This window comes from Kogia breviceps, chromosome 15, assembly GCF_026419965.1.
Source record: "Kogia breviceps isolate mKogBre1 chromosome 15, mKogBre1 haplotype 1, whole genome shotgun sequence".
Classification (NCBI taxonomy): domain Eukaryota; kingdom Metazoa; phylum Chordata; class Mammalia; order Artiodactyla; family Physeteridae; genus Kogia; species Kogia breviceps.
The window spans coordinates 39,454,792-40,608,224 of record NC_081324.1 but is presented as its reverse complement, the minus strand read 5'-3'; the positions used below and the strand labels follow the sequence as shown (position 1 = coordinate 40,608,224).

At 41.9% G+C, this 1,153,433-nt stretch overlaps 7 protein-coding genes and 1 non-coding gene across 27 annotated transcripts; 6 read left to right on the top strand and 2 right to left on the bottom strand.

The window, feature by feature from the left end:
* Positions 1-30,894: 30,894 nt before the first annotated feature.
* Positions 30,895-154,362, top strand: GALNT1 (polypeptide N-acetylgalactosaminyltransferase 1). Of its 5 annotated transcripts, XM_067016019.1 has the most exons (14): positions 31,803-31,860; positions 72,248-72,302; positions 75,316-75,356; positions 84,893-85,138; positions 95,450-95,624; positions 116,617-116,783; positions 122,192-122,399; positions 126,836-127,006; positions 129,115-129,232; positions 130,710-130,890; positions 131,763-131,902; positions 146,362-146,460; positions 146,938-147,072; positions 152,191-154,362. In XM_067016019.1, the coding sequence occupies exons 4-14, from the start codon at positions 85,000-85,002 to the stop codon at positions 152,335-152,337; spliced, it is 1,680 nt and encodes a 559-aa protein (XP_066872120.1). In that variant the 5' UTR covers positions 31,803-31,860; positions 72,248-72,302; positions 75,316-75,356; positions 84,893-84,999; the 3' UTR covers positions 152,338-154,362. The 5 variants fall into 5 exon arrangements, with proteins under 5 accessions (XP_066872123.1, XP_066872121.1, XP_066872122.1 ...); XM_067016020.1 differs by lacking the exons at positions 31,803-31,860; positions 75,316-75,356 and adding an exon at positions 30,968-31,087; XM_059041364.2 differs by lacking the exon at positions 75,316-75,356.
* Positions 154,363-353,938: 199,576 nt separating this feature from the next.
* Positions 353,939-361,414, top strand: C15H18orf21 (chromosome 15 C18orf21 homolog). Of its 2 annotated transcripts, none has more exons than XM_059041402.2 (5): positions 353,939-354,130; positions 354,215-354,237; positions 356,506-356,705; positions 358,309-358,508; positions 360,838-361,414. In XM_059041402.2, exons 1-5 carry the CDS (start codon positions 354,054-354,056, stop codon positions 360,989-360,991), a joined length of 654 nt encoding a protein of 217 aa, XP_058897385.1. In that variant the 5' UTR covers positions 353,939-354,053; the 3' UTR covers positions 360,992-361,414. The 2 variants fall into 2 exon arrangements, with proteins under 2 accessions (XP_058897385.1, XP_066872124.1); XM_067016023.1 differs by having other exon boundaries at positions 353,967-354,130; positions 360,843-361,414.
* Positions 361,415-381,819: 20,405 nt separating this feature from the next.
* Positions 381,820-459,566, bottom strand: RPRD1A (regulation of nuclear pre-mRNA domain containing 1A). 3 transcript variants are annotated; one of them, XM_067014716.1, is made up of 8 exons: positions 459,226-459,532; positions 425,848-426,002; positions 421,721-421,850; positions 418,669-418,775; positions 418,492-418,589; positions 415,463-415,589; positions 415,177-415,352; positions 381,820-385,325 (listed from the first exon to the last, which is right to left on the bottom strand). In XM_067014716.1, exons 2-8 carry the CDS (start codon positions 425,945-425,947, stop codon positions 385,176-385,178), a joined length of 888 nt encoding a protein of 295 aa, XP_066870817.1. In that variant the 5' UTR covers positions 425,948-426,002; positions 459,226-459,532; the 3' UTR covers positions 381,820-385,175. The 3 variants fall into 3 exon arrangements, with proteins under 3 accessions (XP_066870817.1, XP_058897380.1, XP_058897381.1); XM_059041397.2 differs by lacking the exon at positions 425,848-426,002 and having other exon boundaries at positions 459,226-459,566; XM_059041398.2 differs by lacking the exons at positions 381,820-385,325; positions 425,848-426,002 and adding an exon at positions 413,170-413,823 and having other exon boundaries at positions 459,226-459,565.
* A 27,160-nt stretch (positions 459,567-486,726) lies between these two features.
* SLC39A6 (solute carrier family 39 member 6) lies at positions 486,727-512,981 on the bottom strand. Its single transcript, XM_059041349.2, has 10 exons — positions 512,157-512,981; positions 509,773-510,504; positions 508,112-508,295; positions 506,790-506,959; positions 505,819-506,037; positions 494,658-494,763; positions 491,589-491,966; positions 490,421-490,501; positions 488,588-488,778; positions 486,727-487,820 (listed from the first exon to the last, which is right to left on the bottom strand). The coding sequence occupies exons 2-10, from the start codon at positions 510,493-510,495 to the stop codon at positions 487,668-487,670; spliced, it is 2,205 nt and encodes a 734-aa protein (XP_058897332.1). The 5' UTR covers positions 510,496-510,504; positions 512,157-512,981; the 3' UTR covers positions 486,727-487,667.
* Positions 511,649-558,006, top strand: ELP2 (elongator acetyltransferase complex subunit 2). 2 transcript variants are annotated; one of them, XM_059041324.2, is made up of 22 exons: positions 511,649-513,147; positions 516,331-516,409; positions 519,529-519,599; positions 523,348-523,504; positions 523,896-523,973; positions 525,412-525,476; positions 526,226-526,292; positions 526,998-527,138; positions 528,412-528,507; positions 529,567-529,667; positions 529,853-529,984; positions 533,671-533,820; positions 537,115-537,303; positions 539,445-539,514; positions 540,045-540,140; positions 540,301-540,358; positions 540,974-541,046; positions 550,183-550,375; positions 551,945-552,066; positions 553,596-553,729; positions 554,449-554,562; positions 557,444-558,006. In XM_059041324.2, the coding sequence occupies exons 1-22, from the start codon at positions 513,010-513,012 to the stop codon at positions 557,598-557,600; spliced, it is 2,481 nt and encodes an 826-aa protein (XP_058897307.1). In that variant the 5' UTR covers positions 511,649-513,009; the 3' UTR covers positions 557,601-558,006. The 2 variants fall into 2 exon arrangements, 1 of the variants encoding a protein (XP_058897307.1); XR_010836965.1 differs by lacking the exon at positions 553,596-553,729.
* A 9,991-nt stretch (positions 558,007-567,997) lies between these two features.
* Positions 567,998-624,079, top strand: MOCOS (molybdenum cofactor sulfurase). Of its 6 annotated transcripts, XR_010837084.1 has the most exons (16): positions 568,053-568,243; positions 574,183-574,272; positions 575,451-575,517; positions 576,641-577,285; positions 580,231-580,307; positions 583,470-583,669; positions 590,011-590,127; positions 592,111-592,572; positions 597,016-597,178; positions 603,157-603,235; positions 606,586-606,710; positions 611,435-611,540; positions 612,492-612,648; positions 614,965-615,103; positions 619,696-619,800; positions 623,113-623,300. XR_010837084.1 is itself a non-coding variant. In XM_059041322.2 (15 exons), exons 1-15 carry the CDS (start codon positions 568,102-568,104, stop codon positions 623,263-623,265), a joined length of 2,670 nt encoding a protein of 889 aa, XP_058897305.1. In that variant the 5' UTR covers positions 567,998-568,101; the 3' UTR covers positions 623,266-623,305. The 6 variants fall into 6 exon arrangements, 5 of the variants coding, with proteins under 5 accessions (XP_058897305.1, XP_066872130.1, XP_066872134.1 ...); XM_059041322.2 differs by lacking the exon at positions 612,492-612,648 and having other exon boundaries at positions 567,998-568,243; positions 623,113-623,305; XM_067016030.1 differs by lacking the exon at positions 612,492-612,648 and having other exon boundaries at positions 568,071-569,168; positions 623,113-623,305.
* On the top strand, positions 582,086-582,215 carry LOC131743009 (small nucleolar RNA SNORA20). Its single transcript, XR_009331669.1, has one exon. It is a non-coding gene; the product is annotated as a small nucleolar RNA SNORA20 (small nucleolar RNA).
* Positions 624,080-644,453: 20,374 nt separating the features above from the next.
* Positions 644,454-1,152,408, top strand: FHOD3 (formin homology 2 domain containing 3). Of its 7 annotated transcripts, none has more exons than XM_059041316.2 (28): positions 644,454-644,770; positions 705,100-705,206; positions 718,420-718,484; positions 855,062-855,129; positions 861,886-861,991; positions 937,310-937,404; positions 956,714-956,825; positions 964,363-964,457; positions 971,656-971,799; positions 982,894-983,132; positions 1,009,515-1,009,868; positions 1,010,284-1,010,358; positions 1,014,008-1,014,121; positions 1,036,735-1,036,869; positions 1,041,161-1,041,211; positions 1,047,155-1,047,369; positions 1,070,052-1,070,348; positions 1,078,244-1,079,124; positions 1,097,035-1,097,193; positions 1,107,038-1,107,220; positions 1,108,886-1,109,005; positions 1,109,737-1,109,898; positions 1,115,592-1,115,782; positions 1,121,503-1,121,695; positions 1,131,177-1,131,200; positions 1,132,565-1,132,739; positions 1,139,717-1,139,878; positions 1,151,805-1,152,408. In XM_059041316.2, exons 1-28 carry the CDS (start codon positions 644,606-644,608, stop codon positions 1,151,885-1,151,887), a joined length of 4,770 nt encoding a protein of 1,589 aa, XP_058897299.1. In that variant the 5' UTR covers positions 644,454-644,605; the 3' UTR covers positions 1,151,888-1,152,408. The 7 variants fall into 7 exon arrangements, with proteins under 7 accessions (XP_058897299.1, XP_066872112.1, XP_066872111.1 ...); XM_067016010.1 differs by having other exon boundaries at positions 644,466-644,770; positions 1,036,771-1,036,869; XM_067016011.1 differs by lacking the exon at positions 1,131,177-1,131,200 and having other exon boundaries at positions 644,455-644,770; positions 1,036,771-1,036,869.
* Positions 1,152,409-1,153,433: the final 1,025 nt, after the last annotated feature.

The following is a 1,153,433-nucleotide window of genomic DNA, read 5'->3' as shown; positions in this document are numbered from 1 at the left end:
GTGGGCTTTTGCTTCACTGGGTCCTCTTTCTGTCCCTCTCAGCCTCTTCTTTGGTAATCTTTTTTTTAACTGATTTATAACATACACACAGAACAAGCATATACCATAAGTGTATAGCTTGATGAGTTCTCACAAAGTAAACACAGACATATAACCAGCACTGCCCCCCAAAAACAAAAATCCCAGAACCTCAGAATCTCCCTTCATCCTCCTTCCATTTACTTTTCCCAAGGGCGGAGCTATCCTAAAGCTAACCCATCTAGTTTTCTGTTTATTCCTTGCACATTTAAAATTCTTCTTAATTCAGGACTTTGGCACATGATGTTCTCCCTGCCTGGATCATTCACAAGTCCACCTCCAGACTCATCTATTCTTCACATAACCACTTCTCTTAATCTCCTCTTAAAAGTCACCTCCTCCAGTGGGCTTCCCTTGACATCTCCAGATAAAGGGGCCCTCCCCCACCCTCACTCTGTCACCTCTCAGCCTATTCATTCCCTTCTTAGTATTTATCATGAGTCAAATTCATCTGATTTATCTATTATGTTTATTTGTTTATTTTCTCTCTCAAAGGTAAGTTCACTCTAAAATATTAAGGGGAAAAAAGACCAATAACCTTGTAGAAACGATTGGCCTGAGATATGAAGGCAGTTCACAGAAAGAAAAATGCTTTCAGTGCTTAACGTCTTTAAATATTTGAAAAGATGTTCAGTCTTACATAACAGAATTACCAATTAAAAACATGATAACTTTTCTCCGTGTCAGATTTCTTTATGTCAAAAAATCCAAATAATGGAAAAGATACTCTGTTGACAAGGCAATGAAAGAACTGACACATTCATACATTGCTGGCTGGAATGGAAAGAAAGGTATAACCCCATGCAAGGGTTTGGGAGTTTGGAATATCTAGCAAAAGTACATATACAATTACCCTTTGAGACAGCAACCCCTCTTCTAAGAATCTTGCCACACAGATATAGTGACAAAAATATGAAATATCATATGCATAAAGCTATTAACTATGGCTCTGTTTGTAATAAATAAAACAGCCCAATTTTCTATCAAGTGAACTAGAATGAATAAAATATTGTACATCCATGCTGTGAAACACTGTGGAGCTATAAAAAGGAATGAGGAGGCTCTTTATAAAATGTTCTAGAGTGATCACCAGGATATATTGTTAAGTGAACAAAACAGTGTTTGTGTATGTGTGTGCATGTTCCAAAGTCAAAACCATAAGACAAGACACTTTCAATCAAGTCTAATTTCCATCCCTGTCTCTCTATGTCCTGTTTTCTCCCTTGACAATAACTATAATTTCAACAGATTTTAATTTATTATTTACTTTAAAAATGGTAAGGATATATATGTGTATGCATATACACATGCTTATAATTTGCTATGCACACACATTGAGTTTCCTATTACTGCTGTAATAAATTGCCACAAAGTTAGTGGTTTAAAACTAGATACATTTATTCTCTTATGAGTCTAGAGGCAAGAATTCTGAAAGGAGCCTTGTGGGGCTAAAATCAAGGTGCTGGCAGGGCTGGTTCCTTCTGGAGGCTCTGAGGGGAAAATCCATTTCCTTGCCTTTTTCAGCTTTTAGTGGCTGCTGTATTCCTTGGCTTGTGACCCCTTCCTCCATCTTCAAAGTGCATCATTTCAATCTCTGCTTTCATCAGCAGATCACCTTCTTTTCTGTGTGTATCAAATTTCTCTGTCTCTCTGTTATAAGGATACTTGTGATTATATTTAGGGCCCACCCAGATGATAATTTAGAATACTCTTCCCATCTCAAAATCCCTAACTTAATCACATTTACAGTGTTCCTTTTGCCATATGAGATAATATTCACAGGTTGTATATATATATTCATTTTTGCTTAAACTTTAAAAAAAATGATAAATTAAAATCTCTTGAAAATTATTACTTATAAGAGAGGGAGGAAATAGATAGGAATGGAAACTAGATATGACTGAATGTATCTTGTTTTATGGCTTTTGACTTTGGAATAATATAAATGTTTTGTGTAACTATAAAACAAAATGAAAAAAGTCAATAAAAGTTAAAAAAACCAAAATAGAACAAATAAATCTAACTATATATCTGACTGATGGTTTAACCATATAATCTAACAGGTAATACTGTAACTTCAAAACATAGATAATCAACAAGGACTTACTGTATAGTACAGGGAACTCTAATCTATATTCTGTAATAACCTGTATGGGAAAAGAACCTGAAAAAGAATGGATCTGTCTATACATATAACGGAATCACTTTGCTGTACATCTGAAATTAACACAACATTGTAAATCAACTATACTCCAATATAAAAATCAAATTAAATAGAAAAAATAAAAATAAAACTGTCCCAAGCCTTAAAAACAAACATACCAAAAACCTCACAGTAGTTTGTATCTGCCTGGTGAGGTAGATTGTAAAGTCAAAGAATTGCATGCCCACACACAAAATTGCACAGTATTCAATAATTATACTTTTAGTAATGGTATTGTTAGTGTTGTTTTTAAACTATTATGTACATATAGTACAATAAAAACAAATAGATAAATATGTTAATATTGGTAAGAACAAAGATTTTTAGCACACACACACAAAAAGAGACAAACATAAAATCAAAGAAGTTGAATACAATTTCTGTGATCTTAAATTTGGAAATAACAGTATGAAATCATTTTACTCTTAAAAATATTTCCCAGTTCTGTCCACCAAAAAGTGTAAAAGCAATAAGCAACTCAGTAGCAATGAACATTTCTAACACTCGGACTGGAGTCTCTAAAGACTATTTCTCACTAAAGGGAACTAGGTCCCCATGGAGAAATGGCTGATTTAAGATATGAGATGTGACATGTACAAGATGAACCCAAAAGATCTTTCATAACAGAAAACAAGAGCTGCTGGGTCCTGTGAAAGGACTCAGGAGACAACTCAAAGGATTTCACTGGCCAAAGATGGGCAATTTGCACTTCAAAAAGAATAATGCCTGCAGTACATTGTAATATATAAAAATATTAAAATCCACATGCTTATAATAATACTTTTTGAAAACCCCATTGATCACCTTTGGAGGATGCTAGGGCATTAACTCATTCTAAAAATTGGTAAATAAATGGAAAAAATCAGCTTTTCCTGTATGAAATGTATTTCAAGGTAACCAGATAGTTAAGGAGAGAAATTTCTCCTTTATAAAATAATTCAAGACATTAAATGTAAAATAAATGATACAATTAGAATATTACCATTTTGCAAGATTTGATGAAATAATGCACCTGATTACTAACAGCTGCTAAAAGCCACTAGGTAAAAGGCCAGTGGGGAACTCTTAGGTTTTTAATATTCATCTTTACTAATTTTGTCCTGGTTGTACATATGAGGCTTTTTTTGGTTTATTTGTTTTTATTATTTTTTTAACATCTTTATTGGAGTATAATTGCTTTACAATGTTGTGTTAGTTTCTGCTGTATAACAAAGTGAATCAGCTATATGCATACATATATCCCCAGATCCCCTCCCTCTTGCATCTCCATCCCCCTCTCCCTATCCTTGAGGACACGGGAAGGGGAAGGGTAAGCTGGGACAAAGTGAGAGAGTAACATATGAGGTTTTTTAAATTTTTATTTAATTTATTTATTTTTGGCTGTGTTGGATCTTTGTTGCTGTGTACAGGCTTTCTCTAGTTGTGGCGAGTAGGGGCTACTCTTTGCTGCAGTGTGCAGGCTTCTCATTGCCGTGGCTTCTCTTGCTGCAGAGCACCAGCTCTAGGTGCACAGGCTTCAGCAGTTGTGGCATTCGGTCTCAATAGTTGTGGCACACGGGCTTAGTTGCTCTGCAGCATGTGGGATCTTCCCAGACCAGGGATCAAACCTGTGTCCCCTGCATTGGCAGGCAGATTCTTAACCACTGCGCCACCAGGGAAGCCCATACATGAGTTTTTAGTTCAGAGGCAGGTTTCTTTTTATACTCATAGCAAGCTCAGCAGCTAGAGTAACATTGCAACATTGTTTCCTCATGCTCAGCACTCCCCCCCCCGCCACACACACAGAGGGTCATGTGAGAGCCAGAGGAGAGAAAATGCTGTATACCATTGGTGGGTTCACTCTGTAGGTGAGATACAGAAAAATATGGGTTTCCTCTGTTTGTGAAGGATAAAGACACCACTTTCCTCCCATCACCTTCTGAAAGTGTCCTTGGAAATCAGATGGAAGAGATCCTTACCCTAACCCTTTGGTATGAAAATAAATCTCTGAGGGAAAAGATAAGCCAGTGTGTTCAGTTTTACAAGTCAGAGATGTTTCCAAGGCACTGGGCCTCACTATCTGTTCAGTCAAAAATTGACTTTGGGGCTTCCCTGGTGGCAAGTAGTTGAGAGTCCGCCTGCCGATGCAGGGGACACGGGTTCATGCCCTGGTCTGGGAAGATCCCACATGCCGCGGAGCGGCTAGGCCCGTGAGCCATGGCCGCTGAGCCTGCTGTGTCTGGAGCCTGTGCTCCACAATGGGAGAGGCCACAACAGTGAGAAGCCCGTGTACCGCGAAAAAAAAAAAAAAAATTGACTTCAAAGTTGGATGTCAGGTAACAAAACAAATTTCAGTGAAATTTGTTCAGAAAGCCCCAACTGTGCAGAAACATATTTTCCTCTACAGTGTCATAAAAATTTTAGAATAATGGATCAGGATAATACCATCTAAACCACTGATTACTTATATCACCAAAAACCTAGATAACCAGACATTATACTATATGTGATATAATAGAAAACTCACAGTACCTCCTTTGAAGTATTCTTGTCAAATAATCGACCTGCATCTAATCAAGCCTCTAGAACCAGCTACCAGTTTATAAGAGATAAGGAACAGAAGAACATGTTAGACAACGCCACAGGGATGTAATCAGCCAAATCCAGAATCTGGGAAATTCTACAGGATAAATGATGTGGTTTCTACAATAAGTAAATAGCAAGGAAAAAGGGGGCAGGAGAGGAGAGATTTAGAAATTTAAAATGCTGTAAAAGAGGTAGCTACGGGCACTCCTCTGGTGGTGTAGCGGTTAAGAATCTGCCTGCGAACGCCGGGGACATGGGTTCGATCCCTGGTCCAGGAAGATCCCACGTGCCTTGGAGCAACTAAGCCTGTGTGCCACAACTACTGAAGCCCACGCACCTAGAGCCTGTGCTCTGCAACAGGAAAAGCCACCTCAAGAAGACTGCACACTGCCACGAAGGGTAGCCCCTGCTCTCCGCAACTAGAGAAAGCCTGCACGCAGCAGTGAAGACCCAATGCAGCCAAAAATAAACAAATAAATAAATTTATTAAAAAGAAAGACCTAGCAACCAACCAATTTGTGTAGATAGAATTTTTTTAGATCCTGGTTTCAATATATCAACTGAAAAAAAACTATTTGTGGACTATCAGAGAAATATGCACACTGAATATTAGATGATATTAATGAATTAATGTTAAAGGTATGATAATGATATTGTTCTGTTTTTAAAATAGAGTTTTTCTCACTTAGGCAAACATTTGGGAATATTTACAGATGAACTGATACGATAATTGCGATTTGCTTTAAAATAATGGATGGAGATCCAGAGGGAATGGGGAAGTAGAGAAGAAAGAAGAATGGCCATGTGCTGATAACTGTTGAAGCTGGGCCATGTGTACTTTGGGGTCCATTATACTATTCTCTCCACTTTCGTGTAGGATGAAGCTGTCCATAATAGAAAGAGTTTTGTTTTCTTTCTTTCTTTCTTTTTTTGGCCAAGCCACACGGCTTGCAGGATCCTAGTTCCCTGACCAAGGATTGAACCCAGGCCCTTGGCAGTGAAAGTGCCAAGTCCTAACCACTGGACTGCCAGGGAATTCCCAGGGTTTTATTTTCTGTATTTTTCTTAAGTGAGTTCCAAGAAGATAGGACCTTGCCTCTTCCTCCTTCTGTACTAGTTTCTCTAGAGGTGCCATAACAAAGGACCAGAAACTTGGAGTTTTAACAGTAGAAATGTATTTTCTCCCTGTTCTGGAGGCTGAAAGTCCAACGTCAAGGGGTCAGCAGGTTTGGTTCCTTCTAAGGGCCATGAGGGGAAGATCTGTTCCAGGCCTCTCCTTGGTTCATCGATGGTTATCTTCTCCCAGTGTCTTCACATCACCTTCCCTTGGTGTTAATGTCTGTATCCAAATCTTCCTTTTCTTGTAAGCACACCAGTCACATGGGGTGGGGGCCCACCCTAATGACCTCTTTTAACTTAATTATCTCTGTAAAGTGATTTTGACTCTAAACACAGTCACATTCTGAGGCACTGAGAGTTAGAACTTTGATACATGAATGGGGGGGGCTGGTGACACAATTCAGCCCATAACACTGAACTAACCCCAGCACCTGGCACAGTGCCTGGAAAATAGAGGGGCTCTAATAACAGTTTTTCGAATGAATCAGTGATGTTAGAAGATGGTAGCTGGGCAGCAAGACCCTGCTGCCTGAATTCTCCCCTTTCCACAATGTCTTCTTGCTGTAGTTTTAATGATGAGGGGTCCTTTCCATCTAGTCTGGGGGCCTGAGTTTGTTGCTGTCAGGGCATAGTTAGCAGGAAAACAATGCAAGGCAGATCAGCACAGGATTGGATTACTGCCACCGCAGTTTTGCGAAGCTCCATTGTAGGCGATTTATTGTGAACATGGTTTTAGTAGCAAGACAGTCAGACAAGACCGAGTACATCACCACGGGCAAGGTCCAACGGGGCCTGACGATTGCCTGCATTCCCAGACTTGGTGCTTTCTCCAATCATAATCGCCCACTTAACCTCAAATGAATGAGTACTCAGAGCCTGTGCCTTCAAATGTGATGGCGAGACACAGACTATCATTAACAGATGGGAGTTGCACTGAAGTGTTTAAAAGCCAATAAGGTCTCTTTAATTCAGCTGTGCACGTTAATAGCCAAAATGAAACAAGAACATATCTGCAATAAAAAGGTACAATAAAATCCTTTCAGTCTCAAATACATTTAACTACTTAACTATAGATCCATTTATTCCTTTGATTTTTGCCTATGATGTAAAAGAATAAGAGAAAATTAACTAATTCAAAGTCATTGAATATATGACCTATTTTAAAATTATGTTTAAAACCTCAAAATCAGGCAATTACAGCAATATTAAAGCATTTAGGATAAATGCTGTTTTGCCAGCTATTTCTTTCCTTTCCTTTTCATTTCTGGCTTGCAAATTTTAAGAAAGACACTTCAATTCTGTAAGATAATTTTTTTCCAATTATAAATTCTTCATGTTCACTGAAGAAAATTTTGAAGACACGGAAAAGCATGAAGAAGACATTTAATCCCAACCCCAGAGAGACCTATGCTTAAACTTTCAGTATTTTCTTCCAGTTGTTCATTTAAACATTTATTCTCTATGTCATATTTTCATCCCAATTTGGCATTTTGCCAAGTCTTTTCCCCATGCCATTTCTTGTAAATATCATTTTTTTCTCTTTACTTCTTTATTGAGGTATTTCTTATATTCAACAAGTACACAAATTATAGGTGTACAGATTGATGAACTTTGACATATGTATAGACCCACATAACCATCATTCCAGATCTCTACTATATAAAATATTTCCAACACTTCAAAGCTCCTTTATGCCCCTTCCAATTTTGTCTATTCTTTTTTTTAATTGAAGATTTCTTGGTTTACAGTGTTGTGTTAGTTTAAGGTGTACAGCAAAGAGATTCAGTTATGTATATATGTATATATATAATATATATTTATGTTCTTCTTCATATTCAATTTTGCCTATTCTTTTTAAAAAATATTTTATTTTTTTTTTTTTTGGTTGTGACACGTGGCTTGGGGGATCTTAGTTCCCCGACCTGTGCCCCCTGCAGTGGAAGCACGGAGTCTTAACTACTGGACCACCAGGGAATTCCCTTGACTATTCTTGATCTTGATATAAGTGGAGCCGTATCTCAAGTACTCTTATGTAGTTTCTTTCACTAAATGTTAGCTCTATGAGATTTATCCGTGTTTCCGAATATGCCAGTAGTTTATTTATTTTTTCTAACTGCTGTACAGAATCCCATGGTTTGAAAATGTCAACTTTTACTTATTCATTTTTTTATGGATGGACATCTGTGTTTTTTCCAGTTTAGGGTTATTATGAGTAAAGCTGCTATGAACATTCTTGTGCCTGTCTCTTTCTGGACATAGGCACCTATCTCTCTTGGGTACACATCCAGTAGAATTGCTACATCCTATGATAAATGTATGTTTTAGCTTTGGCATATATTGCCCACTATTTGTAAAGCAGTATACCGATTCACCCTCCCACCAGCATTGTATGAGATTCCAGTTATTCCCATTCTCACCAGCACTTGGTATTGTCAGGCTTTTAAATGTTGGTCATTCTCCTGGGTGTCTAGTGGTTTCTCACTGTGGTTTTAATTTGCATTTTCCTAGTAACTAAGGGTGTTGAGCACCTTTTCAATTGGGATATCTTTTTTGTGAATTGCCTGTTCAGATATTTGGCTATTTTTCTATTTGTTTGCCTGAGATTTTCTTATTTATTTGTAGGAATTCTTTAAGTATCTGGTGATCTTGACTTGAAGGGGTTACTTATATTTAAGAACTAACTAAAACTTCAGAGAGCATGGGTTTTATTATAGAGTGATGGGGGTTTTCTGGAGGTTACTCTCAAAGGTTTCTGGAAGATTCTAGAAGCCTTTTCTTTGGATCATTCAGACTCCTCAGAAGAGACTTCATCAATGAAGGAGGAGCTGTGTTGATGAACCCAACCAAGAAATGGATGAAAGGAATGGGGAAAATGGGCAGTCAAGGGATTACTGGAATCAAAGAACATGGTGAGGTAAATGGTGAGGGTTGAGAATTCCTTCAACCCAAATAAGGTAATAAAAGGTGGGAAAAGTTAGGAGAAGAATTAGGGTAAGAGGTGTGTTAAATGTATGGTTTCTTGTGTTGGGGAGCCAGGGCAGCGGAGAGGGTGACGGTTCTTACAGTTCAGTGTTTGCTGTTCACTTGATTTCACCTGTTGCCAGGCCTGTGGGTGACCTCCAGCCACCCCTGCACCCTGCACCCCTACATGTGGGCCTCAGCGGTTCACAGGACCAACCACGTAATTTATGGGGCCCAGCGCAAAATTAAAATGCAGAGCCCTTTGTTCAAAATGTATTCAGAATTCCATGGGGGAAATGGGGAGATGTTGGTTAAAGGGTACAGAGTTCAGTTATAAGATGACCATGTTGCTGAGATCTAAGGTACAGCCTGGTGACTGTAGTTAACAATATTGAATCACACACTTGAGAGTTGCTGTGAGAGTAGAGCTTTAATGTTCTCACCGTAACAACAACAAGAAAATGGCAATTATGTGGGGTGAAGGGTGTGTAAACTAACCTTCCTGCGGTATGCATTTTGTAATATATAATGTATATATATATGTGTATCAAGTCATCATATTGTACACCTTAAATGTACACAGTGTTGTATGTCAATTATATCTCCACAAAGCTGAAAAAAAAAGTAGCTGTGGTGGGAATAATGAACCAAATCATATAAAGGTTGATGTGGTAATAACATCAAATCTGATCTTTAAACCTTTATATCCAAATTCCTACTGGCAAGAAACATAGTCACCAAAAGGCCAGGCTTTAAAAAGTATTTAAAATGTCCAGGCAAGGGAGAAAGTTTTATGTCTGGGCTTAACAGAGTGAGTGAACATTTTCTTCGAATCCATTGAATGAGGGGATTTACTCAACATAAAAAAAAAAGAAAAAAAAAGAATTTCAACATAGGAAGAGCAGAGCATTCATCCACAAGCTGCAGGAACATGAAGCAGACCCTTGCGGACCCTTGTACAATTTCTCAAAAGAATAACCTCCCCTTGCCCGTTTGAGGGAGGTGGTGTAGGATGGAGATATTTAAGAGAAGAATCAACCTGGTGGTCCCTCTGGCCTGGAGGCAGTTCCCCCATCCCCTCACCCTTGGTTTTGAGGCCACCTAAGAGGTGCCTGCTGGGGTTCTGGGCAAGCCCTCCCTCCTCTCAGCAGCCTCTCTCTGAACTTCCTTAAATCAATTCTCTCTCCTTCCTCTTTCTGTTCATCTTTTTTAAAAAATGGATTCAAATTTCTCATCCATTGTTGTCTTTAATGTTCTATGTCCTCATGGGTGAACATATTCCTCATTTATTTACTATAATTTAGTGGGATTTTAGGGGGAGCGGAGTTCAGTGCCTGAGATTGGTCTGCCACTTAGGGCCTTGAAGAGCAATCCACCAAGAGGGGACAATAGCAAGCTCATAAGGGGCTTATGGTGATGTGTTGAATCTCTCTGCTGGGCCAGCTGTGGAGCCAGGCTGCAGGGCTCCTATCCCAGCTCTCCAGTCAGCAGGCGCATGACCTGCACATGTTACTGCTTCCTTTATGCCTTAGTTTTCTTACCGATGCAACAGGGGTATTATAATAGTACTACTGATGCTGAAAGCTTGGCCTTTGTGCACGGGTGCTGAATCGAGTCTTGGAGACAGTTTTAGGTGAAGTAGAAAAGAAGAGCTTTATTGCTTTGCCAGGCAAACGCAGATGTAGCAGGCTTGCGCCTCTCAAAATTGTGTGCCCCCAACCTGGGAGAATTTGATGAGGAGGCTTATAGCAACGGTTCAAGGGTGGAGTTGCTGATAAGATTAGGGTGTGTGCAGGGACTGGATGCCTCTAATCTCTCATGTGAATCTTCTTGATGAGCTTCTCTGGTTCCTTTAATCTGGCCTCAGGTGGTTTCTTGGCTGCTCCTCCCTTGATTAGCAAACTGTTTGAATCTGCCCTTTAGAACTCAGGAAGGTTATGGAGGCTGGAGTCTGTCGCCTACAAACAAGAAACAGGGGACAGAAAGACTTCCATGCCCTGGAGTCCCACAGGGTACTGCTTGGTTTCACTACCTCATAGTGTTGTTAATACAACACTACGAGTTAGTGTCTGAAAACCCAAAAATGTTTCTTTCTTTTTTTTTTTTTTTTTGTGGTACGCGGGCTTCTCACTGCTGTGGCCTCTCCCGTTGCGGAGCACAGGCTCCGGACGCGCAGGCTCAGCGGCCATGGCTCACGGGCCCAGCGGCTCCGCGGCATGTGGGATCTTCCTGGACTGGGGCACGAACCCGTGTTCCCTGCATCGGCAGGCAGACTCTCAACCACTGCGCCACCAGGGAAGCCCCCAAAAATGTTTCTTATTGAGATGAAGAGGGGAAGGTGAGTCTCTGATGACTGGAGCAGACAACACCTCTGGGGGGTACTTCCCCCAGAAATGGGAACAGTCAGTGGGCTTTGAAAAGAGGGGTGAGGGTCTGCTTACAGCTTGGGAACACTTCTCATTTTGCTTTTTGTAGATTTTGATCACTTGATGTCTGGTCAGGCCACTCAAGGTGGCTATTCTCTTGCTCTCTGTACATCCCCTGCCGGACCAGTGCCTGCTTCACCTGCACCCTCCTCACCTGACTGACCTTCCTGCATACTTGCCCCGGGCCCCAGCTGCTGATTGTTCTTATCAGACGGGTCCCCCCTGCTAGTCTCTCTGGTAACTGATGAGCCAACCTGACGTCAATTCCCCTGTAACTGGCAATCTGCCCTTCCCCCCGGGAGTGAAGACTGCTGCCATGTTCTGCCCATCTTCTGCCACACATGGTGGGGCGTCTCTGCAGAACCTTCCTTCCCCCTTCCATTAATCTACTGATGTCTCCTTTGCTGACTCTGGGCTCTTTCTTCCATCTTGAAGCTGGGCAAGCACAGTCCTTGCAGGTCTGCAGGATGCAGCCCAACACTTGGTTTACCAGGTTGACCTTGGCCCAGAATGTGGAAGAACAAGCCACTACTTCCTCATGTGAACTGTTTGTGGAACCACCCTCTTCCCTCTCCCCACTTCCGTTTGGGCTTCTGGTTCAGGTCTGCAGGTCTGGAGGGTCCAGATCTGACCCCACCTTTCCAGAAGTTCAGTTACTGACAAAGGTTGTCAGCGACTGGGATCCCACTGGTATGAGGGGCACGTGCGCTGACCAAGGCTCTTTTGGTTACTAGTGACAGAAACCCAGATATTATAAGGTAAATTAAGAAAGTTTTGGCTAAAGTAAATAATCCATGATGAGACAGGGTGGAGCAGGCCTCAGAGACAACAGCAACTCATTCTCTTTGCATTCATATCTCGGCTTCTGCCTATGTGTGACTCATTCTCTCACTCTAGTGTGTACAACAGGGGCCACGGCCACTAGAGCTTCAGGATTCCAGGGAGGCAGCTGCTCTACTATCTTCTACAAGGTTGTGCTTATGGCTTTGTGAAGTTACAGCGTTAACAGACCTAGAAGCGCATGCATGCATGGGGGCTAGGGTTTCATTTTAAAAGATAAAGGGTGACTCTGTAACACATCTGAGAGCGTTCTTATCTCCTTGGACCTTGAGTGACAATAAGCAAAAAATGAATGACAGGGAAAATCAGAGTACAGCAGAACACCATCTGCATGGACTTTTTCTCTTAGTCCACTTGGGCTGGCTTTGAAATGAGCTGCGTAACTCACGAGCATTGGAAAAATTCTGGAGCAGCGGCGATTTTCTGTACTGCACCTGAATAAGCAAAGGTTCATGAGGTTGTGTCTTCATTTCCCCTTCATCAAAAGTCGATCCCCTTCTTAAAAGGGATACTCATATTTCTAAATTCATATTTTCCCTAACACAAGAGCAAATTAATATTATTCTGATGCCACCTGAGAGAAGACGTAAAATTCCTAGATCATTGGAAGAAATAATATACACTCCAGAAAGAAAAGAAACCAGGAAATGGAAGGTTCTGAGGAAATGAATGGAAAAAAAAACTAGAGTCAAAATATTGTTTACTAGAACAAAAAGGTAGCAGAGAAGAAAGAAAGTGAAGAACCAGGGTAGTACGTGAAAAACACAACTGAATGAGAATCTAAAAGATCTCCTGGGAAACAAACACGGGATAGATGGTAGATAGATAGATAGATAGATATGGATTAATGGATCCAGGCATGACCAAGGTGGCTTCCTAGATGTCATAGAGTTGAGTAAATGTTATCTCAGACCCACTCACAGATGTCCACCCCTGCTGACTTACAGAAAGACAAGTGGCCCAGCTTAAAAGAGACCAGAAAGAATTTTTATTTTAGTTTAGTTTAGTTTAGTCTATTTTATTTTATTTTTTGGCCGCACCATGCAGCATGAAGGATCCTAGCTCCCCAACCAGGGATCGGATCGAACCTATGCACCCTGCAGTGGTAACATGGATTCTTAACAACTAGACTGCCAGGGAAGTCCCCAGAAAGAATTTTTAATATTTGTAAATTATTAGGCAGGAGACTGAAGGCCTAAGGAATATGCATGGTATTGTTACTACTTCTTGCAAGCTGTCTATGGGACTTTGGGAGAGAAATTGAGGGCAGGAATTATTTTCTACCAGATGGTATGAGGGCATTTGGCATTCTGGACTTTCACATAATGGGCTAGAATCAGGTATTTCTAACTAGAGGGGAAGTGGATCCCACAAAGATAGGAAAGAACAGGCTTGCTCAGAGACTAGCTGACCTGCTCAGGAGGATTCTAAAGTAAAGTGTATTAATTTTTTTTCAAATAAAGAGATGTACAAAGATGAAAACAAAAATGACTCAGAGGTCTACTGTGCAGAATAAACCTTAATATTAAACAACAAATAGATAACATAACCTGTGCACTTGTGAGAAAAGTTCAAATAGTACCTGAGAGTTTTTTATACAAAATATGCATGAGGATGGAGGAGGAAAAAAAACCAAGTATGACATGGTGGGCAATAAGTGGGCAAGAGGTTCCCAATGATTCTCATGAAGAAAGTGGTTGAGAAACAAGATGCTTTTGGCCTCAGTTTCCCTGATGTGCAGAGGATGGCCAATAAGGTAAATTCACAGTTTTAATTAACTAAGACCAGTATGCTGAAATTCAAAAGTAGGATATGATGTAAGAGCTTTCTTTATTCAAAAGAAATATATGTTAGGTAGCATACCATGAATATGTGCAGCAACCTTCATGAAGTCAATATATTTATCAAGCACACATAATCTGCCAGGAATTTTTCTAGATATTGGAATCCAATACCTGCTCTCAAGGAGCTTATAGTCTATGATCTCAAGTTGCTTTTTGAATTCAGCCAGGTATAAATAACCCCAAATTGTTCTAGTGAGTAAATAAGGACACAACTGCAAGAAAGCTGTGTTCATTCTCGGAAGGATTTGAGATGTGATCAGTCATTTTTGAAAACACACACACAGAAGAGGGAAAGAAGGGCGCAGAACCAAAGATGACTTTGCACGGTTAGACAGATATGTAAAAATGGAATCAGGAAGATTAAAGTCCAACAGGAGATGGGACTTGATTTTTTTCTAAGTAAACATTATTGAATGACCCCATATATACCCCAAAGCACAGCAATCACAATTATATCACTCGTTCATTTTCACAAATTGAACACACACATGTAACCAGCATCCAGATCAAAAAAACAGAACACAGCCAGCATCTCCAGAAACTTTCTTATGGCTTCTTCTAATCATCACACACCCCATCCCGCGCCCTTGGCTACGGCTAACTGCTATTTTGACTTCTAACACTATACCTTACTTTTGCCAAAAGTAGTTCATTTTCTTAAAACTACTTTGCTCAGGTATAACCTGCACATATTTAAGTGTGAAATTAAGCACCACCCAGTCAAGGTACTGAACGTTTATTTCCATCATGCCTAAAATTTTCCTATGTTTCTTTGTAATCCATCCCTCCTACTACTCCTGTCCTTAGGTGACCTCTGATCTGTTTCTGTCACTATGTTAGTTTGCATTTATTAGAATTTTATACAAATGGGATCCTACAATAAATGGGATCATATACCCTTTCTTTTTTTTTTTAAGTCTGCCTTCTTTTACTCAATGTAGTGATTTTGAGATTCATCCATTTCGTTTCATAAGTCAATGGTTTGTTCCTTTGTATGGATGAGTAGTATCTTATTGTATGGCTATAATGGAATTTGTTTATCCATTCACCAGCTGACAGACATTTGGGTTATTTACAGGCTTATAGTTATTACAAATAAAGTGGCTGTAAACATTCATGATCAAGTCTTTGAAGAAATATAAGCTTTCATTTTTCTTGGGCAAATACCTAGAAGTGGAATAGCTGGGTCATATTGTAGGTGTGTGTTTAACTTTTCAAGATGCGGCCAAACTGCCTTCCAAAGTGATGTATGAGAGGGCCAGTTGTGCCCCATTCTCACCACTACTTGCTATTATCAGTCTTTTTAAAGTTTAGTTATTCTACTGGATGTATAGTGGGGTCTCATTGGGGGTTTAGATTGCATTTTCCTGATTACTAGTGATGTGAAGCATCTATTCATGCCCTTCTTGGCCATTTTAATATATTCTTTTGTGAATTGTCTGAGTGACTTTTTTTAATGCCAAGATCAGCAAAAGGGACTTATGCAAATGTTCAGAGGCAAGAGAAGGGAGAGTGGACCATAGATGCAGTGTTGCTGGATAATAAGGACAATGCAGACTCTTATCTTGCTTTAGTTTTCTATTTCAGGGGGAAAATCTTCAACCAAAAAGGAGGAATGGCAGCCTGCATATAGGAGGAAATAGCAGATCCATAAAATGAATTGGAGGGTAATCATTTCCCCCTTCTTTCTTTAGAATCTCCAAGTTTTAGTTCGATATAGGGTGACCAGCCTCTCTTTTTGCCCAGGACTGAGATTCCTAGGATGCAGGACTTTCTAGAAAAGACTTAGGTAAACCTAGGGAGAAAAACTTAGGTAAACCTAGGGAGGTCCTTGCCTATCCAAAATGGAGATGATTATCTCCCAGGCTCCCTTTCAGCTAGATGTGGCCATGCAATTAAGTTATGACCAGTGAATAAAAGCAAAAGTGATGTCTGAACTTTCTGGGGTGTTCACAGAAAGAGCATGCCCTCCCCTTCTTTCCTTTCTGTCTTCCCACTGGCTCAAATGAAGAAGTGAGAACAGGAGCAGGCATGCCCATCCTAATCTGTGAGAGAGAAGCTGCTGGTTAAGAATGCCAGAGCAGGGGCTTCCCTGGTGGCGCAGTGGTTGAGAGTCTGCCTGCCGATGCAGGGGACACGGGTTCGTGCCCCGGTCTGGGAAGATCCCACATGCCACGGAGTGGCTGGGCCCGTGAGCCACGGCCTCTGAGCCTGCGCGTCCGGAGCCTGTGCTCCGCAACGGGAGAGGCCACAACAGTGAGAGGCCCGCGTACCAAAAAAAAAAAAAAAAAATGCTAGAGCAACAGGAGAGAAGGACACAGAGCCCCTGATTATTATGACACTGCGAGAACAACCAGAGGTGCCTACCCAGCTTTTACGTAAGAGAGAAGTAAACTTCGATTTTGTTTAAGCTCTTTATTTTAGACCTTCTTACAGCTGCCTACACAGTATAGTATACAAGAGCTAAAGTAGGTAGGCTAAATGATTTCTTCAATGGATATAAATGTTTTCAATCTTCAGAAAGAAGGCATAAACAAACGCCAAACTGGTGAGTTTGATGACAGTATTGGATTATTTTTCTAGAGTGGATCAATAAAAGGATGTTGTGAGTCACTTAAAAAGGCAGCAGAGATTGCTATGCTCGAACATTGTTGCACCAAAAATTAGTCTTGTTGAACTTGTCTCAGTTTCACTCTTTTGAGATGGTTGTTATACTGGTAGGTCAGCAAAATGTGTGCTTGTAATAAGGCTACTGACAAGAACACACATGGCATTCATGCAGACTGGTTCTGGGTAGAAGAACAACTAGGTGGATGAAAAACCAGTCGAACAATCATACCCAGAGGGTATTGAGTAGGCATCAACATCAGCTTGGAAGGAAATTTCAAGAGGAAGCTTTGATCTAGCTAAATATTTTATCAGTGATTCGGATGACTAGATAGTGAAGTACTCATCCTATTGGCAGAAGACAATACAGTAAATACTAATGAAGACAGAATCAGGACGAAAAGCTCTTGCTGGCTAGAAGGGCAGAATGAAACTAACAAAGTGAAGTGATAAATGTGTGTTCATGCATTCAGATTGAAAAAAAACCATTCAATAAGATGAGAAATGGGGGAGATATGAATTAGTATTAAGTATTTTAGGTGACGTCTCAAAATGAGTCAACAGGACAAAGCTGGAGCAGTCCTGGCTGACTCTGTTAACAGGGTGACAGCGTCTGCCATGGGGGGTATGGATCTGCTAGCAATGTTCAAAGTGGTAGTTCTCATGCCACGATTTGAAAGATACAGAGGCAGAGCTTGAAGGAGTGGAGGAGACATGAGACTAATCACAAATACTGGCGGGCTAACCTATGGATTTCTAACTCTACACAGCCATGGCCCTGGTCCCTCACTCTGACGTTCACACTTCACTCACATTTGTCTGACTATCTACCTGCTCCTGACCTTCAGCTTGCCACTCTATTCCTGTTGCTTATCTTCACATATAGGTTCATCCTGCTGCTCTCAGCTTTGGGAACATTGTCTTTCTGACCTGAGCCCTTGATGTCAAGGAGATTGGGTGGACACAAGAGTGGAGAAGCTAAGTGTGAGCAGTGGTAATGGTCATGCCCCAAGCACTTCCTCTTAAAGCAGTGTCTTTTCAGATTGTGAGATGCATCAAGAAGGTAGTCAAAAGTAGCAACTTTTTTTTTTGGCTTCGCCACATGGCTTGTGGGATCTTAGTTCTGTAACCAGGGATTGAACCTGTGCCCTCAGCAGTGAAAGCACAGAGTCCTAACCCCGGGACCACCAGGGAATTCCCAAAAGTAGCAACTTTTTTTTCTTTAAATAAATTTATTTTATTTATTTATTTTTGTCTGTGTTGGGTCTTGCTGAGCACGGGCTTTCTCTAGTTGAGGTGAGCTGAGTCTACTCCTCCTTGCGGTGTGCAGGCTTCTCATTGCATGGCTTCTCTTGTTGCAGAGCTCGGGCTCTAGGCATGCGGGCTTCAGTAGTTGTGGCAATGTAGGCTCAGTAGTTGTGGCTCACGGGCTCTAGAGCACAGGCTCAGTAGTTGTGGTGCACGGGCTTAGTTGCTCCACAGCATGTGGGATCTTCCCAGACCAGGGCTCCAACCTGTGTCCCCTGCATTGGCAGGCAGATTCTTAACCACCGCGCCACCAGGGAAGCCCAGTAGCAACTTTTTAATATGCTCTTTTCTCTGAATTGTAGAAATTGCTGTGCTTCTGAGGCTTAATGGGGAATATGGGGCAGTATAATGAACTACATACCTTAAATAGCCCTCCCAAAGAAACAAATAAAACTGCTGAATAAAATTTTAAAATATGTGTATTTAAAAATGCATCACTGAGCGTGCAGGAAAAAGGCCTCACAAGCCAAAAATGAAACGAAATTTAAATCCAGAGAGGAAAGATAGCCCTGAGGTTGGCTTTCACCTTGAGACCATCAGCCCAACCCTGGTGACCCTGAGCTTTCACTAGGTAGCCCTTCAGGATAGAAAAACAGAAGCTAAACTCTGCGGCCTGCCCAAGTGTAGAATCTAAAAGGATATCCTGCATAACGTTGGGAACCCCAAGGAACATAGCATTGACGTAATGATAAATTACAAAGAAATTCACCCTAATGAAAAAGACAACAAGGAAATTTATCTTGACTTTGGCATTGGGTAGAGGGAGAAAAGTCTGTCCGGGTAAGGTGTAATCCTCAGCAGGCCTCATATGAGTTTTGGCTTATATTCAACTATCTACAAGGTTCTAAAAAACCTCAGTCTAAAAAGTTAAAGTAATCTCAGGTCCCTAAAGAAGCAAGCCAAATCTTTTATGAGAGAATATAGCTTAAATTCAGACCTTAAAGAATTTCCACAAAGTTCCAAAGAACAAGAGCTCACCATCAAGTATTACAGAATATGCAGGAAAACAAGGCAACCTGAGTGAGAGTTAGCAGACAGCAGACTCAATCTATAAAAGCTTGTATTAATTGGAATTATCAAATACTAAATATAAAATAAATTTGCTTAATTTGTACATAGAAATAAAAAAGAGGAGTGAAATATGACTAGAGAAAAAGAGCAATTAAAAATTACCAAGCATAATTTTAAAAGACCAAAAATAAGTTCTAGAAATGAAAAATATAATAAAGTTTCAAGAACAAGGCAAAAGATCAGTAAAAAAGCAGATACTTTAAATAATGCTATAAACCAACTAGACCTAGTTAATAGTCGTGTGTATAACATTCCATCCAATAACAGCAGAATATATATTCTTCTCAAGTGCACATGGAATATTCTCCAGAAGAGAATATATGCTAGGGCATAAAACGAGCCCCAATAATAGAAATCAATATTGAAATCACACAAAATATATTAACCAAACACAGTGGAATGAAATTAGAAATCAATAACAGAAGAAATGTAGGATATTTACAAATATGTTAAAATTTTAAAATATACTCCTAAATAACCAAAGGGTCAAAGAAGAAATCACAAGAGACATTAGAAAACACTTTGAGATGAATGAAAATGAAACACAGGCAAGGGTAGAGGGAAATTTATACCTGCAAATGCCTATATTTAAAAAAAAGAAAAGAAAATATCCCGTATCAAGAGCCTAATCTTCTACCTTAAGAAATTAGAAAAAGAAGAGCAAACTTAACCCAAAACAAGCAGAAGGAACAAAATCATGGAGACTAAAGAGAAAATAAATAAATAGAAAAACAAAAGAGAAAATCAACGAAACCAAAAGTTTTATTGATATGAAATGTCAAAAAATTGACAAAACTTGAGCTAGACTAACAAGGAAAAAAGAGAAGATTCAAATTGCTAAAATCAGGAATAAAAGTAGAGATATCACTTATAACCTTTCAGAAATAAAACAGGCTTATAAGGGAATATAATGCTGTATGTTCCATCACTTAAGTCCAGGCATTCAGTAAAACAATAAAATTAAAACACAAACAAACAATTAAAAGAAACAAAGTAGATAAACTAAATAAAATGAACAAAGTACTAGAAAGACACAAACTACCAAAACTGATTCTAAAAGAAAGAGAAAATCTGAATAGAACTATAAGAAGTAAAGAGATGAAATTATCAGTAAAACAAAAACAAAAAAGAAAACCAAACAAACAAACAAAAAATTTGCACAAAGAAAAACCGAGTCTCACATGACTTCACTAGTGAATTGTACCAACTTTTAAGGAAGAATTAACACCAATTCTTAATGAACTCTTCCAAAAATTAGAAGAGATGGTACACATCTCAACTCATTCTACAAGGACAGCATTACCTTGATACTAACATAAAGCAAAGATATCACAAGAAAACTACAGACCAAAATCCCTTGTGAATATAGACTCAAATATCCTCATCAAAATACTAGCAAACTGAATTCAGCAGCATATAAAAAGGATTGTACACCATGACCAACTGGGATCTTTCATAGGGTTGCAAGTTTGGCTTAAGATATGAAAAACAATGTAAAACACCATATTAATAGAATAAAGGACAAAAAACACACAATCATCTCAATGGATGTAGATAAACTTTTGACAAAATCTAACAGCATTTCATTAAAAACCACCAAACAAACTAGAGATAAAAGAGAAAGTCCTCAATTTATTAAAGGCCATCTATGAAAACTACATAGCTAACAACATCTTCAATGGTGAAACACTGGATGTTTTCCCCCAAGATCAGGAACAAGTCACTGCTATTCGACATTATACTGGAGGTTCTAGCCAGGTCAATTAAGTAAGAAAAAGAAATAAAAGGCATCCACATTGGAAAGGAAGAAGTAAAACTCTCTCTATTCACAGATGACATGACCTTACATATAGAAAATCCCAAGACATTCACACACACACACACAAATATTAAAACTAATAAATACATTCATCAAAATTTCAGGATATAGTTTCACCATACATAAACTCTATTTCTGTAAATAAGCAATAAATAATCAAAAATAAAATTAAGAAAAAAGTACATTTACAATAACAATAAAAAGAATAAAATATTTAGAAATAAATTTAACAAAAGAAGACTTGGACACTCAGAACTACAAAATATTACTAAAAGAAATTAAAGAAGACCTAAATAACTGGAAAGACATCCCTTGATCATCACATTAGAGGTTAGGATTTCAACATATGAATTTGGAGACACAAATATTTAATTCATAACAGGCACCAAGACAATCCAATAGGAGAAAGGATAATCTCTTCAGAAAATGGGTCTGGGATAATTGGATATCCAAATGCAAAAGAATGAAGTTGGACTCTTATGCCATATTAAAAAATTAACTCATGGATTTAAGACCTAAATGTAAAAGTTGAAAATATAAAATTCTTAGAAGAAAACAGGAGAAAGTCTTTGTGACCTTGGATTAGGCAATGTTTTCTTAGATATGACGTGAAAAGCACATGTGACAATAGAAAAAGCAGATAAATTAGAATTCATCAAAACTTTTTAAAAAATGTGCTTCAATGGACCATCCTGAAAGTGAGAAGACAACTCACAGAATGGAAGAAAATATTTATAAATCATATAGCTTATATGGACTTGTATCTAGAGTATATAAAAATCTCTTATAATAAATAATAAAAAGGGAAATAACCCATTTTTTTAAATTGGGTAAAGGATTTGACTAGAGTTTTCTCAAAGAGAGATACATCAGTGAAAGTACCAAAACATAGTTAGTGAATCTAAATATTGTTAGACTTTCTAGAAGAAATAGAAATATTATATACAATCTCCAAATTACTAGATGGGTAAAAATAAAGTGAAAGGAGAAAAGCAGAATGAATTTTTAAGACAAAAAAGACACCAGAAACAAAACCAGAAAAATAGGAAAGTATAAAATAAAAGTAGGAATAGATTCAAATATAATTCTAAATAGAATAAACTCAGTCTTAAAGACAATGTTTACTGCAGAGACTTGTAAAATCTAGTTATATGCCATTTTCAAAAGACATACCTAAACATAAGGCACAGAAAGTTAAAAATGAAAGGATAGAAAAAATACCCAGAACACAAAAATAGGTGGTATAACTGTATCAATGTCAGACAAAATAGATGTTAAGGTGATACTAAAGGACACAGATTTCCTGTCAATATAAGGAAGAAATTTCTAAGGGACCTATAAGAAAAGTGGAATGAGTGACCTCTGGAGTCATTGAATTCTCCATATTTTGAGAAACAAATCTGAGATGATGACCACTTGTAAGTGTGTTAGGGAGGACATTAAACCATCACAGAAAGGTTGGGATTTAATGACCATACAGTTTCTCTGTATCCTGAAATCCTAATATGTTATCTCATTTCCCAGTTGTCTTTCAAATTATTTCATTTTCTCATGTCTACAAGATTTTCTGATTAGCCACATATTAGAAGGAAGTTCTGACATTCCTTTCTCATATGAACCTTCATCTCTAAAGTATAGTCTGTGGCACATATTTGTATACGTAAGAGTGTGATTTATGTGTATGTTAGACTGTATGTGTACACACATGTCTGTTGTTAGGACTTCAATTTCCTCTGCTTTAAGATTTGTCTTCTAACAATTTTGTCTGAAAGGGAGGTTGAGAAAACTCCCAGAGGAAAATATTAATGTCTTATCTTATCTAACAGACAACAACAGTTAGTTGTCTGAGTTACTAACAGATATGCAAAGAGAGAAAAACATTGCAAAGCCTTCAGAACACACAACACATTTTGAGGGTGTGGGCTGGGTGGCAGCTGTTTGGCAATAGCGTTCAGCTGTTCTTTTGCAATACAGATCCTCAGGTTTTAAACTGCCAGATCAAGATCCATCCAAAAAATTCTCAAAAAATTTCCTGGAAGATGTCTGGGGCTGGGAGTGGATAGAGCCTGCTCTACCTGCTCCAAGATACTCCCAGGGTGGGGCCCAGAGAATAGGGTCCCACCCTGGGACCCTAAAAATAGGTGGGATCCTATTTTTAACAAGCATCTCTAGAGGATTCTGAATCACACTAAAGATTGAGAAACATGAATTTAAGTTATCTCAAGATTTTAATAGAAAAGAGGTAAGCTCTTTTTCCATGCTTTTAAATACCAATTTCTTTAAAATATTCCTTGATTGTCTTTTTTTTTTTTTAATTGGTGACACAGATTATAAAGACATTTGGAGGTAGTATTCTCACTTTATTTTTTGGTGAAACCATCTTGGGTCTTTTTTTCCAATCATATTTCATTTATTCTCATCAACTTTAAAAGGAGATCATGTCATTACTCACTGTGATGGCAGGAATCTGGCCTTCGTGGTCTAAATGATCTAGGAGTATACCTACAGGAAAAGGACAAAAATGGTCATGGTTTTATTTTCTTTGCTGGTATAGATACCTAGGTTAGGGGATGTGAGTTCTATGATCCTAAAAGAAAGTAAAACAGTAGTCTCAATAAGACAAACCAAGCCAGCAAGAAGCTCATTGTAAATGGGATCAAGGTGCAGGAGAAGCCAAAAAGAATAAATTTCAACTTCCATAATCATTTACTAAATAAATAATTTGAAATATTTATTCAAAAGTTATTTTTAAATGACAGTAATGGACAATGATTAGTACAAAGGTAACTTTAGGCTAGAAAAAAGTAATTTTCAGCAAAAAGAGGCAATAGAGCAAAGGAAAGGATGACTTTGTTTCCTCCTCACAAAGTCACAGAGTTTAATTTTTTTTTTTAACCAGAGGTGAAAAAATAAATAGCTTTTACCTTACACAGTCTCATCAGACACAAAATAAGTGATTGAACGCAATCTGGCTTACTAAGAATTCATTACGGGGCTTCCCTGGTGGCACAGTGGTTAAGAATCCTCCTGTCAGTGCAAGGGACCTGGGTTCGAGCCCTGGGCCAGGAAGATCCCACATGCCATGGAGCAACAAATCCTGTGCACCACAACTACTGAGCCTGTGCTCTAGAGCCTGCGAGCCACAACTACTGAGGCCTGCGTGCCACAACTACTGAAGCCTGCATGCCTAGAGCTGGTGCTCTGCAACAAGAAAAGCCACTGCAATGAAAAGCCTGTGTACCACAACGAAGAGTAGCCCCCGCTGGTCGCAACTAGAGAGAAAGCCTGTGTACAGCAGCGAGGACCCAACACAGCCAAAAATAAATTAAAAAAAAAAAAAAGATTCCATTACGTAAGAGCCATTTAAGATGTATTCTTTAGCCTGACCACAAATGTCCTCTTATAGATTGAAGCTCTCTGAGAAATAACTGTGTTCCTCTTGTATGTACCCCACATGTCTTCAACACTGTTGATCATGTAACAGGATATCAAAAATATCCTGGTTGGTTAAATAGTTGACTGCTTTTTGAACAGCACTCATTGTGAACTTACATATCCTTATGAAATTTCACTATACTAAGTTAAAGAGAAAACTCTAAAAGCTTCTTGAGAGCAAAAACAACTCATTGGGAAAAGGATGAGAATCATATTGGCTTTCAGATTTTCTACCTTTAGGCTGGACTAGCATAGAACAATGCCTTCAAAATACTAACAGAAAATTGTTTGGAACATAGAATTCTATATCTAGCCAATTTACCAGTCTGCAAATCACATTGAAAGAATTCAACATTTACCTCCCTTTATGGAAAAAAAAATCACTTGAGTATATGCTTTAAGAAAATGAAAATTGAAATAAAAAGAGATGAAGATATAAAATCCAAAAATTAATGGCCGCAACTCAGAATAGCAATAAAAAGAATCCCTAGGCTGTTGGTTGGGCAGCAGGTATAAAGGCAATTGGTTCAAAGTGAAATACATAGTTAGAAGACTTGCAGACAAATGTATTTGATAGGAAAATGAATTCACCTCAACAAATAAGTATTATTTTAAAAGTTATATGAACTTAGTGATAGAGTGAGGGTGATTGTTTCTTCTGTCAATAAGAAAAAAGTAAGGCAAACAAACTCTCTGAAAAATAAAAAGCTCTATAGCAAAATCACAGCCTATATAAAACAAAGTAAATGTAACATGATTCTGAATAGCTTATGGAGTGTAATGAAGGATAAAACATTCTGTCTTGGTTTTTGAAATATTATTTTTGAATCTATACATATTTAGGAAAAACCTAAGTACATTTCCTTGTCCACAAGTCTACCTACATTTCTTGATTCTGCAGAAAATAATATGTACACAATTTTAGTATTTCAAGCACCCTTTATTGGATTTTACTTTTTTGAATCAACTTATATACAAAGCATAGAAGACCTAATTATAGTTCCAAAACAGAAGGAAATGTTATAAACCTTTATAATGTATCAGTTACGAGGTGGAAAGGGAAGAGAGGATGTAAAAGTGTGAGGGTATACATATCCTCATTTTTTATAATGAAGACTTGAGAGATACTACCTAAAGTTGAGTGGCCAAGAAAGTACTTTTTTTATAATTTAAGGTTATAAAGTAAGCCAATAGAAGAAGTACTTATAATACAACTAACAAAATATTGAAAATAGGAGGGAGACAGAGGTGGTGTTAATGAGCCCAATTCCTATTCTTTGATATGTGGAAATCAATAAAAAAACTTGTGTGTGGTAGATATTATTGTTCCCAACTTTTTGCTCCTTCTATGTAGTAGATTATACATCCACTCTTTCTGTCATATGATTTTGCCATACCTCCTGATAGGGCATAGATAGTTTCATGCCTATCCCCATCATCTCTGGGCTTGGCCATATGAATTATTTTGAACAATGAAATGTGGGTGGAAGTGACACTGGTTAGCTCTGAACAGAGGCTTTCAGAAGTATCATGTGTTTCAGTTACTTCTCTTCAGCTGTGGCCCTCTGCCATGGGAAAAGCATATCCCAAATAATAATGGACACTCCTTCAGCCCAAGACCCAAGATAAAAAGACACATAGAGCCAAGCCAAACCAAGTCCAGCATGGTGGCAGCCAATGATTTGTGAGCTTGCAATAAGTGTTTGTTGTAAACAATGACTTGGGGATTGTTTGTATGGCCACAAAAATTGACACACACTGTCTAAAGTTGATAAATCAAGAATTGGAACTATACTATTTAGAATTAGGGGAGATATCCTTCAGAGAGGTGGGGTGGCAACCACCAAAAAGAATTAGTTAAAGGTAGTTACCTTTGAGGATGCTATTGGGTGGAAAAAATTTAAGCCTTTGTTTCATTTCTTCCTATCCTATTTGAATTTTTATCATATGTATGTACTTTATATATGTATTACTTTTATATTTAAAATGTGCAAAGTACAGTGCATACCATCTAGGAGGTGATATAAGCCATAGACACATAAAACATTATAGCTATCATATCATGAGGCAGCCAATTTGTGTGGGGGAAAAAAATGCCCCAGATGATGAAATTATAGGAATTCAAAAAAAAAAGGAGAGAGAGAGAGAGATCAACCCAACTGAAGAGGTGGTAGATGGTAAAGAAAATTGCACTGCAAAAGAATCCATAGGGATTAAGATAGGTGGAGGAAAGTAGGCAAGGAAGAAATAAACACCATAATAAATGTGGAGAGAGGGAACACTGAAGTAGGTGTGATATGACTGGACCAGAGAATTCTTATGGGGGAGCTGTGAGCAAGAGGGCTGGGGCTGGTGAGAATGGGACAAGATTGTGAAGGGCTTGTATGGCTTGAGTAATGTGTGTATAGACAGAATGGCTTCATGAACTTGGTGTTTCAGGAAGGCCAACATGGCAGGGCAGTGTAAGACAGACTGTATTCAGAATCCTCAGAGCTGGTAGAAACTGTCTCAAGGGTCACTTAGCCAGGTGGTGTGGCATATGTGAGGGTATTGCTCTGAGTCACATAGCTTCTGTTACCACATCTTCCTTTGGGCCTAAAGCTATAAAAGCAGTGCCTCACTCCTTTGCTAGAAATGTGTAAATAATTATTCAGATAGACTGGTGCCCTGTGGGACTGGGAAGCTATGACTAGGGGAAAGAAGGGGCCACAGAAAGGTATTTTATAAATCTCTCAAAACCACTCTTAGCTGGAAAAGACCTGCAGTCTTCTCCTCCACCCTGTGCTGCTTACCAAGTCTTTTTCACTGAGTCTTCCTAAATGCCATCTAATAATACCCTGAATTCACATGTGTTAAAACTCAGGTTGGGACTTCCCCAGTGGTCCAGTGGTTAAGACTCTGCCTTCCAGTGCAGGGGGCATGGGTTCCATCCATGGTCAGGGAACTAAGAACCCACATGCTGCCAGGGTATGGCCAAACAAACAAACAAACAAACCCTCTGGCTGTCTTACTCCGCAGTACCTCTTTTGAATTGAGAACCCAACATCTCTTCCATTTCTCTTCATTTCAGGTTCATTCCATTTGATTTCCTTTTAAGTGATGACTGCCCACCCAAATCTACTGCCCACTAAGACTTGCTTCCCTTGCCCTTGATGATTTTTGTACCTGACTTAGGTTTTAGCTGCTATTCTGACTCCTGCTTTCCTTAACCTTACAAAAAATTCATACTGGTGTCTGGTCTGACTGTATTATTTTCAGTTTCTTAGGTTCATTTCTGTCACTGCCTTCTTCGCCTTCATTGGCTATGTGCCCAAATGGCATATGCTGAGCCTTCTCAGTGCAAGGCCTATTCCACCTGCAGAACCTCAGGCTTGTTTTTCTCACCAGCTGTCTCAACTTTTCCACTCCTCCATGCTTGCTGACCTCGGACTCCATTGAGTCTCTGATCTAGCAGTTCCCAGGATTTCACCTATTTTTTTTCCTGTATGATAATATAGCCCACATAAGTCTCCAGAGTATATGTGTGGAATTCCCAATAAACCAGCAATAAATCTTCCCTTTCCTTTCTGACTCATAAAAGCCTATTGGAATGCAAGAAACTGGGAGTGACTTTTTTATAGGAATAATCTGCATTCTGCTTTATGTTTTAAAACTTTATTCTCAACTTCTTGTTCCTGCCCAAGGTGGAATAGTGTGGATGGAGTACATTTCTCACTAAGAACAGTTAAAAGCACTGGATATTGTATATGAAACAAACAAGAGAAAACTGAAAGGCAGAGAGAAGAAGACAACTGACTAACCTTGGGATCTGAGGAATGACAGGACAATGAGTTCTCTGTGTTGTTTTTTTGTTTGTGTGTTTGTTTGTTTGTCTTGCCTCATATATCTTAGGCTAGAGAAGCTGGCAACCTAGAAACACCACAGGAACAAATTTTTTTAAAACCCCAAGAAATGCCTGCTCTCACTAGCTAAAGGACTGGGAAAGGGGAAATGTAGAAAACTTTTAGACCAGTAACTACCCTATTCTAGCCAAACCCTGCAGAAAAAAAAAAAAAAAAATGTGACCTCACCCCTGCCCCAGTCAGCAAAGGCTGAATAGAGGGACTCCCACCTTCACCCTTTTGTTAGAAGGCATCACTCATGACTCCTCTAACCCCTGCTGGGGTGATGTCAGAGAAGACCAAGTGGAGAGCCAGCACTTTCATCCCGGCCCAGTTGACAGGTGACTAGCAAAAACAAAACAAACAAAACAACCCAACAATATGGAAGTGTATTATGCCAGGTTAAAAAAAAAAAAAGCCAGTCTCAAAAGGTCGTATATGGTATGCTTCCATTATATAACATCCTTGAATAACAAAACTATAGAGATGGAAAACAGATAGTGGTTGCCAGGGGTTAGAGATAGTGGAGATGGGGGAGGGGTAGGTGTGACTATGAAGGAAGTTCATGAGGGAGATCTTTGTGGTAATGGAATAGTTCTGTATCTTGATGCTGGTGATAGTTATGGGAAACTGCACATGCGATAAAGTGGCACAGAACTAAACACTCATATTGTACCAATGCCAATTTCCTGGTTTTGATATTGAACTATAGTTACAAGTTTATAGCTTTTTTATAAGTTACAGTTATAAGATGTAACCATTGGGGGGAAATGGGTGAAGGGTACAAAGGACTTTTCTGTACAGTTTTTACAACTTCCTATGAATTTATAATTATTTCAAAATAAAAAGTTATCCTCCAATTTTGATACTTGTGATAGTCATTAACGTTATAATCCAAATTTTTGCAGCTCTCTGCCTTCTGGGGACAATGCTGGGATTTATTGCATTTCCTTGCTTCTTTGAAAGTTAGATATGGCAGGTCGTTTGATTTGGCCAATGAAATGCATGCATAAAAGTGACACTTGGTGAGGAAGTGTTAGGAGACTATGTACAATATGCCACGTATCCTTCTACTGTTTCTGCCAAGGAGGAACCATGTGCTGCTCTGGATTCTTCTTCAGCCTGGGATGGACCCCACCCCACCCCCACCCCATCCCCCTTCCTCAAAGGACATGACTTGTGGGCCAGAAAGGACCTGTGTAGTTTTAAGCTCCCAGGATTTGGGGCTTTTGGATATAGACATCCAGTGCAGTAATACAACAATTAGTCACCATTACCTGCTTATGCCCCTTACAAATGCCTAAAATGTACTGCTCTTATCACCAGATCCAAAGCAAGGGACCCTCCTGACTGCTTATGATCCACACTTACCACACTCAGGACTGCCCTCACCATGCTGACATATGCCTATTGCCTGACCTAACCCATGATCACCACCCATCTGGCTATTTTCACTTGGTTTAATGTTTTTGAGGTTCCTCTATATTGTATCTTCCACATATCTTCTATGTATCTTTCATTGTTTTATTGCTGAATAGCATTCATTGTATGGACATACCACATTTTGTTTATCCATTCACCAGTTGCTGGATATCTGAATTGTTTCTACTTTTCAGGTATTATGAATAATGCTCCTATGAATATTTATATACAACCTGCTATATGAACGTGCTTTCAGTTTTGGGGGGTATATACCTAGGAGTGGAATCATTGGGTCATATGGTACTCTTACGTATAACTTTTGAAGCTCCTTTTTAACCAACTTCCAAAGTGGCTGTACCATTTCACATATCCATCAGAAATGCAGGTTAGGGTTCTAATCTCTCTAATCGCCTCAGCAACACTTGCTATCATCAGTCGTTTTGATTACAGCCATTGTAGTGGGTGTGAAGAGCTTTCTCATTGTGGTTCTGATTTTCATTTCCCTAGTCACTAAGGCTGTTGAACATCTTTTCATGCTATTCTTGACCATGTAAATATTTTCTTTGGTAAAATGCTTATTCCATTCTTTTGTCCATTTAAAATTCAATTATTAGTCTTATTAAGTTATGAGTTCTTTATATATTCTGAATACAAGTCCTTTATCAGATATACGATTTGCAAATCTTTTTTTCCCCAAGATACAAAAAAATCTTTTTTTTCCCTTAACACGGTTATTTTTTAAAAAGATACAAACTTCAAAGTGAAGTTCCCTTATGGTCCATTAACAGGCCAATCATGATTCACTTTGTTTCAAAATATTATGTAAGTACTTTTAAAAGCAACTTTTAACTTTTATTTAGAATACTTGGAAAATGTAGATAAGCACACAATAGGATGGTAAAATTCCACAGATAATCTTCAGTAACATCATTTCCTTCCAGCCTTTTGGTTCTTTCTGCGAACATACCTTTATTTAAAATATAAAAATGGGACCATTTAAATATTATAAACATTAGTGTCATCGTTGGCAAGCAAGACACAAAAACCTCTGAATGATTCAAGTAGAAAATTTATTAAAAGAACAGTTGGTCATGCCTAGTGAGTGACAGAGGACCAGGCTGCGTCTTCTCTTCAGGTTAAGGTACGGCTAGGTACTGGAATTAGTGCCAAGGAAGAGTGTTTCCCAAGGGGGCACAGTGGAAGGGCCCCTCTCAGAACTACGCGGGAGACACTGCCCTAAACAGCCCCCCATCCTGCGGGGGCCGGGGTTGTTTTTGTCCCCCAAGGCCTGGTTGCCTCTTCCGGCTTCGCCGGTCCGTGGCCTCCCCTCTCGCCGCCCACCCTGGGTCCTGGACCTCCTGCATCCCGGTTGCCGGGCGCAGCGCTCAGCTCGGCCAGACCAAGGGGCCGCTGACCGTCCTCCAGCTCCGAGTCCTCGTCTGCCGCTCGCGGGTCAGGAACAGCCCTGGCCTCGGCCCCGGGATCGATCCGAAGATCTCGTCGGCGCGGTGAGGGCACATCCCTTTCCTCCCAACCCCGCGACCTGCTCGACGTGAAACGGCCCGAGCTGTACTTCACTTGCGGCGGCAGCCCCTTTGTCCGTGCACAGGTTCAGGTGGAGACCACCCGGCCCGGACCTCACGGCTGAGCCCTTCGAAGACCCAGGCTCCCGCCCGGGACAGAACCGGCAGCGCCGCCCGGAGGCTCTCGCTCCGGCGCCCGGGTTCCGCGCCTCCCCGCGTGTGGGACAGGTAGAGGTAGAGGCGCCGAGAAGCCGGAACCTTCACGGCCCCGAGGGAAGCGCCGCGGCCCCGAGGTGGGCTCGCCGCAGGGGCGGGGGCGCCGCATCCGGGTGAATGCGCGGCGCCCCCGCCTCCCCCGCGCAGCCGCACGGGCCGCCGCCGCCGCCAGCACGCCGCGAGCGGGGAGGACCGCGCCCAAGCGGCCTGCGTGGGCGGCCTTGCGGCCCCGGACCGCCGCGCTGAGGCGGTCCCGAGAGAGCGGCAGCGGCGGCGGCAGCAGCATGCGGGGTGGCCCGGAGTAGCGCGCCAAGCCCGCGAGGCCCCGCGCGGAGGAGGGGGCAGGCGCGGCGGAGGCGGGGCCCGAGTCGGGCCCGCCCGCCCGCCGGGGGAGCCGCCGGCAGTGGTCGAGGAGGCGGCGCGGCGGACGGCGGCCCGAGAGTAGCGCCCGCGCTGCGGCCCGCGGGACCGCGCCGCGACCGCCCGGGCCGGCCCCGAGGAGCGCCCGCCGCCGGCGCCGCCGCCGCCGCGCGCGGACCGAGGTGAGTGTCCTCCCGCGCCCGGGCCGTCCCGGAGCCGCGGCCGCTGACGCGGGGCCGGGGGAGGAGGAGGGGGAGGAGGCCCGGCCGCGTCCGCGTCTCCCGTCCCTTTGTGGCCGGCGCGGGCACGCTGGGCGCGGGGTCCGGGTCGGGGACTCGGGGGCTGCTGGACACGCGGCGTCTCTGGTTGGCTGCTGCGGCGAGAAGCGAGTTTCCGTCCTAGTTTGACATTGAGTTAGAACCGTTTTTCTTTAGAAGACGGAAGTTTGTTTTATTGACCAAAATATAGCTAAATATGGCTCCTGGGTTCGGTCCGGCGGTGTGGTACTTGGAGCCGCGGTGCCAGGCTGACCCCCGCCCGGCCGGCGCGACGCGGGAGGGGAGGACACGCGGGCGGCCCGGGTTGGGGTATTCCGGCCCACTACCCGCGAAGAGGACCCGGCCCTGAATTAGCAGACGTCTGTTGATGGGAAGTAGCGGGCATTAGGTAATGTAGTAAAGCTTCCTGGAAGAATGAATGAATGAAATGTCATTTACTCATCCATAATCAATGCAATGCCCATTTAAAGATTTGCCAGGAATTGTGATGATTTGCAATGTCATTGCCTCTCTTACCTGGTCAGCCTTGCTAAGTGAAGGTCCCCCTCCTCCGAACTTGTGACCTTGGCCTCATTCGTAGAGCCACTAAGCTAACCGGACGGGCTTGGCATTTTCTGGCAAGTGAGGGCAATGGTCAGAGTAGTCTTTGTCATTGTGAACTGTTTCTGGAGGGCAGAGATCATACCTATGGTTAATATCAACACATTGATCTATAATAATTCTTGTCAAGAACTCTGAGAGGGTGGGGTGGGATGGGTGGGTATTTTGTCCTCATTTCACAAATGAAGTTGAGGCCCTAAGAAGTTGTAATTTTACAGGGCGCAAGCTAAGTAGCAGAGTTGGGATTCACACCTAGGTCTTATTAATCCAGTGCTCTTTACATTACATCTGTGTCTGGACTTGGGTTGTCCACTGTGGTAGCCACTAACCACACGTGGCTATTTAACTTAATTAAAATTAAAGTTTTGAAAATTCAGTAGCCACATTACAAGTGTTCAGTAGCCAAATGTGACCGGTGGTTACTATTGGTTACTATTAGTACTTGTCTAGACCATATATCCATTGGCGTATTCAGTATTTGTTGAGTGCCATATGTCTATGAGGCATAGTTTTCAGTCCTGGGTATAGTATGGTGAATAGGAGAGGCAAAATATCCTTGGTTTCATGGAGCTTGCATTTTACATGATAGTTTAAGGGATGTTTCCGTGGTACCTTCAGTGCTTTGCTAATGCAAAGTGGTTCGTGAACCAGCGGCAGCATCTCTGTCACCTGGGAGTTTGGAAGAAACGCAGAATCTCAGGTCCCAAGCCACATCAACTGAATGAGTATCTGTTAAAGTGATTTAACAGGTCACAGGTGATAGATCTCAGATCTCAAGTGATTTGTTTTCATACTGAAGGCCTTATTCAGAACACCAGTGATAACTGGGTTTAACAAATGTCCTGATGGATTGTTTGGTAGGGCTCTTAAGCCAACTTTGAATGCCTTGGGAACACTCATCATTTACACAAATACTTGTTAAATGCCTGGCTTCTGTAGTAGAGTGTCAGCTTTATGAGAGCAGAGATTGTGTCTTCCTTTTCCAGCCATGTATCTTCAAAGACTGCACAGTGCCTGGTAAGCAGTAGGCACTCAGTAAATGCTTCTTGAATATATTAATGAGCCTGTTCAGAAGTCAAAACTAGTTAATCCCAAGCAATTCAGGCAAGGTAATATTCAGGGCAGAGGGTAAGAACATAGGACCAGAATCAAAATGAAGGTAGATCTGTGTGTAGCTTTTCAGCTCTAAACCCCAGCTACCCTGGCCTGAGTTTCATTTCCTGGTTCCCTTGCATGCCCTATCTCTTTCTCTTTTTAATAATATAAAATAATATTTATAAATTTGAATCTTAATCATATCTTAGTGCCATATACATATGTATATGTGTATATATATTTTTTAAAAACTAAATTCCAGACTTTATTAGGATTTCACCAATTTTCTCATTAATATCCACTTTCTGTTCCAGAATCCTGTCCAGGGTACCACATTGCACCGCATTGCATTTAGTCATCATGTCTCCTTAGTCTTTGGTCTGTGGCAGTTTCTCAGTTTTCCTTGTTTTGTGTAACTTTGGTAGCCTTGAGAAGTACTGTCCTGGCTGTCTTCAGTGGGCAGCTTTGCATAGACCAGATAGGATCATCTAATACTGGGAAAAGGCTCTCATATTCAGGAAAGTAAGGCCCTGACAGGAATAGCTATTTCTGCTGATATTTGTCTGTTTATGTAATATATACATCTATTATGCTTCTGTAACAACTTACAACTGTAGTACTTTGTTTTCAGTAACAGATTCTTGGGATACAGTTCTTAATTGGTTGAGATTCAGAAGAGTGTTACAACATTGCAAATGTGAACCACTATTTTAAAATATACTGAGTTTTTATTTTATGATGGGTTAGAGCTGGGCTGAGGTGGAGGAGCTAGGAAAAAGGAGAGATTAGCTAAAAGAGGCAGTGGGTCAGAGAGGGACCATGGCGCACGGAGTGGCAGATAATGCAGGAAAGAAGACTGGGGCAACTGCATAGAAGGGAACTAGAAGTGAATACTTGCTGTTCGTTCATTGACTCAGTTAATATTTATTGGGCGCTTATTGTCTGCCAGTCCAGTGCTAGATACTCAAGATAACTGGGGTTGGACAGCATTAGATAAACATGCAGGTAAGTACATAATAATTAAACTTGTGATGAGTGCTAGAAAGAAAAGGTAAAGGGTGCTGGAGAGACTGTGTTTGTGTGGTGGTGGGGAGCTGCTTGCTTTTGGTTGGCTGGGTTAGTAAGGAAGTCTTCTCTCATCTGCATTCCACCCTACAGCTTTTGCGGACCTTCCATTGTTACCCTCACACTGCTTATTCCATCTTTTTGTTATTTCACAACACACACACCCCTTTCTTCATAGGCACTGTGTTTATTTTAGCTCCGAGTCTTTACATATGCTTTCTTCTTCCCAAGACATCCCATCTCCACTTCCACTTGTGGAAGTGCTACCTCTTGTTCAAGGATTTGCTCAAATCTCATCTCCTTTATGAAGGCTTTCACTGTTGATTGATGCCTGTGTTTGTCACTCTACTTAAGTTTATGGTGTTTGAGGGTACGGATAATATTTTACATTTATATCTATGTGTCCACAGTCCACCACAAAGCCAAAATTAATAAAGAGTTGTTAAGAAGGTAGATCTTTTCTGAAGTGTTAACATTTGGGTGATGAATCTTAGAGTAGTGAGTGAAGGTCCAGTTTTGGGCTTTTTTTGGTGTGTGTGTGATGAAAGAAAGTGCAGCATTTATTTCAGGGCACCAAGCAAGGAGTTAGGGACAGCTAGTGCTCAAAAAGCCCAAACTCTGGGCTTTTTTAAATTAAACTTTTTTTGGTGGCATAATTGTAGATCCACATGCAGTTAGAAGAAATAATTCTGAAAGAGCCCATGTACCCTTTACCCAGTTGCTCCCAGTGGTATCATGTAAAACTGTAGTGCAGTGTCAGACCCATGAGAGTGTCATTGATATAGTCGAGATACAGAACATTTCCATCAGCACAGGGTTTCTGCATGTTGTTCTGTTATAGCCATACCCTCTTCCCTCCCAGTTCCGTCCACTCCTTAAGTCCTGACAATCACTAATCTGTTCTCTATTTCTATAATTTTGTCCTTTCAAGAATGTTTTATACATGGAGTCATATAGTAAGTACCTTTTGGAATTGGCTTTTGCTCCCCACGCCCCTCCCCCCCAGCATAATTCTCTGGAGACTCATCGAGGTATGGGGTGTATCAATAGTTGCTTCCTTTTTATTGCTGAGTAGTATTTCATAGTATGGATGTACTTTTATGGTTCTTTTAACCATTTACCTGTTGAAGGACATTTGTTTCCAGTTTTGGCTATTACAGCACCATAGGTTGAAAAGGCAACATTGTTTCCTCCATTGAATTGCTTTTATGTCTGTAAAAAAAAAATCGGTTGGGTATACTTGTATGTGTTTATTTTGGGGTTCTGTGTTCTGTTCCATTGATCTATGTGTCCCTCCAGCAGTATTGTACAGTCTTGGTTACTGTGCAATATAATAAGTCTTAAGTAAGTGTAGAATGATTCCTCCCACTCCATTCTTTTTCAGAATTGTATTAGCTGTTCTTTCCTTTGCTTATCCATATAAATTGTAGAATAATTTTGTTTATATTTATAAAAAATCTTACTGGAATTTTGATAGGAATTGCATTAGACCTGTATATCCATTTGGGGAGAATTCATGTCTTACTATGTTGTTTCTTCCAGTCTATGAACATGGTATGTCTCTCCATTTATTTAGATCTTCTTTGATTTCTTTCATTAGCGTTGTGTAGTTTTATCATACAAGTTCATGTTTTGTTAGATTTTGTTAGGTTTTTGTTAGATTTACATGTAAGTATTTGTATTTTGAACAATTGAAAATGGCATTGTATTTTACAAGCAGCTCATGCAGCTCAATATCAAAAAAACAAACAACCCAATCCAAAAATAGGCAGAAGACCTAAATAGACATTTCTCCAAAGAAGATATACAGATTGCCAATAAACACATGAAAGGATGCTCAACACCACTAATCATTAGAGAAATGCAAATCAAAACTACGATGAGGTATCACCTCACACCAATCAGAATGGCCATCATCAAAAAATCTACAAACAAATGCTGGAGTGGGTGTGGAGAAAAGGGAACCCTCTTGCACTGTTGGTGGGAATGTAAATTGAGACAGCCACTATGGAGAACAGTATGGAGGTTCCTTAAAAAACTAAAAATAGAACTCCCATACGACCCAGCAATCCCACTACTGGACATATACCCTGAGAAAACCATAATTCAAAAAGAGTCATGAACCACAATGTTCACTGCAGCACTATTTATAATAGCCAGGACATGGAAGCAACCTAAGTGTCCATCAAGAGATGAATGGATAAAGAAGATGTGGCACATATATACAATGGAATATTACTCAGCCGTAAAAAGAAATGAAATTGAGTTATTTGTAGTGAGGTGGATGGACCTAGAGTCTGTCATACAGAGTGAAGTAAGTCAGAAAGAGAAAAACAAATACCATATGCTAACACATATATATGAAATCTAAAAAAAAAAAGGTACTGAAGAAGCTAGGGGCAGGACAGGAATAAAGACACAGACATAGAGAATGGACTTGAGGACACGGAGAGGGGGAAGGGTAAACTGGGACAAAGTGAGAGAGAGTAGCATTGACATATACACACTACCAAATGTAAAATAGATAGCTAGTGGGAAGCAGCCGCATAGCAAAGCACCGAGATCAGCTTGGTGCTTTGTGACCACCTAGAGGGGTGAGTTAGGGAGGGTGGGAGGTGGACACAAGAGGTTGGGGATATGGAGATATATGTACATGTATAGCTGATTCACTTTGTTATAAAAAAGAAACTAACAACATTGTAAAGCAATTATACTCCAGTAAAGATGTTAAAAAAAATAGTATTGTATTTTAAATTTTGGTGTCCATATATTTATTGCTAGTAGAGAGAAGTTTATGTTGATCTTGTATCCTGCAGTCTTGCGGAACCCATTTTTTAGTTCTAGGAGTTTTTCTGTAGATTCCTTGAGACTTTCTAAGTAGACAACCATGTCTTGTCTACATAGGGGCAGTTTTATTTCTTCCTTTTCAGTCTGCATGCTGTTTACTTCCTCTTCTTGCCTTATTGCACTGGCAAAAACTTCTAGTACTATGTTTAATAAGAATAATAAGAGAGGACGTTTTTGCCTTGTTTCTGATCTTAGGGAGAAAGCATTCAGTCTTTCACTATGTTTTGGGTCAGTCTCTGCCAATCCATAGTGATGCTATTGGCTAGAAATGACTGGCACTCAGCTGGGCCTGTGGTGAGGCCCCGCACAGACATTTCCCCTTCTGGTGCCAGTTTTGTGTCTGGACTGGCCCTTGTGCTCTTACAGTGATTGTAAGACACACCTCTGCAACAACCATAAGGGAAGTTTGAAAATAAAAGGTTTATTACTTACAGGTCCTGGAGGAGGGTACATGGCATGCCTGAGGCCACACAACGAGGTTGTGGGTAAAGAGTGCAGACCTGGGTTTCTGCTTTTTTGGGGGTTGATGGTGAAGGGCCTAGGGTTTTGTGGGTTCTCTCTTTATTGGTGAATGTAAGACATAAGAGCAGGAATTAGGGCACAGGAAGGGAAAAGCAGGCTGTCAAATGGTCAGTTATCTAATGACTAGAGCTTTCTTAAAGAAAAAACAAAAAACCCAAAAAACGTAACTTTATGGGTGGGGTGCCATGGCTCTTTATCTAGCTGTGTAGCTGGCAATGTGTTTATTCAAGATGGATGTCTTTGAACTGGATGCCTGGGAAATCAAAAGCTTAATGTCAGGCATTTACATTGTACAATCAAAAAAGCTAATGTCAGGTACTTATACTACAGACTGTTAAGTATAGTGTTAACTGTAGGGTTTTTCTAGATGCTCTTCATCAAACTGAGGATGTTCCCTTCTGTTCCTGTCTCTCTGAAACTTTTTGTCATGAATGGGTGTTGAATTTCATTAAGTGCTTTTTGCACATTGATCTTTATATGGTCATGTAATTTTTTTCATTAGCCTATTGATATGGATTATTTTGATTGATTTTTAATTGAGCCAGCCTTGCATTCCTGGAATAAACCCCACTTGGTCATGGTGTATTATCCCTTTTATATTTTGCTGAATTCTATTTACTAATATTTTGTTGAGGACTTTTTGCATTTACATTCATGGGGGCATTTAGCAGTATAAAGTTTCCTCTAAGCACTGTTTTAGCTCTGTCCCACAAATTCTGTTTTATTTTTATTTTCACTCAGTTTAATATATGTTTTTATTTCCCAGAGACTTCTTTGAGCCATGGATTACTTAGAAGTGTGTTGTCTGGTTTCCAGGTGTTTGGAGATTTCCCTGTTATCTTTCTGTTTTTGGTTTTTTGATTCTGTTGTGGTTGGAGAATACAATCTGTATGTTTCAGTTCTTTTAAATGTGTTTAGGCTTGTTTTATGGCTTAACATATAGTCTGTCTTGGTATATGTTCTGTGGACACTTGATTAGAATGTGTTTTCTGCTGTTGAGTGGAGTGTTTTATAAATGTTTCATATATGTTGATTAGATTCTGTTGGTTGATAGTGTTGTTGAGTTCTTCTATACCCTTGCTGGTTTTCTACCTAGGTATTCTGTCAGCTCTTGAGAGAGGGATGTTGAAGTCTCAACTATATTTGTGGATTAGTCTGTTTCTCCTTTTAGGTTATATCAGTTTTTAGCTTTACATATTTTTCAGCTCTCTGCTGCATACACATTTAGGGTTGCTGTGTTTTCGTGGTGGGTTGAAACTTTCTGTCACTACATAATGTCCTTCTCTGTCTCTAGTAATTCTCTTTGCTCTGAATTCTACTTTTATCTGATATTAACATAGCTGCTACTTTTCTTTTTTCTTTGATTGCTTTCCTTTAATTGTTTGGCTGTTATATCCTTTTCCATTCTTTTACTTTCAACCTGCCTAAACTGTTATGTTTGAATTAAGTGTCTTGTAGACAGCATATACTTGGATCAAGTTTTTTAGTTGATTCTAGCAATCTGTCTTTTTCATTGATCCATTTAGACCATTTACAATGATTGTCATTATTGATCTGTTAGAGCTTAAGTCTACCATTTAATTTTTTGTTTATTCCCTCTGTTTTTTGTTTCTCTGGGTATTCCTCCACTGCTCCTTCTCCCAGCTTCCTGTGGGTTACTTGAGCATTTTTTTTTTTACAATTCCATTTTAATTTATACTGTTTTTGAGTATTTCTTTGTATAGTTTTTTTTAATTAAAAATATTTTTACTGGTTGATTTAGGTATTACATTATATATACCTGGCTAATCATTGTCTAGTGGTGTCATCCTTTTTCCTGTTCAGATGAAGCGCAGAAACCTTACTTCCCTATACATCCCTTTACCCGCCCACATTTTAATACAATTGTATTTATTTCTTTTAAAAACATTTACAAGTACACTAGACACTGTGTCATAGTTTTTGTTTTCACAAACATAAATGAGTAAACTCAAGGGGAGAAGGAAAGCCTATTTGTCTATTTTTGCTTACTGTGTTTTCTCTTGATGTGTGAGGATTCCTTCTCTTATCATTTCTTTTTTGTTTTTAAGAACTTCCTTTAGCCATTCTTAAGGGTATGTCTGCTTGCCACAGATTTTCTTTGTTTTCCTTCATTTGGGGATGACTTGATTTGCTCTTCATTCCTGAAGGATATTTTCTTTGGGTATAGGATTCTGTGTTGATCTTTTCTTTTAGCACTTGAAAAATGTTGTACCACATACCTCTGGCCTCCGTGGTTTCTGATGAGAAATCCACTGTCTGAATAGTTTTTCCTCTGTAGTTAAGGTGTCTTTTATCTCTCACTGTCCTCAGGATTTTTTCTTTATTTTTAGTTTTTAGAAATTTAATTGTGATAAATGTTGGTTTGGATTTCTTTAGGTTTATCCTGTTTGCATTCACTCAGCTTCTTGAACCTGTAGGTTTGTGTCTCCGAATTTGGGAAGTTTTCACCATTATTTCCTGAGTGCAAGTGCTTTTTCAGCAAACTCTCTTTCTTTCTTTTCAAGACTCTGATGACTTGAATGTTAGATCTTTTGTTATGGTCCCACAGGTTCCTAAGGCTGTCAGTTCTTGTTTAGTTTATTTCTTTCTGTTGTTCAGTTTGAGTAATTTCCGATTTTGTATCTTCCAGTTTCTTTGTCCCTTCCATTTTGCTGTTGAGTTCATCAACTTAGCTTTTTATTTCAGTATTTTTCAGCTCTAAAATTTCCATTTTGTTCTTATTTGTATCTTCTGTTTCTTTGTTGAGGTTATTTGTTTTATTTATTTATTTTGAAATTTCTTGTTGAAGCATTTGTGTCACAGCTGCATTATAATCATTCTCAGATAATTCTGACATCTCTGTCATTTTGGTGCTGGTATTTATTAATGTCTTTTTCGTTTAGTTTGAGGTCATCCTGGCTTTTGGTATGGTGAGTGTCTTTTTGGTTTTTTTAATTAAAACCTGGAAATTTTCATATTCTATGAAATTCCGGATCTTATTTAAGCCTTTGTTTTAGCTGGCTTTTTTTTCGACACCACTCCAGCAGGGGTAGGGGTGGCATGTGGTGCTACCTTGTTATTGCTAGGAGGAATTAGAAGTACAGCCTCCCCACTTGGCCTCCCTTGATTGACCCAAGAAGTAGAGTGTTTTGTTACTGTCAGATGGGGTTAGAGGTTCAGGATTCTCAGGGGACATGATATGGAAGGGTCCCTTGTTAGCAGCTGACATGGGTGAAAGCCTGGGCTCCCTACTTGGCCTCCTTAGCACCAGTCTAGTGTGGATGGGGTTGGGGTGCCTTGTTACAGCCTGGTGAGTATATGGAAATTTAAGCTACGTACCTGACCTTTGCTGGCCTGGGTGGGCCACAGTTTTTTCTGTGGTTTTTGTCTGAAGTAGAGTCATTTTTTTCCCTTAGCGTTTTCTGTCTTGCTGAGATGTCCCTTCTTTGGTCCTTTGGCTAGAGAGAGCAGGCTTTTATTGGGCTTTTTTTTTGGTCTGTGCCTGTTGGCGTTTCCAGTTGGCCAGCTTCTTCACTTCCAAGTTTGGGGTATATGAGGCAAAAATAAAACCCAGGGTAGTCACCATTGTGTTGTTCCTCAGGGCCTGAGGTCTTGCCATTCTGCCTTCTTCTCCCTACATTTAAGAGTCTTCTTATGTTTGTTTCATATGCACTGTCCAGAATTTTTAGTTGTAGTTAGTGGGAGGAATAAGGAAAGTTACATCTACTCCATCTTCCCGGAAGCAAATGTCCCTGAAGGACCAGTTTTTTTAACATTTTCCCTTTGTCACAGGCTGATTCTTTTCTAACATATGTGAAGTATAAATTATAAGAAAAAGGAAATTAAAAGCCTACAATGTATAACTTAAAATCTTTTATTGTTAGATTCAGTAGATGTAAAAGTTCTGTAACATTGCCGTCAAAGTTTCTAAGTGCTTACTGTCAATCTCAGTACTTACTCTTCATGGAGTAGGTGCAAGCAGTTTGCTGTCTAAGGACCACACTTTGACTAGCACTGCCTAGGGTATGACTACTTGATTCTTTTTGAAACTAGAAGTCAGTGATTAGCCATTCAGTTTAGTTTCTCCTCTGCTATTTTCCTTGTATTTTTGTAGGGATGTCTTCAATGTGAAACCCTTTTAATCCTTAAGGAGAAGGAATGTTTTAGGGCAGCTGTTACATTGGCGATCAGAGTTCAGAGTGCACCTTTGATTTTATGTGACTTATTTCTCCTTTAATTTTTAGAGTTCTTATAAAATGGTATAAGTTACAGAACAAATTCCTACAAATGTTTATAAGAATCCTTTACAGTCATTGTAATTATAACTTCTAATGTTACATAGAGAATATATGGTGGTTTTTGGTTCTGTAAAGATGTGTAAATATAGGTTTCTGGTATGTAATCTTTTGGTTGGTGACCTTAGCTATGGGATAAACACTAAGAGAGACTAGATAAACCCTTTTGGGGAGCCTTGAGGTGAATTGAAGGTAGTTCTTTAGTTTAGATGTCATGGTTTTTGCTAGATCTTTGTGTCCTTGGTAGTTACGACTTCCTTCTCATTAAAAAAAAATTTTAAGTATCAGTTCAGTTATAAAAAGGAGTCGAATTTGCATTTGTTGGTAAAGCCACATGCTGAGTTATTGGATTGGTCTTTGGAAATTGCACATTGCAGTTTATATTTATTGTTTCTCTTAAGGTTAAAGAGTGAGTGAAATTTTCTGGGAATGTTGTAACTCTCATTTTTCCATCTCTAGGGATTCGTGAGTTGTCAATAAACACTCTTCTAGTATTTACCAGTCCCTGTGTGTGGCAGGGGTTGTAGAGGGTAAGTGAGGCCTGACTGCTTCAGAGAGAAGTCCATATTCTGCTCATAGTCAAGCCACAGAATTAGTTTTAATTATTTTAAGTGTTTCCATGCACAGAGAGCACTACCTGATGAAATAGGACTGTTGTAGGGAGAGCAGCCATGAGAGTTTCAACTTCTACCCAGAAATAGGGGCATAAGAGAACTAAAACAGTTTTGCCACTCGGTGTGGAGAATGGTGGTAAGATGGTCTCTGATCTGAAACTTGGGAGAGGAGTGAGAAAGTAGAGGGAAGAAGAGGATGGTTAATTGTAGACTAGGAGTCTCTGAATAGGGCTGGAAATCCTATGATGAGCAGCCTCTGGGGCATTTCAGTGCATGAGCTATAAGGACATTCCTGGAGAGAAAGGAGCTTTGTGGTAGAAGCTTTCGACTGGAGATGTCCTTGAGTTAGAGGAAGAGGTGTAATACTGGCAGCTTATCAGCCATTGTTTATCAGCTGATGGTGTGGGCTTTTACCTCGGAAGGGGAAGTTTGAGGAGTATTAGAGAAACAAGGAGTTGGTTCAGATAGACTGGGATGTAAGCTATTGACAGTTGGAGATGGTGCTGCAAAACACAAATAAGACAACGTGTGTAGTGCTGATCAGTGACAGGCACTATTCCAAGTGTTCTACATATACTAGTTCATTTAATCGTTACAACAGTCCTTGTAACTACTCTTATCATTACCACCATTGTTTAGATGAAGGATGGAGGAACTGTAGCCCAGGGAAGTGAAGTGGTGAAGCTGGGATGTGCACCTTCCCTGTGTCTGTGCATTTAACATGGCAGTCTGGCTCCAGAGTTTATGGTCTTAACCACTAAGCTAGATTGCCTGGTTAGAATAGTGTGGACAAGATTAATAGGGTCTTTGAATACCAAGCAGAAGAATATGGACATTATTTGGAGGACAGTAGGGAGACATGGAAGGATTTTGATGGGACTATTGATTAACATCAGAATTGAACTTTAAAATATATGTAGGTGGGTGATTTTATTTTAAGACTAGAAGTAGGACGTGAGACTAATGCACCAGTCTAGTTGACCATGTATACAGGAACATATAGCTGCATTTTTAGAGATGGAATCAGATGTTCTTGTCAGTGGATGAAGGAAAGAGAGAAGTCAGTCACTTGACCTCTAGGAGAATATCACCATTAACAGAAATGGAACAAAACAGGAGAGTTTGTTTGAGGATAGTTACTGAGTGTGTCTTGAGACATGTCCAGTTGTAGGTGCCAGAGAGGGACTCCAGGTGGAACTGTCCTGTGGCCATCGTAATTGTGGAACTTGATCTTGGCAGGAGAGGTCGGTTCTGGAGGTACAGATAAGCATGAGCAGCACGGAGATGGTGATAATAGGGAGTGGTGGAGAGGGCCAAGAAATGAATCCAAGGGGATGCTTACATTTGGGACTGCAGAGAAGGAAAGAGTCTTTTACATCGCCATTGAGCAAATATTTATTGAGTGTCTGCTGTGGGCCAGGTTATGTGAATACACAGTGAACAAAACAGACGTGGTTCCTGTGCTTGTTGATCATATAATCTAATGGGGTAGACAAAAATAGAGACAATTAAGTGAATAATGGGAGTTTTCACAACAAACAAACAAAATAAATAATGGGGAAATGATGTTTCAGCTGAGACCCAGAGGTCAGAAAATATTTTAGTATAGAGAGTGGGGCAAGAAGATTCCAGGTAAAAAGAATGGTACATGCAAAAGCCATGTAGCAGAAGAGGACTCACTCTGTTTAAGGAACTGAAAGATCACTGTGGCTGAAGGGCCACTGGTGCAGTGGAAAGTGAGGTGAGACGCAGGGAGAGAAATTGGCAGGGATGATGGGACGGGTGATGCAGGACCTTAATCCCAGTGCTGTTGGAAGGCTCTGAGCAGGAGAGAGCCCTGTCTCAAATTTTAGGCAGATCACCCTGCTGCAGTGTGGAGAATGGATTCATGCAGCAGGTAGGATGGGTGGAAGAGAAGCGTGGAGACCAGCGAGGAGACTTGCAGGAGGCCTGGACTACAGTGGTGGCAGTGGGTGTGTGTGAGGCTGAGGACGGCTCTAGTGTCTCTCTCAGTAAACTGCTCGGGCCCTCCCTGTCCTTCCCCCTCAGTGGTGCTTTTTCCTCTATCACATCATGTATCATGTTGATGCTCAGTTTATCCATCTGTGTTCCTTCTGGGCTGTGACTTCCTTAGGCAAAAGTAGGGACCTTCACTTACTGGTCTCGTAAGCACAGGTGCTTTCCAGCTGAGAAGTGAGCGGTAATGTTGAATAATAAATCAGCATGCGTACCTTTCGAGGTGCAAGAATGTGGTCAGGTTTAGACTGAGTCTTTTTCCTGTTTTTTTTTTCCTTGAGAGAAACTCCAAGACCTGGGCTGGCTGGTGGCAGTGTTACAGGGGAGAGCGTGCTGACTATGGGGCCTGTGTGGCCTTCAGAGGTGTTTTCAGGTGCCTGGCCATTGGAAGGTCAGGAGGAGAATTAGAAGAGAACTGAGTCAGGAAAGTCTTGACTTTGGGGGAGGAGGCCTTGTGAGGAATGACGGGCACTTCTGTCCGGTGCTGCTGGGCAGGCCGGAGTGTGGAGATACTTGCTCTGCTCCCTGCAGTTCCAGCAGCGAGGTGATGGCAGAAATCGTATTACAAGGTGATCAATGGTGATGGCAGGTGGAGCTAGTTCCCTAAGGAGCTGGAGAGGAGGAGGAGGGCGGGGCTTGATCGGGGCAATCGAGGCGGGTGACTTCTAGGACAGGAGGAGCGGAGCCATTGCCTGTAAGCAGTGGGAGTGGCCTGTGAGAGCAGGGGCCCAGCTCCGGGCTGACTGGACAAGGAAGGAGGGTTGTGGTCGGAGGGGACAAATGCCCCCGCTGGAGGGGGTGGCCCCCCATCGGCTCCGAGGACTTTGCTCTTGGCATGTGCTCCCTCCCTGGGGGCAGAGGGTTCTGTTTTCCCAGAGAAGCCAGGAATCCTGATTTTGTTTTGAGTGCCAAGTCCTAATGTTTAAATGTTGGCAGTTCATTTTTAAGTATCTGGTTTTGTGGGGAAAGGAGAGAGAAAACCCTCATCTCTGACAGTTATCTCAGGAGAAAGGGCTGGTGAGTGTGAGAGGCGGGAGGAAAGCGTGTGTGGAACAAGGCTTCCGAGGCTGTGGGAAGGGATGCGACTAAGTGTGCAAGTGGAGGGCACCGTCCTTGGGGAGAGGGAAGGGCTCTGAGAAAACAGAGGGCGCGTGAGGTGCGAGTGAAGTGCGAGTGAAGTGGAAGGAGTGCGGGTCTGAGGAGGAGAGACTTCATGGAGCTGGGGCCAGGACCGCGTGGTGTGCACACGTGGTTGGCTGGGCTGTGAGGTGGGTTTCCGGTGGACCCAGTCAGCCTGGTGTCCGGACTTTCTCTGTGATGTTAATATCCTGGAAGTCAAAGTAGAACAAAACAGTGAGACTTGCCTAGGGTTAGGACTGAAAGGCCAAAAGGTCCAGTGGGTGAGGGAATTTTTGTGTGTCAGGAGGGTGAAATAACAAAGGTTGTGTGACTTCTTGGTTGGTAGCTGAGTACGTGGAAGGTGGGGTAGGGGAAGAGGAAGTGGCTCAGGGGCAAATGGAGAAGGGCAGGTTTGGTGGGGTGAGGATTGTGTGCGCCAGATGGTGGGGGGACTGTGGCCAGGTGTGGTCTGTGTCTGGGTTTGGTGTGGGCCGAGGTATCCGTGTGAGGTGTGGACAGGCAGGTTGGTGTTGGGCCCTGAGACAGAAGACAGAGCACCAGGATCCGGGCCACTGAGGATGACAGTGTTAGAAGTTAGCTTGAGTGTTGCAGCCGATGGAGGATGGAGGGGATTGGAAGTGAGGAAGAAGGTGGTCGGTCCAGTGCTGACATCAATCCATTGGGGAAGGTTGGGTGGTGTCTTGAAGATCAGTCTCAGAATATAAGGTTACATATTTTGGGGGTGGGGCCTAAATGAAGTAGCAGATTTTGACTAATCCACAGTTCACACTTAACTATTACAATACTCTTTTAATATTATGGTAAATGTCCTATGTAGAATACCCTCATATATAACAAAAATGTAGTAAAATAATATGTAAGAAGATTGTGACTGATCCATTTTTTTAGGGCAGACAAAGTGGGGTCCACCTGCAGTTCACTTTACTCACACCCACAGCGATGCTTGATTGCCAATCCTGATCTGTTCTGTTTTCATTTACTAGCAGCTCCAGACTTGTGAGAAGTGGCAGTGACTAACCCAGTCATGCCATCACCTGGGCCCCTAGAAGTCCTTGCCAGTATCACTTTCTGAGGGGTCAGGGGCTCCACAAAGGTCTTCAGATTTCCCTTAAACTTTCAGCAGTGGAAGACCATTGGCTTTGTTTAGTAACCAGACTGTAAGCCTATGGCAGCAAGCTGCTGCCTGTTTACTTGCCACCTTCCAAACAAAACTAAACAAAAATGATTTATGAATTTAGGGATGCTTTCTTCTCTCCATATGATGTCCACATGTTTCTGCATAAAAATACTACTGGGAGAGTAAGGAGACTAAGGCCATTTTTTTGCATTATTAAGTAATGGGAATTTTTTAAAAATAGAAGTTAACATTTACATGGTAAAATAGCCTGACAGTACCAAAAGTTATACAGTCAAAAGTAATTCTTCCACCCCAGTATTTTTTAAAAATTTTTTGTGGTACGCGGGCCTCTCACTGTTGTGGCCTCTCCCGTTGCGGAGCACAGGCTCTGGACGCGCAGGCTCAGCGGCCATGGCTCATGGGCCTAGCCGCTCCACAGCATGTGGGATCTTCCTGGACCAGGGCACGAACCCATATCCCCTGCGTCGGCAGGTGGACTCTCAACCACTGCGCCACCAGGGAAGCCCCCAGTATTTTTTTTAAAATTTGCAGATGGAAGTCATAGATATTTCTGGGCCAGATGAGAGTTGCCTTAATTTTTTTTTTGTAAATTAGAATATTATGAAGAGATATAATAACTAGGCTAGAGGGGAAAGAAACCACCAGTTAGATGCGATTTTCCGGTAGGCATTTTTTAAAAGTTAAATTTGGGGTACATTTTGAGAAATGGAAGAAGGTAGGACCAGGGAAAACAGGAGAGCTTGGGGAAAGAACTTAGGACACTGGGTGTTAGATATAGAAGTTAGGATAGATTATGTCAGAGCAGAAAGAAGCATGAAGTCACTTAGCACGGGTTTATCTGAGCCCTGAAATGGAAAAACTTTTCTCCAGACACTCAAAATGGGAACTAAAGACAGTAGCTAGATTCAGATTGGGCAGGAAGGTGGAAATAAGACAAATCAAAGTAGACAGGGATCTAGTGATGTAGGCTAGGATAGTAAAAATAGAATTCCAGGAAAAAATTGTTGAGGACTTTAAACCTGAACCAAGCCAGCTGGATAACTTATACTGTTCTCTCACCTCTGAATAATCTCTGCCCTTACATATTATTGAGGTATAATAGAGTTTCGTTATGAACATGAACCTTTTACATGCTAAAGTGTGCTGAGCTAGGGAAAAAGGATTTTCACCAGAGACAGGGAAAGTCTCTCTCTTTATATTTGTATAGATTGCAGCAGTGAACCTGAGTAGACATATGGTTATACAGTCTCTGCAAGATTATACAAGGCAGGGAGAGGTGATTCTCCAAAAGGAAATTAGGATGGATGCTAGGCAGCTGAAAAGAAATGTCTCCTTTTCAATATTAAAGATTTTCATGATTCTTAAAGGGAACCCTCCTACACTTTTAGTAAGAATGTAAATTGGTGCAGACACTATGGATCCAGTATGGGGAATCCTCAAAAAGTTAAGAATAGAACTACCATATGATCCACTATCCCACTTCTGGGTGTTTATCCAAGAATAAAAAACACTAATTCGAAAAGATATATGCACCCCTATGTTCATTGCAGCATTATTTACAATAGCCAAAATATGAAAACAACTTAAGTGCCCATCAACAGATGAGTGGATAAAGATGTGGTATATTGAATACATACACAATGGAATACTACTAAGTCATAAAGAAGATGAAATCTTGCTATTTGCAATAACATAGAGGGACCTTGAGGGTATTATGCTAAGTGAAATAAGTCAGAGGAAGACTAAGTACCATATGATTTCACTCATATGTGGAATCTGTAAAAAACAGAAAACCAAAATAAATGAACAAACCAGCCAAAACATATATGTGTGGAGAACAGAGTAGTGGTTACCAGAGGGGAAGAGGTAGGAGGAGGGTGAAATGGATAAAGGGGATCAACGGTATGGTGAGAGATGGAAACTAAATTTTTGGTGGTGAGCACCCTGTAGGGTATATAGAAGTAGAAATATAATGTTGTACACGTGAAACTTATATAATGTTACAAACCGATGTTACCTCAATTAAAAATTTTTTGTAATTCTTCACACTGTAGTAACTTACTTGTATAAGACAAATAATAGCTAGAACTTATTTAGTGCTTTGCTCAATACAATTTATACTGTGTCTGATATCAGCCCTTTACATGCTGCTTATTTAATCATCACAACAATCTTTTAATGTGGGTAACCACTTGTGTGAACTTACCTGATAATAGGTGTGAAAGCCAGGTGCAAACCTAGGTAGTGTGTGCTGCATTGCCTCTATGCTGTTTAAAAAATTATTATGAATTAGTTAATGCTTTTAAATAAAATTGAATTTTATTAATTTTAGTGTATGTGCATATTTTTAAATGGTAGTACCATGTATTTCTTTCTCTCTCACTCACACACAAATGATGTAATTTATTCAGAAGGATAGTGAGGCAGTTCTTCAACTTCCCGAGGCTTCTTGGCTGTAGATTAGGAATCACTGGCTATCCTTGTGTTGATGTGCAGTTCTCTCCCAGTCATGGCTTCTCTTCTCCCCACTGTGTGGCCATCAGTGGTGGCCCTGAGTAATCTAAGGCAATCATGCTAGTCCCATCCCCCTTGCTAGGGATTGATTCAGAAATAGGCATGTTACAGTTTTAGGCTGAGGAAAATCTGCTGAAGCTTATGGGAAAGACTTTTATCCTTGTCCAAGGCATGGGGAAGTGGCCACTCTCTTTGTGTAGACGTTGTCAGATTTGACTGTGAGGCTCTGAGCTGCTGCAGCAATCTTGTTAAACTCAAGGAGGAAACCAGCTCCAGAAGGTGGCTGCAAGTATTGCAGAGGGATGGAGCGAGAGTTTCTCGGCTGACAACTCTGAATTCCACCCTACCCCTGGACTGACAGTTATGTGAGCCAGTAAATTCCCTTATGTTTAAGCAGTTTGAGGTGTGATTTCTGTTCACTTACAGCTAACGGCATCTCAGCAGATGTCATGATGCAGAATTGCACTGGAAAGAGATAACGAGATTCCTTTTGCTGGATGTTCAAAGTAAAGTCATCAACATACTGTTAAATAGGCTGGTCCCCTAACCTGGAAAGGTAGAAACTGCATGAATTAGACTTAGAGGACCTGGATTATAGTTTCTAGTTTGCCATTAAGAACCTATGTCACAGACCTAAATTTCCCTATTAGCAATAACAAGAAGGTTGCCCTGAATAAGCTGTAATGTACTTTTCATCTCAAATATCCTCTATTTTGGAGCCCACAACAAATATCTAGTGAAACTTAATTAGGAATTAGGATTTTTTTTTTTTTTTTTGAAAAACAGTGAGCCATCTCAGATGTTTATTATAATTTAGTAGCCCCAAGGCAGTCTCTTTCTACAGCTTGTATGTAAGTAGCAGTAGTAAAGTTTTTAACAGTGTTTTTAAAACTCCCCCCCGCCACCCACGAGGACTTAAAACCAGTAGCTTATTTATTTATTTACTTAAAATTTTTTTTTTTGGTTTCTTTAAGATTCTTCAGATGGTTCATATGCTCTCTCTTTACTGTGGAAATTTTCAAATGTATATGGAAGTAGAATAGTATAATGAATCCCCATATATTTATCTTCTTACCTCAGGAATTATCAACATTTCGACAGTCTTAAAACCAGTAGCTTTTAAGTGCTTATATAGTTGGCTCTTCTAGCAGAGACTTTTTTCCCTGGTAAACTTTGGAGCTAACTTAGGTCTCCCTTGCTTTAAGGTTTCAGTTGTCTGCGTATGTTTATTTAATACTGTTTTTTTTTTTTTTAGCATCAAAAGCAGTTACAACACTGTGAAAAAGAAGTCTTTATATTAGCAATTGTGCTCAAACAATTATGCATATTTAGGCATTTATATTTGTACACATCACGGTAGTATGAGTTATGCTGTACTAGCATGCAACCCTCAAATCTCAGTGGCTTATATACTGGTTGGCTGGGGACTCTGCTCTGCCTCATCCCCCTCTGGGACCCAAGCTGAGGGAGCAGTTACCGTCTTAAATGTTGCCAGCACTGGCACAGAGGGAAAGAGAGCAGGGCAAATTGTGCACTGTTTCTTAAAGCTTCTTTGTGTCATTTTTTGTTCACATATCAGGGGCCAAAGCAAGTCATATGCATAACCCATATTTTAAGGGGATGGAAAATCGCAAATCTACCATGTGCCTGCCAGGAGAACCAGAAATATTTGATGGACAGCATTAATGATTATCACAGTATCATGACAAATATAAAATCTCTTCTGCCTTTCAACTTTATATGTAACAGCCAAGGCTTTAAATCTTGTTTACACTCATGGAACAAGTATAGTATATGTCATGGTATTAAAATTAGCCTAATTGTTTTATTAGCGCTTGTTTATTTAAAAGGCACTTTCAGCCTAGTTATTTAGAAAAAGTCTTCAAGAGAGGAAATACCAGTTTTGAGATTGTATCCCTGACTTTTTCTGGAAACAGACTTTTCACTTCTCTCAGGTGATGCAGTAGACCAGGGAAGGGGCAGGATAATTGGAGCTGCTTCACTTTCCATTAGAGGCATCTTTGCCCTGCATCTTTTAAAAAGTAGCATTTTGGATTTGCATTCTGACATGGATAAAATCCTGGGTCAGACCCCTGGAATATTTCAAGTGGGGTTCAGGATTCGATATCAGATCTCTGTTTATATCTTTTGCTTTTGGAGGCTGGGATTTAAACAACAGATTCTGACTATCCTGTGTGAGTTATGTCAGTCATAGCACTGGCCATATTTATATGACCTTCTGCAGGAAAATGTTACTCCCCCCCCCCCCCCCCCCCCCCGTCTCTGCTCAAAGGTGCTCTTGGCTGGTCATAATTTTAAAGCCCTCAGAAACGTGCACCAGACCAAGGCAAGACAGCCAGGCCAGTAGCAGCTACTGTGATAAGACCTGGCTTGAAAAGATAAGTGAGGCCAGCTAGCTCCTTTCTCATGCAGAGAATTTAACTTCCAAGACCGAGAGGCTCCTGAACCTGTGAGGAAGCCATGAGAGAGTAAAAAAGCCATGATCAATTCTGGCTGCTGGGGGCCTTTGCATTTCTGCTTCCCTCTGTGAGCCCCAGCCCTGTGGTCACTTCTGCCCAGCTTGGCTTGGGATTCCTGGGTTCCTTGCATGTTCTGTAGGATAGGATTAGTTGGGAGTACTTGTTCCAGAGACCCAGAACAAGGGTAGCTGAGGCAAGAAGAGCTACTTCTCTTTCGTGTCCAAGTCAGAGCAAAGACAGCTCATTGCTGGGGTGGCAGCTCCATGGCTCTCTGGGATCTTGGTGGCTCCAGCTCTGTTCTCTGCCATCCCAGGGTCTAGTCTTCATCCTCGTGGCCTGAGCTGTCACATTCTCGTTCCATGCAGCAGGATGGAGGAAGAGTAGAAGAGAAGGCATGCTCCGTCTGGTCCTTTTTGGACACCTCTAGAAGTTGTACACAAGACTTCTCTCATATCAGTTAGATCTTCACTGACGGGGAGACTGGGAAATACATTCTTTGACTAGCTGTCCATGTGCCTTGCAAAAATTGGGGATTCTGTAACTGCAGAAGAGGGCACAAACAGTAGACACCTCACAATCTGCTTTGTGTATCTTGAAAGTAAACTCTGTTGCTTGAGGCTGTCTCCGTGCCTTGGTATGAAAGTCATCTAAGTCACCTCTCAGAATGTCCTTCTTTCATTTCATGCCTGTTTGTACGTACTCCACTAATTGTTTTGGCCAAACTAAACAAAGATTCATTTGTTCATTTACTAAAATGTTCTTTTGTTAGTGTCCGTTATGCACTTCAAGTACAGTCCTGGGTATTGAGAAGACACAGAAATGAACTAATATGAGGTCTCTGCCCTCAAGGAGCTCACAGTTTGGCAGAGAGAGATGTGTGAGTAAATAGTCGCGCTGTTGTGTGATAAATGCAGTAAAGAAGATCCTCATGGAAGATACAAAGTATACCCGCTAGGATGGCATAGAAGCATGCTGGCTGCATCTTCCCCCTTTCTTTCTTCAAGACGCAGGAAATGAAGGCTCACACCCTGGCCCTAACTAAGCACTAGCCATGGTAGGGGCACTGTCAGTCCAAATTCAGATACTCTTTCCTATAAGAACCTCCCAGTACCTCCTCCCAGTTACTCCGTGGACAGAGTAAAAGCTTTCTAACGGCAAATCCTTGAATCTACCACAGGAAAGAGCAATATATATACACAGTATATAATACACATATAACTGTATGTACAGTGCTTTATGTCATATAACATTCTTCTCACCACAAACCCTATTTATCCAGAAATCCAGTTACCTAGTTTTATCAAAACTGATATTTCTTTTGGACATTTTTTACATGACAGTCTTTGTTGACTGACTTACCAGTGATTTTATTTTATTTTAAATCTTATCCCCATTTACTTTTTGTCTGCATCTGTCTATAGAAAGCTGATCGTTGATTGGCATTAGTGGTGCTTTAGGGAATACACAGTAATCTTAGGTTGAAATGGAATTTTTATACAAAAAAATTCAGATCAGTTAAAGCGCTGTCAGCTTATCAGAATATGGGAGATAAAATAAGATTAATACAGCATTGCTCCTGTGACCTATCTCTTGGCATGTGGAAGTAGCTGTTTTTCAGACCTCTCCTCTGAAATGGTATTTTCTCTTTGATGATCTTACCTAGAGCCCGTTGCTACCATTGAACTCTTCTCTGTTTGCTCTGTTAGATTGTGTTAAGTTTATGAGTTGAAAGCACTGCTATGCATCATAGTTTATTTAGATTAATTATAACTCTAAATTTTGTTTTAATTCTTGCCATCATAGGTACTACTGGGACTGTTAAGAATTTTTTCCTGTAAGAGAATTATTTTTTAATAGGGAAGGTGGGAAAGACAGATATGGTCAGAAGCATTTGGGAGAGAGCAGTGGCTGAGACAAAGTGAATTCATTTTTTTATATTGATTATAATCAGCTGCTTGCTCTTTGCTTAGTATTAATCCCTTTAGATTCTCTTTTTGAAGGCATACGTTGTAATAATGACATCTCAAATAATACTAAATATTATTTATATATAAAAGTGAAATGAATCCCTAGCATTTGAATGATCTTCAGTGTACATTTGATTCTTTTTGATAGAGGTAGAAAATTGTTCTGAAAGTCATTATACTGAAACTTATGGAACATAGGTAACTTCAGTTGTTTTTTTTTTGTTTTTAATATGCATTGTGTCTGGAACCGTGGATGTGTCATTCTGTGGGATCATAGAGCGTTACAATTTCAAGGAATAGGACCAGCTATATAATGTGAGTGAGTCCAGTGCAAAATGAAAATGTGGGGCCCCTTATTAAAAACCATTAAGAATTTCAAGACCGTGAGAGCAGAGCATTAAACCAAAATGTGGAGCCCTTCTAAGCGTGGGGCCCTGTGTGACTGCACAGGTGCATGAAGCCTGCCCTACCAGGAAATCTTAGCATGCATTTAGTGTAGGCCCCTTCATTAATAGATGAGGATGTGTAGTATTTATATGAAATTAGATGCTGATAAATTATTACTGTACAGCAAGCCCAAAACCTCAACCTTTGAAAACGGTGCTTCTGAAGGTTTCTGTAGGCATATTTAGTCAGTGTAATTTAAAACTACCATCAGGTAGTCCCAGTGGTCATAAAAATAATGGCATGGGTAGTTGAAATAAATAATCCCACAGAATTTTATCCTAAATTGTTTCCCAACTCTCCATCCAACAGGATTTCTTTTGTCTTTTTTAAGATCTTTGTCATAGTTTCTGTCCTGCTGCAAATTTTATTAGCTTAGATTTAGATTTCTTTATTCTCCTGTAAATGCTCTGAGAGTTCTAATGAGCCTTGAAGGGGACCCACAGGAAAGGGACTGAAGAGAAGCAGAGGGCATTTATAATCTACAGTGTAGATAAGGAGCCCTTACAACTGAGAACAGTGCTTCTGTAAGTGTGGTGGATAGTCTATTGATGCAGGACACATGGAAGACTTAAGTAGCATGTGTTTGTTATTGAAAGTCTGCTGTATACACCCCTGTCACTATAGGTTTTTTTATTAAATTACTTTTATAAACTAGTAATCAAATAGTTTTTGTTTTGTTTTTGCAGAATCACATTAATTATGACTGTTGTTAGAAATAAATGGAAGCAGCTAGCTCCTTGAGCATGATTCATGGTAACAGCACTTTAAAACTTAAATGTTGATCTTCTGATAGCTACTTTGGGGGTCATTTTTGTACCTTGTTTCATTAGCTTTACCCAATTTTATATGGTGTGTTTAAAAAAAAAAAATCATTTATTTATTTATTTATTTTTGGCTGCGTTGGGTCTCCGTTGCTGTGTGTGGGCTTTCTCTAGTTGCGGCGAGCGGGGGCTACTCTTTGTTGCAGTGCACGGGCTTCTCACTGTGGTGGCTTCTTTTGTCCTGGAGTATGGGCTCTAGGTGCATGGGCTTCAGTAGTTGTGGCGTGCAGGCTCAGTATTTGTGGCTCACAGGCTGTAGAGCACAGGCTCAGTAGTTGAGGCGCACGGGCTTAGTTGCTCCGCGGCTTGTGGGGTTTTCTCGGACCAGGGATTGAACCTGTGTCCTCTGCATTGGCAGGCGGATTCTTAACCACTGTGCCACCGGGGAATTCCTATATGGTGTTTTAATAAAACTCACAGATGGTATAATGTGAATTAGACCTGCCCTTCTAGCATGGTAAAATACATTGGATAGCCAACAGAAGAGAACTATTTAAAAAATTTATGAACAAACCAACTGCTCATGGCACAGGAAAATTAGGACATCATGGAGTTAAGGGAGTTTGTAATGCAAACAGCTACCAGGTCGTAGAGCTGCCTCTCAGCTCCCATAACAGAAATCAACTCAGTTGATCAGAAACAATAAGAACTAACGCCCTTCTACATTGAATAATTTGGGGTCATGTTTTACTGTTTTGATTGCTGTGTGCAATTGCCAGCTGCAATGCTGAATCCACTTTACTTAACTTTCAGTTTTTAGCTGACTTTTATTACAGTGTGGTGTCTAACAAGGAGCTTTTGCTTCTCTTAAATGCTGACCCAGGAGCTGAGACCTGTGATGTGGATACCAGCCACCTCTTGCACCATTAGGGGAGAAACAGAATAGAGGATATGCCTGTTTGACAGCGTTGCCCTTTACAGAATGGCTCTGAAGTTTATAACATGCTTTACAGATGAAATTCAGTAATATGATGAACATTTATGGAGTGTGTGTGATGTATAAGGCCCAGCGTTCTACTCAGTGGGTGATAGAAAGATAAGACTTTCTATCTTAATTCCTGCTATAGTTAAAGGTAAGACATAAAAATAGGTATAGTTAGAATAAAAGTCGATTCAGTGGTTTAGTCATTTGTCTCATAGTTATTAAGCACCTGCTGCTATGAATCAGACACTGCTCGGCACTGTGAATTCAAAAATGCCTTCCAGGACCCACAGTCAAATGGGTGGACTTGGCATACAAAAATACACCTGCATGATGACGTCAGTAGAGGTGTGTGGAGGGAGAGGTCTGAGGAGGCGAGGAGCGGTTCCTTGAATCCCAGCAACATGTCAGCAGGCACAGCCCTGGGTCCTGGGAATACAAAGGCTCTGCCTTCACGGAACTTCGGGCTGAGTGTTATATGAATCTGGCAGGTGGACAAGCAGAGGCCATTTCAGACAGAGGAGTCAACACATGTGGAGACATGGAAGCCAGAGACAGCATGGCACACTGGAGCCTGGGCGTGGTTAGCAGGGCAGGGCCCCTGAAGGGAGGTGTGGAGTGGAAGCGGGGATGTGTGGCCGGCTCATTCTGGGCATTGTCTCCAAGGCTCTGTCGGGGATGCTCTTCCACGGGCTCTTCTGTGGCTTCCTGTCTCCTCAGCAACACTGCCTCAGAAAAGGCTTTCCTGATCACCTGGCAGAGAGGAACGGCCCAGGCCCTTGCTAACACAGCACCTGTCCTTTTAATTTATTTACGGAGCGCTCCTTACTAGCTGACACTTTTTTGTTTATTTTTGTTTATTGTCTGTGTCCCAGCACTTGGCTACAGTTCCATGAGAGCAGGAACCCGGTCTGTCCTGTTTATTGCTGTATCCCTAGCACCTAGAAGGTTCTGTAGGTTCTGTTCTTTGGGAGTTTTATCCGATAGACAAAATAAAATGACCATGTTGGAACATTAATCCATTACCGTCATCATTACCTGTATCATTAAAAAGAGAGATGGGGGGGCTTCCCTGGTGGCGCAGTGGTTGGGAGTCCACCTGCCGATGCAGGGGACGCGGGTTCGTGCCCCAGTCCGGGAAGATCCCACATGCCGCGGAGCGGCTGGGCCCATGAGCCATGGCCGCTGAGCCTGTGCATCCAGAGCCTATGCTCGCTATAGGAGAGGCCACAGCAGTGAGAGGCCCGCGTACTGCCAAAAAAAAAAAAAAAAAAAAAAAAAAAAAAAGAGAGAGAGAGATCATCGGTTGTGTATAATCATAACACAATGTTTATATAGAATACAAACTCTATTTTCTGCCTTTTAAGAGGTGGAAGGGAAAATTGAGGGATACCAAGAAAAGCAATGAAAATAATTACAGGACTGAAAAGTACAGTCTTGGTTTTGGAGTTAAATGTTTTAAGGTGTGATTTAGTTACTAACTCAACTTCATACATGATTCTTCTTATGAAAAGAGAAAAATCTGTTTTAAGGAGTTATAAATAGGGCACATCTCCATAAAAGATAGAATGAGATATAATTGGGCAAATTACCTTCTAAATTAGGTTTAACATTCAAAAGAACTGCCTAATAGTGATACCAATAAATTCCTAATTATCTTTGGAAATATGAAGGATGATTCTCATTTAACCATTCTCTCAGTAAATAGTCAAGTCTCTATTTTGATCGTATCATAAGTTTATTTTAAAATTTCATTTATTTTAATTTTTTGAATAGGTAGCATCATAACTTTTTGAGCAGCGTCTCCAATTATTAATATTAAAGTGCGCCTGTGTTTCTTTGAAGTGGATGGAGTCATATAGTATTAACATCTGTAGGCTGCTCATCCTCCTCCTTCACATCAAGAGAAGAGGAAAATACTCATAATTTCTTATAATTATATGTCTAATAAAAATTAATTGGTGGTATGTGGGGGAAATAATGTTTTAGTAATAGCTCCCTTGTTTAAGCTCGCAGTCCCTTCACCTTACTCTTGATCCTTCTACTTCAAGGATCCCTAGTTCTTCTTTCCATTGCTCTTACTACGTTCTGTGATACAATTCACTTTACTTAGTTTATTGTTTGCTATCTGTACCTCTCTTCCCACATAGGGTTTTTTTTTTGTTTTTGGTTATAATTTCTCATATTTTTTATTTTTAAAACATTTTTATTGGAGTATACTGGCTTTTTATTGGAGTATACACACAATGGTGTGTTAGTTTCTGCTTTATAACAAAGTGAATCAGCTATACATATACATATATCCCCATATTTCCTCTCTCTGGCGTCTCCCTCCCATCCTCCCTACCCCACCCCTCTAGGTGGTCACAAAGCACTGAGCTGATCACCCTGTGCTCTGCAGCTGCTTCCCACTGACTATCTGTTTTACATTTGGTAGTGTATATATGTCCATGCCACTCTCTCATTTCGTCCCAGCTTACCCTTCCCCCTCCCCATGTCCTCAAGTCCATTCTCTACGTCTGCGTCTTTATTCCTGTCCTGCCCCTAGGTTCTTCAGAATCACTTTTTTATTTTTTAGATTCCATATATGTGTGTTAGCATACAGTATTTGTATTTCTCTTTTTGACTTACTTCACTCTGTATGACAGACTCTAGGTCCATCCACCTCACTACAAATAACTCAATTTCGTTTCTTTTTACGGCTGAGTAATATTCCATTGTATATATGTGTCACATCTTCTTTATCCATTCATTTGTCAGTGGACACTTAGGTTGCTTCCATGCCGTAGCTATTGTAAATAGAGCTGCAATGAAGATTGTGGTACATGACTCTTTGAATTATGGTTTTCTCAGGGTATATGCCCAGTAGTGGGATTGCTGGGTCGTATGGGAGTTCTATTTTTAGTTTTTTAAGGAACCTCCATACTGTTCTCCATAGTGGCTGTATCAATTTACATTCCCACCAACAGTGCAAGAGTGTTCCTTTTTCTCCACACCCTCTCCAGCAATTATCATTTATAGATTTTTAGATGATGGCCATTCTGACTGGTGTGAGGTGATATCTCATTGTAGTTTTGATTTACATTCCTCTAATGATTAGTGATGGTGAGCATCCTTTCATGTGTTTGTTGGCCATCTGTACCACATAGGGTTTTTGAATGCGTTAATCTTTGTGTAGTTTAGTGATACATGCTAAGTGCGTAGAACAGTGTTTGGTACATATTTGTTAATCAAATGAATCGTTTTTTTCTTTGGCTTTTAGAAGTAGGGGTACATTTCTTCTGGGGAAAAATACTCAGCAAACTATTCAAAGCATTTAGAGGCTTCAGTTTCTGGCAGTGTGGCAAATTAGAGAGTGGGGAAAAAAAAAGTCTCCACTTATTAAACATCACAAATACTGGGCCAGCTATTCATACCTTTTAAACCCATAGTTGAGCTGACAAGCAAGTAAGGAAACGCCTCAGCGGTCAAAAGCAAGAACTCTTGAATCCAGGGAGGTAAGGTAATGGTGATATGGCTACTATGCTGGGGGTGCCGGTATCTGTAGATCCCTCGAGGCCTAGAGCTTTGGATTTTGCAGGGTGACCATGGGGTACTAGGCAGTCTTGGGACCAAGCAAGGTGAAAGGTCCAGAGACTCTGGTAGAAAGCTGAAACTGCCTGAAAGGTGTTGGTAAATAAACTAGGAAAAAATTTAAAAACTTGTCCCACAGTGCAGGGGTGGGGGACAATAGGAGTGTGGTAAGGAGGATTGCCTGTCTCAGCTTGTCTTTCATTGGAAAGGTGAACGGTCTTCCCTGAGAAATGATAACTATGAGTCCACTCTTCACTGGGTTTGGGATTGGAGCTCATGCTACCTGAATGGCACAAAGCAAACAAACAAACAGAAAAACAAGCCAAGAAATTAGTGAAAGGTGATCTCAGGTTGTTAGAACTGAGAAGCAAAGCAGATCCTCTCTGGAGGACTATAGGAACACCTACTTCAGAGAATTGATACAGTAAGTTTCTACGAACATGAGCTCAGAGTTGAAAAAAAAAAATCAAAAGCTTTTCATATGAGCCATGATAAGTTAATCAGTGGAACTAGGAAACCATATAGTCAGGCATCAGAAACTGCAGATATTCTAGTTGTTAGATACAGAATATAAAATAAATGTTTACTGTGTTGAGAGAGTATAAACATATAGCTAAGGAGCAAGAGGCTATCAAAAATAATTAGACAAGCTGAATTCAGCAGTGCATAAAGGAAATACTACATATTGAACAAAGAGTTTATTCCAGGAAGACAAGTTTGGTTCTGTGTTAGAAACTCTGTTAATGTAATTATCCACATGAACAGTTTAAAGCTTTAAAAAAACAAAAACATATTCTAAAAGATACAGAAAAAGCATTTAATAATATTCAACATTCTTTTAGGATACAAACTTATTCCAAAATAAGGATAGGAGAGAAATTCCATAACCTGACAAAGGGCATCTACAAAAAACCTGCAGCTGACATCATACTTGATAGAGAAACATTAAAATTATTCCTTTAAAAATCAGCAACAATGTAAGGATGTCCTTTGTTACCTCATTTCTGCAGCATTGCACTGGAGCTGCTAGTCAGTAAGGCAAGAAAGGTTATAAGCTTTAAGGAATGAACAGAATGGTCACCCTTAGAGTCAATATGAATATTCTCATAGAAAATTCACCAGTCCACAGATAAATTTTTAGGATTTATAATAGTTAGCAAGTCGCTGAATATAAGATCAATGTAGTAAAATCAGTTCTGTTACTCTAAACTAGCAGCTCACAATAAAAATGTAATTAAAAATTTTCACATCAACTATACTCCAATAAAAATTTTTAAAAATTTCCCAATAGTGAAGAAAAAAAAGCTCCATAGGAATAAATATAAAAAGAGGTAACAAGGGCTTCCCTGGTGGCGCAGTGGTTGAGAGTCCGCCTGCCAATGTAGGGGACACGGGTTCGTGCCCCGGTCCGGGAAGATCCCACATGCCGCGGGGCGGCTGGGCCCGTGAGCCATGGCCGCTGAGCCTGTGCGTCCGGAGCTTGTGCTCCACAGCGGGAGAGGCCCGTGTACAGCAAAAAAAAAAAGAGGTAACAAGATCTTTATATATAGAAAGTTTAAAAAATGTATTGAAAGATGTCAAAGAAGACCTAAATAAATGTGGGGACACACTATGTTCATAGGGAGAAAGACTGTTTTTTGTAAATATATCAATTAACCTGTCATTGATATATAAATTCAAAAACCCTGTAGGGGGGCTTCCCTGGTGGCGCAGTGATTGAGAATCTGCCCGCTAATGCAGGGGACACGGGTTAGAGCCCTGGTCTGGGAGGATCTCACATGCCACGGAGCACCTAGGCCCATGGGCCACAACTACTGAGCCTGCGCGTCTGGAGCCGGTGCTCCGCAATAAGGGAGGCCGTGACAGTGAGAGGCCTGCGCACTGCAATGAATAGTGGCCCCTGCTTGCCACAACTAGAGAAAGCCCTCACACAGAAACGAAGACCCAACACAACAAAAACAAATAAATTAATTAATAAACTCCTACCCCTAACATCTTAAAAAAAACAAACCTTGTAGGGTATGGTTTTGTTTGTTTTTGTGAAACTTGACAAGTTAATTTAAAAATTTATCTTGGAAAGGAAATGTCTAAGAATAGCCAAGATATTTCTGAAGAGTGCTTGTCCTACCAGATTTTAAGACTTAATGTAAAGCTTTAATAATTGAGTTAGTGTAGTATTAGGGCCAGGATACACAAATAGATACTGGAAAAAAAATTGAGGCAAAAAAACAAAACAGAACTCTACGTACATGGAAATATGACAGAGCTAGTGTTACATATCAAATAAGGAGATGGAATCCTCTGTAAACAGTGTTGGGATTTATTGTTAGAAGGCAGGAGAGAGGATGGTTTCTTACCTCACACCATATTAAAAAAAATTCCAGATGGATTAAAAATTTGTGAAAGACAAAATTTAAGCCTTCAGAATAAAAGATTAGAGGGTATTTTATAATTTCAGGCTTTCTTAACTAGTTGCCAAAAGCACAGCTGTTGAAGGAAAAGGTCAATAAATTTGTGTATATTAAAACTGAGATCTTTTGTTTCTTGTTTGAAACAGAAAGAGCGTGTAAAGACAAGTCACAAGTATTCAAATAGAAGATATTTCTAACATATACAGCTGACAAAGATTTTTTAAATCACAGTAATATATACACATATGTATATATGTCCATGAACATACATATGTCAATGTGAAAAGATAAACGGGCAATAGAGAGGAAAAGCTTTTCATAGAAAAAAATGAATAGCCACTAAATATTTGTCAACAGGGAAATGCAAATTAAAACTACATTGACAAAATTATAAAAGCTGAATAATACCCAGCATACTCCTGTAATGCTCTGTGGCCAAGGTCAGCAAACCTTCTGTTTTAGGCTTTGCAGGCTGTACAGTCTCTGTTGTAATTACTCAGCTTTGCTACTGTAGAGCAAAAGTAGCCATAAACCATACATAAACAAATAGAATGGGTGTGGCTATGTTGCCATAAAATTTTATTTATAAAAACCCCTGCTCTGTGTCACCAAAGATAATGATATTAATACATAAACATGGACAAATCTTACAAACTGGACTACAAAGGTAGCAAAAAATACATTATAGTATGATTCCATGAATGTACATTCCAAAGGTAGACTATAAAGAATACAGATTTATCGTTTTACCGTGTTTACTGGAACTTGACAGACTGTCAAGGCCAGAACTCAAAATCGATGTTGGCCAAATTACCTAACTTTTTAAAGCATCAGTTTTCTTATCTGTAAGATGATGGGCATAGGCATAATAGTACCTATAGCTCATTGGTTTGTTGGGAAGATTATGTTACATAGTGCCCCTGATAGTGCTTAGCACAAAGTTAAAATTTCAGTATTTGTTGCTATGCCTTTGTTCTCCTTTTGAAATTTACGTTCCTATTAAAAGAAAGGATAACTTTTCTTGTTTTGGGAACTCTAGGTATTTTTTATCCAGCCTTGCACTGCATGTAGTTAATGTGACTGATAGTAAGGCTTGAAATATCCTCACCCTGAAGTCTTGAATAAGGTTTAATTTCTTTTAATTAGCACAGTGTTTGGGACCCTCTGATGTTTTAGTGTCGTGTTTAGATCACCAAACTCCATGTAGCTTGCTAAATACCTGACAAAAACAGTTTCCAGTGTCACTTAACCTTCCTCTATAGCATTTAGCATGTGCCACACTCCAGATTCTTTTCTGACCTCTTAGACCTTTCAGTTCTCTAAATGCTGCCCACCACTAAAATCATGACTTATCAGCTTTTTCAGCTGAAAAATGAAGATAAAACCCATTCAGACAATTTTCCCCTGAATCTTCTGTGTGTGGCTTCTGTTCTGTATAACTTTCTGTCATACCACCCTGATCACAGATGTTCATACCGACTGTCTCCTCCCTAAGGATAGTGACATTGTCTAACTCATCTTTGTTCTCCTAGGGTCTGGCACCATGCTTGGCATATAGTACATAGGTGCTGATTATATTGAAGTTAAGTGAATAAATGTATTCATGCCTTGATTTTGTTCATAAAACACCAGTGTTTGCAATATTTGGCCTGCCAAAATAGGATGTTAAATCTGTTTGTAACCCTAAATTAGCTTTTAGCTAGCTGAAACAAATTTAAAAGTTATTTCTTTATACTCAGAAAATTCCAACATACATAAAAGTAGAGGAAATACTAAAATGAACCCCCTGAAACCTGTTTCCATCTTCCAGATTCAGCAGAGGTTAAGATTTGCCACATGTGCTTCACTTCTCAATCCTTCCCACCACCTTCCTGCCAACCCCAAGTATCTTTTTTAAAAATTTTTATTGGAGTGTAGTTGATTTACATTGTCGTGTTAGGAGCCCAAGTATCTTAAAGCAATATGAGACACCATGCTATTTTACCTCTAAAATTCTTGAGTGTGGATCTTTTAAAAGTGAGAACGTTTTCAAATCTAGCCATAATGATGTTATCATTCCTAAAAAAACTAACAATAATTCCTTAGTATCATCTTCTACCCAGTCCATAGTCATATTTTCCCAGTGGTCCCTATAGTGTCTGTTTGAGTTGGTTTGTTGATTCAAAAGTCAAACAAATCCACACATTACATTTGGTTTTCATGAAAAAACTGTTCTTATGAAGAAATAAAGCAATACCTAGTTTTTATTATTCCCCCCCCCTTCTTTTTCTTTTTTTTAAATACTCTCCCTCAAGATTAGGGTTCTTTATAATAAAACCAGAGACTGCAATTTTAGGTAAAGGTTTCATCTCCCTTGAGACTGCTTTGCTGTTCTTTTTTGTTAATCAAGCACTGTAACGTGAGTAGGACAGTACTGTACTTAACAGCACAGCACAATGGGAGACTGAAGGTTGTTAAATTTAACTGTTCTCTGCAGTACTGTTAGGACTTTTCATTAAGGCTTTAAAATTATTTTATGTTCATTAAAATGTATATGCTCTTTGATAACATTTAAACATATCTTAAATATTTTAAGTTATTTTTCTTGAATTTATGGTTGTAAGGAGGAAGCTAAATTTAGGCTGTAACACAGTATGTGTATTTGGAAAAATCTGCTCACAGATGAACTTAATTCTTACATACTCTAAGGCTGAAATGGAGAAATGTCATCTGCAAAAAATTTATCTTTTAGTTATGGTATTTTTGTCGGTAATAAAGTAAAACATGTGTAACTGTTCAGTGTGTAATAAGGGAAGATAACCCAAGTGTTTAGAGGTTTTAGTAGAATGCAATTTTGAGAATTAAGTGGAATTTTAAAAAATAGTGCAGAAGTAATGTTTTGAGTTATTGATGTGGATTAAATAACAGGATTATTTCAGGGACTTTTTCAACAGTTTTCCTGTTAGCTTTCTATTATATTGTTAAGTGAATAACATCCTAATTGCAGTGGTTTTGAGGGTTTCTGAGAGCAGAAAGCAAATCCTGTGTCTACTCCCAAAGAGCTGAAAAAAATTCCAGGAAAAGGCACTTAGGATGTTATCTCCTAGCATGGACCTTAGCTAGTGTCAGTGCAGAAGTCCTTAACTAGTAACAGAATCCATGTGAAACTAGGAGAAAACTAAATTGAGGCAGTGAGGTAGAGAATAGCTATTCACAAAAACAAAAGGCAAGTGGCCAGAAGGTTGAGTAAAAACAACAAGAGAGAATGCAGAAACAATATAAGCTAAGAAAAGAAGTTAAGTGGCGTTAGAGAGTAACCAAATTAGGAGGGAAAAACCCCACGGAAACCAAAACCGGTGTACCAGATTGCTGACTACTTAAGGGAAGAAGATGAAGAGTGTGTTTTGTAGTGTGTGGTACCTGTGATAAATTTATGAAGTAGAATTCATGACTAACTAGAGTACCATCTTCCTGTAACACGCTAATAAATGAACAAAGGGGTTTTTTTTTTTTAATGGTAACTAAATATTTCAGACCATTTTCTTGGACCAAAATCTGATATCTGCCCCCATCCCAAATTTCTGTTTTCATTTGGTCTGTTGAGCAAATTTAAAACTTTTTCGATCCCAAAAGTTCACTTAAGTGAACTTTTCCCAAGTAACTTAAGACAGTGTTTTAAGTGAAGTAGTTCTCAAAAGACCCTTCATGTTTGCAATTGTAAAAGACAACCAAATTTCATTTGAGGGCACTATCGTCCTTTGATATTTTTTCTTCCTTCTCTCTTCCCAGATGATTCAGTGGAGGAGGAGGAAAAGTATGGCACTGAGCTCTGGGGGAATGCATGGGAGAAGGAAAAATAGGGAAAAGGGAATGACAACAGAGATTTCCATTTAGTCTGCAAATTGTTTTTGGTTTTTCTCATCCCAAGCCCAGCGCCAAGAGACTGTGGGATCTTACAGTCTTGTTTGTTATCCAAACTGGCGGTAGCAGTGCTGGTGGTAATAGCATAGTACTGTCTGCATTCTCAGTGTGGTTGGCCAGTTTCTAGTGGATTCTTTATCCACTCTGGTTGGCCAGCTCATAGCACATACACGTTGCCTGTGCATTTTGGCTTGATTTGTGGGCCAGCAGCCATCTGTGGGTAACATTTGAGAATCTCTGTTTAAAATCTGCGAAGTAAAATATATTTTTTAAATAAAAGATTTTAAACATATAGTAAAGTAGCAGAAGACCAGGAACGGTCATGAACTCACCTTTCCCGTGTGTCTTATCTTTACATTTTTCTCTACTTGATTCTCTTCAGTTAGTATTAGGTTTGGCTGCATCTAAAAGATACCTGTTTCCCTTCTTCCCCCCTCAAAAAAGGTGCATTTAAAGAGAGTTTTTTCTTCCCAGGACATGGCAGCTGTGTGGTCATCAAGCACCCTACTCCTCTTACCTTTCTGCTTTTCAGTCCTTAGCCTGTGGCTTGCTTTCTCAAGGTCTTCTCATGGTTGCAAAGAATGTCCTTGTAGCTCCATCCTTCGTGTTCATGTTCGGGCAGTGAAGTCAGTTCCCTTTCAATACCTTTCCCATACCCCACCCAGTGATTTCTGGTTTGATCGTACTGGCTACCTTAATCTGCGTGGCAGGCCAGGATATGTAAATTGCCACTTATTAATACAGCAGTTTGATTTGTAAGAAAGAAGAGGAAAGTAGATATTCAATGAGGAACTAACAACCTGCCACAATTTAGGTCTTTTATATATATAAAAAAAGTTCCATTATAGTTGAAGCCCTTTCCTTCCTCCTCAGAGTTAACCATATGTGAATTTGGTATATTATTCTCATGCATATTATTTTACCTTTACAGTACATATTTATGTCCATGAAGTATCTTATTTTAATATATTTTGAAACTATATAAATGGAACATACTGTGCATATCCTGCAGATTGCTTTTTTCTTCATTCAGCATTGTTTACCCAGATAGATGCACATAGTTCTAGTTTAATTTTAGCTACTATGTATTTACAGTTCATGTATCCTCTTGATGCACATTTATGTTGTTACCTTTTTTCCCCCCGTCATAAACAATGCTGCAGTCTTTGTACATTTCTCCTTATAAGTACGCAGCAGAGTTTCTTCCGGGTGTATGTCTAGAAGTGGAATTACTGAGTGATAGGGTAGTGCTTTCTTCAGCTTTACTAGATATTGTCAGATTGCTCTCTGAAGTGGCTGTGCCAGATTACACTTATAACAACATTGTAGGAGTGGCTTTTTATTCCTTACTGACACTTGTATTGCTGCTCATCTGTTGAGGTCAAACTCATTTCCCTGAATACTGCTGAGGTTGAGTATATTTTCATATGTTCATTGGCTGTTTATGGTTCCTTGTCTGTGATTTGCCTGTTTATACCTTTTGGCTATTTTTCACTTGTGTGGTGTTGTTTGTTTTGATTTGGAGGAGTTTTTAATACATTCTAATACTAATCTTTTGCTGATTATTTCTGTTGTGGATATTTTCCCCTAGTCTCTGGCTTATCATTTAAATGTCTATGATGTCGTTGGTTATATTTAAATTTTTAATTTTCATGTAGTAATTATTTTTTCTTTTATGGTTTGTGCTTTTTGAGTATTCTTTAAGAAATTCTTCTGTAACCAAGGACATAAAGATATTTGCCTATATTTTCTTTTAAAGTTTTAGAGATTTGTATCCTTAAATCTTTAATCCACCTGGAATTGGTTTTTTGTATGGTGTGAGGTAGAATTTTATATTTACATATGAACGAACATTTATTAAATAACCCATCCCTTTCATACTGATTTGTAGTGCCACCTGTGTCATGTGTTGTTTTTATGTTCATGTAGGTCTGATCCTGGACTCTATTCTGTTTCAATGGTCTTTTAATCTGTCTCTGCCCATGATTCACACTGACTTAATTACTGTAGCTTGATTGATCTATGGTAGACGAGTTCCCTCACCTTGTTGTTCAAAATCTTATTGGTTTTCATGGTTTTGCTCTTCAGTATGATTTTAGGATCTGATTTTAAAGTTCTATAAAAGACTACATTGAGATTTTGATTGGAACTGTAGTAAGTATATAGATTAATATGAAGAGAATTTACTTCTTTACTATCATAAATCTTCCATGTATAAGCATGCTATGTCTTCTTTTTTTTTTGCGGTACGCGAGCCTCTCACTGTTGTGGCCTCTTCCATTGTGGAGCACAGGCTCTGGACGCGCAGACTCAGTGGCCATGGCTCATGGGCCCAGCCGCTCCGCGGCATGTGAGATCTTCCCAGACCGGGGCACGAACCTGTGTCCCCTGCATCGGCAGGCGGACTCTCAACCACTGTGCCACAAGGGAAGCCCTGTCTTCATTTTTAAAAAGGTCTTTCTAAGCATTTTTCTAGTTATTATTGGCAAAAGAATTCATTGAATTTTGTTTTAAAATTTTTTTAAAAAATTATTTATTTATTTATTTTTGGCTGCATTGGGTCTTTGTTGCTGTGTGCGGGCTTTCTCTAGTTGCGGCGAGCGGGGTCTACTCTTCGTTGTGGTGCATGGACTGCTCATTGCAGTGGCTTGTTGCAGAGCACGGCCTCTAGACGCACGGGCTTAAGTAGTTGTAGCATGCGGGCTCGGTAGTTGTGGCTCACGAGCTCTAGAGCACAGGCTCAGTACTTGTGCACAGGTTTAGTTGCTCTGTGGCACATGGAATCCTCCTGGACCAGGGCTTGAACCTCTGTCTCCTGCATTGGCCGGCGGATTCTTAACCACTGCGCCACCAGGGAAACTCAAGAATTCATTGAGTTTTGGATGTTGATTTTGAATCCAGCAACCTTGCTAAAAGTTCTCATTAGTTCTAATTGCCTTTATATTTTTGGATTTGCTATCATTTCTTTTGTTGTTGTTCTATTTTCGTCTTTCCAATTCTTAAATCTTTTGTTTCTTTTTCTTGTTTTACTGTTCTGGATAGGAATTCTAGTACATTGTTGGAAGGGAAGAGTGATAGAAAGCATTTTTGTCCTTTTCCTAACTTCAAAGGGAATGCTTACAACACTTCATCAATAAGTATTTTGTTTACTGTAGATTTAGGGCAGATATCCTCTATCAGGTTAACAAAATTCATTCTATTTCTAGTTTCTTAGCTTTCTTTTGTTTTTGTTTTAAATATCATGAATAGGTGCTAGGTTGTATTATTTCACATGAAATGTTAAGTCCCTTGCAACCATATGGTTAAACTTCCTCCCACCTCTGTTCTTTGCTCTAATTTTGTCATATATTGTGTCTTCATATTAATAAATTGTACAATATGAAGTTATAAATTTTGTTTTAATCATCCATGTCTTTTAAGAAATCAGGAAGGAAAAAAACAGGCTTTGGTATTTACTGACATTTACCATTGCTGATGTTCCTCATTTCTCCTTACAGATCTGAGTTTACATCTGGTGTCATTTTCCTTCTGCCTGAAGAACTTATGTTAGCATTTCTTGTAGTGCAGGTCTATGAGGCATGAGTTGTTTTGGCTTTTTCTTTATCTGAAAATGTCTTTGTTTCATATAATGAGAAGTAATCCATTTTTTTTCTCTGTATTTAGTATGTCTTTTTTCTCTCTCTGCTGCTTTCAAGATTTTTGCTGAATCTTTAGTTTTCAGCAGTTTGAATATGATGTGCTCTAGTGATTTTCTTTGTATTTATATTGCTTAGGGTTCACTGAACTTAGATTTGCAATTTTATGTATTCTACCAACTGTGGACATTTTCAGCTCTTATTTTTATGTATACTTTTCTGCATAATTTTCTCTGTGCCCTACTTTTTGGCACTCCAGTTTCACCTATGTTAAACTTCATGGTTTTGTACCTCTGCTCAGTGAGCTCACTGTGGCACTTTGTTTGTTAAAATATTTTTCTTTCCACTCAGATCTTCAGATTAGGTTATTGTTTTTTTTAATCTGTCTTTATGGTGACTGACCCTGTATTCTGTTGTCACTAATTTGCTTTAAACCTGCCAAGTAAATTTTTCATTTCAGACTGTATCTTTGTGTTCTACATGGTTCTGTATGGTTCCTTTTTTGTAGTTTTCATTTGTCTGATGAGAGTTCCCTCTCTTTATTATTAAGTTCCTGAACATATTTATAGTAGCCACTTTATAGTATTTATAGTAGTCCTCATCAGCTAATTCCAACGTCTGAGTAATCTTGCGTTTGGTGTGTATTGACTGCTTTTTTTTCTTGACTGTGGGTCACACTTTTCTGTTTATTCTCATGTCTAGTAAGTTTTTATTGTATACTGGGTATTGTGGATATGATTTTGTGACCTGCAATTCTGATTATTGACTCTCTGTTGCTCTAGCAGGCAGTCAGCTGACTAGACGTAAACTCCAAGCTCTGTTTCCCCTGCATTGGGCAATAGCTGATTTTTTTGTTCAGTTCTTACAGCTGTCTGGCTGTTGCTTTCATTTTGGACCTCTGGAGTCTCTTCCGTGTTGTACGGTCCAGGGCTTACCTAAGGATTGTGGTGGAGGTTATATATGTATTTTGGGGTTCCCTCTTATCTAGGATATCTCCCCTCACTTTCCTCTTGCTGTTTTAGCTCCAGACTTCATATTTTGATGCTATGAACCAATATGATTGTGAATTCCTTCTTGCACTTCAGCTTCTCTACACAGTGTTGGCTGGTATCTGCCCTCAGGCATGCACTTGTATAAAGGCAAATCTCACCTGGCATAGTTCCCCTCTTTCAAGGGTTGGCTTCTGTCTAGTTTTTGCCTTTTGATTGCTCTCCAGTGCATTTAATTGTTTTTATCTTTCGGCCAGAGTTTATCGTTGTTGTTTGTGGGAGGGTTAGTCTACCAGTATAAGCCATTCAACCTTTATGTGTGTAAATCTTCTGTGCTTTCAATTTTTTTTAAAAAAGCCTTTATTTTGAAAGCAATTTTAGGTTTACCATAAAATTGAGAGGAAAGTACAGAGATTTCAGTCCGTATGCCCCCTGCCCCCACAAACGCATAACCTCCTCATTATCAGCATCACTCACCAGAATGGTGCATTTGTTTTTGTTTTTTAACCAAGGATAAACCTACATTGACACATTATAATCAGTCAAAGTACATAGATTACCTAAGGGTTCACTCTTGGAGATGTGTATATTCTTTGAGTTTGGACCAATATATAAAGGCACATATCAATCATTATAATATCATACAGAGTATTTTCACTGCCCCCTAAATCCTATCCTCTATTTATTCTGACCTCCAGCCCCCATCCCTGGCAACCACTGATTTTTTTTTTTTTTTTTTTTTTCTCCATTATTTTGCCTTTTCTAAAATGTCTTATAGTTGGAATCATACAGTATGTAGCCTTTTCAGATTGGCTTTTTTCACAGTAATGTGCATTTAAGGTTCCTTCATGGCTTTTCATAGCTTGATAGCTCATTTGTTTTTAACACTGACTAATATTCCATTGTCTGGATGAAAAACATGGGGTGGGAGATAAGGAACAAACAGTATCTGCCACAGGTGCTGTCTGTGTGTCCTTGGTCTTCTCACCGGGGAAGTTAATATCCTCATAGATTTCTAAGAGGAGGGGAGATACTTTTTACAGTATTTCCACTGAGCTTGGTGTTGGATCTCAGAAATACTTTATTCATTGATTCACTTATTCATGTAATAAACATTAACTGAACACATATTTTGTGCCAGGTATTGTGCTCAGCATTGGGGAAGTAGCTGGTAAGACTTGGTCCTTGTCCTCAGGTGGTGGCTGGTGTATAGTCCAGTGGAATAGGGTGGCTGAGGTAATGGGGGGAGGAGAGAGTTATTCTATAATAAACTGATTTTAGGAAATTTATTTTTCAACAGGAGATGTGGGACATGTGGATTTGGGATATGAATTCATTTGAAAAACCACTTTGGGGTAAGTTGATAGCTGGGAGTAAATGACTTGAGGGTTGTACTTCTCTTTACATTGGGATTTGCTCTTACTGTGATGTAGGTTCAAACTTATGTTCATTGGACTTTATGCCTCATATACACACAAGAAAATGGCTTGTACTAAAATCCTAGTGTAGTAATTTGAGAAATATAACCATCAAGCATAGCCACAGTACTAATTAATATTCCACTTCTCATTCAGGAGGTCAATTTGAAGACTAAATGAAGACCAGGTTTAGAAATAGAAAGATACTTATTATATACGGTTTGACCTGCTTGCGCTCAACCAATAATCCTGTCATGTGGACTGGAAAGCACTCGTAGCACCAGTGTTATGGAGATGGAGGGTTAAAGTTTGTCTCTGAGCTTCTCTTTGCAGTACTCCAAATGGCCGTTTGAATTCTCATTGCATTAGTACAAATATAAAAGGTTCCTGATTTTTCATTTCATCTAAGAAAGAGCCTCTAGAAATACTATTTAATATTTACTGAATGTTTACTATGAGTGTGCTGTGCATTACTTCATTTAATTCAGGGACTATAAGGTGGGTATGTTTTTCTCATTCAGAGGAATAAAAAGGCCCAGATTTATGCAAATAAAGTACAATTATTAGGATCAGATAACTAATACGTTTTGGAATTGAAATTTGAATTTCAGCATTTGGCCTAATAGACGCTCATTTCTGTTTTAAAATGCTGATTGTGTTGGGTGTCCCCAAGACCAACCGCACATTTAGTGACTGGCTAGGAGGGCTCATAGGATTCAGCATTACGATCATAATGATGGCTAAGATTTATTACAGTGAAAGGATACACAGCAATATTAGCAAAGGGAAAAAGTGCATGGGGTGAAGTCTGGAGGAAACTAGTCACTAGCTTCCAAGAGTCCTCTCCCAGTAGAGTCCCACAGGATGAGCTTAATTCCTCCAGCAATGAATTTTTTTTTTTTTTTTTTTTTTTTTTTTTTTTTTGCGGTATGCGGGCCTCTCACTGTTGTGGCCTCTCCCGTTGCGGAGCACAGGCTCCAGACGCGCAGGCCCAGCGGCCATGGCTCACAGGCTTAGTTGCTCCACAGTATGTGGGATCTTCCCGGACTGGGGCACGAACCCGTGTCTCCTGCATCGGCAGGCGGATTCTCAACCACTGCGCCACCAGGGAAGCCCTCCAGCAATGAATTTTGACAACGCATGTGAAGTGCTGTCAACCAGGGAAACTCATTGGACTCTGTGCCAATGTTTTCATTGGACCTGGTAATGGAGGCACCTTCCGCCTAGCATGTACCAAAATTTCAGGCTCCCAGAAGGAAAACAGATGTTTTGCATAAACCATAATGTTTGTATAAACAGTTTAGGCACAGTGAGACCCACTTATCATTTAAGGTAAGTTTTATGTCATTGTAGGGAACTGTTTATCTTTCAAGTTCCCAGACACCAGCCAAGGGCTAACCTTGCAACCAAGCCTTTCTAAGGACGGTAATCTCAGTCTTACATCTTAGCTTTTATCCTGTACACTGATTTATTCATTTAAGGATATTGTTCTTATGATCATTTAGCTTCTGAAAAGTAATGAGAGAAGTAGGTATTATGGCAAACGAAATTCTTTAGTGGTGTTTGTCTTGAGGGTCCCATGACTGCCCACTATTTGATTTGCTGGAAAGACTGACACAACTCAACATAATGTTGTACTCATGGCTGTTTTTATTACGGCAAAGGTTACAGTGCAAGAACAGCAGGAAAAAGATATATATATGATTGCTAGAGAGATCAGGCACGGACGTCTAAATCTTCCCTCTTGAGGATCACAGGGACACGATTTCCCCTCTAGCTGTGAGTGATAGAGACACTTAAAAGATGTGTCGGACAGGGAAGCCCATGAGTATTCCAGTCCAGAGTTCTTATAAGAAGCTGGTTACTTGGGCATACTACTGCCATGTGGCCAGCCAAGGCAACTGAAACTTAGGGCTCCAGACCAGATACCAGGTGCACATCATAAATCTTGATGATTACTTTAAACAATGCTGACAGCCTGGTACATCCTGACTCATCACCTCTAACATCCTTAACCAGTGACTGTGAACATTCCAGGAGTTTAGTTCTCAGAGTTTGGCCAGGGGTCATTGCCATGGCTGTAGGCATCCCCCAGGGTTTAGCAAGGACTGGGTGGGACTCTTTGTTAACTCTTTCCTCTCAGACTCCTACATGAAATAATGCTGCATTTGCTGAATACAAAATTTAATGATTTTTTTTTTTTTTTTTTTTTGCGCGGTACACGGGCCTCTCACTGTTGTGGCCTCTCCCGTTGCGGAGCATAGGCTCCAGACACGCAGGCTCAGCGGCCATGGCTCACGGGCCCAGCCGCTCTGCGGCATGTGGGATCTTCCCGGACCGGGGCACGAACCCGTGTCCCCTGCATCGGCAGGCGGACTCTCAACCACTGCGCCACCATGGAAGCCCTGATGATATGGTTTTATAATATGATACTCTATACTTAGAAAAAATAATTGATAGTAGAAATAGTTTACAAATTTCACTTACCTGAGGGAAGGTTTGTAGATTCTTTTCTTTCAGATATTTATATAATGGTGACTTTTGGATTTCCCATTTTTGTCCACAATTATTTGTATTATATACAGGTATATGTTATGTTAAAGAACAATACAGAAATATGAACTTAAATTAGTTGAATCAAGATATTACAAAATTAACCTTCTCTCTCTCTGAAGGTCTGCCTCGTGAGAAGCTTTTAAACACAATGGGATCTCTTTTTTATGCAATTTGCAGATTCACAGAAATAACAGTTTTGCAGAAAGAAAATAACCCATAATTTAAAAATTGCCTAGTTCCAGGATTTGGAACCAATCTTTACTAGTTTATTTATTGCTCTTTGAAACCTGGTTTGTGTTATGCAAAAAAGAAAGACAAAGTAGATGGGGGAGGTTCCATGCTTGAATATGAGAAGTTCTGAGTTAACAAACTTACATAGCTTTCCTTATTGCAGGACTTCACAGAACCTTGGTGCAGTGATGTACAGCGAATGGAGTATGTAACATTTCCCTAACTTATTTGACCATGGAATTTCTTAAGTGCAGACTCTCCCTATGGTCTTACAAACAGTGTTCTTTAAAACAAAATAACAGGACATCGGGAGGCCCTTAAAGGGATTTAGCTAAAGAAGAGACAGAAACAAAACAACTATAGAAAAAATTTAAAGAAAACCTTGTTGCAGAGAAGTTTAGTATCTTACACTGCCTGATAAAGCCTATTTAGAAACTTCCCTATCTGGATGTCTTTTTCCTGCCAGGTTTCCTGAGTTGATGTTTCTCTTTTGTAATGTGAATGGCGTGTCTCTTACCCTGGTATTTAATAGTGTGATAAGAGCTTCTGTGGTGCGGATCACTGCCTTCATGCTCGTACCATCTACAGTGTCTGACATGGTAGCAAGACGTAGTTGGCTAAGACTCAATAAATATCCAGACAGTATGGAATGATTGTGATTCTAAAATACTGAAGACCTTTTTTTTTTAAGGAATAACAATATAGTAGACGTAAAGGTTAGGTGCTGTGCATTTATTTTAATAGTACTGTTATTTTGAAAAACACTTTTAGAACTTTCTTTTTAGACTTCTCTTGAATTCCTCTTTTCATCTCCAGCTTCTTTTTTTATGACCTTTATGAATTTGTAATTGGTTTATTTTTTCAGAACAGTAGAATTGTTCTACCATAGACATGTAAGCACTTTTAACTACTAGATTTCTTTTGCAGTGGATGGAATATCATTTTAAGTAATTAAATGGTTGTCATAGCTAAGGAAGGCCAGTGGGTCAGAAGTAGCCAAGGCCCTCCTCAAGTAGTGATAGGTGAGAATACTTGCTTTATTGTGTATCAAAAATTATTATAAAGCTGTAATAATTAAAGACAGCCATGTGGTGTAGGGATAGACAGACCAATGGAACAGAACATAGAACCTCAAAAACCTGGTTTATGACAAAGTTGGCATTGCACACTTCTAGGGAGAGGATGAACTTTTCCATAAATAGTACTGGGACAGTTGGTTATCCACATGGAAGAAGATGACATTGAATCTTTACTTAAACTGGAAAGGTAAAACTTAAAAATTTTTAGACATTAAAACATTATTTTTAATGATCTCTAGATAGAGAAGAGTTTCTTAAGACACAGAAAATGTGAACTATAAAAGGCACCTCTTGGGAATTCCCTGGCAGTCCAATGGACTAAAACTTCAGTAGGTACATTAGAGAAGAGGAAATGGAATGACCAGTAATGTCAGAGATGGTGGGAAAATGCAGATTAAAACTACATTAAGATAACAACTACACACTTACCAGATAGTCAAAAAATAAAATAGTTTGACATCAATAACTGTTGCCAAGGATATAACACATCCAGAGCTCTCATTTTTCTTTCTAATTTGTTGCAAACACCTGGGAAAACAAATTTGCCATATTAGTCATATTGAAAATATGTATACCCTATGACCTAATTCCCCTAGGTATGTACTCTAGATCAGGGTTGGTGTGACAACTCATGAATTAAGAAAGGTTTTTAACATCTTTAAATGGTTAAAAAAATAAAAATAATATTTCATAATTTGTAATATGAAAATTACATGAGATTCAAATTTCAGTGTCCATAAATAAAGTTCTATTGGAATACTGGCACACTTACTTGGTTACATATCACTTTTGGCTGCTTTTGTGATACAACACCAGATTTGAGTGGTTGCAATAGAGATCTTATGTCCCGCAAAACCTAAAATGTTTACAATCTGGCCCTTTGCAGAAGAAGTTTGCTGATCCCTGGCACGTTTGTTCCAGGAAACATGTTCAGGAATATTCATAGCATTACTGCTTGTAATAACAGAAACCTAGAAATAACCACGTGTTTATTAAGGGTAGAAGGGATAAACTGTGGTAAGCCTCATAGTGTATAAATTATATAAGCCAATTGAATATTAGACAGTAGTGAAAATGAACTGACTGCAACTACATGCAACAAGTGGATGGTTCTCAGGAACGTAGTGTTAGAAGAAAAGCAGGTCTCAGATTCTTCCGTTTATAAGCAGTTCAGAAACAGAAAATGTAAACAAGGCATTTTTAAGGATAACAGTGAGGCAAAACTATCAGGAAAAGAAAGAATGTTAAGTTCAGAATAGAGGTGGTCTTTGAGGAGCTAGGGAAGAGATGGTATTGGAGAGGGAACTTTAAAGGTGATGTTCTTATTCTTAAACTGAGTGGTGGATACATGTGTATGTTGTGTTGTGATCCTTTATATCTGTGATTTGTTTTATACCTACTTTTGATACTTGATATGTTTTTGTGATTTGAGGCATTAAAAAGTATCTTTTCAAATAGTGTAGTCTGCCTCATAATGTATAATTGTTTATGACTAGTAGAGGGGAACCTCACCAGTGGACCAGAACCTGTTTAATTTTTACCTGTAGGTCTCCTCTGTCCCCTACCCCCCATCCCCCCCAGTGGCCATCCCAGATGTGTGTTAGGAACCCAATTCAAACTGTCATAAACAGAAAAGGGGATTAATAGAAGGATTCCTGGGTGTTCACAAAAGCCAAAGTAGAGTCAGGGACTCCGTCACCTTTGCCTCTCGTCCTGTGTGCCTCTGGGCTCATCCTCTTGGACTGCAGGTCACCTTTCTCTACATGTTGGGCAGTGTAGCTGACTGCAGTGCTAGATTAGCACAGGCTTCCAGCTCTGTGACTCAGGAAGCGAAGGGGTGAGGTCCTGTGGTTGGCCTGGCCAGGTCATTTGGCTATCCTGTGGCCAGGGGGCTAGGTCTGTTACCAGAAGAAACCCCTGGGGGAGGGTGGGGAGAGCACAAGTCAGAATCATGAGCCAGGAAGCCACCTCGGTTTGTGTCTATTTTATGTCTGTTCTTTAAGTATAAAACAATATATGTCATTTTGACATAGCTTAGTGGATATCAGGGCTATTTTGAAGTGGCCATTAAGACATTTGTTGCCTAAGACAGGATACTCAGTGGTTGGGGTGGAAAGAGAGGTTAGAAATGTCTGTTGAGCGTATTACTGCAATTTTTAAAAATCACAGCATCACCACAAAGGTCTCTCCTGCTACCCCTTTATAGTCACAGCCATTCCATTCTTTTCCCCCTCATAGTGATATTTAAGACATTACAATGTTTGAGTCAAAATAGACATTACAAACTTGCTTTAAAATGACATATCTATGAACTATTCTGAAAGACTGGGAGGGCACTTATCCCACTGGTAATAGTGTTTAACTGGGATGGGGGTTTATAGATGGCTTTGTATCTTTTATTTTACTTCTCTGTGTTTGCCAAGTTCTTTGTATTGAGCATATATTACTTTGTAGCTAGGAAAAATATTCACTTTTAAAGGTATTGCTAGGAGCTAAGTCTGTTTATCACCTTGGAAACTGACATTCCACTTAAGTTACCAAACACAGAATGCTCTAAATTAAAACATTTCAGCCAGTAAATTTTATAGGAGTTATTATCTATTCATAGATTTACTTTTGTTATTGGTATATCTTAGGATCTAAATTTATTTTTTACCATTTGGAAAGCTATTTGTTCCTTTATCAGTTTTCTGCTCTGATTTATAGTAGCACCTTTCCAATTTTCCACACATGTTTAGGTTTGTTTTGGGGTACCACATGGCTGTAGATACTTCTGCTTTATAATAAATCCAGTCCCTAAAGGTTTCATTTGTGTTTTGATTAGAATTAAATTAATTTAGGGAAGAAGTTGCTTGTTTGTTTTCCTGAACATGGTACATCTGTCCATTAGTCAGATGTTCTTTTATGTCCTTCGACAAAGCTCCACAATTTTCTCCATGTCTTGCGCATATTTTGTTAAGTTTATTTCCAGATACCTTAGGGTTTTTATAGCTGCTTTGAATGTGATTTGTTTTCCTTTATATATTCTAATTAGTTATTATCATGAAGAAGCATAATTGATGTTCTGTGTTCACCTTGTATTCAGCAACCTTGATGAAATAATGAATTAGCTCTAATGGTTTATTTATTGATTTCTTTTAGAGTTTCTATATAGAAGGCATGCTATCTGCAGATAATTTTGTCTCTTTTTAATCCCCTAATTCTTATTCCTTTTCTTGTCTTATTGTTTAGACCTCCAGTACAATATCAGATTGAAGTGAGGATGCATAACTTTTCTTATTTACAATGTTACAGAAATGCATTGGGAATCCCATCATTAAATATGTTTGCTATACGTTAAAGAATTTCCTTTCTAGTCCTTGTTTTCTGTTGAAGTTCTCTATTGATGAGTAATGAACTACCTAACTGCCTCAAAACTTAATGGCTTTAAACAATAAACATTTATTATCTCATATTTTCTTTGGGTCAGGAATGCAGGAGTAGCTTAACAAGGTGTTATTGACTCAGGATCTTATATGATGTTGCAGTCAAGATGAAGGCTTGTCTGAGTCTGCTTCCAAAGTGGTTCACTTCCATGCCTCACAAGAGAGTACTCTTTGTTGGCAGGAGGTTTCAGTTTCTCAGCACATGGATCTCTTTATAGGGATGCTTGAGTGTCCTTCTGACATGGTGCTGGCTTTCCCCAGAGTGTGTGATCTGAGAGAGAGCTGGGAAGAACTGAACTTTATGACTAGCCTTGAAATCACACATCATTACTTCCACCATATTCTGTTGGTTAGAAGCAAGTCCCTAAGTCCAGCCCACACTTTGGGAGGGAAATTACACTCCACAAAAATTACTTCATGTATTGATTTTTTTTTAGTCTGTCTGCCCCTACAAAGTTGCACAAGAGCAGGGGCTTCTATCTGTATATCTTTACAGAGATATACAGAGAACCCCACTTGGAGCCTCAAACTGTTGTGTCCTCAGCTGTGGTTAACATCTCTTTGAGGGTATCAGAGGTACCTCGTACTCAGCATGTCCAAAGTCAAACTTATACTTCTTCCCATCTTTTCCTCCTTTCCAAAAATTGGTCCTCTTTTACTGGTCCCTGTTTCTATGACTGGCAACACTCTGCATCCACTTGTATAGGCCAGGAGTTCCTCCTCTTTACCCCCACCTGCCTCATCCTTAAATCCCATTGAGTTTGTCCCTTAATACCTCTTGAATCTGCCCACTTTTATCCAGCTCCAGCTTTGTCGCAATCACAGTTTTCACCTCTTTTGTCTTTGATCCACTGGCCTTTGAGTGTTGGGCTCCTTCCTGCTATAGAATCCTTCCTCAGGGAAGCCTTTTTGACAGTCAGATCTCTTTGACAGATGTGTGTAGTGCTGTGTACCTCCCTCCATAGCAGTTATCACGACTGAAATTTCACGTTTATGTGAGTGTTCGACTAATGCCTGCTTTCCTGAAGCCAACTTTAAACTTTGTAAGGGAAGGAATATTTTGTTCATGTTTGTATTCCTTGCATTTGACACATTCCCTACATTTACTGAATTTGTGTGTTTTGAATGTATGAAATAATAATAAGTGAATGAATAGGTTTCATTATAGTTCTGAGAAATAGAGCAAATAGAATATATAATTAGTAAATAAAATAATCTTGTTTCTCTTTACAGTGTTAGAGGATAAATATCATTTTTTTAAGTCTTTTAGTTTTTCTGGCAGAAATTACAGCTACAAATTAAATGAATAGATCTATTGAAGGTTCTCATATCTCATACCTCTGCCTGGTCAGTACAGTGCAAAATTAGTGATTCTAGGTGTAGGTGCCTGAGAATTCAGTGTTCTTGGGAGAGGGGAGATAAGCACCTTAACGTACTCAGAAGACTGAAGTTTTAGGTCCAAGAGAATGATGCTTCTATTTTCTCCAAAGCTGCTTTTGAGCTGAGACTCTCTTTTTAGGCTTGAAATTTCTGGAGAGCCTTAGCTAGAAGTATATGGAGTAAGAGAAAATAATTATTTAGCCCTAGAAAATACTGATCGACCTTTGGAAGAACTTGGCATATGACACGTAGGATAGAATCAGAAGTTTACTGATATAATTGATCACTGTACTTTGACATTAATTCAGATTTTATACCTTCTAAAATAATTAAGGAGTTAAATGCATTTCACATGGAAGGTTTTAATCTATTGTGGTTGAGACAAAAACTCTGAGCTTTTAATAATTTCCAAGATAAATTCTGGTATGTATTACCTGAAGAAATACACAACAGTTTTTCTCCTAAAATTGGAATTGTTTCTTTGAAGGATCCTCACCTCTCCTGTATTTATCTATGTACAGTAAAATTCACCCTTTTGGGTGTAGTTGTACCAGTTTAGAGAAAATGACCACCGCCACCACAAGCAAGAGATGGAATGTTTTCATTATCACAAACAAGTTCCTTCACGGCCCTTTGAGAGCAGTCCTCTACTTTTCCACAGCCCCTGGCAACCACTGATCTAATTTGTCTCATATAAATGGAATCATACAGTATATAGTATGCAGCCTTTTGTGACTGACCACTTTCACTTAGCATAAAGCTTTTGAGATTCATCAGTATTATTGCATATATATCAAGAATTCTTTTTGATTGCTGGATTTCTGGGTAGTAGTATTTCACTGTTTGGTGTACCACAGTTTGTTTATCCATTCACCAGGTGATGGACATTTGGATTGTTTCCAGATTTTGATGATTATGGTTAAGCTGCTATAAAGATTTGTGTACAAGCCTTTGTGTAGATGTACGTTTTCCTTTCTCTTAAGTAAATAGCTAGGAATGGAATTGCAGATTCTTGTGGGAAGAAACTGCCAAACTGTTTTCCAGAGAGACTGTACCATCGTGCATTCCACTGGCAATGTATTAGAGGTCCAGTTGCAGCAGTTCCTTGATAGTACTTGGTAGTTTTCTTTTTTCTTTTCACTATATATATTGGTGCATAGAGGTGTTTCATTGTGGTCTTAACTTGCAGTTCCCTAATAGCTAATGATGGTGAACATCTTTTCTTGTGCTCTTTTGCCACCTGTATCGCTGTTTTGGTAAAGCAACAGTTCAAACCTTTTGCCCATTGTATTGGATTAGAATTTTTAAAAATTGTATTTGGAGAGTTCTTTATATGGTCTGGATACAAGTAATTATCAGATATGTAATTTGTAAATATTTTCTCCCAATATGTGACTTGTTTTTTATTTTTTTAACTGTCTTTTGAAGAGCAGATTTTAATTATAAAGTTCAACTTATCAATCTTTTTAAATGATTTGTGCATTTTATTGTTACCATGTAAGGAATCTCTACATAACTCAAGGTCTCAAAGATGTTTGCCTCTCCTTTATCCTCCTTTCTCCCTACACCTCCTGCTTTCTCTGTACTGCTCTCCCAAATACACACACACCCACTGCATTTCATCTTCAGTTTTAGAATCTAATTGTGCTGCCTTGGAAAAATTAAATAGGAATGAGTACAGTTATAAAGATTTACATTTAAGTGTTCTGGGCTGTAAGCATTGAAAAAATTAACAATCAGCAGATTTGTGTGTGTGTGTGTGTGTGTGTCAATATAAAAGTATTTAATATTGGTATTTTCTTTTTTTTTTAACATCTTTATTTGAGTATAACTGTTTTACAATAGTGTGTTAGTTTCTCCTTTACAACAAAGTGAATCAGTTATACATATACATATGTTCCCATATCTCTTCCCTCTTGCATCACCCTCCCTCCCACCCTCCCTATCCCACCCCTCTAGGTGGTCACAAAGCACAGAGGTGAACTCTCTGTGCTATGCGGCTGCTTCCCACTAGCTATCTAATTTACATTTGGTAGTGTTTATATGTCCATGCCACTCTCTCACATCGTCACCGCTTACCCTTCCCCCTCCCCATATCCTCAAGTCCATGCTCTAGTAGGTCTGTGTTTTATTCCCGTCCTACCACTAATCTCTTCATGACATTTTTTTTCTTAGATTCCATGTATATGTGTTAGCATACGGTATTTGTTTTTCTCCTTCTGACTTACTTCACTCAATCAGCAGATTTTAGAGAACACAAAACTACATTTGAATCCCGGCTGTTGCACTGGCAGTTAGACTGCTTGCTTTGCCAGTGACCAAAAGAGTTAGCCTTTCATGTAAAGTGGCTTGAAATATATACATGTATAATATGTATCTAGCTTCTCTGGAGAGAACTGTTGTTCCATGACACTGTGCGTTATAATGCTTTCGCTCTTCCCCTCACCCTGGTCACTGCAGATGTCAGTTGTTGCTCACTGCATGTGACAGATATTGAGTAAGTATGATTTTGAGGCAAGAATATGACAGTAGCATCCCTGTTCTCACTGTGCAGTCAGGAAGTGTTGGTTTGATGAAAGGAGGCCAATAGGCAAGAGATCAAAGTCCCCAGAGAGATGAACAGAAATAATGCTTTACATTTATAAGTATTACTTGGTATTTTGGGGTGCTTTTCAGGTTGCTGTTTAGCCACCTGGTGAAATAGGAAAGAACTATTGTATCTTTTTCATAAATACACTCTCTGGCCTGCCCTGGATTGTTCAGCTAGCGACATCTCTACTGCCCACCATGGAACGTGCTACATAAAACTTCCCTTGTAAGAAGCTGCTATGCTGCCCATCAGCCCAGCCCTTCAGAGCATCTGCTCATTGGTTTTCACCTGTGCCAAGTGTGTGTTTCCTCCATCCACTCCCGTGAATGCACTTGGCTCATCTCTCTCCTGATCAGCAGTGACACAGACCTTTGAGCCTCGGTGTCAGCGGCTCGGTGGGATGACTTCTTACCTCTCTGAGGTCCCTCGGACTGCTCCAGAGCTCCCACAGATGAGTGCCGTATGTGCCAGAAGTGTTTCTGGTCTAGCTATCCCAAAGGACAGTTCCTCCAGTCATTTTCTCATGATATTTTAACAGATTGGTGGGGTGGGGGGATGGTGGATAGAAACTAAACATCAGGGAAGTCTGTAAAATTACTGTCAGAGCCAGGACTAGGGCTCAGATCTTTCAATACCCTTTTCTTTTCTGTTATACTCTCCATGAGTCTTGTTTTTGAACGACTGGTGACTAACATTTTTAGAATGGGATTCAGTGGGACAGAGGGAAAAGAATAATTCCAATTAAACTGCTCCAGAAAAGCTACTAGGAGAACTCATATAAATCCTTGGACCCTGGGAACTGAATGTGAGTGGTTAAAATGGACAGGGAATTACTGGTTTCTTAAACTCCTGTGGCAGTTAATGGCTTAGCTTTTGCTTTAGTGTTTAATACAGCAATTGAATAGAAGGCAGTTAAGCCCCATGTGTTTGATGGATATAAGATAGTAGCTCACTGTTTTAATATGAATTTTCCTCATTGTAATGAATCGAGCACCTTTTCACTTGTTTATTGGCTATTCAGGTTTCCTTTGCAAAGTGCTTGTTTCCATCCTTTACCCATTTTTCTATTAGATTGTGTATATTGATTTGTAGGAGTTATTTGCATGTTCTTGTTACTATTTTTATATATTTTACAAGTATTCTTTCAAGTCTGATTTTAAAACTTATTCTCCATAGTAAAATTTCATATTCATATTGAATCAATCCATTGGTTCTTTTTTAGGTTCTGAATTTTTACGTTAATCTTTTTTCTTTTTCTTTCTATAGGTTATGAACGTGATTTCTGATGAAACTGGATTGGAATAATTTTCATGATCTTTGTATATTTATATATATATATATATTTTAAAATTTTGCATTTGACTTAAAGTGCCATGAGAAAATTTGCATATTGCAAGGTGGTCCTAGCCACCTCCTTGATTTGGGTACTCTTGGATATGTTCCTGCTGCTTTACTTCAGTGAATGCAACAAATGTGATGAAAAAAAAGAGAGAGGACTTCCTGCTGGGGATGGTGAGTGACATTTTATAGTAGTGGACCTTTTTTGATATATATGTCACTTGTTTGTACTAACTAATTTGTAAACTATAAAATTTTAACATTTTTAGATTAATAGTAATCCCTGGCTTCCTATATATGATGATCATATTTCCATCAGTTCTCCAGTGGGTTCTTCTAACAGTTAAAATTATTAAAGTATCCTGTATAGAATTTCTAAATTCAACTTGTGTGTTCAGTGTTAAATGTAGTTAATTTTCTGGAAGTTATATTACCAAATACTGTAGGGAATCTCATAGCTGGAACTACCTCAATTGTACAGGAGATTAGTCTAGTGTCATAATGCTAAGTGGAGCGTTAAAATTGCATTATCAAGTATGAGAGAGAGTTCTCCAGCCTTCCCATCTCAGTCCTAAGGGAAGAAGTCATTTTAGGTAGATGTGGTCTGGTGAGTTTGTTTTGTTAATGCTGTAGATAGCTCCAGTTAGCACTTTTAGGGAACGCTTATGGAAAGATCAGGCTATAAAATCTGGGCTGCAGTGAGAACAGTGCAGTATCTGATATGGAAAAGGAAGGAAACACAAATGTGAAGGACCTAGTTTGGAAGACTGACATTTTTGACAGAGGACACCTGAAAAATTCAGTTTTAGACTCTGTGTTTAAACCAAAAAACAAATGCTGCCTTTTATTTTTTTTTTAAACAAAATGAAAATGACTTTGCATTGTGAATCAGTAATTCAGCTATTCTGTGCTCTGAACTCTCTGTGATTAGTTGTAGAATATCTGGCTAAACAGTAATTCTATTTTTAGGAATTATATGTAAATGATTACTGTTTTATTTGAATATGTAGCCACATTTAAATATCTTGCACTTTTATAATGAAAGCACCTGGTCTCTTAAAATTTAGAATCTAAAATTATTTATTTGTATTGGTAAGTATGCCTACTTATTGTAATTTTTACAGATGGGATTGTGTAACCAGTTCTGTTTACTTCATGGGAAATCTGCCTAAAATTAGGCTCAGTTGCTAACACTGGACTTTAGTAATACCTAGGCTAACCCCTGACTTTTTAATTTTCACCTTCCCCATAATTTTTTTGACTATTAATTTGTTGACTTTCCTGGTTTCCTTTATGGCCCTGCTGTTTAGTAAGTTTGTCGGGTGACAAGACACTACCTCCTTAACTGTTGTTAGAGCTATAACTCTGTAAACATTTAAATCAAATCAAAGGTATTGCCATTCACCAGTAAGAAACTAGCATAATTCTTTTCCCAAATGGAACAGATTAACTTTCCCCTCACTCCACCTTAATTCATTGCCATTTATAGTGGGAGCTCATGGTGTTCTGTCTTAAATGCAAAGGCATGAAAAGTAAGAAAGACTGGGACCTCTGTAGTAGGTGAAGACACACTTAGTGAATGTTTTTTAAACTCTGATATGTGCTGTGCAGTGTGCTACGTGATAGTGACATACACTTCAACAATACAAAAAAGCTCCTCCTCCCTTTGGGGAAATCCCAATCCAACAGGAGAGAAAGAATATGGTAAAATAGTGATATGATAGATAGCATACTAGAGATGTGCATGAGAGCAGGGGGAAGGAACACCGTGGGGCATCTGAGAAGGTGCAGCAAGGAAGCGTAATGCTCAAGCTGTAGTATCAGGGTGAACGGGTGTTTGTTAGGTTTGATGGGTGAGGGGAATACCTTCCAGGCAAAGGAGAGAAGCATGTGCAAGATAAGCAAGTGAGAGACAGAGTTAGTTGATGGATAGGAGAATGTGAGGAAAGAGCACGGGAAGAAGCTGGGAGGTTAGTAGAGGCCACATCACAGGAAGCCTTTTATGTCATGCTAAGGGTTTTGGACTGAATCCTGTAGGTGAGGCATGACACTGAAGGATTTTTTTGGCTGCGTCAGGTCTTAGTTGCGGCACACGGGCTGTTTGTTGCGGCGCACGGGCTTCTCTCTGGTTGTGGTGCCCAGGCTCCAAGGCACGTGGGCTCTGTAGTTTGTGGCATGCAGGCTCTCTAGTTGAGGCCTGTGAGCTCAGTAGTTGTGGCGTGCATGCTTAGTTGCCTTGCAGCAGGTGGGATCTTAGTTCCCTGACCAGGGATCGAACCCTTGTCGCCTGCATTGTAAGGCAGATTGTTTACCACTGGACCACCAGGGAAGTCCCATTGAAGGATTTTAAACAGGGAATCAGTAACCTGATGGGATCCAGACTTTCAGAAGGAAGTTTGGTGGTCACGTGGCTGATATATTGGCTTGATGTTTAAAAGCCGAAGTTCCTTTGGTTTTTAAATAAAAATAAAAGACACATTTTTCATTTTCACCAAGAACTTTATTGAACAACATATTCACAGTTTTGTACCACTACCTTCTGCCATTTTTCAGGCAACTTCATAATTCCATCTTCCCAAAACTTTTTATCTTTTTGAGCAAAGAACTGTTTTCAGGTGACTTTTACAGTCTTCCAGGGGATTGAAATTTTTTAAAGACCGAAATAAATGGAAATCTGAAGGTGCAGTGTCTGGTGAAAATGGCAGATGAATCAGAACTTCCCAGCCAAGCTGTAACAGTTTTTGCCTGGTCATCAAAGAAGCATATGGTTTTGCATTAATCCTGATGGAAAATTATGCATTTTTTTTTGACTAATTCTGGACCCTTTTTGTCAAGTGCTGCTTTCAGTTGGTCTAATTGGGAGCACTACTTGTTGGAATTAATCATTTGGTTTCTGGAAGGGGCTCATAATAGAGGACTCCCTTCCAATCCCACCATATACACAACATCACCTTCTTTGTATGAAGACCAGCCTTCAGTGTGATTGGTGGTGGTTCATTCACTTGCCCCACGATCTCTTCCATTCCACATTATTGTACGGTGTCCACTTTTCATCGCCTGTCACAATTTATTTTAAAAACGGAACGTTTCGTTACGTTTCAGCAGAGAATCTCATGTGGAAATATGGTCAAGGTTTTTTTCCACTTAATTTACGTGGAACCCAAACATCAAAGCGATTTACAGAACCAAGCTGGTGCAAATGATTTCAGCGCTTGATTTGGATATTTTGAGTATGTTGGCTGTCTCCCATGTGATATAACATTGATTGTTCTCAAGTAATGTCTCGATTTGATCCTTATCAACTTCAACTGGTCTCCCCTACCTTGGAGCATTGTCCAGCAAAAAAATCCCCAGCACAAAACTTCACAGACCACTTTTGCCATGTTCAGCCACAGCACCTTCTCCATACACTACACAAATATTTTTTTGTGTTTCAATTGCATTTTTACCTTTCTTGTAATAAAAAAGCATAATATGTCGAAAATGTTGCTTTTTTTCTTTCCGTCTTCAATATTAAAATGGCTACACAAAAATTCACAGATTCTCATTTTTTTTCAATGCATGCTGATATGACAGCTGTCAAAATACAATCTAAAAAAAATGTTTCAAATGAAGTTAAAGACAACTAAGCACTACTAGAGCCATCGTATGGGAAAAACCAAACACTTTGGCCAACCCAATACTAGCAGGGAATGAGATGGCAGAGACTGGTTGTGAGGCCGCTGGGAAGGTTTGGAGAAGTTCTTGGGGCCTACACTAAAATGACACTGGAGATGGAGAGGAAATAAAACTTATGATAAGTTTGTAAATAGTGGCGTTTACATAGCATGGGGAGTCACTGAATGTAGGTAATAACGGAAAGTGAAAAGTCTAAGATGACTCTCAGGCTTTCCTCTTTGGATGAATTGATACGAGGTGGGGCCCCCAGAGGCGAAGTGGCTTTGGTGGGAAGGCAGAAGGATGAGTTGCGTTTGGAGCGTTTAACGTTGGGGTGTTGGGAGGGATGTTCTGCAGCAGAGGGTGGCTGGGGTAGAGCACATGGGTGGCAGTGTGGGCTCCAGCAGTGTGTGAATGTTGGAAGAGCAAGTCTGTGTTACAGAGGATCATGGAGGATCAGCAAAGGGAAGTAAGACTTCTGGAAGTCAGAGTAGGGGGAGAAGCCAAGGGGAGTGGGGTCATGGAAATCCAGGAGTGATGTTTGTTCAGAGATTTTACCTGAGATGAAGCAGTGGTTCTGATGTGTTTCCCAACAGGGGGTTTCTTGTGACCCTAGCAAGTGCCATTTCAGTGCCAGTGGATTTGATATTACTGATGTGTAGCTTATCCTTTTAGGAGGCTTCCACACAAAGAGATAGATAGTACAGTAGTTTGAAAGAAAGGAATGGAGCCAAAGTTGGTTTTCTCTGAATGTATGTATTTTTAATGTATGTTGAGGGAGAGGTTTAAAATATAAAGTAATGAAGTAATACTTGAAAGAGCCAATTCTCAGCAGATGAGACAGTGTGATATCAACCATAAGAAAAGGATTATCCTTGAAGAGGATTCTAAGGTTAATACAGTTTTGGAAAACCACTATTAGCATGAGCATCAAGGAAAAGGAGTAGCTTTTATACAATGTACAGAAGTACAAAGTAAAGGAGAAATGGTCTGAAAGTAACAATGTGGAGCTATGAGAGAGCATCGTTACCTCCTGGGAGACGGAGAATGAAAGTTGTTGAGGGTTGTGAGGTTAGTGGGCTCTGGGGAAGAGCCGGATTTAAGTCTGGTAGATGGGGCCCCTGTTGAGATAAGACAATGTATTCATAGAATCTCCTGGGGGCATCAGGGTGTTGAGTGGGACAGGCTGAGAAGGCCCGTGAGCAGCGGAAGGATGAGAGAAGCACTGAGCAGTGAGCCAAGAGGTGAGTTAATAGCTGAAGGGAGAGACTTGGAGAGGCCAGCGGTTCCAGATGGGGCCCTAGAGCATCCATTTTTTCAAACTGTGTTCCATGTAGCCTTAAGGGATTGAAGGGAAAGAGTGAGGAAAAGATTTAGGGAAGGGGGACAATTGATGCTAAGCAAGAACAGTTTGAAAAATCTGCTCTGATGTGAAGTTTCAGTGCAGTGGGCGCTGAGAGGTCTCAAGTAGCATCAGAGGCCTAAGGTCGTTCAGGCTCACAACATACGGCTGCTGAGGAATTGTGGTGCCACTGAAGAGATCTTTCACTAAAATTGTTGGGAGAGGGTTGATAGGTGATGGGACCAAGGATGTGGACCTTCTTAGTGGAATTAGCAAGTACAGTCAGTGACCTAGAGGAATGTAGGTCTCTTTTGATAGAACACATAAGGTCTCCAGGATATTCATTTTCTATGTCATTTGAAAAACCAAATCAAAACAAAAAAGCAAAAAAACAATGAGCAGATACAACACTCCAGAGCAATTGTCTCAGTATTGTAAAGACCTCATTTCTGAACTTCTTTGAACTGCTTTAGAGTGCCAATTTGGTGAAATTTACCAAATTCTGTTCTTTATACTATTGTTTGCAAAAAGGTATCCTATTTATAAGCAGAATGGATTCATTATCCTTATGATAATGCTTATAAGATTATCATTGATATATTTAGTTTTCTAGGATTCTTATATTTGCTTGTTACTTGCCTGTGTCAGGTAACAACAGGCCAGTCTTTGGTGTTTCAGAGGGTTGGTTTTGTTTTGTTTTATTTTATTTTCCTGAGCAGTTCTCTCTCATAGTTTTATTCTTATATTTTATACCCCAGACTATCTGAGAATAGCAAAATTCTTCTGTTGCTAGAGAATTAGATTAGATTTCCTTTAAAAAACAGGGTTAGTGTGGGTTATGTCTTGGGAATATTTTTGCAACTCTTCTGCTTTTTAGAATTAACTCATTCATTCAGTTTATGGATTTGGATGTTGCATAGACTATTCAGTATTTTTACAGATGCAATTTCAAGTAGGAATTAATCCTTTGTGCCAGCACTGTACTTGATTTTCAGATTATTAAAATGGTGATTATTTAAGTTTTCATGGACTTCTGCTAGAATTATTTCAGTTGTCAAACAGTAGGAAAAATTTGAGAACATATTTTATAGAAGAAACTTCTGATGATTAAAAACTTAAAAATATTGTTAGTAAAGGCTTTCAGAAACTATTACAGACTTTTAGTGTGCTTAGAGTTTTATTTGAACACATTACAAATGAATTGAAAATAAAATTGGAATGAGGGTTGAAACTGACAGGTGTTGAGGTAGCAGAGTTATCAATGAATTTTGTTATATGCAATAATATTTTGATGTTAAAAAAATCAGGTAATTTGCTTTGTTTATAGAATACATATTATATACACTAAGAAAGCAAAAACATTTCAGTTATCATTGTAAGCCACATCCCAATCTCAGAGATGTTAAAATATGGGAAAAAATATTTTGGAATAAGTGAAATATAGTGCATAAAAACAGTAAAGATAGTTGTATAATAAGGTAAGAAAATTGTTTGGGAGAAATGATTTTAGCCTTTTATCTTCCCCATCTTCCCCAAATGGGTATCATGTAACTTTATACCTCCTTATTCCACTTCCCTGAGAAAAATACAAATTAGAAATTTGTAAGATTTTAAAAAACACATTCATAGGTATGTCATGTGGTTTGTATATGTGAATCTTATTTGGCAGCATTCAGAGTGAACCTGTAGTTTTTTCGAAAATTAAATTTTCTAAAACATGAAACTTCTTTACATTGTCATGTAAATGAAATTTAACTAAAGTGTATAATAAAATGTTTGTTCTCACATAATACTTTGGAATAACACCGTAGTCACCCCCTTGTCAAAGTTGATTTGATTTTTAGAAATGATCTGCCTATAAAATTTTATGGCAACAAAAGTTTGCTTTTCAGTTCGGGAAATGATAATATCCAAACCCATTTCATTTGCTTTCAAACAAGTTTCACTGAACTCTCTTTTAATTTACATGAAAGACTGGTAAGTAGAATACAAGGAAAGTTAATGCTTACTGTCTTCTTGGTTAGTTGCTTCTTAGTACTGCAAGTGCATTAGTAGTAAAAATATTCACTAGCTAGTTGCATTTTATCCTGGCATCTTTGCCAAAGAAAATTAGTTTACTGGTTGGTGTAATTCTTCAGATATTATAATTTCTAAATTAGAGTATTGTGGTGGATTCTGTAAGTCATGCAGTAGTCATATAACTTTTGATTAATGGTCATTTTAAAAGCTGCTCTGAGATCTCATGTGTATCAGTAAGTTAAAGTATATAATGTGGGTATTATACCAGATATTTAGATTGTTAGTAAGTACCAGGTAACCAAATTTGTAAAATTGCAGCCAGGAGGATTTTATATGTTGTAAAGTTTTGCCCAATTCTTTAAGACCTCAAGGCTAGAGTTTTACTTCACTGTGATGGGGCGGGATTTTAACTTTCTGGTCATACAGTCTCTTAGGCTGTAAGCAATCAAATTTATACTTACTGGTTCTTACAGTAATAATTTCTTGAGTGCTCCTTCATGCTCCCCCAATCCTCATGGAACATTTTCAAACATAAACAAAAGTAGAGAAAAATGGAAAATTGATCTCCCACATACCCATCATCTGGCTTCAACAGTTAACAACTCAAAGCTAGTCTTGTGGCATAGAGACATGGATACCTCTTTCTTTTTGTCCTCCCCAACCCCTGTTTTTGGTTGTTGTTGAAGAAGAAGAAATTGCTTTCTTTGTTTTCTCCAGTTTCCCACAGTCAGGATTTGCATCCCTTTAATGTTTTTTTATCATTTCCTCTGTCCCCTGTATTTCCTGTGAATTGGTAAGTAAGTCCAGAGGCTTGATCAGATTCAGGATCTACCCCACCCTGCCCCCAGCAAAAATATGTTATAGATGGTGTTCTGTATAACTTAATACTCAATTAAAAAACTGAGTAGTGTGAAAATGTTTCCATTTTAACTTTTCTTTAAAGCATCATCTTATGATAAAATAGGGCACAGGTAACTAAAGGATATTTGTAATCAGGGCCACTAGATGTCTCCCACCTACTCTTCAGGTTATCTGTGCCATGCAGATAAAATAACTGTTACCTCTAGAACTCCGCTGCTTTATACTGACCCCTGAATGTCCCAACCCCCAAATCTGTTAATTACTCTTTATTTTCTGAGAGAGGTAAGTAAGAATTGACTCAGAGTTTTATAATTTATGATTTTTAAAGTTTTAAAAGCTTAGATGGGCATTATACTTCTGTACTTACAGTTTTTAATTACACTTGGCATTGAAAATTTTTGTCACTGAGAATTTTTTAATTCTTATGTTTAAAGAGCTTACTTGACAAAAATTAGGTGGGATTTGTATTTAAAAATTGTATTATAAGAGTTTCCTATAATTTATTTCCTAATATTTTAACTTTCTTCCTGGAATCACAGTTCATTCTGAGAATGGGGAAAGTTATTATCCACCATTTTTTTCCTTGATAGTCCTCTAGAATAGATTTTATATTCTAGACAGAGTTTTTGAAGACACAGTGAATAATATTCTGCAGCTCTGGTATTGGTAGGTTGCTTTGTACCTCATCTGAACAGTCATCCTGTAGGTCAGCTTTACCAGCTAGAGCTGTTCTTGGGCAGATGAAGCTTGGCTGAAATGAGCTGGTTTGTCTACTGCCTTGATGTCTTCATTTTTGTCCAGAGACTTTCGGGGATGCCTAAAAAACAAACTGTAGGAGAATAAAACTTGCAGCTTTAAAAATAAACAAGTAATGTACAAAACAGATATTTTCATCCCATTCTTATCCTCACCTCATTTTCTACCCATCCCTCTTAGATGGGAAATTTAACAATTTTTTTTCAAATTTAATATATTCTAGAACATATTTTTCTTGGAACACTTTTCAACATCTCAAAAGCATATAGCAAGGAACAAGATTTGGGAATTGCTGATCAGGAATATTATTCTTTTTACTAATATAGCTGGTCCTTCGTATCCGTGGGTTATACAGAGGCCTGAGCATACCACACCTTTTTATATAAGGGACTTGTGTGTCTGTGGATTTTGATATCCACAGGGCGGGGTGAGGGGGGTGTCTTGGAACCAGTGCCCCATGGATACTGAGGGACAACTGTATATTACGAGATAACATTACTTCTGATTAGAATTATATTTCTTTTTTTCATTAATAAGGTTATTTACTAGATATATTTCAAATATGTAATCTACATATATGGAATACATAATTTTAACACATTCCACTTAGCACTTTAAAAAATGAAGCATTTTTCTAGCCCACAAAGGAAACGTTAATACCTTTCAAAAGGCAGGAAGTTTAAGCCACATGAGGGTAGAGAACATGTCATGTCTTGTCTGCACTGATCCTCAGTGCCTGGCACAGTGGCTGCTATGATGTAGGTGCTCATTAAATATTTATTGTTGGAAGGCTGTATTTTCTCACTTAAGTGCAATAAAATAAAAAAGTTTACAAATGAATGTTTCAACAAATAAAAAGCTCAAAGCATAAAAGAAATTCAAAATAAAAGAAATTCTCAAGAATTATATTTCTTGATGCTCCACCTTGCATATGCTTATTATAATGTCTACTATTGTCAATTCTAGGATTTCATTTTGACTTATTTTGAATAACACTTTTACTCACATATTAATTTAGCATATAGTTATAAAATGTCTATAAAACACTGCTAAATTCCACAGAAGGTACATGAATGAACAAAAAACTCCAGCTAAAAAAGAGATCATAATCTAGCTAGGGGAGGGTGTCATAGGCAGGTTTAGCGATAATAATAAGAGAGAACTATTGATTAGAGACATAGAGCACTGGACAAAATGATATAGTAGTCAAGAGTAGTAAATGATCACTCTAGAGAGATGCAGAGAAGCTGCAGGAAAGAAGCTGTTTTATCTGGGCCTTGAAGGACAAGTGTGAGTTTGGTATTACAGAGGTAGAGGTAGGAAGGAGATGCCAAGGGAGGGGCCAGTGTGAGCAAAGGCACCAATGCAAGAAGACATGAGGCACATGGAGGAAAGTAGTGGGTGCTGTTTGACTGGAGGATGAGGATCTGGGGGGTGGGCGGTGGAGACCCCAGCAAGTGGTGGGTTTGGGAAGTTAGATTAAATTTCCTATTAAAGAGATTGGCCTCTAGGAGACCGTGAGAATAACACAATGAAGGCTATGCTTCATTGGAGATTAAATCTCTAATGATCTTCAAGGGAGATTAATGTGGTAACGATATCAGAGATGGGAGTTCCAAGGCCATGAAGTGATTCAGGTGAGTGGTGCAAAGTGAGGAGGTCTTGAGTCAGGACGAGGCGTGGAAGCGGAGGACAAGGCAGCCCCTAGGCCGTGTCTCGGACTGGGAGAGGATGGGCTCAGAAATGGCCCTGGTTGTTGAGGGCATAGTTTAAACTCAAATGTTATTAAACAGAAACATGAATCAATTGTTATACAATTAATGTTAGTTAAGTTTCCTCCTTATTCTTAGTTCTAGAGCCAGTACAAAAGCCTCATGAAGGTCCTGGAGAAATGGGGAAACCAGTCGTCATTCCTAAAGAGGATCAAGAAAAGATGAAAGAGATGTTTAAAATCAATCAGTTCAATTTAATGGCAAGTGAGATGATTGCACTCAACAGATCTTTACCAGATGTTAGGTTAGAAGGGTAAGTACCTAGTGTGGTCCTAATAGTAGTATTTAATATGAATGAAAAGTATGTTATGAATTCCCAATAAATTGCACTTTAGTGTTGACTATTCTTAAAGTGATTGTTACATCACTAAGTTACTACTTACCCCCCCCACTTAAATAATTAAATGCTGATAAAATAATACCTCAAGTTCTAGTGATCATTTTAGGCTTTGGAAGATAATTGTTTATCTTGATAGATTAGTAGGGATTTTAAACTTCATTATTAACAAAACATTTATATAATTAAGTTTTTTGATTTGAATTTTATTTTATTTTATTTTTATACAGCAGGTTCTTATTAGTTATCTGTTTTATACATATTAGTGTATACATGTCAGTCCCAATCTCCCAATTCATCCCCCCCCCACCCCCCACCCCTCACCCTGCTTTCCCCCTTTGGTGTATATAATTAATTTTTTAATTTTTTACAAGATTCTTTTAAGTTGTGTGTAACTTAAAATGGTGAAGTAGACAGTCATAAGCATACAGATTACTGAATTTTTACATATGTATGTACCTGTCTAACCATCATCCAAATCAAGTTATAGAACATTTCCATCACCCCTGAAAGTTCTCTTGTGTTCCTTTCCAGTCAATACTCCCACCCCCAGGGGCAGCCACTGTTTTGATCTCTAAACATAGATTAGCTTTGTCTTTATTTGAACTGTTTATAAATGGACCCATACTGTTTATATTCTTTGGTGTCTCTGAGATCCATGTTGTTGCATATATCAGAAACTTATTCTTGTCCATTGCAGTGTTGTGGTTTGTTATGTGAATATACCAGGGTTTATTTACATGTTGATAGATATTTGTGTTGTTTTCACTTATTGACTGTTGTGAATAAAGGCTATGGTGACATTTCTGTGCACATTTTAGGAAGACTTAAGCACTCATTTCTATTTGGCATATGTATTGGAGAAAGAAATAGGGTATACACTTAAGTAGCTTTAGCACATGCTGCCAAACATTTTTCCAAGATGGTTGTACCAACTTACACTCCTACCAGCAATATAAGGCCCAGTTGTGCCATATGAAGAAGGTAATACAAGGTATCTGGACTAGAGGACAACAGGCCCAGTTAAAAGCAAGGGAACTGTACAGAGAAAGGTAGATCAAGTGAACATATACATTCTAGCTGTTGAGATACCCTAGCCACCTTGTTTTTCTGTGGCTCCCATTAATGCCAGCAGCCAGGCTTTATCCCTCTAGGCAGGAGATTGGAGGATCTTTTTCAGCAGAATTGGACTAGCCCTAGAGAAAAGCAAAACAACTGCAAACACTGACATCAGAGATTCTCCAACTTTAATAGCATAGCCTGATCACTCCAGTGGAGGATACTCATAGTCACTAAGCCTCACTTAAATATATTCAGAGCTTATATTCAGTTTTTTGGCCTTCCATTTTTAGTAATAGATGACCAAGGAATACTAGACATCACAGGAAACCCTCAAACATGTAGAGTATAATTCAAAACTTTAAGCAACTTGGAGGAAGCAAAGACTGACTATTCAGGAGGAAGAAAACTTAAAAAGAAATAATTAGTAATCCCAATGAAATAAGAAAACATATTACAACCATAAAACAAGAATAGGATACCATTCAAAAAATAGACTGAGAGAACCAAGAGCTTTTGGGAATTAAAACAAAACTCAACAGCAGGTTGGGAGGAAATCTTCCATAAAAATAGATCAAAGAGATGGACAATAGTAAAAGCATAGAAATTGAATTGACTATCAATGAGAGGACCAATATTTGATTAATAGGAGTCTCAAAGAGAACAACAAAAAAAGTGAGGAGAGGGATAGGCAGGTGGGAAGGAGAAAATTTATCCACCAGATTTTCCAGAACTGGACTGTACAGGTTTTGGATTGAAAGACCATTAAGTTTTCAGGACAATAGATGAAAACAGACTGCAACCCCAAGGCATTGTGACTTAGAACACTGGCAATCATTCCCTGAAAAAGACCTCTTATAAGTTTCTCTTGAGAAGAAAACGGATCACAATCAAAGGATTATTTATCAGAATATCTTCAAACTTCTCAGCAGCAACTCTGGAAACAAAGGAGCAAAATTCTAAAGGAAAATAACTTCCAACCTAGAATTCTGTATGCATCCAAATTAACAATAAAGTGCACAGGTTAAATAAGGACATTTGGGGAATGCAAGGTCTCAAAACATTGAACTGCCGCCACATATCTTTTCTTGGGAAGTTACTGGCTTGTGCTCCACCAAAAGAGGACTTAAATCAAGGAAAAGGTTAACGTAGAAGACGGGAGATCTGATGTGCGAGAGATAGTGGGAATCTCTGGAAGATGGTGTAAGGACAGCCACGGGTGAGAGTTTTGCAGGCAGAGAAGCAGCCAGCCCAGGTGGGAGCAGCTCAGAAAATGCTCGCCAGGAGAGACTTCAAGGAGATGTCGTTGAAGTCATACCTGATAAGGCTGAATGTCTTGGAGAGATGTAGACGATTGAATTAGTAATAAGTACATAAAAAACCATCACAAGAAAAAAATTAAACAATCATTAAATCCAGGGAAAATTTTTTAAAGTTGTTCAGAGAAGGCAAAGGTAATCATAGTTTATTATATGGCACAGCTATGAATAAGTCATAATAAGGTAACCATTGAATATTGTGCATGTAAAAATTAAACTGAGGGGATATAGAGTATTCATCCAGCAAATTGGTTAAGTGGACATCAGTCAAGAGAAGCTTCATTGTAAACTTAGATTTTCACAAACTGTGTACTTTCCTGAGTAATTTAAGAATTATTGAAGAAAGCTAGACTCCTCAGGGAAGTCTCAGTTAAATTCAGTGATGTCTGCATTAAAAAGAACCTTAACTATTATTGTTTATAGTAGAGTTGTTTTTGCGCTTTTAATAATTCCCCTAAATACATCACCACTCTCAACACGTTTTATTAAGTGTTTATTTTTAAAAATCTTTTACATGGTTCTTGAAGATACTTTTATTAATGAGTAGCTTATAAGTATATTAAATATAAACACTAGTTTTTGCACAGTGAACAACTTCATGATATAAAGATCAGTGTTTAAATGGTGTGATACGTATGCTTGTGCACCAAATTTGGGGCTTGATGAGGACTTCTCAGACTTGAAAAAGTCCTGCTTTGTGCTGGATTGCTAGTCCAGCTGCTAATACGCAGTCCTTCTGGCCAACCATTGGGTCTCTGTGGGACAGGGCTACTTCATGGCGTGGCACAAAGTCACTACTACCACTGAATAGCCATTATTTGCCTTCTTGTTCTATTTCTGTGCTTTTATCCTTTTTTAAAAAAAAAGTTTTGAAAAACTTTATTATGGAAATTTTCAAATATATACAAAAATAGAGATGATAGTCTGAACCCTAATGTATCTATCACCTTGTTTCAGCAGTTCCTAAAAGTTCTCTTTTATACCCTCTAAGATGTCCTGCAACAATCTCCTTCTCCTGGTATTTACACTTCTGTGTGGTCTCTTCCTATGTTGTGCTAGGGTTGGTCTGTATGACCAGCAGTACAAGTGATGGAGTGTCATTTTCAGGATTGGGTTATAAAATACACTATGGTTTCCAATTTGGTCTTTTATTCTCACTTGGATCATTGACTCTGAGGTAAGCCAGCTGACATGACAGGAATGGCCCTGTGGAGAAGCCCACATGGTTTGTGGATTTGGGGGATCAACCAGGTGAGTGAGATTAGAAGCAGATTCCCCAACCTCAGGCAAAGACCTACCATTTGCAAATATTACAATATTTGTCTCTGAAAGATAGGACTCATACATGGAACAAAAAAAAAAAGGAAAGGGAGAAATCATGCTACCATTTTTCATACCTAAATAAAGTCTTAACAGTGATTCCTTGATAACGTGAAATATCCAGTTAAATTTCCCTAGTTATGTCATATATTTTCCTTTTTTAAGAGTGTTTGTATTGGGATGCAAACAAGGTACACACATTGCAACTGGTAGATATCTATCTCAAGTGTCTCTTAGTCTGTAGGTTCCATCTTCTTTTTTCCCATACAGTTTATTATTTGAATATGAGGTAGAGCGTCTTGTATCTTTCCTGAGTCTGCATTTTGCTGATTGCTGGTGCCATTGATTGTTCTTCTGTTTCCTCTCTTCCCTGTAGATTGGTAGGTTAAAGGCGTTTTGTACCAATATCCTTGAAGTCAAGTAAGTTGTGACCTATTAGGCCTATTATATGTCCCATCAGTCTGTTTCCTACCATTGAAACTCCTATTAGCCAGACTTTGGACTGCTTGCATTGATTCTCTTAGTCCCTTTGATTTTTATCTTTTCTTGTCTTTCTGTTCTACTTCCAGGGAGAAATGCTAGGCTACCTTTCAGCTATTCTCTTGAATTTTTTATTTGTTAAATTTTTAATTACTATGTCGTTGCTGTTGTTTTCTGACTTAAAGATACAGGCACAAAACCCTGCAACTTAACTTTTTTATTCACAGAAATATTTGTGAGATGTTTAGTATGTAGCATTTTAATCTTTCTATTTTTTTTTTTTTTTTTTTTGTGGTACACGGGCCTCTCACTGTTGTGGCCTCTCCCCTTGCAGAGCACAGGCTCCAGACGCGCAGGCTCAGCGGCCATGGCTCACAGGCCCAGCCGCTCTGCGGCATGTGGGATCTTCCCGGACCGGGGCACAAACCCGTGTCCCCTGCATCGGCAGGCGGATTCTCAACCACTGCGCCACCAGGGAATCCCTCTTTCTAGTTTTTAAAGTAATTTTAACTTTGGTTTAAAAAATTATCAGTCCCATGAAGCAGGCTGCTAAGTGCCTCAGAGAGATTTCTGTAGCCCAGGACAACTGAATCAGGTTTGAATCCAGGACTTCTGACTTTTAATTCCCTTCTTTCTCTGCCTAATTGCTAAAGGTTATTTTTTCTCATTTTCTTAACTATTACTTTTAATGTTAGATGAAATTCTGGAAACAGATTAAAATCATGTATTTAGTAGAATTCTGTTTATTTTCACATGTTAGATAAGCTTCTCTAGATGATTTGGATAAACTTCTGGGAGTTGCTCTGCTTATAATTTTTAAGACTTATGGTTTTATAATCTTTTAGGTGTTTTCAGTAACGTTGTTATAATTCTGTAAATAGTAAGTGGTAGTTCTAAGGCTAATACGTATTTTGTTTCCGTTAAATACAATTTTGAAAACAATATTCTAACATAAATTTTACTCTTTGTATCTGTATTTATCCTCTTATAGTATGATTTCTACCTGCTTCATGAAATGTAAATTTTTGTTATACAAGTTTAGTGAGTTCCCTGATTTTTTGTTTTATCTGTTGCCTCAAAGACAGACGTGGTAATTAGTAGTTTAAAAATATGCCTTAAAATATTTATCTTGAAGTATTTTTTCTTTTGTGGTTTTTTTTTTTGGCTGCTTCGGTTGCTGTGCGCGGGCTTTCTTTAGTTGTGGCTGGCGGGGGCTACTCTTCATCATGGTGCGCAGCCTTTTCATTGCAGTGGCTTCTCTTGTTGCAGAGCATGGGCTCTAAGCATGCGGGCTCAGTAGTTGTGGCACGTGGGCTTAGTTGCTCTGCGGCATGTGGGATCTTCCCAGACCGGGGATCGAACCCATTTTGCCCTGCATTGGCAGGCGGATTCTTAACTACTGCGCCACTGGGGAAGCCAAGCCCTCTTTTGCATTTTCCATCTTTCACTAGTGATCTCTCAGAAATTTTATTCTTTGGAAAACGTAGCTTTCTCTTTCCTTATTTTAGCTATTAATTTTTTTTGAATGAAATAGTCTAAACATTCAGAAAGCTATAGGAGATAACAAAGCTTTGTATCAACCACTAACTTTATTGAATTTTAACAAGTTGCCATATTATCTTCATATTTTGTTTTTAAAATAAAACTTTACAGCTACTGTTGAAACCATTTGTGTACCCCTCCCCAGTTGTATTCCATTCCTCTCTAACCATAGGTCTGATTTTTTGCATTTATCATTACTGTGCATGTTTATCTATCTATCTATTATCTATCTACCTAAATAATATGTAGTTTCATATTTTTATAACAGATTCTAGCATAGCATATGCACATATTCTTCAGCAACTTTAAAATTGTTCAAGCATTGATTTTGAAATTTGGCCATGTCATTACATGTAGTTCTAGGTCATTCATTTTAACTGCTTTGTAGAAGTCCATTGTGGGAATATACACCATAATTTATCTATTTTGCTTTTGCTTAGATGTATATACTTTACAGTTACAGAATGTCTATAAATATCCTGTTTAAACAAGCATGTATTCTCTTGTACAGATGTAACAGTTTTCTGTGGAACAGTGCTTCCCAAATTGTAGGTCATGACCCCTTAGTCATTAATGGATCATGAGATCAATTTAGAAGACCTTAGGCCCCAGGTTTTTTTTTTTATGGTATTTCATACACAATGTGAATACATGTTAGCATTTTAATTAGTGACATAGAAGATATCAGAGTGTATCTCATGTAATAAAAGTTTTTTTTCATTAATCATTGTTTCAGAATGTATGTTTTAGGGCGATGTAAAATGTGTTTGTTACCATGTGTTATGGTCAGTTACACAGAGATGTGAAATAATTGTGTTGAGAGGAATGCACTTTTTAATTTCATTTGATGTTTTTAAAAATTGCTCCCACTGTTGTTTCACCAGTTTACATTTTCCAGCTGCAGTGGATGAGAGATTACATTGCTCTGCATTTTTACGCAGAGGATAGTAGTGGCATGAGTGAGATTTATAATAGTGGCATGGACGAGGCTGGTACAGGTGAAGAAGTTTTCAAATTCTGATTGTATGTTTAAGATGGAAGCTGTCAGAATGCTGACAGGTTGGATGTGGAGTAAAAGAAAAAAGGAAAAGTTAAGAATTTAGGCTTGATTAGCTCTCTGAATTAAAGTGATACTTGCCAAGATGGAAAGGAGAGTAGAAATATGGGAATAGAAATCAAGAATTGTTAGCACATATTTATAAAATCCTGGAGTTCAGGGGAGGGGTTGAAGCTGGAGTCATTAAGGGATAAGAGAATTTAAAGTCATGTGACTGGCTGACAGCCACTGGAGTGGATGAGGTGAAAAAGGGGTTAGGGAGCTAATGTTCCAGCCTTTGAAGATTGAGAACAGGAGGGAGATCTAGCAAGAGGCTGAGGAGAGGTGAGGTGCTGTTTCAAGGAGGAAGTGGCCAGCTGTGTTAAATGCTGCTGAGAGGTTAAGTTGAGATCTCTAAACTGACCGACGGTTTCAGTGTGTGGAGAGGCTGTTGGACCAGGATTGTTTCTGTGGAGTGATAGGCAATGAAACCGTGGTTTAAAAGAATGGGGAGACTTTCCATTTCTGTAGCGGTGGCCTTGGTGATCTGGACCAACTCTCCAGATGAGAACATCTAGAGAGTTAGAAAAATCATTCTCTTGAAAACATCCAGAGGTTAGAAAGCACAGCTTAGAAGGTAGTGAAAAATTACAGAGCCAACATCTGGGAGAAGATGGAAACCCAGAGAAATGAGCATAGAATTTGGAGGCTACTTTTTATCTAGAGGCATCTGCTGAATCCAAAAGGTATATACTGAGAAACTAAATAGTGCTTTTGAGAGGAAAGAAAAGATATTGGGAGCAAGAGGGACTTAATGAGGTGCTGGCCGTGTTCTATTTCTTCACCTGAGTCATGATTACATGAGCATTTGCTTATGATATCTCATTCGCTCTAAATTTATGTTTCTTGCACTCTGTTATGCTTCCCATAAAATCAACTTGAAAAAAGAGTGGGAGAAACAAAGTGGGAGGGAAGCAGTGGAGACAGCAAGTATAGCAGTGCTTTTGAGGTGTAATTGTTGGAAAAAGAGAAATGGGGCAGTTAGCTGAGGAGATTGTGCAATCAAGGGAGACATTTTCTTTTTCTTCTGTAATACGGCATATAGTACAATATGGTATATGCCATGTTGTATGTTGATAGAAATGATCCCATTGAGGGAAAGTTTGAGAGGGGAGAATTATAGCAAGAGCATTCAACTTGAGTAGGTGAGAAGGAATGTATGTAGTTGGCTTCAGACAGGAACACGGATAACACAGACATTGTATAATGGGGAAAAGGCACAATGTTTATGACCACAGATGTCTACAGGATGGTCAGTGTGTTGATGGGAGTATGGAAATCCTCATCTGATGGCTTTTTTTCAGTGAAATTAGAAACAAGGTTAACACCTGTGAGTGAGGAGGGTAGGAAAGGCATTGGGAACCTCAGGAGGTGTGGAACAGTTTGCAGGGGTTAACTAGGAAATGTAGTGAGAATACTGGATAGTGCTGAGAGCCTCCTTGAGGTTTGTGTTTGTAAATTAAAAATGAGACCATTCAGCATGCTCATATGTTTTCTTTAGCCATATTCAGCAGCCCTAGTGCAGATGCAGAATCAGCTGAAAGTTGGATTTAGCTATTGGGATATTGCCAAGCGAGTGAGGTAGAATAGGGAGATACAAGACAGTGATTATAATAAAGAGTCCTGGAAAACATGAAGAGGGTCACAGAAAGTAAAAGGATGGAAGGGTCTGGATTTGAGATCCCAATGAAGGAAGATAAGGATCTGAGATTATTGGAGTAACTGAGTTGGAACAAGCCAGGATGTCAGGGGGAGGGAGTGGGGATGGGAGGTGGAAGGAGCAATGGTGACCAGAGATTGGGATGTTTAAAATGGAGATTATGAGTAATGATGTGGTCTAAGGGTATAGCATGAAAGGAAGTGGATGAGATATGGTGGAGGAGAGCAGAGCAGAGCAAAGATCTGAGAGGCCAAGTATTGATAAATCGACTGCATGGAAACTAAAATGACTGTTAATGTGATGACAAGACTAGTGATGGAATTGGTAGGGAAGGTGACAGATGACTGTACCAAGGATGGGTTGGCAACTTCTGATAGCACCTTCTGTAAAGGACCTGAGGCTTCTTAGGGAAGAGGGAGAAACATAAGTCTTGAAATAGTGATGAGGAACAAGGGAGATACTTGCCCCCACTTCCAGACTCAGTGGTTCAAGGGATGTTGAAGAAAAGCTAGCCTTCTCTTGAAAGACCACTCAGGAGGCAGTATTCTTGGTGATATTTTAATTAGCGTAGAATATGAAGGGAATATTCAGAGAAGAGATTGTGAATATTTGGGAACTTTGCTAATGACAGTAACCATGAATTCCAGAGAGCACAGTGGAAAGGTTTAGAGATTATGAGCTTTAGTTAGCCAAATCGCAATTAGAATTTGGGTAATTCACGATGACCTGTGAGGATAAAGTGGGATAATGCATATAAAACTGTTAATGCCATTTCACTCCCTAAAAGGGTTAGGATACGTACAGTGGGACTTTAACTGTTGAAAAATCATAGAAATAATAATTATCAAGGGAATTCTGTTGTTCTGTATTCCTGAATTTTTAGGTATTTGTGTGGATTGATTCTCTGGTAAGTCTAGTCTTGCTGAGTTGAACACTGTCCTAAGCAAATTTATTAATGTCTTTATTTCCTGAAACACTGCTGAGTCACTCAGGCAGGCACTCAAGCTAACTCTCAGACCACATAGTGAATTTCATGCATTAGAGTTTTTTCAGTAATCCTCTCACTAGCTTATAAAATGAGTACTCATTATGGATATCTTTTAATTAGTATTGTATATAGGGACATAAATGAAACCACTCGTGTTTTCGCTCATTGTTTAAAAATTATAAAAATGGGATTTTCAATCTACTCTAGTATATAACTCACTCCCATTAATAGCATTAGCCCACTATGGAAGTGATGGTGTAGTCTGAAACACCTGCCATCTCCCCTCATCCTTTCTCAGTCTGTGCTCTCTGCCAAAACAAAGGAGTAAACTAAGAGAAAGACATGCTGTATAGAAGAGAGGAAATCCAGTGTGCAGAGAGAGAACAGAATCCCGGGTGGGGCTGGGGGGCAGGCGGCGAAGGGAGAGCCCCAGATGACAGTGGTGCAAGCATGGAGGGAGGCAGCCCAGAAAACCTCAGGAGAGATTGATTTAAGAAGATTCCACTGATATTATATTGATAGTTGGTGCTTCTGAACACCTTAAGAGACTTTTAGACAGTCTGTAGAGAGTGTGGGTTTGAATTAGTGACAAATACATAGAAAACTAAGGAAGAGTGGGGGGATAATCGATGACGAAGTGGAGGGGAATGTTGTGCAGAAAGAGGAAAATTATTCATAATATATGACTCAGCTATGAATAACATTTAAAAAAAATTATCTTTGGCTGCATTGGGTCTTTGTTGCTGCGCGTGCTTTCTCTGGTTGCAGTGAGCAGGGGCTACTCTTCGTTGCGGTGTGCGGGCTTCTCATTGCAGTGGCTTCTCTTGTTGTGGAGCACAGGCTCTAGGCGCGCGGGCTTCAGTAGTTGTGACACACAGGCTCAGTAGTTGTGGCTCGTGGGCTCTAGAGCGCAGGCTCAGTAGTTGTGGCGCATGGGCTTAGTTGCTCCGTGGCCTGTGGGATCTTCCCGGACCAGGGCTCGAACTTGTGTCCCCTGCATTGGCAGGTGGATTCTTAACCACTGCGCCACCAGGGAAGCCCTATGAATAGCATTTTACATGGCTCTAATATACATTCAGTAGTGATGTATCCAAATTTATAATATAATTTTGGGAGACTGAGAGACTAGCAAGTGTATGTGTTGGGGGAGATAGGAGTGAGATAAATCCTCATATTCTGTAGTAAGAAGTGAATACATAATATCTACAACTAGGGTAAAATCAAGTAAAAATGCAGATATAGTACTTAGAATTATGTCTGCTCTGTAAGAAGGGAGAAGTGGCAAAGAGGTGAGGGAACAGCCTTTTTTAAAATAGATCTTTATTGGAGTATAATTGCTTCACAATACTGTGTTAGTTTCTGTTGTACAGCCTTTTTAAACAGGCTTTTGACAGCTTATTTTTTAAGCGTGTCCTTTGATCAAAATAAAACCTAAATAAAGATGCTCAGCTAATTCTGATCTCTGCAGATGACATCCCACCTCCCAGAGACTCATTACTCCAATCTAGTGCTTCTCAAACTCAAACTAGCTAGGGTAGGAGAGGAGGGAGAAAGAAAAATAAGGCTGGGAATGTGGATGTGGAATTAAATCTATCTCTGACCTTTGGTCACCCCTTACTAGTTTCCCAGACCAGAAGGAGAGAGCTTATCTTGGGACTCTTTCTTTGTGCTTCTAGTATATGCTTCCAGTTGTGGAACCACCTTTGAGTGCAGCCTGACTAATGCCAGAGGGGGAGAAATGGAAAACTCACCACTGGTTAGATGGAACTTCAAATTCTAGTCTCCTTCACCAGTTGACCTGCTACCATTTACATTTCAGTGTCCCCTCAGACAGCTGCTCCATTTATTCTGTCCAGGAGTTATGGTTCCACCCACTGGGAGTAACAGAGTGGAGTGCACTTACTCCATCTTTCCTGGAGCCAGAAAATGCATCCATTTAAAGTGAATAATTCAGTGATTTTGAGTAAATTTGCAGTTACGCAAGTATCACCACTTGTAGAAAATTTCCATCACCCCAAAAAGGTCTGTGGTGTGCATTTGTAGTCACTCTCCATTCCCACTCTCAGCCGTAGGATTAAGTTATCACTAATGTACTCTGTGTATATAGATTTGCCTTATCTGGACATTTCATATAAGTGGAATCATATAATATGAAGTCTTTTGTGTCTGGGTTCTTTGATGGCGGATAATGTTTCTGAGATTCTCCTGTGTTGTAGCGTGTATCCTTTGTTCCTTTTTATTGCCCAGTGTTATTCAGCTGTATGGATAAAACACACTTATTTTTCCTGTCACCAGTTGATGAACATTTGAATTGTTCCCCTTTTCTGGCTATTATGAATAATGTTGCTAAGAACGTTTGTGTTACAGGTGTTTGTGTGGATATATAGTTTCGTTTTTCTTGGGAAAATTCCTGATTGCTGGGTCACATGATAACTTTAACTATTTAAGAAATTGCCAAACTGTTTTCCAGAGTGGCTGCACCATTTACGTTCCCACCAGCAATGTATGAGGGTTCTAGTTTCTCTACATCCTCACCAACACTTCTTTTTGACTGTCTTTTTTACTATAGCCATTCTACTAGGTATGAACTGGTGTCTCATTGTGATTTTAATTTGTGTTTCTCTAATGATTAATGATATTGGGTATCTTTTCATGTACTTATCAGCCATTCTTATATCTTTAATGAAATGTTTCTTCAAATATGTTTCCCATTTTAAATTGGATTATTTGTCTTCTTGTTACTGAGTTGTAAGTGTTCTTTATGTATTCTGGATACAAATCTTTATCAGACATAATTTCCAAATATTATCTCAGTTTGTGGCTTGTGTTTTCCATTTCCTTAATGGTAACTTTAGGCACAGAATATGCTTAATGGCACACAAAAAGTTAATTTTAATGAAGTCATATTTATCAGTTGTTTCTTTTATGGGTTATGCTTCTAATGTTATCACACTTCATGGTACAAGACTGGAATCTTCCCCCCTAAGATCAGAAATAAGGAAAGGATGTCTACTTTCCACTTCTATTTAAAATTGTACCAGTCCAAAACTTGCACCTATGTTGTGGGTACAGAAGGAGAGCCCCAGAAGCAGCCCTCTCTGGGCTGGGATACAAGAAGAGGGTCTCTTAAGGGTTAGAGGGTGGAATAAAACCCTTATTTCTCCCCTAACCCATCTCTTAAAAAAATTTTTTTTTTACCTGCCCCACAATCTCAGCCCCTAGGCTGTATTGCCAGGCAGCACAGCCATGAGCAGTGGCCAGGGAAGCAACTAAACACCTGAGGGGAATTGTCTCTGACTAGAACAACTCTGGTGTCCGGAGCATGGGTAGAATTCCCACTGCTTTTCTTTTTCTGTCTCCAACAGTGTGACCTGAAACACAGGACAGTCTTGGGAAGTATGCAGCAGAGGGAGGAAACTAAAGCTTCTGCTTTCTAGCTATGTTGGAAGACTCATAAAAGATGTCAGTTCTCCCCAATAGATGTTTGGTGAAATTCCATTCAAAATCCCAGTAAGGGATTTAAATTTTTATTTGAAAAGGCAAGGGAAATAGAATAGATAAAATAATTTTGAAAAAGATGAATAAAGTTGGAGGAAGTACAGTACCCAATTTAAAGACTTTCTATAAAGCTGCAGTAATCAAGACATTGTGGTGTTGGCAGAAAACTAGATATATAGATTAGTGGAACAGGACAGAAAACTCAGAAATAGACCCATATAAATATGGCTATATTTTAAAATTGAAGTATAGTTGATTTACAATGTGTTAGTTTCAGTTGTACAGCAAAGTGATTCACTTTTATATACTCTTATTCTTTTCCATTATGGTTTATTATAAGACACTGAATATAGTTCCCTGTGCTGTACAGTAAGAGCTTGTTATCTGTTTTATGTATAGTAGTTTGTATCTGCTAATCCCAAACTCCTAATAATACCCCTCTCCCAGCCCCTTTCCCCTTTGGTGACCATAAGTTTGTTTTCTATGTCTGTGAGTCTGTTTTTATTTTGTAAATAAGTTCATTTGTATCATATTTTAGATTCCACGTATAAGTGATACCATATGGTATTTGTCTTTCTCTTTCTGACTTACTTCACTTAGTATGATAATCTCTAGTTCCATCCATGTTGGTGCAAATGGCATTATTTCATTCTTTTTTATGGCTGAATAATATTCCATTATATACATATACATACACAAATACATATATATGTATGTATTTATGTATATACTGCATCTTCTTTATCCATTCAGCTGTCAGTGGACATTTAGGTTGCTTCCATATCTTGGCTATTGTAAATAGTGCTGCTGTGAACATTGGGGTGCATGTATCTTTCTGAATTAGAGTTTTCTCCAGATATATGCCCAGGAGTGGGATTAGGCTATTTGATTTTTGACAAAGGTAAAAAGCCATTCAATAGAGAAAAGATTTTCTCTTCAACAAATGGTGTTGGAACAGTTAGAAATTCATATGCAAAAACATGACTCTCAACCTGAATCTCATGTATTACATGAAAATTAACTTAAATTGGATCATAGATCTAAATCTAAAACCTAAAATATTATAATTTTTAGGGCCAGTATTCAGGAACTTACATTAGGCAGAGAGTATTTAGACATGACATCAAAAGCATGATTTCATCAAGGAATAAAATGATAAATTGGACTTCATCAAATTTTAAAATTTTCACTCTGTTAAAAACACTGTTAAGAGAATCAAATGACAAGCAACAGACTGGGAGGAAATATTTATAAACTGGATATCCAACAAAGGGCTTGTGTCTAGAATACACAAAGGACTCTCAAACATTCAACCCTTACTCCAATGAAGATGTTAAAAAATAAAAACAAAATTTTTAATTAAAAAAAATTCAACCCAATTAAAAAAAATTGAATGCAATAAAAAGTTGTCAAAAGATTTGACACTTCACCCAAGATGCTATATGAATAGCAAATGAGCACATGAAAAGACACCAACCATTGGGGAAATGCCAGTTAAAACCATAATTAGATACCACTCTATACCTATTTAAATGGCTAAAATAAAAAATACCGACAGCATCAAGTACTGACAAAGATGCAGAACAATTGGAACTCTCATATATTTCTGGTGGGAATGCATAAATGATACAGTCTCTCTGGAAAAGTTTGGCAGTTTAAAAGTTATACTTACACTGTTACACGTACCATGTAACCCAGCTAGCGCATTACTGAATATTTACTCTAGAGAAATGAGAACATGTTCACACGAAAAGTTTTTTTTTTTAGTGGAGTATAATTGCTTTACAATGTTGTGTTAATTTCTGCTGCATAGTGAAGTGAATCAGCCATATGCATACACACATCCCCGCCCTCTTGGACCTCCCTCCCCCCACCCCAACATCCCACCCAGCTAGACCATCACATAGCACTGAGCTCAGCTCCCTGTGCTATACAGCAGGTTCCTGCTAGCTATCTATTTTGCACATGGTAGTGTATTTATGTCAAACCTAATCTCAACACAAAAGACCCCGAACAGCCAAAGCAATCTTGAGAAAGAAAAACGGAGCTGGAAGAATCAGGCTCTCTGACTTCAGACTATACTACAAAGCTACAGTAATCAATACAGTATGGTGCTGGCACAAAAACAGAAATATAGATCAATGGAACAGGATAGAGAGCCCAGAGATAAACCCCACACACCTATGGTCACCTAATCTATGATAAAGGAGGCAAGAATATACAATGGAGAAAAGACAGCCTCTTCAATAAATGGTGCTGGGAAAACTGGACAGCTACATGTAAAAGAGTGAAATTAGAACACTCCCTAACACCATACACAAAAATAAACTCAAAATGGATTCAAGACCTAAATGTAAGACCGGACACTATAAAGTTAGAGGAAAAACACTCTTTGACATAAATCACAGCAAGATATTTTTTGACCCACCTCCTAGAGTAATGAAAATAAAAGCACACGGAAATTTGTACATGAATATTTATAGCAACCCTATTCATAATGGCCAAAAAAGCTGGAAAGAACAGGTGAATGAAGAAACAAACGAATATATCAGAATGGAGTACTATTCAGCAATAAAAAATAACAAACTTCCGGTACAACAACTTAAAAGAATCTCAGAGATATTGTCCTGGGTGAAAGAAAGATTATACACCTCATTCATGACATTTGTGAAAAGACAAAACTATAGTAATGGAGAACAGATGTTGGTTGCTGGGGGTGTTAGGTGTATGGGGAGGGTGTGAGTATAAAAGGATAGCACAAAGGGGTTCTTTGGGGAGATGGAACTGTTCTGTTTTCTGATTTTGGTGATAGTTTTATGAATCTATACACGTGCTAAAACTCATAGAACTTTTCACTACCACCCCAAAAAAAGGTCATTAAAAAAATGACACAATACCAAGTGTTGGTGAGTATGTGGAACAATTGGAACTCTAACAGACTGATGGTGAGAGTGAAAATTATTACACACTCTTTGGAAACCTGTTTCACAGTATTTACTAAAGCTGAGCTTATATATCCTTTATTGCCCAACAATACAGAAATGTATACATGTAGTCACCAAAAGACATACACATGAATATTATCACAGCACTATTCATTATAGCCCAGACTAGAAAGTAGTCTAATGTCCATCAATGGTGAATGGAAAAAGAAGTTATGATTATGTTATGATTATATATTCATATAATGGAATACTGTGCGGCAGTATAAATAAACTATTGCATACAACAATATGGATGATACATAACCACACTGTTGAATGAAAGAATTCAGACATAAAAGGATGCTCTGTATCGATAGCTCCCAAAGTGTAGTCCAGAGACTTCTGGGGTCCTTGAAGTCCTTTCAAGAAGTCTGCAAGGTCAAAACAGTTTTCATAATATTACTAAGGTATTATTTGCCCTTTCTGCTCTTAATCAACTAGTGTGCAGTGGAGTTTGTGTGGATCAGGGTCCAGGTGGGAGTCAGAAATCACACAATAATTTGAACAGAGAAAGTTTAATATAAATAATTACTAACTATAATGGAATTAACTATAAGGGAGTAAAGATAGTAGTAAAGGAAGGAAAATTATCAAGGAAGGAAAACCTTTGGAAGGGTGAGACCCCTCCATAAGGCTGAGATTCAGACCTAATTGGAGAAGTTTCAGTAGATGGTAGAGAACTTTGCTAGTTACCCCTGGCCAGACCTGGTGCACAGTGCCCTCCAGAGTGGGGACTGGTAAGGCAGGGTAACAAGCATAAAATACACTTCAGAGCGCATTTGGGCAGGAAATCAGAGCCAGAACTGCCAAACAGCAACCACCCCTCCTGGCTTTAGGCAACCAACTCTGGGAAGCCAACTGCTGGGGTACCTGGGAGACTTACTGAGAGTCTGCCTGTGGGCTGCTACTGAAACTCATGTGTTCAGGTGTCTTCCACACACTCCAGTAGCAGCCACCCTATAAGAAGAAGAAAACAAATGGAGGCATGCTAGAACCAAGAAGGGAGGTTTCTTCCTCCGGCAGTGTCCCTCCAACACCCTCGACTGTCAAAGCTTATGTATGCATCTTGCCAACTGCGAAGGAGAAATGCTTACAGGAGCCAGTTACACTATCACAGAGCAGGCAGTGAAGGATATATTTGGAGATAAGAGGCAATAAATTCTTAGTGGGTTACTATATGAAAGTGATAAATCATCTCTCTGATAGCTAACGTAATATGTGTTTGTAGATTCTTTATTTTAAAATTTTGTTTTAATTTATAATGTAAATATTAATAGCTATAACCCATAGACAGAAGAACATTGGGATCCTCAATTTTTAAATGTGTAAAGGGATTTTGAGTCAAAAAGTTTGAGAACCACTGCTCTATATTATTCCTTTTAAATAAGCATTTAAAAAAAGAGGTAACATTAATCTGTAGTGCAAGAGGTCCAGAGGAGTGGTTACCTTGGGAAGGGGCAGAAAGGAAGCCTCAGGGGTGTTGGTAATGGTCTGTTTCTTAATCTTGGTGCTGACTCCTTGATGCAGTCACTTTGTGGAAACTCACTCACCTGTATACTTATGGTTGTCAACTTGTTTGAATGTATATTATATTTCAGTAAAAAGTTAAGACTCTTCTTTTCCCTCTCTTCATAACCCACACCCTGTTGTTAAATCTGTGTGTGGTGTTTTTGCTTTGTTTTGTTTGTTTTTAAAGTAGCACAACCTTACACTGGCTAATTTTCATCCCTGAGGATGAAAGCCTCAGTTGGGACAGGGTGGAAGAAAACTGCTTCATAGTACTGCCTGTGCTTATCCTCAGCTCTGTGCTCCCTACCCCCAGAGGGATCCCTCACCTCCAGCCCCACAAGGACAGGTGGTCCCCTCCCTGGGAGAAGCTTAGCTAGAATGCTGAAAGCATCTCTGGTCTTCTCAAGTGCTTTATGGCTTTCTCAGGTAGAGGGGAGTATGTGTGTGTTTACCTGTTTGAGATCAGTTATGAAGATTTTCCCATTTTTTCTCTATATTTTCTGTTTTGCATTGAGAGAATATTTATGAATTTATATGTTCTCTGAATGATTAAATTCAATTGTTTGATTTAGGAAATTGTTTTCCTTTTTGTCACCTGTTCTTCTGGGTCCCAATAATTTGCTTTGCTTTCTGATTCTTCCATCCTGCTGCGAATGATTTCCATTTTAGTCTTCTTTATTTCCAGTGTTCCTATAGCCTTGCTTCCTTTACATACAACTTCAGAATTTAATTCTTTTGTTTTTGTTTTGCGTTACGCGGGCCTCTCACTGTTGTGGCCTCTCCCGTTGCGGAGCGCAGGCTCCGGACGCACAGGCTCAGCGGCCATGGCTCACGGGCCCAGCCGCTCCGCGGCATGTGGGATCTTCCTGGACTGGGGCACAAACCTGTGTCCCCTGCATCGGCAGGCAGATTCTTAACCACTGCGCCACCAGGGAAGCCCAGAATTTAATTCTTTAATGTATCATCCTAGTAATAAATCTGGCTTATCACTCCTCTTCTGCAGACCCTGCCATCTCAAGTTTTCCATCGTCTTCCTGTTTGCTTCCTAGCCATGCACATGGCTAGCAGTACTGTTGGTACATGGCAAATTTGCCTAATCATCTTCTGTGTCTCACTTGATTTTGTTCTTTTTGTTGTTTCAGTAAGCTAGCAGCTTTACAGTCACCATGACTGTTTTCTGTTTCCCAATTCTCCTATAATAATAAGTAGGATTAATTTGTGAAAAAGGATTATATATGACTTAATATGATTCAGTTAAATAATATTAGAAAGTCTTTTTCTGAACGCCCCTTACCCATACACAAGCTATTCCTGACTTCACAGTCCTGCTCCAGTAGTCTGTGAGTCAGATATACTACATGCACCTTCCCATGGAAACATGAGTGTCTTGGCTTGCTCACCTACAAGGTACCTGCAGCATAGTACTAATGAGATATCTATAATTTGGCCACCATTTATAACAGAGTTTTGATAAATACTGTCCAAAAGTAATACTATTTGATATAATACTATTATATCAATACTATCTGAAAATAATAATAAATAATAAAATGGTACTATTTTCAGATAGTATTATTTGGAATGCCAAGAACCTTCCCATAGTTTTCCTTCCCGTAGCCTAGGCAGCAAGTCTTTTGGACTTCACCTCTAGCCCAGACCTGGAGGGAGGTGATTGTAGAGAGGGTGGCAGGCTGTGTGGTAGCCTTCTAGTGGATCTTGGTGTGAACACAAGGTGAGCGGGGAGTGGACTGTGACGTGGACATGGGCTGTGGTCTCAGGCGTCGGTGGATAGACAGTGAGGTTACTGGCGAGAGGAGAGGGAGACGTGCCGGGAAAGGGAGTCTTGGAAACGGTGAAGGGGTGGGAGGGGTTGAAATGGGATTTAATGAAGAAGGACAATGGAAGCTGTTTGTTTCCCCTTTTCTCCTGGGAGGGAGGAGGGACCAGTGCTGATGGGGCTCCCTAGTGAACTCTCCTTCGTTTCTCCTTCTTTCAACCCCTTTATTTTTTTACCTTGCCATCTTTTTCCTCTTCTATTTTCCTTTTCTTCCAGCTGCCAATCAGCAGCCCTAGGGTGCCACATTTAGTAAGTAGGGTTATTGTCGCAGCTTCAGAAGAGGGCTTTTGTTGGTATTTTTTCTCAATTCTTCCCCCTTCTCACCTTTCTCTGCTCCCACTGACAGGTAATAATAGACAAGATTGGAGAGACCACACAAGGTTTGAGGAGTTTATGAGAGCAAGAAAAAAAGGTGGATATAGAGGCTGGAACAACTCTTAAAATTTGGGGGTCCCTAAGAAAGAGTAATACATGCACTCTTTAGGAGAGGTTTTGTCCTAAAACAGATGCCTTGATGTCTGGTTACTTAGTGCTGTTGTTGCCCTCGGTTAGTCTGTTTCTAGCGGTTTCATCTAGCTAACAACATTGAAAGAAGAGACCGGGCTTCCCTGGTGGTGCAGTGGTTGAGAATCCGCCTGCCAGTGCTGGGGATACGGGTTCGAGCCCTGGTCTGGGAGGATCCCACATGCCACAGAGCAACTGGGCCCGTGAGCCCCAACTACTGAGCCTGCGCATCTGGAGCCTGTGCTCCGCAACAAGAGAGGCCACGATAGTGACAGGCCCACGCACCGCGATGAAGAGTGGCCCCCGCTTGCCACAACTAGAGAAAGCCCTCGCACAGAAACGAAGACCTAACACAGCAAAAATAAATAAATAAATTAATAAACTCCTACCCTCAACATCTTCTTTAAAAAAAAAAGAGAGAGGCCATGTAGAATTAGTATATTGATTCTGTGTGCAGATATTTTGGGTGTGTTTGGTCTTTCTGATGGTTACATTTCTAAAGATAGTCTGTACTAAACAAGATGCATGTGGAAATCTCATTGTGGAGGGGGCAGCATCAAGACTGTGGAGCTCCCAGTCAGGCCCTGCCACTCCCTCCCTTGGTCCATCCTCTGCTTCTCATCTGTGAAATGTGGCTTCAGATACCTCATAGAACTATTAGGAAGCTTCAGTGACCAGTACATAATAGATACTCAGGAAATATTAGTTTCCTTCCTTTGTGGAAGGTAATCCTTTGCTTAGATTATTAAACTGTTAGACTGTAGTGGTTCTGACTTTTTGTTCAATGGGATTCTTGAGATACGTTCACTTTGGAATTAATATAGCCTTAGTACATTATCCATTAAAACGAATCAACAGAAAACATGTCAGGAAAGAGGTGCCTGATTTTAAGAATATAATTAACATCTTTGAAATAGTTTTAATCTAACCATATAACTTTAAGTAGGTACTATTTTATTAAACATGCAACATTAACCAAAACTTAAATAAATGAAGTACTGAGAGTTGCACCACTAGAGCCACCTGTCTTATTCTTCTATTACCCCTTCTAGTCTGAGTTACTTGATTATGCTATTGTAACAGTTTTACAAAGGCATTTGCTTTGTCTCTAGGTGTAAAACAAAGGTGTATCCAGATAATCTTCCTACAACAAGTGTGGTGATTGTTTTCCATAATGAGGCTTGGAGCACACTTCTGCGAACTGTCCATAGTGTCATTAATCGCTCACCAAGACACATGCTGGAAGAAATTGTTCTAGTAGATGATGCCAGTGAAAGAGGTAAATTTTAGATTTTAATGCCAATAATAAGCTACGCCTTTTGTCATTAATGGTTAAAAAACTAGTTGCTATCAATTTAACCTAATAATTTTATACAAATTTCTAATTTATCCTAAAAGTTATTTATGATGTTGGACTCATTTCACATATGCAAAAAATTTACACTCTTGTGAAACTTAAAATATTACTTTAATTAGCATTTAGTTTGTGTCACATCTTAATCTTGTTTTAAAAAGAAATCTATACAAATTTATGCAGAACAGTGAGAAATAAACCACGTAATTTTGTCAGGATTTTCTCTGTGGGAAGCTGCAACCCTGAGTCAGTGGAGAAAGATTGGCTCCTACTGAGAGCCATGAATAGAGAGATTTAGTTCCATGTACAGTGGGAAGCATCCCTGACAGCAAAACAGAGCCTGAGCTGGGTGAGCCTTAGTTCTCCAGATTCTTCTTAGGTTTTCCGTTTTCTCTATTCCTAAGTTCAGGAATAATCTATAGCTAGGTACATAAAGGGTGACGAAGGAATTTATGAAAAAGTGGTATATGTTTCTGATCTCATGATGAATCTCTACAGTGGCTCTTGCCCAGACATTCTTCCAAGAATCTCAGAATTTTTCACAGGCTTTTTTTTTCACAGCACAGCTGTTCAGGATCATTGGTGTCATGTGTTTCCCCCAATATTCCTGTACTCACATGAGAAAAATTTGGAGGGAACTATGGAAAATGGCTCTTCCTTCCTTCCTTAAGCAGCCTTAAACTTCATGACCCATCTTTTCAACCTTTTTTGTTATTATCTTCAACTTTCTCACCTATCTCTCATTGCATCTGCTAAAATAGTTTAGTCAAGTATTATACCTTCTCCTCCCCGTGCCCACACTAAATATATACATTTAACCGTGATGAATTTAATCATTTCCTATCTTAATTATTGGGAGTAATTTACTCATTGATAAATCTTCTTACTTTGCCAGGTTGTAGAGGTGCAAATGAAGAATAAGTTACAGCCCTGCTCTTTCAAGGGCCTTGTAGCTTACTTCCTTAATCTAATCAAGGAGATAGTTTATAATTACATAAAACATTTAATAATAATATATAACGTAATTAATGTCAAAATGAATGAGAGCTGTTATAAATTAAGAATACAACACTTAAATAATTACTGTTGACAGAAGTATAAACCCCACGTGGATAATTGTTAGCTAGGAGTTAATCCCTTTTTAAGAAAATTAGCTGAAGTTAATTTTAGCAGTGATTCATACAGACATCTATCCTGCAAGTGACTTTTACTTATATGTTGATATTTATTAAATGTTCCTCAAGAAGAGATATTTTTCCTCAGATGAAATGATTTATTTTTCCAGTCCCCCCTTTGTTTTCTCCATTATTTTTTGAGTGCCTGAGAAGGCTGTGAAATTGTAAGTTTTTGTAGGATGTGGCCTAACCAGCAAGACTTACATGTCTGCAACCTGAAGTGACAAAAGATAGTCACGTATCCCGGTTATCTTTTACCTCCCTCGTGTAGGCCCTTGTGAATCACTCCAGCCTTTGTAAACCTGTAATTGGAAACGTGTGGGCAGGTGTCTGCCTCCCTGCCCTGTTGGGCTTAGTCACTAAGCAGGACCCTGAGCGTCACCCCACAGCCCTGATTAGGGACTTGGCTCTTCTATGTCTTCCTGCCTGGAAAGTCTCAGGCATCTGGGTCACCACTTCTGATACTTGGGAACCCCTGGGCATTGTGTTTTTGTGGTTATAACTGCAGTCTTGCTATCCAGATTGAGAATTATCTAATCTAACTTTCTTGTTTAGGTGGTAACTTTGGGCCCAGAAACCAGAGCCAGCTCTCTAAGTCCGCTCTTTGCTATTCATGAGGCACAGCCATGGCACCGTCATTTCTCACCTGGCCGATGAAGTAGACTAATTAGTCTCCCCACAGACACTCTCACCCCATCCTGTCTGTTCATGCTGCGTGCAGAGGGAGCTTTTAAACGTGCAGACCTGACCGTGTCACTTCTCTGATTAAAACCTTTCCTCTAAACAAGGACCTACTGTATAGCACAGGGAACTATAGTCAGTATCCTGTAATAACCTATAATGGAAAAGAATCTGAAGAAAATATATATGTATATATAACTGAATCACGTTGCTGTACACCTGAAACATTGTAAATCAACTATACTTCAATTAAAAGAAAAAGAAGCCATCCCTCTCAGGCCTGCAGGACTTGGCCTCTGCCTGCATCTCCAGTCATACCTCAGATCATTCCCTGCCCACCCCAGCCCCTAGTTCCACTCCTATGTTTCCTCAGAATCAAGTTGCACTTAGAGAGGCTTTCCTGACCTCCTGTGACCGGGTCATGTCTCTCTGAGCACCTCTCAGAACACTATACTCCCACAGCTCTCCCCAGAGATTTACCTGTTTACTTGTCTATTTAATGACTGTCTCCCCCTACCCTGCCCCCCAGACAGGCACTGTGACTCCCTCAGGACTATGTGCTCAGCATTAGCTCCTCGGTGTCCACAGCGCCTATCACACAGTAGACAGTACAGAATATATTCAGTGAATGAAGGAAAGAAGAATCTACCAGTCAGTTGATCCTTATTTCTACTCCTTGTCTGCACAGACTTCCTAACTAGGTTGAGTAGTGTGCATAGTCTGGCCTCAGGGTATCGGATTTCACGGTGAACCTGCTGAGTTGTCAGTAGCTCCATTTATTAAGTATGAAGTAGGTGCTATAATTAGCCCTATTTTATTGATTGAGCTAAATAAGACTTCGCATAAACCTAGGGCTTAACCTCTTAACTGCTATGGAGTCATGTCTGTCATAACTTTACTGTTAAGGGGTCTGTAATGAAGATGGAGTCTGGATGAATCCCTAGTTCATGTTCGAAGTTATGCAGTTGTCATCTCAGAAGGTTGTGTTAAGATTTAGAATTGATATAATGTTCTTAATCTGAGGTGACTATTGTTTTTCTCATTTTACACAAAAGGAAACAGAGGTTCTTATTTAAGTAGGGATTAGGAGTCAGATTTATTACACTCTAAATTCTTTGCTCTTTCTACTGCTCTTTAGAGTTCTGGCTAAGATTTCTCAGATGTTGCTGGGAGCAGTGAAATTCTCCCTGACATTCACTCTCTGACAGCCTCACAACTCCCTGATGCAGAGATGCCTAGGGATCCATTTATAGACTAATAGCTGTAAAGATACTCTAATAAAATAAGATTCTCTCTTATTTTTAGATGACATAGTACCTTCTAATCATAATCACTTAACACCCCCTCCATGGCTTCATTTTTATAAAATGAGGTTTGAATAAATAGTTCCTAATCCCCCACCTAGCCCTGAGTCCATAATTCTATATCAGGTGTTAGGAAGATACCTGTTTCTTAGCCATATTGCCTGAAAGCCACAAAGACATCAAACAAAGATGCCAAGAAAATTTGTTGAATAGCAACTTTTTTCAACTACCAGACCAGAGAATCATACATTTTTCATTTTAGTTATAGACAGGAGAGAATATTATAACTTTCAAAGATACGGGATTCAGGGATTAGGTTGCTTTGATTCTTAATAAGCACTTTAAACTGTAATATTTGGGGGAAGACTTATTGGGTGACACAGTGTTTGTGACACAGCCAAATTTGACTGGTCTAAGGTACTAGAATATATCTCACACCTTATCACATGAGATTCTGTCAAACTCTGGACATAAAGCAATTTAAATTTGGATCAGGTTGGGTGAATCCACAGTCTTGAATTGTTCTCTCAGTTCCCTTCTAGGATTTCTTGCTGTGGGTGAAAAGAGGGGCTTTGAAGTCAGGCAGACCTGGTTTGAATCTTGGATCTACCTCTTAATAAGCTGTGTCATCTTGACCAGTTCATTTAATATTCTGAGCCTTAGAGTTTCATGTCTAAAATATGTTTCATGACATCTCATAGGGTTGTTATGAGGATTAAATGAAATAAAATATGTAAAGAACCTGGCATTGTACTAAATAGACATAAAATGGTAAAATGTTGTTTTTCATTGGGGTTGGCAGCACCCTCACCTTTTTTTACTCAGAATCAAGTAATGTATGTTTCTGACCCTAACATCTGGTTCATAAAAATCATGGTGATCAGATAGGAGTTCTCCACATATTTTTCAGATTCCCTTTTTAGCCCAGATATTTTAGGAAGTGTATTAGCAGACATGGAAATGATTGGTGTTCTGGTGTAGTGGGACACAGAGGCCTTTTTTTCTTTCACAGTTTTCATAGTCCTGATTATTCCATTATTGAATCAGTCAGGTCTTAACCAGTTCCAATGGACCAGAACCATTCCACTACTATTTGTCTTTCCTTCTCCGCTATGTAGGGAGCCCTTTGGATTCCCACATTTAGTATTTAAAGAGCCCCTTAATACTTAAAACCTGACCTCCGTTACTGGGGTCCCAGGACAGAGCTAGTCATAGGAGTCCTAGTAGCTCCATGTCAAGTTTTTCCTTCCCTAGAGAGACTGTCCTTGTACCTGTTGTATGGGGACAAATTGGAAAGACATTTGATCACCATCCGTCACTTCTCTGGCATAAGCACCATGAACTAACCTGATCTGAAAAGTTTCCTGTCTTTGGTTTGAGGAAGTGGAACCTTTTCTGCTTTAAAAAATCAATTATGTAAAAAAAAAAATCAATTATGTATTTTGGAGGCAGGAAATCCTTGGCTTAGGAGCATAACCTCTATCTGATCTCTCTAGGATAGCTGCTGATTTCATCACCCATTCACTCTCCCTTTCTCTTTTCCTCTTCAATTGCCTGCCCTTCCCTCTGGAAACCTTTTTTACTTAGACCGACCTGTCTGGTTAGGGTTCTGTTTGGTCTTGCAGCTCCAGTCCAGCATTCTCATCTAGCTTGACCTCATTTCCCACCTTCTGAAAAAGAACTACATAGTCAGAGACTGTGATAATCTATAGGACAATTTGTTTCTGCCTTTGAAGAAACCCCACAATTTTCCAAACTCTAACAGCTATTGCGTATTGTGTTCTTTCTCTCTATTGAGGTCTGGATTTAATTCTCTTGAACTGCCTTCTTTCTGTTTCTGATCCTTAAGCATGATTAGAGAAAAGGAGAATTGAGCCTGATGGAGAGCTGCTTAGAGAAGTGTGGTAACGTGCCTTTGACTGAGCCTGAGCCCAGAGGCTCTCCCCTAATTCTTCGTGTAACAAAGGAGAGGCAGTTCTGGTACATTCTCTCAGGAAATAAAAAGGCTTCCTAAGTGAAACGGGTTTGTGAGTCAGGGAGCCTCACTGAAAGTGCTCAGTAGGTATGTGTTGAATGAATATTGCAAACCAAAATTGCCTTCCATCTGGATAATGCCAGCTCACAATTTTTTCATGTTATTTTTTAAATTTCGTTTTGTTTTATTAATTTTCAGACTTTTTGAAAAGACCTCTAGAGAGTTATGTGAAAAAATTAAAAGTACCAGTTCACGTAATTCGAATGGAGCAACGTTCTGGATTGATCAGAGCTAGGTTAAAAGGAGCTGCAGTGTCTAAAGGCCAAGTGATCACCTTTTTAGATGCTCACTGTGAATGTACAGTGGGGTGGCTGGAGCCGCTCTTAGCCAGGATCAAACATGACAGGTAATTTTCTGGAGTCTATAAATTGTTTTCAGTGCATTTGTCCTAAACTATGGTAAGTTGCAAAATTCCATGCTTTTAAATAAATATAAAAATACATTCCTTTAAAATACCCATGAAGAGTACTCTAAACTAAATATGAATAAGACCATGTTCTAAAGTCTGGAAGGAATGTTTGCAGACTGTGTTGGTAATGAGGATGGATTAGGAAACATGTTAGGATGTATACTATATGCTCTTTTTACTAAACGGGAGCAGAACAGATAGACACGGATCTCAGGGAAGGTAGGATAAAGCCCTTTACTTGTCCCTGCTCTCTAAGGCTGAGACTGGGGCGCGAGCATGTCATCTCCTCTCTGTCCGCATCCTTACTGGGACTGTATCTTCAGCCTGTAGCACAAAGTAGAGGGGAGGTACACACTGTCTCCTGAAATGCTTGACTGTATATGGAAAAGGACTGTAATCTTGGATAATACAGGTAGAACCATTGGGAGCAGGGCAAGCTCATGGTTGTAGTCTTTCATGATGCATAATTTTCAAAGAATTACCTACTGCTGGGCTTGGCCTTAGCTCCTAGATATGAGGAGACAACCTAACTTCAGTCTGCAAGACCTATGTTAGTTGAATTTCTGCTTGTCCATGAAGTTTGAACCAGAGGCTATCTGTGTCAACTTAACATTAAGGTTTAGATTTCAGCAGGGTAAACTTTTACTAGTCACATAGAGCATAGTGGGAGCCAAAGTCATTGCATCTATTCTGTTTGTAAGCAAATGCTGGACCTACATCTCCGCCCACCCCCCACCCCCCACCCCCATTTTTTTTTTGGGCCGTGCCACCCGGCATGTGGGATCTTAGTTCCCTGACCTGGGATTGAACCTATGCCCCCTGCATTAGGAGCATGGAGTCTTAACCACTGGACCGCCAAGGAAGTCCCCATCTCTCCCCTTTCAAAGATGAATTGCCTGGGCAATGAGAAGATACAGTAGCTTTACGAAGAAGAACACTGCCTGAAGAAGAACACTGCCTGAAGAAGAACACTGCCTGAAGAAGAAATAGGATATTTCTGTAAATTGTTTTCTATATGTAACAGATGACTGATTTAGGAAGTGTTTGCTTGTGTAAAGACAATGTGTAACCTTTATGAAGCAGGAGCCTGGACCCATGAGAAAGCAATGTGAGATGATGACAGAAATATGAAAGGGAAATTGGCTGAAATAACAACCACAACATCTTCCATTTGGGCTTGTGTGGTAGATTAGGTATCCTGAATAATGTTTCCAACTGAAAAAGCTAAGTGCTGGATAAATACAAAACACATTTTTTTAAAAAGATTTATTTATTATTTATTTCATTTATTTTTGGCTGCGTCGGGTCTTAGTTGTAGCACGCAGGATCTTCATCGAGGCACGCAGGATTTTTCATTGCGGCTCATGGCCTTCTCTCTAGTTGTGGCATGCAGGTTTTTCTCTCTGTAGTTGTGGCGCACGGGCTCCAGAGCACGTGTGCTCTGTAGTTTGCGGCATGTAGTCTCTCTAGTAGAGGCGCGAGAGCTCAGTATTTGTGGCATGCGGGCTTAGTTGCCCTGCAGCATGTGGGGTCTTAGTTCCCTGACCAGGGTTCAAACCTATGTCCCCTGCATTGTAAGGTGGATTCTTCACCACTGGACCACCAGGGAAGTCCCAAAAAAAACATTTTTAAATGCATCACCAAGTTGGCAGCAAAGTAAGAAATTTTGCAGATCTCAGAACAAAGTGCGAACAAGTAAAGCAGTCTGGGCACTAAAGCCAGCTTTCACTTATAGGGTTTCTGCTGAACTTAGGGGCACTGAGCTTCTGCCTTGAAAGACAAACAGGTGGGAGGATGGGAGCCAAGGCCTGGGCCCTGCCTGCAGTGGGAAGACGAATAGCAAACACTTGTATAAAGCTAGGCTCCTGACGTCTGTACTTCTGTGTTAGAATGAGAAATGAATCCCACCACACCAAAGACAACTTGGCTGTTTCAACCTTGGTATGGGGTGGAGGAGGGGTCAGATCTCCCCTAAGAATTTGTAAGCAGAACAGAGAAAAGGGGTACCAATTCAGCTCTTTTTATGAGACTAGTATAACCTTGATATGAAACCAGAAGAGATGTGGAAAATTACTCAAACCCACTCATGAACGCTAATACGAAAATCTCACAGACAAGCAAACTGAATCCAACTGAGATTTATTACTATATCAACATATATATATATTTATATATATATAAGTAAAACACATAACATCAATATATGTAACATATCATTACTACTTGGTTTAGTGTAATATTACAAAACCAATTCATATACTATACTAACATATTTCTGACACTTTGATTAAAACTGTAATCACTTTAGTAGATACAGAAAAAAGTGTTCATTTATGATTAAAATGAACATTGATTTATGATTAAAAATACTTAGTAAACTTATAGAATGGAAATTTACGAATTTAAGAAGCTAAACTAATTTAATTTAACTACACACACACACCCCCCCTTAACTAGCAAACATCATAAAAATAGAGAAATGCAGAAAGTATTTTTGGAAGATATTGCACAAGATAAGAATGCCCTGAATTATTACTGTTACTCAGTATTATTAGAAGCCTTAGATTTTCCAATAATATAAGAAATAAATAAAGGGTATAAGAATTAGAAAGGAAAAAAACAAGTGCTGTCAATTGAAAAGGATGTGTTTTTTACAAAGAAAAGTAAACTATACACAAAGTAGTAGAAATAATATGAATTTAGCAGTGTAGCCAAACATAAGATCACCATAGAAAAGTCAGTTGCCTTCTCCATACCAGCAGGAAGAGTTAGAAAATACAATGTAAAAAGAAGAAAAGAAATGAAACCATTTATAATAGCAATGGAAATCATAGGCTATAATTAGGAATGTGTTTAACAAATGATGCATGAAATAGAAAACTGTTGAAATTCATTGGAAAATAATCTGAGCAGAGAGAAGGATAATGTTCATGGATAGAAAAGTCAATATAAAAATGTCATTTCTCTCCACATTGATCTATATAAATTCAATGTGTTTCTAATTGAAAATCTCAACAGAATTTTCTTGGAGAAACTGGCTGATTCTAACATTTATCTGGAAATACACATTTTTAAAAATAGCTAAAATACCCCTGAAAAAGAGGAGTCAGGTACAACTGGGCCTGCCCTACTAGACATCAAGACTTAATTTTAAAGCTGCTTTAATTGTGGCAGTGACGTATTGATGCAGGAATTCACAAGTAGACTAGTGAAACAGAGCCACTCCATGTTTCTATGAAAACTTGATTTATGACAGAGCAGCCACTTATGATTACAGCAGAAGAAAAAAAAAGACCATTAGATAAATAGTGCTAGAAAAATTGGTCATCCATAAGGAAAATAATCGAAGTTGGATACTTACTGCATGTAATACCCAAAATCAATTTCATAAGGATTAAAGATAAATATGAAAGGCAAAAATATAATTCTTTTTGAAGATAACATGGGAGAATATCTTTATGATTTGGGAGTAAGGAAAGATTTCTCAAATAAGACACCAGTAAGATGGGGAGGATATCACATACTCTAAAATGTGGCTCCCAAGGGCTCTGAGCAGAGGGCACTGTTTCTTAGAAGGGGCTGTGGGCATGTGTGTTTTCTCAAGTTTATAAAAATCACAATACCAAAAGAAAAATATTTCAGAGTGCGTGTTCAGACAATTTGTATGAAGAAATACAAACTGCAGGAAAAATACTCTCTCTAATCATTAGAAAAGATAAATTTTTAAAATCCAGAGATACTATGTAACATTATTATAGTAACAGAATTGCAAGAAAATAGCATCCAAAGTTGATAGTATTATAAGGAATCTGTATATACATATATATATAACACTTTTGGAAAGAAGTTATGAGTAGTGCCACAAAAAGTTCTTTCCTTTAAATTCACTTATCTCACTCCTGGAAGTTCACTCTTAAAGCAAAAGTGAAATATTGTGTATATGAACATGGTCACTTAGTATCTTAATAGCAAAAATCTATAAGAAACACAAATGTCCAGAAGTCATTTATTAAGAAAGTCATTAGCTTAAAATTATTAAATATGTAGTCATTAGAATTATTAAATATAGTCATTAAAAGTTATTTTTGAATACTATAGAAATATTTGAAGTACTTTTACATGTGGCAAATATATAAAAGTATGAATGGAAGAGGGATGGAAGGTTATTTTCAATAAGTTATAAATAAATATGATAAATAATTATGATGCTAGCTTGGTAGGATATAGCAGGGAATTTTTTCACCATTGTCCTTAACATAATAGAATGTATTTTTATTTTTAAAACACTTAGTATACACTTGTTATATAGTTGTTACGATAGCCCTCAAAAAAGAAGGTTTTAAAAGGTTTTTAATTTGCTTTTATGATTTTAGGAAGACAGTGGTCTGTCCTATCATTGATGTGATCAGTGATGATACTTTTGAGTACATGGCAGGTTCTGACATGACCTATGGTGGATTCAACTGGAAGCTCAATTTTCGCTGGTATCCTGTTCCCCAAAGAGAAATGGACAGAAGGAAAGGTGATCGAACTCTTCCTGTGAGGTAAGTGATTTGTCAAACATTTTCCCTAATGTGTTATTGGCAGGGGATTGTGAAGCTTTGGGGATCATATTAGAAGGATTATACGTGTATTTTGAAAGACATGAAGGATTTGTGCACCATATATATAGTTAAGAGCCATCTTTCATGTATATCATTATTTCAAAGAGGGATTTTTTTCCTCTGATGAATTAATAAAATTCGAATTTTTCATTTCTATAAATCTACTGCCTGTGAGAAATGATGGTGACATGCATATGTTCTTTCATTCCTATGTGAACAACATTTTGCAAATCTATAATTTATGCTTTAATTCAGTTGTTAGGGATAATAATATTTAACTTAAACCATCCCTTAATTAATTATAAGTGCCAATATGTGAAAATAATACCTAAAACTGGGTAGTAAAATGTAAAATGTAAGATTTTAAATTCAGACAGGTAGCATCTGATAAGGTTAGAAAAAGCTTGTTTCAAATATAAAAATAACTAGAATTGACAAAAGTATAAAAAAGGATTTCCATTAATGCATTTCTGCTTTTTCTTTTGTTCTATATTTGGTCTTACATAGATTTTTTTCAGAAAGGGATAAAAACCTTCATGCTATTCAGGACCTTTAGATGGAGACCTTGAGCCTCCTGAGCCATCCTAGGATTCCAGTTGCATCGGCTGCTGCTTCTGTAGTAATTGAGAGTTCCTGCAGCACCAGGCTTTTTAGCCTTCCCCTCTCCCGGGGAGGAGAAGGCTTCCCACATCTGTCTTCCTTTGAATTAAGTCCAGTTCTGACAAAGTTGAAGAGAGGTTTCACTAATTCTATGCTCTTTCTCCCTAGCCAGCCCGAGTCCTTTCCTTAGTAAAGGGACTTTTCCACTGTTTTGGTGACAGTTCTAATCACCATCTAAACCAGGGGTCACTAAACATTCCATACATGATGGACTTCTTTGAAAAATCTGATAAAAGCTTTGAGTCTTCTCTGAAGTGGGACTGGGGGTGGGAGGCAGGGATGCACATGTGCAAACAGAAGGGTTTACATACAAGTCTAGGAAATTTAGAGAGATCCCCAAACCTAGGTCAAGAAACTCCTGCACTAAATGATAATGCTGTCAGCCTATTTCCTTTGACTCCTAGGATATTAGACTTTCTCATTCTTTTTTCTCTTCTAAAATCAAAGTAAGTCCTAACTTCTTTGTGGAAACAACTATTTCTACTGGAAAAGCAAATGCTGCCACCCTTACCAGTGCATATGGAATGAGTGTGTTTAGGGCTACATAGGTAGCCAGTTCATCCTAAAATATGATCCCCATAGTGGTCTCTGTCCCTGGAACTTAACTATGGTCTCCTAGTTGGAACCCAATTTTTCCCCATATTCATTCTTCAAGGAAACCAATATTTGGTATTCATTTATTTAAATCCTCCTTCATTATAATTTCTCTGCTTAATTCTACCTATTCCCACCCACTCTACATACCTAGGCCATGTTTTGAGGCAGAGAATTTACCATACTTGGTCAGGATGATGATCTCCTTACTTAGGAGGAGTATGTTGATTTTATTCTGTACTTCATCTCCTTCCTTAAAGGTTGAGGTAAAGGGCTGCATTGCTTTCGTCCTGTTTAGTCTTACATCTTTGCAATATTTGCCACCCCTTAGAACCTGGCGTGTTAGAGCTGCTAACATGAGTGTAGTTGGTTAATGTGGTCAACTGCATTTATGGTTGCTTGGAACTATAGAGTAGATACACAGTCAGATGGAGAGGATTATGACAAATAGCTTCAGTTTAAGGAGTTTGGGATAGAAGCTCAGTCAGGACCTGAGGATCAAGAAAGGTACTGAAGACAGTAAGAGCCCTTGGGACTGGGCAGGGAAGGGTGTCCAGGCATAGAAGGGTGTCTAGGCAGAGAAGGATGTCCAGGTAGGAGCTGTGACAGCACGACTGGGGTGCAGGTCCAGCATAAAAACAAAGAAAGCCCTGGGAGCCTGTGAAAGTTTCTGAGGAGTGTGAGAATAAGCATTATTCTGTAGTTACAGTTATAAAACTACTTTTAAAAACAAAAACTGATAATAAATTTTAAATTGTTACAATTAACGGTATAGTATTATGATTGAATTTCAGAACACCTACAATGGCAGGAGGCCTTTTTTCAATAGACAGAGATTACTTTCAGGAAATTGGAACATATGATGCTGGAATGGATATTTGGGGAGGAGAAAACCTAGAAATTTCCTTTAGGGTAAGTTCCCTTTGAAAAAAGTAAATCTGTATAACCTCAAATATGGATATGCTTTAAATATTTATGTTATCTCTAAATAAAAATTAAAAAGTGAATTTAATACAAGTTTAATCAGACTTCACAGCCTTCAGCCCATAAAAAGTTTGGTGATACTATTAAAGGTTCATTATAAACTATTTTAAGCAAATAATTCAGTTATATTACTAGTCCACCTGTAAAACTTATATAAGATTCCCCTGTTGTCTTTGTTACTTTCAAGGAAGTAATTCAAACTCTAAAAATAAACAAAAATAACACATAGTTTGTAGATGCTAGTTTGTTACTTAACTGCCAAAAACATAATTTCACTTTCTTTAATATGCTTTGTCCTGGTTTGAAAATTGTTTTCTCTTATTTAAACCTGGTCACTTTACCAGCTTTATATTTTTCCCCATAAAAAGAAAAAGGCAAAAGAATTCTGAAATTATTCTAAATTAATGTAACCCAATCAACCTTAAGTCTTATGCATTTCCTGTTCACAAAAAACAACATATTTTTAAAATGACATGGTGTATTTCTGAAAATAATGAACTTTAGACACATGGCCTATAGTGGAAATCACACTGAACTGCACTGAAGTCTAACCCAGCTAGCTTGCTGTGTTCCTGGTAGATAGCTTTGCTCTTTATAAAAGGAGAGGTTTGAACTCCAGATCATCTTGGAGATCCTACTTAGCTGTATCACTTTATGATCCTGTGAAAATGTTAAGGTAGGCACACAGAATATTTAACAAAATCAAAATTTTTCAAAATGTATTTAATTGAAAATAGATTTTTTGACTTACTGAAAAATGTATTTTGAAAGGATAATTTCGTTAAGGATGTGAAACCACAGTTAATGATCTTTCTTTTACCCCTTTTTTGTTTTTATTCTCACAAACACCATAGAGTGTGCTCTCACTGTCCACTGAATAACTCACAAGTAATGAAGTTTAGATTCCTAGGTTCTGTTTAATGTACAGGTTGTGACAGGTTTGGAGAAGGAGGAACAGATAGGACTCTGGCTGAATACTTCATGGTCCAAGTTTTTTGACCACGAACCATATTAATAAATATACACACAACCCATAATATAAACATTTCATGAAACAGTATGTCCTTGTTAGTACTGGTTGCAATTAATCAAATTTGAATTTTATGACCCTTGTAAGAGTGACGGCCTGCAGTTAGAGATATACTGCTGTGGACCTCAAGTCTTTTCTGTATTTTGCATTTACCTATCTTTCTGAATTTAACCTTCAGCTTCTGGTTTGATCAGAACCAAATATTGAGGAAGCTCTGGCTTTGGGACCATATAGCAGGAGCTCCACTGTACGCCCTTGATTCTGTGAAATTCCAGCTATGAAACTCAATAGATGTGAACCGTTTTTTTTTTTTTTTTTTTTTTTTTTTAATAATTATCAGTGTTTAAAACTGGTCTTCTTTGCTGTTGTTTTCAGATTTGGCAGTGTGGAGGAACTTTGGAGATTGTTACTTGCTCACATGTTGGACATGTGTTTCGGAAAGCTACACCCTACACGTTTCCAGGAGGCACAGGGCAGATTATCAATAAAAATAACAGACGACTTGCAGAAGTGTGGATGGATGAATTCAAGAATTTCTTCTATATAATTTCTCCAGGTTAGCATTATTATGCATTAGAAATACAAAACTAACTTTCTTGGTCTGATCCTAATGCATTCTGAAGAGATATAAGAAGGAGTGGAAGAGAACCTCTGAGCAGAAGCAAGACACCTACCTCATAGGTTGTTGTAAGGAGTAAAGGAAGTCACATACAGTATAGAAGTTGCTTAGCAGAATGGCTGGTGTGTGTCATTAACAATAACAATACATGATCCAGTCTTGCAGAAGGCACTATTGGTCCAGGTGCTTTCCATGTTCTTTTTTTTTTTTAAACCTAACTGCAACATTTAACATGTATATGAAAGCGTCAAGTATTTCAAGGCCAGTGCAGAGCCCTGTAACATGCCTCCAGGAACTTCTCTCCAGGAGTTTTTCTCTGCTCTTCTGAGTTTTGTGGCAACAGCTGTTCCATCAGCTATAAATCTGCCTGGCATTGTTACCATTCCATCCTCTTCCAATCACCACAAGACTGTGCAGTGGCAGCACACACAATTCATTGAGCTGTGAGAGAGAAACCTGACTGGAAACAATTGCTCTGTTTAACCTCTGTTTCATATTTGGGCAAAATTGGTCTTTATTTTTGTTTTTGCCTTAACAAATATTAAACTTTTCTGACCCCATATAACTTACATTTGTGTGTAATATTATTAGCATGTATATCGTTCTCAGATAAATTTAATTTTTCTTTGAAAAACACATATATTTCCTTGTTTTATACTTTGGGAGGTGTATTTATGGTATGTCACTTGTGTAGTCACACATCACCAAAATGATACTACTTTTCCTGTTTGGCTTTTTAGATGCAATATATAAATGGAAATGTGTTACCTAATGGAACATTAATAATTCAGTCACATTTCTTTTAACAGGTGTTACAAAGGTAGATTATGGAGATATATCATCAAGACTTGGTCTAAGACACAAACTCCAATGCAGACCTTTCTCTTGGTACCTAGAGAATATTTATCCTGATTCTCAGATTCCACGTCACTATTTCTCTTTGGGAGAGGTAAAAAAAAAAAAAAAAAATATATATATATATATATATATATATATATATATATTCTGTGTGGTTATTATGTTCTCACTGATTTATAAAAAAGAATAGAGGTTAAACTTCTAACAAGGGAGTACCTTCGTATTAAAGTTACCTCAAATGTGAGAAAGTTCTTGTTGAAGCAGTCTACCTTATTAATTTTTTATCATGTTGTATTTTTAAAAATAAGAATGCTCTACCTCTCACCTTTCACAGTTGGACTTTTGTTACAGTATATTAGTGTCTTTGATAGACTTCTTATTTTAACAAACTGGCCCATTTAGTTGAAACCATATATTCCTAAAGCTAATGTCCTAGCATTAATTAGCCCAAATCAAAGTGTGAGGAACTTCAAAGTAAAGATAAATTGTAAAGAAGTGACAAGGAAACTTGAAAGACAATTTATAATAAGTTGTATTTTTAACACCCATTTATTTTCCCTTGGGAGTCCAAAATCTCAGTGTGGGCATGGAGGCTGGAAAGACTGTTGGTTAGCATGCTTACCTCTGATGATGCCTTTAGTCATTGCTTTTAGAATTCAGCAGCAGATCTTCTTGAAACTGAAATAATTTACTTATTAGTGCTTATAATTAGCCAACACAATTAGTTGTGCTTCGGAGTTTGGCCTTTTTAATCTTTGTGGGCGCCCATCGTATAGGGTCTGGTGTGAGAGAGTCTTGCCTTCTTACCTTCTGGTATAACTACCAGGATGGTCACAAGGAAGTATTTCTTGTACCCTGTCCCACTGTTTTCCTAGAATGTCGATAGCCATTCTTTCTGGTTCCTAGCCAAAGTTGTGCTCTGTGTGTAGGAAATCTAAATGGGTCCTTCTCTTTAGTCCAGGGGTCTGATCAAGTCAGGGGTTTTAGTAGTTTTATAGGGCTGTCATAATAAAATACCACTTCTGGCTTAAACACAGAAATGTATTGTCTCACAGTTCTAAAGACTAGAAATCCAAGATCAAAGTGTGGGCAGGTTTGGTTCCTTCTGAGGTCTGTGAAGAAGAATCTGTTCTCTGCCTCTTTCTAGCTTCTAGTGGTTTGCCGACAATCTTCGGTGTTCCTTGGCATGTAGAAGCGTCACCCTGATCTCTGCCTTCATCTTCACATGGCATTCTCCTGTGTATGTGTCTGTCTCCAAATTTGCCCTCTTTATAAGGACACCAGTCATATTGGATTAAGGCCTACCCTAATGACCTCGTTTTAACTTGATTACCTCTGTAAGGAACCTATCTCCAAATAATGTCACATTCTGAGGTACTGGGGGTTAGGACTCCAACATGTGAATTTGGAGGGGGGACACAGTTCAATCCATAACAAAGATTGAGCTAGGTGGGGCTGGGTTGCAGTTTTAGGGAAGACTTAGTTCACTTCTGGCTCATGTATGCTTCTTGGAGGGGTCTCTGTCTCCTCAACCCTGGAAGTTTTGCCTTTCTGAGGTTTTGAGATTAGTATACTTTAGCCTCCCACCTTGTTCAGTATGATAATCTCTATCCATGTCCATCCATGTTGCTGCAAATGGCATTATTTCATTCTTTTTTATGGCTGAGTAAGTATTCCATTGTATATATGTACCATATCTTCTTTATCCATTCATCTGTCGATGGACATTTAGGTTGCTTCCATGTCTTGGCTATTGTAAATAGTGCTGCAGTGAACACTGGGGTGCATGTATCTTTTCAAATTATAGTTTTCTCCAGATATATGACCAGTTGTGGGATTGCAAGATCATATGGCAACTCTGTTTTTAGTTTTTTGAGGAACCTCCATACTGTTTTCCATAGTGACTGCACCAATTTACATTCCCACCAACAGTGTAGGAGGGTTCCCTTTTCTCCACATCCTCTCCAGCATTTGTTATTTGTAGACTTTTTAATGATGGCCATTCTGACCAGTGTTAGGTGATACCTCACTGTAGTTTTGATTTGCATTTCTCTAATAATTAGCTATGTTGATCATCTTTTCGTGTGCCTGTTGGCCATCTGTATGTATTATTTGGAGAAATATTTATTTAGGTCTTCTGCTCATTTTTTTTTTTTTTAACATCTTTATTGGAGTATAATTGTTTTACAATAGTGTGTTAGTTTTCCCTCTACAACAAACTAAATCAGTTATACATACACACATGCTCCCACATCTCCTCCCTCTTGCATCACCCTCTCTCCCACCCTCCCTATCCCACCCCCCCAGGCGGTCACACAGCACAGAGGTGATCTCCCTGTGCTATGCAGCAGCTTCCCACCAGCTATCTAATTTACATTTGATAGTGTATATATGTCCCTGCCACTCCCCCACTTCGTCACAGCCCACCCCTCCCCCTCCCCATATCCTCAAGTCCATGCTCGAGTGAGTCTGTGTTTTATTCCCGTCCTACCACTAACCTCTTCATGACATTTTTTTCCCTTAGAGTCCATATATATGTGTTAGCATACGGTATTTGTTTTTCTCCTTCTGACTTACTTCACTCTGTATGACAGACTCCAGGTCCATCCACCTCATTATAAATAACTCAGTTTCATTTCTTTTTATGGCTGAGTAATATTCCATTGTATATATGTGCCACATCTTCTTTAAACATTCATCTGTTGATGGACACTTGGGTTGCTTCCATGTCCTGGCTATCGTAAATAGAGCTGCAATGAACATTTTGGTACATGAGTCTTTCTGAATTATAGTTTTCTCAGGGTATATTCCCAGTAGTGGGATTGCTGGGTCGTATGGTAGTTCTATTTGTAGTTTTTTAAGGAACCTCCATACTGTTCTCCATAGCGGCTGTATCAATTTACATTCCCACCAGCAGTGCAAGAGGGTTCCCTTTTCTCCACACCCTCTCCAGCATTTATTGTTTCTAGAGTTTTTGATGATGGCCAATCTGACCGGTGTGAGATGATATCTCATTGTAGTTTTGATTTGCATTTCTCTAATGATTAATGAGGTTGAGCATTTTTTCATGTGTTAGTTAGCAATCTGTATATCTTCTTTGGAGAAATGTCTATTTAGTTCTTCTGCCCATTTTTGGATTGGGTTGTTTGTTTTTTTGTTATTGAGCTGCATGAGTTTCTTATAAATTTTGGAAATTAATCCTTTGTCAGTTGCTTCATTTGCAAATATTTTCTCCCATTCTGAGGGTTGTCTTTTGGTCTTGTTTATGGTATCCTTTGCTGTGCAAAAGCTTTTAAGTTTCATTAGGTCCCATTTGTTTATTTGTGTTTTTATTTCCTTTTCTCTAGGAGATGGGTCAAAAAGGATCTTGCTGTGATTTATGTCGTATAGTGTTCTGCCTATGTTTTCCTCTAAGAGTTTGATAGTGTCTGGCCTTACATTTAGGTCTTTAACCCATTTTGAGTTTATTTTTGTGTGTGGTGTTAGGGATTGTTCTAATTTCATACTTTTACATGTAGCTGTCCAGTTTTCCCAGCACCACTTATTGAAGAGGCTGTCTTTTCTCCACTGTATATCCTTCCCTCCTTTATCAAAGATAAGGTGACCATATGTGTGTGGGTTTATCTCTGGGCTCTCTATCCTGTTCCATTGATCTATATTTCTGTTTTTGTGCCAGTACCATATTGTCTTGATTACTGTAGCCTTGTAGTAGAGTCTGAAGTCAGGGAGCCTAATTCCTCCAGCTCCATTTCTCGTTCTCAAGATTGCTTTGGCTATTCGGGGTCTTTTGTGTTTCCATACAAATTGTGAAATTTTTTGTTCTAGTTCTGTAAAAAATGCCAGTGGTAATTTGATAGGGATTGCATTGAATCGGTAGATTGCTTTGGGTAGTATAGTCATTTTCACAATGTTGATTCTTCCAATCCAAGAACATGGTATATTTCTCCACCTATTTGTATCATCTTTAATTTCTTTCATCAGTGTCTTATAGTTTTCTGCATACAAGTCTTTTGTCTCCTTAGGTAGGTATATTCCTAGATATTTTATTCTTTTTGTTGCAATGGTAAATGGGAGCGTTTTCTTAATTTCACTCTCAGATTTTTCATCATTAGTGTATAAGAATGCCAGAGATTTCTGTGCATTAATTTTGTATCCTGCAACTTTACCAAATTCATTGATTAGCTCTAGTAGTTTTCTGGTAGCATCCTTAGGATTCTCTATGTATAGTATCATGTCATCTGCAAACAGTGACAGCTTTACTTCTTCTTTTCCTATTTGGATTCCTTTTATTTCTTTTTCTTCTCTGATTGCTGTGGCTAGAACTTCCAAAACTATGTTGAATAAGAGTGGTGAGAGTGGGCAACCTTGTCTTGTTCCTGATCTTAGTGGAAATGGTTTCAGTTTTTCACCATTGAGAACGATGCTAGCTGTGGGTTTGTCATATATGGCCTTTATTATGTTGAGGAAAGTTCCCTCTATGCCCACTTTCTGCAAGGTTTTTATCATAAATGAGTGTTGAATTTTGTCAAAAGCTTTCTCTGCATCTATTGAGATGATCATATGGTTTTTCTCCTTCAGTTTGTTGATATGGTGTATCACATTGATTGATTTGCGTATATTGAAGAATCCTTGCATTCCTGGGATAAACCCCACTTGATCATGGTGTATGATCCTTTTAATGTGCTGTTGGATTCTGTTTGCTAATATTTTGTTGAGGATTTTTGCATCTATGTTCATCAGTGATATTGGCCTGTAGTTTTCTTTCTTTGTGACATCTTTGTCTGGTTTTGGTATCAGGGTGATGTTGGCCTCATAGAATGAGTTTGGGAGTGTTCCTCCCTCTGCTATCTGTTGGAAGAGTTTGAGAAGGATAGGTGTTAGCTCTTCTCTAAATGTTTGATAGAATTCGCCTGTGAAGCCATCTGGTCCTGGACTTTTGTTTGCTGGAAGATTTTTAATCACAGTTTCAATTTCAGTGCTTGTGATTGGTCTGTTCATATTTTCTATTTCTTCCTGGTTCAGTCTCGGCAGGTTGTGCATTTCTAAGAATTTGTCCATTTCTTTCAGGTTGTCCATTTTATTGGCATACAGTTGCTTGTAGTAATCTCTAATAATCTTTTGTATTTCTGCAGTGTCAGTTGTTATATCTCCTTTTTCATTTCTAATTCTATTGATTTGAGTCTTCTCCCTTTTATTCTTGATGAGTCTGGCTAATGGTTTATCAATTTTATTTATCTTCTCAAAGAACCAGCTTTTAGTTTTATTGATCTTTGCTATTGTTTCCTTCACTTCTTTTTCATTTATTTCTGATCTGATCTTTATGATTTCTTTCCTTCTGCTAAATTTGGGGGTTTTTTGTTCTTCTTTCTCTAATTGCTTTAAGTGCAAAGTTAGGTTGTTTATTCGAGATGTTTCCTGTTTCTTAAGGTATGATTGTATTGCTATAAACTTGCCTCTTAGAACTGCTTTTGCTGTATCCCATAGGTTTTGGGTCGTTGTGTCTCCATTGTCATTTGTTTCTAAGTATTTTTTGATTTCCTCTTTGATTTCTTCAGTGATCACTTCGTTATTAAGTAGTGTATTGTTTAGCCTCCATGTGTTTGTATTTTTTACAGATCTGTTCCTATAATTGATATCTAGTCTCATAGCGTTGTGGTCGGAAAAGATACTTGATACGATTTCAATTTTCTTAAATTTGCCAAGGCTAGATTTGTGACCCAATATATGATCAATCCTGGAGAATGTTCCATGAGCACTTGAGAAAAATGTGTATTCTGTTGTTTTTGGATGGAATGTCCTATAAATATCAATTAAGTCCATCTTGTGTAATGTATCATTTAAAGCTTGTGTTTCCTTAATTATTTTCATTTTGGATGATCTGTCCATTGGTGAAAGTGGGGTGTTAAAGTCCCCCATTATAATTGTGTTGCTGTCGATTTCCCCTTTTAAGGCTGTTAGTATTTGCCTTATGTATTGAGGTGCTCCTATGTTGGGTGCATAAATATTTACAATTGTTATATCTTCTTCATGGATCGATCCCTTGATCATTATGTAGTGTCCTTCTTTGTCTCTTGTAATAGTCTTTATTTTAAAGTCTATTTTGTCTGATATGAGAATTGCTACTCCATCTTTATTTTGATTTCCATTTGCATGGAATATCTTTTTCCATCCCCTTACTTTCAGTCTGTATGTGTCCCTAGGTCTGAAGTGGGTCTCTTGTAGACAGCATATATATGGGTCTTGTTTTTGTATCCATTCAGCCAGTCTGTGTCTTTTGGTGGGAGCATTTAATCCATTTACATTTAAGGTAATTATCGATATGTATGTTCCTATTACCATTTACTTGTTTCGGGTTGTTCTTGTAGGTCTTTTCCTTCTCTTGTGTTTCTTGCCTAGAGAAGTTCCTTTAGGATTTGTTGTAGAGCTGGTTTGGTGGTGCTGAACTCTCTCAGTTTTTGCTTGTCTGTAAATGTTTTAATTTCTCCATCAAATCTGAATGAGATCCTTGCTGGGTAGAGTAATCTTGGTTGTAGGTTTTTTTCCTTCATCACTTTAAATATGTCCTGCCACTCCCTTCTGGCTTGTAGAGTTTCTGCTGAAAGATCAGATGTTAATCTTATGGGGATTCCCTTGTGTGTTATTTGTTGTTTTTCCCTTGCTGCTTTTAATATGTTTTCTTTGTATTTAATTTTTGACAGTTTGATTATTATGTGTCGTGGCGTTCTGCTCATTTTTTGATTGGGTTTTTTTTTTTTTTGCTGTTGTTGTTGTTGTTATTGAGTTGTATGAGCTGTTTGTACAGTTTGGGAAGTCCTTGTCGGTCACATCATTTGCAAATATTTTCTCCCAGTCCATAGATTGTCTTTTCATTTTGTTTAGGTTTCCTTTGCTGTGCAAAAGCTTGTAGGTTTGATTAGGTCCCATTTGTTTATTTTTGTTTTTATTTCTATTGCCTTGAGTGACTTACTTAAAACATTGGTATGATTTATGTCAGAGAATGTTTTGCCTATATTCTCTTCTAAGAGTTTTATGGTGTCATGTCTTATATTTAAGTCTTTAAACCATTTTGAGTTTATTTCTGTGTATGGTATGAGGGTGTGTTCTAATTTCATTGATTTACATGCAGCTGTCTGTCCAACTTTCCCAGTACCACTTGCTGAAGAGACTGTCTCTCTTCTCCATTGTGTATTCTAGACTCCTTTATCAAAGATTAATTGACCATAGGTGTGTAGGTTTATTTCTGGGCTCCCTATTCTGTTCCATTGATCCATATGTCTGTTTTTGTGCCAATACCACACTGTTTTGATTACTGTAGCTTTGTAGAATTGTCTGAAGTCTGGGAGAGTTATGCCTCCTGCTGTGTTCTTTTTCCTCAGGATTGCATTGGCAATTCTGGGTCTTTTATGGTTCCATATAAATTTTAGGATTATTTGTTCTCGTTCTGTGAAAAATGTCATGGGTAATTTCATAGGAATTGCATAAATCTATAGATTGCTTTGGTAGTATGGCTACTTTAACAATATTAATTCTTTCAATCCAAGAGCATAAAATATCTTTCCATTTCTTTGAATCATCTTCAATGTCCTTTATTAATGTTTTGTAGTTCTCGGCATATAAGTCTTTCAGCTCCTTGGTCAGGTTTATTCCTAGGTGTTTTTTTTTTAATGCAGTTTTGAAAGGGATTGCTTTTTTTTTTTTTTTTTTTTTTTTACTTTCCCTTTCTGATATTTCACTGTTAGTGTAAAGAAATGCACCCAATTTCTGTTATGTTAATCTTGTATCCTGCTACCTTGCTGAATTCATTCATCTGTTCTAGTAGTTTTTGTGTGGAGTCTTTAGGGTTTTATATATATATAGTATCATGGCATCTGCATATAATGACAGTTTTCCGTCTTGAGATGTGGAGGATTTCATTCTGCCTTTCTAGCCACAGCTTCCCACCCACTGACAGCACAGCAAATGTCCCATGAGGAGAATGACCTTGTATTTGGGACTCCTCTGATTTTTATTTTGTCATGCTAGCCTTCACATAACCAACATCACTGTGCTCTTTCCTTGAGGAAAAGGCCCTTTTGGGCCACACCCTGTCCTCAGCCTGCACCATCAGCAAATGTCCTTACAGAGGAAAACATCTGGTGATTGTCAGCTCACCCAGGGAGGGCTCTTCCCTTTCTGGGATTACAGTTCACCTCACCCTAATTGCTTCCATTGCTCTCTAATAGACTCAAAAATAGGATATCTGCAATTTAGCTGTTCTTCCCTCTACTTGTTGGAGCAGAGTGTTGGGCTACTATGTGTTACTACTGAGAAAGTGTTTTTCCTCTTCTTTACTACAGTGCAATACCCCAAGCCAGGGGGCCATAAAGATTCTGGTTCTCCTTTCTTAATAATCTTCTAATTCCCCAAGGTCCCTCTTTTTATTAGGTCAAGGCAGTGATTTTCAATTTTCTGATTACAACCCAGAAGTGGTTTATAAATCAATTTAGCTACTTATGGCCAACATTTTTTAATAGCTTAGGAAATACTGTATGAAAGTGCATTACTTATAGTAAAGAAATTTTGTTTTTACTGGGTCTGTCTGCAGTTCATTGCAACTCTTTATAAACCTTTAAATTATAAAATTGACTTTTTGAAAGCGTGTGAATCCAAATAGAAAAAAAGAAAAACCCAACACTTCTGTGACAGGAATTGATAGCAGGGCAAATTTTGCTTTTTAAGTCACAGCAGGGAATGATGATTTGTGTGGACAGGGCCACATCCAGGTCCCACCCCAGGACTGAATCTTCCTGACATTCAGCAAAAGTAGGACCCCCCCGCCCCGATCTGCAGGAGGTTGTCACTTCTTCCTTCCTTTCATTCATTCAACAAATATTTGCATACCTACTATTTGATAGATACTATTTTAAGTACGGGGAATACAGTGAATAAAATAAAGTCTCTGCTCTTGTGGATCTTACAGTCTCTGGAGGAAGACAGTTTTTTTTTTTTTTTTTTTAATATTCACAGTGTCAGGTGGTGGTAAGGAAAAGGGATAGAATGACTTGTGGATGGGAGTGGTGGTGGTCTTTTAATGTGGAGTAGTTGAAAAAATCCTCTCTTATAAGGTGATTTTTGAGCAGAGATCTGAAGGAAGTGAAGGAGCAAGTCAGATGAATTTCTGGGGAAAGAGTGTTCCAGGCACAAGGAAAACAAGTGCAAAGGCCGTAAGACAGGAATGTACTTTGGCACATTCCAGAAGCAGCAGAGAGGCCAGTTGTCTGGGTATAGTGGACAGGGGGAGAGCAGAAGATAAAAGGTCAAGACGTAGTGAGGGCCAAATCATGTAGAGCTTGTAGGCCATAGTAAGGACTTTGGGTTTTGTTCTGAGGTGGGAAGTTGCAGGGAGAGATGAGCAGACTTTCACTGAAAAGGATCAGATTGTTTGCTAAGTTAAAAACTCTGTGGGAACAAGAGTAGAACTGGTGTATTGGTGAAAGGAAAAGAATAGCCAAGGATTATATTAAGATTTTGACTGAGACTCCGGGGCAGAGTTGGCCTTACTGAGATGGGAAGGCCTGTAGAGCAGGTGCAGAGGGCGCTCAGCAGTGCAGTCTGGGACATGTTACATTTGATCCAGGTAGATATTTGCATTAAAAAACCTGCAGCTTGGACAAAAGTTTGGGATGGAGATCTAAAGTTAGGGGTTGGCAGTATATAGGTGGTTTTTAAAACCACAAAACTTCATGAGAGCACCTTGCGGGGGGAGTGAATGTATTGTAGATGGACAAGAGGACTGAGGACAAAGCCATGAAAAACTCCACAATTTAGAAATTGTGAAGGTGAGAAGGAATCAGCCAAAAAGATGGAGAAAGAGAGAGCATTGAAATAGGAAGAGAGGGAATTCCCTGGCAGTCCAGTGGTTAGGACTCTGTGCTTCCACTGCAGGGGGCACGGGTTCCATCCCTGGTCAGGGAACTAAGGTCCCACAAACCACGTGGCATGGCCAAAAAAAAAAAAAAGTTACTATATCTGAAATAGGAAGAGAACCAAGAGAGTGATGCCCCAGTAAGTGAAGGACTTGCTTCAGGAAAGAGGGAAGTGATCCATCGTGTGGAAGAGACAAGTCCTGAGAACTGGCCGTTGGATTGGTGAGGGAGACATTGTCAGGAGGCTCCATCTCACTGTGTCAAGAGGGTTCCGGTGGAGATCAGTAGGGACAGAATCTCTGATGGCTTCACAGGAGATCAGGAGAAGAGGAAGTGGAGATCATGAGTGTGGATAAGAAATTTTGCTGTAAAGCTGAACAGAGAAGTGTGTGGTAGCTGGAGGGGTAAATGGGGTTAAAGAAGGGTTTTTCTGTTTATTTTTGCTAAGATGAAACTGTGCTGATGCCAAGGATACAAAAGAGAAAATGTGAAGATAGAAAAGAGCCACTGCTTGCAGGAGTCCAGGAGTCACGTTCAGTAGGTGGGGGAATGGGCTGTGGTGCACAGTGGAGGTAGAGGCTGGAGGGGGGACAGTTCACCCACGCAGCTGGAAGGAAGGTGGGGCCGGGGCCAAGTCAGGCGAATTGTGGGTTGAGAGCTGGAGGCTGGTAGTTTGAGGTGGGAGTGTGAGGGACATCTCTGGTGAGCTTTGTTTCTTCAGCTGAACACAAGATCGTTGGCTGAGAGTGAAGAGGGGGTTTTTGTGATGGGGGAAAGAGGAGGAGATGTAACATGGAAAAGTAGGATGCGGTAGAGCAGCTAGATCATAGCGGGGAGCTGCACCGTGGTGAGTTAGAAACCGATCGGCCTGGTTGCAGTGTCTCCAGTGCCAGAGCGAGCACAGACTCCTTGTTTGTCCTTGGTAGTTCCTGAGGCTACTTCATGGTTGACCTGAGCTCCCTGCCTCTGAACTTTGTTGTGGTTTAAGGAAGTCACCTCAAACAAGTGAGGGTATGTGGAGTTCCTTGTCTCATTAGTGAGTATCCATTCCCTTTGCTGGAGCCTCATTCCAGTCAAGAAAGGCCCAGCGTGGATGATGCCATGGGAAGATTGATAGCAGTTGCTTGCCTTCAGAATAAAGAATGAGGAGTTTTGTTTTGTTTTGTTTTGTTTTTTAAGAACTGACCCAATTTTGGACAACACCTAGGCATTGTTAGCTAGGTCAGAATATAGGCATATTACATACAAAGAGCCACTTGTTTAATGCACAGTAGATGATTGCCAAGGCAAGCTTGCCTTTTACCTGCCTCTTGCCAGCTGGCTTTCTATATAAGGAGCAGATTTTACCCTCTGTGGCCTGCTTGTTATTACCTTAGTAACTAAGCAGCTAGTCTTAAACATTTATGTCCTTAATAACTAGGCCACACTATCAGGTCGAAGCTCTGATTTTGGGACTGGGGTTGTTCTCGAGCACCAGCCAAAGTGCAGCTAGGGAGCTTGTGCTTGTGATCATAGCTCCATCTCTGTGAGCCTTCCTTTGCTAGGACTGGAATTTAGCCTATCAGGTACCTCTTGTCATGTTACAAGGGCCCAGGGAAACCTGAAGTTATAGGATTTTAGAGCAGAAAGGGAAATCGGAATGTGTACATTTAGCACGTCTGGCTTCACAAAGTATGGCTCTCATAACTCCTGTAGGGACCTGGAACTGAATAAATGTGTTTCATTGTGATATCTAATTATGTTGTTAATCCAAGAGGTGAATTGTCTAAACAGCAGACACAGAAAGCAAATAATCCAGACTCCTACAGTTTAGCCAGGCTTATGGACTGACCATTTACTTTTCCACCCTAAAATTTACTGAGCATGAACTTTATGTCAAGCACCAGTCTGATGCTTTACAAATATTAACTCATTTTGCAACACTCTGAGATAGGTGCTATTTTCCCCCACTTCACGGGTAAGTAAATTAAGGCACAAATAAATGGTTTAAGCAACATGGCTCAGGTCACAACCACAAAATGGAAGAGACAGGATTTGAACACAGGCAGTCTGGCTTGAGAGCTTGTGCTCTTAACGACTAACACTCATACCCTTTCTCATATCTAACCAGTATTACCCTCATGGCAGAGAGTGAAAAAGTAAATCTAGATTCCATAATAGTAGATTCCAAGAATCCTTTAACTGCTTACATTGTCTACTCTTAATGAAGGTGCCAGGATTCTGGAAGAGACTATAGCAGAAATCAAGAAACTTAGGCTCTCATTTCTTGCCTGGTTTCCCAGGAATGAGTGCATTCGCAGTCATCAACTCATAAGGTGGAAAATAATATTTTAGTGACAGCTGTGTACACCTGAGTTAAGGAGAACCAACAGCTATTGTGGGCCTACTAGGTGTCAGTTTCTGCTGGGCCTCTGTATGTGTTACCTCGCTGAGGGATCTCAACAAATGTGAGAGAGAGTGTTATCCCTGTTTTACAGATGAGGAAATGAGGTTTGTACAGCAACATTTCCCACTTACTATGTTCTAAAGAATGCTGGTGTCTGATATCTCTCAAGGTGCCTGTTAGAAAGGCAAGGGATAGGGGAGGAGGGGTGGATTTTATGGCCAAAAATGTTTGGGAAATGCTGCTTTATGAAAAGCAGCACTATATCCTTCTGTACTATCAGTTATGGAAACAGAATAGCCAGAGTTGATTTATTATAAGATAGTTACTGAGTGACAGGAAGTCCAATTACATTTGTGGAGAATTTTCTTTTTTAAATTTTTATTATATTAAGTTTGATAAAAGATAATTATTTAACCAAAAAAAACCATTCCATGTGAGAGGGAGAAGCTGACAAAAATGTTGGTTCTTCCCTAGTCATTTCTGTGACATTTATCACCTTTCTTCAAAAACCTCTACATCTATATTTGAAAGAAAAAAAATGAGGAAAACAAAGGACTGGGGAGTTTGTAACTTTTTCAAAAGTATAAGGAAATAATTGTTTTATATGAATATATGAGATAAAGACTCAACTTGTCAAAATTTGAACTAAATTTTTTGTCAAGTAAGATAGCCGTGATCATCAAGTATTCATTGATTATCCATTGAGGTGCAGAAAGGTGTGTTTTATGTAAAATTGTATCTAACTATAAAACCTTTTATAAAACCTATTTATGAGGTCATAGGTTTCTGCTTTAAAATAATGGATAAAAAGATGATGTGCATTATGTGGTAAAAGAATTCCTGGATACTGATGTGATATGTTACACCCAGGAAAAAAAGGTCTTGGGATTTCCAGCTTGAATAATTTGACAACTTGTGGGATTACTAATAAAACTAGGGGTATCAGGGGAAGAGGGGAATATATGGAGGAATGATGATGGAGGTTTGTTTTAGATAGCAATCCCCGGGGTCAGGGGTGGAGTGGCAGGGGTTATGTTAAAATGTTCGGGTGAAGAAGTATTAGCATTAACGAGTTGGAAAATCCTGTTTTTGCATGAGCTGAGTTTGAGGTTTTGATGGAATAGCCAGATGGAGTTGATTAGCGATAAAGTGGCAGCACAGATTATTACTATTTCTGAGTCCACTACGTGCTAGACTCCGAAGTAGGTATGTGGATGCACTGTCTTACCCAACCTCAACATAGAGCTGACTAGTCTTTCTTAGGAAATTGTCCTCAGAGGATTTGGATCATTTGGACTTAAACCCAGGCCTCTCTTTTTTGCCAAAGCCCCAGTTCTTATTCTGATCCCCTGGGAATAATACTTATTCATACTTATGCTGTTGTATCTTTATAAGAAAAAAATGCATCTGGACTTGTCAGTGCCTTATTAAAAGAGTGGAATAATATGTAGACTGTACATGTTTATAAATGGGTTATTTGTGGTTTTAACTTTCCCCCCAGTTTATCTATCATACACAATTACTCCTTTTCTATCTACATGACATGACAGATATAGTTTGTCCCACTTCTCCTTTCCAGCTTACCTGCTGACAATACCACCCATGACAATAGATTTAGGACTTTACAAATGTCTATTAATTTGCCACATGCTTTTAAACTGTAGTGGTTCAGAGGAAAAAAATATATCATTCCTTAAAATATTCTTTCTAATTCTGATGACTGATTCAACTTTTTTATGTAACTGACAAATACCTAATGGCAGAATGGTGTTTACACTACACACCATGCTTAGGCTTTCCAGTTAAGCCAAGTTCCAGGTTCTTTGCTTAGAAAATACCCACCTTGAGTCTCCTAAGTCATCAAAGTAGTTATCAATAGTAATGCCCCCTTATCTTGGTGGCAAACAGTGTCCACAGGGAGTTGTTAAGTTGCTTTAAATTATTAGGCAAACTAGAGCTTACTGAGTTAAATACAAATCATAGAAGAACAGTTTAGGATGAAAGAAAGAAGAACTTAAAGGATTTCTCCATGAAACACAAAAATTACTTATATAAATAGTTAAGACCTTTCTAGATCACAGAATCTTAGATAGCCAGACAGTGATTTTTTTTTTCCCTCCCAGCTCATAGCCCTTACCTCAGGAGTTAGAGATTTAGTGGGAAGTTTAGATCGATTTTAATGTGTGTGTTAGATATGTATGTGTCTGTCTAGTTAACCTCTCTAACTCATGATATTTTCATTATTCATTGTCCCCCTAGATACGAAATGTGGAAACAAATCAGTGTCTAGATAACATGGCTAGAAAAGAGAATGAAAAAGTTGGAATTTTTAACTGTCATGGTATGGGAGGTAATCAGGTGAGTATTTTAGTAAAGCTTTAAAGGGGTAATTTTTGGATGTTTTAATCTTCTTCCTTTTTTATTTCATGACATCATTCAGGAAATATTTTCCTACCTTTAAAGAGAAAATAATAAAGACCTTTAGGAGAATAGAGCCTTCAATCTAATGATTATTTTTTAAATGAAACATTTGTAAAAGGCCCTGAGAACTGTGTTTACATTGTTGTACATGAGATTTATTCTGCCCTTTTTAGTCAAACAGAGGACAGCCCTTGACAGTACACTCAGTATATACAGAGAACTTAAGATCATTTTTTCCTTCTCTGCAAAAATAGTGGTGTCTCTTCTGAGTCATTTATTCTCCATTACACTAATAAAGTTCAAAAAGCAATGTACCTTGAAATACTTGTCTTTTTCCCTGCCAGATTCTTGGGCATATAAAACGTCAATTTATTTTGCTGTTAAAGCTTATATGTGTGCATTTTTGTTTTTCAGGTTTTCTCTTACACTGCCAACAAAGAAATTAGAACAGATGACCTTTGCTTGGATGTCTCCAAACTTAATGGCCCAGTCACGATGCTCAAATGCCACCACCTAAAAGGCAACCAACTTTGGGAGTATGACCCGGTGGTAAGTTATCCAGTTGAATATAGGAATAAAATTGGGTGTCATTGGGTGTATTGTATAAAATACTTTATCTCTGAAAGAATGAATTCTTGTAGAATCTGCATATGGATCAAATTGTTCTTATACTCCAAGAATTGACAGATAGGAAAAGCAATATAAGTAAAATAAACATGTTTTAATCTCTCCAGTAATTAAATTAGTATTGCCTCCAGTCCCTGGGTCCTTGTTGTTACTATGTAATCACTCTTCCCTCTGTATGTCCTTAAGCTTTGCCAGCCACTGTGGTAGAAATGGAACAGTAAGTAGGCTTTTAAAATTATCGAATTAAACATTGAGGTAAAAGGTGAGATTTAATTAATGAAATTCTCTGGCTCAATGATTTTTCAGTGACATATATAATAAAACTATCTGTCTTTGCTTTCCTCTGGAGCCGCTCCCTCTCCCCACCTGCTATATGTTGTACTCAAATAGAGGTACTTAAAAGCAATCAAAGCATCTTCAGTAAACCTCTCTTCCTTTCCTCATACCTGGCTAACATCCCAACTTATGCTTTTTTGCTCTATGGTTCTGGAACCAGCACCAGCATCTTCAATATATCTTTCTCTGGTTCTTTTTCTTCCGCTTACAAGCACTGGTTTTCTTCATGTTGCGACAGACTTTTGTTCCTGTTTTATTTTCTACATACCATCCTACTTTTCTCCTGTGCTGTATGATGGCAAGTGAATGGCCAGCACTTGTGCCTCTGGTTCTTCAACCTGGCTCCTGCCTTGGTCTGACACTACATAGAAACAGCCCCTGGATGCAAAGCCAGGACATTCTCGTCTCTTTTTCTTAACTTCTCTGTAGCATTTATTATTGCTAAGCAGATGATCTTTTAAAATCCTCTTATCCGTTGGCTTTAGATGCACTACTGTTTAGTTTCTTCTCTTAGCTTTTTCTCTACTTCTTTTGTCTGCTTGGCTCACTCTGCTGCTTCATCCTACCCCCTCAACGGAGATGTCCAAACCAAGTTGTGACTTCGGCTGTCTTTTCTCCGTATACTGCATCACATACAAACCCTGGTCTACTTTTCGTCTTCGACCAGCTATTCCCTGAACATATCCTGTACTTTCCCACTTTACATTTAAGATCATACAGTTCCATCTGCCTAACAAATCCTGCCTGTTCTTGAGAGCCCAGAATTGACATCACTTCCATGGATCCCAGCCAGAAGTTAGCTCTGTCTTAATTACAATTGTCTCTGACCCCTGTAATTCCTGGGTCTCCCTTCACAGTATCAAACTATAGTTTAAAAAAAAAGTGTGTGTGTGTGTGTGTGTGTGTGTGTGTGTGTGTGTGTGTGTGTATGTGTGTGTGTATGGGAGAGAGAGAGTGCAGTAGCTCAGTTAATATGACTGTTGGAAGTGGCCTGAATATTCTGTTGCAGGGTTTTCCATGGTGCATGCTGTTGCCATTTTGGGTGTAGCTGCCCCAGGTCCTGCAGGATACATGGCATCTCTCAGTCCAGACAGTAAATGCCAGTGGCACCCCACAGTCATTGCAAAGCCAAAGTATTTTGAAAACTAAAAAGCCTCCCAATTGTATATGTTCATTGAAAAATGATGGTATATTTCATTAGGTAATATAAACCTATTTATAGTAGCATGAACAAATAGTGGTTTATTTTTTTCTTAAGTCTGGATGTAACTGGCTTCTGGCATGGATTCAGTGACAATGATGTCAGGGATAATATCGCAGCAATAATTCTTGGCTTTTTCTTGTGGCCTCTCGAAGGCTGCTACAGTGCTCACCATCACTCCCAACTCAAGATGGGAAGAAGGGAAGAGGAATGTTGCACTACTGCTTGAATTGCTCTTTATCAGGAAAGCCAAAGCTTTTCCTGGATCCCCCGCAGCAGGCTCTGCTGTGCCCCATGGGCCAGAACTTCATCTCACAGTGATCCCCCAGCTACAAGGGGAGGCTGGGAAAGCAGGCATTTACATTTCCAGTCTTTATGGTGTGATGTGGCCAGGAGACAGGGAGTGGGAATGGCCATTGGCAGACTGTATAAGATATACAGTCTACCACAACAGTTATTCAAAAGTAAATGTTTGCTTAGAAATTAAGGAGCTACAAGTGATTTAGGATATTTTAGGATATTTTGAAAGAACCAGTTATGAGCGTAAAGTTTTAAAACCCCTGGAGCACTCTGCAAGGTGTTTTCCCTGAGATTAAATTCTAGTATTGCAGGCTGGGTTCTCCCAGAAGCAGACTCCACTCCAAGGTCAAGCTTAGTGTTCAGGATGTTTATTAGGGAGCATCCTTTAGATCAACACCTGTGAAAAGGGAGACAGAAGAATTGGCAGAGGGAGGAGTCAAGCTGTGATGTGGGTCCTACAGTCTGAGCTGACTGCACAGGGGGCTCCGGACAGCCCCCAGAGTAGTCCTGCCTCCATCAGTTGAAAACTGCAGTCTGGAAGAATAACACTTACGTCAGTAATGTATAACCTAAGCCTGAAGTCATGAAATCTTAGATTTCAAAGGAACCCTAGAAATAAAATTCAGGACCTTGTTTTTAATACATGTAGACATTGAAGCCCAGAATGGAAGTTAATTGCCCAAGGTCAGAGCAGGTAAATGGTGTTACCAGATCTCAGACAGACCTGGGATTCTTAATCCAGGATTCTTTGCACAATACCATACTATCTTGTATTAAATTTGTATATTATATCTTTAAGTCTTGTTTATAGTATATATTGCAGAGAGTTTATGACACCAGGCTCTTTTGCTTTGACTATTTGTAGCTGTCCTTTCTGGAATGAAAATGTAGATTTTGACACAGTTATATCTAGAGATTAGGGGTAGAGGGCGGCAAATTATTTTTTTCTAGGTTGCAGGTGGACTTTATGCAATGATAACTATAGCTTTCATCCTCCTTTCAGAGGTTACAATTAGCCTGTTGCCTTAGTTACACTCTTTCTGTGTGGAAACTAGTCCGTGCTGATGGATCCTCTGCTGAGTACGGTGACAACAGTCCCCACAGAGTCACGAGCCACAGAATCCTGCCCCTGCTGTAAGCAGCCAGAGAGCTGTGTCTGGAACACGGCTCTTCACCAGAGTCCTGGTGTCCTGAAGGGACGTTAGCTTCCTGTAATTATAGGGATTCTGTCTTAATTTTGAGCAGTTAAATACCCAGCATGTATCAATAACCTCTGTCTTTGTTACAGGTTTATTTTAATGATTCTAAATAAGTGAAATAATATTTTTTTAAATTAGGGTGATAAAGACCAATTTCCCAACTGAGTTTTTTGTTGTGTTTTTTTGTTTTTATTAATACTGACTGGGCCTGATGAAGGTGGCCACTCAGAGAAGCTTTGAAGGGCCTTCTGGAATGTTTGGGGGGTTCTTTTTAAAGTGCTTTGTTTTTTTCTTACAAATGACTATAAAGGCCTTAGCAGCAAGCTGTGTGCTTCCGCTCTCTCAGGGCTGCCAGACTATGTCCGTGGCTACTCAGGATGTTGTAGTGAGTGCCCTCTGAGCTGGGCGGCACTTTCTGTTCATTATCTTAACGTTTCCGCACAACTCAAGAAGTATTCTTGTCCCCGTTTTATAGATGAGGTACCTGGGGCTGAGAGAGGTTTTTGCTCAGGGGCATATTGTTGGCATGTGACAAATCTGGGGTTCACTACAGAAATGTCTGACTGCAAAGTGCATCCCCTCAAGACAAACTACAAAGCATCTGCATAAAAGTAAAAACAGCCCCAGCCATGCTGACTTTTCCCAGTCTTTTTATGTACGTATTATGTACACGTACATGTACATATTGTATGGCTGTATTGGGTCTTTGCGCAGGCTTTCTCTAGTAGCAGAGAGCAGGGTCTACTCTTCATTGCGGTGCGCAGACTTCTCATTGCCGTGGCTTCTCTTGTTGCAGAGCATGGGCTCTAGAGTGCAGGCTCAGTAGTTGTGGCACACGGGCTTAGCTGCTCTGCGGCATGTGGGATCTTACCGGACCAGGACTCGAACCTGTGTCTCCTGCATTGGCAGGCAGATTCTTAACCACTGCACCACCAGGGAAGCCCTTCCCGGTCTTCTTGTTATGCATTTATTTGAACTAAAGTATCTAACACTGACCCTTCGATATTACTGAAGTCGGTGTTGAGAGTAAACTGTGACATCTGCGAATGTGCACTGCCTTTTGCCAGCTTCCACATGGACCATAACACAGAAGTGACTGAAAGCTAAAGTAGCTGTATTGTATACAGTCATTAGGTTTTGCTTTGTTTGAAGTTCAAATAGGTACAAAAGAGGCCTTATGAAAATGAAATGTTCCTTATGAAAATTAAATGAGATAAAAGAATTACATTAAAATAGATCCGTGAGTAAAAATGTGTTAATAAACATATTTCCTTATAGTTACATACTTATTAGGATAACGCTGAATGCAAATTCCTACGTAGCTGCTTTGGAGTTCTTCACTGACCAGGGCTTGGTATGGGATTCATTAGTATAGTCACTATGTGTCTGTTAACTCTCATCTGTCATGTTCTTTTGAAATTATCCTAAAAATCAACATGATAGCATCAAGTCTGGAATGCAGACAAGTAGAGAGGAAGGTATATAGCCACATCTATCAGCCACTTATTAAGGACTTTTATAAATCTGATGATTTCGAGTCTTCAAAAAGACCTGAGTTTCTAAGGACTTGAAGCTTGGAATCACAGAATTAATTTGAACAGCCTTATCATGGGAAAATGAAGCAGTTTTGAGATAGCTTTTTGAAAATAGGTTGAGGATCCTAAATTAGGAATCACTAATCTGATCACTTTTTTAGGAAACTGAAGCACAAGAAAGTAAAATTTCTCACAGTATTACAGAGCTTATGGCAGAATTGGGACTTAGAATTGAGGTCATCTGACTGCAAATCCAGCAGAATGCACTGTACCCCCAGTGCCTTTCTCCCCCGACATAGCTCTTAATGCTGTCTTTACAGATACATTTCTCCATTGTCTTAAAAAATTTATATTTCAAAAACAAAACCCTTTTCTATGGAGGAATTTCATAATCACAAAAAATGATGGTTGAGGTGTTTTGGTTTTGTTTTCCACTTTCATATTAAGACTTCTTTCCTGTCATTTTCAGAAATTAACCCTGCAGCATGTGAACAGTAATCAGTGCCTGGATAAAGCCACAGAAGAGGACAGCCAGGTGCCCAGCATCAGAGACTGCAATGGAAGCCGGTCCCAGCAGTGGCTTCTTCGAAATGTAACCCTTCCAGAAATATTCTGAGACCAAATTTACAAAAAAAAAAAAAGATTGACTGGGCTACCTCAGCATACATTTCTGCCACATTCTTAAGTAGCAAAAAAGGAACAGTGCTTTCCTCCTGCAGGATAGGATGTAAGGTTTATCAGCCATTAAAACTTAAACTGCTCTCTTTCACTTAGCTGTGAACCGGCCTTCCTGTCCAAGGACGTGAAACTACGTAGTAGCGAGATTGTGCACACTGATGTTTACAAGATTAAAAGAGTTTCATCAAGAATCATTGTAAAGAATATTCAGACTGAAAGAATCTACGAAATGTGCTTTCCAGAGAGCTGCACCTTTTATGGTTTGCTTGCACATCAGTAATTTCTGCTGAATGTGCTGTTATAATGAAGAGATGTCCAAGATTTTTTTTCTGATTAGAACTGGTAGCCAGTGTATTAAATATTGATATAAAAATAAATGAAAAAGAACTGGAACCAGATTCAGAATCATGAAAACATTTTTACAACAATTTAAAAAACTATATTAAACAGGGTTTAAAGGAAATTAAAACAGAACTATGAGAAGTACAATTTGTTATAGTATAGTATCAAATTTCTATATAGATTTTATACCTCAGTGGGGGAAAATAACTGATTCCAATGACATTCATTCTGTTTTCATCTGTGATAGTCATGGATGCTTTTTTTTTCCTTGGGGTGCTGAAATTGAGCTGAAAAAGTGGCTCCTTGAACGTAGTTTTAATTGCTTTCTACAGTTTTTTTATTTGGTTTGTGAGCTGTTGGAATTGTAATTTTTAATTGCCTTCAAAAAATGGAGATTTAAAATAATGTCTGGTTTCACTGAACAAGTTTGATATCTCAGTTGCTCTTGGGTCAACTGGCTTATATAGACTTTCTCTCACACACAAATTTCTTATTAGATTTTCAACTTCCTAACTTGATTCAACTGATTATGTTTAATACCCAAGATTCATACTACTGTACTACAGATTTGTTTTCACAGCAATAAATCTTCTGTTCTTTGTTTATGATTCCACTCAACAGACGGCCTGCAGAAGTGATTTATTATTTGGGTATTTGGAGATGATACGTTTGATGGTATTTTGGAAAAACTTTTTTCACTCCATACTCAGATGTGCTTCATTGTCAAGTGCATATTTAGATTAGGTTCTCGAATTGTAATGTTGATCTGCTGCTTTTTTTTTTAAATAAAATTTGACTGAAAATGTTTAATTGGCATTTTTTAATGAGTTAGCTGAAGAAGTGCAGCTATTATTCCATATTATTAGTCCTGCATTTCTTCCCTAAATTCCATTTAGGTTAAATCTGTTTTATTTTTCTGATTTTTAATACAAGATAACCTGAGTATTGATTAAAGTTGACTATCAGATTGTTTTAATCATCGAAAGAAAATCTGATTGTGACATTTTTCCTGATATGTGAAGCAATCCATTGGTAAAAGTGCATATATTTTTCTTCCTATTTGTAAGATTATATTTAATATTTTCTTTGTCAAAGGCTGTCACTGCAGGCAGTGCTATTTCTTGTGCCTAAAAATGTTTCTGAAAGTTGTTGCATCACTAATGATGCTTGCCAAGTTGAGTGTACAGAAAGCTTCTCATATCCTATTCAAGTTAATATCAAGCACATGTGGATGCTTTAGGGTAAGGCTGTAGTACAGAATGCATAAATTTTGTCCCCAGGAAATCTGAGACAAAGGAGGTGCTGGATGGGGTTTTTTTCCTATTCCATGAGCGGTGTTAATTCTTAGGCTTTATGCTTGAATAAACCAGATGTCTAATCAATAAATTATTTTCATGCTCAGAATTTCAGGTTTTTGTACTCTAGTGTAGGTTGGTCTTATTTCTTACTGTAAGAAAACTTAACAGCAATGTGATTTAAGGTTTTGTTGTGTTTTTTAAGAGGGGGATGTGAGTGATTTAATTCATGGGTACTTTTAGAATCTGATAGATAATCCCATTGCCTTTATTTTTCTAATTAAAGAATTCCTAAGTACTTTGAAAATATAAAATATTCCTGAATAGTTTTGCTTTACATTGGTTTTATTTGAAGTTAAAATAGATCCCTGTTCTTTATACCTATTTGTAGATTAGGCAGTGTGCTAAACACTTAAATTGGGAAGAAAGGAATGAATGAAAAAGCAAAGGATGAAAAGATGGGATTATTACTTGACTAGTGAATAATTCGTAAATGTGACAGTTAAAGACAGTTTGAATCTCACCAATCTATTCACCCTACTCCAATCCCAACCCATTTTAAATATGTCTTTCTGTTCTAATTGGGATCTTGAAAAATAGTACTTTGTTCACCATTCTGCAAATAAAAGGCAGCATGTAGGTCATGTCCTCATTTCCCTATTCTACATTCAGCTGAAAAACAAAGGTTCCTCTGTAAAGATTTGGTGCTGTCTCCATTTTTTAAGAACTATACCAAGAACAGATTTAACTCCAGAATTACATATTGTGCAAAGGAGAAGGAAGTCAGAAAGAAGGTAGTATTTCTGAGGTGATAACTGTAAAAAGGTATACAAAGAGTGAATCACTTTTTACTGTTTGGAAAATCAGATGTTTCCAATTATATGACACTGCTCCTATTCTCTGATTTCTTGAAGTGTTTGCTTGATAAATCTACCAGAACTGACAATTTTACAGGATATGAGGCAAAACTCAGTTGTACTGTCTATACACTAGCAACAAACAATTGAGAATTAAATTTTAAATATATAATTTATCATCAAAGAAGGCAAATACCTCAAAAGTAAGGTAACAAGATAGGTGCAAGACTCCTACCCGGAAAACTACAAAACATTGCTGAGAGAAACTGTAGAACACTGCAATCAATATGTTATGTTCATGAATTGAAAGACTACATACTGTTAAGATCTCATTGCCCACAAATTGATCTACAGATTCAATGAAATCAAAATATGAGGCTTTCTTGTAGAAATTGGCAAATATATATGAAATGCCGCAGACCCAAAATAGCCAAGAAAATCTTGAAGAAGAAAAAAAAGTTGGAAAACTTTACACTACTCGATTTTATGACTTGCTTTAAAGCTCCAGAAATTGAGTGTGGTACTAGAGTTAGGACAGACATAGATCAATGGATAGAATAGCGAGTCCTGAAATAGACCCACACATATATAATTACTGACTTTGAACAAAAACAAGCAATTTAGTAAGTTGTTACGGAATGTGTTTTCAGTTAGACTTGGAGTAATGATACCTGTATGAGAAAACACCAAACATTGATGCAATGCGCATTTATTCAAAATGGATCAGAGACCTAAATATGAAGGGCAAAGCAAATCTTTTAGAAGAAAACAGTATCTCCATGACTCTCAGGATAGGCGGGTATTTTAGGACACAAAAGATGTCAACCGTAAAAAATTAAAACTGATAAATTTCACCAAAATTAAACCCTTCTCATCAAGAATATACTATTAAGGTGAAAAGGCAAGCCATGACCAAGGAGAAAACATTTGCAATACATGTAAATGACAAAGCATTCATATGCAGAAAAACAACTTGTAAAAGCCATTTCAAAAGCAACACAATATAAAAATCAATGACTTGAATACACATTTCACAGAAGCTATCCAAATGTGCAACTAACTAGCACAGGAAAAGCCCAACATCAGTCATCAGGGAACGCAAAATGAAACCACAAGGAAATCACACTGCACACCTGCTGAATGGTGAGAATGTGGAGTAACTGGTGCATGTCAACTGGTATTGTCACCTTGGGAAACAGGTTGCCAGTCCCTCATAAAGGTAAACATATGCCTACCCCATGACTCAGTGACTCTACTTCCACAGATAAAACCAAGAGAGACGAGTATATGGGCCCACAGCAAGATTTGTGCAAGAATATTCTTAGTTCCAAACTGGGAACTACCCAAATATCCATCAGCAAGTTAGTGGATAATCAAACTACTAATGGTATATTTATACACTGGGATATTAGCCTGCAATTTTAAAAAGTGAATTCCTGATAGAACAACAAGGGTAAGTCTAAAAAATGTTGAACAAAGAAAGCTAGACATGTTACATTTATATCAAGTTCAAAAACAGGCAAAGCAAATACAGAGTGGTTACCTCTGGGTGAGCATAGGGTGGAAACAAGCATGAGAGAACTTTCTGGAATGGTGGGAGTGTTCTATACGTGATTTAGATGATGGTAACATGCATAAACATTTAAAATTTTCTTGAGCTGTGTACTTAGGATATATGCATTTTATTGTATGTGAATTATACCTCAGTAAAGTACTGGGGGAAATAAGGAAGATAGCAAGATTTTCTCCACTGCTACAAAACACCCAGAGGCTGAATAAATTAAAACAAACATATTTGCTAGTGGTATGCTGAGCTCAGAAGAAAATATAGAAAATCCCTAATGTCTGGGGGAAAAAAGGATACATAAACTTAAGCCACAGATGTAACTGCTAAACATGAAAGCCCTTCCTCTCCAAGGACAAAATATAGTAACCAGAGTTTGGGGAATAGGAGCATAGGCCTGAACAAAGTTGGAGAATTGAAGATCTGCATAAAGCTGGGATAGTCAGAGGAGTTACATCTAAGGATAGGTAAAGAAGTCTGGCACCTTGTGAAGGAAACCAAAAAGTGATTGACTAACTCTGCCCCTCTTTCGAGTGTAAATGGTGATGAGGATGATGCCACCTCTGTAATCATAAGGCCTGCTTTTACATAGATCAAGGGTTTAATGCCACAATCATGAGGTCTGCAGATCAAGAAAAAGTGAGATTTATGGCCTTTGCTGGGAATCATTAGAATACAAGTCTTTTTGAAAAAAATCCAGTACCCTACACCCCACAAATTATGAAATCACTATATAAAAGAGGAAGTGAGTCCCCAGTATGAATGTTAAAAAAAAAAAGTTTGCTGAAGACAAAGATGGTGGAATAGGAGGATGCTGAGCTCACCTCCCCTCACAAACACATCAAAACTACAAATACATAGAGAGCGACTCTCACTGAGGTTGGCGTAGGGACTAACAGAACAGCTCTTCCACAACCAAGGCTGTAAAGAAAGATCCACACAGAGCCTGGTAGGAAGGGAAAAGAAGCAATCTGGTGGAAACCTGCACCCTTAGTGGGGGATACAGAAGAGGAGGGAGAGATCACAGGCTGAAGGATCCTCCCTGGATAGTGAGGGGTTCCAGCCACTTTCTAGGCACGCCAGCCCAGGAATCTGACACCAGGAAGATGAGCCCTTTTAGTTAGTTGGAAAAACCAGTGGGGCTTACCTGAGGGCTATAGGAAACTGAGACCCCATTCTTGAAGGACACATGCATGGACTTGCTTACTTCCCATCACAGTGTGGAGGCAGCAGATTGAAAACTGCCTGGGGCTCTGGCCAGTTTGCCAGGACCACCCTAGCACACTCCCGAGCCTGCACTGGGCTCCTGCTCCAGTCCTTCTTGCTCTGGTGCTGCTTGCCACTAAGGCAGAAGCTGTAGTTTTCAATGAGCATATGCACACTTGGAGAGAACTGAGCCAGCTCAGACCCGGCCCTACCTCTGACCAGCCATTGCCAGCGAGCCCTTTGGTGCACACACACAGGAGGGAGCAAGGCTATCTCCAGGGTGGAGACCATCACGAGAGCACCAGTCCCTGCGCAGACTCAGAAGGGAGTGAAGCTGGCTCCAGGGCAGAGAGGAGCATCACTGGAGCTTTGTATATATGTGGGAGGGGGCTGGGCCAGCTCAGTGGCATGGCATCAACCCCTTCTTTGCCAATCTAGCCTCTTACCAAGGGGTGCACACCAGGGAAAAAGTGAAACCACAGAAGTGTAGCCCCAAGTCCTCAGGCCTCAGCCATATCCCAAACCAAGGTGGAGGCTGCTACCACACCCGGGAGAAACCCAACTCCCTTGCAGCTCCTGCTCCATCCCCTTAGGCCCCAGCCCTGGCCCCAGTAGAGCAGTTACAGCCATTGAGCATAGGAAGGCCCCAGCTTGCACCTGGCTCTGGCTCTAGCCCCTCCAATTCCATTCTTACCTCCCACCAAAGAGGTGGCTCCCGGAACACCCCAGGGAAAGAGGCAGTTCATGCTCTTTTGAGAACCAGCTCTGCACCAAAGCTACTGAGCACACTCAGACTGCATAGAATGCTCCCATACAAGGACACACCTTCAAGACCAGGATAGGTAACTGTTTCACCTAATTTCATAGAGACATGGAAAGTTAAAGTGAGCCTAGAGAGAAATATGTTTCAAACAAAAGATCAAGGGAAAAAAACCTGAAAAAACCCTAATGAAACAGAGATAAATAATTTACCTGAGAAAGAGTTCAAAGCAATAGTAATAAGAATGCTAACTGAACTAGGGGAAAGGACAGAATTGACACTAAGAATTTTAATAAGGAACTAGAAAATATAAAAAGAACCGGTGAGAGCTAATGGATACAATAACTGAAATGAAAAACATACAGAGGAAATTAACAGCAGATTAAGTGATACAGAAGAACTCAGAGCACTCTGGAAGACAGAATAACGGAAATTACTCAATCAGAACAGCAAAAAGAAAAACAAATTTTAAAAGTTGAGAATAGTTTAAGGGACCTCTAGGACATCAAGCATACTAAGATTTGCATTATAGGGGTCCCAGCTGGAGAAGAAAGAGTGAAAGGGGTAGAAAATATATTTCATGAAATGATGGCTGAAAACTTCCTAACCTAAAGAAGGAGATAGATATCCAGGTACAAGAAACACAGAGTGCCAAACAAGATGAACACAAAGACACCTACAACAAGACATATCATAATTAAAATGTCAAAAGTTAAAGAGAATTCTAAAAGCCACAAGAGAAAAACAGAGTCACATATAAGGGAAGCTCCATAAAGCTATCAGCTGACTTTTCAGCAGAAACTTTGTAGGCCAGAAGGGAGTGACATGATATATTTAAAGTGCTGAAAGGAAAACACCTACAAGCTAGGATCATCTACCCAGCAAGGTTATCATTTAGAACTGAAGGAGAGAGAAAGGGCTTCTCACACAAGTAAAAACTAAAAGTTCATCAATACTAAATTAAAGGGTGTTAAAGGGTCTTCTTTAATAAGTAAAAAAGAAAAAGCTACAAGAAATAAATTATAGGAAGTGAAAAATCCCACTGGTAAAGGCAAATATATAGTAAAGTCTGTGGATCAACCACTTAAATATCCTAGTACAAAGGCAAAAACTTTGTAAAATTAACGATAACTACAGTAAACAGTTAATGGCTAAGCATGAAAATGTAAACTATGACATTAAAAACATGAAACAAGGGACTTCCCTAGCGGTCCAGTGGTTAAGACTATGCATTTCCACTGCAGAGGGCGCAGGTTCAATCCCTGGTCGGGGAACAAAGATCCCACATGCCGCATGGCACAGCCGAAACACAGAAGAAGAAAAAAAAAACCCACACAAAACATGAAACAAGGTGGGGGTAGTAAAAAAAATGCAGAGCTTTTAGAATGTGTTTTAACATTTTTAAACAAGTACATCAAGTAGATACAGTTATAGGTCAACATATATGAACTACACACTAACCACAAATCAAAAACTTACAATAGACATAAAAAACCTAGAGAGGAACACAAACATGACATTAAAGAAAATCATCAAACCACAGAGACAAAAAGAACAAAAGACTAGAGAACTACAAAAACAACCAGAAAGTGCATAACAAAATGGCATGCCACAAAAAGAACATACCTATCAAAAATCACTTTAAATATCAATGGACTAGGACTTCCCTGGTGGCACAGTGGTTAAGAACCCACCTGCTGGTGGGAGGGGAGCATCAGATGGCAGAAGAGTAAGACGCGGAGATCACCTTCCTCCCCACAAATACATCAGAAATACAACTGCATGTGGAACTGCTCCTATAGAACACCTACTGAACGCTGGCAGAAGACCTCAGATGTCCCAAAAGGCAAGAAACTCCCCACGTACCTGAGAGGGGATTAAGAGCGCTGCTTAAAGGAGCTCCAGAGACAGGCACGAGCCGCGGCTATCAGCGCAGAGCCCAAAGACGGGCATGAGACGCTAAGGCTGCTGCTGCCGCCATCAAGAAGCCTGTGTGCAAACACAGGTCACTGTCCACACCACCCCGCCCAGGAGCCTGTGCAGCCCGCCACTGCCAGGGTCCCATGATCCAGGGACAACTTCCCTGGGAGAATGCACTGCGCGCCTCAGGCTGGTGCAACGTCACGCTGGCCTCTGCCGCCGCAGGCTTGCCCCGCATCCGTGCCCCTCTGTCCCCGTGGCCTGAGTGAGCCAGAGCCACCAAATCAGCGGCTCCTTTAACCCCGTCCTGTGTGAGCAAAGAACAGATGCCCTCCAGCGACCTACAGGCAGAGGCGGGGCCAAATCCAAAGCTGAACCCCGGGCGCTGGGCAAAAAAAGAAGAAAAAGGGAAATTTCTCCCAGCAGCCTCAGGAGCAGCGGATTAAATCTCCACAATCAACTTGATGTACACTGCATCGGTGGAAAACCTGAATAGACAACGAATCATCCCAAATTGAGGAGGTGGACTTTGAGAGCAAGATATATTATTTTTTCCCCTTTTCCTCTTTTTGTGAGTGTGTATGTGTGTGCTTCTTTGTGAGATTTCATTTGTATAGCTTTGCTTTCACCATTTGTCCTGAGGTTCTGTCCGTCTGTGTTGCTTTTTTTTTAACATCTTTATTGGAGTATAACTGTTTTACAATGGTGTGTTAGTTTCTGCTTTATAACAAAGTCAATTAGTTATACATATACATATGTTCCCATATCTCTTCCCTCTTGGGTCTCCCTCCCTCCCACACTCCCTATCCCACCCCTTTGGGTGGTCACAAACCACCTAGCTGATCTCCCTGTGCCATGCGGCTGCTTCCCACTAGCTATCCACCCTACGTTTGGTAGTGTATATGTATCCATGCCACTCTCTCACTTCGTCACATCTTACCCTTCCCCCTCCCCATATCCTCAAGTCCATGCTCTAGTAGGTCTGTGTTTTATTCCCATCCTACCCCTAGTCTCTTCATGACATTTTTTTTCTTAGATTCCATATATGTGTGTTAGTATATGGTATTTGTTTTTCTCCTTCTGACTTACTTCACAACCCAATCCAAAAATGGGCAGAAGAACTAAATAGACATTTCTCCAAAGAAGATATACAGATTGCCAACAAACACATGAAAGAATGCTCAACATCATTAATCATTAGAGAAATGCAAATCAAAACTACAATGAGATATCATCTCACACCAGTCAGAATGGCCATCATCAAAAACTCTAGAAACAATAAATTCTGGAGAGGGTGTGGAGAAAAGGGAACCCTCTTGCACTGCTGGTGGGAATGTAAATTGATACAGCCACTATGGAGAACAGTATGGAGGTTCCTTAAAAAACTACAAATAGAACTACCATACGACCCAGTAATCCCACTACTGGGCATATACCCTGAGAAAACCATAATTCAAAAAGAGTCATGTACCAAAATGTTCATCGCAGCTCTATTTACAATAGCCAGGACATGGAAGCAACCTAAGTGTCCATCAACAGATGAATGGATAAAGAAGATGTGGCACATATATACAATGGAATATTACTCAGCCATAAAAAGAAATGAAACTGAGTTATTTGGGGTTTTTTTTTGTTTTTTTTGTTTTTTTAATTAGGACGCTGGCCTCTCACTGTTGTGGCCTCTCCCGTTGCGGAGCACAGGCTCCGGACGCGCAGACTCAGCGGCCGTGGCTCATGGGCCCAGCCACTCTGTGGCATGTGGGATCTTCCCGGACCGGGGCACGAACCCGTGTCCCCTGCATCAGCAGGCGGATTCTCAACCACTGCGCCACCAGGGAAGCCCGAAACGGAGTTATTTGTAATGAGGTGGATAGACCTGGAGTCTGTCATACAGAGTGAAGTAAGTCAGAAGGAGAAAAACAAATACCATATTTTTTTATACTTAAAAAAATATTTTTTTCTTAATAACTAATTTTTACTTTAATAACTTTATTTTATTTTATCCTCTCCCTTCCTTCCTTCCTTCCTTCCTCCTTCCTCCTTCCTTTCTTTCCTTTATTCCTTCTTTCTTTCTTTCCTCTTTCCTTTGACACTGGTCCACAAGAGACCTCCCAGCTCCATGTAATCTCACACGGCGAAAATCTCCCAGAGATCTCCATCTCAACACCAACACCCAGCTTCACTCAATGACCAGCAAGCTACAGTGCTCGACACCCTATGACAAACAACTAGCAAGACAGGAACACAACCCCACCCATTAGCAGAGAGGCTGCCTAAAAACATAAGGCCACAGATATCCCAAAACACAGCACCAGACGTGGCCCTGCCCACTAGAAAGACAAGATCCAGCCTCGTCCACAAGAACACAGGCACTAGTCCCCTCCACCAGGAACCCTACACAACCCACTGAACCAACTTTAGCGACTGGGGACGGAAACCAAAAACAACAGGAACAACGAACCTGCAGCCTGCAAAAAGGAGACCCCAAACACAATAAGATAAGCAAAGTGAAAAGACAGAAAAACACACAGCAGATAAAGGAGCAAGAAAAAACCCACCTGTCCTAACATATGAAGAGGAAATTGGCAGTCTACCTGGAAAAGAATTCAGAATAATGAAAGTAAAGATGATCCAAAATCTCGGAAATACAATAGAGAAAATGCAAGAAACATTTAACAAGGACCTAGAAGAACTAAAGAGGAAACAAGCAACAATGAACAACACAATAAATGAAATTAAAAATACTCTAGATGGGATCAATAGCAGAATAACTGAGGCAGAAGGACAGATAAGTGACCTGGAAGATAAAATAGTGGAAATAACTACTGCAGCGCAGAATAAAGAAAAAAGAATGAAAAGAACTGAGGACAGTCTCAGAGACGTCTGGGACAACATTAAACACACCAACATTCGAATTATAGGGGTCCCAGAAGAAGAAGAGAAAAAGAAAGGGACTGAGAAAATATCTGAAGAGATTATAGTTGAAAACTTCCCTAATATGGGAAAGGAAATAGTTAATCAAGTCCAGGAAGCACAGAGAGTCCCATACAGGATAAATCCAAGGAGAAACACACTAAGACACATATTAATCAAACTGTCAAAAATTAAATACAAAGAAAACATATTAAAAGCAGCAAGGGAAAAACAACAAATAACACACAAGGGAATCCCCATAAGGTTAACAGCTGATCTTTCAGCAGACATTCTACAAGCCAGAAGGGAGTGGCAGGACATATTTAAAGTGATGAAGGAGAAAAACGTACAACCAAGATTACTCTACCCAGCAAGGATTTCATTCAGATTTGATGGAGAAATTAAAACCTTTACAGACAAGCAAAAGCTGAAGAGAGTTCAGCGCCACCAAACCAGCTTTTCAACAAATGCTAAAGGAACTTCTCTAAGCAAGAAACACAAGAGAAGGAAAAGACCTACAATAACAAATGCAAAACAATCAAGAAAATGGGAATAGGATCATACATATTGATAATTACCTTAAATGTAAATGGATTAAATTCTCCCATCAAAAGACACAGACTGGCTAAATGGATACAAAAACAAGACCCATATATATGCTGTCTACAAGAGACCCACTTCAGACCTGGGGACACATACAGACTGAAAGTGAGAGGATGGAAAAAGATATTCCATGCAAATGGAAATCAAAATAAAGATGGAGTAGCAATGCTCATGTCAGACAAAATAGACTTTAAAATAAAGACTATTACAAGAGACAAAGAAGGACACTACATAATGATCAAGGGGTCGATCCATGAAGAAGATATAACAATTGTAAATATTTATGCACCCAACATAGGAGCACCTCAAACATAAGGCAAATACTAACAGCCGTAAAAAGGGAAATCGACAGTAACACATTCATAATAGGGGACTTAACACCCCACTTTCACCAATGGACAGATCATCCAAATGAAAATAAATAAGGAAACACAAGCTTTAAATGATACATTAAACAAGATGGACTCAATTGACATTTATAGGACATTCCATCCAAAAACAACAGAATACACGTTTTTCTCAAGTGCTCATGGAACATTCTCCAGGATAGATCATATCATGGGTCACAAATCAAGCCTTGGTAAATTTAAGAAAATTGAAATTGTATCAAGTATCTTTTCTGACCACAATGCTATGAGACTAGATATCAATTATAGGAACAGATCTGTAAAAAATACAAACACATGGAGGCTAAACAATACACTACTTAATAACGAAGTGATCACTGAAGAAATCAAAGAGGAAATCAAAAAATACTTAGAAACAAATGACAATGGAGACACAACGACCCAAAACCTATGGGATACAGCAAAAGCAGTTCTAAGAGGCAAGTTTATAGCAATACAATCATACCTTAAGAAACAGGAAACATCTCGAATAAACAACCTAACTTTGCACTTAAAGCAATTAGAGAAAGAAGAACAAAAAACCCCCAAATTTAGCAGAAGGAAAGAAATCATAAAGATCAGATCAGAAATAAATGAAAAAGAAGTGAAGGAAACAATAGCAAAGATCAATAAAACTAAAAGCTGGTTCTTTGAGAAGATAAATAAAATTGATAAACCATTAGCCAGACTCATCAAGAATAAAAGGGAGAAGACTCAAATCAATAGAATTAGAAATGAAAAAGGAGATATAACAACTGACACTGCAGAAATACAAAAGATTATTAGAGATTACTACAAGCAACTGTATGCCAATAAAATGGACAACCTGAAAGAAATGGACAAATTCTTAGAAATGCACAACCTGCCGAGACTGAACCAGGAAGAAATAGAAAATATGAACAGACCAATCACAAGCACTGAAATTGAAACTGTGATTAAAAATCTTCCAACAAACAAAAGCCCAGGACCAGGTGCCTTCACAGGCGAATTCTATCAAACATTTAGAGACGAGCTAACACCTATCTTCTCAAACTCTTCTAAAAGATAGCAGACGGAGGAACACTCCCAAACTCATTCTACGAGGCCACCATTACTCTGATACCAAAACCAGACAAAGATGCCACAAAGAAAGAAAACTATAGGCCAATATCACTGATGAACATAGATGCAAAAATCCTCAACAAAATACTAGCAAACAGAATCCAACAGCACATTTAAAGGATCATACACCATGATCAAGTGGGGTTTATTCCAGGAATGCAAGGATTCTTCAATATACGCAAATCAATCAACGTGATACACTATATTAACAAATTGAAGGAGAAAAACCATATAATCATCTCAATAGATTCAGAGAAAGCTTTTGACAAAATTCAACACCCATTTATGATAAAAACCCTGCAGGAAGTAGGCACAGAGGGAACTTTCCTCAACATAATAAAGGCCATATATGACAAACCCACAGCCAGCATTGTCCTCAATGGTGAAAAACTGAAACCATTTCCACTAAGATCAGGAAGAAGACAAGGTTGCCCACTCTCACCACTCTTATTCAATATAGTTTTGGAAGTTTTAGCCACAGAAATCAGAGAAAAAAAAGAAATAAAAGGAATCCAAATTGGAAAAGAAGAAGTAAAGCTGTCACTGTTTGCAGATGACATGATACTATACATAGAGAATCCTGAAGATGCTACCAGAAAACTACTAGAGCTAGTCAATGAATTAGCTGGCATTCCTATATACTAATGATGAAAAATCAGAGAGTGAAATTAAGAAAACACTCCCATTTACCACTGCAACAAGAAGAATAAAATATCTAGGAATAAACCTATGTAAGGAGACAAGAGACCTGTATGCAGAAAATTATAAGACACTGATGAAAGAAATTAAAGATGATACAAATAGATGGAGAGATATACCATGTTCTTGGATTGGAAGAATCAACATTGTGAAAATGACTCTACTACCCAAAGCAATCTACAGATTCAATGCAATCCCTATCAAACTACCACTGGCATTTTTCACAGAACTAGAACAAAAAATTACACAATTTGTATGGAAACTCAAAAGACCCCGAATAGCCAAAACAATCTTGAGAACGAAAAATGGAGCTGGAGGAATCAGTTTCCCTGACTTCAGACTATACTACAAAGCTACAGTAATCAAGACAGTATGGTACTGGCACAAAAACAGAAATATAGATCAATGGAACAGGATAGAAAGCCCAGAGATAAACCCATGCACATACGGTCACCTTATCTTTGATAAAGGAGGCAAGATTATCCAGTGGAGAAAAGACAGCCTCTTCAATAAGTGGTGCTGGGAAAACTGGACAGCTACATGTAAAAGTATGAGATTAGAACACTCCCTAACACCATACACAAAAATAAGCTCAAAATGGATTAAAGACCTAAATATAAGGCCAGAAACTATCAAACTCTTAGAGGAAAACATAGGCAGAACACTCTATGACATAAATCACAGCAAGATCCTTTTTGACCCACCTCCTAGAGAAATGGAAATAAAAACAAAAATAAACAAATGGGACCTAATGAAACTTCAAAACTTTTACACAGCAAAGAAAACCATAAACAAGACCAAAAGACAACCCTCAGAATGGGAGAAAATATTGCAAATAAAGCAACTGACAATGGATTAATATCCAAAATTTACAAGCAACTCATGCAGCTCAATATCACAAAAACAAACAACCCAATCCAAAAATGGGCAGAAGACCTAAATAGACATTTCTCCAAAGAAGATATACAGATTGCCAATAAACACATGAAAGAATGCTCAACATCATTAATCATTAGAGAAATGCAAGTCAAAACTACAATGAGATATCATCTCACACCAGACAGAATGGCCATCATCAAAAAATCTAGAAACAATAAATGCTGGAGAGGGTGTGGAGAAAAGGGAACACTCTTGCACTGTTGGTGGGAATGTAAATTGATACAGCCACTATGGAGAACAGTATGGAGGTTCCTTAAAAAACTACAAATAGAACTACCATACCACCCAGCAATCCCACTGCTGGGCATATACCCTAAGAAAACCATAATTCAAAAAGAGTCATGGGGCTTCCCTGGTGGTGCAGTGGTTGAGAATCCGCCTGCCGATGCAGGAGACACGGGTTCGTGCCCTGGTCCGGGAAGATCCCACATGCCGCGGAGCGGCTGGGCCCGTGAGCCGTGGCCGCTAGGCCTGTGCGTCTGGAGCCTGTGCTCCACAACGGGAGAGGCCACAACAGTGAGAGGCCCGCATACCGAAAAAAAAAAAAAAAAAAAAAAAAAAAAAAAAAAAAAAAAAAAAAAAAAAAAGAGTCATGTACCAAAATGTTCATTGCAGCTCTACTTACAATAGCCAGGAGATGGAAGCAACCTAAGTGTCCATCATCAGATGAATGGATAAGGAAGATGTGGCACATATATACAATGGAATATTACTCAGCCATAAAAAGAAACGAAATTGAGTTATTTGCATTGAGGTGGATGGACCTGGAGTCTGTCATACAGAGTGAAATAAGTCAGAAAGAGAAAAACAAATACTGTATGGTAACACATATATATGGAATCTAAGAAAAAAAGAGTCATAAAGAACCTAGGGGTAAGATGGGAATGGAGGCGCAGACCTAGTAGAGAATGGACTTGAGCATGTGGGGAGGAGGAAGGGTAGGCTGTGACAAAGAGAGTGGCATGGACATATATACACTACCAAACATAGAATAGATAGCTAGTGGGAAGCAGCCTCATAGCACAGGGAGATCAGCTCGGTGCTTTGTGACCACCTAGAGGAGTGGGATAGGGAGGGTGTGAGGGAGGGAGACACAAGAGGTAAGAGATATGGGAACATGTGTATATGTGTAACTGATTGACTTTGTTATAAAGCAGAAACTAACACACCATTGTAAAACAGTTATACTCCAATAAAGATGTTAAAAAAATAAAAAATAAGTAAATAAATAAAATCAGAAAAAAAAAAAGAATCCACCTGCCAATGCAGGAGACACAGGTTCGAGCCCTTGTCCCGGAAGATCCCACATGCCACAGAGCAACTAAGCTGGTGTGCCACAACTTCTGAGCCTGCATTCTAGAGCCCACAAGCCACAACTACTGAGCCCACATGCCACAACTACAGAGCCCATGCGCTCTGGATCCTGCACACCACAACTAGAGAGCCTGCGTGCCACAACTAGAGAGAAGCCCACGCACCACAACAAACAGCCCACATGCCGCACTGAAGATACCATGTGCTGCAATTAAGACCTGATGCAGCCAAAAATAATAATTTTTTTAAGTCTATAAAAAAGATAAAGGAAGACTTTATATAAAGGGATCAATACAAGAAAGGGACATAATACTTATAAGCAAATATGCACCTAATATAGGAGCACGTAAACATATAAAGCAGATATTAAGAGACAAAAAGGGAGAAACTGACAATAATATAATAATAGTAGGGGACTTTAGCACCCCACTTACATCAATGGAGAGATCATCACACAGAAAATCAATAAGAAAGCAGTGGCCTCAAATGACACATTGGACCAGTTGGAATTAACAGATACATGATGGAACATTCCATCCAAAAACTGCAGAAAACATATTCTTTTCAAGTGCTCATGAAGCATTCTCCAGGATAGATCACATGTTAAGCCACAATACAAGTCTCAAAAAATTTAAGAGGATAGAAACTATATCAAGCATCTTTTCCAACCACAACGGTATGAATCCAGAAATTAATTACAGGAAGAAAAACGGGGAAAACAAAAACACTAGGAGATTAAACAACATTCTAATAAAAAACTAATGGGTCAGTATAGAAATAAAAGAGGAAGTCAGAAAATACACTGAGACATGAAAATAAAAACACAACTTTCCAAAATCTACAAGATGCAGCAAAAGCAGTTCTAAGAGGAAACTTTATAGTGATGCAGGCATACTTCAAGAAACAAGAAAAATCTCAACCTAACCTACCATTGAAAGGAATTAGAAAAAGAAATACAAACAAAGCCCAGAGCCAGAAGAAGGAAAGAAATAATAAAGATCAGCAAGGAAATAAATAAAATTGAGGTCAAAAAAACAATAGAAAAGATCAATGAAACCCAAACAATCATAAGAGATACATATTAATCAAACTAACAAAAATTAAATTCAAAGACAAAATATTCAAAGCATCAAGGGAAAAGCAACAAATAAGGGAATCCCAACATACAAGGGAATCCCCATAAGGTTATCAGCTGATTTTTCAGCACAAAGTCTGCAGGCCAGAAAGGAGTGGCAGGATATATTTAAAGTCATGAAAGGGAAAAGCCTACAACCAAGATTACTCTACCCGGCAAGGATATCAGATTCGATGGAGAAATCAAAAGCTGTACAGACAAGCAAAAGGTAAAAGAATTCAGCAGCACCAAGTGAGCTTTACAACAAATGCTAAAGGAACTTCTCTAGGAGGGAAACACAAGAGAAGAAAAAGACCTACAAAAACAAACAAAAAACAATTAAGAAAATGGTAATAGGAACATACATATCGATAATTACTGTAAGTGTAAATGGATTAAATGCTCCCACCAAAAGACACAGACTGGCTGAAAGGATACAAAAACAAGACCCATATATATGCTGTCTCCAAGAGACCCACCTCAGACCTAGAGACACATACAGACTGAAAGTGAGGGGATGGAAAAAGATATTCCATGCAAATGGAAATCAAAAGAAAGCTGAAGTAGCAATACTCATACCAGACAAAACAGACTTTAAAATAAAGACTGTGACAAGAGACAAGGAAGGACACTACATGATGATCAGGGACCAATCCAAGAAGAAGATATAACAATTGTAAATATTTATGCACCCAGCATAGGAGAACCTCAATATATAAGGCAAATACTAATAGCCATAAAGGGAGAAACTGACAGTAACACAATAATAGTGGGAGACTTTAACACCCCACTTACCAATGGACAGATCATCCAGACAGAAAATTAATAAGGAAACACAAGCTTTAAATGACACATTACACCAGATAGACTTAATTGATATTTATAGAACATTCCATCCGAAAGCAGCAGAATACATTTTCTTCTCAAGTGCACACAGTACATTCTCCAGGATAGATCACATCTTGGGTCACACATGAAAAGATGCTAAACATTACTAATTATTACAGAAATTCAAGTCAAAACTACCATAAGGTATCATCTCACACCAGTCAGAATGGTCATCATCAAAAAATCTACAAACAATAAATGCTGGACAGGGTGTGGGGAAAAGGGAACCTGCTTAAGAAAAAGGGAACTGTTGCTGGGAATGTAAATTGATACAGCCACTATGGAAAACAGTATGGAGGTTCTTAAGAAAACTAAAAATAGAACTACCATATGACCCAGCAATCCCACTCCTGGGCATATACCCAGAGAAAACATAATTCCAAAAGATACATGTACCCCAATGTTCATTGCAGCACTATGTACAATAGCCAGGACATGGAAGCAACCTAAATGTCCATCAACAGAGGAATGGATAAAGAAGATGTGGGGGCTTCACTGGTGGCGCAGTGGTTGAAAGTCCGCCTGCCGATGCAGGGGACATGGGTTCAAGCCCCGGTCCGGGAAGATCCCACATGCCGTGGAGCGGCTGGGCCCGTGGGCCGTGGCCACTGGGCCTGCGCGTCTGGAGCCTGTGCTCCGCGGCAGGAGAGGCCACAGCAGTGAGAGGCCTGCGTACCGCAAAAAAAAAAAAAAAAAAAAAAAGAAGATGTGGTACATATATACAATGGAATATTACTCAGCCATAAAAAGGAATGAAATTGTGCCATTTGCAGAGACATGGATGGACCTAGAGACTGTCATACAGAGTGAAATATGTCAGAAAGAGCAAAACAAATATCCTATATTAATGCATATCACAGAGAACAAATGTATGGACGCCAAGGTGGGAAGGGGGGATGGGATGAATTGGGTGACTGGGATTGACATATATATGCTACTATGTATAAAACAGATAACTAATGAGAACCTACTATATAGCACAGGGAACTCTACTCAGTGCTCTGTGGTGAGCTAAATGGGAAGGAAATCCAAAAAGGAGGGGATATATGTATACATATAGCTGATTCACTCTGCTGTACAGCAGAAACTAACACAACATAGTAAAGAAACTATACTCCAATAAAACAAAAGAAAATATAATAATTGGTGGCGATTGCCTCTTAAATGTCTTAAAGCCACTACCCTTCTTAAAAAAAAAAAAAAAAAACCACAATGTGCTTTCACCTCACACCTGTCAGAATACCTATCAGTAAAAAGACAACAAATAATAAGTGTTGGCAAGGGTGTGGTGAAAAGGGAACACTATTTCACTATTGGTAGGAATGTAAATTGGTACAGCCACTATGAAAAACAATGGAGGTTCCTCAAAAAATAAAAAATAGAACTACCATATGATCCAGCAGTTCCACTCCTGGGTTTATATTTGAAGAAAACAAGAGCACTAATTAGAAAAGATACATGCACCCAATATTCATAGCAGCATTATTTACAATAGCCAAGACATAGAAACGACCTAAGTGTCCATCAACATATTAATGGATAAAGAAGCCGTGGTACACACACACACACACACACACACACACACACACATACGGAATATTACTCAACCATAAAAAAGAATGAAATTTGCCATGTGCAACAACGTGGATGGACCTGGAGGGTTTACGCTTAGTAAAACAAATCAGAGAAAGGCAAACACTGTTTTCACTTATGTGTGGAATCTAAAAAATAAAGCACATGAATGAATATAACAAAAAGAAACAAACATAGATACAGAGAACTAGTGGTTACCATTGGGGAGAGTGGTGGAGAGAGGAGCAAGATAGGGGAAGGGGACTAAGAAGTACAAACTACTAGATACAAAATAAGTAAGATACAAGGATGTAATGTGTAGCACAGGGAATATAACCAATATTTTATAATAACTTTAAATGGAGTATAATCAATAAAAATATCAAATCACTATGTTGTACACCTGAAACTAATATAACATTGTAAATCAACTACACTTTAATTAACACAAAAAGAATTTTTAAAAAGTTCGGGCAAAGTGAGAATAGCTTGGGTCAGGCTAAACCTCTTCCCAGTTAGTCAATAAGTTAATGACCCTGGACAATTTTTGGTGGTAGTGGGGGGTGGGGGGGCCATGCCACTTGGCTTGTGGGATCTTGTTCCTCAACCAGGGATCAAACCCGGGCCCCCCCTGCAGTGGAAGCACAGAGTCCTAACCACTGGACCACCAGGGAATTCCCCAGGACAATTTTTAAAAAGAAAGTTTGAAGGCCTGGAGAGTGAACAAAAGACAGAAAAGGTAGGGGATTTGATGCTTGTTCAGCAGGACCTTCATTGGATAAAATGACATATATATAGCTTTTCCACAGAGAGGATCCCCAATGCACACAGCTCACTAAAGTAGTGTTCATACAGGCAGTGACTGTTGTCTTATGCTGAGGAGTAAGAGATGTTATTTAGAAGGAAACAGAGTGGCCGGAAATGGAGGGAGGAAATCCCAACAGGAAGGAGACATAGGGGAACCCCCAAATCTGCATACAAAATTTTCCTCAAATCCTTGGCTTATTCAACTAAGTGGGTACAGGATGAGACTCCAGGAAGCCCAGGGGAAAACAGCCAGAAGGCAGAAGATCTGAGCAGAGATCTTAGAGGTTGCTTGGTACCAAGAATACAAAGTTTCAAGTTCACATTCTTCCAATTTCAAGGGGCCTGATAAACACTTTAGACTTTATGTTGAAACCCAATAAGAACCATAGGAATAAAGACCATTTTTCTTAAGGATTTAGAGCTATTCTTAGGGCCAAGAACAAAGTGGGAAAAGACCAGACTTAACAGTGTAAAACCAAGCCTCTGTAACATCAAGTTGATCTGCCAATAATTTAATTGACTTCTTGGACAAAACTCAATAGTCTTCTGAGCAAGATAACAGAATACAGAATCTCTTCAATACATCAGTCACAATGCTCAGAACAAAATGAAAAAGTAATAGATAAAGAGACAAGAAGGTGATCTTTATTTTTTTAAATAGTCAATAAAAGCAGACCCACTGATTAACCTAGATAATGGAATTAGCAGACGAGCTCTTCAAAATAAGTATGTGTTTTTTAAAAATAGATATTGAAAAAATGGCTATAATAAAATTGGGAAATCTCAGAAGATGTAGAAATTAGAAAAGAGAAAATTAGAATCCTAATATTGAAAATTATCAAAGAATTTATTGAATGAGATTAATATCAAATAGGACACAATAGAAAAAGGGTCAGTGACCACAAGTCAATAAAATCTTTTCAAATTGAACCACGGGTAGTGAAGATGAGGAAGAGGAAGACAGTCTGAGAGGCAGAGGCTTGGTCAAAATGGCAGAGCAGGAAGACCCTGGGCTTACCTCCTTCCATGGGCACCCTGGCCCCACTTGCAGCAAACCAGCACCAGCTTTGAGACACCCAGGACCCTGCAGCCAACCATGTCAGGAACTGACCCCACCTGCCAAAAGGTCAATACTAGATCCTGGAAGCCTGGCTCCCAAACCACCCACCCGAGAACCCAGCTCAGCCCACCAGTGGGCCAGCACTAGCCACAGGACCACCACACCACAACGGGGTGTGGCAGCCCACCACCTAATGTCCTGGCCCTGCCAACCAGCAGCCCACATAAAGGGCACCCCTAGAGCATATGGCTCTGGTGATGAGGGTGTAAGGAACTGCTGGGACGCACAGCACATCTACAAAAGGTCACTTCTCCAAGGTTGGGAAAAGTAACCAACCTAACAAATAACACAGAAATAAAAACAGCAGTTAGGCAAAATGAGAAAGGAACATGGTCCAAACAAAGGAGTAAGATAAAACCCCAGAAGAACTAATTGCACTGGAGATAGGCAATCTGATCCAAAGAAAATGAAAACACTAATTTCAAAAAGATACAGGTACTGCAGTATTCATAGCAGCATTATTCACAATAGCCAATATATGGAAGCAAGTGTCCATCAATAGATTAATGGATAAAGAAGCTATGGTGTGCGTGTATACACACACACACACACACACACACACACACATACATACAATGCAATACTACTCAGCCACAAAAAAGAATACAATTTTGCTATTTGCAACAACATGGATGGACATGGAGGGCATTGTGCTTAGTGAACTAAGTCAGACAGAAAAAGACAAATACTGTATGTTATCACTTACAAGTGGAATCTAAAAACAAAATAAACAAATGAATATAATAAACAAAAACAGGCTCACAAATATAGAGAACAAACTAGTGGTTACCAGTTACCTCCCTAGCTACCTCTCCAGTGGGGAGAGGAAAGAGAGGAAGGGCAAGAGAGGGGTAGAAAATTAAGAGGTACAAAGTACTATTATAAAAAAGAAATAAGCTACAAGGATATATTGCACAGCTCAGGGAATACAGCCCATACTTTTCAATACCTTTAAATGAAATATAAGCTATAAAAATTTTGAATCACTATGTTGTACACTCAAAACTAATATAATATTATAAATCAACTATATAATTAAAATGAAATATTTATCAAGTGACATTTTAAATATTTGAAGGTGTTTAAGTTTGTAAATGAAACAAACATCATCCAAAAGCCCCGTAAAAAGACTGCTAAATTTTGATAGACTTATACATAGAAAAATAAAAAGAAAAATTATAAGCTAAATCTTAAAACTTAAGGAGGAACTAGATTTTTATAAAATTTATAACTTTAGTAAATAAAATATTATTTTCAAAAATATTAGTGGCTTCTAATTGTGTTAATAATAAAATGCATCATCTATAGAAAAGCCTATCTCCCTCTTCAACATCATTTTCAGCTTCTTTTCTTTTTGATCATTATGATCCAACTACCACGGTCTTTCAGTTCCTCCAACAAACCAAGCTCTTTTTCACATGAAGGCTTTTACATGTGTTGTGCCTTGATTTTCCTAAAAAGTCCCCCACACACCAGCTATTTTCCATTTATTATTCATACCTTAAATAAATGCCTCTTCCTTATCAAGACCTTCCCTGACTACACAATTCCAAACTGGCACCCCTTTTATTCACTATATAATCTTTTCCTTTGTTGCTCTTAACAAAATGTTTGATCATATAATTATTTGGGGGGTTACCCTATCTTACCACTAAATAATAAGCTGTATAAACAACCAAACCTCATTGATAGAATTTAGTGACAAATATAGTGCTTGGAACACAGATAACACATATAAATTTGTTGAAAGAGTAAACCAATAATTTTTGTTTCTATTGTTCTGTAATAAATATGCACTTTGCAAAAAAAAATTATTTCTTCTTAGTTCTTCATTAAGTAGCACAGTTTAATAAAAGTATGTAATTATAAAAAATTTATATATATCATTCAATAAAATGATATTTTTTAAAAAGAGGAAAAGTCATGATAATCAAGCACATGCATTTGATACTCAGAAGGAGGTAAGACAGAGAATGAAGGCTGAGGGAAAAATTGTGTCATGCCTTTCTCCTCACTTCCATGATTGCTGGCAATCCCTGGCTTGTAGATACATCACTCCCAATTTCTTTCTTTTTCTATACACAGCATTACACTGTGTCTGTATCTCTCCTCTTAAAGGACACTAAATATACTGGACTGAGGACCCATCCTAATCTAATTTGATCTCTTAGCTAACTACATCTGCAATACTGTTATGGGTTGAATTGTGTCCACCCAAGAAAGATATGTTAAAGTCTAACCCTCAATTCCTTAGAATATAAACCTTATTTGGAAATAGCATCTTTACAGAGGTAATCAAATTACAATAAGGTCATTAGGGTGGGCCCTAATCCAATATGCCTTATGTCCTTATAGAAATGGGAAATTTGAACACAGAGAGGGACACAGATAGAGAGAAGATGATGAGAAGACACAGACAGAACATCATCTACAAGCCAAGGAGTGCCTCAGAGTAACAGAACCTAGGAAAAAAGCAAGAAACAGATTATCCCTTACAACCCTCTGAAGCAATCAACTCTGCTAACCCCTTGATTTGGGTCTTCTAGTCTCCAAACTCCAAAACAATGAATTTCTGTTGTTTAAGCCACTCAGTGTGTGGTACTTTGTTATGGCAACTCCAGGAAACTTACACAGACCTTATCAAAATTAGGTACCATTCTGAAGTTCTGAGTAGATGTGAATTTTGGGGAAACACTATTTTAAATCAGAACATCCACTAAACATTTAAAGAAGAATTAACACCAATCCTTCACAAACTGTCCCATAAAAGAAGAGGAAGGAACGCCTCAATTCATTTTATGGGACTAGCATTACCCTGATACCAAATCCAGACAAAGATATCACAAGAAAAGGAAAGGAAAAAAACCTAAAGACAAATATCTCTGATGATTATCGATGAAAATATCTTTAACAAAAGATATTAGTAAACAAAAGATACTAGTAAACCAAGCCCAGCAGTATATTAAAACAATTACACACCATGATGCAGTGGGATTTATTGTAGGAATGCAAGGTTGGTTCAACATATGAAATCCATGTAATACACCATATTAATATAATAAAGGACAAAACCCACATGATCATTTCAACAGATGCAGTAAAGATATTTGATAAAATCCAACACCTTTTCATGATAAAAACAGTCAACAAACTGGGAATAGAAGGGAACTTCCTCTATCTAACAAAGGGCCTCTATGAAAAATCCACAGCTAACATGATACTTAACAGTGAAAGACTCGATGTTTTCCCCCAAAGATCAGGAAAACAAACAATAAGGGTGTTCAATCTTACCATGACTATTCATCATTGTACTGGAGATTCTACCCAAGGCATTTAAGCAAGAAAAAGCATCCAGATTGAAAAGGAAAAAACCAAAACTATCTTTATTTGCAGATGACATGATCTCATATATAGAAAACTCTAATGAGTACACCAAAAAAAAAATTAGAAATAATAAATGAGTTCAGCAAGATTGCAAGACAAGATCAATACTCAAAAATCAGTTGTATTTCTATACCCTAGCAATGAACAATTCAAAAATAAAATTAATAAAACAATTAATTTAAAATAGTATCAAAAAGAAATAAATACTCAAGAATAGATTTAACAAAAAAGTGCAAGACTTATACATTGAAAACTTTTTAAAAAATATCACTGAAAGAGGACCTAAAAAAATCACATGTTCATGAATCAAGACTGAAAATTGTTTAAATGGGGATATTTCCCAAACTGAGCTACAATTTCAATAAGTCCCTATCAAAATCCCAGGTGCCTTTTTGTTGTTGTTGTTGCAGAAATTGACAAGCTTATCCTAAAATTCATATGGAAATTCAAAAGGCCCAGAATAACCAAAGTAATCTTGGAAAGAGGACAAAAGTTAGAGTGTTAAGCTTCTTGATTTTCAGCCTTACTACAAAGCTACAGTAATCAAGACAGTGTGGGGCTTGCATATGGATAGACAAACAGATCAATGGAATAGAATGGTGAGTCCATTAAAAATCTCTTACATTTATGGTCAATTGATTTTTCAACAAGAGTCCCAGGAAAATGTAATGGAAAGAGTAGTTTTTTAAACAAATGGTACTGGGACAACTGGAAGTCTACATGCAAAAGAAGGAAGTTTGACTTGTATATTATACCATATACAAAAATTAACTCAAAATGGATAAAAGACCCAAATGTAAGAGCTAAAATTATAAAACTCTTAAAAGAAAACATAAGCATGATCTTCATTACCTTGGATTAGGCAATGATCTCTTAGATATGAAACTAAAAACACCAGTAAAAAGAGAAAGAAATACAGAAATTGAAATCCATCAAAATGAAAAGTTTTTGTGCTCTCAAAGGTCCCCAACAAGAAAGTGAAAAGACAACCCAGAGAATGGGAAAAAAATATTGGTCAATCATATATTCAATAAGGGACTTTTATCCAGAATATATGAAAAGTGCTTACAACTCAACAATAAAAAGACAAATAATCCAATTAAATAATGGGCAAAAGAATCAAATAGACATTTCTCCTAAGAAGATACACAAATGGCCAATAAGAATATGAAAATATGCTCAACATCAGAGAAATACAAATCAAAACCACAATAAGATACCACTTCACACCCACTAGGATGACTATTAAGAAAAAGACAATAAGTTCTGCTGAGGATATAAAGAAATCAGGACCTTCATACATTGCTGATAAAAGTGTAAAATGGTGCAGGTGCCATGGGAAACATTTGGCAGGTTCCTTAAAAAGTTAAACATAGAGTGATCATAAAACCTAGTAATTTCTTTTTTTTTAACTTTTTATTTTATATTGGAGTACAGTTGATTAACAATGTTGTGTTAGTTTCAGTAGTACAACAAAGTGATTCAGTTATATATAGACATGTATCTATTTTTTTTCAAATTATTTTCCCAGTTAGGTTGTTACAAAATACTGAGCAGAGTTCTCTGTGCTATACGGTAGGTTCTTGTTGGTTATCCATTTTAAATATAGCAGTGTGTACATGTCAATCCCAAACTCCCTAACTATCCCTCCCCCCGCTCCACCCTTCTCCCCTGGAACCATAAATTCATTCTCTAGGTCTGTGAGTCTGTTTCTGTTTTGTAAATAAGTTAATTTGTACCATTTTTGTTACATTCTGCATATAAGAGATATCTTTCTGTTTGTCTGTCTGACTTACTGCACTCAATATGACAATCTCTAAGTCTATCCATGTAGCTGCAAGAGACCTAGTAATTTCACTCCTAGGTTTATACCCAAGAGAACTGAAAACATGTCTACACAAAAATTTGTTCATAAACAGTCATAGCAGCATTACTGATAATAGCCAAAGAGTGGCAATAACCCAGTGTCCATCAACCGATGAATGGATGAATAAAATTTATCTCCATACAATGGAATGTTATTCAGTCACAAAAAAGAATTAACCACTGGAGAGTGACATCAGTAAGATGGTGGACTAGGAAGCTACAGGTCCACCTTCCCCCACAAAGACATTGAGTTAACAACAATATACAGACCAGAGAATCTCTCTGAGAACTCTAGAGACCAACTGAGAAGCTACGGCACCCAGGCTATTGTAAAATCAAGAAGGAACTCCAGCAAAAGGGGTAGGAAAATTCACGTTTGAGGCACCTGTTCATGCCCCTTCCTTTATGTAGCACAGCATAGAGGAAATCCTTGCTCCTCCCTCAGGATAGAAACAAAAGAGTGGACTATGTAGCCAACACTCTGGCTTGCTTGGCAGCAGCCTGAGGGACTGCTTTCTGTCTTGCTGATTCAGAGTGTTTAACAGGATCAGTACCAGAATTTGGGAAGCTGCTGAAATCAGAGGCAAGCAGCATATCAGAGCAGCAGTTTTGCAGGAGGACACCAAGGGGAGCAAGAGATAAAAAATTGAGAAGTGTCTTAGAACCTACAGCTAGGCTGATTGGTGAAGGTCTTCCCTGTGTAAAGCTAGTATGCAAAGATTGGGAGAGGTGGTTACTTTTTCCAAATGCTCAAATCTCAGGAAAAAAATTGTAAGGCATACAAAGACACAGGCAAATGTTGGTCAGTCAAAGGAAAAAAACAAAACTCTAGAAACTAACCCTAAAGAAATGCAGATCTATGAGCTCCCTGACAAAAAATTAAAATAATTGTTATAAAGACAGTGAACTAAAAGAAAACACAAACAACTAAACTAAATTAAGAAAATGATGAATGAACAAAATAAGAATATTAACAAAGAGACAAACTATGTATTTTTAAAAGCAAACAAATTCTGGAGCTGAAAAATACAATAACTGAACAAAAAATTCAATAGAGTGGGGATATCCCAGGTGGTGCAGCGGTTAAGAATCCTCCTGCCAATGCAGGGGACATGGGTTTGAGCCCTAGTCTGGGAAGATCCCATATGCTGTGGAGCAACTAAGCCTGTGCAGCACAACTACTGAGCCTGTGCTCTACAGCCCACAAGCCACAACTACTGAGCCTGTGTGTCACAACTACTGAAGCCCATGTGCCTACAGCCCATGCTCCTCAACAAGAGAAGCCACCACAATAAGAAGCCCACACACCGCAATGAAGAGTAGCCCCTGCTCACTGTGGCTAGAGTAAGCCCACGTGCAGCAACAAAAGCCCAACACAGCCAAAAATAAATAAATAAATTTATTTTTAAAAACATTCAGTAGAGGGGTTCAACAGCTGACTTGACCAAGCTAGCAAAAGTGAAGACAGGTCATTTGAAATTATTGAGTCAGAGAAGCAAATAAGAAAATATTAAAAAAACAAAGATAGCCTAAGGGACTTATGGTATATTCTCAGGGGGACCAATGTACACATTAAAGAAATCCCAGAAGGAGAAGAAAGAGAGAAAGGGGCAAAGAGTTCCTGTGAAGAAATGACAGTCAAAAGCTTCCCAAATCTAAGAAAATAGACATACAGATTTTAAGAAATTTAAAGAACTCCAACTAGAGTAAATCCAAAGAGAATCACATCAAGACACATTACAATCAAATTGTCTAAAGTCAAAGACAGAAGATCCTGAAATCAGTTAGAGGAAAGCAATATATCATTTACAAAGGAGGTTCCATAAGATTATCAGCAGATTTCTCAGCATAACCTTTGAAGGCCAGAAGGGAGTAGTATGATATATTCAAAGTACTAAAAGAAAAGAACTCAACCAAGAATACTGTATGTGGCAAGACTGTCCTTCAAAATGAAGGAGAAATTAAGACCTCCCTAGATAAATAAAAGCTGAGGGATTTCATTAGCACTAGAACTACTCTACAAGGAATGCTAAAAGAGTCCTTCAAGTTGAAGTGAAAAGATGATAGACAGCAACATGAAGCTGTTGCTGAAATTATAAGGCTCTTCAATAAAGGTAAGTGCATGAACAAATATAGTAACCTCGTCTATTGTAATTTTAATGCATAGAATTTAAATGACAAAAATTTAAATAACCATAAATCTATATTACACAGTATTTAAAGATGTAATTGGTGACATCAATAGTACAAAGTGTGTGAGGTGAAGCTGTAAAGGAACAGAGTTGCAACTGAAGCTAAGCTGTTATCAGTTTAAAACAGAAAGCTACAATTTGAAGATTTTAATTGCAATTGTGACCACAGAGAAAATATCTATAGAATATACACAAAAGGAAATGAGAAAGAAATCAAAGCATATCACTACCAAAAAAATGAAACACAAAGTAAGAAAGATAATAAAGCTACAAGACATATAGAAAATGATGAACAAAATGGCAATCGTAAGTCCCTCCCTGTCAATAATTACTTTAAATACATGTAAATGCATTAAACTCCCCAACCAAAAGACATAGATTGGCTTAATGGATTTTAAAAAGTGATCCAACTATATGCTGTCTACAAGAGACTTCAGGTCTAAGGACACACATAAGCTGAAAGTGAAAGGGTGGAAAAAGATATTCCATACAAACAGTAACCAAAAAAGAGCAGGAGTGACCATACTAAAACCAGACAGACTTTAAATCAAAAACTGTTACAAAAGACAAAGAAGGACATTGTACAATAATAAAAGGGTCTATTCACCAAGAAAATTTAAGTTATAAATATTTATGTACCAAACCTCAGAACTCCTAAATATATGAAGCAAACCTTGATAGAATTGAAGGGAGAAATAGACAGAAACACAATACTAGTAAGAGAGTTCAATTCCCCACTTTCAATAATGGATAGAACAATCAGACAGAAAGTCAGCAAGCAAATGGAGGAACTGAACAACACTATAGACCAACTGTACCTAACAGACATATACAGAACATTTTACCCAACTACAGCAGAATGTACATTCTTATCAAGTACACATTGTACATTCTCCAGGATAGACCATATATTAGGCCACAAAACAACTCTTAATAAATTCAAGACTATTGAAATCATACAAAGTATCTTTTTCCATCACAATGGAATGAAACTAGAAATCAACAGCACAAGGAAAACTGGAAAATCCACAAATATGTGGAAATTAAACAATACACTTTTAAACAACCAATGCAACAAAGAATTCACAAGGAAAACTATAAAATACCTGAGACAAGTCAAAATTAAAACATGACATATCAAAACTTATGGGATGCAGTGAAAGCTGTGCTAAGAGGGAAATTTACAGCTATAAATGAGTATATACTAAAGTAGAAAGACCTCAACCCAAATTTACACCTCAAGAAACTAGAAAAAGAAGAAAAAACTTAATCCAAAGAGAGCATAAGGAAGAAAATAATAAGGATTAGAGCAGAGATAAACTAGAGAACAGAAAAATAGAAAACAATCAATGAAACTAAGAGTTGAATTTTAAAAGATCAACAAAATTATCAAACCCTTAGCTAGATTATGAAAAAAGAGAGAAGACTCAAATAACTAAAATTAGAAATGAAAGAGGGCATTACAATGACAGGAAGGAAAGGATTATAGGAGAATACTATGAACAATTGTATACCAAGTCGTACAACAAATTAGTTAACCTAGAAGAAATGAATAAAATCCTAGAAACACTTAAACTGCCAAGACTGAATCATGAAGAAATAGAAAATCTAAACAGACCAGTACTGAGTAAACAGATTGAATCGGGAATCAAAAGCCTCCCAACAAAGAAAAGCCCAGGACCAGATAGATTCACTGGTGAATTCTACCAGACATTTAAAGAAGTAACACCAATTCTCCTGAAACTCTTCAAAAAAAACTTAAGAGGAGGGTACACTTCCAAATTCATTCTATGAAGCTAGCATTATCCTGATACCAAAGCCAGATAAAGACACTACAAAAAAATATAACTATGACCAGTATCCCTGATGACTATTGATGCAAAAATTCTTAACAAAATACTAGCAAAAAGAATTCAACAGAACTTTAAAAGGAGTATACACCATGACCAAGTGGGATTTGTTCCTGGAATGCTTAAATGGCTCAACCTATAAAAATCAATTAATGCAATACACCACAATAACAGAATGAAGGATGAAAAAGGATCAGCTCAATTGATGTGGAAAAGCATATGACAAGGTTCAACACCCTTTCATGATAAAAAAAAATCAGCAAACTAAAAATAGAAAGAATTATTGCAACATAATAAAGCCCATATATGAAAAGTCCACAGCTATCAATCATACTTAAGGGTGAAAGACTGAAAGTTTTCCCTCTGAGATCAGGAACAAGGCAAGGATATCTGCTCTTCCCACTTTTTTTTTTTTCAATATAGTATTGGAAATCCTAGCTAGAGCACTTAGGCACTTAGACCTAAAACTATAAAACTCCTAGAGGAAAACAAAAGGGAAAAGTTTCATGACATTGGACTTGGCAATGATTTCTTGGATATGGCACCAAAATCATAAGCAACAAGAGCAAAAAAATAGACTACATCAAACTTAAAAACTTTTGTGTGTCAAAGGACAAAAATCAATGAAGTGAAAGGCAAACTATGTAATGGGAGAAGATATTTGCAAAAGCACATATCTGAAAAAGGCATTAATATCCAGAATATATAAAGAAATGCTACAAATCAATAAAAAATTAAATAGTCTAACCAAAAAGTGGGCACACATTTTAATAGACATTTCTCCAAAGATGGTATATAAATGGCCAAAAAGCATATGAAAAGATGCTCAACATCACTAACCATCACAGAGATGCAAATCAGAACCACATTAGGTATCACCTCATACCCATTAGTATGGGTAATATCAAAAAGACAGAAAATAACAAGTGTTGGCAGGGATGTGGAGAAGTTGGAACTTGTGCATTGTTGGTGGGATTGTAAAATCGTGCAACCATTATGGAAAACAGTATGGAGGTTCTTCAAAAAATTAAAAATAGAACTACCATACGATACCGCAATCCTATTTATGGGCATATATCCAAAAAAATTGAAAGCAGGGTCTCCAAGAGATACTTGCATACCCATGCTTATAGCACACTATTAACAACAGCCAAGATGTAGAAGCAACACAAATGTGAATGGATAAACAAAATGTGAGATAAATATAGATATAATCACACAGTGGATTATTACTCAGCCTTAAAATGGAAGGAAATCCTGACACATGCTTCAACATGAATGAAACTTGAGGACATTATGCTAAGTGATATATGCCAGTCACAAAAAGACAAATATTGTATGTTTCTGCTTATATGAAATGTCTAAAGTAGTCAAATTCATTGAAATAGAAAGTAGAATTGTGGTTACCAGGGGCTGAGGGGAGGGGGGGAAAAGGGAGTTGCTGTTTAATGGGTATTTTCATAACAGTGTGAATATACTTAACACTAAAGTACAGTTAAAATGGTTAAAATGGTAAATTTTATGTGTTTTTTATCACACGCGCAAAAAGGAATGGGGAATGCAGAATGGTACAGCCACTTTGGAAGACAGTTGGGCAGTTTCTTATAAAACTAAACATATTCTTACCACACCATCCAGTAATCATTCTCCTTGGTATTTATCCAAAGGATTTGGAAACTTTTGTCCACACAAAAACCTCCACACGGATGTTTACAGTAGCTCTATTCATAATTGCCAAAACTTGGAAGCAAACAAGGTGAATGGATAAACCGTGGTACATTACAACAATGGACTATCATTCAGCCCTTAAAAAAAAAGCTACCAAGCCAAAAAAAGGCATGGGGGAACCTTAAATGCACATTACTTGGTGGAAAAAAAGCCAACCTGAAAAAAGCTACCTACTGTAGGATTCCAACTATATGACATTCTGGAAAATCAAAACTATGGAGACAATAAAAATATCTGTAGTTGCCAGGGGAAAGGGTCGGGGGGGAGGAATAAACAGGCAGAGCACAGAGTATACTTAGGGCAGTGAAAATACTCTGTATGATGTTATAATGATGGATACATGTCTTTATATATTTGTCCAAACCCATAGAATTTACACCACCAAGAGTGAACCGTAAGGTAAACTATGGACTTTGAGTGATTATGGTTTGTCAATGTAGGGTCACCCTTGGTAACAAATGTACCACTATGGTGAGTGAAGTTGGAGGCTATACATGTGTGGGAGAAAGGGGGTATATGGGAAATCTCTTTACCTCCCTCTCAATTTTGTTGTGAAACTAAAAACTGCTCTTAAAAATGTTTTTTTAATAAAAGGAATTAAGTACTTATTAAGGCATGTTACAACATGGATGCATTTTGAAAATATGCTGCATGAAAGAAGCCAGATAGAACACATTTTATGATTCCATTTATGTGAAATGTTCAGATTAAGCACCCACAGAGACAGAAAATAGGTTAGTGGTTGGCAGGACCTTGGGGAAGAGGGAATGGCGAATGACTGGAAATGGGTATGTGTTTATTTTTGAGATTATAAAAATGTTCTGGAATTAGATAGTGGATATGGTGCACAACGTTGAAAATATACTAAAACCATTGAATTGTATACTTTAAAAAGTAAGTAAACAAGTAAGCAAAAAATCGAAGGTGAAATAAAGACATTTTCATATAAATGGAAACTGAGAGCCTCTGTGGCCAACAGTCCTGCACTATAAGAAATGCTAAAAGTTCTTCATACTGAAAGGAAATGGTAGCGGGTAGGCATTCAGATCTACAAAAAGGAACAAAGAGAAATAGTAATGATAAATATACCTAACAGCAATAGTGTGGGGTGGGAACTGCCCTCTGAAGCCAGCTCCTAGGTCATGGGTCCCCTTGCCATCTTGCTTCTTCACTCTTAGGAACTAAGGACCTCTCTGCGGGCAGCTCTCACAATACTCTCTCTCTCTGTTATTCAGGTGGTGGAGGAAACCCCAGTAAGTCCACCACCTAAGCAGATGAGCAGGGTGTGCAGGGCCGGTGCCCAGCTCCCCTCAGGCAAACACCCCATTCTACCCTAGTGGGACACACTTGGGAAAGGGAGAGGCTGACATCCCTCAAAAGTCCCCCCCCTTCCCACCTTTGGACTCTGGGGTTGAGCTGCTACAGGTCCGAAGGCAGAAGGGCTGGGTTGTACATAGGAACTTCCCTATAAGCCTGTGCACAGGGGCCACCCTGAAGGCCTCAGCTCCTGCCTCACAGGCCAGGAAGAACCTTCACTTTCTGTCCTCAGCTTTGGGCCTTTGCAAGATTTCAGGACATCAGGCAATATTGTACTGCACATCCTGTCAAGAGAGGGGAGAAGGAGAGGGACGCGGTCTCTACACAATTGTGCCATTTCAGTGGCCAAAGTGAGACAGTCAGTTGTGAAAGGAGACAGTGGCCCTGTGGAAAGAGCACAGGCTTGGAAGTCAGATAATCACAGGTTCAAATCCAAAGTGGGCCATCTGTCAGCTGAGGGACCTTTAGCAAGGCCCTTCATCTCTCCGGGCCTCTGTTTTGTCATGTCTAAACTGCCTGCCTCATTGGGGAGTTATAACACCTTGACAGAGATGGCATTAACAGATGGTTTTTCCCTTCCGCTGCTCTCATCATTTGCTTCTGCTAAGGCTGGTGCCTGTGGTGAGGGCAGCTGCACTGAGCTGTGTGCCAGACCAGACCAAGGACACCATGCACTGGGCCGCTGGAAGGGGATCCAATCCAGAAGGATGGAAATCCAGTCCTCCTCAACCAATGCATGACTTGGTTTGACTTCAGCAAAGAAACATTTAAAACTGCAAAAAGTGAAAAGAAACAAGGTAGTATTTACTCTTCAGCACTTCCACTGTTACTCAGTCCAGCCCACCTGATTCCATCCTGTACCCTGAGTGTGTGGCCTTCCCTGATCCACAGGCCACAGGCAGGTTTAGAGATAAAGAGCTTGACTTGAAACAGTGGACCAAAGAGAGAAAAGTCTTAGCCAGACTCACAGACACAGAGAACAGACTTGTGATTGCCAAGGGGGAGGGGGGTAGGGGAGGGATGGATAGGGAGTTTGGGATTAGCAGAGGCAAACTATTATATATAGAATGGAAAAACAACAAGGTCTTACTGTATAGCGCAGGGAACTACTATATTCAATATCCTGTGATAAACTGTAGTGGAAAAGAATATGAAAAAGAATGTATATGTGTGTGTGTGTGTATATATATATATATATATATATATATATACACACACATATATATATATAACTGAATCACTGTGTTGTACACCAGAAGTTCACACATTGTAAATCAACTATACTTGAATAAAATAAATTTTTAAGAAAGGAAAAGTCTCAGCCAATCTCCCTCATGATTGCAGACTCAAAACTCCTAGACAGAACATAAAAAGAAAGAATTCAACATTAGATTAAAAGAAGTATTCACTTCAACTAAGTTGGGATTGTCTCAAAATTTAACTAAGGTTTAAGAGAAAATCTATGAATGTATTGGGCCAGTAGATGTTTGATAAAACCTTACTAGTAAACACTTGTTGCAAAAGCTGTGTTTAATATGTTTGGGTTTTTTAAAGTACTCTTGTACTTTAACTTATAAGTTTTCAAGCCAAAAGCCAAATTTCTATTTAAGATAAAACCCTAGAGACTTTGTTATTTAAATCAAACAAAAGAAGGATGCCTGCTGTCACCACTACCACTTACCAGTGTTCAGGAAGTTCGACAATACATTAAGATCTGAAACAGAAAGGAGGTTTAAAAACGTCATCAAGAACAACAATGTGTTCTCATTATTTGCAGATGATTGTCATTTATTTGTTTCTTAATTCACCAAATATACACTGAGCGCCTCCTCTATGTCCCACACCATTCAGGGAAACAGAATGCAAACTCCCTGCTTTCACGGAGCTGACAGGAGGCAGGGTTGGAGACAGATCAAAAAACAAGTGAAACAAAATAAAGAATGTGCCTTGAAGAAAACTAAAACAGTTTACAGAGTGACAGGGCAGAAGGAGCCATTCCGTAACAGGTGGTCAGCCTAACTAAAGAAGGGATATTTGACCATAGTCTGAAAGGTACAAAAGAGCAAGCCATGGGGCAAGTGGACAGTGTTCCAGGTTGGGGAGCAGTGAGGGCAAAGGCCCTGGGACAGGAACAAGGCCAGCAAGCTGATTAGCAGGGCAGTGTGGACAGGGAACAGTCAGGTGAAGGGAAAGAACCCAAGATAGGGCCTAAAAGCAGGCAATGGGAGGGCTAATTATAGGCAGAATAATGGCTCCCAAAGATGGCCATGTCCTAATCCCTAGAACCTGTGAATATGTTAGTTTACTTTGCAAAGGAGAATTAAATTTGCAAATAGGTATAAGGTTGCTAATCAGCTGACCCTGAGGTGGGGAAATTAGCCTAGATTATCTGGGTGGTCCCAATGCAATCACAAGTCTCCTTAAATGTAAAAGATGTGATATAAGAAAGACTCAACTGGACATTGCTGGCTTTGAAGATGGAAGGGGGGCATGAGACAAGGATGCAAGCAGCCCCTTGAAGCTAGAAAAGGTGAAAAAACAGATTATCCCTTAAAATCTACAGAAAGGAACATAGCCCTACTGACACCTTGATTTTAAGCCAGTAAAACTCATTTTGGACTTCTGCCCTCTAGAATTGTAAGATAACAAATTTGTGCTTTTACACCACTAGTTTGTGTTGTTATACCAGCAATAAGAAACAAACACAATGGTGTATTACACTATTTTCAAATATTTAATTAGCCCATCCCTGGAATAAACCCCATTTAGTCATAGTGTATAATTCTTTTACAGACTGGTGAATTCTGCTTGCTAATGTCTTAAGAGTTTTTGTATCTATATTCATGAGGGATATTGATCTACAGATTTCCCTTTTTGTGTTATCACTGTGTAGTTTAAGAGTTCTTTGTAAATTTTGGAAAACAGTCCTTTATTAGATTTGTCTTCTGCAAATATTTTCTCCCAGTCTGTGTCTTGTCTTCCCATTTTCTTGACTGTCTTTCACAGAGCAGAAGTTTCTAACTTTAATGAAGTCCAACTTATCAATTATTTCTTTCATGGATCATGTCTTTGTTGTTCTATCTAAGAAAAGGCACCACAATACACAAAGTCATAGGTTTTCTCCTGTGTTATTTTCCAGAAGTTTTATAGTTTTGCATTTTACAGTTAGATCTATGACCCATTTTAAGTTAATTTTTGTGAAGGGTGTAAGGTCTCTGTCTAGGTAGTGGTGTTTTTTTGTATGTAAATGTCCAGTTGTTCCAACATCAACTGCTGAAGAGACTATCTTTGTTCCACTGTATTGCCTTTGCTTCTTTGTCAAAGAGTAGTTGACCATATTTATGGGGCACTATTTCTGGGCTTTTGATTCTGTTCTATTGATTTATCTGTCTGTCTTTTCACCAATACCATACTGTCTTAATTTTTATAATAAGGCTTGAAGTCAGGTAGAATCAGTTGCCCAATATTGTTCTTTTTCAATTTTGTGTTGGCTATTCTTAGTCTTTTGTCTCTCCATATAAACTTTAGAATCAGCTTGTTGATAATCCATAAAATAAATTGCTAGTTTCCCCTGAGGGTAGGTCTTGTTAAGAAGAACAGATTTCTTGGCATATTTCTTTTTTTTTCTTTTTAACATCTTTATTGGAGTACAATTGCTTTACAATGGTATGTTAGTTTCTGCTTTACAACAGTGAATCAGTTATACATATACATATGTTCCCATATCTCTTCCCTCTTGCATCTCCCTCCCTCCCACCCTCCCTATCCCACCCCTCTAGGTGGTCACAAAGCACCGAGCTGATCTCCCTGTGCTATGTGGCTGCTTCCCACTAGCTATCTATTTTACATTTGGTAGTGTATATATGTCCATGCCACTCTCTCACTTCGGCATATTTCAAAATGGTTTCTTTTCCCCTCCCCATGCCAGATGCCCCAAGGTAATTCTTCTCTGATATCTACTGTGGGGGTCTGACTGAGCTTCTGGGGGTAAATCTCACAATATTGTGAGGGTCCCTTTGTGCCTGGGTGCCCTGGAGTTTTTTACTCTCAGATTTGTCCACACTGAGCCTCCAGCCATTATAGTTCAGATTTTCCTACCCTGACTCTGGTTCCTGCAGTGAATTCTGCTCATGAGTCTCCACTCCTCTAGTAAGCTGGGACTCCCTGTATTCGCCTGACTCTTCGATCCCGGGGCAGTGGCTTGCCCTGTGTCCTCCCCTCTTCTATGGATCCAAGAAGAGTTGTTGATTTTTCAGTCTGCCCAGCTTTTTACATGTTGTTAGAATGGATGGCGACTTCCAAGTTCCTTACATGTGGAACTGGAAACCAGAACTCCTTCCTGTAGGTCTTAGACTTCCACTTTTACTTACCTTCTAGAGTTTTATTTTTTAATTTAACTTAATTTTTTACACAGCAGGTTCTTACTAGTTATCTATTTCATACATATTAGTGTATATATGTCAATCCCAATCTCCCAGTTCATGCCACCACCACCACCACCACCCCTGCTTTCCCCCCTTGGTGTCCATACGTTTGTTCTCTACATCTGTGTCTCTATTTCTGCCTTGTAAACCGGTTCATCTGTACCATTTTTCTAGATTCCACATATATGCATTAATATACGATATTTGTTTTTCTCTTTCTGACTTACTTCACTCTGTATGACAGTCTCTAGGTCCATCCACGTCTCTACAAATGATCCAATTTCATTTCTCTTTACGGCTGAGTAATATTCCATTGTATATACGTACCACATCTTCTTTACCCATTTGTCTGTTGATGGGCATTTAGGTTGCTTCCATGACCTGGCTATTGTAAACAGGTGCTGCAATGAACATGGGGGTGCATGTGCCTTTCTGAATAGTTTTTCTTTTTAAGGCACCTCTTTGTTTTGTTTTTTTTTTTTGTGTGTGTGTGTGTGTGTGTGATATGCGGGCCTCTCACTGTTGTGGCCTCTCCCGTTGCGAAGCACAGGCTCCAGACGCACAGGCTCAGCGGCCATGGCTCACAGGCCCACCCGCTCCGCGGCATGTGGGATCTTCCCGGACCGGGGCACGAACCCGTGTCCCCTGCATCGGCAGGCGGATTCTCAACCACTGTGCCACCAGGGAAGCCCCTAAGGCACCTCTTTGTATAGTATTTTTTTCAGCAGTTTGCTCAAGATATTATACTATAAGTATATAACATCAGTCTACTGAGGTCAACATTTTTCAGTCCAAGTGAAGTGTTATGTATTTAGCACTCATCCTCTTTAATTGTGTCCTGAATGTACACATGGGATTTTTAGATCAGGAGTAGATTTCTTATTATTTACCTTACAGAAAATAACAAGCATGTGCTTCTCCCATGTCCTTGGAACAATACAGTGAGAGCCAGGTCAAATACAAAGACACATGCAAAGTCTACATTGTAGGGGCTTCCCTGGTGGCACAGTGGTTGAGAGTCCGCCTGCCGATGCAGGGGACGTGGGTTCGTGCCCCAGTCCGGGAGGATCCCACATGCCATGGAGCGGCTGGGCCCATGAGCCATGGCCACTGAAACTGCACGTCCGGAGCCTGTGCTCCGCAACGGGAGAGGCCCCAACAGTGAGAGGCCCGTGTACCGCTAAAAAAAAAAAAAAAAAAAAAAGTCTATATTGTAAGTGAGAAACACAGAGGAGTGAATTTTCGCCATTTGTATGCAGGGGAAAGAGGCAGATGCTTCTCCCCCCGCTTCTGAAAGAGTCTCCTTGGAAATGTCTTACTTGAACACTTTGAAATAAATATCTCAAGGGTCCAAATAGCCCAATTCTCAGCTTTTACAACGTACAAATATCTGTGTGTCCTGGGTTTCATTCCTTTTGAAATTTCAAAAGTCATTACCTAGAAAAATAATGCTCAAACCTAGATATCTATCCTGAAATGTAACTTTTTTGCTCTTGGGTGGATAAAACAAGGCTAATAGATGGAAGCAATTAGTTCTACTATTAGGTAAACAGATGACTTCAGATCTAGTTTCTGAGCAAAGCGAAAACAAACATTATATTTATTAAACACTGATTCCCAAGTCTCTGGAGTCTGAGACTTTTATAGGAACACTTAGAAATTCACGTGATTTATTTACCAAAAAAACTTTACCTCCCTTTGATTCCTTTTACTCTTCCCCATTTACATTATGACTGTCTTAGCTATTTTCTCTAAATACACTGAGAACTACATCAGAAAATGTAGTAATTTTAGATAATAAAAACTTTAACTAAACATAAAAAGAAATGTAGTAATTTTTGCTTCAACCACCAAACATAATTTAGAAAACTTAAGAGGAAAAGGAAAATCTATTGTATTTACTCATAGTTTTACTCTGTTTTTCTTTCTTCCTTACTGATGTTCCACGAATTCTTTTATTTTTTTGGTAACAGCTTTATTGAGATATAATTCACAGAATGCAATTTACTCATTACAAGTATACAATTCAAAAGTTTTTTAGTATATTAACAGAGTTGTGCAACCATCATCACAATTTCAGCACATTTTTATCACCTCAGAAAGAAACCCCGTACTCTTTAGCCATCACCCCCCAAGTCCTAGGCAACCACTAATCTACTTTTTCTCTCTGTAGATTTACCTATTCTGGAGATTTTATATAAATGGAATATAGTGTTTTCTGATCGGCTTCTTTCATTTACCTTACATTTTCAAGATTCATCCATGTTGTAGCATGTATCAATATTTCATTCCTTTCTATTGCCAAATAATATTCCATTGTGTGGACATACCACACTTGATTTATCCATTCATCAGTTAACAGACATTTGGGTTGTTTCCACTTCTGACTATTTATGAATAATGCAGGTATGAACATTTATGTACAGATTTTTTTGCAGGACATTTTCCTTGGGTATGTACCTAGAAGTGAAATTGCTGGGTCATGTGATAACTCTATGTTTAATTTTCTGAGTACCTGCCAACTGTTTTTCAAAGCAGTTGCACCATTTTACATTCCCACCAGCAATGTATGAGGGATCCAGTTTCTCCACATCATCAAAACTTGTTATTATCTTTTTTTCTTTATTTTTTGGACTGCATTGGGTCTTAGTTGCGGCATGCAGGATCTTCATTGAAGCATGCAGTAACTTTCATTGAGGTGCTCAGTCTCTTTGTTGTGGCACACGGGCTTCTTTCTAGTTGTGGCGTGTGGGTTTCTCTCTAGTGGTGCGCAGGTTTCTCTCTACTTGTGGCGTGCGGGTTTTCTCTTTCTAGTTGTGGCACGCGGGCTCCAGGGCACATGGGCTTTGTAGTTGTGGCACATGGGCTCCAGAGCACATGGGCTCTGTAGTTTGTGGCATGCGGGCTCTCTAATTGAGGTGTGTGAGCTCAGTAGTTGCGGTGCGCAGCATGTGGGAAATATGAACAGACCAATAACAAGTACTGAAGTTGAAACTGTGATTAAAAAAAACCCCAACAGGTTGTGGGAATGTAAATTGACACAGCCACTATGGAGAACAGTTGTGGGAATGTAAATTGACACAGCCACTATGGAGAACAGTATGCAGGTTCCTTAAAAACTAAAAATAGAACTCCCATATGACCCAGCAATCCCACTACTGTGCATATACTCTGAGAAAAGCATAATTCAGAGTCATGTACCACAAATGTTCACTGCAGCACTATTTACAATAGCCAGGATGTGGAAGCAATCTAAGCGTCCATCAACAGATGAATGGATAAAGATGTGGTACATATATACAATGGAATACTACTCAGCCATAAAAAGAAATGAATTATTTGTAGTGAGGTCGATGGACTTAGAGTCCGTCATACAGAGTGAAGTAAGTCAGACAGAGAAAGACAAATACCATATGCTAACACATATATATGGAATCTAAAAAAAAAAAGTCGTTCAGAAGCACCTAGGGGCAGGACAGGAATAAAGACTCAGACGTACAGAATGGACTTGAGGACATGGGGAACGGGAAGGGTAAGCTGGGACAAAGTGAGAGAGTGGCATGGACTTATATATACTACCAAATGTAAAATAGATAGCTAGTGGGAAGCAGCTGCATAGCACAGGGAGATCAGCTCGGTGCTTTGTGATCACCTAGAGGGGTCATCAAAACAGTATGATACTGACACAAAAATAGAAATATAGATCAATGGAACAGGATAGAAAGCCCAGAAATAAACCCATGCACCTATGGTCAATTAATCTACAATAAAGCAGGCAAGACTATAAAATGGAGGAAAGACAGTCTCTTCAATAAACGGTGCTGGGAAAACTAGACAGCTACATGTTAAAAAAATGAAATTAGAACACTAACACCATACAAAAAAATAAACTCAAAATAGACTAAAAACCTACATGTAAGGCCAGACACTATAAAACTCTTAGAGGAAAACACAGGTAGAACACTCTCTGACATAAATCACAGCAATATGTTTTTCAATCTGTCTGCCAGAGTAATGGAAATAAAAACAAAAATAAACAAATGGGACCTAATTAAACTCAAAAGTTTTTGCACAGCAAAGGAAACCATAAACAAAAAGACAACCCATAGAATTGGAGAAAATATTTGCAAATGATGTAAGACAAGAGATTAGTCTCCAAAATTTACAAACAGTTCATGCAGCTTAATATCATAACAATAAACAACCCAATCAAAACATGGGGAGAAGACCTAAATAGATACTTCTCCAAAGAATACATACAGATGGTCAAGAGGCATATTAAAAGATGTTCAACATTGCTAATTATTAGAGAAATGAAAATCAAAACTACAATGAGATATCACCTCACATCAGTCAGGATGGCCATCATCAAAAAAATCCACAAACATTAAATGCTGGAGACAGTGTGGAGAAAAGGGAACCCTCCTACACTGTTGATAGGGATGTAAATTGGTACAGTCACTATGGAGAACAGTATGGAGGTTTCTTAAAAAGCTAAAAATAGAGCTACCATATGATCCTGCAATCCCATTCTGCGCATATATCCAGAGAAAGACATGGTCCGAAAGGATACATGCACCCCAGTGTTCATTGCAGCACTGTTTACAATAGCCAAGAAACCTAATTGGAAGCAACCTCAATGTCCATCAACAGATGAATGGATAAAAAAAGATGTGGTACATATATCCATTGGAATATTACTCAGCCATTAAAAAGAATGAAACAATGTCATTTGCAGCAAAATGGAGATTACCATACTGAGTGAAGTAAGTCAGACAGAGAAAGACAAATAGTGTATGATATCGCTTATATGCAGAATCTAAAAATAATGATACAAGTGAACTTATTTACAAAACAGAAACAGATTCACAGACTTAGAGAACAAACTTATGGTTACCAGAGGGGAAGGGTTGGGGGGAGGGATAGTTAGGGAGTTTGGTATTGACATGTACACACTACTATGCTTAAAATGGATAATCAACAAGGACCTACTGTATAGCACAGGGAACTCTGCTCAATATTATGTAACAACCTAAATGGGAAAAGAATTTGAAAAAGAATGATACATGTATATGGATAACCAAATCACTTTCCTGTACATCTGAAACTACCACAACATTTTTTAATCAACTTATACTCCAATATAAAATAAAAAGTTTAAAAAAACTTCCTTTAGCTATCCTTTTAGAGTAGTTCTACTGCAAACAGATTCTCTTAGTTTTTCTTCATCTGAAAATGTCTTAATTTACCCTTCCTTCCTAAAGGATATTTTCATTGGATATAGAATTGTGAGTTGATGATTCTTTACTTTTAGCACTTGAAAAATGTTATGCTACTTCCTCTGGCCTCTATGATTTCTGATGAGAAATCCACTGTCATTTGAATTATTTTTCCTTTATGGGTAAGATGTCAATTCTCTCTCATTGATAAAGAATTTTTTCTTTATCTTTAGTTTGCAGAATTTTTATCATGATATGTTTTGATTTGGCTTTCTTTGAGCTTATCCTGTTGGGGATTTGCTCAGTTTCTTAAATCTGTAGATGTATATCTTTTGTCATATTTGGGATATTTTCAGCTATTATTTTTTTGAATACCTTTTCAGCCCCATACTTTTTCTCATCTCCTTCTGAGACTCCAGTGACACAAATATTTGATCTGTTTATAATCCTACAGGTCTGTGAAGGTCTGTTATTAATTTTTAACCTGTTTTTTTCTTTATTGTTCACATTAAGTAATTTTCCTATTATCTTTTAATAAATTTATTCATTTATTTAATTTTTGGCTATGTTGGGTCTTCATTGCTGCACACAGGCTTCCTCTAGTTGTGGTGAGCAGGGGCTACTCTTTGTAGCGGTGTGCGGGCTTCTCATTGCGGTCGCTTCTCTTATTGCAGAGCATGGGCTCTAGGCACGCGGGCTTCAGTAGTTGCAGCTCACGGGGTCTAGAGCACAGGCTCAGTAGTTGTGGCGCACGGGCTTAGATGCTCTGCGGCATGTGCGATCTTTCTGGACCAGGGCTCAAACCCGTGTCTCCTGCATTGGCAGGCAGATTCTTAACCACTGTCCCACCAAGGAAACCCAGTTATCCTTTTTCTAACTGCTCACATATTTGTTTACTTTTTACATAGATGTTTGATTTATGGCAGTCTATGTTTATTAAGGTTATATATGTATAAATAAATATTTATACTAATCATTATTACTATAATTGCTATTTGCCTATAAACCTCATCCCACTCGAATAATTAATCTCAGTGTTAGATGCCTACTTGTCCATTTAGGCTTCTGTGTCACCTCGAATCAGGATCCACCACCCTCCCTCTCACCCTCACACTCCCACCTTCACTCACATCTGCTCAATCTCAGGAAACCATGTCAAAGCAATTTTGCCACAATCATATTAACAAGATGACCTCTTGATCTGGTATCTCAAAGCAAGAAGCTAAGTACAGGACAGTGCCAACAGACAACTGGTTGACAAGGCATTTGGGTGCCTCTACCCAGGCTCTTCAGTACAAAGACTGGCTCATGCCACCTATCAGAGTCACACTGCAATGGTGGCTCTTCCCAGGGGCCCAGAAAGGAGGGACCAGGCTTTGCCCCAAAGAAGGTACAAGGGCAGGAATATCTGAGACTCGGTCAGGGGACAGAACTTCACACATGAATACCGGGAGCCTATCACTTTCCAGGAGTCCCAGAGCCCCAGGGACCAAAGCCCAGGATACCAGGACAGGCTCCAGTGGCACAAAGCCTATGTCTGGAAAGGTGAAAGTCTGCAGCAACCTGACACTGTTATATTCTCACATCAGAAAATAAGGAATCTCAGAGCAACTGAATGGGAGCCCGCCTGATAATACCTGGTGTTACCAGCCTTGGCCATCTTCCACTGCACAGCTGCAGCCAATCTCCTTCTTCACAGCACAAACCAGTCCCAAGGGAAAAAATGGCCCTTACTCTCAGAACCCAAGGCATACTAACCAGTACACAGGTTACAGCTGGTCCTAATGCACCTTGGGCTACCCATCCTGAACGCTCTTATCCAGAAAGAACTAGAGCTTAGTCACTTTAGTGCACTTCTCGCAGTAGGTTTTTGGGGAAAAAAAAGAAAAAAGAAACACGTGCAAACACACACACACTCCCTCACTCACAGACATATGCAGAAAAAAAAAAAAAAAATCCCAGGCACTCACCCACATCCTTGGGGCCGGTTGTTCCTGCCAGCAGCTGTGAGGTGTCCAGAATTCGTCCCAGGAGACATCCTTGCCTACTCCTGGAGACTTTCCTGTGCAGAACAGCCTCAACGCATTGATTTCTCTTTGAAACCGGCTCAACTGCCAGCGCCCTGCAATGGGAGAGCTGGCCCCTTCACCCAAGCCCCTCCATCAGGAAATGTTCTCCTCTTTGAACACCATGACGGACACCTGAGGGCCAAGGATAGGGCCTGGGGAGGGAGGGATGGCGTGTGGGGCTTCCCAGGAAGGCAAACAGGAGCCCCAAAGGTGCGCTGTGTGCCTTAGGTTGCGTGGCGGTTAAGGGCCTGATGGAGGAGCGGGCAGAAGATGGGCTGGAAGGCACCGAGGGGCAAAGGAGGCTCAGAGAATGGCGGAACAGGGCCCAACGCCCTGTTCCTTTCACCTCTCTTCCCCTAGAAAGCCTGATCTCGTAGGATCTCGAGAGATCTACCGGGAGAGGGGCGGTCCTGGGACGAAAACACCTGGGTGCCCCAGGGGCCGCAGGCCCTGCCTCCCAGGCTCCTTAAAGAGTCTGGCTCACGCCACCTATCAACCAGACTCCAGTTCTCATCGATGCCTTGTTGTCCAACTCAGAGTCACAGGGAAGGGGTGCGTCGCCTGGCGCTGGCCGGGCTGCCGACACCCCACGCTGACCCCGTGCGCTTGCCTCGCTGTGTCTTGGTCACCGTGTGGCGCCTAGCAAACCCCTAGGCCCACAGTGCGACCCACCCAGGGCGCACTGGGGCCAGTCCTGCTCGCCCGCCGACCCACGCACCCGGCCCCCCTCCAAACACCGGCGAGCCCCGTGGGGGACCCCCTAGCCGGAGAGCCTCCACGGAACGGAGGTGGGTGCAGGGAGCGGGGAGAACACGGCGACCGTCTCTCCACCGGCCCGGGATTCGACGAGCGCTGCTGCTGGGGGTGTAATGCTGGGGGTGGGGTGGGCAGCCCCGAGAGATAGTATAATATTTTACACTGAAATGAACCTGCAAGTGGATCCAAAACTGTCTTTTCCATCCGGGGGTGGGGTCCGGCAGAGAAAAGCTATTTGCATGCCTTCAGACAAGAATCATTTTGCATTGTTATCAGTCATCTACAATTTAGAGTTATGAAATAGCACTTGGGCAATAAAAGGCCAGAATCTGATAATCCCAAAGGATGTGATCTCAACAATTCATAGTTTCTATGAAAGCACACATTTCCCGCTATATGTGAGAACCCCCAGATGAAAGGACCCAGAAGAATTTGGTTGTTCTATAGCCTGGCCCACTGGGGCCACACCCTCAGCGAGGCCCAAGGCTCTTAGTTAACCCTGGAAACCCCGGGCCCATCACCCCTCCGGATGAGCTGGAGAGACTCCAGCAGACCCCCGAGTTGCACGTTGCTTGTCACCTTAACAAGAACCTTGGATTCCCATGGTGAGGATCGTCACGGCTTTGTAGTAACACCTCTGAATGTCTCCAAACCCACTGGAAATAAGAAATTTATTTTATTGAAGCCTGTGAAATAATCTGCTTTTAAAAGAAATGAGTTTGCCAAGGAACACCCGGTTTTAATAACGACAGACATTGCAGATCTTTAGAGCAAATATCTACCAAAATGACTAGAATTGTCTCTAGGTGTGGGGTTTTTACAGCTCTCCACCTATTTTTAGCAGTGAGAAGCGAGGAGTCAGAGCTTCTGGAGGAATCGGCTTTTGTGAAAGATGTCAATTAATCAGGACCTCAGTGAGAGAGAATGGAGTGAGGTGCGTGGGGGGCTGGGGGCAGACCCGAGGACTGCCGTGAACTGTCACCTCTGCTCCCAAGCTCCAAGCCCCACTCCCACCCCATCCCGCGTGTGTCACTCTGTTTGTCCTTTATCCGCCTCGCCCAGACCCCTGCCCTGCGCTGCCTGAGGTGAGAGGTGCTGGAGAATGAGGCCCAGGTGTGGTTAATCTACAGAAAGGGAGAGCCAGAAGGGGGCAATGTCCTTCCTGTATCAATAATGCACTTCCCAAAGCAGTGAGAACTTCTTAGCGCAGAAAATGTGCCCAAAAGTGACCGCTCAGTCAGTGCCTGGCACACAGTAGTTCCTGGAGAAACGTGTTTAACCAATCCCTGCCCTTACGGAAATCGGACTCCCCACTCCCCTCTTTTATCCTGGGGGAGGAGGTTCAACCTTAGCTTAACAATGAGCAGCTGACCTAGGCTGTGCGGAGGCCACAGTGGATCAGGCTCAGCGCAGCCCTTGCACAGGCCCCATGGGAGCATGAGCTTAGGTCGGGAGGGGTCAGAGCCCGGCCCCGAGGGGGATGAGAGGGAAGGACCCAACCCTACAAGCCTAAAATGGAAAAAAGGTCTTCGAAGAGTTTCCCAGTCTAGATTCCATGGCATCGTAAAAGGTGTTCTGTGGAAAATGGACATTCCGGTTACGTAGGTCTGGGGAACTAGGGGTTAAACAAACTTAGGCGAGTCTCTCGGGTTTCGCGGAGTCTTTCTCACCATAGGTGACTCCGGCCAGAGATGCAAGATGAAGGTGCCGGATTCTGTGAGCAGAGCGCCCTCTGGGGGAAATACCGATGGATGCAATAGGGAGGGCTTGTCTATGCCAAACTCCTTTCAATAAGGACCCTGAGGCTCCAGGGAGCTTGAGAGGCTCAACTGGGGCCCTACTGAGCTGTGAAAAAGTCCCTGATTCTGAGAGAGAAGGAGAGGCCTTCTCCCCACCTGCCCGCGGTGTCTCTGGGGATCAGGGACCACGTCCAGGGCCCTTGGAGTTGGAGCTGGGGCTGGTAGGTACAGAGTCCCTGGTGGGGGTCCTCCCCACAGGCTCTACTCCCTGAGACGCATGCAGGAGCCCGCTGTGCACGGGGGGCGGCAGGAGGAGACTGCTTGGGGCGCAGATGGGTGGATTCCTTCGTTCCAAGGCGACAGCGTTGAGGAGGACCAGGGTGTGGAAGGCAGAGGATGATGGAGGAACTGACTGAGGCGGCCTCCCAACCAGATGTCCCTTCCCCAGGGTGGTCCCTGAGGAGCACAAGGGCCCCCTAGAGGTCGGGGAGCTTCAAAGCGGACAGGCCTGGGGTCCCTGTCCTGGCCCCTTCACTCCCCCAGTCGGTAGGTAGCGGAAAAACAACTCTCAAGACTCTCCCGGCTGTAGCCTCATGGGGAGCGCGGTGCTCTGGGCCTGGCCCAGGAGGTGCTCAGCCCCGACAGTTCCCCAGGGGCTGCCGGAAGAGCACCAGGCAGCCTGCAGGAGGTTAACGAACATCATCAGAAGGTCGCATGTTGGGACTCCCTCATCCCCAAGGTCTCAAAACGGTCCAGGCAGTGTCTGCCTCCACTCTAGAGTCCAGCCCTGCCCCTCAGGCCCCGGCTACAGCCTGGTTGGGGCCTCCTTCGGGCTATTATAGCAGATCCTGGCCTGGCCTCTCTGCCACCTGCCACTTCTCCCTTTAAACACACACACACACACACACACACACACACAACCAGAACCACCTTTGGGCAGGCAGTCAGTTAACACTGGGCTCAGCGTTTGTGCTGGCAACAGGCAGGCAAGGTCGACACCTCATCCTTGAGAACACTGGTGCCCAGGACAATGGTGGGCACACAGCAGGTTCTCCCTACAGGTTTGCTGACTGACTGATCAACCTAAGCAATTAATGAGATCTATGTGGATGTTGCCCTCATGTTCCCACAGTCCAGTAGGGGAAACTGGTGTGAACTAAACAACTGCAAATGCTTAATTAACAATTGCCACCATGAGAAGGACCAGGAGGGAAAAGTACAGAATTCTGTGTGATCTATGACCAGGTAGCCCTCCCTGAGGAAATGAGATTTCAGCTGACACCTGAGGATGAGAAAGAGCTGGCTGGCGAAGAGCAGAAGAAGGAACGTTCCAGGAGAAGGCAGCGGCATGTTCGGGGCCTGAAGTGCAGCTCCTGCCTTGGCTGTCTCGGCTTGGTTGCCCTTAGTGGCTCCCCCGTGATGGCTGCCCATCTGGGCTCACAGCACTCGGGCCAAGCCCTTCTGCCAGATTTCTCTCCCTCTGCTCTCCTTCAGGGCTCAGGACCCAGCCTGTCCTGTGTTCCCAGCTCTATGCCTTTGCCCTGGTGCTGGGGCTCCCCTATCTCCACCTGTTCAAAGCTGAACCCTGGGTTCTGGGTGAGATGGAGTAAGCACATTCCACCCTGTCTGTCCCACTCAATACAACTGTACCCCCGGACAGCAGGCATGGAGCAGCTATCTGAAGACTCTGAGAAGTACATAGCAGCAGGGGGATTGGGGAAGGAGAGCAGACTTTGAAGCACCCAAGCACTAGCCGTGAGTTCACTACTTTTGTTCTCCAGTATAGCATACCTTGTTTTATTGCCCTTTGAAGATATTGAAGGGTTTTTTCTTTTATAAATTGAAGGTTTGTGATGACTCTGTGTTATCAGATGATGGTTAACTTTTTTTTTTAACCAATAAAGTATGTTTCAATTAAGGTATGTGCATTGTTTTTTAAACGTAATGCTATTGCACGCTTAATATGTGACAGCATAGAGTCAACATAACTTTTATATGCACTGGGAAACAAAAAAATTCATGTGACTTGCTATATTGCAACATTCACTTTATTGTGGTGGTCTGGAAGGGAACCCACCATATCTCTGAGCCTTGGCCTCAGGCTGCTGGGTATCTGCAAATGGACGCGGGTAGTGATGGCTGTGATTTGGGCAATGAAGGCTTGATCTGCAGTTTGCTTCCAGTGGGTCTCATCAGAGAATCCTTACTGAATACATCTGCATCAGTGGCACCACTGTCCCATCAGCAGTGGCAATATGTTTCCCCGATTTACTGCCCCACAGAGGGGTGTCTGTAATCTGCCAGTCCAGAATCTCCCCAGTAGCAGGCCAGGTGGTGGCCCATCAGCAACTCAGGCTCAGGGGAGGACTGGCCAGTACGATTAGGACTGTGGTGAGCTCTGGTCCTTGAGAGAACAATCGCGGTCACTTTCTCTCTGATGGATATGGTGCCGAGCAGCTGCAACGGTGCTGACACCATCAATTTAGCTAAACCACCAGTGCACCAGGCCCAAGAGTTTAGAGTTTCTTTGTGAAGCCAGGACCCCTTTGGGTCAGTGGCTTTGCTTTAGGGGACATGGCAGGGGATACTGTTTCCTCTAAAGGTGTCAATGCCCCTTTTTATGTGAAGGTGAGATGCCAGGAGGGACAGGCAAACTGGTTCTTGAATATATATGCCATTTCCTTTTGAACAGAGAGATCTTTTGGGCTCTTTCCACCTCGTTAGTCATTGAGTCTGATTTGATAGGCCCCAAAATGGGCATTCAGGCCAAAGAGCCACAAGCCATGCACGGGTCAGACATGCAGTTTCCACAAGAGCTTGGTAATAACTTGCTCAAAAACAAAACCAAAAGGCCACAGGTGGTCCGACAGGTGGCGCTGTTATACCAGGAAATGCCCCGGCATAGTCTGACGGTCATTAAATCTTTAAAACTGATTTCTCCTCTTGCAGGAATTCTGTATTGTTTCTGCCGGACCACCAGCGATGGTTTAGGGAGGAAACGATAGAGGGGAGGTTGCAGTCTACACGTACCGACAGCACTTCTGTACACGCAGCGATCCCGGATGGCTGAATCCCCTCTGTCACTCACCTGACAGGAAGACAGACTAGAACCCTCGGTACTTACCATCCGTTCAGTGGTGGAAACCACAACAGTACAGTGAATGGCCCACAGGACCCAGCCCAAAGGCCCCTTAGGATTTCCTTCCCTTCTGCAAACTTCACCAAAACCCCATCGTTTGAATTCAGGAGCCTTTTTACTCCATGAGAACATGAACCAAGGAGTCTAACATGCACAAGAGTCAGGGACTACAGTGATGTGAGTCCCTAACACCAGAACAACACGTTAACCCCTGGCTGGCAGTTCATGGAGCACAGGGGGCGGTGGAGGCTAGCCCCTGGGGGACAGTGGGAGGAGCAGGAAGGAAACAATGTCAGCTTCTTTTCTCCATTCCTCCAGGGTCTACACCTGAGCATGCCACTTATTGCTACCAGCTTCCGATGCGTGGGCCCAGGGGCTTCTTTCTTCCTCTGCACAGGCCACCACCTTCCGACCTGCATCCTCTGTGCTTTGGGCACCCACGCAGTGCTGAGAAACGGCCCAGGCAAAACAGGGGTCAGGACTTTACAGTCTTGGCACACACAGTAGGAGATGCAGGAGAGCAAGAAGCTCAAAGAGAATTGTCTCTCCCAAAACTGAAAAAAATTATATGAAGAGATAATGTCAAAACCATACTAGATAACTTAAAATGGAATACTAAAAAATTTTTTTAAATAACCTAAACAAAGGTAGGAAAGGGGAAACAGAAGAATGAAAAATAGAGGGAACAAACCGAAAACAAATAATAAAATGGTCTAGATCCAGACATATCAATAATTACATTAAATGTAAATAACATAAACACACCCATTCAAGATAGAGATTGGCAGAATGGATTTTTAAAAAATGACCCAAGCACCTGCTGTCTACAAGAAACTCTCTTCCCATATTATGATATAGGTAGGTTAAATAGAAAGAGTATGAAAAAAACTATACCATGGAAACCCTAACAAACCAAAGCAAGGGTGACTAAATATCAAAGTAAACTTCAGAGCAAAGAAATTAGCAGAGTTAGAGAGAGACATTACACATTGTTAGAAGAATTAATCCACCCATAAATTTCTAAATGTATAAACACCTGAGAATAGGAGCTACAAAATATATGAAGCAAAAATTGTCAGAGCAGAAAAGTAGTAGACATATCCACAATTATACTTGGAAGCTGCAGCACTCCTCTCTATGTAATATATAGAAAAAGTGACAGAAAATTAGCAAGGATAGAACTGAACAACACCATCAACTAGCTTGAATTAACTGATATTTATGGAACACTCCACACATTCTTTTCAAGTGCACATGGAGCATTTACCAAGATAGACTATATTGTGAGTCATAAATCAAACCTTAACAAACTTAAAAGGATTGAAATCATACAAAATATGCTTTCTGGGCTTCCCTGGTGGCTCAGTGGTTGAGAATCTGCCTGCCGATGTAGGGGACATGGGTTCGTGTCCCAGTCCGGGAAGATCCCACATGCCGTGGAGCGGCTGGGCCCCTGAGCCATGGCCACTGAGCCTGCACGTCCGGAGCCTGTGCTCCTCAATGGGAGAGGCCACAACAGTGAGAGGCCCGTGTACCATAAAAAAAAAAAAAGTATATATATGCTTTCTGACTCTAATGAAATTAAACTAGAAATCAGTAACAGAAAGATAATTGAAAATTTTCCAAACACTAACAAAGAAACAGCACACTTTAAAAAAGGAATCTCAAAGGAAATTAGAAAATACATTAAAAAGAAAGGAAATTAATATATAACATATCAAAATTGTGGGATGTAGCTAAAGTGGGAGGGGAATTTATTGCATTAAATGCTTATATTACAAAATAAGAAATGTCTTAAAGCAACCACCTAAGCTTCTCCCATAAGAAATGGGGGGGTGGGAGGTGGGGATGAGGGGGAGCAAAATAAACCCAAAGTGAGTAGGAGGTGGAAATAATAAAGATCAGTTATTAATGAAATTGAAAATAGACAAACAGAAAAAAATCAATGAAACCAAAAGGTGGTTCTTTGAAAGACCAATACAATTGATGTACCTCTAGTCAGACTGACAAACAGAAAAAGAGAGAAAACAGAAATTACTAAATCAAGAATGAAAAAGTGAATTTAACTGTAGACCTCACAGACATTAAAACAATAATATTCCTATGCAAATGAATTGGACAGACTACATGAAATAGGTTAAATCCTCAAAAACCACAAAATATCAAAACTCACCCACAACATAAAGATAACTCAGTCCTATAACAATTTTAAAAATTGAATTTGTAGTTTAAAACTGTACTTTAAAAATCTCCAAGCCCTGCTGTTTTCATTGATAAATTATTTTCTTTTACTATAACAATCTTATTGGGATATAATTAACATAACACACAATTCACCCATTAAAGTGTACAATTCAATAGTTTTTGGTGTATTTAGAGTTGTGTAATCATCACCACAATCAATTTTAGAACATTTCAACACCCCAAAATAAACCCTGAACCCATGAACAATCACTCCACATTTCCTCCCAATTCTTCAGCACTAGGCAACCACTAATGTATTTTCTGTCTCTATGAATTTGCCTATCCTGGACATTTCTTATAAATGGAATCATATAATACATGGTCTTTGTGATTGGTTTCTTTCTCTTACCATATTTTCAAGGTTCATCCATGTTGTAGCATGTATAAGTTCTTTATTTCCTTTTATGGTCAAACAATCTTCCATTATATAGATATATCACATTTGATTGATCCATTCATTAATTGATGGGTACTTGCATTGTTTCTACTTTTTGGCTGCTATGAATAATATAGCTATAAACATTTGTATAAAAGTTTTAATGTGGACATATGTTTTCATTTCTCTTGGGTATATACTTAGGAGTGGAATTTCTGGGTCATATGGTAACTCTATGTTTGTCTTTTTGAGGAACAGCCATACTTTTCCAAAGTAGCCATACCATTACAATTCTCACCAATAGTGTATTAAAGTGCCTTAAAACACATGTTATAATCCGTCTTTTTAAAAAATTCTAGCCATCCTAGTAAGTGTGAAGTAGTATCTCATTATGGTTTTGATTTGCATTTCCCTGATGGTTAATGATATTGACACCTCTTTTCATCTGCTTATTGATCATTTGTATATCTTCTTCAGAGAGATGTCTATTCAGATCCTTCCCCTATTTTTTAATTAGGTTGTCTTTTTGTTATTGAATGATGTGTTCTTTATATATTCTGGATACAAGTCCCTTACCAGATATATGATTTACAAATATTTTCTCCTATTCTGTAAGTTGTCTTTTCACTTTCTTGGTAGTATACTTTGAAGCACAATCGTTTTTAATTTTGATGAAATATGCTTTATCTTTTTTTCTTTTGTTGCTTATACTTTTTGTGTCATATCTAAGAATGCTTGTTCTAATCCAAGGTCATGAATGTTCATGCTTATATTTTTTTCTAACCGTTTTATAGTTTTAGCTCTAACAATAAGGTCTAGCATTCATTTGAGTTAATTTTTATGTATGGTGTGAGGAAGTGATCTTTTACATATAAGTATCCAGTTGTCTCAGTACCATCTATTTAAAAAACTGTTCTTTCCCCATTTAATTCTCTTGGCACCCTTGCTGAAAATCAATGGACTATAAACATGAAAGTTAATTTCTGGGATCTCAAATCTATTTCATTGGTCTATATGCCTATTCTTATGCCAGTACCACACTTTCTTGATACTGTAGCTTTGCAGTAAATTTGGAATGGGTAAGTGTGAGTCCTCCAACTTGGTTCTTCTTTTTCAAGATTGTTTTGGCTATACTGGGTCCCTTGCATTTCCATACTAATTTTAAGATCAGCTTGTCAGTTCTAGCCAAAAAGTCACTTGGAATTTTATAGGGATTGTGTTGGATCTATAGAATAATTAGGGAGTATTGCCATCTTAAAAATATTAATACTTCCAATCCATGAACATGGATTGACTTCATTTATTTAGGTCCTCCTAATTTCTTTCAACAATATTTTACAGTTTTCAATGTTCAGGGTTTGCATTTCTTTAGTTAACTGTATTCTTGTTTTATTTTTTGGTGCTATTATATATGAAATTATTTTCTTAATTTCACTTTGGATTATTCATTGAAAGTATATAAACATACATTTTTAAAACCTCATCCCTATCATGATCTGAATTAAGGCCAGTCTTATTTTCTTTATTGCATTTTAGGGAGAAGTTTGGAGGAGATGACCAATTACTGATGTTTTTACCACACAAGTAATATATTAATGCATACTCCTCATAAAAGGTTCAAACAATGCAGGAATATTCAGAGGGAAACACTGTAACCTCCTTAACCACATGCCCCCATCCTTCTTGCTTCCTGCCACAAGTGCCAAGCACTGTGAACACTGCTTTGCATTCATTCAGTCCATATACATTTTTTATTTTATGTACAATCTATATTTTTTGGTACATTGATCTTGTATTCTGCAAATTTGCTGACCTCGTTTACTAGTTTAATAGTTTTTTAGTACATCCCTGAGGATTTTTCTCAATTCAAGATCATGTCATCTGCAAACAGATAGTTTGAGGGAAGATCGCATAAAATAGTGCATGTATCTGGTGCATGGTGAGCCCTCCCTGGATGACAGTTTGTCTCATGCATTCCTTGTTAGAGTCAACATCCCCTCAAGCTCTTATTGAACCCAAGTTTGTGTGCCTGATGCTCAGTGAGGCCAAACAAACCAAAACTCCAGAGTTTGGAGCAGAGAAAGGTTTATTTCAGGGCCAAGCAAGAACAGGTGGCTTGTGCTCAAAAGACTTGAAGGTTTTGGGGGGGAAGAGTTTTTAAAGGCAAAATTTGGGATGAGGGCTACAGGGTGTGTGACTTTCTTCTGATTCGTTAATGGTGAGGTAACAGGGCGGTGTTTCAGGAATCTTGTGACCAGCCTGACCTTACCATCCTCCACCTGGGTGGGGGCCTTAGTTCCTGTAGAAGAACTCAAGGACATATTGTTATGTATATCCCTTGAGGAGGAGCTAGGACTCTGCTTTATCACTCTACTATTGTTTGACTTTCTCTTTGTTTCTGCATTCCCTCACTTCCATGATTAATAACTGTTTGAATCTGCCCTTTGGAAATCAGGGAAGGTCTATGAAGCTGCAGCCTTTTTCCTACCAATAAGAAACAGAGGACACGGAAAGGCTTTTGTACCAGTAGGGCCTATAGAGTTATGCTCATCTCACTCCCTCCTTTTCTTTAATACTCCTCAATCTTGAGGGGAACAGGTGTTCAACAAGAAAAGGAATAACATTTTGGATAGAGAAGTTAATCATAAACTTGGCAGAGGAACTCAGTTTTACAGCAACTTGGTTTCAATCCCCACTCCTGTTTCAACCTTCCCCAAATCTTTGAGAGAACAGGGCAACAACTGCTCTGGCTACTTCCTGCTGAAATGGGGTGTAGTCCTGCCTCAATTTGAGGAATGGACACCAAATTGGAAATATTCCCGTGTTCTAAGTTTTGGATCCGAGTCTTGTATGATTAAGACTCCTGTTAATGCAATTGACAAAGAAACTTGGTTATAATAACTAGAATAATGATTGATAACATTTTATTAGGACATACCATATTTTTAGGAATTCCATATTGCTTTTAGAATATCTATATTAATAACATTTACCCACACAGTATAACCTGAGAAGGCTTATCATTCATTTGACAATGCTTCCCATGTAATTTAACTTATCAAATAATCCTAGTTAATTTAATCTCTGAGATGCCTCAGAATTCCTCTGAAGCATCCCAGAGTTAGCTGGAGGTAAAAAGAACATCAATTAGAATTTGATATTTGGGAAGTTTGTCAAAAATATGAAAAAGGTTTCAAAACACTTGGTCAAATAGGATCACAGGTTATGTGAAACAGAACTTATTCATTCAACCAAAGTGACAAAAGATTTCAAAAGCAAATACAGATCACTTTAAGGCAAATAACCTCACACAGTTTGTTATCAAAAGCAGCAGTCCAAGAAAACTTTGTTCTCTTAACAGAGAGAGAAACCAATTCCAGTCCTGTATCAGCCTACTCTTTTTTTTTTTTTTTTTTTTTTTTTGCGGTACGCGGGCCTCTCACAGTTGTGGCCTCTCCTGTTGCAGAGCACAGGCTCCAGACGCGCAGGCTCAGCGGCCACGACTCACGGGCCTAGCCGCTCCGCGGCATGTGGGATCTTCCCAGACCGGGGCACGAACCCGCGTCCCCTGCATCGACAGGCAGACCCTCAACCACTGCACCACCAGGGAAGCCCCTCAGCCTACTCTTAATAACAAAATCCATTTACCTAATTAAATTTAATCCAATCTTAGCCAATTCTGACCATGTAAAAAACTCTTTTCTCAGTGTTCCTTTTCCACAAACCTTGTACAACTTTCTGTATCCATATTATTCTGTCCCTTATTTTCTTTTTCATTCAGAAACAACCAGCTCTGGGATAAAATTAGCTTTTTTCCTTTAACAAAATGCATTTCCATTCCTCATACCTTGTTTTACTGAAAACACACATCCTACTTTTTCTGGCATACTGGAATGTTTTCCTCATTATTATTTTTAAAATTATTTTTTAAAGTTTACCTAAAAAACCTGCTTATCTTATTTACATTTAATTTACTCATTTCATCATATCAAGTCATTTTTCTTGTTGACAAATTTTATAACAGAAACAATATGAGCTTGTTGACTTTTAGTAAATACAATAAAAATATAATACTGATGACTTTAAATGCATGTTTATATTAATCAAACCAACAAGCTTCCACTAGCTGTAATACCAGATATCAATTTAATATTGAATATCTCCAAGATCATGTGAACCTAAAATTCATTCTGGCCAGTTTCTTTCATATTTCTGAGAACTTATATAAGTGCTTAATTTCTTTTAAGCCTTTAAAAAATTTTTTAAAATTATTATTATTATTTTTTAATTTAATTTAATTATTATTATTTTTAAGCCTTTTAAACAGAGCTCATCCACAAACCAATCTTGACAATGCCATTTGGAGGCAGAGACACATCATATTTATGATGTAACATAAACATACATACATCTGTATAGACACAGACAGGTAACCCACAGTATTCCTGCTTGAGTTTAAAAAGGCCTCTTTTTTTTTTTTCTTCAGTCTCAGGGATCACAGATGATTAGATAAAAGTTCCTGAGAGCCCAGGTAGATCATTTACATCTCAAAGGCACACGGAGAGAAGTACAAGTTCCTCCTAGAAAGCTACCTTCTACTAACTGCACATGCAAAAAACAGTTTTAGAATGTCAAAAGAGCCCCATCTTGGCCATTTTTAGGGTGAGATTTCCTTCAGTTTTTAAACAGCCAATTCAGTTTAAATCAATAACAGTAATAGACAGTAATACATATCATTCACATGCCTCACTTCCAGAGAAACTTGAACCAGCATTTAAGTTACCAGGACCATCTGACAAAGGTCAATACCAGGAAGAGAAAACAGGATTTGGACTCATGTACTGAGACACTCACACACACCCAAGATAAAAGCCAAAGCAATTCCAAAAGACTCACTTTGTTACAATAGAATAAAAGTGTAAACATAAGGAAGTTCATCCTATTTCCTTTCCCTTTCAGAAAACAGTTCTAGTTGAAAGATGGTGTTATAATTTAGAGAACAATTAGGGGCCATTGTTCTCCAGACCCCAAGGAGTATTGAAGCCAAGCAGTGTTACAATAAAATATCATTTTCTTTCATTCATGGAAGATAGCTGAAGCTCTCCCAGTTTTGCAATATACACCCTGGGGGACTACAAGGTGGAACAGAGCTCTGATCACCCATATTTAATTACTCACTGTTGGTGTTGTCAAATATCAAGCAAACAGCAAACACTGCAATGTAGAACAGTCTCTCAGGGTCACAGTTCCGTAGCCCTAGAAAGGGAAAATTCCCAACCAATGCGCCACTGTAGGTGAAGACAATGCAATAGGGATGAATACTCTGGTGTCATCACACACAATCTCTGTTACCAGAGATGTCTCAACCAGCCAATGCAAGTACTGATATACACACAAAGATACCAACAACAAATACAGTCACACAGACAAAAGATCAGATGAGATAGAGCCCAAATTCCACTTCCATTCCCAGATGGAGGCCTCCAAAGAGATTGGCCCAGCTCCCAAGAGGGAATGGGTCTAGACTGGCTCACAATAAGCCCAGAGTGGCTTAATTCCTGAAAGGGAATGAACCCAGTTGGTGGGGACAGAATTCCCAACCTACACAAGCTGGAGTGACTCACACCAAAACAAAAGTAAAGGTGAACTGTAGATCTGGACATTTCTCAGCTCCAAACAGCCTTGTGCTGTGGTGATTGGTGTCTGTCAGAGAGAGTCCCTCTGAGTTCCCTGAAACAAAATGAGCTTTAGCAGCTGCTGGGGACCCAGGGAAGGGACTGCCCCCAGCCAGGGTTAACCTGTCACAGGCATGGGCTCCTGGCTGGCTCGCCAAAATTGTTGTCAAATGCAAGTTCGTGTACCTAACACGCAGTGAAGCCAAACAAACCAAAACATCAGTTTGGAGCAGATAACGGTTTACTGCAAGGGCCAAGCAAGGAGACTGTGCAGCTGGTTCTCAAAAGACCTGATGTTTTTCGGGGAAGAGTGTTTAAAGGCAAATTTGAGGTGAGGGCTGCAGGGTGTGTGACTTTCTTCTGATTGGTTAGTGGTGAGGTAACAGGGTGGTGTTCTAGGAATCTGGTGTTCAGCCTGAAGTTACCATCCTCTACCTGGATGGAGGCCTTAGTTCCTGCAGAAGAACTCAAAGATAAGGAGTTCCTTGAGGAGGAACTAGGACTCTGTTTTACTGCTGCACTATTGTTTGACTGCCTTTCCTTTGTTTCTGTGTTCCCTCAGTACCCTGATTGGTAAATGTTTGAATCTGCCCTTTGGAACTCAGGGAAGGTCTAGGAAGCTGAAGCCTTTTCCTACAAACAAGAAATGGGGGACATAGAAAGTCTTTTGTACCCAAGAGGGCCCCATAGGGTCCTACTCAGTTTCACTCTTAGAGGTGGGGGCCCCTCTCCTCTGCAGAGTCAGTCCTCTGAAGGCTGTCCCTGCATGGCTGTATTCCCAAGAGATGAGCTTCATGGATACCACCCTTGCCTGAACCAGTTTACTCTAAGAGCCCCTGAGCTCCATCATTTGTCCCTGGCTCCAGCTTCTTCTCCCAGGCAGAAACCAATTGCAGACCCGAAATGTGCCCACCCCCATGGTGTCTCCAAATTAGAGAAAGAAGAAGAGAAGTGGGGTTTTTCACAGCTCTGTGTTCCTTCTTCACAAGGTTGGCCTCCACTTGTGAGTCCTGAGGGAAATGGGTTCTTTGAGGAGGGGGCAGAAAAAATATGGGAGAACAATCTACCTTAGCACAGGGTCTTTCAAACCAAATTCTGCATGACTCCAAATAAACAGAAGTAAAAAGAACTGTATGAAGGCAAGTCTATATTAAGCATCTTAATATCTAGAAATTCAACACCTATACATATTACATAACTATACAGCAGTTTCCAAAAACTCAACACACTTTGATTGCTTACCCACTGGGGCTGGGCCCTGATCCTGGTGCCAGGACCATGGCCTCATTCTGAGGTGCCCCTAGTTCAGCAACAGAGATGAGGTGAGCTGTGCCAGGTGGGCTTTGCCTGCTCCTTAACAAGAGTTCACCTTGAGCCAGGTAGTTCTTAGTTCTGTGGGTTTGGGGGGCTTTCAAGTGCACAGTCTCCTCTTAGTCAAGGGCACGGGCACAAGGGTACCTGTGACCATTGGACATGCTTTGGGTCCCATGGCTGCTCCCAGAGGGGCCCAGGCCTTGATGGGGACAAAGGCCCTCCTGCCTCTGAGAAGCAGATGGTTTCACTCAGCACCATGCTAGATTCCCCATCAAGCTGTGCCCTAGCTGCCTGGTGCCCAGTCCCTTATGTACACAGATGTTGTTGAACCCAAGTTCATGTGCCCATGCACAGTCACAGTGAGGCTAAACAAAGGAAATGCCAGAGTTTGGAGCAAAGAAAGAGTTATTGATCAAGAGGGCACCAACCCAGAAGATGGGAGATGTAGGTTTGCCTCAGATCCATTTTATTGGCTGGTTGGGGTGTAAGGTATTTAAAGGCAACATTTGGAGTGAGGGTTGCAGGGAGGATGACTTTCTTCTGCTTCGTTGGTTGAGAGGTAATAGGATGATGTTTCAGGAATCTTAATCATCAACCTTTTGGGGTCTGGGGTCTACAGTGTTTGTGCTCAGCATGTAGTCACCATCCTCCACCTTAGCTCCTAAAGAACAACTCAAAGATATGTGTCAGGTTGTTATGTATATCCTTTGAGGAGGGACTAGGACTCTGTTTTATCACTGAACTATTGTTTCTTGACTGCTTTTCCTGTTTCTGCATTCCCTCACTTCCCTAATTAGTAACTGCTTGAGTGTGCCCTTTGGAAATCAGGGAAGGCCTAGGAGAGTAAAACCTTTTTCTACAAACAAAAAAATTGCAGCACAGAGGGGCATTTGTATCTAGGAGGGCCCCACAGGGCACATAGGTTTCACAGACAGTGAGGGTCAATTACCTTCCCTCCTCCTTCCTGCACTGAGCAGAAGGGTCCCTGCAGCACTGCCAGGTCGCTTCCTCTGTGTCAGGTGCTGTGTCTGCTTCCTTTTGAACAGAGTCTAATTCAGTCCTTGAGTCTGGGCACCATATACTTCTGCTCACTGGAACACAGAGGTAAGTTTTGGCTCCTCTGGAGCACTATAATCAGGAAGGCCAGGGAGGAAACTCCAGGCAGAGGAAACCCCAGAGCCCAGAGCCCTCAGTCCCACTAGGTGGATGCCATGCCCAGCTTCTGTGCTGCTCAGCCCATCCCAGGAGGCACAGGGGCACATGTGCTGATTCTGCCCCAGAAGAAGTCCCAGATTCCACCTGCACCACCACCAGTCCCTCACCAACCCCAGGTAATCACACCAGCTGCACTCCATTGACACAGGCCTTCTCAAGAGATATTATTCTCTACGATGAAAAAAATAACAACACTATTATGAGCAGAGCCTGATGAAAGAAGGGCTGAGAGCATTTCGAAGATGAATTGCTGGTAGTTGGTTTTATGGCACATTTGCATTTAAATAGATTCTTTAACTCTTTTTCTGAACTTCAAATAAGACAGCCTTAAAAGTGCTGACTAAGAGGGAGGAGTGTTCTTAGTTTTCACTTTAATTTTAACACGGATACATTGTCTTATCATAGCTCCTGCCATCCAGGTGGGAGCAGCATCTCACTGATTTCTCAGGCTTCAGCCCTGCCTAACCTGCCATATCTTCACCTCCTGAGACTCGTGATATCCTTCCTCTCCTCTAGGACCTATGCTGGCTTCCTACTGCCTGCCACAACTCTCCTCAACACCCCTCTCTGGCTCTCAGGGCCCCACACTACTTCAAAGTCTAGTCACCACTTCCTAGAATGAGGCTCAGAGAAGGAGCAAGTAACAAACATCTTTGCACATGTTAGCTGGTAAAAAGAAAAAATAAAAAAGGAACATTTGCCCATTCTGACATCACCAAGGCAAAGTACCCTTTTTATCAAAAAGAGACTCATTGAAATTTCTTAGATGCCAATTCCCCAACCTTTCTGCCCCATGGCCTCCGATGTTGCTCTCACCTCCTCCTGCTCCCTTTCTAAACACTGCCCCTGGGTGGGGCCCACATGAAGGCCACCACCACCTCCCATCCTTTGTACTATATAATACAGCAATCCCACTCCTGACCATATATCTGGAGAAAACCATAGTTTGAAAAGATACATGCTCCCCAATATTCACTGCAACACTGTTTATAATAACCAAGACGTGGAAACAACCTAAATGTCCATTGACAGATAAATGGATAAAGAAGATGTGGTACATATATACAATGGAATATATTAGCCATAAAAAAGAATGAAATAATGCCATTTGCAGCAACATGGACGGACCTAGAGATTATCATACTTAAGTGAAGTCAGACAGAGAAAGACAAATATATGATATCACTTAAATGTGGAATCTAGTAAAAAAAAAATGATACAAATGGACTTATCTACAAAACAGAAACAGACTCAGAAATCTCAAAATCAAACTTATGGTTACCAAAGGGGAAACGTCAGGGGAAGTGACAAATTAAGAGATTGGGATCAACATATGCACACGACCATATAGAAAATAGATAACTAATAAAGACCTACTGTGTAGCACAGGGAACAATACTCAATATTCTGCAATAAGCTATATGGGAAAGGAATATGAAAAAGAAGGGATATATGTATATGCATAACTGATGAAATTTTCTGTACACCTGAAACTAACGCATCATTATAAATCAACCATACTCCAATAAAACAAAAACAAAGGGCCATAAATACATGTGGAATGGGATATTCAAAAGGCAGTTAGGGCAGAGGCACGAGATTTATCAATACAAGCTGCCCTGTTTTCCAGGGTGGGACACAAACCCATGATGCAGGACTACTTCAAAAGCACACCTCGTCCACAGTATAAAAGCCCCAAGATTTGGTATGGGGGAGTCCTCCTTCACCTCAAGTATAGAGAGGGCTTCAGCAGGGCACTTGAAGAGCTTGATTCATGTTCTCTGTGGTTTGGGGGGCAACATGGATGCACCTGCAATGCTGTGCAGGGCAAGAGGTTTTCAGCACAAAGCAGAATAGGGGTGGGGGATGGGACCCTTGTCCCCAGGGTGATGCCAGAGAGGGAGTGAACTGAGTTTTAAAGGGTAGGTTGGATTAAGAAAAGACTAGAGGGAATTCCCTGGTGGTCGAGCAGTTAGGACTCTGCACTTCCACTGCTGAGGGACTGGGTTCGATCCCTGGTCAGGGAACTAAGATCCCGCAAGCCACATGGCCAAAAATAAATAAGTAAAAAATAAATAAAACTTACGGCCACTTGGTCTTTCCAGGACCCCTAATCTCTCTAGACATAATGCCCCCTATGCTGTGACCTATCCCAGTTCATCCTGCATCCCCAGACTCCTCCATTGGCACTGCCTCCCTCACATGCCACTTAGACGTCCAATCAACTTCTCCAATCCAACATATCCAACTCGGAACTCCTGATTTCTCTCTCAAAACCCATTCTCTCGTTTTCCTCGTCTCTGTGAATAACATCACCATTGTAGGGGTTCAGAATGACCCTCCCCCAAAATGTGCCACTTTTGAGCTAAAGGCAATTGAGAGCTTGTGGGCTCAAGAAAAACTACTGCTGCTCCCTTAACCACCTGGAACAATTTAAATTGAGGATGTTTCCCAGAAAAAGAGTTATTACCAAAAATATTTATCTGAGTGTCCCTATCCATATAGCAGGGCAAACATCTAATTATCAAACATCTGCTCTTCTTATTATCTTCCTGTGAATGACCCTCCTGTCCTCGGAAGCCCCAGGCCCCATCCCATTCCTTAGCTCAGGATGTTCATATATACCTCATTTTACCCTTCTTTCTCTGACACTCATGTTTATGGTGTTCCCAAATGTATGAAATTAAACTGATTTTCTCCTTTTAATCTGACTCATGTCAATTTAAACCAGCCAGAAGAACCTAGAAGGGTAAAGGAAAATTTCTGCCTGCCCAACACCATCCTTCTAGCCAGAAGTCAGGGGCCATCCTTGAGTATCCTCTGTCCATATCAGATTTATCACCACTCCTGGTTGACTTCTTCCAGGACTCACTCATCTCCAGTCATTTCTCAACATCCCTAACTCACCATCCCCCCAAATCAAACAGCCACCATCATCTCTTGCCCGGACAACTGGCCTCCAGCTGTCCTCTTTGTCCTTCACAACCAACGGTTTATTCTTTACACAGCAACCAGAGCAATTTTTCTGAAAATGTAGATCAAATCATATTCCTTCAAGACTTAAACCCTCCAATTACTTCCCATAGCATCCAGAATTAAAGAAGCAGCTCTTTACCCTGGCCTAGAAAGCCCTATGTCTGGTTCCTTCTCATGCTCCAGGCCAATCATGTGTCCTCACTATGGCACACCTCTCCTGACCTGAGATTTTGTACATGCTGGTCTTCCCTTCTGAAATACTCTTCCCCAGGTCTCTTCCTTCAGGGCTCAGCTTAAAGCTCTCCTTTTTGTGGACCTCTTCCCTGATTTCTTCCTGCCTCCTTCCACTGAGGTTTCTTCCCTCTACCCCCACCCTTTAGCCACCATTACAGCACTCGTTTTCTTCATAGTATTTTGTATTTAGCTTACTTATTCATTCGTACATTGATCCAGTCGCTAGTACTGAGAGCTGTCCTAGGTGCTGGAGACACAGCCAGGAACAACCCAGACTCACTCTCTTGCCCAGAGCACAATAATAATTTGTTGAGAGAATTCGTTGTTTCATTAATGGATTTGTGAAGGAAGTAGGCTTGAACTGATTAAACACTGTCTTAGCTGTGAAGTCTCATAGAAATGGAATATTTGCAAATCAAATAAACTAACTGGAATTTTGGAGCCCAGAGCAAATCCTTTTTTTGGAGCAAAGAGTTCTTTTGTGATGTAAATGATCCATTGCTTTCTCCCAGCTCTGTGTTGTTCCTGTTCAGGAGCTTTCCTCAGGCTCGTGAACCCTCTAAAATGATATGTAAAATATGTGTCGGTGAGCATTTTGTGCATTTTTCTGAGGCATTCATATCTTCCGTTAGATTCTTGATGGGTCTGTTACTCCAAAAAGCTCAGGAGACGTAGCTTTGGCCTGTCCCTATTTTTCAGGACTGTTCTGATGTGCCCTTTCCTGGTGAATGAATTGCACTGATAATTGTCTATTTTTAGAAAGCAGCTCTTTATAAGCCACAAACTTCCATCTAGCCATCATTAAATGAATCCCCAGTTCCACACACTTGGTGAAAACCCTTATTTGTAAAGCATGAAGGTACTACTCTCTATTACTAAGGTGGAAAAATATTTTTTCATTGTACTTCAAAGAGGCTGAAAGCAACAAGTCTCATAAAAATATGAAACCCTAGGTAAGTTGCTCAAAAGCAGAAGAGCCCTTGGAAATTTCCTGGTAAAGAAAATTTCTGTTTCAAGCTGCCTCTGGGTCTCACAGTGACCTTTAAAATGAAGAATTTCTTCCCCCAAGATAAACATCATTAATGTCAGAGGGAGTTGTTTGAAGTCACAGCCCCTTAAGCAACATGCCTTAGAGAAAACTTGAGCAGCATCTCTTTGCCTCCAAGAGTCAAATCCCACCCCCAACCTCCACGCTGCCAGCAGCTCAGCTGCCACAAACGTAACTGTCCTCTCCTTCCTGGCGCCTCCCACCTGTCACCTGGATCAGTGGAGGGCTCCCTTGCATCAAAGGCAAGCCACCTCTCTACCCTCACCCAGGGCCAAATCTGGCCCCAGAGCTACCGCCTGCATTTGGCCCTTCAGAGCACCCCAGCTAAGCTGCCCAGTAAGGCTTCTTGAAGGATGGAAGGGCCTTGTCTCCGGATACCATGGGCTCACTCAAGGGTGGGAGTAGAGGATGCAGGGAGGAGAGACAGCCCTGTACAACTGTGCTTGGGGCTGCCCTCTTAACCTTCCTGCTTTAGCTCCTCAATAAGATTTATGACATTTTCAGAGAGCTTTCTAAAGCTTTCTTCCTGTGTCTGTAGGCTTTGAGGACCACTGTTCTCTGACACCTTCCTGGCTAGGGACAAAGGGAGGGTCTGAATAAGCTAAGGCATTTTTTCAAGGTTATACTTTAGGAGTTTTTATGTTTTGCTTTTGTTTTTGTTCCCGCTCTATTATGGAAATTTCCAAACATATGCAAAAGGAGACCTAATAGAATGATAAACCTCTTTATACCTCCCACCCAGTTTTGACAATTCCATATCTGCCAGTTCTGGTTCATCTTTACCCCACTTCCCAGATGATTATTTTTAAGCAGAATTCAATGTGTTTCACCTATAAATATTCCCATATGTATTTCTGAATATAAGGAATCTTTTATGTCTTTATAACCACAATACAATTGCCACATCTAGAAACTTTTGATGATAATTCTCTCATATCCTCAAATATGCTGTCAATATTCATCTTTCCTTGGTTGTTTCTGTCAGGGAGGAAGAAAACTTTCCTCTACTTTTCTAGGTTATTCTAGCTGGTCTAAGGATTAAATTGCTATGAGATTAACAGCCAATTTAATTTCATACATATAGGAGCCCCACATACATGAGAAGGTCAGAGACCCTGTTAGAAAACCCAAGTTCATGTGCCCGATACATAGTGAGGCCAAACAAACCAAAATGTTGGAGTTTGGAGCAGAGAGAGGCTTATTGCAGGGCTGAGCAAGGAAAACAGGGCAGTTCATGCTCTAACGACTTGAACTCCCACATGCTTTAGGGGAAAAGAGTTTTTATAGGCAAAACTTAAGTGGGGAGGTCTGCAGAGTGTGTGACTTTCTTCTGATTGGTTGCTGGTTGAATAGCAGGGTGGTGTTCCAGGAATCTCAGTCATCAGCCTCTGGTTCTGACCAATCCGGGGTTCACTCACGTGCTTGTGCTCGGCCTGAAGTTACTATCTTCCACCTGGGTGGGGCCTTAGTTCCTGTAGAACTCAGAGATGTAGACCAGGTGGTTCTGTATATCCCTTGATGAGGAGCTAGGACTCTGCTTTATTGCCACGCTACTGTTTCTTGACTACTTTCCCTTTGTTTCTGCTTCCCTTCACTTCCCTATTAGTAACTGCTTGAATCTGCCCTTTGGAATTCAGGGAAGGTCAAGGAGGCTGAAACCTGTTTCCTACAAACAAGAAGTGGGAGGACTCCCCTGGTGGCGCAGTGGTTAAAAATCCACCTGCCAATGCAGGGCACACAGGTTCGAGCCCTGGTCTGGGAAGATCCCACATGCCACGGAGCAACTAAGTGTGTGCACCACAACTACTGAGCCTGCACTCTAGAGCCCATGAGCCACAACTACTGAGCCCATGTGCCACAACTACTGAGCCTCTGCTCTAGAGCCTGTGAGCCACAACTACTGAGCCCTTGTGCCACAACTACTGAAGCCCACATGCCTAGAGCCCGTGCTCCGCAACAAGAGAAGCCACCGCAATGAGAAGCCCACGCACCACAACTAAGAGTAGCCTTGCCCACAGCAATGAAGACCCAATGCAGCCAAAAATAAATAAATTAATTAATTAACTAATTAATTTTTTTAAAAAAAGAAATAGGGGACACAGAAAGGCTTTTGTACCCAGAAGGGCTCTACAGGGTCCTGCTTGGTTTCAACTACACATACATGAGAGGTTCAGAGACAGAAGGGTAAAATGAGGTATATGTGCCATCCTGAGCTAAGGGATGAGATAGGGCCATGGGGCTTCCAAAGACTGGAAGGTCTTCACAGGCCAATAAGAAGAGCAGATGTTTGGTAATTCGATGTTTCTCTGCCACATAGCTGGGGCCACTTAGATAAAATGTATTGCTGGTAATAACTCTTTTCTGGGAAAATTCCTCAATTTAAATTTTTCCAGGTGCTCAAAGGGAGGGGCAGTAGTTTCTTTTGAACCTGTAGGAGCTTGATTTCCTTTAGCCCAAAATAATCTCATGCAAAAGTGGCACATTTGGGAGAGGCTGGTTCTAAAGTCCTACATTTCATAAATGGCTTTTTTTTTTTAAATGGTGTGTTTGAATCAGAATCCAAGTAAATGCCACACTTTGCTATTGGTTGATAAAGCTCTTAAGTCTCTTTTAATGTTTAATTTCCCTTCCAACTCTTTTTTCCATGTCATTTATTTGTTGAAGAATATGCTTCAGCTTTAGACATTCTATTTTTTGCTTTTTGCCTCTGCCTCCTGTGAGATTCTTGATTTTTCTTTGCTTTGTCTTTTCTGGGAACCAGGTTGGGGAGGAGGTTGGTAGTCTTGCTATGATGTCATTCATTTAATGCCCCATTTGGAGAACCCATCCCTTCTTCCGCAGGGCCTGGTGCTCCCTCAGGCTCAGTCCCCCAGGCTCAGTCTCTCCAGCTGCCTGAAATGGTGTAGGGTGTGGGGTCTGGGGCCTATGGATGTTCATCAGTCAAAGACCACCAGGAGCGCACCTGCAGTCAAACAAAGTTGAGTTTATTGTCTTGTTGAAATGAGAGAGACGGACATTGTGGAGACCTGCGGGCGTCTCTGAAAGAGTGTTATAAAGAACGTAGAATACGATTTGGACTTGAGTTAGGTGATTTGGAAGAGGGCTCAGGGAAGTGTGGTTTGCTCCGGATTGGGTGCTGTCTGGAAATGAGGGGTAATCCTGTGATTGCTTAATGAACCTTATCTAGGAGTCAGGAGGAATGAAGTGTAATCAGTAAAGAAGCCTCAGTCACTTTCTGAGCCAGAAGAAGGGTCTCTGGAACATTCTTCAGGTCTCGGTTGTTCCTGTTCTTCTTGATGCTCAGGCGTGGTTCTGGAATGGTCTCGTTTTTATCTTCATCTGTCACGTCACCGAGTGGCCTTGTCTGATGGAGATGTCCTAGGAAACTGTCTTTGTTCAACAGGAGAATATCATGGCCTCGTTGTGAGGGCCAGGCCAGCTCCCAGCTGTCAGGGGCCGTTTTGTTTTTCTCCAGTCCTAGGTGCCTCTGTGTTTTCAGCTCCCTTATGCCTCTGTTCTGAGCCTTGCCGGCTCTGGGCTCACACGGCTGGCTTCTCAGCTTGCCCCCCTGCCAGCTGTCAGCTCTCAGCTTCCTGTGTTTGCTAGATCAGTGACTACTCAGAGATCTTTTTCCAAATTTTTGTTGCCTTCTCTCTCTGCTCTGATATCTTGGCCTAGTCTCTTTACCTTTTGGGGGCTTATGGCTTTTTTCATCCCTTTACTGTCTTTAGAGGACTTTGGGGACAGAGCAGCTGCAGGTGACCAACCGCATCCCCACAGCATCTGTAACTGGCAGTCGTGTCGGGCTTTTGTCAGAGAAGTGCTCCTTAGTGAAGTCCTTCTGTGCTTAGTGAGGGGATGCTTTGTATTTATTCCAACAAATCCCCTCCTTGATAACATGGTGGAAATGTGTGGACCACAGGCTGATATTGGGATCAAGAAGGTTCCAATTCCCTCACTTAATGAGAACTGCATTTTTTAAAATAATTAATCCCTCATCAAACACTCCCTCCCGTCTTAGCCTTATATTTATTTATTTATATTTATTTTTGGCTGTGTTGGGTTGCTAGGGCTTTTTCTAGTTGCGGCAAGTGGGGGCCACTCTTCATCGTGTTGTGTGGGCCTCTCACTATCGTGGCCTCTGTTGTTGCGGAGCACAGGCTCCAGACGTGCAGGCTCAGTAGTTGTGGCTCACGGGCCCAGTTGCTCCGCGGCATGTGGGATCTTCCCAGACCAGGGCTCGAACCTGTGTCCCCTACATTGGCAGACAGATTCTCAACCACTGCACCACCAGGGAAGCCCGAGAACTGAATTTTTTCTTCAGGCATCCCACTTTATCATCTGATTCTGTACCAAGGGCAGTGTCATCATGGGGGAGTCTCATGGACTCATTTGTTTACCAAAGTGGATTCCCCACGGCTGAGTAACTTTGTTTCCTTACATCTGGAGCAGTAGAAATATCTGCTTCTTAGAAACCGTCAAGGTAGCAAATGCACACTTTAATAAGAACCATACTTCTCATCTGTGAGACCCAGTATCTTTAATTAGCTGGCTGGACAGCTACTTGTCTTCTTTAAGGTATAAATTATTAAAGGCCAAGTGGGGAAATGTCCGTTTAATGCAATGACATGCTTATACCATTCGTCTTGGCAACCTGGCTCTGTTCTGTTGTACTCTGTGGAGAAATAGTGGCAATTTACAAAAGAATCATCACTAGGATGTGATCCCAGGGAGCTGAAAATGTTCCACCATGGTCATAATTACACATCCCATGTAATGGGTTAAAGGTGGAGGAAATATCTTTGTTCCTGTTGCTCAGATGGAAGTCGGCACAGAGGACAGAAAGTCTGATTCCGGTTCTGCAAATCCTCAAACATTTAACGGGGCTCATGGGAGACCCGTCAAGAGGTCAGTGGTGCAGGAGCTGCATGAAACGGTCTGTGGCGAAATCCACTTATAACACCATTTATCTTTAAAACCTTGCTTTTCTATGTATAATTGTATTTTTAAAGAGTCATATTTGTGTGTAGACTGGGATTTGTTGTTGGAAGTGAATATAACCTCTGAATATGAGGAGGGCATGTTATTAGAAAATAACTATTATCATTGATAGTGGGTAAAATTTTGACAATAGCACCACCTGCTGTGATTTATAATATGACCCTTGTATGCCACATACAGCGCATGTCTCATTTTCACAATAGCTCCATTTAGCCAGTGAGGAAAGAAGGCCAGAGAGGTTGACAACGTTACACAGTTAGGGAGCAATGAAGCCTCAGTTCAAACCTGTGACTCAGCTCAGGTCACCTCCTCCAGGAAGCCTTCCCTGACCTCCACACACCCTCCACTATGACACCTGCATCGTACCCCGGATCCTGCTATGTGTCTGCCACAAAAGCAGGCTGGAACTTCTTCCTCATTTATTCCCAGTCCTAGCCCAAAGCAGCCTCTGGATAAATTCATTCAAAATGAACCTGATGTCAAGCCAAGCCCCTCTTTCCTTTGTGACCAGGCACTGCCACTGCCTTGTCCCTGTGTGGTCCTCTGACTCATGCACCCGGGGACCTGGGATGAGAACACTGTGAAAGGGGCCATCTCTTACAGATACAAATAAAGTGTGAAGTCATCAGCACTGGGACTGAGTTTTTTTTCCAAAAAAGGAATAAAACAAAGGAGAAGGGGCAAAGGTTGAGAGATGGCCAGCGGACAGTGAGAACACCCTCTGTATAGAGACCCATTTTGTAACCGAACTCTTGCTGGCAGCTCCCTACACATAGGCAAAGGTAGGAAGTGTTCAGGGAGTCCGTTGTGAATGCTAGAGGTCTGAGGAGTTAGAGAAGTGAAGACAGCCCAGGACAAGGGGCCACAGCCCCAGAAGACTGAGGGGGCAGAGAAAGCCTCATTTTTAACTTAGAACCATACCCATATACATATTTGAGTCTAAGACACGAGGGAGAAAATCACATTCAAAAGAAACAGGTTCCTTGGGTCTAACGGGGAGCGCCAGGTTTAAGCAGATATCAGACATTGTAGCCAAGTACAGGCTCGGAACTGGGGCAGCCCAGGTTTGGATCCCAGCTGTGCCCCATTCCAGTGTGTGACCTTGGACCAGTTGTTAATCTGTCTGTGCCTCAGTTAAACCTTCTGTAAAATGAAGGTAATGATAGTACGAATTTAACTGAGTTGTTTTGAAGATCAAGGTTAATACCCGTGAAGGGCTCAGATCACTCAGCATAGCCAGCATGGGTTGAGCACCTGCTCTGTGCTGTCCCTGTGCTCATTCACAGGATCTCCTTATCACCCCAGTGAGGTCAGTACCCCTATTAGCATCATCCCCATTTTATAGATGCAGGAACTGAAGCACAGATTGCTGACTATCTTTCTCAAGATCATTCAGCTAAGAAGCAGCAAAGCCAGAGGTTGAATCTGGACAACCTGGTGCCAGAATCCCTCTCCCAACTACTTTGCCATGCTGCCTCTCAAAAATACTCTCTTTGTAGTATCAAGGTACCTGTTGTAGGTTGAATTGCTTCCCTAAGAAAGATCTGTTGAATTCTTAACACCTGGGACCTGTTTGTGCTCATTTGGTTGGTCTTTGTTTTCTTCCACACGTGTCTAGATTTGTTAAGAATATTTCACATATACAAGTATTCAGATAACTGGGATGAGACTTAACAAATGAACAGGTCCTCTGTGATAATACCACACGCAGCCTTGGGTGACGGAAGCAAACCCAGTAAATGAAAATTTCACTTCACACTGAAATGAATTCTTTTCTTTTAAGAAGAGTTCATTAAATTCCAGCTCCACTGTGAGCTTTGAAATATTGCTGGCCTCCTCTCCCCTCCCCCACCATCTCTCTCTGCTAGAAGGAGAAATGGTGACAGTAAGGACAGACTGTCCTTGTCACTTCTGTCTGACCAGGAAGCAAGAACTGGTCAGTGATGTGGGAATGGCAGGACCCAGAGGCATGTCCCCTGGAGACAGGGAAGGATGGGGGTACAGGGCACATCGGGAGTGCCCCTAGGTCTGAAGGGACAACTTGAGTCGGCAAGTGTAAGCTCCGCAAGAAACTTCTGCTCTGACAAAGAAGTATTGAGCAGGTAAAAGCTAGACATCTCTACAGCCACTGAAGACCACGTCTGAAAGTAGGAAGGCAGGAAGAGGAGGAGGAGGAGGAAGACAGCACTTTTGTAAAAGAATGGAAGGATGGATACCAACTGCCATATTACAGAGGTTAATTCTGGCAGGGGGGGGCATGGGATCACAGATGGCCTCTGTTTTGTTTTAATTTTATTTTGTTTTATGTTCTTTTGGGGGCTTTCTGTGTGCTCTGCCACAAACACCTATGACTTCTGGAATTAGAAAAGTTATTTTTAAGAATATGAGTGTTGGGGGGAGGGGGCAAGATGGTATATCTTGTAAGACAGCATGATATGATGGCAGAAGAGTCATCATATAAAAGATCACTACTGAAAGGCAAGCTGAAAACGTTTCTACTGTGAGAAAATATTTTGCAACTGATAAGGAATCTTGAAATCTTGGAGAGTGAAGAACTTGTCAATGTTAGAAATCACAGTGAGCATGCTCCTGACTCAGGGCCCTTACACTCACTGTTCCCTCTACCCCAACACTTTTCCCCCAGACTTCTGCCTGGCATCCTTCCTCACTTCAGGCACGTCTCTGCTCCAATGTTTACCAGACGCCCCTGCACAGAAAAGTAGCCCCCATGCCCCAACACATGAACGTCACTTCACCAGAAAGTCATTATCAATGACAGCATGGAAGAGGACTATCCTGGGGCCCAGAACAATAGTGACAACAGGCAATCAGCATAGTATTCCTTGAAGGAAAACATGAAGTCACTTAGATGTTTCAGGGGGTGGTACAAGTGTTATTTTCTGGCCTTAGGTCAGGAGTCCCAGGTCTCTCTCTTCTCGGGGGGCCCCTGAGGATGACATAGACATTGGACTTGCAAAGCAAAGCAATGGCATTAGCCACAAACTCCAACATATTCAGTTCCTGGTGAGTTTTCCATGAGAAAAGAGTTTAAAGAAATTAGACACGTAGAACACAGACTTTGGCCCCAAAATGCCAACCCCCATTAAAATGAACCAGGATTAAATGGCTGATTCCAGATCTTGGGCCAAAAGTGTATAAGTTGAACCTGGGCCATCTGGTCCTGCCTGGAAAAAAGGAGATCTCAAAGGGTCATGGCAAACAAAGACCCAAGAGTCAACTTGAAAAGGCTCCATGGCCCAAACATGACCATTTGAATAATGACAATGTTTTGAAAGACATGAAATATATTAAAATATATGAGTTCATATTAATATTCCCCGAAAACCCCAGAACGAAACAAAACTAATTGATTACCTTAGATAAGGCACAAACTTGTTATTCTGAAAACTGATAAAGCAAGGGAAAGAATTGAGCTTTATCCTGCTTTTCTCTACAACCTATATTTCAAGATAACCAAGTAAAGAAGGAAAATTTCTTTCTTTTGAAAGCCATTCAAGCTAATAAATGAATAAGCAATGAGGTAATTAGAAAATCGCCATTTTGCAAATCTCCAATGAAAAACGGACCTAGGTAGCAATAATTAATGGCTGCTAACCATTCAGTGAAAGTCAATGGAATGTATTAGAATGAATGGATCAGGGTGAAAAACTAAACCCACTGACCAATGTGAGTTAGTGTCACCAAAAGTGGGCAACTTTGCCTCTTGGGGTGATGCAATAGGAAGCACACAGCACTACCTAGGAAGTAATTCTGATGGAAAAAAAAGCCTGAATCTGACCAAGCCCTCGACCATACTCCCAGGAAAGAAAACGATCAGTGATAGAGGAACAGGTTAACAGATTGTTCTAGAAAGCAGTAAGCCAAACTTGGAAATGTAGAAAATTCTACAGGACAAACGACCCAGTTTCTTCAATAAAGATATGGTTTTAAAGAAGAGAAGGCAAATTGTTAGATCAAAGGAGACTTGGGACATCACAATCAAATGCGGTATGTGGCCCTTATTTGCATCCTGATTTGAAAAAACCAACTACAAACATATGTTTTTGAAATAATCAGAGAAAAGTGAATATAAACCAGGTATTGGACACTAATAGGAAGTACTTATTTTGTTGACTGTCATGATATTATAGATAGAGTTTTTAGGTCACTACATTTAGAGATACAAACTGAAATATTTGGACGTGACATTATATGACATGACATTATATGATATGATATGACATTATATGATATATGATATCATTATATGATATCTGCTTTGTTTTTTTAAAAATTTCCAATTTATTGTAGACCAATACTTTTGTAAAATACAATAAAAGTTAATTGCCAATAAAGTTAAATGATAAAAACCCAGACGTACAGCATATAAGTCTAAATTTTTCATTGGGTTCAACACACACACAATTATATTGAAATAAATACAGTCAGAACAAATATACTACATGGAAAGCAAAAATAATTTTTTAAACCATTTTGTGGCTGTTTTTCACTGAATGTGCCTATATAAGCAATGAATATGGAGAATTGCTACTACATTCATAACTTGTCATTCCATAATCATAACTCATCAGAAAGTTATGAGTGAGATAGTGATTCCCCATATTAAATGCCTCTGCACACAGTTTGAACAAAAACCATGCATATCAATATTTAAAGTTTTTAATGTGACAATTGATCTTGCTTCTTGCTTGTTAATTTATCTAAACTAGTTTGGATTGATGATAACACTACTCACAGAGGATAATGTGCCTCTAAACTTTTCTTTGTTTCGTTGTCATGACACTTCTAGTAGAGAAATCAGACTCACAGAGGTGTGAATGGCAGGAGAGAGTTTCAAGTCATTTCAGCAGGCTCAGAATATTCATTTTTAACTTGTATGCAAAGTGAAGCAAATAATGATATATTTTCAATATTCATCTTCAGTCCTTAATCCTAGCCAGTGCCATCAATTTATCCTGTAAAGTTGTACTTCAATTTAAATTATCCATACCTTTTGATGAAAAATTATTCCACAGCCATAGATTTCTTACATGTGCATTGTCTTTTGCTGGAAAATAAAATTCATATTCATAGGTGTATGAGTGTAGAGTAACAGGGCACTACCTACATTCCTGATTGTTGTTGAGACATGTCATAAAAATCATAGAAATCCTAACTTTTGTTTTTGCCTCTTTGATCTTTTGTTGCATTGTTTTTTGGGTGGAAGTTTTAAGATCATTAAAAATATCTAAGAGATCTGGGCTTCCCTGGTGGCGCAGTGGTTGAGAGTCCGCCTGACGATGCAGGGGACACGGGTTCGTGCCCCGGTCTGGGAGGGTCCCACATGCCATGGAGCGACTGGGCCCGTGGGCCATGGCCGCTGGGCCTGCACATCTGGAGCCTGTGCTCTGCAACGGGGGAGGCCACGGCAGTGAGAGGCCTGCACACCGCAAAAAAAAAAAAAAAAAAAAAAAAAAAAAAAACCTAAGAGATCAGACAAATCAGCAAGTCTGGAGCTCTAGTTCACATCTGTAAACATTGGATCAGGGGCATCCCTAGTGGCTCAGTGGTTAAGAATCCGCCTGCCAATGCAGGGGACATGGGTTCGAGCCCTTGTCCAGGAAGATCCCAAATACCGCGGAGCAACTAAGCCCATGCGCCACACTACTGAGCCTGAGCTCTAGAGCCCATGAGCAAAACTACTGAGCCCTCGCCCCCCAACTACTGAAGCTCTCGCACCTACAGCCCATGCTCCACAACAAGAGAAGCCACTGCAATGAGAAGCCCATGCACTGCAACCAAGAGTAGCCCCGGCTCACCACAACTAGAGAAAGCCCATGCGCAGCAACAAAGACCCAACACAGCCAAAAATTAAAAAATAAATAAATTTATAAAAACAAAAAAACACATTGGTTCAAACTGATACCTTACAGAAAAATGATGAATTTGTTCTGCATCGTATTCCAAAAGAATTCTCCCTGCAACAAGCATTGTGCCTCAGCATTCAGTAAGAGATTATTATGCTCCACATCCATACATCACATAAAAGTAGAATGATTTTTTTAATGAAATATAGTTGATTTACATTATTTCGTTCTTTTTTATGGCTGAATAGCATTCCATTGTATATATGTACTGTACCTTCTTTATCCATTCATCCATCAAGGGATATTTAGGTTGTTTCCATGTTAATGCATTTTGCTTCTATGTAATTCACAGATTTTAAATTAATCATTAAATACACTAGTTCACATGATTTTTTATTTGTTTGTTTTGGTAACAAGACTTTCTCAATGAAGGAAGCAGTGCATTAATTCACAAGCTCCTTAATCCAGGTGACTGGTCCAGAATATTCTCCCATCATTGCAACTATGCTATCAGAACACACTGTCCTACACAAAACAAACTCCAAACTACATTTGTTGACAATATATTCTTTTGTAATTTTATATAGTTCAGAGCTAGTTGTATTTATTGGCAATGAAGTTAGAAAGAATACATACCACCATCATGTTTAAATTTCACACTTACTAGAATTATCATATTAACAAATCTGTGCATTCTTTATGCTACAATTAAAAATTCTTTATTGGCTTTATTTGCTCTATGGGTTGGTTTTCTTTATACGAGGCAGTTCCTCCCTGTATCAAGCTATGGTCAATGAAACATGGGGTCAAATAACATAGGGTTAAAAATAAATCATTGGATTGCTATTTTCCTAATTAAGCTAATAATTTGCTAAATTAAAAAGAGACAAGCTTGATTTTAAAAAATAACAAGTTATAAAAATAAATAAATGCTTAGACTAATAGTTTTACAACTTTTAGATTTCAGTTGCCAAATTAAACTGAAAATTGTATATGTTGCAATGTGTATCTGGTACATCAGTCACACCATACACAATTCATCATGTAAGTTTAAAAAATCCAAACTGTTTATCTTGCTTCTTGAGATGAATCCATTGACAGGCACTTGGAAGTCATGGCAATGTCAAATTTCTGTGAAAGTTTCTCAGTGTTTACTCTCAATTTCTGTACTTAATGCCTCATGGATCAGAAACAAACAGACTGTGGGTCCATGGACTATAGTTTGAGTAGCGCTACATAGTACTATTCTCTCCACTTTTGTGTGTGTATCTGTTTTCTATTACTGCATAACAAATTACCACAAACTTAGTGGCTTAAAATAACACAAATTTACTCTCTCACAGTTTTTGTGGGTTAGGAGTCTAGGAATACTTAGTTGGGTCCTCTGCTCAGGGTCTCACAAGGTGACAGTAAAGATGTCATCTGGGCTGCATTCCCATCTAGAAGCTCAACTTGGGAAGAATGAGCTTCCAAGCTCCCTCAGGTTGCTGGAAAATTCAGTTCCTTGCAGTTGTAGGACTGAGGTGTGTGCTCTGATTGGCTGCCACTCTCCTTAGGCAGTTAACAGCATGGCTGTTGACTTCATCAGGGCCAGCAGGAGACAGTCTCTGTTGCTTTGCATTTTTTTAAAGAGTTCATCTGATTAGGTCATGCCCATATAGGTAAATCTCTCTTTCCATTAACTTGAGGTCGGCTCATTAGTTCAAGATGGTGGAGTAGAAGGACGTGCGCTCACTTCTCCTTGCAAGAGAACCAGATCACAACTAACTGCTGAACAATCATTGACAGAAAGACAGTGGAACTCACCAAAAAAGATACCCCACATCCAAAGACAAAGGAGAAGCCACAGTGAGATGGTAGGAGGGGAGCAATCACAATAAAATCAAGTCCCATAACTTCTGGGTGGGTGACTCACAAACTGGAGAACACTTATACCACAGAAGTCCACCCACTGGAGTGAAGGTTCTGAGCCCCACGTCAGGGTTCCCAACCTGGGGGTATAGCAATGGGAGGAGGAACTCCTAGAGAATCAGACTTTGAAGGCTAGAGGGATTTGATTACAGGATTTTGACAGGACTGGGGGGAAACAGAGACTCCACACTTGGAGGGCACACACAAAGTAGTGTGCACATTGGGACCCAGGGGAAGGAGCAGTGACCCCATAGGAGACTGAACCAGACCTCCCTGCTAGGGTTGGAGGGTCTCCTGAAGAGGTGTGGGATGGCTGTGGCTCACTGTGGAGACAAGGACACTGGCAGCAGAAGTTCTGGGAAGTAATCCTTGGCATGAGCCCTCTCAGAGTCCACCATTAGCCCCACCAAAGAGCCAGGTAGGCTCCAGTGCTGGGTCGCCTGAGGCCAAACAACCAACAGGGAGGGAACCCAGCCCCATCCATCAGCAGACAAGCGGATTAAAGTTTTACTGAGCTCTGCCCACCAGAGCAACACTCAGCTCTACCCACCACCAGTCCCTCCCAACAGGAAGCTTGCACAAGTCTCTTAGATAGCCTCATCCACCAGAGGGCAGACAGCAGAAGCAAGAAGAACTACAATCCTGCAGCCTGTGGAACGAAAACCACATTCACAGAAAGACAGACAAAATGAAAAGGTAAAGGACTATGTAACAAATAAAGGAACAAGATAAAACCCCAGCAAAACAATTAAATGAAGTGGAGATAGGCAACCTTCCAGAAAAAGAATTCAGAATAATGATAGTGAAGATGATCCAGGACCTTGGAAAAAGAATGGAGGCAAAGTTCGAGAAGATGCAAGAAATGTTTAACAAAGACCTAGAATTCATTGCCGCAGAACAGAATAAAGAAAAAAGAATGAAAAGAAATGAAGGGGCTTCCCTGGTGGCGCAGTGGTTGAGAGTCCGCCTGCCGAGGCAGGGGACGCGGGTTCGTGCCCCGGTCCGGGAGGATCCCACGTGCCGCAGAGCGGCTGGGCCCGTGAGCCATGGCCGCTGAGCCTGCGCGTCGGAGCCTGTGCTCCGCAGCGGGAGGGGCCACAACAGTGAGAGTCCCGCGTACCACAAAAAAAAAAAGAAAAGAAAAGAAATGAAGACAGCCTAAGAGACCTCTGGGACAACATTAAACGCACCAACATTCACATTATACGGGTCCCAGAAAGAGAAGAGAGAGAGAAAGGACCCAAGAAAATATCTGAAGAGGTTATAAGGACTTCCCTGGTGGCACAGTGGTTAAGAATCCACCTGCCAATGCAGGGGACACAGGTTCGAGCCCTGGTCCGGGAAGATCCCACATGCCATGGAGCAATTAAGCTTGTGCACCACAACTACTGAGCCTGCACTCTAGAGCCCGTGAGCCACAACTACTGAGCCCATGTGCCACAACTACTGAAGCCTGCACTCCTAGAGCCCATGCTCTGCAACAAGAGAAGCCACTGCAATGAGAAGCCCATGCACTGCAACAAAGAGTAGCCACCCCTGCCACAACTAGAGAGAAGGCCCGTGCACAGCAATGAAGACCCAATGCAGCTTAAAAAATAAATAAATAAATAAATTTATAGAGAGAAAAAAAAAAAAGAGAGAGAGAGATTAAAGTTGAAAATTTTCCTAACATGGGAAAGGAAATAGCCACCCAAGTCCAGGAAGTGCAGAAAGTCCCAGGCAGGATAAACCCAAAGAGAAACACGCCAAGACACATACTAATCAAACTGACAAAAGTTGAAGACAAAAAAAAATTATTGAAAGCAACAAGGGAAAAATGACAAATAACATACAAGGGAACTCCTATAAGGTTAAGAGCTGATTTCTCAGCAGAAACTCTACAAGCCAGAAGGGAGTGGCATGATATATTTAAAGTGATGAAAGGGAAGAACCTACAACCAAGACAACTCTACCTGGCAAGGATCTCATTCAGATTTGATGGAGAAATCAAAAGCTTTACAGACAAGCACAAGCTAAGAGAATTCAGCACCACCAAACCAGCTCTACAACAAAAGGAAATTCTCTAAGTGGGAAACACAAGAGAAGAAAAGGACCTACAAAACAAAATCCATAACAATTAAGAAAATCGTAATAGGAACATACATATAGATAATTACCTTAAACATAAATGGATTGAATGCTTCAAACAAAAGACACAGGCTCGCTGAATGGATAAAAAAACAAGACCCATATATACGCTGTCTACAAGACACACACTGCAGACCTAGGGACACATACAGACTGAAAGTGAGGGGATGGAAAAAGATATTCCATGCAAATGGAAATCAAAAGAAAGCTGGAGTAGCGATAGTCATATCAGATAAAATAGACTTTAAAATAAAGAATGTTACAAGAGACAAGGAAGGACACTACATAATGATAAAGGGATCAATCCAAGAAGAAGATATAACAATTATAAATATATATGCACCCAACATAGGAGCACCTCAATACATCAGGTAACTGCTAACAGCTATAAAAGAGGAAATCAACAGTAACACAATAATAGGGAGGGACTTTAACACCTCACTTACACCCATGGACAGATCATCCAGACAGAAAATTAATAAGGAAACAAAAGCTTTAAATGACACAATAGACCAGATAGATTTAATTGATATTTATAGGACATTCCATCCAAAAACAGCAGATTACACTTTCTTCTCAAGTGCACACGGAACATTCTCAAGGACAGAACACATCTTGGGTAAAAAATCAAGCCTCGGTAAATTTAAGAAAACTGAAATCATATCAAGCATCCTTCCAACAACAACGCTATGAGATTAGAAATCAATTACAGGGACAAAAACGTTACAAACACAAACACATGGAGGCTAAACAATACGTTACTAAATAACCAAGAGATCACTGAAGAAATCAAAGGGGAAATAAAAAATACCTAGAGGGCTTCCCTGGTGGCGCAGTGGTTGAGAATCCGCCTGCCGATGCAGGAGACACGGGTTCGTGCCCTGGTCCGGGAAGATCCCACGTGCCGCGGAGCGGCTGGGCCCGTGAGCCATGGCCGCTGAGCCTGTGCGTCCGGAGCCTGTGCTCCGCAACGGGAGAGGCCACAACAGTGAGAGGCCCGCATACCGCAAAAAAAAAAAAAAAAAAAAAAAAAAAAATACCTAGAGACAAATGACAACAAAAACACGACGATCCAAAACCTATGGGATGCAGCAAGAGCAGTTCTAAGGGGGATGTTTATAGTAATACAATCCTACCTCAGGAAACAAGAAAAATGTCAAATAAACAACCTAAGCTTAAACCTAAAGCAACTAAAGCAAGAAGAACAAACAAAACCCAAAGCTAATAGCAGAAAAGAAATCATAAAAATCAGAGCAGAAATAAATGAAATAGAAACAAAGAAAACAATAGCAAAGATCAATAAAACTAAAAGCTGGTTCTTTGAGAAGATAAACAAAATTGATAAACCTTTAGCCACACTCATCAAGAAAAAGAGATAGAGGACTCAAATCAATAACATTAGAAATGAAAAAGGAGAAGTTACAACAGACACCGCAGAAAATACAAAGCATCAAAAGAGACTACTACAAGCAACTCTATACCAATAAAATGTACAACCTGGAAGAAATGGACAAATTCTTAAAAAGCTATACCTTCCAAGACTGAACCAGGAAGCAATAGAAAATATGAACAGACTAATCCCAAGTAATGAATTGAAACTGTGATTAAAAATCTTCCAACAGACAAAAGTCCAGGACCAGATAGCTTCACAGGTGAATTCTATCAATCATTTAGAGAAGAGATAACACCCATCCTTCTCAAACTCTTCCAAAAAATTGCAGAGGAAGGAACAATCCCAAACTCATTCTACGATGCCACCATCACCCTGATACCAAAACCAAACAAAGATATCACGAAAAAAGAAAATTACAGACCAATATCACTGATGAATATAGATGTAAAAATCCTCAACAAAATACTAGCAAGAAGAATCCAAAAACACATCAAAATGATCATACACCATGATCAAGGGGATTTATCTCAGGTATGCAAGGATTCTTCAGTATACTCAAATCAATCAATGTGATACATCATATTAACAAATTGAAGAATAAAAATTATATGATCATCCCAATAGATGCAGAAAAAGCTTTTGACAAAATTCAACACCCATTTACGTTAAAAACTCTTCAGATAGTGGGCATAGAGGGAACCTACCTCAACATAATAAAGGCCATATATGAAAAACCCACAGCAAACATCATTCTCAATGGTGAAAACTGAAAGCATTTCCTCTAAGATCAGGAACAAGACAAGGATTTCAGCTCTTGCCACTATTATTCAACACAGTTTTGGAAGTCCTAGCCATGGCAATCAGAGAAGAAGAAATAAAAGGAATACAAATTGGAAAAGAAGTAAAACTGTCACTGTTTCCAGATGACATGATACTATATATAGAGAATCCTAAAGATGCCACCAGAAAACTACTAGAGCTAATCAATGAATTTGGTAAACTTGCAGGATACAAAATTAATGCTCAGAAGTCTCTTGCATTCCTATACACTAACAATGAAAGATCAGAAAGAGAAATTAAGGAAATGATACCATTCACCATTGCAACAAAAAGAACAAAATACTTAGGAATAAACCTACCTAAGGAGGTAAAAGACCTGTACTCAGAAAACTGTAAGACACTGATGAAAGAGATCAAAGATGACACAAACAGATAGAGAGATACACCATGTTCTTGGATAGGAAGAATCAATATGGTGAAAATGACTATACTACCCAAAGCAATCTATAGATTCAATGCAATCCTTATCAAATTACCAGTGGCATTTTTTATGGAACTAGAACAAAAAATCTTAAAATTTGTATGGAGACACAAAAGACCCCAAATAGCCTAAGCAGTCTTGAGGGAAAAAAACAGAGCTGGAGGAATCAGACTCCCTTACTTCAGACTATATTACAAAGCTAAAGTAATCAAGACAATATGGTACTGGCACAAAAACAGAAATATAGATCAATGGAACAGGATAGAAAGCCCAGAGATAAACCCACGCACCTACGGTCAACTAATCTATGACAAAGGAGGCAAGGATATACAATGGAGAAAAGACAGTCTCTTCAATAAGTGGTGCTGGGAAAAGTGGACAGCTACATGTAAAGGAATGAAATTAGAACACTCCCTAACACCATACACAAAAATAAACTCAAAATGGATTTAAAGACCTAAATGTAAGATCAGACACTATAAAACTCTTAGAGGAAAACATAGGAAAAACACTCTTTGACATAAACCAGGGCAAGATCTTTTTTGACCCAGCTCCTAGAGTAATGGAAATAAAAACAAAAATAAACAAATGAGACCTAATAAAAATTAAAAGCTTTTGCACAGAGAAGGAAACTATAAACAAGACGAAAAGACAACCCTCAGAATGGGAAAAAATATTTGCAAACAAATCAATGGACAAAGGATTTATCTCCAAAATATATAAACAGCTCATGCAGCTCAATATTAAAAAAACAAAAAACCCAATCATAAAATGGGCAGAAGACCTAAATAGTCATCTCCCCAAAGAAGACATACAGATGGCCAAGAGGCACATGAAAAACTGCTCAACATCACTAATTATTAGAGAAATGCAAATCAAAACTACAATCAGGTATCACCTCACATCAGTTAGAATGGGCATCATCAGAAAATCTACAAACAACAAATGCTGGAGAGGGTGTGGAGAAAAGGGAACCCTCTTGCACTGTTGGTGGCAATGTAAACTGATACAGCCACTATGGAGAAGAGTATGGAGGTTCCTTAAAAAATTAAAAATAGAATTACCATATGACCCAGAAATCCCACTACTGGGCATATACCCAGAGAAAACCATAATTCAAAAAGACACATGCACCCCAATGTTTACTGCAGCACTATTTACAATAGCCAGGTCATGGAAGCAAACTAAATGCCCATCGACAGACGAATGGATCAAAAAGATACAGTACATATACACAATGGAATATTACTCATCCATAAAAAGAAAAAAAACTGGGTCATTTGTAGAGACATGGATGGACCTAGAGACTGTCATACAGAGTGAAGTAAGTCAGAAAGAGAAAAACAAATATCGTATATTAACACATGTATGTGGAATCTAGAAAAATGGTACAGATGAATCAATTTGCAGGGCAGAAGTAGAGACACAGATATAGAGAACAAACGTATGGACACCAAGGGGGGAAAGTGGGGGTGTGTGGGGATGGGATGATTTGGGAGATTGGGACTGACATATATACACTAATATGTATTAGATAACTAATAAGAACCTGCTGTATAAAAAATAAATAAATAAAATAAATAATGGCAAAAAAAATCAGCTTACTTTATTGTATAACTACAAAGAAAGAAAATGTTTTCAGCAAATATATTGTTATTTGGATACACAATGATTTTTACCTCCCCCTGATGTATTTCATGTATCCAGGACTAAAATCTTCTCTGGAAAAAGAGAATAAAGGAATAAAATATTTTTTAAAAAAACCACAAAACTTGAGGTCTATTGCTTAGGGACTTTAGCTACATTTGCAAAATACCTTCATTTTTGCCATATATGAAACCCAATCATGGGCATAACATCAGGGGGTGGAGATCATGAAACTGTCTTAGAATTCTGCTTACAAGGTGTGTTTTAAATTTTCTAAATAATAATAATAAAATAAATTATATATATAATATATAATATAGAGAAAATATATAATTAATGAATTATACATAGAAAACCCTAAAGACTCCACCAAAAAACTGTTAGATTTAATAAACAAGATCAAAGTTGCAAGATACCAAATCAATATACAAAAATCAGTTACAATTCTATACAGTAAAAATGAATTATCAGAAAGAGAAAGAAAACAATCCCGGGCTTCCCTGGTGGCACAATGGTTGAGAGTCCGCCTGCTGATGCAGGGGCCATGGGTTCATGCCCCAGTTCAGGAAGATCCCACATGCCACGGAGCGGCTAGGCCCGTGAGCCATGGCTGCTGAGCCTGCACGTCCGGAGCCTGTGCTCCGCAATGGGAGAGGCCACAGCAGTGAGAGGCCCGCATACCACAAAAAAAGAAAAGAAAAGAAAAGAAAAGAAAACAATCCCATTTACAATTGTATTGAAAAGAATAAAATAGCAAGATTAAATTTAACCAAGGAGGTGAAGAATCTGTATGCTGAAAACTATAATACTCTGATGAAAGAAACTGAAGAAGACACAAATAAGTGGAAAAATATTTTATGCCTATAGATTGGATCAATTAATAGTTAAAATGTCCAAATAAAAAATAGTTAAAATGTCCATACTACCCAAAGGGATTTACAGATTCAGAGCAATCCCTATCAAAATACCAATGACATTTTTCACAGAAATAGAACAAACAATCCCCAAATTTGTATACAACCACAAAAGACTCCAAATAGCCAAAGCAATCTTAAAAAAGAAGAACAAAGCTAGAGGCATTGCACTTCCTGATGTTAAAAGAAACAAGCCCCAAATGGAGTCACTTGTGCTAAGATCCACCAAGACTACCTAATGTAACTGCAGTTTCAGCTTCTCCCAAGAATGGAAATTTAAACAAATCAGTCTTGATTTCCTGGTCAGCACTAGTGAGGTAATCTGCCTAAGACCCACCACCTATCCCTAAAGGAAGATAACCTTTCCTGAAGTAATCTACTCTTTTCATTTCCTTGTCCCACTCTCTTTTTACCTATAAAAATCTTCCATTATGTACAACTCCTTGGAGCACCTTTCTGCTTACTATATGGGATGCTGCCCAATTCATGAATCTTTGAATAAAGCCAATTAGATGTTCAAATTTACTCAGTTGAATTTTGTTTTTTAACATTGATTTTCAGACTATATTACAAAGCTATAGTAATGAAAACATTATGGTATTGGCATAAAAACAGACACATAGCTCAAAGGAACAGAATAGAGAGCCCAGAAATAAACCCATGTATATACAGTCAATTAATTTAGGAGCCAAGAATATAGAGTGGGGAAAGGATAGTCTCTTCAATAAATGTTGCTGAGAAAACCAGACAGCCACATGCAACAGAATGAAACTTGACCACTATCTTACACCATACACAAAAGGCAACTCAAAATTGAATAAGACTTAAACATAAGGCCTGAAACCATAAAACTCCTAGAAGAAAATATAGAGGATAAGCTCTTTGACATTGGTCTTGGCAATGATTTTTTTGGATTTGACTCCAAAAGCAAAGGCAATGAAAGCAAAAATAAACAAATGGGACCACATAAAACTAAACAGCTTCTGCACAGCAAAGGAAACTATCAACAAAATGGAAAGGCAGCCTACAGAATGGGAGAAAGTATTTACAAATCAAATATCTGATAGAAGTTAATATGCAAAATATAAAGAACTCATACAACTCAATAACAAAAACAAAACAAAACAAAACCATTCGGTTAAAAATGGGCAGAGGAAGTAAATAGACATTTTTCTGATGACATACAAATGGCTAACAGATAAACAAAAATGTGCTCAACATCACTAATCACCAGGGAAATGCAAATCAAAACCATAATAAGATCTCACCTTATACCTATTAGAATGGCTCTTATCAAAAAGACAAGAGATAACACGTTAGTGAGGATGTGGAGAAAAGGCAACTCTTGTGCACTGTTGGTGGGAATGTAAATTGGTGCAGCCACTATGGAAAACTACTATATGATCCAGTAATCTTACTTCTTGTATTTGTATAAGAAAAATGAAAATATCTTTAAAATGAAAATAAGAAAGAGCCGTCTTTGTGAAATTAGTAGAACAATAGTGTCACATGACCCACCTTCTCATCACTGCCAGTGCTAGAGAGTCCAGAGGCCAGAGGAATGCAGAGAGTCTTTGATGTCACTGTGAAGTCTTTTATGGAATAAAATGATTAACACTCAGGGGCATGATGAGGTTGATAGATGGATTTGCTTCCAGGGAAGCAATGTTCCTGCAGTCTGTTGGTCAATGGTTTTGATGCTATTAGTGGGGCTTCCACTTAGAGCTCTAGGGACCTGTCTCTGTCCTTATCTTGTCAACATTTTTAGCAATAGCTTTGATGGTTATTCCATTTTCTGACAAAACAGAGCAAGGAAGAAGAGATAAAGTGATAGACAACAGAGTGAAGATTGAGAATTATCTTGGGAGTCAGGAATGTCATGTTAACACTAAAAAAGATTAATTTGCACAAAGATGAAGGTCAGACTTTATACAGACATCTTCCTAGTCACTTGTAAATTGTGAGTGTGGGGAGACTTGAAAGAACTGCTGTGAAAAAAAAAAGATCTGGTGATCTCAGTCAATGCCAAGTCCAACGTCAACCAAGAGTTTGATGTGGCAGCTAAAACGATGAGTCCAACCTGGGTTTGCATCAATCCCTTCTGCACTGCCCTCTCCATGGACCACCACATCTGGGTGTTACACTTGAGAGCCTCCTCACTGGGCTCACAGTTGCCCAGCCTCCCTTTTCCCTCTTCCCTGGCCCGCATATCATTGTAGGTGAGGGGACCACTTCCCAACACGCTAAACCTCAGCAACTCCTCATTGCCTACCAAGTCATGCACAAAACCTTGGCCTGTAAGGCAAAGAGCTTCATGTTTTGGCCAGCTCCTCTTTCCAGCCTTCTTCTTCCCACTCTCTCTGACATGATTCAATTGAACTTGAGATCTCACCATTTCCTGAATATATTCCAGTTTCTCCCCACCTCACAGGCTGTCATCTCCCTCCTCAGCCTTTCAGCTGCACCTGCTGAAAGTTCCAATTCTTCCCACACCTTGCCTTACAACTTCTACCTCAACCCCCAATCTCTCACCCAGGAAACTCCATGTTTTTGTTCTCCTTTTATGGGTATATATTTTTTATTATGTCTGCTGTGTGAGTTGTGGGATTTCTGGGTGGGGCTCTGGTGTGCAACTGGTAGAATGAGGCACAGGGTCCCAGGAAAGTCTGTATCATGCTTCTCCTCCCCCCACTCCTTCTCATAGTGGCTCAGGCTGAGGAAGCTGTGTTTAAAGAACAATAGCAGAATGAGAATAAAGTGCCAGAATTTAATGTGAACCAATGCCCTTGTTCTACAAAGTAGAGCCCACTAGGAAAATTCGGTTAGAGTAGGCAGATTTGGTTCAAGGTCAAAGTGGGATACTTACTCTTCCCACTTGCACCTCCAGTGCACAGAGAGGGTCAGATCGATGGAGAGACAGAGAGAGATGGAGGGGGTTCAAGTGGGCAGAGTCCACTTACCAGAGTGGACACAACATAGAAACAGCAGATGGCTGGCCTGTCTCTAGGCTCCAAATCTTGCCTTAGGGAAGATGGACAGGGCACCACAAATAGGTGGTATCTTTTAAGGCTCAGCCACCTGGTCCCCTAGTAAAACAGGACCAGTTACTATCCTGGGATTTACCCAACCACAGGCACAACTTCCCCCTTAGAGGGAGACTGGGGTGGCGTGGAAAGAGAAGCTTGGAGAGAGGTGCAAAATTGGTCTATTCCCAATTGGAAATTACTGGAGGACAGTAAAATTTAGTCAATCTAATTATAGAGGAAATAACTGCATTTTGTTTATTGCGTATTTGGTGTGATTAAAAATTTACCAGAGAAAAATCATCCATGAAACGTATTTTAACATTTTTCTGAATACCTCAATGACCCTTGGTGCAAAACAAACAAAAAAATTTTCTCTTTATAATAACCAGATTTTTAGCATGTACCTGACACAATGCTACTCAATAAATCTGTAGAATTGAATTTGTGACTTACATTTTAAAACTAGTATTGACAAGTTTGATTCAGTCAGGGCTTTGGTATCCAGAATGGAAGGAAGTTGTCTGAAAAACTTATAATATGAGCAAGATTCAGGTCATTTCTAGGGGTGAGAGGGGCTTTTTCTGAATTACAGAAACAAGGCCAAACAAGGTCAAATGATTATGGGACCCTACAGGGACATGGTTTAAGGCTCTAACAACATAAAGGAGATGCTTCCAGCAATGAGCCCTTCAAATAGAAGAAAGGCTGCCTTGAGAGGCTGCCTGCGATTAGAGCAACAAAAAGAAGATTCTGGTTCTGAGTCAGGAATTAGACTCAGCTTCCAAATCTGAGTCTATGAAAACTAACTTCATGTGGGATTTGAGAGAGAGAGAAAAGAATGATTTAGCTAAACATTCGAAAACCAGATTTACATTCTTAATGTCTCATTTAAGGAAAAAAAAAAAGAAATCCCTTTTCTTTTCTCTTTATCCACGCTGCAGATAATGTGTTTCAGAGACACTCCCACCCCCGTGTGTTTAATTATGTTGTATTATCATTGGGTCTTTAGAGTCAAATATAATCAGTCTCTAGGAATACTGGGGTTTTATACCATTATGTCTTGAAATCATTTATATCCAGGCTTAAATGAATTCAAATAAACATACTTTTTCTCTAAAAGTTCAGGGTTATCTAGTACTTTAAAGTTGGTAATTAGCTTTATTTATACGGACATAGCTGACATTTGACTGAAAAAAAATGCTGCAACAGGTTTGGCTATGGGCTTCAGTTAAAGAACAGATATTACTTAAATTTTCATTTTTTTCCTAACAAAGGATTTGTCGCAAAATTAACAAATCTGAAATAGTGCAGGGCAAATGATAGCCTGTATATGCGTAAATATATGAACTAATAAAAGCTATCATCTGAAGGCCAAGAGAAAGCCAGCTATTTGTAAGTTGACAACTGGGTGAGTGCTGTTTTAATTAATGTGATGAACTTGTGAATTTAGTCAATTTAATTATAGAGGAAATAACTGCATTTTGTTTATTGCATATTTGGTGTGATTAAAAATTTACTGGAGAAAAATCATCCATGAAAGGTATTTTAACATTTTTCTGAGTGCCTCAATGACATTTGGTACAAAACAAAAAAAAAATGAACTCTATTTTGTGCATAATATTGAGTTATATTTCTTCATCACAATCTGAGGTAGATTTGGTCAGAATCAGCCTGTTGTAAATCAGCAGCTGCTGCCACAATTCACCAGAATAAAACAAATTATGGAAAGATTGTTTATTAGGTTGAGCCCCATCTTTATTAGTCATTTGTTACAATTTTATAGTCTCATTTTATTCTAATGCTTTCTCTGTCATAAAAATGTTAATAATTGCTCTTAGTATTTCATATTAATTTGTCAAACCAAGCTTACACAATGCCATAAGCCTGTCCTGCAAGAGATTTGGTGGTGGATAGGGAAACCAACTCAATATACCAGTATTATGGGCCAAGGATCAAGTCCAATTTCTAAAAAAAGGTTATTGGACAACTTCTAGCACCTTCTATGTGGCAGGCACCATCCCAGGCTAGCAGTACTGGGTAAACAACATAGACCAGGTTCCTGGCTTTGGGAACTCACAAGTCTGATGGTGGAGATCTCCATGTAAAGAAGCCATTGTGTTACAAAGCAGGGTAGCCATGGTGGGAAAGAAGAGGGACACCAGGGTCACCAGCCAGCCAACCCAAGAAAAAGCACAGCACTGAGGTATCTTTTTAGAGACTTCTTGACTTGGGGGTCCTTCACCAGGTTTAACTAAGTTAAGAGTAGTAGAATACATTTAGATCCCACTTTATTTTGCAATGTGAAATAACATATGTATTGGTTAATTTTATGTATCAACTTAACTGAACCATGGGATGGACAGATATTTGGTTAAATATTATCCTGAGTGTGTCTGTGAGGGTGTTTATGGATTGGATTAAGATTTGAATCAGTAGAATGAGTAAAGCAGATTGCCCTCCCCAGTGTGGGTGGGTCTTATCCAATCAGATTAAGGCCTGAATAGAACAAAAAGGCTGAGTGAGGGATTCACTCTCTCTCTACCTGTCTCTGAGCTGGGACATTGGTCTCCTCTTGCCTTTGGATTCAGACTTGGACTGGAAGTTACACTATCAGCTCTCCTGCTTCAGACTTGGGCTGGAACTTCTTAGCCTCCATAATCATATAAGCCTATTCCTTATAATAAATCTCTTTACATATATATCCTGTTGGTTCTGTTTCTCAGGGGAACCCTGACTAATACACCGTAACATAGTCAACCTGTGAATATCCATTAGTTTCCAGTAGAAATGGTTAGTTCTGCCTCCCTGGAGGGCTTCTCAACTCGATTAAACAAATTGAACCGATATTAAAATACTCCTTTCATTGACCTAAAGTGGGCATGTGTGTTAAGTGGAATGTGCCAATCAATTAAATTTTCCAGTTACATGAGGACTGATCTATGTCACTCCCAAAGACTCCAAAGCATTCTCCTTTCTTCTGTGACTTCCACCTTCAAAAATGAACACTGCAATCAGAAGACAGAACTAAGGTGGCCTCTAGGACAGTGATTCCAAAATGGGATGCTCAGACCACTCAAGGCCCTGTTAAAAGTGTGGATTTCCAGGCCCCCTCTGACATCTCTGGGGAACCCTGTGGGGGTGGCTAAACTCAAGTACCTCACTGCAATTGGAGCACAGTTCAGCGAGAAGGTCTCAGGACATGTCCTCACAGCCATTTTCGTCGTTGCCTTTTACAATTAATTCTAGAAACACATGTTTTCTAAACACACCATTGTTTTGTTTTGTGTGGTCTTTTAAAAAGAACCATCTCGGGCTTCCCTGGTGGCGCAGTGGTTGAGAATCCGCCTGCCGATGCAGGGAACATGGGTTCGTGCCCCAGTCCGGGAAGCTCCCACACGCCGTGGAGCGGATGGGCCCGTGAGCCATGGTCACTGAGCCTGCGCGTCCGGAGCCTGTGCTCCTCAACGGGAGAGGCCACAACAGTGAGAGGCCCACCTACCGCAAAAAAAAAAAACCGTCTCTAGTTTCTGTCACTTCCAATCAATCTTAGCTCTTGCAGCCCTGCCAGTTCTCATAGATACCTGACACTTCCTGCTGTCTGCTGTAGAGTAGCTTTGGGGATAGAGATTATTTCCTTTCCTCCTTCTCCAACCCCACCCTAAGCTTTTTCTGTTTAACTAAGAAAAATCAGAAATTGGTTAAATCTGTATTTTTAGGGAATCTTTTCCTAGTTGTGTTAGGGCCATAGTTGTTGATCTGGTGACAGAAGAAATTCCTGACTGATTAAATGTGCTATGTCTAGATGCTCTGGCAATAAAATTGTGCCCTTGAAGTGAGAGCCTGGCCCCAGATGGGGTCCTGTGGGAAACCCCTCAATGTGGGAGCAAGACTGCTTCAGACTTGGGAGAGGTCCTATGCAGTGGAGCCCTTCATGACTTCCCCCACTCACTATCCCTGCCTCCTGGGACATATGTCCCCTCCTCAACCTGGAGGAGAGAAGGCAGTTTGTAGATTGAGATGTCAAATTGCCCCAGTAAAATGTATAAATGGGCTGGCATGACTTTATTATGTACAGCTCATAACTTAATTCACAGCCTCTCCTCCTTTTGGCTTCAACCCAAATGCCCATCAACTGATGAATGGATAAACAAAATATGGTATATCCATACAATGAGATATTATTTAGCCATAAAAAGGAATGGATGAAGCTGAAAACATTATGATAGATGAAAAAAGTCAGTCACAAAATGTACTAGAAGGGCTCTGCAGAACCAAAGCAAGAGTGCAAATCTGCAGTGAGGGATCTGAGGAGAGAAACTCCGAAGTACAATTTAGCAATCTGGTCCTGGGCTCCAGCCTTGAAATTTACTAGCTTTATGGCCTTAGTCAATATTCAAATTTTTCTAAACTTGAATTTTCTTTTCAGTAAAATTAGGAAAACAGTGCCGTCATTTGTGAGGATTGAATGAGATTGCGTGTGTGTTCAGTGCTATGGTAGTTTATTACAGAAATGGGCCCCCAGTTACTTCTTCCTGTATCTCCACCCTTGGTGGTCTCATCCCACATTGATTCTGGGATTAGCCACATGACTTGCTTTGACTGATGGCACATTCGCAAACATAATTTGAGCAGAGGCTTAACATACTGTGCGTTGGAACTTGCCTTCTTATACCACACAAGTCTACCATGAGAAGATGCCTGAGCTAGCCTGCTGGAGACGTGTGGCTCAGCTGTCAACCAGCCCAGCCACCAGCCATGAGAGTGAGGCCGTCTTAGACCATCCTATCCCAGCTGAGCTGCCAGATGACTGGAGCCATACAAGAGACTCCAGGTGCAGAAGAACCAGCCAGCTGAGCCCAGCCCCAATTGCTGACCTACATGTCAAAGACCACTAGGAACACACTTGTAGTCAAGCAAAGTTAGCTTTACTTTGCGTGCTGCAGCAATGGAGAGTGTACACCAGAGGAACCAGGAAGGGGAAGCCAGGAGGAGCTTATTATAGGATTTGGGTGTCTGTTGGGTGATTCCATAAGGCATTTAGAGAAGTGGGAGCCAGTTTTTGATTGGGTGCTTTCAGAAAATGGGGCCACCTTGGTGACTGGATCTCTTGATAATTTTTATCTATGAGGCAGGAGGATTAAAGTGGGACTACAGTTGTCAGTGGTAACTTATATTAGCTGCAAGGAGGAGATGTTTAGTTATTTTTGAGTTGCAGAATGTCCTTGTCTCTGTATAGTTTCAGGCATGATCACAAAATAGTCTTGTTCTGTCTTATTCCATCATGGTCAAAGAATGGCCTTGTCTGAGTATTGTTTATATGCTGTGAAAACTGTTTGTATACATTCAGGAACACCTCAGCTGCCAGCTGTTGGGGCCACTTTTTACTTTCTTACACAGAATCATAAGCAAATAATTGTCTTAAGCCTCTAGGTTTTGGGGTGGTTTTTAGTTCAGAAATATATAACTAATATGAGCTCTTTGTAATGCCTAAAGTACTGTGCAGCCTTTCTGATCCCTTCTGGTGTTACGTATGTAGAAAGCCCTGACTTCATGGGATCAAAGTAGAGGAAGTAGCAGAATGTGAGGAAGTTAACCAGGACCAGCTGAGGACAAGGGGCAGGTGGGGACCTCAGAGGCCCAAGGTGGCCACATACCTGCAGCAGACAGGGTTGGTTTAATCATCTCCTGCTTGAGTCTGATGCTGCCTATTTCAAATACTGCTTCCCAGGACCAGACCATGATGTTCCATCTTTCCTAGGCCCTCCCCATCCAGGATCCACTCCTGGCTTGAGGGGTAGCAGGGCAAAGGTAGGTTCCCCAGGACCTTTTCTCAGCGAACATCTCTCACAGGCACATGAAAGCCTCTGATGGTCTGTGCATGAACAATCTATTCTGTTCACAGACCCTTCTGTGGGTTCAACCCTCATAAACAATATTGGAGCCTATTTTACTTTTGGTAGAAAGATATACCTGCCCTTGCTCTGGGTACCAGAGGTACTGACCCATTTCAAGGAGGTGTGACAGGGGAGTCATAATTCTTGGTTGTTGTTTCACCTCTTGAATGACCAATAACCCAAGAGTGAACTCTTCTGCTTTTTGACCAGGTACTTTTAGCTTAAATCACTGCCAGTCAGCCTCTGGTCATAAATCTCCTGAGGACAGGTCACGCTTCTTGCAGTTACTTCTTCTCTAGCCAAAACCTTCAGTGAAGTTCAGGGAAGAAAGAAGGACAGTAAATCTTATTTTCCTCTTACAAATACTCTATAGGCTAGTCCCTACTGACAGCTTAAAAACTGACTCAAACTTGATCAACTTCTGGGAGGTACTCTTTCACTCGGCTACAAGAATGTGTTTTTCCATTCACCCTCAAAGCCAGAGGCAGCCACTTTATCTGTCAGAGTCTATCACAGTTGGGTACAGAAAGATCCAGATGACTGAAAAGTAACCATTCATACTGGCTTCACAGAAAGGAAGAAAGTAAATCCCCAGTGGGAACACTGGGACATTTGTCTTGGTTCAGTAGGTCCTTGAAAGAACATGAGAAGCCCTTTCTTCATTTGAGGGTGTTGAATTGCATTTTATATGAGAATTTACCGTTCCAATCACAGGGGACTTTTGAATTTCAGTGAATCCTCCCTTCATTCCTTCTTATTCTTTCAAACCAGCGAAGAGCCAAACGTTGGCTAATTGCAGAGCCAGAGTGTCAACTCAACCACAAAAACCTGGATCATCCACTCTTGGCTGCGCAGTTTGCCAGACAATGTCAATGTTAAGATAGGAAAGGATTCCATACTTTGAAGTCACAATCACTCAGCAATGATTTCACCCACTTCTACCCATGATGAAGGGCCATTGGCCAGATTCCTGGCTCTGTACCCCTCTGGCTGTCACATAATGGTTTTGTATCTCAGTGCCTTTGTTTGTATCAATAGAATGTGTTTCTACCCATCTCACAGGATTGCTAGGAGGAAAGTACAAAATTCCTCTGAGGCGTATAAAATGATAAACTTATGCTCTGTGAAATTTTATACATTTATTTAATGTGTTATTCCACGACATTTCACCATAATTCTATCACAGTAGGATAAATGGCAGCAGCCCAAACACATCCTTCCCACAAATAACAAGAATAGTTTGTGAGCTCCTCAAGGCTAAGAGCCATGTCCACTCATCCGTGTATCCACTGTGACACACATCACCCAAGGAAACATCCCTAGGATAGGTTTGTTGAATAGATAGATGGAACACTGAATGAATGGATGGGTGGGTGGGTGGGTGGGTGGTAAATGAATAGATATGGTGGATGATCGAATGGATGGATGCAGGACCAAGATGGTATGCAACAGCATGGGCATTTGGGTTGTTGAAACATTAAAATACTTCCACATTGGTTGGTAAATATGTCACTCCCTGAGCTCTTCAAGTGCTCCCTGTTGTCCTGACTACCTTGATCCTCCTCCTCCCACAAAGCCCCCAGTCCTTTCCACAATGGCAATTGTAGGGTTATCATCTGGCACAGAATTCCATGCTGATAGGAAATCTAAGTGGTTGATGCCAGTGGCCCCACTTAATTGTGAAATATTTTGAATGTCCCTCTTGCTTGGATGGGTGACCATTTCATTACTGGGCTAGTTTTAGGCCACTGGCCCTAGGACGAGGCTCTTAATAAATCCTATGAATGAGATTTAAATTTGTTGTCAGTATTTCCTAGCTCATAGGATTAAACTCCATCATAACTTGAGGTCCTCTAAGGTTTTAATCTTTGTTGTTGACCTTCTTTTCTTCACCACGCTCCAAAATTTCCAAACAGTGATTTGCCACATGTGGGGCTGGGACTTTTCCCTCAAGTAATTCTTTATTACATTAACTCACTTTCTTAATAGCATGGGTTTGGAGCATTTCCTATTAATTAACTTATTTCCTTTTTTCCCCAGCTTTATTGATATATGATTGACATACAACTTTGTATAAGTTTAAGGTATACAATATGATGATTTAATACATGTATATATTGCAAAATGATTACCACAATAAGGTCAGTTAGCACCTCCACCTCTCACATGATTACGTTTTGTGTGTGTTGTGAGAACATTTAAGATCTATTGGCAACTTTCAAGTATGTAATACAGTACTGTTACTATGGTTACCATGTCGGTACATTAGATCCCCAGGACTTACTCATCTTAAAACTGGAAGTTTGACCATCTCCCATCCTCCCTGATCCTCACCCCTGGCAACCACCATTCTACTCTCCGTTTCTATGTAAATTACTTTCTTAGTAGCACAAGTATGGATGATGTCTATTCCAAATAGTTATTTATTATATTAACTCAGTTTCTTAATAGCATAGGTTTTGGGGAGAAATGCTGGCGAAGTGTCATGACCAATGGGTTCATCTAGAATAGTCCTTCATTAAACCCTGGAAGAACTTGTGACAACTGTGTATTTACCTCTCCAGGCAGAGCTCATGACACGTTTTGAAAGAGATGTTGGTCTCACACAGGCCATGATCCAGCCATGTTGCTGATGCCTTGTTATGTGTCTCTCAGCTCCCCATGGCCTTCAGCTCCTCCACTGGGGACTACCACTTGGAATTTAGGGACTGCTGCCCTCCACCTACACTATGGCCACTATGGCTTTGGTGGGATGGTTCCCCCCTCCCCCCACTCCACTCAGTTCCCTGCAACAATCTTTGGGCAGTAATGCTCACCGCCCCCAACATACACACACTTCCCAATAATGAATAATAATCTCCAGAAGAAAACAGTGTAGCAATAGGAAGGCAGAAAGTGGGCTTCCCTGGTGGTGCAGTGGTTAAGAATCCACCTGCCGATGCAGGGGACACAGGTTTGGGCCCTGGTCTGGGAAGATCCCACATGCCGTGGAGCAACTAAGCCCATGCACCAAAACTACTGAGCCTGTGCTCTAGAGCCCACGAGCCACAACTACTGAGCCTACGCAGCACAACTACTGAAGCCCGCATGCCTAGAGCCTGTGCTCTGCAACAAGAGAGGCCACCGCAATGAGAAGCCCATGCACCGCACTCGCCCCAACTAGAGAAAGCCCATGTGCAGCAATGAAGACCTAATGCAGCCAAAAATAAATTAATTAATTTTTTAAGAAAAAAAGAAAAAAGGAAGGCAGAAAGTGTTTCCCATGGACCTCTTCATTAATGTGCTGAGCACCAGCTGAGCCATTTGGTCCACTCTCTTCTGTCCAGACCATGCCTAGAGTACAAAGGAAGGGGCTCTTTCTCACCCCTTATCAAACAGCTGAGAGATTTAGTTTTCAAACTCTGGGGCAGGGCCTTGAAATATAAGTTCTTTCCCTTGGGCCAGAGTGGAGTTCTTAGGTGGCCCCTCTCACCCCTCCCCTCCTCAAGGAGGCAGAAGGGTTAACCTTCTCAGAGTATTGGTCTCACGGTTAGAGGGCAGGAAAAGGACTTTCCAGTCCTAGTTTTTCTCTGTCTGCTGCACATCACTTCCTTAAAAGTAAAGAATGCACCACCTACTATTTGGAAAAGCTTTATCAAAGGGAAGTTGTTCTAAGAAACATAATAGTTAGCATCTAGAATATGCACTTCACAGCTGGGCCAGGCAATGAAATGGATCAGTGGCTTCTGCATTTTGAAAAGAGAAAAACATAGTGGCTGTCATCCTTCAACAGAGAGTATACTGAATGATATTTTGTAATTAGCTCCCACTCCTCTGAGACAAAGAACAAAAGAACTGGAATAGCTCAGTTCCCTGCATCCGAGCATCAGGAAAGAAGCATTGCAGTAATATCAGGACAGCCACCTTCAACAGTACCTGCCAGATTTTAAGAGGAGATTTTCTTCTGCCAACATCATTCTCCTTTCCCCTACTGCTAGAGAACTGGTTGAATTTCCCCTTCTAATGTAGCATCTTTTTCTGATAAAGTATAACAACTATAGTAACACATTAGAAGAAATAAATATCACACAGAGGAAAGGCTTCAGTGTTTGCTGAAGGTACCAACTGCACGGGTCTCCAGGGTTACTGGGTTGATTTGCATCAGACTCCTGCTTTCTTCCCCACCACCCCATCCCTTCCCTGCTTCCTGGAGACCCTGTGAGACAAAGTCCCCATCCTAGCAAATGGCATTTGCACATTTCTACACAGGACTCACCCCCCCCCCCAACTCACAGCTCTTGCTGCCAGCACCTGGTTTGACGCATCCACGTGTCTCCAGGCAGCTCATGCCCAGTGAACTGAAGCTTTAAGCCATGACCTCAGCAGGAAGGACTTGCAGCCTAGCTCCCTGCCAGGTTGCAGTCATCCGGGAATAAGAACTGTGTTGACTGCAGATGTTCATCTGACCCTCTTGTGCAAGAGGTAAGGTTCTGGGGAAAAAGAGGAGGACAGTCCCACAGGCTGAGTGGAGGGTCGCATTACTGATGCTCAGAGCTTTCCTCACTAACAGGTAACTTCTATAATCGTAACAAATATAGACTTTAAAAAGAAAGAAATGAGCTCTGCCCTCCTCACTTCCAAGTTGGGCAGGGAGGAACAGAGGAACAAGAGCCTCTTCCTTAGTCTAGGCAGTATGGTTCATAAAGCACTTGGTGAGAGCTGGGTCTGCCCAGGAAAACAGAAATCCCTCTAGGTCTTTGAAAGGTCTTTGAAAAGAGGAACTTAATACAGAGGATCAGTTGATGAAGCTACAGGAGCGCAGAGGAATTCAACAGGAAACAGTGGAAAAGCAGAGATTAGCCACAGCAGGGAGCCACAAACACACCAGGGTCCGTGAGACAGTGGGAGCAGAGGGTGGGACCAGGGGCCAAAACCAGGTCTCCTGCAGATACTGAAACTGTGAGATGGTCCCATGGGAGCTGGGACCATAAGGCAGGGGCTGCGTGGCAGAAGCTGGAGCCTTGAAGGGAACACAGGCACTGCTGAGATGCAAGAGCAGAGAGAAAGAGACGGAGTAAAGCAGTAGGGAATTTCCTCCCCTCCCTCCAGTTTTCTATCAGACCTCCCTTGGCATGCCTACCAAGGTCAGTGGTAAAGAAGCCCATGAGACTTCCCTGATGGTGCAGTGGTTAAGAATCCACCTGCCAATGCAGGGGACACAGGTTCGAGCCCTGGTCCGGGAAGATCCCACATGCCGTGGAGCAACTATGCCCGTGCGCCACAACTACTGAGCCTACGCTCTAGAGCCTGCAAGCCACAACTACTGAGCCCATGTGCCACAACTACTGAAGCTTGCATGCCTAGAGCCCGTGCTCCACAGCAAGAGAAGCCACCACACTGAGAAGTCCACGCACTGCAATGAAGAGTAGCCCCCCACTCGCCACAACTAGAGAAAACCCATGCACAGCAATGAAGACCCAGTGCAGCCAAAAATAAATAAATAAATAAATAAAATTTAAAAAAAAAAAAAAAAAAAGAAGAAGCCCCTGAAATGTAGTCCTTACAATCAAAAGAGGAACACAGGAAGGGCTGGGGTGGATCTGAGGCACCTCGGGCACCCAGTCTTTCCTTGCACCCTGGTTACAGACCAGGAAGACTAAGATGAAGAACGAAAGGTTAGATGGTCATCCCACAGTAAACACCAGCTTAGCCCTTCTGGCACCATCACACTCTTCGAAATGAGACAGGAGATATAGCTGGGCCACAGGCTGAGCAGCTAGAGCTTGTCTCCTGCAGACATTTCAAGGGAAAGATAAAGGCAGGAGCAGACAGGAGCTGAGCTCTGCTTGAGTAAAAAGATAAGACGACCACATTTTTCATTCTTGAGGTCAAGGACACCTCCCCGACTACACATGCACAAAAAAAGGTTCCTCAGGAGTCAAAAAATGGAGGGGGTGTTAGCCCATAGTAGGTACTGCCAACCTCCCAGAGCCCTCGCACTAGAATCCATCTTGGCTAAAAGACGTGCGCCCATGTCAGGGAGCGCCCTGAGTCAGACCAGATATGGGCACAAAGCAAGATGAAGCAAGATGACTGGCTAGAGGAAACCCAGAAAACTGCCCCCATATAAACAATTTAAGCCACCCCCAAAGCACGTGACTCTCTGAGCCCCCTCGTGTGTCTTTCCACACGTACTTGTTTTCTAATAAACACTTTACCTGCTTCACTACCTTCTGTCTCCTTGTTGAATTCTTTCTTCAGAGAAGACAAGGACCAAGGTCCTGTTTGAAGCCCGCTGGCCCTTGTGGTCTAGGGGTTAAGAGTCCTGGTTTTCACCCAGGTGGCCCAGATTCAATTTGCAGTCAGGGAACTAAGATCCTGCTTTAAGTGGCTGCACCCGTGGCCTCCATCCCCGCCCCGCCCCACCCGAGCTCAGAAGGAGGAGCAAGAATATGCTCTGAGGTGGGGATGAAAGAAGATCCCACAAAGACTTTGGGAGATCCCAGGGCAAGGGCTGAGAGGGCCACAATGTGAGTTTGCTCAGGCTGGACTCCTAGGATGCGTGGGTTCTGGGGTCTAAGAGTTAGGGTGTCTTGGACAGCAGCAGAAATTTAAACCTTCAAGTTCCATTAGAGGACCTGGGCTAGAGGTGGTCCATGTTACAGCGGAGGGAGAGAAATTAGACCAGGGCTTCCACCTGTGTAAAGGTGCTTTATTTTTTTTTTTTTTTTTTTTTTTTTTTTTTTTTTTTATGCGGTACGCGGGCCTCTCACTGTTGTGGCCTCTCCCATTGCGGAGCACAGGCTCCGGACGCGCAGGCTCAGCAGCCATGGCTCACGGGCCCAGCCGCTCCACGGCATGTGGGATCTTCCCGGACTGGGGCACGAACCCGCATCCCCTGCATCGGCAGGCAGACTCTCAACCACTGTGCCACCAGGGAAGCCCATGGTGCTTTTTTTTTTTAACCCTGTCATGGGCTTGCACTGGACAACCTATTTGTTATCTGAACGCCTGATGCTTTGCACTCTAACGAAATTGTCCCCCCACTTTGTAAGGCTGGTGGTGGGTGTGCTGCTGTGAGCTGAGCTAGCTTACTGCTTATGAGTCCAGGTGGGCCAGGGCCAGAGTCCAACACCACCATCTATAGTCCTGGCCATGGACACCTTATTGAACCGTTCAGGTTCCTCTCCTGGAAGTTGGGGGTGCTGACATCTGCCTTGCAGAGAGCTGTTGTGAGGACTACATGAGACAGTGAACTTGGCAACAAAGCACTTAGCACAGAGCCTGGCTCCTGGAAAGGGCTCAAATAATGGCAGCATTGGTCCACGGGTGAGAGAATGCTCTCACAGCCTTTCCAGGATCACCCACCCATCAGGACCCCTGGATGCTCTGATCCTGGGCTAGGCCAGTGAGAACATACAGCAAAGAACAGGCTCCTTGGCACCTGCCTTCACAGCTGGGCGGTATAGAGTTGAAGGCAGCAAATTGCCTTCCCAGCCTGTGGCTCCTTAGTCACAACAAACAAACAAATCACAGCCTGTCAAGTCCCAGAAGCAAATGAGATCAGAAGAATGCACATTGGCTGGCAAAATTTACCACCTTCAGGTACCCATGGAAGTCTTGTTATGTTGAGAAAGGAAGTCAAAGGCCCTCGCGAAGACGGGGAAACCTGATGACCTTCCCACTGTTGAAGGGTCCGGGCTGGGTACTGTGGGGGATGGGAGGGGTCAAGGAGCAGTCAGTGTGCCTGTGGTAATGGACAGACGCCTCTGAAAGTCGCGGGTCGCCGTCTGACCTCTGTGGGCGGTGCAGGGGCCGGGAGGGCCTCCCTGGACCCGGCGACCACAGGGAGGGCAGAAGCTAACAGAGGGGGTTAGCTACTGGTTATCTCAGGGCCTGGGGGACCAGCACACAGGGATGGCAGAGGCAGGGGAGGGGGAACAGGGCGAGAGGGGCCTGAGCCCTGTGGCAAGACCCAGTGGGTGAGTCGGACAAACAGCAGTGAAGGTCACAGGTACGGGTCAGCCCTTCACTCACCCGAGTGGGTGCCCAAGGCGGCCTGTAAGATACACAATTTCCTCTAAGCCTCCTGCAAACATGAATGGCTCCTGGAGGGACCTGCTCAGCATCGTCTGGGCTTTTCAGCCGTGACTTCAGGACGGGGTTTTCTTTTCTTCGAGTGGATTCACACAACGCCCCATCCCACTCCCCACGCTGTCAGGGTGCAGTCACAGTAGCTCTGCAGTTCTGTGTATTGTCAAGATAATGACCCTTAAAGAAAAAAAAAAAAAGAAACTACCATTCTTGGAGGGATGGAGAAAGAGAGGACAGAGGAGAGAAAGCTCCAGAAACTCTAAGGGGGGCCACGGTCTCTGGCCAGGGTGAGACAGAGCTTCAGCAAAGGGCAGAGGTAGGACCACAGAGCATGTTCTGGAGACAGTAAGTCTTTCTATGTGTCTGGAATGGTGCTCCGGGGAGGTATCTTCTGTCCGCAGGTATATACTGGATTAATGATAACACGTAACACACATAATCCAGGCTTTACCGATATTTGTTCCATTGAATTTGGGGGTAAGAATCTGAGCTTCATCTGACTGAATCAACAGTCAAATGGTGACCCACCAGGCATTCTTGGTGAGGTGGGACCATGGTGGCTCAGCAGCGGGGGCCCTGGACAACAGTCCCTTATCACAGGGTCACAGGGGGTGACAGGCCTTGTGGGCCAGCCTGATTCAGTGCGCACTGACAAAGCTTCTTTGCTTGACCAAACTTTAGTCAGGTTCCCAAACCTTCTCCAAGCTCCTCTCTGCACTTCCTTGTAAAATACAGTTTCAGCAAGCACCAGCTCCCCTAACCTCAATATCTGATCAGGTTCCTTGTCCCCCTCATTTCCCAGGTCTGATCACGCTGGCCTGCCTTCAGCAAGAATCCTGTTAGTCTGGTTTAGCCGGAGTTCCCTCTTACTCCTGATGTTTCCTCGTAGGAATTTTCCACACACTGACTCCCACCCTGATCCTTGGCTACAAATTCCCACTTGCCTGTGCGGTATTCAGAGTTAAGTCCAGTCTCTCTCCCACTTCAGAATCCCATTGCAGTGGTCTCTCTACCAATCGCCATGGTCCTGAATGAAAGCTGCCTTACGATCTTTGATAAACAGCATGAATGATTTTTTCTTTAACAGGCCCACCTGCCTCCCCACTCGTCCCCCACCCGTCACCACCAGCCACAGACATTGATTTCCCTCCCCTCTTGCCACACCCGTGGGTCTGATGGGAGGCCCCCACCTTGGTGCTGCTCTTACTGATGAAGGCACCTCTCCACCTCTGCCCCTGGCACCTGAAAGTTGCCATGGTGGTGCCTTTCCGCAGGTACAATGCCACAAATTGGGCCCTGCCCCTGAAATATATTCTATACCATACAAATACTAAAAGTGGTCACAAAAGTACATTACAATAAAATATAAACAGATGCTTTAACAAACATTTGTTAAGTGAAATTGAATGTTTAATATACAAGCTGCCATAAAAAGTATCTTAGGCAGAGTTTTTGGCCTAGACCAAATTGGCTGACACTGTTCTTTTTTTTTTTTTTTTTAAGTTAACAGGAAATAAAGAAGTTTTCCTGCACTTCTTCTTCCTCATTCCCTTCCTCTCAGTTCAACCTTAAAGCCCTCAGGTAGGGCAGAGCAAGGTGGGAGGAAGTCCTGGTGGCTCAGGGCAGTGTGGGAGAGCCCAGTCGGGGTCTGGAGGATGTCTAGTGAGGGCACAGCACAGCATGGGATTTCTGAGCCCAGGTGACATGAGGAGGGCATCAGAGGGAAGTCTGAGGCAGGAGAATGGCTACATACATACGTGGATATATTAAGGGAAAGGGAAGCCAGGTTTCTCACTGACAGAAAAGAAAGTTACAAATAAGGAAGGAAAAAATCAAATGAATCCTGCAGTGCTGAAACTGACAGTGTCAGTGTGAACTCACGTTGTCATATATATAGGAATAAAGACAGAGAAAAATATAGATGCAAATGTTTGTGTATGTGTAGATAAAAGTACATATTTATATTCCCTAACCCTGGCCATACCTCAAAGCAGTGGTACCACAAAAGCAATGAGCCCACTTAGCTCCCCGATCTTGGCTTTTAAATATCATTCCCAACTGAAAGAAACCAGAGCTCCTTAGAAAAATGGCTGATTCCAGGGCTGGGGCAGGGAACCTACAAGATGAGCTTGGGATATCTTATTGTGCCAGAAAGTAGGAAAGTGCTCAAAGAACAATAGGGATATGTCAAAAGGACTTTGGCCTACAGGTCAAATCTGAGACAATTTTAGCATCAAAATAGATGATGGTGTCAATGCCTATAGTTGAACCAGTTGGGTTTACTACTCATTACAGTGAGGGTGAATGCATACCATAAGTAACCATGGGGTATCTCAATAAGAGGATGTCAGAAAGAAACTATTACAGGATCTGGCTTTTGTTTTGGAGGGTTTGGGGAGAGTCCAAGAACATGGGGTTCACTCTGGATCGCACACTGTCAGGAAGCAGAGACATTTCTATGATTGGTGCCTCAACAAATCTTATCTATAGGGAGGGCAGACTAGAGCGGGGATCAGGCTGTAACAGTCAAGAAGCAGTCACTTGGGCTTCCCTGGTGGCACAGTGGTAGAGAATCCGCCTGCCGATGCAGGGGTCACGGGTTCGTGCCCTGGTCCGGGAAGATCCCACATGCCGCGGAGCAACAAAGCCCGTGAGCCATGGCCGCTAGGCCTGCGCCTCCGGAGCCTGTGCTCCGCAACGGGAGAGGCCACAGCAGTGAGAGGCCCGCATACCGCGAAAAAAAATTAAAAAAAAAATAAATAAATAAATAAAAATAAAAAAAAAAAAGAAGCAGTCACTCATATTAGCCAGGAGAGAGGGATATTGGTATTTTTTTTTTTTTGCGGTATGCGGGCCTCTCACTGTTGTGGCCTCTCCTGTTGCGGAGCACAGGCTCCGGACGCGCAGGCCTAGCGGCCATGGCTCACGGGCTCAGTTGCTCCGCGGCATGTGGGATCTTCCTGGACCAGGGCACGAACCCATGTCTCCCGCATCGGCAGGCGGATTCTCAACCACTGCGCCACCAGGGAAGCCCCGGGATATTGGTATTTTGTGGGTTGTATCTTGTTTTTGTCTATGCCTAGACAAAATTATTAAGTGGCCTTGTTTTGTATCAATTTGTCATGGTCTCAGAGTGGCCTTGTCTGATGTTGGTGCTCTGTGAGATGATTTGTGTCCGACAGAAGAGGATACGTGGCCTAGTTTGAGCACCAGGCCAGCTTTGAACAGTGACACCCAGCTGAAAGCATCACACCAGGTCCTAGATCTCAGGAATGCCTTTTTCTTTATCAATAATAATGATATAACTTATGGGACAAAATAAGACTCTATGAATCCATATAGATATAAAGTAATTGATTAACTAAATTAGGAATATGATGAGAAATTTCTTTAAATTAATAGACTTTGTTTTAGAGCAGTTTTAGGTTTATGGGAAAATTGAACAGAGAATACAGAGTTCCCATATATTTCACACACACACACACACACACACACACACACACACACACACACACACAGTTTCCGCTATCATTAACATCTTGTATTAGTGTGATACATTTGTTACAATTTATGAGGTCATATGATTCATAAACCAAAGTCTATAGTTTATGTTAGAGTTCACTCTTTGTGTTGTACATTCTGTGGGCTTTGATGAATGTGTAATAAATGCATCCACCATTACAGTATTAGCAGAATAGTTTTACTGCCCTAAAATCCCCTGTGCTCCACCTGTTCTTCCCTCATTCTGAACCCTGGCAACCACTGGTCCTTTAACTGTCTCCCTAGTTTTGCCTTTTCCAAAATGTCATATAGTTAGAATCATACAATATGTATTCTTTTCAGATTGGCTTCCTTCACTGAGCAATATGCCTTTAAGTTTCCTCATTGTCTTTTTATGACTTTATAGCTCATTTATTTTTATTGCTGAATAATACTCCATTGTATGGACACACCATTTGCTTATCCATTTACTTATTAAAGGATATCTTGGTTGCTTCCAATTTTTGGCAATTATGAATACAGCTGCTATAAGTATATGCAAGTTTCTGCATGGATATGTTTTCACCTCATTTGGGTAAATACCAAGGAGTACAATCGCTGGATCGTATGGTAAGCCTATGTTCAGTTTTGTAGGAAACTGCCAGACTGTCTCCTAAAGTGGTTGTACTGTCTTGCATCCCCACTAGCAATGAATGAAATGTGATAATTACATGTGTTGTGACATTCTGGATGGGATCTTGGAACAGAAAAAGAACATTAGGCAAAAACCAAGGGAATCTGAATAAAGTGTGGACTTGAGTTAATAATGTATGCCTACTGAGGCACTGGTTGTGACAAATGTACCACAGGAGTGTAAGATGTTAAAATAGAGAAAACTCGGTACAGGGTACACTGAATTCTCACACTATCTTTGAAATTTTTTTGTAAATCAAAAACTATTCTGAAACAAGATGTTTATTTAAATATTTTTAAAAGAAATGGCAGAATATCACCATATACCTCAGGGAATGAACACAGGCATTAAGCATCAGTGACTGCTATGATCACAAAAAGAGAGACAACCAGTTATTATGTGTTTCCTGCTGTCTTGCTAAAAGAATTTAACTTGAATCTGGTCCAATTTCTGGCTCCAGCTGTCAATTTGTAGGAAATGCAGAAGACAGAGGAACATGTTGCTTTGTACCATAACCAACAGAATCCATTATCACCTATCAATAGTGAAAGAAACTTCAAAATTAAAAACTAGGAAAGAGAATGTAGCAACATATGAAAAAACAATACCCCACCATCACCATCTATTTTTAAAGACTAAAAAGAAAGAAGAGGTTAAAAATTAAACAAAAAGCAGACCCAAAATTAATTTCATTTGGAGATGATATAGATGTATACCTGGAAAAACCAAAATAATCAAATGAAAACTATTAGAAATAAGAGAATTTAGCAAACTGGTTAAAAAACTTAGCAAACAAAATGATTGCTTTGCTACATGCAACAATAGCTAGCTAACAAACATAACAGAACAAAAGATTCCACTTCAAAATGACATAAAACAAAGTAAAAATCGCTGAGAATAAGATTATTAAAAATGTACAGTATGTAGAAAAATTTTAAACTCTATTGACAAAACTGAAAGGACAATTAATTAAATGGAAAGATATATCCTGTTCAAGATCAGAAAATCTACCCTATAAAAGTGTCGATTCTCCCTAATTTTATCTACAAGTTTAATGTGATCCCAATAAAAGTAGCCTCAGTTCAACATCCAAATAATAGGAATTTCAGAAAGAACAAAGAAAACAGTCGGAAAAAATTATCAAAGAAAAATACAATTTCTTGAGCAAAACATTCTAGATTGAAAGGGCCTTTTGAATTCTCAATATAATAAATAGAGAAAAAAGACCCACACCAAAGCATATGATTAAGAAATTAAAGAACAACAGTAATAAAAAGGAAGCTCTTAGACACCAACAGAAAGGGAGAAAAATAGATTATAAAAAACCCAGGATCAGGACTCAGAAAAGCATCAGACCTCTCGGAAACCAAACTTACTGTGAGTTAGAAGACTCACAGTGGAGAAACCCCTTCACAATTCTGAGGTAAAAGAACTTCTATCTTATAATTCATATCCAGCTGAGGTATCACTTAAGTCTGGAGAAAAACCTGTGACTTTTTATTATTGTTTTCCTCATTAAAAAACAAAAACAAAAACTATTTATGGTGGAAAAGTGCAAACATTTAAAAGTAGAGAGGACAGTAGTATAATAAACTCCCATCTACTTAACACCCAGATTCAACAATGATCAGATCATGGTCAATCTTGCTTCATCTACACCCTGTTTCCCCCTCTGTTCTATCAATGAGTCTCTCTAAAAGATAAGGACTTCAAAATATAAGAATAATGTCATTATTACACCTAAAATAAAATTGAACAATATCATCAGATATTCAGTGTTCAAATTTCCAATTGCTTCATAAATGTCACACAATTTTTAGAAATACAGTTTGTTTGAATCAGGATCCATATAAGGTCCATGCCTTGTAAACTGTTTGCTTTCTAAATCTTTTAATCTCTCATTTTCTCCTCTTATTTTCTGTACAAACTATTTCCTTGAAAATGCTTTTTTTCCCTCTTGAAATTTATTTGTTGAAGAAGCTGGGTTGTGTGACCTGTAATGTTGCCCATGTTCTAGATTATTTTGCTGACTGCATCCCTATGATATCAGTAATCTCCTCTGTCCTCTCTATTTCCTGAATTTGGAAATATTTGGACCTAGAGGAGAACAAGGACTTCCCTTGGCATGCTTTCCCAGGAAGCCAACGAAGATGTGTTCCACTAAAAACAAAGGTAGACCAAAGACCTGGGATCCAGCTCAAGAGAGAGGCAAGGATGCTCCTCCAAATAACATGGAGGTGAGTCCCCGAAGATGTGGAGGTGAATCTCAGATGACAGCTATGTAACAGATACAAGGAGCAAAGTCCAGGTTAGAGCAGGAGAATACTGAGAGCTCAAAGGAGAATGTCTCCAAGAAGAAAGTGAAATTGTAGTTATATTTGACGTGTTTAATCATGTTGAGAGCAGACTTTCAATTCTATAGCAAGGTTTAGGACTAGTCGTAAAGAAGACTAAGGAATAGAAAAGATATCATTGTACAAGAAAGGAAATATAAGCATAGCTCACTGCTGGTTCAGCCATGAATAATATTTACCCAATCATAATAATACAAATGCTGAATATTGATTTAATTTAAAAGAGCAGTATAACTCTGTTGAGAGGAGGAGAGGAGGGAAGAGGCTTCAAGAAGAGTCTGATGTTACTCTTGCCAGGAGTGCCCACTTCATAGTACTTATTACTGGAATGAGATAGAACTCAGCAAAGATTCTACTCCTATTTTTCATTTTCATTGATGTAAGTACTCTTATTTATACAAATAAGTAGACGGTAATGGGAGGAGATTTGTTACAGCAATTCACTCAATACTTTGAACTCCTTCCAACTTTATGTCAAAACTCACAAAGGAATACATCATCAGATAATTGAAATTTAAAACTTAAAAAAGTTTCCGGTGACAGTAATACTCCAAGTATTTAAATACTTCTTAAATTTAAAAATTTCTGGATTGGATTAAGATTACAATGACTAGTAGTATGTATTTTATCAAAATGATGTATCATTCTATGCATTCTGAATTTTGATAAGCAATTATTAACATAGAAGGATTAAGAAATGCACTTCCAAAATGTTATTTTTAATTATTTGCTTTCAGAAAAATTGAAGCAGTCACTATGGTCACAGGAAAAATTTTTTAAGTTTTTCATTGCAATTATGATACATGTTCTTTATTACAAAGAAGTGCGTTTGGCGATGAATGAAGCTTAAGTATTTTATAATAGGATAAAGTTTTTGAGAAAATAGAAAGGAATGGGGGCACTGACTGCTGGGGGTTAGGAGCTGGGGCTTGGAGCTGGAGACCCAGGATCTAGAAACTGGGGATACTGGGGGCTAAAGGCAGAGGATTCAATGCTGGGGATGGGGGTCCTGGAGTAAACCCTCTCTGCACTGAACTTACCTACCCAGGATCTCAGGTCTCAGTTCCTTCTCAATATACTATTTTTTTTTTAACAGTTCTGCAAAAAAGACATTGTTCTGTTTTTCCATTATTTCATGTCATTTTTTCAGTATGTTCCTATTCTTCCATTATCCCTTCCAAATACTGAGAGCATTTAACCATCACAAGAACCTTCTTGCTCTCCCAATGCGACTTGGGGCAGCCATGCCCTGTGAGGGGACTTTTACACCTGCCTGCCTAAGACCAAAACATAGAGAAGCAAGTATTTTATGAGACCAGGGCCATGTGCCTCCCGGCAGGCCTCCTCCCTTCTCCTTAAGAAAAGGGGCCTGAACAGGGACAACAAGGGCACCTGAGTACCTCACAATCCAGGGTTTCAAAACTGGGCTCTCAGAACCTCAAGGGGAACCTGGAGGTTAGCTTCCCTCTCAGAACCATAAGTGCTTGCCTCCTTCTGGAACATCACAATGAAATGGAAATGTTAGGACTCTGGGAAACAGAAACTGGCCCAAGGGTTTCTTCCACCATTTATTCTCTATAAAAATTCAGAACTAATTAAATAGAGAGCATTTTCTAATAATAACTCAATGTTAGCAATGTGGCTTTAGCAAAATATAATCTATCATGAAATTATTGCTTTTGAGATTTGTTGCTTTTATATTTGAAAATTTATTTTAGTTTTATATAGCCATGGATATATGTTATATGCTTGCACTTAGTATAAAAATAATTTAAATTCACACAGGGGCGTCTGCTTTTTCTTTTCTTTGAACAGGGTCTGTTCTTTGCTCAGACTTGAAAAACACTGCTTTAGTGTATTGTCATGCGAGATTGTGCAGAGCAGCTGTAAAGAGAAAAGGAAAGCAAGACCCTGTTCAGACATGCTCAGTGTCAAGTCTACCTCAGAGAGAGGGGCCAGGAACTGGCACAGAAGGTTCTCTTGGAGCCCTGTGAGTAAAGTATGGGAGGGCAGTTTGGGGAATGTACAAGGGGATAACTGAACCATCACCCTGCAGTACTTGGGGCGCTCAGCTGCTATTGACAAAAATCCCATTCCCAAAGGGAATGTCCTGGCTTCAGGAGGGACCCAGGCCAGCTGGAGTCTCTGAGATGTCCTCAGGACCCTTCCCTCTTGTGCCCCATTGCCCTCTGCATCTTAGCTTCATTCTGGTCAACTGTAGGAGGGATTCCCCCATTGAGGGGATGGAGGTAAAGCCCCAATGTAACATCTTCCCAGCTTGGCAACCTCAACAGAAGATGTCTTCTTTCTGCCACTGTCTGGGTATCAGGCCCAGCATATGTGGACCAGCCTGTGTCCAGGGATTGGCCTAGGCACAAATCCCGTGCCCACCTGTGGCCAAGGAGAAGGGCTGGCACTGTGCTGGCCAAAGGCAATAGCTCCATCCTCCTCCATCCCAGGGTGCCTGCCGGGCAGTGTTGCTATGAGCCCCAGAACTCAGCTATACCAAGTCCTGGTAGAAGGAGTGGTGTCCTGTAGAAGGGTTAAAGGAAAAATTATTCTGATGCTTGTTAAAGCAGTAAGGAAAACTTCACTCAAGACTACTGCAATAAGAGAGAGAGACAGAGATCAGGTTCAACTCTGCATCCATCAAAGACAGTGGGGATTTCTAGCCAAGGGGCAGGGTGAGGGGCCAGTGGACAGAAAATTACTAAAAGGAGATATCAATGGGGGGACTCTTGCTAAACTGACCTAACAGGATTCTTGCTAAAGGCAGGCCAGGGACTTGGGACAGCAAAGTTTGAGGACGAAGAACTTGATCGGATATCAAGGGTAGGGAATTCTCTCTAAACTGACTTAGTGAGGACTCCTCAAGGATGGACTCAGAAGGCCAAGGCTGAGGCCTAGTCGAGAAGAGGGCTTATAGGACCCTGAGTAACATTTGGTAAAGAGGACAGTCATTGTCAGAAGGGCTGCTATATTGGGGCTTGGGGACAAGAAGGCCCAGTGGAGAGGAGCTTCTGGCCTGCATGATTTGAGGCAATATCAGCTGCAAGGACATGTTCCTGGATGAGAACATTGCTATGCAGGTCTTGGGGCTGCCCTGGGGGTGGGGATGTAGGGGAGGAAAAATAATTTTCCCTCTACCTTTCTAGGTGCTATGAGAGACCCCCATGTAATAGAGGACAGATTAACAAGAGAAAAACAAACACAAGTTTAATAAAATGGATACCAACTGCATAATGGGGGATACCCAGGAAAACTGAGCAAAACTCACTGACGTGGCCCAAACCACCACCTTAAATACCATCTTCAGCTACAGACAAAATAAAGATATTGATGGGTGGCAGACAAGTTACGGGAGCTTCTTAGGGAAAACACAGGTAAGGTTGTTTCGCAGATTTAAGTCAGTCACACTGATAAGAGCTTCTTGTGATTTAGTCATTCTCTTCCTGATCCAGAGAAGGGGATATCCTTCAAATGGAGATTCCCCCCATCAGTGTACATTTCCCTTACAAAAGAGTAAATTCTACTCTGTTTTTAGAGCTTTTTCTGTGACTGCTTTTTCTCAAAAATAATTGGTTCCAAATAATCCTTATGCCAAAGACCCATATTTGGGGAGAGCATATTCTGCTACCCATCAGGGACAATCTCTAAAAGTGTGAAGTATTTAAAAGTAAGGCAAAAAAGTGTAAAATAGATAGCTAGTGGGAAGCAGCCACATAGCACAGGGAGATCAGCTCCTTGCTTTGTGACCACCTAGAGGGGTGAGATAGGGAGGGTGGGATGGAGACGCAAGAGGGAGGAGACATGGGGATATATGTATATGTATAGTTGATTCACTTTGTTATAAAGCAGAAACTAACACACCATTGTAGAGCAATTATACTCCAATAAAGATGTTAAAAAAATTTTTTTAATAAAAGTAAGGCAAAAGATGACTGCATGCCCTTTCAAACTCTTATAGGATCATTGTCTGACAAGCCTCAGGGCTTGCTGCTCTAGAGAAGTGTAACCTGGTTTGACACACTATTGGCATTCTGTCGACTATTTTTTTTCTTCTGTCGACTACTGATCACACTGTGACATTAGATACCAACTGATAGATGATTAATATGTCATAAATGGTCTCTGCCTGGTGGTGTTAGGGTTTTCTTGCTCTGGGGACATCAGCCAGTTCTGTACCTAATTCAGCAGTCTCATCTCTGCATCCTTTCTTTCACGGGTTGTATACATTGGTGTCATTTTAAACTACTTCATTGCTTAGGCAACAGACTCAACAAAGTGTTTGTCAACAAGTTAATGCAAATGCTGGAACAAAGCTCTAACAAAGGACAAAGGTCACTCCCTGGAGGATGTGAGCATTCCACTTGTGAAAGAGTTAAAACCCTGGGGGTGATATCTCTCCATCTATTTGTATCATCTTTAATTTCTTTCATCAGTGTCTTATAATTTTCGGCATACAGGTCTTTTGTCTCCTTAGGTAGGTTTATTCCTAGATATTTTATTCTTTTTGTTGCAGTGGTAAATGGGAGTGTTTTCTTAATTTCCCTTTCAGACTTTTCATCATTAGTGTATAGGAATGCCAGAGATTTCTGTGCATTAACTTTGTATCCTGCTACTTTACCAAATTCATTGATTAGCTCTTGTAGTTTTCTGGTAGCATCTTTAGGATTCTCTATGTATAGTATCATATCATCTGCAAACAGTGACAGCTTTACTTCTTCTTTTCCAATTTGGATTCCTTTTATTTCTTTTTCTTCTCTGATTGCTATGGCTAAAACTTTCAAAACTATGTTGAATAATAGTGGTGAGAGTGGGCAACCTTGTCTTGTTCCTGGTCTTAGTGAAAATGGTTTCAGTTTTTCACCATTGAGGATTATGTTGGCTGTGGGTTTGTCATATATGGCCTTTATTATGTTGAGGAAAGTTCCCTCTATGCTTACTTTCTGCAGGGTTTTTATCATAAATGGGTGTTGAATTTTGTCAAAAGCTTTCTCTGCATCTATTGAGATGATCATATGGTTTTTCTCCTTCAGTTTGTTAATATGGTGTATCATGTTGACTGATTTGCATATATTGAAAAATCCTTGCATTCCTGGAATAAACCCCAATTAATCATGGTGTATGATCCTTTAAATGTGTTGTTGGATTCTCTTTGCTAGTATTTTGTTGAGGATTTTTGCATCTATGTTCATCAGTGATATTGGCCTGTAGTTTTCTTTCTTTGTGGCATCTTTGTCTGGTTTTGGTATCAGGGTGATGGTGGACTCGTAGAATGAGTTTGGGAGTGTTCCTCCCTCTGCTATCTTTTGGAAGAGTTTGAGAAGGAAAGGTATTAGCTCTTCTCTAAATGTTTGATAGAATTCGCCGGTGAAGCCATTTGGTCCTGGGCTTGGAAGAATCAACACTGTGAAAATGACTCTACTACCCAAAGCAATCTACAGATTCAATGCAATCCCTATCAAACTACCACTGGCATTTTTCACAGAACTAGAACAAAAAATTTCACAATTTGTATGGAAACACAAAAGACCCCGAATAGCCAAAGCAATCTTGAGAACGAAAAATGGAGCTGGAGGAATCAGGCTCCCTGACTTCAGACTATACTACAAAGCGACAGTAATCAAGACAGTATGGTACTGGCACAAAAATAGATATATGGATCAATGGAACAGGATAGAAAGCCCAGAGATAAACCCACACACATATGGTCACCTTATCTTTGACAAAGGAGGCAAGAATATACAGTGGAGAAAAGACAGCCTCTTCAATAAGTGGTGCTGGGAAAACTGGACAGGTACATGTAAAAGTATGAAATTAGAACACTCCCTAACACCATACACAAAAATAAACTCAAAATGGATTAAAGACCTAAATTTAAGGCCATAAACTATCAAACCCTTAGAGGAAAACATAGGCAGAACATTCCATGACATAAATCACAGCAAGATCCTTTTGACCCATCTCCTTGAGAAATGGAAATAAAAACAAAAATAAACAAATGGGACCTAATGAAACTTAAAAGCTTTTGCACAGCAAAGGATACCATAAAGAAGACCAAAAGATAACCCTCAGAATGGGAGAAAATAGTTGCAAATGGAGCAACTGACAAAGGATTAATATCCAAGATTTACAAGCAGCTCATGAAGCTCAATAACAAACAACCCAATCCAAAAATGGGCAGAAGACCTAAATAGACATTTCTCCAAAGAAGATATACAGATTGCCAACAAACACATGAAAGAATGCTCAACATCATTAATCATTAAAGAAATGCAAATCAAAACTACAATGAGATATCATCTCACACCAGTCAGAATGGCCATCATCAAAAAATCTAGAAACAATAAATGCTGGAGAGGGTGTGGAGAAAAGGGAACACTCTTGCACTGTTGGTGGGAATGCAAATTGATACAGCCACTATGGAGAACAGTACGGAGGTTCCTTAAAAAACTAAAAATAGAACTACCATACGACCCAGTAATACCACTACTGGGCATATACCCTGAGAAAACCATAATTGAAAAAGAGTCATGTACCAATATGTTCATTGCAGCTCTATTTACAATAGCCAGGACATGGAAGCAACCTAAGTGTCCATCAACAGATGATTGGATAAAGAAGATGTGGCACATATATACAATGGAATATTACTCAGCCATAAAAAGAAATGAAACTGAGTTATTTATAATGAGGTGGATGGACCTGGAGTCTGTCATACAGAGTGAAGTAAATCAGAAGGAGAAAAACAAATACCGTATGCTAACACATATATATGGAATCTAAGGGAAAAAAATGTCATGAAGAGATTAGTGGTAGGACAGGAATAAAACACAGACCTACTAGAGCATGGACTTGAGGATATGGGGAGGGGGAAGGGTGGGCTGTGATGAAGTGGGAGAGTGGCAGGTACATAAATACACTACCAAATGTAAATTAGATAGCTAGTGGGAAGCTGCCACATAGCACAGGGAGATCACCTCTGTGCTTTGTGACCACCTAGAGGGGTGGGATAGGGAGGGTGGGAGAGAGGGTGATGCAAGAGGGAAGAGATATGGGAACATATGTATATGTATAACTGATTCACTTTGTTGTAAAGGAAAAACTAACACACTATTGTAAAACAGTTATACTCCAATAAAGATGTTTTAAAAAAAAAAAAAAAGAAATGAAATTGAGATATTTGTAGTGAGGTGGATGGACCTAGAGTCTGTCATACAGAGTGAAGTAAGTCAGAAAGAGAAAAACAAATACTGCATGCTAACACATATATATGGAATCTAAGAAAAAAAAAAAGGTCATGAAGAACCTAGGGGTAAGATGGGAATAAAGACACAGACCTACTAGAGAATGGACTTGAGGATATGGGGAGGGAGAAGGGTAAGCTGTGACAAAGTGAGAGAGTGGCACGGACATATATACACTACCAAACATAAAATAGATAGCTAGTGGGAAGCATCCGCATAGCACAGGGAGATCAGCTTGGTGGTTTGTGACCACTTAGAGGGGTGGGATATGGAGGGTGGGAGGGAGGCGCAAGAGGGAAGAGATATGGGAACATATGTATAACTCATTCACTTTGTTATAAAGCAGAAACTAACACACCATTATAAAGCAATTATACTCCAATAAAGATGTTAAAAACAAACAAACAAAAAACCCTGGGGGCGGGGGACTGCGGGGAATTTTCTGGGTCTCCAAGGGTACTGGTCTCAGCTAGGGCAGAGGGAGCACTCTATTTGCATATCTCACACTTCCTTGGTTTAGAAACTTATTGATTCAAATATGCAAAAAAGCCCAGGGCAGGGACTGAGTAGGTATGAACGACAGCCTGATGGCTCTGCTTAGCATTAATTAGCATTTCAAAACTGTCAAGCTGCTGGAAGACCTTATTTTAATTGCTGCTAATCAGAGGTTCTAGAGGGACCAAGGAGCTCTCCGTGGGTATGAATCCTGTGCAAGAAGAAAGGTATCCAAAGAGAAAATGAGGGGGTGGGTGGCATAGGGGGTGGGCTGGGGCTTCATTCGTAAGCACAAAGGGGCACTTATTTCAGGGGATTTCGGAATCCTTAAAGCTCGATTCTTGAGTTTTCCATTCAGTGGAGCCTGGGTCCCAGGGTGGCCACTTTCCTTTAACATCTGCGTGGGTAATGCAGAGACAATGCCAAACACTAAGAAAAAAAGATGCTTTTCTGTTCCTCTGCTGTCATTTTATTGTGTTCTTTTAAAGGAAATACAGCCCATCACCATAACATCGCTCCCTTTCCATTACTGAGGGTATTTTCCCTTTGAGCAGTCAAGGGTAGGAGGGGCAGGAGCTGAAGAGCTGGACGACTTACCCGGTGTGGAAACTTCCCGAATGAGAACAGACAGAGGCTATTTATTCAGAGCTTGCTATGGCAAGGGAGCCAGGCAGCCACCATCTCTTGTGTTGGCAGAGACTCCAAGGCAGGCAGGGCAAGGGGAAAGCTTTCGAGTGGAAAAAAGGAAGGCTTCAGGTATGCTCTCATTGGGGATTGTCGGCATGGGAAAGCTAGAGACAGGCTAACGAGAAGTGGGGCGTCCTATGGGATTGGTTTGGGGAGCTTATTTGGCTTTTTCAAGTTGGTCCTGAATTGGAGGGCGGGGTGGGGGGTGATTTAAAAAAAAAAAAATAGGAAGCTGCAGTCACTGCCCAAGTGCTGACCTTTCTGCTGCACAGGTTGTAGATCAGAGTTCCATTGTCATATATGGTCTGGTCATTGTCTGTATGTCCAGTCTCTCACCAGGGTTGTACTTATCATAAAAAGTAAGATCAAGCAGAAGAAATGATTATTCTTGGTTCAAGGTAAAAGCTGCAAAATCTGGAGCACAGATGGCAACCAGTTCAGGAGCACCTATTATTATACCTGAAACAGCATTCGGGGAATGCTGGTCTCCCCAGTCCTGTTGTCACCAGGAAAATGTGCTCCTCAGGTTTGCTGCCAGCAGCAGTTAGACAGGCTGGGTTGCTCTGCTGTGGGCCCAAGGATCTGAGGATACACAGCTGCCACAGTGCCTCGCTGGGGCTTCTAGCTCAAAAGGCTTCCAAATGCTTCATTTTAGGGGCCTCTTGATCAAACAGCACATCTGGTAGGAATGCCCTGCTGTGGTCAGAGCCAGGAATGTGCAAGAAGTCTCCGTGGTGAGTCAGGGACAAGGGGTGGGCAACTATGGGGACTGAAAGCTGAGCTGCTCTGGATGGTGTACTAACCTGGCCAAGAGGGAGGAAGAGCTGGAGGAAGGTCCCATGATGAAAGACAGATCAATCAGCAGAAGAAATGAACCAAGGAGAGCTAGAAAACCAGAATAACTGCTGTCACCATAGTTCACTAAGTTGGAACGGAATCTGTTTTGTACTCAGAGCAACATGATGGCAAATGGAAGACATGCTCTCAGCAGTGGCCGGTCACAGATGTCCAGAGAGACAGACTGCCCAAAATGAACCTGGTGTTCTTTGTTATTCTTTCTCCTAGCAGAGAGACACCATTGCTTACATTGTGCTCAAAGCTGGCGTGTTTGGCAGAAATGTCTTTCTCATTTACCTCCTTCCCCAGAGCCCCTGAAGCAGGACACCCAGGCTAGAGAGGAAATGTGAGGGCAGTGGAAGCCGTTCCTGGAAACCCTGACCTGGATAGCTTCTGTCTGCTCTTCAACTGAAGGAAACCTGGCCCTTGAGACTAAGCGGAAAGAACTTTGGATCTGAAATCAGGAGTTGACCTCAATATTGCATGACCGTCACTAAGGCACGTAAACTCTTGGTGTTTATTTTAGGACTTGTCAAAATTAGAGATGTCATCCCTGTCTGAGCCAGGTCACACTCTCATTCATTTCATCACAATGTGATAGAAAGTCAACTCTGGGAGACAGATGGCAGACAACGGGTATCTATCTCTGACTCCCTATGGAAGGCAAGTCCCATAAAATTCACACATTATCTGGTTACAACTTCCTCTGTCTTAATGTGAGATTGTGCAAATGTCCTGGATCTGGCTTGGTTCACTTGTCTTTGGGAACAAAAAAAAAAAACCAGAGAGGGCTATGACTGAGGCTGTGTCTCTACCACCTTTCCTGGGGGCAAGGGATCCTGTCTTATTTCTATCTCTTTCTTCGGGGCAGAAATTCTAGGTTAAAGGTGACATCTAATCACAATGCTCTTCCCTCATGTGGGACACAGTGAGACAGGCTTCCCCCTAGTCTTGACTACAAACGTTTTTCAACAAGCAAGCAAATTTCTAAACAAAGAGGGGAAGTTTGCAAAATTTGCACGTACTTTTCCTTGCTGCAGATACACAGTACATGTCCTGGAAAGGAACGTATTATCCACTGCTTGATCACTTAAGAAAAGGACAATTGTTCTATTCATCCTGTCTGCTGTCAATGAGAAAGAAAAATCTCCAGCACTAAAAAAGAGATTTTCTCCAAGGTTTCCCAAAATAGTGCCAGAGTTTTGCTACCAGTCAATTGCTGCACCAGCATGGCCTGTGTTTGCATTCCAGGGATAGGGCATGACCAAAAAAACAGATCCTATGATGAAAAGAATTCTTCTTTTCCTTGCAGACAGGGGATGTGTGTTGACAGAGAAAAGATCAGGTTCTCGCTTAGGTTTGGGGGAAAGAAGGCCAGGAATAAAAGCCCCAACATTTTCTTCTTACCAAAAGTGAAGCTTTTGATCTTATCAAATGAGAAGGAGCTTGCTGAGGAAGGGAAAGTGGCCCACTGAGTTGCTGTGGAGTTGAGCCTGCAGGGGACAGAATGGTGGAGTGGGGTGTGAGCGAGCTTCTCAGTGTCCTCGCAACATCACCCCACCTCTGCCCAAGAGCTCACACGGTCTCCTCAAAGCTGACCCCAAAGGCCACAGCCAGACAGTTAATGGACTTGCTCAGGTCACTCTGACCCAGAGACTGTGGTAATGGTTCATCTTGGTTTGCATCCTAGATGGTTATTGCAGGAAAGACCATTTGGGGACACATCATTAAAAGAGTTCTGGGGGTTTCCCTGGTGGCGCAGTGGTTAAGAATCTGCCTGCCAATGCAGGAGACATGGGTTCGAGCCCTGGTCCGGGAAGATCCCACATGCCACGGAACAACTAAGCCCATGCACCACAACTACTGAGCCCGCGCTCTAGAGCTCGCAAGCCACAACTACTGAAGACCGGGCACCTAGAGCCCATGCTCCCAACAAGAGAAGCCACCACAATGAGAAGCCTGCACACCGTGACGAAGAGTAGCCTCCTCTCATGGCAACCAGAGAAAAGCCCGCGTGCAGCAACAAAGACCCAATGCAGCCAAAAATAAAATAAATAAAATAAAATAAAATAAATAAATTTATATGCATTAAAAAAAAACAGTTCTGGAGACCGCAGTATGCACAGTTGTCCCCATGTCCCAGAAGCATTTCTAGTGGTCAAGCAAGGCCCCTGCAGGCCAGTATGGGCTGCTGTGTGTGTGACCAGTGATTTGGAAGAAGGCCAACAGGATCTGAGCATCAGCCTGTAGATGCTGCTGCCCAGTCGGAGGGCCAGAGATGTGGCTGCTGTGGAAATACTGATTCCAGAAGCTCTTAACACCCCAACAAATCTGATAAGATGAAATTCAATACGGGAAAATGTGAGGTTCTGTGCATGAGCTCAATGCAATTTTCTGAGAAAGAAAATTAAAAATTTAACTTTTCTTCTACACTTTGATTAGAGTCTTGGTGGATTTATGCAGAAACTTGGGGCTGAGAGAAACATAAGAAATCCTCTAGCCCAACCAGACATAGTAGAGATAAGGACCAAGAGAGACTGTGACCTAATTAAGACCTGAGTTTCAGTGCCATCCTCAACTCGGATGAAAGTGGTACCATCGTGTGTGCATGTGTTTGGTGCCATGTCAGGAGTCAGTATAGAGCAGTGGTTAAGAGTACAAGCTTGGGCTCTAGTTCCGACACGCACAGGCTGTGAAAAAATTTGCACCTGCTATTTAACCTCTCTGTTTCCTCTTCTGAAAATGTGATAAAAAGTCAGTGATGGCTCATGGAAAATTTTCAATAAATGTTAGATATTATTTGCATGCTGTGTTTAGCACTTTCTGGAACCCTTCACATAAATGAATATAGATGTACATTTAGAAATATATATACTTGGGCTTCCCTGGTGGCGCAGTGGTTGCGAGTCCGCCTGCCAATGCAGGGGACATGGGTTCGTGCCTCGGTCCGGGAAGATCCCACATGCGGCGGAGCGGCTGGGCCCGTGAGTCATGGCCACTAAGCCTGCGCATCTGGAGCCTGTGCTCCGCAACGGGAGAGGCCACAACAGTGAGAGGCCCCCGTACCGCAGAAAAAAAAAAACAAAACAAAACCCCAGGACAATAGATGGAAGTTAAAGGGATGAATATTTCACCTCAATATAAGGATGGAATTCTTAGCAATCACAGATATTCACAAAGACACGGTTTTCCATGCTGCAGAGGGTGTGTATTTGAGCAGTAATTAGCTGTTGTAAGTGGTTCCTGCATTTAGTAGTTAGAAATGATAACAGCTACTGCTATTATCTCTAAGTCTTGATAACTCTATAAGGTAAAGCATATTGTCTTCATTTTACAGTTGAGAAAACTGAGGCTCAAAGAGGTTATTGAGCAGGCTCAAAGTCATACATCTAGTAATGGTGAACTGAGATGAAGCAAGATGAACCAAGATTCAAATCCAGATCTGATTCTGAATTGCACATTCTTTTCATTATGCCATGATGTTGACCTTCCAGCTCATTTTTTCCATTTCCACCTGTCCACCTATTTCCACCTAGTTGGTCAGAATTAAATGCAGAGTAACAAATTCCCTCATTGCTTTATCTATCTCTGATCAAAGTAGCTTACAATTTTTTGAAAGAACTCATAGGACCCCTAGAAAGGAAAATGCAAATAAGGAAAAATTCTTAAGAGTCAAATTTCTTGAATGTAAATACAAAGACAGTGCCTTAAATAGAAGACAAAATATATCCCTTAAAAACCGAAATGAACACAGGTCCAGATTGGCAGTGGCCTCTATGGAGTGAAATGAACATACTATCTTGTCTTTTCTTTTTGCAGTTACCATACAGGTGCCTGCTGCTGGCTGCATGGAGCTCTAACTTCTGACTTGGAGGAGAAGCCAGGATTTATGCAAGTGTCACAGAGATGACCAGGAACAGCACATCAAGGGAAACTTCCAGGTCTTCATGGGATGTGAGAACAGAAGTTTCTTAGTGATTGCTAAGAAAATCTCTTTCACTAAGATCACTAAGGAAGGTCTCTTTCCTTCTCATTTTACAGGTGAAAAAACTGAGGCCCAGAGGGGTAGAGTGATTCTCCCTAGGGCCCAGAGTAAATTGGAATCAGAATCTGGGACTAGAACCATGGCCTTTGAACTACAGCAGTGGGAGCTATATTAAAGCTGCAGAGGCCAGATCCCACTCCAGCATCAGTGAACATATATGGACATATTTAATGTTCTACCGAATAAGTTACTGTGCATGAATGATTAAACATTTACACTACAATTGCTTTTTAATCTGTATTTTTGTCAATTTTTCTTTATATTTATCTTTTTGCATTTTTTTTTTTTTTCAGTACGCGGGCCTCTCACTGTTGTGGCCTCTCCGGTTGCGGAGCACAGGCTCCGGACACGCAGGCTCAGCGGCCATGGCTCACGGGCCCAGCCGCTCCGTGGCATGTGGGATCTTCCCAGACCGGGGCACGAACCCGTGTCCCCTGCATCGGCAGGTGGACTCTCAACCACTGCGCCACCAGGGAAGCCCCTTTGCATTTGTTTTTATAAGAAGTTTATTAAACTATAAATCACATACCACAATTCTGTCATTTAAAGTATACACTTCAATAGTTTTTAGTATAATTCAGAATTATGCAACCATGACCACAGTAAATTTTGAGTATTTTCATCATCCCAAACCCCATATTCTGTATTTCCCTTCAACCCCTCCAGCCCTAGGCAACTACTAATCTACCTTTTTACCTCTACAGATTTTCCTGTTCTGGATATTTCACATAAATGGAATCATACAATATGTGGTCTTCTGTCACTGGCTTCTTTCACTTAGCATAATGTTTTCAAGTTTCATCTATGTTGTAGCATGGATCAGTATTCCATTCCTCTTTATTGCCAAATAATATTCAATTATATGGATACACTACCTCTTGTTTATCTTTTCATTAGCTAATGGACATTTGGGTTGTTTCCATTTTGGGGCTCTTATGAATAATGCTGCTATGAACATGCATGTACAAATTTCTGTGTAAACATATGTTTTCATTTCCCTTGTATATATGCCCAGGAGTGAAAGTGTTAGGTCATATGGTAACCTTATATTTAACTTTTTAAGGAACTGCCAGACTGTTTTCCAAAGCAGCTTCACCATTTTACATTCCCACCAGTGTATGAGGGTTCCAACTTCTCTAAATCCTCACCAGCACCTATAATTGTCTTTTCAATTATAGCTATCCCACTGTGTATGAAGTGGTATTGCATTGTGGTTTTGATCTGCATTTTCCTAATCTACCACTTTTAAATTTTATATTTTAAAACTATATCTTTAGACATATAGTATTGTAGGATTATTGCATCTTCTTATTAGAATGTAACTTTTATCAATATGAAAAAACTCCTTTATCCCAGAAAATGCTTTTTGCCTTATATTCTATTTTGTCTGATATTAATATTGCTATGTGTATTTTTTTGTTAACATTTTCCTGGCATATATTTTTCTTTTTTTTTTTTTTTTTTGGTATGCGGGCCTCTCACTGTCGTGGCCTCTCCCGCTGCGGAGGGCAGGCTCCGGACGCGCAGGCTCTGCGGCCACGGCTCACGGGCCCAGCCGCTCCGCGGCACGTGGGATCCTCCCGGACCGGGGCACGAACCCGTGTCCCCTGCATCGGCAGGCGGACTCTCAACCACTGCACCACCAGGGAGGCCCCTGGCATATATTTTTCTATGTCGTTTTGTTTTAAAGAGCCTCATACATAGCACAGAGCCTATTTATTTATTTATTTATTGTAACCACTCTGAATTTTAATAGAATATAGTCCATTTATACTTATTGTGATTACTTAAAGGTTCTACTTTATTCTTTCAAATTTACTATAATTTTTTAGTATTTTTTTCTTCCCTGCCTTTTATAAGATTGATTGAATTTTCCTTATTCCATTTTGTTCTTAGTGGTTTTCCTTTAAAATGTAAAGCACATATTTATACATATATTTCTGTTAATTAGTATCTTTAACTTCTCCCGTGAAAATGAAAAGAAACTTAACAAGCTTCTCTTTCCCTCTTACTCATCCCTGCCACCATGCATGTCACAATTATCTGGGACTTCAGTTCCAATAATAAGAATACTGTTAGTAATAACAAACAAAACTAACATTTATAGAACGACTTACTCTATTCCACAATGTATAAGCATAAATTCTTCTAATCTTACCAACATGTTTATGAGGTATACATATGGTATGTTACTTTCCAAAGATAATACAAGTAATGGTAGAGGTTATATTAATGTTATTCCTCAATATTTATGTAAACTTAACTCAATAAATTTCATTGGTTGTTAAAATGGTCACACTACCCAAAGCAATCTACAGATTTAATGCAATATCTATCAAATTACCTATGACATTTTTCACAGGATGAGAACAAATACTCCTAAAATTTATATGGAACCATAAAAGACCCAGAATTGCCAAAGCAATCCTGAGGAAAAAGACCAAACCAGGAGGCATAACCCTCCCAGACTTCAGACAATACTACAAAGCTACAGTAATCAAAACAGCATGGTATTGGCAAAAACAGACATATGGATCAATGAAACAGAATAGAGAGACCAGAAATAAACCCACACACCTATGGACAAGTAATCTTTGACAAAGGAGGTAAAAATATACAATGGGGAAAAGACAGTCTCTTCAGTAAGTGGTGCTGGAAAAGTTGGACAGCTGCATGTAAATCAATGAAGTTAGAACACACCCTCACACCATACACAAAAATAAACTCAAAATGGCTTAAAGACTTAAATATAAGACATGACACCATAAAACTCCCAGAAGAGAACATAGCCAAAACGTTCTCTGATATAAATTGTACCAATGTTTTCTTAGGTCAGTCTTTCAAGGCAATAGAAATAAAAGCAAAAATAAACAAATGGGACCTAGTCCAACTTAAAAGCTTCTGTAAAGCAAAGGAAACCATAAACAAAACGAAAAGACAGCCTATGGACTGGGAGAAAATATTTACAAATGATGGGACTGACAAGGGATTAACTTCCAAAATACACAAACAGCTCATACAACTCAGTAACAGAAAAACAAAACAACCCAATCAAAATATGGGCAGAAGACCTAAATAGATATTTCTCCAAAGAAGACATACAGATGGCCAATAGGCACATAAAAAGATGCTCATCATCACTAATTATTAGAGAAATGCAAATCAAAACTACAATGAGGTATCACCTCACACCAATCAGAATGGCCATCATTAAAAAGTCTACAGATAACAAATGCTGGAGAGGGTGTAGAGAAAAGGGAACCTTCCTACACTGTTGGTGGGAATGTAAATTAGTGCAGCCACTATGGAAAACAGTATGGACGTTCCTCAAAAAAATAAAGTTAGGTTCCATATGATCCAGCAATCCCACTCCTGGGCATATACCCAGACAAAACTATAACTCAAAAAGATACACGTACCCCCTATGTTCATAGCAGCAGTATTCACAATAGCAAGACATGGAAACAACCTAAACGTCCATCAACAGATGAGTGGATAAAGAAGATGTTGTACATATATACAATGGAATACTACTCAGCCATAAAAAAAGAATGAAATAATGCCATTTGCAACAACATGGATGTAACTAGACATTATCATACTAAGCAAAGTAAGCTAGAAAGAGAAAGACAAATACCATATGATATCACTTACATGTGGAATCTAAAATACGATGCAAATGAACGTGTCTATGAAACAGAAACAGACTCACAGACATAGAGAACAGACTTGTGGTTGCCAAGGGGGAGGAGGGATGGGAAGGAAAGGGTTGGGAGCTTGGGATTAGCAGCTGCAAACTAGTATACACAGGATGAATAAACAACAAGGTCCTACTATATAGCACAGGGGACTATATTCAATATCCTGTGATAAACCAGAATGAAAAAGAATATATATATGTATGTATGTATAACTGAATCACTTTGCTGTACAGTAAAAATTAACACATACTCATACTCAACCATACTCAATAAAGTTTTTTTTAAATGAAAAATAAATAAGTTTCATTGGCTCCTTTGCTTGTATTTACTGGCTCTTTTGGATTTTTTAAACTTATTTGTTTTACTGAAAAAATAATGAGTATTTCTTTCTGAGATAGTTTAAGGGTATTTCTTACATGTTAAACTATGTCTTTATTTTTGCTCTCACACTTATAATACTAGGTTGGCTAGATATAAAATTATGTCTAATATAATTTTCTTCCAGAATTTGGTTTTATTGAGTTAAGCATCCAAGCTGTCTTTGGAAATCCTGAGGCAAATCAGATTCTCATTTCTTTGTAGATATTTTGTTTCTCTCTCTCTCTCTCTCTCTCAGCTGCACATTATTCCATTGTATGGGTGTACCATAGTTTATTCATCCAATCTTCTATATATGGATATCTAAGTTGTTTCCAATATTTCATAATCACAAACAATGCTACAGTATATAACATTACACATATGCATTTTCAAATTATTGAAGGTGTATCTTTAGGGTAAATTTATACAAGTGGGACTTCTGGATACAAAGTAAACTTGTGTAGTTTTGTGAGATATGGCAAAATTCCCCTTCATAAGGGAATTGCATACTTTTGCACTCACACCAGCAATGTATAAGAGTGCCTGTTTGTCCACACCTTTACAAGCACTGTGTTTTTATGTTTTTTAATATTTGCCAATCTGATACATGAGAAATAGTAACTCAATAGTTTTGACTTGAATTTCTATAATTATGAGTGATTTTAAATATTTTTTTTGTGTGTGAACTGTATGTTCATATTTTTAATACATTTTTCTATTGAGTTCTTTGATCACTTTCCTTTAACTAACTCTTTACCCATAATATATGTTGCTAATACTTTCTCCCACTCTTGTCTTTCATTGTTTAACTTAATGGGTTTTTTGTTTGTTTACACCATGCAGTTTGTTTTTTCTTTTTAAATGTAGTTAAATTAATAAATCTTTTCTTCTATTGTACCTATATTTTAAGTGACAGAGAGCTTTTCCCTATATCCAGGTTATAGATACCCATGCTTTCTTCTAATAAATGTATGATTTTGTTTTTAATCTTTATATATTTGATCACTTTGTAGCTTATTCTTATTCAAGAAGGGTTCACTGAATACAGAGTTCTCTGAGTTCTTGAATGTTTTAAACTCTTCTTCTACAGCCTTGATCCTTGAAGGACAGCTTGGCAGGATACAGAATTTCTGGTTCACACATTTCTTTCCTTGAATTTCTTATAAATGCCGTCCTTTTTTTTCTTTGCTTTGTATGTTGCTCTTGAAAAGTCTGATGCTATCCTAATTCTCTTGCCCTTGCAAAGTCATTTAGTCTTTCTGCCTGGAGGCCTGAGGATTTTTTTTTTTTTAATCTTTGAAGTCTAATAGTTTCACTAAGCTATTTCTTGGAGTCAACCATTCTGGGGGAATTTTCCAAGGTACCCAGTTGGATTTATCAATATGTAGACTCAGGCCTTTTTTTTTTTTTCCTAAATATTTTCTTGGATTATAGTTTAAACATTAGTTCTATTATATTGTTTGTTTTTCTGCTTCAGGGACTCTAATTATGTTGGATTTGCTTTGTCTGTCTTCTAATGCAGCCACTTTCCCCATGATCCCTTTTACATCCTCTTGTATCTCATTTTCTTGGTTGTTTTTCTGCCTTTCTTCAATGACCCGTTATTAAATATTCTCCCAAATCACTCTCCACAGAGGATTGCAGTGCCAGCTAGAGAGAGAACTCTGGTGGAATTTAGGTTTATTTTTCTACTGACAGATTATTTGAAGTTTGTCATGTTTTTCTGTCTCCTACTTATCCTAAAGGTATCTGTTTCATGTGGTTTTATTTGTTCCTCTTATTGATCTGTATACTTTTTAGAGCATATATGGAGTGATTTGGATTTATGCACTGCCATTTTTCTTGGGTTACCTAGAATTCTCAATATCATCTTTTAACTCCTTGAAGAGTTATTTTAAATCCCAGACTGATATATTAATTATCTGAGTCTCCTGTGGACCTGTTTCTACTGTCCATTTCTTCTCTTATTTTTGGTCATATGGTCTTGGTTTCTTGTATCCTGTAATTTTTTTAAAGCACTAGACATCATATTTTTAAAAAATCAGGACTTCCTTGGTGGTACAGTGGTTAAGAATCCACCTGCCAATGCAGGGGAAACGGGTTCGATCCCTGTTCCGGGAAGATCCCACATACCATAGAGCAATAAGCCCATGTGCCACAACTACCGAGCCTGCACTCTAGAGCCTGTGAGACACAACTACTGAGCCCGCATGCCACAACTACTGAAGCCCACACACCTAGAGCCTGTGGTCCACAACAAGAGAAGGCACTGCAATGAGAAGCCCACACACCGCAATGAAGAGTAGCCCCTGCTTACTGCAACTAGAGAAAGCCCGCACACAGCAATGAAGACCCGTTGCAGCCTAAAAAACCCACAAATAAATAAATTTATAAAAAAAGAAAAGAAAAGATCCATGAGTCTTAAAAAAAAAAATCAGATATAACTTGAAGCCTGGATATTGGTATCTTTCTCCAGAGAGGATTTACTTTTGCTTCTGGTAGGGAGTTAGAGGCACTGGCAATTCCAGACCATCTTAATCCAATAAGAGATTAATAGAATTTGAAATGGTTTCAATTCATATGCTGACTGATCTATTTCTAATTCATTTTTACTCCCAGGACATAGCTTGAGACAAAGTCTTAGAGTTTAGCAGAATCTCTTTCTGGTAGAACCTGAACTCCCATTTTCATTCCTTCTAGTCAGTGAGTCTGCTGAACTCCAGGTTCCTCCTTCAAATATATACCTTTTCAGGGACTTCTCTGGTGGTCCAGTGGTAAAGAATCCACCTTCCAATGCAGGGAACGTGGGTTTGATCTCTGGTCGGGGAACTAGGATCCCACATGCCACAGGGCAACTAAGCTCGCATGCCACAACTACTGAGCTCACGTGCCACAAACTACAGAGCCTATGTGCTCTAGAGCCTGTGCACCACGACTAGAGAGAGAAAACCTGCATGCCACAACTAGAGAGAAGCCTGCACGATCCCACATGCCTCAACAAAGATCCCATGTGCAGCAACTAAGACCCGACACAGTCAAAAAATATATATATTTATATGTGTGACGTGTATGTATATATATATATATCTTTTCTATTCTGTCCAGTTCTTCTAGTTTGGCCTCAGTGAAAGGGTTGGTAATTTCCTTGTTTCTTCAAGAATCAAAGTAAGACAAACCTCAAATTACATGATAAATAAGTACTATGGATGTAATGTACAGCATGATGACATAGTTAACACTGTTGTGATATATATGAAAGTTGTCAAGAGGGTAAATCCTAAGAGTTCTCAACACAAGGAAAAAAATATTTTTTGCTTTCTCTTTTTATTGTATCTTTATGAGATGATGGATGCTAACTAAATTTATTGAGGTAGTCATTTCACAGTACATTTAAGTCAAACCATTATTCTGTATACTATAAACTTATACAGTGATGTGTGTCAATTATATCTCAATAAAACTGGAAAATATTTAACAACTAAAGAATCAAAGTAAGGCCAGTTTTTAAATTTATCTATCCTGCCTGTCACCCCTCTCATAAATGAACAAAGGACAGCAAGAAATCAAGACACTGCTACCAGCTGCCTCTGAACACTACCCTCATCCTTCCTCTGTCAGTGTAGACATGGCTCCCCTTTAAAATAGCAAAAGAAAATATATTGATTGCATTAGTTTCCTAAGGCTGCTGTAGCAAATTGCCACAAACCAGGTGGCTTAAAACAATAGAAATTTATTTTCTCACAGTTCTGGAGGTAAGAAGTCCCAAATCAAGGTGCTGGCAGGGCTCTAGGGGAGAATCTGTCCTTGTCTCTTCCAGCTTCTGATGGCCCCTGGCAGACCCTGGCTTGTGGCCACATCAGTTCAGTCTCTGTCTTCTTCTCATGACCTTCTTCCCTGTATCTCTGTTTTTTTGTTGGTGGTGGTAGTTTTTTTTTCTCACATCTCCCTCTCCTGTCTCTTGGGAAAACACTGGTTATTGGACTTAGAGTCCACTCTAAATTCAGGATGGTAGCATCTCAAGATTCTTAGTAACATTTGCAAACATTTGCAAACTGCAAACATTTCCATATAAGGTCACATTCACAGGTACTGGGGGGTGGGACTTAGATATATCTTTTGGGGGTCACAATTCAACCTACTACACTGATCACACACTATATGTCAGTCGTGCTGCTGTACCATTTACATGGATTACTCCATTTTGCATTCATAACAACATTAGGAATAGATACTATTCTTTTGCCCATTTACAAATGAGGAAACTGAGGTTACGTTAGAAGCTAAGTAACTTGCTCAAGATATCACATCTAGTAGTTTAAAGATTTGGAATTCAGACCCAGGCAGGCATTACCCTAGATGATGACATTACACCACATCCTTTAGGAACCAGACTTTGTGGAACTGCTACACTCAAGGGGAAAGGTCAGAGGACAGCCAGTTCTTGGAAACCATCGACAAAAGCCTGTAAAAGGGGTCGGACCTGGGGAACCTCTTCCCCATTCCTCCTCCACTTCCTCCATTCTGTTGCCAAACATTTTATGGCTGCTATTGGCCTCCAGGTCCCATACAAGGTGTGCTGTCAACTTTAGGGGCCCACACATACCTTAGTTAGGCTTGTTTTTACTGTGAAGATCTGATAGCTATACAATACTGATCTGTTAAAGCACCTGTTACTTAGGGTATGGTTGGCACATAAGACAATGATCATATGCGAACTTAAGAGCAAATGTGAGGCACAGCTGGGCATCATGGGGATCAGGTAGGAGCCGTCAGGTCCTGAGGCAGCTGAGGAGCTGGTTGTTCCCTGCTTCTCCTTTGTGGGCCTCAGTCTCTCCTCTTTGCTCCACTCATCACTAACCAGCCCCCGTGCTCCCTCATGATTTTAGCTCCCTCTTTGGCTTACACAGTGAAGCTTGCCATGGCCTCACCTCCCTCTGCAGCCCACTACCCTATCCCCTCGTCTTTCTTTGTTCAGGTTGTCGGGAAAGAGAGTCTATGTGACCCAGTTCCTCTCCCTATGTCATATCATACCAGAGTCAGTATGCACATTGGCGGCCCTAAGCTATGTGCCCACCCTGCCTGGGCAGCCATAGCTAGGAGGAGGGACATACAGAGGGTGACATATCACATATGGCCAGTGAAGTAGGTGTCCTTACAGGTGCTATGGGTGTAGGAGTCATTCTAAGGAAGAGCCCTCTCAGTATAGCATATCCACCCCTTACGTTCACCCACACCCCATGCACAAACATAGACCACATTTCACCCATCATGATGCTCCTCCCAGGATGAAGCAAATTTGGGTGAGGGATTTAAACTCCTGCCCTGTGAGTGTCTAAGGACCCCCCAACCTGTCACCCATTGGATTTCTGGCCAAAACCCTAGGCTGACCTGAGTCCCATTGCTGCACACATTACAGCCCAGCCTAACTCAAGTCCACCACTGACTCCTTTTGGTCCTTGCTCTAGTGCTAGTTCCTGTCCTGTGTATAGTTCTGCATGGAGCTTGTATTATTTTTCTATTGCTGCTATAACAAATTATCACAAACTTAGCAGCTTAAAACAATACAAATGTATTATCTTACAATTCCAATTTTAAGGTCAGCAAATTAGCAACCTTAATTCCTTCAACCTTAATTCTCCTTGGCCGTATAATGTAACATATCCACAGCTTCCTGGGATGGGAAAGTGTACATCTTTGGGGGGCCATTATTCTGCCTAACACAGAGTTCAACTAACATTTCATTAGGTCCTACTATATATAAGGGACTGCACTGGGGACTTATTGTGCCCCAAAGTAAGTAAAGATTGACCAGAGAGACCATGGACCACTAGAGGATATATAAATGCATACATCTTTACTTACACAACACACACGCACATACTCATGTACACATACACACACACACACACACACACACACACTAGTAGGTCCGGATATCAATACACAACTTATCCAGAGCACAGGGAGGGAGAGTAAGACTGGCTTTAAGGAGACTGTCTTACCTGGACTTTGTGACCTGGAACTTGGTGACTTTAAAAAAGCAGCTTCAGTAGAGCAATTTTGATGGTAGTAAAATGGAACAGAGATAGGGATTGAAAAGGAGGCAAGAAAACCAAGGCCTGGTGGGCTCCACTTACAGTCCAGAAATTTACCAAAAGAAAGAAAGAAACAAGGCTGTAGCAAGAGCCTCTACCCCGATGGTTTGTTCTTTTTCGACCTTTCCAGGTTCATGGTCCCACAGCATATTTAACCTGGAACTTGGAAAGGCTACTGGAGGAGAGCTTCGCTGGAATCTAAGCATGGCACCTGTCACCTGGCTGCACAGGTGACAAACGACTCTCCCACACACTAACGGTACCTGATGCTTGCCTTCATTGCTTCTGCTGAAAGGCTCTAAGTTGCTGTATGTATAAGCTAGGGTCCCATCAGCTGACAGATGACTGCTCAAAATGAAGAGAATTAAAGAAGGGACTGTTTACGGAGAGGAGGGTTAAGGAAACTGAGAAGCATGGAGAAGAAAAAGGGACATAGAGGGAACTCATTAAACCCCTAAGCCTCAAAGGTCACGGGGAGGGAGCTGTTACCGGAACCCAATGAAAGCCATAGCCACGGAAGAGGGTGGGCTGGATGGAAGCCGAGCTGCGGGCTCGGCCAGGGGCGGAGAATAGATATCTGCACCTCTTTCCCTTATCCTCGGGTCTGCTGCTGGGGCTTCCCCCGCTCCCACCCCCGCCCCGCCCACTCCCCCCCCCACGCTGATCTAATCAGAAGCCAGAGGATAAGATAACACTCAGCCGATGCAGCCTATAGAAGTCAGTCTTTGAGGGCACAGAATGGAAGGGTGGAGCCAACCAAATATCCAGCCCCTACCCACCCCTGGGTTACTCAGTAGTTCTAGAAATAACTGGATTTGGCCAAGCTCTCTCTGAGGAGATAGCAGCCGCAGAAGTTTCTGTCACTGTCACTAAAATCCAGGGCTCCAGGACAGCAGTGGAAGGAAGCTCTAAGAGAAAAGGCAAAGAAAGGCAACAGGAAGAGAGGAAAGGCGGCTTAGAGGTAAGAGAGAAGCAGCGTGGAGGAAGCTCCCGGCTGTCAAACTATCATCGGCTAAGCTCCGAGCCTTTGCTTAAAAATCAGCGCGCAGAGCTATTTACCCACTTTGAGCACTAACCACAGTCCCACATCTGTCGTTATTTTCGATGAGCTCATGCAGCCATCCAAGCTGCTCCTGGGCCCATTCTTAGTGATATTAAAGCACTTTTTAATTGCCACATTCTCTGCGGCAAGAAAGCCTAATCTGAATGTAGCTTTAAAACCAACAGCAGTCAGCAGAGATCCATCAATTAGCATTCGGCATTAAGTAAGGCGGAACATTTGCCAAGGCTCCAAGGGCTTCTCCACCCTGAACGTTCTACAAGGTTCATTCTCTTCTGTTTGAATAATATTCGGAGCTCTTGACTCACAGTCTTGACTGACAGTTTTTCTCAGCTGCCAAAAGAATAACCAATTTTCTGCCATAACTCTTTTCGAACTCAAACGGTACAGCTCCAAAAGAGCTCTTTACCCTGGTACACACATTTTTTTTTTAAGGGAAAAGTATCTGCTTCAAAGCACTAATTATAATTTATTATAACAACACATCCCAGGAAGCAGGGTTCTTACTCTAATTAACTGCTGAGGAGTAGGATGGAGCAACTGTTTACTGAGTTTCAATTGACTTGTTCAGAATCTGTCACCCTCTTGCAACTTAATTCACAATCAGATCTAAATTCAAAATGTTATGGAAGCACTGTCAACTTTATGCTGAATATTTCTTAGTAATTTGCTCTCTTCAGAATTTTCTTTAGGTTATGCCATTTTTCTCTCTTTGAGAGGGAAAGGCTTTATCCTAAAATATATATGTACTTCTTTCCTTTCTGTGAGGGTTAAACATGACAGTGGGCATCAGAGGTAGTTTCCAAATACTGGCTACTCCTGCTGGGTTGTAAGAATTTTGAAATGTGTAGATTTACTGGCATTACTTCAATCGAATATCATACTGAAGAGACCTCTTTTTCGTTTTATCCCGTTGTCACTATCCTGAGGCTTGTACTGACCCTCAGTTTCCTTCTCTGTAAAGTGGGGATGATAATATATAGCCTACAAAACTGTTCTGAAGGTTGAGTGTAATCTAAGTGTTTGACACAGAATTTAGCCTATAGTAAACAGCTCTTTTATTCTTTGCCAGCCAGGAAAACATGGCAATGACTTAAAAGGGTGAGAGAGTAAAGTTTTTTGTTTTATTTTCCGGTACGTGGGCCTCTCACTGTTGTGGCCTCTCCTGTTGCGGAGCACAGGCTCCGGACGCGCAGCCTCAGCAGCCATGGCTCACGCGCCCAGGCGCTGCGCGGCATGTGGGATCTTCCCGGACCGGGGCACGAACCCATGTCCCCTGCATCGGCAGGCGGAGCAGGAGGACTCTCAACCACTGAGCCACCAGGGAAGCCCGAGAGCGTAAAGTATTTTTGCTCATGCCGATCTCTGAGTCCATGATCAGAATTGCCAGCAAATGGACAGTCTCTAAGCGAGCCAGGCTTCTGAAATCCTCAATCCTTAATTCACAACACAGTCACCAGAACTAAATGGTTCTAAATGATTTGAGTTTCAAGTGGCTAGGGTGACAACACTTCTTTCAGCCACCTTCCTATGTAGCTGTTTCTGACTTTCCGAGCATTTGGCACTGGGGACTAAGGTTTTCTTCTTCTAAATGAAGACAGTTGGCTCCTGGCCTTCTCTGGTATAAATTCATGAGACTGTTTATAAAATTCAGATCATTCCTGGCAAGAAAGTTATTTCAAAATGATATGTTTCACCTATAGTTATTGAGATGTCACTTTCGGCAACTCAGAAAGTTGTTACAGAGTCTGAATTTGGTGACATCAAACAATATTAGAAGGACAGCACACAAACATTTCTGATGCATTTCCTTTTTTGCAGAATGGAGTTAGTTTAATTACTTTGTGATGATAAAAGCAATATGTGGTTATTGCAAAATTGAGATGTCACTTTCGGCAACTCAGAAAGTTGTTACAGAGTCTGAATTTGGTGACATCAAACAATATTAGAAGGACAGCACACAAACATTTCTGATGCATTTCCTTTTTTGCAGAATGGAGTTAGTTTAATTACTTTGTGATGATAAAAGCAATATGTGGTTATTGCAAAGCACTAAAAACAAGAAAAGCATTGTGCAATAAAGAGTTAACTCAGCAGGCTTGCAGCTTGCACTGTTCAAACAGGCACCTTCCCAAGATCTTCAGGACTTGACTTTGGCCTAGTTCTTGGAGATGGACCTTTAAGCCTTTGGAATATCCTGCCTGTGAGAGTGTTTTTGTCTGCCTGAAGCCTTGGGCCGCACCAGACAGTTTATGCTAACAATGTGATTATGGTGAAAACTGTTTCTGTAGGCCTGAGGCTTTGGGCCACACTGTTATCAGTCTGACCTCTGGAATGTGGGGTCTGCATGCCTATGTGACTGACCCCTGGACACCAAGGCTCAGTGATATTCCCCAGTTATGAACCTCCCTTGTTGGTAACATGGCATATGTGTTGTCACATCTTGTTGCTGGCAGAATTAAGCACTTTCTGTGTTACTCCACTGTGTGAGAACAATTGGAAACTTGTCCTAGTTTTTCCTGGACTCCATCCTATGTGCCTTTCCCTTTGCTGATTTCAGTATATATTATTTTACTTTAATAAACTCTAACTGTGAGTATAACAGCTTTTCTGAGTCCTGTGAGTCCTACTAGTGAATCATCAAACATAATGTATGGTCTTGGGGATCCTCAATGCAAATATTGAAAAATTAAAGTTAAAATAATTCATTGTCTTACTTCTAAAGATAATATTTTCTTAAAAATACATATATAGGGCTTCCCTGGTGGCACAGTGTTTAAGAATCCTCCTGCCAATGCAGGGGACACGAGTTCGCTCCCTGGTCCAGGAAGATCCCACATGCTGCAGAGCAACTTAGCCCGTGCTCCACAACTACTGAGCCTGCACTCTAGAGCCCGCGAGCCACAACTCCTGAAGCCTAGGTGCCTAGAGCCCGTGCTCTGCAACAAGAGAAGCCACCGTAATGAGAAGCCCATGCACTGCAACCAAGAGTAGCCCCCGCTCACTGCAACTAGAGAAAGCCTGTGCACAGCAACAAAGACCCAACGCAGCCGAAAAAAAAAAAAAAAATATATATATATATATATATACACACACACACAGACTTAGAGACTTTTTTTCCTATATACTCCAATATTTTGTTAATGGACAATGGGTCATATTATATACTATGTTTATTAACCTTTTCTCATTTAACATAGAATGAACACATTTTCCTTTGCCCTTAAATATAGATATATTATTTGTACAGCATTCTGTTGTATAGAATTTATGGTTCATTTATTTAATTGATCATTTATTGATAGTCATTTGGGCTGTTTCCCTTTTTTTGGTATTATAGACAATGGTGCAATAAACATCTTTGTAGATAACCTATTTGCAAGCTTGTCTCCTTATTTGTGATACAAGGACCTGTGATACAAAGATTTAAGAATTGTGGTGAGAATCACTTGAAGTGACTAATGAGATGTGGCAAAACAGACCTCTAACCAGAATATTTTTGATATCTAAAATGACTGGAATTAGGCTAGATTCTGAAGAGATCCTCATTCAATAAATTCATGAAAACCTGTGTCTCCACCATTTTTCAAGTATATCCATATGAGCTCTTAGACCTTAAAATAGGCATTCTTCATTGGTCCTAAGGAGTTAGCTTACTGTTTTCCACTGAGATTTATTATAATCCATTTCCCCCAAAATGAGAATAGATATATATTCTCCTAACACCAAGCAGCTACAAGATCAAGAATATCTGACTCTGCCAGTAATTTAACTGCTTGACAGAATAAAACTTAACAATCTAGATAAAGACAATATAGCCCAGAGCCTTTACAATATATCATTTACAATGTTCAGCATTCAGAAAAAAATTACTAGAAAATGTGATCCATAATCAAGAGGGAAAACAGTAAGTTAAGCAGACAAATTAATGACTGAGATATTTGTATTACTGAATAAGGATCTTAAAAATAACAACTATAAATATGTTAACAAATTTAGAGAAAAATATGTAACATAGGTGAACAGATGGGAAATTCCAAAAGAGAAGCTCTTAAAAAGAACCAGATAATTCTGTATAGAAACTGAAAATGCAATATCTTAATAAAGAATTCATTGGAGGGCTTAGCTGAAGACTGGACACAGAAGAACTAATCAGTGACATCAAAGATAGGTCAATAGAGGGCTTCCCTGGTGGCGCAGTGGTTGAGAGTCCGCCTGCGGATGCAGGGGACACGGGTTCGTGTCCCGGTCCGGGAAGATCCCACATGCCGCGGAGCAGCTGGGCCCGTGAGCCATGGCCGCTGAGCCTGCGCGTCCGGAGCCTGTGCTCCGCAAAGGGAGAGACCACGACAGTGAGAGGCCCTCATACCAACAAAAAAAAAAAAAAAAAAAAGATAGGTCAATAGAAAGGATTCAAAATGAACTACACAGAGAAAATAATAATAATAATAAAAAGCAAGAGCATCTGGGGACATTATCAGTCCAATACATATGTATGGAGTCCCAGAAGAAGACAAGATGTGGAGAAAATATATTTAGAGACAGTAAATGAAATTTTTCAAAAACTGATGAAATATATCAATCTACATACAAGAATCTAAGTGGATCCCAAGCAGGATGAATACAAAGGCACATTGTAATCAAACTTCAGAAAACCAAAGAGAAAGAGAAAAATCTTAAAACAGCCAATGTGGGGAGGGGGACACATTACATTCAGGGAAACAATATCAATAATGACTAACTTCTCATCAGAAGCTATGGAAACCACCAGACAGTAGAACAACATTTTCAAAGTGCTAAAAGAAAATATTAGTCAATTTAGAAGACTATACCCAGTGAAAATATCCTTCAAAAATGAAGACAAAGTAGAGACATTTTTAGACAAATAAAAATAGAATTTATCACCAACAGAACTACATTGCAAAAAAATGCTAAAGGGAAATGATCCTATAAAGACTAGACCTGTAAGAAGAGTCCTGGAAATGGTGAAGATGTGGGTAAACATAAAAGACTATTTTCAATGTTTCTCTTTTAACAAACAATGGAAGACAACCTTATTCTAAAATGTATATGGAAAAGCAAAGGGCCTAGAAGAGCCAGAACAGCTTTGACAAGAAGAATAAAGTGGGAGGAATTTTTAGACTTACTATATACCAACAGTAACCAAGACAGTGTGGTACTGCTGGAGGAATGAACACATACATCAATGACACAGAACAGAGAACCCAGAAATAGATCCATACAAATATGCCCAACATTTTTTGACAAAGGTACAAAATGCAGTTCAATGGAGGAAGGATAGTCTAGTCAGTAAATGGTGCTGGAGCAACTGGCAAAAACAAAACAAAACAAAAACAAAAACAAAAACCTTGATCTAAACCTCAGATCTCATATTAAAAAATTATTTATAATGAACCATAGACTTAAATATAAAACTGTAAGACTTTTGGAAGAAAACACAGGAGAAAATCTTTGGAACCTAGTGCTAAATTCAACATCACTAGTGATTAGCCATGACACCAAAAGTATAATTCCTATTCCTAATTGATAAATTAAACTTCATCAAAATTAAAAACTTTTTTTCTCTATGAAAGATCATAAGAGGATGACAAGGCAAGTCCCAGACTGGAAGGAAATATTTGCAAACTATGTATCTGACAAAGGACTTGTATCTAGAACATATAGAGAACTCACACACTCAACAGTAATAAAGCAAGCGATCCAATGAGAAAATGAGCAAAAAACATTAACAGACATTTCACCGAAAAGGATTTATGGATGGCCAATAAACATAAAAAAAGTTGTTTAACATCATTAGCCATTAGAGAGATGAAAATTAAAACCACAATGAAATATCATGACAAATCTATTAGGATGATTAAAATAAAAATAATAAGTGCTGGTGAGGCTGTGGAGAAACTGCATCTCTCATACATTGCTATTGGGAATGTAAAATGGGACAATCAATCTGGAAAAATAGTTTGGCAATTTCTTATAAAACTAAATATATACTTATTATTTAACCCAGCACTCACACACTTGGACATTTATCCCAGAGAAATGAAAATTTATGCTCACACAAGAACCTGTATATGAATGTTCATAGCAGCTTTATTCATAATAGCTAAAATATGGAAATAGCCCAAATGTCCTTCAATGGGTAAATGGATAAACAAACTATGGTACAGTGGAATACTACTCAGCAATAAAAAAGGAGCAAGGTACTGATATACAGTACATATTACATGGATCTCAGAGCAGAGGCATTGTTTTTATTTTTTTTTTCACACTACTGCCTCTTTATTCTCCTGCTCTGTTGTCTTAAGGTGATCATAGGAGGAAAATACACATCTGTATTTACTCTGTATACTGATTTCTTTACAGATGTAATGCACATGTTTTCAAGTGTTCGATAGTGTTTTTCTTCAGAGGCATTGTTCTGAGTGAAAAAAGCCAATCTAAAAAGATTACATACTGTATGACTCCATTTATACAACATCCTCAAAATGTCAGTATCATAGAAATGGAGAGCAAATTAATGGTTGCCAGAGGACAGAGATTTGGGGAGGGAGGATGGGGTGCTATAAAGGGGTAGCACAAGGGAGTTCCTTGGTATTGATGGGACAGTTTTATCTCTCGATCATGTAGTAAAACAAATCCATACATGTGGAAAAAATGAATAGAACTATATATATACACACACATACTAACTCATCAGTGAAAACTGGTGAAATCTGAATAAGGCACAGTTAACAGTATTGTACCAATATCAATTTCCTGGTTTCGATATTATTTGGGTTAGATATTACCACTTGGGGAATATGGGTAAAGGATACACAAGATTCTCTGTACTACTTTTGCAACTTCCTGTGAGTCTATAACTATTTCAAAAGCGAAAGACTTTGGAAAACTATTGACTGTTTAAAGTAAAAGCAGTAAAAACAATGTATGGAGTATTTATAACAAATATGAAGTAAAATATACAAAAAAAATAGCACAAAGCAAGAAATGGAGTTAAATACAGTTGTAAGATTCTTATATTGTTTGTATACTGGTATGATTGAATTCAGGGTCACTTGTGATAACTTAAGGCTGCATACTATAATCCCTTGAACAGCCACTAAATTAACAATCTATCTATCTATCAAGCAGTATAGCTAAAAAGCAAATAAAAGAGACAAAATGGAATACCAAAAAGTGCTTGATTAATTCAAGAGAAAGCATGAAACAAGGATCAAAGAACAGATGGGACAAATAGAAAATAGGAACAAAATGGCTTAACCCAACCATATCAGTAATTATAGTAACTGTAAATGAACTAGACATTCCAATAAAAAATCATTTGGATTTTTAAAAAAAGATTCAACTATATGTTATTTATTAGAGGTACACATTAAATACAAGGACACAGGTTGAAAGATACATGCTACACAAACGCTAATCAGAACAAAGCTGGTGCAGTTGTGTTAATAAGACAGAAAGTAGACTTCAAGACAAGGATTATCACCAGTGAAAGAGGAATATTTCATAATGATAAAAGGCTCAGTTTTACAGGACATGACAATCTTAAATATATGCACCCAACAAGCTTTCACATACAAATAGCTAAAGCAAAAAAATGATAGAACCAAGCAAATCCTTCATCTTACCTGAATATTTCAACACTCTTCTCTCAGTAATCTTTTCTTTTTCCATCTTTATTGGAGTATAATTGTTTTACAATGTTGTGTTAGTTTCTGCTGTACAACAAAGTGAATCAGCTATATGTATACATATATCCCCATATCCCCTCCCTCCCACCCTCCGTACCCTACCACTCTAGATTGTCACAAAGCATCAAGCTGATCTCCCTCTCAGTAATCTTTAGAATAAACAGATAGAAATATTAGTAAAGATACAAAAAAATATGCACAACACTATCCACCAATTTTTCCTAATTTATAGAACATCCCACCCAACCACAGCAGAATACACATACCTTTCAAGTGCACATATTCACCAATAGAGACTATTTATTGGGCCATTAAACAAGTCAATAAATTTCAAACACTGCAATCATAAAGATATGTTCTCTGACCACAGTGGAATTAAACTAGAAATCAATTTTTTTTAAATAAATAAGTCTTCACCTATATATCAGCAGAGTCTCCCTGCCTCAAATAATCTAGGTAAGTTTTTCGCTGACCCTCATCTTCTATCTATGGAAATCTGATATCCTCTTCTGCATTTGTCAGGGTTCTCCAGAGAAAGAAAACCATAGGATGTGTATACATACATATATAGAGAGAGGGAGATTTTTTTTTAACCGGCTTACATGATTGCAGAGACTTAATAAATCCAAAACCTACAGAGTAGGCTGGCAAACTGAAGACTCAGGTAAGAGCTGCCATTCAAGACCATCCAAAGACAGTCTGCTGGCAGAATTCCTTCTTCCTCAAGAGAAGTCAGTCTTTGTTCTAGTTAGGCTTCAAGGAATGGATGAGGCCCATTCACCCTATGGAGGATAACTGAAGTATGGAGGGTTCACTTGAAGTCCACGCATTTAAATGTTAATCTCAGCCAACAAAACATCCAACAAAAACACTTTCACAGAGACATCCAGAATAATGTTTGACCAAATACCTGGTCACTGCCGCTCAGCCAAGTTGACACATAAAATTAACCATCATGCCTCCCCACCATGATTTCTTAAATTTCTTGAAGGATGAGCCTGCCTATGGTCTCCAAACTAATATTTGTCCTAAATTAATTCAGTTTACAAATCATCACGCCATCTCACATGTGCCATTAATGTGAAGCTCAGCCCCTTCCACCAAGTTCCAACAAAACCAAGAAACTAACAGAACCCCATTCACACAAGGCCTTTGTGAGTGTAACAGACTTTAGTGAACATCAGGGGACACAGGATGGGGTTCTTCTTTACCAACACAAACAACTTAAAAGTGTACAATAACCTCCCCTACCATTTGACCCACTCTCTTTGCTCCCCCTTCCTTTTCTGTCCTCCCCACCTCCAAATTACTGTTCATTTCTACAAAAGGCAATCTAAATGTTTCTGTTGATTCCTTGATGTCTGCCAAACCGCTTTCCATCCCAACTTGTTTTCCTAAATAAGGGCATTGCCTGAGAAGAATTCCAGGACCAGCTGTGAACCATAACTTCATCTTACCCGTCTCGGCAACCTGGTTTCCCCAGCAGTTTCATTTAAGTACAGCCTCTCATTTTATTCCACTGCCCTCTAAATCATTCAAGAGAAGGAAAAACACTGAACCTATTACATTTAAAACCTAGAAAGTTCCTGCTAAAAGAGGAGGCTCTATGAACACCACAAGGCCAGAGAAAAGTGAAGGAATAAATGGATGATTTATACTGAGGACTGGGCAGGTGTGGGAGAAACATACACAGATGGTCGTCAGACGGGAGGTTGATCTGGATCTGGCTGAAAGATGCTACCCTAGGGCAGGTGCTTTGCAGAAATGTGACCCACAGACCCCAGCTGTAAAGGTAGGGGTCACTCCCTGGACCCTGTGTCCCCAGCTCCCACCCCAGTGCTGTGATGGTGAAGGCAGCTTGCCTCTGATGCCTCCCACCTCCAGTTTGAGGGTCCTCTATTGGAGCTTCTTCCCTATTGAAATTCACCATCTGGGGAGGGGGAAGGGTAAGCTGTGACAAAATGAGAGAGTGGCAGGGACATATATACACTACCAAATGTAAAATAGATATCTAGTGGGAAGCAGCCGCATAGCACAGGGATATCAGCTTGGTGCTTTGTGACCACCTAGAGGGGTGGGATAGGGAGGGTGGCAGAGAGATGCCAGAGGGAGGAGATATGGGGATATACATATATGTTTAGCTGATTCACTTTGTTATACAGCAGAAACTAACACACCATCGTAAAGCAATTATACTCCAATAAAGATGTTAAAAAAAAAAAAAAAGAAATTCACCATCTGATTTCATTTCCCTCTCAAGTCCCTGTCATGTAGGAGAGTAACATAATCAATGAAACCCAGCTGATGCCTGCAGTGGTTTAATCTACCACTTTGCAGAAAATACTCACATTTAATAGACAACTGGTAAAAATGCAATGTTTGTTGTCCCGATGGGAACCGCAGGTTTAGCGGTGGGCTTTCCCACCAATGGGAGAGATGTTTGGAGAGCAGCTGCCTTCCTTGATGTCCTTCAAGCCTCACTGTGGAGCTTCGGTCACCTGAGGTGGACTGGGGACGGTGGGGGGGGGGTGCGTGGGGGGCGTGGGGGGGGTGAGGAGCAGAAAGTGGCCTCAAAGCCCAGGTCAAAGCGGGCCGCGCCCCAGGCAGCTGGCACAAGGTACCGGACGCGGACTAGGGGTGAGCGAAGCCCTTCACCGAGACTGATCGCTGACCAAGAAGGGGTCAGGCGGGGGCTGCCCCCAGGCCACTCTGCCGGGAGCTACACCCAACTTCCTTCCTGCCGTCTCCGTGCTGCTGCCACGTCCGGTCCCTGGCGGGAAGCAGGCTCTGCTGCGGACCTGCGTCCCTCCGGCTGCAACACAAGACACGAGGGGTCAAAGCAGCGCCCGGGTCCCGTGTTGTAGCCGGAGGTCTCACACTGTGTCATGGTGAGCCCGGCCTGCGGGCACCTGCCCCGCTTCCTCTTCCAGGTGGGCTGCCCGGCTTAGGCTTGAGGAGTCTGTCTTGCTGTGCATCTGGACGAGCACGCTGTAAAACAGAGGCCACGTAGGGATGGGGCGCTGGGACAGGGGCTGTCCTCGAGGCAGCAGAGGAAAAACCAGTGGCTTTGGTGGAGGGCGGCCGGGAGCCGAGGAGTGTGACTGCCTCTGCCCAAGCCCTGGGGGGGGTGGCGTGAGTGCCCTGTGCTCCAGGTGCACCCCAGCCTGATGGAAATGCTCAGAGAGTAGGTACGCTCACAATATTCAGCTGTCCACATGCCTTTTCCTTCCAAAAATGAATTACCACTGTTTACATGACACTAATTACAGTTTATTACAATACTTCCTAGGAAATAGGGTCTTACTCTAATACTATGATGAGAATTTTGTAAGTGCCAGACTAGTACAATGAATTGCCCTGAATTATAATAAATGTCCGTGCTTTGGAAGTAAGGCAGTAAACACAGCATTATTGCTATCCATTTTCAATGAGCCTATCTAGGATTTATTACTTATTTATGGCTTATTTTTATTCAAAAACTCCTACATATTATTTTTATGTGAATTCTTTTTGGTGAGCCATTTCTGGGTTTTCTTACAAAATAAAATGAGGAAGGTCCAGAATCAAAAAAGTGCCCGTTCAATTTCCCCAGAGGTGACCTACTGAAATTTCTCCGCCAGATTCCCTGTCAGCTAAACTCTTTGAGGAAATCATGGACTGACAGAGGAATAAACTGAGGCATTGCTCACTCTACTTTTGCTCCAATAACGCAGATCATCAGCCTTGTTTAAGAAGGCAATAGGCTTTGAGCACAGATTAGACATTAAAGTGTAGAAATTCAATATGACATGGTTTTCTCCCAATAAAAGAAGACAAGAATTCCACAGACCCACCATGTAGGAGGAAGAGGAATAACAATATCATGCCCACATTTTACACAGAAACTTAAAACTGAACAGTCTCAAAGGAAAAAAAAAAACCTTTTCCTGCCTAAATGATCTAAAAGATTTACAAGGGTTCTTCCCAGATGACCTGAATTCTCACCATTGTCTCTGAGTGTGTGTGCAGTGCCTTGGAGACACACATTCCCCAGATAAGTTACTTTTTTCCAAAGCTCCTTTCACTTTTCTGTCCTATATCTCCTGGAATCATTCACTTTTTAAGACTTTGTTGTGTTCTCGGGGCCCAAGACAGGACCTCTGAGAAAGGAGACCTGTCAGAGAGCCACCAGGCAGTGGCCCGCTGTTGGGAGAACTCCCCACTCCCCAGGACCTCTGCTTAGAAAGTCCAGACTCCTGATGTTAGCTCTGTCTCCAAGCAGCCAGGCCCTAATTAAACTCAGAAGAAACTGAAATTCTGCACATGATGACCTTGCCTTTGAAAAACAGGAGAAATTAGTTTGTGTTAGAGTTCTGTTTTAAGAAAGTGAAGGTTTCCCAGTGCTTATCAGCACATCTGACTGTGAACATGTGTGGCACCCTGTGATGTATTTTGAGAAACTAAGGGACACAGAGGCGAGGACCCTGACAAGAAAGCCCTGTGGCGATACAACGGCGTCGGGTGGGGGGAGGAGGTGGCCTAAAACTCCAGCCCTGCCACACAGCAGCAGGGGGTGAGGCCACTATGTGCCACCCCTAGAAAAAAACCCAAGGCTGCAGGCATGCCCTGCCTATTTGCACGATGCTAGGAGAGCTAGTCCCCAGGAACCAGGAAGCACAGTGCAGGCCAGGCAGAGGCAGAGCCTCAGCCCACGGGAGCCCCTGCGCCTCTCCCAAGGCACATCCTCCGGGTGTTGTTAGGCGGGCCTTCCACCCCTAGTCAGAAGCCTGGCTCACATCGGGGCTCAGCTGGAACAGCAGAGGGGCAGCCCCCTCCCCCACCCCAGGCACAGGGGAGCAGGGAGCCCAACAGGAGGTGGGCCAGTCAGAAGCTCAGGGCCAGGCTGGATGGTGAGTCCAAACAGGAGGTGAGTTCAGAGGAGTCCTGAACAGGGGAGAGGGGTGGTGTTGCAGGAAGATGGGGACAAGACAAGCCTCCTGTCCCCGCTCACTGCCTGGGCCCTTCCGCCCCCCTACCTCACCCCCACTACCCTGGAGGGAACCAGTCGTCTCCTCCACACCCGTTATGAGGCGGGGCTGCCTGGCTTGTCTGCACCAACGAGAGGTCAGAGTGAAGAGAGAATGGGAATCCGAAAAGCCTAGAGCAAGACTCAGAGCCCCCAGAGCCCACCTGCGGGATGGGGGACACTGAAACCAGCACGCTGCGGGTGCAGCAGGCTGAGGACAAAGGAGAACAGGTGCTTCCGTTAAATCAAAGAGCATCTGTAGTAGGTGGAGACTGTTGTAGGTGGAAGGTCAGCGGCCTCCTCCACAACAGTGAAGTCTGGGGTGGGGCGGGACTCAGGGAAACAGCAGAGTTTACCTACTGCGTGGCCTTGGTGAAGTGCTGCTGGAGTTCAGGCCCCGACATGGCTGCACTGAACGTCCTGGCCGCTTCCCCACTGGGCAGGGCTGGGATGTGCAGGCAGGGCAGACCGCGGCCTGCAGTAAGAGGGCAGTGGGCCAAGCATCTGGGGTGCAGGCCCCTGAGTGTCCTCCTCCAGCAGGGGAAGAGCTCATGACGACCCGCCCTGGAGTGGGGGAGGGAAAAGGGCGGTGCCAGAGACCAGGGCACGTGAAGTGAGTGTCTGCAAAGGCCTGGCTTCCCTGGGAGGTGGGCTTCTGGCCCCTCACCACCCCTCCTGGGGCCTGCCCACAGAGTGCCCCCAGCTGTTCACAGATGTCCTAGCAGGTCAGATTCAGTGGCCGGAGCACTAGGAGGGAGCACAGCGCCCATCCCTGCTTGCCTGGCCCAGGGTCTGGCTGTAGGGAAGAACCACAGAACCTTAAGGGAGGTGGTGAAGGAAGGAAAGACGAGGCCAAAGGAGGCACTCCTAGAGCCTTAGAAACCTCTCGAAGACTGGCAAACAAGCAAGAGACTTTAGAGCTACTTGAAAAATGACAAAGTTGGAAATGTTAAAAAATGGCCCTCATTGTGCAGGGAGGTGGGTTTGCAGCAGGAGCACCGGTGAAACAGACCCATTTGCCTTCCATTTTCTGCAGGCTCTATTTGCACTCTATTTTCTTCTATTTATTTTTATACCCTAAAAAAAAAAAAAAAAAAAAGGCCTCTACATTAAATAGTCACCTTTCATCCATTTGTAATTATCTTCCTCTGGGGCACCATACATTTCTTTTGTATTATTATCATATTAGAGAACCTAATACTTTTTCCCCCTTGCCTCCAGAGCATGAGACTCACAGATGCTTCCAGAGCAGGACGGAAGACCACACAAGTCTGCTTTATGGCACTTAATAGGATGGGCCCACTGGTAAAATCTCTGCCCCTGTTTCGGAAAGAATGCTAACGAGAAAAGAAAGACGCTGCACCTTGGCTTCTACCCCATCATTTAGAGGAAGAGGCACACTGATGGAGAAGGGGTATTGAGCAAAAGTTAAACATATAAATAAATAAATAAAGCCTTTTGAATTCTGCACTGTGATGCCCTTACTCTGGGACTTCAGGAAAGTCACTTTAAACTTTCTAAGCCTCAGTTTCCTTCTCTGCAAAATGGGGATATAAAACCTATCCTGGCCTTTGTATAGGGTTGTTTCTACAGGTAGAGCAGGATAGGATCTTCTTTGTTATCCCTGAAATGGCAGTGAGCACTAACAATAAAATGTTATGTTGATGCAAGATATTAGAAGCATTATTATTTAAGGAAATTATGCACTCTTATATTCATTTAACAAACATTTATTGAGCTTTTAGTGTGTGCCTGACCCTGTGCTAAGCACTGGAAGTAAGATGGTGAACCCCACAGCTGTTCCGACCATGGTGGTCAGGTTCTGTTACCTGCAGCCAAATGTGGTCCTATTTCATATTTAAAGGGACAGTAAAGGGGTTAAGTCTGTGGGCTAAGCCATAGCCTAAGCTTTGGAGCCAGAATGCTCTGGGTTCAAATCCAGCTTATGAGCTGTATAACCTGGGGAACATTACATAGTGCCTGTGAAAACAAGTTTCTCCATCTTTAAAATGGGGGTGATAGTGCCACATTCACCAGATGGCCATGAGGAGGATGAGGTGTAATGTGGTAAAGAACTTGTACCTGCCACAGACAGAGCCCCCCATCCCCCCCTTCCCCACGCAGTACCTGCTGTTGCTGTCATATGCACCAGCGATGCTGTTTCATTCATGGTGACACATTTAGACACAATGGCTTATTCCCCAGGCTCCCCACAGAGATGACCCTCAATCCGCTCCTTGCTGGTAATCAGTCCAGATCCCACCCAGCAGGGGAACCTCTACTCTTTCCACCTCTGGAAGGAAGAACTTGCCAGTGAGGAAAACCAGGGGTGCACCACATGCTCCCCAGAGGGGTTCAGAGAAGGGGAAGGTCATCGAGGCTGACAGCCACAGGTATGGCCTGGCTCCTGCACATAGTAGGGCTCAGCATACGCGGCAAGTGAACAAACCGATAAATGAAGGTCTGACCTGAGCTAGGCCTTTCATAGGAGCCACGGTTATAGACTTCTGCATTTTCTGTGTTCATACTGGGTGCCAGGCACACTCTTAGGGTCCTGACCAACTCTAGCGATAGGCTTGGGACTCACCACCAGGTGTCGGTTACCTTCTGGGGAGATTCAAGGCACATCTCATGAAACCATATGGGATCAGTTTTAAATTGCAAAATGTCAACCTGCAGATAAGACAGATTTAGTATAGTAGTTTCAAAGTGTAATAGGGAAGAAGATTTGTATCCTATTACAAGTTAATCACTAAAGGGATGTTGCCTATAAGCTTAAATTATACATAATGGCCCATCTCTGGGAACCCTACCTCCCCAGGTAATGAGCATTAAGCTAAAATACCTTTGTTTAGATCATAGGAAACATGCTGACCAGGCCCACCTGTGAATGACGGCAGGAAGAAATGAACACATGCCCTCAGGAGGCTGATCAGAGCCACGAAATATTTGACTTTACTCCCTCCCCTTTAGTATAAAAGAAGCCTGAATTCTAACTAGCTCAGGCAAGATGGTTCTTCGGGGCATGAGTCCATCATCTTCTCTGTTTGCTGGCTTTCCGAATAAAGTCCCTATTTCTTGCCCCAGCACCTCGTCTCTCATTTATTGGCCTGTTGTGAGGCGAGCAGTACAAGCTTGGACTCGGTAAAAAAAAACAGGGAGGTTGGGGAAGCCCTTTGGAGCAGGAATGCCTTGGAGGCTGTCTCCCTCCCTGCCGAAACCCATACAGCCTTATCAGACATCGGCTCTCTCTATCCCGCTGCCTCTGACCAAAAGTGAGGTTCACCCCCCTCCAGACGTACTTGACATAGTCATGCCAGACTCGCTGAAACTATTTAAAAATTTCCACTTCCTCTTTCCAGGCCTTCTACCTGGACCCCTGTGGTGGCCTTCTAGCTGGATGGAGATCATTCTAATCCATTCTAATCGTCTCCCCATTAATACTACCTCTATTAGTCACTCGACTTCCCAAAGAATAAAGCTTAACTTCTTAGCCTGGCATTTTATTTTATTTTATTTATTTATTTATTTATTTATTTATTTATTTATTTATTTATTTATTTATTTATTTATTTATTTATTTTTTGCGGTACGTGGGCCTCTCACTGTTGTGGCCTCTCCTGTTGCGGAGCACAGGCTCCGGACGCGCAGGCTCAGCGGCCATGGCTCACGGGCCCAGCCGCTCCGGCATTTTAAAACTGCTTTACAGGGGCTTCCCTGGTGGCGCAGTGGTTGAGAGTCCACCTGCTGATGCAGGGGACACGGGTTCGTGCCCCGGTCCTGGAAGATACCACATGCAGCGGAGCGGCTGGGCCCGTGAGCCATGGCCGCTGAGCCTGCGTGTCTGGAGCCTGTGCTCCGCAACAGGAGAGGCCACAACAGTGAGAGGCCCGCGTACCGCAAAAAAGAAAAAAAAAAACTGCTTTACAACCTGGTCTCTCCCCATCTCCAGCTACTCCTCCATCAGTATTTCATAGTCCCGAGAAACTCACTGCTTCCTTGCCCCTGACCCTCACAACTTCGCCCACACCATCCCCTCCACGGGGCATGCCCGTCCCTGTTCCTGTCCACCATTGCACTCCCTGTCCTTTCAGGGCAGCTCAGGGGTCCCTTCTTATTAGACACCCCCACTTCTCACCTCCTCAAGAGCTAAGATTGAGCTTCATTTTTGACACTTCTTTATATGGTAGGACTTTTAAACAATAAACTCCCAAGTTATAAACTCCATTAGATCAGGAACTGAATCATGTATGGCTTTGTGTACCCTTTGGTTGCTAATAAGATATCTCAAACATTGAAGGTACGTAATAGATATTTGTTGGATAAATTAATATTTAATTACTTCATAAAAGTTCCCCTATTTGTCATGGAAATGGCTTTCTTTCTTCCACGGTCACAAAACAATTCAATATCTCCGAAGCTTTTGCTGGTATCATTTTCTCGAGCACAATTATTAATAATTTGTCTTAAAATGTTGGTTGAAGTGCCTAACGTGAAGATAAGAGGTCTGCGTTCCTGGTGATGCTCAACCTCAGCCATAATTATGGGTCATAAGAGGCATGAAGCGGTGTGAAGATGGAAGCTCAAAAGGTCGGATGTGCAACTTCGAAATCCTGAAATGCGGAGCGATCATTAGCAGCCTTGAGGGCCCGGGGGGGCAGGGGGCACAATTAATCGCGTGTGAGGCCATTTGTTCTGCATGTCGTAGAGTTCCATTACCCTCCTCCATCCCATCCCAACACACAAACACAAGCACACAGAGCCGGCCTTCTCCCTGCTGGGAAAGAGTTGCCCAGGTCTGCAGATAACTCAAGTATGCTTGCTTGTTCAAGGACCAGAACTCAAAACACGTGAGGGTCCAGATGGGACCACCCAGTCTTCCCAAGCATGACATTCTCAGCCTAATTCTACCTTCCATTGATCACTCAGCGTCATTATCATGAGCATTATTTACTGTGCTGGGCAGACTGATTTTCTTGGAAGCTCTGTGCCTTTTCCTCTCAATTGCTAAAATATTTAGTTTCTGTACCTGCTTTTCATAATTTTCCAATCTCCCCATGACTGTCAGATTCTCTGTGGTCATTTTACGAGGGGACAGCCTGCAGCAGCAATCCTTCTATTTGCAAAGGCCAGAAAACTAGCTAACCAAGCTGGTCAAGGCTATGTCTGAGCAAGAAGTGTGTTGTTAAAAGGTTAAGAACTAGTGGTCCTTGTTAACATTTATTCCAGAAGGTCTGAGGCCTTTTCCTACCTTCTTCCTGGTTCCCTAGGAAGTTCAAGTTGTAAGCAAAGAAGTCTCACTTCTGAATAAAGATGGTAGGCAAGCCCTGTAGCAGTGTGTGTATAATCTCCACTTTGTGATCAGCAAATTAGTTTCAACACAACAGCATCATTCATTGCATCAAATTAATGGCACTAATTTGAATTTTACTGTTTTTCTAGTTTTTATTATATTCAGTTAGAAATTTGTATATGAGCTTGCATGTGTTTAAATAGCATTATAATAATACAGTCAACCAAATAAGAATTTTTCTCAGTTCTGCCTTGCAAAATCTTTCTCTGATGCTTGGCCTGCTCACTGGGGAGACTTGTCATTGATTCTGTTCGTGTCGAGATGTTACTGGTGCAAAGTGACTGGCAATAAACATTCATTCCAAAGAAAGCACTGATGAGCCATTGGGGAACTAGCTCATAAGGCTGTAAAGGGGTCACTCAGGTCATCCAGAATGTACTGACACTTGTCTTTTTATTACCTCAAAATATTCACATAACTTTTAATTAAACTTCTTTTTTGAGATGATTGTAGATTCACATGAGGTTATAAGAATACTGAGAGATCCCACACCTCCCTCACCCAGTTTCCCCAGGGGTCACATCTTATAAAAACATAGTAAGATCACAGTCAGGACACTGATATTGACAATGTCCTTGACAAAGCGCCAATCTTCATCAGATTCCCCCAGTTTAACATGCACTTACTCATTTGTGTTTATTTTCTGTGTGTTTAGTTCCATGCAATTTTACCTCATGTGCAGTTTCCACCACCACAGTCAAGACATAAACCAGTTCCATCACCACAGGATCCCTAGAGCTACCCTTTTATAACCACACGCATCTCCCCTCTGTACCCACCCCACCCCGCAAGCCCCTGGCAATCATTTATCTGTTCTCCATCTCTAGAGTTTGGTCATTTTGAGAATCTTATATAAATGGAACCATACAGTATGCAACCTTTTAGGATTGGCTTTGTACTCAGTATAATTCCCTTAAGATCCATCCAAAGTGTAGTGTGTATCAAGAGTTTGTTCTTTTTCATTGCTAGCTAGGATTCCATGATCTGGATGCATCACAGTTTGTTTAACCGTTCACCTGTTGAAGGACATCTGGTGTGTTTCAAGTTTGGGCGCTATTTCAAATAAAACTTCCATGAACATTCATATACAAGTTTTTGTGTGAAGATAAATTTTCATTTCTTTGGGATGAAAGCCTACAAGTAAGGGTCATGTGTTGTATGGTAATTATATGTTTAGTTTTATAAGAAAGTGTCACACTTTTCCAGAGTTTTTAGCATTTCACCCAACAAAGCATTTTAAAATTCTCATCAAGGACTTGTGGACTCCAGTTTGCAAAACACTAATTTAGTGACTGACACCAGATAACTAAGATATAAGCAAGGTGTTCTTGAAGATATAAAAAGGGAAGTGACTAGTTCTGGATGAAAAAAAAATTCTTAATGAATAGATACTGGAAAAAACTTTAAAGTTTCAAGTAGTTTTCTGCCTCCCAAATGGTAGAGGCTCTAGTTTTGAGGCAGTGCTCCTTGTTGAAGGAAAAACATTCTAAATGGCCTTTTGGCTATTCAAATGTAAAATAAGTCCCCTTTCTCAGGTCTGGAGGACAGTGTGTACAGTACAGGGACAGTGACTTCAGCCAACCACACCTCTGAAGCTCCAGCTTCAGGGCCCCTCTCTCACCAGGCTGTTTTGCAGACCCTGGAACCATGGTTATGTGTTTCTGAAATTTTTTTTTTTTTTTTGGTCGCGCTGGGTCTTAGTTGTGGCAGGCGTGCTCCTTAGTTGCAACTCCAGGGTTCCTTAGTTGAAGCTCGCTGGCTGCTTAGTTGTGGCATGCATGTGGGATCTAGTTCCCTGACCGGGGATTGAACTCGGGCCCCCTGCATTGGGAGCACAGAGTCTTATCCACTGCACCACTAGGGAAGTCCCTTCTGTAAATTTTTTAAAGATATTTTACCATCGTTGAGTAAGACCACTGCCCATGTCCACTCCAAAGTTCCCTATGTCACACTCTCCTTCAGGCCAGGTGGCAGTGGAATGGCCATGGCATCTGGGGGATACAGCAAGGGAAATAAGGTTGGGGATATATTTAATTTGGGTGACAGGATCCATTTATGCAGTCTCCAGTCACTTCCACACATAGCTAAGTTATTGCTGACTGCCCAATTACAAGAATGTCCCCCATGAAGGGTTCTGCTACCCTCTGGGCAGACTCCCTGGTCTGGCCATGAAGGTTGAGGGCCCAGGGCCATATTATAACATGAACATGTCTCAGGGGACCCAGCATCAGAAGAATATGGGGAGAAAGAGAAGCAAGGTTTAAAATGTACCCAGCCAGAAGCTGGTCTACAGAAAATTCCTTGCAGCACCAGATGTGTAGAATTGTAAGCAGATGATTCAGCTCTCATCAATGCCAATCAGAATGGCCATTCTCTCCTGTCAGGAACAGTCTTGAGAATGAAGTTTATACAATTATAAACATATCATGCTCTTTTCTCTTTTTTGATAAACTTTTATCAGAATCTCTGTGTTCATGGGACATAAACCTGTAAAATACTACCAACACTGAGTTCATCTCTGTGGAAGTCACATGTTTTATGTATCCCAACATGTCAGATCCCATTTAAAAATATCTGACACACCTTGTCCTGATGAAGTCTGTCATTCCAGATGCAGTAAATTTTGATGAATCAGGATCAAGGAAATTATGCTAATTTGAAATTATGCTAATTTGAAATTATGCCAAATAGAACGTATTATCTTTTGATTCTCTGCACTGAGTATGATAGGTGATCAAAGAGCATGCAGCCAAAAAATAGGGAAAAACAGAGATGTGTCAGGCTGTTAATTAACTAAAGTATTAGGTCATTTTCTTGGATTTGGTGCTATTTAAGGCATCTTTCAGCATTTTATTTTTTTAAATAAATTTATTTATTTATTTTTGGCTGCACTGGATCTTCATTGCTGTGCACGGGCTTTCTCTAGATGTGGCGAGCGGGGGCTACTCCGTTGTGGTGCACAGGCTTCTCATTGTGGTGCCTTCTCTTGTTGCAGAGCACAGGCTCTAGGCACGTGGGCTTCAGTAGCTGCAGCATGCGGGCTCAGTAGTTGCAGCATGTGGGCCCTACAGTGCAGGGCCTTCAGTAGATGTGGCTCGCGGGCTCTAGAGTGCAGGCTCAGTAGTTGTGGCACATGGGCTTAGTTGCTCCGTGGCATGTGTGATTTTCCCAGACCAGGGATCAAACCCACGTCCCCTGCATTGGCAGGCAGATTCTTAACCACTGTGCCACCAGGGAAGTCCCAGGAGATGGGCGTTTTAATGCTCTGCATCTCAAAATCCTTAACTTAATCATATCTGAAAAGTCCCGTTTGCCATGAAAGGGAACATAGTCACAGGTTCTGGGGATACGGATGTGGCATCTTCGGAGCCATTATTATGCTTACCACAACCCCCAACTTGCTGTGTGATCCTGACCAAACCATCCACCTCTCTGAGCCTGCCTCATCTTGTGTATCATAAAGAATTGAACTAATTCATGCCTCTTAGCGCTAAGAGTCTATGATTCCATGATCCAGGGCTGACCAGCATACTTTGGTAAGATGGGAGCTCAGGTCAAGTGCAGTATCCCTGGTTATGGGTAAAATGTCCCTGTGGAAGCCAAACAGCACGGGGCTGAGACCAGGGTCTGTGGCTTCTAAATATGTTTCTGTGCACAAATTCACCTAGTGATTTAAATTTTGCTTGAAGAAACCTGGAGCAACATGTGAAAAGTTTTAGGAAGTTAAGTTCTGCTTATTTATCTCACTTTATCTTAAAGTAAGGCTATCTCATGAAGCAAAGGTAATTCTTGGCTGTTTTTCATGGATATAGGTCTGAAAAATTCAGTCTTCAAAACGTTTCTTTTCCCTTAGATGCTTTACTTAGCTAACATAACGCGTTGTTATCTACCATAGCCACTGCCTTCAGTCATACTCAGTGGAATGGCTCTTTTCCCTCCCTCAGTGATATTCTGGTAGGTCTCATACCTTACCCTTAGCTTAGTCCACTTCGCAGCTTCCAGCAAGGCTCCCTCCCCCTCTGTCTGGCCAGGCTCGCTTGAGACACCAGGAATGGGGAGGAGTCTGCTTGGAGCACCTGCTTCCCCTCCCTCCCTGCACTGGGTCTCCACTGGGCAGAGGGTTGTGTAGAAGAATGGGCCAAACAGAGCTGGACAGGTGGCCTCCCATGTCCGGTCAACCCTGCTAGCTGCTGAAGCCCTCTGTGGGGGTTATCCAAATGCTGGCTGTCTTGAAGGGGGGGACAGGCTTCCTCACTATACTCCTCTTTCACCTGGGACCATGGCAGACCTGCCCAACTCAGCCTCTTCCAACCCTACCCCAGCTCCAGACTCCAAGAGTTCCCTCATCACCACATGCCCAGCTCAGTCACCAGTTACATGTGAGCAACTCAGTGACCACTTGACCCAGAGGAACCTCCATCATTTTGGCTACAATGAAGGCCAGGCCTGCAGGCTACTCCACTGTAGGCGGCCCGTCTCTTCACCAAGACAGCTCTCACAGGTTCTTCTCCTCCTGCCCAAGAAGCATAATGTGGATACCCAACCAGAGAAGGACATACCAGTCACCCCTTTTTCCAATCATTCATTCACTCAGCAAACATTTATCAATAACCAGCTATGAGGCAGGCACAGCTCAAGGCACTAGGAATATAGCAAAGACATAAACCCCTATCCTCACGGAACTTACAAATCAGCAAATTATATGTTGGATTGTGTCAGGTAATGGAGATAAAAAGTGCCAGTGGCAAGGGAGAGTGTAAATGGGTTTGTCAGTGAAGGTCTCATGAAGAAGGTGACATTTGATAGAATTACCTACCATATGGTCCAGCAATCCCACTCTTGGGCATATATCCAGAGAAAACTCTAATTCAAAAAGATACATGTGGGCTTCCCTGGTGGCGCAGTGGTTGAGAGTCTGCCTGCTGATGCAGGGGACGCGGGTTCGTGCCCCGGTCCGGGAGGATCCCACATGCCGCAGAGCGGCTGGGCCTGTGGGCCATGGCCGCTGAGCCTGTGCATCTAGAGCCTGTGCTCCGCAATGAGAGAGGCCACAACAGTGAGAGGCTCATGTACCCCCCCCCAAAAAAATAAATTAAAGATACATGCACCCCTATGTTCGTAGCAGCACTACTCACAATAGCCAAGACATGGAAGCAACATAAATGTCCATCAACAGAAGAATGGATAAAGAAGATGTGGTACATATATACAATGGAATAATACTCAGCCATAAAAAAGAATGAAATAATGCCATTTGCAGCAACATGGATGGACGTAGAGATTATCATACTAAATGAAGTAAGTCAGAAAGAGAAAGACGAATACCTTACGGTATCACTTGTATGTGGAATCTAAAATACGACACGAACTTATGTATGAAACAGACTCACTGAGAACAGACTTGTGGTTGCCAGGAGGTGAGGGATGGATTGGGAGTTGGGTTAGCAAACTATTTTTTATATATATATATATATATATATATATATATATATAAAATTATAATATTATATATTATATAATTAAATATAATTATTTTATATATTATATAATTATAATATTATAATTATAACATATATAACTATTATATATATATATATAACTGAATCGCTTTGCTGTACACCAGAAACTAACACAACATTGTAAATCAACTATACATCAATAAAATAAATTTTTTTAAAAAAGGTGACATTTGAGAAAAGCCTTGAAGGAGGTGAGGAAGTAGGCCCTGTGGATCTCTTGGGGAAGAACGTTCCAGGCAGAGGGACTGGTGCCAAGGGCCTGAGGCAGGAGCCTGTGTAGGATGTTCAAAGAACAGGAAGGAGGCCAGGGTGGCTGGAGCAGGGTGAACAAGGAGGAGCAGTGGGAGGTGAAGAGGGAGAGGTGAATGGGTAGTACAAGTGATAAAGGACCATATGGGCTACTATGAGGTCTTTGGAATTTACTCCGAATTCAAAGGAAAGACACTTGAGGGACTCAGGCAAAAGAGTGACATGATCTGACTTTAACAGCTTCCTTCTAGCTGCTCTGTGGATAATAGACTATCAAAAAGCAAGGGAATAAGCAGAGAAACCAGTCAGGAGGCTGTTGCAGTGACCCAGGAAAGGGATGATTGTGGCTTGCAGCAGCATGGTAGCAGGGTAGATGGTAAGAAATGGTTGGATTCTTGATGTATTTTGAAGTAGAAGCAACAGAATTTCCTGACCTATTTGATGAGACATATGAGAGAGTGAAGAGAAGTCAAGATTTTTGACTGGAACAACAGGAAAGATGGAGTTGCCATGGAGATGGGAGGAAAAGCAGATTGGGTAGTGGGGAAGGAGATCATGTTACATTTGGACGTGGTCAGTGTGAGATGTCTGTTAGGCATTGGAGTGGAGATACAGGAGGGCAGTGGATATATATGTCTGAACTTCAGGGGAGAAGTCCAGGCTAGACATATAAATTGAAGAGCCTCAGCAGTGATACTTAAAGTTATGAAACATGGAACAGAATAGAGAGTTCAGAAGTAGGTCCATACAAGTATAGTCAAATGATCTTTGACAAGGAAGCAAAGTCAGTTAAGTGGAGAAAGGATAGTCTTTTCAACAAATTGTGCTAGAACAATTGGATGTCCAGATACAAAAAATAAACTTAGACACAGACTTCCTTACACCTTTCACAAAAATTAACTCAAAATGGATTATAGACTGAAATGTAAAATGCAAAACTATAAAATTGCTAGAATATAGGAGAAAATCTATAATGACCTTGGGTTTAGCGATGAGTTTTTAGATGCAACCCCAAAAGCATGATCCATGAAAGAAAAAAATGATACGCTGGACTTCATTAAAATAAATCTATAAGACTAGATAAGACCACCAAGTGAAGGAGTGCAAAGAAGAGAAGAGGTCCAAGGACAGGGCCCACTGAGCCCTCTCACATTTCTAGCATCCCCATGAACATTTCTCCTGAACTCCCATAGTTTTAGGATGGGAGAGTTGGGAGATACAAATTTGGAAGTCAGGAGCAATATAATATTTAAAGTACCCACTATCCTACATGAGATCACCTGAGGGGGTCCCAGGCCAAGGAGAGAACAGGTGAAGAAACAAGACTTGGGACTCTCCAACACTTAGATATGCTGGAGATATGAAGAGCAGTAGCCTTCAGCAGACTGAATAGGAAGGACCAGCAAGGCACATGAAAAGCCAAGTGACAGAGCTGTTCCAGGGGCCAGAAGAAGAAAGTGCTTCAGGAACGTGAGGATGATCAATGTGTCAATGCAACTGATAAGCTGCACTGAGAGGCTGAGGGTCAACTATGGGATCAGTCATGTGGGGTCACTGGCAACAACACCATGGGCCATTTTGGCGGAGTGGCAGATACAAAGCCCAGCCCAAACTGAGTTCAAGAGGGAATTGAAGAAGAGGTAGGGAGAGCTACCTTAGACAATTCCATCCCAGAATTCTCTGAAAAGGGAATCAAAGATGATGGGCAGTATCTGAAGGGGAAGCCAGGTCAAAGAGAGGGTTTTTGTAAACAGAAAAAAATTGCTGCAGGTGTGCATCCTGATACAAATGGTCCAGTAAAGGGAAGACTCAACAGTACAGGAGAGAAAGGAGAAAACTGCAGGAGGAAAGGGTCTATCAGAGAGAGGAGAGGGAGGGGTCCACACTCAGCCATCTAATCCTACAGGACACATGGCAAGATTCAGATGCAGCTGTGACGTTCTGGATTCCCAGTTCTGAGGAGTTCAAACACTGGGCCAACTTCCTCATGAAATCTGCTTTGTAATAGCAGCTCATACTCTGAGAAGCACCCAAGAATACAAGTTAAATTAACGACATGAATTTCAGATAAAAAGAAAATGGTAACCAAAAAAACCAAATCTAGGCTTGTACCTTACTATCTCTATGGAGTTCTACAATCATCTAGCTATATAAAAGTTTGGACCTTCAAGTCAGCCAACGATTCATAACTGATCTTTCACAGAATATATTCAAAGATGATAAGCAATAGGTTATTGCATCTTTTAACACATTAAAGTTACTGAATTTTTTATTTTTATGAGACTATGCAAAAATTGTCAACTTGTCTGTGTTTTGCTTCATCCCAGGTGCAGGACAGATGCTGTGTTTGCAAAACATCCCCGGTTTCATCCACATATAAAACTGTTCAGACAGAAAGCAGATTAGTGGTTTCCTAGGCCTGGAGGTAAAAATTGGGTGTGAATACAAATGGACAGGAGGTTTCTTTCTGAGGATGATGGAAATGCTCTAAAATTAAATCATCATATATGTACAACTCTTTAAAGGTACTAAATACCATTGGGTTGTATACTTAAAACAGGTGAATTTTATGGTAGGTAAATTATATCTTATAAAACTTTTTTTTAAAGAGAGAGAAAACTGTATGGTGAAGACTTGGGTCCTGTGGGAGGAGCTTGGGAGAGGATGCTTCGACCCTCCAGTTCTGGTTCTTGGAAGCCAGAATTTGCCTTCTTCGCTGTTGGATCTGGAAACACCAAAGTCACCTAGTGAAAGTCCAGGTTCTGTCCAATGAGCAGCCAAGAGCTCCTCAAACAAACAAGGTCTAGCCTCTGGTGTGCTTGTTTAATATATAACTACTTGACCAGCAATCCACAAAGATTTCTATCAGCTGGTAAATAGACCGGTGTCTGGGACTCTTTGGTAAGGAGTAATGGTCCTCAGGGCAAATAGGTGGAGTTCACAAGGAAGAAGCATGGCTGTGCTCATCTGAACAAATTTTTGGCGCTCACTCTGTTCCAATGACATAAGATTCCCATTTTCTCCCTTAAGGTTTAGATCAGTGTTTTTATGGGTTTGCTCCTATCTTAGGATCTTTGAATCTCTCTCCCAATCCCCTGCTCATAAAGTCCTCTATATGATGATAATCCACCCTCCAGACATGCAGCTCAGCATGCATGGTCCCCTCTAGAAACTGCCCTACAACAGTGTAACCCTTCAAATCCCACACCCATGGCTGCCTTTAACAGTAGAGGCTCAGCAACAGCTTGATATGTGGTGCTATTTGGCCAGTAGAAAGCAGATTGTCTAGGTTTTCTAGGTGGTTTCCTCCCCCTCTGGTTGAAGGCTGTAGGTCTCCTGAGCTGGGAACTGGGCCCTGTTGGGTCCCCACCCCTCAGTGGTCTCTCTCTTTTACTGTTCTTGAGGCAGGGTGGGCGGCAAGCTAGGCACTTACAACTGGCCTCCTGTTTACATTTCATGGGGCAGGAAGAAGTGGGCTTCAGGCCGGACACTTAAAACTACTCTCCTGTTTGCATTTCCTGAGACAGGAGATAGATGGGCTCCAGGTTAGACATTTAAAATCAGCCTCCTGTTTGCTCTCCGAAATGGAAGTAACAACAGAAACAAGGTAAATAGCCAGGCTTTGTCTCCTGTGGACACCTTAAGATAACAGTCAAGGCAGGAACAGAGAGAGGCTAAACATTGTCTGGGTAAAGGAGCAAGAGGTCACATATTTCCCATCCTTGGGGCAAGGGAGACATTGCACATGTGCAGAAAAGCTCCTTGGGGGTCAAAAAGGAGGGGGCACCACCCCATAATATGTGATGCTAAGGCCATCCCATAGGCCTCTAGGCTGAAATCCATCTTGGAAAAAAGTTGTGCACGCCTGTTGGGGAGGGCCCTAGGGCAGGTCAGGTAGAAAAAGAAACCAGGTAATTGGCCAAAGGTAAACAAAGACCCAGAAGAACTTCCCTATATAGATCACTTAACTGCCTCTTTGCGGCGCTCCTCCTCATTAGGGAGAATGCCCACATCCTTTCTCTCCGGGTGTACCTCTCTGCCTTGCTTCTATCTTAACTAAACAAACTGTGTGCTCTCCCACTGTTGTGCTGTGTCTCTAATAATAAACTTTGTACCTGCTTTTACAGTTTTTGCCTCCGTGAGAAATGCATTTTCCACTGGGGGCAAGAGCCAAGGGTTCTGGTGTTTAGGATTCCTGGTTTTCATCCAGGCTACCCAGGTTCAATTCCTGGGCAGGGAATGAAGATCTTGCTTCAGGCCACCATTCACTGCTGCCTCTCCGAGATCATTCTCACGCTGCTTACATCGTCCCTCTTCACTTACCTGCTCCCCACCCCATCACCGCATTTCAGATCATTACCATCCACGCAAATCCTTCTCTTTCTGTTTGATCTGAACAGTTGAGAGCAGAGGCACAAATCCTGGTTCCTTCTCTTGATCACTGAGCACCTGGGGCAAGTAACTTCAGCCATCTATGTGTCAGTTTCTTAGTCTGTTTGGAGAATTAAACGGGCTACAAGGAAAGTGTTTTCTAGCACACTCCTGCGCCTGACAGTCAGCACACAGACATTGTGAGCTCTTCCCCGGTCAATGAATGGTTCTGTTGCAGTGCCTTTGGGGGAATCTTCAGGTTTGGGGGATTTTCCAGCTGTCTTCAATATCATTGTTTGTGGCCCAGGAATTGCTGTTTTACTTTCAGAGGTCTTCTCTTCTCTTTTCGTGCCGTTGCCAAAGTTTGCAATTGCTGGGCTGCCAACTCTGGATAACAAACATGCTTTCTGCAGCTATTTACACTTATTCCAAGGCAAGCCGAGCCCAGAGGAGCCTGCCAGGAGTGGTGCAGCTTTCCTCATCCTTGCTCTGTCCCCACTCCTCCTTGGCTCTCAGTTTCTGGACTGAGCAAACATCCACATATGTCACTGCAAAACCCTTGTCCTCTGTAGGGAGTCATTTTCCCATCCCAGCCCTAATTCTTTGCCCTTTTAAACCAGAGCTATTATTACTTCTAATTTGCATTGAATGGTCCCTTAACAACAATCCCACATTGAATGGGATATCAACTTACTTCTAATACTGCTAGATTTACCAAAATCTCAGCTCTACCAGAGTACAACTTAAAATGAAATAAACAGAAATGTAAACAGCTGTCACCACATCCCCATACATAAATATCCTCCTTTACAGAACAGCTGCACAAGAGCCAAGTTGACTAGAAGGCACGTATTGGATGAATCCCATTTTTACTTTGCCGTCAATAAAAAACAATCTCATAAATTTATGTACCCTGGAACATTTTTGGACCCAAAACAGTGCCACTGTTCTTTAGATTTAAAATTATATGCAATATTTAAATAAGATAGATAATTTCATAGTACTTGTAAAACACAATAAAAAATTTTTTAAGTTGAAGTAGAGTTGATTTACGAAATTGTGTTAGTTTCTGGTGTATAACAAAGTGATTCAGTTATATGTATATATTCTTTTTCAGATTCTTTTCCATTATAGTTTACTACAAGATATTGAATTTAGTTCCCTGTGCTATACAGTAGGTCTTTGTCTATTTTATATAGACTACTGTAGTATGTATCTGCTAATACCAAACTCCTAATTTATCCCTCCCCACCTTTCCCCTTTGGTAACCATAAGTTTGTTTTCTGTGTTTGTGAGTCTGTTTCTGTTCTGTAAATAAATTCATTTGTATCATTTTTTTAGACTCCACATATAAGTGATATATTTGTCTTTCTCTGTCTGACTTACTCCACTTAGTATGATAATCTCTAGGTCCTAAAAAACACATTTATTAAAACTTCACCTTTTCTAGATAAGATATAAACAGTAGTATGCTGGTAAACTAGTTCCCTGGGGGTGGGGTGAAGGCCTATTTTGTAGTGTCTGCCTATGTCTGTGGTGTAAATATTCCCACTATGGCTGATTTCAAGCTATAAACTGTTTTAACAGGGGGCTCATAAAATGCCTGAATATTTAACAACTGCAAAGGTTCTAGCACACAACTGGAAGGCAACCTAAAACAGTACATAAAATGCATCAAGGTGAAAAGTAGGTGAAAAGGAAGGAATGAAACAAGCATAAAGGAGTAAAATGGAGCCAGGAATTAGTAAACATGAAAATGTATACTACAAAGCCCTATACACAGTTTGAAAATTCACATTTGGCTTTAAGAAACTTCCAACACTGTGAGAAGCTTACCTGATTCACAGTGTCCTTAAGATAAAAATAAGTCTCATGCTGAGAAGTGCCAGTTTCCTCTTCTTCAAGTAGGTCACATTTCTCCGGAGGGTGCCCATAAACCAAAGACTGTGTCACATAGTGAATTCCCTCATCAACATCAGGGTGGTAGGCTGACCTTGAGACTCCAGTTAGGTGAAAGCAACTCTGCAGGATGCAGGGCACAGTCGGGGTCCAGGACCAGCATTCCCACATTCCCAGTTTAACCCCTGGCAAGTGGAGCTGTGGCTGCATTCCGTAGCCTTTGAGTAATCTTCCAGGCTTTTGCTAAAGACAGAGTGTGCTAAGTTTGAAACTGCTCTCCCAGGCAGATCTCCCTATCCAAGGGTCTTTCTAGAAATTCCAATGTTCATAATATTCATATGATGGGGCTTCTGCTTCAGGGGCCTGATCAACAAGGCCCTGATCTTGGGCTGGGTCCCAAGAACCAGAGCTTCAACAGAGTCAGGTCATGTCCCATCCTGATCAATCCAGAGCTATCTGCAACCCTTGGCACTGTAGTTTGAATGGTTGACCACTCCCTTTGAAGGTGAGCCCTCTACGTGGTCTGGTCTCCAGCCCCGACCTGCCCTTCCCAGTCCTCCCCTTGTCCTCCCTGGCACTCCTTGGCTAAGCTCAAGCAAGCGCCCGCACAAACCTCCACCAACTGGCTCCACTTTAGGGGGGATTTGCCTTTGTTAACATGGGCCCGCAGCAATGTTTCTCAGGGCAAGAAACAGTCCCATTCACTCGGCTATCTTGTGCCATCACCCAAAACACACTGGATTCAACAAATGGCCTTTTCAAGTTCCTCATTTCTGCTTTGTTAGGTAGAAATGAAGATGGGTGGGGAGAGGTGTTAAGCAGCTGACAGTAATTACTGAAGGGATGACAACAACACCTAGAATACACGCAGCGATCCTGTTATATAGAGAGCCCTGGGCCACCTTGGCCTGGTTTTCCTCACTGAGGACAAAGCCACCAAGATTCATACTACATTACAAGCCCCAGTGAGACTCAAGTACCCCGGCCTCACCTGGCAGCGAACAGGCTCTCAGGACATCTGGGTGCAGATATGGCACAGCTTGTCTGCTGGGGCAGGTTCCATCCTCCCCCAGCCAACATGCCCATCCTTCTACCCTGGGTCATTTTACTCTCGAAACCAAAAGTATGTATGCCTGTGCTGTAGCATATTGCCAAGCCACAGCTCTGCAAGGGTACTTGAAAGCCACAGTGCTCATCCAAGAAAAGGCCTTTGACAGGGGCCATTGTCCTACCCTTAGTCCAGCAATGAAAAAGGTGCTGGACGTAAAGGAAACAGTCATTTGTGAGTCAGGGTGTATGTGTACCTGTGTGTGCACTCATGGGGTTTATTCTTCATAAATCCTGATGGTCCTCTATGAAATGCTTATTTCAGACATAAATTATAATTAGATATAGCAAAATATAGGAACTGGGAAAGAAAACAGTTACTCCTAAAATGAAGTGAAATACTCCTTGGTTAATTAAGAGGAAAAGAATCCAGAACCCTTTTAAGCCCTCTTTGCAGAAGTGTATTAATTCCTCTAAGGATTTTTCTCCTATAAAGCAATTGGTGGACACATTGAGCCAAGCACCAGTCTGCTCCCTGGGCACATGGAACCTGCCTCTCCTTCTCTGATGCACTAAACTCACATCTCAAATCTGCTATCAAATGGTTGATGGACCCTACAAAACTGCAAATGTCTGGTAGAGAACTGTTACCTATAAGGAATATAACTGCAGGAAGCTTTCCACCTGCCCCAATCTAGAGGCATCGCAAGACAAATTCTTTCTGGAGGCCAACAAAAGAGTGAGAGAGTTTTGATAGAATTTACAAGACCTGCCAAGGCACAATCTGGCATTGTTCATCCCAAAGAAATGCATATGCACACAGTTTTATAGTAGCGCTCCTCACAGTAGGTCCAAGTCCTTCCCTTGTTCTCTTTTCATTGACCCTGTCAGATGGAGTGAGCAATAAACCTCCCTCTCTCTCTTCCACTCCACCCCACCCTACCATGCAGCCCCCGGGACTTCGTGTAGGGTCGCAGCTGCAGGTAGGACCTGACTAGTCCAGCCCAATCAGAGCACCCCTATTCCTCTGCTGCAGTGTTTGGTTCGGGAATAGTCTCGCACAGAGTGTGGCTCAATCAGAGTAAAGCACTGGGTCCTCATCAGAGGCAGCTGGCAGCCCCTACCCCTATGAATGAAGCCAGCCTCAAGAAAAAGCCAACACAGAGGTGAGCAATCTAGGAAAAACTAAGAGAAATAGATCCATAGGCAGAACACTGATCAAACTATGCCTGAAACCCATCAAGCACTTGGGTCACAAGACTCAGTGAATCTCCTCTAATGTTCAAGCCTGTGAATTAGATGGGATTTTCAGTAACCTGCAACCCAAAACATCCTAACTAAAATGTCATGTGTCTTCTGAATTATTAAACGATTAATAGAATAGAAACTACCACATCTTGTGTAACAGGCTTCAGAAATTCTGGCTTTGAAAGGTGCTATATTCAGGAAGACCAAACAACCAACAGTGACCGTATATTTTAATGGGGGCAATTCTAATAATTCACGCATCACTTTCTACTTATGCACTGCCTCCAGCAGGATTTGAGTCGACTTACAATACAAAGACCTATATATTAGGACAATTAAAATAAGACCTAATATCCAGTGGAAAAGATAGATATATCAGAAAACAACAGTGAAGTATAATTTTTATACTGGAACATATAATTTAACTCAGAGCATCCTAGTAACCAAAGTTAAAAAAAAAAAGTAGCTTAATTTTTACATAACTCTTATTACCTGAAAAAGAAAAACATCCCTGTTTGCCATAAGATATCACAGTTTTTCCTAGCAGAAAGTAAGATCTAGAATGGTTGTAGTCAATTTGGAAAGTTTAGGCCCCTGAAAGCTGACATTATCCGAACCACTTCACCTTATCTGTCTTTAGAAGGTCAACAAAAGTGTCAACACTAATCTAAGTCCTGGAAGTATTAGAATGTTACCAGATTCTGGCAGAGAAACAACTACATCAGCACTTGCAAGAAAGTACAGCCAGTTGCAGTGAATTTTTGAAGAAATTACAATGTGACACCAGCCCCACAGGGGTGCAGCCAGCAGCACAAGGAGGGCATGCTGAGGGCTTGAGCTTTGCAGCCCCTCTGTATCCAGACAACAAAGATGGCAGAAAAGTAGAGAAGTGGAGGGATGGGAAAGGAGAAGGGGGACCATGTGGGAGTCCTTGGAGAGGTAGTTAAGCTGCAAGACCCTGAGGTATGTGGCAGTAGACAGAAGGCGTGCCACAGGTCTCCACATTTCCCCAAGAGAAATATGGAAGCACAGAGAAGTTGTGCTCACCTTGAAAGAGAAAAGGGAACTCTGGACACAATTTAGACTAGGAGACTATTGTTGGATAATGATAGCTAATCTTTATTGAGCACAATACTCCATGAGTTACCATAATAGGGAAGAACAAATCTGACTCCATATTAGATCTGTTCCTTTTAGTTTAACCTTTGTATTCTCACAGCATTTGCTTTGAGTTAAGAATGTTGCCTATAGCCTGAAATATACAGGATAGCCCATTCTCAAGGCTCTGACCTTTAAGGGTATAATAATACTTTTCCATTCATGTAGAGATAAAAGGTTGCAGAACAGAGAATAACATGTCTTGTGGGAGGTTTACAGGAACATCATGACCTGACCTACCTGGACAGCTGCAAGAAAAAGGATTCCTACACCAAGGAGGTAGCAACCAACCACAGCCCTCCCTCACCTTGCCTTTAAAAATGCTTCGCTGAAACACTTGGAGGAGTTCAGGGTTTTCTGGGGCATGAACCACCCATTCTCCTTGCATGGCCCTGCAATGAACCTTTCTTTGCTCCAAACTCCTATGTTTCAGTTTGTTGGGCCTCACTGTGTGTCGGGCACATGAACTTGCTTTCGGTAATGGTACTATTATTATCCCCAAGAGGATAATAATATCTGATGATGAAAGTGATGTTTGGTTTTTTGACCAAGATCTCCCAGCTAATCATCAATGGAGGCAGGGATCTGATCAGAGATGGTCTGGCTGCAAAGCGAGCCACTCACCTCTGGTTACGATGTCCATCACATTCATCTCCCCTAATTGGAGGCGCAGCTGCAGGGGACAGTTTCACGTGAGCTGTGACAGGCCCTCCAGCTTATGCCACACCTTTCCGCTTTCCCTCACCATCCCACTCTACCTGCAGCCTAGAGATGCAAGGCAGGGAAGAGGTCCAGGGGGCCTTCAACCAATGGGCAATAGGAGCCAGTGGAGAAATGCTCTGGGCTCTGGCCCTCAGCAGACAACACTGAGAGGTGTTCAGACAGAACTGAGCCCTCTAACCAGAGAGAGAGCCCCCGCTCCTCTCTGACTCACTCTCTCCTCTCCCAGAATCACCTCCCAAATGAACTGTCTGCAGCAAAGCACCTGTCTCAGGCTCTGCTAGAAAGCAGCCTTAACCAGGAGAAGGCATCAGCATCTAGGACATCAGAGATTGGAAAGGACAATGCATCATATTCTTAGCAGGTTCAGCCTCTCACTGTGAAAGCCATTGGCCACTGCCCTACTCCGGAGAGAGAGGTTTTCAGGGAAAGATCAGCTCAGTGCTCTGTCAAAGGCAAAGATTTCAGTGGACAAGTATGTCTGACTGCACTATATATTTTCTGAAGATTGACTTGTCCAGTTCAAAGTGAGTCATGACAGGAATCATCAGACCATGGAGTTGGTGGACAATGTGAGGCATTCTCAGATAAATGCATGCATTTCAAAGTACTCTTTCTCTTGGGCAGTTGTACAAGGCTGATGAAATGGGTCTTTGTAGTGTCACTTGTCAGTTTCCTCATAAGTGGAGCATGTACCCCTGATTCAAATCAGGGGTACAAATCAGAGTAAAAAAGGACACATTGACTTTTTTGCATATTCTTATGCTACAGGCACCCATTTAAAAGAAAACAAAGAAAGAAAAGAAACTTCGGTGCCTGGGAAGAAATCTAATCTTCTCCAGGTTCTCAAAGGTGCCACATTTTTGCTAGCTGTTTCCGAAGCTTGAACAAATGCACTGAGAAAGTGACCTTTCATGACTGCATTCAGTTTATTCGACTGTATCCAATGGTTACTGCAGAACCAGGTGTTTGCCTGAAGACAGTAAACGAGTCTACTGCTAGACAAGACACGGGGCCCCATGAGCAAGGAAAAAGTCTAAGCTTTTTTCTTTTTTCTATCCATCACTCTTACCTCAGTGATTCAACTTATAGTCCAAGCCATTATTCAGAATATCACTTCATGAGACATTTCATGCCAAAGTTCTCCAGCAAGGGAAGGCAAGTTTCCTCAGACACAAGAGGGCAACAGCTGCTTCCACTGATGCTGGTGTTTCTGAGCTGCTCAGAGAAGGATGAGATCCAGACCTGGGACCCAAAACTCTGAGAAAGGGGCACTGACCAGTTGGTGCTGGTGTCTCTGAGCTTGGATGGAGGTCCAAGTGAGCCTGGAGCCCAGTTCTCTAGGAGGAGACACTGGGTCTCACAGAGGAGCATAATGAGTGTAGCTTTGCAAGTGTTGGAAAAACTACAAACAGGATCCATCAGGATCCAGCTGCCTCTGTGGGAGGAACTGCCACCTCCAGGGTGAACAACCATTGTTGGAATAATGTTCACAGGAGCCACAAGCCAAGAGAAGAGAGGAGCATGTCCCTTCCTCCTGCAGCTTGCCCTTTCCATCTAGCACCCCCTATTGGCAGAGCCTAACTGAGTGTCAGCAGGAAAAGCAAAAATGAGGTTTGCAGAGCCCCTGTACCAGCATCCAACCCAGGATGGGTTTGCAGCTAAGAGGTGACAGCTTAATGACTGGTACAGCACTCTATAAGACTTTCAGCCTCAGAATACTAAAGCCCTAGTTTTCAAATATTTCCTGTGCTTGGAATTCAGTGAAAAAAATAAAATATCGATGAAGCTGTGGAGGAACTGTAGTCTTGTGTTTTGTCGGCAAAAGTGCACTCAGCTGGGAAGGTGAGCTCTGGATAAAACCTGAAGATGGTGAGGGATGTCTCTCCTGCATGTTTTAGCCACTTCAATATGAGTGAGGTAAGCTGAAGAGTTGTGTTGTGTTAGAGGCAAAAACAAGAGACAACGTTTAGGATACCAGTGGAAAATCAAAGGATGTGGATAATGGCAGAGAAAAAGGAAAAGGTAGAGTTTTCTGGCATTTAAGAAAGTGTTGGGCTTCCCTGGTGGCCCAGTGGTTAAGAATCCACCTGCCAATTCAGGGGACACGGGTACGAGCCCTGGTCGGGAAGATCCCACATGCCGTGGAGCAACTAAGCCCGTGCACAACAACTACTGAGCCTGTGCTCTAGAACTTGCAAGCCACAACTACTGAGTCCGCGTGCCACAATTACTGAAGCCTGCACACCTAGAGCCCGTGCTCCTCAACAAGAGAAGCCACCGCAGTGAGAAGCCCGTGCACTGCAATGAAGAGTAGCCCCTGCTCACCGCAACTAGAGAAAGCCCGCACGCAGCAACAAAGACCCAACACAGCTATTAATTAATTAATTAATTAATTAAACGTGTTGCCGGGAATTCCCTGGCTGTCCAGTGGTTAGGACTCCATGCTCTCATTGCCGGGGTCCCAGTTTCAATCCCTGGTCGGGGAACTAGGATCCCACAAGCCACATGGCGCAAGCAAAAAAAAAAAAAAAGTGCATTTTGGGGGAAGACTGCTTCTGCTTGTAACACATTACTTTTTGAAGGAAGAAGCCTCATTAAATTGCCTCCACGTCTGCAGCCCCACACTTGCCTTTGCGCTTCTGTGAGGAGGCAAAGTGGAAAGCAGGCCAACGCTTGGAGCTCTTCTGAGCCCACCTGTTCTCCTTCCCAGGGAATTAACCGACAGCAGTTGCTGGGGTCACTCCCCATCCCCTCAAAACAAAGCAGTCCATTCAGCTGAGTAAGGACAAAACATGTGCTATGTTTCTGGAATGATTTCTGTTCAAAGGCACAGAATACGTGGATGTAAAGGATTGACATTTGGGGCTTTTATGGTGGCGCAGTGGTTGAGAGTCCGCCTGCCAACACAGGGGACACGGGTTTGTGCCCGCTCCGGGAAGATCCCACATGCCGCGGAGCGGCTGGGCCCGTGAGCCATGGCCGCTGAGCCTGCGTGTCCGGAGCCTGTGCTCCACAACGGGAGAGGCCACAACAGTGAGAGGCCCGCGTACCACAGAAAAAAAAAAAAAAAAAAGGTTTGACATTTGTTAATCCAGGGAAGTAGTGTTCAAAAGACCCTGGATAGTCAAGGTGCTACTGACAGTTGAGAAGAGAATGTCAGCAAACCCTAGAGAAATGTGCTCAGTGAGAAAAGTCACGCTCACAGCCAATGCCTGAGAGGGTGAGGACTTTTTGAAAACCTCAGGATGGAAATCAAGGCCCCTCCATGGAGAGAAGGACCCTCCCCCCACCTCGCAGCCTCCTTTCCCAGCCTTGTGGCTGTACCAGACCCAGACTCATTCACGGTCACAAGAGGGGTTCCTGGCCTCTGGTGCAGGTGTCCTGCAAGGTTTTTTCCTATCAAATGATGATAAAGAGGATGTTTAGGTTTAGGACAGGAAAACAGGACAAAAGTATGGAATAAATGTACAAGAATGCCCTGAGGGTAAATGCATTATGCACCTTCTAAGAAGGACCCACAGCTCTAAATGCCTATGATGATAATTCTGCATTCTGTTTGTTTTTGTCAGGTTTAACTCTGGCCACTTACTTCTGTGCAGGGTGGATGTTTTTCAAGTTCAAAGTGAAAACGCTGACTTTTATCTTTCTTATAAGGTTTTTCTAATCCTCACCTGGCATTCATGTGCTCTGGCAACAGACACTTCTATCCCCTGACTCCTTAGGGTTCCACTGTGACTCAAGTCAACTAAGTAAATTTCAATGCTTTGTGGGAGCTTTAATTAGCTTTGAGGGGGAAAAAGTAATTATTAATAGCTCATCATGATCTTTCTGAACTCTGTCTTCAGGGTTCAGCCAGTTCCTTTCAAATGACACATAAGCCAACGGTTGGTCTGCAGACCCATGTTCTCCGGGAGAAATAATCTGGGGAATAATTGGCTTCATCTAACACAACCCTTGACCTCATATACAAAATCCCCTTGAGCTGTGGGTGGGAAGGAGTTCTCAGGAAAGGACAGTGACTCCTACATAAAGTCAGAAAGGGAACAACAGAAAGGGGTCTTAGGGGCAACTGTCTTAGATAGAAGTGGGTAAAAAAGGGGGGTAGGGTCTCTGACCTGTTGGGTACCTCTCATCCATGCCCAGGCTGAGCTTCCTGGCAGTAATCCCTACCCTAAGGCCAGCCCCAATACCTGATATTTATATAAAGATACACACACATACAAACCACCACCACCTTCGCCTACCACCTTCTGAGGCCTGCCAGCTCTTGCAGACACTTTTATTCATTCCATCAGCCAACACTATCCAACAGGCCTGGTTATGTGCCAGGCACTATACTAGGCTTTGGGGATCAAAGTTAAGTAACCACGGAGTCTGAAAAGATGGCAAACAGACAATCACATGGAGGTCATGGTGCAGCCCTGTAAGTGCTATCACCAAAGCAAGACTAGGGTCCTGGCAATGCACAGCTCCAGGGGCACAATCGTGGGAGCCTCTGGGAATCTCACTCCTCCCCCCATTGTCCATTCACCAGGTGAACGTGGCCCCTGGAGTTGTGCTACCCAGCGGCCCTGGATGTGACCCAGGGACACAGAGGTAGGTGGAGGAGGTGCTAATGGTAGGCGTCACCATCCTACTGTGATAATGGCAGCTGCCCAAAGGATGGGAATCTACCCTCTGTCCACCACAGATCTGGTGCCTGCACTGCCTGCTCTGTCCTACTCCAGCCTTTGAAAGGCCACCACATTTAAACTTATTAACCACACGGGCAAAGGATATGAACAACCAACCCACATGCCTATAATGAGCTACCCAGGGCCACTAGCTGTAAAAACAATGCAAATTAAAGCAATACCAGCAGATGGGAAAATGTTTTAAAGACTGCTAACATCCAGAACTGATGAGGATGTGGGGAAATGTACTTCTCATACATTGCTGGTGAGGGAATGAATTTTTACAATCTTTCAGAAGATACTCTGGCAATATCCAATAAAATTAGAAATTCATGCCACCTTTGACCCAAGAGTCCCACTTCAGGGAATTTATCCTATAAGAATAAAAGCACCATCATTGTTTATAAAGGGAAAGGAAAATAAAACTGGAAACATCCTAAATATCCATCCTAAAACTAGAGGAATGGCTAAATTATAATATCCATACCAAGGAATATTGCACAGCCATGAAGAAAAAAGTCACATTTATACATGTTTGGCTAGACATATATCAGTGGTGAATTGTTTAGAGGCAGGGGATAAAATAAAATTATGGAGAAATGTATACAGAAACTTATTCTTGAACAAAAATATAAGGAAGAAGCCCACATACATTTCCATAAACACACACAGGTGCACACACACACAAACACATTTGAGCAGAAAGATGCAGAAGGTTACAAATCAAGCTGTTTAGATCAGTTACCTCAAAGGATACAATTAGAGGCAAAGAGATGATTATTGAGTTTTTCTTAATATCTCTGCTTTGTAACACTTGCTACAATGGACATGATTTTTTCAGTAATTAAAAAAATTCTAGTCAAGAAAATGAGAAGACAAGCCACAGACTGCAAGAAAATATTTGCTAAAGCTATATCTGATATAGAACTGTTAGAGAACACTTAAAACTCAACAATAAGAAAACAAACAACCTGATTTAAAAATAAGCAAAACATGTGGAGAGATAATGCACCAAAAAGTTATTGAGATGGCAATTAAGCTTATGAAAAGATGCTCAACTTCATTTGTTGCTGGGGAATTGCAAATTAAAACAACAGCAATAAGATACCACTACATACTCATTAGAATGGCCAAAATTCAAAACACTGACAACAGCAAATATTGGCAAGGGTGTGGAGCGACAGGAACTCTCGTTCATTGCTTGTGGGAATGCAAAACGATACAGCCACTTTCGAAGACAGTTTGGCAGTTTTCTACAAAACTAAACATACCCTTACCAAATGATGTAGCACTCCTTGGTATTTTACCCAGATGAATTGAAGATTTAAATTGTGTGCTGTTCTGAGCAGCGTGATGAAATCTTGTGCCTTCCTGCTCTGTCCCTCAAGGGACATGAATCATCCCTTGGACCAGTGTATCCATGCTGCATATGCTACCCGTCCATCAGTATTGGAGAAAACAGTATATATAGGGTTTGATACTATTCAAGATTTCAGGTATTCACTGGGGGTCTTGGAACATAACTCCTACAGATAAGGGGAACTGCTGTTTCCTGCAGATAAGGGGAACTGCTGTATATGACATTCTGGAAAAGGCAAAAACTACGAAGACAGTAAAAAGTTCAGTGGTGGCCAGGGATTGGAGGGTGAGGGGAATGACTAGGTCAAGCACAGAGCATTTTTAGGGCAGTGAAACTATTCTGTATGATACTATAGTGGTGGATACATGTCATTATACATTTGTCAAAACCCACAGAATGTACAACACCAAGAATGAACCTTAGTGTAAACTACAAACTTCGGGTGATAATGATGCATCAGTGTAGGTTCATCGATGGTAATAAATGTCCCACTCTGGGCATGTTGATAATGTGGGGGGGTGCAGTGGAGGGGGGCAGGGGTTATAAGGGAAATCTCAGCACTTTCTGCTCAATTTTTCTGTGACTCTAAAACTGCTATAAAAAATAAGGTCTATTAAAAATTGTTTTAATAACCCCTAAAAAATTCTAGTTAAGTATTTAGTTTTAGATACAGCCTATTTGGAAATGGTCATCATATAGCATTGGTCAATCACGGTCCTGCCATTGAAGGGGATACTGAGGAGTCGTTATTAAAGAATGAAACGGTTACTCAGCCATAAAAAGAAATGAAACTGAGTTATTTGTAATGAGGTGGATAGACCTGGAGTGTGTCATACAGAGTGAAGTAAGTCAGAAGGAGAAAAACAAATACCGTATGCTAACACATATATATGGACTCTAAGAAAAAAAAAATGTCATGAAGAGATTAGTGGTAGGACGGGAATAAAACACAGACCTAGAGCATGGACTTGAGGATATGGGGAGGGGGAAGGGTAAACTGTGACGAAGTGAGAGAGTGGCAGGGACATATATACACTACCAAATGTAAATTAGATAGCTAGTAGGAAGCTGCCGCATAGCACAGGGAGATCACCTGGTGCTTTGTGATCACCTAGAGGGGTGGGATAGGGAGGGTGGGAGGGAGGGTGACGCAAGAGGGAAGAGATATGGGAACATATGTATATGTATAACTGATTCACTTTGTTGTAAAGGAAAAACTAACACACTATTGTAAAACAGTTACACTCCAATAAAGATGTTGAAAAAAAAAGAATGAAATGGAGCTATATATGCTGCAATGGAAACACATTCCAGGCTTAGAGATAAGTTAAAAAAAAAAAAGATGTCATAACAATACATACAGCATGACACCATTTGTGTTAAAATAGAAACAAATCACACATGTGTATGTTTGTTAATGCACAGAAAATTGCTAATTGGAGAATGAGAGGCTCAGTGGTTGCCTAGCTATGGGGGATGGGAGGGAGGTCTTATACCCTCCTGAGCTGTCTGAAATTTATAAGAGTAGATTAGTTAGAAACTAATTGTTTTAGGAAAAGTAGTTTTTCTTCTTTGCTTCATATCAATATAGTGCACTAAGATGTGAGTGTATACTCTGCCTGGTTACAGAGCCCATGTCAGCCTCAAGCTCACAAAATCAGTCATCAGTTTCTACCTGTGGTACTACCTGACCCTCAGGTATTATAAAAAGACATGTCATAACCAGGTAAAGGTGTGTCCAGCTCAAAGAATTATAGTGATACTTACATTTATATAGTGCTTCACAATCTAGGAAAGGCAAAAAGTCCTCCGTGAGGAATTTGTCTTTATGGAAGTAATATATAATGCAAGCAGTAAGTTTAAAGGTCTATCACAAGCAGAATGGCAAGCCTGTCCTCACTGTAAACAGCCACAAAAAATATCAAAAAACACATCAACAACCTGTAACATCCCTGCCTATAGCTATTACATAAGCAATTATGAGAAAATTCACTTAACAATATTTTTAAAACCCTCCCCACATGGAAGATCACACTTACCTTTGGTTAAGGCACAGCCTAAAACAAATTCAAAGTGTGTCTTCAAGAGCACCCAGATATGACTGGTTTTTCTCTCAAGCTGCCTTTGTCCCAAAGGAGCAGTCTAAGTCCCACCCAAAAGCAGCACTGGGGGATCATGTAACACGGAACACAGAGGAACAAACACCCCATACTTCCAACCTCCTCACCTACCCCCAACAGAGCAAAACCAGGTACATACATTACGGAGAAACTTTGGGTTACCTTTGGTATATAATTAGATACTGTTCCTCTCAATTCATGATTTTGAAAAAAGTTTTGCAGTATTTTAAAAGAAGCTTTTAAATGTAGTAACAGCATTGATAATAAACTTTTCAGTGGGAAAGGATTCTTGTTTTATGACAGACATCTATGGGAAGATATCATTTGATGAATAGCTAACTTTTCAAGATCATCGATTCCACAAAGGGAGCACACAGTTGCTTATGTAAGTTAAACTAAAATAACAGTAATGGCTGCCATTTATTGAGCACACACTAGTATTCACATGCACTCTCTCTAATTTTCACAGCAACCCTATAAAGTGGGTACCATTGATCCCATTTCACAGATGGGAAAACTGAGACAGAACAATAAAGCCTGCTCAAGATCACACAGCCAGAAAGGCGGTGTAGCCAGGACTTGATCCAGTTCTTCCAGAGCTCAAGGGCCACAGCCCTCTCCTGACAGGGCTGGCTGGATAAACAATAGAGGGATCAGGGGAAGGGATGTGCAGCCAATCCAGAGCACAGCACTGACTGTACAGTAGCCTGGCTGGATGGAGATCTGATTCGATCAGACCTCCTCTCTGAGAACAGGAGCCAGGCAGTCTGACAGTAGTGAGGAGCTGCCAGCTCACAATGGGCACAGAGAGGGGGTTGAGGCAGCCTGAGGTCACACAGGACAGAAGCTTTGGAACACAGGAAGAGGGTTGAGGCCAAACACAGGAGCATGGCCCACATGCCAAAGTCTGAGAGTAATGATCCCATAGGACCTTGCTCCTGAGGTCCCATAGGTGCCTTTTCTGTTTCAAGCTGCCACCAGGTAACTGGCAGCTGTGTACAACTGTTCCCCCCTCCCTAACCCCACCTGGGATAGCCATCCCCTTCCTCTATAATAACAGACTTCTACCACTTCCAATGCAGCCAAGGACCCAACTAATGGACCTCACTTCTTGGCCATCCTGGCATTTGGAGGCAGGGGGCCAACTGATTGTGTTTCAGCACAATTCAGCAATGATTATTATTTTTGACAATTCTGTAGGTTGGCAGGGCTTAGTGGGTGGTTCTTGTGTTCCATGTGGTATCTGCTGGAGCTCAGCTGGTGCTGGTACAACCAAGATGGCTTAATGCACATGATTGATACCTCAGCTGGGGTAGCTGGAATAGCTGGGGACTGGCTGTGCCTCCCTTCAAATGGTTGCTCATTATTAAGTAGTCTAGTCCAAGTCTCTTTACATGGCAGCTAGATCCCAAGAGGGTAAAACAGAAACAACAAGGCCTAGTAAGGCCTTCCAATGCATTCTATTGGTCAAAGCAAGTCACAGGGCCAGCCCCCACACAACGAGAAAAGAAACAGACTCCACTCCTTGATGGGAAAAGTGACATGAGCATACAAGAATTATTGGCAGCCACCTATGTGGACAATATACCACAAAATATATCGAGGCAAGGTACTCATCACTAAATAGTGGAAGTTGTTAAATCTTACTCAGCAGGTGCCCTCTGCCCTTCTACCTTTCTTCTTTGCTCCCACCTAGAATATGGGTGTGATGACTGGAACTTCAGCAGGCACCTTGCAACCATGAGGCAACCTGGAAGATGGAGGCTACACACTGAGGATAACAGAAAGGAAGAAGGTTCCTGGTGAGATACAGGAGCTGCTACACCAGCCAAGGACTGCCTACTTCCAGAGTATTTACACACTTAAAAAAGATAGAGCTCTATCTTACCTAAGCTATGATTATTTGGATTTTCCAGTGGGCAGCAGCTCAAATGTGAACAACCAACAGAAGGAATCACATAGCCCACAACACAACATCTCTTATTAAAATATATATATATGTACATATATGTGTATAACTAATAGCACATATCCTGATTAATCACTAAGTTCCATTAGAGCCATATAAAATATACTAAAGCAAAGGTAAATGTTTAGTGGCAAGTACCTTGTGCCTCTAAGGTACTAGGCATCAGCCCCCGGGGGCTTATGAGAAAATGTTAAGAGGTTCCTTAATACTTCCATGTAAACCCTGCCTGAGAAAAATATTTTTAATGTCTTTCAGCCAAAACGAAGCTTGAGTGCCTATTCTAAACTCCTCCCCATTTAGGAAGAAATAGTATGTAAAGTTCAAATGGAGTCACCATATTCTACCCCAAACCCCTAATTTCTCTTTTCCCATTCAGTCAAATGATCCCTTCTCCAATAATTGAGGCTGATTTATGAGCCTTTCCTCCCCATTCCAAATTTTCTTAAATGTCAAGCAAACAGGCAAGTTTTTAAACAAAAGAATGGGATTTTTTTTTTTTTTAACAGATGTGCATAGGAGGACCCTAGGACCGGTAAATTGAGAAGTGGGAAGGACAGTCAAGTATTGCAGGCCTAACTGGGGCACACAGACAGAATCTGCAATAACAAATAGCCCCCAACACTCAAATACAAAGACAGGGGAAATGGCTGCATTGTATCATAATACATCTCTTCTGAAAAGTAGCTGAACTTGGCTATGTTATTATTTCACTCATTTTCGTGTAGGGTTTGACAAATATTTTATTTGATGTTTGCATATATTTCAAATGATTGGAATACTTTAGATTCCTGTCTATTTAAAACTAGTAATTAGCTACCTTAAAAAAGGACACATTCTTGAAATATTTTTAAAACATAATTAGAGTACTATTGCTGCTACATGCAGTATTATTAAGACCTAGAGTAATAAAAAAATTTGTTGTGCTGTTTTGCAACACTTTAATCCTAAAGTCTAATTATTTATACGAAAGGCTTTTCCAGAGATTCCTCTTTGAATGTTCATCAGTGTGTAGAAAAACAAAGCATCTGGCAATTTAACTCCTAATCCAATTAAATGTGTACATCTTCTCATTTGACCATTTGTCAGAAGAAAACTTGCTGACATGGTGCACACGTTTCTATCCCTATGATAACCTTAAAATACCAGCGATAACCAGTAGGTTCTGAAACAATGACCTCCTTCCTCTGGCTCCAACAATCTGTTTAGGGTCTGGCTCTCGACAGACAGACGTCAACCCGGAGGCACTCCTGCTGCTAACCTGCACGCCTCACCGAGCTGCGGGGTCCACCCGGCTGTTCCCACGCGGTTCCTTTTCTTGCCTTCCCATATCTTTGCTTCTTGTATTTCTTTTTGCTTTTCGTCTCCAATCTCTCTCGCTGCTTCAGCACCCACTGACTTTCCATCTTAAAGATCTCGAAAGTGGTGGCTGTTTCTTTCCAGCCGCAGCTCATCATTTGCCCACGCATTAACTCTGGGGCACAGACCCAGGCTCTACGACTGGTCACCAGATACAGAGTTTAGCCAAGATCCTGGAGGGAATAGTTAACATTCAGCGCTAATAAAATAACCACTCTCCCGCCCCTTCCACACACAGCATCTCAGGAGCATGGTTTATTTTTAAGGCTAATACTGTGAACACACTTGGCAGGATAATGTCCTTTCCAATCTCCTGATCCCCGCCCTGGAAGACACAACTGTGCAGGCCGGTATCTTGAATCACCAGCCGGCTTCGCTGTCCGCTTCAACCCATTTTGCCCTCTGACTGCTTGAGTCCTATGACCCGACTCTGACAGGGACCCTAGAGTCGCTGGACGCAGGCTCACCCGGTCACCGGCGGACACGGGCGTACGCTCAACCTGGCTCCCACTCGGACTCGGGCGTGGGCTTACCTGATCATCCGCGGAGCGGCGCGCGGCCCCACCTGGGTCCCCCTCCTGCCCGCGCCTCTGCGGCCGCTCTGGAGCAGGTTTTGCGCTGCTGCAGCCCTGCACGCAGGGCTGAGAGGTCAGCAGGGAGTTCCAGCCAACTTATCCCGTGTGCCTGGAAAGACAGGGCTGCTGGGACTATGTATATTCTGTTTCGCGGGTCCTTGCGTTCCGAGTGACCGCTCTAGGCCAGTTCCCTCCGTACACTGACCGAGATCTCCCCGGCGCTCTTCCTTTCTTTCCCTTTGGTTAGGAAATTAGCTGCGAGGCGCCGGGATCCATCGGAAACAGAAAACTACCTTTTCCCCCTGCTGGTAACTGTAGGGAACTGCATATGGTGGATTAAACCCGCAAACAAGGTTTGCTAACCTCCTAGCAGTTAAGATTAGGGTTCTTGCCCACCCCCCACGCCTACCATATCAAACTTTTGAAAACTTTCCTTTTTATTCATTTTACTGTATTTTAAGTGCCATATTAAGGGAAGGCAACTCATTTTTAGCCTTCGAATTAATGAGAATTAGAAAAATTAATACATCCTGTGCAATCCATTTTTATTTTCTTTTTTTGTAATTATAGAAAATTGTTGGGCTTCCCTGGTCGCGCAGTGGTTAAGAATCCGCCTGCCAATTCAGGGGACATAGGTTCGAGCCCTGGTGAGGGAAGATCCCACATGCCCAACTAAGGCCCTGCGCCACAACTACTGAAGCCTGCGCACCTAGAGTTTGTACTCTGCAACAAGAGAAGCAATGAGAAGCCCGTGCACCTCAACAGAGAGTAGCCCCCACTTGCCCACAGAAAGCCCACGCACAGCAACGAAGACCCAACGCAGTCAAAAATAAATAAATAAAATAAATTAATTTTTTTAAAAAAGAAAATTGCAAACATAAAAGTATGCAGAAGAGTATAATAGATTCTAGCTTTTGGTAATGGTGGACTAATCTTCATGCAGGTAAAATTTCTAAAATCTGAGCAAAACATTAAAAAAAAGTATTTGAAGGCCTTGGAGATTGACCAAAAGAAGGTAGAAGCTGGAGAGGAAACCATCCTTGAAAGATGAATGGAAATTGTTGAGATTTGTGAGGTTGTGGATTTTTATCTGAGGGCAACCCCCAATCCATGAGCAGCTCCAGCTGAAGAGAGCCACAGCCTGACTGGCTTGAAGGAGACACAAGGCCAGTAGAAGAATGGGAAAGTTAGCAGGAAAATGCACGGAGGAATCTATGGAGAGAATCAACTCCAAAATATGTGTTGTATTAGTTTTCTATTGCTGCCATAACAAATTACCACAAGCTTAGTGACTTAAAAACAACACAGATTTATTATCTTACAGTCCCAGAGGTCAGAAGTCCTGTGCAGGTCTCACTTGACCAAAATCAATGTGTTGACAGGCTACACTCCTTTCTAGAGGATGTAGGGGAGAATCCATTTCTGGGTCATTCAGGTTTTTGACAGAATTCAGTTCCTCGCAGTTGTAGGACTGAGTTTCCTGCCTTGTTGCTGGCTGTCAGCTGAGGGTCATTCCCAGTTACTACAGGCCTCTGCCACATTCCTTGACTTGAGGCCTCCTTCTTCCATCTTCAAAGCCTACAACAGCAGGTTCAATCCCTTTCACACTCTTCACTGTCTCATCTCTCTGACCCAGCCCAGAAAGTTTCTCTGCTTCTGAAGAATCATGTAATTAGATTGGGCACACCCAGATTGTGCAGGATAATCTTCCCCTTTTCAAGGTCAGTAAGCTTAATCTCATCCATGAAATCCCTCTTGCCATGTAAAGTAACATATGGACATGTTCTGGGGATTAGGGAGTGGACATCTTCAAGGGGCCATTATGCTGCCTATGACAGTCTGCCCTCTGATCCCTCAAAGATGTCACATGTTAATATCAATAATTACATTAAATATAAATACATTAGGCTTGCCAATTAAATGACAGAGATTGTAAGACTGGATTAAAAACTAAAGAAGACAAGACCCAATTGTATACTATCTACCAAAAAAAAGGACTTTAACTACAAGGACACAAATAGATTGAAAGTAAAAGGATGGAAAGAGATACAACATGTAAACAGAAAAGAATAAGAAATCTGGGGGCTTCCCTGGTGGCGCAGTGGTTGGGAGTCCACCTGCTGATGCAGGGGACACGGGTTCGTGCCCCGGTCTGGGAAGATCCCACAGGCCGCGGAGAGGCTAGGCCCGTGAGCCATGGCCGCTGAGCCTGCGCGTCCGGAGCCTGTGCTCCACAACGGGAGCGGCCACAACAGTGAGAGGCCTGCGTACCACACACACACACACACACACACACACACACACACACACACACACACAAAGAAATCTGAAGTGGAAAGTAAAAGGATGGAAAGAGATATGCCATGCAAACAGAAAGAATAAGAAATCTGAAGTGGCCAACGAGCACATGCATGAAATGATGCTCAATATCACTAATAATAAGAGAAATGAAAGTCAAAACTGCAATGAGATATCATCTCACATCCATTAAGATGGTCACTATTAAAAAACAAACAGACAATAACAACTGTTAGTAAAGATGTGGAGAAACTGGAACCCTTGCGTACTGTTTGTAGGACTATAAAATGATGCAACTGTATGGAAAACAGTGTGGAGGTAGAGCAAAACATTAAAAAACTTAAAAGTAGAATTACCATATGATCCAGCAATCTCAAAAAACTAAAAGTAGAATTACTATATGATCCAGCAATCTCACTTCTTGGTCTATATCCAAAAGAATTCAAAGCAAGATCTCAAAGAGATATTTGCACACCCATGTTCATTGCAGGATTATTTAAAGTAGCCAAGAGGTGGAAGCAACCCAAGTGTCCATCAACAGACAAATGGTTAAAGAAAACCTGGTATATACATATGGTGGAATATTATGCAGCCTTTAAAAATAAGGAAATCCTGTAACATGCTGTCACATGGATGAAACTCAAGGACATTATGCTAACTGAAATAAGCCAGTCACAAAAGGGCAAAATACTGTATAATTACACTCATACAAAATATCTAAAGCAGTCAAAACCCATAGAAACAGAAAGTAGATAGGTGGTTTCCATGGGCTGAGGAGAGAGGGAGGAAATTAGTGTTTAATGGGTATAGAGTTTCAGTTTTGCAAGATGAAACTGTTCTAGAGATCTGTAGCACAATATGAATATACTTAACACTACTGAACTTAAAAGTTAAGATGATAAAGTTAATGTTATGTGTTTTTACACCCCACACACACAAAAAAGAAATCAGAAGTGACTATATTAATATTTGACAAAATAGACTTTAAGACAGAATATTATTAGAGATAAAAAGGGAAATTTCATAATTGTAAAAGGTCAATCCAGACAAAGACAAATACTGTATGATATCACTTATATGTGGAATCTAAAAAATACCTACTGAATATAACAAAAAATAAACAGATACAGAGAACAAACTAGTAGGGAGAAGGAAGGGGGAGGGGCAATATAGGAAATTAAGAGATAAACAATTATGTATAAAATAAGCTACAAGGATATATCGTACAACACAGGGAATATAGTCAATATTTTATAATAACTATAAATGGAGTATAACCTTTAAAAATTGTGAATCACTATATTGTACACTTGTAACTTATATAATATTGTACATCAACTAAACTTCCATTTTAAAAAGGGGTTAATCCATCAGGAAAACTTAACAATTATAAGTTTTTATGAAGCTAATGTCAGAGCTTCAAAATAACCTTAAGCAAAACTAACAGAACTGAAGGGAGAAATAAGCAAACCCACAATCACAGTGAAAGATTTTAAGACCCTGCTTTTGATAATTGATTGAATTAGACACAAAAACTCAGTAAATATATAGAACAGCTTCAAAACAGTATAGTCCAGGGATTGGTGAACTATGATCTCTCACCAAATCCCATGAATAAAGTTTTATTGGAAAATAGCTACATCCATTTGTTTATGTACGGTTTATGGCTATCTATGGCTGTTTTCATAGAACTGAGCAGATGAAACAGATCCAAATGGTTTGCAAAGCCTAAAAATATTTATTACTACCTAGCCCTTCATGGGAAATTTTGCTGTCTTTCTACTTTTCAAGAGTGTTCTTGTTGCAGCATTTGTATTAAAGATATTTTAAAGTCTTTGTCAGATAATTCCAACATCTGTGTCAATCTCAGCTTTGATGTCAGCTTTTTGGCCATGTGAGTTGATATTTTCCTCTTTTTTTTTAATATACAAAGAAATTTTTTATTGTCTCCTGGAAAATTTTAATACTGTGTAATGCGACTCTAGGTCTTGTTTAAATTCTATGGAGAATGGACACATTTTTGTCTTAGGCAATAGACTTGCTTAGGTTTGGGCTACAAGTTCACTCTGCCTTCTGTGCGTTGTGGGTTCAAATGTAAATTCAGTTTTCAAAGCCCTTGCAGTACCATTTGGATAGATCCTGAACATGTGACACTCAGTCATCTGGAACCTGGTCGATTGTCTGTTAGTTCAGTTTTCAAAATCACAGCTATGCTGATCAGACCCATGTGTGCAGAGCCTAGTGGTGAACCTAGAAATTCATGTACAACTTTATGAGATTTTCCTATAAAATTGAGAAAGAGCACCTCTTTCTACACAATCTCCCCAGTACTGTGCAGTTTTCTACAATTCCCCCTTTGGATCCTATGGCCAGAAAGTTACTTCACTCTGTGTACTCCTGTGACTGCTCCCATCTTTGGCCAAGTGGCAGAAGACAGAAAGAGAGGATAAAGAAGCAATAGGGATTGGTCAAATTGGGGAGGAATGTTCCCCTTCCTCAGAGTTTTGGCTCCTGCCTGTTCTTATTGTGGCCTTTACTGCTTTCACCACCCGAAGGCTTGGGGGCTGGGGCTCCAGAAAATTGGGAGAAGGAAAAAAAGGTGGAGAATTCCACACACACTCTCTCTGAGTGTTAGGAGTTTCCTGATAATCAGCCAGAACTAAAGGGCCTCCCCTGGAGCTCCCTCTACATGCACCCCAGGCTACATTGCATTCAGGCTAGTAAATACGAAAGGAACAAAAATGATAAACTCACATCTAGCTCACTGGTACTTCAAGTTGTCTTCCCATTTAGCCTGCTACTATTCACTTTTCAGTCTTCCTGTAGGTGTCCTATGCATTCTGTCCAGGTTTTACAGTTACATTCAGTGGAGGGACAGAATGGAATGTGCTCACTCAATCCTTACCCAGAACCACAATATCAAAGATTAAAGCGAGGCTATCACTACAGATTTTACAGGCATGAAAAAGATAATAAGTTAGTATTATAAATAATTTTATGCCAATAAAGTTGACAATTTAGATGAAACAAATTGCTTAAAATAAAACTTACCAAAAGTAACACAAAAAGAAATGGAATATCTGAGTACCCTTATATATTTCTTTATTAAAGTATAATTAACTTCCAATATTATATTAGTTTCAGATGTACAACATAGTGATTCGATATTTTTATGCTTACTAAATGATCAACACTATAAGTCTAATTACCATCTGTTACCAAAGTTGTCACAATATTATCAACTATATTCCTTATGCTGTACATTATGTGCCCATGATTTATTTGTTTTATAACTAGAAGTTTGTAACTCTCTTAGAACCCTTGCCCTATTTCACCCATCTCCCCATTCCTTCCCCTCTGGAAACCACCAGTTTGTTCTCTGTATCTATGAGTCTGTTTCTGTTTATCTTTGTTCAATTGTTGTTTTTTAGATTCCATATAAGTGAAATCATAAGGTATTTGTCTTTCTCTGTCTGACTTATTTCATTTAGCATAATACCCTCTAGGTCCATCCATGTTGTCACAAACGGCAAGATTTCATTCTAGTTATGTCTCAGTAATGTTCCACTGTGTGTGTGTGTGTGTGTGTGTGTGTGTGTGTGTGTGTACCACATCTTCTTTATCCATTAATCTATTGATAGACACTTAGTCTGCTTACATATCTTGGCTATTGTAAATAATGCTACAATGAACATTGGGGTGCATTTATTTTTTTCCAATCAGTGTTTTTGTTTTTTTTGGATAAATACCCATAAGTGGAATTGATGGATCAGATAGTAGTTCTATTTTTAATTTTTTGAGGAAACTCCATATTTTTTTCCACAGTGGATGTACCAAATTACACTTCTACCAACAGTGCACAAGGGTTCCCTTTTCTCCACATCCTCACCAACATTTGTTACTTATCTTTTGGATAGTAGCCATTCTGACAGGTGTGAGATGATACCTCACTGTGTTTTTTATTTGCATTTGCCTGATGACTAGTGATATTGAGCCTCTTTTCATATACCTGTTAGCCATCTGTATGTCTCCTTTGGAAATATGTCTATTCAGATCCTCTGCTCATTTTTTTAATTTGCTTGGGGTTTTTTAGGTTGTTGTTGTTGAGTTGAATGAGTTCTTTATATATTTTGGATATTAACCCCTTATCAGACATACCATTTGCAAATATCTTCTCCCATTCAGTAGGTTGTCATAGATTAATATAAGAATGGGTTCACTTTGGGCTCTCTATTCTGTTTCATTGTGTGAAAGACACATCTGTGTCTGTTTTTGTGCCGTACCATACTGTTTTGATTATTGAAGCTTGGCAGAATAGTTTGAAATCAGGGAGCATGATACCTCCAGCTTTGTTCTTCTTTCTCAAAATTGCTTTGGCTATTTGGGGTCTGTTTTGGTTTCATATAAATTTTAGGATTATTTGGTCCAGATCTGTTGAAAAATGCCTTTGGCATTTCGATAGGGATTGCACTGAATCTGTAGATATTACCCAAGTCTACAGATTGGTACAATTGGTACAGATTGTACCAATCTGTAGACTTGGGTAATATGGTCATTTTAACAATATTAATGCTTCCAATGCATTAGCCTGGTATATCTTTCCATCTGTTCGCATCTTCTTCAAATTCTTTCATCAATGTCTTATAGTTTTCTAAGTACACATCTTTACCTCCTTGGGTAGGTATTTTGTTCTTTTTACTGCAATTGTAAATGGGACGGGACTGTTTTCTAACTTCTACTTCTGATATTTTGTTATTAGTGTATAGCAATGTAACATATTTCTGTATGTTAATTTTGTATGCTGCAATTTTACTGAATTAATTTATTATTTCTAATAGTTTTTTGGTGGAGTCTTTAGGGTTTCTATATATAGGATCATCATCTGCAAACAGCGACAATTTTACTTCTTCCTTTCTTATTTGGATGGTTTTTATTTCTTTTTCTTCTCTGATTGCTGTGACCAGGACTTCCAGTCCTATATTGAATAAAAGTGTCAAGAGTGGGCTTCCTTGTCTTGTTCCTGATATCAGAGGAAATTATTTCCATTTTTGACCATTGAGTATAATGTGTGCTGTGATTTTGTCATAAATGGCCTCTATTATTTTGAGATATGTTCCCTCTATGCCCACTTTGTTGAGAGTTTTTACCATAAGTGGATGTTGAATTTTGTCAAATGATTTTTTTGCATCTATTGAAATGATCATATGATTTTTATCATCTTGTTAATGTGGTGTATCACACTGATTTGCAGATACTGAACCATCCTTGCATCCCTAGAATAAATTCCACTTGGTCATGGCGTATGAGCTTTCTAATATATTATTGAATTCAGTTTGCTAATATTTTGCTAAGGATTTTTGCATCTATGTTCATTAGGGATATTGCCCTGTAATTTTCTTTTTTTGTAGTGTCTGTGTCTGGCTTTGGCAATGCTGGCCTTGTAGAGTGAGTTCAGAAGAATTCCTTTCTCTTCAATTTTTTGTAGTAGTTTAAGAAAGATAGGTGTTGACTCTCCTTTAAACGTTTAGTAGAATTCACTTGTGAAGCCATCCTGGGCTTTTTTTTTGTTGGGAGTCTTTGCATTACTGATTCAACTTCATTACTTGTTTTTTGTTTGTTTGGTTTTTGTTTTTAATTTATTTATTTTATTTATTTATTTTTGGCTGCATTTGTTCTTCGTTGCTGGGTGCGGGGTTTCTCTAGTTGCAGAGAGTGGGGGCCACTCTTCATTGTGGTGTGTGGGCTTCTTATTGTGGTGGCTTCTCTTGTTGCAGAGCACAGGCTCTAGGTGCAGGCTTCAGTAGTTGTGGCTCATGGGCTCAGTGGTTGTGGCACATGGGCTCAGTAGTTGTGGCTCGTGGGGTCTACAGTGCAGGCTCAGTAGTTGTGGCGCATGGGCTTACATGCTCAGTGGCATGTGGGATCTTCCATGACCTGGGCTCAAACCCGTGTCCCCTGCATTGACAGGCAGACTCTTAACCACTGAGCCACCAGGTAAGCCTCAATTTCATTACTTGTAATTGGTCTGTTCAGATTTTCAATTTCTTCCTGATTCAGTCTTGGAAGATTGTATGTTTCTAGGAATTTAGCTTTCTTCTGGATTGTCCAATTTGTTGGCATGTAATTGTTATAGTAGTCCCATGATTTTTTGTATTTCTGTGGTATCAGGTGTAATTTCTCCCTTCAGTTCTGAATCTATTTAAGCCCTCTCTCTCTCTCTCTCTCTCTTCTGATAAGTGTGGCTAAAAGTTTATTTTTTTTTATAGAAAATAAGAACAGGGCTTCCCTGGTGGCGCAGTGGTTGAGAATCCGCCTGCCGATGCAGGGGATACGGGTTCGTGCCCCGGTACGGGAAGATCCCACATGCCGCGGAGCGGCTGGGCCCGTGAGCCATGGCCGCTGAGCCTGCGCGTCCGGAGCCTGTGCCCCGCAACGGGAGAGGCCACAACAGTGAGAGGCCCGCGTAACACACACACACAAAAAAAAAAAAAAAAAAAAAAGCACTGAAATTGAAAGTGTGATTAAAAATCTTCCAACAAACAAAAGCCCAGGACCAGATGGCTTCACAGGCGAATTCTATCAAACATTTAGAGAAGAGCTAACACCTATCTTTCTCAAACTCTTCCAAAAGATAGCAGAGGGAGGAACACTCCCAAACTCATTCTACGAGGCCACCATCACCCTGATACCAAAACCAGACAAAGACGTCACAAAGAAAGAAAACTATAGGCCAATATCACTGATGAACATAGATGCAAAAATCCTCAACAAAATACTAGCAAACAGAATCCAACAGCACCTTAAAAGGATCATACACCATGATCAAGTGGGGTTTATTCCAGGAATGCAAGGATTCTTCAATATACGCAAATCAATCAATGTGATACACCATATCAACAAACTGAAGGAGAAAAACCATATGATCATCTCAATAGATGCAGAGAAAGCTTTTGACAAAATTCAACACCCATTTATGATAAAAACCCTGCAGAAAGTAGGCATAGAGGGAACTTTCCTCAACATAATAAAGGCCATATATGACAAACCCACAGCCAACATAATCCTCAATGGTGAAAAACTGAAACCATTTCCACTAAGATCAGGAACAAGACAAGGTTGCCCACTCTCACCACTCTTATTCAACATAGTTTTGGAAGTTCTAGCCACAGCAATCAGAGAAAAAAAAGAAATAAAAGGAATCCAAATAGGAAAAGAAGAAGTAAAGCTGTCACTGTTTGCAGACGACATGATACTATACATAGAGAATCCTAAGGATGCTACCAGAAAACTACTAGAGCTAATCAATGAATTTGTTAAAGTAGCAGGATACAAAATTAATGCACAGAAATCTCTGGAATTCTTATACACTAATGATGAAAAATCTGAAAGGGAAATTAAGAAAACACTCCCATTTACCACTGCAACAAAAAGAATAAACTATCTAGGAATAAACCTACCTAAGGAGACAAAAGACTTGCATGCAGAAAACTATAAGACACTGATGAAAGAAATTAAAGATGATACAAATAGGTGGAGAAATATACCATGTTCTTGGATTGGAAGAATCAACATTGTGAAAAAGACTCTACTACCCAAAGCAATCTACAGATTCAATGCAATCTCTATCAAATTACCACTGGCATTTTTTACAGAACTAGAACAAAAAATTTCACAATTTGTATGGAAACACGAAAGACCCCGAATAGCCAAAGCAATCTTGAGAACGAAAAATGGAGCTGGAGGAATCAGGCTCCCTGACTTCAGACTATACTACAAGGCTACTGTAATCAAGACAGTATGGTACTGGCACAAAAACAGAAATATAGATCAATGGAACAGGATAGAAAGCCCAGAGATAAACCCACACACATATGGTCACCTTATCTTTGATAAAGGAGGGAAGGGTATATAGTGGAGAAAAGGCAGCCTCTTCAATAAGTGGTGCTAGGAAAACTGGACAGCTACCTGTGAAAGTATGAAATTAGAACACTCCCTAACACCACACACAAAAATAAACTCAAAATGGGTTAAAGACCTCAATGTAAGGCCAGACACTATCAAACTCTTAGAGGAAAACATAGGCAGAACACTCTACGACATAAATCACAGCAAGATCCTTTTTGACCCATCTCCTAGAGAAATGGAAATAAAAACAAAAATAAACAAATGGGATCTAATGAAACTTAAAAGCTTTTGCACAGCAAAGGATACCATAAACAAGACCAAAAGACAACCCTCAGAATGGGAGACAATATTTGCAAATGAAGCAACTGACAAAGGATTAATCTCCAAAATTTATAAGCAACTCATGCAGCTCAATAACAAAAAAACAAACAACCCAATCCAAAAATGGGCAGAAGAACTAAACAGACATTTCTCCAAAGAAGATATACAGATTGCCAACAAACACATGAAAGAATGCTCAACATCATTAATCATTAGAGAAACGCAAATCAAAACTACAATGAGCTATCATCTCACACCGGTCAGATTGGCCATCATCAAAAAATCTAGAAACAATAAATGCTGGAGAGGGTGTGGAGAAAAGGGAACACTCTTGCACTGCTGGTGGGAATGTAAATTGATACAGCCACTATGGAGAACAGTATGGAGGTTCCTTAAAAAACTACAAATAGAACTACCATACGATCCTGCAATCCCACTACTGGGCATATACCCTGAGAAGACCATAATTCAAAAAGAGTCATGTACCAAAATGTTCATTGCAGCTCTATTTATGATAGACAGGACATGGAAGCAACCTAAGTGTCCATCAACAGATGAATGGATAAAGAAGATGTGGCACATATATACAATGGAATATTACTCAGCCATAGAAAGAAATGAAACTGAGTTATTTGTAATGAGGTGGATAGACCTGGAGTGTGTCATACAGAGTGAAGTAAGTCAGAAGGAGAAAAACAAATACCGTATGCTAACACATATATATGGACTCTAAGAAAAAAAATGTCATGAAGAGATTAGTGGTAGGACGGGAATAAAACACAGACCTACTAGAGCATGGACTTGAGGATATTGGGAGGGGGAAGGGTAAGCTGTGACGAAGTGAGAGAGTGGCAGGGACATATATACATTACCAAATGTAAATTAGATAGCTAGTGGGAAGCTGCCGCATAGCACAGGGAGATCACCTCTGTGCTTTGTGACCACCTAGAGGGGTGGGATAGGGAGGGTGGCAGGGAGGGTGACACAAGAGGGAAGGGATATGGGAACATATGTATATGTATAACTGATTCACTTTTTGTAAAGCAGAAACTAACACACCATTGTAAAACAGTTATACTCCAATAAAGATGTTAAAAAAATAAATAAATAAAAGTTTATTTTTTAATCTTTTCAAAGAACCAGGTCTTAGTTTCATATATCTTTTCTATTATTTCTTAGTCTCTATTTCTGATCTTTATTATTGCCTTCGTTCTACTAATTTTGCAGCTTTGTTTCTTCTTTTTCTATTCCTTTAGGTGTAAAGTCCAGTTGTTTATTCGAGATTTTTCTTGTTTCTTGAGGTAGGTCTCTATCACTAGGAACTTCCATCTGAGAACTGCTTTTGCTGTGTCCCATAGATTTTGGAAAAGTATGTTTCTACTTTTTTTTATTGCAAGGTTTTTTTTTTCAGTATGCGGGCCTCACACTGCTGTGGCCTCCCCTGCCACAGAGCACAGGCTCCGGACGCCCAGGCTCAGCGGCCATGGCTCATGGGCCCAGCCGCTCCGTGGCACGTGGGATCCTCTCGGACCGGGGCACGAACCCGTGGTCCCCTGCATCGGCAGGCAGACTCCCAACCACTGCTCCACCAGGGAAGCCCGCAAGGTATTTTTTATTTCCCCTTTGATTTCTTCATTGATTCATTGGTTGCTTAGTAGCATGTTATTTAGTCTCCACATATTTGTGGGTTTTACAGTTTTCTTCTTGTAATTGATTTCCAGTTTGATATGATTGTGGTCAGAAAAGATGCTTGATATGATTTCAATCTTCTTAAATTTTTTGAGACTTGTTTTGTGGCCTAACGTGTTCTATCCTGGAGAACATTTCATGTGCACTTGAAAAGAATGTGTATTCAGCAGGTGGGGATGGAATGTCCTGTATATTCCATCTAGTATAATGTGTCATTTAAGGACAATTTTCCTTATTGGATGAGTAGATGATCTCTCCATTGATGTAAGTGGGGTTTTAAAACTCCCCTACTATTATTGTATTATTGTCAATTTCTCTCTTTATGTTTGTTAATATCTGCTGTATATATTTAGGTGTTCCTGTATTAGGTGCATATATTTTTACAAATATTATATACCCTTCTTGTATTGATCCTTTATTATTATATAATGTCCTGCTTTGTCTTTTATTGTAGACTTTGTTTTAAAGTCTACCTTGTCTGAAATGAGTATTGCTACCTCAACTTTCTATTCATTTCCATTTGCATGGAATATCTTTTTCCAACTCCTCACTTTCAGTCTCTGTGTGTCTTTAAATGTGAAGAGAGTTTCTTGTAAGCAGTATATAGATGGGTCTTTTTTAATTCATTCAGCCACCCTACGTCTTTTGATTGGAACATTCAGTCCATTTACATTTAAAGTAATTATTGATAGGCGTGTACTTTTTGCCATCTTGTTAACTGTTTTCTGGTAGTTTTCGTAGTTCTTCCCTGTTATTTTCTTCTCTTGGTCTCTTCCGTTTCTATTTGATGATTTTCTTTATTGTTATTTTTGGGTTCCTGCCTCTTCATTTTTGTGTATCTGTTGTAGGTTTTTGGTTTGTGGTTACCATGAAGTTCCTAAATATTGACTTATACATATAGTTGTTTATTTTAAGCTGATAATCCTTAACTTTGAATACATTCTAAAAGCACCTAAAGTTTTACTCCATCACCGCCACAATGTTTTGTGTTTTTGATGTCTTATTTTATATCTTTTAATTTTGAATATCCCTTAACTACTTACTGTAGTTATAGTTGATTTTAGTACTTTTGTCATTTAACCTTCAAACTAGCTTTTTAAGTGGCTGGTCCATTCCCTTTACTGTATACTTGCCTTTACCAGTGAGATTTTTTCTTTCATATATTTTCTTTTTTTTAACATCTTTATTGGAATATAATTCATATATTTTCTTATTTCTACTTATGGCCTTTTCTTTTTTACTTAAAGAAGACCCTTTAACAAATAGCTTAAAAGTAAAACTTACCAAAACTAATACAAAAAGTAGAATATCTGAGTAACTTTATATTTATTAATGAAATTGAATTTATTACCCAAAACTCTCAGAGAAAACCTAAGCATAAGATGGTTTCACTAGTAAATTCTATCAAACATTTAAGGAAGAAATAATATCAATCTTAAACTTTTTCAGAACACAAAGGATAAAGGCACACTTTCCAACTTGTTTTATGAGATCAGCATAACCCTGATACCAAAGACCTTATAAGATATGAATACAAAAATTATTCACAAAATATCAGTAAATCAAACATAACAATATATAAATCCATCATGAAAAAGTAGGGTTTAATCCTAGGAATACAAAGTTTGTTTAGCATTCAGAGACCAATCAGTGTAACCCACCATACTTAGGTAATAAAGAAAAACATATGACTATCTCAACTGATGCAAAAAAAACATCTGACAAAATTCAATACCTATTCATTATGAAAAAAATGTTATTAACTCTCAGTAAGCTGGGAACAAAAGAGCGTTTGTTTAAGTCGATTGCAGGTATCTGTGAAAAACCTACAACTAATTAATTCTTAATGGTGAAACACTAAACACATTTTCCCTAATAATAGAAAGAAAGTAATGTTTTCTGCTCTTGCCAATTCTATTGTATTGGAGGTCTTTGCCAGTTCAATAAGGGAAGAAAAAGAAACAGAAGGTACGTAGATTAAAAAAGAAGAACTATATATACACCTATTTGCAGGTGGCATGATCATTTGTACAGAAAATCCTAAGGAATCAACTATAGGAACAAACCTTCTAGATCTAATACATGAGTTTAACTAGGTTACTCGTAAACTAATGTGTGAGCTTAACTAAGTCAATATATTAAAATCAATATATGTCTATATTGGGAAGGGGGAATTAAAAAATAATCTTGGGGACTTCCCTGGTGGTCCAGTAGCTAAGATTCTGTGCTCCCAATGCAGGGGGCCTGGGTTCAATCCCTGGTCAGGGAACTAGATCCCACATGCTGCAACTACAGATCTCACATGTTTCAATGAAGATCCCACATGCTACAATGAAGATCCAGCATGCTGCAACGAAGATCCAGCATGCCGCAACTAAGACTCTGTGCAGCCAAATAAATTAGTAAATAAATAAATAAATAATAAATAATAATCTCATTTACAATACCGTCAAAAGCATAAAATATTTGGAATAAATTTCATAAAAAACATGTAAACCCTATACACTGAAAACAACAAAACATTGCAAAGATAAATTAATGAAGACCTAAATAAATGGAGATATATACTACATTTAGGGATTTAAATTCAACATTTTTTAGCTGTCAATTCTCCCCACAGTGGTCTCCCTACAATTCAATGTCAATAAGCTCCTTTTAGAAATTGGCAGGAAAATTCTAAAACACATGTGGAAAGGCAAAGGATCTGGAATAGCCAAAGCAATCTTGGGTAAGTAGAACAAAGCTGGAGCACTTATACTACCTGACTTCAAGGTTTATTACAAAATTATAGTAGTTAAGACAGTATGGTATCTACATAAGGGTAGACAAATAGATCCATACAACAGACTAGAAAGTCTAGAAATACACCCACAGTTAAGTGATCAACTGGTTTTGACAAAGGTGTTACATAAACTCAATGGCGAAAGACTAGTCTTTACAACAAATGTTGCTGGAACTACTAACACCCTGCCCTCACACCACACAAAAATTAATTTGAGATATCTCATTGACCTAAACATAAAAACAAAATTACCAAGCTTTTAGAAGACAATATAGGAGAATATCTTACAATCTCGGGCTAGATGAGCAATAACCATACAAGAAAAATAACAAAAATGAACAAATTAGATTTCATCAAAATTAAAACTTCTGCTCATCAAAAGACACCATTAAGAAAATGGGTAGTCAAGACTTTTATTAAGAATATATAATGGGAAATTCCCTGGTGGTCCAGTGGTTAGGACTCCACACACTCACTGCCAAGGGCCCAGGTTTAATCCCTGGTCAGGGAACTAAGATTCCATAAGCTGCATGGTGCGGCAAAATGAAATGAAATGAAATAAAATAAAATAGCCTCCTACAATTTGATAATAAAAACAAACACAATTTTTTAAATGGGCAAAAGACTTGAATAGACACTTCACAATGGAAATCACACAAATGACCAATAAGCACACAAAAAAGTGCTCAATATCATTATTCACCAGTCAAGTGAATATTGAAACCACAAAGAGATATCACTCCATACCATTACAATAGTTCAAAAGTTAAAAGACTGACAACACCAAATATTAGCAAAAAAGTGGAGCAACTGGAACTCTCATACATTCTTGATGAGAATCCAAAGTGGTCCAAATACCTTGGAAAAATATTTGCCCATTCCTTATAAAGTTAAACATGCTCATTTGACCAAGAAATTCTACTCTTATTTACCCAAGAAAAGTGAAAGTATAGGTTACAAAAAGACTTGTGTAACAATGTTAATCACAGCTCTATTTAAAATAGACAAAAACTGGAAACAGTCCAAATGTTCATCAACAGGTGAATGAATAAACAAAATGTAGTATAACCATAAAATGGAATGCCACCCAGCAATAAAAACAGTAAAAGAAGTACATACTATTTCAATCCATTAATGTGAAGTTCTAGAAAGTCATAACTAATTTTTTTTTTTTTTTTGCAGTACGCAGGCCTCTCACTGTTGTGGCCTCTCCCGTTGCGGAGCACAGGCTCCGGACATGCAGGCTCAGCGGCCACAGCTCACGGGCCCAGCCGCTCCGCGGCATGTGGGATCTTCCCAGACCAGGGCATGAACCTGTGTCCCCTGCATCGGCAAGCGGACTCTCAACCACTGCGCCACCAGGGAAGCCCTGTCATAACTAATTTATGTGAAAAGTGTATATCATATGATTTCACTTGTATGAAATTCTGGACAGGTAAAACTAATATATGATCGAAGAAAAAGAAGAAGAAGAAGAAGGAGAAGGAGGAGGAAGAGGAGGAGGAGGGGAGGAGGAGGAGAGGAAAAGTGGTGCCTCTTTGAGGGGCAGGTGACTGGGAAAGATCATTACAGGGACTTACAGGATGAGGAAAATCTTGATAGAGTGTAGTTCCTCTTCCAGGGGGTTGGACATGTTCTATATCTTGATAGGAGTATACTCACTTTTTAAATTGTACATTTAAGATTTGTACATTTCAACATAGGTACATTTTTCCTGAAAAATGTTTACAATTGTTATTATAATTGAAGGGGAGTAGGGAGAGTTAGAGATGAAACAAGAATCCCAGGATGCTGAGAGTTGCTGTGTGATGTATATATATTATGGTGATTATTTTGTATATGTTTGAGATTTTTCATAATAAAAAGTTTAAAATAAATAAATAACATAACAAACTCACTGCCAACAACTGTCAACTCATGGACAATCTAATTTTATTTTCAACCCCTTCAACTTCCTTTCCTTCCAGTTTGATTTTGCAGCTCCTTATTGAGCCCCTGCTCTGTTGCCAGGCCCTGGGCTGGGGTCCACGTAAAGAGCAACAAAAAGGACAGACCAAGTCCTGCTGCCAAGGCATTCAGGAGGAGAACAGGTAAACCATGAATGAATAAGGCAATTTCAGATAGTGAGGTAACTATGACAACAATAAAAACTAGTTATGGCAGAGAGTGGCTTGGTGGGTGGGCCAGGAGCAGTTCTTTATTGGGTGGTCAAGGAATGCTTCTCTGAGAGACTGATATTTGAGCCAAGATTGAATGAGGAGGAAAGGTAGCCATGGAAAGGATCCTCATTCAAAGCCAAGGCCCTGGGGTGGATCTGAGCAGAATATGTTGAGTGACAGAGAGAAGGCTGGCAAGGCAGGAGCAGTATGAGTATAGGTAGGTGAGACAAGGTGAGGTCTGCAGTGGGGCAGTGAACAGCCACAGGGGGCCCTGGAGAGCAGGGCGAGGAGCTTGTGTTCCAAGTGCAATAAGGAGCTTGCAGAGGACACTCCATGTCCCCCCAAATGATTTACATTTTAAGAATGCCACTTTGTCTGCCCTGTGAAGAATGGACTGGGAGAAAGGAAGCAGGAAAAGAATGTAGGAGCCAAGGTAGGGATACAGGCAAAAGAAGAGAGGATGGCCAAGGTGTGAGGAGAAGTGGGCAGAGTCGTGATTTGCCTCTGATTGGGAGCCCACAGAGCCTGTGGGTGGAGTGGCTACAAGGGGTGGGGAGCAGCAGCAGCAATGGCTCTTCGGTGGGGGAAGCCAAGGGTGCTATCTGGGCCCCACGGCACCTGAGAAGACAAGTTGTGATGCAAGTAGTGGTGCTGACGAGGCATCTGGATACAGGAGTGCAGTGTTCAGAGCAGATAGAAGGAAACAGCTGAAGGAAAGTGTGCTGGGGGCCAGGGGAGTATGTACACATGCGTATACAGTGCGTTTCTCCTCTTCTGCTTTACTGGCTAGTGAAACAGAAAAAAAATCTAGAAGCAGATGCAACTTTATTTTTAAAAAACTTATACAGATAAACTGACATTTCACCTATGCCACAGGGTTATGAGGATGATGTGAATTAATACAAGTAAGACGTTTTAAAAAGTGCCTGGCACATATGCAGTGTTCACTGCATATTTTTTAAACTTCAATTCCAGTAGAAAAAGACTAGTTTAGCTAGAAATGGGTCTTTGCATTATTTTCTGTCCATCTGGAAAAAATTCCAGTTATATGTTCTACCTCATACTTAAGTGAAAATACATTTCATATGGTTTAAAGATGTATGGAAGAGGGACCTCCCTGGTGGCACAGTGGTTGAGAATCCATCTGCCAATGCAGGGTACACGGGTTCAAGCCCTGGTCCGGGAGAATACCACATGTCACGGAGCAACTAAGCCCCACGACTACTGAGCCTGTGCTCTAGAGGCCATGAGCCACAACTACTGAGCCCACGTGCCACAACTACTGAGGCCTGTGCACCTAGGACCCGTGCTCGGCAACAAGAGAAGCCACCACACTGAGAAGACCGCACACTGCAACAAAGAGTAGCCCCTGCTCGCCGCAACTAGAGAAAGCCCACATGCAGTAACGAAGACCCAACGCAGCCAAAAATAAATAAATAAAATAAATAAATTTATTTTTTAAAAAGATGTATATGGAAGAAACCAAACTAGAAAAGTATGAGAAAAACATTTGGATGAATAGTCAGTTGTCTAGCTTCAGCGTAAACGAGGCCCTTTAACACTATACAGAAAACCCAGACCCAATCATGTAGATTTTGACCACATACAAAATCTTGTGTGGCAAAAATGCTATAAACCTTGCCAAGGTTAAGAGTTAAGTAAGGAAACATTGCATCATAAATGACAAGCAGAGGATGAATTTCACCAAAATACAAAGATTCCTAGAAATTGATTAACAACCCAGTGAAGATTTCTTTTCACAAAAGAAAATGCAAACCATCAAGAAATAAATGAAAAGAGGCTTTATCTCACTGGTATTTAAGTAAACTAATGACTTTCGCCTTTTCACTCATCCAGTTTGACCCAACTCTCTCAGATATTGATGCTAGGAGTGTGAATTGCTACAACCTTTTTTGGATGATCTAGCAAATTAAAATATGGGTATCATTCCACTCAGTGATTTCTCTTTTAGGAATTCAGACAAAAGAAAGAAAAAGCATTAGCATATACAAGATATTTCCTGGTATACTAGTTGAACTAGCAAAGCACTGAAAAAAAATTGAATGCTCATCAATAGGAAAATAAATTATGGTTCATTACATTTTGTAATATTGTCAGCTATGAAAAAGTACATGTGAGAACTGTATATACTGGAGAGATGTTTGTGGCCTGTTGTTAAGGAAAAAGGCAAGTTATATCATAAGGACTAACATTCTATTTTTGGTTTTTGTTTTTTGTGTATGTCTTGGTTTTTTGTTGTTGTTGTTGTTTGTGTGGTGATGGCGATTGGGGATATTTATATATTTATACAAGTGCTTACATGTGTAAGGTCATAGAAGGAGAAGAGACCCAACTACTAATGTTGATCACCTCACAGAAGCAGGATGGAAAGGTGGGAAGAGCAGACGTAATAACTTTTCTTCTGAAAAATTAAAATATGTCTATATGGGGTAAATATATAGTTTCTTTTTACAAACTTTTGCATCATTTGACTCCTTCCTGAACTTAAAAATGAAGGATGAATAAGGGTCTAGTATCCAGAATATATTTTTTTTAAACTCTAACAACTCAACAACAAAAGACAAATAATCCAATTTAAACATGGGCAAAGAAGTGGAACAGACATTTCTTCAAATATATACAAATTGCCAACAGCACATAAAAAGATGCTTAACATCATTAGCCATTAGACAAATGCAAATCAAAACCACAAAGAGATGCTACTTCACACTTACTAGGATGGTTAGAATTAAAAAAACAGAAAATGAGTGTTGGTGAGGATGTGGAGAAACTGGAATCCTTGTTAAAAATGGATTTACAGTATGACCCAGCAATTTCACTGCTAGGTATAAATCCAAAAGAATAGAAAACAGATACAGTAGCAAATACATGTTCAAGTTCATAGCAGCACTATTCACAATAGCCAAAAGGTAGAAACAACTCACATGTATATCAATGGATGAATGGATAAACAATACATGGTACATACATACAACGTAATATTACTCAGCCATAAAAAGGAATGAAGTTCTGATATATGCTGAAAAGTGGATGAACCTCAAAAACATTATACTAAATGGAAGAAGCCTCACACAAGAGATTCCATGTATGATTCCATTTATATGATATGTCCAGAATAGGTAAATCCATAGAGACAAAAAGTTGCCAGGGGCTGAGAGGGAGGGAAGAATGGGGAGTAACTGCTAATGGGGTACCGGTAGGCTGACAGAAATGTTTCCAAACTAGTAACAGTGGTGTTTGCACAACATTGCAATTGTACTAAACATCGCTGAGGTGTTCACCTAAAATTGGTTAACGTTATGTCAGGTGAATTTCAGTTGAAGGAAGGGAAGGAAGGAAACTCGAGGCCTCGCTTCTCCCAGCTGCCCCCCTGCGGACCGCGCTTCCGGCCGCCGCGGCCTAAGTCAGTACCCCAGCCCGCAAATTTAGAGGGCGACGGGGGCTTATTAAATGACTACAGGGGTATGGTAAAGGAGGATACCAGACAAAGACGGAGAGGCGGGCGGCACTCTCGGCTCCTGACGCTGCCACCCTTGCTCAGGCAAGCTGCTCCGCCCAGACTATCGTCTGAAGTGATTGCCACCTCGTCCGCGGGGACTGGGCGGGACCCGGGGGCGGGGCCAACGGCGGGGGCAGGGTCGCCTGAGCGCCGGACCGGACGCGAAGGCACCGGAACCCTTCAGACGAGGGCACCTGTTTCCGGAGGGAGCTCTTATCCCGACGTCAAAGTCCGCCACGTTGGGAAGCCGGTTTCCGGAGTCTCTTTTTGTCACCGGGTCTTAGCGGCGTAGAGGTGGCGGTGGCTATGAGGCAGAAGCACTACCTTGAGGCTGCGGCGCGGAAACTACAAGATAGCTGCCCGGGCCAGGCCCGCTATCTCCTGTAAGAGAGGGAGGGAGGGGGAGCGGGAGGCTAACCGCTAGAGGGTGTTTCCTCGTCCCTTATGAGTCTCTTTCTCTTTTGCAGCTGGGCCTACAGTTCGTCACACGGTAGGGAGGATGTCCGTTGGTTGTGGGTCAGGCTGTCGTCGCCCCGCTCGCCTTCATTCCCCACAACGCTCAGGATAATCCAAAAGAATCGGATCGACCCACTGCCATAATAAACCCCCTCTAGAGGCGTCTCAGTTTCGTAAAAAATCCAAATTCCTTAACGTGCCTTATCTTGCCTGACCTATTAGCGGCATTTGACGCATTGATCAGTCTACTCGAAATAGTTTCCTCACTTGGCTTCCGGACCATCACAAAGTTCACCTCCTACCTCTTTAGCGAGTACTTCTGTTTTGCTGGTTTCTTCTAATTTCCCCAACTTACAAATGTTGGAGTGTCCCAGGACATCCCTTGGACGTCTTTGCTAGCTACACTCAATTCCTTGGTGACAGTTTTTCATCCACTCTCATGGCCTTTAAATTCTGCATACTGAGGACTTGCAAATTTATATCCCCAGTCCAGACCACTTCCCCGAATCCTAGACTCATCCAGATACGTTGACAACTTTTTTTGAATATTATGTTAGGCGAAAATTCAAGCTTTATCCCCCAACACAACAACCTGCGTCCTCCAGTTATTCCCATTTCAGTAAATGGTAACCCCATCCTTAAGAATTAGCTCAAAAACCTAGGAGCCACTCTTGACTCACTAACAGCCTTCCTCCCCAAGCCAGTACTCTAGCAAATCCCACTGGCTTTAAAATATATCCAATATCTAGCCACTTCTCTCCACATTCAGCTTAACACCCTGGTCCAAGCCATCAGTTTCTCTCCTAGATTATTGGCAGTAGCTCCCATGCATTTCTACAGTCCAGTCTCAATCCAGCAGCCAACGTGAGCCTAATAGAAACCTAAGCTAGATCATGTCACTTCTCTGCTACCAACTCTGAAATAACTGCCCATCTCAGAGTAAAATCTTTTAAAGGGACTTCATGGCCCTATGTCATAGGTCTGCATTACCTCTCTGACTTGCTCTCCCTTTTGTTCACTGAACTCCAACCACTGCCAGGCCCCCGTGCCGTTTCATGGCCTTTGCACTTGCCCTTCCTTCTACCTGGAAATCTTACCTCACATATCTCCTTGGATTCTTCCTTCCCTCCCTTTGGTCTCTTGCAAATGTCACCCCACAAAGCCTTCCCTGGCTGCCCTATTTAAGATTATAGCAGCTCCATCGCTATGCCCCATTCCCCTTTTCCTGTATTTTTTTTTTCTCCCCAGCACTTAACATTTGGCATTGTTGTATTTATTGTCTCTCTGCATGAATTGTCCTTTGTTCACTGTGGTATTTCCCACACCCAGAACAGTGGTTGGCACTTAACTGTCACTCAGTAAATATGAATGAATTTTACATTTGGCAGAGCTAAGTTACGAACATGGTCTTTAGCTTTTTGTAGTGCTGTCTATCCCTAGCACTTAACACAGGGCTCACCAATAAATATTTATTGAATAACAGATAGTGTGCCCACCTTCCTTTTCAGCATCATCACCTTCACACCTCCCCTTTCCCTAAATAACCATGCTTGCTTTTTCACTGTACTTGTACCAGAAAGCCCATTACCAATAATAGATGCCATTTCCAAATACAGATAAGAGTTTACAGTCACCTGTGATGACTTTTTTCAAGCCTGTTCAAAGTGTTTCTGGCCAGTCTATGCAGAGTTTAATAATCTTCAGGGCATTTTAATCATATTCTGTTGCAGTTTTTACCAGTCTTATCTTTATTTGCTTAGGGCTTCCCAAGAGGTGAGTTCTATAAAGATAGCAACTCCTTTACTTCCATACTTACGTCTCCACAGCCTAGCATGGTAGACGGTCAGTGAATGCTTTCTTGATTGCATAAAGGTCCTGGGACAAGTCTGTTGTCCTGTTACCTTATACTGCAGACAAAGCCCAGCTCACAACCACAAAATTGTACTAATTGTTTAAAAAAGAAAAGTCACAATATAATTTGTTATTTTGTGATAAGTGTGTTTGTAAAATTGATGAGACATACAGCCTTTTTTACTTGGTAGCAAGTAGTGAACAATGTAGAAAAGGGTGGGGACTTACCTATCTGTTGCTAAAAGGAGTGAATGGATAGAATTATAGTGTTTTGTAAAATAAACTATTGCTAATTTATGTTTTTGTAAATTCTCATATTTTGAGTTTGCTTAAGGAAAATGTATATTTGCTTGTATTAAATAATATACTCTTTTGCATTTATAATATTGATAGTTTGCAGTAACAGAATATTCTGTTTGCTGACTTGTGAGTTTCATTTGTATAATTTTAGATGATAAAAGCACTTTTGAAGGAACATGCCCATACTGTTTCCAGTTGCTGGTTCAGGATAAGTCTCGAGTACGTCTCAAACCCAAACCCAAACTGACACCCAAAATACAGAAACTTCTTAATCGAGAAGCAAGAAATTATACACTCAGTTTTAAAGAAGCAAAAATTTTGAAAAAGTACAAAGACTCCAAAAGTGTATTGGTAAGATTTCAATTCCAGTATGTATAAATAAACCAGAATTTTCTTTTCTATCACTTAAGATGAGGTTAAGAATTAGCCTGAATATAACTCAGAGGTTTGTAGTAGTATATTTAGATTGTCAAAATATATACATAGGATTTCTTTCTAGTGATTACTGTTTCATCAAGAGTACAGCTTATTTTTGTTTTTCACAATTACCTAAAACCAAACATCATGAACTCTCAATTGCCCAGATCTTATTGCTGAGCACAGTTATTTTCACAAAGTTGAGAATGTCTTGAGCTCACTGGTGTGACTTCACCTGAACTGCAGTTACCACTAAATTATTTTTTCAGCTAATGGTTCTTTTCTTTGAACAGCAGTATGTATTAGGTATACATAAGGCTCTTGCCTTATGTATTAGGTACCAGTGTTACTTCTTCAGTCACCTCCGTTCCATGTCAGAGTATGTATTTAAGTTTATGCCCAACAAAGGTAAGTGCATCTTATGTTCATTCATCAAACATTTATTGAGGATCTATCTTATGCCAGACAATGCTATGTATTGGGGACGTTAAGTGCAATAAAACAACCAAAAGCAAATTACTCTGGTTTACTATATAGAGACCAGTATCAGATACACTTTATCTGCATGTTTTGTGTTAACATTTATCAACTATTCGAGTGCTTGCTTACTACCAGGCAGTGTGCTGGGCATTCTGGACATTATGACAGATTATGTCTGGCCCAAGACTACAGTCGGTAATAACTTAGATTGGAACTGCCATATTTAGGAGTTTACCATAATTGGACAGGTAAATGAATTTTGCTTTGTCATAAAATTGATTATTTATATGAAGCATAAAGCAACTTAAATAGACCTCTGTAAATGCATTTTTACCTGCTCATGAACATCAGAGTACTTCTCAGCTAAACTAGTTTCTGTTAATTTTGTTGAGGCCTGGGCTGAAATCTGTGCCTTGTGAGTCAGATATGTAGAAGAAAGGCTTAGCTATAAAATGAACCATGTGTTGAAAAATGAATCCTGAAAAGAAAGTCAACCTCTATCGCTAATGAAGTGAAGAAGTATGAGAATGTGAGGATTCATTTGATTGGCTTTATAAATTGCTTTAAACCTGTATTTACAGAATAAAGGTTTGAAGGAGTCAATTAAATTTTCAGTGATATTTTGCCATGTTTTATTGGGAAAAGGCTTGGAGTTTGTCTGCAAAAAAAATGCTAAATTAAAAAAAAAAAAAAGCTAAATGTCTACTATTGTTATAAAGAACAACCTTCCAGATGTTAAAGGGTATCATTCCCAGTCTCCTCCATTCCCCCCCAAACACGGGTTTACATTGAGAAAGTAAAGACTTTATCATCTTTAAAAAGGTGTTTTAAATTATATACAAATGTTTAGCCATTAACTTTTTATAGAAGATTTTCTTTTAAATTTGTGTCTTGTCTGATTCCTGCTGCTAGTTTACAAGCTTGCTGAGGGCAGCCTTTCTTACTCACCCTGTAGTACCTGGTTTAGTCCCTTATGTATATGAATTTAATGAGCATGCAGTTTATTGGATTAAATTATAAGAGAAATCAGACCCACTATTTCTTCTTTTTATGGCAGTTGATTACTTGTAAAACATGCAACAGAACAGTTAAACATCCTGGTAAAAGTAGAAGCTTTCTGTCAACATTGAAGAGCAATCCTACCACTCCTGCGAGTAAACTCGGCCTAAAGACCCCAGAGAGACAGACTCTAAGTTCTGCAAAACTAAATCATGATATGTCTGGTTCCAAAGCCAAGAGCCCAGCATTGATTTTCAGGTATCTTAATCCATTAAGCTATTTAAATTACCAGTGTTAACCCATGAGTTCTAATTTCTCTGTTAATACACTCCCTGAAATTGCCACGCAGTTGAGGAAGTCATCACTGCACTGACTTCCAGGTGTGTTCCTCTACTTCCAGTCTCTCCCTGGGCCTGTTCCCAGCTGCCTATTAAATATATCCACTTCCCACTCCTATATGTGCCCACAGGTAACTACTCAAACCTGCCCATCCTCCTAAGTTCCTTATTCCATAAATGAACATGCCCTTCTAGACATTCTGACCTGAAATGGTGAGTATAGTTGACAATCCTACTCCCTCAGTCCTGGTCCAGTTAGTTGCCAGTTTCTATCCATCCTACTTCCAAGGTGTTTGCAGCTATTCTTTCCTTTTTCTCCCTGCTGCTGCTGTCCAGGTCATTATTCACTCTTTACCAGGACTACTACAATAATTCCCTGAGTCTTCCTGCTCCTAGTTTCAAGCCCTTCTAGTCTGATATATATATATATATATATATTTTAATAAATTTATTTATTTGTTTACTTACCTTTCACTGTGTTGGGTGTTCGTTGCTGCATGCAGGCTTTCTGTAGTTGTGGCGAGCAGGGGCTACTCTTCGTTGTGGTGCGCGGGCTTCTCCTTGCAGTGGCTTCTCTTGTGGAGCATGGGCTCTAGGCTCATGGGGTTCCTTCTCTTGTTGCGGAGCGTGGGTACTGGGCGTGAGGGCTCCAGTACTTGTGGCACATGGGCTTAGTAGTTGTGGCTCATGGGCTGTAGGGTGCAGGCTCAGTAGTTGTGGCATGTGGGCTCAGTAGTCGTGGCATGTGGGCTCTAGAGCGCAGGGTCAGTAGTGTGGCGCACGGGCTTAGTTGCTCCATGGCATGTGGAATCTTCCCAGACCAGGGCACAAACCTGTGACCCCTGCATTGGCAGGTGGATCCTTAACCACTGTGCCACCAGGAAGTCCAAGTCTGATATTTTTTAAAAGCACAGTTCTGATTAGAAGCTTTAGCACCTTACTCTGTAGCATTTGGAACAAATACTCCAGCATGGATTTCCAGCCGCTACTACATGGCACCAATCTGTCTGCCTCTCTTATTTGCCTTAATTCATCTTAAGTGTCAGCAAAACTGAACCACTCACAGTTTACTTTCCTGCTCTAAACCTTTGTTCTTGCTGTTTCCTGTATCAGAAATTCCTGTGGAAATCTAACTGAATAGGGATTTATGAAATGATACTAAGTTAACTGTGTGACTGGGCACATGTTTTATTTTTAGTAATCCTCAATACACTATTCACTATGCTAATCAATAAATTTAACTCCATAGAAACTGTGAAAGGAATTTTTAAACAAACATTTTGTTACAAAAGAGTCTGGTAGTTTCTTGAAAATCAATAACAAAATTCAGCAAGGACTGGATTGTTTGTTTTTACTGAATTGAGGTTTTTTATATTGGGTTTGACATTTAAAATTTCAAGTCTAGTTTTCTCTATATTCCTAGTTATTTTGATGTTTGGTACAATAGGAATTCATCATGGAAGTTTCTACTTTATTGGACATGTGCAGATAAAAGAACATTTGGCATATTTAAAATAATTCAGTTGCATTTAGACCAGACTCCTTCTTAGATATATGCAGGAAAGAGAAAGCTATTTCACATTTATCATGGATGGGGAGTCAGAAGAGGGATGAGACTGACAAACCCCAAATATTGTTTGGGGGGATGAACACAGTTAGAAGGAAGGAAGTAGAACGAGGCATAAATACACACATACCAGATGGGGAATCATCTATTCAGTGGATATTTTTAGAGGGCCTTCTCTGTGCTTGGCACTGTTAAAGAGCACTGGAATATACAGTTAGTCGTACAAAGTGTCTGCCCCATGGTGCTTATATTGTAGGGGGGAAAATACAATGGAATGGTACCTATATGTGTAGGTTGATATTCTTCACTTTTGAGAAAGAAGTGATCTTGAGCTGTGAAGAAAAAATATGTTTTTGAAGTCCTTGCTTAGAACTGTCATGAATCTTGGTGTCAGACTTAGAAGGAATTCAGACCTGATGACACTTTGCCTTTAGCTTTCTCTTTCAGGTGGTGATAGAAGCTTCCAGAACTACCCATTATACCTCCTAAATGTTGCCTGTAGCCTGTTTAGTGAGGAGATTTTTTAATAAAATGGGAAAGACTTTGCTGGGCACAGCCACTGCTCATATATGGCCATAATTACGGAAGAGTAGAAAATAATTCTAGTAGCAGGTATCTAGGCTAAGAAGGAAGAACTATTGTTTGTCAGTATACCTAAGTGTGGCTTTATGTTTCTTTTCAGAACAGCTACATCTGGACAGTCAACACCCATTTGCTCCTCAAAGAATGTGAGCAAAACAAAGAAACACTTCTCTCAACTAAAAATGTTGCTTAGTCAGAGTGAATCTGAAAAGAATCCAAAGGTGGACTTCAGAAATTTCTTATCTTCTTTGTAAAGGATGGACTATGAAAATAAGAAATGTTTATTGTAATTTCTGAAACTAAAGTTAGTCAGCAAACCTGCTTTTTTAAGAACTTATTTATTCTTAAAATACATGGAAACTAGGGTTCAAGAGCAAACTTTTCTTGGCATTCTTCAGTGTTTATGGAGAAAATACCTCATTAGAATGAAAAACTGAAACCTGCCTACCTCACCAGGTGATTGTGAGGATCAAAAATATATGAAAGGTCCTTGTAAGTAGTAAAGATACATATGGAATTGAGTGGTTATATTATTATTTTCTCCTCAAGTTTTCATTATTTATGTCATTTTCTTTCATAAGGAAATTGAAATGTTTATGAGAGGTGTGCTGCTTTCTAGGTGTCTGTAACCTTATTGATAATTCAGAAAAACTATAAAGTATAATGTTCTACCATAAGTGGCATTTCATTTGCTCTGGTGACTTATTTTTAGGTCTAAAATTTACATCATAACATAACATGGGGAGGCAGAGTCAAGATGGCAGAGTAGGAGGACACAGAGTCCGCGTCTCCTCACAACTAGGGCACCTACCAGATGCTGGTGGGGGACCTCGACACCCAAGAGTATGGAAGGAGCCCCCAAAAGACAAGGCAGAACATGGGAGGGGGAGCGAGCGGGGGAGAAGAAGTGGTGGTGGAATGGGACTGGCACCCCTGAGGGGTGGTGGTAGGGGAGGGGTTCCCATGCCTCAAGAGGCCTACTCACTGCGAGGGGATCAACAGGGATGTGGAGAGACCCTCGGGAGTTCAGAGGATCGGAGGGGAGCACAGCTAGCATTTCCCCTGCCCACTTGGGCCCCAGGGAGCCTGCTGGGGTTATGGGCCTGGTCCTCCACCCTCCAGGGCCCCCTCTGGCTGTGTGGGGGCATTGGAGGATGGGGGAGGAAGAGTAGAGATGAATGGGGAGGGACCCACGGGGGTATGAGGATTGGGGGGGAACGTAGCTAGCATTTCCCACACCCACTTGGGCCCTGGCGAGCCTGCTGAGGTCCTGGCCATGATACTCCGCATTCTGAGGCCAGCGGCACTCCAGGGCCCCATCCAGCTGTGCTGAGCCTAAGCTCCACCCCCACTTGGGCCTTTTCTGGCTCTATGGGTCCTGAGCATAGGCCCCAGGCCCCTGCCTAAGCCCCACCCTTGCCTAAGTCCCATGCCCTGCCTAAGCCAAGGCCTTTTCTGACTTTTTTTTTTTTTTTTTTTTTTTTGCTATTGTGGTTCTTTTGTATCTTCCAGTTGTTTCATTTATACTTTTATTGTTTCTAATATATCTGTTAGTTTTCTAATTTTATTTTATTTCTTATTCCTTGTTATTGTCCTGCACCATGTTTTTTGTTTGTTTTGCCACATGGCTTGTGGGATCTTGGTTCACGGGCCAGGGGTCAGGGCTGAGCTCCTGTGGTGGGAGCACTGAGTCCAAACCGCTGGACTAACAGACAACCTCAGACCCCAAGGAATATTCCTCGGAGTCAGGTCTCCCAGAGTTCCTCATCTGTGCACCAAGACCCAGATCTACCCAACTGCCTGCAAACTCCAGTGCTGGAAGCCTCAGGCCAAACAACCAGTAAGACAGGAACACAGTCCCACCCATCAAAAAAAATGAGATGACAAAAAAATATACTACAGATGAAGGAGCAAGGTTAAAAACCTACAAGACCAAATAAATGAAGAGGAAATAGGCAAACTACCTGAAAAAGAATTCAGAGTAATGATAGGAAAGATGATCCAAAATCTCGGAAATAGAATAGAGGCACAGACTGAGAAAATACAAGAAATGTTTAACAAAGACCTAGAAGAACTAAAGAACAAACAAATAGAGATGAACAACACAATAACTGAAATGAAAAACACACTAGAAGGAATCAACAGGATTATAACAGGCAGAAGAACAAATAAGTGAGCTGGAAGATAGAATGGTGGAAATATCTGCCAAGGAGCAGAGTAAAGAAAAAAGAATGAAAATAATTGAAAACAGTCTCAGAGACCTCTGGGACAACACTAAAGTCATCAACATTCAAATAACAGGGGTCCCAGAAGAAGAAGAGAAATAGAAAGGGTCTGAGAAAATATTCAAAGAGATTATAGTCGAAAACTTCCCTAAATTGGGAAAGGAAATAGTCCAGGAAGTCTGAGCTTCCAGGAAATAGTCTTGGAAGTCTGAGCTTCCAAGTCCAGGAAGCTCAGAGAGTTTCATACAGGATAAACCCTAGGAGAAACACACCAAGACACATATTAGTCAAACTAACAAAAATTAAATTCAAAGAAAAAAATATTAAAAGCAGCAAGGGAAAAGCAAAATATAACATATAAGGGAATCCCCATAAGGTTATCATCTGATTTTTCAACAGAAACTCTGCAAGCCAAGAGGGAGGGGCAGGACATATTTAAAGTGATGAAAGGGAAAAACCTACAACCAAGATTAGTCTTCCCAGCAAGGATCTCATTCAGATTCGATAGAGAAATCAGAGAATTCAGCACCACCAAACCAGCTTTACAACAAATGCTAAAGGAACTTCTCTAGGCAGGAAACACAAGAGAAGAAAAAGACCCACAAAAACAAAGCCAAGACAATTAAGAAAATGGTAATAGGAACATACATATTGATAATTACCTCAAATGGAAATGGCTTAAATGCTCCAACCAAAAGACACAGACTGGCTGAATGCATACAAACATAGGACCCATATATATGCTGTGTACAAGAGACCCACTTCAGACGTAGGGACACATACAGACTGAAAGGGGATGGAAAAAGATATTCTATGCAAACGGGAATCACAAGAAAGCTGGAGTATCAATACTCATATCAGATAAAATAGACTTTAAAATAAAGCCTGTTACAAGACATAAGGAAGGACACTACCTAATGATCAAGGGATCAATCCGAAAGAAGATATAACAATTATAAATATTTATGCACCCAAAATAGGAGCACCTCAATACATAAGGAAAGTGCTAACAGCTATAAAAGGGGAAATCGACAGTAACACAGTAATAGTGGGGGACCTTAACATCCCACTTACACCAATAGACAGATCATCCAGACAGAAAATTAATAAGGAAACACAAGCTTGAAATGTCACAATAGACCAGATAGATTTAATTGATATTTGTAAGACATTCCACCCGAAAGTGGCAGAATACACTTTCTTCTCAAGTGCACACAGCACATTCTCCAGGACAGATCACATCTTGGGTCACAAATCAATCCTTGGAAAATTTAAGAAAATTGAAATCGTATCAAGTATCTTTTCTGACCACAATGCTATGAGATTAGAAATCAATTACAGGAAAAAAAACTGTAAAAAACCCACAAACACATGGAGGCTATACAGTGTGCTGCTAAACAACCAAGAGATCACTGAAGAAATCAAAGAGGAAATTAAAAAATACCTAGAAAAAAATAGTGAAAACACGACAACCCAAAACCTACGGCATTGGGCTTTCCTGGTGGCACAGTGGTTGAGAGTCCGCCTGCTGATGCAGGGGACACGGGTTTGTGCCCCAGGCCAGGAGGATCCCACATGCTGCAGAGCGGCTGGGCCCATGAGCCATGGCCGCTGAGCCTGTGTGTCTGGAGCCTGTGCTCTGCAATGGGAGGTGCCACAACAGTCAGAGGCCCGCGTACTGCAAAAAAACAACAGCAACAAAAAAAACCACAAACCTACGGCATGCAGCAAAAGCAGTTCTAAGAGGGAAGTTTATAGCAATTCAATCTCACCTCCAGAAACAAGAAAAATCTCAAACAATCTAATCTTACACCTAAAGCACCTAGAAAAAGAACAAAAACAAAAAACCCCAAAGTCAGTAGAAGGAAAGAAATAATAAAGATCAGAGCAGAAATAAATGAAATAGAAATGGAGAAAAAAATAGCAAAGATCAATAAAACTAAAAGCTGGTTCTTTGAGAACATAAAATTGGTAAACCTTTGCCCAGACTCATCAAGAAAAAACGGAAGAGGATGCAAATCAATAAAATTAGAAATGAGAAAGGAGACATTACAACTGACACTGCAGAAATAGAAAGGATCATAAGAGACTACTACAAGCAACTACATGCCAATAAAATGGACAACCTGGAAGAAACTGACAAATTCTTAGAAAGGTACAACTTTCCAAGACTGAATCAGGAAGAATTAGAAAATATAAACAGACAAATCACAAGTAATGAAATTGAAACTGTGATTAAAAATCTTCCAACAAACAAAAGTCCAGGACCAGATGGCTTTACAGGAGAATTCTATCAAACATTTACAGAAAAACTAACACCTATCCTTCTGAAACTCTTCCCAAAAAACTGCAGAGGGAGGAACACTCCCACTTTCATTTTACGAGGCCACCATCACCCTAATACCAAAACCATACAAAGATATCACAGAAAAAGAAAATTATAGACCAATAACACTGATGAAAATAGACGCAAAAATAATCAACAAAATACTAGCAAACAGGGCTTCCCTGGTGGCGCAGTGGTTGAGAATCCGCCTGCCGATGCAGGGGATACGGGTTTGTGCCCCGGTCCGGGAAGATCCCACATGCCGCGGAGCGGCTGGGCCCGTGAGCCATGGCCGCTGAGCCTGCGCGTCCAGAGCCTGTGCCCCGCAATGGGAGAGGCCACAACAGTGAGAGGCCCGCGTACTACAAAAAAAAAAAAAAAAAAAATACTAGCAAACAGAATCCAACAACACATTAAAAGGATCATACACCATGATCAAGTGGGATTTATCCCAGGGATGCAAGGATTCTTCAATACACACAAATTAATTAATATGATACAGCATATTAACAAATTGAAGAATAAAACCCATATGATCATCTCAATAGATGCAGAAAAAGCTTTTAACAAAATTCAACACCATTTATGATAAAAACTCTCCAGATAGTTGGCATAGAGGGAACCTACCTCAACATAATAAAGGCCATATATGACAAACCCACAGCAAACATCATTCTCAATGGTGAAAAACTGAAAGCATTTCCTCTAAGATCAGGAATAAGACAAGGGTGTCTACCCTCCACTATTAGTCAACATAGTTTTGGAAGTCCTAGACATGGCAATCAGAGAAGAAAAAGAAATAAAAGGAATCCAAATTGGAAAAGAAGTAAAACTCACTGTTTGCAGATGACATGATACTATACATAGAAAATCCTAAAGATGCCACCAGAAAACTACTAGAGCTAATCAATGAATTTGGTAAAGTTGCAGGATACAAAATTAACGCACAGAAAGCTCTTGCATTCCTATACACTAACAATGAAAGATCAGAAAGAGAAATTAAGGAAACAATCTCATTTACCATTGCAACAAAAAGAATAAAATACCTAGAAATAAACCTACCTATGGAGGCAAAAGACCCGTACTCAGAAGACTATATACTGTATAGCACAAGGAACTCTACTCAGTGCTCTGTGGTGACCTAAATGAGAAGGAAAACCAAAAAAGAGGGGATATTTGTATATGTTTAGCTGATTCTCTTTGCTGTACATTATAAACTAACACAATATTGTAAAGCAACTATACTCCAATTTAAAAAAAGAAAATTATAAAATACCAATGAAAGAAGTCAAAGATGACACAAACAGATGGAAAAATATACCATATTCTTGGACTGGAAGAATCAATATTGTGAAAATGACTATACTACCCAAAGCAATCTACAGATTCAGTGCAATTCCTATCAAACTACCCATGGCATTCTTCACAGAATTAGAACAAAAAGTTTTACAATTTGTATGGAGATACAAAAGACCCCAAATAGCTAAAGCAATCTTGAGAAAGAGAAACAGAACTCGAGAAATCAGGCTCCCCAACTGCAAACTATTATACAGAGCTACAGTAATCAAGACAGTATGTACTGGCAAAAAACAGAAATACCGATCAATGGTACAGGATAGAAAGTCCAGAGATAAACCCACATACCTATGGTCACCAAATCTATGACAAAGGAGGCAAGAACATACAATGGAGAAAAGACAGCCTCTTCAGTAAGTGGTGCTGGGAAAACTGGACAGCTACGTGTAAAAGAATGAAATTAGAACACTCCCTAATACCATACACAAAAATAAACTGAAAATGGATTAAAGACCTAAATGTAAGATCAGACACTATAAAACTCTTAGAGGAAAACATAGGAAAAACACTCTGACATAAACCAGGGCAAGATCTTTTTGACCCACCTCCTAGAGTAATGAAAATAAAAACAAAAATAAACAAATGGGACTTAAAAGCTTTTGCACAGCAAAGGAAACCATAAACAAGACGAAAAGACAACCCTCAGAATGGGAGAAAATATTTGCAAAGAAAGCAATGGACAAAGGATTAATCTCCAAAATATACAAACAGCTCATGGACCTCAATATCAAAAAACCCAATCAAAAAATGGGCAGAAGACCTAAATAGACATTTCTCTAAAGAATACATACAGAGGGCCAAGAGGGACATGAAAAGATGCTCAACATCACTAATTATTAGAGAAATGAAATCAAAACTACAACAAGGTATCACCTCACACTGGTCAGAATGGCCATCATCAATATATCTATAAACAATAAATGCTGGAGAGGGTGTGGAGAAAGGGAACCCTCTCACACTCTTGGTGGCAATATAAATTGATACACCCACTGTGGAGAACAGTATGGAGGTTCCTTTAAAAACTAAAAATAGAACTACCATATGACCCAGCAATCCCACTCCAGGGCATATACCCTGATAAAACCATAATTCAAAAGGACATGTGCCCCAGTGTTCACTGCAGCACTATTTACAAGAGCCAGGATATGGAAACAACCTAAATGTCCAATGACAGATGACAGGAAAAAGAAGAGGTGGTACATATATACAATGGAATATTACTCAGCCATAAAAAGGAACGAATTTGGGTCATTTGTAGAGATGTGGATGGACCTAGAGTCTGTCATACAGAGTGAAGTAAGTCAGAAAGAGAAAAACGAGTATCGTATATTAACGCATATATATGGAATCTAGAAAAATGGTACAGATGAACCTATTTCCAGGGCAGGAATAGAGACGCAGATGTAGAGAACAAACACGTGGACACAGTCAGGGAAGGGGAGGGTGGGACCAACTTGGAGATTAGGATTGACATATATACACTACCGTGTGTAAAATAGCTAGCTAGTGGTAACCTGCTGTAAAGCACAGGAAGCTCAGCTCTGTGCTCTGTCATGACCTAGATGGGTGGGATGGGGGGTGGGGTGGGAGGGAGGTCCAAGAGGGAGGTAGGTATACATATAGCTGATTCACTTCATTGTACAGCAGAAATTAACACAACACTGTGAAGCAATTACACTCCAGTATTTTTTTAAAAATAACATAGTTTATCTTAAGTCTTTCCTGGAACACAGATAAACATTTTTTAAATGATAGGCTAGGATTGTATTCAACCTTTTAAAAGCTATTTAAATAAGCAATTTAGATACTTTAAACTATAATACGTTTCCAAGCCTCTTTGCTGCTTAAAAGTTTAAAACTTAAATTTTCTTAAGAACATACAATGAAGAAAGGTTAGTTTCTTCAATAAATGGTGCTAGGAAAACTGGACAACCACATGCAAAAAAATGAAACTACCACTATCACACCATACATAAAAATGAACTCAAAATGGATTAAAGCCTTGAATGTTAAGACCTGAAAACACAAAACTCCTAGAAGAAATCATAGGCAATATGCTCTTTGACATCAGTCTTAGCATAATCTTTCTAGATATGTTTCCTCAGACAAAGGAAACAAAAGCAAAAATAAATGGGATTGCATCAAACTAAGAAGCTTCTACACAGCAAGGGAAACCATCAATAAAATGAAAAAACCTGAATGGGAGAAGATATTTGCAAATGATGTATCTGATAAGGGGTTAATATATAAAGGACTCATATAACTCAACAACAACAGCAAAAATAACCTGTTAAAAAATGGGCAGAGAAGCTGAATAGACATTTTTCCAAAGAAGACATACAGATGGTCAACAGACACATGAAAAGATGTTCAACATCACTACTTATTAGGGAAATACAAATCAAAACCACAATGAGATATCACTTCACACCTGTCAGAACTGTATCAAAAAAGGTAACAAAGTGTTGGCAAGGATGTGGAGAAAAGGAAAGACTTGTACACTGTTTGTTAATAGGAATGTAAATTGGTGTAGACACTGTGGAAGACAGTATAGAGATTTCTCCAAAAATTAAGAATAGAATTACCACAAGATCTACCTATCCCACTTCTTGGTATTTATCCAAAGAATACAAAAACACTGATCTGAAAAGATACCTGTACCTTCCATGTTCATCGCAGCATTATTTACAAGAGCCAAGATATGGAAACAACCTAAGTGCCCATCAACAGATGAAGATAAAAAAGATGTAGTAAAGCTGTTATTTAAAAAATGAAAATTAAAAATTATCTAAAAATATTACAGTGTATGTTGACAGCAATGTAAATTGGTGCAGCCAGTATAGAAAAGGGTAAGTAGGTTCCTTAAAAAACTAAAAACAGAACTACAATATGATCCAGCAATTCCACTCCTGGGTATCTTCTGGAAAAAATGAAAACACTAATTTGAAAAGACACATGCATCCCAATGTTCATAGCAGCACTATTTACAATAGTCAAGACATGGAAGTAACCCAAGTGCCCATCAACAGATGACTGAACTAATAAGACATATATACACATACATATACATACAATGGAATATTAGTCATAAAAAAGAATGAAATACTGCTATTTACAGCAACATGGATAGACCTAGAGAATATTATGCTTTGTAAAATAAGTCACAGAAAGACAAATAATGTATGATATCACTTATATGTAGAATCTAAAAAATAATATAAATGAATGTATATGCAAAACAGACTCACAGATACAGAAAACAAACTTGCGGTTACCAAAGGGGAGAGGAAAGGGGAAAGGGACAAATTAAGGGTATGGGATTAACAGACACAAATTACTCTATATAAAATAGATAAGCAACAAAGATATACTGTATAGCACAGGAAATTATACCATGAATCTTGTAATAACCTATAATGGAGTGCCGCGGAGCAGCTGGGCCTGTGCGCCATGGCCGCTGAGCCTGCGCCGTCCAGAGCCTGTGCTCCACAACAGGAGACACCACAACGGTGAGAGGCCCGCGTAAGGCACACACACACACACACAAAAACCTATAACGGAGTGTAATCTGCAAAAATACTGAATCACTATGCTGTACATCTGAAACTAACACAATATTGTAAATCAAGTATATTTCAATAAAATAATTTTTAAAATATTACAGTGTAGATACTTAAGTGAAAATGATAGTCTTATAAAGAGAAGCAGCATATGTGCAATGTAGGGCTCAGACTGAGCAGTTCTGATTCCTGGACCTCCATCTCGCTGCCATGGCACTTGTTCATATGCTGATGAATCCTCTCAGCTACCGCAGTGCTTCCTGAACACAGCTCGCTTAGCTCTGGGCTACTTGTCTAGTCATGGGATGTGGAGACTGGAACATGTGACCAGAGAACCACTGATCCTGTGGACTGCAGCAAGCCTAACTGGAGGCCCTCACCGGCCAGTGAGGGATGGGGTGGGCAGAACCCTGAGAGGGAAAATCAAACCAACAGGAATGGGTGGGAAAGGGGCAAGGGGAGACAAAGATCTCATATTGCCTCATTTGTGTCCACAAAGAACTTTGGCACCAGATAGTTGACAATCTGTAGACCAAAATCATCTTCAATATACCCTGGTTCCATGCTGTCCACTATTGTCTCCCTCAGCACAGCCCCTGGGCTGCAACTGCGAAAGCACAATGGTGACTTTTAATGTGATCCCTACTCAGATTTTAGGACTCTAAGTAATGTTCCTAGGTGGGTCACCCCTGAGAGGGACAGTGCCAGTGAATTAACTGGGAGTCAAAGTACAATTGCACATTTGAGACATTGCTCTACTTTTAAGCTGAGTTCTCTCACTTTCTCACCAGTGCCTCTCTTGCTTCCCTCCTGTTCCAGAAGAGGCAGCCTTCCTCCTCCCCAGCAAGGCCAGTCTGGCCATCGATCCTGGATTTCGCCCCTTCTCTGACCCAGGGCCGTTGGCCAGTGGAATAGCCCTGCCTTCTTCACCTTCTCCCTCTACCGGATCCTTACTCTCAGCCTTTTACATTTTCTTTTAGTAAGCCATTTATTGATGTATAACACACAGAGAAATGCTCAAAGACCTGATCACAAGCCTTTGCACAGCTCTTCCCACACAGGAGCCTGGTGAGACTTGTACCTGTGTGCCTCCCAGCCTGAGCTGTGAGGGCTGTAAGCCCTGGGTGTAACTCAGATAGAAAGTGTTCAATATGCTTCCATCTGTCCTGGGACCAAACGTACAATTAAATATAAATAGGAATTTTTCTGAATAAAAATCAATTGCATATAATACTAGTCATTTGAAAAGAAAATCCCAATTTTTCTATAGACTACTTCTTTTAATTAAGTATAGTTTCTATTTCATATTTTGATGCTTAAATTGTTACATCTTGGCCAATGAGAGGCCCTTTTAAGCTGACTTTTTTCTTTCAACCCCATCAGAACTTTGAAAGCATCTGCCTTGCTTTCTTGCAAAGAAAAGTTCCAGACTATCTTCATTCTCTCAGTCATAAGATGTGGAAGCAGCCCCGCTCCAAGAAACCCTGCTACTTTTGAGCACAAATTAGTAGTGATGCCAGAAATAGGATGTTGGTGATACTTCTACTGAGGAATAGTAATAGTACCTAGACCACTGTAGAGGCAGAGCTGGAAAAGATAAATTGTTAAAAATCCTGAGTTCTTATACTTAAAATTTAATTCTAGTATTACCAAATGCCTACTTGAATGTTGTAACCCTGCAACCAAATACAAGTATCTTTTCTTTTATAATCTGATAAGCCATATATTGTTCATTTAAATAAAATTAATTCTAAGAATTACTTGTTTGTTCCTAAAAACAAGTATGACCTTCTGGTTAAGACTGTAGTCTTTGTGGTCCTGCCTTGCAGAACCTGGCTGTGCCATTTATTTATTTATTTATTTATTTATTTATTTATTTTTTGTGGTACGCGGGCCTCTCACTGTTGTGGCCTCTCCCGTTGCAGAGCACAGGCTCCAGACGCGCAGGCTCAGCGGCCATGGCTCACGGGCCCAGCCGCTCCGCGGCATGTGGGATCTTCCCGGACCGGGGCACGAACCCGTGTCTCCTGCAACGGCAGGCGGACCCTCAACCACTGCGCCACCAGGGAAGCCCTGTGCCATTTATTAACTGTGTAATCTTTGCCAAATTATTAATTTCTCTGGGTCTGTTTCCTAATATGTAAAATGAGGGTAACGATAGTACTTACCACATAAAGATGCTGTGAGGACTCCATGAGATGGTACGTGAAAAACACCTAAGAGTGGATGGCATGTTGAAAGTGCTCAAGAAATTTGTGGTATTATCATAATTGATCAAAAAAATTGAAAAACTATGAACACCAACAATAAAACCACTAGATGAATAACAAGATCTAGCATTACCCTGTGGTGGTTGTTCTTTGAAAGCATCTCATTAATGATGTAGGCAAATTGTTTTGAGGTATTTGTAAACATTTTTTGGTTTTAATTATATGGACAAAGACCCTTTTCTTGACCAAACTTTAGACAAGCTTCTCTGATCCCTCTTTTTGACTAGGCCTCATCCTTGGGCTTTGTATTTGGCCTGCCTAGCCCAGTTTTAGCAAAAATCCTGCTAAGTCAGTTTAGCAATAATTTCCCCACCCTCTACATCTCCTTTTAGTAACTTTCAATCCACCAATCCTCTTACTCTGCTCCTTGGCCATAAATCCCCAGCTGTCTTTAGCACAGAGCTGAGCTCCAACTTTCTCCCCTATTGTAACAGTCTTGATACCTATCACAAAGGTCCTGAATGAAGTCTTTTAACAAGTGTTAGATTGTTTTTTTCTTTAACAATATCAACACTTGTCTAATATATCTTCAGTCTAAGTTCAGGTTCAATTCAAGGCAATTTGGTGTTCTAACAAGTGACAGATTTACTTCGGTGACTGCTTTCTTGAGGTGGCATGTAGGTAGTGGAGGTTAATGGAAGTCTGACCTATGAATTCATTTCATGAAATGCAGAAAATCCAAGTGGTTCAATCTCCAGAGTTATGTACAAGAGGTCCTTACAGCCTCAACTGGGTCTTCCTGTAATGGCTCTATCCAAAGTTGTAAATACAAGATTTATATACATGTCTCCTTGGAATAATTCCAGATCATCTTTTACTTTTCTCAAGGACAGAAATTGTAGTAACACTTGTGGAATCAACATATTCTTTTATATATTGGACACCCCAAAATGTTGGTTATAAATCTTGAGGTCAATTATCAATTGTCATTAAAGTTAACAGACAAAAGAGAACGCAGTGGTACAGGTGTTTAAAGTATATAGTTTTTGATATATTCAATTCAACTGAAGTCTTTTTAACCTTTTCTTGAAATGAAATATTTAAAATTTATCTTTTTAGAACTATTAGCTTTTGAGAGAATATTTTCTTACTAATTTTAATATGCAATCACACACACATCAAATATACATATAATTTACACTATTTAAAGTAGGTCTTTGAATCCTTAACTTTTAAAAATATAAAATCACCAGTCATAGCATTAGATCTTATTCATTTCAGATTAGTTATTCCAAAATTTCACTCTGAATTTAGGGAAACTTCGCACAAAGATTGGGTAGTGGTCTTAAATATCTGTATTTGGGATTTTCGTTTCAGTATCTTGGAATTACATTTACAGTGTATGGATCTAAATAATTCTCCCTGTATTACTAGCTAGCTATAGTACCAGCTACTTTTTTTCATATACCCTCAGGGGCACACCAGGCAGGATACCTGATATTTAAATATAATTGATAATTATATGATTAATGAAAAGAGACAAAAGTTTTTTAGGTAGGTAAAATTTAACTTTTAAATTTTGTGGCCAAAAGCAGGACTATTTATTTAATAATGACAGTTTCGGGGAGGTTTAAAGCAGTTTTTGTTGCACTCCCAAGTCAATACAGGCAATGCTTCTGAATTTTAAATATCTCTTAAACTTCGGCTGTTGTCTTGATGAAATACATGACTGTTTGACAAATGTAATATAAAGGAGCAGTTGGGTGGCAGTATAGCTGACTTCAAACTTCTGTTTAAAAATCTAACTTGGGGGAGTTCCTGGTGGCCTAGTGGTTGGGATTCCAGGCTTTCACTGCTGTGGCCTGGGTTCAATCTCTGGTCGGGGAACTGGGATCCTGCAAACCATACGGTGTGGCCAAAAAATTAAAAAATAAAAATAAAAATCTAACTTGACTTTTGGGTTTTGGGGAGACCATACTCCACCGCTAAGATTCCAATCAGTGCTGTGTTGCTCCCTCACATCAATTCAGTAAGAATTTCACTATTCCCCTGAACTTCAAGTATCTCTCTCTAAGGTGCAGTATCTTGACTACGATAAAAGTGCTCAGAGAGGGCTTCCCTGGTGGCGCAGTGGTTGAGAGCCCACCTGCCGATGCAGGGGACACGGGTTCGTGCCCCGGTCCGGGAAGATCCCACATGTCGTGGAGTGGCTGGGCCCGTGAGCTATGCCCGCTGAGCCTGCACGTCCAGAGCCTGTGCTCCGCAAGGGAGAGGTCACGACAGTGAGAGGCCCGCGTACTGCAAAAAAAAAAAAAAAAAAAAAGTGCTCAGAGAGAATGGCCTACCTAAACTATTGCTGGCATACCAATTCTATTCTAAAGAATTTACAAACTTTCTAACCACAGTCTTATATACACACATCAAATATGCTAATACTCTCTCTAGGCACTTCCTTGAAAACTATAGTAACTAAATTCTGACAAGAAAAAACACTTACTTACTCAGATCAGTAAGCCTAATGAAACCTGACGTTATGAAACCTGGGGGAGTTTCATAACCTCAATTAAATATGTAAGCCTTTAGGCTCATGCAGGGGAATTATTAATTCAATAAAAGCAAGAAAATATAGTAGATTCCAACAAATCAGTCCTTAGGTTAATCTGTGAACAGAACCCTCACTTGAGTCTTTAACTTAAAGGTCCAGGTCTGAGAGACACAGCCAAAGTTGGGTGAACGATGTTCCTCCAAGAATTCAAATATTTTACCTCAGCAAGTACGTAGTTCTGGCTGTTGCTTCAAATCCTTTACACAGTCAGAAACGGCATTCCTCAAATTATGTAGTTAAACAAACTAGCTGCTGCATTTACCCAAGAGTAAATCTAGCTAGCTAGCAGCAAGAACAAGTGGCATGCTCCTTGGTCTACAGTTCAGACAGATAGCTGCAATCTGTCCCACTCTCCCTGTCAGATAGTCAATCCCAGTCACGACAATATAGTGAAAGAAATCAGACTGCACATCATGTTTCATTTTTATATGCTAGTCTTTATTTTACTGGTCCATACTTTAACAATTGTTGCAATTCAGTTCAGACACAGAGTTGGGTTTTATGAAACTAAACATCATGTTCTATCTATCACAGAATTTCCAACAACATGAATAGAATTAAAAAACTGCATCACCTTTTCAGCCACAGAGAAATGTGTGTGTGTATATATACATACACACATACGTGTACTTACACATAGAGCTGTGGCTTGGGGTAGGGGCTGCGGAGCAAGGAACAATCCTCAAGACAGCTTCTGTCGTTTGGCCCATGCAGCACATGCTTGAAGTCAGGTAACTACGTTCTTCCTTAAAATCTTACCCTTCTTTCCAGTAGACCTACCCTAAACTTAGCCATGTTATTCAACATGAGTAAGATCTAATGCCTTCAGATTTCCACTGAGCAAAAGGTATGTTTATATATACTATTTCATTTAGTTTAATTTTCATTTAATTCATCAGTGTTGTTGTGTTCAGGTACAGAATACATTTTAAAAAATCTTTTTCATTGCTTATTTGACCCATGGTTAGTTGACAGAGATGAATTCAAATGTCCTTCATCTTTTCTATAAAGCTCTAGCCAACAGTTCCCCATAGACATCAACCATTCTTTTCTCAGTGTTCCACATTTTTCATACTACTTGTGTAGAACTTATGACATTATAATATCTTCAGTATCTGTTTCCCACATTAGATTCTGAGTTCTAAGGGCAGAGCTGCATCTTACTCATGTTTGAATTCTCTCAGCTTCTGGTATGGTAACTTCCATATATTACAGGCTCAACACATTCGTTCAAAAACCATAGAAACTACATTTGCTGTATTAAATGGAAAGGAGGCATTTATTTAGACACTATGCATCCCTATTAATTGGGCTTCTGACAACTTAGGTCAATGAAATCTTAAAAAGCTGGACTGGGAATTTTGGACTGGGAAACTACAGTTTTCTTGGGAATCTGCAAACTCTGAGACCACCTTCCTCTTATTAGTCACTACAGTTTAGTTGGCGCCATTTTTGAAACTGTAAAGAACTCATTAAACTTCTTCCTATGGGCTTCCCTGGTGGCGCAGTGGTTGAGAGTCTGCCTGCGGATGCGGGTTCGTGCCCCAGTCTGGAAAGATCCCACATGCCGCAGAGCGGCTGGGCCCGTGAGCCATGGCCGCTGAGTGTCCGCGTCCGGAGCCTGTGCTCCGCAACGGGAGAGGCCACAGCAGTGAGAGGCGTGTACCGCAAAAAAAAAACAAAAAAACCAACTTCTTCCTAGACAGCAAAGAAATGTATTTCAATTGCTGTTCCAACTCCAACTGAATTTTGTTGGCTCTTGATAGTATGTCTTTCGAAATCGAAAGTAAGACTGCTTAATTTTTTTAATCTGAAGACCTCTGCAAACAATTACTGACAGTTTTCATCCTTTTGAAAAGTACACTGTGCATTCTTAGAGGACATAACATACAAATTACAATTTCACTAAGTGGCATACAATGAAACAAGTCTATATATCCTTAATACTATACTTTGACAACAAATGTGATTTCTACTACAGTACCAAGAAATTATAAAATGCCTACAGAATGCTATCATATTCATGTAATGCACTCAGTAATATAACAAAAATGGAAACCAAATCAATGTTCAAAAACAAATATGAAATAGCGGAATATTTTAACCAAATGATGCTTAACACTGCCTCTAACTTTTTATAATGAAAGTAACTGTTTAGAATTTCTAAAATGACAGCAAACAAGCACTTGGGAAATCTCTTCATTATATCTAACCTCATCAAAGTATTCAAAGGTAATTATTAAGCTGCAAAATATATATCTAGTGAACATTTAACTTCATGTATGACTATGATTAAGTAACATCTAAAAATAAAATTGCATACCTATTGCCCTGGGTTATTTGAATTACCAACTGTTACATTGTATAACTACAAGGATTTTTAAACTAATTTAAATAATATGGAGCTTTTTATTTATTTTTTTTTTTCCTTTTGTGGTACGCAGGCCTCTCACTGCTGTGGCCTCTCCCGTTGCGGAGCACAGGCTCCGGACGCGCACGCCCAGCGGCCATGGCTCACGGGCCCAGCCACTCCGCGACATGTGGGATCTTCCCGGACCGGGGCACGAACCCGTGTCCCCTGCATCAGCAGGCGGACTCTCAACCACTGCGCCACCAGGGAAGCCCAATATGGAGCTTTTTAAAAACGCCCTTAAAAACACTTCCACTATATTAAAATAATTAGGTTTTTCTGTTTAAATATTATTTCTAGGTCATGCATTTTGAAAAACATACTAGCCTTTAAAAAAAAAAAGCTCTAAGCCATGTTGCAAAACCTGCTGGTTAAGAAAAAATTATAGTTTAACCAATCAATAAGCTCCATCATTAGTAGTTTGCTTTTCATTGGTTCCTGGTGGGAAAATTACACCAAAATAGAAAAAGAGCTTTATTCTGTTGATGTAAAACTTTACCACAATTGTAATTGCTCTGTCCATCAATGGACATAAAAGCAAGGAAGAAAAGACGAAGGAACTAGAAAGAAGTTAGTCTTTCTTCCTCATGCTAGCCAAGGTAGGGAGAGACTAGCAACTCTAACAGGGAGAATGCTAAGCACTAATGACTAGGATAGGGTATCAAGAGCTATCAATTAGATAAAGGTACAAGGAACTGGACATGGACATGAAGTGTGCCCGAGGTCCTGCAGAGCTCAAAAACCAGCTCAAAAAGAATGAAAACTGAATTTCCTTCTGTTAAGCACACTTCAGCTGCAGTCTAACAGTTCAAATCACAAAACCACAACCAAAACCACAACCACCTTATGGCAGTTATCACTAAATTATGCAAAGACCCTTAAGAATCAAACAGCATTGTGAGCTCTCTGCTAGTAACTTGATCCCATAAAAGTATTACAAGATTTTATAACATAAATATCAAGAGCTGGAAAAAGGAGACACTAAATACTAATGTAATAATGTATTAATATATGATTTAAACCTCTTAGAATTTCTTGTTTAACTTGTATTTCCATAAATAAACATGTTTTATTTAAAAAAATATTTCTTTGTATATTTGAAATATGACTTTAAGACAATCAACCAAACTAAACACTACCAATACAACTGAATTTTTCTAGATACATCTGAATAAGCTAATGGCTCTGCACAATTTCATTTAAATTAATTCAAAATTTCAATTTTTTACTTTTTCCATGATGCATAGAATTCAAATGTGAAATGTGTAATTCTAAAATTCACTTTAGTCATTCCATTTTAGTCAGTGATCCATTTATAAAAAGGGCAGTAAAATACAGTTTTCATTTTTGATGGCATCCAACAAGTTGGAAATAAAATCACAGGGACTTCAGCAAATAAAATGGCTAAACCTGTGGCGGTGTAATTATACCAAGGGCTAATCAGTCTTTTAGATAAGGCAGATGATGGTCAGAGCTCAGACTGCATTACTGTTTCTCCTTCACTCTACCACCCTCAGAAGAATGACAAGAGATGCACTAGACAGAGAAATGAAATAAGAAAATATGGAAAAATTTGCCAGGGTGGACAGAGTGGGGTTCCTAAGAGTAGAAATAAGGCAGATAAAAAGCATTCCTTGGCTTGTCAGGAAAAGCACATTTCTTTACAATTGCTTTTGTTGGACCAAGTCCTTTTATTCCCTCTAAAGTTTTCCCATACTTGAGAATAAAGTGTTAAGGTAAGGTGTTGGAGGCCTAGAACAGTGGTACACAAAACAAACCTGGAACTTGAGTGTGCATTAGAATTACCTAGAGGGCTTGTTTAAAAGATACACTGTTGGTCCCCAATCTTAGATTTTCTAATTCAGTAGGTCTGGAGCCTGAGACTTCAGCACTTCAAAGAAGTTCCCAGCTGAGGCTAATAATGCTGGCCTATGTAACCACTGGCTTCGAAGAAATACGCTAGTTTAAAAATAAAAGCAAGTTTTGGTTAATTCTAAAAATTGTTACTGTATCCATTCCCACTAGATTGTAAATTTTTTGACAGCAGCCGTGCAGTTGAATAATCTCTGTATATCTCACAAGATTTAACATCATGCCATAAACATAGTATTCATTAAAATGTTGTCTAGACTATCCCTATCAATAGTTCATCAAAAGGTGGAAGTCAAAAGGTGGAAGCAATCCAGGGTCCATCAACAGACGAATGGATAAACAAAATATCCATTGGATAAACAAAATATTCCATTCTATAGCTATACAATGGAATACTACTGAGCCTTAAAAAGGGAAATTCAAGAGCTTCCCTGGTGGCGCAGTGGTTAAGAATCCGCCTGCCAATGCAGGGGACACGGGTTCAAGCCCTGGTCCAGGAAGATCCCACATGCCGTGGAGCAACTAAGCCCATGAGTCACAACTACTGAGTCTGCGCTCTAGAGCCCACGTGCCACAACTACTGAGTCCGTGTGCCTCAACTACTGAAGCCCACATGCCTTAGAGCCCGTGCTCCTCAACAAGAGAAGCCACCTCAATGAGAGGCCCACGCACTGCCACGAAGAGTAGCCCCGCCCGATGCAACTAAAGAAAGCCCGAACAGCAACAGACCCAATGAAGCCAAAAATAAATAAATAAATAAAAAATGTCTGTGGTGAGAAAATTAATTTTTTAAGAAAAAGGAAATCCTGACACGATACAACATGAACGAACCTAGAGGAGATTATGCTAAGTTTAATAAGCCAAGCACAAAAGAACAAATATTTTATAATTCCACTTATATGAGGTAGCTGGAGAAGTCAAATTCATAGAGACACAAGTAAAATGATTGCAAGGGGCTGGAGGGATAGGGAGTTATAGTTTAATGGGTAGAGTTTTAAATGGGGAAGATGAAAATGTTCTAAAGATGGATGGTGGTGATGGTTGCACAACAATGTTAATCAACAATGAATTTAATGCCAGAGTACACTTTAAAATGGTGAGTTTTATGTTACATACATTTTACCTCAATAAAAACAACACACAACTGCGTATAATATCTTTTCATAAGCCCCCCTCCTTCACCACACTTCTAGCTAAGATGTTACTTTTTAATTTGAATATTCGCATGTTATAATTTCACTATAACTTCACATGTTATCCAAAATGTGGATATGGTGATGATGGAGCTGCTACACAACATATCAGTGTAACAGGCAGCATTATGTAGTGGTTCAGAAGCACAGGCTCAGAGTCAAACTTGGAGCTGGGTCTGAATCCCAGCTTCACCATTTGACTTGCTCAGGGTCACACAGAATTTACACTGTGTCTTAGCTTCCCCATATGTAAAACTAGAATAATCAGAGTATCTATTGCAAAGGATATGTGAAGTGCTTAGAGCAGCCCTGGTGTACAGTAAGTACTATAAATGCGTGACCTACCATAGACCATAATTTGCTTTGCAGGGCATTGTTTCTCAAAGTGCAGTCAAGAATTACCTGCATCAGAATCATCTTGGTAGCTTGTTTAAAATGCAGATTTCCAAATCTATGCCGAATCTTCTGAAACAGAATCTCTGGATACAGGTCCCACTGTATAAAACCTACTGCTGCAAGAGAGGAAATTTGGAATGGGAACGGGAAAACACCCGGATTCAGATAAAGTGACAAGAGGCCATCCAGGAATGGAGAACCAAGGGCACTAGCCTAAGGACTAGACCTCCCAGACTTTCTAGATAAGAATCACAGAGAATTCCGATTCAGGAGGTATGTGCCCTTTTTGCAAATGTCCCAAGTGAGTCTTATGAAAGGAGTTTGGCAAACACTGCCCTAGAGATTCCCTCAGATTTCTAGTATTTTCCAATTCTGCTTTAAATTCAAGATGTCATGAGAGGACCTGTACTCCAGGGATTTCAAGGTACCAAGTGAATCTGTTCACTCAAAAGCACTAATTCTGTGCAGTAGGTCACAAAACAAGATATGGTCTTGTTCTCTGCCCAAAGGAACCACTATATACAGAACTGTAAAACCCATACTTCATTATCTTATTACTTGGAACTGCCTGAAATTACCTAGAATTTTAAATCACAGTCTTGAAAATTACTCTATAGCAGTGGTTGTCAAAATGTCCCTAAATTCAGTGGCATTAGCATCAAATTGTTAGAAATGTAAACTATCAGGCCTTATCCCAGAACCTCTAGGGGTGGGGCCCAGCAACCTATAGTTTAATAAGCCCTCCAGGTGATTCGGATGTTCGCTCAAGTTTGGCTCCCATTGACCAAGCAAATAGAATCTCCTTTGGCAGTTTCTCCACAGTAACACTGCTGGACACTTCCAGTACTTTGTTACCCTCCCAGTCCATTAATGTCTCCCTCCCCACCCCATATCCAATTAAACAAATTCACAAAAATAATCTACACATCTCAAAAAGAACGTAAAACTTTATTAAGAACATCTTATATTGTCATCAGATACCACCAAAGAAAAAGGGGTAAAGAAATAGGGAAACTGCATCTTCCCGTGTGCTACTGCCACCTCAGAACAGACTCATGTGTGGATGGCTGGAATTACAGATGGCAACAAATGCGCTATATAAATAAATTCAGTAAGTAACACAATGCTCCCTTTCTATACAGAGAAGAATTGGATTTACACTTTAAAAAGCTTTGATACAGTGCAACAAGTATTGAACAAGACTACATCTTAGGAGCTACTTCTTAATAGAATACAAAGCAGTATAGAGCTTTATGTTATTTCATATAATATAAATTTTTTGAATGGAAAATTCAGAAAGGACATTCTAACTTTCCTAATTAATTTTTACTTTTGAGTGTTTTCTTTCTAAAGATTTCTCAGAACCAGTTCAATAATGATAATAGATGAGTTGCTCATCTACAGTGACGACAACCTAGGTTTGTTATTTTAATTTTGCAAATCAAGATGACAAGGTCATCCCAGCTGTTGCTGATCCTGAAGGAGTTTTTACAGAAAAACCCTGATTCAGAGTGCATGTGAGAAGAGGTACCAAAATAGCTGCACCTGGACTGGTTTTCCTAGAACGGGAGGTTGGGTATTAAGCACAGCTCATTTTCTCAGACTCCCGGGTTCCCCCATGTGGTTCTTTTACTTACTGTAATGATAGAAGGAGCAGAGGGAATGCCAGGGAATCTGTTCAAACTGCCACTCCAGACAGCTCTCTGCACTGTTTGTGGAGAAAAGAGTGATGGTATCTATTCAAAGCAAAATACCCCTACTGCAAGTATGGTGACATGCTTTTCTCTTGAGGGGCCAGGCCAAGCTGCACTCAAAAATGCATGATTTGCCTCACGTACACAGTGAAGAAAATGCTCAAGATTCAGAATCTGGTATTATAGTACCCCCAGCTAGTCCCATTTCTTGAGAAAATGTAGTCTCCCTTTTAGAAAGGAAAGCTATTTACTGCTAAGGCTTACCATGTTAATTATCATAAGGCTGAAAGCATAACTTCTAAACCAGACCATATCATTTGTGTTTACAGTCAGTAAATCAACCAACTGAAGGCTTGTGGAGGATTGGTCAGAGGGTGAAATTGGGAGTAGGATTCAGGTTGTGTACTATCACTTATCACAAATCGCATCAAGCTCTTTAAAAAATAATGCATTTTTATCATAAATATTTAGAGCAGATACTGGCATTAAAATCAGTATCTAAGTCAGAAGTCTGTCTTAAATGGCGAAAATATTTCAACAAACTTCTAATAGGTTTCAAATCTTCCCAGGAGTACATAGTTTATAAATTAGTTTTAAATGGAAAAAATGTATTTTGAATAGATAAATCAACAGTTCAGCAGATCATAAATAAGGTCAAGATGCTGAAAATAAATTCATACACAAGTTTTTGCTTTCACTTTAACAAAAATTAACTTATGTGGCATACTTTTACAACAGGTATAACCAGGTTTTAATAATTGTGCATTGGTTACACCCTCCACCACCATGCTGAATCTTTTTCTTATATATCCTACACCTAGGGACAGAAGTACAGAAGGCAGACATACACCCCAATGTGTAAGTCTGGCTGCTACACACCATTTTCTTAGTGACGTTACAAATGTTGGTCAGGATCTACAACCAGTAATTTGTCAACCACATTACAAGTTAAGTACATTCGTGGTTAAGTGGATTAGATTCCTGGGTGAGCTTTCTGTGGTAGTGTTCACAGAGAATCTAATTACTACCGTTCCTGTGAAAAAATGTGCCCCGAGTCCCAAAAGTTGACTAAAAAACTTTGGAATATAAGCCATATGTGGGAACTACTTCTCTGTGTGTCTGTTTCGGAGAGGTCAAACTGTTAAAAGCACTGTTCCCAAAACTACTGGCTACTAAAAATAAATATTTGTCTTCTCCTTCACATATAAATTCATTTTAGCTATAATCTCTAATACTGAGAAAGAGTGAAGCCATTCAGACTAGTGAGACATAACTGGTTTCTGGGATCTAAAAGATGTTTTATTGACTATCTAAGTTGAATCTTCTTACAACGAAAAGAAAAATGTCTAATATGTAAAGTAATGAATGAAAAAAACGTTCATCCTAAATCATCACTGAGTACAAAATCCACAGCTTAACAATGTGATTTAAAGAGAAAGCAGGAGAGCATGCAACTGCTCTAACACACAGGGTTAGAAATAAAAGGTAAAAAAAAAAAGTACATTTGTTTTGGTAATTCTAAATATACAAATATAATATTTACCAGATCTACCCTGTAGTGTAGCACTGCTTAATTTCCAAATATACAGTCATTCAAACACCTTAAGGAAACATTAAAAATGTTCCAGGCTACTTTACTGAACATTAATGAATATTGTGTTCTTGAGATATTAAAGCTAAAAATACTATTGTTTTTAAAGTTAAATGGCTAGGAGAATAATAAAGTATCATTATTTTACACTTCTTTTAATCCCACAGATGGCTTTATGTTAAAGGGATCAATTATGTTAAAAGGAGTCTGATTTGACAACTAGAAATCAGTTCTCGAATCAGAGTTGTTCTCTTGGTACAATGTCAAAATTTATAACATTTCCAGAGCATTTTCATATTAATCTATCCAAATAATAATAAACAGTTTATTCAAGGGGGTCCCTATTTAACACTCCTTTTATTCTACACTGTGGCAGTTAGAATGGAACCCCTACAGTGCTATTGTGGAAAAGTTGTCTAGGTTCTGATCTGACTCTCAAAATGACATCCATGTTTACTGTTAAATTATTAACCTCTAGGAAATAGGAATCAAAGGCATTGAGAGGCACAGAACTGCTATTTTGGTTGGGGAGAAGGGTGAAAATTAATTTGGAACACTTAGTCCCTTCTACAATCAAGTCCTAACTATACCATAATAAATTCTCAACAAACTCCTGATTAGTTCTTACACTTTAGGAATTACATACTATACATGATTAGATACTGAAGAAAATAAAGAAAATCATTTGAAAAGACATGAAGAAATAGAAACATGGAATTTCTCACAAGGCCCTGAATCAAAAAAATTTACAAAAAGATCTTTTGAAAATAATCACTATTTGTGAGCTTATTAATACACAGAGATTCACTTTGTTTAAACTAAGTCATGTTAACTTACCAATAAAATAGTAAACAAACCAACATTTTAAACAATTTTATAAATTACTTTCTTTTTGTTAATGTCACTCTCTCAACAATATACAAAAATAACACTACAGGACTATCCACCTAACCTGTCTCCATCTCTTGCAAAGTCCTGGGCCCTGGAAAGAGACTGGTCATCAATCTTCACTGTAGATGTCCCCTGCAAAGGGCAGGTGCATGTGGCTGCCAGTGACATTGGGCAATCGAGATAAGTCCGGCAGGCTCTGGATCCGGGACCTGAGTTCTTTTCGCACCAGGGAAACTCTGGCTAACTTGCGCTTGTATTCCTGTAACATCAAACCACTCTCATTAGCATTTCTGGGAGTTCAGAGAAGAGCTATCTAGCTTATCTAGCTAATGCTTCTGCATTAAATCTGGTAAAACATTCAGTTTATGCTGAATAACAAGATTATAATGTGAGCTTTAGGATCAAAAGAGGGACTTGGGAAATACTCAAGTAGGTAAACTCATTATTATTATTATTATTATGAAAACCCACAATCGTAAGCTGTTGTTTCACACTTGTAAAAAGAAGACTAAAATATTAATATACTTAACCGCAGCATATAAGATTTTCAGGTATACAGGAGCTCGGATAAGAAAAAGTATGTATTTATTTTCACAAACTTAAACTGAAATTTAGCACTGTTTTCAATTCTGAATGTTGGCAGCAGACCACAGGAGCATTATCAGTATCTGTAAGTTTAATAGAAACCAGTTGCTTCAATATTACTTTACAGTTTTTCACATCTATCTTAAACTACTGTTTACATTTATGACTACTTTGAAATTATTAGACCAACCGCTACATGTAATTTAATATATCAGTAAAGAAGTATATATTACTGTACAAATTTTATTATTTCAATAACTCTACTTCAATATAACTTGTTTCCATTGTAATGCTATGCATTTTATTTTCTACATTTAAAATATTTAACTTGAGAAGGGGGTCCAAGGCTTCGCCAGATCACCAAAGGATTACAATGGCACACAAAAAAGGTTAGGAAACCCTGCAAACAGCAGCCTAAGGAGTCAGAGGCTGGAAAATAATTAAGATCATGTTTGGCTTAGGGGGGAAACAGCCCATTCTCTGTACTGGAAATATCTTTTAACTGAAGTTTCCAGACTTCAACAAAGAGAGAGGAACCTTCTTTACTCCATCACCTAGTAGAGGTGGGATGTGAAGAGGGGAACCTAGAAAGTGGGTATTATTCCCTCTATAAAGCCTACAACCCTCTCCTTCCCTCTGACCAAGGGTGATCTCAAACATACAGACCAGGTGAGTGATTTAGCTTTCATCTGGGGTAGAAGGTCTATCCACAAAGAGCCCTTCTTCTTTAGCTGTTTCTCAACTCTGACTGAATCACCTAGGAAATTTTTGAAGAAACTCAGAATTTTCAAGAGAACTCCAGCCTTCACTATCTATCAATTAAATGAGAATCTCTGGCAGTGGATCCAGAGCTCTCAAATTTTGTAAAAGCTCCCACAAAAGATGCTAATACACAGCCAACTTGTGAGCTACTTCTCTATGGTTTTTCTGTCTAAAATGAAATCAGCAAACTTTGTGTTACTGAGCCTCCTTTTTTAAAGAATAACTACACTTAGGGAAAGGAGTTTGTCAGAATTACTATATCCCAACTGCTCTAAGGGAATGGGGGAAAGGAGAAGATTTCTGAAGCATGGGGAACTGGGCACAATGGCAGACAAAGCAGACAAGGGTGAAAGCTGGATATGTTCTAGGATAGCTTTGGGCACATAAGACAGGGGTCAATCTTTGCCATGTTTGCCTGTTCCTGAATTTCTAATCCATCATGAAGATCAAGGTTGAGTAAAAGAGAGTTTAATTGGGATCTATAACCTCAAGGTAAGATTTTCCTGTTCCCTTTTCCCCTTTGCCAGTGACACACTGGAACACCAGGCAGGTTTCAGCATAACAGCTCAGAGTGGCAAACAAAAGAGAAGCACCAGAGTATTTCTTTCTAGATGCATACTTCTCAGTCGGATCTCCATACACATCTCATTTAGCACACGTGTCTTCCTCAGAACATGCTGATAGGGGGGCAAACACATATGTCCATCTGTCCCACTGTTCTTACTAAATCATTCTTTAATAAGTAACACCTAAAGTACTCTGGGGTCAGCATGACACAGCCAGATGCGGTTCAAACCTGCTCAAAAGTAATTACTCTCTGCTCCTCTCTAGGCTAGATGTTTTGAGAAATGTCTTATGTGCCTTTAGTGGTCATTATTGCTCACCCTAATTTCTAGTTTCTAGCATCCAGATAGGCTGTACTTCAATTATTAAGGTTTATATTAATCCTTTGATTCAAAGGATCTGTGGCAATTATTGATAAAAGCCTTCTACCAATTGGCAACACTGCATACAAAAAAATTGGTAAACATAATCAAAAGCTGCCATTTATTGAATGCCCATAATATGCCAGGCATTAGAATATGAACTCATTTAATCCTCTCAATAATCCTGTGAGAAGAGCGATTATCCTTCATAAGCGAGTACAATCGTGCTTTACTAAATTAGGAACAAAAGTAGTACTCAAAAGCTTTCTGCTACTGTCACAGGCCGACTTTCATCTGAAAGACAAAAGATTTAAGTAGCTCTGGTTAACTATTTGATGTTAGCCTGAAGAAAAAACCAGATGAAACCTGACTAACTACCCAATTCTGATCCAGGCCATAGTCCCAAAACTTTTCAATTGCCTCACTGGTGGTCTAGAAAGAGGCTCCAAGATTCCACAAGTTGGCTTCCTATGGTAACGATGCTTACAATAAGATGTGTATATTGTTTTGATTCTGATGTACAATAATGATAGTAATTCTCTTGGGTCAGAATCATCACACCACCATGAATGCACTCTTCTCTTTCATAGCACCTTTAGAAAAATGTTGTTGACTGTCTATTTACAATCCTCCTCTCTGCCCTACAAGACTGCGAGTGTTGTGATGGCAGTCCCCAGCATATGGCTAGTATATATTTATTAAGCACTGGAGATAACAGTGTTAAACAAAACAGATGAGATCTCTTGCCTTTACAAAGCTAACATTTCAGGGGGAAGGAGGCATAAAAAACCATACATATCAATATTATTTCAAGTATAAATACAATGAAGAAAATAAAATTGGGCAATAGGAGAAAATACAGCAATGTGGGGGGGAAGTCAAGGCTACTTTACAAGTAAACAAAAAAGGAGAGGATTAAGGGTTCAAAATTTTTAAGTTTAAGAGCCTGAGGGCGCCCTTCTTCTGCTCAGCCCCACTCCGTGAAACACAGGCTCTACCTTAGATGCGGAAGCTGAGAATACTGGGGCACGGATAACCCTTGCCCCCGATTCAGGAGATGGTGGTCTTCACAAGAAGAGGCAAGCCAAGAGGAACACAGACTCCTGCACCCCTTCCCTTCACCAACAGCTCAGCTCCTACAGGAGGGGCATCACTTAAAGAAAAGCTTGCCATTGTCCCACTCCTAGTTCCACAGACCTGACTCAAAGATTTTGCATGAGAAAGAAACAGGTAATAAAACAGCGCCCTCCTGGTGTCAGAACAAATATCTAACACTGACCTCAAAACAAAATCAGTGTCTAGAAGAGGTACCTGCACTCCCATGTTCATCGCAGCATTATTCACAACAGCCAAGATATGGAAACAACCCAACTCTTTGTCAACAGGTGAATGGATAAAGACGTGGTACATATACACAGTGGAATATTCAGCTATGAGAATGAAGGAAATTCTGTCATTTGCAACAACCTGGACAAACCTAGAAGACATTACGCTAACTGAAATTAGCCAGACAGAGAAAGACAAATACTATATAATCTCACTTATATGTGGACCCTTAAAAAAAGATGAACTCACAGAAACAGAACAGAATGATGGTGACCAGGGACTGGGGTGGAGGGGGGGGTGGGAGATGGGGAGATACTGGTCAAAAGGTACAAGCCTTCAGTTATAAAATGAATATGCTCTGGGGATCTAATGTACAGAAGGTGATTATAGTTAATAATACTGTGTTGTACACTTGATAATCTGCTAAGAGGGTAGACCTTGTGTTCTCATCACCAAAGTAACCATGTGAAGTGATGAATATATTAATTAACCTGATTGTGGTAATCATTTCACAAATACATGTGTTAAATCATCTCGTCGTAGACTTTATATACAATTTTATGTGCCAATTTACTTCAATAAAGCTGGAGTGGGAGAAAAGAAATATCTCTTTTTATTCTCAGTAAACCAAAAGTTACCCTAAGCATGAAAGAGAAAACACAAACGTGGATCCAGTGGCATGCATGTATCAGGGCAAGTCAAAGGTGTGGTAGTCTAATCTGATAAACGCATCAAGAGGTAAGGCCGCTACATAAGTCCCTTTCAGTTTTCTCATTCTTTTCTAACTAAACCCGCATTTTGCAAAAACAGCTTTCAAAACACTTATTTCGTTTTAACCTAAATAACCTTTCTTTTTCCTAAAAGAATTTAGCTCTGTTCCAGCCCCAAAGAAGGGGAAGGACCTGAATTTTAAATTTTTAAAAAAACTGCTGAAAAGCCAAAGCATTAAAAAATTAAGCCCCTTCCCTCAGCAATAAATACTGAACTACTTTTACTGCAAAGGTATAGTGTTCTGACTATTCTGTGTATTTAAGTCTTTTTAATTTTTATTTTTTAATTGAAGTATAGTTGACTTACAATGTTTCAGATGCACGGCAAAAGTGGTTCAGTTATATATAATATAAAGAATATATCTATATATATTCTTTTAGATTCTTTTCCATTATAGGTTATTACAAGATATTGAATATAGTTCCCTGTGCCATACAGGTCCTTGTTATCTATTTTATATATAGTAGTCTGTATCTGTTAACCTCGAATTCCAAATTTATCCCTCCCACCCTTTGGTCCCCTTTGGTCTCTCTTCTTTTGTTCTCTTCTCCTGTGATCTGATGACTATTTTTAGTATTATGTTTGGATTCCTCCTTCTTTTTTGTGTTTATATCTATTATAGATTTTCTGGTTTGTGGTTACCTTGAGGTTTTGGAATAGCAGTCTATACAGATACGTGATTGCTCTAAGTTGCTGGTCTCTTAATTTCAAATGCATTTAAAATACCCTGCATTTGTACTCTCCCCCCTCACAATTACTGTTTTTGATATTTTACATCTTGTCTTGTGCATCCCTTACCTCCTTATTGTGGACAGATAATTTTACTACTTTTGTCTAACTTCCCTACTAGCTTTGGGTATGGATGATTTCCTACCTTTACTGTATGTTCGCCTTTATCTGTGAGCTTTTTCATTCTGTAATTTTGTTTCTAGTTGTGGCCTTTTCTTTTTCACCCAGAGAAGTTCCATTAATAGCCGTAAAGCTGGTTTGGTGGTGCTGAAATCTTTTACCTGTTACTTGTCTGTAAAGCTTTTGATTTCTCCATCAAATCTGAATGAGAGTCTTGCTGGGTAGAGTATTCTTGGTTGTAGGTTCTTCCCTTTTGTCACTTTAAATGCATCATGCCACTCCTTTCTGGCCTGCAGAATTTCCGCTGAAAGATCAGCTGCCACTTTGGGAACCAATGCTTCACCTCATTTCCTGTTGACTGTTTACATGAGTCATTTTACTTCTCCCTCACTATTCCCCCCTCATTCAACAAGGTCTGTATTTTTGTTCTTAATTTACTTGCTGGTATCACCACCACCACCACCCTAAAACTGCAAACCCTCGTCTGACTATATTTCAACATTAATGAATCAGGAGGTGTTATCTATCTTGTGTGCAGTTAGAGTGGGTTAGAGCTGGGTTGAAATCTGAACCACCACTAGAAATGCTTTTCTTTACAGCTAATGTTGAGTATATAGTGTATCCAAATCTCCATTTTACAAGACCTATTTTAAGACCAAACTTTGCCATAGAAACTTTTCCTACTTTAGTTTCACACTAACTTCCTATGATCTGCTACTATTCAAGTTATTTCTGAACTTAAATACTACTATACTGTTTTCTAGTTTTCATAATTAGGGGAAAACACACTTTGTATCTATATTCCTTACAGTGTTCAGCAGAGCACTGGGTGTGAACAGGTCCCCCAGTCGATTCTCCTGGGCATTAGGTCAAAAGATCTGGATACAAGTACCACCTCCTCAATTTACTACCTGTAATTTTAGGCAAGGGCACCCTACGATTATCTAAGCCTCAGCTGCTTCCTTTGTAAAATATGGGTATCTATTTTATTGGGCTGTGAGGCTTAAATAAGTTAATGTGGAAGTTTTCAAATTATGAAGTGCCATAGAACTGCAGTTATCATTCTGGGATGGTATCAGAACCATCTTGCACCAAAAACAACAGCTAAGAGGATAAATTTCCTAAAATTTGGAGTTCTTATTCATTTTAGGGCTGATCCAGATACAGTTGTTCTAATATTTCAGTTGCTTAAAATAAATAGCTTAACTATTTCTGAATTTTTATATATATATATATATATATATATGGGCTGCCTTTATCTTGCACATGCTACTAATAATTCTGTTCTCTTCTTTCACACATGACTCTGACTTAAAAAAAAAAAACTTGGAGAAATTCAACTGTACCCACATGTGCATCTTTAGTGGCCATTAAGGGCCGTGGTCAACAATTTCAAGTATCATGCCTACCATATTACAGCCCCTTCCTTCCTACCCACTTCCTGAGAGACAGCTGCTGTAGCAGAAAGAGGAATATATCGTTAGGAAGCCCAATCCTGATTCTAGTGAGCAAGCTGTGTAGCTTTTGTAGGAATCAAGTTGAGTGTAATCCAGATTCCAGAATGCTCTGAAAACAAGGCTTCGATAATGCATTCTCTCTCACTTTTCATTTGTGAAATCAATGTTTAGGGTGCCTTTCAAGTATAACAATATGGGCTGCACAACCCCCAGTTTTAAAAGACATATGAGGATATTTTTTTCAGCCAAAAAAACACGGACATCCTAGCATTAAAGACTTTCTCCACAACAGCATTTCTTAAAGATGGAGTGATGTAGTATTTCCATACGATATCTTATTTCCATAGTATTCCACAAGCTGTATCTATGCAAACACCTAAGCAATTTAATTTCTCCCTTTATATCTCACTGTATGTATCCTTAGTCTGAAATCTGGTTGATTCAGTTTTGGTTACTTAAAATTTACCTGTTACATCATCTTTAATCAGTCATCATAGTTAACTACATATTTGAGAATAAAATAAGGTGGTCCTTGAGTCACAAAAGCACAAATTAACATTGAAGGTGGAGCTAGTTATCTTCATTCAAAAGAGTATCAAGACATAATCTTCAGAACATGTTACAGAACCCCTTAGGTTGATGGTAATCTTCATAATCTTGGTTCCTTTTATTTGTTCTTCTGCAGACCCCTAAATGGTTTTGTTCTTTGATATGTATTTCATTACGTCTTCTGCCTCTCTTTAAATGTTAACAAGTCTTTCTTAAGTGATTTTTTTCAATATAACTATTTAGAAGCTCTGATTCTCATTTTTCAGGATCCACCGTAATTTACTTCATTTTGCTCACCTTGGAGTTGGGGCTCTTTGCTAGATTAGACAGGAAAAGTTAATTGAAGTATCAATCAATATTTTTAAAATACCACTTATTTTCTTAAAGGCCAAGAAATTCCATGATTGTCGGGGAGATTAGTCAAGTCTGTTGCCATCTCCAGGTAACAGAGTGTAAAGCAGGTAAAGATCTCTGGTTTGCCCTAACTTGTCTTCTAGAAAACAAATACCCAAACTTAGCTTGGGATCTAGTCCTGCAATTGTTAAAAACTATTGTATATATAATTAAAATATTTTAAAAGTAACATATCAAATCCTTTCTCTTTTCACATTATCCCACACATCTCTGATGGAACCATTTTTCCTTGACCATCTGCAGAAAAGTTACCTTTTAGTGGGAAATACTTTAGTGTAAATAAATGTCATCTAACAGACTGTCTTATATCTTGCAGTTCCTTTGAGGGCTTACTATCATTCTCTTAAATAAGTATTCTACAATAAAAGCAGATTTTACTTCTAAAATATTCTTAAAATAGGTAATTCCCACCTGTCAATAAGTTATAATTCTATTGCCATGAAGGCTCATTAGCCTTCTGGATTAACAAGTAGAAAGAAGATTTAATATTTTCTCAGGGACTTAGTTTTCTGCAAGGAACCTAATGCCTACCTGGTTATCGACTGGGTTTTAAAAAATAAAAAATGCTAAATTGTAATGAGGGTAGATATTGTTATAAATAAGCTTTATACATTTCTAGACTGAGTGTGACCCTAACCAAGATTTTCATGTGCTTACTAAGTGCCAAACGCTGTTCTAAGTGGTCCTTAATCTTCATAGGTAGAGATTCTTATTATCCATGCATTACAGATAATAAAACTAAAGCACAATTAACCACTAATTAAGAAACTTCCTCTTAAGTCAACAGACAGGGTCAAAAAAGCTTGAAACCTAGACAGTCTGGCTTCAGAGTCCTCATGCTTAACCATTATGCTATCCTGCCTCTTGTATACTGGAATTGTTATTGGGATGGGTATTCTTTAGAAGTGTGTTATCCAACTGAAATCTACCTTACATGAAATATAGGATCACCACAGTCACATGACTAACGGTTATGTCCCTAAAACTCAAAATCCAACACGTTTAGGAAACAAACTGTGACTTGTATTAGGTAGTCTAATTCTGCCATCAAAACATTTCTGGAATCCCCAGTAATGGAGAGGAGCTGTTATTTTCTCATGAGTAACAGCATATGGGCCTAGAGACTTTAACAAACAACAACAACAAAAGAAGGACTAATAATAATAGCAGCAACATACAGAAGACACAAGGAAAAAGAAACAAGAAAAGGAAAGGGGCTAGTCCAATGACCAATATTCCAGGAAAGCTGAACCTATCACTAATCATCAGTTTTGACCTTGGAGGGGGAGGGGGAGCTGATAGGCAGCATATAACTGAGGTCATTTATCTGTAAGCAACTTCAAAATCAAGTGGGAAGAAGGAATTTAAGGAAGTGAGATATAACAAATTAATTTTTCTACTTGTCTGTATTTAAATTAGGAAGTACTTAATTATGCTTTCTATAAATTTTCATTTTGTGTGACCTTTTAGCCTAAATTATTTTAATTTTCTGTGTGACCTTTTAGTCTCACTCCCTTGGTATGTATTACCCAGTTACTAAAGAATCACACTATTTCAGGGTCATGGAGGTCAGCCAATTTGATATTTCCCAAATTGGGTGTCCCATGGAACACTGTTACACAAGGCTTTAATAGGCAGGCCATAAATGAGAGGTTCTGGGCTGTTTGGGAGCACACATAGTTTCTCTGCTACATCCCTGCTCCAATCTCCAATGTGCTCATGTCCAGAGTGAAGCTCCAAGAAGGGAATCTGGTTTGTAACATTCCTCAAAAATCTGAAATACATGTTTGCTGAATATATACTACCATCTCCCAGAGCCAGTTGTTTATATATAGAAAAACATTAGACCCAACATTTCTCTTGTCCTTGTCATTCAACCTCTTCTTGACCACCTTCAGTAACAGCAAACACTACTTTATCCTTCACTTTTAAAGAACAGTTTCAATGGATATAGAATTTTAGGTTGGTGTTTTTCCTTCAACACTTTTCACCCCACTCCCTTCTTGCTTGTGTGATTCTACTGAGAAGTGCACTGTAATTCTTAGCCTACAGGTAAGATGTTTTTTCCCTCTGTTTTTTTTCAAGGTTTTCTCTTTGCCTTTCGTTTTCTGCAGTTTGAATATGACATGCCTAAGTGCAAACTAGATTTTTTGATATCCTGTCAGGTGTTTGTTCTGTGTTTCCTGGGTCAGTGGTTTGATGTCTGTCATTAACTCTGGAATTTCTTGGCCATTATTACTTCAAACATTTCTTCTGCTTCATTTGTTCTTCTGGTATTCCAAGCACATGTATGTTACACTTTTCCAAACTGTCCCACAATTCTTGAGTGCTGTGTTTGGTTTTTATTTTGTTTGGGAAGGGAGGTTGTTGCTTGTTGTTGTTCTATTTTCTTTTTGCATTTCAGTTTGGAAAGTTTCTACTATCAAGCTCATTGATTTTTTCCTCAGCAGTGTCCAGTCTACTGAGGTGATCATCAAAGGCACTTTTCATTTGCCAGTGTTTATTTCTAACATTTAAAATTTGCTTTTGATTCTTTCTTAAAAGCATGTTCACCTCTACTTAGATCTGTTCTTGAATGGTGTCTACTTTTCATTAGAGCTGTAAACATATTCATCAGTTATTTTAAATTCCTCAACTGGTGATTCCAGAATTTGTGTCATACAAGAACTTGTTTCTGATCCTTGTTTTGTCTCTTCAGGCTGTTTCTTGCCTTTTGGCATGCTTTGTAAATTTTGCAAAAGCTGAACGTGATTACCAGGCAATAAAAACTGAGGTAAATAAATTTTTATTGTGAGGTTTTACATTAATCTGGCCAGGACTGGGGCTGTATTTAAGGTTTGCTGTAGATGTAGATAGCTGAGGCTGAAACATTTATTAAGTAATCCTTTCACATTAGGACAGTTCTAATTGCCAGAATGGTCTTGCTTGTCACCTGGAACATATCCACTGGTCCTAGGTTCTGCCTTCTTATGTAAACCCAACTCTTCTCTTCTGATAGCTTTCAAAGCATCTGAAGACAGGTAGCACATAAATTATGCCTGTCCTCAAGTGTGATCTCTGATATCCCCATTTGCTCAACTGTCTCCAATGTATTTTGTTTCCATTTCCTTTGCCATCCTGGCCTCTGCCTCTGAATAAACACTGTGTTAATTCCCTTTGCTAACGCAGAATCCAGCCTGAGTTCAAGACATAAATCTGGCTGTTATTTTAACCAGCATCCAATAAAATAGAACGTACTTTCCATATTCTGAACACTTAGTGTAGCTTAACACTATTTACGTTACCACAGCTATATCACCATGCTGACTAACAGCTACATGACCACTGCTTTCTTCCATGAAGTGATGCCAAGCCAGGTCCTGGTCATGTTGATGCAGTTAGCTTAGAGGAATCTAAATGTAGGAACTGACAGTAGAAATTTTTAAGCAGAGAAAAGTGATAATGAAAGCAATGCAAGATTCACATTGATTCCCATTCAATTTGCACTAGTTATGGACCAATGGTTATTAAACTGAGCCAAAGATGCGTATTAGAGGCAGCCCTAATTCAACTGAAGTTGTAAGCAAATTTGTGCACGTGTGCATTTTTCAAACCTGTTGGCAACTCAAAAAAGGTTAAAAAGGGCCATGTTCTCATATTTCTGCAATATTTCTGATGTTTCATGAATACACCTTTTTAATCAAAGAAAACTGAACACATTTAGCTATGGTCCCAAAAGTCAAAAGGTAACTAAAATCTCATTAGGAATTAGAATATAAAGCACATTACTGTAGCATAATGTGTTTAGCATCTAACAAGTTATCAAAATTTATCAAGTTTACTGATAATGACCTGCCTAGTTAATATATGTGTATTTTCGCTGTATGTAAATTATCTCAATTTTAAAATGTACTAAGTTCATTAATCCTAAAAAACACCCAAGACTATTACTTTATATTGGAATAAGATCACTGGATATTAGAAAGATTCCAAAAATGGAACTGGCTTTACTTTGAAGCAGTGCCTTTCTCCATAACCTGATCTAAGCATAACCAGATTTAGTAGGTGCTTTACAAAGAATTTTTGCTTTATGAAGTTATGCCTGACAGAATTCTTTCTGTGAGATTGTTAGTGTGAATGACATAAGGCTCTCCTTAAAATTTTGACTGATTTAACTATCTAAGAGGTTCACATTTTATCAAATCTTATGTGTGTAATGGTATCAAAATTACCAAGATAAATTCTAGTTCTAACATGAACCTTACTTCAAAAGTAAGGAGTGGATAAATTAGAAGGTATAGCTATCAAAAATACCACTCCCCCAATAAATTACAATGGTGTACTGAAGGAATGAACTTGGAGAGGTGATGAGGACTTGTAGTAAATAGATAACTTCCAATATTCTTGATAGTAAATATCCCCCCCCCCAATCTGTCACATGGACCTAGTTCTTTCAGTAAATCCAGTAAGTACAACTTATTTAACCCGATGTGGATAAATGGACCTTTTTTAAAGTTCCACCCGTTTGAAATAAAGGAAACAAAAGATACAATAAATGCTAGCCACCTATAATGTTGTTAAAAAATCACTTTCACAAACATTTTTTAAAAGATGAGACTAAATATACACAATTATTTAAAACAAACAAAAAAACCAGAGTGGAGTGAAATACATTAAAATATTAATAATAAGTGTTTTCAGAGGTTGGTGTAAACTTTTGAGTTGGTTTTTTTTTTCAGTATTTTCCAAATTTTCTATAATAAACATGTATTGTTTTTATGATGGGAAAGTGTTTTAGGAATAAAAGGCAAGGAAAAAAATTTAAATTCTGCATATTGCTTTCAAAAGATGAATTTCTAAAGTACTCAGAAGTTTCTAACTATAAGAAGGGAATAGGGAAAAAGTCAAAAGCACTGAATTTTAGAACTTAAATAGATCTCACAAATCATTAGGTTTGATATCTACATTTTGAAAAAAAGGGCTTGATATTGCACAAGTTTTTCAAGTTCACACAGTAAGTTCTAGAACCCATAATTCTCAGTTCATTATTCTAATCCATACTCCATACTCACTGAAGACTAACCAAGATAAATACCTGAGTTGGATGTAAATTTGTACATACAGTATGGCTACAACTGTTTAACATTTTTTATAATTATGCTTAAAATGATGTTTTTAATCTACGATTTTTATAAGATTAAGGAAATACACTGAAGTGTTATCAGGAGCTACGTGGTTTTAATGTATTCATTTTAATGTAATTAATGTATTTTTCAAATTTCCTTTTGAAGATAATGTTAATACTTCTGTGCCTCAGTGTTCTCATTCATAAGACAGGTATAATAATAGTAATCCACCTCATATAGTCACAAATAAAAATACAATCAGTACATAGAATAGTACCTTCACACACAGAGTAAATGCTAAGTATCAGTTATTATTTTATGATAAAAATTTAAATTATCTCCCTTACAATGGAGTTTAAGTGCAACAGCAGGTATCAGGTTAGGCACTGGTAATTTTTCACCCACATAATGTATGGAAATGTTTCCCTTATGCAGGATTGGGATATTGCATTCAAGAGGCCAAAGAATTCTGGGAATCTAAAAACTAATAATCTCTTAGAGGCTTCAAGAGCAGGGTTTCTTGATGAATAGGAGTTTTTGTTGTTGTTTTCATTATGAGTGTAGACACTCAAATGAAGGAAAATGGTGCTCACTGATGAGACAAGAAGGAGTAACAACATGGGATTGCAGAGAGAATGAAATCTAGCAGGCAGAGCCCGAGGTGACGTCCTAAAAGTCAATCTACCTCACTAGCACTAGTCATCCAGATGCTCCACTCCTTCCTACAGATAAATTCTCGGACAGGTCTAGGTAGTGAGCTGAGGAAAAAGAGTCATCTGGCAATACCAGCTGCTGAATGGGAACCAACATTAAATTCTGGCAGGTGTGAAGAAAGCTGTACTCTTTGCTCCTATCTTCTTTTTCCCAGTTTTCCTTCTTTCTTCCTCTTTCCTTTTTTCTCTCCTCTGTTTTTGTTCCTTTGCCTCATGCTGAGTTCTACTGTCAAAGGAAACTCTTAACTCTGTTATCATTTACAACACAAAGTTCATTTTGTGTGAAATGTATATATACTATATACCAGTATACCTAATACTCACTATGTATATACACTATATACAGATAATCCTAAACAGCTTTTGTGACACCAAATTCAGATTTTCACACATTCGTTAGCAAACAGGTCAAAGCTACCCTATCATGATACTACTGTCAACATTTCAGTTTTGTACAGCAGTCTGAGGAGGTATGTGGGTGCTGAAACTTGTGATAAAAACAAACAAACAAATATACAAGGATAGAAATCAGACATGCTAAGAGTGGCAAATACTTGCCACACAGATACTCCCTGGACTTTGGCTGGCTTGCTGTATGTTCCATGCTAAAAGATGATGAAAACAGAATTTCACTATTCTGAATTGGGATTCAACATCAAAAACTCCAGTAATCCAAAAGTAAAGGGAATTTCACAAATCCAAAGAGAGGACAAAAATGCTTCTTTACATTTCCTAAGAAAGCAAGAGAAGATGGCAAATTGTTACACAACTTTTGCTTGACGGATTGAAGTTGATGAGACTGCTGTCAAAATGTCTAAATCAGCACTGCAATATCCAGTTCAATAAAAACTAAAACCTTCAACTTGAAGATCAGTTCTTCCTGACTATATTATTTTTAAATTGCATTGTCTATATTTAATAATTAAATTATGTCGTTACTAACTTTATATCTCAAATAATACATGGGGGCTTAAAAAACATCAATAACTACAGCAAGGAAGTTTGTAATTTAAAAAAATCTCTCTGGGCAAAAATTGTCCCTCTTAATATATGCTTTTGTTGCTAAAATTTAGTATAATTTATTTTTATTCACATTTTTAGGAAAGCATCATGTGCCAACAATGGAGCACTGACTTATTACACTACGTTTAAACTTCATCAACACAATTTTAGTTTTTCAAAATCTCACAAAGTATCTCACTTGTTCGACTGTTCCACTCTCACCTACTCTCATTTCATAGCCATTGAGGTTTTTATGTCATTGTTTACATTGTTTCCTTGTTTACTTGCCTAGAATTCCCAAACATTCCTTTGTTGATCAGAATAAAACAGTACAGAGCTTTTCATAACATGGCTGTGAGGACATCCTGTTTTCCGATGAATACTAATTAGGGATGGGACAGGATCTTGAGGTGTTTAGGCATTTTCAGTAGTTTACATTACTGTGCTGAATTCTCTATCTACTATTTCCTAGGGGAAAAGTTCTTCCTTCTGAATCTGCTGTCTTACATACTGTCCTTTCAAACATGTTCGATGGTTCCAGTGATGTTACTATCTTTATGTAATTATTAGATTGTATGTACAACCTACTTGGGTTGTCAATAAAGTGGACAAGATCCAACATGAATTATCCCAGGGAATGGTTTTCCAGATACAGATGATCCCCATCACTCCTGGGCTTCACCAGCCTGGAGGAGACACTACCCTTTTCCCCTGTTCCAAGCTCCTACAAAGACACAGACACCTCACCACTGCTACCTGGCCCAGGAAGGGGGGAATGCACAGGAGTCGACCTTCCTGATTGTTTCCACTGCAACACCCTTAGTCACTGTGTGTTGTTCCAACCTCCTTCTTCCCCGTGTTCCACTTCTGAGCATAGAGCATTTGTGTAAATGAGATGCTCCCACCTTTAAGAGAGCACATGCCAGGATGTGGTTTATTTCTTCAATTCAATTCCTGTCAGTAATCCACCTTCTAAGAAGACTGCCGTTTGAGGGAGGGGAGCACCTACAGCATTACTTCTCTTATTATAGTTATTACATACCTCATATGTAATAATTTCCCCATTTTATCTACATCTATCTTTTAAGCAATCTTTATCAATCATTATGAACAGAACTTTCTGTGACAATGGACATGTTCTATATCTGCACTATCCAAAAGAGTAGCCAAGAGCCACATGTGGCTACTAAGCATCTGAAATATGGCTAGTGCTGATAATTTAAATTTTATTTAATTGTAATTAATTTAAATATCACTGTGGCCAGTGGCCACCTACTGAACAGTGCAGCCCCTTATCTCTATATTTCACCTCAACCCTCCCATTTCATCTCTCTCCTTCCATTTCATTTCTCTTCCTGTTTCATCTCCCTCTCATTATATCTTTATATTTATGTAATATATATGTAACATAAGATATATATATCTTTATTATATAATTATATGATAAAGACAGACTACACTAGGTTTTATAATTTCTTTATTTTAATATATATAATCTTTTCTATAAGTTCTAGGAGGTGGGAAAAGCTGCCACTCAGTCTAACATTGTAAAAAGAAATCTATTCTGCTTTTGTTTTCTCTACAGAACACAGTGAAAATCTAAATCAGGCAAGGAAATAATGTGAACACCACACTTTAATTAAGTCCAAGTCTCTTAACAGAATCAATTACATTCCAGAACGCTGGGGTAAAAGGTAAAAAACACTTCAGATCAACTTGATTTCTGAGGCAATTACATCTCAGATGTCATGAAGAACTACCAAGAAGGTACACACCAGCAAATACTGTACCTAATTCTGAAGAGAGGTAGACTCTATAAACAACAGAGAGGTAGGCCTGCTGCAGATTAAGTCAGAATCTTAGAAAATGATTCAACATATTGTTTAAAATAACTTAGGAATCCAGCTGCAATCACTGAGATGCTAAGAATGTAACTAGGAATATAAACACTTCTTGAGAGGACTATAAACATTTTTTGAGAAGACTATAGATATAAAAACATTGCAGACATCTTATACTCTGTTTAGAGTATCCCTATAAATAAAACTTATGTAAACTAGTTAGAAAACCTCCAAGTCTTTTTGTTTGGGGCTGAAACTTCTGAGGTACTACCTATATGCTGGGCAGTTTAGCACCCAACTCATTTAAAGCTCATAACCATATAAAGCAGGTGTAATTATTATCTCTATTTTACAGACAGGGAAACTGAGGTACAGAGAGGTCAAACGCTTTGCCAAATGTCACTGAGCTAGTAAGTGGTGAAGCCAGAATCTAATCTCAGGTAATCCAGTTCCAGAGTCCCTACTCTTCAGCACAAGGCTAAACTGCCTCTCGATGTGTTCACTAATCCAAGACCAGGTCAATTAACAGAGAAAAATTTCTAACCACAGGCATGTCTTTAGCCTTATCTCTCGAACACATAAAAAGATTTTTATCTATAATTTAGAATATATCCTTAAGAAATCTGAAGAAGAAACAAAGACAAGAGAACCAAAACAAGAAATAACAAAAGTCAAGTTTTTAAAACAAACTCTACAGGCTTAAACACTGACTCAATTAATTAATATAGACATTTATATTTCAAAAACTAATTACATAAGAATGTGACAAACAACTCCAAGATTCAGAATGGCTGACGTGGACTTCCCTGGTGGCGCAGTTGGTTAAGAATCCGCCTGCCAATGCAGGGGACACAGGTTCGAGCCCTGGTCCAGGAAGATCCCACATGCCATGGAGCAACTAAGCCTGTGGGCCACAACTACTGAGCCTATGCTCTAGAGCCTGCGAGTCACAACTACTGACATCGTGGGCCACAACTACTGAGGCCCACGTGCCTAGAGCCTGTGCTCCACAACAAGAAAAGCTACCACAATGAGAAACCTATGCACCACAACGAAGAACAGCCCCTGCTCACTGCAACTAGAGAAAGCCGGCTGGCACCCAGCAACAAAGTCCCAATGCAGCCCAAAATAAATAAATATATTTTTTTAATTTAAAAAAAATAAAAAAGAATGGCTGACGTTTAAAAAGTTTGAGGTAGTCCCAAAATTAGCATGAGCAAAAAAATGCCAGTGCTACATTGTCAAAAATATACACCACCAAAAAAAAAAGAAAAAAACCCTCAGAGCCTAGAAAAAAGTTCATATGTAGCCAAAAAAAGCTCTACATTATTTATGTTGTAATAAATATTTTATTTACTGGAAATAAATATTCTTTACTTAAAGAATAAAAAATATAAAGACTCATTATATAATTATTTACTTTGCTTACTGAAATGATCCTTAAGATCCTTTCTCAGAGCCCATTATTTTCACCAACCATATACTTTCAAATACCTCTTTACTTGCACAATTCCTAAACCCATGGATTAGTAAAAGTAAGTAATCTAAAAGCAGGGAGAGATTGACCCACCTCCCAGAATAATGGAAATAAAAACAAAAATAAACAAATGGGACCCAATGAAAATTAAAAGCTTTTGCACAGAAAAGGAAACCATAAACAAGACGAAAACACAACCCTCAGGAGAAAATATTTGCAAACAAATCAATGGACAAAGGATTAATCTCCAAAATATATAAACAGCTCAGGCAGCTCAATATTAAAAAAATAAACAACCCAATCCAAAAATGGGCAGAGACCTAAATAGACATTTCTCCAAAGAAGACATACACATGGCCAAGAAGCACATGAAAAGCTGATCAACATCACTAACTATTAGAGAAATGCAAATCAAAACTACAATCAGGTATCACCTCACACCAGATAGAATGCTCATTGTCAGAAATCTACAAACAACAAATGCTGGAGAGGGTATGGAGAAAAGGGAACCCTCCTGCACTGTTGGTGAGAATGTAAATTGGTACAGCCACTATGGAGAAGAGTATGGAGGTTCCTTAAAAAACTACAAATAGAATTACCATATGACCCAGCAATCCCACTACTGGGCATATACCCAGAGAAAACCGTAATTCAAAAAGACACATGCACCCCAATGTTTATTGTAACCCTGTTTACAATAGCCAGGTCATGAAAGCAACTTAAATGCCCATCGACAGACAAATGGATAAAGAAGATGTGGTACATATATACAATGGAGTATTACTCAGCCATAAAAAGGAATGAAACTGGGTCATTTGTAGAGATGTGGATGGACCTAGAGACTGTCATATGAGTAAAGTAAGTCAGAAAGAGAAAAACAAATATCGTATATTAACACATATACATGGAATCTAGAAAAATGGTACAGATGAACTGGTTTGCAGGGCAGAAATAGAGACACAGATGTAGAGAACAAACATATGGACACCAAAGAGGGAAAGTGAGGGGCCGGTGGTGGTGGGATGAATTGGGAGATTGGGATTGACATATATACAGTACTATGTATAAAATAGATAACTAATAAGAAGCTGCTGTATAAAAAAATAAATAAATAGGGACTCCCCTGGTGGCGCAGTGGTTAAGAATCCACCTGCCAATGCAGGGGACACAGGTTCCAGCCGTGGTCTGGGATGATCCCAGATGCCATGGAGCAACTAAGCCAATGAGCCACTGGTGGCTCAGTGAGCCTACATTCTAGAGGCTGCAAGCCACAGGTACTGAAGCCCACGCACCTAGAGTCCACAACAAGAGAAGCCACCACAATGAGAAGCCTGTGCACCGCAACAAAGAGTAGCCCCCACTCACCGCAACCAGAGAAAGCCTGAGCGCGGCAACGAAGACCCAATGCAGCCAAAAATAAATAAATTTTAAAATAAATAAATAAAATCCAAATAAAAAATGAATTTTGCTACAAAAATAAAAGTAGGGAGAGAAAATGCTTTAAGCACTCATTGCTAGCAATAAAAAATATAAGAGGCTAACCTACAAAGAAACACATATGAAGGTTTATAAAAAGTAGACAGTAGCAAATTAAGCAGTATTTTACTTTTACATTAAATAGGTACAAACACTCCTGTAGACTTCACTAAGCTCTGGAGGCAGGACTATTTTACAGTCGTTACAGATATTTATACTGCAGACTCTCGTATGTGTCACTTTAACAAAGCAACCTGTGCCCGTGGGGACTCTGAGCAGCACACAGGGGGTCCAAGGACCACAATGACTAAAGGAGTATTGGATGGTGTGGCTGGTGGGCTGGCAAAAGAGAGTCAAAGCTCCAGTGAGGTCTGGGCTGACTGGGCAAACTCACAAAACTCTGGCCCTAACATCTCCTCTGACTCTGATTTCCTATGCACTTACCTCAGAGTTGCAGAATCTGTGAACTGGCCAAGTGAAAGTTGTAATAAATCTCTTTTTTTCAATAGAGACCGATAAAAAACTGACAAAACCCTCCACTCCCACCATTAGACAAGCATGCTGCAAGGAAGGACAACTACAACAAAAACAGCAACATCAACAAAAACTCATGGGAAAAACTGAAGGAAAATAACAGAAAGGAGAAAAAATGATGAAAAAAGATAAGCAATGTGGAATAAAGATTAGCAATGTGGAATAAAGATTCAAAAGATTCAATATATATGTAATAGGAATTTAAAGAGAAACTATAAAAAATTAACAAAACAAAAGGCAACATGCATTTTTCCTATAAAAGGGCATATCAATGTCAAGCCAAATTAATGAAAGGCCAATATCCTAGACATATTGATAGTCAAACTGTTAAATGTGTATGAGAAAGGAAAAAATACAGTAATTAGGCCAAAAGAAAAAAAGTGACCCAAGAATTCTATATTCATCCAAGCAGACATTCACAGGTGAGCAGAAAGGAAAGGCACTCTCAGACACACCAGGACTTGCACAATTTTGTTATTCTTCATGACTTCCACATCTCTGTCCTTTATTTTGACATAGTTGACTAGAATAGCTTTTCAAGTAAATTTTTTAATGACTAATATATGAATAATGTAATAAAAGCTAAAAATAAGAAAAATATGATTCTCTACAGACCACTAAAAGGATCTAGGATTCTATAAATAAAACTGGTCGGTAAGGAAGAAAGAGAAGAGAGGGAGAAACTAAAAGAGGGCTACTATTTCAAATTATGCAATTTCAATATCAGTAGTAGGTTGTGGTTTTAACCTACCATTCTGGATTTCTGGTATATTCCACGTTTTCCCCAACGAATAAATGTGAATGTACACACACACACACATATAGGTGAACAAATACTTTTGTGAAATTTCATAAATAAAAGTATATAATAAATTTCTAGCAATCGTCCAGAAAATGGAGAAGACTACTCTCAAAACCGTATGCTCCCTTCACATCAGAAACATTCAAGCAGATAGATTAATCTATCTTTGGGGAAGAAAGATTAATCTATCCTTCAGGAAGTGTGCTAGAATAATTTACAGCACTGGGTAGGTTAGATGATCTCCAAACTATTTTGAGTAACAAATATCAATCTAAGACTATAACCATCACTTTTCAATGAAAAAACAAAACACTCATTTAAAAAATGGACAAACGATTTCTCCAAAGGTGGTAAACAAATGGCCAACAAGTATATGAAAAGATGCTCAATATCACTATTAGGAAAATGCAAAGCAAAACCACAATGAGATACCGCCTCACATCCATTATGATGGTTACTGACCAACAAAAACAGAAACAAGTGTTGGCAAGGATGTGGAGACATTGGAACCCTGTGCATTGTTGATGGGAATCTAAAATAGCTGTCATTATAGATGGTATAGTATGGTAATAACATTTTTCCAGAAAAATGGAAAACAGAATTACCATATGATCCAGCAATCCCACTCTTGGGTATACACCCAAAAGATGTGAAGCAAGGACTCAAAGAGATATCTGCTATGGACCCATGTTCATAGCAGCATTATTCACAATAGTCAAAAGGTGGAAGCTACTCAAGTGTCCACTGATGGATAATTGGGAAAACAAAATGTGGTATTATACATATTATGAAATATTATTCAGCCTTAAAAAAGAAAGTTCTGGCACATGGTATGACATGGATGAACCTAGAGAACATAATGCTAAGTGAAACAAGCCAGTCACAAAAGGACAAATACTGTATGATTCCACGTATATTAGATACCTAGCATAGACAAATTCATAGAGACAGGTAGCCGGGGCAGTAGGGAATGGGGGAGTTGATTAATGGGTATAGATTCAGTTTTGCAACATGAAAAGAGTTCTGGAGACTGGTTACACAAGAACATGAATATACTTAACACAACTGAACTGTACACTTTTAAAAATGGTTAATACGATCAATTGTATGTCTATCTTAACTACAATTTATTTTAATGTAACAGAAAAAAAACCCATCACTTTAAGTGCTCCCAGAATTTGTCCCACTAACTACTTTTAGAGTACTATGCAACTTAAAATGATCTGGTAGAAGGCCAAAAGCAGAAAAAAATCATTATGCAAAATAAGGGCTCTGGTACTTATTGCGAACTGTCCTTCACGTAGAATGGGTGATATACGAATTTATATCAACAATGTAAGACTCCCCACTTCCACCTTCCCTTGTCATCGCAGAGGATGTTCATTTCATTTTCTTAAACTGTAGCTGACTTGAGCATGAAAATCACATCGCTTATTACTTTTTCTTGTTTTCCCCTACTTCTAGGAATTTGAGAAAATTATCACAGATAAGCAAAGATTTTTAGCTAAAAGGTGATTCAAAACAATGTTTTTCAATGGCAAGAAACTGGAAAACACAAATGCTAAACAGGTAGCTGGCTAAATAAATACTTCTTTAAAGCAGAATATGATCTAGCTATTAAAATTAGAATATCTGTAATCATGGGAAAACGTTTACAGTAAATGTGTAAAAAGGACAACGTGTAAAAATGTCATTAGATGCTAACGTAATAACTGATTCCATCTTCCAAATCTTGTCAAGGGTTATTTAAGGGGTAATGAGACTTTAGGGGTTCTCTCTGTGCTTACCAATGGTTTCTAAACCATGAGGAGCACATACTACTTCTACAATGTTTTTTAAAGAACTAAAATTTATTGACCTACTTAAAACCAAAATCATCCTGCCCCCACCCAAACTAGTTCCCTAGTTTAATATCCTCTTAGTCAGTGCCAGAATTATGTGCCCCATCATTTTCAATCTCATTTATCACTGATTCCTCCTACTTCTCAGACCCAATTAACAAATTATGGTGATTCAATTGTTCCCCATACCTGCCCATTCCTTTATTTTCTCACTGCTATCATCAACTATGGTTCAGGCCTTCATTACCCACAGTATAAAATTTTCCAATCAAGTCATATCTTGGTCTCCCTATTGTAAACCTCTTGCCATTCTAATCCACTTAGCAACTATAACCAGGTCTCCAAACACTATTACTACCAGTCCTCTCTGTCCTCTGGACTATTATAACCATCTGCTCGGCCAGACACTCACTGCCCTTCACAATTTGGTTCCAACCTAGTTATCAATCTCATCTCACTACTAGTAATGCTCAGCTGCTACAGCAACAACAAATAATTGTAGTAGCTGTCAGTTATTGAGCACTTACTTTGCCTCACACAGGGTGCTAACTGCTGTATATACATAACTTCCTTAATCACAATGCCTCTCTTGAAGGATATTACTATTATGAGTTCTATTCCTCGAAGGAGTTAACAAGCAGAGAGCAATTAGAGCCTAAGGAACAAACACAGGCTTAAGGACTGATTTCATTTGTAGCTCCAGTTCTTCCACCAGGTAGCACTGTGACGCTTACAAATTCTGCACTTATGGACTCATGAGTACTACTGTTCATTTGTCATTCATGTTTTCTAACATGTTGTTAATGTGTTATTCTACTAAAGGAAAAAAAAGGGCAAACTGGTGAAATAATTTTAAAATTTCAAAATGGTCATTCATTCTTTTGTTCAAAATGCTCAGCTGCAGATCTAGAATTCACAGTCCTTGAACACACAACCACTTTTTTTTTTTTAAGTACTGGGCTATACTAATATGACTGAAAATTAGTTAACCTATTTTGTGCTGGATATAACTTTCTTCAAAAACCTCAAGTATCTTTAATCATTTTATCAAAGCATCATTCTTTTGTAATTTAATTACAAAAGAAATCACCAATTGAAAATATAAACATTACATACTCCTTGCAAACTACATTTGTACTAGCATTCATTCATTCATTCATCATTCGATGGCCAACTATCATTTACTCCCTCAACAAAAACACCTGACGGCCTACCAGGAGAAAAGTACTGCTCCAACCACTTAGGATATAGCAATAAACATGAAAAACAAAACAAAGTTCTTCTTCTCATGGTGCTCACATTCCAGGCAGGTACTGATGATAACTAAGTATACAAAGTTTTAAATTTCAAACAGTGGTAAGTTCCATGAAGAAAAAATTTAAAAAACAAAAAACCCCAAATGGCAATGTAATACAGTGGTAGGGAGCAATGTACTGGCATGAATCAGCAATGTAATACAGGAGAAGAGTAGGTGGAATCAAATGAAATGGATAGAGAAGGGCTCTAAAGAGGTGACAGAAGAACTTAAACCTGAATGAAAAAAGGAACCAGCTAAGTAAAGATTAGGAGAGAGCACTCCAGCCACCTTGTTAGCAATCAGCAAAGCAAAAGCTCTGGTGTGAGAACTTGCTTCATCTGCTTAAAGAGCAAAATGGATGCCTTTGAGATGGTTACAAGATGAGGTTAAATGGAGACTCAAGACTAGTGACCTCATATGCCATATATGGAGTTTAAAATAATATCCAAAAGTGTAATGGGAAGCATTGGAGAGTTTTACAAAGGGGAATGATGAGACCTGTTTTCTTAAAAGATCAATCTGGCTGCAGTGATGTAGACAGTTAAGAGAGGGACTGGGAATATCAGTTGTTAACAATCCAGGCAACAGACAAGAGTAATTTGGCAGGAGTTATGAAACATATTATTAGTTCTATTTAATTAGACACAAAAGGTCTTCCATTTATATAACAAACTGAACTCATGTTTATCTCCACTACGCCCAAAAAGTCACTAAAATAATAAAACAATTTATAAGGGCAGAAACCCACAAAGACAGAGAAGAGGGAACCACAGGACACAAATGTCCTGAAATTTTTGGAAGATGGAAAAAAATGAAACAGGGATAATGACCAAAAATAATGTAATTCATCGTGAGTAATTTTGGATAGTCTCAGGACTTTGGGGCATCAACCTCCTTGAAATGTAACGGTGAGTCTTAAGGTTGACAATGAAGATCAAATAGATATCTTTACATCAATCTGTTAAAACTCATCCCATAGAGCCAAAAAATAAGGGATAAGAAACTAAGCCAAAGATCTGCATTTGGAGATGCAAATCACACAGATAAGAGGTGAGGCACTGTTCTGAATACAGATGCCCTATGTTAGCTACCCAGCATATTTAAAACATTTTCTCTAGAGAAAAGGAATGGCTCAGAAGAGAAGACCTATATAGATAACGATTATCTGGGAATCACTGAAGACAATAATCTAGTATAATCTTATTGAAAGTCTTTAACACGAATGAGCAATTTCATCTTTAGGGATTTATCACAAGAGATGATATAAGTGAGTAAAGGTGGCTTCCCTGGTGGCGCGGTGGTTAAGAATCTGCCTGCCAATGCAAGGCACACGGGTTCAATTCCTGGCCCGGGAAGATCCCACATGCCACGGAGCAAATAAGCCCATGCGCCGTAACTACTGAGCCTGAGCTCTAGAGCCCACAAGCCACAACTACTGAGCCCACGTGCCACAACTACTGAAGCCTGCATGCCTAGAGCCCGTGCTCTGCAACAAGCCACGACAATGAGAAGCCTCCACTCGCCACAACTAGAGAAAGCCCGTGCTCAGCAATGAAGACCCAACACAGCCATAAATAAATAAATAGATAGATAAATAAATTTTTTAAAATAAGTGAGTAAAGGGTTAATAAAAGAGATGTTCACTGGGAATTCCCTGTTGGTTAGGACTCGGTGCTTTCACCACTGAAGGCCTGGGTTCAATGGCCAAAAAAGACAAAAGATGTTCACTGCAATACTGTTTATAATATCAAACCAATGAAACAATTAGTCATAAAGAACCGATAGCTATGATACATCCATACATTAAAAAGGAAAACACTGACATAAGATGAACATAAAATACATGAAAAGGACAATATGCAAAATAATACATGGACCCAACACATGGCGCTAAGCCTTTTGCTTATGTAGTTTTCCTATGATGAAAATAGCTTATTTGCATAATTAATAAAAATAATTAAAAGATTACATGATTCTTGAATAATGGATAAATTAACCATAAAGGTTTTTAGACTTAATATTTTGATCTCGAAAAATTATCTAAGAAAACATTAAGAAACTAGTAACATTTGCTTCTTTAAAAAATCCATTAGCTCTTATCAAATTAACTTTAAATTTAAATGAAATAATGATTTCAATGGAAAAACGAAGTACAATATTAAGAAAAAACTGAACCACAGATGAAAGATTCCATAAGCAGTTCTCCATATTCTTCCTATTATCCTCTTGAATGATATTTGTAATTTGATAAATCAATAACCATCAAAAAAGCTACATGAAAACAACACCTTCAGCAACAGATGTTTAAATTTGCATTTTCAGTGCTATGTATTTCAAACATTCTTATATCCTATATTAGGAGATGTCATTAAGCATTTCTAATCACTAAATGTCTCAGGAAAAACAAAACTGATCTTTAAGCATTTTAAAAAAATGGAAATTGAACTTTTTGGAAAACAAAATTTTATAAAAGCAAGCACTCTTGAAAAGACCAATTAAGAAATGTCTACTTAGCAAAATGTCATTTAAGATATTAATTATGAAGGCAAATATATATAAGTGGGAAGAAAATATAATTCATATGCATAATAATCATGATTAGCTAAAATTATAGACATGAAAAATACCAAAAAGTAATAAAAACAAAAAATCTACCAAGTAGCTAAATGTGGGTAAAACAAATGAGCCAGTAGAATAGAAAACTGACCACATTCATGTATACACATGTATATACAGAAATAAATATGACAGAAATGGCATTTTATAATACAGTAAAATATAGACTGTCATTAATTGACTAATCATTAATCAATAAATGACGGGATATTTACTATCACTTTCAGACAGTTATATCCCTAAATCATATATACCATGAACAAAAAAATCCTAATGGATAAAATTATTAGGAAAAAAACTATAGAAAACTTGTATTTTTGTAGTTATGAATTGAGAAGGTGATCTTAACTATATCCAAAAAACCTAGAATCTATAAAGGCAAAAACAAATATTAATGTCTTAGAAACATAAACTTAGAACCAAACAGAAAAGTAGCCAAAGGATAGAGGAAATTTGCAGCAGAAATAAAGACTAATAAATATTTTTAAATGACCAATCTGAGTAAATAAAAATTTTTTTAACCTATCAGATATGCAAAAATTTTAAAGATCACTGACATTCATTGTTGGGTGAGGTTGTGCAGGAAAAGATGCACTTATACTTCAAGGAGTTTAAAAAGGCAAAACCTTTTGGAGGGCTTGAGTACATTATCAACACCTAAACAGACATTCTTTTTGACCCACCTATTCTATTCTACTTCTGAGAATCAATCCAACAGATATACTAGCATAGCTGTACAAACCTGCATCACCAGGATGTTCTCTCTGGTACTACCTATAATGCACAAAACTTAAAGCAACTCAGTGGATGCAATCTGACACCATGAGAAGGGACTGACTTAAACAAACAACATTCATACAATGATTATGCCCTCATTTTTTAAAAAATGAGGTAAATCTGAATATACTGATGTAAGACTACAAAAGATAAACACTATCCTTTCTGACAGCTTTCCCATCCTGACTTTTAGAACTTGGAACTATGATTTGATGTCTCCTTTTAAGAGCCATCAAACTTTGATTTCCAATTTTCTATGGAAGTCTAAATTGGGATTTTATAAAAGCATGTTTTCTTATACCAATTGTATCATGAAAAGAAGTATTAAAAATTGAGCAACAAAGATGTTATCATGGCGAATGATTCCCATAGCAATCTATGAAATAGATTTTTAAATATAAATTCGGTTTATTAATTAGGTTTATTAGTCTATTTTAAGTTATCTGCTTTAATAACCAGCTAAAGGTAGTTACAAGTTAAAAAATGATTCATAATTTTCAAAAATTTTAAAAACACTTCATGTTTTCATTCATTACAAATGCTTTAACAGTGGCTTTCTTAAGAAATATGAAATAGCCAATTCCTGAACTGATACTTTAAATTTATGTCCTTTTTTTTTTAAGAGCAATTAATGACATGTCAATACCTGGTCAATCACAGATGATGTTCAAAGATGCCTGATAAGTGAAAACTATGTGATGCTATCACAGCTGATATAGTAAGTATAAATCCTGACCTCTCAGTCTCAACTTCAAAGGGATGCCACCTACTTGGTACAAAAAAGTGTCTAAATAACTCAAATCATTTTCACATCTTCTGACACAAGAATCACCTAGTTATAAATGATAATTTACAAAGAGTTCTATGGAATAACTTCCTAGTTTATTAGAAATCTAAATATTTTTTACTTCTAAGAAACATTTGACATAATTTAAGTAGTTGGTTTATAATATGAAAATCCAGTCATGCTAAAAAACAACATAAAAGTTCCTAGAACACTTTATTTTGAGAAAGTAATTACCTCCGAGGAGGGAGGAAACAGAGTTGGAGAGAGAGGGCTTTAGCTGTTGCTGTAATCTTACAGTTAAGCAAAAACTGAAAGCGCAATTGTCATTTTGCAGGCAGACTCCCTAGGTTCTAAACAACTCACTACCTCTTTGTGACCTTTAGAGCAAGTTATTTAATCTCCCAGTACCTCATGAGGTTTCCTTTATCTGTAAAATTCGGATAAATAATAACATTTCCTGCTACATAGGATTAAATGAGTTGATATATGTGAAGTGCTTAGAATAGTACCTGACACATGGTAAATATTACTCCCATTATTATCATCAGCCTCACCACCTATAATTATCAATCATGAAATCTGGCTGAAAGGAACTGGGAAAAGAGGGGGTTAAGGTGGGATGGTATCTGATCTTTTTTCTACATGTTTCAAACATAAATGCTATTTTTGTTAACAAGTGATATATAACCAGTTTAAGTGAGAAAGCAGTATGAAGTAGAATAACAAAGCTTCAGTCTTCAATTTTCAAAAACATGAGACAATTCAGGCTTTGGATTTTGATATTTATTTTTATCAGGAAGAACATGCTAATGATGATGACATCGTTAGAAGATACGCCCATGTCCAATACCTGCAACAGAAGCTCAATAGAAGTTAAAGAAACCATACCAAAGACTAAAGACAAAAATTGTATGACATTACTTACCCTTAATTCTGCTAACAATAAAACAAGTAACAGTATGTTTAGGATTGAAGTTCCATCACAAGATCAAAAACTGGCAAGTTAACTATGAAATGTATTTTTTTGAAAAATTCTATCTTTTCCTTTCTATGTAAAATTGGGCAGCCTCTCTAAAGGTAGAGTACAATGCCAACAACTATGAGTGTGTATATGTGAGCAGAGGAGGGGCAGACTGAAAAGGTGCAATGCTAAACAGTGCTACAATTTGGGGTGGGAGAGCTCTGCTGCTGATACTAATTAATTGCGATCACAGGTAGAGATGACAATCATCTTTGGCACAATTAGAGACTGCTGAAACAAGAATTAAACTCTAATAAATAAAAGCAACTTAACAGAGGCAGCATCATAACATACCTACAAATTTAAAGAGAACTGTCTTAAAAAAGGGATCCAGACATATGAGAAATTCTCCTACATATTATTAGAAAAAGAAATTGCTACAGCAGCAAACAATTTAAACAAGAACTAATCAAATGAAAGATTCTTTTAAATAAAACCAAAACTGGTTCATCCACCCCTGACAATGGCTACTCTGCTCAAAGGAAATTTGAGAGTGTTTCTTTTTTTAACCACTGCACCTTCCCGGGGGTGGGGTGGGGGTGGGGGGTGTCCAGACTTCTCATCAACAGTATCAATCATCATTGAATTTAAAGAAACAATAATAACTTTCTACCTATGGATGTGTCTGAGCCAAGAGTGCGGTAGGAATATGTTAAGCATCAGAATCAGGGATGGGAATAAAGGAGTAACTTGAAGACTACCTTCCCAAACAAAAATGATGTTCAGGAACAGGGAGACTGGGGATACTCATAACAAAAAGTCTTTATTTCATAACTGTATACCCAAAAGACTGCATGTACTCAGAAATTAAATAAGTCCAACGATAATTTACTGTAGTTGACACCAGACTTTATACCAACTGCTATTTTCCCATTATTTTTGTTCTTGAAGATATAGGTTTAAGCTCAGAAGACGAAATACTATTACTGGAATTTCACGTGAATAATTTTAAAATGCAATTTTAAAATTGTGCTAATTCCAAATTTCTAAATTTACTTATGCAGATTGATTTGGTTCAAATAAAAAGAAACCAATTAATGCAAGGAGTAGCTTACCTGGGCCATTGTCTAAAAAGGTCTATGTCCAAAAAATGCAGAATGTTCAGGAATATTAAGCTATTTTTAAATTCCTACCAAAAATAAATTAAACAAATAAGCACTAAATAAGGAAAAGGTTACGCACTTCCAATTTATGCTCTTTCTCTGCAAGGGCTTCCTTTTGACAACGAAGAAAATCTGCTAACATTCGAGTGAGTTGCTTCCTATCATCTATTTCAGCCGCCAATCTGCCATTGTAATCTGCCAGCAACATACAAGCATCCTCTACCATTTTAGAAAGTCTTTCTCCAGATTCTTTATCTAAGAAAAGCACAGAATAACAAAATTATTACACAACAAAAACAATGCCATATGTGGTTTCCTTACTCCAACTCCCAAAAAAGTTCCAGATCACATTTTTCTCTTCTTACCTGTTATTTTATCTAGCAGGGATACTTCTTGAACTTCAACAGGCAAAGAAGCTATCCTTTGATGAACTGCTGCATCACCAGAAGCTGCATTTTCTAGATCTTGTAATGCTCGAACGAGATCTAGAGTCTAAAAAGTTATAGAACTTCAGAACCAAAATTAGTGAAGCTTAAACAAATATAAAAGACTTGAAATTTATTTCATATTCCTTAATCCTTATGGGCTATTTATTAGTTTAAACTGCTGTCAGAGACAGTCCATTTCTTTCATATATTAAGAAAAAAGCTACACTATATTAGGTATTGGAAATATATAAATTGGAAACATAGATATTTCTAGTGGTACAGATAGATAGTGTAAAAATAATTATCTGACTATTAAAATGATGTGATTCATTTATAAACCAAATACATACAGTGGTAAAAGGCAGGCTATAATTTCAACCTGGAGAATACAAGTTTTATGTATGCTATAGTCATTGTATTATCATTATACATAAAAATTTTTTGTATTAAATTGTATATTGGGGGATGGGGGAATCAAATCATCATCTACCACAACATACAAGAGCCCCCCAAATTCCACTTCTCAATAAAGTAGTTAAAGCATAAGAGAAATGTAATTTTAGAATATGTATGTTCAAATATGGCACCTTAACTATTCTATGGTTTGTTACTAAGATCATTAAAATATTACAAAGTTCCATATATCTGGTGACTAATATTTATATAATGCTTAACCAGTATTTTATCATCAGAATATTTTAGTTGCACTGTTTTCATACCAGCTATAATTAGGAGGGAAGGGCAAGTCTCTGCTGATGATTTCACAATTCATAATATATCTAAAGTTATTCCAAAGAAAATGGTGTAAATTTTCTTTTTACTAGTCTCCATTCCCATCCCACCTCACTTTTTCTTTTTTCTTTTTTTCATCTCTAAGCCTAGATCCTAGAACACTAGGAAATTACACACATACATGAAAAATATAGGATATTCAAATTCTGTGTATATATTTAGATGACACTGACAGCCAGTAACTGATTTTTCTTTAAGCTATTCCCTTATAAAAAAATGCTATCACTGGGGTCTAACACATAGCAAATGATCAAACATGATAAGAATGAATGGAACCTAATATGAAATATACCATACCAAGTGTGTTTTTAATTCACCACAGGTTTAAAATCCCAATATTAAAAAAAATAATTTTGTTATATTTCCCCTCTACAATGAAAGTGAGCTTAACAGCAATGACAATTACCGGGAAGCTTGTTTCTCATGGTGCCCCAAATAACTTATATACTTTAATTTTTTAATCAGTCTTAGAAAGTTCCAAAATTTTCTGGAGTTCTAAGAAGAAACCTGGCTTTACAGTTTTGACGATGTATGCATGCTTTAATTACAACCCACTCTCATCACACCTTCACACTCCTACATGAGCTAATTCTCCCAACGCTCAGTCAAGGATCCAGATAAGAAAGCAAAGTTGTCTGAAACAACACTAGCCTAGGACTTCCTGATAGAGGAGAATGAAATGAGTTCAACTACATTCTATAAAGAGAAATTTTAGCCATTCTTATGAAGAATGACATATATAAAATGGTAACTATAAAGCTGAACTACTGGGAATTAAGCAGTACAACTAATCTGAAAATGGTCATTATAAAACAAAACACAATAGCATTTTACACAACAAGTACTACGGAAGAGTCAGGTGGTTACTCAGACACTCCTAGGAAGTACAACTTAGGTTACTCTTTCATGAGGTAGAATAGGAGAGGGTAAGACCTATATTTAGAACTGGGGTAAAATACTGTTCATGGAGTCATTACGGGGCTCTTAGCAAAAAGTGATTCCTTGTCTTGAATTATTACCAAACAGAAAGAAATATAAGCCTTAGTGTTTGGCTGTTCCAAACGTTATGTTCCTATTACATTTCTATTCAAGCTGTTATCCATGATGACCATATGGGCTTCAGCATTCCTGTCATTAAGGCCAACAGGGGCTTGACTCAGGTACTAGCTGAGACCCTCAGTCAAATTATTTCTGCCTCCTGAGTACTAACACTGATATAAATCCACAATTCCAGGCAGTAATTGGTTGTATCTTTATTTCAAGCTCTTTTCATGGCAGAAAGAGCTCCATCCAGCTTCAGATTTCACACAGTGAGTTCTGGTCTAGGTCTCCAACTCATTAAGTTCTTGTTACTCTACAGGATACTAACTTCTGTAAAACCATGTCTGCTTCCAGACAAAAGCGCAGCAGGAACCACACTCTGGCTCACATTTTGAGTTATGTTTCTGTACCATTTGTAGCCCATGGCAATATATACCTTGTTTTAAGAATATGGCTATGTCTTCATTTTCTCCTTTAAAATTTTATCTGTCCCTCCTATATGTTTGAAACATAGAAGCAGGAAGCTTTAAGACTCAATGCCCCATAATTAAGGTAAAAATTCTTTCTGGAATCATCTGATGGTTAGAAAATGCTATACTGTATCAACCTGGGAGGACATGGAGTATTAAGATAATGATTCTGATTCATCTTATTTTATTACCATGGAACTACATGGTTTTATATAGTTACACAGAACTGTATGAATACATACACTCAAACTCTAAAATGCATTTTTACATGTTTAAAAGCAAAAATACTTAAAAGAGTGGTGCTTACCTCTAGGCATAGAACTTTTAGCATACTTAAACAACAAAATAGTCTTAACATATAATGTTGTATTTATTTAAAAGGAAACTGTTTAAATGGTAGATATCTCATCAGACCTAATCATACTTAGCAATCAAATACTCTTTCTACACAAAATGTAAGCGCCTAATATACAATATACAACACACTACGTTAAACATAAGCAATGTATTAATCAGAAAATAAGACTTACTCACATAGCTTCTTTCCTGTACTCAGAATTATAATAAAAGTCAATTTACAGAAGTAAAACATTGAAATTAGTAAAGCTTGATGGCTACATGAAGTACTAGCAATTAAATCCCTTAACAGAGAAAAACCACTACCTGTGGTGGTTCACTTGGAGATCCTAGAGAGGAACAGTTTTCACTCTCATCCACCTTAATCTGTTCATATGTTCGCTTCCTAGGCTTCTTATCGCCATCTGAATTGAAAGAACATTTAAGTTTTAATGAGAGAATACATTTTAATGAAGAGATAATGATAAAAGATTATATACTTACACAGAGCTTGCTTAAGTTGTTCTAATACATCATTTTCATAAACAGACCTTTCTTCCCAAATAGATAACACTCTTCCAAGGTGCTTCTTACAACTTTCATCAGTTTCACTAAAGAAAGATAAAAATATTAACAGTAAAATGCCTAGTGCTATTGCAAAGATAACGGTGATTTTAAATTCAATGACACTCATTCCCTGAAAAAAGCTGCCCAAATGTTTACCAAGTTCTACTATGTGGCCAGCAGTTCAGGGGTGAAGTGACCAAGATAGACATATTCCCTGCTTCCCTTAAAGAGCTTAGAGACATATTATTAAACAAAAAATGATGAAAGTGTTAGTACTGGTGACTAGGGGTTATCAAGAAGGTACCCCTAACCTAATGGGGGAATGAACATAAAGCTAAGGAAGATTTCTAATGGGTAATTTTTAAACTTATTTAACAAATATTTATTGATCAAGGTACTGTCTCTGACACTGGATATACAAATGGAGCTTTATGGCAGCTGTATTTTTATAAGTGCCACAAAAGAGAACAGGGTGTTAAAAACAGGCTTAACAGAGAGACACAGTCCACTTCAAGAGAGATCAGGAAGGGTATGTGAGGAAGTATATTTGAGGAAATGATGTATTTAATCTGAGTTCTAAAGACTGGATATACAGGGGAGTGGGAAACAGACTACTTCCACCACTTCCCACCGCCTTCATCACTACCACTGTAGAATGAGCCACTATTATCTCTTGCCTGGATTTTTTTTTTAAGATTTATTTATTTATGGCTGCATCAGGTCTTAGTCACGGCATGCAGGATCTTCGTTGTTCTTGCCTGGATTTTGGTAACCGTCTTCTCATTGGTCTCCCAGGCTCTACTCCTTCATTCTATTCTCTACTAAAGTAAATCATGCCATACTGCTCTCAGTTCTCTAAGAACCACCAATCATACCAAGAATAAAAGCGAAATTCTTATCCTGGGCCACAATGTGGACATATTCTGCTTCCTGGCTGCCTCTCAGTCCACATTTCCTAAATACAAATCTCCTTGCTGATCCTCAAACATGCCCAGCACATGGCTATCTCACTGTTTCTGCCAAGTTTTTTCTCTACCTAGGATCCTCTCTTCCTAGAGTCAAATGGCTCGTTTCATCCCTCCCTTTAGTCTCTGTTCAAATGCTACCTCCCCAAAACAGTCAATCTTTATCTCATAAAATAAATGAGCACCATCACACTCTGTAGCTCCTTCCCTGCTTTATGTTTCTTCAAAGTACTTATCTTTTGACATTTTAATGTATATTCATTCACTTGTCTATTACTTTGTCATCCACTGAAATGTAAGCTCTACTAGAACAGAACTTTGTCTCTTTCACTACTGTATTCTCACTGACTAGCACATAGTAGGTGGTCAATAAATATTTTATTGAATTCTAGGGAGAAGCAACATATATTAAAAAGCCTAAGGCAGAAAGAACTAAAAGAGATTCAGTTAGCTTAAACTGTACAGTGTATAGAGTGTGTGTGAGAGAGTGTGGTGGTGGGGGGATGGCCACAGGGAATGTGAGAGAGGAGACTGAAGAGGTAGCCTGGGCCATGAAGGAACACCTGAAGTCTTACTCAGGACCTGAGACTTGATCTCTAGGACAAACGAGAACCACTCAAAGGCAAGAGAGTGTTGTATCAGCTCTGCAACTCTGGCTACAGTTTCCTAAATGGATTAAGCAATATTGGAGGCTACTGTAATTATACAGAAATGACATTATGGTAATTGGAATGGAAAGAAATCTAAAGAACCGAGGGAACTATATGTACTATAAGGGATAAGGGGGGGCGTGAAGGAGAAAGGACAGTTGATATATTATAAATAACTATATCACAGAGAGTTCAAGATAACACCTAGTTTCTCACATGGGCATCTGGATAGATGGAGTTGCCATTCATCAACAGAGTGAACCCAGAGAGGAAGCAAGTTTGACAGGGAGGAAGGACATAGTGAGTTCAATAACAGACACAGTGAGTCTGAGATGTTTGGAGGCATACAACTAGAAATCAATAGGCAATTGGATATACAGGACTAAAAGGAAAAACATCTGGACTGAAGCGTAAGATTGCCAGTTTTTAGGGTATGGATAATAACTAAATACATGTAATGTATGAAATCACCCAGAGGGCTAGTAAAGAATATGACACCAGAAGGCAGCCCAGGACTAAACTCTAAGAAACACCAGCACCTGAAAAGATGGTAAGAGTATCTAAACTGAAGGATAAATAATATTAATTTAAGAAAGCAATATACTGCAGTGTTTCACACTCTAATTTTTTTTTCCACACTCTATAATTTTTTTAAAAAATGCATCTACTGTGACTAAACCTGCAGGGCATGTGGTAAGTATATTTTCATCCTTAAATCATTCAACACAGATCATTCACCACTGAATTCTGTAATTTAGATTGATTTAATTGCCTACCCCAATAATGTTTACTCAGTAATCTACCAAATATTTGCATATAATGTTTGGAAATAAGCATTTTAAAAGTACAGATTTCTACCTTCAGAATTTTTCTGTAGCAAAATTTTCAACAGGCTTATGATTATTTTAAATATTCTGTATTTCCAAAGCATTTAAAAATGTTATGACATACACCCACACACTAGAAAACCTTAAAATTATTATAAGCAATATGAGAGAAAGGGGTACTAAGTTTTTCCAGAAATATCAGTTGGAAGATTGATAGTTTTATAAGCACACAAATTTTCAATTCAACACATTCATTCATTCTTAATGAATTTCATTCCAAAATGGCAGTTGCTTTTGGTTACTTAAGGAAAAGGTGAAATTCAAGTACTCCAAATGCCCACCTTAGTAACAGCTCAAAAAATGTTTCCTTCACAGCAAGTATTTATAACACATTTACAAATGCCATTACAAGTAAGTCTTTTCAAGTGAAAACCTCAAAGAAATATATACTTTGTTTTTTTATTTTAATGTCTTAAGGCAAGTTTTAGCAAAAGGACACATTAGGCATTTACAACAGGTTACCTAGTACCCAAAACAATTATCATACCTTGAAACATGCTTAAAAGCCTCCACTATAACTGGTGCAAAATCTTTTGTAAACTCTGGCCCCTTCCTTTTGCTGTTCTGAATGACATCATTAGCTAGGTAGAGAAAAGTAAGCTTCCTGTTTGGTTTGGCTGAAAAAAAAAAAAAAAATTTAACCTAATTAAAATATCCTCACTTAATTTAGACAAACTTTCTCAATACCTGAATTAAGCAGTTTGAGAACTAGACAAACTTACTAACCTTTGTGTATTATGTTCAACCCTAGCTTCTCATTCCACTACCAAACTTAGCAAGTCATTATTCTTTAAAAGATAACTACTCTGGTTTCTGAAGATCACTCATGTGAGGAAAAAAGAGAACTTAAGAGGCAGAGATAGTCAATGAAATATCTGTTTCCTTACAGTTCTAAGTCGCCCAAACCACTTATCCTTGATTAGTCTCTTTTTCCCCAAAACAAAATTATTTATTTACTCCAAATTATTTATTTAATCCAAAATTTGAAAGAACTTGGTGGTAAGGAAATAGACTGTTACATGACACAAGATAAAAAGCCTAATTCTATATTTAAAAAAAAAAAATCAAACCTTAAAAATAAAAATACTACCACCTCGTGTCATGCACATGAGCACCACAGGGCCAGGGACGGACCAGCTGTCAGGTGGGCAGGCGGGCGGGGAGGAAGCCGAGGCCGCAGCTTGAGGGAGGCCCTGGCCCCTCCTCGCCTGTGTCTGGCAGAGCCGGTGTGAAACGAAGAGACTGTTAAGGGAAACACTGACCAAAACCGCCCTCCCTGTCCAGGCAAGATAGTAACCACTTGCATGAGTTATCTTACAAACAGAAGGTCTTGCTTCGGAACGTGGAACTAACAAGTTACCACAAACCAGAAGAATTTGGGAAAGGTCAAAAGAGAGAGGAGATGCCAGTCCATACGTCCTGCCAACCTCCCAGAATCCTTCTCACTGGAATCCATCTTGGCTGAGCGATCCTTGATTGCTAGTCTTAATTATTTCCAAACTAATAGTTTTATACACAGAAATCCTCACATCTGACTATCCTGTACTAAATTTTATTAAAACTATTAAACACTACATGAAATACAGCCACTTAAGATGGTGAATGGTCATGTTATTAAAATGGTACCCTAAATCTTAGCTGAATTTATGACTATTTTAATACCCATGTTGATTTAAAACTCAATATTACTGTCAAACAAAAGAATACAAAATGTAAAATAAGTTGAGAGACATCACTTCAATCAATTACATATTTTTTGTTTATGAAATAAATATTTGCCAAGCGAATAGAGTAAATGTTAGGGAAACCAAATGGACAAAGTTTAGATATTTTCCCCCCTTTGGATTACATGGCCTTAAATAACTGATTCATCTTGACAAAAACATGCCCCTACTCACTATATTCTGTGGTATGGTCATCCTCCTAAAAGAGCAGATAAGATTTCACTAATTGCTGACCAGAATCCATTTTTTACTGTGTTACAATGTTAAGTGGCATAGTAGTATTGAATCTGACTTAAGATTCATATATAAAAGGAAAACCTATTAGTTGAACACAATCTTTTATATTGACTATTTTCATAATACAATTTTATTAGAATTAAAATTGAATCATTCAAAGTTGTACAATTATATTCAGAAACAACATACTTTGTGGCATCCACATCACGATGGTGTAGGGGACTTAAGATCAGTACTGATAATCCAGTGCACTATTCATGTGGGCCAGTTTATTGGATTTAAGACAAATATTTGGGCCAGGTGCATTTGGTCCTCAAGATGTGAGTATTCAATTTAAAATTTAACCCACTTTTGAGTTCACATTTTTCTTTTAGGGGAAACCAGCATCCCACCCTTCTCATAAGAAACTAAAATACTGAGTCACAACTGATCAGACCTTACAAACCTGTGCCACCCACTGCATAACCTGGTTTGCCTGTCTAAAGTTGCAGCCCACCAATTTTCGTGCTTTTCAAAGTTGCTGGCATAGAATAAAGACAAGGGAGAGATGGCAATAACAGAGACCAATTTCTGATTCTTCTGTCTTGTCTGGTTAGTCAAGCCATAGAGTATAACTGGTTAAGATACCAGGACCCTTTCCCATGAAAATGATAATAATGGTAACTTTCCCAGTATTCAACCCTATCTTTTTATTATTTTTTACCTACCCCTGCCTCTGCCCACAAAAAACCACACACAAAGAAAAGGCCTTATTTAATCCAAGTATTAGAAGTATTATTTAATCCAAGTGTTTGCCTTCTTAAGATCAAAATGAGTTTAAATACTCAAATCTGTTCTAAGCAGTTTATATATATATATATATATATAAAACCTAATTTAATCCATATAATGTAAGGTACCATTATTATCTGCATTTGGAAGTTGAATAAAAATAGACATCAAAAAGGTTATCTGCCCACAGTGAAATAGACAGGAAGGGATCAGCCATGATTTGAATCCTAAAAGTCCAACTCCAAAGCATTCCCTCTTTACAACCAGACTATGCCTGCTATCATAAATGAAAGCGGATACTACCTTTAGAGAAGATTTAGTAGCAACTCAACAAAAATATTTTAGAATGTTAGCAGTATTATTCACAACAGCCAAAAAGTGGAAGCAATCCAAGTGTCTGTCAAAAGATGAATGGATAAGCAAAAGGTGGTATATACATACAAATAGAATACTACTCAGCCTTAAAAAGAAAGGACATTCTGACACATGCTACAATGTGAATGAACCCAGAGGACATCAAGTTAAGTGCAACAAGCCAGACACAGAAAGACATATACTGTATGATTCCATTTATATCAGGTGCCTAGAATAGTCAAATTCAAAGAAAAAGTAGAATGGTGATTGCCAGGGGCTAGGGTGAGGGAGATATGGAGAGTTAATGTTTAATAGGTATAGAGTTCCAGTTTTATAAGAGGAAAAGCATTCTGGAGATGGATACTAATGATAGTTGCATAACAGGATAAATGTACTTAATACCATTAAACCTCACACTTAAAAATGATTAAAGGTCAATTTTTTGTTATGTTTATTTTACTACAAACATTTAAAAGTATACATTTTACACTGTTTTTAAAAACTTGTGAGCTACTAATCTCTTGAAAATAATTCAGAATAATTTCTGCAATGTACACTAAAGTAAAAATTTTCAAGATTTCAACATACAGTTCCCAGTATATTCCAAAGAATGAACTCTGTACCAGGAGCACGGCTTTAGTATGGAATCCAAATACCAAAACATCATTTTCATTTCTTTCCTTGTGGAACCCAGGCTATAATGAGAAAAACTAGAAATTGCCATAAATTATACCCTTCTCCAAACTTTCAGGGAAAAAAGTTTACTTCCATTTAAAACTTTATGTAAAGCAAATAATAAACTAATGCAACAAATCACAACAAGCAATTCCAGAAGAAAATCACAAAACTGATTTGCAAATAAATTTTATAAGTTATAAATAACAGAGCCATAAATTGTCACTAAGACGTGCAAAGTTAACAGAAAGGGCAAACAAGCCATTTCATAATTTCTTAAAGAAATAACTCTACTGGCAACAGAATATAAGGCTAAATAATGGGTCTGATGTAATCAACTTCTACGTTTTTACAGTTCACAGGTTCCTTATAAAGACACCTATTTTATCAATCTCCCATTCAATTTAACTAGCGTTTATTTAATGTTTGCTATGTGCCAGGGACCATGCTGGAAACAGACCAAAAATAACCTTTCCTGTTCAATCAGGAGTTTGGAGGGACCCTACAAACTGGCACATGATAGGTCACATGACTAAGTATGTTCTTTTTTAAAAATTCTTTCTCTTCACTAATATATGACACCACCAGAGAAAGCAACCATAAATTCAATATTACATCCCCGTTAGTCTGTGTGTATACTGCTATGTTTGTACCAATATAAGCCAAGTAAGGACTAGTCAACATATTGTGAGAAACCATTTTCTTATATCTCACCTCACTGAACTAAATCTTAAGCTCCTGTAGGTACTAAGTATAGCCCTTTTCCAGGGGCCCTGTATGTGAATAGGTACATCAAAACAAATAATAATAATAATAAAATCTGGCTGGCTAATATAAGAGAACATAGTATTACCTAAAAAGTTGAGGGGCTTCCCTGGTGGCGCAGTGGTTGGGAGTCCGCCTGCCGATGCAGGGGACATGGGTTCATGCCCCAGTACGGGAGGATCCCACATGCCGCGGAGCGGCTGGGCCCGTGAGCCATGGCCGCTGAGCCTGCGCGTCCAGAGCCTGTGCTCCACAATGGGAGAGGCCACAACAGTGAGAGGCCCGCGTACCGCAAAAAAAAAAAAAAAAAAAAAAAGTTGAGCATACTCCCCAAAAAGGGCTATACAAGTTTAGTTCATCACACAAGTAAGAAATGGATACACAATAATTCACAAACAATTCAAATAAGGATCAATTACAAAGCTTCAGAAAGAAGAATCCAGACTAGTTAACAATAGGAAACAAACTTATTCAAAGGATTACAGATATGCCATCTAGTCTCACTAATTCATACTGAGTTCATAATCTAGTTTTACTTCTTCATAATCAGAAAGTGATAGGATCATTACTTATTTTCTTACACTGTTCAGACCATATGCCTACTTGTTTTGATATGATACAGAATATCATAATCTAATTTAATCACTGTTTTTATGTAGATTGAAATTTACAACCACAGTAGATGATAATGCTGATAAATACAACAAATAGCTAAAAAATTTTTATCTGTAAACACAGGAACCTTCTTCCCAAGGGAAGCATTCTATATAGAGAAGCAGCAAAAAAATTTAATATATATATATATATATATACACACACACACACACGCACACACATGCACATACACACACACACCAATGAGCATTACTGCAGTTCTTATAGAAGGACATCAGAAGAAAAGCCATTATCTTGAAACAAAAATCTATTAAGGATTTATTAACAACTGTTGGACAGCCTTATTTATTTATTTCCCTGATAAACTGAATCACAGACTAGAAAACATGTTCATATGGATGGATAGGTGGCTGTAAGGCAGAAACTGCTTTAACTTAGTAATACTCTTTGCCACAGAAAATGCATAATCAACAGATGGTTCTTGAATAGATCCTACCGATTCCAGACAGGACAAACAGTTCAGTCAGACACAGATGGCTGCTTCTTAATGGCTGAGGTGGGTGAAAAATGGATAGAGCTGGCATACTCCTGTATCACTGCCAGGATACCTCACACTTTTGGTAGCCCACCCCACGCTTAAAAATCCTTCAAAGATTTTCTACTGTTCTCCAGATAACATTTTAAATCCTTAACATGAACCAAAGGCCCAAAAAGGTCTGTCTCCACCTCTACACTACTCTCTCTTCATGCCCAACACTACTCCTCCTCCAATTTCCCCAACTCCTACCCATGCTTTACACCTCAGTTAAATGGTTTCCTCTAATTTTTCCCTGACCACCCACTACATATAGGTTAGGCAACCCTGATATGCTCTCATACCACCTCATACTTTTCCTATGGAGCATTTACTCCAACTATAATTGTTTTTATTTAATCTGGTGCTTCCCAACTAAATTCCATCTAAAGCAACAATTGTCACTCTCATCTACCAATCTATGGAATCAAGGCCAGGAGCTGATTCATAATTTGCTCAACATTTACTAAATCAATAAATTTTGGCCTAAACCTATGTCTTTAATTATTTGTTCTACTAACTTAGCTTCTGGTCTTAACCTCACCCAGCAGCTGAAAGGGGAACACATGTAAAATTACACACTACTTTCAGAAACCTCAACTTCAAATTCTGTTTATGGAAGACAAACTTTCTTACAGATCTAGCACTCTTTCTTATTTTCAGTGTATTGAGTTCAAATATTTTCCTTTCCCCTCCTCCATTCTAGAGTTCTCACAAATCATAACTCCACTGAAAAATACGAAGGGAAAGGTCAAAAAGTACAAATGTTAAGCAATTAAAACCAACTATCATTTTCTACCTGTTAGATTGATCAAGATGAACGTCTGACACTAACTAAAGTTGGCAAGAATATGGGTAAGATTATCACCTTTAGATACCTTCAGACATTGTGATTAAAATATAAATTAGTGAGACTTCTTAGAAAAATAATTTGGCAATATCTATGAAAAATGTAAATGCACAAATCCCTTGATCCTGCAAATTTCACTTCTAGGAATTTATCCTATGGGTATCTTCTCATAAATGCACAAAGAAATCACTAAGGATACTAATGATAAAACACAAAAGAGAGAACTAATTAAATCATGGTACATTCATACAATCCAATACTGTATACCTGTTAAAAAATGAGATAGATTTATATACAAATATAGAAAGATATCTAATAGTACTGAATTACACACATCCAAACACACACACACACATAGTAGATAGCTTTACTCTGGGGGAATATCAAGAAAGAATTTGGAAAAAAAAAAAAAAAAGTAAAAGAATTTGAGGGGGATCAAGAGTTACCAACAAAGAAGTCATAACAGGGAAACATATGAGCTATATATTAAAGGATTCACTTGAGCCTCCATGCTGAAAAGGGCTTCTGGGTAGTACTGACTTGGTGTTCCAACTGACTTTGTCCTGCAAGGGCATTTACCCATGATCTCTCCTGTCTCAATGTCTGGTTTAAAAGGAAACTCCACCTAGGCCCAGACAAATGGACATCTTTCCCATTCTAAAAGGCCCAAGGCAATTCTGCTTCCTCAAATTTTAAAAACCTTCATTTTGGTATACACAACAAATGAATTCTTAAAATCTTGAAAAGCACAAACTTCATCCTGGACCATTACACCACTATAAAAGACACTGTGAACTGGAAGAGTTCTAAAGAATACACATCATATTGTATATTCACATTATGCTTATAGAGTGGAACTGAAACTAAAACTTTTTTGGCCTATTAAGAATATCTTTAAGGGCTTCCCTGGTGGCGCAGTGGTTGAGAATCCGCCTGCCAATGCAGGGGACATGGGTTCGTGCCCTGGTCCGGGAGGATCCTGCATGCTGCGAAGCGGCTGGGCCCATGAGCCATGGCCACTGAGCCTGTGCTCCACAACGGGAGAGGCCACAACAGTGAGAGGCCCGCGTACCACAAAAAAAAAAAAAAAAAAAAAGAAAAAAAAAGAAAAAAGAATATCTTTTAAATAATATTGACTAGTTTCTTATGACCTAGGCACTGTTCTAAACGGTTATTACGTATCTCATTTAGTCTTCAAAACAACCCTACAGAATAAGTTATTATCCCCATTTACCAATGAAAGAAGTATTAAAGTAATTAAATGCACCCAAAGAAATGCACTGAAATCAATCAACACATACTATGGTCCCTAAATAACATTTTGTTAATAAAAGCAGGAACTACATAAGATGAGCCTGTAACATCTCGTCGTGATAGAAAGTAAGAAAGCTATTTTAAAAACTACCAAGGTTGTATCCAAAGGACACAAGCAATGCCCCAAGATGCTGCCACTGGCAAAAGAGTATCAAAAAGAACGACTACAATGGTCTGAAACACAAACAGCTAAAAATCCATAAGTTCATTAAAAAAACTTAAAAAAAACAAAGGTTGCTAAAGAACTAATTCAGCTGAAAAGGGGGAAAAAATAAGCCATTTATCCTCCTTTTCCTGGATGAACTGTATTTCAGAGTCAACAATGGCTGATGAAGAAAGTTCTCATGCAACAAATGCTCAAACTGCAGCATGCCTCAGAACCACGTAGAGGGCTTGTTAATACACAGATAACTGGTTCCTACCAATAGTTTCTGATGTAGGTCTGGGACAGGACCCAAGAATTTGCATTTCCAACAAATTCCCAGGTGATACTGATGCTGCAGAGGCCTACACTTTTTAAGAACCACGATTAGAAAAGAATTCTGCATAATAAACACAGAAAGAATAAAAGAACTAGAAATTCATAATTTTGCAACTCCTGATAAAATAAGGAGTCTAACCAACCACCATCAGAAGCTGCTAAAATCACTGGGTGAAAGGTGATGAGGAACTTTATAACAGATTCATAATGATAACAACTGAATCCACTGATCAATCTCATCCCTAAATATAAAACAACTTGACGTTAGGTATCTCTTAATGTGATGCAGCAGGAAGTGCATAACACAGGCAATGCAGTATTCTTTGGGAATGACACCATAAGGGTGGAATTACCCAAATGCCTAAGGAGGGAAATTCTATAGTCCATGTGACACAGTCTCCTCAACAAGTAAACTACAAGAAAAAAATGTGGGGGGAGAGGGGACATAAATTAAAGAGAACTGTTAACCAAATGTCATGAGTGGACCTTTTTGGATTCTACTTTGAACATTAACTATAAAGAGACATTTTTCAAGGAATCTAGGATACTGAACATGGACTAGGTTCAAAAAAAATCAAAGTTAACTTTGTTAGGTGTGACAGAGCTCTTACAATTACATTAAAATTTTAATATAAGGCTTAATTTATCTATTATAAATATATACTGACATATGTGTTTTAAATGAAGTCTGGGTTTTGCTTTAAAAAAAAAAAAAAACAGGGAAAAAAGTAGGTATCAGGGTAGGAAAGATTTAGGTAAATGAAACCAGAAAGGTATAACGTTGGTAACACTGCAGCTGGGTGATGGGCTCATGGAAGTTAAAAATCTTACTGTCTTTACTTACTTTTGTATATAATTTTAAGTCTATCATAAACAGCTAATTTAAAAATTAAATAAAACTTGAGCATAAAAAGTGAAATCTCCTTTCATCTCCACACCCTCACCACAAATGAGTTAATTATTTAGTATGTGTATCCTTTTCATACCATTTAATGTGCCTTTGCAAATACTATATACTTATTCACAGATACACACATACACAGAATTTTTTCTTCAGTAAGATAATGTTAAACATGTTTTACAGTTTTCTTCAATCTTCATATATCCAAAGCATTTTTGTGTTCATAAACAGATCTCTTACAAACTTTAAGAGCCTCATTCCTTTTAATAACTACTTAATCACATGAGATATATATATATAAGTTGTTTCAAATCTTTAATACCTTTCATGTTTGTAAACCTGAGTATTTCTATAGGATAGATTCTGACAAGCAGAGGTGATAGGTTAAAAGGTATGCAGTTTAAATTTTGACAGATATTGTCAAGTTGCCCACCAAAAAGGCCAACTGTTTGAACTCCTTCCACATGAAAATGCTCATTTCCCAACATCAACATAATACTATTAATATTTAAGATCTTTGCCAATCTCTCGGGAGTAAAATGATCCTGTTTTTATTTGCAATTCCCTATATATTATTAAAGCTGATTTCTCAGTCATTTATATTCCTTCTTTTGTAAATTGAAGGAATTCAATTCAAGTTCCCCACTCACATCATTTTCCCCATTTTCCTACTGAGCTGTTTGTTTTTTATCAACTCACAGGAGCATTTTATATGTTATGCATATTAGCTTTTTCCTGTTTTAGGTAGTGCAAATATTTTCCTGTTAAAATTTGATATTTTCTGCATTCACGGCTTTTATAACTTTATGTAGCCAAATCTATTTCCTATATGACTCATGGCCTATATTGTATTTAGAAAGTCCTTTCATGATCCCAAACTAGAAATGATTATAAATATGTATTTTTCTTACATGACTCCATAGTTGATTCTTTTCAATGTTATATCTTTAATTCAACTGGATTAATTTCATATGATATTAGTTAGGAATCTAAGAATCATTTATTAATATTCCATCTCTTATCACATGAGTTTCAAGTGTCTAATTTACCAAATGCCCACGTAAAATAGGTCTTCTCACAAATCTCTACTCTGTTCCTTTCATATATATATTTCTCTTCCTCTACCAACATCTTACTCTTCTAATTTCAATGTCTTTACAGTCTGCGTGGATACCTAAAAGGGCACACTACTTCCATTATTGTTTTCCCTCCAAAACTGTCAAAATTCACAAGACAAAGATTGCCTTGGCTCTTCCTCCACATTCACTTTTCCCAATGATCTACAAAATTAGTTTTACATTTCTTACAGACTGCCCTGAATTTACAGATTAATCTGGGAATATCTGACCTCTCTGCAATCAATTTTTACTTAGCAGTTTTACATACTACTGTACTTTAAAACACATACAACAAATGTATGTTTTAAACCAATAAAAAGTAAAATTTAGTGTCTAGCATACAGTTACATTAAGATAAGCTTGTTAAAATACTAACACCACAGGCAAACCTGAAAATATCCTATAATATCAAAGACAAGGAAATACTGGTAGAAAGCACTAGTCTCAGAGTTCCAAATGATGTGTACCAATTCCAATAGTCCTCCAATTTGTAGAGGACTTCTGCTTCTGAGAAGATAGAGCAGACATACTTTTCCCTATTCCTCCTGCAAAGCACAACTACAAATCCTAGACATTATAAATAAACAAAACATAGGAAAAGAAAAGGCAGCAGACTGGCTAGGGACCTTGGGAGTTCAACACGAGGTGAGTTTCCAGAGTTTTCATTTTGCCTCATATATCTCAGATTCAAAGTTGAAGAGGCCAGCAACACAGAAATCCTAACAGGTGCAGATATAAAAAGTTCCAACAAAAGCCTTCTCACTCTTGTCAAAGGAACAGGAAAAGGGCAGCCTAGCAAGACAGAAAACTTTTAGAAAATACCCTATCTACTCCAACCAAACACACTGCAGAAAGGAAAAGAAAAGAGAAAAAAGAAAAATCTGTGACCCCACTCACATCCACACCAGCAAAGGCTGTAATGTGGAAGCCCAACACCTCTCCAGAGTAGTGTCAGAGAAGGCAAAGGAGGGAGCCTGGACTTCCACCCCACCCAGCAGTAAGGAGGCACACCTCACTGGGGTGGTGTCACAGAAGGCCTAGTGGAAAGTCAGCACCTCCACCGTGGCCCAGCAACTCTGTGGTATCAGTGGAAGTCTCGTGGAGAGCCAGAACTCCCACTCACACCCAACAGTAACAAAGAACACCTCCTTCCCCTGATGGGGTACTGTCAGAGAAACCCAGCTAAAACAGGATTAAGTAAGGTCCAGAGTCTCATAACATAATACCAAAAAAATCTATGGATCAAACAAAATTTCCATCATACCAAGTACCAGGAGGCTCTCAAACTGAACGAAAAAAGTCAGTCAATAGATGCCAGCGCTAAGATGACAGAGATTTGAGAATTATTGACAAAGATTTTAAGGCAGCCATCATAAAAATGCTTCAACTAGCATATGCAAGTATGTTGAAAATACAAAATTTGTGGGATAAAGCTGAAGCAGTGCCGAGAGAAACTTGCACACACTACAAAAGATGAACAAGTCTAAAATCAATCATCTAAGCTCCCACCTCAAAAATCTAGAATAAGAAGAACAAAATAAACACAAGGAAGCATGAGGAAATAATAAAAGTAAAAAAAGGAAAATGAAATTGACACATAAAAATAAAGAAAAAGCTGTTTCCCCCACCCCAGTTTTTTGAGATATAAATGACATACAGCACTATATGAGTTTAAGGTGTACAGCATAACGGTTCGGTTTACATATACTGTGAACTGATTACCACAGTAAGTTAACTATCATCTCATATAGACACAAAAACAAAAAGATAAAAAAAAATTTCTTCTCCTTGTGATGAGACCACTTAGGCTTTATTTTCTTAACACTGTCACACATATCATACATACAACAGTGTTAATTATAGTCATCCTGTTGTACGTTACATCCCTACTACTTATTTACCTTAGAACTGTTAGTTTGTACCTTTTGACCACCTTCTTCTAATTCCCCGTCCTACATCTCGACCTCTGGTAACCACAAATCTGATTTCTTTTTCTGAGTTTGGGTTTGTGGCTTTTTTTTTTTTTAAAGATTCAACATATAAGTGAGATCATACAGTATTTCCTTCTCTGATTTATCTCACATAGAATTATGTCCATAAGGTCCATCCACATTCTTAAAAATGGCAGCATTTCCTCACTTCTTTAAGGCTGAATGATATTCTGCTCTGTGTGTGTGTGTGTGTGTGTGTGTGTATGTGTGTGTATATCTCACAACTTCTTTATCCATTCATCTCTCGATAGACACTCAGGTTGTTTCCATGTCTTGGCTATTATATCAGTTGTATTTCAATATATTAGGAATAAATGAGAAAAATAAAATTAAAAATACAATACCCCTTTAAATCGCTCAAAATACTGAAATACTTAAGTGTAAATAAAACAAAACACGTACAGGACTTGTATGCTGAAAGCTACATAATACTGATAAAAAAAAGTCAAAGAAGTTCTAAATAAATGGAAAAATATACCAAGTTTATGGATTAGAAGATGTTATATAATAAAGAGGTCAATTTTCCCTAAACTGATATGCAGGATTAATGCAACCCTTATTATAATCCCAGCAAAATAATTTTTATTGATATAGACCAGATTACTCTAAAGTCTATAAACAACGGCAAAAGACCCAGAGTAGCTAAAACAATTCTGCAAAGGAATTCAGTGGAAGGAATCAATCTACCCAATTTCAAGACTTATCATATAGCTATCAAGATTACTTGGCATTGGTGGAGGGAGACACACATGGATCAATGGAATAGGACAGAGAACCGAGAAACAGACTCACACAAATACACTCAAGTCAATTGTGACAAAAGAGCAAAGCAATTCAATAAAGGAAAGACAGCCTGCCTTTTCAACAAATGGTGCTGGAGCACTTGAACCCTCACCTAAATTTCACACCTTATATAAAAATTAACTCAAAATAGATCATGGACTTAAATGCAAAACTATAAGTATTTTAGAACAAAACACAGGGAAAAAAATTTTTCGAATCCAGGGCTAAGCAGAGTTCTTAAACTTGACACTAAAAGCGTAACACATAAAAGAAAAATTCAATAAACTGGGGTTAAGTAGGGGTGTGCTGGGATTGAGGTGGATGAGGTTACCAAAAGGCAACATGAGGCTGCCGCCTCTGCCGCCAAGTAGGAGCGAGCGGAGCCAAGATGGCCGTGTGGATTAAAGGCTCTTGGTGCTCCAGCCAGGTGTCAGGGCTGTGCCTGAGGTGGGAGAACCAACTTCAGGACACGGGTCCACAAGAGACCTGCCAGCTCCACGTAATATCAAACGGCGAAAATCTCCCAGAGATCTGCATCTCAACACCAACACTCAGCTTCACTCAATGACCAGCAAGCTACAGTGCTGGGCACCCTATGCCAAACAACTAGCAAGACAGGAACACACCCCATCCATTAGCAGAGAGGCTGCCTAAGATCATAATAAGGTTACAGACAACCCAAAACACACCAACAGATGTGGACCTGCCCACCAGAAAGACAAGATGCAGCCTCATCCACCAGAACATAGGCACTAGTCCCCTCAACCAGGAAACCTACTCAACCTACTGAACCAACCTTAGCCACTGGGGACAGACACCAAAAACAACGGGAAATATGAAGTTGCAGCCTGAGAAAAGGAGACCCCAAACACAATAAGATAAGTAAAATGAAAAGACAGAAAAATACACAGCAGATGAAGGAGCAAGGTAAAAACCCACCAGACCTAACAAATGAAGAGGAAATAGGTAGTCTACCTGAAAAAGAATTCAGAATAATGAGAGTAAAGATGATCCAAAATCTTGGAAATACAATAGAGAAAATGCAAGAAACATTTAACAACGACCTAGAAGAACTAAAGAGGAAGCAAGCAATGATGAACAACACAATAAATGAAACTGAAAATACTCCAGATGGGATTAATAGCAGAATAACTGAGGAGGAAGAACGGATAAGTGACCTGGAAAATAAAATAGTGTAAATTACTGCACAGCAGAATAAAGAAAAAAGAATGAAAAGAACTGAGGATAGTCTCAGAGACCTCTGGGACAACATTAAATACACCAACATTTGAATTATAGGGGTCCCAGAAGAAAAAGAGAAAAAGAAAGGGACTGAGAAAATATTTGAAGAGATTATAGTTGAAAACTTCCCTAATATGGGAAAGGAAATAGTCAATCAAGTCCAGGAAGCACAGAGAGTCCCATACAGGATAAACCCAAGGATAAACACGCCAAGACACATATTAATCAAACTATCCAAAATTAAATACAAAGAAAATATATTAAAAGCAGCAAGGGAAAAACAACAAATAACACACAAGGGAATCCCCATAAGGTTAACAGCTGATCTTTCAGCAGAAACTCTGCAAGCCAGAAGGGAGTGGCAGGACATACTTAAGGTGATGAAAGAGGAAAAACCTACAATCAAGATTACTCTACCCAGCAAGGATCTCATTCAGATTGGATGGAGAAATTAAAACCTTTACAGAGAAGCAAAAGCTGAGAGTTCAGCACCACCAAACCAGCTTTATAACAAATGCTAAAGGAACTTCTCTAGGCAAGAAACACAAGAGAAGGAAAAGACCTACAAGAACAAACCTGAAACAATTAAGTAAATGGTAATAGGAACATACATATCAATAATTACCTTAAATGTAAATGGGTTAAATGCTCCCACCAAAAGACACAGACTGGCTGAATGGATACAAAAACAAGACCCATATATATGCTGTCTACAAGAGACCCACTTCAGACCTAGGGACACATACAGACTGAAAATGAGGGGATGAAAAAAGATATTCCATGCAAATGGAAATCAAAAGAAAACTGGAGCAGCAATTCTCATATCAGACAAAACAGACTTTAAAATAAAAACTATTACAAGAGACAAAGAAGGACACTACATAATGATCAAGGGATCGATCCATGAAGAAGATATAACAATTGTAAACATTTATGCACCCAACATAGGAGCACCTCAATACATAAGGCAAATACTAACAGCCATAAAAGGGGAAATTGGCAGTAACACAATCACAGTAGGGGACTTTAACACCCCACTTTCACCAATGGACAGATCATCCAAAATGAAAATAAATAATGAAACACAAGTTTTAAATGATACATTAAACAAGATGGACTTAATTGATATTTATAGGACATTCCATCCCAAAACAACAGAATACACATTTTTCTCAAGCGCTCATAGAACATTCTCCAGGATAGATCATATCTCGGGTCACAAATCTAGCCTTGGTAAATTTAAGAAAATTGAAATCGTATCAGGTATCTTCTTTTCCGACCACAAGGCTATGAGACTAGATATCAATTACAGGAAAAGATCTGTAAAAAATACAAACACATGGAGGCTAAACAATACACTACTTAAAAACGAAGTGATCACTGAGGAAATCAAAAAATACCTAGAAACAAATGACAATGGAGACACGAGGACCCAAATCCTATGGGATGCAGCAAAAGCAGTTCTAAGAGGGAAGTTTAAATACAATCCTACCTCAAGAAACAGGAAACATCTCGAATAAACAACCTAACCCTGCACCTAAAGCAATTAGAGAAAGAAGAAAAAAAAAAAAAACCCAAAGTTAGCAGAAGGAAAGAAATCATAAAGATCATATCAGAAGTAAATGAAAAAGAAATGAAGGAAACAATGGCAAAGATCAATAAAACTAAAAGCTGGTTCTTTGAGAAGATAAACAAAATTGATAAACCATTAGCCAGACTCATCAAGAAAAAAAGGGAGAAGACTCAAATCAGTAGAATTAGAAATGAAAAAGGAGAAGTAACAACGGACACTGCAGAAATACAAAAGATTATGAGAGATTACTACAAGCAACGCTATGCCAATAAAATGGACAACCTGGAAGAAATGGACAAATTCTTAGAAATGCACAACCTGCCAAGACTGAACTAGGAAGAAATAGAAAATATGAACAGACCAATCACAAGCACTGAAATTGAAACTGTGATTAAAAATCTTCCAACAAACAGGGCTTCCCTGGTGGCGCAGTGGTGAGAGACCCCTGCCGATTCAGGGGATGCAGGTTCATGCTCCGGTCCGGGAAGATCCCATATGCCGTGGAGCGGCTGGGCCCGTGAGCCATGGCCGCTGAGCCTGCATGTCCGGAGCATGTGCTCCACAACGGAAGAGGCCACAAAACTGAGAGGCCCGCGTACCGCAAAACAAAAAACAAAAAACAAGAAAAATCTTCCAACAAACAAAAGCCCAGGACCAGATGGCTTCACAGGTAAATTCTATCAAACATTTAGAGAAGAGCTAACACCTATCCTTCTCAAACTCTTCCAAAAGATAGCAGAGGGAGGAACGCTCCCAAACTCATTCTATGAGGCCACCATCACTCTGATACCAAAACCAGACAAAGATGTCACAAAGAAAGAAAACTACAGGCCAATATCACTGATGAACAGAGATGCAAAAATCCTCAACAAAATGCTAGCAAACAGAATCCAAAAGCACATTAAAAGGATCATACACCATGATCAAGTGGGGTTTATGCCAGGAATGCAAGGATTCTTCAATATACGCAAATCAATCAACGTGATACACCATATCAATAAACTGAAGGAGAAAAACCATATGATCATCTCAATAGATGCAGAGAAAGCTTTTGACAAAATTCAACACCCATTTATGATAAAAACCCTGCAGAAAGTAGGCACAGAGGGAACTTTCCTCAACATAATAAAGGCCATATATGACAAACCCACAGCCAACATCGTCCTCAATGGTGAAAAACTGAAACCATTTCAACTAAGATCAGGAACAAGACGAGGTTGCCCACTCTCACCACTCTTATTCAACATAGTTTTGGAAGTTCTAGCCACAGCAATCAGAGAAGAAAAAGAAATAAAAGGAATCCAAATCGGAAAAGAAGTAAAGCCGTCACTGTTTGCAGATGACATGATACTATACATAGAGAATCCTAAAGACGCTACCAGAAAACTACTAGAGTTAATCAATGAATTTAGTAAAGTAGCAGGATACAAAATGAATGTGCAGAAATCTCTGGCATTCTTATACACTAATGATGAAAAATCTGAGTGAAATTAAGAAAACACTCCCATTTACCACTGCAACAAAAAGAATAAAAAATCTAGGAATAAACCTACCTAAGGAGACAAAAGACCTGTATGCAGAAAATTATAAGATACTGATGAAACAATTAAAGATGATACAATTAAAATTAAAGATGATACAAATAGATGGAGAGATATACCATGTTCTTGGATTGGAAGAATCAACATTGTGAAAAAGACTCTACTACCCAAAGCAATCTACAGATTCAATGCAATCCCTATCAAAATACCACTGGCATTTTTTACAGAACTAGAACAAAAAATTTCACAATTTGTATGGAAACACAAAAAACCCCAAAGAGCCAAAGCAATCTTGAGAACAAAAAATGGAGCCGGAGGAATCAGGCTCCCTGACTTCAGACTTTACTACAGAGCTACAGTAATCAAAACAGTATGGTACTGGCACAAAAACAGAAATATGGATCAACGGAACAGGATAGAAAGCCCAGAGATAAACCCACACACATATGGTCACCTTATCTTTGGTAAAGGAGGCAGGAATGTACAGTGGAGAAAGGACAGCCTCTTCAATAAGTGGTGCTGGGAAAATGGACAGGTACATGTAAAAGTATGAAATTAGAACACTCCCTAACACCACACACAAAAATAAACTCAAAATGGGTTAAAGACCTCAATGTAAGGCCACACACTATCAAACTCTTAGAGGAAAACATAGACAGAACACTCTATGACATAAATCAAAGCAAGATCCTTTTTGACCCACCTCCTAGAGAAATAGAAATAAAACCAAAAATAAACAAATGGTACCTAATGAAACTTAAAAGCTTTTGCACAGTAAAGGATACCATAAACAAGACCAAAAGACAACCCTCAGAATGGGAGAAAATAGTTGCAAATGAAGCAACTGACAAAGGATTTATCTCCACAATTTCCAAGCAACTCATGCCGTTCAACAAATAAAAAACAAACAACCCAATCCAAAAATGGGCAGAAGAACTAAATAGACATTTTTCCAAAGAAGATACACAGATTTCCAACAAACACATGAAAGAATGCTCAACATCATTAATCATTAGAGAAATGCAAGTCAAAACTACAATGAGATATCATCTCACACCGGTCAGAATGGCCATCATTAAAAAATCTAGAAAAAATAATTGCTGGAGAGGGTGTGGAGAAAAGGGAACCCTCTTGCACTGTTGGTGGGAATGTAAATTGATACAGCCACTATGGAGAACAGTATGGAGGTTCCTTAAAAAACTACAAATAGAACTACCATACAACCCCGCAATCCCACTGCTGGGCATATACCCTGAGAAAACCATAATTCAAAAAGAGTCATGTACCAAAATGTTCATTGCAGCTCTATTTATGATAGACAGGACATGGAAGCAACCTAAGTGTCCATCAACAGATGAATGGATAAAGAAGATGTGGCACATATCTACAGTGGAATATTACTCAGCCATAAAAAGAAATGAAACTGAGTTATTTGTACTGAGGTTGATGGACCTGGAGTCTGTCATACAGAGTGCAGTAAGTCAGAAGGAGAAAAACAAATACCGTATGCTAACACATACATATGGAATCTAAGGAAAAAAAATGTCATGAAGAGACCAGGGGTAGGATGGGAATAAAACACAGAACTACTAGAGCATGGACTTGAGGATATGGGGAGGGGGAAGGGTAAGCTGTGATAAAGTGAGAGAGTGGCATGGACATATGTACACTACCAAATGTAGGGTGGATAGCTAGTGGGACGCAGCCACATGGCACAGGGAGATCAGCTAGGTGGTTTGTGACCCACTAGAGGGGTGGGATAGGGAGGGTGGGAGGGAGGGAGACGCAAGAGGGAAGAGATACGGGAACATGTTTATATGCATAACTGATTCACTTTGTTGTAAAGCAGAAACTAACACACCATTGTAAAGCAATTATACTCCAATAAAGATGTTAAAAATTTTAAAAAGGCAACATGAGGGTTCCTGAAGGTTCCTCGTGGTGATGGAAATGTTCCATATTTTGACTGTATCATTGTCAGTATCACAGTTATGATGTTTTGCAATATCTATAATTATAGAAATTTTATTTTAATCTAGTTTTCCATGATGCTATCATTGGGGGAAGCTGGAAATGGGTAAACAGGACCTCTCTGTATTATTTCTTACAACTGAATGTGAATCTGTAGTTATAGAAAAATAAACAGTATTTTCAAAAATTTCATGTTAAGTCCTCTTGTTTTGAAGCTAAAAAATCACTATAAAAGCACTCCCAGAAGAGGGTGGTTGAAACAAAATCCAGTGTTCACTCTACCTATTTATTTATAAACATTAATATCAATTTCAATGACTTAACTCCAAAAGAATCTGAAAGCTAAAGCTTTAAAAACGAAAACAATTACTGCATTAAACTAGGCAAGATAGAGAGGAGCTAAAAGAAAATTAATGCAGAGCACCCATCGTCTCTTGTTAATCTGAGAACAGCTCTCAAACTTTCTGGTTTCAGGACCCCACCATACTCTTACAAATTCTTGAGAACCCCAAAAAACTTCTGTTTATCCACCAATACTTACCTTATTAAAAATTAAAACAGAGGAATTCTTAAGACATGTGCTAGTTCCTTTAAAAACAATTTTTAAAATTATATGTTAACATAAATAACATTTGTTTAAAAAATATATTTCCATCAAAAAAATTTTAAGTGAGAGGAGTCATACTGTTTTACGTTTTTGCAAATCTCCAGTTCAACAGAATACAGCTGGATTCTCATATCTGCTTCCCTATTAAACATACCACAATATATTGTTTTAGTAAAAGTAATGTAAAAAAAAAAAAGCAGACCACATATATAAATAAACTTGGTAAAAAGAAAAGTGTTTTAAACTTGGTATAAATATAAACTTGGTAAGAGAAAAGTGTTTTAACAGTCTTTACAGATAATTGTGGATATTCTTTGAAACTACACCAAAATCCAACAAGTTGTAGTTTTTAAAAATATCCTAAATTGTAATATGGAATCTGAAAACATATCAATGAACTACTAAACCTCTTTTACATTAAAATACTTTCAGCTACCATGCTCTTTGAATGGATCTTTGACTCCTTTATAATTTTGTAACATCATGCATAAGTCTTTTGAAAGATACTGGTTTGCTGAGTTACACAAACATTCCAACTGTTGAAACATTTTATTAGGCAATATAAAAAAATCACATTTGTAAGTATCACTATTCATTTCACTGGAAAAGTGTTTAAAAGCATTGGGAAGTTGTCAGGCTCATGAAGGCACATTTGAGTTTTTCAAAATTTTTGCTTGAAAACGTGTATTTTATAATGGGCAACAAATACTGTCAGTTGTCTTCCTTCATAAAACAGGTGCATCATATTCATTTTTTTGAGAAAACATCTGCCAAATATCCGTGTCTGAATAATCATGGTTTCTCTTGTCATTTTTTCAAGTAAAATGGTGCTCTGTGAAAAAAGCATCTGGTTTAGTTCACAATTCAATCACACAGGCGTATTTCCTCCAGAATATTCAGTATACGGTACTTTATGTAGACTTCTCATTTTGTCACACAGATTATTAAAAAGATACGTAATCACCTCTAATGCAATACTCAATAGTCAAAGACTGACAGCTTTTCCCCTAAGATCAGGAAAAAGAGAAGGATGTTGATTTTTACCACTTTAATTTAACACAGTATGGGAACTTCCAGCCATACCAATTAGGTAAGAAAAAGAAATAAGATATCCAAATTAGAAAGGAAGAAGTAAAATTTTCTCTGTTCACAGATGTTACTTGTATAAAACCCTAATGAGTCCAAAAAAACTGTTAGAGCTAATAAATGAATTCAGCAAAGTTACAGAATACAAAACATTCAAAAATGAATTGCATTTCTATAGATTAACAATGAATGATCCAAAAAAGAAACTAAGAATTCTACTTACCATTATATCAAAAAGAATAAAACATTTAGGAATAAGTTTATCCAAAGAGGTGTAAGATTTGTACACTGAAAACTATAATAAGAAAAAAAAGATACAAATAAATTGAAATACATCCCATTTTCACAGACTAGAAGACTTAATATTGCTAAGATAACACAGCTCAAAGCAACCTACAAATTAAATGCAATCCCTATCAAACTCCCAATGGCATTTTGGTAGAAATCGAAAAACCCATCGTAAAATTCATAGATTCCCAAATGATCCCAAATAGCCAAAACAATATTTAAAAAGAAAATTAAAATGGAAAGACTCATACTTACTGATCTCAATACTTACTAGAAAACTATTGTAATCAAAATAGTGTAGTATAGGCATAAGGACAGACATACAGACCAATAAAATAGAAGAGCGAGCCTAGCAAAAAACTCTTGCATATATGATCATCACTAGTCATTATGGAACCGCAAATTAAAACCACAGATACCACTCCATTACGCTTAGAATGTCTTTTTTCAAAACAAAAAAGAAAAAAACAGAAAATAACAGGCACTGATGAAAACGTGCAGAAATTGGAATCCTGGTGCACCACAAGTAGGAATGTAAAATGGCACAGCTAGTATGGAAAACAATACAGTTGTTCCTCAAAAAATTAAACACAGAGAGCTTTCCTGGTGGCACAGTGGTTAAGAATCTGCCCGCCTATGCAGGGGACATGGGTTCAAGCCGTGCTCCAGGAAGATCCCACATGCCGTAGGGCAACTAAGCCCATGCGCCACAACTACTGAGACTTCCTGCATGCTAGAGCCCGTGCGCCACAACTACTGAGCCCATGTGTAGCAACTACTGAAGCCCCCGCGCCTACAGCCCATGCTCTGCAACAAGAGAAGCCACTGCAAGAGCAGCCCGAGCACCACAAAGAAGAGCAGCCCCCACTCGCTGCAACTAGAGAAAGCCCGCGTGCAGCAATGAAAGACCCAACGCAGCCAAAACTAAATAAGTAAAATAAATTTATATTTTAAAAAATTAACATCGAATTACCATATGATTTACCATCTCCACTTCTCGGTACATACTCAAAAGAAGAAGGGACTCAAACAGATATTTGTACCACCATGTTCATACCAGCATTATTCACAATAGCCAAAAAGTGGAAGCAACCCTAGTGTCATCAACAGACAAATAAATAAAATGTGGTATATACATACAAGAGTATTATTCAGCCTTTTAAAAGTAAAGAAGTTGTGACACATGCTACAGCATGGATGAACCTTGAAGATATAATGCTAAGTTAAATAAGCCAGTCACAAAAGAATAAACTGTATGATTTCACTTAAATGAGGCAACTAGAGTAGCTGAATTCAAACTGACAGGAAGTAGATGGGTGGTTGCCAGGTGCTAGGAGAGGAAAGGCAATTATTGTTTAATGGGAATGGAGTTTCAGTTTGGAAAAATGAAAAAAGTTCTGGAGGTGGACGGTGATGACGGTTGCAAAACAATGTGAAAGGACTTAACTGCACTGTACACTTAAAAAATGGTTAAAATGGTAAATTTATATTATGTATATTTTACCACAATAAAGAAAGTTAAAACGTTAAATTTTATGTTATGTCTATTTTACACAACGAAAAAAGTGCATGCGCACACACACGCACAAAGACACATGCACTCAAGGGTCAAGATTTAACAAAATTAGTAATCTGAGCTACGTTGATGAGCACTGTCAGGTAAGTGATATATTTTTTAAGCTGTGAACGTGTGGTGTGAAAAATACGATGATTACTGGTACAGTCTGGTGACTCTGCCTTGACTAATGATTAGACACTACCAGTTTTCACCCACCTTTGCTTTTACACCACCACAGAACATGCCAACACAGTGAAAAGGGCCAGGGGAGAGAGAACATCTTAGTAGTATTATGAAAACATTTTTTACCTTGTCCCATATGCCTCTTAAAAGGGTCTTGGTGGGGCTTCCCTGGTGGCACAGTGGTTGAGAGTCCGCCTGCCGATGCAGGGGACGCGGGTTCGTGCCCCGGTCCGGGAGGATCCCACATGCCGCGGAGCGGCTGGGCCCGTCAGCCATGGCCGCTGAGCCTGCGCGTCCGGAGCCTGTGCTCCGCAACGGGAGAGGCCACAACAGTGAGAGGCCCGCGTATCGCAAAAAAAAAAAGGGTCTTGGTGATCCACCAAGGGGGATCCAGTCACCACACTTTAAGAACCACTTCTCTAAAGATGGATAAATACAGCAAAAGCAGAACAATATGACAGACTGAAAAAGCTGGAAATTTTTCAAGTCTTTCTCTCAATCAGGTAAATGTTTATAAATGGAGTTCAATATTTGCCTTAAGATGTCAGAAGTTCCAAATTCAGGCACTACTCTTAAAAAAAAAACAGCAAAACATTCTGCAATACTCCTTCTAGCTCTAGAAGTCTCAGATTCTATATACTTTGCAACATTCATTCAGTAACTCACTCAACACATACTTACTGTGTATCTACTGTATGCTACGTTGAGGAAACAAAGGAATAGGCTCAGTCCTCCAGTAATAAGAAACTCAACACAGAACCAATAAAATACTATATGTTAAATGCTATAATAATAGCAGTAAGAAGTACATGGAGGTGACGCCAGAGAAAATGTCAAGAATAAAGAGAACTGGCAAATATGAAGATAAGACCATTGAAATGGAGTCTGGGGAGCAGAAAGAAAAAGAATAAAGGCAAGAGAACAGAGTACAATGGACCTGTGGGACACCAAGCCAACAAACACACATTATAGGAGTCTGAGAAAGAGAAGAGGGTGCAGAAAGAATATCTGGAGAAATAGTGGCCAAAAACTCCTCAAATTTTAAAAAAAGGCATGAATCTACGAATCTAAGAAGCTCAATGAACTCCAGGTAGGAATAACTCAGAGACCCACACTGAGAAACATTATAATCAAACTGTCCAAAGACAAAGAATTTTTGAAAGCAGCAATTAGCGACTCATTGTCATGTAAACACAAGGGAGCCTCAATAAAATTAACAATTTCTCATCAAACTGTGGAGGCCAGAAGGCTATGAGATGCCATATTTAAACCTCTGGGGATGGGGGTGAGGTGGGGAATATCGACCAAGAATTTTAAATCTGGCAAAACTACCCTTCAATACTGAAGAAGAAATTAAGACATTTTAAGGTAAACAAAATCTGAAGGACTTTATTGGTAGTAGATGTCTCCTACAAGAAATGCTAAAGAGAGTCCTTCAGATGGACATGAAAGGACACTAGATCGTAACGAGAAGCCATATAAAGAAATAACGAACATCAGTAAAGCATCTACATAAGTAAATATAAAAGCCAGTATTACTTTATTTTTTTCTTGGTAACTCCTCTTTTGGTTTCCTCTGTGAATTAAAATAGAAATGTATAAAATAATAAGTCTGATGATGGGCACACAACATATATAAGATGTAGTTTGTGGGATTTCCCTGGTGGCCCAGTGGTTAAGACTCCACTCTCCCAATGCAGGGGGCCCAGGTTCAATCTCTGGTCAGGAACTAAGACCCCGCATGCTGCATACCGCACATGGTGCACCGCGCAGCCAAAAAAACACAAAAAAATGTAGTTTGTGACAACAATGTAAAGACACATAAAAGTGCAATGTGTTTATATCACCTTTTTAAATTTTTTTATTTTTAATTTTTATTTATTTATTTTTTTGGCCACACTGTGAGGCTTATGGGATTTTAGTTCCCCAACGAGGGATCGAACCTGTGCCCTTGGCAATGAAAGCCCGGAGTCTCAACCACTGGACCGCTGGGTAATTCCCTATATCATCTTTTTTTTAATTGAGAGAAAGTTCACATTACATTAAATTAACCAAGTTAAAGTGTATAATCCAGGAGCATTTCCCATATGGTTGTGCAACTATCACCTACATCTATTTCCAAAACACTTTTGTCACCCCCAAAGACAACCTCATACCTATTAAACAGTCATTCATTGCCCATTACTCTTCTCCCCCCAGTCTCTGGCAATGACTTTCTCTCTTTGTGGATTCATTTATTCTATTGGTATTCAACAGATATTTCATATAAAATGAAATCCTACAATATGTGACCTTTTGTGTCTGGCTTCTTTCTCTTCATTTTTTCTTTTTTTTTTTGGCTGCTGTTGGGTCTTTGTTGCTGCATGCAGGCTTTCTCTAGTTGCAGCAAGTGGGGGCTACTCTTCTTTGTGGTGCTCAGGCTTCTCGTTGCAGTGGCTTCTCTTGTTGCAGAGCACAGGCTCTAGGCATGCGGGCTTCAGTAGTTGTGGCACGTGGGCTCAGTAGGTGCAGCTCACGGGCTCTAGAGCATGGGCTCTGTAGTTGTGGCGCACTGGCTTAGTTGCCCTGCAGCATATGGGATCTTCCTGGAGCAGGGATTGAACCCATGTCTCCTGCACTGGCAGGAGGATTCTTAACCACTCGACCACCAGGTAAGTCCTCACTTCATATGTTTTTGAGGTTCATCCACATTGTACCATGAATCAGTATTTCATTCCTGTCTATGGCTGAATAATATTCCATTGCACGGATATACCACATAAATCTATTCATCCACTAATGGACGTTCAGGTTGTTTCCACCTTTTGAGTATTGTGAATAACACTGCTATGAGCATTCTTGTATGTATTTGTTTGAATACCTCCTTTCAATCCTTCTGAATATATACCTAGGAGTAGTATTACTGCAAGAGTGCTAGTAAAAGATGAGGAGCTGGGCAGTGGGATGGGATAGCAAAGACAAACAGAATACTGCTAAAATAGCAATTAAAAAGCTGCAGTGAGGCATGTATAAAGAGAGGGGTCAAGATAATCTTGAAGTTCTGAAATTAGGCAACTGGTAGACACTAATCCCTTTCACTCAAATAGGAAATACAGGAAGAGTAACAGGGAAGTGGAACAAGAGTGGGGAAAGATGACAAAGTGTTGCATTGTACATGCTGAGTTTGAGGTGCTCAAGAAATGCAGTGACATTGAGACGGCTAAAAAAAAAAAAAAAAGGAAGAAAGCAAAAATTACACCTAAAGTGTCAATTATAAACATATAAAGTGGGACTTCCCTGGCAGGGCAGTGGTTAAGAATCCACCTGCCAATGCAGGGGACGTGGGTTCAATCCCTGATCCGGGAAGATCCCACATGCTGTAAAGCAACCAAGCCCATGCGCTACAACTACTGAGCCTGTGCGCCACAACTACTGAAGCCCGCGTGCCACAACTACTGAAGCCCACGCGCCTAGAGCCCGTGCTCCTCAACAAGAGAAGCCACTGCAACAAGAAGCCTGTGCACTCCAACGAAGAGTAGCCCCCACTCGCCGCAACTAGAGAAAGCCCACGCGCAGCAATGAACACCTAATGCAGCCAAAAATATAAATAAATTTAAACAATTTTTAAAAATAAAATATATAAAGTGAAATTATTCTTAATCATTAAGCATTTTCTATGTGCTAGTTATAGCACATCAACTGAATTAAAATTCTAATACAATAACTTGGATTAAATCCATGTTAAGTATTAGCTGATTTACTAATTAAATTGTTGTAAATCTGGATTATGTACTACATTACTCAGGGTTTTCCAGAGAAACAGAACTAATAAGGTGTGTGTGCATACACAGAAAGATATTATAAGGAACTGGTTCATGTGTTTATAGAGGCTGTCAAGTCCCAAGATCTGCAGTTAGCAAACTGGAGACCCAGGAGAGCTGATGGCATAGCACTTGTCAGAAAGCAGACTCAAGATCCAGGAAGAGCTCATGTCTCACTTTAAGTCCAAAGGCAGGAAAGAAGGCAGTCAGGCAGGACAAGTTTCCCTCTTACTCACAGAAGCGTCAGCCTTTTTGTTCTATTCCAGCCTTCAACTGACTGAAAGAGGCCCATCAACATTAAGAAGGCCAACCTGCTTTACTCACTCTACAGATTCGAATGTTTTATCTCAGCCAGAAACATCTTCACAGACATACCCAAAATACTGTTTGACCAAATATCTGAAGCCACCTGTGACCCAGTCAATTTGACACATAAAATTAACCATCACAAGTGCTCTTCAAGATAACTCATGATTTTCTACTAAGAAAACTGACTTTTTGATAGTTCAGGAAAAATATGGTCCTTAACTAGCCAAACCTTGTTTAAAAGAATAATCTATAAAATAGAATACAGTACACATTATGATTTATCCCAATACTGACTCACTTAGTTGTAAAGTAGAAACTAACACACCATTGTAAAACAGTTATACTCCAATAAAGATGTTAAAAAAAAAATGAAAACAGCATGCTGAATTAAATAGACAAGGGTTTTTTTTAATTGTCATGTAGTTGATTTGCAATGTTGTGTTAATTTTTGCTATACAGCAAGGTGATTAAGTTATACATATATATACATTCTTTTTTATATTCTTTTCCATTATGGTTTATCACAGGAGAGTGAATAGAGTTCCCTGTGCCATACAGTAGGACCTTGTTGTTTATCCATTCCATATATAATAGTTTGCATCTACTAACCCGAAACTCCCAGGCAATCCCTCCTCCGCCCCCCTTAGCAACCACAAGTCTATTCTCTAGGGCTGTGAGTCTGTTTCTGTTTCATAGATAAGTTCATTTGTGTTGTTTTAGATTCCACATACAAGTGATATCATATGGCATTTGTCATTCTCTTTCTGACTTACTTCACTTAGTATTACAATCTCTAAGTCCATCCATGTTGCTGCAAATGGCATTATTTCATTCTTTTTTATGGCTGAGTACTATTCCACTGCATATATGTACCACATCTTCTTCATCCATTCATAAATAGATAAGGTTTTTAAACCATGCTCTTGAAGAAGAATATTCCTTGAACTGGACCAAAATGTCATCACAAAAATCAACCAATGAAAACCATTTTCCCAATTTACAAAAAAACCAAAAACAAACAAACAAAAACTTAATGAATGTAAATGTTTTCAGTTTTAAGTGCTTTTGCATAACATGACAATCCTCTGACACTTTCTTCTATTAGCCTGTACTAGAATTAAATGAGATACATTTAGTGCAAAGTCATATAGTTATTATAAACTTAAATGTGCATTTTGTGATGGTCTTCACAGGGCTTTACAAGGCATCATGAACTAATACCTGAACAAGTTTGAGAACCACTTACTTAAACAATTACAACAAATACATTTAGAATAAGACTGCACGGTTCTCAGCCTAAGAAGATTAACCATCATAAAGATGTAAATTCTCGGGAATTTCATAGCAGTCCAGTGGTTAAGACTCTGAGCTTCCACTGCAGGGGGCACGGGTTCAATCCCTGGCCAGGGAACTAAGATCCCACATGCCATGCAGAAAGGAAGAAAAAAAAAAAAAAAAAAAGATGTGAATTCTCTGAGCTAATAAAATACCAAAATAATTTTTTTCTTGCAAATGACAAGTTGATTCTAGCATTTATATGGAAAAACAAAACAAGAAGACACAAGAAAACTCTGGAAAAAAAAAAAAGAAGAGCAATTTGCAGGCCGGTGTGGGGTTGGAGCGGGATGTCCTACTAGATGTGAAAACATAATAAAGAGTGTGACAGTGATACATGAGTAGACAGATGAATGAAGCAGAATGACAGTCTACAAATATGCCAAATATATATGAAAACTGAGTGTATGTTAAAGGAGGCATTTCAAATGGGTAGAGGTAAAAAGAACTTAAAAAAATGGTGTGATAAACCAATGCCTACCACTTCTATCAGCTGAAACCATTAAGAAAATAACAAGAATATTTAGTAACATAAATTAATACTTATAAACTCTAAGATAAACTGACACATTCTAAATGTTCATCAATAGAGTAACAGTTATATAAATTTTGGTGCATCCATGAAATGTAATACAGTGCAGTCATTTTTTTAATTGAGGCAACATCATATATATAAATACATCATAATCTGAAAGATATATTAAAAAGAAAAAAAGCAAAAGCACAGAGAAATCTATATAATATCCAACCATTTGTCTAAACATGAGAAAGAAATTGTAACATATGTAGATGACTATATATGCATAGAAAATTCTGGAAGAATAAACTTAACAGATTGATTCTGGGTATGGAAAATGGGGGGGGTAAAAGAGTGGAAAGGAGCCTTTGTGACTTTTCAATTTTGTATTACATGCATGTTATTGCCTACTAAAATATGCTATATTTTTAAAAATATACCTGGAAAGTATATAGAATGGTAATTTTTTTCTTAGTTTCTCAGTTATTATAGATATAAAAGGGACTAAGGAAAAGCTATAAAAAGAAGAACAAGACTAACAGGTACCTGATAAAAGCCAAGAGTAAAGGTAGAGAACCAAAATTGACCAAATAACCTAGATGACTGCAAGGTGACTACATAAATAATTTATTATTATAATCCTCTTCATACATTTTTACAAACAAAAGGATTTTAAAAATCTTAAATCACTTAAAGTTCTTTGCAGACATAAAACATTAAAAGTCTACCTAAAATATTTACTTTATTATCCTGTCTAGTTCCAAAAAGGAGTTGTGAACTGAAATGTTACATTTAAAATGTCAAATAGGGCTTCCCTGGTGGCGCAGTGGTTGAGAATCTGCCTGCCGATGCAGGGGACACGGGTTCGTGCCCCGGTCCGGGAAGATCCCACATGCCGCAGAGCGGCTGGGCCCGTGAGCGATGGCCGCTGCGCCTGCGCGTCCGGAGCCTGTGCTCCGCAACGGGAGAGGCCACAACAGTGAGAGACCCGTGTACCGCCAAAAAAAATAAATAAATAAAATGTCAAGTAACCTTTGACATAAAACCACATTCAAACAATTAAAGCAACAATAAAAACTATGTCTACATACTTTGTACAGCTCCTAGTAAATTCTTTACTTCAAATCTCAAATCAAAGAAGCCTTCCCTGATTGCCTAAACTAAGCTAGTTTCCCAATTATATTGGTATTTCTCTTTTGTATCACTATGAAGTTACTAATTTAGCAGAGTCTGTTGCCCTGACTGATATGTAAGCTATGTCTCCCTAATCCACTGAATCATCCTTGGTCTAGCAACAGAGCAGGCGCTCAATAGGTATTTGCTGAGTAAAGGAAACCAACAGGAGAAACTTTTACATATCAAATGAAAATTTCATTTTATTCAAAAATACACTTGTAAAATTATGAACTATAATTATGTTTGTTTAATGTAGGCACACACCTTTATTTTCATTAGAAATTTAAGGATAATTTCCTTAAATTTTGGAGCCATAAAAACATCAAATCATCCCATTTTTTAAAAAGCTGTATGTTAAAGGAAAGAGAACCTAAAGAAGATTATATTATAACCCAAAGGGAAATTTCATAAATTTGGTTTAAGTTCACACTAAGTAGGAATTAACATTTTGGAGGGAATATGTCTGCTTAAGGCAAAGCAATGTGTGCTAAACTCTTGATCTAACTACCAATAATAGGAAATGGCCTAGCTCTTAGTATCTGGTTTGTGAATTGTTGGCGGGTCCTCAAACCCCTTTCATGGAGTCCATGAACTCAGAACTATTTTCACAATAATACTAAGACATTACTTATCTTTTTCACTCTCATCATCTCACCTGTGTACAGTGGTATATTCCTGAGGTTATGTGATATACATCACAAGAAGACTGAATGCAAAAGTTGACACGAGAATTCAGCTGTCTTTAATTAAGACAAAGATTTGCAAAAATGTAAATCAATCACTCCTTTCTCTAATATTTTAAAGTTATTTTTCATTAAAAATGTCATTTTATGTTAACATAAAATCTATTTTTCAATGTTTCACTTTTTAATATAACTCCCAATAAATATAAACCACATAAATGAAAGATCTGGGGCCTTTAATAATTTTTACAAAAATAAAAGGATCCTCTAATCATACAGTCGATAATCCCTGGTCTAGACCCTGACAATATCTATGGAACAACCAATGTGATTTTTTCAAAGAATAAATTTAAAATAAAAGAGGGAATCCATAGATGTAAAGGAACTTAAATATAATAATCAAATGCATGAAGAAACTTTACTTGCATCCTGATTCAAATAACTGGCTAAAAAAAAAAAGTGAGACAATCAAGGAAACAAATACTAGCTGGATATTTGATGATATTTTAAGAAATTAACTTTTTAAAAGTTGTTAACAAAGAATATAACTGTTACAGCTGGACGATGACTACACTGAGGTGCATAAAAGTCATACAGATTTGAGAAAAACAAATTCTTAGTGTAATTAACAAAATATAAACACTGTCTAACTTACTTGTTTAATTTTAACTACAAGATAGTATAATAGTATTGTCCAAAATAACAGTATTAGACAATATAAAAGCCATTGAATTGTCAATTCAAAAACAGAATCTCTTCGTTTTAAAGATTTATATGGCTACATGTTTTTAAAGAGGATGAAAAATGTTCTTTAACCTTTTGTATTTTTCTAAAACCAAATAGAGCATCTAAGAATATACGGTACTTATTTCAGCACCACTTACAAACCTAAAGCCATATTCATGAATATAAATGTTAATCTGCCATATTTAAGAACCTTTATCAAAGGCAATATGTTGAGATTATGCAGACTAAAACTTGGTAAACAACCACCTATAGGAACCCACTATCTACTTCATAACCAACACATAACCCCCAGTCTATAATACAATATAAAGTGATAATTAGTTCCCTGAAAGATGTCTAATACATTTTATTGATAACAAAGTACTGATTTTAACAAGTGATTACAAATAGAAGGAAAATCTAAACTTTAGGCATTTTAATATTTTTAATTGTTGCCAGTTGGGAAAAAACAGTAACAAGCACTCAAGGGCTGAACATTCCCAGGTTTGGCTCTTTGCATTCCAAGCTATTTCTTGCCTCAGCATCTTCACATATCCCAGTAGCTGAATACCTCCTCCCCACTTATGGCATAGCTGGTTCAGAGAGGTCTTTAATTGAAGGTCACCTTACAGAGATCACTTCTCTCACCATCTAACTGCTTAAGGTTCTCCTCCCTTAAATGCACTTAATACAAAATTTATATTTACAATTTTCTTGTTCATTGTTTGCCCTCCCCATGAGACTACAAATACTATGAGGGCAGGGACCAACTTTCTTTCTTCTTATTTATTTTTTTAATTGAAATATATTTGACATATAAATATATCCCTGCCGGTCCAGTGGTTAGGACCTGGCACTTGCACTGCTGTGGCCCAGGTTCAATTCCTGGTCAGGGAACTAAGATCCTGCAAGCCATGCGGCATGGCCAAAACAAAACAAAACCAGAAAAACATGTTGTTTTATTACTGGAATATATTCAATACTAGACATATATAAGATAATAAATACAGGGTGAATTAACACATTCTAAAGGGCTGAGGCAATTATGATTTTGTTAAGACTCAAATATGAATAACATAATAACAAGAGGCAGTGTAAAGGACTCAATCAACTAGACTACTGAAAGCAGCACCTCTAATCAACTGCAAAGAACTTCCTCCTATATATTCTCTTTCTATAACTCTTGCAGAGATTTGTTGTTCTTGTACTTGCACGTAGGAAAGAGCCTAGTGTTTGCATGTAGGAAAGAGCCTGTCAGTGTTGTTTCATAAATTCTGGTACATTCATGGATGATATTTCTACAGCAATTAATGCAACATATAATTTAATTAGTGGGCTAATTTATAATTTAGCCCACTACTGAGAAGTTCAGAGTTTAAAACAATCACCTTCAAGACAGTATTAAGAAAGTGAAAAGACAATCCAATGAATAGAAGAAAATATTTGCAAGTCATGGATCTGATAACAGACTTGTATGTAAAATACATAAAGATATATGTATATGTATAGCTGGTTCACTTTGTTATAAAGCAGAAACTAACACACCATTGTGAAGCCATTATACTTCAATAAAGATGTAAAAATAAATTTTAAAAAATAAAAATAAATTCAAAAAATAAAATAAAATACATAAAGGACACTTAATAATAAAAGACAACTAATAAGAACCTGCTGTATAAAAATAAAATAAAATTCTAAAATTAAAATAAAAGACAATGCAATTTTTAAATGGGCAAGGATCTGAATAGACAGTTCTCCAAAGATGACATACAAATGGCCAATAAGCAAATGAAAATATGCTCAACATCATTAGTCAGCAGGGAAACACAAATCAAAACCACAAGACACTTCACACCCAACAGGGTGGCTATAATCAAAAAGACAGATAATAAGTGTTGTTAAAGATGTGGAGAAATTGGACCCTCAAACACTGCAGGCAGGAATGTATAATGATGCAGTCACTGTGGAAAACAGTCTGGCAACTCCCCAAAACGTTAAATGTAGAGTTCATATATGACCTAGCAATTCTATTCCTAGGTATATATCTAAGAAAAATTAAAACACGTCCACACAAAAACTTGTACACAAATATTCATAGCAGTATTGTTCATAATAGCCAAAAAGTGGAATCAACCCAGATGTCTATCAACTGATGAATGGATAAATGCATACAATGGATTATTATTTGGCCATAAAAAGGGATGAAGTACTAAATACATGCTACAAGAATGAGCCTAGAGGATATTATCCTAACCAAAGGAAGCCTAGTCACAAAAGACTATATATCATATGATTCAATTTAAAGCAAACCTATAGAAACAAAGTAAATTAGTGCTTGCCTAGAGGTGGGGAAGTGGGAATGATGGCTAAAAGACATGGGTTATGAAATGTTCTAAAATTTATTGTGGTGATGGTTTTACAATATATGATATACTAAAAACCAAATGGGTAAACTGTATGGTATCTTAATTATAACTCAATAGAGCTGTTACAAAACAACAAAATGGTCACTTATGTTTTTGGTTACACTCTATAGCATTTATCAGGGAAATTATAGCTCCTTTGGTCTTCATAAGGGCCATGGGGTATTAGCCCTCCAAAAAGAAATTATCTTTCTTTAAAGGAGACAAAAATAAGAAAAGTAGACAAAGGGGAAATCTTCACAACTGCATGATTACCATATCTGACGTATCATTTTACCTACTCATTCTCATATTTTGAGCAGTAATTTTTTTCTACCAATGTCACATTTTTGTCTTCTTTAAACACTTCAAGAAACTAAAGAATGCCTACCTTAATAACAAAATGTTCAACTAATTTTCCTTAGTTTATTTCTTGACATTTCAAATTTGATCAATTCCTTTCAAAAATACTTACTTTGCAGAGATAATGTGAGGAGTCAAGATACCACAGTAAGATGTCTAAAACAATGCCTTGTACTCAGTAAATTACTGTCACTATCATTATGCTAAAGGAAACAGAGGATCCTAAAGGTGATGAGCAAAACTGCAGAGAATGGGGAGGACATAAGGGCTATACTCTACAAAGGCACAATCATGTGTCAAGGAAAGGAAACCCTTGGCAGAAAAGCCCACAGCACAATGAGAACTACAATGAGAACTACCATGATCATCACCTCCACTACTACTACCATTTCTATCATCACCATCATCACCCAACACTACTCTCCTCCTAAAGCATCTATTTATATGCCTTTAATTCTTTCTATTTATGAAACATTTAAACATATGAAAACATCCCCAAACTCAGCTAATAGAACATCTTATCATTTTCCATTTGTTTCAAAAAATGTTTCATATATATGTACTATAAGCTAACAGAGATCCATTTTCATTCCCTCTCTTCCTTATGGTAGCCACTATCTTGGACTATGGTGTTAATCATTTCTATGCATGTTCTAGCTACAGATATCTGTAAACAATATAGAGTACTGTTAAGCATGTTTGCAAACTTTCACTATATAGCATATTGGTCTGCACCTTGCTTTCTTAGCCCAACATTCATGTCGTTTCATGCAGCTCTAGTTCATTCACAAAAACTGTTGGACAGTATTATATTATATTGTATGAAAGACAAAATACGTTTGTCCATACTCTAACTAATGAGATGTTTCAAGTGTTTATCTAATTTTGTTATTAAGAGGCTACAATAAACATAATTTCTTGAGTTTCCAGGATATATTAATGGAACTGGTAGGCCAAAGGACATATACCTTCAACTTCTTTAGAAGCTGCTAAGTTCATCTCCTTTTTTACACTACAATCAGCAGTGTAAGAGAGTTCTTGTTTCCTGTCATCCTCACCAATCCTTGGTACTGTCACACATTTTTTCTTTTTCTTTTTTTTTTTTTTTTTCGGCTGTACCCCACGGGATCTTACTTCTCCAACCAGAAATCGAACTGGGGCCCCAGGCAGTGAAAACGCCGGGTCCTAACCACTGGACTGGCAGGGCATTTCCTATCATAATTTAAATTTTGCAAACCAAAGGGTCTAAACGGGTACTTCATTGATTTATTTTTTTCTTGATTAGTAAGATTGAGTATCATTTATTGGCCTTTCAGGTTTCCGCTTATGTAAAATGCCTTTAACAGTATGGCCATTTTTCTACTGATTTGTGGTAATTCTTAGGAACAATCTGGGTACCAATCCTTATGCTCTTTCTCCCTTCCCCACCCCACCCTCAAATATAAACCTGTTGCTGATTTTCATATCTAGTAAGGTAGAAAAGCAAAGACAATTCCTGCCTTCTCAAAGTTCACAGCTATTTGCCAGACATTTATATCTGTGTTTCTCAAACTTTTTCGGCCACTCACAGGTGAATTCCTCCATGAGAGCCAATACACATACACTTACATATGAAGTGAAAAACAGGGCTCTACATCAACTTCTTCTAAGGCAGGGGTCCTCAACTGCTGGGCCACAGACCGGTACTGGTCCATGGCATGTTAAGAACTGGGCTGCACAGCAGAAGGTGAGCAGTGGGCAAATGAGCAAAGCTTCATCTGTATTTACAGCCGCTCCGCTCCCCGTCACTCCCATTACCACCTGAGTTCCACCTCCTGTCAGATTAGCAGCAGCATTAGATTCTCATAGGAGCACAAACCCTACTGTAAACTGCCCATGCTAGGGATCTAGGTTGCATGCTCCTTATGAGAATCTACTGCCTGATGATCTGAGGTGGAGCTGAGGTGGTGATGCTAGCGCTGGGGAGTGGCTGCAAATACAGATTATCATTAGCAGAGAGGTTTGACTGCACAGAGCTTGCAGACTCATATCAAAACCCTATCAGTGAGTGGCAAGTGACAATTAAGCTGCAACCTACAGAGTAGACTGGACATAAGCAACACACTTAGGGTATCACTGTCTCCCATCACCCCCAGATGGGACCATCTAGTTGCAGGAAAACAAGCTCAGGGTTCCCACTGATTCTGCATTATAGCGAGTTGTACAATTATTTCATTATGTATTACAACGTAATAATAATAGAAATAAAGTGCACAATAAATGTTAATGCTCTTGAATCATCCCCAAACCATCCCACTCCCCCCCAGGTCCGTGGAAAAACTGTCTTCCATGAAACCAGTCTCTGGTGTCAAAAAGGTTGGGGACCACTGACTGTTCTAAGGGATTAACCACAAGCAAACACACAAGAAAATATACAGAATGTCTCCATTCTATATAGCCAATGCCACATTTTGGCTCTGATATTAATACATAATGTGGCTTTCATATGTATCAGTACACAAGCATCTACTTGATTAATAACGGCTTGTTAAAACAATTAATAAATAACCATCATATCAGGTACATCAGGATGTCTGAAACAACAATTAAGAGTGCCCATTCTCTTTATCCAATGAAATAAGAATTAATGTACAAATTCAGACTAAGCAAATGAAATATTTTAATTTTCAGTCGTACCATCATACAGTCAGTTCTTACAGATAAATCTGCTCTGCAGTAGTGAAATGATTCTTCTAGATATTTTAGTGACAGCAGACTACAACTGAAAAAAAGTTAACTTCATTTACAGGAGCACTATAGAATGCTCTGTAAAATAAAGACACTGCCCTAGAGGCATATAATCATAGAGCCAAGAAAGGATCTTAGATCAACTTAATCTAATTTCCTCATTTTCAGGTGAGGCACTTGCAATCCAGAAATTAAGAAATCTGCCTAATCCATCTCCTTTAAAATCTACAAATTCAGAGTTCTTTCCATTGCATCACGCATCTTCTTATTTTACACTCCCCAGCTCTAAAACTATGATTCCCCTTAATTTTACAAGTTTGAGTTGATGTGTTATAGAAATAATGGAAGTATCTCCCCAAACCAATCTTTCCCCTCCTCTATCCTCCATTATAATGTACCCAACGAATAAACCTGACTGTAATTAGGTGCGGAGTGCTGCGCCCCTGGCTACTATTTCCACGTTAAACCAATAGAAATGTTAATCCTTTATACAATACCTTCTTCAACAACACCTACTAAACGTCGACTTTGCAGGAAGCGCAGTACACGCCGCTCCTCCTGGCCCGCAGACCACCGACGCCAGGGAGCCCGGGGCGCTGGGGAGGTGGGGTGCGGGGCAGCCGGGAGTTGGGGTCGCTAGGGGAGTGGGGCTCCTAAGGAGGGGGGTGGTCCCGGGGATGCCAGGGAACTGGCCGGGTGGCAGGGAGCGGCAGGGAGCGGCGGGGAGAGGCCGAGAAGCGCGGCCGACTCACCTTTCCGCAGCTCCCGCTCCCACACTGTGACGATGGGCCGCGAGTGTTTGCGGTGGTGGATGAGCCACAAGGACAGGGTCTGCACGCTCTGCTGCGAGTTGCTCAACTCCGACAGCTTCTTCTCCAGCGCCGCCTCAGAGAAGGCGGACATCCCTCCGATACCGCGCTCACGCCGTCCCACGCGGTGGGGCTGAGGGGGAGGAGAGTTTTGCCGCCCCCGCCGCGGCCTCGCCCCCTCACCCCACCCTTCCCCACGCCCTCACCACCGCTGCCGCCACATCCAAGATCGGCCGCAAACCAGCAAGATGGCGTCCAGCCGGCAGTGACGTCACGGCCTACCCACGCCCCGCCCACCGAACAGGCTCTGACGAGGCCGAGCGGAAGGGGCGGGGAAGAGACGCGCCCTGGAGAGGTGGTCTAGGGTCGTGCCCCCTGGGTCTGGGCCGGAGGCGGGGCGGAGTTTGCCAGGCTTAGAACCCTCCTCCTGAGAGAAACTATCTTTACCAAGGGGTAATTAAAAATCCCTTAAACGCCAGCGTGTTTGCACAAGGCGCCAAATGCTAGTTGTGTGGTCTAGCTCAGTACTAGTGAAGAGTTGTGACTTTCTTCAAGTAAATGGTTAAATCAATTGTGATACTTCATCTTACAGAATACATGCAGCAGTTTAAAAGATTCATAAATCCAATGGTGGATTGTTTTTTTTTAAGTTGCAACAAAAAAGTACAGTATAACGTTTGTTTTATAAAAGTATATATTTTATAAGAATTCATAAGTATGCAAATAAGAGAGGATAAGAATTGGTGCCCTTAAGCTCTGTCTGAATTGTTTTCATTTTTTACAAGAACATATTCATATATTACATAGTTAAAAATTAATTTCAGAAATCTCATAATTAATTCAGCACATTTGGACATAGCACTTGTCTTAACTATGATAATTCACAAAAGAAACAGAAGACAGAGGCCGTCATATTCTAAATATTAATACAAGAAACTTCAAGAAAAGTGTATAAGAAACCACAGGAATTCCTAAGCCATCTTTTGGGAAACACTGTTCAAGAACTTTGCCTATTTATTTGTTTGTTTGATTATAAGTATAGCTTCTCTTTCCCATTTTTAATGTCACTACAGCTTGAGGTTCAGAGATACCGCAAGAGGTGAGGTAACTCTCCTTCCTCTTCCTCTCACTCCAATATCAATTCCTGTCTCTACATTCTTCTCTTTCCTTCATTTTACATCCTTTTCTTTATCCAATCAGCTTAGTCTAGTTCTAAGCCTTAACTTAGTCCAACTTGAACCTGTCTCCCAAGACCTAACAGTATCTTCAACACTATTCCCTGAGCCCTGAAGCCACAAAAATTGCTTCATATCTTCTCCCAAATTGTCTTCACCTGAGATTCCAACTCTTCCCACTCCCTTCTTTATCTCATCTAGCTTAACTTTATTTTTTTAATTAATTTATTTTATTTTTGGCTGCATTGGGTCTCTGTTGCTGTGTGCGGGCTTTCTCTAGTTGCAGCAAATGGAGGCTACTCTCCGTTGTGGCGTGTGGGCTTCTCACTGTGGTGGCCTCTCTCTGTTTCGGAACACGGGCTCCAGGTGTGTGGGCCCCAGCAGCTGTAGCACGCGGGCTTCAGTAGTTGTGATGCACAGGCTTCAGCAGTTGTGGCACAAGGCTCCGTAGTTGTGGCACATGGGCCCAGCCACTCCGCAGCATGTGGAATCCTCCTGGACCAGGGCTGGAACCCGTGTCCCCTGCAATGGCAAGCGGATTCTTAACCGCTGTGCCACCAGGGAAGCCCCAATTCTACCTTAACTTTAAAGACCACCTTAAATTCTACCTTCTTTTCTTTTCCAACCAGTCCAATACATGTGAGAATTTCCTTTCTAGGTCATTAACTAACTTGAATGACTTATTTAGTACTTACACCATTAGTCTACGTTATTTATAATTATACATATCTACATATATGTCACTGAGAGCAAAATCTAGCTGTGGAGAGAATATATATTGCTGCCAGCCGCGGCGGGTCCTCAAAGTGTAGCAATGATCGACGAGAGGGGGTAGGGAACTGAACGCACCAAGTTATGGGATCAGAAGGGCACAAGCAACTGATGATTGCAAGGCAAGTTTAATAACAAAGCATAGCCATCTATATACCCCTAAAGCAGGGAATTTGCTTAGTCATGCCTTATCGGCATCAGCTGGTTGATTGGCTTCTCGGCTTAGTCACGCCTTATCGGCATCAGCTGGTTGATTGGCTTCTCGGCTTCTCCCTCAAACGCACCAATTTCCCCTCCAGGGTTGCTTTTCCTAGCTTTAGGGAACAACCAGGGACTCCCAGTAACTGAGCAGGTCCCTGGAGCGATTGGCCAAAGGCCATCTCCTTTTTTACATTCATACCATAAAGTCCAGGATGCATACAAAGGAGAGTACAATCGGGCCCTGAGGCTTATGAGGGTCTTAATGGCGCCTTCCTCAGAGGGCAATGCTTGCCACAATATATAATTCGTATGTCCACTTTATTGGGAACGGGCGCCCGGGTGGAGGGCAGCAGGGTAAGGGAACCCAGGAGAACTGCTCTGCCACGTGGCTCACAGTCTCAGGCTTTACGGTAATGGCGTTAGCTTCCGGGTTGTCTCTGGCCAATCATTCTGACTCAGGGTCCTTCCTAATGGTTTGCGCATCACTCAGCCAAGATGGATTCCAGCAAGAAGGATTCTGAGAGGCTGTTAGGACATATGGACTGACGTCTCCTCTCTCCTTTTGACCTTTCCCAAATTCTTCCAGCTGGTGGTAGCTTGTTAGTTCCGCGTTCCTTAGTAGGACCTCCTGCTGTAAGATAACTCATGCAAGTGGTTACTATCAGGCCTGTAAGGTGGGCGGTTTTAGTCAGTGATTCCCCTAACAAGTGTACCATGGCTTTCCACACCATGCAGTTAGATCTGTATTTATTGACATTGTTAATTATTGCTGTGTTTTCAAAATAGTGATTGTAACTGTTTATGCCCTTAGATAATTATGACTTATTTTCATATCTTGGGTCCTCTGACCATATTTCTCAATTTGCCTTCCCAAATACAGGCCTCAAATTTAGAACAATACATTTTTTTCCATAAACTATCTTTGGCTTTCTTGGAATGGCCACCAAGTAACAAGAAGATATACCCTTCAACTTAAAAAAGGAAGACTATCACAAGAAGACACTGTAGACCAATATCACTTATGAATATGTGGTATACAAGGAATACAAAATCCTTAACAAAATACTAGCAAACCAAATCCAGCATCATATTGAAAGATTATACATGAAGACCAAGTGGGATTTATCCCAAGAATGCAAGGGTGGTTCAAATACAAAAATCAATCAATATAATACACCATATAAATAGAATGAAGAAGAAACACATGATCACCTCAATTAGTGGGGAGAAAAAAGCATAGGACAAAATCCAGCATCCTTACATGATAAGAAAAAAAAACCCTCATCAAAGTAGGAATATTTTTATTCTCAACATAATAAAGAACATGTATGGAAAAACCTACAGCTAACACTATATTTAATGGTGAAAGACTGAAAGCTTTCCCCCTAAGATCAGGAAAGACAAGGATATCTACTTTTGCCCCTTCTTTTCAACATTATACTGTAAGTTCTAGCCATAGAAATTAGGCAAGGAAAAAGAAATACAAGGTATCGAAATTGGAAAGGAGGAGGTAAATGTATATCTTTTTGCAGAAGATATGATCTTATATATAGAAAATTGTATATATAAGGAATCCATAAAAAATAATTAGAGCTAATAAATTAGTTCAGCAAAATTACAGGATACCAGATGAACACACAAAAATCAGTTGTATTTCTATACACCAGCAATGAAAAATTTAACAATTAATTTAGGAAAACAGTCCCATTTATAGTAACATCAAAAATAATAAAATACCTAGGAATGCATTTAACCAAGAGGATTTTCAGGTATACACTGAAAACTATAAAATACTGTTGAAAGAAATTAAAGACCTAAATAAGCAGAAAGACAAATCTTATTTATGGATCGGAAGACATATTGTTAATATGGAAATACTACCCAAAGCAATTTTCAGGTTCAGTGCAATTCATTAAAATCCCAATCGTCTTTTGTGCAGAAATAGAAAAGCTGATCCTAAAATTCATATGGAATTGCACGGGACACTGAATGACCAAAACAATCTTGAAAAAGGAAAGCAAATTTGGAGAGCTCACAGTTTCTGATTTCAAAACTTCCTACAAAGCTACAATAATAAAAACAGTGTAGCATGTTATTCAGCCATAAAAGTGAATGAAATAGTAATGCATGCTAGAAGATAGATGAACCTCAAAAACATTATGCTAAGTGAAAGAAGCCAGACACAAAAGATCACATATTTATGATTCCATTTATATGTAAATATCCAGAATAAGTAAATCCAGAGACAGAAAGTGGTTGCTAGGGTGCATGGAGGGTGGGGAATGGGAGTGAGTGTTTAATGTGGATTTTCTTTTGGGGTGATAAAAATGTTTTGGAACTAGACAGAAGTGGTGGCTGCAACACATTGCAGGTGTACTAAATACCATTAAATTGTACATTTTCAAATGGTTAATTCTATGTAATTAAAATGTTAATTCTATGCATCTTATTTCAGTACAAAAAAAAAAGGAAACCTAATAGAAATAATTAAGTTTATTTCACATTCTCCACATTGTAATGGACCCAAAACTGCTATGAGAGCTCTTATGTTTACCAAACTTAGGATAAAAGAAAACTTACAAGCTAAAAAATTTCAGTCTTTCTAAGTTAAACTTTGTGTAAGTTATTGTTTTTACTTTAAAAATTTTTAAATTTTTAAGTATAAGTGATTTACAATATTATATTAGTTTCAGATGTACAGCATAGTGACTCTGCATTTTTGCAGATTATACTCCATTATAAGTTATTAGAAGATGATAGCTATAATTCCCTGTGCTATGTATAAGTAAGTCATTAATATACATGTTTCTTTTAAAAAATATTTATTTATTTATTTATTTTGGCTGCACTGGGTCTCTGTTGCTGCTCACGGGATCTTTGTTGCAACATGCGGGTTTCTTAGTTGTGGCATGCAAACGCTTGGTTGCGGCATGCATACAGGATCTAGTTCCCTGACTAGGGATCAAATCTGGGCACCCTGCATTGGGAGAATGGAGCCTTACCCACTGGACCACCAGGGAAGTCCCTACATATGTTTCAATAATGTATTTCTCAGGTTAAAAAAAAGCACACTAATGTTCATATACAAAGACTGTACTATAACAATCTACAAAAGATTTTACTTACAGATTTCAGGTTTAAATGTTCTTGTCCACTGATAGCGTGTGTAATACATTTTATGAACTAAATTAAAGACTATGGAGTTTTTTTCAATGCTCTCAGGATAATTATGAATTAATCCTCAATAGAGTATACTACTCTCCTCTATTCTGATAACAGTACTAAATATAATAAATTAGGTAGTCTTGCTACCAAAGTGTATGCATGGCCATTGTCCTCACCAGTCACCTAATCAGCTTCTACATAATCTTAGACCAGGAGCTTTTAGATTATGAAGAAGATCAGAGAACAATTTCAATAGAAAGGACCTTAGCAAGTGCTATTATCAAGTTACATGACAGTGAAAATTCCAAGGTACTGATCCCTGGATTCAAGTCTCTCAATTAGATGGACACAAGCCATCATCAATTCATTGTGTTCTGGTTGTCTCTTGGAACATAACAAACCACCCTAAAAGAGCGACTTCAAACAATAACAACCATTTTATTTTGCTAAAAAATCTGGGGAATTGGGCTTCCCTGGCGGCACAGTGGTTAAGAATCCGCCTGCCAGTGCAGGGACCATGGGTTCAAGCCCTGGTCCGGGAAGATCCCACATACCACAAAGCAACGAAGCCCGTGTGCTATAACTACTGAGCCTGCATTCTAGAGTCCGCGAGCCACAACAACTGAGCCTGCACACCACAACTACTGAAGCCTGCGCACCTAGAGCCCGTGCTCTGCAACAAGAGAAGCCAGTGCAATGAGAAGCCCATGCACCGAAATGAAGAGTAGCCACTGCTCGCTGCAACTAGAGGAAGCCCATGCGCAACAGTGAAGACCCAATGCAGCCAAAGATAAATAAATAAAATAAATAAATTTTTAAAAATATCTGGGGAATTAACTGAGCTCAGCTAGGCAGTTAGCATTTAGAGTCTCATATGAGGTCGCAGCCAGATTGTGGCTAGTGTCATCTCAAAGGCTTCTTCACTCATGTTTGGTCCCTGGGCTGGGAAGACTCAAACAACTGGGAGTTGAAAGAGCTAGGACCCTCAGACCCATCTCTTCTCCCATTCCCTTCCCTTCCCTGTCCTCCCCTCCCTTCCCGTTTCTTTCCTTCCCCTCTCATCTCTCCCCCTCCTCCCCCTCCCATTCTTCTTCTCCTTCTTCTTTTTCTTCTTCTTCTTTTTCTCCTCCTCCTCCTCCTTCTTCTTCTTTTCCTCATCTCTCTCTCTCCTCCCCTCCTTCCCTCCCTCTCATCTTCACATGATCTCTCCACATGGCAGCCCCAGGATAAGCAGATCCCTCAGAGAACTGCAGAAGTCTCCTAGAGTGAGTGCCCCAGGGGCAACTGGAAGTCATACAATATTGTTTCTATCTTATTCTATTAGACAAGATAGTCAAAGCCCACCCCAGTTCATAGGTGTAGGGACATAGACTCCACCTCTTGATGGAAGGAGCGCCGACAACTCACAGACATGTTTTGGAACCACCACACTGGAAGACTGTTACAAGCAAAGACCTTCATCTGAGGAGTTTTAGGAATCCGCAGAAGTAGAAAATTCCAGATAGGAGAAACATCCACCCAAGCCCTTCAGATCAAGTTAAAAACTGCATGAAGTAAACAGCTCCTACTCAAAACCCACAGAACTAGACCCAAATACCAAGAACCACAGATTATCATGCTTTAATATGTATGCTCTTGTTCTTTATTTTTCTAGTTATTTTTCTTCTTCTCTTTTGGTTTAAGACTCTGGGTACCTCTTGACCACAATACTTGTAAGGTCCCATTCTTAATATTGTTCTTTTTGTCTTCAGTTAGTCCTTGGTATGAGTCTAATACCTCATGTGATTTAGCTAAAACATATAATAAAACTAACTGTTGGGTTTGTATCCACTTTCCTTTGAGTGCTACCCAGTTCCCTCTAGTATCTTTCCCTTGTAAAAAATCAGTTGATTCCCTGGTTAATTAGATTCAATTACTAACAACTTTTTTTTTTTTTGGCTGTGCCTTGTGGCTTGCAGGATGTAAGTTCCCCAGCGAGGGACTGAACCCATGCCCCATGCAGTGGAAGTGTGGGTCCTAACCACTGGACCACCAGGGAATGCCCCACTAACAACTTTTTATATGGCTTACACCACAACAGTCAAGACATTCAAAAGTCTAAACTCCCTATCATTTCACACCTAGGAAGGGATGTTTCTGTCTCCACCAAAAAGTAGGAGGGGGGATGCTATGTGTTAGGATAGGGAAGTAACAGGAAAGGTAAATGAATACCACCAGTCATAGAACCCCTCTTCCAAAATTTCATGAGCTTGGATAGGCAGTGATCAAAATAGAGTTGCTCTAGATATAATATTGACCCCTCAAGGTGGAATATATGTTATCTTAAAAGAAAAATGTACTTACATTCCTACAGACTTCTCTGGAATCTTTAGTAGTACCAAAATGTTCCAGGAAACAAGAAATTAGGTCAGGTACTTTGGCTGATTTTCCCATATATGTAGATACTGCCATGCAGCCATTGTCACCTCAGATGATTCAACAGCTCATCTTCTAACAAAATATGAAGTACTGACTTTAATTCAACAACAGATAATGTCCTCTAAACAACATTTTGATGAATGGAATCTTGACAGTGGATCTGAATTTCATAGAATAAAATATCCTGCAGGTTGACTCCATCTGCCCTTGATTAAAACAGGGAACTGAGAAAGTAAAAAGATAAACCTGGAAGCTGATAGCTAGTGTTAACCTAAAACTATAAAACATCCAGTTATTTTTAGTGGCAAAATGAGATTATGTGGGAACAGCAAAGAAGTATAATTCAGGACATGCGACTATGGCAAACGACAGGCAAGCCCAGTAAAACAAAAGAGAGAAAACTCTTTTATAGAGGAGAAGGAGAAGTTGGGAGGGGCTGTTAGAAACAAGAAGTGCATTGGAGGAAACTAGGAGTTTGAAGTATAGTGGCTTTTTCATTGGCTGGGCTGTTGCCAGGCAAGGAGAAATTATTTTTTTTCCTCCTGCTGGTGGTAGTAGTATCACTTCTGCTAGAGTGATAGGGTTTGTCTCTTCCTTTGGGGATCTGTATTGAGGTCTAGTGGTAAGTGTGTGAGAGCTCCCCTTTTGACCTCCCGACTCCATTTTAGTGAGCTTTCCCTTTATTAATTTTCACACTAAGCTGTAATGTTCCTAACAAAACATCAGCTAGGCCTCACAAGATATAAACAATAATCAGAAAAGGCTATTCTGAGACTGTTGTGGAACAACAGAGTCAAGGCCACCCTGAAACCATGAAAATGGCTAATATCTTTTTCTTATATTGTAAATACATAAATAATTACAGCTCCTTTACCAGTGATATCTCTAGCCCAATCTTAATCCTTTGGCATTTCAGATAAAAATTACCAAAGATCTACTCAGTCACCAAACTGCCCCTGCTTCCTGCAGCACCCAATCCAGAACAGGATCCTGCTTTCCCTAAAACCTCCTTAAAATCAGCACAAGATCAAATCTTGTAATAATTTTTTTTTTTTTTGGTTGTGCCACGAGGCTTGCAGGATCTTAGTTCCCAAACCAGGGATTGAACCCGGGCCCTATGGCAGTAAAACTGCCAGGGAATTCCCCTCAATTCCTTTTTAATGATCCATCCCCACAGTTTCTCTGGTGTGTTCTCTTCCTTGCTCCAGCAAGCTAAATAAACCTAACTTTAACTTTAGGTGATTCCTGTGGTCTTCAGCTAGTGAGTTTTGATATGCAATATACATCAAACTTTTAATACTGGTTAGCTGTATGGATAAGAAAATAGTGATTTCTTCTTTCTTTCCAATGTTTATATTTCAGTATGGTTTGAATTTTTGACTACAAGCATGTATTAGTCGTATAATGAGAAAAAATAATAAATATAAATATATTTTGATTGGGGCAGGGGAGGGACCTCCACTGATTCTCCCTTGCCTATAAGAAAAATGTCATAGCCTTAGTATGGCATACAAAACTCATATTAACTCAGTTCTAGCTTTCTCAGCAGCCCCATCAGCCACAGTTCCCCTCTCTGTGTTCTTGAGCCCCCAGCAGTGACAAACTTCTCTATTTCCCCAATCCTGTACAATTCCATTTTCCACTGCTTTTTAAAAAAAAATTTATTTATTTTCTTTACTTATTTATTTATTTTTTGGCTGAGTTGGGTCTTAGGTGCAGTATGAGGGATCATCGTTGAGGCATGTGGGATCTTTCACTGCAGCACTCAGTCTTCTCTCTAGCTGTGGCATGTAGGTTTTCTTTCTCTAGTTGTAGTGAGTGGGCTCCAGGGCAAGTGGGCTCTGTAGTTTGCTGCACATGAGCTCAGTAGTTGTGGCATGCAGGCTTAGTTGCCCTGTGGTATGTGGGATCTTAGTTCCCTGACCAGGGATCAAACCTGCATCCCCTGCATTTGGAGGCGGATTCTTTACTACTGGACCACCAGGTAAGTCCCTTCACTGCTTTCTATCCATTTAAACATGCAAACAATATCCTTCCTGCAACCACCTGTCCCCACCTCCCCCAAATAAAGAACTTCTTTTTAAAATTGGTTTGAATCAACAGATGAATGGACAAACAAAATGTAGTATATGCAAACAATGTGATATTGTTCAGCCATAAAAGGGAATGAAATTCTGATACATGTTACAACATGGGTAAACTTTGAAAACACGTTTAGTGGAATAAGCCTGACACAAAAGGACAAATATATTATTTCAACTATATGAAGTACCTAGAATAGGCAAATCCATAGAGACATAAAGGAGAACAGAGATTACTGAAGTTGGGGGGAGATGGGAATGAGGGGTTATTGTTTAATGGGTACAGAATTTCTGTTTGGGATGGTGAGAAAGTTCTGGAAATAGATAGTGGTGATGGTTGTTCAACATTGTGAATGTATTTAATGCTACTGAATTGTACACTTAAAAAAATGGTTCAGGGCTTCCCTGGTGGCGCAGTGGTTGAGAGTCCACCTGCCAATGCAGGGGACACGGGTTCGTGCCCCAGTCTGGGAAGATCCCACGTGCCGCGGAGCGGCTGGGCCCGTGAGCCGTGGCCGCTGGGCCTGTGCGTCCGGAGCCTGTGCTCCGCAGCGGAAGAGGCCACAACGGTGAGAGGCCCGCGTACCACAAAAAAAAAAAAAAAAAAAAATGGTTCAAATGGTAAATTTTATGCTATGTATACTTTACCACAATATAAAAAGAAAAAACTCGATTAGAATTTTTGTTACGGAAAATAAAAAGTGAATAATATTATGAACCTCCACGTATCCATTCACAGTTTCAACAATTATCAACTCCTCTCCAAACTTCGACTCTTTCTCACACCACCCCTACACCCACACTAAATTATTTGCAGTGAATTACGCTTTTTTTTTTTTTTTTCCCAAGCTGCTTGCAGGATCTTTGTTCCCCAACCAGGGATTGAACCCAGGCCCTCAGCAGTGAAAGCGTGGAATCCTAACCACTGGACTGCCAGGGAATTCCCAGACATTGTATCATTTATCAATAAATATTTCAGATTGTTTCTCTAAAATAATTAGGCACTTTCTTTTTAACCAAGGAATTCCTATCCCATCTTCAAAACCCAGCTCAGATATGACCTCCTCTGTAAAACCTTTCCTTATGTTCCCTAGAGCTAGCATGACCCATTCCTCCCTCTATGTATCTTTCACTTTTTTCCCCTCCCTCTAGAACAGGGTTTCTCAACACTGGCACTGTTGACATTCTGAGATGGATGACAGATCCTTTGATGTGGTGCTGACCTGTGCACTGTAGGATGCTTGGTAACATCCATGGCCTCTACCAACTAGATGTAAGTAGTACCGCTCCACCCCCCCCCCCACATTGGTGACAATCAGAAATGTCTCCAGACATTGCCAGATGTCCCATGGGGGGTGAAATTGCCTCCAGTGAGAACTATTCTTCAGAACTGCCCTTAAGAACTACACTGCAGATGTTTGCTTCCATGTCTGTCTCCACTTCTAGACTGTGAAATCCTAAAAGGCCCTAGACAGCTTTTTCTTCATCTAAGTGGAGCCAGTGTCTGATTCTTACTGGGAACTCCATAAGAAGAATGCTGGAAGGCCAAGCAGATTTTGGGAGATCTTCACAGAACTGCACAGAAATCTGAGTCTATTAGTCCAGCCTTCCATTCAGTGTCTTAGTCACATCTATAATATCCCAATCCATTAACTCTCCAGTCACCACTGAGAAGTCAAATCATTGGAATTCATCTTCCTGTTGAGGGGCTCATTTTGTTAAAGCTTTTATGGTGAGTGGAAGCTTGCTCACTCTGTGACTTTTCCCATTGTCCCAACTCTAACCTCTGAATTCTTATAAAATGAGCCTATTCCATGGGACAGCCCTTCAGATATATGAAGACCACCATTATATTTATTCATTAAATCATTAAAAAATATATACTTGAACAAGAGAAAAGCAACTGGGCTTCCCTGGTGGCGCAGTGGTTGAGAGTCTGCCTACCGATGCAGGGGACACAGGTTCGTGCCCCAGTCCGGGAAGATCCCACATGCCGCGGAGCGGCTGGGCCCGTGAGCCTTGGCCACTGAGCCTGCGCGTCCGGAGCCTGTGCTCCGCAACAGGAGAGGCCACAACAGTGAGAGGCCCGTATACTGGAAAAAAAAAAAAAGAGAAAGACAACCACTGACCTTGGGAACTAGCCTGGTCCTATCAGGCAGGTCTAGGTGGTGCTAGCCTCTAGCCTGGCATTCACAGATAGACATGTATTTTCCCTAGTGGACATAAACAATTTCACAGAACACCTACATCAGTCAAGACCACTCTATGACCTTGATAAAGTAGGATAAAACAAAGCAAAAACAAGACCACTTCATAAATCTTATCTAAGCAGAGATAAAAAACAAGGTCACTGTGTAAACCACAAAAATACTGAACATCCCCCTCTCCCCGCTAATATAACTGCTGCTGCTTTACTGACAGATTTTAGCCTTGCACTCTTCCCTCTATCCAGAAAATTCATTAAGATACCCAACCAGAGAATTATTACTGTTTCCTGACAGCATCCAATCCAGAGCAAAGTCCCACTTCCTTGAAACCTCTCCCCAAATCGCCTAATATATGCAAGCCTTACTGCTCTAACTCAGTGCTAACATCTGCTGAGTCGCTCGCGTTCTCCCTCATCGCAACAAGCCAACAACCCAACTGTTCACCGGTGGGTGTGTGACTGGTGGTCTGGCTGGTGGATGTTGACATACTGAACACCTAATATGAGCCAGGCCCTAGGGATACAGCAATGAATAAAGTGGACAAAAATCCCTGCCCCTCATAGAACTTACAGAGAGGTGAAGAATGAATCATGTATGTAAATGTTATATGGTGTTAGGTTAAGTGCCATCGGGAAAAGTAAAGGGCGGGGGTGGGGTGTGATGTGACTTGGAAGTTTTAAATTGGTTAGCCAGGGAAAGCCTCACCAAGATGACACTTTAGAATCTGAAGAAGTCAAGCAGTTATTTCGGGGTGAACCAAGCAGAGGGAAGAGCAAATGCAATGGTCCTAAGACAAGAGTGTGTCTGTTGTGGCTCAAGAAACAGCAAGGAGAACCCCTGTGGCTGGAGTGGGGTGATCAGAGAGGACAGAAATAGGGGACCCAGAGTAAGACGGGCCAGGGAGGGAAGAATAATCATATAGAGCCTTACAGACCACTGCGGGGACTTGGGCTTGCCTTTTACTCTGAGATAGAAAGTTGTTGAGAAGTGTTGAACAGAAAAAGGACATGATCTTATTTACATTTTAACTTAAAAAGCAAACACTCTAGCTGCCATTTTAAGAAAAGATTGAGGGAGCGGGGACGAAGGTGTTAGGAGGGAGACCAGGTACAGGTTTGCCCTGCTCTCCGAAAGCAGAGCGATCCTATGAAACTTTTTCTAAGCCGAAATGGCGGAAGGTGAAAAAGCAATTGCCCTGACACATCTTGCTAACAGATGAACAAAATAAATCGAGATAAAGTGCAGATGCTCACAGACACAGTGCAAAGCTCTGACAGCTTGATGCTGAAATGCTGAGTGTATTTCGGGGTAAGGAGCTTGGCGGTGTCATTCTCCGAGCTTCGGGTGCAGCCTCTATAACCAGCTAGCTGCAAAACAAACCTGAACACTATTTTCGCTTTTGTGTGTGTGTGTGAAAGCGAAAATCCTCTTTGGATTTTTTTCAGTTAGCGAAAATAGGGACTAATGTAGGTTTTTCCAAGAAGTGAAGTGGCAAAACTCAAAGTTTTTGAAAAGCAGAGGAAACCTGTACTTGTGATAATCCAGTAAGAGATGATGGTAATTTGAACTAGGCTGGAAATATCGAAGGTGAGAAGCTGGCAGATTCTGGATATATTTGGCAAGTACAACAGGCCAAATTTACTGGTAAGAAGGCAGGGGTGAAAGAGGAAAGTCAAGGAAGACATTAGGGTTTGTAGCCGGAGCTGAAACTGGAAGGCTGACAGTTGCCATTAACTGTGAGAAGACAGTGGGGAGGGCAGGTTTCTTAGGAGGAAAGAACAGAAATTCATATTAAATTTGCAATTACAAGTGGAGACATTGGGTAAGCAATTGAATAGCTTATAATTCAGAGGAGGGGTCTGGGCTGTAGTTATAATTTTGGAGTTTGGCAATATACAGTATTTAAATCTTGGGACTGGATGAGATCACCAAGCAAGGGAGTGCAGACTGACAGAGAAGGTCTCAGGGCACTACTATGTTTAGAGGTTGGGGAAATGAGAAGAAATAACCTAAAAACAGCCAAAGGATTTTAGCCACTGAGATAGGAGGAAAGCAGCAGTGTGGAATCCTGGAACCCAGAATGCATTTGAAGAAGGGAATGATCAACTATGTCAAATGCTGCTAATTGACCAACATGAGGATGAGAATTGACTAGCAATTTTGTTATGTTGACTAGCAAGATTTAGCAACATTTTCCTTTGGCCTTTTCTTTTCAGGAGAAACATCTGATTCTGTAATCCTTTTTAAAAAAATATCACTTTCCAATGCATGCCATAATTTACCTATTTATCTTATTGTCTGCCTATTCTTACTAGAATGAAAGCTCTATTAGGGCAGGGATTTTTGTCTGTTCTGATACTTAACAAAATATTACATAGAACAGTCATAGTAGGAACTCAGTAAGTATTTGTTGACTGCATGGTTTTCCGATCCATAACTATGTTGGCCTGACATCTATGAACATGCCCATTTGGCAATGTTTCTCTAAAACTATTAGAGTATGTTCTAGCCAAGTCCTGGAATACTAGGATGGTTCCCCTTTGTTCAAAGCCTGGCATTTTATGGTGCAGCCCAGCAAGCTCAGCCTGCTGGGCAGGCAGCCACCCTGCTACATCACGCCTCCCTGTTCAGCATCATATACTTTCTTGTGAACTGGGGAAAATAATCCACAACGAGCCAGCCCTGCAGAGCTCGGGATATGAGCCACATCTCTAATGTGGAACCATGTGTTTCAAAGGAAATGGAGAAAAAGGACATCAGACAACAGATTGGGAAATCCCTTTTAAGGTGGAGTGCCCAATGGGAACTCCCCAGTGTTTCAGCTTTGGTAACGGACAGGACTTTAAGCCCTTTCTGTGGCATGAAGTGGTGCTGAGACTTTTGTCACACCAATGAATTTTACTGAGCTTCATTTTCCTCATCTGCAATATGTAACTAATCAGGTCTATATTGCAGGGTTGTTATGAGGATTGAGAGAATTATGTTCAGGCCTACAACAGACTTTAATAAATGCTATTATTCTTACTTTATAACTCCTTCCCATTTGCTAAACGTTTTCAGCTAAGATAAAGTGGAAGTAAAGAGCTTATTTATTTATTTTTAAAATATTTATTTATTTATTTTTGGCTGCGTTCCATCTTCGTTGCTGCGTGAGGGCTTTCTCTAGTTGCAGCAAGCAGGGGCTACTCTTCGTTGCGGTGCGAAGGCTTTTCATTGCGGTGGCTTCTCTTGTTGCGGAGCACGGGCTCTAGGTGCGCGGGCTTCAGTAGTTGTGGCTCGTGGGCTATAGAGCTCAGGCTCAGTAGTTGTGGCGCATGGGCTGAGTTGCTCCATGGCATATGGGATCTTCCCAGACCAGGGCTCGAACTCGTGTCCCCTGCATTGGCAGATGGATTCTTAACCATTGCACCCTCAGGGAAGCCCAAGAGCTTATTTTGTAATGGTAACTCCATACAATAAAAAAGAACAAATACAATATTTGTCCTTTTGTGCCTGGCTTATTTCACTTTAGCATGTTTTCAAGGTTCATACAAGTTGTAAACAAGTTTATTTTTAAATTGCATTTTTTCTTAAGAGTGACAAGTTTTGCAATATGCAATCTTTTATATGGTAAAAAGCGATGTGAATCTTTTTCCATGACCACTCAATGCATGTGTTTTGTGTATTCCTCCTAGACAAGAACATAAAATACCTTTACATTTATTCAAATACTTGTGTCCATTAACAACACTTTAAGTTATCTTCATATATATATCGCATAGATATGTTAAATAAAACTGGTTCTTTAAATTGACGCTGGAAAAAAACCTAATGGTTGAACACAAGTGGCATCATTTCTAAATTACAGCCATCCTCTCAATTTATAAAATTGGAAGTTGCATTAAAATTCCACAAGGCGGCAGACTGGTTCCATTAAATCAGGTTTACTGCACTGACTTAAATACAGTCTAGATATTTATACTTGGCATCCCCAAGTATAAAAAAACTTTCTAAGTCAACACAAGGAATCTGTGAAGGCATTTTCTCCCAGAAACAACTTTACAAATGATGGTTAATTTTGTAAATCAGTTCACAAATCTTACTTACCATTAAATTAGTTGTAAAACAATCACAGAATTTTACACTTAAACTTAAAAATAATTTAATCAGGGCTTCCCTGGTGGCTCAGTGGTTGAGAGTCCGCCTGCCGATGCAGGGGACACGGGTTCGTGTCCCGGTCCGGGGAAGATCCCACATGCCGCGGAGCAGCTGGGCCCGTGAGCCATGGCCGCTGAGCCTGCGCGTCCGGAGCCTGTGCTCCGCAACCGGAGAGGCCACAAGAGTGAGAGGCCAGCGTACTGCAAAAAAATAATAATAAATTTAATTATATAATTCTTGCCCCAATGCAAATATACTTATTCTTGGCTTAAAAAAAAAAAAAGGCAGTTCTATTGTATAGCACAGGGAACTCTACACAATATTCTGTAATAACCTAAATGGGAAAAGAATCTGAAAAAAGAATAGATATATGTTTATGTATAACTGAATTCCTTTGCTGTACACCTGAAACTAACGCAACATTGTAAATCAACTATACTCCAATATAAAAGTTTTTTAAAAAGGACCCTTAGGGCTTCCCTGGTGGCGCAGTGGTCGAGCGTCCGCCTGCTGATGTAGGGGACACGGGTTCGTGCCCCGGTCTGGGAAGATCCCACATGCCGCGGAGCGGCTGGGCCCGTGAGCCATGGCCGCTGAGCCTGCGCGTCCGGAGCCTGTGCCCCGCAACGGGAGAGGCCACAGCAGTGAGAGGCCCGCATACCGAAAAAAAAAAAAAAAAAAGGACCCTTAGGTTTACCTTTCCTCTAAAAAAAATAATAATAATTAAAAAATCACACAAAGAAACATGGCATTGTTAGTTTAAAATTGTACAGTTTGCTGTGGAAAACGGTATGGTAGGTCCTCAAAATATTAAACATATAATTATGATTCAGCAATTCCACTTCTGGGCATATACCCAAAAAAATGGAAGCAGAGACTCAAACAGATATCAATGTTTGTGCGCCTATGTTCATAGCAGCATTGTTCACAATAGCCAAAGTGTGGAAGCAATCCTACATCACTGGATGAATGGATAAATACAGTATGGTACATAGATACAGTGGATATTATTCAGCCTTAAAAAGGAAGGACATTCTGACACATGCTACAACATGGATGAACCTTAAAATGTTATACTAAGTAAAATAAGCCAGACTCAAAAGGACAGATATTGTATGATTCCATTTATATGGTGTACCTAGAATAGTTAAATACATGGAAACAGAAAGTAGGACCATGGTTTCCAAGGGCTGGGGGTAGGGAGAATAGGGAATTATTCTTTAATGGATACAAGGTTCCCCAGAATAGGATGGTGAAAAGGTTCTGGAGATGGGTGGTGATGATGCTTTCACAACAATATAAATGTATTTAATGCCAGTGAACTAACTGTCCACTTAAAAATGGTTGAACAGTACCGTTTATGAGATGTATATTTTACCACAAAAAAAACAGGCATGGTAAAGAAAATAAAATTCAAGTAGAGAAAATTTATAAAGAATACTAAGTATGGGAGTTCCCTGTGCAGCCAAAAAAAAAAAAAAAAAAAAGAAAAGAATACTAAACTCTCCCACTTTACTGTATATACTTCCAAAATCTATAAGCACACTTCCACACTCTTGCATAAATAAATAACTTGATACTATTCACTGTATAACTAAATCAACAAAATTTTACAGGAAAATTACTTTCTAAATTTTCAATAGGGTTCTATAAGTTTTATTACATGTATAGATTTGTGTAATCATCATCAGAATCAGGATACAGACTGGTTCCATCACCTCAAAAAAATAACTCCGTGTGTTAATACTTTATGGTCACACCCTCCCCACAACACTAACCCTGGGAAACTACTGGCTTGTTCTCCCTCTGTTTTTTTTTTTTTAATTTTTATTTATTTATTTATTTTTGGCTGTGTTTGGTCTTCGTTGCTGCATGCGGGGTTTCTCTAGTTGAGGCAAGCGGGGGTTACTCCTCGTTTTGGTGCGTGGGCTTCTCATTGAGGTGACTTCTCTTGTGGAGCACGGGCTCTAGGCGCATGGGCTTCAGTAGTTGTGGCACACAGGCTCAGTAGTTGTGGCGTGTGGGCTCTAGAGCACAGGCTCAGTAGTTGTGGTGCACGGGCTTAGTTGCTCCGCAGCATGTGGGATCTTCCCAGACAGGGCTCGAACCCATGTCCTCTACATTGGCAGGCTGATTCTTATCAATTGCGCCACAGGGAAGTCCCTACCTCTCATATTATCTCCTCCAGAATGTCGTAAAAATGGAAACATCTAATATGTAACCTTTTGTATCTCTTTTTCCACTTAGCACAATGCCTTTGATATTGATGGAAGTTGCTATACATATCAATTGTCCATTCCTTTTAATACTGAATAGTATTGCATTGAGCAAATATACCAGAGTATGATGTATCCATTCAACTGCTGAGGATATTTGGGTAGTTTCCAGTTTCTGGCAGTTACGTATAGAACTGTTATACAAGTTTTTGTGTAAATGTAAGTTTTAATTAGGGTACATACCCAGAGAGGGATTGCTGGGTCATAATGTAGGTGTATGTTTACTTTTATAAGAAATTGCCAAATAGTTTTTCATAGTGGCTGTACCATTTTGCACAGCTGCCAGCAGTGTATGAAAGTCCCAGTTGTTCTACATCCTTGCCATTAATTGGTATCGTGTTTTTTATTTTAGCCATTCTAGTAGGTGAGTAGTGATATGTTATCTAGGTGAGTAGTGATATCTTATCATGGTTTGAATTCATATTTTCCTAATGGTTAGTGATATTGAACATCTTTTCATGTGCTTATTTACCACCATGTGTCCTATTTGGTGACACATCTATTCAAGTTTTTTGCCCATTAAAAAAATTGGGTTGTTTTATTAGTGTTTGAGTTCTTTATATGTTCTAGATATAAGACCTTTGTTGAACATGTGATTTGCAAATAGTTTTCTTGCAGTCTGTAGCATCTCTTGCATCCTCAAAGAACAAAATTTTTCAATTTTGATGAAGTTCAAATTATCAATTTGTTCTTTTATAGACTGTGTTTTTGGTGTCATATCTAAAAACTCTTTGCCTAACCCCAGGTCCTGAAGATTTTCTCCTGTGTTTTTTTCCTAAAAGTTTTATGGTTTTATACTTATATTTATTATCTGTTTTGGGTAAAATTTTGTACAAGTTGTAAGGTTTAGGTAGATAATGTTCAATTGTCCCTACACCATTTGTTGGAAACTACTGAGTTCTCCATTGAATTGCCTTTTCACATTTGTAAAAAAATAAGTTGGCCAGGACTTCCCTGGTGGTCCAGTGGTTAAGACTCCACACTCCCAATGCAGGGGGCATGGGTTTGATCCCTGGTTGGGGAACTAAGATCCCACATGCAGTGCAGCCAAAAAAAAAAAAAAAAAAAGAATGAATAAGTTGGCCATATTTTTGTATATCTATTTCTGGACTCTGTTCTGCTCCATTTAATTTATATATTAATCCCTTGGCCAATACCACAGATTCTGGATTATAGTAGGTTCATAGTTAGCCTTAAAGTCAGATAGTATGATTCAATCAACTTTACTCATCTTCAAATTTGTTTTGGTTATTCTAGTTCCTTTGCCTTTCTATACAACTTTTATAATCAGTTTTTCTATCTAAAATGATCCTGCTGGGATTTTGATTGAAATGGACATATTTACTATATTGACCTTTCCAATCCATGAACATGGTATGGCTCTCATTTAGCCTTCCTTCCTCCTTCTCTCCCTCCCTCCCTCCCTCCCTTCCTCCCTTCCTTCCTTCCTTCCTTCATTTCTATCAGCATTTTGTAGCTTTCAGCATAAAAATTCTGTACGTTTTGTTAGATTTATACCTAAAGGATGCATTTCGGCGGGAGTTATTGTAAACAGCATTTTATTTTAAAATTTCAGTTTCCAATTCTCCACTGCCAAAAAATAGAATCACGATTGACTTGTGTTGTTGACATACACTGTAACCTTGCTAAAATCACTTATTAGTGCTAGGAGGGTTTTTTTTTGTAGATTCCTTGGGATTTTATATGTAGACAATCATGTCATATATGATTAGGAACAATTTTATATATATTTTTCCAATCTTTATGCATTTTAATTAAGTTTTATCCCCTTATTGTACTGGCTAGGATTTCCAATAAGCTGTTGAAAATGAGTAGTAAGAGTGGAAATCCTTGATTTATATCTGATTTTAGGGGAAAGCATTTGGTCTTTCACCAATAAGTATGATATAAGGCATAGTCTGCTGAATTGTTTTTTCTTAATCATAAATGGCTAATATTTGTCAAATATTTTTTCTGCATCAATTGATATGACCAGGTGATTTTTCTTGTAGTTTTCTTGTACTGACCTGTTGTTGTTGTTTTTTTTTACTTTGGCTGCGCCGCATGGTTTGTGGGATGGTAGTTTCCCAACCAGGGATTGAACCTGGGCCCACAGCACTGAAAGCACTGCGTCCTAACCACTAGACGACTAGGGGATTCCCTGACATGTCTGTTTGATATCAGTAATGTTGGTCTCATAAAATGAGTTGGGAAGTGTTCCCTCCTATTTTCTAAGAGACATCATTTACTTTTGGTATTATTCTTCTTTATATACTGGGTAGAATTCACCAATGAAACCATCTCAGCCTGTAAATCTCTTTTTCAGAGGTGTTTTTTTTGTTTGTTTGTTTGTTTTGTGGTACGCGGGCCTCTCACTGTTGTGGTCTCTCCCGTTGCGGAGCACAGGCTCTGGACATGCAGGCTCAGGAGCCACAGCTCACGGGCCTAGCCGCTCTCCAGCATGTGGGGTCTTCCCGGACTGGGGTATGAACCCGTGTCCCCTGCATCAGCAGGCGGACTCTCAACAACTGCGCCACCAGGGAAGCCCTCATAAGGGTTTTTTTTTTTTTTTTTTTTTTTTTTTTTTTTTTGTGGTACGCGGGCCTCTCACTGTTGTGGCCTCTCCCATTGCGGAGCGCAGGCTCCGGACGCGCAGGCTCAGCGGCCATGGCTCACGGGCCCAGCCGCTCCGCGGCACGTGGGATCTTCCCGGACCGGGGCACGAACCCGTGTCCCCTGCATCGGCAGGCGGATTCTCAACCACTGCGCCACCAGGGAAGCCCCCCTCATAAGGTTTTAACTACAAATTCAATTTCTTTAATCATTACAATACTATTTAGGTGGCTTATTTATCTTGGGTGAGTTTTGGTAACTTGTGGTTTTTGAGGAATTGATCCATTTGATCTAAGTTGCCAAATTTATGTCAGTATGGTATTCTTTTACCCTTTTATTTTTAACTGAAGAAAAATGAAAATGCAATGCATCAAAATTTGTAGGATACAGTTAAAGCAATATCTAGAGGGAAATTTATAGCATTAAATGTTTATATTAGAAAAGAAGAAAGATTTCAAATCAATAATCTAAGCTTCCACTTTAATAAGGTAGGAAACAAAAAACAAAATAAACTGGAAACAAGGAGAATGAAGGAAATAATAAAGTATAGAAATTAATGCAATTGAAAACAGATAAACAATAGAGAAAATCAATGAAACCAAAAGTTTATTTTTTGAGAAAATCACCAAGATTGACAAACCTGTAGTCTGACTGATCAAGAAAAAAGAAGACACACATTACCAATAGTAGGAATGATATCATTACAGACCTACTGTTGTTGTTAAGAGGATAAATGAATACTATAAAAAACTTTATGCCTACAAATATGGCAACTTAGATAAAATGGACCAATTTCTTGAAAGACATAAATAAATTACCAAAACTCATTCAAGATGAAATAGATGACCTGAATATTCCTATATCTATTAAAGGAATTGAATAGATTAAAAACCTTGAAAGAAAACTCTAGGCCCAGATTGCTTCAGTGGTGAGTTCTAACAAAAATTTAAGGAAGAAATAATACCAATTCTATACACAGTCATTTCCAGAAAATAAAAAAGGTGGAAGCACTTCCCTATTCATTTTATGCAGTCAGCATTATTCTGACACTAACATCAGACAAGGGCAGTGCAAAAAGCTGCAGACCAATATCCATCATGAACATAATAGAAACAAAAATACTCAACAAAATATTTGTACACTGAATCCAGCAATATACAAAAAGGATAACATATCATATACAATGAGATTTATCCTTGGAAGGCAAGGTTAGTTCATCATTTGAAAATTATTTAATGTAGTCTACCATATTAGAACCACACAGATCATATTAATTGATACCAAGAAAGCATTTGACAAAATTCAACATTCACTCATGATAAAAATTTTCAGCAAACTATGAGTGGAAGATAATTTCCTCAAGCTGATAAAAGGAATCTACAAATAACTTACAGCTAACATTACCTAATGGTGAAAAACTGACTGCCTCTCCTACTAAGATCAGAACAAAGCAAAGATGTCCACTTTCACCATTCCTATTCAACATCATACAGAAGGTCTTAGCCAGTGTAATAATAAAAGGAAAAGAAAGAAAAGGCACAGAAGACAATACTACATAGAAAATCCCAAACTATCTACAAAAATCTCCTAGGATAAATGAGTTTAGCAAGGTTGTAGGATATAAGGTTACACACAGAAATCAACTGCATTTCTACATACTAAAAAAGAAATTAGAAATTGAAACAAGAATAACTTATAATGGCACCAAAACCACAAAATACTTAAGTATAATTCCAACAAAATGTGTGCAGAATTTGCATTCTGAACACTATACACCAATGAAAGAAAATTGTAAAGAACTAAATAAATGGGCAGATATACTGTTGTTCATTGATCCGAAGAATAAATATTGCTAAGCTGTCAATTCTTCCCAAATTTATCTATATTTTTAACCTAATTCCAGTAAAAATCCAAGCACATTACTTTTGGAGATTGAAATACTGACTCCAAAATTTACATAGGAAAGGAAGGAAACAGTATAGCTTAAACATTTTTGAAGAAAAGTAAGCAAAGTTGAAGAAGTCATAATTTCAAGGTTTACTGATTTCAAGGGTTATTATAAAGCTATAGTAATCAAGACAGAATAGAAACTTCAGTAGAATACTCAAATAAATATGGTCAGAAAGCTATAGTAATCAATAGTCTGACACTGGCCTTAGAACAGATACATAGACCAATGGAATAGAATAGAGAGCCCAGAAATAAACCCTTGCAAATACGGTTAAATGACTTTCAACAAGGGTGCCAAGACAATTCAGTGGAGGAAAGGATAACAACAAATGTTGCTGGGAAAACTGGATCCACATGCAAAAGAATGCAGTTGGACCCTTATGTAATACCATATGCAAAAATTAACTCAAAATGAATCAAAGAGCTAAAACTACAAGGCTCTTAGAAGAAAACATAGGGAAAAATCTTCATGATATTGGATGTGGCAATGATTTCTTAGACATGACACCAAAGGTACAGGCAACTAAAGAAAAAATAGACAAATCGGACTTAATTAAATTTTTTTGTGTACTTAAGGACAGTATGAACAGAGTAACAAAGCAACTCAAAAAATGGGAGAAAATATTTGTAAATTACATACCTCATAAGAGATTAATATTTCAAATATGTAAAGAACTCCTACAACTCACCAACAGAAAACAACTCAGTTTAAGAATGGAGGGGCTTCCCTGGTGGCGCGGTGGTTGAGAGTCCGCCTGCCGATGCAGGAAACGCGGGTTCGTGCCCCGGTCCGGGAGGATCCCACGTGCCGCGGAGCGGCTGGGCCCGTGAGCCGTGGTCGCTGGGCCTGCGTGTCCGGAGCCTGTGCTCCGCGGCGGGGGGGGCCACAACAGTGAGAGGCCCGCATACCGCAAAAAAAAAAAAAAAAAAAAAAGAATGGGCAAAGAATTTGAATAAATTCTCCAAAGAACATATGCAAATGCCAACAAGCACATGAAAATATTCTCAACATCATTAGTCATTATGGAAATGCAAATCAAAACCACAATAAGACATGACTTAACCCCCCCCATAAAGATGGCTATTATCAAAAAGCAACAAAAGAGAAAGCAAATGTTGGTGAGGATGTGGAAAAATTGGAACCCTTGTGCTAGTGGGAATGTGAAATTGTGCAGTCACTGTGGGAAATGGTATGGCGGCTCTTCAAAAAATTAAACATAGAATTACCATATGATCCAGCAATTCCACTTCTGTGTATATACCTCCCAATGAATTGAAAGCAGGGAAACAGATATTTGTACTTATGTTCATAGTAGCGAATCTGCAACAGCCAAAAGATGGAACAACTCAAATGTTCATTGGCAGATGAATGCATCAACAAAATGTGGTACATACACACAATGAAATATTATTCAGCCTTAAAAAGGAAAGAATTTCTGACATATGCTTCAACATGGATGAACCTTGAAGACATTATACTAAGTGAAATAAACCAGACACGTGGACAAATATTGTATGATTCCACTTATATGATGTACCTAGAATAGTCAAATAGTATGTAGAGACAAAAAATAGGACCATGGTTACCAGGGAAGGAAGGTAAGAACCGAGGGAGGAGGGAAGAATGGGGAATTATTGTTTAAAGGGTACAGTTTCAGTATGGGATGATGAAAGAGTTCTGGACATGGATGGTGGCGAGGGTTTCACAATGTATGTATGTAAAGCCACTGAACTACACTTAAAAATGGTTTAAATAGTAAATTTTACGTTATGTATATTTTACCACAATTTTTTTTTTTTTTCCGGTACGCGGGCCTCTCACTATTGTGGCCTCTCCTGTTGCGGAGCACAGGCTCCGGACGCGCAGGCTCAGCGGCCATGGCTCACGGGCCTAGCTGCTCCACGGCATGTGGGATCTTCCCGGACCAGGGCACGAACCCGTGTCTCCTGCATTGGCAGGCGGACTCTCAACCACTGCGCCACCAGGGAAGCCCTACCACAATTTTTAAAAAGGAAAAAATCCATTCTAGCTATCAACGACATAGCTATAGAATTGTGGCAGCCTGCTACTTCCTTCAGTATTCATTATACTTTATATGTAAGCATGCAAGTTAGGAGTTTCAAGCTCCACTCCATCTTTGGAGTTGGAGTTTCTTCCTTTTTGGTCTCCATCAGTTCCTCCCTCTCTTCACATTTCCCCTCCCCACTCCACTGCTACTCTTTCTTAAATCCTTGACTTCACAGGATGGGAATATTCAAGGAGACAAGTTTTTAGACTTCTCAAATTCTAATAATCTTCTTGTTTCTAAAGAAATGTTTTTCTTTAATCCTGAATGAGAATTATAGTAAATAAATTTGATTGTATTTTTCAAGTTCAGACTGTTAACATGGTATATTACAGTTGGGTTTTCTGATGAACCATCTTTGTATTCCTAGGACCACTTACCTGATCATAACATACACTGCTGAGTTTGATTTGTTGTTTCATTTAAGATTCTTATATCTATATTCATTTTTGCTCTCCCTATACTATACTTTCCCTATATGTTATAAAACCCTGTGAGGTTTTATAAGGGTCTGACATTTTATCCAGTTTAGAAGCTAGAAGTTAGCCTGTCTGTTTTGTGGATAGGGGCATAAGACATGGGACTCCTGGACACAAAGGACGTTACTGCTCACAGCATAGCAAGCAGCATGAGCAGCATTTGCATCAGCCCCTCTTGAGCCCCAAGTTTCACAGAAGCGGAGTGAAAGTTCTCAGGCAGATGCCACACATGCTGAGTTTGTGTAGCATTGAGGAAAACTGAGCTTGGGAATCCACCTCTCTTATATAAGGCCTGCTCTTTGTCTCAGACCTCATCTTTCAGGGTTGTTCACTGATAATTAATCGAGGCAAAGAGTGTTCAGGGCCTTATATTCTTGACATAGCTGACATGAATGTGTAGGGAGACTTAGGGTACAAGGCAGATTGCCTTCCCAGCATGGTTTTGTATCAAGATCACACTAACCTCAATCAACATGATGAACACTCTTTTTTTCTTACCCCAGAATCTACTTGGATAAACGTGTTACTTGAAGTTTTGGTAAAACTCACAGCAAAAGGGTGTTATTTTGAGGGAGGTTGGGGACAACTGTGATGTGGTGAGCATTTTCTTTTAATAGTTCCTGAATTCTCAATTTTTCCTTGAGTGGGCATTTATTTTTCCAGAAAAATCCATTAAAATTTCAAATAGTTTAATGATTACTTGAATCTACCATATCTCTATTTATGTCTCCTTTTTCATTCAAGATATTATTTATTTGTGCCTTTTCATTTTCTATCAGTCTGATAAGTTTCTCCCCCTACAAAGGATCAGCCTTTGGTTCATATTCTACAGTTCCTACATTTTCCTCTAATCTCCATTCTCTCCCACAGGGAGCCATGGGAACCAACTACTTAAATCTTCTACATACTCACTAGTGACTTCAAACTGGAGTGGGAACTAAGGCTGCTATCATCCTGTTTTTTGGGCTGGTCCAGCACACCTTCCACCTTCAGAATCTGTGTGAAAGAAGTAGGTACAAGTCAAGTCTGTGTTTCCAAAACTCCTGGAGGAACATTTCCAGTGATTCCAGAACTTTATCTTGCACTGATCCAGCAGTGGCATTAGGGTAGGTCTGTGGGTTTCTGAAGCAGAGTAAATCATTCAGCCCGAGAAGGAGATGCCTCATCTCATCCTTTCAGGCACTCCCCAATCCAAGTAATACTCATTACTCATCCCTTTCACTTGGTTTGGGGAATAGAAATGCTGGTCCAATAGTCTTTCAGTAAGTGGGCTGTATGGTCTTGTCCAGTTTTTGATTCTCTTTAGAATGTAGGGCATTAGTGCGTCTTTTCAAGCTTAGGCTCTGGGGTTTATTTATTTTATTTTAATTTTTTTTTTAAGTTAGGGACAGCTTGGAATAAACTGTGGACCAATATTTTCTGAAGTGCCCTTTGTGATAAACAATTTAAAAATTGAATAAGCCCACCCAATACAATAATATAAATGTGTTGATAAGTATATATAATCTGGATTATACTTAAGAAAATCAGACATCTCAAACTCATAGAAATAGAAAGTAGAATGGTCACCAGTGGTTGTGGGGAGAAGGAAACGAAGAGTTGTTTAGTGGGTATAGTTTCAGTTTTGCAAGGTGGAAAAATTTTGGAGATCAATTGCATAACAATGTGAATACATGTAAAATTATTGAGCTGTATGCTTAAAAATGGTTAAGATGGTAAAAAAAAGAAAAGAAAATCAGATATCTGATATCAAGCTGACACAGGGAATTTATTTTGTAGAAAAGCAACATCTAGAGAATGCCATACAACCCTAGTACATCTAAAGTACTATATATAAAAATGACAATTGCTCATAACAACATTGAAGCACTGAAAGATACCAAAGTACTTTCTGAATCCAAGAAGTCAAATTATAACCAGTATGGTTTTAATGTCCTAATATATATTGAAATTTTAATATGCAAACATGTGGTAAACCAGATAACCAGAACATCCAGTAATGTAACTTGGGTGACACATAAGTTAACCTGGGATATCCAAGTCTTTTGACAATACATAAACTTGCTCATACTCATCTGGTGTACATCCACACAAATATTTTAAAATTCCAATTTCTTGGTCAAGTGATATATTTTGTTTGAGTTTATTAAATACATTTAGATATCTATTATACAAAGTTAAATGTACAACTAAATTAGTAAAAAGTGCTGAGATTTTATGGGAACATTAATACTCGGACAAAAATGTTTATCAGTGTACTCTATACTCAATATTGCTTTTTTTCATTTAAATCTAAATTTTTCCCTTCTGTTTTTAAACCAGTTTTGTGATTTTTAATATGAAACCTATACCATCTCAATTTATATAGTTTCTTCCCTTTTTTCCCTTATTTCTTAGCTTAAATTCAGTTTAAGCTTTATTGGTATCTTAGGCTTCATGTATATTCTTACTCCTAAACACCAGCAGTTCTTCAGAGGCCTAAAATCCAGCATGGGAATTACTATATTAAATTAGTTCTAGAAAAAGCATTAAAGACATTTTTTTCTGAAATATACAGAACATGTCATGCCAAATCTCTTGTTTATACCATAAACCAGTAATATTGGTAAATTGCACATATAGCTTACATTCCCCAAATAGAATAACTTAAATATTAAACGTACCTTTATGTTACCACCATAACTGACCTTATAAGCATAACAAATGGCAATATTCAATACAAAAATCACAAAATCCACTAACCGTAAATGCTACATATCACAGCATACTAACTCATCTCCCTATGACCTATTCAAACTGTAGACAGCAAACTATAGCTTTAAGCTACTCTAGCATTTATACCCTAATTAGAAATTTATACGAAACACAATTTTATGTTCAAATATGGAAATAAGCAACATAATTCCAAATCCCAAAAGTATCCCAGCATTCTGTAAAAAGAAGTATCCCCAGCGGCTACATCCATGGTCACTAGCATCATTGTGCAGCATCTCAGGTACCTTAAAAAAAAAGAGCAATCTTTAAGTTTCCAGAACCACAGATTAGTTTTTAGAAGAATTTGCAGGACAGCTTTATATGTAGCTGGATATATTATGAGTCAATTCTCTAAAACATAACCACATATATATACTGACTAGCTAATAATGTCACACAGCATTTTCTAACAGTTTAATTAACAATGATTATTCATGGTCTGCTCAGCAAATCAAAATTTATATTGGTCCAGTTTGCTCCACTGTAAAACGGAGAGCTACACTGATTACCCTGCTTACTGTCTATATCTGTATATAACATGTGGTTCGCTTGAAATTCAGAGATATGGAAGCCTTACATCATATAAAATATAATTTTAGCAATAAGATTGGCTGAGATTGTTAGGTGGACTTTGATGACAAAAAGATGACTCCTTTGTCCATTAATAAGAAACCTTTAAGCATTCTGAAGTATACACAGTTTGCCAACAGTATGTGGCTTGTGCTAGGTTTCCTACATGTCTATAGACAGTTCAGTGCCTAATTACTGAAACTCTCCTCTCGAAAAGACACATCAGAAGGGGGTAGATACTTTTGTGTATCCTGATACACATTAGGCAGGACAAAGATGTGCTGTGAGCAACAATCCAAAAAGATAAAACCACCAAGAACTTATAGTTTATATGCTACTTTGTCAAGCATAGAATCACTTCTCACTGCAACCATATTTAATCTAAACCCTTTTAAAAATGGTTTCATTGAACATTTTCTCTACTGACTTCTTAAAAACTTACCATATCAACCAGAGCAACATACATGAACAAGCCCGCAGTAAGTGCAAATATCCACATAGAAACATTTTCAGCATAATGACCAATGAAAATTCCTGTTGCCATTCCGAGATACGCCAGCATGGCTGACAGAGCATTATAAAGAACAGCCTGCTTAACAGTCATGCCAGCCTTTAGTAAAACAGCAAAGTCACCTTTAACAGAAAACAAAAAAAAGGAGATAAGGTAATTAAAAAATCATTTTTAAGACACATATGCAAAAAACTTTCCAGATTTAAGAAATTCTCCAGGGCTCCCCTGGTGGCACAGTGGTTGAGAATCTGCCTGCCAACGCAGGGGACACGGGTTTGACCCCTGGTCTGGGAAGATCCCACATGCTGCAGAGCAGCTAAGCCCATGTGCCACAACTACTCAGCCTGTGCTCCAGAGCCTGCAAGCCGCAACTACTGAGCCCGCGTGCCACAACTACTGAGCCCGCGTGCTGCAACTACTGAAGCCCGTGCACCTTGAGCCCATGCTCCACGACAAGAGAAGCCACTGCAATGAGAAGCCTGCACACCACAACGAAGAGTAGCCCCCGCTCACTGTAACTAGAGAAAGCCTGAGCACAGCAACGAAGACCCAACGCAGCCAAAAAAATCAATTAATTAATTAACTTAAAAAAAAAAAAGAATTACTCAGGGCTAACAGTGTTAATCAGTGTAAATCACCCTAACAGCTTTATAAACTAAGATATCTTTTATCCAAAGTATTTCTTAAGGCTTCCACTTTGTCAATGAATGTCAACACTACAAATGTCAGTAAGTACCAACTATTGTGCTCTTGCACTGTCTTCAAGGAGCTTTTAACTGGCCACAAGGAGGCAGAGGGAGTAGAGAACACAAATGAAATGATCAGCAAATGATTAAGGGAATATATAATTAAGAGCTAAAGAGTCTAAGGTTCTGGTTATAAAAGGAGAAAAAAAGAAATTAAGATGAGAATAGCTGAGAGAGGCTTCATGGGGCATGAAGGATCTAGAATGTGGAACATAGGGAATTCCCTAGCGGTCCAGTGGTTAGGACTCTGCATTTCCACTGCAGGGGGCCCAGGTTCGATCACAGGGGGCCCAGGTTTGATCCCTGGTCAGGGAACTAAGCGCCCACAAGCCACGTGGTGTGGCCAAAAATAAAAAAATAAATAAATGAAAATAAAAATAGAATGCACAACACAGACCAGATGTTGAGGATTACAAGCATGGAGCATGAAGATGGGAGGCCTTCTAAATGGCAGAACACATGTCAAGGAACAAAAGTGAAAAGGCGTTACAGGTGTGTGTGAATATGCATCTATATGAAGAAAAACAAGGACACGAACTGGGAACCAGGACAACTCTGGGAAGGTTTTAAGTCCCAGTGACAGAGAAAAAGAATTCAAAACACTATTCATCAACTTCTCATTTCTTTAGCTCTAGTGAGTGAAATACTACTCTTTGTCAACTTCTGTCTGTTAATGGAAGATGATTCTTTCGATTCCTGTGGTCTTATTCATATTGTGCATATGAAGAAAATGATCACTGATGTCACCAGTATGCTGGTATAGGAAGATATCTGGTAGGGGAAGAGGAAAAGAGAGGGGACTCAGGTATCTCTTTGGCAACCCCACACAGGCAATTGTGTAATTGTAATCGCAGGGTTAGAACTCTGGCTGGAAACAAACTTGTCCTCAGTAAGAAAGCCAGCTAGGTTAGTAGACTTAGGAGAAGGCATAAATGAGGAAGCTTGCTGGAAGCTATCATTAGCAAAAGCCATGGACACTTTACCCACCTGGAAAATACCATTTGTAGGGTTCTCTTACCTAATTCATGAGGCAACTCATGACAAAACACAGCAACAGAAGTACTTAAACCACTTGATAAACCTTCAGTAAAAGCAGCACCTGTGTAAAAATCACTGCATTATTTTGTGGGTGTGTATTTTTTAAATCTTAATAGCATACACAATGAGGTAAAAGAAATAAAATATATTCTCGTTGTGAATAAACAGAACTTTCTCAACTGCACTCTGTACCTTCTTCATAAGTAATCTTAGATTACATTCCGTAAGGTTTAAATTTCCCAAAGGAGCACAAGCAGATATGATTGAGAAGGGAAGGTTCCACTATGCCTTAGAGTGATTAAATGATCTTATACAAACCTGAGAAGTAAATTGCTACCACACAGAACACTTACTTAAAAATATGAAACAAACTGATTTAAAAGGTTTAGGAAAAAACCCTCAGCAGTCAAGAGTACAAATATGTTTCCTGGCCTCAGAGGAATTCACTATATAATTAGCCTACCATGTCTGAGCGTTTGCACATCCTCCTTTGTCACTTACGCTGTGCACAGTGCAGAGAAGGAAGAGCACCAAGCTCCCAAGGAGCCAGGCTGGGCGACAAAACAACACTGCCTCCTTGGCAAGTGGTTCACCTTGCCAGGCCTTGGCTACCTAATCTGTACTTATTTCCATGGTTCCTCCCAGCATTAAGTTACTACAATTTTTACTCTTACTTCTCAATTGTAGCACAACAATTTAATAGCAAAAAAACTATAATTCTTCTTTGGGTAGAGATTAGTAATTAAACTTATCAGATATATGAAGATTCCTTTAGCATAAAAGAAAAGATGCTGGAAGTATTTTACTTTAATAAATACTGTTTATATTGCAGATAAGGGAACTCAAATGTATTTGGGGGAAAAAAAAATCCTCACATGTGCTCCAAACACCTTAGAGCCTGAGCCTGAAAATTAAAACAACTTTTGGTAGTTACAATTTAGATAAAGGGCCAAGCACAGTTTCTAGCACTTAAACTAACGTTTATCGAGTACTTCATTGTCAAAGCAGCCAAAAATGAAATAACAGTTTAATAATCTTAGAAGTCAATAGCCTTATCAAACCAACCTATTCCTTGTTAAAATAAGACTGGTACTTTCATGTGACATTTTCAGAGTCAACCAACAAAGGACAGATACATAGATATATACCAATTGCTAGGCCATCGCTGAAATTGTGCAGGCCGTCCCCCATGATCACCATCCACGCCAGTGTGGCAATGCCGGCATCCTTCAGCTCCTCCCGAGAGTAGCGCTGACTGTGACTGTGTGGGTGGTGGTTTTGGTGGTGGTGGTGATGGAGAATGTGATGGTAGTCATGATGGTGGTGAACGAGGTCATCTGACTGGCCTAGTGTATCATGGAAATGCGAATGGCATTTATTCTTGCACCCTCTGGGTACGTATTCATTGTAAACTTCCTGTGGATGAGCATGAGCTATCATGACCTCCTCTTCTTCCAAGATTGCTGGCTGTTGAGAATCAAAGTGGGAGGGCTCTTGTGAGTCAGCTCGCAAATAGCCTTCAGGTCCTAGGTATAAACATAAAGGACATTGGGACAAAGTCAAATGGCTTTGTTAATGTGCATGGACACATTTCAAACATCTCCACTGACAAAGTCAACAAAAGATCTTAAAGCATGGCAACTCTCTCACACAGACCTGGCAGAACTAGACATTACAGTACTGTTGATGAAAAATATCAGTAGTTAAATGATCTCACATACTAAGAATGGATTTTAAATGTTAACCTTCAGTAACTACCCCCAGATCCTCCCTTAATTTCTTCTGCCTCCTTATGTTTTTGTTCTTCTTCTTTTTTTTTTTTTTTGCAGTATGCGGGCCTCTCACTGTTGTGGCCTCTCCCATTGTGGAGATTCGCAGGCTCAGTGGCCATGGTCACGAGCCCAGCTGCTCCACAGCATGTGGGATCTTCCCGGACTGGGACACGAACCCGTGTCCCCTGCATCGGCAGGCAGACTCTCAACCACTGTGCCACCAGGGAAGCCCTTTATGTTTTTAAAGATGATTTTTTTCCAATTATAAAAGAAGCACATACTTACTTTATAAAAATATTTCATTTTTGATATTTAAAATATTTCAGAAAAATATTCCAGAAAAATACTGAAAATTGGAAATAAAAAACATGCACAATTCTGTCATCTGAGTTCCTCTCTTTCAAAATTCAAGGAAAAACAGAAGAGGGGAATTCCCTGGTAATCCAGTGGTTAGAACTCAGTGCTTTCACTGCCGAGGGCCTGGGTTCAATACCTGGTCGGGGAACTAAGATTCCTGCAAGCCGCGTGGCATGGCAAAAAAAAAAAAAAAAAAAGGAAAAACAGAAGAATATAAAATACCATCATCACCAAGAAACATTTGTTATCTATCTGTGTAAAATAAATTGCAACAATAAGTTTTTGTTTTTTTCTTTTTTATACACTGGTATCAATTTTCTTGGGAGCTTTCACGATACCGTGGCCCAATTCTAGAATAGCTGTTTCTTCTCATCATTATAAATTTCACTGGAGCCCATTACAAAGGTTGAAGACAGAATAGATGCAGGAAGACAAATGAGAGTATTCACTTGCTCTTTAGAGAAAAGCAACATGCTGGAAAATAAAGGGTGGACAGGAAATCTTACAAATAACTTGGTAGCAAAAATAAAGTTTTTCCTCCTTAGTCAGCAACTATATATTGAGTATCTGCTCTGGGCCAGGCACCTGCCTAGATACTGGGACAAAGTACGTCAGCACAAAGTCTCTGCCTTCGAGAAGCTTATGTTCTTGTGGGGAGATAGCCACTTAACAAAGAAATACATGTATAAATAAGGTAATCTAAGGCATTGGAACGCATGGGAAGAAAACAGAACAGGGTAACATGAAGGAGAGTGAGTGGGAGACCTTTGTATTCAGGTGATCAGGGAAGACCTCCGAGGACAAGATGTCTGAGTTGAGATTGGAATGATAGGGGGAATTTATATGAAGACCTGGGAGAAGAGTACTCCGAACTGAAGGAACAGTGAGTGCCAGGCCCTGAGACAGACCTGGTGTGCTCACAGGATGAGAAGGAGGCCAGTGAGGCTGGACAGGGCAAACCATCGGGGAGAGTGGAGGGCAGGGCAGGACCTCGAAGGTCGTCGTAAGGCGTTTCATTTAAAATTTTAACTGAGTCTGTCCAACAAGAAATGCCAAGCTAACAAGTTACAGGAAACAGTAACTTTACAGTGGAGAAACATGGTAGACACAGCGTTAGCCAAGTGATCAAAATTAACACCACCTGTGTGCGACAGACAGCATCATGTCAGCTGGCACACCATGCCACTGAAAAGGATGCAGTACCACTTCGCGGTATTCCTGCCCAAACTGATCAACCTAATGTGAAAACATTAGACAAACCCCAAATGAGGGGCAATCAGATGCAACATTTGATCCGGAATTGTACTCTGGATCAGTTCTTTTCCTTTTAGGGGTTGGGGGAGTATAAAGAAATTATTAAGACAATTGGAAAAACACGAAAAAGGTCTATAGACTAGAAAATGGCATTGTAATTATTAAGACAATTGGAAAAACACAAAAAAAGGTCTATAGACTAGAAAATGGTATTGTATCAGCTTTAATTTCCTGATTTAGATCACTGAACTGTGATTACAAGGGAATGAATGTTCTTTTTCTTAGGAAACATAAACTTAAGTATTTTGAGGTAAAGAGGCATCGTGTTTGTAACTTATTCTCAAATGGTTTAGAAAAAAATGTGTATGTATGTATACAGAGAAAAGAGAGAAAGAATGATAAATGTAGGTAAAATAAAACGGGAATATAAGAAAGAGGTACAGGAATTCTTTGTACTATTCTTGGAACTTTTCTCTAAGTCTGAATTTACCTCAAAATAAAAAATTAGAGAAAAAAAGAGATGTAAGTATATATAGAAATAACCAACTCACTGGCAATTAAAACAAAGTATGAGTTTTAAAAAAAAGAGCGGGGGCGTGTGGGGGGGTGGAGGAATTCCCTGGCAGTCCAGTGGTTAGGGTTCGGCGCTTTCACTGCTGGGGCCTAGGTTCGATCCCTAGCCGGGAACTAAGATCCCACAAGCCACGTGGCGCAGCCAAAAAAACGGGGGTGTGGGTGGGGGTGGAATATGGTTCCCCCTCCCAGACAGTCCAGGTTGCCTGCAAATCACAGAGCACTGAATTCCCTCCAGCTCTCAGATTTATAAGGACTTACGATCATCTGAGTCTACTTTCTCCTCATTTGTTGACAGTTGAGATTCATACTGGGACAACTGCTTCTTAATCTCCACATCATCATCATTTTCAGGTTTTTTCTGATTCTACAATAGCAAGGAAAAGCAATACTTTAAAATAGGCGGTTTGCTTATACATACATCTTTAGGTAAATAGTTAAGCAAAAGATTTCATCGAAAAAGACAGCAGAGTAACACATTTCTAATGGAATAAACCCCATCTAAGGGCAGGGCCTGTACTTAACTTGCATAGCACCTAGTAGTTTGTTTTAGGCATAAACTGTTCAGAAAGGTAAAGAATTAATGCTTCAGTAGTATGAAAGAAAAATTACACACTCATCTTTCTGAATGTCCCCCTAGGTCACACAGTCTAAATTTGGTCTTATGCAAACAGCACTGCATCCCCTGGGAGCTTGTTATAAATGCACAGTCTCAGGCTACACCCCAGACCTAATGGATTAGAAGGGGGATTTTAACTAGATCTCCAGGTGACTCATACACACATTAAAGCTGAGCTCTGCCTCAGGCTATTGATTTAGAACCAGCTAGAGGCATGTCCTCCAGGAATTTAGTGATCTGCTAACCAATTGCTTAGTTTCCTCCAGTGCCTCTTTTGGGCACTGAAACCCCATACTTTCCACACTTTTTATAAATTAAAACTATACTGTGATATCGATATGTATTTGTTACAAAACTAAAATACTTTTCGTGTAGTAAAACACCATTAACAAGCTTTTCTCTTTTTAAACAAATCTGTATTAGTTAGCCTTGAATTTATCACTAGGTTTTTTAACCAACTGAATACCATACTTGAGATATTGTCCATATCTCAGAGCCCAAGAATAAAGGTGACTGTTTGAACAACAGTGCCTGTTTATTACTACTTACATAGAATATTCAAGATAATGAAAACTGTCACAAAAATAATAGATTTCTTATTTGCAGTATCTTTTGAATATGACTTAATCATCATCATACCTGAGATTTCATTCTATCTCTAACAGTATATAAAATATCTGTACCTTCTTAGGTTATAAGAGTTTTTAAAGGCAAGCACAGACAAATCTTTATACCTACCTCTAGCAAAATGCCTCAAACACAGAGAAAGTACTTAAATATTTGTGAAAATAAGTGAATTCATGATATTTTAAATTACTTTAGTTGATGCTTTATTTGTTTGCCAATGGTTATCTGTAGAACATATACTTTTTAAGCAATTCTTTCATTCCCTAAGTATTAAGAGCCTGTAATGTTCCCTGCACTGAATGGTGGCAATATATCAATATGTCGTAAAATGAGATACACATAGTCCTTGTTCCCAAGGAAGCTTTTCACCCACAGGGAGGGAGGCTTTACACAGGTAATGATTATACAACTCTTTGATTGAAATTTTTGATATATTTTACAAAGGAAGAATACACAGTGCTATGAGAGCATATATATATATGAGAGCATATAACAATCATTTGAACAAATCCCCCTGCCTGCTCTCCTCTGCATTAGGACAACAAAATAATGTAGACTGGCCAGTTAGGAGGCAACTGCTATTACCCAGGTAAGTCTGGTGTGGACCAGAATGATAGCAAGAGAGATGGAGAGAAATGAAAAATTTCATTTCTGGATACATTTAATAAAACTAGATTGGATATAAGGATGAGGGAGACAGAGATGATTCTCTGGTTTCCAGCATGAGCAAGAAACCTGAGAATCCAGTAGAAAGAAAGTTTGACATGGAACTATTATAACCATCCAACTACACCAAGTATGCAATTTAACCCTAATCTGAATGTAGAGATTTCAGATCCACATATATGGAAGGTAACCTAAAACTATGACATATAGCATTTTCCAGGGGTGCAGGATGGATGTCTTAAGGGGAATCTTAGGTAAAATGTTCTGTTATGGGTCTGAAGAGCTCCCAATACTTGCCATATAATGAATAGTTTTTTTCTTTTTGAGAGAACCAAATGAGATTAAAAGCTGTTATGTAAGTAACACTAAGGTCTGGATGCCCTTGAAAAAAGAGAAACTAAATATTTTCTAAAAAGGAAGAGGGGAGGAAGCAAGATAGCGGAGTAGAAGGACGTGCTCTCACTCCCTCTTGTGAGAACACCAGAATCACAACTAACTGCTGGACAATCATTGACAGGAAGACACTGGAACGCACCAAAAAAGATACGCCACATCCAAAGACAAAGGAGAAGCCACAATGAGATGGTAGGAGGGGCGCAATCACAGTAAAATCAAATCTCATAATTGCTGGGTGGGTGACTCACAGACTGGAGAACACTTATCCCACAGAGGTCCACCCACTAGAGTGAAGGGTCTGAGCCCCACGTCAGGGTTCCCAACCTGGGGGTCCGGCAATGGGAGGAGGAATTCCTAGAGAATCAGACTTTGAAGTCTAGTGGGATTTGATTGCAGGACTTCGACAGGACTGGGGGAAACAGAGACTCCACTCTTGGAGGGCACACACAAAGCAGTGTGTGCATCGGGACCCAGGGGAAGGAGCAGTGACCCCAGGGAAGACTGAACCAGACCTACCTGTTAGTGTTGGAGGGGCTCCTGCAGAGGTGGGCGGTGGCTGTGGCTCACCATGGGGACAAGGACACTGGCAGATGAAGTTCTGGGAAGTACTCCTTGGCGTGAGCCCACCCAGAGTCTGTCATTAGCCCCACCAAAGAGCCCAGGCAGGCTCCAGTGCTGGGTTGCCTCAGGCCAAACAACCAACAGGGAGGGAACCCAGCCCCACCTATCAGCAGTCAAGTGGATTACAGTTTTACTGAGCTCTGCCCAGCAAAGCAACAGTCAACTCTACCCAGCACCGTCCCTCCCATCAGGAAACGTACACAAGCCTCTTCCTGCAGCCTGTGGAACAAAAACCACATTCACAGAAAGATAAACAAGATGAAAAGGCAAAGGGCTATGTACCAGATGAAGGAATAAGATAAAACCACAGAAAACCAACTAAATGGAGTGGAATAGGTAACCTTCCAGAAAAAAAATTCAGAATAATGATAGTGAAGATGATCCAGGACCTCGGGAAAAGAATGGAGGCAAAGATTGAGAAGATGCAAGAAATGTTTAACAAAGACCTAGAAGAATTAAAGAACAAACAAACAGAGATGAACAATACAATAATTGAAATGAAAACTACACTAGAAGGAATCAATAGCAGAATAACTGAGGCAGAAGAACGGATAAGTGACCTGGAAGACAGAATGGTGGAATTCACTGCTATGGGACAGAATAAAGAAAAAAGAATAAAAAGAAATGAAGACAGCCTAAGAGACCTCTGGGACAACATTAAATGCAACATTTGTATTATAGGGGTCCCAGAAGAAGAGAGAGAGAAAGGAACAGAGAAAACATTTGAAGAGATTATAGTCAAAAACTTCCCTAACATGGGAAAGGAAATAGCCACCCGAGTCCAGGAAGTGCAGTGAGTCCCATACAGGATAAACCCAAGGAGAAACATACCAAGACACATAGTAATCAAATTGGCAAAAATGAAAGACAAAGAAAAATTATTGAAAGCAGCAAGGAAAAAATGACAAATAACATATAAGGGAACTCCCATAAGGTTAACAGATGATTTCTCAGCAGAAACTCTACAAGCCAGAAGGGAGTGGCATGATATACTTAAAGTGATGAAATGGATGAACCTACAAGCAAGATTACTCTACCTGGCAAGGATCTCATTCAGATTCGATGGAAAAATCAAAAGCTTTACAGACAAGCAAAAGAAAGAGACTTCAGCACCACCAAACCAGCTCTACAACAAATGCTAAAGGAACTTCTCTAAGTGGGAAACACAAGAGAAGAAAAGGACCTACAAAAACAAAACCGAAATAATTAAGGTAATGGTCATAGGAACATACATATCGATAACTACCTTAAACGTGAATGGAGTAAATGCTCCAACCAAAAGACACAGGCTCGCTGAATGGATACAAAAACAAGACCCATATATATGCTGTCTACAAGAGACCCACTTCAGACCTAGGGACACATACAGACTGAAAGTGAGGGGATGGAAAAAGATATTCCATGCAAATGGAAATCAAGAGAAAGCTGGAGTAGCAATACTCATATTAGATAAAATAGACTTTAAAATAAAGAATGTTACAAGAGACAAGGAAGGACACTACATAATGATCAAGGGATCAATCCAAGGAGAAGATATAACAATTATAAATACATATGCACCCAACATAGGAGCATCTCAATACATAGGGCAACTTCTAACAGCTATAAAAGAGGAAATCAACAGTAATACAATAATAGCGTGGGACTTTCACATCTCACTTACACCAATGGACAGATCATCCAAAATGAAAATAAATAAGGAAACAGAAGCTTTAAATGACACAACAGACCAGACAGATTTAATTGATATTTATAGGACATTCCATCCAAAAACAGCATATTACACTTTCTTCTCAAGTGTGCACGGAACATTCTCCAGGATAGATAACATCTTGGGTCACAAATCAAGCCTCAGTAAACTTAAGAAAACTGAAATCATATCAAGCATCTTTTCTGACCACAACGCTATGAGATTAGAAATGAATTACAAGGAAAAAAACGTAAAAAACACAAACACATGGAGGCTAAACAATACATTACTAAGTAACCAAGAGCTTACTGAAGAAATCAAAGAGGAAATAAAAAAAATACCTAGAGACAAATGACAATGAAAACACAAGGATCCAAAACCTATGGGATGCAGCAAAAACAGTTCTAAGAGGGAAGTTTATAGCTATACAAGCCTACCTCAAGAAACAAGAAAAATCTCAAATAAACAATCTAACCTTACACCTAAAGGAACTAGAGAAAGAAGAACAAACAAAACCCAAACTTAGCAGAAGCAAAGAATCCATAAAGATCAGAGCAGAAATAAATGAAATAGAAACAAAGAAAACAATAGCAAAGATCAATAAAACTAAAAGCTGGTTCTTTGAGAAGACTCATGAAGAAAAAGAAGAGGACTCAAATCAATAAAATTAGATATGAAACAGGAGAAGTTATAATAGACACCGCAGAAATACAAAGCATCCTAAGAGACTACTACAAGCAACTCTATGCCAATTAAATGGACAACCTGGAAGAAATGGACAAATTCCTACAAAGGTATAACCTTCCAAGACTGAACCAGGAAGAAATAGAAAATATGAACAGATCAATCACAAGTAATGAAATTGAAACTGTGATTAAAAATCTTCCAACAAAGAAAAGTCCAGGAGCAGATGCCTTCACAGGTGAATTCTATCAAACATTTAGAGAAGAGGTAACACCCAAACTTCTCAATCTCTTCCAAAACATTGCAGAGGAAGGAACACTCCCAAACTCATTCTATTAGGCCACCATCACTCTGATACCCAAACCAGGCAAAGATATTACATAAAAAGAAAATTACAGACCAATATCACCGATGAACACAGCTGCAAAAATACTCAACAAAATAATAGCAAACAGGGCTTCCCTGATGGCGCAGTGGTTGAGAGTCCGCCTGCCGATGCAGGGGACACGGGTTCGTGCCCCGGCCTGGGAAGATCCCGCATGCCGCAGAGCGGCTAGGCCCGTGAGCCATGTCTGCCGAGCCTGCATGTCCAGAGCCTGTGCTCCGCAACGGGAGAGGCCACAACAGTGAGAGGCCCACATACTGCTAAAAAAAAAAAAAAAAAAGAAAACCTAGCAAACAGAATCCAACAACACATTAAAAGGATCATACACCATGATCAAATGGAATTTATCCCAGGGATGTAAGGATTCTTCAATATACTCAAATCAATCAACATGATAAATCATATTAACAAAATGAAAAATAAAAACCGTATGATCATCTCAATAGATGCAGAAAAAGCTTTTGACAAAATTCAACACCCATTTATGATAAAAACTCTCCAGAAAGTGGGCACAGGGGGAACCTACCTCAACATAATAAAGGCCATATATGACAAACCCACAGCAAACATCATTCTCATGGTGAAAAACTGAAAGCATTTCCTCTAAGATCAGGAACAGACAAGGATGTCCACTCTCACCACTATTATTCAACATAGTTTTGGAAGTCCTAGCCATGGCAATCAGAGAAGAAAAAGACATAAAAGGAATCCAAATTGGAAAAGAAGAAGTAAAACTGTCACTGTTTGCAGATGACATGATACTATACATAGAGAATCCTAAAGATGCCACCAGAAAACTACTAGAGCTAATCAATGAATTTGGTAAACTTGCAGGATACAAAATTAATGCTCAGAAGTCTCTTGCATTCCTATACACTAACAATGAAAGATCAGAAAGAGAAATTAAGGAAATGATCCTGTTCCTCATTGCAACAAAAAGAATAAAATACCTAGGAATAAACCTACCTAGGGAGACAAAAGACCTGTATGCAGAAAACTATAAGACACTGATGAAAGAAATTAAAGATGATACCAACAGATGGAGAGATATACCATGTTCTTGGATTGGAAGAATCAATACTGTGAAAATGACTATACTACCCAAAGCAATCTACAGATTCAATGCAATCCCTATCAAATTACCAATGGCATTTTTTACAGAACTAGAACAAATAATCTTAAAATTTGTATGGAGATACAAAAGACCCCGAATAGCCAAAGCAGTCTTGAGGGGGAAAAAAAAGGAGCTGGAGGAATCAGACTCCCTGACTTCAGACTATACTTCAAAGCTACAGTAACCAAGACATATGGTACTGGCATAAAAACAGAAACACAGATCAATGGAACAAGACAGAAAGCCCAGAGATAAACCCATGCACCTATGGTCAACTAATCTATGACAAAGGAGGCAGGGATATACAATGGAGAAAAGGCAGTCTCTTCAATAAGTGGTCCTGGGAAAACTGGACAGCTACATGTAAAAGAATGAAATTAGAATACTCCCTAACACCATACACAAAAATAAACTCAAAATGGATTCAAGACCTAAATGTAAGACTGGACACTATAAAACTCTTAGAGGAAAACACAGGAAGAACACTTTGACATAAATCACAGCAAGATCTTTTTTGATCCACCTCCTAGAGTAATGGAAATAAAATCAAAAATAAAATGGGACCTAATGAAACTTAAAATCTTTTGCACAGCAAAGGAAACCATAAACAAGACGAAAAGACAGCCCTCAGAATGGGAGAAAATATTTGCAAACGAACAAACAGACAAAGGGTTAATCTCCAAAATCTACAGACAGCTCATACAGCTCAATATTAAAGAAACAAACAACCCAATCCAAATATGGGCAGAGACCTAAATAGACATTTCTCCAAAGAAGACATACACATGGCCAAGAAGCACATGAAAAGCTCATCAACATCACTAATTATCAGAGAAATGCAAATCAAAACTACAATGAGGTATCACCTCACACCAGTTAGAAGGGGCATCATCAGAAAATCTACAAACAACAAATGCTGGAGAGGGTGTGGAGTAAAGGGAACCCTCTTGCACTGTTGGTGGCAATGTAAACTGATACAGCCACTATGGAGAACAGTATGGAGGTTCCTTAAAAAACTAAAAATAGAATTACCATATGATCCAGCAATCCCACCACTGGGCATATACCCAGAGAAAACCATAGTTCAAAAAGACACATTCACCCCAATGTTCACTGCAGCACTATTTACAATAGCCAGGTCATGGAAGCAACATAAATGCCCATCGACAGACGAATGGATAAAGAAGTTGTGGTATATATACAATGGAATATTACTCAGTGATAAAAAGGAACGAAACTGAGTAATTTGTTGAGACATGGATGGATCTAGAGACTGTCATACACAGTGAAGTAAGTCAGAAAGAGAAAAACAAATATCGTATATTAACGCATGTATGTGGAACCTAGATAAATGGTACAGATGAACCGGTTTGCAGGGCAGAAGTTGAGACACAGATGTAGAGAACAAATGTATGGACACAAGGGGGGAAAGCCGCAGGGGGTGGGGATGGTGGTGTGCTGAATTGGGCGATTGGGATTGACATGTATACACTGATGTGTATAAAATTGATGACAAATAAAAACCTGCTGTGGGGCTTCCCTGGTAGCACAGTGGTTGAGAGTCCACCTGCCAATGCAGGGGACGCGGGTTCGTGCCCCGGTCCGGGAAGATCCCACATGCCGCGGAGCGGCTGGGCCTGTGAGCCCTGGCCGCTGAGCCTGCGCGTCCGGATCGTGTGCTCCGCAACGGGAGAGGCCACAGCGGTGAGAGGCCCGCGTACCGCAAAAAAAAAAAAAAAAAAAAAAAAACCTGCTGTGTAAAAAAATAAAATTTTAAAAAATAATAAATAAACATTTTTAAAAATAAAAAGGAAGAGAACATGTAATGTTTACAAAAGTCCCATGGGAAGTCTTTGTCTAGAAATTATGTGTACTTGCCATTTAATGTTTCTTATACATATAACAAATATTTACCAATCATCTAGTATGTGCCAGACACTATTCTAGGCACTGGAGATACAGCAGTAAAGAAGACAGAGAGGTCCTGGCTCTTAAGAACTTACATTATAGTAGAAACTATTTTACAACAGAGATTATCAAACTTTGACTACAGTTCACAGTATTGTATGTAATAAACACAGAGTAATATATGGAATATACTGTAATATCATGGTTGCATTTAAAAACATTGGTCATGGGCTTCCCTGGTGGCACAGTGGTTGAGAGTCCGCCTGCGGATGCAGGGGACACGGGTTCGTGCCCCGGTCCGGGAAGATCCCACATGCCGCGGAGCGGCTGGGCCCGCGAGCCATGGCCGCTGCCCCTGCGCGTCTGGAGCCTGTGCTCCGCAGCGGGAGAGGTCACGACAGTGAGAGGCCCACGTACCGCAAAAAAAAAAAAAAAAACATTGGTCGTGACACAAGATTTATTTCACAATTCACAAATGATTATTAATTTAAGAGTCTACAAAATACTGTTCAGTATTAGACAACAGAGAGCCTACCTCTTAGAGTCCCATGTTAGAGTGCCAGATGAATATAAAGCAATCTTTAGGTAAAACTTGAAAATTAAATTGAAATTAGAATGCTAAATAAATTATGGCATTTGAAATAGAAACACAGTAACACAAATAAGCACAAACAAGCCCTCCCTCAAAAAAACCCTAAAAATGATCTTTTTTTTTTTTTTTTAAGGTGAGAATAATCCCAGAGAATGCAAAGAAGTACGGATATAGTCTCAAACCCATCCAAGTGAAGCAACAGGGACAACAGGAACACAGAAGATGACTTCCTGGATTAAGAACACGTAAGCTATTGTTATTTCACTTCTTCCCTGTAAACTGAGGTTCAGTAAAGGTTTCAAATTTGCAATTTGAGATTTTAGTGAATGTAAAATCCATAAGGGCAAATATTCACAGGATGGAGGAGGCCACTCTTCTCTTCACATAGGCACTTGATGCCCAAAGTGAGCTCTATGCTCAGCAAGAATCAACTATGTTGGTTTTCAAGCGTCTTCATGGCAGCTATACCTGTTATTGCAATTGCACAATTACATATTACTCAAACTAAGAAATGATGGTGAGAATAGTTACTTCCATGATGTTATTGCAATTGCACAATTACATATTACTCAAACTATGAAATGATGGTGAGAATAGTTACTTCCATGAAAACTTAAGTTGAAGGCTTCTGAAAGATTCAAAGGCAAGTTGTTAAAAAAAAAAAGAAAAAAGGCTAGTAAATTACATAAGGCACTAAAAATAGAATTACCATATGACCCAACAATCCTACTCCTGGGCATATACCCAGAGAAAACTGTAATTTAAAAAGACACATGCACCTCAATGTTCACTGCAGCACTTCACAACAGCCAGGTCATGGAAGCAACTTAAATGCCCATTGACAGACGAATGGATAAAGAAGATGTGGTACATATATACAATGGAATATTACTCAGCCATAAAGAGGAACAAAACTGGGTCATTTGTAGAGGTGTGGATGGACCTAGAGACTGTCACACAGAGTGAAGAAAGAAAGAGAAAAACAAATTTCATATATTAATGCATATACGTGGAATCTAGAAAAATGGTACAGATGAACTGGTTAACAAGGCAGAAATAGAGACACAGATGTAGAGAACAAACATATGGACACCAAGGGGGGAAAGAGGGGGTGTGGGGGGGTGGGATGAATTGGGAGATTGGGATTGACATATATACACTAACACGTATAAAATAGATAACTAATGAGAACGTTCTGTACAAGAAAAATAAAATTCAAAAAAAATTACATAAGGCAATCACTGTATAAAATTTTTTATATTTCCAAAAATCTAGATTCTACACTTAAAATAGCTGTACAAGTATGTAACCTCTTGCTCAATTTTAGAGAAACCAAAATTGGAAATTTAGAAGCAGCATGGCTGTAGAGAAAAAAATGATCATACAGAATTACAGCTCAAAGAAAAGTTTGGTCAACATCAAATGAACAGAATATGAGTACACAAACATTCAAGATGTGTATGTGTCATTTTTAAGAGTCCCCATGAGGACAGTCTTTTGACTCATTTGCCCAGTCACATCAGATAGGAAGAGGCAGATAACCATAGGCAACTCCAAAGATATTTTTACCAGAAATAGCCTATTCAGCTTCACACTATCTTCTGGTGGCAATTTGCAAAGGGCAAGTCTGTGAAAATCACATAGTCTTTCAAAGAAACCGTAATATTCAGCTACTGCATGAGTAATTTAAAAGTTAATCCATGATACTTTTTTCTTAAGCCAGTTTATTGAGGTGTAATTGACATATAAAAAGCTGTACGTACTTAATGTATACAACTCGAGTTTCGGGATAAGTATATACCCGTGAAGCCATCGCCACCATCAATGCCATAATCACGATGCTTCTCATCTTCAAGGCCCTGTGTGTGCCTTGTTTGGTGATTCGTATAGATATTTACCCTTGCCTTTCTTATGGTCTTGTGACTTTGAAGGGAGTACTGAAGATAGAGAACTCCAGAGTTATAAAGATACAGAACTGCTCTCCATGAATGCTTCTGGGAACAAAAAGGTACTGAACCCCCTCACAAATGAAGATCATACACCCTGGACAAGCCCAGTTTAGTTCAAGTACTGCTCTAAATAAATGTCCAATGCGCAGTAAGTATTCAGAATACTTTTACCTTTTTCTTCTTATCTTTAAATTGCTTGATCAACGTGAGGACATGTTCAACAAGAAACATGAAATACAAGCCTCCCAGAGCTGTCAGACCTTTCCACGTGGAATCAAAATAGGTACTTTCTTCTATGTTTTGAGAAGAGAGATGGCTGAAAAGCGGTCCTCTCTTCATTTCCATTGCTGGTTCTTCATGGCTGTGACTGTGGTGATGACTTGCATGAGACTAAAGGCAAAATAATATGGATTTTATAAATTCAGTAGTTTCACACATCAGAAAAATTGGCTAAGATAATTAACATCAAATTTGAAATTATTCAGAATTAGGCAATTAATGTGATACTAGGGAATGAGGGGAAGTTTAGAATATTAAAAATAAAATGACCAACAAGCAGCAGTGATCTACAGCTTAAGGTAAGTAATGTACGATGCACTTAGTAGAGTGGATCTGTTCAATGTAAAGACAGACACATTCCCCAATGACCCTCAAAACATACAGGTAGTGGGTATTTCCAATGTTTTCCCATGGCCACATATAAGAGGGAACTGCAAAATTTAATAGGCATATAGTGTCTACTGCTTATACTCCCAGCTGAAAAGCCCCTAACACAGTCATCAGTGTGCTTACAAGAAGCCCAGTCTGGGTAATGGGCCCTGGCAGGTACCCGAGATCCAGGTGCACTGCCCCAGTGGCCTGCAGCTGAGTGCAACAGGAACTTCTGCCACTGCGTGTGAGGGAACCAGGTGTGGTGCACACTAACAGAGGTGAGACGGGGGGGGGGGGGGGGGGGGGGTCACAGGGTATGCCCCACCCACATGCTCTTAGAAACCAAATTTCCAGCCTTTTATACATATCAATACAAAGCACAAACCAAAAGTACACACACACACACACACACACACACACACACACACACACACACATATATTTAATGTTGAATAATAAAATATACTAATGGGATAAATTACTGTACTTACATGTGGAAGAAGGTGTAAAAAAGCATCACCACTCAGTGTCCCAACAGCCAATGCCACAAGGAAACTCAGAAGAAACTTGAAAAACACCCGATTCATGAGAGGCACTAAGATAACACCCAGCAAAGACAGGAAACTGATGACAGAAATGGCTATAAAGCCACCAACCCAGGCTGTCAAACAAAACAGAGAAAAGAAAAAGCATACAATTGATAACCTTTAAAAGAGAGACTGTGGAGCGGCTTAAGGCAACTTGTAAAAGCAGGGGAGCTAAAGAAATACAAACTCAGTGGAATAGGACTGTGGTAACAGAGCAATAACCAAGAAATTCGATCAAATGAACACTGTGACTGAACCCTCCAGGTAAAGGCATAAACCTAGTGGAAAATTCTTCAGCTAGGGGTTAAGGGAGGGGAAGAAACGGTTACCAAGGATGAACTCTAGCTCACTTGGGAACTGAGCTTTCAGACTCCCATAACAGCTAACTTATGAGAGAGAAGAGGGAAAAGTTAGGAAAGGAAGGAAGGAAGGAAGAAAGGAGTAAGGAAAGGAAACTGGGAATTCAATAATTTCCTCAGTGAACAAAGCAATTAATTTTTTTTGAGATGTTGGGGGTAGGAGTTTATTAATTTATTCATTTATTTTTGCTGTGTTGGGTTTTCATTTCTGTGCGAGGGCTTTCTCTAGCTGTGGCAAGTGGGGGCCACTCTTCATTGCAGTGCGCAGGCCTCTCACTATCACGGCCTCTCTTGTTGTGGAGCACAGGCTCCAGACGCGCAGGCTCAGTAGTTGTGGCTCACAGGCCCAGTTGCTCCGCGGAATGTGGGATCCTCCCAGACCAGGGCTCGAACCCGCGTCCCCTGCATCAGCAGGCAGACTCTCAATGACTGTGCCACCAGGGAAGCCCTAATTCTTCATTATAGTTTCTGAGCAATGCAACTTACACTATAGCAGAGTATATCCTGATTTCATCTATTAATAAGAATGTACGAGAATTAGGCTCCTCAACAGCAGAGATTAACTCTGACCATCCTCCAAACAGTAATGACAACATATAAAGATCCCAAATTTTGAATGACCCTGACATATCCTGTGGGAGGACCTCAGAGAAGTTATGATCTAAATTTTATTTTTTCATTTTTTGTTTGTTTTGTTTTAAGGGTAAGGCTAACACACTTGCTTTCTTCACATTCAAGGCAGAGAAAAATTAAAATGATATATTTGGAATTAAGCTGAAAAATGAATAGGTTGATGTAAATATAAGGAAAAGTACAACATAAATGTATCTATTGGAAATGACTTTTACACAAAAAAGGCAATTTTACCTATTTGTAAAGAATATGTCTTTGGAGGGATTTCAGCTTTCTTTTCACTTGTTGTATGAATCAGGCATGATTTAGTATCAATCTGATTGATGATGGCTGGGCAGAGATAGTTGAACTCGGTGGCATTCAGTGGAACCTGGATGCCCATGCCATGAGATGTAAGCAGCTTTGATGCATTGAAACACTGAAGAAAAGGAAACAGTGAAATCACCAAAAGGTACTCCCATAAGAGAATCCCAAAAAGCTGTTTGATGACACAACACCCTTTCTTACTGAAGGTACCTACTTCTTTATTTAAGTTAAGGTAAATCAAAATCAACTTTAGTTTTAAGTACTTTGGAACTTGCCTCAAGCTACTGTCACAGGGGTGATTTCCCATCTCTTCCACCTATTTCTTCTTGGGAGAAGCAGTCATATCACCAGTCACCTTGGGAGAAAGCCTCAAGTGGAAAAAACTTGAGGATAAATGGACATTCACAAGCCTGTTAACTCATTGTATAAACCTATTAAGGAAATGAGCTTTAATTTCAAGAGGTTCACTAGAGACTCTAGGTTCACTAGAGATTGAGAAATATGTTGCTTTAGTACTAACGCTACCTTACCTGGTCTAAACAAGCCCAAGACATATCACTCTTCCAGCAACAACTGTAATTGCAAAACTTAGCTCAGCTCTGTCTACATACTTGGCAAAGTAATGCTCCACAACGAAAGAATACTAAATTATGTCGATTACTCTTGCGGAGCACAAGGCTGGTTAATAAAATAAACCTGTACCGGAGGGCTGTTGTTTCAAAAATTTAATTAGATGACAAGCTTAGTTTGAAGAGAATCTCCTCTGGGGAATGTAAGCTCTCCCTTCTCACCAAAAAAAACTGGTGGTAGCACCTGTTTCTCATCTTCTATAAAGTTATTTTAAACTCCCACAAATCTTGGCCAATACTACTCAGAACAAACTTTATCACTAGTGTCGCTATGGGAATGACCATTAGTAGGATTATCCCCAAATTAGTAAATCATGTGACGGTTTGAATGAAGTACTTAAGTTTTGCCTATTAGTGTATACCAACTAACTCCTTGTTGTTGACGTCTCTCAGCCAAAGCAAATTGTGTACAGTCTGGAAGTCTAGTCTAGGAAGAAAACACATGAACTCAGAAGGTCACTGCCCGGACTTCTCACGTGTCCAGCATATCGCTGCTATGCCAGTCACTCCACAAGGCACTGTGATCCCTCTGCCAAGGAGGCGAAGCTGCTCTTCCCGCACTCTTCAGCCCTTCCAATCACACCTTTTCCTAAAACAGGGATTCTAACTCCTGCTCTTTTGACCTTCCAGTTTCTGTGTTTTAATTAATAGGTTTCTCCTTTAAAGATTTTCTCCAAAAATAATTTTGGTATCTGCTTTCTACACTTACTTTAAATTCTATATTAGAAAGTGGTTTCAGCAGGCAGCACTATTCTTACCAAAGAACTACCCACCCAGGTTTTGTATCAGGGATGTTTACAACATAGTAGGGACATTCTGAGCTGAGAGAGTAGAAATTCCCCTTTCAATGAACTCACCATTTTATTTTTATTTTAATCTCCTTACAACTGAGATAGAATGGCAATGACAGGACAGACAAGCAGGCATATTGATGAAAGTAATGAACAGTACTCATCTTACCTCCTGAGTATTTTCATTTGTGCTTCTGGAATACATAAAGCCTTTTCTGGGCTCACTCACAGATTCATTTGTTTTCCTACTAGCCAGCCAGGTCGCCCAGCTCTTTTCTGTGACACTCGGTAGAGTGGAACTGCTCACACCTTTGGGGAGAAGTTTTCCATGTTTTGGAGTTTCTATGGTCTCTAGAAAGTGAGTTCCTTCAGAGACAGCATTATACACAGTTGAGGTCACTTCACTAGCACCAGCGCCATCCTTGATTAAAACATTCCTTCTACCATTGACATGTTCTGATCGATGAGGTCCTTTCCCCTGGCTGTTTCTAGGCTCTTTACTTGAACTATCAGAGTCATGGTCTGGGCAAAGAGCTTTTCGATTTTTACTGGAAGCAGCATGATTATGGTGAGAGTGATGCTCATGGTCTGAGTGATGCTCGTGGTCATGGTGTATATGGATTCTCTTAATCTTATCTATGCCTATATTCTGAAGCAATTTTCTGAACCCTTCAATTGACAAGGAATTATTTTCTCCATAGCGATGGAAAAGCTGCTGTAGATGATGCTGCCGTGTGGTAACTGCCAAGTCAACATTAATGCCAGATTCCCAATTCGGAATAATTTTCTCAGTGGTCTGAGGGAAAGCAGTGGCTGGTCCTACTTCATGAAGGGGATGTGTGACTGACAGAACGAAGGTCAGGATCAAGATCACTGATAAATTCCTCGCCATTGCACCTTCCTAAAGAAGACAGAAAAAAAAAATCCTTGCCTTCACTTCCAAAACAATTTGAATTAAGAAATCCTATGCTGAAAACTGATGTCTAATCAAATAACCATGTTTTACAGAGCATCATCTAGCGTGATCAGTGTAGTAAAACAAAAGAAAAAAAAGAACTGGAGTCCTAGGCTCTACCCCTGCATTGCTAAAGCATGGGAAACAACTGGAGAGCAGCTGAGTGCTAAGACTCTAATTAGCACTGTAAATGCAACAGTAATTCAGAGACTGGAGGGGTCCAGGTGGCCACAGCCACATTAGCAACTTCTTATTGCTTTGAACAACGATTTAAAACAAAAGAAAACCCAACTAACCACCTCACCACCACCACCGTCATTTCATAGAACAATCTTTCAGTATCAAAAAAAGCAGAAATGGCAATCTCAGAGTAAGTCGCATTTAAAATTTTTTTCTTAAACTATATGCAAATCACTTTGAAGCTTCTCTCCTGAAATCCCAGTCTTCAAGGGCACCCAATTCTGCCAGTTTCTTGTGACTCGCCCATGCATACTCAGGCAGATGTGTGCCTTAACCACACAAACGGGATCTTTTTATCCCCCCCTCAACAAATGACATCTTTCCATGTCAGTACATATAAAGGGATCACATTCTTTTGAATGACTGCAGTTTTTAAGTAAATTATACTTCATAAAAAACTATGTTGCTCTTATATTGCTATAAACCAGTGAAAATTTTGTCAGACTATTATTACCCATCCATACAATAGTGTTTGGAACCAAAAGCCTATGCTCCAAAGAGGAGTTAGGAATCCAGTTGAGCACTGAATTCAGTTAAGGAGAGAAAGGTATAGTCCAGATAAGCGGATAGTCTAATATCTCAGGACCCAGCCAGCAGATGTCCAGCACCAATGATGGGTAGTGATCATGACCAAATTCATCCGCCTCCAGTGAAAGACGCAGATGTCGGACTCTGGAGTGAGACAGAAAGGGCGAGAGAGGCAACCTAGCTCTACCACTTTCAGCTGTTCTTCCTTGGACCCACTGGTAATACCCATTTTATAGAGTGACTGAGAAAACCACATGAATGGATGTATGTGGAAGTGCTCCAAACACTGTCAGCAGTGTTGCACAACTGCTTATCATACTGTGGAAAATGGAAGTACGCACTATCACGAGGCTAGACTCCTGAAAGAACAATCCTTGGGGCCTGAAGTTTTAATAGGCAGAAGAGAACCATTAAGAAATCATTCGCAGAAGAGAGGAGAGGAGCGAGACGCATGGGGACAACACAGACGAACGGCTCAAGAGCAGCTCCGTGCCTTTCTCCACAGAGGATGCTTAGGGCGGTCCCGGACTTGCCGGCGGATCTCCGTCCCCGCAAGTCCGCGGGTGTTGGAGAAAAGAAAGCAGAAGGAAAGGGCCTGGAGAAACGGGTGAGTGGAGAAAACGGGAAAGAGGGCACAAAACTGTTTCTAACAGCTATTTTTAAATACGACAGTACCTTTTTTGAAAATGAGATGAACAGGACAAACCGTTTCCTCACCGCGTTGGACCCCGAAGCCCATCTGTGGGATGGGAAGCCCAACTGGAAGTCTGGCTTCGCCGGCCCGCGGGGTACCCCTCTCCGCCCGCCTCTCCTGGACCTGCGGGACTCACCTCTCCGCGGCCTCGCCGTCCCACGGCCCGGTCCCGCGCGCCGCTTCAGTTCCCGCCGGCGGTCCGGAGGGCTCGGAACCGGCCCGTGCTTCTCTCCCTGAAAACCTCTACACGGCACGGAGAAGCGGCGGTCTCATCGGCCCGGCTGCCCCTCGGTCGGGGTACCGCCGCGCAGACACCGGGAAGCAGCGCCCCACACGCCGTAGCCTCCCGGGAGCAGGAGGACAATTACTAATTACCGCCGAGCATAGCGCGCCGCCGGGAACCACCGCCCCCGCCGGCCATGACTGCGGGGCATGCGCAGTGCGGCTCCACCCCGTCCCCGGCAAGCGAATCCGCGCGTCCGCCGGTTTGCCGGCTCCGAGGGGCTCGCAAGGGCGGGAGGGGTCAGAGACGCGGTCCGGGTGAGCCTGAGCGCCGAGATCAGTCGGGGGCTCTTTCCTCGAGCCCCTCTGTCCCCTCGCCTCTCTGAGGCCGGAGACTCTCTCGCCAAGGCTCCCCACCGAGCCAGCCCCGTCTGCTGCTGGGAGCTTGGCCGTGAGGGGCTGTGGGACGTTCCTACCGCCGCCCCGGCACACGAGACCCTCTTTCTAGAAGGTCCTGAGCTGTTCCGGTCGGGTCTTCCCTCCTGGGACGGAGGCCGTGCTTGTACCCTGGGCCAAGATCCAGGGGACAGGCGCTGGTAGAGGCAACCGGGCACTGAGGACCACTGGCAGGGGAAGGGGGTGGGGTCGCCCCCGGCCGCCTTGGAAACGCGGTGCGGATAACGCCAGCGGGAGACGCGGCGGCCCAGCAGTTCCGCTCCGAGGGCGGAAGTGCGTGCCTAGCTTTCGGCCGTTGACCAGGCAGAAACATGGTGGCACCCGTGTTGGAGACCTCTCACGTGTTTTGCTGCCCGAACCGGGTGCGGGGGGCCCTGAGCTGGAGCTCCGGGCCCGGAGGACTTCTGGCCTTCGGCACGTCCTGTTCCGTGGTGCTCTATGATCCTCAGGTAAGAGAAGTGGCCATACGCCCGACCCCGTGTGCTTCTGTAGCCAAATATGCTGGGTGCGATTGGGGCGGACTGTAGACTCTGCTCCAGAGCGTGGAGACTTGGTGCGCTGTCCTGTCTGCTTCGGGGAGGGTGACTGGGCGAGGAGTCTGGCTCTGGCGAGCGGGACTCGCCCCTCTCCCTCTCGTGCGCTGCGTCAGCCTGGGGTCACCATGTCCTACCAGTAGCCTGTTAGTCCCAGGTAGAATCTCAAATGATGACAGCCTTTTTCGAAGCCGCCTGTGGGAAGTGGTAGTACGGTTAAAGAATCAGTTTGAGCTTTAAAAGATGTGCAATTTAGGTATGGGTTGAAGCCATCACACAGATGCTATCTCATTTCTGTGTTTCCCTTAGTGTTACCAAATAAACTTTTGTTTTCTTGAATTTCAAAGACATATCACTTGTGTTTTAGCTTTGAGAATGGACATTTTCAAGAAAGTGCTATTGGGGTAAAGGTCATAGGGGATGGGGACCCTAAGCACTAGGTGTAAGGCAGGACTTACCCATTCCCTGAACTGCACCCTTGGCCCTTTCCCTATCAAACTTCTCAAGTGACTAGTTTCTGCATTCTTCCCAGAGTTCATCATGACCTCATTCCCCCTGGCTAATTTTGGACAATGCAGTTAGTGTTGCTTCTCAAAAGGAGTCTCAGTATAAAAAGTAAAGTGCTGGAAATTAAAATGCAGTGCAGGAGATAGATATATGTTTTTCTTATCTTACTGCTTTATTAATTTGATTAAAAATTCCATCATCCTAGACATACAGATGGCCACCAGGCACATGAAAAGATGCTCAACATCGCTAATTACTGGAGAAATGCAAATCAAAACTACAATGAGGTTTCTCCTCACACGGGTCAGAATGACCATTATCAAAAAGTCTGCAAACAATAAATGCTGGAGAGGGTGTGGAGAAAAGGGAACCCGCCTCTTACAGTGTTGGGAGAAATGTAAATTGGTGTGGCCTCTATGGAGAACAGTGTAGAGGTTCCTTAAAAACCTAAAAATAGAGTTACCATATGATCCAGCAATCCCACTCCTGGGCATATATCTGGAAAAGACAAAAACTCTAATTTGAAAAGATATGTGCACCCCATTGTTCATAGCAGTGCTGTTTACAGTAGCCAAGACATGGAAGCAATGTAAGTTTCCATCAACAGATGAATGGATAAAGAAGATATGGTATACACACACACACACACACACACACACACACACACACACACACGCAATGGAATATTACTCAACCATAAAAAATGAGGTAATGCCATTTGCAGCAACATGGATGGACCTAGAGATTATCATACTAAGTGAAGTAAAAGACAAATATTGTATGGTATTGCTTATGGGTGGAATCTAAATAATGAACTTATTTACAAAACAGAAATGGACTCACAGACATAGAAAACATACTTATGGTTACCAAAGGGGAAGGGGGGGAGGGATAAATTACGAGTTTGGGATTAACAGATACACAGTACTCTATATAATACTCTATATAAAATAGATAAACAATAAGGATGTACTGTATAGCACAGGGAACTATATTCAATATCTTGTAATAACCTACAATGGAAAAGAATCTGTAAAAGAATCTGTAAAAAATTCTGTCATCCTCATATCCATTGCAGACTTGAACTTATAAATGAAATAATTGTATTCATTTTTCTTATCTTGCGCTTACTCATCTCCTCCCAGTTTTTGTTTTGTTATTACCATGCTGTTAGATGCCACTGTTAACTGTCAAGATAAAGCACTTAAAACCAAGGGTAAACTTTACAGTGGCTGTTAACCAAGGCTTTGGAAGCCTGTCTTTCTGCAGCTGTTTAATGGGTTTGTGCCCCATGCCCTCTGTCACATTTTTATTTTTAATGATAATCCGCTGGCCATGTTAGGGGATTTTAACATTAAAAAAAAAGTGTATGGAGTCTAAAAAGTACTTACTTTGTTAAATATTTGTTGGCTGGGTATTTAATGAAATATAAGAATAAGAACACGTCAGAAGCTAAAGTAAAGTTTTGGGGATGATGTTCATTCAGCAAACTTTTGAAGACCCTTTATGGGCTAACCTTGAACTTAGTGGTGATGACACAAAGATAATGGGTAATAACTCCTGCCCATCAAGAAATTTTGATTCTGGGCTTCCCTGGTGGTGCAGTGGTTGAGAGTCCGCCTGCGGATGCAGGGGACACGGGTTCGTGCCCCGATCCGGGAAGATCCCACGTGCCGCGGAGCTGCTGGGCCCGTGAGCCATGGCCACTGAGCCTGCGCTCCGCAAAGGGAGAGGCCATGACAGTGAGAGGCCCTCATACCACCAAAAAAAAAAAGAAAAAAAGAAATTCTGATTCTAGTGAGAAAGACAATGAAATGCTTTAAATTGTTTCCTAACCTCAACCCATATGTGAAATATGTTAGTTTATGCACATTTACCCCTGTAAACCTTTTTCTCAGCCATGAGAATTACGGTTGACATACAATTAGGTAACAAGCCAGTGCTCTAGGCAATCAGTAGAGAAAGGGGCTATAAAGTGGACGGCTCAGTAGGCATAGAGTCTTCAGCAGGGGGGGAAGAAAAAGAAAGGCCAAGTGTGGAGTGACATTGGTGAAAGCAGCAATCTGAGGGTCTGCAGGGAACCTGGCTGTAGGCCCTGAAGGGATCTGATGTTTGAGGACCTTAGTAGCTGTAACCTGGTGACCTTGGGTCATTAAGGCTGAAGAACCCAACACCAGATCAGCCAAGGTATACAAAGTGAGCCACGAATTTGTATCCATTAATCACGAATTCCTCTCTTAAAGGGTTTTTTTGTCAACCAAATTCTCAAATTGGTGAAAGCATGGTAGAAGTAGCCCCTAAAACATGTGGGAACGCAGGTCCTTATCTGGTCTGGGATTTCATGACAGGCTTCCCAGACAAGAAGAGGACAGAGGTGAGTGAATGTGGAGTGGGGAGAAAGGCAGGAATGAATTAAAAAGTGAATGGATGATTTAAGCCATGGTTAATAGTTCATTAAGGAAGGTGATTCTGTTTGAAGTAATACTGGACTTTTTCTTAGCATCAAAAGCACTGAAATCTGATTTTTATTAATTTATTAATTCCTCTGTAGGATAAATTCTAATTTACTAACAAGTGTTTTCTTCTCTAAAGAAAAGTGTTGTTATTACCAACCTGAACGGTCACACTGCTCGAGTCAACTGCATACAGTGGATTTGTAAACAGGATGGTTGTAAGTATTAATCTGACTTTTCTTAATTTAGCATCAGCCTATCTGATATTATGCAATTGGAAAATAGAATAAAAATGGTATGCCCAGTGAACTATCTGACCTGTACTTTTACTTTATAGCAGTTGAAGCATGGATAATACAGCGGTGCTTAGGATGAAGGTAGAGGCAGCCCATTACTGAGGCAAGACCCCACCATTGCTTTTGATCCAAAGCCTGTAATCAGGGCCTGTGTTGAGGCCCAGGTTGGGATTCAAAAGATTTGGCTTGTAGGTCTCTTTCTACCACAGACAAACTCTTGTTTTTTTAGGCAGGGCATTGCATCTCTCTTGACCCCAGTTTCATCTTAGTAACATATGAAAAGTAAATGTTTGGACTGAATCAGGGGACCCTGAGTGATTCTTGATACCTGTGAGGTCAAAATTATTTTCAGAATAATAATAAGTTATTCCTAGTTTTCATTCTCATTCCGTCACGAGTATGCAGTGCCATTTTCCAGTGGCTGCATGGTGTGGGATATTGCAACAGATTAAATACAGAAGCAGATATGAAAATCCAGCTGTATTCTAATAAAGTCAGACGTTAAAGAGATTTGCTGAAATATAAAACAGTGCCTTCTTATTAATTTTTTGTTTTGGAAAATACAAGGTTCTCCCCATAAAAATGTTATTTATGTTAATGGGGTTCATTGTTTTTAAGTAAACTAATAAACAAGTATTTTTCATATTTCTCAGTTTTAATTTCTAATGTGGTTAATATTGGTACATATAACCTATTATATAAATAAAAGATTGTTGGGGTCCTGAAAAAATTTTAAGAGTGTAAAGGAATCCTGATATCAAAAAGTCTGAGAATTGCTATACTAGATTATCTCCAGGTCTCTTCCATCTCTAAGATTCCATAGCTCCAGAATTTTTAATTAAGAATGCTAACTGATTTACTTTGTTATAAAGCAGAAACTAACACACCATTGTAAAGCAGTTATACTCCAATAAAGATGTTAAAAAAAAAATGTTGCCATTTCCTCCAAAAAAAAAAAAAAAAAAGAATGCTTTTAGGTGGGCTTCTAAAATCCTATAGAATTTCTTCAGGTGTCTTAAATATACCTCCAGTAGTATTCTTATGGATTCTCAATTAATTTTATTTATTATTCCATTTATTAAATATGTATTGAGAGCATTCTGAGCTAGGCACAAATTCAGAATTTCCTGAATTAGTAAGACTTGGCTAGATTTTTATCTGTGACATTAAAAAAAAATGTTTAATAAACTACTTACCTTGGTTGGTGATGCAGGATTAGTCGCAGTAGGTGAGTAAAAACCATTAAATCATAGAAAGAGTGGCTGTTAGTGCAGATACTAAAAGACAATTGTAATTATATTAATTGCTACCAAGTGACATCAAAGACTACTTGTATCTCAGTATAGGGATTTGTTATAAAATATTAATTTGGGCTTGTATATTTTATTTTCCCTTTAAAAGTGAGTTTACATAAAATGAACTGCTTGTGTATCACTATAATCTCTATTATGATTGGTTTTCTCAGATTTGGCTCCACTGTCAGATAACTCATGTATTCTTTCTAACCCATGTATCAGTGACATATAAAATTCTAATAATACCATTTCATATTTTTAAAGTGTCTTGATTTTTAACACATTACTTTCATGTAACTTATAGTAATTATCTAAGTCATGTAGTTAGGTAAATGGCTTAATTTCTGTGACACATGAAGAAATTAAAGTCCAAGATCACAGCTGGCTGGCAGCAGGGTTAGGACATGAACCTGGGACTTCTGAGTATAAATGTAATGTTCTTTAGACAACCCCGCAGCTTCTTAACCTAACTATCTAGACATAAGCCAGAAGAAACAAATGGATGCAAAATCCAAACCAAAATTATGTTAGATTATTTCCCCCTTTCTTGGTTCTTACTCCCTTTTTCTTCTGTCTTCAAAAAAAGTTGTAAATGTTTAAAAGAGCTATTTTGAAATGTTTCTTATCTCAAAAATATGTCATGTACTACTTGATAGCAGCAGCTGACTGTAATGTCTCATATATTATTTCTTCCAAAAGTGTTTAACCTAAATCTTATGAGGAAACAACCAGACATATCCAGATGGAGGGACATTCTGCAAAACAACTGACCTGGACTCTCATTGTCACAAAAAAGGAGGGAAGTGGGACAAGATTAAAGGAGACTAAAAAGATTTGACAACCAAACGCGCAATGTGTGGTCCTTAGATTCTAACTTAAAAAAAAAAAGTCATAAAACACATTACTGGGACAATTTGGGGAAATTTTAATATGGATTATGTATTACATAACAATACTGTATCAGTGTTAAAATTCTTGAATGTGATAACTGTATTGTGGTAATACAGGAGAATGTTCCAGTTTTTGGGAAAAATGGTAAAATATTTAAGGATCAGAGGTCATCATGTCTCCAACTTATTTTTTTTTTTAATAATGTTGAACATCTTTTTGTTTGTTTGTTTGTAAATTTATTTATTTTATCTATTTATTTTTGGCCGCATTGGGTTTTGGTTGTTGCACGCAGGCTTTCTCTAGTTGTGGCGAGGGGGGCTACTCTTCATTGCGGTGCGTGGACTTCTCATCGTGGTGGCTTCTTTTGTTGTGGAGCATGGGCTCCAGGTGCTCGGGCTTCAGTAGCTGTGGCATGCAGGCTTCAGTAGTTGTGGCACGTGGGCTCAGTAGTTGTGGCATGTGGGCTCAGTAGTTGTGGCTTGCAGGCTCTAGAGCACAAGTTCAATAGTTGTGGTGCACTGGCTTAGTTGCTCCATGGCATGTGGGATCTTCCCGGACCAGAACTCGAACCTGCGTCCCCTGCGTTGGCAGGTAGATTCTTAACCACTGCGCCACCAGGGAAGTCCCTCCAACTTATTTTTAAATCGTTTGTCAAAAACAAAGAAGGGTGTGTGTGTGTGTGTGTGTGTGTGTGTACATAGAGCAAGATAATTGAGCAAATATGGCAAAATCTAAACAGTTGGTGAAGCTAGGTAAAGGTATATGAGTTTTCTTTTATCTTTTCTATAGCTTTGAAATTTTTCAGAATAGCTGGAAAAGAATTAAAATGTTTACTGAGGTATGATTTTTTTTCAGCTCCTTCTACTGAATTAATTTCTGGAGGATCTGATAATCAAGTGATTCACTGGGAAATAGAGAATAATCAGGTGGGTAGACATGTTTATGGTTATAAGAAATGACTGTTATATCTACTTTTATTTTCAGTCTTTTCCCTCATTTCTACTGTGTTCTTCCTTTATGAAGTTTCCTCATTCTTGCTTGTCAGTAATCCAGATCCTGTATCTTCCATACTTCACAGGCCTTGTGCCCTTCCCTGTAATCTGCTTCTGTATTCATATGCTGTCAGTCATTTCTGTGAATTTCTCATCATTTGGAATAATTTTCAAACTGCTCTTACAGGGGATGTTTGTCTTGTTTTCATTGGTAGCAAAAATTAATAACTGCTCTGTGCATAGGACAGCAGTTATCACGTGGATATAGATTTACATAATTCTGAGTGATGTTATAATATGCAGTACTGGGTGTGTATGGACCTCTACTGATAGACATTTAGGTTGTTTCTAGTCACAAGCAAAGATTAAAAATGTAAAGTTAGTGCATCAGATGTTTGAACATCTGCCATGCGGAAGGTGTAGTAGATGAGGCAGAATCCTATTCATGAATCATGTACATAGTTTTGAAGGCAAAATGTGCTTGAATAACTGAGTGCAAAGGTGGCTCTGTGGGTGGGTGATTTCACTTGCTGTACCACAACCATGCTGCTGTGGAAGTTCACTAGAGATTTAAGAGGCGGCCTTTGGGTTGGGTCTGATAGTGTGAGATGATTTCCTTAGAAAACATTAAAGTGGTGAGGGTTCCAGGTTGGGAAAATATATGAATCCAAGTGCAGGTAAGAAAGGAGACCATTTGCTCAGAAGTATCCAGTGTTAACCAAAGCCTAAGATGTTTTAAGGGCAGGGCTTTTCAGAGCTTGTTCAGAGAATTATTCATCTCTCAGTTACTGATTGTGGCCAGTCAAGTTTGGGAAACAATGCATAGCATATACTTCTCTTAGAGAATCAAAATGCCTGTGAGCATAGTGAAGACTCTGAAAAGTTCTGATATGGAAAAACCTGCTTATCTTTGTTTAACTAATATTTCCTAAACTTACTTCAAGTCTGATTTTTTTTTTCCCCTTCAGATCTTTTAGTATCCCTTGTAACTTTGAGGAACATAGTTTTGGAAATGTTTCTAGATAACACTTATGGGCTGTAATACTAGAGAAGTAGGAAGGAGAAGATCTCGTGAGAATTTGAATACTTGCTTCAAGAGTTTTTTTATTGGCAGGCATTTGGAAGTCATTGAGGATTTCTAACCAGTGGAGTATGAATACCAAAGACGATGAATCTGACAGGAGTGTGCCAGATGAGGATAGGAAAAAAATATGAAGGAAGAGATATGGGATATATTTTTGAAGGAAAATGATTTTGGCATTGACTAGATAGTTGTCAAAGGAGTAGGGGAAAAAAAAGGAGTAGGGAGCTATTGGGTAGAGGAGTGAGAAATCAAAAAGAGTGGGATTCTGGCTCAGGGCTCTGGAAGAAAGATACTTCTACAAGGCAAAATAGGCTAGTTAGAGGGAAGATGTGGAATTCAGTTGTTAACATGTTACTTGTATTGCCAGCCAGAGACAGTGGGTAGGTGTGGAGGCGGGGATTGTGGAGTCACTTAGACTTGAACAAGAGTTCTAATGGTTGTGTAGCAAAGCAGCTCCTTTTTGGATTTACCTTGGCAGAGGAATCCAGAGAGAGCCATTTGAGTACTCATTTTTGAGACCTTGAATTGAGATTTGCAAGACTCTTTCCTCAGTGCTGCCCTATGCTTCTGTCAGTAGAGAGGATTGCAGGCTGGGTATCTGATGCCAGACAGTGAACTTAGAGATGGACTGGAAAGTAGAACGTGAGGTCAAACAGAGAGGAGGATGAAAGGCATAAAAGGGGGATGAAGGGAATAAGAGGATTTGGGGGAAGAAGTCACATATTATAACCTTAGAGGCTTAAAGGTTCCTTCTGGTATGCATTTCCATGCACACAGGTGTTCACTACATCTTGACTTCTGATAAAAGGAAATAATTCTAAGCTGGTATAATGAGAGATTTGAGTCTCTGAACAGTGGGCATGTTTTTTTTAAAAGCTGGTGAACTTGAGAGATTTGTTTTGTTTGAGCTTTTAAGATTCTCTAATGGTTGAAATACAACCCTGCTTAAAAGATGTGAAGTGACATAGAAAACAAACTTATGGTTACTAAAGGGGAAAGGGGGTGGGAGTGTGGATAAATTAGGAGTTTGGGATTAGCAGATACAAGCTACTATATATAAAATAGATAAACAACAACGTCCTACTGCATAGCGCAGGGAACTATATTCAATATCCTGTAATAAACCATAATGAAAAAGAATATGTGTGTGTGTGTGTGTGTATATATATATATATATATATATATATATATATATATATATATATAAAATTACACCAGAAACTAACACAATGCAACATTGTAAATCAACTATACTTCAATTTTTAAAAAATAAATAAAATAGAAAATAAAAGGATGTGAAGTGAGTTTTTCCATAGATTTAATGTTTCAGGGGGTAATGATACAGACTCATGTAAAGTTTAAATACAGAAAAATAGGAGGAAGGAAAAAGGTACAAAATTTCAACAGTTAACATTCTAATGAACATTGTTCCAGATCTCTGGTTATGTGTGTATAATTGTACATGAAAGTGACTTTATTGTACTTGAGTTTTAAAAAGTGTTTTTTTCAGAGAAGCCAAAGGTTAATGATTACAGGAAGTTAGTGTACAGACCCTTATACGTAACTATCAATTACCTTCTTGAGTGGCAGAGTTCTGCTTAACTAATTGGGAAAATAATTGAGACATTTAAGAGACACCTCTGTTTCAGCAGACAACAGTTTACAGAAGGTACCTCTCAAAGGAAGTGGTAGAATCTCACATATTTGGAACTCTAAAAAAATAGGTCTAAAATAGAAATGATGCTGCAGGGAATAATCTTGCATGGAAAGCTAGAAGACTTGATAAACATTTGGGATTTCCCAGTTCTTTTTGTCATTTTTCCATTTTGTAACTCTGCTTGATACAGGTTAAGTATTCTGAGTGGATGCTAAAAATACTTGGTAAAAGTTTGATGGAAAATAAACTATTTACTCACTCCCAAAGTATAATCTCACATATTACCACCAAAAAAAATTAATTTCATGGTGAAAAAACATGGCAGACACTACCTCTACTAAAATATCAGGGTTAATTTTACTAAAAGTGGGACAAACTGACATTGTGTGCCTCCTGATGTGATGCACTTATGTAGTGGTGATGTCAAAATGTACACCCTGAATCTGTTTGTGGGGAAATATCAGACTAATCCAAGAGGAGGGACAGTCCACAAAGCTGGCCTATATTCTTCAAAAATGTCAATGTCATGCATGTCTTTCCATGGTAATAAGCATGCATTATCCTTTTTGTTGGCTTAGAATATGTGTCTACAATTATTTAGTCAGTTTTCTATTAATACTTATAGGTTGATTGAAGTTTTCCGAAAGGGTGTGTGATGAATGTCCTTTTGCATTTGTCTTTTATTACTTGTTAAACTAGTACTGCTCTCTCAGAGTAGATTCTCAGATGTGAGATTGCTGTGTGAAAGGGTGTACACATTTTGTGTATAGTTAATATGATCAGGCAGGATTCTCACACGTTTACATTCTTCTCAGTTGAGAGGACTTATTTCTGGATCAGGCATTTTAACAGTGCCTTTAATCCTCTGATTCTAGTTAAATGCAGGTGAAACTGATAATTCCTTTTTTATTGTAATGTTTTTGTTATTCTTTGTGATTCAGCTTTTAAAAGCAGTCCACCTCCACGGCCATGAAGGACCTGTTTATGCAGTGCATGCTGTTTACCAGAGGAGGGCATCGGATGTTGCATTACATACACTGATAGTGTCTGCAGCTTCTGATTCTACTATTCGAGTCTGGTCTAAACAGGGTTCTGAAGGTAAGTTGAGAGACATTGTCATCCAAACAAATGAAATTAAGTAATTTAATTATCAGATGAAGGACAACTTAGAATAACATTCATGTAATTTTTTAGTCTTTCAAGCTGTTTTAAAAATGTTAGAATTTTAATCTACATGTTTGTTTCTTTTGCACTTTTCCATAATTCCTCTTTACCAAACTGATAATGTAAATTCCTTCAAAGTCTTTTCATATAAGTCTTTTTGTTCTCTGTAACCTTGTTAGAAACTGGCCATTTAAATTCCCATCATCTCTGGGGGCTCAGGACTGACTTCTGTCATCTCCCTGCTGACATCTGATGATGCTACCCAAACTCTAAGGTTGGCTACACTCAGAGTTAGTTGTTCATAATGTGTTTTATTATTTCTTAGTGACATGCCTTCAGACCTTGGACTTTGGAAATGGATTCACTCTGGCTCTCTGCTTGTCTTTTTTGCCTAATACTGATGGTGAGTATCCTGCTAAGTGTATATTAAAAGAGGAATGTATTTTTATATCCCCATACAACCAAAACCTAAAAGAAACATACTGGATCTCAATTTTGTGTCTAAATGTTTTCAGGAAACAAGTTGAGACATGGATAACACACTTTTGTTCTCAGTATTCAAATGACCTGTGTATAAAACATAAGGTCAAAGGGGGTTAAGGGGGGTGGCTATTAGAAACTTTAGTAGCAGTTAAAAATTTAAGTGACTCAATATGTACTCAAGATTGGTACTGCTATTTATCAAATATACTGTCGATGTATATAGATGTAATTTGGGCAAATTACCTAGTTCTATAGAAGGTGAAGGTCTGGGATAAGTTGAGAAAGTACTGAACATGGATCATATGAGTATTTCTTTCAAGATGACAGCCCGTGCACCTGCATAATGACAGCATCCTTCATAATGACAGCACCCTACGTAATGAGAGGACCCTGCGTAATGACAGTTTGCCTAAGACCACTTAAAATCTCCAAAGAAAAAATTCCCCTTTTGCTGTGAAACCCATCTGTACCTATCTGATTATCCTCCACAAAGATGATGGCCAGTGCAAGTCAGACAGTCTTGTGCCTCCTCAGTTACCTGGAGGACAGACCTGGTGGACAGACCTGGTGGGGAGAGGCCGGGCCTGGAAGCCTCCAGGCTCTTTTGCCCATTGCAGCAGGAGCTGCGACTCTGTGGTCTCACATGACGTTTCACTTTGTGCGAGGGCTCCCCAGGAGGAGGAACTACACATGTTCTGGTTTCATTACATAGAATTTGATTTCTTTGCATCTATGTTGAGGCCAAGTGACTGGAGTTTTTGGCTTTTTTTTTTTTTTTTTAAGTTGATTTAAAGAAAGCTAATTTTACAGTCACATCTTTCATAACTTTTTATCCACATAGTTAATTATATGCTCCTTTATTTTGTTCTTTAATTACTTCATGGATTTTGTTTTACTATCAAATTCTCAAAATGTAGGGTCCTTAAATCTTTGTGCAGTAACATACCCTTAAATCTTTGTGCAGTAACCCTGATGCTGGGCTCATATTAGCTCTCCTGGAAATTTTATTATTCACTTGGGCTAACAATGTTTCCTGTTAGTCTTCTGGCTGATGTAGTTAAATGCTCCCAGCTTGCTCTCGAGCTTCTCTTTTTACTGCTCCTTCTATCATAAATGACACAGAATAAAGGAAAGGATTCTCAGTTAATAGTCATTCTTTGCCGAGTAACCATTTAATGGAACATTTTAGAATATTCATTTTATTCGTAAAGACGTTTATTGAGCACTTTCAATTTATTTGTTCAGTGGTGTGGGAAGCAGAAGTCAGGATTCTTTACTTAGAGCTTAGGATCCAGCATAGGTGATAGTCATAACATATGATGGAATACTTACAGCGATGCCTCTTTTCCCCCCACCAGTACCAATATTAGCATGTGGCGATGATGACTGCAAAATTCACTTATTTGTTCAACAAAATGATCAGGTAATTAATGATGTTTCTTAAGAGGCTAGAATTATGTTCTGCTTAACTACATATCTTAATATAGATTATTTCTAGATTATAGAATTTTGGGGATGTTCCCATCTAAATAATCCAATAGGAGAATCTTTTCTGGCAGTCTTCCGTTAAACAGTTTTTCACTCTCTGAACACCAGGTATACTGCTGCTGCTTTGGCTATCAGGTCCAGAGTCGTTGGGGGAAACAGGTCATTAGGTGGGGAAGAAGAGAAGGAAAATGCTGTAGTAGTGTTTTGTCCTCCCTAGCAGTGGTTATTTGTCCTTCTGAGCTTTACCTATACTTTGAGTGGTTAAACTAGAGGGAAGTTTCAGAAAGAGGGTTGGTTAACTCTAGGCTCGTGTAGTTAATAACAGAGGTATTTGTTTCTTTGCATTTTATAAGAAAGTTAAAAATGACTGTGAATGTTCAACCACCCAGCTTTTTTCTATACTGTGTCCGCAGCGTATGTCATTTACCTTGTGAATGTTTAGTGTATTTGAGAACTACAGATATTATCTGCTCAGGATTGCTCAGTTAAATTTGGATGATTATGAGATTTTTCATTCCCAAATGAGAGCTCTATCTGATGTCTAATCAGATAGTGTTCGCAGTAAAAAAAAAAAAAAAAAAAAAAGCAATGCAGTCAGACTGGCTGAGACCAAATTAAGTCACTGATATACATGAAAATATTAAATTCTTACATCAATTCCTATGATTTTTGTTATCTTACTAGTTTCAGAAAGTGCTTTTTCTATCTGGACATGAAGATTGGATAAGAGGCGTGGAATGGGCAGCCTTTGGTCAGTATGAAATTTTGCTAAAGTACATATAATGGGGACAAGTATGTGTAATTTCAAAGCAGGCTCTTTTTTTTAAAAAAATATATTTATTTATTTATTTATTTGGTGGTACTGGGTCTTAGTTGCAGCAGGTGGGCTCCTTAGTTGTGGCTTGCCGGCTCCTTAGTTGTAGCATGTGAACTCTTAGTTGTGGCATGCATGTGGGATCTTGTTCCCTGACAAGGGATTGAACCTGGGCCCCCTGCGTTGGGAGCATGGAATCTTAACCACTGCACCACCAGGGAAGTCCCCCGTGTATGTTTTAATTAAAAATTTTCTTTGTATGTAACATTTTCCTATTGGCCCAATTAGAAAAGAGGATACTTATCCCTTGTGTTAACTATTATTTGGGTTGGTAGAAGATGAAACAAGTTGATATTTATAAGAGGACACTAGTTGTTACACATGCAGACATTCTTGAGAAGTTCTTTGTAGAAATTAGTAGATTGTATAGGAATACCACATATTATAACCATTTATTAGCATTGTCTGTATATTTGTCGGTGTTATTGAAAATGAATATAGGTTAAATGAATGAAGGATAAGGAAGCAATGTCTAATTTTTTCAAGAAATCTAGAAATGTGTATATTGTAGAAGGAAAACTCTTATACTTAAATTTAAGAATAGAATGTTTTAAAAGTAATAAAATTTGTTTTTTTAATTAGGTAGAGATCTTTTCCTAGCAAGCTGTTCACAAGATTGCCTGATACGCATATGGAGGCTGTATTTAAAATCGACATTTTTAGAAGCTCAGGAAGATGATAATATAAGACTGAAAGAAAATACTTTTACTATAGAAAGTGAAAGTGAGTAATAATGAAATATTTGATTTAACAATACTCAGGTTTCCTAGCTGATTTACTTATGTTTCACTACACATATATGTGAAGGTTAGGTTTTCAAAAGTATCAGATCCCTAGCTGAAACTGATATATGCATTTTTCCTTTTTTATTTTTATGTGAGGGTAAGTCATTTTTCATATATGAAACTTATTTTCTTTCTAAACCATGTTAGTGAGATTTTTTTTTAAGTTGCTGAAAATAATGTTATTTTCTCAATAAATTAGTTTGTAAAATATTACTTAATTTGCAGTTTTAGCATAAGAAGATCTAAAGGGTTAATGTGAATTATTCATACCATTTTTGGAGGATATTCATCAGAGACAACTAAATCCCTATATTTGAGTAGTATATATAATTCTGATTTTCTTACTGTCTGGCATCAGAACAATAACCCTCTATGGTAGATCCTGTTGGAATGTGGTATTTGAAGGAGATATTTTTGGATGTGTATCTAAATTATAAAATTAGTCCTCAGTAAACACTTCATCCAGGAATACTCTTCTTTGTTATTACTCTTCTTGGTTGTAAAGCCCATTGGAGTTGAGATTTGGTAACAGATTTATGGAGAGAACCAAGAAATACTATAATCAGCATACTGTAAGTAGCTATTTCCAAATATGAACATTTTTGTGGTATTTTCATTAATTATTTTGTTTGAAAGGTCACAGTACTGATTTGACTTCCTTTATTTCTGCATTTATCTTAGGTTTTTTTTTTTAATGGTACTTTAGACTATTACACAAAATGAGTGAGGATAGCAAGGAGGCTGGCATGTCTGGTTTTGCTTTTTTTGAGTCTTTTTATTTATTTTTTTGCCGCACTGTGTGGATTGCAGGATCTTAGCTCCCCAACCAAGACCTGAGCCCGGGCCCTTAGCAGTGAAAGTGCGAAGTCCCACTGACTGGACCACCAGGGAATTCCCTGTTTTTGTTTTTTAATTGCAGTGTAAGAGTAACTATCCCTGAAAATTTTAAATAGAACATATTCCTTAATTTTTATTATGACTAGGTAGTGAAAATGTAAAAACAAATTTATATATCTTTAGAACTTTTTTCTCCTGTATTTTTAAACAGTGGGTAAAGTTAATGAAATTTAGAATGAATGCTTTTTGTTGAAAATAAATCATGTTCTGTTCTGATTTTTTTTCTTTGGATGTAATTGTACAACCGAGCTGGTTTTGAAAATGTGCTTTTTAGAAGAGCTTTGTGGAAAGAAGCCTTTTTTTTGTTGTTGCAGGTATTAAAATAGCATTTGCAGTTACTCTGGAGACTGTGCTGGCTGGTCATGAAAACTGGGTAAATGCAGTTCATTGGCAGCCTTCATTTTACAAAGGTAGGAAGAAAAACATACACAAAGCTGTGATTTCAGTACAATCTCACTTACAGAATTTTAAGCTGAACAAATGAAGTAGAGGATAGTTTTTGAGTGTAATTAGGAATCTCAACTATAAGACAGTTTCAAGTTGGCAAAGTGTAATACTGCAGACCTGTTCTGCTAGACACTCAATTCCATCGAAAATTATATTTCTAAGAGGGAAAAGTATGATTCCTGCCATGATGCCAAAACTGCCATATGCCTTTTAACTTTTTTCTTTAAAGTTTTTACCTAGTCCTTATGGGATTTAAGAGAAGTTTACTTTCAAGCCAACTTCACTGGAACCTTTATCCTTGGAAATACAAAGTTGGTGATACCAAGATACATCATTTATGAAAAAGTAAAGACTTTCCACTCTTTCTTTTGCCCTTAACTTCTGTTTATGGAGTGACGACTGATGCTGGGTGTAGAGGTGTGCATGGCAGCAGCCTCATGTTCTTCCCCCAGCCCCTTCCCCAAGACAAGAATAGAGAATAGCAATAATTAATGCTCAGGTAACACCATCCAGCTTTTATTATATTATGCCATATTTGCTGCAGTTAAAAAAAGATAAATTAGATATTATAGATACTGGGTAATCCCTGTATAATTTTTCCTGAACCTTTTCCCCTTCATCCTTCCCTTGAGGCGGAATTCAGTGTATATTATTCCCATGCATATTTTTATACTTTTACTGCACATTTATGTAACCATAAACAGTATTGTTTTACAGCTATTAAAACTTGGTATCAATATGCCTTTGTCCTCTTACATCCTGTCTTTTTAGCTTAATGTGGTTTGGATTCATGTAACTCTAATTTACTTATTTTTATTGCAGTATAATATTTCATTGTCTACATATTACCACAGTTGTTTATCTGGTCTTCTACTGATAGACTTTTGTGTTGTTTCCAGTGTTTTTGCTATTGCAATGCAACAGTGAATGTTCTTATAGTACCCATGTTGTGTTTTTCTGGTAATCTACAAACAGGGTGCTTGTTGATCACCTAAAGGCATTAGTTGTTTTTTTTTCTTTAGATGGTATTCTGCAACAGCCAATGAGATTGTTGTCTGCCTCAATGGATAAAACCATGATTCTTTGGGCTCCAGATGAAGAGTCAGGAGTTTGGCTAGAACAGGTAAAATGTGAATACTTAAGGAACAGAAAACTGGGTTTATTAGACAATAAATCCCAAGTCTGTATTCCTAGAGCTGCAAATATTTGCTCTTTGTATACATTAAATAAGTGAGAACATAATCTCTGGAATGAGTGATTTCTGTTGTGAGAAATTGGTTATGAATTGTTTTCCATCTTGTTGAATAGGTTCGAGTAGGAGAAGTAGGTGGCAATACCCTGGGATTTTATGATTGCCAGTTCAGTGAAGATGGCTCCATGATCATTGCTCATGCTTTCCACGGGGCACTGCACCTTTGGAAACAGAATGCCACTAACCCAGTAAGAAAAATGCTTTTAAATCATTTCTGATAAAGAGAGTGAATCCTACATGAAACCTAGGAAACAGCGTTGTTCTACGTATAACACTCTACAGAAACATAGTAGAGGCATTTAAGTTCAGATGATATCACTTCTTTATGTAGATTTATTCTGTAGTTATATTAGGTAAGAAACTCATGCTTTTCTAAGAATAAAATTCAGTTGTCCAGCATTGTTGAGATATTGAAATTTGCAGGTAGGTAAACTTACATAAGGGAAGTTTAAGCTGTATAAATTTTAAGCTCTCCCTTAAAGCAATATACATTTTGTGGTAGAAGTTTTTCTAAAATGTATAATTTCTTTGTCTTTTTTAAAAAATTAATTTTCTTTTTTCTTTTTTAATTAATTTATTTATTTTTGGCTGCTTTGGGTCTTCATTGCTGTGTGCGGGCTTTCTATAGTTTCTGTGAGTGGGGGCTACTCTTAGTTGCAGTACACGGGCTTCTCATTGCGGTGGCTTCTCTTGTTGTGGAGCACGGGCTCTAGGCGTGCAGGCTTCAGTAGTTGTGGCTCGCGGGCTCCAGTGGTGGCTCGCAGGCTCAGTAGTTGTGGCTCGTGGGCTCTAGAGCGCAGGCTTAGTAGTTGTGGCACACGTGCTTAGTTGCTCCATGGCATGTGGGATCTTCCCGGACCAGGGCTCGAACCCATGTCCCCTGCATTGGCAGGTAGATTCTTAACCACTGCACTACTCGGGAAGTCCCTCTTTGTCTTCTTAAAAATAACATAATTTGATATTTTCTTGTTGGATAGCTAGGTACTCCATTGATAATTATTGAATGAATGACTGACACAAGGGCATTAGAAGCACCAGTTATTTTATCACAGAATATATTAATTCTCTCAGGGGCTCTTGATATGTGTAATTCTAAATGGTCCTCCAAATATTGGGCTCTTCTAGATCTTTCTTATAGTTTTTAGTCTCTTCTCAGAGAGGGGCAATCTTCCTCTGATCATGTAGCTGCCTCTCAGCATTATTCCAATCTCTTCTTTCTAATTCGCTTCTGATCTGCTTTTTTGGGTTTGGGGAAATGAGATAGCAGGAAAAGTGGCTAGGAGCACACGAATCTTGGCCCTAGCACTTACTAGCTGTGTTTTGAGGTCATTACTGAACTTTTGTCTCAGGTTCCTCATCAGTAAAATGTGGACAGTAATAGCACCTACTCAGAGGATTTTTATGATACTAAAATGAATTAATATTGGTATAGTATGAGAAGTAGGGCCTAGTACATACTGGATACTATATATTTAAAATAAATAAAGAAGTCAGAACATAGAGCAAAATGTGAGTTGGCAGATTTTGAATGTGCATCTAATGGCTTCCCTTACAAAGTAAAAATTCATGGAGCCCCAGTGGTGCAATCGGTTAGTGTGTGGTACTTAAGCACAGATTCATGGATTTGCATAACCTTTAGTTTGTGGGCTTTGTAATAGTTGTGTCAGGTAGGAGGATTTGAATTCTCAGTATATGGAGTGATTTACTTTTCCCTTGTATCTTCGATTTGGAGTTGATCTTTAAGATTGTTTTTACTGTTAAATGAACCAGGGAACTATTAGCTATGACACTTGTAAATAAGATATATATATATATATATATATATGTATATATATATATATATATATATATATTTCGTGGTACGCAGGCCTCTCACTGTTGTGGCCCCTCCTGTTGCGGAGTACAGGTTCCAGACGCACAGGCTCAGAAGCCATGGCTCACGGGCCCAGCCGCTCTGCGGCATGTGGGATCTTCCCAAACCGGGGCACAGACCCGTGTCTCCTGCATCGGCCGGCGGACTCTCAACCACTGCGCCACCAGGGAAGCCCTATATAAGATATTTTTTAGGATAAATGTAATTTTGTTCTTTTTTTTTTTTTTTTTAACTGTATTTTTGGCTGTGTTGGGTCTTTGTTGCTGCGTGCGGGCTTTCTCTAGTTGTGGCGAGTGGGGGCTACTCTTCAGTGCGGTGTGCAGGCCTTCTCACTGTGGTGGCTTCTCTTGTTGCAGAACATGGGCCCTAGAGCACAGGCTTCGGTAGTTGTGGCACGCAGGCTCCATAGTTGTGGTGCACGGGCTTAGTTGCTCCGTGGCATTTTGGATCTTCCTGGACCAGAGTTCGAACCCATGTCCCCTGCATTGGTAGGCGGATTCTCAACCACTGCACCACCAGGGAAGTCCCTTAATTTTGTTCAGAGCTCCTTTGAGCTGTATTTCAGCTGGTCTTCAGAGGGCCTTCATAGAAAAAAGCATCAATTGAGTAGGGAGAAACTCAAACCAGAGGACAGAATTTCACTGTACTTTTGCTTATAACTTGACCTCATATTTATAATAGCTATTTACCAAGTATTTAGGGTAATTTTTTTATAGACTTTTATTTGTTTATTTTAAAGATTTTTTGTTTTTGCTTTTTGATGTGGACCGATTTTAAAGTCTTTCATTGAATTTGTTACAATATTGCTACTGTTTTATGGTTTTTTGGCTGAGAGGCATGTGGGATCTTAGCTCCCCGACTGGGGATCAAACCCGCACTCCCTGCATTGGAAGTTGAAGTCTTAACCACTGGACTGTTAGGGAAGTTCCTAGACTTTATTTTTTAGAGAAATTTTAGGTTTACAGAAAAACTGAGCAGAAAATACAGAGTTCCCATTTTCCCCTGCCTCCACCCCCGACATGCACAGCCTCCTCTGTTGTCAGCATCCCACACCAGAGTGGAAATTTATTACAATCAAGGGTGATTTCTAAAAACAAACACTGCCCTTTAGGATTGTACTCATAGTCAAAAGTGCTACACTTTGTTCAGAACTTTTTGGAACCTTCCATTAGTGCTAACTTTAGAATCAATTTTTATGTCACAGAAGAAATTAACAGCATTTCTTTGTTCCAGCCTATTTATGTTTTTGACCAGAAAATAAAATAGCTTAGCTGACCATATTCATCGGACTTGGCTTTGAATGACCTTTTAGCTATTTTTACGAATTTAATTTTCCTCTAAAGTTCAAGTTTTACCACCATTTGAGTTGTTGAAAAAGATGCTCTGTGGACCAGGCATATGACGTTTTCTGTATTTCATTTCACTATTTGTTTATGTGGTTGCTATTGCAGGTTCCCTCAGGAGGTAGACTAAATATGTTTGATTTAACCTCTGTCCTCTATACCTACAGCTCTTTTCACTTAATAAAGAAAGTTGGTCAGGCACATAGACTCACGTTACACAGTGCTCTACAATTAGTTTGACAGATAAATACTCACATAGTATCTAGTATGGGCCAGCCTTGTACAAATATAGATTCATCTAATTCTTGTAACAAACGTGTGATCTAGGTAGCTCTTTTACAGAAAGGTTAATTGAGGCACAAAAAGTTTAGGCAGTGTTCTAGGAGGCAGTCATAAATGATGAATTGAGGGGACTTTTCCAAGGTTACTGCTTTAAGGGACACAATGTATGTTTGAATGTTTAAGTTCTAATATATTGATACTTGACTGGAAAACAGATCCTATTACTTTAAGTTCCCATCTTGTTTACTTAGCTCTTCACCTTGCTTGGGGGCTAAGGTCTTTCCCATATCATACCTGAGGGATGAAAGCATTATCAGGTTTAATTTTGAGTGATGGTCTTTGATTATTTGATGTGTCATGAGCACTTTCATTGCAGAGAGAGTGGACTCCAGAGATTGTTATTTCAGGACACTTTGATGGTGTCCAAGACCTAACATGGGATCCAGAAGGAGAATTTATCATCACTGTTGGTACTGACCAGACAACTCGACTTTTTGCTCCATGGAAGAGAAAAGACCAATCACAGGTAAAATGTCTTCCTACTTGACTGATCCACTTTACAAAACATCCATGAGCACATGAAAAGTGGGGCAGCATTATTAGCCATTAGGGAAATGCAGAATTAAACCATGATGAGGGCTTCCCTGGTGGCCAGTGGTTGAGAGTCCGCCTGCTGATTCAGGGGACACGGGTTCATGCCCTGGTCCGGGAAGATCCCACATGCAGCGGAGCGGCTGGGCCCGTGAGCCATGGCCGCTGAGCCTGCGCGTCCGGAGCCTGTGCTCCGCAACGGGAGAGGCCACAACAGTGAGAGGCCTACGTACCGCAAAAAAAAAAAAAAAACTATGGTGAGTTGCCACTACACACCCTCTAGAATGGCTAAGGTATAAAATACACTAGCAAGTGGTTGTAAGGATGCTTAGTGACCGGATCTTTCTTACATTGCTAATGGGAATGCAAAATGATATAGCCCCTCTGGAAAACAGTTTCATATTTTCTTAAAAACCTGAAGCATTCCAAAGAAGACATACAGATGACCAACAGACCCATGAAAAGATGCTCAGCATCACTAATCATCAGGGAAATACAAATCAAAACCACAATGAGTTACCACCTCACACCTGTCAGAATGGCCATCATCAACGAATAGTAACAAATAATGAATAACAAATAAATAATGAAGATAACAAATAAATAACGATGATAACAAATAATGAATGTTGGCCAGGAGGTGGAGAAGAGGAGCCCTCCTGCACTGTTGGTGGGAATGTAAGTTTGGTGCAGCTACTGTGGAAAATGGTATTGAGGTTCCTCAGAATATTAAAAATAGAACCACCCCATGATCTAGCAGTCTCACTTCTGGGTATTTACTTGAAGAAAACAAAAACACTAATTAGAAAAGATGTATTCACCTCTATGTTTATTGAAGCATTGTTTATAATAGCCAAGATATGGAAGCAGCTAAGTGTCCATTGATGAGTAGATAAAGAAGCTGTGGTATATAGGCAATAGAATATTACTCAGCTGTTAAAAAAATGAAGTCTGAAATATATGCACAACTGAGTCACTTTACTGTACAGCAGAAATTAGCACAACATTGTAGATTAACTATACTTCAATAAAATTTAGAAAAAATTTTTTAAACAGGAAAAAAATGAAGTCTTGCCATTTATCACAACATAGATCTAGAGGATATTGTGCTGAGTGAAATAAGTCAGACAGAGAAAGACAAATACCTTATGATCTCATATGTGGAATCTAAAAAACAAACGAACAAAGTGAAAATAGACTTATAGATACAAAGAAAAAAACGGGTGTTTGCCAGAGGTTTGAAGCCAGGTGAAATAGGTGAAGGGATTAAGAGGCACAAACTTCCAGCTGTAAATGTCACAGGAGTGTGAGATACAGCGTAAGGAATATGGTCAATAATGCTGTAATAACTTTGTATGGGGACAGGTGGTTACTAGACTTACCATGGATGACGATTTTGTAATGTATTTAAATGTCGAGACATTATGTTATACACGTGAAACTAACATAACATTACATTTTATTTCAACTATATTTCAGTTAAAGGAAACTTAAGCATACACATATTCTTTATAATTCAAACAATTAAAATGTTAGCTGTCAAAATGTGTTTACTTCAGTTCCACATAAAATTTCTCATAATACCTTGTAATTTTAGGTTAATTCATTAGGAAACACTAACAAGGGAATTCCCTGATGGTCCAGTGGCTGAGACTATGTTTTTGCTGCTGAGGGCTCGGGTTTGGGTTTGGTCCCTGGTCAAGGAACTAGGATTTCACAGAGCGCGTGGCACAGCCAAAAAAAGAAAGAAACACTATCAAGTCTGTAGTAAAAGCTAATTTCTAACATCATATAGTGTTACATAATAGTGGTTGAGGCCAGTTTTTGTTCAAGAAACTTTTCAGGCATGGCCCTGAACTTTAAAAAACCACAACAAAACTTTACCACTGATAAACCATTGAACTGTATACTCAGAGAAAGTATAGTCAGCTTCAGTTTCTGATAAAAATTAATGGAACTGCCTCTGGGTCAGTCCATGAAGCTAATGAAATTGGCCACGGACATTTCTGCTTCAGCAGCATGTGGTAGAGTAAAATGGATAGAGTTGCGGACATTGGGAGCAATGCTGTACTCAAGTGAAAAACAAGGCAAGTAATTTTGGAGTGGTTTTCTGTGGCTCTTGGTAATTTGTTATCAGTCTAACTCAGTTGTTGTTTATTCATGATCCTTTAAAAAAAATCAATAAATCAGACTTTACCAAAATGTGAAATTCTACTCTTTGAAAGACATTGTCGGGAGAATGAAAAGTCACAAACTGAGAGAAAGTATTTACAAAACACATACCTGATAAAGATTTTTATCTAGAGTATATAAAGAACTTTTCAGAACTCAGTAATAAGAAAACAATCCATTTTTTTTTTTTTTTTTTTTTTTTCTGTGGTACGCGGGCCTCTCACTGTTGTGGCCTCTCCCGTTGTGGAGCACAGGCTCCGGACGCGCAGGCTCAGCGGCCATGGCTCACGGGCCCAGCCGCTCCGTGGCATGTGGGATCTTCCCGGACCAGCGCACGAACCCGCGTCCCCTGCATCGGCAGGCAGACCCTCAATCACTGCGCCACCAGGGAAGCCCCAACAATCCATTTTTTAAAAAAAGGGGGCAAAAGATGTTTATCCAAAGAAGATGTATGGATGGAAAATAAGAAAAGGAAAAGATTCTCAACACCATTAGTCATTGGGGAAATGCAAATTAAAGCTACAGTGAGATACCATGACACCCCTATTAGAATGATTACAGTTGAAAGGCTGACTGCACAGGTGTTGATGAGGGAGGGTGTGGGCAGCTGGATCTCTCATACACTGCTGGTGGGACTGTAAAATGTACAGCCACTTTGGGAAATCATTTGGCAGTTTCTTAAAAATTTAAATATACATCCACATCATCCAGTTATTACACCCATAGGTAGTATTTACCCAAGAGAAATTTATTCACGCAAAGACTTATACACGAAAATTTGTGACTGTTTTTCCAGTAAGACAAAAACTGGAAAACGACTCAAATGTCTGTAAGTAGGTGAATAGATCAACAAGTTGTGGTATAGCCGTACAAGGGGATACTACTCAGCAATAAAAAGTATTGATCTGTTGATAAACAGAACAACATGGATGAATCTGCCCCATGGTCACATTTCCACGGCATAATGAATGATTTTGTGTCTGATATTTTGCTTGTTGAAAAGAATTCAGTTTTTGAAACGTGTGATCATTTTTGTTTATTTTATTTTGATACCCAGGTGACCTGGCATGAAATTGCAAGGCCTCAGATACACGGATATGACCTAAAATGTTTGGCAATGATCAGTAGGTTTCAGTTTGTATCTGGAGCAGATGAAAAAGTTCTTAGAGTATTTTCTGCACCTCGAAATTTTGTGGAAAATTTTTGTGCCATCACGGGCCAATCACTGAATCACGTGCTTTGTAATGTGAGTATTCCTCTAAATGTTTTAACTAGATCTAGCCACTTCATACAAAATTTTAGAAAGTTTCACTTAAGGCTGTAAATGGAGTATATGGGTAGAAGGAAAGTCAAATAATTTTATTATTGGCTTGACAAACTTCTGTGTGCACTGTGTGTGTGGCAGGCAGTAATTTAAATATTAATATATGAAATTTTGTAACAGTTAAACCCAAGAGACTGTAAAGAATTAAAATGTTAAATTAAGGCACGAATACTATGCGTCTTCACTGTGCTTGGTAACTACGATAAAACAAAGCATAATAGATGGGTCATATTTTCAAGGAGATTACCATCTAGATGTAGATTAGGGGTAGTGGACAATGGAACTAATATACCTGTAATTATTAGATGAAACCAGTTAATTGCTAAATCTTGTGGCTAAAGTAATTTTCATAGGAGGAAGTGGTCGCTGTAGTAGAGTAATGAGAAAATGGGGCTTCATTTGAGTTTCGAAAGGGTATGTTTTTATTAATGTTTGTTTATTCCCCCTTTCTACAAAAGATTTGAGGACTTACAAAAATACATAGGTTATAAACATTATAAAATAACCAGTTTTGAAGGAAGGGAAAGTAAGTAGGAAGGTAGTTGTGTTACACAGAAGTGCATGTCATACAGTCCGTTGCAGTACTTAAGAGTTGGGTCATGAATTTGCTTCTGAGCTTGAAAAGGATGAGTACACTTTTGATAGACAGATGGAAGGACAGAGAGCAGTGGGGTGGCCAGAGCTGCTTGAATGAAGAGTATATAGAGGGAAATGGAGGGGCTGGGGGAAAGTCAAATGGTGGAGGACCTTGGGAGGCAGGCATAGTTCAGACTCTGGTACCAGCGGAGGTCCCTAAACAAAGAAAGTGATGAAAAGCACTTTGGGGCGAAGAGTTGTGTGGGAGCAGGATACCTTTGAGCCCAGAGACTTTGAAGGCAGGGACACTAGCACCAGTCTGGGTAAGACTGGAGACGAAAGTAAGAGTCATTTTAAATGAAATGTCCAACTATGTTTCCTGGAGTGTATCATGGGCGCCTCAGGCTACAGGCTCTCTTGATTAGGTAAAGGAGGTGAAAGATTCTCTTATGCTGTTTCTAATGCTAATGGACAGTGGAACAAGATCAAAAGGGAGGCCTCGACTGGTTATTATACCGAGCTAAGCATATGGTGGTGGAGAGCAAGTTGGTTTGAGGATCTGACAATTCTAGGGATTGAAATGGGGTTTTAGGATTCCATAAGAGGCTAGTCCCAGGTGTATATTCAATTCTGTGTCCTAAGATACAGGAATCCTGTAGACTGGAAAGCTTCTTGCTGTTTTTTGGGTTTGTACCCATACTAAATGTTGGGATATATCGGAATGCCTCTTATTGCTCTTTTCCATGGTGTTTTATTTTTCTTGTTTTCTAAAATAAAGCATCCTGTGTTTCAGGTATCTATTCTTGGTGATGGTTTAAATTCCCATTGCTCATATGTTTGTGTTCAGTTCCAGCCCCTGTATTAAAATTTAAATTGTAAGAAATGCTCTTAGCTTATGGACATGTGCCAATTTTGATGGTTAGCATTTGTTTCATATGTAATAATTTAATTGATATTGCAGGATATAAGCAGATTATTGCCACTTCAAAGGGCACTCTGTTACAAGGTTTTAAAATATACAAAATTTTAAATATGTTTAATGAAAATACTATGACTGTGCCTTCCTGGGAAACGTGTGTGTTTGTATGAGCATCACCAGGGATGTGCCTGTGAGACTGTCTTGGAAATAAAGCTCCAGGCCTTCCATTCTCAGCCCATTCTTTGCTAGAAGTCAGCACAGTGCTTTCCTTGTCACACCCTGACACCCATTGAGCTGTCAGGGTTTGATGAGCTCATGGATGAGAGGATGCCCAACTTTATGGATTGGGTGGGGGCTGGGGATTAGCTGGAGCCTCTCTGCTGGACAGTGATTGCTTAGTATTGCATCTCTCAATTCAGGAAATGGAAGTGTGGGCAGATATCTACACAGAATGGTAAAATGGTCTTTATACTGCTTCTCAGCATTTATGAGCATAATACTTTCTTACAGTGCCTGAGGTAACAGTAACTTTTAGCATTTAAAACATGTATCATACTTTTTATTCCAGCAAGATGGTGATCTTCCAGAAGGAGCTACCGTCCCTGCTTTGGGATTATCAAATAAAGCTGTCTTTCAGGGTAAGGCTTTTGTCTCCAAAATTACTGAACCTATAGTGGTGCTTAAAACCTAGTTACACATTTGTATATTATGTACCTAATGTTCGTTACAGGTGATTTATTATTTTTAAAAATCACAATACATGCATCTCTTTTCTATCAGCTGTTTCATGGTAACTACTCTGTGTAAACATGCAGACCCTGAAATAGGTGCTACTTTTACCAAGTGTATTTCGTGGAGCACTCACAACCACAGATGCTAATGTGGATAGCTTGAAAAATGTGTTCCACAGTTTAAAAAGTTTGGGAAACATTAGGTCAAAGGAAAAGGAAGGAATCTTTATGGAATTGACCAGTGCTCTAAGGAGCACATTTAGAAAATACCAGAGTAGTGGAAATACCCTTGGCTCTGCCATCACGCGAATACAGCGTTGAATTACACTGCCTTCAGGTACCACTATTTTCTAACTTGTGGCCTTAATATAGGGACATGTGCAAGAGACATAAAGTTGGTGACTACATTCATGATGTTGATGTTTGTTTTAAACTAGGAGATATAGCTTCTCAGCCTTCTGATGAAGAGGAGCTGTTAACTAGTACTGGTTTCGAATATCACCAGGTGGCCTTTCAACCCTCCATACTTACTGGTAAGAAAAGGCAAAAAGATGGTTTGCTAGAATCATTACATTAGTACAGTACACATAGTATGGGGTCTGTCACCACTGACCTAAATAAGTGCTGCAGAATTCATTTGTTTATCTGCATGAAAGTGGAAAAATTAATTACAGTGCTATAAATTTATTGTAGAACCTCCCACTGAGGATCATCTTCTGCAAAATACTTTGTGGCCTGAAGTTCAAAAACTGTAAGTTAAATTGTACTTAGCTCTTTAGTCTTATTTGATCGTAACTTGTGATCCCCCCTTCCCAACCAATTTGATTTTCTCCTTTGCTTTCCTCTTCCCTACATTTTCCCTGCTGCTGTAAACATCTCTTGATGGCCTTCATAAGGGGTGAAAATCAAACTTCACATAGATATTTATATTGCTATGTATTATATTTACTAGATTTATTGGTCTTGATTTTTAAAGTAAAGAGACATAACACTATTTTTTTTCCTTTTTAAAAAAAGTTTTAAGTTTTGTTATTCTCTTGGTCTTTTTTTTCCTACAGTGTTTCCCTATCAGGACCTTTATATGGTTTGTTATTTATGGTACTGGCTGGCTGGGGGTGAAAACTTGTATTTTATTCTAGTTGTTTGAATAAGTTGTATTACTACTAGGAAGTTGGCATTTTTCTCCAGTCTCTGCTTTTACCCCAAATATTTGCCTAGACAAAAGTACAGTGTTTCTTAAAAGAACTGTGTGTTAGCTGGAGAGATTGATTTCTTCTCTCATTTAAAAATTTTTCAGCACAAGAATAGGTACATTTACTGATTACCTATTTACAGGGGTCATCCATTTTCTCTTTTTAAATTTTAGATACGGACATGGTTATGAAATATTTTGTGTTGCTTGTAGCAATTCAAAGACACTGCTTGCCTCAGCTTGTAAGGTAGGACATTTTACTTTTTTATTCTACTTGGTCACAGGTTATTTGAGTCATCAGGCTCCTGCAAGTTTAGTAGTGATGGAGGCAGAATTTGACATGAAAGGCCACAGGTTCCTGATTCTTCTGAATCTTGCTTTCTCAGTCTCTTTTCCATTCTGTCCCATCAGAAGCTTGCAGTTGCCTTTTAAATGTGTTTCACCTGCACATTTTTGTTCTTAAATACTTGGTTTGAGCCGATTTATGCCCCTACTCTGAAACTGTTTAATCAGATATCTTAAAATGAGAGCTAAAAATGTGGTAACATAAATTTTTAGTAATGGGAGTCCTGGAGACACAGGGGAATGAGAAGGTGAAACCCCGCACCATGTACGCCATCTGACCATCTCTTGAGGACACTGTGGGTGCTGACCTAAGTGAGTAGAGTCCCTTGGCCCTTGCCACGGGTGAGGCAGGGTGGTGGCCAGCTCAGTGAGCCACCAGCACGTGACACTGCAGGATAGTGCATCTCAGACATCTGCCTGGGAGAATGATCTTGAACTTGCTATTCAGTATTTATCTATATACTGTGGAGGATTGTGTGAAAGGGCTGAGACCTACACATTCCCCTAAGTTTCCTAAAATTTATTTACTGGTTTTAACCAAGAAAATTAATTTATTTATCTGTTTTAAGTATGATGATGAGAGCTGCCCACCTGGATGGGCACCTATGGGGTTTTTTTGTTTTGGGGGTTTTTTGGTATGTTTGTTCTTTGTCCCTCCTCTTGCTGTGGTTTCTTGCTACTGGCCTGTATTGAGGGACATCCTAAGAAATAATTGTTGTTCTCCTTCTGCCCCACCCCCCTTGTTTGTTGTCCTCTTTGTGAGGGTGGTACTGAGAGGGTGCTACTTCCTTCTGTTAATTACAAGGGCCTTTGGAAAGAATAGGGCATAAGTAGCAAGAATAACTGTGCTTCTACTGAGCAGCTAATTTGTGTCTTAGGGCACTGTCAATCACATAATTTATTATTTTCTCCTTTTCTAGTTGGCTCACTTGTAGCAAGTATGTGCATTTCTTTTTTAAACTAACATTTTTAGCTGCTTTATTTAGGTGTCATTAGCGTGCTGTCAACTGCATGTTGAAAGTGAACAATTTGATAAATTTTGACATATGTTTATACCTGTGAAATCATAACTACAATCAAGATAGTGAACATACCATCAGCCCCTCAAATTTCCTCTGCCCCATCCCTAGTAAACCACTAATCTGCTTTTTATCATGATAGAGTAGTTTACATTTTCTAAATTTTTGTATAAATGGAGTCATATAGTATGTACTCTTTTTCATCTGGCTTTTTTCATTTAGCATAATAATTTGAGATTAATCCATGTTGTTGCATGTGTCAGTTGCTCATTTGTTTTTCTGAATAGTCTTCCCTTTTACAGATATACAGTTTGTTGATCCATTCACTTATTAATGGACATTTGGGTGATTTCCAGTTTTTGGCTTTTATTAATAAAGCAGTTATGAACATTTGTATACAAGTCTTTGCATGGATATATGCTTTCATTTCTCTTGAGTAAATACATATGAGTGGGATTGCTGGGTATATGGTAGATGTATATTTAAAATTTTAAGAAATTGACAAACTATTTTCCAAAGTGGTTGTACCATTTTGCAATCCCACTAGCAATATATGAGAGATCCAGTTGTGCCACACCCTCACCAGTGCATGGTATTGTCAATCTTTTTAACATTAGCCATTCTGATAGGTTTGTAATATCTCCTTGTGCCTGTAATTTGCATTTCCTTAATGATTAATGATGTTGAACAGCTTTTCATGTGCTAATTTTCCAACTGTATGTCTTCTTTGATGAAGTATCTGTTCAGTTCTTTTGCCCAGTTCTTTATTGTATTGTTTTCTTATTACTGAATTTTGAAAAGTTCTTTATATACACTGGATACTACTTTATCAGATATATGCTATGTAGGCAGTTTTCCCCAGTGACTTTTCCTTCATTTTCCTAACAATGTTTTTCAAAGAGCAGAAGTTGTATGTTATGGTGAAGTCTAATTTATCAATTTTTTTCTGTATTGTGTTTGTGCTTCTAATGTAGTATCTAAGAAATCTTTGCCTGGGACTTCCCTGGTGGTCCAGTGATTAAGACTTCACACTCCCGCTGCAGGGGGCATGGGTTTGATCCCTGGTCAGGGAACTAAGATCCCGCATGCTGTGCAGTGGCCAAAAAAGTAAAAGGAAAGAAAGAAATCTTTGCCTGACTCAAGATCTTCTGCCACATTTTATTCTAGGAGTTTTATAGATTTTAAGTTTTGTGTTTAGACCTATGATACATCTTTTATTAATTCTTCCTGTTGTATGGAGTATATATTACAGTTGATTTTTTTTTGCATGTGGATATCTAATTGTTCCATCATCATTTGTTGAAAAGACTATCCCTTCACCTCATACCTTTTGCATCTTTGTCAAAATTAGCTGTCCATATATGTTTGGGTCTTTTCTAGACTTTATTTTGTCCTACTCATCTTTTTTTTTTTTCTTTCCTGTTTTGATGCCAGTGCCACAGTCTCTTTTAACAACTATAGCTTTCTATACTGTGTCTTGAAACCAGGAAGTAATTGTCTTCTAACTCTCTTCTCACTTTTCAAATGTATTTTGGCTATTCTAGGTTCTTTACTTTTCCACATGAATTTTATAATCAGCTTGACAGTTTCTACAAAAGTATGTGCTGGAATTTTGATGGGGACTGCATTGAATCTATAGATTAATTGTGGAAGAATTTTAACAATATTGAGTCTTGACACATGAATGCAGTATGCCTCTCATTTATTTAGATCTTTAATTTCTCTCAGGGTTTTTTTCTTTTTTTGTAAGCCTTTTATTTTGGAATAATTTTATATTTAACGAAAGTTGCAGAGATAGTACCTAGAATACCATTATACCTCCTACCCAATTTTCCCCAGTGTTAACATCTTAATATTATCAGGAATATTTTGTACTTTTCAGTGTCAGGTTTCACACATATTTTGTCAGATTTATCCTTATTTCATATATTTTATGTCTGATTGTTCATTGCTCACATAAGGAAATGCAGTTGCTTTTTGTATATCAGTCTTTTATCCTGCAACTTGCTAAACTTATTACTTCTTATAGCTTTATTGTAGATAATTGGATTTTCCACATAGATGCTTATGTTGCCTGTGAATAAAGAAAATTTTACCTCTTCCTTTCCCATATGGCTGTCTTAATGTTGACTAGACGTTGTAACATCAGAAGTCCTCACCTTATTCCTCATCTCAGCAACAAAATATTTAGTTTTTGTCCATTAAGGATTATGTTTGCTGTGGATTTTTTTTATGACTCTTCTTTATCAGGTTGCAAAATCTCCCTACGGTTCCTAGTTTGCAGAGAGTTTTTATCGGGAATGGATGTTAGATTTTGTCAAATGTTTTTTCTTTATCTCTTAACATGATCATATGTTTTTCTCATTTTAGTTTATTAATATGGTGAATTACATGGATTGATTTTTCAAATGATGAACCAACTTTGCATTCCTGGAACCAAACCCCAAATGCTTATATTATATATATATATATTTTTTTTCAATTATTTTTATTGAGGTATAACTGACATATATAAGATTATATTAGTTTCAGGTGTACAACATAATGATTCAATATTTGTATACATTGTGAAGTGATTACCACAATAAGTCTAGCTAACATCCACCATCATACATAGTTACAAGAAATATTTTTTCCTTGTGCTGAGGACTTTTAAGATTTCAGCAACTTTCAAATACGCAGTGAAATATTAAATTAACTATAATCACCATGCTGTATATTACATCCCCCTGACTTAGTTATTTATAGCTGGACGTTTGTACGTTTTGACTCCCTTCACCCATTTCACCTACCCCCCAATCTTGACTTCTGGCATCTCCCAATCCATTCTCTGTATGTCTATGAGCTTGGTGGGTTTTTTTTTATTGTTGCTGTTTTTAGATTCTGCTTATAAGTGAGATTGTACAGTATTTGTCTTTGTCTGACTTATTTCACTTAGCATAATGCCCACAAGGTCTATCCATGTTGTCACAAATGGAAATATTTCATTCTTTTTTATGGCTGAATACTCTTCCACCATCGCGTGTGTGTCTGTCTGTTTTCTTTATCCATTGATCCATTTTCTTTATCCATTTGATGGACACTTAGGTTGTTTCCATATGTTGGCTGTGATAAATAATGCTGCAGTGAACATGGGGGTACACATATCTTTTCAATTTAGTGTTTTTATTTTCTTTGGGTAAATACCCAGAAGTGGAATTGCTGGATCATATGTTAATTCCAGTTTTAATTTTTTGAGGAGCCTTCATATGTTTTTCTTAGTGGCTGCACCAGTTTACGTTTCCATCAGCAAGGCACAGGGTTCCCTTTTCCCCATATCCTCTCCAGCACTTATTCCTTGTCTTTTTGGTGATAGCCATTCTAATGGGTGTAAGGTGATAACTCGTTGTGTTTTGATTTGCATTACCTTTATGATTAGTGATGTTGAGCATCTTTTCATGTTTCTGTTGGCCATGTATATGTCTTCTTTGGAAAAATGTCTATTCAGATCCTTTGCCTATTTTTTTAAAATTTAATTTTATATTTTGCTATTCAGATGTATGTGTTCTTTATATAGTTTTTTGTTTTTTTTTTTCTTTTGCGGTATGCGGGCCTCTCACTGTTGTGGCCTCTCCCGTGGCTCCGGACACGTAGGCCCAGTGGCCATGGCTCACGGGCCTAGCTGCTCCGCGGCATGCGGGATCTTCCTGGACCAGGGCACGAACCCGTGCCCCCTGCATCGGCAGGCAGACTCTCAACCACTGCGCCACCAGGGAAGCCCTTTTTTTTTTTTTTTTTTTTTTTTTTTGCAGTTCACGGGCCTCTCTCGTTGCGGAGCACAAGCTCCAGACGCGCAGGCTCGGCGGCCATGGCTCACGGGCCCAGCCGCTTCGCGGCATGTGGGACCTTCCTGGACCGGGGCACGAACCCGCTTCCCCTGAATTGGCAGGCGGACTCTCAACCACTGCGCCACCAGGGAAGCCCTATATATAGTTTTTATATTAACCCCTTATCAGATGATTTACAAACATTTTCTCCCACTCAGTAGGTTGCCTTTTCATTTTGTTGATGATTTCTTATATTTTTATATCTTGTTGGATTCAATTTGCTAAAATTTTGTTTGAAACTTTCATATATAGTATGTGAGAGACATTGCTGTGTAGTTTTCTTTCCTTGTAATGGCTTCATCTGGTTTTGGTATCACAGTAATATTAGCCTCATAGAAATATTTCCTCCTTTGTAATTATCTGGAAGAGGTTGTGAAGAATTGGTATTTCCTTTTTTAAATATTTGGTAGAATTTCCCAGTGAAGCAAATTGACCTTGAGTTATCTTTGTGGGAAAGTTTTTAACTACCTATAATTTTAAAAATAGATACAGAGCTATTTCATTCAAGGTATCTAATTTTTTGTGGGTGTACTTTGATGGTTTGTGTCTTTCAGGAAATTTGTCCCTTTTATCTGATTTGTCATATTTATTGGCATAAAGTTGTTCATAGTATATACCCTTTTGATCCTTTTATTACCTCAAGAATCCCTAGTGATGTTACCTTTCTTATTCCTGCTATTGGCAATTTGTCTCTTCTCTCTCATACCCTCTTATTTTATTTTATTTTTTTTGGTGGGAGAGAATTCTGGGAATTGACCAGGAAATTAATGAGTTTATGACTTTATTAATATTTTCAGAGAACAAGCTTTTGGTTTATTTATTTAATTTATTTTGATTTACTTTTGGCTGCATTGGGTCTTCGTTGCTGTGTGCGGGCTTTCTCTAGTTGTGACAAACGGAAGCTACACTTCATTGTGGTGCGCTGGCTTCTCACTGTCGTGGCTTCTCTTGTTGCGGAGCACAGGCTCTAGGTGCACAGGCTTCAGTTGTTGTGGCATGTGGGCTCAGTATTTGTGGCTCACAGGCTGTAGAGCACAGACTCAGTAGTTGTGGCACACGGGTTTAGTTGCTCCGCAGCATGTGGGATCCTTCCGGACCAGGGCTTGAACTGTGTCCCCTGCATTGGCAGGCAGATTCTTAACCACTGCACTACCAGGGAAGTCCTCATTTCTTTTTCTGTCTCTAATAAGGTTAAAACTGAAGTCATTAATTCTAGATCTTTCTTTCTAATATAGGTGGTAAGTGCTATAAGTTTTCCTCTAAGTATTGCTTTTGAGGCATTCTGCAAATTTTGATACGTTGCGTTTTCATTTTCATTCAATTAAAAACACTTTCTAATTTCCCTTTGATTTTATTTTTTAACTTAGGTTATTTTGAAATGTTTTAGTTTCCATATACTGAGTGTTTTTCAGATATCTTTCTGTTATTGATTCTAATTTAAGTTTATTTTGTTCAGAAAACATAGTATGACTTCAATCCTTTGAAATTTAATCTTGGTAAATTTCCATGTTCTTTTGAGAAAAATTTGGATTCTGTTTCTTTTGGGTTGAGTGTTCTGAAAATATGAATTACATTGGCTGACAGTATTATCTTCTTTATTCCTTTGGTTCTATCGTGAATGGCATTTTGAAATTTCTGACTATAATTGTGGACTTGTCTTTTAATCCTTATAGTTCCTTCAGTTTGTACTTTATGTATTTTGAAGTTCTGTTGTTAGATCCTAAACATTTATGATTGTTATTTTCTCTTGATTAACTGACTAGTTTATTATTATGCAATGAACCTCTTTACTTCTGGTAATATTTTCTGCTCTGAAGTCTACTTTCTCTGATGTTAGTATAGCCACTCCAGGTTTCCTTTGAGTAGTGCTTGAATTATGTATCTTTTTCCATCATTTTATTTTAAGCTGTTTGTTTCCTTTTATTTCAAGTGGGTTTCTTGGAGACAGCATATACTTGGGTCTTGCTGTTTTTCTCATCTTGATAATCTTTCATTTTAATAGGGGTGCTTATTAGATCATTTGCATTTGATGTAATAATTGATATGATAGATTAACTCCTATCATCTTGCTATTTGCTTTCTATTTGATCTATCTGTTCTTTGATCCATTATACTTATTTTGGATTCAGTGATTCCTTTTTATGATTCCATTTTATTTCTTTTGTTTTGTTTAGTAGATATAACTCTGTTATTTTATTGGTTTCACATTTTATACTATATATCTTTAATTTACCACAGTTTACCATCAAGTAATATTGCAGTATTTGTGTATGAGAACATAAGTATACTTTCATTTCCTTCTACTTTGTGGTATTGTTTTTGTACATTTTACTGCTTCACAGAAATCCCACAATATTATTTATGCTTTAACAGTTAATTATCCCTAAAAAGATTTAAATAATAAAAAATTTTTTCCGTCAGATATTATTTTCCTGCTACCTACAGGATGTTCTTAACATTCCTCATAATGCAGTTCTGCTGGTCAGGAATTTTTTCAGCATTTTGCCTGTCTGAAAAGGATCTAACTCTCCTTCATTTTTTAACAGTATTAGTGGTGGCTAAAGAATTGTTGGTTTCCCCTTAGGTACTTTAAAAATGTTGCTCCATTTTCCTCTGACTTCCATTGTTTTGGATGAGAAGCCCACTGTCATTTTTCTTTGTTACTTAGTAATGGGTTTTTTTTCCTCCAACTGCAATTTTATATTTTTCACTGGTTTTAAACAATTTGATTACTGTTGGTATAGTTTTCTTCGTGTTTCTTGTGCTTGGGTTTTATTGAACGTCTTAGATCTGTAGGTTTATTGTTTTCATTGAATTTGGAAATTTTTTGGCCATTATCTTTTTAAGTATTTTTTTCTTATCCTTTTGCAGACCATAGTTATACCTATATTTGGCTGCTTGACATTGTCATAGAGTTCAGTGATTGTTTTTTTTTTTTTTTTTTCTTTTTTTCCTACTCTGTGATTCGTTTTGTCTTTTAGGTATCACTGTTCTTTGTTGCCAGATATCTAATATTTTGGAGTGCCATTATTTCGTGTATTTTGTCTGATCTTATAGTTTTTTTCATACAAGAGAGTAAATCTGGTCCCTGTTACTCCATATTGACCGGAAGTGAAAGTTTCTAAACTACTAATTACACTGTTAATACACAGAAGTATTCTTCTTGTAAAATATTAGAGTAGTATGGAGGTTCCTCAAAAAATTAAAAATAGAACTATACCATATGATCCAGTACTTCTTCTTTTGGCTTTTTATCCAAAGGAAATGAAAACATTAATTTATAAAGATATATGTACCTCTATGTTCATTGTAACATTATTTACAATAGCCAAGGTATGGAAGCAACCTAAGTGCCCATTGATAGAGGAATGGATAAGGAAGGGTTGGGGTGTGTGTGTGTGTGTGTGTGTGTGTGTGTGTGAGAGAGAGAGAGAGAGAGAGAGAGAGATGGAATATTACTCAGCTGTAAAAAAAAAAAAAAAAAAAACAATGAAATCTTGCCATTTGTGGCAACATGGATGGACCTGGAGGGTATTATGCTAAGTGAAATGAGTAAATAAGTTAGAGAAAGACAAACACCAAATTATTTCATTTATATGTGGAATCTAAAAAACAAAACAAATGAACAAACAAAACAGAAACAGATTCATAGGTACAGGGAATAGACAGGGTGTTTTCGGCGGGGTGGAGGGATGACCGAAGTAGGGGTTTGAGAGGTATAAACTTTCAGTTATAAAATAAATAAGTCACAGGGATTAAGGTACCCATAGGGGATATAGTCAATAATATGGTAACAACTTTGTATGATGATGGATAGTAACTAGACTTACTGTGGTAATCATTTCATAATGTATAAAAATATTGAACCACTATGTCATACACCTGAAACTAATACAATATTGTATGTTAAATATAACTCAATTTTTAAAATTCTGATTTCAGTACCAGTCTCTAATTGTTCATCATTTCTAATTCCAGTCTGTCTCTTCTCAGAGCTTACACCTGCTTATAATATTTATAGTATTTTCTCAGAAGTTGTGGTTTTTTTTTACACAGATACATTAAAAACACCATAGAAACAATATATTATTTTGAAAAATGTCTTCAGTTTATTTTACTTTAATTGCTTTATTGTTTCATCTCTGTCCTATAGGCAGCTAAGAAAGAACATGCAGCTATCATTCTTTGGAACACTGCATCTTGGAAACAGGTGCAGAATTTAATTTTCCACAGTTTGACTGTCACGCAGATGGCCTTCTCTCCTGATGACAAGTTCTTACTAGCTGTTTCCAGAGATCGGACCTGGTCACTGTGGAAAAGGCAGGATACAATCTCACCTGAGTTAGGTAAAACAGCTCCTGGTTGAGAAGATTATTAGTGAAACAGTTATGTCCATTTACCTACTTTGAGCAGCTATTGTGTAAAGAGAAACAGAAATGATAACAGGGTGAAAGGCAGAGTCTGGTTGTTGTGAGTCTTTCAAAGTTTTGTGATAACTGAGGAAGACTTGACCTTCCTTGTAAGGATGATATGTATTCAGACATCTCAGTTAAAGAAACATAAAAATCTACATGTAGAAAATTTGGATTTCGCAGATGGTTACAGAATGCCACCATAAAACCAAATGGATGATATATACTGAGGATTTTATGGGAGAGGAATAATGAATATACAGTTAAATTATGAAACTCAGAAGGACCATTGTCTTTACCATTCACCTACCCACCTCTGTCACAGTGATAATTGGGAGGAATGTTTTAGGCATCCATTTGTGAATAACATGACCCCTGGGCAAGATGTTAACACACCAACCTGCATTCTACTTTGGATCTGGCATAAATTGGGAAAAAAAAAAAAAAAGGAAAAGGAAAAAAAAGCTTCGTGTGATTGCAGCAGTAGCCTATTCTTATTCTTCCAGTTTCATTGAGTAGGTAAAATCTACAGAGCGTTTAAAGTACTTTGTGTTGTTTAATCCTGTTTTTAATTTTTCCATTGATAAAACCTACTGCAATTTGATCTTATGATATTTTTAGTCCTTTGGGTTTTTTGTGTTTTAGAGAATACCAGGGACTATGACACATGCTGAGCAGTATTTGTTGTAACAGACTGATTTCGTTTGCAACTAGTGATTTCCTAACATGCAACTTTTACTTTTTTAAAAAAGTTAGGGCTTCCCTGGTGGCGCAGTGGTTGAGAGTCTGCCTGCCGATGCAGGGGACACGGGTTCGTGCCCCGGTCCGGGAGGATCCCACATGCCGCGGAGCGGCTGGGCCCGTGAGCCATGGCCGCTGAGCCTGCGCGTCCGGAGCCTGTGCTCCACCACACAAAAAAAAAGTTAAAGTGATATTATACTAATAACAAATCCTTTAATTTGTTATATCTTTATGAATTGTGGATTAATAGATACATTAGTCTACCCTCCATACACAGTTATGTCTTTTAGGTTTAGTCCCTATGAGGGCTAGAAGTTAGTTACCATACACTTAAAATATTGCAAGGGAAGAGATTTTTTTTAAGTTCGTTTTTTTTTTCTCTTACGTTATTTAAGGGTTCATTAGTCTTTTTTTTCCATAGCTTAATACACAGATCTGGCTACTTTCTGAGTAAGTTTAAATTTCATCAGGCTTCTTCCATAAGCATAAATTGAACTTTTAGTTAAGTGTCCAGAAGATGTTTGTCATCAGTCACTAGAGAGTGACTAGTCAGTATAAAAGCATTTCCTACTAGAAAAATAATTGTATGCACATAGCCTTCTGGTGAGGGATCAGCTGCCTGGCCTTGGTCGGTTGTAAAAGTCTGTGTATATAAATTGATTGTTAAATTACATGTTGTATATGGCATTTAAACATAGCTTTCTAACAGGTAAAAAACAGCTTTCTCCACTTTCTCCACTAGTGCATATGTGTTTCTTTCAGACCCAGTTTTCAGTCTCTTTGCCTTCACTAACAAAATCACTGCTGTGCACAGTAGAATTATTTGGTCTTGTGATTGGAGTCCTGATGGAAAGTATTTCTTCACTGGAAGTCGGGACAAAAAGGTAATTTTTTTTAACTTAATATTTTTTCAAATGTAAAATAATATTACAGGTGTGTTTGGATAAAAAACACATAATCCTAATTTTCTGATACATCTTTAAAAAATCAGTTTATGTATTTCCTTCTCTGTTTTTCATATGCATACATAAAAAGGCTTTTCATACTTGTTAAATTCTATAAATACATGTCTCTGAAATAGCAAATAAGAGAAGTAGGCCCTTCAGACACATGGCTATCAGATGGCCCCAGTAGGAGAAAAGTAGTAAATGAAATGGGTCAAGACTAAGAAAGTAGGAGAGCAGGAGAGGAAGGAGGGACATAGGGAAAGACAGTTTCTGCTTTTCTTTTTTGTACTTTTGTGAATTTAAAATTCTTTCTATAATGAATGATTATTACCTTTTCATTCATCGGAGGAGGCGGGGTGTGTGCCTGTGTGTGTCACGAGCTGTGAAAAAAATCAGAACAAGTTAGCTAGCAGTAGGTTCTTGACCGTGACCCTTGCCCTTGTTCTCTGGGAAATGTTCCCCTGGCCTCTGGTCTTTCCTCTGTTTTTATGCTCTTTAAAGCATCCTTTCCTTTATCTGCACTTCCTGCAGACCAGAGGTGCTGAGGCACTTGAGCGTTTCCTCTCCTCTCCTGCCCTCTCCAGTCACAGTCATGGTACAAGGTACAGAAGCAGAGGACTAACACAGCATGTTGTCACTCAATGAAACACTGAAATGTTAGCCTCTGAAGTGCTTTCTCTCAGACCTTTACTTCTGTCATTTGCCTATTCATTTCTTCCCCAGCATTTGTTTTCCTACTCTGCTAGCTGTTCAGGCAGCAGGACTGCTTCTGCCTTCCACAGTCAGGCCTGGTAGCAGATGGTCCAGCTGTGGCTGTCACACTTAGGTCAAGGCTGAAATGGACAAAGCATCATCTGCCATGCAGTCTCAGAAATGCACTCCTGCTTGCTTGGGCAGAGCCCTCTGCTCAGAATCTTGCTTTGGTCCTGCGTTTTCACTTCCCTCTCCATTTCTTTGTGACCATTCACACCCTTTTGAGGCATGAGCTTCCAGGAAAGCCCCATTTCTTATGTGGTGTATCATCAAGGTTAGGGCCTCCCGAGTGAGCTGAGCTGATTCCATGAGCAGTGGGTGGTGTAGAAGAAGAGCCAGGGACTTGGTTGGTTTCATGCATTTTGTGGTAATTTCTGGGGTGGTGCACGAGCACCTTGAGGACGTGGTGGACAGAATCTCACTGGATCAGAACTGGTTTCCTGAGTGTAAAGAGCAAGCTAAACACCCCTGGTCTCTGGGCGGGGACAGTCATCTTTGGACCAGCACAGTTGGGTAGTTGAGGTCTCAGAGACATGTATCTGCTACATGGTGGTTTCTCTATGATGCTTGAAATGCTCAGGAGTCCTGGAACACAAATGAAAATGATGCATTTTTTAAAATATCAGTGTCCTCTATGCCATTGAAACGCTCTGATGCATTGCTAGAAACCTTGCAAAGAGAAAGTTTTACAGAGTTTGATCTGTCTGTGTTAGGTGGTTGTCTGGGGTGAGTGCGACTCCAGCGATGACTCCATTGAGCACAGCATCGGCCCCTGCTCCTCCGTTCTGGACGTGGGCGGAGCTGTGACTGCCGTCGGTGTCTGCCCAGTACTTAACCTTTCCCAACGGTCAGTCTCTGTGTGGGGCTTCATCTTATGTTTTCTTTAAGAAGACCACTTAGATTCTCAATGTGTAGCTCTCTTATACTTTCATCTTTGGGTTCTCTTAGCTTCCAAGTTAACTATTTTTTTTTAATAATGCTTATGTTTCTCATAGGATTTCTTTTTTGTTTTTAACAGCATTTTATCTTTCTGATCAACCCCTATTTATTTATTTGTTTGTTTAGCTGTGCCGCATGGCTTGTGGGATCCTAGTTCCCAGACCAGGGATCAAACCCAGGCCACCCCACACTGGAAGCTCAGAGCCCCAAACACTGGACCACCAGGGAACTCCCCTCATAAGAATTGCTAAATTGATATAGCTTGATGATATTCAATGTGGTGAAATAGAGATTGGGAGTGTGGCTCAAAGGTTCTTATTTCACCAAATTTAGGACTGTGGTGCTTTGTCTGTAACAAGTATCTTCGGTAGAACAAGGGTCTCTTCTGCCAGCCAGGGAAACCCTGGCTCATGGGCCTTGCCAGCAGAGGGCAGAGGTAAAACTGTGAGCATCCTCGATGGAGAGAAGGCTCTGTGAGCACACAGTAGAGCAGCACACTGGATCCTGGGCCCGAATTTTAAACAGAGTCCTTTGTAAGCCAGAGACAGTTGGGAGCACTGAAGAACTACTGAGATAACAGAAGTTCATGCTAAATTAATCACTGTCTTTCCCTTCCCTTAAAAACAGATACATTGTTGCAGTAGGATTAGAGTGTGGGAAGATTTGTTTATATTCTTGGAAAAAGACTGATCAAGTTCCAGAAATAAATGACTGGAGGCACTGTGTAGAAACAAGTCAAAGGTATTTCCTTCCTATTTTTGCTTCCATCAGATTAGATAGATACCATGGAGTCTTTAGCAGCAAATCTTATGTCACATTTGCATGGAGAGAAACATAAATCTGTTCATGGTGCTTACTGCTAATTTGTACCTCTGTGTTTTGTGACAGTCTCTTGAAATTGACGTTTGTTACTATATTGCACTTGTTTTTTAAAAGTTTATTTGACCAAATTGCTTGTTTGCATGATACTGTGTTTACAGACAGTGCATTGGAGATGAAAGTGATTTTCATAATGATGAGTTTCAGAATTTGACTAAGTAGAATCTTAGTAAAATTTAATTCAAAATGTTGGTGGTTTTTTGGAAATATTGTAGATTGTGTTTGGTAGCCGAATCTCGTGTTTGAACACGAACACTTCAGCTCACATCCTGAAATGGAGTAAACCATCAAGTACCCCTCATACCCCTCAAAGCCCTGTGACCAGCCTTCAGGCAGAGTAAGTGGTCCTGAGCCTTGTGCCCTGGGCGCCTTTGCCACCTGAGCTGGCTCAGAGCACCTGCTGTTTACAGCCTCCTCTTTATCCACCTGCTTAGACAGCAGGGAACACTTTTTAATCTACTTCTTTACCCATTTCATTAATTAAAAATGACTAAACTTTCAAAAAGTCATTAATGTCATTCTGTGTTAGACTTTTTTTAGGATTCTTCAACCTTCATGTATTTAAACTATCCAAAATATAACTTCAAATACAATTCCAAACAACAGCATCACGAGGAAGGTCATTGACTTGATGCCGAGAGACATATTGTACAAGATATACCTTCCAGGGGAGTTTGTCTCCTTACCGGCAAAGCATGTTAATGCTCATGATAATTGTATTTATTTAAATGTATTTAAAATGAGATCTGCTTTATTACTGCTGTCCTCATGGGTTCTCTCCCACCTCTCTGATGCTGGGTTTAGCTGTTGAAACAGTTCATGCTATTGGCTTACTGAAGAGAGAGGTATCCAATGAAATTCCATGTTTCAGGCATTTGAAATTTCCTCTCTTCCTGGCCTCCCCTCTTCTTTTCCCTCCTTTCACTTTGCCCTTCCCATGATGCTTGCTCTGCCTCTGCCTAGTACCCAGACCACTTCTGTGGCCCGAATGTGGAACAGTGGCAAGAAGCCCCTCAGAAAGTATGGGCAGGAGGGGATAGGTACAGAATTTGAGTTTTTCATTAAAAATTTTTTTAGTCATTGTGGTGACTTTGGATTTGCAAGAACTAATTCCTGGCTTACCTTATATTATTTGGATTGCTAATATTACACTTATCAGATTACAAGTACTTTTCAAATGAAAGATTTTGCTGATAATGAAATATAAACGAAGGTAATATAAGCAAACACTGCCTTCTAGGTTGCCTCCCCAAACTCCCAGTCTTCTAAATGTGATCTGTTAACACGCTGGATTTAAAGAACATTACCAAAAAAGAAAAGAAATGAAACATACCATCTTCAAAGCATATATAGCCAAATAAGTGCTGTCCCTAAAAGTAACTCCTCTGGGAAGCAAAGTACTATATATATACTAGTCTATATATATACTTGTTTCAGTGATGTCACTACTTCAAATCATTCTTTTAATGAAACGAGAGAACTTTAATATTAATCCAGAACAAATGAGATCCCAGTGATGTTGCTGTTACTTAAAATATTTTTGGAACTTCTCTTTAGGAACTGTGTTTAAAACTAGCCTACTAGTGATGCAAGAAAACCAATTATGATACCTTTTATATAAAGTTTTCCTCATTTTGACCATTCACTTTTTTTTTTTTTTAGCTTAACCTTCATCTTGTTTGTAAGTTCATATCCAGGTGACTTTTGACTTCTTTCAGTAATCAAATTCATCCTCAAAGGAAGATGAACTCTCATTGAGAATACTCAGGTCGTAGTCTGTGTGGAAGCATTTCCTTTAGGAGAATTTCAGGAAACACTGAGGCACAGCAGCATTGTTGGAAAGTGTGGACCCTTCTAGAGTGGCCACTTGCAAGGGCTCACAGTCATTTGGTGACTTAGGTTCTGGTGTGCTGATTTTTTTAAATGTGTTTCATCACTTCGAGGCTGTACTTCATTCTTTTGATCCTGAGAGTGCGTTGGTGACAGGGCTTCTCAGAGTCTGCAAGTATAATTTGTGAGCTCAGATATTATTTTCAGTGTTTACTGCTTTAAAACTTGCACCTTATTCACCTTACTCCGTTTGGGTTTGGAGGACTAGTTTGCAGGTTAAATTTATAGAAGATATTATATTTCATAGAGATTTATTAATAATCTATGTTTGGTAGCATCCTAGGTCAGCCATGGGGGCAGGGGGGAGTGTGTTAATACGAACATCTTGCCCAGGGTCGTGCAGCTACAGGTCACATTGGAGACCAAGGTTCTTACACTGGGTAGTTTATTAAATCTTTCACTATCTTTCCTTACCCAGCAGTAAATAATGAGAGTAAGTGTCCATTCAAGTTACAGGGATGTCAGAAGATCAAATAATTTAGAATATGTTGCACAGTTGGAATTCTTTAGAAAAGAAACACATTTAGTAATGTTACCTGAAAGACTGATTTTGATAGTTAAAATTGATGGTAAAAGCAAAATTTGACATAAATGCATTGTCTATGTCTTGCTCTTTTTGGTGGTGTCCTTGGTCAGTAAGTAAAATGTTTTCAAGGCTAACATAAAATTGCTAAAATATTAGTGATATTTAAAAATCTGTACATTTAGATGTTCAGGTTTTGACTTCTATTTATGTTAACAACACTAATAGGAAAGAGCATACTAACTGAATTAATATGCAGGTGAGCCCCCAGAAAAATATTTCATAGTCATAACATACATTCATTTCATGATTTCTCTATCTTTGTTTTAGCCAAAGTCATACACTTGCTATCAAAAAATTATGCTGGAAGAACTGTAATGGAAAAACTGAACAGAATGAAGCAGAAGGCACTGAATGGTTACACTTTGCAAGTTGTGGTGAAGATCACACTGTGAAGATACACAGAGTTAACAGATGTGCACTGTAATGGACTTAATGACTGCAAGCATATACTCGCTGGTGTCTTAAAAATATTTATCATGTAAATAGATAACCTTTCTTTACCTCATAATTTCATTGCATTTCATGCTTAAGACCTATGGCAGTAGTCCTTATGTGAGTCTCAGACCCTTTGAAATATGATGAAAACTACAGACTCTTTTCTCAAAATGTTTATATACACACAGTCTCAGAACCTTGCCCATACTTTCAGGGATTCAGACCTGCATCTGTGTGTCCCAGATTGAGAGCCTCTATTCTTTCTTTCTTCATGACCAAATTTGCCTAATTTTGTGTCATTTTGGGCCTTCTCTTTTCAAATGTTTGGGATGTTTCATTATTTACTACCCTCCTCTGAGGGAGAGCCTCGAAAATAAAAAGAGATAAAACCCAGATTACTCAATTTTTATTTTAACAGTTTTTGTAAATACGCAGACCACACAAAGTGTGGTCTTGACCCCTCCCTCCCAGTACACACTAACCATTCGCGGAATTTGGCAGGTTGTGAGTTTGAACTGTAGTCGGTCCCTTCTCTTATTCTTTAAAAGTACATAGATTCTTCCTTCAGAGTTTGACTTAAAGTGCTTAAAGTAACTGAGAGATATAGGGGCTGGAAAGTAGCGTCTGAATCCCCTGAATTTCTGTGAAGTTGCAAGGACGAGTCACAGGAGGAGGGATGAGGTCATGCGCGTGAAGGATGTCCCCCAGGAAGAGGGAGCGGTGGGAGCAGAGGGCAGAAGAGCACACCCGAAGGGCAGTGTTGGGTGTGCCTACTGAGCTGTGGGAGGCTGCCCGCGAGAGCTGAGCACTTGGGGGTTGGGTGGAGAGAGGTTAAGAGAGGGTGTGGGAGAGCCTGCGAAGACTGGTGGGAGAGCCAGGCCTCTGCTGACCCTGTGGGAACATGAGCCACCTGGCAGATTGCCACTTTGCACACTGTACGTAGTAAATAGCTGGAAGGAGGGAGGTGAGGATTTTCCTGGTGGGAGTTTATGCTATTATCTAACATGACATTTTACTTCCAAAGAAGTTAAGTGATACTTAGTCCAAAGAAGTTAAGTGACACTCAGTCTAAATGAAGGTTTTTAGGCCAGAACTGTCCAGTATTTCTAGTCCAACAGAAATATAATGTGAGCTACCCATGTACTTTAAACTTTTCTGGTAGCCACATAAAGTAGAAAGAAAGAGGTGTAATTTATTTTAATGACACATTTGTTCAAACCCAGTATATCCCAAATAGTATCATTTTAATATAGTCAATATAAAAAATTATGGAGGTATTTTACCCTTCTGTATGAAATCTTTGTACACTACAAATTGCATTTTACACGTAGAGCTCATCTCAATTCATACTAGCCACATTTCAAATGCTCACTAGCCACCTGTGGCTAGTGGCTCTATCCATATTTGGACAGTGCAGTTCTAGACCACTGAATCTGTATAAACTTGTCTTATACCCTTAGGGGTGTGTGTGTGCATGTGAGCGTGTATGCACCAAGGCAGTGAGCACCTGAGCTTCTTAACCTCAGAAACCAGGATGCTCTGAAGTATGATTTCTTTGCTTATCTGCTGAAGGATCTGAATCTTCCCATTGGCACACAGCAATTTGTTCAGATCCTGCGCACATGGGATTCCAGAGCAGATTCGGTAGACTAACAGTCCTTTAGAGCCTTTTCCAGCACGGAACTCAACCCCCTAAGGTCTCCTGAAAGCAGGCCTCGTCTTAGAGAGACCAAGTTCATGGTTAGTTGTTGTTTTGCCAGTTGTAAATAGACAGTTTTCCCAAGTTGTCCTGAAGCATCTTCCTCAGTAATCACGTGTGTAATTAATTCAGTTCAGTAATGTTCCCACGACTTGCTGTACATTTGGACAGTATATTGAACTTCATAACATACATTGTACTTTTACCATGATGGTCTTCATCTGCTAAAGGAGAACACTTTGAACCATACTGTAGTAGTTCATAACATCTAAAGCAAAAGGCAGTCTTGCAGCTTTGCTCTGGAGTTGCTGAGGAGTATTTCAGAATCCCTGACCTGCCCTTCCTTGTTTTTCCCTGATAATTTCATTTTTCTGCCTGAGTCACAGCATCAAAGCTCAGACTGATGCCAAGTGCCAACCTAAGCAGTTGCTATCTTCTGACCTACATGACTTTCCTAGATGGAGGAGAGGTGATTGGGTTGTGTTCCCAGCACACGTTTACCTTGGGCAACGAGGAGCCAAATCACTGTCTTCCCAGTAGCCTCAGAGGGGGAGCAGCCGTGGTGATTGGTTCCAAAGACCTGCTGTGGGAATTTGAGGGGAGACTGTGCCAATTCAGGAATAAAATAAAAGCCAGAATCATTCCCTGTCTTAAATTATCCTCGCCACCATAGAAAATCTTGGGTTGTCTGTAAGAAAAATGCAAGGCCTTCTACCCACTTCTGTACAAATCCTATGTACTTCTCAAGGCAGTCTGGGTGAGGGTTGGAACCCTGATGTAAGGAATCAGAAGTGCGTTTGAATCCTGGCTTACACTGGCTATAACTGGGTAAGCTTTCCCCCTCATTTCTGTAAATGGAGATAATATTAATGGATCAGTCTGACCTCGATTCAGCTCTGTGTGAAAGAAAATGCAAAATGTTCTTTCTGGCTTATTGCGAGATAGAAGTTTTCTTTCTCAAAAGCAATCAAGGTAGGCAGACCCAGGTTGGGCAGGGAGCCTTCTCAACATGGTCAGGGGACGCAGGCTCTTTGCTACCATCCTCAGCATGTGGCTTCCTCACTATCCAGGATGGCTGCTTGGCCTCCTGCCATGACCTTGGCATCCCAGCCAGCAGAAAGCAGGAAAGCATAAGAGGCTTGCCCCTAACTTTAAGAAAACCTGGAAGTCCATACAGTTGTGCTTAATCTCTGTGGCCTGAATTTTGTCTTGTAGCCATACCTCAAGAGAGGCTGGGAAATGAAATCTTTATTACAGGTGGTCATGTGCTTAGCTGGAAATTGAAGTGCTTTATTCTGGAAGAAAGAACAAATGTCAGTCTCATTTCATAAAAAGTAACCACTTCATAGGGTGGTTTTGAGGATTAAAGGAGACAGTGCATGAAGAATGCTAGCCCAAGGCCTGGATATAGTAAGACACTAACAATTGATAACTGTTACAATTAAATAAAGCTCAGCTCATGTCACCTCCATAGAGTCTTTATTAATCCCCTCATTTCAAGTATTCTTCCTCTGAATTCATAGTATTTTCTTCTCATTTTCTTTTATGGCATTTGTTACTTCCTGTGTTTTATTAATGTATGTCTTAAGCAGTATCAATTAGATGCTTTCTATGGTAAGAAACATTGTCTCAAAAAGATACAGGGAATTACTAGGTCACATAACTGAAAACAGTACAGTGGTAGGACAAAAGCCCATGTATGGTTTGACCAGGACACTGTTTCCCTTTCTCTAATTCTCTCAGCTCTGCCCTCTCCATGTGTCTGTCTTCTAAGACTGTCCTATCTCATGGCTATGAGATGGATGAAAGCAGCCCCTGAAGTTACATATTCCCTTGCTCATTCATATCAAAAAGAATAAACCTTTGGGAGTTCCCTGGTGGTCCAGTAGTTAGGACTTGGCACTTTCACTGCCATGGGCCCAGATTCAGTCCCTTGTCGAGAAACTTAACATCCTGCAAGCCATGTGGTGAGGCCAAAGTTGACCATCCTGAATTAATCACAGTGGTCAGAGGAAACCACACATTGAGTGGCTGGAGCCTGCCCATGTAGCAAGAGCATGAGATTACCTATTCTGGAGCTGGGGGCAGGGTCAGTCCCATTAAGACCATGTGGTTGCTCTACATGGGGTGGTTTTCCAAAGCAAAATCAGAGGGGCAGTGGGTGCTGGATAGGTAACCAATGAAAGCCAAGCGTACAAGCCTACTAAAGCCTAAACATCAGGGCCTCGGATTTGTTTTCTTGTTTTCTGTAGCATCTAGCACAAATGTAGATGGCCCTGCGTACTGTCAAATATTTGCTGAATTCAAGAATAAGTTTGATCGCACAGATGGCTGGCTGGTGGAGGAAGCATTCTCCAGTGTAATCCACCGGTCAGTAAATAGGAAAATTGGCATCAGATCCTTTCCCTGTCTTGGTGGCATAAAGAAGTAGGCAACAAAGAGCAGGAAGGAGATGTCAACCCAGAAGGGAACAAGAAGGGCGTGGTTTGGCCCAGTCCACCCACCCTTGAATGAACAGGGAGAAGCTGGGCCCCCAGTAAAAGGGCCTCAGCTGTGGGTACACCCACCCTCTCACTGCTGTGGTCTGCCTAGTACTCGGCACGGAGGGCCGGGTGTTGTTTTGAACATGAGTCTGGATATAACGGAGCCTTGTTCCCAAACATGGTGATTTTGAGCTGCCCTTTTAGCTTCTGTTCACAAAAAAGGTCTCCTATCACTCCAGGGCAGGGAGCTTCCTGGGGTTTTCTGATCTTTTTTTTCCACTGCTCTCAAGTTGTTTCTGCCAGAGCTTCCAACCTCCAGGCTCTGGAGAGAAACCTGCTCCACCGCTGTCTCTCTTCCTGCTCTGCAGGCCTTCTTCTGATTTCTCCAGTATCAGGATATCTAGGTCAGCAGCTTCTCATTGTTAGGGAGGTACACATTTCACTTCTGGCAGGAAGCACCAATTTCATTATCCAAACTAAATTCAACCTCCTCTGAAACACCGACCCCATCTCAACTACTTGGCAGAAAATATGATCCATCATAATTGCCAACTCCCAACTACCTCCATGATCAAGAGGCCTCGAGGGTTTTAGCCAGTGGAAAACCTCTACCCTTCCTTACCATTTAAGACTGGACCGTTATAATGGAGCTTCCATCTCCACCAGGATAACAGAAATGCTCACTTAGTTCACTGCATATCACCGAACCAAGCAAGTTGAATAATCTGATCAGACCTTGTCCTAACTGGCTTTTCAGCCTTAGTTACCATCAAGGCGCTGTCCTCTAGCTCTCCTCCCATCTCTCTGACTGTACCTTCTCATTAGTCAGTGGCATGGAGGCAGGTGATCCTTTAATGTCACTGGCCTCAGACACACCTCCTCCCGTCCCTCCTGGACCCCAGCCATGCTCCTCTGCACCGTAGGGTCTGCCCTGCTCTCTTGCCTCAGTCACCATCCCTACCCCTCATCCCCTATCACAGGCTGTGCTCCAGCCTCACTGAAGTTCCTGCTTTGGGAATTTTCTGAGCCTTTTGCACGTCCAGGCCATTGTATGTGGAATGCTACCGCCCCGCCCAGGACCCTCTGGAGTCCTAGGTGGAGGAGGCTCAACCTTTTGAAGAAAGGCCCTTTCTTGGGCTCTGCAGCACGGAGAGGCGACCTGGCTGTAGAGCCATGTTCTTCACTGTCCTGGGGGCCTCTCAGCCCAGAGGCTGCCTTATGGACTGTTGTCTTCCCAGCGCCTACCATGTTCCTAGCAGGGAGCAGCTTCCCAATGAACATTGAATGAGTGTCCCTGCCAAAGCACGTTTTCGTCTGCAGTAATTCAGCCTGGACAGTTCCAAGAAGTTGTAGCTGGTTTCCCTGCCCCCAATTCCACCACCTCATCCAGCCTGGGCACAGTCATTAGACAGTTTGGTCAAAATCACCTCTTGGGGACACTTGCTCAAAAATCTTCGGAATGAAATTCTATTCCCTTAGACTGACTTAAACCTGCCTTTCAAAACCTGCCCCACCTCCTTCCTCAATCCCCACAGACTCTAACTCTGAGAGGCACTCACTGAACTGTTGTCAAGTGAGTGAATGAATAAATAGTACATGAATGAATGTCTCCTGTATTGTGGAGATTCTCAAGAATGGGGTCCATTGCCAGGGAACACATCATCCTGAGTACAGAACCAGGCTGAGTGGGATGGACCAGGGGCAGAGCCTCACCAAGGGGGAAAGATTTTTAAGACAAAATTGGGGCTGTCTACCCAATCTGGCTATAGACATATTTTTCACAGTTCTTGGTTGAGAGAGGGGTGTCCGGAGGAGTTGAAGAGCTGTTTCACTACAAAGCTATGAACTTTGGGTGCAGAGGCTGGCTGCCTGGGACCTCAGCATGGACCACCTCAGGCTATTCCAAGGTCCCAGGGCCAGCAGATGGATCAGGGGAGATGAAGCAGTGGTAGGCCTATAGCACAGGAGTTCACTGAACGATGAACACGTGTAAGACGTTCACTAATGGGGACTGGAGGTTCTGCTTCAGGCAGGGTAAGAGCGAGCAATCCGATTTTTGACAGTCTGTTTCTGGCAGTAGAGGCCCAGGGAATCTTGGTGAAATGCACTTGAAGGTGCCAATTAGAGACCGAGGCTCCCGATGTCCCCACCCACCCTACCCTCCCTTCTTTACTGTGTGGCCCAGATCACAGGCTTCCTCCTTTGGGGTGCCTTCCCCGGACTCCCTGGTCGGAAGGAGCTCCTTTCTCTCTTCTCTCCTGCCATTCTACACGTGCATCCTGAAGCGAAGCAACAGGGCACTCAGCCCCATTGTCTGTGTCATTTCCCTACGTGGATGTAGGCACAACATCTTCACATCCTCCTGAGCACACAGTCCCCTGGGCAGAGCCAAGGGCTTAAAGATACTTCTTGACTAAGTGGTAATTCAGTGGTTTTTAATGACCTTCAGGGTTCTGCACTGTACATCAAAGGACACAGTCAACAGAGTGAAAAGGCAACCTACAGAATGGGAGAAAATATTGCAAATGATAGATCTGATGAAGGGTTAATATCCAGTCTATATAAAGAATTCCTACAACTCAACAATCAAAAAACAACCAAGTTGGGGGCAGAGCAGGGGGGAGCAAAGGACTTGAACAGACAATTCTCCAAAGATGATATATAAATGGCCAATAAGCACGTGAAAAGATACTCAACACCACTAATCATTAGGGAAACGCAAATCCACAACACAATGAGAGGCCACCTCACACCCAGTAGGATGGCTACTGTAACAATAACAAAAACCTAACCAAACAAAACAAAACCAGAAAATACCTATTGGTGAGAATATGGAGGAATTGGAGCCCTTGTGCACCATTGGTGAGAATGTAAAATGGTGTAGCTGCTATGGGCAACACTATGGCAATTCCTCAACACTTAAAAATAGAACTACCATATGATCCAGCAATCCCACTTCTGACTATATATATCCAAAAGAATTGGAAGTAAATTCCCTGACACTCATACACCCATGTTCATAGCATATTTGCAATAGCCAAGAGGTGGAAGTATTCCAAGTGTTCATCAATAGATGAATGGGTCAAAAAATATGGTATATACGTACAGTGAAATATTATTCAGCCTTGAAAAGGAAGGAAATTCTGAACACATGCTGCCACATGGACATTATGCTGAGTGCAATAAGCTAGTTACAGAGAGACAAATACTGTATGATTCCACTTATATGAGGTATTTAGCCAAATTTGTAGATACAGAAAATAGAATGGTGATTGCCAGAGGCTGGGGGAGGGGGAAAGGGGAGTTCTTATTTAATGGGTATAGAGTTTAAGTTCTGCAACATGAAAAGAGCTCTGGAGATTGTTTGCACAACAAGGTGGATATACCTGATATTACTGAACTGTGCACTTAAAAATGGCTAAGAGGGGTAAATTTTATGTTATGTATATCTTAACACAATTAAAAAACAAATTTTTTAAAGGAGTTCTGACTTGGCCCATTCAGATTGTTCCCTAGCAAGTTTGTCCTAAAGTAACACCCTTGTGGATTTGTGATTTATTACTTGGCCACATAACACCTTGAGGAGAGGTACTCCTTACATTCCCAGGGAAGTAACCTAGGCCCTCACTGCTCAGGGTGCAGTCCAAGGACTCTAGTGTCCGCATCGCCCAGGCGAGTCAGAAACACAGAACCTTAACCACCATGCTCCTCAACTTAATCAGAATCTGCATTTTAATAGGCTTCTAGATGATTCTGGCAGGTTAATTCCTGAAAGGGCTGGCCTCAAGGAGATCCTCAGGGAGAAGTAGTGCATTAAAAGGAGGGATGAGGGGAGCACTCCCCCCAACTTAGAGGTGGGGAGGCAGAGGCCCTGAGGACCACCGTGGCTTCCACCGGAGAGACTGTTGAACACATTTAACTGGTTGGGCTCTGGAGACTGACTTCCCAAGCGCTAGCTTGTCCACCTTCTTCTAGCTGTGTGCCCTTGAGCAAGTTACTGTACCTCTCTCTGCCACAGCTACCCCACCTGTAGGAGCCACCTCATAGATCTGTTTATTTAACTGTTGAATAATTAGCACAGATTAAGAGTATACATGTGCCTAGTGCAGTGCCTGCTCCTGTCGGTACTCTGTTGCCAGAAGTCAAATTTAGAGGTTAGAGTGCAAGGGAGCGAGGCCAAGATGCCCAAGGTTCCTGCTCCAAGTATGGCCAAAAGGTATGCTGCAGGGAGGTGGTTGGATGGTGATGCTAAGGAGCAAACTCGGGCATCCATCCATCGATAACGTTCATTCCCTCCAGAGTAAGATGCTGGGGATTCTTTTTTAAAAATATTTACTTATATATTTGGCTGCGCCGGGTCTTAGTTGCCGCATGTGGGATCTTTTTTCATTGCAGCATGCAGAATCGGTGATCTTCAGTTGCAGCATGTGAATTCTTAGTTGTGGCATGCAGGATCTAGTTCCCTGACCAGGGATCAAACCCGGGCCCCTGCATTGGGAGCGCGGAGTCTTAGCCACTGGACCACCAGGGAAGTCCTGATCCTGGGGATTCTGCAGTGAGTGAGACTAGCCAGGGAGGTCTTCAAGCAGGGGCCACCTAGGCAAGGGGAAGCCTGGGCACCGGCTCTAGCACTGCAACCCAGTACCCAATGGCTCTGGCCTGGGCCACAACCTGCCTCCCCCACCCCCAGGGTCTTTCTCAGACCTGGTATTGGGGGCTGAGCCAGGAGGGGCTGGTGGGCCACCAGGCAGCATAACCCTTGCTTTTTATACGAGCAGAGGCTGGACCAGGGAGTCTGTTCCATGCATTGTCACGCATCCCAAGGTGCCTGCAGCGCACACACAGGGTGACTGAGGGCCTGGATGCAGCATAGGCAGTGAACTTGTGGCATGTGTGCCCTTCCCACCTTGTCCCACTGCAGCATGCTTTGAGAGCTGAGACAGAAAGGAAGGGGGCAGAGCACAACCATTAAAGGAATGACACAACCATTAAGAAGAACAGGAAGTGACAAAAACTGGTTAGAACCTACTAGGCCCAAGATGGCAGAAGATTCAACTTCCAGTAGGCCTTGAGCCTCATTATACTCTCATTGTAATACATTAGCATCTGCTAAACGACACACCCGTGCCATGACAGTTCCATAAAAGACCAAAAGTGGGTGCTGCCCCAATTCCTGAAAATCCCTGCCCCTTCTCTAAGATAGCTAGAATATTTCTCCCACTCATTAGCCTATGAAATTACACAGCCCATAAAAACTAAACACCCCATATTTCCCTGGCACGTCTCTCGCATTCTGAGACGAGCCACACTGTATACCGAGTGTGTGTCTGTCTAAATAAACCTTTCACTCTACTATGGCTAGCTCTTGAATTCTTATCTGCACCATCTGCCCCAGGAATATGACTTGGGATATGACCAAGACCATCCTCTCACGCCCCATTTTTCCTACAACAGAGCCAGTGGTCCATTCCTGGGGCCCCACCCTGGGTCCCCAGGGACCCGAATCTGAGTCCTCACTTAAGCCTCCAGACTTTGCCGCCCTCCGATGCGGGCTCTGCACAGCCCTCCCCTCACCTCAGGCACCTTTCCTGGGCCTCCAGTACCTTTCACTCCATCCCCGGAAGCCGGCCCCCACCTGCCCCCCGCTTCCACACTCACACTGGGCCCGGCAATTCCCGCCTGTGGGTTTGGCCCGCCTCTCCACACTTGAGGCAATGGTGTCCTGGGATGCAGGCCCCTGGCGGAGCGGAGGAGGTGCTTTTGCTTGGGTCGCACTGGAGCTACCGGGTCCCGACGGTGCCCACCTGCCGCGACCTTATTAACCAAATTCATCGGTCCCCAATCTTTTTCCTCTTCCACCTTTTGTTCATCCACAGTCTCAGAAACGCCGAGCACACGCCCCACTGGGGAACGGATCGCCAGGTTCCAGGATGCCCAGCAGCAAAAAGCAATTCATTGCATCTTGCATCAGCGTCTCCGTGGTACCGTAAACGAGAACTTTGTGTTCCAAGGGTCTGGGGGTGTCTCCGTGGACTCCGTTGGAAAGCAGTTAAAAGAGTCAACCACGGGCACCCCATCCCCCTCCCCCCAGGTGGGGGAAAAGGGCAGAAAGCAGTGAAACTCCGTGAGTCAGCGCGCCCGGGGCAGGCCCGGCCTGCAGGGAGAGGCGCCGCCCCTCGGCGGGGACGCGGTGCCGCTGGCTGGCCGGGAGACGCGGCCCGGACGCGGCGGGGCGGAGTCGCGGCGGGTGGGCCTCGGCGCTTCCTCGGCGCAGCCCGCTTGGACTGCGCGGCACTCAGGCCTCAGTCATGACCGGCGGGGCCGGGCAGTCGGAGGCCGAGCTGCTGGCCTTTGCGCAGTTCTTGGACTCGAGCCCGCAGCCTCTCGTCTATGGGTACGGCCGGCGCAGCCTGCACGAGCTCCGGGCGCGCGAGTTCGGCCGCTTGGCAGGTGAGACCGGCGGGGGCAGTTGTGCCGGGCCTGCCGGGAGGCCGTGGGGGACACGCGGTTTCTAGAACCGACGTGGAAGGAACTTTTGCTCCCGGCGGGAGCGGCGTTACCTCATTAGGAACCCATTTTGAATCGAAAGACCTGGAGGGATGTGTCCACGAGCTCTCTTCGTGTCTCTTCGTAGACGCGGCTCTCTGAGGTCCCACCTGCAACCCCAAGACTTCTTGCTCCTTAGACTTTCCAGGGATGTAGAACCAAAGTGGTCCTTTGCCACCTGTCTCCGCCCTCAGCGAATAGGGCTGAGGATTCTTTTTGCCTTCGCTTGCCAAGAGACTCCCGGCTCTAAAGTTCCAGCTGGAACCGGGGTTGCAAAATGCCGGAATGCCCGGCGGCCGTGACTGTTCGGGTGATTGCCCGGGGTCGCGAGCGGTGCACGGGCGGCCAGCTCGCGGGGTTGGGACCACGACTCTGCGGGCGCGCGGCTTGAGGACCGAGGGGCTGCAGCCGCCGTTCAGGAGCTTCCCGAGGCTGCGCTCCAGACTCCGCTGGGATGGCTCCCAGCAGTTTGTATTTTCGAAGTCTCATTTTTCTCAACTAGTGTAGGCAGGACAATGCCTCGGAAGTCCAGCTCGCTGGGGGACCTGAAGAATTAGCAAACCGTGCATTTTGAACTTTAAGTACAGGACGAGCCAATACATTGGATGTGGGGGCCGGGATGTTATCGTGCCTTCGAGTTCCGCAAGGCGGAACAGGCAGGTTAAATTGGAAGACAAGCTTGATCTGGCCAGTGGTCCTTCCAGCCCACTGCTGCAGGGCGGGAGGGCGTTCCGCACCGGGGCGGGACTCATCCTTTAACAGCAACCTTCTGTGAGGGGCTTCACCAAGCCTTAGAAGGGCGTGCTGTTTGAACTGGGCGGGGTGCCGGGTAAGTGGGCAGGTCGTGGCGCCGGGCACTGGGCTCTGAGGTGTATTTATTCTGTCGTGGTGAACAGTTGGTGCCGCTTGCCTGCTTGTGGCAGAACAGCAGCCATGATTTATGTTTCAGTTATCAGGTAGCTGACTTCAGCTCTTTGGGTCGTTTTCTCATGTTCCGGAACGTGATTGTTTTTTCCCCCCCTTTGGGAGCTTTAAGGGCTGTGCCCTCCTCCTCGAGTGGCCCCATCTGTACTTAAGTAGGGAAGCTCAAGGGAGGAGACAGGGGCCCTCTGGCGGCCTCTCTTCACTCCCTCCCCGATCCCCGATCTTCCTGGTTGCCCACTCACCTGCTGGAGACAGAGCCCCCTCTGTCTCTCTGTCTCTCTGTCTCTCTCTCTCTCTCCTTTTCTTTCTGAACTGAATGAATACCCACAGGTGCAGAGGACTTGAGAGAAAGTCTCCCCATTCTTTTGAAGCAAATCCCAGAAGCTGTTATCGTACAGTAGGTAATTATTTCAGCATCACTCTCCCTTAATCCCCTAATCCCCTCCAGCTCTGATCCCTCACACCCATCATTGGCTGACCTCTCCCCTCAACACTACCCTGGGAAAGTAGAAAGTAGATCCCTCCTTGTTTCATTCTTGTCTCTCAGAGAACAGCACCCTTTTCCTCAAATTTAAAGTTTAGATGTGATAGCCAGGATCCCAGGCTGGCCTTCAGTGCCCTTTTAACATCTACTGTAATTGTGATAGTGTTCTGTGATTATCTATCTACCTACCTACCTATCTACTATCTATCTATCTATCTAGTACAACTTCCCAGCATTTCCTCTACATTATGGTTGAAGTAGACTTTGTGGATTATAAACTCACCCTTCCCACTGCTGGGAGTCTAGGAACATATCCCCCCCTTTTTTCACACAGAAACAAACGAACCAGAAAGAGGGCAGGGAAAAACAAACCAAACCACAATAATGTAAGATTCACCTCCTCTTCCTATCCCTGACCCCTACCCACCCCCAAAGTTTTCTTGCAGGTTTGAGAATTTGTCTGGTTAAGTGGTTGCTCTGGATAATTAAATGCTTAACCTTTAAGTGCTGAAATATTTTGCATAACCCATTGGATGGGAATGTCCTTGTTTTGGTGAAGGGAGCATATTGATTACACAGTTGTGGTTCAAGTGGTTCTTAAAGCCTCTGGGTGCTGACTGATGGTCACTCACCCTTCATGGAACCAAGAACGGAAGGTGCATGAGCCAGAAGAGACCCTGAATTCCCTTTCTTGAAGACCTAATGCCGATTGGTTTGGGGGTCGTTTGCCGACTTCTAATAGCGACAGGGCACTAATGCTCCCCATAAGCGTCTCCCTAATGCTGGGTGGACAAAAGCCTTTCTTTTGGTGTGGTACCTTTCTATTTATGAATCTTTAGTAAATGAGAACATTATTTTAAAACTAATTTTTTTGGCTAGGTAATACATTTAACATGGTACCAAATTCAAAAGTCAAAAGAGGATGAAGAATGGCCAGGGAGCACCCCCAACTCCAGTTGCCACCACTATGGCCATCCCAGAGTCAACTGCTGCTATTTGTGTCTTGTTTGCCTTTCCAGTGCTTGTCTATATTTATATGTGTGTGTACATGGTTTTTTTTTTTAACATAGTTGAGCCATAACATTTCTTACCACCTGACATAGTTAATATTTATTTGTTTATGGTCTTTCTCTGTCATTATCATACCAGCTTCTATTTTGTCTGCTGTTATGTCCCCAGCACTTAGAACAGTGCCTGGAACAGAGTAAGTGCTCAGTAAATATTTCTTGAATATAAAAACACTCAATAAGCTAGGAATAAAAGGAAATTTAATCAACCTGATAAAGCCATCTACAAAAAAACCACAGCTAACATCATACTTAAAGGTGAAAGAATGAAAATTTTACCATTAAGATAAGGAACAAAGCAAGGATGTCTCTTCTCACCACTTCTATTCAGTATTGTGCTAGAAGTTCTATCCAGGACAATTAGGCAGCAAAATGAAATAAAATACATCCAGATTGGAGAGGAAGAAGTAAAACATCTCTACTTGCTGAGAGTATAATCTTGTATACAAAAGATCCTAAAAAATCCACACACAAAGCTATTAGTACTAAAAAAACAAGTTCAAGAAAGCTGTAGGATAGATGGTCAGTATACAAACATCAATTCAATTTCTATACAGTATCAATGAACACTATGAAAGTGAAATAAAGGAAACAATTCCCAAAGCATCAAAAAGAATAACATACACAGCAATAAATTTATCAAAAGAAGTACAAGACATACACTGAAAACTACAAAATATCATTGAAATAAAAGAAGACCTAAATAAATGGAAAGACATCCTGTATTCATGGATTGGAAGACTTAATATTGTTAAGATGGCAATACTCCCCAAGTTACCTACAGATCCAATACAATTCCTATCAAAATCCCAGACAGTTTTTGACAAATTGATCGTAAAATTCATATAGAAATGCAAAGGATCCAGAATACCCAAAGCAATCTTGAAAAAGAACAAAGTTGAGGGACTTCCCTGGTGGCGCAGTGTTTGGGAATCCGCCTGTCAATGCAGGGGACATGGGTTCGAGCCCTGGTCCAGGAAGATCCTACATGCCATGGAGCAACTAAGCCTGTGTGCCACAACTACTGAGCCCTCATGCTGCAACTTCTGAAGCCTGTGTGCCTAGAGCCCGTGCTCCACAATGAAGAGTAGCCCCTGCTCACCATAACTAGAGAAAGCCCGTGTGCAGCAACGAAGACCCATGCAGCCAAAAAATAAAATAAAATAAAAATTACTGAAAAAAAAGAGAACAAAGTGGAAGGACTTACACTGCCATAAAACTAAAGGTAAGAAAGATTTATATAACGTTATAGTAATCAAAACAATGAACAATGTGGTATTGGCATACGGATAGATACATAGACCAATGGAGTAGAGTTGTAAGACCAGAAATAAACCCATACATCTATGGTCAATTTATTTTCAACAGGATGCCAAGACTATTAAACAGGAGAAAGAATAGTCTCTTAAAGGGTGTATCCACACACCAGAGACTGAAGTTGGACCCCTCTTCAACATTGTATGAAAAAATTAACTCAAAATGGGCCAAAGCCTAAATATAAGAGCTAAAAGAATAAAACTCTTAGAAGAAAGCATAAGTAGAAATCATCAGGACCTTGGATTAGGCAATGGTTTCTTATGACACCAAAATTACAAGCAACAGAAAAATAGACAACTTGGACTTCATCAAAATTAAAAAAAATTTTTTTCAATGGCTATCATAAAGAAAGTGAAAGAACAACCAACCAAATGGGAGAAAACATATGTCCACACAAAAACTTGTACACAAATATTCATAACAGCATTATTTATAATAGGCAAAATTGGAAACAACCAAAATATTCATCAACAGATGAATAGATAAACAAAATATGTGGCATATCCATACAATGGAATACTATTCAGTCACAAGAAAGGAATGAAGTTCTGATACATGCTACAATATGGATGCACTTGAAATTAATATGCTAAGTGAAAGAAGCTAGACACAAAAGACCACATGTTGTATGATTCCATTTATATGCAATGTCCAGAGTAGACAGATCTATAGAGGCAGAAAATAGATTGGTGATTGCCAGGGGCTAGGGCTGGGTGGATCTGGGGAGTGAGTGGTGATGGGTATGGGGTCTCTTTTGGGGATGAATGAAGTGTTCTAAAATTAGATAGTGGCCATGGTTGCACAACTTTAGAATATACTAAAACCACTAAATCATACACTTTAAAAGGGCAAATTTTACGGTATGTGAATTAATCTCAATAAAGCTGTTATAAAATAAATGAAAAATCCATCCTGCACAAGACAAAAAATATTTGTGAAGTGCATGAAAGAATGAAGGAATCTATTCACATTGTATGTTCTTGAAAACATATCTTGGAGTTTGTTCCATGTCAGTACTAGATGGGTGTATTCAAATTCTTTATTTTAAATACATGTTGATAGATATTTAAGTCATTTCCAACCCTTTGCTCTTACAGACAGTGCTGCACTGAATGTCCTCACTGACAGGCCATTTCACAATTTATAAGATGGATTCCGGGAAGACAAATTGCTAGGTCAAGGGAGTTTGCATTTTTAAAGCATGAACGATATTGCTAAATTTCTGTCCATAAAGAAGTTGCACCCATTTACCCTCCTACCAGCCGTGTAACAGCAGGCCTGTTTCCCCACACCGTCACCCATACAGTGAGTTATCCCTTTTGATCTGGGGCAATCTGATTGGTAATGCTTGGTATCTCAGGGTCATCTAAATTTACCTTTCTCTGTTTATGAGAGAGACTGGAAAGACCACAGCCATTCCCAGTCATCTCCGAAGCTGTCACAGCTGTTCTAGGGTTGAGGACTTTGGAACTCACTATGGGAATGTAGAATCAGGGCTTGACAGCCTGGGAAGCTGCGCGGAAACTCCAGAATAGGGTGTGTGTCATAACATGAAATAGCTTTGCCATCCTGAATTGTGAACGTCGGCTGGGCTTCTCCTCTGTGTGGGCTGCTCTTCCAGGTTCAGAAGAGAGCTGGTTCATCAGGAAGGCTCTCAGGGCTCTAAGGGTCATTCGATGTTGAAAGTGCAGTTCTCCCATTGCTCAGGCCTCCACTTGAACTCAGAAGCGCACATCAAGGGGGAGAGGGATGGGGGAGGGAAGGACTGGGAGTTTGGGGTTAGCAGATGTAAACTATTATATAACAAGATCCTACTGCATAGCACAGAGAACTGTATTCAGTATATTGTGATAAACCTTAATGGAAAAGAATAAGAGAAAGAATATTTAAAAAGAGCATGCATATCAAGAGGCTGGGAGAAATCAGTGGCCTGGTGTTATGTCTAAACACATCATATGGGCACTGGTCAGGTTCACACAAACTAGATCTAGGTGAAATGAGTGGAGTACCTCTGAAAAATAATCACAGCTTTATTTTGTGTTTTCTTTCAGGAACTGTCTATCTTGACCATGCAGGAGCCACGTTGTTCCCCCAGAGCCAGCTTACAAGCTTCACTAAAGATCTCATGGAAAATGTTTATGGTAAAGGAAAACACAGCATAACTGATTTTGCACTGAACATTAGCCAACTACATTCAGCTAATATATCTATGCTTAATAAAATGTCATATTAACAGGCGGGGACAGTGCTGAACACACAAAGCTGAGTAAGCCCCGTGAGAGAGGGGGTCAGGCAAGCAAGCACCCAGGGTGGGTCCCTGGAGCACATGTGCTGCTGAGTGGGAGGGACTGCCTCAGGGACATGCAGGTTACTTCCAGAAGAAGAGGTCAGTGGCAGGAAGGGCACGGGGTGCTGTGTTTGGTGGTGGGATGACCCTGTGGGACCAGCCCAGTGCAGAGGGTGGGACAGCAGGAGGAACATTCATTCATTCATTCATTCATTCACTCTGTAAGTGTTTATTAGGCCACTCTGGTGTTGGGGGCATGGTGCTGTAATGGGAACAGAGTAAATACAGTCCCTGCCTTCATGGACTATGGTCTAGTAAAGACAAGACCTCAATCAAGTGATCGCCAAATAAATGTTAAAAAAAAAAAAAAAGAAAAGTAAAGTAGTGTAAAATGTAAATAAAGTAAATTATCAGTTGAGCAAAGGGCTGTGACCAAAAGGCCCCGGGCGCTATGGGGGTCTGTATCTGCAGAGTGACGGTGAGTTGGCAGCGTGAGTGTCACAGAAAGCTTCTACAGGAGTGGGGCGGATGCTAGAGGAGGAGCAGGAATTCACTTGGAAAAGAGGAGAGGGCAGATTAGGCAGAAGGAACAGCATGAACCAAGACCCTGCGGTGGTTTCAGGAACCAGCCCAGAAACAGGGAGGGGAGGAGAGCCGTGGAGACGTGAATGGAGAACTGGGTAGGGGCAGCATACAGTTAACTTCTTCCACCTGGTATGGGTTTTAGTATCTATAAAATAGCTCAAAGGATATGGCCCAGAATATTATCTATAGCCCTTGAGGAGGAACTAAAGGTCCTTGACTTTGTTTAATGGCTAAACCATTATTATTTTGTCTTGCTTGACTTTTCCTTTCTTTCTGCATTTTCTCACTTCCCTGATTAAATTTACTGTTTGGAACTTGAGGAAGGCTGGGTCCTATGATATTTTTTTTTGCTTAAATTTTGAGAAACTGAGGGAGAGGATTTTGGAGGAACACAAAAGGAGAGACTATAAGTAGTGACCCAACGGCTTTGTCTTTGTAACCTGCCAGGTAATCCTCACAGCCAGAACATCAGCAGCAGGCTCACCCATGACACGGTGGAACAGGTGCGCTACAGGTGAGCAGCAGGGGCGCCAACTTGTCTGGGTACCTGTGGGTGGATGGACTTCCTACCACCTGCCCACATCCCACAAAGCTTCTGAGTTGGTTTCAGGAAGATCACGTTCAGCTAAATGGTCACACATGCACGCGGATAACCATCAGGGTCAGAGGACAGGAAGGTGAGCCTGAACAGGTGCAGAGTGGGGCCGACCAGAAGCACAGGTGGGCACCTCTGAGGTGCCCAAGATGTTGTGTGTGGCTCTGGGCTGGTGCCAGAGTTCCTGGGGGCCAGAGTGACAAGGAGTGACCCAGGTTCCTAAGTCTTGTTTTCAGGACGAAAAAAAATGCTTTCTCTGTTTTTTTTTCTTTTCGTATTTCAGATTTAAACATCTTGTTTTTTCTGTTTTCCCCCCTTTACTAATATTGGCACATAACAAATTAATTAGTTTTTGGCAAATAATGTAGGTGGTACCTAAAGATATTTGAATCTATACAATTTCAAATTATTTCCAGTTTGAAAATTATACTCTTTTGCTATAGGGTTGTCCGTATTAAAAGCAATGTTAGGGGCTTCCCTGGTGGTGCAGTGGTTGAGAGTCTGCCTGCCAATGCAGGGGACACGGGTTTGTGCCCCGGTCCGGGAAGATCCCACATGCTGTGGAGCGGCTGGGCCCATGAGCCATGGCTGCTGAGCCTGCGCATCCGGAGCCTTTGCTCCACAACTGAAGAGGCCACAACAGTGAGAGGCCCGCGTACTGCAAAAAAAAAACAAAAAACAAAACAAAAAAACCCCGCAATGTTAAACAAGTTGATGATTGAAAACTTGTTATGATAGAGCCAGACAGTAGACCAAGAAGGGGTGTTTTCAACTGAGTTTAAGGTAGTTGTGGATTTTTGTCTTCTCCATTTGGGGGTGGGGATTTGGGAGGCTGGGTGATTTTGCTGGTTTGCACCCATTTGCCATCTTTTCCCACAACTTCCTCTGCCCCTGCCCTAACTTCACAATGTGGCAAAGCCTGTCTGGCTTTTTCCTACCTCTTAAGGTAGAGAGATGTCGTATTTAGTTGAAATACAACTAGCTCCAAACATTTAACACTGGAGGGAAACTAAGGAGTTCCCTGATGCTGTGCTTCTTCCAGGATCCTGGCACACTTCCACACCTCCCCAGAGGACTACACTGTGATTTTCACGGCCGGGAGCACAGCTGCTCTTAAACTGGTGGCAGAGGCTTTCCCGTGGGCGTCCCCAGGCCCAGAGAGCAGTGGGAGTCGCTTCTGTTACCTCACTGACAGCCACACGTCTGTGGTGGGCATGAGGGAGGTCACCGCGGCCATGAACATCACTTCCATCCCAGTCAGGCCAGAGGACATGTGGCTGGCGGAAGAACAGGATGCTACCGCTGCCAGCGACCCCAACGGCCAGCCTCTGCATCTCTTCTGCTACCCAGCTCAGAGTAACTTTTCCGGGACCAGGTACCCCCTGTCCTGGATAGAAGAGGTCAAGTCTGGGCGGATGCGCCCCGTGGGCGGGCCTGGGAAGTGGTTTGTGCTGCTGGATGCGGCTGCCTACGTGGGCACCTCGCCTCTGGACCTGTCAGTTCACCGGGCCGACTTTGTCCCCCTCTCCTTCTATAAGATCTTTGGCTTTCCCACTGGCCTGGGCGCCCTGCTGGTGAGTAGCCGCTCAGCTCCTCTGCTGAGGAAAACCTACTTTGGAGGAGGCACGGCTGCTGCATACCTTGCAGAAGAACACTTCTATATCCCCAGAGAGTCGGTGGCTGAAAGGTAACCCGGTGATGGGAGGGGCTGCTGGAGCTCAGCAAGGCTGGGGTCTGGCCTATGCCACCTGTAGGATGGTGCAAGGGAGGTGCTGGGTGGCAGGGCCCGGATCCGGGAGTCAGAGGTCAGCTGGAGCTGCCACAGGGGGCTGTGGACTCTGCCCTGTGTGTGGGCTTCTCCACAGCTGTGGGAGGATGAGGGCCTGCAGGGAAGGGCTATGAGCAGAAGAGATGAAGGCCTTCCAGGGAGTAAGGAGGATGGGCCCCAGGCCTTTGCCACAGCACTGACATGAGGGGGCAGCAATTGAAGCAGTGATTTAAAAGGATGGTGCCATTTGGAACAAGTGTGCATACATGTTGACAGCATAGCTGTATTTCAGCAGCTAGTATCAGCTCAGCTTCGTGTCTAGGCAGCAAGAGGGACCAGTTAAATCAGAGGCCACCAGACTCAGGGGCACAGCTAACAGCAGCCTCTGTGAGCCTCCCGGGGGTTACCAAGGAAGTTTGAGGGCAGGCAGCTCCTTGCCTGGGTTTGCTGGTCTATGTGTCATTCTCAGGGTGCAGGGGCAGGCAGTGTGGCTCATGCCCAGGAATGCCCCAGATGCCAGTGGCTGGGGCCTGTAAGGTTGAAGGTATGAGAGGGTGAAAATGGTAGCTTACCCAGGGTTCTGCTGGGTGCAACAGTGGGAGATACCATGAGGTGGGGGCCAGGAGCTGGTCACTCTGCTGGTGCCTGAGAAGGCCCCGGGGCCTGGATGGGAAGGTGGCTTAGATCCCCCGCAGACCCAGGTGCAGACTCAAGGGTCCTGCAGGTAGGGACATGGCCTCGGCAGTAGAGTCATAGTCCAGAGTGTAGGTTCTGGAGCTGGACCGTTGGGGAGTGAATCCTGGCTCCACTGCACGCTGTTTGGGGGAATAGGAGCCTGTGACTTGATCTCTGCACCTCATGTTTTTCCTATAAAGTGCACCTCTAAAAGGATACAATTATTTAGAGCTAATACAGGTGAAGCACCAAGGTTGAGTTGGCATCAGTACGCTATGAGGCTATCTGATGTCTCCTTCACTTAGGATTTTTCCATAGTTGCATGATTCTAAAACAGGAAAGCTAACGTAAAACCTTTTGAATCCAAGTGTGATAACGTAGCATATAATATAACCAGGTGAGAAAAGTATGACTGGCACAACATCGTGTAAATTAAAGGCAGAACAAAATGACAGCCCAAACTTTAGTCAGTAGGGGCACCTGAAGACCTAGAGGAGTGGGGCAGCTCATTACAGGCACGGCATGAGTGGGCTGGGCTGGACCGGACCTCTTGCCTTCAATTTGGGTGAATCGCCTTATAGCAGGTGCTGCACCAAGAGTCCCAGAAAGCTGAATGTATTTATTTACCATTAGAAGCCTCATATATTTCTTGTGAACCTAGGACTAGAGCTTGAGATTTAATACGCAACTCAAATGTTTCTTGAACATGCATCTGTGAGAAACAACCCCTGATGGAAACAAAAAAACCTCCCTTTTCTCCTAAGAGTCTGTTAATTATTGATCAATAATTATTTATTATTGATCAATTAATAACAGAAGCCATTGTTGCCTAATCATGTTTAATTTATTAAGGAGTCATTAGTTACTAACTTATTAATGGTCGATTAATTATCAACTGATTCATTATTACTTCTATATATCTATTAATTACCATTAGTTTTATAAGGATATTAACATTCCGGTAATAATATTTTGAGCAACTCTTATCCCTAGAGTGTTAAAATACAAAACATGGTATTTCCATTGAAAGCTTCAACTTGCATAAGACTGCTGTTTGTCACCACCCTTTATGGGATGCTTGCTGGAAACACCTCGCTGTGTCCCAGGCTTCCCCCCTCGCTAATGAAGCAGCCAGAGGCGCTTTATCAAAACCTAGGCCCCATCTGGTCACTCCTCTCTGCTCAGAGCCCTCCGGCCACTCGTCTCATCCAGGGTGCAGTCCCCTGACTTGCTCTCCTACCACCCTCCACCTTGCTCTCTTGCTCCGGGCCTCACTGACCTCCTTGCTGTTCCGGCTCTACCTGCTCAGGGCCTTTGCTGCACCCTCTCCCTGGAACTCTGTTTCCCTCCAAAACTGTTTCCAAAATGAGCAGTTTCCCTCGCTCCCTTAATTCCACTGGGTCTCTGCTCGAATGATCTCCCTCGGGGGGAAGACTTCCCCTGACCATCTCACCTAAAGCAGCCGCCAGCCCTCCTGCTTAGGCAACTTCATTGCACTTGTCACCCCCTGGCTTGATGCTTATTTGGCTTCCCTGCGTGTTTGCTGTTTGTTACTCCTTGTTTCTGTGCCCTGTGAAGGCAGGGATCCTACCTGTCACGTTAACTGCTGTATCCTTAGCACCTAGAACAGTGCCCGGCATGCAGTACATAGACAATAAAGATTTGATGAGGATTTTATCTAAATGAATAATTATAAAATGCAAATATAATTATAAAGATAATCAGGAAGTTTATTGAGAGCCTTATAATAGCTGTGGTCCTATAGACTTAAGAATCATAGACTCTTGTTAAGAACCTCATGGCTGTACAATATTGATCTGACTGGATTGATGCCCTGTCGGTGGTGCTCTCTTGGGGTCAAGGGCAGCACTTCCAGAGCCCACAACACTTGAGGTTTTGTCAAGTCTGAAGTCTTCCAAGGTGGTGACTGTCTTTCAGGGCCCTTTATCACCACTGCCAGCCCATCCCACGTAAGCTGCAGACCAGATCAGGGCCAGAGGCAGCCCGCATGTCTTGGTGTGCACGGCCCTTGAGGAGGAGAGGGGAGAGCAGCGTTGTATAAGGCAGCAGAGGCAAGGTCTCCATAGACTACGGCCAAGGCTAGAGTCAAAGCCCTGTTGTCACATATACAAAATGCACACGGAGGAGTTAGCCACAACTTGACCTTATCCCCCTCACCACCATTACAGGTTTGAAGATGGCACCATCTCCTTCCTTGACGTGATAGCGCTAAAACATGGATTCGATGTCTTAGAGCGTCTCACAGGTCAGTGGACCTCTTTATCTGTGTGGAATTTGCTTCCTGTTGTCCGTGTCCTCGAGGGAGCCCTGGCCTGGGTGGGATTCAGGTAAGGAGAGAGTCTGTGCAGGTGACTGGCACATGGCAGCTCTGCACTGATGCAGATGAAGCTGATTCTAAAGAACTTCCAGAAATGACTTCTGAGGCAAGAGCAAGAAACTGGACCTTTTTTTGGTCGGTTAAAAGCACATTTTAACAAGTGATAGACATTCCAAATCCAGAGATTAATAACCTCATAGACACAGAGGAGCCCTCCTTGATCCCTGCACTGGGAATGCTTACAGATCCTGAGACCTTATTTAGCTCTTACCTTGCTGGGTCTTCCCACAGGGGAGCTTTATGACGAGCCCACTTTGCCCACGAAGGAGCTTATGCTCAGAGAGGTTGAATGCCTTCCCCAGGACCAGGGAGCTGGAACCTGGGAGGGCTAGGGTTTAAACCCAGGAAATGCTAACGCCTAACCCTGAGCCCCCAAACGCTGTCTCTTCTGCTGGCCTTTGCAATGATACATGTTTTCTTTCCTGACAAGTGCTTGGGGTGTGTGAGCAGGTGGGGGACATTCCCCACAGCCTAACACACAGATGGATGCCACATCCCATCTTATGGGGCTTGGCACAAGGCTGGAAGAACCTCTGTCTGGTGAGCCATGACTCCTCACTCCTGCTGCACTCTGGACGCTCCTTTCAGAGGCTAAGCTTCTAGAACAGGGTGACACTGCTTGTACCATCCACATGGGTATGGGGTTATGGTGAATCAGGGACGCGGCTTAGCAGTTAGGCAGCCCCCCTGCCTCTCTCTCTCGTCGTAATAAGGGGACGCTTAGGTCCTCAGCCTAAGCCTAAAACTGCAGGCAGACAGAATTCAAAGGAGAGCTGTCGTGACAGTAATGCAGGGAGGTGAGTGGGCATCATCCAGACAAAGAGGAGATAATCAAGATAGACACTGAGAAATGAGCACTTTCTCAAGGACAGATACTAGCAAGGTATCCAAACCACAAGTGAGAGGGTCTGACAGAGCCAGGGGCACCTCTGAAGGCAGATTGACAATATCAGCCCCACAGTAAGGCAAACCCTGATTTTTCCTACTTAATTAGGCTCTTTTTTAGAAAAAATTGTGGTGAAATCTATATAACATAAAATGTACCCGTTTAGCCATTTTAAAATATTCAGTTCAGTGGCGTTAAGTATATTCACATCATTGAGCAACCATCGCCACTATCCTTCTCTAGGACTTTCATCATCCCAAACTGAAAAAACAGTAACTCCCCATTTCCCCTCCCCTAACCCCTAGTAACCTCTATTCTCCTTTCTGTTTCTATGAATTTGCCTATTCTAGGCACCTTATATAAGAGGAATAATACAAATTTGTCCTTTTGTGTCTGGCTTATTTCACTTTGCATAATGTTTTCAGGGTTCGTCCATGTTATAGCAAGTATCCTTAACTGCTTTGTATGATATTAAAATGATTTAGGGGACTTCCCTGGCGCTCCAGTGGTTGGGACACTGAGCTTCCACTGCAGGGGGCTCAGGTTTGATCCCTGGTCAGGGAACTAGGATCCCGCATGCTGTGTGGTGTGGCCAAGAAACTAAAAAAAAAAAAAAAAGATTTAAACATTAACAAAAACAAATAGCAACAGCAAAAAAGAGATACATTTAAAGACAAAATTGTACATTTTTGCAATCTGTTACCAAAGGGTCTAAATTATCTGAATCTTTAAGTAACATTTTTTTTTAAAAGGAAGATGACTTCCCATTTATTGGCTGCTATAGTCTTGCAATGATATAAGCAGTTATACGCATGGGATAAAATAATGTTGGGCCATTGTAAATTGAGGTGAAGTAACCATTTCATCTCTTCTCCATGGTCTAGACATTGCTTCCATGTCTAAATGTCCTGTGTAAACAGGATTTCATCAAGGCACTTGGAGTGAATTTCTGCATGGACTTATTAAAGCATTGATTTAAGAATTTCACTGTTTTTAAAATAGCACTAAGGCTCGTACCTCTGCGTCAGTCATCTTACGTGGGGCAAATTCATGTGTGACGGGGTGGAGCACTCTTTACATGATGCTCTTTGTGTAGTGAAGAGTTTTGGAGTCAAACTGTGGCTCCGGGTGAGGGTGCTATAGAAGCAGCCCTTTCCATACACCTCAAAAACTATGCACCAGGGCTTCCCTGGTGGCGCAGTGGTTGAGAGTCCGCCTGCCGATGCAGGGAACACGGGTTCGTGACCCCGTCCGGGAAGATCCCACATGCTGCGGAGCTGCTAGGCCCATGAGCCATGGCCTCTGAGCCTGCGCGTCCGGAGCCTGTGCTCCACAATGGGAGAGGCCACAACAGTGAGAGGCCCGCGTACAGCAAAAAAAAACCCAAAAAACAAAAACAAACAAAAAAAACTACACACCAGCATGGGCTCCCAGGAACAGCTTGCTATTGCCGAGTTTGCAAGATCTCTTCTTGTTATTCCTAATACTCTTGCAGTTCATGCTGCCCAAGACTCCACAGATCTGGTTGCAAAATTAAGAGCTTTTCATAGTGAGGCTCCAGTGTACCCAGAACGTGAAAATCTAAAATGGATTGGCCTTGACTTGGTCAATGGTAAACCCCGAGACAACAAACAAGCAGGGGTGTTTGAACCAACCATAGTTAAAGTTCAGAGTTTGAACGTTGCAACTGAAGCTGCAATCACCATTCTTCAAATTGATGATCTTATTAAATTATACCCAGAAAGCAAAGACGATAAGCATGGAGGTTATGAAGATGCTGTTCACTCTGGAGCCCTTGATGACTGATCTGATTTCTTTGATTTATGACAATGTTAGATGCAGTTTTCTTGTACCTCGAGTATTACACATTAAAGTGCAAAAAACTGGAAAAAAAAAAAAAGGAAGATGACAACAACAATTTCTATGGAAAAATTCCACAGAAGCAGCAGTGGTTAAACTGTCGTTCAGTACCAATGACCTAATCATTTATCATGTGGGCAGTACCATGAAGTATTTACAAGTATTTAAAATCGTTAATATGAGGTCCAAGTTTGCCAGTTATAATGATCTCATTTTCTTAAAAATGAGATAGTGAATTTTACATAAAGTTCATGATCCCCTTTTGTTTTCATAACTGTTTTGAGGTGGAATGGAGAACATCAGGCAGCACACCTTTACCCTGGCTCAGTACACCTACACCGCCTTGTCCACCCTTCGGTACCCCAACGGAGCCCCTGTCGTGCAGATTTACAGTGACTCTGAGTTCAGCAGCCCAGAGGTTCAGGGTCCGGTCATCAGCTTCAACGTGCTCGATGACAATGGGAACATCATTGGTTACTCCCAGGTGGGTTTTCTTTTCACCTTGCTGACCTGTTCACATCAGAATCACTCTTATCTGGAATTCTGAAGCCTTTATGAGCCCTGAAATTTGCAGTCAAGGCCTCTGGGCCCTTTCAATAGCCATGATGAATCCTGTGCACTGTTAGAGAGGCCACTGGTCCTTCCTTAGAGGCTCTTTACTCTTGTTCTAACAAGCATGGCTATTTAGTTCTTCAGCCCTCCTTATTTAGCCACAGATGATCAATTTCAAATGGGACGAGAGAGGCTGAGTCTCTGATGGCAGTGGGTGGTGGGGGGGACAGCTGAAGCTTGCCAGCAAGGGAAGACACCCTAAAATAGTGCAGACAGAACAGCCTGCCTGATGTCGTTGCATGTACAAACAGCTTGGTAGCCCCACTGATACATCAGACCATATCATAGTGTTACACAAAATTCTGGACCTCTTACCACCATTTGTTTGCATGTTGCTTGGAACTCATAACTCTTTTTTTTTTTAATGAAGTAGGAATGATGTCCTTAGTAGCACAAAAGCCCTATGTCTGCCATAGTTCATCCATATTATGAGTTCAAAGGATTTGGTAGATTGGTTATAAAATAGTTTCTATAGATATACCCTTTGTATGTATTTTCCCATGAAAACAATTCAGGTTTGGGAACTGCTTGGATCCTTACCACAGTTGAGTAAGCTGGTCATTGCCCAGTACATTAAAAAATCTAGAGTCACACTGAGCACTCAGACATGGCACTAAGTGGTCAGCAGATGGGCTGTCACACGCTGGGCATGGGGAGCCCAAGGCCCTTCTCAGAGCCCGGGTTTCTAGAACTGCTGTGAGGAGCAGATTTGATCATCACAGAAGTTTGGAAGATAGTACTTGTCTTCCCTTGAAAACCGCTATCTCTGTACACCTTTGTCAAACCCAGAATTTCTCAAACAAAATCCATTTCTCAAGGAATCCTGTCCCCACTTCTGAACAGCCATAAACTTTCTGAGGAACCAACTTGAGAAATATTCTCTGGGGGAAATGTTGGTTCTCACTGGTGTCCAGGGGCTAACACTCTACAACCATAAGCTGTCTCTTGGGTGAGTTGACAGTGAAGACCCCAGCCCACACTGGCCCTCACTTACACAGCCCAGCGCCACTCAGAAGCAGGCAATTTTAACTGCTTCTGAGGGGTGGTGGAACATGCATCGGGGCCAAAGGTTTGCCTTCTCAAATATGTTATTCTAGGTTATTGGTACAATACGTTTCGTTCTCGAACCTAAAATAAGCGTATTTTTTCAGGGGTGTAGAGGAGGGCAGACAAGCGACCATGAAGTGTGCTGTGGCAGGCATGTTACCGAACTCAGGTTGCGCTGCTCACCACTCGAAAGCCAATAATCGGGCTTCCCTGGTGGCGCAGTGGTTGAGAATCCGCCTGCCGATGCAGGGGACACGGGTTCGTGCCCCGGTCTGGGAAGATCCCACATGCCGCGGAGCGGCTGGGCCCGTGAGCCATGGCCGCTGAGCCTGAGCGTCCGGAGCCTGTGCTCCACAACGGGAGAGGCCACAACAGTGAGGCCCGCATACCACAAAAAAAAAAAAAAAAAAAAAAAAAAAAAAAAGCCAATAATCGAGGGGCAAGTTTCAGTAGAAAGGAAAGGTGCTTTATTCTGAAAAACTGGCAATCTGGGGAGAAAGTGGACTCATGTCTGGAGACCAACTCCGAAGATTCTGCTCAGCCATGACAATTTTTAAAGGGAGAAAGGGGAAACAGTCTCAGTTAATCATTAAGGTAGGAGATCAGATTCTTCATCATTTTTCCATTGCGTGCAGACCCACTGACTTCTGATCTTCATTTGGTACTGTCTTGCCCTCATGGTCCACGTGCAATTGGATGTTCTCTTGCCACTGTTGTCCGCCTGCAAATTTGTTAACAGGGAAGCTGTTATTCTTTAGCTACTTAATTAGAGAGTCAGTCATTCTTTAACTACTTAATTCTTCATTCTTACTCCTTTTAATCCAGGAAAGGAATCAACCCGTTAAGCAAGGCATTGTGTACATTCAGTAGAACAGAAGTCTGGAGTTAGGTTAAATGTTACCTAGTGATCTCATTTTTACAATTAAGGTCTGTCTGAGGAAAACAGAAATGAACAAACAGAAAAGGGGCAAAAGAGCTGCTTACAAATCCCCACTATCAGACATCATTACACTTCTATGGGAATAGGAGTGAAGGTCTATCTTCTGTAACTGCTTCATGCTGAGAGAGGGTGTCGAGATCTCAGAGTGAAAGATGTCGACATGGGTCTGTAGCATCTCTTTGCTGACAATTTTAGTTGCCTGCTCACATATGTGGGCAGAGCAAGCTACAGTTATTCCTATGCCCACAAAGATATAGATTATTACGAGCAATAGCATTAATCCCATTCTTTCATCAGACACAGAGTCTGTGACTCTCTTGTCCTAATCATTAACTGCTCAAGCCTTTTCTTTTGTGACTTTGGGACGTCTGGCAGACTTCAGCTTTTCTATAAATAAGAGGCAGCCTTTGTACTTGGCAGGGGGGTGGTGGGCCCACAGGGTTCTGCTTGGTCCAAGCAGCGGTGAAAGAACCCCACCCCCGCATATGCCCAGAGAAGCCTGAAGAGGAAGACTCCCTCTCCCCCTCAGGGAGCCTATCTGGGTGCCTGGCTGACTTCACCAGGACCTTCATTCTCCAAGGCATCACACAGGATGAGTTTCTCCCTCTGTGCCTTTGTAGAGGAAGCTCATCCTATGAGTGGAGGCTGAGGCTGAGGCATGGCCAACTGCGCCGGCCCAGGAGAATCTTGGGTTTTCCTGGGCTCCTTCACATGTGGGAATTCCACAGGGATTTGGGGGGCCTTCGGAAAGATCAGATGGCATCATGGCTGGGTCTGGCTGTCTCTTTTTCAAGGGATGCATGAAAGAATTGAGCCTTCTGTAAGAAGATTTTGCATTCTTGTTTTTGACATCCAGGTCTCCAAATTTCATTCTCCCCTCTGTTGGAAGTTAGTCTACCCAGTGGTTAAGAGGGTGGGTTCAGATTTGGACTGCCTCTTGCTGGCTCTGGGAGCTTGGGTGAGTTAATGTAAGCTCCCCAATTCTCCGTGAAATGAGGGTAACAATGTTCCCTGCTGATAGGTTGTCACAAGGATTAAATGAGTTACAATAAACAGCCCCTTAGCACTGAGCTGGTATGAAGCAAGTGCTCCACTGCACTGTGGTCAGGCCGGTTTCTCACCCTCCCTGAATGCAGCGCTCATCCTGCCCCAACAGCCAACTCCTTCACCTGGCTGGGCACTGGCTGAGCCTGTGTGGGATTCCAAAGGTCTCAGAGTGAGAGGAGATGAGTTGTGATGAGAAATTAGTATGAAGGGTAAGCGTAGCCAAAACAGCCTCTTCCACCCACATGCTCTTCTAGGTGGGGTCCCTGTCTCTTTCCCCTTAGAATCTTGGCAGGTCTGTGGCTCACTCATAAACAACAGAATACTACAGGAGGTGACACTGCTTGGCTTTGGAGGCTGGGTCAGAAAAGGCCACGCAGCATCAGCATTGCTCCCTGGGGCATTCACTTTTGGAGCCTCGAGTTACTGTGTAAGGAGTTTTACACTGAGCGGCCATGCTGTGAGGAAGCCCAAAGCAGGCATGATGGTGACTGTCTGCTTTGAGCCCTTCTGGCTTGGAGGCCAGACACATACATGAGAAGCTGAGTCTCCAGGTGATTCCAGCCCCAGACGTCATGTCGCTCTCAGCCTTCTCGTCTTCCCAGCTCAGACAAGCCATCTCCTCTGGGGCCTTTCTGAATTCCTGACCCCCTGTAGCTGTGAGCACAATAAAATGGTTATTGTTTTAGGCCGCCAAGTTTGGGTGGCTTGTTTTGTGGCTGTGGTAGCTGGAATAGTGGATACGGGGTGGGTGGGGGAGGCTTCTCATTCAGCTTGGTGGGACTTGGGGTCGGGGAGTGAGGGGCTTTCCTAGGGGCTGCCCCTTGAATGGAGACCACCTGATCCTGGAGGTGGAGTAGGCCAGACCCAGTGGTGCCGCCAGGTCTCACCTCAGAGAGCAGGGAACTCCTGGATTTCACCAGCAGAGGTGGCTTCTTTTCACTCTGACCATCCAGGGGAGACGGCTAAAGGCAAGACAGTGTGGTCCCCATAAGGGTGTGTGGGAGGTAACACCGCTGTGCCTGCCTAGCGGGGAGGCCAGGCTGACCACGTGGTGACCTGTGTCTGTGTCCCCCACCTGTACTTCCCAGGGAGAAAAGTTTCAAAGGCTTCTCTGACTGGGCAAGATGTGTTTGTTTCCTTGAATGCATTTAGGGCACTCCCCCAAGTCTAACCTGAGTCACCAGGGCTGAGGACCCTCACTGGGCCTCCAGGCCCTTGGGGGAATGCAGCCCTGGACCCACAAACAGAAGAGCTGGGATAAACATCCCTTGTGCCAGCTCACCTTTGAGCCTTGTGACTACGAATCACCTGTCTAGCTTCCAGGGAACAGGAAAGAGCCTTGAAACTTCTGGATTGAATAGCAGTTAGTTCTGTGATTCAACCCAAAGTCTGAGACATTATGAAAACAAATCGATAACACACAGTGTCAACACGGTAATGTTTGCAGCCTGGGCTGGGAGCTGAGGCAGAGCTGCTCTGACTGGTAGCTCTGCTAAGTCCTGCTCTGGGAATCTACCCGGTAGCAGAGGATGCCAAGAAGCTGGCCCACGTCCCAGCTTCCCTCAGATTTTATTTTTGTGAATCTCCCTTGAAACATGTGGGCTCTTTTTTCAAAGATTAATTTATTAAAAAATTTTTTTAACAATTGAGATATAACTGATGTATAACATTGTATTCATTTTAGGTGTACAGTGCAGTGATTCGATATATATGTATATTGTGAAATGATTACTACAGGTTTAGTTAACACCCATCACCACACATAGTTACAAATGTTTTTTCTTGTGATGACAACTTTCAGTACTTACTCTCTCAGCCACTTTTACATGTGCAATACAGTGTTGTTAACTATAGTCACCATGCTGTACATTATATCCCCAGGACTTATTTATCTTATAACTAGAAGTTTGTATCTTTTGACCACCTTCACGACCCCCATCCCTTGCCTCTGGCAGTCACCAATCTGCTCTCAGTATGTATGAATTTTGATTTGATTCCACATGTAGGTGAGATCATACAGTATTTGTCTTTGATTTATTTCTTAGCAGTTTTCATTATGACTTAGCATATTTCATTATGACTTAGCATAATGCCCTCAAGGTCCATCCATGTTGTCACAGATGGCAGGATTTCCTTTTTTATAGCTGAATAATATTTATAAATCACATATTTTTAATCCATTCATCCTTTGATGGATACTTAAGTTGTTTCCATGTCTTGGCTAGTGCAAATACTGTAATGAACATGGGGGTGCAGATATCTTTTCAAGACAGTGATTTCATTTCCTTCGGATAAATAACCAGAGGTAGAATTGCTGGATCAAAGTTCCAGCAGTTCGTTCTATTTTAAATTTTTTAAGGAACCTCCATACTGTTTTCCATAGTTCCTCACCAGTTTACATTCCCACCAGCAGTGCACGAGGGTTCCCTTTTCTCCACGTTCTCGCCACCTCCTCTTATTTGTTGTCTTTCTGAGAATAGCTGTTCTAACAGGTGTGATATTAGATGCTAGCTATTAGATATTTGAGAGCTGATGTTATTGCGGTTTTGACTTACATTTTCCTAACAATTAGTGATGTTGAGTACCTTTTCATGTACCTGTTGGGCGTTTGTATGTCTTCTTTGGAAAAATGTCTGCTCATTTAAGAAATCAGATTGTTTGTTTTACATGTGAGCTCTTAACTTGGAGTGTGGTGTGAATTTGATATCTCACTTTTCTCAGGCATATGTTTATAACCCAACTGGATAAGATTTAATTATCAGGAACATTTTATAAAATGTGTTTTGTAAACCCATGATAGCTCATGGCACTTTAGAGCAAAATTCCAAACTCAGGGCTTCCCTGGTGGCGCAGTGGTTGGGAATCCGCCTGCCGATGCAGGGGATACGGGTTCGTGCCCCGGTCCGGGAAGATCCCACATGCCGCGGAGCGGCTGGGCCCGTGAGCCATGGCCGCTGGGCCTGCGCGTCCGGGGCCTGTGCCCCGCAGCGGGAGAGGCCACAACAGTGAGAGGCCCGCATACCAAAAAAAAAAAAAAAAAAAAAAAATTCCAAACTCATATTTTCATTTTACTGTTAAGAAAGAGAGGTCCAAGTATGGATCTGAAACTCCTTCCCAGGCAATCAGAGTAAAACTGGACACTCCTAACACTGGTTCCATGTCATATATTAAACCCGCAGGTGGATAAAATGGCCAGTCTTCACAACATCCACATGCGAACCGGCTGCTTCTGTAACACTGGGGCCTGCCAGAGGCACCTGGGGATAAGTGATGAGACGGTCAAGAAGCATCTTCAGGTTGGTACTGGACCGTGTGGTCCAAACGCTGACCAGCAAGCCCCAATGGTGGTGCCTCTAACTTCATTAGAGGCTGGTCCTGTGTCTGGGGTCAGGGCTGGATCTGCAAGCTCATTTCTCTGAGCCCACCCTGTGAATGTGTAAAGAAAAAGGGGTCAACAAAAATAGAAAACACTTCAAGATAGTATCTCCCTGGAAGTCATTTTTTAGTTTGAGGGCAAATATTTAGAGGCAGAAGAGGGGTTTTTTTGTTTGTTTGTTTGTTTGTTTTTTCCAGAAGAGGGCTTTTAACAGGGGGCAAGCAAATGTGAAAATGTGCTTGTACATGCAGAGGGCCCTTAGCTAGTTCAGTCCTGCCAGAGTGAAATCTCCAAGCAGGAGGTAGCTCATGTCTGGGTTGGGTGAGGAGAGGAACTCTTCTATGGGGCATTCTGCATTTCTCGGGTCCCCTCTCTTCCTGCTGCTCCTCTGGGCTGAGGTTTGTCACTTCAAGGTACAGCCTGTTTTGAACCATTTCATAAGAATGGTTTGAGAGGCAAAGAGCCCTTATTTATATCAGAATAGTTTCTAACTTAAGTTTCTTTTGGTTGCCACTAAATATTGAATATATTAAATCCCAACCAACTGTGAACAATGTTTTATTTAAAAAGGAGTGAGGGACTTCCCTGGTGGTCCAGTGGTAAAGAATCCACTTTATAATGCAGGGGACGCAGGTTCGATCCCTGGTCAGGAAACTAAGATCCCACACGCTGTGGGATCACGCTGTGGGGCAACTAAGCCCGCACGCCACAACTACTGAGCTCACACACCTCACCTAGAACCCACGTGCTGCAAACTACAGAGCCCACGTGCAACAACTAGAGAGAGAAAACCCGCACACCACAACTAGAGAGAAGCCCACGCGCCACAATGAAAGATCCCTCATGCCTCAATGAAGATCCTGCATGCCACAACTAAGACCTGACGCAGCCAAAAACAAAAAAAAGATAAATCTTTAAAAAAAAAAGAGAGAGAGAGAGAGAGAAGGGGGAATTCCTTGGCGGTCCAATGGTTAAGACTCGGTGCTTCCCCTGCACGGGGCGTGGGTTTGATGCCTGGTCGGGGAACTAAGATCCCTCATGCCACATGGTGCGGTTAAAAAAATAATAATAATAAAATAAAATAAATAGAAAGAGAGAGAAGGAGTCTCAGAACACAAACGAATGCAGTTCCAGGTGTAATATTGATCCTGTGGAATGCCGTGGCCTCATCTTGGGTGACGGGTTCAGCTCTGGGGGAGGCAGAGGCAGCTGGAGCAGCGACCAACACCAGGCTGCCAGGCTGGGAGAGGCTTGGGAACGTCTTGCCTTTCTTTCACCACCTCCCGACCAGGCACTCATGCTGCCTTTGGCTTTCATCCTGGCCTTGGGCCGGTTATTCATAGGGGCAGCACTTCTGTCTTGCCCTCTTGTCAAAGGGCAGCTGTCAGGGATGCAGACCTCCCTTTGGTTCTGAGAGAGGCTAAAAGGCATGGCCAGCAGGTGCTCTTCTCACTTAAGCCCTAGGTAGACCAAGGAGCTGACCCATCTGTGCTTCTGAAACTTTGGTCTGTCTTTTGATACCTCTGTGGGTGGGCACTGTGTGCGTGTTTCTGGTAAATGCTTTCCATGAATGATTTTTTTTTTTAACTTAAAAAAACAATGATTTATTTATTTATTTTTATTGAAGTTTGGTTGATTTACAATGTTGTATTTTTTAGACTTTTTAGTGGCCCCTCAGATTGGTATAGATCCCAATTCACAGTTGAGCAAAGCGTGACGTCCAGAGAGTGAGTCCCTGTGCTTCTGGACCTATGCCTCAGGCACACGGCTCCTATTAGTGTTGCAGTTCTTTTCTCCTGGGTTAATTTTATCTTATAAAATTTCCAAAACTTGTTTTACAAAATGGTTTCCACTCTATCCATGAGGAATGAGTCACTCTGGCTGACTTATTTCTTTATTCTAGGCCGGTCATGTCTGCGGAGACGATGTGGACCTCATAGATGGGCAGCCAACGGGATCTGTGAGGATTTCGTTCGGATACATGTCTACGCTTGAGGATGCCCAGGCCTTTCTCAGGTTCATCATAGCAACCCGACTGCGCCCGTCTCATGGCCAGCCTCTCCCTCTGGCCACTCCTGGGGAGGCTGGAGCCCTGCCAGCAGAGAGCGAGGCTCAGGACGCCGTGCCTGCCACCAGGGCCAGACGTAGTCCCTCACCTCAGGAAGATGCTTCCCCAGACTCCAGGGTTTGGGACAACTCACCCAGCACTGTGGATGCTGTGAGTTTGCTCCCACCTCTGCTGGAGACCACCAGAACAAAGCAGACCCCTTCGGAGAAAACTGCAGGCATCCCAGATGGGGGCCTTGGGTCACACATCGTCACCAACCTCTTCCTCTACCCAATCAAATCCTGTGCCGCCTTTGAGGTAAGGGTTTTAGTGGCAGCTAAAGAGATTGCTTCTTTGTTTACTTTATAATGTTGTTTGATAAAGCAAAGAAAAAAGTTCAGGAAGTGAAGGAAAGCGTGCAGAAAATCAAAATCAGAGTAGCCACTCTCATTCTGCCTTTCTTGGTTTGTGCTGACTTTTGACCATGGCTCTGCTTATGGGGACCCCTGAGAGGATCCTGTTTCTGGGTGTGACCATCTAGTTACTGTTGATAGTTAAGGATGTAACTTTCACTGAATGCGTGTGTGCTGGCCCCCTGCTGAAGCATCGTACCTGCTTTGTTTCATTTGATCTTCAAAACAATAATATGAGGTGCTGGGTAATATCATCCCCATTTTATAGATATGGAGCCTGGGGGCTATTGAGGTTCAGCACTTTGCCGAGGTCATGATCCCCTAATAAATGATAGAGCAAGGATTTGAATCCAGATATGCTGACTCCTTGGGTCCCTGCTCTCATGCGTCTGTTCCCCTCTTCTCTCCCCGTGGAGGTGAACTACATAACGTCTGTAAACATGCTGGCCTGGTAGTCACCAGAGCTGGGAGCTGGAGACCAAGTCCTAGGGACACACATAGATCATAGAAAGACAGCCTCATAGAAAGTTCCCAGCCTCCTGAGCCTCTGGGATGACAGGCTCCCTGGCTCCTGGTTGGACATACCATGGTCAAGGCTGTTTGTCGCCTGCATTTCGGGCTGGTCACACAGGAGCCTGTCCTCCAATCTGAGACCATAAATAAGCAAGTTCACCTCCACTCCTGAATGGAGGCAGGTGAGGAGTATCAGGACTCTATTTTCACAGATGAGTCATGTCCCATAGAAGAGCCGCATTGCACAGATAGTGTAGCAGGAATTAGTGTTCCATTTTACAGACAAGGACACTGAAACTCAGTAGGTTTCCTTTTTTGCTAAAGGTCTTCTATCCATGTGCTCTTTCAGAAACTACACACTGAACACCTGCTACCTGCTGGGCCCTGGGCCTGCTCTTGCTGTGCAGTGATGAGCAAAATGGAAATGGTTCCTTCTCTCAGGGTGTGCAGTATCTCAGAAGGGAAACAGACACTTTATGACACACACACACACACACACACACACATATCTATGTATCTGTCTATCTGTCATCTATCCATCCATCTCCATCATCTATCCATAGGCCATGATTTCGTACTAATACCTCCAATTCCAATCCAACACCACAAAGTTTATTTAGCCGTCCCCCTTTCTGCACTTGTAAATCCTGTGAGAAACCTGGCTCCCACTGTCCTCAATGAATACTTATTTGCCCAACTCCTTCCGTAACCCAAAGCCCAGCTGCACCAGCTGAAAGCTCACCCCTCACATGCCAACACAGACACACTGGCTGAAAACTTGGCCCAGACAAAGAAGAAGAAGAAGGAAGGAGGAAGCCAGTAAATGATAGACATGTTCCAACAGATGGGTGTGAAGAACCATGAAGGGTCTGAGAAACAGCCTGCCACAGTTTCATGGATGCTGACAGAAGACATGAGATTCCTGGGTCAGAGATAAAGGACTTACAACCCAGCACGCAGCATGAGCTTCATGGTGTGTTGCTTCTCTTTGTCCCCCAGGTCCCAAGACAGGGTCCAGAGGGGCCCAGGTGGATGCTGTGCTCATGTTCAGGAACCTCTAACTCAGGAAACCTGACTCTTTCATAATAGGAAGCCAGCCAACCTGTGCAGTCTTCGATCAGGGAGAAGCCATCACCTTGATAATATTGGACTGTGAGCAAACCTGCCCTCTGCTCCAGAGGGTTGTAGAGCTAGCTGTTCACTATGCAAACATCCTTGAAAAGGTAGTCTGGAACAAAAGGGCAGTTAGTGCTTCTGCTTTGTTAAAACAGGCATGCAGAAATGAGAAATCCATGGAGAAATGCCTCCCGATAATAAGACTGTCTTCTAAAAAGTTATTTGTAATTCAAAACATGTTCTCCTATAGACATAATGATTTAATGGTGGTTTCTGGGCCTAGCTACAATTATATAGACTATAGTATTGCTGAACTTGAGCGCCGTACTAGCAGAAGCTGCCATGGTCTATGGGGAGAGGTCTGATATACAAGACAAGGGCAGAGGTAAAGTGATTAACATCTGTGGATCATCTGATATATTTCAGTTGCTTTACATTTTATATTTTGTTTTAGTTTTCACTCAGTCCTATGAGAAACGGTAATAACGTCCATTTTACACATGACAAAGCCAAGGCTCAGGAAGGTTAGTTTTCCAAAGCTAATAACTAGCTAAGGTGAGATTTAAGCCCAGGTTTCTCAGTCCTCAAAGTACCCTCACCACTCCCACCCCACTGCACCACATTTCTGCGTCTTGGATACAGGGCTTACCTTGCTTGAGGTTCAGTTTGCCTTGACACTGTTTCTTCTTGAGCTCTGCGCCCTCCCCCTGGGGCCCGCAGCTCCTCTCCTTTGCTTTCCCTGATGCCTCAGTCTTTCCTCAGATCCCTCCCAGCAGGACCCACCCCAAAGTGCCCCTAGATTAAAAATTGTTTTCCTTTCTTCACTACCCCCACTTGAAGTTTTCAGAGTCCTTTGAGAAGTTGATTTGAGTGCTCAGAGGAAAATGAAGGGATGAAATTGATTCACAATTAGTGTGCGAATGGTGGTCTCTTAATCATAACACTATTTCAGAAGCATTGCTTGACCCACACCCTTCTTTAACAGACAGCTGGCTCCAGAAGAACCCTCACGGATGGAACTACTACACCTGCCGCGCTGTAAGCGACTTGTGTAACCTGTGGGCAAAACTGCAAAGACCTGGTCCCGTGTTATTGAAACTTCATTAGTTTTCCCCTAATGTTCATTTTCTATTCCAGATCCCATCTAGGACACCATATGACATTTAGTTCTTGTGTCTCCCTAGGCTCCTCTGGGCTGTACCAGTCTCTCAGACTTTCCTTGTTTTATAACCTTGATAGTTTTGAGGAGTATCCGTCAGGTAGTTTTTAGAATATCCATCAGTTTGGGTTTGTCTGATGTCTTTCTGAGGATTAGACTGGGGTTATGGTTTATTTTGGAAGTAGGACCACAGAAGTAAAGGGCTGTTCTCATCATATCATATTAGGGTACTGTCAGCATGACTTAACCACTGTTGACGTTAACCTGGAGCACTGGTATTTGCCAGGTTTCTTCACTGTAAAATTTCCCCTCCACTCTGTTCCCATACTGTTCTCTTTGGAAGCAAGTCACTAAGTGTAGCCCACACTTAAGGGGTAGTGAGATATAGGGAGTTATGCTCCACCTTCTTGAGGAGGGAACCCCTACATCAGTTATTTGGGATTCTTCTGTTTGAGGGATTTGCCTTTTTCTATTTATTTATTTATTTATTTGGACTCATGGGTATTTATTCTATACCTTGGATTATAATTCAGTACTACATTATTATTATTATTACTATTCAATATTTTCCAGTTTTGGCCATTGGGCATGCTTTCAGTTGACTCCTGCATCCCTTTGACATACCCCCATCAGTTTGTTTTTTGAGCACTTCCTTACTTTTCTAGCACTACAGGATGCTCCTGGCTCATCTTGTATATTCCCTGACCCAGCCCTAGAATAAACCATTTCTCCAAGGAGTCCTGGTTCTTTTTATTGGAGAATGGTATTAAATGCAAGATCTGGGCCCTGGGCATAATTCATATTTTAATTTTGTAGAAATATGAAGAATTGAGGAAAACTTACACGCTGAAAGTGGATCAACTCAGGGACCATTCCAGTGTAGCCACAATTTGTGCAATAAGTCTGTAGTACCAGGATATGCCTGTTCAGGCATCCACCACTGTGGGAGGACACACAGAAAACAGGTGCAAGGGAGGCCTGTGGGGAGGGGAGTGGGACACAGGCTGGGGTGGAGACCTACTTTTCAAGTACACTCTTGTGCTCCCAGAATGTTGTACTGTGCACACGCATTACCTACTTAAAAAGCAGGTTGAAGTGGAGAAGGGTGCAAACTGGATCTGGAGGGTGAATGGAAGGTATCTCAATCCCAAAGTCTCCTTTGCTTGTCTTCTTTGTTTTACTTCCTTCTCTTCATCTCTTTTTTCCTTCAAGAGTCTGTGCTGAATTTCTTTTTTTTTTTTTTTTGTGTGTGTGTGTGTGTGTGTTACGCGGGCCTCTCACTGTTGTGGCCTCTCCCGTTGCGGGGCACAGGCTCCGGACGCGCAGGCTCAGCGGCCATGGCTCACGGGCCCAGCCGCTCCGCGGCATGTGGGATCTTCCCGTACCGGGGCACGAACCCGTATCCCCTGCATCGGCAGGCGGATTCTCAACCACTGCGCCACCAGGGAAGCCCTGTGCTGAATTTCTGAAGTCCTCTGCTTTTGTACAGCCACTGTGCAATAAATGCGAAGATGATTTTTGAGGAGCCCTGGCTTAAAATACATTGACCTTTTTGTTCAGGTGACCAGGTGGCCTCTAGGAAATCAAGGGCTGCTGTACGACCGGAGCTGGATGGTTGTGAATCACAACGGTATTTGCCTGAGTCAGAAGCAGGAACCCCGGCTCTGCCTGATCCAGCCCATCATTGACCTGCAGCGAAGGATCATGGTCGTCAAAGCCCAAGGTCTGAAAACTGGGTTCAGTTTTACAAAGCAGCTGTCAAGAGTAGCTTTTTTTTCTCATAGGAAAGTAAAGTCATGGCTTTTCCTTTACCAAATATTAAAATAATCCAAAAGGAAGTGAAATGATGTCTAGAAGAGACAACGGAAAGTTTGTTCCTTTTATGCTTTTGGGATTTCTTTGGGGGCAGAGTGTTGGGAAGAGGTAAAGATCTGACAGTCCAATCAGAAAGTAAAGAGATATAGATATGGAAATTATATGTTGTCCTCTTACTTACATTCCTTTTAATTCCTTCACTCATCATATGATCTCCAAGCTTTGATTCTTCCTTGTGGATTTTTTTTTTTTTGGCGGCTTGGCTTGCAGGGTCTTAGTTCCTAGACCAGAATCGAACCTGGGTCCTCAGCAGTGAAAACGTGGAGTCCTAAACACTGGACTGCCAGGGAATTCCCCCTTGTGGATTTTTATTATGAACTAACACATATAAATTCATAGGCCAGCTCCGTCCAGTGGACCCTTATGTGATGATGGAAATTCAACATCTACATTGTCCAGTTTGGTAGCCGTGGCTACTGAGTGCATGAAATGTGACTAGCAGGACATGAACTACATTTTAATTTTATGTGATTCTAATTAATTTAAATTACCAAGTGTGGCTAGTGGCTACAGTGTTGGACAGCACAAGTATAGAGAATACTATAAAACGTACTTACAGCATCCAGTTTTAACAAACCTTCACATCTGGCCACATTTGCTTCAATTTCTCCTTCTTCTCTCCCTACTCCTCCCCACTTCTCTTACCTCTTACTACCTGCCTCCTTTCTCCCTTCTCCGCTACCTCTTCCTCCTCCTCCTTCTTTTAAGACATAAAAGCATTACAGATATAGCTGAAATTCCCTATGTACTTCTCCTCGGTCTCATTCCTTTTCCTTCCACACCCCACCTACCATTTATAGAATATTCTAATTTCCCTCCTAACGTATAGCTGTGCTTTTGTGATATATCCCATTTCCATATAGTCAATGATTATGTTTCTTGGCTGTGGGTGTTCTATTCTGTTCCAGTGGTTTATTTTTTCTTGAACCAGTAAACCAATGTTAATAACTATAGAATGAATTTTGATATCTGGTAGGGCATGTTCTTCTACCTCATGCTTCCAGATTGTCTTGGCTATTCTTGGCCTTTTGTTCCCTCTATGAATTTTAACACATGCACAGATTTGTGTAGTCACTCCCATCATCAAGGTACAAAACAGTTCCAGCACCCCAGAAAACTCCCTCATGCTATCCCTTTGTAGTTTCTCTTCTTCCCACCCTTAACACCTGGCAATCAGAGATCTGTTCTCTATCACTATAGTTTTATTTTTTTGAGAATGTTATATAAATAGAATATATAATATGTGACCTTGTATTTACCGTACATTTTTGATAGATTTGTTTTACCAAGCTAAAGTAGTTTTTTAAAATTTAACCAAAAGTTTTATCATGACTAATAGTTCTTACTAAATGCTCTTTCTGCATCTGTTGGTTATATTTTTTCCCTATAGTCTATTAGTGTGATAACATTAGTAGATTGTCTAGTACTGAACTATCCTTGCATTCTTGGAGAAAAGAAAAACACTATTTGGCAATGATTTTTTGATACATTGATGGATTTAGTTTGCTAATATTTTATTGGTATTTTTGTACCTATTCTTATTAGTGAGATTGAGAAGTTATCTTCTTTAAAAATTTTTTTTTATTGAAGTATAGTTGATTTACAATGTTGTTAGTTTCTGGTATAAGGAAAATGATTCAGTTATAAATATATATATAGTATAGTATATATATATACTTTTTCAGATTCTTTCCCATTATAGTTTATTACAAGATACTGAATATAGTTCCCTATGCTATGCAGTAGGACCTTGTTGTTTATGTATTTTATATATAATTGTTTGTATCTGCTAATCTCAAACTCCTAATTTATCCCCCCCTTTAACCATAAGTTTGTTTTCTATGTCTGTGAGTCTGTTTCTGTTTTGTAAATAAGTTCATTTGTATCATTATTTAGATTCCACACGTAAGTGATATTGTATGATATTTGTCTTTCTCTGTCTAACTTACTTCACTTAGTATGATAATCTCTAGGTCCATCCATGTTGCTGCAAATAGCATTATATCATTCTTTTTTATGGCTGAGTAATATTCCATTGCATATATATATACCACATCTTCTTTATCCACTCATCTGTTGATGAACATTTAGGTTGCTTCCATGTCTATTGTAAATAGTGCTATTGTAAATAGTGCTGCAGTGAACGTTGGGGTGCATGTATCTTTTTGAATTATTGTTTTTTCTGGATATATGCCCAGAAGTGGGATTGCTGGATCATATGGTAATTCTATTTTTAGTTTTTTAAGGAACCTCCATAGTGACTGCACCAGTTTACATTCCCATCAACAGTGGAGGAGGTTTCCCTTTCCTCCACACCCTCTCCAGCATTTGTTTTTTATAGATTTTTTAGTGATGGCCATTCTGACTGGTGTGAGATGGTACCTCTTTGTAGTTTTGATTTGCAATTCTCTAATAATCAATTGCTGTTGAGCATCTTTTCATGCACCTATTGCTGATCTCTGTGTCTTCTCTAGAGAAATGTCTATTTAGGTCTTCTGCCCATTTTTTGACTGAGTTGTTTGGTTTTTTGTTATTGAGCTATATGAGCTGTTTGTATATTTTGGAAATTAAGCCCTGTTGGTCACATCATTTGCAAATATTTTCTCCCAGTCTGTAGGTAGTTGTTTCATTTTGTTTATGGTTTCCTTTGCTGTGCAAAAGCTTGTAAGTTTGATTGGGTCCCATTTGTTTATTTTTGCTTTTACTTCTATTGCCTTGGGAGACTGACTTATGAAAACATTGGTATGATTTATGTCAGAGAATGTTTTGCCTATGTTCTCTTCTAGGAGTTTTATGGTGTCATGTCTTATGCTTAAGTCTTTAAGCCATTTTGAGTTTATTTTTGTGTATGGTGTGAGGGTGTGTTCTAACATCATTGATTTACATGTGGCTGTCCAGCTTTCCCAACACCACGTGCTGAAGAGACTGTTTTTCTCCATTGTATATTCTTGCCTCCTTTGTTGAAGTTTAATTGACCATAGGTGTGTGGGTTTATTTCTGGCTCTTTATTCTGTTCCATTGATCCATATACCTGTTTTTTGTGTCAATGCCATGCTGTTTTGATTACTGTAGCTTTGTAGTATTGTCTGAAGTCTGGGAGGGTTATGTCTCCGGCTTTGTTCTTTTATTTAAAAATTAATTAATTTATTTATTTTTGGCTGTGTTGGGTCTTTGTTGCTGTGCACAGGCTTTTCTCTAGTCGTAGCGAGCAGGGGCTACTCTTTGTTGCAGTGTGTGGGCCTCTCATTGTGGTGGCTTCTCTTGTTGTGGAGCACAGGCTCTAGGTGTGCGAGCTTCAGTAGTTGTGGCACGCGGACTCAGTAGTAGTGGCTCACAGGCTCCAGAGTGCAGGCTCAGCAGCTGTGGCACATGGGCTCAGTTGCTCTGTGGCATGTGGCATCTTCCCGGACCAAGGATTGGACGCATGTCCCCTGCATTGGCAACGGGATTCCTAACCACTGCATCACAAGGGAAGTCCCTCCAGCTTTGTTCTTTTTCCTCAGGATTTCTTTGGCAATTCTGGGTCTTTTGTGGTTCCATATAAATTTTAGGATTATTTGTTCTAGTTTTGTGAAAAATGTCATGGGTAATATGATAGGGATCGTATTACATCTTTAGATTACTTTGGGTAGTATGGCCATTTTAACAATATTAATTCTTCCAATTCAAGAGCATGGGATATCTTTCCATTTCTTTGAATTGAAATGTTACCCTCTTTTATTATACTTTTCTTGTTTAAGTTTGGATACCCAGGATATTAACATACAAAAAGAGTTGAATGGGTTACTCTTCTTTCTATTCTCTGAAGCATAAAAATGTATATCATGACTAAATAGGATTTATCCCAGAATATAAGGAATAAGAGAGAGAGAAAACAAATACCCAAATATCTTCCACTCCAGATCAGCAGCACTTTGTGAGGGGGTGTGGTATATCAGATGTTCTGCTCACTTGTAGGGACTTCCAGCACTGTGGGTGGAGGAAGGGCATCCTTTGCAGGACACGTATGGTAGGACAAACTTTTGGCCCTAAATAATTAACATTAAAACAAGGCATTATAATTGTTTTATGTAAATGACTTGGCACTCCAAAAGATTTCAGGTTATCTTGAGTCCAGAGGTTGGAATCTTTTATTTCTCTGTATCTCTGAGCTGTACGAGCACAGGGCTTAGTATATCCGGAATGAACTCAATCCCCATGAACATTTTTGGGGGCAGCCCTTGAGCTCAATCCATATGGGGACCCCAGATTAGGTTGCCTGTTTAACAAGAGGCCTGCAATGACCTTTATAAGCCAGCTGAGGACCATATTTATGATTATATATGATTTGTGCAGAGTCTTGGGTAAGGGTAGAAAGAGGCTGAGCGCAGGTCTCCTGCTGGCAGCCCAGGGGTGCATTTCCACCGTGCACTTGTACACGTGCTCTCCCCCTGCTGTGGTTACTTCCTCATAACCAATGTTCCAGGACTCACTTTACCGTTCTCCCCTGTGGATGCACACCTGGTGCAATCCCATCCTTCCATGAACAGCCTTTTGACACAGCAGCATCTCTAATCACTCAGCACAGCACTCTCCAAACTTCTGGAGCTTTCTGGATGAGGTGTCTTCTGGCCTTCGCCACACAGGGACAGGAGTGTGGAACTGGTCGTGCTTGTGTAAGACATGGACAAGCAGGGGACAGAGCTGATGAAATACCTCTTACGCATATTGTTACTTCTCTGTCTTTGTTGTGGTGAAAGGCTTGTTGTGATTGGCATGGGTCTGGGTAGCAGTCATGATCTGAAGTTCGTGAGTAGGAATGGATGTACCCGTTTGCTGTGCTGTGTGTGATGAAACAGGACCAGCATGAGCAGGGATACAGGTGTGCTTGATGTGTGCTTGCTGGGGGCAGGTTGGGTCATGCCGGTAAGCAGTGTGAGTGGCGGCAATGCTGAGAGGGTGCAGGGCACGGGTGGGCCACACAGGAGGAGTCCACAGAGTAGGAGCCACCACAAATTCCACTCAGGTGTCTTGGCTTCATGCAGTTCCCTATATTTTTAATGACTCACGAAGGATGAGAAAGAGTGCAGAGTGGCAGAGGCCCTCAGCCGTTCCAGGCTTTAGTAAAGGTCTTTCACTCATCAGTGGCCATGGATCTGTTTCCTCTAGTTTCTTCCACATATTTTATTCTAAATCTATTGAAAGAATGAATACCACTTGAGCTGAGTACTGGGTATATGAGTGTTTATTATTCTTTAGACCACTATGGATATATATTAAACACTCCTTTGTATATATGATGTATGTAACAATTTTTTAGAAAAGAATGGCTTCCCAACCCCACTGACATAATAACAGTTTTTTGGTTTTTTTTTTCTTGGTGATAATGATGATTGATGCAAGAATCCAATTTGATGCGGATTCCTAGGGGCTACTGAGAATTGACACTATGCTGACATCCTTACAGAGTGAGCCTCCATGTCTGCCTGCCTATTTCTAAAGGATCTAAGGTAGCTTAGTGAGCAATGATGTCACGATGTGGAGTCACGCAGAGGTAGTAAAAGCTTCCAGAGGAATTTGTAGTATTCCAAGGACTGTGGATGTGACTGCCCCAGTGCAGAGTCTTCCATGACAAAGCTGCTCAATGCACACGCTGTTGGTGGTACCGATAATGATGAAGAAAATCTCTGTGTTATAAAGAGATTTCCAAGACTCAGCCACTTACTTGATTCAACCAATTTCCAGGGTCATTAAAATTCTTGTATATTTCAGGATAATGGACTTTTTTGGGACATACTTGTTTTTTTTTCCTTGATGATAAATTTGTCTCTAACCTTTATTCAATAGGGATGGAGCCTATAGCGGTGCCACTTGAGGAGAACAGCAAACCGGCTCAGATTTGCCAAAGCAAGGTCTGTGCGGACAGGTGAGGTTGCAGCAGGTGACACTTGCAGGTCTAGCTGCAGGGCGGCTCAGAGGGGGGAAGAGAGCAATGCCCTGTGCCATCAGTCCTCGGCTGCATCCTCTGTCCGGTCTGCTGCCGCTTCTCCCTCACACACTCCACTCCAACCACCCTGGCTCCTAGCTCTTCTGTCGCTGCCAGCACGACCGAGGGCTCGAATTCAGGCGGCAAGGGGATGAGGAAAAGGTTTAAGAGCAAAGAGTGAGGACGGGAGGGACACCAGGAGCCATTGCAAACAAGTGTCAATTTTATTGTTTATATGCACAGCTTTTATAAAATGCAGTTACAGGGAGTTCAGGGAGTTAAAGCATACTAGGTTCTGTTTAAGATTAGGTTAGTTTCTTTCTCGTGGGAACAGTCTGTCCTTCATCCTGCTAGCTTCTTGATAACAATATTTCTACCGTCTGTGTTTGCACCCAAAGTTTCTGTTATGACTGGGCATATTGTTCTTGACCTTGTGATAAACATTAGCAAAAAGGGGGCTTTCATCTGTCCAGAATGGGCTTCACCTGCACCTGTCATGCACTGATCACCTCGGGGAAAACGTGGGTGGAGAAGTCCCAAGAGCGTTGGCTCAACCTTACTGAGGCATGCATGAATGCCTGCCTCTATTTTGGGAGCCTGTGCTCAATTGGTCACTTTCCTCCAGGCCGAATACCCTTAACGGGCATGGCGCGCTCCACACTCTTCTTCACACCTACTAAGCATGCTTCCTCCTTAGGACTTTGCACTTGCTGTTCCCTCTGCCTGGAATGCTCTTTCCCTGTTTATACCCCCTCAGGGTTCACTTCCTCACCTCCTTCTGGTGTCTGCTGAAAAGCCTCCTTCTCAGAGGGGCCACCTGACCTCCCCTAGGAGCCACCCCTCCCTCTCCACTTGCTCTGGTGAATTCTTCTCCTTCTCATTAATCCTTTCCCCAACATATACCTTCAGTCCCTCCTGCTAGAATGCCGACCCCTAGAGAGCAGGACTGTCTGTGTTGCTTCCTGTAGACCCTGGAACAGTGTGGTGTGGAGGGAGGTGAGGTGAGGCAGGGGACAGTTTGGAGGAGGCATGGTGGAGCTCAGAGGGGTGGCCGCAGGGGAGTGGTGAGTCAAGGGACCTGATTCACAGCTTGAAAAGATTGGCTGGTGGGTGTAGAAAAGTTGGAAGATGGTAAAGTTGCAAGTGGGAAGGCCAGCTGAGCATCTGTGTTAGTAACACAGGTGAGATGAGATGGAGGCTTGGATCAGGGTCAGAGAGAAAGTCAAGTGGGCATCAGATATAATATATTCTGGAGGTAGAATAACCTGAACTCGCCGATGAATTGGATGTGGAAGCTGCGGGGGGTGTCAGGATGTCCCTCAGGTTGTAGAACTTACAGGTGATAGTTCAACAATTATATTCCATATAGTTGTGGATTATTACCTAATCTGAGTTACTGATGATGAATCATCTGCTAAATTCTAGGAAACGTAGAAAATGAGGTTGAGTGTTATAGGATTTCATTTTATTTCTTGATCGTAAATATTTACAAATCAATTTATTGAATACATCAAATTTCTGCATCCCTTTTAACCTAAATCTAATTTCAACCTGAAAACATGTGGAATACAAATTTTCTGATTGTGGGCCCCTATCTGATGGGTTCCCAGAGCATCTAATACCCCAACTAGTTTACCCCCCAAATACTAAAATGGTTAACAGTTCAGTAGGGATTTATCTATAGTAGAAGTCTTTAAAATGCTAATTGCCTATTAGTTAACGCAATAAAGTATTTGGTGGGTATGTCTGCGCTCAGTAGTTGATGATATGCATAGTACTGAGTCAGAGTACATTTCCTTCTGCACTGCAGACAAGTAAGTCATGAAATGATATGTCAAATAAATACTCAAGCTACATCCAAATTGGATTCAAGTTGTTAGTGCCCCAGGTCACGCTGGGGTGATGAAGGGCTACATGCTCAGGAAAGGTGGGAAGGTGATAGCGTGAAGATCATGCTCTATACAATTGAGCATCATGGGCCCTGGCCCATCCTGGAGCCCAAGGGGTGAGCACACTCTGCATCCTCTTGCTAGTTCTTGTGCAGATTTAAACACTCATCATAGCACAGTTTCAATTAGGGCAATGAATTTTGGGTAAACATTTCTGCATGTCACTATAGCAAATCTTCTCATAGAGAGAAATATAGCCATCTAGGGGTACCGGCAATTATTTATCAGGCTCTTCCCTGGTTGTAGATCTCATTTAGCTGCATCTGAGAGGAATGGCGTTTTCTGGTTAATAAAGCTTTTCGATAGCTAGAGGTCAGGCTTCTTATACTCAGAACCACAAGTACTCAATATAATGAAAAATGGACTTAGGTGCATCTCTCAAAGCACCAGAGAGAATGTCTACAAAGCAAGGTTTCAGGGCTTCCCTGGTGGCGCAGTGGTTGAGAGTCCGCCTGCCGATGCAGGGGACACGGGTTCGTGCCCCGGTCCGGGAAGATTCCACATGCCGCGAAGCGGCTGGGCCCGTGAGCCATGGCCACTGAGCCTGCGCGTCCGGAGCCTGTGCTCCGCAACGGGAGAGGCCACAACAGTGAGAGGCCCGCGTACCGCAAAAAAAAAAAAAAAAAAAAAGCAAGGTTTCATTCTTCCCTTTCCCTTCTAGATCCTAAAGGCAGCTATTTTTCTCAGTAAAAATTAAGGATAAGTTTTCAATAATATCTATCTTGTAATCCCAATGTAAGTTATTAGCAATTTTGCATTATTAGTTCTGGTGATGTGTAGATTATAATTTTTAAAAAATTTAAAATTCTATTTAAAAATTTTAGAAGTTTGAAGAGCTTTAAAAAACCAGATAAAAAAATGTACTTATATCGGTGACTTATGGCCATAGTGTTCTTTTCAGAAACCAAACACGTCAGTCCCTACAGTGTGGCCGTGAGAGCAGATATTCCAGTTAGGCCTATAGTAAAAAAAACCAGGACATGGGTCTAGGTTCCAGAGGTTCTTAACGCAAAATAATGCTCTGGGAGCTCTTAAATTCCAAGCTTTGTGGTTCCCTGTGGCTGTAAGTAATATAAACAAAGTCTTTCAAATTTCTAAAGCTTTTAATTTGATCTGAAAGCTTTGCATAAGCTCCAGATCCCAGGCCTTCCCGTGCCTTGGAAATCTCATTGCAACTTCCTAAGCACACTTGTCACTTTAGCTTTCTGTCTTGTTGGGGGCTTTATGTTTTTATATTATATTATATTAATTATATAATATTATATTACATAACTTTTGGCTATTTCAGTTATTTAAAGGAATACTATATAACATCTTTCCCCCCCTTTTTTTTTCTGCCAGGGTAAATACTTATGATTGTGGAGAAAAAATTTCAAGCTGGTTGTCAAAGTTTTTTGGCCGTCCATATCATTTGATCAAACAAAGTTCAGACTTTCAAAGAAATGCAAGGAAGAAACGAGGCAAAGGTATCACATTTTGGATTGCTTCTTAGGGGACAGGCACTTGGGTTTACCCTTGCAGATGCGAAAATCAGCCCACAAAATGGATTGACAGGGCAATGTGCTCATGAACAGAAAGTAGGGGTGGTCAGCCTCTGGCAGAAAGGTGCTGTGGTGGCCCCCAGGTCAGCAGGACCTATGTGTGGTCTCCAGGATGAGCCCGAGGAGGCCGAGGGGGGCTTGCAGCCTCTGCTCAAGCTCTCTGCCTCAGTCCTGCATGTTTAGAAGCACAATTAAGTTTTGTTAAAGAAAAACACTGGTAGCTTGCTGTATACTAAGAAAATCTGGATTTCTAGTCTTGGCCCTGACACCAAGTAGTTGTTGAGACCTTGGCAAATCCTTGAACCTCATGGTGTTGAACTTCTGTAGAACTCGACGGCAGAACATTGTGACGGCATGTCATCTACTTAGATTTAAGGGTTTTGACAGTTTTTCCTGCCATATGCTGTTGTGAGCATAAAATGAGACAGCAGAGAAGAAAGTACTTTGAGCTAACAGTACCATATAGGAAGAGAGAGTTTTCAGGTGTCTGCTCAAATGTCACCTTCTCGGGGGAGCCTTGCCTGGCTGCCCTCCGTAGAACCAGGGCCCCTACATGAACCTCCAGCTCATTCCCTGTTTTATTTTTCTCTGTGGCACTTTTCACATCCTATAGGGCATGCATTTGACTCAGTTATCCTGTTTATGTTCTGTCTTCCCTCTGTTAGATCATAAGCTCTGTGAAGGAGGGATTTTTCTCTGCTTTGTTCAGGGCTTAGAACAGACCTGGCACATAGTAGTTGCTCAGCAAATACCAGATGAATAAATGAATGGACTGGAGAGTTGCCACATTACTGGTTTGTGCAGGAATGACCTGGCTTAGTCATTAGCTCCCTGGGAGACTGGCTTGTAAATCTACACCTGGAGTGAGTCATGGAGGGCTTCAGGGAAGAGGTGAGTTTGGAACTGCATCTTAACAGGAGAGTAGAAGTGTTCCAGGCAGAGAGAGGCAAGAAGATTACTGAGGAACAGCATGGCAGAGCTTGGCATTTCATGGGTTCAGAGAAGGGTTTAGGAGGGTTGGACATGGGTAGGGGAGTGATGGGGCAGAGCTGGGGAGAAGAGATGAATGTGCTGCTGAGGAGTAAGTAAGCACTGTCTTCAGGTTGAAGAATTGAAGAATTCTACCCTGGAGAGTTTCATGATGCAGCTTGCATTAGAAAGACACCCCTGGTGAGGTGTGGAGGCTGCAAGGGAGAGGGAAATGAAGGAAGCAAAGAGGCCAGGCAGGAGGCGGCAGTGACTGTCCTAGTGGGAGATGAGGCCTGGGTAGGCAAAGGTGGGAGCAGAGTGAATCTGTTGGCTGCTCGATACAGGATCAGGAGTGTCAGCTTGTGAATATTATACTTCAAGGATGCCATTTATGGTGGAGAGGTCTCTGATGGTCTAGGTCTAGGCCTTTGAACATTTTTGTGTTGGTACACCTTAGAAGAAATTTTTTAAAGCTACACTACCTCTTTACGTTGTCATCTAAATTGAAAAAAGAAATAGTTGCAAAGGATGCGATTTCCAGCATATTGTAAATATACAGGCTTACTTTGGAGATATTGAGGGTTCGGTTCCAGACCACTACAATAAAACAAGTCACACAAGTTTTTTGGTTTCCCAGTGCATATAAAAGTTATGTTTACACTCTATTGTAATCTATTAAGTATGTAATAGCATTATGTCTAAAAATCAGTGTGCATAACTTAATTAAATATACTTTCTTGCTAAAAAACTCTAACCATCATCTGAGCCTTCAGCAAGTCATAGGAACATCAAAGATCGCTGATCACAGATCACTATAACAAATATAATAATGAAAAAGTTTGAAATATTGTGAGAACTACCAAAATGCAACACAGAGATATGAAGTGAACAAATGCAGTTGGAACAATGGTGCAATAGACTTGCTCAATGCAGGGTTGCCACAAACATTCAATTTGTAAAAAACTTAGTACCTGTGAGGTACTTGCGAGGCACGATAAAGTGAAATGCAATAAAACAATGTATGCCTGTAGTCATTTAAAATTAAAACTTGTACATTGCCCTTTTAAATATAAGCCAGTGAAGTCTCAATACCATAGTGATTTGAGTCTTATGAGTATTAATTTAAAGATACGTGTATAAACAAACTGTTTTTTAATGTACAGAAATTTTCTTTCTTTCATTTTCTTTCTTCAACTTGTATTTCCATTCCACTTCCTTGAAGGAATTTTATCTTAGTGTTATATATTTTATGCTTGAAAATCTTTTCTTGATCACCCTATCATATTTATCTGAAACTAAAATTATTTATAAATTGAAATGTATAACATTTTTAAAAGTTTCCTGTGATTGTAGCATCTCAGTGTTAGGAAATTTTTCCTAGGTTGAGTTCTTATAATAGTTTTTAATAGTGCACAGTTGATCAAAGCAACAAAAGTATATTATAAATTTCAAAAAATAGTTATTAAACATAAAGAGAAAAAAATTGTGGAAAATGAATCTCTTAATGAGATGGCTGGCCACCTGTGATTAATTCCCATGTCCATGAATGACTGTCACCTATGATCAGAATAGCTGGTGTTCAGCACTGGTTCTCTTCTGAAGAATCTTATTTAAGTCAATAAACAGCTGGGGATGAAGGTGTTTGGTTAACATGCTGTCACTCAAACCTTTCTTCTGAGGCACAGGGATCTAACATCAAGATGACTTTAATCATCTGTCACTTGACAACTTAATTAGTTCCAGCAGTTTTGTGGTTAGCAAAGAATTGGAACCCATCTGACCTACAGGAGGATCAGTCACCCAAGCTTGAGAGACTTTTATTTTCTCAGCACAGACCCCAGGGTTTTGAACTGGTCTTTTGTTTTCCACCCTGGAGATTTTTAGCCCCCAGGGGCAATGTGCCATAGGAGAGGTGCAGCCTTTGCCCTGTGAAGGGAGAGAAGGGCCTTTTGTGGAGGAGCCTGGGATTGTACCTCTCTGCTCTGACAGAGCCATTTTAGCAAAGAAGACATGGAAGTAGAGAATCTGTAAGCAATTCTCTTGGAAGTGGCCATTCTCGGGTACTCTGGGGTCCACAGGCCTAGTTCAGAGACAGCTCACTAGGTTTTGGCCCGGCCAGCCTTTATTATCAACATCTTGTATAAAGACAGCTATGGCATGCCCAAAAAGTGGGAGCTGGAAGCTGGGTGATGGGCTGCAGTAGTTCTGGAGGCCCTTGATATTTTCTTCCACTCTTTTTTCTTTTCAGTAGTTTTAAAACTTTTATTATTTATTTCTAAAGTCAATATTACACACTTGCCCAAGGGCAGAACCCAGCTTCTCCCTGACTAGATTCACTGACCAGATTCAGAAGATCTCACTGGGCCTGTGACCCTCATCAAGGCCCTTCTTCTTGCTTGGGAAAGGGCCCCCCCACTGCCACTTCCCCACCTCCGCCCTACAGCCCCATCTCTCCTCCTCTAAGTGTTGCCTCCAAGTTTCCTTTGCTGGAACAATTTAACTTCAGCACTTTATTATTTTTTTCTAGATTATCAACAGAATATTCTAGGAGCTTATGTTCTTTCTGTTTTTGAGAAGTTTGAGCCATGCTTAGACCATTTTTTATTTCCAGGGCACCATTTTCTTCCCTTTAGAAACAGTCGCTAATATTTAAAAATGCAAGTCTTCCATCCAAGTACTAACCAGGCCAGAAATTCTACTCAATATTCTTTAATAACCTATATGGGAAAATAATCTGAAAAAGAATGAATATATGTATATGTATAGCTGAATCACTTTGCTTAGAAACTAACACAACATTGTAAATCAACTACACTCTACTATAAGCTAAAAATTAAATTTAAGAAATGCAAGTCAATGGAAGCATGATTCATTTGCATTCCAAGAAAGCAACTCTTCTAATTTATTTTATCTTAATTTTTAAATTTAGGTATAATTGACATACAACATTATATTAGTTTCAGGCGTACAACATAATAATTTGACATTTGTATATATTGCAAAATGATCATCACGATAAATCCAGTTAATATCCATCATCACACAGTTACAAATTTTTTTCTTATGGTGAGAACTTTCAAATATGCAATACAGTATTATTAACTGTAGTCACCACACTAGATATTACATCCCCAGGACTTATTTATTTTATAAGTGGAAGTTCGTACCTTTTGACCTTCACCCATTTCGCCACCCCCCCCCCCCCCCCCCCCCGCCTCTGGCAACCACCAATTTGTCCTCTGGATCTATGAGCTTGTTTTGTTTTGTTTTAGATTCCATATCTAAGTGAGATTATACAGTATATGTCTTTCTCCGTCTGACTTTTCACTTAGCATAATACCCTCAAGGTCCATCCATGTTGTCGTTAAATGGCAAGATTTTTTTTTTTTTTTTTGCACGGTACGTGAGCCTCTCACTGTTGTGGCCATGGCTCACGGGCCCAGCCGCTCCGTGGCATGTGGGATCTTCCCGGACCAGGGCACAAACCCGTGTCCCCTGCATCGGCAGGCGGACTCTCAACCACTGCACCACCAGGGAAGCCCGAGATTTCATTCTTTTATGGCTGAATAATATTCCACTGTGTATGTATACCACATTTCCTTAACCATTTATCCATCAGTGGACACTTAGGTTGTTTCCCTCTCCAGCAACTCTTCTTTTAAATACTCCATCAATTTTAGATCAGTCTGATTGTACAACAGCCACCCTCTCTCTGGTGAATGAGGCACAGTATCTGCTGATAAACAGATCCAGTGTTTTGGAACTTCAGCAGCAATTAAGCACCAGGTAAGATCCCTGTACTATTTGCTATTTACCTTGGGAATAGCAGACAGGTGTAACTACTTGCCCCTGGGAGTGAGCTGGTCACCTCCCTGGGGAGAAAAGATCTGAGAATCATGAGTCCAGACCCTTCATTGAGAAACTGAGGCCCAGAGAAGTCACAGAACTTTTTAAGCCGGTTTCCCTTAATCTTTTAGAGGGTTCTCTTTTATCTTCCAGTGTCCTTCTTGATGCCCTCAAGATGCTTAGTGGAGAATCCCAACTCTCATTTTTAATCATTTCAATTCTTAAACATTTAGTTGAATGTAACTGCCAGCCTTTGGACCCACTTTTTTTGCCCACTCTCCCACTATTCCCTGGCACCTAGGAGTCTTGCATGACTTCCACAGTCATTTTGAGTGAAAAGAAGAGTGGTTATGAAAGCTTTTAAAGTTGTAATTGTAGATACTATTTGTTTGTATCATCAGACAGAACTAGCACCCTTGCCTGCTCACTCCGACCCAGGGATCTCCCAAGGGTCCTGGAAAGGTCAGCTCTAGAAAGGGTCTTGGTTGGTTCAAGCCTCCTCATTGTCCTTCAGAGGAAATTGAAGTCCCAAGGTAATCAGACAATTGGGGCAAAAAAGAAAAATCACCCAGCTCTTATGCAAGCATTGGGACCAGCAGATCATTCGTGGTCCACACCTGTCAACACCATGAGCCGGGGCTCCTGTGATGCTCACGTGCTCTGTGGTCCTGGGCACATGTGTGCACATGCACAAACATGTACACATATAGCTTAATAAAAACTACAAAAATGGACTGTTTGTAGTAATTCCTGTTTATAGTCATTGGCAAAAACACACAACAGTGTTCCCTTGCCGAGGTCCAGGCTACCCTCTTTAGGAGCTGAAATGTGATGCCTTGGTCCCTGGGCGTTCACTGAGTTTTCCCAGTACTGAGTGACCCCCTTCCTCAGGTACCCTGGGCCCTGGATGGAGCAGGTCTGCAGTTTTCTGGGATCCTTGGTGTGGAAAGAGAGGCGGTGGGGACAGGCTTGCTGCAGCCCTGGTTCCTGCAGTCCTGGTTTAGTGCAGGGCTGACAAGCAGGAGGTAGGAAGGCCAGGTGGTCAAAGGTAAGAGAAACAGCCTGTGGTTAGTACATAGTGAGCGTCCCTGGTTCTGTTTTCAAATTTGATGTATGATATTGTCTCCCTGCTGGCCGTGGTAGCTTTTGGACATAAAACTTGCCCTATTACAAAGCACAAAGGGAGTTTTTGTTTGTTTGTTTGTTTATAACCTGGAGGGTAAATCCAGAATCAAAGGATTTTAGGACTGGAAAGTGCTAACCCTCTCATTTCCCACAAGGACCCTGCAGTCCTCATCGATGGTGGGTGTTGCACATAATTAGTGGCAAAGCTGGACTTGGGTATCCTGGTCCCTGGCTTTTCACATGCCAGGGGCTTTAAGATACAGACATGGGACCCCTTACTCTCCCCCAGCGTCTTTCAGTTCTGTCTCCAGGGCAAATTCCAGTCATGCTTGGATTTCCCTCCCTACAAACTTCAAAAATTTTTATTAAAGTACAACAAAGTGCAAAAATCATAAGTACATAGTTTAGTGAATGTTTACAGATGTATATACCCACGTAACCACCATCCAGATCAAGTAGAGAACATTTCTAGAACCCTAGACCCCTTCCTCATGTCCCTTCTTAGTCAACCCCACTGAAGGTTGCCACTATTATGCCTTCTTTCACCCTAGATAGTTTCACCTTTTCTTAAACTCAATTTAATGGGATGATACAGTGTGTTCCTCTGTTGAAGTTTTCAGATGCTTTTTCAGTGCTTTTTTACCTTAGGGGAGGGGGTGCATGGAGGTGCAGGGAGCTGTTTTATGGTAACTGTGCTAATAAACAAAAATTTTAAGCAAGAATTACAAAAATAGCATATGCTTAGTTAAAACTGCAAACGGGATGGAAGCTAGGAAATAAATTTTTTTTTTTTTTTTTTGCGGTACGCGGGCCTCTCACTGTTGTGGCCTCTCCCGTTGCGGAGCACAGGCTCCGGACGCGCAGGCTCAGCGGCTATGGCTCACGGGCCCAGCCGCTCCGTGGCACGTGGGATCTTCCCGGACCGGGGCACGAACCCGTGTCCCCCGCATCGGCAGGCGGATTCTCCACCACTGCGCCACCAGGGAAGCCCTAAAATTTTTAATCGAGGTACAATTGACATGCAACGTTATATTAGTTTAGGTGTACAACAGGATTCTATATTTGTATGTACTGAGAAATGATCACAGTAAGTCTAGTACACATCTGTCATCACACATAGCTGGAAAATTTTTTTTTAAAGATGGTTTATTTCTTTTTCTTTTTAAAATAAATAAATAAATTTATTTATTTATTTTTGTCTGTGTTGGGTCTTCATTGCTATGCGCAGGCTTTCTCTAGTTGTGGAGAGCGGGGGCTACTCTGTTATGGTACTCAGGCTTCTCTTTGCAGTGACTTGTCTTTGTTGCGGAACATGGGCTCTAGTCACGTGGGCTTCGATAGTTGTGGCATGTGGGCTCAGTAGTTGTGACTCATGGGCTCTAGAGTGCAGGCTCAGTAGTTGTGGCGCATGGGCTTAGTTGCTTCAGGGCATGTGGGATCTTCCCGGACCAGGGATTGAACCCGTTTCCCCTGCGCTGGCAGGTGGATTCTTAACCACTGCACCACCAGGGAAGTCGCGCAAAATTTTTTTCTTCTGATGAGTATTTAAGATTTATTCTCTTGGCACCTTTTAAATATGCAATACAATCGTTTTTCAGACAATACAGTATTATTAACTATAGTTGCCATGCTATACATTACATTCCCATGACTTGTTTATTTTATAACTGGAAGTTTGTACCTTTTGACCCCTTTCACCCATTTTGCCCACCCTTCCCCCTACCCCTGGCAACCACCAATCGTTCCTCTATAGGAAATAAATATTAAAACCTCCCATGTATACTCTATGTTGCTTTATGATGATCTAATATCCAAAAAGAGTGTGAGCTCTTGACACGTTTTAGGTCCTTGATAATTAAGCCTGTGGACAGTCTTTAAATGCCTTATCCTGACTCTGTAGAATTGGCATTTTGTCATAAGTTTATTCACTCGATCCCAGTTCACTTGGTTTCCAAAGTTCTTCATCTCTTCAGCAAAGATCTACTCACCCATTGCACTGCCTCTTGTGGGCTTCTCCATGGAGATGGGACCATATTCCAGGGAGATCATGGAGGTCTGTCCAACAGATGTGTGTCTCTTGGCCTTGCACTCAGGATAAAAGCTTGTTCTGATCATCTAAGTCTCAGGCCAGAGTACAATTGATGAACTCAGGCATCGAGTGGTAGAAATGTTGAATTATTACAATAGTGCAGTTATCCACCCTTCCCCACCTTTTCTCTTTTTGGTACGTCTTAAACAGTGATGAGAATGGAAAGGAAGAATTATTCCCAGTGAACAATCTCATTTCACGTTTCCGTGCCAATATAATTACCAATGGAACAAGAGCTTTTGAAGAAGAGAAATGGGATGAAATTTCAGTTGGTTCCTTGCATTTCCAGGTAAGTTCCCAGAAGTTTATTATCCTTCCTCAAGGGTTGCCAATGGGGATTGACATCAGTCCTAGGCCGGGATGGTAGCAGGTAGCAGGGAATCCCATGCCCCATCACGTGCCGCCCCTCCCCCACCAGGCGTTGACTCTTACCCACAAAATCTCAGCAGGATGGTATGTAACATCTGCATCCTGGGGTGCCCCTTGGAATGATCCATCCCTCCTTCCTTCGAGGAGGGCAGCAGTTTCACGTGGGGAAGAGAGAATGTACAGGTGATGAAGGTACAGACTTTGTCACTGTGTCTAGGCTTCAACTCTGTTTCTTGGAATGCTTGTGTCTATGAGAACGTCCTCCTCCTGAAACTTACTGGATTTTCTCGCTGTCTGGAGCTTGTGGAGGAGGACCCAGATGCCTCATGGTCCTTCAGTGCCCGTGGTGGCTGTACCTTCTCCCCATGCTCTCTCGCTTCTGGTCTCATTGGCAGCTGGGGAGGAGCTTGCAGTTAGAGGCAAAGCCTCCAGGATGCCCTCCCTCCCCAGGTTTTGGGATCCCCAAGCCTGAAGTCTTCAGCTAACATCTACATTCCTCCTTAGGGCAGATAAGGCCCCCGAGACCTGACCCCCCCCCCGGCCTCTCCCATCTCCCTGAGCTCATCACCCCTCCCCCTCTGCCTGTCCTGCAGACCTTCTCTCCATTCCCTAAACAAGCCAAGCTTCCTGCCTTAGCACCTTAGCCCCACCACAAGGTCACACTCTGCACAGTGTCTCCTTATTTCTTCAGAGCATACGAGGGTGGGGACCAAGTCTGTTTAGTCCCTGCTGTTCCTCTGGGGTCTAGGACAGTCCTTACCCAGAATAAGTGCTCCAAACTGCTGATGGAATGAATGGTCAGGAAAGCTATGGAATAGCTGGGGGCAGAAGGATGGGTCATCTGCACAGAATGTGCCCAGTTCTTCAGTGGGGAATGAAATTATCTTAATAACAGTAATTAGCCATTTGTATATAAACTGATTGTAATAGGGCTACTGCACTCAAATGGAACATCACTCTAACTTCCAGGAAAGAAGTAAACAATAATTTAACCCTTAATGAAGGATTTCAGAGGTCTGGGGTTTGGGGTAGGGATAAACTGCGTGGCACCAATAGAAGAAAAAGATGTCCGAAAGATCTTTGTTATCCATTTAACTCTCCAAACTTTCTCTTATCCTGGAAGCTGCTCCCCCTTGAAATAATTATCTCTTTTCTCTTCCACAGACCTCTCTGGCACCAGCCTTCTGTCATTCCACTCATTTCTCCATCCCAGCTGACTCTTCCTCATTTTCTGTTGCTGTGTCCCTGCCATGCTATAAAAGCACCTGCTCTCAGGGTATATGCCCAGTAGTGGGATTGCTGGGTCATATGATAATTCTATTTTTAGTTTTTTAAGGAACTTTCATACTGTTCTCCATAGTGGCTGTATCAATTTGCATTCCCACCAACGGTACAAGAGTGTTCCCTTTTCTCCACACCCTGTCCAGCATTTACTGTTTCTAGATTTTTTGATGATGGTCATTCTGACCGGTGTGAGATGATATCTCATTGTGGTTTTGATTTGCATTTCTCTAATGATTAATGATGTTGAGCATTCTTTCATGTGTTTGTTGGCAATCTGTATATCTTCTTTGGAGAAATGTCTATTTAGGTCTTCTGCCCATTTTTGGATTGGGTTGTTCAAAAAGAGTCATGTACCAAAATGTTCATTGCAGCTCTATTTACAATAGCCAGGACATGGAAGCAACCTAAGTGTCCATCAACAGATGAATGGATAAAGAAAATGTGGCACATATATACAATGGAATATTACTCAGCCATAAAAAGAAACGAAATTGAGTTATTTGTAGTGAGGTAGATGGACCTAGAGTCTGTCATACAGAGTTAAGTAAGTCAGAAAGAGAAAAACAAATACCGTATGCTAACACATATATATGGAATCTAAGAAAAAAAGAAAAAGGTCCTGAAGAACCTAGGGGTAAGACGGGAATAAAGACACAGACCTACTAGAGAATGGATTTGAGGATATGGGGAGGGGGAAGGGTAAGCTGTGACAAAGTGAGAGAGTGGCATGGACATATATACACTACCAAACATAAAACAGATAGCTAGTGGGAAGCAGCCGCATAGCACAGGGAGATCAGCTCAGTGCTTTGTGACCACCTAGAGGGGTGGGATAGGCAGGGAGACGCAAGAGGGAAGAGATATGGGAACATATGTATATGTATAACTGATTCACTTTGTTATAAAGCAGAAACTAACACACCATTGTAAAGCAATTATACTCCAATAAAGATGTTAAAAAAAAAAGCACCTGCTCTTACACATCCTGCCTGGTACAGAGTAGGCACTAAGTTTATGATAGATGGAGAGAGAGAGGGAGTAATAAAGGAAGAAAAGAAGGAAAAGAGAAAGCACTACAACTAGACTAGGATCACTGTCAGAAACTTACCTGTAACAAGTAAGTTGTAAGGTACCTGGGTACATGAATACAAGAAGGACTCTAAAAAAACCTTTCTGAGATGCTTTGCTTTCTTTAGGTCATGAATACTTAATAAACATCAATTAACGGAAGTTAAAATATGCATGCCCTTTGACCCAATAATTTCACTCATAGAAATCTATCCCATAAAAAAATACTCATACAGGGCTTTCCTGGTGGTGCAGTGGTTGAGAGTCCGCCTGCCGATGCAGGGGACACGGGTTCATGCCCTGGTCCGGGAAGATCCCACATGCCGCGGAGCGGCTGGGCCCGTGAGCCATGGCCGCTGAGCCTGTGCATCCGGAGCCTGTGCTCCGCAACGGGAGAGGCCACAACAGTGAGAGGCCCGCGTACCGCAAACAAACAAACAAACAAAACAAAAAACTCTTAAAAATATGTAAAGATATATTACAAAATTACTCATTGCAATACTTTATAAATATGAAAAATTGGAGAACATCCTAAATATCCCTAAAAAGGAAGTTTTATAAAATTAGTTTTTATTGAAGTATAGTTGCTTTACAATATTATGTTAGTTTCTACTGTACAGTAAAATGAATCAGCAGTACATACACATATATCCCCTTTTTTGGATTTCCTTCCCATTTAGGTCACCACGGTGCATTAAGTAGAGTTCCCTGTGCTGTATAGTATGTTCTCATTAGTTATCTATTTTATACATAGTATCAATAATGTATATATGTCAATCCCAAACTCCCAATTCCTCCCACCCGCCCCGCTTTCTCCTTGGTATCCATATGTTTGTTTTCTACATCTGTGTCTCCATAAAAGGGAAGTTGATTAAATGAAGTACACTACATCCATACAATGTCGTCTTGTGCAGGCATTAAAAAGTATAAGCTATAGTTAATACTGTGCCTTTCAAAAAGTAAATGCTAAATTAGGAATCTGGGATTAACAGATACATGCTAATATGTATAAAATAAACAACAAGGACTTACTGTATAGCACAGGGAACTATACTCGATATCTTGCAATAACCTATAATGGAAAAGAATCTGTAAAAAGAATATATTTATATTCTTATTATATTATATATAAATATATAATATAAATATATTTATATAAATTATAAATTTATATAAATATATTTATATTATATAAATATAAATATTATATATATATTTATATAATTTATATTCTTTTTTCAGATCACTTTGCTGTGTACCTGAGACATTGTAAATCAACTATACTCAAATTTAAAAATTTGTTTAAGTAAATGCTTAAGAGATGTTTGTTGGTGATAATAGTGCTGAAGCAGTTGCAATGTGGAAGGATCTAACACATCTCTTTCGGAAAGCAGTTTTTCACTGGATATCATCAAGTCATAAAAGGTTTATACCTGTTGACTTTATAATCTCCTTTTGGGAGATTTAGCCTAAAGAAAAATTCAAACAGGAAAGAGAGTTATGTGAATTAAGACCTTTATTGCAAAATTACTGATTACAGCAAAGCATTAGAAATTAGGCACATGGCTTCAAAGGAGGAGAGCTAAGTGCATCAACCCATGGGAATGCCAGGCCATGGTGAAAACTGCAAAATCCGGGGATGAGGTAGCTGTCTGTGAACGGACACCGAACAATGTCCGTTACGTATTGTGGAGTAATTTAAAAAGAGAAAGAAAGCCAGCAGCTCTCAGCTCTCAGCTAGTGTGTTTCACAGGGGCGCGTGTGATTGCGTGAGATACTTGCTGCAGTCTTGGCAGTCTCGAGCGGTCTGTGGCCACGAAAGCAGCGCAGGATGTGTGGCTGTTCATCTTCTCCCAGTATGCCCTCCAATCAGTTCTTTTCTTCCCTGGAGGAAGCCCAACATTCCCTGGTAACTACCTGTGAGAGTCACAGCCACTCTTCGTTTTCTTCAAAGCCCTGATGCAGTAGCCTTTAAGCTGATAAACGAATGTGGGTGATTCCCTAGCGGGCATTGGGAAGAGATGGCACTTCCTGGCTCCGTGCAGTTTGAGTATTGCTCTGTGAGTCTGAAATTGGCTGTTTACAACGATTCCTCCCTGCAGAGTGTGACAGTCTGGTCACTTTCATGGCAACGCTGTCTTTTCCCTTCTCACCTCCCAGGTTTTGGGACCTTGTCACAGATGCCAGATGATTTGCATCGATCAGCAAACTGGGCAGAGAAACCGAAATGTTTTCCAAAAGCTTTCTGAGAGGCGAGAGAGAAAGGTAAGCATGATTGCTAAAAATGACACCCCATTTTAAGTTCCTGATGCATTGTCTACACCAGAACTAATCCTTAAGAGTGCTGAGTAATTTTTAGAAGTGGGAGAACATTGTAAGGCTGATGGGCTACTATCAAGGTTCAGACCTTATCCGCGACACTGTCTTATTTTTCTTTTCCATTCATTTCCTCACTATTTTTATTACATGTATTTTTGATGCTTTCAAATCTTGTTGAAGAGATATGGAGTATAGATAAGAAATAGTTTTTTTAAAAAGTGGGGGGACTTTCCTGGTAGTTCAGTGCTTAAGACTCTGCTTGCAAAAAAAAAAAAAAAAAGACTCTGCTTGCACTGCAGGGGGCACGGGTTCCACCCCTGGTCTGCAAACTAAGATACCGCATGCTGTACGGTGCGGCCAAGGGAAAAAAAAAGAGAGAAATAGTAAATAAGTAAAGTAATTCTATTGTCTCAATCATTATTTTCTTTGCCATAGAAAGCTCATGAAGAATAAAAATGCCTTATGGTGAATAGGCTAGCTGCATAGAAAATAAATTTCACTATACTAAGTTTGTAAGTCATCTTCTTGAGGGCTAAAATGACCAAGTGTTGTTGTGGATCCCAGATTATAAAAGCTGAACTTCTAAGAGATTGATTCATTAGGAACATCCATTTATTTCCGGGCTTGCACTTTCTGTCAGGACTTTTGGTTTGCAAAGAATTCCAGGAAGCCAAATAAGCAATCAGGCTGCATGGAACAATTCTTGAAAATTAACAGAAATAATGCAAGCATTTCATCTCTTCCCAGTAATAAACTGGCAAGTTAACTCACGGTAAAATGTTCTGCATTGTTTCCTGTGTTTCTCCAAAACCAGAGTTTTGTTTCACAGTATTTGATTGACAAAACTCTCCTTACGGATATGGATAGGTATGGTCTGCAGAGCTGTTGCGCTTGAGTATCATACCAAAAAGTCTGTTTGCTCAGCTCTGGCAGGCAGTGCCAAATGGGGGCGTGGGGACCCGGAGCCTGACCTATGCAGATTGCCAGGAGAGAGGATGTGTGGGCACAGTACTATGGTACATGGAAGTGGTATTTCTCAGCATCACAATAATTCTTGTGCACAAATCTTTTTATTTTTTAAATTTGGAATAATTTTAGATTTACAGAAAAATTGCAAATATAGTACAGAGAGTTCCTGTGTGCTCTTCATCTATATGTACACAAATATTAAGGAATTAATTTATCCCCAGTCGCTAGCTTGGGGCCTGGAACGTGGTGGTGGCCAACTGATGTTATCCCAGATCTGGGAGCACATCACATACTCCAAAGTGTTGTTACTGGCTTGCTTGCACTGATGGCAAACGTTTTTATTTTATTTTATTTTAATTTAACTTTTATTTTATATTGGTGTAGAGTTGACTTACAATGTTGTGTTTGTTTGAGGTGGACAGCAACTTGCTTCAGTTATACATATCCATGTATCTATTCTTTTTCTGATTCTTTCCCCATTTAGGTTATTACAGAGTGCCAAGTAGAGTTCCCTGTACTGTAGAGCAGGTCCTTGTTGATGATCTGTTTTATATATATATTAGTTTGTATATGTTAATCCCAACCTCCTAATTTATCCCTCCCCCCTTCCGGCTTCCCCCACAACCATAAGTTTCTTTTTTAAGTCTGTGAGTCTGTTTCTGTTTTGTCAAGTAGTTCATTTGTATCAATTTTTAGATTCCATCTATAAGTGATGTCCTATGATATTTGGCTTTCCCTGTCTGACTTAGTTCAGTTAGTATGATCATCTCTAGGTGCGTCAGTGTTGCTGCAGATGGCATTATCTCATTCCTTTTTATGGCTGAGTAATACTCCACTGTCTATACGGACCACATCTCCTTTATCCATTCATGTGCTGATGGACATTTTGGTTGCTTCCATGTCTTGGCTATTGCAGATAGGGCTGCAATGAACCTTGGGGTGCATATGTCCTTTCGAATCATGGCTTTCTCTGGATATACACCCAGGAGTGGGACCACTGGATCATACTGGTAGCTCTACTTTTAGTTTTTTAAGGAACCTCTATACTGTTCTCCACAGTGGCTGTTATCAATTTCCATTCTCACCAACAGCATAGGAGGGTTCCCTTTCTCCATGCCCTCTCCAGCTCTTACTGTTTGTAGGGTTTTTTTTTTAATTAATTTTTATTGGAGTATAGTTGCTTTACAATATTCTGTTAGTTTCTACTGTACAGCAAAATGAATCAGCTATACATATACATATATCCCCTCTTTTTAAAATTTCCTTTGCATTTAGGTCACCACGGTGCATTAAGTAGAATTCCCTGTGCTATACCGAATGTCCTCGTTAGCTCTCTGTTTTATACATAGTATCAATAGTATATATGTATCAATCCCAATCTCCCAATTCCTCCCACCCCACCCCCTTTCCCCCTTAGTATCCATACATTTGTTTTCTATGTCTATGTCTTCTCTGTCTGCTTTGCAAATAAGATCATTTATACCAGCAGTCCCCAACCTTTTTGGTGCCAGGGACCGGTTTCGTGGAAGACAGTTTTTCCATGGACGGGGATGGGAGTCGCCGGGATGGTTCAGGCTGTAATGCGAGCGGGAGCGATGGGGAGTGATGGGGAGCGGCAGATGAAGCTTTGCTCGCTCACCTGCCGCTCACCTCCTGCTGTGTGGCCCTGTTCCTAATAGACCACGGACTGCTACTGGCCCGTGGCCCAGGGGTTGGGGACCCCTGGTCTATACCATTTTTCTAGATTCCACAGGTATGTGTTAATATATGATATTTGTTTTTCTCTCTCTGATGATGGCAAACCTTGAGTAGACTTACGCAACTCTTCATTTTCGACCTCCCATCCTTATTCTGGAGAATTTGGAGAACTTAATTTACGTCACGCACTCTTATAGAAAATGCTGAGTTTTGCCCTTATTTTCACAAAATGGTTTTTACATCTGGCTACAGAGGAGAAATCGGCCTGATAGTGGTCAGAGGCCCAGAGGAGGAAGAAGCCCTCCTGTGGGAAACTCAGGGTACACAGGAAGGAGGAAATAATAGGTCCAGCAGTAAAGAGGTATAGGCTGACTATTGGGAAAGAATACTTTAAAACGAGAATCTGTGTGGTCTACGATATTAGGATTCTCCTTGTTTCTCACTACCTTCTACTAAATGACAGATAGGACATATCAAGTCCCAGTACATGTTTTTAAAGATCTGACTTAATTTTAGTGGAACATTATTATTTACAAAATTATTTTAACTGCTAAAATAATCTAACTTCTGTTGTTACTGTTTTGTTCACAGGTGAACTTTGGGATGTACTTGATGCATACCTCTTTGGATTTATCTTCTCCATGTTACCTGTCTGTAGGATCTCAGGTGCTCCCTGTGTTGAAAGAAAACATAGAACACTATGATTTACCTGCTTCTGAGAAACATCAGGAAGTTATCTCCTAAAGTTTTTTTCAGCATATATTAAAATTTCTCTTTTACACCTATCTCCATTCTTTTTCTTTTCCAGTTTTGTTGAGATATAATTGACATACAGCGCTGTGTAAGTTTAAGGTGTACAGCATAATGATTTGACTTATATACATCATGAAATGATTACCCTAATAAGTTTAGTGAATCGTCTCAGATAGATTACAATTAAAGAAATAGAAAACAATATGTAATTTTTCCTTGTGAAGGGAACTCTTAGGAGTTACTCTTCTAAATTTCAGACATAACGTACAGCAGTGTTCATTGTATTTATCATGTTGTACATTACATCCCTGCTACTTATTTATCTAATAACTGGAAGTTTGTACCTTTTGACTTCATTCGTCCAATCCCCCACCCACCTCCCCTCTCTGGTAACCACAAATCTGATCTCTTTTTCTAGGAGTTTGTTTGTTTGTTCTGAAGTATAATTGACCTACAACATTATGTTAGTCCCTGGTACACAACATAGTGATTCAATATTTCTATACCTTTCAAAATGATCATCAGGATAAGTCTAGATATGATATGTCATCATACAAAGATATTACATAATTATTGACTATATTCCCCACACTGTACATTTCATAACCTTGACTCATTTATTTTGCAACTGAAAGTTTGTACCTCTTAATTTCCCTCACCTGTTTCTCTCCTCCTCCCACCCCTGCCCCCCTCTTTGGCAACTACCTGTTTGTTCTCTGTATCTATGACTCTGTTTCTGTTTAGTTATGTTTGCTCATTTGTTTTGTTTTTCAGATTCCACATATAAGTAAAATCATACAGTATTTGTCTTTCTCTGTCCAATTTACTTCACAAATACCATAATATCCTAAGTCCATCCATGTTGTCAAAAATGGCAAGATTTCATTCCTTTTTATGTCTGAGTAATATTCCATTGTATATATGTACCATATCTCTTTATCCATTCAACTTAGGTTGCTTCCATATCTTGGCTATTGTAAATATGCTGCAATGAACATTGGGATGCCAGTATCTTTTTGAATTAGTGTTTTCATTTTCTTTAGATAACAACTCAGGAGTAGAATTGCTGGATCATATGGTAGTTCTATTTATAATTTTTTGAGGAACCTCTATATTGTTTTCCATTGTGGTTGCACCAATTTACATTCCCATCAACAGTGCACAAGGGTTGCCTTTTCTCTACATCTTCATCAGCACTTGTAATTTGTTTGCCCTTTTTTTTTGTGTGGTACATGGGCCTCTCACTGTTGTGGCCCCTCCTGTTGTGGAGCACAGGCTCCGGATGCGCAGGCTCAGCAGCCATGGCTCACGGGCCCAGCTGCTCCACGGCATGTGGGATCTTCCCGGACCAGGGCACGAACCCGTGTCCCCTGCATCGGCAGGCGGACTCTCAACCACTGCGCCACCAGGGAAGCCCTGTTTGCCTTTTTGATGATAGCCATTCTGACAGGTATGAGGTGATATCTCATTGTGGTGTTGATTTGCATTTCCCTGATGATTAGTGATGTTGAGCATCTTTTCTTTCTTTCTTTTCCTTTTCTTTCTCTTTTTTTCTTTTTTGGGCTTATAAACAACAGATATTTATTTCTCACAGTTCTGGAGACTGGGAGTCCAAGGTCAAAGTGCTTGCAGATTCAGTGTCTGGTCAGGCCCCTCTTCCTTGTTCACAGCCAGCTCCTTCTTCCTGTGTCCTCACCTAGTAGAAGGGGTGAGGGAGCTCTCTGGGGTCTCCTTTATAAGGGTACCAATTCCACTGATAGGGACGGAGCATCTTTTCATGTGCCTGTTGGCCATCTATGTCTTCTTTGGAAAAGTGTCAGTGTCTATTCAGGTGCTCTGCCCATTTTTTAATCAACGGCTTTTGTTTGTTTGTTTGTTTATGTTGCATTGTATGAATTCTTTGTATGCTTTGGATATTAACCCCTTACTGGATACATCATTTGCAAATATCCTCTCCCATTCAGTAGGTGTCCTATTTGTTGTTGATAGTTTCCTTCGTTGTGCAAAAGCTTTTTAGTTTGACATAGTCCCATTTGTTTATTTATTTTATTTTATTTTATTTTTATTATTATTATTTTTTGTAGTACACGGGCCTCTCACTGTTGTGGCCTCTCCCATTGCGGAGCACAGGCTCCGGACACGCAGGCTCAGCAGCCATGGCTCACGAGCCTAGCTGCTCTGCGGCATGTGGGATCTTCCCAGACCAGGGCATGAACCCATGTCCCCTGCATCGGCAGGCAGACTCTCAACCACTGCACCACCAGGGAAGGCCCCATTTGTTTATTTTGCTTTTGCTTCCCTTGCCCTGAGGAGACATATTCAAAAAATATTGCTAAGAGTGATGTCAAGGAGACTACTGCCTATGTTTTCTTCTAGAAGTTTTACGTTTCAGTCTTACATTTAAGTCTTTAATCCATTTTGAATTTATCTTTGTACAAGATGTGAAAGAGTAGTCCATTTTGATTCTTTTGCACGTAACTATCCAGTTTTCCCAACATCATTTATTGAAGAGGTTGTCTTCTCCCCATTGTATATCTTGCCTCCTCTGTCATAGATTAATTGCCCAGGGACTTCCCTGTGGTCCAGTGGTTAAGACTCAGTGCTTCCACTGCAGGGGGCATGAGTTTGATCCCTGGTCAAGGAGCTAATATCCTGTATCCTGCATGCCAGGTAGTGTGGCCAAAATATATATATATATGTATACACACACATATGTATATACATATACATACATACATACATATATAAATTGCCCACATAGGGACTTCCCTGGTGGTACAGTGGTTAAGAATCTGCCTGCCAATGCAAAGGTTTATCAATTTTGTTCATTTTTTCAAAGATCCAGTTTAGTTTCATTGATATTTTCTATTGTTTTTTAGTCTCTATTTCATTTATTTCTGCTCTGATCTTTATGATTTCTTTCCTTCTACTAACTTTGGGTTTTGTGTGTTCAACTGCCTCTGCCCTCATTAAGATCAACAATGTGTTCAGTAGAACTTGGTCTTTTGAACACAGAGAGTTCTTTTCCTCTTGAAGGTAGAGAGTGCCTTCACTAACTTCCTTCTTTCTCTAACTCCACACTCTCCTTGTGTGCACAGCCCCACTCAGGAGGGCAGTTCTGAGGCTTCTGTGCTTTCCATGAGGCAAATTTAGCACAAGTGCTGCATCCACACCCAGCAAGGCTCCCACATGTGTTAGAAGTATGATCATTTTTAATTAAATGAGATTTTTAGTGAATCTCACTGGGAATATTTAACCTCCTCTATTTTGCCATTTTACCATGCTCCTACTTTGCCTTTAGAAAGACACTTTAGTCTGTCTTCTTGCACTGAGGAAGGTAGTCTGTGCCCAGTGATCTTGAGGGAATCACACAACATAGTGTGTGCATCAGGACCTAGGGGGAAGGAGAAGTGACCCCATAGGATACTGAACCAGACCTACTTGCTAGTGTTGGAGAGTCTCCTGCAGAGGCGGGGGGTGGCTGTGGCTCACCATGAGGACAAGGACACTGGCAGCAGAAGTTCTGGGAAGTACTCCTTGGCATGAGCCCTCCCAGAGTCTGCCACTAGCCCCACCAAAGAGCCTGGGTAGGCTCCAGTGCTGGGTTGCCTCAGGCCAAACAACCAACAGGGAGGGAACTCAGCCCCACCCATCAGCAGACAAGCAGATTAAAGTTTTACTGAGCTCTGCCCACCCAAGCAACACTCAGCTCTACCCACCACCAGTCCCTCCCATCAGGAAACTTGCACAAGCCTCTTAGATAGCCCCATCCACCAGAGGACAGACACCAGAAGCAAGAAGATCTACAATCCTGCATCCTGTGGAATGAAAACCACATTCACAGATAGACAAAATGAAAAGGCAGAGGACTAAGTACCAGATGAAGGAACAAGATAAAACCCCAGAAAAACACTAAATGAAGTGGAGATAGGCAACCTTCTAGAAAAAGAATTCAGAATAATGATAGTAAAGATGGTACAGGACCTCGGAAACAGAATGGAAGCAAAGATCGAGAAGATGCAAGAAATGTTTAACAAAGATCTAGAAGAATTAAAGAACAAACAAACAGAGATGAACAATACAATAACTGAAATGAAAAATACACTAGAAGGAATCAATAGCAGAATAACTGAGGCAGAAGAATGGATAAGAAACCTGGAAGACAGAATAGTGGAATTCACTGCTGCAGAACAGAATAAAGAGAAAAGAATGAAAAGAAATGAAGACAGCCTAAGAGACCTCTGGGACAACATTAAATGCAATAAGATTCGCATTATAGGGGTCCCAGAAGGAGAGGTGAGAGAGTAAGGACCCGAAAAAATATTTGAAGAGATTATAGTCAAAAACTTCCCTAACATCGGAAAGGAAATAGCCACCCAAGTCCAGGAAGTGCAAAGAGTCCCATACAGGATAAACCCAAAGAGAAACACACCGAGACACATAGTAATCAAATTGGCAAAAATTAAAGACAAAGAAAAATTATTGAAAGCAGCAAGGGAAAAACGACAAATAACATACAAGAGAACCCCCATAAGGTTAACAGCTGATTTCTCAGCAGAAACTCCATAAGCCAGAAGGGAGTGGCATGATATACTTAAAGTGATGAAGGGAAAAAGTTACAACGAAGATTACTCTACCCGGCAAGGATATCATTCAGATTTGATGGAGAAATCAAAAGCTTTACATGGGCTTCCCTGGTGGCGCAGTGGTTGAGAGTCTGCCTATCGATGCAGGGGACACGGGTTCGTGCCCCGGTCCTGGAAGATCCCACATGCTGCAGAGTGGCTGGGCCCGTGAGCCATGGCCGCTGAGCCTGTGCGTCCGGAACCTGTGCTCCACAACAAGAGAGGCCACAACAGTGAAAGGCCCATGTACCGCAAAAAAAAAAAAAAAAAAAAGTTTTACAGACAAGCAAAAGCTAAGAGAACTCAGCACCACCAAACCAGCTCTACAACAAATACTAAAGGAACTTCTCTAAGTGGGAAACACAAGAGAAGAAAAGGACCTACAAAAACAAACCCAAAACAATTAAAATGGAAACAGGAACATACATATCGATCATTACCTTAAACGTGAATGGATTAAATACCTCAACCAAAAGACGCAGCCTCGCTGAATGGATACAAAAACAAGACCCATATATATGCTATCTATAAGAGACCCACTTCAGACCTAGGGACACATACAGACTGAAAGTGAGGGGATGGAAAAAGATATTCCATGCAAATGGAAATCAAAAGAAAGCTGGAGTAGCAATCCTCATATCAGATAAAATAGACTTTAAAATAAAGAATGTTACAAGAGACAAGGAAGGACACTACATAATGATCAAAGGATCAATCCAAGAAGAAGATATAACAATTATAAATAGATATGTACCCAACATAGGAGCACCTCAATACATAAGGCAAAGGCTAACAGCTATAAAAGAGAAAATCGACAGTAACACAATAATAGTGGGGGGCTTTAACACCTCACTTACACCAATGGACAGATCATCCAGACAGAAAATTAATAAGGAAACACAAGCTTTAAAGGACACAATAGACCAGATAGATTTAATTGATTTTATAGGACATTCCATCCAAAAACAGCAGATTACACTTTCTTCTCAAGTGTGCATGGAACATTTTCCAGGATAGATCACATCTTGGGTCACAAATCAAGCCTCAGTAAATTGAAGAAAATTGAAATCATATCAAGCATCTTTTCCAACCCCAACACTATGAGACTACATGTCAATTACAGGGATAAAAATGTAAAAAACACAAACACATGAGCCCATGTGCCAAAAGTACTGAAGCCCACACACCTAGAGCCCGAGCTCTGAAACAAGAGAAGCCAACGCAATAAGAAACCCGTGCACTGCAACGAAGAGTAGCCCCCACTCGCAGCAACTAGAGAAAGACCGAGCACAGCAATGAAGACCCAACAATGAAGGCCAGACGCAGCCAAAAAAAAAAAAAAACCCACTACAATCAGGTGTCACCTCACCCCAGTTAGAATGGGCATCATCAGAAAATCTACAAACAACAAATGCTGGAGAGGGTGTGGAGAAAAGGGAACCCTCTTGAACTGTTGGTGGGAATGTAAATTGATACAGCTGCTATGGAGAACAGTATGGAGTTGCCTTAAAAACTAAAAATAGAATTACCATATGACCCAGCAACCCCACTACTGGGCATATACCCAGAGAAAACCATAATTCAAAAAGACACATGCACCCCAATGTTTATTGTAACCCTGTTTACAATAGCCAGGTCATGAAAGCAACCTAAATGTCCATCAACAGACAAATGGATCAAGAAGGTATGGTACATATATACAATGGAATATTACTCAGCCACAAAAAGGAACAAAACTGGGTCATTTGTAGAGATGTGGATGCACCTACAGACTGTCATACATAGTGAAGTAAGTCAGAAAGAGAAAAACAAATATAGTGTATTAATGTATATATGTGGAATCTCAAAGAATGGTACAGATGAACCAGTTTGCAGGGCAGAAATAGAGACACAGATGTAGAGAACAAACGTATGGACACCAAGGGGGAAAAGCGGGGGTGGTGATGGTGGGATGAATTGGGAGATTAGGTTTGACATATATACACTAATATGTATAAGATAGATAACTAATAAGAACCTGCTGTATAAAAAAAAATTCAAAAAAAAAATAAAGGTTATACTCTATACTTATTATAAAAAAAAAAGAGAGAGAGGAACTTTGGAGGTTGAGGGATCCCACCTATACCCTCTCCGATGAGTCCTCCGGCAGCTTCCAGTTGAATATGTCCAGTGATGGAAAGCTCACTCTCTAAAGAAGTTATCCATTCCATTGAGTTGCTCAAAGGTTCCTTAGTGTACTGAGCTTGTATCTGCCTCCTGTGATTTCCAGCCATGGGTCTTGCCTTGTCGTCTGCAGCAATCCAGAGTACGTACCCTCTGCATCCATCCTGCCAAGTCTTTCTGAAGCATAGAGTCCATGTGTGAACCCCAGGTCATTGGCCAGACCTTTAGTACCTTCCACCTGGATTTTTAATTTGTCCAATCACTTCTTTTCCCTAAGCCCCTGCCCACCACTGCCCACAGCAGCTTCCTAAAGCCGGTCTTACCTACTGCTCAATTGTTTAATACAGCAAGCTCAGGCTTCCCTGCCTGATCTAGTCAGAGTCCTTGGAAATAGGAGCCAATCTGTTTCCATACCTTATTTGTAGGACTTTGTGTTTTTCCCAGCATAATGTGGGATTTTAAAGACAAGGAATACCTCTGTTGAGGTTGTCGAGATGGAATTTTGTGCTTGCACTTTTATTTGGTGGCAGGATTAAGTGTAAAAAGTGGCCTCTGATTCAGTAGTTTCTGAGGTGAGTGAAAGGGAAGGAAAATGAGGTTAGATGATTTATTATTTCAAACTATTTATTATAAATTCAGCCTCTTTGAAGACCCAGCAATACTGTATTATGTATCTGGGCCTGTCCTCATCAGCTAACCAATGGGAGAAAAACGTACTCAGCTGATGGCCCTCATTCAGGTCAGTTCCATACATGAGGAAACTCTTCCCAGACAGCATGCCAAAGCATTTTCCAAGAATTTGCATTCCATCAAATATGACTGGAGTCAAGTAAGAAAGCATGTTCTTCAAGAATTTGGTCACCTATGTCATCAACATATTTTCAGATACAAAGGATGATTCATTTTGTTCTTATCCATGTCACTTTTTTTCAGTCAATAATTTTGGGAATGATTTCAGACATTTTAATGAACATTTTAATGAACAAGTGTTTTATTAATTACTTATAATTGTTGATTTCACATCTATCTGTCTCCATCAGACTGTGAGCTCCATGAGGACAGGGCCTGTGCCTGTCTGGCTCACCAGTGTATTTCTAGTGCTGGCAGATAATAGGTGCTCAATAAAATCTGTTGACTGACTGGCTTTATTAAAGCTGGTCCTGTTTTTAAAATTGATTGATTGATTTCAAATGTAAATTGTCTTTTTGGCCTAATTTCAAGATTTCCCATATGCAATTTTAGCTAAAAGTATATTTTGTAGACTCTGTGGAGTGGTTTCATGTTCAGATTTCTTGGGCATTTATGATTCTGTGTCCCTTCCTTGGTTCCCACCTCCTGAACTTCAGCCCTATGTGCTTCTAGAAGAATATGAAAATCAAGGGCAATGTCACGTCCCTTGAACTTAATTCTAACATCAAATCTCAGAAAGTCATGGAAAGTCAAACTGTGTTTTTTATATGTCCTGAGTATAGGCAACATCATGTGTTCCCTTCATGGTTCTTGTAGCCAGGGGAGAGGTTCTCTTCTACACGCTTTAGAGTGACTCCTTTGAGCAGGGAGGTGGTGCTGAATTCTTCCCACTTAGATGCATCCTCATCCCCTCCTCAGCCTTATGGGACAGAAAAGGGAGCCAGTGATTCCGTCCTCTTACTGAAAGATGTCCATTCATTTGCTTTTCATTCAAAATGTGCTGAACAGGTTCTAGGGCTACAGAAATGAAAGAAACAGAATGTGCATTCAAAGATCTCACCATAGAGACAACACCAAGAGGGGAAAGACAGACCAATAAATCATCAGGTATGATATGGAGTGCTTCAAAAATATGCTAAACTCCAATGCATGCATTTGTCATTTGGGATTTACTTAAAATGTCCAGATGTTCTTTGGTGAGAAAATTCTAGAGGGGTCAAAAATACAGTCAAATATTCCCAGATATTCATCTCCAATGTTATGGTTTGACTTCTAGGCTGAGATAGATGAGCCTGCATTCCAGGTCACACAGGCAAAAAACTCATTTAGAACTTGGCCCTCCATACACATTCCATATTCTTATCTATGTGAAAACAGAATAGAGTATTTATAACAGTATTTCTAATAGCCAGAGTTGGAAAGGACCTAAGTGTCTGTTAACAGGAGAATGGAAAAAAAGTGATAGTGAAAATGAAGGGATAAGAACACAATGTTAAGAGAAAGAAGCAAGTTTCAGAACATGTGCAGTAAGATTGCAAAAAAAATCAAGCAAAACACTACCATGCATTGCTCTGGGGATACATACGTAAGTAGTATGTAGTAAAAGAATAAAGAAATGGATGGAATGATAAGTTATACATTTTGGGGGTGGAGAACTAGAAACAGGGAGGGCACATGGGGCTTTGGCTCTATTGGAATTTTTGTTTGTTTGTTTGTTTGTTTTGCGGTACGCGGGCCTCTCACTGTTGTGGCCTCTCCCATTGTGGAGCACAGGCTCCGGACGCGCAGGCTCAGTGGCCATGGCTCACTGGCCCAGCCGCTCTGCAGCATGTGGGATCTTCTCGGACCGGGGCACGAACCCATGTCTCCTGCATCGGCAGGCGGACTCTCAACCACTGCGCCACCAGGGAAGCCCTGTTTCCACCTTTTGACTATTGCGTATAGGCTGCAATGAACATGGGAGTGCTACTATCTCTTCGAGGTCCTGATTTCAATTCTTTTGGATAAATACCTAGAAGTGGGATTGCTGGATCATATGGTAATTCTATACTTAAGTTTTTGAGTAGTTTTCATACTGTTTTCCATAGCAGCTGCACCATTTTGCATTCCTACCAGCAAGCATGCAAGCATTCAATTTTCTCCACATCCTCACCAACACTTGCTGACTTTTGTCTTTTTTCATAATAGTGGGTGTGAGATGATATCTCACTGTGGTTTTGATTCACTTTTTCCTGATGATTAGTGACATTGAGCATTTCTTCATATACCTGTTGGCCATTTGTATGTCTTCTTTGGAGAAATGTCTATTCAATCACTAAGCCCATTTTTAAAAATTGGGTTATTTGTGCATGTGTGTGTGTGTGTGTGTGTGTGTGTGTGCATGCATGCATGCGTGTGTGTGTGTGTTTTGCTATTGAGTTGTAGGAACTCCTTATATATTTTGGAGATTAACCCATGATCAAATGTATGGTTTGCAACTATTTTCTCCCATTCAGTAGATTGCCTTTCACTCTGTTGATTGCTTCCTTTGCTGTTCAGAAGTTTTTTAGTTTGATGTAGTTTCACTTATTTGCTTTTATCTTTGTTGCCTGCAGCTTTGATTTCATATCCATGAAATCATTGCTGGACCAGTGTCATGAGGCTTTTCCCCTGTTCTTTCTTTCAGGAGTTTTACAGTTTCAGGTGTTATGTTTAAGTCTTTAATCCATTTTGAGTTGATTTTTGTGTGTGGTGTATAATCAGGGTCCAAATTCATTCTTTTGTATTTGGATATCCAATTTTCCCAACATCACTTGTTGAAGAGACTATCCTTTCCCCATTGTGTATTATTGGCACCCTTGCTGAAGACCAGTTGACTGCATATATGTGGGTTTATTTCTGTGCTCTCTGTTCTGTTGTATCAGCCCATATGTCTGTTTTTATTCCAGTGCCATATTGTTTTGATTACTATAGCTTTGTAATACATTTTGAAACAGAAAGTGTCATGCCTCCAGATTTGTTTTTCTTTCTCAGGATTGCTTTAGCTATTTGTAGTGTTTCATAATTACATATGAATTGTATAATTTTTTTTTCCTATTTCTATAAAAAATGCCATTGAGATTTGATAGGGTTTGCATTGACTCTGTAGATTGCTTTGGGTAGTTGGACACCTTAACAATAATAAGTCTTCCAATCCATGAACATGGAATGTCTTTCCATTTTTTAATGTTTTCTTTAATTTCTTTTATCACACTGTACTTCCAGTACTATGTTGAATAGAAGTGGCAAGAATAGGCATCCTTGCCTTATTCCTAAACTTAGAGGAAAAGCTTTCAGGTTTTCCCCTTTGAGCATGATTTTAGGTGTGGGCTTTTCATATGTAGCCTTTATTATGTTGAGTTACTTTCCTTCTATTCCTAGTTTGCTGAGAGTTTTTATCTTGAAAAGGTGTTGAATTTTGTCAAATATTTTATCTGCATCTATTTAGATGATAATATGGTTTTTATCCTTTATTCTGTTAATGTATCACATTAATTGATTTTCATATGTTGAACCATTCTTGCATCCAAGGGATTCCTCCCACTCGGTCATGATGTATGATTCTTTTAATGTGCTCTTGGATTTGTTTTGCTGGTATTTTGTTGAGGATTTTTGCACTTATATTCATCAGGGATATTGGCCTGTAGTTTTCTTTTCTTGTGGTATCTTTGTGTAGCTTGGTAAGAGTAATACTGGCATCATAAAATGAGTTTGGAAGCATTCCCTCATCTTCATTTTTGGAGAATAGTTTGAGAAGGATTGGCTTTAATTCTTCTTTAAATGTTTCACCAGTGAAGCCATCTGATCCTGGGCTTTTCTTTGTTGGGAGATTTTTTGATTATTGATTTAATCTGTATACCTGTTGTAGGTCTGTTCAGTTCTATTTCTTCATGATTTATTCTTGATAGGTTGTAGGTTACTAGGAATTTATTTATTATTTTTTAAAAGATTATTCAGTTCTTTGGAGTATAATTGTTTTTGTTTGTTTGTTTTGTTTTTTGGGGCTGTACTGTGTGGCTTGCAGGATCTTAGTTCCCCAACCAGGGACTGAACCCATGCCCCCTGCAGTGGAAACGCAGAGTCTTAACCACTGGACTGCCAGGCAAGTCCTTGTTCATAGTAGTCTCTTATGATCCTTTTTACTTCTGTGTCATCAGAGTTGTAATGTCTCTTCTTTCATTTCTGATTTTATTTGTGAGTTCTCTCTTTTTTGTTCATTTAGCTAGGGTTTGCAAATTTTATCTTTTCAAAAAACCCAACAATTTTTGTTGATTTCTCCTATTGTTTTTCTGTTTTCTATTTTTCTTACTTCTGCTCTGATCTGTTATTTCCTTCCTTCTGCTAACTTTGGGTTTAGTTCATTCCTCTTTTTCCAGCTCCCTGTGGTGTGAAGTTAGGAAAGCCATATTGTTTATTAAACAAATTGCTTTGCTTTTGATACAAGTAAAAACACTATGAAAATAAACATTGTTCAAAATCTGTGGTGGATACTGTGTGCCTCCCATTGTACTGGATGGTAGTCTTGAGAAAATGAAAAGCCACAGTTTCTGTATTCAGTGAGCTTGGTGGCTCCTATCAGGCAATCACCAGACCATGGTGCTTTGATGGAGGTCCAGGAGGCAAGGGCGCACCTAGGAGTGAGGAGGTTGGCCCTGGGGAGAGGAGGGGAAAGCCCTGCCTGCAGAGATGGTCAGTGCAATGCCATCTTTTCTGAGTGACAGAAAGCTGTCCAAGCTAATGCTGCCTGGTCCACTTCCACCCACAAATATCTCTGACCTCCAGGGTCTTCAGCAAGGGAAGAGGTGAAAATACCATTTAGGATTATGTCCCAAACTTCCAGCTGTGGTGAGAGAAGTTAAGCACTGCAAGGCCAGCTGCAGTGAGTAGTATTTGCTCTTTAGATTGACCCTGCCCTGATTAGAAGAAGCCATTGGGACCAAATGTTCCCCATCTTTCTCAGGTTCCTTTATCTAGCCAGTAAGCAGCTGAGAAGAGCACAGACTGCAGGGATCCAGTGGATCCAGAGATACACTGCTAGAACTGAATGCCGGCGGGCACTTGAGGAGTGTTCTGATTGATACAAGTGGCCTGCCGGGGACCCTGACAGTGGATGAAGGCTTCACTGGATGGGCAGTGTTTGGAGCGCCTGATTTCTCCGAGAAAGGCTGAGGCTCATCTCACTGCAACGAGAGTTCAAGGTGTAACTGGAAGCAGAAAGAAACCTAGGCTCCAGCTGACAGACACTTTCAGCCTGTTTTTTTCCAATTCTTATTTTGGGATTGAACATCTCTAAACCTCATTTGAAAAGTGAGAAAAACCACAGTACTTTCCTCATAAAATTGTTTGAGAATTAAATGGGACATTTTGTGTTTAGCACAGTGCCGCAAAATAATTATGCCTGAGTAAGCCACGTCTGCCACCTGGTGGCAAGATTAGGTAAGTGCAGATTTTGTTCCTTAAAGAAGCTGAAAAATTGTTCAGATTGGGTCAGCAAATCCTAAACAGAAGGAAGGCAAACATTATGGCACTTCTGACTCCCTGCCTGCCTTTCTTAATGGACCAGCTCTGAGAAAAATTTCTATGCTGATGGCAGAGCCCTTTAAAAAGTTGGTTCTTAAAAAAAGTTGGTTCATGAATTATTTCTTGGTCAGATGAACGTTGAACCTGTACTGCATCAACAATTTTTTTGAGGTTCCCTATTTTTCTTAGGATTTTTAAAGGATGCTGCTTTGAATTGGCAGTTCTATCCCTGTCTCTCTCTCTCCCTCCCTCCCTCCCCCTCTTTTTAATATATGGTACCTTCTGTCAGCAACAGATCCAGGTTTTGTGGTCCCGAAGTTTCTACAGTTTTAAAGTCATCTTGAAGGAAAAGGATACAAATAAAAATTGGGCACAGAAGCTAACCTTTACTTGCATGAGAAAAGACGGGGCTTTGGAAGAGGTCTGTTCAAGCGAGCGGCCCTGAGCTTGAGCTTCGTTATTTTGCAATGACTTCACCTTTGCTTGGTTTTCTGGCTGCTCTTCTTTCCTGGTGCAACTAAGCACCACTCAGCCCCTCAAGGATTACTTTGTTCTTTTGAAGTTTACAGAATAAACCACATTTTGTTCACTTTCTAAGGTAAACAGCCACATGAAGACGTGTCCTGGTCTTTTCTCTCCCACCTGTGGGTGGAAAGTAATTTTTTTGTCATCACTCTGAAATAGTGACTTATGCTGGACACTGCTGCTCCAGTTGAGACTGAGACCTGAGATCTTGATGGGTATGTTAAATGAATGCATGGTTGTATTTATGTATTGTAAGTAATTAAAAACATACCCCTATGGACAGACATATAAGTTTCTAGTTTTAAATTTTATATGTAAGGATGCAGTTAACCTTTTGAACATGGCTATTTATATATTTACTTATTTGTTTATTTTTGCTTCTTTCAAATGATTTTCTAGGAACAGGAGTGGGATTCCAGGATAAGAGCTATGAAGGTATTGGTAGGTATTGTTATAATGTTTTCCAGTAGAAATGTACTGACTTATAACTGCAGTGTTTCAATAGCATGCTGGACCAGGCATTTCAGGTTCCCTGGACTGGGGGTCCTGGATGTATTGTAAGAAAAATACACTCCATTTCTTCCTTGGTTTAGCCCATTTTTTTTGTGGCAGGCAACTTGTTAGCTCCAAGGAGGCAGCAGGCATAGTCTGAAGAAATGAGCCAGAGTGACTTCAGGATTTGGAGAAGGTAGGAGTGTGCCTGGCAGTGGGAGACAGGGGAGGGTAAGTGAAACAGCAGAGTGGATGGAGTGATCCCACCCCTCCCCCCGACCCAGTTCCAGTGAGGCTAACGAAGCCCCCTCCCAACACATGTGTGGCCCAAGGCAAAAGTTCAAATGGAGGCCCATATGCATACATCTAAATATATTTAAAATTCATAAATCAAACAAAATGTTAAGTAAAATGTTCTCTTCCTACGTTGACAAATATACCTTCATAACGACTTGGAAGGAGAGATCTGAATTTAGAATTCTGACTCCTTGGCACTCCACACAGGAAAAGGATGGCATGAGAAGAGGTGGCCCAGCCCCTGGTGCCACCATAGCCTGTACCCTTTCTCCTCCCACCCCTGAGACATGAACTCCAGATCTGGTGGCCACCAGATCCTGCACGTCCAAACTCTGCCCATATCCCATTGCAAACAACGACTCCATAGCCTCTTCTTAGGCCAGGATGCAGCAGGGGCCACCCTTAAGGGGATCACCCAGGGAAGAGACACACATAAGCGTTGGAAATATGTTCAAGGTCATTTGGGCAGAGGGTTCTGTGGTTCCAGGTACCTGGAGACCAATCTCAAGAGAGAGCAGCTTGGGTGCCAGGTGGGCATGAACACTTGGACCTATGGACTCCTTGCCCTTTAGGGAGGCGTGGGCAGAGTTAAGGCTCTCTAATGCATGGAGCCTAAGGCAGGGGCCCCTCTTGCTCTGGGCTAAGAGAAGTACTGGTAAGAACTTTCCTGGATAAAGTAAATTACCCCAGAGAGAGGACCTAAAGATACTCATGGAAAAAGCCATCTGTCCACCAGCTTGTCTGCAGTTAAGCCCACCAGGCAAAGTGCCTCTGTTATACCCCAAAGCTTCCAATCAGTTTTTAATATGAACTAACAGCCAAGGATCACAGGAATTTGAGGATAAATTCTACTGTAAAAGAAAAAGGCTGAAGGAAAGAGAAGGGGAAAAAAACCTCAAAGAACATACAAACAGTAAAACGAAATGAAAACTTTAAAGAAAATGTAATCAATAATATCAGGGAAATCCTGAAAACAAGAATAACATACGGAAAATCAGAGAACAAGAAAAAAGTTCTTGAAAATTAAAAACGTGAATGCTGAAATTAAAAATTCAGGGGACTTCCCTGGTGGTCCAGTGGTTAAGACTCTGTGCTTTCAGTGCAGTGGGTGCGGGTTCCATCCCTGGTCAGGGAACTAAGATCCCACATGCTGTGTTATGCAGCCAAAAAAAAAAAAGTAAAAAAATAAAAATTCAGTAAAAGAGAAGGAACATATAGTTGAGAAAAATCTCACAAAAACTGGAACAAAATAATCAAAGAGATGAACAGGGTGGAAAAGTTAAGAAAATTAGAAGATCTGTTTAGTGTCCAATATCCGAATAATAGGAGTTCCAGAAATAGCAAGCAGAGAAAACTGTGGCGAGGAAATTATCAAAGACATAATACAAGTACATTCCCACAAATCAAAGAACAGGATCTCGAGGCTAGGAATAGCAATGGAGTCTCAATATGATGAATGAAAATGAACTCCCTCCAGGGTAAGTTATCATGCAATTTCAATATATTGGGAATAATGAAAAGGTTCAAAATATTCCAGAGAGAGGGAAAAGAAAATGTTACATATACAAAGTAGGTAATCACCAGACCACACATCTTCTCAATGGCAATAATGAAGCAATGCCTCAAAATTGAGTGAAAACCATTTTCAACCTAGAATTATGTGTTGCAAAGATGACTGCAAGAGTCACTCATATGTGGGTAGTGATGCCTTTTTGCAATGTGACTTTGCTTCTCCTCCCATCAGGGAGTGGACTCTATTTCCCTGCTCTTTGAATCTAGGCTGGCCTTGACTTACTTTGGTTAAAAAAAACAGTGGCGGGCTTCCCTGGTGGCACAGTGGTTGAGAATCCCCCTGCCGATGCAGGGGACACGGGTTCGTGCCCCGGTCCGGGAAGATCCCACATGCCGTGGAGTGGCTGGGCCCGTGAGCCATGGCTGCTAGGCCTGCGCGTCCGGAGCCTGTGCTCTGCAACAGGAGAGGCCACAACAGTGAGAGGCCCGCGTACGACAAAAAAAAAAAAAAAAAAAAGTGGCAAATGTGACACAGCATTAACTCTGAGCTCAAGGTTCAAGAGACCCTGCAGGTTTTGCTGTTGAACTCTTAGCATGCTATCCTAAGAGTGCCAATGGGAAAAAACCAGGTCTAACTTACTGGATGGAGGAGGAGAGATCTCCTTAGTCAAGTCTACAAGTTCATTAGATACATTTTCTATCTTCCAAATTACTGTGGGCAATTGTTTTCTCAATTGTTTTATTGCTACATAACACAGGTAACCATATTCCCAGGCTTCAGTAGTAATTTTCTTACCACTTTTCCTAGGACCTGGCTTCTTCACATGGTGGTTTCAAGTCCATATGCCGAGAGGGTGAGAGCAGATGCTGTAAGGATTCTTGAGGCCTAGTTTCAGAAGCCACATGATTCCACCTCCAACATATTCTGTCAAGGTAAGTCACACAGCCATCCCCATTCAAGCGGTGGGGAAATAGACCCTGCCTTTTGATGGGAAAAGTGGCAAAGTCATATTGCAAAATGGTGGGGAGAAAAGGGGTGGGAAGGGATGTGGCCATCTTTGCTAACAAAACAACCACACCAAGGCAAGAGTGAGGATAGAGAATAAAAATACTTTCAGACATAAAATTTCTCAAATACTTATGTTTTCTCAGGAAGCTACTGGGCTATGTACTTACAAAAATTGAGAGTGTAAACCAAAAAACAATATGACACGTGACCTGGGAACCAGGGGTTCCCACACAAGAGAGATGACAAGGAAATTTCGAGTAGGATAGGGCTGAGAGAGCCACATTCCAAATCAGAACAGGAGGATGGAGGACTGCCAGAGGAATGCTTCTGGGAGGGATGTTTTAGGGGGAAAATATAGCAGTGAGAAATTATTTGACATTATTAAAAGAGGCGTTTTCAGAGCTGTTGCAGGACATGAGATCTAACCAGCTGCTCAAGAAAAAAATAAGCAACTGAAAAAAAATTGAGGCAAATATTAACTTCAGAAAAAACCAAAAAGTTGTACTAGAAAGGCCATGTAATCATGTGCACATGATTACATGGCCTTTCTAGTACAACTTTTATGTGCACATGACATAAAAGTGAACAACAGTAACATAACCATGGGGAAGTGGTCTGTAATTTTAGCATGTAAGAAAGTCAGTGTATTCTCTAAAATTCCTTGATCAAAGTAGAGCAGTGTCCTTATTATTTAGGAGTGAGTGCCTCTGGGAAGTGGGGTGGGATGTGGGTAGCGATTGTAAAACAGGGGCTGATAGTTTTTGTTATAACTTTTTATTACTCTTGACCTGTTAAACTAAGAGAAAGTATTACATTACTAAAACAGAATGATTTCAAAATATACGTTGAGAAAAAAATTGGCTGTTAATCAGAGGAAAAATTTATTGCTAGGAGCAGTTTCAAGGGAGTTGTCAGGACAGAAATCCTCAAAAGAATTGAGGATGACCTATATGATTAAATTTTTTAAAGCTTTCATTTTAGGTGCCAGTCACTATTTGAAGTTTTAAACCTAAAATTGAGTAAGACAAATTCCAATCCTAAAAGTCTTATGGTTTGGTAGAGTAGGCATATGGGTAAGCAAGTATTTTCAGTGCAACATGAAAAGAGCTACAATAGCGACATATAGAAAGTAATCTGAAACCACAGAGGAAAGAGAGACCATCCTTGTTTGGGGTGAAGTTGGAGATGGCTCTCTAGAAGAGCTGATCTTAGAAGTGTGCATTGGAGGATAAGTGGATTCAGCTGGCCAACTAGATGGGTATCAATAAAATCATTTCAGGTTGAGAAGCTCACCATGAAAAATCTCAGCATGTCTGGGAAAGGGTAATAAGTTCAACGTGGCCAGGATGTGAAGTGGGGACTGACCAGAGGTGACCCTGCAGCCTAAGACTGGGGCAGATCTTAGATGGTCTTGTGGGTCATGCTAAGGTGTTTGGCATGTAAGGATTTTACCCTAAGATATGACACATCTAATGCACATTTAAGAATGATCACTGGTTCTGGGGAAACCAGTAGAAGATCAAATGCAGGTTGCAAGACTGGGGAAGAGAGACTCATTAGAAGCCTAGCATAGGAAGTGAGGGCTAGACAGGGGGAGAGTTGAGAAATATTTCAAAAGCTGATTCAGTGACAGGTCATAGTGACCAACAGCAAGATCCAGGATGCAAGTTGACTCTGATGTTCACTGATTCATCAGACATTTATTGTGTGCCTTTTCTGTGCTAGGCACTCTGCCAGGCACCGGGCTGGGGAGGGCGTTTAGGGTTGAATACCACATGGTCCCTGCCCTAGAGGAGCTTTCAGTTCAGTGGGAGCAGAGAGATGTATTAACAGTAACTGTAGCTGTGATGCTCTATTCTTAAGAGGAGAACAGAGCCCAGAGGGACTGAGAAGAAGCTGCCAAAGAGGGAGAAGGTAACCCAGAGTGGGTAGAACTAATGAAGCTGAGAGGAAGAGAGTTTGGGAAAGGAGTCGTCCATAGTGACAGATGCTGCCGAGAAGGTGGGTAGCAGGGCTGGGGTGTTCCCCAGACAAGGCAATTAGGATGGCATTGATGATCTCAGAACAGCAGGGAGGGTTGCCCGCCAGATGGTGAGATGGTGATCCTCACCAGCAAAGAGGTGGTGAGGAAGCTGAGAAATGAATATAGCTCTTTCTTTCAGAAGCTGGTCAGGAAGTGAAGAAGAGATAAGCTACTGAGAGGCAAGCTTCATAAAGATGTAGCTTTTAAGATGGAAAACACTTGAGTATTTATTCTCATCAGGACCAGCTACATGACTTGTGGATCCCAGTGCACAATGAAAATTCGGGTCCTCTTGTTAAATCATTAAGAATTTTAAGGCAGCAACAGCAGAGTGTGAAACCAGTGTGGGGCTCTTCTATGTGCGGGAATTTATGTGACTGCCCAGGTTTCATGCCAGGAAGCCAGTCCCGATTCTCAGGGGTAGGAGCCCAGGAAGGAAGGAAGGAGGCTAGATCAGTGACAGAGCAATGGGAAGAGAGGGACTCAGTGTCCAGATGGAGGTAGAGCCTTGAGCAAAAGGAAAATCAGGGCTTTGGTCATCTTCTGAGATGGAGGAGGTGTAGGCTGGAGATGGAAGATGGAGAGGAGGGAGTGCTGGAAGGGGAGGACTTCACACTGGAGACATGATTTTTTTTTACTGAATAATCTATAGGTAGAGGAAAGTGGCAGAAATTTATGGCAGCCTGAGAGGAGTGGGAGGCCACACTGAGCAGTGCTGAGGAACCTGGGGTGTATAGGTCATTGAGAGTGACTGCTGCCAGCAGGTACTTGGTGGATGGGGAGGGAGCAACCCAGGGACTGATAGCTGAGGCCGGGAAAGTGGTACAGTAAGGGGGCCTCTGAGCTGATGGGGTGGCATTCATGTTGGGACAGAGATGAGAAATGGGGCGGCCAGAAAGACTGGAGGGCTCCCTCACTGAGGAGGGGCGAACGTGGTGATGAAAATGGGAGGGTAGGAAGTGGGGGTCAAAGGAATGGGATTTTCAGGTTAAGTGTTCCGGCCAAGAGCTGATGGTGAAGTTGGTGTACTGGCCCGCCTAAAGGACTCATGCAGAGAGTTGATTAGCAAATGCAAGGAGAACTAGAAGTTCTGCTGGAATGAGCAGGTGTTATGGATCATTGTTATTTTAAGAACAGGTGTAAGCCTCAGGAGTGACGGGGAGGTTCCACAGAGAGAGAAGGTTAAAGGTGCGGGTGAAGAGGCTAAGTATGGGACGAGTGTTTCTTGCCTTGAAGCCAGAAGAAAAGGAGAGAGACATGTTCTAGAGACGCCTTGTGAAGACGCGGATGTGAGAGCGGTTGGGTATATTCCGTAAGACCTACTTAAGATACAGGGAGAACCGCGACCTTGGCCACAGCCTGGTAATGGAGAAAACCGGGAGTTCTTATTGGAAACGAAGGGGGTCACCCTCGAGCAGCCAGGAGTCTCGAGGCTCAGGCAGGCCAAGGCGGGCAGGCTGCAAACCTTCCCTGCAAGTCCCTCGGTTGCCAGCGGGTCCCTAGCTCTCTGCCGGCTCCGTGTAATTCGGTGACCTCGCCGGAAGCGCCCCCCGCGGCCCCACTAGCTCCGTTTAGGTCTTTCAGAGACCTAACTGGCTAAGAGGCCGCAGTCATGCAGAGGGTCAACCAGGACGTCAGGCCTGGCGCTGGGGTGTCGGAGCGGAGCCTCGCAGTTCCCCAGGCCTCTCGCCTGGCGCCCCCGGGCTTGTCTCTTAAGAACAGCTACCAGGGTTCGCCGGTTCACCCTCCTCCTTTGTAGCTTCCTTCTCCCCAAGGGAAACGTTCCCCGGAACCCTCGCCAGGGTTCCAGGTGCCTGCCACCACCCCACTTGCTTGCCGGGGGCCGGCTTCCTCGCCTCCTGGAGCCCAGCTGGGGTTTTCCGAGTCCAGGCAGCGGGAGCCCGGCCGCCGCCGCCTTCATCTGGAAAGAGTTAAGCCCTCTCCCAGATGGATAAGAAGCCAGGGGACTGTATGCCCCTGCCCCGCCCCCATACCCCGGTTCCCCGAGCCCCGAGGGGGTGCAGCTTGGCCGGGGCTCCCTCGGTCTCGGGGCGCACGTGCAGCCGGCGGCCCAGGAGGTGTCGCGCTGCTGGGGTCTGCCCGCCGGGGGTCGGGGGGTTCTCCGCTCCGCCGCCGCCAGCGGACTTGGCGCAGGGCAGCGTATACTGCACGAGCCGTTCTCCCTTTCCTGTTCCACGCGACCGGTCGCGTGGGTCGCGGCGGCAGCCGGGCCGGCACAAGGGGGACGCCGGAGGGGAGGAGCCGGAGAGCGAGAGGAAGGAGGGGGCCCGCCGGCCCCGCCCACGCCCCGCCCCCCGCGGCCGGAGCCTGTGAGCCCGCGAGCCAGCGAGCCAGCGAGCTGCGGCCGCGGCCTCCACTGCTCGCGGTGACCCCGGCGTCCCGGTCCGCGGCCCCGCATATCCCGGGGCCCGCGCCCCCCCGGGGCAGGGATGCATCATGGCCACGCTGGCTTGCCGGGTGCAGTTCTTGGACGATACGGACCCTTTCAACAGCACCAACTTCCCCGAGCCCAGCCGGCCGCCGCTGTTCACGTTCCGCGAGGACCTCGCGCTCGGTACCCAGCTGGCCGGGGTCCACCGGCTGCTGCGGGCGCCACACAAGGTACGGCCCGGCGCGGGCTGGGCCCCCGGGACGCAGCCCCTGCTGCGGGGCGCGCCGGGGTAGGGGCGCCACGGGCAAGCTGGGCTGGGCGCAGCCGAGAGACAAGCGCCCAAGGGCAGACCTCCCCCCTCTCCGTTAGGCAGAGGGGTCCGGGCGCCCGCCGGCTGGCTCGGGATCTCCTAGGCCAGCGAGGAGGACAGCCCCGCGTTCCGGCCCGGAGCGGAGTGGGGGGGCGGCGGACGGGGCCGAACAGGTGCGGCGCCGGCCAGAGGCGGGATGGAGAAGGTTCCCCGCGCCGCGCCGTTCGCTCGGCCGGGTGGGCGGGGTGGGGCTCGGACGCCGGCAGTCGGTCCCCGCACCCGGGCGGGCGCCGAGTGGCGCGCGGAAAGAACCCGGGCCCCGGGGGGGCTCTGGTCCTTCGCAGGGGAGACCCGAGCGACGCGCGGGACAAAACCTTTCAGGCCTGTGGGGCCGCTGCGGGCGGCCGCGCGACCCTCGCGACAAAGCACGCTTCCCGGGGACACCTCTCCTTCCTCCCCTGCGGGGCACCGCGGAGGGCGCCGCCCGCGCGCTACGATAGTGCTCGGAGCAGCCCCCTTTTCCTTAGAAGAAGCAGGTGGCCTGGGGGACCTTGGAGGAGCAGTGGCTGTGGGAGGAGGGACGGAGGCGCGGAGGGGCGGCGCGCGCACAGAGCCCCAAATGAGTGTCCCCTGGGAAGAATGGCTTCTCAGTCCACCCGATAGTTTTTTTTTTTTTTTAACCCTTTTCAGGGCAGGCATCTTGCAAAGTGTGTGCTGCAATGAGCTGGGCGTTGAAAGCCAAGCATTTAGTTACCCAGGAGAGACCTTCCTCCCACTTAGTGACTGCACCTTGAAGAATTACTTCCCCGGTACATTTTTTTTTTTTTTTTTTGGCTTAGGGTTCATATCAAAGCTTGTAGATGATTTATTCTTTGAGGATCAACACTGATAAATATTTGGAAAAGATAATCCTTGATGCCAAAAAGAACAAAATCGATTAAAATATTTTTTTAGACTTCTGTATGATGTTCACCTGCCGTGGAAGTAGAGAGGGAGGTTGATGTGGATACTGGTGAACGTTGGCAGTGGTGTCTATTATATCACTGCTCCCCCCACCCTCCTCCCAAACGCCACTTCTTAATGAGTAACCTGTCTTCAGGAATGAGGAATGGGGCAGTTCTATCTCCTTTTCTCTGTACTGGTGCAGGATGGATACAGTCACTGCTCCTGGGAACCTCTCTGACCATAAAAAATGGATTGGGAGAATGATGTTTTTATTGTGGATTCAGCTTATCAGAATCACTTTTGTCAGTTATTTGATTCTTCTCAACCAGTGGATTCAGTTAAGAGTTTTTGAAGGGCTTCTTCAGCATCATGGTTATTTCATTCATTATGGTCTCTGATTATAGTGATCTTTTGTTGAAACCACAGAAGACTCATAATTGTGGCCCTGTGACCTTGAAGTGCTTTCCTTGGATTTCAAGCCCTGTGTACACCGGCTGACCTTTCAAGCTGGAAGCTGAAGTGCATTTTTATGTTTCCATGGAATAGCCCCATAGCCTTGATCCAGTGTTCCTGGTCTCATAGGAGATCCTGATGCTCCAGCATTACACCACCCCCTCCACTGCCCCCGACCCCCTAGAGGCCACAGCACAGCAGTTGCCCTGGCTCACAGGATTTTCTGAGATGGCCCTTGTAAAATAAATGGAACCCAAATATGTCCCACAGAGACCCTTGACTCCTTGTCCTGGGGGGGGGGGCGGCCATGCTCAGTCTGAGTCTTTTGCCTGCAGACCCCTGCAGTATAGTCAGATGTTTGGCATTGTTTTTCACATCTAGAGCCGACTGAGTGGCTAGTTCTATTAGCCAGGGTTCTGTAAAGCAGAATTCAAGGCATTTATGTGCCTAGGTGCACATTTATATTGTAAAATGCTAGTTAATTTCCAGCAGGGAATCTGCTGGATTGGATGATGCATCTGTGATAGAAAGAGCTAATGAGTTTTGAGCACTTGGTTTGTAGGTTTGTACTCTATTAGGGACGTCAGTGCAGGATCTCATTTAATATTACACGCGTCTGTGAAGTGCAGACTTTTACTATACCTATTTTACAGATGAGGAAACTGAGGCAGAGAGCAATTAAATAACTTAGTTTCTCTGTTAGGAGTGGGGAGCTGAGATTCAAACCCTGTCTGTGCAGCTTCAGACTCCACTGCTGTTCTGCTCCCTGGACCAGCTGTTTGGCTGTGGGCAGAAGCCGCATCTCCTCGGGCTTCCATTCCATTAACTTGGGGAGTTTCCTGAATCAGCTTCCTAGGCCAAGTACTTTTTGGCCTGGGGCAGGTGAATGTTACAAGCATGAGTAAGAGCCTTGAGACAGAATTCCCGCCTGGTAGAGTTCACAGTCAGAGGTGGGAGCAAATAGTTATGAACCCTGCTGTGAATTAGCTAACAGTGAGGGAATGGGCAAGCTCCTGCCATGGATAAGGTTTCCATGTCCCATGGAGCCCAGCCTGGCAAGAGGAGGAGTTCCTGGGGCAGGGGGCGTTCTGGGTGGTGAGAGGGGAGAAGCGTGACTGTGAAACATGCGGACACTCTCAGCATCCTCAGCCATCCTGCCTGGGGGTGTAGACTTTTGCTTGAAGTAGATGGCACACACAGCAAAGCGTGCAGGGACTAAGTGAGCGGCTGGATGAATTTTCACTAAGTGAACACACCTGTGTAACAAGCCCCCTCAAAGGCCCCTGCAGAGGGTCTTAATTTGTAAAGCTCCCCTAGGGATTCTCCTGTGCTGGGAACCTTTGAACTGGTTAACCTCTTAGGTCCTTTCCAGCCCAAACTTGAGCCTATGCATCTTTTCCTAACCTAATGAAATATGTATACATTTATCTCATGTTTGCTGACTCCATTTGAAGTTAGTTGTTCATTTAAACCATTGTCTTGTACGAAAACAACATGTGCTTATAATGCTTTATCTTTTTTTTCCCCAAGCTGCTAGACTGAAAAATAAAAAACCACCCCAGCTTTTTATAGTAGTTCTAAGAGGATAATTAAATAAATGATTAGTCTGATAACAAGAAGGTCAGAACAGGTACTGTATTCTCACTGAGGGAGATGTTTATTTTGGTGGTTATATGTTTTATCTGGACTATGTGAGGCCTTTCGTTTTCAAATGCTGCATAAACAGGTGTTTATTTCTGGTTCAGTGTCTTAAGAAGAAAAATAATTGTAATTATAGTACTTATAATTTAGAAGAAACTGTGCAGTAGAATTAATAGAATCCTAGACCTTTCAAAGCTTAGATGTCTTTGGATTGTTTGACACTAAAAGTGAAGGCCCTAAGGATTCTTGCTTCTTTTTGGTAGGCAAAACTGGAATTGTAGAATGTTAAGTGGTACCAAAAAAGTGGTAACCAGCTTGAGTGTCAAAACAGCAATTATGACCTAGTAATTTAATTCAGGGAATGTTTCCATGGCTGCTGTGGACCAGAGAGTAGAGTAATAACAGCTCCCGTGGACCAGAGAGTAGAGTAATAACAGCTCCCAGGTCCTGGCCACGTGCCCGGGCCAAGCACCGTCCCAGACACGCATCATCTTGCCAAGCCCCCAGCCACCCCGTGGGTCAGGCACTGATACTGTTGCATCTCACAGCAGAAGAGCCCAAAGCATTAAAAAGTTGGTGGGCCATGTGAGTGGGACATTCCAGAGTTGGCATTTGGCACCAGGTCTGAGCCCTTAATGACTCTACTACTTTTGTGTCTTGAGTTTCTTCCTTCCAGGCAGCCTGCCCACGTTTCAGAGTTCCATGCTCTCATTGGATTAGCCTTGACTGTGCCCTGTTCATTCCTTTCTCACTACCTTTGTCTTTGTGATTCTTTTGCTGCCTCAGCTATCCCACCTGTCAAATAGCCAGTTGCTATGAGGATTAGAACCTTGGTTCTCTGAGTGTGGGCTGGGCATCACCTGGGCTCTTAGAAATGCACTTTTAGGCCTCCCCAGACCTGCTGAAACAGAATGTGCATTTCCCCGAGATGCCTTGGTGATTCCTGTACACACTGCAGTCTGAGCAGCATGGATTAGAGGTCATTTAGGTCAGACTCAGTACAGGGCTAGGAGGGTTCTCTCTGTCTCCCCTGTTCACAGATAACTTCCTTGAGGGTAAAGACCTGGGCTGTCCAGTTCTCCAGGGTTCTCCTGGAAGCTGAGCAGTGCTAAGATGGAGTGTGCACTAAGTTGATTGATGGGTGTTAGTTTTAGAACACAAATCCACTGGTATTATTGCTCTAATGAATTTCCACCTTAATCCTCTTAAGGGACACATCTGTTTGCTACATTACATTAAGATTTTTAAAAGATGAGATCATTAGTAAAGTTGGCAAGTGTGTTGTGTCACATAGCATCTTAGGACAAAACTGTTTAAGAATGTTGTATGAACAGCTAAGAGTGTCTCTGTGCAAGCTGAGTTGAATCCGACTGTACCATAATTAGCTCAGTTGGTTGGAGCCATGCTATTGAGATCAGGATCATGGGATTGAACCCTTTATGGGTCAGTTGGCTTTGCTTCATGCATGGCCACAGACCGCATCGGTAACGCAGCTAGACATCCAGCAGGTGCTGTCCTGGCTCCCTGCAAGGGTTTGGGTTTGGGTGGCCTGGTAGAAATCTTTGGGGGCAAAGGGCTAACATATAATGAGCTTGTGCTGGGCACTGTACTGTGGGCCTCGGTGTATAACTGCACCGACCCTCACAAGAGTTCTAGTAGACAGACAATGGTATCCCCAGTTAACAGATGGGGAAACTGAGGCACAGGGAGGTTAGGCAGTTTATCTAAGGTCACACTGCTTTTAAGTGGAGGAGCTGGGATTTAAGGTCAAGTCTTTTTTTTTACTCCAGAGCTTGTAGCCAACTGTGTCCCATTATTAGAAAACCAGCAGAGCACATGCTTTCTGTGCAGGGGGAAGGGTGGGGGGAGGGGGCTGACTGAATTGCCTTTGCACGCGGCTGCCTGTCACAGTTTGTGACTTAAATGGTTGTGCTCTGGTTGTCCTTCCAGTGTAGAAGCTCTGGGAGTCTGTGCCTCTTGTCCTCAGAGTCCAACCCGCTTCCCTCTGGAAAACAACAGGACTGCCTTTGCCCTCCTCTGGACTCTGAAATGTTAGTTTTTAGTGGTGGCAGATTTAAAACTGATTAACATGCTAAGGCCAACTCAGGAGCACCCCTCCCCCAGCCTCCTTTCCCCTCCATGGTTTATTTCTCTCTGAAGATGAAACTTTTGAACCTTGGAAACCTTTCTGTCCTCAGACAGAAAACAGTCACCACTACTGCAACCTCCACACTGTGTCACCTGCAGGTGATGCCCCTGTTGCCTGTGGCCAGCTCAGGAATATCCCCGATTTAAACCTGGCTTTCTAATCCATGTAGCTGGTTCCGTGTCTGTGGGGCATTTTCAGTCTTGGGTTTGTCAGCATCTGGTCCTTTCCAGAGACAATCAGACTGCTTTTTGTTTTGTTTTGTTGTTTTAGCTATTTTATTGGGATGTGTTTCTGTGCCTTGTTCTGAACTAAGTAAGAAAGAATGGGGGAAATTAAGGTATAGTGAATGTTAAGCCTCACCATAGGGATGTAATCAGCAAAATACAGATTGGGGGAAATTATAGTTTTACCAACAAATACATTGTAAAGGAAAAAAAGATGGAGATGGAAGGAAACCTTAGATTAAAAGAGATTTAAGAGATATATCAACCAATTGCAATGTGTGGCTCTAACTGGACACTGATTCAAACAAACACATTGTAGGGAATTCCCTGGTGGTCCAGTGGTTAGGACTCTGCACTTTCACTGCCGAGGGGGTGGGTTCAATCCCCGGTCGGGGATCCCCATAAGCTGTGCGGCCAAAAAAAAATTGTAAATAAATATTTGAGACCACTGGGGAAACCCGAATAGTGACTTTTTGATATTAAAAATTGTTGAAGTTAAATTAATAAAAAAATTAAAACAAAATTAATAAAGATATTTAACATTAAAATTATTAAAGTGTGATAACACTACTGTGTTATGTTTAAGGAAAAGTCTGTATCTTTCAGAGATACATACTGAAATATTTTCAGATGAAGTATATAATGTCTAGAATTTGCTTCAAAATAATCTTGGATGAGGGGCAAGTAAATAGGTGGGTGAGTGTATAGAGGGAACAAGATAGAATTTGAGTTAAAGCTGGATTATAGGTCTGTGGGGGAGTCATTATACTATTTTCTGTACTTTTGCATATGTTGAACTTTTTTTTTTTTTAATAAAAGAGCTAAAATAATTAGGTTATGAGTTCTGATGTTCCCTTTGGGATCAGCATCCTTTCATTAAGTGTCACCGTGTGTCCTTAGTGTGTTTGCTGTGGCTGAGATGGCCAATCAGTAAATTTTTTGTAGTGCCTCCACTGATACCTTCCTTTTCACCCTGATAGTCATGTTCTCCTCAGGATCGTTGAAAAACAAACGTAGAACATCAGTCTTTTAATGTTCAGAGTATCTTTCTCGGCTCAGTCAATTCCAATGATGAACTCAGCAGTCATCAGTTACATAAACTGTTAGTTTAGTAAAAAGTGTTAGAGTGGAGATATTATACATGGAGCACATGCATCTAAATTTTTATCACTAAACTGAGAAGTTGCTAAGGCTGTAATGAACGATATCAATATAAAAGTGCTCAGTTTCCCAGTGGCTCTTGGAGGCTGTGACATGCTTGCTTGGCCACCCCGGGATCGTGCCCCATTCCCAGTGAGTCAGCTTGGCCTCCATCTTCAGTATGCCTCAAGAGAGTATCTCAGAATGCAGTGAATGCAGTGATGTTGTAATGCATATGAAAATGTAAGTTGATTATATACCTTGGCACTCAGCATCACGGGCAACTTTTGATTTCTATGGACAGATTAACCCATTTGTGCATTAGCTTTTGGGGAGGGGGAAGATTTTAGCTCATTCAGAAAATTAAGTTTGGCACACGTCAGCAAAATTATCTGTACACCTAGAAGTTTGTCTATTTTTAGACCCACGTAGTGACAAACGGAATCTGCACTGTATCTATATACAACTTGGAAGCGTACCTTCTCTTCCTCACTTAGATTTGGAACCTAGAAATTAAAAAGTTGGACTCCAAGGGAAAATGTTTAGAACTTAATGTTAGAAAAAAAGAAATCTCAAAATTGTTGAAGATGTTGAGAAAAGGGAAAATGTTAAAGAACTTGCCATTCAATACAGACTAATACTCCTCGGTTTGGCAAGAATGACACAGAAAAATTAGTCTGTGGGTCACCTCATCAAATGTTTTTAGCATTCTTGGAAAGAGGAAAACCCAGAAGAAGACTTTTTTGTTATTGATTAGGCTACTTGCACTCTTCATACACTGGTATTACAGCAGGGAATGAAATGCCAGCGTCTTAACCAGAGTGCACAGGACAAGCCAAAGATTATTGTGAAGTTCTCAGAATAGAAGGTAACTAGCTGATGCATCTTCTGACTGGTTCATCAGATCCCTAGAGTGGCTTGGGCTTCATAGCAAATGCTGATGGGCAAACACTCCTGAGTGGCCAGATGCTGCCGTGTTTAGAGCAGGCTGGAGACAGAGAAGTGGGTCCTCAGAGAGGACAGGAGAAGGAGGTCCTTCTGGCTCAACCAAGGTCCCACACAGCGCTGCAGCCATTCACTGGGTTGCCTAAAACTGACCACAATTTTGACTGAAGAAGTTTATACCAATGACACTTCATACCACTTTAGGGGGAGTTTTGTTTTATCTGTGATTTGAGGTCAGCTTCTCCAACCCGCCCCTGGTTATAACTGATTAATCCGGAGTTGTTGGCAACATCCCTCACAACTCATGAAAGCATGAGTGAGCGGTGGTACTGGGGTGGAGACAGCTGGTTTAAGCAGTGCTTTCCCCCGCCCCCATATCTGTAGTTTTATTAAATGAAAACAAAATTTACTATTAATTGTGCTACAGCCTGGGAACCTAGCTTTTAACCCTTATGACCATTGTGAGGGCACTTCCGTTTGGTCCTCTGATTTCATCATGGAGGCTGCAGGCAGCTGGGGGGTGCAGGTGCCGGACCCCCGGGGAAGCAGCCGACTGAAGACTGGGTATTGAGTCACTTGGAGCACAGTCTCTACTGCCTCCCCGGCTTCCATTGCATCCACAGCCTCAACGGGGTGTTTCTGGCCTTCCTGCTCCCCTATCTAGCAGTGTGTTCGTGGGCTAACACCCCTCTCACTGTAGTTTACAGCAAGTCTTGATGGGGTGGGGTGGAGGTTTCCTCCTTGCCTTGGAACATGGCCATTAATAGGAAAAAAGTAAAAGGTTAGAGATAGGGTCCATTCAGTGGGTTTTAATGTGAGGGAACAGCCCAGGAATCAGGCCTGTGTGATTGGCTAAAGAGGAAAGAGAGAACACTCCTCTGCTCTAAAACCTCCCTCAGGCGCCCTGCCATTCAGGGTTACTCCGAAGCCCTTGAGTGGCTGGCCTGCTGCTCCATGAGGGTTGGTTGCTTGGTTTGTTTTACGGTCTGTTTGGTTTACTGGTGTAGCACCTGGAACAGTGCTTGGTACATCATGCGTATACAGTGAAGAGGTGTTGAATGAGTGGATTATCATACACTTTAGAGTTGGAGGGAAAAAAGAGCCAGTCTCCTTATCCCAGCTGTCTCCATGCAGAAGTCCCTTCTGTAAGGCCTCTGGTCAAACACATTCTAGCTGCTTCTTCATGTATGATAGAGAGCAGTTGGTCCCCTCCTTTCAAGCGTGGCGTTTCTCCATTTTTGAACTTTATTTGCTAGACTTTATTCTTTATTTGTCCCTGATTTTCACCTGGAAAGGTGAATCCTCATATCCCCACAGATGGGGATGGAAGTGGGTCTGGACCGTCATCTGGCTGACTGAGCCCAAGAGGATGGAAATAGGATGGATAAGGCAGAAGAGCCATGACCTCAGGGTTTGGTAAGTAGAGTGACCTGTGACATGGGACCTGCAGATAGTGCCTGGAGGGAGTTGCAGGAAGTTTGTAGACTTTTCCCTGTGGTGGCAGAAGTAAAAAGCTGCTTTCTTTTCATGTTAAAGCTGAGTCATCTGGATTGTTTTTATTACTCAAATCAGTGTATGTATCTTGATATGTATATGGTCTGGTACCCTAAGGCATCTTCACACTTGCAGTTCCATTTTACTGTGAACTTAAACTGTTCGTGTGGAATCAGGGAGACACTGCTGGGGAGAGATCAGGGCTAACAAAGCGAGGTTCAATGAGAGAAAGGCCAGGAAGCAAGGAGTTTACCTTTATAAAACAAACAAATCATCTGTTCCCATCACAGAATGAGCATGTGTATAAATTTTGAGACTACAGAAAAGCACACTAAAGAAATAGAAATCAGGGCTTCCCTGGTGGCGCAGTGGTTGAGAATCCGCCTGCCGATGCAGGAGACACGGGTTCGTGCCCTGGTCCAGGAAGATCCCACATGCCGCGGAGCAACTAAGCCCGTGAGCCATGGCCGCTAGGCCTGTGCGTCCGGAGCCTGTGCTCTGCAACGGGAGAGGCCACAACAGTGAGAGGCCCGCATACCGCAAAAAAAAAAAAAAAGAAATAGAAATCATTTCCTTATTACCCAGAGGGAACCACTCTTAACACTTTTGTGTCTTACCAGAATTAAAATATATAATGTTTTTAAACATTTATAATGTTTTAAATGTTTGATAAAAATATAAATATCTGAATACTTTCACAAGTCATTAAATATTCTTGGAGTGTATCATCTTTAATGACAGCATGATATTCCAGCCTGTGCTTGTACCATGGCCCAGATGTAAGCATTGCTCCCTTGCTCTGTGAGGGAAAGGGCTTTGTCTTCTTCAATGTTTATTTCTCCTGTCTCCTGTGCTCGGTCCTTTTTTTTTTTTTTTTTTTTTTTTTTTAAACATCTTTATTGGAGTATAATTGCTTTACAATGGTGTGTTAGTTTCTGCTTTATAACTAAGTGAATCAGCTATACATATACATATATCGCCATGTCTCTTTCTTCTTGTGTCTCCCTCCCTCCCACCCTTCCTATCTGTGGTTGGTCCTTAATAAATCTTCATTAAATGAATGTATGAATGAATGAACCATTGGATGTTTAGTCAGTTGCCAGTAAAAAAAAATGCAGATAATGCTCTTTTATATATATACTTGCAGAAAAAATAATCTTTATGCTTTGATTGCTTCCTTAAGATGAATTCCTAGATGTTTAGTTGCTGAGTAGAAGGGTAAAGAATTCATCTTAGATGGGAGCAGTTTCTCCCATTTTTTTTTTTTTTTTTTGTGGTACGTGGGCCTCTCACTGTGTGGCCTCTCCCATTGCAGAGCACAGGCTCCAGACGCACAGGCTCAGTGGCCATGGCTCATGGGCCCAGCTGCTCTGCAGCATGTGAGATCTTCCTAGACTGGGGCACGAACCTGTGTCCCCTGCATCGGCAGGTGGATTCTCAACCACTGCGCCACCAGGGAAGCCCCAGTTTCCCCCGTTTTAAGCATTGGCGATGGTTGGGAAGATGGCCCCTAAGTCCGTATAGGGCTGTTGAAGACCTGGGTCAGGATGGGAAGCCCAGCTCCAGTCCGACCTCCTTCTTGCAGGTGCAGCTGGTGTCACAGCAGAGAGTGACATTTGAATTCTGGGAAGATAACCCGGTGGTACTCAGAGAAGATTGTTAAAACCTTGAATAAATTATGTGTATGTATCCCATTGCCTCTCCCTAATTTGAGGGACAAGATCATGACTGTACTTTAGTAGTCAACCCTAAAGTTAGATGGATTACATTTCATGATTGCATGTATTCAGTATTCAATATTCAGTATAACAATATTTATTAGTAAGACAAGGATACATCTCATTAGTTGTTAATGCTTCGAGAAAACAGAGGCACTCATATCCTGCGGGTAGTATAGTCAATGACTCCGCCTCTTTCTAGAGACTTGGCAATATACACAAGTCATCAAAATGATTGTTTTTGACCCAGGGACCCTCCTTACAGGAATTATTCAAAGAGACATATACAAATGATGAAAGTACTATAGGCATACAGATATTTGAGGATTGCTTTAATAATGAAAAGCTGAAAAATGTCCAACAACAAGGGAGATATTAAGTCATTATGTTTTATTATGGATAGAGTATTGGGTAGCTATTAAAATAACTCATACCTTAGTCAGCTCAGGCTGCCATAACAAAATACCATAGACTGGGGGGGCTTCAACGACAGACGTTAATTTCTCACAGTCCTGGAGGCTGGGATGTCCAAGGGTAAGGTGCTGGCAGATTTGGTTCTTGGTGAAGCCCTTCTTTCTGGCTTGCAGATGACTACCTCCTTGCTGTGACCTCACATGGCAGAGAGGAAGCTCTGGTGTCTCTTATTTTTCTTATAAGGGGACTAAGCCCGTCATGGAGGTCCTACCCTCATGACATCATTGAAACCTAGTTACCACTCAAAGGCCCCACCTCCTAGTACCATCATATTGAGGGGTAGGGCCTCAACGTATGAATTTTGGGGAGACACATTCAATTCATAACACCCTCCATGAGTCATGAAATTGTACATGTGGACATGTAGGTAAGAAATGTTAAAGATGGGACCAGTAAATTCTTTCTCCCAGACCTGCTCACCACGCCCCTTCTGCATCTCATTCGTTGGAAACACCATGAGAACGGCTTGTCAGCCTTGGTTCCTGTGCACCCATCCAGTCCCCACCCTTCCATTGCTGAGGTATCCGGGCTCTCATTTGGACTCCCGGCTCCGGATAAAAGTGATCCATCCCCCAACCTACTTTCCCTACCTCCTCCTCCTTTACTCTGGTGCTTCCCCATTATTGACAGGGTAAAATCACAACTCGTCATAAGGACACCCAGGGCTCTCTTGGACCTGGCCTCTTGTCTGACACTCCCACATTGCCCCGACTGTCCTTCCCCCAACCCCGCCCCTCCCGAGCCCTGGCTGTGCTAAAATGCTTGCAGTTTCACTAAGAGGCTGCCCTGGATGGTAGTTTAAGGTCTTACCTCTCCCTGGAATGCCCCTCCATCCTCCAGCCTGGGGTGAGACCATGTCTGAGGCTCACCTCTGCTGGGCTTTGCCAGCCCTCTCCCTTGGTCTGTGCAGGCTGTGCTTCTGGTCCCCTCCCACTTGTGACACTCTGCTTCTTATTTCATCCCATGTCACCATCTTCCCACCAGCTGTAAACCCTCAGTAGCAGGAAGTGCATTTCAACTCACCGTTCAGTTCAGAGTTCCTAGAACAGTGCCTGATACACTATAAGCCCTAATAAATAGTTTTTGACTATCTGAAAGAAGGTTAAGTGAAAAAAGTGCAGCATATATATATTTATATACATGATGATAGCAACACTACCAAAGGTAAAATCGATAGCTAGTGGGAAGCAGCCGCATAGCACAGGGAGATCAGCTTGGTGCTTTGTGACCGCCTAGGGGGGTGGGATAGGGATGGTGGGAGGGAGGGAGATGCAAGAGGGAGGAGATATGGGGATATATGTATATGTACAGCTGATTCACTTTGTTATACAGCAGAAACTAACACAGCATTGTAAAGCAATTATACTCCAATAAAGATGTTAAAAAAAAAAGGATATCCTCAAACCTTTGTCAGATTCCTAATCCATAAACATGATTTGCATGTTATAATTTCCCTCATAAACTGCGGGTGAGTGAGGCATAACCAGCTCTTCAGAGTCTCAAATCCTTGTATTCTGGCCTCTTCCGTGCTAGGCCCAGGCTAGGTCCTCGGACAGGAATCCTCAGGTTGGCAGAAGAAGGCCTGCTGTCTGTCAGGGTCATTTCCTGTTGTGTTTGGAGGGGCAGGCACGAGCCTGGGGCCCTCCTAAGTGGGGGCCGTGAGGTCTGCTCCATGGGGTCAGGCTTGAGGGCTGCAGTGCAAGATGGGGAAACGCTGCTTCCTCCCACTTTCCTGGTTGTTCCTGAGCCTTCCGCAGGCCTCCTTTACTGTTCCTGTCCAGGCTGAGCGTGTCAGTGACGTGGTGAAGAGAGTTATGAGCTTGTGCGGGGGGGGGGGGGGGGGCAGAGGTGGCCACAGCAGCCACGAGCAGTGGGAAATTCTGAGCAGGGGGTGGATCTGGGAGACTGGAGTGGTGCCCGCAGAGTCCAACCGCCCTTCTCTCCACTGGGGAGATTCAGCCCTTTGCCAGCCTTGGAGGCTCTGGGGAGATTTTATTTCAGATGATGGCACTCACCTAAGAGGGATCTGTTACCCCTTTGCTGTATCAGATCCTAGCTGCAGGCCCCAGGAGTGCTCGGGCTGGCTCCAGATCACAGCTTCCATAAATCACCAGCCCTCTGGCTTCTGCAGGACTTGGTAGGTCCCGAGTGGCTAGTGTCTGAGTGACCAGTGCCCGGAGGTGGAAGAGGCTGTCCAGTCTTCCTGGGGTCCTCCATTCAAGTTCAACAGTACCATATGTCTGTCTGGGGGCAGGGAAAAGAGAGCTGTTGGGCATCCTGTCCAGAACAATAGTCAAAGATATGAGTGGTTTTTTGTTCCCAGAACTGGGTGCATTTTTGTGGACGGTGATTCATCAGCGAATACGCCAGGAACAGAACCCCGGCGTGTCTGTGCAGTTCACAAGGCACTGGGACATAGGTTTGCCTGGCTGATTCTCACACAACCCTGCAGGAGAGGGAGATGGGGCATTTAGGCCCTGTCTCCAAGTTCAGAAAACGAAAATTATGTTGCTTTCAGGACTGACGCACAAAGGTGGCAGGGCTAGAACTCGGGTACACGTCTTCTGACCTCAGGCCCAACAGTCTCCCACAAGGACTCCCTGCCTCAGTCTGTCAGAGGTTAAGTGTGAGGAGCATACATTGGCGCCCAGGGAAGTTTGTATTGATAGATGAGCACAATCAGGGAAATTTCAGCCGAGTGCATAGACATCACATGTAACCACCTGGTGATTATTTTTTACAAGGGAGCAGGCTTGGCTAAATGGGAAGCTTTATTTCTGTCAATGCCACGGATCCCAGGACATGATAATTAACTCTTTTATTGTCATGATTGTTTGGGGAAATAAGTCAGAAACATAACAAAAAGTGAAGTAACCTCTGAAGGCAGCATATGACTCACGTCTAAGTGTGATGTAAGCAGCCTGGGCTATAGAAATGTCAGAAGTGGAAGAAATCCACGTGGACCGCACAGTCCAGAAAGCCTCCTGGAGAGAGAGTGGGTGGGGTGTGAGTGGTTGAAAGGAAAGGGGAAGGGTGCTTCCTGCAGGTGAGAAGCAGATGGGGTGGGTGGTGTTTGGATCAGGTACGGACAGCTCTGGGAGAGTGAGAGTGGCTGGCCGGAAGGTGGTGACCTACAGCTGTGGGCCACGGGGCTGGGCTGGTACAAACAGTGAGCACAAAACTGTTTCAGAAATTACTTCCATTCCGTGTAGTGGAAACAAAGGAGAAGGAAGGGGAGAGGAGATAAATAAAACATTTGGGAAGAAAATGATTACAGAGAAAAATCGAGGGAAGGAAAACCAGGGAAAAGAAGAGAGGAGAGGGATGGACAGGCAGTAACTGCAAAGCCATCTATGACCAATGCACGGGAGGAGGAAGAGCATCAGAAACAAGCCGCCAGGGAGGGGCCTGGCCTGGGCGCAGCAGGCAGGCTGTCCCGAAGCCCAGGGCCCTGGTTGCTGCTGATTCCTGGTGGGCTGAGGTGTTAGCCAATGAGGGCTTAAGATGTGACCCTTTCTCCCTCCTTCCTCTCTTTCATGGGGTGTCTGCTCAGGGTCAGACTCTGTGAGGGCCAACACAGGAACCAAAATGAGTGTAACCAAGAGTGGGTCAAATGGGGTGGGCCCCAGCTCCGTCCCAGCCCGCACGCTCCGCACGCCCTCTCCTCAAATCTTTGAACACAGCATCTCTCTTATGCGGCTGTCGTGGACAAAACCAAAAAAGGATCCTACTCTTGCATGTTGGCACCACTTGGCTTTCGTGGCCTCCAGTCCCGCTGTCCGGTGGGGCACTGGCAGGCCGTGCTCCTGTTTCCCTGGACTCCCTCTCCCTGCCTTCCCCGCCACTGCAGAGACAAAGCAGAACCTTCAGACGCAGCTCCTGCCCACACCTGCCTGTCCATCTGCCCCCATGTGCCAGCCCTCCTTCCTAACAGGGGAGCTGTGTCCCCTCTCCTGGCCCGGCCAGGCCCCTTTCCGCTGGACCTTCAACCACTGCTTCCCTCTGGGATCCCTCGTTTAACCTTCAGATACGCTAATGCCTCCTTTATCCCGAAATCCCCTCCTCCCTGCATCTGTCTTTCTTCTACCTTCACCCCTCTGCACAACCCGAGTCTTAGACCTTGTCTGAGCCCTACTCTGTGCCTCAATTTCCCTCCTGCTCCAGCCGGCACCCTCCCTCCCAGCACAGCGATACTGCTCTTGCTGAGGCACTTGTCGTTCATGGCGTGGACACTTTCCAGTCTTTATCTTATTTAATCTCTTAGCAACACTTGCCGTTTCTGGTCCTCTCCTCCAAGGAATGCTCGCTGTTCTAAGTTTGATGGTGAGAGATCCACCTTCCCTCTGTTCCTCAAGCTTTCTGCTCCCTCCTGCTCTTTGCATGTTGGCTCTGTTCCAGGACCGGGCCTTCTTCTTGCAGTCGAGCTCCTTTCCTGGGCGGCTTCCAGGGCTTTCTGACGATTCCCCTGGTTGGCATCAGAGGTCCAGCACTCTCTCTGGTCCTGAGGCCAACTATCCAGCTGCCCCCTGGACAGCTCCTCTTGGGGGTTGCGCAGATGTTGAAGGCGCACTGTGTCTAGATGGAAGGCATCGTGTTATCTTCCCACAGACCCGTCCTGCCTCAGTGTGGAACATCACCATCCAGCCAGCTGCCCAAACCAAGAATCACCCCCTGGCTTTGACCCCATCTCTCAGCCCTCACAGTCTGGTGATTCTGGCACTTCTCTCCCCATTCCATAGATAGTCCTTAGCATATAGGAAGTGCTTGGTAAATGATGAAATGAATGAAAAATAGACAAGATAATATATGAGAAAGTGTCTGTCGCATGGCAGTTGCTCAAAAAATGTGCCTATATTAGTTATCCATGGCTGTGAACAAGTCACTCTAAAGCATAGTTGCTTAAAACATTTTTATTATCGCTCACAGTTTCCTTGGGCCAGGAATTTGGGAGCAGCTCTGAGCAGTTCTGGCTCAGAGCCTCTCTTGAATTTGCAGCCAGATGATGGACTCAGAGGCTCTTCAGTCACAAGTCTGGTGTCCGGGCTGGAAAGTTGCAAATAACTGGGAGCTCCTCGGGCATCTCTCTGTATGTCTCTGTGGTCTCTACATCAGGACTCTCTAGCATGGTGGCTTCCGGGTAGCTAGACTTCTTATGTGGCTGCTCAGGGCTCCAAAGAGTGAGGGCCAGGGCCGGGGGATGTCGTATCACTTTTTTAAACCATCGCTCTCCTTGTATTGTACTCCTTAGAAGAGAGTCGCCAAGTCTGGCCTACATTCAAGGGCAGGGGAATTAGACACCATTGTTCCCTGGGAAAAGTGTTAAAGAATTTGTGAACTTTAAAAAAAGAAATCTAGGGACTTCCCGGGTGGTCCAGTGGTTAAGACTCTGTGCAGCAGGTGTGGGTTTGATCCCTGGTCAGGGAACTAAGGTCCCACATGCCACGTGGTACAGCCAAAAAAAAAAAGTTAATAAAAAATAAATCTATATACAGTAAAATTCACTTTTTTTTTTGGTGTTCAATCCTTTGAGTTTTAACATATGTTTAGGCTTTTAAACAATTGAAGTATAATTGACTTATTATAATAGTTTCAGGAGTACAGTATTGTGATTCGATATTTTTGTAGATTATGTACCATTACATGCCTAGATTCTTGTAACTACCACAGGGTACAGAACAATTCCATCAACCTGAAGAATTCTCTAGGGCTTCCCCTTTGTAGTTAGTCATCCCCTCACCCCAATCCCTGGCAACCACGAATCTGTTCTCTCTCCCTATAGCTTTGCTTTTTCCCAGAATGCCATCCATATAAATAGAATCATTTAGTATGTAACCTTTAGAGACTTGCTTCTTTCACTCTGCGTAATGCCCCTGAGATCCATCTAAGGGTGCATCCATGGTTCATTCCTTTTTAATGCTGAGTGGTATTCCATTGTATGGATGTATCATTTTGTTTATCCATTCACTTGTTGAAGGGTATTTGTGTTTCCAGTTTTCAGTGCTTATATATAAAGCGGCTATAGACATTTGATCTGGAGGCTGATCTCTTTGCTACTACGCCATACCACCTTTCCTGCTCTACACATTTGTGTAGAGATTTTATGGAACATAAGTTTTCATTTTGCTAGAATAAATTCCTAGAAGTGGGAAGGCTTTTTGGCAGAGGATTACCTGCCCCTCTTCTTAGCAGCACTGTCAGGAGGTTTTTACTTATTAGGCAAATTACCCTTTGTCAGAAGAATTTGTTGTTTGAGTCTTTGGACTTCAGAGTATAATTACTTTTGAAAACACTGCCCACAGAAAGGACCATTCATTAAAAAGTGATTGTTTGTAGTTATTTGACTGTTCTTTTTTCTCGAGCCTTCAAGGCTCTGTTGTGGAGGAATCCCCGTGTCCCGCCTCAGCCTCATCGCCCTGATGTCACCCAGCGCTTGCTCCATACTCTCATCCGGCAGCTTTACAAAGGGACGATGACCCCATAGAGCACAAATCACCAGAAATTCTACCAGTTGGCAAAATACCATAAATAAACGAAGAGCAGCCTTGGAGAATGTTAGCGTATGAAAACTACACTTGGATGGTGGAGCATAGAGATGAAGTAAGCAGAAATCGGGGGGCGTAGAGGGCTAAGGATGTGGTTCTTTTCCTCTGCCAAGTCAGAGACCAGATCTGAAGTGAGGGAGGTGGCAGGAACAATGGGAGGGGTGACATATTTGAGTTCTGAGGCTATAATATAAAAAGTCCAGTTCCTGCATAACTGTGACCTCTTTACCAAGGGAAAGCTCCATGTCCAGAAGGTTGCCAAGGCCTCAAGGTGGCCCTCAGTGGAGGACTGCATCCTTTCTCTGGGCTTCCTACTCATCCCATTTGTGCTTGGCTGGATGAAACTCCCTGCCTAGGGGTCTGCCTGAAATACACACACAGAGCCCCCCTTTCAGCTCCCTTTCCATTCTGCAGGGTTACCTGGGAATACCTACTTTCCTGAGGGTATTAAAGTAATTTAGGTCAAGGACCTAAAGAGGGGAGTTCTGTGCAATTCTCCAAGTACCTTTAGAAACTGAAGATGTCACCATGTGCATCCTTTGAGAAAAGGAAGTTCAATATGAAATCGTGCCGGACCTGTGCGGGAGTCCTTCACTTACCCTGCGCAGATGTGAGTTGTCCTTTGTCAGGTTCTCCGTGGTGCACTTGGAAATCAAAGAATAAAGCATGGGCCATGTTGCCAAGAACTCATAGGCCATTATGGTGACAAGCTGGCCTGATATCCTAACCATAGGTGTCACTTTATTCTTTATTCCTATGGAAAATGAGTTCAGAGCTCCAGACAGCCAAGCCATAGTGGACTTGTGAAGGCCACCCTGGTGTAAGTTGGGGACTGTTCTTATGCAGGCAATTGTGATTGGCCTTTATTTAGGTGAGTTTCATTTGCCCTTTGGTTGTGCCAGGATGTTTGGGACAGTGCCTCTTAGCTGCATCCCTGAGAAGTCAGCACCCCCGCTCCCCCCTCCTTCTCGGGCTTTTCCTGGTCTCTTCCCACTTCCTTGGATACTCAAGAGCTTTGTATTCCAGATTCCGCCTCTCATGACCCAGGTCTTTCCCCTCTAACGCATCTTCCTAACCCTGAGCCTCTTGGTTCCCTCATTCACCCAGCATGCAGAAACTTTCACCAGGTTCCCTTACAGATGAAAGTGGGGGGGCTTCTTCGGAGGGGATGTAGGGCTTAAGGGCTTAAGGGCTTAAGGTGAACCCGGGGGCCTCTGGCACATCCCGAGATTCTGAACTTTGCTTGTAACAGTAGAGTTTGTGAACAGCCTTTCGGTTAGAGGCCCGGCCTCATGGCAGCAGTGTGGAGGTGGGGCACTGAGATGAAAACCCCAAACCTGCGGGTGCTCACACGTGCACCTCATTAGTCCCTGCCCTGCGCCTGCCGGTGGGGAGGCCCCCCTGCTCTGTGCTCTCCCTGCGAACCCCAGCAGTGCTCAGTCAGGCCAATTCCTGTCACTTCTGTCAGCACCGTGATATTTTGGAAGCATGATTTTGGTGTCCTGATTGGGTGTGTGTGTCCCCTGTCTTCTCCTTGGTGAGCTGCCCCCAGCGGCTGTGACCTGCCAGGCCAGGAAGTGGTAGCTCCCTGCCTGCCGTGGCTGTACGTGCCGGATGCTGGTGAGACAGGAGTGAGATGAGAGCTAATCCCCTGGGCCGAGGAGCGGGAAGGGAGGGGAGGTTCTTTGTGTCTCGGGCTCTGGGGTCTGTAAGCTTCTTTTCTCCCCTAGCCCTTTCTTGGAGAGCCGTTGCTTTCATGTCACCAAGGCTCCTCAGCCTGCCCGGTCCCTGAAGCAGAACATGCCAGCTCCATTAAATCAATGTACCCAATTCTGAGAAGTCTAAACAGTTTAAATTTCATTATTCTGGGCAGTGTTTTTCTGGTGACTAGAGTTCGCCAAAGCAGGGGGAATCGGCGAGGGTCAAGGAGAGGTTTTGCCCACCGTACACCCAGGACCCTGCTCTGCTTCTGTCTTCTCGAGCGGGTGGGAGAGGATTGGGCTCTGCCACATGTAAGTTGTTCTCTGGCAAAAATGGGATTGCTCTAATTCTACTGCCAGGGTCACTGGGGCTAAAAATCCATCTGATGCGGGAGAGGCTCAGCTCTTTGACCTTATGGAGCTCTCGTCTGTGCATATTCCACAGCGTATTTGGTCACATGGATCAGTCATTGTTGATGGAAGGGCCTTAGGTGTCATTAGTGTTTTAATAATTTCCAGTCACTTTCCAATCAGTGGATTGAGGGCTGAACAGTGATGGCAAAGTGCACTGCCCACCTGCGCCCCGCCTGCTGCTGCACCAGCCTTTATAGGGCGCGGGCTTCACGCACGGTTTTAGGCGAGGCTACTGCTTCTCCTTCTGGGATCGAAGCTAAACTGGCAGCGTGTTGAGGAGCCTTGTGATGTCCTCACAGCACAGTGCTCATGAACCCCGGTCATCACCATGTTACTTATTTATCCCTTCACTCACCACATTTTTCTTGAACAAAAAAATGTGCCAGGCTCCATTTTAAACACTGGAGAAACAACAGTGGACAAAACAGGCATGAATCCTAATCTTCTTGGAGTTTCTATTCTAGTGGGAGCGATGCAGGGAGAGATAATAAGAAAAAGCAAAATAGCAAGTTAACCAGGTGTTAGAAGGTGATCAGTGCAGGTCTGTAAAATAAGAAACGTGGGCCTCACCCCAGCGTTCCTCCCTGCCAGCTCTTCTCTAGGTTTCCTTACGTGTTTTCTGCATTGCTTCTCAAGGAGATCCAGCAGGCTTTCTTACCCACAGGTATTCTTCCTAAAAACACAGAAGCGTTTCCAAAAGTGTCATTGTTCCTTTTGGTGACACTGGGTGTGTGGCTCTCCAGGTGTCCAGCAGGGAGTAGTGAGACTCTGTCGTCTCTGCAGGATGAGGCCAGAACCCACCTCTGCTATTGTGGGTTTCGCTGAGCCCGGTGCTCCCACGTGTGGACTGTGGGAAGGCCTTCAGGTGAACAGGAATGGGCGCTCCCCTCCTTTGGGGTGTGTGGGGTGGCTGGAGAGGCCCGAGAGGATGGAGGGACCAGGTCTTCTCAGCTCAGCCACCACAGCTGCTGGATGATGGGGCTGAAGAATCATTTGTCTTTTCTCTCCTGGCTCAGGGCTTTCTGATAATGGAACTACTGCTGATCTTCATCAAGAAGTATTGCACTTCTGGGATATATAGAACCATTGCTTTCTCCTCAGTTTAAATCAAACAGTTATGGCCAGTCCCTGGGCCAGGCGCAAGGAGTGAGAAGGTGAGGAGTAGCCACCACCTCTTCGGGGGACAGCTGGGAGCCCAGGAAGTGAGTGAGTTTGTGTGGTTGGTAACCAGGACCCAGTATGTTTGTGTCTCCTCCACTTCTTTCTTGCTGAGGAACCGGGTGCTAGGCCATTGAGGTCGGGGGGAGGGGCAGGGCCTTCCAAGAGGGTGGCAGAAATTGGGGCGGAGGGTGCCAGGACCTCGAGGTCAGGTATGAAAAGGGATGGTGGACCTGGGTGGCTCCACCCTTGAAAGTGAAAGAACAGTGGGTGACCGGAAACTGCCCACCTTCCAGTACAGTCCCAGGGTATACTGGGCCAGGAGAATGGTCAAGGGGACACACTGCTTCCTCTTGAGAGGGTGACGGGAGGGGAGACATCCTTGGGGAATCTCCAGGAGGGCAGATATTGTGTCTGCTTTCTTCACTGCTGAGTCCCAGGTTGGCCCCCTTGCAGCTGGGTGGGGGATGGATGCAGGGGCAAGATGGGGGCAGAGACACCAGAGGGAGCTGTGGCGGCCCTGGGGCCTGCAGAGCTGAAAGGAAGGGCAAGTTTCACGAGGCGGTTGGAAGGGTTGGTGTTGGGCACGTAGAGTTGGAACTGTGGGATCCAGCCAGCCACCCCCTTTTGTTATGGCTCATCACCAACACCTGGAGGCCTGGGTGCTGCCTCCAGTGACCTGGCAGGGTCCCCTCTGTGCAGTCTTGTCCCTTTCCATTTTCCATCTCATGTTTTATGCTTCGGTAGCCTGACTGCCTTAGTTCCTCACCTTCCTCGCTGCTTCCTGCTTGCCTGTCCTTGCTTTGCGTTCCCTCGGCCTCCCGCCCCCTCCCCCTTCTCCTGGCCGGGTCATCCTCATCTTCTTAAACAGACAGCTCTGGCACAAACTCCCTCATTCATTCCACGAACACTTATTGCTGCCTGTTAAGTGTCAGATGTGGCTGCTGGGTGCTGCCACCTGCCACCACCCCCCGTCCTCGAGGCCACGTGGGTGCCCCTTGTGAGTGTGCCTTTGACCTTCTGTTTAGTCCAGCATAATGGTTTAAAGCACAGGCCTTGTATCGCACAGACATGCTTCCCATCTCTCTGAGCTTCAATTTGTGCGTCTACAAAATGGGAACAATAATACCTTCCTTAGAGGGTGGTTGCAAGCCTTAAATGGAATTGCACCTGGAAAGCATTTAGCACAGCGCTTGGCCCACTCAGAGAAAGGGAGGTGTTCTGAGGCTGCTTATCTTTCTTGTATCATCACAGGGTTGGGATTCCCTGACTGGGTCCCTTGCCCTGTGGGAGTCAGACTGAGGTAGTCCGGGGTGATCTCAAGAAGGAGGTAGGATTTAGCCAAGTCTGGAGAGCAGAGGTGGTTTTAGGTGCATGGGAAAGGGGGGAGTGGGTTAGAGGCTTAGAGAGTGGGGAGTGTGAGATGAGTAGAGGCCAGTTTATGAAGGGCCTGGGATGCCAGGCCCAAGTTTTGGCCTTTGTAACCAGGATTTGGTCCATCCATAGTGAGTCCTCATGATCAGTAGATCTGGGGTTAAGTTCCAAGGCTTTCAGGCAAATTGAAAAATGAAGCCAATGTATTGTGAGTGTCAGATATGGACTAAATATCCAGGGAGGTATTAGATAGTTCATATCTGCCAATTACTCAATCTAGAAAAACAGTTAAACTGGCAGTTAGGATCTTGTGTGATATTGTGATGATTGAGGGGTGAATGTATTTGGGGAGAAGTAGTTTTAGCACCCTCAGAATACTCCACCGAGAAGACCTGGGGCTGGGGTGGACGGCAGAAGGGGTCCATCCAGGTGCCTCAGTGCTGGGAAGTTGGTTGCAGGTCCTCTGTTACGGGGATCAAAAGCTTCACTTTGCCTGGTCACAGTGAAACTCTAGGGGTGCTAGAAGGGGTGGGTAGAGGCATTCTGATATGCCTGAGCTGTGACCCCCAAGCCAGCAAGGGCTGCATTTTATGAGTAATAAAACATGCTAGTTGATGTCTCTCATTATCTGCAATCTTGCCTCACAGACAATCCCATCCAGTGCAGTTTTTTAAAGTGTCTTCTTTGCCATAGTGTTATGTGGAAGAATTTGCTGGTGTGCCCCATTGCAGGACTTTGTGTTCTAAATTTTCCTTACCATCTGCTTTGCCTGCTCCTGCCAACTCCCCATCTTTTGTGGCCTGGGTGAATGGTGCCCAGAGAGAACTGTGTTGAGCTGAGTTGAGAGAAGAAAGATGGTTTGGTTAGAACAGTTTTGCTTCGGATCCTGTGGCCAAAAGCCAAAGTAATTTGATGTTGTTAATTTGATATTCATGGCTCACCACAACCTGAATTCAGCCTGTCTTTGTCCTACTACTCCCTGACACATTGATCACAAGCTGTTTCTTGCCCCTTTGCAGGCTGCCTCTTTCAATAACTATATTACTCCATAAGTGGAGGTCCCTGGCAGTAAATAGAGGGAAGATCATTTTGGGACTTTGTGTCCTAGTGTATTTTCCAAACTGTATACATTAGTGAAGGTAGGTTTGGGGATGCAGGAAATAACTTGGTTTCAGGCAGCTGCACCTCCCTCCTGAGTTGTTCTCTGACTGAGCCACACTCTACCCCCCATACCAGTGATCAGCTACCCCCAAACCTTCCTATCTTTCAGGGTCTGGCTCTAACAGATGCTGTGGCCTCCGTGGAGTCTGCTCTGCTGAGTCTGGCCAGAAGTAACCATCCTCCTGCTTGCCCTCCCAGTCTCCTCCTTTTTCAGGTTTTCCTTACCCTTTAGATTATGATAATGTTTTTGAATTTCTTCTGCCTCGGGAGAAGAGGGATGCTCATGGGATAGGATCCTGCTCTCAGTTGTATCCCCCAAAGTGATTGCCACTGCCTCCTCCAACACTTACTCAGCCATTTATTTTCTTTCTTTCAGATTTATGGTATTAATTTTTAAATTTTTTTGGATGAGCTTTCCATCCTGGTTCTAGGTTTCTGGTGTGTATTTTAGAAAGTGACTGAAGATGAAATCTGTAAAGGTCAGTTCTATTTCAAATTTAATTCCTCATATGTTACTGGCTGGTCTCTAAGGTCCCCTGTCCAAAAAAATGTTGATGCTTAAGCAGCACAGGCTGAGAAGTTGAAAGGCTGAGTAGAACTACAAATAGTCTTATGATGCTGAGGAGATGAAAATGACAGGTAAGGGCTTACAAAGATGGAGAGATCCTGGAAATACCTCATGCTTATAAATACCCTCTTGCTTCATTTAGGAGCCCTGAAAGACTGTATTCTAGAAGAACTGGCTTACTAAAAACAGGTCAACTTTTTAAAGACTGAAACCCAATCTCAAATTAGCTGACCAGAATAGACCAAGTTTATAAGGAATGAAACGAAGCCTTGAATCAGCTCAATCCCTGATTGGATTAAGATAATCTGTTCCTGATCTAGTTGCCTGCCACAAACTAAAGAAAATCAGAAAATCATGTAACAACATCTAGATCCTTTGTAGTTTTAAATATATATATAAAAACATCCATCATTCAGTTAAAGAAATGCCAGGCATATGAAGCGGCAGGATCAAGAGATGAAAAAGACACTCAAAACAGGCCCACAGGTGATACAGATATTGTAATACTGTAATTATCTGATAGATTTTAATATCAGTGATTAATAGGTTCAAGAATGGAAATGACAAGATGGAGAGTTTTACCAGAGAACTGGAATCTATTTACATATATAAAAAATCAAATAGAAATTCTAGAACTGAAATAGAATCAGTGCTATTAAGCATAAGTAGGTGGATTTAACAGTGACTTAGACACAGTTGAAGAGAGATTTAGTGATCTAGAAGATAGGTGAGTAGAAATAGCCTGCCTAAAACAGGGAGAGGAAAAAAAGATGAAAACTAAAGGAAATAGTCACCAAAGATATATGATACATAATGGAAAGGTCTAATACACCTGCCATTGGAATCCCAGAAAAATAACGGAAGAAGCAATATTCCAAGAGATTCAGAGAATTTTCCAAAACCAATGAAATATACCAAGCCACAGACTAACGAAGTACTATAAACACCAAGCAGGATAAAGAAAAACAGAGATATGTCAGTAATACTTCTGAAAACCAAAGACAACAAGGAAATTTAAAAGCAGCCTGAGAAAAAAGACATATTACCTTCAAGGAAAGAACAGGAGGACTAATGACTGACTCCTCAACTGAAATGATGAAATCCAGAAAACAATGAAATATATCTTTAAACTGTTGAAGAAAAATAATGCCAAAGTAGAATTTTATATCTAGATTTTCCTCAGAGGTAAAGATGAAATAAAATCATTTCTAGACAAGTAAAGACTGAATTTATTGTCAGCAGACACACCCCAAAAATACTAACAGGAGTTCTTCAGAAAGAGGCATATGCTCCCCGATAGAAGCATGGAAACGTAGGAGGGAATGAAGATCAATGGATAAGGTAAATATATGAGTAAATCTAAATGAACTACTGATTCTACAAATGTCTCATGGGATTAAAGTACATGTGAAATTGAAATATACAACAAGGAACAGTACAAAACAATAAGAGGGGTAAATAGGATTGAAGCCCTTTTATTTTCTGGAGAATGGAAAAGTGCTAGTCAATTGTAAGTCAAGGATGTTGTTTACATGATAACCCTTAAAATAGTAGTAAAAGCATATATAATTAACAACCTAATAGAGAAGGGAATATTTTAAAATACATGATTAATCCAGAAGAAGGTGAAAATTGAGGTAATTGAGAGAAAAAGGAACATTGAACATGTAGGACAAATAGAAAACAAATAGAACGTAGATTTAAATCCAAATCTATCAGTAACTACATTAAATGAAAATGGGCTAAATATTCCAATTAAAACTCTGAAATTTTGAAATTTAATTTAAAAAACCCCTGCAAAATCCAATTAAATGCTGCTTACAAATATTTCCTAAATATAGGAACACAGGAAGACTGATAGTAAATGAATGCAAAAAAGATATACCAAGGACTTCCCTGGTGACACAGTGGTTAAGAATCCGCCTGCCAATGTAGGGGACATGGGTTTGAGCCCTGGTCTGGGAAGATCCCACATGTCACAGAGCAGCTGAGTCCATGCACCACAACTGCTGAGCCTGCGCTCTATAGCCTGTGAGCCACAACTACTGAGCCCGCGCCCCTAGAGCCCGTGCTCCGCAACAAGAGAAGCCACAACAATGAGAAGCCTGTGCACCACAATGAAGAGTAGCCCCCACTCGCTGCAACTAGAGAAAGCCTGTGCACAGCGACGAAGACCCAATGCGGCCAAAAATAAATAAATATAAATAAATAAATACATATATAAATAATAACTTAAGAAAAAAAGATATACCAAGAAAATAAGGTGATATTGCAAATGAGACAAAGTAGACCTTAAGACAGAAAACACTGCTAGATACAAAGAGGGACAATTCGTCAGGGAGACACCAGAAACCCTAAATTTGTTTGCATCTAACAGAATATATAAAACAAATTTTGACAATTGTAAGGAGAGATAAACAAATTTATAATGAAAGTGGGTTTTTAGCATACTTTTTTAGTAACTGATAGCAGAAGCGGACAGAAAATCTGTACGGCTACAGAAGATTTGAATACTAATAACCATATCCTAACTGACATATACAGACCACTACACTCAACAGTTGTGGAATACACATTCTTTACAAGTTCACATGGCACATTTACCAAAATTTAGTGTATTCGGGTCTTAAAGAAATTGAATCTGTAAATAAAACCCTTCCTATAAAGAAATCTCAGGCTCACTTGTCTTTACTAGTGAATTTGCCAGATATTTAGGGAAGAAGTAGCACCAATCTTATACCAAGTCCTCTAGAGAATGGAAGAAGAGTTGAACATTCTGCAGCTCATTTTATGAGCCTAGCATAACCTTGAACCCCAAACCTGACAAGGACATTACAAGAAAGGAAAACTGCCTAGGTCAATCTCTTTCATAAGTGAAGATATAAATCTAAACAAAATATTGGCAAAATAAGTTCAACAATGTATTCAAATGATAGGACAGAGCACCAAGTTGGATTCATTCCAGGAATGAAAATTTGGTTTAATATTAAAAATTCAGTGTTATACAATATACTAACAGGCTGAAAGAGAAAAATCGTATGTTCACAATACAGAAAAAGCATTTGCTAAAGTGTGATAAAAAACATTTGTGATAAAAAAACAATCTTAGAAAACTTGGATCTCAGTGAACTGCAGATATTCTTTTAAAAAATAGAGCAAATATCATATTTCATTGTAAGATTTTGAAAGCCCTGAAATTGAGACAAGGAGGTCAGCTATAATCACTTCTTTTCAACATGTCGCAGGAAGTCCTGGCAGGTACAACAAGGCAAGGAAAAGAAATAAAAAGTCTAAGGATTTGAAAGAAAGAATGAAATTGTCATTTGTAGGCATCATGATTAAATAGAGATTATTCAAAATGATCTATAGTTAAACAATTAGAATTAACAAACGAATTTAGCAAAGTCACTGGATACAAAGTCAGTATGCAAGAATAAAACTTTATTCTGTATCACAGTGACAAAAATTAGAAAATAAAAATGACAGGAGTTAAATCATCAGATATCTAGGAATACATTTGACCAAAGATATTCAAGACCTCTACTTAGATATTGTGGATATTTTAAAAAACTGAATTAAATGGAGAGATATAAAATGTTCATAAATTGGAACCCTCAGTATTGTAAAGATGTCATTTGTCCCAAGTTGATGTATGTAATCCCAGTTAAAAATCCCAGGAGATTCTTTTTGGTAGAAATTGACAAATGTGTTCTAAAATGTGTATGGAAATGCAAAAGGCCCAAAATGGCCAAGATAGTCTTGAAAAGAGCCAAGTTGGAGCACTTACACTACCAGAGATCAAGACTTCTTTTAAAGTTACAGTAAGTAAAACATTGTGGTATTGGTTCAGGGATAGATAACTAGAGTGTTGGAAGAGCATAGAGTCCAGAAACATAGCCACACACTCATTGGTGATGACAGAGATAATGCTGCAGTGTAGTGGGAAGAGTTTGTTCTTTGAGTAAACAGTGCTAGGTCAGTTGGATATCCACATGGAAGCAAATGAATGTTGACCCTTACCTTGCACTGTATTCAAAATTCAATTCCAGTTGGATCACAGATCTAATGGTGAAAGGTATAACAAAAAAGCCCTTAGAAAATAACAAAGAAAAATATATTCACAACTTTGGGTAGGCAAAGATTTTTAGACAAGATAAAAAAGCACCAGCCATAAAGGAATAAATATGATAATTTGGAGTACATTAAAGTTAAGATCTTGTTCATCAGAAGACATCAATACACAAGAAAGGGCAAGTCACAAAATGGGAGGAGATAATTTTGTGCTCTCTATCTGTGTATATGTATGTATTCAACAGAGGACTCACATTCAAAATTTGTAAAGAGCTTCTGCTTCCACTAAATAAATAAGAAAAGACATAATCTAATAGAAGAATGGGCAGAATTCTTAAACAGGCACTTCAAGGTGATATCCAAATGGCCCATAGACTTTGTTCATCAGGGAAATGCAAATTAAAACCAAGTTGCCACTGCACACCTACCAAAATGGTTAAAATTTAAAAGCATGATAATACTAATTGTTGGCAAAGATGTGGAATCAAAGGAACACTCACATATTCACTCTTCGATACTCTTTTATAGTTACAAAGCTGAATATCTGCATGCTCCATAACCCAGCAATTTCACTCCTAAATAGAGGCCCAACAGATATGTATACATATATGTCCCAAAAGATATACAGATATATACACATGCGTGTATATATATATGTGTGTGTGTGTGTATATATCTATATCTATCTATCTAACTAGCTGGCTAGCTAGCTAGCTAGCTAGCTATATATCTGAATGTCCACAGTAGCAATCTCTGTGGTAGCAAAACAACTGAAATAATGCAAAGTTTATCAACAGTGGAATGGATAATTATACTCATACAATAGAATACTAAACAGCACAGAAGATGTACTGTTATATCCATGTAACAACATGGTTGAATCTCACAGGCATACAGTTGAGTGAGAGAAGTAAAAGGAGACACAGGAGATTACCTACTGTAATTTATATCCAGTTCAAGTACAGGGAAACTAGTTCATGATTTTATAAGTTAAGAAAGCAGTTACCTTTGGTGATAAGGAGGGTTCAATGGCTGGTTGGGCTCCTGGGGTACCAGTAATGTTCTATTTTTTTAATCCGAGTGTTGGTTACATGGGTGTGTTCACTGTGAAAATTCACTGATTTGTATCCTTTTCTAAATGTGATACTTAAATAATAATTTTTTAAAACTTACTTAAAAAACCACAGAGGATGGAAGAGGCTGGTATAGAATCTCTTGGCTTTTGCCATTTGAGGACTGGCTATCTGGAAAAGGGGGAGGCGATGATAAAGTTCCAGACTTATGCTCATCCCTGAGCATAGTGAGTGCTTCAGCATCGTGGTCCCCGTGAAGCCCGAGGACCAGGAAGTAGTGAAGTATCCATTTCTGTGGCCCTTTGTCTTCCTTGGAGACACTAGCGCTCCATCGTCTCCGCTTTATCCATAATGGATGATGCTGGCAGTGTGTGGAGTGCAGTGTGCAGGAGGCAGGAAACGAGAGATGCCGGTTCCTCTCTCCTTCCCCTCCTTCTCTCCCCACTCCCGCCCCCTCCTCTTCTCTTACTCCGCTGCAAAGAGTCAGGATTCTTGCTAGGGAGCCCACACCCACAGATGAAAAAGACAGAAGAACATTTATTTTGAAAAAGGACAGATGTAAATTAGTATTTTGTAGATGAGACACAAATGCTAAGACTTCAGAATGTGGTGGAACTTCGACCCAGTGGGCAGTAGAGAGGACCGCTTTGAGAAGGCAAGAATTCCATTTTCAGAAGCTGAATGAAAAGATGTTAAACAATTTATTCAGGGAATGTTATGGGCTGAATGTTTTTGTCAGCCTCCCCCAATTCAGGATGAGGATCCTCACCAAGAACTGAATCTCCTAGATCATTAATCTTGGACTTCCTAGCCTCTGTGAGAAGTGAACTTCTGTTGTTTAAGTCATGTAGTCTACAGTGTTTTGTTGTAGCAGCCCAAGTTGACTAAGACAGGGAAATAAAACTTAATTTGGTTTATCGGCTCTGATTCCTGCAAGCTGGGGCAGTTGCCTCTTCCCTGCGTATATTTATCTGCAGAGTAATGTTGGCTGGGACCACGTGGCAGCCCAGCCATGTCCATCTTTTGTGAGCATGGTGGTCATGTTGAAATAAAAAAAATGCCCTTTGTAAACACTAAGGTTTCCAACCTGTCCCCGTCTTGGTTTTGAGAAAAGTCAAGGAAAGAAATGAGAAACACTTGAGTTTCTGGGAACAGAAAGATTCAAATATGCATGCTAGCACCATAATTAGGTTGACCTCCAAATCAGGGTTTCCTTTTAAATTTTGCTTGTTTTCAGTCTAATCAAATAAATTAAAACGTCTTATTTACTCCTAAAAACAGTGATCATAAAAGAATTTGCTCTCAGTCTTAATTAGTGCTGCTTCTCATATATCAAGTGGGAGTTGAAGCTTCTTTTCTCTGATTTAACGGACAGTGTGTTTCAATGGTGTAGAATTTTCTCCACAGATTTCACACTAATAATTGTAGTTTAAATTGCTCTACTTCTTGAGAAAATAATACTGAGCTTATTTGGTTTGTGAAAAAGTTAAAAGAACGTCAGTGGTTTAGGACACAGACTTAGCAGGAGCAGGTGCCTAGCTGAGTTGCCTTCACCACACCCCACCGTTTCTCTGTGCTGAGTGTGGCATTTTAATCCAGTGATTCAAGAGTCTGCAACGATCAGTTATCTGGACCAGCCAAAAATAGGCACAAAATCTGTTGCTTTGCGTGGTATCTCTGCAAAGTGTGTCACGAGGTTTCTTTGAATTGGGAGATTTTCCTGCTAATTTGGGAAGCAGCTGGGGAGACGGACAGAGGTTCTGAGTGTCACTGGGGACCCACACTCCTCCCCAAGGCAGCTCAGGTCTTTTCCTAGTTCCACAGAGTCAGCCTTTTCCCACAGTAGTGCTGAAACCATGGACTTCATCACCTTTATTTATAAAAAGTTTTTTAAAAACTGTATTTGTCAAAGATAAGTAAAATCCACTGGGTGTTGGCACAGTCCAGTTAGAGTTTTGTGAGGATTAGATGTTGGTACATGTGTAGCATCTAGACTGTGCTTGGAATATAGTAAAGTCTCAAAAAGTGATTAGGCGGGGCTTCCCTGGTGGCGCAGTGGTTGAGAATCCGCCTGCCGATGCAGGGGACACGGGTTCGTGCCCCGGTCCGGGAAGATCCCACATGCCGCGGAGCGGCTGGGCCCGTGAGCCATGGCCGCTGAGCCTGCGCGTCCGGAGCCTGTGCTCCGCAACGGGAGGGGCCACAACAGTGAGGCCCGCATACCACAAAAAAAAAAAAAAAAAAAAGTGATTAGGCGTGTAGGTGTGCCGTGTGCTAGCCACGGCTAGATGCTTTATCTTCAGAATCTCCACTCCTCACAATAGTTCTGCAGGATGGTTGGTAGTAGTTCTTATTTTATTGATAAGAAAGAAGAGCTTCAGAGCAGTTAAGTAATTTATGTAAGGTCACACAGCTGCTGAGTGGCAGTGCTGGGGACTGAATCCAAGTCTGTCTTCTCTTCTTCCTTCACCACCACCACCACCACCATAGTCTCTCTAAAACTATTTCTTAGTTGGGGTCTGGGCCTCCTGGAAGGTTTGTGGAAGTTTTCTTAGAAGGGTTGTCTATGAGTTTATAGTTTGAAAAACACTGCTTTGTGCAAGAGGTTAACAAGTGTTTTCTATAAAGAGCCAGATAATTTTTTTTTTTTTGCGGTACGCGGGCCTCTCACTGTTGTGGCCTCTCTCGTTGCGGAGCACAGGCACCGGATGTGCAGGCTCAGTGGCCACGGCTCACGGGCCCAGCCGCTCCACGGCATGTGGGATCTTCCCGGACCAGGGCACGAACCCGCGTCCCCTGCATCGGCAGACAGACTCTCAACCACTGCGCCACCAGGGAAGCCCGAGCCAGATAGTATTTTATGCTTTTGAGGCCATACAGTCTGTGTTGCAACTACTTAATTCTTCTGCTGCAGCTCACACCATGGGCAATATTTAAACAAATGGGTATGTCTATGTTTGGATAAAACTTTATTTATGGACACAGGGGATGGGCTGGATTTGGCCTGCAGGCTGTTGTTTGTTGACCCCTGCTTTATTCCATGCTCCCTTCTGTTCTCTTCAAACCCTCACATCCTTGGATGCTCCAGCTTCTCTGTCTTTCTTCTTGGAAGCTTCTACTCTATCTGCTCAGTTGTCAAAGTCCCACATTCTACAAAGTTCCTGACCTCATGGAACTGACAATCTGGTGGGGAGACAGACAAGCGTATGTCAGGCAGTGAAGGGTAAGAAGAAGAGGGCAAAGGGTTAGAGAGTGACAGGGCTACTGTTTTATATGGAACAGTGAAGGAAGGACTCTGAAAAGGTGACACTGGAACAGAGGCCTACCGGAAGGGAGGTGTAAACTTTGTGGCTGTCTTGGGGGCAGTGTTCCCGATGGAGAGAACAGCAAGTGCAAAGGCCCTGAAGCAGCAGTGCGCTTGGCATGTCTGAGAAACAACCGGGAATCCAGAGTAGCTGGTGTGCAGTGAATGAGGGGAAGAGTGGTGGGAGAGAGGCAGACAGGTAAGGGGCAGTTCACGTAGGGCCTTGTAGGTCACAGCAGGGCTTTATAATGAGTGGCCATTGCAGGGGAGCATTTGAGCCGCAGAGTGTCATGATCTGACTCATGGAACAGAGGATCCCTTGGAACTGCTGGGTGGAGAGAGTCTATAGGGTGACAAGAGGTGGGTGCTGGGAGCCGTTTAGGAGGAGGATGGTGGGAGAAGCCCATAATTCTGAATATATTCCGAGGTCAGAGCCAATGCTTTCCCAGCAGATTGAGTAGGATGTGGGAGGTACAGAGGGGTCGAGGCTGACTTGAGGTTTTGGCCAGAGCAGGTGGAAAGTCAGAGCTGCCCTTTGCTGAGATGGGAGGACTGTGGGAGCAGGTTTATGGGAAAGGTGAGGAGGTCAGTTTGGATGTGTTAACTTGGGGCTGTCAGTTCATACCCAAGTGCAGATATCAAGTAGGCAATGGATTTTCAAGTTTGGAGTTTAAGCCGGGGCTCTATAGAAGGGAGTCAGCAAGGGATGGGTGGTCTTCAAAGCCAGGGGTGGGCTGCAATTGCCTAGGGTGTGAGTGCAGAGAAACGGTGGGCTAAGCTGGAGGCCATCGCCCCCTCCTGCCCCATCTCTGGCTCTTGCCAATTTCACACTTCAAGCCTCTTACCTAAAAGCACTTTGATAGCTTCCTTCCTAGTCTTTTATCTACGGCAGAGGTCCCCAACCTCTGGGCCACGGACCGCTACCAGTCCCTGGCCTGTTAGGAACCGGGCCGCACAGCAGGAGGTGAGCAGCGGGTGAGCGAGCAAAGCTTCATCTGTATTTACAGCCGCTCCCGGTCTCTCGCATTACAGCCTGAGCTCCGCCTCCTGTCAGCATTGTGGTGAGTTGTATAATTCTTTAATTATATATTACAGTGTAATAATAATAGAAGTAAAGTGCACAATAAATGTAGTGTGCTTGAATCATCCTGAAACCACCACTGCACCTTCCCCGCTCCGCCCACCCTGGTCCATGGAAAAATTGTCTTCCATGAAACCGGCCCCTGGTGCCAAACTGGTTGGGGACCGCTGATCTACGGAACTGCCAAGGATTCCTGGAGCTCAACACCAGCCATGTCCCTCCGCTCTGAAACCTTTGGTGTGTGTGTGTGCAGCTTGCAAGAGAGTGTGTGGGTGCCAGCCTCTCTCCTGTCCTCCCACACTCTTGGCCCACAGTCTGTCTGTGGGCAAAGCAAAGTGAAGTCTGCTGCTGTCCTCACCTGTCCTCAGTTTCCATGTTTCTTCCCACCAGGAAGTACAACACTCCCTTCCCCATCATTATTTCATAAATATATAGCCGTTGTGCTGAAGACATAAAAAGATTCTAGAGAGATGTAAATCATCGTGTGTGAAGACTGACATCTTTAAAAAATATTCCCTCGCAATGATGAAGAAGGTGTTGGAGATGTTTCCATATTAGGGAGACGTGGAAAGAGAGAGTGGATGCGTTGAGTTTTATCTGTGAAGGAGGGGGAATGGGCCTGAAGAAGGGGTGAGGCCAGCTGGCACTGTGGTCTTGTCCAAACATGAGCAGGTTCCCAGCAACGCTACAGATGTCTTGGGATGCCTGCAGGGACCCACGAGCCACATCCCAGTAGGAGAGGGAATCCCAGGGAATAATTTAAGCAGGGATCCCAGGGAGCTGCTGGGCCTGCCCCCAGCCGCCTGACGCTGAGGAAGGGCAAATAGCTTTCTCTTGCTTCTGCCAAGTGATGTCAACTGATAATGCCTGCCTGGGGTGCAATCTGGAGGTCAGGTCTCAGGACAATGAATGTGGTGATTGATTAGTCACATCTACTTGGAGTTTGTGGGGCTGCCTTTGCCTCTGGTCCTGAGGGTGTTTCTGAACTTGACAGAGCTGCCCTGAGTGCAGGAGTGCTGGCGTTCCCCATCCACCTGTGGGGAATCATTCAGTGTGAACTGGGCACCCACCAAGTTAGATCTGGCTTGAAATTAACCAGCTGCAGTGCAAAGTAACCAAATGTATTAGCTTTTAAAAAGTCATAGGTTTTCTCTTCATGCTTTGGAGGTGACCCTTAATGTTGTTGTGGTCTGTGTTTTACATCATGGGGTGTATTACACAGAAGCTTCTGAACAGGTGAAAACAAAGCATTTGAGAGAAAAAAATAATATCTCAAGTAGCAGGAGATTTCCTTCACCAAAAGGAAATGACGTTTGTGAAAGTATTTCGAGCTCTGTAAAATGCTCTATAAATGTAAGGATTTATTATTATGCGTTGCTGGAGGAAAACCAGCTAAGCCATGATGCTGACAATTACAGAACAGACTTCCTTATTACTCTTGCTTCCTACAATTAAGTTCCTCCTCTTGGAACTTGAAGAGAACCTCTGAGGATGGGCTTTGCCTGACTTGGATAAGGTCCTTGCTGGTGAGGGCAGGCTGAAGGTGGTGACCAGTGACCCATTGGGGCTCCTGGTCCACCATGTTGGTGGGCAGTTTGTCCAGTAGGGATCCAGCTGTGGAAAGTTGGCTGTTGCCTCCAGTGCTTGTGTGAGCTGGCTTCATATGGGGAAGGCAAGCTAGTCACTGAAAAATGATTGTCTGCTGGGAAGACTCTGGAGCTGGCCTGACGTTACCCCTGCCCTCAAGAGGAGATATTCCCTGCTTCCTCCTGAGCTGTTTCCCTGACCTTTTACTACCTGTTACATCCAGATCACAAATTTTGAGTACTAATTTCTTTGTAAGACTCTGCTTCTTCTGATTTCCTCCAAAGAGGTGTATATCCAATTATTTCCTATTTTCTTTTGTACAAGGGTGAAAAAGTATAAACAATAAGGTACAAATGACTTTCCCTGCTGGTGTTTGATAGAAATAGGCTGCGAAATACCCCTTGTCAGTAAGCATCCAAAAAACTTTTGAATTGGTGGATAATTTAAGAATCTTCAAGAAGAGGGTCTGAGCCACTCTTACTGGCTTCTGTAGGTACTCAATTGACAAAGAAACAGGACTGATTGTCACAAACTACACTAGAAGTTAGGCTCTCTCTAGGGGATCCCTTGTCCCTCTGAGCACATCGATGTCAGCAGATGAATGATGCAAGGTTTGCTGGCCTGGGTGATGCCCTCTATTACTGTATAGCTTCTGTGGAGTGTGTGTCAGGGACAGTTCTCCTGTTGTAGTGGTCTGGATCCAGTTAGGAGGTAGAAACCACACAGTGATTTAAACGGGAAGTTTAATACAAGGATTTACTAAACTATGATGAAAGAGTAACTATAAGATAAATGAAAACTCTCTGTGGTACCCCAGGGCTGAGGGAGAGCATCCAAGGAAGGACAGATTTGGAAGGGGCTCAGACCTTGTTGGAGAAGGTGTAGTTGAGCACGCTGGATGGCAGACTAGTTCGCTGGTTTCACTGGTCTTCAGTCACTGGGCAAACAGGAAGCAAGCTTCCAGGGTTCAGGCAGGGTGGGCGAGCTGCTGTGGTGCTGGTGTGGGTGTACAGTGGGAGGGGGCGCTCAGGGCAGGAGGCCTGGAGGGCCCGAGGTCTGTACTGGGAGGGCTGTGCAGGGGCTGTGAGGATGCTGCGAGACAGCACGTTTTGGCTAGGGGGCTGGGCAGAGCCTCACTGGCTGTCCTCATCCCCTTACCATCAACTCTCTCTCCCTGCAGCCCCTTCCTCCTGCAGCGTCCCTCCAGCACCCTCTGCTGAGAAAGCTTAACATTGTGCTGCTGTAAAGGAGAAATGCTTGAAGGAAGTCCTTCCATTATTGCAGAGCATGTACTGAAGGGTGAATCTGGAGCTGAGAGGGAAACACATTGATAACTGGCTTCCTTGAGTCCCCTTTCCTGCAGCACCCGTGGCCCCAAGACATCGGTGAGGATGTAGGGTACCCCTTCTTCTGGGCTCCCCCACTTCCTCCTCAAGACTGGCTCACACAGGGGCTGGCTCTGCTTATAAGACTGCAGCTTCTCTCTGGCAGCTGGGGCAGCGGTAGGGGAGGATCATGACTGTCTCACAGGCCTGCGGCAGAGCTCGGGGTGAAAGGATGTGTGTGTGTGTGTGTGTGTGTGTGTGAGAGGAACCGAGCTGCTTCAGGCCAGCGCTCCTACCTGCTGGAGTGTGTGGTTTAGGACTTTAACTTGACCTTGTGGTTGGGGCAGTGGCGTCTCTGACGGCTCACAGAGGGTGTCTTCCTCTCCCCCTCTGTCTTCAAGCCAACTGGAGGGGCAAAACACTTGAAGGACATGTGTCTCTGCAGTCCTGGACCACCATTCCCATCACAGCTCGGGCAGTTCCTGGCAGGAATGTTTCTTTATTGGTGCAGGTCAGGCACGATGGCATGTTCCATGCCTGCCACCACGAGAGCTGGATCCAGCTCTTGGCCTGTGGGGTAAGGGGCCAGACTTAGGTTTGGAAGGGCTTAGGCCTTCAGTATCCCTCTGCCCGGGCCCCAGCTCCTGCAGATTCTGACTTCGTTGATCTGAGGTGGGCCTCTGGCATTGTGATGCTTTAACAGCACTGCCAGCTCTGCCATGTGGCTTGAAGGTGCAGCCAAGGAGAGGATCCTTGGTTTGAATCAACGTCTGACCCCTGGGCTCACGCTCTCCTCCATTTACTTGTTTGTGCGTCTCACTCAGCTGTTGCCTGGGAGCATCTTGAAGGCAGAGGTTTGTCATCCCCTTTGTACATCTGTCCCCCACTCTGTCCCTGGCCGGTGGCAGCCTCTGCCTGACTCACCCTGCACTGGCCAGCCCTTGGTTCCTGGATGTCAATGGAGTTGCCGGTGCCCCCAGGTTTATCTCAGACTCAGCTCCAGAAGCTCACTGTCTCCACCTGTGAGATCTGACTTTTCTAGACTTTTTCAGGGTCCTGTTTTTACTTGCTAAAGGAGGGACTGAGGAAATCAGTCTTGGAGAGGATGGCTGTAGGGCCAAGACCGCTGCCACTGGCTGACGTGGTCTTGGAACACTTGACCTGCTGATGTGTAGGGGTGGTCATTTGTCAACCGGAATTCTTCTCCAGGAGTTCATTTACAGACAAAGGATTCCATGTAGTCCCCACTTCATTGGATGGGATGGATTAACGCCAATCCAGAGGAATGTACGATATTGCCCTTTTGGGTTTATAGCCATTTTTGCCTTGGCAGGCTCTAACGTGAGCTGTCATGGTCATCCCAGATGTGAACAGTCCACCTCTTTTGGGCAATCCACTTGCCCTCCCTGGAATGTCTGGGCAGTTGGGGTGGAGCATCTTTTTTTTTTTAATTTTTAAATTTAATTTTATTTATTTTTTTGTACAGCAGGTTCTTATTAGTCATCCATTTAATACACATCAGTGTATACATGTCAATCCGAAAGGGGTGGAGCACCTTTTGTCTTTGTTTGACAAACCTCATCCTAGCAGTTCTCAAAGTGTGGTCCCTGGCAGCAGCTTCAGTATCACCTGGGTATTTGTTAGAAGTGCAAATCCCACCCCGCCATTGATCCTGGAACTTTGGGAGTGCGGCCTGCATTCTGTATTTTAAGAAGCCCCCAGATGACTGATACGTGGTCATGTTTGGGAACTGCTGCCCTACCCAGTAGTCAGACTGGATGCCTTAGTGCACCACAAGTCAAGCAAGTACTTTCTCTTCTTTTCTTTCTCTTTGACTTCTGAGACTTTGTCCCTACCCATCCCTCCATTCTTCACAAGGGCCTTTTGAAATCACATCCATATTCCTGGCCAGAGTCAGGTGTCACTTTGCTCATAACAATTGTTCAAAACAATCCATACCTGCCACTTGCGCAGAGACGCGCACGTGAACACGACTGCCTGCTTGTTTTTGTAATTCACCTAAACGTGGAGTTGCTCGTGGCAGCCACACGGTTTGGTTAGGCAGAGAGTAATCGTTCCCAGGTATTTAAGAGGAACGCTCTGGCCAGGCTGACACTGCAGCACCGGATGTGTCTGGTATATGAACACGTCCTCCGTCCTGTAAGCTTGCCACCAACCCGCGTGCTGTTCTTGCAGCAAGAGGCCCAGACCATCGTCACGTGCACGGGCACACCTCCTTCTCACACACCTTCATGCACCCTCACGGAGGGTAATGGCCAACGGGTGGGAGCCATTCGTGCTTCAGGCGCCTGTGCTGACCCTTCAGAGCCGCTGCTCCCTAGCAACGGAGGACTGCAAGGGGCACCCACATTTCTGCCCACCTGGAGGCTGGGAACAGAGATGTGTGCAGTGACAGCCCCGTGGAGCAAGCTGGGCACCCCTCACACACCCCAAGGCAGCCCACTCTGGCTCTTCCCAGGCAGGAAAGGGTTGGAGCAAAAGTGACAAAGGGCTCAGAGCTGGAAACCTTGACATGAGGACTCCAAGTTCAGAGCTGTTTCTTCTGGGTGACTCCCATGAGGCCAGAAGGGGTCCTGGAGACTCACAGCTGCTCCCAAGGCCAAGGAGGGAAGGGACGGGCCTCAGGCACAGCTACTGAAAGACAGGGGCACACGGCCAGGCGTGCTGGGCTGAATGTGCTGAAGGTGACTCTGGAATGCTTCAGAAAGCCTCTCCCCAGCTGTCGGGCCCCTTACAGGATTGATTAAATTAGCCCGGAAGCTCTGAGCCAGAGTGGCAGGCGGGACGATTCCTTCTCTCTCCCCATTCACACTGGAGAATTCTAGTTAAACATACAGTCGCCTTATCACTTTTAGTTCTCAGGGCAAGTCAGAAAGTGGGTTTCCTGGTACAGAGCATATCCCGACCATGACTGAGAGCAGCCTGCAGAGCTTTCAGCAAGCTTCTCTGTTCCTCAGGAAAGCCAACCATGGAGGTTTCAGACTGAGACATTCTGGTCACCGCACCAGGATTTAACAGCCATAAAAACGCTCAGCCAAAAACAGCCTTGATATACCTCTTTAATAGGCTGAGGACTCCAACTTCTAGAAAGGAGACAATACCTTTATAGTGGTAGAGAATTCTTAAATTCTCTCTTTTATGTTTTTTAAGAGTTATTGAACACCTGGTTTATGCAAGACATGGTGTTAGCTGTTGTTTAAAGCGTGATTCCTGTCTCTAAAACAGGTCATCTGAATATAGTTCCTCCTAGAACAAAGGTGGGACGTTAATACTGACCCCTGAAAGTCTACTCATGTAAGTGTCCATTTCTGGGCTTTTCATATTTCCCATTTTCTTCCTTGATGAATAAGTATTATTAAAATGTAATCAGAAAAAATATTATTTCTTTTAATACACTCAGGGTGGTCTGATCCGTGCTTCCTAGCCTTTAAAGTGGATAGGAATCACCTGCAGATCTTGGGAAATGCAAATTCTGACTCAGTCAGTAGGGCAGAGCCGGGATTCTGCATTTCTAAGGAGAGCCCGGTGAGTGACACTGGTGTTGCCAGGAGGGGACATGGGCAACGAATCGGGGGTGGGAGGAGGGAGGGCGGGCACACACCTGTTGCAAGAGGGGGAGTCAGGCAAGGCCTCATGAACAAAGTGACACCTGACTCTGGCCAGGAATATGGATATGATTTCAAAAGGCCCTTGTGAAGAATGGAGGGATGGGTAGGGACAAAGTCTCAGAAGTCAAAGAGAAAGAAAAGAAGAGAAAGTACTTGCTTGACTTGTGGTGCACTAAGGCATCCAGTCTGACTACTGGGTAGGGCAGCAGTTCCCAAACATGAGCACGTATCAGTCATCTGGGGGCTTCTTAAAATACAGAAAGCAGGCCGCACTCCCGAAGTTCCAGGATCAATGGCAGGGTGGGGTTTGCACTTCTAACAAATACCCAGGTGATACTGAAGCTACTGCCAGGGACCACACTTTGAGAACTGCTAGGATGAGGTTTGTCAAACAAAGACAAAAGGTGCTCCACCCATTTTGGATTGACATGTATACACTGATGGGTATGAAATGGATGACTAATAAGAACCTGCTGTACAAAAAAATAAATTAAATTTAAAAATTAAAAAAAAAAAAGATGCTCCACCCCAACTGCCCAGACATTCCAGGGAGGGCATGTGGATTGCCCAAAAGAGGTGGACTGTTCACATCTGGGGTGACCATGACAGCTCACGTTAGAGCCTGCCAAGGCAAAAATGGCTATAAACCCAAAAGGGCAATATCATACATTCCTCTGGATTGGCGTTAATCCATCCCATCCAATGAAGTGGGGACTACATGGAATCCTTTGTCTGTAAATGAACTCCTGGAGAAGAATTCCGGTTGACAAATGACCACCCCTACACATCAGCAGGTCAAGTGTTCCAAGACCACGTCAGCCAGTGGCAGCGGTCTTGGCCCTACAGCCATCCTCTCCAAGACTGATTTCCTCAGTCCCTCCTTTAGCAAGTAAAACCAGGACCCTGAAAAAGTCTAGAAAAGTCAGATCTCACAGGTGGAGACAGCGAGCTTCTGGAGCTGAGTCTGGAGTTGTGTTTCAATTGAAACACCTGCATCCTTTCACCTTGAGTGCCCAACCAGAAAGGGACCCGAGCCAAGGCATGTCACAGACGTGCCACTGCTTCTGGCTGAAGCCACTGCAACCCCCTCTGGGACCTGAAGAAAATTTTGATTTTGACTTTTTAAAAAGCCAACATTGGAATATGCTTTTTAGCTATAAAGTTTCTCTGGATCCCCAAAGATGACTGAAGACTGATTTGAATGTCCTCGGCAATAGTCTATAAATTCAAAATTTCACACTGGATTTTCACTCACCAGAAAATGTGCTATGTTTAAAATTTTCATTGATTCCAAAACTTGATCATCAACAATCTTAGATTCAAAGTTATTTTTATATTGAAGGTCTGAGACTTTCAAATGAGCTCAGAACATAGAGTCATATGCTGCTAATTTTGATTTTTGGTTCCAGAAATGTGTATCCTGCACAATGAACGGGATCCCCCAGTATTCCAGACCTATTTATAGTGTTAGCCCTGTTCCTGCTGCTGTATCATGTGAATAAGTTCAGCGGAGCTGATGACTTTTTTCTCTTCATTTATTGAACACTAATTAAAGATGACAATATGGAGGTTTTTCAGGGACTGTTTACTTGGAGCATATGACATCACAAATGGAAGTTTTCCATTTTTGCCGCCCCCTGCATGTGGCTGTTTGGAAGGTTGTCCATCAGTGCCTGGGAGCCCCAGGAGAGATCTGTCCAAGAGATGTGCGGTCTTCTGCTCAGGGCAGTGGGTTTTTTTTTTTTTTTTTCCAATTAAAAATGGACATGTTGTAGAAAAACATGGATGCTTGTGGATTTTAAAATTGGATTTAAAAAATTGTGGCAAAGCGTATAGGCACCAGTCTTTAATTACAGCTCTCACCCACCCTACACTTTGTCATGCCAGGTGTGGCGAGGCATCGCCGCTGAGCAAGGCCCCCCTAACCAGGGCTTCAGGCATCCTGATGGGGCTTTCTGTTTGCTCTGGTGACAGGAAGGAGGAAACAGTGGGGCAGTGGATGCTGACTTGGGTACCTGGGTTGCTGAGGATCTTAAAGACGGCACAGAGCTCAGTGAGCTACTAAAGGGTGGAGTGCTTGGCTGAGGGGTTCCAGCTGATCACTAAAGTAGAGTTGTCTGGTCATCTAGTTAATGAATTACTAAGGGAATGAAGTAGAGTAAAATACCCTGCTGATTTCACGCTGCTGATTTTTGAAATTCTCTGGTTATTGAGAAGAACATTAGTGTTATGTATGGTTGAAACTAAATGAAGAAACTGGACATTTAATCCTAGAGTGTTTGAGGGTAAAGGACTTTTGAGTCACCTGAGCCAGGGTTGTCCAGATGAGTAATGGAAATGAGCCAGGTGGGCAGGTGGCCCGGGGGACTGGGATAGCATTGCCCCAAATAAAGGGAGGGTGCTGCTTCAGCTCGGCTTCCCTGGGCCTGGAAGGGATGGCCCCGGGTTTCCAGATCCTCCCATTCTTTAAGAGATGCTGGAAACCTGAATTTTATGTAAATCTCTTTTTAACTATTGGCAACTAAACATCTATACTTTAAAATGCCACGTGGGCTAAAATGAGCACAGCAGCAAGCTGCGGTTTGCACTCTGATGTCCCCGGTCTCCCTTGACAGATGCCATAACTGGCTGGCCCCATGTTCCACCGCTGGTTTGGTGGCAGCCCCAGGCCTGGAGACACAGCCTTTTGTCTCTGAGGCTGATATTCTTTTCCCCACAAGGCCGATTTCTGGGGACGCTCTGGGGTGACTAGGGCGTTCTGGTTTTCCTGGCTAGTGGAAAGCTCACCCTCTAGTGTTCTTGAAATCTCTTCCTAGAAGTCCACAGTCATGGCCAGCTGGACTTCCCTGAGGTGTGGCTTCTGTTCCTGGGTGTTCATGTCACACATGCCAGATGGAGCTGGATTCTTGGCCCGTTTGTGTGTTTTCCTAGGATATTAGTCAGTGGACCTTCCCTGGGGCATTGGGTTAATACCCACACACTTGGACCCTGAGACATACTTTTTCAGCATGAAAAACACTACACACAAATATGGCAGAGCAGGACTGGGGACTGGACGAAGAGGGAAAAGTTCCAGAGAGATTGGGACCACCCCCCGCCTCAACCCCCTTGCAGTTTCTGCTCCTGGTGCTTAAGCTAATCTGAGACTTCTGCCCTCCACCAGGGGAGCTAAAGTTAGGTGTCTTTGGCACCTGTTCTCGGAGTGGAGCCCCAGGCCCTTGCATCAGATCACCTGGGGATGGTGGAAAATGAGGAGTGTCCTGAGCCCTGCCCACCCGGACCCTCAGAATTAGAATATTGGGGCGTGACCTTGGAAGCTCTCTTACACACTGCCCTCCAGGAGGTTAGCGTGCACACAGAAGTTTAAGAACCGTTGTTCTAGGGACGGCAGAGGCACTGGGCAGTAGGGCTTGTGATTCCAAGTTATGTTCTAAGGCCCCACCACGCAGGGATGGGAGTAGATCAGAGGAGCAGATGGTCAACTGGCCGGTTCTAGCTCACAGCCTAGAACTCAGGGGGGCAGTGGTAAGTGGTGACCCCAGGATTGGTTTCACGGGTGTGTGACACTGTTGTCTGCACAGAGCCCTGCACTTGGGGTTTCATGCTCTACGGTCACAGTTTTGAAATTCTTAATTTTACTATTGATTTTGTGTCTTTTAAGCAAAGTCTGATGGGACAAGGGAGCTTGTGCTGGGGGCTTGAGGCCTCTGCTCATGTGCGGTTTTGCCTGCCTCTGCCTCCCCAGCACCCGGTCTCTGATGCGGGCTGCACTATGTGCCCACCCCGCCCGGTGACTTCCGCTGGCCTGTGCCCCAGCAGGAGCCTGGGGCAGGTGGGCATGTGCCCGCGTGCTGAGTCATGCCGGTGGGTTGTGGGCACCAGTGAGGGTCTACACAAGCCCAGTGGATATCCCTGAGCTCAAGAAAGCGCAGTAGTAAATCGCAGATTAATATACCACCTCTACAGGTCGAAAGAGAGACTGCTGAGAAAGGAAAAAGAGTTTTTCTTGCTTTTTGAACATGGGGCCCTGCAGTTTGTATTGGGTCTTGCAGATTATATAGTGGGCATAGGTGGCCCTATGCATAAGTCCTATTCTTAGTGGATCTATTTTATTAGTGGCTCATGTGAGTGAAGTAAGGTGCCCCTTCCCTTAGATCTTCTCTTTCTCCCCATTTCACCGACTCTTTGTTCTTGTCGTAATATACAAAGTCTTCATATGTTGACAACTTTCTTTACATTTTCCATTGCAGTCTTTCTCTTTCAATGACTGTGAATAATGGGGATTTTTGAAGCATGAAGCGATAATATACATTCCCTTGCAAATTTTAGGTAGAAGTTTTGAAGACTTTACAGAGCATCAGTGAGAGCTGTCCCATTTGCATGGTTTCTCTAATTGTGAAGTGTTCCATTTTCAGTGAATGAATTTGCTTCTGTGGTTTAGCTCTCTAGGAGTGCTTTTGCCCAACCTCACCTTGGCAGGCTAGATGAGCAGGATACACTGGGGACACAGCATGTGATCTGTGACCATTTGCAGAAGGATGGGATGTGAGGACTGGATATGCCAGTGTCTCTGCAAAGGTTTTAATTTTTATTGTGTGAAGGGATGAGCAGCTGATAACACTAGGCCCGGTTATTTTCACATGATAATTGTAACAGTCTCAGTTTGCCATGTTCTCCTTAAAATACTCTCCTCCCTCGGCTTATAGGACAGCCTTCTCCTGGTTTTCCTCTGGTCCCTCTGGCTGATCTCTTCAGTCTCCTTTTCTTTGATGCAATCTCGAAATGTTTGAATTAGAGAGGGCTTACTTCTGTGCCTTTTCCCCCTTATTTGATATACTTTTGTAGCTAACAGCACAGTTTCAGGAACCAGGCTGTCTGGGTTGAGTTGTGGTGATCTTGGGCAAGTTGTTTGGCCAATTACAGTTTTCTGTGAGTTTGTGCTCCACAGTTTTACATTGATTAGAAGATGAGAATAATAGTACTACCTTCCTTATACCTTGTGTGAGGATTAAATAATTAATGTTAATTCATGTCAAGTGAATTGTAAATGTTTTTAGCTATTAAGTAGATGTTTGGGCTTCTGCTTCTTTTACCGATAGGAAGCTTGTGTGCCTGACGCATGGTGAGGCCAAACAAATTGAAATGTCGGGGTTTGGAGCAGAGAAAGGTTTATTGCAGGGCCAAGCAAGGAGAACGGCTGGCTCATGCCCCCGAAACCTTGAAGTTCCTGAAGGGTTTCAGCAAAGCATTTTTTTTTTTTTTGCTGTACGCGGGCCTCTCACTGTTGTGGCCTTTCCCGTTGCGGAGCACAGGCTCCAGACGCGCGGGCTCAGCGGCCATGGCTCACGGGCCCAGCCGCTCCGCGGCATGTGGGATCCTCCCGGACTGGGGCACGAACCTGTGTCCCCTGCATCGGCAGGCGGACTCTCAACCACTGCACCACCAGGGAAGCCCTCAGAAAAGCATTTTTAAAGGCAAGGTGAGGGAGGTCGTCCCAGGATATGTGATCAGCTCATGCACAATTCTCTGTGATGCCGAGATAACAGGGTAGTGAACATTATCCATCCTTAAGTGCCAGAAGGTCTGGGGGCTACGTGCTCATGATCATCAGGAATTAATTTCTTCCATTTGGTGCTGGTTTTTAGCATCTGAAAAACTCAGGAAATATGCCTGAGATACTATTATCTGGGTACTTCAGAGAGGAGACACAGCAGAGGATATGTGGAAGGGGTCGGTCCCAGGAAGGCCCCATAGGGTCCTGCTTGGGTACACTTCTGACTATAATGAACTAGCTTGTAGCAGACCAATACTTCTACCCAGAACACCCAGATAAGGTAGACAAAGGACCAAGAAACATGTCTTTGAAGGCACTAGAGAGCTCCTAGGCAGCCAGGACTTGGGAAGCCAAGATCCCAGAGTGGAGGGAGACTTATGGAGGTCATACTCAATGAGTCTGACATTCTTAGTCCTTTTCACCTTGATGCATATACCAGTTCATCAATGGCAGGTGCAGAGACTATGAAGGTAAGTAGAAAGTGACTGTGAGGAGGCTGAGAAGTTAAGTGAAGCTACTCTCAGTTTCATAGTGCTGGGGAGAAAAAAACAGATATCAGAGCTCACCAAGATAGATGGATCCCAATAAACACTCCATGCATTCAGTTGGGACCCCCTAAAGATTACACCTTAGAAGTCAGTGTTAACTGAAAACAGGCCAGGCATACAAAGACTGAAACCTAGTTTTGAGTGAGCTCAGTCATTAATTGGATTAAGGTGATCTACAGTTTGCCAGAAACTAAAGGAAAATCCTCTCTGGAAGGAAGCTATTACCCAGAGCCTTGAAAATTTTTCTTACAAACAATGACTGTATTCAATAAAATGTGCCTGGTATATACAGAAACATGACCAAGGATTGGGGGAAACCATAGAAATATCTATAGGTGATCCAGATACTAGAGTTACCAGATATAATCTCTAAAACTGTTATGAGAAATACATTCAACAAAAGAGGCAAGAGAATTTAAACAAAACAGGGATGGATATATATATATATAAAATAAAGAAGCAAATGGAAATGTAGAAATGAAAAATACAAAAATTAAGAATGGAGTAGGTGGGTTCACTCTGAAGATTAGACACAGAGGAAGAGAAAATTAATGATGTGGAATGTAGTTCAGTAGAAGATATTAAGATATATGGAGAGCAAAAGAATGGAAAATGCAGAAAAGAGCATGATAGGCATATGGGTCATGGTCTAAAACATATGTATTGGAGCCCTAGAATGGGAGAAAAAGGAGAATGGGGCAGAAGCAATATTTGAAGAGATAATGGCCAAGATTTTCTAAAACTAACAAATGACATCAGCCACAAGTTCAAGAAGTGCTATAAACCCCAGGCAAGATAAATACAGGTAAACCACACATAAGCATTTCATAGTAAAACTGATGGAAATTAAAGACAAAATATTAAATGAAGCCTGAGAAAAATAGATTATCTTCAAAAGAACAACAATAATACTGGCAGCTGATGTTTCAACTGAAATGATGTAGGCTAGAAGACAGTGGAGTTACAGTTTGTGAGTATAGGCATACATCATTTTTTTGCACTTCATCTTATTGTGCTTCACAGATACTGTTTTGTTGTTGTTGTTGTTTTAAATATTTATTTACTTTCCTCATTTTTCTTGTCTGTGTCGGGTCTTAGTTGTGGTACCACGGGATCTTTGTTGAGGCATGAGGGATCTTTTCCTCACAGCACGGTCTGCTTGGGTTTCTCTCTAGTTGTGGTATGCAGGCTTCTCTCCAGTTGTGGTGTGTGGGTTTTCTCTCTCTAGTGTGGCGCGCAGGCTCCAGGGCACGTGGGCTCTGTAGTTTGCAGCACGTGGGCTTTCTCGTTGAGGCGCTCAAGCTCAGTAGTTGTGGCGCGCGGGCTTAGTTGCCCTGTGGCATGTGGGATCTTAGTTCCCTGACCAGGGATCGAACCCGTGTCCCCTGCATTGGAAGGGGGATTCTTTACCACTGGACCACCGGGAAAGTCCCGATACTGTGTTTTTTTTTAAATAAATTGAAGGTTTGTGACAACCTTGCATTGTCCCATGATGGTTAGTATTTTTTTAGCAATAAAGTATTTTTAAAATAAGGTGTGTACATTTTTTTTTTTGGACGTAATGCTATTGCACACTTAATAGACTACAGTATAGTATAAACATAAGTTTTACATGCACTGAGAAACCAAAAAATTCATGTGACTTACTTTATTGCAATATTCACTTTATTGTAGTGGTCTGAAACCTAACCTGCAATGTCCCCAAGGTATGCCTGTACTCCAAGCAAATAACTGCTAATTTAGAATTCTGTATCCTTCAAAAATATCCTTTAAAGCAAAGGGGATATGATACCAAAAGCACAAACAACAAAGGGAAAAATAGATAAATTGTACTTCATCAAAATTAAAAGCTTTTGTGCTTCAAAGAACACCACTCATAGCTTAGGAGAATATTTTTGCAAGTCATATAACCAATAAAGGACTTGTATCTGCAATATATAAGGGATTCTTACAACTCAACAACAAAATGACAAATCACCCAATTTAAAAATGGACACAGAATTTATGTAGCAATTTCTCCACAGAAGATACAGAAATGACCAATAAATATATGAAAAGATGCTCACATGATGCAAGTGGGAAGAGATATGGGAACATATGTATATGTATAACTGATTCACTTTGTTGAAAGGAAAAACGAACACACTATTGTAAAACAGTTATTCTCCAATAAAGATGTTTAAAAAAAAAAAAAAAAGAAAAGATGCTCACAATCATTAGCCATCAGGTAAATGCAAATTGAAACCATGAAATACCAATTCAGATTTATTAAGATGGCTATAATTAAAAAAAAGAAACAAGCACTGGTGAAGTTATGGAGAAATTGGAACCCTCATGCATTGCTGGCGGGAATGTAAAATGGTGTAGCCTCTTTGGAAAACAGTCTGGCAGTTTCTTAAAATATTAAATATAGAAGTCATGTGACCCAGCGGTTCTTCTCCTGGGTACGTACCCAAGAGGAATGAAAATATATGTCTATGTAAAAACTTGTACACAAATGTTCATAGTAGTATTATTCATTATTATTATTTATTATTTATCAGCTGAGGGACAACCCAATGTCCCTCAGCTGATAAATGGATAAATCAAATGTGGTATATCCATGTAATGCAATATTATTTAGCAATAAAGGGAATGAAGTACTGATAAATGCTATAGTATGGAAGAACCTTGACAAGTTTATACTAATTGAAACAAGCTAGTCACAAAAGACTATTGTGTGGGGCTTCCCTGGTGGCGCAGTGGTTGAGAGTCCGCCTGCTGATGCAGGAGACACGGGTTCGTGCCCCGGTCCGGGAAGATCCCACATGCCGCGGAGCGGCTGGGCCCATGAGCCATGGCCGCTGAGCCTGCGCGTCCGGAGCCTGTGCTCTGCAACGGGAGAGGCCACAACAGTGAGAGGCCCACGTACCACAAAAATTAAAAAAAAAAAAAAAAAAAAGACTATTGTGTGATTCCATTTATATAAAATGTTTTGAATAGGCAAATCTATAGAGACAGAAAGTAGATTAGTGCTTTCTAGGTATAGAGGGAATGTGTTTGTGGGAATGAAGAGTTACTACCAATGGGTACATGGTTTCTTTTTGGGGTGGTGGAAACGTTCTAAAATTTATTGTGGTGACGGATGGGCAACTCTGAATATATAAGCTTGGGAATTGTACACTCTAAATGGGTGAACTATATGGTGTGTAAATTATATCTCAATAAAGCTGTTACAAAAAAAAGGACGTGAAACAAACATGTTTCTAGAAAATAGGAACCGAGGAAATTTGTTGCCAGTGGACTCTCTCGCTAAAGCAATACTAAAGAGAGTTATTCAGGCAGAAGGAGATTATCACAGAAGCACAGAAACACAGGAAGTAATGAAGTACAAGAGACCATAGTAAATATGTGCGTAAATTTAAATGAATATTGACTGCCGGAACAATACTATGTCATAGGGTCTAGAATACATTTCTCAGTATGTCAAAAGGTATAGGCCGTATTAAAGTGGTCTCTTGCCCTTACCTTTTCTGGGAAGTGATAACATTCATTCATAGTAGGTTCTGCTGAGTCAGGAAGCCATGTGATTATCTCGGGTGAATTACTGAAAGAATTAATAAAAGAATATGTACTAGGAATAAATAGAATAACGTAAAGAAATAGAAAGGAAATATGGAATAATAAAGAACAGCAGATTAAACCGAAAGATGCCAAGAAAGGAGAAAAAAGGAAATTAGAATGTAGGTCAAATGTAGGTCAAATATTGAACGTGTAGATTTGAACCCAAACAATAGCAATCACTTTAGAGGCAATAGACTTTGTTAAATACTTTATTAAAAAACTAAGATTGTCGGGTTTCCCTGGTGGCACAGTGGTTGAGAGTCCGCCTGCCGATACAGGGGATGCGGGTTCGTGCCCTGGTCCAGGAAGATCCTGCATGCCGTGGAGCGGCTAGGCCCGTGAGCCATGGCCGCTGAGCCTGCGCGTCCGGAGGCTGTGCTCCGCAATGGGAGAGGCCAAAACAGTGAGAGGCCCGCGTACCGCAAAAAAAAACAAAAACAAAAACAAAAACTAAGATTGTCAAGATTGGATAAAAAAAACTATATTCTAACTGCAAGAGATACATCTTCAATATATGGGTACCAAATATTATAAGTAAAAGACTGGAAGAAGATAAGCCATGCAGCTCTAACCCAGTGGTGTGGCCATACTAGTAACAGATGACATAATCTTTAAGGCAAGAAACATTGCTAGAGATAAGAAGAAACCCTGTGGTGCTAAAAGACTAGGAAATTATATTTTCAGTAAGAAGTATAAATCAATCAGTCAATCAAATATTGACAGAATTAAAAGGAAAAATAGAAAAATGTACAGCTGTAGTGGGAGATTAATGTACTTCTCTATAGAATAAGCAGATTAAGAGCAATACGGATAGAGGAGATTTGAGAATCTCACCTAACAAACACTGCAGCTGTTGAGTACACATCCTTGGCATTCACTGGGCCATAAAATAAGTTTCAAGAAATTTCAGGTTCCTACTGTATAGCACAGGGAACTGTATTCAGTATCCTGTGATAAACCAAAATGGAAAAGACTATGAGAAGAATATATATATAGCTGAGTCACTTTGCTGTACAGCAGAAAGTAAACACAACACTATAAATCAACTACACTTCAAGAAAATTACAAAAAGAAATTTTAAAGGATTGCAATCATACAGAGTATATTTCCTGGCCATAGTGAAATTAAGCTAGAAATCAACATTTAAAAAGATGCTAGAAAATTCCTAAATATTTGGAAATTATGTAATAACACTTCTGAATAACCCATGGGTCAAAGAAGAAATCCCAGTGGAATTTAGAAAATATTTTGGATTGAAGATGATGAAAATATGGCATATGAGATCTTGTGGTCTGTAGCTAAACCTTACTTAGAGGAAAATTGTAGTCTTAAATGCACATGACTGAAAGGAAGAAAGACTGAAAACCTTAAGATTTTATACAGTAGAAGAAACCAGCATATTAAACACAAAGAATGTGGAAGGAAGGAAATAGCAAAGATAACAGAAACTAATGAGATAGAAAGCAAACTTAAAATAGTGGAAAAGCACTGCAATCAAAAGTTGGTTCTTTGAAAAGACTGATCAGTGAATAAAGGACCTCTATTAGAGAAGAAAAAGGGAAAGCACAAATTACCACTATTAAGAATGAAAAAGGAGGCACCACTACAGATCCTCAAGCCACAAAAAGTTAGCTGTTCACCAGTGCACTTGTGGGACTTCAACCGCCATGTTTTTATTCATGCCCTAACCCCCAACTCTATTTCTCTATTCAACACCTCCACTTGTTATAGACATAACATCTTAAAAACAAAAATCCCAATTTTATCCTACCTCCCTGCCACCAACAGCTTTTTGTATGTTTCCCATGTTGGTAAATGGTAGTACCATTTATTAATTTGCTCAAGCAAGACACTCTCAAGCAAGGATGCCTCCACATCTTATCAACCACCAAGTCATTCTGACTTTTCCTTCTTCCCTTCTCCTCTTTCCCTGTATTACCGCTCTCTCTTCTTTTCTCTCCATTTCCACTGCTTCCACTATTGTCCAAGCCACCTTCAAATCGCCCCCCCATTCTTGCAGTGGCCTCTTCATTTGTCTTCCGCCTTCTATCCTCGTACTGCAAAGCTGATCCTGTATGCATGTGTTTACAACCAATTTCACGACTTCTCGTTGCCTTAGAATCAAGTCTAAAATCTGCTGTGGCCAGGAAGACTTCTTCTCCGGAACCCTAGGCCTGCCTTCCTTTAGTATCTCAACTACTCCTACTCCTTCTGTGTTAGGGCTTTTATACCCATCATACTTCAGCTCCCTGATCCCTGCACTCCTTCCCCAGTGAAAATAAGAACAGAAATAACAAAGGTGACTAACTCCTTGTCCTCCTTATTTCCCTGTTTGGTGGTTGGTCCTGTCCACAGCTCTGAAGCCTGGTCTGTCATGCTAGGACATAGCACAGTGCCTGGCACAGAGAAGGTGCACAGGAAAGCATTATTCATCTGAATGAGTGAATGATAATAGATTAATAATAACACTGAAACTTGGTGCTGACACTGTTTTTCAACTTGACTGAAAAGAAACAGAAAATGGAAAAAGGTACCTGTAAACGCAAGTAAATATAGTCCAGCCTTTTCAAGAGAGAAGTTTAATGCATTTTTGGTTGTTTATTTAATGATAGAAAGGCCCTTTAAAATAATCAAAATATTTCCCAGATTATCACACCCACTCAGCTTAAGCTCTTAATGGGAGGAAACTTGCCTTTTGTCTCTCTTGTAGAATTTGGCAGAGGTCCTTGCCTTTGGTTGGTGAGCTGTGCAATTTTGTTGACTTAAATAGAAGTCTGGGGCTTGATTTGGAAACTGCCTAAATCAATTTCAGGACATTGCTTCTCTCACTGAGGTTGCTGGCCATAAACAACATAACTTGTTAAAGGTTCCTGAGGAAGTAAAATCCAACTGCTTTCAAAGTAAATACATTCATATTTTTTCATAACCCATATATGCTAGGTCTTCGAAAATATCCTTGTACTTGATCCTAAAACATTTAAGTACCATGATGTATTTGTTGTTCTGAAGAGGCTAAATGGGCCCCTAGAGATTTAGAAGTTTAAATATGATTTGTTGAGGTTAGCCAACAGGACCGATTTCTTCTGATATCACGTGAGTCAGTTTCATTTGGTCTTTTTCTTAAGAAAACTGACCAAGTGTTACTTTTATTTTTAAAATATGTAAAATCACACCTTTGTAAGAAACTGTTCATTTTTTATTGTGAAGTGTGTTATACATATGAAGGGGATGAATGTGGATGGTGTGTATAGTTTGAAGGATGATGAAATGAGCACCATGTCCTCACTGCCCATCTTAGGAAACGGCAGAGGGCATCCCCGGCGTGTGTGCCCTCCACCTTGTCCCTTTGCAGTGGCACTTATGGGACAGGGGACTGCCGAAAAAAAGCTTGAATGGCTGAGCCAAGGTTTTGTGAAGGTTTTATTAAGAATTGTGTAAGGGCCATGCAGCCCTGCTTGTTGGAAAGCTCTCTTTCCTGACTCATTTTGCTTGTCAGCTAAGTCCAGTCTGTAGTCCTGCTGCCTTTAGAAGGAACCACCAAGTTGAGGGAAGCCATAAGCTTCATGACTGCCTGGCGACCAGAGCACGATTGGAGGAGGATATGGCGGAGCTCTCTTAGAACTGACTGTCTGATGCGCTGATGGTCTGTGTGCTGCTCTGTGAGTGAGTTGAGCCTGGATTGGGGGCACTCAGGGTGCCCACAGTGAACCCAGCCCTGGAGCAAGATGGGGCCCACAGCAGGGCTTCCCTTCTGAGCCAGGAGTGGGGCCAGTGTGGCCAGAAGGGCCCTGCACTTGCAGGTGCTATTTTGAAAGTCTTCATACTTTTTAACCTTTGAATGTGCATTTTGTATGATGGGACAATGGAATATACTCTGAGGGCTTAGAGCCACAACTCATGTGGGGTTTCACCTCCTGCTGCCTCCTTGCCTCCATGGGAGGGCTTTGCAGCTGGCTGCTCCCCAACTCCCTGGGGCTCCAGGCCTTTCTACCCAGCAACTGCTGCTGGCCTCTGTCCCTGGTGGGGCTTGGGCTCTGGCAGGGGCGGAGCCAGGCATGTATGCTCTGTGGCGTCTGAGGGCTGGGCATGGTGCTGGCATTCCTGCCTTGAGCTGGCAGTGTCATCGTGTGTTCAGCGGCACCTTGGGGGGTGAGCTTCTCACCCACCGCTGACCCAGGCACGGAGCACTTGGAGTGTGAAATTGCAATCCCTGGGGGGCCGCCTGTCTGCTGTGGGTGGAGGAGGCGGGCTCAGGGGAAGTGGAGATTGACTTCAAGCAACAACCATGAAAAGTGACCCACAAATCTGTGGGTCAGCTGGGCAGTTCTGCTTTGGGCCAGTTTGGCTCCTAACTGCTGGCTCCCTCCTGTCTGTCATCAGCTGGTGGCTCATCTGGAGGCTTGGTGATCCAGGTTGGCCTCGCTCAGCGTGTGGCAGTTGGCAGGCTGTTGGCAGGGGTAGTGGGAGTGGCCAGGTACCCCGGAGGCTGGCTAACCCAGGCTTCTTCGTGTGGTGACAGGGTTCCAAGAGCAACAGGAGAGCCCAGCCCTAGTGAGGAAGTGCCTCTCAAGTCTCTGCTGTGTCACATTTGCTACCATGTTGGCCAGAGCTAGACACAGGCCAGCCCAGATGCCAGGAGCAGAGAAAGAATCCACCTCTTGATGGAGGGAGCTGCAAAAATTACATGCAAGGGATGTGGATGGAGGGATGGGAGGAACCCATGAAATGACATAAGCAAATGGCTTTTATTTTAGTTTTTTTCTTTTAAAAATCAGCATATATTTCCCCACTTCTGAACTCTTACCAAAATGAGCTTAACGGATAGACCTCATGTATATTTATAGAACAGTTCCATGCAAATCTATTTCAGAGTTCCACAGAACTTTACTGCCTAGACTAAGGATTACTGTAGACCTGCTGCCAAACCCAGATAATCATTAAACCACCCAGAAACACGCCACTTCACCGGATTAAGGAAAGAAAAGAATGTATAAGTTGAGGCGTGACATCAGCCTTGTTTCAGATATTTTTCCTCCCCAGGATGGTGAGTCTGCCATTTCCTTTTGAATGCACTGTCTTTGTAGGAACTGTCAGGAAAACGAGTTACCTTGTGCAGGCTCTCTGCCAGGAGTGGAGGGCTCTTTCCATGTACCCAGAGATAGAGGGCCCGTTTAATGGTTTGTTTTGACCCAGAGGAGTGGCACAAAATACCAGAGAATTTTGGAAGGGTCCCTCATGTGGCTCTGTGACTGACCTCCTCCCCAGCACCCTGCCCCCCCAGCCCCCCACCAGATTCCTGGCTACAGGTTCAGAGCCTGCAACCTGGTCCTCCAGCCACACCACTCTCACTGCCCCTAACCTACCCTAACCGCTCTCCTGTGATCGTCCTGCCATGTCATCTTCCGCAGGGCTTCTGGCTTTGTCTTATGTCCTGAAGTGCCTGGCAATGTCCCGGCCACCGAACCCGGGGCCAAGAAAGGAGTGCAGGGGACATGCTCCCAGGGTATGAGGGTTGACACGAAAATCACTGGAGTCAGGAAATTCCAGGGCCCTTAAGTCATTTGGCAAGACATTTGACATGAAAGGCCCAGGGAGGGGATCAGGTTGCCTCCGTGTCAGTAGGAATTGAGGTTCCCATCAGGAACTGGTCTGGTAGGGAGGTGTCTGAGTCCTTCGCTCTGTAGGCAGAGTCTGGATAGTTCTGTCCAAACCTTTCTAATAAACAGATTGGAATGAACCGCCACTTGCTGCCTGTTCACATTGTTGTTGCGTTCTTTCATAACTGTTACTTAGTTGTCCCTGACAAGATGGAAGACTGCACTTCGCGTGTACCTATCAATTTGCTTCTGACAATGATACCTGAAGCCAAACCCCAAAGCGCCGAGGGAATTTTACTCTTTGTGTGTCAGTCCAGCCAAATAGCCCTGTATTCCTACTCTTTGGCTCATGTGATGGTTTAAATATTAATCGTGTGTGTCTGGGGTGTAATGATGGCAGGGCTCATGTTGTGGAACGGAGCGGGCAGTGTGTGTTTGTTCGTTTGGTGTCTTGACGGGCTGCCCGTGTTGCTGGAACCCCTTCGTGCCCACATGCCCTGGCTCGCTAAGGGGGTCAGTGTCTGACCTTGCCCCCTTCCTATAGGCATACTGTGAGGATCCCCCCACACCTCCCGAGGGGTTAAAAGGCACAGAGTCATCATTTCTCTTTTAGTTGAAGGACTTGTACAAATTGCCCAACTGTTAATTAGGGAGGTAGGGTGGTGACACCTGGCTTAGGAAGTCAGGGGAGCCTTTCTCCTGGCAGGGGGATGGAGCCGTTTTATGGAGGATGCTTGGGTCTCAGGAGGCTGTGGCTGCTAATTATAGCAGAAGGAATATAACTGAGGATGAACTTTCACACATTTTGACGGTTGGCTTAAATGACTTTTTATTCTCTTGTGTTCTATTGGTGTGTCATACTTCCTTGACAAAATGATCTTTGAGGGAAGGAAGCGTCTATGTGTTCCTTGGTGCCCAGCCCGGGCCTGACATATAATTTTGTTAAAATGGAACTCTGGAAGTGGCATAGTTAATGATGCCCTGGCTGTGAGGAGAAGGATGATGAGAACAGGCAGTTCTGCTAAGGTTTTGGGATTCTGTGGTCAGGAGGCTGGGGACACACGGTAGGGCTTCCTGCTGTGATTTGGGGCCGCCGGTGGCATGTGGAGGCAGATGCTTGGCGCGCCAGGGTGAGCGGTGAGGCAAACCAGATATTTGCCCCAGCGGCTGGGGATCAAGTCAGAAGCTATGGGTGGAGATGATGTGGAAAATAAACACAGCTGCCAGTAAGGATGGGGCTGTATCTACTGGCCCCAGTGATCCACCTCTGCCCCAACTGAGGAGAAGAGCTTAGGGCTGGGGGGTGGTGAGGGCAGAAAGCCCGGGACAGGGTCGCTCAGGCTTCCGTCTCCTCCCTGCTAGTCTCCCCTTGAGGCGCCTTAAGTTCATGACCCAGGAGGGCCAGAAGCAGCATGTGCTGCAGCTGGCCTGGGTGGCTCGAGAGGGCTGATCAATAAATCTCAGGAATTTTGTTCAATATAACCATTAATAAAAGTTAAATTATCCTACATAAATGTATAACGAATAAAAGTTACGTTAGAAACAAAGGTAAAGGAGGTATATGTATATGTATAGCTGATTCACTTTGTTATGCAGCAGAAACTAACACACCATTGTAAAGCAATTATACTCCAATAAAGATGTTAAGAAAACCCAGATATTTATAAAAATAAACAATTAAAAATGAAACCCCCCAAAACAGATATTTATAAAAATAAACAGTTTAAAAAAAAGAAACAAAGGTAAAAAATATTCAAATATATATACATATATGTATAACTGAATCACTTTGCTCTACACCTGAAGCTAACACAACATTGTAAATCAGCGGTACTTCAATAAAAAATAATACTCAAAACATGTTACTGCCTGATTGTTTCATTACATTTTACTGCTACGTATGCTTGGGAGGTTACTTACATCTCCTGGATCTGTCTGATAAAAATGCTATATGCTGGTGAGCTGCTGTGTAACTTTTTTTAGCTCCACGCTCAGTGATTTCACGGTGGTAGCTTGAAACCGGCCATGGTGGAATATTTATACCGCATACACATGCACATCCTGCCTCTCTGCACTTCCTCTCAGACCAGGTTCTTTCTGTCTGGCCTGAGTGTGGACCACAGCCTCAGAATGCCTTCGACCCCCTAGAGGGGAAGCAGAAACTTTTTATCCAAAAGCTTCTTTCTTTGGACTTTCTTTGGACTCACACATTTGCAGGGATGGAGACAAAAGAAATTGTTATGGCTTAAAGGGCTTTCATTATCCCCATCTGCTAGTCTGTTGATTATATGTGGGATTAAAAATGAGCAGAAGTGTTGATACCATCAACAGAGTGGACCACGTAAGCTTTATTAGTCAAAAATGTCAATAGGAATTAAAAGCAAGAATGAGCTGCAGTGATTATGGCTCCGCTTACACATGGTCCAGTGTACATGGTAACGGGTTCCGTTTCCAATGGAATTTTCCACCTAGGAATGATAAAAGTCTGAGTTCAGTCCGCAGGAGACCCTTAGCCCAGGAGACGCCTTCTGCAGGAAATCCTTCCTGTCTGCTGCTTCCGCAGGCAGGGAAGCCAGCTCCCCTGTGTGTTCCCGCCAAATCCTGGGCACACCTCTGGTATCACAGCACAGTGAGTTTGGCCAGTTTGGTCTCTGCTTTCTCAGATCGGATGATCCATCTGTAAAATGCCAGTCAAGAATGCTGACCCTCACCAGCACGCCTTTAATAGTTTGTTATTAGAGAAATAAAACAAGTGAATCAAATAGGATTAACCCCTTCAAGTGAATTAACTATTTCTTACAAATAATAAAGAACAAATTCCTTTCATTCTGTTGAGGATAACCAGAAACACGGAACTGCGGGGTTTCTGCAAGAATTAGCAGCTTGTTATAGATGCTGATTCTGGACAAGTTGACAGTCTGCGTTTCTCTTGTTGAGGATAATAAGCAAAGCTTTTCTATCAAAGGAGACTAATTCCTTGTTTGAAATCTCACTTACACCAGGAGGATTATCAGGCCTTTACCTAGATGTTTTGAAGTAGCCACGTATTTGCCTCCACTTTCCCTCGATCTCCTGGCATTTTGGAGTAAGAGCCTTAACTCACCCAAGTGGATGAATAATCAGAGGCATCCTTACAGCCTGAGAAATGAAGCATGAAGTTATACACTTGGATTTCCTCATAATGTTAATCTTTGGTAAAATTACTTTCCTGTAGTTTTAAGTGTATTGGTTATTCTAAATGTCATGTAATGCCACAAAGGCTCATGTCTTGCCCTTGTCACTGTCCAGGTTGGGTCAGTGGAGGCTAGGCAGCAGAGTGCTCTCTTCCATGCAGTAATTCAGGAACCTGAGCTGTTTCTCTCCAGGGTCTGTCGGTTTACAGACTTGGGAGTCTTCTCTGGCTCCTCTGCATCTAGCCACAGGCACTGGAAGAAAGGTGGATGGTTGTGCAGGGGTGTTATGGCCAGGCTGGTCGGGACCTTTCTTCCCTACTGATATTCCAGTGGTCAGCACTCAGTTACATGGTAGTAGCCCAACTATAGGCCTGGGATGTGTGGTCTCTGTTCCCAGGGGGAAAAGAGAACGGGGTTGGTAAATATGTGGCGTTACCTTGGCCACACCAGAACACTCAGATGACATAAGTTGTGTTTTGCAAGCATATTTTCAAGTCCTTAGAAGGTCTCTGGCCATAGAGAAGCTGCAGAGCATAGTGGTCAAGAGCATGACCTGGACTCAAATCACCTATATCCAAATCCCAGCTCCACCATTTATCAGATGTGACATTGGGCAAGTAACTTAGTCTCTCTCTGTGCCTCAGTTTCCTCACTGTAAAATGGGGATAACAAGAGAAATGAAGAGTTTGTGTGAGAATCAAATGATGTTAACATACGTAAAGTGCTTAGAATTATGAATGGGATGTAATTAACGATATATAAGTATTTGTTAAGTTTTCAAAAAATGAGGCTAGCAACAAAGAGACCTAAGGTCCTCTTTGGTATGTTGTAATTTGGATATATTGTTTGTTTGTTTTTTGTTTTTTTTTTTTGGTGGTACGTGGGCCTCTCACTGCCGTGGCCTCTCCCTTTGTGGAGCACAGGCTCCGGACGCGCAGGCTCAGCGGCCATGGCTCACGGGCTCAGCCGCTCGACGGCATGTGGGATCCTCCCGGACCGGGGCACGAACCCGTGTCTCCTGCATCGGCAGGCGGACTCTCAACCACTGCGCCACCAGGGAAGCCCCTAATTTGGATATATTGTCATTCAGATGGATAATGTTTCTTTTTGTTCAGTTGTAAAAATGTTTATTGAGCGACTATTAATTATAATGACCCAGGTATGAACATAGACTCTGAATAAGTAGGCTTCTCACTGAGTCAAAGGAAACAGCATGTTTTCTCCCCCAGATTTGCCTTTTAAACTCTGTGTCTCTCAATCAGTGGTCCCATCAGCATCTTGGTTTCCACTCCCCAAATCCATGGCTTCCCCTGGGCCCCTCGGAGTGGAAAGTGGCGTTAGCCCAGTGCCTGGTACTTCTCTTCCCTGTCCACGTATTGGGTGCCCTGTCAATATCAGTCCCTTAGTAGGTGCCATTTCTGTCTACCTGTTGTGCAGTTTGCTTCCAACTTATTTGTACGAACATGCTACTTCTTCCAGTTAGGATCCAAATTTCAGAATAATGCTGGATTTTAAAAAACACATGAGGGCAACCTGAAGTGATTTCCCTGTACAGATCCCCATCCCAGGAGCCAGCTGGGCATAACAGACTCTTTCTTTTGCAGCTGGATGACTGCACGCTGCAGCTCTCCCACAATGGCACCTACCTGGACTTGGAGGCCACCCTGGCCGAGCAACGGGATGAGTTAGAAGGCTTCCAGGATGACACTGGGTAAGAGCGACAACTGTCCCTCCCAGCTGGTCCCAACTTTCCATGAAATGGGGGTTCGTTGAGGCCTTAAAATATCTTGGAGAAACCACCATGGCTTTGACCTTGTCTTCACTCACAGTCACACAGAAAGAAGGGAGATGCAAGTGATTCACCAGTAGTAACTGCAGACCCGTTTGAATTTGAGTAGCTCTTCTTGATAAGGCTACTCAGGAGTAGGAAAATTTCTGGTGTAGTTTAATTAAGCACATGGTATTTAATAGTCTATTTTTTTTTTAAACCAAATATACTTAAATTAGTACTTTACAGATTTTAGTGGATTGACAGCTGTTTTATATATTGTTTTTAACGATAAATTACTGGATATTAAGTTTTCTTGGCAGATGCCTCTGCAGATCATTTTATACTGTACCAACTTTTGAACTCACTACTGTGGAGAAAATAATTCTTAATTATGTTAATTAACATCATTACTTTTAGCTTACATATAGGATTGCTTAATATTTCTGATTGCTTTGAATCTGAATAAAGCAGTCCACATAAAAAATCAGAGATGTGTACAAAACAAAACCACTTTTGGTAGGAATATTGTCATACAATTAGCCATTGCCCTATTTATTAGATTAGTTTTTCTAGTAATTGTTTTATCCTTTTCCAGATTTTTAAAACTTTTCATGTGGAAATGATTTTTAACTTCCAGAAGAGTTGAAAATAAAGCACTGATATTTCCCAAATACACTTTACCCAGCTTCCCGTAATGTTAACATATTACATAACCATGGCAAATTTGCCCAAACCAAGACATTAATATTTGTAAGATACTATTATATATTTACTAGATTATTGAAATACTGTTTGGATGTCCCCCCCCACCTTTCTTTCTATTCCTCATTCATCTAGAGCCAAGTTTATCTCTGATTTTATTGCCTTCCTCCTTAGACACCTTCAGAGGCTCCTTGTTCCTTTCCAAATAATGCCCAGCCATTTTTATCGGTGTCCAAGGACCTCCCCAAAATTTCTTTTGAAGCTACCTTGCCTGACTTAAAAGTATATTACAGTCAGATGAATATTATCTGAGAGTGCTGATTTTTCATGAATGGCTCAAAAAAATGAGGAAAAATGGGAAGCTTCTTAGTGTTTGTTTCCTACCTGACACCAGTGTGTACCGATGCCTTCCTGAGTTTCCCCTGCTTTAACACCCATCACAACTTACGGTCTTCTCTCCCTTAATTTTCCCTCTTTTCTGCTACTAAAACTCTGCTAGGTCAGAACGGGGCCTGTCTGAATATCCAGACTAGTGTTTTCTCAGCATGTTATAGGCACTTAGTGAGCACTGGTGGCCAGGGGAATGGCAGGATCCCAGAATGTATTCCTGAATGGCATGAACTTGAGCACCAAGACCAGGGTCCTTGGTAGGAACCAGGCAGGTTCTCTGAGGATGCCCTTCTTGTCTCCTGAGTGGTTCCAAGGGCCACAAAAGACCCTGGAAACTGCCATAGGCTGTACACACGTGAAGCATATCATTAAGTCACATCAGATTCTACTCATCATCATTTAAAAAATTGGCATTATAAGACTGATAGATTTGAGGAAATCCATTGCTGTAGTTTTTACAGAGTATTTGACAGTGACATCCTTTTATTTAACATGTCAGCATTCAGGCTGGATGACAGTCTAATGGGATGACTTCATGTCTCATTGATCAAACGGATCCCAGGAGTGTTATGAGTAGATCACTGCCCTTTGAAAAATGTCTCTAGTGGTGTTGTGCTTGAAGACCATGACCTGTTTGATATTTTTTCTTTCTTATCAAAACTTGACTGGTTTGGAGATGGCAGCTTAGGAAAAAAGTGTTAATGTATTAGCGAACAATATCAAGAGTTAAGAGTGGAAGAAAATAAAGCTTTATGGAGCACCTGATATGCCACCCACTGTGTTAGGCACCTTATTTCACGGTATGTTTATTGAATAGTTCATTCTGTTAATATCACAAACATGGAATTGGATTTTATCATCTCCAGTTTTCATCTGAAACTACTGAGGGCCAGGAGTTAAATCACATGTCCCGGGAGGCAGAGCCGGTGGATGGTGGAGCCACGTTTGAACACAGATGTGACTGGTTCCCAAGTCTGTGATCCTCCTCCATCCCAGGAGTTTCTGGGAGATGGCATTTCAGGTTCTCCTGAAGATGTACATTTGTACCAGTGGGGACATACGGTTGGTTCCTGCAAGGACATCCTCAGTTCCAGGCTAACACACTGGCTCTAGCTGGAGCAGCACCCACTGCAGCGTTGCTCCATCACCTGGCCCTGACGCTACAGCTCGCACTGTCAACTCCAGTGTCCAGATGCTGGAAGTCCCTTTGCAGACGTTCCTGAAGAGCCAGGGAGCCCGCTGCAAGCTCCCCGGAGTAGATCCTGGGACATTCCTTCTCACTTTGTTCCCTTCTGAACTATCACCTGGCCGTGGGTTCATCTGACAGACGCAGCCTTGACCATATTTCTGCACCACATGCCAACAGCACGGGATGCTGGGGAAACGAATTATGGCAAGATGAGAAGGCAGGACTCACGATGTGGGAAACTGCAAACAGGGGAAGGTGACCCAAACGATGTTAGGTAGCTGCACATTTGACTGCTGTGTCCCAAACTCACCCCAGACTTTGGAACAGTCTTCATTTGTGGGACCCACCCTTTGTCCTCTGGAACGAACTCAGGGTGATATTCTTCTGTGTCTGGAAGAATGTGAAGAATCGACCTCTACTGATCTCTGGTGGGGAGATCCCCTGTCCCTGGCCTGGGTTGCAGAAGACATGCCATGATGGTGCTGTCCCGGCATTGCCGGGTCACCCTAGTGACCCCCAGGTCATTTACCAGCACCGAGCACTGGTGACACATGACAAGTTACTGGGAGCTGGCTGGAAGCAGCCTGCAGATGGAGGTTTCCTGCACAGGTGGCAGGTGTCTGGGCACATCTGCAGTGTCACTTGCACTGAGTGTCCCTCCTAGGTCCTCTCCTAGAAGCTTGGCATTTGGCAAAGCCTGTGTGCTTGAGAACTCGTGTCTCCCTTGAATGGGCGTTAAAATATAATTTCTTCCTAGCTAAGAATTGCCCTGTCGAGGAATGAAAAGGGCAAATGAAACCATTCTTTCTCTTGATGTTTTTGTGTGAATTATAGGAAAATACCTGCTCGTGCTGTGGCCATCTCATGAAGGTGGGTGGCAGGCTGTGTGGAGATGGTGGCGGTGTTGGTACAGTGTGTTCCGAGGCAGTTTTCCTCGTGGAGGAGTTGGTTTCTTTGTTCTTGTCCGATACGCTGCTCTTTTACGCCGGACTAAAATTTCACTTACCCCTTGTTTAGAATGATCACTCAGACTATAGCTAGTTGGAGAAGAGGAGAAAGACCTTCAAAAGTAGAAGGACAAAGCAATTATTATGCTAGCAAAGTAGAGCCAGGTCTGTTTATTGCCTTCCAAAGCCAGCGAAGTTAGCAAGCACAGCAGGGTACAGCGGAAGCCAAAGCCCCTGAGTTATTTTTCCTGACCCTGCCATTGTGGGACATGGGGCAAGCCACTTTACCTCTGATGGGAGTTTATAAAATTTATTTATAAAATGAGGACAATATTAACCAATCCCATCTCCCTCCTTGTATGAGCAGGGATCCCAACAGGGTCTCTGTTGCCCAAGCAGAGCATAGCAGAGAGCAGCACTGCACAGTGGTTAGGGACATGGGCTTTGCAGTTAGTCTTACGGCTGTGTGGCCATGGGGATGTTACTTCACCTCTCCAAACCTCAGTTTCCTTGTAAGTGGGGGTAATAAAATCATAATACTGCCTCCTTGGGTTGTTGCAAGGTAAAATGTGATGCTTTTATCTAAATGTAAATAGATAAAAAGTATCTAAAACATTAAGATGGTTCCCGGCATGTAATACAAACCCCAAACTAGTAGCTCTTACTATAATTATGGTCGGAATTTGAGATGATGCACTGAAATGGGAATCACCAGATTTTAGACCTGGGATGGGGTCTATACAGGTCCATCACTGGGAGATCTCATCGTTTTAGTTGAGAAAACCAAGGTTGGAGACTTACCCACAGGGCAGAGCTGGGCCAGATTCTACCTCCCCAAACCCCCCCCCCCCCGACCTTTCTGCTTAGTCCCACCCTCACTGCCTCTGAAAGGAAACCAGCACACAGGGAACTGTCACAGAGAAGTGGGGTTAGAGGTTAGCCCTGAAGGTGACAGAGTGGGGCTTCACAAAGGTAGCAAGGACAGTAGGTTGGGGTGTGGTAGAGCTCAGAGTGGGCCTGACACGCATGGGCCTTCAGGGATGCTGTGAGGGCCAGCGTGGTTGTTTGGACGGGTTGTACGCATCCCCAGGTGCTCCTGACCTGGAGTACCTCAGGGAGCTCACCTGTTCCTCGGCTTGACTCCCCTCAGGCCTGTGCTAGAGGGTCAGCGCTGAGAGAGTGCTTATCTCTGATTTTCTTCACCCCACCACCCCCATTCCTGTCCCCACTGCGTCATGTAGAGGTGGGGAAAGTCAGATGAAAACCCGTGGAGTGGGGTTGGAGTGGGCTGGAGCCACAGTGGGAGGCTTGTGGCTCAGGGATGAAGGATGTGAAGCCGGGACGTGGCAAGGGCTGTGAGGAAGCCCATTCGCAGGGGCAGGGGGGCCCCGACCCTGCCAGCCTTGCAGTGGATGTGCTTGGAGGGACGAAAAGGTTTGGGGAGAGCTCTGGTTTGATTCTTAGACCCCTAACTTCTCAGCCTGCAACTCATGAGCACCGAGGACCCATGTGTGTGTGTGTCGAGGGGCAAGAACCCCTGAGATTTCTGCAGTTTGTGGGTATGCAGGGTTTTGGGGTGGAGAGGGGTTTCAGAGCCTTTCATCAGATTCTCAGAGAGTTCTCCACATTCCAGATGTCAAGTTTGAAGGAATAAGAAGTCATTTTCCCTTCTTACTGTCTGATACAAAAGTTAACCTCATCCAGTCACATCTCTGTCTGGGTTTCCTCTGCATCTGGACCTGGTAGAATGGGAAATCACCTAAAATACATTTTAAACCTAAATCTAAAAACCAACTGAACTCGAAAAACCAAACCGAACAACAAACAAAAAACCTGGACAAAAGAGAGATTCTGGTTAGGGTGTGGATGGGACGCAGGGAAGGGTTTCCCCCCACTTTTCCTCGTAAGTGATTATCTGCAGCTGAGAGCGCAGGTGTGTTGTTGTTTGAGGCTCTTTTGGCAAATCATCGAAGGATTAAGGGTCTCCCATCTTCTCAGTGCAAGGCTCACACCGCCGACCACCAAGCCCTTCTCCGGTCACGGTGGATGAGAGAACTGGCTCTTTTCAGACAAAAGGTGCCCTGAGGGGCAGGGGGGTGGTTCAGTGCTGAGCTGAGCAGAGCAGCCCAGAGGCCCCTGCACACCTGCTCTGGGTCAGTGCTAGGCCAGTGCCTTCAAATACCCTGGGGGAAAGCCGCTTAGGAATGCTCAGACAAGACAGATGAGCTTCCGTGCTGACTGGACATTGGAATTGGTGTGGCTCTAAGTTCCTTCAAATGCCAGATTGTATGACAGGACAAAGATGTAGTCAAGTAGGAGTGGTGGAGCCCACGTGGGTGCTTCGCTTTATGGTATGGGTAGGAGTCAGAAGAGGACTGGCCTGCAGAGAAGGAGCCCTCACAGAACTCCTCCAGTAACAGGGAGGGCGGGGTGAGGGGACAGAACTTTGAACAGGGAGGCTGCAGTCAGTGTGGCCCACTGTGATGGGGGAAGGGAGTGACCTAATGGGTCTGAACCTGGTGGCTGAGGAAGGCGGGTAGACTGGGGCCTGGACCATTGGGGGAATCTGGAGATGTGATACTAGCTGAGCAGAGAGAAATAGGGGGATAAAATGGACATATGCCATTAGGTGGATAGTGTGTGCACGGTGGACTACTTAGAGAAGTAGTGAGGTTATGGGGGGCAGTTTGGGGAGGGGGAGAAGAGGTTTATACATGTTATTCTGAGGTTATGTCAAGCCACGCTCAAGGTGCCAGGTGGCCAGGTGAGAAATATTGGCCTGGCACTCAGGTGAGAAACATCAAGGACCAGAGAGAATGGGGGTGACCCCTTGGAGGAAGGGAGTTGAAAACCTAAAACTTCTCTGAAAAAAAATGAAGTCTATTTAAAAGAAGAGGTAGATAATTAGGCCATTTTGAAGAAAATATGTTGATTACAAGATGCTCTTAGGAACCCAGCCTTCTCTTTCCTTTCTATTCTGCCATCCTGATGATGTAGCTTTCATCTTTCATGATTCATCATAGTTACAGTATGGCTGCTCTCCCTCCAGCATCTCATCAGGGCAGGAAGTCATGTGTTGGTTAGGGTATAGTTTTCTCTGATGTAACCGATAGATTCCAAATTGTGGAGTTTAAATAAAAAGGTAAAAATCTCTTTGTTGTGTAAGAGTCGAAATATAGACAACTTTTCTTGGACTGGTAGAGCAGCCATACCGTCCTGAAAATGAGAATTCCATCTCTGTGTCCAGAATGATTGCTTTACCTTTTCCCTTCTCATCTGCATCCCAGCTGCCAGGAAGAAGGAAGTGGACATAGGGGGTGAATGTCCATTCTGCATGCACATAGCTTTCAGTCACATGCCATTGCCCAGAACTTAGGTCCATGATTATACCATGAATTTTGGGCTTGTGTCCAGCCAACCCTCTACCTTTATTACTAAGGGTATGAGGTCCCTGCCTTACATGGGAAGAGTGAAGAACAAATGTTGGTGCCAGCTGGGTCTGCCCCCTTTAGAGAGTTTTTCCAGAACCTCCACCAGCAATTTCCATCTGCAGTTCACTGAAGAGAACTGTGTCATGTGGCCACTCTTCATAGGCAGGGAGACTGGAAAATATAGTTTTAGGTGGGTACACTGTCACCCCAAACAAAATCAGGTTCTCTTTATAAGACAAAAGGGAGAAATGCATATCGGGTGGGTAACTGGCAATGTCTGCCTCAGCAAGGAGAAAATTTCGAAGAAGGGGCAGTTAAGAACACTATGCCATGGAGAAATCAAGTTGTGACAGTACCCAGGCAAGGCCAGGGGTGTAGTAAGGAGGAGATTTGCGGTGTCCTTGTGGAGAGAGGAAGCAGAAGAGTAGTGGGGTGGAGGCAGGTGGAGATAGGTCAAGGGGAGAATGTGGGGCTGAGGAGGAGAGACAGCAGGATTGCAGAGGAGCTGGGAGTTGTGAATGGGTTGAACAGAGGCTTCATTCCCACTAGGAGAGACCTGAGGGGGAAAAGCTAAAACTGTAAAACTCTTAGAAGAAAATAGGAGTAAGTCTTCGTTTCTTAGATATGACACCACAAGCATAATATTATCCTATGTTGCAGACAAGGAAGCTGAGGCTCACAGAGGCTAAGTAACTTGTCCAGGATCACATAGCTGGGTTCAGAGTTTAGCTTTTCACCACTACCATCTCCTAAGGGAGACCAGAATGCATCTGGAGACAAATGTAGTGGCAACTAGCTCTCTTGGACTTTGAGCTTCTGAGCAAATTAATCTTCACTAGTACTCTCCTTTTACTAGCTGATGACTGGTCCAAATCCTCTTCATTCCTCAGACGGAGCATGGGCTGAGTTTCACAATTTCAGAAGCTTACTAAGAGGAAGCTTATCCTGGGGCAGCTGCTGCGGGGGGTGGTGGTGCCCTAATCTCTGCTTCTGCTGCATTGTCCAATGTATGTTTTCTACTCTTGACTGAAATCATAGTTTAGTTCTAATTTGAGTGGTGGAATATTTGGGGGCATCGATTCTGCTGTTGATTGCAAGAAAAAGTCTTCAAGCCTTTGGCTCCATGCCACTCAATAAAATAATGTAAGCACTTGTTCTTACATTACAAAGACTTTATATGTTATTTTTATAAAAATGTTTTCTTGCTAGAAAGGGACAGGACTGAAACACACGGGTTCAGAACCAACAGACTTGGTTCTGTGGTATTTGGTTACACCAGATCTTTTTCCCAAGGCCATAGACATTATTGCAGGAGAGGCTCAGGTATTCTGAGAAACTGGGAAGTTTCAGGAAGTTCCTTCAGCGATAGTGCCATCAAGTCCCTGGCATGTGTGCCTCGGCTGGAGTTTCCTTGAATTGAGCATCTATTTTAGTTCTCTCATCACTTGGGTAGCATTGACCTTGGGTATGGGTAGCTGGTTGGCTGTGGCTAGTCTCTGAGGCCTGTGATATTTTTCTGGCAGTGGCTGTGCTGATAGGAATGGAATCTGAATCTCCCTGGGGAGCTTTAGGTCAAACTAAACTGCCTTTGCCTCTGGGTCACCAGATTCTAGTAACTGATGCACCCCCATTTCACTCTGCTGCAAACAGGTAGACTTGGAAGGAGAGGCTGCTATGATACTGATACAGCAAGGCAATATTGGGGAGAAAAGGACCATTAAAGTGCTTATGGTGAACACACATTGACAGCCTCCCACTGGTTTCAGTTTTAGAACATGGACGCTCCATGAAGGCAAATATCAATGTTTGTATTAGGGTTCTTCAGAGAAATACAACCAATAAGATATGTCTTATCCATCTAGTCTAATGTAGTTTAATCTAATCCATCTAATCTCCCTAGAGAGACTTATTTCAAGTAACTGGCTCACACTATTTTGGGGGCTGGCAAGTCTGAAATCTGTAGAGTGGGCCAGCAGGCTGGAAATTCAGGTGAGAATTGATGTTGCAGTCTTCAGTCCAAAATCTGCCCGGCAGGCTAGCAGGCAGGATTTCTGGATTGCTGTCTTGAGGCAGACGATACTTTGTGGATCTAACATGGAGTCCAGCTAGTCACCAGTGAACATGTGTGGAATGAGGGAATGGATGAAGGAACACCCATCTGGGAGGCAGCTTCAGGGAGGTGCTAGGCGTACAGGCTCTGGGGTCAGACTGCCTGGGTTGGGTCCGAGCTCTGTCACTTTCTGTGTGACTTCAGCTATGTCGCATAACTCTTTTTCCTTACTTTAAAAATGACAATAATATTACCTACTTCATAGGAGTTTTCTGAAGACTAAATCTTTATAAAGTACTTAGAACCTCTTCTGGCACATGATAAGCATTCCATAAATGTTAACAACTATTATGATTATTATTTTCTGAACCCAGACTGACATAGTATCCCACTGGGGGCAGGGGAAAGTATATCCATGATTATTTAATTTTCCTCTGAAAGTTTTAGCCAGGAAACAGAAGAGAAGGGCATATTTACTAGAAAAGTGGGGATAAAGTGATTATTTTAAAACGTTTGAAATGATTATTTCCCTGAAAGAAGCCAAGAGAATCAGCCAAAAAGATTTTTAGAATCCATAATAGCAGCAAGATGGCATGTATAAAAGAAATATATAACAATCAGCATTACCCAATTACAAAATATTGTGGTGGAGGGAGGGAAGCTATCAAATTTAAAGGACCTTATGATGGGTGTTGTCTATACATTGATATTTGATATAGATAAATAAAACATGGACATCTTGTAATTCTTGAATTCTTAGAATAAACCTTATTTGGTCCTATTTTATTATATTCACATATTTCTTATTTTGGTTTGCTAATATTTTCTTAGATATTTTCATCTTAATTTTTTGTGTCCTTTTTTTGTTAGATTTTAGTATGGAGGTCAAATCAGTTCCTTAAAAAACCTGGGACACTTTCTATCCTTAGAAAGTGCTGGAGAAGGTGATATAGTGAGGCACTTAACACAGCAAAAGGCAGGATGGTGCGGGTGATGGTGGAGTCAGACACTCTGCTTTCAGCCCTGGTCTGTTTCCATCAGCTATGTGACTTTATGCAGGTTACGTCATTACTACGAGCTTTGCTTCCCTCATCTGCAAAGTGGGCACAACAGTGGTACCTGCGTCAAAGATGAGAGAAAGTAAGGGTTGCAGGGGGAGATGAAGGACAACTTCTGTGGACCTGGCTGCACTCACCACTCCCTGGTCCCTGCTTTGGAAGGCCCCCTCCTTTGCCAGGGACTCCTGGGCTTTGGACCCTCATCCCCTGTTGAGGGACTTCCACAGCCTTTGGTCCCCAATTCCACTCAGGTTTCTTTCATTGTAGGATTTTGTGTACAGGGACAGGCAGGGAAGGAGGTGAATATATTGAAGCAGAGAAATTATAAGTGATAAAACTACTTAAAAATAGGCCTTTTTTGTTCTGTGCTCTCTTAAATTCTATTAGGATTTAACTTAACCAGTCTGATTGCCTGGTTTCTCAATGTACAAGCATTGAAAAATGCAGAAAAGATGATACCTCCAGAGTGGTGTGCTGATGGCTTTCTCAGAAACACTGTCCTAGTTTTCATGCAGGTGCCTGGATCCCTTGTGACCATGTGACTGGAGAATTCTGTGGGAAAACTGAAGCACTTCCTCAAAATGCAACTTTGCAGTTGTTTGAAGATAAAAGTGGGGGCTATCAATGGGCCCTTCTGAACTTCTCTAGAACTTTTGAGGTATTCTGAAATATTTTCTCCTGCCATCCTGTGCTTCTTCCCCTCTGGGCATCTAAAGCATGTATTTTGTCTACTGCCCATTTGGTATTTATTTTTGATTCATAACTGCTGATAACATGAGTCACAAAAAAATCTTCCAGATTAAAGAACTTTGGGTTTGCTGTTTCTAATAGTTAGGGTCTGGCCATCATCAGGGGTTCACTGGTTTCTGCTCCCAGCTGAGCCCCTGGCTCAGCTCTGGGTGAGGCTGCAAGCCTGGTGGCTGCTGCCCCAACCCCAGAATACCTTTCCTGGGCATTCACACAAAAGGCTGTTCAGCAGCTCAGTTCAGTGCGCTAATGGAAACTTTCTTCCTAGTATGATCACAGGAATTGAAGGAATGTCAACATCAGGACTGTTTAGAGAAATTTAATCAAAATGAGATGGCAAAGGAATATGTTCCAGATGAAGGAACAAGATAAAACCCCAGAAGAACAACTAAGTGAAGTGGAGATAGGCAATCTACCTGAGAAAGAGTTCAGAGTAATGATCGTAAAGATGATCCAAGAACTCGGGAAGAGAATGGATGCCCAGAGCGAGAAGTTACAAGAAGATTTTAACAAAGAGTTAGAAAATATAAAGAGCAACCAAATAGAGTTGAAGAATACAATAACTGAAATGAAAAGTACACTAGAAGGAATCAATAGCAGAATAAATGAGCCCCCCCCCCCCCAAGAAAAAGAATAAATGAGGCAGAAGAATGAATCATTGAGCTGGAAGACAGAGTGGTGGAAGTCACTGCCACAGAACAGAATAAAGAATGAAAAGAAATGAGGACAGTTTAAGAGACCTCTGGGACAATATCAAATGCACCAACATTTACATTAGGGGTCCCAGAAGGAGAAGAGAGAGACAAAGGGCCTGAGAAAATATTTGAAGAGATAATAGCTGAAAACTTCCCTAACATGGGAAAGGAAACAGTAACCGAACTCCTGGAGGCACAGAGGTTCCCATACAGGATTAACCCAAGGAGGAACATGCTGAGACACATAATAATCAAGTTGACAAAAATTAAAGGTAAGGAGAAAATATTAAAAGCAACAAGGGAAAAGCAACAAATAACACACAAGGGAATCCCCATAAGGTTATCAGCTGACTTTTCAGCAGAAGCTCTGCAGGCCAGAAGGGAGTGACAATATATTTAAAGTGATTAGAGGGGAAAACCTACAACCAAGAATACTCTACCCAGCAGCGTTCTCATTCAGATTTGATGGAGAAGTCAAAAGCTTTAGAGACAAGCAAAAGCTTAAAGAATTCAGCGCCACCAAACCAGCTTTACAACAAATGCTAAAGGAACTTCTCTAGACAGAAAAGAGAAGGCCACAACTAGAAAATTACAAAATGGGAAAGCTCACCTGTAAAGGACTGTCAAGAGAGAAAAAGATTTTTTCTGTGTGAGGAAGAAAGTTTTGAAGAAGTCTGTGATTATAGGAATCTCAAACTTGTCTTCTGAAGATGGGCCGAGTGTTGTGTATTTGTGTAAACTCGAGGCTAGTACCTTGCACATAGCTTAACTAAAAAGGAGGGTCTTGGCGGCATTTGAAGGGACTGTGAATGCAGATTCTCTGCCCACCAGGAGCTGCCGGGTTGAAGGCTGATGCGTGTTTTTGTAGGACCATGCAAGTGGTTTTCTTTTCTCCTTTAAAAGAATAAAAAAAAAAAAATTTTTTAACCATACTTTCCCCTCTTATTTGGTCTCAAGAATAAAAAATATGATTGTTTCAGTACTATCATATAATTCCTGTGACTTCATATCACAATATTAAGTGTGCCCTGGTGAGATTTCTGTCCTTTTCTCCTCCAGCACAACCACAAAACCAGGAAGCGGGAAAGTACTGCGTGACTGGTATACATGAAGCCCTGATGGGGAGGGAACTCAGCCACTGAGCTGGTTACCCGCTCCTGTTCTGGTTCCTGGCTCCATTTTACCTTTGTCCACTGGCTTCCCCCTTTCTCCTAACCTCAAAGCCTTTGCTACCCTAGGTAGCCAGGACTCAAGTTCCCCCCATTTATCTTCTCTCATCTGCTCTGGGCTTCAGTCCTTCTCTGTAAAAGCGGGCTGAGCCCTCATGGGAGGAGAACTGGGGAGGGGGCCATCCTTTTCCTTCCTTTATAAGAAATGAAGTGAAAGGAAGCAGAGATGAGACAAGGTGTGGTGTACCTTGACATTCTGATGACAAATAGCTTACACGCCCCCTTTGCTGGACTCCTGTCTTCAGGGAAAAACTATGTCTTGAATTGATACACAGCAAAACAGCTCTTTCTGATTACCCCACTCTGTGTGTCCTTTCCTGATATGCAAAAACATGTAAAAATAGCCATGGGAATGATCAAGCAGATTTGTGCTGTTACATTCCAGGGATTTCACTTCATGGGCACAGATTTTAAAAATTTCCCAACATGGTCAGGCATTGAGTACACGGAACTCTGTGGAGTGGACCGGGTTTGGCAGTGAAATGTGTGTGCCAGTCCAACAGAGTCAGACTTCATTATTTTATTTCCCGTAAAGCCCTGTGACGTCACAGCGTTTCAGGATAGATGATTGCTGTTCCGTGTAGGTTCCTGCTTATCTAGAGCCTCTTCCAAGTGTGGGTGTCCGGAACGAACCGTCAAGTTGATTGACAGCAGGTAGGGTCACCTTGTTGACTCCTCTGATGCCCATGAATGTTTTGTCTCCTGTCTCCGTTAGGCGGGGCAAGAAGCACAGCATCATCCTAAGGACACAGCTGTCCGTGAGGGTCCATGCCTGCATCGGTGAGTGACATCTGGCGAGGGGGATGCTTGTCATCTGCCCTCAGTGATTAAACGTGATGATTAATGCCACTTACGGGAATAAAATGCAATATTCACTATTATGCTATCTATGCTGGGGTTAACCCCTGTCATATATTATTAGAGCTTTTAGGAAAGCAATTTCTGGCAAGTTTTTGGGGCCCCGTTTCATTCTGGCTGCCTTTGCTGTTTGGTTCGTGAACAGAGCTCGAGGTGAGACAGACACATCGGTGATGAGGTTCTTTTTGGCAATGCTGGGAGAGGTGGGGTTCTCGGCTGTGCCAGTGTGAACCTCCAGCCAGTTGAAGTGACCTTTTTTTTTTTAAATTGATTTTTTTATACAGCAAGTTCTTATTAGTCATCCATTTTATACACATCAGTGTATGCATGTCAATCCCAGTCTGAAGTGACCTTTCTGTGCCTTCTGGTGACTCTCTGCAGCTCCCTGTGGGGAAGTGGGGCCTGAAGCTCCAGGCTGTGGTCTCAGGAGATTGAAGGGAAGTCTCAGGTCAGTGCAGGACAGGGCACATGTGGATGCAGAGCAATACGGTGTTGAGCGGACGTATTTGTGGTTCAGATGGCTTGCCTGCGGTCACACGGGAAACCCCACTGACGCCCATTCCTGCAGCCATTGATTTTCCCGGACCCATTGCTTTCCCCATTATACGCGTGGGCTGAATGGCAACAAAAGCAGTAATTTATGCTAAGTAGACAGTCTCCATGGGAAGGTGTCCTCCTGGCACTGGGCCAAGTTGAGGCAAGTATGTAATATAAAAAGGAAAAAGAAAGGAACTAAATTTCATTTTATGCATAGAAGTTTTCCATATCTGAGTTATTTTGTGTTTATTTAATGTGTGTTGTGGTCTTAATTCAGGTCTGTAGTTAGCAGAGCATCAATCATCCTGTCGAGGCTCAGTCTACACCTGGAGTGTGGTATGCATGGGTGGAGTGGAAGGAATCGTTTCTGGTTCCTCTTCTTTCTCCCTGCTTTCCTGTTGGAGACCCAGGGATGGGGTGAGGGAACAGCTGGATGTGGAGGGGAAGCTGTGTAATTTTACTTCATTTGGTGTGAAGTGGGTGAGGCTGCAGGTGTCCCGAGGGACAGTGTTTGTCTTACTCTGTGGTTGGCGAGTAATTGTGTAGCCGACATGTAAATCTCAGGGGCTGGAGGGTCAGGGCGTCAGGAGGGTTTGTGATCTTGTTGGAGACAAAACGAGATCTGTAGGACCTTCATTACTGACCCTGCTCCTCAACTGCCTGTAGCACTGAGTGACCTTAAAATATGCACCAAAATATGCTTTCTTTACTACTTGCTTTATATTTTTCCAATTATCTTATGTGTATAAATCATCTGCCTGAAGAAAAAGCTGGTGACCTATGACTTTGGATAAATTCCCTTCTGACCCTCATCCTGGATCTAGGACCAATCCAGGCACATACTATGTGCTCAATACAACCAATACTGAATATTGGTTGAAATATAGCTGATAACCAGTTGAGATTGGGGACATGAGTATGAATTGGTATTTCCCAGGAAGAGTAAGGCTGTGGAAAGCAGACTTACACGAAAACTGGCTAGATCAAAATCCTAATGAGCTAACTACCTTTTAACAAAATTCATTCTTTTGCAGTATACACTTAAAATGTTTCAAGTACAGGATTTTTCTAACCAGCTTCCACGTATTGACTCACCGCATTAACTGGTGTATTGTTCTGTAGTCCCATGTCATGCATGTAAACACACATCTCATCTCCACGGCACCTGAGCCCCAGCAGCCAATCCAGCCCACTGTCTCTCAGGACGCCCAGGTCTTCCTATTTGAAGGGTTAAACCGGGTGCTGACAGGATCAGCGTGTTTGTTCTCAGACCTGCTTATGCCAGTTGCACTTACTATTGGAATTATGTAATTTAATGAAATGGGATGTGAACGTTTTATAAGCTGATTAGATACAGGTATACAAAGTCACTGCTGTGAGTATATTGGAAAAGATTCAAAATTAGTTACTACAAAAGCATTTCTGTCAACATGAGTGGGTTGTGATAAGTACAAAAGGTGGGGGAATGTTGTAAAAATCCAGAAGGATTCTAGTCTTTGTAAGTTCTTGCTTGACTTCAAAGACATTGAGATTGGGACTCATAGACTATATTATGTGAGTGGTTCATGAAGGAAGGTCCATGGGGAGTCCCATTAGACCTTTATTCAAAGAAAGGTCATGCTCCAAATGACATGAGGATGCATCTCCTGTGCTGTGTGCCTGGCAGCCAACTGTGTCTCATCCCAGAGAAACAGGACGGTCAGTCACCATGGCTGCAAGTTAAAGTCTTAAGGTGTGTATGTGTCATTTAAAAAAAATTTCTGCTTTAATCAGTTTTCACCATTAATTACCTCAGGCCTGAGTGTGTTGGATGAGAGGATTTGACTGTGTGAATTAACATCAATGCCCAAGAAGGCAAAGTTCTTCCTTTGTATTAAAAAACCCTCTTTCCCCTTCCATTTCCTGTTATTGGCAAGATCTGGAATAGATTTATTATAATAGCATTAAATATTATCCTTTGGTTTATGTGTAGACAAAGGAATGTATGTATCATATGTGTGATGTACCAGCCCCCATTGTGACATATTCTTTCCCTTTCCAAATGGCAATATTAGATGAGATTTCTTTGGGATTAAAAAAAAAAAAACCAAACCGGGAACACTCTTCAGTTGAAATGGCAAAGGAAAGCATGACGGGGGGAGAAAACCTTTTTCACATCAGTTGGTTGGATCCTTGTTTCCTTTCAAGATATTTCCTCTCTTCACCATCTAAGAAATGATTGAGTGATTATAGGCATGGGACAGTGACTGCTGTCTTAGGCCTAGCACCATACACAGCTCCCCCAAAGACCTACCTTCCCACTGTACGATTGGACCAGAAGGATCCAGGATCACCTTAGGCTCATGGGCTTAAAATGCTATCAAGTAAATTTCTCCAAAATAATGTTTTCTTCACCCTATATTCTCTTCTCCTTTGTCCCTGTTTTAATTAAGTATAGAATGCTTAGAATCCAGGACTGCGTGTTGATGAATTGGAGGAGACGTGCCTTTGGAATTCTCCATTGTTAACTTTGGAACTCTGTACCCATTGGGATGAGAGTGGAGTGGAGCCTTCGTGGTTAGCAACCAGGCAAACCTCATGAGAAATGAAGGCCACGGGGCACTGCTTTGATGGTCCCAGCAAGCAGCCGAGACAGGTCTTTGCTGATAGTAGGAAGCTGGAATGAGATTGTGGTACCGAGAGACGCCCCAAGCTTTCTGTACCTCTGTGCTCCTCTCCACTGTATTACTTTGCACATTTTCAGTATGACTACTTTTTTGTTTTTAAACCTGATTTTTTTTTCTTTTTTTAAAAAACTTTTTGGCTGTGTTGGGTCTTCGTTGCTGCATGCGGGCTTTCTCTAGTTGCGGCGAGTGGGGGCTACTCTTTGTTGCGGTGCGTGGGCTTCTCATTGCTGTGGCTTCTCTTGTTGTGGAGCACGGGCTCTAGGTACGCGGACTTCAGTAGTTGCAGCACTCGGGCTCAGTGGTTGCAGCCCCTGGGCTCTAGGGCGCACGGGCTTCAGTAGTTGTGGCATGTGGGCTTAGTTGCTCTGCAGCATGTGGAATCTTCCTGGACCAGGGATCGAACCCGTGTCCCCTGCATTGGCAGGTGGATTCTTAACCACTGCATCACCAGGGAAGTCCCTAGTATGACCACTTGATGTAACATAAGGTAGCAAACAATGCATACCTTGCCTTCTTAATCTGGCTTCAGCCCCTCAAAAAAACAATGGTCATATTGTGGGCATGAACTTAACAGATATAAATTAAAAAATCTATGACCGGCACGTGAAGTCTGCATTTAATGAGGTTAGCTAGAGAAAATAAATTTTTTGGTCCTAACAAGTGATCCTGTTGCCAGACACCAGAAAAATGTTCAGAGGCCAACTGGCTCTGATGACTAAGTCTCACAATGAAGAGAAAAAGAGTGGAAGAATTGTGGAGTAAGGAATGGAGTTGAGAATTTAAAAAAAAAATAAGGTTTGAAGTCATTAGAATCCTAAAGTTAATATCTGAGTGTTTTCTACCAGCTGACTTCAAAGGCGTTTTGTTCGGCTTAAAACCTCTGTGCTTCAGTTTTCTGAAACAAACCCTGTCTTCTCATCAAGAAAATAAACCCTGTTGATTGATTCTCTGGGACTCATATTGCTGGCACTTTCAAGTATCCAGCATTGAGTTAAACAAAAGGATAAAAAATTGGCTGAAGATTCCCAAGTGTCATTGGTGCTTGTAGTCAGGAAGAACAGCCCAGTGCAAAGGGCCTTTAGACTTTTTAGAGGCATTTCCCCCAAACCTCTGAGATGACGAGGTCTGCCCGTAAGATAGAGGTGAGCTCGGCAGAAGCTGGCGAGGTGGCCGAAGGGATTAAGCTCTCCACGAGATGAGTCTCATCTCCGTTAAAGGTCAAATCACAGTGATAAAGATATTTTTAAAGGCAAGAAAACCACGTAGGAGAAGACTGCTTCATCCACTGATCAGAAATGTAGTCATTTTCCAGCAACAGAAACATCAACAGAGCGAGGCATCAATATATCATTTGCAAAGCATCTTCCTCTTGCAGGCAACGTCAGGCAGCTATGTGCTTTGCACTACTCTGTCACAGCAAAGAACCGAATGACAAACAGTGGAGCATTTCTTCAAGAACCTTCTAGTACAAGAGTGACTGGGGGGATTCAGCTCATGTGCCAGCCAATGTAGAGAAGGTGGCTCCCTGGGCACAGTGTTGAGAAGGATTCTGAGGCTATGTGGAGCCTAATGGGGAAGGACCCTGTCTCAGTGCCGGCTTTCACTGGCGGTGATGGAGGTGACGTGTGAGTGTGTGTGTGGTGCGGACAGCAGCTCAGGGGCTCCTGGTGAGGTACATGTTCTGTCTAGTGTCTGAACCCCCTCTAGCTATGGTGTAGAGGGCCCTGGGCTTCTGCGTGCAGAGGGTGGGGAATGGAGCCATGATCCCTGAGCCCTGACACCAACCCACCTTGTTCCCCGATCCCTTTCTCAGATTCTGCCTTTCTTCTTATGCCTGTGAATACGAGCAGGGCTCCTCCGTCCTCTCCACCTTGCTGAGCTTTCTGACTGACTGTCTTTCCCTCTCTGCTCAGTGTGAGCTCGGCCCTCCAGGCCCTGCAGGGAGGCTCCCCTCCAGCTACCTTTTCCCATGTTACCCTCACCCCTCAGGCGGGTTGCTGAGTGTTACCTGGATTCCCATGTGGTCCTTACTGCTTCTTGATTTGGACTGTTTGGGGCTTCCATGAAAACTAGGCGTTCTGGTAACATCAGAATGCCTTTTTGACGCTCTTGGGCCTAGTAGCACCCGGGTGGTGCTTCTATATTAACTAATAAAGACGAGGAGCCCCTGGCACCATGGATGCTGAGGCATCATGGCCTGTGCAGTGACACGCATTAGCTTGGATGACCAGCCTGTCTGGGTGCTGGGGTGGAGGCCCGTACAGGTGCTGCTGGTTCCCTGTTGTCTGAGGTGCCAGGGCCCCCACTGTCCGCTGGGTATCTGCAGGAACAGAGTAGAACAGTCTGTTCTATGACCAGGAGTTACCGCTAGAGTCATTCCTTCCCCTCTTGGGCCCCCTGCCCGTCTTCCTCTGACTCTAGGTCTTGGACCTGGGCTTCTTGCCGACTCTGTCTTGCATCCCACAGGAAGCTGGTTCTGTTCTTGTCCTGCCTCCGCAGCCTTGGGTTGGGGTGGGGTTCCCTCCTGCCCTGTTTGTGGATGTCACCGTGGCCAAACTCACAGTGTCCTGACCAAACTCTTCGCTAGTGGGTTTAGGTGCAGTGGGTCACATTTCCTGTTTTCTGTCCTTTGATGTAGGGATTCAGTGATTCTCCATAAACCCTGGAGCCCACTCCCATTCTTACTGTCTTTCTGTGGAGCCCTAAGTGGCTGGCGGTGGTCTTGGCACAAGACGGGCTTGGGTTTGAAATCCTGAGTCTCCCTTTGCAGAAGGAGACTGGTGCCTGAATTTTTTTAAAACCTCCTCCCTTTTATACCCCAGCAAGTCTGTGACCCATTTTTGCCCAGAGTTCTGCACTCTAGGTAAAAACAAGCTCTCTGGATTAATCAGATTAAACACTTCTTATCATCTGTTTCCTATTCATCTGTCTCAGCTCCCAGATGACAGACCCCACAGGATGTCCATGTGTCTAGAAGGCCGTTGGGTCTGGGCTGGGGGGAGGTCGGCTTGTCAGCCTCTCCCCACTCTGTGTGTAGGGGTGGCTCCTCTAAGGTGCCTTACGGTCAAACAGTGATTGACGGATGTGCCCCCTCCCCGACAAAAAAGGAAGAAAAGATATGGGAAGGATGTAAAACATACCACTAGCTTGTCGAACAACATATCTATCACAAATGCTATAGAGAAGATAGATAGATCAGGAAGGATTTGTTGCTAAAAATTAAAAAACAGCTAGAGAATGAATTTAAAGAATTGCTCTACCATCTGTAGACATGCAGGTTAACATAAATATGGGGGTGAATAAAGAAAAGGAGACACAAACGTATGAGACAGCACGAGAACCTTCCAGGTACAGCTGGAAACTCAGGTCAGCTACGGAAATTAAGAGGCATCAAGAGAGGAAGTATGGACAGGAGCAAATGTGAGTTGCACAGGCAAGAAAAACAGGTGTATCAGGGTCCCTTTTGGCAGGTTTATTTCATGTTTGTGCTCTCTACCCCTGACCCAAGCTTTTTACCTTATTTAAATGATTTATTCATTGCCCCTATAAGACTTTGTTACCTCTCCTCTCTAAGGGTCTCTAGATGTTGAATGATAGAATTTGAATGTTGCCTTGGAACCGTTATTGTGTTTGCTTTGCATTGTCCTAGTGAAATTCTAGGCAACAAAAAAATTGACACTGGAGAATGTAGTCATATTAGTGGAGAACCTGTAGCAGATGTTATAAGACAAGTTTAAACCATGTGCTGGCAGTTAAGACTCCAAAGTTGCTGTCCAGCAGAACCTTAATTCTATCTAGAAAACAACCCCTGGTAAAGAAACCACCGTGCTTTCGATTACTTCAAGAGTGTCCTGGGACTTCCCTGGTGGTACTGTGGTTAAGAATTTACCTACCAATGCAGGGGACACGGTTCGATCCCTCGTCTGGGAAGATCCCAAATGCCATGGAGCAACTAAGCCGGTGAGCCACAACTACTGAACCTGCGCTCTAGAGCCCATGAGCCACAACTACTGAGCCCATGTGCCATAGCTACTGAAACCCACGTGCCTAGAGCCCGTGCTCTGCAACAAGAGAAGCCACCACGATGAGAAGCTCACGCACCACAACGAAGAATAGCCCCCGCTTGCCGCAACTAGAGGAAGCCCGCGTGCAGCAACGAAGACCCAACGTAGCCCAAAATTAATTAATTAATTAATTATTTAAAAAAACGGTGTCTTTCCTATAATGCTTTCCACTCACAGGTCTGCCCCGCATGTGGGGTGCAATGCAAACTCTTGTGCCTGGCTCCCTGCTCTTGTGACAATCCCCATGAAGAGACAGCCTCATTCTTATCACGGATCAATAAAAGTATATGTCAGGAAACAAATGCTTTGTCTCATTACTAGAGACATTGATATCCAGAGGGTTTGGGAGCTGAAAATTAGGATGGATGGCTTGCAAGTGTCCTGCTACATGGAGATTCTCCAAGGATTGGGTGTACACTCATGTACATTTCAGGTCTTTCTGAGAGACTTGGAGAAAACAGATTTTGGGGGAGGAGGATTCTTTGGGCATTTTACCAATTTCTGTTGTGTTGGAAATACCTAATGGGAAGTATTTTAACTTGGAAAAAAACACATGGAAAGCATTAGTAGTTCAGCAAAACATGCAGCCAGTTGAAGATTTAATTCAAAGGAGAAAAAAAGGTGTTGGAGAATTTGTTAAAGTGCTGTTGGTCTTCAGTTCACATAATAAAGTAATAGCGACAAAATGGCGAAGGAGAAAATTAAGGTTAGTATAATTGAAATCTTGTTAGCATCACTGAAAAGAACAAATTCTGTTGTTAATTATACCCAGAGGTGATATGATTTATCTGTATCCTAGTAACTGCACTGTGATGGTGTGGGCAGGAAGGGGGTCCACTTTACAAGGATGTAGGGGAATCTTTGTGGGACGAAGTACAGTGCTAGGTGTGCATTTAACACTTCAGTCATTTCCTAGTCTTTTAGAGAAGCTCCACTTTAGATTCAATGCAACTTAATAACAATCTTAAACTTAGATAATGTAGCTACCAGTATTTCAAAAGTTGTAAAATGCTACAGAGATGATTAGTTTAAGAAGAACTAACCCTAACCCTAAACTGTAGATTGTTTATCTCAGCCATTTAAAAAAGGTCATGTGAACCACATTCACTGAATGACACCTTTGCAGTTTTTCCTTTCTCACCCATGTTTCACGGGCCCTCACTACCCCTCCTGAGCCTCGGGAGGGGCTGAGAAAAGTGGGCATTTTCTCAAAGCCATGTGCTTGGGAGATGCAGCGACTAAGGCTTGACACTCTCGATTTCCTGACTGGTGGTCTTTGCCCTGGCCTGCTGCTTCTCTTTTTTATTTTTTGCGGTATGCGGGCCTCTCACTGTTGTGGCCTCTCCCATTGCGGAGCACAGGCTCCAGACGCGCAGGCCTAGCGGCCATGGCTCACGGGCTTAGTTGCTCCGCGGCATGTGGGATCTTCCCGGACCAGGGCACGAACCCGTGTCTCCTGCATCGGCAGGCGGATTCTCAACCACTGCGCCACCAGGGAAGCCCGCTGCTTCTCTTTTTAGGCCATTTTATATAGTCTTTTGCCCTTTTCTAGATATGTGATTGCAGATACCAGTGCAACTTTCTGGTTTGAAAAGTCTGAGAAAGGCTGCCGAAACATCTAATGTAACATTTTCCCTAAGTGAAGTTTCACCAGGCTTCAAAGGACGATCTTCCAGTCGAGTTCCTGTGCGCTTCACAGATTGTCTTAAGGAAAAGGAAACAGCCAAGAGAAATGGATTCCACCCTTCAAGAGCTGACCACGTTTAGTAATGCAGTTAAAATCCCTTCTTCTGAGCTGGGCTGCCGACTCCTGGAGATGGAGTTGGAGCTTCTGGGTCCCTTCTAGGCTACATCCTGACCCACTGGACACACGGCCTCTCGTTTTGGGCTTCGTGTTGGGAAGTCCCTGGAAATGGTTCCTCTGGCTTTAGGAGCTGCCCAAAAGGAACAGAAGTATTCTGGGCTGGAAGCCATGAGTCCTCCTGTTCCTGGTTTGGAGATCTAGTTCTTATCTGGGAAGATCTATTAGGTAGGGATTCTGTGCCAGGTAGAGGCTACCTCTTGAGTATTGAAGGTGGACTCTTTTGTGTCCAGCCTACAGAAGCTGACCTCAAATTATTTGTTGAGTAAATAAAGCCTCTAGTGATATTGTGGTTTGTATCAAGAAATGTGTATTTGGTCTTCATTGTTTCTGGCACAGAGCTCCTAAAGCCCTTGGAATTTCCTAAGTGATGAGAGCAACAAAGATGTTTTTTGTTATATTAACAAGGTGACCTTTGGACCCCCATCTAGGGATGGGGGCTGGTTGCCAGTGGAGCCAACCATGTGATTAGAGGGTTGGAACTTTCTGATTTACCTCTTGACCTTTGGGGAGATAAGAGGGGCTAGAGGTTGAATGAATCACCAGTGGGCAATGATCTAATCAGTCATGACCATATAATGAAGCGTCCATTAAAAACCCCAAAAGGATGGGGTTCAGAGAACTTCTGGGTTGGTGAACCCATGGAGATTCAGGGAGAGTGGCAGGCGTGAAGAGGGCATGGAAGATCCTTGCGCTTTCTCTTTACTTTGCCCTGTGCATCTTTTCCATGTGGCTGTTCCTGAGTTACATCCTTCTATAATGAACTGGTGACCTAGTGAGTAAAATGTTTCTCTAAGTTCTGTGAGCTGCTCTAGCAAATTAATCAAACCCAAGGAGGGGTTCTTTGGAATGTCTGATCTATTGCTGGTTGATCAGAAGCATGGGTGACAACCTGGACCTGGGATTGGCCTCTGAAGGGGGGTGGAGGCAGTCTTGTGGGACCACTTGTAGGACAACTACTGAGCCAGGTAGATAGTGTCAGCATTGAGGTGAATTGTAGGACACCCAGCTGGTGGGCTGAGGATTGCTTGCTGGTGTGGGGGAACACACACACACACACACACACACACACACACACACACACACACACACGTTGGAATTGGGTCCAGGAGCCCAAAAGAGGCACTGAGAAGGCTGTGGAACTGACGTGTATTTAAGTTTAATTCATTTGCTTCAGAAATGAATTTCTTTGGTATTTTCTCAGAAAGAAGAATAAAAGGCAGTAAATAGAATGTGAAAGTAAATAGAAAGTAACAAAGCTGTGAAAGTGGGTAGAATGTCATTTAAAGAGTGTTTCCAGGAGGACTGTCAGTTCTGTGAGGTCTTGCGTGAAGCTGGAGAGACACAGTCCGTGGTTGCTCATGGCCTGGGTACCAGGTGGAGCGATGTGAGTGGGGCCTGGGGGGCCACTAGCTCCCTCTACCCTGGGTGGTCTGGGCCCTCCATGGAGCTGTGACCTTTAAATCTGGGTCCTGAGGTTGGAGGTAAGATGGTGGTGATTTGGGCTAACGACCTGATGTAAGACTGCTCTGCAGAACAGAGCCTGCATCACTTTTAAGGAATGGGGTGGGATGCTCCTGGCCCCAGATGTAACAAGCGGATGACAGACCATTGAAGAACAAATGAAGGAGACGGTGAAGCGTCATGAAGGGTGATCATGGATGTTTCCGTGACCAGTGGTCGAGTGTGCCTCAGTGGGCATGCTGGTTCTGATTGTTCAGAGTGGGTGTAGCCAAGGCCTGGCGGGGGACCCGTGCAGGCAGCATATGACGACTTTTGAGAGCCCTTCTTGCCCGACTGTCCCCTGTTCTTTGGCAGTCTCCTTCCTGGGTGGGTGAGGTGTGTGCCCTAGATGTCACCTAGGGATGGATGGATGGAAAGAGCACAGGGATATAGGTCTGAAGATTTTGTCTGAAGCAGATTCAATGTCGTTATGAATCACGATGCTCTCCCTGCCACGGCGCCGTTGTCCAGGGAAGGAGGACAAACGCTGACTTTGCCTGGGGCGTTTTGGGGGGTATTGTGCTGCATCTGAGTCATCCCCAGGCCCTGTCAGCTGCCACTATTAAGCACCTGCTTCATGCAGGGTGCTTGACGTAGGTTATGCCATTTATCTTCCTGACACGTTCGTTATCCTTACTTTACAGAAGAAGAAAGTGAGATTCAAAGAGGTTTGGTAGCTTGCCCAGCGACAGAGAGCTGACAGCAGAGCTGGATTCAAATCCACATCTGTCCACTGTTGAATGGAAAAGTACAGTTTTGTTACTTTTTACCACGTTTTTCTTTTATAAAAGCAGAAAGGGCAATTTCCGCTGCATTCCCTTCCCACCAGACACTGCGTGAAGTGCTCTGTAGATATTATCTCCTTTAATCCTCATGACAACCTCTGAGGGGGATTACTGTTCCCATTTAACAGAGGAGGAGACTGAGGCACTCGTGGTCTGATCGCTTGGCCAAGGTCCTGAGGGGAGTACATGACAGCTGAGATACTCACCGGGTCTTCCTGACTCCAGGGCCTGCCCTCGCACTAGCTGGCCTTGACTGGGTGCTCACCATGCTCCAGACCTCTGCTGAGCCCTTCGAGAGAACACAGGCTCTAGAGTCAGACCTGCCTCTGAGGAGCTGTGTGACCTTCAGCAAGTAACCTCACCTCTCTGAGCCTCCATGTCCTCATTTATCAAGAGGGAATGATACCATCTCCTTAACGCATCATTATGAGGATTAAATGTTTCATTGGTGCTGGATCCAGTTTTTAAAAACAAAGCTTATATCATGTATTGATTTGTGGGCTCCGAGAACGGGTATGTGCTTTAGAATCAGACAAATTGGGGTTTGAATGCCAGCCCTGCCTCTGTGTGTCCATGAACAAGTTACTCACCCCTTTGAGGTCTATCTGCTTATTTGTGACAGAGAGGACAAGGGGGTCCTGGTGCCTGCCCCCTGGCAGTGATGTAAAGATTTATGGAGATGGTGTGTGTACAGGCCCAAGCATGGTGCCCGACACATGCTACCTGGGGTAAATGGTGGCCAGTATCATCATCATTTTCACAAAGTTTGTGTTTTGTTGCTTTACAGCTTGTTAGAGCAACATTGAAATGTAATTATCCAGTGGTTCTTAAAGGAAATTACCTTTAGAGTGTCTGATTTATTCTCAGACAGAACTGACTTGTATGAAATGCATGTCTTCTCTCCAATTCTTGAATGACCCTATGTTTCTTATCCAGAACTGTATCTCAGGGTTGTATTACATGTTAAACTGCAACAATGAATTGTAGAACCCTTAAATATGAAACACAACTAATTCCAAACTAATGTATTCAAAGTATGTTTCACCTGCTGCCCTTTTCTGATATGCAGATTTGAAAGTATAGGTCAGTAAATTTCCATTAACATTCTCTTTGATATTACACAATGGAGTTGACCAGCCCAAGAAAGGAAGGGCCATTCTGAGTCTTATTTAGCTAGTGACATTGGGGTCATTTTTGTGGTTCTCCTCTCTTTAATTATCCTGGTTTTGATACATTTTAGAATGCTTCAGTTTTGGCAAACATCAAATAGCATGTTTACTGAAAAACTCTCATCTTCATTGAAATGGAGTGGGTTTTGTGTTAGTGAAGGCAGCTTTTCTCCCCCATTCTTTGTGTTCCCAGATCGTGTTCTCCAGAAGGGACTGCTGAAATAGAGGATAAAGCTTCTCAGAAATCAAACAAGACAGTCAAATGTAGGAAAAGAAATAAAAGCAGCATAACATAATGCCTACTGCTAGTTACATTGTATCATAATTTTAGGGTTGAAAAATTATGCTCTAAGCACCATAAAAGTAGTAAAAAAAATTCCATATGAGTTGACATTTACAAAATGCTCAGAGATGAGCTGTTCCAATTGTATCTAAAAATACAATCAGTATGTTTTTTTAACAACTATACTAGTGATGGTAAACTTTCAGTACACATATAAGAGTAATATTGTCAACTGACTCAGTATCCTGGGGATTTAAAAAAATGACTTGTGTGGCCCAGGGTTCCTTAAACAGCTGTCCCATGATGTCTTGTGCTGGCCTCTCCCGCCCCTAATTTCCCTGCAGTGAGCTGGTGGCTCAGGGCGCCTGGGTGTGGGGAATGGGTGCTGGGGTTGGTGAGGGTGATATGGGTGGCCTTTGTCCCCTTGTCCCCCTGTCCCCTTCACCGGGCATTGGCTCCGAGGACTCCGAGGCCACCAGGAAGCAGTACAGAGTGCCACGAAGTGCTTTGCACTTCATCAGAAAGCCAGAAAAACAATGACCAGCCCATTAGGGACTCTACAGAGGAGCTCACAAAGCTGCCTGGCTAAGGATTGCCGAGGCTGGGTGAAACACTGATGTAATTTGTGCTGTAGATATTTTTTTTTTTTTTGGATGGAAGATAGTGAAATCTTGAAGAGAAGTGTGTCTGTTGAGATGGCCTCCCAGAATGCCTGAAACAACTCAGGCCCGGCTTCTTGAGGGCAGAGTGCTGGAATGTGCCCACTGCAGGTATCTGGATGGTGGAACTCAGGGGCAACTTGACCTTGGGGTTCTAGTTGCAACCCTGCCTCCCCTCGACTCTCCTCCAAGGTTTGGGGTTCAGTCCTTTCCAGGGTCTGACTTGAAGCCTGGCCTTTGTCAGGACTCTTAGGGGGCCCCAGGCTGTGGCATCTTGCTTGGGGGGCTTAGAGAATGTGGGGTTCTCGTTCATGGGCAGGGCAGTCGGGCCTTGTGGGAAGGACTTGTGATGTCACCTCCCTAGACTCCAAGATTAAATATTTAAAACATACCAGTTTTTATTTTATATAATCCTCCTTTGGCATGTCTTCATTTTTCTTAAACAAATGGCTTAGAAGACAAAATAAGAAATAAAAAATGAATAAAAAAACAGGTGTCCTGGATAGGTCCTGCTCAGGTCTGGGGGCCCAGACTGTATCTGAGGGTGTTGGTCCCTCTTCAGGGGTGTCCTAGTTGAGGGGAGCTGGCAAGTGAGGGTGGAGCCCTGGGAGACAGGATTCTGATTCCAATACTAGCATCGTCAGGCGGCCAGGCCCGGGACATGACAGTGACTTCTTCAAAAATGGAGACCCTTGCGTTTCCCTTCGGAGCTGCTGAAAGGACTGATGAGCCTGGAGGCTGTCTTAGCTCAAGAACCCGGCATCCAGCTGCCCTGCAGGATTTCCATGAACAGGAGCTTTGTTGCTGCTACTGTCAACATTAAACAGTAACTTATGGGTGGGATTTAAAATATCACTATCATTTATATTACTGTAATGTGAGAAATATTCAGCTTTCCATCTGACTTAGAAAATAACTCATCAACATTTATGAAATGCTTCCTGGGGGCCACCACTGTGTGAAGTGCTATAAAGGAAATAAATAGGTACATAGTAAATGTAGTACAAGTATGAACCAATTCCCTCTACTTTAAAAAAATTTTTTAAATTGAAGTATAGTTGATTTATATGTTGTGTGGGTTTCTGGTACATAACAAAGTGATTCAGGTATATATATATATATATATACACACACACACACAGAAATATACACACACACACATATATATACACATGTGTGTGTTTGAATATATATATATATATATATATATATATTCTTTTTCAGATTCTTTTCCATTACAGTTTATTACAAGATATTGAATATAGTTCTCTGTGCTATACAGTAGGACCTTGTTGTTTATCTGTTTTATATTATAGAATAGTTTATATCTGCTCATCTCAAACTACTAATTTATCCCTCCCACCTTTCCCCTTGGTAACCATAAGTTTGTTTTCTATGTCTGTGAGTCTGTTTCTGTTTTGTAAATAAGTTCATTTGTATCATTTTTAGATTCCACATATAAGTGATATATGATATTTATCATTCTCTGACTTACTTTACTTAGTATAATAATCTCTAGGCTCATCCATGTTGCTACAAACGGCATTATTTTATTCTTTTTTATGGCTAATATTCCATTGTGTGTGTGTATATATATATATATATATATATATATATATATATATATATATATATATATATATTTGTTCCTTTATAGCACTTCACACAGTGGTGGCCCCCAGGAAGCATTTCATAAATGTTGATGAGTTATTTTCTAAGTCAGCCGGAAAGCTGAATATTTCTCACATTACAGTAATATAAATGATATTGATATTTTAAATCCCACCCATAAGTTACTGTTTAATGTTGACAGTAGCAGCAACAAAGCTCCTGTTCATGGAAATCCTGCAGGGCAGCTGGATGCCATTTGTTTATATATATATATATATATATATATATATATATATATATATATATATATATATATATATATATATACATATATACATACACCACATCTTTATCCAGTCATCTATTCTATTGGTGGACATTTAGGTTGCTTCCATGTCTTGGCTGTTGTAAATAGTGCTGCTGTGAACATTGGGGTACGTGTATCTTTTTGAATTAGAATTTTCCTCTTTTCTGGATATATGCCCAGGAGTGGGATTGCTGGATCATATGGTAGTTCTATTTTTAGTTTTTTAAGGAACCTCCATACTGTTCTCCATAGTGGCTGCACCAATTTCCATTCCCACCAACAGCGTTAGCAGGGTTCCCTTTTCGCTACACCCTCTCCAGCATTTATCGTTTGTAGACTTTTTGGTGATGGCCGTTCTGACTGGCGTGAGGTGATGCCTCATGGTAGTTTTGATTTGCATTTCTCTAACACTTAGCGATTTCGAGCATCTTTTCATGTGCCTATTGGCCATCTGTATGTCATCTTTGAGGCATTGTCTATTTAGGTCTTCTGCCCAGTTTAGACTGGGTTGTTTGTCTTTTTGTTATTGAGCTGTATGAGCTGTTTGTATATTGTGGAAATTAAGGCCTTATTTGTTGCATTGTTTGCAAATATTTTCTCCCAGTCTGTAGGTTATCTTTTCATTTTGTTTATGGTTTCCTTTATAAGCTGTGCAAAAGCTTATAAGTTTGGTTAGGTCCCATTTGTTTACTTTTGCTTTTATTTCTGTTGCCTTGGGAGACTGACCTAAGGAAACATTGGTATGATTTAGGTTAGAGAATGTTTTGGCTATGTTCTCTTCTAGTAGTTTTATAGTGTCATGTCTTATATTTAAGTCTGTAAGCTATTTTGAGTTTATTTTTGTATATGGTGTGAGGGAGTGTTCTAACTTCATTGATTTACATGCAGCTGTCCAGCTTTCCCAGCATCACTTGCTTGAAGAGACTGTCTTTTCTCCATTGTATATTCTTGCCCTCTTTGTCATAGATTAATTGGCCGTAGGTATGTAGGTTTATTTCTGGGCTCTCTAATCTGTTCCATTGATCCATATGTCTGTTTTTGTGCCTATACCATGTGCTGTTTTGATTACTGTACCTTAATAGTGTTGTCTGAAGTCTGGGGGCAGTTCACTCTACTCTTGATTCTAGCTAGAAGCTGTGTGCTTGAAGTCTCCAACTCTTCCCCGAGTTCTGGATCTATTGTTTAGATGTGTGCTGTGTCCACTGGATACCTGAACTTCATCCCATGTCCGTCTCCCATCCCCCATTCGAAGGGCTCCAGCCCACCTACCTTCTCTCCTCTGTGCTTTCAGCACAGTATATTCACCGTTCACCTCTTGCTTCTCCAGGTGTGTGATCTGTCCATGTCCTGTTTCCCAGCTGGTGACAGTGAAGCATCCCGTCCCGGAAGTGCTGGCATCATCATGTGAAACCAGGCCTTAGGCTCACGGAAAGATGCTCCAACATCAGAAACAGAGCCCTGACTGATGACGACAAGTTCCGGGCTCTCTGCCCTCAAATCCCTAAGTTCCCAATGCACAGGCATTGGGTCACACACCAGCTGTGTGACCCTTAAGGGCAGGGATGGAGGATCTTCTTCTCTCTGGGCGCAGAGGAGTAAAGGGGCCTTGGAGGAGGAAGGAGTTTGGGGTTTCTAGAAGCCAATCATAGAACTACCCTGAGCCTCAATTTTCCCACCTGAACTTGGGGACATGGTTCATTTAAATATTGGAAAATTCTCTGTATACATTTAAAAAGTATTTTGGGGGGTCTTTTTAATAGTTTAGTTATATTGGGCTTTCTCTTAAATCTTTTGTCTTTTTGTTGTGTTTTTCTCCAAGGATATTTACTCATAAAATTTTAATTATACTCTTCATTTCTCTGCTCCTGATTCTGTAGCATACCATGTCTTTCCGACTTTTCCGTGATTCTTCAACTAGACGTGAGGCCCAACCTAAGCAGAGAAAACAAATAAAACTTCTGGAGTCCCCACATGCCTCCCTTGGTCCGTTGTCTCCCAGATAGAAACAGAAAATTGACATAGTATGTTTTTGAGTCTGTAGCTCAGCTCCATGAAAGGCCCAGGACGTCAGATTGGGGCAGGCAGCCCTCTATTCCTACCGGATCCTGCAAGGTGCATTTCTTTTTTTCCTTCCTTATTCCTTAGGAGGGCAACACTCCCAGACCCAAGAATTGAAGAAATCACCTCCTTATTTCCAAGTGAACTTACCTAGTTACCGTTATTGTCCTTTCCTGGAGGATTGAATGCTAAAAATGTGCTCGCTATACACATAGCCCCTAGGATGATGTGGCATGTATTTTCATTTTCCTCTGATGTGAGTACATCTCAGGGAAGCCTTATGTCCTGCTGTTCCTACTTCTAGAGAGAGCAGGGAATTCTACTCAGCTCCCCAAGAGGACACTGTGGCCTCCCCTGGACCCCTTCACTCCTGCCCCAGGAGAGATGGGTGGGTATGGGAGAAAGCAGTGAGTGGGTGAGGCCCAGGCTCTCCCTCTTCTTCGTGTGTCTTGTTTTGAGGACCCTCAAGGTCTTTGCTCTGCCACGAGCAAGCAGCCTGCCCCTGTGGCGGGCCAGTGGTCATTCCCTGAGCTGCTAGGAAGCCCTCTGGCCCCAGGTGCAAAGCCAGCTCTCTCCTGAGCTGTGTCAGTGGTCTTCTGGCTCCGTTAGTCTGCCTGGTGTGCCTCTTTTCCCACGTGCTTCTGAATTCAGAAGGGAAAGTCCACAGTGTTATCCCTGGACCCCGTTGGCCCCACAGAGAAGGTCTCTGCAGACGGGGCTCAGGAGTTGGGGATGTGAGTACTTTTAGCTCTAGCCCTTCTCCTGAAGGCATGGAGCTGCATTGTCAAGCAGCTTAGAGGGATGAGCTGTGTACATGGAAGACAGGGGTGATGTGTCCAGAGCGGGGATGACAGGCAGCTGCTCCTGCCTTTCTTTCCTCTGCAGGGATCGTGGCTTGGAGCAGGGTGTCTGTGCCAGGCTAAATTAAAACTGGAGGTGCCCTGAGTTTTGTTCTTTTTAAGGCTAAAGTATTTGAGGTTAAAGGGAGGGAGGGAGTCTAAAATAAAATGTGACTCTGTTGGGGGCATGCAGCCAGATGCCCTCCTGGCGCTTGCTGCTGTACAGGAGGGGATGGAGCCTGTTCCAGGGCTGGGGTCCTGCTCTGTGTGCACCATGGCCGCTGTGCTGAGTCCCACCTGTTTTGATTTTCTGGGAGCACATCCTGTATACCCTTGATATTTTTAGTTAACACTTGTCTGAATAATGTAAAAAAGCAGTTTAGCCCATCACACTCTGGCCTCTGCAGCTTGGTGTATCAAGGTACGAACAAGACATGGTTTTGAGATTTGCAGCATACTTGCTTGAGGAAAGTCCCTTTGTGAGTGACTGATGCAGCAGAGGATGCACGTTCACTGGTGACAGTGGTTCTGTTATGCCTAGCATGACTCTCCACTCAGAGCATTCTGAGGGGGAAGAAGGAAGTTATTAAACTAATAAACCCTGAGACCTGGAGTAATTGTGTAATAGAATTTATGGAGAGATTGCAAAATGTGGGGGGAAATAACCACGGGACCACATGGACCAATCGTGTCATTCATGAATGAAACCAACGTGGAAAGATCAAGAGTCCACTTCTGTGGACAGGGAATGGCACTGCCTTAGCTTTCTTTCCTGTAACTAATTGTTGCCTGTGCATTGGGAACTTAGGGATTTGAGGGCAGAGAGCCCGGAACTTGTCGTCATCAGTCAGGGCGCTGTTTCTGATGTTGGAGCATCTTTCCGTGAGCCTAAGGCCTGGTTTCACACGATGATGCCAGCACTTCCGGGACGGGATGCTCACTGTCACCAGATGTAGGCCTGCAGTGTGCCGAGGTTCAGGGCCTTTCTGTGGAGTAGGTTTTGAGGACCACAGAGGCACTGGGTACATGAGGGCAGAGTATACCCACTTTTAAGGGGGAAGACTCATGGACAGGTGAAGAGAAGCCATTTGGCCAAAGATTGGGCCTCATCCTACACAAGGGCTAGAATCCCTGCACCTGACGGAGTGCTCGTGGGTACCTGGGCATTATCCTGTAGTCCACGTGGGGTTCCCTCAGCCAGGTCAGGGCAGCCTTGCCCAGGAAGCTTCTTTACAACAGAAGGTTCTAAAGGAGGTGCTGTGGACAGTGGCAAACTCAGGGAATTGGAGTTCAGGCAAGTGCAGGGCCTCAGCCACAGGGGAGTGCCCTGGGGTAGCCTGTCCTGGGTCTTCGGAAGTTCTGAGAGCAAGAGCTGTGTAGCAGACATGCCCAGGTTGAGGCCCGGTTCCACCACTCAGCATTGTGACCTTGGGCAGGTCATTTCAACTCCCCAGGCCTCAGGTGACTGTCTTGTAGGGGGGTGGTTGTCACTGTGTGCACCTACCTGACAGGTGGGTTGGGGGTCTGGGCTCCGCAGGAGGACTGGCCATGGGGCTTCCCAGGCAGGCCGTGTGGCCCACCACTCCAGGTCTGTGTCTGCCTTTGTTGATTCCTGCTCAGACTTTCAGGCTCTGCTCACGTGTCCCGCCACAGGGAAGATGACGCTCAGCCCTCCGTGTCCCCGACAGGTGAGATGGGGCACGTCAGTACTGCCACGGCCCCTGGCCTGTGGTAAGTGCTGGTTGCCCTGCTTGCGGGGATGCTGGACGCTGTGTGGGAGGGTGGACTTGCCCTAGTTCACCTGGTTCACACCCTGGCTCCACCACTAAAAGGCTGTGTGACCTTGAACAAGTGACTTCTCTCTGCCCCTTTTCTCACCTGTTAAAATGAGACCGTCGTGGGGTTGTTGGCGGCTAGGTGAGTTGATCCACATCAGGGGTTTAGAACCCCATCTGGCACACAGTTGGCACTTTGTAGGCATGACGGGGCGGCTGTGGTCAGCTTCCCCAGCACAACACACGGCCGCAAGGCACATGGTGGTCTGCATCTAGCTGTATGAATAATAAGGGAGTGGAGTTTGGGATCATGGTGAGAGTTGAGCTGAAATACCAGGCCATGGAGTCATCTGCCTTTTCTTCCCGAATCCCTCTGGAGTTGCCCTGAAGTGCTGATAAGATGCAGTGACCAGGCAGGATGCATCTCTTGCTTCTCTTGTCTGGCTTTGTCTGCGTTTCACGCTCTGGCAGCTAATTTGTACCTCACTTTGAAGCCGATTCTTTCTCTTTTGGCTACTGTCTGTAATGGCAGATGGGAAGGGAGGTTTTAATGAATTACTGTTTCTTTTGGAGATTAAGCTTTCATTATAAATATAATTATGGACACATAGCTTTCTGGCACTTACGTATCATTTGCCAATTAGGATGATAATGGATAATGGACTAAAAAAAGGATAATGGACTAAAAAAAGTCCCTTGGAGAGTGACAGGGACAGAGTTAAGCCTATAACTCAGTTCTGGATGCTGGCAAATGAAGTGCTTTGTCAACTGGAAGCAGCATAGATCAAGTCTGCCCACAATATGCATGTGCTAAGAGGTCCGAAAATATTCATGACCTTTGAGAAAGAGAGATTAAAATTAGTAGGCAGAGATGCGGCAGCCAGCTCCTGTACTTTGTGATGTGGTCATTCTGGAGTGTCTGCCATGCCCACCACATGCTTCTGGGATGGCTGCAGGGCAGAAGGCTGTGCTGCTTAATTTTAAATAGTGCAATGTCATGTTGAAAGCATTTATGATGGATCTGGATCTGGCGACTAATGTGATGTTTCCATCAGTTCTTCTAGAGGGCCTAGGTCTTCTGGGCACTTCCTCTTTCAATGTTTTGTTCCCTCTATAGCAGGATTTTTCCACCTCAGTAGTGTTGACATTTGGAGCCAGATACTTACTTGTAATGGGTCATCCTGTGCATTATAGGATGTTTACTGGTATCTCTGGCCTTTACCCACTAGATGCCAGTAGCAACCCCCCTAGTTGTAACAGCAAAAAAATGACTACAGACATTTCCAAATGTCCCTTGGGGGGCAGAATTGGCTCCATTTGAGAACCACTGCTCAGGAGGTGCCCCCAGGAGAGCCACCGAGGGACTCAGGAGCCTCGGTCATGCCCACCGCAACTGGTGTTGAGAGGAGTCTGATTAGACTGATTCACACCAGGACAATTGGTGACTCGTTCCTTCAGGAAGCTAGTAAGTCAGGAGCCCAAGTTGTGTGCCTGGTACTGTGTTAGACCCAGAGAATGCAAAGGTGAGTGAAGATGACCCTTGCTTTCTAAGAAGTTTCAGAAGATGGGTGTTTTGATGGGGCCAGAAGGCTTCCTCGTAAATTGTACTAACTGGGCCTACTCCTCGCTCCTAACTGGGTTGATGTTAAGACCCCCACCATTGGGAAAATCTGGGTTCTGATGGTATCCCACGTGAGGGCAGAGAGCTAATCCATCTGGATTCACAGGCCTGGGGTCTACAGAGAAATTGGTCATAGGAGATTGGTCCTGTGGTCCAATTGGTCAAGAAATTGGTCTTGGGAGGTGAGTGGCTTGATCAACGCCTGGAAGGGTTTAAGTAGGTAACATGGAGAAAAGACAGGCAGTTGACGTGAGCAGAAGCAGAGTGAATTTGGCAGCAGAGAGACCCCCACCTACCTGGACAGAAGACCAAGGCAGGAAACAACGTGGGTGTGGGTGTGGTGGGTATGAAATACCTGGGTTTTCTGAGCTGTCAACTAGGGAGGATGCCACCTGCTTCATGGGTTCATTGTTAGTTTCAAACACGATAATAGCAATTTAAATATTGTGCTGCCCAGATAAAGATTATTAATAAAGTCTTTGTGCAGACGGTCTTTACAAAGAGACAATGAGATTTTTACTTTACTAAGTAGAAAATAAGAGAATCACTGAAATCAGATTTTGAGCTGGGGAGTAATATGATGGGAATAGGATTTGAGGAAGAATATTCTGGAAATGGTACATAGGATGAATTGGATGGGGAAGAGCCAAGAGGTCAGGGTGGAGGAGAGGAGGCTGGTGTCGCTGACTGGCTTCCCCCACTGCCAAAGCACTGGAGGGGGGCTTGGTGGTGGAGAGGGGCTCTGGGCTATAATTGTGTGTGAAGTGTGATTGGCGGAAGCAGTGGTTGGTCCTGACCCCATGATTAAGTGACTGTCGTTGGACATTTTCCTGATTCCCAAAATGATTGGAAGTGGTGTATAGTATTAAAACGACCCAAAACAGTATATCAAATAAATATGGATCATGAAAGATTATAAGGAACAAAGAAATAGATGGTCCCAGGCATCTGGGATGAGTTAGGTACTGCAGGTGTTCATTAAACCTCCTGGTGGTTTAGTTGTAAAGAGAGACCACTGCCTTAGAACCTAGATGTTTCTCTTTGTTTGGGGTATCCCTTTGAGATAGTCTGGAGGAAGAAACCAGTATTTTGGCTCTGATTTATTTAGATCATCATACAAAGGCACAGAATATGTTTGTAGCTATAGGTTTTAAAAACCCACCCAAATTTTATTAAAACGGGTATTTCTTATATTGAGCCTCCTTGGAAAAATGGAGGCCCCTTTTAAAATCCTTCCTCATTGATGCCTGAATGAATGATATCATTTCTGTTTTTACCAAACCCTTTCTGAGGCTCAGCTGGTGCCCATGGAGCATGGCAGGTCTGGGTTCTGGTTTCTTCCAGGGTCCCTAAGAGCTGTAGGGGATATTATACTGGCGCACAGATGTGCTTTGGTGACGTTCATGTAGGCTGAATTCTGCAGAGAACCAAGCTCATACTTTGGTTTGAAGAGACCCAAGCAGGGCTCAGAGAAGCAAGAGGAAGAGTGAATACATGTGACCACTTGTCCATCCGTCTCCAGCATGGGATATGGCAGGGGATTTTTATCAGGTGAGAATTACTGCCTTTCTGGGCAGATGGCTGGCTTGGGGTTTTGATGAAGAGGAATCCATGTACTTTGTCGTTTCCAGCTACTAAAAGCTGGTTCTGTCTTTTAATTGGTTTGTATTTATAAACCGAGTTTCTCTATTATCAACTAAGTCTTTATTTGTACAGGGTCATTTGCATTTAATAAATTGGCTTGATTTAGCAATTAAACTGTAATTTTATCCTTTTGAATAGGTAATAAAACAATTTGAAAAGTAAAAGGCACAAAGAGTGAACAGGCCCCTCCCAACCCTGCCTGGTCACCCTGGCTTGGCTTGTCAGTGTCATCAGTTTCTTGTATATCTTTCCAGGGATGGTCTAAGTGTGAGTGAGCAAGTATGAGCACACCTACAGATGCACATGTAGTGCTCGACTGGTGATACAGTGATTTATTTAACTGGCCCCTCCCCAGTCCATGCACTGATAGTGAATTGTTGAGTGAGAAGACCCATAAACTTTGAATGGCTGTCTGAAGGCAGTTCAGACAATGTTCTTTATGCGTATTTTTGCTGACCTGGAGAGAAAGCCAGTCACGGGAAATCCAGCAGTTTCTAGCCCCGCACGGTGGGAGGACAACTAACCCTAAAAGAAATGTAGGACCTGGGAAGAGTGGCTGATTTGGAGAAATGGTCTGTGTATTCAGTTTTGGGCGTGTTCAGACTAGAATAAGGACAAGATACCTTGCTCAGATAGGAGGTACTAGAGGCATGTGAGATGGTTGCCTCTAATGCTGCACTCAAACACAGGAGTGGATAGAATAGCCCATTTTTACCCATTTACTTTATGTCACACTTGCAGAAGTATCAGAATAACAAGACTCAGCAGTATAATTACTGAGAAGACTTAAGATTTTCTTTTTGCATTTGTTCTCTTCATTTTTTATATCAGTATCTAAAGTGTCAGAATGTTTAGCTCCTCTCTTCATTTTAGCCCTCGTTTACTCTACAGGTACCTTCATGTTTAAAGTTCACCATCAATCCTTATATTCATTTTGTGTCATTTTGTATGTTTGCAGCTCATTCTCCAGTTAGGGAGTCCTTGAGGTCAAAACTTTTCATGATAATTCTAAGATGTTATTTCCCCCTTTTCCCACCACTCTCTGTCTCTCACGAGTGCAGAGTGGAGTTATCTAGAAGCTATGTGATTTGTGATATCATAACAGATTGAATGCATTAACAGACAGGTAAGTCAGGCTGTTTTGTATTAGGAGAGATAGTAAAGAGATTTACAAAGATGAAAACAATGCTACTGTTCTCTAAATTATTTTTATTTAGGAAGACAGTTATTTTTCCTAAAATATGTTATTTATGTTAGCATTTAGTGGGTTTGTTATTTTTGACTAATTAATAAAACATTTAAAAATTTCTGTTTTAATTTCTAAAAGGTAAATTATGTGGCTGTCACCAACATAAACAAAGCTCCTTGGGAGCCTCAATAATTTGAAGAGTGTAAGGAGTTGGAGATAAAAAATTTGAGGACCCTCATTCTAGTAGGTTCTTTAGAAAAAGCTTTGGGGTTTTGCACGTTGTTAACAGTTTATTGGTACATTTATACTTAAATATTTTGCTGTATATAATGTCCTCAGCTCACATTTTCTTTCCTTGTTACTCCATTTCCTTCTATATAAGGTGTTGCTTTTGAAAAGTCTGGTGATGATCCACTTTTCTTTCCCTTACATGTCACTTTTTTTGCTTAGACTCCCAAAGGTTTTTTTTCTTTCTTCTGTAAAGTTCAGTAATTAGACTGTGTCTTGGGGTAGGTCATTCTGGGCAAGTATTCTCAGGTACATTTTGTGTTCTTTCAATATGTATTTTCAAATACATATACTTTTTAAAGTTTAGGAACGTTTTCTTGTATTATAGTTTTTTTGTGTGTGTGTGTTACGCGGGCCTCTCACTGTTGTGGCCTCTCCCGTTGCGGGGCACAGGCTCCGGACGCGCAGGCTCAGCGGCCATGGCTCACGGGCCCAGCCGCTCCGCGGCATGTGGGATCTTCCCGTACCGGGGCACAAACCCATATCCCCTGCATCGGCAGGCGGATTCTCAACCACTGCGCCACCAGGGAAGCCCTGTATTATAGTTTTTAATATTATTTCTGTTCCCTTGTTTTGCTTGTCTTCTTCAGGGACTCCTATTCTCTGTGTGTTAGAGCTTCTTTGCCTACCCTTAGTCATTTACTTTCTTTTGAATCATTTTCTTCTTTTCTTTTTGAATTAAAAAAATCTCCATTTAACTTTCCACATATCTTAAAGGATTAGCTGTTGTATTTATTTGCTCTTGTGTTTCTTCTAGTTTAATAGACATTTCTGAATATTAGTGATTTTCTTTTCTTTCAAGTACCTGAGTTCTATAATTTCATTTCTAAGTTCTCCTAATTCTAATTTATATTGTTCATTCTTATATCATTTCTCTACATCTTTTATCCCATTTTTTAAAAAGTAGGTTACAAATTTGATTTGTTCTTTAGATATGTCTTCTGGTATGCTTTCTTTGTCTATAAAGATGTTATTCAGCTCCTTATTCACTTTTTCCATATAATAACTCTGCATGCAATTTGACCTTTTACATTTATGTTGCTCATTTTTATGTGAAATTAGTTTTCCTGAACTTTTAGAAGGAGGTTTGGTTCAGATGTGTTTTTCGAACTTCACAGAGCTTCCTTGTCTATTTTAATATAGTGTTTAGAAACATGGCTGGTTACATTCTGAGATTTCTGAGCTCTGTTTCTATCTCTCATTTTTAATTGGACCATCACCTTCCTTTGTATTATTGTTCCTATCTTGCTCAGTTTTGATTCCACTCCCAGAAGTTACTCCTATCCTTGAAGGATGCCCTGGGGACCAATTTTAAGTGTTCATAGGGACTGGACTGCTCCAGTCTCTGAGTCCAACAGTGGGCTCATGACTTGCCTTGGGTTGGATTGGTCAATACCCCTCTCAGTTTCAGCTGCTATTCTCATATCAGCCTGCCATACTTTCCAGTGAATACCTGTTAGCTATTTTGGGTTCTTCTGATCTCACGTCTGTTAGATGCCTAATCGCTTCTCTCCATTTTCTGCCTAACAGATGACAATACCGCACAGTTGGTGGTTTGTCCTCATCCACCTATGTTTTAGTGTTTGTGCAATTTTTTCTCACCTAGTTGTACTTGACATTTGTCATTTTATTGTAAATGCTGTTTATGAGGTTTTTGTTTTGTTATCTGGTTGATTGTTTTTTAAGGTAGTACTTAGAAATTAAAAATATTTTGAGATAACTACAGATTTGCATGCAGTTATAAGGAGTCATACAGAGAGAGCCTATATATCCATAGCTCATTAGTTTCTCTATTTTTATGTGGGATTTTGGAAGATTCAAAAAGTATGCCTCTGCTACTACCTCTATCTTCATGGACTCCTCTCTCCATTGGTGATTTTTTAAACAAGTTTCCTTAAAATTGTTACTTAAAATTCAGTTTTACGTTGTATAGCCAACCCCCCAAAACACTAGTGAATAGTTTAAAGATAGTAGATCCTTTCCTATTGTGTAAAAGAAGTCTGGGGGTTGCATTCCAGGGCTAGTATGGTAGTTCCAAGGTCATCATGGATGTGGTTCCCTGTCTCTTGTTGCTGTGGAGGGAGTCTGAGGAGACTTTCTGGAAGTTTCTGCTTACATTGGATTGCCCTGAATTTAGTTCTGTAGCTACAATAGCTGCTAAAGAGTCATGGAAATGAATTCTTTTAGCTGGTTGCAGGGCCACCCTAAGTAAAACTGGGGTTCTTTTCCTGAGAAAGAATGGGAGAGTGAATGGTGGGGTATGCAACTCAGAAACAAATAGAGTTTTCCTTCTATTTGCTTGAACACAAACTTACAGAAAGTGAATAAATATGTCAGAAGTGAAAAGGACATTTTGAGTACATTTTAATCCTCACATATTTTTCGGATTACATTTATGCTGTTTTGCAAATTAAAACAATTCAGTGCTATGAATTGAACTTTTTGCACAAATCTCAGGGTGCTGATGGACTGTCAGTTAGTGCAGATCTTTCATCTCTTGGCAGCCGTGGTGGGAGGGGAGAGATGGCTCCCCTTTCTACCCTTTCTGGCTCTACTTCCCGAGTCACTGTCTTTTTTTTTTTTTTTTTTTAATTCCATTTTTAAAACAAATTTTCATAATTCCATCTTCCCAAAACTTTTTTAGCTTTTTGAGTAAAGAACTGTTCCAGGTGCCATTTAGAGTTCCCTGTCTTTTAAATGTGGTAATAATGCTGACCCCTGAGAATATCCAAGCTGTGATGACTGTGGATTTAAAGGGTTCCTTGGCTTCCTAACTTTGTCTATTTAGACTGGTATACATCCATATAGCCTTTAAAACATAAGTACCATGGGGAGAAGGGAGGGACGACTTTTCCATTTTCATACTGAAGCTGGGATGTCCTCATGGGAGTTTTTGAAGGTCACTGACATACTAGAGTCAAAGAATTTGACAGAAGCCAAGTCTGATGTTGCGTTGGGAGAAGTTGTATTGGGCTCACTATTGTACGAAGTGTGATGAGCCAACATGGTCTCTGATGACTTGGGTAATAAACAGGCTCATCTTCTCATTGCTATCATATGTGTGTTGGCTGTTGTGAATAATGCTACTGTGAACATTGGTGAACACAAATGTCTTTGAGATCCTGCTTTTGGTTGTTTTGGTTATATATTCAGAAGTGTTGTCGCTGGATCATATGGTACTTCTATTTTTAATTTCTTGAGGAAACACCATATTATTTTCCATTGTGACTGCACCATTCTACATTCTCACCAACAGTGCATGAGGTTCCAATTTCTCTAGATCCTCACCAACAATTGTTATTTTTTATTTTGGTTTGATAGCAGTAACTCCAGTGGGTGTGAGGTGATATCTAGTGGTGTTTTTTTTTTTTTAACATCTTTTTTGGAGTATAATTGCTTTACAATGGTGTGTTAGTTTCTGATTTACAACAAAGTGAATCAGTTATACATATACATATGTTCCCGTATCTCTTCCCTCTTGCGTCTCCCTTTTGATTTGAATTTCCGCCATTGTATTTTTGAATCTTACTTTCATTATCTTTAAATGGAGAAATCCTAGGATATTCTTTATGTGTTAAACGGGTATTTGTTTTGGAGTCAGATTTCCCTGTGGTCCAGGTGCTGCCACGTGGGCTGAAAGAAGCCTCTTCTGCACTTCATGGAGTTGTGTGTTCACCTCCTGTAATGAAACTGTTACCTCCTTGTAGTTGTGCTGCGGGACCATATTCCTTTTGCAAAAAGAAAGTAAAGTGAAATCACTGAGGCGAAAGTTAATTGCCTTTTAGTAAAATCTTCAGACTCATAGGAGACATTTTTTGGTTTCTTATTTTATTTTCGAAGCAGGTCTTGTCATTGCTTGTTTCAAAATTATTTGCTGCTTTCCAAAAGGTTAAAAATAAAAGTTCTGCTTAATTGGGAGAGATGCTAAGCTCTGAATACTGTCATTACTCATATCTGATTTTCTCCCAGCTAAAGCTGCGCTGTAACTAAGGTCCTGTTAACATTTGAGCAGGGGGCCTTTATTCAGGCCCTTTAGTGGCAACACAAAGCCCTTTGGTCAGAAACACCCAGAATCTTCAAGAGAATATTTGGCGTTTTTTTTTCTTAAGTAGAGAACGTACCTCTACTAAAATAATACATCATCTTGGCTCTCAGTTTCTCCATTGTTTCTGCTGTTTTGTCATTTTCCCTTGTGCCCTGTCTTTCCTGCTCTTTCCCTTCGCTTGTTCAGAATTTCAGTATTTTGAAATACCACCCTCCACTTCAAGCCATGCTTGTTTGCAAGCTGGTTTCAAGTCACACGTTTGTAAGCAAGTTATTGACTGTTTCTCCCTTAATTACTGCTTTTAAAAAAAATTGTGGTAAAATACACCCACATAAAATTTACCATCTTGACCATTTTTAAGTGTACAGTTCAGTGGTATTAAATACATTCACATTGTTGTGCACCTATCACCACCATCCATCCTTAGAACGATTCTCATCTTGTAAATCTGAAACCGCATACAAATGAAACAATAACTCCCCGTTCTCCCTCCCCTCACCCCAGTCCCTAGCAACCATCATTATCCTTTCTTTTTTTTTTTAAATAGAAGACTAATTTTTATTTTATTTATTTTTTAACATCTTTATTGGAGTATAATTGCTTTACAATGGTGTGTTAGTTTCTGCTTTATAACAAAGTGAATCAGTTATATATCCTTTCTGTCTCTATGAATTTGATGACTCTTAGGTTCCTCATAGAAGTGGAATCATACAAAGAAGAGATAGAAACTCTGTTCCTGCTCACTTCCCTTCTAAATGGGAGGGACAATTTTCTTTTAAATCTGGTTGGTTGCTTTCTGTCTCCCCCAGCCTCAGTTCTTTAGTGGAGACCCCAGGACCTTGCTACTCAAAGTTTAGTCTCCAGGCCGGCAGCAGCAGTGTCACGTGGTTAGAATGCAGCATCTCAGGCCCCACCCAGATCGCTGGGTGAATGGTGAGCACATTCGAGTCGGAGAAGTGTCGCTCTGGTTGATTTGAGAGGGAGGCCTCTGTGAGACTGAGGCAGCGGGCCTGCAGCCTAGGGAAGCAACAGGCACGGGGAGGTGCTCCTCTCACCCAGTTCGTCCACAGAGATGAGAACAGCACCAGCCCTGGGACAGCGAGGGTGGCTGGGCGGCAGAGGATTCATCAGATGTGCCCAGGACGTGGGTGCCTACAGCCATCTCTTTTGAGATGGAGTCCTTCTTTTTTCTTCATGGACAGAGGAGGAGAGGACAGAGCCCAGAAGCAGATGGTCAGAAAAGAATAGGGATTGTGAAGAAGTTTTAGGGAGGAAAGCCGGAGGGAACTGTCAGGTCCACAAGCTTCCGTCTCTGTGTCTCAGATGTGAAGGTGGCAGTTTGGCTGGCCTCTTGCTCTGGGGGAACAGCTGGGTGACTCTTCATTTCAGAGGTGAGCCACTGAGTACTGGAGACAGGACATTTATGGAGACAGGACATTTCAGAAGATGTGCTGCACGGTTTTTCTCAACTGCCAAGAACGTGGGAAGGTGGGGCAGGTAGGTGTCTTCAAGAGAGTGTGGGACCAGGAGCTGGATGCCATGTTCTTGCCCTGGGCACTGTTTCCTACTAGTGTGTGACTTTGGTTGGGTCGTTGCATCCCTCTGATTCCCGGTTTCATAGTCTATAAAATGGACGCAACAACATCCCACGCTCTCTGGGCTTGTGTGAGGATCAGATGCAATTAAGGAAGTAAAAGTACTGGAAACCTGTGAGCGCAGAGCTTTACCTGGCCTCAACTTTTATGGATGAGGCGTCTGTGCAGGAAACCTCACCTGGGGTGCACCACAGGTTGGCCATAGCCGGCTAAACAAACCTGAACACCCCTTTTGCCAGTTCATTGATTTACATGTAGAAATGTGTTAGTCACCCAGGAGAGGATGCTCACAGAGATGTGTCCGACTTCTCTCCTCTCACAGGTCTGCTGGCTGGGAGCTGGGGTGCAGATGGGTGTGAGGGGGGAGGTTCATTAGCTACATGACTCAGGTTTTTGATGGCGTTGGCTTGGGGAGCTCAGTGTGATCAGCCTGTCTCATAGGGGCTGGAGGCTGTGGGACAGGGGCAGGTTTCCCTCAGTGATGCTACCGGCAGACTCGTGAAGATTTTTACACGAGCATCCCACATAACTAGGTACATATGCTCAATGTTTTACAAGTTTATTGAGATATAATACACATACCATAAAACTCCCCCTTCCTGTAAAAAGCATTTAGAATTCTCCCTGTTTTTTCTGTATATTCACAGAATTGTGCAACCATCACCACTATCTAATTCCAGAACATTTTTTTTCAACTCCCTAAATACCCAATAGCAGTTGCTCTCCATTCCCCTCCCTGGGTCCTTGGCAACCACTAACCTCCTTGTTGTCTCTAAGATTTGCCTCTTCTGGAAATTTCATATAAATGGAATCGTATGATATGTGGCCTTTTGTGTCTGGTTTCTTCCATTTAGCATACTGTTTTCAAGCTTCATCCACCCTATAGCATGGATCAGTACTTGATTTCTTTTTTGTGGTTGAACACTATTCCGTTGTATGGATCTAGCACATTTTGCTTATCTATCCCTCAGTTGATGGACATTTGAGTTGTTTCCACCTTTGTGGTTATTAGGACTCATGCTGCTATGAACATTCATGTACAGGTGTTTAGGTGAACATACATATGTTTTCAGTTCTCTTGGATATATTCTTTTAACATTCATTACAAAAAATCTCTTGGTTTCTTTAGGCAGGAATCTTTTACATGGTGCTTTTGAAGTTGTGATTGTTCATTTTAGCTCTGAGAAGAGGAGAAGATGACAGGGAGCAGGGGCCTCTGGGGCAGGCACAGGGCAGGAGAAAGGAACCGAGTTGGCAGGGCTTTGCCTTTTAGTTTTTCAAAGCAGAAAACCTGACAGAGCTCCAGGGGTGAAGAAGGCCAGTCATCTCTTGCTCTTCCTTTCATCATGGCGGCCAAGAGGCCTTTCTGAGTAAAGATCCATAAACTTTGATGACTGCAAAGAACCTGAGTGCTCCTCTTGATCAATATCCAGATAGTATCTTGGTCAGTATCTCGATATATATATATATATATGAAAGTACCCCAGAGAGGAGGGGTGACTTGTCCAGGGTCACACAGCTAGCACCCAGCAAGGCCTAGACTAGAGTCCACTTTTCTGTAACTTTGATCCATCCTCTTTCCCTGACATTCACTGCTTCTCCTTTGAGGTGACATTACGAATCTCCTTCCTTTATGTCTGAAGGGGAAATGGCTTTGTGCAGAGTGGAATTTCATATCTCTCTGAATTTTAAGGCCTTACCAAATATATTCCACTTTTCGGAGTATCTAAACTGGAACCACAGTGAGTTTTCATCAGCTGCAGAAAACCCGCCGTTTACACATGGCAGCATCTTTTGTTTCACATCTGCTGAGAGGCACGTTGGCCTGGCCTGAAGCTGTGGCCAACAGTGACGCAAGTCAGAAACTCAAGCTGGCAAGGTGGTAGGAAAGTTCTCCTTGGTTAGACTTTGCTAAGTCATGACAATGAAGTGAAAATCTGTGAGGACAGTTTTGTTGGGAAGGGGCTGTGGTGGTGCAGGGTGCAGGCGCCTGAGTTTCTCATGAACTGCTGGGTGATGCCCTCCAAGGCCAGAGCTGGAGCAGGCCTTGACCCAGTGGAAAGCCCTGGGCAGGTGGAGGGTGCTGGGAGACATCTCTGGGACTGCTCTCCTCCTGTTTCCTCTGGGGGCTGGCCGGTGTTGTGTTCTGTCCTCCGCAGCCTCTCTGCAACCCACCCTTTGGAAGACTGCCAAGACTGGCAGAATAGAGTAGGAAGGTGACACGTACCCAAGAGTGTGTTGGTGTAGAAAGAAGAATCCTGATTCATTCACGAAACCCCCTGATTCTCTTCCCACCTTAAGAAAGGAAGTCTCAGGTCATCTACAAGATGAGTGACACATCTTCCTTTTGTGCTGCCTACTGAGATTGGAACATTAGAAGCCCTCGTGTGTGCCAGGGCATTTTTACAAATTCATGCTCTCAGAGTGGGAATTATCATTCAGGGGCCTTACTATTCATCTTTAAAATAAAAGATACACCCCAGAATTTTCACACTTAGTTATAAAAAACACTGGAGCATTTAGTAAAAAACACAAAAATAATAAATCATAATAAGATATTAGCAAAATAATTACAGATTTCATTAAAATAATTCACTTTGTAAATTGTTCCAGAGTTTTCCCAGTGTCTGTCTGTCAGACACTTCATTTTAAGGTAGGAATAGTCACTGGATTGGGATACCCGAGCAATTTCTAGAAAGAACTGGTGCCTGGACCCCACTGCCCGCCATTGGAGTCTGACTTCCTGGGGCTCAGTCTGGGCTTCGGTGTCCCTTAAAAGCTTCCCCAGGTGATTCTCAGTGCCCTCAGGGTAACTGCAGCCGAACCCTTGCCCTGTGTTCCACCTGCACTAAGTGCTTGTCTTATGGGATCACATTTCTGCCTCATTAGAGGGAGGTTTCATTATCCCCTCCATAGAGAGGCAGAAACTGAGCTTCCCTGGGTTAAGTAACTTAAGGCCCCCAACCTGCAGGCTGCCTCTTGAAAGTTTGGGCAGTACTGGACCCCAGCCCAGGCCTCCCTCACCTCCTGAACTGTCCTGTGTCCTGCTGAGCCCTCTGGAGAGCCAGCCCCAAGTCAGGCAGGTGCTAAGGGGTTGTCTGCTGGGAGTGTTGGTGACATTCCTCCTGGAATGGAAGCAGGCTCTGGGGCTGGCGTTGGTTCATGGCCCTGGCCTCTTGCTGCTCTGTGACCTCACTTAACCTCTCCAGGTCTCCACTTCCTCATCTGTAAATCAGGGAACATAGCACCCACCTTATAATGTGGATGGGGGGATTAAATTAGATAGAAGCATGAAGGACTTGGCAAGGCAGCTGACACATCAAAAGGACGAGGGTTGTGTATAATGTGGCCCTACACCCCCAGGTCCCAAACGCCTGAGGGGCAGTTTCTCAGCCTTCAGTGTGCTTGTGCATCACCCTGGGACATGGATTTGGTAGGCCTGGGGTGGGGCCTGAGATCCAGCATCTCTGCCAAGTTTCTAGGTGATGCCAAGGCCTAAGTCGTCAGCTCCTGGGATTCTCATGCACCCATCACAGTAGCTAGCAGGGTGCCGATGGCACGACCACAGGACGAGCTGAGTCCTTAACGTGTTCACAGCGCTGTCCCTTCCATTCCCAGATCTGAGGGTGCCATCCTTGCCGTTCTTCTAGTGTGGCTATGAGTGCTTCTAGCTTTTGTGTAGAATTTCTTTGGTCCTTCCAGTTACCAATCACTAGAAGAATTATAAAATCAATTATACATTAATACTGTGATGTGAAATCAATGCACTATTGAATGATAATGCATTGATACTCTTTTTCATTTTCTTGCTTTTGTGAAGTCATTGCTGTTTATTATTTATAACATATCAGCTCCCATTGAGTAGATCAAGAAATGGACATGGGGTTGGAAGTTTAGGGTTTAATTCCTGATGCTCCCATTTAGTAGCTGTTTCTCCAGCCCTTCATTTGTGCATCTGTGAAATGGGCTGAACAGTACCCACAGCACTGGGTTGTTAAATGGAAATGATCCGGAGGCTCAGATTCTGCCATTTTGTCTAATTATATTTTAAGGAAAAAAGTTTTAATTTGCAGAGGAATTTAGTTCAAAGATCAAAACGTATTTTTAAAGCTCTGGAGACGTTCCTCTCTCTTGCCCTCTCTGCTTGCTTTGGAGGTGGTGGTGGTGGGGTATGATGGGAGCAAAATTGATAAGCATGAAATGCAGGGCTCCCAGGATGCAATTTAAATTTTAAAGTTTTAATTGTTTTGCCTACATTATTTGGATGTGTGACATCTTAATTAAGTATTTTTTGAATATATAAAATGCAGGTGAAAATAGGAGAGTCAAAAACCAAAGAGGAATAAAGCCCAGGACCAATATTTATAAAACTCAGGTTGAGCACAGATTACATCTTTGTAAGGTTCCCAAGGAGCCAGCTGTGGTGAGGACACTTCTATACGACTGTGAACATGTCAAAATACGGAACAGATGTGCTTCTTGTCCACATGGAGGAATAACTCCTGTTTGTGGCTGTAAGGTTCATGGATGCTGGGAATTGCATAATAATTATTTTCCCTTTTCTCCCTCTTTGTTGGTTAAATGAAGCGAGGCTATTTAAAACATGGTATGTCAGATTTGCCTGTGGGTTCCAGAAGTTGAATCAGCTGTGCAAGTGTCTGTGCCCAGCGTTGCTAACTAAACACATAGTAGGTTCTTGATAATGGCCAGATGGCAAATTCATTTCAGAAGTGGGGACTTTGATGGACTTTGATCTGCTCTAAGTTCATATTGTGGCCTCTTGTCTGGATTTTAAAGCAAGATGGCACCTGCAAACACGCTTAGAGGCAATGGGAAAGGAATGCTGCCTTCCATGGAACGCTTACGGGCTGGTGCAGGGTCGCACGCCCTCTGTACATGGCATTTAGTGGTTGTCACCACTGTAGATGGACTTGCTGACAGGTGGCCTTCTGCAGAGATGTGGTTTTAGGCTCTCTTAGTGGGACAGTTCACAAACCCACCAGTCCTCCTGCCTCGTTTATTATTCCCAGTTTTTTGAGAACTAAACGTTACACCTTTGTAAGAGTTTTCCTTTCAGAGAGTTTCTACATGTGCCTGAAAACACAGCCTTGGACACATGTGAGGATGAGAGTGGCGTGTCTCTGTCGGGACCCTCGGGCATAGGATTTGGAGTGTGTGGGAGGTAAGAGAAGGGTACAGATACCTCTCACGTGACATTGAGAGGAGGTACATTCAGATTAGCAAACTCTTCTTTTTGAAAGTCTGCCCTGTCTAGTCTATCAGTCATTCTCACTGTGGAATGAATGAGTTTGATCTGATTATCTTTGACCTGAGATTGGCTGCCCACTGGGACTGGGCGCTCTTGTTTTTGGAGTGATATTAAGGAATTTTGGAGTTCATGATGCGTATTCTGGCTGGGAGCTCAAAAGTCCGAATAGTCTATAAATCACTTTCATGGGTTCATAAAAAGGAAGGGCTATTGGCAGGCGGCTGTATGTTAATGGTGGTCCCTCCGGAGCCCTCACTGGGTGTGCTCAGACAACCCGCGGGTTCTCATCCGGGTTTGTCACATCATCCATGCATCTACCCACCACTCACTCACCTCTAAACATTTACTAAGCACACGTGCTTCTGTCCTGCTGAGGGATGAGGTCACGTATGAGTCCAGGGCTTTGCACATAGTGGGGCCTCAGGGGGCATTGATATGAGTGTGAATGCCTGGTCTGACTGCATCACACAGCAATAAGGATAGTCTGCTGTCCTCTGGTTTCCCTCCCCCTCTCTACCCATCCCTCATCTTCCTCCTCCCAGGGCTGTTCTTGTTCCCGTTTCCCAATTGTGCAGGGGCGTGGTCCAGAGTCACCTGTGGAGGCTTTTGAAAAAGCAGATGTAGGGCAGGCCTGAGCTGCTTTTGTAAGGCTTTCTGGGTGATTCCAGTGTGTAGCCAAATTAAGAATTACTGCTTTACAGATTCTCCTTTTGTTCCACATCTCTACCAGTTCATTGATCCTCCCTAATTTTGCATTTCCTCACTACTGTTCTCTCTGTTGTCTGAGCTCATGAGCGATAATGATGCTTTAGTCACACATCTGCACTGTGTTACGAGCCTCACGCTCATTATTTCAGTCTAATTCAAGTCTATCAGGCTTGCAAAATAGGTGTTATCATCCGCATTTTATAGATAAGAAAAGTGAGGCTTAAAAAGATTCATGGACTGCCAAAGACATGGGTTTAAGTGGGAGAGCAGGAATTTGAATCGAGGTCTGTGGGACTCCAAAGGCATATTCTTTCCATGAGTTAGGCTGCTTCACTAAATTCTGCTTTGAGCTTTGCAGGCACCCTACATTATTCACATCCAATGAAGAATAGGATTCAGAGCGTGGACTCTGCAGTCAGATGGGCTGGATTTGAAGCCTCGCTGTGCCACTTTTTGGCTGGGAGCTTGAACATCCTACTTACCTTCTGTCCCTCAGCGTCCTCATCTGTGAACTGGTGATAATAGTCCTTATCTTGTAGGGTTGTTGCATGCTGAGTGGAGGCTGGTATATGATCAGTGATTGTCAGATATACATTTTTTATTGACGTATAGTTGATTTACAATGTTGTGTTAGTGTCAGGTGTACAGCAAAGTGATTCAGTTATTTTTATGTATAGGGTTGGCCAAAAAGTTCGTTCGGGTTTTCCCGTAAGTTGTGGAAAAACCCGAACGAACCTTTTGGCCAACCCAATATATTCTTTTTCAGATACTTTTCCATTATAGGTTATTATAAGATATTGAGTATAGTTCCCTGTGCTATATAAGTCAGCCCTTGTTGTTTATCTATTTTATATATAGTACAGAGTGTGTATCTGTTAAACCCAAACTCCTCATTTATCCCCTTGGTATAAATTTACTCCCTTCCCCTTTGATTTCTATGTCTATGAGTCTATTTTTGTTTTGTAAATAAGTTCATTTGTGTCATTTTTTAAGATTCCACATTTAAGTGATATCATATGATATTTGTCTTTCTCTGTCTGACTTCACGTAGGTCAGTATTTTTTAAAGCAGCACAGTCCTGTCTCTAGATATCTTATTAGGGAACAAAGACGTAAGGCAGATGATGTTGGGACTGGAGGAGGGTGTGCAGCTTGAGGCCTTGGCTGCTGGTATTCCTGTGGAGAGGGGCCCCTGTGGCCCTGAGGACTGCCTTTTGTAGAGCCCTTGGGGCTGCACTCAATGACCCCTTCTCCAGGGTGATTCTCTGCCCTGTCCATTTACTAACCTTTAAAATCAATAACAGGGGGACTTCCCTGGTGGTCCAGTGGTTAAGACTCCGCACTCCTCATGCAGGGGACCTGGGTTCCATCCCTGGTCGGCGAACTAAGAACCCATGTACCACAGATAAGCCCGCGCGCCGCAACTACTGAGCCTGCGCTCTAGAGCCCGCACGCCGCAACTAGAGAAGCCCGCATGCCACGGTGAAGACCGAGCCCAGCCAAAATAAATAGATAAGTAAAAATTAAAAAAAAAAAAATCAATGACAGGGAATTTACTTGTTTATTATTATGGTCAGCTGTAGAGGAAAAGAAAAAGCTGAATGATGTACAAAAATTGGGACATGTAAATGTGGAATCTTAAAGATGGTCTTGATCACTAAGAAGAATGTCCACATCAGCCTGGTGAAACTCAGTCTCCATTGGCAGGATGGGCAGGGCAGAACGTGCACCAGTGGGTGGACCTGCATGCCCAGAGAGGGTTGTTTGAGAAGGTAAGAGCCTAATGCTTCTAGGTGGGAGTGGTGTGGGCAGGGCTGATAGGTGTTACAGGGCTGCTGAGAGTTGCTGAGAAAGAGGAGTGAAAGGCATAAGGGGCCCTGGGCAAGGGAGCTCTGTTGGCACCGAGTGGGAAGTTACCTTCCAGAGACTTCTTGGCAGACAGAGGTGGCAGCATCACCACGGAATGGAGCTCAAGACCGACACGACTTGGCTCACCCAGGGTATAGTGCCAGTGTTTACCTGGACTGAGGGCTGGATAGCCAGGGCTGGGCACCGACACAGCCAAGGAGTTGTCAGGAAGGAGCCCAGGGTAGAGATATAGGGATCTGGCCAGGGCTGGGATTTGTCCATCACGAGGAAGACAGAGGCCGCCCAGAGCCCAGGAGCCAAGCCCACAGTGTGTGGTGGATCATGTCTTTGGAAAGGGCAGGCTGCTGTTAAAGGAACTCACTAATCGACTATCTAAGTAAAAAGGGTACAAGACATGACTGAGGCAAGTGGTCACAATGCAGGTAAGTTGACCGGTCATTGTTGTTGCTGGGAGGGGCTCCTGGGACTCTGCTTACCGCCTCTTGCTGGGCAGCCAGTTCAGAGCTTCAGTGACGGAGTAACCTCTCCTCGAGTGTGGCTGAGGGGTAAGCTCATCTCCTTTAGCCCCTGCTTTCTAAGGCGTGGAGGAATGAAGTCTGAAGGATGCAGGCTTGATATGCTAGACAGGCGAGAGGAGTGCTGACAACACAGATTACAAACTCTCTTCATCTGTGCCATTGGCATCATGTCTGCTCCCCTCCTTCCTCAGTGGTTGGCTGCAGTTGTCTTTTACTGTTCAACTCAGTGCTTGCTCATCCAGCAGACCCTTCTTCATTTCATCTGTCTGGTCTGGGTGCCCCACATGTGTGTCCCAGCTACCCTCATGTGTTATTCTGGACTTGCTTTCTCTTCTACTGGGCTCAGTGCTCCTTGAACTTGTCTTTCACCTTTGCGCTCTTAATGCTAAGCACTGTGTCCATTTCAGGGCTCAGTATGCAGTAGGTGCTCAATAAATGTTGATTCAGTGATTGATTAAAGATGACATAGTTTGTATTCAGTCTCCAGCATTGACTGTTAAACATAGACTTTTGGCCGCTGGAAAAAGCCAAAACTTTGGTATTTGTCCCAGAGCTCTGCTGGTATGGCCAGCTGGGGCTGCTCCAGCAGCTGTGGTGGCAGCTTGAGGAAGAGGCAGCACTCACCACTTGGAAGGTGGATCATCCCTTTCTTACCCAAACTTCAGAATGAAATGCCCTGTCTGCCCAGAAGGCCTCTGTCAGTTCAACTCGTTGCTGTTGGAGAAAGCAGTCAGAGCAACAATGCTCAAGAGAAAAGGCACCATCAGAGGGAAGGGATGTTACCCAGGGGCTGCACCCCCTACACACCGGCCACGGTGCTGTGAACCTACCAGAAGTATGACCTCTTACATTCTTTTTTAAAAAAGGGGCTTATGAGCTATAACCCACATACTATACAATTCACTCAGAGTGTCTCAGTAGTTTTTAGTACAGTGACAGATTGTGCAACCATTACCACAATTTTACGACATTTCATCACCAAAAGAGACTTCACACCCATTAATAGTCCCCCTGCATTTCCCCCCAACCTCCCCAGCCCTGGCAACCAGTCATCTACTTTCTGTCTCAATGGATTTGCCTATTCTAGTGACTTCATTATAAATAGAATCATACAGTATGTGGCCTTTGTATCTGGCTTCTTTCACTTAGCATAATGCTTTCAAGGTTTATTCAGCACTTCGTTCCTTTTTGTGGTTGACTAATTTTCCATTGTATAGATATACTACATTTTGTTTATCCATTCGTCAGCTGATGTACATTTGAGCTGTTTCCACTTTTTGGCTCTTATGAATAATGCTTCTATGAACATTCATGTACAGGTTTTTGTGTGGACATGTGTTTTCATTTCTCATGGGTATATATATAGACTGGAATTGTTAGATCATATGGTAAGTCCATGTTTAACATTTTAAGAAACTGCCAGACTGTTTTCCGAAGCAGCTGTACCATTTTACATTCCCACCAGCAATGTATAAGGGTTTCAGTTTTTCCACATTCTTGTTAACATTTGTTATTGTCTGTCTCTGATTATAGCCATTTTAGTGGTGTCAGTGATACCTCATTGTGATTTTGATTTGTATTTCCCTTGTGGTTAATAATGTTGAGCATCTCTTCATGTGCCTATTAGACATTATTGTTTTTGAAGAAAAGTTTTTCAAATCCATTGCCATTTAAAAAATTGGGTTAGGGGGCTTCCCTGGTGGCGCAGTGGTTGAGAATCCGCCTGCCAATGCAGGAGACACGGGTTCGTGCCCTGGTCCGGGAAGATCCCACATGCCGCGGAGCGGCTGGGCCCGTGAGCCGTGGCCGCTGGGCCTGTGCGTCCGGAGCCTGTGCTCCGCAACGGGAGAGGCCACAGCAGTGAGAGGCCCGCATACCGCAAAAAAAAAAAAAAAAAAAAAAAAAATTGGGTTATTTGGCTTTTTTATTCTTGTGTTGTAAGAGTTCTTTATATATCCTGGATACAAGTCCCTTATCAGTTATGATTTGCAAATATTTCCCTCTCTGTGGGTTACCTTTTTACTTTCTTGATGACCATTTAAGTACCACATTTCAAATTTTGATGAAGTCCAATTTACCTGTTTTTTTTTTTTTCCTTGTGATTTTGGTGTTATATGTAAGGTATCATTGCCTAACCCAACTCATGAAGGTTTATTACACCTAGGTTTTCCTCTACGAGTTTTATCATTCTACCTCTCGTATTTAGGTCTTTGATCCATTTTTGAGTTAGTCTTTGTATATGGTGTGAGGTAGGGGTTCAGCTTCATTTTTTGTTTGTTGATATGCAGTTACATTACCATGTCCTCATACATTTTGATGAATTAATAAATATATTTTAAATTTCACTTCTATATCAAGTGCTTTTGATAATTTGGGATCTGTTATAAAAGAAGTTATTAAAATAATGTAATTCATCAAAGTGCAACATTTACTTATTGTTGTGTGATCCTGAGTGAGAAATCAATTGATTTCATATATCTGTATATTTGAAACTAACCTAAATGATATTTAATCACTGAATTCTAGTTCTTAAAACACACCAAGATCTTGCCTTCTTGTTCTTATTTTTCAGTGGTTTTTCATCTTATTCCCTGTTTGTTGTTTCCTATATTAATTTGCTTTTTTTTTTTCTGGTGGTACGCAGGCCTCTCACTATTGTGGCCTCTCCCGTTGCGGAGCACAGGCTCCTGACGAGCAGGCTTAGTGGCCATGGCTCACGGGCCCAGTTGCTCCGCGGCATGTGGGATCTCCCTGGACCGGAGCATGAACCCGTGTTCCCTGCATTGGTACGTGGACTCTCAACCAATGCGCCACCAGGGAAGCCCTGTTTTTGCTTTTTATGGTATTATATAGAGTGCCTACAGTTAAAATGTTTGGAGCATAAAATAGAGTAGTTATCCTTGTGGATTTATCTTTATAACCTGGCCTGAGTGGCCCAGTAGAATGCTGCAGTTGTTAGTTTTTAAAAGGAGAAAGGAACCAAGGTTTTTTGGTTCTGCTTCTCAAAATGAGAGCGCTCTTATTCCAGTGCTATTTGGCACTCTCCTCCCTCTGATGATAAAAACATGGCCACCATTTTGGGCCTGGAAGTTTGGCCTGCCTGCTGACTTTCTCCCTTTGAGTAGCCTCTGCTCCAGGCAGTGGCTGCTCCCTTGTCCTCTCCTCTCTTGCCCCCATCCACACACTCCTAAAATAGAGACTTCCCTGGTGAGCCATCTGCAGGGTGACCAATGGATCACTGGAGCTGTGGAGTAGGATTTGAGTCCTTTGTACAAAGTGTCTTCTGTGCCTGCCTAATTATAACCAGGACAGTCCTGCCACCCCTACCTTACATGTGTGGCAAGGGGGTATTGTTAGTAGTGCTTAGAGCCACTGCCTAAGGGGGATGGTGGGGGAGGGGCAGAAAAGCTATTCCAACCCAGTGGCCTTTCTTTAGTACTTTTAGAACAACTGTGATAAGGGAATCTGTACAAGGGCAAGGGCTTTATCTTCATAACCTGGCCTGAGTGGTCCAGTAGAATGCTGCAGTTGTTAGTTTTTAAAAGGAGAAAGGAACCAAGGGCTGTACAAGAGCAAGGGCTTTCATGTGTATGTTCACATATATATTGAAGAGCAATGTGAGATAAAGCTACTTACCAGGAAATGAAAAACTACTTTAGTTCTAGTATTTAAAATTAAACTTGAATTTATAGAAATATGGCTAACTCTAAGGGGAAAGGGTGATATCATTCTTAAAACAAAAACACAAATGTTACTTAAATGCACATAATTTAAACTCAGGGTGATTGACAGGTGATAAGGAGTAAAATCAGACTTATTCTGAAGCAGCTGGGAAAGCTATCAATATGTCTTAGGTTATCATGACATTTTCCCTGTGTGAAAGTCAGAGTGATTCTGGAGAAGAGTTACCCCGGTGAATTTATTCCCCCTAAAGCAAGACTTAAGGTAGAGAGAAGAATTTGCACTTAAAATAGTTTTATGAAAGTCAGAATACCTTTTGCCACAATCATTTCGGATTTTTTGTTTTGATTAGAAAAAAATCACTGTGTATAACATTAGGGTTAAAAAATATTGGTGAAGTTCGGAAGTCTGCGAAAAGATCATAGAAAGCTAATATGTAAAAAAGAAAGTGTGATATGAGCATTTTCTCATCTTTCTGGTGGCACATCGTCATGGAATACGTATCCCAGACATGTAGCTGTTGAGGTGTTACTGGAGCCTGGCTGGGCCACTACCTACCCTGGGCACGTGGTGAATCTTGTTCAGTGAGATGCACGAGGGATGAGCCAGCAACGGGCAGGGCCGGAGCCAGAGGCCTGCACTTCTCCTAGAAACACAGTCACATAACTTAGACACCCTAGTTTTCAGCAGTATTCATCAGAAACTTGTCAAAAAGGCTGACTCTTCTCATGTTTTCTAACATAAGTCAAATGTTGTTGTCAAGTTGTGTTTGGAGAAGGAGACCTTAGGAAAAGGTGTCTTGAGGATGAGTGGCCTATGATGTCCTACCCACTCAGAGGGAAGGGTGCTGATTTCCCAGTACCACACATGTTCAGATCTATCACTGGAGCACATGCTCGGAGACCCTGTGAGATGGTGGTCCCTCTAGAAGCTTCTTTAATGTCTCCCCTGACAAAACCAGTAGAAAGTGTGATACATTCTAACTGGGAATCTCAGAAAGTGGCCCCAGGTGTTCTGTGGGCTGTGCTCTGAGGCCAGGCCTGCTGACCAGAGCCTCGAGCCCTTACGCTTGGCTCTGGGATGACCAGGGCTGCTTTCCTTGGGGATGGTGAGTTGCTTTTGGAGCAAGTCCTACACCAGCTCTTCATCTGTCAAGCAGAGCCACACCCATAACATTAGGCAGCTGGATTTATATATTTTATCCATGGCCAAGATATATGCTCCCTTCTCCAGAGCTCACCACATCCTACATATAATTAAAATTTTTTACTTTGGTAAAATACATATAAAATTTACCATTTTAACCATTTGAAGTGTACAATTCAGAAGAAGTAGTTACCTTCACAATTTTGGGCAGCCACCACTGCTACTTCCAAAACTTTTTCATCTTTCCAAACAGAGACTCTGTAACCATTAAGCAATGCCTTACCATTTTCCCCTTCACCTGGAATCTTCTTTTCTTTCTCTATGATTTTTTTTTTTTTTTTTCAGTACGTGGGCCTCTCACTGTTGTGGCCTCTCCCGTTGCGGAGCGCAGGCTCCGGACGCGCAGGCTCAGCGGCCATGGCTCACGGGCCCAGCGGCTCTGCGGCATGGGGGATCTTCCCGGACCGGGGCACGAACCCGCGTCCCCGGCATCGGCAGGCGGACTCTCAACCACTGCACCACCAGGGAAGCCCTGTCTCTAGAATTTGATTATATCATTTTAAGATTTAATTTAAAAAATTATTTTAAACTGGTCTGAGAAGCAAAGTTTATAGAAGAGTTCAAAGTTTCAAAATAGTGCTTCAGGTTTTATAGTTTTTTAGTGGAGCAAAACCAGCAGGCCTGCTTCACTTTGCACGTAGCTGCTGGGAGAGACAAACAGGAGATGGTAGGAGGGTGACTGAGTTCTTGAGGAGTTTTCGTAGGTCGCGCACAGGAGTAGCTTCATGGAGGTCCACAATCTCAGCAGCTGCACACAGTGGCCTAAGTGAGAGAGCCATTCCTGTTTCAAGACAAGGAAAGTGCTTTTCATTGAGAAACTGACATAAAATTTGTGTTACTAGTGGAGATTGAAAACCAAATCCTGATGTCAAGATGCCCATCTCTTTCTATTACTCTCCTCTGTCTTCTGGAGTGTGCAAAGGGCATTTTGTAAGGGCAGGACCATGCATTTCTAAATATTGTTATGTTTAGCTGAGTGAGTTTCAGAGCCAAAGGTGGAAGCAGTACTGACATGGGGTAAAGCCACACCAGGAGAGTGCAAGGGAGCCCCTCCTCACCTGAAGCCACCAAACACTTGTCCACCCACGTCAGCCCATCCCCAGTCAGTCACTGGTGCCAGCCACATGCTGGGCTGTCGGGGGATGAGCCAGGGGCCCCAGCTGGCTGCCTGTGATGATGACAATGAGGGTGACAGTAGCCGCCCTGCCTACCCCTAATGTTTATTGAGCACATTCTATGGGCTGGGCTTGGGTGGGGTGTTCTTGAGCATTCTCTTTAACTCACACACTCCACCAGAGAGGTGGGTTTAGCATGGGAAGAAGGAAGCTCCCAGAGGTCAAGTTGAAGCTTTCAGGAGAGCACTTGGCTGGTGGTGGCAGCACCGGCCTTGGAGGACCGTGTTGGGGGGCTGCCTGGCTTCCCGGCACTGCAGGCCTGCCTCATGCTCTGGTCGGGGTGGGGCAGGGAGCCTACTCCCAGGCCGCTCCCCTGGGCAAGACACAGAAGCCTGAGTAGCCAAGGGACCTGGCCATCAGGAGAGGGGTGTTGGGGGCCCGGGGAGCAGGGACTGCAGGGGAGGGATGTTGAGGGTCTCCATTTCTGGGCCTCCTGGCTGGGAGATCTTCACAGTGTTTCAGGGAGATGCGGGGCCTCTGCTGAGTGTGGCCTCTCTCATGTGAGCACAGGCGGAGGTGGGGACAGGCCCTGACGACCAGGGCAATCGGAGAATAAAAGTCAGCTGTTGAAATTCTGTGTGTTAGTGCTAATTCACTTTCACAGAGGAAAGGCCCTCACGTGGCACTTGTTTATTCTTATTTTGCCTATACAGTTGACCCTCAAACAACGTGGGGATTAGGGGCACCAGTCCTCTGCTTAGTCAGAAATCCGAGTGTCATTTATAGTCGGTCCTCTGTGTCCTTGGTTCCTCCGTTTCCAAGGTGGTTCTGCATCAGTGGATTCAACCAACGGTGAATCGTGTAGTACTGTAGGGTTTACTGTTGACAAAAATCTACGTATAAGTGGACCTTCACAGTTCAAACCTGTGAGGTTCCAGGGTCAGTTGTATTTCTGTCAGCTTTATGACCTCATTTCTTAGTTCTCAACAAATCAACGAGGTCAAATCAGAAGGGAGCAGTGAGGCTCCTTTGATACACAGGCACAGCAGCAAGAAGTGCAGTGTAGGATGAGAACTGATTCAGCAAGTGAAAGGGAAAGAAAAGATTAAGAAGAAAAGTTGACCTCTAACAATCTTCTTGGTGTGCTAGGATTTATTCATACATCATTAAAACTTATGATTCAGTCTGTCACTGAGGACAAGTGGTTCCTTTTAGGCTTCATTTCATTCCAACTGTTTTATCCAGGCAATAAATATTTAATTGGTTGATGTTTTAAAAGTTTACCAGGCTACAGTATATCTATATTTAGCATAAGCCCCAGTAACATTGTAAGTCATTTCTAACAGGATTAAAATGATCAGCATGCTTCTTCAGTCCTAAAAGAAATACTAAGCTCTGGGGCACATTCAGTTGTATATTCTTAATTTCAGATGGATGTTCTTGTCTCACTAACAAGTTTTTCCAAGACTACATAATAAGGCTGGTCTTTCTCCTTTCCGTGTCACAGCAAGAGAAAGAGAAAAGGATCTGGTGTCTTTGAAGTTTGATCCAAACAAACGATCATCAAGTGATCTCTTTGCTTCTATACTGTTTTACTTGGAAATAAATTAAATAAACTTGCTTTTCAAACAGATCTCAAACACATAAATGTCTGAGTGTCATATATATAGGTTGATACCATCTGTCATTACTCTGAAACATGAAAAGGTGGGTTGGATGTCACTTAGGAAGCGTGACGAGTCCTTGACCCCTGTCCTGGGCATTTTCGTCTACATCTTTGTTCACCTGACACAGGTGACTGAGTGAACCGTAATTTACTCATTAATATACCCTCCTTGCACAACTGTTTGGTCAATGGCGCTTATTTTGTTTGATCTTTAATTTCTACTTATGAAGAATATATAATTTTGGCGACTTCCCTGGTGGTCCAGTGGTTACGACTCTGTGCTTCCATTGCAGGGGGCACGGGTTCAATTCCTGGTCAGGGAACTAAGATCCCGCATGCTGTGTAGCATGCCCCCCCCAAAAAAAATATATATATATAATTTTGATTTGTGAAGTTGTTCCCATGAGCCCTCTCTCTCCACTCCATACCACCATAATTTGGGGTTCTCGATACCTCTGTTTTGGATGGTTGTGGCACTCTCCCTGGGGTCCCTCTCCTCCAGTGGGATTCTCTGCCAGCCCTTCACACACTTTGCAGGGTGACCTCCCTGAAATGCAGCCCTGACCAGGACATTCTGCTGCTGAAAGCCTTTCTAAGTGAACCCCTCAGCCTTACCTTCAGGCCACCTCTGGGCCCTCAGACTGGTGTACAGTACAGGCTCATCCTCCTGCCTGCCAGGGTCCTCTCTCCATTCCCCCCTGCCCTTCCCCGCCGCCTGCAGTGGCCACTCCACCTCCTGTCTCCTGTGCTGACCAGGTTTCTCATCTCTGTCAAGAAGCAGTTCAAAACGGAGAGGTCTACTTCTTTAATTCTATTTCAGTTTCTCGCCCCTTGGGTGAGAGATATCGGAGGAACCAGAATATATATACACATGCCTTTGTTTCTTGAGATTATATACCTTAGAAACCTCTTTCCATAACCACATGTTTTGTCTTTTATTGCTGCTATGTATATTTCTGAGCCAGCAAGGGATTGTCGAGAGAGGAAAAAGACAAATACGAAACTTCCAGTGATATTCCCTCCCCAGATATTTGGAAAAATATAAAGTCACTCAGCAAATGAACTGCCTTAGAGAAGATTATAAGGTTGGCCTTAACTTCTTTTACCAACTTTCCGTTTCCTTGACATGAATCCAATCAACTGCTATTAACTGTCTCGGAAAATTTTTTTGTTTGCAGAGCTTTGTAAAAAAAAAAAACCAATTATCACCAAATTGAAGAAATTTAGGCTGAAAAATGTTGCTTTTAACGAAAAAGGAAAAGCATTGGGCATATTGACACATATAATTATATGAATTGTAAGATGTGATCATTTTCTTTGGTTTTCCCACCAAAAATGAGACTCCTTAGTTTTCACCTCAGTGACACTTTGGAGGTGGGTGGTCATTTGGTATTTGGAAATGCTGCACCTTCCATCCATCTAGACAGATGTACCCATTTCTGATTAGGCTCAGAGTGGTGGTGGCTCTCTCAAGAGTTTAGATGTTCACAACGGCTCCACATTTTTATGTATCCTGAAGAGGAATTGCACAGAGATTAACATTCAGAATGTTTGTCTAAGTCCAAGTAAAGACTTTTGGGGTAGAAAGAATGAATAAAGTGCTTTATCCTCTGCTGCAGTTTTTTAGAAAGCATCCATGTTGCTTTTGTAAAAGCAATTTAAAGATATTCCATGTGAGTTCGGATGCTTTGTCCTCAAGAACTAGACACTTTGGGGCTTGGGGATATTACCGCGGACCTGAATTGTTAGGAGAGTTTACGTTTATGACGAAAAAGGTGTGCAGGAAAGGCATGTGACGTGTTTACTTCTGCTGCCTGGCTCTTACGGTGTGACACAAGTCAGACCCTTTTGTCAGAATCCACACACTCTTGCTAAATGGGAATTTCATTTTGATAAAGAGGCCTGAAACAGTGGTCTGGGAAGTAATTCTTAGTGTCAGAGGGAGGAGAATGGTAGAAGTATAGAGCTGGAGGAAGAATTTATAATGTTAAAATTACGGTTTATTCATTTTACAATAGGTCTGGCCATAAACATATTAAATTCTTAACAGTATCAAATTCAAGGGAAATGTTGTAAAACAGCACTGGATGCAGTAAAAGGAATTTTAAAATAATTATCGTTTGCTGTCTTCTCTGTAGTCAACGGGACTTTGGACTCTGGCTCTCTGGCTGTGCAGTCATCAGGAACTCTTACTCTTTTCTTTGTGTATCTGGCTGTGCTCTGTTGTTGACTGTCTCCCCTTCGGTTCAAGTGGAGGCCTCCTGGGCAGTTGGTGGCCAGGGCAGCTGTGGTGGCCCGAGTCAAGTGTGCCCCTCCCATGGATGCAGCTCCCAATTTAGCTGTTGGGTTTGTGCATAAAATGCCACAGTCCGGCAATCTGAGCTCTTGCTTTCTGTTTAAATAAAAAGGCAGATGCTTCACACATGTTTTTCTGAATTGACATAAACCATGGAAGGAAAGAATGCTGATACTCCATAGTTGCCCTGTAGCAGCTTGTTACTTTTAATGTTTAGGTTTCCTGTAAGAGCACAGGCTAAAGGCAAAGCAGCATCTGTGCTGCCCCCGGATTAGGAGTCATGCTCTTTTAAGTGCCTGAGTAACGGGTGAACGGGGCGGCTGTAAATAGCCAGTTGGTGAGTTTGATGGACGTCGGCGTCGGGAGGGCTTCCTTGGGCCAGCGTTGTCCTGGGTGGCCAGGGAGGAACACAGCCCAGGGGAGGAAGGCGCATTCTGTCTTGCCTTCCTTTCCATATCAAGAAGAGCAGATGCTCGACTCACTGAATTAGCCTGCTCGTGGAGTGTTCGCTCTGGAGCACGGGCTACTGGGAAGGTCTAAAAATAGGACTGAGAAAGGGTTTGCCCCTTTTCTTGAAGAAGACGTTGGCCTACATGACTTTTGGAGGCGTCAGACGGCTCCCAACAGACTCTCGTGTCAAGTTACACTTGGTTCACTCTTCTGTCTCTTCCGGGGCTCAGCTCTTCCCGAGGCCGGTCCTGCAGAGGCTGGGAAGGGAGGATGTGGCCCTGGACACACATTCCTTACAGTTGTCGTGGGTTTATACTGATCTGTCTGCACCCCCTCGGTCAGCCACGGCGGTGCCAGGCTCACGTCAGAGCTGAATTAATTGACGGTGCATACTTGAAAGCAGATGGGCCGCAATTTGGGGGTGTCTGTGGCTGTCAAGTACAGTCAGGTGTCATGCAGACTGAGCCTTATGGCCTGTGAATCATGGACCAGCTGCAGACACTCAAGGAATGTCGTGCGCCCACCTGGGATCGCATCTCCCGCTGGCCACCGGGGCAGTGTTGCCCCCTCCAGCATGACGGCACTCTTGTAAGTGCCTCTCTGCCCACACGCGGTGGAGGCCGCTGCCTGTGTGTACCGCCCCAGGAGGGTGGCCCTGAGGGATCTGAGGTGGGCCTGGGAACAGGTCTGTTAAACAAAGAAGCTCAGAGACAGTTTTACCTGTGGGTGACCCTCGTGAGCACGGGACAGCTGGTTTTATCAACAAGACTTTAGATAAACACAGAATTTGGTGTTAAATATTTCTCTTCTGCACACTTAGGGTTTTTTAAATGCAGTATTGGCCTAAAGTAAGAACCAGCTTCTGGGAACGGGTCAGGCAGGAGCCCTAGTATTTGGCTAGTGTCCTTTAGCTTATCTGTGATTAGCTGAGATGCTTGATAAATTCTTTTCCCATTCCAGCAGCTTTATGACCGTCGGGGTCTGAGGTCTGGTGGCAGTTCAGGACAGTATGTAGTTGGCGTGGTATAAATAGTAAGTGGGGACATGTCTTACTAGCCTTTCGTTTCAGCTGATGACTCCAGTAGTGCTGGAGTTTTGATGTTTATCACTGTCTCTTTCACCCCCATCCTTTTCTTACCCAAAAGACAAATGGTGAGGTTAAATACGGCCACGACTCAGCCACAGCTCAGCCCAAGCCCAAGCCCAGTAGTGGCCGTCAGGATTGTCACCATCACAGGTTCTGCTGGAACTAGCATGCAGGCCTTTCAACTGTCTTAGTTTTCACTAAGGTTTAATAGCTTATTATCAAAATGTATTCTGATAATAAGCTAATAAAGTATTCCTGAGCATGTTTCAAAAACTAAAACAATTTTTAAAAATGAAAATATAGATTAGGTTGATTTGCCAAGTGACATTCGTGTGTGAGGAAATGCACACAGTTAAACTAAATCTAACTTTTATGCTTAGGTAGCAAAAGAGAGATGCCTTCAGATTTTCAAATATCAATACTTATTCAACAGTACATGATGAGGAAGTTGGATAGCTCCTTTTGTGAGACCTTTCTCATTTTGGTAAAGTTAGTTGGCCCTGAAAACTTAACTTCAGTTGAACCAAGAGTTTGCGGAGCTAACACTGTAAGCATCTTAAAGTCTAAAACAAGACCGAGATTGTATATAATGAATTTTTTGTATGGGTTAAATGTTAGAATGGAGAACAGAAGTGGAGTGCTGACTGGCTTCAATGTTTTCTCCCTTGAGAAAATGTTTCAGAGCAATAAAGGTGATGTGTACTGCTGAGCCCACGAGTGTGGGTCTGAGTCCAGTGGGAGTTGCTAGCGGATTTTCTGGAATAATTTTCCGGAATCCATAGTCGACAAGAAGACAGTAGTGACATGCAACACTGGCCAGGGCTGCTGTGAATGTTGATGGTGGTTTGGGGCCACGGGCCAGTTCTAGGGGACAGCCGGGCCATGCTAGTTTCTGGGTGGCAGCACCTGTACGGATAAGCACAGAGGGAGTGGGTAACAGGAGGAGGGAGTGTGCTACCTGAAGTAGGAGAGCTCTGAAGGGGTCAGTATAGGAACTGGTGGGGACCAGGGTAGAGCCAGGAAGAGAAGAGCAGGGCTCTCATGGATCCCAGGACACCCCAAGTCTCACTCCTAGATCAGTGTATAACTGTCAGTTTTGGAGTGGGGTGGCATTTCAACGAGGGGGGGTGATTTTTATTTTAATTTTTAAAAGTTCTCTAATTAAACCCTAAATTTAACTTTGGGGGAAAAGGTGGCACATCCACATGGCTGCACCTTTGAAAAGTATAGAATGATGTATAATAACATATCCTGCCCTCTTACCCCAGCCATGTTCTCTACTCCCACTCCCTAAGCTCACCAATTTGCCACCTCATGTAGTCAGTGTTATTAATTCCCTGTGTTTTTAATGCATGAATGAAAAATACGTAATTTATCCCCCTTTTTAAAATAAAAAAGGTAACATGTCATATGCACTTTTTTTCACTTAGTATTTTTTGAGGGTCTTATCATGCTAGTGAATAAAGAGCTGCCTATTTCTTTTTTGACAGCTGCATAATATTCCATTACATGTATGTAGGAACCTTTATTTAATCCATCTCCTTGGTTTGTTGCCTATTCTTGGCCATAAGAAGCAATGCTGCAGTAAATAACTGTATGTGCACCATTTTGCACATGTACAAGTTTATCTGTAGGATAAACTCCAGGAGGTGGGTTTGCTGGGTCAGATGGTTTGTGCACTTATAATTTTGATAGATTTTGCCCAGTTGCCTTCCATAAGACTTGTTCTCATTTCCCACCAACGATTTGAGGTTTTGAGGTTGGTCAATTCAAATGTGTTGGAATATGTCTTCATGCATCAAATAGTGATGCAAAAATCATATTCTATGTGTGGGTCTGAAAGCACCATCAGTAATGTGACAGCAGTGCTTCCCAAGAGTGCAGGGGACCCGCTGAGTCCTGGTTTCGTGTAAGACAGCCACCCGCACACACACCCCACCCGCCGACAGCAGTGCTTGTAGTTCCTGCCCAATGGCGTGTGATCGGCCTGGGATCCAGGTTGCCCTCCAGGCTGCCCAGAGGGGTGCCTTGCTTTAATCCCCCAGCAGCAGCCCTGGCTGAAAAAGCCTTTTTTTAAAAAAAATTAATTAATTAATTTATTATTTTTGGCTGTGTTGGGTCTTTGTTTCTGTGCGAGGGTTTTCTCTAGTTGCGGCGAGGGGGGCTACTCTTCATCGCGGTGTGTGGGCCTCTCACTATCGGCCTCTCGTTGCAGAGCACAAGCTCCAGACGCGCAGGCTCAGTAGTTGTGGCTCACAGGCCCAGTTGCTGCGTGACATGTGGGATCTTCCCGGACCAGGGCACGAACCCGTGTCCCCTGCATCGGCAGGCGGATTCTCAACCACTGCGCCACCAGGGAAGCCCGACATCATTTTAACATGAGACACGAAACCACCAAGCTGGGGTTGATGGGTTGGTAAATCAGCCCAGGGAGCCTTCCTGGGTCTCCCACTAACCCGGCTTCCCCGCCATTCCCAGCCTCCTGGGGGTTTACCGTGCATCTGCCCCCCAGGTCCCCCCCCCCGCCTGCTTCTCCACCTCATGAAGCGTGGTGTCCAAATCCCCATTCTGCTATGAATTTTAAAATTTAAGCAATGAAAAATTTTTTTCTAGTAGTAAGAGCAATTAACATTGATGATAGTAAATTTGTAATATTTATGATTTAAAGCTGTGATTCCAGGTTTGGAATTTGTTAGAGATTAGATTGGGTTAGAAAGAAGGAATGATCAGGCATGGGAAGGGAGGTTGGAAATGGGCTGAGTTCAATTTGGGTGAAGTTCTCAAAGTATGTGGAACAGCTGAAATCATCTCGCCACATTTTTGACCACTGGGAAAGTGTAAAGAAAAGGCAGCCTAACAGCATTTTGCCAGGGTGAATCTGATGAGGATCCCTGAACACACAGTGAGAACTAGAATGGTGATGGATGCAAAGAATGTATTCGGGGTCACTAATCACACAGAGGGGCTGATTTGGAAATACTCTGCTGTCTTTTCAATGCATTGAATCATATTGCTTTATAATAGTGAATAATAGTAGAAAGTTCTTGGAGACCCCATAGAAGGGCTTTAGGCAGTGGGCACAGTGTCTGAGGCCGTGTGACAAAAGCATGTGCTTCTGAAGGTAGAAGTAGTCCCAGAATGATCACAGGCTCACGGATAAATGCAGTGCACATGAGTTTTTTATGAACAGTTGGTATAGAATGAATACAGTGGTATTGAATAATACAGCAAAAATTTAAACAAAATCCCCCCTCTGAGTTTCCCTTATCCTGCTGTAGTTTTTCACAGCAATTATCTCTTTATGTTATACACTCAGTTCTGTATAACACTTGTTTTTAAAACATACATTTGTTCTAACATGATTGACATATTAGGGAACAATCTGAGTATGACATGAGTTTCAAATTTGCTTATGTGAAATTTTCTTTGCAAAAGCACTAGATAAGCTCAGAAAACTGCACTGAGCTGAGCCAAGCCACGTGGGAATACACAAAATGCACACATGCACACGCCTCAGACATCTCCCAGCTGTCTCAGTTCATGTCTTGTTGTCTGAGGCACACTCTGCCTACATGTGGTTGCAGCTTTCGTCTGATTTCTGATCATCTTCCTTGACACCCCACAGTGACTCCCGAGCTGCAGCCCCTCTGGTGCCCACTTCCACCAGTACCCTTCAGATTTTTTCCCTCAGTAAAATGCCACAGTGATTGTAGCACTTATGTATTTCTTAGCCATTCAGCATGTATAAAATTGTGCTATAGCGTTTATTAGGTTCCTGTCTTTTTCTCCCCTTATGCCCTTTGGTTTTTGGTAAGGATCTTTGCATAGCATGGTGATTTTCAGGAACGCTATGTGGTGTTATAGCAGAACTGACAGCATGAGTACCGTGATCTTATTGTGTTTGTTGTCTATTGTCTTGTGTCTCCATGCACCTCCCCCCAATATCAGTTCATGGGGGGCAGGGCCTTCTGATCATTTGCTCACTCTTGCATCCCCAGCATCTTCTCAGTGTCTGGCACAGAGCAGGGGCTCAACAAATATTTGTTGAATGAATGAATTACTAATTTTTTTTTTTTTTTTTTTTACTGCAAATGGCATACTCTGTTGCAAATGAATGGTTCTGTTAAAAAAGAGATTATTAAAGTTAATGGATAGCGTATTGCATTTGAGTTTGGCGAACACATCTGGCTCTTTGGCAGACATAGCTTATCAAGGGAGGCAGGGATGGAAATTTGGGGTAAAGGTCACAGAGCTTTTTAAAATTTGGATTCGAGAAGAAACATTCTAATAATGTATTCAAAGTCAATTAAAGTAAGATCAGGATAATAGCCAAAGTGGTCAGACCTACAAAAGGGTTATGTTCATTTAGTAAAAATAGTGAAAAAGAAGAGATCCTAATGATGGTGTTTGACTCCAAAATAACTTAATAAATGAAAAAGGAACTTTTTTTTTAATCCAGAAAGATATTTTCGATCAGTTGTTAGGAAGGACCCTAGGTTGTTCTTTTTAACTGAAATTTCAAAGTCAGTGCATCATTGCTTCAGCACCTGTCATGTATGTTTAAAATATGTATATGGTTAGTGCTCAGTAAGGCATGGATTGAGTATGCATGTAAAACTCTTAGCTAGAACTATAGATATAGATGTATGTGTGTGTACACACATATCCATATACATGGAACTTTGTGATGCAATCATGGGAAGCAGTTTATGTGTATTATTTCATTTCATTCTGACAACAACCCTAGAAGCTATTACTCTTAACTTTCACATGAAGAAACTAAGGCCCAGAGAGGGTAACTTCGTGACAGTTGTGCAGCTGGTGAGTGGCGGACCTCAGATTTTGGAGCCAAAGCCCATGCTTCCGTGCACTGAGAGCATTACACTAGGTTCTGGTGATTCCAATTAAGAAAACTTGTGTCCTGCCCTTCAGGAGGGGGTGATGGAGATGTAAGTAAGAAAGAACAGTGCGGTTGGTACCCAGGTGAGGAGAGAATCAGGAATTGTGGTGGAGCAGGTGCTTGACTGCTTCATGTAGTGGGCTTCTCAGCCATTGATTAGGCGCTTTGGAAGGTGCCTTCTACATTGAAAGGAGACCACACACCCAAAGAAGCAGAAAGCATAGACACTGTGTGAAGGAAGGAACTACCATTTATTCAATTCTTAACTTCATTCCAAGTGCTGGACCAAAAGCTTTGTATACATTGTACTGGTAACTAATGATTTTGGATCTGGGCTTTGTGGTAAGTGCTTTTACTTGTTCTATCTCATTTAATCTTTACAGCACCCCTGAGGTTGGTTCTCATATTACCTTCCTTTTCCATAAAACTCAAAGAATGTGCACAAAGCCACACAGTCATTAAGTGGCTTTGTTTAGTCCTCACCCACCAACCAATGGTGGGAATTATTTTAAGAATGAGATACACAACGAGGAAGTAGCACAGTTAGGATCTGAAATCAGATCTGTGTTCACAGTCTTTGCTTTTCTCATTATAAATAAGGCACACATTGAGGTGTGCTTCTAGAAAAAATACGGGAGGAGATTTGAGACCGAAATATTTAAGTTCCTACAAAGCTTAATAAAAATACATGTGTACTTAGAATCATGGAGATCTTCTACTTAGAAAAAAAAACAATTATCAAGTTGCCACAATTTACAGAGACATGATTTAAAATATAACTGTGAGACAAGAACGATCACATCGCCAGCAGAGCGATTCTTCTCAAAACCAGATCTGATCCTGTCTCTGTTCCACCAAAAAATAATACTTCCTGGTTCCTGTTGTCTGCAGAGTATGATTCTTGGCATGTCTGCTGTTGTGGTCAGTCTTCTGCTACCTCCACAGGCAGCTCACACAAGCGCTTCTCTCTCCAATGCTGAATACCCCTTGTGTTTTCATATAATAAGGCAGTTAATGCTCTTCTCTCTTCCCAAAGCCACCACCCCTTTCTTTCTTGCAAAATCTAGCTCAGTCTTATTACCTTGGGGAAGACTTCTCAAAATCCCTCAGGCAAAATTTAGTTGTCTCATTTTCTGTTACCCATGTGTTTGCTGATCTTACTCTCGTGAATTCAGTACGTTGGTTCGCAACCATTGGCAGACTCTCCACATAGTTCAAGGATTGTCATGGATTGAGGCTATCCTTTCTCCACATTCATGCTCCTGGTGCCTGGCCCAGAGTCTGGTATACTCAGTCAAGTGTTTGTGCAACCGGTAGGTGGATGGATGGATGAGTGAATGTGTAAAATGTTTGAATTATCCCATAAAAATATGATACATGGTTAATAAGTTATTCTAAATTAGAAAGTATTCTAGCCACAGTCACTGGATGAGTTGTTTATCCACAATGAATGTAATTACTGATTTTTTCATTGTTTCTGACAAATTATCGTTTTCAGATATTAGGATGCAAGATAAGTGTTTGAACAAGAGATGTTACAGATATGTATCTTCCAGTGGATCACAATTAGGAAGTGTTCAATTTTGCGCATCTGCTTTCCTGCCTCTCCAAAACCTAGTCATCCTTCTTGGTCCCAGATGAACTCTCAACCTGTGAGCAACTCCCTGCTCACCTGCTCTGGACCCTCTTGACAAGCCTCTTCAGGGAGCATCCATAGCTGTGGTTGTCAGTTATTCTGAAATTCATTTCTAAGGTATATGTCATGACTTTATTTTTCATTTATTCTGTCTTGGGTTACTGTTGATTGCCCAACCAGATGATAAATATTTAGGGGGCAGCGGTCACATTTATCCTTTCCCCCCGCCCCTCAGCATGTGTAAAGTGGTAAGCATGTCTGTGTAGTAAGCATGAAGGAAATTTTTGTTGAGTCCATCACTCTCTTTCTTTGTCTTGGCAAGTTGAAAATGCCCTTCTTCTGTTCTTGGCTCACACTTGTGAGGAACAGAGCCCCACTCAGGGCTGCTTCCATAGAGGGGGTTTTCTGTGAGGGTGCAGGGGTGTCTCATGGAACAGAAGAGCAGGAAGAGCAGGGCACTCATGGGAGAGGGTGTGGCAATGGGATATCCTCGGCTAACAGGTCCCTGTCTTGTCAGATGGTCTCTCGTCCCTCCTTCTCCTGGGGCCAGTGCCCCACCCTAGTTTTCTCTGTCGACTGGACCTGTTTGCTCTTTGAACATGGCATCAGAATGGCCACTCAAGGAACCATACTACACTTTCTGATTTTCAATAAGAAATTTTCACACTTTCTGACTTTCAGGATCAATTTTTAGGAGGAGGAACATGCCTGGTTCCCTTAGGTCAGGTGTTCTTCCCTGGTCCTGTCAGCTGTGGCCAGATAGATGGGGTCACCAGGTGTCAACATTTTCAAGCAAGGTAGTGAGACTACATCATCAAAAGATGGTGTGGTCTGAGTAGGCATCCCAAGCTTGTCTAGTGAAATTTAAAATATGTTTCAGCAGGAGTCAGTTGAGATGAGAATGTTAAATTAATTAAGGGGCCAAGTGCCAGCGTTGCTTGGAATAAAGAGAGAGACATGCCATTGCTGCATGAAGGTTTGGCCTAGGAAGTGGCGCCTCCGAAGGGTTTTGAGGTCCAATTAGAAGTTAGAGATTGTTTTTCCCAGAAGCCCCTGCCACCAGGAACTCTGACGAAGTAGCATGGCAAGCAGTGGCTGGAGTGTCATGTAGGTAGCTGATTCTGCTATGAGAAGCAGTGCTGTGAGGCGTAGGTTTTTCAGGGTGTTATGTGCACCTGTTGTGTCTATTTAGAGGAGGTGGGTGGGAGTGACACCTTGCACAGTACTAATTGCTACCAGTCTGAAAAAATTAGCAAACTTCAGGGGGAAATAGGAGCTGAAGAGCTAGATAGATGTATACCTAATGAGATTCAGAGCCCCAGCCAAAACTGGTGAAGAAAATACCCAGTTTTGTACGGCAGGTCCCAGCAGGAACCACACAGGATGCACTTCTTATAAGCAACCAAAATACTGCAGAGGGGCCTCCATATTTATTGCCTTTGTGCTTTGAAAGCAGCATCAGTTACATCTGTTACAGATGAAGCTCATTCCTTTGCTATGGGGAAGGAGAATGGCTTTCAAGAATGTCTCTCCGCTTTTTGCCTGTTAACACAGATTAAGGAATTCTTAGGATTGGAGAAATAATCAGGAGTCAACGTGAAAATGAGTCTGAGGCTCTGACAGGAGACAAACGCCATGCAGGGCAAGAAGGGGGCCATGCACAATAGAACTGAGGGCGGAGCTGCAGGAAGAAATGAGGGGCTTCTTAGGGGAGAGGCCTCTCCTGTTCCCTGGAGCATCCAGAAGGTAGCATGCCATTGCCAGCACTGGCGAGGAACCTTGTTGCTTAGCAGCAAGAAAAGTAGAGAAGCAGCCATCTGGAGAGCTGACCTGCTGGCAGACCTGTGTATCTTCCTCTGGGGCTGGTTCTCATGATGGAGCAGAGCCTGACCAGACCTCAGAGCTACCAAAGAGCTCACTGATGCCAATGGGTGCTGTTGCCTTGTGTAGGCCCTAAACCTCAGGGTCCAGAGACCTTGAGATTCTGGTGTGAAGGTAAAAGACCTTAGGACACTTAGAAGCTTTCGTCTCTTTTTACTATTGAAGGATCTTGATTTGAAAGAGAACAAAGATATGGCACTTTGACAGCTCATTGGTGTTGATCTAAGTTACAGGTTATTTCATTGTGCATGATCTCCATTTGCCAGAAGAATAGGGTTGGGAAAATAAGCCAGGTATTTTTTTTTTTTTTTTTGCGGTATGCGGGCCTCTCACTGTTGTGGCCTCTCCTGTTGCGGAGCACAGGCTCTGGATGTGCAGGCTCAGTGGCCATGGCTCACGGGCCCAGCCACTCCGCGGCATGTGGGATCTTCCTGGACCGGGGTACGAACCCGTGTCCCCTGCATCGGCAGGCAGACTCTCAACCACTGCGCCACCAGGGAAGCCCAAGCCAGTTTTTTTATTTATTTTATTTTATTTTATTTTATTTATTTTTTTAAACATCTTTATTGGAGTATAACTGTTTTACAATAGTGTGTTAGTTTTTCCTTTACAACAAAGTGAATCAGTTATACATATACATATGTTCCCATATCTCTTCCCTCTTGCATCACCCTCTCTCCCACCCTCCCTATCCCACCCCTCTAGGTGGTCACAAACCAAGCCAGTTTATAAAAATGGAAAATAAGCAAGTTTATTTTAATCATAAGCTTGACAGTAATCTCTAGTGAAGTCTGTTCCACCCAGTACATGGTTGATAATCAGTAGCTTTATTTTCTTATTAAATCAGAAGTGAAAATGTGGGGCAAATTGATAAGCATATTGTTAGAATTTCTAAATGACTGCAGAATTACAAGGAACCGATGTCATGGGTTAGCTAAGAGTGAATGGAGGTGACATTGGGCTGATGGATCTTATTTTAGGAATACACTTGATAGGGATTCTTATAATATGCTTGTGGGCTAGATGTTAGTAAGATGAACTCACGATTTATTTAAAAACAATCTGGTAGATGTTTTTTGTTTTTATTTTTGCTTTGAGTCATCAGAAAGGGACAGGCAGACGCACTGGATGTCATAATGCTGTCATGTCTTCACCTAAAAAAAAAAGATCGGCGTCCTATATCTGGGAGGGCTTCCTCAAAACAATTGAAAGTGATAGAAAGCTGATAGGAATACCTAATATTATATCACAAAGTTGAGATGTTAATAGGTTGAAACCAACTAAAAAGAGGAAACATAATTGAAATAAATGTCCTACCTCTTGGGTAAAATTTTATTACATGAGTATAGAAAGATACTGGAAAAACAGCATTTTTGTAAAAGATGACCTGTATGTTTTACTTGACTACATTTACAGAAAATAAAGCTATATGGATGAGATGGCCTGTAAAGCTTTACATTCTTTCAAAGGGATATAAAGGCTTTGGCTGCAATGCTCTGTGAGCAGTATCTTAGGAGGGCCCATGACTCTTTGAAGGGTGTCCTGAACAGCGTGCAGGAGAATTTGGGGCGGCCAGAGGGCTTAGGGAGGCCTGGTGTAGAAACCTGGCAGGGTTGTGAAGAGCCTCTTCCTAATTTTCATGACTGTCTTAGGGAAGGAACGGGCCTGTTCTGGGTGGCTCCCTGGCGTAGCACTACCTCTGTGGGTAGAGGTTACTGGTGGACAGACTGGGATCAGGTTTGAACAAGCCTAAAGGCTGAGTTAGGGTGCGTCTTCAGTGGGTGGAGAGTAGAATTTGGTGCCCTCTGAGGTCCCTTCCAAATCTTAGATTCTGCAGTACTGGACAATCTACATTTTGTTTTAATTTCAGAGTCACTAACATATGGTTTAGAGATGAGTTTATCATTATAATTTGGATTGTGTAATACTATAAAAGGAAACTGTGATAGGACTGTCCTTTAAGTGGGAAGGCTCAAGGAAGTTTCCAGAGAAGCAAGAGAAACCAGGACCGTTTTGCAGAGAGTGAGTTTTGCTGAATATAATTGTGATAATAAAATAAACTTGTTATTTGAAAAACATGCTGTAACTGCAGGGAGTGCCTAGGAAATGTGTGGCATGGGGAACGTGTCCCCAAAATGCATTTTGCCTTTAGTCACTAGAGGTTGACTCCATTTGGTAAATCTGAAGATTGAAAAAAATCTTTTTTTCCTTTGGTGATTCCTTTTGAGCATTTCTGCTTTCCAGTAATCATAGCTTTGTTTTACCAAGAAAGCTCTGCCTCTCGGGGAGCTGTGATTTTCAGAGCAATTACAGCTGGCATGGGCGGCCGAAGCCCGTCAGGACCATGGTTGTCCTGGAGATTTTCTTCAGAAAGAGACCCTGATTACTCTTTATTTTTGCTCCTGTTGGTTTACTCTAATTTGTAATTTAAAATCCGCTATACAAAGAGTCTACAGAGCGCCAGCTGGTTGCTAGTTTAAAGACTTTCTTTTCTTTCTCTATTTTTTAAATTTTAAATTGGACCGTCAATTTTGGTGGTTGCTGTTTTGAAATCGGTGCGAAGTATCTTTCTGTTTCCTTAACTTCAGTGGATGGGGAGGTTGAAAACAAAATCACCAGTTTAAGATTTACGTTAAACGTCTTTTCCTAGAAAAGGGGGTAGGGCTGCCTCCTCCAGCTTCATCTTCTGTAGATGAGGGAAGGAACGGTGGGTCCCTGGAATTAGTCCTCTGATTACAGCCTGGGAAATTGTCATCTCGGGAGAGCTTTCAGTGTGTGCTGTGTGCCCTGCTCTACTGGTCCTTTTCTGGGCAAGTCGGGGTCACACATGGAAGGGAGGAAGGCAGGCAGGTGGGACCGACCTAGACAGTACTTTCACTCATGGGTCGTGGTCAACCGCAGAGGGCAGTAAATGGCACCTTCTTGTTGCTTTTGAAAAGCAAATGCTTAACTCCTATTTAATAACGGCTGTGTCTTGACTTTTGCTCAGTGTTCTTTATCATATGTTTAGACTGTAACTTTTGGAGGGAATGGCTTTTCTTTTTGGTACTATGATTCTCTGCCTTTGCAGTTTAGATGAAAGCCTTATCTTTCTGTTTTCTGTTCCCGTTAATTGTTCAAACACCTTAATGTCTTAGGCTTACACATTGACTCTTGAATGAAATCACTCATATAACCCAAACTTAATAGGACACTGTGAAGTGGACGTTCTTAAACTGGTCTTGCTTTGGAAGTACAGTCCTTTAGGAAAGCAATTAAGCAACATGTATTTAGCTATTACTTTTATTATTATTAGAAAAGACCTTTACAAATTTATTCTCTTTGTCCCAGTAATTTAATTTCTAGGAATCAATCCTTAGGAAGTCTTACGAAATACAAAACATAGACATAAAGCATTATTTATAAGAATGAATTCTAATAATAAATATTGTAAGCAAACTATATGTCTAATAGTAGTGAGATTGGTGTTGTTTCTTCTTCTAATTATCTGCATTTTGAGCATCTTTTAAAAGTGTGTTCATTTGACTTGTTCCAGCAGCTAGTAGGTCACATCTTTTATGGGTGAGAGGCTAGACTAAAGGGAATTTATTTATTTATTTTTTGATGTTGGGGGTAGGAGTTTATTAATTAATTAATTTATTTTTGCTGTGTTGGATCTTCGTTTCTGTGCGAGGGCTTTCTCTAGTTGTGGCAAGTGGGGGCCACTCTTCATCGCGGTGCATGGGCCTCTCACTATTGCTGCCTCTCTTGTTGCGGAGCACAGGCTCCAGACGCGCAGGCTCAGTAGTTGTGGCTCATGGGCCTAGTTGCTCCGGGACATGTGGGATCCTCCCAGACCAGGGCTCGAACCCGCGTCCCCTGCATTAGCAGGCAGGTTCTCAACCACTGTGCCACCAGGGAAGCCCGAATTTATTTTTCTTGCATAGCTAGTGTAAGGGAAAAAAATGCTTGGTTTAGGATATCTCATACTTATTGACTGTATACCCTGGGACTTCTGTTCCTGGAAGTATGGTAGATGAAATATCTTGAAAACCCTGCTCTTACAGAACGCTTGGTACTGCTGGCTGTAAAACATTGATGTTTTAAATGCATGGCAGAGATGACAAGAAATCATAGGAAATCCAGTGTCCAAAAACCTTTTCATGAGTGAGAACTGTGTGAGCTGATTCTAGAGTAGCCTCGGGAACGTGGGCCAGTCTTGGTGACCGCAGGGCACTTAGGGGGCTGCGGAGGTAGATGATGAGACCTTAGGTCTGAGGAGGGTGGGGATTCCTGTTTAAAGCCAGGCTGCTCAGGACCATATTCTTGGTGAAAGAATAGACCACAGAAAATATGCCCACCAGACTGGGGAGATTAGCAGGAAGTTTACCCCTTCTGGCTTGGGGCTGGATGTGGTGGGATTTGTAATCTCAGGTGTACTCTTACTTGGGTTTGGGGTTTGAATGATATTACTTGTGTAAGAATCCTCACTCTGATTAATTAGCATAAAAGGTGTTCCATGGTGGTGATGCTTTTCTTGAGGGACACACTATACTCAGGCTGCATAGAATTCCCACATATCAATTGTTTCTGAAGATGGGCTCACAATCTGAAATTAAAGACCCCCTGAGGGAACCATCTACCATACACGAAGCTTAGTACACATGGCCAGCAGTGGAGTTAGACTGCTATAAAGTTATATAAGAGACTGCTGGATGGAGAATATTAAATAAGTATGTTTCAAACTATTGGAAACATGAAAGAACGTATTTAAAGCATAAAAATAAAAAGATGTTATGGAAAAAGAAAAGGCAGACTTAAATCAAAACCAAAGTAATTAATTTAAATACTCAGTGGACAAGTTAATCATTGGATTAATAAAATTGAAGAAAAACTTGTGTGTTGGAAGATGGATGAAAGGAATCTACTGAAATTGTACAGTGCTGCATATTTCATTTAGAATACATATTGGGAATTTTGGAAGAACACAGAAACCAGGGCCCAAAAGACAACCTGCAAATTATAGAAGCTAATAAGTATTGTCTAGCAGCATATAGCTTTAATGTGTAGTTGGATTGTGTTTCCAAATATATTTTATGGGACATTGACAAATTGGGTGAGACTAATAATTGCTGCTATTTTGAGCACTTGCCATGTGTAAAGTCTTGTTTTCATACATTCCATTCCATGAGGAGGTGTGGGGGCTGTCTGCTGTTTCCACCTGTCCAGTTCTTTCCCCACCTTTTGTGGTAGCAGCACTTGCTTCTCCTTTGGGGGACCACCCTTCCCCCAGGGCGTGCTATTGTTGTGGGGTGGTCCTGGTGGAGGCTTGCCTGTGAATCAAGTTACACCAGACCTCCCTGGCTCTGGGTCCCCACTGGACATCTCCCTCCTTGGAATCCTGATCTTGAGGGGAGTGACGGAAGGAAGAAGCTGATTCAGTGCAACAGCAGTGGCCCCTGAAAAGACTTTATAATTTGTTACCTACATCTCCAGGGCTGTTCTGCTTCCAGCCCTTCTCAAGGCCCAGCCATTAGCTTTTCTTTGGATTCTGAGAGCTGCTCTTATACTACTAATGCATTTTTCTTTCTTTCTTTCTTTTTTTTTTTTTTTTTTGTGGTACGTGGGCCTCTCACTGTTGTGGCCTCTCCCGTTGTGGAGCCCAGGCTCTGGACGCGCAGGCTCAGTGGCCATGGCTCACGGGCCTAGCCGCTCCGTGGCATGTGGGATCTTCCCAGACCGGGGCACGAACCTGTGTCCCCTGCATCGGCAGGCGGACTCTCAACCACTGTGCCACCAGGGAAGCCCTCTTTCTTTCTTTTTTAAGCCAGTTACTTTCTTGCTTGCAGTCACAGAAACTTAACTGATTTAGTAGGGTTTTAACTTTTCTGTCTTTCAGATGCTAAAAATGAGGTGTAGAAAAATTACATTATTTCCCACAGGTCATAGGGTCAATAAGGAGTAGAGGCTGAATTTGAAACCAGATCTGGTCTGTTCCAGAGACTCCTCTCACCCTATTTCCATGTAGCCTCCCTCCAAAGGGGCTCTTCTATCTATTGAGAAAAATTTTTCCAGGTCACATCTGCTTTCCTTTCAGGACAATATCTCCATACACTTGCATGTCATTGGGGTGGAACCTTGTCAAAAGTTGACTGTATGTACAAATAAACTCTATTTTTGGATTCTGCCTTTATTAGTTTTCTATCACTGCACAGTAAATTACCAACGACTTAGGCCTTAAAACAATGCTTATTTTTAACAACTTATTTTTAACACTTAAATCAACAATTTATTTTCCCACAGTTTATATAGATCCCAGCTTTGCTTACATGGGTCCTCTGCTCAGGGTCTCACTAGGCTGAAATAAAAGTGTCAGCGGGGATGTGTTCTCATCTGAGGCTTAGGTACTTCTTCTAAGCTCACTGATTGTTGGAAGGATTTAAGTCCTCGAGGTTGTAGGACTGAAGTCCTCAGCTTCTACAGGCTGCCTGCCCTTCCCTGTCATGTGGTCCTGTCTTCAACATGGCAGTTGCTAATTCAAGGTCAACAGAAAAGCTCCTCTGCAGCTACTTACCTCTTACCTCTAGACCCTTTATTAAAGAGCTCGCCTGATTAGGTCAGGCCTCCCTAGGAAATCTTCCCTTTGATGAACTCAAACTGATATGGGACTTTAATAACATCTGCAAAATTCTGCCATCTTTGTCATATAGTGTATCTAATCATGGCAGTGTTAGCCTATCATATTCACTGGTCTCACCCGCATTCAAGAGAAGGGGATTATGCAGACTTTGTGTACCAGGAAAGGGAATCTTGGCGCCATCTCAGAATTCTGTCCATTACTCTCCTCTAAACATTTGTTCACTTAAGCCTCAAAGAATTGCACAGGATTAGTAACAATTTTTCCTTACATTCCTTTCCTCCTCAAGTTCACTCATTAGTACTTTATTATGAATTTCACCAAACTCCCTGTATGGGAATGAGCTCCAGTACTACTTTTAGCATAAGTGAAGAGGTTAGGAAATTTGCTCAGCCCTAAAGTAGGTTGGAATTTTACTGAATCTAGAATATTCTGGGCATGTGATTTAGCACAAGGCCACTCAAAGTGTCATCTATAGATTACGGCTAGTTTGTGAACTGTTTGTTTGTTATCAGTTCATGGTGAGTTAAATACAGGACCTATGAGTAAGCATTTAGAAACATTTATAATAATTTAACATTGTTAGAGTATCCAAGCAAGTGATCAGTAGACAAACCGTGTTGACCAGAGTATGGAACAGGTTAGGTGTTGTTGGACTTGCGTGGTAAGTTATGTATGGCATAGGTGGTGTGTCAGTCATGTTTTAGAACTATGTTGTAAGGTGTGATTTTGTTTTTAATCAACTTTATTGAGTTATACCTTACATTTCAGAAAACTGAACCCATTTAAGTGACAATTTGATAAGTTTTGACAAATGTATACATCCATGTAATGACCACTAGCACAATCAAGGTATAGAACATGGCTATGTTCCTAAAGAGCTTTCTTGTGCCCCTTCTCAGTCATTCTGTGCTTTGTCCCCTTTTCACCCTTTACCTTCAAGCCACTAGTAATCACTGATGTGCTTTTTGTCACTATGGATTAAGTTTGTCTTTTCTAGAGCTTCACAAAAATGGACTTACTTATTCACTATGTACTTTTTTGGTCTGGCTTCTTTTATTCACCATAATGATTTTAAGATCCATTCATGTTGTTGTGTGTTATTGATAGTATATTACACTTTATTGCTGATGACTAATCCATTGTATGGATGTACCACAGTTTGTTTATCTATTTATCAAATGTCAAATATTGATTGACACTTGGGTTGTTTCCAATTTTGGTCATTATGAATAGAGCTGCTGTAAACATACATGTACAAGCTTTATATATGTTTCTTTTTTCTTGTGTAAATATCTAGAAGTGGAATTGATGAGTAATATGGTAAGTGTATGTTTAACTTAATGGAAAACTGACAAAGTTTTTTCCAAAATGATTATGCTATTTTACATTAATACCAGCAGTGCATGAGAGTTCCAGTTGCTCCATATCCTTGCCAACACTTGGTATTCCAGTCGTTTTCATATTAGCCATTCTAATAGGCTTGTCATTGTATCTCATTTGGGATTTGATTTGTTTTTCTCTGATGACAAATTGTGTTGAACATCATTTCATGTGCTTATTGGCCATCCAAATATCTTCTTTGCGAAGTATCTGTCCAAAGCCTTTGCCCATTCTTTTTTTTTATTGGATTGTTTGTCTTTTTTGAGTTATGAGTTCTTCACGTGTTCAGTTTCTTTATAGCTTAATATTATTAGCTAAATGTTATTTGTCAGTAAATGTATATTAATTATTCTTAACCTTAATTTAATACTGGCAAAGCAAATGTTACTGGACATTTTTTCTTTTTGTCAAGAAAAGAGTCCTTTTCTCAATGCACAGTAGTAGTTAACTAAAAGGTGACAATGGAAGTCACTTCAAAGCAAAAGATTTGATATTAGTTTTAGTTAACTGTATGAACCTTCATACATTCAGTTCAGTTTTGCAACCATAAGTAGCCAAATAAACTGCTAAACACAGTGTGCTATTTTCTGAGGAAGTACTGGCTGATGAAGAGATAAGACCATCAATTCTTAAAAAGCATTTACAGATAAACTAAAGAAATACAGCGAAAAACAAAAAGAATTCTTTGAAAGAAAGTATTCAATTAAAAGAGCTGACAGATGCAAGTGTTCACTGTTTCATATATCAACATGAGTATTCTGTCACCTTCTTATTAAATAACAATTTGATTTACTAGGAATAAAAAGACAATATACATTTGTCCAGACCATGGCGAAGGACTGCATCAAAAATGCTGATGTGGAAATGTTCAGTGAATCTATGGCCAAGAAGATGGCTCAAGTACCACTTTCTAATGATGTATTCAGAAACTGACTATTGATATAGAAAGCAAAGGCATAGAACAAATAGTAGAGAATTTTTCATTATAGTTTAAAGAATGCACAGATTTACTAATGGGCAGTTCTAGTAAATGGGTAATTTGAATATGATGTTGATATAGGAAGAATTCTTTTTAGCTTCATTGCTGATAAACACAACTAACTCTGAACTACTATATAAAACTATGAAAAATTACACTGTCAACAAGTTTAGTTTGAAATTTGAGTTTTGCACAAGGGAATGTGTTCTGACGGCACAGGAGAATATTGTAGAGCAGCCACATGGATTAAGGAGCTTGCATCAGTGTAAATCACTCTACTCCTTCCTCCATTAAAGAAGTTGTGGTTCAGAAAAATGTCATCTGAACTAAACAGTGTGCTTAGTGATGATGTAAAAATTGTAAATTATATAAAGGCAAAGGCATTAAAAATTATCCTCCCTTATATGTGATAATATGGATGCTAATTATTACAAACTGTTACTGCATCCTGAGGTATTGTGGTTGTCTATGGAAAATGAACTGTAAAATAAGCTGTCGTATTTCTTGAAGACAGGAAACCAGCCTGTTCTCAATTCTTTAAAGATATGAGTTAGCCAGACTTGCTTAGTTGTTTGACATCTTAGGTATTAAAACTTCATGCAACAAAGAAATGCAACATATTTTTAAATGGCAGATAAAATCAAAGGACAAAAACAAAAGTTAGAAGTTTGGAAGAACAGAGTTTGCAGATTACTATGTTACGTTCCATGATTTAGCTACAGCTATCAGTGAAGAGGGTAATGATCTTCACATTGAACCCCTAGGAAACATTATCACTGAATACTTTATGATTTTTTTTTTTTTTTTTTTTTTTCTGTATGCAGGCCTCTCACTGTTGTGGCCTCTCCCTTTGCGGAGCGCAGGCTCCAGATGTGCAGGCTCAGCGGCCATGGCTCACGGGCCCAGCCGCTCCGTGGTATGTGGGATCTTCCCAGACCGGGGCACGAACCCGTGTCCCCTGCATCGGCAGGCGGATTCTCAACCACTGCGCCACCAGGGAAGCCCTACTTTATGATTTTATAGAGCATTTTGAATTTTACTTTCTATCAAAAAAAAGCCAAGCTTGGGAAATTTTTGGATCTCATATCTATTTATTTCATCAAAAAATTTTAACAGTAACTGCACAGGATAGATTGGGGAATTGGTAACTACTGAAGGATTGAAGATGCATTTTGAAAATAGAGCATCGTTTACTTTCATTTTGGATAAAAATTAAAAATTGATGTTCTGAGCTTGTCAAAATTATGCTAAAATCTCTTCCCCCATTTCCTTCAACATACCTCTGCCAGACTGGTTTCTATGATGAGTGTTATTAAAACAAAATAGAGAAACAACTTAGCTATACATTATTCCCTGAGAGTAGCTTGGTAGATCTGTCCTAGAATAGACAAGTTAACAAGCAAAAACTAGAATAGTTTTTCCCATTTAAAGACTTTGAATACAGATAACACATAGCTTTTATTCATTGTGTGTATTAGGTTTTAGTGTGGCAAATCAATTTCACTTGCAACTTTTTGTTTGCACTACAACAAAGTTGTGAGAGTGATTATAACTTTCTATATTAATTGCCTGTATGCTTTCTTTTATATGCTATATTGTGTAACTTGTCTCTTTTACTGAGTTACTTTTTTTTAGATTATATTAAGAGAGAATTTTATGTATTGAGTGTAATGATAAAGTATTTGGCATGTATTTGTATGTCCTGTTTTATGTCCTTTACTAGTCGTTCATTTTTGTTGCAATTTACCAAGGCATTGGTCAACAATGGATTGGAAATTGCAAGCTGACAAACTACTCCTTCAACCTGGGTAGTTTGAGAAGCACTGAAGTTAATGTTTGGTTTCTCCTTGGGAGCATTTATTTTCGGTGGCATCTCCCCTGGGCTGCCCTCCGCCTCCCACCTCTGCAGAGGTGGCTTGGAGGGCCTGTTACAAGCAGTTTCCACCACAGGGCTGTGGGGAGCCTTGGTGAAGACCTTAAGTAGCTCCACAAAGAAAATTTGACAGTAGAAGGTGTTATCCAGAAATATTATTTATCTTAGGTTTATCAAGCAGACCAGCATGGCAGGTGTTGTCAGCAACTGCTGTTGCCTCAGCTCTGAGGACACGCCAGCCCCCCGGCCGTCTGTCTGCGTTTCCTAACTGATGCCATCAACCAGGGAATGTGTTTCCAGGTCACCAGTGATTTGGTCCTTGCATTTGCAAGGACCTTTTATCTTTGGTCCTCCCCTTCTCCCAAGCACTGGAGGCTATCTGCCATCTGTGATTTTTAAATTGTCCTCTCTCACTGGCTCCGCTGACAACAGGCTGCCCTGCTTTCTCCCTCTTTCTGGCAGCATCTCCGAGTCCTTTTCTGGCTCCTGGTATGACACCCCCCTTTGGCCCTTTCCTCTGGTCTCACTCTGTCTGCACTTCTCCAGCTGTGGCTTCAGTAGCCTTTCTGCACAAACCCCAGCTCCTCCCCTCTGACCTGCACCTCTGTCAGTTCATGGGATGTCACGCAGCCCCTCAGACTCAGCGTATTCACCATTCAGTATTCACCATTCAGTAGATCTCTTATCTGCTGACGGCCCCCAACCCTGAGGCCCGGCCAGCTCCCTCCTGCTGCCCACTCACCTGGGCTTAGAGACCTTGCCTGGCATCCACTGCCTGAAACCTTCCAGCCTCACTCTCTGAACTCCATCCTGTCCCTGCCTTGGCTCAGGCCCTCACTGTCATCCGCTCCGCATTCTTGCCTCCAGGGTCTCTCCTCCAGCTTCTCCCCCACTCGGGGATCTGAGTTTTCTCTTAAAAACCCAGTTCTGACCTCTCTGTTGGCCCCAGGGTGAGGCCCGGATCCTTTGCAGCCTGGCCTAAGTGTGTCTGGGCTCACCTTGGACGACTCTGTGTCACCTTGAACTCCAAGTCATGCTGAACACAGTCAATGCTGATGCAGGCTGTTTAGGATCCATGTTATCTGCAACACAACAAAATTAATCTACTAGCATCTCACAGAAACTGTGGGCAAGAGAGAATGTGAAAGTTCCTAGCTAGCAGAGGATGAAAAGTGGCAAGCGACAGTACAGCACCTTACTGATGGAAGTTGTGTAAAAGGCCCTTGATGGTTTTTTATCAAGGGTGCTCTTTCATTGTATTTAATGTATAAGTTTTCTAAAGACTTTTATTGATCCATCCCCAACCTTGGACTCTCTGGCTTCTTTCTCAAAAGATCTCAAGTGGTTCAGCCATGGATTTCCTCTCCCTGGGGCTGCAGAAGGGCAGCTGCATCACCCGCTCACCTGGCTCTGTCTCCTGCTGGACCTTGTGGGTGCCTTGTCAGATCTTTGGATCTGCCCAGAATTTAGCAGACAAGTCAGTGAATGTTTGAGGAATGAATAAATGAATCCTCCTGCACTCTAGGACTGAATCAGTGCTTCTCAGACCTTAATGTGCATGTGACTATTCTGGGGCTCTTTAATAAAATCGCAGGATATAAAAGTAATACACAGAAATATCTTGCATTCCTATACACTAACAACAAAAGATCAGAAAGAGAAATTAAGGAAACAATTCCATTTACCATTGCAACAAAAAGAATAAAATACCTAGGAATAAATCTACCTAAGGAGGCAAAAGACCCATAGGCAGATAAATATTAGACACTGTTGAAAGAAATCAAAGATGACACAAACAGAAGGAGAGATATACCATTTTCTTGGATTGGAAGAATCAGTATTGTGAAAATGACTACATAACCAAAGCAATCTACAGATTCAGTGCAATCCCTATCAAATTACCAATGGCAGTTTTCACAGAACTAGAACAAAAAATTTTACAATTTGTATGGAAACACAAAAGACCTCGAATAGCAAAAGCAATCTTGAGAAACAAAAATGGAGCTGGAGGAATCAGTCTCCCTGACTTCAGACTCTACTACAAAGCTACAGTAATCAATACAGTATGGTACTGGCACAAAAATAGAAATACAGATCAATGGAACAGGATAGAGAGCCCAGAGATAAACCCATGCACCCATGGTCACCTAATCTATGACAAAGGAGGCCAGAATATACAATGGAGCAAAGATACCCTCTTCAATAAGTGGTGCGGGAAAACTGAAATGAAAATGAAAATGAAAACGGTTCTAATTTCATTCTTTTACAGCCACATGTAAAAGAATGAAATTAGAACACTCCCTAACACCATACTCAAAAATAAACTCAAAATGGATTAAAGACCTAAATGTAAGGCCAGACACTATAAAATTCTTAGACGAAAACATGGGCAGAACACTCTGACATAAATTGCAACAAGATCTTTTTTGACCCACTTCCTAAAGTAATGAGAATAAAAACAGAAATAAACAAATGGGACCTGATGAAACTTAAAAGCTTTTGCACAGCAAAGGAAACCATAAACAAGACAAAAAGACAACCCTCAGAATGAGAAAATATTTGCAAAGGAAGCAACAGACAAAGGATTCATCTCCAAAATATACAAACAGATCATGCAGCTCTATATCAAAAAAACAAACAACCCAATCCAAAAATGGGCAGAAGACCTAAATAGACATTTCTCCAAAGAAGACATACACATGGCCAAGAAACACATGAAAAGCTGCTCAACATCACTAGTTATTAGAGAAATGCAAATCAAAACTTCAATGAGGTATCACCTCACACCAGTAAAAATGGCCATCATCAAAAAATCTACAAACAATAAATGCTAGAGAGAGTGTGGAGGAAAGGGAACCCTCACGCATTGTTGGTGGGAATGTAAATTGATACAGCCACTGTGGAGGATGGTAAGGAGATTCCTTAAAAAACTAAAAATAGAATTACCATATGGCCCAGCAATCCCACTACCAGGCATATACCCAGAGAAAACCATAATTCAAAAATATACATGCACCCCAGTGTTTATTGCAGCACTATTTGCTATAGCCAGGACATGGATGCAACCTAAATGTCCATCAGCAGAGGAATGGATAAGGAAGATGTGGTACATATATACAATGGAATATTACTGAGCCATAACAAGGAACAAAATTGGGTCATTTGTAGAGACATGGATGGATCTAGAGACTCATACAGAGTGAAGTAAGTCAGAAAGAGAAAAACAAATATCGTATATTAACACATATATGTGGAATCTGAAAAAACTTGTATAGACGATCTTATTTATAAAGCACAAATAGAGACACAGATGTAGAGAACAAGCATATGGATACCAAAGGGGGTGGTGGGATGAATTGGGAGATTGGGATTGACATATATACACTCTTGATACTATGTATAAAATAGATAACTACTGAGAACCTACTGTATAGCACAGGGAATTCTACTCAGTGCTCTGTGGTGACGTAAATGAGAAGGAAATCCAAAAAAGAGGGGATATATATATGTGTGTATAGCTGATTCACTTTGCCGTACAGTATAAACTAACACAATATCGTAAAGCAACTGTACGCCAATAAAATAATAAATAAATAAAAAATAGAGAAAAAATGCAGATGATGTTTCAGTAGGTCTGGGTGGGACCAAGGTTCTGTGTTTCTAACAGGCTCCCAGGTGAGACTTCCCTGGTGGCGCAGTAGTTGAGAGTCCGCCTGCCAATGCAGGGGACACGGGTTTGATCCCTGGTCCGGGAAGATCCCACATGTGTGGAGCAACTAAGCCCGTGCTCCACAACAAGAGAAGCCACTGCAGTGAGAAGCCCACGCGCTGCAATGAGGAGTAGCCCCCACTCGCCACAACTAGAGAAAGCCCGTGAGCATCAACGAAGACCCAACACAGCCATGAATAAATAAATAAATACGTAAATTTATTTAAAAAACAAAACAAAAACACAAGCTCCCGGGTGGTGCTGGTTCTGCTCTTCCAGACTCTATGCTTCAATAGCTAAGGATTGAACCCCTTACCTTTAGAAAATATAGGGGCCATTTAGGTTCAACTAGCCACTTGCTGTGAGGACTGGCCAGCTGTCATTTTCTGTAGTCAGAGCAGGCTCCAGGGTATTTCAGGAAGCCTTTCCACATCCGCTTGGGAGAAAGCCTTTTCTTCCTGACGCAGGATGTGGTTACTCGCCTGATCTCCAGCCTCCCTTCCTTATTTGAGGAGCCCCTTGAAAGCACCGCACGTGGGATGGAAGGGGAGTGAAGAACTTCCCAGGTGGGCGCTCTGACCAGCTGACTCTGAGGCTGCATCTGGAAAATGACGGCTCCACTGGAGGACCTCCCCAGCCCTCCTGGTGCTCCTGTTCTGCCCCAAGACCTTGAGGGCCACCAGTGCTGCCAGCCCCCAGAGTGTAGACATTATCTTGACAGGATTGGCTGAGGCTGAGTTCCAAAATTTTTGTTAATGAACCTAAGCACCTTTATGGTTGAAAAAAATCCAATCCATAATAAACTCTATTAATATCTTCCCTCATATCAACATAGTTCACATACTTGTCATTTTTAAATGGCTCAGTAGTTACATTCCCTCAGGTTGCCTGGGTAAGGCCGTGTGTAGCCATTCCCTTGAGGCTGGCAGTTGGCTCATCTCCAGGTTTTTTCCTCGAATTTTAAATAGTGGAGTTGTGACTGTCTGCTGAGTTTATCCCTCTCTCCCCTGCCCCCATCCTCCCCAACCTCCATTATTGCCTTGGGTACGCTTTTAAAATTCATACCTCATGTGGTCAGGTTATCTAGTTACATGATCTTATAGGCCTGCTATACTTTTGCTTTTTAACTGTGTTTTTCCCAATTGTAGTTACATAATTATTTGCATGGCTGTGTGTTTAAAGTCAGTCTCCTCCACTAGATTCTCAATTCCAGAGGCTGGCCCGTCCTCCATCTTTGTAATCCCAGTGTTTTCACCAGCTAGAACATGGCTGGCGTGCAGGGGTCCATGAAGTAAGTTACATGAATAACCACGTGCTGCATGGCTGGACGGCATGCACATCAGGCGTGCCTTACACAGGTGCCACGTGCCTGCCAGCATGCGTCGGGTGCCTGTATGGGCCAAGCGTTGTGTCAAATGCTGGGGATGTACTGAAGGGTGTGCGTGGACCCTGCCTTCAGGTAACTCAAATCCAGCTGGGAGAGAGGGAAGGAAAATGGCCAATTATACTTCATTGTTTGAAGTGTCAGCAAGTGTGGAAGCACAGGGTTCTTTGGAGACATAGAGGAAGAGGACCAGACTGAGGCTGGGGTCTAAAGAAAGTCCACCTGGAGACAGGGAGGCCTGAATTGGGGTCCAGAAGGCTTCAACATGTGTCTGACAGCTATGCTGCAGGCTGGATGTCTGATAGCTGATGTAGTGGGTGGAGCCCTGGCTGGCAGTATCCTTCTAGGCTTTGTGTTTGGTGGTGGCTCTTTTATTTTGATTTCTAAGGTCATTGTAGAGATGTTACATTGGAGAACCATACATTACAGGGGAAGGATCACTCAAACAGCTGGGCTGTGCGGTTGGCTTTATGTGCTTTAGTTATAGACAGCACAGTCAAGCGGCCTCTCTCCAACACATTTTAGATGCAGTGCCTGCCTGTGGAACAAAAGTACCTACTCATAGAGTTGTGGACTCACTGAATTTGTTTGGTAACTCTAGAAGGGACCTTGATTAACTAACAGTGACACATTGCATGTTGGGAAATAAAGTTTCCCCTACCCCCCCATCAGAAAGGGCAAATCAGGTTCCGCTAAGTGAGGATTTTTTACTTCAGTTCGTGAAAGTCAGTGAGTAAAGCTGAGGAATAGAATAATAAATTACTGATTACAGAGTGTTTCCTCTGTGAGTCATGGTGTGTTAATGTCATTATTTTTCACAATTTAGAAATGTCATTGCCAGCAACTGGAATACTCAGAAACTTCCAGACACTGGATGTCTCATGTGTTCTTGAAACGCCCCCTTCCTGATCCCATTCCCTCCCCGCCGCCCCAGCTCCCTTCCTCTTTGTGCTGTTTCATGTAATATGTTTGTATGATTGTGGTTCAAACAGTCCTCTGAGTATGGGGCATTTTTCAAGCAGAAAGTAGTCTGCGGAGGCCAACAGTTTTCTTTTCTTTTCTTTGAAGGTGTATTCGTGATATTATGTTTATCATACACACAAATATATTTCCACATATAGCTCAAAAGTAGTGAATTCTATTCCTCAGCTCTTTATAAATGGATTTCCTCTACTGGTTTTTTTTTTATCACGTGACTTTCTTACATTGGCATGTGGACTTCGTACATGGATCTGCTTATTTTTCATTCAGTCTGTTTCCTTGTCTCACCTTATGTGGTTGTATAGGAAAAAGGCAACTTCCCAAGAAATGAGAATTTGATGGAAAATTTTGTTTTTTACATTTACTTTTATATTTTAACTTTTTATCTGAAATAATTGCAGACCTCCTCCCCACTCCTCAAATTACAAAAATAATACATAGCTACACAAACTTTTTGTCTGTGCTTCACCCAGCTTCCCCAGATACTATCATCTGACAAACCGTAGTACAAACATAAAAACTAGGAAATTAATATTGCTACGACAGTATTAACTCTTCTAAGATGCCCTGTTCAAATTTTGTCAGTGTCCCACTGTTGCCTTTTTACAGTTCCAGCGTCTAATCTGGCATCCAATTCAGGATCACACATTTCATTTTAGTTGTCATGTCTCCTTAGAATCTTCTGGTTTGTGGCCATTCCTCAGTCTCTTTCTTTCACAACCTTGACACTTCTGAAGAGCACTGGCTAGTTATTTTGTAGATTGTCCCTCAAAATGGGTTTGTTTGGGCTTCCCTGGTGGCACATTGGTTGAGAGTCCTCCTGCCAATGCAGGGGACACGGGTTCGTGCCCCGGTCCGGGAAGATCCCACATGCCGCGGATCGGCTGGGCGCGTGAGCCATGGCCGCTGAGCCTGTGCGTCTGGAGCCTGTGCTCCGCAACGGGAGAGGCCACAACAGTGAGAGGCCCGCGTATCACACACACACACACACACACACAAAACAACCAAAAAAAACCCAAGATTCTTGGGATTCCCTGGTGGCACAGTGGTTGAGAGTCCGCCTGCCGATGCAGGGGACACAGCTTCGTGCCCCGGTCTGGGAAGATCCCCCATGCCGCTGATCGGCTGGGCCCGTGAGCCATGGCCACTGAGCCTGCGCGTCCAGAGCCTGTGCTCTGCAACGGGAGAGGCACAGCAGTGAGAGGCCCGCGTACCGCAAAAAAAAAAAAAAGGGTTTGTTTGATGCATCCTCATGACTGAATTTAAGTTACGCATTTTTGAAAAAATACCACAGAAATGTTGTGTCCGTCTCAGTTAATCATGTGAGGAGGTGCGTGATACTGATAGGTTTCATTGCTGCTGATGGTAACTTTGGTCACTTGGGTAGGGTGCTGTCTGTAAGCTTTCTCCACTAAAAAGTTACTGTTTCCCCCTTTGCAATTAGTAAATATCTTGTCAGGAAGTGCTTTGAGATTACATAAATATCCTGCTTCTCATCATACTTTGAAATCCCTTGATAATTCTTGCCTGTGATGATCATTACTATGATGTTTTCCAAATTGTAATTTTCTATTTCTATCATCGCATATACATTTGTGCATTGGAATTCTACTGTAAGAAACAGCTTCTCTTCTGTATTTATTTATTCATTTACTTGTTAATATCAGTATGGACTCAGGGATATTTGTTTTATTCCATTATTATCATCATTTATTTTGTTGCTCAAATTGTTCCAGATTTGACCGTTAGGAGATCTTTCGAGTTGGTTCCTGTGTTCTTTAGATAGTCCCACATCATATTTTTTTGGACTTTTTCATTTATAGTATCTCAAGATGTTTATGCTTATTTTGTACTTGCCCTGCCCAGTCCTGGAAGCAGTCATTTCTCTAAGGAACTCTGTTTCCTTTAGTGGAGAATGATGCTTAGAAACCAAGATCTTAGAGGCTAGACGTACGCATTCACACTGGGGTGTCATGAGTTTTATACCTTCTCAGAGCACAGAGGTAGAGAAAGTATATATACACACAACACTTCCCTCTATCTGACTATGTACCTGTGTATCTATCAAAAATCTTTGAATTTCTACTGATATGACTGATTGTAAACTACCTGCACGGGGCTTATTTTAGTCTTCCCCCCTTTTATTATTTGTAACGCTTTTCTCCTCCAAAGAGACACCTGGCTTCTTTTAGTCACAATATGTTTACTTATTTACTTGACCTTAGAATGAATACAGAATAAAGTACAATAGTTTCCAAATTGTTAACCCATGTGGCTGTGGAAAAAACTTACTGTAAGGCTAAAGATTTATACTCTAGTATCTAGACAGGAAAGTAACTCTTTTCCAAAGTTACTCCCTTTCTTTCCCCACTCCCTTCAGTGTTGTTATATTATTTATTTGTAGTACAGTTAGATTCATTTGTTTCTTTTTATACTCCTTTTTGGGTTCCCGTCATATCCTGGTTGATTTTAGTTGATTATTTTTGAATATGTCAGAAACATAGCAAGGTTTTAAAAATCAAAACAATTAAAAAAGGCTTGCTCAGAGAAGTGTTACTTCCTCCTTATCCTCCTCTCAATTTCTCATTTCCCTCTTCTTTCCACCTTGTTCCCACCCAACCCCTGTATAGTTTCTTGTTTCTCGTACTGTATGTCTCATTGCACAATGAGAAAATACATGGATATTTTATCTCCTCTTTCTTACATGAAAGGTAGTATGCTATAGATACTCTTTTGCACTTTGTGTTTTTTGCTTAACAGAATGTCCTGCAAGTCACTTCATATCGGTTCATAGAGATCTTCCTCAATTCTTTTTTGCAGCTGTGTTGTATTCCATTGTGTGGATGTACCGTAGTTTATTCAGCAATGCTCTGATGGGTAGGCATTTGGCTTGTTTTCAGTGTGTTGCAATTATGAACAACGCTGCAATAAATAGCCTCAAGCATGTGTATTTTCACGTTGTGGGGGGTGTATTGTCAGGGTAAATCCCTAGAAATAAAAGGTCAGTCAAAAGGTAAAGTGCCTTGGGACTTACCTGGTGATGCAGTGGTTAAGAATCCACCTGCCAGTGTAGGGGACACGGGTTCGATCCCTGGTCTGGGAAGATCCCACATGGCACAGAGCAACTAAGCCCGTGTACCACAACTACTGAAACCCGCGCACCTAGAGCCCCTGCTCCACAACAAGAGAAGCCACTGCAGTGAGAAGCCCATGTACCACAACAAAAGAGTAGCCCCCGCTTGCTGCAACAAGAGAAAGCCCGTTAGCAGCAGTGAAGACCCAACGCAGCCATAAATAAATAAATAAATAAATAAATATTTTTTTTAAGAAAAGATAAAGTACCTCTACAGTTGGGATGTTGCCAAATTCCCCTCGAAAGATTGTGGTAGGATAATTTGAATAGGACAGGCTTAACAAACTGTATTTGCCAAAGTGGCAGCTGTGATGGCATTTACTTGTTGAAGAGATGGGTATAAGTGGTTCCCTTGGAGGGTAGGGAGCTTGACCCATTGCCCTGTTCCCTCATCCTGTCTTCTAGGGCAACAAGACAGTACAGTGGAAAGAGAGTAGAGGCCAGCTTGGGATTTAGATAATCCATGCTTTTCCAGGCTACCTGGGGGACATATGGGCTGCTGTTTATGGTGGTGAATGAAATGACCTTTATTTTAGGGAAAGAGCATGGAGTGGGGGTGGGAGGTGGGTTAAATAAAGACTGCTGGATCTGAGTCCTGCCTTGAGTTTTAGTGGTATGACTCCTAAGCAGGCATTTTATTTAACTTCCCTGGAAAATTAGAATAATAAATACTAATGTATGGAAAATGCATTTCATGGCGTCTGGTAGGGTTGATATGGTTGGTCTGAAGAGTAAATAAATCATCAATAGAGTGTCACACAGTGAACATTACTTCCCCTCTCCACTTCGCAATCCTGTCCAATTTATTTGCAGTAAGAAGAGGGATTCTAAATCATTTCACTGACTGACGGTGAGACTGTGTTTAAAATCTCTATAAAAATAAGCTTTGTTTTACTTCGGTATTTGACAGCCTGGCTAAGGGTGTGATTATGAAGGTTTGGGCCTCTGCCTCATCTCGGGTTTCCTCTTTCTGGTTGAGGATGCCCTGCTGGCGGGTTCCAGGAATAATGGGCGTTTCCAGACAGCACCATTGAGGCTTGATCTGGTTAGCCGCAGCAATCATGATTGTAGTCTCCTGGATCTTAATACAAGTCAGGTTGAAAATGAAGTCACACATTTCTTCTAAGTCAATTAATGAAGAGCTCTTCACCCTCTTCCAGGGTTCTCCAGTGCTTTTTGTTGCATTCAAAGCAATGAAGGCTTCCTCCAGGCTTCTGCTGATGAACTGATGCCCTGGCTCCTATACTGGGTGAGGCTTCAAGGACTTGAACACATTGCTAGGACAACAGATATTTTAAAGGGTTTAGAATAGCTGAAGAATCATCAACAGTTAATTCTGCTGCAAATCCAGGACTGATCCATGTGGGGTAAGCAAAGTGTTTGAAAACCAGACTTCAACATGTGATGTTGGACTTCCCTGGTGGTGCAGTGGTTGGGGGTCCGCCTGCCAACGTGGGGGACACGGGTTCAATCCCTGGTCCGGGAAGATCCCACATGCTGCAGAGCAACAAAGCCCGTGCACCACAACTACTGAGCCTGTGTTCTAGAGCATGCAAGCCACAACTGCTGAGCTCGCGTGCCTAGAGCCTGTGCTCCGTGGAGAGAGAGGCCACCGCGGTGAGAGGCCTGCGCACCACAATGAAGAGTAGCCCCTGCTCGCCGCAACTAGAGACAGCCCACGTGCAGCAACGAAGACCCAACGCAGCCAAAAATAAACAAATGAGAAGTAAATTAATTTAAAAAAATGTGATGTTGTCACCCAAGACTGGCACTTGGGGATCCAGAATTCTGGGGACCTAGTCTTCCTGCAGTGCAGAAGGGCCCTGGGGGTTTTCAGAATGATGGATCATTATTAGCAACAGCCTGAAATCACCAGCAACACTAGAAGCTAGCAACAGAGTCAGGCTGTCTTTTAACAGCTTTAAATCTACGTATTGATTTCTCCTATTCCGCAGCATCAACCTCTGTGGGCATTTTCCTTTTCCAGCACGCTGTCTCATCAGCATTGGAGACTGCTCCCCCGGGGAGGTCAGGGGATAATTCCTCATTGGCGAGTTTCTCTTCACTTTAATCCACACGTCCCAGATTGAACCCTTTTGAATGGAAAGGCTTTGTAAGTCAGTAGGGATCTGAAAGTAAGTAGAGAGAATTGAGGGAGGCGCCCCGATTGGGGAGGTTATGAATTCACATCCTGTCCAAGGTCGGTCCTAAAGGAAAGCTGCCTGTGTGCTGTGGCCAGTTCATACACAAACTCAATTCACATTCCTGTTGCTCCCCCGCCCTTGGTGTAAACTGGTGCTTAATAGTTGTTAATGTATCAGTCTCCCTCCACAAGAGTAATTATTGAAAGGTGAACTGTTTTATTCCTCTGTTAATCTACTGCGTACCTGGCCTTAAGGCTTCCTCAATAAAAGCTTATCCAAATGAGTAAGAGAATGGCTGACACGGGTGGAGGCGTGGAGAAGAAAGCCTGCCTGGTCCTTCCCTTGCTGGGGAGATGGAGAGCATGGCAGAAAGCCCCTGGGTCCTTGCCCTGTTCCTGCCTGATCACCTAAAAGGCCTTTCACACAGCACCTATGGCAGCTCCTTCACTTTTGGATTTGAGGTGAATTTCTATCAAAGCCCTCCGTGTCTTAAGGACCTGGAGGTCAGAGTAAGTGACAGCACTCCTCAGACCACAAGTTCAGGGTGGCCTGGGAGCAGCGCCTAAACTGCCTGCCTCTGCGAAAATGCTGTTGAGATCTTTTCTTGTTATCTTAGCTTTATTTTAGAAACTCATTTAGATTGTGCCTTCCCCTTTCTAAGGTTCATGATTAATATAAATGTAATAGTACTTCATCTCCCAAACCTTTGGGTAAGAATGATGCTCAGGATGGGGCATGTTAGCTCCGTGGATTAACCTGTGTCACTGCGGATCCTGGGGTATGAGCGCATGTTGGAGCAGTCCAGAGGATCTCTCAAGATCCTGTCATACACATGCCCTTGTGCTTGGTGGTCTGGGGACACGGTGTTTGATTTGGCCGTCGTGTGTGATGCAGTGTCTGGGCGTTATCAGCTTGACGCCGCCCAATTTGATAGGTTTAGTTTTTTCCACATGAGCTGGTCTTTTCCAATAGGGCGGCAGGGCTGGTGTGGACTGTGGACTCCAGAGCTTCATGTGGTGTGGACCACGTGCTTCTCTTTACCTTCAGTGTGACTATCAAAATGATTGGTGGAGGTGGAGAGGGGGATGGACAGCTCCAGCCTCAGGAAAAAGTCCACAATATGGCAAAAGTCAGCCAGTGTCCCCTGATGGCTACTGCAGCATTATTTATAATGAAAACCTGAGAGCAACCTTAATGTTTAATTACAACAGGTTAAGTGTAAGAACATTATCGACCATAATCACGCAGTTATTAACATCATTTTTTTCGTAGCAATCTGGAACAGGGTTGTTAAGGTAGATAGAAGCAAGTTTCAGACTTGATTTAGAAACACATTAAATGCATATCTGAACAAGAAACTTGTTCCTTTGGCTGCCTTTGAGGAGGGGAATCAGGCAGCTGGGGGGACAGGAGAGGGGAGAGGTTTTGTGTCTTTCGAGTTTTATATGATGTGAATGTATTTCTTTTTCAAAAATAACAAAGAAGAGAGAAATGTGTAAAAACTGAAAGGAAATGCAGCAAAAGGAGGATAGTAGCTGTATTAGGTGGTGCCATGAAGAATGTTTTCATTTCACTCCAGGCTTCTTAAAATAATAAGAAATAATGATAATATAATAATAAAATAATAATAATAATTATTATTATTATTTTGAATTAAAAGAGCAAGTGTGAAATATATGTGACAAAAAGAATTTCCCTGAAATTGCTCAAATGTTGAAGAAAGTAGACAAGGTTCCCTCTAGATTTCCTGTGTTGGTGCATAAAGAATGGGGTAGGAGCCATCTCATACAGTACAAAGCAACAGGTATGTAACAATAATTTGATTAGAACTTTGGATCGAATATTTAATTTGTTTCAGAGCCACACATACGCTGTAATAATGAAGACCCATTTTTATCATAATCAAACCATCTTCTGCAGAGCCCTGGCGAGCCCTGCCAGCATCTCTTTCCTTGTGAACACGCGTCTGCCTGGGCTGGCTCGTGGGGAGGCCTGAAGGTGGACAGTGGTGAACCTCACCTTTGCCCAGGTGGCTCATTGGGGCCAGGCTGACCTGGCTTCCCTGCCTCTCCCTACACAAGGGAGTGTTTTCGTTAGACAGCCTCCTGCCCACCCAGGCCCAGGCTGGGGATAGAACCTAAATCACTGTCCCTCCCCCGGCTCTTGCTAGGCCCAGTCACGTTCCAGGCAGAGTGTGTGGGGTGACTCAGGATGGGGTACGTGACAGAGTGACCTCTGGCTGTCCCTGGGGGCCTCCCATAGCTGGTCTTGCAGTTGGGAAATTTGGGTGCCTTTCCTTGCGGTGCTCCTGACCCCTCTGGGGTCTTATCCCCACTTACCTGCTTGTACTCTCTGTGACCAAACATGCAGTCTTTGTCTGTTCTCCTGTACTCAACTCAGGGCTCCCTCTTCTCTCCTGACTTTCCCACACCAGCTTGCCCTTTCAGGACAACCATTTCTCAGTGCTGTCTTTTCTGGGAGTGATGGGAAGAACTCCCTTCCTCTGAGGCCTCATGGGGGTATTTGCGTTTAAAATATTCTTGAAGAGTACAGTGTTTTAATCAAAGCAATGGTAGAATTTCAGGTTGCATTGCAGGGACATGCTGACCCTCAAATCACTTGGAAACTGCCCACATTTCCTGTGTTTAAAGGCAGTTCCATCACTGGGCTTGACTGCTAGATAATTGAAAGGAAATGGTACATATATATTTTAAATATTTATTGTGTTTATTAAGATAACGCATACAGGGAAGGCACAAAATATTAAGTATATAGCTTGAATACTTTTTAGTACTATTTAGTTCTTTATTTTGTTTACATGTTCACTTTACATTTATACTGTATATGCCCTTGTTATCCTGATGTTACAGGTTATGGCTGATGTTATCGGGAGGGGACTCTGAGAGCTTAAGGCACCTGCCTACTGTCTCAGAGCCAGAAAGTAGGTCTGTTCAACCCCAGAACTTCCGTCACTGTGTTAACTGTTTTTCTCACTTTTTTACTCCCTTCGTCCCAAGCTTGTTCCACAGAATTTTACTCTAGGAGATAATTAAATGCATTCTAAAATAGCAAGAAAATGTGAAACCTAAAAAAAACTTTTAACATTTTATGCTTGGCTAGAATTCTTGGAATTTTAAAATGACATTTCTTTCCTTGTGTTCTAATATACATAATAGTTTGTTCAGTAGGTTTTTCTTGATACATGTAGCTTAAAGAACAAATTAGGGAAAAATTTTATTGATTCATTATTGAATAGGTGCCCAGGGTAGGTAAATAAACACTAAAGACGTTGTATGGTGATAATCATGATGAAAATGACCATATTCTGGTTTGGGGGAATTTTTGGAGTCATGTTTTTATTATAGTTTGATAAAGGAAAAAAAATCCACATTTGGTGAGCAGCCAGTGATAAATCTAGGAGAGAATTAATGGGAGAGGGAAGGCGACCAGTGGGGCTTCCTGGAGGGACTGAGAAGACTGAGGACTTCACAGGTCTCAGCTAAGATCATGTCTGGTGTTTTGAGGTGAAGTGGTTAAAATAGGGGAGGGTTTGGACTAGTATCATTCATAATTCTTTTTTTTTTTTTAAGAAAAGTCACTGTTTTAGAGACTATTTAGAACATATACATTTATTTTTTAAAAAAATTGAATTAACTTAAGGTACGTGAAATAACTACTTAGTGGGCAGTGACCCCAGAAAAGCTGCACCTGGCTCCAGTCTCTGGGGTCTTAACAGAAGAATAACTTATCACTTTTATTCATTTACTTGTTCCTACTACAATAGTCTTTGCATTTAGTTCCTTTTTACAAGCTAAACATACCCACATTTACATTATGAATTTTCTTAGCAAACCACTTTCATTTCTTTCGTGATTCCCAGAGGGGGAAAAATACCCAAATCACTTGAAAAACAAAGTATGTATAACCTTGTTATGACTTCCCAAATTAATCTATTGCATATCTCTTGGTCCTGTAGTGGTCATCATGAACTGAAATGGGATGGGTACAGGAAAGAGGAAACTAGTTTATACATAATGTTAAAATATGCAGCCAAGGTCACAGATCGCAGAATTGGTGAACCAGTGTCGTGTGTCCCCTCAGGAAGCCAGCACTCAGCAGGTCCTGTCTTGGAGTGGGACCATGGTAAAGAGAGGATCTGGCAGCTGCAAGTCATTTCAGCAGGGCTAAGATTGGTTCATGACTTTCTTCAAAGTGATTATAAGTCCCCTTTCCTCTCCTCTCCATATCCATCAGAACTCAAAGCTGCTTGGATGGAAAAGCCAAAAATCTTGTCCTTCCTCCCCTCTGGCAACCATGGTGTCTCCATCTTTCCCTTCCGCCCATTGGTACTGCAGAAAGTAGATCCATTTAGCCAGTCTGGTCGTTCCTTAGACTTCTGCCTCCCTCCTTTCCTCCCCATGTCCTGGGGGCTGCACACCAATATTCAGAAAGCCCCCCGGCAGGAGCCGAGTCCTCCCCAAGGCAAAGTGCAGATTCTCTGTGGGAGTAGGGGTCAAGGGGAGGGGGGAGGAGAGCCAGAGTGCTCACAGTTACCGTTAACTGTTCTGTCCTATCCGCATGTAGGACCTGTTTGTCAGAGATGTCACGTGTACAGAATGAATGAGCCTGGAGCAGATTGAAATTTGCATTCTCTGGCCACCACAGTTGCTCGGCCCACCTCTGGCCTTGGTGTCAGCTCCCTTTCAGTCTCAAACCATCCTGCTCTCCCAGATCCTTACTTTCCTGCCCTTGATTCGACCTCCCAGATTTGCCCCTGTAAGTGTGTCTTTAGCCTCTCCCCAGTCAGCAGCCTCACTGGCCTGCGAGTTCCTTTGAGCCAGGCTGGAAGCGTGGCTCCCACTTGCCCGGTTGAGTGACTGGCCACCTTGTGAACTGTGACTGCAGCTTGGTGTCATCAGGACTCATGAGAATTCGGAGAGCCCTGCTGGCATTTTTGTGCCACAGATGCTGAGAACATTAAGACTTTAGCCGTAAAGGCATCTTATGCGCCTTCTCAGTGCTTGTGTCCCCTTTCAGAGCTGCAGCATCTAACAGGAGTTTTCCTTGAAGAATTAAGGAAGAGTCCACCTGCACAGCAGGCCTGTCAGGCTTGGAATCATTCAGCGTTCGTTGTTGTTTGTCAGTGTGAGTCAAGAAGAGAAGCCCAAAGAATTTGAAAAGTCAAAAGAAAACCAGAGGTAGCTCTTCCTGCATCTTAATGTTTACAGATTAATTTTTTTAATTTTTGTAGTAAGAACATTTATGAACTGACCCACTTCTTACTGCCCCACTTAGGCTTCAGCTTCCTCTAGTCTGCAGAGTCAGAACACAGGCCCGTTTATCTCTGTTTGATCTTCAAACCCACTAATGTGAGATCCACTGTTTGTGGAACAAAGGCCTAAATCCACAAGAACAAAGAAAACTGGAGAGAAAATGACAGCATTACAGGTGTGTCAGGAATATTTCGGAAACCAGACTGCATGTGTTCAAGCTGCTGGGTTTAGCTGGAAGTCACTTCAGTTTCTTATTGATTCCCCAGTATAAGCCTTGAAGTGACTGTTCCAGAACCTTCCACCCTGCATAGTTTCTGCCATAGTCTTCTCTCCCTGCTTCAGGCATGGAGCCCACCCAAGGTGCTAGTTTACATCCAGCTATCAGCCTTGACCCTAGGAAGAGCCTGCTGTCAAGGCTCATTTGGATTTGAGAACAAAAATTGTTAGGGAGGGCTTCCCTGGTGGCGCAGTGGTTGAGAGTCCGCCTGCCGGTGCAGGGGACACGGGTTCGTGCCCTGGTCCGGGAGGATCCCACATGCCGCGGAGCGGCTGGGCTTGTGAGCCATGGCTGCTGAGCCTGCGCGTCCGGAGCCTGTGCTCTGCAATGGGAGAGACCACAACAGTGAGAGGCCTGCGTACCGCAAAAAAAAAAAAAAAAAGTTAGGGAGGTATCTTGGGGTGGAGTGGGAGAATGAGGAGGGGCGGAATCCTCAGGGTTTCACTGTAGATCTTTTGTTTTGCTTTATTATATCTATATAGTGATAATGTATCTATCATAATTCTTTCAGGGGAAAAACTTATAAGTAAGCTTTTATTAAGAGGGATTTGTTTTTCATTTGGACAGGTGCTGGCAATATTTGTTAAACTTCAGTCTTTTATAACAATTGTCTAGGGATCACAGGAAAATGTATTTAATACAGAAAGAGCCAAGGAATTAAAAAAAATAAAAATATAAACCATGCTATGAGTACTGCCTTCCTGAGGCTCTGAGATGCATCAGCAGGTATTGGAGTGAACATTTCAGTGACTACTGCGCACACTTTGATCCTGGCTTCCGCTACCGTCTGGAGCAAATGTAGAAACAGATGGGGCTGCGGCCTTAAGGAGAGGAGCAGACTCATCCCTTTCCATCTGTGGTTTGGTTCTGCCCTCCCCTCCCGTCCCAGTCTCTCTCCATGGGATGTGTTAACAGCTGGAGCCACCTGCCAGACATGAGTGGCTCCTGGGTGCTGCGCCCCAGTGCAGAAGCTCTGCATGTAAATACTGCCAAGTCCTCATGCATCCCGGATATGCAGTGGCATTTGGATCTGCCACCCCCCAGGGCCTGTACTTTTCCGATGTTTTCCAGGCCCCCTGTGGAGTTGATGGGGCTCTGTCCTGTTGAACTTCTTTTGTCCGGAGCAGTGAACAGTGACAGGTGAGTCTGGCTCCTGGGCTCCTGGTGCAGTTAGCATTAACTATGGGCCTCAAACAGATCCTTTAGCTATGCATGATTTTCCATCTCTGTGTAACCTTTGATGGTCTGTGATGCATCAACTTCTGACAGTGACTGGAAGTATTTAGTTTTCCGATACATGCGGAAGGCTGCGCCGAGGACTGGGGTTCAGGTGCAGACTTTATCAGCTGCACCAGCTCAGGAGGTCGTAGGTTGGATATCCTGATGGTTTTCTTTTTTGAGAGAGGGGAGAAAGCATAGTTGATTGTAATGCATCAGAAGGTATTTTGAAAAGAGATGGTCATTTCTTGTAAAAACAAATGTGTGTTCTTAGGTCACAGGTAAGGATGGAATAGGAGGAGAAACCTGTAGCCATCATCCAGCCTATAGTTTTCAAACTGTTTATCGAGGCTCTCAGTGTCCCTTCGGGGTGGCTGGAAGGGATAGGGAGGGGTTTCCAGCGTATGGGCCCCCCAAGGGTGACAGTGTCAGTGATGGGGTCAGAGAGCGACCCACTTCTACCACCTTCCTGCGTCGAGCTCTCTGGGTTGCACGACGCTTCCTGAGAGAGGCCTGCTTGAAGCCTGGGCTTTGTATACAACCCGGCTCTTGCCTGTCCATGGGAAGCAGGGCCATAAAACTGTGACCACCACCCTCCCTGTGTCATGGGGTGATTTGTCACAGCCATTTAGTGCCGAGGAATATGGGTGTGAGAAGGAAGACAATGGTGTGTAAATATTCTCCAGTAAGGGGATCTTCTTTTAAAGGCTCTCGTGTTTCCCTTTTCAGCACCTGCACTTTTGCTTTTATGGCACAGAAAAGAGAAGAATTAGGAAACCTCTATGAGAGAGGTTAGATGGGGCATGGAGCTACAGGTCCTATCCAGCCTGTGGGGAAGTGGGACGTGAGACAAGGGGTCGGAATGTTTTGGGAGGAGAGAGGTTTTAAGGGAACAGCTACCAAGATGCATGTGACTTGGGTGTGAGAGACAGGTGAAGGAAACCTTGAGGATGTTTGGCTGTGTGTTGATGCCTGTTCAAGAGATTTCACTATGGACTTAAAAATCCGTTGAGGATTCATTTGATGTTGGACTTCATTTTTTTTTTTTTTTTTTTTATGAATGCAGTGTCATGCTGGGCACAGCTGTGGCAGTTACTCATCTTGGTCTGGGTCCTCCGGTGATGGGTCATCATGGGGACCTCCTGGTGAAAGTCGTAGCCCTCTGCATTGTGGATTGTCCACTGGGAAGAGCATCTTCAGATGTGGTGGAAAGCTCTGTAGTAAGCATAAGCTTCTGTATAGAACATCTGGTTTTTGCAAGAATTTTGGCTTAAATTCAAATACTAATGGTGTCTGAATCCAGCAGTAAAAAGGCAGAGTATTCAAAAAGAAAAAGAAAGAGACAGGTTTTGTAATTTGCCTTTATTGGTAAAGTTGGTAGAGCTGAAACTGATTCCATGGAGGTTGACAGTCGTGTATGATAGGATGAGAATAAAGGAAACCACAGCGGCTGCTGCAGCAGGTGGAAAGTGATGTGTTTGCTCTTGAACTGTTTTTTCTCTGAATCAGTTCCTGCCTTTTTTTTTTTGGCAGGGCAGGGGAGATTTCTTTCTTTCTTTTTTTTTAAATTTTATTTATTTTTGGCAGCGTTGGGTCTTCTTTGCTGCACGTAGGCTTTCTCTAGTTGCGGCGATCGGGGTCTACTCTTCATTGCGGTGCGCGGGCTTCTCATTGCGGTGGCTTCTCTTGTTGTGGAGCATGGGCTCTAGGTGCGTGGGCTTCAGTAGTTGTGGCGCACCGGCTCAGTAGTTGTGGCACGCAGGCCCTAGAGTGCACGGGCTTCACTAGTTGCAGTGCACGGGCTTAGTTGCTCCGTGGCATGTGGGATCTTCCCTGACCAGGGATTGAACCCGTGTCTCCTGCATTGGCAGGCGGATTCTTAGCCACTGTGCCACCAGGGAAGTCCCTGGGGGAGATTTCTGAGTAAATTTTTTTTAATTGAAATATAGTTGATTTGCAATGTTGTGTTAATTTCTGCTGTACAGCAAAGTGACTCAGTTATACATATATATGCATCCCTTTTTATAGTATTTTCCATTATGGTTTATCCCAGGATATTGAATATAGTTCCCTGTGCTATACAGTAGGACTTTTTTGTCCATTCGTTCTATATGTAATAGCTTGCATCTACTAACCCCAAATTCCCAGTCCATCCCTCCCCCATGCCACCCCCTTGGCAACCACAAGTCTGTTCTCTATGTTATATTTTAGATTCCACATATAAGTGATATCATCTGGTATTTGTCTTTCTCTTTCTGACTTATTTCACTTAGTATGATTATCTCTAGTTGCATCCATGTTGCTGCAGATGGCATTATTTCATTCTTTTTTTTGGCTCAGTACGGTTCCATTGTATGTATATACCGCATCTTCTTTATCCATTCATCTGGTGATGGACATTTAGGTTGTTTCCATGTCTTGGCTACTGTGAATAGTGCTAGCTCCTGCTTTTTCTTGATTTCTTTTCGAATGATCTCCAGAGCCTAGTACAGTTAACCTAGCTGAGGACATCACAGCCTGGAAATAATAAAATAATTTTGTTTCTGCTTAATCATAGGTCATGTAATAAGCAAAGGTCTGAGGAGACAAATTACAGCCTCATAGTCTATCATGAGTTATTTCATTAACATCTTAAGTTAATATTCAGCTAACATAGAAAATCCTGAGCTTAACTAAAGGCTAAGTTCTGGAGTCCCCAAGAAGGAGGAGAACACTTGAAAATCCTAAAAAAGAGGAAGGGAGATACAAGAGGAGTGGATGGCCGCCTCCACCTCCTGTGATCCACCTCTTCCCACACACTGTGTCAAAGGGAGCTCTGTCTGCAGGAGGGGATTAGAGCAATTGCGCATGTGGATTGTGTGATCAAATGACAGAATTCTCTCTGGGGGTATTTGGAGGTTTGAAGGAAATTTACAAACTCACAAGACTGACTCTTTGGTTGGTGGAATGAGAAAGAAAGATGGACATGCAGACTTAGTAATTAGGTTTAGCAACGGAGGTGCGGAGGGTGGTCTTGGGGACTCTTGTGGTTGCCTCTCAGGTAGCTGTTGCACCCTGTTGCTCCTTTATAATTCCGTGAGGACTGAAATAAAAGAGGACTGAACAGTTTTAAACATGTATTTTTTGGTGGCGTGCAGCTTCCAGTCACCCACCTAACCCTCGTCACCTTTATGATGATATCCTCACACCAGATGTTGCTGCAGAGAAGGTGGAACAGCAGAATCAAGGCTGGCGTGTCTCTGAATTAAACTAGTGCTCGCCTCTGCTGAGGGCCTCCTTCCTGCCTCCATTGGCCTGTTGATCTTTTGCTGCCAGGAGGGGAGGTGGGACAGTCCTCAAGCCTTTTAACAAAACACATTCCTTTGTCCTGGTTTGGTGGAAAATCAAACTCCCTCCCCATGAAATCCCCAAATGGCTCCATTGAACCATATGGATGACTTGGCCAAACTGGTTTTCATGGGTCCTTCTCGCCTCCTTTTTTTCCCCGTAATCTTCAAAAATATTTTAGTACTTTCAAATCTTAAAAAAAAAAAAAATCAGTCTCTACGGAACTTGACCTGTTTTTGAGCTGCGTTATTATATCTACATGAATCTCTGATCACCTGGCTGAGGTAGTGTTTGTCAGGTTTCTCCACTGTGAGGTTACTCTTTCTCCCCTTTCCGGACCGGCCTCTTTATTTGTATTTCTTATTTATTTATTTATTTTTGCGGTACGCGGGCCTCTCACTGCTGAGCACAGGCTCCGGACGCACAGGCTCAGTGGCCATGGCTCACGGGCCCAGCCGCTCCGCGGCATGTGGGATCCTCCCGTGCCGGGGCACAAACCTGTGTCCCCTGCATCGGCAGGCGGACTCTCAACCACTGCGCCACCAGGGAAGCCCCAGACTGGCCTCTTTAGAAGAAAGTCACTACATGTAGCCCCAACTCAGGGGGTGGGGAGGTACGCTCCATTTATTTGTCTACTCTTCCCCTTGATTTATTTGGTCTTTTATTTATATCAGTATAGACTTGCGGAGATTTATTTTATATGTTGGATTATAATCCAGTACTACTTTTGAGCAGGGGTTTTGTAAACTACACATCATTATGCACATGTGAGACATTAATATAATCATTGTGTTATATGCTAGCCTGGAGGTCGTTTTCCCGGGAGGCCTTGCCATGAGCCGTTTCCTGAATAGGCCTAGCGGCCTGTGCAACACACAGGTGGATGGTCAGAACAGTAGCCCCTAAGTTGTGTGCAGCGGTGCATGGGAACGAGAGTTCAGAGGGCCAGCTGGGGGCAGTGGCACATGTCCCATATGGCCACACAGTTGTAGATTTAAGCCTCATTCCCCTTTGCTTGCTGTGTAATCTTGGGCAAGTCACTAAACCTCTCTGAACATCAGTGTCTAACTGGTCGGATGAGGACATGAAGTCCTGTGTCAGGGTTTTTGTGGGAAGTGAATAAAGAGGTGCCTGTCCAGTGCCTGTCGTGGGGAGGACGACGGTTAAATTCCCTACTCGCCCTTGCTCCACCCCGTCTCCTGCTAACCAGGGAGAGTCAAGTCTCCCCGGAGGCTGAGGTGCAGCTGGGGCCCCCTCGGTCACAGCAGAGGAGAGTCATTGGAAGTAAAGATGGGGCTGAGACCTTTGGGAGGTGGACAGGCTGGGGATTGAGAGGGAGGGACAGAAGGGCTGGTGGCGGGCGTCTCCCTGTAGAGTAAAGGAGGGCAGGCTTGGGAGGTGTCTTTCTCCAAGTCCTCAGATGGTCCTCTGCTTCTGTCCCCGGCTCTGGGGCCGACTGCCCATGTCCTTTTCCACTGACAACCATCCGTTGCTTCCGAGCAAGGCTTCTCTCCTTCCTCTGGGGCCCATAAGCTTTTCACCATCCTCTCTCTTTGCTTGTTCCTGGAGGGAGAAGGGCTATTTGGATTTCTAACCCTCCAGTGTGGCAGGCACATGCATGAAGAGTAAAAGGATTTCCTCATCCCATTCTCCTCTTCTTCCATTAGATTCTTACTGAGAAAATAAAGGCTATATCTCTCTGCTAAGGTTGGGTGAACCTGAACTTGAACTCAGGCTGGTCTCATTTCAAAGCCTTTGTATTTACCTACTTTGCCCTCACGGTTTGACAGCGACTGGCTTGTGAGTCAATGCTTGCCTGGCACTGGAACCTCAATTAGAGGTATTTGAGGATGTAAGTTATCTCAGAAGGCTCGAGGATTACTTGCTTCTGCTTCTCATAGCTTCTAAATTCGCTTTTGTGGACTTGCCTGGGAACTCGTCCAACACAGGCAACACTGCTTTCATAGGGAAATTTCTTTTTAATTTCAAGTAACTAACTTACCAATAAGTTCTTGGAACCTAGGTAGTTTGTCTTGCAGACTTGGGGTTCTGCCTGTCTGTTGTGTAAGAAACAGCAGGATTCCAGCAAGGAAAGGGGGATGTAGTGGAAAGAGTGCTGCCCTGGGAGTTGGAAGACCTCTGTCTCAGTCATGGGTCTGTCACAAATTACAGGGAACCTGAGCCAGTCCCTTCCAAGCTTGAGCTTTTCAATGTTTTTTCAATCAAATCAAGATGCCCTAAAAGATCTAGAAGATCCCTTTTAGATCTAAGAACTTACGTGCCACTGTAGAGTGCTGTGCAAAAGTGAAAGCAGTTGTAATTTTTAGATGAGTTTAGACAAACCTGTTTTTATTAAAATTACTTTATCATTATTTTTTCTTCCAGTGGAAAGTGCTAGGCTGCCTTAACTATTCCTATACCCTGGCCCACGTGCCCCGTGCTCACTAGTCAGATGCTGTAGAAAAAGGAGATGACCTTTCTTGTGGCTTTGGTGGAGCAGTTTGGGTGCAAGCAGGAAGATTTCCTTCCAGCTGCCTTCTTTTAGTTCTCGGGTCTTTGCTGTATTACATGGACAAAAGTAATTTATATCAGGTTACTTCAGATTATCTGTTATTGACCCTAGAAGGTTCCCAGTAGTTTAAAGACAGCAGCAAATATGTGTCCGTTTTACAGCAACCCATTGCAACTCTGATTTGCATGGTTTTTTTTAAAGGTTGACAGCTTTGTTAATGGGAATATTTATCTCCAGAGATTAGCTAATTTTTATCTCTAGAGTTAAACCATTTCAGCAAAATCCAAATTAGGTAGGCAACTGTCTTCGGTTTCCATGATCCCTGTACAGTCAGAACTGAATACCTAGGAGTTCCTTTCTGATAGGCTTACAGTCTGTGACAAGTATTTAATCTAAGTGTCAGTTTATCCGCAGAAAATATAAATGTTCTCAGTGCTTTCTTGGTGTGGTTAGGCTTAGGAGACACTGGAAGTTGGGGAAATTAAAATCCAGTAATTTCTTAAAAGTGCTTCATAGATGGATAGATTAACAATACAATTATGGTCTTTAAAAGAAGTTTTTTCTTTATTTGGGTCTCTGTTTACTGTAAAAATACTCAGAGACATAAAATTGACTCAGAAAAATAGGTTCTTAAGCTAAAAGGAAATCCATAACATTGATGGAAATGTTCTCACAGTGATAGAGCAGGTAGTGTTTGCAATGAGATTAAATAGGAGAAGGCAACTGTCTCTAATTGTGTTTAATCAGAAGAGCCTTCTGTTTTCAGTAGCTGGCATTCGACTGGGACCATATCTGTGGCCAGGTTGATAATTCTCTTGGGAAACATGCCACTGTACTTAAGGTTTCAGATGAGTGTGTCGATATTGAAGTGTCGCAGAAATGAACTGTGTGCCTCTCTGATAAAAGATATCTGGGGAGAGGATTAGTAAAGGACAAGTCAGTTACAGAGCCATAAACATTCCTTTCATTAATAACATTCGAATGGTTCCTGAGGACATTTTGCTGCCCTTAAAATTCTTCCAGGAAAGGCTCTGAATGGCAGCAGCCTGCTTGCTGCTGTTTGAGATGTGCAGCCAGCCCGACATCTGGGTCCTTGTGCGGGCTCAGCACATGCTGTGTGTGTGATACGGCAGTGCAGCCTGGGCCCCCGCACCCAGGAGGCTCAGGCTGGGGGTGGACTGGCTCCTGCAGAGTGAGTCAGGCCCAGTCGGGGAAACTTGGGTCAGGAAGATAAAAATTCCTCAACTCACAGCTAAGAGACATTGCGTTTCTTTTCCTTTGGAGACTGCCAGTGTGATAACTTGCAGAAGTGGAAAGGATCTGTGCGCAAGTGGAGAAAGAGAATTCCAGAGATGTAGAGTCAGGGAGGGAGATGTGGATGGGTCCCCGGTTGTTGGGGGAGGAGGCCCGGGATGAGGCTTAGATGGGAGGGAGGCCCCAAGGAGTAGGTGGTAGTGGTTTGGCTTCAGTGGAAGCAAGAACAAAGACCCTCAGCCCTCTTCTTTGTCTCTCTCTTCCCCTCCCTCTTTCTTTCTTTGGTACCAAAGGTCCTGAACATACACAGGATAGCTGCCCTTCAGCATCTGCATGTGCATCTGTCTTTCTCTCTCTCATACACACACACACACACACACACACACACACACACACACACGCAGAGGTAAACTATCATGGAATGTTTAAAACTTTTAAAATAAAAGTAAAGCAGAAATATATAATAAAAAATGGTGTGATGCTTGTAGGCAAAAATAGATAGACATGGATATCAGAACTTGAGTGGATCTCATGAAGTGATATTGGTGGCCACCTTCCTGAAACTTTGGGTCCAGAAGTGACCTAGGATAGCCAGAGGCCTAGGCTGACTGTGGGTGAGGCTGTGGCCTGGGCTTGCTTCTGAGAGCATTGGAATGGGAACCAAGAGTTAGCACAGGAAGTGTGGCACCACCCTCCAGCTTTTGTGGAGGTCCTTCTCACTCATTATCCCAACGCTGACACTGTCATCCAGGGATACAGTGGGAGAAGGTTCGGCTGATGTCCTCCTAATATTTCTAGGTTCATCAAATATCTGTTAGAGTTTGACCATCCACACATTGATTTAAACCAAGGATCCCTAAGTAGGTTTTATTTTAAGGGCAACACCTATTGATTGGTACTGGACTCCAAAGATGCTGTGTTAAGAATGATTCTGAGGTTGTGTCTGGGCCTCGTGGGTTCATTTAAGTAGTACCTGCCATGAGGATAGTGGGAGAAAGACGTGGTTTTTTTTTCCTTCTCTAATCTAAATCCTTCTCTATCACATTAAATTTAGATTTTCCTCCTTCTCTTTTCCATGCACTGGTACATTTTACTTGCTCAGACTGAGATTGGCTCTGACCTCAATTCTAAAGCATAAAATTAGAGCAGGCCCTCAAAGTAGATAATACTTGTCAGTTGCTCGTAGACAGTCTGGCTCTCTCACCCTCTTGTATGTCCGGTGTGCCTGCCTTCTCCTCATCTCACATTACGTACAAATCTTGCATAATGATGACATTGCTGAGAAAATGAAGACTCTTCACCTCTCCCACAGAGAGCTTCCCTGCCCCTGGCTGAATTACTTCAGCACCTGTTCTCCCAGGGAGAGGGAGACCCTCAGGCCACCCCTCAGGGACATGGATCACTGTAAATGGGTGAATCTGCCCCTAAGCTTGGATGAGCCCTTGTCTGGGATTGGCCACCTGGTGTTCCCAGACCCCACCCCTCCTGCTGACCAGCAAGTCCAGCTCTTTAAAGAAGGTGGAGAAGACATTGCATTCCAGGGGAGGGACTAGGAAGAGAAGAGTCCTGTTTCCCATCCTCTCCTGGGCACCTCCCAACTTCGCCTTTGTCTTAGGAGACAGAAGCATCCTCCATGCTTTTTGTCTTGCTCCTCTGGTGATTGAGCAATCCTGACAGACTGCCAACGCTCCGCAGAATGGTTCTTCTTCTGCAGTGGTTGGAAGGTCATTGTGTGAAGAATGTCGTCAACATTTAAAGCTAGATAACACATGTATATGGAATCTAAAAAAAAAAAAAAGGTTATGAAGAACCTAGGGGCAGGGCAGGACAGGAATAAAGATGCAGGTATAGAGAATGGACTTGAGGACACGGGGAGGGGGAAGGGTAAGCTGGGACGAAGTGAGAGAGTGGCATGGACATATATACACTACCAAATGTGAAATAGATAGCTAGTGGGAAGCAGCTGCACAGCACAGGGAGATCAGCTCAGTGCTTTGTGTCTACCTAGAGGGTTGGGATAGGGAGGGTGGGAGGGAGACACAAGAGGGAGGGGATATGGGGATATATGTATACGTATAGCTGATTCACTTTGTTATACAGCAGAAACTAACCCACCATTGTAAAGCAATTATACTCCAATAAAGATGTTTAAAAAAAAAAAAACCACAGAAAACAAGAAACATTTACAGCTAGAAATGCCCTTTCCCTTGTACCCTGTGTCCCTGAGAGCAGACCCCCCGTGCAGGCGAGGAGGCAGTACACCCTGTGGCTGCCCCCTGGGGCTCTCCAGCCTGGGGTCCCTCTTCCTTCCCGTTCAGCGGCGTGAGGTGGTCTAGCCCGGACCCCACGGTGCATCTGGGAGGGAGCGAGGGGCCAAGGGCAGAGACTTTTTCCGTTCGCTGACTTCGCATGTTGCCTGGCCAGCGCAGTGAAAGAAGCACCTTGCTCCCCGAGGATGAAACGCCACAAAGTTAGCCAGGTTCCTTCTCAGCTCTGGAATGTCAGCTTATAGCTGGGGGAGGTCCCCTGACTTTCCTATTCTCAGTTTGTACGTTTATAAAACTGAGAACATCCTCCTCACAGGACTCAGAGCACGTGTAAAGCACTTGTTACACTGGCTTGCATCCTAGAAGTGCGCTGTGCTGGCCTTTGTGTTGCTGAATGAACAGCCTCCGTGCCCTCTTAACTTTCAACCTTCACCAGACATGGGTGCTTTCCTGCTTCGGGCAGGTGGGGAGATGACACCAGGCATCGTCTGTAGCACAGGTGGTCACACTGCAGACCTGATGGAAATGGAGACACTAGTTAAAACAAATCCAAATGGCGAGAAACCTCGACAGATTTGCACAGTTTGAAGGCAGAGAGGAGGCCTGGCCCCTGACCCTGTACTCAGCTGGACAGTCAGGGTGGCCCCTGGGCTCCCGCATATCCCCCCCTCCCCACTCCCCCTCTACACTGGCATGAAGACTGATGCTCCTGTGTGAAGTTTCTGGGTGTGGGAGGAACAACAGTAGGAGAAGCAGCAAACATCAGCCTGCGAATGCTGGCTCAGGGGGAGCTGTGCTCATGCCCTGCAGGGCCCCGGTCTGGCTGGATTGTCTCTGACGTGCCTTCCACCTTAAAGACCCTGCAGTACTGGAGCTGCATGTGCAGTGGCATCTCCACCCTCGTCTGAGTAAAGCAGCAGGGAGGCCAGGAGCAAGGAGGATGGGGCTCTAGGGGTGAATGTGGTACTAAGAATAGCCAGCGAGACGTGGTGATAAGGGCCCAGATGGTCAGGGACATCACTTGGGGACAGGGAAGGCGGAGGTGGTGGGGAAAGAACAGGGTGATAAGATAGGGGCTGCGACACAGGAATGCACAGCTGGGGCTCTGGAGATGGCTGTGGCAGCATGGTGTCAACAGGGCGCCCTGACAGCCGTGGGCGACAGAGCTGCCCAGAGGCCTGCTGGGTGTGCCTTGAGGGTGCGAGTCAGTGCAGAGGAAGGGCGAGCTGGCCATGAGTAGTCGTGCATTTGGGAGCCAGCTGGATTGTAGTGGTTTCACAGTCTCCCCGCCAGCCTCCATCCACGGTACTTTCTGTGGGAGAAATCTGTGGCTCAGAGATAGGAAGGGACCACTTCAAAGTTGGTGGCAGAGCTTAGTCCAACCCTAGCCCTTCTGGCTCCTCCCACCACCAGGCCAGGCCCCCCTGTGGTTGTGACCTCTGCTCCACACGGGGAGCGCAGGGCACCCCCAGATGGGGCTGGCCAGGGTGCGGGCGTTACTAATCCCACAGATGAGCCCCGGGCCCCTTCTAGGCCGCAGGTCTGGGCATTATCACTGGGGGTGTAATGGGAAATGCAACAGAGAAGGCCTGTGCCTTCCTGGCACTTGGGGAAGGAGAGCAGACGGACAGTAAACAAACAAATGATGCTGCTGCTTTCGGATGATGCCAGGCAGGGAGCTGAGCCACGTGGGGCTGCAGCTGTTCCCGCCTCTGGACTTTGACGTTGTTGTACTTGGAGGTCTTTCCTCTTAGAATGGTGACCACTAGGGCACTTCCTGAGAATTGGGGTGAAATTTTCTGCTTTACATATGCCCCTGTCCCCCACCCCAGTACAGGGCTGCACCCAGTGAGTACTGACCCTCGCAGGGCTGGGTAACTGCTTACTTGTCTTTGTGAAACTTGAGACGTTTCCCCCAGGGTTAGGTCCTGTGGATTTGGGTGCAGATTAAGGGGCGTCACACTCAGATCAGAGATCCCTGGGTCTTGATGGCCAGACTGCCTGACTGAGGTGTGGACAGCTCTCCCCCATCCCTCCCCGGGTGCTACGATTGGGAGTGGGCAGTGGCTCTGGAGCATTTGATCCTCCCTGGCACCACGCCCTGCAGGCTGGCCAAGCTCTCCTCAAGGTACCCACCACCTTGTCCTTCAGCAGCGGGAGTGCCCAGTGGCATGTTTAAGACAAAAAGCTCAAACTGCTTCAAAACCTCCAAGAAATCAAACCCTGCCTTCTCAGTGATCATCCACCCGACAGGCAGCTGATGCAGCACAAAAATAACTTGGCAGGAATGTCAGGCTTCACAAGGGGTCGCGAGGCGTTGTCGCGTTGGGTTGGATCATAATATGAGACCATTTGGTGCTCCCACCAGCTTTTAAGGGCATTTTAGTGTTCCAGACTGTGGGCTCTAGCAGGCCCTGAGGGAAGGTGTTGGAGGTTCAGGGGGTGGCAGTGGCTCTGTGGGGAAGCTCCAGGGCTCTGTGGCTAAGCTAGAATAAGCATTATTATTTCCACAGATCAAGCCATTTTCGTGCACAGTTCCCCTGGTGTCCTGATCAGTGTAATTTTGGAACGCGTATGTGTGGGAAGGAGTCTTTGGAAAACGAGTCCCTGTTCTTTGTCAAGAGACTGACCTAAAACTTTAGGAAATTGGCTCGTGAGGAAGTTCTGGAGTGGAGAGCTGGCAGGAGTTCCAGATGGTAGGAGAAGGTGGGGCCTCCTCTGTGTTGCTTTGTCCCTCTAGACCCCGAAAAGGTCAAATGCAGAACACGATGAACAGAGAACAGATATGAACACGGGCAGCAGTTGGCATATGCTTTTATAGTTGGAAGATGCCTGGACGGGGTTTCTGTTCTGCCACTGAGCAGGAACCGCACCCTTTTGGGCCCACCACTGTTTCTTCAGTGCTTAACAGGTGCCCAGCACACAGTAGATGCTCAATAAATATTAGTGATATGAACGAAGATCCATAGTCTCTGCAGCCTGTTTCCTCAGGCATTAACACGGAGGAACTGGATTAGCTCAGAGATGGCAAAGAATTTTGTCATTCAAGTTGTGACAGTTGTCTTGTAGGACAGGAGAGCTTTACTGAGAGGTTTCTGAGGCACAGATTTGGCACGTAAGTAGGGGAGGGGGTGGCAGGGTATGTACTTCTCCCGTCCTGTGCTTTCTAAAACCTGTGTGGTTCTATAATTACATATCGTTGATATATTTAAAACTGATGAGACTTGTAACTGGGCTAGTGCTCGATGATCTGTATAGACCCTGGATACGTTCCCTGACTTCGCATGTCTCCTGGTGAGCTCAGTGAGAGAAGCGCCTGACCCCCGACCTGCGCCGCCCAGCACCCCGAACCTGGGTGAAATGCAACAAAGTTAGCCAGATTCCTGCTCTGCTCTGGGATGTCAGGCAGAGTGTTGAAGCCCCTGGACACTGATGTCCTCACTGGACACTGGCAATAGGGATACAAAGGCCGAGGTCACAGGGTTGGAAGTGAAGTCGCAGGTGCAGAGCTGTCAGGTGGTAAGCATTTTGTGCGTGGTGAGTAGCTGGCAGCTTCTCCCCTGGACTGGTGACACCTTCCCATAGAGAGGCCCTGGTGTCTGGCATGGCAACCTACTTCCCCTCTCTGAGCGAGGACCGAGGGCTTTCAGTTCTGGCTCTGGATGCCCACGAGCGTTCACTTGTGGCTCAGATACTGCAGTATCCCAGAGGCAACAGTGTTAATGCATTTCTGCCATAGAAGGAAGGGCAGAGGATGTGTGCTTTTTTTGAGTGGATTGACTTGAAAAGGTGAGGACGCTACTACCCCTGTTCCTCTGTCCTGCCCCAGGAGGGAGAGGAACACCAGTCTGTGCCGTGTGGGTGCTGTCAGGAGCTGTGAAAGCCTGGCTGCCTCCCGGGAACCTGCAGTCTCACACCCGCGCCCCAGTGCTTACTCCCACCTGACCCCAGCTGGCTTGTGTCCTGCTTCACAATGCGCCCTCTCGGGGTTTCCTGTGGTTGCACCTTCTCCCCAAAGGCTACAAGGTTGTTATGGATAGAAACCACCCCTTCTACTTCCCTTGGTTGCCCTGTGTGCATGGCGAGCAGTTGTCCTCAGCTGCCCTGCACTAGTAGCTCCCGGTCTCCTCCTGAGCACTGGCCTCGTTCAAACAAAGAGTAGTCCATGCAATTAGGATCTAAATGATGGTCTGTTCAGCACTTCTCCAAGTAAAGGCTCCTTTTGTCCAGATTGCTGACTTTGAAAAGTTCTTGAGGTTTTGCTGTAGAAAATTAGAATCACCAGGGCAAAGACAGTAAAAGAAAACCTCCTCTTGGGAAAATGCCCCTGTTTAAAGGTAGCTGGTTTTCTGCTACTCTCACAATTGCTTGTCTGTCCATCCACAGTGTAAGGGATATTTTCTTTGTTTTAAGGGCTTAGCTTCCAAAGTGCAATTTTTTTTCTGTCCCAGAGAGTTTTACATAAACTAGATGATATGAATAATGGTTTTCATAGCTTTTGTGGGCAGTAATACAATAGCTGTGAAAGAATCCGAACCAGGTGGAGAAACAATTGCTGTTTCCAATCATTTTAGTACCAGGGTTCTGAGGACCTCAGCAAATGTTAGTTGAGAGGATAAAATCGTCAAACTCAGGTAATGATGTTGCTTGGGGTGGGGAAAAAAGGAAGTCTTGAATGAAAATGAAGAGAGTGTTAAGTGCAAATCCCATTTCTCTATAGTGCATATTTTGTTACAATCTTAAACATATAAATTATGTGGCCTATGTGATTCCCATTAGAGATGCAACCTATGAACTTTGAAACCCAAATTAGTGTCTGGAAGTGTTTCTGACTAACCCGCTGAGGGCTTTGTGTGAGTGAGTTTGGGGTTGCTGGTGTTCATAGAACGGCAGCCAGCTTCACAGCCATTCGGTGTGGGTTACTCTTACATCATCCCTGTTTCATGGATGAGAAAAAACTATTTAACTTGTCCAAGGTCACATATTTAGTAAGTGAACGAACCAGAACGTTTAAAAATAGCTTTATTGAGATATAATTGATACACCATAGAATGCACCCTTTTAAAGTGTACCATTCAACAAGTTTGGGTATATCCACAAAGTTGTGCAACGATTACCAGTATCTAATTCCAGAACATTTCCATCACCCCAAAAGGAAACCTCATTCTGGTTAGCAGTCAATCCTCATTCTATCTTCCCCTGGTTGGCCCTAGTTAACCACTAATCTGCTTTCTGTCTGTATGCATTTGCCTATTCTGGGCAATTCATATAAGAGAATCTCATAATATTCGGTCTTTCGTGACTGGCTGCTTTCACTTAGTATGATGTTTTTGAGTTTCATCTGTGTATCAGTACCTCATTATTTTTTATTGCTGAATAATATTCCCTTGCATGTGTATACCACATTTCATTTATCCATCGATCAGTTGGTGGACATTTTGCATTATGTCCACTTTTGGGCTATTCTAAACAACACTGCTGTGACCATTGTGTAGGCAAAAGGAGCTAGAATTTGAACCTGTCTCTTAACAACCCTACTATCTGCATGTGATTGTCACTAACACATTGAATCCGTTCCAAAGAAAAGTAGGATTTTACAGCCAGCGGAGTCCTTAGAGATTTGTTTTCAAATCCAACTGAGCTTCCTTCATTTGAAGGCAGGACACCAGCCCAGTGAAGTGCCATAAGGTACTCTAACCTCGGCTACTCGAAGTGTGGTCCTTGGACCAGCAGCACCAGTTTCTTCTGGGAGCTTGTTAGAAATGCAGAATCTCAGATCCCACCCAGAACTGCTAAATCAGAACCTGCGTTTCCACACGATCTCTGAATAATACGTAAGCTCATTAAAGTTTGAGAAACACTTCTGAGTCATACAGCAAGGCCTAGAGCCGTGATTTCCTAATTTCTAGTCTAGGGGGATTTTTTTTCTCTTCCATATTACGTCCAGACATTTTCTGAATGCATTGATGTTCTATAAAATATTTAATAACTTCCTCACTGACTCAAAGTGAGACATGGCGAAACCAATACCCTCCCTGCATTGAGTCAGTGGAATAGATAAAACTAAAAGGAAGATATTTTAGCATCACTCTTCTTCATTTTCAGAGTATGTTGCTAATCCCTCCTAGGCCAGTGGTGTCTAACCTCCGTCTGCAAAATTTCCATTCCCCTGGAATGTATCAATGGCTCTGAGAATACCTTGGGAAAGAGAGCTCTTTATTCCGGCACACATATTTTGAGAAGCATCCTCAGCTATTAATAACACTTGTGTATTAGTCAGGGTTCTCTAGAGAAACAAAACCAATGGGATACCTGTATAGAAGTTGAGATTTATTATAGGAATTGGCTCATATACAATAATGGAGGCCAAGAAGTCCCACGGTCTGCCATCCGCAAACTGAAGAGCCAGGAAAGCTGGTGATGTGGTTCATTCTGAGTCTGAAGGTCCAAGAATCAGGAGTGCTGATATCTGAGGGCGGGAGAAGGTGGATGTTCCAGCTTAAGCATAAAAAGAGCAAGTTTGCTCCATTTCCATTTTGTTCTATCCTGAGGCCTGTGGATTGGCTGATACCACCTGAGTTGTTGAGGGTGATCTTTACGACTTCTGCCAATTCAAATGCTAATCTCTTTCAGAAACACCCTCACAGACATACTCAGAAATAATGTTTTACCAGTTATCTGGCCATCCCTCGGCCCAAACTGACACATAAAATTGACCATGATAACTTGGAGCCCAGTTTGGGAAACAAATCTGATCCCGGTGTTGTAGATCCCACATCCTACCCATATGTTATGGTCATGTGGCAGGGACATCCAAGTTCTCTATGTAATATTTGGTTCCTTTACTTCTGACTTTCTTCTTCCATTGACCCTAGCAATTAAAGATGGAGTTTAGGAAACCACATTTTTTTTCTAATATTTATGCAACATAACACAGTTAAAAGACCTTGGAAGGGACTTAGAGATCCCTAAAGAGGCATCTTGATTTTTGGTTGATCTTGTAAAACAAGAATGACTGTACTCCAGAAGATATACCTGTTTGTCTGTTTCACTGACTCCACCATGTCTGCAGGAACATGGTTTTCCTTTGTTTTGTCTCACAAGTTAGTTCGGTTCCTACAGGAGGGGTGCACCCACGAGGCACCGAGAGTGATGGAGATATGGACTGAGAGGAAGGTAATTAGGATTGAGACATCGATATTACTTCCACAGGTTTTGGCAAATTCTCTTAAAGAGAATTCTTGTCCTGTCCTATCCATCGTTTGGGCCGTGCCCTTATAATTAGGATGCTGAGCTTTTAGAGTAGGAGGCAGCCTGCAAACTGAGTGCTGGAGCTGTTTCCCTGCAGCTGGCAGCTGACAGCCTGACACTCCCTGGAAGGCGAGGAGGACCCAGAAGGGCTAAAACCCAAGAAGGCAAGTGCCTGAGGAGAGTGGGTCAGAGAATGGGGTTAGGGATGGAGGGGAGCCCTGGGAACGCCAGGGAAGAACCCTGAGCCGGCTGAGGTCTACCTAGGTTGGCTCAGTGGCCTCTGCCTCTGACTTGGCCTGAGCAGCCCTCTCCTAGCCCAGAGTAGACCCCTGAGACCTCTGGCAGGTTGGGCCCCTGGACTTCTGAAAGTGTAGCCAGTTTCCCTTCAAGCTGAGGCCTAAGCTGCTTGGAGCTGCAGGCTGTTCTTGGCTGGTTTGGGGCTCAGCTCTGTCTTCAGGGTCTTTTGAGGAGGTTGAATATCCTGAAGCTCTAAGGAGGATAGGGTTAGTTCTGGAATGTTCCAGGGGTCAAGGTCTTCTGGGCATTTCACATCCTCTGCATTTTGTGAAATGTCAGGGTCTTATGTGCTGTGGCCACCGATCATGAAAACCGTGTGTGTTGGTAAGGAGGGGACTACTGAGATTTGCTGGAGAAAACTCATTCATCAAAAACCAGGGTTACGTAAGCATGGAGTTACCACGTGACCCAGCAGTTCTATCCCTAGGTTACAACCAGGAGAATTAAAAACGTATGCCCACACAAAAAGTTATACACAGATGTTCATAAGAGCACTATTCACAGGAGCCAAAGGTGGAAACAACTCACACCTCCATCAACTGATGAATGGATAAACAAATGTGGTACATCCATCCTTACACAGGAATCGTATTCAGCCATAAGAAGTACTGATATACTGGTACATGCTATAACACTGAAAACATTAAGTTAAGTGAAAGAAGCCAAACATAAAAGGCCACATGTTGTATGATTCTGTTGATATGAATTTTCCAGGATCGGCAAATCCATAAGATAAAAAGTAGATTAGTGGTTGCTTACAGCTGTGGGGGAAGGGCGAGTGGGGAGGGACTGCTGATGGGTATGGGGGTTCTTTTTGGTGTGAGGAAAATGTAATTAGAGAGTGGGGTGAGTGCTCAACTTTGAAAAAATCATTTAACTGTACAGTTTAAAAACATGAATTTTATGATATATAAAGTAAAGTATATCTCAATAAAACAAGCCAAAACACCAAGGTTTATGCCTTGAGACTATTTCGTTATTCACTTATTTAATCTATAAAGGGTTTTTGCTTGCAGTGTAGGTGGGAGATTGTGCCTTTCATGGCAGTGTTTCCCTCACGCCACCCTTGGCCCCCAGGTGGTTCATCTTCTCTCTTGGCCCATGTGTGGCTGGGACCCCATTTTTGATGGACTCGGGTGCTCACCTGTCCTCGGAGCCTTTAGCAGCTTGGTGCTGCCCCTGGGCTAAGTCATGTGCAAGGATGGTGCCCGCGGGGTCCTGGCAGCTCGGCTGGCTGGCATTCTCAGCCGCCCTGTGGTCCATGCAGAGGCCCAGCCATGGGGTGAGGAAGGCAGTGGCTGATACTCTTCTTTGACTGCCATGAGGATGTTTTAAATAGTCAACTCAAGCAGTTGAAATCTCATAGAGGGGTGAAGAAACACAAAGGGAATTGAGAATTCTAATGGGAAGAACCTGCCATTGAGATAAAGACTGACAAAATGATTTCTGAGAAACTTTCCCTAACATAATCAGGTGCAGTAACTAGTAAAAACACTGCTTAGTTTAAATGTATATATGATGTTAATCTATTAATTTAACAAGTCTGGAAGACTATATACCAAAATCTATAGGGGTGGGATTATAGGAGGCTTTTACTTCATATACAGATATGTAATTATAGTGCTTTTTTATTTTTTCTGTATAATAATAGCATTTTCCCCCAGTGGAAATGTATTATTTTTATCATCAGAGAAAATAAACACATTAAAAAAATAATTGTGGCCTAGATAACATTATCTAAAACCTATGAATTAAAAAATGTGATCGTCAGAACTTCCAATTCACTAGGTATGTTAGGAAAAGCATGATCCAAAGATTGGTCTAGAGAAATTTATTTTTAAAAGCATTTCACTAATATAGTGATTTATAGTTTACAAAGTTTGTTCTTTCATTCACTCATTTGGTCCATCCATCAACCCGTCAGTCTTTTATTGAACCGTGTTACTCGTCACAGTGCTGAGTGTGCCTGAGGATGCTGAGGTACCCCGGCTATGGTGCCTGACCTCCCAGACTTACATGGGGTTTGCTGACTTCGACAGCACCGTTTCCCCTGGGTCCTGCGGTAAGGAGTGCCTGCACAGGCTGATGAGGGCCTGAAAGCCATGCTTACCTCTGCCAGGGGTGGGAAAGGTGATGCCATCAGATGGACAGGAAGGAATCTCCGTCTCTTGTCCATGGATGTCGCTGGTGGTCACAGGGTTCGGGGCTGTGGGCGGAGCCTGTTATTCCACACAGGGCAAACAGCAGTCAGCACAGCAAGACTGAGAGAGAGGAGAGCACGGCTGTGTGAATGAGGGAGGGGGTCATTCTGTAGCTTCCCTCATGGTAAACTGGGCCTGGTTCTGGGGCGAGCAGAGCCCATGAAGCTGGAGTCATCCAAGGAAGGATGCTAGGAAGGGGTCGCCTTTGTAAGGGCTGGATTGGGGGACCTTGACCCCGTGGGACGTGAGATTGGTGGGGGCTTTTGCTTTCTCTCCTGGTACCCCTCACACTTTCTCTGTCCCCAGTTCTCTTCTGTTTACATTGAATCCCCTCTTTGCTTGGCCCTGGTTGTCATAATATTGAAATAATCATGTTTTATTATTTGCCACATTTATTTGAATAACTGGAAGGCTCTTATTCTTGATTAAAAATACAGATGTGCTGTATGCTTTTTATTTTTCCCTCTGAAAAATTCCTCATTATAGGAAAGACATCAATTTTTCCTTTACCATTGTGTTTGTTTTTTTGGGTTAATGACCTTCAGGTGAAAAAAAGACTCATAAGGACTTTTGGACCAGAATAAGTGGTCTAGTTATAAAGCGGTGATATCTAAATTCCCTGGGTGTCCAGATCAAGGTTGTATGGCTTTTCTCCTGACTGAGCCTCTGAACTGAGGAGGTAGTGAAGGCTGGATGTTTTATGAACCACTGACAGCCAGACGGGACACGGTGAAGACCAAGCCATTGATGGGGTGTGAAGGAGTGAGCTGGGAGGCCAGGGTAGGCTCCCCAGAGTGGACCCCTTTCCCACAGCTCTGAGATCTAGGGGTGTGTGGGAAGGGGATGTGGACTCGGATTCTGGTCTACCTGCCTAGAGTGACAGCAGAGATACCCAGAAGCAGCAGTTTCTTAAGGATGGTACAATAGTGTTTTATTCCTTCCGTGCCCTCTTCTGTAAGCCATCTTCAGATGAAAGCATCACTCTTCGAGATATTGCTTCAGGCAGGGTCTCTATCTTTTGCCCCCTGTAGCTAGGAAAGGACTGCAGAATACTTGGCACTTTTATGTTTAAGTCAGATGTTAAGCCAGTTTGAGTCACTGAATACCCACGATCAAAGGCAGTAATTTCACATCTTTTAGCCACTTCAAAGCAAGTTGTGGAAAAAATTAGGAATCTGGAAGCAAATTGAATTATACATCAAAGAAAAATAATCTCTTGACCTTTTTTCCTTCCAAAACCAACTGTTCCTAAGTGTAAAGATCCAGACTGGATGCAGACAATTCAGCGTCGGGGGATGGAGGTTCAGTTAAACCGAAGGGCTTGTTGAACACTTTCTTTACCAAGGAATGTTCTTGGAGCTGCCAGAATATGGAAGAAGAACAGGATGAGGGTTTTTTCAGAAAAATACTCATCGTTAGTTGGGAAAGCAAGAATGGTACACAGCACAACTGCCATGCAGGGTCAAAATTCAGTGGTGAATTGGGTGATACAAAGTGATGTGAGGTGAGACTTCAAAGGGGAGAAAGAGGGCTTCCCTGGTGGCGCAGTGGTTGAGAGTCCGCCTGCCCATGCAGGAGACACGAGTTCGTGCCCCGGTCCGGGAAGATCCCACATGCCGCGGAGCAACTGGGCACGTGGGCCATGGCCGCTGAGCCTGCGCGTCCGGAGCCTGTGCTCCGCGCAACGGGGGAGAGACCACAACAGGAAGAGGCCCGCATACTGCCAAAAATAAATAAATAAATAAAAGAGCAGAAAGAGCAGTAGTGGAGCTGTGGGTGAGGATGGATTTCACATCAGGTCTGTAGGGCGTGGTGACAGGAGAAAGATGGGCTCGAGAAGAAGGAGAGGAAGAAGAGTGGAGCGTGGGGTGTGCATGAGAGAGGTCAGATCCGTCCTCTCAGTTGAGGTGGAGAAGGAGGGTGGGTGGCGAGGGGGGAGTGGCCCCATGAGAGATGGGTTCCTGAGGCTGGACGGAATGTCAGAGATACACAAAGCCAGACACTGGTTAAAGTGGCGAGGGCAGATTTAATCAGTAATACACTGTTGTAATAGGGAGAAGAGGCCAGCGTGAACTGAACCCAACTTTGATTTGTAGGGAGGAGACTGAGCTGTTTAAGGAGAGTAAGGGGCTAGGGAGGGGCTGAGCCAGGCTCTGTCGAGTGAGGGAGGTGAAACATTACAAAAAGTGAGAAAGGAGGTTGGTCCGTGTGAAATCCATCTGGGTTTTCAAACTGGCACTTATTGGGGAATTCCCTGGTGGTCCAGTGGTTAGGACTCGACACTTTTACTGCCGAGGGCCCGGGGTTCAATCCCTGCTCGGGGAACTTAGATCCTGCAAGCTGTGCGGGGGTGGCCAAGAAAACAGAACAAAACCCCAAAACAAAAACAAACTGGCGGTTATTCAACTTAGGTTCCTGCCCTCCCACAGAGGCTGGAGACCAGGACCCTATCTTCAGGTGTTGGCTGGAACAAACAGTAAATTCTTTTGGCAGCCTTGAGTTTTCTCAGGTCGGCACTTTAAGGGGGGTATGAGTCATCCTAGGGGTGTGGCCTTGAGCTGTTAGAAACTGTGGTAGTGTTTGTTCAAGTCTTTATAGGCCAAGGTTAAGGCCTGGCCAGAAAGAAGGCTCAGAAGAACCTGACTTAGAGTTCAGTAAGGCGAGAATCTTCGTCAGGAAACATTTGCTTTGAGGCAGGAAATGGAGTTAATGATAGTTTTCAAAGTGGGAATAACTTGGTGAAAGGGCTAGTAAAGGAGATTAGATTGGCTTTGAATATCAATCACTTTTCACTGAATCTTAGGGCCACAAATGGCCGAAAAGAGCATTTAACTTTATTTACTGAAGAGGTAACTGGGATCTAAGAGATCAAGTGATTTTTATCTTGTGACATGAAAGTAGTCACAATGTGTGTTTGTCCCCAGTCCTGTGTGTGTGTTGCATACCAGGAACGTACTGGGAGGTGCTGTGCTAGGTATTGTGGGAGGTGCAAACGTCTGTCCTAATCCCTGGGGGCCCCGAGATGCTCACAATCCAGTGGAAAGGCACACACGTGTGGAGAGTCGGCAGCACACTTAGAGACCGTGGGCTCACATGGCCGGAAGTGAGGGCAGAGACAGGAGAGTCCCTGGACTGTAATGGTCCAGGAGGACAAAGACCCATGCCAGAGCTGAACGGGCTGCAGGGATGCTGTGGTCCAGCAAACTCACTACATGGATCTTGACACGTGGGCAGGATTTTGACAAATGAAAGAGGGGCGGGGCTCTGGAAGGGGAGGAGGGAGACCCCGGGATGATGTAGGAGGATGCAGAATCTGTTCCGGTGGCAGTGAGTGGGCAGGGGTTGTTGAGCAGAAGGTTCTGGAAGGTGAGTAGTAATTGGTCGCCTGTAAGGCTGGTGTGTTAATGAAAGATATAAAGGTTTTTAATGTGACTTTTCTTGGTCCACCTGTCACCTGTAATGTTGGCAAACTACCTTAATCCAGGCCATTGTTACCTCATTTTTCAATGGATGGAGTGTCTTCTTAACAGATTTCCCTCCTTCCTTTGTCCACTCAACAAACATTTATCAAGTCCCTTGGATGCCTCCAAATGGTTTTTTGCAGTGAATGTAGTCAGAACGATCTCTCTGAGACGCATTGGATTGTGTCTCTCTTCTCCACCTAAAGCTGCTCGGTGGCTTTCTTAACATTTATCTTCTCTTCTCCTTAATATCATCCATTAGTTCAGGCTGTGATACTCCTGATAACCTCCCACCCTTAACTCTCCCTCCTCCCCCAACCCCTCCACTCCTTCAGACTATTGATACTTTGCTCCTTTGATCTTCTGGACTAGGACTTGAGCTTTTATTCTGTATTTTTTTTTTTTTCTTCTCCAGTAGACATATCAAAGGGAGAATTCTAATTATAGCTTATATTATATGTATAACGATCAGGTTTAGTGGACTTTTATCAACTTCAGATAGTCAATGAAGCTCAGATAATGATGCCAGCGTCTTTTGTATCTTTTCATGTCCTGTGCACCACCCACCCCCTCCTTGGTGGCCATTCCTATGTATCTTCATTGTGTTCTGTTGTTTGCACACGATACAGATATAGTGCGTGATCTCTGTTTTACAGAGATGGGAATGAGCTGTATGCATAATATAATCTTCAAGAAAACTAAAGATTATCCCTTAAGTAGCAACATTTTAAAGAAGTTTATCTGATTTTTGTGTAAGTCTAACAGGTACTATACATTTCCTTGTTTATGCCTTTGTTTGTTAAATAAGGAATACTAAACCTACTCACAGTTTGACCCTTTCTTTGTCATTATAATGAACTTCAGGTTCTTTGGGGTCCTTTTTGTCTAGAGAATAGTTTTCCAGACATATTTGTTTCCTCAATAAATGTTAAGTTTGTACCCACTTGTGTTGGTACTGTCATAGAGTTTGTAGCTTCTGAAAATTTCTCACATTTTAGTCTGCTTTCCTTTGTCCTGATAACAGCATTTTAAGGAATATTCAGTTGGTCAATCATATAAGTTCATTTTCGAAATATATAATTTTTGGAATGTATTTGATGAAAATGAATATTCATTTTTCTTAGACATATATTCCTAAGAACTTTTTTTTACTGTGTTGAATGAATATATTAGATATTTCTTTATTTGTAGAAAGTTTAAATCAGGAGGGAATGCCTGTAATCAAAGGACTGGATGCATAAATGTAAAATGCACTCCCCCCACCACTTTCCACTCCTGCCTCCCCCTCCGTCGACTGCTGCCCAGGTAGGCAGTGTCCATACCTCCACTCCCTTCCCCTGACTCTCCCCACAGCTCTTCCCAGCTGTACCTGCAGGGGGTTGGGTCAGAAACAAATTAACCATTCCTAAAACCAGTCATCCAGAAGTAGGCAGAATTAGCTGCTAGAACCATCACATCTAACCAAATTGCTAAAATTTCATAAATAATGAAGAGAAACAAGTATATTCTGCAAGTTGGACATTCTGCAAATTGGCCGGCTTCCATGTGGTGGCACCTTGATGGCCCCATGGAAGATGGTTTTCCTCTGAGCCTTGGGCAGTGCCAAGGTCCAGTGGCCAGGTGCCTTTTCTTCCCCTGTGCTGCTCCAGATACCCCTAGCTTCCCAAACCATACCTCACTTTATGTACTGCTTCTCACTTGCTGTGTTCAAACATCAGGTCACCCAGCACCTGAGAGCCACGGACAAAATTTGATTTAATTCTGTAGAGAAATATTTGCACACATGCGTGGAGATGTTCATTGTCCAATGTCCATAAAAGGGTTTCCATAGTGGAAAACTGGGGGAGACCTGAAATGTCCACTCAGGACAGTGGATGCAAACTTAATTCCCGTCTTTCTGCTCAAGGAACATACAGCATGAGGTTGTTGCCTGTGGCTCCAAAGACATTATCACTGTTGACAGATATTTCAGTTATTCAGAGGGCTTTCCTGCTTATTTATTCTGGAGTTTTTCAGTTTCACTCTCTAGAGTTTTCAGACTCTAGAAAAGTGGGAGAGTGACATTAATCATTTTGTGACCAGATGTTGTGTACAGGTAAACCGTAGCAGGCAAGCAGCATTTGGTCCTTAATTTATATCTTGGTTGCAACCAGGTTCAGTAGAACAGACCACCTTCAGTATGAGTGAATGACTTGCATTTCATATGTGTTAAGTAGACATTAGTAATGATCTAATTTCAGGATCATCGCAGTGAGTGCCGTGAATTGCCCCCATTTACCTAGCCTGCTTTTTTATCCAAGTTGAGGTCCCAGCAGTTTTTCTCTCCTGTGTTGAACCCTTCCTCCCTTGTGGCACTAGGAGAGCATTCAGACTTCTCTGGAAACTCAAGTCATTTCTAACTATAGTTTTCTTGTGGTGTACTGGGCTGAAGGCATTGGTAGTCTTTTTGCTTTTGAAGAGCATAATTCCTTTTCTTAAAAAAAAAAGCTTTTAAAGTGTTATTCAGCTGGTGTTGGAAATAAACCTTAATTTCCTTCAGCTTTTTTCTTTCACTGAAGGAGAAAAGCAACAGGATTGAAGGAAGAGGGCAGTGGGGGAAAATCATTGTTGCTTTCCGTGTTTGTGCTCTGCATCTCTTTTCTTAGTAAATTGCCTCAGGAATTTCTGCAGTCAGCTCTAATCTGCTCTTGAAAGGCCTTCTTTTGGACCAAGCTCTTCAAGTGAGCCACAACTCTCTAGGACTACAGGGTTTGGGAGGAGACAATGAAAAGAAAGGGAGTATTAACATGTGGCCTTCTATTGAGATTGTGAAATTTCCTTAAGTTGTTGTAAAGGAGGCTGGGAAAAAAGCGGAAAACTCTGCTTTTTTGGGAGGCAGAGTTTACCACCCTCCTCTCTTCCTTCTCTTTTTTCTTTCGCCCCTTCCCACCCAAGTTGGTTGCAACAGAGAGCTTTTTACATGTTTCTGAAAACAGGAACATTTGCATTCTACTGGTACCATGGACAGATACCAAACATATTTTTGTCTTGGTATTTTGAATTAGCATCTCACCTCAAAATAAACATAAAATGTAAATGATAAAAATTTGACTTTTATCCGGTTATTATTGCTTCCAAAATCAATTAAACATGGGAATTTTGAAAATAGGTTGAACACAATTATTATATAAATCACCAAAGACAAAGGTATTTTTATCTGACAGCTGGCGTTTTTTAAACGGCCTTCCTTCCCCTCCTCTCCACTAAGGAAAAAGTCCTTATGCTACCAAATCAGAGGCAGTGTTTCTGGACCTGTGACTTCTGCCATTAGTTTAGTTGAAAGTGAGAACAAATTAATTCATGTTTCCTTAATTCCAAACAAGGATGTGAAGCAAGCCTGTGACTATTTTATGCCCAGACCTGGGTTGGAGTCTTAAGAATTAGGCAGAAGGTGGGTGGGTGTGTGTGACACTTAATCTGTCTTAAAGATCCTGAAAGTTATTTCTAGCTCTTGGAAATTATGAAAAAGAATGGGATGGAAAAGGAGTTCAAACACTCTATTCATAGGATAAGAGGAAAAGGAGGGAGGGAGGGAACGGACTTTCATTCACTTCACAGAAATGTACTCTGTACCTGTTACGTGCCAGTTACTGTTTAAGGTCCTGGGCTACAGTAATGCATAAAGCAGACAAAAATCCCTGCTCCTGTGGACCTTCCATTGCAGTGGGGGTGGGGAGAGACAGACGATAAACAAGGTAAATACATAAATATAGAGTGTGACAGCGATCAAGGCTGTGAGAAGAAAAACAGGCATGTGGTTCTGAAATGTGTGTATTTGAGTGCATGTCGGAGATTTAAAAATAGGGAGCCGGGGGAGATCTCATCCAGAAGGGGATGATTTCATGAGATGGGAGGCATGTAAGGGGGAAACAGGGTGAGCAGGTAGGCGGCCACCGCACGACCCAGGTGAGGGATGACTGCTTTAGGCCAGAGGTGTAGCAGGTCAGTGGTAAGAAAGGTTGGATGTGGAATTCCTTGCCAAATGAGATCAGGGGTATAGGAGAGAGAAACAGGAAGCCTGGCTTCAGGGTTCTAGCCCGAGCATCTGATGCAGACCCCATGGTCCCTCTGCTGTGACCTCTGAAGCTGTCACCTAAGATTCTCAGTTTGTGCTGTATTCTACTTTGCGTAATTATTTCCACACGAGGTTATCAACTCCCTAAGAGCCAACCTAGTTCCTTTCTGTCTTTCTTTCCCACCTCAAAGAGTCCAGTAAATGTTTGTTGACTTGAACTGAATTGACTAGTCCAAGATCAGCACTTCAGAAACACGGAACATTGTCGAATACCTACCAGGCATAGAATGCATGGCTCATCTGAGGTCAAAATGACAGCCACGGGCCACAGTGAGCTCTCCTCTGAGACAACCAGATGCACTCATGGACTCAGAACACCAGGAGGAGAGGTGGGGCCTCCTTCATATGCAGCCCCTCAGGCTCCCCATCCTGGCTCCAGAGCCACCGGAATGTCCTGCTCTGGGAGGGGGAACTGGAAGAATTTGGGATTTTACCGGGTGCCGTGTCCTCTGGTTGGAAGGCCAGTCACTGAAAATGACCCAGGGTTTTTTTAGTGTGTCCCGAACCCAGGATAAGCCAGCAGGGCAGTGCGGTTGCTGGAGGGGCAGGAGCGGTTTTGGGTGGGCACTGACGGCCATGACCCAGCTCAGCTCGCTGCTCCACTTGACACAGCCAGTCCGTGTGTCTGAGCCGAGGGGGTGAGGAGAGGCAGCAGTCATATCACACCTGCCCTCTCCTCTTCCTACCCTGTCAGTTTTTGTGTGTTTTGCTGTGGTTTATTTGTTGAATGTGAGAATCATGTATGTGTCAGAGGAGTCCACTCCCCACTGGCCCTTTTTTTTTTTGCGGTACGCGGGCCTCTCGCCCTTGTGGCCTCTCCCGTTGCGGAGCACAGGCTCCGGACGCGCAGGCTCAGCGGCCATGGCTCACGGGCCCAGCAGCTCCGCGGCACGTGGGATCTTCCCGGACCGGGACACGAACCTGTGTCCCCTGCATCAGCAGGCGGACTCTCAACCACTGCGCCACCAGGGAAGCCCCCGACTGGCCCATTTTGTTTCATTCCCAGGTGGAAAAGGTCATAATTCGTGCTAGTAAAATACCTCCCCAAGTATTTTCACAGGAGCAGGTGAGTTCTATGTTGCTCCCATTTTCTGATGAAGGGCTGGCTCAGAGGTTATCCATGGGTGAAGGGTGGGGTGCCTTTCTTAGTCAGTGACATATCTTGAACACCGTACATTTCACCACTGAAGTATTGTACCATCTTTGATGCTGGTTACTGCGCTCTGAGGAGCAGGTCTAGCAGGATTAGAGCCCCTTATGGTAGCCACCCTTGGTGTGGACCCCTTCAGATTCTAGCTGGTCGCCCCTGGTGGTAGGGCTGGGGACTCTCCTAGCAATTCAGGTGTTAACCTGCCCCCCAAGGTCGGTGCTTCTCCCAGTGTGGTCCTGGGCCCTGTGAGTTTGGTCGAAACGCAGAATTTCAGGCCCTACCCCAGATGGACTGAATCCACGTCTGCACTTTACAAGCTCCCCAGGTGATTTCTATGCACATTCAAGCGTGAGAAGATTAAGGGTACCACACGTCAGCTGATCTCTTTTAAAATAAATCACGTCACGTCACGTAACGTAACGACCCCAACTGTGGCTAGTTCTCCATCAGGAAGGCTGCTCTCCTACAGGCAACCACGCCTCTCATTGCTTCCCTTTTGTTGCTGATTCCTTGAAAATTTTTTCTCTTCACTTGTCTCATTCCTTCAACGTATGCCTCAGAAAATGTGCAGCCTGAGTTTCTGACGATTTGCTCTGCAACTGAAGGTAGGCATGGGGCATGGCCCACTCTGTGTCCCTCACATGCCATGTATGGGCCTGGACGGGGAAGGGTTGCTTTTTAAATTCTGACTTGACTCATGGAGGTGCTAAACGTGCTTCCCTGACTTAAAGCTGACTTGGCTTCTATATCCTCTAAATACAGGTATGAAAGGGTGGAATGAGGCTAAAATCGTCTTAGGTCCCAATGAGAATATGAAAAAACAGGCCTCGTAGTTTCAGACTAGGAGAAAAATGAAACAAATCCCTGCTTCCTTGCAAGGCAAAGCAACAGTTTGGGCACTTGGTTTTGTTGTAATGGCACCTTCATCTGCAGTCAGTGTTTGAGGGAGCCTCTAAGTGTGGTATAATGATGGGTATTCATGTCTCTTTCCTGAGGAAAGAGCTCCAGCCCCTCAGGGGGTGTGGTGAAGTCTGGGGCCCTGCTGTCCGACCACAGAGATTACTGAGGACATTTTCCATGCCTGTGGCTCTGGTCTGTGTGGAGTCGGGGCAGAGCCCAAGGGAGACCACACGGAGGGCACCAAAGAAAGCCACCCCTGCCTGCTTCCCATTCCTGGTTCTGTCGCCACCCACCCCAGCCTTGCACCTGGCATTGCCACCTGGATAATGGTTCAGACAGAGGGTGTGGCTGAGCCCCATACCCCATTATCCCATTTTTCACTCCTGGAAATACTGTCTGTCTGCCCTTGGGAAGGGAAGGGGGCCGCCATCTGTGTCTCGGGGTGAGTGTGTATGGAGCCTGGACATTAGGGCCGAGTGGGTTGTAGATTGCCAGGAGCCAAAGAGCCTGTCACCTCTTGCAAAGGTACTTTAAGCCCCCCTTCCCTTCCCCACTCCCACGCCCTGACTGTTGTCATGTACAGTCAGAAGTTGACTCACTTTCCCTGCCTGAAATAATCCAACCCGTGTCAGGCCTGCCCTGAGTCACGGTGACCTGACGACTGCATCGTGGTGTTGGAAGGGCATGCCCTTCTGCTTGCCTTTCCCTTCAGTGGCCTGTGGTTGTGACTCTTTCTTTTCAAGGCTCCCTTGGCTCAGAGCCCAGTGTGAATGTGTGGCGGAGTGACTGAGGGTGAGCGCTCGACGCCACGGAGCTCATCCGGGCCCACAGTCTCCTCTTTAGCTGCTCCCCACCCTCCCTCTCCGCTGCTCCTTGAAGATCCAGGGCTCCCCAGTGCTTTCCCTTTGAATGGCACCAGGTGGATCAGGTGGGGCCCCGCTTGGAGCTGTTCCTCCGGAGGCCGAGGCCCTGGAGGGGCAAGGAGGTCAGGGCCAGAGTCGGCCAGCTCCAGGAAGTGGGCCTTCTAGGCTGAGGAGCTGTGGGTCGGGGGAGGGCGCAGCTGGAGCACTTTAACTGGCCGACTCGCGGCACCACCGTGGCGGGTCACCATGCACACTGAGTGAGCCTGAAGCAGCATGAGCCCGGTACATACATAGTGACACAGTGTCGGTTGAGTGAATACCAGAAAAGCCTTGCTCAGCCAGCCTGCCACGAGCATGATGATGGTCGGTTCAGGACTCGGCCTGTGTCTAACCCAGAGAAATGGAATGGTGCTGCCCATTCATGGCTCCTCCCCTTGGCATCACAGGACTGCAGAGCTTCCCCAGTAACACCAGGCTCCGTCATTTCTTGGGGTCTCTCACACCTGGCCCCTCAGCCTGGAAAGCTGTGCCTGCCTTTACTCGCCTGAATAAATGACTCATTTTCCCAGAGTTTACCTGGACCGAATGTATCTAACCGTGGGTCTCTCTCTCTCCCGTTAGCCTCCAAGTTCCTCGCGGGAGCACTGTGTAGGGTTCCTCTTTGAGGCTAGGATGCAGTGCCCTCCCCCCACCCCCCGAAGTGACTCCCTGTGAGTGGCTCAGAGTCACAAGCCCCCCTCTCTGTATGGGTCACTGTACAGCTCCTTTGTTCCGTGGGAGAAGGTGCACCTAGGCCGCTAGCTGATTTCATTAGAAAATGCCTCATGATTAAGTATCGGGTCTAGAAATACTGATTCCACTGAGGTGCCCAGCCCTAGGTTTTCTGGTCCTCTTCTCTGTGATGGAGTCTGCTGACAGCTGCATCCACGTTGTTTCCTAAGTTCTCCAGTACGTTGGGCTCACCTAGGCGTTACCAGCAAGGGGACGAGCAGTCATACTTGGCTCATTTCGAGTTTTCACTACGACTACTTGCCGCAGCTGTCAGGCACCCTCGGCTCAGCCGTCCTGGGCACAGGACCTTGGCACGGCTTAGAAATAAACCCAGACGGAGTGTCAGGAGGTCAGGGAGGATTGGGAGGCAGCTTGTCCTTTTGATGTGTAGAAACATTCAGTTCAGACGTGCGTTTGCTCCATGACATAACCAATACTTAAGGTTTGCTGCACTTAATTGTAAAAATGCAACACGACATTCTTTTACTGTGGTTCCCCCTCCCCCTTGGTCAGTGAATAAACTCTATTCAAAACGTTGTTTTAAAAACCCTTTTCTCTGCTCTAGTTCGGTTTGCGTTCTGTGATGCTCGCCGTAGATTAATGGCTATTTCCATCTTGAAGAATCTTTAAAGGAAGAGCCTGGCCCCATGGGGTGGGTCAGGTGAACTACTGAGTTTTGCCATCTCTGTTTGGTGACATGATTGATGCCAGACTGTTCCCTTTTGACCCCAGCTAATGATCCTTATCTTCTCTCCAAGGATTAGACGTTCACTTCTTTTTTTCAGAGTGTTTAGGGCAGGGATGGTGAACATTTTTCCTGTCAAAAGCCATCGACCCCAGGAAGGAAGAGACCATCTCTTCGCAGGAGCGATGGTGCCTTGGAGAGGCACCCCTGGGGCCCAGCCTGGGTTATCTGAGCTCAGGCGACCTTCTCAGCACAGTAAGAAGGACCTGACAGATGACAGGAGCTGCCTTGCCAGCCCCGAGTGAAAGGGCTGACTAAGTCACTCTTTGGAGGGTCCTGGGTATGTTTTAGAAATATCATTGAAGCCTTTGGGGCTGGTGAGAGAAGGAAAAGTAATCTTTACTGAGCGCTCAAGTGTGCCAGGTGCTTTGCCAACGTTATTGTGTTCTTTATCACATTGCTTTAGAATGTTGGAATGTGTGTTTTTTTAATCCTGTTTTACTGATAAGAGAACCAAGGCACAGAGAGGAATGTCTTCCGAAATGCAAACATCGATTTAGTAGTCTGGACGGCAGTAGAGTAGTGCAGAAGCCATGTGCAAACCAGAGCAGTGCATGGTGCAGCCTGGAGAGGGCCTTGCCAGCTGGGAGTGCAGGAGAGGGCAGGGGAAGTGGGCACTGTGCCCCCAACGGTGGGCACGAGAGGAGGTTGGGGGACACTGGTGGTAGGTTCTGTGAGCTGAGCCTGGGAATAACAGGGTGCTTCACTGAGGCCAAGACTGGGACAGTCCTGGCTGCAGTCGGTGACTGGGTAAGAGGTTGAGTAGTTTTGATGTGTGTCCTCTGGGGCTGCTTGGGGTTGTGGTATGTGGTTTTGGGCCACTTTGCTGGGATGGTTCTCTTCTCCTAAATTTTTTCCCCCTGAGAGTAAAGCCAAGTTGGGCCTCATACCCGATTGAGAGGGATGGTCTCCCGTGGACACTGCCAAGGACTCTGGATGCTTCCAGAAGCACAGAGAGAAAATGGGCTTGTTTGATCAGGAAACCTCTCTTCCCTTTGTGCCCTGCCAGTGGGGGTGACAACTGCCGAACTGCAATCAGTGACTGCCGCTATGCTATGGCCATCTCAAGGGCAAAACACCCCACATTCAAGCAAAACCACTTGGCAGTGCAGTTTCTCTGTGGTTGTTAGAACTAGGAAGAGAAATATATGTCATTTTGGGAAAAAACACAAACAAAACACATACATCTAAACGTTTCAACTTAATTCTAAAATGAAGGGAATGATAAAAGCCCATAAATAAAGTAACTGTTTTGAGGTTGTCCAGGTTCGTAATTTGAGAAGAGAGAAAAGGAAGAAGGAAATGTAGAAGGAGAGAAGGAGAGGGGAAAGGCAGGAGGGCAGGGGCCAAGCCGTGGCAGGAGAGAGAGAGACAGTCCGTGTAGATGGAGGGAGGGGAGGAGTTCTGAAGTGAAAAGTCTCCATCACCTGTTTTTCACACCAGGGTGTTTCTGTTGCTTTCAGATGCTAATGATTGGATTACCCTGGGTCAGCAGCCTTTTTAGCAGGTGGTGTCAATGTGCAGACCCTCTGGGCCCCTGCACAGGGTCCTGCGGCTGGGCAAGTGATAGCAGAGCTGGATGGTCTCTGAGGACCCTTCTCTGTCTACCATTCTTTGATCCTGGGGAAAAATGAAGGCGAGTTTTAAACAGAATTTCAATTCATTAAGTGACCTGCAGTAGCTGACCCTGGCCTTCAGGCCTCTGAGAGAGACACTTTTGTTAAAGCAGAGATGGGAGTGGACGGAAGTACCCTTGTGCCCTTCGCTGGGGCCCAAAGCTAGCTGGTGCCCTAAGTTCAGAGGGAAAAATCGTTTCCTACTCTTGCCAAAAACTCAGCCTCTGTGCACCAGTGCCGAATCAAATCTTGGAGACAGAGTTTTGGATGAAGTAGAAAAGAATAGCTTTATTGCTTTGCCAGGTAAAGGGGGACACAGCAGGCTCGTGCTCCTGAAAAACTGTCCCCAGCCCAGAAGGATTTGGTGAGGAGTTTTATAGCAATGGTTCAAGGCCAGGGTTGCTGATAAGGTTAGGGTGTGTGCCTGCACTCCTTTAATCTGGCCTGAGGCGGTCTCCTCCTAAAGGGCTTCTCTGGTTCCTTTAATCTGGCCCCAGGTGTTCTTCTCTGGAATGAAGAATGCTAACACTTCCATTTGTTGGGAGGTTTTAGTTCTGTGAAGAGCTCAAAGATATTGTTATGTGTATCACTTGAGGCAGAACCAGGACCCTGCCCCAAGGCTGCACTATTGTTTCTTGACTGCTCCTCCCTTATCTCTGCATCCCCTCCCTTCTCTGATTAGCAACTCTTCTTCGAATCTGCCCTTTGGAACTCAGGGAAGGTCATGGAGGCTGGAGTCTATTCCCTACAAACAAGAAATGGGGAACAGAAAGGCTTCTGTGCCCAGGAGTCCCATAGCGGTTTCACTAGGAAGGGATTCAGAACAGGAGGTCCGTGGCTCTGCCTGGGCTGCCTTCCTCAGTGAAGATGAGAAGGGTGGTTCCCAAGGTCACAGGCAGAAACAACATGGAGCTGGGTGGGGCTCGGCAGGGTGGTGATGACAGGCAAGCAACCATGCACGTAATTGCATAATTTCAAGTCTGGTGCAGCTTTTTGGTCGATGGCTCCTTGGACGCTGCTCGCCCCTTGCCGGGGGGGTGGGGGTGGGGGCTCTCGTGTTCCTCTCTAGCACAGCGCCTGCGTCCCCACTGTCTGCTGTTGACACGTCATCTCCGCTGACTGCAAGCTTCATGAAGCCGGGTCGTGCCTTGTGCGTCTCTCTTATTCCCCTGCCTGGCACGGCCCATGGAGCACAATAAGTGGCCAGTGATTGTTTGAAGGAAGGAAAGCATGCTGAGGGCTACAAAGAAGCATGCTGGGATGTCTAGGGTCCTAAAAGTTCTCTGTGCCCTGCCCTTCAGAAGTCAGGGAAGGCTACAAACCTGGGCTAAAAAATGTATGCACAGATGTGCCTGAATCTCCTCTGTGGACCTTATTTGAGGGATCCAAGGTCAACAGATCCCTGGCCTTAAGCGGTACAAAATGTACATCTGTCCATTAACCATGTATTCCGAGCCCCAGCCCCTTGCCAGATGCTGCCAGGGCCCGGATGGAAACTGGCACGGATGTTGAGTTAGTTCTGGAGCGGGGAGATCCACGTACCTGTAAGTGGAAAGACCAGTAATGCTTTGTGGCAGAATATGTCGAGCCTCAGGCCTGTGGCCACATGTGCACAGAGTGGTTGGGAAAAGCAGTGCCCTTCATAACCTCTAAGCTTGTGGCCTTTCACTTCCTGTAGGCTCGCCTTTGGTTATGATTTCTTTTAATAGACTCTATTTTTGGGTGGAGCAGTTATAATTTTACAGAAAAAATTGAGCAAGAAATCCAGAGTTCCCATATGCCCCTCCAGCCTCCCCCAGTTTCCCCTATTATCAATATCTTGCATGAATATAATGAATAAATATTGCTGCATTTAAAAATTTTTCAAATTTTGTGTTAGAATGTAGTTGATTAACAATGTTGTGTGTTAGTTTCAGCAACACAACAGCAATTGATGCATTTTTATTAACTGAAGTTTGTAGTTTACATTAAGGTTCATTCTTTGTGTTGTACATTCTATGGGTATGGACAAAAATATGTAATGACATGTAGCCACCATTATTGTGTCATGTAGAATAGTTTCACTGCCCTAAACATCCCCCATGCTCTAACTATTATTCTTTTCTCTTTCCCTCTGAGGCCCTGGCAACCACTGATCTTTTTATTGTTGCCATGGTTTTGCCTTTCCAGACTGTCATATTGTAGGAATCATACAGTACGCAGCCTTTTCAGATTGGCTTCATTCACTTAGTAACATGCATTTAAGGTTCTGCCACATCTTTTTTGTGACTTGATAGCACATTTCTTTTTATCAGTGAATAGTATTCCATTGCCTGATATACCACATTTTGTTAGCCAGTCACCAATTGAAGGACCCTAAGGTTGCTTCCAAGTTTTGGCAGTTATGATTGTGGATATGCTTTTCATGTCTTCTTAGGCCCTGTGGCCACAGGGTCATGGCAGAGTGGAGCTGTGTCTTTGGGGGCTGGGCTCATTCACAGAAAGCAAGACTCTAGCATGTTCTTAGGTTGGGCGAACCTATAAAGCCATAACCAGGCTAGATGTTGGGGGTATTAGGAATGTGGATGGTGAGTGTTCCTCCTAGGTTCTTTTTCCAGCCCCCAGAGTCAACTTGGTCAATTCATTAATCAATCATTTATTGAGATATTAGATCCTGGGGGTATAGAGGTAAGGTATTCATGGGCCCTGACATCAAGGTGCTCACAGTTTAGTGAGGGGGTAGAATTGCAAAAGAATCATTACATGTTGGGAATATTTAAACAAACACTGATTGTGAAAAATTAAGGACAATGGCCGATTTGTAGGGTTAAAAACCACCACCATCATCAGAACTCATTCCAGCCCGCGTGACAAGTGTGACAGTATGGGTGAATGCCAGGATTCACAGAGAGGGGCTGGGAAGGCGAAGGAGGGGTCTCCAGGAGGAGGTGACCTGGCACACAGGGAGGGGAGAGGTGGAGGAGGCAGGGAAGCCCTGTTCCCTGTCGGAGCGTGAAGGCTGGAGACTGAGGCTTCTCCTGACCCTAGATCGTCTCCGAAAGAGACAAGGATGGCATTCGGCTGTCTCGGGGTCCATTTCAAGGCAGGGGCACCGCTTGCTGGCAGTGAATGTCCAAGCTCCTCCAGTGTCCCATCTCTCAGGGAGTGTCCCCCCCAAACGCCGCCGCCGCCAGCCCAGTGGGCCAAGCCTGAAATCTGGGAGTCTTTCACCTGCTTGGTCCCGCAGTCAGCTGTATCCCTAAAGCTCTCTCAAGTCGACCCCTCCTCTCCATCCCTGCTGTTCTCCCGACCTATGGCATCTTGCTTGCATGATTCCAGAGGTCTCTTAACTGGTTTCCCGCCCCTACTCCCTTCAGTTTATCTGCCTTCACTCACCGGACTGGCAGTGAAGTTTGTGCAGCCCTGTCTCATTGGGTTCCTTCCTGCCTGAGAGACATGAAGCTGAAAATCCAGGGCACAGCAGCTCAGGCCCCGCCCACGTGAACCCTCCGGGTATCGTCAGCCTGAGGTTCTCCCTGCGTGACCTGCCCGTGTCCTGGCCCCACTGAAGCGTGGTCCACTTTGAACACACTTCGCAGCCATGCAGGCTGCACAGCTACTCTTCTCTTCCTCACGTTCGCCTTCTGCACAGCACTTCTCACGCTGGTGGATTTTCACTCAAGCCTCCGAAGTCTGTTCCATGTCACCGCATCTGAAGCTCCATCTCCAGCCCCAGCTTCACAGGGTTTTCCGCTCCTTCCTCTGCGGCCCCTTAGTGTCGTCGTGTCCTTCTCACGTGACAGTGGCATTATCTGGGGACATGTCTGTCCTCCCCAATTGGCCATCAACCCTTGATGCCTGAGAGTGTCTTCATTTCCGTCTGTCACCCCAGTGCTCGGCATGCTCTCTGCTTAGTAGATAATCAAGAAAGGTTTGTTAGAAGGATGATGTTACAGATATGTGAAGGGCGATTGCACTCTAAGGGAATTTGGGATTAAAGAAGGTCATCTTAAGCAGTCTTGCCTCATCGGGTCTTGGAACCTTCTCATCATTCACATTTAGCCTCTCCACCCTGAGGCTGAGGAGGCTGCCCCTTGGCTAACTGGGGGGGGGGGCCCTCATGTATCCCGATTCACCATCATCACCACTGGCACTTGTCACGGTTGGTCCCCCAGAACAGAAGCTGTTGCTTTTATATGTGAGTGTTTTCTTCCGAATTTACGTGGTGACAGGAGTGTCATGGTTAGGATGTGAGCAAATGTCAGTGGCCCAGTTGTTTATTTTTATTGTACAAACAGAACATAAGGCCATTTCCATTTCTGCTAGGCATTTTCTGTTACTCTCCTCCACTTCTGAGAGCCTGTAGTCCCAGCGCTGGGGCCAGCGATGATGTCGCTTCTCTGGCCTTGGTTCCTCCACCTGTGAAATGAAGATGTTGGATTAGATCAAGGATTCTTACCTCTTGGTCCATAGAATCTCCTGAAGGCCCATAGGGACCTTCTGGGTACCCATACTCTCTGAAACGATTAACATTTTGTGTGTCTGAGCATCTTTTTGTGACTAGTGTATGATTTTCAAAGAGTGTGACTCCAATCACTGGAAAAAAAAGGCTTCCAAAATCTGACCCAGCAGGTTTTTTCACTGAAAAATAGTTTCTCCTGTGCCACTTTTTTTTTTTTCTTTAAAATATCAACTTGTTATACTGAGTAACAGTTTCAGGTTGAAATGGGTTATACTTCCCAGTCATCAGTGTATCATGTGGCACATTTGAATTCATGGGAAGAATTTCCAGAGTTGAATTCTTTTGACTCACTCAGTGTTGACAGTAACTTGGGCTGTGGGTTCCTGGCTGGGGAGAGAAGCGTAACCTAAGCTTGGCCACCAACCTTCAGGTTGTCTTTTGTCCCATTTTACCAGTTCTAAGTGGGGAGTCTGAAGAGCAAATGTCACAGCTACATCCAGGCAAAGCAGGAGCTCATTTCTCATTGCTGCATCTGAAAAACCATGCTGGTTGCATCCTCTGTAGCTGGTGCAAACAGATTTTTAAATGTAGGCATGGCATTTAGCTGATGAATAAATCTCTTCTCTACGTGTGATGTCTTTCGTAGCAGCCCAAGGGTAGGAGGAAAGTTATTGTCTCCTCTTGCAGAAGAGAGATCCCTGTGTCTTGGTCCCAGTTGCCCATGGAGTGCTTGGTTACTGAGTTTGCCTCTTGGTGAGAAAAGGGTGTGCTGTAATTATTAAAGTCAGTGATTTTTATGGGCCTGAAAGCATGATATTCTAGATGCGTCTTTCACTAGTCCACTTCCCCAGACACACCCACACATGCCTTTGGTTCTTCCCCTCCACATTCTTTCACCGATGTAAGTTGGTTCTGTGTTTTTCACTGATGCCTTCTCATGTTCTGGTCTTTCTTTCCCCTCACACTGAGGTTTTCTTCATCGTGCTCTTGGCTGAGCAGGAAGCATGGGACCTCTGTGGTTGTGCTTTTCAGCACTGAGATTTTTCGAGCCATGCAGGTTTCCTTCCCAAAGACAGAGCAGGAATGGTCTCTGATGGCCTTTATTTAATTTGCCCTCAACTCCTTGTTATTATAAGCTAGTTTACCATGTAATACACTAATTACATCTCTTAAAGGAACATATTTCATTTTAAATGGCAAGAACTGTGGAGAGAAAAGATGGGAGAGCTTATAAAGACTTTAACACACGATGTTCTGATTACACCTCCTTTCCCCACCACCTGTAGGCTCCCAAGCTGCCCTTTACTCAAAGGCGAATGCCTGCACCCCAGGCAGATTCAGCCTTGAAGTGGGGGGAGAATGAATGTGCACATTCATTTACTGGCCAAGCACACTCTGTGTGCTTGACCTAAAAATAATGAATGTTTAATTGCCCCCACCTACAGCTTCTCCCCAGCTGCTGGGACCAGCGCTGCCCCTTCCATGGGACCTTCTGCAGCCTGAGCTCTCCTGAGCTACAGGCCACCCCCGGGCTGTGCTGGTGGGAGGGGACTGCTTTGCACACTTCCGACCTGGCAGTGTCAAAGCTTTGGGAAAATGGTAAACCTTTGAGAATCCAACCTGATCCCAGCCTTACATTTTACATATGAAGGTTCTGCTTTGAGTTTGACTGTGCTCTTTTGATGTTTGCCAAGAAGCATCCCACATTTCACTACTTAGTCCCCCAGGCACCTTTTTTCCCTGATGCTCCGACTTGAGACTCTCAAGCCAGGTGTTGGTGGCAAGAACCATCTTTTTCCTTACACGCCCCCACCACCACCCCCTGGGAGGGGCTGCACCCGCATCAGCATGCATTCACGACCGAGGTGTTCAAGGAGAAGGGAGCACATCTGTCTGAGCTCCTGGGAGAAGTGTGAATATCACATACAGGTGGAGACTCTGGAGCTGCCCTCCTGCTGGCTTAGGCTGGGCTCCACATCCCTCCCTGTGCTCAGCAGTTGAGGTCTTTTTCTTTTGCATTGCCTGATTTTCAGGCAATGTGCACACATAGAATTCCCTTCCTTGGGACTTGGGACCCATGAGGACAGTCCACACAGTGTATTGGGTATAGTAGGAGGATCAGAGGAACTCCAAGATCTGCTCCACCACCCACGGGCTGAAGCCAAGGGTGCATCTGCACCTGTATACACAGACTCAGAGACACACACGCGAGCCCCACGTAGAGAGAGGAGAGCCTGCAGACACTGGTGGCAGACAAACGGCGCACCAAGGTTATCAGTCCTACTCACTGAGGAAGCCTTGGATTCACTGTGTAACCCAGGACTGAGAATCACACCCGAATAGACAGACTACTTCTAAAGGTGTGATTGATGTTCTGTTGGACATGCATCCAGGAGAGTCATCAAGCATACCCTTGGGAAGCTGGCAGGCCATCCTCAGTTCCTAGGTGAGCCCTTCACACTGTAGTCTAAGATGAAGAGGAAGCCAGCACAGCCATGGTGAGTCTGACTTTCTGTATGGTGAGGCCTGGATGAGATGTAAATGGAACACCCAATTCCTTGAACTCAGAGGGTCCCCCAGCAGTTAAAGCTCCAGACCACAGCACCCGCAGCATGGCTAGCTCAGCAGCAAGGAAGCCAGGACCTGGGCTGTGGGAAGGAGCACTTCTCCTTTGGCCTGTGTAGGCTCCTCTTATTGAAGGGCTGTCAGCAGTCTTTGGTTTGGGTGTGGTATCTGACGTGGTAAAACACCTGCTGGCTGCTCTCCTACCAACAGGAATGGTACCTCTCATAAAATGACAAATTATATGTCATTTACAAACATCCTTGATCCCTAATCCTTCCTAACCTCTAGGTAAACAGTGGTGTCTCCTAAGACATATATCAAGTATCAACAGAACAAGTCAGGTAGGGCATGGAGGCTTTTGAGTACCCTATGTTTCTAAGATAGATGGTAATTTTGAGTTTTAATTAAGCATTGTGATTTCATTTTATACCACGATGTTGGTTCTTTTTAGAGAGGTAATATCAGTGGCCTTTTACAAAAAAATCAGTACTCCAGAGTAATATTTCTTTGAGTGAGTATTTGGTCATTTAAATTTCAACCAAAATGGTGACGATTCCAGTATTGTTCTCATATAATATGGGGACCAACTCATGACATTTATTAAAATGTTTATCGTGCAGAAAATGGAAAGGTTTGCAGTACTTTGGGAGAGGGTATCTATGGCCATAAAAATGAAATTTTGCTGCCAATCACTTATATGAAAGGTTAAAAAAAAAGAGCTACAATTTAACAGATGCCAGATGGAAGGATTTCTGATTTAGACCTCACCTAGTGCTTTATAGCTTATGGAATTAAAAAACAAAGTATTTTTAACGGACATTTCAGCCAAAATATGTAATATTCTTATATAGGTTAGGTGATCTTTTGAGCTTTGATATTAAAAAAACAAAACTACATTAAAATTCATAACTTGCTCTCTGAAGTGGTAGTGATAATTTTCTCACTTTAAAGAAAGAATTATTTGGAAACCATACTATTTTTTAATTCAGCTTTGTTTGAAATATACAATTATTTAAATAAAATGTAAAACTAATTTTAAAAAATTAAAGACAATTGGGATGAAAAGTAGTTACTCCTTGAATAGAAATAGTTGTTTGTTTTAATTAAGACACTTGGCAAAAAATGGAGGGGGAGAGACTTTTGGCACCACTCAAAGATATCTTTGGCATTTGTACAAGGATGTTTCTCATCAAAGGGTGAGGCCTCCCTGAGGTCTTCTGTTCTAGTGCCACAGAGGAGTCATTTGTGATGTCCTAGAGGTTAAAAATACAGAGAATGCATACCAATTAAAAGACAAATTGGATGAAAACAAGTTGCAACTGTACCTGCATGAAACTCTATGTAGACAGGTTAGAAATAAAAGGATGTAAAAAGATACACCATGTAAACACTAACCAAACACTGACTAACTGTATAAGTATTAGAAAAGTAGACTTTAAAAGGGAATATTGCCAGGGATGAAGAGAGACATTACAAATGACAAAAGGTCACTGAACCTAAAAGCCATAGCCATCCTAATTGTGAGTGTACCCAACAACTGACCTTCAAAGGACCTAAAGCAAAAACTCATAAAGCTGAAGGAAGGAATAGACAAATTCAGTATAATAGAGATTTCAATACTGCTCTCATAGTAAAATATAGAACAGATAAACAGAAACTTGGTAAGAGAAGAAGACCTGAACAGCACTATCATTCAAATTGACCTAGTGAATTTTTACGGAATGGTTCAGCCAATAACAGCAGAATACACATTCTTTTCATGTGTACATGAGGCAGTCATCAAGATAAACCATATTCTGGGCCATAAAATAAACCTTAATAAGTTTAAAATAATTGATATCATATAAGGTCTATGTTCTCACCATAAAGAAATTAAACTAGAAATTGGTAACAGAAAGATATCTGGAAAATCCTCAAATATTTGGAAGCTAAGCAGTATACTTCTAAATAAACCAGAGGTTACCAACAACAACAAAACCCCCCCACAGGATTAAGTTATTCCCTTTTGAAATGAAAGAAATGTTCAAGATTCATTCAGTTTTGAATCGGATGAAAATAAAAACAATATATGTAAATTTGTAGAATGCAGCTGAAGTACTGCATCAAATACTTATATTTGATAAGAAGAAAGGTCTCACATTAGTAGTTAAGTTTTTACCGTCAGTCAGAAACTAGAAAAAAAGAGCAAATTAAGCCAAATGCAATCAATGAAATAGAAATCAGAAAAGCAATGAAAAAAGGAATGAAATCAAAGCCTGATTCTTTGAAAAGACCGATAAAATGTATACATCTTTAGCCTGACTGACCAAGCATAATGGAGAAAAGACAGATTACCAGTATCAAGGATAAAAGAGAGGAGGTTGCTATAGTCAATAAAAGGATAAGGGACTATTATGAACAACTTTATGTCCATATATTTAACAATTTAGATGAAATGGATACATTTCTTTTTTAAAAAATAAATTTATTTATTTATTTGTTTGTTTTTGGCTTCGATGTGTCTTCGTTGCTGCGCGTGGGCTTTCTCTAGTTGTGGCGAGCAGGGGCTGCTCTTCATTGTGGTACATGGGCTTCTCATTGCGGTAGCTTCTCTTATTGTGGAGCACGGGCTCTAGGAGTGTGGGCTTCAGTAGTTGTGGCACGCAGGCTCAGTAGTTGTGGCTCGCGGACTCTAGAGCGCAGGCTCAGTAGTTGTGGTGCACGGGCTTAGTTGCTCCGTGGCATGTGGGATCTTCCTGGACCAGGGATCAAACCTGTGTCTCCTGCATTGGCAGGCAGATTCTTGACCACTGCGCCACCAGGGAAGTCCCAGAAATTTCTTGAAAGATACAAATTACCAAAGCTCATTCAAGAAGAAATATATAATTAGAATAGCCCTCTGTTAATTGAAGAAATTGAATCCATAGTTTAAAAACTTTTATTAAAGAGAACTCCAGGTGCAGGTAGCTTCACTGGAGAATTCTGCCAAACATTTAAGGAATAAGTAATACCAAGTTTACACAAACTTTTTCTTAAAGTAGAGGAGGAGGGAGTACTCTCAACTCATGAGGTCAGAATTGCCTCAATGTCAACAACATTACAAGAAACAAAAACTATAGGTTAATGTTCCTCATGAATATAGATGTAAAAATCCTCAACAAAAAGTTGTCATTCTCAGCTGAATTTTTTTCTATTAATACTTAATCCCTGTTTGAACCCTCCTACACTGTTGGTGGGAATGTAAATTGGTGCAGTCACTATGGAGAACCATATGGAGGTTCCTCAAAACACTAAAAATAGAGTTACGGTTTGATCCAGCAATCCCACTCCTGGGCATGTATCTGGACAAAACTATAATTCAAAAAGATACATGCAGCCCTATGTTCATAGCAGCACTGTTTGCAATAACCAATACATGGAAGCAACCTAAGTGTCCATCCACACATGAATGGATAAAGACGCTGTGGTACATATATACGATGAAATATTACTCAGCCCTAAAAAAGAGTGAAAAAATGCCATTTGCAGCAACATGGATGGACCTAGAGATTATCATACTAAGCAAAGTAAGTCAGAAAGAGAAAGACAAATACCATATGATATCACTTATATGTGGCATCTAAAATATGACACAGAGGAACTTACCTACAAAACAGATTCACAGATGCAGAGAACAGATTTGTGGTTGCCAAGGGAGAGGGGTGGTGGCGGGGGAGGGTTGGACTGGGAGTTTCAGACTAGCAGTTGCAAACTGCTATATATATATATATATATATATATATATATAAAATGGATAAACAAGGTCCTATTGTATAGTATAGGGAACTATATTCAGTGTCCTGTAATAAACCATAATGGAGAAGAATATGAAAAAGAAGAATATGAAAAAAGTGTATAACTGAATCACTTTGCTGTACACCAGAAACTAGCATAACATTGTAAATCAACTATACTTCAATAAACGAATGCTTAATCCTTGTTTAAAAATGATTATTTTGATTATAGCACCAAGTAGTAAAACCTTAGCAGTCAGAACACAGCAAACCATAATTCTCATTCACATGAATTGGAAGCCGTGACAAATCGCTGATAACTAAAGGAGACTGGGATATTGTGAATCTATGTAAGACATCTTTCTGCCTGTCGTCTGGTGGTGTATAAGCAAGAAAGTAATGCAAGCTTTATTACCTTATAAAGAAGTACCTGGAATTGACTCTCTCCTCTACTGATGCTCTTCCCGGATAAGCTAAATCTGCCCTTGTTCTTCAGGGTATACATAGCCCCATGCTTGGCATCTGAGAGCTTTATTCTTATTAGAAGTGGTATTGGCTACAAACAAAGTCTGTTCCTCTGAGATTTGAGAATTCTGAGACATTAGCTTTAGAAGCTGGAGGAAGAACTGATCTCCCCGGGGACCTGGGTTCTACTGCAGGGTGATGCGGTTCACTCTATTTATTACTCATGTCCTTTGAGGCCACGCATATACTTTACAGGTCAGCTTGTGAGCCATCAGGCCTCAGTGTTTAGGGTCTATGATGAATTAAACGTTTAGTTTGGGGATGGTGGATTCCTTTGGAGTCTTCCCAGCTCCTTCTGTTCTGGAAGGTGAGGGGTTCTCTCTTAATTGAAACTCTTCATAATTAACAAGTGACTGTGGACTGCATATTTATTTACAGGTGGGCGATTCCATGGTGGGCAAACAACTAGGAGGCCTTGGCGTCAGACACCACCCCCCAGACCCCAAACCCACAGAATCCTTCCTCTGCCCCTTATGCTGTGTGTATAGGTTGTGAGTCTGGAAGAGCCTCGCCGTCTCAGGAGTGAGAGACCAGGGTGTCTGCAGCACAGAGAGGGAGGGGCGCCAGGGCTGCGTGACCAAGGGCTTGACAGGCCACTTAAAGGATTTTGGATTTCCTGCTCAGTGCAGCGGGCAGCCGCTGAAGGGTTTAAATCGGGGCAGTGATGTCATCAGGTGGTCATCTTCACCCAGTCTTTCTGGCCTTGGTCTGGAGGGTGAACGGGAAGAAGGAAGCGGGCAGGATGTCCGTAGGGAGGCCTTCGAGGAAACTACAGCCATTCACATGCTGAGCCTCGCCGCTCCGTCATTTTAAGTGTCGCTCAGATGGGAGCCTGTTTGCTTCTCGAGCCATAGTGCAAAGCAGGCATGTCCTTCTCACAGCCAGACTTCTGCTAAGTCATTTAGATCTGAGTGTTCCATCCCCTTCTGGCGCCCGAGCAGGGACCTGACAAGAGGGACATCTGAATCTCGGTAGGTGAATCCCCGGAGTGAAGATTGAAAGTATGGCCACATAGTAAAGTTGATAGTAACTCGGGGCAATAGTCAGAAGTAAAAAAATATGGGACAAAAAGTATCTAAGAAGCGACCTGAGATCACTGATCAAGAGAAGGAGTTGTCCACCAGTGCTTTCCAGGCTTTCACAGCTGGAAATTATGATGTCTGTCTGCAACATCTTGCCTGCCTACAAGATATAAACAAAGACGATTATAAAATAATTTTGAATACGGCAGTAGCTGAGTTTTTCAAAAGTAACCAGATAACAACAGATAGTTTAAGACAGACACTTAACCAACTGAAGAATCAGGTGCACTCGGCTGTTGAAGAAATGGATGGACTAGATGATCTTGAAAGCAGTATGTTGTATTACAATCAAGCAGTCATCCTGTATCATGTCCGACAGTATACAGAAGCCATATCCGTTGGTGGAAAACTTTATCAGTTCATAGACCCTTTTGAAGAAAAATTTGCCCAAGCAGTGTGTTTTTTGCTCGTAGACCTGTATATATTAACCTACCAAGCTGAGAAAGCTTTACATCTTCTTGCTGTTCTAGAAAAAATGATTTCACAGGGCAACAATAACAAAAATGGAAAGAATGAGACTGGTAATTACAGCAACAAAGATGGGTCTAATCATAAAGCTGAAAGTGGAGCTCTAATAGAAGCTGCAAAGTCAAAGATACTATTTTTGTGTTGAAGTATATGTAGGAGGACAAGGGACTTCACTGTCCGGCCATAGTTTAAAGGTAGTTAAAGCTGTTACAAGCTTGAAGTTTCCCTCCTTTTTTCCTTCTGATTTTCCCCAATCTGATCTTGAATTCTCAAATCTGGGGCACCTTAAATTATAATAATGGTACCATTTTAATTTCTTCAGTTTCTGTTACTAATAATAGTTTGGTTTTTTATAAGCATTGGGATTTTGGGAAGTTTGCATTGTCTTATTCTTATCAACTGGTTATTACTTGTGTTACACCCTCATATGCCTTGCTAATAGGAGACTTACAGATTGAGTTTACTTCTGGTTCCTTAGGATATAATATAACTTGTCAGAATTGTATTTTTAGTACTTGCATTCTGCCTATGAAAGGAACTTTTTCTGTTATGATGTTAAAACAACCTTCCTATGTAATGCTGCCTGTAAATATTTCTGAACCATGGTATCATAGTACTAGCATGCAAACTTGGCTAGAATTATCTGAAGCTTTAAAAAGACCTAAACAATTCATTGGAATATTAATATGTAGCATATTAGCCTTAGCCGCTTTAACAGCCACAGCCGCTACCGCCGGTTTAGCATTAAGTAAAACTGTACAACAAGCACATTATGTTAATCAATTGTCTAAAAATACCAGTATTGCATTAGCATTACAAAGTCATATTGATACTTAACTAAAAACTGGGGTTGATGAGTTAAAAAATGCTCTCATAGGTTTAGGAGACCAAATTATGGCTTTAAAATTGAAAATGCGTTTGATTTGCCATGCTAAATATACTTGGATTTGTGTGACTCAACACGCTTATAATGAAACTGGGATTGGAACAGAGTAAAAATGCACTTTTAAAGTGTATGGACTGATGGACACGTTAGTTTGGACATACAAAAACTTAATGCGGAAATACAAGCAATTCAAGAAGCTCATCTACAAGAAGATAGGCCCCAACAATTAATTCAAGGACTCTTGGATCAGCTTCAGTGGTTAAACCCAATGCATTTGGTTTCAAAATGGACTCACAGGATTGATTACCGTGGGGTCATGTGTATTGTTGATGTTAATTGCCTTACCTTGTTTATTACGCTTTATTGTTGGCCGTCTGGCTGCTCTTCGTCATGAGGTGTATGGGTTGAAATTGCATTATCAAACTTTAAAAAATAAAAGAGGGGGAAATGTGGCGAGCATTGCCCTCTGAGGAAGGCGCCATTAAGACCCTCATAAGCTTCAGGGCCCGATTGTACTCTCCTTGGTATGCATCCTGGACTTTATGGTATGAACGTAAAAAAGGTGATGGCCTTTGGCCAAATCGCTCCAGGGACCTGCTCAGTTACTGGGAGTCCCTGGTTGTTCCCTAAAGCTAGGAAAAGCAACCCTGGAGGGGAAATTGGTGCCTTTGAGGGAGAAGCCGAGAAGCTAATCAACCAGCTGATGCCGATAAGGCGTGACTAAGCCGAGAAGCCAATTAACCAGCTGATGCCAATAAGATGGTGACTAAGCAAATTCCCTGCTTTAGGGGTATATATGGCTATGCTTTGTTATTAAACTTGCCTTGTAACCATCAGTTGCTTGTGCCCTTCTGATCCCATACCTTGGTGCATTCAGTTCCCTACCCCCTCTCGTCGATTGTTGCTGCACTTTGAGGACCCGCCGCGGCTGGCGGCACCCTTCCACTCAAGTCCATGCCACTCACACAAGAGGAGAATGTGGCTCTGTCCATTACCCCACCCCCTCGTCCCCCCCCATAGGATGTCATTGAGGCCGAGGGTTGCTGGCCATGCATGTGACATTGCTTTGAACTCTATTATTCTCAATATTTTAAATAATTTTGCATTCTACTCCATCATATCAGTGCTTGATTGAATGCAAAACCATTTTCCTCTAAATCTACTATTGTCTGTTCCCATTTTACGGATAAGGAATCCAAGGCCGAGAGAGATGAAATACTTTGCTCAAGATCACATAGCCATGGGTGGTGACGCCAGATTTGAACTGCAGGCTGTCTGATTGTTTAGTCTATGCTGTAAGTTCACTCTTTACTACTGTACCCTTAGTGCCTGGCAGGTGCTCAGTAAATATGTGCTGGATGATTCACCTTGTGGCGGTCTGGCGTGAAGTGTTAGGAACCCAACCCCAGGCACCTGAGCCACCTGGGTCGGGGCCAAGCTTGGGTTCTGGGAAGCTGAGTGGAATCCACGCTGCAGGGAGTATACATACACCAGAAGATTGGGACGCTCCTTCAGGGCATTGTAGGGCCACCCACTGACCAGTGGGGAATTGTGGCATACTCATCTGCCTCTCCTGCCTCACTATGACCTCTGGAGGGTGGGTCCTGGATCGAGCTCCCCTCCTAATGCGTGAGGCCTGGCCCAACTAGTACATGTTAAGTGCAACCAGTTGTAGAAGTTGGTCTGAGTGTCGAGCCCCAGGGTACTGACAGGGGCTCCTCCATCTGCCTTGCTCTGGGCCAGGACTCATCCTTGAACCCGTCTCACATGAGTGAGAGCCTGGGTGCAGGCAGAGCTAAGGCTGGGTTCCTGCTGGAAGGGCCATCACCAAGGGAGCTAGTCAGTCCTTAGAGCCACTCGGCTGCTCTTGGATCATTGGATCACAGGGAAAAGGAGGCAGCTTGAAGCTTTCTGAGCCCAACTGCAGAAAGCATGGTGGTGCAGGGGCTGTGAGGCAAGGAAGGAGGTTCTGTTTTGGCTGTGTTAACTTTCCAGATGTAGTTGGCTACCAAGTATAGTAGTCTGTCGACAGCTGGAAATAGAGCTCTGGAGAGAGGGAGGTGAGGACTGAGGGTGCAGATCAGGGCATCTTTCCCACAACTTACAATCTCCTCTTCCTGCGTCCTGCAACAGCTGGACTGTCCTTTGCACCGCTGGGGGTAAGGTCGATATCCTGCTTGAAATGAATTTGTTTTACACACTTTTCCAGTGGAAATTCATTAGTTGTTCATATCCTCTCTGTGTTTTTGCCATCTGTCGAGTCAGTTTAATTAATTGTATATGTTGTATTCTTTATTTCAGAAAAACTATACAACTCCAGTGGACGAGAGTTAAGAAGGGCCCTTTTCTCCCTGAAGCAGATATTTCAGGTAAGAAAAAGAAAAAAGTACTCTCAGGTTCTGTTTTTACATTGCTTTGTGGAATTAGATGCAGACAAGTTTATACTTTTTACTGATTACAAAAAGAAGTCTCTTTAGAGTACAATGTAAATTCTGTCAAAATATCAGTTGAGTATTTCTACCATACCAAATATTTCAAGCATAATAAGTAAAAAAAAGTTATCAAATCACAATATTTTTCCATATTTACTTCAGATTTAAAAAAAAATTCCTACTACAGATGTAACTGAAGTCTTGTATTCTGCTCAATACCAGCCAGTCTTCCTAGTCCACCCCGGGTCCCCTCTCTACTGAATGTCACATATAGTGTTTATCATGCAAGTGCACGTTTCCATACTAATGGTGAATATTCACCAACAATATGTGATATTCTTTTCTATGAACTGTATATGCATGTTATCCTGCTGTGTGTATCATGCTGCGGCTGGCTTAGTGAGAGCGGGATAGGTGTGGGCGTGACCGAGGTAACTCTGAGTGAGTAACCATTGTATGGAGGAAGCACAAGTTGCCTTGTTCGTCTTCTGTTGGCAGACAGTTGGGTTCGTTTCCAGGGTTCTGCCGTTACAAACCGTGCTGTTAGGGACAAGCCCCCTTGTGCACGTGTGTGAGCATCTTTTGTCGGGTTCTGTCTTATCCTTCTCTCCTAAAACCTTCCCTCTGCTTCTCCCCTGGGCAAGTCACAAGCTTAGCTAAGAGGGCTAGGACAGGAGTGCAGGCAAACTCCAAGCTGTCACCCACAGGGAAGAGGGACAGAGAGTAGGGGAGGAGGGTGAGGCCGCTGTGCCAGGCAGGGCAGGGTCAGGAGAAGCAGGATGAGGCTTCGTGGAGAAGATGGAGCTTGCATTGAGCTTGTGTCTCCGTAGGTTCATTGTTCTTTCTGGCATGATTTTAGACTCTAGGGTGCGGTGCATATCTCTTCAGTTCCCGTCTCTTTCACATACTTAAAGGATTTTCTGTCTGTGATAGTTCTAGCCGAGTGGCCATCCCCTTCATGGGTGCCTTCCTGTCTGAGGGGGATTGGCAGAAAGGCAGGCCAACAATCCATCCCACCTGCACGTTCTTGTCCCATTTTTAAACTTGTTCAACCATGCACGCCCTCATCTTTTTCCCAGAGCAGAGCCCTTCTCAGTGACAGCGTTTCTGGAGATGAGTCCTCATTTCTCATCTTCCCACAGCTACAGGCGTGACCCTGAGTCACCACTGCTGCCTCATGTTGCATGTCTCAGAAGTGCCTTGGGGTTTGGGGTTGGCCTTGATTCAGGCCATTTCTTCTGGAAAAATTGTAACAGCTGTCATGGGCACCACCTGCTGCTTGGTCCATCTTCTAGATTCCCACCAGAGGGGCTGACCAAGTCCTCATGCTGGTTCTGTGTAGGCATCTGAGTTACGTCTGAATCTCTCAGTATAACGTTGAGGCCCTTCTGGACCTGGCCTCTGCGGCCCACCTCCCTGTCCTTGGCTGCAGCTGTCTCCCCCGTGATTGTGTTCTGGGGGCAAGTCTCTTCTGCGTCTTTGCCCCTGGACCTATTGCTTCTATCTCAGGATGCGTTGTTGCCCCACATCTACTCCCCATGTCTCTGTTTCCCATCTGGTGTCTCCTCCTGCCCGGGAGATCCTCCAGATGAGCCCTCACTGCAGACAAGGGCTCTCTCTCCTCTGTAAAGTTCTCTGTGCTCACCTCTGGAATGGAATTCAAGATACCACAGGGCGCGTGTCTGAGTCCGGTCATCTGTGAGCTCCCTGGATTCCATCACTGGGTCTTTGGAGCCTCACGCTGTGGCCAGTGCCACTGAAGCAATAGATGAATGAATTGGGCCAACTGAATACTCCTCTCACAGGTGTCTGTCTTCAGTCTTTCCTGTCTCTAATAGAGTAAATGCTTCGCTAATTGCCCCAAAGCTTCACTTCCCACATATCCATCTGTGTCTCCCTGCTTCTTAGCTGAACAAAACAGAACTTCTTTACCCTCCGTTAACCTCCTCCTCTCGAACTCAGATCCCTGACTGCACTTGGGCTGGGCTCTCGCTGTGCCAACGGAGGACCACACTCCCGCCACTCCTCGCGCTAGCTTGTGCAGCCCCTCAGCCTACCTGCTTCCGTTGTTCAGCTTTGACTTCTTTTTTTTTTTTTTTTTTTTTTGTGGTACGCAGGCCTCTCACTGTTGTGGTCTCTCCTGTTGCGGAGCACAGGCTCAGCGGCCACGGCTCATGGGCCCAGCCGCTCCACGGCATGTGGAATCTTCCCAGACCGGGGCACGAACCTGTGTCCCCTGCATCGGCAGGCGGACTCTCAACCACTGTGCCACCAGAGAAGCCCAGCTTTGGCTTCTTTTGAAACCTGTGTTCACCTCATTGAGTTGGTGGCAGAACCACACAGAGAAGAGCCATTCCAAGTGACTTTAAAACACTGCAGTTTGTGTACCCTGGGCAGGATATACTCTAAGAAGAAAGAGAACCACACACACATGAAAATCAACTGTTTATAATAATCATATTGCTGGTGGTAGTGTTGGTATTGTTCTTCTGATGTGTGTGTGTGTGTGTGTGTTCTAATTTTGTCATTCTTAGAGTTCTTAAGGACGTGGATTCTTGGTGTGTGGAAGAAAGTTGATAGAAAGATAGAAGGGTTAAGTTAAAAAACTCTGGATTCCTGAATTTAATTGGAAGTATCGGAATGAACCCAGGGTGTTTATTATCTTAACAAACTTGCAACAAAGCATATTTCTAGCACTAAGTTTATCGAAGAGGACTAGAAGCAATGACGAACCCATTAGCAAAAAGCACCACTAGCACTGAGATTGTGGACTTAAAATACAGAAAGGAACCAGAGCTCCTTGAAGAAATAGCTGACTCCAAGTCTGGCATAGGAAATGGGTAAAATAAACCTGGAACATATTATTATGCAGATAGCAAGGTAGCTATCAAATACTACTAGGATTATTGCCAAAGGAACTCGGGAACACATTGAAGGGTCTCCCACTGGCTGGCTAAAGATGGACAATTAAGCATCAATAAGGATGATAATTACTGTGGATTAAAACACATCAGGTTAATCTACATTGATGAATTCATAATAATACTAAAGAATAACAATGAATTGGTCACCAGTGGAAGGAAGATGGTGGTGAACCAGCACGTTATTTTGAAAAATGGGTAAAATTTTAGAATCAGACATTTATCTTACTTTTTCGTGAATGAACTTTAGGATAATCAAAAGTTTAGTTGAGGGGAAGTTTTGCTTTTAAAATATTCTAGCTCGCAAGTATGAAGGAGTGATGTACTTAGAGTATCAATTAGAAGGTCAGAATTTTGCAACCCTGAATGAATTAATGGATCTAGGTATCAAGCATCAGGATCTGCTGACATGATGGAAGTGAGATACAATCAGATATTACATGCCTTCTCATGGAAACTTGCACTGCCATTGAGGATGTGGTCAAGCCAACAAAATCAACTCTGGATCTGATCCTGCCTTTCTATGCAGTAACCAATTTACAAATGATCTGGGACAGAAGCACATGTTAAACCACACAGAAGGCATGTAATCAACAAAATCCAGAATATAGACTACTCTGTAGGACAAATGATCTAGTTTCTTCAACACACAAATTTCAAGGGGAAAAAAAGAGATGCATTAAAAGACATTTAAAATTTATATCAGCTAATTGCCACATGTGGCTCCTATTTGGATCCTACTACAAAATTTAAAACACTATTTTTGAGACAGTTGGAATTGGTCACCGACTGGACATTTGATAATATTAAGAAAGTATTAATTTTTTATTATGAGTACATAATTTTAAAAAGACTTTCTGTTCTTTGGAGGTACATATTGGAATATTTATGGATTAAATGATATGATGTCTGGGATTTGCTTCAAATTAATATGGCAGCAGACAGGGTGGGGTGATAGATGGAACAGGATTGATATGAGTTGATTGGCACCTGGGGTTCACTGAATTATTCTGTCTTCTTTTGTATATGTTTCATGTTTTCCATGGTGACAAAGTTAAAAGATAACATAAACACATGTCGGTCTTGTTTCACATCCCCTTACCATGCTTGTTCTGTAGTGTTGTCTCTCTGAATTCTCAGGGATGCTGTTTCTACCACTTATTCAGGAAACAAATATTCTTGAGCAGCCTTTGTTGGCATTATGTAGGCAAGGAAGAAGCCATTTGCTACCAAAAGTTTAATCTGTTTGGAAGACCACAGACCTGTGCACAAAACAGTTCTAACCCACAGGGCAGGGTTGCTTTGAGTATTGGGTGGATTCCACAGGCTGCAGGCTGTCTGGGGCTTAGATCACCTTCTCCCACACCCACCGGTCTGCACCTCCATCATGTCTTATGTTTTCTGGATGTGGAGGTTCTTTTTGGAACTAGAGTGTAAGGGTGTAAAAACAGACCCATTGGTCATTTGGATTGAGTTGAATATTCCTTGACTAATAAGCATTTAAAAAAAATGATCACAGGTTAAAATATGGCTATTATAGAGAATTCTGTAATTCAAGGATAATCTCATATCAGTTAGGGTTAACATGTTGACTTCACTCTGGTTAGAAACCAGTGTTTTAAAAATCATTTATTAATGCCTGTGTACTTCAAGATGTGTGTTCAAAATCTTGTACATTGCCAATTTGGAAGATATTTTCTACATTAATCATTGATACACTTTTATTTTCTACGTGCCTTATCTACATATGTGCATAAATATTAGTTAGGGTTCTGAATTATTTTAATAAACACTGTCCAGTGTTTTTTCCAAGTGCCTTTTCCAGACAGTCAGCTCTCTGCTATATTAATATTAGTGATTAGCTTGAGTGGTTTCTTGAGAGCTTGTTCTCACTTTTTCACCATGAAGTCATGTGTGAATCTAGTTTTAAAGTAATAAACATTTGTTACATGCTTGGAAAAACTTTCTGACTAGACATGAGCTCATCTAAATGTTCACTTTTCACATATGCTGGTGGAAAAGAATATGGATGGAGGGAGAATTATTTTTATTTCCTTTATACATATGAATGTAAAGTAATTTTCCAAAAACTCATGATATTGTCCCATTTTCTCTTGCTTCCAACGCCATGATTATCTTAGAGTCTGAGTTAACACAGCTGTCTTTCATTACCTTCGGGGCACAGCAGGGCTCACCCCTCCCCCCAGTGCCCTCTGAATGTTGAGTGTGTTCTTGGTTCAAAGGGAGCATTTGCCTGGCCTGCCCCCTGCTTGCCTCTCCCCACCTCCTCATTAGCTCACATCCTCCTTCCATATAATTGGAAAATGCTATAAAATTAAAATGAGGGGCTGATTTCAATGTGGAGATGGGAGAATTATGCCAGTTTGTCTAAGTTATTTTTTCTTTTTTGGAGATAAACCATGGTTGCTGACCATTCCTATAATAATAACCCTTTCATTATTCCATTAAGCTTTCTACTACATCACTGAGGGTTTTTATTTTTGCTCTGTTATAATTGAAGATGAACGTATCCTAGCTGTGTTTGAGACAAGGCAGTGTCCAACTGAGGAAATCTCCTGAAACAGTAGTGGAAAAATCCCTCTCATAGAGCTCCATGGAACTTGGTACTCCAGGCAAAAGACCAGATTTGGGGGCTGGCTGGACTATAGTTAGGTCATCTTGGCCAAAGTTTTGCCCCTCTGAGTCTTCATCTGTAAAGGGAAGGTAGGATTGGATCAGTGGTTCTTGAACCACTAAAGGCTGCCCTTTAGGATTTCCTTGGGAATTTAATAGCAGAGCCTGGGCCCCACCCCAGAAATTCGGATTAAACCCATCTGGGCAGGGACCTGCTTCCTGTTCCTTTTTAAAGCTCTGCAGATGATCCTGATGTGAGGGAGTCAGAGGTGAGAAGGATCTGAGCACCTCTGAATCCCCTGCAGGGCTTTTTAAGCACACGTTGCTGGGCTCCACAGTGGAGTTTCCTATCCAGTAAGTCAGGGTGGGGCTGTGGGTATTTTGCATTTCTAACAAGTTTCCAAGTGATGCTCAGGTGCTTGTGGGTCTGGAGACCTCTCTTTGAGAACCACCGGATTAGATGACTCCTGCGATTCCTTCCAGGTCTTGCCTTCTGTGATCCGGTCTTTAGGCTGACCGCCGTGGCTCTTTTGAGCAACAGAGTAGCTGCTCCAGACACACAGCCGGTTCTGTGCTCTGCCTCCCAGCTTGTCCTGCAAGCTGCACAACTTGGGAGGTGGAGAAACTGCTCCCCTACTTTCTCAGATACCATTTGCAAGATGCTTGTAACCATCTTTAGGGACTGTCTTTTGAAAGACACGAGTTGCTTTGAATCCTTTACACGATGGTCTGTGTTGCAGCCCAGTGTTTCCTGTGTTGAAACCCAGCAGGCTTCATGTGGCTGGTCCCTCGGGACCTGTGGGGATACGGAGCCTGGTGATTTCTAAAGAATGAAAAACAGATCACTATAAGTATTCCTGACAGTCGGGGGATTCATTTGCTTTATCTTTATTAGATTGCCCAGAAGGCAATAATTGGTCTTTGGCAAACAACGATGTGAAGACTGGCTGTAAAATTCCTCTGGCAACAGTTAAGATGCCTCATTTGAATAGAGCAGAACAATCTTCAGAGGTCGCGGTCTGGCGTCAAAGGCTTGTACATAGTTTTCACAGCACAGCCTGGATGGAGGATGGACCGGGACAGTATTTGAAGTCTTTTTTTTTTTTTTTTTTTTCTCTCTTTCCCTGTTTCCTGCCAGGATGACAAGGATTTGGTGCATGAATTTGTAGTGGCTGAAGGTCTGACGTGTTTGATCAAGGTGGGAGCTGAGGCAGATCAGAACTATCAGAACTACATTCTGAGGGGTAAGTGACGCCGGGCATGGGGCGGCCAGCCCCTGCTGCAAGGAGGGTCTGGGGTCACCTCCAGGAACTTCGATACTGGGAGCTTTTTGAAAGATTTGGTTATGGAGTAAGGAGATGAAGACATCCTGTAGCAAAAGAAGACCCCTTCAGGTTTTATCGATTCCTTGTAACTAATCAGTGACTGAGTTCATTTTACTGACCTCACCTGTAGTCTCTTCCCAGTTATTAAGAAAAGAATATTCTGCACACTAGGTTTTTGGGGTTTTTTTTGCGGTACGTGGGCCTCTCACTGTTGCGGCCTCTCCCGTTGAGGAGCACAGGCTCCGGATGCGCAGGCTCAGCGGCCATGGCTCACGGGCCCAGCCGCTCCGTGGCATGTGGGATCCTCCCGGACCGGGGCACGAACTCGTGTCCCCTGCATCGGCAGGCGGACTCTCAACCACTGCGCCACCAGGGAAGCCCCACACTAGGTTCTTTATAATCTCTTTTATTTGGTGAGGAAAGGTACACACCAAGTGGGCTTGGGTAAGGCCTGAATTTGAACAGAAAGCCCCTCAAAACCAAAGAGGCCAGTTATTTCCTGGGAAAAATATTGTCACCGACTTGGGTTATCACTTCCTGTAGGAAGTGCACATTCCTCACCAGGTCCTCCTGTTTCTGACTTGGTAGGACTGAGGTGGGCCCAGCATTTGCATTTTAAAGAAGGATGCTGAAAGCTACCTCCGTAATTTCATTTTTTACAAAGTGGTGCGTGTGTGGTGTTTGAAGCACTGATTACCATTCCAGTTCATAAAGTTAATGCTCTTTTCAGAGTTCGACTATTTTTGTGCACCTTCATATAAATAATTTTATTTGATTCCGTAAAATCTGTGAATAGGCAGGGCAGGAATTATTAGGTTGGACCACATGACATAGCTGTTATCAACAGTTTTGACTTACCAAATGAAAAATTTAATATAGTTCAATATTATTTTCATTTCTCAGTTGAAAAATCTGAGTCTCAAAGAGGTTGAGTGTTTGCCTGAAAAATCACTTCCTCTAGGGTGAAGTCGGGCGAGGTCCGTGGCCAGGCACCGGGGTGCAGCATGACTGATCAAGGTTCTGTTCCCTCTTCTGCATCTGTGCCTGTAACTCCACAACTCCGTGTTCATACAAGGAAAAAGAAATACCTCCTTTTCTTTCCCTTGGATGAAGGAAAAATACATGAAACGTGTGATTTTATATCAAATGTCCTTGGTTAGAGTTGAATGAGGCAGGCAAAACGAAACAGTCTCCTGCAGTGTCCTGTTGTGTTTTACCCTGAGAAGGTTCCTTACGTTCTGAGTTGTGACCCAGCACCTCGAACTCTCTGAATCCTTCCCCATTTTCTCTGCTCCTGGAGAGCCCCTGCAACAAGGGCAAAAGCAAAAGGGAAAACTGGGGGCTCATTAAAAAAATTTTTAGGGACGTATTTTTAAGTCAGTGTTAATTGTTTCTGTTCATTTTGATAGATGCCAAGTGTGTGTGTGAGAGAGGGTTCCTTAGCCTCAGTTTCTCAGCTCCACGGTGTTTGTGAGGCTGCGGAGGCACCTCCTTTTGTCTGCCTTCCATCTTTCCCTGGGTGTGTGGTAGGTCCTCATTACAAGCTGTCAGCAGAGATGCTTTATAGATGAATTTTATGATTTCTAGTCTCAGTATGATTAAAACATTTATATGGACACTCTTATGGTACGTGTACCAAATTAACCATGAACTTTGTCCTGCTGTGTTGCCTCCGAATGCAGCTGTCCTTCTGTGTCTGAGGAAATGCATACAAGCCTTGATTCTCATCCTTACATTTCCATCCACACTGGCCCAACACCTGGAAGAGGGGACAGCACAGGAATAAGGGTGGGAGCAATTCCTCTATTTTATTTTCCAGGTTACTTATACCATGCATGCTCATAAGTTGAACCACATGGAAAGAAATATACCTAAAATGGCCTAATTCTGAAAAATGGGTCCAAATTGACAGCGTATTTTTTTGTGAGGTTTAAAGTATGCATCATTTTAACTTAAAAAAAAAAAAAAAAAAGTCTTCCCCAGTGGGTGCTGGTATGAATGCACAGACCTACACACACCTGTATGGAACTAATAACCGTCTACATGTCTATCTTTATTCTTCTGACCCTTACCTAGGAGTGTATATGTGCATTTTTATAGAGCCGTCATGAGTGTGAGCATCTTTGTTCATCTGCATTCAAGGCTGTGGCGAGGAGGGTGGCTCTGCCATTGGTGGTCAGCCCCCTCTTACCAGGAAAGCAAAATTCTCATTAGGAGCCCCCCGCAGACTTCCCATGGATTAGAACTGGGTTGCATGGCTGCCTGTAGCTGCTAGGGAGGCTGTCACAGTGGGTGTTTGGCTTCCTGGCCTCTAAGGGGACATAGCAAGAGAGAAAGGCCTGCCTTTGTGCCTGCAGGTTGCTCGTGCCTGCCACATAGAGGGACTTGGGAAGGAAAAGCTCAGCCCAGCGAAGAAAGCCTTCCAGTAAGCAGCCCGGTGGTGGTCTGGCTGGAGGGAGAGGGGGCCTCCCTGCCATTGAGTGCATCATTGTATAGGGGCAGGGTAAGCTCAGTGGTTGTGCAAGGTCCCAAATGGTGAATTGTGTCAGTGGTACTTGGCGGTAATGAAAGATGGTGTTGACACAGATACTTCAGCTAGGCTCTCCGCCGCAGCGTGTGCAGTGGTTTCTTAATCTGCAGTGTTCTGATCTGCCCTGGAAAGGTACCAAAAGCAGTTAATGAATGCTTGAGAATCAGAACTCCCAGGCACAGCCAAGGGAGAACGTGCTGCTTCTCTGTCCCTGAAGAAAATGCCACCGCGGTAAGACCCTTACTTGCCTCTGAGTTTTCATTGCCACCACCAAGGCCTTGCCTTCTGACTTTGATTTTCCAGTGATGTCTATTTATTGGAGGCCAGACGGCTACCATCTGTTACCTGGGAAACGAGCGAGCACTCCCTCCCTTTCAGGTTATTACAAGACGTCCTGCTTTCCATGCAGCCGAGGGGCCTTTGCATGCCCACCCCACTTCCGCTGAGTCTCAGAAGACTCGGGGTAACCAGGGCACTGTGTGCACACACATCAGCACATTTGGACGTATCTGACTGAAGCCCGTGCCAGGAAAGTGTACTTCTGAGAGATGTAAAGGACAGATTTCTTAGGCTGTGACTTTTGTGTTTTGATACAAGGAAACTATCGTTTTTCCCCAGCCCACATGTTGAGTTACCCCTTCCTGACCTTGAAGGCATGTAGGCTTTTTTAGGTTGTGATCAGCTGCCGGCAGCCACCAGACATTTGCAATCAAGGACAAGCTTTGAATTGCCTCTTTGTCCCCCCTCATTTTAACCAAATTACCTTGGGTGAAGGATGGTGAGGCCTGTTGCAGATCAAGAGAGAGAAACTGGGAAGAGGTTTTTAGTTTTGTAACTCACCGTTCCCTGGGGAGGACACGTCATGCCCGCTCTGGGCCACTCGGGGAAAGCAGAGTGGAGGGCGAGGGCAGGCACCTCTGTTGTGGTTTCCACACAAGGCAGGGTGAGCAGGTTTAGGATTGACCAGTTTGCATTATGTCAGTGGGCCCCGGGGCTCTGGCATGCGAGAAGCCCACATGGCTGCGGGTTGGGAGTGTGGACTTGGGCTGCTGGAGAAGGGGACTGACTGACTTCTAACCAGACCCTCAAAACTGGGTCCAGACAGCGTTGAAAACCTCTCTTACAAGCCGTAAGGTGGGCCAGTTGTCACAGTGCTGTGAAGCATGCCCTTCATGAAGTTTCCTCAGTTTCTATGTGACCATGTGTGAGGCCCCCGGATGCAAAGGAAACAAGAGCATTTGGAGGACCCAGTCCTTTCCACATCTGCTTTTAGGACTCGTTTAAATTATCTTTATTTTTGCACTCAGCCCTCTGTCAGCTCTTTTTTTTTTTAAGGCCCAGGAATCTGTTGCTCTGTGTTGAGGATGTATCTGCTGAGAGGTAAAGATAGGTTTTGAGTTATGGTGTAGCCTAGCGCTCTCCAAAAATGTGAGCCGTCTGCTGGGAAGAGGTCTTAAATGCACCACATGTAGAAATAATATTTATCCGACATTATTTTTGGACGGCTATAGCTAATGATCTAAAGGGTTTGTGTGTGTGTGATCACCAGTATTGAATATATATCTATAGTGGAATTTTATATCTCACAATTATTCTTATTGAAGTAGGACCTTGAGAGCTATATTCCTGGGAACTTAAACTTTCCGCACACATGCTGAGCCTTCGCGATGGGCCCTGTCAGTCCCTGGGAATGAGCCGATAAAACCAGGATACAGCTCTGCCCTGGAGAAGCTCCCTGAGAGGTGCTGCCTCTGAACCACTCTATGCTGTATAGAAAACGTCTTAACGTGTTTAGAATTGCATATAGGTGATCTGCTTTGGGGAAGAAAAGAGAAAGAGATTAGTAGGATCAGTGAGACCAGTTGCCTTTTCTGGCTATACCTCCAGGGAAGCTGCCTCTTAAGGGCTAGTTTTACATGGAAAAATTAGATTTGATCATTTCACCGAAAACAAAGTACCCATTAATCCTAAAGCACCTTAGTCATTATCAGAGCTGGATAAGATCTTAGAGCTCCTTTAGCTCAACCTTTGCATTTTAGGAGAAAACTGCAGATATTTTGTTTGCTCCTGTGTTTTTTAAAAATGTTTTAATGGTTGTCAACATTTAAAAATCAGGAGATTTGACATAAAAAATCCAGATTTCAGGTGTTTTTGGAAAAACCGGAACCAGAGAATTTCAGTGCCTTGCCAAATATCACTTAAACTAATAGAGGGGAAATGCCTTGTGTATTAGGGGGTCTGTTAATGAGGATCAGGACTTGTGGTCAGATAGCTTTCGTTGGCATCTACATCACCAGGAACCAGGCAGTGATACAAAATGATCATATGGTAATCAAATGATGATTAAACTAACATCCTCCATCCCAGGAAAACTTAAAAGTTTATCTTTTCACATTTCAGAGTGAAAGAGGAGAGCAGAGGTTGGGTTCAGACTATAGATGGGGAGGGTAGGGAGGGACCCAAACTGGCATCAGGGTGAGGAGATGAGCACAGTAGGGGGAGAGCTGCTTACTTCCTGAATCAAGCATCCCTTGGCTGCTGTTTTCTACCCTTCAGCCTGGCCTGACTCTCCTCCACCCCCTTACCCTAGTCCTGAGGTGCACCGGACTGTCTCGGAGGGAACTTCCTCTTTCTTACCTCTTGCCCGGTCAAGACTTCAGGAATCAATCATGGCAGCCACATGGCCGGTTGTGTGGATGACACAACAGCACAAGTGTCCTAGTAGTGTTTGTCACCAGCCCCCCGGGGAGGGGCAAGTTGAGACCAGTGTCAAGGGCAGAATCTTCCTTCACTTGATGTTTCTCCTCTTGGTCAGTCAATGTGACAGGGGCCATTTTCAGTAAGGAGTCATGTTGGCTGGCACAAATTCGCAACCCATTGGGCCAAATTGAACCTGCAGAGATGAGAGTGTCAGAGCATCAAGGCCAGTGACATAAAGGTGGCCAAAGATGGACATGGCTGACAAGAAAACTTTGTAAAAACTGAGTGATGTAGATATTTTTCTTAAAACAGAAATAGCTTTTATAACGTTTTATTGTATAATTTGTGAGCACACAATTGTCTGAAAAGCAAACAGCATAAAAGGAAAAACATGAAAATCACCCATAATCCCCCAAAATGAAGACCATATTCTACCCACCCATGTACATACTTGCTTCGCATATGCCTTTTACAAAACTGAAGTGTCCTGTACATATGTTGTCAACCACATCTCCTGGAAGGGAGCGGTGGACCTTGGCATCTGGCTTTGTGATGGCTCCTAGACCTTGGCACAATTCTGTAACTTCTTTAAACCGCTGCTCCCTCACCTGTAAAAGGGAGATAATATCTTCTTTATAGGAGTGTTGTGAAGCTTAAAGAGCTCATAGAAAGGTCTAAGTAAAAGACTGAATGGTAGGTATGACATTTGTTATCAATAATAATCAATGATATGAATGCAGTAACTACCTGTAATGGGCTGAATTATGCACCCCTCAAATTCATATGTCGACATCGGACCCCCACAATACCTCAGAACATGACTATTTGAAGATAGAGCCTTTAAAGAGGTAATTAAGTTCAAATGAGATCATTGGGCCCTGATCCAGTATGACTGGTATCCTTATAAGAAGAAGAGATTGAGACACAGATCTGTCCAGGGGGAGATGATGTGAAGACACAGGGAGAAGACGGCCATCTACAAGTCAAGGAGAGAGGCCTCAGGAGGAGCCAACTCTGTGGACAGTTTGAGCTTCGACATTCAGCCTCCAGAACTGTGAGAAGAAAATATCTGTTGCTTAGAGTTGTTGGGTTCAAAGGTATGTACATGTTTGTGTTGCTTTTGCTTGAATAATTGCCCTCCAGGGATGTGTGACTTTATGTTTCCACCAGTGATCTCCACTTCTGCTTCTTTACCCCAGGCCGGGGGTGATCATTTTTTTGTAATCTTTGTCATTCCTGGTCATTAGGGTGCACTTATTCCTACGGACCAATTTTATAGTCATTTTTAGAAAGTGGCTTGTAAATTTCAGTTGTCATTGTGTTAATTTTGTCCATTAATTTGGGAAGAATTGACATCCTTATTTAAAAATTCAAAACTATTGCCTGCATGCTCTTTCATGGCCCGGGACAAATCCTTTGCAAGTTCTCCATCTAAGTCTTGTGTGCAATGTCCATTTCCTTCTTGTTTGTTACAGAATTTTATGCACATCCCCCCAGGTGTGTTTTTTGTTTTTTTTTTTCATATTTATTCATTTTTGAATTGGGTCTGGTATTTACCACATGAAAGGATTCTCTTGGGTCTTTTTCCTGTTTATTTTGTAAACTTGGTTTGGGAATGTCATCTAAGAAAGGTCTCTCTTGCCCTCCTCGTTTTGTTTCAATCAGGGAGCACTCTGTGTCTTGGGGCCTGGGTTCCTCAGTTGTGGCAGCCGCTCGGTTAAGACTGTCAGGCTCGTGGGTGAGGTCCTTTTCCCTGAGGGGGAGTTAGCTTCCTCTTCCTCTGTGTTTGCATGTCAAAACTCTTCCCTTGAGGACTTAGATGAGTAGCATGCCTGCTGGAGACTTGGTCTGTCAGTTCTGGGCGTTCACCAGCTGTGGCGTGTGGGCTGGGAATGGCTGGAGAAGCTGGGCCACTCATAGCTGTGGGCCGTGGTCTCCACATTTTGTTTGTTTATTTGTTTTTCTTCTCCGCTGTAGTTTTTGAGACCTCTGCGTTTGGTGTCTAATGTTCTTTGTGCCCTGGTGTATCTCACCTCGGGCTGACCTTTCTGCTCACATGCCTGGCACGCTGTTGGGGACATGGCCTCCAGGTTGAACCAGCCATACACCTACTGTGAGGGGTTTGGTCAGGGCAGGAAATCCACAGCCCGCCCTGCTTGGGGAGGGAGGCTGAGTCACTTCTGCCACTGCTGTTGGTGTGTGGTGGCAGAAGGGTCACCCCGAGTGCTCTGAGTGTCCCATCTGTGGACCGTCTTGCCGCCCTTGCCGTCCTCACCCTGTGTCAGGCCTGCACCCCTCTTAAAGAAATGGGTCAGAGAGAATAGTCTAGAGCTGCACTTATGTCTTTCCTCTCCCAGCCTGTTCAGGCACAGGGGCCAAAAATGGACTTATGCTGGGGTACTTTATGTCTTTCCTGTGGCCCGCATGACCATGGGATACTGTGGACTTGCCCAGCTTTTCTCCGGGACTTTCTCCCAGGAGAGGGAACTGGTTGCTGGACACACCATTCCCCGCGGCCAGCTGCAGTCTCTGGTGTATCTAGATGGACCCCTCAAAGACCGTGGTGTGTGGTTGTTACCCCAATCTCAGGGCTCGTGGAATCTCTTCTTCACTTGTGCTTCTCGTTGGTCATTTGGGTAGGTTGGTAAGAAGGGGGTTTGGAGGCTTCTGGCTGTGCTGCTATTTTTTCTGGAAGTGCAAACTCATCAGAATCATCATCGCTTATGCTCTGGGCCCTGCCAGGCCCTCAGTCTGCAGCACTGCGGGCAGGAAAGTGGGGTCAGGTGGGTGAGGGAGTGAGGGGAGGCCAGAGCCGGGTCCTGAACTTCGATGGGACAAAGTACCCTTTGTTTTTCCTCTGGGTTCTCAGGTGAGAGAGGCAGGTGCTGGGTTAGACCGCAGGTGAGGCAGGCGACATGCATGACCCTGAGCCCTTCACCACACTGCGCAGCAAGCAGGGTATCTGCCTTTAGCATCCAACTCTAGATGAGTACTTCCAGCTTTAAACATGATTTTGGCTTTCCTCTTCACTCCCTTGCGAGGTATTTTTTCCCTATAATTAGATGACACTTCTTTTGGTAAGTTTACCTTAGAACGAATGAGGCTTTTCTTTCAAGTTTTAATTTTTCTGAAGTAAAAATCAGTGATTAATTCTGTTCAATTCTGTTAAGTAGTAACAGAAGCACTTCACAGGATAGTCTTTATGAAGCAGTACACGGCTAGGTCTACATGGTCAACATTATCCCCGACCTGGAGCATCATTAGGCCAAATCGTGTGAAATTGCTGATATGTGACCATTAAAAATTTTTTTTTGTTTAAATTTATTTTTGGCTGCGTTGGGTCTTCGTTGCTGTGTGCAGGCTTTCTCTAGTTGTGGTGAGTCGGGGCTACTCTTTGTTGCGGTGCGCGGGCTTCTCATTGCGGTGACTTCTCTTGTTGCAGAGCACGGGCTCTAGGCACACGGGCTTCTGTAGTTGCGGCACACGGGCTTCTGTAGTTGTGGCACACGGGCTTAGTTGCTCTGCGGCATGTGGGATCTTTCCAGACCAGGGCTCGAACCCATGTCATTGGCAGGCGGATTCTCAACCACTGGACCACCAGGGAAGTCCACGACCATTTTTTTTTTTTACCGTAGAAATGGCAAAGCTGAATGGTTTAACTTAATATTATTATCATAATTTAAGCTTGACTTGTTTCTGGATTGATAAGATGCTTCTTTAAAGTTCACCTCGTGTTCTATGTAGAGTCATAGCCCTCCAGAAATTCAGGCCAGTTTGCAGACCAAGGTAAAAAAAAAAACAACCCAACCCCCTCGCCAAAAACCCCCTAAAAGCCCTTGCTATTTTGTGTAGTCATGCATTTGAGCACTTCACCCTGTCATAGTCTCAGCCAAAGAGATTTCTCCAGAATTTTCTTCTCCATTAGCAGCCCCCATCTTCTTCTTTTATCTGAGATGAGAAGGAAAAAAGAAAAACAGAGTTATTTGGCCATTCCTGTGTGTGGAATTTTCCGCGACTGAATCTCGTTGCTCTGTGTTCATCAGGAATTTTTCCACTTTATTTACATCGAAGATGTGCCTCTGCACTCCATTCTTCTCTCCTTGCTCAGTGGACTTTTCCAGAGGAACTGCTGACAAGGTGTACCTTGAATCACAATTGTTATTTCCTTGGCTATAAACTTATCTCACATATAGTCCTTTATAGGGTTTCTACTTACAAATCCAGGCTTACGATAGAATAGAATGTCGTAAGCAAATTTTAAACCTAGCCTCAAACATGGATTAAAGTTATTTTCCTGGCTGGGATTTACTGGGGAAATGTCAGTTTTTGGGTTCATAGATTCTTGCCTTTTGGAGTTTTGAGGGCTCTTGGTAGATTAGGCCAGCCTCCTGCAGGGCACCGCTCTTTCTCTGGGCACTGTGACTTCCCCAGCCACTGATGTGCACAAGGTCCCCAGGCCCAGGTCACTCTGCAGCATCTCAGATCTGCGGAGCTGGTGTGTCCTGGGTGTCCCCAGTGCACCATGTCCAAACCCCAACCCGACAGCTTCACCCCCCGGCCAGCACCCCATGGCTCTATCCAGCATATGGATGAAGAGCACAGTCATCCATCATATTTGGGTACTACTGGGGGCCTCCCAGACCCCTCTCTCTCACTCACTCTCTGTAATCATCAACTATCAAATTTGGGCTCTTGTACCCTTCACCCCCTTTCAAGTCCTTGCATCTCTTTTCATTCCCAGTTTTAGAGTCTGAGGTCAGACCATCAATTTTTTCCTTCCTGATCTGCTCTCCTAGCCCCCTAACTAGTTTCTCTGCTTTCAACCCTGCCTTCCATGATCCATTTTGCCCCCTGTTGCCTGGTTGACCTTCTACAGTGCCCAGCTTGTCTCCTCGGTCCTTGGTATACATGGCTAGTGGCTTTTCTCATCCTCAGATGAAGTCCTGGCCCTCCCATGTGGGTAGCGTCCACCTTGGTCCTACCCTTGTGTACCTGTTCAGCTCTCTGCCTGGCCTTAGCCTCACCCCTCCTCACCTGGTTTGTGCTTTATCCTTTGCTTCCCGCTTGTCCTCAGGATGAGGCTCAGATACAATATTTTTCAGGAGACCTTCCATTGCCCCTCTGGTATTTTGGCGCTCTCTGCATACCCTGATCTTTTTTTTTTTTTTTAACATCTTTATTGGAGTATAATTGCTTTACAGTGGTGTTTACCCTTATCTTGACACTCACCTCACTGACAATAAATATTTGTTGAGTATAGACTGTAGGCCAGAGACCCTAGGCTAATTCCCTGCACCATACTTGGCTGCCTTTGTGTCAGTTCCCATCCTTGATGCCAGGCACATTTTAGGAGCTCAGTGAAAAGTGGCTGAAGGAAAGAGTAGATGAATGATAGAATGTCTGCAGGGAAGAGAACTCACAGCTCTTGAGGAAGCTGATGGTTTGTACTAAGAACTCGACAGAGCCTAGACTCGGTAATCTGAAGCTTTAGCTCACCAGATCTTCTTGTTTTGGAAGCACTACAGCACATGTTGATTTGTTTTTGGTACTTAGAAAAAAATGCCAAATTATTGATTTTTTCTTTTTGATAAGCTTAATAGTTCAGTTCATCAATATAGTGAATATCTTGATATTTTTACCATTTTCTTTATTGAAGTATAGTTAATTTACAATGTTGTATTGGTTTCAGGTGTATAACAAAGTGATTCAGTTATATATATGTGTGTATATATATTCTTTTTCAGATTCAGTGTATATCTTGATTTTAAATTTATCATGATTTCCTGAGATAAAATACACACAAAAATGGCTTATACTTTATAACTGGTTTTGGTTTTCAAGGAATTATATACCTGCCACCAAAATAGATATATTATGAGTTCCTTGGTGTCAGGAACTCACAGACTTTGTGGCCCCAGCTCCAGCCTGCTCTTTGGTGTCATGTAGATCTTCAACAGATATTTGATGAAAAAAGAAAGAAAGAGAGAGGGGGGGGAGACCCCAGAAGATATGACACAGAGCTCTGTCTATTTGATGAAAAAAGAAAGAAAGAAAGAAAGAAAGAGAGAGAAAGAAATAAAGAAGAGAGAGAGAGAGAGAGAGAGAGAGAGAGAAAGAAAGAAAGGGGAGTCCCCAGAGACATGACACAGAGCTCTATTTAACCAAGAAAGAAAGAAAGAAAGAGAGAGAAGACAGAGAAAGGGGAGTCCCCAGAGACATGACACAGAGCTGTCTATTTGATGAAGGAAGGAAGGAAGAAAGAAGAGAGAGAAAGAAGAGAGAGAGAGAGAGAGAGAGAGAAAGGGGAGTCCCCAGGGACATGACACAGAGCTCTGTCTATTTGATGAAGAAAGAAAGAAAAAGAAAGAAAGAAAGAAAAAGGAGAGAGAAAGAAAGAAAAGAGAGAGAGAGAAAGAAAGAGAGAGAAAGGGGAGTCCCCAGAGACATGACACAGAGCTCTGTCTTGTTTTCTGAGTGATTGTGGGTAACTGTGCAGAAGATGTGAAATGGGGGGACAGCAGTCATATGCTAAATGATGAAGTGTGATTTGGAGGGTTTTCCTCTGAGATGGTTTTTGGTACCCTTGTTACATCAACTGCGTTATCCCTTGCTTCCTTTCCCCTGCCTCTTCTTTCCCCAGCTCCTGAAAGCCAGGCTCTGCCAAAGCCACTCCTGTGCTAAGCTGGCCTGACTCATTTCTGGAGTCAGTTCCCGCAGGAAGAACAGTGCTCCGTGGCCCACGCCACACACACTCATCTCAGCCCCCCGTGCCTTCTTGGCTCCAGGGTTTCCTGAAACACTATGAGGGCACCTGACTGTCCCAGAATTAGAGCTCAACTCCTTTCTCTCTCAGGTAACCCTGTCCTTGGAGCTGGCCTTGATCCTGCAAGGGTTTAAGTAGGGAATAAGTTTAGATGTAGTTAGATAAGTAAGGGTTGTTTTTGGAGGAAGGGACAAAATTGTTGCTTTTAAAGGCAGATTAGGAGCAATGAGTAGGAGTTACAGGAAAGTGGTTTTTGACTGAAGACGAGCTCCAAGAAGAGAGTTGGAAAATGAGTTGATTTCTCTTGCCAATGTAAACTGATCAGTGGTGACTTTCTGGAGCATTCTGTTGAGGATTCTGAAGCCACATCCAGCATCAGCAGGAAAGAGTGCCATGACTGATTAGTGATGTCTGTCAACAGCTTGGGAGGTGGGGAGTGAGAGCAGGATACCAAATATGGCATTTGCTTATTCTGGGGAACACTAGGCATTTTCAGAATGTTTGTTGAGTTGATTTCAGACAGGTGTGTGGGACAATTAGTTTTCCCACCACAGAACACACTGATTTGCATTGGAAATGTTCCACCAGAGCCCAGGTTAATGGCCTGTTAGGGCTGCTAGGGTTGGGTAGGGTGCTACTGGGTGACCTCATCGATTCCTTCCAGCTCTGAGATTTCTGTGATTTTAAGTAAAACATAAAAAGCAGAAGGGTTGGAAGCAGAGCCGTTTGACTCTCCCTCTTCTGCATGTTCTGTGGCAGTTGTTATAGGATTCCCTAGGCCACTACCAAGCCTACGTTGTCCTTTTTCAGAAAATTTCAAAGAAGACCACCTGGTTACATGGCATAGATTCCAGCCAAGTCATTGAATAGAAAGATAAACTGCCCTTAGTCATTTCGGGGCCAGCATTCAAATTTATCTGCAAGAGTTTGAAGGATTAGCAGGGTGAGTGTTGGTTTCTATCCAGGAATTCATCTGTACATGGTGAGGTCAGGAGCACAGGGGACAGTGGTGGCCTTGCTCTTTCTCCAGAGCCTGAGGACTAGGAGCTCAGAGGACTCACAGAAACATCGTGGGTTGGACTCACTACTTAAACATGGCTGGGCTGGAGAAGTGGGTTGGGAGCTATGAGGAGAGGCCCACAACAGGGCCACCTCCTTGGCTGCCTTCTTGACTTCCCTGATATCTCTTCATACCACCGCCCTCCTCCAAATAGTTTCTCTCCCTGTGTGCACCTAACTGCCCCATACCCTTCATTCTAGATGCTCTTCCTGTCCTTTCCACCAGGTCTTAACTGGAGGGTTGCAAGAAGATTGACCTCCTCCCAGTTTTATATTTCATTGCTTTTTGTTAGTTTGTGGCTCTAATTTATCTCTGGTTGGAGGCCTCAGTAAATGGAGTTGGGCTGGTTCATTCATTCGTCAGTGAGTGTGACCTGATTACCTTACCTGAGTCAGTCACTTTGGGCCCTGAGTATAGAGACGCAGAGAACGATACAAACTAAATAATTACAAGTTGTGCTATTAAGTCCAAGAAAAAGGTGCTAAGGAGAGTAAGCTTAAATTTAGCTGGGAAAGTGACAGGCATACTGTGGTCAAGGCAGAGTTCTAAGATGGCCCAAAAGATTCCTTCCCCGGGTCTGTGCCCCGTATAATCCTCTCCCCTTGAGTGTGGACAAGACCTGTGATTATGATGGATGTGTGACTATCACAAAACCATGATTAGGTTGCATTATATGGTAAAGGCGAAAGGGTTTTACAGGTGTAATTAAGGTCCCAAATCAGTTGAATTTAAACCCGTTAAAAGGAAGCTCATTCTGGGTGGGACACGCTCTTCTGTTGACTTTGAACAAGCAAGTTGCCATGAGTTCTACAGCTGCAAGGAGACCAATGCCGCCAACAACTACATAGGCTTGGAAGGCGAGCCCAAGCCTCAGATGGGACCACAGCCCCAGATGACACCTTGATTGCAGCCTTGAGACACCCTGAGCAGAGGACCCAGTTAAGCTATGCCCGGACTCCCACCCCGTGGAAATTGTGAGATAATAAATATGTGTTGTTTTAGGCTGCTAAGCTTGTGGTAATTTGTTATATAGCAAAAGGAAGCTAATACAGTTACATACAAACAATCGCCATACAAAGCCATCTGGATGGGCTAAAATTGGTACAAAATACTGTGTGACCTCACAAGAGGCCGACATCTTGGGGAGCCATTAGGGGAAGGCTTCATGAGGACAATGACTTTTTGTTTTCTTCTTGGGCCTTAGAGGCAACCAGATGCCTGCTGCCCATTCCAGCTGAGCCTCCCATGGTGCCCTGCTGCTGCTGGAGTCATTGTCTCTCACGCTTCCCTGAGACCCCCCCACTAGGGTGGTGGCTGCTCCCTGGGACCTCTCAGCTACTGGTGGAGTCCAGGCCTGTGCAGTTAAAGGGCTCTGTGCTGCACACCAATGGGCAACTAAAGGAGAAGGTGATCCAGAAGAAAGTTCAGTGTTTCCAGTATGCCAGCATCAGGAGAGGACATGGAGGTCTGAAAAAGATTGGGCTGAGTTTTATTTTTCTTTTTTTAAATAGTTATTTATTTGGCTGCATCATGTCTTTTATTATTATTATTTTTAACATCTTTACATGTTAAAAAAACATGAGTTTTTTTTCTCTAACATCTTTATTGGAGTATAATTGCTTTACAATGGTGTGTTAGTTTCTGCTGTATAACAAAGTGAATCAGCTATATGTGTACATATATCCCCATATCCCCTCCGTCTTGTGTCTCCCTCCCACCCTTCCTATCCCAACCATCTAGGTGGTCACAAAGCACGGAGTTGATCTCCCTGTGCTATGCAGCTGCTTCCCACTAGCTATCGTTTTACATTTGGTGGTGTATATATGTCCATGCCACTCTCTCACTTCGTCCCAGCCCACCCTTCCCCCTCCCCATGTCCTCAAGTCCATTCTCTACGTCTACATCTTTATTCTTGTCCTGCTCCTAGGTTCTTCAGAACCATTTTTTTTTTTTTTTTTTAGATTCCATATATATGTGTTAGCATACGGTATTTGTTTTTCTCTTTCTGATTTACTTCACTCTGTATGCCAGACTCTAGGTTCATCCACCTCACTACAAATAACTCAATTTCGTTTCTTTTTATGGCTAATATTCCATTGTATATATGTGCCACATCTTCTTTATCCATTCATCTGTCGATGGACACTTAGGTTGCTTCCATGTCCTGGCTATTGAAATAGTGCGGCAGTGAACATTGTGATACATGATGCACCTGGTCTTCGTTGTGGCATGCAGAATCTTCGTTGCGGCATGCAGAATCTTTGTTGCGGCATGCGGGATCTTAGTTCCCTGACCAAGGATCAAACCCGGGCCCCCTGCATTGGGAGCGTGAAGTCTTAGCCACTGGACCACCAGGGAAGTCCCTGGGCTGAGTTTTAGGAAGAAAAGGGAAGTTGGTAAGCAATCACATGGGTCATCTTGCCCATGAATTAGAGATGGTTGACTGGGCACAGGGACTCCAGGGCAAGTCTTCAGAAGTGGTTTTTGCTCATCTTCCTCCACATCCACACCATTCACTCCTTCACATGTTCACGCATCTGGCCCGTGCCCTGTGCAGAGAGCAGCGGTGGGAGGGGGAGGGCTCCAGCTGAGGCCCCTCACCGCAAGGAACTTGGCAGTGTTCTGAGGATAGGAGCCATCAAGTAAGGATGGATATACACAAAAACACTGTATTAAGTTGGGTTTTGGATGAAAATCCTGAAATTCTGTTTTTTCTCTCAACTTTGCTTACATCAGCATTATGTTTCCAAAGGTGGTTGATAAATTTTAAGTACTTCGGTCCTATAGAATCCATTTCAAAGACGCAGAAAACTGTTTTTCAGTTATTCTTTGCTCAGTCTTTCAAGATGTTTGCTTTTCAAAATTCAACTTTTCTTTTTTTAAGAAAAGAATCAGCTTAATGTATCATGTTTCATGGGAATTTCATAAAACATGAAATGTGGTACTTGAATCAATTATTCATTCTCGTGTAGGCAAAACACAGCACAAAGGCTTCTAAGCATTATCAGGCTTGAAAATAAAGGAAATATGTAATTTTAGGGTTTGTTTCTAAATTCCATATGGATTACAAAATCCCTCTGATATCAGTTGAAATTCTAATGTGAATGGTGCTTGGAACCAAGAATGGCTGACCTTTTTGTAAATTACAGCTGCGATAGCAGAAACCTTCCAGACCTACTAAGAAGCATGATTCGTTCCCCACCTGCTTGGATAAGCAGATATTCCGTGGAGGCTTCATCTGGACGCCTTGGGACCGAGGATGGGAACAATGGCTGATGCTCTTCTGTAGCTGCTGAGGGCTCCTGGGAGCGTGATCCCATCTAAGACCTTTCTGGCTGTTTCCCTGGGGAGCTGTGCCCAGTCAGCGTTGAGCAGGGTGGTTGCTGTTGGACTCTTTAAGTCAAAAGGCAGAGGCATATTGTCATCTGAATCTTCTGGTCTAAATTAGATTTTCTGACTAGTCATGCACTGAGAAATAAGTGTAATTTCTCATAAAAAGGGATTTCTTTAGAATGTACAGCAAGTACCCTGTGAGTCTTCCTCTCAACTGCCAAACCTTGAGAGATGGTAGCAGTGCTGCCTGTCTTGTAACTTGATGGACTTCTTGAACAATGGCTAGTGCTTCTTTGCCCTTTGCCTTTGCAGGCTTCTTGGTCACAGGACACAGCAGAGGGCAGTGTTTTGGGGCTTTCTCTCCCTATGCTGCTGACCGCAAGGATTGTGGGCATACGAGAGCTTCCCAAGCCTGCTGGCTCTGTCAGCTTCTGGGTCTTCTGTCATCTGAGTGCAGTGCTGTCTCTTGAAAGCCACCATTATGAGCATCTTTGGGCCACAGTCTATGTTCCAGCCATGGGATCCATTCACTTGCTTGACTTATGGCTGTGGAAGTGAGAAGATGAATATTTATCTTGCCAAGGGGGTAAGACGGCCTCCACTCTGGCTCTATGTTGGGAGGTACATGAGGTTAAGCTGCGTGCAAGTGTCTGCATCTACTGTGTACTTGACCTCTTCGTGCACGCTGACCCTTCTCCTCCTCCTCGTTGTCTTACTGCAGGGTTTCTCTTTACCCTTTGTGACACCTTTCCCCTGACACCCTTCCCATGATGCCTTCTTGGGGGACCCTCCCTAAAGCCCTCTTGGGATGTGGTCTTCCCACCTCACAGAATATTCGTAACCATTTGTTCCCTTGTCCTTCTCCTCGACTAGGTGGGGTCTTCCTTATGGACGAAACACTCTTATTTGTTCCTGGATCCTCCATGTTCCACTCTGAGCAGGCAGCTCAAAAAGAACGTGGTGCTTGCAATGCTTTTCAATAAAAGAGTCAACGAGTGACTGTTGTCCAGAGGATCTCAGGGAGAGAACAAATCCGTGCAACATGGATAAGGCAGAGAAGTCTTTGAATCAAAAGCTAGAAAAGCAGAGGGAAAGACCCAAAAGAAATGAGCGTGATTATTGCCAAAGCCATGTCCACGCACATGTGGGCAGTTAGGTGGAAACTCGGCATTCTTGGCTTGTCACATTCAGGCTGCCATGTTAGACGATGGGAACCTGAGAAAATGAGCCCCGTCTTGGGCATTTGGAAGGCTTTGCTGGAAAGAGAGTGCTCTGCATTCCCAATCTAGAGCCCTGTGTTTCTCAAGAATGAAGTCTGCCATTTTGTTGCGTATTTCCCTTTTTCCCGTGCAAAGGGCACAGCTCAGAGAAGCAAAGGGCAATTGTGGAATGGTGTAGTGAGTGATTTCATTTGCTCAGTGTATGTGGAGCCTGGACTACATGCAAAGTTCAGCTGAATGCCACTGGCTTTCTTTGTTAGCTGGACTTCTCGTGGTATTGAAAGCGAACATGGCTGATTTGTCGGACTACGGCTTGAGGGTTTTGGGTGCTGAAAAAATTGACCTCATTGCATAGCTTCTGTCCTTTTAGAAACCTGGACTTGTGCACATTACCTCACTTATTTCTACCCCTGCTTGCATTGCCAGTGTGCTGTGCTGAATCACCATTCACCTCGCTTCGTGCACCCCCACTACCCTACTTAATGGGCTGGTGTCAGCTGGACAGAACGCCGTACATCACAATTAGCTCCTCATACTTTCCAGAGGGCATTCTGACCCCAAGCAAACATCACCATCATTTGCTATAAAGAGGGTGTCTGGAGGCAGATTTATTACTTGGAGTTTTATAAATAGATGTGGCTGTCGGTGATATTCAGGCCAGTGCTGGATGTTGCTTCTGAATATCTTGGTGATTGGAAGTTCCTGTGGTTGTTCTGGAAATGCAGCAGCATTCAAGGACAGATGGGTTTACATTCAAATTCCTTAACTGACTGATAGAATTTGACGTGTGATTTTGTCTGTTCTTTTTCTGTTCAGCTGACCGCTATGAGACAGTGAGGCAGTGGCCATGTCTTTTCCCAATATGTTCATGGTTAAGATTTGGGAGCAGTCTACTTCAGCCACTTTATGTTTCCAGGGGGAGAGGGCCTTCACTGAATAAATGTATCTTGCTTTCTGATCTTTCTTTTCAATATTGGGACTAATGAGACATAGGGTTTGGGGGGAGTACTGTCATATCACATGTATTTAAAAGATGTAAGAAGGCTGAGGCAGTCTAAAGCCTGAAAAGCTGTGTAATTTGGAGTGGAAGTCTGTTGTCCGACATTGGAAGTCAGGTCTCTGATGAGGTTCCTTGCTGGGCTGGGTAGTAGCAGGCGCTATGAGGTTTGGCTGGATTCTGGGAGCATCGCTTTTGACCTTGAGGGCCTCTCCTTCTTGAGAGACACCAGCCTCCCAGGGTGGGAGGTTTGGGTCTCTGGGGGTGGAAGGCAGGAACGGTGGTGGCCTGCCATGTCTGTGCTCGCACCATCCAAGGCAGGAAGGGAGCGGGTGGGGGAGGTGGGGGGAGAGGACAGATGGCCTGGATCGGGAGGATGGGATATATTTAAGTTTAAGGTAGAAGAATATACACTCATCTGTTAATTACTTCCCTTATCAGTCTTAATTGTAATTAAGATTATTTTGAAATATATCCAACAGATAAAGGCATAAGGAGTAATAGAAATGAACCTGTGTGCATCCACCACCCAGCTTAAGATAAGAAACAACACCAGTACATGATGTGGCCTTTCCCGGCCACTGCATAAAATAGCACCAGCTTTTCCGTCCCTCATGCTTCTCTGCAGGACACCATATAGTCTGTTGCACAGCCTGTATTACTGGGTGGTGCTTTCTTTTGTCTGTCCACCCACTAGGGCAGGGACTTGATCCATTTTGTTCAATCAGGTGTCCCCCATCCATGCCTAGACCAGCCTCGGCACGGAGTCTCGTGCTGTGAGTGCTTGGAAGATGAGTGAGCGTAACTCTCTGTGAGACACTTACAAGCTGCGAATGTGCCCCTGGTCTGTTTCACTGCTGGGTGGGTTTCCACTGTGTGACTGTATTGCCACTATTTATCAGCTGTCCGATTGGTCCACATTTAAGTGGTGTCCCGTTTTCTGGAATTGTAATCAAGGCTAGCACACACGTCCTCGTTCTGTTTCCTCGTGCATGGGTGTGAGTTCCTGTAGGGTGTAAGTAGAGGAGTGGGATTGCTAGGTCGAGGGGTGTTCACGTTATTCTGTAACATGCTGTGTGAACTGCTGTGACTGAACCCAGGTGTCCTGCATCCACGTCCTTGCTTCTTGGCTTTTGTATTGAGTCTTGTTCTCCCCGAGGCCCCGGTGGTGAGTGACCGTGTGACGGCAGTGGCTGGTGAGCCTCGTACTGGAGTCTTTGGTCTAGAAGAGACTTTTCCTTGGCCATTTTCCACTGGCCTCCAGGACCTTGCCCCTGTCACCATGCTGCCTAGTTCAGTGTTCCATGCAGTGGTCAGCCTGCCTGGATGAGGGATATTAGAACCAGAAGGTGCCTTAGAAGCTGCCTAGTTGGCCCTTCTCATTGCACCATAGAGAAAATGAGGTCTGGAGGGTGGAGGTGACTTGGCCATGGCCTCGGAGCTGTGGATGTCACAGACCAGGGTGCTTTCCAAAACAGTAATGACAGCCCCTATGAGGATGGGCACCAAAAGCCTCTGTCTCCCTCTGTGCCTCCCTTGCACCTTCCACGTCTATGGCCTGACCTCAGATAAGTGTGTGGCCCAGTGCACACAGTCACCTCTCACTCCTTCCCCTTGCTGATGCTTTTCTCTTTGGTGACCTTGCTGTCACAGTCTGTCCCTTTGTTTTTCCTTTCAGCTGTGACTTGTTTCAGGGCTCATAGCCACTCTGGCTGTTTGGACCATGCCCCCTTCCTGTATTCTCACCAGCTAGCCCCTAACCCCTTTTTGGTCTCTGAAAAGCACTTCTTGTATCATTGGGAGGGACAGCATGTCTCCAGGACATATTTGTAGCACCTCTGGTTACATGAACTCCTTGGTTTAAAAGGAGCCTCTTTGATATTTAAAAATTGTGCCTTCAAAAACAGACGTATAGATCAATGGAATAGAATAGAGAGCCCAGAAATAAACCCATACACCTACAGTCAATCTATGACAAAGGAGGCAAGAATATACGATGGAGAAAAGACAGTCGCTTTAAAAAGTGTTGCTGGGAAAACTGGACAGACTACATGTAAAAGAATAAAATTAGAACATTCTCTAACTTCATATACAAAAACTCAAAATGGATTAAAGACCTAAATGTAAGACAATATGCTCTAAAACTCCTAGAGGAAAACATAGACAGAACACTTTTTGACATAATTGCAGCAATATTTTTTTGATTCATCTTCTAGACCAATGGAAACAAAAGCAAAAATAAACAAATGTGACCTAATTAATCTTGAAAGCTTTTGTACAGCAAAGGAAATCATCAACAAAATGAAACGACAGCCTACTTAATGGGGGAAAATATTTGCAAATGAGGTGACTGACAAGGGGTCAATATCTAAAATATACAAACAGCTCATACAACTCAGTAACAAAAAAACAACCCAATCAAAAAATGGGCAGAAGACGTAAACAGACATTTCTCCAAAGAAGACATCCAGATGGCCAGTAGGCACATGAAAAGATCCTCAACATCACTAAATATTAGAGAAATGCAAATCAAAACCACAATGAGGTATCACCTCACACTGATCAGAACGGCCATCATTCAAAAAGTCTACAAGTAATAAATGCTAATGAGGGTGTGGAGAAAAGGGAACCCTTGTACACTATTGGTGGGAATGTAAATTGGTTTAGCCGTTATGTAAAACAGTATGGAGTTTCCCTAAAAAAACTAAAAATAGAACTACCATATGATCCAAGAATATCACTCCTGGGTATGTATCCAGAAAGAACAAAAACTGTTTCAAAAAGATACATGCATTCCAATGTTCATAGCAGCACTATTTACAATAGCCAAGACATGGAAACAGCCCAAGTGCCCATCAACAGATGATTGGCTTAAGAAGATGTGATATGTATACACACAATGGAATATTACTCAGCCATAAAAAAGTGAAATAATTTCATTTGCAGTAACATGGAATAACCTAGAGAATATTACACTGAATGAAGTAAGTCAGAGAAAGACAAATATTATATGATATCACTTACATGTGGAATCTAAAAAAGAATACAAATGAATCTATATACAAAACAGAAACAGACTCACAGACATAGAAAACAAGCTTATAGTTACCAAAGGGGAGAGGGAGGCAGGTAGGGATAAATTTGTAGTATGGGATTAACAGATACAAACTACTACATGTAAAATAGATAAGCAACAAGGATTTACTGTATAGCACAGGGAATTATATTCAGTGTCTTATAATACTCTACAATGGAAATAATCTGAAAATATATATTATATAACTGAAAAAAAACCACCCATAAAACAAAACAAAACAAAATCGTGCCTTGAATGTCCTACTGATGCAACAAAACTTAGAGGAACAGGTTATAAGCTGATGTAAGTCAGGAAAATGTCTCCAAAATGAGGCTCTCGGGGCTGGCTCTTCATCCAGCTCCTCTCCCACCCTCAGCTGTCTACGGCCTACCATCCACTCAGTCAGATGCCCCAAATCAGAGTTGCTGCCCACGGCTCCTGGCTCCTCCCGGGTTTTCCTGTGTGTGCCCTGGGGTCCCCTGCCCTGCCTGGCTCCCCTGCATTCCCTTTCTCCTTTCCCCACGTCTCGCACGTTCTTGCTGATGTAGGTCTGTCTCTGCCCCTTCCCCTCTGCTCTCACACCAACCCTTGACCTCGTTGCCTGCCTGCTTCTGTTCTTTGCCTCTGGGGCAATCTCCCTACCATGCTTCTTTTATGCATCACTGAAGGAAAACGCTGAGTTCCTCCCGTGCCCCAGATGGTGCACCTAAACGTGTATTCTCCATAACTATAATTTGGGACATCAGAGAGCTCTGTAAATTTAATGCTTGAAGTACGCTAATGTTCAGAATGGCTCCTATTTAGCAGGCATTCCGTGCACGCAGAGCAGTGATTGCCACGCTTTGGAAAGTCTTTAGTCTTGGTCTGCACGTTTGGGAAACTCCAGGACCCTCATTCCCCTCTTCCCCCACCCGCCCTCTCCGGTCCCAGCCTCCCTGGAAGAGAGAAGGCAGGAAGGGGAGACACTGCAGGGGCTTCTACAAGCTCCAGTGCGGGATTGACCAGCCGAGGCAACTCTGGGGATACGTGGCTGCTGGAAGGAGCTGTTGCGCTGGGCTTGATTTCAGCTCAGTAGTGGGTGGGAGACTTCTGGTTCTCCTTCCCCGTCAGAAACACTTCTGAGAGTCTCACCTGCTCCGCTCTTAGTGGGAGACTGGAACCCAAAACTTTCCCAAGAACCTCTTCAGAGCCTCCCCCATTTACATTTGTACGAGGAGCCAGGAGTTTCCACGTGTTATTCCACACACCCTGGGCTCCTTTTGAGACCCCAGGGGGCCCCACCGCACCCGGAAGCGGAGAAAGCACCTCCACTCCAAGCCTTCACTCAGTCCATTTTATGTTTCAGGGTTACGCATAGAGTTCTTTTGGGAAAGATTTGGTTGTTGAAACATTTAAAGGTCAGAAGCTGTTGTTAGATGAGTTGAAATGCAGTGTTTCATCCTGTCATTCAAGACCATCCTTAATGGGTCTCCATTACGATGCCTGTTTGGTGCCCTGTCCACCTGGGCTCCCCTTGGTGCTGGGGTCTTTGTAAGGACTCTCGCTACCCACTCTGTGTGAAGCTGACCCATGAGTCCTCTGCACAGTGTTGTGCCTGCTGCCCAGGTATGTCCTTCAGGATCTAGGTCCGTGCCTGTGGGTCCAGGACGGGTTTCTGGAGCAGTGGTGGTCCTCGCCCCATTATGGACGTCTCCCACCTACTTCTTCGTTTTAAGAGCCTGGACCCTGGCTCGAGCGTGGAGATGCAGTGCACATTCCCCAGAGCTGCCCTCCTGGGAGTGGTCCCCCCCGCCACCATGTCACTGTAGCTGTCTGGAGCTGCCCAGGAGCCGTGGGTGTTTAGTCTTAAGCCCTTGTGCCAGAGGAATAGGGAAAGACTGGGGAAAAGATGACTCCTCCCAGCACATAGTAAGGGCTGTAGAGACGCTCGCTCTACTCCTGGCACTTCTGGAAGAAGGGCCGGGGTGGAGGATGGGGCTCGGGCTGGGTCCCACAGGCCAGCCTGCCTCCTCGAGATTGACTGAGCATCTGCTCTCTTCAGGGCAGGCTGCTGGGTCAGCCCCGTACAGAGTGCTGTCTTCTGAGTGGGCTGTTAGCTGTGCTCTGTGTGGGTGGCACAGGATGAGTTCAGGGGTGCAAGCTGCTGGTCCACGCCCAGTGGCTCCTGTAAAGGGCTGAGGGCCTTATTGGTGGTCTCCAGCTGAGCTTCACAAGGTGAAGAAGAGGGGCTCAGTGATGGGTAGGTAGTTCTGACCACCTCATGGTGACCGACCACCTTGGAAGGCCTCCTGGGAGATGGCTTAATGTCTTAGCTATTGAGGAAACCATGGCACAGCCTGGCCTGCCCTCCAGGGTTGCAGACAAATTGTGAGGTATGAAAACCTGACAGCCGAGTCTCCCTGAGGGGCATGTGTGTGTGTGTGTGTGTGTGTGTGTGTGTGTGTGTGTGTGTGTGTGTGTGTGTGTGTGTGTGTGTAGGACAGGAGTGGGGAAGGGGAAAACTGAATAGTGTGATCTGAGATCTAAAATACCTGTATGTTGAGAAATACTTTCCCCATTCGTGTGAAGAATCTGAGAATGCCAGGATTACAGGGGCATCTGGACTGATTTCTCATTCATGGTAGGAGGTAGGGCCTCCTACCTCCAGTGAAAGGAGACTTCCCACCCCTGGAGTGGGGGCTATCCCCATTTTGGACACTTCTGACTAATAAAAGTCCTTCCTTTCTGAAGTCTGCACCATTGTAACATCCTCCTCTTGTCCCTGGACACACAGCAACTCTAATCCCCATCCCAGTGACCACCCTTCTGATGTCCAGAGACAAGGGTCACAGTCCTGCAGCCTCCTCTCCTCCGGGGCTAGGAGAAGATAGATCCACAGCTGAGTCAGGGTGTGGCCTTCCTGCCTGGCCCTCCTTAGCGCTGCACTGTTTCTCCAGTGGTGAGGAAGGAGGGTGGCCGCTCACGGCCAGCTGTGTCTGGGGAGGGTGGGTGCACAGCACGGGCGATGTGGAGGACGGATGCTCCTGCAGCTGGTCCTGGGAGGGGCCGTTCCCCACCGGGGTGACCGTCCGAGGTGGAATTTGATAGTGTGGCTCATAGGTCCAGCACCTGCCTATCTAGTTGCCCTGGGTTATTATTGTTGATTAGTACCTTCAAAAGATGTGGGGAAGCTGAGTCTAGCCTCTTCGTTTCACCTTTCCCCTGTTTTGCAAAACTGTCCTGAACCGGTGGCTCCCAAGACAGCCCCGAGCACAAGAGAGGGCTTGTTTCCCTAGTGCTCACTTGCAAACCCCAGGTCTAGCTTTTACACGACTATATAAACTTACTGTCCTTGGAGGGCCACTCAAAATACTCAGGACCATCTGTGAAAGTTGACCCTCACCGTGGGAAGCAGAACAAGGTACAGAGACCCTGCTGGGCCACTCTGATGTCTTTATCATGTTTTTCTTCTTGTGTTTCTTGTCCCATTTGTTCCTTCAAACTCCACCCCACTGCTACTGTAGGAAGCGCACTTTTTCAGATTATGAAGTATCAGTGTTACAAACAAACAAACAAATTTAGCATACCAAGACAGTGTTGCCTGTGACATTGGGCTGTGAGCTAGTACGCAAGACTCAATAGGTTGGTCAGTTGCTTAAATTAAAAGTGCAGTTTTCACAATCCAGGAGCGAAAATTACACGCCCTAGACCGACGGCTTCATCCTAGATTGGAAGGTCCAGAATGGGTCCCTGCCTAGGGGTGCTCACCCTGCTTTCCTGGGGCAGGCACCCCACTCTCCCTCTCCCTGCTGCCTGTCCCTTCCCACCTTAGCCCCTCTGCCTCCCAAGGTCCCTCTGTAGTTGCTTACAGGAGAAGTAAAGGGTTAACCTGAGCTCTGAACACTTGAAGTTCATGAAAAGTAAAAAGCTGGGTCACTAAGGGACACATTTATCAGGAATCCCTTTAGTCAGGTCCCATGTTCCTTTCCTTTCCCTGCACACAGAAGTCCCCTACAGGGAAAGAGTCTGAGTTAGAGGACAGTTTAAAATAAACGTGCCGGTCACTTTTAAGTTTTCGAGTTACAGAGGTAAATTGGGTGCTGCTTAATTGTGCTTTAATGAATAGGTACTTATGGAAACACATATTTTCTTTGGCAGCTTTAACAACATTTCAGAGAGAAAGTTTTTGGCCATCTTATTTATATTATTAATTTATGCCAGAGTTTAACAAACTTTTTCTGTAAAGGGCCAGAAAGTAAATATTTTAGGCATTTTGGACCAAGAGGCAAGCCGAGGATAGTGAGTAGTTACTTCTGTGATAAGAGAGAAAGCAAATTTGCACAGACTTTTTATTAAGTTCAACATATAATAATAATCGAGTACAGTATTTTTATAACTCAGGTTTACTAATGATACAAATAGAATTTTGGTGGGGAGAAATAACATTTTGCTTAACTGAGTCTCAAAATTAGTGTTTCCTATTGTCAAATGACCACCAGTGTTTATGTGTAAAAAACAGTTCTTAGCGGTACAAAAACAAGTGGTGGGGCTTCCCCAGTGGCACCGTGGTTGAGAATCCGCCTGCTGATTCAGGGGACACGAGTTCGTGCCCCGGCCCGGGAAGATCCCACATGCCGCGGAGCTGCTGGGCCCATGAGCCATGGCCGCTGAGCCTGCGCGTCCGGAGCCTGTGCTCCGCAATGGGAGAGGCCACAACAGTGAGAGGCCCGCGTACCACAAAAAACAAACAAACAAACAAACAAACAAGTGGTGAACCAGGTTTGGCCTGTGGGCTGTGGTTTGCCGACCCCTGGTTTACACAGATGATTTGCTTAGAAAATTTGTCCTCCCTCCCCACGAATGGGGCCAAGATAACTGTCTGTCTTGTCTTACAAAATACAATTTTATCTAAACGTAATGGCCTCTGAATGTTTGTGAACTTTGTGACACTTCGATTTTAAACCATTGCTTTGTGTGTTTGTGTAGCTTTACAAATAAGTCTTGGTGACTTCCTGTCATTAACAAACATGGATTGGAGACAGTCAGTGTCCCGCTGCACCCACATAGGCCTTTTATAGTCTGCTGTGAACAGGGATCACTCGCTGAGCTCGTCCTACTATGTGCGCAGGTGGCTCCATGTGTGTTTTCCCCATCCAGGCCACCTGCCTGAGAGGCTGCCCTGAGCACAGACTCCCTGCCGGAGCAGAGGGGGCCTGAGCAGCATCCTGGGGAGGATCAAGGAGGATCAAAGCACAGAGGAGGAGGAGGGAGGCCGTGCTCCCACACTCCTGTCTGCTTTTGCTGCAAGGAGGCTCCATCACAGCCAGTCGAGACCCACTAACTCGGCTGGCAATTCTGGCCCCAATACAAATGCTCAGGAGATATTCCCTTTCCCCCCTCAGTTCAGCTAAAATACTGTTATTTTTCAAATGGAAGCTTTTCTAGAAATAACAAGAAAAAAAGGAAAGAAAAATAAAAGTAGGGAAAGGTAAAGTTACTGGATCAGAGCAGAGCTTGATTAGAACATTCTAACTTGAGTAAAATTTGACTTGGCCTTGGTTTCCCCTAAGTGGAGGCCCCCTCCCCTCCTCTCCGTGTCTTGTTTTGAAGCCAAGGCCTCTGCTTGCACTGCCTGCTGCATCAGGTCAAGCCTCCAGGCTGCAGCTCGCGTGTAGGGCAGTCACACTGGCCGGTCTACACTGCAGACACATCGCCCCCTCCCACAAATCACATTTGCACGTCAGGGTGGGGGTTGTGGCCTGGGAGGTCCTTGGGGATGCCCCATCATTCGCACTCGCTGCGGGCGGAGGACCCCAAGTCCCCCAGCTTTCTTGGCCTCCCCATTTGTCACCATCACGTCAGGCTGCTTCTCTTGGTTCCTCCACTACCCCATCTGGTTTCCTCCTGACCTTTGTCTGTGCTGTTCTTAGATGGGAAGCTGGGAGAATCATCCCTTTCTGACAGAAGGAGTCTCCCTACCCCCTCTCCTCGCCCAGGGGGTCAGTGGCGACTGCATGGGGAGTCTGGACAACCACCTCTCCCTGGGAGCAGTGAGGTGCCCTTCCTCCTCCTTGCTGAGATGGTGCCAGAGCAGGCCAGGTGGATAGTCAGGACTTTTACTACTGCTCAGTTGAAACAAGGCAAAGAAAATTACCAGAGACTGAGAAGGACATTACATAATGATGAAAAGATAGCAATTTAAATGTGTATGCACAAAACAACGGATCTGTAAAATATGTGAGGCAGGGCTTCCTGGTGGCGCGGTGGTTAAGAATCCGCCTGCCATTGCAAGGGACATGGGTTCAAGCCCTGGTCCGGGAGGATCCCACATGCTGTAGAGCAACTAAACCTGTGCACCACAACTACTGAGTCTGCACTCTAGAGCCCGTGAGCCACAACTGCTGAGGTCCGCGTGCCTGGAGCCCGTGCTCTGCAGCGAGGGAGGCCACCTCGATGAGAAACCCGTGCACCACAACAAAGAGTATCCCCCGCTCACTGCAACTAGAGAAAGCCCGTGTGCAGCAATGAAGACCCAACGCAGCAAAAAAAAAAAAAAAAAAAAAAATAATAATAATAATAATAATTGTGAGGCAAAAACTTATAACACTGAAAGGAGAAATAGACAAATCCATGGTTATAGCTTGAGACTTCAATACCCCTCTCTCAACAATTGATAGAACAGAGTTAGACAAAATCAGCAAGGATATAGAACACTTTAATGGCACCATCAAACATTTACAGAACAGTCCAACCAGTAAGAGTGAAATACATAATCATTTCAAAGGCCCATGGAATATATACCGAGACGGACCATATACTAAAACATTTAAAAGGACTGATATCATACAGCCTGTGTTCTCAAGTCACAATGGAATTAAACTAGAAATCAATGACAGATAACAGGAAAGTCTCCAAACCCCTGGAAACGAATGGTAGATAATCCATGAATTGAAGGCAAAGTCTCATGGGAAATTAAGAAAAAATACTGAATCGAATGAAAATGAAAAACAACGTATCAAAACTTGTATAATACAGTTAAAGCACCGTTGAGAGGGAAATTTATAGAACTAAATGTTTGCATTAGAAAATAAGAATAGGGCTTCCCTGGTGGCGCAGTGGTTGAGAATCCGCCTGCCGATGCAGGAAACACGGGTTCGTGCCTGGGTCCGGGAAGATCCCACGTGCCGCGGAGCGGCTGGGCCCGTGAGCCATGGCCGCTGAGCCTGCGCGTCCGGAGCCTGTGCTCCGCAACGGGAGAGGCCACAACAGTGAGAGGCCCGCGTACCACAAAAAAAAAAAAAAAAAAAAAAAAAAAGAAAATAAGAATAGCCTCAAAAGAATAATCTCAGTTTCTACTTCCAGAAAGTTGAGAAAAAACAAAACAAACCCAAAATAAGCAGAAGGAAGAAAATAATCAAGAACGGAAATCAGTGAAATTGAAAATAGAGAGACGGTAGAGAAAATCAATAAAACAAAAAGTTGGTTATTTGAAAAGATCCATAAAATTGATAAATCTCTAGCAGGAATGATGAAAGAAGGAGAGAAGAGACAAGTTACTAATATCACACGAATGAAAGAGGGGATAGATATCCTGACAGACTCTGCAGACATCAAGTGGATAATAAGGGAACACCACAAACAGCTTTATACACACAAATTTGACACCTTCAGTTAATTGGAGCAACTGTCCCTCTCAGTGGGTGAAAGGTTAAACAAACTGATATGTCCTACCATGGAATACTACTCAGCAATAAAAGCATAATGACCACTGGTATCCACAACCTGGATGGATCTGCAGGGCATTATGCTCATTGTAAAAAGCCAGTCCCCAAAGGTCACATACTGTCTGATTCCATTTATGTAATATTCTTGAAACAGCGCTACTATAGAAATGAGAAACATGGGTTGCCGGGCTTAGAGATGGTGGTAGTGGGTTGGTGGGGTGGGGGGATGGTGTGAATGTGGCTATAAAGGGGTAGCACGTGGGAGATCTTTGTAGCGACAGAGTAGCTCTTGATCTTGACTATGGTGGTAGTTACACAAATCTGCACGTGTGATAAAACAATATGGAGCTATCCATACACCTAATACCAGGGTGAAGTTCTTGGTTTCGATTTTGTACTATAGCTGTGTAGGCCGTTACCATTGGGGAAAACTGGTGAAGAGTGCCTGGGACCTCTCTGCACTACCTGTATATTTGCCTGTGTATTTTTATTTCAAAATAAAAAGTTGAGGAAAAGATCAGGGCATCATCTGTCAGTCAGCTACTATAAAACCATTTCTGTTGTCCTCAGCAAAAAATATCCACAGTTAGCATGGGCTGTGTTAATGGATTTGTTGTATCTGATGAAGGGACATTATGTCTTCCAATTTGTCTATGCTGATTCGACACAGCTTGAGTCCATTCTGCACTTTAGACTGGGCTGGCCTGGCTGGAATTCAGGACATGAGGTAGTTGAGGGAACCTGGGTAGGATTTGCCAGGGAGGGCAGGGTGTGACTTTAATTCTTTGAATAGTTCAAATTATGCTGTGTCTAGACCCTGAGGCCAAAACCAGGGCCAGTGGATGGAAGGTATCCGGAGTGAGATTGGGCCTCAGTGTAAGGACATCCAGTCAGTGTCCAGGGAGGTACACGGGCTGCTGCTCTCCTGATGCTCAAACCAGCTTGGAGTGGTGAGCTGAGACTCAGTGGCCATCCACTGGGGGTGCCATCAAGGTGGTGACTGCAGTGGCAGAAATGGGGACTGCGTGGCACCTTTCGACAGGTCAAGTTGTGGTTAAAGAAACCCCATTGCTGGGTGAATGGAATGAGGGGTGACAAAACCTTCAAATGGACCATTTATCAATCTTCACTATTTTGAGAAAATTAAAACCAAAGCATAATTTTCTGGGATTATTTTTGGTCCCATTAGAATACTAGTTCCAGAGTATGGCTCTGGGTTTGAGTAAGATTTGAGGGTGATGTGCTCATTAAAGCCCCCCCAGAACGGAGAGCATTCAGAGGAATCAGAACATGAGCATCTCGGGGAGAGGCCTAGTTCTGATTGTGGTGATGGGGGTGCAGGTCCACACATCCCTGTGAAGCCTTGGACTCAAACGTTAAGAGAGGCCCTGCAGAACGTTCTCTGCTGCCTCTGGCTTCACATAACCTGCATTTAAGTAATAATCCCTTTCATTATGTTGCTCCAACAAGCATGCTCTCCACAGATCAGAGCAGATTCCTCGATGACACACACAGAACTGCAGGCGTGGAGTGGAGTTGCTGTGAAACGTTAGGCAGGTCTGTAGGGCCTTTAAGAAAGGAGGACATTCTGCATCTCAAGGATGTCCGATTGGGCCAGGTTCCAGTTATGGTGGTGAGGTTGAGTGCCAGGGCAGCGCTATCTAATTACTCACTTCATTTATACTCATCTGCATGCAGTATAGTTTCCATCAAACTTTCCTCTTCTTGGAATGACTCTCAGAACTATGGTGGCTAAAAGTGTAGGTAATCGATAGAACAAAGAGCCCTACAAACCGAAATCATTCATAGCCATGTCAGGTACCCTCACGACCGGAATTTGGGGTCACCCGAGCTAAAATTTTAACAGACAGTTGGAAGGTGGGCTTGGGCAGAAGGATGCTCATGGTGCCAGATGCAACTTAGAGACGTTGAGGATTTGCTGATTACATGGAGTTAATGCGTTTGAAGTAACGTAATTGACAGTTGCTGCTGTATCCAGGCCATTCTTGTCTGACCAAGTTCTGTTTACTGAGTGATAGCCAGTGATTTACACAGGCGTGGGGGAGAGGGTGGGATGGAAGAGTGTAGAAAGAGGAGGGAGAGTTCTCACAAAAGTGAGAACAGGAATGGCTGGTTGCCTAGGAAGCAGTTTCCAGGGGAAAAACTGGAAGTAGCCCATCCTAGTACCTGCGCTGTGGTCACCCAGTGTGGCATCCCTGCCTCCAGGCCCTGGTCGGTGGGGCAGAGGACACTTAACCCCATTCCCATTCACTTGGCCTCTCTTTCCCCTAACCCTCTTCTCTAGGCTGGCTTGCCCTCACCAACAAGAAGTATTTGGTTCTGTTTTGTTTCTTTTCCTATTAATGTCGCTTTTCAAAGGAAGATTCTGAAAAGAAATGTTGCTATAAGTTTATTTTTTTGCTTTCAATTTTAGCAGCCAGAAGTCTGAAGCAAGACATAGAGGTATATGTGTGTTTACTCATTCCAAATAGAGTGGGGGGCTTCCCTGGTGGCACAGTGGTTAAGAATCTGCCTGCCAATGCAGGGGACATGGGTTCGAGCCCTGGTCCAGGAAGATCCCACATGCCGCGGAGCAACTAAGCCCATGCGCCACAACTACTGAGCCTGTGCTCTAGAGCCCGTGAGCCACAACTACTGAGCCTACAAGCCACAACTACCGAGCCCACGCACCACAACTACTGAAGCTCACACGCCTAGAGCCGGTGCTCTGCAACAAGAGAAGCCACCGCGATGAGAAGCCCGTGCACCACAACGAAGAATAGCCCCCTCTCGCCGCAACTAGAGAAAGCCTGCACGCAGCAATGAAGACCCAACGTAGCCAAAAATGAATTAATGAAATTAAAACACAAAAAAATAAAACTAAAAAAAACCAAGTAGAGTAGGAAGTTAAGCAGGTAAAATGTAAAATGTAGAACGAGCTCTGGGACATTAGGATTGCAGGAAAGTTGTTACATGGTTGAGAGTCTGGATCCATAGTTTCCTAAAATCTTTTTAAAGTTTAACCTTTTTTTTTTTTTTTTTTGCGGTTCACGGGCCTCTCACTGTTGTGGCCTCTCCCACTGCGGAGGCAGGCCCAGCGGCCATGGCTCACGGGCCCAGCCGCTCCGCGGCATGTGGGATCTTCCTGGAACAGGGCACGAACCAGTGTCCCCTGCATCGGCAGGCGGACTCTCAACCACTGCGCCACCAGGGAAGCCCTAAAGTTTAACCTTTTCAAAGTTGGCATTTAATCTAATGTGTCTCTTTGTGGGACAGAATTGGAATTGAACCTCAAATTGAGCTGAGCTAAATCTCCAGGTCATCCCCCTTGAGAATCCTGAGGAAATTAATGCCCTCTCTTTTATGTACTTAAGAGATCTTCAGATAACAATACTCGATGCTTATAAAGTACCCTTTGCTCATATACTACCTTGAGGGGGAGGTAGAAGATACATGCCAGCATCAGAGGCTCCCAGGAACTACCCCTTGCCGGTCCAGTCCTCACCAGCTCCACATCAAAGCTGTTTAACAAATGGGAACTTGGATCCCAGTTTATAACACTGGAATTAAAAGGCTGACATATCAAGGATAGAGAAGTTTATAATGAGGATGATTTTAATGGGTTTCCCCACAGCTCTTTGTACAGTTAGTACCATCCTTGTGTTTTTCTGATGGCAGATGCCTTGTGAAAATTAGATCAGAACTGGAGCCCAAACAGGAAGTACAACACATTATGATTTCCACAGTTAATGCACTTTTAATCTCATGGATCTCAAGGTGGGATAGGGTTGGAGGTGCCTTTATCTTTTTTATAGACTCAAGTCTCTTCAATTTACTTTTATATTTAGGATTAAAAACTTAGCATCAGTTTTTGGTAAATTCTAAGAAAAATAATGGGCAACCATTTCAACTAATATTTTCTAAAACTAAAAGCAAAGATGTTAAAGGAAAGGCCACTCTAGTTACATTGTGTATTCTCTGTTCTTGGCTTTGGCCTTTATCCTCCGCCTGACAAATATACATGGTGCACCTTGAATGTTCATCTTTTTCCCACAATCAACTTGATGAAAAGGAATTATATTGGAAAAAATCCACTCTGTCTTAAAACACTTTTTTCCATTTTCAAAAGTTTGATATTTTTTCTCCAAAAAATTTGACCTATTTAGATAACAAATTTTTAAACTTGATATTTGTGTGACTTCCTTTGTAAAAGGGGTGAATTTGTAAGTTATCAAAAATGGTTTCTGAAGCCTTGAAGTTACTAGGGGCACCTGTATTGCTAAGAGACATGTTATTATATTTTAACAACATTTAGTACATCTGGAAGCACAAAAGAAGTGAGGAGGGGGATTTGCTCTCCATGCTGGTGATTTTAATGTATTAACTTGGCAGGGCTACAGTGCCCAGATATGTGGTCCAGTATCATTCTGGGTGTTCCTGTGAGGGATTTTGGATGAGATTCACATTTATGTGAGTGGACGTTGAGTAAAGCAGACTGCTTTCCATGATGATTTTGTGGCTGGGCCTCATCCGAGCAGTTGAAGGCCTGGATAGAACAAAAGACTAGCCTCCCTCAAGCAGGAGGAACTGCAGTAGACGGGCTTTGGATCTGAACTGTAACATCGGCTCTTCTTGGATCTCCAGGCTGCCAGCCCACCCTGTAGATTTTGGATTTGCCAGCTTCAGTGAGCCAATTGCTTAAAATGAATCTCTGTATGTACGTATACATATATACATACATATTTGTGTGTGTGTATATATATATCTAATATATATGTGTGTGCATATGTATCTTTATATATATATTTTATATATATTTATCTTCCACTGGTTCTGTTTCTCGGGAGAACACTGACTAAACACTCCGCCTTTGGAGGCATCCACTAGCAGAGAAATCTGTAATCACAAATTTAACTGCATGGTATTTTCCTTGAGAGCCCGGTTGGACCAGGCACCATTACATAGGCACCCTTCCTGCTTGTATCCAGAGAGGAAAGTTCAGGGCACTCAGGGGAATAGCAGCCCATTGAGCCAAGAAGAAAGGCTAATCATTCTGCCCGGGGTGAGTGAAAGAGAACATTTTTGAAGTTTCCAGATGCTGAAAAGCTTTTGAAGCCAAACTGGGCTAAGGTTCTGAAGACTTAGGGGCCCTGCCGCCCACCAGGGACTCTGGTGGAAGTAAAGGAACAGGCCTGGCGTGTTGGCATTAAGGTGAGGTCCACGTGAGTGCTGTGGGGAGAGGCACCAAAATGTCACAAGATGCTTATTCTCCCCAAAGCTTGCTCTCTGTCCCCTTTGAATTAGTATTTGGTAATATTGCCAGCACTTAAACCGTTCTACTTCTTAAAATAAGTGTGTTTATGGAAAAAGATCATGCTTCTAATCTCTTTCATTTATCTCCGTGATGGGGGCCTGTCACCTTATGGCTACAATCCCAGAGGAATTGAATTGTCCAGGACAGGAGGAGGGGTTTGAATATAGCTTAGCTAAATCTTCATGCCAAACATAAAATAGTTTTTAATGTCTTTTTATAGTCTTCTGGCGCATAGTAGATGTTCATTAAATACGTCATGTGAATGAGAAGTTCTCTGGCTGTTCCCTCGAGAGGTAGATCCAGATCAATTTCTGTAGTGTGGTCTTGGACTATCAGAGTAGGCCGGGTGTTACACTTGAAGAGAGGCTCCTGACCAGACTCTTGCATAAGGTGAGAGAGGTGGGCTGTGGAATCAGTGCTGGAAGCCGGCACAGTCTCCCTGACCAGAGCCCCGACACCCTCCCCACTGCAGTGCTGCTCTCGGCCCACTCAGGGCTTGTTCATGAGGAAGATCATACACCATATGCTCATCATGTGCTGACTTTCCTTTTTACTTCTCCTTGTTTGTTCCCCATCTACTTGCATCCAGACTGTGGGTAAATGCTTTAGGAGCTGGGGCCAAAGCCCAGGCATCCTCTAAGCCTGATGAATCAGGTTCTGTCTTGAGTCAGCTCTCGCTGTCAGGTGCCTGCGCACCTGAGTCACTCGGAGGCTGGCTGCCGATGCTGCAGTGCCGGTCATGGTCACGGCAACCGGCTACCCCAGTGCTTCTGGACTTGCAAAGGTTTTGACGAGCTGACAAGTTGGCCAGAGACTGAAAAGAAAAGAGCCAAGGAGAACCAACCAGGGTTGTGGTGCAGGAAATACGCATCGGAGGAAACCTAAATCCAGGTGAGTGTCGGTGGACAAGTCAGGGCTTGATGACCAAGTGCTGCTCCCCCCCAATTCCTGCTGGACCTCCTCCCGCAATGTCTTCCCCAGGCATTTTCTTTGAACAGAGTGATGGGTACTTTCCCAGCCATCTATAAACCTCTAAACAGAGAAAATATGCAGCTGATTTTAACTTTAAAAATTAAACCAAATACAGCCTATCTTCAGAAGTTGGGATTTCTTAAAGGGTTGGGCAAATAACTTAAACTTTCTCAATCTAGTTTTCTCAACTTGAAAATTAGTATGTTAGGGAATTTCCTGGAGGTCCAGTGGTTAGGACTCCATGATCCCTGGTCAGGGAACTAAGATCCTGCAAGCCGTGCGGCATGGCCAAAAAATAAAATAAAATTAGGATGATAATATTATCTGCCTGTGTTGTCATGAGGATTCAAGGAAGCAGTGCTTGTAGGTTATCTCAGTGTTGTAGATGCTAGCACGATATTGGCGTTAGAAGTGTCAACTCTTACTTGAGGTTTCAGAATTTAATGTTTATCCATGCTCTGCCTCTCTTCACCCCTCTCTGCCCTGCTTTGGTCAACAAAGACTCATTTTGTGACCAGTGAGCCAGGACCAGGGCATACAGTGGTGAACAAGACAGATACGGCCCTGCCTCATGGAACTTTCCATTCTGGCCAAGGCAGTAGACAGGAGCATGTAAAGGGTATATGTAATAGTGATAGGTGTGAAGAGAGAGAAAGCGAGACTTGGCGATGGAGGGTGGCGGATGTGAGGTGGGCAGATTCTGTTTTATGTAGGGCGATGTTTCCTGAATCCTCAGCAGCCAGTCATGCTACTGATAGCATATTAGCTCAGAGATGTTTATCATGAAATGTTTTTAAGTTTGGGAAACAATGTCTGCATCTCTGTGTATGTGTACGTGTGTGTACGTGTGCATGTTTGTTTTTGATGTGTGTGGCAAAGTTGCCTTTTCCTTGGCGTGGACTGTGTTTTATCTTTATGAAGACACTGTTGAAAGAAGAGAAAGAAATTCTGCATGATTTAGCAGAATTTATGTGGAAGGTAGAGGATTTGGTTGACGCTAGTGTTTGTTACTCTTTCAAGCAGTGGTTGAAAGGAACTACTGAATTGTTGCTTCTTTAACATGTGGAAATAGGTAAAAATTTTACATGTCTCTTTTTTTAAAAAAAAAAAAGTCTGCTACTTTGGTATAAAAAATGCTGTTTAAAACCAGTTTTATGCCCCTACAACTGTTAGCAAAGCAGGGTACAGAGGTGACTGCTTGTGAGGAGTTGCTGAGGTCTGCCTTGGGCTCCTGTTTCCGGAAGGACCCTTTGTGTGCACTGTAGGCTTGCCTTTTGGAACGCAACCAGTGTGATATGTGTGTGTCTCCGTGTGTGTGTGTGTGTGTGTGTGTGTGTGTGTGTGTGACATCAGGTTTTTCTTCCTGGAGAAATAAGTACGGGGGCTAAATGTGCTAGAGACCCTTTTTTGTAGGTGTACAGGAAGAAGAGATCTCTCTCAGGCTGCATTTCCTTAGGCTGTCATTCCACCACGCTTCATCTCTAGATGTTTCTGGTAATCCGCTGCTTTCAGTGTTGCTACAAATCAGGTTTGCTTACCCCCACCCCCCGCCCCCAGGATATACTTACAGCTAAGGGTCTTAGTGGAATTTGGGCTGTTTTTATTCCACATGTGTGTATTACTCAGCAGTGTTCTGTTTCTTTGTACCAGTTCCTGTTGCTCATGCTTCTGAGTTTTGATATTTCATTGAAAAATTGACGCCTGGGCAGCCTTAAAGCAACTTGGTGTGTGGTGGTTGGCGACTTTCAGCCTTGGGGCATCAACAGGGAATGGCGGTCCTCGGAGCCTAATGATTCTTCAGATGTTGGTCTACTGTTTTCTTCAGGGACAGAGGCATTCATGAGCAATGCTGGGAAGTTCCCTGTGTTCTGTCTCCAGCAACAGGAAGGGAGGGGGCAGACTGGAATGGTCATTACGAGACTGGTTTCTTCTCTTGCAAGATAAAGTGTGTTGTTTTTTAACGTGGACTTCAGGATCTCAAGTACATCAACAGGGATGGGTGTATTTGCTTGTGCACTGGCGTCCCCACTTCACACAGTGCATTTTGGTGTAATAATTGTCAGGTGCTGTCAGGGACACCAGTTGGCCTGGCATGAAGAGGTTAGCAATGACACTGGGTACTTACTTAATGCTTCCCTTTGAGTCTTAAATGCTGGCTTCCTCAAGCCTTTCCTTCTTATTTCATTTATGGGGAACTCAGTACAGAAGCTCAAAGCGAGAAATGTGCCAGGACTGTAAGGTCAGTGCCGCTCAAGACGGGCAGACTCTTGACTGAAGTGTGGACACCAGAGATGATCCTCCCTGCCCTGAGCCAGTCTCCTGGGGAGAGCTTTACCCCGACCCCTGGATCCTGGAGGCACACAGTGACACTGAGGGGAGTGGTGTCCTTGAGGGGCTGGAGGACACAGGAGAGTATGGGCGGGGAAGGGCCAAGCCCCTGGCAGCACAGGGCCATCCATCCTGCCGGTGAAGTCCAAGGTCTGGTCCGCTGACAAAGATGGGAGAGCCTGCTCCTTCTCTTCTCTCTCTCCAACATCATTGTTTCAAAGCACAACAGTCAAGCCTTACAGAACAACCAAAGGTAGAAAAGAATATCGTTTTGGTTGTTTTTTTTTTTTTTTCCTTACTGTGAGGTAGATTTGTAACATGCTAAACCATCTAATTTTAAAAACCAGGACAAAGACCTTGAACACTTATCTCCACAGATACAATAAGACAAAAAAGGTGGGAGAAAGAACACGGGATGGTGAAACCATAGAGAAATGCAGAAAAGGAAGTAACGTTTGTGGGAACTGGTCACCTGCTGATAGCTTTATACATTCTGTGACCTTTCTTCCTGTGGTGACTTCTCAGCCCCCAGAGTGAGCCCGGTGTGAGGGCACCTGGTAGCCAGTTCCTTCATGAAGTAGGTAGTTTTGAACTTAGGCTTTAAAGCACACACAAAAAGGGTTAAAGCAGAAGAATGAAATTTGGGTTTGATGAGTTAAAACTAAAGTTTGTTCATTCACTGAGATGAGTGTATTTGTTATGCTGTTGTGTTCTTTCAGTTTTATAGAATATTCCTTTTTCTATTTCATTAGATTCAACCACTGATATTTCAAAACCACTCTTGAGGTCAAATTGATATACAATAATCTGTACATGATTAAAGTGTACAATCTGATACATTTTGACATATGTATTCCCAGATGAAACCATCACCACAATCAAGATAATGAAGGTATCCACCACCCCCAAAAGTTTCCTTGTGCCCCTTTATAGTTCTTCTCATCCACAACTCCACCCATCCCTTCCCCAGTCAACCACTGTTCTACTTTCTGTCACCATAGATTAGTTTGTATTTTCTCAGATTTTTATATAAGTTGAATCATATAGTATGCATTCTTTTATTGTCTGGCTTCTTTGATGCAGCATAATTATTTTGAAATTCACCCATGTTGCATGTTATTAATACTCATTCTTTTTTATTGCTGAGTAGCATTCTAGTGTATGGACATATCACAATTTGTTAATCTATTCACATGTTGTTGGACATTTGGGTGTTTCTAGTTTTAGACTATTCAAAATAAAGCTGTTGTGAACATTTGTGTACAAGTGTTTTTGTAGACATAAGTTTTCATTTTTCTGTGGTAAATACTTAAGGGGAAATTTTTGAAGCCTAAGATCATGGTATGTTTGTCTTTGAAACACTGCCAAACTTATTCAAAGGGGTTATACATGTTTTTTTTTTAACATCTTTATTGGAGTATAATTGCTTTACGGTGGTGTGTTAGTTTCTGCTTCACAACAAAGTGAATCAGTTATACATATATATATGTTCCCATATCAATTCCCTTTTGCATCTCCCTCCCTCCCACCCTCCCTATCCCACCCCTCTAGGTGGTCACAAACCACCTAGCTGATCTCCCTGTGCCATGCGGCTGCTTCCCACTAACTATCCACCCTACGTTTGGTAGTGTATATATGTCCATGCCACTCTCTCACTTCATCACAGCTTACCCTTCCCCCTCCCCATTCCTCAAGTCCATGCTCTAGTAGGTCTGTGTTTTATTCCCCCGTCCTACCCCTCGTCTCTTCATGACATTTTTTTTCTTAGATTCCATATATATGTGTTAGCATACAGTATTTCTTTTTCTCCTTCTGACTTACTTCACTCTGTATGACAGACTCCAGGTCCATCCACCTCACTACAAATAATTCAGTTTCATTTCTTTTTATGACTGAGTAATATTCCATTGTATATACATCTTCTTCTTTATCCATTCATCTGTTGATGGACACTTAGGTTGCTTCCATGTCCTGGCTATTGTAAATAGTGCTGCAATTGTACTACTACTATTGCTGCTACTTCATGAACATTGTGGTATATGACTCTTTTTGAATTATGGTTTTCTCAGGGTATATGCCCAGTAGTGGGATTGCTGGGTCGTATGGTAGTTCTCTTTTTAGTTTTGTAAGGAACCTCCATACTGTTCTCCATAGTCACTGTATCAATTTACATTCCCACCAGCAGGGCAAGAGTGTTCCCTTTTCTCCACACCCTCTCCAGCATTTATTGTTTCTAGATTTTTTGATGATGGCCAATCTGACCGGTGTGAGATGATATCTCATTGTAGTTTTGATTTGCATTTCTCTAATGATTAATGATGTTGAGCATTCTTTCATGTGTTTGTTGGCAATCTGTATATCTTCTTTGGAGAAATGTCTATTTAGGTCTTCTGCCCATTTTTGCATTGGGTTGTTTGTTTTTTTGTCATTGAGCTGCATGAGCTGCTTGTATATTTTGGAGATTAATCCTTTGTTGCTTCATTTGCAAATATTTTCTCCAGTTCTGAGGGTTGTCTTTTTGTCTTGTTTATGGTATCCTTTGCTGTGCAAAGCTTTTAAGTTTCATTAGGTCCCATTTGTTCATTTTTATTTTGATTTCCATTTCTCTAGGAGGTGGGTCAAAAAGGATCTTGCTGTGATTTATGTCATAGAGTGTCCTGCCTATGTTTTCCTCTAAGAGTTTGATAATGCCTGGCCTTACATGTAGGTCTTTAACCCATTTTGAGTTTATTTTTGTGTATGGTATTAGGGAGTATTCTAATTTTATACTTTTACATGTAGCTGTCCAGTTTTCCCAGCACCACTTATTGAAGAGGCTGTCTTTTCTCCACTGTATATCCTTCCCTCCTTTATCAAAGATAAGGTGACCATATGTGTGTGGGTTTATCTCTGGGCTTTCTATCCTGTTCCATTGATCTATATTTCTGTTTTTGTGCCAGTACCATACTGTCTTGATTACTGTGGCCTTGTAGTATAGTCTGAAGTCAGGGAGCCTGATTCCTCCAGCTCCATTTTTCGTTCTCAAGATTGCTTTGGCAATTCGGGGTCTTTTGTGTTTCCATACAAATTGTGAAATTTTTTGTTCTAGTTCTGTAAAAAATGCCATTGGTAGTTTGATAGGGATTGCATTGAATCTGTAGATTGCTTTGGGGAGTAGAGTCATTTTCACAATGTTGATTCTTCCAATCCAAGAACATGGTATATCTCTCCATATATTTGTATCATCTTTAATTTCTTTCATCAGTGTCTTATAATTTTCTGCATACAGGTCTCTTGTCTCCATAGGTTGGTTTATTCCTAGATAAATAACCCTTCCTAGATAAATAACCCTTTTTGTTGCAATGGTAAATGGGAGTGTTTTCTTAATTTCACTTTCTGATTTTTCATCATTAGTATATAGGAATGGCAGCTAATTCATTGACTAGCTCTAATAGTTTTCTGGTAGCATCTTCAGGATTCTCTATGTATAGTATGATGTCATCTGCAAACAGTGACAGCTTTACTTCTTCTTTTCCAATTTGGATTCCTTTTATTTCTTTTTCTTCTCTGATTTCTGTGGCTAAAACTTCCAAAATTATGTTGAATAAGAGTGGTGAGAGTGGGCAACCTTGTCTTCTTCCTGATCTTAGTGGAAATGGTTTCAGTTTTTCACCATTGAGAACGATGTTGGCTGTGGGTTTGTCATATATGGCCTTTATTATGTTGAGGAAAGTTCCCTGTATGCCTACTTTCTGCAGGGTTTTTATCATAAATGAGTGTTGAATTTTGTCAAAAGCTTTCTCTGCATCTATTGAGATGATCATATGGTTTTTCTCCTTCAGTTTGTTGATATGGTGTATCACGTTGATTGATTTGCGTATATTGAAGAATCCTTGCATTCCTGGGATAAACCCTACTTGATCATGGTGTATGATCCTTTTAATGTGCTGTTGGATTCTGTTTGCTAATATTTTGTTGAGGATTTTTGCATCTATGTTCATCAGTGATATTGGCCTGTAGTTTTCTTTTTTTGTGACATCTTTGTCTGGTTTTGGTATCAGGGTGATGGTGGCTTCGTAGAATGAGTTTGGGGGTGTTCCTCCCTCTGCTATCTTTTGGAAGAGTTTTAGAGAAGAGCTAACACCTATTCTTCTCAATGTTTGATAGAATTCGCCTGTGAAGCCATCTGGTCCTGGGCTTTTGTTTGTTGGAAGATTTTTAATCACAGTTTCAATTTCAGTGTTTGTGATTGGTCTGTTCATATTTTCTATTTCTTCCTAGTTCAGTCTCAGCAGGTTGTGTATTTCTAAGAATTTGTCCATTTCTTCCAGGTTGTCCATTTTATTGGCATAGAGTTGCTTGTAGTAATCTCTAATAATCTTTTGTATTTCTGCAGTGTCAGTTGTTACATTTCCTTTTTCATTTCTAATTCTATTGATTTGAATATTCTCCCTTTTTTTCTTGATGAGTCTGGCTAATGGTTTATCAATTTTGTTTATCTTCTCAAAGAACCAGCTTTTAGTTGTATTAATCTTTGCTATCATTTCCTTCATTTCTTTTTCATTTATTTCTGATCTGATCTTTATGATTTCTTTCCTTCTTCTGACTTTGGGGTTTTTTTGTTCTTCTTTCTCTAATTGCTTTATGTGCAATGTTAGGTTGTTTATTTGAGATGTTTCCTGTTTCTTAAGGTAGGATTGTATTGCTATAAACTTCCCTCTTAGAACTGCTTTTGCTGCATCCCATAGGTTTTGGGTCGTCGTATCTCCATTGTCATTTGTTTCTAAGTATTTTTTGATTTCCTCTCTGATTTCTTCAGTGATCACTTTGTTATTAAGTAGTGTATTGTTTAGCCTCCATGTGTTTGTGTTTTTTACATATCTTTTCCTGTAATTGATACCGAGTCTCATAGTGTTGTGGTTGGAAAAGATACTTGATACGATTTCAGTTTTCTTAAATTTACCAGGGCTACATTTGTGACCCAAGATACGATCTATCCTGGAGAATGTTCCATGAGCACTTGAGAAAAATGTGTATTCTGTTGTTTTTGGATGGAATGTCCTATAAATATCAATTAAGTCCATTTTGTTTAATGTATCATTTAAAACTTGTGTTTCCATATTTATTTTCATTTTCGATGATGTGTCCATTGGTGAAAGTGGGGTGTTAAAGTCCCCTACTATGGTTGTGTTACTGTCGATTTCCCCTTTTATGGCTGTTAGTATTTGCCTTATGTATTGAGGTGCTCCTATGTTGGGTGCATAAATATTTACAATTGTTATATCTTCTTCATGGATCGATCCCTTGATCATTATGTAGTGTCCTTCTTTGTCTCTTGTAATAGTCTTTATTTTAAAGTCTATTTTGTCTGATATGAGAATTGCTACTCTAGCTTTCTTCTGATTTCCATTTGCATGGAATATCTTTTTCCATCCCCTCACTTTCAGTCTGTATGTGTCCCTAGGTCTGAAGTGGGTCTCTTGTAGACAGCATATATATGGGTATTGTTTTTGTGTCCATTCAGCCAGTCTGTGTCTTTTGGTGGGAGCATTTAATCCGTTGACATTTAAGGTAATTATCGATATGTATGTTCCTATTACCATTTACTTAATTGTTTCGAGTTTGTTCTTGTACATCTTTTCCTTCTCTTGTGTTTCTTGCCTAGAGAAGTTCCTTTAGCATTTGTTATAAAGCTGGTTTGGTGGTGCTGAACTCTCTCAGCTTTTGCTTGTCTGTAAAGATTTTAATTTCTCCATCAAATCTGAATGAGATCCTTGCTGGGTAGAGTAATTTGGTTGTGGGTTTTTCTCCTTCATCACTTTAAATATGTCCTGCCACTCCCTTCTGGCTTGCAGAGTTTCTGCTGAAAGATCAGATGTTAACCTTATGGGGGTTCCTTTGTGTGTTATTTGTTGTTTTTTCCCTTGCTGCTTTTAATATGTTTTCTTTGTATTTAATTTTTGATAGTTTGATTAATATGTGTCTTGGCATGTTTCTCCTTGGATTTATCCTGTATGGGACTCTCTGTGCTTCCTGGACTTGATTAACTATTTCCTTTCCCATATTAGGGAAGTTTTCAACTATAATCTCTTCCAATATTTTCTCAGTCCCTTTCTTTATCTCTTCTTCTTCTGGGACCCCTCTAATTCGAATGATGGTGCGTTTAATGTTGTCCCAGAGGTCTCTAAGACTGTCCTCCATTCTTTTCATTCTTTTTTCTTTATTCTGCTCTGCAGTATTTATTTCCACTATTTTATCTTCCAGGTTACTTATCTGTTCTTCTGCCTCAGTTATTCTGCTATTAATACCATCTAGAGTATTTTTAATTTCATTCATTGTGTTGTTCATCTTTGCTTGCTTCCTCTTTAGTTCTTCTAGGTCCTTGTTAAATGTTTCTTGCATTTTTGTCTCTTCTGTTTCCAAGATTTTGGGTCATCTTTACTATCATTATTCTGAATTCTTTTTCAGGTAGACTGCCTATTTCCTCTTCATTTGTTAGGTCTGGTGGGTTTTTACCTTGCTCCTTCATCTGCTGTGTGTTGTTCTGTCTTTTCTTTTTTCTTATCTTACACTGTTTGGGGTCTCCTTTTTGCAGGCTGCAGGTTCATACTTCCTGTTGTTTTTCTTGTCTGGCCCCAGTGGCTAAGGTTGGTTCAGTGGGTTGAGTAGGTTTCCTGGTTGAGGGGACTAGTGTCTGTGTTCTGGTGGATGAGGCTGGATCTTGTCTTTCTGGTGGGCAGGTCCATGTCTGGTGGTGTTTTGGGGGATGTTGGTAGCCTTATTATGATTTTAGGCAGCCTCTCTGCTAATGGATGGGGCTGTGGTCCTGTCTTGCTAGTTGTTGGGCATAGGGTGTCCAGCACTGTAGCTTGCTGGTCATTGAGTGAAGCTGGGTCTTGGTGTTGAGTTGGAGATCTATGGGAGATTTTCGCTGTTTGATATTACATGGAGCTGGGAACTCTCTTGTGGACCAGTGTCCTGAAGTTGGTTCTCCCACCTCAGAGACACAGCCCTAACGGTTGGCTGGAGCACCAAGAGCCTTTAATCCACACGGCTCAGAATAAAAGGGAGAAAAAATAGAAAGGAAAGAAAGAAAGGAAGGAAGGAAGGAAGAAAGAAAGGAAAGAAGAAAGGAAGGAAGAAAAGATAAAATAAAGTAGGATAAAATAAAGTTATTAAAATAAAAAATTATTAAGAAGAAAAATTTTAAAAAGTAAAACAAAAAACGGGACTGTCAGAACCCTAGGACAAATGGTGAAAGCAAAGCTATACAGACAAAATCTCACACAGAAGCACATACATACACTCACAAAAAGAGAAAAAGGGGGAAAAATATATATCTTGCTCCCAAAGTCCACCTCCTCAACTTGTGATGATTCGCTGTCTATTCAGGTATTCCACAGGGCACTTCAAGTTTATTGTGGAGCTTTAATCTGCTGCTTCTGAGGCTGCTGGGAGAGACCTCCCCCTCTCCTCTTTGCTCGCGCAGCTTTTGGGGTTCAGCTTTGGACTTGGCCCCGCCTCTGCACGTAGGTCGCCCGAGGGCGTCTGCTCTTAGCTCAGACAGGTCGGGGTTAAAGGAGCAGATGATTCGGGGGCTCTGGCTCAGGCTGGGGGAGGGAGGGGTATGGATGTGGGGTGAGCCTGCGGCGGCAGAGGCCACTGTGACGTTGCACCAGCCTGAGGCACGCTGTGCATTCTCCCGGGGAAGTTGTCCCTGGATCCTGGGACCCTGGCAGTGGTGGGCTGCACAGGCTCCTGGGAGGGGAGGTGTGGAGAGTGACCTGTGCTCTCACACAGGCTTCTTGGTGGCGGCAGCAGCAGCCTTAGCGTCTCATGCCCGTCTCTGGTGTCCGCGCTGACAGCTGCAGCTCGCGCCCGTTTCTGGAGCTCCTTTTCGCAGCGCGCTTAATCCCCTCTCCTCGTGCTCCAGGAAGCAAAGAGGGAAGAAAAGGTCTGTTGCCTCTTCGGCAGCTCCAGATTTCTCCCGGGCTCCCTCCCGGCTAGCCGTGGTGCACTAACTCCTTCAGGCTGTGTTCACGCCGCCGCCAACTCCAGTCTTCTCCCGGCTTCCGACCGACGCCTGAGACTCAGCTCCCAGCCCCTGCCTGTCCCGGCGGGTGAGCAGACAAGCCTCACGGGCTGGTGAGTGCTGGTCGGCACCGATCCTCCGTGCGGGAATCTCTCCGCTTTGCCCTCCGCACCCTGTTGGCTGTGGTCTCCTCCATGGCTCTGAAGCTTCCCGCTCCGCCACCCGCAGTCTCCGCCCGCGAAGGGGCTTCTAGTGTGTGGAAAGCTTTCCTCCTTCACGGCTCCCTCCCACTGGTGCGGGTCCCGTCCCTATTCTTTGTCTCTGTTTATTCTTTTTTCTTTTGCCCTACCCAGGTACGTGGGGAGTTTCTTGCCTTTTGGAAGGTCTGAGGTCTTCTGCCAGCGTTCGGTGGTTGTTCTATAGGAGCAGTTCCACGTGTAGATGTATTTCTGATGTATCTGTGAGGAGGGAGGTGATCTCCGCGTCTTACTCTTCCGCCATCTTCTCTCTCCTTCCGCAGGTTATACAATTTTATATCTCCACCAGTACTGTATGAGAGTCCAGTTGACCCACATCTTTTCCAACATTTGGTATGGTTAGTCTGTTTAATTTTAGCCATTCTAATAGGTGAGTAGTGATACCTTATCAGGGTTTTAATTTGCATTCACCCAGTGAGTAATGACGAACATCTTTTTCACTGTGCTTATTTGCCATCTATCTTATTTGGGTGAAATGTTTGTTCAAATCTTCTGCCAATTTTTAAATAGGATCGTCTGTTTCTTATTATTTAATGTTTATTTTATGTGTATTATTTATTTCTTATTATTTCTAATTTTTTTTTAGTTTTGACAGTTCTTTATGTGTTCCAGATACAAGTCCTTAATTGGATATGTTATTTGCAGATATTTCCCCTAGTATGTGACTTATCTTTTCATTTTCTTAATGGTGTTTTTGGAAGAGGAGACATTTTTAATTTCGAAGAAGTCTGATTTATCAGGTTTTTTTCTTTCATGGAATGTACATATAGTGTCATATCTAAGAAATCTTTACCTAACTCTAGGTCACAAAGATTTAGTCCCATGTTTCCTTCTAGGTTTATAGTTTCAGATTTTAAATTTATACCTAAAGTCTATTTTGAGTTAATCTTTGCACATGGTGTGGAACAAGGTTCTTTTTTTCCCTCCTATGTATAAACACCTGTTCTAGCACAATTTGTTGGGAAAAAAAATAGCAACTATGTTTTCTCTATGGAATTATCTCTGAACCTTTGTTAAAAACCAGTTGTCCATATATATGTGGGTCTATTTCTGAACTTTCTATTCTCTTCCCTTGATTATTTGTCTACGTTTTAGGTTTTTAAATTGAGGTATAATTGGCATATAACACTATACTAGTTTTAGGTGTACAGTATAATTATTTGTTATTTGTATATGTTGAAAAATGATCACCACAATAAGTCTAGTTAATACCTATCACCATACATAGTTACAAGATTTTTTTCTTATGATGAGAACTTTTAAGATACACTCTTTTAGAACTTTTAGATATACAATACAGTATTTATTTATCTAGACACCAATACCATGCTCTCTTGATTCTTGTAGTTTTATAATAAGTCTTGAAGTCAGGTATGTAAGTCTTCCAATTTTGTTCTTTTCTTTCAAAGAAACTGTATTAGACCCTTTACATTTCCATATGAATTCTAGATTTGGTCTGTCAATTTCTAGAAAAAAAAATCCTGCTTAGATTTTGATTAGAAATACATGAATCTTTAGATCAATTTTGGGTGAGTTGACATCTTCAAAATATTGAGTCTTCTAATCCATGAGCATCGTGTATCTCTTTATTAAGTATATTAATATCTTTCAGCAATCTTTTGTAGTTTTCAGTGTATAGGCATTACCTATTTTTATGATGTTTATACCTAGGCATTACATATTTTTGATGTATTTTTTAAATTTCAGTTTCTACTTTTTCCTTGGTACTACATAGACATACAACTGAATTTTGTGTATTGATCTAGTATTCTGCAACATTGTTAAAGTCATTTATTTGTTCTACTAGCTTTTCTGTGAATCTCGTAGCATTTTCCACCTAGATGATCATGTTGTTTGTGAATAATGACAATTTAACTTTTTCCTTTCCAATCTAAATTACTTATTAATTTTTTTCTTATTGCACTGACTATAAGGTTGAATAATGTTTTTTGTTTTTGGCCACGCTGTGTGCCTTGTGGGATCTTAGTTCCCTGACCAGGGATTGAACCCATGCCCTTGGCAGTGAAAGCTCAGAGTCCTATACACTGGACCGCCAGGGAATTCCCTCGAATAATGTTGAATGGAAGAGATAAGTGTGGACATTCTTATCTTGCTCCCCATCTCAAGAGAAAAGTCTTTCACTATTAAGTATGATGTTATCTATAGGTTTTTTATAGATAGCCTTTATCAGGTTGAGGAAGTTCCCTTCTGTTCCTTGTTTGCTGAGAGTTTATAGCCGAAAAGCACATTAGATTTTTGTTAAATGATTTTTCTCCATCTGTGGTGATCATCGTTTTTGTTGTTGATATGGTGGATTACATTGATTCATTTTTTAAATTGTTAAACTGGGATAAACTCTACTTGGTTATGATGTATTTTTACAAATAAATTGTTGGATTTGATTTGCTAAAATTTTTAAATTATTATTCATGAGAACTATGTTCATGAGAGATATTAGTCTATCGTTTTCTTTTCCTCTGATGTCTTTGTTTGGTTTTGTTACCATGATAATGCTGGTTTCATTGGGTAAGTTGAGAAAATTTGCTCCTCTTCAGTTTTCTGAAAGACTTTGTGTAGAATTGGCATTTTTCATCCTTAAATGTTTGATAGAATTCACCAATATATCCATCTGGGCCTGGAGATCCCTTTCTGGAAAAAATTTAACAAGTTCTGTTTCTTTAACAGATGTTGGACCATTCAAGTTACCTATTTGTTCTTGAGTGAGGTTTTGTTAGTTTATGTTTTTAAGGGAATTTTGTCCATTTTCATTTAAGTTGTGAAATTTTTTTGGCATAAAGTTGTCCATAATAGATTATTATCATTATCACTTTAATATCTGCAGAGTCAGTAGTGTTGTCATCTGTTTCCTTTCTTGTGTTATAGTTTGTGTCCTCTCTTTCTCTCACTTTCTGATTAGCCTGGTATATCAATTTTATTGACCTTTTCAAAAAATCAGATTGGTTCCTTTACTGTTTTCCTTTTTTATTTCATTGATTTCTTCTCTGGTCTGTATTATACCTGTCTCCTGCCTACTGTGGGCTTAACTAGCTCTTCTTTTTCTGGTTGCTAAAGGTGGAAGCTGAGGTCCTTGATTCAAGACCTTTCTTCTTTATAATACAGACTTTTAGTGCTGTAAATTTCCCTCTAAGTACTGCTGTTTAGCAGCATTCCATACATTTTGATATGTTGAGTTTTCATTTCATTCATTTTAGAATACTTTCTAATTTCCCTTTTGACTTCTTCTTTAGCCCTTGAGTTACTTTAAAGTATGTTATTTATTATATAAATATTTGGGGATTTTCCAGAGATCTTTCTGTTATTGGTTAATTCTGTTGTGGTCAAAGAACATGCTTTGTATGACACGAATCCCTTTAAATTTATTGAGACTATTTGTATAGGCTAGAATCCAGTCTGTCTTTGGGACTGAGTAGAACGTGTATTCTACTGTTGTTTAGGTAGAATATTCTATAAATGTAAATTAAGTCAAGTTGATGGATAGTTTTGTTTCAGTCATCTATGTTCTTACTGATTTTCTGTGTACTTATACTATAGAATACTGTGAGAGTAGTGTTGGAGTTTCCAACTGTAATGGTGGATTTTTCTGTTTTTTCTTTCAGTTCTGTCAATTTTTGCTTCAGATACTTTGAAGCTCTGTGTTATGTGTGTAAACATTTAGGATTGTTATTTCCACTTGATAAATTGACCGCTTTGTTGTTTTGAAATGACATTTTTCATCCCTGACATTATTCATTTATCTATCATAGATCTATCTTGTCTGATATATAGTCACTCCAGCTTTCTTTGGATTAACATTAACATGGTTTATCTTCTTTTTCCCATCCTTTCACTTTTAGCTTATTTTTGTCTTTATGGGAAAAGTTTGATTTTTGTAGGAAGCATTTTGGTCTTTTTTCTCTGGTTTAATTTTGGATAGTTTCTATTGCCATGTCAGTTTCACCAATCTTTCCTTCTTCCTTGTTTAATCTGCCATTAATCACATCTGATGTAATTTTCATCTTGGAAATTGTGGTTCTCGTCTAGAAGTTCAATGTACTCTTTAATATTTTCATGTCCATACTTAACTTTTTGATTACATGGAATACTGTTATAATACTCATTTTAATGTCCTTGTCTGATAATTCTACTATCTGTTTTAGTTCTGTTTCAGTTTTGAATTATTTTCTCCAAACTCAGAACATATTTTCCTGCTTCTTTGCATGCCTAGTAATTTTTAAAATTGAATTCCAGGCTGAATTTTACCTCATTGCATGCTGATATTTTTGTATTCCTATAAAATTTGTAATGTTTGTTCTGGGACACAGTTAAGTTATTTGGAAACAGTTTGATACTTTGGGTTTTGCTTTTAAGATTAGTTAGGTGGTATCAGAGAAGCATTTAGTGTAGAGCTAATTATTCACCATGATTAAGACAAGATCCTTCTGAGCATTATGTCTCATGAATTATGAAATTCTAGTCTGGCAGGTGGGAGTAGCCCAGTATGAGCACTGGGTATTTTTCCCCCTAACCATTTGGGTGTTTCTTTCCCTGGCCTCAGATGCTTGCATGCGCTGAGTACTCTGCTGAATACTCAAAGGGACCCTCTGTAGATTTCCAGGTACTTTCTCTGGGCCACACACTTGTGTTCAGCCCTGTGAACTCTACCTACCTTGCTCTCCCAGGTCTCCCAACTCAGGGCATCTGATGACTCCCTAGCTCTGCCTAGGATCCCTTTCCCTGTGTCATGGCCTGGGATTTAGCAGTAAGGCAGGGTTTTGTATGTCTTAAGCAGAAGGGGAAATGTGATGCATTTTCCTTAAACTTGGCCCAAAGCAGAAGTTTTGCAGCTATTAATATTAAAATGTGCTGATAATGTATAATGATTAACAAAAAAATGATCAGAGGTTTTGACTTAAAATCCTGTCTCTGGGCACATAACTTAAGTAGCTCTAAAAAGGAAGAAGATATTATGCACACAAAAATAGTCTGTACAGCATTATTTGTAATGGGAAGTTAGAAGAAATCTAAGAACACTGAAATATTAGGGGTTATTTTAAATGATAGTTTCAAAGATTTTCAATGTTAAAAATGCTTAATATTAACTTCATTAATGATATGGTAATTAATATAGCACATTAATATCATCATTACAACCTCATAAAACATTCATATGGATAAAGACTCAAAGAGAATACACCAAATGACATAGCATTTTAGGGAGATTGAATTGAGTACTTTTCTTCTACTTTAAAGAATATATTCATCATTGTATTAGAATCCATCAATTTGGAATTATATTTGAGAATTATTCTTTTAAATTTATTACAAAATATTTAAAGTATAAAAAGAGGTATAAAGAAAAATAAGATACCTGTGGACACACTATTAACCTTAAGAAATCAAAATTAACAGTGTTGTTGAAGTTGCCTTGCATAGCACCTGGCAGTTACGTCTTTCTTCTCCCTTCAGAGGTGACCACTGTCCCAACTACTGCCCCTATTAATCTCTAATCTTTTTACCGTCCTGTGTGTATGTTTGCAAACTTTTTATAAATGTATTACATGTGTTCTGTGATTTAACAAGATTAAGACTCATCCTTGTGTATTTATTTGCATCATAGAGGGGCATATTTGTGTATGGATACTCACAGTTTTGTGAGCCCTCTCCTGATGATGGACATTTAAGTTGCTTCATTTGTGCAATGTAACAAACACTGATGTTATAAAAATTCTTGCATTCATCTCCTTGTGCACGTATATGAGAATTTCTCTAGGCTAGAGCATGTTGATATGACAGAAGTCATAGGCTTGTGAGGTTGATAATTACATTTGATGGAGCTAGGTTTCATAACCTTTCTAGTTTTACCTGTTCTCCAGAAGAAGGGTTGCTTAATATCTCCCGGTATATATTAAAAACACTTTAAGTTGATTCTAAAAGAAAAGCACCATAAATTGCATTATTAATCAGATTTACTGAAATTTAAATGACAATCTGGAACCTCCTGGTTAATCCATATTGCTATGCCTTAGTTATCTAGAATCAGGGGAGTCCCTTAAGAATTTCAGTATTGATTTTGGCACCATTGATAAATGATTCCTTATGCATAAACCACTCTGTAAGAGACTCCTGGGATTGTCCTGTTAGCCCACCTTTGGCGGAAGTCACCTCAGTTGCGTCCCTGAGAGCTTCAGCGCCTCTAGTCTGTGCCCACGTTCTCATCCAGACCCCTCTGCTCAGCTCATCCTTCAACCCTGGCTCCTCTGGCAACCCATTCTGTGCCACCAATGTTTTCACGGGACAGGAAGCATCACCTGTCTCCAGCCCCCTCCCTCATCTTCACCTGTTGTAAAGTACTGTCTTCTCTCTGCTGACCTTCTCTTTGGACCACAGCCAGCCATCACTTCCTAATGTTCCTTGATGGTTTCAGGGAGGTGGATTCTTCTGGGGCTTGTTCAGCTTCTCAGGTCAGGATGATGTAGAACAGCCAGATTTCAAAGCCCTGCGCCTCTGATCACCTCAGTAATACAAGACCACCTACCAGCTGATGACCCAATGGCATTGTTTCTGCTCCCAGAGCCTGTCCCTCTCCACTGAGTCTCTTGACTCAGCAGAGAGAGCCAGGAGAGAAACATGAGCAGCAGCATCTGCTGTGGCATCAATCCCCACCCCCCCACCCCCCCACCCCCCCACCCTTCAAGGAAGCTTTTTTTTGTGTGTGGTATGCGGGCCTCTCACTGCTGTGGCCTCTCCCACCGCGGAGCACAGGCTCCGGACGCGCAGGCTCAGCGGCCACGGCTCACGGGCCCAGTCGCTCCGCGGCATGTGGGATCTTCCCGGACCAGGGCACGAACCCGTGTCTCCTGCATCGGCAGGCGGACTCTCAACCACTGCGCCACCAGGGAAGCCCCAAGGAAGCTTTTAAAGTAAGACTAGCTGACTATTCTTTCCTCGTTGCTAATAGATTGCAACTTGAGTGCAATTATTATTTATAATTACATACCATCCAGCTGCAGTCCCTACCAATACCCCCACCTCCTCTGTACCTCTTTAGCACTTTGCTTGGACAGAACACACTCATGTTTTAAACCGAGCTGCACAGTGATTTTTCCTCCCTGTGTAAGGTTGGTGCTCCCTGAAGGTGTGTCTGTTTTGGTCTACATCACTGTCTTATTCTGAGCTCCTGTGTCCAACTTGCTTCCTCTATAGGCCTCTTTTTTTCCTAGCAGTCCCTGACCTCCACCCCACACCCCAAAACGTCAAGGAGAGATCTGTATGGGGGTGACTGAGGGCCACAGAAATGGTCAGGTGTCACTTCTTTATACAGTAGTAGGAGCGTATGCAGTGTTTGTCTGGCCTGAAGCTTATATGACTTGGGGTATAAAAGTGAATATTTTAGAATGAGAAGATGAATCACAACAAATTACAGATTATTAAAGGCCGACAGATACCATAGACATGTCAAAACCCCCCACAAAAATCTTAATATTTTTATTACTCATTACACTAACATGCCTCTGTGATACAGTTTTTCCTGCATTTTTTGACTGAATGCTTTCTGTTCTCTTAGATTTTGTTGCATTTTCTATAGAAAAAGCAGGAAGATAACTCAGTCTTTGTTCTGGTATGACTGATTGAAATTTGTTTTATATTATTGATAGTTTAGAGTGAGGATCAGGAATCGTTTTCTGTAAAGGATCAGCTAATAAATGTTTTAGGGCTTGGGAGCCACATGGTCTCTGTAGCAATTAATCAGCTCTGTCATTATGTGCAAGAGCAGCCCTGCACAATATGTAAATGAATGGGTATGGCTGTATCTCATCAAAACTTTATTTATAAAAACAGGCAGTGGACCAGATTTGGCCAATGGGCTGTAATTTGTTGGACCATAGTTTGCCAACCCTTGCTAAATTTAGACTGTTTCTTTCATCTTCACAGGTCATTTATGGTAATCTGTTGGAAATGTCTAGGAGTTTTGCAAATGGGGGGGGAACTTCTATTAGTTTTCTTTCATATAGGAGCTGTAGGAATTGGAAGTAATACCACAGACAAGCTTCCAGCTCTTTCCATCTGAAGTGCTGGTTTTCCTCCAGTCACATACTAGAGGTACCTCACGGTTAGATCACATTCATATTGCAGTCTGAGCCCTTGGTCTGCCCCTCAGGTCACACAGTCTGCTGAGTTACCACATGGGGTGGCAGGAGTATTTGGGGGAATTATTCCTTCATCAGGACAACTAACAAAAAGCTAAATGTACACCAAAGAAATGGTAAACCATATAAATACATCCCACCAACCCCCTGCTTCACTTCCCTGAGCTACAACCTCCAAATGCTCATGATAATTCTACCATCTGCCACGTGAGAAAGTGTGATGGAGGGAACCAGCACGGATAGGGACCATGGTCTTAAGTGATTGTGTACCTTCCTTTTGCAAGTTACATGAAAATATAGGGCCATCAGAACACATGGCTAGGGCCCCTCCCAAGGTCTGGGAAGGGGCTTGAGGGAGTGAGGGCTCTGGTGCTAATAACTTATGTCCCATAGCATGAATTCTATTAACTTCCTAGGGGATGGATGCTTGCACCTTACTTTTCTTTGTGGAAAGGAAGCATGTATCCACTGAAAAAGAAAGTTTCAGCAAGCTGGGGAGAGGCATACTTTGCAAAGGCCTGTTCCTTCTGGGGCTCCTGAACTCATACCCCATATGCAGCAGACTTCTTCACCTGCTTGTGAGTCTGAGCTTGTGGGAAGTGACACGTTTCAGTGTGTCTTTGGGCGCCTGGAGTGAGTGTGTCTCATCTTGGCTAGATGAACTGGTGTGAAGAGGGATACACATTGCTGAAATTCTTCACTGACTTAGAAACCCAGCCTGCTGCTCCTCCTGTGACTTTGGGCTGGACTTTGCATGTCCCCTGCTAGAGCCCGTTCTCTTGTGAGCTGGCCTTGAAGCCAGAGCTTGCCCCAAGAGGTAGTTGCAGGGCCCTAGCGGGAGTGGTGCGGGTGTTGTACACAGAATCTGCTCATGGACATCGTGGCAGGTAGCTGTATACTTTCTAATCGTCCTGTTATTTTACTTGGGAAGGCATTACCAGTAGTCACTCGAGCTTGCAAGGCCAAATGTGTACTGTCATCTCTCACTTGGTTCTCACTGCATCCCCCTAGGAAACGTCACGATCTCTTTTTTTCGGAGGAAGAATTTGAAGCACCAGAGGTCAAACCGCTTGCACAAAGTTGCTTGTTTGGTTAGAGGCAGTGCCACCCGGTCTCAGACCCAGGTTTCTTGGCTTCAGGGCCCAGGCCTGTGACCACTTCCCTGGACTACCCCCGATTCTCTTTTTCCAAGGCTTCTGTGAATCAAGGGGTCCAAGCATTCTCCATTCCTGACAGCTGTGGGGCTCTGTCCATTTGGACGAGGTGGGTCCACCCAAATGGGCCTACCAGGGTGCCTGGTGCTTAGCAGATGCTCCTGGTTGGCTGCTGGCATGAATGAACGCGTATGGCAGTCCTGGGAAAAGCCGAGAGTTTGGGCCAAATGGAGGGCAGTACCCCTCACAGATTGCTGCACAATATGCTGCTAAGACTAGAGGGAGGCCTGCAATTAAAACTTTTCACAGTTCTTTTTTTTTTTTCCAATTGTAAAGAGCAGTTGGTTTGCTTCTTTTTGGTTTAAGGACAATCTTTAATCATAGGATATAAAACAGTGTTTGTCAATTTTTAAAAATGATTGCCGCCCTCCCCGAGCCTTTTCATACATCTTTTCCTTAACTACCATCATTCCACCCCAATGAAATTTTAATGCCACAGACATACTATATATATCTGTTATGTACCATGTCCCTGTTAGAGGACCATAAACCATTGGAATATATATCTAAGGTATTTTTGCCCCCAAGATCCAATTTTCTTGGTTCTTGCTCCTTTTGAGAATGCATGGTCTAAAGTGTTTATTCAGTTTCAGTAGCTGGTGACATGTGAAATGCACATATACTTATAAAAATGAAAACAAAGTACTTCCCAGTGACAGCCCCTAATGACTATTAGCATGGCAAAACAGTCAGCTCTAATGAACATGTGATTACAGCTGCCAGGAAATAGCTATTAAATAAATGTGAGTCTAATGTGTTGGCTACAGAGATGGGATGGGTGATGGTGAAATTCACGGACGCATGGCCATGTGGCCTCGTCAGCTCTGCGGAGGCTGCACTGGTCTTAGACCTGTTTGTGCTCAGGGAACCGCCCAGCACTGTTAGAGAACACACTTGGCCCTGGAGACATCGTCTTAGTTGCTTTTGGGATTTCTTGCTGTGGACATCAGGCCACTGGTTTTTAGTCAAGTAGTGTGTTGATATGATTTTATTTTTACTTATTTTATTGTAGTAAAATATATACAACGTATAATTTGCCATTTTAACTGTCTTTAATTGTACAATTCAGTGACATTCATTACCTTCACAAGGTTGTACTGATATTACCACTATTTCCAAAACTTTTTCATCATCTCAAACAAAATCTCTGTACCCGATAAGCAGTAACTCCCCACTCTGTCCTCCTCCACCCCCTTTTCTTGTCTCTATGAATTTGCCTATTCTAGATATTTCATGTAAATGCAGTCATCCAATATGTGTCCTTTTGTGACTGGCTAATTACACTCAGTATGATTCTTTTTTTCAAGGTTCACTCATGTTGTAGCATATATCTGATATGATTTTTAAATGTGACTATATGTTAAATGTATTCACACATATTTCAGGTTTTTGGATGCAGATAATAAGATAGACATGCACAACCAACGGAGAGATTTATTATTTATTTTTCTCTTATTAAAGGAAGCTTATTATTTTTTTCTCTCCTTTTCTTTGAGCATCACCAGCTTATAGCCAATAGGTGTGAATGAGTCACAATAGGAAGGTTTCTCATTCTTTGACTACTATGCATATTTTGGTTTTGTTCTAGATCATAAAATACACATAAAATAATATCATAAAATACATTTGTCAAGCTTGTAATACTTCTAAAGAATTCAAGTTTAAGTAAGTTGTAGGCACGTGACTACTACACAGGATCCACAGTTTAAAAAAGTCCTTGAAATCCCACTGTGGAGGTTCAAAATCAAGTAACAGTCCTCTGAGAAGAAACAAAGGGACTGTCATATTTAAAAACATTATTTTCTTGTATTCCATGATGCTCTGATTTTAAAATAATGTTTAAAAGTTAAAATTTGAACCTGTGTCTATCAAACAGGCACCCGGGTAAAGCTCGGCAAACATGGGGAGGCCCGGGAGCCATTTCCAGCAATTTAGAGTTTTGAGGGAAACGGGCTGGGCTGGTGGGGACCAGCGCCACCTACCCGGTCCCTATCCACACCACTGCCCCAATGGAGAGCGCGGAAACTGGTCATCAGGATGTGGGAAATTGGTTTTCCCTCTGTTTGCCTTTGAGTTTGATTAGAAGCAGGTGCTGATAGTAAGCTAGGAGAGAGCCCTACCTAACCAGGCACAACCCTTAGATCGTGGTTTGGTTTAGCAATGACCAGTGGTTCCCGTCTCTGGCTGTGCAGGAGAATCACCTGTGGAACTCTGACAAACACGGAGGCCAGGATCACGCCTACAACCAGTTAAATCAGGTGCTGGAGGTGGGGCTGAAGAGGGGTGGGAGTTGTGGTTTAAGGCTTCCCAGGCAATGATTTTTTTCCCTGAGAACCCTGAGTAGGGTCAGTACCTTGGATGCTGGCAGCCAAAGTAATCGCAGGACTCAGGTCCTTTTCAGGGTGCAGCGGGACACCCTGGAAAGAGCCAGCACCCTGCAGGGGTCGGGGGCCAGCAGCAAATCCTGTCTAGATGCGGATTCACTAGCAGTTGGTAGAATTTTAGTAAGCTAGGAAGTTGAGTAAGGTAGGTTATTTTAGGAAGTTAAAATTCTAAATATGTTGAATTCCTAAATAGAGAGAAATACAGAATTAATATACTGAAAAATACTCTGATTGCTTTAATTAGTGCCCCAAAGTGAATTTTTTTATGAAGTCCCATCTGGGATTCCAGGACTGCAGATATAAACACCTATTAGAAGAGCGCCGCCTAGTGCCAGACACTTCATATTACATCCCCATGAAGCGCTTTAGAATAATGTTATGGAAATACAGAACTTTGGAGCTGGGGGGCTTTGGAGGTTTTCAGGATAAACCCTATATCTCTCAGATGATGGAGTTGAGGTCTAGAGAGATTAATTAGCATAACATCATCAACAAGAACTGGCTGACCATCAGCCGTGTGTGCTAATATGTAATCTCATTTCATGCTGACAACATGGAATCCAGGTTGGATGCATCTTCCATTTTACAAATGTGTAAACTGAGGCCCAGGAAGCTACGTATCTTGCCCTTTATTAGAATTAGGAAATGGTGGAGGCAACATGAAAGCCAGCTTCTCCCTGCGTCCAAGTCCTGTGAGTTTTCCTTGATGCTGTGCTGTCCTGAAAGCAGAAATCAGCAGAACCATTGATGTACCTTTTCTCGTGCCCTGGGAGCTCATCTGTCTTCTCGAAGCTAAGTATGCGCTAACTTTTAAGGTATGGCTCTGTTGTCCTTGTCCGTGAAACCTTCTCTACTTACTCAGGCTCATACCAACCCCATCCTTCTCTGAATTTGGGTATTTTATGAGCTCTATCCCATTCCGATTGGGCTTAATTGCTCTCTGCAAGCTTCATACCTCTTGCCTCTGTCACAAAGGCTTATACAGGAAAGCCATTCAGGAGGCGATGCCCCATGTGTATTCCTCCTGTGTGTCCCCTCCCTCGGTTAGGGGAGGAGCTGCTTCCCCTAGGGTCACTGTGAAGGGAGCCCTTGTTACTGACTCGTGATGCCACCCCAGGTCCCTGGGGGAAAAGCAGGATTAGATCGAGTCATTGAGGTGAGCAGGACGGTCGGTCCAGTCACTGCTGAGCCTGTGGAGTCCGTTTCTGGTTCATTTCGTCTCTGGCTCTGAGGTGCCTTGGGAAGGCTGTGTGCTTCCACTGGTATTTCATTGGATGTAAGTCCTGGAGATCATTATAGGACAGATGATTAAAATGACTGTTTTTCTTTTCATGGAGAAATTAGGAGTCTGCCAAATTTTTTAGAAGCTCAAAACCTGCTAATCTATTAAACCTTTCTTCATTCCTTTGGTTCCTCCTTATCTAAAAAATGGGAGAATGTGGAATGAGAGAGCTTGAGCATAGGTGAAATTGAGGCTACAAAGGCCCAGCAGTAATAAGGCTACTCCTGTACTGGTGGCTCATGAAGGCTTAGTTTTAAACCTTTAGTGTGGAAATCTGGAATGTAAACTTTGATGCTGGTGGGAAGGTGAAGGAATGGTGTAGAAGCTTATCCGTCCTATGTGTGGCATTAGATGGGAGATGAGGATGCAGAGAGCTTGCTACATAATGTCCTGGTGGGAAGATCCATCAGGAAGAACCACACAAAAGATCCTGTTTTAAGGGCCCTGGGTGGAGGATCCTCCCTCCTCTGAGAGCTACTGTTTGGGCTTGCAAATGTTAAGAGAGGCCCTTAAGCCTGATTTGTTTTAAAATTTATCTTAGGGAGCTTTTTCAGGAGTAGAGAGAGGTTAGTAATTATTCCAAGAATGGTTTTGAAAATTTGCATTGCAAATACTGCCGAATGTCAGCAGGGGACTCAAAACTTTGACACCTTGTTGGAGCTCTTTGTGCTGATTAAATTCTTGTCTCGAGTCTAGAATTGGCAGCTTATTCTCCTTAATTTTCATGCAGTAGTCAGTGTTGAAAGACTATTTCTTTGACAGTTGCCCTTGGGTAAAACTGGGCCTGGGCTTGTTATTTAGGGCGGACAGGTAAGTTGAAGAGAATATTAATAAGGCAGACTCCAAGGTCTACACTTAGTTCCAAGAATATCAACCTTATCAATCACTTTTCAATATTTACTGCGGGCTTTAGTGCATAATGGAAATTGGGGATTGGCAAATCCATTTCAGAGTTAAGAAGAGTAACTTTTAATGGTCTGATTAAAATAAGTTGAAATCCGTTTTTAAGACGAATTAGCTCTTCCAGGAGATAAGGTTTTAGTGATAGTCATGGTTTTTTCCCCTCTCTGGAGTTAACTTTGATTCAAGAACTCGCACCCCAGATTGTCAGAGCCCCTGCTGTGTTTTGCTTTAAGAAAGTAGTGTCTTTATTCCCGTCTTACCCCTAGGTACTTCATGCCTTTTTTTTTTCTTAGATTCCATATATATGTGGTAGCATACAGAATTTGTTTTTCTCTTTCTGACTTACTTCACTCTGTATGACAGACTCTAGGTCCATCCACCTCACTACGAATAACTCAATTTCGTAAACTAGATAGCTAGTGGGAAGCAGCCACATAGCACAGGGAGATCAGCTAGGTGGTTTGTGACCACCTAGAGGGGTGGGATAGGGAGGGTGGGAGGGAGGGAGATGCAAGAGGGAAGAGATATGGGAATATACGTATATGTATAACTGATTCACTTTGTTTTAAAGCAGAAACTAACACACCATTGTAAAGCAATTATACTCCAATAAAGATGTTAAAAAAAAAAAAAAGAAGTGTTGATGATCTTGTGCTTCCATGGTCTCCAGGGGGTAGTGAATGTATCCAGCAACACAGCAAAATCCGTCTTCACTCCCAATGGGCAAGTCACAAGTCACTGTCCTCCAAAACAAAACAAAAAAGCAAAACCAAAAAAAAACCCCCAAACCCAAACCAAACCTAGTGACCACTGATAATGGTTTGTAGCAAAAATTTGCCCTTGTGGGTAAGGTAATTTTTCTTTAATTTTTCATACATCCAATCTAGTTTTTCTGTACTTTTGGTTGAAATAAGTAGGCATTATTTGCAGTCACATTTTCAGATGGTAAAAATCTCTGATCTAATGGAATGGCTGTAGAATAGGCTTTCCTTCCTATTGCTTTTGTCAAAAGAATACCAAGTCAAGAGTGGGAAAATGCAGTTGAATAGGTCTAGAGATCTAATGTCCAGGCATGATGACTATAGTTAACAATATCGTATTGAATTAGTGAAATTTGCTGAGAGAGTAGATAACACGCACACAAACTGTGACTCTGTGAGGAGCTGATATGTTAATTAGCTTGACTAAGTAATCATTTCACTCTGTATGTGTGTATCACATCATCATGATGTATACCTTAAATATACACAATTTTTAATTTAAAAATATTTTTAAAAGTTCAGGAAGAGAGAATAATAAAGTAAATGGTACACGATATAAACAATTAATGGATCTGGGTAAAATGTATATGGGTAAACAAGAGTTCCTTGCACTATTTCTGCAACTTTTTTGTAATTTTGAAATTGTATCAAAATTAAAAGTTACCGTAAGATGCAAATATATATATACACACAGTGGGGAGGTGATGTACAAAGGTAAATTGAAATACTCAGACTTCAGTGGGAGAAATCTTTTGTTTCATGGTGGAACTCTAAGGTCAGATATGCAAGTGGATGCTTAGTTTGCAAGTGAAAGCCTTGTCCAGTATATAAAAAAAGGACTAGTTTATAGTCAAATGTATGATATGCCTATAGTTATTTCAGTGCTTTTTAAAAAACCCAACAACACTGCATTAAAAACACTTCAGCCTAAACTGTGTAATTCCCTTAGGAAGGTAATGCAGCTCTGGAATCTCCGAGCCCATTTACAGAGTACATGTGACCTGTAATTTCACTGTAATATCAAGTGAAAGGAAAGAATGGATGAGGGGTTTATTAAAAGACTACTCAGGGCAGCAGTGTTTAAGAGCTCTTTGTTTAAAAAGTCAGATGACTCTGCCAGGCAGGAATTATCTTTCAACTTCTTCCATGGCATTTTTGGCATCTTTGGCCAAAGGAAAGGACATGAACAAGCAGGCAAATAATCTACATGGGATTGTTTTCTCGGGGTGGTTGTCTCCAATGAGTAAGAACTTCTTTTTTAATAGAATTACATCTAGCTCTGGTTTGTAGAATGAATATATATTTTATATGTAAGAACTTCTCTTTAAAAGCAAGGCACATGTAACTAAATCAAGATTGACAGTCTTAGGAAGCCCTTAATGGAAGCAGAAGGTTCAGAGACACAGGATCCCAGATGGGGTGGACAGGAAGCTGAAAGGTGGATGGGGGGCTGGGGATGGGAGGGAGCTGGGAGGTCTTCCAGCTTCAGGTGATATGGTTAATGTTTTAGAAAATTCAGTGGTGACATCTTTCATGGATTAGAAAAAGAGTGGGAATCAGGCTGGATCAGCAGTTGCTATAATCCGAGAGAGACAATGGAAGCTGGACCTGAAGCAGTGATGAAGGGAAGAAAAGGTGAATTTGAGGCCTGTTTCAGAGGAAAATGGAGGGAATTAGATGACTCACTGGAGGTGAAGGATAAGGGAAGGAAAGGAGTTTGGAATAATAGATTCCAAACTTCTGTGGCTGAGATCTATAGGAAAACGTTTCATATTTATATAAAATAGAACAAAAATAGAAATAGCCCTTACCTAAAATGAAATGCACTCTATTTTCTATTCTGTTTTGTTTCCTGAAAAAATAAATTGCTGGTCTGGACTCACTAAATTGATTTCCTAACCCACTTGTGGTGTTTGAAAATGCAAGTGTGCAGTGAGCTCCAGTGTGTAGCCTGGGTGATTGAATGCTTTTAACAGGCCCCATTGGGACTCACTGCAGTAGGCAGGGTGAGGAGTGTCAAGTGTTGAGGGGGAAGCAGGTAAAACCCACCAGTCCTGCTCCCAGCAAAGCATCTGGGAGTTATCTGTGGAGTATGTTATTGTTCCTTTTAGAAGGTCCTTGGACTAAAAGATTTCCAGCTTCAAAAAAGAAAGGAAAATAAAAAGGAGTGAGGAAGAGAGAAGAGGAGAAATGATGAAGAGAAAAAGGATTGAAAACCATGTGGTTAGACTGTTGAGGCAAAGTTCTGAGCAGACCCAGACACAGGACTTCACTCCAGGCCACCTTCCACGTTGCTGCTAGAGTTCTTATTCTAAAAGCAGAGAGGGAGGAGTTCTGCCTGAGAGGGCATAAGCACACTGGAACTATCTCTCCTATTAAATGTGACTATAAACCTGGGAAAAAATATGTAAAGCAACTATTTGAGGACTTTGAAGAGTAAACGGTGGTGGACACATTGGAGAAGAAGACTAGAATTTGAAGATAGCATTGTGATGGTGCTTTTAACATTTTTCTTCTAGTATTTCCTGGTCAGGACTCAAATCAGCCCCAAACCCAAAAGTGGCCATCAATGTATTCAGAGAGAGTTCCAGAAGAGGCCTTCTATTTCCTGCTTGAGTAGGAGGAATAGGGACTCCAAACACTCAAGAGTGCAAAAGTCCCCCGGTGTTTCTTAGTCTTTTCTCTGTTATCTTGAACCCCTGCCCCCAGGTAATCCCATGGTAAGAACAGCTGTGATAATAATGTGAGAACAGCAGGGGCCTGCAGGCACCTAAAACTCTGAGGGAAGGAGGCATAAATTTTTGCTTTGATTGAGAGGAGTTGTAGTCACAAGAGGGTTGGGGTGAATTCCATTTGTATTTTTCCCTCTCTGTTTTCCCACTGCTTGGCCCCAGATGTGAACAGTCGCAAAAAGTCAGTGGCAGAGCAGGATAAATAATGGCCCAGCTCTCTGATTGAAAGACAAAGAAAGGGAGCCCCAAGAAACTAAAAGCAAGTATCAGGGAGATAATGGAAAAAGAGGAGCTCAGGAAAGTGACCTTCAAAGTTTTTAATGAGCCCCTGGGCTCACCACAAACTACATGCATGAATCTGATGCTAATCAGTATACCAAAGACTTTGAGAACTGAACAACAAGGTAGACCACTGCCCAGGTTCCAGACTAACCACTGGGTGGTAGACATGCAGGGCCAATTCAAATGGCACAACAAAGGACTTTGAAAATTGAACTGGTATTGGAACCACAGTCCATAAAAGGCAGGTCAGAACTTGTGGCTTAAAGGGAACAGGTTAAATTGCCTGCTTAAACAAAAATGTCAACATTTTCTCTAATACTTAAACAAAATCCAGAGTCTTATAATTTTCAAAATGTCCAGGATATAAGCCAAAATTAGTTGACATACAATAAACTAGGAAAATTTCAACTTGCATAGGAAAAGACAAATCAGTAGACCCCAGTGCCAGGGTGACATTGACTGAATTTGTCAAATTTTGTCAAATGCTTTAAAGCAGCTATTATAAAAAAAGGAAGTAAGGATGAACACTGTTGAAGTGAATGGAAAGATAGAAACTCTCAGAAAAGAAACAGAAGATATAAAGAAGAGCCAAATGAAAAATTTAGAAATGAAAAATACATTAGTCAAAATAAAAATCTTACTAGATGGGCTCAGTAGCAGAATGGAAATGGTGGACCTAAATTCAAATGTACCAATAATTATATTAAATGTAACTGGCCTGATCACAGTGATTAAAAGACAGAGATTATCAGAATGGATACAAAAAACAAGACCCAACTAAATGCTGCGTATAAGAAACCCACCTTAATTATAATGCTGTAGTTAGTTTAAAAGCAAAAGGATACAGAAATAAATATCATACAAACACTAATCAAAAGAAGGCCATATTAACATTAGAGAAAGTAGAGGCCAAAGAAAAGAAAATAGCAAGGAATAAAGAAGGACATTATAATGATAAAAGAGTTGATTCATCCAGAAATGGTAAACCTATAGCGCTTCAAAATACATGAAGCAAAAACTGAGAGAATTGAAATAAGAAATGGAAAATCCTCTGTTGTAGTTAAAGACTTCAACATTCCTTTTTTAGTAATCAGTAGAACTGGTAGACTGAAAATCAGCAAAGCTATAGTGGAACTAAACAGCACCATCAACCAACTAGTTCTAATTGACATTTTTAGAGTACTCTACCTAACTATAGCAGAATACATATTCTTTTCAAGTACATATAAAACATTCACCAAGGGCTTCCTTGGTGGCGCAGTGGTTGAGAGTCAGCCTGCTGATGTAGGGGACGCGGGTTCGTGCCCCGGTCCGGGAGGATCCTATATGCCGCGGAGCAGCTGGGCCCGTGAGCCATGGCCTCTGGGCCTGCGTGTCCGGAGCCTGTGCTCCGCAACTGGAGAGACCACACAGTGAGAGGCCCGGGTACCACAAAACAACAACAACAACAAAACAAAACATTCACCAAGATAGGTAATATCCTGGGTCATAAAAATAACAAATTTTAAAGAATTGAAATCATATGATATATTTTCTGGCCATAATGGAGTTAAACTATAAATCAATTTCAGAAGGGTAACAGGAATATCTCCAAATGCTTGGAAATTAAACAACATGCTTTTAAATAATCCATATGTTGAAGAGGAATTCTCAAATGGAAATTAGAAAATATTTTGAATGAGATTAAAATGAAAAACAAAAATCTGTGGGATGCAGTTGAAGCAATGCATGGAGAGAAATTTATAGTATTACACATTTCTATTAGAAAAAAAGAAAATAATCCATAATATAAACACCTGACTTAAGAAACTAGAATAAAAAAGGAAAAACAAACTCAATCAAGTAGAAGGAAAGAAATGGTAAAGATAAGCGTAAAAACTAATGAAATTGAAAACAGAGAAATAACAGAGTCGATATCAGTGAAACAAAATCTCATTCTTTGAAAAGGAAGATAATAAGCAACAATGACAAAGAAAAAGAGAAGACACTAATTGCCAACATCTGTAATGATAGAGGGGCTATCATGACAGACTCCACAGACATTAAATGAGTAATAAAAGAATACTCTGAACAACTCTAGGAATACAAAATTGATACTTAGATGAAATGGGCCAGTTTCGTAAAAACCACAGACTACCAAAATTCACCCAAGATGAAATAGATAACCTGACTAGCCTTATTATTATAAATGTTATTAACTATGACTATTAAATAAATTTGATTTGTAGTTAACAATCTTCTGAAAAAGGAATCTCCAGGCCCAGATGGTTTCCTGGTAATTCTGCCAAACATTTAAAGACAAAATAAAACCAATTTTACGTAATCTTTGCCAGAAAACATCAGAGGAGGGAATGCTTCCCATCTCATTTTATAGGACCAGCATTACCATGATATGAAACAAGACAGAGACAGGATACTACAGACCAATATGTCTCATGAACAAAGATGCTAAAATCCTCAGCAAAAGATCAACAAATCAAATTCAGCAATCTATAAAAAGAATAATGCACCATGGCCAAGAGGGAATTCAAGGCTGGTTCAGTATTTGAAACTCACTTTGTGTAACTCACCACATTATCAGTCTGAAGAAAAACCACTTGATAATATCAATTGATATAGAAAAAGCATTTGACAAAATTCAGCATCCATTTATGATTTAAAAAAAACTTCTTAACAAACTAGACATTGGGGGGATTGTCTTCACCTTGATAAAGGGCAATGTGCAAAAACCTATAGCTAACATCATAATTAATGGTGAAAGACTTACATGCTTTCCCCCTAATACTGAGAAAAGGCAAAGTTGTCCACTCCTACCACCCCTATTGAAATACTTAACCAGTGCAATAAGGCAAAGAGGAATAAAGGGTGGGGTGGGGTGGGGTGGGGGGAATATAGGTTGGGAAGGAAGAAATAAAATTGTTTTAGGTCACAAACATCATTATTGGCTATGTAGAAAACCTCAGAGGATCTACAAAAACATAACCCCCCAAACCTCTAGAATTAATAAGTTTAACAAAGTTACAGAATACAAAGTCAAAACAACAAAAAAATTATTTTTATTCCTATATACTAATAATAAATAGTTGGGAATGGAGAAGTTTTAAAAATATTTCCAGTAGCTCCAAAAAATATGAAATACTTATAAATTTAGCAAAAAGCCATATACAGAATCTTTAGTTAAAAACTACAAAACACTCATGAAAATAGAGAAGATCTAAATGATGACATAATAGGATCATGGGTTATAAGACTGAATGTAGTAAAGATGTCATTCTCCCAAAATTTTTCTGTAGATTTAATGCATTTCCCATAATACTTCCTGAAAGATTTTTTGCAGATTTAGAAAAACTGCTTCTAAAATTTACATGAAAAGGCCAAAGGACAAGAATAGCCAAAACAATTTTTAAAAGGAAGAATGAAATTGTAGGAGTCATACTACCTGATTTTAAAACTTCTTATGAAGCTACAATAATCAAGATACTTGGTGTTGGCAAAAGGATAGACAGATAGATCAGTGGAACAGAATAGAGAATCCAGAAATAGACCCATGCAAACATAGCCAATTGATTTTTGGCAAATTTGCAAAAGCAAATAAAGATAGGATAGTCTCTTCAAACAATGGTATTAGATCCATTGGACATCTATGTGAAAAAAAAAGAATATCTAAACCTCACAATTTATATGAAAAATATCTCAAAATGGAGCATATATCTAAATATAAAAAGTAAAACAAAAAATTTTTAGAAAAAATAATTGTGACTGAGTTGGGCAGAGGGCTCTCCCCCACTGTGTGTCTTGGAGAGTCTTTCATTGCGTGCTTCTGTCCAGTAGATATTGATGTGACTTCAGTGACGTACTTGATATGACTAACGTTTATTGAGCACCTACTCTGAGTTAGGCATTGTTCTAACTCAATCCCTACAACACTCCTGAAAAGTAGGTATTTTTGAGATGAGGGAACTGAAGCACAGAAAATTAATAAAAATGCCTCAAGTAAATTCCATGATCAGCATAACAGCAAAGGCCCTGGTCTCTTTTTAGACCTGTGCTATTGTTACCCACCACTGTGTTCTGACATTCTGATCCTCCTCATCCTTCTTAGAAATGGAAATCACTAATTTTCGTGGTTCCTGTGACTCAGACCACCTACTTTTCTTTTTTCTTTTTTTTTTTCCCCTGGGTGAGTTTTATTCACAGGCCCTCATTTACATTGGTGGTATTTTGCTGTGGAAGCTTAGTGAGACATTAACCCACTTAAATCTATTTAGTGCCATCTTGTGTCTGCAGTGGGTTTTGCAGGATGGAGTGCTTTAGCTTTAGGGCTAGTGTGCAAAAGATCTAGGCTGAAAGCTTTTGACTGTCACAATATTATGACAAATCAGTATGATCAGAAAGTTGAATTCCATTAGACGTGGACTTTCTGGTGACTTTCTTCCTCCAAAGTGGGCAGTTAATAGAACCTTGAAGGGAAACATCATAGAGCGAAAACATAGAAATTCTTACTTTGACTCCCTTTTTGTAGTGGTGCCTTGGCTTGCTGGGCTTTCTGCAGTACCAGAGGCCCTGAGCAGTTAGGGAGGAGACTTTCATTCCTGGCTTTTCAGCCTTGGGGGGAGGGTTTCCCCAAGGAATGCACCTTCCAGAGGCTGAACAGTCTACATTGACTCCCCTGTGCCATTTAGCTGATTTAGAAGATGCTAAATATGCCTTGGATTTGCTTCCTCAGCAGTGGAACTTGAATGGGAAAAGGACTGTGGTACAAAGTCCTCTTCCCTGGAGATTTGCCAGTTTGTTTTGGAAGAGAGAGGAGGAAAGAAAAAGGGAAAGGAAAAAATGGGCAGAATGTGCTGAATTCTCAGAACTCTTTCATGAAGTGGGTGCTGTATCTTTCTGAGGGAGGGAGGGGTATGCCAAGAGGGATGGGCTAGTAAAAAAATTCTAAAAACCAAGAGAAGCACCTAACACTCTACATTATACACTCTTATTTGGTTTCTTTTTGTATATTTCTTTACTTTCCAATTATAAAATTAATAGATGCTCATAATGAAAATCAGGGAAAAGTAGAAAAAAATACATCCAAAGAACATATAACCAATCATAGTGCTTAATATATCATGGGTTTCCCTTTCCTTCTATGCTTGAGATTTTACTGTTTTACTGAATTACATAATCGTTATAAGTTTCTACTTTTTAATTATTTTATCAGAAATGGTTCACAGGTTAGGACATAGCTTTGATAAATTGCTGTGTATGCTGAGTTCTAGATCTGATACATATTTAGATTTCAGTTGATATTTTGATGTTATAGATGACACTCCATTGAGTATCTTTGCTTCATCCTTTTTTTCCCCCCTTTAACTTAGGGTTATTTCCTTAGGATAGATTCCCGAAATCACATTGGCTTGGGAAGAGCTTAGAGAGGACTTCCAGGCTCTGAGTACAGACATGTAGGAGCCCGCCTGCCCTGGCTGGAGGGGGACTCCACCACTTGGTAGTGATGGGATTTGGGGGCACATTCCTTTACTTTTCAGAGCTTCAGTTTTTCCCTCTGTCAGATGGGAGTTATAATACCTACCTCACAGCAGGGCTGTTGTATTAATAACACGTATAAAGTCCCACCCTCGGACCTTGGGACATGGTAGACACTAAATGGTAACTATTTTTAAAACAATTATAACACTAAATACCCTTATTATAGGACTTGAACCAACTTGCCCCACCACCAGGAATGTATGAAGTTACTTGTTTAACCTCTCCAGCAATTGATAACCTAATCATTTCTTTAAAAAATATCTTTCATGATTTAAGTGAAAATTCTACCTCATTATTGTTTTAATTTGCATTTTTATTACAGTAAGAATGAACAACTTTGTTATTGTAAACCAGCTTGTCATCTCTCTTATGAAATGCTTTTAGTTTTTTTCTATTGGCATTTAGTATTTTCTTATCAACTTGTATGAATTGTTTATACAATAAATCATTTAAGCCTTTATCATATTTGCTGTCATATCATTTATCTAGTATTATATTTTTATATCAAACTTTGATTTTCTTTATGTTACATACTTATTTCTCATTAAGATGAGAAAGTGGGCTTCCCTGGTGGCGCAGTGGTTGAGAATCCGCCTGCTGATGCAGGAGACACGGGTTCGTGCCCTGGTCTGGGAAGATCCCACATGCCGCGGAGCGGCTGGGCCCGTGAGCCATGGCCGCTGAGCCTGGGCGTCCGGAGCCTGTGCTCCGCAATGGGAGAGGCCACAACAGTGAGGCCCGCATACCACAAAAAAAAAAAAAAAAAAGAAGATGAGAAAGTGGTTATAATTGTGATCTCTTCATTATAAATTCTATAGATGAGTTTTTTATTGGGTCTATAATATTTCTTGCAAATAATGACAGTATTATGTATTCATTTCTAAACATCCTACCTTTAATTATTTTTCATGTCTTGTTAAATTTGCTTGAAACTCTGTAGCATGGTATTAAATAATCATGGGATTAATGGGCATCATTTTAAAATTATTTCTGATTTTAATAGGAGTATCTCCAGTGTTTCACCACTAAATAGAATATGAAACTGTTATTTTCAAAAATGTACAGTTGATTGTGTCAAGAATATGTTCAATTAATTGTTTAAAATTTTGAGTTTTTACTTCTAAAATATAGCAGAGAGAGGAACACTCCCAAACTCATTCTACGAGGCCACCATCACTCTGATACCCAAACCAGACAAAGATGTCACAAAAAAAGAAAACTACAGACCAATATCACTGATGAACATAGTAGCAAAAATCCTCAACAAAATACTAGCAAATAGGGCTTCCCTGGTGGCGCAGTGGTTGAGAATCTGCCTGCCGGTGCAGGAGACGCGGGTTCGTGCCCCGGTCTGGGAAGATCCCACATGCCGCGGAGCGGCTGGGCCCGTGAGCCATGGCCGCTGAGCCTGCGCATCCGGAGCCTGTGCTCTGCAACGGGAGAGGCCACAACAGTGAGAGGCCCGCGTACCACAAAAAAAAAAAAAAAAAAAAAAATACTAGCAAATAGAATCCAACAGCACATTAAAAGGATCATACACCATGATCAAATGGGCTTTATCCCAGGAATGCAAGTATTCTACAATATATACAAATCAATCAATGTGGTAAACCATATTAACAAATTGAAGGAGGAAAACCATATGATCACCTCAATAGATGCAGAAAAAGCTTTTGACAAAATTCAACACCTGTTTATGATAAAAACTCTCCAGAAAGTAGGCATAGAGGGAACTTACCCCAACATATGACAAACCCACAGCAAACATCATTCTCAGTGGTGAAAAACTGAAACCATTTCCACTAAGATCAGGAACAAGACAAGGTTGCCCACTTTCACCACTATTATTCAACATAGTTTTGGAAGTTGTAGCCACAGTAATCAGAGAAGAAAAAGAAATAAAAGGAATCCAAATCAGAAAAGAGGAAGTAAAACTGTCACTGTTTGCAGATGACATGATACTATACATAGAGAATCCCAAAGATGCTACCAAAAAATGACTAGAGCTAATCAATGAATCTGGTAAAGTAGCAGGAACTAAAATTAACGCACAGAAATCTCTTGCATTCCTATACACTAATGATGAAAATTCTGACAGAGAAATTAAGGAAACACCATTGCAACAAAAAGAATAAAATACCTAGGAATAATCCTACCTAAGGAGACAAAAGACCTGTATGCAGAAAACTATAAGACACTGATGAAAGAAATTAAAGATGATACAAACATATGGAGAGATATACCATGTTCTTGGATTGGAAGAATCAATGTTGTGAAAATGAATATACTACCCAAAGCAATCTACAGATTCGTGCAATCCCTATCAAACTACCAATGGCATTTTTCACAGAACTAGAACAAAAAACTTCACAAATAGTATGGAAACACAAAAGACCCCGAATAGCCCAAGCAATCTTAAGAAAGAAAAACAGAGCTGGAGGTATCAGGCTCCCTGACTTCAGACTATACTACAGAGCTACAGTAATCAAGACAGTATGGTACTGGCACAAAAACAGAAATATAGATCAATGAAACAGGACAGAAAGCCCAGAGATAAACCCAAACATATATGGTCACCTTATCTTTGATAAAGGAGGCAAGAATATACAGAGGAGAAAATACAGCCTCTTTGATAAGTGGTGCTGGGAAAACTGGACAGCTACATGTAAAAGAATGAAATTATAACACTCCCTAACACCATGCACAAAAATAAACTCAAAGTGGATTAAAGACCTAAATGTAAGGCCAGACACTATCAAACTCTTAGAGGAGAACATAGGCAGAACACTCCATGACATAAATCACAGCAAGATCCTTTTTGACCCACCTTCTAGAGAAATGGAAATAAAAACAAAAATAAACAAATGGGACCTAATGAAACTTAAAAGCTTTGCAGAGCAAAGGAAACCATAAACAAGACAAAAAGACAACCCTCAGAACTGGAGAAAATATTTGCAAATGAAGCAACTGACAAAGGATTAATCTCCAAAATATATAAGCAGCTCATGCAGCTCAATATCAAAAAAGCAACCCAATCCAAAAATGGGCAGAAGATCTAAACAGACAGTTCTCCAAAGAAGATATGCAAATGGCCAACAAACACATGTAAGGATACTCAACATCACTAATCATTAGAGAAATGCAAATCAAAACTATAATGAGGTATCACCTCACACCGGTCAGAATGGCCATCATCAAAAAATCTACAAACAATAAATGCTGGAGAGGGTGTGGAGAAAAGGGAACCCTCTTCCAGTGTTGGTGGGAATGTAAATTGATACAGCCACTATGGAGAACAGTATGGAGGTTCCTTAAAAACTACAAATAGAACTACCATACGACCCATCAATCCCATGCTGGGTATATAACCTGAGAAAACCATAATTCAAAAAGATACATGCACCGCAATGCTCACTGCAGCACTATTTACAATAGCCAGGACATGGAACCAACCCAAATATCCATCAACAGATGAATGGATAAAGAAGATGTGGCACATATATACAATGGAATATTACTCAGCCATAAAAATAAACCAAATTGAGCTATTTGTAGTGAGGTGGATGGACCTAGAGACTGTCATACAGAGTGAAGTAAGTCAGAGAGAGAAAAACAAATACCGTATGCTAACAATAATATATGGAATCTAAAAAAAAAATGGTTCTGTAGAACCTAAGGGCAGGACAGGAATAAAGATGCAGATGTAGAGAATGGACTTGAGGACACGGGGAGGGGGAAGGGTAAGCTGGGACAAAGTGAGAGAGTGGCATGGACCTATATACACTACCAAATGTAAAATAGATAGCTAATGGGAAGCAGCCACATAGTACAGGGAGATCAGCTCTGTGCTTTGTGTCCACCTAGAGGGGTGGGATAGGGAAGGTGGGAGGGAGATGCAAGAGGGAGGAGATACGGGGATATATGTTTATATATAGCTGATTCATTTTGTTATACAGCAGAAACTAACACATCACTGTAAAGCAGTTATACTCCAATAAAGATGTTAAAAAATAAATAAATAAATAAAATCAAAAAATTTTTGAGTTTTCCCATATTTCGGAGCATACTTTTTCTCAGAATGATGATGTGGTTTTGTCATTTGATCTTTTGTTGGATAGTATAATAGTGAGTTTTCTAACATAACACATATATTTGTATGCTTGGAATTAGTGTACACTCGCTATTTTGTGCTTTGCTCTTTTCAGTCATCACCATTTTATCTGGACTGTTCCTACAACCTACGTATAAAGTTGTATGTATGTGTGTGTGTAAAGCATAAAAGAAAGAATGTAAGAAAACATATCAACATGTTAAGAATAATTCTTTAAACTATGAGATTATGAATTATTTTCAGTTTACACCTCTTGTTGTCAGTTTTCTAAAATAAGATATCCTAATATTACCAGAAAAAAAAGTGTTACCTAAAAATGCCAATGCCATGCCAATTAATTATGGCTGCAGTAAGATTTAGGAGGTCAGACCTGATTGAAGGAAACCTATTTACTTAGAGTATGTAACTTCTGTTTATTCGTATTCTAGAATCCAAATTATTTTGATACCAAGGGAACTGAAAAAATAGAGTTAATATTTGTTTTTTAAAAAAGTAATAACGTGGCTTATTTTTTTTGTTTTGTTTTGGGTTTTTTTGGTGAATAATGACAATCTGTGGTGACTATATTTTTCTTAACTAAGAATTTAGGACTTGGTATCAACAATTTTTTTTTTTTTTTAATTTTTGTGGTACGTGGGCCTCTCACTGTTGTGGCCTCTCCCGTTGCAGAGCACAGGCTCCGGACGCGCAGGCTCAGTGGCCATGGCTCACGGGCCCAGCCGCTCCACGGCATGTGGGATCTTCCCGGACCGGGGCACGAACCCGTGTCTCCTGCATCAGCAGGCGGACTCTCAACCACTGCGCCACCAGGGAAGCCCTCAACAATTTTTTTTATGATTTCTTTTTTTAAAAAAAAATTTTTATTGCAGTAAAAGTCACATAATATAAAACATACTATTTTAACCATATTTAAATGTACTCAGTGGCACTAAGTACATTCACATTGTTGTTCAACTCTCACCATCATCCATCTCCAGAATTTTTCACCTTCCTAAGCTGAAACTCTGTCCCCATTAAACACTAACGTCCCCATTCCCCCTCCCCACTCCCACCGTCTGTTTTCATGATTTCTGAGATTTTAAAACCTGAAAGTCTTTAAAAGGATTACAAATAATATTTAAATACATATTTATCCCTTATCTTAAGGGTTCAAATTGTATTGGCTCAGAATGGTTCCGTAGCGTCTGGGACCTGCCTGACCATAGGCTGGGGCACCAGACAAGTTGTTTTTAGAAACCTCACGCACCCTTTTGGCCCCAGCGGGAGGCCACGACCCAGACGCCATCTCATGGATATCTCTGCCTCGTCTGGGACTACATACAGATATAGAATCGTTAAAAACATGCATTTATACATCAAGGCACAGAGAAACAACAATCACTGGATTTGGTGCCTTAATTGCATCTTCCAGACACCAGGATAACCCTTATTTCTTCTGGAGTGATCAACACTTTCTGCAATGAGATTGCGCTAATTTCAGAGCTCAGGGATTCTCTGCAGGTTTAGTTCTTATCATACAGTGTACTTAAAGTGTGAAAATCTCACTTGACATTATGATCGTTGGAGGTTATATTTACATATAAACCATAACGTCTCCTTGCTTCTTTTTCTCTTCTCTTCTGTAGCTTTGGGCCAGATTATGTTGTATGTGGATGGGATGAATGGAGTAATAAACCACAATGAAACCATTCAGTGGCTGTACACGCTCATTGGGTCAAAGGTAAGAGGAGGTTATGATTGAACATTTTATTCAGTTTGCATATTATACGCCTATCTTTTTACCCTGTTACCCTCTCTGAGATGGTTTTGCAGAAAGAAGTCCTATTGAGCTTTGTTCCTGCCCTGTCACAGTACAAATAAGGACTACTGTTTTATAGATTAAAAAAAAAAACAAAAAACTCAAATTGCAAAGAGCTTTTGAATTTTTAATGTATTTTAATTTTTTCCTTTTAAGCATTAATCAAATGCTTTTGGCACCTCTGGTTTTTATTTTTTAAATTTATTTATTTTATTTTATTTATTTATTTTTTTAACATCTTTATTGGAGTATAACTGTTTTATAATAGTGTGTTAGTTTCTCCTTTACAACAAAGTGAATCAGTTATACATATACATATGTTCCCATATCTCTTCCCTCTTGCGTCACCCTCCCTCCCACCCTCCCTATCCCACCCCTCTAGGTGGTCACAAAGCACAGAGGTGGTCTCCCTGTGCTATGCAGCAGCTTCCCACTAGCTATCTAATTTACATTTGGTAGTGTATGTATGTCCATGCCACTCTCTCAGTTGGTCACAGCTTACCCTTCCCCCTCCCCATATCCTCAAGTCCATGCTCTAGTATGTCTGTGTTTTATTCCCATCCTATCACTAATCTCTTCATGACATTTTTTTCTTAGATTCCATATATATGTGTTAGCATACGGTATTTGTTTTTCTCCTTCTGCCTCTGTATGACAGACTCCAGGTCTATCCACCTCATTACAAATAACTCAGTTTCATTTCTTTTTATGGCTGAGTAATATTCCATTGTATATATGTGACATATCTTCTTTATCCATTCATCTGTTGATGACACTTAGGTTGCTTCCATGTCCTGGCTATCGTAAATAGAGCTGCAAGGAACATTTTGGTACACGACTCTTTTTGAACTATGGTTTTCTCAGGGTATATGCCCAGTAGTGAGATTGCAGGGCCGTATGGTAGTTCTATTTGTAGTTTTTTAAGGAACCTCCATACCGTTCTCCATAGCGGCTGTATCAATTTACATTCCCACCAGCAGTGCAAGAGGGTTCCCTTTTCTCCACACCCTCTCCAGCATTTATTGTTTCTAGAGTTTTTGATGATGGCCAATCTGACCGGTGTGAGATGATATCTCATTGTAGTTTTGATTTGCATTTCTCTAATGATTAATGATGTTGAGCATTCTTTCATGTGTTTGTTGGTACCCTGTATATCTTCTTTGGAGAAATGTCTATTTAGTTCTTCTGCACATTTTTGGATTGGGTTTTTTTTGTTGTTGTTATTGAGCTGCATGAGTTGCTTATATATTTTGGAGATTAATCCTTTGTCAGTTGCTTCATTTGCAAATATTTTCTCCCATTCTGAGGGTTGTCTTTTGGTCTTGTTTATGGTATCCTTTGCTGTGCAAAAGATTTTAAGTTTCATTAGGTCCCATTTGTTTATTTTTGTTTTTATTTCCATTTCTCTAGGAGATGGGTCAAAAAGGATCTTGCTGTGATTTATATCATAGTGTTCTGCCTGTATTTTCCTCTAAGAGTTTGATAGTGTCTGGCCTTACATTTAGGTCTTTAACCCATTTTGAGTTTATTTTTGTGTGTGGTGTTAGGGAGCATTCTAATTTCATACTTTTACATGTAGCTGTCCAGTTTTCCCAGCACCACTTATTGAAGAGGCTGTCTTTTCTCCACTGTATATCCTTCCCTCCTTTATCAAAGATAAGGTGACCATATGTGTTTGGGTTTATCTCTGGGCTTTCTATCCTGTTCCATTGATCTATATTTCTGTTTTTGTGGCACTTCTGGTTTTTAATGTTTAATTAAAACATTATGCCATGGATAGAGTATTAATGTTACCTGCTGTATTTCATGTTTAATACTTTCAGTTACTTAAGTACATACTTATATGTTATACATACGTATATGCATATTCTTATATATAGATGAATGAATTTGAGATTGCCTTTCAACTCTGCCATCAATTATAAAAGTGACCAACATTTATTAACAATTTACCTAGGCACCAGGCACCATAGTAGGTGCTTTTCAAGCATTATCACCTTTAATCCACGTAAGACCACTCTAAGGTAAATAATGCTATCCCCATTTTGTAGTTGAGGAAATAGTGCTTGGTTATGAGAATCTATCTAATTTCCCTCACGGATCTTGGCCCACATCTGGCTGGCTGTGCCTCGGCTGTGAGTGCCCACACTCTGGGGGTGCTGCCTAAAGGAGGAAGATCCACCCAGTTACCCAAGGGGCGCTGGAAACTGAGTGAGGCTCTGATGTGGTCTTCTCTGGATTCAGGTGGGACCGAGAGGTACCTGGCTGGGGGCGGGGTGGGGTCGATTTGGAGGGAGTAAGAAGGGATCCTGTCCTGAGCAGATGCTACTGAACCCAGGATGAAGTATGGTCAGCTTGTGGGGTGAGGCACCATGGCAGAGACCACGGTGACTAGAGGAGGCAATGGGGTCAGGCAGGGAGGGCATCGAAGGCCTGGGTGGGGACTTTGATCACAGAAACAACATAGCTTCCCAGGGGTCCCTGCAGAACCTGTGGTTATCCCAGACTTCCCCATCCCTATGTTCACTTCCACCCCCAGTTGGGTGAGCCTGCCAAGGCTGGCAGGCACCAGTGCCATGCTCTCAGCAATGAGTCACATCCCTTGGCCTTGCTTCTCAAAGTACCTGCTTCCTAAGGATGCTGCTATATTTCAGGAGCACTCAGCCTTGATTTGACTTTATGACAAGAATAGATCTAGTTGAGGCTGTATCTTCCTTCCAGATTTGGTGATGGTGCCCTTGTGTGGGTGGGAGGACCTTTCCCCTATGGATGGCTTTGGTTTGCAGTACCCACTGGGTCCCAGGTCCTTGGTTGCCCTTACATCCTCCTCTCAATTTTCCTTTCCCCAATATTATTGATGATAGAATCCCCCAGTCCCGTTTTATAATAGAAACAGCCATGGTTTCTCTTAGGAGACTGAAAATCTATTCTTCTTTTTAAAAATTTGGCTCTGTTTTCTATGGAAAATGGATATGGCTCTATTTACAAACTGCTGTAGGTGACCTTACAAGCTGAGTGGAATGCTGGGCCTAATAGGCTGGTTTAGTCAGGCTAAGGGAAGATGTATATCTCATATCCTGTTTCAGTATTTTCTGATTTTTCTGTCTTTCTGCTGGGAGCCTTCCCTAACCTTCATGTTCATTTGGAAGCTGCTCCCTCCCCTGTGCTCTCTGCATGGTCTCGAGGACCCCAAAAGCTAGGGAGATGGGAGAGTTTGCAATAAAAACTGACTTTATTATGGTCATGATAAAACGCCAACAAGCAGCCCTATTTCCAAAAGGGAATAAAACCTAGCAGCTATGCTTGTGATAGGAAAAGTGACAACCTTTTCGCTTATCACCAGGAAGGGCATAGAGGGGGGGCAAGGTCCCAGTGGTGTGAGTGGGAGGGGAGAGAGGATGGCAAAGGCAGGAAGAAGAGGAGAGAGAGAGGGGAAAGGGTGAGAGGAGAGACCATGGGCTAGGAAGAAAAAGCAGAGATGAGAAAAAGGAAGTGGGCCTAACAGAAGTGCCTCTGTCCACTCAGTAGATGGGAGGAAGGCTCAGAGCCTTCAGTGTTGCAACAGCATCCTGTCAGTTTTTCTTTGGAATCATTCTGCAAGGTAAAGGAATGCACAGGGACATCCTTATTGACTTCTAAATACCATGGAGAAATCACAAAATTAAAAGTCCTCAAGAATGAGTCTGTAGGAATTATGCTTCCCTCACTTCTTTCTTTGTGTAGCACACACAGCGTTTGGGACCTTGGGCATCTCTCCTCGGGGCCTCTGTCTCCCCAGCCTCTTCCCCAGCCACCTGGGGCACCAGCCCCTCCTCCAGCCACTTGGGGTATCAGCATCAGATTAGTGCTGGTTTCTTTCTCCATCCTTCATTTTCCAGAAGGAAGGTCCACAGTAGTCTCCAGCTCTTGTGTTCAATACCAGGCCAGTCACCCTGAGGAAAAGAAAATAGAGTCAAGGGTCAACCTAAGCCTTGGAGCTTATGGCGTTGTTAGAAAGGGGACCGTGGGTGATGCTCGCAGCCCATGTCCACTCTGTGATGTCAGAGGAAGGTCTCACCTGACCCTGCAGGGGGTATTCGGTTCCAGGCTAGTGGCTGAAAGGCAGCAGTGGTAGCAGCCACCGAGTTTATCTTCAGTGCAGTTCTAATGAGATCACTTGTCTTTACAAAACCAGTATGGTGGTCTCAACACTCCCCCTCACCCCCATGACTGGACAGTGAAGAATCTGCGAAGACGAATGGATGCACCAACATGAAACCCTTAGGTTTTGAGAAGGAAGCCTTGGGCCCCTCCTTCAACATTCAGATTGGTCAGTATAGCCACAGTGGTTTTCCTGGTTCAAATTAAATTAAGAAATCAGGAAAGCCAGGAGTCCTAGGGTTTTCTTTTGATGAAGATTTCTCGGAACCTAAAGAACAGGAGCCATGAGGTCCTGTTGTTTTCACCTTAAACAGGCATGGAGTTGACAATGGAAACCTGGGTTAGAGAAACTTTGTCATTCTATTTTCATAATTCTTCATTTTCCTTCCATGAAAGGCAACAGATGTGAGTCTGCCAGAGGGCCATTATGCAATATTTGCGTCTTTTTGTGTGTGTGTGTGTGTGTGTGTGTGTGTGTGTGTGTGTGTGTGTGTGTGGTATGCGGGCCTCTCACTGTTGTGGCCTCTCCCGTTGCGGAGCACAGGCTCTGGACGCACAGGCTCAGCGGCCATGGCTCACCGGCCCAGCCGCTCCGCGGCATGTGGGATCCTCCCGGACCGGGGCACGAACCCGTGTCCCCTGCATCGACAGGTGGACTCTCAACCACTGCGCCACCAGGGAAGCCCTTGGTGAATGTTTTATATGTACTTGAAAAGAATACATATTCTGCTATAGTTAGGTAGAGTGTTTTCAATAACATGTTTCATTCTATTTACAAAAATCCATCTTTAAACTTCCCAGTCAGAGGTAAGAAGCAGATGCTCACCCCATGGCTTAACACACTGTATGGATTTTTTTTCTTTTAGTGTATCTGGAAGCCTCATTAATTGGGGTAAGGTGATTCAGCTTGTACAGCATAGCCTTTCGTCATCCTCACACAGAGAGTCTGCCTCTCTGCATCCGTATGGATCCCCTTCTGGCTATAGGGGAGGCCGCAGGGGTTGTCCACCTCCTTGTGGGTTTCATGACCTCCTGATGTCATCATGAAATCCTCCCGTTCTGTGTGGCTGTTTCTGCATTTTTCTGTCTGCCTCACTGAAGCTCATTCTTCCAGCTGCGCCCGAGGTTGCTGGTCACAGATCTCCAGACTTTTTTTGTACTGTGTGGGGATGGCCCTGTGTCCCGACTCCCATGTAGCCTAGTTGCTAAACCCGAGTCTAGGGGAGCTCTGGCCACAGCCCCCTTTCACTCATACGCGCACACACACTCTCTCTCTCTCTCTCTCTCTCTCTCTCTCTCTCTCTCTCTCTCTCTCTCTCTCTCTCTCTCTCACACACACACACACACACACACACACACCTTAGAGAGCCATGCTCCCTCTTCTCCCTACCCCCCAAACACACACACACACACACACACACACACACACACACACACACACACTGGGAACACTGCTCAAAGTTTCGTTAGGATGGTAGAATGATGAGAAGTAACGCGCAGTGTGCAGGATGGAGGTGGGTGGGTTGGGGAGAAATTGGCAGGGATGGGAAGCTGGGGGGCTAGCACAGTATCAAATGCCTGAGGTGGTGAGGCCTGGCTAAGAATTACAGCAGAAACGGAACGATGAAAATTTGGAGACATTTTGAGGAATATCTTCCTAGGATTGGGTTTCTGCATGTAGAAAAACAAAATCAAGAATCAAATCTAGGGTCATAGTTTTGAATCTGGGCAGCTAGAAATACATCATTGCCTCTGGCAGGAGTAGAAAAGTTGGATATTGGGGTTCATTAGCAGGAAAGCTTTGACATACTGGCTGTGAGATGAAGGCAGTGTGAGCTAGGCAGGTGTGTCCAGGGTGCCAGGTGCTCCGGGAAGTGCTGGCTGGTTGTGGAGGAGAGGACCTTGCATGAGCCCTTTGGTCATGGTCATTGGCATGTCACTTCCAGTGTGATCCACTGAGATGACCTACATGTGGGTGAGATCTAAAGCACTTAAAAAAATTTTTTTTTGGTTAAACTTTTTATTTTGAGATAATTGCTAATTGTAGATTCACGTATAATCGTTAGAAATAATACATAGAGATCATGTGTAATCTTCACCCAGTTTTCTCCAAAGGTAACATCATGTAATACTGTACTACAATATCGCAAACCAGGAGATTAAGATTTTCATACAGTCAAAAGACAGAATATATCCATCACCAGCAGGAACCCTAATATCACTTCCCTCCTATTCCCACCCCCACCTACATCCCTGGCAACCATTAATCTGTTCTTCATTTCTACACTTCTGTGATTTCAAGAGCGTTATATAAATGGTAGTGTGCACAGCATGTAACCTTTTGGAGCTGGCTTTTTTTCACTCAGCAGAATTATCTGAGGATTCACTGAAGTGCTTTTTTTGAGTTACATAATATAAAATAGAATCCTAGCCTTGAAGAGATGGCAAAGTCTTGTTCAAGGTGTTCCTGACATTCACCAGCCACATTCCTGATACTCTGGCAGAGAGAGTGCCATTTCCCCACAACAGCCATTGATAGACACTGGAATTGAGGGAAAGCCTTCCTTATTGGGACCCACCTCGGCGTCTCTGTAATTAACCAAACGCTGTGCACTGCTTTCTTGAACAACACACACTCACTTCCCCATGGATGCTCTTTGAGTATTTAAAGGCAGTTATCATGCCACCCTGTCCAAACTAAACTCGATGGTTTCCACAGATAGTCCTTGGGGATGTAGTTAGCAACTCCTCATCATATGGGTTACTAATTTTTCTATTTAGTACAAAGAATAGTAATATGGTAGGCTCCTGGGATACAATGTCACCCTTCCACAAATCCTACCTCTGATTTCAGCTGCAGCCCTTGGTGCTGGCCAAAATCAAACTGGTAATTCACTATACCTCCCAGGGTTTTTTTTTGTTTGTTTTTCCCCACTCATCCATGTTTGCCAGTTTCTTCCATTCTGCATCTCTGTGATTGTTTTATACCTAAGTGCAGAACTTTGCATTTTTTCCCATTGATTTCAGGCCAGAGTTCCAGCCTCAATATACTTTTGAACTTTGCTTTGCCCATTCATCACATTAACTCTTAATCTTAGTTTTATGTAACGTAAATTGAATAAGGAGAGTTTCTGTGTCATTGACCAAAATGTTGACAGAGGCAAGGAATGTGTAAGCCAGTGCAGCCTGCAGGTCAGCACTGATGAGTTAGGGCATTGGGGCCATTTTAGTGCCATTAGTGGGAAGGCATCTAACTCTATGATCATCCAGCCTCGTTTCTTTATTGAGTTCACAAGGTAGGCTGCATCTGGTGGTAAGGGTGGAGCTTTAGGGTCAGACAACCTGTGTGATCCTTCGGGTAGATCATTATTTTTTTCTATAAAATGGAGATAATAATCTATAAAATGAGGATGATAATAATAATGAAGAATATGTAAAACACTGAGCCTTGTATCTGCACCTAAGAGCTCAGTGTTGTGAGCTAAAAATTCTTTTTTCACTTGTCCACCACCTCCTGTTTTTTTTAAAAAAAGAGATGCACTCAACTTGCCAGGACCTGTTCACCTGGAAACTGCTGGTCCCGGCTGTTTCCCTCTCTTTTCTAAGTGCTCATGACACATTGGTCCAAAATATGTCTTGCATGGGTAAAACTTCTATTCACTCTTTTTTTCTTCTGTGTTTCATTTGAAATTTGCAATTTCTACTGACTTACCATCAAGGAAACTGATTCTGTGCTCCTCTGTGTTGAGTCTTCCTGATGAACTTCTGAACACATTCTTCATCTCCTTTAATGCTTATTTCCAGCATTTCCATTTGAGTCTTTCTTCTAGTGTCTCTCTGCTGAAATGTATCATCTGCTCATGCAAGTTGTGTACCTTTTCCACTAGTTTTTAACGTATTAATCATTGTGAATTTTATAGTTCCAGGATTGAGTCAAGTCTAAGTCTGGTTCGGTTGATGGCTTCATTTCTTGAAAGCAGGGGTGGGGAGTTGGGGCTTTCCTGCTTTTTTGTACATCTTGTAATTTTTGGTTGAAAGCTTGGTATCATGTATAGGACAGTATAGACTGAGGTAGGTAGTATTTATGCCTATAAATGGGCAAGTCTTTAATGCTAGGCTGTTAGAGAGGTTGTCTGCTCTCGAGGGGAGCAGGGTTTGGGTTTTGCTGTTGCTCTGGTATGTTCCTGCACCACCAGTTTTCAAGTTCCTTAAGGTATCATCTTGTACTTGAGGTGAGGACTGGTTTGCCAAAGGGTTTTTCTCAAAGTTCCTTTTTCACTGTCAGCTTTAGACTTTTTTTTTTTTTTTTTGCGGTACGTGGGCCTCTCATTGTTGTGGCCTCTCCTGTTGTGGAGCACAGGCTCCGGACGCGCAGGCTCAGCGGCCATGGCTCGCGGGCCCAGCCGCTCTGCGGCATGTGGGACCTTTCCGGACTGGGGCACGAACCCGTGTCCCCTACATCGACAGGCGGACTCTCAACCACTGCGCCACCAGGGAAGCTCAAAGCTTTAGACCTTTATTATGCATCTGAGCCTCAGAGGGGGTCTCTCTTCATGCTCCTGTCCCTCTGCTAGCCATAAGCGCCAGTGGCACTTCCTGGACTGGGCTTTCTCCATCATTTTTGTTTTTGACGTTGGTCTTCAGAAGGGTCAGTGTGCCTGGGTCTTGGCGGGGGGTGCTATCTCAGTGATCCTGTACCTCCCTCGGTAGTAGGGGACCTCTGAAGTTCTGTGCTGAGGATTGTTTCCTGCTCCTGCCGCAGCGGCACAGAGTCTTATTCTTTTACCTTCTCCTATGCCACCTGTGTATCGGGGCAACAAGATTTGCTGTCCTTCCCTGTGGCTTACGGCTTTTGTCTCATAGAGGAGACGGCTCAGGGTGTAGTTTCCTGCCTGTCCAGGTGGTGTGGTGGCTGCTCCCCTCCTCCTATGGGGTGGTTGCTGTTGTTCTTGTTATCTGGTTGTGCATCCCCCAGCCTGCACCATGGGGAGACTTTCTTAGGTCTCCATCCGTGCCCCGATCTTCCTCGTGGTGCCGTGGAGGTCATTGGATAGCGGCTGTGAGTGGATGCTGAATCCCCTTGTGTCTGTAGTTCCCGGGGGTACCATACTCTCATGATAGTCTATCCTTGGCCATTTGTTAAAACTATGATCTGAGTTTGACTTGCTGCTCGGTATGGTGGCACCGTCCTCCTACTCTGCTCTGCATATATGGGCCATTGCTGTGTCCCACCTTTTCTTGGTGGAAGGAAAACTGTTCCTTTTTAGATTTCATGCTATTTGGTTCCCCTGAAATGCCATCTCTCTAGTGGATTCAAGAAAAGTTGATTTTAATGATTATTTGGCCTTTTTTCTTGTTAGGTTTGGAGCAACACTCTTTGTAGCTTTCTGAGTAGAAGCCAGAGGTTCAATTTTGTATATTTAAAAACACGATAGGGCTTCCCTGGTGGCGCAGTGGTTGAGAGTCCGCCTGCCGATGCAGGGCACACGGGTTCGTGCCACGGTCCGGGAAGATCCCACATGCCGCGGAGCGGCTGGGCCCGTGAGCCATGGCCGCTGAGCCTGCGCGTCCGGAGCCTGTGCTATGCAACAGGAGAGGCCACAACAGTGAGAGGCCCACATACCGCGAAAAAAAAAAAAAAAAAAAAGGATAAATAAAATACCATGAGATCTGCTCAGGCAATGAATTCTATCAGATTTTTATGTTTAATCTTTCCAAATTACTTGAATTAATATGTATTTTATTAATAGAAATTTGGATTAAAACTAATTTCATGATGCAGTTAATGGTAACATTGAAGAAAAAACAGCTAAAGTTCATTGGTGTAATATGAAATCTTGATATTAAAAAATAACCTTTTAAAACTTTTACTGATTTTTTAATGATTGTAAGAGTAATATATTCTTTGTATAAAACTTTAGAAATACAAAAAAAAGTAAAAATCACCTGAAATGCTACTATATAGATATAAAGATTGTTAACTTTGTACATTTCTTTCTACTTTTTTTCTTTGAAATGTTCTTACGTAGTTAACTCTAAATATATTATAAACATTTTCCTGTATTACTATGGCATATCAAAAACATAACATTTAGTACCTATGTAATATTTAATCATACAAGTGTACTATAATTTATTTGATTTTTCTCATATTATAAAATCAAATTGTTTCTAATTATGTACTATAGAGCTTCTTTATGTCTTCATGAAAACATATTTAGTGAATGAGGTTGTATTCCAATTTTTTCCATGTTTACCAATATTTCATTAGGTAAGATTTTTTTAAATTCCACAAGTTGTAATGGCAGGTTCAAGTAATATTTGTGTCAGAGATATTATGGGTGCAAAGTGCCATCCTCCCCTTTATAGCTATTGCTCTTTTGCTGGTTATTTGGCTCCATACACCCAGAAAACTAATTCTCACTGATTTGATCCCTTGGATGCCCCCATATGCGGATAATCTCAGTGGAAGGGAAAAAAAAGGAAGTTTTACTAGTCATTGTTTGGGAAGAGGGAGAGGCCAGAGGTCAAGCCAGACCTTAAATGAGCCAGCAGGTTGAGGGGACCCCATGGTCCAGGATGAGTCTCTAGCCACAAAGCTGGAACAGCAGTTTCTTCAATTCACTCTGAGATGATCTACTTCAGGGAGCTGATATGTGGAAGGAACCACAACTCTCCAGAGGCTTATCGATAAACCAGAATGGCAGCTTACTATTTTACACAGACAAGTTCCCCTGTGAACATCAATGGGAGAAACAGGAGCAGGGGTGGGATTTTTTTTTTTTTTTTTTTTTTTTTGCGGTACATGGGCCTCTCACTGTTGTGGCCTCTCCCGTTGCAGAGCACAGGCTCCGGACGCGCAGGCTCAGCGGCCATGGCTCACGGGCCCAGCTGCTCCACTTCAGGTGGGATCTTCCTGGACTGTGGCACGAACCCGTGTCCTCTGCATCGGCAGGCAGACTCTCAACCACTGCGCCACCAGAGAAACCCGGGGGTGGCATTTTGACCCTTCTGCCCTTTTAGGAAATGTGGCCAAGGACTACCAGCTGTGTTCTAGCTGCTGGAGAGAGTAGGAATGGGTGGTTCTGATGTGGAAGACATCTGGGGTGATGTAAAAACCCCACAGTAGTGGATGTGCCATTCCTTAGGAAGAGATGTTCTTAGAGAGTTGGGTGGACAGGAGGACCGGAAGAAGCATAGGCTTCCTGGAGCCACCCTGGGAATAGCCCTACAAGCTCAGGTCTGCCTTTGCCAGCGCCGCTAACCCGCATCCCTGCAGCCTCTCTCCACCTGCCAGTACTCACCTGCCCACCCTTCTCCACCCGCATCCAAGGAGATGTGAGCTGACTGCCGAATTCTTGCCAATAGCACATTCACCATTCCTGAGGTTTGCTTGTTGTCCACTGTCATGTTTCCAGAGCTGGCTATTTATATAAGAAAGTTCTTTAACTTTGATTATTCCTTGGAGAAGGATATGTGTCACATTTCCCCAAGGCTTATGTTTTTGCACCAGAGGGAAAGATGGGGTTCCCTATAGTATAGTAGAAAGAATCAGATAGGCCTGGTTTTCCTTTGACTTCCTCAAGAAATTAGCTGCATGAGAAGTCACATAGCCTCCTAGACCAGGAGATTTTGCATCTGAAGATGGAGATATCACTCATGGGAAAAGTCCCCACCCTGGTTGATTCCCCCTTCATTTTGCAGATACTATCAAGGTGTTCCTTCAGGCAGTATTTCAGTGCAGGGTTTTCGGTAGTGCTTAGTTAACAACAGTGGATTTATGTTACCTGTTATCAACTAACTCTTCATAGTTACATTGAGTATCCTAAGGGAAAGTTAGCACAGTGGATGTTTTCTGGTCTTGTCCACTTTTAGTCATTATTCTTTAAGAAACCTCCAGCTAAACCCCAGAATTTTATCTCAATAGAACATGTTCATTTGTAGCATTATTTACTATTTTGGCATTTATTTGAATTATTTTTGAATAGTCTTCTGTATTTTACATTCTGTAAGATTTCCTACCACTGACTAGTAAAAACTTAAGGGGTTACCAGCCTCACACTTGGCTACTCCGTTAATCACCAAGTTGGTTCCCTTTCTGCAAATTGCACTGGGTCATAAACAGGTCGGCCATCAGGGTTTGAGGCAGGTGACTTCCTGTCCTGGCAGATGTGCCAGCCTTAGTGTGTTCACCCCTCCCTCACAGAAACCTGAAAGCCACAGCTCAGAATTCTGGACTCAGGGAATATATTTGGCCCATACTTTATTTCTGATAAGATCCACCTCATTTTGCAGACAACATCGCAGAAGGGGAAAGATTTGGAGTCCAAGGTATCTGTTTGATAACCAGTTACAAAAGCTTTCAGGCCCATTCTGAGCTTTTCGCTTAGGAATTCTGAGCTTAAGTATATGTTTAAGAGAAGTTCTTAAAGATAAGTATCTTAAGTCACTTGAATTTTTTGTTGTTGTTAAAATAGTTAGTATATTTTTAGTTCTGGTAAGCTTGTAAACAATGTGGCAAAGCTTTGTGGATCCAGTTAACCTTACAATTTCCAATTCAGTTTTAATAACCAGCATCCCCTTCTATAACATATTTATTCTTTTTTAGTGGAAAATGAAACGTAGAATGAAGCATGTCTTTCTAACCCCCTTTGTAATTTAAATCCTGAGGTTTGGAAATTGTTTTCTTTTTATGGTTGCTGAATTTTAGAAGAGGAGTAGGAGTTTGGAGATTTCAGGGAATACTGTTATTTCTACCTAATAAGCAGCATATTTGACCTGCTAAGTGTAGTTGTTGGTTTTCTCTAAGTACAATAAAACATGAAGGGAGTTCCGGTTTGCTTTTAAGTGCAGAATTATTGAGAAGCTACCTTTTATTCCTTTTCCATATATCTGGTGGTTACATTTTTTTTTTTGGTGGTACACGGGCCTCTCACTGTTGTGGCCTCTCCCTTTGCGGAGTGCAGGCTCTGGGTGCACAGGCTCAGCGGCCATGGCTCACCGGCCCAGCCGCTCCGCGGCATGTGGGATCCTCCCAGACCGGGGCACGAACCCGTGTTCCCTGCATCGGCAGGCGGACTCTCAACCACTGCGCCACCAGGGAAGCCCTGGTGGTTACATTTTATCCAAAACCTAAACACCCGGGTTCTGTACAGGCTGACTCCATGCCCTCCCTGTGGGTTGACCCAGAAAATTTTAAAGCAACAAAACCAAAAACCAGCCAAGCACTGTGTGGACACATCCTCCTAGTCTCAGTCCCTGCCTCTCTGACACGGAGGTGACACTGGAGTCCCTAGTTGTTCATGCAGTTGTTCATGGAAGCTCGGTCCATGACTGAGGCTTGACCTGACAAGTGCTGCATCCCTGGGTCACCAGGCATCCTTGTTCCTCTGAAACCTCATGGCCCCTATTTTACGCTGTGTAGGAGCAGAGAGTGAGAATGACAGCTGCAGCCAAGAGTGAGGCTCATACTTGTGAGAAGCACAGTTCAGTGCTGGCTGCATGTGCCTGTCCTTGTGCAAACGGGTTGTCTCAGATTCCTGCTATATACTGTCATTTAGTTGCATGTTTTAAAGCAATATAAAACATAATTTATTATAATGGACAGTGCTAAAATAGACTACAGTACTAGTTTTTCCTAGAATGTAATTATAGTTGACCTTTAAATTACACAGGGTTTAGGGACACAGACCCTCCCAGGAGTCAAAAATCCATGTATGAATTACAGTCAGCTCTCCGTATTTGTGGTTCCTCTGTATCCTCAGTTCTGTATCCATTGTTCTGCACCTGTGGATTCAACCAGCCGCGGATCATGTAATACTGTAGTACTTACTTTTGAAAAAAATCTGCATATAAGTGGACCTGTGCAATACAAAGGGTTATTCAAGGGTCGACTGTATATAAAAAGTAGGTAGGGCTTCCCTGGTGGCGCAGTGGTTGAGAATCTGCCTGCCAATGCAGGGGACACGGGTTCGAGCCCTGGTCTGGGAAGATCCCACATGCCCGCGGAGCAACTAGGCCTGTGAGCCACAACTACTGAGCCTGCGCGTCTGGAGCTTGTGGTCCACAACAAGAGAGGCCGTGACAGTGAGAGGCCCGCGCACTGCGATGAAGAGTGGCTCCCGCTCGCCGCAACTAGAGAAAGCCCACGCACAGAAACGAAGACCCAACACAGCCAAAAAAATAAATAAATAAATAAATAGTGTTCCCTTAAAAAAAAAGTAGGTAATGTGTAGCCCAAAGGATGAATCTCGACCCCCAGTGTGTTTCCTCCAACCCTAAAAAAGAGGGCTTATTTGTGTCAGCAGGAACCCACAGGTTGTCACACGGCTCTTCTGCACCATGGAAGCCCCGAAGGGCAGCTGGATCAGCCGTGAGCCTCTCCAACTGTCTCTTCTCCCCACTGCAAGGGCCCTGCTCTGGGAAGCGCTCTCTGTTCTCAGCAGCCTGGCTCCGAGGGCCCCTAACACGGTAACGCTCTCGGTTGTGTGGTATGGAGGTGTTCTGAGTCCTCTCTGCACAGCAGGATGACCATCTCCTTAAAGGCAGGGCTACAGCTTCCTGACTCCCTCAGGGAATCTCTCTGGGTGCTGGGCATCTGGAAGGCACTCAAGACATTGAAAGAAGAAGCAGAGCCTCTTGGGATTCAGAGGGACTTTAAACAGGCTCAGCCAGTTCACCCGCATCTGGGTTCTGAATTCCTTCTGCAATAGCCTTAGCAAGGGCCACTCAGAACCTCTGGATGTGTGGAATCTACTACCCCATCATCTGGTTGGTCTTAGAGCCACTGCTTCTGAGGCTGACTCCATGTTGCCGTGTTTAACTGTTCTGTGACCAGTTGCTTTGTCTTCCCAAGTGATTAATGGTCTACAAGAATGAGAATCTATTCTTACTGATTTTCCCTCAGTGCAAGATGGATAGGCCGGTGTTTGAGCCTGTGAGTCATTGCAATGAAACCCCTCATTAGAACATGAAGGAGCACCAGGCAGAGATGAAAATGTCCTTGGAGTGCCACTGCCCTTTGAGAAGCCTTCAGTGTCTGAGCCACGCAGTGGAGTGTGTGCTGGCATCCGAGCCGCTTCTTCCCGCCCCCTCATTTGCGGTCCTTGCTCCTGCTGCTACAGTGGGCCTGCCTCTCCTTACCCATCGCTGGCCTCTGGTTTGCCTCTTCTCAGCAGGTTGGGAAACTCAGTGGCCACTCCTGTTAAAATGTGTCTTAGGATAAGTGCTGGGGCACCAGGTGTGGATTTTTCAGAGCTTTGAGACGAGCAGCATGTTTGGACTTGGAGGAATGGCTGTGTGGCCTCCATTGTGGCTATTCCAAGGTTTTGGAGGGTTTTGATGGCTTTCCAGGTTCTGGAGGGCATCAGATTAAGTGATTTCTGGGAAAATAAGGGTTTGATATAGAAATCTTTTGAGGTCGGGTACTTTTATTACTTTCAAGTCTGTGCAGTAATGTTAGTGAGGTATTTATCAGGAGGAGTCCTGCTGGATGTATTTTGATGGTCAGTTGGGACATGCTTGCAATTAGTACCATTCATTTCCATAAAATTAACATGCTAATGCTCTTTTTCTAAAATAGTTTAACTATCTAATATGTTTGTGATTAATTTCACATAGTGAGTCTTCCAAACATAAATAAATGTCACTTAGACTCAGTAGAAGCCAAATTTGTAGAAACCTAAAATCATGAGTCAGAAGAGTTTAGAGATTTTTTTTAAAAATAAAATAACAGTGCCAAAAGATCTCTAAACAGAGCCTTTATTGCAAAGGAGAAGATGACATGAATAGGCATGTTGAGGCTATTAGAGAAAGAAGGCTCCCTGAGAAAACAGTCAGTGGTTTCTTACTTAGAGAGCCTCATGTGAGAGAGTTGGGTCCCTGGGACCATGCCGGCCAAGGCCCCGTGACCACAGAGATGCCCAGAAGGGGGTCCTGCTGAGACCAGCTGATGGCGGAGTGGGCTGGGCAGCAGCCAGGTTCTTTCCCATGAAGGCACTGAGGAGGCTTAAACCACATAATAATAGTGTACCCACTGAGGAGGGCGCCAAGCCTGGGCTTGCTGGGTTGTTTTATTTACTTGAAGAAAGTTTTTTCAGCTCTCAACGTACAAAGATAGCACAGTTCATCATGCCATGCCTTCCCCTCCTGCCCCCAACCTTGTAGTTGCTGAGAAAAATACTTTGGAATGTAGTCTGTTCTCAGTCAGGGAGACCAGAGAATGTGGGACTCAGGTTAGGAAGGTGAAAACGTTCTGAAGAGTCCAAAGCCCTCACGAGAACTCGGGTCCCAGTGCGATAAGGATGTTGCGCTGAGGACAGAAGCCCAATATGCTGGCTGTCCTCCGTGAAGTTGTCGGGGTGTGGGGTGGGGGATGGGAGCGGGGCCTACGAGGCTGGTTTCACATACATACGTGGTTGGGTGTGCAGAGCAAACCTCGGTGAGAAGGGCGCGCCGGCCTGCCCTTCGCGTGCAATACCGACCCAGTAGTTCCTCGGGGCAGATGCTGTTTCCTGTGTGTCAAATAAAACAGCATCTCCACCACCAGGTAGCTTCTGCTCTAGTCCGGGGCAACAGAGGAATATCAGGTGAACAAACTTGTATGTAGCGATTTCAGGTCATGATAAAGGATGTGAAGAAAATAGAACAGGGTGATGTGAGTGACCAGGGGGCTCCTTTAGATGAAGTAGTCAGGAAGGCACTTCCCATGATGGGAAATTTCTCAGACCTGGAGGATAAGGAAAAGCCAGTCCTGTGGTGACTGGTTAGGGAATAGCCAATGAGAAGACTGAGTCATGCACGAGCTTCAGTATGTGAAAAGCGCATGGTCACGTGACTAAAGAAAGGTGGCTGATGGAAGCTCCCTGGGCAGAGGGAAAGTGACAGGAGATGAGGTCAGAGGGCTTGGCAGAGACACGAAGCCCACAGGGGTGGATTCCACCCTGAACGTGACGCAGAGCGAATAGAGGGTTGAGAGTGCCCGGGTCACTCTGGCTGCAGTCTGGAGAATGGACTGCATGGTGACAAGCCCAGAAGTACTTAGGAGGCTCTCAGTGGTGGACAGGGAAATGGAGATGCGGATGGAGTCAGGGCAAGGACAGCCCTGGACGATGGCGTCATCGTAGGATTGGGTGGGGGAAGGGCAGGGTGACTCCCGCTTTTGCACTCAGTGGATGGCGGGGCCTTGTCCTGAGGTGGGGACTGTGGAAGGAACATGCTGGCAGCGGTCAGTGGGATGGAATGGTCATGAGTGCAAATCAAGAGTTCTCTTTGGGCCGTATTGAATTTGAGGGCCTGTAAGCATTCGAGTGGCGATGTCAGGGGCCAGGCCTGGAGAGCACTGAGTCGCAGATGGGACTTAAAACTAACAGCCTGGATCAGCTCACCTAGAGAGAGTGCACGGCAAGGGAGCAGCGGGGAGTAGTGAGCTCTGAGGCCTTCCCACACCTGGAGGTTGAGCTCTTCAGAAGGAGCCAGCAAAAGAGTAGCCACCCAGGTAGGAGACTGCAGTCGGCCATGGCGAGAGGAAATTGTTTCTGGAGGGAGCGGTTGATTGTGTCACGTAGTGCTGAGGGTTGAGCCTAAATGAGCACAGAAGAGCCAACACGGAGGTCATCGGCAACCTTGACAAGAGTAGGTGAATCTGCGCGGTGGAGATAGAAGCCCTGTCAGATTGGATCGAGGAGTCCGTGGGAAGTGAGGAAGGGGAGCCAGGGAGGGTGGCAACTCTTTTGAAATGTCTTCCTATAAAGGGGAGCTGGGAACCACGGCACTGGCTGGAGAGAGATGTGGAATCAAGGAAAAGTCAGCTGGTTTACTAGGGAAGTATGACAGAGGAGAAGGGGCAAGGGGTAGAGGGAGGTGCATGTATTTGGAGAAATAAATGTGGGTGGGTGGTGGTTTCACGCTGTTTCCCGAGGCATGTGCAGGGCTCCAGTTCTCCCCTAACACGTACACATGCCCCTAATAATTCGATGTGAGCCGATGCCCACGGGGGCACTGGGCCTTTCTCTGCTGCAGAGTGAGTGGAGAGCGTGGAGCCCATTCTCCAGGGCCACGGGGGTGGGGTGAGGGGACGTGGGCTGATTGGCTGGTCCTTACCTGATCCATTCATTCAGCAAGCAAACAAGGCTGAGCCCGTTCTGTGCCAGGTGTAGTTTCAGGCCCTTCAGACACGATGCAGATCAACCCCTGGCCCCTAGAAAGCGCTTTCTGCCGGTGGGGACCGGGGCACTGCCCAGCCACCTGCTGTGGGTGGGAGGAGCAGCCCCGAGGCAGGTTTGCTGTTTCTTAGAAGCAAGATTTGAACCCATTTCCAGGAGGAAGTTGGTGTTTGAGTTCCTTGAGAAGGAGGTTCTTGGAAGGAAGTGGGGTGCAGGAAAGGAGACTGTGGGTGAAGGTAGCAGCTGCAGCCCCTGCGGGAATGAGCAGGGAGCTGAGCTGGAACCTCCAGGCTGCCACAGTCCCCCAGCTGCTGAGCTGAGTTAGGGATCTGCGGTAGCATCAGTTGGGAGGTTCGGCAATTTATCTGGGTGAGTGACCCTCGGCCCGCGTGAAGGAGGGCCCCTGGGCTACGTGTGGCTCCTTGTGAGTGCAGTGCTCTGGGCCCAGGACTGTGGGGTGAGGCCCCAGGCAGACCTCTCTGCAGTTTTAAGGACCAGGACTTGGTTCAGGTGACCTGTTGTGACCCTGGATAAATCATTTAACCTGCTGTGCCTGCTTCCTCACCAGAGAAATGAGAATTGATTGTTCTACTTCAGAATGATCTAGTCTGGATAAAATGAAGTAACCAACCCAGCAGCTGTTACCTCGTTTGTTGAGAGACCATTGGTGTGAGCTCTGGGGCCAAAGGCCTTGTGTTCAAATTCTGGTTCTAGTTCTAGCTGTGCGATCTTGGGCAGGGGACTCTGTGCCTCAGTTTCCTGACCTGTGCAATAGAGATAATACTAACGCCTGCCTTCTGAGGCGTCCAGTGAAGGAATCTGTGTAATTGCTGAGAAGAGGGGCTGGGTGCCAGCTGCTGTTAGGACGAAGCTTTCAGGCATCCCCGCTGTGTCTGCAGCTACACGATGTTTGTATCTTTTCTCTGCAGTTCCGCCTGGTGGTGAAGACAGCCCTGAAGCTGCTGCTGGTCTTTGTGGAGTACTCGGAGTCCAATGCACCTCTTCTGATTCAGGCCGTCTCTGCTGTGGACACAAAAAGGGGTGAGTGGTCCCTGCCCACTATGTCATTGAAGTAAAAGTGCCCAATGTAAGAAGGCTTCCACTTTTTACATGTTCAAAACAGAATTAAGAATGAACAGAATTCCCTTTGTGTGGACTTCCCACCGCAGGAAACATATATTTTAGGATAGTTAAGTGTACAAAGATTAGGTTAGGGAGGGAACAGTGAAAGAGAAGCACTCCTGGGCTAACCCATAAAGCTAACCCAGCTTATCTTTATGCTGTCTTCAGCCTCCACGACTGAACACACAGAAACAGTTCCTTATCCTCTTTTCCCATCCTGTTGAGATCACTCTGACTGCTTCCTCTCTTCCCCTCACACCTGCTTTGTTGGCTCTGACCCCTAGATGTTCCTTGAATGTTCTCGCTTCCCTGCATCCCACACCCTCACCATCTCTCACCTGGCATCCCTTGCCTCCCTGAATGCTCTCCCTTCCCTGGCATGGCCACCCTCCCCTCTGCTGTTGGAGGATTCTTCTGAAGCACAAATTTGGCCACATCATTTTCCATCTAAAACCTGCTAGTGGCTTCCCGGTGCCCACAGGATTAGGACCCGACCCTTCACCATCTAGCCCCCATCCACCTGTCACCCTCGCTTCCTACCCAGCCTGCAGTACACCCTCCTTATCTTGGATCAGATGGGCATATGCTCTCAAAGCCCTCCAGTGTCCCTATTCTCTGCTGTGCTGTTGTCACTGCCCGTCTCCTATGAGTGTGTGCCCTGCTCAAGGACAGGGTGTCTGTCTCTTCTTGGTGTCCCAGCACCTGGCTCGCCCACAGCACGCAGGCCTGCTGTACACACTTGATGACGAATGAGCTTTGGATTTGGTTTACTCTAAAGCAGGCTGTGGCTCCTATAATACTGCGAAGCCTGAAGCTAAAATGGGGTTTTTTGTCTTGTTTTGTTCTTTTAAAAATATTTTGGTTTTGTTCCTCAGTAGGACATTTTTATCAATATTATCATCCCCACAAAGACTCTAACAAGAACAAAAACGTGATAACATTAATTTTTTTCTTTTTATAACAGTAACACTCTGTAGAAAATTTGGAAACAACAATGTTAAGGAGACCGTAAAAAATCGCCTCTAATCTCACCAGAGAGAATTGTTGTTAACATGTTGGTGTATGGTTTGTTTTTTTTTTTTTTGGTGTGTGTGTGTGTGTGTGTGTGTCTGCGTGTGCACGCGCACACACATGTTTATGAACGAGTCAGCCGAGGGACAACTGTCAAAAAGGAATGAGAGGCCTAAATATCCCTCTTTGATTCAAACCACTTGTGTCTCTGACTTAGCATTGCTCAGAGACCCATATCCAGGGCTGAATCCAAAGATGAAACAAAGCAGCTTACTAGTTGCTTTGAAAGTTTGAATATAAGTTAATGAAAGCCATCTAGGACCGTGAGCTGGGCTCCTGCACTTTCCCCACAAACACGCAGGCAGACCTCAGTCCCCAGCACAGTAGATTGCAGGCTGGAGGGGACTCCAGGCCTGTGTGTAGGTGTATCACAGAGGCAGTCCCTAGTGTGTGGTCGGGGGCTGTGAGTCTGGAGAGTGGATCCCAGACAGGGGTGGGTTTCTTTCTGCCACAGCCTGTTGCCATCTAAAGCACGAGCATGAAGACCCTCATGGCCTCAAGAGCAGATCAGTGGGACTCCCTGAGAGTCCTAATGAAGGTTCTCAATGGCTCAGAAGCCAGGCCGGGCTTTCCCAGGGCCAGTCAATGAGGCCTAAGGCCAAAGGTGGGTATTTGGGGAGAGAGTGAGGCCAATCCTTTCATTTGTCCTTGGAAGTTTCATACTCCATCCTCCAACTCTGGGGGTTGCTTTAGGACAATTAGCAAACTCTTCATTTTCCTGTCCTACATTTCAGGTAACCCATGGGCCCTTGTCATGGGAGCCATGTTAGAGGGGACAACCTTCTTGTGACCTTGAGGTTCTCCTTTGGCTTCATTGGGTTGGGAGCTCATAGTTTCCTTCCTTGGACTGCACATTTCATGGAGGGCATGTTGTGGAGGTAGAGGAGTGATCCCGAGGGCACTCTACCCCCAAGACTCTACCTGCAGACCCAGTCAGAGGCTCTCAGCTATACTCTCTCCCCCAAGACAAAACAATGGCCATCTTTTCCCAATTTGTAAAAATATAAAATCAAAACAGCCAAGGGGTTGTTTGTCAACATCATGATTTTTGCCTATAAAACTTCTTAAGCTTCTGGCAAGTGCTGTCATCTGTGTGCTGCTGAGCACTAGTGGTGGCTGAGAACAGAAATGAACAACACTGATGGAAAAACTCAGCCATAGCTTATCACGTGTGGTTCATTCCCATGTTTCTCTATGGCACGTGTGGTCTTGGCCATGATTTTATAACATATACATATAACATCATCCTCTTTTACTGCTAGTAAAATTGTTCCTGAACCCTGTACTGGAATTGGACATCTAAGTATGTCATGCTCTTCTGCAGGGAGCAGCATGTCCAGCAGGTGTGTTTCCACCTGGCAAGGTTAGAAGCTGCTCTCGCTCTCCAGTCCCCTCTCAGCTGGACCAGCAAGTAGACAGACGTGCCAGAGGTGACTGAGGGCCAGCCGAGTACGTCCATGTCCACACAGGTTTATAAATAAGCCATAAATCTGACTCCTCAAGGTGGCTTTAGACTCATTTTGCGGGGGATAGGGTGGAGAATGGGCATGTTATAGACTTTTTTAGTAGAAAGGAATTCTTTTGGATGATGAAAACTGTTAAATTTAAAGAATCAGCAAAGAAAATCAACAAATGAGCTCAAAGACCTCAAAAATTACTACCACCTACAGCAAATGAAGTTGTCTGAGAACAAATTCCTCTAGTTGCTTTATAAACATCACACATCCCACACGCGGGTTAACCAGAAGTGTTCATTTGTGAGCATGGAGGGATAATTTACTGTTAGGCCGAGAGTGGGCCAGTTAGGGAGCAGCAATAAAAGTTGAGGGAGGGCTTCCCTGGTGGCGCAGTGGTTGAGAATCCGCCTGCCGATGCAGCCGACACGGGTTCGTGTCCCGGTCCGGGAAGATCCCACATGCCGCGGAGCGGCTGGGCCCGTGAGACACGGCCGCTGAGCCTACGCGTCCCGAGCCTGTGCTTCGCAACGGGAGAGGCCACAACAGTGAGGGGTCCGTGTACCACAAAAAAAAAAAAAAAAAAAAAAAAAAAAAAAAGTTGAGGGATCTAGGTGTTTCATAGATACTAATAAATATGCATGAATGAATGAAAATTAAACGGGCCCCATTTGATCCTGGCAATTGCCCCTTTGGTTCAGGGGCTAGAATGAAATGGTGGATTAGAGTTAGTCTCTAGGGCATGGCTCAGTGTCACACCTGTCTGTGCATACTGCAGGGGCAGACTCTTTTTTAAAAAAAGATTTATTATTTATTTATTTATTTAGGGCTGCGTGGGGTCTTGGTTGTGGCATGCGGGATCTTCGTTGAGGCATGAGGGCTCTTTCGTTGTGGCACACGGGCTTCTCTCTAATGGTGGCGTGCAGAGTTTTTCTCTCTCTGTAGTTATGGCGCACAGGCTCCAGAGCGTGTGGGCTCTGTAGCTGTAGTGCACGGGTTCCAGAGCATGTGGGCTCTGTAGTTTGCGGCACGCGGTCTCTCTAGTTGAGGTGCGCAAGCTCAGTAGTTGTGGCACGCGGGGCTTAGCTGCCCTGTGACATGTGGGATCTTAGTTCCCTGCCCAGGGATCTAACCCACGTCCCCTGCATTGGAAGGCGGATTCTTTACCACGGGACCACCAGGGAAGTCCTAGGGGCAGCTGTTTTGCCTGCATCTTCAAGTCAGTCTCCCTTCCTAGTGGATGGGGCCAGGCAGGAAGAGAGAAAGGCAGTAAGTACTCATGGAGGCCCACGGGTGGGCCTTGCTTTGTCATTTTGCTATCATCAGAGACTTCCTTTCCTGGGGACCTTCACTGTGGTGATCAACAGGAAACTGGTCGAGAACCCTCTGCTCCCCTGGGCGGGGTGCCCCTCCCTCTGACCGTATGAGTTTGCCTCTCAGACACAGGGGGTGGCACTTATTTTGTTACCCACAGACTGGGTAACTTATTTTGAAATTTCAATCATAAATCTTGAGTCCCGCTAATTTGGTTCAGCACTGCTTTTGAAGACGTTCCATTTTTCATTTGAATGTGAGGTGATGAGATATGACATAAATTTTAAACATGTGTCTAACACATGATTAACAGGGGAAAAAGAATCCAGCCATCTTTTCAAGCGATCCCGTCTCTGACTTCTGCTCAAGGATACATTGCTCTGTGAAGAATGCACAGAGCATGGTGGAGGTTAGAGTGGGCAGAACTCAAGCTCTGTTTCCATTGTTGCTTAGAACAGAAGCATACCTGTTAAGTGTCCATTGATCACACTGAAAGGCTTGGAACATGCTGCTGGGACCTTGTATTTGAGTGTTAGACCAACTTGTGTACAAGGCATCGTGCAAAATAGCTTACTATTTTCTTTTGGGTTTAATACAGAGACTCGGGGGGGAGAGTAAGAGGGAGAAGCCCTGAGCGGTTTATTCTGGGTTGAGGGAGGAATGCTATGGTTTGGTGGGAGGAGGAGCCTGGCCTGGGAGCCTGTGTGGAAGGCCTGTGGGTCCGTGTGGGTGTCCTCCACCCACCACCACCACGGCAGTGGCAGCTACTGCTGTTCGACTGCCTGCCATGCAACAGACGCTGTTCTAAGCATTCTTCATATAAAACTCACTTGTTTGACAAATATTTAAGTGCCAACCATGTGCTTGCAAACATCAGAGAAAAACCAGGCTGTCATGGAACCTACACTCACTCCAGTGTTTGGGGTGGGGGAAGGGGAGGTGGAGTTGGAGGGAGATGGATGATAATGATGAAGGAAATGACTGTCTCCTGATGTTCTCCATCAATGCTCAGGAGAATCGACAAAGTGCTCTACCTCCATGACACCTCACAGTGAGCCTCTAGGGTGGATCCGATCCCTCCAGGTTAGACGCGTCTCTCTAGCCTCTGTTCATTCCATTACATTGGGGCTCAGTTTTGTTCTCTGTTATGTGAAGGGGAAGATTGTGTGGTTTATTATTCTAATACAGGACCATCTCCTACCTACATTTACACACGCGTAAACCCCAAATGGAGCAACAAAGATGTTGGTGGTGGGGGTGAACTGGACCATTTAGTTCTGACAGGTGGCAGCTCTTGGGACGGTTATGACTGCTGGTGCTTGACACAGGCCAGCTGGAGCCCTGCCAGGGCTATTTGTGTTGAACTAGAAGGTTTCTTCCCCTTCCCCTTCATTCTTCTAAAAATTTTCTATTTTCTGGTCCCCAAACAATCAAAGGACAATGAGCATTTATCCCAACAGTGTATGAATACATGCAAATTTCCAGTCTTGAAATCCTTAAATGGTAAAAAGGGAATCATATTACAGCTGAAGAACACGATTCTTAATTAAACCAGTGTTTGAGTGTTTTCCTTATAATGGATAAACTGGTGCACAGATATGTGTGTCTGCATGAGAGAGAGAGAGAGAGAGAGAGAGAGAGAGAGAGAGAGAGAGAGAGAGAGAGAGAGAGATATGAAGAGAGGAGATAGTCCAGGTACATCCCTCTCTCCGGGATGCCTGCGGTTGCTTCTTGGCCTTTCCTTCCCCAGGCCCTGTTTGACATGTGTGACTCCAAAGTAAGGAACCAGGAAGCAGTTCTGGGCCCAGAAGCCCCACTAGGAATCCTTCGCACTGATGCTCTCTCTCTTGCATAGGCTTTTCTTTATGCATATGTGGGGAACCCAGTAGAACTCGTGTTTTCGTGTTTTGTACTGAGGTTGGGTGTGAGTGTGAATGATGGAAGTTGTCCTTGTTATAAACATGAGCAAAGGCATTTGGAATGCTTGACCTATACCTGGACAGTGAGACCCATGACCTACTGACCACACTGATTGTCTTGAGGGTGGAAACAGTTACTTTGCTGGGCTTTGAAGACCAGGTGTGGACTTCAAAATAGTTTGATGATAAAGATCAGCAAGAAGATAATTTCCAACAGTTAGCAGGCAAAGGATCATGCTTCTGTGTTCACAGTAACAAAGGGTCATAGAAGCTTAGTCCATAGGTTCATAGTTTGGACCAACTGGGAAGCTAGTCCAAAGGAAAAGGCTTTTTGTTCCCTTGCTGGGAGCACCAACAGACCTGTACATCAAACTACATCTGTGTCTTTCACATTGTATAGTAGGTGCCTATTCCTTTTAAAATTCTCCTGTCTTCTTTTCTTATTGTGTGCGTTTAACCCTCTGGCTCTTTTAAAACTGCCCCAGTTTAACCCACCCATGCCCTCTCAGGGGTCTCCAGTCACTAGTCAGATATTTTATTGAGCACCTACTATGTGCCGGGCACTCTGTCAAGGGCACAGAGATAAGGCAGGACACATCACTGCCCTTGGGGAGCTTTTGTTCTCAAAGCCAGGAAATCAGCTCTGACATAACCCATCCATGAATCAGCATTTGGAACCCACTGGTTTTAGGTTATTTCAACTTTACTTTTTCAGCAAAAATAAGCCATATCCCTTTGAGATCTTTATAGAGAAAGCAGAAAAGAGCTGCACGTTCCACACCACCACGCCAAGGACAAGGCAGTACTTCGCTGCAGATGTTTATCTCCAGCATAGGACATCACATCAGGGTGTCGTGTACCCTTTGTGGCCTTGGCCTTGGCTTGGCGATCCTGAACGTGGAGGGTTTCCCTGCCCTCCCTGGAGCCACGGGACAGCCTCCAGGAGCCTCCCCCTGGAGCCCTACTGAGGAGTCACCTCTTGCACCAAAACTTCCTCGACCATCGCACTGCAAGAGACAGACCTCCCTTGCTGAGTGACAGGCTTGGCTAAGTGCTTTGCCTTCTAAGTGCTTTTACCCTGTGCTGAGGTGTGTTCCTGTACTTATGCCTAACTATTCCATTTGATTATAAGCCTCTTGATGACAGATTCCCAGAGACCCAGTTCCTTGGTACCTGGTTGATGCTTAAACAGTTATTTGTGCCTTGATTGAATAGAGATAATATACTTCTGTTCTTGAAATGTTTGCTAGATGGACGTTTCACAGTCATTGTTTGAAGTCCATTGCTAGAGTAACTGTAAAGCTCTTCTGCATCCCCTTTCCTTGCAGGAGATGGACATACAGAGAGTACTTACAAAGAATTTCCACACTTGGAGAGTAAAATGCATGGTCTAAAAAAGCTGCATATGAATGGATTTTTAAAAAATCACCTATTTAGTATAAAGGGAACTTTTCAAACAAACTGATAGGCATCCTGACACTGAAGAGTATACATTTTCAAGTAGACAAGGATGACATGGTATATCGTCATCTAATTGGAAACAAGTTCAAATCCATCCTAAGAATTGTGTCATGCTTTGAAATTTGGTGACTGAAAGCCATTGCCATCATTGGGTGATAAGTCTCTGGATAAACTGTGATGTGAATTGGACAAGGAGTGTTGAATTGCTGTTTCTAATGATTTTTGCTTTATTCCTAGGAGTCAAACCTTGGTCAAATATCATGGAAATCCTGGAGGAAAAGGATGGGGTCGACACGGAGTTACTGGTTTATGCAATGACTTTAGTGAACAAGGTCGGTTGATGTTTGTTATGGGTTGAACTGTGTCCCCCCACCCCAAAAGATGTGTTCCTGAAGTCCTAACCCCTGGTACCTGTGAATGTGATCTTATTAGGAAATAGGATCTTTGCAGATGTAATCAGGTTAAGATGAGGTCATTAGGGTGGGCTCTAATCCAATAGGACTGGTGTCCTTATAAGAAGAGGAAAAGAGATACACATAGAGGGAAGACAAGGTAGACACACATACATGAGGAAGACAGCCAGTGGAAGCAGGGGCAGAGATTGGAGTGATACATCTATAAGCTGAGGACCGCCGAAGGATGCTAAGGATTGTCCGCAGCCAATCCCGGATGAAGCAAGGAAGGATGCTACCCTAGAGCCATCGGAGAGAGCACGGCCCTGCCGACACCTTGATGTCAGACTTCTAGTCTCTCCACCTGGGAGAGAATAAATTTCTGGGTTTTTTTCTTCTTCAGAAAACCAGTTTTTTTATTTTTAAAGCTCTGCCATGTTTCTAGTGGGTGCCGAGGGTCACCTGCCACACTCACACCAGGTGGTCTGTGTAGCCAGCAAACAGTCTGGCCATCGGCAGACCAGGCCAGAGAGGTCCACTGGGACGGCTCTGCCTTGCTGCTGGTCCTGATAACTTCTTGCTTCAATTCATCTACAATAATTTTGCCCTCCAAGTCCCAGATCCTGATGCTGAGCCAGTGGCGGCACAGAGCCAGTAGCATTTGGGACTGAAGCACAGGGCGTTGATGAGGTTCCCCCCATCTGGCGTGTGAAGGTGCTTGCCTTCGTTGAGGTCCCACAACTTGGCCTGGCCATCCTCGCCTCCAGAAGCACAGAGGGACCCATCTGGAGAGACGGTCACAGTGCTCAGGCAGCCTGTGTAGCAAATGTGATTGGTCTTCAGCTGACAGTTTGCCAAGTTCCATACCTAATTTCTGTTGTTTTAAGCCTCTCAGTTTGTGGTACTTTGTTATGGCAGCCCTAGGGAACTAGTACATGTGAAAATCTAAAATTTGCCCTCTGAAGAAGAACCACATCGTGTGCACCCCCATGGCGGGAACACCCTTCAGCATGCCTCTTTGCAAGAGAAAACCCTTTACACCCCCATGTGGCAAGTGTGCAATGTGTGCTGGCACTCATACCTGTGAAGGCCTGAGAGTCTGCATGCTTTCTGTGCTTTGGTTCTTTCCAATGAAACCAGAAAGAGGGTAGCAAGAATTTTATGGCTACCCGTCCTTTCCAGATGTCCCCTTGAAAACATTTTTCCTTAAGAATGTAGATTAGCAGGGGCTTCCCTGGTGGCGCAGTGGTTGAGAATCCGCCTGCCGATGCAGGGGACGCGGGTTCGTGCCCCGGTCCGGGAGGATCCCACATGCCGCGGAGCGGCTGGGCCCGTGAGCCATGGCCGCTGAGCCTGCGCGTCCGGAGCCTGTGCTCCGTGGCGGGAGAGGCCACAGCAGTGAGAGGCCCGTGTACCGCAACAACAACAACAACAACAAAAATAAATAAATAAAAAAGAATGTAGATTAGCAAGTTTTACTCTTAAGGAAATCATTCACAATCAGACAGAAAAGCAAGCACTCTGTTCCACGGCTTATTGACTTCTGACTGCTGGGGGCGAGGTATGGATTCTTGAGGGCGGGTCCCATCCTCCTCCTGTGATGGTGACCTCACCCTTGTGCTCCCTTTCCTCTCATTACGTCCTCCCTAGTCACCAGCTTGTGTCCGTCCTGAGAGGTGCTCTGACCGTGGGTCCCATGCTGACCTGGGACAGCCCACTCTCAGGACTGGAGCTTCTTCATCCCGGTGCTTGGGCCCCTTCTTCATTAATAATTGAAGGAGGGTGGAGTTGTTTCTCTTCCCTGGACCGCAGACGCTACATCAGCCACCCCAAGATCCTCCCTTTTTGTGCCCCAGGCTGCCGGGTGCAAGCCTAAGGACCAACTGCAGTGATCATTAGTTCTTCAGAAAGGACCCAGAATCTCTTCCTGAAATGTAACTGGAGAAACATTTCCCCTGATGACTGGGGACAAATTAGTAGAAAGCAACATAATTATGAAGAGTAATTCTACTCGATATTAAAATGTTGTGCAAACTCTAAGGATTGAAACAATGTGGTCTTGATTCTTTCCTCAACAGATGGCTGGAGCAGAGGGGCTCTGAAACAGACCTCAATGCACAGGACGACTCACCCTGTGACTGAAATCCATAGGGATGGTCAGCTTTATTCATGACTGGGAGAGGTTTTGATAAATGGAAATAAACAAAAACATACTTTGACTGTATACCAAAATAAATTTCAGGTAGATTAAAGAGTTCAATGTAACATATCAAACTGTAGAAAACTGAGGAAAAACTAGAGGTGAAGATTAACTGGTCTCTAGTTGCCGAATAATAAAATAGTAAAACCAGTCAAAAAGATTCCAAAGCAAAAGACTTAAATATTTCACTGTGTAAAACCATAAACTATAAAACATCTTATTTATAAAATGAAATCCAAAACAAAAACTAAAGGCAAGTGACAAACTGGGAAATTGTTTGCAAAAAACTGGGCAGAAAATGATACCTATCCTAAATATATTAAGAACTCAGTTGAAAAATGAATGACATTAACCCTACTAAGATTAAAAGAAATATATAGTAAAACAACAAGCCATTTTCTCCGGGTCACGTGGGCAGTGATTGCTTTTTAATGAAATGCCGTTTGTTGATGAGGTCACAGGAAATTTCCTACAGTCCTGGTGGGGAATGGGCATCCCTTCTCTGGAAGATAATCCTCAGAATTCGGTTTTTATTTTCAAAGCTCTTTGTGAGTTGATTTTACCATGCAATTTGAAAGCAATTTTCTGTTGGTTTTTGAAGATGAAGGTCACCTATTTCCTGTCGTTTTCCGTCACTGCCATTGTTTCGGAAAACATTGAATTTAGCAAAAATGGCATTCTCACTCTTGCACAGTGTTTTCATTGTAATGCTCTCCACCTTAGTGGTAGAGGCCATGCTCGGCTGTGTAACGATCCCAGCAGCAGCCGCATGGCGTGGGCATCCTGCTGCCAGATCACTGGCAAGGACCCAGCACGTGTCACGTTCTCCTTGGCACCATAAGGCATCTAACGTCCAGGAATTCCTCACTTACTCTTTCTCTTCTGGCAGTTCCGTCTCATCTTTTGTTAGTTCTGGCCCAGGGGAAGTCCAGGAAGGCCCTGAGGACATGATTCTAAGTGTCTTCCTTTCCTCAAAAAGGTCAGCAGGCCGCTGGCACCCACACTGGATTTGTTTTCTTTTGTTGAATTTTAGTCACATTTATCGTTCCAGTGAGTAACATCTTCTGAGATCCCAAACATCATAACACATTGAAATGCTAATATGGGTCTGGAAAAAATTCAGACTCTGAAATGTGGGAAATTATATTGCTTTTCTAACTTTTCTTTCGGCAAAATGGAAGCTGGCCTAATAACATGGAATTCAAAACATTAACATTTTTATGACAAAACAAGGGTATGAAATTCCAGCCTGCTCATGCTTCTGAAACTGAAGTCTGCTCCCTTTGTTAAACAGGGAGATTAATGAGGGGTTTCCAGGATCCAGACTAACCCCCCCTGAACTCTCCCCACACTCCCAAACCACGTCTTCAGAAGATCTGAGGGAGCGTCAGAAACGAACCGTTTCTCACCCTGCAAGCTGAAATTGCATGGTGCCCTGTCCTGATCCAGCTGCAATCTCCTAGGTGGGATTCCCCGCTTTGGGGGCTCAGATATTGACCACTTTGTAGAATCAGATGAAGCAGGTTGGTGGGGGGGGATGAGTTACAAGAGGCACTACCATGGGGCTGGCTTGGAGCGTTCAGGGAAGGCGACCCCAGGGAGCCCTGGGGAGGGAAGCTGCTCTAGCGGAGCCAGCGGGTGAGTTACCTGATGGGATGCACACTGAGTATTTGTTTTTAGATTTGATTATATATATATATTTTTAATTACCATATAGTAAAATTGACTTTTTTCTCTTGGTATTTAACTGTGTAAGTTTTAACACATATATAGTTATGGATACCCTTCACAATTAGCATATAGAACGGCTCCATCTCCCCTCAAATCTCGCTCATGTTATCCTTTTATAATGACATCCTGATCACCTGTTCATGCCCCTGGCAACCGCTGATTTATTCTCTATCACTATAGTTCTCTTATTTCAAAAATGGGAATCATACAGGATGTGACCCTTTGAGGCTGGCTTCTCTCACTCAGCACAGTGCCTTAGAGATTCATCTATGTTACTATGCGTATTAATTGTTTGCTCCTTTCTGCTGCTGTATAGTGTGCCATTGTATAATATAAATATGCCACCATTTGTTATCTCTTCATCCACTGAAGGAGATTTGGGTGCTCACAGCTTTTGGCTTTCACAGATGCTGCTGCTATGAACACTTGTGTACAGGCTTTCACCATGCTGGTTTTACCCCACAAGAAAGATTTGATGGGATCAGTGAAAACCCAGGGACTGGAAAATAAAATGTCCTTTAGGACAGAGATTTCTCTCTCTGAGAGAGGCTGTAAAGATTTACTTGTCACAAACCCTGGCCAGACAAGGTCTGAGAGAAACCAGGAAGGGGGTCCTGAGTGTCGCCTGAGAGCGAAGGCATCAAGAGACATTTGCTCATAAACTTTTCTGGAGTAGCTGCCTCCTTTGCCAGAAATAGGCACCTTAGCAGTGATTGTCAGGGTAGAAATGGGAGGACAGGGCTCAGGAGGGGTGGGAGTGTAGCACAGTTTGCTGAACATGTCAGAGAATCAGCTGAAAAGAGGTGAGTGTGTTTCTGGGCTGCACGGTCCCCTCCCCGTGCAGGCGGAGAGCGAAGCTGTCTTTGACAAGATCAAGCGCATTCCGGGTGGTATGGCCATGGACTAGAGAAGCTGTCTTTGATTGTGGTGGAAGGCCAGCTCCCCTGCAGCCACCTGTGAGAGGTGGTGGGACGCGGGTGTGGCTCAAGCCCACATTTTCACCGTAGAAAGAACAGATGTCCTCTCAGTCAATACCCTCAGACCTGGGCCTCTTATTGAGCAAGGGCTCTCTGATCTGTTTGGTTCTATAGACCTAATTATTTAATAGAAATCTCCCCACCAACCCATCATGGTTGGGCTTGCTAAGGCAATGGGGACTAGGTCCAGGAATTTAACCTCCTGGAAACTTCTGAGAGAAGGAACTCAGTTGACTCTCAGCAGGGAAAAAAGGGAAGAAGAAAGGAGGGGAACGAGGAGGTGAGGAGACTGCCAGAGGCCCCTCTCTGTGCTCATCCTACCCACCCCCCGCCCCGCCACTACACTGCCGTGTAGAAAGTTTTGAATCTAACCCTGAATGTCTACTCACCTGTGATTGGCAGGTCAGCAGTCAGTCAGGGCACCTCCAATCATTAGCCCTGCCCTGGCGTTTGTATCACCATTTCCCTCTCTTCATCTTTTAACAAGTTCTGGAGTTTTCACTAAAACCAAAAGATGGACTTGTTCTGACGAGAGGGTTCTTTGGACAGGTGTGTACTTTTTCAGTTAACTCAGTGGACTGCTATCTGCTAATGCAGCAGTGACTGCCTTACCCGGCATCTGCAGACACCTATGTGTGCTTCCACACTTGGCCACTTAGGTGTGAGCACCTGTTTATTTATTACAGCTGCTGACTGGTTCACAGCCTTCTGTTCTGTGTCCTTGCTGGGGCCCCTGATGGATTAAGCTGTCGCATGCCAGTTATTTTTCTTTAGTGTCTGGTCTCAACAGCAGTGAGTTGTATCCTCTCTGTTCAGCATAGAAGGGAAACAGCCATTATTTGGGTTATGAGTAGAGACATTCTTTCCAATATTAATAGCCCCAAAATAGAAGCGTTAAAAGAAGTTGGTGCTGTGAGATGATCCTTAAGAAAGTACTGGTCTTTTTTCTTGCAAGGCAAGTCACCATGTTTAGAGTATTTTTGAAATGCAATAATAGTGAAATAAATAGGGAGTCGAGACCTTGAAATTTCAGCCAGAGTAGTTTGTGTAGAAGGCACAGGTATGTGTGGAAAGGAGACCAGAATAGCAGGTCTGAGTGCAGGGTTTCATTAGTTATTATTTAGTAACTTCCTATTACCTCAGGTGAATCCTTCCCTCCCCTGCCTTCATTTCCCTCGTTTATAAGATAAGGGACTTTGAGTAAATCACCTCAAGGGTCCTTCCGGTTCTAAGCAGAGGCCTGATCTGAGCTATCATCCTTCTTTTAAGAGAAGCAGAACTCAAAGAGAAGTCGGCTTTTTCTTTCTTGGGTTATCTTTTTGTCTCTTGGCTGCCGCTTTGAAATTTCTCATGTTTTCCTAAATGTATTAGACCAAGGGGAAGGCCTGCCGAACTGAAAGAAAAGGGAATCATTCAATTGTTATAACTCCAGCTGTTGCTAGATCAATCTTAACGGGAGTTTTTCTGATCACTGAGTATGTTAGTTTTCAATTGCCATGTAACAAATTACTACAAATTTAGCAGCTTGAAACATCACAGGCTTATCACCTCACAGTTTCCATGGGGCAGGGTCCAGGCACCACCTTGCTGGGTCCTCTGTTCAGAGTCTCACAAGGCGGCAGTCAAGGTGTCAACCAGGGCTGGTGTCTCGTCTGAAGCTTGGGGTCCCCTTCCAAGCTTCTGTGGTTGTTAGCGGAGCTCATTTCCTTGCAGCTGTGGAACTCACGGAGGCTTGCTGCTTCCTCTGGGACAACAGGATAATCTCTCTTCTAGTCTCTGTGCTCAGAAAAGGCCTAAACCCACTTTTAAATGGCTCACGTGATTAGGTCAGGACCACCTGGCTACTCTCCCCCCTTTTTAAAAAAAAAAATTTATTTATTTTTATTTTTTTTACTCTCCCCTTTGATTAACTCAGAATCAACTGATTTGGGACCTTAATGACATCTGTAGAATGCTTTCACCTTTGCCATATAATGTCACCTAATCATGGGAGTGTCCTCCCTACCCTCAAGGGGAGGGAATTGTATAGCACCTGTATCCCAGGGGGTGGGATCTTGGGGTTCATTCTGCTTACCACACAGAAGAAGCTCTCTCTCGAATGAACTTAGCAGCTGTTTGCTTTGCCCCACATTGCTATACTTGTGGCCGCTGGCTACCATGCAAAAAATGCCCTGAGAGCCTTGTGACAGTCCCCTAAGACATGTCTGTGTCCTGTTCTTTCTCCATCCAGACCTTGTCAGGATTGCCAGACCAAGACACCTTCTACGATGTGGTGGACTGCCTGGAGGAGCTGGGCATTGCAGCTGTGTCCCAGCGGCATTTGACCAAGAAAGGGACTGACCTGGACTTAGTGGAGCAGTTGAATATCTATGAGGTAACAGGATATGTGTATGCCTTTTGCAGGGCCTCATACAGCCTAGACAAATGTCAAAGGCTGAAGGAAACATACTCTAGACCAGTGGCTCTGAGTGTGATGTGGCAGCATCTGTAACACCTTGGAACTGCCAAAATGCAGGTTCTCAGGCCCCGCCCAACCCTGCTGAGTCAGAAACTCCAAGGGTGGGCCCAGATTGATTAATTGCTATTTTATTTTAAAGAACATTCATTCCAAATGAGGGGTGGTGGGGAAGGAGGCACATAGATCGTGTTTCTTATCCTCGGATAGGGGTGGAACTTCCGGCAGGGCTCTACATAATTTGTAGGGTCCAGTGCAAAATGAAAATGTGGGGAAAATGTGCTATTAAAGATACTAAACTTTTCACTTTCTTCTGCTTTCTCTCTCACCTTGTCATGATGTTTTTTTTTTATTTGCTAAAAGTATGTACTCATTGAAGAATATTTGGAAAATACCAAAAACTGTAAGAGAAAGAAATCACCCATGATTTTATTGCTAACCATGGTTAACATTTTGGTCTGTTTTTCTAGTCTTTTTTGTAAATGTATAGACTATTAACTCCGGAGATAATAGTCTATATACAGTGTTGTGTGCTGAATCTTTATTAGTAAATATTTTGGGATCATTTGCTTTTGTCATTGAATCGTCTTCAAGAATTTCGTTTTATTAGGAACATAATAGCCTGTCTGTAGGCAAGTACCATAATACATACAACCAGTCCCTGTTTTCTTAGATTTAGATTGCTTCCAAGTTTTTGAAAATGATAAATGCTGTTATAATGAACAGCTTTATTCATAAATTTGTGTGCACAGCTAGAGTCCTAGGAGGGATATTTCCCAGCTAAATGGCTCCATTGTGATCTTCACTGGGTAGAAGTGGAGAAACTGACATGTAACTCATTACTTCCTTAAAGTTACTGTCATAATAAGTGACAAGCTGAGGAACAGAACAGAATTATCTTTGTATGATCTTAGGAAAAATCAGTGGAAACTGAGCCAGAGAGATCTGCTGTCAGAGCATAGAGCTTCCCACAGCTGGCCAGCTCTTTGGCCCCTACTCTGGGCATCTTCTCCTCTAATGAAGCCTCACTTACCCAGTAATCTGCTCACACTTTCGTGTTTTATTATCAGTGGGTGGTGAAGGGGTATGTTCTCATGGCTCCTAAGAGACAGGATAAAGTAGGAATTAAGTAAGAATACTAAAGATGGAGAAGGAAGGGACTAAAGACAGCTGGCTCACATCAAGGTAGAAGGACTTTTCTCAGTACATATACCTCCCTTTCTTTAGCCCCTTCCCCCTGATCAGAACTCCAATCTCTGAGACTCTGCTGAACCAGGGGCTTATATTATCTTAGCTTTGGATTCTGTGTGGTCAGTGTATATCAGAAGATAGTATAATGCAGGTGAATTTCCTGCTGGTGAACGAGCTGGGAGAGCATTTTGAAAAGTAGCCTGGATACCTCCCCCAGAAGACTACTTCTGGTTTCAGGGCATACTTTCTCTCCAGTCTACCTGACTCTCAAGCTACCTCCCCATCTTCTTCTTTCCATTCATGCCAAACGTTTTTGTTTTTTGGTTTTTTTGGTTTGTTTGTTTTTCTTGCGGTACGCCAGCCTCTCACTGCTGTGGCCTCTCCTGTTGCGGAGCACAGGCTCCGGACGCACAGGCCCAGCGGCCATGGCTCACGGGCCCAGCCGCTCCGCAGCACGTGGGATCCTCCCGGACCGGGGCACGAACCCGTGTCCCCTGCATCAGCAGGCGGACTCTCAACCACTGCGCCACCAGGGAAGCCCCAATGCCAAACGTTTTAAAAGATGTCCTGTGTTCACCGTCTTCCTTTTGGCAAATGGCATTTGCTTGATATTTTAACATTAAGTACATATCATTCACAAATGTAGATTATATGTTTCGCTCAAAGAACAACAAAACAAACACCCATTGTGATGGTTAACTTGGTGTGTCAGCTAGACTGGGCCACGGGGTGCCCAGATATTTGATCAAGCATTATTCTGTGTCTGTGTAGGTATTTCTGGATGAGATTAACATTCACATTGGTAGACTGAGTAATGAAGATTGCCCTCCTCCATGTGGGTGGGCCTCATTCAATCTACTGAAGGCATGAATAGAACAAAAGGCTGAGCAAGAGAGAATTCACTCTCTGCTGATGGTAATGAGCTGGGACATAGTTTGCCTCTTACCTTTGACCTCTGGCTAGAACTAACACCATTGGCTCCCTTGGTTCCCAGGCATTTGGACCACAGATCTTGGGACTTCTCAGCTGCCATAATCACGTCAGCCAACTCCTTACACTAAATCTCCATATATATCCTATTTGTTCTGTTTCTTTGGAGAGCCCTAATACACTCATGTATTTAAGAAGTAGAATATTACCAGTAACTCGGAAGTGTCCTTGATGGCCCTTCCTGGTGTCATCCAACTAACTTCCAGCATTGTTCTCTTTTTTTTTTTTTTAAATAATTTTGTCTGAAAATAATTTATTCTGTGAGCTAACACAAAGGATCAGATTATCAAATAAGAGTTGACAGATCTGAGATCTTGCTACCTATAGCAGAGCTATACTAATCTATCTAGGCTAATAATTTCCAGAATACAGAGGTGCAGAGACCTGTGGCTCCCAGGTCTTTTATTCATATATCAGACATGTGTTTTCTGACCCAGAACAATAGATGAGGTCTCCAAGTGTGGTTCATGCGTCACCTCGCCCAGCAAGTAATTTGCTTCATAACTATGAAGGCTCTCTACTACATAGTCCAGAGAGTCATGGCATATAAATCCATAAATTCTGTGTGTTTATTTAGTGTAGGTGATCCTTAGCCAATCCTACCCTGCTAATTAAGGGCATTCCAGAAACAAGAACTCTCATTTTAGCAAATATCATTAGGCTGTTTGTTAGATAGTCTAGTTATTAGCATATTTACAAAAGATTAGATGGGGTCATTGTCTTCTTTCTTTCCCCAGAATCATCACTACTACAAAAGGAGTGGAGGGATCACAGGCCAGCTGTTTTAACTCCTTCCTCCCAGTCTGTATCCCTAAACAACATATTGATTTTGTCTTTTTATAAATGGAACCATACCTTTGGTGTCCTCCTACAGTTTCTCTTTTTGCTTATTGTTTTTGAGACCTACCCATGTTGTTATGTGAAGTTCTAGTTTGTTCACTTTCACTGCTGATGAATATATCCCAATTTATTTATCTGCTCTTCTCTTGATGGATGTCAGCTGGTTACAGTTTTGTTGCCATGACAATGCTACCATGACCATTCTTTTCTGCATGTGTGTGTGTATGTGTGTGTGCGCGCGCCTAGTACTCTTTATGTTTAGGTATCAATTCTATTCTCGCTTTGTAAAAATATTTAGAAGTTTTTCTTCTTTCTCTCTGCCCTTGTCTCTGGTCTTTGATTATTTAATAGAATTCCCTTGGGAAATTGTGTGGACCTGTGATGATGATTATGGGGCAGAGGAGGAGTGTGTGTGTGTGTGTGTCTGTGTGTGTGTGTGTCTGTGTTGGAGGCAAGAGATCTTTGATAACTATGTTTTTTCTATGGGTATTGGTCTATTTAAACTTCCTATCTTTATGGAGATCAGTTTTTCTGAATCATATTTTCCTAGGAAATTATCCACTTTATCTGGATTTTTAAACTGATTACTAAAGAGATATATAAATAGTCTCTTAGGAATGTTTTTAATTTCCTCTTGTTAGAAGTTATCTTCCTTTGTTAATTTTTGTGTTTGTAATTTCTCCTTTTTTTTTCCTCTGGGTTAACTAGTGGTTTGTCTATTTTGTCATTGTTGTTAATTTTGACTTATGTATGATTTGCAGTGCTCTTCTGTTTTGTAACTCAAAACGTTTTTATCTCTATAATTTCCGTCTTTAATTTTCTTTCAGTTTACTTTGTTGTTCTTTTTTTTAGATTTTTAAGTTGTTTATTTACTTCATTTCCTTTAATCCTTTAACCATCCTCGCATTCCTGGACTGTAACCCACTTGGTCATGATGTGTTCTTTTTTAAAGTGTGCTGTTGGAATTCTGTTCGATAATAATTTATTTAGTATTTTTACGCAGATAGTCATAAGTAAGATTGGCCTCCCTCTCAGCCTCCCCCCTCTTCCTTTCTTCCTTTTCTGTGTGCTGTCCCTAGTAGCTTGGGCATCACTGTTATGCTAGCATCATAAAAAGATGAGGCTGGTGGTCATGAAACCACTTTTGTATGTTGCTCCTGTAGAATGCACTCCTGGCGACTGTGTCTATGGATGTTTCTAGGGTACCTCTCTGATTGTTCCTCCTCGATGTTCTCCCGTGGATCTTTCTTCTCTGTCTCTTCCCTTTCAGTGTTGGGGTTTCCTTATCACACCTCCTCCTCTCTCAGTACATGCAGCCTGCACTGTGATTCACCCAGTGAATTCAGCAGCTTTGGAGGCTGGTGGCTGATACCTTGACCCTGAGCTTCCTGCCAAGACTCCTGGCTGCCTGACCCTCTGCCTGCTTGTCTTTTTGTATTACGTTCATTCATTCATTGAGGATATGTCACATACTCTGCTGGGGCTGAAAATACAGAGGTAGAAGATCTGTCCCTGCCCCAAGCAACTTTCATTCTGTGGTCTAAGACAAGCAGGTGGCTGGTTCCCCCAGCAGCTAAATGCGATGGCACGAGAAAGAACATGGAACGTGGCAGAGGAGCTCAGATTATGTCAGTCACAGCCACCTGGAGGCTGCACGTGACATGTATCCAGCCCTAACGAAACCTTTTATTTTTCTCCCATGACAAAAACAAAAATCCTACACAATCTGTTCATTTCTCCATCTCTACAAAGAGCAGAGTCTCCCAAGTTACAAACCCAGAGCTGTCCTGGACTCCCTCCTCTCTCCTCTGTCCCCACGCTCGGAAGTCTGATTGCTGAAGACTGTGATTTCTTCTCCATTCCTCTAGCTCAGGCCCTCATCATTTCTTGCCTGGATTATTGCAAGATCTTCTCATTCATTTGTGCCTCTGTGAATCCATTCATTCAACAGAACTTTACTGAGCACGTACTATGTGCCAGGCACTATTCTAGGCCCCAGGACACAGCAGCAAACTAGACAGACAAGGCCAGTGTCCCGAGGGGATGCGCATTCTCACGGGGTGCAGACAGTGATCAAAGTACTTGAGTAAGTTGAGGATCCAAGATTGCTGGCGTGTCTATGAAGAAAAGAGACAGGATGAGGTAGAGGTGAGACACTGAGGCAGGGAGAGGAAGGCCCATCTGAGGTGGTGGCCTAAAGAAGGACAGTGACAGAGGGAAGAGTAGTGGAGGAGCTCAGGTCTGGCAGGTGTGAAGGGTTGAAAGGAGGTGTGATGACAGGCAGGGCCTGGAGAGGTTGGCACCTGCAGAGTGGCATCCACCGGGGGCTTCTCTGCTTATTCCCTCTTCCTAACTCCCTGCAACTGAAAACAAGGGATCCTCCTGGAAGTCAGATCTGACTACGCCATTCCTCTATTTAAGAAAATAAACAGGAATGATTGAATGAATGAATGAATGAATGAAAAACCTTACAACCTTTTTCACAGCCCATGGGATGAAGCCCAAACTCTTTGAGTTGATACAAGAGCTAACACCATCTGTGGCCTTCATGCTTCTGTGGCCTGTCTTGGGTCATTCCTAAGATGTCTCTGAAGTTGCAGCCACACTCAACTTCTTCTGTTTCTTGAACGTGCAAGGCAGGTGATCAGGGAGCTTCCCTTTATCCATTCTCCTTGCTTTGCCTGGAATGCTCTTCCTTCCCATTCTCAGGTTGGCAAACTCCTCCTCCTGTAGGAGTCATCTCAGATATCCCCTCGTCCGCAAGGCCTCCTTGGCAAGGTAAAAGGAGTTCCTGCTACTTGTCGCCTGCACTTTGTTTATAACCCAGGAAGGAGCACTTGTCTGTGTCCACACCTCAGACTGAACAGTCCTCAGGTCGCACTTGTCTATCTGTTTGCCTTTGTCATCTGTCTCATTCCTCTCTAACCCCTGTGCCTAGCAGCGCACCTGCCAGAGTAGAAGTTCAGTAAGCACTTGGATGAAGGTCTCTTTTTAAATATCACACATTTTATTAACAGATGCTGGGTTGAAGGAAGGGCATGATTTAATCAGAAATCAGCTACCTTAAAGGGGAGATGCTTTGAGTAATCACTCAATGTGATTACTGAATGCTTGGGGTACAAGGTAGAGTCAGGATTTTTATTCATTTCTGAAAATTAATGCAGTTTTAAAAATATTTAGTGCCACAGGACAACTAAGTTCATTATATGCAAGGGCAGCAAGGAGGCCTATAAGCAGTGCCAATATTTTCTTCACAATAGACTATGAATGTTTTCAAGCCACTGTAGAGACCTTGGTTGGTTTTCTAGAATTCCTCTTAATAGTGGAGGATGTCTGGTGGCCATATGTCCTGGACCTTCTGGGGAATGCCCAATTCCATGTAATTTAATTCCATTTTAGAAAGGTGATTTAATCCATGTTTAATTAAATTCATTTGAATTTTTATAGCTTTGAATGATTTTTCAAATACATAAATTCACGAATCAAAATAAAAAGTCTTTTGTCAGATTGTGTTCTAACTTCTGATTCTGAAAATGTGGTCCTAGTAATGGCAAAGGCATCTTAGGGATGAAGACTTTGGGGGTGAGGGAGTGACTGTTACTGTCAGGAATAAATAACTTATAGATCCAATCTTTAAAATTCTTCCTTTATCATAGGTGATTTTAAAAATGTGTATCAGTTAGCTCTTGCTGTATAACAAATATGCCAAAAAGAGCGGTCTTAAAACAACAATTATTGCTCATGATTCTGTGGGTCACAGATTTGGGCCTGGTTCACCTGAAAGATACTCAGGGAGCTACAGTTATCTGACGGCTTGACTGGGGCTGAATGGTCTAAGATGGTCTCATTCACCTGGTTTGGCATTTGGTGCTGCTGTTGGCTGGGCCATATGTCTTCAGCGGACTAGCCCAAACTTCTTCACATGTAGCAGCATTTCAGAAGGACAAGTCCCAAAGTGCAAACACTTTTGAGGCATCTATGTCTTCTGATGTCCCATTGGCCAAAGCAAGTCACATGGAAAATTGTTGACTCAATGTAGGAGAGGGCTACACAAGGATAAGGAAACAGAGAGGCATGATTCCCTGGGAACCTAGTGCTATAATCATCTGCCACAACCTGTCATCAGCATAGTTTCTTCTTGAAATGGTACTAGCACTGGCATCCACTTCACCTAAAAGGTGAATCAAGATGTATAGGTATGAATTAAAAAGAAAATGTGGGATAGCAATTTGGAAAATGATAACATCTGCTGTGTAAAAATGGCTGCCTGTCATGGAGGATAGTAGTAGTATAACAACGTAAACTCAAAGAAATGTTAATAGATTTTGACCTCCATTAAGAATGTTCAGATTGTTCAATGTTTGACGATATTAAGAAATTATTTTAAGCAGGACAGTGGTATGTGGTTATGGGTTTTAGAAATCCTTATCTTCTAGGGATATATATTGAAATATTAATGGGTGAAATTATATGATCTGGGATTTATCTCAAAAAAAATCTGGCTGTGGGGTCGGTGGCAGGGAGTAAATGAGGCAAGATTGTCCAGGGTCAATACTTGTTGAACTGTCATAGGTTATGAGCAGAAAAGTCTTTGCATATGTTTTGAAAACTTCCACAAAAAGGGCTTCCCTGGTGGCGCAGTGGTTGAGAGTCCGTTTGCCAATGCAGGGGACACGGGTTCGTGCCCCGGTCTGGGAAGATCCTACATGCCGCGGAGCGGTTGGACCCGTGAGCCATGGCCGCTGAGCCTGCGTGTCCGGAGCCTGTGCTCCGCAATGGGAGAGGCCACAACAGTGAGAGGCCCGTGTACCGCAAAAAAAAAAAAAAAAAAAAAAAATCCACAAAAATTTAAAAAGAATGTTTAGATCATTCAATGGCCTCAAAGACTGGTGGAAGTTGTCACAGATGCCACCTTAGTCCGCGCCTCACTGCTTTCTTTTTTTTTTATGGAACGCAGGCCTCTCACTGTTGTGGCCTCTCCCATTGCGGAGCACAGGCTCCGGACGCGCAGGCTCAGCGGCCATGGCTCATGGGCCCAGCCGCTCTGCGGCACGTGGGATCTTCCCGAACCGGGGCACGAACCCGTGTCCCCTGCATCGGCAGGCGGATTCTCAACCACTGCGCCACCAGGGAAGCCCTCACTGCTTTCTTGATAAGATGGGGTAGGATGTGCAAGCAATCAGTGCTGGATGAGGAACCTGCTTGCTCCTCATCTTGGTTTTATAGACAGTGTTCTACATTTGATTAAAAGAGTCAGAAGGTATCTGACGAGGGGTCCAGCAAACAAAACACTCCATCTTTTGGGTGAGATTAGAGATTGTTCAGAACATGGTTGATCTCACGTTGGGTCCCATGGAGGACACTGCACTTGTAGTTAATTAGATCTGACACCACAGATTCTGAATAAGTCTCTTGATAAGTGCTGTTCCCTCCAGGTGTTTTCCAGCCCTTAGTGGTCTTGACTCTAATCCATAGTGCTCCCTAGAATCTGAAGAATTTGAAACTGCCATCGAGGCCCTGTACGTGAAAGTGCTTCTCTCTTCCTATCATCAGTGGACACTGGTGATTCTAAAATTCTTCTTGTAAAAACAAAACCAGGAGTGAAGACCAGCCCCAAATTTCATGTTACAGCATTCCTGACTGCCAAGCCCGAGACTGCCATTGGATCTCCTGGGATTCTGAGCCCCATTTACCCTCTGCCCCCATGCACACTTTTCTTTGTTTAAGGGGATGGATGTTTTGTTGAGGATCTGAACTTTAGACAGCCCTCATTGAATTCCCTTTTATGGTGTCATTTTGATAATCTTTCATGACTTTTCATGTAAACTTTCTGATTGTCTCCATCTTCCTTGACAAAAGGCAGTTAAAGTAGATTTCACTTTGTGCACACTCCGTGTACTTCTCTGAAAGGCACTGTGAGTGGAATGCTATTTGATCCTTGCATCTCTGAGGTTAGACAAAGAATTAGAAATATCTGAACTCTACTTTATCCCCTAATCTTATCATTCCAAATGTGTGCTTAATTAGAAGCAGAATCAATACTTCAGGTCAGAATAAGTTCAAATGGTTTAGAATTTGTACATCTAAAAATGAAAAAATAATTGGCTAGTAATATTTTAAAATACTGTTCTTGGTTAGGTGTATAATCATTCTCAAACTTTCCCCAGAGAATGCCATTTAAAGTGCTAAAGTTGAGATGATAAAAGTGGTTAACCAAAACATAACTTCTTTCTTAGTTCTTGCAGTTATACCACAGACCCCCCTGCGCCGCCCCCCCCCCAGGAAACAGACTTTCCAGTGAGATTTTGTAACAATAGAGCTTTTTCTGAACTCGTATCAATTCTTACCTCAAACCTCCCCAAATTATGTCTGACTTGTAAATTCTAAGGGAACAGAATAGTCAAAATATTATTAAATTGTCTTCATCTATCTGGGAGTTTGTTATAGAATGTATCTGGCTCGTAGATAGAAGAGTTTTCACTAAATCAGTCTCACCCGAAAGCTAGAACTGGAGGAAACTGGAGATGGAGCAGGTCAAGGGAGGCTGCACTCCTGAGAAACAGGCCGTGCATCTCAGGTGTCCATCCTCGTGAACAGGATGAGAGTGGCCAATCTGGCGCTGACTAAGCCAAGCTCACCTTGCTATGTGAACACAGTTGGCTTCAATGCTTTGGACAGAGGAGACCACTGATTTTGCAGTAGCCAGGTTTTATATAGACAGGTGATGTCAAAGCCAAATAGCACGGTTAGCCATCTGGATCTTTATATTACTTCTCCATTCTCTCACTTGTCAGGACCACGTTGTGAAATGTGACCAAGAGCACACACAAGGCTGGAAAATATGCACCTTTGGGGGCGGGGGACCACGTGGGTCCTTGGGTGCCAAATCAGAGAGACTGCTGGACTTGCTTTGTCCTGGCCTGTCTGGTCTGCGAGGTGGTCTGACCTGCCAGTTCTGTGTGATGGAGGAATCTGTGGGCATCCTAGGCCCCTTCATCCGAGGGCCTATGTTGGGGAAGAATGGTCATATTAATTGAGTACTAGCCACCGGGAAAGCCCTACCCTAGCTGCTTTACATATGTTAGATAAGTTTTCTTACCACAAACCTGAAAATGCAATCCTCTTAGCCTCGTTTGCCGAGAGACAGGCTCTCGGGCAAGCAATTTGCTGCAGGTCACTCTTGGTCCACTAGTGGCACAGGCAGCCACACAGAGGTCTAGTCAGCGATAACTTGTGCTCGTCTGACCATGTAGTTTTTGAGAAGGTAGGCATAAAAATAATTAAAGAAGCTGGAGACACAGATAGGTGTAACCCATGGTTGAGAAGAGTGAGCTCCAATAAAGAGGAGCATATGCATAGAGATGGTGGGTGTTAATGTGAGCTGACAGAGCCATGGAGTAGGGTCCAGGATAGAGGAGATTAGGAGAAGGCCGAGCTGGGCCTTTGGACAGGGCACCACCCAACTAGGGGATCTTAAAGTCAGGCCTCTCAAAAGACCTGCAGGTGAGGCCATTCGGCTCACCTAGTTTGTGGTTCCCGCCTTTCTCCTTGCTGTGCTCTTCTGAACAGTCTTGCTGGGAAAGCGAGCTCCGAAACTGTCAGGAATACCGGGGCTTCCTGCTGCCGCTGGGCTTCAGGAGAGACTCCGCCTCCTGGACCAGGGAAGAGCAAAGGCGGTGGGGGCGGGCGCACGAGAGATGACCTCGGAAAGGGCAGTGCTGGGCCGCAGGGTGAAGAGCCCATCTAATTACAAAATATTTCTCAGGTCTTCTCGTGACATCAGTTGACCTTTTTGTATCCGTTTGGGAAAATCACACAGTGGCAAGCATCTTTTGGTTTGCAGGCGGCGCTTTAGGATGCGTGTGCTTGTGATGACCTTGTGGAGAAGCCGCAGCCGCAGGATGGGAAGAGACAGCGTAAAGTGCTCATTGGGGCGGGACTGTGAAAGGCTGTCAGGTCTGAGCTTGCGCTGGGCGCTCTCTGCTTTTCCAGGTGGCACTCAGGCTCGAGGATGGTGACGAGACGGCTGAACCACCCCCCAGCGGGTGCCGGGACCGGAGGAGGGCCAGCGTGTGTTCCGGCACAGGCGGCGAGCACCAGGGCCTGGACCGCAGGCGGAGCCGCAGGCACTCGGTGCAGAGCATCAAGAGTCCTCTGTCGCCTCCGTCCAGCCCCTGCTTCCCGTCTGCTCCCGACTTCAAGGCCAGTCAAGTGCGAGATCTCCGTGAAAAGTAAGTATTAACCCAGCGGCGGAGAGGGGCGCAAGGATGCAGGAAAGAGGGAGGGAGGCCACAACCCCACCGGTGCCCTTGACCATCCCCATCTCTCCTGCTCCCTGCCTCTTCTCTACCATTAAACCATCACCCCTAATTCCCCTGGAACTTCCCAGGGCGAGGTGGCCCTGGTGACATGTGTAGACTTGGTCTTACTAATGCCAGGAACTCTTCTTCACCCGTTTGTGTTTTCATATTATTTAGCATCTCAGTTAATATCTGTGTAGAAATACTGTGCTTTGTCAACTAGAAAAGAATCCCAAACACAAAACTTTGGCCTAGAAATAAATGGTATGCCACCACATGAATGTGAGATCGATAGAGTCTGAGGTACTCATGACAATACATGGTTGAGGTTGAGTTAAGTAGAACAAATATATGCTTTCATATAACTTCAGTAAATGCTGATGCCATCATTCATTCAGTCAGTCATGCAGCATACTTTTTTATTAAGTGTCTGTTATAGGCGAGGACTGTTTGAAACCGTGAAGACATATAAATAGAAAAGGTATGATCTCCATTCCTGTGAACCTCCCATCTGGGCAAGGAGAAAGTAAGAATGAAGACAAGGACATAAAAAGAAATAGATTGACAATCCCACGAGAAATTATGTATGTCCAAAATATAAAATTTGACAAAGTCTATAGGAGCTCAGAAGTGGTTCCATAAAACAGAGGTGCAGCAAAAGGATGGCCATGCTGCTCTGGGGTCTGGGTCCGGTTATATCTTCCCAAATGGATGCTCTCAGTTCACTAGGATGGTGGGACTCTGTGGATCAGTCCATGCCAGCCACCTCCACTGAGGCTGACAGATACACTGGTTGCCAGTGCACCTCTTCCTGCTGCTGGCGGAAACCCTGCCCACATCACTTGACTGAAGCATTTTCCCCCCATCATGGAGATCCACCTGGGAGCCAAATGTTGGTCAGGAGGCTGCTTGGTGTAGAAGAATATAACTCAGAATAAGTGGTATGACCTTAAGATAGTGAGGTCTGTCACTATCCACATATGTCCCTTCCTCTCTATCCCTAAGGGGACACCCATCCCATCCCCACCACTACCAAGAAGTGACTTGGGCAGTCTGGTACTCATGGGATCACTGGAGCATGAACCGGTCCAGGCCTTTGGGTGCCCCCTATTACAGAAGGAGAAGGAGGGCATCGGTCTGCGAGTGATGTGCAAGGCATGGTCCATGTTGACACCCTTCTCCATCACCTAGCCCTCCATCTACAGGTTTTTCTGTCTCTAAGAGTCTGTGTATAGCAATCTCTATTTTAGTGAAAAGAAGACCCAAACTTCTGAACGGACTGAGGAATGAGAACCTCTACTATGAACTTTGTACTTTGTCGTCTAAGATCTTCAGGAAACTCAGGCAGTGCTCAGAGGGCCCTGGAAGCTCTCTGTAGCGCTGCTTCTGGCTAATAGCTTGAGAAATTAACACGGAGACAGTTGAGGAAAGTGTACACAGTGAGCTGAAAAATCGGTTTAAAACCACCCAAGAGGCTGAAGGTAGGAGTTAGGAGGCCTTGTTAAGCAGCATTTGGTGTTCTTTTGCTCTGTCTGACTTGTGTCATGTTTGTTTCTGTTCTGTTTCTTGCTTTCACACGTTTCAAAGGTCCCTGTGTTGTGAGTTCAGGTGACCACACCTTGTGATATGTTGGCAAAGGGAACAGCAGTAGAGTGGGCCATCCTGGGCACAGTTTTGAGGCTCTCGGCTTGGTGGGATCTGGAACGGGAGGCCACAGACGCCCCTCTGAACGTTCCTGCCTCAGTGTTTTCAAATAGGACTGATTTTTCATTTTAATGAAATTATTACTTTAATGTAAATTTCATAGCATTTGTTTAAGAAAAATACACTTTCCAGCTTACCAAGAAAGATAAAGGTTTTCAGATTGCTGATTATGAAGTGGCTTCATCCGTGAAACCTGCTGGAGGGATTTTGCCCTGTGGCCCCAAAATGACACTGTAATTTTTGCAGAAGTGGGAGTAGGATAGAGAGAAAGTGTGACGATAAGCAAATGGGGAAGCAATCCCTGCATGCATAGCTTAGTCACCTGCTCAGCATCTGTGCCTCAGAACATTACCTTAGAATCAAGAAGTTCATTGTGCTCTATTCACCATAGACCTTGAAAGACACAGACGCATGCCTGACCTACATTACTCTTCATCTATGTGAACGTTCCGGCCCTGCTTACTGCTAACTTGTAGCAACATGCCTGCATATGTCACATATGAAGAATTTTAGGCTGAATTGTATTACTCTGTGTCCCAACTAATGCCAATACTTTTGAAAAGAAGGTAGAGCTATGTTACAGGTGAGAGAGACTCATGTTGTCCTAAAGTGTGTATGGCACTCTCCACTCAGATGGTTCTTCTCTGTCACTTGAATTGGATTCTCATGATGATCCTCTGTAGGATCCAGGCAGAACAAGTATCATTATCCTCACATTACAGATGAGAAAACAGTCAGGGGCTTGGTGCCTTGTGATGAATCTCAGGACTAGGGAGCTAAGCCCTGGGTTAAATCTAAGTCTTTGGCCTTTGCCACTCAATGTCCGAATCATACAGAACCATTTGCCACCCTACCATTCCTAAACATAGTCATTGAGTGAGATTTGTACTTCTGACTTTTTAGACAGGGAATTTGTTTACATACCATGTATGTGTTTTTTTTTTTTTTTTTTTGGCGGTACGCGGGCCTCTTGCTGTTGTGGCCTCTCCCGTTGCGGAGCACAGACTCCGGACGCGCAGGCTCAGCGGCCATGGCTCACGGGCCCAGCCACTCCGCGACATGTGGGATCTTCCCTGACCGGGGCATGAACCCGTGTCACCTGCATCGGCAGGCAGACTCTCAACCACTGCACCACCAAGGAAGCCCGTATATATATTTTTATTCAGGTTAATATAAAAATCAAAGAGAGTTGAACAGGAGAAAATCCCCAAGTCTTCTTACAGACTTAGGCCTGCTAGGCTATGTGCTTTAATAAGGACGAATAAGCCTCAAAACTCACATTGCTCTGCTTAGGTTTCTGAAGAAATAGTCCACACTAAGCATTTACCAAATAAGGTATAAGTTTATTGGTCATCTGCCACCTAAAAATACCTCTTGTGACTGTGTGTGCCATAGTGAGTTTCACCTTTGCAATTAAATTTACAGATCTGATTGGAAGAAAAATGTTGGTGCTTTCATTTTTTTTACCAAGAAAGTTATTTTTAGCATCTAATCATCAAAAGAGCCAGTGTCTCTGGTTTAAATTGTAATAGTATATAATGTTAGCATTAAAAAGTCTTCAGGGTTGTCAAGCCCAGACCAGAGGCCCTTTCCGTGTACTCAGCCTCAGACATTCTCCTCCCTGAGGCACCCCATTCTATTCTTGAACTTCTTGGCTTGTTAGTAAAGTCACCTGGTCTAAATTTGCTCCATGATGTGGTAGCTCTATTGGTGTTTAGCATTTCACTATATGGATAGAATTTTCCTATAATGTTTCCCTGTTCATCCTGGTTCTTACCTCTGTCAACACACACTGGGTCTTCTTCCTGCTCTGTATATCCATCTTTCTGACAGTGAACTTGGCATGGGACTTAATATATAAAGTTTAATTTCATCCTGTTGATTTCCACACAACATTCTAACCCATAGAGGTAATTTTGCACTTCATTTAGTCATTCATGTTAGCAGTTGTGCCATCCAGCTTTCAGTCATGTGTATGTTTTAATACACATGGAAGAGTGACCTGGCGGGTAGTGGATGGTGACAACAGCTTGGAAGTCGATGGTACAGATGACTCCCACATTCTTCAAAGTCAAGGGTTGGAAATATTCTCTGTCAAGGGCCAGGTAATAAATATGTTAAGCTTTGCAGCCCAGACAGTCTTTGTCGCAACTATGGCTGCTTTTATGCTTTTTTTGTAGCATAAAAGCAGCCATAGAAAACAAGTAAGAGAATGAGTGTGGCTGCCTTCCACTGAGACTTTATTTATGGACACTGAGATTTGAGTTTTACATGTCATGAAATATTCTTTAGATTTTTTTCCCCCCAACCATTAAAAAAAACGTAAAAATCATTCTTAGCTGACAGACTGTACCAAAACAAGTTGTGGGCCACATTTGGCCCACAGACTTGCCAACCCATATTCTAAGGGGCTGCGTTTCTTGAGGGAAGTTGCAGGCGAAGTGGTGTGGAGTTGGCAAAGAGGAGTATGTGGGTAAGAGAGAAGAACCTGTCATGCCATATGAGAAGTCTGTTAGGGAACAGCATCCTTAAGTCCAGGGTTAGAGCAAGGGATATTCCATGAAGGTGTGGAGGCTGTTTGCTGATGGCTGCTCATGCGTTCCCAGTGGGAGGTTGAGGGAGTTGGAGAGGGTGGAGAAGAGTCAGACTAGGGGGACTTACAGAGCCAGTGAGGGGGAGGGCGTGCGGCAATGAGCCCAGAAAAGGATGTGCTGCTCAGGGATGTAGAGGCAGGCTGGGACCAGTCCCAGTGGCCCCAAAAGGCCGTGGTCTTCAACCGGAAGTGATTTTGTCCCTAGGGGACACTGGGCAATGCCTTGGCACTTTTTGGGTTATCATAGCTGGGGTGGGGAGTGCTGGTGGCACTGGTGGGTGAGTCTAGGGACGTTGCTAAACATTCTACAGTGCAAGGACAGCCTCCCGCAACGAAGAATCATCTGTTCTAAAATGTCAACCCTGCCTTAGAGGAAGGCACGTAATTGGTTGTGATTTTCACTTCCTTGGGGCGATGCTGAGGCAGGGAGTCTTTTGACTGTTGGAAGCAGGGTAGCTTTCTTGAACTTTGTGGACCTATCTTAAATGCTCATGTGCATGGGTCAAAATTGACTTTTCTTTTTCAGAGAATATAATTCTTAAATTTGGGGGCTACTGTATAGATTGTACAGTAGAGTCCCTTTTTTGTTTTGTTTTGGTTTGGTTTTAACTCCATTTAGCAAAGTTTTCTACTTCACATTCTCAGGGAATATGCTGAGCCCTCTTTGAGAACCAAGTTTGGCTGAATCTCATGATTTTCTCAGTAGCTGAAATGTCCAGCATATCCAATTCTAATCAGCTTCACACCTATCACATTCCAAAAATGTTGACATAGTGGAATGTGACACCAGCATACAACAAAATGGCAAGACAGAAAAATGATGATATGACAAAAGGTGTGGTCTTCTGCAGCCAGACTCGGGAACCTGGTTGGAGGAAGAGGAACACAGGGGACAAGCTCACTAGAGCCACCTCTGTCCACGCAGTGTTCACAGGTGTTTAGGTGGAGTTGAGAACTCAGCTTGGGGAGGAGAGGTGGATGCCCTCCTCTCGACTGATGGTGTCATCAGCTGAGGGTCAAGAAGTGAAAACGTTAAATTCAAGAATTGCGATTTCATCCGTGGAGGTTAGATTAGGGGTAAAAATAAGGAAAAAAGGCTTAATATTTGTTGTACAAAACTACTCATTCTAATAAATTGAAAGTGACCAGGAAGTAGACTGACCAGGAGTCAAGGGTTGTGGCCAGGCCTGGAGCTTGCACTTGGGAAGGACTGGATGCAGCAGTTTGACCTACAGACCTGCCTGACCCTCCAGCAGCACAGAGAGGTTGTGGCCTGGCCCCCTTGGTCCTGGAGAAGGGGAGACCAGGAGGGACGACGCCCACATGGGCTACAGGCCACGGTTACTGACTGGGGGTAGCTAGCCTACCCATGCTGCAGCAAGGAGCCTGGCAGGGTTTGGTGTGGGGACAGACTGTGGACACCAACAGCAGCAACTCAGTCCACACGTGCTGGTCGAGAACCGATCCTGGATCCTAAGGAGCACAGGGGCACTCAGTCTGCACACATTCTCACCAGCATGGAATTTGGAATCACTGCTGTACAGGACATAGAATGGAGGTGCTTGGCCCTGCCACTACTAGCCCTGTATCCATTTAGACATGGCCCCTAGCACACAGTGAGAACAGAATAAAGAGCAGCTCTTTTATGTTTTCAGATAATGTACCAAGCGCTTAATCATCTGCCAGGCATTATGCTAAGAACTTTAATATACTACTTTTTTCACCGTTACCCTATGAGGTATACGTACTGTTATTACCTCTGTGTGACAGGAGGAAAAACTGAGGCACAGAACATTGAAGTAACTTGTCCAGAGTCCCACAGCTAATCTATGTGGAGTTGGTTTTAGAGTTCAGGTGGTCTGGATCCAGAGTCTCTGCCCTTCACCATTTTACTAAACTAACCTTTTTTTTCCCCCCTGTGATTCTGTAGAAATAAAACAAATATACTGGGTACTTGGCAATTAGTAAGCAATGATCAAATGCATGTTGCCATTCTTCTATATTATTAGTTCTAGTTTTTTGTCAGTACATTTAAAAAATTACTACAATACATTAAAAATTATTGCTTAGTGTTCCATTGTAAGGATATACCATAATACTGTAATGCCTTCATTCATTTTGCTATGTTTTGATTCCAGTTTTTTTCCTAATGCCAAACTTTCTGTAATGAACGCACACACATGCACACACACACACACACACGTTTGTGCACATACATTAACATTCTTTCAGGAGAGATTCTTAGAAGTGAAATCCCCTAGATCATGGGACACTACATTTTATAATATTGTATTACATATTGGTGTCAACCATATAGCTCTCTAAAAGACCATATCAATTTGCTGTTCTACCATAAGCATATGATTGACCATTTTACCATACCATCACCAGCACTGGATGTTAAGAATTTTTCAGAAGTTTTATAATGCTGAAAAGTAAAATGTGGTGCTTCAGCATTTTAATTTGCATTTTTCTATTACTACAGAGGTTGTTCATCTGTAGCTGCTTCATTGGCTGTGGACATTTCCTTTTCTGAGTATTGTCTGTTTATATTCTTGGCTTATTTGTCTCCTGAATGGTTTAAGCATTTTAATTGGTGTACAGCCATTCTGTTTTTAATGTGGAAATTTTCAGATACAAAAGTAGAGAGAATGTAGTATTTTTAATACATTATAGATATTAACTTTTGGACAGCTATGTCACAAACGTTTTCTCCCTATATTTTAACTATATTTAAATTACTTCATGGCATCTCTTGATATATGAATAAAACATTGTTATAGTGTCCAATCTGTTAGTCTTTTCCTGTGTGGCTTTTAGGTGTCATGCTCACTCAGGGAAGTGTGTCCTCTTTCTAACTGCAGCCTCTCTGTGTTGTTCTGGGAGAATCCTCTCTATTTTTCCTTCACTCTAGGAGGTGAGTAGTAGCAGCAGTGGTGATAGCAGGAACCACATTTATGGAGGACTTACTTTGTGCTGACTATGGTGCTAAGCAATTTGACATATGTTGTAAATTCCATGAAGCAGGTGGTAGTATTCTCCCCATTTTACAGATGAGGAAACTGAGGCACAGGGAGGTTAAAGAACTTGCCCCAGATCTCACAGGTGGTAAGTGGCACAGCTGGGTTTGAACCTAGACCAGACAGTCCTAGTCCAGAACCTGAACTCAGAGCTAAACATCCCTGGAACTAGTCTCTGAATCTATAGAACGTGTTTTGTAGTAACGAGTTTTTCTCTTTTGAGGATGAATTAGATTTGTTGAGAAAGCAAAAAATCATTCAGAGCAAATGTTTATTGGAACTTGGTCATCCCAAGAGCTGTGTTGTTTATAATCACTGTTAGATTTTGATCCTGAAATAATCATACTGGTTTGCTTGTTTTTCTCATAAATTGGCACTGAAGACAGTTCCTAATGAGGAGTTCTGAAAATGTTCAGAGCAATAACTGCAACACCAGAACAGCCTTCCCAGTTAATCATAACTAACCAGCCATAATCTTGGTGATGGGAGCAGGAAAGAAGGCATAGAGAACAAAAGTTCATGGTTGAGAGGAAGCCACAGTTAACTATCAACTATCGGAGGCTAAGCTGTCCTCACGTTTTGGGGGATCATACCTGATGTGCACTGGTTAGTGGCCCAGTGGGTTGTGGGCAGAAGAGAGACAAGCCTTGGGGCTGAGCCTCCAGGATGGGAGCTGGAGGGAGGCAGTTGGAGAGGCAGTGTGGTTTTCTATTTTCCTGCGGGAGTAGGAAAGGGTATTGGCACCTTTCTACCAGCCCCAGGAACCAGTGGGCAGATGGGAGAGCCTAACTCTGAAACTGTGCAGGGTTGGGGAGGCCATTTTCCTGCATTTTGTCAGGAAGGAGGCATATTTGGATGCTTAGTTCCAGGGTCGTGCCTTGCCCTCTGGTCTGTGTCTTGCCTTGTCCACAGGGCTTCACTGCCAGGGCTTACGGATTCCACTCCTCCTTTAGCTGCAGGATCTGCAGCAGAAATAACAGAGTAGCCCTAGTTCTGTGTTTCTTGGAAATAGTTGGCAGTGAACAATCGATTTGCAAGCAGAAAACCTATTATATAAATAGTAGTGTTATGGAGTCCAAGCTCAGCACAACAGCCCAATAAATTGAGAGACCAAGTGTTGGGACAAGGAACAGTGACTTTATTCGGAAAGCCAGCAGACCCAGACGATGGTGGACTGGTGTCCCAAAGAGCCATGTTACCTGAATTAGAATTCAGACTTCTTTTATACTAAAAGGGGAGGGAGTATGACAGGTTGCTGCAAACTTCTTGGTGCCGGCCAGAGGGGATGTGATAATCATTTGTCATTGCAGCTGTCCACGTAGGTCTGGTCACGATGTTGCTGGAAACCTCCAACAAGACAAACGTCATTCTCTGTTCTGCAGCTTTTTATGTCTATCTGTGTGACAAGTGTTATACCTTGAAAGGTCAAGCCTGGGAGGCAGAGCTTTGAGAATGGGCTACCATGTATATTTCAGGCTATAGACAACATTCTTTTATAAAGGCACAGAACCAGCAGGACTAAGCACAGGCAACAGGGCACAGAGGTTAGAGCTAAAGGACTAGATCCAATACGGAGTCAGGTTTGTTCTCCTCTGTGACAGTAGGGGTTGTATCATTGGTGTTAACCTACAGAATTTACGACTCAGGTGACCTCAGTCCTGGCTCCTGGGGAAGGTTTGGCCAAGTGCAGAACAGGAGCAGCCACGAGTTGTTGAGGGCACAGGCGTGGCCTTTCCAGCTACAGTTCCCACTTCCTCCCCAGTCTTGGCCTCCGTCTCCTCCACTGTAAACTCAGGGCGCTGATGCCGCTTTAATAGAGTGTCAGGGGAGTCGAGAGGCAGCGCAAATGTGGGCTTAGCTCAGTGTTGTTACTGTAGTCACTCCATGCCCTGGAGCTTTCCCGGATATATTGTGCTATTAAAGAAGGTAACCGTTAAATAAATATGAACATGAACTGGCGAGAAGATTCTGTGCACCGGCATAACCATGCTAGAGGATTTCACCACAACTAGATTAACAACCACTGGTACCATGAGCAGCAAGTAGCTACTTGGGAAGATTGATCTGAGGGTACGGTTCGTTACCAGTGGGATTCACCAGCGAGGGATGTGACCTCCTCAGGTAGGTATGGTTAGAATACAGCCAGTGATTCAGATATACCAGTTAACGTCCCGAAGCCCTTCGTGGTTTTCTGAGTATTGAACAGCAAAGGGAGGATAGGAGGGGAGATGGCTGGGGGGTGGGGGGCTGGGGCAGAGGTCTGTGAACTTGGAACTGAGAGCACCTGCTCCAAGAAAGGACAGAAGCAAAAGGTATGAGGAAGAGGTCACTTTGCAAAGCTCCTTCTGATTTCTGGCGCGGGACTTCTGGTTTCTCAAAAGATTCACTGTGATCAGATTGCAGATTTCTTTGGGTGTTTGGACTTTGCTGAATTGAATTTGGGGGATTTTTCTAGATGCTGAAGAAAATGGCAGAACTTTAAAACTGAACAGAGCTACTGATGAATTTTAAGTGAAGAAGTGAGATCAGGGTGGTATTTCAGCAAGACCCCTGTGGGAACAGCACAGAGAATGCATGGGAGGAGGGCAGACAGCAAACAGGGAGCTTGGTGAGGCCTGGGCCACAGTCTGGAGGGAGGTGGAAAGGCCCAAAAGGCAGTGGCAGGGAGAATGGCAAGCAGGAGAAGGTGATGAGATACAGGATGGACATCATTTGTGGGATGGTGACTGGACTGTATGGTGAGAAAGAGGAAGGAGTCCGGGGTGATCCCTAGGCAACCCCTAACTTAGGGTCGTGGGATGGCTGTCAGGCCACTGAGTAAGCTGTGGGCATTTTCAGTTTGAGATATCTGGGTCACAGGTAGAACGTCCCATAGGCAGTTGGATAGGCACCTCTGGAACTCAGGTACACGCAGGTGAGGGTTGAAGCTTGGGCTTAGATGCCATAACCCAGGGAAAACAAACCAAGTAAGTAGAGAAGTGAATGGATAAAGTGTAGAATTGTCATGAAATTCTGAAACTGAGAAGTTCACTCACTTTCCAAGTCAATGAACCTTGATATTGGTTGTCTTCAAGTGTGAATGCTTCTCAAGCTAGAGTGGCCTTACTTGGTGTGATGTTGCAGGAAGAGATAGCCCTTTACTGTGGGAGTGGTGAACACGCTTCAAAAAGAAGGAGAGGTTTTTGTTTCTAGTTACATCTTTGACTTGCTTTGGGTATTTTCTTTCAGTGTCAAGCCTGCTTGCCCTTGGCCTGGCAAACTCTCCATTTTCTGTGATATACGTCTTCCCATCCATGTCCTGACTGTTCACAGCCGTTTCTGGTAGAGCTGATTTTGTTGGCAGTTCATGCAGGTATGGGTGTGGGTGGTCCTTCTGGAGAGCCAGCATCTCCCTCTTTATATCCCTGGCAATTCCAGGATCCCTTTGGAAATGGAGCAGGGGCTTTCTAATGATTACTAAACTGAGTCGATTAAACCCAATCATGGAAGGAAGAATGAGATTGTCTCTTTTACAAGAGTCTGTGGAGGGAGCCTGGTAGTAACTCTTCAGTGATGAAGGCTGAACTAGCAGGGAAATAAAACCCTGAAAATGAAGGCTGAGGAGGTCAAATCTGACGTGGCAAAAAAGGTGTTTACAGTGGACCAAGGTGATGCTGGTGAAGCATTTTGCAAGGGACCCCTTTGGAATAGGCTTTGGAAATTGATGAGGCGAGACCTAAAGAAAGAGAGACCTGGCCTAATGTCATTCTTGTCTCACACATGTGTTCAGTGAGCTGACAGTGATCACAGAAGCATCATATTCTTGTAGAAAAAGCATTGATTTCTAAGGGAGGTGATGTTGATGTCTCAGAGACTGATAAGGATTAACATGGGCTATAGTTGTGGTCCACGTTTGTCTATATCAAGGCATCATTCATTGATTCTCCTCATGGTGGAATGGGGCCTCGGTGAGATGGGCAAGGGGTGAGAACTGGTAGACTCCCTATACACTTGAATACATGAAAAGAATCTGAAAGAAGGAAAGATTCACAGCTTCTTCCAGTCCTTAAAGAGAAGAGGCATTTATTTCCAGCCACAAAGAAATGATCATAGTGGAGGTAGCAGAGCATCATGGTCAGGAGCTTAGATGCTAAGGTTGGACTACCTGGGTTCAGATCCTGGCTTCTAGCTCTGTGACTCTGTGCAAGCTCCTTAACCTCTCTGTGCCTCAGCTCCTCAGCTGTGAATGGGGTAGTAATAGTACCACCCCAGCATTTCCTGTGAGGAGTTAAGGGGTGAACCATGTAAAGTGCTTTGCGTGAGAGCATCCATCAGAGAGTTTGTTAAATAACTAGAATAAATGAGTGACTGCAGCCTCACCCCCACCCCCCAGCCCAGTGAGAGTCTGATTTCCCTGGAGAGAAACAGAAGGCAGAGCCAAGCCAAGTAGAGGAAAGCCTACCCCTTGCCCTGGGAGAGTGGCCTACAGAACAGGGAAGCCTGGGCACATTTGGGACGGGTATCTGCAGCCTAAGTGCCATTTGAACATCCTGATAAAGCATGCTTCCCAAAGACACAATAACTCAGTGAGGAATCAGAGACAATTATATCACACTTCAGGAATACTCCATTACAGTAATCACGTTTGCCTCCAGAGAAATTATTTTAATTCCTGAGGTTTGTTTGTTTGTTTTTCCCAGTCATGCAGTTCTGGTTTTATAAACATGAGTTTAAACATTGACTGGAGATGAGCCCCCATAAAGAAGTGGCCAGTCGGGGCCTGCTGCGTGCAGGCCTTGGTCTCCTAGAGGTCTTGGGACAGAACAGGGCGAGCAGGTGGAGGGTATCAGGGCTTCATGCCAGTGGCAGGCCTTCTGAAGTGAAACAAATACTTACTGGACTTGGGAACATATTTTTCTTTCTTTATCTATATTTTTTTCACGTATAACAAGCTTTGCAAAATTGACTTTGAGTTAGAAGAGTAAATTATTTTGATCGTGAAAAGGGGAAAAAATCATGAAGCAGAGAAGAAGTGCTTTGGGACTTCCTTGGTGGTGCAGTGATTAAAAATCCACCTGCCAACGCAGGGGACACGGGTTCAAGCCCTGGTCTGGGAAGATCCCACATGCCTCAGAGCAGCTAAGCCTGTGCACCACAACTACTGAGCCCGCGCGCCACAACTACTGAAGCCCATGTGCCTAAAACCTGTGCTCCTCAGCAAGAGAAGCTACCCAATGAGAAGCCCGCACACCGCAACGAAGAGCAGCCCCCAGCTTGCCACAACTAGAGAAAGCCCGCACGCAACAATGAAGAGCTAATGCAGCCAAAAATAAATAAAATAAAATTAACTTATTTTTAAAAAAAGAAGAAGTGACTTTGCGGTTGTTAAAACATGGCTGGGACTTGGGTCCACATCCATAATAGCTCATGCCCACAAGTAAACGAGCAAGCCACCAGTTCTCTATAAGAGAAACCCCAACACTGAGTATATTATTTCACAGTAACTATACAGGGATAGACTTCTTAGTCCTGACATTTTATGAACTTTGATGTTATGATTACTGCCCTGAGTTTGTTGAGGCAGGAATAGTAGTTTATGAGCCAAAGGAGAACAAAATGATGTTCTTTCATTCCTTCATTATTCACCAGCTTGTATTTTCCTGTACCTGCCAGATTTTCAGTTCTGAGGATATAGTGGTAAGCATGACCCTTATGACTCTTGCAGCCTCATAAGACTGTGCACATAAATATTGTAGCAAGTAAATGTGTGTAGCTTTGGAAGAGGGCTTTTGAAGGCTGCAAACAGGACTGTGTGCAGGTAGCAGGGATATAAGGATATACACTTGACAGTAACGTGCAGTTCACAAGGACATGTGCAGGGACTGTCATTACAGCGTCACTTGTAACAGCAGCTTGGGGAGTAGCTAGATAAGGAAAACATGGCTGAGCCACATGATGGGATGCAACTAGCAATGATACGAAATGCGTCACACCAGAAGTACCAACATACTTGCCACATCAATTACTGTATTAAAAGGACTGTAGAATAATATATGTTAAAACGTTCTTTTTTAATCTGGAAATTTACCCACCGAATTTATAACCGTGGTTACCTCTGGTCAAAGGGGACTTAATTTTTATCAGTAATATTATACTTTTTCAAAGGGAGTATGAATTCTTATAATTAAATATTAATGTAAAAGATTTTTTAGAAAAGAGGATAGTGGGATGGGGCAGGGTGGTGGCGGGGTGGGGGGGGTTCCAAAAGCCTCCTCAGGCATTTGGGCTGAGTCCTGAAGGATGATTGATAGTGATGTGTTGAAGTCCAAAGCATGTGAAAAGGCAATTCGAGTTCTAGAATCAAACTGAGTCATGAGTTTGAAAGATGGTCCTACACACAAAACTCTGAAATGGGGTTGGCTTCCTCGTGGTGGCTACGTTTGATATCTGCCTCTTAAAGACACACATATCATGTCTCTTTCTAACTTGGAGTCTTTCATTCTTTAGTGCCATTGCCTTCCTGTTTGTGCAAACATGAGACAGAATGTGTGTAAGAAGTTCTGTCATTCGAAACATTTAAAAGTGAGCTTGGCTAGACAGCACACTATTTGACTAATTGTACAACTTCTGGAGATGAGAGAACTTGTCTGATGTCCACACAATTTCATTTTGTCATCTGTCATAGACTACCAGAGATGAAGGCTCCTGTTCTGCTGTTCCACTTTATTTTATGGGTGACATAGGAGAGCCTCTGGGTCTCAGGATGGAGCCAAGCCAGACGCAGGCAGGGCTGCTTTCACCTCTGGAGGCAGCCATCTTGAAACCTCAGCCTGGGTCTGTGCTTGGTGTCCCTGCTGTTTCCAAAAGGTCACAGACAATTCCAGTCTACCTTCATCTTAGTTTCTCTTCTGTTCTCTCAGGCCTCTAAGAGACACTTAAGGCAATTAGGTAGTATCTCTGGCTTGGAATAAAGTCTTTTGTAAACATAAAATCAAAGTACCCACAAAAGAAAGTAGTGAGACACCTCATAGTCAGCAGTTATCACTGGATTGATTTGTTTTACTCCTAAATAAACCTGCAACTAGGCTACTAATTGTGTTTTTTTTCCTATTGGTTTTAGGCTATGCAGACTGGAATTCCATTATATTAAACTGCTCCATGTTTTCCACAGAAATAATGTGCTGGATCCATTCGTATTTTATTGTAAAACAAAATAGCAAAATAATGGCTCGTGCATTAAGGTTCTGGCCAGATGTCCAGTTCCTGGGTAAATTCAGTATCCATGGCCTGTAAATATGCTCCTTCTAAACTCTGAGTGTTACAGGGACAATAAAGCCTTTCCTAACTTTGGGTTCTCACCATGGAAACATCAGAGCAACAGCTGGGGTCTCTTAAACGTCTTTTCGTTCTCTTAGCTGGCAAAAATCTTTTGAGGGAAGCTGCTGCTTCCTTTTTTTTTTTTTTGGTGGATAACAAAACTATTTTTGAATGAAATCACTGCTTCAGTTGGTCAGATATACGTCTTAACTGATTAAGATAACTAATTGGAAATTTTCAAATCTCGGGGCCTTGGTAACCTAGAAACAGCCTTGAAGTGAGCAGAAAGTATGAGTCACCGGGAGGCTAAGTTCAAACTCCAGTTGACGTGTACTCTGTCACAGAGGGATGCAGTGTTTGCTCTATCTGAGGGATATAGATGGAGCCCAAGAGGGCACTTTGTCTGACAGAAATTTAACACACTATTTCTTCTGTTTATTTGTTTTTGTGTTTGTGTTTTTTTGTTTAAATTGTAAATTAAAAAAAAATTTTATTGTGGTAAAATATACATGACATAAAGTTTACTGTTTTAACCATTTTTAATTGTACAATTTAGTGGCATTAATTACATTCACAGTAATACACTATTTCTATGACATATTTTTTTCATCTAATTATAGTATGTCATATGCATTTTACAGAACTAAATGGGGCATTTAAAGTGCCTGCATCTTATCTAAACCTTAATACAGAACTTAATAACTAGTTGCCACAAATGGGTCACACCTGTGTCAAGACACTGATTTTTTTTTTTTTTTTCCCTTTAGGGCAACGAGGCAGGTCTGGGGTGATTGGGGCACTGGGCAGGTCTCCTGTCTGTTACTCTGGTGGGCTGTGCAGATGTTCTTGTCTATGCCCTGTGCAGGGAGGACTGAGAAGCACCATCCAGGGTGCTATTGCTTAGAAGGAAATGTGCAGTGACGGTGGAGCAATGACACCAGTTTAGATTCTGCTTGGGGTTCATGACGTCGCCTGTTCTTACTGGCAGGTTGTGTGATCTTGCCTTCTCTGGACCTCGTCTTTCTTATCTGCAACGTGGGGAGATCTCCAAGGTCATTTTTCCAGTTCTTGCCACTGTTTGCTGACCATCTATAGAGAGTATCTCCATGCTGAGCACCATGCAAGGTCCACTGGACCAAAGATCTGCAACAGGCAGTGAGCACTTACTGGATGTCCCTGGCGGCTGGATCCACTAGAGAAACAGAGCAAAAGGAGTAACTCCAGGCAGGGAGAATGGCTCCTTTGCAGACCCCAAGCTGAAATGCCCTTGGTGTTGGGTGGACAGCTCAATAGACTGATTAAGACTAGGGTGGGGGAGTTGCTGAAGGGAGAGAGAGATGAAGTTGGTGAGGTGATGGGGGTGTTAGCTGAGCAAGTTGGACTTAATCCTAAGGTTAGCATGTACGTGTCGGAGCAGAAGAGTGTCATGTGTAAAGTCCCATCTTGTCCTCTGGTCAATTCCTGCTTGGCCTTCTGAGTTTTGCCCCAACAGCACTGTGGAAATTTTTCTCACTTGAGTACTTCCTGGTACAATTAGATTAATGTCTTTCTCCCCTACAGACCTGTAAACATTAAGGGTGAGAACCGCTACTAACCACTGTACCCCTGCATCTTGCACATAATAAATGCTCAATAAATAATTGTTGGGTAAATGGAGAGAGAGCCCTTGCCCCATGGTTACACTTCTTCACTTTAAAGAAAATGTTTGTATTGTTACTTATTATGGGAAATCTCTGCACCTTCTGCTCAATTTTGCTATGAAACTAAAACTGCTCTAAAAAATAAAATCTATTTAAAGAATTCTAATTCTCCAGAATTGAATTCATCATAATCCTTAGTTCATGATACACTGGCATCATTGGTCCATGTGTGGCCCTCTCCTAGTTTATTTAGTTTATATAAATATAAATATTATAAATATTAATATTATAAACATGATTACTATTATTAATATTAATTATTAGTGTTATATAAATATTAATATAAAGAACATCCATGAGACTATGGTCTAGCTAGAAACCCAGAGCAGTACCCTTAACTTACTATGAGCTTCCAGCTTTCACATCTCTGAACCTGGGTAACCAGCACTCCTAAATATTGTTTAGTGTTGTCTTATGGGTTTGTTGTTATTTGTTTTTAGTATTATTATATATATATATATAAAACAATAGTATATTATACAATTTTGCCTCTTTGAACTTTATAAAAAATATTAGAATATTGTAGTTTCTCTTTGCACTTGTCTTCACTCCACATCATGCTTCCAGTGTTCATCCATATTGTCATGTGATGCGGAAGGTCTTCTGTTTTCTCTTCTTGGAATATACCACAATCTATTGATCCTTTTTCCCACTGGTGAGCATTTGGGCTGTTTCCATTTTTTGGTAATTACACACAGTGCTGCTGAGAATATTCTCAGACTCGTATCTCAGTGCACATGCTTCGGCATCCCTAGAGAGGGTTTCTCAGCCTCGGCACTGTTGACATTTTGGACCAAAAGTATTCGGTGCGAATGATGTTGTGGAGGGCTGCCTTGTGCATTGTAGGATGCAACATCTAAGACTAGATGTCTCCCGACATTGACAAATGTCCCTTAGGGGGCAGAATCACCTGGTTCAGAACCACTGCCCCAGGCTACTGCAATGCCACTTCTAGGTGATGTCAGTCATATTCATGATATGAATGCTTAACTTTATGAGATAGTGCCAATTCTTTTGCCAGTCATTATGCTAATGCACACTCCTATCAGCAATGTATGAGAGCCAGTTGATCTAAATGCTCTTCAGTGCTTAGTATTATCTTCAGTTCTTAATTTTGCCAAGCAGATAAAAAATGGTATCTCATTGTAGTTCCAACTGAGTTCTCTTAAACTCTGATTGATTTATATTTAATCTTCGGTTTTAAAATATCATTTCATATAAATGTGTTGGCCATGATTGTGTATTTTGCTCACTTCTATAGTTGTGTTTTTACTGATTTTTAAAATATATTTTTTCATATTCCTGATTTGAGTTTATGTCTATTAGATGTGTTGAAACGTCTGCTCCAAATGTGTTGCTTAACTCTTCCTCATCCTGATTGCTTTGGTCCTAAGAATATACTTTAATACTGTTTTAAATGTTTCTATTGTACTTTTAAAACATCTCAGCAACATCCATTTTCCTTCTTGTTTTTTGAAGCCTAAGAAACATGACATCAGCCTGAGACCCGAATTTCAGAAAGTTAATTTGACTTTGAGGGAAACTGTGCCCTGCAGAATTGGTCAGGCGGTGGGCCTGTTGTTTTTCCAACGTGAAGAGGGTGGCCTCCAGTCTGGGACTGTTTGTGGTTAAAAGGAGACTACCTGATGGGTTCAGAACAGGCCTGTGCCCTAGAGTAACTCCTTATCAATTACAAACAAGCAGAATACCCCTAGAGGTATTTGAAAGCCAGAGGCCAAAGACCCAGAATGCCTTAAAACAAGTATAAACAAAATTAAGTTATACTTTAAGAGGCAATTCAGCTAGGGAAAAAGCAAAATTGTCTGAACTAATTCTTCAGTCTTAAATATTAGCAGCATAAAATATCTTTCCATTTGACTAATTCTACTAGTATGAAACTAAATAAAATCAAGCATAGAAAGTCCTGTGCCCTACGAGAGGGTATTTCCTTCTTCATGCATTTGAGTTGTAGGGCAAGGCCAGTGCTTTGACCATGGGACTTCCTGGAAGTGGATTCCCTGTGTGAGTCATTGTGCTGCCTGCCCTTGGTCCTGCTCTGCCACTCATGATAGCAAAGCTATGATATACACAAGTCCTCAGAAGATTTATTGCAGGGTCAGAGATGTTGAGCCCAAACAGGAAACAGGTTGGGATGTTGATCAGAATCACTGTCTTCATACATCTGTAGGACAGCTACATGCAAGAGAGGAGGATCAAAAGTACACAGCTTACACAGGTGGAAGTTATAAAGGGGACATGTTACTATCTGCCAGTGATTGGGAATGCTTTGCAGAGTTATGTCCTCTTCCTTAGTGAATCAAGCAGAGTTCTGAGTATCCATTAGTGGGGGATGGTAGAGATTTCCTAAGAAGGCTCCAAAGCCAGTGACAATGATGGTGATGATGATGATGAGAGCTAATAGTTAAAACAAATTGATTTGCTCACTGTATACTGCTCCTTTTCAAAGTGCTTTACATATTAACCCAGTCCTCCTAGAAGGTAGGTACTGTTGATATACTAAATTGGGATGAGGAAAGTGGGGGCCCAAGGTCACACAGCTGGTAAATTATGGAGCTGGAGTACAACCCAGGCAGTTGGCTCCAAGCCTCTCCAACTCCAGCAGACTTTGCTTCTAAATGACTTTACCACCTGGGAGAACAAATGAAGTCAAGTCATTTTGGAGGATGGGGCTCCCTGTTTTGTGTTAAAGAGGAGAGACCCATTGGTTGGCAGGGTAGAGATCTGTGGGTTCTGGGCAGACCAGAAGTAATAACATTTGCAAATTTCTGATCAAGCTGAGGGAAGGCAGCCTCAGGCTGAAGGCCAAGGGTACAGTTTTTAACTTGACTGCTGTTAGAGTAGAAGAGGACTGCCAACAAAAAGGACTGTGGTGTGTGAGGGTGAGCTGTACCAGGCTTAGAAGGACAGATGAGGTGTGCTCGTTTGTGGCTTGTGGCATTACAGGAGGAATGCTGTCTTCACTGTTCCACTGGCTTCCTTGTTTCTGACAGAAGCACCCCTCAATCCAGGTATGGGGTATATAACCATGGGATTGTACCAATACTTCTTGCTTCCTTTCCCGCCACATCTAACCAGTCATCAAATTCAGCTAAATCTGTTTTAATTGTTTTTGGATCCATCTCTTTTTCTTTAGCTCCACAGCTGTCACCCTCTCTGCCCTACCTCTTTATGAGGCTTGCATAACCTTTATTCCATAAACTGATCAGCACATTTTAAGAAACAGGAATTATAGATCAATCTCTTTCCAGAAGATATATGTAAAAAATTGTTAATAATGTTATAGTCAACTATACTTCAATTTTAAAAATTCTTAAAATTAACAAATAGAACCCAGGTGTTTATAAAAAGGATAACATGGTATAACAAGGTGGGGTTTATTGCTGGTATGTGAGGTTCGTTTAACCTTTTAAAAAGCAGTTTTGTAATTCATTGCATTTTCAAAAATAAAGGGGAAAATCATATGATTATCTTGAGAAATGGAAAGAAAGCATTTGATAGAATTCAGCACTCATATATGGTAAAAACTCTTAGCAAACAAGGAAACTTCTTTGATCTGATAAAGAATAAAAAATCTGTGGCAAAGCTCATATTTCCTCTTGATATTTGGGACAATGAAAGGATGCTTACTGTCATCACTTCAGTTCAATGTAATATTGCAGTTCCTAGCCAGTGTAATAAGGCAAGAAAAAGATAGGCACAAGAATTGGAGCAAAATAAATACAACCATCGTTACTTACAGACGATATGACTGTCTATATAGGAAATCTAAAGGAATCTATATAAAAAGTATTACAATTAATAAATTTGGAAAAGTTGTTGGATACAAGGTAAATTTACCCCGAAAATCAATTTTATTTCTATATATCATCAAATAAATAGAAAATTAAATTGGAAATTGATTGTACAGTAGCATTAAAATCTATATTTAGCAATAAATTTAACAGAAAATATATAAGACCTCTACAATTTAAAGCTTTAAAAGAAATGAAAGAATATTGGAATAAGATTAGATCTAAAGGATATACCACAGCCATGGATTGGAAGACTCAGTATGTAAAACTGTCAGTTCTTCTAATTCGTGTATAAATTCAATACAATCCCAACTAGTAGTCCAGCTAGATTTTGGTGAAGATTGACAAGCTGATTCAAAAATTCTATGAAAGTATAAAGGGCAGAGGACTGACTTTGCAATGTCAAGGTCTATCATAAAACTGTAATAATTAAGATAGTATTCATGCAAAGATTCACGCAGAGTATTCATGCAAGGATAGAAAAATTGACTAATGGTGAGAAAAAGTGCAGAAACCCACAGATATATACTTGATTTATGATAAAGATGATACTAACATGGGGCAAATATGGCCTTTTTACTAAATGGTTCTGGGCCAATTGTATGTCCACGTGGGGAAAAAAATGTATCTTACCCCTATCTCATATGATACCCCAAATAAATTATGGATAGACTGCAAATTTAAATGTGAAAGGTTATATAATAAAGCTTTTAGAGGGTCACATAAGAGAATGCCTTTAAGACCTTGGTGTAAGCAAAAAAAAAAGACACTAACCATCAAAGAAAAAAGATAAATAGGGCCCCATTAAACTTAAGAACATATGTTTATTAAAAGATACCATGAAGTGAATGCAAAGGCAACCCACAGGGAAAACATATTTGCAACACTAGAATATGACAAATTACTTGTGTCCAAATTATGTAAAGAATTTCTACAAATAAAAAGCCTTTGTTTTAAAGTTTATTTATTTATTTATTTATGGCTGCATTGAGTCTTCGTTGCTGCGCGCGGGCTTTCTCTAGTTGTGGCGAGTGGGCGCTACTCTTTGTTGTGATGCTCAGACTTCTCATTGCGGTAGCTTCTCTTGTTGTGGAGCACAGGCTCTAGGCACTCGGGCTTCGGTAGTTGTGGCTCGCGGGCTCTAGAGCACAGGCTCAGAAGTTGTGGTGCATGGGTTTAGTTGGTCCACGGCACGTGGGATCTTCCTGGACCAGGGATTGAATCTGTGTCCCCTGCGTTGGCAGGTGGATTCTTAACCACTGCGCCACCAAGGAAGTCCGAGCCTTTTCTTTTTTTTTTAAAGGCAAAGTACTTACACGCTTCAAAAGGAGGATATCTGAATAGACATTAAAAGTATGATAATGTGCCCATCTTCATTAGTCATCGGGGAAAGCAAAGTAAAGCCACAATGAGACATCGTCGCACACATATTAGATGGCAAATGAAATAGACAAAAATATAAAATCTTGGCAAGGATGTGGAAGAACCAGAATGCTCATATACTATCTGTGGGAATGTAAATTCATTTATTCATTAAAAAAAATTGTTTGACAGTTTCTAATAAAGATGAATTTAAGCATATCTTATGACCCAAAACACTAAAAAAACATGTACTACAATATCTATAACAGCCCTATTCAAAATGACCCCAAACTGAAAAGTATCTGATTATCATCAACAGTAGAATGGATAACTAAATTATAGTATATTCATGTAAGAGAATGCTTTACAGCAATGAGAAAGAATGATCTTCAAGTACATATAACAATATAGATGAATCTCACAAGTGTAATATTGAACAAAAGGAGCTGGATACAGTATGATTCCTTTTAGATTGAGAAGAAAATCAGGCAAAGCTGACCTGTGCTGTTTCAAGTAGGGGAGGGAAGCAGTTCAAAGGGAGCATTAAAGGAATGCTGATTATGTCGATGCATCTGTTCTGTGAAACCTCAGTGATTCATGTACTTTTCTGTATGTATTTTATATTTTCTGTATGTATGTATATTTATATTTTTATATTTTATATTTATGCAACTGAAGGAGAGTGGGGCAAAAGAGTTACAGATTTTGGCAGAATCATGCCTACAGTGGGAAACGGTCGATTCATAAGGATTGAAGAAAAGAAGGAGCTGATGGACATTTAGGAAGTAGAGGAGGACACTGAGGTTGCAGAAAAGTTATGGTGGGAGGAGAGGAATGAGAGATTTGGGGGAATGGGGGCTTGTGGTCGGGGGGTAGAAGTTTGGATGTAAGGTTTCCGAAGTGGGCTGCTTAGGTGTGATGATGGGGTCCAGCCTGTGGGGGCCTGAAGTGAACAAAGAGGAAGGTCATTGGGGTTCAGGAGTTTTAATCCCTTTGGCAAGGGATTGAGAAGCTTGGGTAAGTGTTCCACATGGAACACTTGCATCACATAAGTCACATGTTGATAGGATTTAGAGGCCAAAGGAGGGTAATGATTCAGTTATCAAAGTCTGTATTTGTTTAGCTGCAAGGGCAAAACCCAAGTTAAACTACCTTAAGCAAAACTGAAAAGTTATTATCTTCTGTTAGTGCAAGGCCAGGGTGAAGATGCGAGTGTTAAAATTGTCATGGAGACTGCTTTCCTCTCTCTCCACCTCCGTCCATCTCTCTCCAACTCTGCTGTTCTTGGGCCGGGGTCACTCACAGGTAGCCTTCCTTCAGTTGACTTAGGGTGTCCTTGTACCTTCTCATCCGTGAAGGCACCCGGAGAAATCCCAGGGGTGGCCCAGATTGACTCCACCTGGACCATGTGTTAATCCTTGAAGTGATGGGGGGGAATCAGCCCCCCACCCCCAAACACATTGACTGAGAATGAAGGAGTGACATACAAAAACCATCCATCCACCGTAGAGTAGAGGGTGGTGCAGGAAGGAATGCAGTGAAGACATGAGGACTTCTCGCTGCAGGTGCTGGGCAGCCCTGAGAACAGCCACTGCAGAAGGAGAAGCACCTGGGAGGCCTGCCCAAGGCCAGAAGCTGTTGTGAATCATGTGTGGTAGGGGACGGGAGGAGTGGGGTAGGGGGATGCAGGCAGTAGCATCCAGCCAACTTGCCAAAGGAATTTGGCTTGTGCTGGGTTATTGCATCTCCAGCCCACACTTAAATTTCCCCATCTCACAACTGTCTCCTCTAAGTGTGCTCTTTTCATTTCAGCCAGCTGGAGTTTTTTTGCTTCATCTTCCTGTTTGTCTGTAATGCTTATCTTGCTTTTCCATCTTGCCCCTGTGTGCATTTCTCTTTTCCTGGCCTTGCCTCAGGGTTGAGGAGGAGGAGGAGGAGGAGGAGGAGGAGGAGGAGGAGGAGGAGGAGGAGGAGGAAGAGGAGCAGCCAGTCACGGAGCCCAATTCAGAGGAAGAGAAAGATGACGAAGCCCCCTGTCAGGGCAAGGACAGGTACCGAGGGCTGGACACTCCCCGGCTCCCACCAAAAGCCTGGAGTCTCCTTCCTAATGGATAGTTTGCAGCCCCCCTTCAGTAGCCTCCTCCCTTCCTCACTAGCTCCCACTGGCAAACGTTTACACAGAGCCACAGAGTGACTAGTTTTATAGAAGTAACTGAGCACGTTTTCCCTAGAGAGCTGTGCTGCCTTCCTAACCTTGCTTTATGGGAGACACACCCAGAAGCTTTTCTCCTCACTGTCCTCTCCCTCACTGAGTGCTTTGGCTCAGTCAGATTGACAGTAACTAATGGGATGTTCCTCTCTGCTCAGAAAACTTTAACCCTCTCTACACTGTAGGGAGAATAATTCCAGGTGTCCCCTTCTTCCTACTAATTTTACCAGTACAATGTTATCTATACTGTGTGAAGGACTGCCGTAGGAATAATGCATTTGATTTTTATCCAAATGGACAGGAACACTTTTCACCCCATATAGCATAGAAAAAGTTCCCAGCATTTATTTGCATACCTAGAATAACTACCATAGCTCTGCAGTCCTTTGGGGGAGTTTTCTGTCCTCCACTCACCTCTCCAAGGTGCATCCTTTCTGTCTCCGGGCAGTGTTAACACACACAGGCACCTTGCAGGTATGTGTAAGTTTTGTGGTATTTTCCCCAAATGATGTCTGTATGAAAAATAAAAATTGATCATGGGTAAGTTCATTTTCTGATATTCAAAAATATTTCTATAACTGAATGGTTCCTTCACTTGACTGATTATGCTGCAAACTGATATTGTTGCTCTTAGTTTTTCTGCAAATAAACAAAGTCAAAAGGATCTTGGATGAATTAGGGTAAAATCTTTCTCTTACCAAATTCAAAGTTAATGTGATTCTTTGCTGCTGGGGCCTCATTCTTGGGGCCACCGGTGCACATAAAAGTTCTCAGACAGGCTCCTTTGACGTGCTGAGATGCCCCCTACTCCCAGGGGTCATGGAATCCTCTCTGAACTGATTGCTTCCCCCCTTTGGAAATGTCCGGGAAGAAGCCAGCAGGATGTAGAGAGAGGAAAGGAATGACCTAGTGACAGAGAGTGAGGTACACATTCCAGAATGAGATGGGAAGAAAGGTTGGCATTAACCAAGGGCCCCTGCCCATGCCGAGTGCCACGCTTGGGGGCAGTGACTTTAGTGAGGGACGCTCTGGGAAGGGAGGTGGTTCAGTTGACAGTCCCACCTTAGGTCAAAAATGAGTCACAGCAAATTCTGTGGACCCTCAATAAATACATTGGTGTGGCTCCACACATGCTTAAATGTGCATGGTATGTCCTACCCACAAACTTTTCACCCTCAGGGACTCAAACGGTTCAGCAGTACCTACAGACCAGAGGGAAGAATCTGGCTAGAAAGAGCAGCCTCCAAAGGCGTCCCTACTGACTCGTGCTGTCTTTACATGGGATTGTTATTTACACTGGTAGATGGTGGTTTATCCTGTCCTCTGCAGTGTCTTTGACTATATGACTGATTGTGGAGGGTGTCTTCATCAGAGACTATACAGTTAGACTTTTCAGTTTTAGGAAGCAAAGGTGTGCATATTAAACACCAGCGTTTGATCTTAACCACGGTGTTCATTAACATTGATCTGGACGTTATTTCTTCCCTGAAGTCAACCTACTAGACTTAAAAGTGGTGAGAAAGATTCTGCTTACTTCTGTGGGCTTGGTGTCTTCCACTGCTTCCCCTTCCTGCTGGCTGCTTCCTTGTGTTTGCCCGCCATGTGTGCCCACCACGTGTGCCCCCTGTGTGTGTGTACCACCTTTGCCAAGCCTGCCCTGGGCACTGCAGTGTGGTCTCATGCCATCCTCCCCTTGAGCCAGGGAAACCGGTATGTCCCTGCCCTTATATACAGATGGAGCTCTGGATTTGAGGTAGGAAAAAAAAACAGCTCACATCCCGTTCCCAAGTGGGCATGGCTGGGAGTCAAGTTCTCTGGGAAAAGGACTACGGTTTTGAAAAATGCAGAGTTTAATGTAGATTCTCCTGTTACAAAGGTAGGCTTCAAAATATCTAAGTGGTCTAAATGCAGTCCCCTGAAGATGGAAAGTCTTCATAACTGTATCTGTGGCAGAATGAGGCCTGCCTGCAGGAGTCTAGACATCTAGGGCTTAGTGGTAGAGGAGGCCCTGGGGAAAGTGTGAACCGGGCAAAATGTGTCTTCACTTTGCCGGCCCCTCATTTCCAGCTCTTTGCATTTCTTGCTGGCATCTTTTCTCCTTCTCCACACTTGCTTTCCAGAAAGGATCTGAAAGCAGTAACTGTAAGTATGGGGCTTGTGGGATACCTCGTCCTCAAGTTTGGGTGTTTCAGGAGGAGGGCAGATCTCCTGTTTGATCAAGACAAAGACATGAAGTTCAAATTGTGGAAATTCTGGTGCCGACACAACCAGTGGGGAGAAACTTGGGGATTGAGGGGCAGGTGCAGAAGAGCCTTTGAGGTTACACTAAATCCCCTCATAAAGGCCCTTGTATGCTCAGAGGCCAGGTGGGTCTTACCGCCACCCCCCCCCCCAGATTGGCAAACCCAGGGCGCCAAGATTATTGGGAAAACCAGGGCTTCTGGCTTTTATGCTGCAGGTCAAGAAACACAGCTGGACCCTTAAGTGAGAGGTCCTAACAGTAGTGAGCTTTTACGTGTCTTTTTCTCTTCCTAACTTTTGCTCCCTCTCTTCCAAATCTCTTTTCCTCCCCTTCCTTCCCCCTCCTCCTCTCCTCCTCTCCTCCCTGCTGACCCAGCGTCCAGGCCAGCCCTGCCTCAGAGCAGGTCCCCACCGGAAAGGATGCTGCTCTCGAGAGTCCAGCCCTCCCCGCCACCTCCAGTGCCTCCTCACCGGGAAAGCAGCTCCCGGCCGGCAGTGCGGCGGGGTCCCCCTTGCGCAGAGGGTCCCCAGGGCCTGCCCCGCGGGCTCCCTCCACGCCCTCCCCGGCTTCTCAGCCCCTCTGCGCCGCACCCGGCCCCCCGAAGGCGTCACCAACCATAGAAAAGCTGCCCTATGTGCTTCACAGCCCCTTCCACCTCTTCTCCTATGACTTGGAGGACTCGCCCTTGTCCACCAAGGAAAAGGAAGCCGAATCCCAGCCGGAAAGCAGGTAGATCCGGCCCACGTGACGGCCTGTGCGAGGCTAACCGGGGGGGGGGCGGTGACGCAGCGCGTTAGCTGCATCCTCTGGCTTGTCTTTCGTTCGCTGCGTTTGTGGAGATTCCAGTCAGAGCAGAGAGCGGTTGTGGTGTGAACTCCCTGAGCGCTCACGAATTACCAGTATGTAGGCAAAAGGCAGAAGAAAATTCCAGCTGCTTGAATTGCGGACCTCTTGTGTTATAATGTAATTACTAAAGATGGAGTTTTGAATTTAAGGTTTATAAAATTATGCACAGTCTGTCAAAATCTACACATTTCAAGCCCATCTCTCTGGCACGGGCTCTCTTTTGATCTGCGGAAGGCAGCCAGGTGCTTTGCCAGCTTTCCAGGCAGCGTTCTGAGTGGGGTTTTCCTTCCTTTAACAGTTCCTCTGATTCTCTCCATCCGAGCACGTATTCTGCCTCCGAGCCTTACAACTTCCGGTCTTTCTCTTCCAATAGGTGGGTGTCTTTTCTTTATCTCCTCTCCCTTTTCTATAGCTTTCTGTTTTTATTCTAACGTATGTAATTTTCTTTCAGACATTGCTCATAGCTTCCCATGAGATGGCAAACAATTGCAGTTTGAATCACTTCACAGGCATTAGTGTAATTACATTATTTAAGTATGGACACCTCAATGATTCTTATGCAAACCGGAGATGAGGCAGAGGGAGGGAGGTGTGCAAATCAAACCGGCACAGGGAATTTTCAGCAGGTGCTTGTCAGCTTGCCTGTGTGCCTTCCCTTCACTGATGCCTGGATCAGGACCTCTCTGCAGAGCGGGCAATGGGGAACAGAGGGTTTGCATATTTTAAACAATCAGTTGTCCAAAGTCAATAATAAAAGTCAGTATTGACTGATGGCCACTCCCATATTAAGAGTAATAATAATAATTGCTAACATTTATTGAGCATTTATTGAGAGCCAAGCCCTGTACTTTAAAGTATCACTTAACCCTGAAGAGGTAGGTTCTATTTCTAGCCCTTATATACAGTGAGAAAACTGAGGCACAGAGAGGTTGGGTAAGTGGGTAGTGGTATCTACCAGAATGGCTTTGTATACCATCAGGAGTACGTGGCCTCCAGTTTGAACACCTCCAAACTACAAGTCCTCTACCAATCTCTTTTAGGTCTAAAATTCTCAGTTATTGTGGTCTTTCACACAGTTTTCATGAAATGCATCCAACATAGCTCTCATGTTCCCCAAGAACAGTATCCGTGTACAAGTTAGGAGCTGCACATTTGACCGGAAGAAAAATATCTTGGCAACATCATCTTTCCCAGCAGGGTGGTGTTAGCCCAGGTTGGTGATGGTCTCACAGCTTCTGACGGGGCTTTCCTGGGACCCAGGTCCCTCCCACTTGGTCCCCAGGCTTCAGTACCACTGACAGTCCTGGGGGATGAGAGCAATAGAAACATGGAAATGGACAAAACGAATATACACATAAATTGAGAAAAGCATCTGCATGCTTGTGAATGAAGATTGGCTTGGATTTCACTGAGAAAAGTTTAAAATTTTTTAACCATTGGACAGGAATTTGAATATTGTATAAATATCATTCATACCAATTAATTTTCTGCTGTTCACTCACTGTGGTTTTCAGAGGTCTGCATGGCCACAGATTTGACTGTCCAGTGGTTGACTGTAATTGAATGGGTTATAATAGAGACCAACCAGTTAGTTATTAAAAAGAATTTTTTAAAAATACAAACACTAACATACCATTGTAAAGCAATTATACTCCAATAAAGATGTTAAAACAAACAAACAAACAAACAAAACCAAAAAACCGCCGTGTAGTGTTGAGTGAATCGTAGGATCCAGTTATTTTGGCTGAAATTCAGAAGCAAAATTAGAAAGACCATGAGGTCGTTGAATTAATTGCTCAACCAGTAGAAAAACCAAAAGAGGGAAAACGACACTATGCTTGTTTTATTTCCATAACGTCATTGAAACATAATTTTAGTAAAGTAATCCTGTTAAAACATTCTCTGGGATGCCCACTTTTGGTTGGGAAGGGGATGGTTTTAGATGCTTGCGTAGAATAACAAGCTTAGTGTCCAGGCAGCTGGGTGACGCAGGGCTGAAGCTGGAGCCCAGGGCGTGTCTCTGAGGACTTGGAGGTCCTGGGCAGCGTCCTTTCCTCCCAAGTGAGGCCCACTGCCTCCTGCTTCTCTCCCTCTCTTCCCTGCTGAGCTTATGCTCCCCTCTCTGCTGCTTCCTTTCTTTTGTATATTCTCATCCTTTGCTTTTCTGTCTTCTCTGTGGCCTGTGGTTTTGGGGGCCCTCTTTTTAAATTTTTTTATTTAGGTATAATTGACATAACATTATATTGGTTTCAGGTATACAGCATAGTGATTCAGTATTTGTATAATTGGGGGCCCTCTTGAAAAAATGAAGCCAATACTCACTTGGAGAAGCAGTAAACAACCTGTTGGACAGGTAGAGTGTTGGGACTTTAAGAGATGAGAAGATGAGTGTCCAGAAACCAAGTCCCATGAAGGTGGTATGTTAACATGGGAGGATGGTGGGGTAGTATTGTGAGTCCCCATCTGCCTGCCAGAGTGCCTGGTACTTAGCACAGGCTGACACATGATACCAAATAAGCAAATTAGAAGAGCAACAGCCAACACACCAGACTTAGCAACACAGGATAGATTGGCGATAATATAAGTATTTTATTTCCCATTATAATAATGTAATTTATTAAGGAAAACTGAAATTTCACCTCCGTATTCCACTTTTAAAAGTAGATGGCCTGTTTTTTTATACTTTTTTCTACACATGGTTTTTAACCGTTAAGAATATTTTTTACAGTTGTGATCAAACTCAATGTGTAATATTATATCTTGATGTTACATGCAGTATGTGTGTGTGTGTATATTTATACACACACACACTCTCACGTACACGTACATTATAAACATTTGCCATGTTATCATTTATAAATTGGCAGTCATTTTAATGGTTGTGTAATCTTCCATTGACGAATGTTACATCATACTTTCTTAGCCATTCTCACATTGTTACCTGGTTGGGTAGTTTCTGGTTTTTTGCCATGATCTCAGTGAGGCTCCAGTGAGTATCTTCCTGTGTGATACTTTTAGTATATAAATAACCATAAAGTTATGTTAGTGCCCCAAAAGTAGACCTACTTGGTCAAGGGGTATCCACATTTTGAGGTCAAATCGCTTCCTAGAATGGTTAATTGGTAGGAGTTTATATTGGATTCACTGCATGGGAGAAGGTCTTTGTGCACTTATATCATAGTGACCCTTGGGGTCCCACACACTCCAGTACTGTGTCCTCACCAGTTTAGAAGGAGTCGGCCCTACCTTCTAGCTGAGGAGGTTGTGAGGCAAAGCTCTGATCATGATAGCTAAATACAAATAGATAGCTAAAGAACAGCTATTCTGAAAAACAGAGAAAAGTCTAGAATTTTACAAATCCTGAAACTTGTTAGAGATGACTGGGAAATGATAAAAGCTCATTTAAACCTAGTGGCTATAATTTTTGTTCTAGGGAAATATTGGATGAAGACATCAAATACATGCACCTCTAAGCAGCAGGCCAGCCTAGAAGGTCTGGGGACAGTTTCTCCTTGATCCTTGGGCATGTGATGAGATTATAGCATTTGATGGATGAAATTGATTCAGAAACACCTAAAGGAGAATTTTTAATCCGATGTTTCTTTAGCCAGTCATCTGATATTTTCTGCAGACCTTTGATGCAATTAATGCTAATTGTGCCACCACGAGAGGCAAGAAAATCTTCAGATTCAATTGAAAGTAATTTGGATTCTTGATTTATGTTAGCAACTAGTTTTAATGTACACTTAAAAAGAAAGGAAATATGAGGGTTTTATTTAAACCCTTTGTCATAAATCCCGCTGCCTAATAGTTTTCGACTTTGGGAAGTTTTTCTGATGAGAAATAAAACAAAGAAGTTACTAAGTTTCTCCAAGTTAGGGTAATCACTGACAGTGCTAGCACTTCCAGACCTGTTTTTCTTGCAAAAATTAGCATAGTTTGCCAAGTGTTATTCATTTATTGACTGGAACGCATTTTTCTGTCCCTTCTTGCCCCACAACTTACGTCTCTGCACTCTCCAGATACAGCAACTTTGGCAACAGCTCTCATCACTCCTCGAGGCCTTCGTCTGGATCCAACGTGCCCATCACCCTCACGTCACCTCTTTCACCTCCACAGGAGGCCGGGCTGGAAAGGTGGGTTTTAGAAGAAGCATGGTGACTGATGACTTCCCTGTCCTCAAGTGAAGGGAATCAGTTTGATTAAGAGGGCCCAAAGGAAAAGTGTAAATAAAAAGAATAATCTGAACTATTTCCCTGTACAGAATATAGCCCAAAGGTAAGAATCTTTTCTGTCTCTTTCACACTGTGTACTAAGTAAATATTTTATTAGAGGTGATTTTTTTTGGTAATGCTGTCTTATCTCCCTACATACTATAGATAGGTATACCAGTTTGTTCTAAAATATTTAAATGTGAATGTTTCTATTCACCTCTTAAAAACTGTTCTAGATTTTGTGTAAACCATGCCATTTGTCTTATACACATCAGTTTTCACCTTTGAATGATTCATTGTATGTAAATCAGGAGGTGGTGGGCCTGTTAAGGTGTTGTGTAATTAATCCAGGACCTACCAGAAGAGAGACAAATTGTATGGGTCCATGGGAGGCATGTAAGTTGGCAAGAGTACTAATTAGACCACCAGAAACGTACTGATTATTACTCCTAGAAGCGACTGATTGCACAGGATGTGTTTACAAGGGAAAGGTAAGACCTGTAATCTTAGAACAATTAAAAACAGGTACCCTTATATGGCAAGAGTGCTGAGTTAGAGAAGACAGGCTAGGGTTCCAGCTCACTCAGTGGGAAGTTATTTAATCCCTGAGGGTAGATGCCCCTATGCCAACCCTTACCTTAGAGGGTGGTTTTCATGAGCAGATGAAAAAGTACACATGAAAGCCTTGTGTGAACCCCACCATGTGGGTCCAGTGGGAAGTGACAATGTATGATGATGAGATATAACTTCTAGCAGCTCGTGATTGATCAGATATTGAGACATGAGCAATTCACAGAAGTCATTTGCCTCACATCCTGAATTTAAAACAAATTCTATCTGTATTCCAAATTCAAATCATCTCCTGTGCATTCTGAAGTGTGTTTTGCTGCACGCTGCTGGTGATGGGGGTTTGGTTGGGATACAGAGCCCCAGGAGGAAGGGCTGTCCAATGGGGTTTACCTGGCCACACATCACCTGTAATTTCTAAGATGGTGCATAAACCCCATGGTGTCAAAATCCCAGGTTCCACAGTCCAGTGTGGTCCCGCGCTGGGCATAGTTGGGTTCAGTTTGGTCTTGGTAATAAGGTAACAAGTTGATTACCCTGAAGACACTCTGCCCTTTACCCTAAGGCACCTCTTCTGGGGATCAGCTGAGGTTGCCTGTGCTCCCAGAGAGGTCACCAGTAAAGATAACCCTTGTCCTATTAGATGTGAGATTTGGGGCTGAAGTGAGGAATATGAGAGTCTGACTGATATGACATCACATGCTTCGCACATGCTTGGCTGCCAGCTCCTCGGGAGCATAGTACCTGGGGCTGGGCTGTGGCAGAGTTGAAGTATCCAGGTGAATTATCCATTCATTGGTTGGAAAACAGTTTGGAGGTCCCTGAAGTTGAGAAGTTATAAGGATAGAAGGTCTGCAGGTTTCCCAAGCCCTGGCCTATGGGGGACATTGTTCCCAGGTCCTAACAGGGAAGCCCCAGGCTCAGCCTACTGGAAACCCAGGTCCAGTTTGGGCTGTTCCAGGAGTGCAGGCCCCTGAAGGACTCCTGTCTGTGTCTCCTTCCCTGCTGGGGCTGGCTGAGTGTTCCCTGGGGTTGCTGGGGGATTAAACAGAGGGAGGAAGGGGCTGGTTTGCAGAGCGGATTGCGTGCCCTGTGGGGAGGCTGGTCTTCATCCTAAGGTCCTGGGGCTTTAGGGTTTTGAAGCAACTGGTGATGCTCTCTAATTTGTCAACAGTGCAGGAGGAGCCAGCGGGGCGAGGCTGCAGAGACAGGGACCGCCAGAAGCTGCCTCTGAGTCTGAGAGAGGTGCCCATGACCAAGAAGGGCAGAGGCCTTGGGGCTTGAGAGGATCAGCGGGTTGGCTGCTGCCGGGAGGGTGGGAGCAGGGGAAGCAAAGTGAGGGTTCAGGCTTGTGGGAGCCTGTGGGTGTTAGAAACAAGGAACTGAGGTAGAAGATACTGGAAGAGAAGCAAATCGAGGATGGAGATGTTCATCTTGGGGCATGCAAGGCCTGAGAGGTCTGTCTGACACCCAGGGAGATGCTCCAGGAGCTGGGGAGGTGAGAACTCCGTGGTCCTTGGCTTGAAGAAGGCACTGGGTTAAAATCCCTTAGAGGGAGCCTGCACGCTGAGACCCAGTCACTGGGGACAGCAGGGGCCTGTCCTGTTCTCTCTTACTGTGCACTTCCACCATAGGAAATTCATTACATCCACTGTATCCACTAGCAAGGAAAGCTTCAAAGAGTTTCCTACTTCCTTTCCATTTGCATGATTTTTTCAACTATCACCATCTGTGACTTTGAAAAACCATGTGATGGATCATTTGAAACATCAGATGTGCCATTTCATTAAGACCAGGAAGCCACCAGGCCGGGCTGCATCACCACTTCTTACTCTCACCTTGCTAGCTTATATTTTGTGACTATTAAAAAAAAAAAAATCAGAGCGGCCCCCACTCCAAATCATATTTGTATACTACCACCCAAGCATATTATGTCAGTTGTATTTATGATAGTGTATATTTTCATACAGTTTATTTATTTTCTTTTTCCTATTTAATAACTGGATTCTTTGTATGTCACCCATAATGTATTTTTACATTTACAAATATTTTCTGCCTTATTAAGATACATGATTGTTTTTACTGAGGTATATACTTCAGTAGAGTTTGTAAGATATATCATTGAGGTGTTTTATAATACCCATAATTATTGAAACCAAAAAGAAAACTCTTAGGAAAAACATTGAGCTATTATGAACAATTGCAAATTTGCAACGAGAGCCCACGTGTTCTGTCAGAACACTCCCGACTAATAAACAGCATGACAGGGCCCCATGCAGTACCGGGCAGTTCTAGAAATCCTTCCCTTGATTTGGAAGCAAGTCTTACTTCTCTGAAGTCCTAGGAACATCAGGCCAACTAAAACACCCCTTCAGGCAGGTCAGCCCAATTTGGGACTACAGCTGGGCATCATTGTGAGTTTGGAGTTTTCCATCTTTTTCCCAAGCATATTAGTGTGTTGGATGTTAATAAAACTCGGAATGATAAATTGACCTAGAAAGGAAGAACTGAAGAAACAATACATAAATTAAATCAAGGCAGGGGTATTAAAATGAATCCATCTCCACATCTCCTATTACAGCTTCGTTTATAGGGCTCTTTTCGAAACAGAGAGTGTAGCATTGATTTTCATGAAATTGCAACTTGAGTCGTGCCCAAACGAAACAAAATAAGAAAGCCGGAACTATTTGCAAAAGCCCTCAAGGATACAAGATGCAACTGTCTAATGAAAGCAGACTTTTAAAATGCTTCAATTTTGAAAATGTGCTTTTTGAGTGGAAATGTTCTAAATATTTTCTTTTTAAAAGAAAACAAAATTGCAAGACTATTTGAACCATTCACGTTCAAATATTCAAATGAAACAAACGAGCAAACAATAATCACAGCACAGTCACTGTGGCTCTGGTCAGAGCTCATCCTCTCTCCGTCCCTGCGGCGCCATCCCCATCTGGTGGCCTTTTCAGAAGTGGCAGCTGGAGGCTTGTCTGGTGTTGTGACAGCAGTTACGGAGGGAGTTTGGGGGAATGGTAAGTCTAGTGCCGGGGGTTGAAGGTGCTTTGAGGCGGGTCAGTCTTTGTGCTGGGGCCAGGAAGAAAGTGCTCTGGGAATGAGGCACCCCCTGCGCTGTGAGCTGGGGTGGGGGGGATGAGCAGGTGAAGATGCTGAGAGGTCAGCGGGTACACCTTGGAGATTTTAGGAGGCCAGGGAGGACTTCCCTGTAGACCTGTCAGTATGTGCCATAAGCGTTGACTCTGCTCTCTTTCCGCCTTACGATAGTGCTGTTGTCTACTGTAAATGGCAATTACCTGCCTGTTTTACAGACTAATGTCAGGAGTCCTTAGAAGTTTGGGAATTGTCTGCCTTGTATAGTCGTCCCAGCAGAGTTTTTCTTACTTCCTGGAAGACTATAAGCCCAGATACTAGTAGTGACACTTCCTTTGGGAATAAATGGGTAATAAGGGATGAATAAAGGAAGCAACTTTAAATTCTGTTGTATTACTGTGTATATGGGCTTAGCATGTATTGTATACACAGTGTAACATTTGAAAGGTGTGAAGGGGTGCACAGTGCAAGTGAAGCTTCCTCCTACCCAGAAGCAACCACTCCTAGCAATTTCTTATGTGTACTTCCAGAGATATTTTACATTAATATCAGCATATATGTGTTTAATATAGCTTTACACAAATAGTAACACACTACACAAACTACTCTGCATCTGGCTTTTTCACTTAAAAATATATCTAGGTTCTTTTTCCATAGCAATACTTGTAGCTTTTGCATTCTTTTTAATACTTTGTTCTCTGGGTGCTTCTTCGTATACCTAGTCCTGTAATGATGGGCCCTAATCTTTTGCTATTACAAATGATACTGCAGTGTAATCTTTGTCCATGTGTGTTTTTATCCATGTGTCTTTTTGTCCGTGTGTCATTTTGCACATGTGTGATTATCTCTAGGCTAAAAGCCCAGAAATAGATTTAGTGAGTCAAGTTTTTGTATTTCTAAAATTTTGATTGATTTTTGCCAGGTTGCTCTTCGTGAAGATTGTACCAGTTTTGGTTCTCAACCACAGGTGTGTGAGAGAGCTTGCTTTCCCACACCTCTGCCAAAGAGGTGTCATTCAACTATTCAACCATTTTGCCCCAGTAGTGAAGAGTTGTGTGTCATTAACATTTAAATTTGTATTTCTTATTATGAATGTGGTTGAGCATGATTTCATATGTCCAGGTACCTTTCCTTTTCTGTGAATTTTTGGTTCATGATCACTGTGTTCTTTTTCTTATTGAGGTATACAGGTTCTTTCTAAACTGCAATAGGTGAAGCAGTTATTTTCCTAAGTCGTTGGTCTTTTTACATTTATGGTGTTTTTACCATGAAGAACGGTTTAAATTTTGGAGTCAAGTTTATTAATCTTTTCTATCTTCTGGGTTTAGTGTTCCTCACGAGGACAGCCTTTTCCCCCATGGTTTCTTCTATTATTTCTATAGCTACAGTTTTCACATGGAAATATTTTATCTATCTGGAAGTTATTTTGGCATATGGTATGAGGCAGAGATCCAAGTTACATTTTTTCACTTGTTTGAGTACCATCTAGTGAGCAATCCATCATTTCCCTATCGATTTGTCATATACCAACAGGAATATGGGCTCGTTTATGTGTCTGTGCAAGCTGTTCCCATAAGAGCATTTCCCATCTCCTCTGGTGCCCACCTTCTCGGATGGATCAACTGTTTGAGGCCGTTAGGAGCCCCCCCTTCCTCCCAGTTTTTGGAATATGACTGTATCATGTGCTACCTTGAAATAGTCCGTTATTTTTGTCATATGCTGTTGTGGGGTTTTGTATGGTGGTTGACTGTGCTGGAATAAAGAGAACGGGAACATCTGGGGAAGCTGGGACCAAGCAGCTAGGATGAGGAGAGTGGAAGCCTGCTGTACTGAGCTCAAGCCCCCCTCACTTCCTGTGACCCCCTAGGACACCTGTCCCTAACACTGATATGGTAACTCCTCCCTCTGAATGAAGGTCTCCGTTTCCATGCATTTCCTGCCTGTTTTCAGTTACTTTCACTCTTGTAGTGCTTAGCTACTTGCAGGCCCAGTGACCATTGCCCTGAGTATAATTTGCTGCTACCTGTGTCTCCCTCATCCTGATTTCCTCTTCCACATGGACTGCTCTGTATGGATGTCTGGGTGCTTGTGTCTTTCTGTTCTAGTCTGCTTTGGCCTTTATTATTTCTGGCCTTTGATAGTGTCTACGTATGCCTTGAGGTTCTACTTGTCTGGTTTTCAAATCACTGCTTTTTCCAAGTATATGATCCATGTATTTTTCTGGATCCCAAGCACTTGCTGGCTGTGTTCCATCTCTTGATCTACACAGTACTTTTTCAAACATTGTGTCAGTAGAGTTGAGAGCTCCATTGTCCAATGGGCTCTAGTTAAATTTTTATTTTTAATTTATTTTTTTGAATTTTTGAATTTTATTTATTTTTTTATACAGCAGGTTCTTATTAGATTGGGATTGACATATATACACTAATATGTATAAAATGGATAACGAATTTATTTTTAATTTAAATTGCTCAAAGTAGATTTTAAAAAAATATCAGAGAAAATCCTGATTAGCATGTAAAATGGGATAAAAGGCATTGCCTTTCTTTGTGATCACAGTTAATGGCATAGAGCCCACAACGGCCAACAGAAGGAAAAAGATACCAACAGGGACAGATTCCCTACTGTTCAAACCAAGAAGCTGTGTAGCTGTATGCTCCTGGTGCTGTGCACCAAGTAAATTTCCTGCTCACCTGCTGCTAGTTTCTGATAGCAATCTTGTTACAAACAATGAGTTCCTGGAAGGCACAGTGTGGTCCTGATTAATCCATTGTGTTACATCCAAAGTGCACAAGAGGAGTCGCACTGGTCCACTGACGGAGTGAGTTTACAGTAGGGTCTGGCTCCCTGATGGCAACTTCATACAGTGACTGTGGGCATTAGGGGACCTGGGCTCTGCGGTAGCCCACGTGGGTTTTAGATCCGACTTCTTCTCACCGTTCCTACTACCACAGATTTAGTCCGAGATCTGTGTCATGCCTGGACTATGTAGTGCAGTGATGTATGTCTTCCATCCTTTCTGAAATATGGATCTGACATTTCCTGCTTAGAAACCTTGAGTGCCCCCCACGACGTAACCTGATGAACATCCTCTCAAGGATCTCTCGCGTTTGGGTCCTGCATGCCCCTTGCAGCTTCATCAGCCATCAGTGTCCCCATCCTCACTGTACTGCAACCTCACAGAAGTGCTACCAGGCTCTCCTGAGGCCCCTTCCTTCCATATTTGCTCTGTCCTCTGACCAGCCTCCTCCTCTCTTCATTCAGTCAATTCCTTCTCATCCTCCAAGATCCAAGTAGGTGACATCTGTCTGTAAAACTCCTCTGACTTCCTCAGGCAGAATGAATTGTGACATTCTTATGGGTTCATATACCTCAATTTAAGCTCTTCGGCCCTTTGAATCATTATGTGTTTATCCTTCTGTTTCTAAAATAAGGGTCACAAACGTACAATGGTCTGAGATAGTGAACCTGGGTTCCACAAAGCCATGGGATAAAGATGGTTCACAGTTCTGGACTGCCCATTTTTTTTTAAAGATTCAGGAATCCTTAAGACAAGCAGGACTGGAGAATCCACATACATGTAAATTGTAAAGATAAAAGTGTTTGCTTTTGCAGGGAAGCACTTTCTGCTCGTCCTATGTTCCTTTTTGTCAGCCTTTTGGCTGCTTCGTTATGGGGCGTTTCCTCTCTACATCTCTCCAGCATGAGATTCCCTATTCCTCACTGCCCTGCCCACTACCTCTTTGTCAAATAACCAGGTGAACAAATATATGAGAAGTTTTAACCTCTTCTAATCCTGTTTCCTTCCTTTGGAAAGTGGGGTTAGAATAGATTTTTTAATTTTTAATTTTATTTTTTTGGCTGCGCTGTGCAGCTTGCAAGATCTTAGTTTCCCGGTCAGGGATCAAACCTGGGCCCCTGGCAGTGAAAGCTCCAGGCCCTAACCACTGGACAGCCAGGGAATTCCCAGGAATAGATTTTTTTAAATTAGACAATTCTCTCACCCTTGTTTACTTAAAGGGTATCTATAGCAACCTTAAGAGGTATATATTGTAATTCTGTTTGGAAGTGAGAACATTGTGTGTGTGTAAGAGAGGTAGGTGAGCTCTGTAACAAGGAAGTGCAAATATCACTCATCAAAATAATGCAGATAGAACAGCTGCACCATAGAGCTGGAGACACTTAAGTTGTTCCGTGCTATAAACTGAGCCCTGCTCCATCATCCCTGCTTGTGCATCTCTCCCAGTGGGACAGCCCCCAACGGCCAGGTTTCCAGTTGTCGTTGGCTACAGTGGTTTTGCACTGGCATTGTAAGAAGATCACAGAGAGAGAATGGGTAGGAAGGATGGGGAAGATTTCTCCTTCAGAAAATGTTTCTGGGTCCCTGGTCCCATTTCCCTGCTCCTTCCCACAAAGCCAGGCCACGAGTGAGTAAGCTTTACTATTATAGTGGAAGAGACTGGGTTTCTGGGTTGATTTTGGAAAGTGTGTGTGTACACACACATATATAGATAGAAATATAGATAGATATCTAGATAGATAGAGATAGAAAACACACCCCTTCCTACCCTTTTTCACTCTCTAGTCTTTGTACAATGCTAGCGCAAACCCATGGTAGCCAGTGACAAATGGAAACCTGACTGTTAGGTGCTGTGAACGTGCGTGCGCGCATGCACACACGCATGCACACACGCACATTACATACTCATCCATTTCATTCAGTGAGTATTTATCAGGTGCTCACAGTGTGCCATGAGTGCTGGCCTGGGAATCCAACATTGATTGACTCAGACCCTGTCCCTGACTTCATCGAGCTTACACTCTCGTGGCAGAAACAGAAGGTAAGCAAAGCATCAGCAAATAGTATTGTGAAGCAAACGAACCGTCATAGAAGAACTGGAGAAAGAGAGGCCATCATTGTGGGGAGCCTAGTACCAGTCCTCCATCCTCATGACTGATACCTCCAGTAAGAGGTCTGGGAAAGTGAGTCACCAATATAAGGCAAATTGCACTTTGTCCCTAGGTTTGCCTGGTGGGAGGGCGGGGGTGGGGAAGGGAGGTAAAGAGGGAGATAAGAAAATAGAGTGATTCCACATCTTTCTTCAAATCATGATCCTGAAGATCTGGAAGAGTTGGGAGATTGTGTTTGGAAGACATTTGGTGTTCAGAGGAGAGGCGGGCATGCAGGGGAGGGGTAAGTTGGCCTGGAGTGGAGAGGAAGGGGGACGACTGGAAAGACGGGCTTCAGTTCAAGACAGCAAGGCCCGGAAACTGCAGGACATAGAAGGGGCTGGTGGCAATCAGTGCTTATGGAAGCTGCCAGGAGAATGGGTCAATTATAAAGGCTAATTGAGGTAGACCTGTGACAGGAGAGGACTGACCTCCTTCTGGCTGGAGGACTCACTTGGTCTTAGACAGTAGGGTGGGAAGTAAGAGGGAACCGGCAAGAATTGCGGTATGCTTGGGCTCAGGGCCTGCAGAAGGGGCAGGTAGACAGGCTGAACGCATGATACCAGCCAGGCCTGGAGGATGGCTTCATGCTTTATGCATGAGCCAGCACAGTCCATGAGATAGCCCATGGGACCAGTCTTTACTGCAGCTGCGGGAGCCCTGCTGTTTCCTCCTGTGGCCGGGAAGCTCAGACCTGCACCAAAGTGGTGTGTGACAGGCTGGAGAAGGAGAGCAGAAGGAACCTTTAAATCCACATCCCCATCTTTGATGACAGCTGTCTCCAGGATTGTAGCAGTGACGATGAAGAAAAGTTGTCAGTTTCTTGAGGCTGCCTCTGGGGCTTGCTCATTTCATCCTGAAAGCTGGGATGTGACCCTGAAGGTGTGAAAAAGGTACTGCCATTTTCTTATTTCAAGGCAAGCAAAATGCCTTTTATAACCGGGCACAACCCAGAGTTACCTCTTGTCCTGTGATCATTAGATTGGGTCACCCCAGTTTCATAGGTTGTAAAGACAGCCATTCTGCATCATTGAATTACCATTTTATTATTGACCTCTAAGTCTTCATATTAAATTACCTACTTGTGAATTAAGTGATACTTTCAAATATCAATTTGTGAACTTAGTTTGGGTTTTGTTAATATTTAACCAGAGATTATAATTTTTTTAAATAAGAAATGTTGAAGATTTGCTCCTTTCACAAATAAGATTTTACTTAACTCAAACTTACCAATGGAACATTTATTTTTAAACAGGTTTTGCGGTATAATTGACATACAAAAAACTGCACCTAAGTTTTGACATATGTTTTGCCCGTGAAACTATTACCACAATTGAGATAATGCACAAGTTCATTACTCTTAAGCATTTTTTATGCCCTTTTGTGACTATGGCAGCCCCTCCCTATCCCCAAGCAGCCATGAGTCTGCCTTCTGTCATTATCGATTGGTTTGCATTTATAAGAATTTCATGTAAATGTAATCGTGCAGTAAGTACTCTTAGAGAGGGGTTGACTTCTTTCAATTAGTGTAATTGTTTTGAGACTCTTCTATTTTGTTGCATGTTGCAATAGTAAATACCTTTTTATTACTGAGTAGTACTCAGTTATATGAATACACTACAATTTATCTGTTTACCTGTTGACGGACATTTGGGTTGCTTCCAGTTTTGGCTATGAATAGTTGTGTACAAGTCTTTGTATGGAAATTTGCTTTCATTTCTTTTGGATAACTACCTAGAAATGAAATGGCTCAGTCATATGGTAGGTGCATATTTAGCTTTGTAAGTAATTGTTAAGCTATCTTCCAAAATGTTTGCGTACCAGAATAATGTGGGCCTCATAAAATAGATTAAATATCTTTCTTTCCTCTTCAACTTTCTAGAAGAGTTTGCATAGCATTAGTGTTATTTATTCCTTAAATATTTCTTAGAATTCACCAGGGAAGCTCTCTGGGAGTAGAGTTTTCTTCATAGGAAAGTTTTAAACTACAAATTCAATATCTTTAATAGATGTTTATCTGATATCAATCCACATCAGGTCATCTATTTCTTCTTGAGTGACTGTTAGGAGTTTTTGTCTTTCAAGGAATTTTTCCATTTCATCTAAGTTGTCAAATTTATTGGCATAAAATTGTTCAAAATATTCCCTTATTATTCTTTTAATATCTCTTTCAATCCTAAAGTTCATAATTTTTGTCTTCTCTCTTTTTTCCCTGATCATTCTGGCTAGAGGTTTATCAATTTTATTGATTTTAAAGAATCAGTTTTTGGTTTCACTTAATTGTCTAATATTTTTGTTTTATGTTTCATTGATTTCTACTCTCTATATATCCTTTTTTTCTGCTTACTTTGGGTTAAATTTGCTCTTATTTTTCTAAGTTGGAAGATGATGCCATTGATTTGAGACTTATTGCCTTTTCTAATATAGGTATTTAGTGTTATAAATTTTCCTCTACATATTGCTTTAGCTGCATCCCACAATTTTTTTTTTTTTTTTTTTTTTTTTTGCGGTACACGGGCCTCTCACTGTTGTGGCCTCTCCCGTTGCTGAGCACAGGCTCCGGATGTGCAGGCTCAGTGGCCATGGCTCACGGGCCCAGCCACTCCACGGCATGTGGGGTCCTCCCAGACCGGGGCACGAACCCATGTCCCCCGCATCAGCAGGCAGACTCCCAACCACTGCGCCACCAGGGAAGCCCATCCCACAAATTTTTAACATGTTGTGTTCTTATTTTCACTTAGTTCAAAATGCTTTTTAATTTCCCTTTTGATTTCTCCTTTATCCATGGGTTATTTCAAAGTATTTATTTAGCTTATAAATATATGTGGATTTTTCAGATCTTTCTGTTATGGATTTCTAATTTAATAAAACTGGGGACAGAGAACATATTTTGTATGGCTTGAATCCTTTTAAATTTGTGGAGCTTTATTTTACAGCCCAGAATATGGTTTATTGTGGCAAATGTTCTGTGTGCATTTGAAAAGAATATGTATCCTGATATTATTGGGTAGAACATTTTATATGTCTTGTATTTAAATTGGGTGGAATTAGTTGTATATTTAAAGTGGGTGTTGTTTTGTTTTTGTAGACAGCATATTGTTGAGTCTTGCTTTTTTATTGAATCTGACCATCTCTGCCTTTTAATTGGGGGTGTTTGAGCATTTATATGTAATATGATTATCAATTTATGATTGATATATTGTTACTAATATTGTTACTATGCTTGCTTTAATCAATCTATTATCTTTTAAAGGTATTTAAATAATAATAAATATGTTTTGTATTTATCTATCTTATCTTTTCTATTGCTTTTTATTTCTTTGTGTAGATCCAGATGGCTATGTGGTGTCATTTATCTTCTGCTTGAAGGATTTTCTTTAACATTTCTTGTAGTGCAGGTATACTGATGGTGAATTCTTTCCATTTTTATATGTCTGAAAAGGTCTTTATTTCACCTTCATTTTTTAAAAAATATTTATTTATTTATTTGGTTGCACTGGGTCTTAGTTGTGGCAGGTGGGCTCTTTAGTTGTGGCATGTGAACTCTTAGTTGTGGCATGCATGTGGGATCTATTTCCCTGACCAGGGATCGAACCTGGGTCCCCTGCATTGGGAGCACAGAGTCTTATCCATTGTGCCACCAGGGAAGTCCCTCACCTTCCTTTTTGAAAGATATTTTTGCTGGGTAGAGAATTTAGATTGACAGGGTTTTTTTCTTTTAGTGATTTAAAGATGTTGCTCTACTTTCTTCTTTCTTACATTGTTTCTGACAATAAACATCCTGTAATTTTTTTTGTACCTCTGCATGCAATGTGTCTTTTTTCCTCTGGTGGATAAAGAGATTCTCTCTTTATCATTGGTTTTAAATTTTGATTTTGATATGCTTCCATATAGTTTTTTTTTCTTGTGCTTGAGGCTTGTTCAGATTCTTGGGTCTATGGGTTATAGTTTTTATCAAAATGGGAAAATATTCAGGGCTTATTTCTTCAAATTTTGGGGGTACTTTTCACCTCTCCTTTCTTTTGATGACTTCAATTGCATATATATTGAGCAACTTGAAGTTTTACCAAAGTTTATGGGCGCTCTATTGATTTTTTCCAGTCTTTTTTCACAATGTGTTTCATTTTGAATAGTTTCCATTTCTATGCCTTCAAGCCCACACTTTTTTTTTCCTCAAGCATCAGTCACCTTTACCACTGAATTTTTTTTTTAAATTGAAGTGTAATTTACATACAACATTATATTAGTTTCAGGTGTACAACATAATGATTCAACATTTGTGTACATTGCAAAATGATCACACTATAAGTCTAGTTATGATCTGTCAACATACAAAGTTACAATTGTTTTCTCTTGTGATGAGAACTTTTAAGATTTACTCTCTTAACAACTTTCAAATATGAAGTACAGCATTATTGACTATAGTTACATTCCTATGACTTATTTATTTTATATCTGGAAGTTTGTACCTCTTAATACCTTTCACCTATTTTGTCTAACTCCTAACACCCCCTTCTCTGGCAACCACCAATATGTTTTCTGTATCTATGAGTTCGTTTTGTTTGTTCATTTGTTTTGTTTTTTTTAAGATTCCACATATGAATGAAATTATGTGATATTTGTCTTTCTCTGTCTGACTTATTTCACAAGGTCCTTCCGTGTTATCACAAATGTCAAGATTTTATTCTTTTTTATGCCTGAATAATATTCCATTGTGTATATATACCACATCTTCTTTATCCATTCATCCATCAGTGGACATTTAGGTTTCCACATCTTGACTATTGTAAATAATGATGCAATGAATATAGGGATTCATATATCTTTTCAAATTAGTGTTTTTGTTTTCTTTGGACAAATACCCGAAGTGGAATTTTGGGGTCATATGGTAGTTCTGTTTTTAATTTTTTGAGGAACCTCCATACTGTTTTCCATAATGGCTGCACCAATTTATATTCCTACCAACAGTGAACAAGGGTTCCCTTTTCTCCACATCCTTGCTAACACTTGTTATTTCTTGTCCTTTTGATAATAGCCATTCTGCCAGGTGTGAGGTGATATCTCACTGATGATTAGTAACATTGAGCATCTTTTCATGTCCCTCTTGGCCATCTTTATGCCTTCTTTGGAAAAATGTCTATTCAGATCATCTGAACTGGGCTCTTTTTTATACCTTTCATGTCTTAACATGTTCATAGTTTCTTTAACTTCTTGAATCTATGGACTATAGTCATAATAACTTTTAATGTTCTAGTCACCTAGTTCTATCATCTATGTCATTCCTGGATTGTTTTCAATTTATAGATTTTATTTCTTCTTTATGGGTTGTATTTTCTTCCTTGTTTGCCTGCCTGGTTATTTCTTAATGGATGCCACACCTTGTAAATTATCTTTTTTTTTGGATTCCTATAAACATTCTTGAGCATTGTTCTACAATGTGATTCATTCAGAAAGTTTGATCCTTGGAATTCCCTGGTGGTCCAGTGGTTAAGAATCCATGCTTACAATGCAGGGGGTGCGGGTTCAATCCCTCATCGGGGAACTAGGATCCCACATGCCATACAGTGTGGCCAAAAAAAAATTAAAAATAAAATAAAAGTTTGATCCTGCAGGCCTCATGTTTTTAGCTTTAGGCAGGACCAGAGCTATATTTAGTCCAGTAGTTTACTTCTTACAGCTTTAATTGATGCCCCCTGACCCTTTGGCTTCTGCTTCTCCCAACTACATATTCTCTCACCACTTTCCAGTTCAAAGTCCTGGATGCACGACTATGATTAGCTTGGCCTTCTACACCAGAAGCCTCACACACTGCTAGACATCTTGCCTTTGAATGAGCTACCTTTGGGGCAGGAACCCACTCTGTATTCACTTAGCTGTTGGCAGCGGCACAGGGTCCTATGCAAAAAACATTATCTCAGCAGGTCTTCATCACGTGTCTTCCCTTAGAGAATGGGCTGGGGATGTAGACACATATAGACTAACATATACAGATTACTCTGACTTGATACATCCTCATTATTCAGTATCTAATTGATTCATCAGGTGACTAGTCATGCAGCTCTTCTAAGTGCCAGGATGCAGAGATGAATGAGAAAATAGGATCTGGCCCAGAAACTTAGACTGCAAGAGGAAATATGATAACATATATGGAAATGAGGAAGGCCAAATTTAGGGTAGTGGTCATTTTTAGGAAAGAAATGAAAAAAAATAAATATTTAAGCTGAGACATGTACTGTGGCAAGTACTGCAGGAATGGTTCTTTACTAAGTACCCGTGGTGTGGGGATGGAAGGAGTATAGGTCAATATGGGGGCTCTGGCCTGATAGGCCTGTTTAAAAGCTCAGCTCTGCTACATCCTAAATTTAACTTCGCTGTGCCTTGATTTCCTCATCTATAAAGGAGATAATAATAGAACTTAGTACAAGAAGTTGTAGGGATTAAAAGAGCCATTTTGTGTAAAATAATTGGCACACTGTATTGTCTCCATAAATGTTAACTATTATTATCAACCATATTTCAGTGCAATCGAGTTCCTGTTCCAGACGTCCCAGCAAGGGAGGCTTGAACCAGATGGGATTTCTGGGGCAGTTCCTGGAGACTTTTATGGCCAAGATTAAATACTGCAATTCCTCTCACTCAGAGTATATCATCTACTCCCTTGCAAAATCTCTCTGGCCTCTGGCCACCTGCATTCTTATGTGGCTTCATTTGGTTGCAGCTTCCTTGGGTGTAACTTAGATGACTTCAACTTTCCAGGTGCATTCCTGGTGGCACACAGTCCTGATGATGGACCCAGCTTGTAGCCATGATGGGAAGGTTCAGATCAAACCCATAGCCCACTCTGGCCCTTGAGGCTGGGAACCTCAGGCTGGAACAACCCTGCATCTGTAGAGTTTAGACTCCCAACATAAAGTGATGTCTGTTCAGTGTCTACTGTGGCCCAGACGCTGTTCTAAGCAAACTCATGGGTACACTCTCATGTAAACCTAATAGTACTTCATGAGTTGGGAGTATTATTATCTCCATTTTACAAGCATGTGAAGTAAGGCTCAGAGAGGTAAAATGACTGGCCATACTCAGGTTTTCCCAATTCAAATCCTTGTGCTTATTCCTTTACAACCTAGCTTGTCCCCAGACTGGCCAAGATTAAACAGTGCAGCAACTTCCAATCACTACAGGCATTTTCCTGAAAGATTGAATATGAAAGATAAAAATCTGTTAAAGATGCCTTTATAAAGAGAAAAATTCACCATACTAGCTTGAATTTTGGTGTTTGGGTATTTTTTTTTTTTTTTTTTAGCAATGATTTTGGATATTCCCTTTGTATGGTTTGAATGCATTCCAGCATTGGTATTATAGGTAAGCTTATTTCCAGAAACAGGATTTATAGGGCCAGGGTTTATACTCTTACATGTTTGGCTTATCTAGGTAGAGGGAGATCTAGGGAAATTTAATTTATTAATATTATATATATAATTCTTTGTTCCCAGTATGACCAAAGTAGCTTATATGTTCATGAGACCCTTTAATTGCCCTTTTCTGCTACAGGAATCTGTGTTAGGGCACCCAAGAGAATGGATCTTGAATTGTAGAAGGTATTTGCTGCATTTTAGGAAAAGAGGAACCAGTCTTCATTGCTTTGCATTAGCAACTCACATCTCAGTTCTGAAAGGAAAGAGCCTCCACGTGTTGTTAACGCTGCCTGCCTGTGTGTTCACTGGTATACACTGGCCTCAGAGCCAACACGGGGTCTGCCTTTGCAGCATCTTAGTGGACAGTGGATCATCTGCATTCCCATTCCTTAGAGGCACCCAGGAAGGAATGACGGCATCCACTAGACAACATTGAACACTTTTTACTTTCTCAAGTTCTAATACTATTCTAATTTTAAACAAGCTCCAATATTCTCATTTGAAACAAGGAAATGATGTTAATGAATGATATAGAGAAGCTTCACTGTGACCTCATTAGTATAGCCACTAATGACCCATTATTAAGTTACCATGCATGAAGTTTTCTTGAAACAAGCTGATATATTTAGAAGAACAAATTAAAGTCAGAAGCCTAAGGGGAAATGGCAAGGTCCTTATTTTGCTCCTCACCCAAGAGCTTCTCTCTCCTCCCTCTGAAAAGAGAATGCAAGAGATGAAGCTGCTGATCCTTACGAAGACCACTACACAGGGCAGGCCGGGAGCTGAGCTAGAATCAGATTCGCCTAAAATAATTGTCCTATGTAGGGTACCTTATTTTTTGCTTTTAAATTTTGTAGTTGGACATAACTTTTAATGTTCAGCTACCTTGGGGCTTCAAAGATATTTTATATTAACTATAAGCTATTTATCTACCCAAGGACTTTTGATTATTAAAGAGAAGTGGAATGAATTTTAAAAATGTATTCCAGGCTTACAGAAAATTGTAGATAATTACAGAAATTATAGAGCAATAAAGAACATTATATATAAAATTGAAGACTTCATCTCTTTTCTTCTTCCCTGGAGATGACCACTACCCTGAATTTGGTGTTTACCATTTCCATATATGTTTTTATATTTTTCTAAATATCATGTATCCCTAAATAGTGTGTGGTTTTGCTCTGCATGTATTTAAACTTCATAAAAATGAGAGCATGCTGTTCATGTTCTTCAAACTACTTGTCACTATCAATATATTGTGCTTTTGAGAATCATCCAGGTTAGTCCGTATCACTCTATTTCATTCATTTTCTCAAGTATAGAGTATTCCATTTGTAGATATTTATGCTGTTTCTAATTATTAGCCATTAGCAGTACAAAACGGTGTAATATATTGTATTCTTGTACATGTCTTTCATCTTTACACATGCAAAGGTTACTCTCTAGTATAAACCTATATATTGCTGGGTTGCAGGATATGCACATCTTCAAATGTATTAAGTTTATCCAAAATGATTTTTATCAACTTAGACTCCCAGAAGCAATATATAGGAGTTCTTGTTGTCTTGTTCTGTGGCAATGCTTAGTGTCATCAGGCACTAAATTTTGTTGGTCTTCAACCTGAGAGGTGTGAAACAATATCTCACTATGGGTTCAGCTTACATTTCCTTTCCCTGATTTCTAGTGAAGATGAGTAGCATTCATATATTTATTGGCGATTTAATTTTCTTCTTCAGTGAAATGCCCATTATCTTTTGCTCATTTTTCCATTGCCCATTTTTCCACTGGGTAGTTTGTCTTTTTCATAGTGATTTAGAGGCGTTCTCTTTGTATTGAGTTTACTAATACTTTGTGGTTTATATGTGTTATAGGTAGCTTCTCCCAGGCTGTGGCTTTTCTTTATCCTTAGTCTTTCAGTGTATAAAAATTTTAAATTTTAACATATGCATATGTATTAAATTTTCCCTTTTTGATTGCCCTTTTGGGTTTCTTGTCTAAAAAAATTCTTTCCTATCCTAATATCTAGAAGTTGTAAAGTTTTGCTTTTTTACATTTTCACTTAAACTTCCTAGAATTTATTTTTATGTCTGGTATGAGGAAGGGCTAACTGTAATTTGTCTTACATAGCTAATAGTTGTCTCAGCACCATTTGTTAAATAGTTCATTTCCTTCCTGCTGATAAGTAATGACACATCTATCATGAATCAAGATTCCGTATGTGTATGAGCCTGTCATTCCATGTTTCTGTTCTTGCACCAAGACCACATTCACATTTGATCATTGTGGTTTTAGAAAGGGCTTGATATACAGTGAGGCCAGTGATCCACTTTGTTCTTATTCAAAATTCTCTTGGTTATTCCTGGATCTCAGTTCCTCCATAAAAATTTTAGAGCCACCTTGTAATGTTCCATGGAAAATCCTTTTGGAATGTTGAATAAAATTGATTTGGAATTGTATAGATTGAAAAAGAATTGGCATTGGCATCTCAACTGTATTGAATCTTTATGTGAATGTGATATAGTTATCATTTATTTGGGTCTTTTAATAAAGTTTTATAAATGTCTTTCATATAATTAAGTAATTCATAGTTACCTTGTGGTTAACTTGGTAAATTGTTGCTGATATATGAAAATACAATCTCTGTTTGTACATTTTATATTGAGAAACCTTGCTAGACACTTATTAATTCTAATAACTTGTAGGGGTTTTTTTGGATTCTCTAGAAAGATGATATTATCTGCAAATAATGACATTGTATTTCTTTCCCTTCCTTATGCTTTTATTTGTTTTACTTATCTTAGTGTACCAACTAAAAATAACGTCAAATACAAGCACTTCTGGGGGTATCCTTGTATCACTTCTAATGTTAAACTGCTCTTAATGTTTCAGCATTAAGAATGATGCTTACCATAGTTAAAAATTTTCTTTTTACTGAATACCCATTGTCAGGTTTAGAAAGCTCTCTTCTATTCCTAAGAATAATGAATTTATTACATTCTTGCTTTTCAAATTGTTGAGTTGACCACTCATGCTTTAGAAGCATCCTAAAAATTTTGATATATAGTCTTTTCATTATAATACTCTTTGAATGTCTTCTAATTTTCTTCTTTGACCTGAGTTAATTAGAAAGGTTTTAAATTTTTCTAATTATATGGAGTTTTCAGATGTATCTTCTTGTTATTTATTTTTAACTCAATTGCATTGTGGTTAGGAAGGTAGCCCACATGAAAACCAACTCTTGGTGTTCGTTCACGAGCTTGAACTTTGTCACAGGATTGACCATCAGTTTTTGAATAGTTCCTGTGTATTTGAGAAGATTGCATTTTCTTTAATTTGGGGCACCAGGTCATATATGGTCATCTGCTAGGTTAAACTTATTAATCAAGTTAAACAAGTCTGTTACATTCATAACAATTTCTCTCAATCACTGTGTGAGTGGCATAGGAAACCCCTCCACTCTGATTGTGGATTAGATTTGGCTATACATAACAGAAAAATAAATAGGTAACAGTATCTTAAATAAGATAGAAGTTACACAAGCTAGTCTGGACTTTGTTTATATGAAAGATAAATAAAATTCTATCTATGCCTACGGGTCCAAGGTGCTATAGTAGCTGCCTAGTGAGCCCAGAATATAGGTGTTACTGAACTTCCATCTGGCTGCTCTCTGCTCAAAAGTCAATACTCAATATTCAAGTGCTTTAGCAAAGGAAACCATAAACAAGATGAAAAGACAACCCTCAGAATGGGAGAAAATATTTGCAAATGAAGCAACTGACAAGGGATTAATTTCCAAAATATACAAACAGCTCATGCAGCTCAATATCAAAAAAACAAACAACCCAATCAAAAAGATGGGTGGAAGACCTAAATAGACATTTCTCCAAAGAAGAGATACAGATGGTAAACAAACACATGAAAGGATGCTCAACATCACTAATCATTAGAGAAATGCAAATCACAACTACAATGAGGTATCACCTCACACCAGTCAGAATGGCCATCATCAAAAAATCTATAAACAATAAATGCTGGAGAGGATGTAGAGAAAAGGGAACCCTCTTGCACTGTTGGTAGGAATGTAAATTGATACAGTCACTATGGAGAACAGTATGGAGGTTCCTTAAAAACCTAAAAATAGAACTACCATGTGATCCAACAATCCCACTCCTGGGCATATACCTGGAGAAAACCATAATTCAAAAAGATACATGTACCCCAATATTCATTGCAGCACTATTTACAATAGCCAGGACATGGAAACAACCTAAATGTCCATCAATAGAAGAGTGGATAAAGAAGATGTGGTACATATATACAATGCAGTAGTACTCAGCCATAAAAAGGAACAAAATTGTGCAATTTGCAGAAATGTGGATGGACCTGGAGCCTGTCATATAGAGTGAAGTAAGTCAGAAAGAGAAAAACAAATATCATATAATATCACTTATATGTAGAATCTAGAAAAATGATACAGATGAACTTATTTGTAAAGCAGAAACAGAGACACAAATGTAGAGAACAAATGTATGGATACCGAGTGGGGGGAGAGGAAAGGGGGAGGTGGGTTGAATTGGGAGATTGGGATTGACATATGTACATTACTATGTATAAAATAGATGATTAGTGAGAACCTGCTGTGTAGCACAGGGAACTCTACTCATTGCTCTGTGGTGACCTAAATGGGAAGGAAATCCAAAAAAGAGGGGATATATGTATACGTATAGCTGATTCACTTTGCTGTACAGCAGAAACTAACAGCATTGTAAAGCAACTATACTCCAATAAAAATTAATTTTAAAAAGTAAAATTAAAATTAAAAAGAAAAGATTCAAGTGCTGGTAGAAACAGAAAGATTGCTTTTATCAGAAAACTGGCATCCTGGGGAGAAGGTGGACTCGTGTCCCAAAACCAACTCCGAAGATTTTGCTCAGCCATGAACACTTTTAAAGGGAAAAAGGGGGATTAATCTCAATTAATCATTGAGATAGGGGGTCAGCTTCATTGCCATCTCCCATTGCATGAAGGCTTGTCAACTCCTTGTAATCTTTCTTTAGATGCTATCTTCTCACAGTTTGTTCGTAGGATTACTGACAGGGAAGCTGGGGAAAAGATTTAGTCATCTGTTAATTAATTATTCTTCATTTTTACTTCTTTGATCTAAGGAAAGAACCAACAGGTTAAGCAAGGTATTGTGTGATCAAAAGGTTTAAAACAGTATGCTTGGGCCAGAGATGAGTAGGGCATGAGGGCGCCTGGTTTAAGGTTAGTTACAATATAGCTTTGCTAAAGTGACAAGACAAAAGGAGCTCTCTCCTGCAGAGAACTCTTTCCTGCCAAAAGCTGCTTACATAGGATTTGGTTACTCCCTCCCTGTAGCTACTGAGGATGGTGGTTTCTTCCCTCTACTTCTCCTCCCACCTCTGACTGATATCCAGAGGTGACTCACCTTTTCTAGGGAGAGCAGATGTGTGACTTACGGCAGAATGTGTGTAATGCAAGAGTCACATCTTCCTCCTGCGGCAACCTTGTGTTCCCCACCAGGCAGGTATATTTTCATCAAATTCAAGTAGGCTATTACCCAAGCTATATATTAGCAATATTTGTGTCTTAGTTTAGAAGTTTTTTTTTTTCCCCCCTCAATAAATGAAGAGCCAATTGTCTGTAACAGATTATGTTTATTATTCCCCGGGGGTCCAACAGACTCTTCTTCCTAGCTAACCCTTTTCTTTATTTTCCATGTAGTTATCTAATTTTGCCTTCTCCTACCCATTCTCCTGACTTAACATTTCCTGTGATTCTTCACTGAGGCCGTCACACAGCTGACCTTCCCATCACAGCATCTTCAGTGAACAGTCCAGATTGTTTGTGTGGTATTACCAGAGTCAAGTGCTGTCCTCTGAATAAGCTGCATGTTCGTGGATGCTTCTTGACATGGAATGAAATTTCCTTAATTGCATTCAGATTTCAGACCATTGCTGTCTTTTTCTCCTTATCTGTCATCCCAACATCTTGTTTTAACTATTTGGGGAGGTATATTGAGAAACTGGTGTATGGCAAAATATTTTTAGTACATGTGAAATAGAAAATAGTTTTAGATAGAATGTTGATTCCAGCTCATCAAAGTCGTATCATAGACCAGTTTTAAAATGTGTGTGTGTGTGTAGAGAGAGAGAATATGTATATATATTTTAAGTATATTCCTGGAATACTTGTCGATAATAATAGCACTCATTATTGATGACTGCTTGTATGCCAAGCATGTTGCTTGGTATTTTGTATGCATTATCGCTTTTCTGTCCTCTGAGAACATGAAGCAGGTTATTTACCTCCATTTACAGATGAAGATCTTGAAACAGAAGACCCGAGACACTCAGTAATTTTCCCCATGTATTACCTAGGTACTAGCAGACCCTCAGTTCTAACCAAGGACGGACTGATTCCTGCATTAGTATTTTTAATCACTGGACAAGCCAATCAAACATTAACTCATTGTATCTTTAGGTCATCACTGAGTGGTCTTCTCACGTCATCCTTTAGGCAGCACCAAGAGTCCTTGGCGGCAGAGAGAGAGAGGCGGCGACAGGAGAGAGAAGAAAGGTTGCAGAGAATAGAACGAGAGGAAAGAAACAAATTCAGGTAAGACGGATTTTAAGATTTTTTAAAGAATGAACTGAAAATTAAATCACATGCCTTCACCATTGCGTATGGTTAATACTGGTGTTAAAGGGTTAGGAATTAATATGCTTGCTTCCGATGCTGTCTCTGTTTTCAGGGAAGAGCAAGACTATGCCTGAAACAGGCTCCATCTGGTTTGTTATGGCCTGTCTTCCTTTAACCTATGGCAGGAAGCACAGCCAGCCAGCCAAATACAATTAAGGACTTGTGTGTTCTTGGGTCCTTCATCATCTAAAATGGTTTTATCCAGGCCTTCCTGAAGGCAGAGAACCTAATCGTCTTAATTAGCCATTTCCCCCGAAGCTACTCATGTTTTATTCATATTCTATTGGACGCCTGAAAGAAGATGCTTTTCCCACTTTCTGGTTTGTTTCTTACTCCCTATAGCAATATTTCATATTTTTTAAGCAAAAATTTTTCCTTCTATGGGAGAGAAAGAGACATTGTGCTGATTACTCCCAGCCCATTGTCCCCCTGATCTCTTTGGTCTCTGTCCAGTTCCAAGGATGTGTTGTTTGGTGTGGCCCACTCCAGCTTGCATGTCTGGCCTGTCTGCCCCGCTGAGTCCAGCATCACTCCTTTTCTCCTTAAGCCAAATCTGCTGTCCCCGTTGCCCTCATCCTCCCGGTCAACCTCCTAACACTCCCTTCGCCTTAGTTCAAGCTGGGCAGTGCTTTATAGAATGCCAGACACTTTCATTCCTTCTACTATTCTTTTGTCCCCTTTATCTTTCCCCTACTTCCCTCTTGCCTTCCCCATCTCCTTCATCTTCCCATTCACCTCTCCGTAGCTTCCACACTCTTTCTTTTTTTTATTTCTCTCCCATCTCCACTTCCTTTTTCCTCAGTTCACTTTTTTGGGAAAAGTATTCCGATTGATTACTCCCAGTGAAATCTACAAAGAATGTAAAACATTGTCAATGAGGATTTACAAGTTCAATAATGTTTTTTTCCAGCAGCCAGGAAGAGTATGTATAATTGTTGAAATGACCAAAACATGAGCAGAGTTGTGAACTTGCCTTGACTGTAACTCACTACTATATGAAAAGAAGTATCCCAAGTCTGTGGGTGAAACACTAATCCTGACTTTTGTAAGATGGGGCTAATGGGCTGCATGAAGTAAATCAACATCATTCTCATACCATAACTGTGTGGTATACCTTGAGCTGTCAGATTTCTACGAAATGATATATGGAAAGACCGGACCTGTATGCACCATTTCTCATGAGGTAGCTCTGGAAGTTGTCACTTTTGGAAAGACCAATTTGTAAAACCACTGGAACAGGTTAAATGCTTCCTGATTCAGTGCCTTCTGAGTGATTCACATATTTCAACACCAAATAGCAGCAGAGAATCTGACTGAAACACATGGAAAATTCAGAGATTAGCTTACGCATGTAACGATTTTGATTGAAAACCTCTTAAAACAGGGTACCAGTTCTGGGAAAGATGGAATCAGCACACTCCCTCCTGTCTCTTCTACCACATCACTCAGTGCAACCATAAATCATGGACAGATTTAAAGCATGGAGCTCTGAAAACTCTGAACTGTAAAAGGGAGCAGGTGAATTGGGGATGGAGACTAGCATTCAAAGCTCCAGCAAACCAGTGAGAGTTTACCATTTTTTCCCTCCAATATCACATGGCATGTACTCAACAGCACTCCAAAACTCAGAATCACATACCAAGTGTGAATTGAAAGAGCTCTAAAAGGTCTCTTTTTCTGGACTGGGGAGCTGTAAAAGGAATTCCTAAGGGTCAGAGAGTTGAGAAGTTTCCTGTTTTTTCTTATTTTTTTCTTCTCTCCTACCCCAGCCTCCAAGCAATATTGTTACAGAAGCACAGTGATGGCAGCAGTGTCCAGGCAGGCGCCTAAAACTCTTGAGGAAGGGAACCCTTTCTGTGATCAGAAGAGCATGACTGCAAGAGCACCTTTTTTCCTCTTTTTGTCCTCCTGCTGCATTGCCCTATATGCAGATAGAATTACTGAAAGTCTACAGCAGTGCAGGGAAAATAAAGCCCAAGCTTTCTGGCTAGAGGACCAGGAAGGCAGACCCAGGGAGTCCAGAAAATGATGGGAAAGTCACAAAGAGTAGAGAGATCAAGAGAGCAATCCTGAGATCATCTCTAGTTTTATGCACATGTGGCTCAGGACCTAAACAGCATACCACAGGCTTTGAGAACTAAGTACAGAGTGGAACACACTCAGTTCCCAGACTGGCCACTGGGTGGTGCATATAAGGGACTGATATGAATAGCACTAAGAATATTTGAAAACTGAGCTAATATTGGAACCAATATCAGAAGGCAGTCAGAACTTGCCAGCTGAGCTTGACTTAGTTGATTGCCTGCTAAAAGAAAACAATCAAGATTCTTCATAGAATTTAAATAAGACCCAGAGTCTCATTATAAAATACTTAAAATGTACAGAATGCAATCCAAAACAACTTGTTGTAGAAAAGCAGGAAAAATCTTAAAGGAAAAGAGAATCAAAATATGCTAACCACAAATGGACATAGATGTTGTCATTATCAGACAAAGACTTTAAAGCAGCTATTATAAACATGTTCTAAGATATAAAGACAAATACTCTGGAAACAAATGAAAAGTCTCTGCAGAGAAATAGAAGATATAAATAAGAACCAAATGGAAATACTTGTAGAACTGAAAAATGCAATAACCAAAATAAAAAAAATTCATTGAATGGTTTCAGCAGCAGAATAGAAATGAGAGAAGAAAGAGTCAGTGAATTTGGTGTTGAAACAACAGAAATTCTCCAATCTGAAAGACAAAACAAAATATTGAAAAAAATGAACAGTACCTCATGGACCTGTGAAACAATACATCTAGTATTTATATCTTTGAAGTCCCAGAAGAATAGGACAAGAGTGCGTTGTAATATATATTCAGCACACATGTTGGCAGAGTGAGAATTAGACCCAGGCAACCTGTCTTCAGAGATCACGTTCATAGCTATTCACTATTTCCTCTTGGTCATAAAAGGATCTCACTCATCATTTAAGAGCATAGAGAGACCCTGGCAAAATAATCCTTGTCCAGAAAGGAACGCTGATCATCGGTAAAGACTGCAGAGAACTATTAATTATGATGACTTCAGTTCCATTCTGAAAATCTGAGGATGTGAATGAAAAGAAATTCAAAGAAGGAAATAGGAAAAACTTTATAGAGTAGTCCCTGGGATTACCCAAATGGCTGATCCTTTATTAGCCACTTCATTGATTTAAGTTAATCATGATCCTTGTGCTTTTTTTTTTTGCAAAGCATGCTTATCTGTTGTTATTTTTGTCGAGTATGATCTTAAGTTTCCTCGGTTACAGGAAATATTATTTCTAGTGTGGTGAGTGATGAGAATGGATGTTTATAAATGATAACAAATTTGTGTCTTTGTTGCTTTTTCTCCCCCTCCTAACCTGCTTTAGTTGCTCTGACTTACTACCCCTTTATATCCAGTTATCAGTGCACAGAGGGGTGGAGTACTTAAGCTACCTTATGAGGTAGAAAACTGTGATGTCAGAATTCTCCAGGAAAACAAATGGTTAACTGAGTAGTGACTGACCACACAGTCTTAAACTTAGATTCAAGTTGGAACCTCTCCAGTAGGAACAGAAAAACAAACATTAAAATTAGACAAATTTGGACATCTTGTGGATAAAGACAAGAGAGAATGCACAAAGCAAGAGCTTCCAGTGATCCCTGCTTAGAAACCAAGAATGTGAGGGATGCGGAGAAAGAATCCTGGGCCCTGGAAGGAATGTGCAAACTGTAGAGTGCAACACAAAATGGCCAAGACACTTGGGCCCACTCAGATTTAATTCTTGAGATGAATGTTGGGGAGTTACCAGAGCTTGATTGTGTTTTAATCACTTCTGAAAGCTATTGCTTGCTTGTCATTGCCATATTTTATTTATGAATTGTTTTAACTTTTAAAAATGTTTTCATCTCCCCTCCCCTCATATACTTAGTCTTCTTTCTGAAGAGTAATTAACAAAGTCTCTGAATGAATCCAGTAATCCCATGTTTTCATCCCTGTGATTTTATAGAAAACTCATTATATTTAGTACTTTTAAAGTATAGCCTTTATTTTTTAAAAATTCAGTGACAACCACTTTCCATTTCTGATACGATAGTGGGCTTTCGTTATATACTCTGTTAATAATTTCTTGGCAATTTTATGAGCATCTAATTCTGTTCTTTTCCTTCCCCATTTCGTTTCTTCTGCATATTTCCATTAGCCGAGAATATTTAGACAAAAGAGAAGAGCAAAGACAAGCAAGAGAAGAAAGGTTTGTATATCTCTTCTTTCCCATTGTAACCAAATGGCACGTGACTTTGCACTCAACCAAGCATGCAGAGGAGACTGTGTTAATTAAAATATAATAGCTTCACCTAAGACACCTAAGACCTTGGGTACCTGGCATTTTGCAGAATAGAGTGTCCTGGTTATCTCAATTTTCCAAGGAAGTAAAGATTTATTATTTAGTGCCACCATGGTGTGAGATATGTGTCTGTTCCTCCAAAACTGTTCACCAAATAAGCATATTAGTTTGGCATATTGGCATATGGCATACACTTTAAATGCTTTGCACCACCACTGCTGAGCCTGGGTTAGGTGTCCCTCCTGTGTGTTTCCAAGTCACTTGTTCAGCATTTCTTCAACAAATATTTGAGCACACACACTATGCCATGTACTGGCTGGGGTGCCACACCCTCCTGAGACTCTCCATGGAGGTGCCTGATCATTTGCCTGTCTTCCTACTGAACTGTACTCAGTTCCTGGATGGCAGGAACCATACCTGATTTTCCTTGGTGTCCCAGTGCCTGCCACAGGGCTTGCACATAGCAGGCACTTAAGAAGGATGTATCGAATAAATGAGCAAAGGAACCAACAGCTTTAAAATATTTAAGCTGTAAACCATTTCAATGTTAATTTCAATAGCAACATACTTTGAATCCCATTAAACCATGCCAAGTTAATGAATTCAGTGTCTGGTAAACTTAGATGAGCACAGGAAATTGTTTTTGGAAGTAGACCAGCAAAAGGCAAGTTTACCCCCTAGCATTGTACAGCCTGCAGTTATTCCCTCCACCACCAGATGGGGTTACTGCATGGAGCTGAAAGGCTGAGTTCATGCCAGAGCCAGTCAGGAACCTAACAGTCTCTGAATTATGCCAATAAAAAGTGGAATTGCGCTAATATTTTTTAGACACCATCAGCTAAATAGATCAGGACAGTCTGAGGCAGGGAAGAGTGGATACTGCCTGTGTTCAATTTAAAAATTAGATGCTTACGTCAGCCTCATAAACAAAACCATGGTGTTGCTTTAATTCCGGCATTCTGTTAGATTATTGCCATCCTGGTAATTAGTTGTGGCCAGCAAGTTTAGAGCGAAAGATGCTGGCAAAGAAACAAAGAGACTTCTTTTTGTCGAATTAGTACCTGTTTTTAACATTGGGGGACATGACGTATACCCAGGTTTAAGAAATCAAATTTTATTTTTTAGATTCCCCACCAGATTCTGCACTTTTTTGAACTTTTGGACATCTTGACTGTCATGTAATGTCTGCACAGGCAAGTCCTCAAAGCTCCTGGAGAGATGACTAGGCGCTGTGTCAAGGTCTGAGTTGATTCAGACTGACCTCGAATTTTTCCCAAATCACTTAGGGCTACTACCTCTTTCTGAGTATTATTTACTGCTCTTTTCCCCAAAGTAGAGCATCACTTATACCTGGAAAATTCATGCAGAGGAGTTTTCCACTCCTCTTCTCTCCCTTCTTGTTCTGCTCTCCGTCCTCAGCCCCACACCACCCATCTGCCTGGGCGTTCTTAGCTGGTGCAGGAGTGAGCTCTCCATGGCTCCACGGGGGATTCCTTCCTTCTCCAAACCTCCTTCCCCCAGAGGTTTGGGGAAGCAGCCAAGCATTTTCCTTTTATTTGGACCAGCCACTTTTCCTGGTTAGTTGGCTGCTTGAATTACCTGGTAAAGATGGAAGTGAGGGAGATATACTTTCATCCTTTGTTGGAAAGCAGTTGGGAGTTCCTGTTAAGCCAGGAAAAGAAAAGATTTCCAAGTATAATGGAATTTGGAAATGGATGGGAAAACTAATGGAGATCAGAGGTGGAAAGAGACATGGAAGAGGACTCTAACTCTTCATGTTTGTTTGGTCCCATGACTCTTACCCCTAATGCAAAGACTCAAAAAGACAGCAAGAGGCACAGCAGAGGGTTTTTGAGGTTCGTATCATCGAGTGTAACGAGATAAATGTCATTTTGCTATTTTGAGGGGTAATGGATTTAATTTTTAATTTTAAAATTTCATTTCATGTCATCTCATTCCATAATTTCAGGCAAAGTGTTTTTTTTATTGATAACGGTGCAGACCCAGAGTAAGTTTCTGTTAGGTCTATTTCTAATTTTTTAAAGTATTATAAGAGAGGATCTCTCTGATATTGATTGACTTGACATTCATGAATAATCCTTTTTTAGGAGTGGTAAGGAATGAGATGTAGTCTGGGAACTGTTTGGAGTGGGGTGGGGGTCAGGGTGGAGAGTAGTCTGAGGGAGACAGTGGGACTTGGAGGGAGGAGGTACCTTATTGGAAACAGGTTCTGAGGACAGAGTGCAAGGGGGAAGTTGGGACTGGACAAGGATTTGGGAAATTACGCATGAAAGTGATCATGAAGCAATAAGAGAGGGTTCTGAGCACGGTCTGTGGACAGAGTAGAACTTAGAGGGAGCCAGGTTTTGATTTAATGTAAGGTAGAATTTCCGAGTAGTTGGGTGGCAGGAAGAGTCGTTAGTAAGTCGGTGTAGTTGCAAGTCAAGCAGGGTTTCTATTGGACCCTGCGAAAAGAGATGATCATATGTTCCCTTGACGGCAGTACTGGCCCTGCCACCTGCAACCCTGGTGGGTATTGAGCTCATGCCAAAGTTTGTTTCTGTACCTCCCCCTGAGTGCCAAGAAGGTGGGGTTTTTCTTGTGTATTATTAAATCTCTAGTGCCTACTGCAGTTTTTCGAACATGACAGGCACACAACAGAATATTTAATAAATAACAAAAAGACAAAGACATGGACAGAGGCAGGACAACGAGACTGTTTCAACAAGGGTAGCAAAGGTGAAAAAGTCTTTTTGGGGGGCTCTGGTCTGTGGATAGAAAATCCAGTGCTTTGTACCTGGGAGGCTACATCAGAGTCTGTGGGTTGGGGGTGGTGATGCTAGGCAGCCAGAGATGTGACAGTCATCAGATGGGCTGGCGAGCTCCTAGATCAAGTACCACTTAGAGTCACTGTCTAAGGGAAGGTTGGGATATAGGTCCAGCTTCCTCCCCAGGTTCTGTGGGAGATAGCTCTCCATGCCAGGTAGCCTGGCTTTCCCCGTGCATGCCCATTTACCCTCCCCATTCTGGCCCATCTCGGGGAACACTGAAAGATTTAGTGGCTCTTGACACCTGAGTCTCCCCACCCCTGCCATTTTTAAAAGTTTTTTTTTTTTTTTTTTTTTTTCGGTATGCGGGCCTCTCACTGTTGTGGCCTCTCCCGTTGCGGAGCACAGGCTCCGGACGCACAGGCTCAGCGGCCATGGCTCACGGGCTTAGTTGCTCCGCGGCATGTGGGATCTTCCCGGACCAGGGCACGAACCCGTGTCTCCTGCATCGGCAGGCGGATTCTCAACCACTGCGCCACCAGGGAAGCCCTTAAAAGTTTTTAATTGTGGGAAAATACACATAACATAAAATTTGTTGTTTTAACCATTTTTAAGTGAATAATTCAGTAGTGTTAAATACATTCACGTATTTGTGCAACCAGCCTCCAGAACTCTTTATCTGTAGAACTGAAAATTTCTACCCATTTAATAAGGCCCCATGCCCCTTCCCCTGCCATTTTTGTTTACCATGTAAACATCCTCGGAATGATTCAGATTAACCCCCTGACTCTCCCCGTGTCTAAAGGATCCTCAAGGATGACATCTGTGAGCCGAGGGGTACACAGGAGTACTCTTCAAGTCATATCTACCCAGAACCTGGATGAGCCACCTCTGGGGTCCCCCAGAAAATAGGGTGAACCCTTTGGCTGCCAGTACATACCTGCTAGCTTGGCTGCCCACAGGGAGGGGAATGGAGAGGCCAGGTCCAGGGCTGGGCCAGCTCAATGGAGGTTAGTGATGGGTTGTCCTCCTGGCCTGAAGCCTTTTGTGTGAGGCTTTCTTACCTCTCTCCCTGGACCCTTCTGATTTTGTTAGGGCACTGTTTCCCTCCTCCAGGATTCCGATCTCCTGGACATCTGTAGGCCCCTTGGTTTGCACTTTGTTCCTTCCTGTCCCCCATCCTGTCACAGACGGCTTGAACTCCATGTGGGGACACCTGTGCTCAGGAACTCCTCCTGGGCTCGCAGCATTCCTGGCCTTCCGTTTGCCCCCAGACCTTTTAAAATATGGGCTCTGACTCTTGCCCTCAAGACCACTTTCTTCCACGTCTCCTGTCACTTCCACAGCCAGGTGGTTTTTCCTTGCTGGTCTGAATCAAGTTCAGAAATATCTTCCTTTTGGTCCCTCTTGCGCTTTTCGAGGGGTGACATTGTTGGCAAGGAAAGTCCAGAGTTTCTAAAGCTTTCTTTCTGGGTCTAGCTTCACCCGGTAAGGGTGACGCAGACGTTTGTAAATGCAGATCCGTCCCATGTCTTTTATCAGAGATTCACCATGAAAGTACACTCACTCCCCACGAAAGTGCAATCAGCTGGCTCTGCCCCCTGGTGCCCTGGGCTGCAGGGAGACGTACAGGTAGGCTACTGCTTGGCAGGTCCCTCACTGCACACTTCGCCTGCTTCCCGTCGGCCAACGAATGCACAGTGCCGAAGCAAAGAGCAAAGGATGGTAATCTTCCTGGTCTCAAAAATCCTATTATCTGCTTGTTGAAAACAGACCTACGCACGTGAAAAGATGACTACATATGCCAGGCAGTAAATGTAAAATGCCATCTGAGTTGAATGGACTACATATCCGACATGAGTTCAGAGGCAAAGGCCAGGATCACTTCCAGCTGTGGTGGTCAAGGCAGGCCTCCCGGAGGGAGACGCGTGTGCGAGCCTGTCCTGAAGGGCAGACTGACTGCCTTGGGACTGGCAGAGAGAAGGGGTGATGACTACAGACATGGGGGGCCACGCCCTCCAAAGGATGGACGAAGAAACATGTGCTTTTTAAATGCATTCTTTTGAAAGGTTTTACTTGTGCACTCTGCCTTTCTTATCAGGCTGAAGTAAAAGTGTGGTGTGCAGTGTCTGGGGGTGGGGGCTTGCTTGCCCGCTGGAAGAAACTGAAGCAGTGAACCTGAATGGATGTGAGGGAGGGTCTGGAATAAGCTGTTTCAAAGTTTCATGGTGGGTACGATAGTCAGAAACCTGCTACAGCTGAGTTCATAAATTTATTCCTGAACAAATAATGGTGGGTAAAATTAGCAGACATCTGGAAGAGGCACATATTTCAAAGTTATTTTGGTCTGATCTATAAAGCACACTATGAGGAAGACGATTGGTAGCTGGTCTTAATAAACAGTTACTGGGTTCTGCCTGCCTGAAATGCAAAACAGATGTATCTTTGTTCTTTTAAACTGACTTTGATGAATAAACTATATGTGACGTCAGGTCCAAGCTATTGGATGTCTGAGTCCTACTCAGAAATATTTTAGAATATAAAAAACTTTCCATGGTCGACACCGAGAGAACAAAGTGAATTCCAGCCACATTGCTGTTAGCGTTGAAGCAGGTTCAGAAATCCAGAGAGGGCTTCGTCCAACAACCTTTTGGTATTTGGGGGCATTGTTCCTCTCTGCTGCACCAAGGCACCCTCGCATTTCACAGCTGCGAGCTCTGAGGGAGTGTGGTTTTCAGCTGTCACTGCTGGGGCTTTTTGATGGTCATTATTGCTGTTTTGCTTGCTGGTACAAATGTTTCCTAAAAGAGCAAAATAGGATTCTGCAGCAGTGATCTAGTATCTGGAGACTGTGATGTTGCCACTTGCCCCTGTTTGTTTGGTTATGAATGATGCAGGATTTTTAATCATTAGCATCTTGGCTTTGCTGGGTGTTTTTGGCAGACGGACCCTCCAGCCAGCCCTGTGCTGTGCTCTGTGCATCAGGAAACCAGCTCACTCTGCAGGTGTTTCATCCATAAACAAGCATCAGCCACGGGCTCCTCTTTCTTTTTACGGAAACCCTTTGGAATTTAACTTTCAGATACAAATACTTGGAGCAGTTGGCAGCTGAGGCGCATGAGAAGGAACTGAGAAGCCGGAGTGTGAGCCGGGGCAGAGCTGACCTCTCCTTGGACCTGACCTCACCGGCAGCCCCTGCCTCACCCGCCCCCCTGAGCCGTTGCCCTTCATCTCTAGACTCACAAGAGGCTCTCACGGTATCATCTTCCTCCCCAGGAACAGCTCAGCATCCCCAAGGTGAGTGCAGGGTAGAGGGGAACTGATGAGTTCATTAACATCAGACAGGCTTCTTCTGGGCAGTAGTAACCATTCCTACATGCAAACTCATACTGAGAGGCAACTAATGGGAGGTTTTGGGGGTGACTGTGACCTGAGCTGTCCCTAATAACTAGGGGTCTGCAGAGCCACTTACTAAAGCAAAATTATTTATTGTAAAGATTGCAACGTGTGATCATTGAAAAGGGAGAATGCCAAAAATAAGACCTACTTTGACATTTAAGCCTAATTCACATGGTAATAAGTTAGGATTAATTTATTACTCTAATTTGCATGTTATTTATCTATTGGATCTGCCCGATAAAGTGACCCCTTTTAAATGTTTCTCCCATAAGAATTATTGGCCTGGTTTAAGTTAAACTGATGGAGGATAAAATTAATCAAAGTGAGCAAAGAAATGTGGTCCTCGTGAAAATAGAAGTTAAATATTGAAGAAGAAAAAATAGAATATAGTAAAGATGATTGGCACATGGTGTGGGGTGGGTGTAGATGCCTTTGTGCAGTCAGACAGGCTCTCCCTGGAGAAAGTCCCTCTCGTCTTAGCTTATCTGGAAAAAAACAATGATACTGTACGCTGCAGCCTTGGAGCATCAGCAGTTTTCCTGATGGCTCTGCGAATTGTGGGTCCGTTTTCTTTCACATTATCGAGGAGGATGGTTCTCGGCTACAGGCACCTAACACTGCATGTTGACTAACCCTGCAGCCAGAACTGTTTGGTTTAATTGAGTGTTATGGCTTGCAGCCTGATGTAGACTTAGCCAACTGAAGACAACAGAGACACTAAACTTTTAACTCTATGAGGGTTGACTAAATATGGCGTAAAGTCTAATTTAAACAAGGCAGGACTCCATGACCTCAGCAGAACTGGATGTAATGGAATAATCTTGTCTGTCCAATTCTTTGCTGGCTCGCTGAGCCTCAGGGCTCAATCTGCTTGAGCAGGCTGGTTGCACCCCAGCTTCCCATCACATCCAGTCACTCCTGGTCCCTGAGCCATGGAAGATTGTCCTGGGCAGATGGCTCAGTCATAATGAGTAATGTCAGTCTTAAAATATTAAGACTCTGTGAATCAGGAAAACAGACTGCTCTGTAACAGCAATATGCTTTCCCAACTCTGTCTGATATCACTGCTCTGTCTAAATTGTGGTATTTCCAGAGGCAATATAAAAAATATTCCCCTGCAAAGCTGTGGCTCAGGACTTAATCTTGGGACTTTTAACTCTAAGAGTTGTATCTGTAACACTTTACAGAATGGTTTTGTCCAAACTGTGAAGTACAGAATGGCCCCAAGCTGAGAAGGAATTGTCAGTATCTGTAAATATTGTTTGTCCTCAAGATTTTTAATCTGCTTGATGTTTGTGGCAAAAAGACACTTCCTCAAGCATTTTGTACAGTTATAGTCAAACTTGAGGCCATCCCATCCCATTAAAAAGACAATGTTTTAAAATTCAGTAAGAACACAGAAAATACTTATTTTGTGTATACATAATATGCATTTGGGGAAAATAAAGTTATTTCAGTATGCTTTCAGAGAGAGAAATAGCAAATGTCATTTTCCTTTACAGAGAAGGGATTAATAGAGACTAAGAAAATGTTTGACTGAAATCACACCATAAGTGGTATCTGCATCAGAAAAAGGAATACTGGGCTTCAATTTAGACATAATTACAAATTAATAAAATAGCATTGATGTTTGCTTTTTCCTTGGGGGGAGGGGGGAAGCAGTGGCTCTTGTAGAATCTAGAAGTGCTGTCCATCATATGTTAACTCATTATCATCCAAATCATTTGGAACCAGAAAGTATTCTAACACCTTGTCCTAATACATAACTGAATTATACAACTGGAAATTCTAAGGGTAGAAGAAGAAATGCTATAAGAGGATGCTGTCAAAGAGAACTGCTGAAGCTTCCTTCTGATTTGGAGCCTTTGCCCTTATGACTGAAGCCTTTCTGTATATATGACAGAAAGCTTTTTCTCAGCCTGGTTTGTTATTCTTGGAAGCATTCCGCCAGCTCCCAATTAATAGTCTAAACTTTTCCCATTTGCAAAGCTCAAAGTAATTTTTTGCTTATCCCTAATATTTAGAATATTCTAACAGCTGAAGGAAGAATACAAAATATAATCACACATCCAGATGTTTGTCCTGCACCAAACACCTGGCACGTGGTCCAAACGTGCCGGGGGTTGACTTGCTTTTTCACTCTTTATCCTTGTGGAGTCATATGCTAATAATTCATCTCACATTTTTGTAGTGCTCAGTGCCTGCCTTCCAAATGCTACTATTTAATACCTTGTGGTGCCTCTCAGTAAGTAGGGGAAATGCTATTATCGATGCTTTACTGAGGCTCAAATAGATGGAAGATGTGCTTCAGATCTTGTTGATGCCATGCTGAGAGTAAAACCACTGCTTTGACTTCCAACCAAGTCGTTTATCGGGGCATCATGGTGCCATGACATTTGTGGTGGTGCTCCCCTGAGTGCCATGCCATCCCCTTGCTGACCCTCTCCCCAGTATCTGTAAAAATTGTGATCTACATTTCAGAATTATATCTATTAAAAAAAAAGAGAGAGAGAAAGCAGGTGTTTGTTCCTGAATTATATATATACCTCAGGGTTAAAGGTCTCTTTGTGAGTGCTTACTTGGATTCTGGAGAACTTTTGATAGCAGAAGATAGGGAAACATTAAAGCTTTCTTTACCTTTTCTCTTACAAAATATATTTACAAAGAGGGGAGGGCTAATGGTAAAATACCTGTAGCATTATGTGCCATCTAGTGAGATCTTTCATCCAAAAACCTTCCCAGCTGTGACTTTTGGGTAAATTATACCAGTGCTCCCACCGTCAAGTCAGCGTGTGCTTGAATTATTTTTCACCTGGCCCTCTTGGGGGTCACAGCACGCGTTTGTCCCAGTGGTGCCTAAGCTTGGTGGTGACAGTCTGAATATTTTTCCTTTGTGTGAAACTATCAGGCCCAAGTGATGAACAAACATCTACATGTCTTCTCATTTTCACTGTGCTCTAATTAACTGAGACAGTTAGCCCCCATTTTAGGTAAACATGGAAGGGCCTCGCTCTTCATCCATTGCTTTAATTACCCTTTCCTTATTTTCACTGAGCCCTGGTGGTATCCATCAGAATTTCTATAATAAGTTTACTTCCTATTATTTTAAGAAACTTATAGATGACTCTGGAAACAAGTTATTCTCACTAGTTAGAGAAAAAGGAACAGTGTTCTTATTGGGCTAGAGTTCTTCGATGTGACTCCTGAGGAGGTTATTCTGAGGATTAAAGATCATGATAATCTCTGGACCCACAATGAAGTCAATACAGCAAGGTAACCTATCATGCCAGTGGGTGTCAGATCTAGGTAACCTATATTGTGGAAACAAAGTGGAGAAAACCAGTCATCTCAAAACCAGGTTGAAGATGGTCCCTGCAGGGTGTCTCAAGGTTGAACTGCCTTCTGTGGAGGCTAGAACTGTGTTTTTTCCAGGCTCCCTGGCTTGCATACCTGAGTCCCTCCTGAGGCTAAATGGAGAGAAATGACCATTTCCCAGTAAAAGAAGCTGCTGCCAAGAGTTTACAAGGTGCTTTCACTCACTGATATAGCTATGAAAGCATACATAATGGCTAGATTATTTTTCTTTTTTTTTTTTTTTTTTTTGCGGTACGTGGGCCTCTCACTGTTGTGGCCTCTCCCGTTGTGGAGCACAGGCTCCGGACGTGAAGGCTCAGTGGCCATGGCTCACGGGCCCAGCCGCTCCGCGGCATGTGGGATCTTCCTGGACCGGGGCACGAACCCGTGTCCCCTGCATGGGCAGGCAGACTCTCAACCACTGTGCCACCAGGGAAGCCCTATTTTTTCTTATTTTTAGCTCAATACTCTCTATTTTGCACACAGAAATAATATGTTAGAGATGCGTTTAAAATTTTTACCGTACTCTATTAATTTTATGTCAAGGATAAATATGCTCAACAGTGATTTTTTTCTACCTGTAATCAATTCCTAGATATTTCCAAATATCTCATTGTTTGGCCCTGGAGATATAAAATATGGCTTATATGGCCATGGCCTATTCACCAGCATTCAGCTGGAGGCACTTACAGAAATTATGGACATGGTATACTAATATTTTCTCTCACAGATCCAAACATTTAAAGTACTGGTAAATATGATAATTCCTCTAGTTTCCTGATCTTAACACCTGGAAATAAAATACAGACATATAGTTATCAGTTCATTTAAATGAATAATCATTTTTCATCATTTTCATTTGTCATCATGGCTGTTGTCATTGTTATCAGTCATTGACTGAGCATCTTTGTCACCTTCATTGTGTAACATATTTTCAGTTTCCTTCAGGTATAGAGACACTCTCCTAGGTTACCCAGTCCACATGGCAGAAATCAGAAACGTCTGGCATCCTATTTCCAAAGGGCATGATAGCAATGGAATATCGTCAATCATCAGCCTAATGCATGCTGGTCCCCTTGCATAAAGCTTTTGGACACCTCCAGTCTAGTATTTCATGAATTGGCAGGCAACTAGATTCCTTGTGGTTCTATGACTCAGGGCTGCCCCAGCTCCCCATAACTCACCTGACTGCTGCTACTTAATGCCATTTGATCAGTGAGACAGAATCTCTTAGGAACTCAACCCAAAGCCAAGGCCTTGTCTGCAAAACCTGCTGTGGAACTTTTTTGAGAGCCTTCACGAATCATTGGGTTTTTCTGCTTGCCATTTCTCTGTCTCTAAGAAATGGAAAAAGGCAAAAACTTTCCCTTTTTTCCTCCTACAGAGAACGACAGTTGCCTGCAATGTGTTTTCTTGTACCAAATTTTAAAACATTAAATAGTCTTGAGTTTTTTTAAAGCAAAGTATAAATCTTACTGAAGTATACTTAAGAAAAGATAAGGCACAGAATGGCATTGGGAAAGTGTTTTTTTTTAATTTTTAAATTTTATTTTATTTTTTTTATTCAGCAGGTTCTTATTAGTCATCAATTTTATACACATCAGTGTATGCATGTCAATCCCAATTGCCCAATTCATCACACCAACACCAACATCCCCCGCCGCTTTCCCCCCTTGGTGTCCATACGTTTGTTCTCTACATCTGTGTCTCTATTTCTGCCCTGCAAGCCGGTTCATCTGTACCATTTTTCTAGGTTCCACATATATGAGTTAATATACGATATTTGTTTTTCTCTTTCTGACTTACTTCACTCTGTATGACAGTCTCTAGATCCATCCACGTCTCAACAAGTGACCCAATTTCGTTCCTTTTTATGACTAATATTCCATTATATATATGTACCACATCTTCTTTATCCATTCGTCTGTCGATGGGCATTTAGTTTGCTTCCATGACCTGGCTATTGTAAATAGTGCTGCAGTGAACATTCGGGTGCATGTGTCTTTTTGAATTGTGGTTTTCTCTGGATATATGCCCAGTACTGGGATTGCTGGATCATATGGTAATTCTATTTTTCGTTTTTTAAGGAAGCTCCATACTGTCTTCCATAGTGGCTGTATCAGTTTACATTCCCACCAATAGTGAAAGAGGGTTCCCTTTTCTCTACACCCTCTCCAGCATTTGTTGTTTATAGATTTTCTGATGAAGCTCATTCTAACTGCTGTGAGGTGATACCTCACTGGAGTTTTGATTTGCATTTCTCAATAATTAGTGATGTTGAGCAGCTTTTCATGTGCTTCTTGGCCATCTGTATGTATTCTTTGGAAAAATGTCTATTTAGGTCTTCTGCCCATTTTTGGATTGGGTTGTTAGTTTTTTTAATATTGAGCTGCATGAGCTGTTTAGATATTTTGGAGATTAATCTTTTGTCCGTTGATTCGTTTGCAAATATTTTCTCCCATTCTGGGGTTGTCTTCATCTTGTTTATGGTTTCCTTTGCTGTGCAAAAGCTTTTAAGTTTCATTAGGTCCCATTTGTTTATTTTTGTTTTTATTTCCATTACTCTAGGAGGTGGATCAAAAAAGATCTTGCTGTGATTTATGTCAAAGAGTGTTCTGCCTATGTTTTTCCTCTAAGAGTCTTATAGTGTCTGGTCTTACATTTAGGTCTCTAATCCGTTTTGAGTTTATGTTTGTGTATGGTGTTAGGGAGTGTTCTAATTTCATTCTTACATATAGCTGTCCAGTTTTCTCAGCACCACTTATTGAAGAGACTGTCTTTTCTCCATTGTATATCCTTGTCTCTGTTGTCATAGATTAGTTGACCAGAGGTGCATGGGTTTATCTCTGGGCTTTCTATCCTGTTCCATTGATCTATATTTCTGTTGTCATGCCAGTACCATACTGTCTTGATTACTGTAGCTTTGTAGTATAGTCTGAAGTCAGGGAGTCTGATTCCTCCAGCTCCATTTTTTTCCCTCAAGACTGTTTTGGCTCTTCAGGGTCTTTTGTGTCTCCATACAAATTTTAAGATTTAGTTTGTTCTAGTTCTGTAAAAAAATGCCATTGGTAATTTGATAGGGAAAGCATTGAATCTCTATATTGCTTTGGGTAGTGTAGTTATTTTCACAATATTGATTCTTCCAATCCAAGAACATGGTATATCTCTCCATCTGTTGGTATCATCTTTAATTTCTTTCATCAGTGTCTTATAGTTTTCTGCATACAGGTCTTTTGTCTCCCTAGGAATGTTTATTCCTAGGTATTTTATTCTTTTTGTTGCAATGGTAAATGGGAGTGTTTCCTTAATTTCTCTTTCAGATTTTTCATCATTAGTGTATAGGAATGCAAGAGATTTCTGTACATTAATTTTGTATCCTGCAACTTTACCAAATTCATTGATTAGCTCTAGTAGTTTTCTGGTGGCATCTTTAGGATTCTCTATGTATAGTATCATGTCATCTGCAAACAGTTACAGTTTTATTTCTTCTTTTCCAATTTGTATTCCTTTTATTTCTTTTTCTTCTCTGATTGCTGTGGCTAGGACTTCCAAAACTATGTTGAATAATAGTGGTGAGAGTGGACATCCTTGTCTTGTTTCTGATCTTAGAGGAAATGCTTTCAGTTTTTCACCATTGAGAATGATCTTTGCTGTGGGTTTGTCATATATGGCCTTTATTATGTTGAAGTAGGTTCCCTCTATGCCCACTTTCTGGAGAGTTTTTATCATAAGTGGGTGTTGAAGTTTGTCAAAAGCTTTTTCTGCATCTATTGAGATGATCATATGGTTTTTATTCTTCAATTTGTTAATATAGTGTATCACATTGATTGATTTGCATATATTGAAGAATCTTTGCATCCCTGGATAAATCCCACTTGATCATGGTGTATGATACTTTTAATGTGTTGTTGGACTCTGTTTGCTAGTGTTTTGTTGAGGATTTTTGCATCTATATTAATCAGTGATATTGTTCTGTAATTTTCTTTTTTTGAAGTATCTTTGTCTGGTTTTGGTATCAGGGTGATGGTGGCCTCTTAGAATGAATTTGGGAGTGTTTCTTCCTCTGCAATTTTTTGGAAGAGTTTGAGGAGGATGGGTGTTAACTCTTCTCTAAATGTTTCTTAGAATTCACCTGTGAAGCCATCTGCTTCTGGAGGTTTGTTTGTTGGAAGATTTTTAATCACAGTTTCAATTTCATTAATTGTTATTGGTCTGTTCATATTTTCTATTTCTTTCTGGTTCAGTCTTGGAAGGTTATACCTTTCTAAGAATTTGTCCATTTCTTCCAGGTCGTCCATTTTATTGGCATAGCATTGCTGGTAGTAGTCTCTTAGGATGCTTTGTATTTCTGTGGTGTCTGTTGTAACTTCTCTTTTTTCATTTCTAGTTTTATTGATTTGAGTCCTCTCCCTCTTTTTCTTGATGTCTTGTTAATAGTTTATCCATTTTGTTCATCTTCTCAAAGAACCAGCTTTTAGTTTCATTGATCTTTGCTATTGTTTTCTTTGTTTCTATTTCTTTTATCTCTGCTCTGATCTTTCTGATTTCTTTCCTTCTGCTAACTTTGGGTTTTATTTGTTATTCTTTCTCTAGTTCCTTTAGGTATAAGGTTAGATTGTTTATTTGGGATTTTTCTTCTTTCTTGAGGTAGGCTTGTATAGCTATAAACTTCCCTCTTAGAACTGCTTTTGCTGCATCCCATAGGTTTTGCATTGTTTTTTGTTGTTGTTGTTTGTTTGTTTTCTGTACGTGGGCCTCTCACTGTCGTGGCCTCTCCCGTTGTGGAGCACAGGCTCCAGACGCGCAGGCTCAGCGGCCATGGCTCACAGGCCCAGCCGCTCCACAGCATGTGGGATCTTTCCGGACCGGGGCACGAATCTGTATCCCCTGCACTGGCAGGAGGACTCTCAACCACTGCGCCACCAGGGAAGCCCATCCCATAGGTTTTGGATTGTCATGTTTTCATTGTCATTTGTCTCTAGGTATTTTTTGATTTCCTCTTTGATTTCTTCAGTGATCTCTTGGTTATTTAGTAACGTAGTGTTTAACCTCCATGTGTTTGTGTGTTTTTTACGTTTTTTCCCTGTAATTCATTTCTAATGTCAGAGCATTGTGGGCATAAAAGATCCTTGATAGGATTTTAATTTTCTTAAATTTACTGAGGCTTGATTTGTGACCCAAGATGTGATCTATCCTGGAGAATGTTCCGTGTGCACTTGAGAAGAAAGTGTAATCTGCTGTTTTTGGATGGAATGTCCTATAAATATCAGTTACATCTATCTGATCTACTGTGTCATTTCAAGCTTCTGTTTCCTTATTTAGTTTCATTTTGGATGATCTGTCCATTGGTGTAAGTGAGGTGCTAAAGTCCCCCACTATTATTGTATTACTGTTGATTTCCTCTTTTATAGCTGTTAGCAGTTGCCTTATGTATTGAGGTGCTCCTATGTTGGGTGCATATATATTTATAATTGTTATATCTTCTTCTTGGATTGATCCCTTGATTATTATGTAGTGTCCTTCCTTGTCTCTTATAACATTCTTTATTTTAAACTCTATTTTATCTGATATGAGGATTGCTACTCCAGCTTTCTTTTGATTTCCATTTGCGTGGAATATCTTTTTCCATCCCCTCACTTTCAGTCTGTATGTGTCCCTAGGTCTGAAGTGGGTCTCTTGTAGACAGCAGATATATGGGTCTTGTTTTTGTATCCATTCAGCGAGCCTGTGTTTTTTGGTTAGAGCATTTAATCCATTCATGTTTAAGGTAATTATTGATATGTATGTTCCTGTGAGCATTTTCTTCATTGTTTTGCGTTTGTTTTTGTAGGTCCTTACCTTCTCTTATGTTTCCCACTTAGAGAAGTTCCTTTAGCATTTGTTGTAGAGCTGGTTTGGTGGTGCTGAATTCTCTTTGCTTTTGCTTGTCTGTAAAGCTTCTGATTTCTCTGTCAAATTTGAATGAGATCCTTGCCAGTTAGAGTAATCTTGGTTGTAGATTCTTCCCTTTCATCACTTTAAGTATATCATGCCACTCCCTTCTGGCTTATAGAGTTTCTGCTGAGAAATCAGCTGTTAGCCTTATGGGAGTTCTCTTGTATGTTATTTGTCATTTTTCCCTTGCTGCTTTCAATAATTTTTCTTTGTCTTTAATTTTTGCTAATTTGATTACTGTGTGTCTTGGTGTGTTTCTCCTTTGGCTTATCCTGTATGGGACTTGCTGCACTTCCTGGACTTGGGTGGCTATTTCCTTTCTCCTGTTAGGGAAATTGTCGACTATAATCTCTGTAAATATTTTCTCCTGCCCTTTCTCTCTCTCTTCTCCTTCTGGGACCCCTATAATGTGAATGTTGTTGCATTTAATGTTGTCCCAGAGGTCTCTTAGTCTGTCTTCATTTCTTTTCATTCTTCTTTCTTTATTCTGTTCCACAACAGTGAGTTCCACCCTTCTGTCTTCTAGGTCACTTATCCGTTCTTCTGCCTCAGTTATTCTGCTATTGATTCCTTCTAGTATAGTTTTCATTTCAGTTATTGTATCGTTCATCTCTGTTTGTTTGTTCTTTAATTCTTCTAGGTCTTTGTTAAACATTTCTTGCATCTTCTTTATCTTTGCCTCCATTCTTTTTTGAGGTCCTGGATCGTCTTCACCATCATTATTCTGAATTGTTTTTCTGGAAGGTTGCCTATCTCCATTTCATTTAGTTGTTTTTCTGGGGTTTTATCTTGTTTCTTCATCTGGTAAATAGCCCTCTGCCTTATCATCTTGTCCGTCTTTCTGTGAATGTGGTTTTTGTTCTTCAGGCTGCAGGACTGTAGTTCTTCTTACTGGGAAAGTTTTAAAAGAAGGATATTATATGATCAGCATGGAAATTTCATAGATGGCAAATAGGCATCAAAATCTGTGAAAGGTCTGAGACTTTACCCTACTTATAAGCTAGTAATTTAGCGTGCTGTTATCTCATGGATGTTGGCAGAAGGCACGAAATCCTGGGTCAGAAACAAAGGACTTTATTACTCATAGCAATAGTAGTAGCCAAAATATCAGCATTTGTGCCATTTGTCCAAGCCCCAGTTTCCACAAGGTGATGTGAATAAACCCAAGTGATACCTGCACACACACTGAGTGGAACCCTGAATTTAAGGACCTCAAATCTTATATTGGGCAGTAAGCATGACTTCCTTTTGTCCCAGAGGGAAACATGATCTTGATCACAGTGTGCAATAAACCAGGCAGTAGCTAGCTCCAGAGGCAGACTCTGTCTCTGTCTTGCAAGGCTATTTGCTATGCACACATCCTTAGAAAGATAGTCCAGAACAAAGGCTTTCAATGCGTCAGCTTGTAAGACCCCAGAAACATGAGAGACCCATGGAGAATAATTTCCAACTTTTGGGTTATAATGGTTTTCAACCAACCTTTACAATCAGATTTTTATCCTAAGATATGTTGAATGTAAACAATAAATTCAAGTTTTAAACAGCCATTACCTTGTTTGTTCTTATTTGACAAAAAGTAAGAGCATCAGGAGCTGTAAAACCCAGTCTGGAGCAGGCACTGTCTGCATCTGGAGGTGCTACCGGGGAATCTAAAAGGACATCAGTGCCTTTCACCCCAGGTAAAAGCCTTGGGTAAATGCTTCCAGGTATAGTCAGAAGGCCCTCCACTGGTAGGGACAGTGAACATTCTTAAGTCAGTGTGGTACTTCAAATTTCCAGAGTCTTGGAAATAGCAAAGAAGAATAACTCTCAGGTTTCTTCTAGCATCTTCATCTGTGCTTGACCTGTACTCTGCCATCTCCACCACTCCTCTTTTCCCCCCAGCACCTCTGCCTCCCCCACACGCCTGTCTTTCCCTGAACCACTCCCATAAAGCATTTGTACAGAATGATACAGTGCTGGCAGTGTGGCAAGATAATCAAACATTGGTTTTCCAGTCCCTAAAAGTGTGCTTTTTCAAGAGAATTCCTGGATTCAGTGAATCTTTAGAGCTTTCCAAAGCTATAATGTCTTGTGAAGAAGCTGCCTCCACTAGGTACTTTGGGAAGTTCCAGTAGCTTTTTGTTGACTTTCTAGATCCAGCAGCTCTGTATCCTTGTGTGTCTTCTAGATAATCTCTAGACTCAACATGTTATCAGGCTTTCATGTCTTCTACTTCTGTCATCATTGTTTTCTCATCATTTTGTCTCAACCTTTCTCAGCATTTTTTTTCAATCTTCTTACTGACTCTTCTTCTAGCTGCCCTCTAAGTGTCAGATTTGTCCAATATTCCTTCCCCAGCAACCCCCTATCTTCATGCCACACCCTCTGGCTGCACCTCCACATCCCCATCTGTGAATTTTTAACTACCTACCAAGTGCTGAAAACCGCCAGGTCTGCATCTCCAGCTGTGGCCTTCTTGAGCTCAGGACACATGTATCCAGCCTTCTTAGGCATCGCCATCTGAATGCTCCTTAGACACTTCAGACTTACCAAGTGCCAGTCAAGGGCTTTTCGATGGGAGATGTCACTCATCTCTCACCCATGAAACCCCTACTGCCAAACCTGCTCATACCTCCTAGTCCTCATCTGGTTAAGACCATTTCTCCTGGCCTAGTTATTTAAATTGGAAGCAGACATGTAACTTTGCCTCCCCCCTCAATGCTCACCCCTACATCAAGTCAATCACCAAATGTTTATGTTCTCCTTTCTCTCAAATCAGCCCTCTCCCATGCCTCCCCATTGTCAATGCCTTAGTCCTGATCTTAACCATCTCTGATCTGGACCATTTCAGTAGCTTCTACTATATCTCACCTCTTCCGGGTTCTTCTTACAGCCCAGCCAAAAATTTAAAAAGTATCATGTCTATATCTTGTTTTTAAAATCCTCTAGTGGCTCTCCATCATCTACAATGTGAAGGTAAGATCTTGATTGGCACTCAAGACTCTTGGTTATCCAATCCTACAGCCAGTCTCTTACCACCATAATCACCTCTACATGTTATTGTCCATCAGGACCAAACCACCCTCAGTCATGGAAAAGTGCTCTATTCTCTCAGGCATGCATGTGTACTTGAGTGCCTTCACCCATGGGGTGCCCACTGGACTTTTATCCATCTAGTTGAAGCATCTTCTCTAAAGCCTCTTTGAGCCCTCTCTTGTGTTTTCCTTACATCTTGTGCATGCCTGGGATATAGGACTTATTTTACTGTATACACAACAAGTGGTCTTCTCTCCGTTGTGTGCTTCTCAGAGGAGGGCTAGTGCCTGTACTCACCTTTGTTATCTTCCAGTGCTTGAAGCAGAATAAGTCTTCAGGAAATGTTTTATGAGCTAATAAATGAAAGAAAGTAAGCAAGTACATTAATCTACAGAGATAGCTGTTTCCTCTGTATGCAGAAATTTATCGCATGGACCATGATGGAGGGCACATCTTTGACTATATAGGCCCCTCTGTAAAGACTGAAGAAATGTTGGTGGCCTAATGTAGACAGAGAACTCGGGCAGAAAGTCAACAAAATGTACGTAGACCATTTCTTTCTCAGGATCTAACTCTAAAAGAGGGAGAAAATTCAGAGGATGACTCTTGACAAATTGACAATTAAGATATTCCTTCAACTACCTTTAAAAATACTCCTTATTTTAAGTGAATTTTTCTCCATTTCTTTGTGAATAAATTTGCTAACATGTGCAAATAAACTGAATTACTGGCTAAGTGGAAAGCCACATCCATTAGTGACTAGATGTAAGTGAGGAAGGGTCAACTTTTAGGCATGAGAATTTGAAAGTGGGATTTCTAGTCATACCCCAATTACAGGTCAGCTGGCTCTGCTTAGGCTTGGTCAGACTCTACTGGCAGGAAGAGCTAACATTTTCTTTAGATATTAATTGTTTTGATCTTATAATATCTCTTGGATATTACCTAAGAGGCTACTTTAACCTGAAAAATATTTTAGGGAAGATATTTTTTCTCATCTGACTTCCTTGTGCCTAGCACAAGGCCTGATGCCTGGGAGGTCTCAGTAAGTATTTATAGGATGAATGAGTGTTGCTACTAATCACATTAGAACATCTCATTAAGAGTAGCTACATCCTGGTAAGCCTGAATTAGCCAAAAACTTCAAGTTTGATCACTCTTTTGCTTGCTGTTATTATTCAGGACCATCCATTTTAATGCTAGTGTATGTCTTCCAAAATAGCAGTTTGGGTTTTGATGTCACTGCTGTTTCTGCCTGGGACTTGACAGGAGCTAGGGGTGCTGTTGAAATGCATTGCCAGTTTGGAATTAGACAGTGCCTTCATCCTTGAGGAAGGGCTTGTCTTTCTATTTGCTCTTGTAAGGAAATGGGCATGTCATTAACCGAGGAGCTTCTCCAGCCCTACTGGGAATGGAAGGATGAACGCATATTGGAGTCTATCCTTGTTTGACACTGAACCAAGACAAGGCCTATCTATCTGACTTTAGAAGAAGAATTTAAATAAGCTCAAAGGACGTCTTTATAACTGTGGGTTGATGTTTGGGGTCATATGGTTTGAGTTCAAGGTAACAACAGGCAATAAATGATATGGTCATCTTAAATTGCTTTTCATTTTCTGTTTCTAGTGTAAAATAGAATCTATATATTAATCAATATTACAATAATTGGACCTGAAACTGGCTTCTCTTTTTGTCCTATATGATATTACAGTAGAGTTATATCATATACATGTTTAACCAAGTGAAGTTAATCAAGAGCATAATCTGAGGGGCAAAAGGGGGGAGTGAAAATTACAATTTAAATAGTGCTTGTAATCCTGCTTAATATACAACTCAGGTGTGTGTCCCCAGGTGAGCACAACATGAGGGCCATGGATCTGTTTTTTTCTTGAGCCATTCCTGACTCTCATGTGCGTCTTGTCATTTGAACAACTTGCTGCACCCAGTGTGATTTAAGAGTTTAAGGACCTGTATTTGGAGATAACATGGCCCGTGACTATAAGCCCAGGACTTCTTACACCGTTGCACTGAAGCTCAGTGAAAACCTGGATTGTCAGAACTCTTAGGGTGGGTGTGGGATCCTACAAGGTGGCATCTTCCAAAAGGACTTTTGAAGGTAATTTTGACCATATATGGTTTTCATCTTAAGAGGTGGCTTAGGCCTGAACCTGTTTGGAGGATCTAGCTCTAATTTTGAGACAGAGCTGGGCTTAATTTTAAAGGCATACAAACTCATTAGACCCATGAATCAGTATTTTGCAGGTAGTGTCTTTTTGGAAAGCTGAAGTAGGCTGAATTTGTGCCCATCCTAATGAAACTATTCCTGTAGAGCAGTGATTCTCAACCAGGAGTGATTTTTTTGCTCCCAGGGGACATTTGGTAGCATCTGAAGACATTTTTGGTTGTCACAACTGGGGAGGAAGTGGTATTGGCCTCCAGTGGGTGGAAGCCAGGAATGCTGCTATATATCCCATAATGCACAGAATAATAGGATACAGTGCCACCCACAACAAAGACTTATCTGACCCCAAATATCCAAAGTACTGAGTCTGAGAAATCCTGCTCTAGAGTGAATCTGAGTGAACAGCTTAGCAAGAATTGGCCCAACACCAAGAGCAAAATCTAAAGAATTTTCAAAGTTGTGAGCTTCATCTCATGGGACCTTTTTCACATTTATATGATTAAACCACAAGTTTAAAGTCGATGGTGTTAGTTATTAGCTCTGAACGGGGGAGGTCCCTGGAATCTACACAGTTTGGAGCAACTATTATAGAACTGGCTGGCCCAGCCCTCAGTTTCATAAGACCTGCCAGAAAGCCAAGTCCTGGCAAAGTCATCGAGACACCATCACAGACTGAAATCAATTGAAGCCACCCAAAGACTTATTAAGTTCAGATCTTTCTACCAGCAATTTATCTCTTCAAAGAAAAATTGCATGACAGGAGATTCCAGTTGGACACTCTGGACTCAGCTGTCAGGGACATTGATGAAAGCAGAGCTGGAACATTTGTGCCCACTTTTTGTTTTGTGTTGTTTTGTTCTTTCAGGAATGATTATATACTTGTCCTTTGTGGCTTAAGTCACCCACCGCACAGTATAAAACATCATGATTAACAGCCCAGGCTTTTCTTTTTTGTGTGTGTATGGTACGCGGGCCTCTCACTGTTGTGGCCTCTCCCGTTGCGGAGCACAGGCTCCGGACGCGCAGGCTCAGCGGCCATGGCTCACGGGCCCACCCGCTCCGCGGCATGTGGGATCCTCCCGGACTGGGGCACAAACCCGTGTCCCCTGCATCAGCAGGCGGACTCTCAACCACTGCGCCACCAGGGAAGCCCCCAGCCCAGGCTTTTCTATCAGGCCAATCCAAGTTCAAATCCCAGCTCTGCTCATCAGCAAGGTTCTGTTGGAAGTAGATAGCGCATGCTCAGAGGGTGCCCGCAGGCAGGCAGTGAAGGGACGGTTTGCAGAGGTGTGGAGAGGGTCGCGGGACCATCAGAGGGCAGGGAAGCACCCAGAGACTAGCAGCAGTGGGAAACTGCCAACACTGTTTCTGCCTCCAGGCCTGGAAAAACTTAGTGAACAGCTAAGACTTGGTAAGAGCTGTAGCCTTGGGAGGGAGCCCTGGGGACAGAAAAGCTGGCCTGACACTTTCTGCCAAAGTGGCCCCCCATACAGAGAGCAGGAACATAAATACGCCAGCCTCTCCTTCCTCCTAGCTTCTCAGGTACCTCCCGGGGCCAACCCGTCTGAAAGTGAGAGGGAACGCAAACTCTGCAGAGACCAGCCTCCCAGGGCACAAAGCAGCACAAAGAATGGGTCTAGGAGAGCAGGCCGAGAGTATTCAGTATGCTGTGTAGCCCTGGACAAGTTACTTAACCTCTCCGAACATCATTCCTCATTTCTCACGTGGGAATATTAATCTTCATATTGTTGGCCTGAGAATTAAATAGTGTGACATGTCTATAGTTCCTAGGACGGCACCAGTGTGTTGAAGGCACTCTATAGACGGTAGCATTTAGTTTTACTTCACTTAAGGCCAAACGGGGCCGGATGTCGAGTAAGATTTTGCGGATCAGATGAGAAGTTGGTGCTGGGCTTTTAAAGGGACAAAGAACTAGCTAGTCTGAGTCAATGTCTGCCCCGGCTGACTTGGAACAGGGGATGAGCTGAAATCCTCAAGGCCTGCTCTTTCGTCTTCTCACACCAGTGTTGTGATCTCCATGAGGGACGTCCCAGTCATCAGACGGGGCACCCTTTTTTATTCTCTCAACAAGCACACTTAGGTTTTCCCTCTTTCACTGTGGTTCTCACGTTGATGGGCTCCTACCCTGGCTCCCCAGCCTCTCTCTCCTGTAATGTCGATTTCCTTTGGATAAAGAATTCCCTTTAGTGGCCGTGTTCAGGTTATGGGTCCTTCCCCACAGGCTGGCAGCAGCCAGGTTCCTTGTTACTTCCTTCTGAATATACCATGGACCTCTTCCTTCCTGTTATATCTTCCACATTCCATGAGTTATCCCTTACCATATCCTTTTATACAGTTTAATTTTGTTTTGTTGGGTTTTTTCTCTCCTCCCTTATACTCCCCCACCTCCAACCTTAAACTTTAGTTTAAAGTTCTCTGAATCAGGTCAGTGCAGGTTCTGGCCAAATACATTTTTCTGGCCTTTGCTAAGTATGTTCTGTCAATGCCAAGATCCCATCAGTCTTCTCTCTCAGGCTGTGGTCCAGCAAGACAGATCCCAGTTCTGGACGCCTTCTATGTTGCCAGGCATTTCTTGCCATGTCCTCATTTCACTTCCAAGCTCGCACCCACCGTGGGGAGAAGGGCTGTTGGGCACCTGGGCCTATGCCTTCGCTGTTCCCTCCCTGCCTTAGCTTTCTGAGGGCGGTAAGAGACCCCTCCCCACAGAAGGGTCTGAGGGTTTAGTAGAGAGTTGGTGTGCAGGGCTCAGGAACAGCACCCCAAAGGGGGCCACAGGCCTGCTCTTCTCGGATGCAAACACACTGCTTCCTCCAGGGGATCCTGGGATGGAAAACTTCTTCCCACTGTCCAGAATCTCTGTCACTTGCCCATGTGTTCTTCCACTGATGCCATTTATTCATTTTCTTCCTCTTTTGAGGCCCCCTGACTGGCATTCACCTCTTCCTCCTCAGTCTCTTTGTCTGCGGGGTTTGCTTCCCGAATGTTCACCCAACACTGACTAAGAGCCTCCTCTGAAGCTACCGGCCCATCTCAGGTGTCCCAGCCGGAAGTGTGGTTTGCCTGTGATTTGGGTATAGTCAGGGGTCCTCTCAGACAAAGTGAAATGTGCCCTGTCTCTCCGTGAAGCAGTCATCACTGCCCTTCGTGTAAAGCCCCGGATCCTTAACTCACCTTATGAGGCCCGTTGCCCCAGCCACTGCCGCCAGACAGCTTTCATTCCTCCTCCTCACCCTGTGCTCCCGGCTGCACGTGCTCTTTCCTTCTGCCCAGAACATTTGTGTCCAGGTTTCCCTCTTGAACTCCTTTTCATCCTTGGAGACTCTGCTTAAATGTCCTTTTGGCACAGAGACTCATGACCCGTCCTAGGCTTTGCAAAAACCCTTGCCAGACCTTCCCAGGGCAACATGAATTTGCTCTTAGAATATCCATCATGTTTATAAATGTTTTTTATTGTGTCTGGTGGGAGCTGAGGGGCTGGGATTTCCCTGTGTCCGCTGGTGTTAGGGTTTGCCCACCTTTGCTGTGCTGAGGCCACGGGTGACATGTAGGATCTCTTAGCATCCCGGTAACCTCCATGACAACAAGAGCTGGGTCTGTCTTGTGTGTCCATGTGCCTCTCACCACTGGTACTGTTGTTGGGTATCAGTGAGAAGTTGTGAGCAATTTTCATCCCTCGGTATTGACAGATATCTTAGCTCCCTTGAGGACTTTTCCTGCAGACTTTCATGGGCCCTCCTATTTCCAGGGGACTCGGCAAGGGTAGATGATACTTTTTCCCAGGTCTGCTGAGAGGGCAGCTGGTGTGGCTTAGGGCAATGACCCAGAAGGAATGGTTGTGAGTATGTGGAGGGGACTGCTGGTGACCGAGGTCCTGATGAAAGAGAATAGGAAGGCGGGCAGAAATGTTCAGGAGTTCAGTGTGTAGTCTCACAGTGTTTCCTAAGTGTCCATGAGAACTTTGTGAGAAGATGCTGGCCCCAAGGCCACACTGGGGGCCCTTGGACATGAGAGGAAGGCAGAGTCTTGGTCCCCAGAGAACTTGTGCCTTGTCTTTCCTGTGTTTGATTAACACAGCTCGAGGAGGGCTCAGCTGTGGGTCCTTTCCAGGGACTCCCTGCTACTTGGTACCCAGGGCCCTCACTTGGGTGCCTGGCCACGTACCACCGTGACCCCCATTGATGGGATTTTATGTCCTGTGTCATGAGCCAAGTGGTGAGCCCTCTGAAAGCAGGGGTGTGTGTTGTGCCCTTGACACATGTGTCGCCCGGTGTATTCAGTGCAGAGGGTGTCAAGGAATGAGCAGCGATGCGTGTTTGCTCTCTATCAGCTCCATTCTCCATCTTTGGTGGCTTGGCTTGACTCGAATGTGTGTGAATTTTATTTCATTTGTTCACGATTAGAACAGCTTCACACACCGCAGATTTGCAGTGAGGCCTTGTGGACCCTGAGCCTGCATTCTGGTCAGGAGGTAGTTTTGGAGATGATTTCCTCCCCAGCAGTGATGAAAGAGAGAAACTACCCCAGCGGTCGGATCACACATTTGAATGTCTGACTCCAGGAAGTAAGGCTGGAACGTAGGGGGATGAAATTACACTATTTATTCCCAAGAATGTGTGGCTTTCTAGAGCTTGCATGTCCATTGCCTCACTTGTCCCTGTAACCACTGGCTGATCAGGGGCCAGAGTCACTGCTGAAGTGGAAGGAAACATGCATGTAGGCTGGAGTCAAGCACCCATCAAATTGTGGATCCTTCCTGCTTTGTCTGCCAGTCTCCTGGGGATGATGAGTAGACTCAGGCTGATGGCAACCAACTGCACCCATCTCCCCGTCAGTGATAAAGCCCCACAGAGGCACCCTTGCCAGTTTTGCCATATGCTCACCAATTAAAACTTAAATGCACGCCACATGCTAGGCTGTTGGAAACACATTCTCGTTTTGATGTGGCTATTCTGAAGTAAATGTGTGCAAGAACATATGCTTTCTGTCAACCAAACGATGACACTGCTGTTGCTAAAACGATGCTTTTGCCGTGCTAGTAAAACGATGGGGTTCTGTTTCTCTTTGCTAAATGCTCTATTATCAAATGAAAAAGAAATACCGTAAAAAGTCCCTCAGCACCAAAGGGAATTTTTCTCAAAGGTTTTTTCACTCTTTCCCTGTACCCAGCCTGGTTTTTGCTTTTAAGGAAGAATGCCTGGGACTTCCCTGGTGGCGCAGTGGTTAAGAATCTGCCTGCCAATGCAGGGGACATGGGTTTGAGCCCTGGTCCGGGAAGATCCCACATGCCACGGAGCAACTAAGCCCGTGTGCCACAACTACTGAGCCCATGTGCCGCAACTACTGAAGGCCGCACGCCTGGAGCCCGAGTTCCGCAACAAGAGAAGCCACCGCATTGAGAAGCCCGCGCACCGCAATGAAGAGTAGCCCCTGCTCGCCGCAACTAGAGAAAGCCCATGAGCAGCAATGAAGACCCAACGCAGCCTAAATAAATAAATGAAGGAAGGGAAGAAGAAAGGAAGGAAGAATGCCTGACACACCCATCTTGAGCACGTGGGTTCACAGTCGTGTGCCCTTTGATTTCCTCCTGCTACTGCCAGCCAGTGCATCTCAGCCTGGAAACTTTGCTCTCTTATCACCGGTTCCAAAACCATCCCTCTTGGGGATACCCAGCAAGGACACCCAGCAGACAGCAGAGGGCCTTTGCCACCCCGTCCTCATTTCCCCTGTTCTCCCCAGGAAGCAGGTGCCTGTACTAGGCTGGAGTCCCCAACAGAAGACGTACAATGTGTCATCAAGCCCGGGCAGGCAGAAGTCCCTCTGTCGTCTACACCCAGTTCCTACCTGAAGGGCACTGGGGCGGTTCCCGCGGAGGAGGATTTCTTCCGTGTGGAGGTTGGAAGTTACCCAGGCTGTAAGGAGAGGCTGGCATTTCATTCTCTACCCTGCCTCCCTCTCTCCCCCCACAATTCCCATACTCATCCTCTGAGGAAGGCAGCCTGAGAGCAGGTGAGGGGCGGGGGTTCTGGACCCAGTGAGTCCTGGCAGAATGACTTCTTGCTGGGATGCTGAGGGCAGCTGGGCCCCCTGCCCAATGAGGCCTGAGCTTTGCTCTCCCATGGTAATGCCATTGCCTGGCCTGCTGGGAGACCTGCTCTAGGCACACCATTGCCAGCCATCCCTGCTCACCTGAGCTGGCAGGATATCTCCACAAAGAGAGAGCCCTCTGATTTGCCTGTTCTTATAGGGTCAGGGCAGGCCCCTTACCTGCACCGATCCTGCCTGAATCTCTATTGCTTCAAGCAGTATGTACGTAGGGCTGGAGCACATGCTCTTGGTGGCACTGCCAGGATTCCAGCAATGTGGCTCTGCCAAGCCATGAGGGTCAGACCCTCAGGAGTGACTCGTCCTCCTCTGGCCTTCACAGATGACTTTAAAAAAAAAATTCCCAATCATTTTGCTACCCATTCACAGCTCACACCTGAGAGGGTTGCTCAGCAAAAACATGCATACGGCAGACTGTGCCATTTCCCTGCTTCCTAGGGGACACCCGTGGAGCCTGAGCAGCAAATCTCCAGCCTTGACAGCTTTACAGAGAGTTCTGTGTCCGTGAGTGATTCTTCTAAGTAACTTTCAAGTGTATGGAATAACTTCACATTATGAGCAAACATAATTCAAGCAAAGGGTGATGGACCTCATTGGTTTAGCCACTGATAGAACATCAGGCTGCTCTTTGCTTATCAGCTTGATTCACCATGGACATTTTTCCTCTTTCCCTGAAGAGGCAAAGGGATCATGTATTAGTTTGCTATTGCTGTGTAACAAGTTACCACAAACATAGCTGTTCAAAACAGCATCCATTTATATTATCTCACAGTTTCCATAGGTCAGAAGCCCAGCATGGCTAACTGGGTTCTCAGCCAGGGGTATAACAAGGCCACAATCAAGGTTGTGGCTGGCTGGGCTCTTATCGGGAGGCCCTGGCAAGAGTCTGTCTCCAGGTTCATTCGGGTCATTGGCAGAATTCAGTTTCTTGTGCTTGCAGGTCCTCGCTGGCTGTTGGCCAGGAGTCATTCTCAGCTTCTAGAGGCCACCACATTCCTTGTCACATGGCCCCCTCCATCTTTAAAACCAGCACTGATGCGTCAAATACTTTTTAAAAAAATAAATTTATTTATTTTAGTTATTTTTAGCTGCATTGGGTCTTCGTTGCTGTGCACGGGCTTTCTCTAGTTGCAGCAGGTTGGGGCTACTCTTTTTTTTTTTTTTCCTGCTATGCGGGCCTCCCACTGTTGTGGCCTCTCCTGTTGCGGAGCACAGGCTCCGGACGCGCAGCCTCAGCGGCCATGGCTCACGGGCCCAGCTGCTCCACGGCATGTGGGATCTTCCCGGACCGGGGCACGAACCTGTATCCCCTGCATTGGCAGGCGGACTCTCAACCACTGCGCCACCAGGGAAGCCCCGGGCTACTCTCTGTTGCAATGAATGTGCTTCTCATTGCGGTGGCTTCTCGTTGCAGAGCACGGGCTCTAGGCACACAGGCTTTAGTAGTTGTGGCGCACGGGCTCAGTAGTTGTGGCTTGTGGGCTCTAGAGCACAGGCTCAGTAGCTGTAGTGCACGGGCTTAGTCGCTCCGCGGCATGTGGCATCTTCCCAGACCAGGGATCGAACCCGTGTCACCTGCATTGGCAGGCAGATTCTTAACCACTAAGCCACCAGGGAAGTACTTCATCAAATACTTCTTGTGCTTCTAATCTCTGACATCCTTTTCTGATGCTAACCAGAAAACACTGCTTTTAAAAGGCTCACCAGGTTAGATCAGGCCTACCTGGATAATCTCCGTATCTTAAGGTCAAGAGACTTGAGACGTGAACACCAGCTGCACGGCCCCTTCCCTGCAGTGCCTCAGTCTGTGTTTGACTGAATAACCAGGGGACGGGAATCTCAGGGGCCAGTTTAGAATTCTGCGTGCCTCAGACAGTACGGAGAAATCAGCCTCATGTTCAATCTCACCCTCACTCGACGCTTCCAAGAAATTCCTGTCCTGCTCATAATCTCCACTGTTATCTCCCCCCAGCGAGCACCGGGGATCCTGAGCCCGAACCAGAGGCGGAAGCAGAGGCAGAGGCAGAGGTGGGACGGGTGGCCGGTGAGGCCAGCCAGGAGCTAGCCCCTGCCCACGCGGGAGCAGAGAGCGAGGTGGAGCGGGCCCTGGAGCCAGAGCCTGAAGAGCGAGCCTCCCTGAGCGAGAAGGAGCAGCAGAACGAGGCAGTGAACGAGCGGGACAACTGCTCGGCCTCCAGCGTCTCGTCCTCCAGCAGCACGTTGGAGAGGGAGGACAAGGAGGACAAGCGCTCTCGGGACAGGGGGACCGGTAAGGAGGCCCCCTTTCCCCGTGAACGCATCCCAGGGAACCCCGGGGCAGGGGACCTGGTTTGCTGGCCTCTGAGCTGACCGGCTGGTCCAGCTCGCTCCCCAGACTGTCCCCCCATGTCTGGAGGGGGGTGTGGCCCCACTCAGCCAGCCAGCAGCTTCCTGCCCTGCAGAAGGGCCCCGGGCCTCTGCCACAAGGCTGCACTGTCACTTCTACAGCTGGGAAAAGGGCCTGATAATGAGGGCGACAGGGGACTTTTCCTGAGGAACAAACCCCAGAAGAGAAATTCCTCATTTCCTTCTAACTGTTTAATTGTGAGTAGTAAGTGTGGCTTTTTTCTGATTTAAATGTAGAGACATGTCATGTTGTTATCTACTCCCTTGAAAGAGTTTTTGCAAGGAAGTATGTTAAGCCACTATGACTGAACATTTCAGACCAGAGCAGATTTGGTAAAATGAATCATATGAGTACTTTAAAAAACTGCCAGTTCACAGCATGCAGAGATCAATTTGATGTGCTCAGCTGGAATGTATGTAATTTAGGTAATTTTCTACAATATGCTCAGGACCACTCTTTTCTTAGATACTAAGTATGTGGTTTTTCTTATGGAATCATACCTTTTTGGTGTTATCCCCGATACTCGTTCAGTTTCACCTGTTTAATGGTGACTTTATGTTTAGGGATCAAATGGAATGTTCGTCCTCATTAGGGACTTGGGGAGGGTGCCACAGAGGGTTCTAGAAATGGTAAACGATTCAAATAATCATTTGAATTATGATTCATATGTGACACCATGGAGTTGGTTTCCCTACCCATGACCTGTGCACTGTCAGGGTGGCAGGAAGCCACCTCTTTCAACTGACTCTCCTCACCAGTGAAGGCATGTCTTATGGGCCAGGCTTCATTAAGGATACCCAGTGACACAGACTCAAGGAACTTACATCTTAGGCCCAAACGGCAGCTGCAAGGGCCTGCCAATCAGTGGCATGACCCAGGCAAGATGTGTTAGTTCACAGATTAAGAATACATTGTTCTTGAAGCCTGGATGAGTGAACAAAGATTGAATGAATGAAAGAAGCCATAATGTCTCCTAGGAGACCTGTCAATCAATGGCTTAGTCTAAATAGTTAATATTTGAGTTTTCACAGTTATATTATTAGATTTTATTCTATATATCACTGGTCACCATTATACAGTGAAAAAGGAGGACTTAAAAAGTACTTTGTCTTAGGAATTATCGCATTGAAAATCTTGTGTCTGGTTGAAGATGTATGTGCTAAAAGGATTATGTATATTGATACTAAATTTCTTTCAAAGTCAGATTACAGTTACACTCTCAAATTCTACTTGTTGTTATTCACATTTAATGTAATTATGGTCACAGTACAGGGTGTCGGGTAAGTCTTCTTGATCATTTGGCCTCAAATCATGTTTTAGTCTATTATGAGTAGCTTTAAGTATTATTCATCATAACTAGGTTTAACAGGCCTAAAACATATAAACAAGTTAGATTAGTAAAAATAAGCCGGGGAAGAGAACTTTCTTGGATCAGATTGCCCAATATCCTTACAAATAAGGACAACTTTCCAAAAATGGACACTCTGCTCCCAGTGAAGAACCATTGACTTTCTACCAAAAACTGGTAGTGTCCAGGAATTGGAGCTTTGCAGTGACTTTTCTGCTTCAGTCTGGTGCTGTTAAGAGATGTGACCATGTTTATTTGTTGTAGCTTATTGGCTCCTAAAAAATCGCACTGCTCATGGGCACACCAGCAGCTGTGGAGACAGAGAAGCTCTGTCACCATAGCTTTTGCTTTTCAGAATCTTCTCAATTAAATCACAAAGGCAATCAAAATGATTCCCAGTCTTATTTATAATGGCTGTAACCCATTATTTGAGAATGAATTTGTACGACTTGAAAGAGACCCAACTTATTACAGATGTGTGGTTTTATTTTTCTTTGTTTTCATGTGTTCCACTCCCTGGCATTAGAGTGAGAGGCTTTACTGTAGCATTCATCACACTTTGTTGTAGTTACTTGTATAAGTGTCCTTTGTCTCTATTTGAATGTAAGCTTTGTGAGGATGGGGATGTCTGTCTTATCCATTGTGAGTTCTTACTTCCTAGCTGGGTGCCCAGAACATAGTAGGGGCTCATAAAACCACTGATGAATAAATGAATGAATCTGGCTAAGATGGAGACTCCCCCATTGCTCCCAGGTCCTCCCTTTTACAACTAAAATACCAACACCCTGGATGTAACAGAACAACCAATCATAGGAGGACTCTGAAAGGCAGAAAGAAGGAAGCAGACTGCCTAGGAGCCTTTGGACTTGAACGACATGGCAGTGAAGCTTCAAGGAAAGCTGATTCCCTTAGCCAAAGGATTGGGAAAGGCGTTGCCTAACAGAACAGAAAATCTTTTCTGCTGTTAATAAGTGCTCTATCCTAAATAAGGTCTAATGGAAAATTTGCCACTGTCCCACCTCTCCCCCTAACCCAGTGGTTTCAGTGAGACTGAAGAGGAGGTGGCCTTTTATACAGCACCCCCATGGAAATTGGAGTGACAATTCTGCAGTTCCCTCCCCTCCTCAACCCTGTGGTGTCAGAGGACTCAGAAGGGAGTCAGTCTTCTATCCCCTGCCCAATAGAAGCAGGTAGTGCTCCAGTTCCCCTGCTGGGGTAGTGTTGGCCTAACGGGGAGCTCAGTCTATCCCCTGAAGGGGAGAAGCAAGTGGGTCCCAGTTCCTCCAACGGAGTAGTGTCTGTGGGGTCCTGTGGGGATCTGAGCCTTCACCCCCACCCAGAAGGAGCCAGACTTAATGAGGAGTGGAGAGGGGACTAATAGCATTCTCTGTCCCCACCACCACCCTCCTTGTCCCTGATGCTGATGGGGACACAGCGGAGAGCTGAGCTTCCATCCCAATCCGGTATAAACAAGGTAGAATGATGTGGTTGGAGGTGGGACTGGTCTGCACTCTGTTCTCCCCAAGCCAGTATCAGTGGGGACTGGTGGGAAGCTGAGCCTTCACCTCACTTGGAGGTGGGAAGATGCTGGTGGGGTCAAGGGGGCGCTGAACCTCCACCCTACCCATCTGCAGTGAGGGAATGTGAGTCAGCCCTCTTCCTGGGTGGTGACAGTGAGACCCAGCAGGGAGCTGAACATCTACCTGCAGCAAGCCCTGTATGCTACACCCCAAAAGGGTGACTACCTGCTAAAAGAGAAGATTAAATATTATCCAGAGTCTATCAGATGATACCGAAAATATCTAGGATACAATCGAAAATTACTCATCATATCAAGAAGTAGGGCAATCACATCTTGAATGAGAAAAGACCATCCACAGGTGCCAACACTGAGATGAATCAGATGCTGGAATTATCTGTCAAAAATTTTAAAGCAGTCATCATAATAATGCTTCAGTGGACAGTTACAAACACTCAGGGCTCAGGAAATACATGAAAAATAATCTTAGCAAAGAAATAGGAGATATTAAAAAAGAGCCCAAGGGAAATTATAGAACTGGAAAATACGGTAACTGAAATAAAATATTTGACATGCTTTATAGTTGATTGGAGACAACAAAGAAAATAATCAGTGTACTTGAAAACAGATCAGTAGAAATCACCAAATCTGAATAACAGAGAAAAAAATAGACTAAAAATGAACAGAGCCTCAGGGACCTATGGGATTATATCAATAAAACTAACATTCATTTCATCCGAGTCTGAGAATAAGAGGAGAGAGAGTGCAGTGTGGAAAGATATTTGAGGAAATAATGGCTGAATATTTCCCAAGTGTGGCAAAAGGTATAAATCTACAGATTTAAGAAGCTGAGCAAATTCTAACAAGGATAAATCCAAAGAAATCTGCACCAAGACAAATGACAAACTTCTGAAAACTAAAAACCAAAAAAACATTTTTTGGAAAGAAAGAAATGAGGTGGTACCTATAGAGGAACAGCAATTCAAAGGATAGCAGGTTTCTCATCTGAAACATGGAGGCCAGCAGGAAGGGGTACAGCAAGTGCTAAAAGACTAGAACTATCAACCATATCAACCATGAATTACATATACAGTAAAAGTAGCCTTTAACAATGCAGGGAAAGTAAAGACATTCTCAGTTAAAGAAAAACTAGGAGAATTTGACACTAGCAGACCTACCCTTGAAGAATGGCTAAAGGAAGTTCTCCGAACAGAAAGGAAATGATGACAGAAGACAGCTTGGGACTCCAGAAAGAAAAGAACAACAGAATGGGTAAAAATAGGGGTAAATTTTAAAATGCTCTCTTTTTACTCATGAGCTTCTTAAATCATATTTGATGGTGGAAGCAAAAATTACATTTGGTATGTGGTGTTCCGTATATATAGAGGAAGTACTTAAGACAATTGTATTTTTAAAAGTGGGAGGGTAATGGGATCGAAGTGGAAGTAAGGTTTCTACACTTCAAAGTAATAAAACATCAATACCAATAGACTAAATAAGTTAGTGTATATATTGTAATACCTAGAGCAACCACTAAGAAAATTACATGAAGCCATGTACTCAAAAACACTCTAAATGAATCATGTTGAAATTCTAAAAAATGTTCAAGTAATCTACCCAACACCAAGAAAGGAGAAACAGACACTGAAACAAAGAGATCAAACAAAACAAGTAAAACAGCAGACTTAAGCCCTAACATATCAATTAAAAGACAGAGATTTGCTGAGTGTATAAAAACACAACCCGACTACATGCTATCATATACAACACTCATTTCAAACGTAATGCCATGGGCAGATGGAAAGTTAAAAGTTGGCAAAAGATATCATGCTAACATTAATCAAAGAAAAGCTGGAGTGGCTGAATTAATATCAGATAAAGTAGACTTCAGAGCAAAGGAAATTACTAGGGACAAAGAAGCACCCTACATAATGATTTTTAAAAGCCCTAAATGAATGAAGAATGTAAACGAGAAAACCAGCATTCAAAATGTTACCTGATTATGCTCTTTTCCCTGTTGCCAAAATAAGAAACTGCCAACATTTCCCAATAAATGGAGAGAGTGAGGCAGTCTGTTCGGAGACTCAGCCACTTTATCTGCCGCAGCCTCCTGGCATCAAAGCAGTTTCCCTATTTACAGGACTGTCTGACCAGCTGTAGAAGTTTTTCCATTGTGTCCTCAAATGCCACCTCTTCTCTCTTTGATGGTGGTTATTGCTTAAGTGGATTTTGTTTGTGAAACCAACCTACAAGAGGGCTTAAGAGCTCCTTGTTCTGGTGTTGGTCGCTTGGTGAGCTTAGGCCACTGTCGAGGAGAACAGTAGCTTTGTCGAGGACAAAGCTACACAGGAAAAGATGGAGCACCGGGGGCGCCTGTGTTTCCCCAGTAAATACCTCCTTAAGATGAAGGCACAGGTATGTGGGAGAGACCAGTGTCCTCCCCCAGCCTGTTTATCTGGCTCTTCTTTGGTAGAAAGAAAGCTCCTGATGCTCACGTCCATGGCCTAGGTCTTCTGCCCCCTCCCCAAACAAGTATCCACACAGGCCCTAGATATCTGATGGAACTCACATCCTGAAATGCCCACTGCACAGCCCTGCTGGCCCTTAGGAAGCAAATTCAGAGGGATAACATTGGTGACCATGCATTCATTCATTCATCCTAGGTACTGGGGATACAACAGGGAACAAAACAAACCCAAATCCCTGCTCTCATAGAGTTTACATTTCAAGGAGGAACACAGCTTAACAAGTAATGATAATCATTCCAGTGATGGGGCAAAGGCAACAGTAAAATCAAAAAGGGAAATGTGTGGAAGATTAGACAGTAAGAAGTGCTTGGGTAGGAAATAAAGCAGGAAAGGATGAAACTGGCAGGGAGAGGGAGGTTTGCACGATTTTAAATAAGGTGATCGGGGAAGATTTCACTGGGGAGATACTATTTGAGCAAAGACCCAAAGGAAGTTGAGAAGCAAACTGTGTGATTACCCGGGTTTGGCCCAGGAGGGGCACAGATCCTGAGGCTGGATCACATCACGCCTGGTGAGTTCTAGGAATGTCAAGGAGCTGCTGTAGCTGAAGAGGTTCATGTGTGTATATCTGGGGTGGTGGCAGTGGTAGGAGAGGAAATAAAGTTAAGGTGGGATCACACATGGCTTGGGAACATTGACAGGTCATTGGCTTTTTGTCTCAGTGAAATGTGACACTATTAGAAGACTTTAAGCAGAGAGATACAGTCGGACGTTGGAACACATCACATGGCTGTGGTGTTGAGAACTGACTTCAGAGGGACAAGAGTGGAAGCTGAGACCAGCTAGGGGCTCCCCTAGCTTACCGTCAGCAAGAAACCATGCTGGTTCGGACCGGGGTCATGGCAGGAGTGGTGATGAGAAAAGTGGTTGGATTCTGGATGTAACATGAAGATTTAGCTAACAGGATGCCCTGCTGTGTGGGGTGAAAGAACAGGATAAGAGTCAAGGATGACTCTGAGGCTTTTGGAATTGGCGGCAAGATGGGTGAAGTAGCCATGTCTGAGGTAGGAAATGACTGCAGGAGGAGCAGTTTCAGTGAGTGGATGGGAGTAAGGGCAGAAGGTGGTATTTAAAGCCCTGAGACTGAATGAGATGGTGACTAAGAAGGTGAGTGTAGATGGAGAGAAGAGGTCCAGGGACACTTAAATGTTAAAGACAAGGAGGAACCAACCCAGGAGATGGAGAAGGAGCAGCCAAAAAGAAGGAGGCAAAGCAAGTGAGTGCAATGTCTGGGAGGCCAAGTGAAGGACATAAGTCAAGGATGAGGGAGCGACAGCTGAGTCTAGTGCAACAGGAAGGTCATCGGTCACCCGGAAAGGAGCATCTTTGAAAGGGAGCAAAAACTTCACTAGACTGGGTTCAAGAGAGAATAAAGGAAGAAATTGGAGATAGCAAAACAACTGTTATAAGCACCTTTCCTTTAAAAGAAAGGAGAAAATTTGGATTATAGGTGGAGGGATAAGTGGAATCAAGTGAGGTTTTCTGTTTTTGTTTAATGGGTAAAATTATACCATGTTTATATGCCAGTAGGAAGGCTTAGTAGGGGGAGCATGGGAGATGCAGGATGGAGAATTGCTGGAGTGGCTTCCAAATGCACGAGTGGAGCGGTTGACCCCCGCTAAGAGGATGGTTTGTCAGCGTCACAGGACAGAGGCCATGGTCAGGGTTCAGGTGTAGGTGGGTGGGTGGAGGCAGAATGGAGGCCCTGGAAGATCTCTGACTTTGTCTATTAAGTTTTTGAAACAGGAAACAAGGCCATGCTTGCAGAGGATGAGCTGGGTGGGGGATGCTAGAGGAGAGTGGAGGTGTGTGAAAAGTCATCTAGGAGAGGTCATAGATGGGACCGCCATTCAGCATCACCTGAAGACTGGTGGCCATGAACTTAAAGTGTGACCAATGGCATGGTCTGTGCATTTCTCCAGACACTTTGGTTGCCCTGGTGCAGAGGTGGAGTAGGGGGAGAAAGGGGGATAACTCTACAGCCTTTCCAACATCTGCCATGGGTGAGGGAGCATTTCCTTGCCTCCCTGTGTGTAGTTAGGGCAGAAGCCCCTTAGTTACCCTGGGTGGGTCCTGACCAGCTGTCATGGGTGGTCAGGAAAGGTGGAGAAAATTTCTCCCATGAGCCTAGACCAGAGCCACAAGCAGTGTCATACCTACAAGAGTCTTGGGTCCTAGAGTGGGTCATTGGCTCTTTGATGTAGCATCTCTTTCTGATCAAGAGAATCTTGTCAGGCATGACCACCTTCCTCTCTAATTGCTTTATTTCTGTGCCTTCCTGAATCCTTCCGTGTGCAATGTCCATATGTTGCGTAGTTGCTTTTCTCATAGTATTGAGGCCCATGCCATGTTCTCATTTTTTGTTTTCCTGTGAACTTTTCAGGTTTGTGGTCTGCGGGTGTTCAGGATGCCGGTGTAAATGAGCAGTGTGGCGACATCCTTACCAGCAAACGGTTCATGCTGGACATGCTGTATGCCCATAACAGAAAGCCCACGGATGATGAGGAGAAGGGGGAGGGCGAGACCACGAGGACCGCGCAGGGGGCGGAGGCCGTAGCCAGCCTGGCCAGCCGGATATCCACCTTGCAGGCCAACTCTCTGGCCCAGGATGAGAGCGTCAGGAGGGTGGACGTTGGCTGTCTGGACAATCGGGGCAGCGTGAAAGCCTTTGCTGAGAAATTCAACAGCGGGGACCTAGGGAGAGGGTCCATCTCCCCTGACGCCGAGCCCAATGACAAGGTCACGGAGAAGGCGTCGGCACAGCCCAAGACGGAATCTGACTACATCTGGGACCAACTCATGGCCAATCCGCGGGAGCTCAGAATCCAAGACATGGATTTCACTGACCTGGGGGAGGAGGACGACATCGATGTCCTGGACGTGGACCTGGGTCACAGGGAGGCCCCGGGGCTGCCTCCCCCACCTCCGCCCACCTTTCTCGGTTTGCCGCCCCCTCCCCCTCCGCCCCTGCTGGACGGCGTGCCTCCCCCTCCAGTCCCCGGTAATTTATTGGCTCCTCCTCCAGTATTCAGTGCTCCTCAGGGCTTAGGGTGGCCCCAGGTACCCAGGGGTCAGCCAGCATTCACCAAGAAAAAGAAAACCATCCGTCTGTTCTGGAATGAAGTGAGGCCTTTTGAGTGGCCGTGTAAGAACAACGGCCGCTGCAGAGAATTCCTGTGGTCGAAACTGGAACCTATTAAGGTGGACACTTCCAAGCTGGAGCACCTGTTTGAGTCTAAATCGAAGGAACTGGCCGTCTCCAAGGTACCGCTAGCATCCAGCATGCCTTTTGATTTGCAGAGTTAGTTTCAGCTGTTGGGTAGAATGCTCGAGAGATTTGTTGTATATAAAATGCCCTTCATGTTGTTCTTGCTATTTGCTGAAAAAGGCAGTTGGTATAAAAATCTGACCTTTAATACAGTACTCTCAGTGCCACATGCTAGGTGTGAGCTAAATGCGTAAGGGACACTTCATTGCTAACGTGGACAGCAGCTTACTAACACCAACAGGCGAAATAGCTTTCAAAGAACCCAGTAACCTCGAGGAAGAAACAAAAGGGTTACCCCAGGGAATGTTAGTATGGCCTGACAGCAGATGTTGACATTCTCTAGAGGAAAGTAGGCTTGCTAATTAATCAAACATACCGACTTCATCCCGGGGATGTGTTTATTCACACTTAACCTTTGTTGTTTATGGTAGATAGTAGTAGTTTGAACCTCAGCCGTAACCACACAGTGCTTTCATAAAGGCTAGTAACCTGCGTGGCATTTCTTCAGATAATCCCCTGGCTGAGTCAGCATGCTGCAACTATCTAGATATTTCCAAGTAACCATATAGTTAGCATCCTGTAAACATTACACATGTATCTAGATTTCTTATTTTTCATAGATGTTTGAGAACCCTGTAGGCATTGCTGCTGTGACATTTTTAACAGAGATATTCTATCCACATTTATAAATGGAAAGCTCTGTACATGAAGTTACTGGACATCAAAGGTAAAGTCATGGCTAATGAACACTGAAAGAAGAGGCTACATGATATACAGATTTTATTTCTCATAATTCACTGCATTAATAGGGTCTCCTTTACATATCTTAAAGAACTGTTTTTTTTTAAAAAACTTGTGATTCTGGGTATATTACAGTTTTAAAACAGGTTTAAGACTATCTTCTCAGGAACTAGGGGTAAGAGAAAACGCTTTGTAAAGTATAAACATGTAAGAACTTATTATCGTGAATTAATTCCAGCTCCATGGGTTGCTTCATTTAACATAGTATTGGGTGAGTATAAAGACGCCTGAGTTGGGCTCCCTGACCTGCCAGTCGGGCACTGAGTTTGAATCAAAAAGTATGTACAGCATCCTCAGGACAGGAGTGTCCTTCAGGCGAGGACCCGAGTGATGGAGTTAGCGCCTATCACCACTGTGTTATGCTGAAAGGCTAGGGCAGGAGCTGGTCAACTTCCTGTTAAAACCTGTGCCTGGTGGTCTGGATCTACCTGCTGCTCTTCCTGAGTTGGCTTTTACCCTCGCAATGATTTCTGCCCAGTCCCAGCAAGGATGTGAATCTAAACCATTTCCAGCCCTACCCCACCCCACCCCCAAGTCAGAATTAAAGTTTTCTCCTGTTTACAAATCAAACTTCTAGGATCCAATACAGAAAATCATGCCATCAGTCCTCTTCTCCAACTGGAAGTAGACCCCCTCTTGTCCTCTCTAGAAAATGACACCAAGGGAAGTGACGTTGGGCACCTGCTCTTGGTGTCTCTGTGTCCTGACTTCCCAGGACTGGTCACGTGTGGTGATGAGCCACCCTCATGCCCCCTTCAATTCTTACCGTCAGACCTGGCATCTAGAAGAAGACTGGCCTGGCGGGGTTGAAACAGCAGATGTGGTGGCCGGGAGTTACCCAGGATGTGCCCTCACTCCCTTCATGCTCCAACACGCTGATCTGGTTGGCCCGTCTCCATCATCCCGCCTGGCTGCCTGCACCCTCTGGGCTTTCCGTGGTTGCTCCGCAGCCTCAGAGGTTGCTGATGGGGAGGCTGGCTCTTGACTCGGGGTGGGAAGAAGAGAAGAATAACAGTTTGGCAGTGAAGGCACTTCTGACTTCATTTTTACAAAGGAAATGGCAAAGTTAAAAGCTTCCTTGAGAATACAGAAAATGGGTTCACCTCCCCCGCCTCCTTCTCTTGATCCCACTGTGATCGGTGATAAGAGCCTGGTTGGTACCCTCTCAGTAGCCCAAAGTTCCAGTCTTGCTTGAAGTAGGTGGCAATCTCTTAAAATCCCTTATTTCCCAGCTTAAGGACAAATGTTCGCCTAGTTTTTATAAAGTGAGAGCATAAGAGGAAAAGTAATATATTGAAAAATTTACCAAACTGATTCCAGAATGTTCTACAATGGGACCCAGGAGACCATCTTGGGAGGCTAGGAAATGTGAGTAGGGGTTAATTGATAAATGTTACAAAAGGTGAGAATGCAAACTGGAGCATTGAACCTGTTATGTGTATGTTACCCATACAGGTACAACCAATTTTACTTCTGTTTCTAATCCTTGACTGTGATTTTCATAAAACTCAGCTGTAAACAGCCACTTCCAAATTCTGGCTCATGAGAAGTTTTTCATTAAACGCAATAGAGTGCATCAAAAATAAAATAGACTTCACAAGGCAGCACAGAGCAAAGGCAATCGGTTGTAGTTTCCCTCAGAAAACTTACACCAGACTAGAGTTACGGGGCATGGTTATGACCAACCGAGTTACCTCTGAAGATTCATGTGCCAGATCCAAGGCTGGTGACCACTTAATGGAAATGATAAGGACAGATGATGTGCTTTTTGATTTCCTTTCCAAATAGTTTCTGGAACTGGATCTACTTTTATCTCCAAGCAGGAGATATATATATATATTTATATATGTATAATATATACAGCTTGTTTTTTGAATTTTATTGATTTTTTTATACAACAGTTTCTTATTAGTTATCCCTTTTATACATATTAGTGTATATATGTCAATCCCAATCTCCAATTCATCCCACCCCCCCCCACCTCCTTTACCCTCTTGGTGTCCATACGTTTGTTTTCTACATCTGTGTCTCAATTTCTGCCCTGCAAACCAGTTCATTTGTACTATTTTTCTAGGTTCCACATATATGCATTAATATAAGTTTCATTAGTTCCCATTTGTTTATTTTTGTTTTTATTTCCATTACTCTAGGAGGTGGATCAAAAAAGATCCTGCTGTGATTTAGGTCAAAGAGTGTTCTGCCTATGTTTTCCTGGAAGAGTTTTATAGTGTCCAGTCTTACATTTAGGTCTCTAATCCATTTTGAGTTTATTTTCATGTATGGTGTTAGGAAGTGTTCTAATTTCATTCTTTTACATGTAGCTGTCCAGTTTTCCCAGCACCACTTATTAAAGAGACTGTCTTTTCTCCATTGTATATCCCTGCCTCCTTTGTCATAGATTAGTTGAGCATAGGAGCATGGGTTTATCTCTGGGCTTTCTATCCTGTTCCATTGATCTATATTTCTGTTGTTGTGCCAGTACCATACTGTCTTGATTACTGTAGCTTTGTAGTATAGTCTGAAGTCAGGGAGGATGATTCCTCCAGCTCAGTTTTTTCCCTCAGGACTGCTTTGGCTCTTCAGGGTCTTTTGTGTCTCCATACAAATTTTAAGATTTTTTGTTCTAGTTCTGTAAAAAAATGCCATTGGTAATTTGATAGGGATTGCATTGACTCTGTAGATTGCTTTGAGTAGTATAATCATTTTCACAATATTGATTCTTCCAATCCAAGAACATGGTATATCTCTCCATCTGTTTGTATCATCTTTAATTTCATTCATCAGTGTCTTATAGTTTTCTGCATACAAGTCTTTTGTCTCCCTAGGAAGGTTTATTCCTAGGTATTTTATTCTTTTTGTTGCAATGGTAAATGGGAGTGTTTCCTTAATTTCTCTTTCAGATTTTCCATCATTAGTGTATAGGAATGCAAGATATTTCAGTGCATTAATTTTGTATTCTGCAGCTTTACCAAATTCATTGATTAGCTCTAGTAGTTTTCTGGTGGCATCTTTAGGATTCTCTATGTATAGTATCATGTCATCTGCAAACAGTGACAGTTTTACTTCTTCTTTTCCAATTTGTATTCCTTTTATTTCTTTTTCTTCTCTGATTGCCGTGGCTAGGACTTTCCAAAACTATGTTGAATAATAGTGGTGAGAGTGGACACCCTTGTCTTGTTCCTGATCTTAGAGGAAATGCTTTCAGTTTTTCAGCACTGAGAATGATCTTGGCTGTGGGTTTGTTGTATATGCCCTTTATTATGTTGAGGTAGTTTCCCTCTATGCCCACTTTCTGGAGAGTTTTTATCATAAATAGGTGTTGAATTTTGTCAAACGCTTTTTCTAAATCTATTGAGATGATCATATGGTTTTTATTCTTCAATTTGTTAATATGGTGAGTGATTGATTTGCATATACTGAAGAATCCTTGCATCCCTGGGATAAATCCCACTTGATCATGGTGTATGATCCTTTTAATGTGTTGTTGGATTCTGTTTGCTAGTATTTTGTTGAGGATTTTTGCATCTATATTCATGAGTGATATTGGTCTGTAATTTTCCTTTTTTGTAGTATCTTTGTCTGGTTTTGGTATCAGGGTGATGGTAAAAACTCATAGAATGAGTTTTGGAATGTTCCTTCCTCTGCAATATTTTGGAAGAGTTTGAGGGGGATGGGTGTTAACTCTTCTCTAAATGTTTCTTAGAATTCATCTGTGAAGCCATCTGGTGCTGGACTTTTGTTTGTTGGAAGATTTTTAATCACAGTTTCAATTTCATTACTTGTGATTGGTCTGTTCATATTTTCTATTTCTTCCTGGTTCAGTCTTGGAAGGTTATAACTTTCTAAGAATTTGTCCATTTCTTCCAGTTTGTTCATTTTATTGGCATAGAGTAGCTTGTAGTAGTCTCTTTGGATGCTTTGTATTTCTGCAATGTCTGTTGTACCTTCTGCTTTTTATTTCTAATTTTATTGATTTGAATCCTCTCTCTCTTTTTCTTGATGAGTGTGGCTAATGGTTTATCAATTTTGTTTATCTTCTCAAAGCACCAGCTTTTAGTTTTATTGATCTTTGCTATTGTTTTCTTTGTTTGTATTTCATTTGTTTCTGCTCTGATCTTTATGATTTCTTTCCTTCTACTAACTTTAGGTTTTGTTTGTTCTTCTTTCTCTAGTTCCATTAGGCATAAGGTTAGCTTGTTTATTTGAGGTTTTTCTTCTTTCTCGAGGTAGGCTTGTATTGCTATAAACTTCCCTCTGAGAACTGAGTTTGTTGCATCCCATAGGTTTTGGATCATCGTGTTTTCATTGTCATTTGCCTCTAGGTATTTTTTAATTTTCTCTGATTTCTTCAGTGATCTCTGTTATTAAGTAACATATTGTTTAGCCTCCAAGTGTTTGTGTTTTTTACGTTTTTTTCCCTGTAATTGATTTCTAATCTCATAGCGTTGTGGACAGAAAAGATGCTTGATATGATTTTAATTTTCTTAAATTTACTGAGGCTTGATATGTGACCCAAGATGTGATCTATCCTGGATAATGTCCTGTGCACACTTGAAAGAAAGTGTAATCTGCTGTTTTCAGATGGAATGTCCTATGAATATCAATTAAATATCTCTGGTCTGTTGTGTCATTTAAAGCTTGTGTTTCCTTATTAATTTTTTGTTTGGATCATCTGTCCATTGGTGTAAGTGAGGTGTTAAGGTCCCCCCTATTACTGTGTTACTGTCAATTTCCTCTTTTATAGCTGTTAGAAGTTGCCTTATGTATTGAGGTGCTCCTATGTTGGGTGCATATATATTTATAATTGTTATATCTTCTCCTTGGATTGATCCCTTGATCATTATGTAGTGTCCTTCCTTATCTCTTGTAACATTCTTTATTTTAAACTCTATTTTATCTGATATGAGGATTGCTACTCCAGCTTTCTTTTGATTTCCATTTGCATGGAATATCTTTTTCCATCCCCTCACTTTCAGTCTGTATGTGTCCCTAGGTCTGTAGTGGGTCTCTTGTAGACAGCATATATATGGGTCTTGTTTTTGTATCCATTAAGCGAGCGAGCCTGTTTCTTTTGGTTAGAGCATTTAATCCATTCATGTTTAAGGTAATTATCAACATATATGTTCCTATTATCATTTTCTCAATTGTTATGTGTTTGTTTTTGTAGGTCCTTTTCTTCTCTTGTGTTTCCCACTTAGAGAAGTTCCTTTAGCATTTGTTGGCTGGTTTGGTGGTGCTGAATTCTCTTCGCCTTTGCTTGTCTGTAAAGCTTTTGATTTCTCTGTCAAATTTGAATGAGATCCTTGCCGGGTAGAGTAATCTTGGTTGTAGGTTCTTCCCTTTCATCACTTTCAGTATATCATGCCACTCCCTTTTGGCTTGTAGAGTTTCTGCTGAGAAACCAGCTGTTAACCTTATGGGTATGCCCTTGTATGTTATTTGTCATTTTTCCCTTGCTGCTTTCAACAATTTTTCTTTGTCTTTAATTTTTGCCAATTTGATTACTATGTGTCTCGGCATGTTTCTCCTTGTGTTTATCCTGTATGGGACTTGCTGCACTTCCTGGACTTGGGTGGCTATTTCCTTTCTGCTGTTAGGGAAGTTGTCGACTATAATCTCTGTAAATATTTTCTCTGGTCCTTTCTCTCTCTCTCTTCTCCTTCTGGGACCCCTATAATGTGAATGTTGTTGCATTTAATGTTGTCCCAGAGGTCTCTGAGACCTTTCTTTTCATTCTTTTTACTTTATTCTGTTCCATGGCAGTGAATTCCACTACTCTGTCCTGTGTCTTCTGTCACTTATCTGTTCCTCTGCCTCAGTTATTCTGCTATTGATTCCTTCTAGTGTATTTTTCATTTCAGTTATTGTATTGTTCATCTCTGTTTGTTTGTTCTTTAATTCTTCTAGGTGTTTGTTCTTTAATTCTTCTAGGTCTTTGTTAAACATTTATTGCATCTTCTCAATCTTTGCCTCCATTCTTTTTCTGAGATCCTGGATCATCTTCACTATCATTATTCTGAATTGTTTTTCTGGAAGGTTGCCTATCTCCACTTCATTTAGTTGTTTTTCTGAGGTTTTATCTTGTTCCTTCACCTGGTACATAGTCCTCTGTCTTTTCATCTTGTCTATCTTTCTGTGAATGTGTTTTTTTTTTCCACAAGCTGCAGGTTTGTAGTTCTTCTTGCTTCTGCTGTCTGCCATCTGGTGGATGAGGCTGTCTAAGAGGCTTGTGCAAGTTTCCTGATGGGAGGGACTGGTGGTGGGTAGAGCTGGGTGTTGCTCTGGTGGGCAGAGCTCAGTAAAACTTTAGTCCACTTGTCTGCTCATGGGTGGCGCTGCCTTCCCTCCCTGTTGGTTGTTTGGTCTGAGGCGACCCAACACTGGAGCCTACCTGGGCTCTTTGCTGGGGCTAATGGTGGCCTCTGGGAGGGCTCACACCAAGGAGTACTTCCCATAACTTCTGCTGCCAGTGTTCTTGTCCTCACAGTGAGCCACAGCCACCCCTGCCTCTTCAGGAGACCCTCCAACACTAGCAGGTAGGTCTGGTTCATTCTCCCCTGGGCTCACTGCTCCTTCCCCTGGGTCCCGATGCACACACTACTTTGTGTGTGCCCTCCAAGAGTGGAGTCTCTGTTTCCCTCAGTCCTGTCGAAGTCCTGTAATCAAATCCCCCTAGCCTTCAAAGTCTGATTCTCTACGAATTCCTTCTCCTGTTGCCAGACCCCCAAGTTGGGAAGCCTGACGTGGGGCTCAGAACCTTCACTCCAGTGGGTAGACTTCTGTGATATAAGTGTTCTCCAGTCTGTGAGTCACCCACCCAGCAGTTATGGGATTTGATTTTATTGTGATTGTGCCCCTTGTACCATCTCATTGTGGCTTCTCCTTTGTCTTTGGATGTCTTTTTTTGTGCGTTCTAGTATCTTCCTTTCGATGATTGTTCAGTAGTTAGCTGTGATTCTGGTGTTCTCACAAGAGGGAGTGAGAGCCCATCCTTCTACTCCACCATCCTGAACCAATCTCTCTATATAGCTTTTTAGTAAGATGATTTAAATTATATTTTGAGGAAAAAGACAGAAATCCTGCACTAAATTTCATCATGTTGTGTTTCTTCTGCTGGCCTAAGATGTGGAGAATGGCATAAGAGGTGGTTAAAGTGACCCCAGAGTAGGAGGTCAGGGCAGAAAGCCCCTGGGGTGGGGAGGTACCCTCCATGGACTTGACATCACCCTGAGGTGCCCCAGGAAGTGGCCTTCCACCTCTGTGCCTAATCCAGGACAGCCAATTCCCTCTTGCCCCCAAAGGGCAGCTTTTATACTCCCGGATCCAGAGAGACCACAAAAGGTATGGAGTGGAAGAGGGCCACAGAAGGAAGAAGGGACCTGACTTCCTCTTTGAGGACTCATTGCTGTCTTACTCACCTGGGTTCATTGCTTTATTAAGGGGAGGGGGCTCCGGAATGGATTTGGAGAAATTTGTTCAACTTTATTTACCTTGAAGTTTCAAAATATATCAGAAACTATTAGCAGTGACTCTTTAAGAAAATTCAGAGATGATCATTTATTGGTCTGAGGTAAGCCCTGGCCTGGGTTATTTTGAAAATCTCCCCTGGGTCCTCAGTCAAAGTTGTGAACCATTGATTTAAAGTGAAAAATGAGGCACCATTGAGGGGGGCATCGTTCCCACCATCACTTTCCACATTGACTCCTTCACTGGCCCCCCACGTCTACCTCCATTTTATTCTCCTGAGAAGAGAGGAAAATCTTCCTACCTTATATTTAAGTTCAGGTCATAAGGAAGTATGTCATTTTATTGAACAGCACCCTCAGAAAACCTGAATTCTCCCTGGAAATTCCAAACCCAACTTTGGGGCTTATCTGGGGTGATCACACACCTTAGTGTATCCAGGATGATCCTGGTTTGTGTGGAGGTCCCAGCATAATTATTAAGAGTACTCCCTTCCCCTCTCAAAAGTCTCCTGGTTAGGCTACTAGATAAACTACATTAACATTGGAAATGCAACTGTTTTACAGTTGGCCTCTGCTGTAAAAGACTCTAAGAACAAATATGGGAAGTTAACATTTTTTTCCTAAACTTACCGATAAGCAAGCCTATTTCTGGCCAGGTCCTCAGAAACTCTGTTCCGAACTAAAGGTTTTTCAGCTTTTATTTAGGTTTCTTTGGCTTTTGGATGTGGTTGTTGTCTTTTCCCTTAATGCTTTCCCATGTATATGGCCTTCTCCCTCGTTACAGGACTTAGGAAAATTCCATAGCAGTCACATCTTTATGATATCTGTATCGTGGCATCACTGTCACTGTCACTTTCTCAATGGACAGTTTTGAAAATATCCTGTGGCGTCACTCTTTTGGCAGTTAGCGGGGAACGAGGAGGAATGATTTACCATTTCTAGAACTCATGCCTTGCTGAGCCAGCCCCAGGGTCTGTGACAGTGATGCTGACAAGCGTTTTGAGAGGTCAGTCGCCTTTCATGGAAATGCTCTCAAACTTAGCAGTATTCTCCAACTCTGAGTTCTCGCAATAAATCATGTCCCGGTCTCTATTTTCAGTCCCAGCACCCTCTGAGATGACGAATTCTGTGTGCTGAATAACTACTTTTTAAAAACTGCATCCTTTGTGTCTAGTAAAATTACTCTTTAAAAATTCAGAGGGGTGGTTCTCCATGTCAACATTTCAGAAAACTTTGGAAGGCAAGCCCTACCCACCTGCCCAGACTGTGAGCCCCCACAATCTTTGCTCGTGGCCCCCTCCCTACTCTGCTCATCTTGTCCTCTCCTCCCACGTGGAATTTTATGCCTTCTCGGTGGCCCTTCTCTGGACCTTGGCCGTCTTTATTATGGTGTGCCACAGCTCATTTACTAGATCTACTTCCCACACCAGGCACTGTCCATGTGCCTGGGGGTCTGCACAGACCCTAATGAGCATCCATAAGCTCTTTTCATTCATTCAGGAAGCTTCAGGCAAGTTGTCCATGTCCCCGGGAAGCAGCTCTGCAGGCTAAACTGAGTATCAAGTCCCTGCACTGTCTCCTGAAATTATCACTATTTAGGGTGAGGACACTGGTCTGATCTGACACTCCTGTTTAGGTAGGTGCCTTTGATCAGTAAACGTGGTAGATACATTAGTTATGAAAAATACACATTGGTAAACCATATTTTTTTTTTTTTTTTTTTTTTGTGGTACGCGGGCCTCTCACCGTTGTGGCCTCTCCCGCTGCGGAGCACAGGCTCCGGACGCACAGGCCCAGCGGCCACGGCTCACGGGCCCAGCCGCTCCGCAGCACATGGGATCTTCCCAGACCGGGGCACGAACCCGTGTCCCCTGCATTGGCAGGCGGACTCTCAACCACTGCGCCACCAGGGAAGCCCAACCATACATTTTTAAAATACAATGTTATTAGGTTAAAAATGATAAAAAATGGAGTCACTGGTAGTGAAAAAAAGCTAAGAGCTAATTCTTAGAAAGCACTATTTTCCAGGTATTTTCCTGAATGCTTTACATGTATTAATACCAGTAATACTCTTCGAATAGTCCCAGCAGACACTTCTGTTGTGCTTACCAGGGGCCAAGCCTTGTTCTCACTGATTTACATCCATTGTCTCCTTTCATCCTCACAACAAACCCTGTGAGATTGGGTCCCAGAGAGGACACGAGACACAGAGAGATTCAGTGACTTGGCAAGGTCTCCAGGCTGTGAATGGGTCAGACCCCAGCTGACCCACCTGGGTGACTTGATGCTCTGGATATTTGCAGTTACCCTTCAGGGCTCCTGAATCTGTTTGTGTCATCCCTGGATTCCGTTTTGTTTCGGCTACTTTCAAGCTCATGCTCTGAACACTTCCTCGTGCTCTTCCCTTGGGGATTTTAAAATCTTGTCATTAAAAAAAAAAAAAAAAAAAGACTCTCTCTTTCTCCTCAATGATCTGTATGCTTTGCTACTGAAATTTTAAATTTCATTTGGTCTGGACTCTACCTCTAACTGTGTGACCTTGAGCAAGTCAGTCAACCTCTCTGAGCCTGTTTTTGATTATGGGGGGAAAAAAAGAAAGAAACCAGGCCTGACCCTGTGTGCCTGACCTCCCAGGGTTGTTTGGTAGACCCGGTGCAAGAGGGGAGAATGTGCTTTTGTGCTGTGTTAACAGGTCAGTCTTTTGTTATGCTATTGATTTTCTTAGCCTTTGTCTCAACTGACTTTCCTGAGATTCCAATGTGAGATTTTAAATTAGCCTCTAAACTTAATGACTACTATTTAGCATTAAAGTTTTCCTTTCCACTTTTTCCTAACTGCTGCCTGAATATTCACCCTTCTCTTTTCCAGAACTGAATGATTATGAGGGGGAGTAATGGTCTCATCCTCAGGATATTGAATGCTGTCAGGTTATGGTCACTCTTACATGGCGGTCACCCACCCCATAACCATTCAGAATCAAGTTTGTCTCTTTACTTGCAGATTCTTTTCTTTTTTTTTTTTTTTTTTTGTGGTACGCGGGCCTCTCACTGCTGTGGCCTCTCCCATTATGGAGCACAGGCTCCGGACGCGATGGCTCACGGGCCCAGCCACTCTGCGGCATGTGGGATCTTCCCGGACCGGGGCACGAACCCGTGTCCCCTGCATCGGCAGGCGGACTCTCAACCACTGCGCCACCAGGGAAGCCCTACTTACAGATTCTAAAAGACTTGTTCTTGGAGGCAATACTTTGTTCTATCTGAAAACCTGACTTGCATGTCTCCTCCCTGCGAGGCCTGTGGTCACCCGTCTCTGTATCAGGATTGGCGGTGCCCCGCAGTGCCCCTGAGAAGACCTGAGTAGGTTGTTTAACTGTTTCAAAAAATATTCCTGTCGTATGTGACTTTCTGCCCCTTGGAGTGACTGAGTTTGCAGGGCCTAACCTCTTGGAGCTAGTTGGTTCTAGAGAGATGGCCCCCACCCAGGGAGCTGACCACCAGGTGAATCTAGGGCTGCAGGGGAAAGTCACAGCCCTTACCCCTAAGCCTTGGCAGTTAGCACTCACTGCTTATATTGAGTACCTCCTCTATGCTTCTTAGAAATTCTGTAAGTCTTGTGGTCATGGACACCGCCTGTTTGAAGCTTCCTCCTGGAGGGGCTCACTTCTGCCTCCTGGAACTGGACCCTCAGCCCTCTTGGACAGCTTGGGAGAAAGGAGCTGAACTGCCTTGGTGACTTCCTTCCTGCCCCTTCTCTCTAAGAGGTCTCTGCTGGCCTTGGCAGCATCTCTTGCCATAGAGGGTAACCTCGGTCTCTCACCCTTTTGGCTGTTACGCCTTCTCCCCACGCCCTGCAATCCTCTTGGCCAAGTCAAAAACACACAGAAGCCCTCCATTCCATGCAAGCCTGAAACATTTCTCCAGACACAGTATTTCTGGAAGGGCAACCGTTGGCAGGTTGGAGGCTCCCTGATAGTTGTTGTTTTGAAGGAGGTTCTGAGTGTCACTGCCTCGTTCGGCTCAGAAGTTCAGCTTCACTAGGCTTTCTGGAAGCAGAGCAGAGCCTGGCCTCTTCCTAGAGTGCCCCCTGCCCCTTCAAGAAGTAAGTTCCTCTTTTACCTTGACAACTTCTGGATGTACTTGGGGAAATTGCATGTTCAAAGACATCCCCACCCTGGTTCCCCCGACTCTGCTCACTTCCACTCTGTTGCTGGGGCAACTCTCTTGCCCCAGAGACAGTTGTTCCCATTTTCACTTCCAGCAGCCCCCTAATCCAGCATCCTGTGCCTGAAGCCCCACCCACAGGAGCCTCACTCAGCATGCTTTCTGCCCTGTTAGTTCTTGAGACCTGAGGGCAGAGCTTTGGCTGATAGACCTTTCATCAAAGCATTGAGGCAGAAACGCTTATTTCCTGTTGTCCCAGGACTGACCATTGCTGCCGGTGGCATCGTGGCCCACCACGTTTTTGTTGGTCTCCATGAAAAATGTCCCCATTCCAGGAGTAGGCGCCTAACAGGTACTCAGGAAATATTCGTTTAAGGAAATGAGATCTATATCAAAAAAGGCAAAAAATAAATAAATGTGGGGGGCTTCCCTGGTGGCGCAGTGGTTGAGAATCCGCCTGCCGATGCAGGGGACGCGGGTTCGTGCCCCGGTCCGGGAGGATCCCACCTGCCGCGGAGCGACTGGGCCCGTGAGCCATGGCCGCTGGGCCTGCGCGTCCGGAGCCTGTGCTCCGCAACGGGAGAGACCACAGCAGTGAGAGGCCCGCATACCGCAAAAAAAAAAAAAAAAAAAAAAAAAAAAAAATGTGGGAAGATACCCTGCCAACCAGAAAGAGACAGTTGAAGGACTGAGCTTGCTTCTCAGCCTCTTTTCCTGCTCAGGGTTTGCTGTCGTGGACCATCACTGATAACATCTTGAGAAGCCGATCAGCAGAGGGGTCTCATGGGGTGTGGCATAATCCAGCCATGATGACCCTTGGCCATTCCCACACCGCCTGTGTTCTTGCTTTCTGCTGGCTTTTTTTTTTTTTTTAAAGAAGGAAGATGTCAGTCAATCCAGTCTGTCATGATGGTAACCTACCGTGTTGAGTTTTTGACTTAAAGTTACTTTCTTTGGTTCCATATTAGAATTGGGCTTTCATAATGGATTGTGACTCACTGATCTTGTGCTCTTGTTGGAATGCCCTGGATCACTGTATGAGAGCTTTTTCTGTACTTTTTTTCATTCTATTCTGTTCTATCATTGTAGCTGTTTAGTGCCAGTGCTACACATTAATGATATCATTTTTATAATAAGGTTTTAGAGCTAATTGGGTAGATATTATATATATTTCTACTTGTGGATTTTTTACACATATATTCTTTCATAGTAACTCTAGAATTTTTTTTTTTTTTTTTTTTTTTTTTTTTTTGCGGTATGCGGGCCTCTCACTGCTGTGGCCTCTCCCGCTGCGGAGCACAGGCTCCGGACGCGCAGGCCCAGCGGCCATGGCTCACGGGCCTAGTTGCTCCGCGGCATGCGGGATCTTCCCGGACCAGGGCACGAACCCGTGTCTCCTGCATCGGCAGGCGGACTCTCAACCACTGCGCCACCAGGGAAGCCCCTAGAATATTTTTTAATTCCAAAAAAATCTTGTTGGAATTTCATTAGAATCATTTTAAATATATATATTATTTATATATAAATTCTATGATGAGAGATAAGGAACATCCTTACAACATTGAGGCTTCCTATCCAGGAACATGATGTTTCTCATTTATGCACATCTTCTTCTTTTGCTCTCAAGAAAATTTTGTCAGTTCCTTCAAGTAGGCCCTGTTATTGATATTTCAGGAAGTTTGGGCGTTTTGTTTCCTTGTTTGTGTGTTGTTTTTTGGGATGTGTCTGGGCTCAAGTAAAATGCAAAACAACTTTCTCATCTCCTGCCTAGAAGTATCACCTCCTGTCATCCTCCCAACCCTGTTCCACCTCTGCCCCCTCACATCTTAGCCCTTCCTTTCCAGATGCCTTTAGAGGGTCATTTAACATTTCCTAACCTCCTTTACAAGGAACACTCTGTCTTATCTGCTTTATCTCCTCTTTCTATCATTGACCAATTTCCTATTTTTCTCATTTCAAACAATGGACAGTCACAGACTGTTTGATCAAAGAAGTGCAATCAGGAGATGGGTGCCTGAGAAAGACTCTTAGCAAGAGTAGGATGAATGGGCTGGGGGTGAGAAGAGGCTGGAAGCAGGAGGCCCGTGGTGGGCTGCCCTGGGAGGCTGGCACCAGGGGTCAGGCTCAGGGTGCAGGTGGCGGGAATGAAGGACGTGGTACGAGAGGCTTTGTGGAAGAGGATGGGTGACAGTGACTCAGACACGGGACCAGGTGAAGGACGTACTGAAGGTCACTCTTGCTGGTCTGGGCTTTGACCCTGAAAGAGGATTGAAATGGATCAGAATTGATGATGGCTAATCCCTAGACAGGACGCATGCTTCCGGGAATGGAGAACTTTGAATTGTTCTTGCAGGCGCTGCTCCAGTTTGTTGTGGAAGGGGAGGAGAGAGTTGGACAGGCCCGCGTGACCCACCCCTTGTGTCAGGCAGGACAGCCTCCAAGGCACTTGAGGGGTCAGTAGCATCCAGTGGAGTCTGTTTTTTTTTTTTTTTTTTTTTTTTTTTTTTTGCGGTATGCTATGCGGGCCTCTCACTGTTGTGGCCTCCCCCATTGCGGAGCACAGGCTCCGGACGCGCAAGCCTGGCGGCCATGGCTCACCGGCCCAGCCGCTCCGCGGCATGTGGGATCCTCCCGGACCAGGGCACGAACCCGTGTCTCCTGCATCGGCAGGCGGACTCTCAACCACTGCGCCACCAGGGAAGCCCAAGTCTGTTTTAATTATGAAGAAGAGCATTTAAAATACCTCTTGGATAAAATCCAGAGATTTAACAATTCAATTTCAGATATGACTTTAATTCTTTTTCCTTCCTTTGCAAAGTGGTTGGAAGTGCTCTGAAAACATGTAGCGTCGTTTGTGAAGATAGCTTCCCCCTTATCGCAGGATGCCCAGAAGCTTGCTTCTTCCCAACTTATGGGGTGTGTGGGTGTGGGTGTGTCTGCTGGTGTGAACTGAGTTCTACTGAGAATGGGGGCAAGGACATCTCAGGCTCAGAGCCACCCCTGAGTCTGTGTGGGTTGCTTGCTGCACATGGACGCTGGCTGAGGGGGGAGGGCTAAAATCTGCGCGGTGCTTCCCTCTCAAGCTGTTTGCCCTGGGGCTGTGTCTCCCTGGAGGTGGGTGTCTTTTTCTTATTTGCACAAAGGTTGCAGTTGGGCTGGGCCTGCTCAGACATCTCTGCAGGCTCTTAGAATGACGGGGACTCTATAGATGGGGGGCTAAGGGCGAATGATTCCCAGGGAACCCCTGCCTTCCCATAAATGCTTCCTGCGCTAGAGCCTAGCTGTGGGTAGTTGCGTCTCCAATGCCAGGTCCCAGGCTTCTTCCGTCTTCCATGCTGCTGTCCATGTGGCTTCATTCCTTGTGCTCGTGAGATGTCTCACTGCTGTCTCTCCGGGCCTCACATCCACATTTGAGGCAGGAAGAAGGAGGAAAGGCAAAAGGCATGGCTCACTGGGTCTATCTCTTTTTAATCAGGAAAACAAAAACCCAAACTGCCAGCCTTACCTGCCAAGGGTCCAGGGAGGTGACTGATTTCACCGACATATTACCAGCCTGAAAAAAATCAAGTGCCTGTTGGTGAGCAGAGAAGAGGGAATGGATGTTGGACAGGCTCCCTGCAGCACCTGGAGGGGTGGACACCCCGCACCCCAATGTGGGCATCGCAAGTCATTACATCTGTCTCCATTGCCTGTAATCAGCATCTTGCCAAACCTTTTCTCATTCCTTCTTAGCCTTCTATACACAAAATAATATTTTAAAGTAGATTTCAGCTAAATTTCAGGGGCTCCTGATCAGCTTATTTGCTTAAATATATAGAAGACAAGCTTGCCGCACAGAGTGAGGGTGCATTTATGCCGTGTGTCCCTGGGAGCTCACATTTCCAAGCCGACAAGCACACCCACAGGACTTGTTCCTCCCGGCTACCAGGCGGCCAAACAGCTGGGATGCTTTTGGTTATTTTCTTCATGAAGAAATTGTAATTTATTCCCAAATGCATATTTAAGGACCTAAAATAGAATGTTAGCAATTGAGTTTGGAAGAGCTCAGTAGGACTTAAGGGGCCGCAGCCGTTTTTCCTTGCCAGCTCCCAACCTCCTGTGCTACAGCGACCAGCTTCCCTGGGCGGCTCAGTTGCTCTCAGGCCCAGCCTGGTTCCCTTCCTCAGAGGAGAGGCTGAGGCCTCAGCACAGGAGGCAGACCTTGAGCAGCTGTCAGCTGCTCAGCTGGGGCCTGCCTGCAGGGGTGTTCTGAGCTGCTGATTCATGGAGCTCCCCCATATGGCCCCCAAACCTCCAGCTTCATCCCTGGCAGTTCCCTGGAACTAGACAAAGGCACTTCCCCTCTCCTTATATTCTCTTCCAGCCCCAGGCTAGTCCTAGACAGTCTTGAGGGTCCAGCTCAGGTGGCAGCTTCTCCAGACCCTAACCCCCCTCCACCACCAGGTGAGTTAGTTACCCCACAGCTGGGTCACTCACATGGTGAGCACACCCCATCACTGTGCTGGACGGGTCTTACCCATCCTCGTCACCCCAGCCTTGTTTCATGAATCAAAATCATCCTCCTCCCAGCCCTGTGGCCTCAAGGTAAGCTGTGCGGCACAGGGAGCTTGCTGGCCGGCCCCCCTCCACCTGTCCCGGTTGCCACCCACCCTTGACTTCCCGAGAGCTGAAGGGGAAAGCTGGGGGCCTTGTCACAGCTCTGGGCAGAGGTGAGCATTGGCTCAGCACCTCACACCCTTCCTGGCTTCTGGCCGTGTGCCAGCCCGGGGCTGGCCGCAGGGACTGCCCCGAGGATGTCAGGGCAGCAGGGAGGCCATGTACATCAGGGCTCTGTGGGGACATGGTCCCCCTGCTCGGCCCCTTTGCTAGTTTATCCCTCACTCCTCTTCACCCACCCACTGGGCAGCTGTCCAGGTGGCTGAGTGTAGCAGGAGAGGAGGAAGTGCTCAGGTGTCAGGGCGGAGGATGTTGGAATGATGAGAGGAGCCCCTGAGATGCAGAAGGCCCGACCGGCCAGCGATGCCAGATTCCCCTCTGGCTCCCGTCTCCTCGGTGCGGGGACCGGCTTTCTCCATCTCTGGGCACACAGCACACGCTCCAGGGCCAACCAAGGCACATTCCGACACCTCGTAGCCTGCAGGAAGGGAACTCTGAGAGGTTTGAGTTTTGTTTCCACTGCTTCTATGGAAAAAAAACAGGTTGTTTTTTTTTTTTCCTTGCAAAATATCGCATTTTTCCCAATTGAAGGCAAATCAATTTTATTTTGTAACGTGTCTGACTCGCGAAGTTCCATTGCTGCCCTGCTCTTGGCGGCCTCTTGGAACTAATCCCTGATCTCTGCTGTGCTGAGAGGTAGCCAGTCCTTCCCTGAGCTAAACTGAGGGCATTTGTTTTCATGTCTAAGTAAGTTGTGAGTTTGCTTTTAATAGAGGACCAAAGATGATGCATTAATCTTGGATTCTCCTTATTTTATCACAAGAAAACTGCTGCAGATGGAAAAAAGCAGGAGATCATCGTCCTGGATTCCAAGAGGAGCAATGCTATTAATATTGGTCTGACGGTACTGCCCCCTCCAAGAACGATTAAGATAGCCATTTTGAATTTTGATGAATATGCCTTAAACAAAGAAGGGATTGAGGTAAGAGGAGCTCTATGGAGCATTATTGTGTTCTGTAATAGGTTGCATATGTAAACATTACTGTGTCCAATGTGACTTTCTCCACAGGGTGGCTTGCCATATTTCTGTCTCAGCCAGATTCTGAATAATGTTAATAATTTTCACATCTTGTTTTTTAACTTCTGGGGGGAAAGAAGCCCCACTTTGCCTAGGAAATTCAGAGATCCTCACTCTCTGGTTCATTTACTAACTTCCTTCTGACCACATTACGCCTACCTCGACGTGGAAGAAGAATTTGACAACCTCCACGGGGGTGGGGCTGGGATGCCTTCTTTCACATCATTTCAAACCAAATACATTTAATGAACAGTCTCAAAAGTAGGGTTTTCCATACGTGTTCACTCCGTGTTAGCGGATTTGTTTCTCTCTTGGCACCCTTTGGGGTGTGTAGAGATGGGTTTCATTTGATCAGCTGGAAAACCCAAGCCAACTGAGTCTGCAGCATTTGTTAATCTGGGTGGCACAAGTGGAGAGAGATTGGGTGCCTTGGCTGTGACTACACGGCTGGCAGGCGGCCCAGCTGGCGCCGCAGCTCCCCTGCTCTGCCAGGGTCCAGTGCCCTTCCACCAGGCCCTGCTCACCCTTCGCTGTGGGCTGGTGCCTGTCTGTAGGAAGTTAAATCTCCTGTTCTCATAACAGAGAAAGAGTGAGTGAAACCAATGGCTCAGCCCACAGATTCCTACAGACGGGTGGATGGCTTGGGGGCCCACTGGGTCAGAGTGGGGATCTGAGGACACTGCTTCATGACGTTGGGTGACACCCACCCCATCCTTCTATTGGCAAAGGGCCCTGGATTCCTTTAAAGGCTCTCCATATTTGAGATTCCTTCATACCCAGTCTTATTTGAAAGCCTCATGAGTGAAGAAAGTCAATGAAGGCTGGCTGCAGTGAGGGAGAGTAGGCTTTGGCAGGAGAGTTGAAAGTGAGGAAGGCCTGGGGGACTGTGCCGGATGCGTCTCCAGCCCTGAGTGTGGTAGGGGGCAATGGGGCCCATGGGGCAAAGTGATGCCTGAACCCAGGAGGACAGCCGTGCCTTTATGCTCTGGAAAACAGAGACCTCCACAGGAAAAGCCGTGTTCCAGAGGTTTGTACTGGATTGAGTACAAGCTTCAAAATCCATGCCTACCCAGAACCCCAGAATGTGACCTTATTTGGAAATAGGGTCTTTGCAGACATGATCAAGTTAAGATAAAGTCATCCTGGATTAGGGTGGGTCCTACTCCACTGGCTGATATCCTTCTAAGAAGAGAGAAGTTTGGACATAGACACAGAGAGGGGAATGCCATGGGAAAACAGAGGATACACAGGAAGACACACAGAACAGAACACCACGTGTTGATGGAGGCAGAAATTGGAGGGAAGAGTTTACAAGCCAAGGAGCATGAACGGCTGCCAGCAACTACCAGAAGCGAGGACAAAGCAAGGAAAGATCCTCCCCTCGAGTCTTCAGAAAGAGCATGGCCCTGCTGACACCTTGATATTAGACTTCTAGTCTCTCAAACGGTGAGAGAATAAATTTCCTTTGTTTGGAACCCCTGAGTTTGTGATGCTTTGTTAGGGCAAACCTAGGAAACCAGTACGAGGCCTAAGCAACTCTGCCCTGAGAAACACACACACAGCCTGTGCCAGGAGCAGGTACGATGAGGGAAATGCACTTCCCTCTGCCCGGAGAGGAGGTGGAGCCCGAGCCCTGGAGTCAGGCCATGCGGCACAGCAGGTAAGCAGAGCCAGGGAGTGAGGGCATGTGGCAGAATGGGGAGGGTGTAAAAAGGAGAGAGCAGGTGACAGTAGGCAAATACAGAGAGGGACACGGAGGCAGCTGCCAGACAGCAAGGAAGAAGGGGGCAGGCCCAGCCTCAGTGTGAGGCACCTCCACCCCGGGACGCACAGAGCAGCAAGAGAGAAGGGCATTGGGCAGGTGGGAGCTGCCAAGCGGGACAAACCCAGTGCAAAGTGTCTCTCACATAGGACAGACAGAGTAGTAGGCCCTAGCGCACATTCTGGCCATCCTGTTTACCTCACAGGATCTTTTAAAGACCGCAAAAGCTTCGGATTCGTACATAGGCTCCAAATGCAGCCAGGGCCAGCTTGATTGAAGGAAAAAATGACAACTTTCCCTTTTAAAAATATTTCCCCTTATTGCCATGAGAACTTGAAAGTCCATCAGGAGAGGTGGATGCCTTTGGTTTTGCCTTTTTTTCTTTCCTTAAATGTCAGTCTCCCTGGGTGGGGAGAGTTTCAGATACACTAAGTTACTTAGATTTTAGAATGAATCAAATTATTTTTTCCTTTTCTGACCGGCTTCCAGCTGAGCACCTTTTTGATCCGGGAAGGAATGATAGGTACAGTAATGATGACGGATACAGGAGCAGCACAGCACTAAACTTGACTTTCCTAGGTTTTCTCCTGTGGGCCAGACACCAAGTAGGTGCTTCACACAGATGCTCATCAGAACCTTACGAGGTACATACTATTATGTTCTTCATCTTAAAGATGAAGAGGGTGAGTTCCGACGTTTGTCTGTGTCCAAGCTCACAAGCCAGTAAGAGGTCAAGCTGAAATATGATTTCTAGAGCCTGAGTCTGAAGTGCAATCCACAGGCCAGCCCTGGCGGCGGCCAGCTCAGGTGGGCTGTCTGGGCCTGGGCTCACCCACTGAAAAGAACAAGAGGGAATCTGAAAGGGGGGTGAGAAGATGCATGAGACAACGCAGTCCGCATCACAGCGCTGCCTGTGGTTTTCCTCTGGGAGTAGCTGGCGTATGAAATGAGGTCCAGTGAGAGGACACAGCCGTAGAAAACACTGCCTAACCCTTCCTGAGAGCTTATTGTGTCATGAGTGCTCGGTAAATTCATATATAGTCACAAGACATGGAGTTACACATTTTTACCACAGTTTGTGTTGAAAGCAAGGTTTATCACCTGGCACTATTGCCATTCTGGGCTGGACAGTTCTTTATTGTGGGAGCTGCCCTGTGCATTGTAGGGTGTTCAGGATCCCTGGCCTCTGCCCACAAGATGCCAGTGGCACCCATCCAGGGGTGACAACCAAAAATGTCTCTTAGACTTCATCAGTATACCCTGGGGACAGAATCACCCTGATTGAGAACCCCTCATCTGAAGCTGCCTAGGCAAATCCAGAGACTATGTATATTTTCAGTTCTTGTCAGCTGTAGCTGAGAATCCAGAAGAAACCAGTCCTGGTGGGGAAGACAGAACCCAGGCCCTCCCAGCTGTTACCTGCTGTCTCTGGCCACTGATCCCAGGGGCCCAAGGGGTAGAGATGATCTTCATCCAAGTGCAGAGCTACTCCACCAAAGCTTATTGTCTAGGCTTGTTGTTCAAGAGTTAAGTCAGGCCTGAGAAGAGATGTAAGTTGTGTCCTTACAGATCTTCACTAATATGATTTCCAGCCTATGCCCAAATGGCCTTTTGCCAAACCGTCTGCTTCTTGGATGCAGGCCCTGTAGCATGGCACCACGGCTTAATGGGGTCATTCGAAACGAAACCTCTGTGTACCTGGACGTGATTAGGATGTATTTACTGACATCCTGTTTGTCAACCCCATGTTTTGTATCTGGTTCATGATGGAAACCCATGGGAGTAAGTAACTTCATTAAGGAAGTAGTTTTTCATAAGAGTATTAAACTTTAGAATATGATTTGGGGGCATCTCTAAGTATTATTAATGATATTTTCCCAAGTAGAACATCGCTGAGGTATCACAGATGGAAGTCGGAAGGGTTTTTGTTTTTATCCTTGCTTTTCTCATTTTTAGAGTCTGTGTTTACTCAGAGGGTAACACAATTGAATGGCCCCAAATGACATTTAACTTGGCCCTGCTCAGCTGCCAAGCCAGTCAGCATCCTAGAAACAGAAGTTTCCTTTGGCCGCCTGTACAAAGCTACAGTATCTTCTCAAGCAGTTTGTGTTGGGGAACCCCGTCCACGGGTCCCTGAGTGAGCGCTGGACACGCGCAGATGAGCCCGAGCGTAGGAGCCCATCAGTGGGTCCACAGTGCCAGGAATCAGAATGTGCCAGTGACTGGGCACCTTAGCCACACTGGTAGTTTGTGGAATCGCCATGAGCATGGAGGTGGTGCTGGAAAGTAGGAGGAGCCCCTGGGTGGTTCTCCAGCGCTGCCTTGGTTGATCCAGACTAGCTTCGGGCACTGCATCTTCATCTGTAAATTTGGTGCATAATTTCCGCCTTACATGCCTCACTTGAGTAATCATAAGAACAAAAGAAGATACTATCAAGAAATAAACTTGAGAAGTTAACTAAAAAAAAAAAACAACACGCCCCTCCCTGAGATTAAGTGCCTGAAGAGAATGCCTTTGTCTCATGAGACTACAAGTTGCATCCAAACTAGCCTCAACCATAAAGGCTCCAACTTTCTGCTGTTAGATTCTCATCCAGAGTCATAGCCAGGGTTCTGTTCAGAACTCAGGAGATATGGGGATACATGTATATGTATAGCTGATTCAATTTGTTATAAAGCAGAAACTAACACACCATTGTAAAACAATTTTACTCCGATAAAGATGTTAAAAAAAAAAGAACTCACAAGACATGATAATTACTTAGTATGGTCTCATCTGCAGGTGAATGAGATGGCCAAACCCCAAAGCATTTGGGTCGGTAAAAAATAAGTAAGACTTACGAATTTTCATCTGAAATATGATTTTCAGATACAAAGGCGAGCATACTTAAAGCAGTGCTGGAGAAACACTGTCTGGAAGAAAGCAAAAGAACACTGAGATTATTATGTCATGGGCCTGTTTGATGTTTTTCTCCCTGTGAAACCAAATGGTCATCACAGAAACATCAGTAAATCTACTGACATGGTAAAGAGCAAATTAAAGGTATGCTCATTCCCTTGTCAGCTACTCATGGAAAAAAGGAGCCATCACCTCATAGGAGGTAGCGTTGACCTCCTGTCCCCCTGTCTTACGACTATTTTTATTGTCAGTGATGTGTGAAAAAGAAGTAAAATAAACTGGCAGATGGCAACCTCATAAATCTTCAGTAGTGAACAAATGGTTTAAATTAGAGAAAGGAAAAACAGAAGAGCGTTTGATTACTTTCCCAAAGGAAAAAAGCAAACAAAAATCATCCCAGGAAAGTGCCTTCTGAAGAAGGGGGAAAAGCATTGACAACTTTATATTTCACAATTCTTGTACATGCTTAAAACAATTGGAGCATTAAGAAAATTAAAATACAAATTCTTAGTTAAGTTTTTCTTTTGAAAACCAGTTGAGTTCAAATGCTGGGTGTTTTGGAAGAAGTGACATCTGCTTGGATTGTTTTGGTCCTTTTTAAATGCCATCTGTGTGGACAGGTGGGATCAATAGCATAGCCTGCGAGAGAACAAGGAGATTGCCACTCAACGCCTCCCCGATGCTCCATCCCACCCACATAATCTGTGTTTGGGGCCGTGATGAAGAGGATGTTGGAAGAAGAGGTATCTAGGGCTCACCACCTGTGACCTCACTCCGCCCATAGCCCAAAGCAGGTCTTCAATACAGTTTGGCTTCTGATAAACTCCCGAGACAGCCCTCCCTGATAACACTTTCAGAAGCCTAGGACAACTACTACCCCACCCAGATACATTCCTAAGGCACAATCATGTAGATACCTGCATGTTTGCTGATTCTGGTGTCAAGTGTCCAGTCTTTTATTTTGGTTTTTTAAATTTTTTAAAATTTTATTTATTTATTTTTCTGCTTACACGGGCCTCTCACTGTTGTGGCCTCTCCCATTGCGGAGCACAGGTTCCGGACGCACAGGCTCAGCAGCCATGGCTCACAGGCCCAGCCGCTCCGCGGCATGTGGGATCTTCCCGGACCGGGGCACGAACCCGTGTCCCCTGCATCGGCAGGCGGACTCTCAACCACTGCGCCACCAGGGAAGCCCATTCTGGCTTTTTTAAAAAAAAATTAATATAGAGTAAAGTTGACTTTTGGAGGGGGTCCAGGTCTATTGAGTTTTAAAACATATATAAATTCATTCAATGACCACTGTAGTCAAAATTCAAAACAGTCCCATCTCCCAAAAAAGCTCTTGTGCTGTCCCTTTCTAGTCACACCCTTAACCCACCCCTAGCCCCTGTTAATGACTGATTGATTCTCATCACTGTGGTTTGTCTTTCCGAGAATGTCATACACATGGAATCGTACAGCGAGTAACCCTTTGAGATTGGCTTCTTTCACTCAGCGTGATTGATACCTCTGAGATTCATCTAAGTTGCAGTCTGTATCTACAGTTGGTCCCTTTTTATTGCTGAGTATCATCGCATTGTAGGGATGTACCACTGCCTGTTTGTAAATATAAATGTTCACCCGTTGAAGAATATTTAGCTTGGCCCAGTTCATAGCAGTTATGAATAAAGCTACTACAAATACTCATGTACAAGTTTTTGTGTGAATACTGTTTTAATTTTTCTAAGGTAAATACAAACGGAATTGCTGGGTCATGTGATAACTCTATGTTTAATCTTCTGAGGAACTGTAACTTGTCTCTTCATTCTCTTAACAGTGTCTTTCACAGAGGAAAAGTGTTTAATTTGGATGAAGGTTAATTTATCAACCTGTTCTTTTTTTGTATCATGTCTAGGAGTTCATTGCATAACTTGTGTCACAAAAATTTTCTCCTGTGTTTCCTTCTAAAAGTTTTGTAGTGTTACTTCTTACTTTTAGATCTGTGATCCCCTTTGGGTTAACTTATGTAGAAGGTGGAAGGTTTAAGTTGAGGCTCACTTTTTGCATATGGATTCCAGTTGGTCCATCCAACACCATTTGTTGAAAACACTACCATTTGTCCACTGAACTGCCTTCATACCTTTGTCAGAATCACTGGGCCATATTTGTGTAGTCTATTTCTGGATGCCCCGTTTTGTCCCACTGGTCTCTGTATCTGTCATACAGCCCATGCCACACTGTCTTAATACTGCAGCTTTATTGTAGGTCTTAAAGTCAAGTGGTGTGACTCCTCCAAGGGTATTCTTTTTCAAAATTATTTTGGTTTGACTGTTTTTGTCCTCCTCCTTGCCATATAATTTTTAGAATCAGCTTGTCTATATCCACAAAAAATCATGCTACTTTGATTGGAATTGAGTTAAATTTATACATCAGTTTTGGGAAGACTAGTATCTTGACTATGTTGAGTCCTTCAGTCTGTGAACACTGTTCCTTCTCTCTTCAATTAGATCGTCTTTAGACGATTAGATTGCTTTCATCATCATTTTCTACTTTCCAAATGCAGATCCTACATGTGCTTTGTTAGATTCATACCTAAGTATTTCATTGTAAATAGCATTTTAAAAAATTTCAGTTTGTAATTGCTCATTAGTAATATATAGAAATAAAATGGATTTTTTTTGTATATTGACCTTATATTATGCAACATTGTTTAACTCATTGTTTCATAAGTTTTTTGTAGATTCCTCAAAATTTCCTGTGTAGACAATTATACCATCTGTGATAGGAAGAGTTTTATCTTTTCCTTTCCAATCTGTATGCATTTTTAAAATTTTATATACCTGGCTAAGATTTCCACACAATGTTAAATAGGAATGGTGAGAGTGGACACCCTGTCTTGTTCCCATTCTTAGAGGGAAAGCATTCTCTCTGTCACCATTAAGTATGAAATGAGCTGTAGGGTTTTTTTTAATTAATGTCTCTTATCAGGTGGGGGGAAATGCCTTCTATTACTGGGTTGCTGAGTGTTTTTTGTCATGAATGGAAATTGAATTTTATCAAAATTTTTTGAGTCGATTGAAATGACTGTGAATTTTCTTGTTCACACTGTTACTCTGGTAGATTAATTGCATTGATTAATTTTTTTCATATTGAACCAACCTTGTGGCTATTTTAAAATCTATTGCTATATAAAATATAGCAATAGATTTATATATCTTAATATATTGGCATTTATTTATATACTTTAAAATATTTTGTTAAGGATTTTTGCATCTGATTCATCAGGATATTGGTATGTAGTTTTCTTTTCTTGACTAGATTAACATTGTCTGGTTTTTGTATCAGGGTCATTCTGGTTTCATAAAAAGAATTGAGAATTGTTCCATCACTTGTTAGAGTTCAAGCCACAGATTCTGACCCACCTTCTGTGAACTGTTGTTCCAGCATCAGCTCAGTTTTCAAAGTTTTCAAAGACCAGTTCAGGTCTCAAAGTCTTTAATGTGCTTTTGAAGGTCAGATTCACACATGAACAGCTCAAGGAGAAGCTCAGAAGTTCTTAAACAGCTTTGTGCCCTTGCTTTGCTGGCTCTTCATGTTTCATTACCTCCCCACTGCTTTCTAGTTTTCTGGGGCCTTCCTTTTAAGTCCTCCAGTGAAAGCTGGGTCTTTAGTTACCTCACTTTACCATGCACTTGCTATGACTGTGCCCATGTCTGGGGCCAAGCTGAGAGAAGATAGAGAAGAAAAGCATAAGAGGTTTTCCCTACCTCTTGGGACCACAGCTTCAGTGACTGGAGAGGAATGTTCCCTTCATCTGAGTTTTAGGACCTGCCAACCTTGCTTCCACCGCTAGGAGACCCTTTCCCACACCTCGAGTCAGAACTAGAGGGCTCCCCTGGCGTTCTCTCTGTCTGCACCCTCTTCCAGATTTTTGGGCTACCTGAGCCCAGGCTAGGGAATACCAGAGGAAAAATGGTCAACTCATTACCAGTTCAGTTGAACTTGCAGTTCTGGTCTTCTTCCTCAATCCACCTACCACTATTTCTTTTTTTAAGGTCTTCAAGTAGCTGCTCCATGCCTGCTGTCCAGGGTGTATAGTTGCATTTAGTGGGACAGACAGAGTATTGCTTACTCTATCTCCCCCAGAACCGGAATTCCTTCCCACACTTTATCCAGATGGTTGCTATTGTAGAGCAGTAAAACCAAAGCCACTTAGAATTAATGAATTAACATAAGTTACTGAAAAGTATGGCACAATGTGTATTTCTTTGCTTTGATACTCTCATTTGATAAATGAGAGAAAAATAATGGCACCTTCCCTTTCATAATGTTGTATGTTAAATGTCACGTGATGGGAATTTTTACCTTCTCTTAAAATGTAATCACTAAGGAATTTGAACTTATAAGAGTCATAATCCTTCTGATGCCTGTTTGCTCTCTCTGCCTTCCACAATTGACTTTTACCAGAAACAAATAAAAGCAGAAAGTGATACTCTTTCCATTAGTAGGTAAGTATTGCTCTTTATAAGTACCATCATCATTTTTTCCACAATCAGACATGAGCTTGATGTTAAGATGTTTTCATTTCTCTATAAAATTTAAAATATACTTGAAATATTTAAAACAATTAACATTATAATATGGCCCATATACAAAAGTTAGTCTGAGCTCTTGGTAAATGATTTATTTTTGTAAGCTCTTAAATTAATCTGTGAGAAGATTATATTCTTAACACGTTTTACTCTATGTCTTAGGGAACAGGGAGCTGTCCTCTAATCTTCTATCTTATTCTTTCACCTTTCTCTCACCACCCCCATCCCTTTCTTGCCTAGAATGTCCTTCATGTACAAGACCAGGAAACTTAGGGCAAGTTGCTTATGAAACAGGAGATTTAAAGAAAGAGAAAGAATGTTAAAACAAATGAATGTAAATTTAGATGCTACGTAGGGCTTTTCTACTCTAAAGTTTATTTGGTATATAGCAGCTGTATATGATAAGAGTACTGACAAGAGAATATCTCTACTACCTGGTTGAGAAGTTACCATATGAATTTGGAAACATCGAAGGGTCCATCACTAAGAATATACTGTATCATTCCATCTTTCCAGAAAATTCTAACCATGATTCCCACCGAAGAAGAGAAGCAGAAAATCCAGGAAGCGCAGCTGGCCAACCCTGAGGTGCCCCTGGGCAGTGCAGAGCAGTTCCTCCTTACCCTCTGCTCCATCAGCGAGCTCTCGGCTCGGCTCCACCTCTGGGCATTCAAAATGGATTATGAAACTACAGAAAAGGTAAGCATTTAGGAAGAGAGGCAGCCAGTCCTATGTCTCCAGAGTTGAGAATATTCATTTTTTTAATGATGAACATAGTGAAGTATCATTCCTGAGACACAGGGTTTGAAGGGTGAGGGTTTGATCGTGATGGGGTCATGTCTACATTGAGTGATGAGCAGCCTACCAGTGAGGGCTTATTCTAAAGTTTCTGTCTGGCACCAGCCTCAGATACTTGACTGTTAAAAATAAATAAATAAATAACTGTCAAATGTTTTTCTGACTCTATATGCTCATTGTAGAAAATTTAGACAATACAGAAAGACACAATATGGGAAGTGACTTGCAATCCTTCTATCTGATGATGGTCACCTCACTGCCATTGACGGTGGCAACTAGCAGGTCCCTGGGTCCCTTTGAGAGAGTATCACAGTAGAATATCTGAGATGAACAGATTGCAAGAGGTTGAGAGGAGAGTAGAAGGAAAGGGACCTTGACAGTGAAGACATGGGAACACTCATCCCTAGTAGAAAGTGGAAGAAGCAGGTGTCCTCTCTGGATGGGTGAGAGGTGAGTAATTTTTTGCAAGGCTGAGAAGAAGGAACCATGGACAGGACAAGGGAGGGAGGGATGGTGAGCTGGAGGTGAGCTTGACTGAGAGCAAGTGCCCAGAGGAGGTGGAGAGGCTGTGTGGTCTTCCTCTTTCCACAAAGGAGGGAGCACGGTCCTTTCTGAGGGCCAGGCAGGGAGCAGTGGGCTAAGGCTGCTTCAGGAGGAAACTGCTATATTTGACTCCATTCAAGAATCAGGCAAGGCTGAAGAAGCCTAGAAATGCTAGGGTGACGTGGTTGCAGAACTAGTCGGCATGTTCAGATGATTTTCCGGAGAAAAGTGAGGTAACTGCAGGGAGAAAACAGGTCATTGAGTCAGCCTTGGCCGGGGACTGGGAGGGCCTGCCTAGCAGAAGCGAGGCTGGAGAGAATGAAGCTGAAGCTTCTGGCTTTGGGGTCCATGCTTGGGGAGAGCCTCAGTGAGGACTCCCCAAGCATGGGAAGTCCATGAGGGAAGGGGAGACTGAGGCCATGAGGCCACAGGGCAGGCTAGACACCTGAGAGAGTGGGAGTTATAAAGAAAGTTGGAGTAATGAGGACGATGGATTTCGAGAAAGTAACCCAGGCCAAGAGGTGGCCAGCCACAGAGTGCCTAGAGGGGAGCTTAGGAGATCTGCGTCCAGGGACAATGAGGCCACAGTTTCCAGTGTCATCTGCCTGGGAGGAGAAAGGCAAAGAGGAAGACTGGTTCGGATGCTGAAGGAACATGCAGGTGGAGTTTCATAGACATCAACCATGGTCAGAAGAGAGAATGGGAGGAGAGTATGACCTGAGTGTCCTGCTTGAGCTTGGGAGATGGACAGGGACAGGGGATGACAGAGCAGATGTCACCCAACCAAGCTCCTGTGAGCCACAGGTACCCAGTTGGTCTCCACTGAGGAGACTTTGGGGCTAGACATTCTCCTGCTGCCCTTCCGCTCTTTTCCACACCTGGGAGCATGTGCCCGTCACGTGGGATTGCCTTATACTGGGAGAACTCCACTGGTAATGACCTTGTACAAAAATTAAAAAGAACAAAGTAAAACCAACATTTACACTCTCTATCACCTTCTTCTAACTTTTTTTTAATTGAAAGGAAGTGGCAGAACCACTTTTGGACCTGAAGGAAGGAATAGACCAGTTGGAGAACAATAAAACCTTGGGCTTTATCCTGTCTACTCTCTTAGCCATTGGGAACTTTCTAAATGGAACTAATGTAAGTCTTTCCCATCCCTTTCCTCACAAAACCCCTGCCCTTCACTTGCCAGTGGAGGTCATACCTCTGGTCCTCCAAAGCACAATTGAACAAACAGTTTTTGTGTTTTTTGGTGAAAATCTAGAAGTTTTGTTCTTAAAATATCAGGGCCTATTTATTCAAGCCTGTATCTTGCTATAAATAAGAAAACTTAGAAAAACAAGCACTTTATTCCTTGTGAAGCTTGGCTCCTCCCAAAATTGACTTTGGAGCTATTTTCTTCTACCCTGTTTTTTTCTTTTTCTCTTTTTTCCCCTGAGCTTATCACTTAAATATTTATACTCATACACATCATAAACAAACTTTTTTTGTTTTGTTTTAATGGCCTATCTTGGGCCAGGAAGTAGAAAAGCAGCAGGGAAGGGATTAGGGAAGTTGTAGATACCTACATGGCAGAGAAGCCGCCCCCTTCACCCCATCCCAGCACCCTGATTTAGGAGCAGAGCCCCGGGATAGTCCGTGGATGATGTGCATTGTGGGAAAGGGCTGGAGGCTCATTTTGCTCTCAGGGTGGCTGGTCCGTGTGTGATCAGCTAAGGATGATGGAGCGTGTGGCCTGAGATGCTTCAGTCACAGAGGAACTAAATATTGGGCTCCTTCAAGAGAGCACCGATTCTAAAACCATTTGGGCCTTTCTGAGAACCTGCGTGCAACTTGTTCTTCCTGTCTTTTATTTAATGTTCCCCAAACAGGCCAAAGCGTTTGAGTTAAGCTACCTCGAGAAGGTTCCAGAAGTCAAAGACACCGTGCACAAGCAGTCACTTCTCCACCACGTGTGCACCATGGTGGTGGAAAACTTCCCGGACAGCTCTGATCTGTACTCAGAGATTGGGGCCGTCACCAGGTCAGCCAAGGTATGTCCAGGGCTCGGAAAAGCGGGCGTGCCTATCCCCAGAGGCTGGCTCTGCATCAGTCATCTCTGCGGAGCACAGGCTCTGTTAACTAAAACACCCAAGTAATGCTTGTACCCCCTGCTCTAGAGTTTGTGCATAAAACTCGTCTCATGCCATTTCTAATGGACTTTTGAGATCATTTTCCCATCTCTGGTTGTCTGTCAGATTCTTTCCTGCTGATGTATGTGCAGCAAGTCTGCCATCCCAGTCAGTCCTAACCCTGGCGTCCCCTGTTCATCTGCGTTACTCACCAGGCTGGCTTCTCCAGAGCAGTGAAATCACCCAGCTGGTTTTAGGTTGGCAAAAATGTGCAAAAGATGCAATTTGTCTCCTCCTCAAACTTCCATAGGACCCTGCAGTGAGGTGTGGAGCCAGGAAACTAAGGGCACGCCTGGCCCCCTGACCCCTACAGATTGGCCATGCCTATGATCTTACACCGAGGGAACGGTTTTATAGGGCTATAAACAGCGTAGAGCATTGGTCCCTCAGCTGCAAGCTCTTAAACTTAGTGCAGAGTTAAAATCTTCATGAGCTTATGGTTTAGTTGTAAGAGCTGGACAGCCAGCTGCCCCCGCTGCAGAAGCATCCCTGGGGCCAAACAACCCCAGAGGGATCCCAAACACAAGAGAACTGGGAGATGTAAGGGTCTTGGAAGCAACAGGGAACTCACAGGGAGGGGCTTCAGTGGGGCCAGGTCAGAGTGGAAGAAACTCCCAGAAATACAACCCGGCCGGGGAGCTGAAAGCAGAACAACATTTAGCTCTGAGACGCATTGGAATCTAGTGATGAACATAGGAGAGACTGTGGTGGGCAAAGGGGAAAAGGCTTTGCTAGATTCCCCTTCAAGGAGCTTTCCCTCTCTCTGCCTTCTCCCACAGAGCTGGCTTGTGGGGACCTGGGGCCTGGGACCCTCCTTCACCTGTTTCAGGCCAGCAGCTGCCAGGTCCACTGAGCTGGGCGCCCTGAGCCAGCCTGACGGTGGCCCTGCCTTGAGGCAGAAACAGGCAAGGCCAGCGATCCCGCAGTTCTGAGAGTGGACAGACTTTTCTGTTTCACAGACGCTCTCTCTGTATGTACTCTGTGCCAGGCACCGTTCTGAAGTCTTTAGAAATATTACTTCAGTATTCCAAAAGCCTTTCTGAGTGTCCCAATGGGGGTCTTCTAGGTGCCCCATGAGCACCTTCTCTCAAGACAGTTTATTAGTAATATTTTTTTTTTTTTTTTTTTTTTTTTTTTTTTTGCGGTACGCGGGCCTCTCACTATTGTGGCCTGTCCCGTTGCAGAGCACAGGCTCCGGACACACAGGCTCAGCAGCCATGGCTAACGGGCCTAGCCGCTCTGCGGCATGTGGGATCCTCCCGGACCGGGGCATGAACCCGTGTCCCCTGCATTGGCAGGCGGACCCTCAACCACTGCGCCACCAGGGAAGCCCAGTAATAATTCTTGAGATAGAGTCTGCCTATAATTCTTGAGACAGGGCTTCTGGATCCCCTTCATTTGGTCCTGTTTCCAGAACAAATCAGTTCCCTTTTTACAGATCAGTAGTCCTTTGTTCTTTCCAGGGCCTTCTGCTGGGTGGAGCCTGCTTGTGATGAGAGTCGCCCTGGCCTAGGGGCCCTGACGCCAGGCTGGCCCCCAGTGACTGCCCTGGGCCCCCTCAGTATCAGGCCTTTCCTTGCCTAAAGACTGGCTACACAAGCCAGAAGTGCAGGTAGCTTCTCCCCCTTAACCTCAGCAATTACGAAGGATGACTATTGACCCAGGTCCATGTGACTTACAACAGGACGCCAAGAGGGCATCTACCACCACTTCTTAGCCTTTACTCCCAAAGTTCTGGGGGGCTTTGAGGGGCTCTTATGTGTAGACAGGTACAAAATCAGCTTCAAGGACTCCCAGCCCCAGCTGCATTCATTCCGTCCCCTGGTGCGTCACTTTGGGTGTCATCACTGCAACCCCCTAAGAGCAGGTTACTCTGGCATCTGGAAGAAAACTGTCCCACCAAGGGCTGGTGGAAATGAGTGGAGGTGGGCATAGCTCTGGTTGCTCCTAGAGGGCGGGGGGGGGGGACTCACAGTCTTGTGCAGAGTGCTGACAAGTCACGTTAGCTTTCAGAGAGCGACAGTGAAGTGTGGTCACTGACTTGACCCCATGGCTTCAGGAGTGGAGGCAGGTGACCATGCAGGCTTTTCTTCCTTACATTTTTATCTGCATGTATTAGTTATCTAAAGCTGTGTGACAAAGCACTCCAAAAGCTAGTGGCTCAGGATAGTGTATTAGCTTCCTAGGGTTGTTGTAACAAAGTATCACAAACTAGGTAGCTTAGAAAAACAGAAATCATTTGTTTCACTGTTCTGGAGGCCAGAAGTCTGAGATCAAGGTGATGGCCAGGTCAGTTTCTCTTGAGAGAGAAATCTGTGCCATGTCTCTCTCCTGGCTTCTGGTGGTTTGCTGGAAATAACCCCAATCTCTGTCTTCATCTTCACATGGTGTTCTCCTTGTGTGTCTATGTCCAGATTTCCCCTCCTTATAAGGATACCAGTCATATTGGATTGGGATCCACCCTACTCCACTGCAACCTCATTCCTAACTTAATTAATTACATCTATAATGACCCTATTTCCCGATTAGGTCACATTCTGAGGTACTGGGAGTTGGGACTTCAACATACGAATTTTGGCAATAGGAAACATTATTTCCTGAGTGGTTCTGTCTCAGGTTCTCTCCTGGGGTTTCAGTCAACACGTCAGCTGAGGCTGCAGTCATCGAAGGCTCGACTGGGGCAGGGAAGTTTTTCCCATGGCGGCTCACTCATCTGTTAGTTCTTAGAGAGAGGACTCAGTTCCTTCCCATGTCGGGCTCTCCCAGGGCTCCTTGAATGTCCTCATGACTTCGCAGATGGCCTTTCCCCAAATATGTGGTCTGAGACAGAGCACACAAGAGCTCCAGGCAGAAGCTCTTCCCCATTTATGACCTAGCTTTTACATTCTATTCCTTAGAACCAGGTCACTAAAGCTGGCTCACATTCAAGGGGAAGGATTTTAGGCTTTACGTTCTGAAGGGCTGAGTGTCAAAGAATTTGCTGTTAAAGCACCAGACTACTCATACTGTGTGTTTTCCCTACCTCATCCCTTCTGAAAAACTAGTGCATGCCAGTCCTCCTCCCAGGTGTGAAGAAGACATACCTCTTCAGGCTCTCATCCCTGAGTTGGCCTGCTCCACCCCAGACTAACTTGATAAGACTTGACTACCTCACAGCACAGTTCCATGTCCTCCTACACAAGGAAGATGGCCCATGTGGAGCAGTCCTCAGGAGAGGGCTTCCTGGTGAGGACTTCCTTCTCACAACAGAAGGCCAGACCAGCTCTCTCCCTGGGGTGGAATTTTTTAGGGACAAACCTAGGCTTAAGGCCTGACGGTTGAGTACTTAGACCCTGGAGCCAGAGAGATGTGGGTTCAAATCCCAGCTCTACCACTAACCAGCTGTGTGGCCTCTCACAAGTTCCTTAACCTTTCTGTGCAACGGTTTTTCCCCCATGAGGTGGGGCCAGTTACAGAATCTGAGGCCATGAAGTAACCGTGAAGACTCAGATCATGGTGGTTTCGTCAGCCCCAGCAGGCAGCCAGCTGAGGCAGCCTTCTAGCTCTCCTCAAAAGATGCTACATTAAGCTCCACCCTCAAGCACCTTTTGGTCAAAGGATCTCCACCTGGTTTCCATTGGCAGTGAGGTCACTTTTTTCTGCCACTACCTTTAAAGGCTCACAGTGGATTCTCTTCCCTGAAAACCATCTCTAATGTGGTTTCTGCCCGACTGCTGTGTCCACTGCAGTGCTGGACAGGCATGACCTGGTTAGACTGGACCAAGCTGCTCAGTACATTCTGAGCTGAACTGAAGTTACTACACTGATTAAAGTTATTACAGATATTGTGGATCAAGGTTGCTGCCAGATGCAAATGAGGACAGATGGCGAAGCTTTGATTAGACTTATTACAATTGGCATCAAACCTCCTAGACCTCTTAGATGTTATGTGTCAATCCCAGACCATCTGGAACCCTTTCTAGACTTATTCTTTGAAATATTCAGTCCTTCTTTTTGAAACCTGGATTCCTTTTTCTTTCAGGTAGATGCCAGATTTTTTTCTCAGCTCCATTGTATCATAGGAAAATGGAGCTTTTCTCATCTGGATCCAGAATTCCTTTGTTTTCAGGCAAATTATTTTTCTCAAAGTTCCACAGTGCTCTCCGCTTACCTGAATCCCCAGCCTCTGCCTAAACTTGCCTTCTGTTTTTGGCACCATAGCACCCAAGAAATCCAGGACGTGTGAAGTCTTTCCTGGCCCCTTGGGCATCTCCTATGCTCAGCATACCTTCATCCTGTCTGGTGACAGATCTTCTCACGGATTCAACTTTTGTTGACTTGGCCTCCTCCATTGTCTTTCTCAGGGTGGGGCTGGAGGTCTGAGGTCACTCCAGCCAGTCCCCTTGGGTACTCGCCTCCAAGCCTTGCCCTGGTGACCACAGTCACGGCATCTAAGTGATGGCGGCTTACCTCTCCCCACCTTCTCTTTCTCTTCCTGACCTTTGTTTGCCAGCCTCTCGCCCTTTCCCACCGTCTCTCACTCTTCATCCACCTCAGTCCCCTCCCTTCAGCTCACCAGTTTATCTATTTCTTCCTCCCCTCCTAGTCTTAGCAGTTTCTTTCCCCTATCTCACATCTCCCTCCATTAAATACCCTCAAGTGTATTATTTCATGGCTAACTCTCTGATTCCCATAATTTTTAGTCTAGAAATTCTATCAAAGCATCCTTTTAGAAAGCTTCATCTCAGTCCTCTTTAGTCAATCCAAATTGGTCCCACTCCCCCGAAGAGCAAAGTGAACGTTCTGTCGCATCTGTTCTTTGTACACGTGGTTTGCATCTGCTGGCAGATGGGATGGACCACACACGCCGGTACTCACTCAGACACAGAGGCCTGGTGGGTTCTGTACATCCTCAGTGCTCAGTAATCACCTGTCTGTACTATGAGCCTCCTTGGGAATAGCAAGTTGGTCTCTTTCCACATTGATCTTTGTCTTCTTCATACCTGGGAGGGGGACTGGCATGCAGTAGTTTTTCCCTGAGTGTTGTTTGAATGAGGGAATGAATGGATAAACAAAGTAATGTGTCACACAATGTAAAAATGATCATGGTGAAGAGAAGCTCTGGCTGCCCCTTAACTGGCCCCAGCATATCAAGGCCATCCATGTAGGACTATGGTGCATTCCTCCAACCTCAAGTGAAATATCTAAAGAAAAAGAGAGCTCTGAAAAATTTTATGAGACATCTGCTCAGTTCATCTTGTACTAGATTCCTTGATATCATGTTTTAATTTACAGTTCCCAAAGACTTTCTTAAGATTTCTTTCCAAATACGGCAAAAAAAAAAAAAAAAAAAAAAAAAAGTGACACTTGCGTTGAGTTCATTTGGAGACGTTTTATCACTAAATAATTTGATGTCAAGACATGTGGATAATTTTTAGGCCATAAATATGTTTGTATTTCAAGATGTAAATTGGGTTTTGATGTTTATTTCTTCCCAGAGGCCATTCGGTTTCCTGGGTCAGGTTGATGTCCGGTTATTTCATTTGCATTTGTAATGTTCTCTCTCTGATGTTCAGGTTGACTTTGATCAACTTCAGGATAATTTATGTCAGATGGAGAGGCGATGCAAAGCTTCATGGGATCACCTCAAGGCAATTGCAAAACATGAAATGAAACCAGTTTTAAAACAACGAATGTCTGAGTTCCTAAAAGACTGTGCAGAGAGAATTATAATTTTGAAGATTGTCCATAGAAGAATAATTAACAGGTGAGTGGATTCAGGAGCTTATGCAAACATCAGTAAAACGGCATGTTGAAGATATTCTGCAAACCAAGATCTGAAGGTTAAATATACTAACATCGTCCTGTAAATTCTTGGTACATAGCAAGTGCACCTTTGATGGACTTTTTTGTTTCATGAGTACTTAATTTTTCTCAAACACACACACACACACACACACACACACACGCACACACACACCAATAATATGATGCTGTTGAATCTTGAGCTGGGAAGGAATCTCAGAGATGCTGTCATGCAAAAATCCTCCTCGATCAGCAATTGCATCTGTAAGATCTCTGGCAAGTTGGCCCCTGCATCTTTGCATCTGCCTGAACAGTTCTGCCTACAGAAAGTACACATCCTTGGAAGGCAGCTTGACTTGTTAGGAAGGTTCCTTCCTCATATCAAGCACAGCCTGCCTTCTGAGACCTTTCTCTCATCGATTCTCGGACGGCTGCTCTGTGCTGCAGCCCTCCTAGAGGCAGCCTGGGTCCCACCATGGGTCCCGTCCTCTGGATCAGCCTTCCTTCCAGTCCCAGGATCCATGAGGACCGTGAGAGACACAGCAGTGATGTGTCAGGCACTGCCTGACTACAGGGAGGCTGGCTGGGGTCTGGGACAGCTACATGGCTGTCCAGGGCCGTCTCCCTTATAAGTGGTGGCAGCACCAGGACTAGGTCTTCCAACTCCGCAGGTCATTTCCTACTAGGCACCCCCCACTTTCTTCTCCTTTGTCTTGTCACAGAACATGGTTGCAGGTCCCTCACCCTGGCCTCTGGGTCTGCATGCTGTGTGCTGGGCCTTGCACCTTGGTGAGCAAATGTTCAGGCCTACAGGCTGGGGTTTCCCTGGAGCAGGTGCTCTGATGATAGACCCTCTGAAACAGGCCTCCTTGCAATTCTGTTAAGGGAGCCCTCCCTTGGGGTCATCTAAACCACAGGCTTTCCCCAGAGAACTGCTCTTCAAGCCCACTCCCATTCTTGTGCTTGAGTACTTTATTATTATTTTTAAACAAATGTGTGGTATTTTCATTTATCCCTGTACATTCTACATTTTTTATTATTTTTTTTCTCCCGCCCCCCCTCCGTACTGTCTTTCCTTCCTTCCTTCACCCTTCTTGAACCCATACAGAACTTTTAAAAAATCTCATTTTCTTGTCTGCCTGTGAGCCCTCTCTCAGCTTGTGTCATGTGCTATTTGGGTGATCATACCTCCTGGGTCTTGATCCAGACTTCTCTGGGTGGGGGGTGGTGAGGGTAGTCTTTAAATGTTAGACTGGATAGGAATAAGGAACAGAATCTTCCCTCCAGGTTGACAACTAACCATTACTCAGTACTTTTGGAATTTAGTTGTTCAACTGTAAATCCCCCTCCCTGTGCTTCATCTGGACCTCGCAGCTGCCTTCTGGGTAGGAGGATCTTATCAGAGATTTTGTCAAATTTCTTACTACAAGCAAAGTACACCCTGCTTTTAACATGGTTAAAAAGGGGAGGCAGAGAGTGTAAGCTGCTTTGGCCCTCCAGGCTTTGTATGATACAAGCAATTTCCAACTTAAAACTACTCAAATAAACAAATAGTTTCCATTTGGAATGGCAGGAAACTGGAGCAGTTTTATGAAAGTCTTGTAAAGCTATTATGCCTGGTCACAGTAACCATCTTATCCCAGACAGTTTAAGACTCAGCTTGGTGATATATCTGTTCCTTAAGCTAGTGTGTGTGTGTGTGTGTGTGTGTGTGTGTGTGTGTGTGTGTGTGTGTGTGTGTGTGTGTGTGTGTGTGTGGCATGTGCGGATATGTATGTTATGCATATGGTTTTGCTGATTGTCCTTTTCTCCCTGGTGAGTTGGTTGCCCAGATGCTGGTTGCTCTTGTGAGACCTGGATCCCTGATGCTCATTACTGGACACCCATCTGGCCGCCCACCTTCTTTGCTCCCCTCTGTCATGGAGCTAACGGGGCAGGCGCTTCCAGCTCCCTTTCCTGTCTGACGCCCCGCCCCCCCTTAGTGACTCCAGTGACCCCTGTTAATAAAGGAGCAGAAAAAAGAACTTAGACCATTCTCTTTAGGCAACACCTGACTTTCAAACTGTTGCCTGGCTACATCTTGTTCTGGATGTCCAAACCTGCAGCTTAACCTGCCCTTTTGCGTTGCTGCAGTAACAGCCAGGCCCACTCTGTAGATGTACAAACTGACTTGCCAATTCCCATGGAGTCACTGGGCTGCAGTTACACCATGGCAGGCACTGCAGAGGGGACCAGGTGAGAGTGGGGAGAAATGCCATCCTGGGAGGCACGGAGAACTACAGCAAGGACCTGACATTCCTCGGGGAGAGACAGGCGGAAAACAAGTGAACACCCACACTGGCTTCCCGGTGCCCCCAAATCCACCCCTCCGGGTCAGACATCCTACTCAGTGGTACACGTGAGGAAAAGGGCGGAAGGTGGAACATATCACAGATGTTTGGCTTGTGCCTCATGACACTGATGAGGGGGACCAGCCCCTCCATAACCATAAGACCTTCTTGTCATGTGTTATGAAAGTTCCAAACTCAACTAACAAAAATCCCTTAAATGTTTTACTCCCTTAAAGGCATACCCACTTTGTTCTTCTGAAGGAATGCCACAGTTTCTTTCCTCTCAAAGGTACATCTGAATCTTTTTTCAGGTGTGCATGTTACTTGCTGCTTATTACTCCCCTGTTTACAAAATATATACAGTAAGTCCCCTACATACAAATGAGTTCCGTTCCGAGTGCGCGTTCCTAGGTCCAGTTTGTTCGTTAAGTCCAACAAAGTTAGCCTAGGTACCCAACTAACACAATTGGCTGTATAGTGCTGTACCGAATAGGCTTATAATACTTTTCTCACAAATACTACATACATAAAAAACAAACACAAAAATACAAAGAAAACACTTTTACTCCTACAGTACAGTACCTTGAAAAGTACAATAGTACAGTACAACAGCCTGCAGACAGGGGCTGGCGCGTATGTTTGCATCTTTGAAAGTTAGCAACTTGAAGGTTTGTGTGTAGGGGATTTACTGTACTTGAATCATATCTCCAGCTGATATGTTAAGATTGCATCCCCTCTAGATAAAAACAATGTTCTGGAAAGCAGAGGATAAGGAATCTTGAGTAGTACTTATGTATAAAAGAGGACCCAGCTGTGGGCTGATTGATCCTCCCTTGATTCCTCTTACACACAGATCTTGAGTAGTGATAAGTGGCACATGCGTATATTACAGTATCCTATGCTAATATATATAATATCATGCCATATCTCCAGTATATAATGTCAGGTAGTAATAAGAGCCAGGAAGAAAAATTAAGAGTGTAAATGGGTTAGGGAGTGATAAGGACATGCTGTTTTATGTAGGGTAGTTAGGAGAGGCTTCTCTGAGGAGGTGATATTTGGGCAGAGACTTGTGGGGTAAGAGAGCCATCCAGGCAGCTGTCTGTGGCAAGAATGTTCTGGGCATAGGGAAGAGCTAGCACTGGATGCCTTGTTAGGGCCTGTGGTCCTCCCAGTGGAGTGGCCAGCCCACCCCTTCTTAGAGTCCCTGCAGGCTCTCAGCTCAGCTGTGTCCCCCGAGGGTCCCCTACACACCACACTGGGGGCCTGAGGCCCTGAGATGTGCTTGTTCAAGGAATCACCAGGAGTCAAATGTGTCTGGCGTCGTAGGCAATGAGGTCAGAGAGGTAGCGGGGCCAGTTTTGTGTGGATACACCACATATTGCTTATTCATCTGTTGATGGACATTTGGGTAGTTTCCACTTTTTGGCTATTGTGAATAATGCTGCCATGGAATTTGTGTTGGTATTGTGTGGACACATAGTTTCATTTCTTTTGAGTATATGTATAGGAATGAAATTGCTAAGTCATAGGCTAACTCTGTGTCTAACTCTTTAGAACTGTGTCTTTTCAACCACAGCTGAACCATTTTGTGTTCCCACCAGTATTGTGTGAGGGTTTCAATTTCTCTACATCCTCACCAACACTTGTTATTGTCTGTCTTTTTTACTACAGCCATTGCAGTGATTGTGAATTGGTGTCTGAATGTGGTTTTGATTTGCATTCCCCTAATGACTAATGGTGTTGAACATCTTTTCATGTACTTATTAGCTATTTGCCAATAATCTTTTTGGAAAGGTCTGTTCAAATCTTTTGTCCATTTTTATTTGTCTTTTTAGTATTGAGTTGTAAGATTTATGTATATATTCTGGATACAAACCCCTTATCAGACATGATTTGCAAATATTTTCTCCCATTCTTTGGGTTGTCTTTTCAATCTTGAGAGTATCCTTTGAAGCACAAAAGTTTTTAATTTTGATGAAGTCCAGTTTATTTTTTTTTCTTTGGGTGCTTATGCTTTTGGTATCATATCTAAGAAATCATTTTCTAATCCAAAGTCATGAAAAGTTATACTTTATGTTTTCTTCTGAGTTTTATAGTTTTAGCTAGCATTTTTGGTTTTAAACAGCATTTTTTGTCCCCCTTTTAATGCATGTCATATGCTTTCCTTTAGTATTTTTCACAAAAAGAATAAGCCACTGTCCTTCTTTTGAAAAATAAACCAAACCCCTATTCAAGCTGTACAGATAAGAGTGATCAGAAAAGATTTTTTATACAATTAGTGGTATCAGTTATATAATACTGTTTATTCTACATAAGTTATCCTCTGTCTCCTACTATCTTCTTTCTCATTTCCTTAATAACTGAAAATTGTGAACTTCTTTGCTCATTTAATTTATTTTCCAAAAGTTTTAAGTAGATAGAATCCAGTAATTTTTAATTTATATACTAAATAGCTGAAATAAATTGATTTAGGGCTGCTTGTTTGGTGTGTCCTAATTAAATTAAGATTGCATATAATATTGCAAGAAAATATTTCAAAATATTTACTTATAAGCATCTTTTTACAAATCACGAATTAACATGTTATTCAAAATATGTTCATGTCAATTCCATGTATTCATTAAAGCGGGTTCCCAAAAAATTGCTAAGCAACATTTCTTTGTCCCTTACTCAGTTTTCATATGATCTAGAAACTATGCAATATTTTTCTTAAAATAGTACTTAATCATTTTTCTTATAAAAGTGTTACACACCAGTTTTGGGACTTCCCTGGTGGCGCAGTGGTTAAGAAAATGCCTGCGAATGCAGGGGACACGGTTTCGAGCCCTGGTCCAGGAAGATCCCACATATCACAGAACAACTAAGCCTGTGCGCCACAACTACTGAGCCTGTGCTCTAGAGCCTGCGAGCCACAAATACTGAAGCCTGTGCATCGCAACAAGAGAAGCCACTGCAAGGAGAAGCCCGCACACTGCAATGAAGAGTAGCCCGCACTCACTACAACTAGAGAAAGCCTGTGCGCAGTAATGAAGACCCAATGTAGCCAAAAATAAATAAATTTATATTAAAAAAAAGTTTTACACCCCAGTTTTACACCCCAGTTTTACAAGACATTAAAACACAGATAAGCATGGAGAAAAGGTAATTAATCTCCTGAAATCCCACCACCTTTGTCAGTGAGAAAGTGAGTTGAACTTGATTTCTGGTTGCATTTTCATTCTTCAACCTCAGAGCCCCAAGAATGAAAAGCAGTGTCTTTGGCTGATTGGTTTTTTACTGAAAGTTTGCAGGCAACTGATTTTTGTTCCTTAAACCTGAAGCCCTTGCCACCATTGTTTGTTCACTGCAGGTTCCACTCCTTTCTGCTCTTTATGGGTCACCCACCTTATGCGATTCGGGAAGTGAACATAAACAAGTTCTGCAGGATCATCAGTGAGTTTGCACTGGAGTATCGCACCACCAGGGAAAGAGTTTTACAGCAGAAACAGAAACGGGCTAACCACAGAGAGAGAAATAAGACCCGAGGGAAGATGATCACTGATGTAAGTTTCATGAAACCAGTTTCTTTATTTCATTTATTCTGAAAGTCCGGTCAGCCATAAACCTCTCTACAGGGACTTCCCTGGCGGTCCAGTGGTTAAGACTCCACGCTTCCACTGTAGGGGGCACGGGTTCAATCCCTGGTCAGGGAACTAAGATCCTGCATGCCGCGCAGCACGCCCCAAAAAAGAAAACAAAAACATAGAACTAAGACATAAATTAAGGATGCGTGGCTGGTGGAGGAACTTTAACCCACCACACAATTAATTAACTTGGTGTATTGTATGATGCTGATGACTTTAAATGCTTGATTCCATTTTCAACCTTCTCAATGTGGATAGAATGGAAGAGGAGAAGAAAAAGTACAAAAGATAACGGCACTTATAATAGGAAGACAAATGTACTGGTTTGGGAATTGATTCAGGATTTTAATAATCACAATGATACTATGTAACCAATTAGCTGACACATGGACCACCCATTCTAGGCATCCGAATGGAGAAATAATTGATGTGGTTGCTCAAAGACATAATATGATGGGCTCTTGGCAGTCCCTTGAGTTCGAGGGTATCAGGGTGGAAGGAGAGCCCAGAGGACAGTGAATTCATTCAGCAGGAGTTACCAATAGCCCCTGGGGGGGGGGCTGCACACTTGCATGCCTCCCCTGCTGCGGGGCTCTTCCCCCATCTCTTCTACTTCAGCCCTGAGCCCACCCACACCACGGGTGCAGTGGGAAAACATCAGATGGGAGATGCTTTGTAAGTGGAAGGCAAAGCAATGCATGAGGATGCCAGAGACAGACAAAGACACACAGTGCAGATGCCTCTCTAATGTGCCTTTATGAAGCTTAAACCATCTTTATATATATCTGAGCATCACATTGCCTCTCAGTGATCCAGGGACTGGATAGGCAAAGGAGTAAGCCATAGGGAGTGGCATCATCCTGGGGTGGCAAACCTCTGCCGAACCCAAGTCAGGTAGATTTCTTTGGGGAGGAATAAAATCAGTTAAGAACTCACTGAGGCTGCCTTCTATGCCAGATGGGTGTTCACACTGTAGGAGAAACAGAAGACATATGGTTACTATCCACGTTCCTGAAGGTGTAACTTTCTTGGATGCATTACAATTTTGTTACCATTTAAAGACATTTCTAAGGAGAACCAGGGACTAATCCCCTCACCATTCACCCCACCCTTGATCCCTTGTTTCCTTGGAATTTTCTGGACCCTTAGGGAGTGCTCAGATCACTTTTCTGCAGAAGGGACCCTTTCTACAGTCTGTTCTGAAGGCCAGTGTCATCAGCTGAGTCTTCTCTCTCCTCTCCTGAAATCTGGGTTCAATCGGATCTTTAGCTTCCTGGAGGACAGCAACTAAGGAAGCAAACTGAATCCATTTGGGCAAACTATAGCCCACATTTCATTCCAAAGTATTATTTTTAAAAGTTTTAAAAGGGAAGTGCTTATGTTTGTGGAAATGAAACATACTGGAGGGCGAAAAATACAAGACCAATATGCATATGCTTATAGTTATGAAAACACACCAGAATTTCTTGCCAAATTCTTGAGATTTTTTACAGATCCCACTAATTTTTAAGTTCTGTCCTTCTCTGAAAATATTCAGTCTTACTATTTATAAACAGGGGTAACTGTTTCTAAAATTGGATTCAAAAATACTTAAATTCTCATTAAAATCTGGACAGTGCAGGCTTTTTTAGGGTTCATCCTCAAGGTAGTCCCTGTTTTGAGTGGTCCAAGTGGCACCATTCATGTAGAAAGATTGCCATCTGCTGGAAGATTAGGATACTGTCACCTGAAGGAAAGTACTTAGCTTCGTTTTTCCAACTCTCAATTAGACGCCTATCGTGTGCCCAGCAAGTGGCACAGGGCACCTAGGAAGATGTGAGTGCAATAACAGACAAGCCTTGTACCCCAAATATGTCATGATCTGGGTAGAAAACAACATATATGCGCAACTTAGACCACTGAAAACAAAACCAGGCAATAGAGAATCACGGAGCCCCTGAGCATTAGAGCTGGAAGTGATTTTTAGAGAAAACTGTAGTAAGTCATTTTTAATATAGATGCTGAATAATGATAGTGGAAGTGGTTGCAATTAAACAGAGATGACTTTAGAAAAACCATTATTTTGTAAGACACAGAGAAGTCTGGTTAAAATCTGAAGACCCTACATTCGTAGCCCCACATCTGCTTTTGTGTGCCTGTCTTTCCTCTTCTTTCTCTGTTTCTGAATATGCAGAAGGATTCCTTTCTTACAGTCCAGGAGTCCTGCCATGTAAGGTTCAGTGAGAAACTAAGTCATTCCTTGTTCCTTGTGGCCCAAACTAGTTCCAGGCAAAATGGTGACACAGACAAGGCAGCACAAGGTAAGTGTGGCCTTCTCTGCTGTCATCACACCCCAGATGGGTGGTGAGAATGCAGGCTGTTCATCCAAGGATTCCCACAGCCCAGCCAAGGACCATGGTCATCCTGAGTGAGACTTAATCTCTCCCAACCCCAGCTTCCTTTTCTATGAAAAGGAAATGCCAGTGACTGGGGGATATCAAGAGAGCTAGAGATTGGTATGTGCAGCACCTTGCATGTTTGATAATTGCCCCCAAAATGCCATCCATCTGGTGAAATAAAGAAGCTTTAAGGTTGAAGATGGTGGAGTAGAAGGATGTGCACTCACTCCCTCTTGCAAGAGCACCAGAATCACAACTAACTGCTGAACAATCACTGACAGGAAGACACTGGAATGCACAAAAAAAGATACCCCACATCCAAAGACAAAGGAGAAGCCACAATGAGATGGTAGGAGGGGCGCAATCACAATAAAATTAAAGCCCATAACTGCTCGGTGGGTGACCCACAAACTGGAAAAACTTATACCACAGAAGTCCACTGGAGTGAAGGTTCTGAGCCCCACATCAGGCTTCCCAACCAAGGGGGTCCAGCAACAGGAGGAGGAATTCCTAGAGAACCACATGTTGAAAGCTAGAGGGATTTGCTTGCAGGACTTCGACAGGACTGGGGGAAACAGAGACTCCACTCTTGGAAGGCACACACAAAGTAGTGTGCACATCAGTACCAAGGCGAAAGAGCATAGGAGACTGAACCAGACCTACCTGCTAGTGTTGGAGTGTCTCCTGCAGAGGTGGGGGATGGCTGTGGCTCACCGTGAGGACAAGGAAACTGGCAGCAAAAGTTCTGGGAAGTACTCCTTGGCATGAGCCCTCCTGCAGTCCACCATTAGCCCCACCACTGGAGCCATGGTAGGCTCCAGTGTTGGGTGGCCTCAGGCCAAAAAACCAACAGGGAGGGAACCCAGCCCCACCCATCATCAGTCAAGCAGATTAAAGTTTTGCTGAGCTCTGCCCACCCAAGCAACACTCAGCTCTACCCACCACCAGTCCCTCCCATCAGGAAACTTGCACAAGCCTCTTAGATAGCCCCATCCACCAGAGGGCAGACAGCAGAAGCAAGAAGATCTACAATCCTGCATCCTGTGGAATGAAAACCACATTCACAGATAGACAAAATGAAAAGGCAGAGGACTAAGTACCAGATGAAGGAACAAGATAAAACCCCAGAAAAACACTAAATGAAATGGAGATAGACAACCTTCTAGAAAAAGAATTCAGAATAATGATAGTAAAGATGGTACAGGACCTCGGAAACAGAATGGAAGCAAAGATCGAGAAGATGCAAGAAATGTTTAACAAAGATCTAGAAGAATTAAAGAACAAACAAACAGAGATGAACAATACAATAACTGAAATGAAAAATACACTAGAAGGAATCAATAGCAGAATAACTGAGGCAGAAGAATGGATAAGAAACCTGGAAGACAGAATAGTGGAATTCACTGCTGCAGAACAGAATAAAGAAAAAAGAATGAAAAGAAATGAAGAAAGCCTAAGAGACCACTGGGAAAACATTAAATGCAGCAACATTCACATTATATGGGTTCCAGAACGAGAAGAAACAGAGAAAGGAACCAAGAAAATATTTGAAGAGATTATAGTCGAAAACTTCCCTAACATGTGAAAGGAAATAGCCACCCAAATCCAGGAAGCACAGAGAGTCCCAGGCAGGATAAACCCAAGGAGAAACACGCTGAGACACATAGTAATCAAATTGACAAAAATTAAAGACGAAGAAAAATTACTGAAAGCAACAAGGGAAAAATGACCAATAACATACAAGAGAACTCCCATAAGGTTAACTGCTGATTTCTCAGCAGAATCTCTACAAGCCAGAAGGGAGTGGCATGATATATTTAAAGTGATGAAAGGGAAGAAGGTACAACCATGATTACTCTACCCAGCAAGGGTCTCATTCAGATTTGATGGAGAAATCGAAAGCTCTACATATAAGCAAAAGCTAAGAGAATTCAGCACCACCAAACCAGCTCTACAGCAAATGCTAAAGGGACTTCTCTAAGTGGGAAACACAAGAGAAGAAAAGGAACTACAAAAACAAACCCATAACAATTAAGAAAATGGTAATAGGAGCATACATATAGATAATTACCTTAAACATGAATGGATTAAATGCTCCAACCAAAAGACACAGGCTCGCTGAATGGATACAAAAACAAGACCCATATATATGCTGTCTAGAAGAGACCCACTTCAGACCTAGGGACACATACAGACTGAAAGTGAGGGGATGGAAAAAGATATTCCATGCAAATGGAAATCAAAAGAAAGCTGGAGTAGCAATCCTCATATCAGATAAAATAGACTTTAAAATAAAGAATGTTACAAGAGACAAGGAAATGACAATGAAAACACGATGATCCAAAACCTATGGGATGTAGCAAAAACAGTTCTAAGAGGGAAGTTTACAGCAATACAAGCCTACCTCAAGAAATAAGAAAAATCTCAAATAAACAATCTAAACTTACACCTAATGGAACTAGAGAAAGAAGAACAAACAAAACCCAAAGTTAGCAGAAGGAAATAAATCATAAAGATCAGAGCAGAAATAAATGAAATAGAGAGAAAGAAAACAATAGCAAAGATCAATAAAACTAAATGCTGATTCTTTGAGAAGATTAACAAAATTGATAAACCATTAGCCAGACTCATCAAGAAAAGAGGGAGAGGACTCAATTCAACTAAATTAGAAATGCAAAAGGAAAAGTTACAAGAGACACCATAGAAATACAAAGCATCCTAAGAGAATACTACAAGCAACTCTATGCCAATAAAATGGACAACCTGGAAGAAATGGACAAATTCTTAGAAAGGTATAACCTTCCAAGACTGAACCAAGAAGAAATAGAAAATATGAACAGATCAATCACAAGTAATGAAATTGAAACTGTGATTAAAAATCTTCCAACAAACAAACCTCCAGAGGCAGATGGCTTCACAGGTGAATTCTATCAAACATTTAGAGAAGAGCTAACACCCATCCTTCTCAAACTCTTCCGAAATATTGCAGAGGAAGGAACACTCCCAAACTCATTCTATGAGGCCACCATCACCCTGATACCAAGACCAGACAAAGGTACTACAAAAAACCAAAATTACAGACCAATATCACTGATGAATATAGGTGCAGATATCCTCAACAAAACACTAGCAAATAGAATCCAACAACACATTAAAAGGATCATACACCATGATCAAGTGGGATTTATCCCAGGGATGCAAGAATTCTTCAATATATGCAAATCAATCAATGTGATACACTATATTAACAAATTGAAGAATAAAAACCATATGATCATCTTAATAGATGCAGAAAAAGCTTTTGACAAACTTCAACACCCATTTATGATAAAAACTCTCCATAAAGTGGGCATAGAGGGAACCTACTTCAACATAATAAAGGCCATATATGACAAACCCACAGCAAAGATCATTCTCAATGGTGAAAAACTGAGAGCATTTCCTCTAAGATCAGGAACAAGACAAGGATGCCCACTCTCACGACTATTAATTAACATAGTTTTGGAAGTCCTAGCCACAGCAATCAGAGAAGAAAAAGAAATAAAAGGAATACAAATTGGAAAAGAAGAAGTAAAACTGTCACTGTTTGCAGATGACATGATACTACACATAGAGAATCCTAAAGATGCCACCAGAAAACTACTAGAGCTAATCAATGAATTTGGTAAAGTTGCAGGATACAAAATTAATGTACAGAAATCTCTTGCATTCCTATACACTAATGATGAAAAATCTCAAGATAAACTAAGGAAACAGTACTATTTACCATTGCAACAAAGAGAATAAAATACTTTGGAATAAACCTACCTAGGGAGACAAAAGACCTGTATACAGAAAACTATAAGATAGTGATGAAAGAAATTAAAGATGATACAAACAGATGGAGAGATATACCATGTTCTTGGATTAGAAGAATCAATATTGTGAAAATGACTATACTACCCAAAGCAATATACTGATTCAATGTGTTCCCTATCAAATTACCAATGGCATTTTTTACAGAACTAGAACAAAAAATCTTAAAATTTGTATGGAGACACAAAAGACCCTGAAGAGCCAAAGCAGTCTTGAGGGAAAAAAATGGAGCTGGAGGAATCAGACTCCCTGACTTCAGACTGTACTACAAAGCTACAGTAATCTAGACAATATGGTACTGGCACAAAAACAGAAATATAGCTCAATGGAACAGGATAGAAAGCCCAGAGATAAACCCACGCACCTATTGTCAACTAATCTATGACAAAGAAGGCAAGGATATACAATGGAGAAAAGACAATCTCTTCAACAAGTGGTGCTGGGAAAACTGGACAGCTACATGTAAAAGAATGAAATTAGAATACTCCCTAACACCATACACAAAAATAAACTCAAAATGGCTTAGAGACCTAAATGTAAGACTGGACACTATAAAACTCTTCGAGGAAAACATAGGCAGAGCACTGTTTGACATAAAACACAGCAAGATCCTTTCTGACCCACCTCCTAGAGAAATGGAAATAAAAACAAAAATAAACAAATGGGACCTAATGAAACAAAAGCTTTTGCACAGCAAAGGAAAGTACAAACAAGACAAAAAGACAACCCTCAGAATGGGAGAAGATATTTGCAAACAAATCAATGGACAAAGAATTAATCTCCAAAATATATAAACAACTCATGCAGCTCAATATTAAAAAACCAACCCAATCAAAAAGTGGGCAGAAGACCTAAATAGACATTTCTCCAAAGAAGAGATACAGATGGCCAAGAAGCACATGAAAAGCTGCTCAACATTACTAACTATTAGAGAAATGCAAATTAAAACTACAATGAGGTATCACCTCACACCAGTTAGAATGGGCACCATTAGAAAATCTACAAACAACAAATGCTGGAGAGCGTGTGGAGAAAAGGGAACCCTCTTGCACTGTTGGTGGGAATGTAAATAGATACAGCCACTATGGAGAACAGTATGGAGGTTCCTTAAAAAACTAAAAACAGAACTACCATATGACCCACCAATCCTACTACTGGGCATGTACCCTGAGAAAACCGTAATTCAAGAAGAGTCATGTACCACAATGTTCATTGCAACTCTATTTACAATAGCTAGGACATGGAAGCAACCTCTAAGTGTCCATCAACAGATGAATGGATAAAGAAGTTGTGGCACATATATACAATGGAATATTACTCAGCCATAAATAGAAATGATATTGAGTTATTTGTAGTGAGGTGGATGGACCTAGAGTCTGTCATACAGTATGAAGTAAATCAGAAAGAGAAAAACAAATACTGTATGCTAACACATATATACGGAATCTAAAAAAAAAAAATGGTCATGAAGAACCTAGAGGCAGGATGGGAATCAAGATGCAGACCTACTAGAGAATGGACTTGAGGATATGGGGAGGGGGAAGGGTAAACTGGGACAATGAGAGAGAGTGGCATGGACATATATACACTAACAAATATAAAACTGATAGCTAGTGGGAAGCAGCCGCATAGCACAGGGAGATCAGCTCGGTGCTTTGTGACCACCTAGAGGGGTGGGATAGGGAGGGTGGGAGGGAGGGAGATGCAAGAGGGAAGAGATATGGGGACATATGTATATGTATAACTGATTCACTTTGTTGTAAAGCAGAAACTAACACACCATTGTAAAGCAATTATACTCCAATAAAAAAATAATATAAAAAATAAGAAATAAAAAAAAGATGTGGTACATATATACAATGGAATATTACTCAGCCATAAAAAGGAACGAAATTGGGTCATTTGCAGAGACGTGGATGGATCTAGAGGCTGTCATACAGAGTGAAGTAATTCAGAAAGAGAGAAACAAATATCGTATATTAACGCATATATGTGGAACCTAGAAAAATGGTACAGATGAACTGGTTTGAGAGGCAGAAATAGAGACACAGATGTAGAAAATAAATGTATGGACACCAAGGGGGAAAAGTGGCAGGGGGTCTGGTGGTGGTGGGATGAATTGGGAGATTGGAACTGACATATATACACTAATATGTATAAAACGGATAACTAATAAGAACCTGCTGTATAAAAAAATAAATAAAATTCAAAAATTCAAAAAAAAAAGAAGCTCTAAGGTTAAAAAAAAAGTCATCTCTTGTCACAAGGCCTAGAGGCAGTGCAGAACTGGAAGCATTTTGTCATTTCGGCTCCCAAGAGTTTAGTCAGTTCTCAAAAACCTGTGCCTGATTTGCTGGCCTGGCTTGTAACCTCAGTGGAAGCACACGTTAAATTGAGGGTGTGTTTGATTTAAAATTAAGAAATTGACATGACTTTCACCCTCTATTTATTTTTGGAAAAGGGATATTGTATTTATTTACTTGAAGCAGTTTGTCTGGTGATAATTAAAAGAATGGTGTGTCAGTTCAGACAGCCTCCATGAAGGACAGGTAAGATTTTAAAAAGAACTGAATTTCATGTTTCTGAGGAAAGTGTAGTAGGACCTGTTCTGCCCAGCAGTTGTCTCACTTGCCCTGTCTGGCCTGTCTGTAGAAGGATTCACGGGGACACAGACCCAGCGGCCTAGGAAGGGAGAGGTCCAGCACTTGGGAGGAGAGGTGGGGACGACAGCTGATGGATGGAAACAGGCAGAGGGAAGCTGGTAAACTTGCTGAGGTCCTGATTGCTGGCGGGTGGTGGTTCCACTGAGCATGGCCAGCCGAGTGGCAGGGCACAGAGTGAGGTCTGTAATGGTCAGGGGACCAGGTAAGCCAGTTATCATCCTCCTAGGCAGCCTCAGGAGATAGGCCTGGAGCTCCAAGTCCCTCCTGAGTTTGGTCAGGACCGGTCTTGGGGCTCTCGGAGAGAATGTCCAGACAGGAGGGCTTCGCAGGCAGGGCTCAGCAGCTCCCAAATCAACAGGGTGCACCCTGGTTGTGGTGGCTGAATTCTTTATTTGGAATTTGATGTGACAGTCAGATCATCTCATCTTTGCTGACTTCTTTGCCTTCTAAGAATCCCCTCTGTCTTTCCCATCCTGTCCTGTCCTGTCCTTTCCTCTCGAGTAGACTGATGAAGAGGATGAAGTTGAGGTAGGATGTTTACAAACACAAAGAATGCCACGTGTGACCTTCTCAAGCGTGCTGTAGAATCTAACCTGACATAAGCAGCATGAAGTGTCAGCCCTGTTCAGTGCTTTAAACCTTGCATGACTGGTTTCTGCTGGGTTTCCATGTGATCACTAACCTCCTTACACGGGTTCTCATCATGATGTGTGTGCCAGGGACTGACTGAAGGGTAACTGCATTTTCCAAGCTGTCTCTGAGTTCCAGGCCCTGTCAAAAGTGGCAGGGTCAGCAGATCTCTTCCTACTGCTGGACAAATGGACAGAGGGGTGGGATGGGCAGCAGTTTCTCCCCCTGACCCTGGTGCAGATGCCAGAACCAGAAACCAAGGCAGGGCTGCTCAGCCCTGAAGGATGAGGATGGAGCTGTGCAGATGGTACAAGTCACGGATGTGTCCCAGGCTCTAGCACCAGGGCTGAGACATTGGATAAAAAGAGGGAGCCAGAAGTCTATGGAGCTGCTCTTTGCAAACGTTATTCTAACTGACTTTTTATTTTTCATCCAGATGTTTGGCATGGTGTGCATATGGCCCGATATTCTAGCATACCTCTTGTAAAACATATATGCTGTCTTTGTTCAGCTAGAATTAGAGAATATCATCATGTGAGCGTAATGCTTGTGAAAACAACTAAATTTTTGACAAAAGGAGAAGTAGTGAGTGTTGCCAAACTCAGTTTCAGCATGAATTTCTGTGCCATGTTCTGATCTGGGCCCTGAATCAAAGCCTTTTGGGGCCTTTGGCAAGTCACTTAATCTTGGACGGCCTCAGTTTCCTTCTCTGTAAAGTGAGGTGGGACTAGTTCTGGAAAAATCCTTCCCAACTCCTAACATTGTATGATTCTGTAACTGAATCCCACTTTTAAACTTCTACTATCTTAAACGATATATGAGAAACTTCTAACTGCTTTCTGGCACTATATTTTAAAAAATAAATCTCACTCTATTTGATAAACAAGCATATTTCAATGCTCCTATCAAGGCTGTGGTGTTAGAAACAGATTTGGTTTCTGAATTTTTCCCAGAGTTGAGGTCGGTTGCCCCTTGCTGGCTCCCACTGAGGGGATCTGCAGTGAGCTGGGAGACCCACTACCTGGAGGGATGGGTATGGTCCTTCTGGGGCCAAGACTTCTCTTTCTGATAAGAGAACTTCCTGGATATGCCGATGCTTTGTCATTAGTTCATTGACCCCTCATTGACTGCCATCACTAACTTGTCTGCAGAATGCACGTAAACGAAAGACAGAGAAGAGAAGGCTTTCCTCAACTAAAGGTTTTCTAAGCTTGAGTTGGCTTTTAAGTCACCTCACGCACTAACCCCCCTTGCTCTTGCAGTCTGGCAAGTTCTCCAGCGGTTCCCCGGCGCCCCCGAGCCAGCCACAAGGCCTGAGCTATGCCGAGGATGCTGCCGAGCACGAGAACATGAAGGCTGTGCTGAAAACCTCGTCCCCTGCCTTGGAGGACGCCACCCCCGTGCTGGGCGTCCGCACACGCAGCCGAGCAAGCCGAGGTAACGCCCTCTTCCAGGGTGGCCACCCCGTGGTGTCGGGTCCCGCCACGGGGTACAAATTACTGTGCCCGGGAAGTGGCCGCTCAGGGCCGTCCACTCCCCGGGGTTCTCCGTGCTGACGTCATCACACTTTCCTTCACTCACACCTTTGTGACCCACCTTCAGTAGCTTCATCTCAAAAACAAGCAACCCTTCCCAAAAGCACAACTTAATTCGAGCAAGAGGAATTAGTATTGTGAACGAATCCTCAGGGGTTAAAGCCCCTAGGCCAAATTGAGCCAGCCATTTATTCTTGTAAATAAGGTCTTATTGGAACACAGCCACCCTTCCTTCTGTGTGTGTGTTGTCTAGGTGCTTTTGCACTGTGGTGGCAGAGTTGAGGGGTTGCGACGGAGACTACAGGGACCATAGAGCCTAATGTTTTTATTCTCAGGTGGGGTACAGAATAAGTTTGATGACCCTTGGATTAAAACGCTATCCCTTTTTGCCTTTGAAATCCTTGGAGGCAGAGAGGAAACTAAAACTTCAAGATGGTAAAGATAGATAAGAGTTTCCATGTTTGTTTCATAACCTGGAAGGGATTTTTTTGTTTTTTTGTTTTTTGTGTTTTTGCAGTACGCGGGCCTCTCACTGATGTGGCCTCTCCCGTTGCGGAGCACAGGCTCCGGATGCGCAGGCCCGGCGGCCATGGCTCACGGGCCCGGGATCCCCCTGGACCGGGGCATGAACCCGTGTCCCCTGCATCGGCAGGCGGACTCCCAACCACTGCGCCACCAGGGAAGCCCATTTTTTTGTTTTAATTAAGAATTGAGATGCACTTTTCAAAAAAAAAAAAAAAGAGAGAGAATTGAGATGCACTTTGCGTCTGAGAATGTCTACCTGTATTTCCCTGGTCTAGTCTGATGCCACATGAACCTTCCTAAGTTTCCTCTCTGCCTGCAGGATCCAGCCCACGCGATTCATGCTGTTGTTTGAGGTTCCCTGGGGTCTGGTCCACTCCTGGCTCCCACAATTGGCTTTCACTCAGCCCCACATTGTGGGCAGTGCCCTACTCTGCACACCCTGTGTCTGCCTGAACCCTGCCATTGCTCATTCCGTCCCCACTCCTCTGCCTGTCCCCTCCTCACCTCCAGAATCCACCTCCTCCGCGTTCTCTGCCTTGCCACGTACTCCTGAGACCACAGTTTAGGTCTCAGGAACTTACAAACTTTATAACTAAAGAGGATGAACTCCTAGAGGACTAGCTTTGTCCTCTTGGTGTTTGCTTAGCACACAAGCTAGAAGAAACCGTGTATTTATTGCCCAAGTTGGAATGCTTTAATATGTAAAAAGGGTTCAAGTAGTAATTACAGTGGAAAAATAAGTAAAACTGTGCAGACTGGGTGAACTGCATCGTGGGTTACCTTACACGTCACAGAACCTCAGTAACAAATGAGTGTGTGCAGCACCCATCAGGCCCTTGCTAGGCTCCAGCGACCATCCAGGCTCACAAGATGTTAAAAAGGCAGCCAAGATCTAGAGGGCTGTGATCTGGAGAAAATCCTGAGAATACCCATCAGTGACTTCTATCTAGCTTTGCTGACTGCCCCCTTTTTCTTTTTTTAAATTTTAATTTTGCGGTTGTCAGCTATGTTAAGTATTTTAAAATGATGATAGGAATAATAACTTTAACATAAAAGAAAAAAACAAAAGCAGTTCCAGGTTTTCTTTGGCAGGAAGAGGGTCACGTGGTGTATATGGTTTCTTGTAGCTTCTTGTGAACCAAGGGCCACAAGCTGCTCTAGAGGAGGAGGGTTGAAGGGGCTTCCAGGCTGAGTTCTAGATCCATAAGGTTTACGCGGGATTCCCAAGTGGAGCTGCACTTCAGGCTATTTTATAAATGACCAAATGTTTTTCTTATTTCACGTGAGTACAGTGTCACTGAATCTAGTTCCTTCTCCTCTTCTTAACGTTGGACCTTTAACAGGGCTTTTACTCTGTGATATACAGCTTAGACTATGCCAGAAACAGGGCCGCCTCCACCCACCCTTCCCCAGTGTTCTCCTGCCTGAGACACAGATGATAAGTAGAAAAGTCACCCCTCCTACTACAATCTTGATTCCCAGACTATACCCCAAATACATGCAGGTATTATTATCACATCAAAGAATCACAGATTAGGTTCTCTGGGATTTGGTCTTTCCAAAACCTCTGACTTTTAGGTAGTTTTGGATGTGGAATTAGGGAAAGAAAATAAATTACGATTTGGCAACGCCAAGGCAGCCTTTTGGTGACCAACATCAGACAGACGCAGCTGTGACAAACCATGGTCCTGAGCACTTCGTGTGGGACATTCTGATTGTCTGGTTTTCTATGTGGAAAGAAAGGTGCCCTCTTCTTGGCCAGTGCTGTCTATAAAACGCCTCCATTTCTCAGAAAAACCAAGAAGTGACAGGAGAGAAAGAGTGTGTAAATAAGACAGAATATAAGAGGAGAGAAGAAAGTAGGGAAGGTCAGAAGATGAAGAAAATTATAGCATTAAATGCTGAGTAGTAGTGACTGTCAGTCTAGACAAAGTGTAAAACAAGGATAAAAATAAAATAAAGCACCTTTGCAGTGTTGGGGGTTATGGGGATGGGAATCACTGGTCTCCCAAAAGACCTAGGACAGCCCATGCATGAGTCTGTCTGTGCCTCAGCAGCTCTTGCAGGCTTTGTCTGCTAGGCTAACCATGGACACCAGGAGATCAAGGGCAGCATTAGTACCTGCGCCACAGTGACCTCAGCCATCAGGAGTCTTGAGCCACTGTACCTTGGTGGATGTAAGGGTAGTGCAATGAAAGCCACCTTGGGAGATGGAGTCCAGTATTTCTAATGGAACATAACATGCTGTGCTAATTTTAAAACAGAAAATAGAAAATGCTTCCCGACTGTAAAGGACGAAGAGAAAAAGATATTGCTGGGTTTGTACAATATGGGTTCCTTTTCACTAATTGATGAAAGAGATTAGAAAGGAAAGCTGTTCAGTTTCTCTGCACATGCAGAGACTTCCGTTTCTAGGTGACATGTCGTAGGGAGGAACAAGCCACCACTCCTGCTGCCATAACCAGAAACTTTAATAAAATAACAAAAGCTTTCTCTCAAAATCCATCAGGGAACTGTGAAAGGGAAGAGGACTAGACAAACTAGAATTCTAGGTGAGCTGAGAGCACCTCTCTAAGAGCATTTGCCAAGTCTGGGCACAGGCTGAGAATTAGACTTGCCATGCGCAGAGTGACTTTAATAGTAAAGAGAAGCCAGCAGGCCTTCTAGTAGTCACGTGAGCTGGCATAAGAGGTTGGAGCTAGAGGAGCTTCAAATGCAGACAGTTTACTCCATGAGACATTTGCTAAGTGCTGGGGCAGCATGGGGAGGGGGAGGCTGGGCCAGAAAGCCTTCAGGAAATCTTCCACAGTCTTGAAGTTTTGAGGAAACAAAGACAAGCTAGAGTAAGTGCCTTCAACAAATGCATACATATAGTTAAAGACAGAATATTTAAAGACAGAGGTGGACTGATACTCAGTGAAAACTGCTATCTGGCCCCAACCCTCCTCAGTCCTTCACTGTGTCTGCTTAACAGGAAAGGGTAAAGACTGGAGAAGAATTACACCGACTTCAGTCTCTGCATTCTTTTCTACACAAAGTCCAGTGCGTAGTCAAAATTATGAGCCAAGAGAACATAAAAACATGGCTGACAAGAAGAAAAGTAGAGCAGCAGATCTCCAGGTGATCCAGATGTTGAAATTTGCAGTCAAATTTAACCATTTATAAGTGTTCATGAAAATAAAGGAAAATAGAGACAAATTGATAAAAAGGTTGAAATTTATAAAACAGAATCAAATGGAAATTCTAGAACTGAAAAAAAGAAAGATCTGAAATGATTAATTGATATCATGGGTTTAACAGCAGACTGGTCCCAGCAAAAGAGGTTAGTGAATTCAAACAACACATGTTAATAGAAAATGTACAAACTGAAGCATGGTGAGAAAAAATAGAAAAAATGGAACAAAATGTAAGAGATATGTGGGACACAGTCAAATGGTCTAATGTGTCTGTAACTGGAGTACCAGAAGGAAAAGATGGGTAAGAAGAAAAATTAAAGAAACAATGGCTGAGAATTTCCCAAAGGCTCATGATAGATATCAACCCACATATTTAAAACACGTAACAAACCCAAGGAGAGTAAATGCAAAGAAAACCACATCTAGGCATACCATGGGCAAACTGCTAAAAACCAAAGATATAAATAAAATCTTTAAAACAGCCAGAGAGAAAAGAATGTACTTTCTAAGGAGCAACAGTAAGAATGATGACTCACGGTTGACAGAAGCTATGGAAGTCAGAAGAAAGTGGAATGGCATCTTTAAATTGCCAAAAAGAGAACTTTCTAACCTAGAAGTCTATACCCAGGGAAATTCTTTCAGAAACAAAGGTAAGCGTTTATTACATTAATATAATATCTATTTGGATATAATTATTTTCCTTTTAGACTATTTTTTTAAGTTAGATTTTTAAGGGAAAACATTAGTTACAGTGTTTTCTTTCAAACTACAGTTTACATATTTTCAAAAGTAAAGTTCAAATAAAGTGATATAGTCCTATCATGGTCTATAATGCTTTATCCCCTCCCCCATATCTCTATCTATATATATTTTAATATATTATATATAATAATTATATAGACATCTCAGTATATATAAATGCCTGGGTAACACTTGGGAGACCATGGGGAGCCAAATGGCCCCTTGGAGTCTGTAAGTTATGGGCAGTGTTCTCCTGTGGCTCTATGTGAGTGCAGAGGTTCCAGAAAGAGAAACATATACACGACCAAGAAGAATGGGCATAAATGGTAATCAGGCAGTGATGACAGTAACCAAGGGGAGAGGGGATAAGAAAGCAGAACCAAGAATGAGGTCATGAGAAAATGATGGCATCACAAAACTGAGTCTGACAGTCCTGGACAGATGGCAAGATATTCCTTGTAAGCATCTCCTGACCCATCACAGTGAAAGCAGATTCCCAGGAATGTATAAGATGAAAGTATAGGTAATTCTCATGGAAAGATCAGATGATGCCTTCATTTCTGGCTCACCAGGAGCAAATTATATTATATTATGACCAAAGACACTTGATTGAGCTTTGTGTGTTTTGGGAAGGGTAGCCTGGCATTTCAAAATGAGGCACAGAATTAAAAAATCAGTAGGTAAAAGGGAAAACAGGAAATTGCTGGGCAAAAAGCAATTGCCATATTGATGGCTCTGCTATGAGGAGGGCCGTGGTTCAGAGGCTGTGCAGAGCCCAAGTCTGAGAGCTGTGCCGCTATGAGGCCTCTTGCCTCCAACTTGAACACCTGGACCAGCCTGAGAATGCTGAAAAATTCAGCAATTTCAAATATTCGTTTCTGAGAAGAACATATTTTTAAAGGGTTTTATGATGCTTAAAAAGCTAGTCTTCTGATGGAAGCAAGTAGATCAAATTCCCTTGGGCATAAGCAGAAAAAGTAAAATGTCCTGACTTTGTATAGCCCAGTGTTGTAGGTATGCTCCCACTCATAACGCAAAACGATTTTTATAAATGACCACAACAAAAGCGTTGTCATCAGAAAACATTGTTGTTCTATGGCCACAGGTCTCAAATAGTGCAGTGGTCCAACACCAGAATCCTGGTACTCCTTTTGCAAAGTGTTTATTCAATTCAGTCATGTGAACTTTACTAGCAGAAATTATGACTAAATTATAGCATATTACATATTTGCAGTGAACTTTCAACCACAAACACATGTCTATAAAATGTGCAGTCTACTGAACCGTAATCAACTATTCCCAACTATTTCTCGTGATATCCAAACACCGAAAGTTTTGAAAAATTAGTATAGAAATATAGAATTCAAAATTCAAGATATATATTTACGAACATTTTTTTTCACCTGTGGTTTGAGAAAAGCTGACTGTTCTTCAGCTTTAGCTGGACCTTGGACAAGTTCAGGGTGCCTGTGTTTCATAAACATAAAAGTCTGAGAACACTCACCTGCAGGATTTTAAAGTTGTATGTCTGTTACAAACAGAAGTATAGGTAGAGGAAATTCACAATTTTGAGCACACTGTACATCTTTTTTCTTACAGAAGCGTATTTCCCATCTTAGAGAAGAGATTTCACAAGGAAGTTGATCAGTCACAAAGGCACAGTTTTTGATGAATTAAAATAGCATTCATTTCTGAGTGTTTAATATGACTTGGGAACCCATGTTTTTGTGGTATTTTCTTCTTGCTGGTCTAGGGGCAGATGCTTTTATACCAGACTTGGACTGTCTTAACATACAGCTATTTATAAACATATTTTTTCTGGTCAGGAAGCAGATGAATGTACCAAAGAAAATGTTATGTTAACTCCCTTTTCCTGGTAGAAGATGGCAATCCTGTTATGTTTTTTAAAGGCTAGTTAATCCAAAGATAAGCTATATGTTACAAAATCCATTGATTTTTATTTAACTGAATGAGAAGTTAGGGGTAATTGACATTTGCTAGGCACATACAACCACAGATGGGGAGCTGACTTAACAAATGTCTCTGGACATTTCTGGAAGCACTCTACTGGGTATCTGTGATGTACATAGCAGCACACGGCGTGGGAAGTCTGCCCTTCCATGACCACAGGACCTGGCAGGTGGAGGCACATCCAGGACAGTGAGAGATGACAACACAGCTGTGTGACAGGGTAGTATGACATAAGGGCCCCAGGTATGGATTCATGGGAGGTCAGAGTCTGGAGGGTGATGGTCACAGGTCACTGTGGTGCCCCTGCAGTGGGGATGGGGGAACACCCGTAGGTCCATCAGGAGGCTCAACACTGGCTCTGGCCTCTGCTGTGCTCTGTTGCTGACGAGCTTTGCTGCTGCAGGAGCAGTGCTGTGTTTTCCTTCTCTCTGAGTACCTCGTGCTCTCTGGTTGTTTAATTCTTCAGGATCTGCTAGTTCGTGGACTATGGGAATGGATGACTCGCCTAATGTCACGGATGATGCTGCTGATGAGATCATGGACCGCATCGTCAAGTCAGCCACCCAAGTGCCCAGTCAGCGAGTGGTGCCGCGGGAGAGGAAGCGCTCCCGGGCCAACCGGAAGTCTCGTAAGTGCCTTGGAGTTAGGATGTGGGACTCTGCCTGCAGGGACCAGCCCTCCAGTTCTGTATGACCCAGGAAGGGCAGGGACTCAGAGGTGGGCTCTGGTGAATTGTCAGTGGTGCCTGGAGGGCCCACCTGTGCCCATCGACAAAAGATTTCGTGCTGGACAGTCAGTCAGCATTGGCCACTGGGGAGGAGGGGTGCTCTAGGCACCTGTCCAGGGTATTTGCTATTTCTGGTCAGGCCTCCCCCAATTCACACTTTGTCCCCAGGAAGGTGTGAAAGGCCCTTAGATGGCGCTGGTGTGCAGGGGTGGGCACAGTGGGACCCGTTGCCAAGCACTGCCCTGGATGCTTTGCTGAGGCCATATTATTGCCCCTCACCCAGCATCAGGGGCTACTTTCTGGGCTGGAGACTATTCCCCCAGGGGTTCACCGCTGCCCATGAACATGCTGAAGGTGAAACCAGGGGTGGCAAGCGATTTTTGGTCCTTAGGATGCTGAAAATTGTTCATGTTAGCCTAGGTTGACCAGTTGTTTTTTTTTTCCCTACCAAACAGAGGATTCAACTAAATCAAAGCAACTTATTTGCCCATGTAGTCTCAGCCTGTTACCTGCCCCTATCCGCCGAATGACGGGTGTGGAGTTGCCTCTGTGGGCGCCATGGTGACGCTCACAGGGATGGCTCACTGTAGAGAAGCAGGGTTCTCTGAACCTTTGACATCTGCCTTCATGGCCGTGGCCCTAGTGTGTTTCAGAAGAGAGCTCAGCCCCCAAGCTTTGGCCTGGTGCTGGTCACTCAAGGTCAATCCCTAGGACAGGGATTTATGTTGTTTTGTAAAAAGGAAGTCTGGCTGCCTCCTCATTTCCTGGCTCCCAAAAGTGAAAGGAGGGAGAGTGGCTGTCCGGAGGCAGGAGTTCAGTAAGAACTCAAACTCAGAGCCCCCCGGGCGGTGCCACCTTTGAGATTCATACGAGAGGTGACTGAGTTTGGGGCTGCATACTTCGGACCCCTTGGTTCTGTTTGACCCGTTGACATGCTTGTTTCCAGGGTAAAGAACACTAAACCAAATTGCTGCAGACTCTCGGACCCTGCTCCTTTTATATCATTGGCTTTAGATTGTGACAGGAATTTTCCCCCAGAAAAGAAAGTATCACTTGACACCTCCACCAGGGAGAAGCAGAGCTTCTCAAACCACGGAACTTGGGGGCTGGGGGATGTGATTCTCATTCAGTGAGAGAGTGTTTTCACCACAGTCCTAGATGAGGTCCATCCTGCTGGTACACACTTTGAGTAACTTCTTGAACTGTGGCTCTCAACCATGGCTGCACATTAGAACTTTCTACAGAGCTTTAAAAATTCCAGGTGTCTGGGCTGTACCCAAGCTGACCACCTGAAAACCTCTGCGGTTGGGCCCTGCCCAGGTCCCTTGGGTGATTAGTGGCCTTAGGAGAAGGAATCTTGTTCCACTCTGTGCGCCCCCTGCCACATTCCCTCTGTTTTTTAAATGGAAAACTATCATTCAGGGGCACTGGCTTTTTACATCTTCAGGAATATGTTTGTGGGCTCCAACATCAATATCTAAGACCTTTACATTTATTTTTTCCAACATTTCACTATTTCCTGGTGCTGCTGTGAATTCTTTGCCATTCTCTTGGTGCTCCCATGTAAGAACTTGGCTAGGGACTTGCTACTTAAAGTTGTTCCTCAGACAGTATGGGCACCTCTTGGAGGCTGGCTAGAAATGCCTGTTCGTGGGGACCCCTCCAGGGCAACTGATTCAGAATCTGCATTTAACAAGATCCCCAGGGGACCCTATGCACGATAACGTGGAGGGGGTCAATGGGGTATGAGGCCAGGACTGGAATTGCAGGGTCCCCAGGTGTGCACATCTTGGGGGGCAAACTCATCTCCAAAGGGGTGAGGCCGACCCACACTCCCTCCACACTGCATGCTCCAGGCCAGGCCAGCACTTGCCTTTTTGCCTGTCTGAAGCGTGTGAAATAGTATTCCTTATGGTTTTAACTTACTTTTCCCTGCTAGTGTACTAGGAAGGTCGAGCCTCTCGTGATTTGCATCTCTTCTTTTATGTATGGCTTGTCCATACCATTTGCCTGTTTTTCTCTTGCTCTTTTTCACGAACAGAAATCCTTCTTAAATAGTTTTGTTTTTTTTTTTTTTTTTTTGCGGTATGCGGGCCTCTCACTGTTGTGGCCTCTCCGGTTGCGGAGCACAGGCTCCGGACGCGCAGGCCTGGCGGCCATGGCTCACGGGCTTAGTTGCTCCGCGGCATGTGGGATCTTCCCGGACCAGGGCACGAACCCATGTCTCCTGCATCGGCAGGCGGATTCTCAACCACTGCGCCACCAGGGAAGCCCTTAAATAGTTTTTTTAAATGAAACTTATGAGAGGCTTTTTGAGGTGTCTTAAGTAGATTATCTTCAGTATTTGCCCTTTATTGCCCTCCTCTTATTTACTTCAATAAACCAGTAAGCAGGGCTTCCCTGGTGGCGCAGTGGTTGAGAATCCGCCTGCCGATGCAGGGGACACGGGTTCGTGCCCCGGTCCGGGAAGATCCCACATGCCGCGGAGCGGCTGGGCCCGTGAGCCATGGCCGCTGAGCCTGCGCGTCCGGAGCCTGTGCTCTGCAATGGGAGAGGCCACAACAGTGAGAGGCCCGCGTACCACAAAAAAAAAAAAAAAAAAAAAAACACAAAAAACCAGTAAGCAAATGGCAGAAATTTTGCGCCAGTTAACTCCTGGGCTTCCTGCAGTGGGCAACCTTAGTGCAAGAGTCTCCACTGGGAGGAGCTGGAAAAAGCGTGTGGGGAATCAGACCATGGGAGAGGAGTTGAGAAAGGATGCAAGGATGCCAGGTCAGGGAGTGCCCTCCAGAAGGTGGGCAGGGTTGGGTCAGGGACCTCAGAAAAGAAGATTGCCTGAGAGGGGCCTGGCCCAGGGTATGTACTCCTCCTATAGGTTACATGTCTGTGTTGGCAAAGAGTGTTGGCCCTGCCCTCTGGTCTAGAGAGAAGCAGATTTTTAGAGAGACACATAATGTCACTGGGAACAATAACACAGTCATAATTAGTTTTCCTCTTCAATCTGGCCAGAGAGATATTTTGCCTGTTTTTGTGGTTGACATAAAATAATTTCCTGTGGTATCGTTTCCATTCCAATCTTATGCAAAACAGCCCTATATTCTTTTTATTTAGCCCAATACATTTTGTCCTGTGATGCAGTTACTACAACAAATACAGCACTGCATGTATGTAAATGTTTATCTGTAGCAGGTTTAATTAATTAGTAATGGCACCATCCACAGAAATCTAAGATGGGGGAAGTTACTTTGATTTCTGTTATAAAGGGATGTAAACGCTAGCTTTTCATAAGAAGTTAAAGGAATGAGAAAAAACCAGTTTGCAAAATCGATGTGAAGTGTTGGGCTGGGGCCTCACCCTGAAACGATGCTGCATTTGATTTGATTGTGTAATGGTGGCCATGTGGCAAGTGGATAAATGAATAACCAGCATATTTGGGCTATACCTCATTTGGCTAAAGACAATAATAGTCCAGCTATTGTAGGAAACCAAACAGAATCCAGCCCATAACCTAGAAATTTATGACCTGCAGGCCCCTCAAGAATCCTCTGAGATACTTAAACATCTGCTTTCATGTTTGATGCTGGTGGCTAGGCCTACATCCACCAAATGTCCTGCTTAAAGCCTGAAATATGCAGCCAGTTGGGACTCACCGAGGGCACCATAATGAATTTGCAGGTTCCCAGGCTCTGCCCCTTCTGTTGTTTTCCCAGCTGGTGCCATCGGTGTCTCATTAAGTTAAATGTTTCGAATTGTCCAGTTGATTTCTAGCCTGTGAAATGTCAACACAGTGCACCTCATATGCTTCCCCAGATTCTAGCCACGGCTCTCGAATCAGCTGGTGGAGATGGCCAAGGAGAACGTTCTCTAAGCTCTTTGTTTTCTTCTTATTTTGGTTTCTCTTTTCGTTATACTGGGGCAAGTCCTTTGTCCTGGGACTACTTGTTCTCTTAGGCCTCCTGGATGTTGGGCTTCCCTAGAAAACCCTGAAGTTGATGGGCATCTGAGATCTCCTTCCCACTGTGATTCTACCGGACGGGCCTGGGGCCTGGGGAAGAAAAGGGCCCCTTGTGTTCTTTTCTGTGGGACCCAACTTCGGAAGAGGGTCTCTGCCCGGCTGTCTGTCTGCATGTAGCCATTACCCTGGACTATCACAGAGCAGAGCAGGGATTAGGGACTCACAGTTGGCCTTTTCCTCTTTCCTGCTGAGAGAGGCTGGATGTCCCCTCTCCTGTTGAGTTTCTCTTCAAGGGGAGTCTGGGCCCCACCTGTGACGTGACCGTGGAGTTTTGGACTCAGGGCTATATTTCTTTAAAAATGCAATCACTTGGATGTGACCTACAAATAATCTAACGGTGTCTTAGGAACATAAGGTTGGTCACCCTTACAAGAACAGGTTCTCAATGGGAAGGGCCAGAAGTCTGATTCTAGGGGCTGCTAGGAAAGGAACACTGAGCTCTGACTTGACTTCACGCTCTCACTCTCACCCCATCTCTTATGAGACTTCAACATTCCTCTTGAAGGGCATGTGACATATTCACATTGATTTGATATAACTAAAATCTTCTTTTACAGAATATTGAGGGGTGTTGCCATGCTATCTGTTAAGTAGGATTCCGTGGAGAAGGAGAATGAATGAATCTGAAAAAAAATATTGAATCTGTTTTAGGGAAAATGGGAGATATGCCTCACGAAATACTAGATTGAGCCCTGGAACTGATCAGCACTCAGCTTAGTTTAGTTGTCTCTAATTTTCCAAAGTGGTATGAAAATGTTCAGGAATTTTTCCACTAATCCCATTAAGAAAAATTTCCCTGCATGTTATTTACATAGTTCTTCCCTACTTAACAATTTTATATTCTTTTATAGGGACAATGGAATGGGCCAGAGACTTTAAAACGGATGCTCTTAGAATACAGTAAAATAAGATGTTAGTGGAAAGGACCAAAGTTTCTCAATCAAATTTTTGTCTTCTCAACATCATTACTATTTACTCAGCACCTAATTATTCTTCGAGCTCATTAAAGCTGGACTGATTCCTCCTCTAAAGACAGCTAAGGGCAGCCACCCATGTGTACAGGACACATGACAGGAAGATAAATAGAATAAGTCCAAGAGAGAATCAAAATCTTTTCCCTAGACCCAGGTGGAGAGTCACTGCCTTTTAGAGGGCCAACATAAGGGTTTGTGCCTCTGGGGAGAAGTGCCACCCTCATCAGCGCCCACTCCAGGCTTCGTGGGTAGAGTGACCAGAAAGGGGATGGAGCTGACAGTGCCTCTAAGATTCACTGGGGCTGACTTTAAACCTATGGTGGGTGTCAAGCCCTGGTCACTAGAAAAGGAAGATGGGGAAGTAAGGAAGGCATTTGCAGCCTGGCTCTGCATTGGGAAGGTCTTGGAGGCAGGGCTGGGTGGACACAGGAAAGGGACTGTGAAGGGGTTTGATGGCGGTGGGCTGGGAGGCATAATTAGAGTCTGTGGATGGGGGAGAGACATGAGGCCCGAATCAGAGCAGGTGCTATCAGAACAGACTCCAAGTCACCTGGAGGCAGGTCCTAAACAAGGGTGTACGGGCCTTGTACCCAAGCCCAAGGGGGTGGAAGCAGCCCCCTGCTCTAGAGCAGGGTCAGACTGGTAGCCAGGACTCTGATGCGGAAAGAAGCTTAGGTAGAAGCCTTGGGGTTAGACAGGTGGTGCAGTAAGAGCTTGGAAGGGTCTCACTGCCCTGAATGGCTCTCTGGTTGTTGTATTTTCGGACAAATCTCCCTTCCAAATTGGGAACTAGCACTTTGACAAAGGAGGCTGGCTGTGTGTCCTCCACTGTGTCTGTCTGTATGCCAGGCACCCTTTTGCCCCAGAGTTGAAGTTCAAGAAGAGGGAGAATCAGTAAGCAAGAGGAATCTGAGAATTTGTCTGTCCTGCCTAAGAGCAAAGTAGAGGGTTCTAGGAAGGGTGCTTTGGAAAGTGTCAAAGTGTACCTTACTGGCAGGGAGTTACAGTAGTTCATTGCCCTTGCTGCCAAGTTCAGATGGAATCCAGTTCCATGCTTGGGAGTTTGCACAGTCATACAACCAAGGAGACTGTTCCCGTATAAATGGCTTGTCCTCACTGAGCCTCAGTCTTCTTCGATACAATGAGGGCGATCGTGCCAGCCTCCCGGGATGGTTGTGAGGGTTCAGCGGGGCACCTATGACGGGTTCTCAGCACCCTCCTTCCCTTCACACTGCTGTCCAAGGGTCCCAAACATGGTAGGAATGTGAAGCTGCCTGCAAGTGTTTAGGAGCTGCCAGGGAAGTCACCCACGAACCTGTGCACAGAAACCGCACCTGCCCCCTTATCACTTTGCTACCATCACCCACCTGGCTCCTTGTCCACCTCACTTGGCCTGCTGAGACCAATCTTCCCTTCTCTTTTTACCCCCAGGACACTGGTGCAATGGCTTGCCCCTGTGCACGGAAGCCTAGATTGTTAGCATTGTATGTGTCTAGTATTGTTGTGACATCCCAGTAAGCACTAAAGAGCTAGATAGACTTCATCTGGAGAAGGGGAAGGCAGTTCTGTCCCGCCCAGGACTTGCAATAATGCTGAGAACTCTGAGCTCAGAAAGCAATGGAGAGAACTGTTTCATTTCTTTCCACGCAGGCCAGATTCCATCCCCTCCCCATCCTCCCCAACAACGTGACTCATAAGAAGCAGTCTGCGTTTGCATTCCAACCGATTGCTTTCTGTTCAGTGCTTACCTAGGAACCAAAGAGATTATTGAGGAGCACTGGATGTGAACGTAGCCACAGATGTAGGAGGGAAGTGGGGTAGGGGCACTGCGCAGCCAAGACCGTGGCCAGACCGGTGGCTGTAGAAAGCGCCTGATAACCGTAAGTATTGCTGAGAGCCATGTCAGCGTGAGTGAACATAGTTCCGGGTTAGGCAGAACTCGTAGACTTCAGCCCTATCACCACAAAGGCCGTTGCCTTCATGAGGGGCCTCCTTTCCCCGCATCTCACTCAGATGGCAATGTTCTAAGTCAGGGATCTGAATCTCCTGGCGAGGTTAGAATGCACTGTCGGGGCCTCTCCCAGAGACCTTGGTTCTTTGTGCTCAGGCTGAGTCTATGAAGTTGAGTTTAAATCAACCAGGTCTGGGAACCTTGGCTTCTTGTCATTGTTATTCCACGTTTTATTTTTTTAGCTTTTGATTTTGAAAGAATTTTAGACTTAACAAAAAAGTCACAAAAATAGCAGAGAGTTGCCTTACATCCTTCACCCAGCTTCCCGTCATGTTAACACCCTGCACACTGTAGGACAATGCATCAAAAAATTAACTCAGCTGCAGGCTTGACTCAGATTTCAGCATTTTCCCCCTAATGCCCTCTTTCTGTTCCATGATCCCACCCAGGGCCCCACGTTGCATTATCGTCACGTCTCCTTAGTCTCCTCTGATCTGTGGAAGACATTTCATGACCTTGACACTTTTGAAAAGTACCAGTCAGTTGGTTATTTTGTAGAATGCTGTCAATTTGGGAAACCTCTTCTTTTAATGGATGGGACTTTATGACGGAGGGTGGAAGTAAGAAAAATAACCCAAATGGTTAAATAATTGACGTTGACCAAAAAAACAAAAAAACCCCAAACCCATGAAAATCCCACAGAATATCTAACATCGAATCACTAAGAATGATACACCTTAAAATGATTCCCAGTATTTAAGTCCAAAGAGGCAGGCCTGGGCCTGCCATTTTTCTCCAGTCGCAAACAGGTCCCTCCAGGAACAAGGGCTGCACAAATGGACAGGCAGCATTTGAATACCAGTGGGGCCAGTTACCTCCCAACCCCAAGAAACACACATGTAAGATACCTTCAAGTTCTGATATGAGCCCCTGTCATCCTAGACACAGCGCTCTTAGTATACTCGATAGAACAATTTTTAGGACCTTTGGGATTACAAACAAAACAAAACAAAACACACACACACAACTTATTTCCAAATTGCTTGACATTATGTGAAAAAACTGAAAAAAAAAAAAAAAAATCTGTCAGTGATCCAAAGGTGAAAGAGCACACATGTGGATTTCCGTCACATGGAAGTAAAACTCGGTCCATTTGCCATCAACATGAAAGACTGTCAGAACCTGTGTTGCCAGGCGCGTCGGGGCGCAGTTGTTTCCAGGGCAGGCTCTGATTCAAACGTCCTGGCCCAAATCCTTCTTTTCCCCTTACTGTGTACACGGGGGCCAGAGACTCGATCTCTCTATGCCGCTGCTGCTTGTTCCCTGGGGAGATGATCACAGTCCCCATCTCATAGGGTTTCCACAAATATGGGGTGAAGTAATCCATGCTAGTGCTCAGGAAATGGCAGCCACCGCTGCCGTTATTCTCAGATTCACATCAGCAAAGAGTTGCCTGGGAGCACTTTGTAGGATCAAAACATTTTTTTCAATTCAAGGGAGGGGGTAAAGTAAGAGAAAACGAACTTAAGATTTTTCCGTGAACCCCAGACCCCCCTGTGCTGCATGTTGACAGCAGAGGCACCTCTGTGTCAGACCCCGCTGCTGACATCGTGAGAGCTGTCCCAAGCGCCTGGGGCATCAAGTGGCTGCTGGTGCCAGCAAAGTGACCCATGCCGTCTATGGAAGGAGTGTGAGGCAGACAGGGATAAACATTTCCAGGGCCTGTTCTCTGTTAAGCAGCTGCAGGGAGGGGAGGCTGTCACATGTGACAGGCTGGCGAGCAGCTCTGCTGCAGCCAGGGCATTCAAGTGGGAAGCAGGAAGGGGGAGCAGTGGAGAGGGGCCCAGACGTTATCTTATCTTATCAGATGTCAGCCAGCCCTCCCCCCTGCACACACCCCCCCCCCCACCCCGCCTGCCAGCATTTGAGAAGTGCTAGTTGAGAATGCCCTATTTGATGGAAGGCTTGTTTCTGTTGTGCAAGTTCCATATCCTGCCAGCTCCTGTGTGTTGGTCCTCTCATTCTCATATGTCCTCAACCCTTTTTTGCTTTCTGGAAACTTTCTGCGTGAGAGCCAACTTCTGGGCAGACAGGGTCTGCTGCCCTGCGCCCTCCCCCTCACTCCGTGTTCCTGTCAGCTCCCGGCCTCCTGGGTGGGACACTTGGCTCAAGGTGGAGGCTCACGCAACTTACGTCTGTTGAATGAATGAGTTAACTGACGAGCAGGTAGATGGACAGACAGACACCATAAGAGGCCCTTTCCATGCAGGACTTGAATCAGGGTACAAAGCTGATTTCAACTGATTACCTTCATTTCACACCTTCTTTCAAGGGTCTTTAACAAAGGAAGGGTTCAAATTCTGAAGGTCCTTTTCCGGGTTAACGTATTTCTGGGAGAATTTATCTGAATTGTCATGAAGGCCCATAGAAAGCGGGACTCCATAAATGGGGCCAGTTTTTCTATGAATACCTGCCTTTTGGGGACACACCTGGCAAGCAAAGGGACCTTCCCTTATACTGGCTTTTCCCCACAGCAGAGAAAAGCCCAGGCTGGAGGGGGCAGGAAGGTCCTCAGGGGTCTCGTGCATCAAAGCTGCGCGTAGACCGTGAGGCTGAGGGCAGCAAGGCTGGTGCAGCACCATTAAGCTTTGCTCTGTTCTCTGAGCTGGTCCCAGATAGGTTGGCCCGATGCCCATATCTATTAGCAGATTATTGCCTGTTCCGTGAGGTGCCAGGGTCCTTACTCAAGTATTTACATGAACTGAACCCTATAGTTCTAGGCTAAAGCAAACATGTGAACAGAACTGTAAGAGGCATCTTTCAATGCCACCAGTTTGTGGAGTCTTCTGTGGTCATTCGGCCAAGTGTGTATACCTGAAGGCACAAAGCTGTGCTTCCTAGCCCATGCCACCTCCTGCTGCTAAGGAAACGTAAGGTGCCCTCCTAGTGCAGCATGGACTTATTCAGGCAGAATTTTGTATCTTGGATAAGAGGTCTCAGCAGTCCTTGTCAAGGATGAGAAATATGTCATCTTGTTTTCTGCCATTAAAATTATTATCTTTCTTTAACAAACACTTGAAGGAGTGTTTAAAGAACATAAAGGGTATTAACAAACAAGTATTTTTATTGCTGCCCCATAGAACAAATTCCATTACTCAGTTAAATGCAATCTGCCTCCAGCCAAGGCTCTGGAGCCAAACATTTTGTTTGGATGAGTTAAATACTCAGTCTGGAGCCCAAGGGGTCCGGGGTTGCGGGAGGGTTAGCCAGTGTAGGAGCAGCTGCAGACGAGTGGCTCTAGGGCCCTGAGCTGGGCTTGAAAATACAGCAGCGTGCGGTGGCATGATCTGAGGGTACCCCTCACCACAGAGCTTTGTGCGTCTATAAACCCATGCTTAATGTCTGTGAATCTTCCCTAAGTGTGTCCATTCTTCGAGTTAAAGTGCTGAGCGCACAATAGGTTCTCCATGAAGTATTTGTTGACTGACGGACTGATGGATTGGGTGTTGGCTCCTGTTCAGAGTGCTGATTCCTGGGAGAGAAGAAAGTATTTATTAGTAGATATTAGCCGCTGTTTGTTCTACCAGAGGCCTAGCTCTTTCAGATTCTTTGTCCATGGGCTAAGTGGGCTTTTGCCCAGGGGAGGCATCGATTTGGGTGTTGCTGCAGACACATAAGGTGGGACCCTCACCTCTGGGGAGGCCTCAGAGGACACAGGCCCCCTTGTCATAGAGGGTGCATGGGGAATTAGGTCTGGCAAGGAAGGTGGGAAAACACTAAGGGTGAGCTTTACTTTCTCCACATTCTGATCAAGGGCCTTACCTGAGGATCTCAGGGACTCCAGCTGACTGAGGATTTACAGTAGATGGTAGATCTGTAACACATCTCTTCCGAAAATAGAATGCCCAGAACTCTGTATGACTTCCATACAGAGTAGGCCAAATACAATTTATCAGCTAAGGAAAATGTAAATAGGAACCTTTCAAATGAAAGGACCAGTCTTGGAAGGGGCAGCTGCCTCTTCATGCAGCCTTATTCAGCCTTTATTTTGACATCGAAATTGATCAGCACTAAACAATGGAAAACCCATAATGTCAGGCTAAACATAAGCCAATTCTAAGTCAGTTAAATATGAGTGTGCCTCTAGCTGCCAGTTGTAAACCTCAGGGCAGGGAGGTCACGGGTCCTTCTTGAGCCTTGTGTGTTTCACAGAGAACATCCACCAAATCCACTCAGAAGTTTGGCAGTTTGCTCCTTGGCATCCAGTCTACAAGGAGTCACTGGTTATTCCCTGTAGAGGCCCTTTGATGAGTTGAGACTAAGACCCTGATGCTCGTTGAGAACTCATCCTGACAGTTACCCCTGGTGCCGGGTTCCGTTAATGCCTTGCTGTGGGGCCTCTACAGAGGTATGTCCCTGCAGATTTGCGGGATTATTTTACCTAATTTGCATCACTGGAATTTGCATTTTCCTATGCTCAGTAATTCCTTTTCCAGCTCTGATCTGCTCCTTATGCTGGGAAAGGCTGAGCTCTCAACATGCCACCTGCATTTTGTAGTTTGCACCATTTCTCAGACACCTCATGAGGATGGGCCTCTCCTGCCCCCCTCCCCTCTTACGAGGTCCCCTATCTGCCTGACTTTCCAGGTCAGTGCCTGTGTCATCTTCAGGTCAGTCCCTGGCAGCCCCTAGATTTTCCCTGCCCTGGCGGCCAGCCAGCCAGGGCACTTCAGCAGGAGTAGGACGGGGCCAAGTGTCCGTGAGTCCTGTGACTCCTCTGGGAGTGCTCGGGGCAAGGAGGCCTGTGGCCTGACTGCCACATGCCTGGTTGCTAACACCGCCTTCTCTTCTCGTCCTTTCGCCTCTGGTCTGCTGGCGCCACTGCAGTGCGGAGGACCCTGAAGAGCGGCCTGACTCCGGAAGAAGCCAGGGCCCTGGGCCTGGTGGGCACCTCAGAGCTGCAGCTGTGACCCCCTGGTGCCCTAAGGTGTGTGCCCATGCAGAGTGCAAGCTCCTGCTGGAAGGAACCCCTCCGGTGGGAGGTGAGGAGACTCTGACACCCAAAGGTTCTGAAAGGGGTACCCATGCCTAGGTGTCACTGAGTGACTTGCGTAGCCCGCTGTGCACTGACATGGATCTTGGGGTCCCCTTCACAGACTTTCTTCATCATGTCAGCTGTGTTTCTCTTGTTTCCTTGACACCTGGCTTAGTAGTTCCAAAGTGTGACACCTTTTCTGTGCAAGGAACAGCCCTTTTAAGGAGCAAATCACTTCCGTCACAGTTACTATGGTCATGAGGCGCAGTTTGATTAGGTTCACAGACTGGGTCTCTCCATAACACCAAAATATCCAGATGTAAACTCCAAAATTGTACACAAAAGAAAGCACAGATTGTTTACCAGTTGTGGATTTTAGATGTACTAAATGTTTATACAAATTCAGAAATGTACACCATGTTTCAAATACTAAATAAATAGAGTTTAATGCCATAACCGGAAATTTTCATTCTCCTGGTGCAGGATTTTAAACAGCTCCATAGGCTTGCCTCCTTCTGAATCAGCAAAACCTTTTCTTGGGTTCATCAGAAGGACCCTGGCTCAGAATGGCTTCCAGGCCCTTTGGGTTTCCTTTTTTGTTGTTGTTAATTGAGTGAGAAGCACTGACATGTGTGCTCTGTGTAACTCCAGATTAATTAGGCATCAATCTTTGTGGCAGTACAAGTTAGCAATGACCTCATGTGTATCGCCTTACCCATGTGCTTTGTTTTTGCTCCTTTGTGATGTAGAAACAAAACTTAGAGTAGCATTTTAAAAATCTGAACTATTCTGCAACTCATTCACTTGCTTGTTATGTAAAAATTCATTTTCTCAAAAAAATTTACTAAGTCACCAAAACAAAATGAAAATTTAAAGCTTCGCCTGCAGAGAACTTCAGAAGTGTTGTCCTTGGTACTCAAGTGCAGGTCTTCAGCAGCTCAGGTGTCCAGAGGGGAAGGCGCTGTGAGGAGCTCTCAGCAACCGCAGAGCCACGCTGAGGGGCCTGATGCCCAGAGGGTGACCAAGCCCTCCACAGAGACGCTCAGCCCAGGGTCACATGGCTCCCTGTGAAAAAACTCTGCCTCTGAAAATAGGGAAGGGTCAACAATTGCAGCAGGTAGTCAATGGGGGCGGTGCCAAAAGATCGTCAGGTCACCAATTCTATCTGTGCCTTTTTTTAAAAAAATAATTTTTTGGTTGCGTTGCTGTGTGCGGGCTTTCTCTAGTTGCAGCGAGTGGGGGCTGCTATTCGTTGCGGTGCGCGGGCTTCTCATTGTGGTGGCTTCTCTTGCTGTGGAGCACGGGCTCAAGGCATGCGGACTTCAGTAGTTGTGGCACTCAGGCTCAGTAGTTGTGGCTTGTGGGCTCCAGAGCGCAGTCTCAGTAGTGGTGGCGCACAGGCTTAGTTGCTCCGTGGCATGTGGGATGTTCCCGGACCAGGGCTCGAACCCGTATGCCCTGCATTGGCAGGCGGATTCTTA

Coding starts and splice junctions, on each gene's coding strand:
- SLC39A6 (XM_059041349.2), bottom strand. CDS start 510,495: ATGGCGAGGAATTTATCAGTGATCTTGATCCTGACCTTCGTTCTGTCA. Junction 506,960..508,111: donor GACATATTCTTTACAAATAG/GTAAAATTGCCT, acceptor TTTGTTTGACAG/CCTGGGTTGGTGGCTTTATA. Junction 487,821..488,587: donor ATGTTGCTCTGGTTGATATG/GTAAGTTTTTAA, acceptor TTTTTTTTTAAG/GTACCTGAGATGCTGCACAA.
- FHOD3 (XM_059041316.2), top strand. CDS start 644,606: ATGGCCACGCTGGCTTGCCGGGTGCAGTTCTTGGACGATACGGACCCT. Junction 705,207..718,419: donor GGCTTCCAGGATGACACTGG/GTAAGAGCGACA, acceptor TGTCTCCGTTAG/GCGGGGCAAGAAGCACAGCA. Junction 1,036,870..1,041,160: donor GAGGAAAGAAACAAATTCAG/GTAAGACGGATT, acceptor TATTTCCATTAG/CCGAGAATATTTAGACAAAA.
- C15H18orf21 (XM_059041402.2), top strand. CDS start 354,054: ATGAGGCAGAAGCACTACCTTGAGGCTGCGGCGCGGAAACTACAAGAT. Junction 356,706..358,308: donor AAGACTCCAAAAGTGTATTG/GTAAGATTTCAA, acceptor TTTTTATGGCAG/TTGATTACTTGTAAAACATG. Junction 358,509..360,837: donor AGCCCAGCATTGATTTTCAG/GTATCTTAATCC, acceptor GTTTCTTTTCAG/AACAGCTACATCTGGACAGT.
- GALNT1 (XM_067016022.1), top strand. CDS start 85,000: ATGAGAAAATTTGCATATTGCAAGGTGGTCCTAGCCACCTCCTTGATT. Junction 131,903..146,361: donor ACTATTTCTCTTTGGGAGAG/GTAAAAAAAAAA, acceptor TTGTCCCCCTAG/ATACGAAATGTGGAAACAAA. Junction 146,461..146,937: donor ATGGTATGGGAGGTAATCAG/GTGAGTATTTTA, acceptor TTTGTTTTTCAG/GTTTTCTCTTACACTGCCAA.
- RPRD1A (XM_059041397.2), bottom strand. CDS start 459,376: ATGTCCGCCTTCTCTGAGGCGGCGCTGGAGAAGAAGCTGTCGGAGTTG. Junction 415,590..418,491: donor CTCCAAGTGAACCACCACAG/GTAGTGGTTTTT, acceptor ATAACTTTTTAG/ACTCTAGATCTCGTTCGAGC. Junction 385,326..415,176: donor AGAAAGAGCATAAATTGGAA/GTGCGTAACCTT, acceptor TTGATGTTACAG/GAATACAAGCGCAAGTTAGC.
- MOCOS (XM_059041322.2), top strand. CDS start 568,102: ATGACCGGCGGGGCCGGGCAGTCGGAGGCCGAGCTGCTGGCCTTTGCG. Junction 583,670..590,010: donor ACATCATTGGTTACTCCCAG/GTGGGTTTTCTT, acceptor TTAAACCCGCAG/GTGGATAAAATGGCCAGTCT. Junction 619,801..623,112: donor CTGAGAGGCGAGAGAGAAAG/GTAAGCATGATT, acceptor TTTTGTTCACAG/GTGAACTTTGGGATGTACTT.
- ELP2 (XM_059041324.2), top strand. CDS start 513,010: ATGGTGGCACCCGTGTTGGAGACCTCTCACGTGTTTTGCTGCCCGAAC. Junction 537,304..539,444: donor TGAATCACGTGCTTTGTAAT/GTGAGTATTCCT, acceptor TTTTTATTCCAG/CAAGATGGTGATCTTCCAGA. Junction 554,563..557,443: donor TGTGTAGAAACAAGTCAAAG/GTATTTCCTTCC, acceptor TCTTTGTTTTAG/CCAAAGTCATACACTTGCTA.